The 895,128-nt window shown below is 44.2% G+C and overlaps 4 protein-coding genes and 9 long non-coding RNA genes across 58 annotated transcripts; 7 read left to right on the plus strand and 6 right to left on the minus strand.

Moving 5' to 3' along the window:
- Positions 1-1,434: 1,434 nt before the first annotated feature.
- On the minus strand, positions 1,435-7,562 carry LOC120403908. The gene is made up of 3 exons (XR_005597793.1): positions 7,338-7,562; positions 2,615-3,073; positions 1,435-1,967 (listed from the first exon to the last, which is right to left on the minus strand). It is a non-coding gene; the product is annotated as an uncharacterized LOC120403908 (long non-coding RNA).
- Positions 7,563-7,667: 105 nt separating this feature from the next.
- Positions 7,668-28,269, plus strand: LOC120403907 (serine/arginine-rich splicing factor 5-like). 3 transcript variants are annotated; one of them, XM_039535858.1, is made up of 8 exons: positions 7,668-7,804; positions 10,012-10,155; positions 16,173-16,243; positions 17,040-17,135; positions 20,422-20,494; positions 24,854-24,927; positions 25,748-25,858; positions 26,803-28,269. In XM_039535858.1, the coding sequence occupies exons 2-8, from the start codon at positions 10,030-10,032 to the stop codon at positions 27,020-27,022; spliced, it is 771 nt and encodes a 256-aa protein (XP_039391792.1). In that variant the 5' UTR covers positions 7,668-7,804; positions 10,012-10,029; the 3' UTR covers positions 27,023-28,269. The 3 variants fall into 3 exon arrangements, with proteins under 3 accessions (XP_039391792.1, XP_039391791.1, XP_039391793.1); XM_039535857.1 differs by having other exon boundaries at positions 7,711-7,856; XM_039535859.1 differs by having other exon boundaries at positions 7,711-7,856; positions 26,806-28,269.
- Positions 28,270-100,314: 72,045 nt separating this feature from the next.
- On the minus strand, positions 100,315-101,650 carry LOC120403068. The gene is made up of 3 exons (XR_005597456.1): positions 101,475-101,650; positions 100,832-100,975; positions 100,315-100,420 (listed from the first exon to the last, which is right to left on the minus strand). It is a non-coding gene; the product is annotated as an uncharacterized LOC120403068 (long non-coding RNA).
- Positions 101,651-102,199: 549 nt separating this feature from the next.
- Positions 102,200-107,309, plus strand: ZFP36L1 (ZFP36 ring finger protein like 1). The gene is made up of 2 exons (XM_039533748.1): positions 102,200-102,428; positions 104,763-107,309. The coding sequence occupies exons 1-2, from the start codon at positions 102,372-102,374 to the stop codon at positions 105,711-105,713; spliced, it is 1,008 nt and encodes a 335-aa protein (XP_039389682.1). The 5' UTR covers positions 102,200-102,371; the 3' UTR covers positions 105,714-107,309.
- RAD51B (RAD51 paralog B) lies at positions 103,751-827,185 on the minus strand. 27 transcript variants are annotated; one of them, XM_039533724.1, is made up of 16 exons: positions 805,581-805,636; positions 802,481-802,574; positions 801,530-801,643; positions 795,032-795,148; positions 789,514-789,650; positions 771,139-771,258; positions 769,699-769,882; positions 670,366-670,521; positions 523,734-523,830; positions 429,655-429,779; positions 380,601-380,679; positions 286,477-286,526; positions 251,303-251,471; positions 247,306-247,532; positions 219,596-219,726; positions 190,407-190,536 (listed from the first exon to the last, which is right to left on the minus strand). In XM_039533724.1, exons 1-14 carry the CDS (start codon positions 805,631-805,633, stop codon positions 247,441-247,443), a joined length of 1,587 nt encoding a protein of 528 aa, XP_039389658.1. In that variant the 5' UTR covers positions 805,634-805,636; the 3' UTR covers positions 190,407-190,536; positions 219,596-219,726; positions 247,306-247,440. The 27 variants fall into 27 exon arrangements, with proteins under 27 accessions (XP_039389675.1, XP_039389660.1, XP_039389655.1 ...); XM_039533723.1 differs by lacking the exon at positions 219,596-219,726 and having other exon boundaries at positions 190,418-190,536; XM_039533726.1 differs by lacking the exons at positions 219,596-219,726; positions 247,306-247,532; positions 286,477-286,526 and adding an exon at positions 804,204-804,344 and having other exon boundaries at positions 187,574-190,536; positions 805,581-805,657.
- Positions 107,311-113,413, minus strand: LOC120403063. Its single transcript, XR_005597450.1, has 3 exons — positions 113,328-113,413; positions 113,094-113,233; positions 107,311-107,655 (listed from the first exon to the last, which is right to left on the minus strand). It is a non-coding gene; the product is annotated as an uncharacterized LOC120403063 (long non-coding RNA).
- On the plus strand, positions 122,614-126,013 carry LOC120403070. The gene is made up of 3 exons (XR_005597458.1): positions 122,614-122,716; positions 124,505-124,599; positions 125,754-126,013. It is a non-coding gene; the product is annotated as an uncharacterized LOC120403070 (long non-coding RNA).
- LOC120403069 lies at positions 155,784-157,763 on the minus strand. Its single transcript, XR_005597457.1, has 3 exons — positions 157,703-157,763; positions 156,917-156,955; positions 155,784-156,125 (listed from the first exon to the last, which is right to left on the minus strand). It is a non-coding gene; the product is annotated as an uncharacterized LOC120403069 (long non-coding RNA).
- Positions 163,062-174,552, plus strand: LOC120403064. Of its 2 annotated transcripts, none has more exons than XR_005597452.1 (4): positions 163,062-163,466; positions 164,000-164,159; positions 165,635-165,810; positions 173,482-174,552. It is a non-coding gene; the product is annotated as an uncharacterized LOC120403064 (long non-coding RNA). The 2 variants fall into 2 exon arrangements; XR_005597451.1 differs by lacking the exon at positions 173,482-174,552 and adding an exon at positions 167,239-169,997.
- On the plus strand, positions 393,412-396,172 carry LOC120403065. The gene is made up of 3 exons (XR_005597453.1): positions 393,412-393,454; positions 394,096-394,298; positions 396,040-396,172. It is a non-coding gene; the product is annotated as an uncharacterized LOC120403065 (long non-coding RNA).
- On the plus strand, positions 653,059-669,678 carry LOC120403066. Its single transcript, XR_005597454.1, has 4 exons — positions 653,059-653,189; positions 653,755-653,827; positions 668,979-669,142; positions 669,455-669,678. It is a non-coding gene; the product is annotated as an uncharacterized LOC120403066 (long non-coding RNA).
- On the plus strand, positions 681,901-714,537 carry LOC120403067. The gene is made up of 7 exons (XR_005597455.1): positions 681,901-681,950; positions 683,361-683,451; positions 704,247-704,346; positions 709,820-709,921; positions 710,427-710,547; positions 712,371-712,432; positions 714,405-714,537. It is a non-coding gene; the product is annotated as an uncharacterized LOC120403067 (long non-coding RNA).
- Positions 827,186-835,424: 8,239 nt separating the features above from the next.
- On the minus strand, positions 835,425-890,031 carry TMEM229B (transmembrane protein 229B). 17 transcript variants are annotated; one of them, XR_005597846.1, is made up of 6 exons: positions 858,403-858,869; positions 856,965-857,110; positions 856,410-856,517; positions 848,972-849,108; positions 847,229-847,455; positions 843,303-843,965 (listed from the first exon to the last, which is right to left on the minus strand). XR_005597846.1 is itself a non-coding variant. In XM_039536251.1 (5 exons), exon 5 carries the CDS (start codon positions 836,071-836,073, stop codon positions 835,570-835,572), a length of 504 nt encoding a protein of 167 aa, XP_039392185.1. In that variant the 5' UTR covers positions 836,074-836,100; positions 848,972-849,108; positions 856,410-856,517; positions 856,965-857,110; positions 858,403-858,868; the 3' UTR covers positions 835,425-835,569. The 17 variants fall into 17 exon arrangements, 12 of the variants coding, with proteins under 12 accessions (XP_039392185.1, XP_039392187.1, XP_039392188.1 ...); XR_005597847.1 differs by having other exon boundaries at positions 847,229-847,458; XM_039536251.1 differs by lacking the exons at positions 843,303-843,965; positions 847,229-847,455 and adding an exon at positions 835,425-836,100 and having other exon boundaries at positions 858,403-858,868.
- Positions 890,032-895,128: the final 5,097 nt, after the last annotated feature.

An 895,128-nucleotide genomic window follows, 5' to 3' on the forward strand; every position in this document is an offset into this window, starting at 1 on the left:
CTGTAGTTACCATGTCATTTACCAGAGTATGGCCAAGTCAACTACTTATGGATCAACAAGGCTGTCAACATTTAGGCCATGTCTACACTACAAAATTAAGTCAGTCTAAGTTATGTCAACGTACAGCCACCACAGTAATTAAATCACTTTTGCATGCCCACACTACACTCCTTGTGTTGGCAGTGCACAGCACTTGCATCAATGCAGAGAGCAGTGCACCATGGTAGCTATCCCACTGTGCAATTCGCCACCATGTAGTGCAGGGTGTTTTGGGAAGGGTTTGCAATGCTTTGAGGACAAATGAGTCATGCAGGGGTGACTGGGAACATGGGTTCAACATCCCATTATTCCAGGGCCATCCTATTAAGTTTCATGTCACTTTTCAAAAGCCCTGCAAACCCGCATGTCCACCATCTCTGTGAGAACCAAGAATCCTGCACAATATTGTGATGAGTGATATGAACACAACACACCTGATCCTGCAGTATTTCCAGAGCCATCATATTCCATCTCACAATTCCTTGCAGGCTGCCTTTGTGTGCCATGGAAAGAAACAATTCAAGGTTGTTAGCATTCACGGAGCAGCTTCACATAGTGGAAACAAGCACCGACTGGTGGGATCGCATCGTTATGCAGGTATGGGATGACAAGCAGCGGCTGCAGAACTTTCACATGCAGAAGACCATATTCCTGGAACTGTGTGCAGAGCTCACCCCAATGCCCCCAGCACAGTGACACCAAATTAAGATCTACACTCGCTGTGGAGCATGGTGATTGCTGTGTGGAAGCGTACAAAGCCAGGTTGCTATCAATCAGTCAGGAATCAATTTGGAGTTGGTAAATCCATTGTGGGGGTTGCAGTGATGCAAGTGTGCAGGACCATTACTTGTGTCCTGCTAAAAAGGACTGACTCTGGGCAATGTTTGAGAAATAGTGGATGGTTTTGTAGCAATAGGGTTCCTTAACTGCGGTTGAGTGACAGATGGCACGCATATCCCTATTTTGGCACCAGACCACCTTGCCATGGAGTACATCAACAGAAAGGGCGACTTTTCTATGGCGTTACACATGCTGGTGGATTATCAGGATCATTTCACCTACATCAACATGAGCAGGTCAGAGAAGGTGCATGACAAACGCAGAGACTTTTCCAGACCCGAGGATTACCAAAAGGGATGTTGAAATGCCAGTAGTGATCTTGGGAGATCCAACCTACCCCTGGGTGGGAGACTTTGAAGGACCATTATAACAATGAGCCACAGTAATGTGTTTCTCTAGTGTGCTGCACCTGGCATTTTTTTCTTTGCACCCCAGTATGCACCTTATAATGAGAGCTCTGTGTGTGGTAATATAATACTGCAAATGTACCTATTGCTATTATCTGTGAATGATGCCAATCCCAGCCACCATATCGTGCAAACTAATAAAGATGAATTAAGTTTCCATAAATAGACTTTTATTCTGAACCCATGTAAATAGACATATTTAAAGCAGAACAAAACTTTATAAATACAGGGACAAGAACCTTTGAAGGGGAAAGAACAGTCACTTCCATTTCACAAACACTCTCCTCCAGGTGGAGTGGTAGGGGTATTGCACAGGCCCCAGATGCCATGTGGATTGGGAAGGAGGGCGTGTAGAGAAGTGCCAAAATGCAGTTCTCTATTGGCTGCAGGGGGAGGCGAGCATGGACCTATTGAGCTTGAAGGTCAGTCAGAGACCACAGCATGTCTGTCTGCTCCCTGAGAAGTACTATCATTTCTTGCTGTCCGTTTTCCCGTCCTCACTATCCCTGTCCATTCTGTCCTCAAGTGTAATCCTCCAAGCCCTCTGCTTGGTATCCAAAGCACCAGAGTCTTGCAGGATCTCCTGGGACATATCTTTCCTTGTCCTCTTCAGCCTCCTTCTCACCTGGCTAAGCCACTCCACCGGTGTGGATGGAGAGACCCTCAAGACCGCATTTGCAGCTGCAAAAGAAATGATAGAGATACTATTGTGAGTGCATTCACTCCCCACTTTATCCACACAAGTAACAAGCACTACTTTTTCACTTCTGCTTGGGATTCATAGACCATAGTGCAATTCCCAGCCATGGTGCGGACGGCAGGGGGGTGGAGGGGACAGCTGGAGACTGGGGTGGACCTTACAGGCATAAGTGTATGTGGATAGAGCCATTAAACTGAATATTGGCAGCATTTTCCACAGACAATGGTGTCTTTAGCTGATATCTCACTCCTGAAGATAACAGAAGCTTAAAGGGAACAGCTCCTGCACGCATCTGGCTGCAGACTGGATCCGTTTGCTGCTAGCCTGTGTGCTACAGCGATGCCTGGTGTGGAAAAGTGTCCTACTGTGGCGGAAGAAATAAGGCAGCCTTTTGTCAGAGGATTGCAGACTACCTCCAGGAAAGCTTCCTTAAGATCTCTATGGAGGATTCAAGGGCCATCCCAGTGCACATAAACAATCTGTTTTGCAAGAGCCCCTCTGCCTCACTGTTGGCAAGCAGATAGCAAATCTACCTCTATTGGTTATTTCACTACCTCTTACAGCACGATTAAAAATGAGTAAATGAACAGATGTGTCCCGGCAATATCAAAGCAAATTGCATACTTACCAGAGGTTCCTACCCCTACATCAAGCTCGCCGCCTCCTCTTCCACACCTCATCCTCAGGGTTCACTTTGGTGGCCTGTGCATCCAGCTCCCCTGAAGTATCCACAGGGCCCTTGCGGTGATGGGCGTGTCGCTGCTGAGGATGACATAGAGCTCCTTAGAGAAGCGGCATGTCTGTGGCTCTGCACCAGCATGACTGTTTGCCTTCCTTGCCTTCTGGTACCCTACAGCAGCTCCTTGATTTTCACGTGGCTCTGCTGCATGTCCCTCTTGTAGCCCTTCTCTCCCATCCCCTGAGTGATCTGCTCATCAGTGTCGACATTTCTATGGCTGGATCGGAGCTATGCCTGCACAGCCTCTTATCGCCACAGACCCAGGAGATCCACCACCTCCTCTGTGTACTCTGGGCAGGAGAGCATTTGCAGCGTGGAGCCCGCATGGGTAGTTGGTATGTGAACGTTCTGGGATGAGCAAACAGAAAATGAAATTTAAAATTTGTGGAACTTTAAAAGGGAGGGTCCTGTTGTATACATGGTTGCCGGGCAGCAGAGTTCAAAACAGTGACCAGAGCAGTCATGATGGGGCACTGTGGGACATCTCCTGGAGGCCACTAAAGTAGACGTGAATAATGCAGCGTCTACACTGACATTGCATCAACTTAACTATGTCGAACTAAGCACTATGCCTCTCGTGGAGATGGAGTTATTAGATTGCCGTAGTGGGCGAGTTACATCAGTGGAAGCAACAGGTAGTGTAGATGCTTACATAGGTTGATGCAAAGCTGCTTTTTCCCCATCAACTTAACTCTATAGTGTGTAGACCAGGCCTAGCCACTGTATTGTTTAATCCTGCTAAGCACATATTATGAGCACTTTGTCTACACTAAGACTCCCACCAGTGATGACCTGCTGAATGACCTTGAGTAAATCACTATGCCTTAGTTTCCCCATCTGTAAAATGGGGATAAAGAGAAATACTTGCTGTCCTTTGTAAAATAATACTTGACTCCTGCAGATTTCAAAGTATTATTATTATTAGATTAGTGGTATACTATGAACAGAGGGAAGGTTGGTAGGAATATACAGGCACAGCAGCACTCTATTCTGAAAAGAACATTATTTCAGTAAATCGTAACTGTCCCCTTACAGTGACTTCTGACGCCTTCTTAAGCTCCCTGGGCAGGGCTCTCTTTTCTGTACAGAACTCTTCTCAGCCTTTATTTGTCCTGAATCCTCTTTGAAATGAGTTTCTCTAGCTGTCTAATAGTTTAGGCGATCAAGGAGAAAAGTCTTCTAGTCACAGTGAGATACCTAGTCATCTCCCCAGACCCTCACCAGACTCTGCCTCTCTGGGTCTCCCTGTGTCTTCTTTCCTGCCCCATCCCCTTTCCCTTTGTAGCAGAGTAGTGCCAGGGAGGAAACACAATGAATAGCTCCCCAAAGGTCCAGTTTGGAATTACACCTTCCATGTGAGCTCTACCATTGAAAAAATTCACATTATCACAGTTCTAAGCATACTCCTAGGCCACGTCTGTACTCTGCATACACCAACACTGGGAACAGGACCTCCTTCTGCCATAGGTATGTGGCAATTATGGTACTAGAGCTGGAAATAGAACCCAGGAGTCCTGACTCCCTGTCCGGTATTTTAAGCACTTGACTACATTAGTGGACAAACGCATCACAAAACCCAAGCTATACCTGAGATACATCATTGATATTTTTATCTTCTAGACAGATAACTTAAATGTCCTTATAGATTTCCACCACTATTTCAACAACCACCACCTGTCCATTAAACTCTCTCTGGAACACTCCCAGACCAACAATCAACCTCCTGGACATCATGATCAGCTTCACTAATAGAACCCTACAGACAACTATATAAAATAAACTCACAGATCACCACACCTGCGTTCATATATCCAGTCACCACCTCAAACATGCTGAGGAAATCTATTCCCTACAGCCAGTAATCAAATACAACAGAATATGCTTCAAGGAGAAAGTCCAGGATATACACCTTAATACACTCAGAACTGCCTTCCCCAAAAAAAGGACACTGTCAGAAAAGTAGATAGCATCATGGAGCAGGCCACCCTGAAACCAGTCAGCTCCGTGTTTTTGGGGAACCAGGGTGCAGTGTCTAGCCTGTCTGACTCATGAGGGACACCCTCCACCCCCAGTCTCTGCTTGAACCAAGACCAATCAGAGAAAAGGCTTGCAGAGAGCAATGAAGGGCATTGGGAGACACACCTAGAGACCCCTCTTGACAAGGGTGACAAGATTAAGACATCTCTATTTGCATACAGAATTGAGAGCAGAAACAACTCCCCTAGCCTCATCTGCATGAAAGATGGGATGGGGATTAGCATACAAAATGAAGAACTGGACTGAACTCTGGGACCAGAAAAGCAGGGAAGCACTGCATCATGGGAATCTCTGCTCCAGATGCTAATGAACCTACGCCTGCCCACACCCAGCTCAGCGGTTATCAGACCAATTCTGGTAATTAATCCTTGATTGATATCCAACATACTGAAGCAGTCTAGTTGCACTGTGAGCTCCCTGGAAGAAAACACCACCCATAGCCAAGAGTGATCAGCTCCTATTGTCTAGCCTAAAGAAAACCTTTGAGTCATCAGTTTACCCATAAACAAATTAGTGTTCTCCATTGAACCACTGTTTCTCTACGAAAACCCCTACCTATATTCAAGTAAGGTTCGGATGCTTAGATCCAAACTATGCATCAGTTCCACTGGGACTCCATCTTCTCCTGATTGATCGTGCTGGGGGCTCTGCCTGTCTCCAGCACTCAGGACCCTGAGCTACCACCATCACCTGGGAACCCCAACCAGTTCAAGCTTCATGGAGTGGGTGAGATTCCCCTTCTTTCTCTCGCTCTGTTTTCCTTTCTACCTTACATGTTAACCTTTAATAATGTATGTTATGTTGGCTTAGGCTCTCCTTGTGTAGTTATCACTATTATTCAATAAATAACTTTTATGGTTAAGCTGGTTGCTTCTCTCTCTCTTGCTGAACTTTACTCTTTTGTGTTTTTAACTTCCCCCATTTACGCTGCAGCAACGCTTCTTTTACCTAAGCTAAAGATCCCTACAGCGCCCAAAATACTGTGGGGTTTGCTCATCAAGTAGGTTACTGCCAATACAATTGTGATGTGAGAGTGGGGATAGAGACGTGCTGAATCTGGGACACGTAAGGGTGGCAGCTTGAAAGTGCTGCTTGACCCAGCTCATTGAGACCAGGAACATATAAGGGGTCAGCTTGAAAGTGGTGATTGACCCAGTCCACTCAGACTTGCTCTGTTAATGGTGTGTGTGTGTCCGTGTCCAGTTCTGGGGCTGGAGGAACCCAGCCCTAGGGAACCTAGGTTCTGTGGGATAGCTCCAGTGGGATGGGACTTGCAGAAGGGAGAAGCGGAGCTCCATATGAAAACACACATGACACAAGCAGTACATTGATAGCATTACAGAAACACCCCATCCCCACCCAAGTAACCTGAATAAGTGAGCATACCCCAAAGTAACGGGCAACTCTGGTAATAACCCAAATACCCGAAGAGTACCTTCTTCAATACAGAAATAAGCCCCTCTCCAACCGCACATCCCTAGTTGTCATCTACCATCCCACTCTGGAACCCATATGGAGTATCATTAAACTACAACCCATACTCAATAGGACCCCATCCTGAAATCTTTCCTGACCACCCTCTTCTAGCCTTCAAACAACCCCCCAACTTTGCCAAGCTCATCATCAGAAGCAAGCTGCCTACAAACCAAGACACATAAATTAAAGTAGCACCAGACCCTGCCAGAACAACAGATGCAAATAGACATATCTCCACTGCTTCAATGAGCAAAACCCCCCCCCATAACATACCTTTCAAAGTCCTACATATGCCTATCACAATAGGTAGTGTACCTTACCCAGTGCACTAAATGCCCCAACAACAACTACATGGGTGAAACTAGACAATCACTATGCTCTCAAATGAACTAACACAGGAAAATGATAAAAGACAAAAACACCACCTCACCGTGGGTGAACACTTTTCACAGAGTAATCATCATACAGCTGACCTATCAGCCCTCATCCTCAAAGGAAGCCCTGGAGCTTAAATTCATAACTTTGCTAAAAATCACTGAAGATGCTAAAAATCATGGACTGAATAGAGATTGAATGATTTATAGTTTGTTATAACAAACTATAACCCACTAACAACTCCTCCAGCTGCCCCTTCCTCCCCCCATGACTGGATGGGTGGTGGTAGACTACAGGCTGCTTCACTTTGCGTGGTCTCTTGAAATAAATGTTAATCATTTATGGTAAACAATCTGTCCACTTGGCAGTCAGCTGTGACACTGGTCTACCCTATACACTTAAATCAGTACAACTATGTCCCTCAGGTGTGAAAAATCCACACCCCTGAGTGATGCAGTTATACTAACTTGGTGTAGACAATGCTATATCCACGGGAGAGCTTCTCCTATAGACATAGTTACTGCCGCTCATGGAGGTGGGTTAACTACAGCCACGGGAGGAAGTCTTCTGTCACCATAGTAGTATCCTCACTGAAGCACCATGGTTGCAAAACTGTAAGTATAGACCTGCTCCCAAGTACCTTTCCCAGACCTGAAGAGCTTGTAGCCCAAAAGCTGCTCTCACCCAGGCAAGTTGGGCCTATAAAAGATATTACCTCACCCACCTTCTCTCCCCACCCGCTTATGCCAGGAACGCTTTGCTCCAGGTGCTGCCCACTCGCAGGACACCCAAGGCAGAGGGAGCAGCTTACACCGTGTCTCAGCGGGTACGGCCGGGCTAGGCACAAACGCGCCAAGCCTGCCTAAACCGGGCTAGGCACAAACTCGGCCCGCTAGCTCCGCCCAGTGTATGCGTCACTTCCACGTCAGCCGCCACAGAAGGAACGCAACCAGCAGAGGCAGCTCCCAGGCTCCAGCGCGCAGCTCCTCTTGGCATCGGTCCTACAACTCCCAGCGTGCAGTGCGCCGGCAGTTCCGCAGCGGCACGTCCAGGCGGCTGTTGGGGCGGGGCAAGGCGGCGCGTTGCGTACTGGGAGGTGTAGTCCGGCGGCGGCGCGCCAATAGCAGGGTTCTGTGGTTGCCTCCTTCCTCTCCGGACTGGCGCCGCCATATTGCGGCGGAGGAGAGAGAGGTACCGTGCGCTGCGCTCCCAGGGTCTGGCTGGACCCAGCGGCCCCCCACGGGTGACTATCTTCTCCCCGCGAACCTGAGGGAGCCGGGAAAGGGGCGGTGGGGAGGGGATGGATTGTGGGAGCAGAGGGGATTTGGGAGGGAACCGGCGGTCACGGGCGGGGGGGGGTGTTTGGGGGAGGGGCGGTACCTGATCCGTGGGTTGCGAAGTTGCGCAAACGGAGCGACTCGCGAGCCCCGGCGTGACGCACCGAGCAGCCCGCGCGGCCTGCGCCACCTCGGGCAGGAGAGACCTGCCCCTCCCCCGCCGCCTCGTGCTTCCCGCCCAGCGCCACCGGCCCTACCTGCCTCGCTCGGACCCGCCCAGGAGCCCCCGGTCCGCCCCCCCCGGCCATTGCCGCTGTGCTCCCAGAGCCCTTCCCCCGCGCGGCCGCTCCCGCTACACATCGCTCTTCCCGCGGGTTCTGCTCCCGGCGGGGCTAGATGGCTGTTCCTTCTCTCTCGTCATTGCTTGCTAAGCGCTTCGCAACGCCCCATTTCCCTGAGCCTGCGGTGCGGGGCCTGCTCTCGGGTGCTTTGTAAGTCAGGAGTGTGGAGATCTTTTTGTGTGTTAGCAAGCAAGTTTGGTCTGTTTGGTTTTTATCTGTGGCTGGGAAACACTAATCTTTGATGTTTCAGTACTTGATCTATTCACTCTGCAAGAAATTGCAGTACCTGCTCTATTTCAGCTTATTAACTTCTCTTTCACCATGTTACGTAGCAAGTATGTAAAGGTGGCACAAGGTAATCTCCAGGCCTAGGCAACACTCACCCTCTCCGGATGTCACTCCAGTTTGGACCTGGCCTGGCCTTTTCTCCCATCATGACAGAGGGGTGGTTGGCTGGGCCCCATTTGAGCAAATGGGGTGGTTGGCTGGGCCAAATTTGAGCAAATGGCCTTGGGTGTGCAGGGGTCACAGCACAGCTCGGGTTTGGCCCAACCACCATTTTATTGTGACTAGGGTAAGGTATGGGCTAATATGCCAGCCTAGACTGCTGCCCAGAAATCTGCCACCCCAAGCAGCTGCCTAGCTTGCTTATAACTAGAAAGGCCTCTGCAAGTACGTACCAAACTCTGTACCAAGAGGAATGCAACTACACAAATAAGGAATATCTAAACAATTAAAACTCACCATATTCACTTGTTCATATAAGATCTTATGATTTTCTGTTGCTGAGTTTTTAAAAAAAGACATACCTTGTTATCAGAAAGTTACTACCTAATGTTGGTAGATGCCCAGCTAGCTTGATGTCTGGGACCTAGTAGTTTTCTGTGGAAGTTGTTGTTTAAGATGACTGGCAAAGTTGAAAACTTGCTACTGTAAGCCAGAACCAGCTAAGGGAGAGAAGGAGTATGCAAGGAAATGTACCAGCAAGGGACTGAAAGCAGGGCAAAGATGTATGAGCCAGTTTACGCTTTAGATCACTACCCAATAGCTGGGTTGGCTCTGAAGGAACAAAAACAGTAAACAAACAAAAAAGCCCTTCTTTTCAGAAGAGTAACCAAACATGATTCTGCATACGCAGAAAGTGGCGATCTACTGAGTTAACAGGATTCCTTTTTGGTCACTTCAAATCATATCCACTGTTCAAAGAGCAGATAAAATTGGTGTAACATTGTCTGATCAGTGAACTATGCAGCCATTTAAATACATAATTGCTGTATGTCCAGTGCTCTTGCAATATTTCATATACAAAATATGTGAAAGCTTTGTAGTTTATTAGTGTGCTTGCATTTCACAGGCTGTGCTAGTTGGATCTGATGCCCCCAAACAGAAAACTAGTCCCTTGTTTCTCTGTATCAGAAGAATACTTCTCCAAGAGTGAATAATCTTACTCTGTAGTTAGTTTTCACATTCTGTGATGGCCATGTGCATTGCCTGATGCTGAAATAATTCCTTTATCAAAGGGCAGCTATCAAGCAATATTTTTTATACTTTAAAAAACAACCTACGGGTTCTTCCATGTACATTCTACTTAAGACTGTAATAAAGGATTTCTCTCACTATAAAGAGGAATCCTATTTCTAACATGGTTTGGATTTTGTTGTTTTGAGTATCTAATTTGACCAGTGACCAGGATTTCTGGGGCTTCATTTAGAAATGACTCTGATTAAGCTATTTTTAGTTTATGATGAATCATGCTAATTAAACAACTGTTGTTTTACAGTTTCACCTTTAAACTAAAATGAGTGGCTGTCGTGTCTTCGTTGGACGTTTGAGCCCACATGCCCGGGAGCGGGATGTGGAGAAGTTCTTCAAAGGATATGGACATATACGTGAAATCAATCTGAAAAATGGTTTTGGGTTTGTGGTAGGTGTATCCTCATGCTTCCTCGTTTATGCGATTACAGGCTCAGTTAGCTTACTAGCAGGGAGGGGACATCACTTAGGGAAGAAATGTTTGAAACTGTAACAGTTCAATAGTGAAATGGAAAATGTTTGTGCTTTAAATTGCTTTTCATATGAGCTTAATTCAGATTTTTCCCACTCTAGGTTAGTTTTTGTTCAACAGCAATTTTGTCCATGTTTCCTTTTAAAACTTGATGAAATCTTGGTTCTGAATTCAGTGGGAGTTTTGCCATTGCCTTCAATGGGGATCAGGATGTCACCCTTATTTTTGAGGACACTAACTACCCTATAACAATTCACTCAAGTGTAAAACTCAGCGGACTTTTGTTCTGGGGGAAAAGATTGGGTTTTACAAGAAATTGAAGGAAAAAAAGCTTATACTGCAGTTTTTACATTATTTTAGTGCTTTGGCCAGTTCTCTAAAGCCGTGATACTTAGATCTCAGTGTTTCAGGAGCCAAATTAGTGATCAACATTACACAAAAGTAGTGTGAATTCATTGTTTCATTTACTATAGTACTATATATTCATATTTAAACAGTATGATGGTAAATATTTAGGTTTTATATATATATATATATATATATATATATATATGTCTCACAGTTAAATGATTGACCAAGTGTTATTAACCAATTATAGTTGATAAAATAATATAGTAAAAACATCCTGATTGGTTAATAACTTAGATTTGTTATTAAAAAATGGTGTGATTTATTATCACGTGCTGCAAAGAGCTGCAGGAGACACATTAAAGAGCCACTTGCGGCTCGTGAGCATCAGTCTGAATATTACTGCTCTAAAGAATGGCTTGGTGCCAGTTGTTGCCAAAAATGGTTTTGAAAGTGTTTTTCTTTTGAAACCCCACAAATGAATGGAATTCAGTAGTTGTTGCACTCCCTCTTCAATAGTCATCAAGCCACTAGCAAATTATAAAATTTAGCTCTAATAGCACTTTTCATCAGGGACCTTAAAGCACTTTAATGTACTAACGAAAGCCTCAGTATTCTCTATTAAGTAATATTTCCATTTTACGTACTGGTGAACTGAGTAACAGATTAAGTGACTTGGCAGAAGTCACACAGCAAGTCTGTAGTAGAGCTATGAATGGAATCCATAACACTCGACTCTTGGTCTTCTGCTTTAACCATTAAGGGGCAGATTCTGATATCCTTACTCAGTGTATAGCATATTAATGTGTGAGTGATTTCAGTGGGACTGTTCATGATGTAAGGTGCTGAGTAAGGAGTTCAGATTGTCTCTACATTATTTTCTTCCATGAGATGTTCAGTCATTTTAGCTATAGTTATGAAAGCAGATTTTGTGTTAAGCATTCAAAATGCAAGTGCTGCTGATCTTGCTTTCTGTGTGGTGTCAATGAGCAATGCAACTGGAGGTACTAAATAGCTAAAGCACTCTTAATATTGTTAAAACATGTTTCTTTGTGTATTTATTGCTTAAGTACAAGACAAGAGGACTGATTTATCATTTTAGAGATCATTTCATAGATTTTTTTTTCTTTTAGATTAAATTTTATAGAATACTGTAAAGAAAGAGGATAAAGACACAATTTTTCAAACCATAGTGACCTAAAGTTAGGTGCCTAAATACGTGGCCTGGTATTTGTTTCTGAAACTCTGCGCATCTACAACTCTAACTGAAGTCAATAGGAGATGTGGGTGCTAAGCACTGCTGAAACTCAGGAACATTCTTATATAGGTACCCAACTCCAGGGAAACTTTAAAATATTGGCCTAAGTGAATTCCCCAAGGTAATCTGAGACAGGTTTATGAATAGGAACCAGACTCCCAATCCAGTACCCTAATCGCAAGATTATCCTTCCTCCTCTGATAAGAATACATAGAATAAGGGACTTGTTAGCTCATAACATATCCATATAAAGGATCTGATGATCTTCTCGGGACTAACTCACTGTAATCAGTGGAGATAGTGGAACCACACTGCTGGCACTTAGTTTAAAAACTGGTTTGCAACCTTTTTAATGTTAAGTGATGGGGGAAAGCCGACTGCTGCAGAGGAGCACGAGGATCGGACAGAGACTTCTCTTAGAGGAGAGTCTATTGATAGAGATTCTCTAGGTTTTAGTCAGGAGGAGAAGATGGAAGAGGATAATCTAGGGGCCAGATCAGGCAAGAAACATTCACATAAAAGAATCGGACATATCAGAAAAGGGCAGACAAATAAACAGTGACAATTTTTTTTAAGTACTTGTATATAAATGCTAGAAGTCTAAATAATAAGATGGGTGAACTAGAGCGCCTCGTGGTAAAGGAGGATATTGATATAATAGGCATCACAGAAACCTGGTGGACTGAGGACAATCAATGGGACACAGTCATTCCAGGGTACAAAATATATCGGAAGGACAGAACAAGTCGTGCCGGGGGGGGGAGGGGGATGGCAATATATGTGAAAGAAAATGTAGAATCAAATGAAGTAAAAATCTTAAGTGAATGCACATGTTCCATATAATCTCTATGGATAGTAATTTCATGCTCTAATGAGACTATAACATTAGGAATCTATTATCGACCACCTGACCAGGACACTGATCGTGATGATGAAATGCTAAGAGAAATTAGAGAGGCTATCAAAATTAAGAACTCAGTAATAGTGGGGGATTTCAGTTATCCCCATATTGACTGGGAACATGTCACCTCAGGATGAAATGCAGAGACAAAATTTCTCGATACTTTAAATGACTGCTTCTTGGAGCAACTGGTATGGGAACCCACAAGGGGAGAGGCAACTCTCAATTTAGTCCTGAGTGGCGCACAGGAGCTGGTCCAAAAGGTAACTATAACAGGACTGCTTGGAAATAGTGACCATAATATAACATTTAACATCCCTGTGGTGGGAAGAACACCTCAACAGCCCAACACTGTGGCATTTAATTTCAGAAAGGGGAACTATGCAAAAATGAGGGGGTTAGTTAAACAGAAATTAAAAGGTACAGTGACTAAAGTGAAATCCCTGCAAGCTGCGTGGACGCTTTTCAAAGACACTATAATAGAGGCTCAACTTAAATGTATACCCCAAATTAAAAAACACAATAAAAGAACTAAAAAAGAGACACTGTGCTTTAACAGCCATGTAAAAGAGGCAGTGAGAGATAAAAAGGCGTCTTTTAAAAAGTGGAAGTCAAATCCTAGTGAGGTAAATAGAAAGGAACATAAACACTGCCTAATTCAGTGTAAAAATATAATAAGAAAAGCCAAAGAGGAGTTGAACGGCTAGCCAAAAACTCATAAGGTAATAACAAAATGTTTAAGTACATCAGAAGCAGGAAGCCTGCTAAACAACCAGTGGGTCCCCTGGATGATCGAGGTACAAAAGGAGCGCTTAAAGACGATAGTCATTGCAGAGAAACTAAATGGATTCTTTGCTTCAGTCGTCATAGCTGAGGGTGTTAGGGAGATTCCCAAACCTGAGCCAGCTTTTGTAGGTGACAAATTGGAGAAATTGTCACAAATTGAGGTGTCACTAAAGGAGATTTTGGAATTAATTGATAAATTTAACAGTAACAAGTCACCAGGACCAGATGGCATTCACCCAAGAGTTCTGAAAGCACTCAAATGTGAAGTTGCGGAACTATTAACTATGGTTTGTAACCTGTCCTTTAAATCGGCTTCTGTACCCAATGACTGGAAGCTAGCTAATGTAACGGCAATATTTTAAAAGGGCCGTAGAGGTGATCCCCGTAATTACAGACCGGTAAGTCTAATGTCAGTACCAGGCAAATTAGTTGAAAACAATAGTAAAGAATAAAATTGTCAGACACCTAGAAGAACATAAATTGTTGGGCAAAAGTCAACATAGTTTCTGTAAAGGGAAATCGTGTCTTACTAATCTATTAGAGTTCTTTGAAGGGGTCAACACACATGTGGACAACGGGGATCCAGTGGACATTATGTACTTAAATTTCCAGAAAGCCTTTGACAAGGTCCCTCACCAAAGGCACTTACGTAAATTAAGCTGTCATGGGATAAGAGGGAAGGTCCTTTCATGGATTGAGAACTGGTTAAAAGATAGGGAACAAAGGGTAGGAATAAATGGTAAATTCTCAGAATGGAGAGGGGTAACAAGTGGTGTCTCCCAAGGGTGAGTCCTAGGACCAATCCTATTCAACTTATTCATAAATGATTTGGAGAAAGGGGTAAACAGTGAGGTGGCAAAGTTTGCAGATGATACTAAACTGTTCAAGATAGTTAAGACCAAGCAGACTGTGAAGAACTTCAAAAAGATCTCACAAAACTAAGTGATTGGGAAACAAAATGGCAAATGAAAATTAGTGTGGATAAATGTAAAGTAATGCACATTGGAAGAAATAACCCCAGCTATACATACAATATGATGGGGGGCTAATTTAGCTACAATGAATCAAGAAAAAAATCTTGGAGTCATCGTGGATAGTTCTCTGAAGACATCCACGCAGGGTGCAGTGGCAGTCAAAAAAGCAAACAGGATGTTAGGAATCATTAAAAAGGGGATAGAAAATAAGACGGAGAGTATCTTATTGCTCTTATATAAATCCATGGTATGCCCACATAGACTCATAGACTTTAAGGTCAGAAGGGACCATTATGATCATCTAGTCTGACCTCCTGCACAATGCAGGCCACAGAATCTCACCCATCCACTCCTGGAACAAACCCCTAACCTATGTCTGAGTTACTGAAGTCCTCAAATTGTGGTTTGAAGACCTCAAGCTGCAGAGACTCCTCCAGCAAGTGACCCGTGCACCAAGCTGCAGAGGAAGGCGAAAAACCTCCAGGGCGTCTGCCAGTCTGCCCTGGAGGAAAATTCCTTCCCAACCCCAGATATGGCGATCAATTAAACCCTGAGCATGTGGGCAAGCCTCACCAACCAGCACCCAGGAAAGAATTCTCTGTAGTAACTCAGTTCCCACCCCATCTAACATCCCATCACAGACCACTGGGCATACTTACCTGCTGATAATCAAAGATCAATTGCCAAATTAATTGCCAAAATTAGGCTATCCCATCATACCATCCCCTCCATAAACTTATCAAGCTTAGTCTTAAAGCCAGATATGTCTTTTGCCCCCACTACTCCCCTTGGAATGCTGTTCCAGAACTTTACTGTGTACAGATGTGGTCTCCTCATTTCAAAAAAGATATACTGGCATTAGAAAAGGTTCAGAGAAGGGCAACTAAAATGATTAGGGGTTTGAAACGGGTCCCATATGAGGAGAGATTAAAGAGGCTAGGACTTTTCAGCTTGGAAAAGAGGAGACTAAGGGGGGATATGATCGAGGTATATAAAATTATGAGTGATGTAGAGAAAGTAAATAAGGAAAAGTTATTTACTTGTTCCTATAATACAAGAACTAGGGGCCACCAAATGAAATTAATGGGCAGCAGGTTTAAAACCAATAAAAGGAAGTTCTTCTTCACACAGCACACAGACAACTTGTGGAACTCCTTGCCTGAGGAGGTTGTGAACGCTAGGACTATAACAGCATTTAAAAGAGAACTGGATAATTTCATTCAGGTTAAGTCCGTTAATGGATATTAACCAGAATGGGTAAGGAATGGTGTCCCTAGCCTCTGTTTGTCAGAGGGTGGAGATGGATGGCAGGAGAGAGATCACTTGATCATTGCCTGTTGGGTTCACTCCCTCTGGGGCACCTGGCATTGGCCACTGTTGGTAGACAGGCTACTGGGCTAGATGGACATTTGCTCTGACTCAATACAGCCTTTCTTATACATTAGTGTAAATGAGAAGGAGAATAATTCTCAGTGTAAAAGTCTGTAAATGTTCATCAGTTTTCACTATGTTCTGCTTTAAGGATATAGACCTGCTAGTTGATGCTTGCTGCACTGTGTAGCTCTTAAATATATACACATTTTTAAGAGGATATGGAAAAGAATACTCTAGTGGGAAATGTGATTGTATCATTATAAATCTCTGATGCTTATTCCTGTTTCTTTTCTAGGAGTTTGAAGACCACAGAGATGCTGATGATGCAGTTTATGAACTGAATGGTAAAGAACTGTGCAATGAAAGGTAAACATCAAATATATATTTTTTTCCTAAAGCACTAAATAAGTTTTATACCCCAAATATGATGCACTAGGCTCTGCTCCAACATCTGGTTCAGGTGGATCCCTGACAGATCTCCATGTAGGTGGAGGGGTCCGTTAGGCCCCCAATCCTCCATCAGGATATGCTTAGTTTGTATTGTAGCATAGAATTCAACTGGTTTTTTTTGGGGGGGGGGGGGCTGTTTTTGTTTTTTTGTTTTGTTTTTGGGGAGGGGGAAGAGGTTTGGACAGAGTTGTTAGGAATTTGTTTTCCCTCAATATGTTATGTCTCTTCCCCAAATGAACAGATGCAATCTTACCAGAAATGTCAAATCCATTCATTTCACTCTTCTCCTCATTAGTCCATCTGTCACTTCCAGAAATTGATCAGTACCTCTTAGCATATGTATGATTTACAAGAGTGCCAAACAGTTATTGTACATAAGAAACCAATAAGTTACTTAATGAGCTAAAAACAACTTCCATATTTATCTTAAACCATCAGTGTGGGCCTTTTCTTTCCATAACTTGATGCTGTTTATAGACTCTTGTTCTTCCTTTCTGACCATTAACTCTCAATGTTTCCATGAAATTTACTACAGGTCTGCTGTTTAGATTTAATGTTTTGGATGCTTATGAAATATCTGCTGTTGATTCTGCTATGCTGCATCAAATAAAAACTAAGGGCAGGACCTCTCTTGATTCTGCATGTGTACTTCCTATTGCAAAGGATTGGAGTGACTTAAGTAGTTACAGATTTTTTTTCCCTCATGTTTAAGAGTTACAATTGAACATGCCAGGGCACGAAGAGGGGGAGGCAGAGGCAGATTTCCACAACGGTTCAATTATTACCAGTCACGTAGCAGTGGACCTAGGTGAGTGATTTGGTCTCAATTTACTGCATATAAAATAACTGGGGATTCACTGTGCTTAAAACATTGTTTTTTCTTCTTCCTGTTGGTAGAGATAGGGGGAGCCCCACATCCTTACATACTGTTGAGGAACCCAGTACTGACACCCCTGTATCTTGTAGCCATTTATTTTTCTGGCTGAGGAGGACAAGATGGGACACCTTTGAGCCAATCATTGCTGCTCCTTAATTGACACGAGGGATTTGCTGTTAGCAACTTGAGTGGTCCCTCTGTACCCCACTGCTCCTGAACAAATACACTCCTGTGCTTGCACTCCGTACTGGCCTGTATGATGCTGAGTACAACACTGAGCCACTGGGTTGACCCATTCTTTTTTAGGCTTTTTCCTAACATAACTAGGTAGCTAATTACAGATGTCAAGTCAGTATAATGACTTCTTTTGAAACCAATAGAAAATCTTAGGTGTTAATTGACGTTGTCTGAAACTGCCAATACAAAGTTGCATGAGTCAGCAAGGAAAGAAGTCATAAATACTTCCCAGTATGTATCTGTCCCAAAACCTTTTGTGATTCATATTGGAAGACCAACTCTATATTTTAAAAAAATATTGTAATTAAAAAACCCTTGTAAGTTTATTAATTTTTTAATATTGAGATCATATGTTTCTCAACTGGGGCATCTCTCTATCTAAGCGATGTGTCATGGGTTTAATGTTACTGTACAGCATTGGTTCTCCAGCATAAATTCTGTCAACCATTTTACTTGAAAGTTCCTCTCGTGAATCATCTAACCTACCAAGTTTCCAAATTTCCCATTGTCTGGTTCTAAAAAGTTTAATTCAGCAAACACTGGGGTGGGGTCTCATAGATCATGGTAAGAACCGCTGTTGTAGGGACAAAGTGGTAGCATATACAGCCATCAGTATAAAAATACAAAAAGGCAAAAGTTGCTGACTGAAAAGAAAGTGACCCCCTAAAGGACAATCTCCGTCCATGGATGGAATTTAAAAACAGTTACAGTACAGAACATGTATCTACTACATATGCTGGATATACAGTATGTGTGAAAAAGTATTACTTTGAATTATTTAATGATAGTGTTATCTTTGTGTATTGATGATGTATTTTCGTAAATGATATATTTTGCATAGTTAAATAACACAGCACCACTTCGTTTTTTACTTTAAATTGTTATTTCTAAAGTAAACCATTTGAACTGATGTATGAATGAGTAACTGTGGACTATGCAGAGTAGTTTTTGAAAGAAGGATAAACATTTCACTGAAATATAATTCTTAACCTCTCTGAAGTTGTTTCAGAGGCAGAGTTCCTCCCAACCACAGACCAGTAAAATCTGGGGCATCTAATTTGCATATGCAAGTATGCTAATTAGATTCTTTTTTCTTTAGCGACAGTGACCTTGATGCGGTAGGATTGATCCGAGGTCCAGGCTAAAAGTGAACTTTTAAAGTAGGAAGTGTGATTGAAGGTCGTGGGCATCTGACGTTGTGGCCATGTTCATGACGTCAGACACCCGGTGCCAGACAGGAAGAGACTACCGTTTGAAATAATGAAAAAATGGGACTCAGCCTGCCAGTTTTGGGACTCTGGGACTTCTGTTTAAATGCTCTGAAGATCTGGATGTTCTGAAAAAAATTGGGACACTTTGAGGTATGCGCTGAAATCAAATTACCTATGCTTCAGTGTACAAATCGGTACACACCATTAGGGCTACATTTTATGGGATGAGGCGTGGAGTTGAAAGAACCGTAACACTGAGTGATTCTGGCATCTAGACAAACAAATTAACTTAAGGTGTGACCCCAATGATGTGTGTTAATTTTCTATCATATAATTCTTTCATAACAGTAAGTGGGGTTTTTGTGCCAGGGCAAGTAAAATTTTACACACATGCATGCGCACACACACACTAGACAGTCCTTCTCTGTATTTGTCATTTCGTATGCACCTCGTGTGAGAGTAAAAGGACAGACTAGGGAGCAATGACAATTGGTTTATTTATCCAAAACTAAGAATGCATGAAACTGTGTCCTTGGATGTACTTAGTACTACAGTAAGTACCCAAGTCTGTTTCATTTAAATAATATAACTAAACACAAGGGTGCCCACAGTAGCAGAACAACCTCTTTGAATTGTGATTGTGTGAGACATAAATTGGAAGGGATGAAAAAAATGTTCTAAGTCATCTGATTGGCTTAAATTGCTATCAATGCCTTGTAACTCTCTTGATAGCCTTTACCAGAAACAGCTGAGTGGAAGAACAGTCAAGTGGAAAACATTTATCTTTTCACTGTACTGTTGTTGTTCTCCCACTATTCTGATAGAAGTCCAACATAACGCCATTAATAGAACTGTATATTATCTCTTCAAAAGCCAATGTGCTTTTTCCAAACTCCCCAATGGTTCTCAAACCCTCTATTAGAGTTGTTGGGATTGGGAGCACTGCTTGCCTGTTAGAGACTTACTCTCCCTCCTCTCCATCCCCCATAACTCTCAATCAGACCTTTTCTTGTTCCTTTTTATACAAATAGATATAAACCAAGCTTTATATTTAGCTTCTTTAAAACAAACGTTTAATCAATATTCATTTAAAACTACTATATAGTAATTCCTTTCAGTAACATTACATGGCATGAATATTTCTTTTATTCACAAAGTGCCACTGCCACTTGTATGCAACCAGTTGGCTTCATGTTGTGTTTCTTGAAGTCAAAATATTCTGACCCATAAGAAACTGCCATAGGGGCACATTGGCATATCCAGACGTTAGCAAGTGCTTGGGAATTGAGAACCATTGGGCTAAATTGTCTTCAGATGCATGCATGTGTCTCTTTGACTTCAAAAGGCAGAATTTGCCCCTTGTCTGCAAGGAAGTAATTACACCTTCAGTGAGAGTAGCTTCCAGAGGCAATATGACCAAAGCCATTAGAGTACTTAGATTATACTTTTTTGTCTGAACTAATTTAATGAAAATAAATTAGTCTTCAATAGATCTGAAAATGTCATCTATATTGACTGCTTGATGTAAAGTTTTCCCATTGAAATACTAATTTATTGCTAATGTCAGCACTTCCACTCTTATAATGGGTGTATGCTTTTAAATATAACATAGAGTTAACCAGGGAGAATCTAATCTGCACTCCATCTGTAAGGAAAATAATTAGTATTTAACTCCATCAGCAAGCTGTCAGAACACATGAGCTTGTGTGTAAGAGTTTTAAATACTCTGCTTTGGGGAAATGTATTTTATTGTCTCTGATTTCTTATAGCTGGTATGGACCTCCTGTTCGTACTGAACACAGAATTATAGTTGAAAACCTTTCTTCACGGATCAGCTGGCAGGTGAGTTAGATTTCAATCTTTTTTTTATCTTTAATACATTTTATTCAGAGCATTTTATTTCCTGCCCTTAAGGAGGCAGTTTGCAATCTAATTGTGTATTAAAGCCATAATAAATATTTTTATTAAAAGTAAAAAAAGTGCTTGAATTATATATTCCAACACTTAAGAGTAACTAATTTTCAAAACTACAAATAGGTATCATAGTTGACATTTTGTAGTTGGGAAGCTAGTGGTTCTTGCTTGGTTATGATTTTCAGCTGGTGATCCTTTGGATTATCTTTTAATTTGGGGTTACATTTGTAACATCTAAATCATTAATCAGTTTACTAGGATGGAATATTTGAGATTTCCACACCTTTGAGTTTACATTTTTGTTCTGATTGAAACTTGTAGTCTTTTTTTAATTGCGCTAAACATTTTTTTGAGGTGCAGCATGATTGAGAAGAATCCATTAATACTGCATGAATAAAGCAAATTCCAAGAAAGGCACTTAGCCATAGTGTACTTACTGCAGGGGTTCAGATAAACTCTCTTTAAAATTATTTTTAAAGCTATATCACTGCATTTGTGATGTCTGCAACTTTTTCTAATCCTTAGCTGGCTTAAAAAGAATGACCACATGATCACTGTTTTTATATTAATGTGTGTATTTTTCTAATATACTCATTATAAGGAATTAACTTTTCTTTGTGGGCTTCTCAACAGAAATATCTATTGCTAAGCCCATACTACTTACAAAAAGTAGAATCAACAAATTAGGTCTTTTTAAAAAATAAAATAAACAGTGCATTAATGAACATAGATGGATTTTGTTTGTATATTGAAGAGACGGACATGGATAGATTGTGTTAGTTTAAGGCTCTGGTTCCTGCAACAAGATCTGCAAGGGCAAACATTCTGTGCCTGTCTGCAGTTTCACTGATGTTAATGGTGCAGGGTTCCACCTATGTGGATCCAGTGGCAGAATTGGGACTTAAGTTTACAAAGGTATGTGCCATCCTTTGATATGGAGAGCACAATATTTGATTATATGATTCTATATTAAATAATAAACCTCTGATCGGTTTTAAACTTGATTCAGCAGACAAGTGGACTTCATCTAAATCCCTCTAGTACATACTACACAACTACTCTGTATATGAAGCTCTAAAAATCACTGATCTTGTAGAGGTAACATTGAGGGAGGAGTAAAAGCTAAAATGGAGTCTTGAGGAAAGCAATAATTTAATGGAGGTATTTACGTTAAAATTAATTGACAGCTTGGAAATTGGATCTTGCAATAACTTTTACTTTTGAATATTTGTAATGGCTTTATTCCTACTAATTACATGTTAGATTTACATCTTCTTAATTCAGATTCACCATAATAAATCTTTTGTGGTTACCTGAGCATGTGAACATATCCATACCTAAAAGTTTGGGGAAAAATTTCTTGAATGCTTAACCTGAAAGTTGAGAATGTTCTGACACATTTTGCACGTGCTAAGTACGCTAGTGCTAATGTAAGCACTCCTGACCAGCTTTGCACTTTGTAGGCTCAGTGTGAAATTACTGTGAATCTTGGCACTGGTCCATTAGAGATGATTTAAGGCGGACAATGTGCCATTTCTTCTAGATTTGTGGACATATACAATTAAAGTACTTGGTAAGCTAGAAGTGTGACAAATTATAGCAAAACTGTTTTAAAAGACAATTACTTCTCTCTAAAATGTTACAATTTAAAGTAAAATTCCCTGTACAAATGTAGTTTAATTTTGCAGCCATAATACATCAGAATTAGCTAACTATTAAACATTAAAAAGTAGTATACTATTAATATGATGAGTCTAGAAATATGATAGTTACTAAAATACTGGATTCTAGCTTATCCCAGGACAAGTTCTGGTCTTGTCTCCCTTTAAGAAATTAGCTATTTTGAATGAAATAGATACAATACCTTGTCTTCAAAACTTGTAGGCATCTGGATGTGTAGCTCCCCAAAATTTGAAACAGGACTATATTTGTCTACTTTTAAAGCCAGCACCTTCAGATGCGAGAAATAGTTAAAATGTATGTCCACGTCACATTCCCCTCCCTCCCCCCCAATTTTATGGCTCCATGTGTGTTTAAAGCCAAACAACCAGTAATTTTAATTACCTGTGCCTATGACAGTGCAAATTTGTTATGACTGGCTTCCCATCAACACTATCAGTTCTCCCAAAAATAAATGATAGTTGATCTGATAATAGATCTGTGATTGCTAAAAGAAACATAAAAGCCATGTCTTCTTAGGACAATATTATGTAAGTTTATTCTTTTTCACAATTTTCTGTTTTTTTAAAAAATACATTGTCTATTAAATTTTTAATTGCTGAGGATCACAATGATATATTTTTGTGAGTGAGGTGAAACCAAACATCAACCCTCATGAATTGTGAGATTTCATTGCTTTTTTGGAGGTTAGTTTAGATAGTTTTAAGACCTTCTGTTGGTTGAAGGAGAGCAGCGTCCTAAACTTCCTATATTTATACAAACATATTTCTTCTCTCTTCAAATAATATTGTTAGTGTCTTAATCGTATCTTGTTCTGTTACACAACTTTTTATGACCGTGATCCTTAGCAAATCAGAGTATAAATATTAGGCATTTGTTTGGATGGCTCAAAATTGTAGAACCTAAAACAACTTAATAAATTAGAATGCAATTCTGTGTGATTGCCTTACTTAATTTCCTTTTCTTAGCAGCACTTCTAAATTAGAGCATTTTGTTCTAGATCAAGAAAACCTTTGATTTTTTTTTTAATAACAAATGTATAGTTTTAAATTTGTTGGGTGAAATCCTCACCCCACTGAAGTCCAGGGCAAAATTCTCATTGACTTCAGTAAGGTCAGGATTTCACCCTTTATCTCTGAATTACTGTACATGTGTTTAGTTTGCAGTAATGTTTTTTAAATGTGGCTATGGATCATATATTAAATGTGGTAACTGAATGAGATTGTTTGGGTTTTTAAGCATTTTAAACAAGAAAAAGTATTCACTATTTTGCAGCCTAATGTGTAATTCAGATGCTCACTTTTAGAACTAAATTGTTGAGCTTTATTAAGCATTAAACTGAGTCTTCCATATGCTGTAGCAAATGTTCTAAAGTTTATTTCTTAGCTTTTTGTTTGTATTTTTTTCTCAAACATATTTCTAACCAAGTGCATTTTGAACCTCTTTTAACAGCCTTGCTTTGGGTTAACCCTCGTTTCTCTTGTGTGGAGGAGAGAGAGCCCAAGAGTTTGGGGTTTCTAGTGGCTGAAATTCTAGGGCTTGGCCTGTTCTGAATTTTCCTTTTGGTTCCTATGACACTCCTGTTTTGGCGATCTAGATCTTGGTTTGTCCAGGTTTGAGCTCGATTTGGCTAGCACAGGTCAGCCGCAGGTTCTGTATCCACTTCCGGATGTTGTCAAGTATTTTCAGGGTCTCTGGTACATCCCCCTGAAGCGTATTGCTATGAGCCATTCCTCTGCCCTTCTCATGTAAGGGAGTTCCTCTTGGCCAGCTAGGTATTGGACAAGCGACTGTTTTCTTAAGGTACCTGCTTATATCATCTGACCACTTGTGGTATGTTGCGGTAAGTAGCCTTGGGCTATAAAATGCGCAATATTATTTGGAGAATGTATTGTTTTTAAGTTTTGCAAATAACTTATAAATATAATTGTATTTATCTTTTTAATCACCTGTAACATTATTTGTTCACTTCTTTTTATCACATTGTGGGGCAAGTAAACATGCTATAGTGTATATTCAGTCTCTGTTGAAATTAAATACAAGTATCTCTTTTGAAATAACACTGAGGTTGTGACACAAACTGGTGAAAGCCAGAAAAATCAGAGTTAAAACAGATTATACTCTTGTAACTCTGAATATTCTGCCGTTTGTCACTTTGTTACAATCTTAGCATTAATTAAACATAGACATTTTGCATTTAATTTGTGTGTATGTAGCTTTAAGTGGGGGTGGAGGAGAATATGCATGTAGGCAATTTTAAATATGCAAGATTCTCATTTAAATGAGGCTTTCCAAAATAGCTTTTATGGTCAGTTGTAAAAGTTTGCATTTAATATCCTATAACTCCCTTATCTGGTATAGTTACAATGTTAATTAATGCTTTAATTGCTGCACCATGTTTTCATAAGAGCTGCTTTTGGGATATGGGCTTAATTTAAAAGCAATAATTTGTTTTTATTATTGTAATTGTTACTAAGTAGGCTGAGTTTCAAAAGAAGTCTAAATGCAAAAATTGTCACCTGTCTAACAGAGAACTTTACTTTTTTGACTTGCAGATAGCTTGTTAGTGAATTTCATGTTTAAGCTGAACTGTAATTTTTGCTGCAGGACTTGAAAGATGTCATGAGAAAGGCAGGAGAGGTGACCTATGTGGATGCGCACAGAAACAACAGGAATGAAGGGTAAATCCATATTTGTGTATAAATCTGGGCAATACCAGGATAATGATGATCCAATCTTCCTGCTATTTCAAAGTGTAAAAATCACCATACTTAGAGCTAAGGTACTGTTCTTGTTCACGAATTTCCTTTTAGGGAACTTTTGTACAAATTTTGACTGTCCATAAACATATGCTAAGGGACTTGTTGTGGGTAGCCCAGGGAAAAGGAAGCATGGCTGGAACATTACTGTTCTCTGGCGAATCTCCACTGCCAGAATAACTCCTTGAGGCCCATTGCAGACAGGTGCAGCTTAAAGCAGCCCTGATAACATGTTTGGGGGAAGAGAGAAGTAAATGAGGCCAACTAAAGAAGGGAATTATATTTACTGCTAAAGTTCTAAGGAGGGGGCAGACTTGGCTCATTTGTATTCCTTCTTCCCTGAAAAGCTTAAGCCATATCTTGAAATCCTTCAGAATTTTACCCAAATAAGGAATGAAGGGCAGGCTGATACTCAGGTGTGCCATACGTTGTCATAGCTCCATTGACTCCCAGCTGATGTACAGCAGCTGAGATCTGCCCCCAAGTGATGACTTCAGGAGTTTGCCCTTTATCATTCAATATTATTTAAGAAGCTTGTGGACATTAGAGGTGGTTAGGATTGTTTTGTCAATGTCAGTCCAGTTACTAATCAAGCTAGAAAATCAATTTTAAGGAGTTAAAACCTGAGCATATAGATCTAAAAAAAACAAACCACCCACTCTAATGAATACAAAATCTTTTTTTTCTCTTTCCTCCATTTTCCCCCATAACTTATTTTTTGTGACTTCCTGATGATCCATAGTGTTGTGGAGTTTGCATCATATGATGATATGAAGAGTGCATTGGACAAGTTGGATGGCACTGAGCTCAATGGGCGCAAAATTAAATTAATTGAAGATCGCAAATCACACAGGTATGTCGCCTGACCTGGCAGTTTTGTAGGTTGGTATCAGCACTGCCAAGAATTGTGCCATGTTGTTGTAGTATTTAACTCCTTTGCTGTCATTTGCAATACCACAGTACAAAACCAGTTCCCAGCAGTAGATGTACTATAAAGAGTTTCAAACAAAATGTTAATTCAGAAACGATGGATTTTTAGTGCTGATTTGAGTTTTATTTGCCATCTTTTTGGTGGAGAGACAATTTTATAAAGAATAAACCTGATGTTTCTCTAAATGGGCAAAATGAAAGACATTACATCCAAAATTTGGCCCACATTAAAATGATTATAATGTGAAAATTTCCTCCAAATCTTTTCATATTCTTTCCATTATTCAGTCTTCAGGAATTTTGCAAAACTGCCTTTCTGGTGAGATCCAGTAAAAAGCAACTAATTAATGTATGTTTTTAAAGCTGTTCTGACATTAATTAGTAATTAAAAGTAATAAAAATGTATGCTAATTTCCGCTCCATCGTTTATACAAAGATCTGTCTTGTTAAATGGAAAAAGATTGACAGCAGAACAAGGGATATAATTTTCAAATCTTTGAGCTTGCAGAGCTCTTGCGATACTCAGACATGTTAACATCTTACTGAGGTCCCAAGGATTGTACCTAATTTACATATGCTTTTATAGGGGGAAAAAATGACTACTGTGATCTTGTGCTTGCATTTTTGTTGATAGATGAGTATAAATTGCTTGCATACCCTGAGTTTTAGTTCATGAGGATCTTACAAATGATGGAGAGTAAAAAAGAAACTCAGTAGCTGAAGTGATTGAATGTTTTGTGCAGTGGTTTGAGTTCTGTAGATGGAAATGTTTTGGGTGCAAAGTAGCTTTTTTCAAAATAATTAACATCCATTAAAATTCTTAATTTAAAAATACTCCAGAGTAAGACCTTTAATGTTTTTTCCCAGAAGCAGGTCTCGTTCAAGAAGCTACTCAAGATCTCGCAGCAAGTCCAAGTCTGCAAGATCTTCCAGGTCAACCAGTAGGTCTCGCTCTCGCAGTCGTACGCCTGACAAAAAATACTCTCAGAAGAGCCACCACTCTAGCGTGCCGCCTTCTTCTCCATCTCCCCGTTCGTCCAAGAAAAAATCTCGTTCTCGATCGAGCTCTGCTGAGAGCCGTAGTTAGTGTATTCCAAAAGATGTGCCAGTGTGTTTAATTTCTGAGTCATATTTCCCTAAAAGCTTGAGACAAATTACAAACAAGGGGGGAGGGGGGAAAAGAGTTAACATGATGAGGGGCTAACCACCTTTTTCATTACCAAAATGCATGTCATCAAATAGGCTGCAGCACATATAACAGGCCTTCTCTGTCTCTCTCTGAGGAGTGAAGTTGTATGAGGGGAGGTGGGGGTGGGGTTGCCAATTAATACAATATTTTGTTTTGTCAGTAAATAATCCTCACCTAGTTGCACCATGTACACACGTTAGGTTTCAGATGGAGGCCATACATTGCATTTTTTTCAGAACAGCATATTTGTATTAGCTTTTGTTGATACTGAATCTGTAGAACCTGAAGTGTAGATTTTATTCATTAGTCAGACTCCTATGGCTGTATTTCTTGTAAGTAGATAACTGAATTCTTTTAGTGGCTTAATATTTGGTTCACCCCCATTGCTGGGCTGAACTAGCTATTAAATTCCAGCTTTAAGAGGTCTCAGATAACATTCGCAATATATAGGTGTCCTTTAGTACTTGTCAGCATATTACTGCCTGTTTAGGTAGTGAGTGAATCAATATGTTAACCCCTTGGTGAAGGAGTCAGAATTTCCGGTTACAGTGGGACATACCATGACCAGATGACAAAGGATTATCAGGATTTTCTTCCAGTTAGTGAGACTTTCAGTAGGATGGTATAGGAAAGAGTGAGGAGGCCCTCATTTGACAAATGAATCCATTAGAAATTGCATCAGATACACAAGTCTCTCTATGTATTTCCCGGGTTTTAATATGTTTATAAAGGCAGCATAGCTTTCATATTCACAACAAGAATATGATGCTAAATACCATGAACACGTGTGACTAGCGAAAATCAAAATGGCTGATGAAAGGGAAGTTTATTTTAGAACATAACAGCAGCAAAAATTCCCAGTAAAAGTTTAGTTAAGGTTATGACAGGAGAATTCGGTAATGTCTAAGAGTAAAGAGAGGGTATCTTTAAATTTACTGAATGTGCAATAGTTTTGATTAATAGGTATTTCTACTGCAAATAGTATTGTACGTTCTTTTAGTTTATTGTGATTAGTATTTTTCTGGCTTTTGAATAGTTAAAAGAAGGGGAATCTTGTTGGAAAAAGTTTGTAAATCAAACCCCAAGGCATACTTATGTTAAATGTACCAATCTTAGTACAATAAACAAGTGTCTTTACCTGCTTAGCTCACTGAGTGAAGGAGTTTGTCACCGTAGTGCTGGTACTGCTCATTTTGTAAAGCCTTTGTGAGGCTTTTGTTCTGTCACAAATTATTTGCTTTTATAAAAACATGTTCTCATGAAAGCTTAACAAAACACAAACTAGAAACAGCAACGGACACATTTTTGTCATTAGGCGCTTTGTGATGTGAGGAAAGTAGGCCTTAAGGTTTTACTGTCATGGCCATCTAATGGCTGTTCAGTAGCCTATGTGAAATGAGTTAAAGGCCAAATGGCAGTCTAAGTGTGGTTCTTAGCCATGTCCAATGACTACCAGTCTCAGCAGAAAGGCCAAGAACTGAATTACCCTGTCACCCCAGCGGGGGATCCCACTGTAAGGACTGAAGTACATTTTCTGGAAGGAGTGGGGGAAACTTGCCTTGCCTATGCTATTTCTGCTTTTTGGATACAGGACCTCTGTCTTCAAGGTTGGCCCCTTTCATAAGCATAACTATTGCTTCTAATCTTGTTTTTGGACTCTGGGCTTGTAAGGGCTCCATGTGCTTTTAATACATTAGCACTTCACTCGCGTGTAGGGAACAAATGTAGATCACTTAGCAAGCAAAACAGAGTTGCTTAGTCTGACTAAGCAGTTCATATTTTGACACCAGCATGCAACATTGGAAGTCTGCTCAGAAGAGGCCCAGGACTTTGAAAAGTAAAATGGTCAGATGTGTCAGAGTTATGTGGGAAACCTTGAAACGTGCTTGCCCTGGCCATGTTTGACTCAGTTGTTTTCTGTCAGTTTCATTCTTTTGTAAACACTAACTTCATCCCCATCTTTAAAATTAAAATGTTAGTGTTAATATTACTTCAGTTCATGCAAGGCAAGCTCTATTTGCACACACTTAACCCTTTTCCTGGCCTAGTTCCTATATGGTAGGTAAATATAATATGAAATATGTCTTTCCAAGCCTCTGACCATGCCACATTAGGCTTGCATGTGAATTAAATATTGAGTTAAAACTAAAGTTCACCCTTTAATCCTTGTTATTTTTTTGGTCCTTGACCCACACTAGGTTTTTTCCCCCAAAACTTCCCACTATTGATTGCTACCAGTAGTAGCAACAGTAAGAAATGTTGGATGGAAGAGAATCCTATATGGACAAACCTATAAATAGGCTTCTGGGTCCCTGTGTAGCCTTTGCAGCCCTGAATACATAAAGACCATGTTTCTATAATTTTGAGTCCAAGGCTTGGTCTACCCACAGATTTTGTACCAGTATAACTGTTTCGGTTAGAGGTAGCATAACTTAAAAAAAAAAAAATAGTTACACCAATGCAATCCCTAGTGTGGACACAGCTATAACAATATAATTGTGTACAGTTATAATTTACTCTCCTTCCCATACAGGAATAGCTGTGCTATGTAAGCATCTTCATATCAATGTAATTGCATCGACGCTGGAGGGTTTATACCACTTTATACTGATGGCTGACTAGAGAACTAATAGGATTGCAACACCTCAGCTGTGGGTGCCATTAAAGTGTAAATGAATTACATGAGACTGAATGGGGGGTTTCAAATTCAGACTGTTTTATACTTTGTTGTGGGGAATAGGATTAAAGGTGATCTGCAATGAGTTGTTAAAAATGGGTATTTTGCCCCTTTACAATGCATAAAGGACTGGAAGGTATTTTGGGGGAGTGGAAGAGTTATATTTAGACATACTAGGAATATCACATCTCGTTTTCTGTTTCTAACTGGATTTGGAATTGAAGGGGAAGTGTGGAATCTTGAACAAACTTCCTTTCTCAAGTTTGTGTTCAGTATTTGTTTGAAAAACAAAATAATTCAGTCATCTGAATAAAAGGCTCTTCCAGCTCTGAATTGCTCAGATTTCACTGTTCCGTAGTCCCAATCCATCAACATCCAAGATAGGCAATCCCACTATTCAGTCTCAATTGAGCCTGCAGCGTCAAAAGCCCTCCTAAAGCTACGGGCAGGAACCAGGATCAAGGGTTGTATCTGCACCAGTTCTCTCTCAATGGTTTGTTTCCACATCTTCCCCCAAGGATGGAGAAAGAGAGAGAGAGGAGGGAGGAGCAGGAAGCAGATAGAGAGAGTTGTCCAGAGAGGAAGGATGGTCTGGTGGTTAGGATGCTAGCCTGTGATTTGGGAGATTGGGTTCATTTCCTAGCTTCACTGCAGAATCCCTGTGTGATACTGGTAATTCACTTACTCTCTCTGCCTCAATTCTTCTGCTGTAAAATTAGGCTAATGGCAGTTTCCTATCTCACAGGGGTGCTGTGAAGATAAATACAATAAAAACAGTGAGTCACTCAAATATTACAGTAAGGCAGGCTATATAAGTACTGTAGGTGGGTAGATGGAGCCAAAAGGCAGAATGTGACGGTCTGGGAAAGGATTTAGGAAGCTGTGAGTTTCAGAATAAAAACAAGAAATAATACAACTGCCTCAAACTATCCAATGACATGTTACCTGCATTATAATACAGAATTTGAGGTAGACTGGCCCCATTCCATTCCCCACTGACTTTCCATCTCCTATCTGCTCCATGCTTTATGGAAGTTTGCTATGGAATTTAGCAGTGTGATTTTGAAGCCAATCTCTAGAATTCTGTAGCAGTGCTATGATTCTCTAATAAATGCCATAGGCCCTAAATCATCTGTGTAGGGCCCTATTTGATGGAGCCCTAGTGGCATCAGCCCTATTAAGTTATAGAGCACTCTTTCATAAGGGCATCATTTTGAAGGCATAAGTTGCCATTTCCATGATCTGCAGTTCAGTCATGGGACTAATTTCCACAAACCTCAGATTAGACTTCCTTCCCACTTGATTCCTCTGTCTCCAGGGGCAAGGGCATCCCCCATTACAGTCCCAGACAGAACTGCTGCTCTGCCCAGTAGCAATTACTGACATCTGCTGCAATAAAGCAGGAAGCTGCAGCATGCACCTTGATGCTAACAGCAGAAATCCAGCCTCAACATAAAGTCACAGAGTCTGTTTACCCAATGACCTCAGATATTAAGGAGGCTGGAGAATCTGTCAGAGTCTGGGGGCATTCGCAAAGTTGAGAGGTTTGGTCGGAAGCTTCCAGGTGGTGCTGAAACTTACTGTTCCTTCTATGACTAAAGGAAGACATGCTGAATGAGGGAGGGAACCTAGTGACAGAGGATGTGGAGAAAGCTAGTGTACTCAATGCTTTTTTTGCCTCTGTCTTCACAGACAGGGTCAGCTCCCAGACAGCTGCACTCTGCAGCACGGTATGGGGAGGAGGTGACCAGCTCTCTGTGGGGAAAGAAGTAGTTCGGGACTATTTAGAAAAGCTGGACAAGCACAAGTCCATGGGGCCGGATGCGCTGCATCCGAGGATGCTAAAGGTGTTGGCTGATGAGATTGCAGAGCCATTGGCCATTATCTCTGAAAAACCATGGCGATCGGGGGAGGTCCCGGATGACTGGAAAAAGGCTAATGTAGTGCCCATCTTTAAAAAAGGGAAGAAGGAAGATCCAGGGAACTACAGGCCAGTCAGTCTCACCTCAGTCCCTGGAAAAATCATGGAACAGGTCCTCAAGGAATCAATTCTGAACCACTTAAAGGAGGGGAAAGTGATCAGGAACAGTCAGCATGGATTCACCAAGGGCAAGTCATGCCTGACTAACCTAATTGCCTTCTATGATGAGATAACTGGCTCTGTGGATGAGGGGAAAGCAGTGGATGTGCTATTTCTGGACTTCAGCAAAGCTTTTGATACAGTTTCCCACAGTATTCTTGCCAGCAAGTTAAATAAGTATGGGCTGGATGAATGGACGGTAAGGTGGATAGAAAACTGGCTAGACAGTCGGGCTCAACGGGTAGTGATCAATGGTTCCATGTCTAGTTGGCAGCCTGTATCAAGTGGAGTGCCCCAAGGGTCGGTGCTGGGGCCGGTTTTATTCAATATCTTCATTAACGATCTGGAGGATGGTGTGGACTGCACCCTTAGCAAGTTTGCAGATGACACTAAACTGGGAGGAGTGGTTGATACGCTGGAGGGTAGGGATAGGATACAGAGGGACCTGGACAAATTAGAGGATTGGGCCAAAAGAAATATGATGAGGTTCAACAAGGACAAGTGCAGAGTCCTGCACTTAGGACGGAAGAATCCCATGCACTGCTACAGACTAGGGACCGAATGGCTGGGCAGCAGTTCTGCAGAAAAGGACCTAGGGGTTACAGTGGACGAAAAGCTGAATATGAGTCAACAGTGTGCCCTTGTTGCCAAGAAGGCTAATGGCATTTTGGGTTGTATAAGTAGGGGCATTTCCAGCAGATCGAGGGATGTGATCATTCCCCTCTACTCAGCGCTGGTGAGGCCTCATTTGGAGTAGTGTGTCCAGTTTTGGGCCCCACACTACAAGAAGGATGTGGATAAATTGGAGAGAGTCCAGTGGAGGGCAACAAAAATGATTAGGGGGCTAGAGCACATGACTTATGAGGAGAGGCTGAGGGAACTGGGATTGTTTAGTCTGCAGAAGAGAAGAATGAGGGGGGATTTGATAGCTGCTTTCAACTACCTGAAAGGGGGTTCCAAAGAGGATGGATCTAGACTGTTCTCAGTGGTAGAAGATGACAGAACAAGGAGTAATGGTCTCAAGTTGCAGAGGGGGAGGTTTAGGTTGGATATTAGGAAAAACTTTTTCACTAGTAGGGTGGTGAAGAACTGGAATGGGTTACCTAGGGAGGTGGTGGAATCTCCTTCCTTAGAGGTTTTTAAGGTCAGGCTTGACAAAGCCCTGGCTGGGATGATTTAGTTGGGTTTGGTCCTGCTTTGAGCAGGGGGTTGGACTAGATGACCTCCTGAGGTCCCTTCCAACCCTGAGATTCTATGATTCTAAGTTCAGAAACCCCTGACCATCACAGTCTTATGCAAACTCTCTGAGTTTATTAATTGGCTTGGAGGCAGGGCTGGCTAGTTCTCGGGCACAGCTGAAGGGCTCAATCTTGACCAGCACATAAACTGGGTCTGGGTCTCCCATCTCCTCCTTGTTGCAGCTTGTCCAGCTCAGGTCTCCTGTACCTGGAAAATCCAGGAGGAAGGGGGAAACAACCATGTCCCAGGGGCATAGCAGCATACTGATCAACATATCTCCCACACGGATGCCTTCCTCCCATTGGTCTGAGATCCCTATTTTGGTCTCAAGCTGTCAATATACAGGCTGGTCAATATAATCTCCAGTCCCACCATCCCTTTGTTCCCTACTCAGTGAATTAAGGTTAGAATCACTAAGGTCTATTTGGAGGACACAGCAGCTAAAAGAAAGAGATGCAGATTGGAACTGCAGCGATTGCCTGAATTAAGAGCACCTGAGCGGGGCAAGCCCCAGACCCTGCTCCCCAGCAGGAGCTCCAGAGACAGTTTAAAACAGTTGGTGGACTGGATTTTGCCCACCCCTGGATTAGTGTCTGTCTAGAGCCATCTAGTGGTGTATGGCTGTACTTGCAATTGCTGCCTTTGGAATGATGACATGGAGGGAATTTAATTTTCATAGACTAATGTGGAAAACTCACTTTCAAGAACAAAGATGAAACAACATCATCATTCAGAGCATATTGGAGTGTCAAAAATACGGGCCAAAAGTTATCACTGCATCTTGAATCAGTGTTTTCATGGAATGGACATTAACTCCTCACCCATATGTTCTAGTTATGCACAGAAAGGAATACATCTTTATTACCTCTGAGACATAACACTGACTTTTTAATCTGGGTGCTAGTGGCAGCAAGTCCATGTGAGGTGGCAATCTTTGACAGCCATTTATGGCCCTGAGTACCTTTTCTAAATTGGACATAGTTGTGTTGCTGGCAGTGCATTTAGAAGTATACAGAGAGAGGATGGTAGGTGGCCAAGCCATTTCAAATATTGCCTCCTGCAGCTCCCCGCAGAGTACTGAACCACCAATGGGCCTCTGGGTCACACAATGTCTGAAGATATTTGTATCCATTAGACAAAGACAATGCATTTCTCTTTTAAACCTCAAAAGAGAGCTACAGGGATGGAGTTTCTTTTTGTTCCTTCAGGACTTCTTTCCAAAATTAATGTGTCCACAGTAAACAAGAAAAGGAGGGTAAATAGGAGCTTTGGATTTACCTTCACTAAACCAGACATCATTTTATATCCATAAGACTATCTATTAACAAGTTCTTATACGATTCATTGAAATCTATTCCAGCCCTTTCTCTGAAAAATGTCACTTTAATTTCAAGGTTTATAAAGTGTATTTGTCCAATTAGAAACGGACAAGAATTTGTCCTGTTTTTGTCACTCCTACAAAGAACATCACTGTCCTTTACGGGCTCCCAAATATGCTCATATTCCTGCTCTGAGCCCTCTGCCTCCCCAGTCCCCTGAGGCCAATACTTAGGGTATGTCCACACTGTAATCACAGAGTGTGATTGCAGCTCATATAGACATACCCACTGTGACACTCTATACCCCAAAACAACACCCTGGCACCCCCATATTTACCATGGTGATATGATTATATGTTTTGCACAAAGTATGCCTTTGAGGTATCATTCTAAAAGTCGTGATCTGTTGAACATTAATATCCTGATGGATTGTATGTGCTATCATTGTATGTGGAGTTATGAAGTTTTGTCATGTGAATGTTACTGAAATATGTTGTGAAGCTGGAAACACCCACAACCAGCCTTTCAGGTACAACAGTGAAGAAGCCAGACTGTGTTGATAGCCCATTAAGGGGAATCCACACTACCAAGGACTATCACAGGATCTGTGTACAATTAAGACTTCTCAGAGGTAGCATGAAAACAAGGGTCAGTGCTTGACACATAGCAAAAGATCTTTCGAGCAAGCTGGAGGAACCTATAAAGGAGGAGGTGACAACATCATTTGGCCTCTTCCCCGCCCCCAGCAACTCAAGACCTGGGAACATGTCTGGAGGACAAAGACTGAGCTGGGTAGGTGGTCCCAGGCTGGAAAGGAAAATCCCAGCCTGTGTAGGAAGGAACTATACCATCAAGGTGAGACACTGATTGATTCAAATCCTGTCTAGTTTATAGAACTCAGATTGCGATTTTACTTTTATTTCTTGGGTAACAACTTTGTACACTTACTACTTATAATCACTTAAAATCTTTCTGTAGTTAATTAATCTGTTTTATATTTTACCTAAAACAGTGTGTTGCTTGAAGTGCTTGGGGAATCTGCTCAGTGTACAAAAGCTGGTGCACGTCCACTTTCCTTTGTAGAAGTGGCGGACTGGGTAATAAATTTACACTGGTCACGCTTCTGACCAGGGCAAGATGATACAGCTCTGGGGTCCTAGGCTGGGGAGCTGGAGGAATTGGCTGGAGCCTCTCTATTGTTGGTTCATGAGTGGCTAGGAGAAGCATTCATGTAATTCAGCTGGGTGTGTCCCTGCCTGTAGATGTCTACAAGCGCAGGACCTGGAGGGAGTTTGCAGCTTGTCACAGCATCACAGTGTGAGAGGGAGCCCAGGCTGGTGAGACAGGGCTCAGCAATACCTCAGTTCCAGGTTGCACCCCTGGGAATCCGTAACACCCAAATTAGCTTTAATCTAGCTAGCTTGGGTACTGAAGCAACAACTCTGTGGCAGCACAGGTTTCAGTGCGGGCTGTAGAGGCCCACCCGTGACCCTGGGTAATTACTTGGGTGACTGGCTCACACTGAAGCTGTGCTGCTGTGGCTTCACCACTCCAAGACCTGTGCTAGCTAAATTAAAGCTAGCTCAGGTATGTCTACCTGAACTGCAGTTATACCCTGTGATTGCTGTGTAGACATACCCTTAGACTGGCTTCTGCAGCAGGCAATGGGACCTTATAGTTCATGAGCCAGTAAACTCTAAACCTCACTTTGACCTGAACTGCAATTAAATTCTGATCACTGTTGACCTTGATTGGTGGTAAAATCACCTGTTTCATTTTGCTTGACAATCATTCTGCTCAACACTATGGCAATAACACTCTAATGAACAGGGGAGGGATAGCTTAGTGGTTTGAGCATTGGCCTGCTAAACCCAGGGTTGTGAGTTCAATCCTTGAGGGAGCCACTTAGGGATCTGGGGAAAAAATTGGTCCTGCTAGTGAAGGCAGAGGGCTGGACTCAATGACCTTTCAAGGTCCCTTCCAGTTCTAGGAGATTGGTATATCTCCAATTATTACCTTACCTAACTGTTGGTCAGTAGCACTGCCTTCACCACTCAACTGTGTGTCATAGACCCTATAATGCTGTGATGCACCTGCAAAGCAAGGGACTACAACTCCCATCTGCCCCCTCCCCACAGCACTTTGCCCAGGCCAGGTAAGGGGAAGGGTTGTGAACCAGGAAGTGCATGGGCTCTGTTTTGGGAGCAGTGGCTGCATGGCAAGGAGGAGCTGCAGGGAAGCTGAAGAGCTGCATGGCAGCAGTAGGGAGCTGGAGAGAAGCCCCAGGAACTGTGGACAAAGCTGCATGTGGAATAGGCTGTGACTGCCAGACATTACAGCTTGGGTGCAGGTCTATGTAGAACTTTTGGGGTGGTAACAGCAGGTGGGCAGGGAACCAGTGCAACAGGGGCCCAAAGAGAGACACTAGCTGAGCCTTGCCTGGAAACCCACAAGAGTTGCTTGAATAGAAACTGGACTGGAAAGGACAGAGTCCACAGAGCCCTAACTCTCAGATGCGGTGCTCCAGAGATTCAAACAAGAATTGCTGTTGCTCACTTTGAACTGCAGCTGTGTAAGCCTCTGCATCTAGGGTAACTGCAAACTTTCCCTTTCCTGCCAGCCCTAATGCAAACCTCTCAGCCATGTGTCTAAGTGGCTATTAGGACCTACAAGGCATAGCTGCTGAAGCATCTGCAGTGCTTGCCTCCAAGTGTGGTACTGGAACCCTAGGGGCTTGATGTAGTGGGTAGCCCCAGTAATTCCAATGATAATACACTGGCAGAATTTTTCAGCTAGCTGAAGTGATAAAGGACTGTGCTTTTTGGAGCAAGAAGCTTTCTGTTCTGTTGGCTCTTGCTGCTGCCATAATGTTCTGAGACCACAAAGCCTAAGGTATGTTGCAATGACTTAAGCGTCATTTCATTTCATGCGTGTTTCCTCCTCCTTCCCCTTTTTTGTAATTCTTTGTTTTGAGACTGAAGGCTCTGGGTAAGGTACCTGAGGGCACAATTCCCTTCCTTTCAACCCTGCAATCAGTTTCTCCTCCTCTCGCTGTCATTACAGATCTACAGGAGGGCTGGTCCTCTTTCACCCAGGGGCGATTTACCAGGAGTGTAACACTGATTGGAGCAGTTACACCAAAAGGAAGGCTGCAGTTAGAGATGGTGGCGCAATCAGTGTCAATGTAATGGATGGGACAGAGCAGATATATCGACTCCAGACAACAGAACTATTCAGTCACCACAAAGAGGCAGCATTGAGAGTGAAGTGAAAGGGTTAGTTAGCCTGTGGCCCGAAATATAAACTAGGGCAAATTATATGCTGTAGTGAAATGCTGGGTAATAGCAGCTGCGTATGTCTGGATATGCTCAAGATGTCTAAAGGACAATCACTACTATTGATTTGCAGGGCTTAGGAGAATGAGCTAGTGATAAGGAAAGAGAGAGAGGTAGGTGAAACCCACTCTTCAGGAGTAATGAAGGGTTTTAAATAAAAGGATAAGCGTTTCATAGGAGCTGAATAGTGATGTTGTATCATGTAATGGCTGCTTACCACAAACCCTATCAAATCTTACTCCTTGTTCTCTCCTTTGTTAGCGTAAGTTGTCTATATTGGATCTTAGCCGGGTTGGGCCTGAGCTGCAAAGCCGAGATCTGGATTCGGATCCAAGCGTTGTCCCAATGTAGGAGAGTGTTTTGAGAGCAGCTCAAGATAAAAGAGCAAATTAGGAAAAGGGGGCGTGTGAGGGAGTGAAAGAGAACCAATGGCAGCTTTGAGCCTCTGCTCCAGTGCCTGCTGGGGTGGGCAGTGTTAGACGTGTAACCCACACACCTTCTGGGTAGGGTGTTCTGTCCCATCTAGTGGCACTGAGGGCTTGGCTACACTTGAGAGTTGCAGCGCTGGTGGAGGCTTTCCAGCGCTGCAACTTAGTAACTGTCCACACCTGCAAGGCACATCCAGCGCTGCAACTCCCTGGCTGCAGCGCTGGCTGGACACCTGGTCTGCTTGGGGTATAACGAGTGCAGCGCTGGTGATGCAGCGCTGCTCGTCAAGTGTGGCCACACACCAGTGCTGTTATTGGCCTCCAGGGTATTAGGAGATATCCCAGAATGCTTTTAACTAAATTACTCTCTTTGTTTTGTTATGATGCCTCTCTTTGTTTTGTTGTGAACTCGGGGCTCCGGGAGCTGCTTATCTAAAAAACAAACACAGCTCTTGTTTGCTGTGATCAATCTGTAACTGATTGTGACCAATCAATTGAGATAACCCACTACCTTGCTGTGAATGAGGCAGGCAGGGGGATGAATGTCTACAGCTTAGTGTTTGCTTGAGGAGAGAAACAGCGGGGGGAGGGGGAGAAAGGGAGTCCGTTGGAGCAGCTGCTTATCTGGTCTGCAGGCTATTTGCAGTTAAGAGTGAATGAGGGGTCGAGGAAATGTTCAGATTTTGCAAGGCAGGGAGCTGACACAGTGTCAGCTCCAAAAATCCACTCTCTCTCTCTCCCCCACTCCCTGTCACACTCCACCCCACCCTCCTCTTTTGAAAAGTACGTTGCTGCCACTTGAACGCTGGGATAGCTGCCCATAATGCACCACTCCCAACAGCGCTGCAAATGCTGCAAATGTGGCCACACTGCAGTGCTGGTAGCTGTGGCCACACACCAGCGCTTTCCCTACATAGCTGTACGAACACAGCTGTAACTCCCAGCGCTGCACATCTGCAAGTGTAGCCAAGCCCCCAGACCACTTAGAGAGAGAGATTAATGAGTCTGCTCTACAGCCTTAGCTAAGGGCCATGTGGCTTTTTGCTCATGCAGTAGAGGCTCATGCACTTAGCTCCAGAGGTCCCAGGTTCGAAGAACCAGCCCTCCTCTCTGTGTCTGTGTGTGCACACATGGACAGAGGTGGAGGAAGTGCATAGTTAGAGACTCCGAGGTGGGAGACTGAGTTCAGACTAAGCCCAACAGTCACATTTATGCTGGCTCCTTTGCATCCCCTTCAATATACAGCCAGTGCTCCCTGGTGGGAGGGCGATGATTTGCTCTTTCCAGATATAGGACCCACTCAATTTTGGGTGCCTCAGTTTTTACATACCCAATTTGAGCCATCTTGTGCCCCATTTTTAAAAGTGCTGAGCACCCACAGCTCTAACTGAAGTCAGTAAGATCTGCAGTTGCTCAGCGCCTCTGAAAAGGAGACTCATAACGTGGGGCACCCCAAAATGCAGGCACCTCAAATCAGTGTTGACAGTGTTGGCCAGACTCAGGGTTCTAGACTGAGCCCATGGGAGATCAGGAGAGAGGGGAGTAGGGGGCATTGCTGCTGGTGCCCTGCAGGTAATGTTGGAAATACAGGAGTTCCACTTCCGCCTACTGAAATCAACAAGAGCTGGGGGAAAGGAAGTTGTTTGAAGACGACCATGCAATGGTGGGGGTTGAAGCAGACATTGGCACCTCACCGATACAGAATGGAATGGGGAAGGAAAGTGAGAAGCAGAAAAAATACTAAGGGAAAATATAAACTAGGGCAAATTATACTATTGATTTGCAGGGCTAGCTGAATAGTGATGTTGAAGGCTTGCTGAAGGCTTTGCATTTCACAGCTACAGTTAAGAGTTATTCCTTGAACTATAGTGGCAAGGACATGTGCTTTGGTGCCAAAGGCCTTGGGCCCAGTTCCCACTGAAAGCCGTGATTTCTCTGCGATTTTCAAAGGCGCCTCAGAGGGTAAGATGCCCAACTCCCACTGAAACTCAGTGGCATGTGGGCACCTTTGAACAACCCAGCCTTTGTGGCCACAGTTTTCCAAAGGGCTCAACATGCTGAGTGCACCTTGGGTATTGAGCTCTTTTGAAAATCTGGCTCTCCTTGAAGGGACAAAGTGGGAGTTGAGCACATTTGAAAATCTGCCCCAATTGTGAGTTCTGAGTGCTTGAAAATCTGCTTTTGAGCTCTTTTCACACCTGGCCCTATACATTTGTGGCCATGGATGCATGCTGTGCTTCAGAGGAACCAGGGTTAAACCCTACACCCACGTACTCTCTAGTTCAAAGTGTTTGTTTTTTGTCATATTTGGCTTCTTTCTTTCCTAAGGTTTAGTCCAAAAAAACTTCAGATGTTGGACGTTTAACAAAAATCATAAGATAATAGTCCTGCCATATCTCAAAGACATGTCCCTCTCCTTGTTTTCCACATAGCTGTTATTTCCAATGAATGTGTAATTAAAAAGCTGTGTGATCAAAATTCTAGCCTCTTATCTGTTAAAATGTTTCCTGAACTCCTTTCCTCTAACTGCCAAGGCCATTTCTAACAAAATCCAGGAATCACTTCTGACCACATTTATTGGTCTTCCAGGCTTGCTAGAATGATTCTGCCTTTCTTTCTGCAGACTCTCTACCTACATCCCGTCTCCTTCTGCATTCATTTGCTTTTCCCTCTTGTAAGATCTATATTGGGACATCTTAAAAGCCATATCTGGTCATAGTGCAAAAAACATGTCTCAGTTATTCAAAGAGCTGACAGCTCCTTTCCCCACCCCACTCCCACCCCAAGGTCCTCACATTGCATACCATATCCTCTAACAGTAGCTGATATTTAGAAAGCAAATTTCATACAAAGACTCCAAAGTTCTCAACAAACTTCACAAACAGTGGGTCACTTGACCGTACATAGATGGGTAAGCCCTGGGCTGTGCTTCCCCCTATGCTGCCCTTCTCTACACTAGAATGTTTTGGCAATGCCACTGGTGATAGCAATGGTGGGAGGGGAAGCCCTAGTATACAGGCAGTTGGATCTTGGAGAAATGCATGTTGTTAGCTGTAGTGCAGCTCTGTAGGGAAACTTTGTGCAGAAACTACTAAAAGTTTGTTCTCTCCCCCTGAGTTTCTCTGACTATCGCAGATGTCCACATAAAATGGACAAAAATATTACATGCTGTCAAAAACACCAACAAGGGAAGGGGATTTCTGACAGGTTGGAGGATAGGGCTAATATGGACTCACTTCAGCCTTCAGCATTGCCTGGTGCTGTCTCCCAGAAGCCAGAAACCCTTCCTTCTCTTTCCACAGCATCCCCTGGTAACTCCCAGATAACCCTGATGTGTTTAATACTTTTGAACTACCAGTATCTTAAGGATTGAGGAAAGGCAGTTGTGGGTGGAGAGCTCTATCATGGGTATGACCCAGCATGGGACTGCAGGTCAGACCTGCTGTGATCAGTCTGTAGTTCTGCCACTCCTGAGACCTTGAGTAAGTCACTTCACCTCTACAGTTCAGCTTCCCCCTCTGCACAATGGTGTTAATAATACAGAAAGGAGTGGTGTGAGGAGCAATTATTAATGCCTGGAAGGTGTTTTGAGAGATTCTGCTGATGGACACATTAGAGCCATGTATTGTTGTTACTAGTTCTCCAACCCATCATTCTACAGTTCTCTCTTTGCACATGGAAAGGGAATGAAGCTGTTCCCCTTTTACCTGGCATCACACTCTGATTTTGCTTGGGGGAACCCTGCTCATGCATGGTATGGGCTAGTCTGTGATACCTGGGACATTTAATAGAGCACAATTAATCCTCATTTTAAGGAGCTCGTTGGGCACTACCCCAATCGCTAACCTGTCATCCGTGAGTTCTGTGAAAGGGCCATCCCTAAAGAAAACATACCTGCTACCTATCATAGCCAGCAGATGGTGCTGCCACACTGCATTGCACAAGTGAGCATTTTACCACGGATGACTTTTAGAACGGTGATCATGACTTAAACCCTGTAGGAAAAGCCTGCATAGGGATCTGGCAACTCTTGCACAGGGTCCTGCACATACTCCTCTGAGGGAAGCAGGAGGGTTGCCCCCCAAAATCAGCAGATCACCCAAGATGTGTGCAATTCGTGAAGGCTCTGCTAGGAGCCCAGGCTGTGTGTGCAGAGGTCCTGTGCTCGCATGCTGATTCCCGGTTCCCACACCCTCACTCTGACTCCCTGACAAAATGGCTCCTTTGGAGTCAGTCTCTCACTGGCATCTCTCTCTGGAGTCCCCCCTGTGATGTCTTCTGCTCAGCTGTGCAGCTCAATGTTGTGGGGAATCCCAGCAGGGTTGATGTGCATCTGTCCCCCAGCCCAGTCTCTACCCAAGTGCAGACTCTCAACCCTGCAGAGGAAGAGGGTTACAATTTCATAAAGGCCTCTGCTTCTCTCCTCTGTGGCCACTGGCAGGGGATCTCTAGTGCTTTCATTTGCACAAAGAGACTGAGGAGATGATTTGGGATCTAGATACTTAAATTACAAATTTAAACCACAAAGCAATCACCCAGGAAGCCTTTTACTGGCTTTCATTGAGGGAGAGAGCAATTAGCAGGACTTGTAAGTAGAAAAAGCTGCACAGGCTTCACCTCTGAATTAGAGTAAGAAATCAACATATCTGAAGGGGAGCCAGCCCCAAAATACACACACAACTACCCAGGAAAAGGAGCAAGTGTGGGTGTTTTGGGGCTGTCTGAGCTGTATATCTGGTCCGGCTCATCCCAACAGTGTGATTATAGATTTATTGTTGCCACTCTTCTAAAGCAATTTTCAAAATGATCTGAGCCACCCCCTTTCATGTGCCAAATAAACTCAAGGTAGAAAAAGTTACAGTAATATGAGGGAGCTAGATAAATAGCCATACGATAGAAGAGAACAGTTGTTTAAATAGTCAGTCTGAAGAAGACTGAATGTGGGCTCAGCAAAGCACCTAGGTAGATTTAATGAAACCTAGAGCCTCATCTGTACTATGACTTTCCCTACCTGTTTTTCAGCAGCATTGCAGTGTAGATTGCAAGCCAGTGTTTTTACCACCATGTCACCTAACCCTGTTCAGAGCAGGTTTCTCTACCATGGTGCTGACAACATCTGCCCCCTATTGGTAGCAGCACCCTTGATGAAAAATGGGTAAGGAATTTCCTAGTGTACCAGGCCCTAGGAAAGGGCAGCCATTGAGATCCACTGGTGTCTGGTTGAACTCGAGCAGATTTCATTGTTTGAGTGGCAGTCACTTCCTTTCCCCTGTTCTTGAGAGGTGTTAAGGCACAGGCCTGGTGAGGAGATCCTAATGCTGCAAGATTCCCTCAGAGAAGCCGGGGAACAGGGTCCCAGAGGTAATGTAGAAAAGCCAGCTCCAATTATGCCTGCTTTGAGATCTCCAGAGACAGAATCTGGCTCTGCATGATTTTTCCATGAGAGTTGCTCTGGGTCCTTTATGGGTACCTGTAGTGGAGTAGAACCTGCCACTCATTGCTGCATTACAGCACTTTTCCTGCAGCAGACCTCTCTGTAATATTTGCCAGGTGGGTCTGATGGCTAAGGGGCTTCAGGAAATATCTTTTAGCTTGGTTGGGGAAATGCTTTTGCTGCCTACATGTTGGGCCTACTGATTGGGCATCCATTCTTGGGACTACTTGGCCTATCTTCGATCAAGTGCCTGATTCTCTCTTGCTTACACCAGTTTTACAGCAGTGTAACCCCACTGACTTTAATAATTTCTCCTGATTTATCCTGGTGTAAGTGGGAGCAGCATCAGGCCGCTGGAGCTGCTGCTCCAAGTATAATGGAGTTCCTTCTCCAGGGCTGGACTCTCAGTTTCTAGGGCTCTAGGCACGAGCAGCTGGACTCCCAAGTTGCTGGAGAAGAGGATCAGGCCAAGAGCTGCTAGTATCTCTGCTCCTGAGGTTGAGGTGCTGGGCTGCTTCCTTCTCTTCTTGTCCTTTTGTTGTAGAAGGAAATAAGGCCAGGACCTGTGAGTTGCACATGACACAGAATCCCAGCTGGTCTCTTGCTCTGCTTGTGCTTAAGTCTGGTCCTATTCTTCCCACCAGGAGCTCAGCACATGCTCCCTCGATTTACAACGTTCCCAGTACTTGCTGACCCATGGAACAGACAGGGGTAGTTCCCCGTGGTTCTGTATGTGTGCATGGGTTTGGAATGTGAAAAAAGGGGCTAGTTTAATTTGTCTCCCCCCCCACTGTGTCTTCACCATTTACCTTTGGGGAGCCCATTAGCATTAACACCTCTCAGAAGATCCCTTCCCCATTCCTGAAAGTGTCACCTCCCATGTGACAGAAAACATGAAAATCCTGGTGCTTTAGTGCCAGAAATCCTGACTTGCTACCGATAAAATTACCACATGCATTGCCCTACAGTGAGGTCAGCACAGTGAGCAAGTGGCAACATGCAGTATGTTTCCAGTAGTCCTTTGAGATGCCCTTGGATAATGCATGTAAACTCATCTCCTCAGGAGTGTTCCTCACAAAAGACAATTGATGCTCCTCAACCCTGAACTGGAAACCCCTAGTGTTCCAGTCCTGAGCTATCATGCAGCTCTGCCAATGCATTCCAGTGCTGGCTTTTCCCTCCCCTTGCTATTCCAATCCTACGCTGCCTGCAGCTTTGCTAATATACCTCAATCCTGACATGTAAGATCCATGCCAGTCTGGGTCTGGCCCTCTCTCTCCAGCCGCTCTGCCAGCTCACTGCACTTCAGTCCTGCCCTATGGATCTCCTCCTCTATTAAAGCTGAAGAAACTTTTCAAATAGTGTTCACTTTCCATCACTGATGCTGTTTGCTTTTCTCCTTTCACTCAGCTTGGACAGTGAAATGGAACTCACTTGCACTTCCTAGATCTTCTGTATGAGGTGCCAAGCTGTTAGATTTGAGTTAAAGCACCCAGCATTTCAAGGCCAGGGGTAACATTTTCAAAAGCACCTAACTGACTTACGAGCCTAAATCCCACTGACTTTCAGTGAGATTTAGGCTGCTAAGTGCTTCTGTCCCACTTTCAAAAGAGACTTAAGTGCTTTTGAAACTGCTATCCTAAATCACAACTATTTAAAAAGCAAACCTTCTTTTCATTTACTTAAACAACATTCTTGAAAAGATTTCTGTTGGTTAGGTTTTGTAAAAGCTGTTGTTGTTGTTACCCTCTAGTGTTTTTAGTTTCTTATTAGCGGAAGCCGTATTTTGGGCCTAAACCACACATCACTGTTGCTGTAAGACATGAGCGCTCTGAGTAATAGACCAGGAGGGCTGGGGGGAAATGGCAGTGCAGTGGAGTAGATTGCATTTCAGAGCTCCTGACGTTATTTATAGAAAGGAAACTGCTGCACTGCAAAGCTGGGGCATAAGGCAAGTGAGCAAGAAGGAAAGGACAGGGCCTGCAGGAGGCAAAAGCTGTGTGTTGTGTTTCAGGACCAGGACGGAAGGGTTGCGGGGGCGGAGGGGCAGCCCTATTTTTAGATACATCTGCAGAACTTTGCTCTGTTGTCATGAAATAGCTGTTTCCCCTGTTGCTGATGTAAGCGTGCCTGCGTTAGTTCAGGCCTGCTTTCAATTTAACTTCTAATTCTTTTGTCTTGAGTAAAAGGGAGCGTGCTCCCATGAGCTCCTTGGACAGGGCAATACCAGGGGCAAGAGACTCCTAGTTAGGGAGATTGGATCATGTCGAGGCCTCCACTTTCACTTTCATGGCTGAGGGCAGGGGCGGCTCTAGACATTTCACCGCACCAAGCAGGGCGGCATGCCGCGGGGGGCGCTCTGCCGGTCGCCGGTCCCGTGGCTCCGGTGGACCTCCCGCAGGCGTGCCTGCAGAGGGTCCGCTGGTCCCGTGGCTCCACCGAAGCCGCGGGACCAGCGGCCCCTCCGCAGGCATGCCGCTGAAGGCAGCCTGCCTGCCTCCCTCTCGGCGACCGGCAGAGCGCCCCTCGTGGCATGCTGCCCCAAGCACGCGCTTGCCGTGCTGGGGCCTGGAGCTGCCCCTGGCTGAGGGACTGCAAAAGCACAGCTGGTGCTGAGACTGGAGGCCTAGAGGATAGGGGACATGATAGGGTGCTTTATAATACAGCCTGTGTAGGGCAGAGGTCAGGATGTGCTTAAACCAACCTCAGGCCCTCTGCAAAGCCATTTGATTGGGCCTCTCACTGCAAGACACAATTCCATATACAACCCTCCCCTCTATGCTCCACTTCAAACTGTTCTGCCTTGCTAGCTGGGGTGGGTGTGGGGGCTCAGTCCTATGTGGGGGAGGGGAGATTAGATAATGCATCCACAAGCAGTATATAGGACTATGGAGGGCTTTTCGGCAGCAGTGAGTAACCCATATCTGATTCCCCATGATGCTCAAGCTGTTATCCCCGCAGAGTTCTCAGTCAGTATGAAGTAGCTCCTGCACCACACATGGAAATACTGAGGGAAGACAAGTACTAAATAAAAATGCATACTGGGAGAACATGGTTAGACAATAGCAATGCAGAAGAGGATCTGGAAGTGGAAAGTGAATGACAGATTAAATGTGATCTCCCAGTACAGGGCTATACTCAGGGCCGGCTCTAGGCACCAGCACTCCAAGCATGTGCTTGGGGCGGCATTTCCAAGGGGCAGCACTCCGGCTCCTTTTTTTTTTTTGCGCTTGGGGCGCAAAAAGCCGGGACCCTGCCCTGAGCGGAGGTGAGCTGCGGCGGTGGGGGACGTGGGGAGAGCTGCAGGAAGTAACCCGGGGGGGGCAGAGGAACTGCTCCCCCCCAGCTCACCTCCGCTCCACTGCTGCCTGCTCCCCCGAGCGCGCCGCCGCTTCGCTTCTCCCCCCTCCCTCCCAGGCTTGCCGTGCGAATCAGCTGTTTTGCGGCAAGCCTGAGGGGGGGGGAGAAGCAGAGTGGCGGTGGCATGCTCAGGGGAGCAGGTGGAGCGGAGGTGAGATGCGGCGATGGGGGGCGCGGGGAGGGCCGCAGGAAGTAACCCTGGGGGGGGGCAGGGGAACCACTCCCCCCCCCACTCACCTCTGCCTCCTCCCCTGAGCGCGCTGCCGCTCCGCTTCTCCCCCCTCCCTCCCAGGTAAGCCTGGGAGAGATAGGAGGGGAAATGCAGTGCGCCCGGGGGAGGAGGCGGGGCCGGAGATTTGGGGAAGGGGTTGGAATGGGGTGGGGAAGGGGGGGAGTTGGGGCGGGGCTATGAGAAAATTTTTTTTGCTTGGGGCGGCAAAAGACTTGGAGCCGGCCCTGGCTGTACTAACAAAAGCAAGGCCCAGACTCCACTCTCCATACTGAGAGATGGGACCAGATCCGGGGGAGGGGAGGGAAGAGGGGGTGGAGGAGTTGGCTGATTTGCATGATACCTTTGTACTTCTCTGATCCTGCTGCTCCTCTGGGCTGGGCTAGTCCCCTGCTCTATGTAGAGAAGACCGAGGGCTGCTCTCGTTTATGCCATTTGGGCACAAGGAACCAATATCTCAAGCAAAGATCAATATGGTGCTGGGGCATTCCAATCATAGCCCCTTTCCATTATTGACAGCAGTGCAGGGGAATGGCACAGGACTCTACTCCATTGGAGGATCCCCGTTGGCTGGGATGGTCCTCCATCGGAGATTAGGCTGGCTGTAGGGCCAGATTTGACTGGTAGAGCAACACAAAGCCTCTGCCCCACACATAGTCTCCACCAAAATCACACATTTTAAAAAAAAATTCTCTGCACAACAGGGGAAGGAGAGTGATCATCTTGTGGTCACTTTTTAATATATTTATAAAGCACTCAGATACCACCACAGTGGATGTTATCTATGAACGCCAATTAGGAAACAGATAAATAGAATATACTTTATGTCCATAGGCATTTTCAGGTATATTATTTTGGCCTTTAGAGGGCACCCATACTATTCCATGAATATAATCAAAATACTGAGAATTACATAGAAAACTTAATTTTAAAAATAGAATGGACGGCTGGATTTAGAGTTTGCTAGTTCAGCCCTAGAGTTACATGCAGTCAATATTTCATGAAAAACAAACTGGGTTTGCTTTTTTCCTCCTTCTTAAAAAAACCCCAAAACACTAATAAGCACATAGAAATAAGGATTTCCCTACCTTTTGGCTCCATATTTACCCATGAGCATGAAAATGATATGAATATATGAGTTTCCAATGATAAAAAGCGGAGTTTGCAATGGTCAGCCTGATAGTTCCTGTAGGCACAGATTTAGGGAGCAGTCTGTAAATGAGTTGGTTGTCCCAGTGCCACTTGTGCCTGGGGGTGCCTCTGTACTGCCTTACTCTTTAGATACCCTTTTCCAGGTCCTTTTAAACAGACTCCTTTGCTCTCTCACATAGCCCTCCTCCCCTTTGACTGGGCCTGTGAGGACACTCTCTGTGTGGCTCGCTATCTTCATCCATCCTGGACAGAAAAGCTGCATTCTGATGGTTCTTGCCAGAATGATGCTCTATATGAAAATGAAAGAACTGTAAGGTGAGGTACTAACGGGTAACCAGGCATGTGAATCTTTCATTGTCTGAAGCCATCAGCGTGCTGAGTTGTCAGGAATGAGAAGAAAGAGAATCCCAAACAAATAATATTGCAAGACTTTCACCTGCCAGACTCCTCCTTGAGGACCGAATACCAGGTTTCACGGTCCAGGAGTTTCCTACTCATATACAAGATAGGATGTTCCTGACCACGGAACTTTTGTGAGAGTGGGCCCGGTGTGAGACATCCATGTGTAAAACAAATTCATGGGAAAAATCAGGGCTACACAGTACTGGTTTCAGAGTAGCAGCCGTGTTAGTTTGTATCCGCAAAAAGAACAGGAGTACTTGTGGCACCTTAGAGACTAAGAAATTTATTTGAGCATAAGCTTTCGTGGGCTACAGCCCACTTCATCAGACGCATAGAATGGAACATATAGTGAGAAGATATATCTACATACAGAGAACAAGAAAAGGTGGGAGTTGTCCAACCAACTCTAACTTAACCAACTCTTAATTAATTAGCCTCTTAGAGCTGGTTGGGCAACTCCCACCTTTTCATGTTCTCTGTATGTAGATATATCTTCTCACTATATGTTCCATTCTATGCGTCCGATGAAGTGGGCTGAAGCCCACGAAAGCTTATGCGCAAATACATTTCTTAGTCTCTAAGGTGCCACAAGTACTCCTGTTCTTTTTGCAGTACTGGTTTGTTACAAAGAATCCATTTAATTTCTCAAAATGCCTGATCATACTGGGGAGACCTGCCAAGGAGCTGGGTTTTTTTTTTTTTTTAAATGAGATCTAAGGGGAGCTACAAGAGAGACAAACTTGGGTACAAATTGCCTATAATACCCTGCAGCCCAAGAAATGCCTAAACTTGATTTTTTGTTTTCGGAACGGGTACGTTAGCTGCGGCTTCCACTCTGCCAACCAAGGGTTGTGTACTTACCTGTTTCCCACCAGATACCCTAAGTATGTGGGTAGGTGCCATATGTTATAAACAAGTTGGCTGCCCCCAGGTGCCCCTTCAGGGCCAGGATGTCTCTGTGCTGCCCTGCTCTGTATTCTCCCTCTTGCAGGTCTTTTTAAACAGACTCCATGTGCTTGCTCAGCCAGGCACCACCTTTATTGGGTCTGGGTTCATTCAGACAAATGAACTGAAAAAGCAAAACTCGAAGTCCCAAAAGGCTGTCCCAGGGCCTGGCTCTTACCTCAGAGCCTGGGTGAGCGAGAAGGCTCCTTCACCAGGGCCTTTTATCTGTTCTTAGGAGGTGCTCCCTTATGGGGTTTGGCTTGCAACTACCCTGCTCAGAGGTGATTCCCTTAGAGACTTCCCAGAATCAGCTCCCCTCTTCAAGAGATACTACACCTCTTATAAGGAACCAGTTGCTTGAGGTTCCCTCCCCACACCAGATGTTTCTGGTTGAATCATTTAACAAGCCTGCTCCAGGCTTCAAGTCTCCTGCAGGCAATTCCCTCACTCCCTTTGCTCTCTCACACAGTCCTATTGGGTAAAGTTAAGCACATGCCTAAATCTTTGTGGAATCTTTCCTGCTAACTGTGTTCCACAATTAGGTAGATAAAATCATTTAGCTTTAAGCGAATAAGACTTCAACAGAAGCAAATGCACACTTTGCTCAAGGTGCTTGTAGGGTGACCAGATGTCCCGATTTTATAGGGACAGTCCCAATATTTGAGGCTTTGTCTGATATAGGCACAGATTACCCCCCATCCTCTGTCCTGATTTTTCACACTTGCTGTCTGGTCACCCTAGCATAAATTTCTCTACAATTCTTCTTATTTTTTTAAAAATTATACCTAATAGACCAAAGGTTCCCTGTCTGTGGTTTATGGCCGCTGTAATTTAGGATCCGAATGTAGGTTTGCAAACCTTTTTTAAAGTGTGTGTGTATGGGGGAAAGAGGAATTCCGCTAAATCTCAGAATGTTTAGAAATGTTGTTATGATCTCTTTCTATATTTAAAATGAAAGAGAGCAGGCTCTGGGGGGAGTGATGTAAATGTTCCCCTGCAGTGTTGTAAATGCTAACAGAAGTGATCATGAGAACCACAGTGAAGCTGACTATGGGCAGGAAATAAGGCTATTGATCTAATTTACTCCTAAGGTACTTCTGTGGGCCACGTTACTGTAGTAGCTGAGTGCCTCACAGTCCTTCATATATTCATCCTCACAACACCTCTGTGAGGCAAGGAACCCTGTTTTAGAGATGGGGAACTGAGACACAGAGAGATTAAGGACTACATTTTTAAAGGTATTTAGATGCCTAAAAATGCAGATAGGTGCTTTGTGGGATTTATGATTCTGACTCACTGATTCAGAGATTCCAAAGCCAGAAGAGACCATTGTGATCACCTAGACTCAGCTAACAGACCATAAAACTTCCCCAACATAATTCCTAGAGCAGAAATACATCCAATTTTGATTTATAAATTGCCAGTGATGGAGAATCAACCATGACTCTTGGTAAATTGTTACAATGATTAATTACCCTTATTATTAAAATTTTACACCTTATTTCCAGCTTGTCTAGCTTCAACTTCCAGCCATTGGGTAGATTGAAGAGCCCATTATTAAATATTTATTTGTTCCCTGTGTAGATACTTATAGACTGTAATCAAGTCACCCTTTAACCTTCTCTTTTTTAAGCTAAACAGATTCAATGTAATCGTTCTCTCGGCTCTTCTTTGAACCCTCTCCAATTTATCAACATCCTTCTTGAATTGTGGACACCAGAACTGGACACAGTATTCCAGCACTGGTCACACCAGTGCTAAATATAGAGGTAAAATAACCTTTCTATGCCTACTCAAGAGTCCCCTATTTATGCATCCAAGGATTACATTAGCTCCTTTGACCATAGCAGTGCATTGGTAACTCATGTTCAGTTGATTATCCACCTTGACTGCCAAATCTCTCATAGTCACTGCTTCCCAGGATAGAGTCCCCCACTGTGTAAGTATCAGCTGCTCCATTATTTTGCTGGGGATTGATGTCAGACTGACAGACCTGTCATTTTCCAGATTAACCTGTTTACCCTTTTTAAGTATCGGCACAACATTAGCTTTCGTCTAGTCTTCTGGAACTTCCCCACGGTCCCAAGACTTCTTGAAAAGCAACACTAACAGTTCAGTGAGAGGCAACTCTTTTAAAACTCTTGGATGCAAGTTATCCGGACCTGTTGATTTAAAACTGTCTACTTTAGTAGCTGCTGTTTTACATCCTTCTAAGATATTAGTGGAATGGAAAGAAAGTTATCATATGATGTGACTATATCATCTTCCACCCTCCCCTTCCCAATACAGAACATTTATTGAACACGTCTGCCTTTTCTGCATTATTATTGATAATTATACCATTTCCATCTAGTAATGGACCAATACCATTGTTAGGATTCTTTTTGTTCCTATTATAACTCTGCTGGCCATAGATTTTGCCTTGTGCCTCTTTGCTTCCTTTATCAATTTTCTACAATTCCTAGCTTCAGATTTATATTCATTACTGTCAACTTCCCTTATCTTCCATTTGTTTATATGTTTTTTTAAATTTTGTTATGACTGCCTTCACTTCCCCTCTAAACCAAGTTGGTTTTTAATCAATATGGGCTCCTTTTTTGGTTGTGGTTTTTTACGCATCTAGTAAAACATTCTTAAACAATTCCCAATTATCATTCACATTTCTCTGATTATATTCTTCCTCTCAGTGCATTTGGATCATAATTGTGTTTTCAGCTTTGTGAAATTGGCCCTTTTAAAACACCAAGTATATATATCACTGGTTTGGACTTTATTCTGTTTGCACATTATAAATGTGATCCAGTCATGACCACTTGTATCTATGTTACCATTCATTTTTATTTCTGTGATCAGTTCCTCTTTATCTGTCAAGATGAAGTCTAATATATAATTCCCTTGTGTTGGATGCAACAATGGGAGTTAGGTACTTAGGCTCTTTTGAAAATCCCACTGGGCACATATCTGCATCTTTAGATGCCTTTAAAAATCTGGCACTATGTGACTGGCCCAAGGTCACAGAGCGAGTCTGTGACAGAGGAGAAAATGGAATCCTTGTCTGTCCAGTCCCAATTGCCTGCCCTAACCACTGGACCATCCTTCCTCTCTTGAACTGACTACCAACTGTCACAGTCCAAAGTGAGCAAAGTGCACAAAGCAAGCAAACAGCGTCAATGGGAAAAAGTAAACATGATTTTTAAATTGATAACCTCGGGAGTTGATAACAGAAGGGATTTTTGTTTAGCCTGTGATTTTATCATGACAGTGCACCTTTAAAACTACAAGCACTAAACTGGAACATTTCATGGAAAGCCTGTACATTTGGACAAAAACAGCTTATAACTTTTAAAATCAGTTTGATTTCCGTAGTGAACAAGGCTATGGATCGCCTGTCGTTTGATACGCCGATCCCAAGGGGATGAGCACAGTATATGTGCTTAGATAGAATGGGTGCACTTCCTACTGCTGGGCAAGTTTGGGGGGTGGGGTGGATGAATATGGATGGAATACAGAAAACAGTTTTTTCATTTTAGGAAAACACAAAAAAGAGTGTGAGTAATTTAGGGCCTGATTGAAAGTCCATTTAAGTCAATAGGAACCTTTGTGTTCACTTCAGTGGGTATTGGATCCGGCCCAAGAAGAACAGGTTAATATCTCCTTCACTGACTATCTGCAGCCACACCCCACACTGCACATGATTCAGGTTTGAGCCTGGTCAGTGTTTGGCTGGGAGAACAAAGTTAAAAAACAGACGCTTGTAGCAAGTGGTGCTGATGACTCTTCCATCTGAGCCAGTGTCCCAAAATCAGTGTGAGGAGCAGGCTGCTACTGGAGGGGGTTGCCATCCTCTGAATGAGACCATAGTCTTGACCACAGGGCTCATTCAATCAAATCTAGGTCCCCTTGGAAAGCCACTCAATTGGGATTCCCCTCTGTAAGAACCAATAGGCAGCATGTGACCTCTGTCTGACCTGTCCTAAACTGCTCTCCCATGTCAGCTGGGGGACTTCAGCCTCCTAAAGGTAGACGGGAGCAACAAGATGGTTTCAATTCAGAGCAACCAACTGCTCAATGTACAATGGTGGTCTAAAAAGTAACCGAACAGCCTTAGATTATATAAAGCACAGGACAGAAAATACCACTGAGAATATTCTAATGCCATGAGGAAAACTAAATTAAGGCTGAGAATTAGGAAAGAGTATTCAGTAGGAAGAGTGTTAACCTGGGATTTGGGAAAATCAGGTTCACTTCCCCATTGTGCCACAGACTTCCTGTGTGAGCGTGGGCCAGTCCCATATGACAGGTTTTCAAAACAGCTCTGCACCCAGCACAATGAGGTCTTTTATTTAAGTGCCTTATACTGTGTGTAAATTTCCCTATCTGCGAAATGGGGATAACACCACCTACCTACCTGTCGGGGAGGTTGTGAGGAAAATACATTCATTGAAAATTGTGAGGTGCTCAGATACGATAGTAATGGAAGCCATATAAGTACCTAAGGCAGAACATATGCCTTAGTAATTTAGGGTAAAACACATCACAAGGAGGAAATAATTGTCTCCAAACCAAGCATTACAAATCCAGGAAATTCAAAGCTAAGGTAAAACTTAAAAGAAGTCCAAACGTATTAGGGCATGGAAATACACACTTAGGACACCCAAACACCCTTAACTCTGCCCTGTAGTGATGCTATACCATAGTCATATAATTATAATTAGTGCATAATAGTGTTTGTGGTCCCAGATTAAATTAATTTTTAAGGACACATTTTTTTAGTCCATTGTGTGACTATGGCAGCTCCATGATGACCTGGGCAGACCCTTGGCCATGGGGAATATCCCCAGTACATCTCTGCTAGCCTCCTGTACAATGCCAGAGTGGTGTACAGGGGGACAAATCATAAGAGACTCAGGCCCAATGTATTCAGAACCAGTGTGTTAGCTTGTAGAGGGAGATAAGGAAATGGTGAACTGAGATTTCCTGTTAAATAGAAGTGAGGAAAACCTGTGGTGTGTTCTAGAAAGGATAAAGGGCTATGCAGCCTTATTCCTCAGAGGGCTCAAATAATTATCATCACTAAGTTCTTAGTCAGCATAAAGGCGCTTGTGATTCACGCCAGGGGGCCTGGGTGAGAAATAAACACTCCACTAGCATTTCAACCAGTTTCAGGTGGAGAGGGGGCCCCATGACTATGGCCCTCCTGTGGCTACAGGTCTCTCAACATTTTCTGAACCAGCCCTACCTGACCATTGTAGGCCTTAAAGATCATATAGCACTTTTTGTAAGAGTTTGGGTGTCAGGCTGTCCTGGCCATTTTGCATTGTGGGTAATTACATTCTGCCTCCCTAAACTTCCTATGCAGATGTATCTGGCTACATTAGCAAGGAGCCATGCCTGAGGTGATGGAAAGTGGGAAGATCAGAACAACGCACTGAGGGGCGGGTGGGGAACTGGGAGGAGGAGTTGAAGGGGACTGGGACAGGGAGCTGGGAAGTGGGGATGGAGGACTGAGACAAGGAGCCAAGGGGTTGGGAAGAACTGGGATTGGGATGAGGAGACAAAGGGGGTGGGAGAGGAGACTCAAAAGGGGGCATGAACAGGCTGGAAAGGCCAGTGGTAGGTGGGGTCAGGCTTGGAAGAGACAGCAGAAGAAAACTCTGTGTCCATTAGAGTAAACTCCCTTCAGAACTTGGAATAGAACCCAGAGATTCTGAGCTTCACCTTTCATCTGCTGTTAGCAAACAGCTGTGAAAATGTATGCCTCTTCCCCTTCTAATGGCTGGTGCACATAGTGGATGATAGCCTACTACTTCTAACAGCTACTCTGTCAGCTCCAGGGGCAGAGGTGTGTGCTGTGGGTCTATAGGTTCCAAAACTGATGATGATGAACCACGTGGCTGTCTGTATGATGCAATATGATGGAATTTCTGCTTTTCCAGTTTGCTGTTTTTAAAAGCTAGCAAATTGTACATAAGAACTTGTATTAAATGAACATTATTCAGGTTGCAAAGCTAAACACTTGACAGTTAGGAAATGTGTGAATTACAGTTTGCCTGTACAACCTTAATTCAGACCCTCTGTGCTTATGCATTATGATACTGTCTTTAATTACATGTTCACATACTATGTTTTCCACAGGCGCCTGGCCTCATTCTGTGCATAGTATGGATGGTGCTCAGGGAATGAATTAGTGTTGAGTAGTAATGAGACTGTTGTCTGTAGGACTCCTGCTTCATTTGTTGCAGAAGTTGGGGTGAATGAGGCAGGGGATGGCAGGAAGAGAAGGGATGGTCTTATAGTTTAGGCAGTCAAATGTTGCCCTAGATAATTGGATTCTCTCTCTACCTCTGCCACAGAGTTTCTGTGTGATGCTGGGCAAGTCACTTAAATCAAACTTTTCCTAGGTGGCCACTACTAGTGGGTTCCTCATTCTCTGGGTGCTCAACTTGAGACACAAGGGGACTGATTTGCAACTGAAGTCAATGGGAGCTGTGCTATGAACATATAAAGGGCTACATAATGCTACATTATCTGAAAAATCAGATCCTAGGTATCTCAAATTGGGCACCCCAAATTAGCAACACCTTTGACATTAATGTCTCTGTGCCTCAGTCTCCCATCTGCAAAATCAGGATAATAACAGCCCTCATCTCATGAGGAGGTTGTGAAGAAAAATATCATTAATGGCTGTGAAGCACACAGATATCTTAGTGATGATGAATGCCATAGAAAAGCCTATGATGAAATGAATACTTCTGTATTCAGAGCAGGGTTTGAATAGTGTGTAGTGAGCAGTAAATAAGAATTTCAGCCACACATTGAATGAGGAGGATAAAACAAAATATTACAGAAGAACATAAGAATGTCCATACTGGGTCAGACCCATGGTCCGTCCTAGCCCAGTATCCTGTCTTCCAACAGTGATCAATGCCAGATGCTTCTGATGGAATGAACAGAGCAGGGCAATTGAGTGATCCATCCCTTGTTGTCCAGTGCCAGTTTCTGGCAGTCAGGGGTTTAGGGACACCCAGAGTTGGGGGTTGCATCCCTGACCATCTTGGCTAATAGCCATTGATTAACCTATCCTCCATAAACTTATCTAATTCTTTTTTTAACACAGTTATACTTTTGGCCTTCACAACCAGGGGCGGCTCTAGACACCAGCGCACCAAGCAGGCGCGTGGGGCGGCCCTTTCCCGGGGGGGCGGCATTTGGCTCCGGTGGACCTGCCGCAAGTATGACTGCGGCAGGTCCACCGGAGCCCGGGACGAGCGGACCTGCCGCAGGCAGGACTGCGGCGGGGCCCCTCTTCCCGCGTTCGCTGAGCTTCCGCAGGCATGACTGCGGCAGGTCCGCTCCTCCCTGGCTCCGGTGGACCTGACGTAGGCATACCGGCGGGAGCTCAACCGGACCCGCGGGAAGAGGGGACCCACCGCGGGACCGCGGAAGGGCGGCGCAGCGCACCGCGTTGCTTGGGGCAGCCTACTTTCTAGAGCCGCCCCTGTTCACAACAACAATGAATCCCTTGGCAATGAATTCCACAGGTTAACACTGTGTTGTGTGAAGTACTGCTTCACCCATGTTTATTTTAAAACTGCTGCCTATTAATTTCATTGGGTGACCCCTGATTCTTGTATATTGATTAGCTGCTCATTAAGTGAGCACCTTCTGTGACCACTGAATGAGGCAGGGGTCCTCTGGAAAAAATAGTGTGTGATCATGTATGCACATGTCGTTTTTGGTATGTAATAGTATATACACTATTCTTATAATTATGGATATACATAACAAAGAGGCAAATCCCTTCTTTAAATGCAAAGCTCGACTTCACTGTAACTATGGAGCTACAACCAGCACCTACGCAATACAAATATAACTACTGCTGACACTATTTTCCTGTTGGTGGAGAGGGGTGAGGTGGTGGATGCCAATGTTATTTTTACCTAGGGTACCCGGAACACCTAAGTCTGGCCATGAATTCTTTTCACATTGGTTAACAGCCTTGCTCTGTATCTGCTTTTCTATGTACCAGTCAGTATGGTCGCTTACAGTGGAGGTGTTGTGACTGAGATCAGAAGAGGCCCAGGTAGGCGGTAGGAAAGTGCTTTTGCTGTAGAGCTAACAAAGCACAATTACTAGCTTCAGTCCACAGAGCCTTGTAAACATTACCCACAATTTCCCTTATTGACTCTTGCCACAAGCCTCCACCAGAGCACTGGCCTCCTGCTCCCTACACCAACAGTCACGAGCTCAGACTAAGAGACAGGTGCCAAATGTGGCTTGTATCTTTGTGCAGAAGGCCTGCCAGAGGTCGGCTCGTGCCTCCTTAAGCAAACAGGGATCCTCGCCAGCTGATAAATCATTTACAGGGACAAGTAAGAAGTGAGGAACTAGATTAACCAGGTCACTGGGTGTCCCGAGGGAATGACGTGTCAGTGGAGCTGAAACAGCAGATCCATAGCTGCAGTCGGCAAGCTTCTCATGCGCTGACTACAATACACAGAAGTCCCTAGAATCAGACATGTTAGATTGGAGAAAACCATTTTCTCATCCTGTCCATCTTCTAGTCCATGCAATTATTCCCTCTTTTACATTTTCTAGGGTATTGTACAATCTAGTTTTAAATGTCTCAAGATACAGGGTTTCCACCCACCTTGATGCATCTCACCATCAAGAAGTTTCTCCTAAAGTTCTGCTAGTTCTGGAAGGCAGAGTTACTCCAAAGACAATGAGAAAAGAAAAATCACTGATGGCCTAGACTTGGATTGTCTGGCTCATCTGGCTTTTCTGTTGTTAAAGAAATTTGCAAAACATGAATATATCCAGAAGGACAATATTATAATATGAGTTGTGTGAATGCATTGCAATTTATGAGTCACATCCATTTTACACCAACAGAATTGCATTGACATCAAGGAGTAGAAGGACGGTCCACTGCTTAAAGCATTAGCATGGAATTTGTGAAACCTGGGTTCATTTCCCTACTCTGTCACAGGCTTCCTGAGTGATCTTGGGCAAGACACTTACTCCTTCTGGACCTCAGTTTCCCATCTGTAAAATGGGGATAAGGGTACTTCTTTACCTCACATAGCTGTTACAAGGCTAGATACACTAAGGATTGTGATGTGCTCAGATAATACTGTAATGGGGACCAGATACGTACTATAAGTAGAAAGGTACTGATTTACTTTGGTGAAAAGATGAATCAGGCTCAATATCTTTTTAGAGAATTTCCAGTGGTCAGAAAGAAGGAGGTGGAAATCAAGCTCTTTGTCTTCAGCATTGCTGATGTCTATAAACCAATGCACTGTGTCCTCTCTTCACTTCAATTATTCCTCTGCCCTCAAGTAAGCTATTTTCCTTTGGGCAAGTCATTTCACCTCACTGTGCTTCATTTTCCTTGCCTATAAAATAGAGATGATTCCAGCCTACATCAAAGGATTAATTAATCTTTGTAAAGTGCTTTGAGAGCCTTGGAGGAAAGATAATGCCTTGTGTACTCTGCAGCAAGCTGGACCTACGTTCCGCAAACACATGGAATCTGTGGCTCTCTGCCGCAGACTGGAAATTCTGCACCAGCTTCAGGAACATTTTTTTTAAAAGGTGCTTACTGAATTCAATATGACAATGAACAGTGCAGTCAATCCCCTATCCTGTGTCATTAATTTTGATATGAAATTCATTTATTTTCCTGTCTCCCTACGTTTGCAACGTGCCCAAAGTTTCAGTATTGACAAAGCTGAACTGCACTATAGAAGTTGTCAGCAAGGAAGATGGAGATTTTGGCAGCTGGGTTGGGTTTTTTTAGCATCTTTGGGATTGTGGGTAAGTAAATTAGCTGCATAATGATGTTTATATCCTCATCATTATGTTTCAGAGTTCACTGCTCATTTAGATGAATGTGTGCAGCAGATACATCTGGGCCATGTACCGAGAAGACAACACTGTTTACACTCTGTTCACATTTGAACAGTTTCCATCACAACCATAATAGCAAAAATGTAATTTTCAGAAATGAAAGCTTAGATTCTAGAGCAAAACTCTTTGGCACAGGGGATTCTTTGATGGCATCCTGTAGTCGCAGAATCCCAGAATACACAGGGCCCTGACTACAATTGCAATGTGGTTTTGTCTATAGGGATCCTGCGGGAGTATGTGATAGTGGCAAGGAATTACCTATTTTTTAAAAATCCCCTTTTTGTTTTTTACTCCCTGTCTCCTGGAATCCTGAACCTGGAATATGTGTTCTCACACACTTTATTTCCTCCATCTTGGGCACTGTGCTTTGTAATTGCAGCACAGGTTATGGGCCTGGACTTCCGTTTAATGATTTGTTTTGGTAGGGTTGTTCATGAGCACTGTGTGCACTACTGTGTTGTTGTAAGGTAGTTCACAAGTGTTGTGCTACACACACTAGCTTGGATGTGAGCATCTTTAGTTGTTTATTTTGTTGAGTGAAAAACAAGGCATGAAAAACACTTTAAACGAATGAGATGAACTTTAGAAATGGATCTAAGAGAAAAGGTGTAGGTCACATTATGTGCCTTGACCATGTCCCTTTAATTGTTGTCAGACACTAGCCAGATGACCTGTTAAACCCCTTGCCCCTTGCACTATGGAAGGATAAGGGCAGGTAAAGTCCAGTAACATTTTAACCAAGAGATTAACTCTACTCCAGTTCAACAACAGAGACACTGCTCTCCTTTTGGATGAAAGGTGCTGACTAGAGTATCTGCCATACGCCGTCCCACACTCCCCCCAGTACCAGCTGCAGTCCCTCCAGCTTTGCGGCAGTCAGGCAGTACAAGCCTACTTCCCCTCCCTAGTTGGTGGCTTCCCTGTGAGGATCCAGTTTAATGCTTAGTATTGATTGGATGTTTATACTCCATAGGAGAAGACCCAGCAGTCTGCCACTGTGCCTCTGCTGAGCCTCTCAAGGTTTCAGATGCAATCTGGCCAGAGTTAGTGTCGTCTGTGGATGAATATAATTTAGATTACATTTGTTCGCCAAGGCAGTCTCTTCCCATTACTAATGGATCTATAAGATTTCCCTACTCCCCATTTTTCTCCAATTGCAGACTCCCCTCGCCAGGGCCAGCTCTAGGTTTTTTGCAGCCCCAAGCAAAAAAAAATTTGGCTGCCCCCGACCCCTCCTGCACTATTTTTTGGCTTTTACATGTTTGCACTTTGCAATTTTGTTTTGTTTTGACTGTTTAAAATTTTAAAAAATGAAAACAGAGAATTTGTAGTTACACTATTTCCTACAGTGTAATTTTAACATTTAATTTTAACAAAATCACAATTACAAACAATTTGGGTTCAACTATACACTGTAATGAAAAACATTAGTGTCTTCCAGTTTCTCATAAATTAAAAGAATGTCTATGAACTGAATTTTTCTGGTTTTTATACTTGCTTAGTCTTTTAATAAGTCAGTGAAATCTAAATTTTTTGCAATGGTACTTTCAATTGAAATTAATGCGAGTCCTGACAAATGATTTTGAGACATGGTGGACCTCAAATAATTTTTTAGTACTTTCAGTTTTGAGAAACTGTGCTCACCAGAAGCCACTGATACTGGTAATGTTAAAAGAATGCATAATGCTATAGCAGTGTTTGGAGTGAAAAAATCATTTCTTGCTATAAATTCTAATACTTTCAGAGGAGAAGTTTTAGGACTTATTAGCTCAGATAAAGCTATTAATTCATCATACAATTCTACTGAATCAATGTCATCAGCATTATCAGTACTGAACGCTAAATGTAGGTCTTGGCAGTGCTTCATGAGGTCTTCTTTGGACAACTGATTTTTAATATTCCAATATCGTATACAAATTCAAAAGTTTCACAATGATCATGCAACTGACAAAATCTTTCTTCAGTGGAAGTTATAGCTACATCCAAAATACAATAGAAACATTCAACTTTAAACCTTTTGTTTGGATCGAGAATAGGATCATCATGAGCCTCATAACAAAACTGTCTTGTTTTTTTCCGAGGACGAATGAATTGTTGAGGTGAAAATGTTGGTTAAAAATCAAGATCCTCTGCTACTGTTATTGCTTCTTTGACAGTTTCTTCAAATCCTTCATCTGAATGGAATATTTAAAAAAATACCAGCCTTTATTCAAAATCGTCTTTGTCTCGGATATGTCTATGGTTATGTTCTGCATAACTTTGCTGGTCAAATTAATTTGATTTAGAATATTATGCCAAATAACCATGCAATATGAAAACTGAAACTGCATCATTTTCTGAGCCAATGTTTCAGCTTCATGTTGAAATGAAGGATCATACGACAACTCCTGGTTTATTTCAAATAGTGCATCATAAATCTCTCCTGATGAATATTGGAATGGTCTAATAGCGTATATCCTGCAGCAGGGCCAGCTTTAGGCCAATTCCACCAATTCCCCCGAATCAGGCCCCGTACCTAAGAGGGCCCCGCACCCAGTGGCAGGGCTGCCCGGAGGTGGGGGGGGGGCAAGTGGCCGAGAAACCCTTCCCTGGCTAGAGGTTCCTTTTTAATTTTTACTCACCCGGTGGCGCTCCGGGTCATCAGAACCACATCAGTGGCGGGTCCTTCACTCGCTACAGGTCGTCGGCAGCACTTCAGCGGCAGGTTCTTCAGTGCCGTCGAATACCCAGAGCAAGTGAAGGACCCTCCACCAAAGACAAGGAGCGCCACCCGGTGAGTACAAGCCTCACGTGTTTTTTTCTGTGTGTTTTTCAATTTTTTTTCTGTCATCCCTGATGGGGCCCGTTGAAACTCTTTGAATTGGGCCCCGCACTTGCTAAAGCCAGCCCCAGTTAGGGTTCCTATGCGTAGGGTGCACCACCCTAGTGTTAGGGTTCCTATGGGTAGGGCACGTGGAGCTAGGGTTAGGGTTTCTAAGGGTAGGGCACTTGGAGTTAGGGTTAGGGTTCCTATAGGTAGGGCTTCCAGTCCTAGGATTAGGGTTACAATGGGTAGGGCACTTGGAGCTAGCGTTAGGGTTCCTATGGGTAGGGCTTCCTGCCCTAGGGTTAGGTTCCCTACGGGTAGGGCACTTGGAGCAAGGGTTAGGGTTCCTATGGGTAGGGCACTTCGAGCTAGGGTTAGGGTTCCTATGGGTAGGGCTTCCCACCCTAGGGTTAGGGTTCCTATAGGTAGCACACTTAGAGATAGGGTTATGGTTCCCATGGCTAGGGCTTCCCGCCCTAGGGTTAGGGTTCCTATGGGTAGGGCACTTGGAGCTAGGGTTCGGGTTCCTATGGGTAGGACACTTGGAGCTAGGATTCGGGTTCCTATGGGTAGGGCACGTGGAGCTAGGGTTAGGGTTTCTAAGGGTAGGGCACTTGGAGTTAGGGTTAGGGTTCCTATAGGTAGGGCTTCCAGTCCTAGGATTAGGGTTACAATGGGTAGGGCACTTGGAGCTAGCGTTAGGGTTCCTATGGGTAGGGCTTCCTGCCCTAGGGTTAGGTTCCCTACGGGTAGGGCACTTGGAGCAAGGGTTAGGGTTCCTATGGGTAGGGCACTTCGAGCTAGGGTTAGGGTTCCTATGGGTAGGGCTTCCCACCCTAGGGTTAGGGTTCCTATAGGTAGCACACTTAGAGATAGGGTTATGGTTCCCATGGCTAGGGCTTCCCGCCCTAGGGTTAAGGTTCCTATGGGTAGGGCACTTGGAGCTAGGGTTCGGGTTCCTATGGGTAGGACACTTGGAGCTAGGATTCGGGTTCCTATGGGTAGGACACTTGGAGCTAGGGTTAGGGTTCCTATGGGTAGGACACATGGAGCTAGGGTTAGGATTCCTATGGGTAGGGCTTCCCACCTAGGGTTAGGGTTCCTATTGGTAGAGCTTCCCACCCTGGGGTTAGGGTTCCTAAGGATAGGGCACTTGGAGCTAGGGTTTGGGTTCCTATGGGTAGGACACTTGGAGCTAGGGTTAGGGTTCCTATGGGTAAGACATTTGGAGCTAGGGTTAGGGTTCATAAGGGTAGGGCAATTGAAGCTAGGGTTAGAGTTCTTATGGGTAGGGGACTTGGAGCTAGGGTTAGGGTTACTGTGGGTAGGGGACTTGGAGCTAGGGTTAGGGTTCCTATGGGTAGGGGACTTGGAGCTAGGGTTAGGGTTCCTATGGGTAGGGCTTCCCACCCTCGGGTTAAGGTTCCTAAGGGTAGGGCACTTGGAGCTAGGGTTACGGTTCCTATGGGTAGGGCTTCCCGCCCTAGGCTTCGAGTTCCTAAGGGTAGGGCACTTGGAGCTAGGGTTAGGGTTCCTATGGGTAGGGGACTTGGAGCTAGGGTTAGGGTTCCTATGGGTAGGGCGCCCCGCCCTAAGGTTAGGGTTCCTATGGGTAGGACACTTGAAGATAGGGTTAGGGTTCCTATGGGTAGGACTTCCTGCCCTAGGGTTAGGGATACTAAGAGTAGGGCACTTGGAGCTACGGTTAGGGTTCCTATGGGTAGGACACTTGGAGCTAGGGTTAGGGTTCATAAGGGTAGGGCAATTGGAGCTAGGGTTAGAGTTCTTATGGGTAGGGGACTTGGAGCTAGGGTTAGGGTTCCTATGGGTAGGGGACTTGGAGCTAGGGTTAGGGTTCCTATGGGTAGGGGACTTGGAGCTAGGGTTAGGGTTCCTATGGGTAGGGCTTCCCACACTAGGGTTAGGGTTCCTAAGGGTAGGGCACTTGAAGCTAGGGTTAGGGTTCCTATGGGTAGGGCTTCCCGCCCTAGGGTTAGGGTTCCTAAGGGTAGGGCACTTAGAGCTAGGGTTAGTGTTCCTATGGGTAGGGGACTTGGAGCTAGGGTTAGGGTTCCTATGGGTAGGGCACCCCGCCCTAAGGTTAGGGTTACTATGGGTAGGGCACTTGGAGCTAGGGTTAGGGGTCCTACGGGCAAGGCTACCCACCCTAGGGATAGGGTTCCTATGGGTAGGACACTTGAAGAAAGGGATAGGGTTCCTATGGGTAGGACTTCCTGCCCTAGGGTTATGGTTACTAAGGGTAGGGCACTTGGAGGTAGGGTTAGAGTTCCTAAGGGTAGGGCACTTGGAGCTAGGGTTAGGGTACCTATGGGTAGATCTTCCCACCCTAGTGTTAGGATTCCTATGGGTAGGGCATTTGGAGGTACGGTTAGGGTTCCTATGGGTAGGGCGCCCTGCCTTAAGGTTAGGCTTCCTAAAGGTAGGGCACTTGGAGCTAGGGTTATTGTTCCTATGGGTAGGGCTTCCTGCTCTAGGGTTAGGGTACCTAAGGGTAGGGCATTTGGAGCTAGGATTAGGGTTCCTATGGGTAGGGCACTTGAATCTAGGGTTAGGATTTGTATGGGTAGGGCTGCCCGCCCTAAGGTTAGGGCTCCTAAGGGTAGGGCACTTGGACCTGAGGTTAGGGTTTCTATGAGTAGGGCTACCCGCCCCAGGGTTAGGGTTACAATGGGTAGGGAACTTGGAGCTATGGTTAGGGTTCCTACGGGTAGGAGACTTGGAGCTAGGGTGAGGGTTCCTAAGGGTAGGACACTTGGAACTAGGGTTAGGGTTCCTAAAGGTAGGTCACTTGGAGCTAGGGTTAGGGTTCCTATGGGTAGGGCACTTGGAGCTAAGGTTAGCGTTCCTATGGTTAGGGCTTCCCACCCTAGGTTTAGGGTTCGTAAGAGTAGGACACTTGGAACTAGGGAGAGGGTTCCTATTGGTAGGGCATTTGGAGCTAGGGTTAGGGTTCCTATGGGTAGGGCTTTCCGCCCTAGGTTTAGGGTCCCTAAGGGTAGGTAACTTGGAACCAGCTTTAGGGTTCCTATGGGTAAGGCTTCCCGCCCTAGGGTTAGGGTTCCTATGGTTAGGGCACTTGCAGATAGGGTTAGGGTTCCTATGGGTAGGGCTTCCCACCCTAGGGTTAGGGTTCCTATAGGTAGCACACTTAGAGATAGGGTTATGGTTCCCATGGCTAGGGCTTCCCGCCCTAGGGTTAGGGTTCCTATGGGTAGGGCACTTGGAGCTAGGGTTCGGGTTCCTATGGGTAGGACACTTGGAGCTAGGATTCGGGTTCCTAAGGGTAGGACACTTGGAGCTAGGGTTAGGGTTCCTATGGGTAGGATACATGGAGCTAGGGTTAGGATTCCTATGGGTAGGGCTTCCCACCTAGGGTTAGGGTTCCTATTGGTAGAGCTTCCCACCCTGGGGTTAGGGTTCCTAAGGATAGGGCACTTGGAGCTAGGGTTTGGGTTCCTATGGGTAGGACACTTGGAGCTAGGGTTAGGGTTCCTATGGGTAAGACATTTGGAGCTAGGGTTAGGGTTCATAAGGGTAGGGCAATTGGAGCTAGGGTTAGAGTTCTTATGGGTAGGGGACTTGGAGCTAGGGTTAGGGTTACTATGGGTAGGGGACTTCGAGCTAGGGTTAGGGTTCCTATGGGTAGGGGACTTGGAGCTAGGGTTAGGGTTCCTATGGGTAGGGCTTCCCACCCTAGGGTTACGGTTCCTAAGGGTAGGGCACTTGGAGCTAGGGTTAGGGTTCCTATGGGTAGGGCTTCCCGCCCTAGGGTTAGGGTTCCTAAGGGTAGGGCACTTAGAGCTAGGCTTAGGGTTCCTATGGGTAGGGGACTTGGAGCTAGGGTTAGGGTTCCTATGGGTAGGGCGCCCCGCCCTAAGGTTAGGGTTCCTATGGGTAGGACACTTGAAGATAGGGTTAGGGTTCCTATGGGTAGGACTTCCTGCCCTAGGGTTAGGGATACTAAGAGTAGGGCACTTGGAGCTAGGGTTAGGGTTCCTATGGGTAGGACACTTGGAGCTAGGGTTAAGGTTCATAAGGGTAGGGCAATTGGAGCTAGGGTTAGAGTTCTTATGGGTAGGGGACTTGGAGCTAGGGTTAGGGTTCCTATGGGTAGGGGACTTGGAGCTAGGGTTAGGGTTCCTATGGGTAGGGGACTTGGAGCTAGGGTTAGGGTTCCTATGGGTAGGGCTTCCCACACTAGGGTTATGGTTCCTAAGGGTAGGGCACTTGAAGCTAGGGTTAGGGTTGCTATGGGTAGGGCTTCCCACCCTAGGGTTACGGTTCCTAAGGGTAGGACACTTAGAGCTAGGGTTAGTGTTCCTATGGGTAGGGGACTTGGAGCTAGGGTTAGGGTTCCTATGGGTAGGGCACCCCGCCCTAAGGTTAGGGTTACTATGGGTAGGGCACTTGGAGCTAGGGTTAGGGGTCCTACGGGCAGGGCTACCCACCCTAGGGATAGGGTTCCTATGGGTAGGACACTTGAAGAAAGGGTTAGGGTTCCTATGGGTAGGACTTCCTGCCCTAGGGTTATGGTTACTAAGGGTAGGGCACTTGGAGCTAGGGTTAGGGTTCCTAAGGGTAGGGCACTTGGAGCTAGGGTTAGGGTACCTATGGGTAGATCTTCCCACCCTAGTGTTAGGATTCCTATGGGTAGGGCATTTGGAGGTATGGTTAGGGTTCCTATGGGTAGGGCGCCCCGCCTTAAGGTTAGGCTTCCTAAAGGTAGGGCACTTGGAGCTAGGGTTATGGTTCCTATGGGTAGGGCTTCCTGCTCTAGGGTTAGGGTACCTAAGGGTAGGGCATTTGGAGCTAGGATTAGGGTTCCTATGGGTAGGGCACTTGAATCTAGGGTTAGGATTTGTATGGGTAGGGCTGCCCGCCCTAAGGTTAGGGCTCCGAAGGGTAGGGCACTTGGACCTGAGGTTAGGGTTTCTATGAGTAGGGCTACCCGCCCCAGGGTTAGGGTTACTATGGGTAGGGAACTTGGAGCTATGGTTAGGGTTCCTACGGGTAGGAGACTTGCAGCTAGGGTGAGGGTTCCTAAGGGTAGGACACTTGGAACTAGGGTTAGGGTTCCTAAAGGTAGGTCACTTGGAGCTAGGGTTAGGGTTCCTATGGGTAGGGCACTTGGAGCTAAGGTTAGCGTTCCTATGGTTAGGGCTTCCCACCCTAGGTTTAGGGTTCGTAAGAGTAGGACACTTGGAACTAGGGAGAGGGTTCCTATTGGTAGGGCATTTGGAGCTAGGGTTAGGGTTCCTATGGGTAGGGCTTTCCGCCCTAGGTTTAGGGTCCCTAAGGGTAGGTAACTTGGAACCAGCTTTAGGGTTCCTATGGGTAAGGCTTCCCGCCCTAGGGTTAGGGTTCCTATGGTTAGGGCACTTGCAGATAGGGTTAGGGTTCCTATGGGTAGGGCTTCCCACCCTAGGGTTAGGGTTCCTATAGGTAGCACACTTAGAGATAGGGTTATGGTTCCCATGGCTAGGGCTTCCCGCCCTAGGGTTAGGGTTCCTATGGGTAGGGCACTTGGAGCTAGGGTTCGGGTTCCTATGGGTAGGACACTTGGAGCTAGGATTCGGGTTCCTAAGGGTAGGACACTTGGAGCTAGGGTTAGGGTTCCTATGGGTAGGATACATGGAGCTAGGGTTAGGATTCCTATGGGTAGGGCTTCCCACCTAGGGTTAGGGTTCCTATTGGTAGAGCTTCCCACCCTGGGGTTAGGGTTCCTAAGGATAGGGCACTTGGAGCTAGGGTTTGGGTTCCTATGGGTAGGACACTTGGAGCTAGGGTTAGGGTTCCTATGGGTAAGACATTTGGAGCTAGGGTTAGGGTTCATAAGGGTAGGGCAATTGGAGCTAGGGTTAGAGTTCTTATGGGTAGGGGACTTGGAGCTAGGGTTAGGGTTACTATGGGTAGGGGACTTCGAGCTAGGGTTAGGGTTCCTATGGGTAGGGGACTTGGAGCTAGGGTTAGGGTTCCTATGGGTAGGGCTTCCCACCCTAGGGTTACGGTTCCTAAGGGTAGGGCACTTGGAGCTAGGGTTAGGGTTCCTATGGGTAGGGCTTCCCGCCCTAGGGTTAGGGTTCCTAAGGGTAGGGCACTTAGAGCTAGGCTTAGGGTTCCTATGGGTAGGGGACTTGGAGCTAGGGTTAGGGTTCCTATGGGTAGGGCGCCCCACCCTAAGGTTAGGGTTCCTATGGGTAGGACACTTGAAGATAGGGTTAGGGTTCCTATGGGTAGGACTTCCTGCCCTAGGGTTAGGGATACTAAGAGTAGGGCACTTGGAGCTAGGGTTAGGGTTCCTATGGGTAGGACACTTGGAGCTAGGGTTAAGGTTCATAAGGGTAGGGCAATTGGAGCTAGGGTTAGAGTTCTTATGGGTAGGGGACTTGGAGCTAGGGTTAGGGTGCCTATGGGTAGGGGACTTGGAGCTAGGGTTAGGGTTCCTATGGGTAGGGGACTTGGAGCTAGGGTTAGGGTTCCTATGGGTAGGGCTTCCCACACTAGGGTTATGGTTCCTAAGGGTAGGGCACTTGAAGCTAGGGTTAGGGTTGCTATGGGTAGGGCTTCCCACCCTAGGGTTACGGTTCCTAAGGGTAGGACACTTAGAGCTAGGGTTAGTGTTCCTATGGGTAGGGGACTTGGAGCTAGGGTTAGGGTTCCTATGGGTAGGGCACCCCGCCCTAAGGTTAGGGTTACTATGGGTAGGGCACTTGGAGCTAGGGTTAGGGGTCCTACGGGCAGGGCTACCCACACTAGGGATAGGGTTCCTATGGGTAGGACACTTGAAGAAAGGGTTAGGGTTCCTATGGGTAGGACTTCCTGCCCTAGGGTTATGGTTACTAAGGGTAGGGCACTTGGAGCTAGGGTTAGGGTTCCTAAGGGTAGGGCACTTGGAGCTAGGGTTAGGGTACCTATGGGTAGATCTTCCCACCCTAGTGTTAGGATTCCTATGGGTAGGGCATTTGGAGGTACGGTTAGGGTTCCTATGGGTAGGGGACTTGGAGCTAGGGTTAGGGTTCCTATGGGTAGGGCGCCCTGCCTTAAGGTTAGGCTTCCTAAAGGTAGGGCACTTGGAGCTAGGGTTATGGTTCCTATGGGTAGGGCTTCCTGCTCTAGGGTTAGGGTACCTAAGGGTAGGGCATTTGGAGCTAGGATTAGGGTTCCTATGGGTAGGGCACTTGAATCTAGGGTTAGGATTTGTATGGGTAGGGCTGCCCGCCCTAAGGTTAGGGCTCCTAAGGGTAGGGCACTTGGACCTGAGGTTAGGGTTTCTATGAGTAGGGCTACCCACCCCAGGGTTAGGGTTACTATGGGTAGGGAACTTGGAGCTATGGTTAGGGTTCCTACGGGTAGGAGACTTGGAGCTAGGCTGAGGGTTCCTAAGGGTAGGACACTTGGAACTAGGGTTAGGGTTCCTAAAGGTAGGTCACTTGGAGCTAGGGTTAGGGTTCCTATGGGTAGGGCACTTGGAGCTAAGGTTAGCGTTCCTATGGTTAGGGCTTCCCACCCTAGGTTTAGGGTTCGTAAGAGTAGGACACTTGGAACTAGGGAGAGGGTTCCTATTGGTAGGGCATTTGGAGCTAGGGTTAGGGTTCCTATGGGTAGGGCTTTCCGCCCTAGGTTTAGGGTCCCTAAGGGTAGGTAACTTGGAACCAGCTTTAGGGTTCCTATGGGTAAGGCTTCCCTCCCTAGGGTTAGGGTTCCTATGGTTAGGGCACTTGCAGATAGGGTTAGGGTTCCTATGTGTAGGAAACATGGAACTAGGTTAAGAGTTCCTAAGGGTAGGGCACTTGGAACTAAGGTTAGAGTTCCTATAAGTAGGTCTTAACGCCCTAGGGTTAGGGTTCCTAAGGGTAGGGCACTTGGAGCTAGGGTTATGGTTCCTTTGGGTAGGGCTTCCCGCTCTACAGTTACGGTTCCTAAGGGTAGGACACATGGAGCTAGGGTTAGGGTTCCTATAGGTAGGGCACTTGGAGCTGCGGTTAGGGTTATTATGGGTAGGTCGCTTTGAGCTAGGGTTAGGGTTTCTATGGGTAGGGCTTTCTGCTCTAGAGTTAGGGTTCCTAATGGCAGGGCACTTGGAGCTAGGGTTAGGGTTCCTATGGGTAGGTCTTCCCGCCCTAGGGTTAGGGTTCCTAAGGGTAGTGCACTTGAAGCTAGGGTAATGGTTCCTATAGGTAGGGCTTCCTGCTCTAGAGTGAGGGTTCCTAAGGGTAGGGCACTTGGAGCTAGGATTAGGGTTCCTATGGTTAGGGCACTTGGAGCTAAGGTTAGGGTTCGTATGGGTAAGGCAGTTGGAGTTAGGGTAAGGGTTCCTACAGGTAGGGCACCCTGCCCTAGGGTTAGGATTCCTAAGGGTAGGTTACTTGAAGCTAGGGTTAGGGTTTCTATGGGTAGGCTGACCCACCCTAGTGTCAGGGTTCCTATGGGTAGAGCACTTGATGCTAGGGTTAGAGTTCCTATGAGTAGGTCACTTGGAGCTAGGGTTAGGGTTCCTAAGTGTAGGGCACTTGAAACTAGGGTTAAGGTTCCTATGAGTAGGGCAGTTGGAGCTAGGGTTAGGGTTCCTATGGTAGGGCACTTGGAGTTATTGTAAGGGTTCCTATGGGTAGGGCACACCTCCCTAGGGGTAGGATTCTTAAGGGTAAGGCACTTGGAGCTAGGGTTACCGTTCCTATGGGTATGGCGCCCCTCCATAGGGTTAGGGTTCCTATCGGTAGGGCACTTGGAGCTAGGTTTAGGGTTCCTAAAGGTAGGGGACTTGGAGCTAGGGCCAGGGTTCCTATGGGTATGGTACCCTACCCTAGGATTAGGGTTCCTATGGGTAGGGCACTTGGAGCTAGGGTTAGGGTTTCTATGGGTAGGGATTCCCCACCCTAGGTTTGGGGTTCCTATGGGTAGAGCACCCCGACCTAGTGTTAGGGTTCCTATGGCTAGGGCACTTGGAGCTAGGGTTAGGTTTCCTAAAGGTAGGGCACTTCGAGCTAGGGTTAGGGTTCCTATGGGTAGGGCTTCCCGCCCTAGGGTTAGGGTTCCTATGGGTAGGACCCTTGGAGCTAGGGTTAGGTTTCCTATGGATAGGGCTTCCCGCACTAGGGTTAGGGTTCCTAATGGTAGGGCACCTGGAGCTAGGGGTAGGGTTCCTATGGGTAAGGCACTTGGTGCTAGGGTTAGGGTTCCTATGGGTAAGGCACTTGGTGCTAGGGTTAGGGTTCCTATGGGTAGGGTACTTGGAGCTAGGGTTAGGGTTCCTATGGGTAGGGTACTTGGAGCTAGAGTTAGGGTTCTTATGGGTAGGGCACTTGGAGCTAGGGTTAGGGTTCCTATGGGTATGGTACTTGGAGCTAGGGTTAGTGTTGTTATGGGTAGGGCACTTGGAGCTAGGGTTAGGGTTCCTATGTGTAGGGCTTTCTGCCCTAGTGTTAGGGTTCCTAATGGTAGGGCACTTGGAGCTAGGGTTAGGGTTCCTATCGGTAGGGTGCCGCACCCTACAGTTAGGGTTACTAAGGGTAGGGCACTTGGAGTAGGGTTAGGGTTCCTATGGGTAGGACACTTGAAGCTTGGGTTAGGGTTCCTATGGGTAGGGCAGTTGGAGCTAGGGTTAGGGTTCCTATGGTAGGGCACTTGGAGTTATTGTAAGGGTTCCTATGGGTAGGGCACACCTCCCTAGGGGTAGGATTCTTAAGGGTAAGGCACTTGGAGCTAGGGTTAGGGCTCCTATGTGTAGGGCGCTCCGCCCTACAGTTCGGGTTCCTATGGGTAGGGCACTTGGAGCTAGGGTTAGGGTTCTTATTGGTAGTGCACTTGGAGCTAGGGTTAGGGTTCCTATGGGTAGGGCGCCCCACCCTAGCATTACAGTTCCCAATGTTAGAGCACTTGGAGCTAGGTTTAAGGTTTCTATGGGTGGGGCTTCCCGCCTTAAGGTCAGGGTTTATAAGGGTAGGGGACTAGGAGCTAGGGTTAGGGTTCCTATGAGTAGGGCACTTGGAGCTAGTGTTTGGGTTTCTATGGGCAGGGCACTTGGAGCTAGGGTTAGGGTTCCTATGGGTAGGACACTTGAAGCTTGGGTTAGGGTTCCTATGGGTAGGGCACCCCGTCCTAGGGATAAGGTTCCTAAGGGTAGGGCATTTGGAGCTAGGGTTAGGGTTCCTATGGGTATGGCTTCCTGCCCCAGGGTTAGGGTTACTAGGGGTAGGGCACTTGGAGCTAGGGTTAGGGTTCCTATGGGTAGGGTACCCCGTCCTAGGGATAAGGTTCCTAAGGGTAGGGCATTTGGAGCTAGGGTTAGGGTTCCTATGGGTAGGGCGCCTCTCCCTATGGTTAGGGTTCCTATGGGTAGGGCAGTTGGAGCTAGGTTTTGGGTTCCTATGGGTAGGGCTTCCCACCCTAGGGGGGGAGCTAGGGTTAGGGTTCATAAGGGTAGGGCAATTGGAGCTAGGGTTAGAGTTCTTATGGGTAGGGGACTTGGAGCTAGGGTTAGGGTTACTATGGGTAGGGGACTTGGAGCTAGGGTTAGGGTTCCTATGGGTAGGGGACTTGGAGCTAGGGTTAGGGTTCCTATGGGTAGGGCTTCCCACCCTAGGGTTACGGTTCCTAAGGGTAGGGCACTTGGAGCTAGGGTTAGGGTTCCTATGGGTAGGGCTTCCCGCCCTAGGGTTAGGGTTCCTAAGGGTAGGGCACTTAGAGCTAGGCTTAGGGTTCCTATGGGTAGGGGACTTGGAGCTAGGGTTAGGGTTCCTATGGGTAGGGCACCCCGCCCTAAGGTTAGGGTTCCTATGGGTAGGACACTTGAAGAAAGGGTTAGGGTTCCTATGGGTAGGACTTCCTGCCCTAGGGTTATGGTTACTAAGGGTAGGGCACTTGGAGCTAGGGTTAGGGTTCCTAAGGGTAGGGCACTTGGAGCTAGGGTTACGGTTCCTAAGGGTAGGGCACTTGGAGCTAGGGTTAGGGTTCCTATGGGTAGGGCTTCCCGCCCTAGGGTTAGGTTTCCTAAGGGTAGGGCACTTGGAGCTAGGGTTAGGGTTCCTATGGGTAGGGCACTTGGAGCTAGGGTTAGGGTTCCTATGGGTAGGGCACCCCGCCCTAAGGTTAGGGTTCCTATGGGTAGGACACTTGAAGAAAGGGTTAGGGTTCCTATGGGTAGGACTTCCTGCCCTAGGGTTAGGGTTACTATGGGTAGGGAACTTGGAGCTATGGTTAGGGTTCCTACGGGTAGGAGACTTGGAGCTAGGGTGAGGGTTCCTAAGGGTAGGACACTTGGAACTAGGGTTAGGGTTCCTAAAGGTAGGTCACTTGGAGCTAGGGTTAGGGTTCCTATGGGTAGGGCACTTGGAGCTAACGTTAGCGTTCCTATGGTTAGGGCTTCCCACCCTAGGTTTAGGGTTCATAAGAGTAGGACACTTGGAACTAGGGAGAGGGTTCCTATTGGTAGGGCATTTGGAGCTAGGGTTAGGGTTCCTATGGGTAGGGCTTTCCGCCCTAGGTTTAGGGTCCCTAAGGGTAGGTAACTTGGAACCAGCTTTAGGGTTCCTATGGGTAAGGCTTCCCGCCCTAGGGTTAGGGTTCCTATGGTTAGGGCACTTGCAGATAGGGTTAGGGTTCCTTTGGGTAAGGCTTCCTGCTCTACAGTTACGGTTCCTAAGGGTAGGACACATGGAGCTAGGGTTAGGGTTCCTATGGGTAGGGCACTTGGAGCTGCGGTTAGGGTTACTATGGGTAGGTCGCTTTGAGCTAGGGTTAGGGTTGCTATGGGTAGGGCTTTCTGCTCTAGAGTTAGGGTTCCTAATGGCAGGGCACTTGGAGCTAGGGTTAGGGTTCCTATGGGTAGGTCTTCCCGCCCTAGGGTTAGGGTTCCTAAGGGTAGTGCACTTGAAGCTAGGGTAATGGTTCCTATAGGTAGGGCTTCCTGCTCTAGAGTGAGGGTTCCTAAGGGTAGGGCACTTGGAGCTAGGATTAGGGTTCCTATGGTTAGGGCACTTGGAGCTAAGGTTAGGGTTCGTATGGGTAAGGCAGTTGGAGTTAGGGTAAGGGTTCCTACAGGTAGGGCACCCTGCCCTAGGGTTAGGATTCCTAAGGGTAGGTTACTTGGAGTTAGGGTTAGGGTTCCTATGGGTAGGCTGCCCCACCCTAGTGTCAGGGTTCCTATGGGTAGAGCACTTGATGCTAGGGTTAGAGTCCCTATGAGTAGGTCACTTGGAGCTAGGGTTAGGGTTCCTAAGTGTAGGGCACTTGGAGCTAGGGTTAGGGCTCCTAAGTGTAGGGCGCTCCGTCCTACGGTTCGGGTTCCTATGGGTAGGGCACTTGGAGCTAGGGTTAGGGTTCCTATGGGTAGGGCGCCCCACCCTAGCGTTACAGTTCCCAATGTTAGAGCACTTGGAGCTAGGTTTAAGGTTTCTATGGGTGGGGCTTCCCGCCCTAAGGTCAGGGTTTATAAGGGTAGGGGACTAGGAGCTAGGGTTAGGGTTCCTATGAGTAGGGCACTTGGAGCTAGAGTTTGGGTTTCTATGGGCAGGGCACTTGGAGCTAGGGTTAGGGTTCCTAAGGGTAGGGCACTTGAAACTAGGGTTAAGGTTCCTATGAGTAGGGCAGTTGGAGCTAGGGTTAGGGTTCCTATGGTAGGGCACTTGGAGTTATTGTAAGGGTTCCTATGGGTAGGGCACACCTCCCTAGGGGTAGGATTCTTAAGGGTAAGGCACTTGGAGCTAGGGTTACCGTTCCTATGGGTATGGCGCCCCTCCATAGGGTTAGGGTTCCTATCGGTAGGGCACTTGGAGCTAGGTTTAGGGTTTCTAAAGGTAGGGGACTTTGAGCTAGGGCCAGGGTTCCTATGGGTATGGTACCCTACCCTAGGATTAGGGTTCCTATGGGTAGGGCACTTGGAGCTAGGGTTAGGGTTTCTATGGGTAGGGATTCCCCACCCTAGGTTTGGGGTTCCTATGGGTAGAGCACCCCGACCTAGTGTTAGGGTTCCTATGGCTAGAGCACTTGGAGCTAGGGTTAGGTTTCCTAAAGGTAGGGCACTTCGAGCTAGGGTTAGGGTTCCTATGGGTAGGGCTTCCCGCCCTAGGGTTAGGGTTCCTATGGGTAGGACACTTGGAGCTAGGGTTAGGTTTCCTATGGATAGGGCTTCCCGCACTAGGGTTAGGGTTCCTACTGGTAGGGCACTTGGAGCTAGGGGTAGGGTTCCTATGGGTAAGGCACTTGGTGCTAGGGTTAGGGTTCCTATGGGTAGGGTACTTGGAGCTAGAGTTAGGGTTCTTATGGGTAGGGCACTTGGAGCTAGGGTTAGGGTTCCTATGGGTATGGTACTTGGAGCTAGGGTTAGTGTTCTTATGGGTAGGGCACTTGGAGCTAGGGTTAGGGTTCCTATGTGTAGGGCTTTCTGCCCTAGTGTTAGGGTTCCTAATGGTAGGGCACTTGGAGCTAGGGTTAGGGTTCCTATCGGTAGGGTGCCCCACCCTACAGTTAGAGTTCCTAAGGGTAGGGCACTTGGAGCTAGGGTTAGGGTTCCTATGGGTATGGCTTCCTGCCCTAGGGTTAGGGTTACTAGGGGTAGGGCACTTGGAGCTAGGGTTAGGGTTCCTATGGGTAGGGCACCCCGTCCTAGGGATAAGGTTCCTAAGGGTAGGGCATTTGGAGCTAGGGTTAGGGTTCCTATGGGTATGGCTTCCTGCCCCAGGGTTAGGGTTACTAGGGGTAGGGCACTTGGAGCTAGGGTTAGGGTTCCTATGGGTAGGGCACCCCGTCCTAGGGATAAGGTTCCTAAGGGTAGGGCATTTTGAGCTAGGGTTAGGGTTCCTATGGGTAGGGCGCCTCTCCCTATGGTTAGGGTTCCTATGGGTAGGGCAGTTGGAGCTAGGTTTTGGGTTCCTAAAGGTAGGGGACTTGGATCTAGGGTTAGGGTTCCTATAGGTAGGGCACTTGGAACTAGGGTTCGGGTTCGTATGGTTAGGACTCCCCGCCCTAGGGTTAAGGTTCCTAAAGGTAGGGCACTTGGAGCTAGGGTTAGGGTTCCTATGAGTATGGCACTTGGAGTTAGGGTTAGGGTTCCTATGGGGAGGGCGCCCCGCCCTAGGGTTAGGGTTCTTATGGGTAGGGCACTTGGAGCTAGGGTTAGGCTTGTTATGGGTAGGGCACTTGGAGCTAGGGTTAGGGTTCCTATGAGTAGGGCACTTGGAGTTAGGGTTAGGGTTCCTATGGGTAGGGCTTCCCGCCCTAGGGTCAGGGTTTCTAAGGGTAGGGCACTTGGAGCTAGGGTTAGGGTTCCTATGAGTAGGGCACTTGGAGTTAGGGTTAGGGTTCCTATGGGGAGGGCGCCCCACCCTATGGTTAGGGTTCTTATGGGTATGGCACTTGGAGCTAGGGTTAGGCTTGTTATGGGTAGGGCACTTGGAGCTAGGGTTAGGGTTCCTATGAGTAGGGCACTTGGAGTTAGGGTTAGGGTTCCTATGGGGAGGGCGCCCCGCCCTAGGGTTAGGGTTCTTATGGGTAGGGCACTTGGAGCTAGGGTTAGGCTTGTTATGGGTAGGGCACTTGGAGCTAGGGTTAGGGTTCCTATCGGTAGGGTGGCCAGCCCTATGGTTAGAATTCTTACGGGTGGGGCACTTGGAGCTAGGGTTAGGGCTCCTATGTGTAGGGCGCTCCGCCCTACGGTTCGGGTTCCTATGGTAGGGCACTTGGAGCTAGGGTTAGGGTTCTTATTGGTAGTGCACTTGGAGCTAGGATTAGGGTTCCTATGGGTAGGGCGCCCCCCCCCTAGCGTTACAGTTCCCAATGTTAGAGCACTTGGAGCTAGGTTTAAGGTTTCTATGGGTCCTAAGGTCAGGGTTTATAAGGGTAGGGGACTAGGAGCTAGGGTTAGGGTTCCTATGAGTAGGGCACTTGGAGCTAGAGTTTGGGTTTCTATGGGCAGGGCACTTGGAGCTAGGGTTAGGGTTCCTAAGGGTAGGGCACTTGAAACTAGGGTTAAGGTTCCTATGAGTAGGGCAGTTGGAGCTAGGGTTAGGGTTCCTATGGTAGGGCACTTGGAGTTATTGTAAGGGTTCCTATGGGTAGGGCACGCCTCCCTAGGGGTAGGATTCTTAAGGGTAAGGTACTTGGAGCTAGGGTTACCGTTCCTATGGGTATGGCGCCCCTCCGTAGGGTTAGGGTTCCTATCGGTAGGGCACTTGGAGCTAGGTTTAGGGTTCCTAAAGGTAGGGGACTTGGAGCTAGGCCTAGGGTTCCTATGGGTATGGTACCCTATCCTAGGATTAGGGTTCCTATGGGTAGGGCACTTGGAACTAGGGTTAGGGTTCCTAAGTGTAGGGCACTTGGAGCTAGGGTTAGGGTTCCTATCGGTAGGGCGCCCCGCCCTAGGGTTGGTGTTCCTATGGGTAGGGGACTTGGAGCTAGGGTTCGGGTTCGTATGGGTAGTGCTCCCCGCCCTAGGGTTAAGGTTCCTAAGGGTAGGGCATTTTAGTCTAGGGTTAGGGTTCCTATGGTTAGGGCTTCCCGCCCTTGCATTAGAGTCCTAAGGGTAGGGCACTTGGAGCTAGGGTTAAGGTTTCTATGGGTAGGGCTTCGTGCCCTAGGGTCAGTGTTTCTAAAGGGTAGGGCACTTGGAGCTAGGGTTAGGCTTGTTATGGGTAGGGCACTTGGAGCTAGGGTTAGGGTTCCTATCGGTAGGGTGGCCCGCCCTATGGTTAGAATTCTTACGGGTGGGGCACTTGGAGCTAGGGTTAGGTTTCCTATGGGTATTGCTTCCCACCCTAGATTTAGGATTCCTAAGGGTAGGGCACTTGGAGCTAAGTTTAAGGTTCCTATGGGTAGGGCACTTGGAGCTAGGGTTAGGGTTCCTATAGGTAGGGCACTTGGATTTAGGGTAAGGGTTCCTATGGGTAGGGCACCCCGTCCTAGGGATAAGGTTCCTAAGGGTAGGGCATTTGGAGCTAGGGTTAGGGTTCCTATGGGTAGGGCGCCTCTCCCTACGGTTAGGGTTCCTATGGGTAGGGCAGTTGGAGCTAGGTTTTGGGTTCCTAAAGATAGGGGACTTGGATCTAGGGTTAGGGTTCCTATAGTTAGGGCACTTGGAACTAGGGTTCGGGTTCGTATGGTTAGGACTCCCCGCCCTAGGGTTAATGTTCCTAAAGGTAGGGCACTTGGAGCTAGGGTTAGGGTTCCTATGAGTATGGCACTTGGAGTTAGGGTTAGGGTTCCTATGGGGAGGGCGCCCCGCCCTAGGGTTAGGGTTCTTATGGGTAGGGCACTTGGAGCTAGGGTTAGGCTTGTTATGGGTAGGGCACTTGGAGCTAGGGTTAGGGTTCCTATGAGTAGGGCACTTGGAGTTAGGGTTAGGGTTCCTATAGGTAGGGCTTCCCACCCTAGGGTCAGGGTTTCTAATGGTAGGGCACTTGGAGCTAGGGTTAGGGTTCCTATGAGTAGGGCACTTGGAGTTAGGGTTAGGGTTCCTATGGGGAGGGCGCCCCACCCTAAGGTTAGGGTTCTTATGGGTAGGGCACTTGGAGCTAGGGTTAGGCTTGTTATGGGTAGGGCACTTGGAGCTAGGGTTAGGGTTCCTATGAGTAGGGCACTTGGAGTTAGGGTTAGGGTTCCTATGGGGAGGGCGCCCCGCCCTAGGGTTAGGGTTCTTATGGGTAGGGCACTTGGAGCTAGGGTTAGGCTTGTTATGGGTAGGGCACTTGGAGCTAGGGTTAGGGTTCCTATCGGTAGGGTGGCCAGCCCTATGGTTAGAATTCTTACGGGTGGGGCACTTGGAGCTAGGGTTAGGGCTCCTATGTATAGGGCGCTCCGCCCTACGGTTCGGGTTCCTATGGGTAGGGCACTTGGAGCTAGGGTTAGGGTTCTTATTGGTAGTGCACTTGGAGCTAGGATTAGGGTTCCTATGGGTAGGGCGCCCCCCCTAGCGTTACAGTTCCCAATGTTAGAGCACTTGGAGCTAGGTTTAAGGTTTCTATGGGTCCTAAGGTCAGGGTTTATAAGGGTAGGGGACTAGGAGCTAGGGTTAGGGTTCCTATGAGTAGGGCACTTGGAGCTAGAGTTTGGGTTTCTATGGGCAGGGCACTTGGAGCTAGGGTTAGGGTTCCTAAGGGTAGGGCACTTGAAACTAGGGTTAAGGTTCCTATGAATAGGGCAGTTGGAGCTAGGGTAGGGCACTTGGAGTTATTGTAAGGGTTCCTATGGGTAGGGCACGCCTCCCTAGGGGTAGGATTCTTAAGGGTAAGGTACTTGGAGCTAGGGTTACCGTTCCTATGGGTATGGCGCCCCTCCGTAGGGTTAGGGTTCCTATCGGTAGGGCACTTGGAGCTAGGTTTAGGGTTCCTAAAGGTAGGGGACTTGGAGCTAGGCCTACCGTTCCTATGGGTATGGTACCCTATCCTAGGATTAGGGTTCCTATGGGTAGGGCACTTGGAACTAGGGTTAGGGTTCCTAAGTGTAGGGCACTTGGAGCTAGGGTTAGGGTTCCTAGGTGTAGGGCGCCCCGCCCTAGGGTTGGTGTTCCTATGGGTAGGGGACTTGGAGCTAGGGTTCGGGTTCGTATGGGTAGTGCTCCCCGCCCTAGGGTTAAGGTTCCTAAGGGTAGGGCATTTTAGTCTAGGGTTAGGGTTCCTATGGTTAGGGCTTCCCGCCCTTGCATTAGAGTCCTAAGGGTAGGGCACTTGGAGCTAGGGTTAAGGTTTCTATGGGTAGGGCTTCGTGCCCTAGGGTCAGTGTTTCTAAAGGGTAGGGCACTTGGAGCTAGGGTTAGGCTTGTTATGGGTAGGGCACTTGGAACTAGGGTTAGGGTTCCTATCGGTAGGGTGGCCCGCCCTATGGTTAGAATTCTTACGGGTGGGGCACTTGGAGCTAGGGTTAGGGTTCCTATGGGTATTGCTTCCCTCCCTAGATTTAGGATTCCTAAGGGTAGGGCACTTGGATATAGGGTTAGGGTTCTTATAGGTAGGGCACTTGGATTTAGGGTAAGGGTTCCTATGGGTATGGCACCCTGTCCTAGAGTTAAAGTTCCTTAGGGTAGGGCACTTGGAGCTAGGGTTAGGGTTCCTATGGGTAGGGCGCCCATCCCTAGGGTGAGCATTCCTATGGGTAGGGCAGTTGGAGTTAGGTTTAGGGTTTCTAAAGGTAATGAACTTAGATCTAGGGCTAGGGTTCCTATGGGTAGAGTATCCTACCCTACTGTTAGGGTAACTATGGGTACGGCACTTGGAACTATGATTAGGGTTCCTATGGGTAGGGCTTCGTGTCCTAGGTTTAGGGTTCTTAAGGGTACTGCAGTTGGAGCTAGGGTTCGGGTTCGTATGGGGAGGGATCCCCGCCCTAGGGTTAAGTTTTCCTAAGGGTAGAGTATTTCAGTCTAGGGTTAGGGTTCCTATGTCTAGGGCTTTCCTCCCTAGAGTCAGGGTTTCTAAGGGTAGGGCACTTGGAGTTAGGGTTCGGGTTCCTATGGGTAGGGCACTTGGAGCTAACGTTAAGGTTCCTATGGTTATTGCACTTGGAGCTAGGGTTAGGGTTCATATGTGTAGGGCGCCCCGCCCTAGGGTTAGTGTTTCTATGAGTAGGGCACTTGGAGCTAAGGTTAGAGGTCCTAAGGGTTTGGTACTTGGAGCTAGTCTTAGGGTTCCTATGGGTAGGTCGCGCCGCCCTAGGGTTAGGGTTCCTATGGGTAGGGCACTTGGAGCTAGGTTTAGGGTTCCTATGGTTAGGGCACTTGGAGCTAAGGTTAGGGTTCGTATGGGTAAGGCAGTTGGAGTTAGGGTAAGGGTTCCTACAGGTAGGGCACCCTGCCCTAGGGTTAGGATTCCTAAGGGTAGGTTACTTGAAGCTAGGGTTAGGGTTCCTATGGGTAGGCTGCCCCACCCTAGTGTCAGGGTTCCTATGGGTAGAGCACTTGATGCTAGGGTTAGAGTTCCTATGAGTAGGTCACTTGGAGCTAGGGTTAGGGTTCCTAAGTGTAGGGCACTTGGAGCTAGGGTTAGGGTTCCTATGTGTAGGGCACCCCACCCTAGGGTTGGTGTTCCTATGGGTAGGGGACTTGGCGCTAGGGTTCGGGTTCATATGGGTAGTGCTCCCCGCCCTAGGGTTAAGGTTCCTAAGGGTAGGGCATTTTAGTCTAGGGTTAGGGTTCCTATGGTTAGGGCTTCCCGCCCATGGGTCAGGGTTTCTAAGGGTAGGGCACTTGGAGCTAAGGTTAGGGTTCCTATGGGTAGGGCGCCCCGCCCTAGCGTTAGAGTCCTAAGGGTAGGGCACTTGGAGCTAGGGTTAAGGTTTCTATGGGTAGGGCTTCGTGCCCTAGGGTCAGTATTTCTAAATGGTAGGGCACTTGGAGCTAGGGTTAGGGTTCCTATGGGTAGGGCACTTGGAGCTAGGGTTAGGGTTCCTAAGGGTAGGGCACTTGGAGCTAGGGTTAGGGTTCCTATGGGTAAGGCTCTTGGAGCTAGGGTTAGGGTTCCTATCGGTAGGGTGCCCCACCCTTCAGTTAGGGTTCCTAAGGGTAGGGCACTTGTAGCTAGGGTTAGGGTTCCTATGGGTAGGGTACTTGGAGCTAGGGTTAGGGTTCCTATGGGTAGGGCTTCCTGCTGTAGGGTTAGGGTTCCTAAGGGTAGGGGACTTGGTACTAGGGTTAGGTTTCCTAAGGGTAGGGCACTTGGAGCTAGGGTTAGGGACTTTCCCATCTAGTTTGACTTATAGGTTTAAGTGTGAGTTTTTGTTCAAGATGCTTCTTCAAGACTGCCCAAGAGTGTGTGGAAGTACTAAATAAATTGTAAATTGCTTGCACTGTGGTAAAATATGAAATGGCATCTTCAGATGATTTGGTGGTATCACTGACAACCTGATTGAGCGAATGCACATGGCAAGGAATAAAAAAAGCTTGTTTAAATTCAGTATTCTTTGCTGTACACCTGCATGTGGTCCTCGCCTGTTTGAGCTGTTATTGTACCCGTGGCAGCGCATATTTTCTAAAGATATTCTATAGTGTTCCAATTTCTTTAGAATTACACCTGTGAGGGCTTTCCCAGTAGTTTCATTCACTAGTATAAATTCTAGAAAATATTCACAAATTTTCACTTCTGCATTTTCATCAGTTTTCACGAATCGTAAAACTATTGACATTTGCTCGGTTTTGCTCATATCTTGAGTACAATCAACTATAATTGAGTAATATTTGGCATGTTTCAAATTTGATAAAATTTCATTATGCACTCCATTAGAAATTAATTGTATTATCTCATTTTGTGTATTTTTACCCAAATAATGGGTGTGAATCTCTCCATCTTTCACTCTTCCTACATGCTCACCCATAACATTATCAAATTTTGCAAATAACTCAACCAATTTTAAGAAATTTCCATTGTTATCCTCATATAAAATATCTGAGGATCCACGGAATGCGAGGCACTGTTCAGCTAGGAAATTAATGATTGCCAGTAAATGTTCCAGCACAGCTTGCCAATGCAGAATTTCTGAATTTAGTTGACGTTGCTGTACCACATCGATTATTGTACCGGAACGTAATCTGTTTGACAGCTCAATCCAATTTGTCAATGAGCGTAAATGATTTTTTGATGTTTCATGTTCTTTCAAATGCTGATGCAAATTTTGCCAGTCATTAAAACCTGCAGTTGCCAGAAGAACGTCCGAGTTACAGAACAGTTTGCAGCAAAAACAAAACACTACATCTTTGGTCTGTGAATACACTAACCATGATCTATTAATTTGTTCCCCATTTTTCATTATTTCTTCATACTGGATGGCATGAATCGACGATTCGACTCATTAAATGGATATTCAAATGTAGGATCTAGTTTTGAAGGACCTTTTTTCACAATAATCATTCGCATTGCATCAGTAATTATTGTCGGCCATGTACTTGGATCCGATCCTATGTCAGTCTCTTCACCTTCCAATAATTGTTCTTCAATTTTAGATTTGGATAACAGTTCTTTGTTTCTGGACTCTTCAGCTGAAGAAATAAATCTTTGGATGGATAGTGATTGTTCATCGTTATCAGTTAGCAAAGATAATCTTTGGTCAGATTGTTGTTCATCTTTGTCAGTTGATAAAGATAATCTTTGGTTCGATTGGTCTTCATCAGTTGATGAATAATCACCTTCAGTGAATTGCTTAGAGCTTTCTCCTTGATTGTTGACTTTTTAAAAATATTTCTTTGAAGTACGAGATAGTTTTTCTATTTCTTTTTGCCGTTTCTCTCTTTGTTGCCGGTAGGCAGCACCGGAAAGTCGTTTTCATTTTTGTCCCGGCATTTTAGCCCTATAACCACTGGCGCCGACGCAGAACGGAAATTAGCATGAATGGCGCCAATAGGGCAGCACAGTACACACATGTAATCGTGATTTGAGTGACTATATCACAACCTGACACGATATTTTTCACGTGACGCTCCTATCGCACTACTGTACTTGCCATAGGTAAGGCGCTAGTCATTGGGGCGAGAGAGCTCCCCATGAGCTCGGAAACACACTGGACCCAGCCCTGCTGGCATTTTCCCAGCGCTGAGGCCGCCCGGCTGGGAGCCCGAGGGGCATGCAATGGAGACAGCTCTGGGGCTGGAGGAGCCAAGGAAGAGGTGCTGGGCTTGTTGGACAGATGCTGCCCCTCTCTTCCAGGTTGCTCGCCCCCTGCAGGGGGGGAGGCAGAAGGAGACTCCAGGTACCGGCGTGCTGTGCAGGGCTGGGGAGGGATGCGGCAGCCTCTGGGGCTCCAGCAGGCAGAAGCTCCCCAGGGGTTCCGGGGACCCTCTCACCTGGCCTGACTCTTACCCTGCTGCAGATCTGGCCCGGGGTGGACTCATCTCCTGTTGCCGCCAGGGGTTGGGGCTGCTGCTGGATCCCGGCCGCGCTCATCCTCAGTCTTCGCCTTGGCCCCGGCACGAGTTTGGCTCAGCCTGGGCTGCCGCTCTGCTCCCCTCTTTCCTCCCCTGGCAGGAGGCGGTGCAGAGGGGAGGCGGGGACAAGCTGAGGAGGAGCGGCCCGCCTGGGCGCCATGTTCTGCCCGTCCTCTGCAGCCGGGGCAGGGCTGCGCTACCGGATCCCACCTGGGGGAGGGGGCTGCTGCCCATGAGAGAGCAGCGAGGACACGCTCCCCACTTAGCTGGCTCCCTGCCCTGCTGGAAGAACAACAGGCTGGTTACCGCCCCCGGGGCGGTCAGGATCCAGCCCAGGACGCTACCTCAGGTTTGAGCTGGGGCCCCAGCATTATGCCGCCCCTGATATTTTGCCGCCCCAAGCACCTGCTTGTTTTGCTGGTGCCTAGAGCCGCCCCTGCCCCTCGCCCTCTCCCCCATCTCCACCCCAAAGCACACTCTGCAGCTGAGAAGGTGTGGATGGGCACTCTGTGAAACAGTCAATATGGCTCTTGAATTGTCTGTACTCTGTGGCTGTGTACTGAGGGACTTGCATTGCAAGTATCCAAATGCTTTCTGAGGGCCTGATCGATCCTGCACTCCTTTAAATCAGTGGGAGTTTTGCCATTGCTTTCAATGGCTGCAGAATCAGGCCCTAAGGGCCTGATGCAAAGCTGACTGAAATCTATGGTATTCTTTCCACTGATTTCATTGTAGGCTTTGGTTCAGGGGCCCTACATCTTTGACTATTAGTGGTAAATATGCCCAATGGCCTGTGATGGGACACTAGATAGGGTGGGATCTGACTTACTACAGAGAATTCTTTCCTGGGGGCTGGCAGGTGAGTATTGCCCACATGCTCAGGGTTTAACTGATCGCCATATTAGGGGTCTGGAAGGAATTTTCCTCCAGGGCAGATTGGCAGAGGTCTGGGGGGTTTTCGCCTTCCTCTGCAGCGTGGGGCATGGATCACTTGCTGGAGGATTCTCTGCACCTTGAAGTCTTTAAACCACAAGTTGAGGACTTCAGTAGCTCAGACGTAAGTCAGGGGTTTGTTACAGGAGTGGGTGGGTGAGATTCTGTGGCCTGTGTTGTGCAGGAGGTCAGACTAGAAGATCATAATGGTCCCTTCTGACCTTAAAGTCTATGAGTCTATGAGATGTAGTCACCCTACAAATCAACCCAGTGAACAGCTCCAGATCTGCAAAGATTAACATTTAGGAGCATAACAGACCTTAATGAGAACTTTATAAAAAACGTTGTATAGAAAGTTACTTATTGGGATGTGTTATGAACCTTGTTACAGTGGCATCCTGTTAGTGCATGAGATCCACACAGTGAGACTAGCTGGATTCACAAACTGAATCTGACTAATCTGACTAGCCTACAATGAGTTCAAGATGACTGAAATCATGAACAATGTATACAGCATGAAAATCAAATTAGGTGGATACAAGTGTTTTTAATGTTTTAGCTCTATACTCGGGTGGGATGACGATAATACAAGTAAAAGGCTAAAAAACATATGACCTAAATGTTCAGCAGTGCCGGTGACTAGTAATTTTAACAATCAATTCTTGGGTGTTTAACTTGAGTCTCCTTAACAAGTCCTGATTTTTAGAAAGTGATAAGTACCTAAAATCACTAGGCCCTTTTGAAAATGTAGGCCACAATTTTTCAGTTTGACGGTGTTCTTTGGAGCAAATTCCATAGGACATAGAAACATCTTCCATAACCTCATGAATCTACATTTCTGATCTCAGTCATTTGCATCAGGATTATGTAGGAGAGAAGTCAATTTAGGTCTAAAATGGGGGCAATAGAAAGGTAGAGGGGGAAAACATGAGAGGAGCAGGTTTTTTAGGTGCCAGCTACAGCTCAGTTGAACCAAATTGTGTCTTGGTCCAAGTTGGCATGGCTTATGGGTGCAGCATTACTGATTTCCAAGGTTCTGTCCTGCATCCTTCAAGGTACTGAGAGAGTCCTGCATTTATTTAGGCATAGTGACATCATGAAACCATAACAATGTCTCATGACATGATGACACTGTCATCTTGCATTAGCACAACATTGTGCTATCAAGCTGTTAACACTGATGTATCATTACATGATTATTGTTCCACAGGACAAGCAGGCAGCTATCATACGGGGTTGGCATCACTTTCATAGAACGTTCTGGGAGAGAATGTGGACTAATGGTCAGAGCAGGAGATTGGGAGCCAAGAGCCTAGATTCTGTTCCCGGCTTTGCCACTTACATGCTGTGTAACCTTGGGCAGTCACTTAATCTATCTGTATGTCAGGTTTTCCATTTGTAAAATGGGGATAATATTACCCTACCTTACAGAGGGGTTTGTGAGGCTTAATTAATGTTTACAAAGCACTTTGAGCAGGCTGAATGGGAGGACTTCAGTACAGAGTTCTGCTCTACTAAAAAGAATCCATAAGGAAGTCTCATCAACTTCAGTGGGGCCAGGATTTCACCCATAGTCTTTAATGTCATTTCACTGTGCAGACTCCACCAAATTCCTCAGCTAGATATGTTCCTGAAAATACTTACTTCAAAGTTAATAGTTGTAAATGAAAGTACTTGAGAAAATTCCTCAGGAGAGAAACAGAGAAGACATAAGAGTATATTACCTGATAAACTGATGCACTCCCCATTAAAGGGAAAGCAAATTCTCTTTTTTCTTTTTAAGAGAAGAAGAATAAATGAGCTGTGACCAAACAATTTAAACATGGCACTGAGAGCTTGGGTTTCACATCCTCAATGGGAAACAGAACAGAGAAGTGAATCCCCTTGAAATAAAAGTGAAGTTAATAATTGGATGGCTTTAGCTGCTTGCCACATCCTGTGTATGCTGATCATTCTGTTTATAGCAGACAGGAGTCTCTCTAGAATCTTCTTTACCAATTTAACTCTTTACTAAGCCACATGCTACTAACACCAAGAAAAAAGCCATCCTGCCCCACTCTTCAAGGACCACAATATTTTAAATAATGGTCTCTTTCCCACACACACACACCCCTCTTGCATAGTCTCGCTCGCACACGCACACACACACCACTCTTTGCATAATCTAGCACTCACACTCTCATACATACACACAGACACCTATCCACAAAATGCAAACACCTTGGTATAAGCCAACCAGAGAGAAAGTAAGAGTTCCACAAATGGAAATTGACTATAATTTTATACAGTTGAAGCATGTGAGTTAGGTATAACCTCACTACTGTTCCATAGTGTTATTATCTCAGCAGAGTCTCTCCCTGTGACTGGCCTGGGGGTCGGAGAGCTTGGCTGCAGCTTGATTTGGTATATTGAAAGTATTTTCATTGACCAGAACAGCTCTTTTCATTGGCTTAATTTCTTTTTGCTTTTCAACTTCTGATGCCTTGGTGGTTTATTATTATTATTATTTTGAGTATGACACCTTAGGTGACCATAGCACTTTTTTCCGTTAGTAAAAGGTTTACTCATCTTAATAGTTTTCACACAGGAAGGCTCAGCTATCCATCCATCCTTCATCATGAATTTCTATTCTTCAACCATTTGATCGGCACTGATAACTAGGCAGTGTTATTTTGGAAACAGCTGCAACAAGATACATTTATCACTGCTGCTGGGTAAAAATTTTTGACAAACTTTTTTTGTCAAAATATGCAGATTCAAGTCAACTGAAACATTTTGTGAATTTGTGCTGATTTTAGCAAATTGTTTTGGTTTAAAAAAAGGATTTTTGGGGGAAATGTCAAAATGAACTGTTTTGACATTTCCAAAACTAAATGTTTTGATTTGTTGGGCTAGATTCACAAGGGGACATAAGTACCATTCACAAAACTGAAGCAGAAAAGGAGAAGGTGGTCGAGATGCCCCTTCTAATACCAATTACCCCATTGGTTAGGACACTCGCCTGGGGTGTCTGAGACCCTGTAGATCCAGCCTGTTGGAATGCCTGTTCCAATGAATATTGAATTATTTATATAAAATGGAGCAGCTTCAACAGGAGAGACTGAGAGACCCCAGAAAAGCCAGTAGCTGGGTGGATGAACCTGGATCTCCCACATCCCAGGTGACTGTCCTAACCAATGGGCTATTGGCATGAAGGGGGCAGCCTCACCTTTTCATTCTCCTTGGTTCTGTGAATCCAACCCATAATTTCCTGTTATAAAAAAAAAAGGCTAAAAATGCCCAAAATTGAAACAAAACATTTTGTTTAACACTAAAGGATTTTTTTCCCAACTTTTCAATTTAGGGTTCACCCAAATCGAGTTTCCCTCACACACACACACCCCAAAACTGCCAGCAAACTGAAAAATCAATTAGTCACCCAGCATGCCACTATTCATCACCACCACACCTGGAGTTTGTGTTTGCTTAAGCCATCAAGGGCACTAAAGGTGAATGAGATGTTCATCTTTGACCCACAGTTCATGATATCTCTGAACTTGTAAAGAGCAGCACACTTCCTCCATCCTGATCACTGCTGCTGTATGATCATCTAACCGCTGCTGAAGTTCCAACATTACCTAGCAATTGCAAGTTTGGTGACAATCAGCAGGCACGCTGTCTTAGTAAAAGGAACTTTACGTGACTGTGTGAATGTAAGGGCTGGATCTACAGGCCAGAAGATAGAACTGCTCTATCCAAAATAGCATGAGTGGCTTAAAAATCAAGGAATTTTAAAATATAATAAATTTGGATTCTTTCTATATTGGCCTTTTGGTTTGTGCATCTCCAGGGGTTACATTTTCAAGCTTTCCTCTACAACCAAAACAGCTAAAAACATTTTTTTTAATGAAAACCAAGAGTCTCACATAATTGCATGACTCCCAGGGCTGGGTCTTTAAGAAAAACAGCAAATATTGCGACACTCACATTAAAAATGTGAGATCTGGCTTTCCTTCCCATGCAGCAGCAGCACTAATTGCTTTCACCAGGCAGCCTAAAAAAATAAATTATATTTATGCAACATCTTTCATCCCAACTTTACAAAGCAGAGACATAGTACAGAGGAAATACCCTACCAATGAAATGCAGCTTACAGGGAGATGCAGCACAGCAGCTGCTTAGTGGCATCCCCTAAAACTATACAGCCGATTAGGACAGCAAGTGGAGAATGCTGTGTCCAGCTGAAAGTACTGTGACTATTTAGGTAGCAGGTAGTAATGCCCTAAGTTGGAATTTAGCTAGGACTCCAGGGCTAACATTTCTACTCTTGTGAAAAGTATGAATAGATTTTTAAATGGCAAGTGGTCAGAGCCTCAGTTTCATTTCCCATCCAAAAGACTGTCCCTCCAGCAGCATCGCACCCCTGGCACGCTGCTAAGCCTCTGTCTCAGTATCGATTAAGAGAGAAGAATGTCATCTACTGAATCACCAGCACCACTGCAACACTCTGGATTTTCTTTGTAGGGGGGTGAGCTCTCCCATCTTAGTACTGAAAAGTTCAGCCTGGCTTATCTTGTAAGGTTTGTGAGCTACTCTTCGGAGTCAACTTCAAAGACTGTAACATCACCTAATAATCAACTACTAAGAAGGGAGGACTGTCCTTGCAAAAGTTTTTCCCCTCCTCCCACTTATCCTGCCTTTGCTTTGACCTGCTTATCAGTTATATACCACAAATATTTCAGTCTCTAATTAATTTATCTCATCAAATTCACATGACTTGGCTTTATTACATAGGGCTGTAACATGCTGATCAATAGTCTCACCTGGCAGCCAGCTTGTAGAAAAATGTATTTTTCCCAAGTGACTTTCTTGTGTGGATCAAATTATGCTTGAAACTTTTGAATGCTATTATCTAGCAATTTGCAGCCTCCCTCATGCTCCCACTGGAATGTATGGTAGCTGTCCAATGTCTCTGGGCCTTCAGTGTGTTGCAGTGTGGAGGACTTCACCCTCTCAAATTTTTCTGCAATGTCACTCGCTTCCAGGAAAATGTAGAAGCTCTGCAACCACCTCCTCCATTTCCCAGCCAGGCTCCCTTTTGGAATAAAGGATTCAGGTAGACTAATTTGCTCCATTTGAGGTTTTAGTATCTGTTGCTTACCAGGGCTAGAGGTATACCAACCACAAGGTCTGATGTGTGCTGCAGTTTATTAATTTATCACAGATGCCAGTCCTCATGGCAGAGTTCAGTTTGCTTTCCCCGTAAAGCCCATTCACCAGCTCAACCTAGTCTCCACAAATTCAGCATTTCTATTTGGTGACTGTGCCTACCGGACACACAAAAATATAGTGAAGTCTGGCAGCATTTAGATTATAGCAGACTAAATTACTTATATATTTATCTCTCTTTCTTATTACATGGTTCTTATTTTACAATATGCTGCAGTGCCTATTGTTTCTCTATAGTACTGTTCAGACTCTATGGAGTTCAGATACGATGTTAATGGGCACAGTCTAAACGCCGATGGTAGAGATCTGAGAGCACCGAGTTAGACACTGCTAGCACAGTAATTGTGTTAGGTGAATGTGGCAATTACTGTAATCCAATCAGTAAATCTCACACCACCTGGAACTATACTGAGAGACAGAATGTTAACCAGAACACCTGCTTTACCTTCAACTTTTTTTTCTTCAAAAAGTGCCTCTGAATCTTTATCTTCCCCTTGGACAGTTTAAAGGTGGGTAATAAAAAGGAACATCCAGACAGCACTATCAGTTATATTTACTGTTTTAGATACTTCTGTCATTGTGCTTCTCCCTTATACTAAGTAGTACTAGACTTCTATACCTCCCCTCACCATCCTAGTCATCTTTGACTTAAGCCTATGCATCTCTGTTCTGTTGTGTTGTCTTTCTCTGGGCCTTCTATGTTTCTACTATGTCCTTTCAGAGATGATGTGACATACAATAAGTGACTATGTACAACTAGTTTATACCATGTTATAATATTTTCCATCTTGATCTTTAGCTCCTTCTTAATTCAGGCTTACTATCTTATCCCTTTTACTAACCACTCTTGTGTTTTGAGTAAACGGTTTCATTGCCCTGTCGACACGATGAGACCTAGATCTTTCTCTTGAAACCACTAATTTGGAGCATACAGGTGTATATGAGTGCTTTAGATGATTTCCTCCAAAATGTATTATCTTGCATTTACCTATGTTGAACTTTATCTAGCATCCTGGAGTACAATCTCCTAGTTTTGTTAGGATTTTCTAGTGTCCCACAATCCTCACTAGCCTGGACTAACTTGCAGCTGCAATAAATAATTCACCGTTTATCAGCAAATGTTGCTGCCTTGTTCCTTGCCCATTTCCATAATGTTAATATCGTTCAGAATACTATTTTCATCCTCTTCCCCTGCATTAACCTCTTTCGATGTAGAAATAAACTGCCAGTTTTCCAGTTCTGTTCTTCCTCTTTCAGACACAGTTTTTAATCCATAACAAGGCTTCCCCTGTCATCCTCTCATTACCAAGTTTCCTTATTAGACTCTCTGGAAGATCTTTATCAAGAAGTCTTTTGAAACTGCATTTATTGTAGTCCCTGCTTTTTCTTGATCAGCTATTTTAGTAACTTGGAGAAGTCAACTGACTGGAGAGGCATGATTCAGCCTTACAAAAAGCTACAAAATCTTGCTCATTTTGTTCAGCTGTTTTACGATTTTGCTCAGTTGTTTTTCTCAAAACAAAGGTCAGGGTTAGGAGGTCTATACATTCTGGTATCTGCATTAGCTCCTTTTTGAATATTGGCACCTTCCAGTCTTCATATCATATACAGTATCAGAGCTGGACATTTTGTAAGGCTACTCACCAGGGGTTTCATCCTGCACCACTGGAGTCAATGGGAGTTTTTACTTTGATTTCAGGGTGAGTGGCAGCAAGTTCGTATAGCATTTCCTCTTGAACGTCTGCTATGACGGTGCCTCAACCATTTACCTTAGGAGTCTAGTCTACTGCTCAATTGCTCTTGAGTTTGAGGGAAAACTAATTTTTAATCCATGTTATTTTTAAATGTAGATTTACTAACTTCTTTATAATAGAAAGAGTGCTCTCTAGTCATTGGAAAGGAATGGGGTTCAGGACACCTGGGCTCTTTTCCTTGTTCAGAGAAGGCATGTAGAGTGCTAATTACACCAGGGGCTTGAGACACAGGAAGTGTGGACTCTATCCCTGGCTCTGCCCTGGACTTGCTGTGTGGTCATAAGCATGTTACTTAATCTCTTTGTGGCTCAGTTTCCCAATCTACCTATAAACTGTTATATAGGGATTTAAGAGATGATTGGTCAAAGCATTAAAGGAGTACCACTGATGATTAAACTTTAACGGCAAGTTTTTCAAAAGTGTTCAATGTTGTCTTAGCTCTTCTCCTGTTGGAGTCAATGGCAATTTTACCATTGACTGCTGTGGGAGAAGAGTTAGGTCAATGTTGGATGGTCTGGAAGCTCCATTAGGGTATGTCTTCACTAGCAACGTTAAAGCGCTGCCGTGACAGCACTTTAACATGGCTGTGTAGTCGCGGCACCAACGCTGGGAGAGAACCCACCCCCATAAGGGTAGTAGCTCTCAGCTCTGGGAGCACGGCTCTGAGCGCTGGTGCACTGTCTACACTGCCACTTCACAGCGCTGAAACTTGCAGTGCTCGGGGGGGTGTTTTTTCACCCCCCTGAGCGAGGAAGTTGCAGCACTGTGACGTGGCAGTGTAGACAAGGCCTAAATATATAAGTTTACTATATCGAACGCCTCCTTGAAACCCAGAGTCTTTCCATTATATTCCCTCTACCTAATGAATCAGTAATTATGTTGAAGAAAACTATTATTTCTTTGACATGACCTATATAAAACCAAATTGTCGTGCACATAGTTGGTGGTATGCCAGGGTTCTGTGCCCTGTGTAATATTGTCTTGCATACGTAACCATTGTTTAAATCTCAGATCAAAACAAACCAAGCCACGTTGTTTGTCAGTTATTAGACATCTTTCTTCCAAATAGTCACACAGCCTTCATTACCATAACAGTAATTATTATTACATAGTGCCTTATTATATGCTTGAGAATAGTTAGCACATTTGCCTTTTCCCACACATTAGTAGCTTCTCCTGACTCTCATGATTCACCGGTGCTTATTTCTCAATGTCCCTCGAGTTCTTTTAAAATTCCCAGCTGCATTTCATCAAGGCTTGCAGATTAATACATTAGTAATAGAATTTTTGGTTTGTACTGCAGCAATGCCCAAAGGCCCTGGGCAGGATTGGAGCCTCATTGCGCTAGGTGATATGCAAACACATAGTAAGACATGGACCCTGCCCCCAGGAGTTTAATAAATATTTAGTTTAGTCTAGTAATGTGATTTGGAGCCTTTCCAGGCTGACAGTTCAAATCCAGCCCCAGCAACTGAAATTTATTACCATCTGATGGTTATTTATTGGCTTAAGTGAAATGGGTTGGGGATCTCAAGCACTGTATCATGATCAGTGGAACTGGAGTTAGAGGTCCCATGTTCTGGGTGTGGGGGACCTTTATTGATGGGATACCAGTGGAACAGGGAATGCAGGAAGTTAGGCTGAAAGCAACCTAGCCATGTGGACAGAGCAGTTCACAGAGTTGCATGAAGTTTTATGTGTTCAACTTAATCTGCATTCATCCTCATTCTTTGGTAATGATAACAAACAGGCTCCCAGTGGATGAGGTTCACATCACAAAACCACCACCACAATTGGCAATAATTGACATCCTTTGTGGTAAATCTTAACCTTGCCCAGTATTCCAGATGAGGGATTACCATTGGCTCTTTTGTTATCTGCCCCAGTTCTACTCTCTTTGAACCACTTCTGTGATACAAATGGAAGGGAAAATCCCTGTATCTACCCAATGGTCAGAGGAGCCAGTGTAGCAAGTCCTCTTACAGCTCCTGATGTAGGAGGTGTGTCAGAAACATGGCTAGAGCATGCTGCACTCTAGTAATCCCCAAATGGCATAGATTAACACTTGCCATCCTGTGGAAAAAATATGTGATCATGTATTTTAAGACTGCATCAAAATGCACAGGGATGAGGTTCATCAGAAGAAACCAGACTTGAACCTGGCTCCCTGCCCACTGCACCTTCCCCCAGGCTAAAAGGCATTTTGATGGGATGGGCAGGAAAGCAAGCTGACTGGCTGGTGCAAACACTTCACTGAGGCTTAGAAGCATATGCAGTGCGGTGGGAATGTTCAGAAAACTATGGAACAAGCGCAGAATAAGTTCCATCATGGATATGCAATTCCCCCTCCCCCCTCAGATTATAAACTGGCAAAATCTGGATGGATTTGGAAGCAGGTAGAAAAAGGCAGCACCCTGTCCTCAGTGCTACATCCCTTTCAAGTAGCAAGATCCCACCCCAAACCCTGGAGGCACTCGAGTTGTTTCAAACAAATAACAACAAAAAACCTAGACAAATATTTAACATTGGCAAAAATTCATTAGCACATTCAACCTCCGGCAAAGACCAAGCATGGAACATTGCACAGGTGAAAATTTGTCAGACACAATTGGAATTGCACCAATGTAATTGAGCAGATATTGGCACATAGTGACTGAATTGCTTTATATTCCTTCTGGATGGGAGGTTCTATACAAATCTAAATCATTTAGATTTGTATAGAATAACATCCATGGGTTTATAAATCTGGAGTGAGATTTTTGGAAAGAAGTCTGGAATTTGTGCTTTTTTCTGTGTACCGCACCTTTAAATTTCTGGCAGGCCCTCCATTTTGGAGAGCAGTTTATGTTCAGATCTGCGACAGGTATTACTTGCTCTCTCATGGAGACTTTACTGTCATGCTTTTTTTGGGTCATTGTATTTTCCATTGATCTAAAATAAAAGTCATGTATCTGAGAGTCTTTGACTGCCCTTCGTGCACTGAACAAAACAAAGGTAGCTCTAATCCGGCTAGGTTGAAGCTAAACTATTAAAATGGCTTTTCCTTTTCTAAAGTGGCTGTTATGCTCTGCACCACAGCCCAGATCCTCGGCTTCAGCCAGTGAGCACAGAGCAAAGCTAACGAAGTGGGGAGGGGGGTACAAAACTTCTTTTGTGTTCCAGACCAATTCTCAGACACAACCTACAGCAGCTTGAAAGTTGATGCTGGCTGCCAACAGCAAGGGTAGATAGTGTGGCTGGGAGTTCCTGGGGCATAGGGAAGCTGTGATAGCTGTGGTGGGGGAGAGTGGGGTAGGAGTCACCATGCCAGCTCTGTGCTACTAGATTCCCTCTATGTGTGGGTGCTCTAACCCTGGCTAGCTAGGCTGGCTCTAAGGCCATAATTCACCAATGGTGCAACATCAATCTGCAGTGGAGAAATTGTTCCCACACCTTCATATGTTTGAACTGTTTCTTTACTAAACTGGCCTACTTTCCATGTTGTTATGAATATTAAAAACATTTATATGGCCTAATTAACTTGCTAGCATTTCGCAAACAGTGATAAGTCCTGCTCCCTCCCTTGAAGAGTTTACACTCTAAGCTAGACAGAACAAACACAAGATAAGACACAGGACAATAGTACAAGCAATGGGGTGGGTGGTAGAAGGAATTGTTTTGAAAATGTAGGTTTTGAAGAGCTGAGAGGGTGGCTACAAGATGAGGCTACATGGCCTATTACAGACAAACAGCCTCATTCACTGCAGTTATGTACAGCAGTGCAAAGTGCATGTAAACCGCTACCAAATCAGTATGGTAAAGATTTCTACACCCGCTTTGTACTCATGTAAACAGCTACAACAGGATGCAAGACAATGGTGAACCCGGCCTATAGGGGGCAGTATAGTAGAAGGCACAAAGCCAGAAAAAAATGAAGGCAAGTATGCTGAAAACAGTGGAAAAGTAACAGCAGAGATGTAAGGCCAAAATGACATCTGGAGCACATTTATTTTACACAGATGGGCAGCAGGGGCTCTAGACACAGATTTTAACTCTTTTCTTGTATCACCCACTGTTTTTCCATTGCTGTGCAGTTAGTGGCTGCTCTTCCCTCTCTCCAGCATGTTTGGATCCCTCTTCACAGCCACTTAACAGTGGCAATGTATTGGCCACAAGAAAATTAATCATGGAAAGCAAATGTAAGTATAGGCTCAGTGTCCTATTATGTGGAAATACATTAATGGCATTAATATTTCCTGGAAATTATAACTTATGTCCATTAAGTTTCCTTACTCGATAGCCTGCCAAAATGACACCTCTGCATTTTCCAATGTCAATGCCACCAGTGCTAAGTTTGTCACAAGTTATTCAAATATTTTTGATCTTTTCTGCAGAGAGCAAATTCTGTCCTCACCTCCTGCCTCTCCCCCTTCCCCTCTGCCAAACGGATTCAAGTATCTGAGCTACTAAGAAACTATGAGACACTCTTGTGACCAGCAACCTGAGATCCTAAAACCCAGAAATGATTAGCAAAGATGTCATATAATTTATCTCATGCTGGATGTTCTTTATGTTATTTACAGGTGTAAAGTCAGGAGGATTAAGAGCTTTTAATATTTGCCTGGTACTGGATCTTCCAACTCCTGCAAAAATAATGCTGTTGGCGACTTGAGTTTCCTGCTACCGCAAAGTACACACACACACACTCTCTCTCTCTTTTATAAATGTTTACACACCCAAGCTGCCAGGAATCGCAATCCCATCACTTCCTACCACCTCCACGCACTTTCCTGTATCTTTGGGAGTTTGTTTTCTTACCAAGCAGCTGCAAATATACCTTTTTGCTTTTGACCAGAAGGCTAGGCATTTCCCAAAGAGCCAGCAGTGCCCGGTTTCCAGCTTGGGCCATTCATACCTCCCAATGGACACACAGAAGTGTTACATATAGGGAACACAAGACCAAAATAACAGATTTAAAAAAAACCAAACACACCTTAAGGACGCATAAGGGGAGAGAACAGAAAGAGGCATGCCTGGACTCACCTATCCATGCACGATATTTGTAAAGGCTGCTGAAGAACTGGTACATGGAATGGGGAAAATGTGTAAAAAAGACATTGGGGGTACATGAGACTAAAAGAAATCTACCTTTACCCATTTCCCCAAACACACAAAAATAGCACTGTGACCCAGAAGATACTAATACTTCAGTGAACCAGCTGAAACAGATATAGGAAGGTTACTCTGCCTGTTTAAAGTCAGTGTACACTAAAGCATTATGACTGAGAAGCCACGTTCATTACACAGGAAACCCCTATTTTCAAGGGCTTATAACCTTCTCAGCTAAGAACAGGTGCCTCTGGTAATTTTAGTATTGCTGCAGAAAACCAAATCTCTCCATGGTTCTAAAAATTAGAAAATCACAAACTCTGCATGCTCCAAATCCTGAATCTTTATTTGGTTTAAACTTGGCCCTTAGGCTAACCACTCCTTATAGTCACTGGGAGTTAATCAAAGTAAGGACTAAGGATTATTCCTCTGTCTTTTAACAATGTACTGAGGCATGCAATTCTTGCGGGTCCATCTGAGGCAAGCACATTGAAATAAAGTGTTCATTGGTTATGAGACCAGTTAGAGATCAGTTTAAATTTCCCCGTGCTGGAGTCTTCGCCCCCGGCCCAAACAACATGACAGTACATGTCCAATTCCAATTTTGCAAACTGTGGTTCTCTGCATTGAAATCTGAAAAAATGGGCACAAAATTGGAAATTAACAGCCATTTGCAATATACGCTGCTCCCCTTGAAGACAATGATAAAACTCCCATTGATGTCATCACGTCCCATGAAAAGATAAAGGTAATTCAGGAGCGAGGCCACCAGACCTGGTGGAGCCTTTGAGATGCCAACTTTAACTATTAGGGATTATTAGGAGACGTAGTGGAGGAGGTGGGGGAGTAATTATCCCATATCTGCCTAATGCAGGGTTTCTCATCCTTTCCTCTGACGCATCTTGTACTGACCACTATCAGACACAGGATACTAGACTACAGGGACCATAGGTCTGATCCACTCTGGCAATTTCCATGTTCCTTTATGTGCATGTGGACTGGATAAGACTCATCTCCCCCTCTTTTTTAAATCATGTCACTGTGGGAGCTTGGCCAATAAAGAGTGAAGGGAGGCCTAGTCAACTGGTTGGCCTGTGCCTGAATATTATGATTAAGGCTTATGTGATGGCACTCCAGACGCAGCACCTACAAAAGAGGCCTACAGATGGCCGCAGAAGAGGCTCAACAAATTTGGCAGACTTATTGCTGACCCCCAAGTCCATTTGCACGATCTAAGCTGCAGAGTAGGTGCACTGCTCTGAAGATCTACAGTGTGAACCCCAGAGAGCATGACATTACATTCAGATAAAGACACCCATGTGTTTACTCAAGCGTGTGGTTTTTTCTTCCTTTTTAGAAACCAAAAGTCACAATTAAACTCACTGCAAAAATGTGATTGTAATGTTATATTTGCGAATGGACATGTCTGATTTTTCAGCCCCCAGAGAGACGTGCATAGGTGCACAACAAATTCCCATTGTGTGTGTGCATGTGGCGAGTCTGGCTTATATTTATCCAGGCACGTGCTCAAAGGAGAGATTTGCTTGTGCACAAATCCAGACATGCCTCGTGGCTGAAAGTCAGGCTCTTACAGCCTAAATCCAGATTCCATCAAAATTCTCACTGGACATCAATGCAACCAGCATTTGACCCTAAATGCACAGAAGTTTTAAAACAGAAAGCTACAGTTCCCATAGTAAGTATAATATGTATATCCTATTGCATACATTTAATATAAGGCACAAAATATGTATACTACTACTAAATATAACATGTATACAATGTGGTGAGTTGATTGATATGGGGCATGTAACAGAGAGTCCAATCCTGCATTCCTTGTGCACCCAAACTCACATTCAAATCCATGTGGGTTGGGTGTGCAAAGAATGCAGGATTGTGCCCATTGTGGCACACCCTCCACAATCGTCCTGAGACATTTGAGTAATCGGAGTTGCTCTGTATAAAGTACAGGAGACCAGATTCAATGAAAAAGCCAGGCTCCAAGCAAGTCGGTCATGAAATAGTTATCTGTACTGGCTTCCTCATTTGGACTTGGTAACCCTTGGAAAGTCCCTGGAATGACGTTTCCAACCTAACAATTAAAAAGGGTTTAATTATACAGAGGCTCAGAGCTCTGGGAACAAGCACCATCCACAGAGCCAGTAAACAACTGCAGAAAATAACATGTTCAAGCTGCTCTCTCTGCTGGTTGTTTCTCAATTCTGGCAAAAAAACAAAACAAAAATGAATCTAGAAAGAGAAGGAAAATTAGCGGAACTAGTGTTCTATCCTTAAATAAAGAATAAGGGAGGGACCGACTCTGTGGGTGTTTGTTCTCGATTTGTTATTTTGGCTGTTCTTGGATATCGAAGTAGGGGAAAGCCAGGAAGAAAAGTTTAAAGCCCAGTTCCTGAGACTGAAGCAAACAGAAGAGGAAGTGGGAATAGGGATCATTTGTTCTAAGTTTTAAATGTGCTTTTCGCTGGGTTTGCATTCTGGACTCTGCAGTTACGGTTTCAGTTCTCCTTGGAAGTCTTGGCTACATGAGGAAGCAGAATAATCAGTACAATAGTGAGATGCATTTTAAGGACGAGTTTATAGTTCAAGTCTCAGTCTGGATGGATTAATAACAGGGAGACAAATACCACAGTCCTTCCTCTGGCAACACTCTCACTCCCACTTACTTCAGTGAGAGTGTTGCCTGAGTAAGGACTGCAGGTTTTGACCCAACAAGTTTCACATTTAAGGAGCCCCAGGTTAGACACCTTGAAACATAAGCTTGTTACAAAGAAACCGCTCCCCCCTCCTTCCATCAATATCAGTATACATAATTATTTGTGTACTAAAATCTGGAACTGATTATTTGCTAAGAAACTTTACTCCTCCCCGCGCCCTCCAGCTTTATTATTTCAAATAGCTAAAAAGTGCCCTTTGGGGACTAGGGGAAGAGTGGAGGGCAAAGGCAGAAATTAGCAAACACCACTTTAAGGACTAAACACATATTTTAATGATTTAAATAATATGGATGTGAGTTATTTCCTTTAGCAGAGCCTGCCAGGTTTCAATAAAAATTGGAAAAAAAGCCGTAAGACTAAGGGGGTGGGAGATGTGAATCAACTTGAAGACAGTCAGCCTGCAAAAATGCAAAGACAGCAGCAATGTTAAAAATGGATTCAATCAATTTAAATCAAAGTAGACAAATCCAAGCCAGCCCAAACTGGAAATAACTTTTTATAGTTGTGAAATGCAATGCACAGCTCAGCTGCAGCCCTTAAAGCTTAAACAAGTAACGTCTAAAGTTTGTGTGTGCTCTGATGTTTTATTTTACATTGATTAAATAAGTTCCTGTTAAAATTTGTCAGGAGGAGAGTCAGACGGATTCATACTCTAATTTTGCCTTTCTAAAGAAACGTGCTTATAATTAGGTGACCTAATTATATTGCAATGGAAAATGCACTTAAACACACACATTGTTTCATAACAGATCGAGGAGTTAAAAGTGTTGTGGAATAAACATCTGAGGGCTGGAGTGGGTGACACTTACTGTAAAAAGGACGAGGAGGTGAGGAAGGACAAATGGAAATATGTAGGAAAGAAATTAAGAGTTTAATATTTCCACTTCAGTCTAGTCTTCCATTTCAGAACTTCAGAGGGGAAACTGATCAGCTTTTGCAAACGTGTTGCTTTCCTGATGCAAAGAGCAGATAAACAAGTTTACGGGTTGTTTTTTAAAAAGTCAGTCTGTCATGTTTCAATCCATGTGCCCCTCTCCTTTGTCATCCCGCCAAAAGAAAAAAAAAAAGAGTGAAATGAAACCTAGATGGACTGAAAAACCATCTGTTACATTCAAAGAGGGGAAGGGAGGGGAGCACAGAATGCAACGGGTACTCATGCAGAAAGCGCACCCCGTGCAAACACACAAAATAGTACTCCAGCTTTCGATCAAGCAAAGAGGGGAAATCGAGAGGGCCTTGTTTTTTGTCAGTGTCACTTGCTAGGATCTGATCGCAGAGACCATCTTAAATAAAAACCTGCCAGTGTGTTGTTAAGCAGCTGGAAACTGGGTCCTTGCTTTACTGGGGAAATAGATTTCCTTGGGGGGGGGGGGAACCCTCCAACACATAAGCATGCAACTGGTGTCCAGCAGAGAGGAAAGAGCTTCACTCGAAAAAAGCAAACGTTACTACCTAGCTCACAGAATCAATATCCTGCAAACAAACACAAACAGCCCTTCCTCTTTAGTTTCACGGTAATTACAGCTGGGAGAAAGGAAGATGAGTCTCTGCAAAGATCAACTTTGTTTTGCTCGTCTGCTACCCCGAACCCGACCACAGCTACGCATCTACTCTTGCGCGCACACCCCGCCTGCCTTTACAAAAGGCAGTTGCCGTTTCTTTCCTGCACACGAGAAGGAAAGCGGGGAAACTACCGGGGGGGGGGGGGATCTGGGCACTCGCAGAGCCTGCTGCAAAGACACAGCTCCCGCCCGGGGCGTTTTGCAAAAGTTCAGTGCAAGCTGAGCTGGGTTTGAGGAGGGGGGGGCAGCCCAAAGTGGGTGCAGCAAATGATGTCACCACCCCTTGCATAATTCCAGCACTCACAAAGGAGCGCGGGCCCTTCCCCCGCCTTCTAATCACAACCAAGTTGTACATGCACGTCGGGGAGGGGGTGGGGAGCTTTGAAAAACTTTCCTCCTCGTACCAGGAGCCCAGCGCAGGCTCCGATGGGGCTTTGCCTCCCCTCCCCGCCCCCCTCCTTCCTCTTGAAAGTTTTCTCGGGCCCGACCGGCGGGGTGAGTCAATCGCGCTGTCAATCATCTGCCTCCTCCTCCTCCTCCTCCCTCCCCGGCTGGCAATGGGCCGCGAGCTCCTCCCCGGGCCGGGCTGGGAGCTTGCAAACTTTATAAATTGAGTTTAGGCAAAGCGGCGGGGGAAAGCGAGCGGCTGGCCGGAGGCAGAGCGAAGCGTGGCGGCAGAGCAGGGGGCAAGGACTCGGAGCAGGGCGCTGGAGGCTGTGCCTGACTTCCCACACTGCGATCCCTTGCGCCCGGCTAGTGCTGCTCTGCCGCCCTGCGATCGCCCACCATGTCCACGGCGCTGGTGTCTCCGACCATCTTCGACCTGAGCGAAGTTCTGTGCAAGGTAAAGGGGCTCGCGCGCGCGGGGCTGATCGGCCCCCTCTGCCCGTGCGGCTTTAGGGGATGCAGCTTTTGTCGGGTCTTTCACTAAGTTCGGTGCCTGTTTGGACTTAACTGTGTCGCCAGCCCTCGCTGGCGCTCGCCTCGTGCGGCGAGGGGAGGTTGTGTTGCCTCGATCGTAAGTCAGTTGCTGCTTGCCGTAAAATTATTCTGGTCTTCTCCCTCATGAGCTGATTGTGGCTGGTTTTCCTGTTTTTCGTTGCCCCTAGGAAGGACTAAGCGCAGCCGAGCAAACTTGTTAAATGTTTTGAGTGCCTTTCCGGGGTTGCGTTTTTAGTTCTTTCTTTATTTTTGCAAATAGTCTTCTGGAGGCCAATGAAGTTGTAAAGAGAACTCGTTAATGTGGCCAAACTGTTTGTGAGTTGTTCCCTTTTTTCACTGTCTCCTCTTTCTCCCCCCAGCCAGACCTCCGGGGGGGAAAGATTTCTAATGTGTTAATCGCTGCATTTTGCGAAGATGTATGTGTTTAACGAGTTCGGGTATGAAATCCCAAGAATCCAAGTAGTTTTGTAAAACTTGTTGAGGACGTTTCCCTTCCCTTTGAGTTCTGTGCTTTTGAACTGAGATGATTCTAAAAGTTTTGGAAATGTAAAACCTTCCTTTTTTGTGTGTCAAAGCTTACCTCTGGCTTCAGAGAGCTGTTTGACATGGGGCGTTGGTAGAAGGAATTTTAACGTGTTAGTTAGAAGGCTTTTTCTTCCGAGTTGTTGCTCGGCCACTTTTAATTGCTTAAGTTTTAGGCTGCTGTAACACGCCTGGTCTTGTTGCTATGATTTTCCCAAGTTAGTTCTGCTTCTGCTCCTACAGCTGCAAATTTACTTTGGGGGCAAAACGATCTGGTGATGAGGTTCCTTTAATAACCTTTGCAGGCCAGTGTGCTGCACTCACAGCTGCTTCCATTCACTCAATGCTGTTTTACTTTCCTTATTTTCCCTCCTCCCCTTCGGATCAGCTTTGTTCCCTCCCACCCCCTGTGGATTTCTCCTTTGTTTAGCGAAATTCTGTCTAAAGACACTTTTTTCTCAATTTATAACAGAGCTGGTTTAAAAAGGGAAACAAAAGCAGAGTTCTCTACCCTCAACAAACTGATAGTCAAGAAAGTACTTTTCCTCCTACTCGTTAGATTTTTCCATGTTTTGAAATTATCAGTGTTAAAATGATTACAGATGAAAATTCTAGACTGACTCAGTTTTTGCCTGTTTACTTTCTTAAAAGTTGACAATGAAGGTGCACTACTAAAACAGGGCTAGGAGTGTCGTATTCAATGAATGTGAACAAGGGCTGTGCCTCCCCTTTAAAATCAAAACACACAAAAAATTAATCTGGACAGGTGAAGAGCTTTAAAAAAGCTCTGCTTTTCAAAGTAACTGTAGCAAAACTGTGTAACTTTTCTCGCCGAAAGAGCTTTTTTAATATTTAAAACGGAGTTTGTAGATGAAATAACTGGTTCCTGATCCCTTCCAGACTTTGCTTGCAGCCCAAAAGCTAATTGCAAAGGAATCCTCTTGCGGTTAGGGGTGAAGACTGGCCTGGATCAGATGAAATGCTATTGCTGTGCTGGAGGAGCAAGAGAAATGGGATTAATTTAGATCAGTAATTAGTGCATTTCCAAAAAGTCCTGTGCCCCCACCCATTTGTCTCACACATACGCCCTGTCCCTGAAGCAGGACTGTCCCAGATACTGCTTCTGTACTTTTCTGTAGTGCAGAAAATCTACAATTCTCAAATGTTTCTACAATAATCTCTGACACTAGAGGGGTTTGTGAACAGGGTGGAATAATTCAAGAGAGGAGAGATGACAGGAAATACTGGCTCTTGGGTCTGGCAAGGGTCCTGAATCTGGGGGAGATGTGGCTGTGGGACTGCAGGTGGAGCAGGGTGAGCAGTTGCTTGCGGCAGGGGAGGACTGTGACTCTGGAAGGAAGAATAGTGGGTTTGGCTCTTGCAGGCAGCACTAGGTGTGGGTAGGTGGGGCATCCAAGTTATTGCCTTGGGTGGGGGAGGTTGTATGTATTGCAGGTTGACTGGGTAGGTGGGGCACCTGGTCATTGCCTGGGGAAATGGGTGCCGTGTAACAGGATGATTTGCTGTCCTACGAGGTGGGATATTAGAAGCAGGGTTATTTTGCAGAGCAATGGGGCTGTTGAAGATAGAGGCTAGGTTTGATATGGTGGGGCTGGATGTGGTCACCTTGTTGACTGATGAGTTGCATTGGGAATAGGCTGCAGGAGGTTGCTGGAGCAGGCTGGGTGACTCACTCTTGTTTTTCTCTCCACAGAGTAACAAGATGTTGAACTACAGCCCTTCAGGTGTTGGAGGGTGTCTGTTGGATAGGAAGGCAGTGGGCACCCCAGCTGGCGGGGGTTTCCCTAGGAGGCACTCTGTCACCTTGCCCAACTCCAAGTTTCACCAGAACCAGCTAATAAGCAGCCTCAAGGGGGAGCCGGCCCCTGTGCTGGGTCCCAGGGAAAGCCGTTTTCGGGACCGCTCCTTCTCTGAAGGTGGTGAGCGCCTGTTGCAGCAGAAGCAGCCCGGGGGACAAATCAACTCGAGCCGCTACAAGACAGAGCTGTGCCGCCCCTTCGAGGAGAACGGTGCCTGCAAATACGGTGACAAGTGCCAGTTTGCCCACGGCATCCATGAGCTGCGGAGCCTAACCCGCCACCCCAAGTACAAGACAGAGCTGTGTCGCACTTTCCACACCATCGGCTTCTGCCCTTATGGGCCTCGTTGTCACTTCATCCACAATGCCGAGGAGCGCCGTGCTGTGGCTGGGGGCCGGGACCCCACCATCACCGACAGACCCCGCCTCCAGCACAGCTTCAGCTTTGCTGGCTTCCCCAGTGTCACTGCCAATGGGCTGCTGGACAGCCCCACCTCAGTCACCCCACCACCCATGCTGAGCGCTGATGACCTTCTGGGCTCGCCCACCTTGCCAGATTGTGCCAGCAACCCCTTCACCTTCTCCAGCCAGGAGCTGGCCACTCTCTTTGCCCCCAGCATAGGGGTGCAGGTGTCCAGTGGGGGTTCACCCACTGCTTTCCTCTTCAGGCCCATGTCTGAGTCCCCCAACATGTTTGACTCACCCCCCAGTCCTCAGGACTCCCTCTCTGATCAGGAAGGCTATCTGAGCAGCTCCAGCAGCAGCCACAGTGGCTCAGATTCACCCATCCTGGATAACTCGAGACGTCTTCCCATCTTCAGCAGACTCTCCATCTCTGATGACTAAACTGGGGTTTCCTCTTGCCCTCCTCCCACCTTTATTACAATGTTAAGCTGAACCCCCCCCCTTGCCCCCTTCCCAATGCCCCCAATCTAAGGGTTAGATGTTAACCTAAAGGCTGTCCACTTGCCTGTAGCCGACTCACTGGCTTAGACCTTAAGTGCCAAATTACAATAAAAAGCAATAACCGTTTACAAAATTAGTGCCTTTGAACATTTTCACTGTGACTGTATTACCTCTCTGGCTGCAGAGGGCACCAGCAGCCTCCTTTAAAGCTCTGTGCACTTCCAGTTGTGCAGGGAATATCCATAACCAACTGCTCCCTCCACTGGCCACAATAATGCATTGTTCCTTCCCCCCTCCCTTCCCATTGGCCAGTTTCTGCTAGACTTATGGCATGTGGACAGCGGTTAACATCCAACCCTTTTCCCCTTTAAAGACTAATCTTGCCTGGGTCTGCTCAGGTCTGCAGGAAGAAAAAGCTGAGAATGGACAAAGATTGTAACATGAGTGGGACTTGTGATTGGGGGAAAAAGCCAGATGGACTATGAAAGACTTGATTTTGGTGCTAAAAGTTCCCCATGTATACATGTGACATCTTTACAAACAATAAATAAAACTAGAGGGGGTGGGCAAATGGAATTCATTCCACACACGCAAGTTCCGTGTATTCCAAGTTCCAGTAGACATAGCTTTAATGGTTTTGCTCTAGAGTACGTTAGATCTATCTTAGAGCACTCACGCCAAGCTTTTTATTATTTTTTTCTGGGTTTTTAATTTTGTATAACTTTTCAGAAATTGGAGAGCAAATTTTGCTTGTCACTGCACAACAATATAAAAAAAAGCTTATTTAACTTATCAAAACGTATTTATTGCCGAAACCTATGCTTTTTGTTAATTTTGTTCATATTTATCGGGATGATGAATCCATAGAATATATTCTTTTATGTTTAAATTATGATCTTCCATATTAATCTTAAGATTGTGAAGTGTCTTTTTTCCTTTTTTCCCCCCACAGTTTAATATATTATACTACAATGACATTTTTGTAACTTTACACTTTTTTGGTTATTTTATTTTAAAAAATGAAAAATTAATTTAAAAAAAAAATGCAAAAACTGTGTTTGGATTATTTATTTTAGAATTTTCCCCCTTTTTTGTGTTGGACTGCAAATTGAGTTAATGTGCTCCTTTGCCTTTTCTCTTCCTCCTCCTCCTTCCCCTCCCCCCTAGGTCATACAACACCTGGGCTTTAGAATGTATGTGTATAAGCTCTGTTGTGAGACAGTATGGAAGGAAGACATTTTACTTCCTTTTTTTTTTCCGATAGCTTCTTAAAGGAGACAAAAGCCTTTGGCTTAAAGTGCCTATTTGAAGACATTCCAAATGCAGTTTGTCTTTGCCTTTCTGTGTTCCAAGTTTGGAGTTTTCCTTGTTGAGGTGAACGGGACTGGCACAAAGAAAATAATGAATGTAATTTTTTTTCCCCCTGTTACTGTTCACTACATTGCTTTTTTTTTCTCTGTGAGTTTATTTAAAAGAATCTCTTTTGTAACGACTGTTTGCAGTTTAAATCAATAAACCCCAAGTTTTTTCAAGAAACTGACAGTGAAATTGGTTTTTCTTGCAAAAACGAGATGCTCTCTTTTAAGATAGCCACTCAAATGTAGAATACTTCCTCCTCCCAACCCACAGTCTGCACGGGGGGCTTTGATATACCATCTCTCCTTCTCTGAGATGAGAATATGCTGATCAATTTAAACAAGCAAATGGGTGTGTGGTTCCTTGTAAGAAGACACATGCAGTGGCTTATTCGATCAGGCTTTGTTGATCTTTGTGTTTACACTGGGATCTTCCTCTTGTCTTAATTTTCAAAGTCACTCAGGCTTTTCCTGCAAACTTCCTCTTCTGATATTTGTATCTGGATCTCCTGGACTGGCTTCCACTCCTGCTAGAAGAGATGGACCTTTATTGCACCAAGAGAGTATGAGCTATGTTTTGAACTAGACTCTGGTAAACTGAAGTTTCTGATGAAATTATTCTAATTTTCAGATTTCAGGGTTTGCACATTAGTAACTGTTCTAGTTAGGCTTTTAGAGGGACTACATATTTTACAAGGTGAAAGAACACCAACCAAAAGCAGTTGAGTCAAAATGCATAAATCTCATCCCACATCATAGCCCAACCCTCACCTACTCCTTCAATGCAAAATTTCATTGGCGCTTCCAGGAACTGCTGGAAGCGTATTGTCTTGGGGCACTTTCTCCTAGCAATGCTTACAGTGTAACTCTTGTACTCAGACTTGCTTGAGGCTCCCCTACCCATCTGAACATGTTTCAGCATCTTTCCAAGTTGTTGGGGGTGGGAAAACATACCAAACCAACAACCATCTACGCTCTGTCTCTTGCCCCATCTCAAGGAAGTTCTGGAGAAAATCTTTCCAGATTTACTGTGGAAGAACATCTTCCTAACATAGAACCTGCAGGATACCCCAGGGCCTATGCTAAACTTCCACCTGTGATATTGGAGGCCCTTTGGACCTAGCATTTCTACAGTGCAGTTTGGCAGAAACATAGGGCCAATTTAAGAGGTAAAAGTGGAGTGGGAGGTGGCTACTAGAGAGATGGGTTACACTGGATAATATAAAAGCCATATGGAATTTTATCCAGCAGAACTTCACATAATTGGTAAGCAGTACATGCTGCCCATGGGGGAAGAGCTCCTGGCACAACCACCATGCTGTTACTAATGTTTGACAAATGTCCTTCAAATGCATTGCACAGGCAGCAGCAATCTTCTATAATATGCTTATATTTGCACATTCTCGGTTACTCAAAACTGTTTAAGCCTGAAAGACTGGTATCTACCATAAGGTGCTTTGCAGCAGTAACTGCTTAACTGTCTCCCCTGAATGTTTCATGGAGTTTTGGTTTAAAAAAATAAATGCTCTGAGCGGCAAAGGATTCTTTGGCATATTCCAGAGTGTGAGCATGGAGCTGGAAACTGCTCACCATTCTAGAGTTCTTTGAATGAATGTGCTTTGCCCTGTTAATAATTGATGAAGGAAATAGCTGTGCTACTTGCATGTTGCTCTCTGAGGAATAATTAGGATGCTGTGCTAAAAGCAGACCTTTGCGCATAGTACTTGTGTGGTTCCCCTGGCGGTGCAGTGGCCTAATGTGCCAGCTTCTGGAGACAGGCCACCATTTGTCTTTGGATGGTTCGTGCTTTCTTGATGATGCACACCTTTGCCAGTAGGTTTTTATGGCAGTGTTTTGCAATAGTTAAATAGACTAAACTTGAGCCCTGGGTGGACGAGGGAGGAGAAGGAAACACTCTGTAACCTCTCAGAACAGGCCACAATACACATTTATTTAGTATGACCTCTTTTTAATATTGGGAGTCTCCTGGTCTCTAACCCCAGTTACTTTGATAGCTGCTATGCTATAGGCAGGCCTATATCTTAACGGTGCTGCTATTCTCCTGACCGTGGATGAAGCTCAGTTATCCATATTGATTCTTCTAGATGGCAGCTGACAAATCTAAAACTTAATCATGAAATGTTAGTGTCATCAGATATTAGGAAGATTAAATTGAGTCACCAAGTGGCTTCATTGCTCCTTTTCTGAGAAGTGCTGGAGAATAGTCTTGGGCAATTGCTCATCTGATCTAAGGGGCCTTGTCCAGTATTTCCTTCTGTTGCCTCTCTTCAATTAGTATATGGGGTTGTTAAGGTGGGTAGTGAGGAAGTGTGGGCAACAGTGTCTTCAGTATGCTAATAGCCCACTCAATCTCTTCTGACTGGTTCAGTGTTCTAACATGCAAACTGATGCATGGATGAGAGCCAGCTGCCTGAGACTCCATACAGATAGGATTAGGGCGACCAGACAGCAAGTGTGAAAAATTGGGATGGGGGTGGGGGGTAATAGGCGCCAATATAAGAGAGACCCAGAATCGGGACTGTCCCTATAAAATCAGGATATCTGGTCACCCTAGATAAGATGAAGAATGCTTACAGTTGAGGGAAAACAAACTAGATGGCAGAGCTTACCTCAGCAACTCAGATTGATGGGGTTTGCCTGCTGTTCACTTCTAAGGTTCTCCACCCAGGCCTCTTTGTGGTTCTGCAGTCGCTACTTGAAGTTTAAGTAGTTGCTGTTCCAAAGACTGCTGCTTGCCATCTCTGCTTGCCAAGAAGATTTCATCCATTTCTTTCAGCCCCAGGCCTCACTTGTTCCCTGCCTTTGGTGCCTTGAGATTAATGTCTATAATGCTCTCGACCTTCAAACCGTCCAGAAATTGCAGCTAGTTCAGAATAAAGCAGCCTGCTTGCTGAGCAGTGATACTTCTCTCCATGATCTGCATTGGCTACCTGATGTCTGGCATGTTAGAGGCAGATTTTGATCTGCAAAGTTTCTACATGGTTTAGGCCCAACCTATTTGAGTGACTGCCTCTCCCACTCTGTGATGGTATGGCAGTTGTAATAGCTGAGGCACTCTGGCTTGTAGTTACTTGAAATAAACAAGATGGAGCTCTGAAATGCTTTCCTCTCCCCATTCCCAGGCACCTTGGTCTGACAGTCACCAAATCCAGCCTCTCTGGCAAAACATGCAAAGTGCCTCACCTATTTGCCCAAACTTCTCTGGATGTGAGGCATGCAGTGTGAGATGGGCTCTTTACGGGGGTGGGAAACAGGTCTCTCTGCTGTCCATTTTTTGATGTACTGGGTTTAGTCTGTTTTAAATAGATGTGATGTGTGTGCCTGGAGTATGAAAGGGCAGTGATAAAGCAAAATACATTTAAAAACAATATCCTACTAACTCTTGTTTCTCTCTTCCTGCTACTATTTTGCTCTGTCAGTGTAGTTAAGAGATGGACAAAAGGAAGAAAACGGTCTCCAGCTGTGATTTAAGAACTGTGGAAGTGAAACAGGAACATTGTTACAAGCTCCTTAAGCACCTGGACTGTCTGTCTGTCTAGTGCCTACCACAGCAGAACCCTGGTCTATGAACAGGGCCCCTAGCTGCTACCACAATATAAACAGAGAATGCAATGAGCTGCCCAGGCAAGGCTGTCTTACAAAGCAGAATGAGCATGTGCAAAAGGACATGTAGGAGGTTGCTGCTAGATGATGGGGGTGGGTAGAGCAAATCCATACAACACTTTATAAACACAGGTTGGAGCAGGGATTGTGCCTTCTTGTGTTCACACAGTACTAACTAACGGTAGGTGCTACAAGCAACAATGAACGGGCTCTCCAGAAATGCCTCAAGAACTGGTAGAGTGTTGTGAGGAGGGTCTGGGGTGGGAAGAGTATCAGGAGCATTTGAGTCTCAGTCTGGAGAGCAAGGGCTTGGGGAAGCTATAAGGAGAGGAGCTGAAACAGTGTGGGAAGATGGGGTTTCCAACGTTGATGTAAAGGAGTCGTGTTGCAGAAGTGTGGGTGGACAGACAGATGTGTGAGGAGAGGGAGTCGAGAACAAAAGACAATGCTGAGGTTACAAACCATGGAAGCCAATGGAAGGGCTGAGTTGAGATGAAGTTGTGCTTGGGAAGGCTCCTCATGCCCAAAGAACCATGTCTGTTTTTGAGAGCTGCAGGAAATTGAAAGCCAGACTTGTTCAAGACAATGTGGGTCAGGGACAAGTCACAGAGGTTGAAAAATGGTCTGAGTAACAGCAGCAGCTAAGGTTAAACAGTGAAAAGATGAGTGAAATGAAAAGTAGATGAAAAACAACTTAGGGCCAAGAATGGAGTCTTGTTGGGACACCACAGAACAGAGATCTGGGCCCAGAGGAGACCCCATACTGGAGACAGTTTGGTAAGAACAGAGCCATAATGGGAGGGGAAGTGCAGGAATCATTGCATTGGTTGGGGGTCTAAGTCTAGGGGGAAGGAGTGCTCCATGATGCCAAAGGCTGCAGTGAGGTAAGGGAAGGAGGAATTGAGACAAATCCAATTTGTCTTTCCTCAAGAAATGGGAGTTCAGGTAGGCACGAGAATACTGTCAGCAGAGATTTGGGAATAGTGTTTCATGAACTCATGGAACTACACTTAGAACTTTGAAAAGGGCCAGTTTAATCCAGATCATTAGAAGATGATACTGTCGAGTGGTGTACATTGTCCTTTGTTCTGAGACTCTGGGGCTCCATGTCTGCTTTTTGCAAAGCCTGTACTTTTTCTCTAGAAAACTTCCAATTAAAAAAAGTTCTTTAAAACACCCTAAATCAATACCTGCTGTGCTATGACTAAGCCCCTCAGGCAGCATTGTAGCTAATTTATAACCTCTCCTTCTGAATGAAGGGGGGTTCTACTGGAAACAGACACAATAAGCATAGGCAAGGGCACAGAGGAACACAATTCTGCAGTAAACTAGGGAGGAAATGGGAATGTGGGTGGGTGGCTGCCAGGTGTGACAGTTTCTTATGTTTCCTCATGAGTAGACCAGAACTCCTGTTTGGTTAGCACAGCTTTCTGGGCTGAGTGGGGTTTATTATACTGCAAATGTTTGGAATTCCATGTCTTAATTTTCCAAAGATTTTTAATTTTGTTTTGTTGTTACCATTCTCTCAGCCTCTTCTCGGTGACATGATTTAATCAAAACTGTGCTGCTTTTTGGGGATGCAAAGGATGAGCTTGGAGCCCTCATTCCTTCTGCAAATTAATCTTTTTACGGTTTTATTTTTATGTCCTCCTCCACCCACCCACCACTACCACTTGCTCAACACATGGAAGTGAAACTTCTCCATTTAACGTTCTCCAGGCTTTATAACTGTCTGTGTAGCACATGGCTGCCAGCTACACAACTGTCGCAGAGGTCAGAGCCTTTAAGGCGGTGTTTCCCTCCTGGTTTCTAAATGGACAATGGTGTGTTGTAAAAAGAAGAATGGGAACCAGTGGAAACAAATTTATATTTCTCTATATTTTCAGATCCTATTGCCCCTCTTTGGTGGCATCAGGGGCAAAAATGCTTTGAGACTAGAATGCCCACCATGTTAACACTGGGCTTTCAACAACCCACTGTCCTAGATGTGAGAGTCATGTGGAAGTTTAGCCATGTGTTTTGCCATGTCTCTGGAGTTTTATCTCCTGCATGGAAAAGGAGGGGGATACAAGCAGGCAGCAGTTGGAGTAACACAGATGGATACATTGTAGTGCCCAGGTAGAACTAATACTTAGCACTTCTCTAGGTTTGCTTTCACATGTGGATCTGGAAGCACTTCACTAAGATGCTGAGCATTTCTTAAGGTAGGCAAATATCACTGTACCTATTTCATAGATGGGGAAATTGAGCTACAAAGCAGTTAAATCAAGTGACTTGATCAAAGTTACACAGTCTGTCAGCCGAAGAGCTAGGAAAAGAATTTAGGACTTCTGACTTTTACCTTTCTGTTTTAATCTTCAGACCACAGCAAATATTTCCTGTACAGATGCCAATGTTGATTCACAGGACAAGGATGTGGAACGCAAGTAATAGAAATGCCAGTACTGCTTAGGTCTATAGTCACAGACCCTGAAAGAGAGGCTAGAGTACATGGAATAAAAGCAAGCAAAGTTATTTTTAAATGCTTTTGATATATGTGCTTTTAAGGAATTTCTTGAAAGACATCAGCATTTACCCTTCTAATGACTGAGGAGAATGAGACTCCACTGCAGGCCCAGCTTTTAGTTAAGGAGACTATAAGAATCCTGGTTTCGACATGACTCTGCAGTCATGTGACCATGGAATGTTGTGTTCATATGCAACAATGGACTAGTCATGTCATTTAAGAAGTGCAGTAGTTCTCTGAAAAATTACTGTAAAAAACAGTACAAGAAGTTTCCGTTCTCATTTTCTCTCATCACCTCCAGATGTGATATGTTCAGTTTGCAAATCAAGCTTTTTTTTCTGCCAGCCCTAAAAATTCATCCTGGATCTAAAAGTAAAGACTGACTCCAACTTGCTCCCTCTTACCAATGCTAGCCTAGCATGTCTAACAGGAGTAGAAAAACAGTAAAAACGTTTTTTCACTAAGTTTAGCCAATAGTCAGCTGAGCACACACAGGAACAGATCTGTTGAATGAGATATCTGCCATTGTTACAGTCACTTTTCTGACAATAACAGCACTTTAAGGTGGGTGTGAATAGCAAGAAAAGTTGTCTTTTTAAAAAAACAAAGAAACAATTTGTGATAACTTTAAAACAGGCAGTTGGAGGAGTGAACCTAGTGATAGAAATGGGAGGCAGGAGGCCTGCTGGGTTATCATATCATTAGGTTTGGCAAGGACTTCTAGTGAGTCATCTAGACCATCCCTCTGACTACGGCAGGATTGATTTCATTATCCCTAAACCACCTCGGATTCAGATAGCTGTCTAGAGTTAACCTTGAATGCTTCCACTGCTGACAAGCCCACAGAATTCCCTCAGCAGCGTGTTCCATTGCTCAAGCTGTCCTAATGTTTACGTATTTATCCTAATATTTACCTTGAATTTATCCTGCTGTAGTTTGTCCATTTATTTCTTGCCCTGTCCTTTTTGGCTAATCAAAATGGAACACTACCCTCTTGATAATATCTCTTTACATCCCTCACCTGGATTGAGAAGAGCAGAATAACTGCCAAGATGGAGATAGACACGATCTTTCTATAATACAACCACATACAGCATTTAACCTTTGTCACAGCATCACATTGCTGATTTTTCTTCAGTTTGTTATCTCCTGAGGCCCGTGACACTTCTCTGTAGCACTGCTGCCTAGCCAGTGCCCCCCATATCGTGTTTGTGTGAGGATTATTCCTTTACTGAATTTAATTTCTCTTTCCAATCTATTAAGAGCCTGCTCTGATTGTACTACTGTCCTTCAAAGTATTTGGAACCCTCCAAGTAGCCTGCCGGCTGAAGGTTTGGATAATGTACTGTGGCAGTGGATAATACTTGATGCTTCAGTGTAAGTTGCACCCTGGAGCCCTGTAGCACCTGGTCACTTGTACAATCCTCCTCCTGAAGGGAAAAAAAAATACTTCTTGTCTCTGGGCAGCTTAAACCCTGAACATAAAAGCCAGTTTAGTCCCTCTTACCATGAATTTCCATAGTTATAACTGTTCATAATGGTCATAAAATTATCTAGCGTTTTAAAAAATTCACGCATAGTATTGGACCTTGTGACCTCCCCTATCAGCTCAGTTCCAAAGGGTGACCATACTCTATGTAAAGACGTAGTACCTTTTGTTTGCTCTGAGTGTACTGCCCTTTAGGGTTATCGACCGACCCTTTTGGTCTCATATTATTGGCCAGAGTAAGACAGAGAGATGTTTCACTTTTCACTGTGTCCTTCATAATTTTGAATACACCAATCAAGTCTCCTTTGCCATTTCACCTTTTCATCCCAAATAATCCTAGTTTATATAATCTCTTGTCAAATGGCAAACCCACCTAGACCTCTTTTATGGATTGCTCTTCTATGGATATTTTTTAACCTCTTCTACACCCTCCTCAAAGTGAAGCAACCAAAATTAGACACACACAGTTCCAAAAGAGTTCAACATAACTGTCAGAACATTTTAAATCACTTTTAATGCAGCCAGGAGTACCATCTAATTTTTTAGCGGCTTCTCTGCACTGGACAGGCTGCTTCATTCAACTGTTCATGAAGGTCAAGATTTTCAAACCTGAGTTCTTAAAATTAGACTCCTAAATTCATATTTAGGTTCACAGGAGTTGCTATACTAGATCAGACCCACAGTCCATGTAGTTCAGAATCCTGTCTCTGACCTTGGCCAGATAAAAACTGTACATAGATTTGTAAATAATTTTTATACTTCATAGCTTTTATATTAATATAGTTTAGTTAGTACAGCTTGTTTTTCCCCATCCTGGGGACTCCCTACCTGTGGTCTGGGACTGTGCCCAGAGTCCCAAGGTTCAAGAATCACAGGTCCTGCCTTTGCTCCTTCTCCATGAGTGAGGATCACCAACACTGCATCTACTGCTGGGGTGAGATGCATATGTCTGCAAAATGCAGTATTTGTTGCTCATTTCCATCAAAAACTCACAAAGCTCATGAGCTTTGTCTAAGGAAACACCTTATGCTGAAAGCTATGAGGCCCTACTCCAATTTGGGCCAGGCAGACCCTCTTGTACATTGGAACCCAACAGCTGAGTGGTGCGTCTCCAGGCATGTGCTGAGGGGCACAGTCTGCAGCTCCTAAACCTAAGGACGCTTCCTCCAGGTCTTCCTATGAGAGTAGAGTCCACTCTTATGGTCACAAGGCCAGATTCCTGTTCAGGACTGTCTACAAGAGAGGCGATCCCTACCGCCCATCCCTACAACCCATCAAAGTTGGGTAAGTCCTCGCACAGGAATTGTAACAGGCCAACACCACTGGAAACCCTCAGGCTGTAGGATAAAGTGTGCAAGAAGAAAGATCCACTGGTTCCATTGGTGACTCCAGTTCTGAAACACAAGGACTGTTATCCACTGGTTCTGTCTAGGAGTGTGGGTCTGGAATCACCAGCTCACTCATCCAAGGACTGCACTAGCCCCCAAGAAACACCGGAACCATTGGTTACGACCATCAGAACCCTCTGAATCTCAGGATGTATGGAGACAAATACACCACCACAGGATATTTTCCTCCCTTACCCCCAGTCTCCTATACTGTGTGGCCTGGCCCTCCTGTAGGCAATTACACTGGAGGACAATACTACTTCAGTGTCTCAGGAACCATCTCATCTCCAACCATCGAGCAGGAGTGATCCGGTACCAAAGCCCCACCATTGGAAGGGGAGCAGTTTTCTGACTTGGACAAGTTCTGGCCACTCCTCCATCTCCTCAGAGAGAGCTGAGCCCTGACAGGCAATCGAGCAGATCTGGATGCTACAATCTGGATGGAGATGGAGGGTTCGGGGATCCCCACAGTGGCCTGGGCTCCCTGGGCGGCTCTTACCATTACCTGCTCTGGCTTCTGGCCTGGCTTGGGGCAGGGCCTTGGGAGGAACAGGAGGAGCAGGGGTGGGGCCATTGAGAGGGGCAGGGCCTTGTGGTAAGGGGAGACTAAAGCCCACCTCAGCCCCACCAAGAAGAGGCTGGTGCTGCCAGCAGGGGCTGCTGGTACTGCTTCACGCCTGCCCAAGACATGCAGATGGGGGGAGCAACGTGACCTCCCTGCCCCCCAAACTATGCCCATGTTAAAAAGTGGATAGGTATGCCCGCGCCCCCCCCCCCACTCCCCCAGCTCATGGATATTTTGCAGCCTGGAGGCCCAAGGAAGGTGATGCTTCCAGTTAATAAGCCCATCATGAAGCTGGATAGATTGACATATTTCAGCATCCTGTGCCCCACACCTAAAAGAGCAGAGAGGTGCTATTTTGTCCCTACCATGAGGGAGCTGAATTTCTTTTTCTCCAACTCCATCCCCAACTCTCTGGTGGTACAGGCAGCTACAGAGAGGGCTAGGTCACAACATCAAGGGACCATCCCACTGACAAGGGCTCAAAGAGGTTGGACCTCCTGGGGAAAAAGGTCTTTTCTTCTACAGGCCTGCAATTTCGTGTTGCTAACTAACAGGCTCTGTTAGCGAAATATGATTTTAACAACTATGCCAGGCTGGCAGACTTTAAGAACAAGCTTCCCCCTGAGGACAGAGCCCAATATCAGTCCTTCATAGGACAGGGCAAGTTAGTGGCAAGAATGGCTCTCCAGGCTGCAGTGGATGCAGCAGATATGGTATCCAGAGGCCTGGCCACTGGTATAGTCATGAGGAGGGATTTTTGGCTATGCTCTTCACATTTCCCCAGAGAGGTCCAGAATACCATATAGTCAAATCTCTTCAATGAGAAAATGGCTGGGTCCCTACACTCACTACGGGTCTGAAGAGAGAACACCAGAGACAAGCCAATAGGCCAAGGCCACCTTGTCGTCGAGTGTTCTACCTCCAACATCCAGCCACACCTCCCCAGAAATGTCAGAGAGACAGAGGCCTTGATTCTCAGCCCCTTCTACCACCATGACCTCTACTCATTCCCAGCCACCTGCAAAGGGCTGTTTTTTGCACCTCATTTTAGACCCGCCTTCTACCACAGATGCCACCACCTCTTCCCCCATTATATTCAGAGACCATCTCGCAGTCTTCACCCACAATTGGGACTTGATCATGACAGACAGTTGGGTCTTGGATATTATCCATCAAGAATACTCCATGCAGTTCCTCTCCCTTCCCCCGTCAGGGACCATTCTCATAAGGTGATTCTTCATCAAGAGGTGGATTCCTTCCTACAATAAGTGGCAATAGAGCACATCTCACCTCAGTATCAAAGGCGAGGGTTCTATTCCCAGGATTTTCTAGTCCTTCAAGAAGACGGAGGATGGATACCCATTCTGGACCTTCAACAACTAACCATCTTTATTTGAAAGTCAAAATTCAGGATGCTTACATTATCATCAATAATTCCCTCCCTATGGGAGGAGATGTGGTTTGTGGCTCATGAAGGATGCATACTTTCATGTAAACATACCTCCTTCCCACAGAAGGTTTCTGCAGCTTATGGTGGGCCAAGAAAATTTTAGTTCAGAGTCCTTCCCTTTGGGCTAGCAACAGCACCCAGTTTTGTGTTTACAAAACTTTTCTCTGTGGTGCCAGCCCAACTGAGATATCAGAGTTACACAGATTTCCCATATCTGGACAATTGGCTTTCAGTAGGTCACTCATGCCAAGAGTGGTGATGGATTTTCTGCTCCATCTTCTAGCAACTCTGGACATCTGCCTAAACAAAGAAAAGTTTATTTAATCACCCACACAGAAAATAAACTTAATCGGCGTGACACTGGACTCTGTTTCCGTGAAAGCTTTCCTTCCCACAGAAAGATTTCAGTTAATGAGCAGCCTGATAGCCCCGACTACTTGCAGACCAAGAACTACGGTCAGAATGTGTCTTTTAGACCACATGGCTGTGTGCACTTGTGAGATGCTGTTTGCCAAGCTTATTTATGATGTCTGCAGGCCTTGCTCTGGTCTGTCTACACTCCAAAGATCACATCAAGTTCAGCGTGTCTGTTCCCACCAGAGTCATCGCCTCTCTTGCCTGGTGGTTCAACCTGGAGAGTGTGAGGTGGGTGTTCCCTTCAACACTCCTATCCCCACTGCCATCATCACTTCCCTTCTGGGTTGGGGTGCTCACCTGAACAACCACACTGCACGAGGCACATTGACATCACGAGAGGCAGGTTGCACATCAATATAGTAGAACTGAGAGCAGTTCCACCTGGCTTGCAGAGCCATTCTCCTGCTTAAACATTTACACTATATCAGAGTGATGTCAGACAACATTACCACAGTCTTTTACATAAACAGGGGAGAGCAAGATCTCTTCCTCTTTGTCTCAAAGCAGTCAGGCTTTGGAACGGGTGCATCCAGAACCAGAACGCTATCCAACCTCTCAGATGCACAGCACTTGTTAGCAGACAACCTGAGCAGACACTTCTCTGTGGACCACAAATGGGAGGTTCGGTTCACAACTCTGTCCTGAGAGAAATATTCACTCAGTGTACACCTCAATGAGATCTCTTTGCATCCCAAATGAACAGAAAACTTCACCTGTACATGGCTCCCAGGGCAATGTTCTCCTGTTGTCATGGATAAATGATCTCAGATATGCCTTTCCTTCCACTCCTCTGCTACCATGACAGAAAGATCTGTCATGCCAGGCCAGAGTCATTCTCCTAGCACTCAATTGGTCCACACACTTTTGGATACCAAAGCTCCTGAAAATTTGAGCCTACCCAATTAGAATCCACTCCTTCTTAGACCTCCTAACTCAGAATCAGATAACCCAATCCAGACTCGCTCCATCTCATGGCCTGGTGTTTGAATGGGCATTGAAAGTAGAGCACTCCTGTTCGGCACCTGTTCAGGCTATCTTTACCCAAAGTAGGACGGAGTCAACTGGGACTTGCTACCTAGCTAAATGTAGATGTTTCTCTACCTAGGTGCAGCATAATCAACCTTCTCCAGGCACTGCAGCTATTTCAGTTGTTTTAGATTAGCTCCTGTCTCTAAAAAAACTCACATCTTTCCAATAGCTCACTGCGGGTCCATCTCGCAGTGATTAGTACCTCCCTCCCTCCGGTAGAAGTATGTTCTGTTTTCACCCATCCAACTACAGTAAGATTCATAAGGGGCCTAGTCAAGACCTTTACACCAGTGGTCAAACCTACAGCTCAATGGGACCTCAATCTCATCCTGCGAACACTCACCAGACCATCATTGGAACAGTTGGTGACAGGCTGCATGTCCCACCTGTCCATGAAACTTGCAATCACTTCAGCCAGGAAAGTGAGAGAGTTGCGAGCCCCCATGGCAGATGCTCCTTATATGTTTTTTTCACAGGGAAAAGGTGTCACTTTGCCTCCATCCTGAGTTCCTGCCCAAAGTTATTTCTGAATTCCATGTCAACCAACGTATCCATTTACTTGTCCTTTTCCCAAAACCCCATGCTTCTGCCAAAGAAAAAATACTTCATTCCCTCAATGTCAGATGTGCTCTGGCGTTTTACCTGCAAAGGACCAAACCTATCAGAAAATTACCAAGACTTTTTCTCACCATAACAGAAAGATCACAAGATCAAGCAGTATCATCTTAGAGAATCTCTTAGTGGTTTTCTCGATGCATCACTGAGATTAGCACACTGACCGTCTCCTGATGGAGTCAGGGCACACTCCATGAGGCCACAAGATGCCTATAAAGCATCCCTGAAGAACATTCCAATACTAGACACATGCAGAGCAGCCACCTGGAGCTCCAGCCATGCATTCACTAGATTCACTAGTGAACTTGCTAGTTCAGGCCTCTGCTGTGGATGCAGCAGTGGGAACTGTAGCACTGCAAGAATCTTTGCTGCTGGCTTCCTCACACCCTGCTCCAGTCTGAGCACTGCTTGTCAGTCACCTAGGTGTGGAATACACATAGGGACCAGCACTTGAAGAAGAAATGGAGGTTACTTTGAGATGTGTGGTCCCTATCTGTATTCCACTACCTGCCCTCTGTCCCCTCTGCTTCGATCATATTGGAGTCACAATATGGAAAGTTATCAGCGCACACTGCCTCTTATTCCTTAGGTCGGGAGCGCGAGGTGATTACTGCACTTTGCGGCCAATGGACACTGCTTGTTAGAATTTCTGGACTCAGGCGCATACTGTGCATGCCTGCCCACGTGTGGAATACACATAGAGACCACACATCTCGAAGAACCTTCAGTTACTGGTAAGTAACCTCCATTTCAGAGGCCACTGGCATTCTTACCAATGTTCATTATCTTACATTTCTTCAAGTTAAATGCATTTGGCTATTTTGCTGCCCAATTTTCCAAAGTGTTTAAATCTTTGCAGAATGCCTCACAAGCCTCCATCATCTACCACCCTAACTTAAAATGTGCTCTGAAAAGTGACACTGTCAACAGGGCATCTTGAGAGTTTAGGTTTGTCTCTCAATCGCTACAGATCAGCTCTGTGTAGTTTACAAGTAAAATGACTTTTTCTAACCATCAGTCCAGCAAAGTCAACCTGGAATCTGAAAGTCAAGATGGATTTTTTATGAATCCTGCCTCACTAATAATAAAAATTCTGCAGTCAGGACCCAGCTAAAATTTCTATTGATGAGACAGAGGCAAAGTGAGACTCCTGAGCTAGCCAGAGTAAAAAAGTAAAATCTTATTTTGTTGCTACTAAAAATAGCAGCTATGGCTCTGACTACCCGTAAGGAGCAGATGTGTGATGTGGATAAAAGGTAACATGTTTACATAGCCAGTATTCAGAGAGCGTGTCAGCCAACTGGGATAATGTTGGTCTAGCATCGTGGGCCAGAGCAGGCATCAGAACCGACGGTAAGAGCTAGAGTCAATAGTCAGAAGCTGGAGTCATTGGTCAAGCTGGAGGGCAGGAACTGGAGCGAGCAGGGTATCAGGCAGGGAGGGTTCAAGGCAGGGGCAGGACAGAGGCAAGGCTCGGGACGGGGCACGAGTAGCAGGAACAAGGTAGCTCGGGGTGAACATGAGCACTGAGCAGCCAGCAAGGTCCTGCTGCTGCTGACTTAAGAGCTGGTGTGCTGGCCCCTCCAGCCAGTTAGGTGGTATGGCTAATCAGGCAGCCTGCTGCTGGCCAGCTGTACTAATGAAGCTGCCTGGAGATTAGCTCTGCTGCAGGCCCTGATTCCTGACAGAGTGGAACCACATTTCAATATTACCAGCAACTTGCACCCACTGTCTGCCTCTTCCTCCATATGTAAAATAATATTGATCTTTATACCAGTCCCTGGGACATCCACTGACAGCTCTTGACTCTGAGGAGTAGCCATTAACTCTGTTTACTATTACTTAACTGGCTCTTAACGCATGAAAAACTTTGCCCCTTAACCTGTGGTTATTTATTTTCTGTTATAGTTGTTTATAAGAGACCTTTTTCAAAACGTGCTTGAAAATTCATGGGACCACAGACTGTTTATTGGGTCACCCTTATCTGCTCTTTCAGTCGCCTTTCTAATGCAGACTTTGGCTGTATTCTCACATGCAAAATGATTAGCAATTGAAACCACTTGGTGTGGTACAACTTTAACCCAGCACCCCAGAAGGGGTTAAGGTGAGAACATGGTTGGAAAGTGAGGGACAGAAATGAGTGCAGGCAGCATATGGGCCCAAGCACAAAGTGTGTGTCGTGCTTGCTCTGTGGTAGTTCAGCTGACAGGAAGTTGCAGATGTCTGCTGAAGAGAGAAAGCCCCCTTCCCCCGCCCCGATCAGCAAGTTCTGCAGGAGGCAGAATGGAGCCGATTCAGTTTAGTTATCTTATTATAGAGACTGCTTAGGAGAAGTGGGAGGAACAAATAGTGTCCATTTTCTGAAGCTAATTTAAATCACCATTGTCAACCACAGAGCAAGGCACGATGGATCCATCTCTGGATGCGCCGAAGTCTGGCCACGTCTGCTTAGGATTTCACAAACAGAGAACAGACCCTGAGTTAAAGCTGGGAGAATATGTTGAGGTAATGTGTTCCTGGGCTACTGCCCTAAACTTCCACAGTATGTGGCAAACAATAATCAGACACTCACTCTCTTTTCCTAATAGTGTTTTTATTTTCCCTGCTTCTCTCCTATCCTCCAGTGTACCTAGCAGGTATTCTCAGCCCAAGAAAGGGCAAAGTCTATTATCATCTCTGCTCCTGTTAATCCATCTCCATTAGCTGTTCTCATTCTTACTGTAGAGCAAAGGCCTTTCCTGTCCATCCACCCATGCTGGCCAGTCTCAGCTCACCGCAGGCCCTTCAGCTCTGTTCTCCTGTTCATCCATCTGTAGCAGCTATTTGTAGCCCTGCTGCTGGGACAAGTCTCTCCAGCATTGCTTCTGCCCATTCATCCATCTCCACCATTCCCAGCCCCACTGCAGAGCAAAAGCCGGTTTGGGGGTGTTGCTCTTCCTGCCCATCCAGTTGAAGGGCTTTTCTGGAATTTCAGCAGCTTGGACAATGCTAGTTGGGCTGGGTGTGACATTTAGATAACTGTGTCTTTGCTCACCATCACCATGGTTAAAGCTGCTAGGGACAAATGTCCCTATTGGCATCACACATGGGTCCTTTGCCAGAATTGCTGCCATAAACTGTATGACTATAAAGTGGTGTCCAGCATCTGAGTAGCCTCTTTTTCCTGCCCTCACTCCTCAAAATAACAGCTTCCTGGGTGAAGAGACTGAGCGGTGTGCTACATCAAAAGATTTCTCCTGTATCCCTCTGGTTCCTCCTCAGACACCACATGGATTTATATTTTTGGACCCAAATCTTGTCTAGAGAGTAAGCCCGAGGTCCTTGCCTAGTGTGCCTGTAGGTAACCACCTCTGCTAGCATTCGAGGTATGTGTGCATTTCTTGTGACAGGAACACGCAGCCTTTGGGTAGTAGAGGTAGTAGAGGATGCACATCAAGCTCTTCTATCTCATAACATGGCTGCTGATCACCTAGCTCAGATGCACATGCGATAGTGGAGTTTGGACCCTGTCCTTCATTTTTATCTGGGCCTCAATACTAATCATGGCTATTTCAGTTAACTCACCCTATCATTCCTTCTTCTTCTTCTTCTTAACTGGCCCAATTCACTCTGCCCATCAACCCCAGATCATGGCCACCCGAGCCAACTCTCCCCCATAAAAGCACACAGATCAACAAAATTTTCCAAGAAAACTGTACATGCAACTTTTAATTTCTTAGGGCCAAATGCTGCAATTCTCAGCTGTAAGCTGGAAATGCCGTAGGACAATAAAATTAATTTTGACATGTCAATAGAAACCATCAGACACACCAGTGATGCTGTAATAGTCACAGACAAATCGCATTGTTAAGTTGGAGCTAAGGTAGTGATCATGTATCAATAACTTAAGGCTAAAAAAAAAAAAATTACAAGAATGTTGTAGTCATCACTCATCAGCAAAGAAACAAACAAACAGCTTTAATAAACTCCAAACATTAGAAATCCAGGAAACTCAGAGTCAGGATTGAATTTAAAAGAATGTCAAACATGGATGCATGGAAATACACAGTTTAGGCCCCCATACAGTCTTAATTCTGCACCTGACTGATGGCAGCCTCTGCCCTTGCCTTCTACGTTCCTTCTATACCTAGGAGTTTGCAGGATCCACGTGAGTTTGCAGGATCAGGCATTGTAAGATGTGTTATTTTTTAATCAATTACCTGTTCTAAGTTCAAAGACTAAGGTTGAGGTCATCTTGTTTGGAAAAGCCACTGTATTGCCTATCCCACTTCCCTTCTTCAATTTTCTCACAAGGTCTCTAAGAAGCATATAGTCTTTGGCGAAATCTGCATTTGGAGAGGACATTGCACTTGTACAGCTTGTACTGACAGGCATGTAAGACACTAACTGTAAGTGTGAAGTTTTGTCACCACATTAACCTTTGCTCTTTTCGTGTAAGTGGAATAATTCCCTAGCTGGGCCTAGCAGATTTGCACATATAAACACATTAGCACTGTAGTTACCGATAGCTGTTTAACTGTTGTCACATGGAGCCTTAATGAAGAATGGGCGATAGTACAAAATCTTTTTTTTTCCCCCCTGTGGCCAGCAAGTGAAAAGGCCAGAGTGGGCACAGTCACTGAATATGTAGGAGTTAGGAATTCTAGTATTTGTGGTCACTGATTAGATCAGACTTTGTTATGAATGGCTAAGGGTTTCTGGACCCGATTCTCTCCTGTGTCTGAACTCCATTCGGCACAGAGAAGCCGGGGGAGGCATCAAAATGTAAACAAACACTATGAATGGCAAAAAGTAAATTGGGGTCTAAAATTATTATATTTATTTGTATGTATTACTGTAGCACCTAGGAGCCCTAGTCATGGCTCGGGACCCCATTGTGCTAGGTGCTGTACAAACACAGAAAACAAAATGACCTTCCCTGCCTCAAAACACTCACAATCTAAGTGGTTCCCAAACTGTGGGGCGTGCCCTACTAAGGGAGCCCGGAGGAACGTTTGGGGGGGCAGGGAGGGAGTGTCACCCTGCCCCACTCCATCCCCAGCTCTGCTCTGGCCCCAGCCTCAGCCCCGGCCACAGCTCCACTCCTGGACCCAGCCCCACCCCCAGCTGTGGCCCCAGACTTGGTCCCTGGCTCCCAGCTTGGCTGTGGCTCCAAACCCAGCCACAGCCATGGCTGCTGGCCCCGACTGTGGCCTAACCATGGCTCCACTCCCAGTCCCGGGCCCAGACCCACCCCCAGGCTTGGCCCCTGGTTCCTGACCCAGCCATGGCTCTGGCCCCAGCCTCAGCCCCCTATCCACCCCCAACCCCGGCGCCATGGCCCCACTCCAGCCCTGGCTCCTGATCACAGCTCCCAGGGGTAGGGGGATGAGGACAAGGGTAAGGGGCGACCACTGATTTAAATAGAAACATTATGTCTTACCTATCAAAGGTGTTGTTTATTAGTAAAGGAGGTAAGAGCATTTTAAAAGAAAGATTTTGAGCTTAAGTGTCCCTTTAAAGTTGTACTTTTATTAGCAGTTCTTTACTTTTTCACTGTCAGATGGATCACTACATCTTGAACACAGAGGGCCAGATTCTCCACTCCAGTGGCATGAAGAGGCCAGAAAGCACAGTGCAGTTCCTGGCAGGGGAGAATCCCTGAGTGGCATTGAGCTAGCGTAGCCCTCTTCTATGCTGCCTTCCCCCAGCCCCCAGTGTAGGGGCTATGGTGAGGAGGAAGGGATTGGCTGGAGTGCAACTGTACTCCAGTGATTCCCTAAGTAGGGCACTGGCCTGTTGAGGCCACAGCCAGCTGCCAAAGCGTACAGCAACCCCAAGATTGCTCTAAACTGCTCAGGGGATGGGGCTGGCATAGAGCCAGCCTCATGATTGGGGACCCACAAATGGTTCCTTCCTCAGCTTCTTCAGGTGCTTACAGGGAGGTGAGAATTGGGCCACTAGAACCCAATCCAGCTCCCAGTAAAATCAATGTTGCAACTCCTATTTAATTCAGCTGTGCAGAATTGGTCCTTGAGTTACTGTTATCATTCATCTCTGCTGAAGAAACAAAACATAGTAGTCACTATAGTCCAAAACAGGAGTACTGTAATGAGTTGCAAGCCAAGACTGAGGAGCAGAGCTATGGGCACTTGAATAGCAATTGGTGCTGCAGGCTGGGCCTGAAAAGCTGTGGCAGCGCTGTATGTATGCCCAGTTTTGACTAGAAAATGGTACTTCAAGAGTGATGTAATGTGGCAGGGGGTGTCTTAGTGCTTGAAAACCAGGGGATGCTCCATATCAGCTCTGAGTGCCTTTGGGCTCAGAAGTGCTGGGCTGTACAGACATGTGCAAGCCAATTAGCATGGGTGCCCCAGAATTTAAATAGCAGAAGGTGCTGTGGATTTTTATTGTGGTACATCAGCAGAGCTGTCGGGGGGACCTTGCAACACTATAGCTAGCGCTAGACAGTTGTACCAGTCCCTGGTTTCATCCATTGGGTAGAATATTAGAGAAGAAGAGGAAAGAGAGACAGCAAGTGAGCGTAGGAAAAGAGACAGAAAAAGACCCCCAAACATATTTTGGTAGAAGGGCTGGATTTTGAAACACTTGTGATCATGTCTGGCCTTTAAACTAGTCAGCAGTCTTCCATACGTGCCAAATGTGTCAGAGAATGTCACTGCAATACCTGGGAAATATAGCTAGCCTCAGCAAAGGTCCTGTACCAGGAAACTCAATATGTCCGTGGCCACGTCATACATGATAATATGGTTAAACCCCTCAGCATGCCTTGTCATAACACACATCTTATCAGCCCTAGCTGATAAGAACAGCAGCCATCAAGCGCCCAAACGGACATCATCCATAAACTCACTAGTTTAAGGTAGTGCCTGAAGTATCTTCCTATGCCAGCAGCCATGCCTGACTGGGTTGAACTGGCTGTACTGAACTTCCAGGCAATTTGCTAGAGGAGGAGAAATAATAAGAATTAGCCACAGTGGCTTTTTTTGTTTCCTATGTTTTCTGCCATTCGGCAAATGATCACAGAGTAGGTGGAGGTGGCTTGAGTCCTTGCCAATTAAAAAAGGTCTGATTTCTTTATAGCTGCATAAGGAAAAACTCTTGTTTCACTTGGCTGAAGGAAGGGAGAAAAAGTTCTGCTTGAGATTTGACAAAATGCTCAGATCCAAAATTCCCCCAAGTTCACAGGGTTTGGGTTCCGGGGTTTAGGTTCAAAGACAGATGCTAGTTGCCAAATTCAGCTCTGGATCCGAATCCCAACTTCCCACGGTTAGGTATGGATGGTTGGGACGGTAGGGGAGTGAGTTAGTTAAGGGTGATATCTAACTGCAAGGCACAGAAGTCCTTGTCAATCAGTGTGTTTGACTGCAGTATTGGTTCCTGTGGACAAACCTAGCAGCTGGCTCTGGCTGGTTTTGTCTAATTTAATCTGGGGTGAATTTTAGGGCTCAGGGAAATGAGAAACTGGATACACCAATAAAGAGTGCAGGCCTTTGCTGTACGAGGTTCTCCAGATAGTTCTATGACCTGCCCTTCTTATCATAGGCTCCCCAAAATAGCTTTGTTCTGATGCACTTCAGTCTAGACATGCAACACCCCAATTATTCTAGTCCTGGATAGGCCTCTGGAAAGAAACTGCCAGCCATGTTATGTTGTGTTGCAGTTTTGTGGCTGAGACAAAAAGAGACCACATTAAATCAAATTCATTTTTACTTGTGCTCTATCTGCTTAAGCTTCTGAAGGCTGCCATAAAACTAATAATACTGTTAAAAAAATAATTGATTAAAAAATCCTTAAGTAGAATTTGAAAGTGCACGGCAAACATTAATATGGAGATACAGTCTGATTTCTGTGCTGAACATACTCATTAATCAGGCTATAGAGAGAGGCTAATTAAGCACAGAAATGCATTTTACTTGACCTTTTACAAATATTTTCCCCCTCTGCAAAATCTCCTTGGTTCTTTCTGTTCACCAAAGAGATACCCAGAATGCATCATTCTGTGGCAGTTCACAAATATCATGGGCTGCAATGAGACTTTTGGGAAGTGAGATATTGCATTCTGGGATCTCTTCAGTGAGCCAGGAAGAGCAAAGAGGATTCCCCCAGATGGAAAAATAATTTTTGAAAGGTGGATTAAAACTGATTGCTAAATTGAATGCTCTTCACTCCCCATCCCCAACCTAATCTGGTCCCTTGGGACATTCAGCACAAAAATCTGCATTTAAATCAATTTTAATCATTGCACTTCATCTTGGAATTCAGGCCATCATCTGAAAGGCCAGAGGCGTAATCTACTAACTCTGCACTCCTTGAGGGAGGCATCCACTCCCCCAGTGCAGTAATGACTGGTGAGCCCTGACTATACACATAGCTTCTCATCCACTCCCCCAGCTCTGCCTGTCTCCAACAGAAGTGTAGACAGTTTGATTGGACAGGCAGAATAAGCGAGGAGGCTATTTAAAACCAGGCCAGCATATATGTAATGGGTTTGTCGGGTTTTTTTTTTTTTTTACAGTATGTGCTTAGAATGATTTTACAGCCTCTGCAGATGAAAATTGCTTGACCACTTTTTCAGAGAATGAATGAACTAAAATTCAGCACTGGTTTTGACTGCCACATCCATAGCTTTGATGTAACCCATTCCAATGTGTATGAGGTTTTTCTCTACCAACTTGCAAATGTCACCAGCCTCCAAGAGGACTAAGCAAAGCTAGAACCTACAGGGACAACTGATGAGCCAGAGACTAAGGATCTTAGGCCATGGCTACACTTGCAAATTTGCAGCGCTGCAGCAGGGTGTGAAAACACACCCTCTCCAGCACTGCAAATTGCGGCGCTGCAAAGCGCCAGTGTGGTCAAAGCCCCAGCGCTGGGAGCGTGGCTCCCAGTGCTGTACATTATTCCCCACAGGGAGGTGGAGTACGGACAGCGCTGGGAGAGCTCTCTCCCAGCGCTGGCGCTTTGACTACACTTAGCGCTTCAAAGTTCCGTTGAGGTGTACTGCAAATTCACTGCTGCCTTGCACCGAGACGGATGTGTTTCTTATTCTGTGTGGAACCTGACCTAGGTGTAAGCAGCAGTGAGAAGCCACTGTGCTGTGGGGAGGGGAGGCTTAACGGAAGCTTTAGTAAACAATGTGACTAATTTCAAAAGTCCTCACCTAAGAATGCTCTCCAAAATACTTCACTTCTTAAGAGACCTTGGTATTCCTTTGCCTACTTGCACTAGTACTAGAGTGCTTCCTGTTGTAGGAGCAGCAGTGATCTGTATGCTATGTATAACCTGTATGCTCAAAAAGTCTGTTACACCCGCCCCCAACCCCCTTTGAATACCTGTGAAGTGGCTTTCTCCCACCCCTCCCTCCTGGAGTGCTTGTGAGATGAATGGGCTGCTTAAACACCTGGAAGATCAGAAGAGCTCCCAGGTAGACAAGGTGTCTGGAACTCTAATTAGGTAGCACTCACACACCCAATGCATGGACACTGGCTGAGGTGGAGTGTGAGGAACCAAACGCAGCAAAGTCATCTCTAGTCGCAGGCCATGAGGAGCAGGTCCTTAAAAGGGGAAGGGGCCATGTGCTCAAGACGGCACTCACAAGCTTGTACCTCCCGTGAAGGCCCTTCGCCCAGACTGCCTGGCTAGTGGTTCACCGCGTTGCATTTCATCGTGCCTTGGGCAGACTTACCTTCATCACACCATCCATCACTGGGCTGTGGGACACTTACCTTGAAGGATCCTGACATCTCCAGTGCCGTGCCTGTCCTGGGAGCGTGAGTCTGCGAGTGTGACACCCCCCCTTCTTTTGAGCATAGCTATCAGTATAATAAACATGCTGCTTTCTGCCAAACTCTTGTGGGTCATTAGTCCTCCCTAAGCTTACTAGCTGGCCCAATTTTGGGCAACACTTCCCATGTTGGTATCTAAGCGATGATACATTAGTTGGTTTGGCGCTTACTGTTGCTGTTCCTCATTACTAAAAAATAACAATTTTAAATAATGAGACATTGGGAGACTGGATGACTCAAGCGATTGGTAAGATATTAGAGAGCTTTACACCTCTGGAGCCAGGCTCCAATCCTGCCCAGGTATATGGAGGCTGTTCAGTGACCCTTGTAAAGTGGTGGTGATGTCTAGGGCCTGGTCTACATGAAAATTAAGTTGGCTTAATTACATCGTTCAGGTGTGAAAAATCCACACCCCTGAGCAGTGTAGTTAAGCCAGCCTAACCTCCAGTGTAGCCAGTGTCAGGTTGATGGAAAAATTCTTCTGTGGACCTAGCTACTGCCTCTCTGGGAGGTGGATTACCTGCGCCGATGGGAGAAGCATCCCATTAGTATAGGTAGTGTCTAAACTGAAGTGCTACAGCGGTGCCGCTGCAGTGTTTTACATGTAGACATACTCTTAGTGTCCACATCACAACACTCCCCTTGACAATCATTGACCTCATGCTGACTGTCTCAGCAGAGAAGCCAAGGAATGAATGGGTCATGAAGATTCAGTTCCTCTTTCACCACTGAGGAGGCTCTCAGGTCCAGTCGGTAAGGATGGAGGAGGGAAGCTTGCATTGCTGCTTCACATGCTGTACATATTCTGTAGACAAAGGACATTGGTCCTCAGGGATGTCAACCCAGTATCCTTCCCCAGCACTAAATGTATGAAATGGTGATACAGTGAAAGAACACTGTTAATTGTTAAAAACAGCAAAGAGTTAATATAGTAAGGTGGTCATGATAGGGTTAATTGGATTACCAAGAGCATTATGGGATGGAGCCATGCTCCACCCCTCCCTTACTTCATATTTAATCGGGATGTTTTTCTGCAACACTCTGTTATGATGCAGCTGAACAAAGCAGCAAGTTTCCAGCCTGCAGTCCAGAGTGTGAAATGTTTTTTTGTTGAACTGAGTGATCCCTTTACAAAAGTCCAGGCTGCTAGACATAACTAGTAACCTACCTAAGAAGGAAGGCCTTAGTTTCAGATTCCCCTGAGGCAATTCCTGCAATTAAAAAAAAAAAGACAAAACCCTGAATTAAATTAAATGTTTGTAAAAAGGTATTTCTCTGTCACCTACACTACCGCACTGGTAAAAGGTCCCGTAAAAAAGAATTCTTTCCCCAACCCCATCCCTTCACCTCAGAGGAACAACCCATCTCATTCCCTTTTGTTAGCACCATATGGATGAGAAAGTAAACACATTCTTAGGGCATGTCTTCACTGGCAACGTTAAAGCGCTGCCGTGGCTTGTGTACTTGTGGCATAGCGCTGGGCGAGAGCTCTAAAAAAACCCTCCTCCCTGAGGGGAATCGCTCACTGTCTACACTGGCCCTTTACAGTGCTGAAACTTGCAGCACTCAGCGGGGTCTTTTTTCACACACCCTGAGCGGGAAAGTTGCACCGCTGTAAAGTGCCAGTGTAGCCAAGCTCTAGATAAGGCCCTCTGGACAGGGGCGGCTCTAAGAATCCCGCCGCCCCAAGCAGGGCAGCGCACTGCGGGGCGCGCTCTGGCGGTGCTGGTCCCGCGGCTCCGGGGGACCTCTGGCAGACGTGCCTGCGGAGGTTCCGCTGGTCCCGCGGCTCCGGTGGAGCTTCCGCAGGCACGTCTGCGGGAGGTCCACCCGAGCCGCGGGACCAGCGAACCCTCCGCAGTCATGCCTGCGGAAGGTCCCCCGAAGCCATGGCTCCGGTGGACCTCCCGCAGGCATGACTGCGGAAGGTCCGCCGGAGCCGGCTGCCGCCGTACCGGCAAAATGCCGCCCCAAGCGCGCGCTTGGCGCGCTGGGGTCTGGAGCCGGCCCTGCCTCTGGACAGAATCAGCTTTACATGTCGGCAGGATTCCGACCAAGCAAGTGGCTTGCCTCCCTACCTCCTCTCTCCCTGTGGGTATCATTGCCAGTCTCACTGGTGAGGGCACCACAATATATATCTCCCCAGAAATTATGCCTTTGGGTGCTGCTTTCCCTTTAGGTTCCTGCTAGGACATTTGCTAGTGAGAGTTTTGGTAAAATGTGAGTTGCAGTGGCTTAGATTGATATGGCTCAATTTATTGCACACCTCTAGATCTCTTGCCTGATTGTTAAATGTTCAGTGCTGCATTCTGTCATAGTCTCTGTGGCAGAATCTGGTGGTATCCTCTGAAGTGCCAATTTATCGCTGGCACTTACTGCATATGATGCAACACCAGAGGGGAGTTTTTGCCTCATGTACCTGGTAGGTTTGTATGCACTGATGCAGTTAAATTTAACAAACAATAGAAGATACAATAGGAAGGACTGAGGTCTCCCACATGCCTGATGACTCCCTCCAGGTAAGCACAGGAAGCAGACAAATTATGGGCAGTAGACTGTGGATACTCCCACCTGATCTTAATGGACGGTCACTGCTCAGTGCTCTTAAAACAAGGGAGAAGCCACTGACAGTTTTCACTAATGGAATATGCCTATTGGTGATCAGTTTAGCGCTGGGTACATGAGGAGAAGTCAATGTGGTTATATAACTGAGCCCATCTGTAAGGTGAGAGACTGTTGATATCACAGTAACTGTCCATGCCCCTCCCCTGAATCCCAGTATTGTGTATGCTGCTAGTATAGTGCCACAGGAGGGGCCAGAGAAATTCTTTTGCATGATAAAGTCGAAGCTCTCTCCCACCCCAGGAGCATTCCCTCAAACCCAAACTCTCCAAGGCTGTTTTGCAAGCAGCAACCTCACCGTGCTACACCACAGCTAGAAGGCCCTGGGGATAACAGGAGAGGAGGTGAGAGGAATAAAGGGGGTGGGTGGAGCTCAGTGCTGCCTCTTGGTGCCCTTCAGCCAGTTGGCAGGAGGGAGACTCATCCAAAGTGTGTTCTGTTTGCCAGAGAAGACACTTGGTACGTCAGTGCCAGGTGGGGCCTGGCAGCAAAGTACAAACACTTGCCTGCTGCAGCACGCCCTGTTCCCACAGGTTAATCTCACCCTCCTTCCCTTACAGCTCTGCATCACAAAGCCACGGAGGCTGTCGAGAACTGCATGTCCTGGGTGTTATTAACCACACTTCCCCTGTTGGTTTACTTTGTTTCTGTGCTGGAACGGAGGCTGGCGGTGCTGGAGGTGGGGGAGGGGGTTGTGGTGCTGACTAACACACTACAGCTTTGGGCAGGTGAGGAAGCTTTGCTGGCTCAGCGTTCAACACACTGTTTCTTTTTGTCTAGTCTAAGGGCTTGTCTACACTTAAAAGGCTGCAGGGGCGCAGCTGCACTGATGTCATGCTTCAGTGAAGACGCTGCTGCCTACGCCAACAGGAGGGCTTCTCCTGTCAGTGTAGGTACTCCATCTCCCTGAGAGGCAGTCAACAGGAGAAGCCCTCCCGTCATAGGGAGTTATGTCAGTATCACTGTGTCACTCAGGGGTGTGGATTATACCAACATAAACTGCTAGTGTAGACCAAGGCTAAACTGGAGCTAATTCAAGAGGAATTTTGCGCTTCTTTACCATACATTGGTACTGATATACCAGAAAAGACAAACTGCCCATATCGTTTGGGGTCTCTTGCCTCCAAAAGTGGCCAATGCTGGGTACTTCCCAGGAGGATTGTAAACCTCCACAGAGTTGTACAATATTATCCCATGGGGAGTGCTGAGAAAACAAACTTTTTTCTCCAGATTAAATTATTGTTTATACAGATTAAATTATTGTTTATACAGTATAGTGAATTACAGCCTGCCATCTAATTGGCTGAGATGATCATGGGATGTAAAAGTTTTGCAGAATTGCCCTCCCACAGGGTATTAGCCGTGCTTCTGTAACCTCCAGATCAGACTGCTGCAATGTGTTCTACATGGGGTTACACTTTAAAACCATCTGGAGAGGTTGCAGGACTCTGGAACTCATTTCCCACACCCCCTTTTGGGCCAAAATGGCCCACAGTTGGTGACTTTCTGGGCTAGCTGCAGAAGACAAATATCTGAGAGAGTTTTTGGGGAGGGCTGTGGGCGTGCTTCCCGAGCAGTGAAGGGGTGGAAAGGAGTTTCTGGTGTCTGGCTAGCTGGGGTCCTGTTGAATTGAAATGCTGCTGAGATTTAATTGTATTGTTAAAGGCACCTAGAGCCTTGGGTAGCCATTTTTTTTTAGTTAGTCAAAATAGAAATAAAGAAATGAATACATACATATATATCTAGCTTGTTAGAACTACTGACTGGTTCATCATAAGCTGAGACAAGAGCACATGAATAGCAGTGTGGTGTAGTGGCTAGCGTAAAGAACTAGCCATGGGCTCTGTTCCACATTGTGCCACTGACCTCCATTCCCACTCTGTAAAAAGGGGGAAGTGATGCTCCCCCTCTGCAAAGCACATGGAGATCCTTACTTGAAAGGTGTAATAGAACCTCAAAGCATGGTATTTATTAACTATTACTATCGATTAGCTAACTCACCACATGAGCTAACCTTCAGGAGAGAATAGCTTTGATGCAAAAAGACCTTCGACAGTATCTAAGGTAAAGTTACATCACACTTCTGCTGCATTTATGCATCAGTTAAATTATGGGAAATTGTAGAAAAAATAAGGATATAAAATTATTTTTAAAACCTTCCAGAAGCAGCTGGAGGTACCCAAGAATACAGAAAGGAAAAGCTAAATTTGGTTTCCAGCTGACTAGATCAACAGACTATTAAAATAGCTATTAACTCATGAGCACATCTGCTGCTTTTTGTTAACAGTAACCACAGTAACTGCATTTTGGGTGACATTCATCCCAGGGCAAAGGAGCAGCAAAAGGACTATGCATCACTCATGTCTTACTTAAGCCTTATCTTTGGTGCTTAAATGGGCCCTAACTATTGCATAGGCCTTGGGCTGGCCCTCTACGCAGATGTGAATCTCGTGTCTAGTGCACTGGTTTGCATTTAGCAGTTACCTACTAGTGCATTGAAGCAGATTACCACTATCTTGGCTGGGTCTGTGCCTGTGGGCAGTTTGAGGAGCGTACCTCCTTTTAGGAAAAGCTGCGTCTGAAAATGAAAGTGGGGAAAGGGGAGGAGGGGAATCATTTTCAATATGTGAGTCCAAGATGGCTGCCAGCATTGCTCCTGCAGCTGGGCTATTGTCTGTAACATGTGACTCTGAATTTCAATATAACTGCAAAATATTTTTGAGAAATGAGAGAGAATTTTAAAGACGGTGCTGAATGCCTGAAATAACAAGGAGTGTTTGGCACATAACTGACCATAAACTTACCATTTTTAGGAGCTGCAAAGATGCACTGACCCTGCACAGTTCTGCAAAGGCACCTCAGTCCATGCCTGCAGTACAACCTGCTACTCCAGTCTTGAACCCACACAGCTCTGCCAGAACACTTTAATACTGATCTACAGCATCTCCTGTTATTCTGACCTTTGGCCCCCTCCATATTTCTGTCAATGCAGCTCTGTTTTCACTCTTTCTGCCCCCTCTTATTTCAGTCCTGGGTCCCCATCCTATACTGCTAATGCATGGACATCAGTCATGATCTTCAGCACCCTCTAGAAACTGTTAATCATTCTATTTACTGGTTTTGTGATCTTAAACCAGGTTTGAACTCATCTCTCCAGAGGTGAAAGCATAATACCATATAGAGCGTGCCAACCAATCCTGTCCCTAACCTAACAATATTTTAATCACAAAATCCAACCTCAAAACCCACAGCATTTTCAGTTACTGTATTTCATCACCACACAACTGAAAACAACTTTTTTTTTCAACCACCCTTGTTTTTTTTGCATGTGAATCATAAACCATGGAACTTAACAGATGGAAAAGACCTTGACACAAATCGTCTCTCACTTATACTAGTGTAAATCTGGAGTAATTCCACTTACTTCAGTGGTATTGTTCCAAATACACACCAGTATAAACAGAGCAGAATTTGGCCTGTAAAGCATTAGAGACCAGCTAGTGTCCATTCAAAAGGACTAGTACAGGTCTGTTAGCTACAGAATATTCTTTTGCTCAGTTTATTTTTAAATGTCCTAAGTGACTGAGTTTTCATCTCTTCCTCAGAAGTTTATTCTGCTGCCTAATAATAGATTTCACAATTAGGGTTTCTTTCCTGAAATTCATCCTAAATTTTCCTTTGTTTGGTTTTTATCTTGTTATTCCTAGCCATGCCCCTTGGTTCACCCTAAGTAACATGTAATAATAATATTTTGTTCTTCAGTAGATCTGTGGGTCTCAAAGGGTTTAGCAAACATTAATTAATATGACCTCACAAGCATCCTGGGAAGTGGGGGAATATTGTTCTATGTTATTATCTGTTTTACTGATGGGAAACCTGAGCCACAGAGAGGTTAACTTCATGCAGGAAGACTGCAGCAGAGCCAAGAAAGGGATCTTGATCTTCTAACTGCCAGTCCAAAGCTATAACCGCATGACCATCCTTCCTCCCAGGGTGTTCGCTCCCTTGTGGAATCACTGGACATTTCACAACCTAACAAAATAACTATTTACTGCTCTCAGCCTCACTGGTGTCTGGCTACAGCTATGCTAGGACAATTGGTGATGTCCAGGGAACGCGCTTGGTGTTTGAATTGATTAAGGGGCTGGAAGACTGAAAAGTAAGGACCAGATGTGACCTGGTGTAAATCTGAGCTACTCTGGATTTAAATCGGTGTGACTAAAGGCAGAATTTGTCCCTAAGAGCCTGAATCTTCTCTCACTTATGCTTGTATGAAACAGAAGTATCTCCCCAGAAGTAAATGCAATTACACCAATGTAAAACCAGTGTATGAGAGAGACAAAACAGGCTCTCGATTATGGCTGTGAAAGTGAAGGAAGGTGCAAGGGGCTTTCCCTCCTTTGCACTTCGTACCAGGACCAGGAAGAGGCCCTGGTCCCTGCTAACACCCACTAGGCACCTGCAGGGGCAGACAACAGGGCCAAACCACAATCTGAGGACTTCAGTAATTCAGACATAGGTCAGGGGTTTGTTACAGGAGTGGGTGGGTGAGATTCTGTGGCCTGCGTTGTGCAGGAGGTCAGACTAGATGATCATAATGGTCCCGTCTGACCTTAGAGTCTATGAGTCTATATTCCCCACTCCTTTCCTCCGAACCATTCGGGAGCACATGCAGTACCCTGCTAAGGGTGTTGCAGTGGGTGTGTTCCCCCTGTGAATGGGGGAGCTCCCAGACACATTTTGCCTTCCTGAAGTGCATCTCCAGCAGGTCCCCCAGGGCAGTGCAGCTCCAGCACAGGACTATGCCCATATGGTATATATCAAGCACTCAGTGGGGTTTGATTGTCATCCCGATGTATGGGAGCTTAGGATGGATACATGGTTTGTGAAGTGTAAGACTTTGTGAACCTTCCTATTTGGGGTTTTGCAAAATTAGAGTTCACAAAACCTTTTTCCTCTTGCAAAGTAAACCCACGTTTTTCTCAAGGCTGACTCACTGTTAAAACATAATGTTCTTCTAGCTAAAGAGAAGTCTGCACTATGTGTTAGAGATAAAACAACCTCCTCAAAACCAGGCTGGTGTCCTACATATGGTATATATGCTCCATTTGTTTGTTTATTAGACTCTCTTGCCTTGTCTCTCTCTTCCTCTTTCCAAGCCTTGTGATGTTTTGTACTCACCACATTCGCAGCTCCATTTTTTTTTTAACCCTTCTTTTCCTGATGGATTAGTTCTCTCTGTCCCTCTCTCTGCCCATTTCATCATCATTTCCCCTACCTGGAATACAAAGCCAGTAACATTTGCATTCAAGTCCAACTTTCAAATCCACAGTAGAAGAGGGGGTTCAAAACAAACCCACCAATCCTTAATGTACAAACACAAAGAAGTTGATGGAATTGTTTTGCATTGTACAAGAGAATAGAATTAGGTGAGATGAGAGTAAATTAAACAAAGAAAACATTAGATTGAATAGCAGAAAACATCCTCACTGAGTTTTGTTAGGTTGGGGAATAATTAGTTTTTCAAGGGAAGTGGTTGAACTCTGTCACATGGTATTTTAAAACTAGACAGGCATTTTGCTCTTTAATGTATTATAGTGACAATCCTGCACTGTCTCCCCAGATAAGAAACTAGGTGAGTCAAGTAGGTCTTTGTCATTATAATCTGTATGATTGTTTACTCAGTAGGAGGTAACCCACAGAGATAGAGATGAAGATGATCTCAAAGATGGGTCAGAAGTTTGCTGAACATGGAAAAAAAGTTGCCTGTAAGCTTGGTATGAAGGAAGGTTCCATGAACTACATGCAGAACAGAAACAAACAAACCAATGAAGTCAAGTAGAGTTTTGGTTTAAAACAAGGCCTACCTTTAGCTCATTACCAGATGGGAGCTTTCCTCCAGATTCTATATGAATGTCTTTTTTTAAAATGCTTTAAAACCATAATTTGAGTTTAATATGAAAAACACAGCAGTGGAGGAAGTGCACATAGATTTACTCAAGTGTTCTGTGGGTAAAGTTGGACAAGGTTGCTGGACAGGGGGGTCTGCCCTTGGAAGGATAGTCCACAGTCTAATAGAGCAGAAGTTTACCCTGAAGAAAATGGCCTTGTGGTTAAGGCACTGGACTAAGACTCGGGAGATCTGGATTCAGTTCCTTTCTCTACCACAAAATTCTGTGAAACCTTGGGCAACTCCTAGGGTGAGAGGCTCACCTTGCTCTGGCCCCTATATACAAAAGGGCTGGAGCAACATAGAGGCCGTAACTGCCCCATATCTGACTGGGGGAGGATTCCCCAGGCACTGCAGAAGACAGCTGTCATGGGCCTTAGGGCTGTCTAAGTTAAACCAAAGGCCTCTTTGGGTAGCGCCCAAAGAGGCACAGCACAGAGTCTCGCTTTAATCTTTCTGTGTCTCAGTCCCCCAACAGTAAAACGAGGCTACTTCCTCTCTCCCATCTTGTCTTAAGTTGAGATTTGGGACAGGGACTGTGCCTTTGTGTACTTATGAGCAATGCCTAACGTAATGGGCTCTGATCTCGGTTGGGGCCTCTAGGTGCTATTGTAATACAAGTAGGAACAACCCTACATTAATAAGGTAAGTTCAGCACAGGCCGAAGGGCTCAATTATACCAAACACGAAAGTGCGGAGAAGCAGCAGCATATCCCACTGCTTGGCAATAGTGAAGGAGTAAGAGCCTCCTAGAAACATGTGTGCTGGAAAGGACTGACTTCATTTAGTCACTCCCCACCCCAGCGGCAGGGCTCTGGCTAAAGTTTCTCTAGAATGTGTTTGTAAAATCCGAGTCTTGTTTATTTTAGAGCCTGGTAACTGATGGCCCCATTTTTACCCATAGACCCACGTTGCATAGAAGTGCCTATTATCTATTAACCTTCCCCTGGTCGTATTTATTGTCTGTACCGTTTGGCTGGGGGGATCTGTGGGGTAGAGACCAATTCTTTCTGTGTATTTTGTTCAGTGCTCAGTACACTGACCGTGATTAACAAATAACAATAAGAACAAGTACTGCAAAGGCAAAGCAAGTTTCCTTTTACAAAACTGCCCCTGGGACTTGGGGGCTAATATCTCTACTTGAACAATAGGTGTAAATTGTGGTGTATATGTTAGGCATGAAAAGGCTAAGTCATTTAAGGGTACCACTTAGAGTGACCAGATGTCCCAATTTTGGGTCTTTGTCTTACATAGGCTCCTATTACCCCCACCCACTGTCCTGATTTTTCACATTTGCTGTCTGGTCACCCTAGTACCGCTTCCACTAGTAGCTAGCAACAATGTACTGGTCTCAGCACAGGCCCAATGGGACTCTGGTCTTTCATTTCACTCGGAGCAGGCTTTGGCCTGTTATGATCAGCCAAGGAGATATTTATCTAATGATGGTACTGTTTTTAACTGCCTGTGGAATCTTAATTCAGTTCCTTTGTGCCAGGGGCAGCTCTAGACATGTCGCCGCCCCAAGCACGGCAGCATGCCGCGGGGGGCGCTCTGCCGGTCGCCGGTCCCGCGGCTCCGGTGGACCTCCCTCAGGCGTGCCTGTGGAGGGTCCGCTGGTCCCGCGGCTCCACCGAAGCCGCGGGACCAGCGGACCCTCTGCAGGCATGCCGCCGAAGGCTGCCTGCCGGCCGTCCTCCTGGCAACCGGCAGAGCGCCCCCCGCAGCATGCCGCCCCAAGCACGTGCTTGGCATGCTGGGGCCTGGAGCCGCCCCTGCTTTGTGCGTATGCATTCGGACTGGTCACATACTATTTGTTCTACAAGACACCTCCCTAATTCAGTGCACAGGATGGGCAGTAAATGAAGCAGAGGGTTGCAAGAACAGAAAGGATATTCTCTTGTCTTTAATGTACTGGACTGGGACCCAGGAGAGTAGGGTTCCACTCTGTGCTCTGCAAACTACAAACTTCCTGCTGTTGCTGGGCAAGACTGTATCATAACCCATGCATGCAAGGGGTCTGAATTTCACCAGCAATATTAGTTATGGTATATGCTGAATATAATAGCTTGACTTTTTAACCTTAATGTTCTTTTAATGTAGCTGTATGTATGCCCACAGAGACTGTCTAGTCAGTCTGTGCCTAAAGCCGTCTTTGGGCACCATACTGCAGGAGGTGTTAAAATCTCTTGGCAATATCAGTTAAAACAGAAGTTTCCATCCCCTTCTTCTCAGAGCACACAGGACCCAGCCCCTCTGCTTCTGCCCATCTCTCCAATACACACACAAGTTGGTACTCTGGGATTTGATGTGTCCCAGAGTCTGTTCTGCATCAGATCAGGTGAACACTCCATCAGAGGAGGTGACTGAAGCTCATTTGAGCCTGAGATGCCTGTGCCCTCCAGGATCTCAATTCCAGAAGTATGTGGCTAATGGCAACGGTATCTTACGATCTCCTGCACCCACTGGAGAATGAAGAGATAGTATGAGAGGGTGAAACTGAGGCAATAGAAAAAAGGTAAGAGACCCGAGAATGGAGAGCAGAAAGAGAAAGAGGTTGCAAGGGAGGGAAACAGAGTATGGGGCCCAGGGCCATCCTTAGGCATATGCAGCATACGCGGCTGGATAGGGCACCTGAAAATTTGGGGCACCACCCTCACTGGCTGTGGTGCGGACTCCTCGCCTCTCTGGCTGCTCCCCCACGCTGGGCCAGCAGGCTTCTCCCTGACCCCCTGGCCCCTCCCCTCCACCCTCTCACTTCTCAGCTGGCTCGCTGAGGGCTCTGGCTTGGGTGGGGCCTCATGGGGCCAGGAGCGAAAGTTTGCATGTGAATGAGCTGGGGAAGCTGGGCCAGGCAGGGCCGGGGGTGGGGCGGCAGGCAAGGCTGGGAACAGAGCGGGCGGGGGTGATACCTGGAGGCTGGGGAGCTGAGCTCAGGGGATAGAGCCGGGCACAGGACTTTGGGGAATGGGAGGGCGGAGGAGGAACTGGGCTGGGAATGGCTGGGGGGAGCCGGGCTGGGAAGGGAAAAGTGCAGAGGGAGGGTTCTTTGTCTGGCTCAGTGAGTGCGCAGCAAATGCGCTAGGGCCTCCTGGGGAGCAGGCTGGTGGTCCTGGGGGCGAGCAGCTGTTCCGAGCAGCCCCACACTGTACCTGCACCTCTACCCTCTTCCGCCCACATGCCCTGCCCCGCCGGCAACTCCCTGCAATACCTCTCCTAGTCTCCTTTTCACTCCACCTCTCTTTTCTCTGAAGTTAAAGCCCAGATGCCCTTTGGACTGACACCTTTTCCTCTACTCCATTCCCCAGCAGGTATCAGCAGCAGACGGGACTCTGAGGAGGGCGAGGCACACACGCAACCAGGCTGGGGAGGAGGGCTAGTTAAAGGCAAATAATAGTAGGTGGCGTTTGCTCTTCCTGCCCATTCACAATATTCCGGTGTCAACAGGAGGAAACTGACACTAAAGGAGGAGAGGGATGTTCCCGGACAGAAGAACAGCAATCAGGGCTGCAGAATGCAAGGGAGGGAGCAACCTCTTAGCTGGGGAGGAAGATGGACTTGCACTTGACAAGGCTGGAGTAGCTAAAAACTTTTATTTAGGGAAAAGGGACATGATTTTTTTTTTCTTGTGGATCCAAGTATCTCCAGGGCTGTGTCTCAAGCTGGTAGCATTTTGAACGAGGGAGAGTTCTAAACAGTGCAGAGCTGAGTGGGATTTTAAAGGTCCCTTCAGGAATGCAGAACCTTCTTCCTCACCTGTTGGAAAGACCTTTAACAACTGCCTTAAATAATGCAAAACAAGACCCACTGTTCAAATGAAACTTGGCTGGTTATAGCTCCAGCCCCACTGTTGAAGCATTGTTGAAACTGCGTGCTGAGGGCTTGTCTACACTGGGTATTTACGGTGCTGCAACTTTCTGGCTCAAGGGGGTGAAAAAACACCCCCCTGAGCGCAGCAAGTTTCAGTGCTGTAAAGCACCTGTGTAGACAGTGCACCAGCGCTGGGAACTATGCCCCTCGTGGAGGTGGTCTTTTAGAGCGCTGGGAGAGCTATCTCTCCCAATGCTCTGCTGTGACTACACAAGCCATATTAAAGCACTGCCGCGGCAGCACTTTAGCATTGCCAGTGTAGACTAGCCCTGAGTTATACCCAGTAGAATCCCACTGAGCCGTGTGTGGCAACCAGCTGAGGAAATCAGGGCAGGAAAAAAAGACTGGCGCCTGAATATAATTCCTTTTCTTATTAAACTGCACATCCCAAGCACCTCTTTACTTGTCAGGATTAGAGGGAAATGCTCTGTTTTAGGGAGAATGAATGGCCATTTGGGAGTTGATGGCCCAGAGCGGTGGCAGGAAAGGGCCTGGATGGGGGCTGGACTCAGCCATTGGTATCAGCTATTTCTTTTTTGTCATTCAAATGGATTTTGAGTCATGGCTGACATCCCAGCCATCATGTAAAACACTTCCCTGTGGCCTTTTGACAGGCACACAGAGGTATCTCACTGCCAAGTCCCTATCCTAGGAGGGGAGAGGAGGGAGAAGCCTGCAGGGTGATCTCCCACCTCCATGCAGCCAGTGGCCTATGCTTGCCACTGCCATGGTGGAGCCTCCACATTTATTTATTGACAAAATTTGCAGAATTTTAAAATATTGCACACAGAATTTAATTTTTTGGTGTTGAATTCTGTGAGGAATATGGGGTGCTGGGCAGTTGCGGGGGGGCTCTGAGAGCGGTGCTAGGCAGTCTGGAGGGTCTGTGGGTGGGAGATCGCTGGGCACAGGGATCTGTGGTGGAAATCTCTGGGTAAGGGGCCACTGGGCATGAGGGTTGCTGGGCATAAGGGGGTGAGGGGGTACCGGGCAGGGGGACGGTGTGGTGGGGCATGCTGGCAGTGCAGCGCTGGGGTTGGAGGCATAGGCGGGAGGGAAGTGCAGGGGTTAGGGGTAAAGGTGGCACTGTGCAGAGGTTAGGGGTGAAGGTGGCACAATTAAACTGTTTTTAATAAAGAGCATGTGGCAAGTTTTCCAATACTGTAAGCTTATGTTTGTGTTGCTAAGAGCAAGTTGGGCATAGGAGCACCAGTTTAATAATACTGCATGGGGCCCCATAAATCCTAAGGATGGCCCTGACGGGGCCCAGAGAATGAAATGGGTTACAGAAAGATACTGGAAGGGGTACTGGAAGGAAAACAGATCACAATGGACTGGGAGGGAAGAGAATGGAGTAAGAGGAAGAGAAGAGGCAATAGAAGAAGGAAGGGAGAGAAAACAGAAAGGAAGGAGGATAAAGGAGTGAAAATAAAGTGGAGAGAAAAGAGAAGAATGAAATTTGAAGATGAAAGAGAAAACAAGGAATAAAGAAATAAAGGGGCATTGGGGAACAAGACCAGATTCTCAAGCATGTTAAGATAAGAATGTATTGATGTCACTCATATGCCTGTGAACTACAGAGTATTTTTTTGCCCAGGGTAGCAGAAACCTTTAGGCCATCCCTGCTCTAAAGACACAGAGCCTGTCCACACGAACACTAGTTTATGGCAGGCTGGGATGGTAGCCTGCCAGGTACCAGTGTCTGTGTGGACCCTGCTGCTGCACACTAAAAGTTCTGTAATGTGCTTTCATCTACTCCCTTTGAAATGGGAGTAGATCAAAGAGCACTAGGGAACTTTTAGTGCATGGAAGCAGGGTCCACACAGACACTTAGTGAGGGGTAGATTTACACCCCAGCCTGCTGTGAACTAATTAGACAAGCGCATAGACTCTGTTAAGAAACAAAGCGAGACCTGCGGTCATTATTGTCATAGGCATCATGGAACAGGTGGAGAGCCCAAATGCTTGGCTCACACTGAGAATCTAATGTCCTACAGTAACTCAGCCCTCTCCAGGTTATGGTTCTCTGGCACCTACCTACCCAGCACAGATTCTTTTGCATTTCAGACCTGCACAGATGGCAGCTCTAAATCCAGGTCAGAAAACTGTCATTCTTGCCATCTAACTGCATCAGTCATTACAACTCAATTATTTATTGTTGTGATATCTTACTACACTAGGCAAGCAACACCAACAAACCATGATGCAATATTTTGGCTTGGTATGCAGAGATATTAAGAACTTCCAAAAAAAAAACCACTTTGTGATAGAAAAGGAGCAAACATTTAATCAAAAGCAGCTCAGTCTTCAATGTGCAATTTTACTCTAAAATGTGGGGGGAAAAGCCATCATTCTGCTCAGCGGATCTGCCTGAGTCGCGGATCGGTCTGAGTCGCCTCTCACAATGGTGTAAATTAGAAGTAGCCCCAATGAAGTCAGTGGAGTTACACTGGCGTAAAACTAGTGTCAGTGAAAGGCGAAGCAGGTGTGTATTCAGGCACAGCTGCTGAGCTTACTGACAAAAACAAGGTCTTACAACTGTTTACTCCTATAAGCCCTGCGGAGTCAACACAGCGCTGGGCAGTGAGCTGGACCCTTTTTTCCCAGTACATAGCAAGAGACTAGAGCTGATTGCATTTTCCATCAAAAAAATTTTCAAAGAAAGATTCCCAGTTTCTGCAGACTAGGAATGTTCCACAGGACAATTTTGATCTTGCTGAAGTTTTTTATTTTTGTGGGGAAAATCAACATGAAATATTTTATTTCTGGTTGCACAGACTCAGACAGAAATATTTCAGTTTGCTGAACAGAATCTATATGTTTCATTTTAGGTTGATTCAACATTAATCTGTGTCTGCTTGAGCTGCTGCCTCATGGGAGTTGCAGTTCAGATGCATTATTATCCCCATTCTATTCTGTGGGCCAGCCTCCTGAGTGGACTCCATCTCCCATGATGCACTGTGGTGGTTCAACCAGAAGGAAGTCAATAGCACTTTGGGCTGGAAGTTAATGGGTCTGAGTTTAATGCAGGGACTTGCTCTCACACCCAGTGCTGACACTGCAGTGTAGTACTGTGAGTGTACTTAGCACTGTGCAATGTCATACCAGTGGATACTCCAGCAGTGATTTTGATATAGAAAGCTGGATGTATTCCGTTGTTGAGTGCACAATAGTTCTGTATAGTCCCTCCACTTCTGGTCTCTAACTCATTGCTTTTGGATCTCTGAAATTATGAGAACTGCTTATAAATAATCCACATTTCCCTGTGGACAGGTTGCCTTCACAGAGCAGCTCCAGTGTGATCCATGCCTCATCCATCTCAGTTAGTCACATCTTGGAAGCAAATAATGAAAGAGAAAAGTAACATGAGATGAAGAAGAAAGAAAAGGAATGCCCATGAAGCTTGGCTGAAGACTCACATCCCCCATGTGAAGAACCAGGCAGCAGACTTCCAGTATTCCAGATGATGTAATGTTAGCTGTGTGCTGATGAGCAGAGCAGGCAGGGGCAAGTATACACCCAATCAGTTCCAAGGCCGCTAGCTAGAAATGGACCGCTGTGTATATACATGGCAGTAACCACAAACTGTATCTGTCTGTTTAGTGCTGCAAAGGAACGTTTTACTTTTTGAATTCAAATAATTCCATTTTGCCTGTGGGCTGTGAGGAAATAGGAGAAGATGGAAGCAGGAGTCAGCTTGATCTTCACGGAGGAAGTGGCTTAAATTTTGTAACAGTAATATTACATATTACATCTTCTGAATGGAATATAAAACCTAGACCCTGAGCCCTTGTGATCATTTAAGATTTTCACAAGAGTAGTGGCATTCCCCCTGTTGTTTTGTCCAAATTCCAACACACGTAATTAATTATATGATGCCCCTCTAAATTCCCTCTAAAATTTCAGTCTGATAGAAAATTATTCACTTCCTGTCCTCACCTGTTTGATAGTGTTGCTGTTTTGCAGTTGCAGCTGCTGTGTTCCATCACAGAGGTCATTCATTTCTCTTGTTGACTAGCGGTAAAGTGATTCACTTGTGTCCAGATATTGTAGCAGTAGCAACCACTATAACTGGAGCGCAATGTCCAGCATAATGCCCCTTATTCAGTTAACTTTCTTAAATAAAATTCTTCTGGGCTGAATTTTTCCACATTAGGTCTTAAGCCCATATTCTTTTTTTTAGAAAGTTTCAGCCATGTTTGAGAGTAAAATATATACATATATTTCATATGAATGGATGGTAGTGACTCCTGCTTAATTCACGTATAGCCAGTGACTGGGGATGAATTTGGCTAATGCCACGTAGGAGCTAAATGGTGTTTAACCAAGTGTTACATATGCTGTAGTTTTGCCTGGGATCATGAGAGCCTTCCTGGCTCGGGGGAACCAAACTAGAGGGCTCCCTTAAGAAGAATTTCAGCAGCCTCCAGGGTGGGATGGGTGCTTCACTCACAGCTGTGCTCAGCCTCACCTAGTCCAGGGAGCTTCTGGATTTGATGTCCCTCCAGCTTCAAGGCTGGAAGCTGCAAGATGAGAAGATATTTACATGCAGGGCAGGGAGTAAATAGCAGAAAAGGGAAGGATGGGAAAAGAGAAAGCATTGACTAATGAACACTGCTGCTGCTGCAGATGCATTTCCATATAAAAGCTGAACACAGAAGAGAGCGAACAGAGAAGCTCTCCCATTTTCTGAAGTGCTGGAGGGACTGGCTGCCGTATTTACATAAGCTCTTGTGTAAACATCACAATCACCTCTGACAGGGGTGGAGGTTTATCTTGATCTGGGATCAATGGAAATGATTTTTAACCCTTAACATTGTCTTAGGTTGCCCAATTCACATATAAACATAATGGCATATTTGTGGAGTAATGATCCCCGGGGCTAGGAAGCTGCCAGAATTGCTATTCCTCCAAGCTACAGTAAGAAAGGCCATGCTGTAACAGTTACCGCAAAATATTTTAAAGTTGTTTTCTTCCTAGCCTTGACTAATTTTCTAGGGGACTATTGCTTCCTGTCCCTGCCCAGCATTTGGGGACAGAAAGCAAAGCCTTTTCCATTGGGAGCCTGTAACTCTGGAATGGTCTCTCCCTCCACAGACAGAGCACATTAGCAAGTGCAGTTCTGCTTGGAAAAGTGGATCTGTTAAAACACTTATGGCAAAGTCTCATAAAAAGTCAGAGATATGAAATCAATGGACTGCTACAGACAGTTAACAGGATTCTATAGAAATTACTCTTGGAAGTGATAGGATTGGAGAATCATACCAATTCTAGAGGTTTTATGAAATCTCCTACAAAATTCTGTATACTGTCTACAGTGAGGTTGCACAAGTGTAGCTGATAGGAATTTAGTAAACGACTTCAATGATGATGTTCAAGAAAGAATAGTCTCTGCAGCTCACTCTGCTGATTTGGCTCTGCAAGGCTAATGGGAGTAAAAAACTGTAAAATCTGCCTTTTGTCACTAATGTCAACAGGTCTGAGTGTAAATATGCACCAGGAGCAGACGTTTTGAGTGAGATGGTGCCATTTTTCAATACTATATATTAAAAGTAAAATCGCACTTTCAGGGTGAGGGTCAAGACATTCTTGTTTCCTTTTTTAGTGGCATTTTGTTTGAGAAGTAATTTAAAATGTTGATAATTACAGCATGTTTGGGGGAATGGATGGTTAACAGAGTGTCATAGACATTACTGATGGAAAAGAACTAATTCGTCATCTAAGCCTGAAAGGTGAACTGTCAGGCTGGAGAGAGGTTACTAGTGGAGTTCCTCAAGTTATTTAAGATTTTCATTAATGACCTTGGTACTCTAAAATTTGCAGATGACACAAAGATGGGCGGTATTGCCAATACGGAGGAGGACCCAAATATCATACAAGAAAATTTGGACAACCTTGAAAACTGAAGTAAGTAATAGAAATGGGATGAAATTTAATAAGTGCCTGACCTTGCACATTGCCATAGGGATTAACAGCAATCATTTTTGCTATAAGCTGGGGATGTATCAGTTGGAAGTGACAGAGGAGGTGACAGACCTGGGGGTATTGATCAATCACAGGATGAGTATGAGCCACCAATGTGATGTGGCCATGAAAAAGGCTAATGCAATCCTAGGAGGCATCAGGCGAGGTATTGCCAGAAGAGATAGGGAAGTGTTATTACCATTATACAAGGAGCTGGTGAGACCTCATCTGGATTATTATGTGCAATTCTGATCTCCCATATTTAAGAAAGATGAATTCAAATGGGAACAGGTGCAGAGAATGGCTACTAGGGTGATCAGAGGAATGGAGACCCTACCTTAGGAGAAGAGGCTTAAGGAGCTTGGATTGTTTAACCTAACCGAACAAAGGCTCAGAGGAGATATGTTTGCTCTGTTTAAATACATCAGAGCGATAAATACCAGGGAGAGAGAGGAGTTATTTAAGGGCCAGTGTTGGTACAAGAACAAATGGATATAAACTGGCCATCAATAAGTTTAGGCTTGCAATTAGACAAAGGTTTCTAACTGTCAGAGGAGTGAAGTTCTGGAACAGCCTTCCAAGGGGAGCAGTGGGGGCAAAAAACCTAACTTGTTTCAAGACTGAGCATGATGAGTTTATGGAGGGGATGGCATGATGAAATTGTCTATAGTTGCATATGGCCCATCCACAACAGCTACTAGTAAATATCTCCAGTGGCATGAGATGGGACACTAGGTGGGGATGGCTCTGCGTTACTACACAGAATTCTTTCCCAGGTGTCTGGCTGGTGGGCTTTGCCCACATGTTCAGAATCTAACTAATCACCATATTTGGGCTTAGGAAGGAATTTCCCCTCAAGACAGATTGGCAGAGGGTGTGTGTGTGTGTGTGTGTGTGTGTGTGTGTGTGTGTGTGTGTGTGTGTGTGTGTGTGTGTGTGTGTGTGTGTGTGTGTGTGTGTGTGTGTGTGTGTGTTTCTCAGCAATGTGGGGCATGGGTCACTTGCTTATCTGAACTAGAGTAAATGGTGGATTCTCTGTAACATGAGGACTTGAGTAACCTAGCCAGCGGTTCTGGGCCTATTATGTGAGTGAGGTTCTGTGGCCTGCGACATGCAGGTCAGACTAGATGATCTTGATGGTCCCTCCTGGCCTTAAATTCTATGACTCTAACGCTTCCTCCCATGTCAGTGACATATTGTTCCCTACATTATAGTTCCTAGAAGAGGTGCAGTCCCATTTAGACAGAGAACTAGAAATCGGGCTGTACTGTGTTCTAGCCCTGTTCTCTGACACTGATGTCCTCTGGTCTTTAAGCAAGACACTTGATCTGTCTGCCCCAGTATTTCATCTGTGTAAGGGAGATCATAAAACTTACCTACCTACCCAGGCTTGTTGAGAGGAATATTTGGGGATTGTCTACAAATATTTACAAGTTTAACATGTATAACATCTAAAAGTTCCATAGTTCACTTTAGCTACCTGCTTTGAAGTGGGAGCAGATCAAAGTCCACTAGGGAACTTTTAGTGTGCAGCAGCAGAGTCCACACAAACATGTAGTGTGTGGTAGATTAGTATGGGGTACATTTGCACCCCCACCCTCTTGCTGCAAACTGAATGTTCATGTAGACAAGCCCTTAGATAGTATTTGTAAAGCACATTGAAGTGCTTAGTCTTCACCTTAATCTAGCTGACTTTTAAATGTCTGCTCTTGTGTTTTGCTCCTGTGCCAGCATTAGATTGTGATCACATGCACATACAGAAAGTTATTGCCAATTCAGGAGCAATTTAGCTCAACGAGACACCTGTCCCAGATATGCTAGTTGCATTCAACTCACTTCTTTATTTAATGTTTTCAACATTTAATGCCCCAAACAACTATGGGCCTGAGCCAAATCCCTGGTTCCAAATCCCCCTGAAATGCATGTAAAATGCTACTGTTCTGATTGGGCAGCATTTTGCAATCTCTTTGCACAGACGTAAATAACTATATAAAGTGAAACACGTGGAGAGCCAGACCTACTATGATGGGCTCCCGGGCCAAGTGGCTCCAGAAAGAAAGAGAGACGTGTCTTTTCTATTGCCATTCCTTTGACAGCTGACAACACTGATGTTATGAGGCAAGACTGGCCTCAGTAGTGCATCCACTCCTGGTGACTACATGAGGTACCCAGATGGGCACAAAACCTGCCCTCTGCCCATTCCGCCCCCCAATTTGGGAACACCATCAGCTCTCTTGGGTCACTGACAGGCATGACTGCAGAAAGCAGTGACACCAAACACAGAGGGGGCCCAAGAAACAAGCATGAAAAATGTTTAGCTGGGCCAGGCTGGAAATCACCGTTTACCCACCTGATTTGGGGGGTAACAGCAGAACTCGAGCTGGTAGGGAACTAGTTAAGTTTAGGCATGCGCTTGAAACCCATGTGCTTTCTGGGGGCATAAATGTGACACCAGCCAAAAAGTATTTTCCTCCAGCACAAAGAGATGTTTCTTCCCAGCCCTTGATTTTTCTGCACCTGGGTCCCAAAAATCTCTTCCTTCCAAACTACTGTTCCACCAGACTTTTTTTCTCCCCTTCTCCCACCACATCCAGTTGTGGTGGTATGTAGAAACTTGGTTTCACTGCCATGTCGTACCCCTTCAGTCCACTGGTTCCAGCCTTGATCTGCCCCTGCTGCTTTATAGTGAAGTGGAAAAGGACTGGCTTAGAGATGGACATAGATCAAATCCCCAATCTGAACTCCCCACTCCACCTACAAATTGGTCCCTCTATAACCTTTCCTGTGCAGCCAGCCTGGACACACTCAACATTTAGGGCCAAATTGTGGCTGGCAGGATGCACCCACACAGGGGAGTACGGGTTTATAAGGAACTCCCTTATTCTCCTGCAGTGTCACAGTGCGTGTGAGAGAGAGTGTGTGTTTGTGTGAGTGAGAGAGCAGTCTCCATAGGACACTATTCCTTTCCTATGCCTCGAGTTGACTCTGTCCCCCTCCTCCCAGTATTCCAGCCTGCACAGTAAAGGGCTCGTGCAGATTATTTCTGAAGAAAAAGGGCATCAGGGACCAAACTGTGACTCTTATCTAGTACTGTCCCAGATGCACTCCTGGGGCAGCACACCCATGCATGGCCCTTTCTCAGGGCTTGTGGTAACACCATGCTCTAGCGCTTAGGGAAGTTTGGACACTTACTGCTGCTGGTGCTCATCCTTAGGGTGGCTGTTCAGTTTGGATAAGCACTAGAAAGTGGGATGCTTCTAAAAACATACCCACGTTATCTAAACCTCTTGAGTTTGCAAAACTGGGCTGGAAATCTCAAGAACATGCTGTTTCTCAACATTTCTGGTACTTCCTGGTCGGGCCAGAAATATCACACGAAAAACTTCTCTTTAAGCACTCTCACTTCCACTTACAGACAGAACCAATAAGTGCAGCGGCAGCAAGAAAATGAACCAAGGGTCGGTGGGGGGGGGAACTAGCAGAATGTCTTCAAAATTTCACAAAAGATGTAGATGTTGAGGTCAAGGCTGACTGAAAGTGGGCAGGCTCTGACACCTATCTGGTGTGAATGGAGCTTGCAGATTTCATTCCACTAGTGGTCACTACACTGAGCTGTAATTGACCCCAGAGAGATTTCAAGGTGGAGCCTGCCCATCTCAGCAGAGAGGCCTAAGACTGAATGAGCCATGGAGCCTGAACTCCTCTTTCCATCCTAGAGCTGCTGCCTGTAGGGCAGAGTTGAGGCATATGGCAGAATGGGGCAGGCGGAAGCTTTCACTGCCCCAGTCTACATTCTTCCTGTATATCAGTCTCCAGCCTTTCTCACCAGCACTAACTTCACTTGTACACAAAGACTTTAAAAAACTGGCTTGGCCTGAGTCGTAAGCCCGGGTTTTGGGGGAGGGGATTTTTCTTTCAGCAAAACTACATCACCTATCCCTGGTGCTTTCTCTGTCGCAGCTAAAGTGTTCTCACCCATTTCTTTCTCTGCAGCTAATTAGTAGGTCCCAGCCAGCACATTGTCCGGAGCTGGTAGTTCCCTTAATCTCTCTGTTGCTAGGGCACGCCGACATGCACCAGTGGTACTAGGTCCAGCGTGATGTGGGGGATTGTGGAGAGAAAGCGCTGATCAAACAGAGTCTGATTAAAAAAAAAAAAGCCAGCCCTTTTTGGTGAGGCTGTAAATTTCACAATGGGGGAAAGCCCCTGGTGAATGATAAGGCCTAAAGGAGCTCATTAAGTTGAGGCAAGCTGAGCTGACTTGTCTTATCCTCCCCCAGCACCGAAGGCTCTTTTATCAAAGTGGGGGAGCAGGATCACTCCTTGATGAAACGCTTTGTACAAAAAAGTAATTATTTTCCTGAGGGTTTTCTGTAAATCATCCGCTTAAACATTTTTGAAAAAGTGAGTTGAAATCCTGGTGAAAGATACCAGATTGACAGCACTGGAGACCACAGGCCTTGGGTTTACCCCCAGGAAAGGAATTAACAGTCAGAGGTACCATAACCCTTCACCAGTATTTGCCAACCGAGCCAGCCAGTTTCCCAGGAAAAATAACAGCAGTATAAAAAAATTAACTAAACTATTTAAACTGCAGTGAAGTTTAGGGTCAAGGCTGAATTCAAAAGCAAAAGTTTCAGGTTTTGGGGCGAGTGTTTCTTACTATTTTGACCTAGTTCATCCATCTATAATTTCACTCAGGTTTAAGGAGGTGAAGGATCTGTGCATTAAAAGAGGGTGCTGCCTAGGACAAGGGGCCATTAAAAGCGGGCCCTAGGGCAAGAGGACAGTAAGAGAGCACCTCCCACTTTGGCATGTACTCCCCAGAAGAATTCTGTTGCCCTTTGTTAGAATGTCTCCAAGGACTTCTGCCGCTGTGCAGCATCACTGCATCCTCCCCCTTCCTGCCCCAATGGAGCCTGTGGTTTAAAAGCCACCATATCACCCTTATTAAAAAGCAATCCATTAATGTAAGTAGTTATGCTAACATTCCCTGCGCAGTGCCCTCCTCCCTTAATTCTTCCACCCTTGCCAAGAATTCTATTCTCAACTCAAACTGTGCAACCACCCAACCATTTGGGCAGGTGAGACACACAGACATCTGGCTTCTCCTAGGACGTAAACAGTTATTTATTTCATACCGTTATTTATTTCTTTAGTTTTTTAATGTGCAAATCCTTTTTGGTTAATTCCTTGCCCCTCCCACTTTGTATAGTTCCTCCTCCGCCATAGGAACAAGCAGGGTCCCTTGTTGCATTAAGAGGAGAGCATTTTCCACATGGCAGCCCAGCCTGAGAACACAGCCTTACTGTTTGAGCTCTTTCAGGTATCAGAAGATCCTGCTGCAGGGTGGTGTAAGACAATCCTTTCTAGCTGAGGGCTTTCCTCTGAAGATGGATCAGGTGTTCTAAAAAGCAAGCCATCGGCTCTTAACTCTTTCTGACTTGGGCCAAGTCTACGCTACAAACTTTTGTCAGCATAGCTATGTCAGTCAGGGGTGTGATTTGTGACTAACATAGCTGCACTTCTGCTGGGATAGCTTATTTTACTTCGCCGGGGAGTAGGGCTGGAATGAGCCATGCTGGCCAATGTGCAGCTTAGCTGGTATAAGCTGTGTCCACACTGTATTCCAGCAAAGTGCTCCAGCTGGAAATACCGGTAGGGAGAGATTCCACTCACTAGGGACCCTTTAATTAGTATTGCTCCTTCTCAGACATATACACATGTGTATGTATGTGTGCACATAGACACTAACACATTCATTAAACACACACTCATGCTCAGTCTCAGACTGCCTAGGCAAATTAAAGCTCAACAAGACTTTATTTGCTTACTGAGATAAAAACTTGTAATAGAGTGGGACCACTAAGGTATCTCAGAGATATGTCTGAGCTATCATGCCAGGGCTACCCAATGGTCCTGAATTGCCATTGCCTTGCATTCACCAAGTGTAGGCATTTACACTAGTGCAATGTGCATGTAAAAATGCACCCAGTCTGCTTTGGTTGTGTTTTACACCCAGTTTGTACTCCACTCTCCACTGGGGTAGATAACACAAGATGCAGAGCAATGGAGAAGCAGATCCACTCTATGTGAGGTTTGAGCCCTTGTGGCCATTTGTAAGCAGTGTCTATTCCTGATGCAGTGGCAGGTTGCTACATAGTGCAAAGCCATCTCTGCTTTCTTCCAGGCCCAGGCATAGTCTTTCTTCATCACTTTTTGATGCCAAGTCTTTTGTGATTCCTGCAATCCTGAGAAAATATCTTTCATGCACTCCCTCACATTTCAGATGAGGCTGAGAGGCACTTTATACCTCAATCTCTCTTGGAAAATTGGCTGCACAATCACTCCTCTCTAGGTTTCATATGTGCATTGTGCCTCCCAGTTTCCACTTATAGTTTGTAATCACTGCTTCTGTATTTGGGGAGAGTCTGCCATACGTTGACACATTTTGTTGTGGTAAGGAGGCTACTAGTGTGATAATTCTGTGTAGGGATTAGTAGCAATCTGGTTTGTTGCTGTTTTTTATTTATCCTTCTCAGTGACTTGGTATTTTTGGTGCTGGTCTAGCACCTAAAGCACCTTTCAGCTGTAGGCAGGGCTGTTTGCCTCACTTATTCGCAGTTTACAGTTATTGGGCTTGAAGAGGAACAATGATGCCTACAAGTGGAACACGGTTTTGTTCAGATTTAGTTTTTGCTCTACTAGTGCTTAGTGGCAGAGGGAACATTTGTGGCTTTAGTTGGAATGGCACCAGAAACGGAATATTCTTTTTTGTATGGTGATTAGCAGGGGGTACCTGCTCTGCAGCCATTGTTGTTGCTAGAATTCCTGGGCCTTGTCTACACTAGAAAGAGTTTGCTGGCAAATCCTCCCAGCAAAGACGCAGCTTATACCAGCAAAAGAGTGCTTTTGCTGATCTAGCTGATATCAGTTCCCCAAATGAAATAAACTCTGGGACTTTTTGCTGGTATAATTGTGGCTACACTAGGGCTTTTTTCAGCACAGCTTTGTTGACTAGGGGTTGATTTTTTTCGCACTCCTAGCTGTGACAGCAAAATTTTAACTGTAGGCCAAGCCATACTAGAGTTTCGGCTGGGGTTTTATTCCAATCAGAGTAATCATCTGTTAAAGTTGGGCCTCAGGCTTCACTTTAGTAGAATGGCGTTGGATTGTATTGTCCAATAGCTTTAGCAGGAGCTTTACTCGGGGAGGGCGGGAGGATTGTATCTCTCTAGTGGTTGTGTTATGACAGAAGGCCTACAGGCACATGCACACCCAGTGTTCACTGGCAAACATAAGTGGAGGTGAGAGCTCTTTGCCTAAAATATATTTTTATTGTAGAGCAAACAAAAGTACCAGCTTTTTGTCTCCTGTTGGCAGCTAGTGTCCAGCAGGCAGCCCATGTAGGGGCATCTGGACTCAGAAACAGCTAATGCTGCTTCAAGCGACATTTACTTTTCCTTGAATTTCCAAGTGGCAATCTGGGGAGTCATCCGGCCTCAGAGTATTGTACCATGGAGCATCGATCCCAGTAGAAGTGCTTCCATGGAGTTTCAGGGAAGGGGCGGCACTATTCTTCCCTTTCTTACATCCTACTTTGCCTCCTTGAGGCTTTTGTGCTTTGCTCACACAGAAGCAGAGGAGATGGTCTGGTCCTATATTCATTTTCACTTCCAGCTCCTACTATGATACGTGGCCGTGTGTCCCACACACTGCTGACCTTTTGGATGAAAAAGCTTGCTCTCATTATCCATAGGATACCCACTTATTCGAATATCGTGCAGGACACAATAATCATACTGCAACTTCATGATGCTGAAGCATGATATCAGGTCACTCAGAACCCTGAGCCTCTGGCTTCCTGAAGGAGTGCTCTCTCCACTGATCTGCAGCTGTGTTCTGTACTCCATCCTTAATCTGGTAGCCTTCTCATTAAGGTCAAGAAAAATATAGCCAGAATGAGGACTTCAGGATTTGTGATGCCTAGCGGAGTAGCAGGCAGGCACCTAAATAAATGTTCTGATATTCAAAAGTACTGAGTACCCAATAGCTCCTACTGACTTCAGTATCTTAGTTGACTTCCATAAGAGCTCTTGTGTGCTCAGTACTTTAGAACAACCAGAGAAGAAATTGTCCCCAGAGAATCTCTCCCAGTTTTATTCTGAACCCAGTATGTACTGGAACAGGATTTTGGAAGTTAATGGCCCAATCTTGCTCTCATGGCAGTCAACAGCAACATTCCCACAAATGTCAGTGATACAGAATTGGATCTTTAGTGAATCCTGGGCTGTGTAAGCAGGGGAATATCCAGTAGGAGTACAGAGGGATTGCTTCTGTAGATGACATTAGTGAGACTATTGCTGGAATACTCTGCCCATTTCTGGAATCCTCACTTTAAAAAGAATGTTGAACAATTGACATGTTACAGTGAGACACTAAAGAAGCTCTACCTATTTAATTTATCCAAGAGAGGGTTCAGAGGTGACTTGATCATGGTCTGCCAGTACCTACCTGAGGAAGAGAGGTTTTTGTAGTAGATGGCTCTTTAATCTAGGAAAAGCATAATAAAACCTAATGTTGGAAGCTGAAGCTAGACAAAAGCAGTCTAAAAATAAGGCACACGTTTTTTAAGGTAATTAGCCATTGGAACAATGTACTTATGGGAGCGGTGGATTCTCCATCATTTGAAGCCTTTGAATCAAGACTGGATATCTTTCTAAACGATAAGCTATAGCTCAACCAGAAGTTCTGGCTTTGATGCAGTAACTGCTGTGTGAAATTCTATGGCCTGTGTTAAGCAGGAGGTAAGACTAGCTGGAGCAGCTGCCGTGGGGCCTGGGATTGTGCCAGGGAGCAGGGACCAGGACCCAGAGGTGCTGGAACAGGCCTGGGAACAGGTAGGAACCCCCAAGACCCTCCTTCCCAACCCAGAGACAGCTCCTCCCTGGCCAAGTGTCAGTACCTCCCGTGCTATCCCACTGCCTCTCCCCAAATACTATACTATTTAGCTCACTAGCTTGTTTTCAAGAGGGGTCAATAACTGTGGGCACATGTTGCAATCTTTGGGTTCACTGGGTATGGTCAGTCTTTGGCCAAGATGGATGAAAATTTAAGAACGTTCCTGTGTCTCTGTCATCATATCATCTGTGATTGAAATGACTGACTGCAAAAGACACAGGAATTCTAAGAAGAAAAGAAATGGAATGGGAAGGAAGAAGACTCATAGCTAAGCAAAGAGCTAGGTACTTCTGCTTTTCCTTTGAGAATCCACTCCTGGCTGCATGCCTTCAGTATCACCTGATGTTACAGCAGTTAACCCAAAGTGAATCATGCCTGATTGTAAGGAACTGCAGCACCCTCTCAAATTCACTTCCTCCTTGGCAACAGCAACTTAATGTCTACATATCTCGCAGGCTCATCAGACTCTTTAAAAAGAACACCATTGTGATATCATCACAGCAATGAAACACAGATTTGCTGTTGTAGCTGTGAATTACGTCAGCATTTTCAAAGCCAGTAGGCTATTGGTAGCTCTGTGCAGCTAGAGAAAATGTGATAGCATAAGAAGTGTTAGGATTGCTATTGGCGTGAGTTTAGGATGACTATGCCACTCATGAAAAGTGGAGCCATAAATGATTTAAGCTGAGCTCCCCAAACATATAAAACCAAACAATGCTACCAATTCCACCAACATCCACTTTGCACTGTTGGCCAGCTGAGAAGGGAGTCAGCAACAGTGAATCCGAGGAAAAAGGCAGAAGAAAAACGATCTGACCACTCCTGAACTTCGGGATGTCTGAAATCTGTATCAGGGTTAGAATGCTGTGAAGGACTATGTGTTAAACAGATTCTGACCAGCAGAGGTGGATGTTAATAAATATAGACTAGTCACATATGTAGTCAAACAGCGAGTGAGAGGGTAGAAACAAAGGGTTTGATTCTGATCTTCCTTATGCTGGTAACATTACCTCAATTAATACTGAAATCAGAGGAGTTATACTGATATAAAAATGATACAAACTCAGGATCAGGTCCCCTTTCTTTTGGGGGAAGCAGAAGCTTCAAAACTAATACCTAATACCAGTAGGTTCCAACAAAACAACAGCAATACTGAAGAAAGAAGCAACAGCTTCTATCATGGAATGGCTACTGAAGGAACCAAGGCTGGTGGTTGTGAAGCATTTGCAGTTTCCCTGTTTGAATGAAGACAAATGAATGAAGGCTACTCCTTTCATAAGGAATTGCAAGCTGCTGTTTGTTCTGGGGAAGAGAGGTTTGAATGGCAGGGGAAGGTACCAAGGGGTCAGTTGTAGGCACATCCCTGCTTTTTGGTGGTGTAGAACTATACTTCCAAAGGAAAGTAAGGCTAATCTTAGATTTCATTTTTTTTTAAAGTGTCTGGCCCTTTCTGTGGTGGAGATACGCTATTGTAATCTTGAAAAAGTAAATCAATGTGAACAAGTCCCTAGTGTTGAAAGTCTGCCACTGTGATTAGGTCCAAAATTCAGATGTTACCTACAGTCTCCCACACAGCCATCTAGGGCTGGTCTCTGTGGCCCATGTAATCCAGGGAGGTGGTTCCTCCTATTTCGGTAGGGACCCCAGATCAATTTGTGGCTTTGGGGTATGGAGACAGGCAGTTGCTGACGGTGCTGAGACTACCGCAAGCTCTTTCCCAGCCACTGGCAAATAGAAAAATGAGTGGCTGTGCTGTTCTATATCTGCATTTTCTGCCAGGTCGTTTGGTGCAGATCTTGTTATTGCTCTTTTTGCAGCCCTTTAAAGCAGTTTAATTTGAGTTCCACGCACAATCTGAGGGAAAACCAGTGCCCCACATGGAAAAGGGCACAAGCAGGAGGGACAGAAATGTTATTTTTCAGCTTCTAAAGACAGTTTTTACAAACAACAGAATAAAAATAGAAAAAAACTGAAGCCCATTTAAAAGCGGTGGCTGACCAAGCCTCCCTTGAAAAAGAAGCAGAACGCAAACAGTGAAACGCTGAAGCCTGTTGACTCTGCGTCATAATCTATTGCAGGTTCCAAATTGTGAAACCTCTCAGCAATGTGGGACAGATGTTATGGCAAGGAAAATAAAACAAACAGACAACACGATGGGAAATGTAGAGGAGATGAAATGACACCATGTTGTAATCCCATTGGGAAAACTGCAGACAGTTTTCCAAGATGCTGTACTGGTGAGCAATTATGAGGCTAAACAAGTAATATAAATAAAGCCACTAGAGGTCTGTAATCAATTCTGCACAGTTTCTGCAGTGAAGTGTGAGTCCCAAGTGCATATGAGGGGGAGGGGGATATTTCTGCCCCACTGTCTTATAAATGAGCCCTTCAATATTCTGTTCAGAGCTGTGTGTGTAACAAATGTACACAAGTGGAGTTTTTATAGCACCCACTCCCGTTCCTATGGCAGTAGATCAAGGGTAATAACAATACCATAGTTAATTAATTCAGTAGAAGGAATTCCCACTTGCAAAGGTCTTAACCCAGCAGCAGAGGGAAGGTGTCAATCATAAGGGCAGAGGTGCCATAGCTTCAGCTTGCATTTGTTTTTCTTCACTCAGGAGGCAAAGAGGGAAGATAAAAAGTAAATGTCAGCTACAGCTAGTGATGAGTGAACCTCAGAAAGCCTGGCATTTGGCTAAAAAGCCAAAGTTTGGCTGCACATATGAACCACACAGTTCTGGAAAACTGGGCTGACAGTTTGCGAGGAGCAGTTCTCTTGGGAGAGTCACCATACTTCCTGATTCCGCTCAGGACAGAAGTGCCATAACCAGGGCCGGCTTTAAGCCGATTCCCCCAATTCCCCGGAATTGGGCTCCGCGCCTTAGACATCTTTTTAAATTTTTTTTTTTACTCACCTGGCGGATGGGGCGGGAGGGGGGGAGGGAGGTGGTCTGCTCTGGAGCTTCGGCGGCATTTTGGCGGCGGGGGGTCCTTTGGTGCCACAGAATACCCAGAGCGGACCCACCGCCACCGAAGCGCTGCTGAAGCCCCAGACCACCGCTGGTAATTTGAATTGGGCCCCGCCGTTCATAAAGCCGGCCCTGGCAATAACAGCCTACCACAGAATTCAGAACGTCCACTCCCCCGTCACAGCCAGAAGGCAAAAACTGCTGCACAAAGAATGAAAAAATGAAGGGAACATTTCAGGGCTTGGATTCAGTTAGCGTTCTGATGGAAAGTTCAGGGCAGGTCTTATTTTGTCTGAACTGTTTTTCCCTTCTCTGGCTACAACCAATACCTCAGAGGAGCAGAGGGGAATGAAATCACTGGGAAGGTCCAAAAAACTATTCAGCAGTGACCAAAAAAAAATAAAAAAAAGATCCTTGTATAGAATGGACAGGAAAAATAGCCAAATGCCTTTTTGGAGATAGCATGCTCGAGTGGCCAGAGCAAGAGACTGGGCATCAGGGCTCCTGTGTTTTGTTCAGCTCTGTCACTGACTCATGTGATGGTGGTTGAGTTGCTTAGCCACTCAGCCTCAGTTTAGTGCTCTGTAAAATGTGAATGGTACTTCACTGGGTTTGATGAACTTTCATTAATCACTGCTATGAACTGTTGCGAGAACCCATATTTGCGTCACACAGAGGCCTGCTTATTTGACAACTGACAGCATCAGAGAAGACCTTTCCTTTAAAATGCTTTCCACTTTCACCACACCAGTAATCTTGGAGGGCGGAGGAGACTAAGGAGTTAAGAACTGTTTGTGAGTGAAACGCTTACAGCTCTAGGGGAGGCGGAGGAGAAGGGGGAAGTTTGTTTTCTTTACTTAATCTGTTCCACTTTAGTCATCTTTGACCTTGATGGATATCTAGAAATGGCAGATGTCTACGGGGGCCATTAGGAAAGGAAAGAGGAAAAAACGGAAACTTGCTTACATATCTTTCATAAATCTATTGCACACGTATGGGAAATATATAGAAACATGAGCAAGCACTGTTTATGAAGCAAAATATTATGTGATTCTGCAGAGTTCAGATGAATTACAGTAATTTCATGTCATCATAGGGACATCTGTTTATAAAATATAGAGGGTGAAATTCTGGCTCCATTGAAGTCAATGGCAAAACTCCCATTGACTTCAACAAGGACAGGATTTCACTTATATCATTGATCCTGTTTCTTTACCTCTGTAACTAACTACACTTCAGAGTATTAAAGCGGAAATCACTTTACAAATCACATTCCCTTTTTGCTCTGTATGTTTTTTGTTTGCTTTTCACATGCTTCTCATCTAGCTTGGCCTTACACTTTCCCCTGCATTGGGAAACCATTTTTAAGACAGAGGCCTTGAAAGCGGTTTCTGCAAACATGGTTATACCAGCCCATGTTAACAGAGCAGAACTTTGCTGAAGCTATTATTAAAAAACATTTTCCAGCCACTGGCCAATCTTGGCCCTGGTGTATGGAACTGCAATTCTACTGACTTTAATGGCGTTGCAGCTCCTTACACCGGGCTGAAGCTGCCCTCATGTCGCTTGACACTGCAGCAGGGATTTTTGATCAGGCAAGATGGATTCAAGCTAAGAGCTAAAATTCCGCTCTTGCATAACACTGACACTTCTACCACACTTTCGAAATAGGCACTACCTTGTTTGGAGAACTAACTAAAAATGGCTTGTTCCTATGGTCTTGTCCACACTAGGTGGCATATCCATGTTTACAGAAAACTTTTTAAAAATCCACTGTTTAAAAATTATTTCCTAACATGGGACATAATGTAGGGTAGCCTGGGGTTTCTCTCTCCTTTCAGCGCCACAGGCTGTCCCTTCTTTGGTCTCTAAGTATCACCTTCCAACTGCCGGCCATAGAAATGTCAGCCTCCAACATTCCAACTGCTTCTTAAAAGGGCCCTTCACCTTATATTTTCTTACTGTGCACAAATATTGAATCACTGGAAAAGCTGTATGTGACTTTGCTGTAGTGCCTCCACAAACACCCCCGCCCCCCGACACACAAAACTTCCTATTCTCTCTCTCTCTCACACACACACACTACATTCCTTGCACATGGGCCCGCTCAGAAGCACACATTTTAAAACACACATACACTGTCTCGCTTTATGTGAGTTTCCACTGAAAGAGGAAGGCAAGAAAGGATGAGCCATTGCTACAGGAAGAACACATTCTGCCTACAGATTGGAAAGAAGAAGTGCTGCAGTTTGTGAACAAGAACTCTGATCTGGGCTTTAAAGAAGCCTTTACGCTGGTGTATTCAACTTCTGCATTTACTGAAAGGGTTCATGCTGAGCTGCCAGAACACAAGAAGATGTGGAAATATGTCAGGCCTGCTCCTGTTCCCATTTAAAATCAGTGGCAAAACTCAGTTGACAGCAATATTGGGTTTATCATATGTAAGCTGTACTACATAATTTTTAATTTCCTTGGGAGGGGAGAGCTACAGTTTTCATGGCATCTAGCAGGCATCCAGCCCTTTTGCTAACACACTGCTAGCTAGAGCTTTTAAAATTATATGTGTATTACTTCCCTCTGCTGAACTGTATGGGAAGAGATCGGGCAAACACTTGGTCAGTTTGCATTAGCATGGGCATGCTCAGCAAAGCGCTCATGCTTATTTGAATAGGGTCAAGAGTCTATGGCAGTTGGAGGCAGGCAGTAATTGTCAGTCAGGAGGTGCCTCCAGGACTATGTGTGAGGCGAAGTGCACCGTTGACATTAGCGCTGAGAAAGACGGGTTTAGTGGTTTGGGTTTTTTGCTACCATGTCGCCTCCTGCTCCCATTGCTGTCATTGCAACACATTCTGTTAGAATAGCTACCTTCAGCCCTCACGACACTTCAGAAGTTATTGGCGTGTCCAACTAAAGTTCAAAATGCCCCCAGACAAAAAACGTTATTAAGCTGGAGTTAAGACTGAAAGTACATATCCGTGACCTGACTGAAAAATGCCTTTGAACATTAAGAAGCAAGCAGCCTTCCGTTTGCCGTTTTTTGTGATGAAGTACTGAAAATGTGTTTTTGAAAACACAGGCTTTACAACTGGATTCATGCACACGTTTCCAGTACTAAGTGTGACGTAGTTCATGTAAGTGTTAGTTTCATGACCTGGGAGGTTGTGGACTCATACTAACTTTTTGTTTCATGACACTTTGATAATATAAAATCATAGCACCCGCTCCTGTGAGCTGCTGAACAGGCCGCTAAGGAGGAGGAATGGGAAACGATTGCCGTCCAGTGCCATTTGTCTAGTCATGAATTTGTTAAATACATTTTTTTCCCCTGTGGACTTAATATGACCTTAATGAAGTATGTAGTTGGCACAATCACTGCGTGAGCAAGATTAAAGCATTCTTGGTTTTGTGGTCACTAATAAGAGGGAACTGTTGTGGAGGGATAATGAAGTACAAGCAAGTCTCTCAGGGGGATCAGGGTGAAGGGCAGAGTTAAGGCAGAGCGAGTACCTAAACTGGAATAATTATAATTTTAAATGATTGGGTTTAAGTTTCATTGAACTCCACACGGCAGTGGTGGCGTGGAGTTCTGATTGTTTTTTTGCTAACTGCAATGTTCTAGTAATTATTTTTACCTGCAAATTACTGATATCTACTCTATTCTCAGGCAAACCTTCACATTCATTAAGATTTTTTGTGTCTTGAAATCTACTTCAACTATATCATTGGCATCAAGTATTGCAACTCCAATACCAGCCCTGCTTCCTAACCAGAGATTGGCAGGGAATGAGGCTCAGACCATTCAATAAACAACACTTTCCAGAAGGGTAAGTTATTCCAAAAAATCATCCAACAGTAGGGCTAAATTCTGCTCATGCAACTGTGTTGGGCCTGAACCTTGTTTGCATTTGAGAAAAGCTCAATGCAGTTCAGGAGGAAATGGTGTAAAAGTGACTTTAAGCAATTTTTGTATGCTCCTGATCCTGGGTAGCTGTGAACTGGGCAGGTTTCTAGGTATAAATTAGAATTGCCTTCATGACACTGTAAGATATCCTACTGCCAATGGCCTTAAAGAGCTATTACAATAGCTGTGAATCAGGCACCGACCCTTCCTCTCATATTCCCAACCTCACTTACAGGGAGGAAGGTGATATTGGCCTCTCTATGCCAGCTCTGTGCCACCAGAGGATCCCCTACACTAGCGTGATCTTCCTGTGGCTGGCTATGCTGACTTTAGGGTCATATTGCACTGAAGGTATGGCACAAAGCAGTCCAAATGCAGAAGAGAATCTGAGTCATTGACTTCAATGGGCTTGTACTGGCTATATGCAGTATTTGGCTTATAATCCATTCACAGGAAAGATGCAGAAATGATTGGCTGTATATCCAGGGCATTATCTGTCGTGGAGGAGATTTGTCTCCAAAGATGACTGAAGAACTCAGTCACACTGTTCCTGCCCAAACAGAAAGTTCTCCTCCATCATGGACGTGCCCTGTATTCACAACATCCATCCAGGACTAAAGACATCTTTCCAAACAGATTCTGGAAGGTGGGCAGAGAAGTTATGTCATGGCCATAGCAATACATGCTGGCCAAAACCATTTCTTTGAATAGAAATCTGGCAGGAGAGAGCCCTTGGTGTTCTACCAAACTACAGAAGTGAATAGCATTATAGAGTTCTGCCAGAAAGGTTGGTCAGTGGGACCAGGAGAACCAGATGATGGAAAATCCTAAGTATTTTGCAAACCCCACCCCCTAAAAGACATTAACATCTGGTTTGGGATCATCCAGATGATATGAACTTTCATGTATCTTTTCTTCAGGGTTGGCTCAGAAAATTCTCTCCAGGCAGATTAGCTAATGAATTGCTCAGCCCTTCTCTAAAAATGCAAAAGAGTGATTTCCTTTACCCCTTCCTCCCCTTCATTTTGTAGTTGTCAGTTCTCCCTATATCCTCCAGGACTTCCTACCTGGCTGTCAATGCCATTATGTATTGACCACCAGCGGGCAGGGCATGGATTTACTATGGGTTCCCTTTCCCTGTGCACTCTACCAGCTACAGTATATGGCTGTCACACAATCCTCCCAACTCAGTTTCTTTGTGCTCATCATGACACGTTAAAGGCTCAAGCCTGGTTCTGCTGCCAGCACCTCATAGTCCCAGCTCAAGATTACCCATCAGGGCCAGGCAGTGACTCTCCCCGTTTCTGACACCTCCCGGCAGAAGCTGAGAGCGAATCCCATCATTTATTTTGGAGGCCTCTGTTAATCCTATCCACCCTCTCTCCCCTTGATTTACAGAATCGCAGCTGCTTCCAACTTGCGATAGCAGGATGGCCTCTGGGTGACCCCGGATTAGTGTAAATATTTTGCTTTTATTGGAAGGAAATGTGACATACATTTGGGATGGAAGTTATCCAGAGACTGCAGACTTGGGAGCCAAGCCTCTGGGAAGCACACGCAGCGGTGGTCTCAAGGTATTTTGCTGCTGAATGCTTTAGAATTCTCATCCCCCTTTCGCCCCATAGAAGGGCTACTTTTAGAGTCAGAAGGATTTGCCTTTCGGTGATGGCATGGTTGCAGTTCAAGGTTAGCCCAACAGTGTCCCTTTCTCTCAGACACAGAAGACAGGAGGCCACTTCGCATTTGTGTACCAGTCAGTATTCTATGCTTCTTAGAGGAAACTGGTGCATACAGAAACACACCAGATTCCCATGGCTAAGGTGTGGAGAACGAGGAACTAGCACTAGAAGACAGTGTAGTATATGGGAATGAAATGGGATTAGGAGCCAAAGCTTGGGTCTGCCACTGACTTGTTGTATGGCTTTGGGCAAGTCACTCTATATGCACTATGGGTGGGATTTTAAAAAATGCCTAAGTGATTTAGGAGCACAAGTACCACTGAAAGTCAGTTAGGTGCTTTTAAGATCCTCACCCTACAACTATAACTATTTAGGAGGACCCATGTGCAAGAGAGCTGTCCCCAACCTGGGAATACCAGGGTTAAAGTTATAATGTAGCTGGAACCTATTCAGTTTAAAATCCCGATAGACCAAGGCTTTAACCAGGTGACAGGGACACCATTACAAATGTTTACAATACTGCTTTTAACATGGTCAGGGAACAACTATATTGTAACAGGGGCCAGTGACTCGGTGATAGTTTGGTGTAGATAGGGCCTGTAGTTCTCTTCCTTAGTATCCTGATCTATTAGGTATGTATAATAATAGTACAGCCCTTACAAGGATACAGTATGACGCAGAAAGTTAATGTTTGTGCAGCACTTGGAATAAGACACATATTATTACTATGATAGTATTTCAAAGTGCATTGGGTACAGTTAAATAAATCCTCCCTATCTGCATGTAACCCTGATGAGTGGTGGATCTTGCTTGTAATGCATGATTACCAGAGAGTTGTGTCTGCTTATTCAGCTTCTCTTAGGCTTGGTCTACATACTACAAACTTAGGCCAGTATAAATTATACTGGTTTAGTTATACCGACCTAATCCCCAGTGTGAACAGCACTATGTTGATGTGAAGGCTTCTTCCATCAACATAACTACTGCCTCTTGGGGAGGTGGAATACCTGTGTCAAAAGGAGAAGCTCTTGTCGGTATAGGTAGTGTCTTCACTAACAGCTACAGCAGCACAGTTGCACCAGTGCAGCTGCGCCGCTGCAGTGCTGTAAGTGTAGAAAGCCCCTAGTCATGTAATGAGATGGCAAAACCCCACAGCCCATCCTGGGACCTCTGGGCACCAGAGTCTAACAAATATTATAGTATCTATAAATGAGCAATTGGCAGAAGATTGTTTGTGATAGGAATGCAGATGTTCACAACTTGAGTTAAACCCACAGAATTTGTAAACCTGGTCTAGATCTCACCTTCATCATCTCTTCTTAGGGTATTTCAGCACTTCCCAGACAACAAGACTGTTCATAAAGTTCGTGTGTATCTAATTTCAAATTGAATGTCAGTGGTTCAGCCCCCTGTCAAGGCCTAAAAAGAAACAGACCTGTTTACAGGACAACAGTCTTCATGCACTAAAGCCAGGGCTTAACAAAATGTGCAGTGATGCACGGACAAGCTGTGAAACCGTGGAGACGTGCATTGACTTTTTAGGAGTATATGCAATGAAAGTTAAACAACCCCTGACGTTCTTGGTCTTGCTGCCTAGAATCAGCGCTTCATTTTCTATTACGTGCAGCGACAGTCTAAACAGTTTTGTAGGCAGCCACTGACTGCATCATACTGAATCCTTATGGCAGCCCTTAGAAATGAATTTCTGTCAAAGGAATTAACCCATTCTCAACCTCCAGAGCACTGCCAGGTGAAATGCAACAGGAAAGTGAGGCAATAAAACAACTGCTCTGAGAAATGGACATTTTCATCAGTGAAGACATGTTAAAAAAGTAAATGCCCTGTGTGGGGAGGATTTGGTCTGTCATCCACAACCCAGGTCTCACAGAACTCTCCTACATAGGTGGTTTACTTGGGCTGTTTTATGGGGCCAGGATTTGGCCAATGGAATATATAGAGATGGGCATGCACTGAGCAATACTTAATACACATTTAATACAAATTTGCATCTTGACAGGGGGTTAGACTAGACTCTTGTGGTCCCTTCTAACCCTGTGAGTCTATGATTCTACCTGATAAGGTAAGAACTAGTAAGCTGTTAGGATCAACCCACATGTCTACCAAACCGAACCAAGAAATTGTGGCCATGCTATTTTGGGCTGTGCTCTCGTCTTAGCTCTTATAAATTAAACCAAGTTAGGCCTAGGCAACACTCAGGTGGGAAACTACAAAAGAAAACCCAGCTTGTTGTCATGGCGGTAAGTGATTCAGCTGCTGCCATTCTTCCCTCTGGGTTAGTACTAAGCCAGTAGCCCAGCATGGTTCTAGGGGCTGCTGTGCTAATGCAGGTGCCATGTTCTGTGCATCTCAGGTCCTGAACACTAATGATCTTTAAAGATCACTTGGCACTTTTTACAAGACTAGGTGCATTAGTCCCATTATCACAAATGTCTTGGTCAAATTCAAACTTGTTTAATTACAGTTCGACAACTTAAATTTTCCTTGAAATGTCAATTGTATGTAACAGTCTTCTTCTCTTTTATCTTCTCTCTCTATATCAGGTATTTCTGAGGTGTCTATAGTTGTAGTAGCTAAGCACCTCTCCTAAACTGTTACATAGCATTGATTTCAATTGTTAGCTTTAAAATATATATTCAAATTCAAAATGGATAAAAGGAAATACTTTTTCACATGATGAATATTTAGACTGCAGAACTCATTGCCACATGAAATTGTTGAAGCCAAAATTTTAGTAGGATTCAGAAAAGGGCTGGACATATATTGGATATTAAGAATATCCAGACTTATCATAAGTACTGATAGAACTTTGGAAAGGATATTAAACCTCATTCTTCAGGGATTAAGCCAGTCTCTAAATACTAGAGACCAGGATGAGATCTAATATGTAGGGCAGATTATCCCACATCTGTCTACTGCAGAGTTCTTACACCTTCCTCTGAAGCACCTAGTGCTGACCACTGTCAGAGACAGGATACTGAACTAGACAGACCTGGTAAGGCAATTCCTGTGTTCCTGTGCCACATTCCATCCCAGAGGTGGCTGCACTTCAGTGGTCAGTGAACTGATTCTTATATGCAAACAGCTCAGTGAGAAAAGCGCTAAGTTAATTATCCCATGGACTGTAACAAAATTATAAAGCCATGAAGGCATTATAGCTACTGAAATCAACTTCTGATGTTGGACCCCGTGGAAAGGACTTACAGCCACCACAGATACAATTAGTTAGTTCATTACCTCAGTGAGAAAAACAGCTGATGGGAAGTTAGTAGCCCACTCCAACCCTGTGTTTAAGGAGGTTAATTTAATTCTGTTGGGCTTCTTTTGTGTTGCAGAGCAGTTGGACAATAACCCACTTTCTCAACAGCCACAGGTATATGGGGCCTTATTTTACATACGCTGGTTTTACTCTGATGTAACTCCATTGACTTTAATGCAGTTACTCCTGGTTTACATTACTGTGAGAGGAGAATAAGGCCCAGGATACCTAAGGGACACATCCCACTAGCCAAAGGAGTTGTGATTTTGTCAGACAATGAAAGAACAAAAGGATTTTAATTATTTGGGGAGGAATTATAACACAAACAGTGTAGTTGCTGTGTCCGTCTCAGGATCTTAGAGAGACAAGATGGGTGAGGTAATATCTTTTATTGGACCGACTTCTGTTGGTGAGAGAGACAAGCTTTTGAGCTCTGTGTGGCTCAAAAGCGTGGCTCTCTTACCAACAGAAGTTGTTCCACTAAAAGATAAGACCTCACCCACCTTGTCTCACAAAGAGAAACTGCAGTCTGCTGGGGGATGCAAGGACAGACAGAGCTATTTCCCTGCAGTACTGAAAAAGTAGTGCTACTTCTGAGTAAACTTTGCTGCTGTTCTTTTATTTTTATCCAACCTTGATCAAATCAATGACAGCAACGATTGGCATGTGCATTTTGTACATTAAAAATAGACTAGCAAAGATTGTCCTGAGTCTGTGTCCATTTAGTTCTCTTGCAACAAAGCAATAACCTCACTCCTGGGGTCCAAATATGCCCTGACCACTTAAAAGCTAGGAGGATGTTTATATTATTGCAAATTAGTGATGAGATTGAGCCACCAAATTGAGATCCAGAACTAAACTTCCCCAACATTCAAGGGTGTCTGGATTGGGGTGGGGGAAGGCAGGGGTCAGCTGTGAAATGCAGATCTGGACCTCACATTCCCAAGTTCACATCCGTCTCTGTTATAAATGTCTCTTGTACAGTGGAGGATTAACTTTCTTTGCACCAAGGTTTTCCCTTTCCAGGTTCACGTCTGATGCAGGGGACAAGGGGAAATGTTTACACACCGAATGGGCCTCGCCTGTGAGATAGAACACATGAAATAATGAATGAGGAGGAAACATACCACAGACTCAGAAGGATATTTGCAGGAGGGGAACTGGAAGGGCTCCCTCCTTCCATTCTATCTGTTTATCAACAGGATATAGATACTTGAAGACAGTGCCCCTCCCAAAGCCCTCATTTTCCTTTGCAGAATAATAAGCAAACAGGTCTTAGCCTGCTGCCTGCAGGGAAATGGTTTTGTTATGGAAGGAGCGCCCTTCACTAAAACAACAAACAGAAGAATGGCTGTGTTTGTTTTTCTGTGTGCTGGAGGTGAAGGTGCAGCCAGAGTGGGGCTACTTTCACATCCTCTCCAATTGATAGAGGGCAGGGGACAGGCTCAGAAACACACACACACACACACACACACACACACACAAAACAATGCGTGCAGTCAGATTATAATTGGCTTGGAAATATAAAACTTTGGTCCCTGGTCCATATCAACATGCACACCCAATGTGTGCTGCATGCTGGCCAAATGGGAGTTATAGAACTCCCAGATGTGCAGGCCCCTCTCTCCTGAGGTAACCTCATAGCATGACTTGAAGGACTGAGGGGAGGATTATGGACTAGAGTGCTTCTCCTCCTCCCTTCAGCCTATCTTTACCCACAGCAGGTGACAAGCCAACAACACTGCAATTGTACTGTCTGTTTCTCACTAATTCAGGGTATATGTGGGAAAGGAGGATGACTTATCCAGAGAGGTCCCCCCATTGCTACATCCCAAAGACAGGAGGTTAGGTAAAAGTAACTACAATTCTGAGCCAATGCAACATTCTACAGAATGGCTCTGCAGAGGTAATCTCATGGAGGAGGATGTATCTTTATCCTTCCCTGTATAGGTGCATTCACCTCATCCATATATACATATAATTTGTACAAAGAACAGGAGTACTTGTGGCACCTTAGAGACTAACAAATTTATTTCAGCATGAGCTTTCGTGAGCTACAGCTCACTTCTTCGGATGCATAGCTGTAGCTCACGAAAGCTCATGCTGAAATAAATTTGTTAGTCTCTAAGGTGCCACAAGTACTCCTGTTCTTTTTGCGGATACAGACTAACATGGCTGCTACTCTGAAACCTGTCATAATTTGTACAGATACTTACACTCAGCCACATATGCTCCCATGCATGCCTACCTAATGCACACATACCTACTAGCATAGACACCTGCAGACATCTACTCCCTTGCTTAAATACCAGATAGCTCAGTGGTTTGAGCATTGGCCTGCTAAACCCAGGGTTGTGAGTTCAATCCTTGAGGGGGCCACTTAGGGATCTGGGGCAAAAATTGGTCCTGCTAGTGAAGGCAGGGGGCTGGACTAGACGACCTTTCAAGGTCCCTTCCAGTTCTAGGAGATTGGTATATCTCCAATTATTACCTTTATTACCTTTTTATATACACATACAGCAGTGGTCCCCAACACAGTGCCCGTGGGTGCAATGGCGCCCGCCGAGGCACCTCTGTGTGCCCGCGTACTGGCCGGTATTTCTACTCCTTTACATACCTAATACACACACATGTACTCCTCTCCATCCATAGCTAGTACCCATATAATTAGATATGTAGGCTCCCATGCAGACCCACCTAATACACATACTCACACCTATCTACACCAATGCATAAGCTTCTATATACCCAACATGTTCACACATGCTCAGACATATGCAAACATAAAGCCATTTTGCTGCATCAGTCTATAATGTATTTCATTAAACAGCTGAACCTTGAAACCTGCAGGCTGGTTTCCCATGGTTACTCTGATGCACAGGTATTTGAACAACTGGGATGAATTGATCTATACAGATCACCATCTAGGCATCAGACCTCCCCCAGCAGGAGACTGGAGGAGGGAGAGCCGCTCTCTTTGAAGTGGGGATTATTTCACACTTCAGTGTGATGAGTCATCCCATGCTAAAATGTGCAGTGAGTTATTTATAGTGGGATGGTAGTGTGGAGAGGTGGCCTATGGGGTACCTGAGAGGGGCTCTGGTTGATAGCCCCACCCCCCCATAAGATGTGCACAACTAGATCTGCTGGGATCAATAGAAAGATTCCAGTTACAAAAAGGAGACATCTTAAAATAACCTGTTTTGCCCAACAAGTGTTTTCTAAAATTAGGATGGGGCAGGCCCTGTGATGATGGGGCAGGAACATTCCACAGCAGATGGTGGGAGAGGCTCTTTCAGCATCTACAATTAGGAGATTATCAATTTTTTTTCCTTTTTAAAAATTGGCCTTTCCACTCAGATCACATCACTATAGACCATGATTAAGGCTCCAAAAGTGCCCATGCTCAGTTGAAGCTTATTCCGAATTTTGAAATGCCATGGCTCTGATCCGAGCCAGCCCACCTGCCTGCATTTACCTTTGGTCAGTGCTGCCGCAATAATTCCCTTTGGAACATTTTAGAATGTCTTACCACTCTGGGTGCCTGTTTGTTCCTCACAACCCAATCCAACTCCTAGTAACCTTAATGGAAAGTTTCCTGTTGACTTCAATGGGAGTTGGATGTGGCCCTTAATCGATTGGCTTGCTTTGGTGACATATGCAGACTACATTTGTTTAGCATATCTGATGTGTTCAATTTTAAATGTTTAGCATAGTGGTCTCTGGTATAGGAGACAGTGATCTCAATATTAAGAAGAGATTCAGATATTCCTTTATCTCCTGCCACCTAGTGATGTTTTTCAAATTAATTTATAAAAATTGTATGAGCTTTTTTGTTTCAGTTCTCGTCATATTTTCAGTCTAATTACTCTGCCTTTTAATACAGCATTGAGTCTTTCCAATAGCGATTTTGTTTAACATTTTCCCACGTATAGTGGTTTTGTACCAGTACCTTCTACCACTAGTTTACCTATTTCCTGGTAGAAGTCATTGCTAAATACATCTCAGGATTCATAGAGAAAGAGTAAACCAAAGGTAAAAGAAACAATTGAAGCACCTGATGAAAAATGGCTAACAAACCTTCCCAATTATAAAGGCATACTACACTGCAACCCACGTAAAGTTTAGAAACATGCATAACCACAATGCCTTTGTTAGTCAATTGTCAGAGCGACCACACCGTAAAATTCTGCATACCAACAAATATTATAATGCCATTGCTGATGAGGATTTGCCCAGAACTCAAGTGCTGTCGATTTATATGAATTATTTTATTTATATTATGGCAGTGCCCAGAGGATCCACTTACACTGCATCCAATCCATTGTGCTAGGTGCTGTTTGAACAAGTAGGAAGACAAGTCATGGATCAAGGAGCTCACAATCCAAGCTCAGTGAAATCCCTTGAGAGTGAGGCAGACTGTACCAGGTTTGCAGTGAAGCGGTGTGGCTACATTGACACACTTCATTCACAGCATAGGATGTGCACTATCCATTTACTAGGGCAGGATATAGGCATATACCAAGTTGTACCAGATCCAGTTGGTGGCATGGAAAATGTGTGTATATTGGAGACACACGATATCAGTTCCATTTGGAAGCATGCAGACTGTGCATATACTGGAGATATAACAGGTACATTTGTCAGCAATTACATGGTTAAACGTTTCTTCCCTTCCTCTGCCCTGAGTCTATTCAACAGCAGGACTTTATTTTAACAACCTTGCTATGATTAAATATGCTGCCAAGGATATGATAGGACCTTCTGCAGAATTGCTTCACCAGTTCTCCTACACAGCAGCATACAGGATCACAAGAACAAAGCGAGTCTTTTGTTCAGGTTGTCCAAGACACACCTAGAGATGAAGATGGCTACCCTTGTGTGTATCACAATCCACTGGCAGTTGAGTCTCCCCATTTTTGCCTAGATGAACTGGGAGTCCCTAGGTAGATACAATCTGACATGAACAGAGAATATGCTGGCAACAAAAAGTGGAGCGTCCATGCTATGTCTTCAGTGACTGCCTGAGGTCACATTCAGGCCTGAAATCTGAATCTACTTCCATTACCCTGAACCCCAGCAATTGAAAGACCAAAATATCATTAAGCTGTCTGAACCAGTTCTAAATGGGATTGATTTCGGTGACTGCCTCACAGCCTGTTGTGGCTCCCAAAATGTGCTTCTGGCTATAGCAGTACACACATCATCCGTTATGCATTTCTGGATATCTAAGTGCTTGAGCCTTTTCTAACCACAGACAGATGAAACCTTTTCTAACCTCAAGGGGATGATTTTTGGCCTGGACTTTCACACAAAGCTGCAAAAATCTTAACAGCCCTGAACTTATCTGGAGTAATTAGAATGGCGTGAGCAGATTTTCAGCTGCAAATTTTACATCAGACATTTAACCATAGTCATCAATCATTTTTAGTGTGATCAGAATTGCTAGGCATTTACACAGATTATGCAGGTAACTGATATGTGTTTTGCAGAGGCAAATGTAGATCACAAAACAAGTGAAACACTTACTTCAGTCTTCCATCAAATAACAATAGTACAGTTCTTCAGTGCCTTTCAGCCTGAAGGATCCCAGTGCACTTTAGACATTAAACATACAAACTATTGGTCTGCAACAAGAGCCACTGCTGAAATGCAGCCAGCTCTGGAGCGGAACACAGTACCTCTTTAATGGTGCACAGCAACAGTGCCTAACAATTTAGAACAAGAATACTATATATGATTGAAACTGCAAGTCAGTTTTAGGTAGATAAAATGTAATGACCTGAACTTGAATTTGTCCAGTTTACCAGTGGGCAAATGAAAATTTTAATGACCACAAATGATCAGCACCTTAGTTTTGATTTCATTGGAAAGTGATACCCCCATCAACACAGCGCCCCACCTCCCCCAATATGCTGGGGGCACTGGTGGAGTAATAACTTACAAGGGAAGCATGCCAACTACTAAATCATCAACACTACCTTCTGTCTTCACTGCAGAGTTAACTTGGCTTTGCCCCTAACCTGGCTTTCTCTCTCACCCTCCCCAACCCTTACATGGGTGCAAGGCCTCACTGAGGTTTTGGGGGGCCCAGTGCAAAATCTGAAACTGAGGACCTCACCCCCTACCCGCACTCTTCCAAATAAAATGATCACTGAGGGGAGATGGCTCTGTGTGTGTTGGTGCGTGAGCCCAGACTGCAATCACCCTGCAGTGGCTGCGCCTGTCCTGTAGGTCTGGGCCCGGCTCCTGCTCCAGGCATTGCGAAGTGGCGTGTAGGGGCACAATGCCACTCAGGTTTGGCCCATCATGATGGAGGGCTCCTGGCAAAATTTCAGTGAATGGCGCTGCGACCCAGTGTGCGGAGTCCCAGCTTCACTCAGTTTGGGATCCCTCTCAAGTGGCCTAGGGCAGGGTTCTCAAACTTCATTGCACCGCAACCCCCTTCTGACAACAAAAATTACTACACAGCCCCAGGAGCGGGGCCCAGAGCCTGAGCCCACAAGTCCCACTGCCCCGGGCGGGGGGAGAGCCAAAGACTGAGCCCCACTACCCTGGGTGAGGAGGTCAAAGCCGAAGCACTTCAGCCCCAGGCAGGGGGCCTGGAACCTGAGCCTCACCGCCCAGGGATGAAGCCCTCGGCTTCAGCTTTGGCTTTGGGCCCCAGCAAGTCTAAACCAGCTGTGGTCACCCCATTAAAATGAGGTTGTGACCCACTTTGTGGTCCCAACCCACAGTTTGAGAACTGTTGGCCTAGGGCAAACTGCCCCTTTAGCCACACCCTCTGGGTGGCCCTGCTCTGAAGTGGTGGTACTTTACACCTGAGCAAGCTGTCTGGTGCTGGGTTATAGGCTAAAGCCAGAGGGCTGCTTGCACTCGACCTGATATCCAGCCCACTTTGCAGTGCAGATACAAATGTTATACCACTAAAGTGCAGCTAGCCCTCCATTGCCTTCCCACAATTCCCCCCCACCCCATATGCCTAGAAGGACAGACAAGTTCTCCCGCAATTCAATAGGAAAGCCATAGAATGGCTCAGCTTACTGCAGCACTAGGAACCCTGGGATCTGACACCCAGAAGTCCCAGTGCCTCACACGAGTGAATACAGCACTAATGTGGGTGCAGTCAGGTGGACACACTCAACTATGGCTTTTCAGTGTGGCCACTGACAGCCCAGCAAGGCCAACTTGGGTACTCAGACCCAGATGCCAGTCACCCCAGTTAAGCTCTGCAATGAAGACATACCCAAAGAGATACTTACCTCTCTCCAACATGCCAAGTAGTGGCCTAAACCAACCCTGCTTGGGACAGGATGGTGGTAAATCTGCAGGGAGCAAGGCAGAATAGTTGGATCATTGCCAGTGTATATATGTGCGAACGCATGTGCTCAGTATTATTTGACGTTGCTTACAAATAGATTGTTATTCATAACTGTACACAAAATCAAAAGTGGTTGCCACTCTGTGAGCAGATAGCAGAACAGTATCTTACAATGACTGTTTTTTTCCCCCCACACCAGAGAGAGGGTTGTGGGGGTGGGGGTGGGGGGGTGTCTTACCATACCGGAAATGACAACTCTTGAACTGACTGAGCAATATTGCATGTGTTCTCAGTAAAAAAGTTTAAAACGATACAGCACATATAGTTTACTTATTCTTCTTGGCCAAGAGCCCCCACTGGAGTTGAAAAACATGGACTTTGGTTGTTTATTCACATTGTTAAAATAAATGCCTGACTAAATGTCAAGCAATTTCCTTAAGACAATTTTTTCTTGAAACTATTTTTTTAACCTCTTGATTTTTCTGGTCAGGATGATGGGAACCATCCATTTCCCCGCACCCCTTATCGAGGGAAAGTGCCTCCATTCTGATGTTCTCAGTGACTCGTGTGTGTGTGTGTAACTCCTTCTGATGCCAACGGATTAAGTACAAAGTGTGCATTGCATTTCTGAATGACTTGTTCCCTTTGAACAGCCATGCAGCCATTTGTCTACTGCCAACTGAGGTGAAAGTAAGCCGGTCCGGTCCGGCGTAGCAGCAAGAGCCAGTACGCCGTGCCGGACCGCACCGGCTTCCACAGCAGAGATTCCACAGCCCAGAACCCTTTGAATCCCGGCCACAGCTGTGGCAGCTGGGCTGGAGCCAGGATTTAAAGGGCTTGGGGCTCCCCTCAGCGGCAGGAGCTCCGGGCCCTTTAAATCCTGGCCCTAGCCCCGCAAAGCTCGGGGTTCCCCGCAGCCGCCAGAGCCCTGGGCCCTTTAATTTGCCCCTGAGCCCCAGGGGGCTCCCAGCCACCTCTTCAGCTGGGAGCCCCTGGTTGATTTAAAGGCCCTGGGTCTCCCAGCCACAGCTGGTGCCCCAGGGCCTTTAAATCTTAAGAGGCCCCGCCTCTTCCGGATGAGGCCATGCCCCCCTCAGGACTCCGGCAGTACCAGTAAGTCCTGTAAGTTACTTTCACCCCTGACTGCCAACTGCTACAGAAAGTCTGCCATTGCTATGTCGGGTCATTCCTAGTGATTGGTCATTAGAATTCATTCTGACTAATTGGTGGCTGTTTCCCCCTCAGACAGACCAGCAGTGTTGGGTGATTACACCTCAGTGCATAAACATTGATTCTTTTAATATTCCCTTTGCTCGCTGGGAGAAGTCACTCCTGTGTTACTTACATGAGGGTTTTGCTGGGAGGGACAGGATTTTCCAAGTCTCAGACATGCGCTGAGTTTGAAAATTTCAGCTGAAGCAATCTAGAGTCACTCACATTTCAAATATTAAAGAAAAATCATAAGTAGAGATACCATAATTAAAGTTGGATAAATTGGTTTTAACTGGCTACATTTGGCTTTAGGCAGTCTTTGTTAGAGCTGGTTTTAGGCTGCATATGGGCTGGTACCAGTGGCCACTTCTTACCAGTACGCCATAACAGCCTACTTTCATCCCTGATTCTGCTACAGTTCTGCACTTCCTGTGCCACAGAGTCTTACTGGAGTGGTGTTTCTGCTGGGACGTATCAGTCCAATGGCAGCTTCTTCTGAATGAGACCCCAGCACCCTTTGCAATTTTCCAGCTAGTGGGTCAGTGGCAGAAAACTTCTGTTTTCCATGTACATTATTTAGTAACCATTTCCTTTAAGGAATCCAGTCATTGCCAGCCCCTGATCCAAGCCTTTCCAAACCCAAATCTCTTCTGTGTAGCCTTGCACTGTTAATCCTCCAAAATATTGGAGGTGGGTAGGGGGAGATATTAGATTATCTTCTGGTCATATTGTGTGTTACATCTGAACTCTGATGTGCAATTTGTTACTTAAAACCTCTGGGGCAAGGACTGTATCTTCTTTGTTGATTATGTAATTTACTGTGGTGAATTATAATGAAGATGAATTTTAGTGGCTATGGGGAGTTTTCCTTTTCAGATAAGGCATTAATTAGTTATTTAAGGACCTTTATGTGGCTATGAACTAGAATTGGCCTTATTGTGCAGGAGAAGAGTTGAAGGGAAACAATGTGGTTTTGGAAACACCAGGTTGGTCTTTCAGGACCTTATACAGAATTATCAGAGATGCACTGCTTTTAAAGCCTGCTCTATGGCTGGCATTTAGACCTTGGAACATAGCTCAAGTGAGCTGGCATTGAGGGGCTGAGTGATTACTTTCGTAACACCCTGCTCCCTCCAAAGTTTTCCTGGGACTGGATCAGGAAAACATTGCAGTGGATTCAAGAGATGAAGAAAGAAAAAAAGGTCAGTAGAAAAAGCTTAAACTCCAGCACATAACATTGCACGTGACGGAGCTGGTTGTTCAATGACTGCAGATGTCTTTGGGAAGCAGTGGCTGTGGCGACCTTGGACTTCTATGGGATAGAGTGAGAATGCCAGCAATGTGCATGGGGCTTAGGGATGCGGATGAAAGGGAAAAACGACATGATGCATGAAGTAAGACGTATGCATGCAATTTGTAAATGACTTTTCCCCTTTGCTTAACCTGCCAACTCACGCTCTACAAGAGTATCCTATGATTAAGAAAGCTGATGCCATTCAGCTTCCAACTCTGCTTGCCAATTGTCCATAGTGACATTTGCCACCCTGGCGTCACTCACTGCACATTGCTTGGTTTCTGCAGATGGTTCTGCAACACAGAAGAAAGGATAGGGCATTAGGTGTTTCATAACAATGAAAAGAAAGTAGCGCTTCAACATCCTCATAACTGGTAATGTGACATCAAGCCTCTTAAAAACTACTACAACAAGAAAATAAAACAGCATTCTGATTGTAATAAGCAGAATAAGGCAATGTTCTGTTTGGGAGTACACCACCACCTTTGGTGTGACAAATTATTGTACTTGTTGGGAAACTTATGTTCTATTTTGAATCCATTCTGAAGCACTTGGAGGAGAGGAGGTGATCAGGAACAGTCAACATGGATTCATCAAGGGCAAGTTATGCCTGACCAACCTGATTGCCTTCTATGATGAGATAACTGGCTCTGTGGATATGGGGAAAGCGGTGGATGTGATATACCTTGACTGTGCTCAATGGCTCAATGTCTAGTTGAGAGCCAGTATCAAGTGGAGTGCCCCAGGGGTCGGTCCTGGGGCCGGTTTTGTTCAGCATCTTCATTAATGATCTGGATGATGGGATGGATTACACACTCAGCAAGTTCACAGATGACACTAAGATGGAGGGAGAGGTAGATATAGGGATAAGGATAGGGTCCGGAGTGACCTAGACAAATTGGAGGATTGGGCCAAAAGAAATCTGATGAGGTTCAACAAACACAAGTGCAGAGTCCTGCACTTAGGATGGAAGAATCTCATGCACTGCTACAGGCTGGGGACCAACTGGCTAAGTGGCAGTTCTGCAGAAAAGGACCTGGGGATTGAAGTGGATGAGAAGCTGGATGTAAGTCAACAGTGTGCCCTTGTTGCCAAGAAGGCTAATGGCATATTGGGCTGCATTAGTAGGAGTGTTGCCAGCAGATCGGGGGGAGTGATTATTTCCCTCTATTCAGCACTGGTCAGGCCACATCTGTAGTACTGCGTCCAGTTTTGGGCCCCCCACTACAGAAAGGATGTGGACAAATTGGAGAGAGTACAGCGGAGGGCAACAAAAATGATTAGGGGGCTGAGGCACATGGCTTATGAGGAGAGGCTGAGGAAACTGGGCTTATGTAGTCTGCGGAAGAGAAGAGTGAGAGGGGATTTGATAGCAGCCTTCAACTACCTGAAGGGGGGGTCCAAAGAAGCTGAAGCTAGGCTGTTCTCAGTGGTGGCAGATGACAGAACAAGGAGCAATGGTCTCAAGTTGCAGTGGGGGAGGTCTAGGTTGGATATTAGGAAAAGCTGTTTCACTAGGAGGGTGGTGAAGCACTGGAATAGGTTACCTAGTGAGGTGGTGGAATCTCCATCCTTAGAGGTTTTTAAAGTCCAGCTTGAAAAAGCCTTGGCTGGGATGATTTAGTTGGGGTTGGTCCTGCTTTGAGCAGGGGATTGGACTAGATGACCACCTGAGGTCTCTTCCAACCCTAATCTTCTATGATTCTATAATTCTATGTCTTGCATAATAAAAGGATCCAACATGATTAGGTCTTTAATACAGTAGTGTGGGACAGCTTTTTAAATGAGACATTTCACTCTTGGCCTACCTGCATATGTGATGGGGAAAACTAATGGTTATCGATTAAGGACCCTAGGATCAATTTGTGATGTTGCACTCTATATGATTTTATAAATATATGCTAATGAGTGAATATAATGTAACTGGAATATGCTTCATGCAAAAGGTCTCTTGTAAGGTATCGTTACAAAGCTTATAATCTACTGTGTGGTCATCCTATTTGTATAAATGTATCACTCTTGTATCTAAAACTAGAAATATGAAATATAACTCTGAGGGTCTATTATAATTATGCAAAGTGTGGGCCATTAATGGTGGTTTGGAATCTTAATGGCTCCCATCAACCAGGACAATTGACAGTGGATGGCTCTGTTTGCAGGTAAGTCTTCCTGTGAGTCAGGCTGGGAGGAATGAAGGCTTGAAGTCTTACAGTGACATGTGATCATGTTACCTGAACTGAAATCCCAGGCCTGGAAGGTGTGCATTTTGAGGGAAAAACTTACTGAAGCATCTCTAAGGGTGAGATTATCTGTATTCAGTTTGATTAGACATAGATTTGCGTGTTTTATTTTATTTTGCTTGGTGACTTACTTTGTTCTGTCTGTTACTACTTGGAACCACTTAAATCCTACTGTCTGTATTTAATAAAATCACGTTTTACTTATTAATTAACCCAGAACATGTATTCATACTTGGGGGGGGGGGTCAAACAGCTGTGCATCTCTCTCTATCAGTGTTATAGAGGGTGAACAATTCATGAGTTTTGGGAGTTGGGCAGCTGAGTGTTAAAGACAAGAACACTTCTGTAAGCTGCTTTCAGGTAAGCCTACAGCTATTAGGGGATTTGATTCAGACCTGGGTCTGGGTTTGCAGCAGGCTAGTGAGTCTGGCTCAAACCAGGCAGGGCACTGAAGTCCTAAGATGACAGGGCAGGAAAGCAGGGGTTAGAAGTAGTCTTGGCACATCAGGTGGCAGCTCCCAAGGGGGTTCTCTGATCCAACCCATCACACAATTATCTAGAGGTTGGTGCAGTGTCAGAAGTCAAAAGTCACATACTGAAATAATATAGGACTTGAGGGCATGTAGTGGAAGTAACTGATGACCATCCCAAATGTCAAATCTTGGGAGGATTAATTAATTGATTCATAGATTCCAAGGCCAGACGGGACCATGGTGGTCATCTAGTTTGGCCTTCATAACACAGGCCTCAGAATTTCCCCCAAAATAATGCCTGGAGCAGGGGTGGCCAAACTATGACCCGCAGGCCAGAGCCGTTTTATGCTGGCCTGCGAACTCCTGCTGGGGAGTGCGGTCTGGGGCTTTCCCTGCTCCTGCACTCCAGCCAGGGTGCAGGGTCGGGGTGGGGGTGCACCATGCGGCTCCTGGAAGCCACAGCATGGCCCTGCTCCAGCTCCTACGTACTTCCGCGTAGGAGCCAGAGATGGGACATGCCGCTGCTTCCGGGACCTGCTTGAGGTAAGTGTCGCTGGGAGCCTGCACCCCTGAGCCTCTCCCTACACTCCAAACTCCTGCCACAGCCCTGAGCCCCCTTCCGCCCTCTAAACCCCTCTATCCGAGCCCGGAGCACCCTCCTGGCACCCCAGACCTCTCAAACCCCAAACATTCTTTGTTCCTTGATGTATACCTTTACATTTAACCATATTAAAACACGTATTGTTTGCTTGCAGCCAGTTTACCAAGCGATCCAGATTGCTCTAAATCGGTGCTATGTCCTCTTAAGCCCTACTGATTTTTGTGTCATCTGTAAACATTATCAGTGATGGGAGCAGGGCATTTGCCATTGGGAGACATGACTCTACAATTCTTCACACTGCCCTATGGAATCATCTTTTATCATCCTCCAGGGCTAAGGCTTTAGGGGCAGGTCTGTGTTCCGCTGGCTTCCTTAACTGAAGTGGTTGTTGACAATGTCGGCTAGACACCAGCTCTTTGACCAGCTAGCCTCCCGCTCCACACTTTCCTTGCAACAGTCAGAGTGCATGTTCACATAAGATGTTAGCACACTAGTAAATGAAAATCAGCTCAGTGTGAGGCAATGACTGTCTGACAACTATGCAGGATTCCTAGGCTCATTTTCCATTGGTGCCATTTATTTCTTCTCTTTGGCTGTCAGACTTTTTATTTATTAGGACTGGATTTCCTGGTGCCTGCAGCAGCCGCTGGTTTACTCTCCAAATCACGTTGAGTCTGTCCTGTACATTTCTTATCCCTCTGACTTGGGTGCTGTTAGCAAATTTGGTCACTGGTGAGGTTACAGTAAAGGAACACCTAACAAAAAAGAGACTCATTGATGGATTTCAATGCTTGTGCTGCAGCCCAGCCAGTCAGAAGCATACAGAGAGCCCCAGTTGGCAAAGAAGGAAGCTCTGCATAAGGAATTGCTTATACACAAATTACACTTTCTAGGATGGCAGGAAACCCTCTTGTTTCCATTGCACATTCTTCACCATTGGGAGGCTCTGTGCACTATATAGATGTGCTCTGTAGCCCACTGTCTGTGAACCACTGCTTTCCAGATGTGATTGTAGCATATTCCACCGACGCATGGGAACTGAAAAAAAGGCATACACATTTTGAACAAAATCAAAAAAATGTGTAGCTCCCTCACAAGATTTGGCTGCAGCATTGCAGATTAAATTTAAGGAATGGCTGGAACATGGTATGAATAAAGCAGAGGGGCTTCCATTGTTCAATCTTGACTGTAGACCTGAATATTTTCTTGCCATATTTGCCGCATTATCAAAGCTCTGCCCAAGACCATTTTTGATGTCCAAATCTAAATTTGCAATGATTTCCAAAACAGTTGTCTCTAGACATTCAGAAGTATGGGATTTTAGTGGGACAAAACAAAGAAATCACTCTACAACATCACTATTGCCGGTCACCTATCTTAAAATTAATGTTAATTGGTCTACATGACTCACATCTGGTGTTAAATCGACTATTATGGAATAGTACTTGGCATCCTTTACTTCATCAGTGAATTGGTTTCTGAGCTGCTCTGCCATTATAGTGATGACTTCATCTTAGGTTTGGTGCATTAAAAAATTGGTCTTTCCTGAACCACAATACTGATAATTTTTCAAATGTTCTTTGAGAAAATTGTCAAATTCACTAGGATATTCAAGGCAGGTTAAAAAATTACCTTTTTGATTTGACAATGATGACTCATCATGTCCTCTTAGAGGTAGTCCCAAAGAAGACAGCGGTTTGACCATGGCAACAACACATCTCAGCACTTTCTTTCAATAAGAACACTCCTTTTCAAACTGAGCTGATTTGACAACGATGACTCAATGATCATGACCATTGCAACAACACATCTCAGCACTTTCCTCCAGTAAGAACACTCCTTCTCAAACTAAGCTGATAACACAGAATCAATCCTTCCAGATAATTTACACCTTTGAACGAACTTACACATAGCATTAATACAAGCTTTGGAAGTTTCATGATCAGCAATATGGCTTGCAACATTTCTCCAATTAGAGTGCCCGTCGACGAATGTTTGTTTTCCTTTACTATGGTCAGTTGTTTTCGAAAAAATCAACCAAATTCTCATGTCTGTCGTCCCATTTTTCTTCATCCTCACAAAATGGGACTCATGAAGACCTATAAATTGCTTTCATCCTGCAACCTCATACTTTTTTCTCAAATTTTCCATATTACCTGTTTTTCGGTTTATTTACTAAGAAATATTCTATCATAGCCAATGAAACAGATTTTGGCCATAATGCAATGTCTTCAGGATAGGTTTCTTCCCTTACTTCAACAAAATTACCAATATTTGGTAGTTCCATTGTCACTTCAGAGTCCACTTGTTCAACTTTTGCAGTCATTGTGGTATCCCCACAACTCAGCAAGTGATCAGCTAATTCAAATGTTTCCTTGCCCAGATTTTTTGATGCATGTCCACTATTCAATACTTCAATCTTATTAAAATAAGATGACAAACTGTCTTTTTGCTTAGCTTCGGCTTCTTGCCTCGCCTTCATTTTTTTATGTTTTTGACTGCCAGACTTCATTATTGCTAAAAAACTGACCTTGCGTTTAGGCAGATTAAAAAATGTCTGAAAGAGCAGGGGCGTAGCCACGGGTGGCCCTGGGTGGGCCATGGATCACCCAATTAGGCTTAACGCAGTTAATCCTGCATTTTTATCAGGCTCTCTAAAAACGGGATTTTTAACCATTACATACTAGTGACAAATCACGGGCACTGTTGCAATGTGCGGGGGGAGGGTGCTTTTGTTCAATTGGATAACTGGTCAAGCAGACAGACTTTGATTGGCAGATGACAATTTCCCTTAGTTGCTGCTGTGCTATTGCTGAGACACTGAAAAAATGGCAAAGCAAAATTCTTTACTAGACTATTTAAAAAAAACAAGTTTGGAGCACAGTTTGCAGAATGCAGAAAGCCTGGAGTGCTTCGTGACTTGTAATGCTTATTAAATTGTCATTTGTCAGATTTGTCCGGCATTTTGGGGAGCCCTGTTGTTGGGAGCCCCATGCCACTGCATGGTTTGTTTCATGGTAAATCTGCCACTGGTGAGGAGGGGTGGTGGGCGTTGCAGGGAGGGAATCCCTGAAATATAGGGGGAGGGTGGCACACAGCGAGCTTGTGGGAGGTAATGGAGCAGTATAAGGAGTCCTTGTTGTGTGCAATGCGCTTGGCCTATCAAAGCCACAAAGTGTGCAGGCCAGCTGAGCAGCCAGGTTCCCGGCGTGCATGTGTGAAGTGGATTATTTTACTGTAAAAGTGTGATGCAATCCATTCCATATCTCTTTTGGGCTATGAGCCTGTCTGCTGCTGTTGGCGTTGGGCAGTAGCTAGGTGGTACAGCAGAGTCAGGCACGCTTCCTTTTGAATCTGTGTTGAAGCAATGCCCAAGCACATTAATAGGGGGGTACTATTCTGATGTCATTGAGATGAGATGAAAATCAGAGGCACTCACTAGTTGTGGTTATTACAGAGCCCAACACATTACCAGCAAGAGTTGGTTTGTTAACCCCAGCATCCTGGCCAAATTTCAACTCTGCTATTTATATCCTTCCTATGTAAAATTGTCCCTGTAGCTGCATTTGTATATAGACATCTTCCCTTCTGGTCTTCAACAGCTGTGTAGCGTTGCTAGGCACTGTTAAGTGGCTGCCATGTTCCACCTCAGACCTGGCTGCATTTCAGTGATGGACGAAGTGATCGCTGTGAAAAGAATTTTCAAAGCACTTTGGATCCTTTACAGTGGAAGGTGCTATGGAAATGTACAAACAGGCCATTATCTTAACTGGGGCATGACGTCACAAAGAGGAAAAGGACATTAGCAGGTCATAGGCCTGGGGGCATAGTGGGACATAGAAGAAACAGGAGGAAGCTGTCCTTGAGTGATCTAATTTTCTCTCTCTCTCTTTCCTCCACAAGTGCGGGAATGAACTGATACATGCTGGTTTGCCTCCTGACTGGCCTCAGAAGTTGTTTGTACAGTGTGAGAAGCCTTCAAAAAGTCAGTTTAACTCAGTATGTGCCCTTTTGCATATCTGATTACAGAGCAGTTTGGATAGGGGGAGGAAAAGAGAAAAGAAATCAGTCCAGGCCTTTTGAACTACAAACTTGTAGTGGTCCCTTTCACGCAATGAATCATGTTCATGCTCTTTTTTTGTTCACCTATAATGGAAACAAATCTATTCAACTGGTAATTAATTTCTTAGAGAGAACCTGACCCAATTAGTGAAGGAAGTGGCTGGTGGATTTTACTATTGTCCTTAGAGAGGAGAAAGAGGATGGCTGCAGCAGTCTAGTTGCAAGATTCATAGCATGGGATGCAGCAGGAACTGAGTGCATCATGTGATTGCAGGGCCATGGAATCACAGGAGTAGGAACAGAAGAGACTCATTGATTCATCTGGTTAATTTCCTTGCAAAAGCAGGCTTCTCTGGCAATATGGGCTTGGTTGTGACATTTATGCAGGGGCGGCTCTAGGCACCAGCAAAACAAGCTGGTGCCTAGGGCGGTGAAATCTAGGGGGCGGCAAAAGGCTGGGGCCCCAGCTCATCCTGCCTCTGCGAGGCGAGGGCGGCCCGTCCCCTGCAGCCGGGGGGGGCGGCAGGCTGGGCCGGCGGACCTGCCGCAGTCATGCCTGCGGGAGGTCCACCGGAGCCCCGGGACGACTGGACCTGCCGCAGGCATGACTGCGGACGGGGCGCTCGTCCCACGGCTCGGCTGGACCTCCCGCAGGCATGACTGCGGCAGCTCAAGCGGAGCCGCCGGACCCGCGAACCGTCCGCAGCCGCGGGAGGTCCAGCCGAGCCACGCGGGACCAGCGGTCCCTCTGCAGTCATGCCCGCGGGAGGTCCGCTGCTCCCGCGGCTCCGGGGCGCCTCCCGCGCATGACTGCTTGGGGCGGCCAAAAAGGTAGAGCCGCCCCTGCATTTATGCCACAGCTCTGTCTGTGTAGTGGTGGTGCAGAACTGACAGGCACAGCAGAAACACTGGAGAGATTGTCCTCAGATTGCTCGCACTGGTGCACCCTGGGAGCCAGTGCAGATGGGGACAGAGATCTGACCATGGCTCCCCACCATTCATTTTCATCATCTTAATCCCAAGGGAGAGCAATAGTCAGCAGGTCTCTGTGCTTTCCAGGGGATGAACAAAGAGTGCAGGGGCTGTTATTCAGGGTGTGCTGAGGCCATCACATCATAGAAGGGGAAGTATAATTATTAAGGTTTGAAAATGTGGGGATGTTAGAAAGACAAGGTGGGTGAAGTAATATCTTTTATTCTCACCCCTTGTCTCGCTAAGAGCCTGTGAACAACACAGCTACAACATCACTGCATACAATAATGTTCGTAAAACACTCTAGCTCCTTAGATATATTAAAAAGCTTAGCCCCCCCAAAATCATAACGTTCCTATAATACAGGATAAATCAGCTAAACACTTCTTGCATTTCAACATTTAAAAAATATGTGCTCCCCTCCTCTACCTCCCCCCCAAAACAACAAGGCGTTTCTTGGCGACCTGAATGCTTCTTGATGGAATTTTCCCTGCCCTTCAGCCTTTTGTAGTTCTGAAAGGTCCTGGACTCAGGCATGTGACTATAAGAGTCAGAGCCGGCACTAGACATAAGTAGACTAAGCAATTGCTTAGGACCCTGAGCAGCTCAAGGGGGGGGAGGGGGGCTATTCGCTTTTTATTATGTGTTGTGTGTGTGTGTGTGTGTTGCGAGGGGAGGGATCTTCCTGCTTAGGCCCCCTGTGGGCTAACACCGCCTCCGATAAGAGCAGAAAACACTTCTGCATCTGAGTGTGCTACCAAACATTTATAAGCTACTCAGGTGAAATGGGTACATACTAGCCCAGCGGGACTTATTAAAAAGCAGCCGTGGCAGACAACATCATCAAGCTGAAAATCGCTCCTTTGGTTTAAAAATAAAAAAGCCTCCTCAAAGTACCAAACAGTAACACAACAGCCAGGGAGTTTCTCTTCCCCAAGAAGCATTTTGGAAATTTTATGAAGTGGCCTATTGAAATGGAATAACATGCTTGGCAACTGTAGCAACAGCTACTTCCAGAGAGAGGAATGTGTGAGAGAGAGTGTGTGTATGCAGAGCACTCATCTCCAGGTTGCTCTCCCAACTTACTCAGTAAGAAGGAAGATTATTTTCTGTGCCCCATCCCACGCTTAGCCTCTGCTGAGACTGCCAACATGAGTATCAATAAGTGACACGTATCATGGTGTTTTTGAGATGCGAGCAATTGTCCACTAGGAACTGGGCTGAGGCTATTGGCAGTGGAGGATTACCGCACAGGTCTATGGGGCCATGCCTAGGGGTCCCCACTGCGGCGGTGGGGATAGAGGAGCTCTCGCAGCCAGAGCTTCTCCGGTCTCGGGGCTGCAGCGGGGGGTGGCAGAAAGAAGCGAGTGGGGGACAGGGTTGCAGAGGAAGAGGTGGAATGGGAGTAGGCTTCATGGGGCGGAGTGGGGCAGGGCCACGGGGGAAGGGGCAGAATGGAGTAGGGCCATGGGTGGGAGTGCAGGTGGAAGGGATGGAGCAGCAGGAGGAAGGGGTGGAGTGGGCCCACAGTTCCGGCATCAGGACTCCCCCTCCCACCCCCCACTTGCTCTGGCCCAGAGCCCCAGGAGACCTTAATCCGCCTCTGCTATTGGCTAATTTCACAAAGACCACGCAACAACCAGCAAATGGTAATGACTTTCACTCACTATTAACGTTGGATGGAGTGGAATGGCCTTAAAGGGAAAACCTCTCTTCATCCATGTAGCATTTTCTGGATTCCTCATTTTGCATTTCATCACTTGGTTTCTTCTTTTTGATCAATGCACGGTGTGTTCAATGTCATGCCAGAGGGGGCAGAACACAGCACTCTGAAAAATGGTGGCCTCCAGCCAATACTGGACAATATCATGTCTGTTTTTTGTCCCAGTAGGGGACAAACCACCCCAAAAGTGGTCTGTCTGGTTCAAAATCAGACGAGTGACCTCCCTAGTTGTGGAGAGATAGGCATGGTTTGTGCTTGCAGAGAATTAGGAGCCAGGAACTTGTAATCCCAGCTCAGGCCATGTCTACGGTACAGCACCACAGCTACAATGCCGCAGCTGGGCTGCTGTAGTGAAAACACTTCCTACATTAACAGAAGGGCTTTCGCCATTGCTGTAATAAATCCATCTCTCCAAGAGGAGGTAGCTATGTCGATGGAAGAATTCTTCCATCAACCTAGCTGCTCTGTCTACAGTGCGGGTTAGATTGCTCTAACCATGTCACACAGGCTCCAAAAGTTTTTACTTCCCTGAGTGCTGTAGCTAGGTCGACCTAAATTTTAGGTGTAGACCAAGTGTGATCTTGAACAGGTCACATTTTCTGATTCTGTTTTCCCACCTGTAAAATGAGTAACAATTACTTTCCTTCCTTGCAGTAGTGTTGTGAGGATTAGTGAATGTTCTGAAGATGGAAAAAGCTGAACAGTGGACATACACACTAATCTTCTAGAATTCAGCCACAAGAAGGATGAGATTGCAATCATTGCTACATTTTCTCCCTCAACCCTGAACTGCCATAAGCCTACGATTAGATTTCACTGTGATACACTAGAGGCTAAGATTATTCTAAAGTACATCATAGACGCAAGAGCCACTGAACTGCTTTGCTTTAGTCAAACCAATTGGTGGGTTCAACATTTCCCTGGAGATTTTGAACTGACATTTTAGGACTAACTGAATTCTCCTCTCACTTTTGGAAGTGGGTCTTCCAGGTCAGGAAGCCCATTGGCAAAGCCGTGGTAAGATGGGGATGCATGTGCTGCCACAGCCTGAGCTGTACCTATTTTAGAGCACCAATCTGGCATCTTTCTTCAGCATGTCACCTAAATTAACCAGAACTAACACAGGATTTTTATATCACTAAATATAATATGGCTACTCATGTACAAAGAACAAGAACCACATTCAAAGTCACCCTGTTCAGAGGTAAAAGAAGAAGCAATTCCATAAACTGCTTCATAGGAATTTAAAGAAATCACATTTGGCAAAATATCTGTGGCATGCTTCTCTCCAGCTGAGACACGTTCTTCTTCATATGGGTTGTGCTAGCTCGAGGGTCTGAGCAGTGGAACTGGGGAAGCCATCTTTCAAGATATTGGTCCTCACTCTTATGGCCTGCAGTACAGGACTGGAGCCTTCCCAGCTGGCAACTGGGTGGTCCTTTCCATCTGAAACACACAATGAAGAAGGCCAGTGAATCACTGTATGAACTTGGATCACGACCGAATGGTAGCATTTCCCCTAGTACAGAGACAAGACATATTGTGTGCTTCAGCCAATCAGAAATCTGGTTTACCCATGAAAGAAAAGTACATTAGACTTTTCAGTATAAGCCAGTTTCTGACCAGCTGAAGCTTAATTTACTCATTTGATTTATAACTTTTAATTAGTGAATAATGATCATGTCTCCAGCAGCCTGACTGGCTGTCCTGGGGCCTTGCAGTCCGACCGGATTGTTTGGCTTGGAACAGCATATGCAAAACTACTGTAGGTCTAGCTGCTTTTTCTAGTTTGTCTGATTGGCTTTTTCAGAGTTTATGATGCTCCTCACAGAGGCAAACTCCCACGCTGGGCATCAAGGTGACAGGGTCAAACTGCCCCTATAAACCAAATCTTAGCCTGATCCAATCCCTTCAATCATTTTTCACTAGATCACACTAAAGACCAGCTCCTAAGCTGGTGTAAACTGGCATAGCTTCATTGAAGTCAATGAAGCTATGCCAATTTGCACTTGCTGAGGATCTGGCCCTAAGTGTATCAGTCAAGATCCACATTTAGGCTGTCCTTGCAGAGACCTCCTGCTGATAGGGATATAACCCACTCCACTCATCTACCCAATTTCCATATTACAGGTTATAGGCTAAAGGTAAATGTGCTTTTAAAAAAATGTACAAGGGTTAGATGGGACCCCCAGGGCTTGCAAATTATTTTCCAACTTTTAATCAAACTGCTGTGAATACAGACCAAGTATTGTTGCTCACCAATACCTTCAGTGTTTCATCCCTCTTGAAACAGGAACAGTGGGCACATTAATAAATGGATTGATGGACTTGTCTAAATGTAATTTCCATAAGCATCTCTATATCACCTACTGAAATGCAATGAAATATCTAACTTCTCGCAGAAAGTACTCCCCACTGAATCACTATCCATAATGTCTCCTCACCCACCTGGAGTCAGCTAGGGGGATTCCTCCCACTCCCTCTCTCTCTCCAGTGGTAAAGCATATCAGTGTCACAGAATCCTTTGTCCAGGTCATTCCAATAGCCAGAACATCTCATGGCTTGTCTATCAGATCAATCTATATACACGCTGGTCACCATTGCATCTAGGCACTAAATACATCAGTAAGCAAAATGGACTCTGCTTTTGTCATCCTAGGATATTCCTCTGTTTCCTTCTGTGATTTACATCCCTCTGCACTGGTATCCAGATCCAAAGTTTTACATTAGACTTTACTTTGAAGACTAATGATTAGATTTTAAACAGTGGAGGTGAATTTATATAGGCAATGAAGGCTGTCTGCTTTCCATCCTATGCCCCCTTCAAAATCCACTGGGCTGAGAGCTATCTGTGACTGCCTTCCCAGCAAGACAGTGCTGATTCATAGCCTATCTGAAGGGTCTCTGTCAAACAGTATGGGGTACTCTTTCCTCTCTGAAGAACACTCTGCCCTTATTCACAGGGTGGTTGAATCTCTGCAGAGCTCGCCTCTTTCGCCCCTAGGGAGCTACAGTTTGCTGCTTCTGCTCTTAATTGGGGTCTTGGAAAACTAGATTTCCACACAGGAATCTTTGTGGCCAACTGGCCAATTAGGACTTTGCCTCATGTACTTGGCTAAAACTTCCACTCCCCTCAGTGTTCTGCCTGGCTGCTGCCCCCACCTCGGACTCAATCCCATTCCAGTGGTGCTAGACGTATATAGTGTGTGAAGTGCTTGGACAGTAAACATGCTATATAAATGTAGAGATGTTATATTATTATAATTAACTACAGCATGTAGCAGATGCACTGTTGTCTGTTGGGAGGAGATAACCATAATGAGAGTACTCTTTAAGATCGTCTTGATCTATGCTGAAGGCAGATGAAGAGGTGAGGTAATGAATTGAAAGAGAACCCAGCAATTAGAACCAAAATATCCCAGGTAATAATGAATCACCAGTCAGAGCACGTCCTCCTGTTTGACAGAGGAATTAGACTGAAAAGACCTGTTTGCTGCCAGTAATTGCACTGCAAGTTGCCATAGTCCTAGGCAAATATGTACTTCTGATCATTCAGACAAGCTCCATTGTAGGACAGAGAAGTACAGTTCCCTCAAGGACCCTGCAGAGCAGTCAACACCTGCATGGGCCAATCACTATTGTTCGCTATCAAAGCTTTGAAGAAAGTCAATAAAGCTGAGTGAAAGGAGGTAGGTAAAAGGCAAGTTGATGGACTGAAAGGGGCCAGGATAATACCAGCATTAGCAGAGGTGGCAGTTCAGAAGGGACAATGTGCCAGGTAGGAAAGAAGTCCTTTCTTATGGTTTATTTGGAGTTTTGAAGTGAAGAGACTCTCCACCTCTCTCTCCTGTCTAATGCTATCTTTCTCCTCTCTCAGTCTGCCTAATGCTGTGTAATACCCATACTAAGGCTCAGTCTACACTAGAAAAGTTTTGCTGGTACAACTATCCACAGCAAACCCTTCTAGTGTAGATGCAGTTTACACCAGCAGATAAGTGGTTTTGCCAGTAGATTGGTATAAGCTCTACCACAAAAGCACTTTTTTGTCAGTATAACTAAGTAGTCTACACTAGGGCTGTTGCCAGTATAGAAATGTCATAAAAAAAATTACACCTCTGACCAACGTCACTATACTGGCAAAATATTTTAGTGGTGACCCAGCCACTTGTAATGCGTCCTCTGCAAATGCACAGAGTCCTTTGCACGGCTTCATGGGATGTGCCTCAGGAATCAGTGCAGTGGTTTATGGACCATTTCTAGCTTTGGAAGAGGACTGGTTGCAAATGACTCAGCAAATTTAGAGAGAGAAGGTGGGTGATGTAATATATTGTATTGGATCAACTTCTGCTGGTGAAAGAGACAAGCTTTTGAGCTTGCACCGAGCTCTTCTTCAGGTTTGGTAAAGGTACTCAGTCCTGGTCTACACTACAGAGTTATGTTGACGCAAGGCAGTTTACATCAACCTAATTCTGTAAGCATCTACACTAAAATGTTGCTCCTGCTGATGTAACTCGCCCACTATGCCGACTTAACTCCATCTCTGCGAGACGTGTAGTACTTAGGTCGGTCAATGTAGTTAAGTCGATGCAGTGTCAGTGTAGACATTGCACTGCTTACAATGACTGTTACTGGCTTTCAGAAGCCATCCCACAATGCCCCATGCTGACAATTAAATCAGTGCACATGCTCCTAACGAGGACACAAGGAGAGTATTGTGGACACACAAAAGCGATTTAATTACTGTGGCACCTTTACATTGTCGTAATTTAGGCTGACATAATTTTGTAGTGCAGACAGACCCTCAGTGTCACAGCTAAATACAATATGGAATGTATTATTTAGCATAAGTGGTTAACACATATTGTAAGAGACCATACAAGGTAAAGTGGCCAGTTCACCCATCTGCAGACACAGTACAAAAAGGGGAGGGGGTTAGTGGGTTACAGATTGTTGTAATAAGTCATAAATCCAGTATCTGTATTAAATCCATGATTTTTAGAGTCCCGCAAAGTTATGAATTTAAGCTCCCAGGCTCAGTCTTTTGAAGGTGTTGTGCAGGATTCCTTTGAGGATGAGGACTGAGAGATCAGCCATGGAGTCACCACTTTTTGAAAAGTGTTTACCCATGGATAATACGATGTTACTGACTTTTATCATTTTTCTGTGTAAGTTCATATGAGAGTGTAGTGATTTCCTGGTTTCACTCACCTAGTTGTTATTGAGGGCGTTTGATGCACTGGATGAAGCTCACATGTGATAGGCATGTGTACGACCCATGAATCTTGAAATGTGTTTTGCATCTGTTGATCGGCAGAGTCTGGTGCCGCTTTGAGTTGGCGTGTCCTGGTCTGTGGGGAGCTTGCTTCTGCTGATGAGCTTGGCAAAGTTGGGTTGTTTGAAGGCCAGAAATTTAGCTGACATACTGAGTACATTTTCCAGACCTGAAGAAGAGCTCTGTACAAGTGCAAAAGCTTGTCTCTCTCACAAACAGAAGTTGGTCCAATAAAAGATATTACCTCACCTTGGGACCAACATGGCTCCAACAACACTGAAATTTACTGCAACAGCAGGCTGTGGACAGGAACAGAAGTCTTACAGGATTGTGGCCTCCCTCTCCCTTTCCCCAAAGACAGCTGCTAACAACCCCTTAACAACTGCTACTCTAAGCCATTCTACTTCATGTTCTTGGCCCATTTACAAGTTACAGCATTGAAACCCAATAAAATAACAAGGCTTTTGCTGGAAAAAGTTAATTTTTCCATTGATAAACTTCCCTAGTAACTGGTAACACACTGCTGTCTGTCTCTGCAAGAAAGGGGCTAGAGAAGTACTATTTTTCTTAATGAACTTGTACCAACATTCCTCAGCAATGCCATTAAAGAAAACATTAATAACTTGCAATTTTACACAAATCAACTTCATCTTGGGCCTGGGCATTATATCTCAACTAGGATAGTCTCCAGTAAAAGGTTTTTCTGTCTCCATCTCTCTGGTGGTTTGCTACAAAGGGCCAAAAAAATTAGAAGAGTTTTGGAACCATGTTTAACAACACTCACTACTTTTAGAGTGACATACTTCGGAATGTCATGTATAATTCATTTCATATGTTGCAGAAAAATTCTGCCTTAGCCCCAGACTTAACCTACCATTTTGAAGCTGCTATGACTTGTTTGTGATTTCCATAAGGATCCACTCTCTGCCAAACTGGTTTTCTACTGGAAACTTAGTTGCAACTTTAACTGTGGAGTGAGTACTACTATTCCATAATCACACGTTTTCAAAGCGTGGCACACTTTTAGAAGCAACACTGGCTTTCACAGCAATTGATAGTAGAGATAGGGAGCTGTTATTTCTATTGAAATATAGTTATCAAAGTGTGTATTTTGGTGTGGGAGAGACTGATGTTATGTGTAATCGTTCAAAGTTCCATATAGCTCTGACCTGGAAAAGGTAGAATCTGTTTCAGGGATTTTTACTTTGTCTCCATGGTTCAGCTGGTTTAACCAGACTGAATGATTACAGGACACGAGTATGACTACGTAACCCCCTCTTGGAGCTACAGGCAATTGCAGGGTTATCTGTTGTATATGCAAAGCAACTTCAGTTTAAGATTGTCTGGGTGAGGTCTTCGGGAATTTCCCTACTTTATGTAATCTATTGCTGCGTCTCAACTTCCTCTATTAGCATGGCCAGGAGGCAAAAGAGCAAGCACCCCTAGTGGTATTTCTCAAATTCTCAGAAAGCAATTATGATGATTGCTCAGTGACCTACAACAATCTTGCAGCTTTCAAAACATCATCCCATTCCAGGTGAATAACACCTGGAAATGAGGAGGGTTTGGCAGCTGGAGGGAGTGGGACAGAGGATGGGATGTGCTGGGATACTGCAGAAGAGCTTGGCAGCCAGGAAGATATGTACATGCCAGCCCCCAAACACAACTTTGCCAAAACATTTCAACCCTGACCTGCACACCACCTGTTCTTAGCATTCCAGGTCCCGCACAGTTCTGTCAGTACACCTCAAGCATGACCTGCAGTGTCTTTCTGGTTCCAGCCCTGGGACTTCTGAACAAATTAAAATTTTTTATTAAAGTTAATGTTTAAAATTAAATGGACAAGTTAAGAGGGAAGGTACTGTACATCTGGGGTCAGGCTTGAGTTCTGAGGGATTACAGATATCGGTTGCAAGAGTGAAGAGATACATGAATATCACATAACCGGCATAGACCCAGATTGGGGTGCAAGAGTTTTTAATGTGTCAGTGGATAAGTGGGCTCGGGTACGCCACCCATGGAATGTATAAGGAGTCCAAGTCAGTATCAGTGTAGCGAATGAGTATATGGGTGGGGTGCGTCCCTTGGTTCATCAGGGAAGGAAGTGGGTTATTTCCCTGGTCGGCGGTCTCGATTACTCAGTGTGGTATTGATGGTGTCCTGTGATGTGTTCCATATAAATGTCTCTGGACCACCTGATGGTGTCGGACACCATGAGCTGTCTCATGAGCCAGGCGTAGCGTCAACCGACTCCACACGCTCTCAGAACTGGCTCGTTGTAGGGGTCCCACGAGCCCAGGGCTCCCATGATCAGGGCGTGTATCTGGACCTTGTAGCCCTGGGCTCTCAGGGTATTGGCCAGCGGGGTGTACTTCGACGTCTTCCGGGCTTGGGCCTCGTGGAAAGCCGGTGACCTGTTTTCAAAGGGCACCATGACGTCTACCATGAGGATCTTCTTTTCTGCGTCCGTCACGACGATGTCGGGTTGCAGTCTGCTGTCTGTCCCGGGGATGGCCGAGTCGAGCGCGATCTTCCTCAGGGACGGCGGGATGGCTTTCACCAGCCGGTTCTGGATGGCATTGTGGTGGTGCCGCCAGGCTCCGGAGTGCTGTTTGCATCCACACAGGACGTGGGGCAGGGTCTCGTTTGCGTAGTTGTGCTTCTTGCAGCGCTTTTCCCAGTTGCCATGGCGGATGGCTCCATTGAGGGGAACGCAGTTGAGTCAGGCCCTGTGGACGAACCGCCAGTCGGCGAACCTTGTGAAGCTGCCCCCGGGGAGGAAGTGGTTGCTGGTGTCCCACTTGCTGGACACCTCGAACACCTTGCCCTGGTCTGGCTTCTGCTTGAGGTTCTCAGCATAGTGGCAGCGGATGGCGTCTTTCAGGGTCCTTTCCAGCATAGCTCTGGCAGTCGGAGTGATGATGGTGTGGTCCAGGGTCTTTATGTGTGGCACCAGTATTCTCAGCTCCTGGTGCTCCTCACACCATTTTCAGCGGCAGCCAATCCTCTTTCCCAGGCATCTCGAGGTGTTGCAGGCACAGGACCAGAGAGAGGACAGGTCTCCCACCTCTCTCCCGAACTCAGCCTCCAGGGAGCCACTGAGGTAAGTGGCAACGTCCTGCTCGGGCCCTGGCGATGCGTTTCCTGACCACATCCCATATGGTTTCCTGCGTGATGCTCTTCATCGTCGGGTCCAGGCACATCAGGAGGCAGAAGGCGTGGGTCATCACTGCCACATCGCACATGTCACCCATCCGAAGTACATTGGCGCTGCCCTGCCTCTGGGAAATGTAGATGATGTCGGTGCTGGCCCTCTGGGGAAGGTAGAGCCATTTCCTCACCAGCTGCCTGATGGTGCTGTCGGCCTTGTTCAGGGGCACCTTGGCTATGGCCAATCCCCTGAGGACAAAGGAGATGCGGGGGATCAGGAAGGTATTGAGGGCATTGATCTTTTGCCAGGGGGGCGAGCAGGGAGGAGTCAATTTGGGCCGCATCTCACAGGATCTCCACGATGGTGTCTTCGGGGGTTTGTTGGATGCAGACTCCTGTGGGTGTGCCAAGGTGTTGGTATACTTCTCCTTCTTCGAGGGAGGCCATGGGCTCGCCCTGGATCAGGAACAGTGACGGCCGGATCAGCACCCTGGCGCCACCATTGTCGTGGAGAGAGGCACACTTTTGGGGGTTGAAGCGGAGGCCCATCCACTTGGCGGCTTGGCTGGTGACGTCAAGAATTTGCTGGAGGCTTTCCAGGGCCAGCTTGTCCTACTACTATTCATGCTAAAGTGACAATGGACATACACAAAGGCAGGCCTGGATGAAAACAAAGCCACTTTCATTTGTAATCTAAACTAGATGAAATCCTGCAATCAGTGTCTATTAAATTGGTAGACTGGACAACATTAAGCTTTAGTGTTAAAGTCCCCAATGGAACATAAGTAATTCCAACAGCCACACAGATTGTAAGAAACAAGGCACCATTACTGAAAATTGCATTTAAATGTAAATGAAGCAAGCAAGGGAAGCATCATGTCACTGATTGTTTAGGAAGTCTCTGCACTGCATGGGTAAGACTAGAGCTGTATACTGTGTTCAGTTCTGGACAACTCACTACCAAGAAGATGCAGGAAAACTGGAGGGAATTCAGAAAACGATCAGGAGGCTGGAATAACTGACTCAGTCTGTTTAAAACTCTTCTCTCCCCCCCTTTATTCATGCCTGTTTAACACCAATGCATAACAAGCACGTGGCAGACAGGATATCTTTATTAAATAGCCAACACACTGCCCTTTCAGTGAAGATATGAAAGGTCTGAATAAACTTCAGTGAGGGCTCCCTACAGGTTCTCCAAAAAAAGCCAAGGGAAATTAACCCTGACAAGGAAGGCAGTATAGCCTAGTGGATAGGGCATTGGCCTGGGACTCAGAAGCTCTGTGTTCAATTTGTGGCTGTCCGACTGGCCTGCTGGGTGACCTTAGGCCAGTCATGGCACCGCTCTGTGCCTCAGTTTCCCCATCTGTAAAATGAGAATAATGATACTGCCCTCCTTTGATAAGTGCTTTGAGCTCTACTGATGAGAAGCACTATGCATTATTATTCCTAGTATTTCTAAGGTAAAAAACAAAGAAAGAGCAAAAGCAACCTCCCAGGCCTTCTTCAATTGTTAAAAATAATTGTTCAAAAGAAAGGGCACACAGATAATTACAAAAATTAAATTAAATCCTTGGTGGGTCACCTTCAACTAGGAGTAGCAGGGGGGTTAAATTAAGGAAAGGCTGGCTCTCAGGAAAATCTCCTGATGGTGAAATGAGTTGTTAGACTGCTGAATAGTCTCCCAGTTTAGACTCCCTTTGTTGAAACATTTACAACTAAACTGTTCAAAGCACTAGCAATTACAGTGTAAGGAACAATCTTGTGCTAGCCCTGGGAAGGAGGAGGGCACTGGATGACCTAGCAGATTTTATTCATCTTTAATTTCTATGATTCTAAGAGAGCTCTTGGTCTTTTGGCTAAGAGTAGCTATACTCTCTGTCTAATCAACTGGATACCTGTAATGCCTCTACCAGGGGGGCGATATTGTGATCTTGCAGGGGGATGGACTGAGACCAGGTCTACACTATAGACCTATATTGGTACAACTATGTCACTCAGGGGTGTGAAAAATCCACACCCCTGAGCGACATAGTCATACCTACTCCCTCCCCTTTCCCCCCCGCCCATGTAGATGGCACTAAGCTGATGGGAGAGCTTCGCCTGTCAACCTAGCTACCACCTCTCGGGGTATATGAAGACAAGCCCTGAGTGATTTCTAGGTCTTTTCCATCCCTAATTTCTATAGTCTAAAGCTAGTGGTTTGCCTAGAAACCTACCATGATTTTATTGGGACCCTAATGAAAGATCATGATGTAAACAGCATCATAAGACAGAGATCTGATAATGAAACTTCATATGCTTTAGGTCAGATTTGCCAAGGTGGGAACTGGGAGTAGTTTGGGGGAATCTTAGGCCTTGTCTATACTAGACTAATTCTGCAAACATTTTGCACTGTTGCTAACACAAGTTCAGCTCCACTGGTGAGAGCAGTGGTGGGAGTCCTAGTGTAGACAATGCTCCTGAGGCCACCCTATCCTTTGAACCTTCACTGAAATCCAAACTTTGGGTCTTGCCATTGTTTATTGTCAGTGTTTTGGGTCACTGTGTGGAGGCAGAAGGAGGGGAATAGCAACATAAAAAAGCACTTTAGGATTAGACCGTTTTTCTTCAACTCTTCTTTGCCTCTAGTGTTTGTTGATGTCTAAAAATGATTATGAGCTGATTAGGATGGTGCTTGTGTGCTACGGCTCTGTCTTAGGCCTTGTCTACACTACTACTTACAGTGCTGAAACTTTCTTCGCTCAGAGGTGTGAAAAAACACCCCCCAAGCGATGCAAGTTTCAGTGCTGTAAAGTGGCATTGTAGATAGTGCTCCAGTGCTGGGAGCTGTGCTCTCAGGGCCGGCAGCGATTCCCCTTGTGGAGATGGTTTTATTACAGCGCTGGAAGAGCTCTCTCTCAGTGCTGGAGCCGTCACTACGCAGCGCTTTAACGTCAGCTGTGTAGACATACCCCTACTCGCTTCTCTTTCTGCATCTGTACAGGACTTCAAACCACCTCTGAAAGGCTCCCAGCCCTCATTACTTGCATTTGCATGGTTAGCAGCAATAAGGAAGAAAAGGCCCAAACACGTGAAGTATTGGGTCTGTGCCACCAGTTCCAAGTTGTGGGGTGGGGAGGGTAAAGGGAAGAGAGATAGATAGACAGAGAGACCCTTGGGGCAGGATGAGCTCTAGTGAGTTCATGTTTTATCTTATCTTTTACATACTCAGAAAAGAATGTAAGGGCTTGGCAAGGCTTACAGTTACTGTGGAGTACAAGGGAACACACTTTACCCTGTACCTGCTAAAATAAGGATTAATGTTCTCTGGACACTGAACCTCCCCTCCACCCCGCACAGAAATGCCCTTATAAATGAATCGCCAATAAAGAAATTAACATGCTACAAAGAATCATGTAAGTTAAGATAGAAAGTACCTATAAGATCGCAACTAGTCTCTTTCCCCGCACCAGGGGCCCGTGCAGTATCATTCCTTATAGTATATTTTCCCGGGCTTTGCTCATCTTAGATTTAAAGAAAAGAGTATTCTACAGTACAGCTGACCTCATCATCATTACATTTTCTCACTATTCTGCCTACATTTTCTCTTAATTACATCTAATTATTTCTAGTAAGAAGAAATTTCCAGGGATCCAAATTTGATATGCAACAGGAAACTAAAGTGGCAAAAGAACACACCTGGTAAATGAAGACAGGCAATGAACCAAAATGCCTTGAAGCAGCTGAGCTCTTGGATCCACAGACTGCTTACAGGGCAAGGGCCTGCTGTAGGAAGAATTGTATGGTGCAATAAGATTATGAATTTAACATGGCTGTACGCTGTAAAAAGTGGGGGGAAGTAGAGATTTGCTGGCTTAAGCAAATCATGGCATGGGTGGGTATGACTCATTCTGGGCTAGTGCTGTTGATGACAGGTACCCTAACAGTAAGAGTAACCGAAGTAACTATGTCATATATGTGATCCAGTCCGAAAGCACTGATGTGTAGAAAACAACCACTTGCCTTCCTGATTAAAGAGAAGCATGAGAAGCTCCTCAGAGATGAGTTGATGGGCACTTCAGAAAACCCTGACATAACTGTAGTTATGTTAGTCCTGCAGCTAATAGCTGTTTGGGATGTCCTGTTTGCATCTATAACACCGAATAGTGAAAATCCACGTTACAATCACAACAAGGCTCCATCTATACTAGGAAATTTTTTAAAAATACACACTGGTGTAACTACATTGATGCAGTTACATAAGTGTGAATCCTTAATGTAGATGTGCTGCCCTCATACTAAACCAGGTTTATGTAGTTATGACTTGCTGGACTAAGTTAGCAGAGCAAGCCACAATGGTAAGTGCCATGCTTTACACTGGCACAGTGTGTCTACATTAGGGATTTGCAGTGCAAATTCCTCTAATGTAAATGGGACCTAAATCTGCAGCATTCTTAGAAGGTGATTGCAATTCTCTCTATATATACATCAGTATAACACTGGCACACAGCACATAGCTTTGGGATACTGTCAGGTCAAAGCTGGCCCCAGATTCTTTTTAAAACAACCCTAATTCCAACTGAAATGTTTCCATTACATTTTTTTTTAACAGAATGGCAGTGGAAACAGGTTGGTTTTGTTTGCTTTTTCACAAATAAACATTCCCCTAAAGGGTTCACCACAACCCAAACATTCCAGCACTGTGCTAGAGCTTGAGAATCAGAGAGTGAAAATGAATGATCTATTTTCACTGACCAAGCAGACCGAAATGCAAAAACGTGGGGGGCGAGGGAGCAGGGGAGAGAAACAGCACAAAGGGTGAAGAGAAAAAGGGATTTTGAAAAGCTCAGTACAGTGTAATCATAAAGGAGTTACTGGTAACATGGACAAGAAAAACTGATTTTGAGCCTGTGTTCCTTTAAAATTAATTTTGTCAATTTGAGAATTTTCATGAGAAATATTGTCTTAGGAACCATCTACACTTCAACACTGTAAACAGACCTATTGCATGGATAATTTTCTTCCGTGCTCCTTGCCTCTTACCTTACATGCAGGAGAAGCAGGAGGGGGTGAGAAGTCAGAAGAAATCCCTCTCACTGCCTTCAAAGCTAGAAAATATTTTGGAATGGGGGAAAACCATGCAGACAAATCCCTCATTCTTGAGACAGGACAGTTTTAAAGCTATTTAGAAAGCAACAGGGTGACTCTGTTCAAAACATCTCAATAGCTTCTTTTCTAAAGAAAGGGGAATTTGCCTCCAGTGTACTGCTCATCTCTTGGGTCAGGTCCATAGAAACAAACAGAAAGCACCACAAGAAAAAAAGAGAGACAGAAAGTGACAGAGGCTAAGGGGCAAATTCTTCCCTAATGTAACTCTATCAACTTCAGTGGAATTACATTAAGGATGAATTTCGCCCTGAGTAGCAATTACATACAGATGTGTGTGAGTACACACACCCACTTGCTGGATCTCCCTGGAAGACTCACATACAGATAATACTAGAGTGAAAAAATTCTGAGTGAAGGCCTGTCTGAAAAGGGTTGTATATATAGACTGATTCAGTGACACATTAGCCTAGCAACTGCACCACAGGGTTTCTGAAACTGTAAACAGGAAATGGTTAAGTAAGAGCAGGTGGAGTATGCTGACTGCAGGAGCAAAGCAGGAAATAGCTGTGTCTGAATGGATGCAAAAGAATGCTCTCCCTCTCAGCCCTTGGGCAGTTGCAATACACCCACTCCTCGTCCATCCACTACCCTTATCTCCAGGAGCCCCGAAGTCATAAAGCCTTGAAGGCTGCAAACACCTTTTGCCTGAGTAATCTGGCCTCTTCAGAATTTCAGAACCAGCCACTGGGAGTATTGCAAGGAGCTACCTGGAAGGGGAAAGAAAAGAGAGATCCACCTACTGCACAAGTGATAAGTCAGAAACGCCCAGTGTCAGAGACTGCAGATGTGAGGAGCTAGACTGGCATCTCTGGATAGGGCCTCAGGTGCTGTGGTCGCAAATGTATTTAACATAATAATGAATTAGAGAGAACCATTTCTGTAGCCCCTTTCATTCCACAGTACTTACTTTAGCAGTCAGGCTCACTCACTACTGACATGCAGTTTTCTCTGGGGTAGAACACAGCAGCTGTTCAATAACTCACAGCAACATCACACAACAGTTGGGAAAGGAAATGAAGACGTATATAAGAATTCTTTCAACCCCTTCCATTCCCTCCTCTTACTCACAGCATCCTTTGTGCTAATTCCAGCCAAGCAAGTTGCTGGCATCTGTTGTCAGGTGAAAGGAGCTGTGTGTCTGTAAAGCCATGTCTACACTAAGGGTGCTATAGTGGTATATCTGTGGTGCTGTAACTATGCCACTGTAACCCCGCAACAGATTTAGTGTGACTAAAGGAGTTTTTCCATTGCTGTGGGAACACCACCTCTGCGAACGACAGTAGCTAGGTTGCTTGAAGTATTCTTCCATCCATCTTGCTGTGTTTATGCCCAGGGCTAGGTCAGCATTACTGCAGCACTCAGGGGGAATTTTCACATCCCTGAGTGCTATAGCTATGTTGACCTACGTTTTTAAGTGTAGACCAGGCTTAGAATTCAGTGAGAGTCTTGGCTCAGGAGCTTGAAGGGGATCCAATAGTCAACACAATGTCTCCTGGAGCTCTCAGGCACAAGGGGGATAGCATGCCTGCTGCTGCACTTCTCCAGGGACTGCAGCACACATTTCCCGCCAATGCTAGCCAGGTCTGTTGGCTGATGTAGAGGGGCGACATGTCTCAACAGTAACAATTCTGACCTTGTCTCAGCTAGGATTAAAAGGTCCAATGTTAGAATGTGTTTTGCTAACATGTGCTAACAGATTCTAAAAGTCAAGTGTGGATAAAGGACCCTTGCCTTTAACATATGCTAAACTGGTCAAAATAAAACCTAGGGGGAGTCTAGGCTTTAACTTCACCAATTTAGGCCTTGTCCCTTAAAATGTTTGCTGGTATACCAGGAAACCCTTCTAGTATAAATGGAGTTTATTCCAGGAAAAAATGTCCTTTTGCTAGTACAGCTTATACCAGATTCCCAAATGAAATAAGTGTTTCTAGCAAAAGCCCTTTTTTGCTGCTATAACTGCATTGACACTAGGCCATTTGCCAGTACAGAAATATCACAAAAATATCAAACCCTCTAATCTAACCTGACTCAACCTTTTCAGACTACTCTACCCCTTTCAACAGTCTGATTTGTCTTGTGTACCCCCAAGTTTCACCTTACTTAAAAACTTACAAACTCAGACATAAAAATACCTGTCACAGCACACCATTACTGAAAAATAGCTTACTTTCTCATTTTTACCATATCATTATAAAATAAATCAATTGGAATATAAATATTGTACTTACATTTCAGCATATAGTATACAGAGCAGTATAAACAAATCATTGTCTATGGAATTTTAGTTTGTACTTACTTTACTAGTGCTTTTTATTTGCCTAGTTTTACAATAGGCTACATATCTAGATGAGCTGATGTACCCCTTGGAAGACTCTGAGTACCCCTAGGAGTAAGCGTACCCCTGGTTGAGAACCACTACTCTAATTGCTACACTGGGAAAACTTTTAAGGGTAGATCAGTCCTTACTGTGTGTTAAAGGTGACAATGCTTTGTCTACACTAGTCTTTTCAAACACGTTAGTTAGTATGTGCAACCTAATCCCTTCTAACATCAACCCCATAAATCCTAGTCTACAAAAGGCTTCTGGGACCACGGTTCAAATCTAGTTCAGCCTGCTCAGTCTCCAGTGGGCAGCAGTCCACAGCACAAAGCACCACTCGGCACTTATACCCATGCTGTGCCCGTTCCTGTGCTGTGGATAAACAGAGAAGTTTGGTCTCCAGCAATGTCAATCTGGCACTTTCAATGCAGCCCCTCCTTCAGCGGCGTCTGACTGGCACCTTTCATAGGCACTACATTCATTTAACCAATGTGAGAACATGGGAAGACCCAGAAGACTCAGCCCATCAGATTTAGTTTGACTGTTTGGTACTTTGGGAGACTCAAAACTTGACAATGACCGTTGTGAAAAATTGTATAGGAACAGTCTGAATCTGGGGCACAAAGAGAGGTTAATTGAGTTTTTGCTAGTTGAACTGAAATAAGACAAAATGTGTCTCCCCTGCTTCCTTGTCCATTTCTTGCTTCCCACCACCCTTTCCTACCTCCTCCCTCTCTTATTCTTTTACACTTTGGTTGTCAAGAAAAATTACAGGAACGAGGGTCCCTGACATAATAACAGTTTGCTGGGGAAAATCACAGCCTGCAGCAGTAATTCCTCTAGCACTGGAGACAAACACATGATGCCGCTCAGAGCTAATCACTATATTTTCACTAGGCCCTGAGTCTAATCTGTCATCATCTGAGAGGCTACTGACTCCAGCCACATACTTGAATCTGAGCTCCTTGATCCACCCCCCACTCAGGAAAAAGGTAGTGCCAGAGAGATGGTTTGTTTCTATCCATTTCTTGACCCCTCCGTCTCAGTGATACTATAACTTCAATGCACTGCTTATCTCTACTATGTGCCTAGTATCAGGCCCACTCAAAAGCATGCTAGAAGGAGCTCAAGTGGCTGTTTTCATCTTACATGCAGAGGTGGGACTGGTATAGAGTGGCAGTGATTGCACTGCAGAACTATAATTTGGGCTGAGATAAGTTAAAGGAGATTCTTAATGTCTTGTACCTCCCGCCTCCCAATACAGTTGGTTCCCACCCCCTGTGTTTGATAGGAAGTCTTTGTGCTTTATTTGTATTATAACCTGTTTCTATAACTGAAAACAACAAGAGAATGCAAAGATCCAAATGTCTAAACAGAGTGACAAGAGAGGCAGGTGGGTACAAAGCAGGAAAGTGGGAAGCAAGGTAGAAGGAGAAAGAGATGGCGGCAACTGGCTACATAAAAAAAAAGAAATTGCTGGTAGAGACTATACAATTCAGCAAGGATGGGACAAATCCACTCATTTCAGATTTGCTAAATATAAAATATCCTTCCGAATGATATTCAACGAATGTAGGGTCTGCTTCTTGGGTTTGGTATAGTGGTGCAAATGGACTATAAAGCTGTGGATCTGGTCAGCTGGGACTCACACTGAAATAGGTGGGAATCACCAGGTGGCACAGAGTCAAGGCCTTTGAGTCAGAATCCCTCATGGGTCACAAGAGGGAAGTGGCTATGACTATTTCCAAGCCATGTCATTGTGCGGTAAGGGCGTGAGAAGATCTATCTACTTTTCATATTGGTGTCCATCACCATAGCATCTCTGTAGCCTACTTGTACTACAAAGTACATATGCTGCACTAGGAGAGATTGACTATAAGGGTTGTATTGTGCTGGGACAGGTAGTGGGAAGAAACAAGGCGAGAGTTTTATGTCATCAGATCTGGTGTCAGGAGACAACTCATTTAAAATGGCTGTCAACATGCAGAGGTGGCCATTGCAAGTACTTGGTGTTTGTGTCAGTTCTATTTTGCAGGGTTGTATATGATATATATGTACAGACTGAATTCAAAGCTGATATTCATCACATCTGTACAGTAAGTTTCTATATGGTAACTTTTGTGCCTCTGTATTATACCATGCTTCTCTCAATGAGAAGGGGAACAGAGAGCATAAAGTGGTGTCTTGGGGAGAATGACTCTCATAGGCAGGACACAGTAGGGTATACAGTAGAGATACACTAGAACAGGGATCAGCAACCTTTGGCATGCAGCCTTACAGGGTAAGCACCCTGGCGGGCCAGGCCAGTTTGTTTACCTGCGGGAAGCAGCACAGGCCGAGGGACGTGCTGGCCGCAGCTTCCCGGAGCCTCCATTGGCCTGGAGCAGCATACCGTGTGCCGAACCTGTGGCAGTGGACTGAACCTACGGACGCGGCAGATAAACAAACAGGCCTGGACCCGCCAAAGGTTGCCGATCCCTGCACTAGAATAAAAGAAAGAAGATGAACATGGATTTATAGCCTACAGTTTATGCACCCATGCGGTTAGGGTGAGGCAAAGGTGAGCAGGGGTGAGCCTTAGGGTGAGGGAAGAGTGGGAGGTGGCAGTAATGAAAGTTGTGTGAAGGAAACTTTGACTAGGATTTAATGTCAATCAGGGGCTAACATGGAAAGAAAGCTTTACGGTGAAATTCAAAGACAGGAAGTGACTAAGTAGCTGGGCGGGGGGTGGAATTCAAGGTAGATTGGGTCGGTCTTGAAGAAACTACATTGGCTCTGAAGGGCTGACAGATTTTGTTTTTTGTCTCTAAACTAAACAAACCTGACTGTGAAGACACGAGCAGATGGCAATCAGAGACTGTTGAATCCTAAATCACACTTACACAAAACAGATACTGTATGTGCACTATCATGGGACTGGTTTTACAGTCACTTTTTGATTCTAACAAATTTCTACATAGTCTGCTGTTGTGACTGATTGGGATTTCTTTGTGATATCTTAGGAACAATGTCCTGGCTAACAGAAATTGTTATAAACTCTCACGTGGGTAGCTACTGATCAGATTCTGGATAGTGTGGGGACAGATGCAAGATAGAACTCTGTGTGATGGAATGACTCCTGGGAGTGGGAAGTGTATCACAGAGTTTTATGGTTGGCTCCAACTACCAGGGTGCCTTAGAACATTAGGTAAAACCTAGGCTTGGCATGAAGGCCCTTCCCTCCCCACAGAATTTTGTTGACCTTAAAGGCAGTTGATATTTCTATTTCCAAATTAAGACCTAAAAATTGTCCCCAGTGATCCAAAACAAATGGAAACATCTTCTGTGCACAGACAACTTTAATTAACTTTAGAGTGAGACTGGTTAATGTTATGCCTTCTTTCTCCCATTCAGGATGCATAGATCCATTAAAATTATGGCATTAATGCATACTTTACTGCAGATGTACTTTCAATCAAAACCTGTATCAAAATTTGAGAAATTAAGTTTGCCAGCAAGTGCATTGGCCAGGAGGCAGTGGATGGGGGAAGTGGCAGACAACACATCCTAATGCAATAAAGTCCTTTTCATTCCTAAATGTGATGAGTCTTTGATTCCATGGGTTTGTTTATATCAAGGGCAGTTTGAGGACAACAGCCACCTTGTACTTTTGTACCTGCTCAGAAAACCCCAGATTGTGCTTGTGCACTGGGTTAGTTCAATGTGTGTCTATTCCATCTTCAAAGGGGTTTTTGGATATAGGGGCTAAGGAAGGGTGAGAACTGCAAAAGCTAACCCTATTCTCATTAAATCTTTGTCCTCGCTGGGGCAAGCACGCAAGCGGAGAGAATAGAGGATATGCATGAGCAGCTGAGCATCTGTGACCTCATGACCTTTGAGTGCTGTATTCTGGGAAATGTATTCTTCAATTGATATGCTTTTTTATTCATTTGTCTTTTCCTGGCTCCTTCTGTGACACTCTTGTATTTTCTTTGGTGCTCCTGTGTTGTGATTTCAAGAAAACACAGCTATCTCTGTGTTGAGCATTCAGACAAAGCTTTAATTAAATGTTTGGAAATAGCCCACAGTAATGCACGGGATAGGGAAAGCAAACAGAACCATATTCATTCCTATCCAGCCATCCTTTCTCTGCCCTGCTGTGGGGTGAAGGCCTCTGCAGCAGTGCTCCTGTTCACCCATCTCAGCTATTCTCAAACAATTGCAAGGTGAACACAGTGGGACTGGGAGGAGTGTGATAACGGTTCTACACTCATAGCATATTGATACTATTGTGCACTTGGATACCTGTTAAACATTCAAGCATTCTGTCCCACTTGCAGTCTTAGAGAATATTTCCTTTATGACCATAAGCCAAATCCCAATGTCCTTACTTAGACAAAACAGGAACAGAGCTGCACAAATTAGCCATACCTGAGAGTAGAATCCAGAGAAAAGGCAGGATCGTAGGGAGTGCTGGAGGAGAGGAGAAGGGCAGGGGATGATGCTTACTGAGCCGTCTCTGTGTTAGGGCCTTCAAATGGGGTCTGATCCAACGCTCACTGAAGTCACCGGAGACTTGCAGTGACATTACTGGGCTTTGGATCAGGGTCTTGATGGGAATCTTTAAGGTACTCTTAATGAAGGGCTCTACCACTGGGCCCCCTATTGCAGTATAGACCTTTATTTTTAAATTTGCATTGGGAGAAATGGCTTCTTAAAGTTAATTTAGTTTTTGATGGTGTGGGAAGTCAGGGAGGGAGATGTTTCAATGAGTGTGGAGAAGATAATAGAAGGTCAAAGCGAGGAAAGAATGCATCTCCCTTCTTTATCCACAGCCTTATATTCCGGTCCGTCATTGCTGATACCTCAGGTGGGGACTATCCTTGACCTGTTGGAATGAGGTCATGGATGCAAAGATGCACACTACACCGTGATAACATGTCAAGAATGGGCTAGTTTGGGTGTGATTTTTGAGAGGGTTGGTTGGGTTTTTTTGCTCATACTGTCATAAGGGAGAATTCTGCTCCCATTGTAACAAGAGCTGGCATGAGCTAATGCAGCCACTCTGATTTCATTTTCCTTTACTTTTTAAATGTTTCTGGGCACAGATTAACTTGCTTTGTTCAGTATTTATTACTGCTTCATCTTCCTTGAAATGGTAGCTGCAGGCCCTCTAATGAATGGATTGGCAGGTTATCTAGTTTTGCTGGTGCTTTTGTATCCTCTGCTAAAATGCTGTTGTGTAACTTCTTACACCAAATACCCCACAGCAAATCCCCAAAGGTATTCCTCTCTCTGCTGTAGTAACAGAAGAGGGAGAATAGTTATTTCCTTCTGTTCCACAAGTGGAAGGACACCAGTATCATAAAAGCTGTGCTCAATCTGATCATTGTACCTTTTCTCTCCAAGAGGCTGAGTTTTCATGGAGGCTGTTACATTGTGCCATGACTTTCATTGTATCGGTACCAAAAAATCCTTAGCCATCTCAATGGTACTACTCATGGAACTACTCCATGAGGATGAGGCTTGCTCCCACCAAGCCTCAATACCATGGGCAGGCACTATGAATGGATCCTGGCTTCCCCAAGTCTTTGTGTTCTACTTCTCGCAAAGCCACCTTATTATCCGCCTTCAAATCCCTTCTCAAAACTCTCCTTTGCCGTGATGACTGATTGCAAAAAACCTGACAATGATGAGGCTGCTGGTGTGCATAGACTATTGCCTATCATGCTGACTAATACTGTCTCATTGTTTACTTATACTACCCTGTCTGTATCCATCTTATCTCAGACTTAGATTGTAAACTCTTTTTGTTCTGTGTTTGTACAACACCTCGCAAAATGGGTGCTGGTCCATAACTAGGGCTCCTAGATGCTACAGTAAGACAAATAAATAATAATAATAATAATAATAATTTCCTCTTTTTGATTTGACTGACGATCAGGTTAAACACAAGGTTCAGTCCCTGAGACCAGACCCGTCTCCTCTAATACAATTGTAGGCACTCAAACCAATGTGTTTCATAAGTGTTCTCCACACTGTTTTGCAGGGCGTGGAGGAGTTGAGGTGTGCACAAAGAGAGAAAAAAATTATGTATTTTAAAAGTTCTTTTACCTAGTTTGTCCTATAATTTTAATAACGCCTCCTCCTGCAAGGCAGCCTTACACCAAACAGACAAGAGAATATGTGTGTATACAGTATTTGTGCATATAGGATGTGTGTACATGCTATGTATGTTCCTTATAAGCAGGGCCGGCTACAGGCACCAGCGTAGCAAGCAGGTGCCTGGGGCAGCCAATGAAGAGAGGGGTGGCACGTGCGGCCATTCGGCAGCGGGGCTGTCACTCCCTCTCTGAGCGAAGGACCTGCTGCCGAATTGCTGCCGTAGAAGCAGCGGCAGTAGAGCTGCCGCTGATCGCGAATGTAGCCTTTTTTTTTTTTTTTTTTTTGCTGCTTGGGGTGGCAAAAATGCTAGAGCCGGCCCTGCTTATAAGATCCATTAAAAATAAACTAGGTCTCAAATAATCTGGAGGGAGAGATTGAGGGACAGGGGCCACAGTGACTGTGAGGAAAATGTCAAAAGTTAATCCCTGGTATAATACACTGGAGGCCAAATTCATGTGGTCAGAGGAGCTGTTCTTAGAAGATTTATGTGTTTTTTTTCTCTCTGAACTTTAAGGTAGACCACAACCAGTGACTGCTGCATTCCTCACAACCCCCTAGCACAACCCATTGCTGCCTTTCCAAACTTCTCTCTCATTATCCAATAGTACATTTTTTCCACGGCATTAGGTACTTGTTTTTACATGCTTGCAGCAGTACGAGGCTGGTTTTTTTTTTTAAGTAACTATAAAAACACCTGCATTTTATTAAGGCTCAGGAGCTGCATTCAACCCTCTCCATTTTCACAGATGTGTCGCCATTAGTCAAGTTAACCCTTTGCCAGTCATATTTGCTCTGGAAATGAAATTCTTGAAGCCTGCACATAATCTGACTTTATGTGGCAATCCTACACTGATTTTGGAGGAAAGGAACTCCAGTTCTGAGGCCTCTCTGCAGCTGCCAATCTACATCAAGTAGCTTGTAGGATCACCCTCCAAATCCCCCATTCAGTTTCCTATCCTCCCCTCCTTATGGTGGGCATATCCAATACTGGTGTGGGGCCTGTCTTTAAGGTGGAAGGGGTGCAGAACATCCAGTGCCTAGCTGCAACCCTAGTGCCCTCTTGCACGGGAGCACTGTAGTGGTCAGTGGCGCTGGAACGCTTTTTATAGTGGGGGTGCCGAAGCCAGCAAAACTATCCCCAAACTTTTTACCTCCACCCCCCACTTCCCCTGAGCTGAGGCCGGGAGCAGGGCCGTGTCTCCAGGAGGGGTAAGGTGGCTGGGACCCCGTGTGCACAGCTGGGAACAGAACCCCAGGCACAGGGCCAGCAGCCAGGATCCCACGTGCACGGCTGGGAATGGAACCCCAGGCGCAGGGCTGTGAGGCAGGACCCTGCGTGCAGGGCTGGGAACGGAATCCCGGGTGTGGGGCCGGCAGCTGGGACCCTGCATGTGCAGCCGGCAGCTGGGACCCTGCATAAAACCAGGGGGTGCTGCAGCACCCTCCACACTCCTACTTCTAGTGCCTATGGTAGTGGCTCTAGCAAAAGATCCTCTGCCAGCATATGGCTCTCACTAGTGTGGAATTTTCTTACCAACCACTCCTAGTTCAAGAGGGAGAGTTCCCAACGTTATCACAGAAAGTAGAAACAATAAAATGGGAAAACTCTAATGGCTCTCCCCATTTCCTGTCCTGCTGTTTAAAGGATGTGATGATTGAAAACTTAAAAGATTTAAGACCCTCTTGGAGTTTTTATTTCATCTAGTTCTATTCTGAGTTGTATAAGAGCTATCAGACTCTAGTGTCCTTAAGTAATTTGGTTGTTCCCTTTTCCTCCCCACCCACTATAAAAATTATGTCTTCACATCTTTGAAATGCCGGTATAGTTGGTTGTGCATTGGCAGGTGTGGATTGTGGTGTGTTTGATATCCATGAAAGAAATGTTCAGCTATTAGATGTTTCTAGGCAATAGTTTCCTTTCTTTAGGGTCATTGATTAGCCACTTACAGATTGGTCTGATGAAGCACTGTTTCGAACTTGTGTTTCACTGATTGTGTGTTTTCACTTGATATGGTGCCTGGAGAGTTGCATGTCTAGAGTTTCGGAAACCATTTTAATGACAACACTAGCGCTCTTGCTCATGGAGCTAATAAAATAATAATAATAATAATACTTAATTTTGTAGGGCCTGATTCAGTAAATTTGTTGAGAATCATTCCATTGTCTTTAATGGGAGTTGGAGCAGAACAATATAGCAAATTTTATCCACAGATCTCAAAGCATGTCAGTATTAGGATCATCCTTATTTTACAGATGGGAAAACTGAGGCATATAGAAGTGAAGTAACTTGTCAAATTTCACATAGTAGACCAAATGCAGGGCTGCGAAGATCCCAAGAGTCCAAATCCACTGCCCACCATGCTGCTTCCCCAGTTGATTTAGCTTCTCAATAAAGCACTTATTTTTCTAATTCCCCTCTAGGTACATCACATAACCACTACATTAACACAGCATTGACTGCTGCTCACTATACCAGATGTGATTATTTCACTGATGGAGAGAGAGAGCGAGAGAGCAGTCTAGTACTTTAAGTGAGGGGTTAGGAATCTAAGTCTTGAATCCTAATTCTACTTCTGATACTATTTGACCTTGGGGACATCACTTAATTTCTCCATGTCTCAGTTTCCCCATCTGTAAAATTGGGAGGGTAATTCTTGCCAGCCTCATGGGTGAGTTAGGAGACCACGTATTTCCTGTGTGACTTTGGGCAAGTCACTTAGGTGCTCAGTGCCTCAGTTCCCCATTTGTAAAATGGGGGATAATAGCGCTTCCCTACCTCATAGGGGTATTGTGAAGATAAATACATGAAGGTGAGATGCTCAGATACTATGGTGAGGGGAGCCACATAAGTACCTAAGATAAATAGGTAGGTCAGCAGATAGGCAGAATTAGTTATTGTTTATATGCTGATTTGAAAATGCTAAGTATTAATTCACTCTTAGTATACTTGATTCTGGTATATTAGGTATTACAGTTATTTGAACCTTGTAAGTACATATAACGAACATAAGGAAGATTCACACATCACACTGCATAAAAAAAGGAAAATTTACAAAGTTTACACTGCACTAGCAAACTGGTGATTGTTGAGATGAGTTCCTGTCTGCATCCTGTAAAACTTGCCCATACCGGTATTGCCCTGGCCTCTTCTTTTGTCATTCAGTGTTGAACGCATTCTAAGGCAATATGCATTTCCTCACCTTTTGGGGGCGAAGCCAGACTTTAAGGCACCTGCTCCCCTACTTGGTGTAAACTTTGCTTGTGCCAATCAAAAACGAACACAAAAGAGGTTTTGGGCCCGTCCCCTATGACACTTCTATGATGTCATAGTTGGTACTTTATAGGCCTGCCTCCCATGTGCAGGCAGGGAGAGGAGAAAGAAAAACGAATCCTGTGTATCCTGTGTACACCCGTAACCGAGCCTGATCACCTCGAAGCCCCTCTCACAGCTCACGTGTTTCAAACAGAGTTTCTACGTTTGCCGGTCGTTATGCGTTGGTTTGTATTTGTAAGTATCAGTTATTACTAAATGCTGCATCTTTGTTTATAAATATTGTTAGTAGATATTTAGTCATTGTGTGTTTTAAGTTTCATTAACTCTATTAGTTAATCATACGCTGCTCCCTTACCCCTTGTAATTATCCCCAATAAAACTTTAAATTGATTAATTTTAGTTGTGTGTGTGTGTCTGCAGTTTGCATCGTGGCCCATACTCTCCTTGCATCCCTTACCAATATAGTTTATTGCCACGTGCAGCCTGGTAAATAACAGGCCTGCATTTTCTTTCGCCCCTGCGTGTACGTGGCAATCCACAGTGATTTATATTAATTCACACATGGAGCCAAATATAGTGCACCTAAACAGTGCCTACAAAATATACACACATATCCACTGTGAGGGTGAAAAGACCATTTGCCCTCACAAAACAAGTCATTACAGATGTAAATACCTGTTAGAATGAACATACTGCCGCTTTTAGGGTTTGCTCACAGAAAAGTTGAGAGTGCAGATTTTGCAGGCACAATTTAAATGGGGAATTTTCAATATTTGTGCCATGATTCATAAGTGTCTCATTTTCAGTGCACTATAAATATGTACAAAAGAAAATTTTAAATCACTTTACAAAATGTATGTAAACAATCTTTCAACGTTCCTTTAACAGTAAATCTGTATAAATCTGACATTCAGTTGAGTTTATACAATTTTACTGGCTGAGAAAGCTGTTTACATCACATTTACTCGTAAACTGTGGTTTGGAAACATTACACATCTGAGATACCACTAACATCTGAGATTACTACTAATTTACACACAAATGTAAATTTCATTCCTCATGCAGCATATGAAGCTGTGTTATTATACATTTTAAGTTACAATGATCAACTTTATATTTATATAGCCACCCAAACAGATTTTTTTTCCCCTTCACAGTCATTTTCAAAGGGTCACCTAGTCAGACCTACAGCCAGGGATATAAGCCACTGGCTGGCATAGGTCTTTAAGTAGGCTCATGGATTTTTCGTAGGTGGCCTGTATAACGTGGGCTTTATCATTCTGATATTATATTTGTTGAGAAATGAGGCACTCTCTTTGCAAACACTGGGAAAAATGCAACATTTTAGGCATTCATTTCTTCATGGGCTTTGTGAATACATCTTCCTGACATGGGTATCACATTGCTAGAGCCAGTATCTTTTTAATCACAGAATCTAGCACTGGAAAAGCCTTACAGTATTAGATCTAGTCTTTTTCTTAATATTACATGAGTGTTCCCTATCGTATGTCTGCTAGTGTTTTGTCTAATTTTGAATGTCTCAAGAGATCATGCTTCCATCACTTCCTTTGGAACATTATTCCATAGTTTAATGGCACTAAATGTCAGCAAGTTTTTCTTTCCTTAATCTGATGCCATTACTCTTACGCCACTTAACCACTTCTCTTAAAATCTGTTCACAGGAATGCTCTACTGTTTAATTAAAATCCATGAAGTGGAACTGTGGTCTCATTGCAATCTCTACTAACCACCAGCTGGACTCTTCTTTCAATTTTCCCTTAGAAAAATACTTGCACTTCTACAGCACCTTTCATCAAAATACCCCAATGTTCTTTAGAAACATTAATTAATTAAGACTCACACCACCATTTTGAGTTAGGTATTAAAGGTGCATTTTTCATACGGCTAAACTGAGTTATGGAGAAACCGATATATGGCTTGAACAGAGGGAGTCAGTGTCAGCAGCTGGAAACAGAATGCAGGAGTCCTGATGCCCAGTCCCCGCTGTAAATATATATCCTGGAAACATCAGACCTGTCTCATGTGGAACATGCTTTGGCCCAGATCTACCTTGCACTGCTCACATTCTTGAAAAGTGACTAAAGAGCATTCAGTTAATTAAAAGAGAAAGAAAATCTGAAAAGTTGTGTCTGTTTCTTCTTCATTTTCCCCTTTGAGGCTGATTAAAAAAAATTACAAAAGATATTGGCAGGCTCAAATAAACTAAAATAGGGGAAAAACCAACCAGCGTATCTTGAGTGATTACTCAACTGGGGTCCTTTGACAGGAAATGCAGCTGTGTGACTAATATGCCTGACTTTCTCTTGGCTTCCTTCCCCCTTCCAAGTTCTTGTTTACTGCCTGCCCTGGACACGGACACACGCACAAGCACACAAGGTCTTTGCAAGAGGCAAAGGCAGTAAATCTTACAAAGACTGAAGGCTGCATAGCTCTCTCCCATCTATTCTTTTCAGCCTTCCAGGCTCCTGACTCACACCACATCTTCCCTTGTTCTGCTCAGCACGTGTCCAGCAGATCTCTCTTCTTGGGTGTGGGGAAGGAGTATGCGAATCACATTTACAACATTTAACTCTGGAATTCATAAAGGAAGGGCTAATTCCAGTAAAGAATCCAGGGGCCTTCTCAGATTCTTGCTTTTTTAAAAAAAATGGCCATTGTGCACTCATAATCCATGATGACTTTGCTGTAAGCACAAGCTCTTGTGAGACATGAGACTCTGCTCCCATGAAAAAGGGAACATGTAGCTTTAAATGTTGTTTAAAATTTGGTCTGGGTTGGAAATCTGCATTATTGGGCTTCCAAGGTAACTAGAGATGGATCAGAAACTGAACTGCAGATCAGAACCCTCTTGAACCTTAGGGGGAGGTTAGATATAGATCACAACTTCCCAACAGGCCCTTATCTTTGTAACATGCTGAACTAACATCCCGGCCACTCTCTAGCAGTAAATTATGAGTGTGCTTTGATGCTGAAGGGTAAACAAGTGGGATCTTGCTGTCTCATAGAGACAGAAAGGGGAGCTGCACGTGTTAAAGGACTGCACCATTAGGCCCTGCAAGGAGCAGAGCCATGTAATGGAGAGCGTGTGTGAAGTAACTGTCTGCCTGCTTGACATGCCCCTTTCAAACTCCAGTGAACTATTTCTGGTCAATCTCTTCACTTGTGTGGGGCATTGTTGAAAGGCAGCACTGTTGTGGATGGCACTTTACATGCACTTAAGAGAATAACTGGTGTAATTCTAACCCCACTGAAATCAATAGGAGTTTTGCCACTGACTTCAATGGGGCCAGGATTTTACCCAAGGGCTCTTCCTGCTTGCCTTACTCATGAGAATTGCTCCACTGACTTTACTGGGTGTCCTATGGCAGCCCTTGACCAGGGCGCCCTCCTGCATCAAGCTGCAGCACTAACAATGTGCTTGTCTCAGTTTCTCCTTCAGTGGCTCCCTAAAAATAGTCTAAACGGTCTTTCTGGGTATAAATAGCCCTTGCAGGGTTCATTTATTACAGCAGAAAGATCTGTGCATATAAACCATAACAAATCAACCCCCCCCAAAAGAGTCCATCAACCATGGGCGGCGGGTATCATAGGCTAGGAGAGGCTGTGCCCACCCAAACAGCCTGGAGTGGCCACGCCCATGCAATGCCCTCAGTCCCCCTCCTGCCATTCCCAGGGGCTGGACGGCTTGTCGCGGGGACTTGAGGCAGCTGGCCCTGGGACCGCACTGCCCTGCCGCCTGGTGCTTGGGGCACTGCTGCCGCACCGTGAGGTGCTCCAGGGCAGGGGCTGTCCTGGCCGTGCCGCCCAGCGCTAGGGCCCTTGGCTCTTCTGGGGCCTGGGGGGCTAACAGGGAGGAGGAGGGGCAGGGCCTCAGGCAGAAGGGGAGGGGCTGGGGGCTTGCCTCCCCCAGCAGCCGGATCACCAGCCGCCTATGCCATCAACGTACAGCTCCAACATCCGTCACCACACTCAGGTTCTCTGCAGCTCCAGCACCTCTCACCCCACTCACCTCCCATGTATTATTCCAGCATCCCTCACCCCAGCCTTCAGTTCTCTCTGGCCCTCCAGCTCAAAGAGCCAGCAGGCATCTCCCTCTGCTGCTCTTAGCCTTCAGCCCTCTTCTGCATTCTCTGGCCTTGGCTCTCTGGCTCAGGAAGACGAGCAAGCCTGCCTGTCCCTCTACTGGCTTCCTGGCAACTCCTCCCTCTTACCAGGGAGGGCCTGCAGAGCCTTCTGCTCACTGCAGATTCCCCCCCCTCCAGGGCACCACTCTGCTGCTCCTCCTGTCTCTCTCATGTGCTCAGGAAACTCTCACCTACCCCTTCCTTCCTGTACTCCTTCAGGGACCTCTGAGGCAGCTCTCACCTGCCTTTGTTTTCTGACTGACTCCATCTGAACTCTAAGGCAGCTCTGATTCACCAGGTCTCCCTCCCATGTAGGGCCCATCTTCTAAGCCCAATCTGGATCAGCTGCTGAGTCACAAGTGCACTGGCCTTTTCCTTCTTGTCGCTTTTCCTGCATGAGTGAAGCAAGCAGGATTTGGCCCTAAGTCTGATTGCAACAAGAGACTTTATCAAATGGTGGTGGATTTTGGAGAAGGGAAAACAAACGAAAGCACAAGAGGAGCTGCTCTTGAGAGAGCATTCATTCCAAGGAATCCAGAACAGTCATATTGTTTCTGCCCTTGTGCTCTCAGGAGGCAGGGTTCACCATACGCGCCGACCATAGGGAAAAATTAGTGACTGCTCTGCATCCCCCACCAGCCAAGCTCCCCTCACCCCCGCCCCACCTCCTCCTCCTCCCCCACCCCTACCTCTCAGTGTTTCCTGCCCAGCCACTGCCAAACAGCTGTTTGGTGGCATGCGGGGAGGGGCGGGGAGAAGCAGGAACACGGAGGAGCAGGAACATGGCGGGCTCAGGGGAGGAGGCAGGGAAGAGACAGGGCCGGGGCAGGGATTGGGGAAGGAGTTGGAATGGGGCAGGGAGGGGGTGAAGTTGGGGCGGGGACTTTGCGGAAGGGGTTGGAATGGGGGTGGGACAGGGGTGAAGAGAGGCGGGGCTGCATGGAGTGGGTGTGGGGACAGCAGTAGAGGGGGCGGGGGTTGAGCACCCAGGGGAAAGCAGGGAAGTCAGCGCCCATGGGATTCACTGCATTTTTACCAGGATCATAAATTACCTCCATACAAATGCATTGTGTGCCTCTCTTTAATTTGGGAAGTTGGAAGAGCGTTGCTTAAAAGTGCCCTTGTTGTGAGGTTAAATTAATGAAGGTATGTAGAGCACTTGGAAATCCTCAGCTGGAGATCACTAGAGAAATGTAGAGCATTATTAAAATATCACAAAGTTGTATTGCTGTTCTCCTGGGGGACAGACTGGGTGACTTAGGGCACCAAACTCTAACACCAATGATTACTGCACACACACAACCACCATTTCCCCTGTAGTTTTAACAGGACACATTATTCCTCCTGTTCCTACTGTAATGGACTCCACACTATTGTGGGCCAGGCCAGGGTGGCCACTGCATTCTAGCCCGGGGTGGCTGCATTTCAGCATTGGGAAAGCAACCCCTATATAGACATCTATAAAGTGCTCTGGGATCCTTGAAGATGAAAGAGGCAGGTTAATATATTCTACCTGAGCTGTACAGAAATTCCCATATCCCTTTAATCTTTGTTTGAACTTGTTGCTCTAAGCAGACTGCAATTGCAAGTGTCTCTAGGGTTGCGAGGCATCGGGAACGCCTGGTCGAAAAGGGATCTTTGTGGTTCAGTTCAGCACCACTGTCCGGGCTGTTAAAAGTCTGCTTGGTATTGCAGTGGAGAAGGCAGGCTCCCCACCTGGCTCTGCACGGCTCCCGGCATCTCCCTCTAGCTCCTAGGCCCAGGGGCAGCCACAGGGGCTCCACAGGCTGCCGCCGCCCCGACTCTTCAGCTCCCATTGGCCGGGAACCGTGGCCAATGGGAGTTGTAGGGGCGGCACCTGCAGGCAGGGGCAGCACAGGGAGTTGCCTGGCCTCCCCTCCACCTAGGAGCCGGACATGCCAGCCGCTTCTGGGAACCACTTGAGGTAAGTGCTGCCAAGCTGGAGCCCACACCCCAAACTCCTTCCTGCACCCCAACCCCATGCCCCAGCCCTGAGCCCCCTCCCACACTTCGAATCCCTCAGCCTGAAGCCCTCTTCTACACCCCAAATCACTCACTCCTGGCCCCCGCCAGCTGTTGCTCTTGCCCGCTCCCACACCCCAACCCCCTGCCTCAGCCATGAGCCCCCTCCCGCACCCCAAAATCCTCATCCCTGGCCGCACGCCCAGCCAGAGCCCTCATCCCCCTGTACCCTAACTCCCTGCCCCAGCTTGGAGCCCCCTCCTGCATGATGAGTCCCTCATTTCTGGCCCCACTCCAGAGCCCGCAGCCCAGCCCATACCCTCTCCCACACCCCAATCCTGTCCCAACCCAGAGCCCCCTCCCACACTCCAAAACCCTCATCTCTGGCCCCATCCCAGAGCCCGCACCCCCAAAGAGAGCCCTCACCCCCCCACACACCAACCCTCTGTCCCAGCCTGGAGCCTCCTCCCACATCCTGTACCCCTCATTTCTGGCCCCACTCCTGAGCTTGCACCCCCAGCCTGTACCCTCTCCCACACCGCAACCCCCTGTTCCAGCCTGGAGCCCCCTCCTACACCCCAAACTCCTCATCTCCGGCCCCAGCCCTTTGCTTTCACGGGGGGTGGGGTGGACTGACGACATATACCTCGAACCACCCATGACAATATTTTTGACCCTTCAGGCTTTGGGAACTCAGCCAAGAATTCAAATAGTTTTCAGAGAGTGCGGGAACTGTGGGATAGCTACAGTTGTCAGTCGCCCCTCCCTCCCTCCGTGAGTGTCCATTTGATTCTTTGGCTTTCTGGTACGCTTGTCTCAGCTCCTTAAGTTTCACGCAGCACTGTGTTGAGTCCCTGTTGTGGCCTCTGTCCATCATAGCCTTGGAGATTTTTTCAAATGTTTTGGCATTTCGTCTATTAGAACGGAGCTCTGATAGAACAGATTCATCTCCCCATACAGAGATCAGCTTCAGTATCTCCCGTACGGTCCATGCTGAAGCTCTTTTTTGATTCTGGGACTGCATGGTCACCTGTGCTGATCAGCACTTCACCCTGGGCAAACAGGAAATGAAATTCAAAAGTTCGTGGGGCTTTTCCTGTCTACCTGGCCAGTGCATCCGAGTTCAGATTGCTGTCCAGAGCGGTCACAATGGTGCACTGTGGGATAGCACCCGGAGGCCAATACTGTTGAATTGTGGCCACATTAACCCTAATCCGAAATGGCAATACCAATTTCAGTGCTACTCCTCTCGTTGGGGAGGAGTACAGATATCGATATTAAGAGGCCTTTATATCAAAATAAAGGGCTTCATTGTGTGGACGGGTGCAGCATTAATTAGGTTTAACGCTGCTAAATTCGAAATAAACTCGTAGTGTAAACCAGGCCATTGTTAAGTAGCAGTTTCCATGTGCTGCTGTCCATTGGACAGTAGAGAGAGTGTTTCTAGGACTTCAGACCCACTCTGCTTTCATTTTCTACTACCACACATGCTCTTCCCTAAAACATCTCTCCACATCTTTAACTTTAACTAAAGAAATTCAAGCAGAAGCAACCTGCATGTTAACACCTCCAAATTTCTCCCCTATGATATCTGAGAAGGACTTTGAGACCATTTGTTGATTTGCTCCCTTCCCCTCTTTAAAACCCTGATTTCTCAAATACACAGAAGTAAAATGACTCTCTGTGTTGCCCTGTGGTTAAAGTGGGGAATCAGGACTGTTAGAGACAATTTTAGCTCTCGTGCATATGTTGCTTTGGCCAGGAATTGAACCCACGTCTCCTGTGTGGGAAGCAAGAATTTTACCACTGAGCCACCAATGCTCTGATTTTAATTTAACTGCAACTGTATTGAAATCAACAGTTGCACCAGGCCTAAATTAGGTATCCCTACCTTGCCACATCACTGACTTGCTCTTTGACCTTGTGAGAGTTATTTACTTTCTCTGAGACAAATGCAGCCTTGGTGTGATTCCACTGAGTTACATGGGGGATGAGTGGTCTTCAGTACCTCAGTTTCCCCATCTGTAGCATGGGAACAGTAATAGCCATGTCACAGGGAGTTGTGAGGGTTCATTAATGTTTTTGAAGACCTTTGAGGTCCTTGGATGAAAAGTGCAATATTAGTGCAAAGTAGTCTAGGCTATTCCTTCCTTTTTGTAGTGACTCCCCCTTGCCGCTGGTACTGTACCCTCACATTCCTGAATTAAGCTTGCTCGAGGGATTTTATTCCATTTTAGCTTAAAATCATTGTTTGCTTCCTTAGAAAAGATGCTGGAATGCACCTTTAAACATAGCAAATCTCAAATATTCAGACAGTTTAGGCCTGAGGCAGTTGCACTTACCTTCACTTGACCCTCCTCCCTAGCCCTCTAGTACATATAGGGAGGAAGGTTAGAAGTGTTTTATACATGGATGTTTTGGTATTTTTTAATATATATCTATAAAAAGCCTTCTGGGCATAGTGATCGCTAAATATATTTCAGCATATAGAATCATTTTGCAAATTAGGTGCCCTAGGCTATGGAAATAATTGCACTTGGATTGTGCTATTGCAGGTTTACAGTGGAGGGGTATAAGAGAGAATTTTTGAGTTCATTACAAAAAGACATGGTCCAGAACTCCGAGCACAAGAGAATTCTCTGGGAGCAGAGAATTGCTGAGTTCTAAACCCAGATACCTCAGTGGCCTTGGGAAAAGCACTCCTCTCAGCTTCCTCATCTGTAAAATGGGATACTGATACTCTCCTGTTTCACAGGGGTTTTGTTATAATCAGTTCCTCAGTGTTTCTAAAAGATTTTGCCAGAGCTAAGTATTAATTGTTATGTGTTGTGCTATTTCATTGCAAATTGGAAGAGACAGTGCGCTCTGGAGTTCCTGATGTGTTGCTACAGTATTCTGTGCAGTTAGCAAGAGCTAGTGCTCCTTTCTGGTAACCTTTGTGCTAGTTAATTATATTGCATAAGCAGAATTCATGCACAGAGCTCCCCTGCTGCTACCTTACAATTATGGAATGGAGGATGAGGGTTTGGAAAGCAGGTAACAACTATGCAAATAAAACTGAGAAAACTGCTGTTGGAAGCTTTGGAATATATGTGTTCTATGCAAGCACTGTCTGCCTGCTTACTCAGAGCAGCTTTGTGTCTCTGTGACAGTGCTCCTCATTCACAATGTAGTGTCCAAGGTACAACTCCTCAGCTTCACAAATGGAGAAGACCTTAAAGCACACGCAAGACATGGTGGCCACACATGCACTGTAGCTCTTGAATTTCCCTCTCCCTTTCAGTGAAACATGGTGACAGAAAACCACCACCCAGTAAAGCAGCAAAGAATCCTGTGGCACCTTATAGACTAACAGACGTTGTGCAGCATGAGCTTTTCCGAAGACGTGGGTATTCACCCACGAAAGCTCATGCTGCAAAACGTCTGTTAGTCTATAAGGTGCCACAGGATTCTTTGCTGCTTCTACAGAACCAGACTAACACGGCTACCCCTCTGATACTTGACACCCAGTAAAGGCCTCATGAAATGATCAGATGAAGAACGAGGTGGTGAAGAGTGGCAGATGGTGGAAAATATTGCAATGAATGATCATTTTCACTAGGACAAAGTATATTGGGCCTCATTCACAGTAGTCCTATGGTGGCTTTGTGCTGGGGAATTTCCCTGGTGTACCAAGTCTCCAGCAGATATACAGTTGGCATAGCTGACTCTGCGCCACCCTCCATAGAAGTTCCTAGGCCAGAAGGCTGAGGGCATTCCTGGGAAGGAAGGAAGGAGGCACTACTTGGATATTCTTACACCCCCATGTAATCCCAGCTACCAGGATGGGCCATAAGGGGAGTTGGAAGCTGAGCAAGGTTGGGCAACCCCATAGTTGCTATAATAGGTGCTGAGGGTTGAACTGACTTCTAGAAGCTTCAGCATAGGAGAGGTGTAAAGCCACTTCTGTCCTTTCCTCAGTTCTTGTGCCGAGCTCATTTTAAGTACAGGGATAAGTTTGGCACATTGCCTCTAGAATTCATCAATCCAGGTACTACTTTCCATGAGGCAAGCCAGGTCTGGTAGTTATGGATGGTCAGAGTTGGCAGTAGCAACCCTGTCCGCCCACGCAATCAAAGTCAGATTATTACAGTAAGTCAGCAACAAAAACATCGGCATGTGTTGCCAAGTTGGATAAAGCACAAGGTGCTATCATCTTGATGTGGCAAGAGTTCTTTCCAGGAAAGGCATTTGCACCTGGCCCAACTGGAAATCTACTGGGCAGAAGAGTCGTCTTCTATATTTTTGCTCTCTCATGATGAATGTGGTCTTGCCATTTTAAGGCTAAGAACTGTGAGGTTCACCCGCACGTACTCAAACGCCCAAGAGGCCAAGGTTATGAGTTCCTCAAAGAGGTCAGTTTTTATATAGTAAAGCAAACAGTTGGTCTAATCAAGTTTTTTTTTCTAAGACTCTTGGCATCTGGCCCTGTTATTTGCAATCTTTAATTTGTACTGTGGCTTCCTTTTCCCTACTGCATTCTCACTCAGCTGCAGAAATGTTCCATTTTCCCACATGCTTACCTCTCGACTCTTCCTCTTTATGGAGTGCATCACTCATTTCAAACCAAAACGTACCTCTCCCACACAAAATTGCTGTTACCTCACTGTTTATTCCTGTAAATTACTACCATCAGAAATGCAAAAGCCTGAAAACAAGGTTATGGAAAAAAGTATGGGCCAAATTCATCTCTGGTGGAAACTCACTGCCATTAGGAGAGTTACCCCCAGGGATGAATTTCACCTTATAGTTAATTTCTATAAAAGTATCTGTCATTTTGAGCCCTCTCTTGTGTTATTTGTTTGGCTGTATCCCTGACTAGGTGTTTGTGTCACATTTCAAGAAAGGGTCTGTGTGCCACATTTGCGGTGCGGAAGGCTTGAGAGTTATATATGCCATCCACAGTCTGGCCCTAGGTTAAAGCCAGTTTAACACAACTCCCACAATACGGGGGCAGAGTCAAATAAAGTCACTGTTCTGGGGTGTTTTTTTTTTTTTTTTTCCTTATCCAAAGCAAAAGAGGGAAGATTATAGCACTTCTCAGAGTTAAAACAGCTCCACAATTCAGAGCATTTGTTCCTTTCATAATTGCTAAGGAACAACAGATGAAGCCAAAATGTAAATAAACTTTTCAATTAAAATCACAGCAAAATTAAATAGCAATACAGTATTAACTTGCTAACACGCTAGAAACTGAGATGGCTCAAGGATTCGTAATGAGATACGAACTCCTGCTTCTGAATGCAGCCTGAGTTGATAATGACCAAAAATTATCATGCAGTAGGTAGTTGGCAGCCTCTGTGAAATGAGTGGGTGGTCTCAGTCCAGTTCCCAATGGACAGGTGTCCATACCACAACTGGCACTAATTGCTCCCCTTGGCAGTCTCTGCAAAGAAACCATGGATTGAACAGGCTGAGCCAAACATGTTGGGAAGCTTAGACAATTACAGTTTATCTTGTACCTGTTCTGTGGCTAAGCAAAAGACTTTGTTTCCCAGAGCTGACAGCCAATTCAGTACTTTCACCAGCCCTAAATTCGCTACTGAAGAAAATCGTTTTTGAGGCTTTCTTAAACCTTGTCTTAGTGTGGAAACTATCTTATGCTAGACATTGGGACAGATCAGGCCTGCACAACATGCGGGGCCCGCGTGGGCTCACTATGCGGCCCGCGGGGGGTGAGTAGGTGGGCTCACTGTATGGCCTGCGGGGGTGAGTAGGTAAGCGGTGGGTGAGGGAGGGGGCTGAAGAGGTAGGCGGGCAGTGGTGGGGGGTGAGGAGGTGAGCCGGGGGGCTGGGGGGCTGAGGAGGCGAGCAGGCAGGGGCAGGGGCTGAGGAGGCGAGCTGGGGAGTTGGGGGCTGAGGAGGTGAGCGGGCGGGAAGTGGCGGCGAGCGGGCGGGCGGGCAGTGGCAGGGGGTGAGGAGGTGAGCCGAAGGGGTGGGGAGCTGAGGAGGCGAGCGAGGAGTCAGTGGCTGACCTGTTCTACTGATCTGGTCTGGCTCCCATCCCCTCTCCAAGGGTTGCAGCTGACTGGAGGTGCTGCCTTCCACACCTTCCTCATTCACACCTCGTTCATTCAACAGGGCAATTGATTACAAGGTTGGGGGAAGATCTTATTCTACTTCTAGCAAAAAGACATTTTTCTTTTACCTTAATTATACTACCTTAGGGGCTCGCTATAACATATTACTAAGGTTCAATACTGCTGTTTTGGTAGGGCAGCACTGGGGAAGGAGGGTTTGTTTCCGTGGGGGGCATACAGTGGGGCGGAGTATTTCAGGGTGGCTGGGCAGCGCTGGGTGGGGAGTATTTCAGCGGGGCTGGGCAGTGCTCGGGGGTGGGGTTGGTGGGGCCGGATGGGTTCGGCTCTCAGCTGTTTTCTTTGGAGTAATATGGCCCTTGCCGCTTTACGAGTTGTGCAGGTCTCGGACAGATCCTCAGCTGATGCAAGTCAGCATAGCTCCACTGAAGCCAATGGAGCTTTGCAGATTTGCACCTGCTAAGGATTTGGCTGGTTGTCTTTTGGAGCCACCCCCTCTCCTGTTTGCAAGCCCAAGCCCAAATGTTGAGAAACTGGCAGAAATGAAGTATGTACAATGTTCATGTGCAAAAGCGCTAACAAATGTCTCCTCACGGTATGTAAGCTGGAATAATACAGCCGTTATTAGAACTATGCTACAATAAAACAAGTTGGGTGAGTCAACCAGCAGTGCTTCTAATCTCCCCTGGCTGCCTTTCCGGTCCCTAGGCTCCCCATCTATTTTTATCTCTCCTTGTTTTTAATATACTTTTTGGTTGACAAGCAATAAATCTAAAGCTCTCTGGTCTCCTGTGCATGCTCTTGCCAGCAGGCGATTCAGAAGTTAGAGCCTACCAGCCAGGAATTAGGATACAGACCACTGGGCTTGGGATTCAGACTGAAGGAATAGCGTGGCACCAGGGAGCGTAGCAATGATTGCTGACTACAAGCATGACAGTAATTGCAGTTTTCAGGACTATGGCACAGTCGGTAGGAGACTGGCATGGCACAGGGTGCAGGAACATAAGAATATAACATAAGAACATAAGAAAGGCCGTACCGGGTCAGACCAAAGGTCCATCTAGCCCAGTATCTGTCTACCGACAGTGGCCAATGCCAGGTGCCCCTGAGGGAGTGAACCTAACAGGCAATGATCAAGTGATCTCTCTCCTGCCATCCATCTCCATCCTCTGACGAACAGAGGCTAGGGACACCATTCTTACCCATCCTAGCTAATAGCCATTTATGGACTTAGCCACCATGAATTTATCCAGTTCCCTTTTAAACATTGTTATAGTCCTAGCCTTCACAACCTCCTCAGGTAAGGCGTTCAACAAGTTGACTGTGTGCTGCATGAAGAAGAACTTCCTTTTATTTGTTTTAAACCTGCTGCCTATTAATTTCATTTGGTGACCCCTAGTTCTTGTATTATGGGAATAAGTAAATAACTTTTCCTTATCCACTTTCTCAACATCACTCATGATTTTACATACCTCTATCATGTCCCCCCTTAGTCTTCTCTTTTCCAAACTGAAGAGTCCTAGCCTCTTTAATCTTTCCTCGTACGGGACCCTCTCTAAACCCCTAATCATTTTAGTTGCCCGTTTCTGAACCTTTTCTAGTGCTAGAATATCTTTTTTGAGGTGAGGAGACCACATCTTGGCACTAAGTGCAAAAGTGTGGCAAGAACTCCAGGAGCACAGCATTGCCTAGATAGGGCCGGCTTTAGGAAGTGCAGGGCCCAATTCGAACTGTTTCGACGGGGCCCTGGCAGGGATGACAAAAAAAGACCAAAAAAAAACCACATGTGCTCCGAGTCTTTGGCGGTGGGTCCTTCACTCGCTCCAGGTCTTCGGCGGCACTGAAGGACCCGCCGCTGAAGTCCCAGAGCAAGCGAAGGACCCACTGCTGAAGTGCTGCTGAAGACCCGGAGCGCCACCAGGTGAGTAAAAATTAAAAAGGCGCCTCTAGCCAGGGAAGAGATTCTCACTGGGCGCGGGGCCCTCTTAGGCGCAGGGCCCAATTCGGGGGAATTGGCGCCCTGTGCCTAGAGGTGCACAGCACAGGCTGCCCCCTGCAGGAATGTGATACAATCTGACAGAGCATGGTGTAGTCTTGCAGGAATATGGCATTGATTTTCAGTCTACAGGAGTGGCTGCAACCTTCAGAACACAGCACAGTCTACAGGAGACTAACACTTTCCTCCAACTCCCTTACTCCTGAGACATGGCCTGGGGTATAGGCTGTTCATTTCTCATATGTCCAGCCTGGAAAACATTTTAGCTCAGAAGTGAGAACCAAAATGCTAGGAAGTTTGCAGGGAACAGCTGGATATAAACATTTACTGTAGGATATAGGTCAGATTCTCCAGGCATCTGCTGGGGTTTAGCATGTATCTCTGGATAGCCCCATGCTTTAGGCATGGAAGTCCTATCCCATCTCCAGTCAGTTTGTGAGTGGTGACTTACTAGGGCTTGCTTCACTCAACTCCTATTTTAGCTTCTATCCAAGAGGTGTGCTATGAAGAGAGGACTGAACAAAAGGAAGGTGCTTGGTATGCAGCACTCTTGCTGAACCGGACACTGATATGGATTCTTTATGCTTCTTTGAAGAATCCTTCAGTAGGATGAGCAGGGTGAGGTAGGAGGAGGGATGGGCCCCGTTCTCTGCAACCCCCAAAACTTTTCTTTTACAGATATTTCGAGATAAAAATAGGAGGCTTTGCTACTTGTGTGTCAATAAATCAAACTAAATAAAAAGGGGGTTTCGAAAGCCTGAGAGGCTTTGTAGGGAAGAACACAAAAGGTTGGCTTGTGTTGAAACTCATACAAAACTTCTTGGTTCTGCAAACATGGGGGGCAGGAAATCTCATGAGAGCAATTTTTCATGCAGCATTTTGGTGCACCTGTGCCCTGGCTGAACCTGGAGTTCAGAAGCAGTTGCTAACATGAACTAAAAATTTATTTTTTCAAACCAAATTCATCGTGATAACACTTAGCATTCGCGTTGGGCTTTACATGTGGGGAGTAGGAAATGCTTTTCCAAAGAAGGAAAGCAGCACATTACCCCATTTTCCCTCTCTGTAAAGTGAGTCATAGAGCTTAAGATGTGATTTGCTCAAGGTCCCATAAGGAGTCAGTGTTAGAGTTGAGACTAGAGGTGGACTGACATTGGAACATATCACCACCCCCTTTTTTCTGGGTTCATTTCAAATTTTTCCTGCAAGTTTGTGTGGGGCTTTTATTTAAGCTGAATCCATTTGGTCTGTCCTACAGTGTATGTGTTATCCACTACGCAGTGCAGCTCTCAGAGGTTTATAGACAAGCATGTCCTGCCAGGATCATTGATCAGGAATTGTTCTGACAATGTAAGGCTTTGTATCTTCTGTTTCATTGGTTGGGTGTGCTGGCATTTTGCTGGGAAACGTTTGGGTGAAGCTCTCGAATCAGGCAAAACATTCCTGCTTCATTGTGCTCATGTAGTTGAATTAGGTTGCTAATATAGCAGCTGTTATTTTTCTAATTTATCTCCAGACTCTTTAAATACTTTCACTACCAACACACGCATCACTAGTTACCTGAAGTTCTCACATGGCAGGAAACATCTGTTAATCCAGTACTGAGATGGCTGGAGTATTACACTGGATAGGAACTACTGAGATATTATGCTAGCACACTGCAGGCTCTCTCATTTCAGGCCTACATGCTTCAGGGAGCAAGGGAGAAGGGGATAGGGTTTTAATTTCAGACCTTCACTTTCTAGGTGCCCCAAAGGACATACATATTTCCTACATAAAGTTCAGTCTGTTTGCAATTAAGCCTCTCTGCTTATTTCCGGATAGATTAACAACAACAAAATCAGCTTAATCTTGGACATTTTGAGATAAACAAGGCCACTGTTTCCTGGGATATAAAAATACTGATCATGTTTATGGATCTTGGAAGGCTGAATTTGCCTTGCAAACTTTTCATGTTGAACAAATGTTAAGTTACAAAGAGATAAGAAACAGCTGGGTCTCCATTTTTAGAACTGAAGAGTTTTCAAAGAGATTATCTTTTCGTTTCAATTTTAAGTGAATTTAGTGCTGATGAAAAGTGCCAGATGGTAAGTCCTAGAGACTGACATCCTCTGATCATAGAGAATTGATATGGGAAGGGCAGTAACAGTGCAAACCTCTGCCCTCAACTCACAACAACAAGGAATCAACTCTAAAGGTGAGTGGGTAAATTCAGTTTCCATTATAGTTCAGTCCTAGGTCTTTCTGTTGAGGGCCAGCACAGGTGTCCACTGCATGTAAAATGCAAGTCTGATTTTCACAATGTGGATGTCTATTCTTTAGGAACTTGACTGAATCAATTCATTTTACAGTGGGGTCTAAATGGCCATCAGCTGCCAACAACTTTTAGTCATTGCCTGCCTGAGTAAGATGCAAATTGGTGAGCTACACCTGATAGCTTCTGCCTCCCATTATCACTCCCTGAACTGCTCAAGCCCTTCCTCGTTTGCAGGGATTATCCAGCCTATAACTCTACAGTAATTCCCCTCCTCTCATGTCAATTGCACAGCTGTGATATGGAGTTTAACCAACACTGCTTGTTAGTTTGAGGATAGTAGACACTTTGCTAAAGATCACTGAAACTTTAGGACTAAATTCAGCCCTGATGTGGATATGACTCCCACTGAATCAATGGAAATTGTGCTCATTTCTGCTATATCTGAATTTTGCTATTGGACTGGATTAAAGGCTTGAGCCAGCACCTATAGTCCTTCATCTTGAAAATTCAGTCATGGCATATATGATTTATAAAACTAATAATGGAATATGCTAGGTTTTGAGATTACAGACCTTTACATCATGTAGGACGGTTACTCACCTTTGTAACTGTTCTTCGAGATTGTTGCTCATATCCATTCCAGTTAGGTGTGCGCACGCCGTGTGCATGATCGTCGGAAGATTTTTACCCTAGCAACACTTGGTGGGTCGGCTGACACACCCTTATGGCGCCGGATATATGCCCCTGCCGACCCAGCGCCTCCTCAGTTCCTTCTTGCCGACTACTCCAACAGAGGGGAAGGAGGGCGGGTTTGGAATGGATATGAGCAACACATCTCGAAGAACAAGTTACAAAGGTGAGTAACCATCTTTTCTTCTTCGAGTGCTTGCTCATATCGATTCCAATTAGGTAACTTCCAAGTCTTACCTAGGCGGTGGGGTTGGAGTGACATGTCGCGGCGTGAAGGACAACTGAACCAAATGCAACATCACCCCTGGACTGCTGCACTATTGCATAGTGGGAAGCAAAGGTATGTACTGATGACCAAGTTGCTGCCCTACAGATCTCCTGTATGGGCACATGAGCCAGGAAGGTGGAGGAGGAAGCTTGAGCCTTAGTACAGTGGGCAATAAGGTGCATAGTTGGGACACCAGCCAAGTCATAGCATGCACAGATGCATGATGTAATCCAGGACGAGATGCGCTGTGTGGAGGCTGGGAGGCCCTTCATCCGGTCTGCCACCACTATGAGCAGCTGGGTCATCCTCCTAAAGGGTTTCGTTTGTTTGATGAAAAGGCGAGGACCCTGCGAACGTCTAGGGAATGCAGCTGTTGCTCTCGTCGAGAAGCATGCGGCTTCAGAATGAAGACTGGAAGGAAGATGTGTTGGTTGACATGGAAGGCAGCCACCACCTTAAGAAGGAAGGCAGGGTGTGGTCGCAGCTGTACCTTGTCCTTATGAAACGCCGTATACGGTGGGTCCGAACACAGGGATCGAAGCTCTGACACACGTCTCTCCAAGGTGATAGCGACAAGGAAAGCTGTTTTCCAGGAAAGGTACAGAAGCGAGCAAATGGCCATTGGCTTGAACGGGGCACCCATGAGTCTGGATAGGACCAGGTTGATGTCCCACATAGGAGCCGGATGCCGAATTTGTGGGTACAGATGTTCCAATCCCTTGAGAAACCTGCTGACCATGGAATTGGAGAAAACTGAGCGCCCGTTTTTGCCCAGGTGGAAGGCCAAAATTGCTACTAAGTGTACCCTGATGGATGAAACTGCTACGCCTTGCTGTTTCAGGGACAAGAGAGAATCTAGGATGGTAGGTACTGGCCCCTCCAGAGGGGCAGTATTGCTCAGGTCACACCAGCAGGAGAAACTGTTCCACTTGGCCAGATACATGGACCTAGTAGAGGGCTTTCTGCTACCCAAGAGTACATGCTGCACCGAGCAGGAGCAATGCAGCTCAGATTGAGTTAGCCACGCAGCATCCATGCTGTGAGATGGAGGGATTGCAGATCTGAATGACACAGAGTGATCAGGTCCAGCCACAATGGGAGTGGAATTGGTGTGGTCACCAACAGATCGAGGAGAGTGGTGTACCAATGTTGCCTGGGCCACGCCGGGGCGATCAAGATTAAGCGGGCCTTGTTGCTTCGCAATTTGAGAAGGACCTTGTGGACTAATGGGAATGGAGGAAAGGTGTAGAACAGATGGTCTTTCCATGGCATCAGGAAGGCGTCCGATAGGGAGCCCGGGGAGCGCCCCTGGAGAGAGCAGAACACCTGGTACTTCTGATTCTCGCAAGAGGTGAAAAGGTCTATGTGGGGAAACCCCCACTTCCAGAAAAGAGAATGGATAACGTCCGGGCGAATCGACCACTGTGATCCAGGAAGGACCTGCTGAGGCGATCTGCCAAGGTGTTTCGGACTCCTGGGATAAACGACGCCACCAGGTCTATCGAGTGGGCTATACAGAATTCCCACAGGCGAATGGCTTCCTGACAGAGAGGGGACAATCACGCTCCCCCTTGCTTGTTGATGTAAAACATGGCTGTTGTGGTGTTGCAGTCTTCACAGACAAAACGGCCTTGAAGGTGTTCGCGGAACACCTGACACGCCAGGCGCACTGCTCTCAGTTCCCGTACGTTGATGTGCAAGGTTCTCTCTTGTGTGGACCAAAGGCCCTGTGTGCGAAGGTCCGCAAGGTGAGCGCTCCAGCCGAGAGATGATGCATCCGTGGTTAGGACTAGGGAGGGCTGTGGGGCATGGAATGGCATTCCCCCGCATACAAAGTTGGGGTTCACCCACCAAACCAGGGAGGTTAAGACTTCCGACGGTACCATGATCACCGTGTCTAAATTGTCTCAGCCTGGATGGTACACTGATGAGAGCCAGGCCTGAAGTGGACAGAGGCGTAGTCTGGTATGTCTGTGTCCCAGTAGATCGAGGCACGTGCATGCTGTCGAGGTTGGGAAGCTTCGGACGCCATGGATAATGCTCGCCCTGGCCTGGAAGCGGGCTTGTGGAAGGCACGCCCGGGCGAGATTTGACTACTCCGATGAAGTCTATTCTCTGGGTCGGCTGCAAAGTGGACTTTTCGACATTGAGCAGCAGGCCCAGCTGTCTGAACAAGCTCATGGTGAACCAAACATGAGATTGCACCTGAAGCTCAGAGCAACCCCGAATGAGCCAGTTGTCAAGGTACAGAAACACTTGCTCCATCGACATCGGATCCAAGGCAGCTACGACAGCCATACACTTTGTAAATACCCTTGGTGCTGTGGATAGGTCAAAAGGGAGGATGGTAAACTGAAAGTGGTCATTGACTGACCACAAAACGAAGGAAGCACCTGTGTGTGGGTAGTTCGCTATGTGGAAGTATGCATCCCTCATGTTGAGGGCAGCGTACCAGTTTCCAGGATCCAAGGAAGGGATAATGGTCCCCAGGGAAACCATGCAGAACTTCAACTTTACCATGAATTTGTTGAGTCTGCGCAGGTCCAGAATGGGCCGTAGCCCCCCCCCCTTTGCCTTGGAGATTAGGAAGTAGTGGGAGTAAAACCCTCTGCCCCTCAGTTCTCTTAGAACCTCCTCTATAGCTCCGATAGCCAGGAGCGTTTGCACCTCCTGTAGAAGGAGTTGCTCATGAGAGAGGTCCCTGAAGAGGGATGGGGAGGGAGGGGACAAAACAAATTGAAGTCAGTATCACTTTCCACCATGCGTAGGACCCAGCGGTCTGACGTTATGCAGGACCACACAGGGAGGAAATAGGAGAGGCGGTTGGTGAAAGGAGGGAAAGGATCCTGAAAGGAGACTTGTGCTCCGCCCTCGGGCACACCTTCAAAAGTTGTGCTTGGGCCCTGCCGATGGTTTGGGGGGGTCCTGGTTCTGGCCCATCTGAGGACCAGATTGCCTCCTCCTACCACCATGGCTGCGTCTTCTAGAGAAGTCCTGTCTCAGCCAGGGGTTAGGGTAGGTGCACTGCGTATGGGGTCGGAAGGGCCTACGTTGCGTCACCGGGGTATGCATGCCCAATGAGTGCATGATGGCCTGGTTATCCTTTGGAATCTGGAGTCAGTTTTGTCTGATAATAGCCCTGGCCATCAAAGGGCAGGACCGGACACCTGCAACCACGAGATGCGGTGCATGGCTACGCCCGAGGCTAGCGTCCTAGCCACTGAGTCTGCCGCATCTATTGAAGCCTGCAAGGATGTCCTCTAGCGAGGCCCTGAACTCCTCCCTGGACTCCTCAGGAACCAGCGCTCTGAACTTCCCCATCGAGTTCCAGGTATTCTAACAGCTCAAGAGGGCCTGCTAGTTAGCCACCCTAAGTTGTAGGCCGCCAGTCGAATAGATCTTGCGCCCAAATAAATCCAGGCATCTAGCGTCCTTGGATTTAGGGGCAGGAGCTTGTTCATCGGGTCTTTCCCTCTCATTAACGGACTGTACAACGAGGGAGCATGGTTGGGGGTGAATGTACAAGTACTCATAGTCTTTGGAGGGGACCAAGTACTTCCTGTCCACCCCCTTGGCCGTGGGAGGAAGAGACACCGGAGACTGCTAGATTGTATTGGCATTAACCTGGATGGTCCTAATAAACGGCAAGGCTATACATGTGGGGGCATTGGTAGATAAAATGCCCACCACCGGATCCTCGACCTCCACCTGGAGGTTCATGTTTTGTGCCACCCTACGAAGCAAGTCTTGGTGCGCATGGAGGTCTATAGGTGGTGGGCCAGAGGAGGATGTGCCCGCCACCGCCTCATCAGGCAAGGACGAGGAGAATACGCCTGGAACTAATGGGTCCTGGGACAAGTCTTGCTGGGTGTGTGTGTGTGGGGTGTCTGGCTGCCTTAGGTCCTCCATGCTAGGGGCATGGGCCTGAGCTGAGGGTAGGGCCGTCGCCTCCGAGCCCCCTGGGAGGGGGGGAGTGACTAACAGTGGCCTCCGGGACCTGAGGTTCCAAGTAGGCAGAACGAGAAGCTCCCGATGGCACACCTTGGGCCCGATGGTATGCTCAAGGGGTCCAAAAGGACCTCTGTGGGGGTCCCTGAACAGGATCCTGCCCCTCGTCGTGCCACTGGCTAGCTCCGTCCGCATCTTGGTCATGGACGCGGTAGTCACTCTCCGCTTGGGATGACCTCGAGTTGGGGCGGGAAGGCCAAGGTGGAGCCGATCGCTCATGCTGGGTTGCACTATCATGTGTTGTTGGCCTGCGCCACGGAGATGAAGATCGGTGCCGCGGTCTTGAACGGTACCGCGACTTGAACCAGGAGCGATGGTCATATTGGTGCCGGGAGGCAGATCTGGACCTCAATGATCAGTGCCGGGAGCTGGACCGGTACCGACCATACTGAGAAGGAGATCTTCTTGAGGTGGAGCGGCACCACGAGTACGACTGGCGCCGAGATGGCGATCGGTGCCGGGATGCGAGTGGTGCCATGGAGGAGACCAGCGCCTGGATCGGGACCGTGACCTGGACTGGGACTGAGATCAGTGCCGACCCTTCTTGCTCTGCAATGGAGGGCGCATCATGGAGGGCTTCCCTATCGATGGAGCAGCCTGCACCAGCAGTACCAAAGTTTGTGACAGTCCCGGCTTGGTGAGCTCAATCAGGTTGCAAGCAGTGGAGAAAGTCTTCGGGGTGGAAGGCAGGCCGAGCTCGACCATGGTGTGCACTGGGGAGCTTATGTGCACCGGACTTAATGGTGCTTGTGGCGCCGGAATCGACGGTGCCGGAGCTGGAGCCTTCGCGGGGTGGTCCGGCATGGGACGCTGCTCCAAGAGAGGCACAGGCGGTGCCAGCAACTGTACAGGAGCAGCAGGTTGCTTATGTTGCTTCTTGGCTCCTGGAGACAGAGAGCGGTGCCGCACTGGTAATGGTGCCAGAGATGTCCGGTGCCAGGAGCCTTTGCCGGTGCCAGGTCGATCCGGTGCCGGAGGCGTGCTTCAGACTGATGGTGCCAGATCTCGGCGTGGGGCCGAGGGCATAGGGCTAAGTGCTGCTTCCATGAGGAGCTGCTTCAAACAAAAGTCCTGCTCCTTTTTTGTCTGAGGCTTGAATGCCTTACAAATGTAGCACTTATCCAAGGGTGAAAGTAACTTAAAGGACTTGCCGGTACTCCAGAGTCCTGCAGAGGGGGAGGGGCCTCAACCGGAAGAGGCTTGGCCTCTATCCGAAGAGGTGGGGCCTTTAAATCCCATGGCTTTTAAATCAGGATTTAAAGGGCTCGGGGATTCAGCTGAAGCTAGGCCCTTTAAATCACCCCCAGAGCTACCAGCTGCAGAGGCAGCTGGGAGCCCTGGGGTTTGGGCAGGAGTGAAAGTAATTTACATTTCTTACCCATATGGTCCAATCGCAAGCAACCCACCTCTCCTACGTACTTCATGGATCCCGCCCATTGCATGACATAGATAGAGAAAATAAAGCTACTATTACTACATAAGAACATAAGAACGGCCGTACCGGGTCAGACCAAAGGTCCATTTAGCCCAGTATCTGTCTACTGACAGTGGCCAATGCCAGGTGCCCCAGAGGGAGTGAACCTAACAGGCAATGATCAAGTGATTTCTCTCCTGCCATCCATCTCCATCCTCTGACGAACAGAGGCTAGGGACACCATTCTTACCCATCCTGGCTAATAGCCATTTATGGACTTAGCCACCATGAATTTATCCAGTTCCCTTTTAAACATGGTTATAGTCCTAGCCTTCACAACATCCTCAGGTAAGGAGTTCCACAAGTTGACTGTGCGCTGCGTGAAGAAGAACTTCCTTTTATTTGTTTTAAACCTGCTGCCTATTAATTTCATTTGGTGACCCCTAGTTCTTGTATTATGGGAATAAGTAAATAACTTTTTCTTATCCACTTTCTCAACATCACTCATGATTTTATATACCTCTATCATATCCCCCCTTAGTCTTCTCTTTTCCAAGCTGAAGAGTCCTAGCCTCTTTAATTTTTCCTCATATGGGACCCTCTCCAAACCCTTAATCATTTTAGTTGCCCGTTTCTGAACCTTTTCTAGTGCTAGAATATCTTTTTTGAGGTGAGGAGACCACATCTGTACACAGTATTCGAGATGTGGGCGTACCATGGATTTATATAAGGGCAATAATATATTCTCAGTCTTATTCTCTATCCCCTTTTTAATGATTCCTAACATCCTGTTTGCTTTTTTGACCGCCTCTACACACTGCGTGGACATCTTCAGAGAACTATCCACGATGACTCCAAGATCTTTTTCCTGACTTGTTGTAGCTAAATTAGCCCCCATCATATTGTATGTATAGTTGGGGTTATTTTTTCCAATGTGCATTACTTTACATTTATCCACATTAAATTTCATTTGCCATTTTGTTGCCCACTCACTTAGTTTTGTGAGATCTTTTTGAAGTTCTTCACAATCTGCTTTCGTCTTAACTATCTTGAGTAGTTTAGTATCATCTGCAAACTTTGCCACCTCACTGTTTACCCCTTTCTCCAGATCATTTATGAATAAATTGAATAGGATTGGTCCTAGGACTGACCCTTGGGGAACACCACTAGTTACCCCTCTCCATTCTGAGAATTTACCATTACTTCCTACCCTTTGTTCCTTATCTTTTAACCAGTTCTCAATCCATGAAAGGACCTTCCCTTTTATCCCATGACAGCTTAATTTACCTAAGAGCCTTTGGTGAGGGACCTTGTCAAAGGCTTTCTGGAAATCTAAGTACACTATGTCCACTGGATCCTTCTTGTCCACATGTTTGTTGACCCCTTCAAAGAACTCTAATAGATTAGTAAGACACGATTTCCCTTTACAGAAACCATGTTGACTATTGCTCAACAGTTTATGTTTTTCTATGTGTCTGACAATTTTATTCTTAACTATTGTTTCGACTAATTTGCCCGGTACCGACGTTAGACTTACCGCTCTGTAATTGCCGGAATCACCTCTAGAGCCCTTTTAAAATATTGGCGTTACATTAGCTAACTTCCAGTCATCGAGTACCGAAGCCGATTTAAAGGACCGGTTACAAACCTTGGTTAATAGTTCCGCAACTTCACATTTGAGTTCTTTCAGAACTCTTGGGTGAATGCCATCTGGTCCCGGTGACTTGTTAATGTTGAGTTTATCAATTAATTCCAAAACCTCCTCTAGTGACACTTCAATCTGTGACAGTTCCTCAGATTTGTCACCTACAAAAGCCAGCTCAGGTTTGGGAATCTCCCTAACATCCTCAGCCGTGAAGACTGAAGCAAAGAATCCATTTAGTTTCTCCGCAATGACTTTATCGTCTTTAAGCGCTCCTTTTGTATTTTGATTGTCAAGGGGCCCCCACTGGTTGTTTAGCAGGCTTCCTGCTTTTGATGTACTTAAAAAACATTTTGTTATTACCTCTGGAGTTTTTGGCTAGCCGTTCTTCAAACTCCTCTTTGGCTTTTCTTATTACACTCTTGCACTTAAGTTGGCAGTGTTTGTGCTCCTTTCTATTTGCCTCACTAGGATTTGACTTCCACTTTTTAAAGGAAGTCTTTTTATCTCTCACTGCTTCTTTTACAAGGTTGTTAAGCCACGATGGCTCTTTTTTAGTTCTTTTACTGTGTTTCTTAATTTGGGGTATACATTGAAGTTGGGCCTCTATTATGGTGTCTTTAAAAAGGGCCCATGCAGCTTGCAGGGATTTCACTTTAGTCACTGTACCTTTTAACTTTTGTTTAACTAACCCCCTCATTTTTGTATAGTTCCCCCTTTTGAAATTAAATGCCACAGTGTTGAGATGTTGAGGTGTTCTTCCCATCACAGGGATGTTGAATGCTATTGTATTATGGTCACTATTTCCAAGTGGTCCTGCTATAGTTACCTCTTGGACCAGCTTCTGCGCTCCACTCAGGATTAAATCTAGAGTTGCCTCTCCCCTTGTGGGTTCCCGTACCAGCTGCTCCATGAAGCAGTCATTTAAAGTATCGAGAAATTTTATCTCTGCATTTCGTCCTGAAGTGAAATGTTCCCAGTCAATATGGGGATAATTGAAATCCCCCACTATTATTGGGTTCTTAATTTTGATAGCCTCTCTAATTTCCCTTAGCATTTCATCATCACTATTACTGTCCTGGTCAGGTGGTCGATAATAGATCCCTAACGTTATATTTTTATTAGAGCATGAAATTTCTATTCATAGAGATTCTGTGGAACATGAGCATTCGCTTAAGATTTTTACTTCATTTGAATCTACATTTTCTTTCACATATAGTGCCACTCCTCCCCCTGCACGACCTGTTCTGTCCTTCCGATATATTTTGTACCCCGGAATGATTGTGTCCCATTGATTGCTCTCAGTCCACCAGGTTTCTGTGATGCCTATTATATCAATATCCTCCTTTATCACAAGGCACTCTAGTTCACCCATCTTATTGTTTAGACTTCTAGCATTTGTGTACAAGCACTTTAAAAACTTGTCCCTGTACTACCCTGTACTTGTCCCTGTACTACTACCAGTACTGTCTGTAATAAAACTTTACTATTGGAATAAGCCTGAAAAAGTGAAAACTCACTGTCACATTTTTCTCCGTGTCTTCCCTCCTCTTCCAGCCAGGTTGTGGACACTGGGCTCCATGCTTTCTCCCTGCCTGGCACTGAGCAACAACTGCAGGGGCTTCCCTCTAGCTTGCAGCAGGGAGCAGGGAGACTGGCTGAGGGAGGGAGAAGCCTACCTACTGCATAAGAACAGTTTAAAATCAGCTGTTCCCTGCGCGGTTCAGTAACATTTCAAAGAGGATCTGCAAGCAGTTTGGACATCACAACCAGGATCCTCTGCTGGGGAGGGAATGGGATAGATTTGAACTTGGAAATGGTTTCTGATTTTGATTGTGTTTTTTGTGTATAGTAGATCCCCTCAACCCAGGTGCAGAAAAGAACTGCCCCTGCCATGGCCACATACACCCTCCCCACCCCAACAACTGGGAGTGAAATTAACAAGGATGCCAGAAACGGCTTCTAACCCTGGGGGCTGAACTGCGCAGGGAACAACTGAGTTTAAACTGTTCTTATGCAGGCAGCAGCAGCCGGCATCTCAGCCAGTGTCCCTACTGCAAGCTAGAGCCTAGAGGAGAACCCCTGCAGGGAGGAGTGGGGGAGGAATGCAGAGCCTTGTCTGCAGCCTGGCTGGAGGAGGGGGAGGGAGGAGACGAGAAACCAATGTGACAGTGACTTTTCCCCTTCCACCTGCTTTTATTAGCTCTGGATTTAAGCAGTGGAGCCAAATGCTTGTATTTGTTGTGTATATTAGTATTGGAGACAAGATCCCCTCATCCAGGGGGCAGACAAGGACTGCCCCTGCCATGGTCAAACACACCCTCCCCACAGCTACTGTGAGTGAAATTAACAAGGATGCCAGAAACCGCTCCTAACCCTGAGGGCTGAACCACTCAGGGAACAGCTGAGTTTAAACTATTCTTATGCAGGGGGCAGGCTTCTCCCTCCCTCAGCCAGTCTCCTTTTCTTACTGGTCCTCCGTACCTGCCCGTACCCGCTTACTTTCACCTCTGCACTTATCTGATTGATGGGTTTCCCCCAGGCACTTCAGACAGGTGTCATGGGGGTCTCCAGTAGGTATTGGCTTCAGGCAGGCCGAGCAGGGTTTGAAACCTGGAGACCTAGGCATGGGCCCAGGTACCAGGAAGGAGGGAAGGGGAGAAGCCCCTTACCTCCAATTACTATATACACTAACTACTATTATTAACTACAACTAGAAACTACTAACAACTGCACTATAACAACTATCTACAGGTATAAACGAGCAAAGAGCTAGGGAAATGGAGATCAGCTATGCTGCACTCCACAGTTCCAATGACCGTCACAGGCGGTAAGAAGGAACTGAGGGGGTGCTGGGTCGGCAGGGGCATATATCTGGCGCCGTAAGGGCGCCACTCCAGGGGGCGCCTCAGCCGATCCACCAAGTGTTGCTAGGGTAAAAATCTTCCGACGATTGTGCACGCGGCGCGCACACACCTAACTGGAATGGATATGAGCAAGCACTCGAAGAAGAATATTCTGATTACCAACTTGCTTTTCCCACATCTGAATTCTGGCAATTTTATTTTGAGAGCAGATGAAGTCAGAAACCAGCTGAATAAGGACCTGATTCTGCTCCCAGTTACACCAGTGTAAATCTGGAGTAATTTAGGTGAAGTCTGTAGGATAAAGCGAGAGTAAACAAGAGAAGACTCAGGGCTATAGGCTAGATCCTCAGCTTCTTTAAATTACTGTAGTTCTGCAGAAGTCAATGAAACTACATGAGGATCTGGCTCTTAATCTCTAACTACAGGCTTTTGTGGGATATCACTTGCTAAAAATCATGTGGAAAAATGTGCTTATAGTTTGTAAGCCAGTATGAGCACTTTCAGGAGCAGTACATTTTTCAAAGCACAGCTTCCAGGCAAAATCAAAATAAGCCATTGTAAAATTCATGGGACATCTCTGGTTTCCCAGGTAAGGGATTGTTCAATGGAAGGTTTGACAGCTGGGAGAGAGTGATTCCGGCAGATTTTGAAGTTGGGAGGGAAGATTGTGTACCAGGGTGCAGGAGATTTAAGCAGGTGTGTTTGTGGACTGGGCACTTGCTTGACAGGAGCTAGGGCTGGAATAGCAGGGATGTTGCAGGTCAGGATTAAGATGCATTAGTAGAGCTGTGTGTGTGGGAGCCCAGGACTAGAAGAGGATTGCAGGTTGAACTGGTAGAGCTAGACAGGAGAATCTTGTACAAAGCCTAGCCACACTCTGCCTGGCTCTGGCTGGTGCATTAGTCACTCACTGTGTGAGTACTGAATTCTTTCCCCACCCCCTCCCAAAAAATAAAAACGGGAAAAATATTCAAACTGGTGATGCAGGGAGAGAAGATTAGGGTGCATCTCATATCCCTGCAAACAAATGGACACCTTTACTGTTGAATAATTAATTCCTGGGGACAGTTACAGGGCTGTTAAAGAGAGAAGAAAAGAGGAAAGGGAAGATGGAGTAAAAAAAAAATACGGTTTATATCTAAACAAGATAAAAATGAAGTGGCATATGCCACCGAGCTCTGCTGTTCTGCCCTTTGTACAAAGCAAGATTGTGGTACATGGGAGTAAGAGTGGAGTGGGTGTGGGGGAAAAGCTGCTTGTTGTCCACTCCATACTTCCCATGAAGATAGGAAGATTCCTCCATGACAGCATGGCTTCTTTTGGCTGCATAAAGAGCAGGGCTCAATCCTGCAATCCTTGCTGAAAAGAGTAGTTCCATGGAAGTCAATGGGACTATTCAGATAAGGACTAGTCGTGGGAGTCAGGATTGCAGGACTGGCCCCTCATTTGGGTGGAATAACGCCCAACACAGGAAGCAGTCCTTTCCCCCTTAGCTACTCTGCCGAAGGCCTAACAAAGGTTCTGTTGTGCTGCAAAGAAAAGAGCCATATATAGAAGTCAGAAAATAATGAGGGCTCTTGGAAAAGCAGGTCAAGAAGTGATTTTTAAATATATGTTCTTGGAAACAGATGATGCTCTTGACCCCCTTTGGCTCTCAGCCATGCAAACAGCAACTTGAAGAGGCTGGGGTCCCTCCCCTTGCCCTTACAGAATGACATGAATCCATAAATCTGTCGTTGAGAGATTCAGGTCTCTGAGCTCTAGTCTTCAAAGGCAGCACATTTCCAAGAGATTGGTTTAAAATAATAAATAATAAAAAAAATCTGCCTGTGCTTCAAACACGATTTCACAACAGTTTCAGTACCAGGCAGGGAGAACCCTGCCTACCTGGCCTACCACTTTGGTCTGAAGCCAGTCCATCTTGGGCTGTGAACTTTCCAGCTCTCACAAACTAAACAGGGTCAGGCCAGGTACTTGGCTGGGAGAATTCCACAGAAAATGAAGGTGCAGCAGGAAGTGGTACTGATGACTCAGCCAGGGACCATCTTGAAAATCAGGTATCAGAGGGGTAGCCATGTTAGTCTGGATCTGTCATGCATCTGACAAAGTGGGTATTCACCCATGAAAGCTTATGCTCCAATATTTCTGTTAGTCTATAACAGGGGTCGGCAACCTTTCAGAAGTGCTGTGCCAAGTCTTCATTTATTCACTCTAATTTAAGGTTTTGCGTGCCAGTAATACATTTTAACCTTTTTAGAAGGTCTCTTTCTATAAGTCTATAATATATAACTATTGTATGTAAAGTAAATAAGGTTTTTAAAATGTTTAAGAAGCTTCATTTAAAATTAAATTAAAATGCAGAGCCCCCTGGACCGGTGGCCAGGACCCAGGCAGTGTGAGTGCCACTGAAAATCTGCTTGCGTGCTGCCTTTGGCACGCGTGCCATAGGTTGCCTACCCCTGGTTTATAAGGTGCCACAGGACTCTGTCGCTTTTTCCATCTTGAAAATGTTTCTCAAATCTCTTCTGGAGAAACAAGCTCTAGTGGACAAAGGATAGTACATTTCTAACTCTAGATCTCTGCTGAAAATACTAATGGGGACAAATTGGGTGGGGTTGATGATGGTCAGAACACCTGACTTAAGGTTTAGACCACCAACTCATTTCACAGTGTCCACAAAACAACCATCAGATGGTAATAACTTTCATTCACTATCAACTGGAGCTGGACAGGTGATCGAGTGGTGAAAAATTCCATATGCCATTATCAGTCCTCAAGACAAACTAACTAGAAGAAACATAAAACTGCAAAGGAAAAGTTTGTATCCTTTGAGGCTCTTTTGATTTCAACAGAGCTTCTTGCAGGGAGCACTGCTTGAATGTGTGGGAGTGTCTCAGCTTTACAGAACTCCAATGATTTCAGTCAGATTTCTGTGGAAATAGTCAGAGGAAGGTAAAAGGGGATTGCTGCTGCCCCTTTCCACCCCACTAACACCTTTGTGTGAGGTGTATCCCACTCTGGCTCCTGACCATTGCCCTGAGAGATGGGGCTGTGATAGGAGATCTCCCCGCTATCTGGCTCCCGACTTGGCCCAGACAGGATACAGCAAATGAGGGAAATGGGCAACCCTGATCCTTCCCCCCAGCTTCCCACCCCTCCTCACTGCTTTTCTCTGGCCCAAGCCCCGCCTTCCTTAATCCCCTCTGCTACCACTCATCCCTATTAATCCCCCTTGTCCTAATTCCCCACTTTCCCTGCCACAGCCCCAAATCCTCTCCAACTACTCTTCTGCACCAATGCCCCCTCACCTTCCTGCACTCTCCCAACCGCCCCACCACACACCCAGCACAGCTCCACCTCCAAAGTCCCCACACATTCCCCCCTCACTGTTCTGCCCCCACCACCAAAAATTAAAATAATCTGAAAGGATATGAGCAGGTCATGTTGGGGGGTGGGGATGTGTATCAGTTCGAGCAAATGACCCAGCAACTTGCTTTCCTTTGATCACATTCATTTCCATTGTTCAGGAAGCCTCATTACATTATCCTCACTGCCTACTAGACTCTCATCTTCCCTCTATTTAGACGTGTTTTCAAGGAAATTAGTATTGATTAAAGTTAAATCAGAATCTGCACATGCATTTTAGAGCACTTTAAAATGTCGTACTTAAAACAGAAATTTTGGCCTCATGACAAAACTTCCAAAAGGAGCCTCTGCAGAGTGCAGGCAGAGAGCAAGGAACATGCACAACACACACTCTGAATGACCACAGTATGTTGCCTTGAGCCACCCTACTGCCTGGAAACCCTCTTGCTTCAACAGAGTCCTAGTCTTGCTTCCATGTACATTTCTGTCCTTTAGGCACATCAGGTTGTCATGTGCTGACCTTGAGTAACAAACTTCACCCTTATTTTTTTCAATATTTGTTCTCCCAAGTGAGAGTGAGTGCTGTGCAGTAGCTGAGATAAACCGTGACTGGCTGCGATCAGTTTGGGGAGGATCAGTGCTATAGTTTGAGCCCCAGGTATGCACAAAATGTCAGATGAATGAGATTTGTAAAATGCTTTATGAGAGGGGGCTGTATTTCATGAACCTCTAGCTCAGATGACCCCAAATTTGGACCACTGACACTGCACCCCCAGAAGGCACAGCAAATTTCAAGAAAATCCAAGTTAGCATGTAGATTTTAGAGCATTTAGAATAGTTCACCTTTAAACAGAAAGCAACACTCAATCTTAACTATAGAAGACTGGGCACTACTACAATCAACCTGAGCTTTTATTCACGCTGTGATGTGTTTTTGGTAGCATTTTTCCCTTTTAAAAGTGGGAGATCACTGCATAGTAGGGAAGCCCAGATATTTTCAATGGAACACTGTGTTTAGGGTTAACAAAGATACCCTGTAATTATGACTGACTTCAAGTCAACAACCTCACAAAACATGAGCTCAAAATATATTTCTTCAAAGTTTTGCATGCTAGACAAGAGTAAAATTTTGTTACCCCCACATTCCATAAAAACACAACATTAAAACTCTTTCACCACTTCCTAGCAAGGATTTGAGGTCAAACTGTGCCCAGTCCTCAACTGAGTGTGCAAAAAACTTCTCCCTTTACACCTCTCTTGCAAGGGAATAACCTCAACTTCAGTCCCCCACTCTCTTACCCCTGTTCCCTTAAAAAGCACCAATTACATGCAAATGCCTATGCATCAAAACTCCCTCCAGTCTGTATTCTTATCCCCCTCACAAACCATCAGTTCCATCCATAATACACAAAATTTCATATTCTTAATTCTTCCACTCTCACCACCTCTGGCTCAGTACCTCTTGGCCCCCCAGGATTTGAGGAAGGGTTAACGAGTTGCTACATCCCAAATCTAACTGATTCATTCTATATAATGTATGTGTGAGTGCACGAGAGATCTTTAGTTTCCCACCCAAGCCTCCTGTTACTGAAGTGTAGCCCACATGCTTGACACTTTCATCCACAGCACTTGGTTTTTACCAGTTTTTTTTAATCTGTTGTTTTCAAGGCTCTTTTCACAAGGAAATGGGCTAGAAACTCACTCTTGTTTAATATGAAAGCTGACCTTCTCTTTCATTGGACCAAAGGGGCTTGTGTAAACACCCTCCGGATCATAAGTGCCTCCACTTGTTAAAGTCTCATCAGGTTCCTACTGGACTCATGGCTATTACTTGACACTCAAACAGCGGCAATATCCAAAAATACCTTTTCCCACTGTTAGTTGGAAGACTGTGGTGCTTCCTTACAGATAGAGACACAGACACACTGATTCATGCTTGCTTCACCTCCAAATTATACCACTGTAATATACTCTAGCTGAAATTGACTGTGAAAGCCATGTTGAAGCTTCAGTTGGTCCAAGTTGTGGCAGCCTGAACCATGTGACATCACACCACACCAGTGCTCAGGACCCCACATTTGGTCCCCAAGCAATTCCATATGTTCTCCAAGGTCCTACAGCTAAATTTTTAAAGGCTGCAATGAGATAAGGCTCACTCTGATCCATTAAGACAACTCATTGAGATAAGGCTCACTCTGATCCAGGCTCACTCTGATCCATTGAGACAACTGCATTCAAGAGAGATGATGTGGCTGCCAGAGTCCAGGGTGAAATTCTCAGGTGCTGGACATTCTCAGTGGCAGGCTCTCAGCTATGGAGTGCCCTATCTCTAGAGATCAGGATACACCCAAGTCTTGCTATCCTTGGACACATCTCTTCCTGGAGGACTGCTCTCAGTAACAATGGATGGCACAGCCTCTCCTGGAGACAAACAAGAGCAGTTCTATTTAGAAAAATATGTCAATGATGGAGGGTTGAGGACTTGGTCTTATCAGCCAGTTTTATTACTATTCTTAATTTGTACATATGGCATCTAGATACTGTGACGATGGGTGCATAAAAATGCCTATACAAAGACAGACAGCTTGAATGTGTATGTTATATTAAGCCGCTCATGATTTTGCAGCTGGCACTGCTCCTCATAGTAGTGGGAGCAGCTCTTTTAAATTTTAGAAAGGGATCAAACCACAGTCAAGTATTTCAAGCTGTATTTCTCCCGCATGATCCCTCCCTTCCTCCCAACTACCTCTCCTCCCCCAGTCATGAACATTCTTTGCTTCTTTGTTTATATTGTAGAAAACATCTGTTAGTGTATCTGCTCAAGGTGAAAGATTTTGGCAAACAACTATTTTTCATTGCTCGGCTTCAAGGGAAAATATGAAGAGGGCTCCTCCCATCCTACTGAAGGGTAAGGGAAATTAGATCTGAATGCAGACAGGCCAGGCCAAATAGACTGTTGCCTCACCTGCCTCATTAAGGGAAAATGGGATTGTTTTCCCAGTGGAATGCACTATCTTGCAGGGACTGCAGGGGTGTGACTAGGAGTAATGGAATTAATTAACATAAAGGGAAATTTAGATGACTATCAGAAACATCTTCTGGACAGTGAGCTGTGTTAGGCTGGGCATAATCTCCCATGGGAAATGGCAGAAGCCCCATCACTTGGGACATTTAAAACTACACTGGGGACAACACTAAAAAAAAAAATGGTACAACAGAACAACCCCGCACTAGCAGGAGATGGACTTGATGATAAGGTAGGTCTTTTCTATGTTTAGCTTCTATGATGCTACACAGGACTGGGGTTCCTTAGAGAGAGAAAAGAACGGGTTTATTATGATTACTGATTTATATATTGCCTCAAGCATTAAAGTACTTTATAGATCTATAGGTTATAATGCACAGGCAGGACCTGTAATTTTCCCTGGCAAGCAGTCATTAATTCCTGTGCTAGGTTTCAGTGGAATCTGCAGCACTCAGTAACCCAGACACCATCAGTTGCTCTGACTTTCTGCGATCAGCTGCAGAAGGAGGGAAGGAGAGATGGAACCATTTCTGGATCCACTGCTGCTGAGGGGGGATTCTGTGGATAGTTCCAGATTCCAGCTTACTTCCATAGCCTGGAACTGGCCCTGTGGATAGGCACTCCTTCATTCATCACTGAATTGCAGCCACCTCTCGGATGGGATGTGGTAGCTGTTTACAGCACACAGAAATGCTACACGGTAGTTTAGGCTAGGAAGTATAGCAGGTTTAATGATTTACAGGACACCTGAGCAAGAAAGCTCAGTAGTCCTTAAACACTGGATTTTAAAAGATAAAATTAAAAGGCCAAAGCAGAACTCAAGTTCAAATCTAGACTTCATTCCCCTCCCACAGCCATTACATTCCTCTCCACTGCCCAATTGACCTCAGAATGGACAACTTTCAAATACAATGAAGCTCAGCTTTTGCCATAGATGATATTCTGCTGGACTAATCAGGCACGTATCCCCCAAATTAGAGCCAAACCAGAGTGTTTCAAAATCTCCTAGCTGAACGGAGAAAGATGTTAAACACCTGGGATCTATTTGAGAGCTGTCACCAGAACTGGCACAACAGATCACTGACAGGCAGAGCTTCAATGTAATGGGAATGGGACATATGGGCAGCTGGGTATATGTACTGCCACATGATCCTCCTTCCCGTCTCTGTCTGCCCTTCTCCCTCACCTGGAGAGGTTTGGAATTCAAATGACATCCTCAAATGCTGTTAATGCAACCAAATTATGGAAAAAAGAGTTCTCATCTCGAAAGACGGCAAAAAACCAACTCCCTTCCCAATATCACAGCTGTTCCCTCCTCCCCACCATGTGTTCTTGAAATCTGGGGCTGTTCCAAATACTAAATGCACTGGAAAGCATATCCTTGGGCCAGCTGTGATCTGATCATGAGGCACTGGCTGTCGATGAATCAGAAACCAACTGATAGGCAGGCAAACAATGTTTGCCTTGTTAAGCCTCAGCGATCATCATTCTCAGCCCCCCTTCTTTCCCCATCAAACCAGCTTGCACAATGCTGGGGAGGGCTTACATAACATGCCCCGAGTGATCCTTTCCCACCAACCCTGCTCTGAACTGCAGCTATCTTCTGTTTTGAACGACACGCTGTGTTGTGAAATACATGGCGTAGGGGTTGTTATAACTTCTTTGGAGGTAGAAGAACAGCAAACTAGCCATTGATACTGATATTTACAAGCTGCTATAGGAGAGGCCTGGCAGCAGCACCTGGAATCACTGTTACTTCTGGAGTCCCAAGGACTTGGAAGCCTCCCGGGAAGCTGGTTTCCATCAGCTCAGCAGAGAACTCAGCACATTGAGAAGCTGCACAACTCCTGGAAACCAGACGCTATCTGGCTGCAGAATTCTGCTGTTTTTAAGATATTCTGCATTGTGTCATTCAATAATTATTATTGAAATAACTGAATGCATCCAGCCACACCCCTCTGTTATTCCCATCAGGCCTCAAAAGCCAAGCAGGGCTGGGCCAATTCTTGGGACCAGGTGCTGCAAGAACTGGGGTTCAGTAGGAGTCATGCTTCTGAGACAATAATGAATCATTGGTGTTAGGAGGCAGGAGATACTGTCCTCTGGGTGAAATTGAGGCCCTCACCACTTATAGTCAATATAAATCCATATGCAATTTACAAAATATTATGACAGAATTTAACCCTGTGGTCCTGACCAAGTACCGGTATTTATTATTTGTATTGTGGTAGCATACAGAGGCCCCCGTCCTTGGGGCCCTAATGAGCTAGGAACTGTGTGCGCACACACGCGCGCACACACAGAAAAGTCAGTCCCTAGTACATTCTCCCAACCTAAATTCCCCCCTGCAATTTTGATTCGATACAAGATTCTTCACTTCCTGCCTTAAACAGCTGCCATACTATAGTGCAGAGGTGACTGCTCTTCAGTGATGGATAAAGTAATCCCAATATATTGTTTGTTCTGAGTATTGGTGTAAATCTTTAAATCACTTTGGGATCCTTTGTGATGAAAAATACTATAGAATGCATGGAATTCATTAATGAATGATAACAAAAATAATAGATTTATACTGTGCCTTTAGGAAGCTCAAGTTACTTTACAGGGTAGAAGTGTTAAATACTCTGTACAAGGTTCACTTCACTCAGCATCAGTATGGTCACTTGACTGGTGAGAGACATTATAATGGTATGAACCCCATCACACAACGGATATGGGGCAGGAAGTGAAGAAGGATATTTCTGTTCATGAGATTTCCAACCCAGTACTGCAGATCTGGTTGTTGGGATAAGCTTCAAATAAGCCTTCAAACTGTGGGAGACTTATCCAAAATGAACCTACTGCTATAATTCAAGCCTGTATAAGTGTTTCTATTCTAATCCCATTTTCAGTCTGAAACTTTCATATTGTGTGTTGAAATATTTGAGACTTAGGCCCAGATCCTCCAGTCTGTACAAGAGGCAGTAGGAGTAAGATCTGCCTACATGGATCAGATTCCAAGATTTGGACTTAAATTATTAAACCCACACACTGTAAGGAGACAAAAACTTAGCTAAAATGTCTGCATCAGTAAAGATATACTGTACCATCATGACAATGAAATGGTGTCAGTAACCAAGGAGGAAAAAAACCTACAAGATGCTACATGAATGAGGAGAATACATACTTAAATAACCTCCATTCCGCAAAGGGAAATACTGTTCTTTTCTCGTTGCACTGAATCCAGCCCAGTAACTTTCTTTTGAATAATTTTGTGCATGTGTGTAAGTGCATGTGCGAGAGAGAGAATGAATTAGCTTGGAATGTTTTAAGGATGTATGCCAAGGTCTCAGCATCTGGAAAACAGACATGAGGACTATATTTAGTGCACAGTGACTTGCAATAATTTGTGCAAAAAAGCAAATTTGAAGCTGGCAGTGTTAGGCATGTAAAGAAATTATAATGAAAAAAAGAACTACCAGCCTGGCAAAGGAATAAATAAAACCAAGGGTGACATGTTGTTATAAGGGCTGCTAGAGAGAGAGAGAGTCACGGTATAGACTTAGCAGACATATTTATAAACACTCTACAGATAATGCATAGTCCAGTATAAATACCACCCTAAAAAGAATGTACAAAGCATTCCAAGCACAGAACAGTTAGCACATTGATCTGTGATGCACATGTATTTCTCCTTTATCTGGTAGAAATTGCCTAAATATGTTCCTTCACTCAGACATGGGAAACTTTTTTCCATAAAGTAGCCGCATCTGCAGGGATTCTGCATGGGAATATTATACAGAGCTGAGAATGCTTTGGAAATTCTTTGTTATGTATATATTACTGTGCACTCTCCTGGGCATACTTATAAATAGATTAGTAACAAAGTTAGGGATTGCCTTTTATAGAGACATACTCAAGATGAAAATGGCATAAATATTTTCTAAAGTCCTTATCCATGGCACTTGTAAAATCCTGAATAATTAAAACAGAGAATTTTAAAATCAAGTTCTCATTTCCACCATTTATGCAGTTTGTTTACTTTTCATGCTTCACTGAACTTGAACAGGATAACTACATAAGTCAATTTCATCATCCTATTTCTAGTCAGTTTCACTTTCCAGTTCTCTGGTCCCTGTCTCCAACACTGAATGGAAAAGTTTAAATAAAAAATGAAAACTTTTTTCACTGGACAGAAAAAAAAAGTAATTAAATAGTACTTATTCCTTTGGGTTTTTTGTGAAACTCGTTGTCTACAACAATTCTCATTTACACTAAGGCAGTGTAAAAGGGTAGTAAAGTGGAAGTAAATTACATCACATTAAATTACATTATAGTCACAACAGTGTAAATAAGAATCAGACCCACAAAATCCAATGACCCAGCTGGGGTTCAAATTAAGCTAAGTCACCCTGTCATTTATGTAATGTACACCAGTATAAATGCTTCTACCCTATAACTGCATTGCACAGGTATAAGTGACTGCTCAAAGTATAATGCAGCAGAGAATCAGCATGGTAAGTGTAGAATAGTGTGATACTTTCTTGAACACCAGTGAAAATGAAAAAAGTGTTGCCTCTGAAGTGCAGGTGAGTACAGCAGCCAGTTAGTGGTAGGGCAAGAAGAACGTAGCGTCTTTAGCCTGTAGTAATTCTATGGGTGGCATACCTGAGATCACTTATTCACGGACGCTTTAAAACTCCCACACCCCAATCTGGGTCCATGCTGGTTATGTAATATGAAATGCCCTCATATGCCCCCACCACACACAGGGATGGTGAACAGATGGAGAAAAACAAGTAAAAGATAACAAGAGGTCTATCTTTAGAGCGATAAATATCCTGAAGCAATGGGGATGGGGTGCAGGAATTAGGGTAGTGCTTCTACTTCAGTGTTTGGAAGGGACCAGGGCAGCACATGGGACTCCCCAGACAAGGGGAGAACCTTGCCCGATAAGAAAAGGACGAGGCTGGGACAGTTGCTGGTCCTTACAGGCAGATGGAGAGCTTGGGGCAATGCCTATACTGCAGCAGGCAAGGGGAATGTTAGGAGCAGTCACCAAGCCACACAGTAGATATGGGGATTAGGTCAGGGACTAAGGCCCAATAGGAAGGTAGAGGAATTGGGGCAGTGCGCAAGTCTGTAACCCTTGTGGGAAGAGTGAGGGACTGGAGTTGTGGAAGTGACTGCCATGGTGCCCAGCCCCCAGAAGCTAAAGAGTGAATGGGTTAATGTCTTGCTCTACTAGGGAAACACTTTACCGCTCCAGAGACTGAAGTCTCAAAAGCTCCTGTTTTCTTTCCATATTAGTGTCTCTGTCTTGAAGCTCTTTAAAGACAACATAGCCCACTCCCCTCTCCACTGCTTCTCTCAGTGGGCCGGCAGAGACAAGCTGACTGGGGTGGGGTGAGGTGGGGTGGGGAGGGGAGGGGGCTCTAATCCCAAACTCCAAAGTAAATCAGACCTAAACTTCAAGTATTGTAAATTAAAGCTGCTAAAGAGAGGGACAATTATGACAGAGTTGATTTCTGGCATCACAGCCTTCTTGTTTTAACCTCTGAGGTACTGTTAGAACCAGGACTCCTGTCTGAAAATAGTCTGCTGAAGTCAGCAGAAGATGAGGATTTACTGTAATCAGTGCTGCAACATTTGTCAGTGAGTCAGGCTTGCTCCCAAACTGTTTCCTAAGAGATGTAGCCAGCCTCAGCTGGGTGCTCTTCGTAGTTCTGGCAGAGGTCAGCGCTGTCTCTTAGCACACGTAGTTGAAAGCCACAAATCAGAGCAGCAAATTTAGTCTAAACAATTCTCTGTACTGTTCCAGAAGCAATTAAGAGCATTTTGCTTTGTATAGTTCATCCAGGTGTGAGTGAGCAAATACTACCCGCAGGCAGCAGCTAGAGCATGGTCACAAGGACAAAACCCCCTTTGCTGGGGAGGAGGTAAAAGCCCCATTGCTTGGGATATTTAGGACAATGCTGGCCAAAAGCACTGGAGAATGCACTGTAGGGAATAATCCTATATTGAGCACCAGGAAGCATCTTGCAGTAGGCTCTAGCAGGGCTGCTCCAACTCTAACTCTTATGAATTAGGCAGCCTCTTTATTATGGGTCTGAGCTCCACTTCTCTACTTCACTTAAAATCCAAACTTGTAGCAAAATAATTTGTTTGGTCATCATGTCAATGGCCTGATGGAATGGAAGGAAAGTATGTGGAAGAAGCACAATCCCCAATTAGCATATCACCTCAGTAAAGTGCAAACAACATGAAGGACAGAAATAAGAGGAGTCCAAGTCACCTTTGTAAAGTGAACCATCTCATTTTAACACAACTTTTCTTGGTAAATAACCTTTGGTTGTCCCCACGCTCAAGTGTTTAGATCAGAGGTTCTCAAACAGTGGTCCGCAGACCACCAGTGGTCCGCGAGCTCTATTCAGGTGGTCTGTGGATAGTTCTTTCTAAGGTGCACACCTGGGCGGCCGCACACAAAAGAATGAAAGGCCACCCACCTAATTAGTGGAGCTGCGCAGGTGTGGCTCCACTAATTTGGTGCCTGGATCATGGAGAAGACACACATGTAAGGTGAGGTGGTTGTCTTCGGGGGGGGGGGGGGAAATAGGGGCTGGAGGGGGCGAATTTGGGACATGCAGGGCTGTGGCGGCCAGAGAAAGAGGCAACTTTCCCCAGCTCCAGGGCTGCGGCTGCCAAGGAGAGACCTCCCTCCTTCCCAGCCTCAGCTCTGTGGCTGAGGAGAGACACCCCCCCACTCCCAGCCCCGGGGCCGCTGCAGTGGGGGAGAGAGGGAGAGACCCCCCCCCTTCTTGCCAGCCCCAACTCAGGGGCTACCGTTGTGGGGGAGAGAGAGGGCACGTCCATTGCATTAGAAAGGTAAGACTACTGATATTCAAATATTTGTAGAAGCCAAAAATGTTCATTATTATTAATTTTTTTAATATAGTGCTTTTATCTAAAGTGCTTTACAATAGTTAGCTAACAAATAACATTCGGAAAGATCATTAAGTGGTCCGCCAAAAAGGGAAAATACACCTCTACTCCAATATAACGCGGTCCTCGGGAGACTGATTATAGGTGAGACTGCGTTATATTGAACTTGCTTTGGCCCCGCCTGTTCCTTGTTCCCTGACCTCCCCCTCCAGAGACCCCTGTCCCTAATTACCCCCAGAACCCCGTCCCCTGCCCAACCCCGCTTCCTGTCCCCTGACTGCTCCAACCCCTAGCCACACCCCTGCATCCCCTGACAGGCACTCACCGGCAGTGGCAGGAAGCAGAGCAATGTGGCCCCAGCCCGCTCCACTCCACCACCTCCCAGCCGTGGCACTCCGCTTCCCGCCAGCAGTGAGTGCGGGGAGGTTGGGGAAAGGATGCCCCCCGTACTTACCTGCGGCAGGAAGCGGAGCGCCGGAGCTGGAGGAGCAGGCCGGGGCTGGGCTGCTCTGCTTCCCGCCACTGGTGAGTGCAGGGAGGTTGGGGAAAGGACGTCCTCTGCACTCACCGGCGATGGGAAGTGGAGCGATGCGGCCCTAGCCCGCTCTGCTTTCCTTGCCCCGGCTGTGTCGCTGGGGGGCAGGGCGGGGGGAGGGGGTTGGGAAAAGATCCCGCACTCATCTGCAGCAGGAAGCGGAGTGCCACGGCTTGGAGCTGGCAGAGTGGGAGCGAGCTGGGGCCTGGCTACTCCGCTTCAGCTGCTGCTGGTGAGTGCTGGGCGGGGGGGAATCTCTTCCCCCAAGCTCCCTCTCCTTAGCGACACAACTGGGGCCAGGACCAGGGAAGCCGAGTGGGCTGCTCCTGGCCCCCCCGCCCGCTAGTCACCCGGGGCACTCTGGGGCTGCAGGGCCCTCAAAATTTCCCCCCACAGCTCCTGCCTCCTAGACCTTGGGGGGGGAGCCCCTGACCACCACCCCCAGACCCTCTGCCCCTGACCAGAAAAGCAGAGCTGGAGAACCCCTGCTTTGGTACAGCTAGAGCTTTCTGTATAGCAGCACACTTACCTCTTGCCAACAAAGGGTGTCAACAACACATACAGGTGCTGGCCACGATTTAACTGCCACCTTGGAGTGTTAACCATGGTTTCTCAAATGGTGCTGAACAGAGTTTGTTCTGTTAAACCCTAACCCTGACCCTATTACCCCTACCCCCTCCTCACCATTGCCTTATATCTATGCCAGTTGCTGACATCCATCGTCTGTAATAGGTAATTTTCCTAATGTAGAGAAGACTTTGGTGAATTTAAAGAGAATAATTTTACCTCAGAGACAGGACAACTTTACACCCTAATATGACTCATTTGTCCTTACTGCCAGCCCCAGGCATTTCTATTCCAGCAGGGATAAGTGGGAAGAAAAACAGAAACCCATCTACATGCACTCACCCCACTGACACCAGACTGTGTCTGAACAACTCATGCCTCTTCTGAAGGACCAAATCCTAATCTTTTGAGAGTGATTTTTTAGACTAAAGTAGTGAGATGAATGTGGGGACCTGGTATTAGTAAGGCTAAAAAGCAGCTTGCTGCAGCTGGGTTATATTTAGAGTGTGGGAGACATTAATCTAGCATTTTTTTTATATGTTCTTCCTTTATTGTGTGTCCCATGTAAATAGCATGCATCCCACACCCCTATCCTCTGAATGTTTTGTTTTTTCTAGCTATTTGGCATGCCATGCTCTGAGTACGAGTCTGAATGCCTGCAAACAATCTGTCCTAGGCAGTCTGGGACACTGAACAGGGCGTCCTTCTGTGTATTTTACAGGGGAAACTCCCCTAGCTTTGTTGCATCATCCTAAAACTGCAGTGAGATTCCCTAAAACAGAGGACCAAACTATGGGCCACATTGATCCCTGGGAGTTGCACCAGTGATGAAGATGTACTATTAAAAAAAATGGGGCCAATCATCAACTTCTGGACAGTGATGGGACTGTCAAGAATACAGTGATAATGAGATAGCCAAGATTATTTATAGTAATTTAAGTGGGCTCAATTCTCCACTCTGCTTGAGCTCCACTATGATGGAGTCAGAGGAGGGCAGGGAGCTAGTTGTAGCTCTTGGTGGCCCAGCTCTGGTCCCAATTAGAACTACAGAGAAGCAGGGACCTTATGGCAGTGGAGGTTAGAGCACACTGAGCTCTGCCCCACCCCTTCCTCTCCTTGCCCTGCTCCCTCCCTTCTGCTGGGGGAGGAGTGGGCAGCTGGTGGTTCATGTTCACCTATGCAGGAGGACTTCCCCACTAGCTGCTTAAAGCCCATTTTATGCTTTTATAATGGCCTTAGTGGACTGGAGAATCCCAGCCCAATGTTATTATTCAGCTAACAAATGTTAGATTTTTATGTCAAGAAATTGAAATATTTTATCATATTATACTTTGAATTGACCACAAACAATGAATGATTAAGGCCTTTTGCCACTGGAAAGCAGGATTCATTCCTGTCTGAGGTCACGACTGAAATGAGATTAACAGGGTTCACCCTGGTCCTTAGCTCTAATCACAAAATCACTACAGAATGTGACATAATTTAGCACCATTTGCAGTTTCCTCTCAAGAGAGACCCACGAGAGAGTTTTCCTCAAGAGAGACCCACGACTGGGTAGCAGGGGCTGCTGCTAGCTCAACCACTGCACTGAAAGTTGGGTATGTGGGATTCCAGACACAAATAGCAGAGGGGATGCAGGTCAGGACTGAGATGCACTGGCTAAATGGTGTGGGGACCCAGAACTGAAAAGGCAGGAGGGAGCTGCAGCTTGGTATTAAAGCAGCAGTAGCAGAGCTGTGAGAGGAGGAAGTTTGCACAGTATCTGCAAAGGCTGTGGCTGGCTACAGCCAACACTCTCAATCTTTTGCTTTCCTGCATGCCAGACATCTAAACATGTTGAGAAAAACAAGCAGCAAAACAATAGGTGACTGTAGTGTGAATAATAAAGGCCTGACTTCCCTCTTGGAACCTGACTGCTGTTCATAAACTACTCCAGCTGCGCTCTCACGGTTTGGGATGTCAGCAGAGCCCCTCAAGTGAATTACAGCCTTCTATTCATTTTGGGGCCATCTACTGTATCCTTTTATATGCTGTATTGTAAATGCCAGGGGGGTTGCTGTATTGGACGGATACTGTTATCCTTTCCCTTCTACAGAGCTGGGATCTGTAATGGTGTATTCCATTTATGGTTTTTTTTTTTAATGTTTTAAAATTAGTGTCATGTTGGTGGGAGGCGCTGGCTTGACAGCTCTGCAGACCAAAGTCCTCTGTTTATTCCAAGAGCAGGTACAACATATAGCCCCCCACCCCACCCCCAGTATGCCCCTATCCAGCTCTGGAGGGATTACTGGCACACCAGATCTTTTCCATTAATGCAACAGAAAGATAGTGTGGCTATAAATAATTGACGCAAAGGGCCAAGTTCATCCCTGGGGCAACTCCACTGACTTCAGTGGAGCTACCTTAAAGATGAATTTGGCCCTGTATATTCAAACAAAGTGGATCTCTTTGTTCATGCCAAGCTCACTCCATGGCTGACAAATCCCATGCTAATCAGACTTAATTTTCTGCATATTTTGCTTCTTTAACATTAATGTGAGAAGCTTAATAAGGGGTTTCCTATACTTTGGCTATAATGTCAAGTATCAGAGGGGTAGCCCTGTTAGTCTGGATCTGTAAAAGCAGCAAAGAGTCTTGTGGCACCTTATAGACTAACAGACGTTTGGGAGCATGAGCTTTCGTGGGAAGTGGGTATTCACCCACGAAAGCTCATGCTTCCAAACGTCTGTTAGTCTATAAGGTGCCACAAGACTCTTTGCTGCTTTGGCTATAATGGTATCTGTTGCAGGTTTTTTTTTTTTTTTTTTTTAAATGTGAAATACTTTATTTTATGTCTATACAACAATAAAAAGAGCCAGGTTGTGGCTGCCCCTTGCGTTGGCACATAAGTCACCTTCTCCACCTAGCCGTGCCAGCTAGGGCACAGCAACGACTGCAATTCCATGTACAGTAACTCCTCACTTACCGTCCTCCCACTTACCGTTGTTTTGAAGTTACGTTGCTGCTCCATTAGGGAACATACTCATTTAAAGTTGTGCAATGCTCCCTTGTAAAGTCAGCCAAATGACGTTCTCAGGGAGCACTGCAGAAGTTCCTCTTCTCTGCCTCCTCCCCCTCTCTTCCTCCCAGCACTTCCCCCACCACCAAACAGCTGTTTGACGGCACTTAGGACTTTCTGGGAGGGATGGAGAGAGCGAGCGAGTGGGAAAGCTGCCCCCACCCCGGCAAGCAGGGCCACCTGGAACGCAGGGGCTTTAGGGGCTGCAGGGCCCTGGGCTAAGGGGGCCCCAGGGCCCTGGCCTGCAGCTCTAAAGCCCCTTTCAGAATGTAGCCCTGTGAGCACGGGCCGGAGGACTCAGGAGGAGCAGGGGCAGCCGCGCAGCCAGCGGCTGGAGAGAAGCGGCGCTTTCCCCTTCAAAGCCAGCCGGAGAGAAGTGGGGGATGGACAGCTCCCAGAATCACAGCCACGGGGGCAGTGCCGCGCTGCACAGAGCTACCTGCACACTCCCTGCACCAAACAGGAGCTGCCCCAGGTAAGTGATCTGCACCTCCTGCCTGCCCCAGCCCTGAGCCTCCTCCCACCCCTCCACCCTGAGTGCCCTCCCACACCCTAACTCCCTCCCAAGCCCTGCACCCCCAGACCTGAGCCCCAGGGGTAGGCCAGGGGCACCTCCTCACTACAGTACAGTATATAATACCTTTTGTCTGCCCCCCCAAAATGTCCTTGGAACCTAACCCCCCCACACATTTACATTAAATCTTACGGGAAAATTGGATTCATTTAACATCGTTTCACTTAAAGTTGCATTTTTCAGGAACATAACTAGAACGTTAAGTGAGGAGTTACTGTACACTGGGCCTGTCTCCTGACTGTCTCAGTAGGGGCTAGTCATCTCAAAAGGGGCAAGACAGACATGCGGTCATGTTCCTGCCATTGCATCAGCCAGCAGTCTGCGCTCCCATGAGCCATGCTGCATATTTTGTAGATAAGAGGACTCAAGTCTACAGGGCTGTCAGTTGAGTACCTTTCACCAGCCTCAAATTGACTTCAAACAGAAAATGTACATATTCCTTGTGAATTTGGTTATGGAGGTTGGAGAGTAGCTATAGCACCAAGGTGCTGAAAAGGGCTCGTGAGAGTCTCTGACTAAAACCTTACCATCCAAAAATAAAGGGAAGGTTGGGCTCTGATGGAATTCACACGCTCTCTCAGCACTGCTAGATCATCCCCACCAGAGGCTCACAACAATTCTTCAAAAGAGCAATTTTTTTTTTGCTTTTGAAGTGGGCCAGATCGTACCAAGTAGCAGGTATTAAACATTTCCCAGGGGAAGACACCTGCAGACTCCCTTCCCCCGAGCCTTCAACCCCACGGCTTTTACAAACATCATGCAGGGCCCACTGAATATAATAAGCAATATACTTGGCAGATATTCCGGGAAAAAAGCATAAGCTTTTCAAGAAAAGGGCAGCTTTATACAAGTTTGTTTGCCAAATGGCACTGCCTCTTTTTTTTTTTTTTAAATGAAAAGCATTTTTGTTTAAATAGGGAAACAAATTAATAATTCACCTCCCCCTCTCCTTTCTATGAGCATGCACAGCCTTGGGGCACTGGAGTTTATCATAGGCAAAGAGGGTAGGGGACATTTTGATGAGAGCCCTTTGTGAAAATACTGGCAGTACACCTGAGTTATATTAACTAGCTGCAATTCCATCAACATAGCCAAGGTGCAAACCCTACGTCATATCAGTTATGGTTATTCTACATGTCATATCATATTTCTAGTAATTGTGTAGATGATCAAATTCACCCTGTTTCAGCCAAAATAATTAAATGTAGTCAGGGAAACTTCCACTTGCCATCACCTTTGATTTCCCAAATAAACACTGAGGTGAGTAGTATGAAGTAAGGAAATGGCCTTCCCAGTTAGAGATCTACATGAATGTCCGGTCATGTCCAGTTTGTCAACAGCTGACTGATTTAGAAAAACAGTCACTCTTGACCTCATCATGTCAAGAACTTTTGAATGTGCCTGGCCTATCCAAGTCAGTGCCATAGAGAAAAACCTATTTAATGGACAACTTGGATTTTGTTTTCATTAACAGACTAGAAGAGGAAAGGCAGAAGAGGAAGTTGTAGTATTTTACAGACCCAAATATTGACAATGCCTAACAAGGAACAAAATATCAGATTGAGCCTTCATGCTATAGTGAGAAAGTCAGATTATATAGCACCTTTCCTCACATCCCTCAAGACTGATCTGTTCAGTGCATCAGACATTGCTGTTATCACTGGAGATACAGGGGCTGAATTGCCCACACAGTGGAGAAAGAAAAAAAATATCTTGGGGTTCTTTCTTAGAGCACTACCAGTGTTGCATTTTCTAAGCTCACTCCTAACAACAGCCCCTGCTTCAAGTCATCTGTATACAATAAACATGAACACAATCAAAACTTGGTCCTCATAAACCATGACAGTTGGAGAGATGAGATCAGGGTCAAGAGAGTGACTCCCCCATAATATCATCCACATTAATTCAATGGACCAACTTGAGTTCTGGGGTGAGATTTCATTGTTGTGTCCCTCTGATGAGTGTGTGTATGGGGAAAATTTGCCCTAAATCCAGTATATTTGGTTACCTCAAATCATCTTCATGGGTTTAATAAGAGATCCATGCTCATATGATGTTTGGAGAAAAAGGCAGTATGCAATGGCCAGGAGAGATCCCACCGTATGCAATGTTATATGCAAATGATGCCTTGGGGATAGTAGTGTGGCAGACAGGAAGAAAGATTGTATTAAAAGGTTTGGCAGCTGAGAGAAGGCCAGGGAGGTTGAGTGCCAGTGGGTTTGGAAGCTGGAATGGGATGGGGGAGTTAGGATACAGTGCTTGTCATTGCGGTGGGGGACACTAGAGAGATTACGGGACTCACACAAGTTGTATGGAACATGACCACTCCAAGTCCCCGCTAGCATTACAAATAGAACTGAGTGGTTGAGAAGGGCACCATCCATCTAGAAGGGATAGAGCTACAATTGTTTCCACTAATCATCCCCCCCCGCCCATTGGTTGGAGCTGCTTCCAGTTAAGAATCCAAACAGGCTCTACCTATCACTCTGAAATCAGTGGCTAACTCTCTGGTCTTGAGTTCTGCTCCAACTACATTTCGAGAAACTAAACACATTTGTTTAATTTCTCCCAAAGATCCCATCTGAATACCACCAGGCCTATTTTAAACCTTTTCCCTGCCAGACTGTATATAAAAGTACACGCACCCCATCACAGGATAGCTTAGTGGGCTAAGCTACGTGTTCCAAATACCTAGACTGCCTGGAATCACAAATACAACTCCTAGGTGGTCACCTCAGTCTCTACTCTTCCTCAGAACAAACAAACAAAGTTGTATGGAGACCTTAAAAACCAAGATCATGTCTGCTGGGTGTGGACATTTCTTTGGAGTAGGGGTGTGTTCAATTTCCTTTTGTGGACACATGACCTTGTCCCAATGCTATGCAGTGAGATGTTTGCCTGCTGGTTGCTGCCCTCCACCTTACTGGATCTTGTTTGGGATGCTGTCTGGGATTCACTGAGATGAAATGTACAATAGAAAGGCAAGGTCCTGAGGAAAAGCAATGGTTTTGTGGTTAAGGCACAGGACTGGGAGTTGCACGTTCAATTCCTGACTCTGCTACAGATGTCCTGTGTGACGTAGGGTAAGCCACTTAGTCTCTCTGTGCCTCCATTCCCCATCTGTAAAATGGGGATAACAGCACTTCCCTACCACACAGGGATATCATGACGATACATTCATTACTGTTGGAAGGTGCTCAGATACTACGGTGAGGGGAGCCACAGAAGATAGGGGGAGCCACAGTATCAGTGTCTCCCCAGCCACTCTTCATCCTGGGGAAGTAGATTCTTCCTTCTCAGGCTACCCCCACACAACCATATATTTAAGTTGTGTGCTAGATAGGATTATTTGGGCCTCGTCTCTATGCTACTGTGAATTTCATTCAGTGCTTTGGAAATCATGAAGTGGTCCATATTAAATAATTTTGGCCCAATATTTAGACTTTGCTTTAAAAGCGGGAGTTACAAAGTCTAACATGACTAGAAATTTTTGCATGTAAAGTGAAAAAAGTTGCATGAAAACAGGCTTGTTTTACAATTCATTTAAACCTTCTACTGCAGTGTTGAGTTTCTGACATAAAAACACTGGGCGAGGCTCAGGAAGAAGCAGAGAGTGAAGCAGACTAGAAACAGAAAAGGAAACTGAGTAAAGCTGCATGAGTAACTGATTTTTGTGTACAGTGGCAGTTCGGGAGAGGGGAAGAGATAAGTATTCCAGGTCACCCAAAAACTAAATTGAAAAGTCTAGAAAAAACAATTAATTTTGGGTCAAATGAAATATTTAGTTTGACCTGACATAAATGGTCATGGTGCTGTCCCTTCACACCCTGTGGTTAGAGCAAGCAGCTGGGCTGTGGGCAACTGAAGTTCAAATCCCTCCCCCATCTGGAACAGGGACTTGAGCCCAGGTCTTCCCCTCTCCCACATAAGTGCACTTATATCCCCTTATACCCAATAGCTCAATTCCTTCTCCTTTTTCTGAATGGCACCTAATCCCCTTGTCAATCTAGCCTGAAAAAAGTAAAAATGTTTGTTTCCACACTTCTGAAACAAATTTCTTTTGACATTTCCAAAACCTTTTCTTCCCGACAAAAACAATTCGCCAAAAATCAACCCAAATCTACATTTTCCAGCGGAGAAAAAGTTAGCTCCCAAAATTTCTTCCAGCTCTAAAACTGAGCAGTCTGTGTTCCATGAGTTAGTCACAAAAAGTGAGTTGTCATCCATGGGCTAAGCATCTCTCAGATTTTCTTCTTTCCTCTTTGCTCACAGTATTGCTTATTTCATTCACCCAGAAGAGGCAGGGCCTCTTTTCATATGCTTTTTAGAACTTTTCAGGAAACACCATTAACTTTATCCAGAAAGTCTGCACTATAGTAATTAGAAGTGCACCTCCTGGTCAGAGGTACCAGATTTAGGTCCAACAAGGAGACTATTTCATGATCTTAATGACATTAGCAATTTTCATAGTGAATGATCCCAAAGCCATATAGGATCTCTCACCCATACTGAAGTGCAGCCATCGTTTGAGTGGAACGCAGCAGCAATTGAATGGGAACAGTAATGCTACACCCAAAAGGAAGTGAAATATTTCAAACTACAGGAGAAATCTGGACAGGACAGTCACCCAAATTAGAATGTGGCCAGTATACACTCAAAAAAGCAAATAGTGTACTGGCTTTTTTAATGAATGCACATGGTTAAGACCCTGATTTAAACATCTCATCTGAAAGACTGGAGTGCTGTGCTGCTGGAGGTTCTAATGCCTTCCTGGGTATTGGTTCAATCCTGAACCAAAGGGAAGATCACCACCAACTGAGTCACCAACCCCTCTTGCTGTGGCACCTAGCTGTTCCCAGGTAAAACTATTTATTTTCAAGGCTCAGGGCTGCATAGCTATCAATATTGGACAAGATCACAGTCAGAGATGGTATGAGTGCAACAAGTTTCAACAAAGGTATTCCTTGCAAAAAGAATGCACTTTAAATTATTTCCCTTGCCTCGGCTCAACAATGACTACACCCATCTTGGCGCATACTCAAGAATGGAGCTGCCATGTCAGGAACCAAACTTGGCTCCCCATTCCAACGTTATTTTCTTTGGCTTTGAAGTGTATCAAGGTGGATGCCAGGGGTTACAGAAACAGAGAGATGGAAGAGTCAGTGAGAGGACCTGCCTTAGAGGCAAAGAAATGGGAGATACCAACATGTCAACAGTCCGTCCCCACCCAATCTGCCCACAGTGTTCTGTTGCACAGACTTTGCAGAAAAGCTGGAGGCTTGGCACTGACATGGTGTGGAACAGTCAGCAGATATTTAAAACAGAGCCAAGAGAACAAAGAAGGGCTTTGTAGTGCAAGGCAACACTGAAAATTGTGTGCCCCAGCCAGCCCCCTTGCATGGAGTGTTTGCTAGAGTACACAGTAGAGTACATTCCTCTCATTCGATTACATGACAGTTTTATATACCAGGTACATGGGGAATTTTTATTAACCCTTTCACTGCTGTAGGATAAGTCCTGAAGGAACATCAGAGTGACAAAAAGTGGGGGCTCATTTCTGCCCTCTATTACACCCACACTACTCAATTGTAATCAAAGGGACCATGCATGTTTAGTGGACACCAGAATTTGGCCACATTTAAAAAAGTAATCTTTGATGCTAACAACTGAGATCATTAAACATTAATAGATTAAAATCTAATATACTTTTCACCACTGATGTTTATTTGCTGCATTCTACTGGTCTTAGGCAGTGACACTAGATGAGCTGTGTTTTGTTTTTGGTGGTGGTGGGCGGGGGGAGGGCAAGAGAGAAAGGATCATTTAATTTTCTCCTCCACAACCTAAAATGCAGAACCTACGAATTCAGTATGTAGTGCCCCCCTTCCACCCAGTTACCTCCTTTAGCGCCAATCTCCTTACAGATTTTGATGTACAGGCCTGGGTTCTTCTGAACGCCACCCACTCAGTAGGTGTAACTCTTTTCTTCCCATATGAATTTATTTGGTGATGCTTCCACCCCCTTACTCCTTCCTGGCAGGGTCACCAGGGCAGCTTGGGAGGAAAATTCTAAACACAGGGTAACCCCCATTACTTGCCAGATAGTTGGGAGACTTCCAAGAAATCACACACACAGTCATTACATTGAACAGGAGATAAACATTACATAACAGGGTAAAACAATATTCTCAGGGTCACCAGGAGGAGAATACCCATGAATTTCCCCACTCACGTGACCCGCTATAGCAAATGTAAAATTAGTGTAGTGTTGGTACACATACCTTGTAGGGGCCCTCGATGACCTGTGACCACAACATCTTCTGTGCAGCAGTTATCAATGGGGCTGTTCAGTACAGCCCCAAAGACTCACAAGCAGGATAAGGTGCTAAATCCCTCCACAGATGTAATAGGCAGCAAATAACAAAATCTCCAAACACTTACTCCTTGGCTTGAGGACACAGTTCAGGGAGTAAGGGGTCTCCCAAAAATTTCCCCGAGTAGCTAACTAAAAGTTGGTGCACTGACAACTCTGTGACCAATCCTCAAGTTCAGAGATGGCTCTGGACTCCTCAGACACCGCAGAGGGGCTGGTGTCAGGCGCCCTCTTCATGCAGGCATCAGGCTGCTTCTAGTGCCAGGATTTCCCCTCACCACAAAGGAGTGCAGGGCTCAGAGTGAAGATTACAAAACACTATACCAAAATCCAAACTTTAGTCGCTCACCCCAGTGCTCAGACATACTCACAGCAGGCAGGCAGCCAGCCCCGGACTAGCAGCCAGAACAGTGGTGCCTGATCTCACTTAGGGAGCTGGAGGGCTAACTCAGCCTGGCTTGGGGAAGTTTTCCCAACAAAAACTGGGAGTTACCTTGGAGAGGGAAAGGGCCAAGCTGAGGAATTTTGCTTTTAGGTAAAAAAAGAACTAGGTAAGTTCACGGAGGATAAGTCCATCAATGGCTATTAGCCATGATGGGTGGGAATGGTGTCCCTAGCCTCTGTTTGCCAGAAGCTGGGAATGGGCGACAGGGGATGAGTCATTTGATTGTCTGTTGTGTTCATTCCATCTGGGGCACCTGGCATTGGCCACTGTCAGAAGACAGGTTACTGGGACCTTTGGTCTGACCCAGTATGACCATTCTTATGTTCTAGGCCAGTTCATGGGGGCGGGGGAGAGAACCCTGAATGCAAGCCTAGGAGTCACCAGTCCCCAACACAGCTAGTCCTGCCCTTTCCCTGGCTGGCTCCAGACTGCTCCAAAATGGCTTCTCCACACTCCTGAGCTCCTAGGGAAGGGCATCTCTATTGGTTGCCAAGCAGGCACTGAGTCAACCCTTGGCTTCCCCGCCATACCAGAGACAGCGTGCCTCTCCCTGAGCTACCAATGCACAGAGCCCCAGGAATCTAGTTAAATTCCTTGGGAGAGGGGGAGGTTTACAAGTATATCCAGCATTAGATCCCCTGTTGTTAAAGCACAGGAGTGGAGTCCAGGAGACCTGGGTTCTGTGCCCACTAATGGATAGTTATAGGACTTTTGGCAAGTCACTACATTTCTCTGTGCTTCAGTTTCCTTATCTGTAAAATGGAGATACCACCACCATCCTTTGTAAGGTACTTTGAGATCTATGGATGAAGAGTGAGTAATAAGAGGTAGGTGATATTATTATGAACCTGAGAAAACCCATTGATTTCAGTATTTGAAGTTAAGCACATGCAGTTTCTTTGAAGGACTGAGCCCTAATATTGTAAAATACTTTGGATCATTGAATGTCAGTTTAAGAAAAGTGAAGTAGTATTGTTCTTCCTGATGCATTAACCCACAAACAATGGTAAATTTCTAACCCATTATGTTGATAAAAAATAAAATTTTAATTACTGCAGTTCATTATAGTATCTTTCATAAACATTTTACAAAAGCAGAAATTCTTAGCACCTGTATGTAGCGTTTCTATGTTCCAAGCACTGGATGGAACAATATCTAACCTCCTAAGAGTGCTGTGAGGTAGATAAATAGGAATTATTTCCATATTTAAATATATGGAGAAACATATCAGGCAGAGAGGGGAAGGCCTTTGTGTCAGAGACAGGATTAGAATTCCGGAATTCTTGATTCTTATTCTCATGCTGAAACAACCTAAACAAAGCTCATCTCCTTGACAGAAAATATATGATTAGGGCCAATATTTGAAGTCAGATGGAGAGAAAGACTGGAAGGCTGTTGGTGAGCACTTGTAGAGGGAGAGAGAGAGAGAGAGAAGGCTGGTGTTAGATGGAGTGTACTGTGGTGGTAGTAAAGAGTCATTGTGGTAGGCTTTTGCAAGCCATTGGAGGGTGATTTTGAACTGGATCCTGAAATGAATGGGGAGCAGGTGGAGGTGCCTAAGAATAGGCATGGAAGTAGTCCAGCTTCTTTGTGCCTGACTGTTCATATGTACTTGCTGGAATATTCCGCACACGTTAGACACTGTACAGACTGAGAGTCTGAAGATTCCAGAGGAAAATGGAGCTGAAACCAATGGCAAACGTGTTTTTTGACCACAGGTTTCTGGCCTCAGTAGACTCAGGATTTACCCCTTTATGAATAATTTTGCTGGCAATGCTAACTAGTACTATTACTAAATAGTGCAGCCTTTTCTCTCTAAAAAAGGCCAAATGTTTATTAGCCAATCTTTTCTTGCAGGGGTTTTGGGTCCAATTCATCATTTCCCTGCATCTTGCGCAATCATTTAGCCTAGTGAAAATTGGATGAAAAGCTACCAGATAAGGCTATATGAGTAATACCCACTTTCATAGATTCTAGGGCCAGAAGGGATATCGTGATCATCTAGTCTGACCTCCTGTATAAATAATTCCTACAGCTTGAAGAAAAAAATTCCAATCAATTTAAAAAAGTGGTCAGTGATTGAGAATCCACCATGACCCTTCGTTGATTGGCTAACAATTGGAACACTATCTCTGTTAAAAATGTATGTCTTATTTCCAGTCTGAATTTGTCTAGCTTCAACTTCCAGCCCGTGGATCGTGCTACACCTTTCTCTGCTAGACTGAAAAACCCATTATCAAATATTTGTTCCCCTGTAGGTACTTATAGACTATAACCATGTCACCTTTTGCTTTGTTAACCTAAATAGATTGAGCTCCTTGAGTCTACTATAAGGCATGTCTTCTAATCCTTTAATTGTTATCGTGGCTCTTCTGAGCCCTACGGAATTTTTTAACATCCTTCTTGAATTGTTGACATCAGAATTGGACACAGGATTCCAGCAACGGTCATACCAGTGACCAATACAGAGAAAAAATAAATTGTGAGTAGGAGAAGAAGAGTGATGCATGCACGGATTGCATTAGCCCTTTTGGCTATAGTGATGCACTGGGAGCTTCTATTCAGCTGATTATCCGCTCCAATTCCCCCCACCCCCAAGTTGCATCTTTCCAGGATAGAGTCCCCCATGGTGTAAGTATGGCTATATTCTTTGTTCCTAGATGTACATGGTTTACATTTAGCTGATTTAAAATGTGTTGTTTGCTTGCACCCAGTTTACCAGGCAATCCGGATAGCTCTGTATTAGTGACTTGTCCTCATTATTTACCACTCCCCTAATTTTTGTATAATCAGTGATTTTGTGTTTTTCTTCAGGTCACTGATTTAACACTTTTTTTTTTTAATAGTATAGCGCCAAGAACAGATCCTTGCTGGATTCCCCTAGAAACACACCCACTCAATGATTCTCTTTGCATTTTGAGACCTATCGGTTAGCCATTTTTTAAAATCCATTTAATGTGTGCCATGTTAATAGCTAATTATAGTTTTTAAAATCAAAATGTGGTACCAAGTCAAAGGACTTAAAGGTAATATACTTTGACTTCTGTATCAACCAAACTTGTAATCTATTTTAAAAAATAGATCAGTTAGACAGGTTCTGTTTTCCTTGAACCCGTCTTGATTGGCATTAATTATATTACCCACCTTTATTTATTAATAGAGAGTCCCATATCAGTTGCCCCACTATCTTGCCCAGGATCGATGTCAGACTGACAGATATCTATAAATACCTGGGTCATCCTATTTACCCTTTTAAAAATATTGGCACATTAGCTTTTTTCCAGTCTTCTGGAACTTCAGTGTTCCAAGACTTACTGAAAATGGACATCAATGGTCCAGCAAGCTCCCCAACCAGCTCTTTTAAAACTCTTGGATAGAAGTTATCTGGACCTGCTGATTTAAAAAAAAAAGTCTGACTTTTGTAGCTACTGTTTAACATCCTCCTGAAATAGTAGTAGAATGGAAAGAGTGTTATAATCATATGATGGATCAGATCTGGTTTTTGCACAAATACAGACCAGAAATATTTGAGTACATCTGCCTTTCTTTGCATTATTATGGATAATTTCCCAGGTGGGGAAGAAAAAAAAAAAAGGAAAGCCACCTGTTTAATCTGGACCTGCTGATTTCCTGTACAAAACACAAATTAGAACCCAAAGGATGTAACACTGGGGGAAAACCACTAATCTTCCAGTTTAAAGAAAGGAAGAGATAGTTAGAAAGAGAGAGATTATTTTTTATTTCTATTTTTTTCAGATAGAATGGTGATAGGGATATATAAGTACATAGCCCATAATAATTTTTCCAATTTCCCAATCAGATAACTTATAGGTAGTAGTCTTGATTTTAAAAATGATTACAGTTTTTTGACAAAATTGATTTGATTTTTTTCCAAATCATCAATAAAAAAAATGAGAACAAAGAAAATATAAAACAAGACTTTGTAATTTTTTTTTTAAATACTCTGGGGGCTTAAAAGATGCCCATGCATGTGCTACTCTCACTGACTTAGACATTGGACACAGCCAATTTATATTATCTCTTTGACCCCAATCACACAGATTTAGCCTCTTTGGATTTCAAAAGAATCTTGGAGGAAATCTCTCCGATTTTGAAGTATCAAATAAACGTTACCATACAAAGAAAAAAAAGTCTGACTTTTGTAGCTACTGTTTAACATCCTCCTGAAATAGTAGTAGAATGGAAAGAGTGTTATAATCATATGATGGATCAGATCTGGTTTTTGCACAAATACAGACCAGAAATATTTGTAAATGTGTTGGGATCAATTTCCCAGGTGGGGGAAGAAAAAAAAAAAAAAAAAGGAAAGCCACCTCACACATCCTATGAGAGATAAAGCAATGATCCCAAGTCACAGTAAAGCTGGAAAACAGTCTGAGAGAAAAGGTAAAATGAAAAGTCCACCCTGAGACAATCCAAAAGATTTCTGCCCAGTTTGAAGATGCTGTGATCCCCACAGGGTTCCTCTATCTGATTGTCACTCCCATGCTATCACTGAATGTATATTACACTTTTTAGACGAGACTCTTAACATGTTTTATAGACATTGATTAACTACACTTCACACACCCGCTGTAGGGTATTCTCATTTTGCAGCTAGAGAAACCAAAGCTCTGAGGACTGACTGACTTGCTCAGGGCCACAAAACAGAATGCAGTTCATGCTCCTTTACATGAAGTAAAGCAGGGGTTCTCAACCTTTTTCTTTCTGGGGCCCCCTTGACATGCTATAAAAACCTCTATGGCCCACCTGCACCACAACTGTTTTTCTACATGTAAAAGCAAGGGCCGGTTAAGGGGTAGCAACAGGGCAATTGCCTGGGGCTCCCCACCAGAGGGGGCCCTGTGAAGCTAAGTTCCTCAGGCTTCTGCTCAGGCCCCAGGCTGCAGTCCCGCATGGTGGGCCTTTGGCTTTTTGCCTTAGGCCCCAACGAGTCTAATGCCGGCCATGCTTGGTGGCCCCCCTGAAACTTGCTCACAGCCCCCCAGGGGACCCTGGACCCCTGGTTGAGAACCACTGAAGTAAGAGACCCAGGTTTCTGATCTAAAGACAAGTTAAAAAAAAAATCCATTCACCCATCAAGCATTTTCTGACATTTTCCTTGTTTTCAAACAAAGAGTTTCCTACCTCTGCTTGATCTCACTATGAAGTTAGAATGCTGCATCTCTAATCCACATTGTGACTTCCATGGCAACATATTGCAGGTCACAAACACAGAAGAATTTCATCTGACTGCAAGATCATCCAGGAGGGAGGAGAGGATGGGCAATTAACTTATTCTTACATATCTTTAACACAACATAGGCAACAGATGCTATTTATTTTGCCACAGATTTTGGGTACATCGTACATTAGAGGCACACTATTACTATTACCCATCACCCACTAGTATAATAATGATATGTTGCCCTTCTATCTAAGGATCTTGAAGTGCTTTACAAACATTAATGAACAAAGTGATTTGCCCAGGGTCAGGAAATGAGTCAACGACAGGCCTAGAACAGAACCCAGGCATCCTGACTTCCAGTCTTATGGTTAAACCGGTCAAAAATGCTTCTCTCAATTCCCAAGATACTTTTAAGGTCTTACAAAAACATGTGTGAGGGTTGGTGTTGCCCCTTCCCTTCTGGCTGCTCGGAGGGGAAGTGATTCCTCCTGTTAAGTGTCATTCTGCATGGGAGAACGAAGGGCTGGGGGGAGCCACACCCCCTTGTTTTCATAGATGGGAAGAAGGACAAATCTCTTTTTTCTTGTTTTGGGCTAATTTTCCTGTGATCAAAGAGACAAAGCAGAAAAAGCTCCTGAGATAGGTGTTCTGCTCACTCTGCCTGTGACTGGAGCTTTGCTCAGGATCCTTTACACAGGAACCTGGCTGCAAGCAGTTTGCAAAATTTTAAGAGTGTGCAGCAGTCCGAACACAATTAAAGATTTGCCAGTTGTGCTGCTGTATACTCTTGTTTTAAGCCTGCCAAAGAGCGACAGTCCCTCCAGCAAAGACTCCTTCCACTTTCACATAAAGCAGAGCTTGACATTGCTTTTCAGACATCTAAGAAATGCCAGGCCTGCGAACAAGTGATCTAAGACTCCTTTATCCTCGCTCCAAAGTGTGATGATAAAGAGGTGAGACTTGCGTGGTTGGCTGCTATCTCCAGTCACACCTTGCTACTAATCCCTCTGATGAAACAAGGCATGCCTTGGATCTGAAACCCTGCTCAGGTCTGTGTCCAACTTACTGTACAGAACACATGCCATACCCTGATCCTGTTGCAAAGGATGAAGAACAGAAATTCAACAGAGCAAGCAAGCGTTTGATGTAACGGATTCCACTCTGATGTGATGTGGAGCCCAGTGAGAGAATCCTGCAGTTTTGCACATCTGTAGTGTTTCTCCTTAGAGGATCTCTTTACTTCCATTAATTAAGTGAGCCTCACACCACTTCAAAGTATAAAGCAGTCCTCATTTTACACCTGGTGAGAGACAGTAAGTTAAACTGGCCAAGCTCCCACCAAATGTCAAAGGTAGTAGTGAAAGCAGGACTGGGGACTCCTGGAGAATCCTAGCGGATTCTTGTTCAATATCTAAATGCTAGCTTAGCTGGTCTGGCCCAGCCGAAATGACAGGGGGAAGAGAAAAAAAAACAGGAGTACTTGTAGCACCTTAAAGACTAACAAATTTATTTCTCGAGTTTAGAGTATGTTAACTATACCTGGCTGAAATAGGGCTGGCCAGTGGTGAGAATCTGGAAGTTCAGAGCACAATTCCTGGGCCTAGTTTCTCACTCCCCAGATGGCAGGGTCCGAGTGCTACAGGGGTCACATGCTCAGGGAAAAAGAATTTACAAAACCAAAAAACAGGCCCATCTAGTCTGTCTTAAGCAGAAGCCAATGCTTTGTGCTTTAGAGGAAGGCAAACAAAACAAAAAACCAGAAGCCCCACCATAATGCTCCCAGCCTACTGTTGCTTCCTTGGTTACTGCACACCTTATGTTATTTACAGCAAACTCTTCTGGCTGATGAGGAAGAGGTGGTGACAAACTCTAATGGAAACAAGGAGTCCGGTGGCACCTTAAAGACTAGGATATTTATTTGGGCATAGGCTTTCGTGGGTAAAAAACCTCACTTCTTCAGATGCATGAATACATGCATGCATCTGAAGAAGTGAGTTTTTTTTACCCATGAAAGCTTATGCCCAAATAAATATGCTAGTCTTTGAGGTGCCACCGGACTCCTTGTTTTTGTGGATACAGACTAAAACAGCTACCCCCTGATACTAAACGCTAATGGGAATCCTGCTTCCAGTCCTCTTTTGGGAAGGACGGTAAATGTGACAGATTAGAGGTTATTAGGGAAGAGATGAGGGGATACCCCCAAGGATTGAGAGAGGGCCCTATGGGGAGTAATGAGATGAGACAAGTGTCCAAGATAAGTTCCTGCTCGTCTGTTTCTGAAAGGCACCCTTGCTGCTCTGTCCAGTCCCGCCCCCCAGCGCAGACTACAGTTATGACAGATACAGTTTTCTTAATCAGCATTGTGCAGCAACTGAGTTTGGCTGTGAGGAAGGCAAAGAGCCCAGGGAGAGTTCAGCACAGAGAGGGTTAAAGAGCCTTCCCTCTGCCACTTCAGCTTGGCGCCCAGAGTATAGATTACTCCCTTCAACAATAGCAAGTCATTATTGGGGGGGAGGAGGGTATTTTTTTTCTTTTGCCTGCAGAGCTGAGGGCCTTCTCTTGCAGAAAGCACAGCAGGAATAATCCAGCAAGGTCAGAGGAAGGGTCAGGGGTCAGCAGGCAGGACAGGTCAACACTAGGTGCTCTGAGCCAGTGGGCACAGTTGGAAGGTCTGTTTCAGTCTCCCAGAAACCCCCGTTAGAAACTTAAGATGCACTTTGGGAGCAAGTTGGATCACAGTAACCTGGAGTAGCAGGCAGGAGATGCTTCTGTCCCATGGTTCCCAAGGAGGGGGGCGGGGGAAATAGGAGGACAAAATGCATTATGTTAACTGGTTTGCTTGTGCTTTGCTCTGTGTGTGATGGACAAGTCCAAATGCATTGGGAAGAAAAGGAAACGTGCTGGCTTCTTCTGTAGCGAGGACTGTGTATGTAAGAATTGTGTTTAGATAAGCAGAGGGAGCCCCTGGATGAATGACACAATGAAGGGAAAATGGGCAAACTAAAGGGAAATCTCATTTCTAGAATTTAACCCACAAACATGTTTTTCCAATCCAGGAGAAAGAACAATGCACAGCAATTAGAGAAAGGGACTGGCAGTCACTCAGGCCTCTTCAGTTCTATTCCCAGCTCTGCCATAGATTTACTCAGCTTGATTCTTTGTACTTACACAAATGTCATTCAGGATTAACTCTACTGAAGTCAACTGAGTTACGCCACTGTAAAACTGCCACAAAAAGAGGAGAATTAGGCCCAATTTCCCCCATCTGTAAAATGGAGAGAATACTTCCAGTAATAGAGTTGAAAGTGCCTCCCCATGACTGCTGAGTCAAGACAGGAGTTACGGTGAACCTGTGTGGAGAGAACTTTGGTTTAGATAGTCTGGGAACAAGAGGGCCAGAAAGAACTAGAGTCCTGCCTGCATCTAGAAACTTCAAAAAAGAATCCCCTTTAAATCTTTACAACAGTCCTGTTTCTTCTCCAGCATGAAAGACATTACACTTCTCTCCCCTGCCCTTCACCTGAATCCAAATATCACGAGTTGAATTTTCAAGGTTACAACATTCAACTGGCTTGAAATTAAGCAAAGTGAGCTTGCCCAACCCATTATAGGGCTTCAGTCCTTCTACACCTACATTCCCACAAAACAAATTAATTAAGAGGTGCGCACACACAAAAAGCCAGAGAAAACTCCCGGTGTCTTATCTTAAGACACGCTTCTGAGCCTGCCAGAGGAGAGGACAGATAGAAAGGAACAGAGGATTTGACATACCAGATCAGGTCTATCCAGTCTAATATTCTGTCTCTAGCAGTTTAGAACTTTTTTTTTTTAAAAGCAGCACAATGGGGATAGAAGGAGAGATTCCTTCCTTCCTTCCATCTTTGACACCAACACAGCCAACTCTTCTCCTCAGAACCTTTCTCCCACAAACGTAGGCCTCCTTTTCTCCCATCTGATCTCACTTATCTTGCCATGGTTTCTGGCCAGTAACTGGGAAACAAAGTTGAATCTAGCAAATTGGCAAAAACTGATGTTTGGCTCTGGAACTGAACTTTCTTTAAAAGTTTAGGATTGTTTGAATCAGGGGTTTTGGTTTAACCCATTAAAGAAAGTAGTCAGATGCAAAGTCTGGATCCAGATCTACACTTCCCAGAATTCAAGGGTTTAGATCTTTGGAGGGTTTTTTTGGTCGGTCCCCCCTAAGATGAACCTGAACCAAACATGCACACACAAAACAGGGAAGAAAAAGAAAAAGAAAAAGACAAGGACACCCTGCAACAAAGATCTAACTCCCAGGAGAAGGTGCCATCTCCAGTTTCAAAATACTTCCCCTACTTGTGACTACATAGATTCTGGTTATGAAGGAGCTAATCTCACATATGAAAGGCAGGGGGATGGGGAGAGAGAGAAAGAAAGACTTTATTCCTGTTACACACTATGTACTGAGTCTCTCTCCTTATCATATTTGGCTTCTGAACAGAGACTTTCCTCTTCCTCCTCCATACAAATCATCAGACCTGAGACTAACCCTTTTGAAAGGGAAGAGAGGTGATTGTCATCTCTGGACCAAAAGATTGCACAGGTTAGAAGAGGAAAACACCTGGTGCTAAATTCTACTGCACAGGCACAGCTCCATTTTCATGCATGAATGGCTTGGATTTGAAGCCAGTGTGTTTTTTTAATTACTTCTCTGCATAATTCATGGGCTTTTTGTTGAAACTGGGTCACAACATTACCTTTTCCTCCTTGCTGGGATTATTTGCTGTGTCAGTTTGTACTGCTTATACACACATCCTTTGAGCCAGGGACTAGAATTGTAAACTGTTACTGGCTTTGGCTCAATCTCTTTTGGCAGTTTCTTCACTTGAAGAGCTGAAGCATTTTGTGTGGTGGTAGGGATGCTGAGCTGCCACAAAGGGACACAGAGCTGCTCCAGTCCTCACAACTGACTGGATAACAGAGCTGCTCTGTCCCTCACCACCACAGGGACATCCCTTTCAGACTTCAGAGCTTTGGGAGAACTTTTCTGGGATGAACTTGGGTGCCTAGCATAAGCCTCCATCAGTGTCACAATGTCCACACAGCTATTTTTAGCCCCATTCTATGACAGGGACGCAAATCTGCCCTGTCCCATGCTACTATGGAGATGCTAAGCTGCCAGCACAGAATTCTTACAGCTTTCCTGCCTTTGGAATAGTTCTGGATTCGCAACAGCAAATGTAATGGCTTCCCCTCCCCTTCACTTCTTCCCACCAGCTCCCTCACAAATACCTCTGCTCTTTTGATATAACTAAAAAAGGAAGAATTTAGCAAGACAAAGAGAAAGATACTGACACACAGGAAGGCCATAAAGAATTTGCTAAGCTCTGGAGTCCTCAGCCCCTCAGGATTCCTGAGTAGTTCTGTTCTGGTACACAGCCTGACTCTGATCTCAGAGAAAAGATTTTTAACATGTCAATACACGGTCCCCACCCATTTCTACATGAGCAGCCTCTCTGTCCAGCCTCTATTTATTACCCTGACTGGACATGGTTCGGTGTGCACTTAGATTGAAGTTACTCAGCCTCTTAAACCAACGCTGAAAGAAAAAGAAAAACAAAAGGAGTAATTTCCATTTCCACCATGCTGTCCCTTTCTACTGAGTTTGAACTCATCGGCCATTTAATTGCCTGAGCTGAAGAGGGGCTGCTCTCTTGTCCCTGACCTTGGGTATAAACTCCAGTCTCGTCACCCCCCTTAGAACATTCTGTGTCTGGACTCCTGCCCTCTTACCCTCGGACTGGTTACAATATGCTCCTAACAGAACTGAGTGAAGGGCTCAGGTTACAACTGGAAACCCAACAGCTGATCACAGCTCTTCACAGTCCAGGGGAAGAGATAGGGGCCAACTAGGATTGCCATCACATTTTATTTCACCACCACCACATTTAATTTGTTCAAACCCAACAACCTTATGGCTCCAGAAATTTCTATATGGGAATACAGCCTGATAACAAAACAAGATTTAAGAACCGGGGTAAAAATAACTCCTTCCAAACCTCCCCACAACCGATAATGAGCCATGGAAGTACATTGGTGTATATTAATAATATTAACACCCAGCTCTTCATCTTTAGATATAAGTGCTTTACAAAAGAGGGCGGTATCATTATCCCTGTTTTACAGATGTGGAAACTGAGGCACAACAGGGCAAAGTGACTTGCCTTTCTGGGCGACATTGGGTAACAACAGAACTGGGAACATAACCCAAATCTCCTGAGGCCCTGTCCAGTGTCCTATCCCCTAGGCTATACTCCCTGCCTGTTGAAATACAGAGAATTCCACAGTCCCGGGTGTTCTGTGTACAGTCCCCTAACCCCTCCTTCTTGGGATTATATAATGCAGAGGGGTCAGCAGTTCCAGCCCCACTGAATGAAATTGCTGCAGGTCATCCTAAATTAGAATCATAGAATATCAGGTTTGGAAGGGACCTCAGGTGGTCATCTAGTCCAACTCCCTGCTCAAGGCAGAACTAATCCCCCGACAGATTTTCACCCCACATCCCTAAATGGCCCCCTCAAGGATTGAACTCACAATCCTAGGTTTAACCGGCCAATGCTCAAACCACTGAGCTAATTAGTAATGGCTTTAAATACTAAATGCACTCAGAGCAAGTTCATCCTACAGGGGTCAAACTGTGCAGTGCAGGGTCCTGCAGAGGTGGCAGAAAGAACTCACTGTTGCTGGCACTGGAGCAACTCCACTGCTGGTAGTGGAAGTGCTACTGTACACCAAGTGCCAGCAGCCACCAGTTTTTTACCACCATGCAATTCAGACTTGCTTTGCACAGGTCTAGATAACACAGCAGCTAAAACCAACAGCTGCCTAGAGCCTTGCCTGCATTAGAGCTGCCACCATTTGTGTCACCAGTGGCATTGCCACTGTATTAGTATCAAAGAACTGTTTTTCAGAAAAAAATGTCATGTAGCCAGAGCCTGTGTGACGTAGTCTCTTTGCATTCTTGCAGTTTTAGCCTTGTTTAAAGCTGACACTAGCTTCTACTCCTGCCTCATCAGTTAGCAGATGAATGGCCTGGAACCAGTTTTTTAAATTAATTTCTTGGGCATGTAATTCTGGGTGTCATGAGAAGTACAAGGAAAGGTTTGCTTTGGACTGCCTGGGTGCACAACAGTCTGCTACTCCTGGTTTATTTTGTTTTCATAGGTTTCCTTCTATAGTCCCTCACTTCTGCTCTGTTAATGGGCATCTCTTTCCCCTTCTGATTCTCTCTCCCTCCCTGCATTTGTGTATGTCTTATTGGCAGGTCTGTGGCCACTATTTTATTGTAGATTTGTCCCTGACTAGATGGGCTGCACATCCTAATTTATTATAGTGCTGATCCTGATTCCCTCCCAAGGCCATTGCATTTCATTTGCAAATACAAAGAATTACTTGGACTTTGCAAACAGATACAACAGCTTGGCATGGGTGGGTTTTAGAAACACCAGCCCTCCTGCCCTTAAACTCTTTTTACGTGTTCACCATTTGCAGACTCCATTCTCCATTCCCATTGCCGAAGAGCTGCAGAAGCTGCCTATCCATTTGCTTTCCTTGGCAGCAGAAGCTCAGGCGCAGCATGTTCATTTGGAAAGCTGTAAGCTGGGGTCAGGGAAAACTGCTGGCCCCATTTGGCTGTACAGACATTGGCAATTGCTGTTACAAGTCAGGCTCGGCCCCCTAGAGCAGGCAGCAGACGTGCAGAATTGAAAAAACTCAAAATATTTTTAGTGCATTTGCACTTATCAAATATCACATCCTAAAACCAGAAATTTGTGTAGGATCTCTTCCAAAAAGAAGGAGATTTCAAAAGCAAACTCAACCCTACCCTCACGGCAGACAGAATTTCCGGCCCTTTTTGAGAAGTCTCATGCATCCCCCCAAATTCTCTGTCTCCTCTTCGTCCCCTCTCTCCTGCCTCACACAGTACTGCCAGAAGTGGGAGGGGGAAGGGAAGAGTAAAAGGCAAATTTCTGGGTACAATTAAAAGCCACAAAATGTCCTCCATATATATGCTCTGTAGTTCCACTGCAGATATATGGAGCTATGTGAAACTGGGCAGTTAGTGATTCTGGCAACGTATGAACTACACAGTTCAGGGTCTGAGGTGGGTGTGGGCCAAGCTGAGGTTTTCCAGAGTGCCTTACCAGATGGGTTAGAGGAGAATGCATCTCTCGAGGCCTAGAAAGGTGGAGTCTGAAGCAAAGTTCAGGGAACATTCTCCTCCAACACACAGTAATTAACATGGTGTTAAACACGATTTTGCCCTCAGTGGACTTGTCTGAGCTAGAAGATTTTATGATGTTAGAATACACATTTACTAATGTGACTAATAGCCTGGGACTAACTTAGAGCACCCTCCTCTTGTCAGACCAAGCTTTATTCTGCTGCTCACTCCCTTCAATTCCTTAAGAAGCAATCATCAGCTGAGTAGTTTCTATAACTGAGCCTTCCTAAACACAAACCCACCTTTTACAGATTCTTACTTCAAAGTCTATGCAAGCATAACAGTCCCTTCCCCAAATCAGTCCTTTGCACCAGTAATTCCCATAGCAAGATTTTCTAGCCCTTACCTCACAGCCTCAGGGCTCTCCCAAACAATTTCCCTCTTGTCCTTTTGGTTTTCTGGAGCAGTTCTTCTCAGCTGTAACTCCCATGGCAATCCATTTGAAGCACTGCCCAAGCACTTGCACTTCTGGGAGTCCCCTCCATCTCATTCCTGCTGCCCTCTTTTCTAAGGGTCAGCTAATTAAGGTCCACCTCTCTCCTCAGGTGCAGGGGGGTGGTGGGCTAATCAGGCAGCCAGGCCAGCTCCAGGCCTCTGACCAGAGGAATGTTATCCCTTACTCCTTCCTTCACAGTGATCTTAAATATAACTCAGCACACAGTATAGACAGGGACTACTGTGTTTAAAATCACAGCACCTGTTCATGGTTAACTACAGGGTCTGCCATGTTCAAAACCATGTCAGATCGCTGCGGTTATCCCAAATGTGAAGGAGACTAGCTGACACAATTTTAAGTGAAACTAAACTTCTCTACACTGAGTGCTTAGCATACTGCTAGTTAACACATGTTCTAACATAATGTAGTATGTCAGGGTGGATAACTCCAGGCAAGTTTAAACATGTGCTGACTGGTTAACTCTATCCTCTCTAGAGATAACCATGACCAGGCTAGTATGTTTTTAAACACAATTATCACTGGCCACAGTAAAGACAAAGTAATATTTAACACTGTGTTAGTTCATTGGTGTTGCATATGTCTTCACCGCAAAGCTCATGCAAGATATCTACACTCACGTTACTTCTCTCAAAGTTAGCCTAGCTCGAGTGCAAGAGGCCACACTGCAAAATAACACTAGAACTGCTGTGAATTCACTTGAGCTGCATTCATCTGTTTATGGCACAGAGACTTTTGGGAGCATATCCCATGGTTATTTGCACTGCAATAGGGTAGGAAATTTTGGGAGAACTTTTCTGGGATGAACTTGGGTGCCTAGCATAAGCCTCCATCAGTGTCACAATGTCCACACAGCTATTTTTAGCATGCTAGCATGTGCTCTGCTACCACAAGTCTATTTACCCAGGCTGGCAGGCAGCTGCAGCATAGACATACTCTTAGTTAATACATTTTCTAACATGATGATTTCTCCCAGTATAGACAACGCCTCATATGAGGTCACAGAAGAGTAGGGATTTTAGTCCTAGGACTTTTTGCTGGAAATGCCAGTAAAAAAGACAATTGTAGTATCAGAGAAGTGTAGGGCTGGAATGAACCTTGAGAGGTCATCAAGTTCAGACCCCCATGCTGAGGCAGGACCAAGTATACCTAGACAATCTCTGACAGGTGTTTTTCTGACATGTTCTTTAAAACATCCAATGACAGCGATTTCCATAACCTCCCTTGCTAACCTATTCCAGAACTTAATTTATAGCTAGAAAGTTTTTTCTAATATCTAATCTAAATCTCCCTTGCTGCAGATTAAGCCCATTTCTTCTTGTTCTACCTTCAGCAGACATGGAAAACAATTGATTACTGTCCTCTTTATAACAGCCCTTAATATATTGAATACTTATCAGGTCTCCCCTTGTCTTCTTCCCTCAAGACTAAATGAGCCTTTCTTAACCTTTTCTCATCAGTCAGGGTTTCTAAACCTTTTATCATTTTTGTTGCTTTCCTCTGGACTCTTCCAAGTCTATGCACACCTATTCCTTGAAGTGTGGCACCCTACACTGGACACAGTATCCCAGCTCAACCTGCCCATTACCTCCTGTGTCTTACATATGACATTCCTATTAATACACTCAAGAATGATGTTAGCCTTTTTTCCAGCTGCATCACATTGTTGACTCATTCAATTTGTGATCCACTATAATCTCCAGATACTTTTCAGCAGCACTGCTGCCTACCCAGTTATCCCCATTTTATAGTTGTGCCTCTGACTTTTCCTTTCTAAATGTAGTACTTTGTACTTTTCTTATTGAAATCTTGTTGATTTCAGACCAATTCTATAATTTGTCAAGGTCATTTTGAATTCTAATCCTGCCCTCCAAAGTCCTTGCAGTCATTCCCAAATTGAGGTCATCTGCAAATTTTATGAGCATATTCTCCACTCTATTATTCAATGAAAATATTGAATACTACCGGGACCCCACTCGATATGTCATACCAGTTTGACATAGAACCATTGATAACTACTCTGAGTAGGTTTTACAAGCAGTTGCGTACTCACTTTATAGTAATTTAATGTCAATCACTTTCCCCTAGTTTGGTCATGAGAATGTCATGTGGGACTGTAGCAAAAGTGTACTAAAATCAATGTAAATCATGTTTACAGCTTCCCTGCATCCACTAGGCCAGTTACCCTGTCAAAGAAGGAAAAAAGGTTGAGTTGGCATGATTTGTTCTTGAGAAATCCATGTTGGCTATTACTTATAACCCTATTATCCTCCAAGTGCTTACAAACTGACTGTTTCATAATTTCTTCCAGTATTTTTCCACTTTTTCCAGTGACAACTATGTTGATTTTACTGACTGGAGCAATTGTCCATTAGAAACTAGACCCAGGTCAGCAACTCATTTCACATAAAATACAAACCAGTCTTCAATATTAATTGCTGTTGGTTACCAGTGACTTTAGTTAGATTTGAATCAGTAAACTAGAGGGGAATGATTCTGTATCTCATTACAAATTCCTTAAACCACCTAGTCCCCCAGATCTGAATTTTTAAGAATGGTTGTTTTTTGTCAGTGTAAAAGATTGAACAGTGTTATGGGTCCTCAATGAAGGCAGCAGGACAAAGTCATGAGGATGTGAAGAAAGCTGTTCAGGAGTTATTTTGAACACAAAAACGTCTCAAACGTCTATAAATTAATGGGGAATATTTTTTACAGTCTTCTGACCAAACAACTGAGCAACAGACTTCCTGTGTAGCCTTAGGTAAGTCAGCAAATAGCTTATTACCTCTGTTTACTCTGATCTACAATGGGGATAACACTACTAACTAGAACGGTAGAAAAGAGTGACGAATTAGTCATGAAATTTGCCATCATTTCATCTGAGGCACCTGCTAACTCCTTCAATTGTGTATTTTTGCAAAATTCAGTGAAATGATTATTTTTATATTCAGAGCTTCATTTTGCCATGCTTTTCCTGCCTAGTCACCTTCACTTGAAAATGACTCAATTTCCATTCAAAAAAATCTGAAGAAAAAAATTCATGAAATTTTAGTTTACTGATATTAAGACAGTGTTTGCATTTGTAATAAAATGCAGCCCCATGCTCCCTCCCAGTTCAAATACTTTCACTGCAAACATTTCAGACACTTCTTGATACCACACAGGGGACAGTGTCGCTTAATTAATGTTTAGCTAGTGCTTTCGGATACTTGGATAAAGGAGGTGATTCAATGTGCAAAATAAACAACAATAATCAATGCCCTATATATTCTCTCTAGCAGGTTCTATAGGATCGAGGAATCTGGCAAGGGACTATGGGATCAAATGGCTGTGGGATACAGCCACACCAGTGCAATTTTTCTCTCTGCAGAAGCCCCTGGCAGGCTAAACTCCAGAGATTGGCACAATCCAGCGTATTTCCTCTCCGTCCGGGGAACACTGGATCCAGTGATCTGCCCCCACCCACGTGCTTGCCCTCTGTATAGGAGCCCTGTAGTCTTTGGAGATCTGGCCTTGATAATGCTTTCAGCTGCAATGGACTGTAGAGAAGCTAAGGAAAAATGATGAAAAAAATCTGCAGATGAAAGTCTGAGGCTGTGTTTTCCTTTCCAAAGCACTGCTAGATTCCTATAAGCCTGTGGCTTCCTGCATCCTGCTGGAGTTTTTCTTTTCTTTCTTTTTTTCTTAAATCCTTTCTGTGATATCTTAAGAGGAAAATGTCCAGTACTAACAGGGGGCCTTTTGTTCTCTTTATTTCTAAGTGGACTTTAACCCAGTTACTACAGACTGAGTCACTGTATAAACAAATAAAATAAAACATCTTCTGTTATGTCCCTCTGGACAGGTCGGGGACAAGTTATGCTCTGCTCGCTCTCTCTTGCCTTCTGGAAGCATCACTGGGCCTGGCATTATACTGCAATAACAAAGAACATGCTTTTTGCTGTTCTTTTTTAATATGCCCTGGTAATTCCAACAAGCTGATATCCCAAGAGTGCTGGCATCTCGTTAGCAAAATAAATGCACAAGGGGTATATCTTCAGGTAAGGGATGAAACTTAGGAAAGGAAATGTATGCTATTAGGGAACAGTGGATCTATGTGTCAGTTACTGGGCTTACTGAACCTCTGACCCCTCCAGGTCTATTCGAACGCACCTTCTCTGAGGTCTCAGGCCTTGAACTATTTCCTCTCTTGGGATGGAATTATGTGATTCTCTCACTTTTAGACCAGGTCTTGGCTGCAGTCCCCAGCAGTTAGCTGTGATTACCTCAGCAGGTCCTAGCTAGGTTCAGTACCTGTAGTCCTTTCCCTTCCAGGAGCTATGACAAGTGGTGTCCAGTCACCAGACAGCCTTCTTAAAGCAAAGATTTGTTTATTTAAAACTCAAACATCCCAGAGAAAACAAACCTTAAAATAATAACCAGTCTCTATGCATGCCTGCTTTCCCTAAGTTTTACTGGTCCCTGGAAGTTGGGGAAGGCCTCAGTTTCTTTCAGACATCCTGCAGGGTAAGTGTCTGTGTTCCATGCCCAAGAATAGCAAATTCATGATTCCCTCACTCTTTCCAGAGGGTCTTTTGAACTGCTTAGTGTCCCTTTGATCTATACGCTCTTAGCGTGGCAAAACTGCTGTGTAACTTTGGGATGGAGCCTGGAAATAGGCCATTATCTTGTAATTGACCCCCAAGTGTTGGGAGGTTGCTCATCTATAGCAGTGGTCACCAACCAGTAGATCACGATCGACTGGTCGATCCTGGAGCCTCTGACAGTCGATCTCCAGATGCTAAAAGTCCGCGTGCTCCCTGCCTGTCCTGGCCCCACGCCGCTCCTGGAAGCGGCCAGCATGTCCCTGTGACCCCTGGGGGGGGTGGCACGTGGCTCCGTGTGCTGCCCCTCCCTGTAGGCACCGCCCCCACAGCTCCCATTGGCTGGGAACGGGGAACTGCGGTTAATGGACCAATGGGAGCTGAAGGGGCGGTGCCTGACAGGAGGGGCAGCGTGCAGAGCCATGTGTCCCCCCTGGGGTCTCAGGGACATACTGGCCACTTCTGGGAGTGGCATGGGGCTGGGGTAGGCAGGGTGCCTGCCTTAGCCCCACTGCGCCACCGACTGGGAGCCACCTCAGGTCAGCGTTGCCCAGTGGGAGCCCGCACCGCTCCCACACTCCAACCCCTTGCCCCAGCCCTGAGCCCCCTCCCGGAGCCAGCTCCCTGTACCCCCTCCTGCAGCCCAACACTCTGCTCCAGACCAGAGATACCTCCTGCATCCAAACTCCCTCACAGAGTTTGCACCTAGTATCTCATCCTGTCAGGACATGGAAGGCTGCAGAGATATCTGAGATTCACATGGCAGCTTCTATAGGAATATATTTTCCTTTCCTGACTGTAACCAACTGTACTCAGCATTTTGAACAATAAACATGGGTGTGGGGGGAGCTGGTGACTAGTGGGGCAGAACATCTGTGTTCTTGCAGACACAACTAAATTGCAAATGCCATTAATGTCATGTGACTATAGAAGTGTCAGTGTCTTCATGGAATGCCCTGAGAGAGGTCACATCAGTGGAACTTTGTGGTAAATGAATGCCTTACTCACTTGGAAATCCTCCAGATGATGCATGGTAGATGCTGAACAAGTAGCTCTTCAAATAAGAATCTGGTGAGGTTTGTTTTCATCATCAGGTAAGTTGTAAGGTAGGGATACATTGCATCCTTCTACAACGCACCAAATTAGTCATGGGTTCTTGTGCATATTTCTTTTAGTACCAGTCACAGATAGACTCTGCTCACTGGCACAGGAATGAAACTTGAAGTCATCAGTTAGATCACCAAATGTTTTTTCATCAGCAGATTTGCCTATGATATATTTAGAGATACTACAGTTTATAGACCTACGGTCAATACCATCAGCAACTTTGCACCCTCTGGAGGATGTTCTGTATTTCTGCTAGTGGAAGAAACACTTACATCATGTTGCATCACTTCCTGCCAGCCAGCTTCATCAATAGGAGGAGACTCTGGAAAACATTTTAATCTGCTTTAGGAATGGGGATCTGGTTTCTCCTTTATGTTGTTTACTTTCTGTGCTTCCCATAGCTTGGACAGGGCTATCTTGACTTTATTTCCACTATCCACTCCTCAACTTTTACTGTCCGGGTCTCAGGCATGAGAGAGAGAAAAAAAGAATAAAAATAAAGGACACATGTGAGAGACCCAGGAAATGCAGTGCCATAGCGAGCATGTGTGAGTGGTATTTTGTGCATTGGTACAGCATGACCAAAATGAGGTGTAATGAGTGTGTGTGTGAGAGCATGTGCAAGAATATCAGTTAATGTGTGTCTGTGTATGATTGGATAGCTCTGTGGGATTTCTGGAAGATAGCAATGGAATGGTGGCTTTGATTGTTTTGTAGAACTGCCTTCTCTGCCACTAATTCCAGTTGCACATGGTATGTGGTCATGAATATATATTTCTGGTGGGGGAAAAATCTGATCTTGTCATAACTGCATCAGCATGTTAGACGTCCAATTCCATCTCTTCCTTTGTCTCTATATATATGCAAGAAAGGCCCGAAAATTACACAGAGAGCACCACTATCTGATAAGTGGGTGAAAACCAGCAGTAAATGGTGGTTTCAGTTACATTTTGGGTTGATTAAAAATGGGAGCCAGTGATGTAGTAATGTAACTTGCATCCATTTGGCATTCAGTGTGGGTGCAAAATAAAGTGAGACTTACTCCATTTTGGTATTCTGTGGGGATCAATTTTATCACTGAAGCTAATGGGAATGTACCTATTTATACTAGTGTGAATTTTACTCTAGGGATTGTTGGGATGGATCAGGCATAAATCTGAACATGTGCGAGCGCTGCTTTATTTTACACCCAATCCTACATTGGCCCCTTGCTGAGAAAGTTGCACTCAGTTTGCAAACCGACAATACCAAATCATTGCAAAGTTCTTCATTTTACCATCTTGTTAAAAGCTGTATTCTGACTAATTTACACCCACTATGCAACTTACACCACATTTATATCACTGGTGAATTTGGTTCTTCTGGGAGTTACACCTGCTAACATCTGACTGCATTTAGCTGAATTTAGTCTACTGTGTCTTCAGTTATGAAGTTTAAAATAGTTTTTCATTAGCAAACATCAGAAATAATCTAGGAAACCATATGGTCAGTAAGCTTAATTTCTAATAAAAAGCATGGATTCCCTGGCTTCAAGCTGATCAGGCAAACTTTCAGCTTCTTTCTCATTTGATTCTCATATGAATCTGGGGACGTTTGGGTAGCACTGTTTAGAACCAATGGGTTGTTTTCCCTGTGTGTGCATAGGGGTCAGGAGAAGGGGAGTGTCCTTTTTGCAACTATTAACTAGACAATGGTGCTGTAACTGTAAAGCCCCACAATAAAGAATAAACCTATTGTGTCTCTGGCTTGTTTCCCACATTTCAAAGGCCATGAAGCAGCAGCAGCAGCATCTTTGCCCCTGGGTTACTGAGAAGGCAGAGTCTTATGCTTATTAAATGATGGCTTTCCCATCTGATTTGAAACAAAAAAGGCATGCACATACAAAGCCAAGATGTGCATGTTTAAAGCTTCTACTGCCACAAGGTCAAACACATTAAAAACAACAACAAAACTTTGGTCCTGTAATGTTAGAGGAGACCCACTTGCCCATCTCTCCCCTACCAACCCCTACTCTTCTTTTCTGCTGTGTGAGGCCCCAGTTTCCAGTACAATTAAGCTGGGAGCCAATGAGATTTCTGCCGGCCCTCCTTCCACTTGGCTTAACTGCTGAGAAAGAGCCTCGTTCTGCAGGGAGGCGGGCAGCAGTGCTTGAATAGCCTCTAAAGCCGTCATTATCTCGCTCCTAATTACATGGCGGACATACTGCTGCCTCTGCCTACATGGGAACATTGCATCACATTAATCAGCAGAGGGCTGTGCCAAGATGAAAGGGTCCCCTTGTCTCTGCTCTTTGTGGTGGAAAATGGAGCTGGGGGAAGGAGGATATTTATCAACCCCCAGTGGAGGGAAGGCACAGCGGGTGGACCCAAATCCAGTCCCAAGGCCAGTCCAGCACTTTAGCTTGCCTCCATCCTATCCCTGTACTGGCTTCCACCATAATTTACCAACCTACTTGTAATAAATGGACTGCTTTTGCTCATGCAAGATGATGGATCAACAGCCCTGGAGCCTGAAACCTTCTATCCACAGAACGGGTACAGCAAAAACAGCAGCAGGGCATGTTTCTCCTCACACCCTCTGTTTCTGTGCCTCACACCTCTAGGAGTGAGTGGGGAGTTAACTCTCCATGGCCTATTCAGTCCATGACCCACTCAGATCAGCCTGCCAGCTAAGGTAGTGATTTCTGCCAGCTATGGTGGAGGGTTTGGTAATGCTGACACCTGTCCCTTGGGACTTCATAAGACCTTCCCCGCATACCTTACAAAAAACCTCTCATTTCATATGGTCACTGGAACAAACATCAGATGATAATTTAAGAGGGACTGTCAACTTAGATCAGATTCAAACTGATACCTAGAAGTGAAAATCTCCATGTCCCATTGGCTAGTACTGAGCCATCCTGTTCAATGTAGTATGATTTTTAAATGAAGTCTTGAAATTTGAGGAGTCCTAATTCTTTGTCCCATTGGTAGGACATTTATGAGAGCCCTGCATTTGTGCAGTGGGTGAGAAATTGCTTTGGGACTCCAAGGGAGGTTTAAGGGATCTGCACTTGCAGATATTTAAATCAGTTAAAGTTGGGAGGTGTCCAGTGAAATATCAAGTCAAATTGGAACACCAAGTGGCATGCTCAGGCTGGGTTATCTATTGATCTATGACATGACGGCATTGCACCAGGACAAGATGGGTTTCATCCTTCAGCAAAATCAGGGAAGGTAGTAAAAAAAAAAACAGTGTATAATATACAGTCCTTTACATCTATTAGTTTCTCTCGTTCACTGCAGAATAACCAACTTCAGAACTGCCCTCTTTGTTTTTAAAATGCTACAGAGATTTGCACCAGCCTAGTCTCATCTCTCATTACTCCTCTCCCGCTTTTCATCTGGTACTGATCTCTGGCCTGTTACTTCCCATAGTCTCACCCCTGGTGTTGAGAACCCCCTTTTCCTCCCTTGCCTCGTTCTCTTCATTTCTCTCTTTTCTGCTATTGTTTATTCTATTTTCAATACTTTACTTATAATAAAACACAGTGTTGAAACTGTATTAATGATCAGAAGAAAGATGAGTCATTTGATAGTAACCCCAATATTAGTACTTATTGCTCACTGCTGCTGGGCACCTTTGAAATACAATGGGTGGATGGATAGCATATATAGAGAAGATAGGAGAGATAAACGGTTTTCTTTATTATTTTACTGTAAAGCACTCAAGATGTAGTGTGTATTAATGATGCTACACAAAACCAAGGTTATTTTGTATTTCTTTTTCTAAGGCCATATGCTTGTTCCATGTGCAATAATCACATTCTTAGCACTTGGGCAGAGCCAGTACTGTATGAGAATTCTTTCCAAGGTCTCACCATGATTTCTAATGGAATACCCCCTGCCTTTGCCCCCCCAAAACGTGCTCATAGGGAAATCGCAATAGGCAAGACATCATTCAGTCCATTTCTAAGCCTGATGGATCTTTTGTCAGACAAATCTTTCCATATCCCCTTAAGCCTTTCATTCATGCAATAAACCTACAGAAAAGTTGACATCCTTGGCGAGCACACTGAAAAAGCAGCTTGTCACCCCTTCCCAACAGGCCAGGCTGGGGTTGTTTTAGCTTGTTTAAATCTCCCCTCTGTTTACTTTTCCAGTAAAGATAAGGAGGTGTTAGTACTGTTATACAAGGCACTGGTGAGACCTCATCTGGAATACTGTGTGCAGTTCTGGTTTCCCATGTTTAAAAAGGATGAATTCAAACTGGTACAGGTACAGAGAAGGGCTACTGGGATGATCCGAGGAATGGAAAACCTGTCTTATGAAAGGAGACTCAAAGAGCTTGGCTTGTTTAACGTAACCAAAAGAAGGCTGAGGGGAGATATGATTGCTCTTTATAAATATATCAGAGGGATAAATATCAGGGAGGGAGATGAATTATTTAAGCTTAGTACCAATGTAGACACAAGAACAAATGGATATAAACTGGACACTAGGAAGTTTAGACTTGAAATTAGATGAAGGTTTCTAACCATTAGAGGAGTGAAGTTCTGGAACAGCCTTCCAAGGGGAGTAGTGGGGGCAAAAGACATATCTGGCTTTAAGACTAAGCTTGATAAGTTTATGGAGGGGATGGTATGATGGGATAGCCTAATTCTGGCAATTAATTGATCTTTGATTATCAGCAGGTAAGTATGCCCAGTGGTCTGTGATGGGATGTTAGATGGGGTGGGATCTGAGTTACTACAGAGAATTCTTTCCTGGGTGCTGGCTGGTGAGTCTTGCCCACATGCTCAGGGTTTAACTGATCGCCATATTTGGGGTCGGGAAGGAATTTTCCTCCAGGGCAGATTGGCAGAGGCCCTGGAGGCTTTTCGCCTTCCTCTGCAGTGTGGGGCACGGGTCACTTGCTGAAGGATTCTCTGCACCTTGAGGTCTTTAAACCACGATTTGAGGACTTCAATAACTCAGACATAGGTTAGGGGTTTGTTACAGGAGTGGGTGGGTGAGATTTTGTGGCCTGCGTTGTGCAGGAGATCAGACTAGATGATCATAATGGTCCCTTCTGACCTTAAAGTCTATGAGTCTATATGTTAATGTTCTTATAATTGCAGAAAGTGTAAACACTGTTGTTTATGGCACCCTGTAGTATGGGAGCACAAAGTTGCTAATGGAAAATTGTTCACTGGGCAAAGAGATTTGTTTGTTGACAGTGGAATGATCACTTCTCAGAATATGGGGAAATATAACAAACGTGTAAAAATGCAGCATCAGCCATACAACCATACAAAACAGGGCTTGCCAAATGCCTTCAGCCAGTGAGCCACAGGTCCAGGTAGCTGGGAGAGTTGATATTTAATGGGGAGAGGTCTGAGCAGACCTTCAGCACCGAGACCTCTGTGAAAAGAGAGCATCAAGTTCCCTGGCTAGTCTGTTCATGTGCTCCATTTGGTGTTTTTGCAGATCTTTGTTCTTGGATAAGGGCTCATAGCTTGGCATCTTCTGCTGGAACCTGAAGTGAAGTTAACTCTCCACAGGAAAAGCACAAAGCAGTGTGGTGTAGTGGAGTAAGACCAGGACTGGGAGCCAGGAATTCCTGAGTGCTAATCCTGGCTCTCCACTAGCTTGCCGTGTGACTATCTGTAAAATACTATTTCCTAAAAATAATGGTAATAACAAAAACAGGCCATGGTTAAGATTCATACCACTAATATTTCTAAGGTGTTTATAACACATCAAGCTCTGTGTAGCATGGGGGCATAGCTACAACGTTTTTTTCCTTTGTATCAGTAAGAAAAATATTACCAGTTACAGTGATATTCCCCATTAAAAGTATAGAGAATAACCGCTCAAACAATAATATCTTATCTACTGGATAAGAGTTAAAAAATACAAAGCCAAACCAAACTGTCTATTGTACAAAGTTTTAAAGTGAATACATTACTGGTGAAAGGTGCTTGACTGCGAACTATGAAGTTAGAGTCCTGTATCCACAGAACAGGTACAGTACAGGCAGTGACAAAGAAAGCTTCACCCATCCTAGCCTACTGAGAAATGTCTCCATTCTGTCCAGAAAAAGACCCACTCCTAGGTAGGGTGACCAGACAGCAAGTGTGAAAAATCGAGACAGGGGGTGAGGGGTAATAGGTGCCTATGTAAGAAAAAGCTCCAAAAATCGGGACTGTCCCTATAAAATCGGGATATCTGGTCACCCTACTCCTAGGAGAAGGTAGGTGTAAGTGGGTTACTTCACTGACTTCAATGGTGGTTGTACCCATCTCATGCTAGCATATTAATTTGGTCCATCTAAAAGTAGAATATATCATAGACTATCTTATGTTTTCAGTGTTGTAGCCATTCTGGTCCCAGGATATTAGAGAGACAAGGTGGGTGAGGTAATATCTTTTATTGGACCAACTTCTGTTGGTGAGAGAGACAAGCTTTCTGTATAATAAAAGATATTCCCCACTTTATCTCTATCTTCTTTATGGGTAGAGATGGACTTTAAAAAGGCCTAAAAGCAGGATAGCATAAGGAATGCTTGCACTGCCAATGCCATGCTCTAACTGTTCACAGGCAGAAGACTCCAACTGCTAGAATCTTTTCATCAGCTGTACAAGGCCACATCACTAAAACCATCATTGCTACTGGTTCCCTTGTTGGGCAGTCTCAGTTGAGAGGCCAGGAAATAAATGGACTGTGGACTCCATTTTGTACTCTAGCAGTGATCCCTTCAGGTCAGGGCTGAGGCACATTGGTAAGGTAATGCGAGGGGTCTGGGAGTTTGCTCAGTTGTTGCCTGAGCTGTATCTACAATATAGATAAATGGAAGATGTTAGCATCCAGGGCTGTCCATTCAGTACCTTTCAGCTACAGTAGATTCACACAAAAATTAAAAAGCCAAAAAGCTCATTTCAAACATAGCTGGAAATAACTGAACTCTATTCAATTAGGACAAGATATTCATATTCACAGTGATGGACAATACGAAAATTATACTAGCAAAGAACAAATTACATTTCTTAAAATGTATTTCTGTAGCAGAAGGATACAAGCAGGATTTACAGAGCAGGTTTGCTGCAATAACTACAGAAGGGCCTGAACCAACCCACCACCTATAGTTAACAAACTGGCTAAGAGCATCATGTCCTTTTCTACTAGCTAGTCCACAAAGAAAGTAAGAGCCTACTGTAGCTACCCAGTAATGAAGTCACTCCTTTAGCTTAATTAGTAGAGGCCACTTTTTGTACCAAAGGTCATAGATTCAATCCTCACAGATGATCTCAGTTCAAAAATTCCCTTAGGCCTTGTCTACACTACAAGACTATTTCGAATCTACTTAAGTCGAATTTGTGGATTCGACCTTATGAAGTCGAATTTGTGTATCCACAGTAAAGACACTAATTCGAATTTCTGAGTCCACATTAACAGGGCCGGCATCGACTTTCGAAGCGGTGCACTGTGAGAAGCTATCCCACAGTTCCCGCAGTCCCCGCTGCCCATTGGAATGCTGGGTAGAGCTCCCAATGCCTGGTGGGGGAAAAAATGTGTCGAGGGTGGTTTTGGGTAACTGTCGTCATCGAACCGTCAATCACGCCCTCCCTCCCTGAAAGTGCTGGCGGGAAATCTGTTCGCGCACTTTTCTGGTCGGTTACAGCGCGGACGCCACAGCACTGCGAGCATGGAGCCCGCTGCGATCATCACTGCACTTATGGCCGTTGTCAACTCCTCGCACCTTATCGTCCACCTCTTGCACAGTCAGCTGCTGAGAAATCGGGCGAGGAGGCTCCGGCAGCGCGGTGAGGAGAGTGGCGCAGACCTCTCAGAAAGCAGGGTACGCCGCACAGTGGAGATCATGGTGGCAATGGGTCAAGTTCATGGTGTGGAATGGCGATTCTGGGCCCGGGAAACAAGCACGGACTGGTGGGACCGCATAGTGCTGCAGGTCTGGGATGAAACAGAGTGGCTGCGAAACTTCAGGATGCGTAAGGGCACTTTCCTTGAACTCTGTGACTTGCTGGCCCCTGCCCTGAAGCGCCAGGACACATGGATGCGAGCAGCCCTGAGTGTGCAGAAGCGAGTGGGCATAGCCCTCTGGAAACTTGCCACGCCAGACAGCTACCGGTCAGTAGCGAACCACTTTGGCGTGGGCAAATCTACCGTGGGGGTTGCTGTGATTCAAGTAGCCCACACAATCGTTGAGCAACTGCTCTCAAAGGTAGTGACTCTCGGAAACGTCCAGGTCGTCATAGATGGCTTCGCCGCGATGGGATTCCCAAACTGCGGTGGGGCTGTAGATGGGACTCACATCCCTATCCTGGCACCAGCCCACCAGGCCAGCCAGTATATTAACCGAAAGGGCTACTTTTCAATGGTGCTGCAAGCACTGGTGGACCATAGGGGACGTTTTACCAACATCTTCGTCGGGTGGGCGGGCAAGGTTCATGACGCGCGTGTGTTCAGGAACTCTGGTCTGTTTAGACGCCTCCAGGCAGGAACTTTCTTCCCGGACCACAAAATAACGGTTGGGGATGTGCAGATGCCTACAGTGATCCTCGGGGACCCAGCCTACCCGCTAATGCCCTGGCTCATGAAGCCCTATACAGGCGCCTTGGACAGTGAGAAGGAACTCTTCAACTACCGGCTGAGCAAGTGCAGAATGGTGGTGGAGTGTGCTTTCGGACATCTTAAGGGGAGGTGGCGGAGCTTACTGACTCGCTCGGACATCAGCGAAAAGAATATCCCCGTAGTTATTGCTGCTTGCTGTGTGCTCCACAATGTCTGTGAGAGCAAGGGGGAGACCTTTAAGGCGGGATGGGAGGTTGAGGCAAATCGCCTGGCTGCTGTTTACGCTCAGCCAGACACCCGTGCCGAAAGAATATCCCAGCGGGAAGCGCTGTGTATCCGGGAGGCTTTGAAAGCAAGTTTCCTCGGAGAGCAGGGTAACCTATGACTCTCCACTTGATTTTAAGAGAAGCTGATCCTGGGCCTGTGTCTCTATGTGTTGAGTGAGATCTGCGGTTACATACCCCGTTCTCCAAGTTTCCCCCACTTCCCAAACACGTTTTAAAACAAATTAAACGGAACAGTTATTGTTAATAAATCTTTCTTTTACTTTGCATTTCTGTTCAGGGTTTGAAACATGGACGCATACTATGCTGGGTACGGTGTGCACTGATGTACAGACCGCTTGTACAATACAGGACGGACAGCCTCCTGCTCCTACATAGGTCTCTGGGGTGGGGGACGGTTTCAAGTGGTTGTGCATGTAGGGGTGGGTTTGCAGGAAGGGGCGAGTGGTGCCGTCTTTGGATAGGGATTTGGATGCAGGCTCTGGGCTGTGGGTTTGGGCGTAGGAAGGGGTGAGGGGTGTGGGGGAAGGGTGAGTATCTGTCCGTGGATGAGGGCTCTTCTTGGGGCTCAGGGCAGCGGAGAGGATCGCGCCTACGGTGGAAGTGCATGGTAAGGGCAGCATGCCTTAACATTAGGGGGTGGCAGGCGCTAGGACCGTGGACAAGCGTACACATCACAGAATGACCCGGGGCAGCATACACCACACAGAGTGACCCTGGTGACTACTGACTGCAGTCTGTGTGTGCCCTGCAGTTGATCCTGCCCCCGATAGTCTGTACCCTGCTAATGTAGGCTATCCCGTGCAATTATAAATCCCCTGCCCCCCCCCCTACATACACACAGTCTTCTGACACGAAAGAAGTTTGTGAAAGTGTGAACTACAGCAAACAGCTTTTATTAATCTACTACATAGTGGGGTGATGAAACTTGGATTTGGGACTGGGTGATCCTGTAAGGGAAGCGCTTCTACACAGTTATAGCGTCAGAGGTGTGTGGTACATTAGCGCTCAGCTGTGGTGCAGTGACAGTTCTCACGGCCCCTACCGCCCCTCCGTCTTGTAATTTTCGGTGAGGGGGGGACAGGACTTCTTGGCGTTGGAGGGTGGTTGCAGATACAGTGCAGGGGCTCTCTCCTCCTGCCTGCGGTCCTGCAGAACATCAACAAGGCGCCGGGCGTGTCCGTTTGCTCCTCATTAGCCCAAGCAGCGTTTGAGTCGCCTGCTGGTCTTCCTGCCGCCACCTGTCCTCCCATTCGCTGTGTGAGCGCTGCTGCTGAGAGAGGGTCTCCCTCCACTGGCTCTGCTGGGCCGCCTCGGCTCTGGAGCAGGCCATCAGTTCCGCGAACATCTCGTCCCGAGTCTTTTTCTTTCGCCGCCTAATCTGAGCCAGCCTCTGCGAGGGGGATGCCGGGGCAGTCCGGAAAAGAGCAGAAGCTGTGTGATGGGAAACAGTAAGTGATTTCCTTGAACAGATACATGTTTGCGAACAGTGAACACAGTGTAGTCAGTTTCTCTGAACAAGACCATACAGGGCACCAAGTTCCACGAGATCTCAGGACAAGTTTGAGATTTCGGAATACGCTCTCATTGGCGGCGCCATTGCACAGGAGAGCGGACAAGCGGGGAGAGACAGCTGAATCCATCTTGCAGACAGTCCTGGTAAACCTTAAAGTAGATAATGCTTATCAGTTAGTGGATAGCTGTGCTCTCCTGCTAAAGGCAATCTGGAAAGCAGAAAGGCTGAGCCTTTTCCAGCCCCTCCCGCCAGTGCACGGGAAAGATCAATGTATGCTTGTTCTCTGTGGCCTCCAGCACGTGGCTGTTAAGCGAGGGTCGTTGTTATGCAACCTAATTTTAAACCATTAACAGTAGTAACAATACACTAATTGCCCTACTTAGATGCAGCCTGTCCAGAACGACATCACCCTGAGGCGGGTCACTTGGAGTCAGAGAGAGCGGATGCTAAGGGAAGCCCTGCACAGACCAGGACTATATGCAGCAATGCTGGTGGAGGCGATGGTTCCTCTCTACATTAGGATGTCCTGGCGCAGAAGAGTGTGCTTCCACGGAGCACCCAATAAGGCACCTCTCCCCAGGAACCTCCTGCGGAGGCTTTTCGACCAGCTCTCTGAGAGCTTTGTTGAACTGTCCCAAGAGGATTATTGTTCTATCCCTATATGTGTGGACCTACTTTTTATATAGTTTGACATTTAAAATTTTTTATATAGTATTTCTATTTTTTCTATACCTGTTTTTTAAAAAATAAATGTTTCCATGTTTATAGCACTTACCGCCTGATCCTTCCCCTGATTCTGAGTCCGGGTTAACGGCCGGGGAGGGTTGGTAGGGGATCTCTGTGAGGGTGATGAAGAGATCCTGGCTGTCAGGGCAAGCGGTATTGTGTTCGCTGTTGCCTGCGCCGTCCTCCACAAACCCTTCCTCATCTTCCCCATCGGCGAACATCGCCGAGGAACTGTCCAGGTACACTATGCCATCCTCAGAGTCCACGGTCACTGGTGGGGCAGTGGTGGCAGACCCACCGAGAATGGCATGCAGTGCCTCGTAGAAGCGGCATGTCTGGGGCTGTGCTCCAGAGCGTCCGTTTGCCGCTCTGACTTTTTGGTAACCTTGTCTCAGGTCCTTGACTTTCACGCGGCACTGCATCGCATCCCGGTTGTATCCTTTGTCTATCATGGCTTTGGAGACCTTCTTGAAGGTCTTTGCATTCCGCTTGTTGGAGCGCAGCTCCGAGAGCACAGACTCCTCGCCCCACACAGCGATCAGATCCATGACTTCCCGGTCAGTCCATGCTGGGGACCTCTTTCTATTCTTGGATTGCCCGGACTCCTCTGCTGGAGAGCTCTGCATCGTTGCAGGTGCTGCGGAGCTCGCCCCGATGTCCAACCAGGACGTCAGATTCAAAGTGCCCAGACAGGAAAAGGAATTCAAATTTTCCCGGGTCGTTTCCTGTGTGGCTGGTCAGAGCATCCAAGCTCGGACTGCTGTCCAGAGCGTCAACAGAGTGGTGCAGTGTGGGATAGCTCCCGGAGCTACTAAGTTCGATTAGCATCCACACCTAGCCTAATTCGAGCTAGCCATGTCGAATTTAGCGCTACTCCACCTGTCGGGGTGGAGTACCAAATTCGAACTAAAGAGCCCTCTAGTTCGAATTAAATGGCTTCCTGGTGTGGACGGTTGACCGGTTAGTTCGAATTAACGCTGCTAAATTCGACTTAAAGTCCTAGTGTAGACCAGGCCTTAGACTATGGTAACACTTGGATCTAGATCTTCTCTCTGTATCTGCAACATCTTTAAACTGGGCCAGTCCAAAATCCCAGATCCAAAAATCCTGGTATGTTCAAATCCAGAGGGAAATCTAAACATAGCAGAGTAGGCACACCTCCAGCGATCTTAGTTAGTTACCTTGAGTAAATTTCAACAATTGAAGGCTTAAATCAGATTTATAAAAAAGGGAAAGGAGCAGATGATAGACAAATAGTGAGTATGAAAAATGGTCGTGCTGCACCAAGTTTCCTGAATAGGAAAATGCGTCCAATTTATGAATCAGCAGGTAAAAAAGTTTTGCATATGGCCCTGCACACATTACTTACATAATCTTTTCAAAATTTAATCCAACCAGTTGCCAGATTTTAAGTTTTTCAGCAAAATGTAAACTGGTTAAGTATAACCAGACAGCACCAGTTTGGCCTGTACACATTACACAGTGTACTTTTTGGGATTATCATCTCAAGAATGCAAATAAACTGGTTTAGTGCATGTAGCCCACCCACAATTGTCTGAATGGTTTATTTTTTAATAACGGTCAGCTAAATCACTAAACCTGGGATAATGTTTGTTAGAGCAGTTGCAAGTCTGGCTGCAAACAGAAACAGCAACTGCTACATCTATTTCCGTTGCTTATTATTATTTATTGCTATTTGTTAAGCACCAGCAGTGTAGTCAGTTGTGCAAAGATACAAATGCAGATAGAACTTAGCTCCTTGGTGTTGTAGGGACTATGCACAGAGCATAGCAAGTAGGACTGCAATATGAAGATCAAGGGAAAACTTGAGACTACCCATGGGCCATGTTCAGTGTCTGCGTTTTGGAATTGTGAATGAATTAAAGATGCAAACAAACTTGTGAGGATGTGAGAGAGCACGTGTGTATGTGTTTTAACGGTTGCTGGGTGCATGGGCATGCACACACATGCAAGAAAATGTCCATGCCCTCAGAAGTATGAGAGGAAAACATGGATCCACTTCTTAGGGATGTGTCTACTGAAATATTAATAAGGAAAAGGTTGGAATGTAGTCTTACATAATTCATTGCTGCTGGGACACAGGGGGAGAGGGAAGAATGGAAAAAACAGTCCATAAAGATGCCAATAGTTTCTAAACAGAAACATCTGTTGAAGTCTTAAAAATGGTCAGGCCGTCAGCAAACCCAGCAACAGGAACGCCTGTAGCTGATCGCTCCTACCCTCATCAGTACTGTGAGCCCTCACCCCTGGGATCAATATAGAGCTTCAGAGACAACTTACACAATGCATCAAATACAGCTCCTTTCTTAAAAAGGAAGGAAGGGGAGGGGGTGAGTTCTCATATTCAGGGAGGGCAAATGATTATTTGGAATGGAAATGTTCAGGGATAGTGGCAAAAGAGTAAGTAAACTTGCAGATGGCAAAAGGAGACCTGGTGGTTTATCTAGTCTCTCCTGAAGGAGCTAGTGCAGCGGATTTTCCATTGTTTTGTCTGATCTAATTTTAAATCTCAAATAATAGTGCTTTCTCTGGTTCCCCTTGGCAGACTATTCCAAAAATCTCACAGATCTCCATTGCCTTCTGCATGACTGCTTCCCTTCTCCCTTCATGATATTTCATTTTGTTTGCTTTATTCCCTTTTGATACTCACCACTACCCCTATACACCTCAGTTCCAAACAAGTTTGGCCTTCCAGAATGCAGCTCTTCCCCTCCCACTCCTATATTTGAAGTACTGTGTAAATTACAGTATCTGTGTCCCTCTACTGAGGACTGAAGGAGGGGACCCGAGCTCTGCTGGGTCATATAAGATCCACTGGAATGGAAGTTCTAACCACTGCACCTCAGCAGGAGTCCCGGGTGCTAAAGTCCCTGCACATCAGAGTTGGAGCCTATCCTGATCCCTCCAAACCCTCACAGTGCTCCCTGAACCCCAATAGCTGACAGCTAGTCACTTACTGTGACATGCTAAAACTTCAGTTTCTACATGCTTAGTAAAGAAAACTTTTTTCACCACACAATTAAAACTTTAATCAATGGTAATTAAAATGTTAACCACTAAGTGGCAGGTAGAGATCTAATCCATAAAACACAATTTTTGTTTCAAAACCAACATTCCAACAGCCCATACTATGCATGGGAGTGGGCAACAATCTAGGAATGAATGTTTAAGCTTACAGAGTATTCTGTTTCAGTTAGTGGTGGCTGAAAAAAAATCACAAGATCTTTATTTTACATTTCAAAAAGGACTAAGGTTTGAGTCCTTAGCATTTCAAAAGTATTTATCTTGCAAGTCTGAAAAAATCTCAGTAAAATCCTTCCCCTCCCTTAAGCTAAGCACAGTCATTTTCATACCAATTGCCTTTCTACAGAAAGTTAGAGTGGGTGGGGGTCAACATATGGCTTAGATTGGAATTCTCACTGCAACATTAACCATGGAGACACAACCAGCTCCTCCATAACAGCAGCAGAGAAGGAGCAGACAAAGCTGGAGGAGTGTGGCTAAAGTGATCAGATGTTCAAACAAACAACTCTGCAGTCACAAATCCATGGATTTTCATATTTGGACTTCTTTAGATTCTGCATCCCAAAATCCCAGTTGGAGCTTAGTACTTCATTTTCAGACCTGAGTGCTAAGTTGCCTCAGTATTGAGTATTCAAGGAAGTGGTCACTCCCAAGGTGGTTATTTGCCAGCTTGTCCAGCTCTACACTCCTTCCAACGCTTCACTTTTTTGTTAGAGAGGCTGCTTTGAAGAAGGAGGGATGGTCACTGCTTGAAGCTCCCTTAAATTAGTTGCTGTAAAACCTTCCTCTGACTTAACTTTGCTCTCTGACCATATCCTGATCCAAGTAAAACTATCTCAAGGGATGATTGCTTGGCAGTGGAATTCTTCACTCCACCAGCTTTGGAGTAGACTACTTGCACGCAGTGCTGACTGGGATTTGGATAAGGTTTCAGACAGTGGTTCTGGAACTATGGAGCACCGGAAGTGCTATCGCATCTCCTGGCTTGAAGTAGTAATAACAAACAACAAATACATGGTCTCCATGGTTTCCATTATCAGCACCCCACTATAAAAATTGTTCCAACACCCATGATTCCAGAAGCCATAAAGTAATGGCACTGGACCCAGCCCTGTCATGCAAATACTGCTCAAAACAATGACAAAAAGCATCACCACCAGTTTTGGCTTTCCTCTGTGAGCATGCAGCATGGCTTTAGCATTGTGTGTGATGCAGAGGGTCACTTCAAAGCACAAGAAAGAACAAAAAGACTCAAGCAGCATCTAGCTTCCCCGCTATTCTCACTGCAGGCCTCGAACTGGTCTCAACCAGCTGCTTATAACCAGTTTGGGCTCAGGAAGGCCCTATTTCTCCACAGCACCACTGGCAGTACATAAGGAAGAATAATCTACAACCAATGGCAGAGGAAAGGGAACTTATAACTCAGTGTTAAGCCTCTTAGAAAGTGAACTGAGGCTCCACTGAGATTTTATTTCACAGCCTGGCAGATTTAATACTGTCCATTGGATCAAAGGCACAATGCACTCTTTCTTAATTCTTGCTGAGCTCTTCATTGCTCTCCAAATGGCAGGAGGGCTGCAACGTCGTCTTAGGTCAGTCATTAAATACAAGGAGCCCAGTCCAGAAATTCACCAGGCACCAAATGCCAGGGTGAGACTCTGTCATCCTCCTAGAGCATAACTTCTGACCCTTTTAATTCCCCTTCACGCCCCTGTCCCTTAATACTCTAAAGGAAGAAGCACTGCAGTTGATGTACAAACCCCTGCTGTAATGACTAGTAAAAAGGGCAGCTCCACGTTGGCGCTGATCCTGCCTTCATCTCACTGCATTCATTGTCCATGAGAACAGAAGCTGGATTAGAAGGGGGTTTAGAGTCAGCAGGGCAATAAGATTAATAACTGCTCTGAGGTTCATTCATGATCAATTGAGTGTGTGTGAATCTAGGGAGGACCTTCTCTAAACAATGTGTGGTACTGGCAATGGCAGTTATGGGACAGGAAATGTTACTTTGAGGTACAAGTGAAACAACTCGATAAACTAGGCCTACCAAATGCTGTTTTGCTTGCACAGATCCACTAGCATTCACCCCAAAAGATCACTATGTGCCTGATCCTTCCCCACTGAAGTTAATAGGAGCTTTACCATTCCCTTCAATGGGCACAGGATCAAGCCCTAGAAAAGAGAAGGGGAGGATTACTGTCTGGAACTTTTCACTTTGAAGCAATTGGTTCAAAGACTTGCTAATGAGACGAGCAATTTATCTTAACAGGTTTGAAATAATTTAGCTACTTACAGATGCCAACCATTCTGAACCTTATAGGATCATCCTGATTGCAACAGATTTGTCCTAATGTCATATCCTGCAAGTTGCAATGATTTCCAAAACTATTTCATGCCAGCATAATATTGGCACGTTATGACATCATATAGTGACATGATAACCTTATGTCTTGATGCGGTCACTCTGTATTGTGATATGATGTCACTGTGATATTGCACAACTGTATGATGACAATTTTGCCATGACACCACGGTGAGATGAGACAACATAATGGATTTATCCTAAAGAACGAACTGCTGTATGTGTTAACCCTAAATAAGTCCAAACATTGTGGTACAACTGGCAGGACCTCCTTGAAGGTAGGGGGCATTTCACTCTTTTATCTTTGCCAAAGGAGGTATTAAATGAAGGTCAACCAAAAATTAAAATGCCCTCAAAATATTAATTATTCAAAATTATTCAATTAATTTGTGTATGACTTAATAAGCACGGACTGATCACAAATATGATTATTTAATGACAGTTGCTTTTTGATCTGGGTGTATTGTTGTGACTGGTCAGGTAAATCACATAGTATTGCTTCTCTTTCCTGACTGGACGACATATAAGAATTCCAATGTGAATTCTCACACACGCGACTATAAAATACAGTTTTCACAGATGATCATGTATGTGATTGTGAAATTTGTTTTCTATGGGAAGTCATGCCAATAAAATGTGATTGCTCAGCTGTTTTTATTAAATCATAGAATCATAGAACTTAAGATCAGAAGGGACCATTATGATCATCTAGTCTGACCTCCCGCAAGATGCAGGCCACAAAAGCTGACCCACCCACTCCTGAAATAATTCTCTCCCTTGACTCAGCTGTTGAAGTGCCCAAATCCTGATTTAAAGACTTCAAGTAGCAGATAATCCTCCAGCAAGCGACACCTGCCCCATGCTGCGGAGGAAGGCGAAAAACCTCCAGGGTCACTGCCAATCTACCCTGGAGGAAAATTCCTTCCCAACCCCAAATATGGCGATCAGCTGAACCCCGAGCATGCGGGCAAGACTCTCCAGCCAGACACTCAGGAAAAAGACTTTCAATATCCCAACATTGACCCTCGGTACTAATTACCAGTGGTCGCACGTTATTGACCTATTGACTAAATCACGTTATCCTATCAAACCATTCCCTCCATAAACTTATCAAGCTTAATCTTAAAGCCAGAGAGGTCCTTCGCCCCCACTGTTTCCCTCGGTAGGCTGTTCCAGAATTTCACTCCCCTGATGGTTAGAAACCTTCGTCTAATTTCAAGCCTAAACTTCCCGACTGCCAATTTATATCCATTTGTTCTCATGTCCACATTATTACTGAGCTGAAATAATTCCTCTCCCTCCCTGGTATTTATCCCTCTGATATATTTAAAGAGTGCAATCATATCTCCTCTCAACCTTCTTTTGGTTAAGGAAAACAAACCGAGCTTCTCAAGTCTCCTTTCATACGACAGGCTTTCCATTCCTCGGATCATTCTAGTGGCTCTTCTTTGCACCCGTTCCAGTTTGAATTCATCCTTCTTAAACATGGGAGACCAAAACTGCACACAGTACTCCAAATGAGGTCTCACCAACGCCTTGTATAACGGGACTAGCACCTCCTTATCTCTACTAGAAATACCTCGCCTAATGCATCCCAAGACCGCATTAGCTTTTTTAACGGCCACATCACATTGCCGACTCATAGTCATCCTGCGATCAACCAGGACTCCGAGGTCCTTCTCCTCTTCCATTACTTCCAACTGGTGCATCCCCAGCTTATAACTAAAATTCCTGTTAGTCATCCCTAAATGCATAACCTTACACTTCTCACTATTGAATTTCATCCTATTACTAATACTCCAGTTTACAAGGTCATCCAAATCTCCCTGGAGGATATCCCGATCCTTCTCCGAATTGGCAATACCTCCCAACTTTGTGTCATCCGCAAACTTTATCAGCCCACTCCTACTTTTGGTTCCGAGGTCAGTGATAAATAGATTGAATAAGATCGGACCCAAAACCGAACCTTGAGGAACTCCACTGGTAACCTCCCTCCAACCCGACAGATCACCTTTCAATACGACCCGCTGCAGTCTCCCCTTTAACCAGTTCCTTATCCACCTCTGGATTTTCATTTCGATCCCCATCTTTTCCAATTTAACCAGTAATTCTTCATGCGGTACCGTATCAAACGCCTTACTGAAATCAAGATATATTAGATCCACCGCATTTCCCTTGTCTAAAAAATCTGTTACTTTCTCAAAGAAGGAGATCAGGTTGGTTTGGCACGATCTACCTTTCAGAAACCATGTTGTAATTTGTCCCAATTGCCATTGACCTCAAGGTCCGTAACTACTCTCTCCTTTAATATTTTTCCATGACTTTACATACTACAGATGTTAAACTAACAGGCCTGTAGTTACCCGGGTCACTTTTTTTCCCCTTCTTGAAAATAGGAACTATATTAGCTAATCTCCAGTCAAACGGTACAACCCCCGAGTTTAGAGATTCGTTAAAAATTATCGCTAACGGGCTTGCAATTTCACTCGCCAATTCCTTTAATATTCTAGGATGAAGATTATCCGGGCCGCCGGAGTTACTACCGTTAAGCTGTTCAAGTTTGGCTTCTACCTCGGATACTGTAATTTCCAACCCCGCACCTTCATTCCCATCAGTCACTCTGCCACTATTCCTAAGCCCTTCATTAGCCTCATTAAAGACCGAGGCAAAATATTCATTTAGATATTGTGCCATGCCTAGCTTATCCTTAATCTCCACTCCGTTTACAGTTTTAAGCGGTCCCACTTCTTCTTTCTTGGTTTTCTTCCTATTTATATGGCTAAAAAACCTTTTACTATTGGTTTTAATTCCCTTCGCAAGGTCCATCTCTACCCGGCTTTTGGCCTTTCTCACTGCATCCCTACACCCTCTGACCTCAATAAGGTAGGTTTCTTTGCTGATCCCTCCCATCTTCCACTCCTTGTACGCTTTCTGTTTTTTCTTAATCACCCCTCTGAGACGCTTGCTCATCCAGCTCGGTCTAAAACTGCTACCTAAGGACCGTTTTCCCTTTCTCGGGATACAGGCCTCTGACAGCTCCTGCAACTTCAACCTGAAATAATCCCAGGTGTCTTCCGCCTTTAGATCCCTAAATATGTTAGTCCAATCCACTTCCCTAACTAGTCGCCTTAATTTAGTAAAGTTAGCCCTTTTGAAATCGTAAACCTTAGTCTCAGATGCAATTTTGTTTATCCTTCCATTTATTTTGAACCGAATTAGCTCATGATCACTCGAGCCAAGGTTGTCCCCTACAACCATTTCCTCAACAAGGTCCTCACTACTCACCAAAACCAAATCTAAAATGGCATCCCCCCTCGTCGGTTCAGCAACTACTTGATGAAGGAATTCATCAGCTATCACATCTAGGAAAAGCTGAGCCCTATTATTATTACTAGCATTTGTTCCCCAGTCTATATCCGGGAAGTTAAAGTCTCCCATGATCATACAGTTCCTATTAGTATTTACCTCCTTAAAAACATTAAAGAGTTCTCTATCCATATCCAGGCTAGATCCCGGCAGTCTATAGCACACCCCAATCACTATCCCAGGGGAGGCTCCAGTAGTTTTCTTCCCTAATGTGACCATTGCCCAAACAGACTCCGTATTATCCATTCCATTACTAGTTATTTCATTACAGTTTACCTCATTATTAATTAAATATTAATAGAAAATGTTGTGCAGTATCTGCACATGTTTTTCATGTAGTTCCCAAAGTAGCACCCCAAAGCAATGCTTCCTGAACACACTGACTGATGGGAGCTGTGGAGGTAAGGTCTTTTCTGCAAACAATGTCACAGCTTAAGTATACTTGGTGTTTCAACATACGGCCACACAGATGGATTTTTTGGGCAACCCAGCTCTGTTGGTAATCAAAGCCCTCCTATATACAGGGCAAGGCGTGGTGATGGTTGCTAATGTGGGAACAACATAGAACACCAAGTGATTATCTAGAGAGATGATACTATTTTATATTTATACTGTATAGCACTTTGTCCTGGAGCATTCCAAAGCAGTTTACAAACTACATAAAGGAATCACTACATCCTTCACTGAAATGCAGCCATTTCTGTGGTGGAATGCAATGGCTGTTTAACAGTGCACAGCAACACTACACAACAGTTTAGGATAGGAAGTGAAAAGAATAGTGTATCCAATTGAAAATCGCATGGGGGATTTATGATGTAGAATGTAATTCTCCAAACTTATATCTGAATGGTTAATAGTTGGGGGAAAGTGCTATGGGATCTTTAATCACCACATGTGGTCAAGACCCTGGTTTAACAGCTCATCTGAAACGTGACACCTCCATCCACCCAGTGGCCCCAACACAATGCAGAGACACTTAGAAGAGAGAAGACAAAGGAGGGAGAGACTAGATGGGCTTGTGCCATCCAAAGTATGGTTTTGGCAAGGTTGTGCCTGGCACCACAAACTCAGACCACCTGAGCAATTTATATTGGAGTCACGGAGAAAGGCATATGGAAAACTAGTATAATTAAAAAACAAAACAAATAATAAAAGCAGTAAAAACCCACAGACCCTTGATTCCATTTCCCAAAGTGCCAGTGGCTTCTCTAGGCTTTTCATGTATTGTTGGTGATCTACATAAGAACGGCCATACTGGGTCAGACCAAAGGTCCATCTAGCCCAGTATCTTGTCTTCTAACAGTGGCTGTTGCCAGGTTCCCCAGAGAGAATGAACAGAAAGTCATCAAGTGATCCATCCCCTGTCACCCATTCCCAGCTTCTGGCAAACAGAGGCTTGTATTATTTTGACTGAGACCCTCAGCTAAGTCTTTGTAGTAATTTTCAGTTCTCTTCTCTCACTGACTCATGCTCACAACTCCCTCGTAGCATTCATGGGAAATACACATATACACTGAGGAGAGAATGGACCCCTTAGAATAAGACATGATAACATACAGATCATTGGATGAGACTGGTAGTTAGATATGTAGTCTTTAATCACTACAGTGGGTCATTGGTTTAAAACTAGACAAGGCCAGCACAGTAACCAAAAGGTGTTACTACCTGATGACTGTCAGGCAGCCTATATGAAATGATCTGGGTGTTTTTTTAACTTGGACAGATGTGTACATCAGATCACCACCACAACTGGCACTAACTGTCCCCCTTCATAGCAGTTTCTGGACTGACTGGGCTATGGAGACATCACCTCTCACTCCTAGATGTGGTCCCTCCACACTTTAGGATTGAGACAAGTTAACAGGGCAATGAGGAGAAGCCTGCTCTGCTGTTCTGTTGATAAACAGAAGAATACATCAGCCTCCAAGGCAGTCATACCAGCATTAAAGTTACTTAAAAAAATTAAAAGGGACAGATGGTAGGAAATCTAAGAATGCTGATACTCCTGAGAAGGGACGTGAGACTTGGGTCATTTGTAAAAATAGCCAGAATTATGTCTGTAGCTTGAGCAATACTCAATTTTTCAGTTTAAAAGGGTCCTCCGAGGCAGCAGCTTCCACTTACCTATCCCAAGCTTTCCTACGGAGCATGGGAAAATAAGCCCATTGTGTCTGAGGGCTTTGAAAGGGAAAGGAGGCTTGTGGGGAGGAAGCAGGGAGAGGGAAGTTAGATCTCAGCTTGAAGGATGGAATTAAACAGAAAACAAACACACATCATCCCCCTCCAACAGACACACACACACACACAGCCCTTAAACTCCGAGTGAACTTCGAAATCCAAGACGGGGCTGGGTTGAGGAGCCGGTGCTTAAAAAAAACTTTGTAAGAAAAAAGCTGACTCTGTGTGTGTGTGTGTGTGTGTGTGTGTGTGTGTGTGTGTGTGTGTGTGTGTGTGTGTCACACAAGCGGTTCAGGAAAAGAGAGCTGTCAAAAGCCCAGCCCAGTGTCTGGCTTTTTTGTTTCTGGTGAGGATTTTATAAATATTTGGAAGGTTGCAAGGGGGATGGGGGAAGGAGGCGAGATAACTTTTGGGCCCTCACAGCACAGCAGTTTTCAAGGCCTGCTTTTCATTAGTATCGCCTAGCAACCAACTCATCTGCTGCAAATCTCATCACGCCCCAGCAAAGCATCCAAGGCACGCTAATCTTTTCATTTAATAGCAAAGCTGCTGTAATCTTTCTTCCTTTTCTCTTCTTAAACAGCAGACAACAATAACAACAACGATAAAAAAAGAATCCAGCCCTGTTCTTCCTGCTACCCTCCCCTGACCAACTCTCACTGATCTAGCGCTTTGCTGAGTTCCCACGTATGACCTGTGTGTGTGTGTTCTGACTGATAAGTACCATCTGCAAAGGGAAGCTTCAGTCCACTTTACTTTTTGTGCCATGCACGTTGGAAGGGAGGGAGTATTTTGCTGGCTCTGTGCTGAGAGAGGGAGGCAGGGAGACAGCAATCAGTAGTTAGAATAGCTTAAACCAAACTCTGGCTTCAGATACTATAACTGAGACTCCCCAGCAAGCAGGAGAGAACTGGTTTCATCTGGCATGTGTGTATGTGCGCACAAAGGAGCACCGTATCCCCTTCTGAACTGGAGTGAGCCTTGCACTGTAGCTGATGCGTTCTATCAACAGCCAGCTGCAAAACAAGGCAATGCTATGGAATCTCCCTGGGCTTTGCCCATATCACTGCTGAAAATGTCACCCCTTAGTAGGGGGAAGTGGTCAAACAAAATAAGATTTGTCCTGAGTATCTGCCCAGAAATCAAACCCAGCTCCAAAATTTCCAATTTTTTTTTTATTTTTTTTTTTGCATTTGACATTTAAGATAAATCCCCCCTGCCTCATTTTCAAGCATCTCTGAACTTTCAGATTCCAAAGGGAAGCACAAATATACCACAAAACAGGCCAAACTCACAGTATTTCTGAGCTGGTCAGAGGCAAGAAGGACCTAAAATCTTACAGGAAACTCTGGTCTCATGAGATTTCTGGCCTTGCTTTTGCAGATGAAAGAGAGTCAGATACTCAAGGGTCCATGACACTTTCCCCTCATCTCCTCTCTCCTACCACCTCCTGGATATTTTTAAATGTCCCTCCCTCCCAAAATAATGAAGCTTTAAAGTGCTATTCTGAGGCTTACTCCACATTCCCTGATATCCTGCCCCCTGCCCAGCTGCATGCAGAATCTTCCTGAATAACTATCGCCATGTTTGGAACGATTCAGCAATTTCAGTTGTCTCCCCTTCCCCTTGGAGCTATCTGAAATTTCCCCAAGCTCAAGGCTGGCAGCATTTCTTGAGGAAGATGCTATAAGGGACTTCAAAATCCTTATGCAGGGCTTAAGTCACTTGGAACAATAAGATATTTGCAATATCAGATGAAAATGAGGGCAGGATCAGTTTATATCAGTTAGGTAGAAACACAGAGAGACTTGGACTCTAAGGAATCTGGGCTAAAATTGGGGTACTGTAGTGCCAATGAAAGAGCAAATAAGTGTGTGAGGAGTGGGGGGGAGGATTCTGAAATTGTGGAAGATGCTTCATGGATTTCAAATAAGATTGCACACTTTACACTACAGTAGACTCTTCAAACCCTGCAAGGAAGAGACCCCTCGGATCACCACGTAGATCAAAGTAGCGGGCTTATAGTCATCATCTATTGCAGGCTCTCCATGACAGCAAAGTCCTGACAGGCAGCCCTGCCAATAGAACATTCTAGAGCCAAATCAACAGGATGGCTGCACAACCCGGGGAGAGAACCCTGAGGAAGCTCAACCAATCTCAGCTATATCCTCTGGCAACCACTTCAAAAGGTTTCATGGAGCGGAGCGCTCACAAGGAAATGAAACAAGACCCTTCATGCACCATTTATTGCGCCTCACAGGGAAAAACTGCCAGGTTTTGAAAAACACATCCACCTCCTCCCTCCAAACAAACTTCAGCGCTACCAGCTTCAGCACTCCTTATGCTGCAAACTTTTCCACAGTCATCAATCAGGTGAAAGCCCTTTCCCCTGTGCACATACTGTGCTCTGCAACCATTATGGGCTGGCTCTACTCCCACAACCAACTGGAGACAGGGAAGCTCCAAATACTTTCTACAGGAAAGGAAATACAAACTTTGCCTTGGTTGTTTAATTTTTTTTTAAAGTATTTCTTGATCCTCATTGGTTCACTTGTTGACATGGAGTTATATACTGCACATCGATAACTCACGTTTAAAGGGACAGTGTTGAGATGAACATTTTAACAATTTCCTTCACTCGTATTACTAGTGACCCCGTAGATGATTAAAAAGCTAACTGATTTTTCACCACTGAAGCAAGGTTTTGTGGTCACTGGAGGGGCAGAACATTTGGGACTCTTGGGAGGGGCAAATCCCCTGTCTCACCTCCTCTTGCCAGGAACTTGTGCTTCTTCCTCTTCTATCAGTTCTTGATCCCTTCCCAAGATTATGAACTTAGGAGTGTAAAATCAGTTCAGCTTGCGGTGGGTAAGACGTAGCATGAAAGCCAAAGCAACTCTGTGCAGGGAGGCAGGGCTAGATGCCAAAAGAGGACAAGTGGGAAGTACAATGCCATTCAGTAACCAATGTGGACATGCCACTGTTCCCCACACCTCCTTTTTTTTTTTTTGGAGTGAAGTACCGTGATTGCCCTTTAAAAGTTTCTTCTGTTTTGAAAGGTTCTGCTAGCCTGAGAGATATGCCTTATGCTGAAAATGGGGAATACCAGTTGAATTGGTAATTTCTCTCAGACCAGGAGAAATATTTTAAGTGCATCCACTGTATTAGTAAAATGGCAGCTCTCACTAAGAGAAACCTAGGTGACATTCAGTTATGAGACAAGCATTTCTAAAACAGCGTTGAAAAAATCCTCTCTCTCTCTCTCTCTCATACACACACTTGCAACTAACCATTGCAATTTTTATTTTATTAAACCACTGAGAATACAGCTTTCAGAGTATTTTGGAGTTAGAGAGGAAAATGTTTGTTAAGTTGGCAGAATATTAGCTGAAAGCAGGAAGGCACTTGAAGCCAGTTAAACAAGGTTACACAGGTGCTGCTGCTTCAAACTGAAGAAAAAATAAATGATCACATGTTTGAGAAAAATAATCTAATATTCGGGACTCTTACTGCATGCATGTCAAACCACAAGCTTGCTTCAGCAGTGCTGCCCTCCTTTAACTAGCCAAACATCACACTGACATTCTTTTGTGAGTTGTGGTTTAGAGACACTGCCATATGCAAAACTGAGGTCTGCACAGTTCTTAGAACCAGTAACTATTTGTGTACATTCTGGTAAACTTTTAGACAATCATGCCAAGGTAAATCTAACATGCTAATGGGTCTGAGCTTTGGGATAGGTTTTACAGTCTCCTAAGATTTCACAGTTGTCATTTAAAACTGTTCCCACCCCCACAAATCAAGACAGTTTCAGTTTCTGGTGAAAAAGTAGGAAGATGAGAAGAGTTTAAAAGCTGCCATTATCATAACACAAAACCTTAGAATAACAGGAGTTTGGAGCAAGCTTGACTACTATTATCACTTGAAATGGACTCAAACCAAACCCTATATCTGAGCACCCCCAAACTTTAGAGAAACTTCGATCTGGGATGGGGCACAAATCTAGTCATCACCAAGGAAACAGATGCCTCCAGCCCCAAACTGTATGTTTACTACTGCTATCACATTTCTTAAACAGATGAGCTATCCTTTGTGGGTACATCTAAACTGCAGCTAGGAGCAAGCCTCCCAGACCAGGCAGACAGACTCACACTAATGGGGCTGGAGCTAGTGCGCTAAAAATAGCAGTGTGAGTATTGTGGCTCCAGCAGAGACTCGGGTTAGCCAACCAAGCTCAAGCCAAGGGGGCTCAGGTGGGCTTCAGAGCCCAAGCTCCCACCCAAACCACTAAGTCCACACTTAGTGCACTAACTCAAGCCTCACCAGAATGAATTTGCCTACCACCACTGGGAGGCTTGGGCCCAGCTGCAGTGCAGACATACTCAGAGAGACAGATATGATCTTACAGAGGAAACACAAAAACTGAAAGTTGATTTGGCACAGAAATAAGTCTAAATTAACCTTTAAAATTATTTCTGGCTCACACAAAGTCTTCCTACTTTTTATGTGCCTGATCCCTCAAAATGCACTGTTCTGGGAGGTCAAAGATACAAGAAAACTCAGGGTATGTCTTCACTAGCCACGTTAAAGTGCTGCCATGGCACTTTAACGTGGCTGTGCAGTCGCAGCACCAGCGCTGGAAAAAACCACCCCCACGAGGGGAGTAGTTCCCAGCGCTGGTGCACTGTCTACACTGCCACTTTACAGCGCTCCCTCCCCACACACCCCTCCTCTGAGGTCCCTCCTTTTGCAAAGGATCATTTAGCATAGGGAAAACAAAGCACAACAAAAGCAGGATTACTTGGGCAAATCTTTTACTAAAGCCTGACCCCAGATGCACAGTACTTTCCTTCTTAACTTGTGTAAATTTGATTTTAAACATTAACTTTAACAAAAATTTTAAATCGGTTTTAAAGTTAATTTAGAGATGGTAAAAGGTGCAGCTCTGACAGCCCTGGAGACAGAGCTCCTCTCTTTATCCACAGAACAGGTACCACATGGATAGACCAGCAGCACCGGCTTCCCCAAAACATTGCTCTGCCAATGTGTGTCACCCCAGAGGGACCAGGACTATAGGTGAGAGGGGAAGGCAGTTTCCATGACCCATTCAGTCCCTGACCTCACTACTGAGACTGACAAAAAGGACATCACTACTAACTGTGGTGGTGTATATTTGTGCCATGGCCTCTTGCCCACTAAGAGCTGGAGTGAGATCCCCTAATTAATTTCACCTTACCTACTGGACAGCCACCAGACAGTTGTGAGTCTTGTGCAGAATTGTAACTATTTTATTGTAATGATCTTATTCTTCACATAGGTGTGGAGTCATTAGTTAGGAATCCTCCAGTCTTTTACTTTCAGTTCTAATGAGACACAGAAACAGAGTTCTAGGTTCTATACTTGACAGTCTTTAGTAGCTATTTCACAGCTGTCTAGTCATATATGGCAGTGCTGGGTTAGTTCTTGTACAATGAAGTGAGCTAGATGAGCAACCCCACTTTGGAGTACCAATTGTTCACCTTGACCCACTTACTAAGATGGGAAAGAGAGTGTGCCCCAGTTGGAGGTCTGTTTTTTTCTCTAGCTGGGTCCTCCTTCCTCCTAAAAGGGACAGAGTTACAGGACCTAGCTCCTTTAAAGGATCGGTCCTTTTTTAGCACCTTAATTTTAACACGATGAGAGAGGTTGCTGATATCTACAAGTTTTAGAGCAGGCTTGGGCATGAAACAGTTTAGATAGTAGAGAGCTAAAGTGGGTGCACAATCTCTCCTCTCATCTACTATTCCACTAAAATCTCTTCCCTTTTAAGCAGCCTACATATTTAAGATCTCTTTAAAAAGAGTCTCTGATGTACAATGTGACTCCTAGTGGGGAGTTACAGCTGTGCATCAAGTGTAAAATACAAAGGGCAAAATGCAGAGGAAATGGGTAAAGTGTCTTAAGTTGGACCCCCAACACTAATTTATAATCCCTTACACATAGGTAAAGTAGATACAGGTCCATCTAAAGGAGTCTAACAAAGCATAATGGAGAATGAAAGTTAGTGTGAGTGTGTGTAGAGGGGGATGTTGTCTAACCTACACCATCTTACACATCATCTCTGAGCTTGGCTCATGGAATCCTACATATTTGTTTCTTATTTCTAAAATAGGTTTCATCAGGGTTTCTCGAACAGGGGTCGCCACTTCTGTAGGGAAAGCCCCTGGCGGGTGCATTTACCTGCCCCGTCCACAGGTCCGTCCGATCACGGCTCCCACTGGCTGCGGATCGCTGCTCCGGGTCAATGGGAGTTCCTGGAAGAGGCAGCCAGTACGTCCCTCGGCCCGCGCTACTTCCAGCAACTCCCATTGGCCCGGAGCAGCGATCCGCAGCCAGTGGGAGCCGCAATTGGCCGGACCTGTGGACGGGGCAGGTAAACGCACCCGCCCGGCCTGCCAGGGGCTTTCCCTACAGAAGTGGTGACCCCTGTTTGAGAAACCCTGGGTTTCATGGTTTGTATAGAAGGTTGTTCCCATTTTCTTGTCTTTCCTTCATCACAACACAGGCAGTTGTGGTCTGATCCAATGCCCACTTAAGTCAATGGAAAAACTTGCACTGCCTTCAAGGGACATTGGATCATGCCTTTGCTGAACAAGGTAAAAAAGCAAAAGCGAAATGGCTAAGAGCTGGATTGTAGGGAGCACCCAAAGAATCATAATTAATGGCAGTAAACTACTGCATGGAGAAATGATTAGTGAGGTACCACATAGAGTTTAGAGCTCAAACCTGCTGTCTAGTGTTCAGCATTGACTGGGAAATGGAATTAGCTGTGTAGCGCCCACATCTACTGGTGACATATGATAAGACACAAAATAGTTGACACAGTGGAGGATATAGTAACACTGGTCCTTGGCATATAAATTAAATCAACTTAGAGTCCTTTATAGGCATCAGTAAAGTGGGTGTATGTTAGTCTAAGGGAGTCTAACTGAATATAAGGCTTGTGAAAGTTTAACTAAAGGTGATATTTTAACTGGTGCAAATCCTAGTGTGGACAGTTTTATTCTGGGACATGTTAAAACTAAACCATAATAAGTGCGTCCACACAGTGGGTTAACTGGTGCAAATTTTCCATGTAGACAAGGCCTTTGTGACTCCAGGGGGCCAAATTTTGTATTAATATACATGCTGTGCACCTCCATGGAAGTCACCAAGTATGCAGGAGATGTAAACCTGAAAAGAATTTGCCCCTATACAAGGGAGCATAGGGTGAGTCTAAATTGGCGTAGCAGACCTTAAAGTACCAAACATCTACAAAAACTCTTGTACTACTAGGCAACCATTCCAAAGGCAAATCCATTGGCAGCAGTGCACAGGAAGCATTCCCTCCTCCCTCTCCACTGTACCTGTTCTCTTCATGCTTGTGAACTGGCCCTTTAAGGAAATTTACAAGAACCTTGGTCTCCCAGCACTTCAAAGAGCAGGAGTCTTGTACATTTCAATATCCTGCCTGCTGGAAAGAATGGAGTGGAGCTGGCTGCGGGTGTGGGGGAGGAGAAAGGAAGTGCCTGTGATCTAGACTATAACTGGTACATACAGTAGGTCTAATTCTTGCCCTATCAGCCTTGACGCAATGTGTCCCTTTCCTTCAGCTACTTTAGATAAACAGGAAAGAAAAAAAAATCAAATCACTGTTTGCCAAATGAAAAAGGACCAAACTAGTTAGGAGAGAAACCCTTATTGTTAAGTGTTCTAAAGGGGATTTCGAACAATAGAGAATGAAATATACTGTATGGAAAATAAGGGTCTGAAGAATGGAACTGCCACTGCTACTATGATCAGCTCATATAAACACCACCAAAAAGTAGATAGCAGTTTTCTTGAAAGTTATGATATAAGAAGAATACTTTGCAGTTCTAAAAGCAAATGTTGTCAGAAACTCTAACAGCTTTACAAACATTAATTAATTAAGCCTGTGAAGTTCATAAATATTATTATACCCATTTTGCTGAAGGAGAAAGTGAATCACGGAGGGTTGAAGCGGCCAGCCAACATCTCCAAGGCATAGCTGAGATTAGAACTCAGAAATCCTGCCTCCCATTGCCCTTCTCTAACCATTAAATTGTGTTGCCTTCCATTATTAAATATTCCTTAATTAAACTTGAATGCCTGGACTATATCCAAAAAGTAGATGGAGCCTGGTAACAAAGGCTTATGGGAATGACGTGCTCCGGCCTCCACCAGCCAATCTACTTTCCTGCTGATTTTCTGTTAAAGGTGTGGGGGAGAAAGAGTTACTACCACTAAAAAGGCACATTCTGCAGTTGAAGATTGTGAAATATGCCTCTTACCAATTATTTTTGTTTCTCTGGCCACAGGCCACAACTAAAAGTGTAATTCAGTCTTCACCTTAGAATGAGTTTGACTCTTTTGTTTTAGAGAATTCTGTTTAGTTACACACGGAAGACAGTGAGTAAAATTCACCATTGGTGCTAGTAGGCACAGCTCCAAAGAAGTCAATGTAACTTACTTATGCAAGAGGTAAGTGTGGTCCAGTGAATTTAATCTTTTATCAAGTATTTGAGTCAGATTTGATCATTTGGAGCATAGACATAAATAGGCTGAACAGATTCATTCATTTGGCCTGTTTCCCCACATTTTGTAAGTTGCTTTTTGCCTATTAATAAAAAATACCAATTTTATAAACTAATTTACCTCCTCAATCCCTCTGAAGTAGATATTATTTCCAAAATGAGTCAGAGAGGTTAAATGATTTGTCCAAGACCACTCAAAGAATTGGTAGCAGAGTTAAGATAAAAATTCAGGAGCTCCAGGTCTTAGTCATGTCATCTATTCTAGACAATAAACCACGCTGTACTCATTTAAAACCAGCTGTGTTGTATGATGCATTCACCTTTTAACAGGTTCATCCATAAAGGACTCGCTATTCCTTCCAGCTGGTCCTTCCACAGGCAGGGTTGAAAAAGTTTCCCTACCACTGCCTATGCTGTAACTGTTCTGGGGTTAAGAGAGGACTTCCAGGGCTGTTAAACCAGCACTTTCATTTTTCCTTACCCTTGACCAGTCCCACGTACAGCTGGAATTCCACTGGGCTCCCTTCATTTCTTCATGGAGCAATGGCTGCTGTCTGGGTTCTCTGCTTGTTGTCTCCTACTGGCATCCTCCCCACGCACCTCTGACCCTACACCTGTTTCCTTTTGTTAAACTCAACTGACAGCAGTATCTTTGTGGCACCTCCTCTCTGACTGGGGGGCGGGGGCAATGCTGTTCTCAGGGAGGAGCTTCCCTCCCTAAAGTGGAGGCCAATTAGGCCAGCACTTTCATTCATGAGCTACATATTGACTTTAGAAAGTTTGGAAACAACATGTTCTCCATAACATGAAGGAATGGAGAGGCTTAAAAGCAAATTCAAACCCCCAGACAGAAAATGTTTGCCTGACCATAAATCTGGGTATACTGAAGTTGCTAATTCTGACATTGCACAATCAGTAGCTAGCATACAAAAAACTGGAGACTGTGGCTCGGAGTCATCCATTTGTTAATGAAACAGGTTTTGGAAAATAAGTGTTGGCACATCATTAAAACCCCCCAACACATTCTTGTAGTAGATTGAACATTTTTCATCTGAAAATCTGACTCCTGAGAGTAACAGAATGGGCTGGTACTCAACACTGAACAGCAGACATTTGTCTGCCATTATAAATTGATTTCTGGTTGGGAGAGGATCGGGGTGGAGAGTTGATTCTGGAGCTATTTTTTATTAATCCATCATTTGAGACTGGAAATATGGTTATGCCTTAGTGTTGTGGCTCCCAATAAAAAAAGAAAGAGAAACTGAATTTTGACCAATCTGAGAATTTCAGTTTCTCCCCTCCTGAAAATTACACGACCCATGGCCCATTTTTAAAGCCAAATTTCAATCCTTTCCAGCCAGCTGTCAGGAAACCACAGAAGGTGCTCGAAAGAGCACAAGAAATGGCTGGTTCTAATCTCGAGGAAAAAAAAAAAGTGAGGGAACAAGGCAGCTACTTATGGCAGAATGTTATTTTTTCTTCAGTGCCTGCCTGCATATTTTCACAACATGTGTACTCTGTTACCCCGTCACTTCCCTGTTTTCCTTGGGTAAATATCTCCGCTTTGGCATAAAAAAAGCCCAGGGGTACTACTTGTAAGGGCTGCACTCGCCTGGATATGTTGTTTTTGAATTGAGCACACACACATCAGATACAATGGACACATTTCAAATTGGGAGTTTAGCTATTATGGATGTTGCTTTTAGCTTAACCTCTCCAGCTGCTGGAGGGCTTGTGGACGGGGTAATCCTTTGCCAGATCTAGGGCGTTCATGGAGGGCAAGCATGACAGCCCACTCTGAGAATCCAGAGCACCCAACCCTTTTCCAGTGCAAGAGATCAAGGATGTAGAAGAGCACACCAATCCACTCCAAGTACTGGGCAGGGAGGAAATCCTCCTTAGTACAGAAAGCACCCTCTCTTCGTAAAATCAAATACAAATCCTCCCCTGATCAGAGAGAAAATAGATGGGTTTGAGCTGTGGCTTTACCATCAAGCTAGCTGATAGGGGACATACAGAGAGAGAGTTCTGAATTGATTACACATTGCTCAGCCCCAATCCATGGCAAACAGCCTACAGATGCCTCTGGCAGACAAAACTAAAGGTGGATATATATATATAAAATCCTGATTTACAAGTTCTTCACAGGGAGCAAGAAATACAAAAGGAATCTTTCCCCATCTTCTAATACAATAGACACTACATCATGATTATCTATATATCATAAAGACAATCTCATCTCTCCATCTATAGTAAGTGTAGTCCTACAGAAAGAAGGGTTAGTTTAGACCTATGATCTATAGGAGGATTAGGTGCAGGATTAGGAATCAGGAAGTTCTGGATCTAATCCTGGCTCTGATACGGACTCACTTTGTGACTGGGGAAAGACACTTCACCTCTCAGCCTTAATCCCCCTCTGTAAAATGGGGATAACGATACTTTACTTCAGGACTAACCAGATAATGGGCCTGATTCTATGAAGGTATGGTGTAGTTCCTGACAGACACTTAAGTGCCCTAAACTCCCACTAACTGCAAGGAGAGTTGAGAGCAATCAATACAAGATTAGGTCCAACACTTGTAAACTGCTTTTGAACATGAAAAAGTGCTACATACATGCTAACTATTATTATGAACTGCATGGACGGCACATGAACCCCCCGTTCAGGGAGGCTAGCCCCTGGCCCCGCCTCTTTTGCCTGAGGCCTTGGCCCTTTTGCCCTCCTTCCCTGACGGAACCCCAAGCTGCCAGCCAACCCGCCCCGGGTGTCGCGGCCTACATGCCCAGATCCCCAGGCTGCCCTGACCCAGCTGGCCCAAGCCCCGGGCTGCCAGCTAGCTGTCCCGCCCCTTCCCATCACATCACCCCACTTTTGAATCCCTCCTCTCATTCAAGCTTCTAGTCTTGACCTTCAAGGCCCTTCACAATTTTGCCTCTCCCAATTTATTCGCTCTTGTCTCATAAAACATCACTTTCCTGTCCCACTCTTCCACCAAGAGTGCCAGCCTCAACCACCCATCTGACCATTCCTCCCATAAGCTCCATGTTGTCTTCCAGGTTGCTCTGTATGGTTGGGGTACCCTCCTTGAACTGATCTGTAAAGCTGCTACCCTCTCTTTCAAATAAAACACCTGTGCCATGACTCCTACAAGAAATTGGCTAACGTGACAGCAGAGCTGAGGAGCAGTTGGGGAAAACGGATATTTACACATTCAAATGATAGAAAACAGTAAATATAAATACATTTGTAAGAAATATATAAATCTGATTGTTTCCCTCTTTCCAGACTTTCATATGCTGCTTGTCTTCTTAAATTGTAAAAACAATGGAGTCCCTTCCCGAGCGACGCCTCGAGTTATTCCATACTATGAATATTAAATAGTGATAATTTTTCTTTCTATAACATTTGCTTGGAAGAAAACAAAGCTAGCACGTCTAGATACTAAGGGACAGATTCTGGCCTCTGCTGTGTGCAGGCTGTAAAGCCAGCCCAGCTGGCTACCCAAGGATTCACCTGGTGCATTAGAATGCCCTGTTGGCACAGGGCTGGTGTAGCTGGATCTTTGCCACTCCGTTCTCTCCCACCAGTGGTCACCACCCTTAGTATAAAGCATAGAAAGTGTGTCAGTGCATACCTGGGTAAACAGGTGGTGGCCAGATCACTGTCTGGAAACTGTTGTAACCAGGTGCATGATAGCTCAGGTCTTGAGGGTGTTCTAACTTGTGCCAGCAGCCAAACTGATTACCCAGCTAGTCATAGGATTGGAGAGATTAAAGACAACTTTGCCATCTCCCCTCTGAGTCTTGCACTAAGTGGAGCTTGGCTGATACCAACAATCTAGACCTAGAAGTTTTGGTATCTAACTGTAGTACTATACTAGAGATGGAAAAATCCTGCATGGTTTGGTTTTTCAAAAAATCTTTAATAGTTCTTAACTTTTAAAAGACACAATTGTCCCTAATCAAAAATGACTCCTCTCTCATTCCTACCCCAGAATAGAATGCGGAAATCAAAATGTTCCATGTTTGGGAATCAATGAAGCAATAAGTTTTATAGTGTAGAACCCACAAAGTCTTAAAACAGCTCTACAGATCAGAGCCCATGTTTTAAAAAAATGTGGTATGCAAAATCTCCACGCAGAGTTCGGAATAGAAGCATCTTACATTTCTATAGCACCTTTCATATCCATATAGTTCCCAAAATGCTGTCTAAACTTTAACAGATTGAACAAACTAGATCACTTAGCTAGGAAGTATTTTATCCACTAGTAAAATGCAGCCACCTCTGGAGTGAAACATAGAAGCTTTTTATAAGAAAGAAAACACAGGATCCAATTAAAATTACAAAGTAGATTTAGGACTTGTAGGGACATGGGGCAACATAGACTCTAGTCACCAAATGGAATTTTATTAAAATTAAAAGAGCAAAATACAGGTAGCTTAGCTAAACAATTACTAAGAAGGAAGACAGTCGGGAAGGGTTGGAGTATATCCATTTACAAGTATCCGTATCTGAAACATTTAAACCCCAAAAGATAGATTAAGTTAACTCCATGGGATGAATGTAATCAGGATAACAGGATAAAACGGCTAAGGGAAAACTGTAGGTTAATATCAATAAAAACTTCTTGTTGGTATCAAACAATAGAATGGAAAAGCACTGGAAAACATACTTCAGGGAACCATTCTGAGTTGCCTGGAGGGTATGACTTAGCTGATCTAACAGGTTTTTCCATCTATAATATCTGTGGGTATGTCTGTATTGCAGTTAGCCTGGGTGATCGGCACCTGGGTTAACCTAGCCTGTGTGTGAACAGCCATACTGCAAATCATACTTGAGTTACTCTGTCTTCACTGGTGCTGTAGCCACTTCTAGTACCATCCACCCCTGTGTTTGCCACTTGGGTTGTGTCTACACTGGAGCCAGAAGGTGTAATTTCCAGTGCAAGTAGACATACCCATGCTAACCCTGATTGAGCTAGCAAAATAGAAGCATAGCTGCAGTGGGGCAGGCTAGTCACCCAAGTATGATCCCATCCGAGACCCTAGGCATGTACCTGGGGCAGCAGCCTGTCCCACCACCATGGCTAGACTTCTATTTTTAGTGCTCTAGTACAGTTGGAGCTGGCACCTTCCAGCACTAACATAGACACACCCTAGAACTTCAGGGCATATGCCATGGTTCTTTGTGCTGCAGTAATCTTAGCCGCTCTATGATTCTTTCTAAGAGCACTGTGGGAGAACTTACTTCTGGACACACAGGGGGAACTGTGGGAAGGCATTGGCGCACTAGCAGCACTCGAGTAATTTATCTTGTGTCCTCAAAACAAAGAGGGTGGGTTACCAGCACCCAGGGTCCAACCCATACCCCAAGGCTTTGTCAGCTAGCCCAGTTTGAAAACACCAGCAAACCTGGCTATCGGAGGGTTTTGTGTGTGGATGGGAGGGGGTTATGGGGTAACACCTGGGTAAGAGCCCAGGTTAACTCTTCAGAGAAGACGTACCCTTTGATTGTATGTGTGATCCAAAAAAAGCACAAAGCCTGGCTGAGATTAAAAAAAAAAAGCAGTTTGTAACATGCTACCAGGCATGCTTGCAAGAAAACCCAGAAGGAAAGAACTAACTAGATAATGTGCTGACAAAAGCCGATGTCTCTGAGATGCTGCAATGAGATTATATGGGCCCAGTTTGCGCTGCTGCTGCATGTCCTGTGAATATAGGGGATGGATACTTGCTACAGCTCATATATGACACCTGTCATCGGGCAGTTTCTCTCTTAAAATTAATGTATTTAGGCTTGAGCAATGCAGCCCCATGATACACAAAGCCTAATGAGCCCCCTGACATTTGTTCTTTTCCCAGCCAGCTGGGGTTGGGTCACAGATCACTCTTTTCCAGGTTTACTGGTCCAATGCTAGCTGCATACCTACTCCATCTTCCCAGACACAGTTGGTCTGCCATTTTCTAAGCTGTCCTCTTGTTCTTGGCCCACATACTCTTAGCTCAAATGCTTCCCTAATGGAATTTCCTTCGTACATGCCCATACCACCTCTAGGCTCTTCTCTTGCAGCTTTTCTCTGATACTACAGGCCTTGGTCTCACGCTCCTGATGACATCATTTCACATATAGTCCAGCAATGTAATCCCATCACTGTCCTCAAACATCTCATTTCAATGACTTGAAATCTTCTCAAATGCCTCTCTCTGGTTGCCCATGACTCTGATCTGTATGGAAAAGCTGGTCTTATCACGGTCTGACCTGAAATTTACCTCTGAATAAAGTTACTGGAAGGGATTCAAAATGTCAGGGCATAACAAAATAATTCCCCAATAGGTCTCATAGAATGCTCATGACATGCCCATGTCTACAGTCCATGCAAGCCTTTATTTTTTTCCAGCACTGTTTTCCTACCATTACTTTCCTCCTTTCCTTAAAGGGGTAGAGACCAAGAAGGAAAAAATCCTGCATATGTCAGCACAAATGTCAAGGGACTCTCAATAAATGTCTTCCTTGTCAGTTCAGAGATTGACAAGATCACTTTGAAAAGCTATGAGAAAAAATCATCTCTTTAGGTCTCACAGCAAATATCGCCACATGCCAGATCACTCCTGTCATAAACTGTAGCTTACTCCAACCTCAAAGGACCAAGCAATACTGAAGGTGGCAGAGTAATGTGAGTGTCGTGAATCAGTTTGGGAACTTGGGACATAAGGGAAACATTTCTGATTGGTGTCCAGTGATGTCATAGCCCTGTCTACATTGCCTGGGAGGAATATCCTGGATATAACTGCTTCCCTTATTTTACATGATATAAAAATATGACTTCAGAATAGAAAGAAGGCTCTCCAGGCAGCATGTTTCAAGGCCATCATTGCACCATCAAAAGATATGTCTTTTATCTCTGCCCAAGACGTGCTAACATCCTCCAGACACCCTGTACATCAGCCTTTACAATCCTACCCAAAGAGTCCAGAAAACCACTAGAAATGCAATACTCATTGTGCTTTATTCAGGGTTTGTCTCTGTACCTGAGGTTTATCTAAGAAATTCAGTTTGTCAGTGGCCACTCCATGCCCAAGCGTTTTCCCATCCATGTGGTTTGCTGCTAACTGCATTTATAAACGCATTCTATGCAAGTGCATTTAAATTCTACAATACTGCCATTTCATCCTTCCAGTACCTGGGATTAAGGCAGTATCTCCTGCTTGAGTTTAGTTTCTCTACAGTCTACTGTGAGTATTTACAGAACAGCAATTGTGCACATACAGAGAGCTGACATCACTTGCATCAGTCTCACAGCCCTAAAAAAAGAGATTGCATTAAAAAACATGTCTAACTCCAGCTGTAACCTTAAACCCCCAGAACTCTGTGAAACTAGTACAAACTAGAGTAAATCAAACATTGTTCTTACCACCGGACCCACCCTGCAACTCTTTCCAATCAGGGAATCTAAAATTACCATATTTACAGCGTCTGCAGCCAAGCCAAGTACAAAACAAGATGAATAGCTGTGACGCACAAGGCAGTGTGTAAAAGTATGCAGCTGGGTCTGTGAACAATATAGGCACTCTGTACTAAAGCTCATCTAATGCCTTTCACAGACCAGAGCAGTAACAAAAAAAAAGAGAGGGGGGAGAGGAAGGAGAGGAAAAATTCCAGTAAGATGACTGAAAACATAGCACAAATCCCAGGCTGCTCTGCTAATGGGCAATTGAAATGACTCACAAAAGGGCTAGTAGGGAATTCAATTAATTAGGGATGTGACTGCACTGAAGGGAGGAGGGAAAGAAAAGAATGCTGTGATACAAGAAACTCATTCCTCTCCATTCACTTAAGAAAAGGGCTATAAGAAACCTCAAGGGAAGAAAAAAACAAAGTTCTCCGAGGCAGGGCCCCCTGTTAGGGTACCATGTATAAAGGAAAAGGCCACAGTGAAATCCTCTTGGATCCACGTGGGGACAAAAGAACAGAATAGTGCATCTCCCTCTTTCTCTCAATCCTAGATTTCTAAAGAAAAATTTTCACAGTGAAAAGGAAGTAAAGGAATAAAATCTGTGAAATCAATCAACTCACGATCTGGGCCTGCAGTTGCTAGTATATATTTATTGAAGAAGTTGGAATGGAGGGAAGGAAACAGGGATGGAGTCTTTTGGGTAGGTTTATATGACGCTGCTAATGCTCCACAGTCCTGATGCACTCCCCTGTCCTCAAGAAATAATCGGAGGAGGTGATAGGTTAGGCTGGGAAGAGGAGGATGGGAATCAGAATGGAGAGAGCAGATGCTTGGTTGGAAGAAGGGAAAAGGTGATGAGGGAGAAAGAAGAGAAGCTTGATGGCACGGGGGATCAACAGAAGTAGGGGAGCAAATAAAGTGGGAGAAGGGAAGAGATGGAGAGAAGGCAAGGGAGAAATGCAAAGTGAATTGGGAAAAGGTGGAAGTGGATGGGTGAGGGAGATGAGGAGAAAGGGAAAACAGTGGGAAAAAGAAAAGAAGAGATGTAGGGAGGAAGATGAAAGAATTAGGATAGAGTATCACAATCAATTTGCAGTTAAAATCTGTAGTGACTGGTAAACTGAAACAGCAGTGTTGTTGATTCAGCAACCATATACTGAAAAACACTGGGGTCAACCAAAACTCAGAGGCTTAAAATTTATGTTAATGCTAGTAGTTAGAAAGTCTTTAAACACACACAACCTCCAAGCCCATAGTTAGACAATACTTGGTGGTGGACTAATGGGGGGAAGAGGACTGGACTGAACTATTGGTAGTAGAGCTGGATGGAAATTTTCTGACAAAATGAAATTTCATCAGAAAATGTCAGTTTGTTGGGCCAAAATGTTTGGTCAAATCTACTGCAGATTTGGCGAATCTTTTGCTGAAACACAGGCAGCCCGCCAGCAGAAAGCCTGGCAGCCTTAGGAACCCTGGCTGGAGACAGGTCCTTGGGGGCTATTAGGTGCCCTTGCTCTCCAGCAGAGACTAAGCCAGCCCCAGGACTCCTGATTGGATCTGGGGTGCTCAGAATTGGCTAGACTCCTCGTTCCACTGGATTGACTGTTCAATAACTACTATGAAATATTGATGTTTACTGACCATCTCAATAAATTGATGATCACACCACACAGGTAGCACTGATTGGGGTCCCTTCCTTGCAATTTAAACACACAGGCTAAGGACTGGGTGGCCCGTGGAAGCTTAATATGCTCGCCTCCCTAGGGATCAGAGTAGAAGCATAGAGAAATGTGGGAGAAGCTTGCAATATGCTGCTGTTCTGGTGATTTCAGTCTCCGGGACTGTCTATCCCACACCTTTCACCAGCAAAAAAACATACAAATCAAACCATGATCCTCAGCCAGTGAATTGGACTTTAATGTTATCTCCACTGCTAAATGAGTTTCAAAAGAGCAAAAGATTTCTCTGTGTGAACAGACTATATTTATTGTACCAGAGCAGACAGGGTGTGCGAAACTGTCCAAGGAGAGAATTATTGTGTATTCGAGATGTGTTGAGTAGAGAAGGATGATACACACCAGTTAGGCGATATTGACAGAAACACCTTTATACTAGAATAGTGGTGTCCACACAGTGGGATTACACCAGTTTAACTACATTGTTTATTCTTTGCATGGTGCCAAGTATCAGAGGGGTAGGATTGTTTATTCTACCAATTTAGTTAAATCAGTGCAAAAGTTAAGCATAGACAGAACAGCCCTGAGTTGATTCCGATCTCTGCCCCACCATGACACTATGGAGTGCTGCACTGCTGGAGGTGCCATCTTTTAGCAGAGACATAACATTGAGCTCCAGACACTTGGGATCACAAAAGACCTCATGAAAGGTTTGCAAAGGTTAAGTTAACTTTAGTGTTCTGGCCAAATTTAAATTTATTCCAGTTTCTAACTGGCTGGGCAGAAATACCCCAGGCCAGGATCAGGGGCTACAGATATTACAAAAAGTGCCCATTCAATAGCCCTGACTGCCTACACTACAATAAACATAATATAAAAATTACCATACAGCAATTTAAAAGCCAGATGAGTCAGCAAAGCCGCATAGCAAAGTCATGCTAGGTGGCCAGAGCCCCAGTACAAACAATACTCTGTTCTGCGTCAAAGCCCCATTCTTTACATGCCCTTCCCTCTCAAATGCCTGGTGTGAAACAGGGCCAGAAGGTCCATTTCAAATCGGAACTGCCCCCCGAAGTTTAACAGGGCGCCGTATCATTTTGTCCTTTTTATTGTGTCTTGATCTAATTACTCTAACAAAAATTACAGGCGAGGCCAACATGCACCTCGAAGCTATCTGGATCCGTTTTAGCTCATTTAGTTGGAGGCTTCCCCCAGCCCACAGATAAAAAATGCTAAATGGAAAAGAGCTCACTCCTCTCCAAAATTAAAATAAATTCCTTTTATCTTTGTAATTAAGTCCCATCCCATATTCAACCAGCTAAGGGTGGCAAAGAATGACTTTTCTGTATTCCACAATGTCTTTCTCACTCCATGGCCCTATTCAAAGTCTCTTGTACGTATTTAATCACCCATAGCCAAGCCCGGCTAATGAAATGGAGGGCCTTGCCCTGCCCTGACCCTGCTGCTATTTCTATTTTGGCTCAGCATGTCCTTTGCTTGCTAGCTGCAACAAAACAAGCAGGTTTTTCTTTCCTCACTGGGGTATAAAGGTCCTATTGCTGGCAGGCGGTTAGACTAGGGCCACTGCTGAAGATGAAATGAATGCCTACGAACACTACAGTGCAAAACTACTGCAAACACAGACTAGAACCCGGCAATGAAGGCCTAATGGCCTTGCCTTTGCTTTACAGAGGTCACTAGTCACTACTGCCCTGATGAGGATCTTTTTTATCTAGAAGATCTTTAAACAAAATTAGTCAAACAGGTTACAGGGCTCTTTCATGAGGCCTTGCTATTCATGGCCTGGTCATGAGCACTTGCCACATCAGAACATGTTGTTTCTCTTTTTTCCCAGCTACCCTTGCCTTTTGCCAAGGCAGTCATTTAAAAACATGCCTTGCCTGTCTTAGCTCCTTCAAAGAAGTGTGATCCCACTCCTGGCCCTTAGGAGACATGGATGCTGTGATAGCCCTTCACCACATGATGTTGCTTGTGAGAATGGTTGACATGCCAATCAGAGGGCAGAAATCTGCTTCCAGTGTGTGATGGCACATGGTCTAAAAAATTTTAGCCTATGAAAAGTGGCCACTTTGCCCTAATTTTCACTTGCCTAACTTGAGACTACTTGAAGTGTGGAATACCCATAAACTCTATTTGAAGTCAATAGGGCAGGGACCATCTTTTCATTTTGTGTTTGTCCAGTGCCTACCACAATGGGGTCCTGATCCATCAGTGGGCTCCTACATGCTACCACAACACAAATAATAAATAACAAAATGTGCAAGTGCTCAGCCCCTCAGAAAATCAGGCTCAGAGGGTCTGACTCAACACTGGTACTCCAGTTTTATACTCATGTAACTCCACTGAAATCAGTGGAGTCATAGCAGCATAAAACTGGAGTAATACAGTGATAAGGTCTAAGATCCCTTAAGTTGGGTAACCAAAAATCAATGCACTCAAAAACAGAGGCCACTCCTGAAAAATTTTTTCTTAACTTCCTCCATCCCCCACCCCATGTGGCACTGGGAGGCCTCAAAAGCAGTCTTGTGAAAGGAGACACTGGACATTAGAAATGTGGCTTAAGTCCCTAAACCAGGTCTCTTATTATTAGTCTCTCTGCATGTACTGGAACTGACTTCAAAGGAGTTAGATCGGCATTTATGAGTCTGGTTCTTTGTTAGCTTAACTAAAACAAACAGGTTCAAGCTGCAACATTCTGTCAAGTGGAAGCAGTGGGAGGTTTAGACATCGTTTGGGGGACGTAATGTTAAAAGCATGTTTGCAAGCACTAGAATTCACACAATATTGTCCTGTCATCTTTTGTTTAATATTGTTTAGGGGATTTTTTTAAAGTCTCCTTTTGATAAAAGCATCTAAAAATTATCTTGTCCCCCTCTTCGTAAAGGGGATAAACAGTGGGCCATTTTCTGTGTGCTATTGCTTCTTTCCATCACCGTGATGTGCAAAGGGGCCATAAAACTGCCCTAAACAGGTGGCTAAGGGGGATTTTCCTTTGGTGTTGCCAGCTCTGTGCTACTCTTCATGGTGTAGGGGGTCTGCTGGGGGCATGGCCATCAGCACTCTGCTGACCCCCCTGATCTAATGGCCCCTTGAGGGCCGTTACAAGGCAACACAATTTAGAGCAGCCCCAAGGCCAGTTTAGCCCGTGGGGATCAGGAGAAGACAAAGGTGGTGTAAAGCAGCTTTTGCCCCACCCCTCTCCCTAGCTCTGATGCAGCTGAGGACCCAGACCATTGACGTTTCCCCCCCAATTTTTCTAAAATGGAGCCAAATGCACATTACATAGCTGTAAAGTAATCACACACACAGAGAGTGTTCATGCTCTTTCCTGTTCCCTGGTGTCAGAGACAGGGTTGTGGGTCATCATATCCAGAGGTTAGAGCAGGAGTCATTCCTAGTGGTTAGAGCAGCAGTCAGAAGTTAGAAACAGGCGTTCAGGGTCAGAGCTCAAATCATATGCCAGGGCACCGGAGCCAATGGTCAGAGCCAAAGTCAAAAGTCATGAATTGAACTCAAGGGTTATGATTGGGTTACCTGGAGTGAGGTAAAGCAGGAGCTGAGCTGGAACAAGGCAGAAGCTCAACAGGGAACGAAGCAAGCCCAGCAGCCAGTGGAGTGATGGGCAAATGCTTTGAGCAGCCAGTGAACTACTGCTATTCTTGGGCTTAAGTGCGGGTCTGCTGGCTCTTCCTACCAATCAGGCAGTCTACTACAGACAGCACTGCTTGTTACATTCCCTGAAGACTGGCTCTGCTGCAGGGCCCTGTTTCCAGACTGGCTCTGTTGCATGGCCTCATTCCTGACACCTGGTGATGTATAGATTACTCCAGGCATTTTTGTCTCCTTGACTTTTACCCTGAATGTCAAGATCAGTTGCACATAGACCAAATGGGAAATGACTGCCTAGGAAGGAGTACTGCGGAAAGGGATCTGGGGGTCATAGTGGATCACAAGCTAAATTTGAGCCAACAGTGTAACATCGTTGCAAAAAAAGCAAACATCCTTCTGGGATGTATTAGCAGGAGTGTTGCAATAAAGACAGGAGAAGTAATTCTGCTGCTCTACTCTGCGCTGATTAGGCCTCAACTGGACTATTGTGTCCAGTTCTGGGCACCACATTTCAGGAAAGATGTGGACAAATTGGAGAAAGTCCAGAGAAGAGCAAGGAAAATGATTAAAGGTTTAGAAAACATGACCTCTGAGGGAAGATTGAAAAAATTGGGTTTGTTTAGTCTTGAGAAAAGAAGACTGAGGGGGGACTTGATAACAGTTTTCAAGTACATAAAAGGTTGTTACCAGGAGCAGGGAGAAAAATTGGGTTTTTTAACCTCTGAGGATAGGACAAGAAGCAATGGGATTAAATTGCAGCAAGGGCAGTTTAGGTTGGACATTAGTAAAACCTTCCTAACTGTCAGGGTAGTTAAGCACTGGAATAAATTGCCTAGGGAGGTTGTGGAATCTCCATCATTGGAGATTTTTAAGAGCAGATTAGACAAACACCTGTCAGGGATGGTCTAGATCAGTGGTCACCAACCCGTTGATCCTAGAGGATCTCCCAGTCAATCGCAATCTCTGGCGGTGTAGTGTGGCTGCAGCTAAGGCACACTCCCTGCTTACCCCAGCTCCATGCTGCTCCCGGAAGCGGCCAGCACAGCCCTGCGGCCAGGGGAGGGCAGGGGTCTCCACACGCTACTCCTGTGTGCAAGCACCACCCCCACAGCCCCCAATGGCCAGGAGAGCTGCGGGGGACGGTGCTTTCCGAGAGAGGCAGCGTGTGGAGCCACGTCCCCTGCCCCCAGGGGTGTGTTGGCCCCTTTCGGGAGCAGTGTGGGGCCGGGGTAGGCATGGAGCCTGCCTTAGCCTTGCTGCGCCCACCGCTGACCGGGAGCCGCCGAGGTAAGTGCTGCCCAGAGGGAGGCTGCACCCCAAGCCTCATCCCTGAGCCCCCTCCTGGAGCCAGTGCCCCATACCCCCTCGTGCACTCCGAACCTCCTCCTGCATCCCAAACCTCATCCCTGAGCCCCCTCCTAGAGCCAGCACCCTGTACCCCCTCCTGCACCCAAAACTCCCTCCCAGAGCCCACACCCTGCACCCCCTCCTGCACCCCAACCCCCTGCCCCAGGCTCATCCCAGAGCTCCCTCCCACACTGCCAACACCTTGGCCCCAGCCCAGAGCCCAAATCCCCTCCCGAATGCCAACCCTGAGCGAGCGATGGGGGGGGAGGGTGGGATGGAATGAGTGGGGCAGAGCTTTGGGGAAGGGGCAGGGCCTTGGGGATGGGGCAGGGTAGATCCTGGGTTGCCCTTAGATTCAGAAAGTGATCTTGGGCCTAAAAAGGTTGGAGACTACTGGTCTAGATAATACTTAGTCCTGCCTTGAGTACAGGGAACTGGACTAGAAGACCTCTCAAGGTCCCTTCCAGTCCTACACTTCTATGATTCTACGATTACGTGGCCCTGAGTGTTCTCTCTCATTGCTAGAGGCCTTGACCAATGCTTGGAAGACAGAGTGCTATCACAGGATGCTGAAACCTGAGCTGCAGCTCTCCCTACCCCCTACACTGAGCAGGGAAGAGATCATAGAAACACAGAAATGTAGGGCTTGAAGGGACCTCCAGAGGTCATCCACTCCAGCTCCCTGCACTAAAGCAGGACCAAGTAAATGGATACCATCTGTGGTAGGTGTTTGTCCAACCTGTTCTTAAAAACCTCCAACGATGGGGATTCCACAACCTTCCTGGAAGCCTCTTCCAGAATTTAACTACTTTTATAGTTAGAAAGTTTTTCCTAATATCTAACCTACCTCTCCCTTCTGCAAATTAAGCCCATTACTCCTTGTCCTACCTTGTGTGGACATGGAGAACAACTGATCATCATTCCCTTTATAACAGCTTTTAACATATTTGAAAACTGTTATCAAGTGTCCCTCCCAGACTTCTTTTCTCAAGACTAAACCTCTCCAGTTTTGTAAAACTTTCCTCATAGATAAGGTTTTCTAAACCTTTTATCATTTTTGTTGCTCTCTTCTGGACTCCCTCCAACGTATTCACAACTTTCCTAAAGCGTGGCTCACAGAATTGGACACAGTACTCCAGCTGAGGCTTCACCAGTGGCAGTGCTGAGTATTGCAGGACAATTACTTCCTGTGTCTTATATGACACTTCTGTTAATACACCCCAGAATGATATTAGCAATTTTTGCAACTGCATCACATTATTGATTCATTAAGTTTGTGATCTACTATAGCCCCCAGATCTTATTCAGCAGTTCTACCACCTAGCCAGTTATTCCCCATTTTTTAGTTGTGCATTTGATTTTTCCTGCCTAAATGTAGTATTTTGTACTTATCTTGACTGAATTTTACCTTGTTGGTTTCAATTCAATTCTCTAATTTGTCAACATCATTTTAAATCTAATCCTGTCCTCCAAAGTGCTTGCAACCCGTCCCAGCTTGGTGTCATCTTCAAATTTTATAACCATACTCTCCATTCCATTATCCAAGTAATTAATAAAAATACTAATAGTGCTGGACTCAAATGAGCCTTTTAATAGCTGATGTATCAGGGCAGTTCTTTGAACCACTTCAGAAGACACTTATTAATGCTAAATAATGGTTCTCTTGGCAAAGATGAACTTGACCAGAAGCAAAGATTGTTTCCAAACAATGACCCCCAAAAGTTCCCTTTTTTTTTCAGACCACTACACAAAATGATACAGTATATAAAAGATCATGCTCTATTCTGCTGCCATTTGTTTTCCTCTCCACCATTATTTCTTGAGCTTCAGGAGGTGCTTCAGTAATTGTTTTGTGCCTAAAAAAGAAATGCTCCTGCTTTAATATGACAACATAAACAATTATCGCATCCCAGTTCCAGAACACTGTCACTCGTCGCACATACTGAAAAGCTAGCACTTTCCTCCAATCACACAGTTTCTTAAAAATGTAACTACATTAATAATAGAAAATAAATAGCACTGGCTCAAGTCAGGTATACTGTTAAGTGCTCCATGAGGGTCATGCACCCAGCTCTGCATCAGCACATCAGTTCTGATGTACATCAGGTTCCCTTTGATATTTTGGTAATGGACTCCCATAAAATTCTAGTCAATCCTGACCTGCAACAGTCCCACTATTCCAATCTTTTACCCCTCACCTCCCAGTTCTATCAATACACATGACTTACTATTATTCTAATCAGCAACAGATGGGCATGCCTTTTACAGACCAATAAAAACAGGTCCTTGCCTAAAAGATCTTACAATCTAAATAGACACCTCAGTTCTGACCTGCAGAGGCTCAGGGTCTTTCCTAAGCAGACAACCAATTGTGCCCAATTTTGCAGTAGTTTTGTGCTATACACAAATTGGAATTAGGAGAAGATTCTCAAACTCATTTTCATTTGTGATGAGAATTGCAAACCCAAATCAACTCAATCCTCCCTTCTGCCTCCAAATTATAAATTCAGTTGTAGCTGCTGAAGTTTGCAAACTGCACAATGAGCAACCCCCCCTTGCACAAATCAACGTGTCCACTCTTCTTTCCCTGTTTTACACTTAGCACCAGTCCACAACAGTTTTCCTTTCCATAGTCCCTAAACTCAGTCTTTGGAAGCTTTGCTGTTGCTAAGGAGGCCTATAGATATTTTCTCTCAAATGATCATGAGGGCTTTGTATGTATCCTGAGGTGACACTCAGCTTTTCCCATGTGCGCTCAGCTCCTGTCATTACAACATGCATCCCAAGGTAGACCTGGCATATCAGAGTCTTTAATCCACCACCATCGACCCCTTCCCAGAATTGCTTGAACTGCTGTCCCCATTTCACCTGAGTCCTAGGGGAGCCCCCAAAACACCACAATAAAGACAGGGACATAGTAGTGCTGGATGATTAGTCAAGGAGGTAGTGTTGGGATGAGGGCTTTCTATATATCCTCACAAAGAGTGCAGAGACAGCTCTTGGCTTTTCCAAGCTCCAGGTATCACACTTGGATTCCAAGCGTGAAAAAGCAAACAGTGGCGTGCTGAATAGTAAAACAGTGGAGTGAAAGATAATAATTGCATTAAGCAATGGTTCACGAGTACAAATTGCAAAAATCAAATGAAAGGGTCATGGTAAACAGATCCATGGCTATAGAATAACAAATGTCTGTGTTAGTATGGGCTTTCATATTTTTCTTGTCAGCAGCAACAAGCTGCATAAATTTGCAATTAATCATTTTATCAAGCATAACCCTGGCCATACTAGGAAATGCAAACTTACCTCTGACCCATCACAACTAACATGTGAATGCCACTAATTCAAAACACTGCCCTTTATTGAAGCAGACAGCAGCACAAACATCAGTTTTACACCTAGCCTCATAAAATAGCTTAGTGTCAAGGACAGGACTCACCAATATAAATCTAACATCATGTCAAGGCACAAGTGGAGTGGGAGCACACCTCACAGCACCAGGCAACAGTCTATCCGAATTTACATCGTTATTAACACTAAGGGTGACAGCAAGACTGAAATCCATTTGGTATTCTGAGGGGTCAGGCAGAATCTCAAGGCTCAACACTGGATCCCTAAAGAGAATATGTTGCAAAATACTATAATGAACCTGCTAGCTCCTTAATGAACACTGCGTTAACCCCCAGTGCAACATCCACCCAGTAAAGGGCTCCATACTCCCTCCAGCACAGGAAAGGAGTGTACTGCCTGAGCTCAGAGGGGACTTGGCTCGGGAAGGAGTCAGCAGGATAGTAGGCTGGAGGCAGAAGCCTGAAGTTGGTTGCGAAGAGGAGGTCAGGCAGCTTAGGAGCTGGGATTGGAGGACTGAAAGCCAGGATATCAACAAACAGTCTGTTCTAGATAAAAGGGCCAGTGGTAGCTATGATGGGTGTATAGCCAGGAGTGCCCAGCAAATAGAGTGGGGAGCAGGGAGATGAGGCTGCACAAAATGAGTTACTGAACAAAAGGATTGGACTTTGGGAGTGTATCTACACTGCAATTAAAAATCTGCTGCTGGCTCATGCCAGCTGACTTGGGCTTGTGGGGCTCAGGCTAACGGGCTGTTTAATTGTGGTGTAGAGGTTCGGGCTCAGGCTGCAGCCCACGCTCTAGCTCCAGCCTGAGCCCCAACGTCTACACTGCAATTAAATCGTCCCTTAGCCAGACCCTGAGTCAGCTGGCATGGGCCAGCCACAGGTTTTTAATTGCAGTGTAGACATACTCTAAGAGGGGGATCTGTAGGCCAGTGTGTGATACCCTCCAGGAGAGGGGTTTCCAGGAGTGAGTATCCATGGCACTCGCTGGGGGAGCCCCACTTTCACACTCCTGGACTGCCCCTTATGTTTATTTTGCTTGGGAAACTGGTGTAATAAGTAGGGTTCCGTGTCTGTCACAGAGGTCGCGGAAGTCACGGACTTTCCACGACCTCCGTGACTTCTGCAGCGGCCAGTGTGGATAACCCCAGGGCTGCCCAAGCAGCTAGCTCTGGGGCCAGCTGTTCAGTTGGCCCCAGGGACAGCCACACTAGCCGCTGTTCAGGGGGCCCCACGCAACATCTCCTGCCGGCCGGAGCAGCCATGATACACAGCCCCTGGCAGCTGTTGCCACTGGCCCCATGCACCACCCCTGCAGCAGCCCCTCTGGATGCTCCCCCCAGCAGCAACCCCCCCGATACACCTTCCCCTCCCTCAAGATTTAATCACAAGTATTTTTAGTATAAGTCATGGACAGGTCACAGACCGTGAATATTTGTTTATTACCTATGACCTGTCCATGACTTTTACTAAAAATATTAGTGACTAAATCGTAGCCTTAGTAATAAGCTATACCAGCAAATCACTTTTGCCAGCATAAGCTGTGTCTACACTAGGACGGTTTCCCAATATAACTATACCAAAAAACCTTTTCTAGTGTAGACTACACCTTAAATCAACTGTGCCTAGGTTAGAGGTTCTTCTGTGTGGACAGAAGAGGAGCAACACCTGAATTTATCATTCAGGAAGTGAAGGCACACCATGCTATTAAACATCTGGGGGTTGGCATGCCATAGCACTCACAGCAACTCCTGAAAGTGAAGTCATTGACAATATATTCTGTACAGTGACACAAAGCACAGGCTCGTTTGTAGGGCAACATGCACTGCAAAAGAAACTACAGGAATTTCGACATGCACAGGTGGTAAAATCAATGGCTGCACTAATTGCCAGGACAGCAGTAGAGAGAATGGGAGGGCATGTCTGAACTGAGGCCTGGTCTATACTACGATTTTAGGTTGAATTTAGCAGCGTTACCTCGATTTAATCCTGTACCCGTCCACACAACGAAGCCCTTTTTTTCAACTTAAAGGGCTCTTAAAATCGATTTATTTACTCCATCCCCGACGAGGGGATTAGTGCTGAAATCGGCCTTGCCGGGTTGAATTTGGGGTAGTGTGGATGCAATTCGACGGTATTGGCCTCCGGGAGCTATCCCAGAGTGCTCCATTGTGACTGCTCTGGACAGCGCTCTCAACTCAGATGCACTGGCCAGATAGACAGGAAAAGGCTCGTGAACTTTTGAATCTCATTTCCTGTTTGGCCAGCATGGCAAGTTGCAGGTGAGTGCAGCTCTCATCAGCAGAGATGACCATGATGGAGTCCCAGAATCGCAAAAGAGCTCCAGCATGGACCGAACAGGAGGTACGGGATCTGATCGTTGTATGGGGAGACGAATCCATGCTATCAGAACTCCGTTCCAGTAAACAAAATGCCAAAACATTTGAAAAAATCTCCGAGGGCATGAAGGACACAGGCTATAACAGGGACTTGCAGCAGTGCCGCATGAAACTGAAGGAGCTCAGGAAAGCCTACCAAAAAACCAGAGAGGCAAACGGCCGCTCCGGGTCACAGACCCAAATATGCTGCTTCTATGATGAGCTGTATGCCATTCTAGGGGGTGCAGCCACCAGTACCCCAACCCTGTGCTTTGACTCCGTCAATGGAGTAGGATGCAACACAGAAGCGGGTTTTGGGGACGAGGAAGATGATGAGGAGGAGGTTGAAGATAGCTCACAGCAAGGAAGTGGAGAAACTGGTTTCCCCAACAGCCAGGATCTGTTTCTCACCCTGGACCTGGAGTCAATAACCCCCAAACCCACCCAAGGCAGGATCCCAGACCCTGAAGGCAGAGAAGGGATCACTGGTGAGTTTACCTTTGTAAATATTAGACATGGTTTAAAAGCAAGTGTGTTTAATGATTAATTTGCCCTGGCATTCACGGCCAGTACAGCTACTGGAAAAGTCTGTTAATGTGTCTGGGGATGGAGCGGAAATCCTCCAGGGACATCTCCATAAAGCTCTCCTGGATGTATTACCAAAGCCTTTGCAAAAGGTTTCTGGGGAGGGCAGCCTTATTCCATCCTCCATAGTAGGGTTAGTTGGGTTTGTGCTGCACGTTAACCCGGAAACCACAGCCCCTCCTTTTAAATTGCCAACCCATTTGAAATGGCCAACCCAACAGCCACTTGGTATGGGAAATGAGGGCGCTGCTGTTTGAAACCATTCCCACATGTTATGAAGGTTAAAGAAGCCAAAAGACTGTGGCTTACCATGTCTGTCTGCAAGCCGAATTCTGTTGCCCGGCCCTGCGTAAGTGATCTCTCACAGCAAACCGGCAGGCCCTCAGTAAGAGGCAAAATGCAACCTTGTAATGAAAGCACATGTGCTATGTAATGTTAACAGCAAGCTTTACCGTGAAAGTGTGTACCCATTGGTCTATAAAATGTGTCTTTTTAACTACCACTCTCCCTTTTTTTCCCTCCACCAGCTGCATATGTTTCTCCTTCCCAGAGGCCAGCGAAGATTAGAAGGCGAAAAAAATGCACTCGGGATGAAATGTTCTCTGAGCTCATGCTGTCCTCCCACACTGACAGAGCACAGCAGAATGCGTGGAGGCAGACACTGTCAAAGTGCAGGAAAGCACAATATGAACGCAAGGAGAGGTGGCGGGCTGAAGAGAGTAAGTGGCAGGCTGAAGATGATCGGTGGCGTCAGCTTGCTGACAGAAGGCAGGAGTCAATGCTCAGGCTGGAGGATCAAACTCATATGCTCCAGTGTATAGTTGAGATGCAGGAAAGGCAGCAGGAGCACAGATCACCACTACAGCCCCTGTGTAACCAACCGCCCTTCTCCCCAAGTTCCATAGCCTCCTCACCCAGATGCCCAAGAACACGGTGGGGGGGCCTCTGGCCACCCAGCCACTCCACCCCAGAGGATTGCCCAAGCAACAGAAGGCTGGCATTCAATAAGTTTTAAAGTTTTTAAGTGCAGTGTGGCCTTGTCCTTCCCTCCTCCCCAACCCCTCCCGGGCTACCGTGGCAGTTATCCCTCTATTTGTGTGATGAATTAATTAAGAATGTATGAATGTGAAGCAGCAATGACTTTATTGCCTCTGCAAGCGGTGATCGAAGTGGGGAGGGGAGGGTGTTTAGCTTACAGGGAAGTAGAGTGAACCAAGGGGTGGGGGCGGTCATCAAGGAGAAACAACAGAACTTTCACACCGTAGCCTGGCCAGTCACAAAACTGGTTTTCAAAGCTTCTCTGATGCGCACCGCACCCTCCTGTACTCTTCTAACTGCCCCGGTGTCTGGCTGCACATAATCAGCAGCCAGGCAATTTGCCTCAACCTCTCACCGCGCCATAAACGTCTTCCCCTTACTCTCACAGATATTGTGGAGCACACAGCAAGCAGTAATAACAATGGGAATATTTGTTTCGCTGAGGTCTATCTGAGTCAGTAAACTGCGCCAGAGCGCTTTTAAACGTCCAAATGCACATTCTACCACCATTCTGCACTTGCTCAGCCTATAATTGAACAGCTCCTGACTACTGTCTAGGCTGCCTGTGAATGGCTTCATGAACCATGGTATTAAGGGGTAGGCTGGGTCCCCAAGGATAACTATAGGCATTTCAACATCCCCAACGGTTATTTTCTGGTCTGAGAAGAAAGCCCCTTCCTGCAGCTTTTGAAACAGACCAGAGTTCCTGAAGATGTGAGAGTCATGTACCTTTCCCGGCCATCCCACGTTGATGTTGGTGAAATGTCCCCTGTGATTCACCAGTGCTTGCAGCAGCATTGAAAAGTACCCCTTTCAGTTTATGTACTCGCTGGCTTGGTGCTCCGGTGCCAAGATAGGGATATGGGTTCCGTCAATTGCCCCCGCACAGTTAGGGAATCCCATTGCAGCAAAGCCATCCACTCTGGCCTGCACATTTCCCAGAGTCACTACCCTTGATATCAGAAGCTCTTTGATTGCATTGGCTGCTTGGATCACAGCAGCCCCCACAGTAGATTTGCCCACTCCAAATTGATGCCCAACTGACCAGTACCTGTCTGGCGTTGCAAGCTTCCACAGGGCTATCGCCACTCTCTTCTGAACTGTGAGGGCTGCTCATCTTGGTATTCTGGTGCTTCAGGGTAGGGGAAAGCAAGTCACAAAGTTCCATGAAAGTGCCCTTACACATGTGAAAGTTTCGCAGCCACTGGGAATCATCCCAGACCTGCAACACTATGTGGTCCCACCAGTCTGTGCTTGTTTCCTGGGCCCAGAATCGGCGTTCCACTGCATGAACCTGCCTAATTAACACCATGATGTGCACACTGCCGGGGCCCGTACTTTGTGATAAGTCTATGTCCATGTCCTCATCACTGCGCTGCCTTCACCTCCTCGCCTGGTTTTGCTTTTGCAGGTTCTGGTTCTGCATATCCTGCTGGATAATGCATGTGGTGTTTACAGTGCTCATAATTGCCGTGGTGATCTGAGCGGGCTCCATGTTCCCAGTGCTATGGCGTCTGCGCTGAAAAAAGGTGCAAAACAATTGTCTGCCATTGCTCTGATGGAGGGAGAGGTGACTGACAACATGGTTTACAGGGAATTAAAATCAACAAAGCGGGTGGCTTTGCATCAAGGAGAAACAAACAACTGTCACACAGAATGGCCCCCTCAAGGACTGAACTCAAAACCCTGGGTTTAGCAGGCCATTGATTTCACGGAGGGAGGGAGGGAGGGGGGAGCAAATGAATACAAAACAAATCTGGTCTATTTCTTGTTTTGATACTCTCCATCTATTTTATACATCTTAGGCTGGCAGCAGACGGTGCAGTACGGCTGCTAGCCATCGTCATCTCCTGGGTGCTTGCCAGAAAACAGTGCAGTACGACTGCCAGCAGGACTGAATCTCCAGGAGACAAAACTTAAAAAGGGAATGACCTGGCTGAGTCACTCCCATGTCTGCCCAGGAGCCCCTGACCGACCTCACCGAGGTCGGCTAAAAGAGCACCCAGGAGTATGACGACGATGGCTACCAGTCGTAATGCACCGTCTGCTGCCAAAAGGCAATGAGCTTCTGCTGTGTAGCAATGCAGTCCCACGTCTGCCAGCACCCAGGAGATGTACGGTGACGGTAAGCTGAGCGGGCTCCATGCTTGCCGTGGTATGGAGTCTGCACAGGTAACCCAGGAAAAAAGGCGCAAAATGATTGTTTGCCATTGCTTTCACGGAGGGAGGGAGGGAGGGAGGAAGAGGGGGGCCTGACGACATGTACCCAGAACCACCCGCTACGCTGTTTTTGCCCCATCGGGCATTGGGATCTCAACCCAGAATTCCAATGGGCACCGGAGACTGCAGGAACTGTGGGATAGCTACCCACAGTGCAACGCTCTGGAAGTTGACGCTAGCCTCAGTACTGTGGATGCAGTCTGCCAACTTAATGCACTTAGAGCGGGGACACACACAATCAACCGTATAAAAACGATTTATAAAAAAAGACTTCTATAAAGTCAACCTAATTTCGTAGTGTAGACATACCCTGAGTCTCACCCCAGCACTAGATCCTTGCAATGTAACACAGGGAGGCAACGTTTCATTCCTCAGGGTCTGACAAATACACAGTAGGGATTAAAAAAGCATTATTAGATTAATTTAAAGAAATAGCAACATTTACTCACCTCATAGATTCTCTTACCACATAAGGACAGCATGGGCCAGCCATTGCTGTGTGGCTTGCTCCAAAAGCAAAGACATATTTTTAAAGAACCTATAGTTGATAAGAATTCTATTGGCTCTTTCTGAATAAACATACCTTTTGAGACATGCTATTTTTACAAAGAAAGGCTGGCAGCCCAAAGCTGAATCTGATGTATAATCCTAGGATAGTCTAGTCCCTTGTGCTTTTTCTTTTCTTGTCACTTTCACATTCTGGATTCATGAAACAGCACAAAGCTGCTGTGATTGAGTTTCCAATACTTCAGGAAAAGTTTTAAATCCCTAAAAGCTGTTTTGTCATTTTAAAAAGTCCATACAAATATTTATATTAATAGTTTTTTTAAAAAAACCTCTTTGGCCTAAAATAAATTAATCACCTCTCTTTAATCTTTCCAAAAGGGGGACAGTGTTTATGGCTCACCATCATTTTAAAACATGCCTAAGTGTGCAAGTTTCTTGCTGCACAGCGTCAACAGCCTGATTAAAGAGCCAGCAACACTACACAGGCCAGTTTTAACAAACTCCCAGTGAAGTATCATTTCCTTTCCCTCCAAAGCAAATTACCCAAGATACAGGAGTATGTATGGTAGATGGGAGCCCATTTCTGCAATCAAATTCCCTTCTGCTTAAATTGGGCGCTTAGTGTTTATCACAATTCAAAAATTCAGCTTCTTCACGGGCACTTTACATGAGAGCAGTTCCAGAGAAACACCCAGCAGTGGGGATGCCATGTAATCTAACTCCTGACTTGTAAACCAAATTTAATTATGTAGGTGGAATTGCAAACACTTGAGGGCCCCCCAGCCCTGCTTCTTTCTTCTCCTGGTAGCATATTAATGTCTTTAAAGAAAACAGCTGCCTTTCCACATGCTCGCTAGGGCCAAAATAAGCTGTCCCTCCAGATGTGAACACCCAGACACAAACACAGTGCCTTCTCCCACCCCCCAGTAACATGAGGCGTGTTAAAGGGAAACTGGGCCCTGTGCTGGATGCTGCACTTGTCCTCACAGTCTGGCACAGAGGGGACTACTGTTCTTTTTTTTAAATTCTCTGCTCTTAGCAACATTTGTTTTTCTAACTGGTTCCCAGAAACCTCTTGGGGGCTCCAAACTCAGAAAAAGTAATTACTGCATTACCTTGGCCTCAGCCACAATGTCAACCTTGTTAGGCTTCAACTGTGGAGACAGCCAGATTCAAACATCTGCTGCTGCAGCATTTATTTGATAAGCCTCATAGTTCACTAACATAAACCTGATCCTGCTGACCTGAAGGAGGATGAAAAGAAGTGGGGGGAAGAGGGGTGGAGCAGACAGATGATCACATGACCCACTGGCCCAGCAGTGTAAGGCCCTTTTTTCCTGCAAGTTTCCATTTCTTCTCTTTCTTGTTTTCCCGCAAAAGCTTCAGGGAGTTGCTTTTGCCCCTGCAGTTATGCAAGCAGATGAGGAAGGCCCGGAAGGGGCTAGGATTCCCATGCCTTATGACAGATTAACTGACAAGCACAGGATCAATACAGGAATTGTTCTAGCTCTGGCTGCATATGGAGCCTTCCAAAGCAGACAGAATGGCTACACACACACTTGTTGGCATGGTGGCATGTGCTGAAAGGCTAACTTACTAACAAAGTCCATTAGTTAACAGCAAGGGGGAAGCAGGGGATGGGAATCACTAAAAGCAACAGATTATAAAGGTTGCGGGGAGTGGGAGTGAAAATCTACATTTGATTATTATTTCCCAAAGGGTCTTGTTTTCTTGAACAGTTAAGAAAGAGGAAATGAAATAAAGGGTTGCTCTCTCTCTCTCTCTCTCTCTCACACACACACACACACACACAATTGGTAAAAGACAGAGGAACCAGAGGAAATAGGGGGAAAAAATTACTCCTAGTGATTTGCTTGTTGTCAAGCAGATGACCCGTACCTGCCGATAGTGGGGGGTGGGCACAATTTAATTCAGCAGCCCCACAGAACAGCTCAAGTCATGGCCTTCCTTGAGACAGGGCTCCTGCCGTTACCCTTAGTCTCCCTTCCCAGAAAGCAGTGGCCCCTCCCTGCAGCTCCCAGCTGTTGCTCCTATCTCTCCAGGTGGAGTGCAGCTTGTGGGCTCTGGCAACTGCTGCACAGAGAGGGGGCCTGGCCGCATCACGTGACCGAGTGGAACTGGCAAACCCTGGCAGAAGTCTGGCGGGGCACATGACCCCACATGCTCCCCCCGACGTCACCTCTCGTATCAAGCATGTTACTCTCCTGGCTGAAACTAGCCTGCTGCTTGGCCTGGCCTTTTCTCTACACTTGGGGGGGAGAGACGGGCGGCGCTAGCAGTGCATTATTCGGAAGCCTGAGAAAGCACATGCCTGAGTATTTTGGTGTACCTGATGGTTGGCACATGTAGCCGTGTGTGGCAGCTGTGTACGGTATGTGTTTGGTACTTTGTATGTTGGGAATATGGCTGTGTGAATAGCTCCCTGGTAGGTAATTAGGAACAGATAAGTGGGTTTGGATAACATAGCCACCCCGAACTTCTGTTTAAACTTGTCCAAAAACCTAACTCTGAACCTTTGTGCATGTGTGAAAATGTTCAAATTATTGTTTTTCTTACTATTTTTCATATTTGTGCTGCCTCTGGACTTCAGAACGTCTGTTTCCTGCAGGGATCCGGATTGGGAAATGGCAAATAACATGACACAAGTTGCTCTCGGCGTAATTCCTGACGAACTGGAAGCAGAAATCTCACAAGAAAGCTTGTTTAAGTGATTTCAACCCCTTTGGGGTAGGGCCATATTTGCTATGGTAATAACAACTTTGCAGATTTGAAAGGTTCAGATAAGATGTGACAGGCATCCAGGCTTTTGGGTGATTAACCAAACTGAACCTTCAGACCTTCCAATGTTAACCCATCACTATATGGGACCCACAGAACCAGACCGTAGTGCTAAATGTGTTCATAAAACTGATGACTGACTGTAGCACATAATAGTTTAGTCTTCTGAGGGCAGTATAACTTTGGTCTAATTTTGGTTGTTGGGTTTAGTGTGTAGGTGCTGGGTGGTGTTGGTGGCCTCTGATACACAGTAGGTCAGACTAGATGATATGATAATCCCTTCTGGCCTTAAACTCATGCTATGACTCAGATTACTATTGAAAGGGCAGATGGTTCAGCAACTTCTGCTTTTATTGCCTAGTCCATATTTGTTTGTACAGCACACTAAGACTGATACTAAAACTCACAGCAACCAAGTAAACCAACCAACCAACCAACCCCCCCAAAAGCTGAGTGTTTACAGCAATCTCCTCTTGGAAAGCATTATAAGATACAAGACAGAAGGACTAATTGACTTCAACCCATGCTAGGAAATCTCTATTGTTTGGCAACTAGGAGAACAAAAAGACCCACGAAATAAGTACTGGCCTATACATAAATCTTGGAAGCAGTGACTGACAGCTACAATCAACCAGGTGAAAATGAAGCCTGGTCTGCCAACTCAGTTTCCTTGCAAATTCAATTAAACAACAGAAGAAAGGGATCATTTGTTCACATGAGCCACCATGTTGCTGAATTCTTCTTCCTCAGGCTCCAACTAACCCCCTGTCCAGCAGCAGAATCAGAGACAGGGGAAAAAAATCTCATTGGGCAATCCTCTATGCCCATCAAACAGTGGGGTACTAGAGGAGCGGGACAATTCATGGTCTGTTCCCCACATCCAGCACCCAAGAAGCCTTCAGGCTCTGGGGGCCTTGCAGTAGCTTCACCGCTTAGAGCCCTGAAAATCGTGAAGCCATCTCAAGCAGGTTTCTTTTAAGAAAGACTTACAAAAATGTAATGTACAAGATACTGGAGTGGGTGATGGAGCTCCTCTCCCAATGGAATTCTGTAGATACAGCAAATTATGGAATGCTCTTGTGTACTGTTCTTCCTGTTTGCCGTTAATAAAGTTAGTATAATACTGTGGGTGTTTACATATGCATCACACATCAGCTTCTCCCCATGACAAACTAAAGGTATTCCTCTCCCCAGAACACATAAGTAGACTACATGGCAGAAGCCCTTGGAAGAGTTTGTATCTAAGGTTAAAATATTAATATACTACTGAAACAATCAGAAATAATTTTAAACACACAAACAGGAATATATTTGGAAGCAGCCAGCCTGAACTGTCTGTTACAGTCAGTGAAGCAATGTGCAAAGAGCTCATGTTGATAGCCCACCAATTTGTTCTGAATTACACTTAACTGTAGGCTGCATCAAGGCAAACAAGAACCATTGGTGACCTGATGTGCAGCTCATTCAGAGCATCCCCAGGAGAACGTCCATCTGTTCGCAATGGATATTTCTGCCTAAGAAAAAATATTATGCTTCAGATTCTTAAAATAAATCCTCCCAAATGTCCTCGTTTCCTGTTCTGTTAACAGTCACCAAACAGAAGAGTGGCACTCACTCGCATGAGAGCATTTAACTGGAGGGGTGGTATGTGCACATGCTCATGTATGCCTAAGAGACTGAGTACACGAGAGTATAATTTCTCTCTCCCTTTTGCTCTAATTTTCTTTTTAAAGATAATTTTGTGTTAGTGAAAAATGGCAGATTGTGAATTTTGGATACTAAAATCCATTATTTATCCTCAGAATAGGTACAGTATGGACAAGAGCTGTGCAAGCTTCCATCACATCAGGTCCAGCCTCAGCACTGACCTCTGGGGTAACAGGAGTTCAGTCTCCATGGAAGCCCACAGGAGACACCAGCACTGGCACATAATCACATCCCATCTGTTCCATCACAGCCTCGGGAATCTCCAGCATCAAGATGTGACAGCATTCCCTCCTTTATACTACTGCCAGGGGTCAAGGTGGGCTGGCTCATGGCAGCATGGTGAGATGGTACTTTTTCATGGTGGTTGCAATAACACTGTGAACTAAGTGCAACCAATCCAGTGATTTCTGCCAGAGTCTGTAGATGGCCTGAAACAAGTTCCCCCAAACTGGCTTCTACATCCCAATTTGATCCCCTTGTGGCAGCTTTCTGTAATATTTTCCCTATTTGTTTGGCTTTTATTTTCCTTCCATGCCACTCTCCCTTTCTTCCAAACTTAAAGCTTTTTTAAAGTTCTGCTCTCCTAAGGTTTGCTCTAAAACCCATTGAATCAATGGGAGTCTTTTCATGGACTTTTCTGGGCTTTGGATCAAGCCCCTACTACTATGTAGATTGGTTCTCTTGCTGTTCAAAGTGCAGACCATCCAATACCTACAGCTCCTCTCTCCACAGACACAATAGAACTTCTCTGAAAACTCAAGTCTCTCTACCTTCAGCCAAATATCTTCCTCCATAATTCTGCTTCTTGCTTCATTTCTTTGCTGTTGGATCTGGCAATTTCTCAAAGGTCACATCTGTGCTTTTATCTCATTCTTGGTCCCAATCTCTGATGTCATCTATGATTCTTTCCAATAAACTGCTGATTGTGTCATGAGTACCAGTGGGGCAATGATGAGCAGGTTTTCTGGAGCTGCCTTCATGATACTAATCTTCACACCACAGCTCCAGTTCTCATTCCTGATATGTAGCGCATTCAGTTGGGTTATTTTGGTGCTAATAAGGTTCAGTTGGGTTCCAGACCACACCGAGATTAGGACCCTCACTCATTTCTGATGTTGCATTGCAATACTATGGAGGTTGCAGCATTGTTGCTGTATTAGTCTGTCAAAGAGAAAACAGGAGATCCCCTTTGCTTATGGGTGCCTAATGCTGACAATGCAAGTCACTACTGTATTATGCAGTTCTGTACTGCTAGGGGTGCCATCCATCACAGCCGATACTATACAGACATTCCTCTCTGCTTTTCTCAAATTGGTGGTCTGGGTGGAACTTAAAGATCCCAGAGCAATTTACGAAGAGTTGAGGATGAATACAGTATTCTAGCCAACATTCAAAACTAATTTAGATAGGCAAGTCTTTCTATAAGTCATTGCTAAAGACAGAATGACTGCCACGTAAATCATGCTGGGATACTGGAGGCCATAAAAGATACTAAAGAAAATCACTATCCTGGTTTGTTAAAAGAATCCCAAGAACAGGGCTCTCAAGACTATTTCTTACTTGGTGTTTCCTGAAAGGAAGCCATTCAAAATGGATTTACTATCTTGAAATCCTGATAGTCAATTTGGAGGCTTAAAATAAATCTCTGAAACATATTAGCAGGTGAGTAGGATTTCAGCTTCATCTTTTACTCACAGCTTATCTTGGCCCTGGCTAATGACTTCCTACTGGTCATCAACTAAGCCCCAACTTCCTCCATCAGACCCACCTGTATTTAATATACCTTAAAAGGAAAATAATAGGATGTGTCTGAGTTTTGGACAAGTAATAGCTTTATGGAGCATTAGTATAAAACAAAAAAAGGCTAGGACACAGGGAGAGAAGTTCTTTCTATCTGTTTCAGGGGAAAACATAGAGAAATATGTGGAATGTTCACTTCAACACTCCTGGGCATATTTTATTTCAGTCATACCTGAAATCAGGCAGATTAACAAAATTACTGCTTTAAATTTTGGCAAAAAACAGGTGGAAAAGGTGGAAGTTGCTGAAAGCACTTCAGGTCCTTCACCCCTGTTCCCAACACACCTATCTTTCACTTTCACTATTGTACAGTCATGATAAATTATGTTTACTCATAAGAGACTGCCTAATCTTCAAATGTTGTGCACCATCAGGTATGGTAAGCTTTCAAGGGGCTTGTGGAATGCTGCTTGTGTGTTGTGTGCTGGAAAAAAGATATGGCCTGGGGCCATGGAGAAAAGGGACTAGTTTAAGATTCCTTGAAGGAGCCAGTCCTGTTCCATCCAGCCTCCGAAAGGATTGGTAACTTCCTCTCCTCTTTTAGCCTGTGTGGGAAGTCATTCAAGTCCATTGAAGCAAATGGGATTTATGCACATGTTTTAATGCTTTGCTGAATTGGGGCTTAAACTACAAAAGACATGTCAGTTGCAAATCCAATCCTGTATGCTATGGCCAGATCACCCTCCAGGTTCTCTTGAAGATTCAGCAACACCTGGCTTATCTATGTATGTACTTATATGGCTCTGATCATTGTAGAACCTAAGCAACTCACATACACAACTGAATATCCTCACAACACCTCTGTGAGTCAGGGAGGTATTATCCACATTTCATAGATATGAAAAATGGGGCACAGAAAAGTGAAGTGACTTGTCTAGGGTCACACACAAAATCTATGGCAGAGATAGGAACTGAAGCCAGAGGTTCTTAGCATTTAACCAGAAGACCATACTTCCTCTACTACTGATCATAGCTGGGGCACATTCAAGAAGGAGTTTTTCATAGTTAATGCTGAATTTGGAGGCTTTTAAAAACAAAATTAAACCAGAGCTAGTGATAGGTATATGTCTTAGCATCTGCAGTAATAAACTATTAGCCTATGGCACTGAGAACCAGCTCCTCCCACTGGACCCACTGGAATCTGGCACCCTCCCAACCTGCCCTCCCAGATATTGTCCTGATCCTTCTCAAGCCTGCTCAGACCTGGGGACTGCCCCAAACTGACCCTGCCTTCCCGGGCCTGGGCTCCACCCAATTCCTTTCATGCTTACCTCAACTCTCCTCCATACTGAGGCCTGCTACACACAGTCCCAATTCCTCCCTCTCACCCTGCAAGATGTTTCTCAACATATTAGAGAAGATGAAGCAGTTTGGCATGTTATCACTGGGCCATTACCTGACTGGTCCGTATATGTAAATATCAACAATCACATTGCAAACCCCAGTCACTCCTTGGTTTTCTCCTGCCTGAACCCTTCCAGAATGAGAGCAGAGGAGTTTGACACATTTATGCAAAAGTCCTTGGGATGCTGTCTGGCAGATGATAAAAAGACTTTACCATGTAATTGAAATTCTCTATTCCAAAATAATCACTTTAAACCTGTTAATTATACACACCAAACTCACTCAGACCTCCAGAATAGGAATCCAGTTGTTGATCGGTGAGAGCCAAGCCTCTAAAAGCTGGCTTGCACAGCACTACACATGCTTTGTGTTGGGTAAATTAGTTTCAGGAAGAGAATCAATATTAATTAAAACCACATGGAGATCTTCTCCCTCCCTCCCGCATCCCCCACCAGGAGACAGAGGCCAGTTCAGTCTAATTTAGTCCAGTGTTTTTGTTTCCTAAAGTCTCAATCTTGGGCTCAGTCCATTAATAGGCTGCAGCTGATTTTAATCTAGATGAACTCAAGATTTCTCTCTCCCCTTTGGTTTTAAAAAGATTAAAAATTGTGTATTATATAAATAGAGGAAAATGAAAAAGATACCCGAATGAGTAAGAAATCTGTTCTTCATTAGCCAACTTGCTGAACAAGCCCATTATCCAAGTGCAGCTGAGGAATGGGAGTTGTGGGGGGAGAAGAAAACATACAAACAACCAAATATTCTAGTGATACTATGCCCAAATGCTCTGGTGATGGGAGCTGTAGTAATGACTGACAATAACGACCAAAATGACAGATGTTAAAAAGATTCCAAAGATGGGGAACTGGATGACCCAAAGACTGGTTTGAGAGTTTTTCATCTTCTGGTTGCTGGTTAAATTCAGACTAGGTTGGTAGTGACTGAAAGCTTTTATCCTCTGATGTCTATTTGGTGACCAAAGTGAAGTGAGTTTGTGGTATTAGACTACCTCCTAGTGGATAGGTGTCAATATAAAAAAGCTGCCATTATTACTGGAGCTGTCCTCCTTGCAGGCAACCTCAGGAGACAGGCCCAGGGCTGAACAGGCCCTTCGAAGAGGGAGACTAAGCTACCTAGATGTAATCCACTCTCTGACAAATTGGGGGTTCTGTCTGTACTACTTCTGAATCCTGGATGTTTTAATGAAATTTTATCATGAAATTACTGTGTCGGGGAAAGCCTATACGGATATGGATCGCCCATGAGCTAGTAGGATTGAGTCATGTCTCTGGAAGGTCTGAGACAATGGTGCATAATCAGCACTTAACTATCCTCTATTCAAAGTAAAACATGTTGGAACAATGGGTTTGTTCTACTTGGAAGAAGACATTTCCTCCTCTTGCCTGAAGGGAGGGGGGTTTGGAAGTAATGGAAAATTACCAAGAGACAGAATAGAAGAAACAGGTGACCCAACAGGACAGGAGTCTATAAAGGGATTCTTGGAGGGAATGGAGCAGAGAGCCATTCGGCACCAGATTAAGATGAGGCAGGCAAAAGAGGAAGGGTAGGCAAGTGGGCGGAGGACCTGGCCTGACCTGACCTAGTGAGGGACATAATGTTTATGATGCTTTATTGTTTTATATGATCTGTATTCTCCTGTGCTTTACCTGTTAAGTAAAAAGCATAAAGTTAATAGATCGAACAAAATGTGTGTGTGTGTGTGTGTGTGTGTGTGTGTGGGTGTGTGTGTGTGTGTGTGTGAGAGAGAGAGAGAGAGAGAAAGAGAGAGAGAGAATGTTGACTGTTTCACAACTACTGCACAGACTGTAAACCACAAAGGTCAGTACCAGATAATACAGAAGAAGCAAAACACAACCAAAACCAAAAAGCCAAACCCCATAATGCATCTAATGAAATGCTGCTAGCCATTATATATAACCTTTCCTCTCCTTCTGTCCAAGGAAGCCAATACAGAGCAGCTCTAATGAGTATCGAATAGAGAAAGCAAACAAGCACACTGAAAGACATATACAAGAGATTCTCTTATTTTGGTAATGTGCTAGCTGATATAAGGTGCACAGAGGTTTTGGGACAACTGTCAGGTGACAATGGAAAAGAATGACAGTCATTTCTACCATTGTTCCTCATTAATACAGCCATATGCTAATATTTTATGTAGATCCTGATACACATCACCACCACATACTCATTATATAATTATGATCAAAGTATTTTAGTATTTATGGCCCCAAATTAGATTCAATTGATTTTTTTAAAGACACATTCAATTCTTTCTTTTTCTCATGGTGTCACTATAAGGCAAGGTTAAGGTTACTTGGGTGCTCTAACTGTACATTTCTATATCTTAACATGTCTGGATTTCTTTTAAGTTTAACCATAACTCTGAATTGCCTGGGTTTAACCTTGCTTGTTTCTGGGATAATTACAACATCCCTCTAATGTATTTTACCCTAAATTACTCATACATACTCTGAAACTTAACACTCTCTTAACATAGTTTTTGTCTAGAAATGTCCTTGTATTTTTTTATTTAACAATATCATACCTAACCACTAAAAGAATGCTATCAGGTGACATTTCTAATGATCTGAATGTTGGTAAAATAAACCTCAAATTATCTTTTTAAAATGTATAATTTTAAAGACCAGATTCACCAGTATGCTCTGCTGCTTTATGCGATTCTGGAGAAACAATAAGCAACCCTAGCATACTGACCGGTTAAGTGAGGCATACTGCTGCTTTGCATCATAGAGCAGCACAAAATAGCCAGTGTCAATGTCAGTTTACCCTTCCCTCATGTCTTTCACATTCCCCTGCTCAGACCCACCCCTAAATGCCTTATTCCTTCTCTACCCCCTGCATTCCCCTGCACGCACACACACACCAAATTCCACCTCCATTCCCTTGAACATACACATCCCCATTTCCCCCCTCATTCCTCTATGTGCATATGCACTGCTGGTTTCCCTCATTCACCTGCCCTCCTTGTTGAATAGAGTGAATGCAATGCATTTTTAAAAAAAATAAATATTTAGGATTGTTGATAATTTTTGCCGTTATTTTTCATAATGTAAAGTTTATCTGTCAGTAGTGACTGTTGCATTAAAGGTGCTCCTTCAGACAAACTCATGAAGAATTGCCCTCTTTCCAAATGGCCACTACCTCCACAAGCAGAATGAAGCCAAGTTGCCAGGATACTTGAGACTAACACGGTGAAGAGCAAGTGAATAGTGGTGGGGGTCATGTTTGCTAAGAGCAACCTGTGATCTCAGTCCCAATGAGAACAAAAGGATGGCAACCATTCTGAAAAAGGACAGTTCCTTATGGAATTCTTTGTATTAGAACATTATTCTTCAGTCTCTGCTGTAGGAAAAACTTTCACCAAGAAAACTGGCAAAAATGACTTTTCATCCATTAAAAATGTCAAATGTAGCCTATGCATAAAGATTTCAGTGAATTTTAATTATATAGAGGAGATACCAAGAGTCTGTTATTAATATTATTTAAAAAATCTGACATTGGCTGCTAATTTTTTTAAAGTGTCCATTTAAAAATTAATTATAACGTGAATTAATTAACAGATTCACTAGTGAATTCTAGGAAAATCATTCTGTACTTAGAGTAAGTGCTGTAATTTTGGAGAGAATATGCTGTATTTTCCCACAAAACAAAGATGTTGGATACCTACTTTAAGTGCAAACCTCATCTCTACCTTAACAATGGAGCTGCAACAGATATCTGCATAATATAATTAAGCTACTGGTAATGAATAATAAATACATTAGTAGATTTATATGTAGGAGTTATGTGATCCTGGCAAGTTTGCCTGGACTACAATCAGTTACTTCAACTCTGTCATACACAAATTTTCAATGAATGTCTATCAGAGTGCTAACCGGCATGGATATATAGCAGTAAATTTTCACTCTGTTCTAGCAAGGTATATGTAACTAGAAAGACATTGTAGGAGATCACTGTACATTTTATTTGTGTAGCTTTTCCTGAGTTTGACTGCTAGGGAATATTTTTGTGTGTGGGTGGCTGTGGGAAGAGTGAACAGCTGGGTGAAAGTCTATGACAAAAGGAATCTTGTCCCATTTCCTGCTTGTGTTTCATTCACTAATGAGTGTTGTTCTGGGTCATTCTCAAGATTTCTTCATCTGTTGTCTTGTCTGTAACAAGGGGCACCTCAGCAGTGGAACTGTTGTCAGCCTGCCTTGAGAGTTTATTCTGCTGCCTCCACTGCAGCTGTGTTGGATTCTAAGTGCCTGGCTATAAAACAAAGCTATATTTTTGTGTGTTTTTTTGGATAACATGAGGGCAAATCTAAGTTCAGATATGTTTGCTAGAGTGATCTGTTTCTACTTTCTTGTAATAAATGCATATCTCAACATCTAATAATAAACTGAGATAAGGATTTTCTGTGGCCTTCCTGAACGTGATTTTTGTTGGAGAGAGAACGTAAATTAAATGTAGTAAATCTCTCCTGTCCTCTTCTTATGGAGTATTCTACTGATTCCATTAGTATATCCCCAACATTCCATAGCAGAAACCTGTGAATGTGTTGTAACCAAATTTCTCCTGTAGCAATGGCCATATAACTAGCCTGTGGATACAAAAACCACGGTTCCTTCAGGAATCGTTATATGGTTTGAAGGAAAATGTCATTTCTTCTATTGGCTTTTTCATTAGATCAGTTTGCTGTCATCATCACTTTACAGTGCACCTTGAAAGGTTTCCTCCTGGCAACCACTTTATTCTTTGTTCTCGGATTCATTTAAAAAAGGCTTCTCTGTATCTTCAGGCAGGTTTCAGCAGGGTGCCCCAGAGCATGATATTCTGTGAACAGGCCTGGTTCCTTTATAAGAACCCCAATTAAAGTAGCTTTGTGCTGTATTCATATTTTATGTGAGGATAAAAACCAAATTTGTGCTGGTTCCAGCACATACAGGAGAGGCCCTTGAGAATTCCTCCATTGTGTCTGCATCTACATGTAAAGGGTAGATCACAGCGCCACCCTCCAGACTGAGTAAAGTCTGTATCTGAGAGCACTGTGTGTGCTTTTGGCCAGAAATATCTATTAATTTGTATTTAAAATGGTGCTTGGATCAGTCTTCCTCTTCTTCTGTTCCATACAACTACCCTCTCTCTTCATTTAAATCCCTCTGCAAGACTCTCCCCAGAAGCCTTTCAATGGTATTCCACCAAAGAAATGAAAGGAACCAAATAATCTCCCACTTGACACTGCTTTGAAATTGGATTTTCCAATCTCTGGTCATCTGGTATGTTATATAGCTGCATAGGAATGTCTGTCTGTGATAAGTCTAATTCAGTAGAAAAGTGATAAACTTGGTCTCTAGAAAGAAAGTCACAGCGTTGTTGTTTCCCCCTGAATCTCCTTCAGAGAAATGCGTTGAGGCCTTGTCCCAAAGGAGGCTTCTTCTGCCCTCTCTGCTGACAGGGACAGGGAGTGGGAGGAAAGCATTTCAACGGTGCCTAAAAATACTAGTAAGTATATAACATTGAAGAGCAGTTCTACTCTGAGAAGTAACAATGCCAAAATGGCACCTCTTTCCTCAACAAAGCTGCTCCCTGAATGTAGTCAGAATTTTATCTACTGACTTCAGTGATGATCAGTTTGTGCTACTAATTACTCTTGTTTGCTCTACAGAGCCAACACAGCTAAGAGAGCTCAAAACTGGATTTGATCTCTGTTGTGCATCTTCAACAGAACTGTTTACTAAGTCCCAGTCATAAAACAAACCAGGAAAGTGTGCATTTAAAGCAAAGGCAACGGAGGGCATAAGTTAAAAACAATGGGATTGCATAGCTGATACTGTGGGCATAATTTGGCCTGCAGAAACGTTATTATTGGTGATGGTATAGAAGAAGGAAAGAACCCACCTTCACTCTCAGAGACCAAGAGTGTGTGCAGGGTTGCCAATTAAAAAAAAATCACTTGTAAATTGAGCACATTTGTAAATTGAGCACGTCGTTTTTCAGATACTTTTCAGAAAACAATCACATTTTAAGTTCCAGTAATGTAAAAAAGATGAGTCTGGACTGACCTTCTATCTCCACTTCTCCATCTGGGTTTTCCATGTCCTACTTGCACTCTCAAATCTAACATTTGAAGAAAAGAATCATTTGTTTCCAGAAGGCTAACTCCTTAGGTGGGTGGTCTCAGTTTAGTTTATTCTTTAATTTTATTTTCCATGGCAGTCAGAGTTTTCTTTCCATGTTCTGTGTTGAACTTTGTGGCTTTATTTTAGAACCACAATGCCCAGAATGGTCTTCAGGCAGATCAATCATATATACACATTAGAGTACATAATGTGCTATAAACACATTAGCAGTATAACGTAGACATATAATTTGAGCTCTGCTGCAATCCTTATGGTTTGATCAGTTTTGTATACTATGAGGATATCCTGACCCATTTTTTAAATATTCATCAAGTGGAAATCATAAGATTGACTCTCTTAATTGTTTCATAGGATTCTCCCCATCCTCTCGTGCTAATGCTTTCCACTTCGATGGTAGCATACTACCCTTTTTTTTAATTGATTAGATCTATCTGTTTGTTTGCACTTAAACACCCACATTAGGTGAAGGATGCTGATATGCTCTTCAGTTTGTGTGTTTTTGACATGTGTTTGCTATTCACCTGACTACTGAAACATCTGATGTAACAAGCAACTCGCTAAACCATTGAGTTATAAGATTTAGCAAGCAAACTCCCCAAACCCATGTATGTGATTTGGAGGCTCAAGCATGTGCATCCCTGAGCCCAGCTACCCAGTGGGATTGAGCTGTGAGCACTACTGAGCTTCTGACCCTCGGTTCTGATGTATCACAGACATAAAACAGTGCAATTTTATAGCCCATATACCTGGCAGGTGAAAAATGCAAGGAAGTTAATCCATGGGCCAGTGCACCTGGCTATCAAGACAAATAAAATGAAGAATTACATTTCCAGTGTCTCCAGCATTTTACATCCAAGGGCCTCAAAGCATTTTATGCTCACAAATTAAGCTAGTGTGTGTGTTGTAGTGAAAGCAGCATGAGGATAATATAGGTAACAATTGGAGATATACCAATCTCCTAGAATGGACCTTGAAAGGTCATCAAGTCCAGCCTCCTGCCTTCACTAGCAGGACCAATTTTTGCCCCAGATTGCTAAGTGGCCTCCTCAAGGATTGAACTCACAACCCTGGGTTTAGCAGGCCAATGCTCAAACCACTGAGCTATCCCTCCCCCCTAACATAGGTCAAACAGAACAAGGTCAAACAGATACAGCCTGTTCAAACACCCTGTGACATAGAATTGCATACTTTGGGGAATAACAAGGCATCTACACCATTCTCTAAACGTCTGGCCACTATCAAAGAGAGGATAACTGGACTAGATAAACCCAAGGCCAGATAAGGGCATATGCACCATAGGGCAATTCCCCAGCTCCTGGAGTCATGTGATGACACCAGAATCTCTGCTTTCATTTAATAAAAAAGTAAGTATCTTACCTTCATGGCTGCAAAGAAAACCTTGAAATCATGACTTAGTGCAGGGGTCTCAAACATGCGGACCACAAGGTTATTTTCTGCAGCCCACAAGCTCCTCACGGCCCCACTACCCTCCCCCAGCATTTATCTAGAACAGCTTTGGCCCAGTGCACACCAGGGGCAGGGCAGGCTCCCTGCCTGCCTGCCCTCCCCCCGCGCTGCTCCGGGAAGCGGAAAGAACCTGGGGGAGGAGAGGCGCAGGGGTGTGTGATGATGTTGCTTCAGGCACTGCCCCCAGCAGCTCCCATTGGCCGCGGTTCCCCGGTCCCGGCCAATGGGAGATGCTGGGGGTGGTGCCTGAAGCAACAGCAACACACACCCCTGCGCCTCTCCTCCCCCATGTTCCAGCTGCTTCCCGGAGCGGCGTGGGGGCAAAGCAGGCAGGCAGGCAGCCTGCCCTGCCCCCAGTGGGAGCCCGGGGGCAGGGCAGAGCCCCCAGAGCCCGCCCCCTGAACCCCTCCTGCAGTTGAACCCCCTGCCCTGAGCCCCTTGCCGCACCCTGCACCCCGACCCCCTGCCACACCCCTCCTGCACCCCAACCCACTTCCCTGAGCCCCCTGCCACACCCTGACCCCCTGCCGTACCCTGCACCCTGACCCCCTGTCCTGACGCACCCCTCCTGCACGGCTGCACCCCACACCCCAACCCACTGCCCTGAGCCCCCTGCCACACCCCTCACCCCTGCCCTGACCCCCTGCCACACTCCTCACCCCTCCTGCACCCCACACCCCAACTCCCTGCCTTAAGCCCTGCTGCATCCCTCATCCCTCCTGCACCCCACACCCCAACACCCTGCCCTGAGCCCCTGCCACACCCCACACCCCTCCTGCACCCCCTGGGGGCAGGGAGGGGCAGAGTTGGGGTGGAGATTTTGGGGAAGGGGTTGGAATGGGGGCAGGGAAGGGGTGGAAAGAGGCAGGGCAGCGGCGGGGCCTCAGGGAAAGGGTGGAGTGGGGGCAGGGCCGAGAGTGGCGGGGGGGGAGGTGTCAGTAATGCGGCCCTCGGGCCAATGTACTAGTCGTGGTCATTTGAGTTTGAGACCCCTAGCTTAGTGTAATTGATGGTGCAACTACTTTCTGAGTCTGCAGAGAGCCTGAAACAACAGCTATGAGACCAGTGAACTGCCCCAGTCATCCTGATGGTGTGTTAACTCCAAGACTCACTGCTCTGGGAGGCCTGCCACTGCACTCCAGCAGAGGACTCTATGTGTGTGCCAGGAGGAGACGAGTGCAGTGGGCCTGGCTCACTCATCCAAGCAGATATACTCCTGACGCTGGATAAGTACTGGGAGACTCCTACGGGTCCTGGCACTCTGGGTCGGAAGCTCCTGCCATTGCAAGTAGTGGACAGGCTATGGAGGTGGGATGGGGCCACATTCTGGGAGGTAGGGGCCACAGGGCAGAGCAATGTGGGGGTCTAAACCCCCATATTGCCTCAATCCGGCCTTGGATAAACCACTAGCACTCAGGTACCTGAATCAGAGCTTTGATCTGAGGCCTGCTCTCCAGATTAATAGCGTGCACAGTTTATGCCCTGAACTATCAATTTTTGCCATCTATTACTGCAGAAAGGTTATGCTGCAGTGCCCTGTACTTCCTTGCATTTAAAGTTAGGGTAGCCAAGGGCCACAAAGACAGCATCCTTCCTCTCCAGCCTGATAGCAGAGTTCTCTTCCTTCCTTTTGTTCACACTAAGAACAAACACTGTTCAAACAATAATAGTGGGTGCTTTATTATGATGCTCTCTTAGGAACAGAGCCGTGGTTAGTATTATCTTGCACTTGGTTTTGTTTTGAAGGAAACCGTGAATGGCCCTTTGAGTTGTTGGTGTTTCAGGGTCAACATTACCTCTACTTCCTTTATTTAAAAAAAATAATCCTTTTACCAAAAGTGCATGCTACTACGGAAAGGTTGAGTTACACAAGGCCAGTCAGCCAAGGTCTTGTGCCTGAGGGTTCCAGGAGCAGGCATGAAGGCAAACTGCCAGTTTAAGGTGCAAATCAGAATAAAAGACAGTTTATATCCTAGTTCTCTCTAAACTGGCTCAGCTGCTGCATCTAGACACCAGGCACTTAAAAGAAACAGGAGCTTTCTGTTTCCTACCAAACAATTAAGTACAGATTTGGTACACATAACACATTTTGCTGTGAGGTTTCACTCTCTCAAGTCAGTACTAGCACTAGATCCTTTCCCATCACATCTACTCCTTGGTGCATGAAAGGACCTTCAGGTCATTCTCTTTCTCTTATTCTCCCTCCATAAGGATTGGGGGCAAAATCCTCATCCTCTGGTTTGTGCATGGCCCGTGGCACGGCCTTTATCTCATTGCCTTCCTGTTGGTACACTCTTGAAAAATTCTACTTGCCTTAGCCAATCAGGTATTTTGGTGCATAAGGTATTCAATTTTTCATTATCACTGGTCATCATAGTAAGGACAGGTGAGAATATCTTGTGCCTGAGCCGGTAAATTTTCACGACAGTTTTGCATGACTGAGCTGGTGAATTATGATTTCTCCCTTCCCACCAACCCATGTATGCATGGTCAAGAGAAGGCTTCAAAACTGCAGAACCTGGAGTGCGCTGACTGGCTCTCCACTAGTTCTGTTTGATCCAAGCAGAGCTAGCCCGCTCCTAATCAATGGTCCATCAGCTGACTCCCAACCCTGCACCCTCCCATCTGATGCTCTACATGCCATTCCTTATGAACATCTGGAATATTCCTCTCTCACCCTAAATATCTGTCATAGTCTATGTATTCAGCAACAACATTCTATTCCATTCTTGTACTGGACACTTGCCAAGCTGCAGCTGAATTGTTACACACAAGAATTTACTATTTCAGAGGTTTACTACAGACCACTTTAAATAGAGTGCCTAGTGACATGATGCAAAATGTACTTCAGTGAGGTACTGCTGCTAAGTGTTTCATTTGATTTTATGGATCAAGATAAATAATAATAATACATAGAATGGATATGACACTTTTCATCTCAAAGCACTTTAGAAATGTGATTAAACAATACTACTCTTATGTAACAGACAGGTAAACTGAGACACATAGTGATTTAACAATTTTACTTAAGTGCCTGTGGTCACACGGCAAATTGCTGCCAGAAGTGGGTACAGAAACCAGGTCTCCTAATTCTTTGTTTTCTGCTCAATCCACTAGGCCACAGTTGCCTTTGCCTCAGGCACTACTCCCAATCCCAAGCACCTTCTGTTGCAGTTGCTACATATACCTGTCCAGAATGGAGTGAACACTAACCATTAAACTGACATTTTCTGCTCTAATTCAGACCTGGGCCTACATTTAAAAGCAGGGCTTTGGAGCAGAAGCGCGGAGCAGCACCAGAGCAGTAGAGCTGCAGGTTTTTGCCTGGAGCTGGAACGGAGCCAGAGCACAGCTCTAAAGCCCTGTTTAAAAGATTTGCAAGCATAGCTATGCCAGGTAGGAGTGTTAAGACAAAACAGAAAACCACCTAGCTGACACAACTATGCCAGCAAAAGCCCTAGTATAGATGCAGTTATGGCGGGGAGGGGGAGGAGGGGGATTCTTTTGTCGGTAGAGTGAATTTCATTTGAGGAATTGGTATAGATAAACTGGCAAAAGGGTTCTAAGCTGCATCTCCACTCCGCTGGTTTGCTGGTACAGCTATAACAGCGTAAATATGGCTTCGGGCAATCAGGAGACAGGGATCCTACTCTCCTTACATTTTCTCCCTGCTCCCTTTTTTGAAAAAATCATCTTCCGAGGCAAGCCTCTGCCTATCTCTCCTCAGCAAGTGGAAGCTTTATTGATCACAGGCATCATCAAGTTTCAGAGTGGTAGCCATCTTAGTCTGTATCAGCAAAAACAATGAGGAGTCCTTGTGGCACCTTAGAGACTAACAAATTTATTTGGACATAAGCTTTTGTGGGCTAAAACCCACTTCATCAGTTGCATGGAGTGGAAAATACAGTAGGCAGGTATAAATACACTGCACATGAAAAGACGGGAGTTGCATTACGAAGTGGGGAGTCAGTGCTAACGAGCCAGTTCAATTAAGGTGGAAGTGGGCTATTCTCAACAGTTGACAAGAAAGGATGAATACCAAGGGAGGAAAAAATTTTTTTTTGGACACCATCAAATTAGGCCTGAATAAGGACTGGGAGTGGATGGGTCACTACAAACACTAGTTTCCCCCTGCTGATACTCACACCTTCTTGTCAATGGGCCGCCTTGATTACATTGGCCTCATTAGCACTACAAAAGTGATTTTTCCTCCCTTGGTATTCACCCCTTCTTTGTATTCACCCCAACTGTTGATAATAGCCCAATTCCACCTTCACTGAATTGGCTCATTAGTACTGACCCCCCCACTTGGTAAGGCAACTCCCATCTTTTCATGTGCTGTGTATTTATACCTGCTTACTGTATTTTGCACTCCATGCATCTGATGAAGTGGGTTTTAGCCCACAAAAGCTTATGTCCAAATAAATTTGTTAGTCTCTAAGGTGCCACAAGACATCATCAAGTTACCTCCACTACTACCTCCAATTCACATGACACAGGATTACTGTGAGGATCAGTTCATCAGTTAAGGTAGCTTCCTCAGCACTTAAAGAACTACCAGGAGCTATGTACATTCTGCAGAGCTGGTGATAAACAGGATTCCCCACCATCCCCTTGCCCCCCTACATATTAAAGAGAGGGTGCCAAACTGACAGTACTATAGACTGAAGTCCTCTGCTTAGCAGGCAGGTTAGAAAGCAATGGACACTGAAATGTGGGAGATGGAGGGTTCTAATGAAAGGCGAACAGCTTTCTCCTAAATCACTCAGCCAGGTCTCCCTCTGCAAGATCTGCCTGTGCAAGGCAGAAACTGAAAAAAGAATGTAAAGGAAGTTGAAATCTGTTAGTGCAATATTGTTAGTTGCAACCCCAGATCTAGATAAAGCCATTTAAGCCTTCTGCCATGGAAGGATTTGATTTGTGCACATTTAGTTTCTGTGCTGGAGTTTCTGGTGTGTTTGGGATATACAGCAAGTGGTGATGCCTCTGCAGAACCCAGAGAGCTGTGACCAGCCAGCAGGCTGTCTCCCCAACTCGTGTTCAGACTTGGTGGTAGAATTTAATTAATTGATTCTGCACACAGAGCTCAGGGAGGAGTGTGGAGTTGTTCCTACTCCTGGCCACTGCTTGTGACTGTTTCCCACCAGGATATAATGAAGTGAAACAGCCTGTGTGGTGGCTCCACAGTTAGTGCTCTACACTGCTATGGTGTGTGGGAAGCTCATTTTCAATTATTGGTCCCTCACTGCCCAGGCCATCAGTCTCTGAATGCTACCCAAGGGAGAGGGAGAGCAAGAAACTTGTTTCTCAAGAAACAATCCTTCTGGGTGATTAAAAAGCCTCTTTCATAGATTCCAAAAGGAGTCCTATCTTGTCACTCAATTGGAAGGATTGTAGCCATGAAACAAGGCCGTGAGGAAGTGGACCTCAAAGACTGGAAAGATGTGGTGCAGTGGTCAGCTAAAATTATGCCCTGTATGCTGGAGCCTGTGATCTCCTCAGGCACATCTTTATACTGGCCATTGGCCATGTTATAGAAGTACATGATCCACACTTTAACCATCCTAATCTAGTGTCTCTGGATTTTGTTACTGTCTACGATTATATTGGCTTGATTTTCAAAGGTGCTGAGCAGCTGTAGCTCCTACTGACTTCAATGAGACTGCATCTCTGAAATTCAAGACAGCTTTGCATATTGGGAAGAGCTGAAGGAAAATAAAAAGCCTATTGTGTGAGAGCACGAACAGTTTAAACACTGCTAATGGGTGGTACACCAGTCCCTTCCCTTTTCAAATGAATTTCACTTCATGTTTTGTTTGATTTTCCTGTTGATGCATCCTGCACCCTACAGTGCTAAGCTGGTGGGATCCAATTCACCCTTCCTGACATGTGGAGTTTAAAATAAGAGACCTCAGCAATCGGACATCCTCAGCATTTCCAGCTATTGAGCACAATCATTTGCACTGTGATCCAGTTTCAGAGTAGAAGAGAAAAGATATATGTAGGAATATTCTCCCTGCACCGCTACAGGGCAGACAAAAGGAAACTAAACAAACAGGATGTGAATTTCACCAAGTGACCAAGGCAGACAGGATATGGATCACAAATAAATGGCTACAATATGTACGCATATCTCACTGTTTGCCAGCTGAAACTGTTCTGTTCACAGCACAAATACTGAATGGAGAAAGCAAAAGGGAAGACAACTTGCTATTTAAGATCTTTCCCCTTGAAAGTTAATTTAATAAAAGTTCCAGCCCGACATCTCTGGCGACAGAAGTCCTCTGTTTATCCATAGAATACATAGAGCCTGGGCAGAAGAAATGTGAGCTTCCCATGCATTGCCCAGCCAACGAGTCTCACCCCTAACAAGCAGGGAACATTTCTAGGAGTGAAATGCTGGATGCTCAGCAGGTGGAAAATCAGGACACATATTTTGACTTGAGTGACCCCACTGTAAAAATCTTGGCTGAGATTTTGTGTGTCCTACCCAAAGCTCTGAGCCATTGTTTCTTATATTGCAGATTGCTTAATAATGTTACAATTTAAATAATCCAACTAGGTTTTGAAGGTCACTTCTTCACATCTTTCCTTCTGCTTGCTAGGGAAGAGTTTTCTATGAGACCAAATTCACAGAGCATTGGATTACGTGGGAGAGTTATTTCTTCAATAGAAAGGATAGAAACTTATTTCTTTGTTTAAATGAAAACGTAGATTCAGTGGAAAATGGATATAAGAACAAAATACTTCCAAAGATAAAATATCTTGGCAAAGACTTGATTCTTTTGATCCCTCTGAGCATCATCCATTTGTATTCCCTCTTCATCTTTGCCGCAAAGTGCAATTTCACCTCCCTACCACCCGTAGAGAGCCTAGGAGCAGATCCCTCTGGAAGGGATTCAGACAAATGGCAACCCCAAGAGCTAGCGAGCTCAGTGTGCTCTAACCCTGATATCTTGACTTAGCCTATTAACGCCAGCATTCACATAATTATTCACTATCCTGATCCAGACCTGCAGTTAATCTCAAGAATTTTTCAAGGTCCCAATGGCGTTGTATCAGAGGTCCAGAATCTGATCTGAGTTACATCAGTGAAAATGTGGAATAACTCCACGGAAGTCAATGGAGCTATGTAATCAAGATCAGAATCAGGCGCACAAGGAAGAGGAGTTAACTGCTGAATAATTTTTTTTTGTATAATTGTATAGCTTATTGGCAAGCAGTTGCAAGTATTTGTTATTTAAATTTCAAATTATTTTACTATGATACATAGGTCTCATAGTATATTTTTTTGATTGGATAAATATAACTCTTAGAATCAGGTTTCCAGGACAAATACCTGATTAAGAATTAAGAATTTGAAGTTTGCTTCATTACTTCATTGAGAGGATTCTCTGATCCCTTCATCTGCTTTAACTAATTCACAAAAAAAGGAACAAGACATTGTGGGTGACATCAGGGGCGGCTCTAGGCACCAGCAAAACAAGCTGCTGCCTAGGGCGGCAAAATATAGGGGGCGGCAAAAGGCTGGGGCCCCAGCTCATCCTGCCACTGCGAGCCGAGGAGCAGCCCGTCCCCTGCAGCCGAGCAGGGCCGCGCTACCGGCTCCGCTTGGGGGAGAGGGATGGCCCCTTACCGGTAGCGCGGCCCCGCCTGGCTGCAGAAGACGGGCCGCTCCTCCTCCGCTTGTTCCCCGGGTCCTAAACAGCCCGGCAGCAGCTTGGCTGGGGCGGGCTGAGCCCGCCCGCTAAGAGCCGCGTGGTGAGGGGGCGGGGCTACAAGCTCCGGGCCGAGCGGAGGCAGCTGGGCTCAGCCTGGAGCTCGCGGCCCTGCCCCCTCCCCACGCGGCTCTAGCGAGGAAGAGCTCAGCCCCGTCGGGAGCCATGCGGCTGCCGCGCGGTCAGCCGGGGGTAAGCAGCCGGGGCCGGAGGGGGGGGGTGGCTAAGGGGCAGGAAGTCCCGGGGGCAGGAAGGGGGCCAGGGAAGGGGGGTTGGATTGGGGGGGTCTCAGGGAGGTGTTTGTCAGGCACTCCCGACCCCATGACCCCCCAGGCGCAGCCCTGACCCCCAGCTCCAAGCCCAGCCCCTAGGACCTGGGCACCCCCCCGGCCCCATCCCCCTCACAGCCCTGACCCCCAGCTCTGAGCCCAGCCCCTCTGATCCAGACACCCCCCCTCACCCCATTCCCCCCACAGCCCTGACTCCCAGCTCCAAGCCCATCCCCTCTGATCCAGACACCCCCCTCACCCAATTCCCCCCACAGCCCTGACCCCCAGCTCTGAGCCCTGACCCCCAGCTCCGAGCCCAGCCCCTCTGATCCAGACACCCCCCTGACCCCATTCCCCCCACAGCCCTGACCCCCAGCTCTGAGCCCAGCCCCTCTGAGCTGGGCACCCCCCTGACTCCATTCTCCCCACAGCCCTGACCCCCAGCTCCGAGCCCAGCCCTTCTGATCCGGACTCCTCCCTGACCCCAATACCCCCACAGCCCTGACCCCAAGCTCGGAGCCCAGCCCCACTGAGCTGGGCACCTGACCCCATCCCCACTGCCCTGACCCCCAGCTCTGAGCCCAGCCCCTCTGAGCTGGGCACCCCCTGACCCCATTCCCCCCACAGCCCTGACCCCCAGCTCCGAGCCCAGCCCCTCTGATCCAGACACCCCCCTCATCCCATTCCCCTCACAGCCCTGACCCCCAGCTCCAAGCCCAGCCCCTCTGATCCGGACACCTCCCTGACCCCATTCCCCCCACAGCCCTGACCCCTAGCTCTGAGCCCAGCCCCTCTGATCCGGACACCCCCGACCCCATCCTCCACTGCCCTGACCCCCAGCTCTGAGCCCAGCTGCTCTGAGGTGGGCACCCTCCGACCCCATCCCCCCACCCCAGACCCCCAGCTCTGAGGTGAGCCCCTCTGAGCCAGACAACCTCCGACCCCATCTCCTCACAGTCCTGAGCCCAGCCCCTGTGAGCCGGGCACCCCCCAGAGCCCAGCTCCCCACCCAGCCCTGGGCAACAGCAGCACCACCTCCAGGCAGTGACAGCCCATTGGCACCAACCATCACCCAGCAACAGCCCATTATGTAATTGCAAATGTATACAGACCAGTAAAGCATTTAATGTTTTTAAATAATGTATTTGGTGTATTTTCAAATTATTACAAATTAATTTTCACTAGTTATTTTTTACATTTCCAAATACATGTTACTATAGTATTGCAACTTTTTTTTATGGAAGGGGCCCCCAAAATTGCTTTGCCCTGAATCCTCTGGGCGGCCCTACCCAGTGTGTGTGAGGAGCCGGGGAGGGAGGGAAACGGGGTCTCCTGGAGCCGAGTCCGGGCTGCGATGGCGGCGAGGGGCTCCTGGAGTGTGTGAGGAGGTGAGCGGCCGACTGGGTTCGTCGGTGCTGAGCAGGTAGCCCCGCAGCCGGAGATCCTCGCCTTCCCTCCTGCCAGGGCTGGGCCAGGGCACCGTGAGGCTGAAGAGCAGCAGGTCCAGGGAGCTCTCCAGGTCTTTGGCCGCCAGCATGTCGGGGGTGAGGGTGGTGAGCACGAACTGATCCACCTTGGCCACCAGCAGTGCTGCGAAGCCCAGGGAGGGGGCCGTGTTCTTTGCGCCACCCCGTAGCCATGCCGCCACCTGGAAGTACTCCCGCTCCGTGCCGCCCAGCAGCTCCACCCGCATGGGGACAGAGTCGCAGCTGGGCCAGGGCTCGGCTGCAGTGTGCTGGTAGCGGATCCCACATTTGTGGGGGAGGCCAGTGCTGGGGCAACAGGGGGTGTGAGTGGGGGGGCTCATGTCGGGGGGCGGAGGGGGGGGCAGCCAAAAATTTTTTTGCTTGGGGTGGCAAAAAACCTAGAGCCGGCCCTGGGTGACATTCTGTTCCCATGGAAATCAATGGCAAAATTCCCATTGACTTCAGTGGGGCCAGGATTTCACCCTGTGTGTTGGATATGGCAGCTACAGTAATGTTCAATACGAAAAGAGAGGAAGCACCTTTTTGATTAAGGGTACTACCCGCCGGATTGGTGGGTAGCGATCTATCTATCGGGGATCGATTTATCACGTCTCGTCTAGACGCGATAAATCGATCCCCGAACGCACTCCTGTCGACCCCGGAATTCCACCAGGGCGAGAGGCGGAAGCGGAGTCGACGGGGGAGCCGCAGCCGTCAATCCCGTGCCGTGAGGACAGGAGGTAAGTCGAACTAAGATACATCGACTTCAGCTACACTATTCTCATAGCTGAAGTTGCGTATCTTACATGGACTCCCCCCCCCGCCCCGCCCCCTGGTGTAGACCAGGCCTAATACTATGCTTTGAAAATGTCAACCAAACCCTTTTAAAATGGATTTTTCCATCTTACCTAATGTCCACACTAATGGCAAAATTCTCTCTGATCCAGACTGGGGATCTCAATGGCATATTCTCCAGTCAGTTCATGGAAAGAACTCCCACTGACATAAAATCCTTAGGTGGTGAAAACTGATGTAGCATCATTGATTTCAATGGAGTTATGCCAATTAATACCATTTGAGGACCTGGCCCTCTTACAGTCTTACATTTTGGTAACAACTTCATCCTTATGACTCCACAAATGTTTTACTAATTGATATACAAACTATATACAAAGATAACTTCACCCAACCACTGAAATGTGGCCATGTCCATGGGTGGAATGTGGCAGCTGTTTAGCAGAGCATCACAAAACTAAACAACAGTTAAGTCAGCAAATGAAAAAAACATATCCAAGCGACACTGAGGAGAATTTAGGGAGGTAGAATATAGTTGTGTGAGTAAGAATTTAGCTAGGACACAGGAACTAACAACCCATATCATTATGAAAAGTGTTAGGGGATCTGTAATGACCATGTTGAGGCAATGGTGGAGAGAACCAATCACTGATGGGCATTCCGCCAGAAGAATGAGTGCAATATATGCACTAAAGATCTGCAATGCAGACTGGAAGAAAGACTTGCTCATAGGGCTTGATCTAAAGTCCACTGCTTTCATTGGACTTTGGATCAGGCCTTAAATGAGAAGAGATACTGAGGCTTAAACTGGATAGGAACAGAGGGTGCAGATGAAGCAATGAAACAGCAGAACAAAGCTAGGAGCTAGAAAATATCCAGAAAAGCTATGTTTCTGTGTTCCCTATGCCAGAGCCTACAGTGAGAGTCAGTCTGGCTTGCCTATAGAACCTGAATCCAGTTTAAACGGAGTCCACTGTAACCCTTGAAGGGTGGTTATGCTCAGAAACAGGATTATGTCAAATGGCACCTTCTTACTGAATATATTCTCTTCTTATGTGTCTTAAAGTCAGATTTCACTGACACCAGTAAATAATGTATAACGTAGTAAATAATTAACAAACACCTCTATGTTCCTATTCATTCTACTGAGCCTATGCAGCTAAAGGATTGTGAGCTGAAGTCTATTTGCATCATGCATCATTAACCAAATTGTTAGCTAGGTTCTAACTGCAGTATTTTTAGACTGGGGATGTTGTCAGTGCTAAAAAGAGCCCAGCTGGAGTCGGTGATCCTAGGTGGAGTTTATAGCAGTGATAATTAGAAAATCACCTTTTGATTCTACAATTGAGCCCATTTGATCGGGAAGCCAAAAAGAGAAATACTGAATCCCACAATGTCACTGTTCAGAGACATTTCACTGACTTTGGTCCATATTCATTTCTCTGTGCCTTAGCTCCCCATCTATAAATGAGGATAACATTTTCTTACCTGTGTGGATACATTCATTAATGTTTGTGAGCAGCTCAGAACCATGAAGGGGCCACAGAATCATACTTTAAAGGCAGGGAAATTTTAAGTACTAACATTACCAAAGCTCTGGTATGATGTCGGTATTTTAGTAACAAAGTGTTTTTGTAAGCAGGATGGCCTCTATGAGTCCCCCTCATGGCCACCTCGGTATGACTCACCTGGCAATGGGGTTCTTGTTGGTTTGCCACTGTCTCTCACAATGTAGGGGTGCTTTAGTCCTCTGAACAATGCACTCTTCAGTCCTACTCTTTCCAGGGTGTTACAGTCCCAAACAATATCAGGGAAAAACCACAACTCAAAACAGGGTCATTCAATCCCTAAAGCTAAAGAGATGTTGTGCATGCAACTGAAATGCAAATCATTCTTCAGGACAGGAGAGCTTATGGTTAGCAGTCAAGATGAAATGACAACATGGGCTAACTTAGTGTTTAAGCAGCAGTACAAAAATGGTGGACTGAACAAACATTGGAACATATTGGTAGCAATTCTACTGTATCCATGAGGGAAAAGACCAGATCAGTGGTTCTCAACCAGCGGTCCGGGGCCTCCCAGGGGGGCTGTGAGCAAGTTTCAGTGGGTCTGAAAGCCAAAGCCCCATTGCACGGGTTTGCAGCCCAGAGCCCCAGCCCCAGGGCTGAAGCCAAAGCCTGAGCAACTTAGCTTTGCAGTGCCCCCTGTGGTGCGTGGCCCCGGGAATTGCCATGCTTGTTATCCCTTAATGCTGGTCCTGGCTTTTATATGCAGAAAAACAGCTGTTGTCGCACAGCTGGGCCGTGGCATGTTGCGGGGGCCTCAGAAAGAAAAAGGTTGCGATCTCCTGGACTAGATGACAGTAGGTCTTTACTACCTCTTACTTTCATGATCTTATGATACAAAAACACATGAGTCTATCCCAGCTGAAAAGGATGTTTTCAGACTTGCAGTTTCCTGGCTTCATATTCAGGACGGTGCTACCTTGAGAATGTTACAGCCATTAAGTGTGTTTGATGACATTGTACAAATCTGTAGCACAAAAGCTGTAATAATGTAACATTTTCTATGTTAAAACCAGAAAACTGCTGATGTAGCCATATGGGACCACTAGATCTTGAAATGATTCTGCATCTCATATTTCAGTCCCCAGGAGGATGCACTGACACAAATCACAGATATTAGCTGTCATCAATTAGAGACTTAATCCGTTATGTCCAAAGCCTCTTGGAAGTATACTATGGCAGCATTTGCTTCAGCTTTTTACTGAAAACACATGGGGACAGCTTATTTGGATCAGGAATTCATTACCAATAGAATAATAAGGGAAAGTTTCTCTCTAATCTGAGGTTGAGAAAATACTTTAGTTCTGGAACGTTTGCAGGGCATGTGAATCATGTCTTGTATTTGGGTGGGAGGCAGGGGAGTGAAGGAATTCGCAAAATTAAGACCAAACTCTGCTGTCATTTTCATCATTGTAAACCAGCAGTAATCACATTTAGTTCAGATTTACAATTTTGTAAATGAGAATGGATTTGGTCTTCAGTTTTATGACATGCAAGTACTGAAGAGTCTAGAGAGCTGAGTGGGGCCAGCAGAGAAACAGAATCAAAATAACATAGAAACTTAGGGTCAGATCATGTTTCCTCTACAAAGATCTGCCCTTGTCATACATTAGGAAAGGTTAGCTACATCCAGGTTAGCTGTCCCTCCGGCCTGGCTCATGTGAGGTACCTCAATAGATTTGAAATGGAGGATCTGTGCATGAAGAGAGGGAGAAGTGTGTTGGGGGGATGGGGAGAGAATATATTCTTTTCTCCTGGCCCCACAGCCTGGTCAATCTCTATATTGCAGCATCCCTCTTAAAGAAGGATCACCAGGGACAGTGTTGGTGCAGGGGGCTCTACCTATGGTGAACAGCAGGACTTCCTACTTCGGTTCATTTTCAGTATTCAAGCCTGAGTGGTTTCCAAAACTGCGGCTGAAAGTTTATATTAAATAAACAAACATACACATGAATGTTTTTTCACTGAAAGTAATAAGAACCATGAAAACATATTAGGATCTTTCATATTAGATTTTATAAGACATTAAAAAATCTAAATGTTGGGACATTGGCCATGACTGAGCAAAGCACTTAAAGATATGTTTAACTTGCAGTACACAAGTAGTTCCAGGGGCTTCAGTGGGATTGCTTACATGCTTAAAGTTAAGCATGAACTTAAGTACTTTGCTGGATTGGGGCTAAAACTACTTAATATGTTCCCTCAAGTTGACAAAAGTTATATTACTAGCCAAAAGCGCAGTAAGAGTCTAAACAAGTCTATCCACTATAAAGGTTTTCTCTTTTTAAAGGGAAATATTTTACTACTTTGTATTGATGATTTTTCTTATTTCTGTTTGATCTAAACTCATCAAGTCCAAAATGTCACCAGTCATTCTTCAAAATTAAAAAAGGTGGCTCCTCCTCATCCTCTCATTGCCATTTTTAGTCAGTTACACCTCTGTAATGAATACAGTTAGGTCCCTCTGCTCCTCAAGAGCCTTTGATTTTACACATGAACAATTGTTAATGCTTTCTGTTCCTGATGCTGCAAATCTTTCACAAACATCATCAAGTTCTCAATGTCAATGGGGAATGTAGCAAAAATCATTTCACTCCACTGAGACCCTAACAGTGTTAGATCCATATTTATCCACCCACTTGGATCTGAAATCACTGACCGAACCATGCACAAATCTATTACCATCTCAATAGCAACAAACGTCTTAATTCCCAGTAATCTGTCTTCCATCCCCTCCAGTCAACAAGTACAATTCTGCTTCATTTTGTAGATCATATCCACTTTGCTCTGGACAAAGGGCACTATATAGTAACAGTTCTTCAATTGAATAAAATCTTTTGATGCAGTAAACTATTGTGTCTTGTTCAAACTCACACAATATTGTGTAGATAATGCTTCCCTTTCTTTCAGGATGCTCTTTCTCCCTCACTAATCAATCATCTTTTAGCACATGGAGAGTAATTTAGAATAATAACTAAACAAAAAAATTACAAATGACCATAATGCCAACTGAAAGCTCACTCCAACCATCTATTCCAAGCCCACACTCAACACTCTCACCTTCCCAAAGCCCGGGAATACAGATAGACTTTACAGCATGTCCTGAAGGTCTTCCAATCTAGGATCTAGAGGACCAAGAGAGGAAAAGGGAGGTCCCAATACTAGATGTTAAAACTAGAATATATTGATTATAGAAAATTGATTCACTTTTTGCTGTTAAAAATGTATTTTTTCTGCCACGCTAAGGCCAGTATATGGAAATTAAAGGTGATAGGAGCTGACAAATAATACCACCAGAAAGACAATGTCCCTTTCATATTCTAAGTTGAAGCAAGATGCAGTAGTGAGTGGAAAAATTACAGAAGAGAAAGTCAAGAGCAACAGTAACCAGAGAGAATGGTTATTTGCTCTGCAGTAACTAGTTCTTTGATGTGTTGTAGTCAGTGTAGCTCCCACTATAGGTGCACAATATGCCTCATGTGCATGAGACCAAAAGTTGCTTTGAACAGCAGTTGAACCACAAATGTGCCCTGTGTCTCCTCATGCTCCCGTGCGAGGACATACAAGGCAGAGATGGAGGGCAGGTCATGGGATCAACACTGACATCATCATCTTGAACTATAGTTGTTGTAGGGTAAGTAACCACTCTCTCTCTCTTCTTTTACTATGTGGTCAGTGTGGATCCCACTGTAGGTGACAGGCAAGCAGTATCCTCACTGGATGGTGGGAATGAGGAGCTTCAGCTGTACCAGCCAAGCAATAATTGCAGTACTGCCCTCTTGAACTTGGTTCTGAGATATTACATCTGGACAAGTTGGGAGATGTATGGGAGGTTGCTGGGACACTTTCAGCAGGTCTGTCAACCAAAACTGTCTTGCCTCGTAAGAGGCTATCAAGATGACCATAGCCTTTTACTGTCTGATCTTGGATACTATCCTGGGAATCAGGGGTATTGGCGGGAAGGCATATAAGAGTCCTCAAGACCACAGGCAGAGAAAGGCATCTGATAATGAGCCGGGCTCATGCCTCCCCTGGGGCAGAAGTCCAGGCATTTGGTGTCTCTATTGCAAATCAGTCTATTATGGTAGTCCTCCACTGAGGGAATATCAGCTCACGTCCAGGGCCTGATGGCTTCTTGGGGCAGATGGGATGATCAAATATCTCCTTGCTTGTTTATATAGTACACTGCAGACATGTTCTCCATCAAGATCTGCAACAAGGAGTTCCACAGAACAGGCAGAAACACAGTGATGGATCTCAGCTCCAGGATGTTCATATGTAGTTTAAGTAGGCCTGTGACATATCCCTTGCATCTGCAGATGGCTGAGGTGGGCACCCCAGCCTGTCCCTGAAACATCTGTGATAAGTGTCATAATTAGGAAGGAGGCAAGGAATGGGAACCCTTTTCCATTTACTGTATGTAGCTGCCAAGCACGCTTTTGTAGGATTTGAGGTGGGACAGTGATCCTCCTGTTCATGTGGTATCTGGACAGAGCATATATATAACTGTGAGGGCTGACGGTGAAGTCTGGCAAGCAGTGCCATATACGTATATGCTGACATGTGGCCTAAAGTCCCAGATATGTATGCATGTATTCACTACATTTGATTTTAGTCTGTTTGCCATTGACAGAAGAGATCAGAATCTGTCCTGTGGCAGACAGGCTCTGGCTGACTGGGAGTCAGTAATAGCTCCTATGAACTCTATCATATGAGAAGGTGTAAGGGATGCTTATATGTAGTTCAGAAGGAATTCAAGTTGAGGGAACAGGCAAAGGACTAATTCCAAAGCTGTTGTAGTCTCCTTTTGGGACCTGCCCCATATCAGTCAGTCATCCAGGTAATACTAGATATGGGATTCCCTTACTCTTTAACTGCAATGCCACTACTGTTTGGCATTTTCTGAATACTCTCCATGGAGCATCCGAAGAGAAGAATCTTGTAGTGATAATATTTTGGCCCCACTATGAATCATAGGGATTTCTTATGGGTCACACGGATGGCTATATGGAAGTATGCATAAGTCAAGAGCTGTGAACCAGTCTTGAGTTTGGAGACATGGAAGGATGGAGGGAACTGTTACCATTCTGAACCAGAGATGGTATATGTATTTGTTGAGTCTCCTCAGGTGTAGGATAGGACAAAGACCCTCTTTTTATTTTGGAATGAGGAAATGCTGGGAATAGACACCTCTTCCCCTGAACTTTGATGGAACCTCTCCTATAGCTCCTAGACAAAGCAGCAGGGCCACTTCTGTTTGCAGTAGGCTCTTGTGCGAAGGGTGCTGGAAGAGGGACAGGGAAGGAGGGTGGGATGGATACTGATATTCAAAAAAAATTTTAGTCTTGCATACATGAGGCACATGTGCACCTACAGCATGAGCTGCACTGACACATAGCTGATGAAGAACACATGATACAAGGTTGCTGCAAAAGTTGACAGTTCCAAATCATTTGACATTTTTTTTAGTTTGCTGCAGAGTCAGACTGAAGTTCAGTGGTAGTATCTGAGGACCTAGGATGGGAGTAAGCAGAAGATGGCGTTGCCTGGGATTGATGTGCATTGGCAGAGCTCTGGGAGCAAGAGGGCAGGACTGGAATAAATATGGGCTGCTGAAGATCAGGACTGAGATACATTGGTAGGATTGCATATAGCCCTCGGAGGCCTGGCATAGCAAGCGGTGCACTGAAGCATAGGATGTAGGTATATTAGCAAAGATAAATGGGAGGGTCACGACTGGGATAAACCTGGGATGCTGAAGATCAGGAATGAAGTACATTGTCAGAACAATGTGGGGTTGCATGATTGGGTTAAGAGGGAGTACTCCAGGACAGGTTTGGAGTTGACAGCAGTCAGTCCCTCACTTTATGAGCACTTCATCCACCTACACATTAAAAATACAAATCAGAACAAAAAACAGAATGGAGACACAGGCCTGATATATCCCTCCATTTAATATGCATACTGTCCTCTTAAAACTATTCTCCAGGAATTCTGCACCACTACTGACACCTAATCCAAGTTTTTATGGGCTTTGCTGACAGATTCAAAGGGGTCTTGCAAGTTACTAGATCTAAATGTAGAAAATGTTATGGGAAATAATGGATGACCCCTATAACATGATTCCAAGGAGAAATGTTAGAATTCTAAGGAAGAAGTCTAGAGGTGCTCATAGACATTTTGTATCTGAGAAGACAGTAAGGTGGTCACCACTGAGAAAGGACAGGAGAGGCATAATGAAAGTCTGGTAACATTAATGAAAAGTTTCTTTTTAAAAAGGCATCTTATTTTGCACCATGCACTGAACGACAAAGAGAGGAACTCAAACATTCTACTAGAGTCTACTCAATTAGACCAATACAAAAGCACCTTTCCTAGATATAGCTTTACATGTATGAACTAAAAAACCTCTACATTTAAGATCATTCGTAAATAGACACAGACATATTCTCTGTCACTGAGGACACCTTTCCAAGTCAGTTTAAAATGTGCTTTTGGTAAATGTTCATTAACAATTCCCCAGACAGTGAAGCATTACATTTTAATCCAAGCCATAATTTTCAGTTTCCTTATTCCCTTTTCTCCAGAACCTTCTGGGATTCTTGAAGTATCTCTACACACTTAAGAATAAAGTATGAGTATTTGGCAGTAATGAAAGTGAGCAGTGGCTAGCATGTGGACAGGAGCTGTACAAGCTTCTGGTACTGCCAAACATCTCAGTCCTGACTTGCAACAGTCCAGCTAGGCCAGTTCTGAACTCCCCACAACAGCTCTGTTAATGCACCTTCTCCCTTATAACTTTCCTTGCTATTTCAATCAATCTCTCACAGCATTCTGAGATGAACAGGCATCCTGGTGTACCCTAAGTGCCACAGAATGCCATGGCTGAGTGGGTGGCCTTCTGATGAGTTCTTTAGGGAACAGAGTAGTAGAGGAAAATGAGAACGGTTTTCAGTGCTAACTCTTGACTCCCCAGATGCAAAAGCTGGAGGCACTGCTGTAGGAAAAACAATAGCTCTGACATGCAATCAGAATCTAGTTCCTTGCTCATAGGCTCCTCCACATTTCTTTCTGATGCCCAATATTTCCATACTTTGCATATCCCCTTTATTTTATTTACTGGTGTCAATCATTGCCCCACCTGTGCAAAACTGCCACCCTGCACTCTCTCAGATCTGTTCAACCTGTACCCTAAATTCCCCCTCCCAAGAGAATCACACATCCCTTCTCTCTACAAGCCATAAGTCACCTGTCTCAATGAGCTTGCGATACATGACACCACTTAACCTTTCACAACACCTGCTAAAAGGATGGGGGGGGAGAAGGAAGGGGGAAGTCAGGATGTTACAATCCTTTCAAGAATCAGTCATCACTCTGCAATGCTCCGCACTCCTGTGGTCCCAGAAGTCAAAACCTGCCACATGGCAGTACAGGGAACCTTATCAGTGTATTCAGTATCTTCTTCAGGGAGTGAGGGGAATCAGTCTGCATGAGGGGGAGAGTGTTGACCTTCAAATGCAGAAAAATTACAGCTTTTTTAAATTAAAGAATAAAACCTAGACTCAGTGATCTTATGTACACCTGAGCAACTCTGCAGTAACTCTAAATGGCTTTTTAATCTAATGGACAAAGGCATAGCCAATGGCTGGAAGCTGAAGTCAGACAAATTTGAATGAGAAATAAAACACAAGTGTTTAACAGTGAGTGTGATTCACCACTGGAATACATGGCCAAGGGAAGTGGTGGAGTCTCAATTTCTTGATTTCTTCAAATCAAGACTAGATGCTTTTCTGGAAGAGATGCTTTAACTTCAAGCACAAGTTATTGGGCTCAATACGGGGGTTACTGAGTGAAATTCTATGGCTTGCTTTATACAGGAGTCAGACTAGATGATCTAATGGTCCCTTAAACTCTATGAATCTATAAAACCCCAAAGAAGTAATTTCTCATCCCAACTCCCATCTCACTCGTAAATATTATTGCTTTGTGTTTCGGTACCTCTTATAAAGAGTGAATTATTTCACTGAGCACTGAGGTAAATCACCTGGTACTAGGACTCAGTGAAAAATCACAGTAGATTTATCCTTTGGGGATGGGGAAGGAAGATCTGTGTGCAAATGGCCATTGTTCTGCCCAGTCATTCTTTTAAGTACTGTCTTCTCACTAACAGAGAGGATACTTGGTTGGAGTGGGAGGAGGGAGAGAGACAATTTCACAGGCAGCAGAATCTGTACTAAAGCTACCATAATAGAGAGTCCAACATCTCTCTCAGACTGTTACTTCTCAAATAGTTATAGTCAGAGACATATACAGTATACAGCCTAAATCTGACATCTTCTGATTCAACTTTTCTTCTTCCTGGTTGTGGGCGTGTGGCTGAGTTGCATCTACCAACTTTACAGACATAAACAAATGTTTGTTCCATTTAGCGCCATTGAAACTCCACAACTATGGGAGAGCGAGTTGGAGTCTATTCTGACTCATGCATCAGAAACAGAATTGTCAGGTAATCACTGACTGCAGTAGTTACCAGAACTGGCGTGTAATTCTGAAAAAAACTCAACTAGGTTTTCTGATGCTAGGAGGAGTTTATGCCACTAACAGTTAGAAAAATAATCTTTTGACCTACATATTTAGTCAAGTAGATCTGGAATCACTGGAAGGGAATACATATAAATAAGGAACCATGTGTTGTTATTATTATTGTTGTTTTTCTTTTTAACAGAGTCACTTTCCTCACTTTAGCTGCATATGGGTGGAGGGACTCAAGCAATACAATTTGGATCCAGATTTCAAAAACCTCAACATGTTTGGGATGTTCAGATCCAGGCTTTGGTTTGTCTGATTATTTACGTAGAGGCTGTTTGATCTGCAGCCAGGACTGGATTTTGGAGTCACAGTTCAGACTCATGAGGAATCTACATTATATTCTATCATAAAACAAATGGGGCTTTCCAAGTCCCCCCACCTCTCCCCAATGCGCACACACATCCACACCTACACACCATATTTAAGTTGGAGATGAGGATGGCTGAAGGCTGGCTTCCTTGGTTAAACCTCTGACTAGTCATCCTTGTTTTCCAATTGTCAAGTTGCATTTCTTTAGATTGAAAACAGGAATAAAAGGAGTGAATAATTGGATTCTTTTCAACCCTGAACGCTTCACGTTTACAAAGGCAGAGAAGTTTCTCTCTGCAGTGACCTTGGGCAGCTTGGAGCTCTTCTCAAATGATATAAGAGGTGTGGTTTTTCCTTCATTAGAGTCTCTCTGAACAATTTTCTGTGCTTATACTGAGGCCATGAGATCCAAAGAGACCGGGCAAACAGAGCAGCGATTTACATCAACAAAGAGGATTTTGATGCACTCCTCCGAATGGGCAGCATTACCATGTTAATAGCCATTTGCTCTCAGCCCTCTTTTCCTAAGGACGCTGGAGACTTTTGCAAATGGAGAACAGTTCCGCTTTCCATTTTAATTGCAACAATAGCAGAAGAGATCCTTAAACTGCATCAAATAGCAGCCTGTGAAATCCCTAACTAGCAGCACCGCCTCTCCTGCTATTTATTATCCTCTGGTCCGTGGAACAAAAGTGGGGGGAAGCTCCTCCTGATTTTAGCCCATTTCACATATCCTAATCCCTCCGAGGTGGCAATGGGAATTGCTTGTGGAGCTGTTAAATCAAACTTTCACTTTGTCTTTTATTCCCCTCTCCTCCTTTATAATCAAGGAATTTCCAGGTATATTTTCAATGTCAATTTGTTTATGGCCTCATGGGTAATAGACTAATGATGGGACCCCCACAGTTAAAGGAAAGAATCCTGGGCATTTCATTTCAGACAGCTGCTGTTTCTCACCAGTTCCCACACTCATCCCCTTGTTCTCTTGTCAGACGCCCTGAATGTGTTCCCCCTCCTGACACCGACTGCCATGCACAACAAAGACTGAATGGAAAAGCTGCCTCTGCTATCAGCCTATGGGGCAGATTCCATTTGCCTTTCAGCCAGCAGCACAGGTACCATCTCTCGCCAGACATGCCTCAGCTAGCTGCCTAATTGTCACCCATTACTCAGCATCTAGCCTCTGTTCAGACAGAAACACAGGTTCTACCTCTCCCATAGTTCCCAGGCACTTTTCAGGCAGAAGCCTCGTCTCTCCTTGTACTAGATACCCAGTTACCTCTTGGCTAGCAGGTTAGGTATCCTCCTATCTGACACTCAGTCATTTCCAAATGTTTTGTTACACTCCTTCCTCTGTGTTTTGAGCAGTACCTCATTTTTGGTGCTCAGAACAGAATAAATGAAACAACAACAACAGTCATTTGGGGGCTGAATGTAGAACACTCACTCACAGGAGTAACCCCATTCAAGTAAATGAGACTCTACTCATCTGAGAAAGTGTTCACAGGTGTAAGTAAGGAATCCATAAACAGGGCCTTAGTGCTTAGACACCATTTCTCAATAACACTGTACTCATTAAACAAAACCGAGAAGAACAGAGGTGGGTTATGTAAAAGCACAGACTCAGATTGAGTCCTGTGACATCTAAGGTTCAGATACTGGAGTCTGGTCTCTGGTAAGGAGGTTAACTACTAAATGGAATAGCCTGTGGAAAATTACTAGAGAAAACAGGACCTTGGTTTCCTCCCTATCTTTAATTAAAGTCAACTTTCCACAGCAATAAGAAAGGGAAAATAGCTAACAAACAAACAATTATAACTGCCTGGTCAAAATCTAATATGTGGCTAAAACAAATAAGAATTTCAAACTGCTTTCTAGATGTGTAAAGAATGTATGACAAAGGATTTGTTTATCTTTTATCCTCCTTTCAAAAAAAAAAGTGACAACATTTTACACCTGGAGACAGAGGATAAAGTGCAAAAAGCAACTACCATATCCCTGCAACAGTGCAGTCTAAAAGCCAGCTATAAGAGGCTCCTACTCCATGATCATAGTAAATGACCGGGCCAATCTGTTTCTCTGAAAGGGCAGCATCCAATCAATGGGGAATCCGTACTCCTGGCTGAAGAAAGTGGACTCAAACAAACAGTTATATTCACCAGACAAACACTTCTATGTTCTGACAGAAGAGACCTTTGGGAAGGAAGGATTTTCAGTGTTAGTGTCTGGGGATAGATACATCAGGAGATGGGTCCACTTTGCTAATTAGGGTTAGAATTATCCTCCAGAACTATGAAGATGTTTGGGACAGACATAAAACAGGCCTTTCTTTTGCTCTGGGCTGAGTCTAAAAATATCCATACCCACCCCTACCAGTCTACTCCGTTTTAAGTAAAGAAAATTGTCCCTGACTTCTGTAGCCTGTTTAGGTTACTGATACCAAATGAGGCAGATTAAGCTTCCAGCACAAGTAAGAATGCATTGGATATAGTGTCCAACTGTTTAGAAAGCAACTAGTGGACCCCATAAACAAGCACACAACTGAGTCAAACAAACAAAAATGGATCCATTGCATTGCAAATCATCCGAGTATCCTTTTTCTCTGACCATTGTATATTGTTATTATTAGTGGTATTACCGTAAGCAGAACCTACAAGCCTCAGTCATGGACCAGGACAACACAGTGCTAGGATCTGTAAAAAACACCAAACAAAAAGACAGCCCATGCTCCAAAGAGCTTACAATCTAAGTTGCCACAGATCCAAGCTTATCCTAGCAGAATCCAGCCATTGAGTCTGGCAGAATGGCTTTTTGGTATGTAATTAAATACAAGGCTTACAGTGTTTCATAGGATCAGATAGGCCAGTGATTTCTGAGTCACTGAAGACTGAGGAATTGTGAAACTGAGGTTTCTAAACAATATTAGCTCCATAGCAGGTCAGATCGCATACATCTGAATAGGAGGGGCAGGCACTGATAGGTCTACCTTAAGAACTTAGTCTGGTAAATTGGATCAATAGGAAAATGGGTGGAAACCAACCAAGATCAGTTCAGCAAAAGGTGGATTCAGTACGGTGAGCTGGGGATTTACATATCAACAAATGAGTAGACCAATCCATATACAGAATCATAGGTGTATTTATGGCCAGATGGCCTTCACCTTAAGGTGATCACAACAAGACATGTATAAGAAAGGGGAGTGATGATGATTTCCTGTGTTTTTATTGGTCTCCGTCTAACGGCTAAGAGGGGGACAATATAATATTGCATATTTTTATCATATTTCAAGACAGGTATGTTTCTCCATGAAAAGCCTACCTACTGGAGAGATGCCTCCAGAATAATTTGGTTTCACCTTGAATGAAAACTGGGAGACCTGATTAATTATTTCATGGCTCATTTGCTCTCAGATATATGGAAATATGCAACACAATACAGTATAATTCAAGACAGTATAACGAAAGGAGCAGCGTGATTGAGTTTGTCAGCCAGCTTGCTCCAATACATTCTTTTAATTAGTTATCAAGGCACCATTTTAAACAATCACAGTATTTTCTGCCTTCAGCCTACTTAAAACACTCATTGGTAAAACAAAATCTCCTTTGTGATCTTACCTTGAAGAACCAGGCCAGAATTTTCAATGGTGTAGAAGAAAGCTGAGAATGGAGCAATGGGAGATTTAGCAACCAGGACCTGCAGAACAACAAGAAGAAATCCCTAAAATGTATTGATTACAACTCAAGTTTGTGGATTAATCTTTGTGGATTTACTTTTCTGAAGCTACCACCGTGAATTAAAGTAAAAGGTACAGTATACTGCAGAGGGACTATAAAATGGCTATTGATTACCTCTCTTCAGTTCTAGGGTAACCGAGATTCTTATGAAAAACAAGTACAGATCATGCTGGCATTTTAAAGGGATTCATGGGTCTTGCAAGAACTTCATGGAAGTGTGCAGTTCATGGAAACTGCACACTCTCCCCCCATTTCTCTACTTCTCACAAGTGTTTATTAACCCTGCTCAAATATCACAACCTCTCTTGCTGGTGCAGCCAGTTGTACCCAGAGGGATTCAGCTGAGCGAAGGTTGGTGGCACTACCAGTGCCTGGCCTTCCCGGAGGGTTTTCTGAGTAAGAACTGCTTTGATCTCCACTCCACAGATGCACATTCTGGCCACTCTCTATTCCATCCCAATGCCACTCACCTGTAAGGCTGTGCTGCTCTGCTGTGTGTCCCCTGACAGCAGGGAGACTGCAGATGCTTTGTGCCACTGCAAGTCTCAGAGCACTTCAATTTAGCCTAGTATTTGACTGTGTGCGCTCTAATCTGCAATCAAGTCTAGGACGCGCCAAAGCCCAGTCTTAAAGCTGCCTTAGCTTCACTACAGGTTTGACCACACACCACTGAAGAGGAGATGGGCTGTGCCAGAGCTCTGATATTCTCTGATACCCAAGAGACAGGCTTATCATTAAGGTAGAGAGTTGTAGTCTAATGTACCAGTCACCAAAGCCTGATGTATCATTGGCTTTTTGTACCGCAGGTTGAGGATCACTGACTAACAACATACACTGAAAAAAGAGTGCTCTATCACCTCTCTGAAATGTGCCAAACACTGCCTGAAGGGTAATCAGCTCAAACCCTGAACCAATGATTCCTGCGTGGACACTGCAGAAGAAGTTGACATTGACAGTTGTTGGTAAACACTTGAATGCTCACTGCTTTTCTTCATCCCAAGATAGGAAAGAAACTGGAAATCAGGTTACCAGCCTTTGGTTTTTAGAGCATTGTTCCCAACCTTAGGGATTCTTCTTAGGGATTAAAGTCCTGAAGCCATGTGTCTTATAAAACCCCTCATCTCTCTCTGCTCCAGGATGTGCGAAAAGCTCTGTCATTTCTCAATGCCTATTAAATAACACAACCAGGTGCAGAGTTATCCCTTGAAATCTGAATGTTTATTACAGTTTATATAGTAATGGCCTGACACAAAGAGATACAGCTCCCATTGATTTTAACTGGAGTTGCGAGTGCTGAATACTTCAGAAAGTCAGTACCCAATTCAGCAAAACATACAAGCTTGGATTTAACTTCAAGTTAACTACGTTGGGGGTTGCTGGACAAGCACTTTAGCTGGGTGATTTTGCTAAAATAATCAGAAGTAAAATATTTAACCATTTTTATGCCACCAAGTTTCAAAGACAACATTCCATGGGTAAATGAGGGAAGTTCACCCCTCTCAGAACTCTTATTTAAGATATGACTGCAAACTTGGGCAGACAAGACTGCATCATTTTACACGCATACATGTTTGGAAAGTTTCTTCACAAACACAAGGGCTAAGAGTTTAACAATATCAGCAATGAAGGATTAAATTCTGGATCACAATCAAGATGTGGATTGTGCAGCTGAAGAATCATACGACACATAACTTTCCAACAAGTGTTTGTCACAATTTGGAGTGTGATTAAGACCAGTTAGAGGTGGTATCACCACTTGTCCTGTAACCCCAAATATGTTAAAATGCTCTGCACATGTAGCTCCATGTCTGGATGCTCCCAGCCAGCATACAAGTATGCACCAAGCATCTGTGTGATGAGCAATCCTGGTTCAATGCACTAACCCCAGCAGCCTGCCTACAACACAATAGCTCCACTCTTGTCACCCCCAGTCCTGAATTCTCCCAAAATCATCTACCCTGAAGTGCTCAGCCCTCTCCTGGAATACCCAGAGAAGCAAATAAGGTTCGTTGCTCCTCTAAAGAGATTGGAGTTAACAGTCACTTCAGTTCAAACAGCACTGGGTTGGTTTACATTAAAAGTAACACAATTTACTAAACAAAAAGAGATCAAGTGCAAAGAATGAAGACAAAATGGTTACAAGCAAATAAAAATAAAATATGTTTTCTAGTGGCTAAGACTCAACAAACTATAACCTTGGTTCAAGATAGATTTCTTACTAATCTTTTTACCTTCAGTCATGGCTGACATTCTCTGAGTCAGGACCTTCGTAAGTACAAGGTGCTGGTTTCCCTGGTCTTCCTAGGTGAAAGATCTTTTGTGATGGATGTCAAGATGGCTTCTTCTTTTCTCCTTAAATTTTCCCAAACTCACTGTATTGTCCCCAGACTCAGGATGACCTCATACTATTTTTACTTTCCTGTGGACTTCCCACCCCCCTGCTGATTTGTATATGTAAATGGGGCTTCCATTTTTTCTGGTAGCACTTCCTTAATTTCACTTGAGATAGATAGATAGCTGCCTTCCCTCCTCTCTGGGGGGAAATGTGTTTCCGTCTTTGTTTGGTCACGGACTTTAAAGCATAATATTAGTGAGTATCCATAATTCTTCACATAGTGTTAATACATACATTTCACAATGAAATTAATCACCCATGTGTCACCAGTTTGCGTATGATACCTTACATGACCCATTTTAGATACAGATTATGACAACAGTGAGTTGGGGTACACTGGGCTGGTCAGACCATCTGAAACTCACTGCTCTGTACCAGGGAGTCCCTTGCCATCTGACACTGGAGTGCTCTTAGGGTCACAGTGTTGCATGGCACAGTAAAAGCCAAGGAGATCTATACAGTAGCTATGCTCTGTTTGTCTTATAGGTCAGGACCCAGATCATATTCAGATTTCTTGTGATCCAGTCTCATATTATTCTGATAAAGGCAGCAAAAAAACATCCTCCTGATATCTGGTCTTTAAACCCAACCATTATGATCTACATTTTCTCCACTCCAAAACTAGATTCAATCTTATGGTTTTCAGAATTTATATGTAATGTTTGTTGGCCCTGCAATTTACCCTCACTAGTAAGGTATAAAATAAAGGCGGACACACAAATACAGCATGTACAGCCAAAGAACGCTGGGTCAGTCACCAGCGTCAGTGTCTTGCGTGAGCCATGTGAAGCCAGCAAAGCCATCTCAGGATGCAATGTAACCTTTGTGACCTGCTCCATACAGGAAAACCGCAATGCAAGCAATTTCCACTCCTGCACGTTAATTATTGTTCTTACTGTAACAAGCTGCTGGAGAAAGAAGTGTGTCAGAGATCATGTCTGTGATTCACCCTGACAATATCAGAATTCCCTTTCCTGTACCTCCCTGCCTGCCCCCCATCCTTCACTTGAATGTTCCAGCACTTCTCATTTGAATGTGGGGAGGGAGAGAAGCCATAGAAATTAAAAAAAAAATAGTGCCACCATATTTGTCTTTACCATGCTTTTTGTGCTTGCATACTACTATAGTCTGAGAACTGCTCAAGATAGTTAAGACCAAAGCAGACTGTGAAAAACTTCAAAAAGATCTCACAAAACTAAGTGATTGGGCAACAAAATGGCAAATGAAATTTAATGTGGATAAATGTAAAGTAACGCACATTGGAAAAAATAACCCCAACTATACATACAATATGATGGGAGCTAATTTAGCTACAACTAATCAGGAAAGAGATCTTGGAGTCATCGTGCATAGTTCTCTGAAGACGTCCACACAGTGTGCAGTGGCAGTCAAAAAAGCAAACAGGATGTTATGAATCATTCAAAAAGGGATAGAGAATAAGATGGAGAATATCTTATTGCCCTTATAGAAATCCATGGTATGCCCACATCTTGAATACCATGTACAGATGTGGTCTCCTCATCTCAAAAAAGATATACTGGCATTAGAAAAGGTTCAGAGAAGGGTAACTAAAATGATTAGGGGTTTGGAACGGGTCCCATATGAGGAGAGATTAAAGAGGCTAAGACTTTTCAGCTTGGAAAAGAGAAGACTAAGGCCTGGTCTACACTAGGACTTTAAATCGAATTTAGCAGCGTTAATTCGAACTAACCGCTCAACCGTCCACACCAGGAAGCCATTTAATTCGAACTAGAGGGCTCTTTAGTTCGAATTTGGTACTCCACCCCGGCAGGTGGAGTAACGCTAAATTCGACATGGCTAGTTCGAATTAGGCTAGGTGTGGATGGAAATCGAACTTAGTAGCTCCGGGAGCTATCCCACACTGCACCACTCTGTTGACGCTCTGGACAGCAGTCCGAGCTTTGATTCTCTGACCAGCCACACAGGAAATGACCCGGGAAAATTTGAATTCCTTTTCCTTTCTGGACAGTTAGAATCTCATTTTGTGGTTGGACATCGGGGCGAGCTCAGCAGCACCGGCAGCAATGCAGAGCTCTCCAGCAGAGGAGTTCATGTAATCTCTGAATAGAAAGAGGGACCCGGCATAGACTGACTGGGAACTCTTCGATCTGATCGGTGTGGGGGGCGAGTAGTCTGTGCTTTCGGAGCTGCGCTCCAACAAACAGAATGCAAAGACCTACGAGAAGGTCTCCAAAGCCATGATACAGACAGAGGATACAGCCGTCATGCAACGCAGTGCCGCGTGAAAATCAAGGTCCCCAGACAAGCCTACCAAAAAATCAAAGCGGCCAACGGATGCTACGGAGCCTGCCACCACTGCCCCACCAGTGACCATGGACTCTGATGATGGGACAGTGTCGACGGACAGTTCCTCGACGATGTTCACGGACGGGGAAGATGAGGAAGGGTTTGTGGAGGACGAGGCAGGCGACAGCGCTTACAATACTGCTTTCCCCGACAGCCAGGATCTCTTCATCACCGTCACGGAGATCCCCTACCAACCCTCCCCGGCCAGGAACCCGGATCCTGAATCAGGGGTAGGAGCAGTCGGTAAGTGCTTTAACCATGTTAACTTTTATTCTTAATATAACAGGAATCTGAAGTGTGTGAAAAGGAGGTCTCTGTATATATGGTGATAGAACAGAAATCCTCCTGGGAGAACTCCACGAAGCTCTCCTGCCGTTAATCGATAAGCATCAGCAGGAGGTTCCTGGGGAGAGCTGCCTTATTGGGTGCTCCATGATAGCACACTTTTCCGCGCGAGGCTTTCATGCGGTATTCAGGGAGCACTGCCTCCCAGAGCACGGCTGCATAGGTCCGTGGTTCGTGCTAGATTTCACGCAGCATGCGCTCTCTATCTCCTTCAGTGCCCGTCCTCACGGTTATCTCGCTCGGAGACTCCTGCATCTAAGTAGGGGAAGAACTGTTACGTTACACCTGGTCCAAAGTATTTTTAATAAATAAACGGACAGACGGCATAGCACAGACTCAGCACGCAGCTGCGTGACGAGCGTAACGGAAAGCCAAAGAATCAAATGGACGCTCATGGAGGGAGGGGGGAACGAGGACGCAAGGTATCCCACAGTTCCTGCTGTCTCCGAAAAGCATTTGCATTCTTGGCTGATCTCCAAATGCTTCTAGGGTCAAACGCAGTGTCCGCGGTGGGTCGGGGCATAGCTCGGCAATTTACGCACCCCCCCCCCGACTCCCAGAAGTTAAAGGGAAAACAATCCTCTGTTGACTCTTTTACATGTCACCGTATCTGTACTGAATGCTGCAGATAGACGCGCTGCTGCAGCACTCAACAACAACATCCTTCCTCCCACCCCGCCATGGGTGGCTGATGGTACAATAGGACTGCTACCCGTCCTCATCATCAGCCTATTGGCACATGGGGCAGTGCAAAAGGACTGGTAACCATAACAACCATACCAACTTGCTTGGGACCGGTCGATCAAGGTCGCCTGGTCCTAATTTTTCATGGTAGATGGTGCAGTATGGCTGGTAACCATCCTCATCATTGCAACAGGGGGCTGAGCTCCATCAGCCCCCACCCTTCATTGTAAAGAAAAGATTCAATTGCCCCTGGACTAGCAGAGGGATGATTGGCTCCCTCCTCCACACCCCTTAATGTCATCTCTGGACTATCATTGCAGCTGGAGGCTTCCTTCCACTCATTTCTCACAAACGACTACCTGTGTCTTATTCATGCATTCTATATTACTTCATCACACAAGTGGGGGGACAATGGTATTGGAACCCAGGAAGGCTGGGGGAAGAACGGGATGAACAGCTGGGGTTGTTTCAGGAGCACACCCTGTGAATAGCATTCAGCTCAAAATTTATGCATGATTGGACAGAGAGCAGCTGTGCTCTCTGGTTCTATGATACAGTGGTTCTCTAGTCCACTTGCCCATATTCTAGGCAGGACTGATTCTATTTTTAGATACCCAAAAAGGAGGGATTGACTCAGGGAGTCATTCCCAAATTTTGCTTTTGCACCCCTGGCTGATCGGCCAGGGGCACTTATGACAGCACCAAATGGCGCAGTGCAAAAGGACAGGTAACCATGACCATCTTATTACCGTCTTCTTACCAGTTCATGGTATGGTAGACAGTGCAGTATGCCTGGTAACCATCGCTGCTGTCATGCAAAAGCAAAAGCATGCTGCTGTGTAGCGCTGCTGGTCCGCCTCTGTCAGCGGCATCTAGTACACATACGGTGACATACACAAAAGGCAAAATAGGGTCCATTGTTGCCACGCTATGGCGTGTGCCAGGGCATTTCATGGAAAACGTGATCGAAATGATTGTCTGCCGTTGCTTTCCCGGAGGAAGGAATGACTGGCGACATTTACCCAGAATCCACCGCGCAAATGATTTGTGCAACAGCAGGCACAGGGGTCTCAACCAAAAATTCACAGAGACAGCCTAGACTCAGTTAATTGTTCGCAAAAAAGTATCTTTGCAAGGAATTCACTAACTGTTTCCCATCTCACAGCTTCCACTGTCTCCAGACCTTCCACAGCATCCCCCTCGCAGAGGCTGGTGAAGATTAGGCGGCGAAAGAAAAAGACAAGGGACACGATTTTCGATGAATGTGTGGGCTGCTACCTAGCCGAGGCGGACCAGCAGAGGCAGTGGAGGGAGAAAGTCTCTCTGTACCAGCGCTCACACAGCGAATGGGAGGAGAGGTGGCGTGAGGAACAGAAGCAGGCGACTCAAGCAATGCTTGTTCTAGTGAGGGAGCAAACGGACATGCTCCGGCGACTTGTGTATGTTCTGCAGGACCGCTGCAGGACAGAGCCCCCGGCAGTATCTCTGCAACCGCCCTCCCCCGCCACAAAGTCACATACCCCCCTCACCCTAAATAACCAGGAGGATGCCCGCCCTGGGCCGTGAATACTGTCACTGTACCCCAGCAGAGTGCTCAAGTAACCAAAAGCTCTCATACCCTACGTTTGCATAAGTCCTTCCCTTCCGGACTCAAACAAGTCCCAATCCCAGTCCCATCCCATAACTGTGTACTTAAGTAATAAAAATACTTTGCTGTTAAGTACTGTTTCCGGCATGTTTTTTCACTGAAGACTTTGTTTGAATGGGGTGCGTGGGGAAGTGCGTTGCTAATTGCATAGGACAGGCACCTTTCCCAGGGTACAGACACGGGGGCCGGATCAGCAGCGGGTCACACACACAGTGCAGTCAGTAGGCACCGTGGTCGGTATGGGAGGTGGTTTCCAGGTTCTGTGTGGGCAGTGGGGATGTGACTTTTTAGCGGGGAGGCGGTTACAGATCTTATACAGCGGTCCTTGTCCTGGACCGCTGAGTCACGCAACAGAGGAATCTGTATCCGTCCTCCTCCGCCACAAGGCCACATAGCCCCCACACAGAATCCCAAAAGGAGGGATGGCAGGCTCCGTTGAAACAAGCAGTCCGGCACTGCGGACGCTGTAGGAGCAGGAGCCTGTCATTCCTTGAGTTTAGAGGTCTTTACATCAGCGCACACCCTACCCACCACAGTCTGCGTTCCAGTTTCAACCCTTTAACGAAAAGTCATGAATAAAGAAACCTCTCCTCAGTAACAGTGTGACATGTATTTTATTTTTACACGTGTCTTGGAAGTGGGGGAAACGGGGAGAACGGGGTATTTAACCGAAGAGGAGAGTCAACAGTAACTGGGTAAAGAAACAGGGGCAGGTTCAGCTTCTCTGTAAAGAAACAGAACAGTCACAGGTCACGCTGCTTGCTACTCGCTGGTATTTAAACAGTTCCTTGTCGCTGTCCCAGGTGCCTGTATAGGGCTTCATGAGCAAGTGCATTAGCGGGCAGGCTGGGTCACCGAGGATCACTATAGGCAAATGCACATCCACAACAGTTATTTCGTGGTACGGGAAGAAACTACCTTCCAGCAGGCGTCTGAGCAGCCCACAGTTCCTGAGAACACACGCATCAGGAACCTTGCCCGGCCAGCCGACGTTCATGTTGGTAAAACGTCCCCTATGGTCCCCCAGTGCTTGCAGAACCATTGAAAAGTAGCCCAATTTCTCAGCAGCTGAATGTGGAAGAGGTGGACGATAAAGTACGAGGAGGAGAAAACGGCGAGGATTGCAGCGGGCTCCATGCTTGCAGTGCTGTGGCGTCCACGCTGTCACTGACCAGAAAAGTGCATGAACAGATTGCCCGCAGGCGCTTTCAGGGAGGGAGGGAGTGAGGGCGTGATTGACGGTTCAATGACGACAGTTACCCAAAACCACCCTCGAGACATTTTGTCCCCCAGCAGGCATTGGGGGCTCTACCCAGCATTCCAATGGGCAGCGGGGACTGCGGGAACTGTGGGATAGCTTCCCACAGTGCACCGCTTCCAAAGTCGACGCTGGCCCCGTGAATGTGGACTCAGAAATGCGAATTAGTGTATTTAGTATGGACACAAATTCGACTTCATAAGGTCGAATCCACAAATTCGAACTACGTTGATTTGAAATAGTCTTGTAGTGTAGACAAGGCCTAAGGGGGGATATGATAGAGGTATATAAAATCATGAGTGGTGTGAAGAAAGCGAATAAGGAAAAGTTGTTTACTTGTTCCCATAATATAAGAACTAGGGGCCACCAAATGAAATTAGTGGGCAGCAGGTTTAAAACAAATAAAAGGAAGTTCTTCTTCACATAGCGCACAGTCAACCTGTGGAACTCCTTGCCAGAGGATGTTGTGAAGGCTAGGACTATAACAGCGTTTAAAAGAGAACTAGATAAATTCTAGTGGAGGTTAAGTCCGTTAATCACTATTAGCCAGGATGGGTAAGGAATGGTGTCCCTAGCCTCTGTTTGTCAGAGGGTGGAGATGGATGGCAGGAGAGAAATCACTTGATCATTACCTGTTAGGTTCACTCTCTCTGGGGCACCTGGCATTAGCCACTGTCGGCAGACAGGATACTGGGCTAGATGGAGCTTTGGTCTGACCCAGTATGGCCATTCTTATGTTCTTAACAGTGTTCATTCTTATTCATCTGGGGTCAAACTGAGACAAAAAATGGTAGTGATGCTCTACTACAGTCTCCCCCAGAACTGCAGGATGTTTCTATTAAACAGATCTACAGAGAAATAGATTAGAAATTTGACATTTAAGGTCAAATTATCAGTACCCTGTGCAAAATAGGGGGCAAAATTGCTAATCTATATTTGCATTCACATTAATCACAACTGCATGCATAAATGGATAGACATCCAAATGACCATTTGTGCATTCAGTTACCAGAGTTTTATGCACAGCGTTGGTATGTGCATAAATAAGTGTAAATCTGCATATGCATGCACACTTTCACAGGTACACCACAAGTCTCCTTTGGAAAATTTGCCATAAATTGTTATCATTTGGATTCAGAGTTAACATTCCATTCAGAAGAATGGGGGCAATTCATGTCAGGCAAAGCTTTTGTTTCATTTTACATCTCTGCAGATTCAGAAAGACAGCCTTGCACAGTTTTAGTTTAAAAGTTATCTTCCCAACCGGAAAGGCTAGATATTTGGGTTTTTTAAATGAAATCTTAAATTTTACATGAACATAGTTTTGAAAAGTGTTCCTGACTGATATGCATATATGTACCTATTCAAACACCACATAAAGAGAACAGAGGACAGGAATACAGAATAGCACCCATGACTATCCCTGAGTTTGAGGCAGTGCACAGCATTCCATGTCCCTGAAGGGAGGTGGGGAGAACAACCCTCCCAGCCAGTCTCATACACACAGGCCCAACTGGACTGGGACCATCCAAACCAGCAACCTCCTTGATATCCCTCATGTGATTAAGGATTTGCAGGATGATGGAGTAAAAGGAGGAAGAGGGAAGCTTTCTATTCACCAGAAGTTAGAATTTATGGGTAAATGGCTTTCCTTACTACCTTGCTTAGGAATACTTTTCTCTCACTGGAGATAGAATGTTCAGGTGGCCAGCTGAAGAGCTGTGGACAACTTGATAAGGTTTCCAGTACAACAAAGGTTCAGGAACATTTGAGCAGACAGATCTAACGAAGAAAATGTGCCTTAAGCCTGGTCTACACTAGGCGTTTAAACCGGTTTTAGGAGCGTAAAACCGATTTAACGCCGCACCCGTCCACACTAAGAGGCCCTTTATATCGGTATAAAGGGCTCTTTAAACTGGTTTCTGTACTCCTCCCTAACGAGAGGAGTAGCGCTAATATCGGTATTACCATATCGGATTGGGGTTAGTGTGGCTGCAGATCGACGGTATTGGCCTCCGGGCGGTATCCCACAGTGCACCACTGACCGCTCTGGACAGCAATCTGAACTCGGATGCAGTGGCCAGGTAGACAGGAAAAGCCCCGCGAACTTTTGAATATTTCCTGTTTGCCCAGCGTGGAGCTCAGATCAGCACGTGTGGCGATGCAGTTAAAAATCAAAATAAAGAAAGAGCTCCCGCATGGACCATGCGGATGTGATCGCTGTAAGGGCAGGCAAATCTGTTCTATCAGCGCTCCGTTACAGAAGACGAAATTCAAAATCATTTTTAAAAAATCTCCAGACAGATGCCATAGCAGGGGCTCAGCGCACTGCTGCGTGACAAACGTAACGGAAAGCCCAAGAATCAAATGGACGCTCATGGACTGGAGGACTCAAGCTATCCCACAGTTCCTGCAGTCTCCAAAAAGTATTTGCATTCTTGGCTGAGCTCCAAATACTTCTAGGGTCAAACACAGTGTCCGCGGTGGGTCAGGGCATAGCTTGGCAATTTACGCACCACCCCACCCACCCCCAGAAGTGAAAGGGAAAACAATCCTCTCTTGACTCTTTAACATGTCACCCTATCTTTACTGAATGCTGCAGATAGACCTGATGCTGCAGCACTCAACACCAACATCCTTGCTCCCCCCCGCCATGGGTGGCTGATGGTGCAATACGACTGGTATCCGTCCTCGTCATCAGCCTATTGGCACATGGGGCAGTGCAAAAGGACTGGTAACCATGCAGACTAGCATCCGTTAGGTCGATCAAGGGTGCCTGGCCTAATTTTCATGGTAGATGGTACAGTATGGCTGATAACCATCATCGTCATAGCAACAGGGGGCTGAGCTCTGTCAGCCCCCACCCTTCATGTGTAAAAAAAAGATTCAATTGCCCCTGGACTAGCAGAGGGATGCTGGGCTCCTCTGCTCCACACTCCTTACTGTCCTGTCTGGACTATCATAGCAGCTGGAGGCTGCCTTCCACTCATTTCTCACTAACAAGTCAGTGTGTCTTATTCCTGCATTCTTTATTACTTCATCACACAAGTGGGGGGACAATGCTACGGTAGCCCAGGAAGGCTGGGGGAAGAACGGAATCAACAGGTGGGGTTGTTGCAGGAGTACCTCCTGTGAATAGCATACAGCTCATAATTTCTGCAGGATCTGACACAGAGCAGCTGTGCTCTCTGATACAGTGGTTCTCTAGTACACTTGCCCATATTCTAGGCAGGACTGATTCTATTTTTAGATACCAAAAAGGAGGGATTGACTCAGGTAGTCATTCCCAATTTTAACTTTGCCCTGGCTAAGAGCAGCCAGGGGCACTTATGACAGCAGCAAATGGTGCAAAACGACTGGTAGCCATGCTCATCTTTTTACCAATTTATGGATTGGTAGATGGTACAGTATGGCTGATAGCTAATTTGTAGCTAGAGTATTTTAATAAACAAATTAAATAAATAAAATCAATGAAGCTGCATTGGCTCGTTCTAGTTTGTTATTCATAATTTTCTGGAGTGGCCTATAAAAGCATAAGCTGGTTATTCATTATACAATAGTAACTCTTGAAAGCAAATGGTAGAGTTGGATGATAGAAGAAGTTGGAAACAAAGTCATGCCAAAGCCCTGACTTGGCAAGAACCATCAAATCTTTTTTCCGTTTCTTTTCAGTGTCACAGATTTACTCTAAACAGGCTTGCAATGATTATTATTTACTAACAAGGTGTGGTAGGTGCTATACAAGCCGCAGAAGAAAACATGGTTCCTGCCATGAGGAGATTACAAAGATACAGAGATACCATGTAGGAGCTCAGATATTGCATTGATGACTACAGCTATGTAGTGGGGTGGACACCCGCTCCCGCCCTGAAGGGCTTAAAAACAGTCCTGGGAGGGGGCTGTGGCTGGAGAAAGCAGCTTTTAGGCTGGGCTGATTGGGGGAAGGGGCTGCAGCTGGGGCCACTCCCCAAACAGACTCAGCTGGCCCTATAAAGGCAGAGAAGCCAGAGACAGATAGACAGTCTACCTCTGCCTGTAGAGGGAGAAGGGCCTGGCTGCAGGGAGCTGGAGACACGGTACCTGAGTGGAGCAGGGCTGGGGAAAGGCAGAGAAGCTGGGGAGCTCCAGCCTGGAAAGCCCCAGGCTGCGGCCTAGCAGAGGGCCTATGGGTACTGGGGGTTGCAGAGGGCAGCCCAGGGGTAGGCCAAGGCAGCAGGTCCAAACCCAACCTTGCCAGTGATAAGTAGGCTGATACTGCAGTCTGCCCCAGGGTGTGGGGCTAGACAATGACTAGCAGTAGCCTTATACTAAGGTGAGGTGGGAATAGTGGGTGGGGGTTCCCTGGGGAGGGGAGACCCTAAGACTGAGGGGTTCCTGCCAGGGGGCAGCACCCAGAGAAAGCGGCACTGGGAGGGACACTGGGAGGGACACGGGGCCCAACAGCAAGTGGTAAGGCAGATCACCGGCCTGCAGAGGGCGCTCCGGGCTGGAAATCAAGCTAATTCCCAGAAGTCACCAGCAGGAGGCGCCGCAGGGGTGAGTCTGCATGTCTACAAGCTAGTAACTAGATAGATACAATTAGATTAGATAAAATAAGAGAAGATGGACAGCTCAATCCCAACATAGAAGATGCTGGGAGACCTAATGACAACAAGAGGAAAAAAAGGTGTCTTAACTGAGTTTTGTTTAATTCGTGAAAGCATTCTTTTTAACACAGGTTACTGTTTGTGAGCTTTGTGGAAGAAGTGAACCGTAGAAATCAGGGGTATAACTGCAGAGCTATATAAACCCATGACAATATCAAGGAAAATGGTGAATGGACAGTGAACTGAATGGACACTTCAGTACAATCAAACTTGATAACAGAATCCAAGTGCTGTCAGAAAACAAAGAAAATCAAGAATAAATCTGCTACCAAAGGTAAAATTATCAAAATACAGTGGATTTAAATCACCAATAGTTGGGAAAACAAGTCTGGAGTCTGTGAGATTATTTTGATTGTAGCTATGGAATCTCAGCCTGTAAAAGAGACTAAAGTTTGTGAAGAAATACGTTTTCACAATGGAAATCTAAAGATATTAATGAAATTATGAATTAGGAGAATTTGATGAAGTATTTGATTAAATGAGTTGACTTAAGGATAATACTTCATTTCTGTTCAAATCATGATGAAACCCCACTATTCTCCTACCTGCACCCCCTGACACATTGAGAAACTTTCTTTGGACAAATTTCACATTCTTCTCTGGTTTGGCCCCAAACCAGGATGTGAGTACCAGTGGGATCTCCATACTGCCATCTTGCTGAATACTTTTCATACACACTGAGATGCTAAAAGGTGGCTCTTGGAAACAATACGGGCCGTATGGTATGGTGCATGTGGTATACCTAGAACTATCATCATCCACGGGTGTTTCCCAAAATCCACTGGACACGTCCAAAATACTGAAGGGTTTAGTTCCACTCAGACTGCTACTTACTTCTTTCACATTTGGGAGCTGAAAATTCTCTCCCTTCGTAGCTTTGTTCAGTTCCTTGGGATCTAGGCATATTTTTGGGGACTTGTTTTGTTTTTCTAATAGTGCAATTGAATTTATTGAGTCAGTTACTTCACTGTTCCTTTTTTTGTTAAGCTGCCCTGAGCCATTTTAGCCAGCCACTGGAGGATAGTCCCAGCGTAGAATGATCCTACAGTGGAACAGAGTAACAAGAGCATATCCTATACCACCCCTCCCTTCGAGGCTACCAGCATAGCAAGTATGGTTAGACAAAAGGGGGCAGGAGTAGATATCTCTGGACATCGTCAATCCCAATTCCTTTAATGGCTGCTTGGAGACTTTGGTAGCTGACATAAATTAGAGGAGCCTTCAGACTGCAACACTCAGTCAAGCAATGCTTAAATTCCTTAAGAAATTTGGGCCTGTATAGCTACAAAAAGTGAGATACCCTCAAACACTGCAAAAGCTAAAGGAACTTTTAATGCAAGTTCCTGTTTGGCATTATTTTGGCCAGACAAATCAATTCCATTAACAGTTGATGCCTCACAAAACAGACCCTCCTAGTCCTTTGTGTCTCTTGCCTCCAGACAACTAAACCCGTCAATACTTGCTGTACAATATTACAGCTTGGAAACCAAAAACGGACTTCTTGAATAACACATCAGTATTAATGCCCTGGCCCAGTAGATGTCATAGAATAACAGAGTTTTGACAGCACTTGCTTTTTTTCTAAAGAGCTGGGGTAAATGTAGCACATTCCAGCAGAAGGACAGAAAGCTTCATGTTAGGCTTCCTCACGGGTTGCTTTAACCTACCCGCCCTCCTCCCCTTTATGCTAAGTTTTCTTACCGGTAGTTGTTTTTATTTCCTTGAAAAGAAATGCTTTGTCCTTTTGATCAGGAACAGATCCTCTTTTTTTTCTTTTCTGGTGGATTTACCCCATCTCATCTTTTGTAGTCAGTGACTGAGGGGTGACAGGAAGGAAGGGGGAATACCCAAGTGACACACACAGATACATACACAAAGCATTTTTATTTAATAGCAAAACTATGGCTATGACCACTCCAGCATGTGTTTTGGAGGTTGTGTGTCTAAAATGCATGGATAAACCACCAAATGTAGTAGATTTCCAAAATGAGTCTCTCTCTCTCTCACCACTGCAGTTATTTCTTCTGAAATGACCTCAGAAAAATCAGTCTGTTTTGTTAGCCATGAATTCCCAACAGAACTCTCTCTAACTGCATTACTGACAACTATATTTGCCTGGAAGACCATAGCTGAGAACTGAGAAGGAAGCCCATTGAACTGGCAATGTCATTCAACAGGGAAGTAATTATCTTTGAAGGTTCAATTAGATGCATGTACTAATAAAACCAGTGCTAAGCAAAACAAATCTTTCCTCTGATTGTGCCAAATGTCTGGGACAGACAATCCTCACGCCAGAATTTTGCTTAGAGTAGATTTAGAAGAGTTGTTTTTTCAGCTGCTTCAGAGCCTAGTAAAAGAGTGAGGAAAACATCCAACTTGATTTTGCATCAAATAACTCAACTTTCTTTCTTGCTGCTTGAATCCTCTGTCCCTTGTTGGGGTTCACCTGCTGCTTTAATGTCAATGTGTAGGGACTTGATATATTCTAGAAATGCAAATCCTGAGGCTGGAATGAAACAATTAAAGCAGCAGTTGTTATTTTGGGGGTGGTCTATATTTTTCTCAGGATCATGATAGCTTCAGTTCTTAACCCTAGCTGCTTTGTGCTGCCCCAGCGCAATCGGAAAGGTGTCTTACAGGAGCAACCAAGGATTCCCCCTGAGAGAGGGGAATCCTAAAATGGCATAGAGGAAGCACAGACAGCGTGTTTAAGGAGGGAGTGGGACTGTTTCCAAGGTAGGAGAAGGCAGAGTGCACTGTATGCTGCCAGATCTTTACCCAGCACCAGAGTTCCTGTGGGCCTTAGAGCACAAATACTTGGATTCCCCACTCAGCAGACCCAGTGGGTGGTCAGGAGGGGGCACTTGGTAGGATCTGTGACGTCTCCGCTGTGTTATCTTTTCCATGTAGCCTCCCTGGGAGCTTCCACAGCTAAGGGGAGTCCTTGGTAAAATTACTGTAATGGTACCACTCTGTCAGGGAGCTGGTGACCAGAACCCAGTGCAGAGGCACAGGGCCCTTGCCTAGGTGGTCTGAGTCTCCAGCAGATCCCCTAGAATGTACAAGTTTGGGGAGAAGGCCCTCGAGCCTTTTCTGGGAGGACCACAAGAGGGGATGCTCACAGAGCTTTTTTGCCTCAGAATCTCTTCCTACTTTTTTTTTTTTTTTGCCTGAAGGTATGATCTGGGCCTATGAATAAAGAATGAAACAGCATGGTATACTGAACTAATCATAGCACTATAGGGTAGATAAGTCCTTAGTCCTTATAAATTACAAAGATCTCAAATGTGACTTTAAGACACAGCCCTGCACTGTGAGGTATAGAGGCACATCACCCTACAAGTTGCTCTGGCATTAATTCTGCCTCCCTGGGTCCCTCAGTGTGCGTGGGGAGTGTTATTGCTGATATGCCCCTGAAGGGAGTGCGAGATCCTTCCATCCTCCATAGTCTGACAACTCTGCTGGTTTGGGAGGGAGCTCATCATCATCATCACTTGTCACTCCAAAACCTCAGCCAAGACCTGATACTGTCACTTATCTCAAACAGTTCCTTTGGAGAATAGCATGTTGACAGGGGCACCATCCATGTCAGGTAGTGTTCCAGTGTTTGCCTAGGCACGTTTGGGGTCACTCCTCAGCTCCCACTTGGTCTTATTGTCACCAGTCTTTGCCATCCCAGCTGTCACTTGATTTAGATTGCCATTTTTTTTCATTTGAAGTCAGTGCCTGGGGGGAGTTGTTTTGAAGGAACTAGGTTCTTCAAGTTTATAGGCATTTCCTGCCATTTTATTACTTTGTAGCCTTCCACAGTGGTATTTTGGGGCAAGAGATTTTCAGAAGCAAAGCTCTTTCTGGATGTCAGCCTCTTGGGTGATAGACTGTGTCCATGCAGTGGGTGTCTTGGATTACGTGCCTGTTTTTTGTCTCTGCTTTTTACTGAAGGTATCCCATTTCACTGATGGTGGTGCAATCCCCACAAGGCTGTATAGTGATAAGACGGGAGTAATCCTACAGGATTGATTGAGTTCAGTATCAATTTTGTGTGCATGGCTCGAGCATGGCCTCACCAGGACACAGTGCCCATAGTTGAGTAACAGAGGGCAAGACTGGTTCCTCAAAGTGTTTTGGGGTCAGCTCTCCATTTTGTGTTGCCCAGTTTCTGGAGTACACAATTCCTGGAGTTCACTTTCTTTTTCAGTTTCTTGATGTGCTCTTTGAATGTCAGCTTTTAGTCCAATGTGACCCCAAAGTACATCAGCCGTTCATAATGTTCGAGGATTGTACCATCCTACAATATCTGGAGTTTTTGCTTCGCCTGGTGGTGTTTCAGGTGGAAGGTGCACATTTGTGTCTTGTTATGGTTGACATTCAGGAATGACATGTGATAGTATTTTTCAAGTACAGTCAGGGAATCAGTTAAAATGTGCTCAGTGTCCTCAAATCTTTTCGAGTGGGTGGTGATGCAACAATCACATTCATAAATGAATCTTTGCACATTGGGGAATTCTGGTTGGTCACTTGTGTAGACATTTAAACAGCCAGTCAGATAGCACTGAACCTTGGGACAATCCATTCTGCTGAGCATGCTGTTGGCTTTTCTGACCATCCATATCTACAAGGAAACTTCAATTCTTGAGCAGGGAAGAGACCAGCATGCTATTTCTCAAAATTCTTGCCAATTTCAGAAGACGTGCACAATGGTTCATAGTGGTGTAAGCAGCTAACAGATCAACAAACACAGCCTCTGTAATTTTACAGGTTTCGAAGCCATCTTCAGTGTATGGAGTTAGGTTTACATCTTGGCCACAGCATGAATGTCCTGGGTGGAAACTGGCTTGGTTATCAGTCAGCTGCCCTTTCTTTACTGGCACTATTCTACCCATTATCATCCATTTATATAGCTTGTAGGTTAAGCAGACTGAGTATATAGGGTGGTAACTCTTTGCAGAGGTAGGAGCCTTTTGAGTAGTGCGAACACTTTGGCCTGTCTCCTCAGCTTGGGTATCTGTATTGTCTCCATGCAAGAGTTAAAGAAGTCAAGCAGCCACTTCTGTACTCTCATCCCAAAGTGTAGTAATAGTTGATACCATTGAGTCCACCTGCCTTTCCACATTTCAGCATTTTCATGGCTCTTGTCAGCTCCTTAATGTTGAACTGCTTACTGTAGATTCTGCTCTCTCTAAAGAGTGAGAAAAGTTGCTGCTTGACTTGTTTCATGGGTTGGTTTACCATTTAGGATAATTGGTACACAGCATGGTTGGGAGAGACTGCAGCGATGAGCTATGATTTTTGTTGATCAGGGTTCAGTTTGCAAATGGTGATCCACACTTTTTTTTACTATTATGGCACAGATTTGTTGTTTCAATCAGCTCCCTCCAGTGATGGCATCGCTCCTTCCCAATCTCTTTAATAAGCATTTCCCTGAGCCCAGTGGTTTCTTCACCAAAGGGATCCAGGTCAAACAGTTCTGAATATCTCTCATGTTGTTGGCTTGTCTGTTCTGAAAGCCCGGCTATATAGTGTGTCCAGCATCGCCTAGGGCTTTGGGGCAGTTTTCCACACCCAGAAGACAAATTCTCCATTGTGCTTATGTGTCAGAGTAATGTTATAAATGGATTCATCCAATTCAAAGGTAAACTCTTCTCAGTCAGCCTTCCTGAAGTTGAATCTCGGCAGGTACTTTGTTTCCCTGGGTTGTAGTGCAGCCTCTATTGTCATTTGCACTGGTCAATGCTGCAATCTTGGGATTTCTATCACAAACCCCCTCCTCTGAAATTGCCTACATTTTCAGAGGTGATAAAGGCTAGGTCAGAACTGTACACCTTGTTCCATTGTGTGCTTTGGAAGGTGCATGCGTCCTTGAAGTTGTAGATCAAGGTCAAGTTGCTTGTTCCTGCCCACTTCTCAACTTCTTCCACATTGTTGGGGTCTCCCCAGATGGTGTTGTGACTGACATAGTTTTTCTGGCAGTGGAAATTTGGTTGGGCATCCAAACTGTTCACCTGGCAGTTTGTAAACAGAAAATACTACCATTTCATTAAGTCAACCATGATAAGTTCTATTGTACCATGGTGTTTCGGAGCAGTGGTTTTTACTAGTCTTTTGTCACATAAAAGTATTTTGCTGCCATAGATATTGCTTTCAAAATTCACAGCAATATGCATACCAGGGATGTTTGGTTCTGTTGTCTCTCTGTGTGTCTCTTGCTTGTCTCTGTGTGTCTGCTTTCATGTCAGCCTTCTCTGCAGAGAATCTCTCCACGTAAAAACTGATTTTATGTGCCGATTTTGGTGGAGGCTCTGAAAGAGTCTGTTTATATTGACAGCTATGTCTTCTATTGCAGTCTCAGGGTGTATTGTCAGATTTGGTTAGTTGCCATGAGATATTAACAGCGGTCACAATGTGAGCGTATCTGACTTGACCCCCTGGGGCAAGGTAGCAGGACATGACCCCACATCACCTTGGATGTCTTGAGCACCATGGACCACACAGAGGGGGGATGACAGGACTTTAGTTGTGCCCTGCTGCTCTGAAGGGGCATGGGCTCCTGGAATATCTTCCCCGACCTCAAGGCACAATCTAGCCTAAAATGATTCCCTAGAAAAATGTCAAGTCTAATATGTCCCTGCACTTCAATGGAGAAATTGGGTTTAATTAAGACCAAATTAATGGGTCACAACTCAATAAAATTCATTATAGGGCAGTTTAAATGCATCATATTACCCCTTCCCACACAAGAAAAACCTTCCTGTGGAAACTGTTTAGAAATGGGTTTCCTTTCTACCTTTTTTTATAGAACAGTGCAACAGCTGCTTGGAGCATTTTATGAGAAGTGGGCCATAAATTCAATCTAATTAGGGTAGACAGTACACGGGCAGTATTTGTGCTGTGTGTATACCCTACACAAGTCCATTAGCACAAGTCAGGAAGCAAGGCTCATGGCAAACAACCGCAACATGAACAAATTTAAAAGTCAGCAAAATGCCCTGCTGTTGTCTCACCTCCAGAAATCTACCACCCAAGTCTGTTTATTTACCTTCAGTTTAGGGCATATAAGAACAGGTTGCTCACCTTGTGCAGTAACTGTGGTTCTTCACAATGTGTATCGCTATGGGTGCTTCCACTTAAGCATGCACCTCTCTAGCCTTTGATTGGAGATTTTGTGTGTCCATTTGGCCTGCACATGCTCCCTGTGCTTCCTTATGCTGGACACCAAGGCTATACAGGGAGGTGCAGGCGAACCTGCCTTCCAGGGGTGAAAGTAAAATACAGCTTTTACCAGTACAGGTCCCATTCTGCGCCCCCTCCTCCCCTGGAAGGGGCGGGGCCGCAGACAGAATGGGCGGGGCCAGGGGTAGAAGTAAGTTACATTTCTTACCCATACAGTCCAAACACAGGCAACCCACGTCTCCTACATACTTCATGGATCCCTCCCATTGCATGACTTAGATATAGAAAATAAAGCTACTATTACTATTACTAGTGCTGTCTGTAATAAAATAAGGCTTCTCCCTCAGCCAGTCCCCCTGCTACAAGCTAGAGGGGAGCCGCTGCAGCCCCTGCTGAGTCGGGGTGGGTCAGGGGTTACTTTCACCTCTGCTGCCTTCAGTTCCTTCTCCACCTGAACATCCCATGGAGAATAGACTGAAGCAGAGGGGAAGGAGGGTGGGTAGTGGAGCACCCATAGGGACACATATCTCAAAGAACCAGTTACTGTACAAGGTGAGTAACCTCTTCTCCTTCTTCAAGTAATGTCCCTTTAGGTGCTCCACTGTCTGGTGTCCCAAGCTGCCCAACCCCTTGGTGTTGAGCAGTGGGGAGGGATATGACACAGATGCAGACCAGTGGAGTACAGGAGTCTGGTAGAAGGCAAATATACTGGCCACTGGATGAACAGTTTTCTGTTCCCTGAGTGACCAGAGCAGGGGCTGCCCTAGAGCAATCAGGAACCTGCTAGAACCAATTAACACAGGCAAACTACTCAAGACACCTGGAGCCAATTAAGAACTTTCTAGAATCAATTATGGCAGGCTAATCAGGACACCTGGTTTAAAAAGGACCTCCCATCAGTTAATAAGGGGGGCGTGCAAGGAGCAGGGAGTGAGAAGGCGTGCTGCTGGAGGAGTGAAGAGTTCAAGCATGATCAGGCTTCAGGAGGAAGATCCTGCACTGAGGATAAAGAAGGTGCTGGGGGAAGGCCATAGGGAAGTAGCCCAGGGAGTTGTAGCTGTCACGCAGCTGATACAGGGAACATTGTAGACAGCTGCTATCCACAGGGCCCTGGGCTGGAACCCAGTGTAGAGGGTGGGCCCGGGTTCCCCTCATCTTCCCCCCACCCCAACTCCTGATTGGACACAGGAGGAGTTGACCTGGTCTGTGAGAAACATCAGAAGGGAAGGTCTAAATTGGAAAGGGATCTGGCCTGTTCCCGACCCACTAGTTGGGACACAGAGACTGCGGAGATTGTACTCAGTTTCCCCCATGCTGGCCAGTGATGAGGTTAGCTGAGTGGATGGCAGGTTTGAGCCACTAGCAAAAGTGGCCAAACTGAGGGCTGCCATGAATCCCTGAGGCAAGCAAATCCACCCATAAGTGCAGGACCCACCAAGGCAGAGGAGGAACTTTGTCACAAAGCTTATGAGAGGGGTCCCAAAAGAGGGACAGGTAAGGGTGGAAGGGAAGGAGGGACATAAAATGGATGGTATAGCCTGATGTTATGACCTACTTGGAAGCACGGATCACTACAGGCAAGTATTTTGGAAATAGGAAAGGCAGTCTGCAAAGAGGGGGAGGTGAGCAAATGGACACTGCTACAAAACCAAAGGCTTGGTAGGATTTGAACCCTTGAGTGACCTGTCAAAGCTGTTGCTTTGAAGATGACTGGGTGGTCATGGAGGGTAGGTGAGCCATCTTTCTCTGGAATGTATGTCTTTTCCTGGGGGTTCGGTGGATCTGTAGAATCCAGAGAACTGAACAGGATGAAGTCTCTGGGCAGTCTGTGACCTACTATATCTTATTTTATTTATGTGTATATATGACCAGGGATCATAAAGTAGCCCTAGAGTCCTTTGGTCTGTGCAAAGACTCATCCATGGTCTCTAATAAAAGCTTATGACTGTCAAAGGGTAGGTCCTCAGCAGTGTTTTGGACTTCTCTCAGAAACCCCAAGAGTTGGAGCCAGGATGCCCTGAACATAATTACTCCTGCAGAGATGGACCTGGCAGCAGTGTCCACAGCATTCAAGGATGCTTGAAGAGCTGTTCTGGCCAATAACTGGCCCTCTGAAATGAGGGACTGGAATTACTCCCAAAGTTCCTGAGGTAGATGTTCAACAAAGGCCGTAAATCTATTATAGTCTGTAAAATTATATTTGGCCATGATCACGTGATAGTTATGATCCTGAATTATAGGGTTGCTGATGAGTAGGACATCCATCCAAAAAGGTCCAGTCTCTTTTGGACTTTGTTGTGTGGTGTAGACTTGGAGAGGTGTTGCTTACCCCACCCATTTACTGTGTCCACCACCAGGGCATTGGGTGGAGGGTGGGAGAACAAAAAAATCAGAGTACTTAGGGGGAACATAATACTTATTCACCCATTTACACATTGGTGGACCAATAGCAGATGTTTGCCACACAGTCTTGGCTTGATCCAGGAGAGCATTGTTAATTGGTAATGCTACCCTACAGAGTGTTGCTGACTGCAGGATATCCAACAGTTTCTGCTGTGACTCCTTGACGCTCTTCAGATTCCACTTGAAGAGGTCAGCTACGCTCTTTATGAGGTCTTGAAATTGCCGAAAACCATCAGTCATGGAAGGTGTCAGATGCATAATCACCTTGTCTGGAGATGAGGATGAAATAGGTGTTTGAGTAGCCTCTTGATCCGCCCTGGCCTCCTGCTCCTCAAATGTCCCTCCTGCGGGCAGCGGGAGGTGCTGGTTGGTAAGGAGAGGACTGTATGACTTTAGTCTCTCTAAGAGATGGTACTGGTGGTCTGGCAAATTGCTGCCCATAAACAGCCCAAAGTTCCCAGTATGGCCATTGGAGGGGCCTATCAAGGAGTGGGGGTGGTGATCTTCCCTGTGACTGTCAATGAATGGGCTCCTGAAAGGATATGTTGGAGATCCCTATACAAAACTAGAAGAGACTGCCTAGAAATCTCCTTCATCCTCCTCAGAATCATCCAGTGGAGGATGATTGGATGATACATAATAATAATAATAAAAATAATAATAAAGGAAGGAGTTCTAGTCTTGGCTTTCTCATTGGCTTACTGTGTGAACAGGGACATGTTGCTTAAAGACTTTGTGCTCCAATTTCTCCACCTGCAAGAAGGCACAGAAAGGGTGGAGAGTCCTGTGGTACTGGATGACAGTGGTGGTCTGGAGATTATGATCTTGGTACCAAGAAATGCTTGGTACCGGTGAGGAGCGGGGTCTCCAGTTCATCTGTTACACACAGGCCCTTAGTGTATCTGAACACTTGTGGTACTGAGTAGGGGATCGGTACAGATGTAGTAGCTAAAGCCAGCAGTAGTCGATGGTGGCATACTGACGCAGGCGCTGATGGTGTCTGGCACCATTGCTTGTTTTGTACCGAGGGTCCTGAATGGGTAGGTAAAGAAGGCACAGCTGAGCCCAACAGTGTCAGTCTGAAATGCTTATGCTTTCCCTCTTTGTCCCTCCTAGAGACCCTGTTGGAGCTGTATCTCTCCTCTGAGCTCTGGAACTTTACAGTCTCACTGGTACCAGAGGAGGAGACCTTTGACTCAACAGCACTGAGCTGAGAGGTTGAGGTGTTGGAGACCATAGATCTCACAGGGGTCCTGGGCTTTTTGGAGCTGGCTCCTTAAAAAGAGAGTCCATACTCCCCTTTTTGGAAAGGTTGAAGGGATGCTGGATCTATCCGGAGACAGATGTTTGGGCGGGGGGCTCCTGACCTGACTCAGAAGATGGTTAAAGGAAGCATTCCACCATTAACAGTCTGAATTTAATCTCCCTGTTCTTCCTTGCTCTGGATTTGAGAGCCAGGCAGAAGTTGCACTTCTGGAAGACATGGGACTCTCCCAAGTGATGGCCACTGTTAGAGTGGCCATTGCTAACAGTCAATGTTTCCCTCTAATTTTTGACAGGCCAGCTCTTCTTCCAATATCAGTCTCCCCACAATCATTCACTGGCTCCTAGCCCCTCCTCATTTACTTCCCCACCTTCCAGTCCTAGTTTCTTTGCCCAGCCAGTCCCAATATCCTTCTATATATCCCCACTCTGTTTTGTCCAGCTGTTGTGTCCTGTCTGACACCTAGATTGTATTCGTTGTTGCTTTATGTAGAGGATAAAAATTTCAAAAGCACCTAAATCCTACTTTTCAGAGTGACTTAGATACCTAAGAGTCTAAGTCTTATTGCAAGTCAATGGGGCCTAGACTCTTACATGCTGAAGTCACTTTTAAAAATAGTACTTAGATGATTTAGAAAATTGTACCCTCAGTCCCTAACGCAATGGGGCCCTAGATCTTTAGTTCCCAGGCACTTCTACACTACAATTAATAAATATCATTATTGCCTTCTTGCAGGTGGAGAAATTGGAGCACAAAGTCTTTAAGCAACATGTCCCTGTTCACACAGTAAGCCAATGAGAAAGCCAAGACTAGAACTCCTTCCTTTATTATTATTTTTATTATTATTATGTATCAAGTGTCCATCACATGTTCAAAACTCACCAAACATGGAAGAAGACATAGTCTGTGTCCCAATGAACTTCCAATCTTAAATGGACACTGATAGTATTCAAATACATTCACACACAACAAGGTGACGTGAGGTGGTAGGTGAGAGAGAGTCAATGAAGGGATTCAAAGAGAGGAGCGATTTGGTCAGAAAGGTGGAAAAGAGAGATGATTTTAGCAGCAGTATTTTGTACAGACTGGGATAGGGCGTCCACATGAAATATGGGAGTCAAGAGAAGAGTTTATTACAGTCAAGATGAGAGATGTGGAAAGGTGTTAGGGATGAAGAAGTCAGGACAGATTTAAGAAAACATTATAGAAGGAGCAACAGTGGGTGGACAAAGGTTTGAATAAGTGAGTGAACTCATGAGGTCAAAGGGAAAACGTGGGATGGAATCCTCAGAAGATAAAGAACTGAACTAAACCCCACCCCACAAGAATTAAATCAAGTCCAGCTCTCAAACCATTAGACCGCAACCTCAGTTAGTCTCTAATTGGTCATCTATGAAACAAAACTTAATATTACAAAGGCAAAAGCACAAAAAAAGTTATAAAAAGCATTTTGCTAGTCCAGCTCTTCCTATAATGCTGAATAACATCATAGGCAATGACTCTACTAAAATAATGATTCCTGCACACACATGTGGTTAGGCTTACTCCCAGAGGAGCCAGTCAATACTCACAAAGGATAGAAAAAACAAACAAAAGAAGGAGATAGAAATAAAAAACAAGAATCCTCGTGAAGAAGGGGGCCAACTCCTGGAGAGAAGATACATCGTAAATCTCAAGTCTTGCCATACATGGCTGCCTAGGCTCCTGCTCCTAGAGGGGAACATGCAAAAGAATCTTGCTGAGCACAGGGAGCTGGGAATCAGGATTACTGAATTCTGTTCCTAGTTCTGCCACCAATTCACTGTGTGACACTTGGTAAATCACTTAACCGCTGTGCCACTGTCTAGGGTACATAGCAAACTCTGGAATGGGGACAGAAACCTGCAGTAACTTCATTGCTTAGTGACAGGGTGTTAATCCTCTATCAGCCAACTAATATGCTGGGGGCTGTACATCTCATCACACCACATTCTCTCTCACATAGAGGCTGCAATGAAAAGGTTAAAGGGTGACAACTCTAGTTTTCATTTTTCCCCAGATCCAGTTGGGTCAATCACCTCTTTCCCCCATAGAAGAAACGAGGGCACAGGTTTTGGCACCTGGAGTCTCCACCATCTCCAAATGACTCCATGAAGATATTTCCCATCATCAGGCTGCTATCATTGGACATGGTAAAGGAACGATGTAAAGGAATCTAATTTTCCAAACCTACCACATCTTGAATCTATTTTGTCCACATAACTGATGGCACTGGATGAGCAAACGTCTCGAAGTTGTTCCAGCTCTTGTGGTGTGTATGCATTGATTTGACCTTAGACATCTAGTGAGGGAGCCTTAACATGAGAAAATGTCCTGCCATTTTGACATGGTTTTGGCTTCAGTCACTATAAAATGACCTCTAGATATCCCTGGATTCCGCAAACCCAAGTTCACTGGAAAGAAACCAGCAAAAGCTCAAATGAATAACAAACATGCTGTGATAAATGGGGGGGGGGGATAGCTCCCTTTTATGGACACCCAGCCACCCAGTTAGCTATGGGATCCCTCTTAGTAGTTGTTCTTTACTTGCTTTACCTGTAAAGGGTTAAAAAGTCTCCCTGCATAAGTAAAAGGAAGGGAGTGGGCACCTGACCAAAAGAGCCAATGGGAAGGCTAGAACTTTTAAAAATTGGGAAAAAATGTCCCCTTTGTCTGTCTGTGTTGTTCTCAGGGGGGAGAGAGGGAACAGGTGGAACTATGCTGTAAAAAGCTTGGGCCAAGTATGAAAAATCATCAGATCATACCTAGAAACTACTCATTTGAAACCCCAGATATGTAAGTAGATCAGGAAATGTCTAGGAAGATGTGATTAGGTTTATTTCTTTTATTTCTTTAGGGCTTGGTGAATTCCTCTGTGCTAACCCCAAATGCTTTTGTTTTGCTTGTAACCTTTAAGCTGGACCTCAGGAAAGTTATTTTGATGCTTAATCCTTATAAGTGGGTTATTTTTAAAATCTAGCAATAGTCTGAGTTTTCAGATGTATTTTCTTTCTTTTCGTTTTAATAAAATTTACGTTTTTTAATAACAGGATTGGATTTTTGTGTCCTAAGAGGTTTGTGCATATGTGATTTAATTAGCTGGTGGCAACAGCTGATTTCCTTTGTTTTTCTTTCTCAGCTCTTCCCCGGAGGGGGGTGTTTGTAAAAGGGCTTGAGAGTACCCCACAGGAAGAAATTCCCATCCAGAATCACAGACTAGGCTCAGATCTAGGGTTTCCATGGCTCTTTATAAAATAATGTGTGAGGAAGGCCATGTAGCAATATCCACTTCTATGACTGGATAAACAACCCAATTCCCATGAAATTACCCTTTCCATGGCCACTTCCTGTCTCTTTGCAACATCCTTTATCACCCTACTTCGTAAATTGCATGTTGACCTTTTCTTGGCTTTCCAGTCAATGTAAAGAAGTCTCTAGAGGCCAAAAACCTCACAGAAAGACTGATTATGGCAACCCCTTATGCAGTAATATGTTTGAAGCTCCATAGCATCTGGTTAGCCTCCTACATGGAGGGGGAATTCAAGAGATAAAGCCGTTACAATTTACCAAGTGGGGAAGGACACTTAAGGAATTCAGTCTGCCCCAGGTCCCTGGTACCAAAGTGAAACAGGAATATGAAAAGGGGCAATCTGCTCTGACTGGCAGGTCAGGAGTGTGTGTATGTGGTGTGAGGCTCCTGGGAGTGTATGCCCCTATGTGGCTGCATACTGTAGCTTGCACAGGCCTAAGGTCTCCACTGGCACGGAGAAAAGTGAAAATCACAAAGTTAATGTAGTTTTTCAGTGCCTTCAGAAATATTTGGTTTGAGTTTGGTTCTAGAAACAAGAAAAGGGTTGTATGCTTACCAAACTGATCAATCCAGCTTATGTTCTGACTTCACAAACACTACCTTATCACAATGAACTTGTGCACTGAATAAGGCAGTACTACTGTGGAAATATTAATGAAACTGTGTAATTAATGTCTGTATCGTAACAAGCACATAAACACATACATTTTATATATGGGCATAGGTATGCATCAGTAGGTAAAGTTAACATGCACCGCTGCTGCGTCTGGGCTTCTTTCTTTCCTCATGTTGGTGAACCTCATTAACAAGTCCTTTTGTAACATATCTCCCATGCTGTTTCTACTGGAAGAAAATGTTTAGATAGATAGATTAGATAGAGCCAATGCAATCTCTGATTCCCTGATTTTTAATCCCTCACAAATCTTCATGCAGCCAATACATTGCCCTTTCTCGCGTATTGTTAGCATTTTGCTTTCTTTTGGCATATAAGTGAGTCTCTCTCTCCCCCTCACACACTCTCATCATCTCTAGACACTACTAAAAACAACAATGTCCCTCATGGTTTCTTGATATGAAGCCACAAACTAAAGTTCCCAGACACTGGCCAGGAAGAAATGGGATTCAACCAAACCCTAGACCACAACATAAATATTTTCACCCACAGTATTGGCTGCAAAAAGCTTTAAGCATGAAACAAAAAAAGTTTTCCAACTGTTTTTGAGCTCGCGCCATCCGTTCCTAAAAGTAAAGTTCTTGGAGAAGATCTAACAATAACATTTTCTAACTCACATTAGGAATGAGACAGTAATTGTATCATATCTTAGGCTTCAGTAGAATATACTTCAGGTCCCACTGGACATTGCATAATGAGGACATGAATAAAAATGATAATAGATGTTGGATTTGTGGGTCTGATAAAAGCAAATGTAATACACACACTTTGGAAGTGCTCTCATGTTTGCGCATTTTGGGAAAAGGTGATAGGCAGTCTTTAATTTAATATTAAATGTAAATCTTTTTATGGTACCCAGCTTTTCTGTCGCGAGAAATATTAATAACAGGGATGTTACCAAGGCAGAAGAAAATATTGTGTTAAGGGCAAGTTTAGTGGCCTTACAAAAATGGAAAACATCTGTATTGCTGAATGTTCTACACTGGTTGAATAACATTGGCAAACCATTTCTTTAATAAACAAGAAGAGCTTGGTCTAAATTTTGGAGGCTTCTGATGAATACATTTTTGTTGAATTACTTTATAATTTAGTTATTTGAGATAAAGGAAAACATGTTTTGTTTCAGTGTAATTATTTTATGCATGATACAGACAGTTACATAGTCTTGTAGGACAAGAAGAAGCACCTTAAATTCATTGTGTCTGGAATGTTTTTATGACAAATGTGCCCCGGAGGACAGTCATCAAAAATGAACCCTCTCTTGTCACTGGGTAAATCAAGGGAGAGGTGAAGCATTTGGATCCTTCCTGTCACAGAATTATTGGGAGTTGTATTTATGTCTACAATGCCCAGATACTGTACTATGGTGACTGTGCTTTAGAAATTCAGATAGGTATATCAGATATCCTGTATATTTAAAAAATTTTAACTGGTTATGCTCAGAGGGAAAAAATACTGCCATGCCAAAAAGCCCCCCAAAGCTATGCAACCTGGGGGAGGGGAAACAATCAGTGAAAAATTCTCTTCTACCCTTCCCTCTCCCACCCTGTACCCAAAAGGCAGGCAGATAGTTCCAACACAAAATATTTATGTTTTAAGTTCCATATAGCTATCAAATGCTTGCAATGCAGCTGAATTGGAAGCCCATCCTATCTATTCACTTCTCTTCATAAAATACTTCCTTACATTTTAATTCCCTCTTAATTTTTACCTCTGTCTCCTCGTTTTAGTCTTTCCAGTGACTTCAAATAAATCTAAACAAAGGTTTAGATAACCACTGTCTCAGTGCAATGTAAGAATAATATAAGGAAAAATGAGAATAATCCAGCATCCATTGACTTTTAATGGGAGTTGGATCACATCTAATATGAGAAATGAATGGCAGCTGAAAGGGAATTTAGCTGATTTTCTAAGTCCACCTGAAGTTTTGTCTCACTCTGGACTGAGTTAAATACAGATCAAGCTGCATCAAGTCCAATGGCAGCCTGTCCTCGGACAGTGCATAGGATGTTTCTCCTGAGGACATACTGGAGAAGAATCTGGTTAGTAGTCATCATCATAATATGCCAAAATATAAAGAAAGCCACATTTTCCCCTCCTTTCTCCCACCACCTAAACAAGGAGAGGCTGAATGGCTGCAGTAATCCAGTGTGTTACATCAAAAGCATATCCATCTGGAAACAATGATGTCCACGTTGACTGAAGCATACGATATTCTGAATATGTATGCAGGAGCCAAATCTATTGGAGCCAAAAGTGCAGGCAGAAATAACATGGGTGCAAGCTGGTGGACTGGAAGGCTCAGATGACTGATTATAGGACAGGGCCTTTTAAATTTAGGTCAAGTAATCTCAAATATTTTGACAGTGTGGACCACATCTTGACAGACAGTCTCATGGACCTCCCGGGACTTCCTGCCTGTTCATGAGTGTGCAGGCAATTGTCTTCCCATTTACAATCACATAACACCCGAATGACAACTACAGCAATTAGTACATGGAAACGTAATCCCAGGAAAATAATATATTTTTAGGGTTTTTTTTAAATGCAGTGTAGTTGGTGAAAATTATGATGACGACCCAGCTCATATAACCAACCAAGCTCTCCACAGGCCACCAGCAAGAGCCTGTAGACTAGTGGTTCTCAACAAGTGGTAGGGGGGCCTCTGGGGAACCCTGAACAGATTTCCGGGATCTGCCAAAATAAACCAGAGAGCTGGGCCAGCGTTAGACTTGTTGGGGCACAGGGCAGAAAGCTGAAGCCTGAGCCCTGCTGCCCAGGGCCGAAGCCCAAGCCCAAGCCCAAGCCCCGCTGCCCAGTGCTCAAACTGAAGCCTGAGCAACTTAGCTTCACAGGGCTGCCTGTTGTGTCGGGTCCCAGGCCAGTCCCCTGCTTGCTACCCCCTAATGCTGGCCCTGGCTTTTAATCTACTGGATTTGCAGAAAAACAGTTGTGGCACAGGTGGGCCGTGGAATTTTTATGGCATGTTGGGGGGGCCTCAGAAAGAAAAAGCTTGAGAACCCCTGCTGCAGACTACAGTTTGGAAAGCACTGCTCCAGGTCACTGTTTTAAGTCCAATCCAGGCCTGTGGTGATTAGAGTTGCCAACTTCGTAATATTTAAAACCCAGACACTCCAGCAGGAGTGCCAGAACCTTCCCCCCCACCTCTCTCCCCCCCCCAAGTCCCCACCTCTGTCCCACCTCTTCCTTCCCCAAGGCCCCGCCTCCCATTCACTCCTCTTCCCCCTTTCCCCCCGTAGCTTGCTGCTTTTCCTCTCTCGCTTCCCCCTCACCCCCGGGTCGGGAAGGATTGGATATCAAAGGCTGTTACTATCATATAAGACTGTTTAGTGGCCTTGTAAGAGGGAGCCATCTCAGGGAGCCTCTATGTGGCATGACATAGCCCTGCTGGTTCGTTACCCTTAGCTCCCTCTTGGCTCTTGTAAGAACTTACCTCCCAGGCCAGAATACTTAAACTAATATCTCCCCTTTGTGGAGTCTCATTTATTAAATCTCCTACAGCAGGAGTGCCCAATCTACAGCCCACAGGCCATACACAGCCCACCAGAGCATTTCATAAGGCCTGCGGCCTGCTTCAACACAATATACTAATGGCCAAGTCATTAGCATTTTATCATCACATTTATATCATTTTAGTTTACACAAGTGTGTACATAGACAGTACTATACATAGAAACAACCTATCTAAAGATTTATGAAACAAGCTGGACTTAAAATATAAATCAATACAGATTACTTTAAATCTTATTAAAATATGTAGAATCTGTTTGGCCCACAGAAGGTTGTACTTAGGTTTATAAGGACCTCCTGTGTATTAAGGTTGGGCATCACTGTCCTACAGAATATCAACCTATTTCTTTGCTCAAGTCCAACCCTTGTTCCTAGGACCCCACAGCCCTCCTTCTGGGCCAGTTCTGAGAACTCAGGTAGGTTGCCGCCCTAGGCTTGGGGTGGGGGAGGGGCAGGTGGGCAGGCCAGCCTCCTTCTCTCCTTTCTTTACCACTCTGGAGGCTTCTTTTTTATCTGCAAGCCTGGACTGATTTAACCACATGACCTACCTGTCATGTAGCTATGATAATTGCCCCCACTTTGGGAGGAGACCTGAGTCAGTCAGGTGAGGCTGGACCCATTACCCCTTAAAGGGCCAGTCACCCTGTGACAGGTCTGTGTGAAATAAGCTAGTGGTCTCAATTCAGTTTCAAGGAAATACATTTTTTTAAAATCACCACTAAAGGCACAAACTGACATCACTGATGGGAATTCTAAATAGACACCAAGGATGGAACAGGATACAAAGAACGAACTCCTCGCACCACTAGAGATGGCCCCATGAGGTCAAGGGTTGGGTATAGTGGTAGGGTTCTTATGAAGAGAACTTGGTACTGCCTGTGCTGTATCTATTCTAAGAACACACATTGGCCCTCAGTCACTAGGCTGTCAATCAAGCATCTTTCACTCGTATTAGTGTCACTTTAAAAAACATTAATTCAAGTGAAATCTGTAGATTACTGAGTGCATTAGAAGATGTGCTCCTAATGTGCTCAGAGCATGGTGAAAGTTTGCATTGCCTGAATCTGGCATGCTTGACTCCAGCCCTTTTTATGGAAGGTACAGTACATTTTGTCCACTGAAGACAGTATTTCAAAACTTGTCTGGTGTTAAAATGTTCTCTTAGCTTTGACACATCTGAAAGGTTTTCGCAAATACCACAGGATGTAGATAGTGCCAGCTGAGCTCCTTTTCTCAAAAACCATTAGGAAAATGCTGCATGAGATGTTTGCTTTTGGGGGTAGCTAGATTAACTGTGTGACAATGGGAAGGCCATGTCCACACTATCACTTTTGTCGGTATAACTTATGTCTCTCAGGCGTGTGAATAAAATACCCCCCTCTCTCCCCGCAACACCAAGTTATACCAACAGAAGCACTGGTATGGACAACGCTATGTTGGTAGGAGATGCTCTCCTGCCAACATAGCTATCACTGTTTGTGGGGGTGGTTTTATTATGTCGACGGGAGAGCTCTCTTCCGTCAGCATAGAGCGGCTACATGAGCAATCTTACAGCTGCGCAGCTGCATCGGTACAGCTGTGCCTCTGTAAGCTCGCTAATGTAGACATTGCCTCAGATCTTCTTGATGTCAAACATGTTTGTGGTAAGAGCTGGGGAAGAAACTAGACCCTAGGTGCCAGTGCAGTTAATATAGAAGGCTTGACAGCAGGGCCGGCTCTACAGTTTTCGCCACCCCAAGCAGCGCGCCGAATTGCCGCTGCGCGCGGCGGGGGCAGTCCGTGTGCCCTTAGGGTGGCAGGCACGTTTCCGTGGCGGCGGCAATTCGGCGGCAGCTTCTATGTTTAGCTGAAGCCGCCCCGGACAGCTAAATATAGAAGCTACTGCCGAATTGCCTTCACCGCGGAAACGCGCCTGCCGCCCTAAGGGCACATGGACTGCCCCCACCGCCCACAGCGGCAATTCGGCGCACTGCTTGGGGGCAAAACAACAGGGACTGCCGCCCCTTGCAGAATGCCGCCCCAAGCACCAGCTTGGAATGCTGGTGCCTGGAGCCGGCCCTGCTTGACAGAGGTCGGGGATCTGCATAAAGTCCGAACACTTACTGTAATGTAGCTGAGGTAGCACAACCAATAACCTTACAATTCACCTCTAGAATCCTTCACATGTCCTTGGGCTCCTTACAGAGCAGGAGACTGTCAGCAGGAACCAGCACGGATAGTAACCTCTCAAAAGATCAAAAGGGCTGGTGTCAGTAGAAGAACACTAATATTCTCTTTTCTGTACCCAAACGAACTGATGCCAGGATGATAGCATATGTGTGTGTGTATGCACCTACACAGGGAGTCTACAGGTTATTACTTTTGTACTCCCTGCTGAAATTAGCTACTTTCATTTCCCATACGTACTTTTATCTATTTCATATTTCAGATCCTTGCCAAAGGCCAGGTCTGCCCCAGAAACTTTTGCTGGTACCAGGGGCGGCTCTAGGATTTCCGCCGCCCCAAGCAAGGCGGCACACCGCGCGTGGAGCTCTGGCGGTCGCCGGTCCCGCGGCTCTAGTGGACCTCCTGCAGACGTGCCTGCGGACGGTCCACTGGTCCCGCGGCTCCGGTGGACCTCCCGCAGGCATGCCTGCGGATGCTCCACCGGAGACGCGGGACCAGCGGACCCTCCACAGGCATGCCTGCGGGAGGTCCACCGGCGCTGCCTGCCGCCCTCCCCACGGGACGCCGCCCCAAGCACGCGTTTGGCGCGCTGGGGTCTGGAGCTGGCCCTGGCTGGTACAGTAATGTCAGTTAGGGAGTATGATTTTTTTACAATTTTTCTGTACTAGCAAAGCCCTAATGTATCAAAGTTATATCAGCATAAAGCACATTTGCCAGTACAGCTTATTTTGCTTGGTGAATCAGTATAAGCTATACCGGCAAAAGGACTCTCTACAGATACAACAAAATGGCAAACATTTTCTAACGTAGACCTGGCCTAAGAAGAAATGTCAAATAATCTAGTGATGAAGCAGAAAATCCACACAGTTAAGTTTTTAGACCTGGGTTGAGTCTGCAGTTAGAAAAACTGTCTTCTGGCTTATAAACTAAGCACATGTGAGGAGCAAGAATAGATGTGAAGTCCCGTCATGTTATTTACACAGAATCACTTTTTTTTTTAACTTTATCTGTACTTCAGCATCAGCCTATGTCAGAGAACAGATTGATTTCACAGAACTTTAAAAAAATAATTCACTCTTATTCAGGTTCAGTTTTTTTTAATCAAGCGAGAGGTACAAAGGTTCTGGTAAGGGACAGGAGGCAGTGAAATCTGTCAAGGTATTCCAAGGGTAAACAATTTTTCATATTATACTTCTGGTGTCAGGAGTGATGGTGTTCCAGTTATCAATGGGAAATTTTTCCCTAGACTAATTCCAGTCTGTTTTCATGGGAAGCATGACACTGAAGTACAGTTCAAGTCAGAAAAGTTCTTCTCTATAAAAAACATGACAGTGCTCCATATTTATTCGCTCTCAGTGCAAACAAGCTCAGCGTACAAGCCAAGAAATGATTTCTCTAACTGAAAACTCAGCCCAATGTTTGAAAATCAAATTGGGTTCCCCTCTGCCTTTCCCCCTCTCCCCTCCTTTTCTAAAATGTTATTTTAATGAATTGTGAATTTAGTTTTTGTAAAAGGTGCTGGATTGACAGCCCTGGAGACCGAAGTCCTCTGTTTATCATCAGAATTGCTGTATTATATGTGAACTTCCCCACCCTACCCTGGCAATGTGTTCCAATCCTGTCCAGCTGGGACCAAACACATGGTAAATGCCTCATAATACAGATCAGAAGACAGTCCCTGCTTCTAAGAGCTTACAAATTAATTTCACAGATCATGCAACGAAGGGGATAAGGTAACAAAACAGTAGGGAAGATTTTGGGGAGGAAGGGCAAGACAATAAGATTATGGTTACTTAGCAAAGGCTAGTACACAGCATGGAAAAGTAAAGATTTTCTTTTTTGTTGATATAAAAATTTCAACAACAATATACTAATGCCACTGTTGGCTCATTTTTATAGTCTTGGTGGCAGAAGTAAGTCTTCTGAAGGGATATTAGTGAGAAGACTGGGACCTTACAGACCATCTTTAAAAAAGGATTCCATATATAAAGGGACAGCATGGAAAAAAGCCTGGAGCTGGACAATGAGGATTGAAGAGAGTATCACTGCCCTCTACCCCCTCCATTCTAAGAGTGTGATAAGAAATACAGTTGGATAAGAATGGAGGGGCAGACTTGTGCAGAACCTTGGAAAGATCAGACAAGAAGCTAAAATTTCAAGTAATGAAGTAGAGGAAAGCTGTGAAGAAATGTAAAGAGAGGGGTTAGAAAATGGTTCTAGTAGTTGTGTTTCAGTTCTCTGTGACCCAGTTTCCTGGGAATAATATTGATCTGTGTCGCAGGGGTGTTGTGGGGATTAAGTATTCATGATTGTACAGTCATTTTAAAATGTGATGCCCTGTATAAGTACTAGTATGATTATTAGGTCACTAGTTCACATCCAGCCAAGTTGGCAGTGACCAAAGGGAATTACCATCTGAAAGCTGCCTGATTAGTCTGTGAAAAATAACTTGGATGTTGCAGTTCAGTTACTAGTAGACAAGTGTCCAAAACACAGCTGCCCCCTTTTGTTGGCATGTTTCAGCAGAAAGGCTCAGGACTGAATTTGCCTCACATCCCTAGAGCTGTTCCCACCCCTTGTCTGGAACACCCCACATCAGTAGAAGTGGGAGTTGAGAAGTTTGCACAGCTGCTGCTTATGCTTTACCTCTTCTGGGAATAAACAGTTTCCAGGGCTCTCAGTCTGGCACCCTTCACCAGCATAAAAATCACTTAACATTTTTAAAAAGCTGATTAAATGAAAGATTGAGTGAAACATATGATTCCATTCTGTTCTACTCCATTCTATTAAGGGTCCTTTCCTTGCTCTTTAGGTTCTTATACAGTACTCATCAATGCAGTCTCTGAGCCCCTGACTAAATGGTCCATGGTTAAGACTGATATAATGTAAACATTTTTCCTCGATAATGGGAGTGGTCCATAAATCCAGCCCCATTTAGTGTAGACAGTACTCAGGCAGTGTTTATGTTGTGCATACATCCCACACAAGTCCATTAGCAGGGATAGCTCACTACGAACAGCAGAAGCATGAACAAACACATAGCAAAGTGGCCTGATGATGTGTCACTTCTAGAAGCTTGTTACTGTGCCTTTCCCTCTACTTTATTGCATCATTTGCATTTAGAGCATTAGCTAGTTTAACACTGCACCACATTGTTATATTAACCATATTTATATAATCGTTACACAGTATGTTAAGATGTGCAGCCTCACCCTGCTCTCATACAGCTCACTAAGCTTGCATTGCCACTGCCTGTATCTACCGTGTGGGTAAATGGAAGACTTCAGTCTACAGGGCTATCAGTTGAGAACCTTTCACCCATGCTCATCTGACCTTTTTTTTTTTTTTTTTAAAGACATGCTAATTGTTTAAAATGCATTAAAATTTGAACCTGTCACATACTGTGCAATTTTATTACCAAAACTTTATCATTAGGCCTTGAGTCTAAATAAAAAAAGTCAAGGGGAGTCAGAACCCAGCAGTAGCCCAGCTATCCTAGAGAAAGGATCCACAAAAGACAGAAGGTAGTAGGGTTCATAGAATTCTGATCAAAGCTCCCTCAATGTCTCCATACTTGCCTTCTTTCAAACTCCAAGACCAACAGAAGGATCTTGCCACACAAAAAGCAAAATGAGAAAAATAAAACAGCCAGCTGGAGACATGAGATAAAGACAAGGTAGGTGAGGTGATATCTTTTATTGGATCAACTTCTGTTGGTGACAGAGACACGTTTTCGAGCTTAAACAGAGCTCTTCTTCAGGGGCATTAGAAGTCACTTCACTGTTCTTTTTCTCCCTGGGAGCAATGATTTTGATGAGTATCTGAGAAAAAGGAAACCTAGGATAAATTAAAAGAGAGCAAACAAATCCAATGAGTAATGAGAGACAGGATACCACCTAACCTGCAAGAGACATTGTGTGAGGTGCCCACACCTGCACTTCACCCCACAAATACAATTCCTAGAAAGATACTGTTGATGATGCTGGTGCAGAAAGACATTACACACCAGGAAAGTGCATTTGAGAATAAAGAGTGAAGTAAGGTTAAATAGAATCAGTCACGCTACAATTTTAACTTTATTGGAAACACAAGGAAAATGAGGACAGCAAGGGAAATAGCACAATTCTCAAATAGATATAGACTAAAAGTGATGAGAAAAAATATTTCCAGCCTTTTATGAGGATTTGGCAAACAAGAATGATTTATTTTGCTTTGCTGTATTAAGGAGATTTCTTTTCAAGTTATGTAATTGTGAAAATTCTACAAGCTTGGGTAAAATAATCTTCTCGGAGAACCCCTCCTCCCATAAACTGTGTGATATAGAGTCTGGGTTAATGAGATTGTAAATCTGGTTACCTAAACTTGCATTGTGGTCTGGGAACAAGCCTGTGTTAAAGTGCACTGACGTACTTTTAAACTGCGTTCTTCATAACACTGAACCATTAAAGTATAATCCCCACCTGGAAAATGTACTCCCTGGCAATACATTCATCCCTTCAAGTGACTCATTCAAACAGTCATTTCTCTTTGTCTTGGCAGGAAATCTATTTTTTACCTGGCGTTATCTTCAGAAGGCTCACTTTCTATATTGTAGGTATGGTATATAGTGGCGTAGCACAATATAGATGGATGTGTATAACAGGCAACTTTCTAAGTGAATTCCACTTCTACTTCAACACCCAGCCCTCTGCCCTAGAGAGGTATTATTTACCATTCAATTATCTGGAATAGTAATATCCTTTTTTGCCACTACTTTGCATTGAGTTAACAGTCAACACATTATTCAATATCACCTTCCGATTTTTTTCCTGCATTACTGCCCAAAAAGCAGCACTGTACTGGGCCATATGCTGCTGTCCTTGATCAACATATGGTACTCAGGGGGATGTCTGCTGGGGTTTCCCACACAGATCCAGGCCCCTAGGAGACACTTTGTCTGTACATGTACACTTGGGCATGTCAATGCTTTGAATTACACTTCTGCTGCAATCCTCATCCTGGGCTTCATCCACTCTTGCCTTGACTATTGAAATTTCCTTCTTTGTGGCTTCCCCAAATCCCAGCTCACCAAACTGCAGCATGAGCAGAATGATACTTCCTGCCTCACACATGCAAAGAGACACAATCACATCCCCCACGTACTCCAATACCTTCGTTGGCTCAAGATCCAGTCCAGAATCCAGTTCAAATCTGCTGTTGTGTTTGAAATTCTCCAAGGCTTGCCCATGCCCACCTCAGAGATCTTGGCTCTCTCTCTACTCGCCTCACTCAAACACAACTGGCTTCTTCTCTGCCTTCCCACTGCAGATCCTGCCATCAAGAGTAGCTTTATGTGTTTCTGCTTTGTCCTAAAGGTATGTCTACACAGCAAAGAAAAACCTGCCTAGGCCAGCTGACTTGGGCTCCCAGGGCTCAGGTTGCGTGGGGCTGTTTCACTGCTGTGCAGACTTCCGGGCTTGTGCTGGAGCCTGAGCTCTAGGACCTTCCCACCCCACAGGGTCCTACATCCCGAATTCCAGCCCAACCCTAGAAGTCTACACAGCAACAAACCAGCCCCGCAGCCCGCGCCCTGTGAACCTGTAGCTGCTGGCATAGGCCAGCCATGGGTTCTTCTTTGCTGTACAGACATAGCCTACAACTAATTTCAAGACTCATCCATGAATATCTTTTCTCCCTGTCTATGTCTTCATTTGCTTTTATCATTTAACTTTGTAACTGTTAGTTATAGCAACTCCGTAAAGCATTTGGGGATCCAGTTTATAGGGGAGCCACTAGAATACACAACTATGTTGTTTATACTGTATTTGTGCTGGTCATGATCCCCACCCGCAGTAAATTCAATATACCCAATGTCTTTAGATTAAATCTCAACACTCCATAACTTGCAATAAATATGCCCATCTCGCTAAAATATCCAGAATCCTCTGTAATTTGGGGCAATAATCCTCCAGTCTGTTTGCACACCTGCCTAAATTTGACACCATTTGAAAATATGATCACTATATTCATTATACTCCAGTTTACTAATGCAGATTTTAAAAAAGTATTAACCACACATTGCACCCCTGTGATTAGCGCTTATTTCCTCTCCTCTGTGCAAATGCAATGTGGTTTATTTGCTTTCTCTCCTTCTTATTGAGAAAAAGCTAGCCTGACACTAACTTATCTCAATCTCCTCACTTGCTATCAGAACCATATCAGCAAATTCCTTAGAATTGGGTTAATTAACTTTTGCTCCAGTGGCTGTAGAATAACAATACTGTAGGTTCTGCAGTATGTTTAATGATCATTCCTTAGTCGTCAGTGGAATGACAAACATATAAAGAGACAACGTGCGTGAGGTAACATCTGACCAGAAGTTGGTCCAATAAAAGATATTACCTCACCCACCTTGTCTCTCTAATATCCTGGGACTGACATGGCGACAACCACACTGCATGTAGAAAAACATATATACAGTTTGGAAGACTCGCTCCCAAAATTTTTTGAAAGTCATTTTTTTCATTATATATCCCTCCATCCCTCCACCAAAGATCATGGTTGTCTGATAGTCACAAGATTGGAATGCTATTCATACAGTACTAAGCAAACAGCACAAGAACAGCTGGTCTGTAACCAAGGACACCCTGAAAGTTATGTCTGGTATCAGTTTGACTAAGGGAAGTCTTGTGCTTGTTTTTATGAGTCACAATGGATTTGTGGAATTGGAACACTTTACCTGAATCAGGAAAACTGCCATCTAATATGTCACCTGGTCTGAGCTCTGAAAGTCCTAACCCCTACCTCAATCCAAAACACAGCCTCTTTGCAAGGAGCACCACAGGAAAAGGTTTACTATCATCATAAAATAACACTTTTAACTTCTTTAAGCACCTTCCATCTGAGGATCTCAAAGAGTTTTACGGCATTAATGAAATACGATGAGCCTCATAACCCTCTTGTGTGGTATAAAGTAACACAAGACCATAATAATTGCCACACAGATTAGACCAGTGGATCATCTAGTCCAGGACCCTATTTAATAGCGATAAAATAGCATGTCAACCTTTTAAAACCATGGGTGTGCTAGCTCCTGAAGAGAGTCCAGTGGACTTGAGACCATAAGTCTCTGAGCCTATTGACTCAAAGCAGGAAGTAAAGGCAATAAAAAAGCTAAGGGTGTCTGGGTAGTCCCAAGTGAACCCCATTGTTTTTGGCCCAAACCCAATGGGTCCATATGATTCTGTGTAGACTTCGGGAGAATGAATAGAGTTTAACTGCTTGATGCCTACCCCAGTCCCAGGTCAATAACCTATTTGACTGGTTAGAGAAAAACAAATAAATCACTATTTTATACTTAGCAAAAGGATGTTGGCAAATTCCCCTCACAAAGGAGTCCAAAGAGAACTTCCTTTGCCACTCTCCTCAGAGCTCTTTCATTTCATCACCACACTTCACAGAAGCTTAGGGACCAAGTCCTCAATTAGTATTAGCAGTACGTGGCTGTGTTCTTGGATGGCATGATTAATTTTGGTACAGACTGGAGATTCCACCTCAGGAATATTGCTTCTGTCCTGAAGGAATCCGAATATGAAATTGCGGAACTACTACCTGTAGCATGTAACTTATAATTTAAATCAGCTTCTCTACCAGATGACTGAAGGATAGCTAATGTGATGCCAATTTTTTTAAAAAATCTCCAGAGGTGATCACAGCAATTACAGGCCAGTAAGCCTAACTTCAGTACTAGGCAAATTGGTTGAAACTATAGTAGAGGACAGAACACTGCTCTACAGCCAAAATGCTTCTGAAATAAATGTAGTCTAACTTTACTAATTCTGGGTCACTGAGAACGAAAATTATGCTTAAAATTGTTGATTGGCTCTAGTTTTCAAGATATGCTATTGGGTCAGTATATACGACCCCTGACTTGGGAATAGCGGAGGATAAGTGAGTTATAAAGGGAAGGGATCTCAATTTAAACCAGAAATGACTAAAATACATCTTTGACTGGATTTATGAATAAATCTATGACTGGGTTTGGACAGTACTTGCTTTTTAGGCAAAACAATGTGCAATCTGAAGCTGGTATTGCGTCATACATGATATGAATTGCATCATGTTATTCCTAGAAGTCATGGATGATGCAATCATAATGAAGCTTACATCACTCTGCTGAACAAATTGCCCTATATCAGCTCTAGAAATCATACAGTGTCGTGCTCTCTTATTTGTCAGTGTTTGGTTTTGCAAAGGGACACATTTCTGTTTAGCCAAAGTGAGCAGAGATGCCTCGTACTTGTGTGAACAGTGCAGATAACTTCTGCTATGTTTGTGGTGAAGTGACTTTTGCATCACAAAAGTGCAGTATAATCACTATGGTTAAGAAAGCCTATCACCTTTATTTTGGCTGCAAAACTGGAGATCAGGACAAGAGGTGGGCCCCACACATATGCTGCAACACTTGTGCAACAAATCTTCGCCAGTGACTGAACAGGAAAAGGAAATCTATGCCTTTTGCAGTGCCAATGATTTGGAGAGAGCCAACAGATCATACCAGCAATTGTTACTTCTGCATGGTGCCTCCAGTTGAGAAAGGTGTGTCAAAGAAGAACTGTGGACTGTGCATTATCCAGACATTCCATCAGCTAGACCCCCAGTACCCCACGGAGAAGGACTGCTGGTTCCTGAGGCACCAGAATCATTCTCACTTGAGTCAGACGAGGAAGAGGATGAAACTTCTGGTCCTGAACCATCAATGTCATAGGACCCACATTTTCTCCCATCCTCCTCCTCTGAACCACACCTCATAACACAAGGTGAACTGAATGACCTTGTCAGGGATTTGGAACTACCCAAGAGTAAGGCAGAGCTGTTGGGCTCCAGACTACAGCAGTGGAATCTCCTGGTAGGTGATGTTAGGGTTTCCATGTTCCGTGACCGTCAAAAGGATCTTGTCCCATTCTTCTTCATGGAAGGTGATCTTGTAGCCTGCAACAACATCGATGGTGTGATGGCAGCCCTCAACATCGTTCACGATCCAGATGAGTGGAGACTGTTCATTGATTCATCGAAGACGAGTCTTAAAGCTGTTTTACTGCATAATGGCAATGTTTTGCCATCAATTCCAGTTGGTCATGCAGTCCCTATGAAGGAAACCTATGACAACATGAAACAACTTTTGAGGTGCATAAACTATGACCAACATCAGTGGCAGCTTTGTGGCGATTTGAAGGTTGTTGCTCTCTTGCTTGGTCTGCAGACTGGATACACAAAGTACTGCTGTTTTCTCTGCGAATGGGATAGTCGTGCAAGAGATTCCCACTTCATCAAGAAAGATTGGCCACTCCGACAGTCATTGGAGCCTGGGAGGAAAAGTGTTCAGCATCCACCACTGGTTGAATCAAGGAAGATTTTGTTACCACCCTTACACATCAAGCTGGGTCTGATGAAGAACTTTGTCAAGGCCATTGACAAAACACAAGCAGCTTTCAAGTACCTCTGTGGAAAATTTCCAAGGTTAAGTGAAGCTAAGATAAAGGAAGGTGTCTTTGTTGGTCCTCAGATTCATGAACTTCTTCGAGATGATGCATTTGACCATGCACTGCGTGGCAAGGAAAAGACGGCATGGAAAGCCTTCCAGTTAGTGGCAATAAGTTTTCTCGGAAACAACAAGGCAGACAACTATAGGTTGTTGGTGGAAAACCTCCTCAAGGCATATAAAAGCCTTGGTTGCAACATGTCACTAAAGATACATTTTTTGCACTCTCATCTAGATTTTTTTCCACCGAATTGCGGAGCAGTGAGTGACGAGCACGGCGAGCGATTTCACCAGGACATTGCAACAATGGAGAAACGCTATCAGGGCAAATGGAGCCCATCAATGCTTGCAGACTATTGCTGGACAGTGACAAGAGATGCTCCATTTAATGAATACAAGAGACAAGCCAAGAAGCGCCGAGTAGACACTGAATAGGACTAAACTATGTACATAATAGTTTTTTGCCTTTTGTTTCATAATAAGTTTTAGTTAGATAACCCTTTTGCTGATTTTTAAAGTGTTACATAAACCGGACAGGTGAAATATTATCATGTAAAGCAACCATAAACACATGAAAAGACCTAGGTTTACAATTTATGATTAAAACTCTACTATCTACACAATATACATAGACATCAAATGTAAAAACTTAAATATCTTAGAAACAGTAGCCAATCAGTTGTTTTAATTGTCATATTTGAATTCAGCACATCAAAATACATAATAAATAGCACATTTTATCTCTGAAGCAGACGACTTCTCAAAAATTGTAGACCAGTGTTATCAGACACATAGATGAACACGATTTGTTGGGGAAATCATGCCTCACCAATCTACTAGAATTCTTTGAGGGTCAACAAGCATGTGGACAAGGGTGATCCAGTGGATATAGTGTGCTTAGATTTTCAGAAAGCCTTTGACAAGGTCATTCACGAAAGGCTCTTAAGCAAAATAAGCTGTCATAAAATACGAGGGAAGGTCCTCTCATGGATCAGTAACTGGTTATGATAGCAACCAAAGGGTAGGAATAAATGGTCAGTTTTCAGAACTGAGAGACGTAAATAGTGGTGTCACTCAAAGGTCTGTACTGGGACCAGTACTATTCAACATATTCATAAATGATCTGGAAAAAGGGGTAAACAGTTGGGAGGCAAAATTTGCTGATGATACAAAACTACTCAAGATAGTTAAGTCCAAAGCAGACTGGAAAGAGTTACAAAGGGACCTCACAAAACTGGGTGACTGGGCAACAAAATAGCAGTTGAAATTCAATGTTGATAAATACAAAGTAATGCACATTGGAAAACATAATCCCAACTATATATACAAAATGGTGGGATCTAAATTATTTGTTACCACTCAAGAAAGAGATCTTACAGTCACTGTGGATAATTCTCTGAAAGCATCCACTCAATGTGCAGCGGCAGTCAAAAAAGCTAACAGTGTTGGGAATCATTAAGAAAGGCATAGATAATAAGACAGAAATTATCATATTGCTGCTATATAAACCCACGGTATATCCACATCTTGAATACTGCATGCAGATGTGGTCACCCCATCTCAAAAATGATATATTGGAATTGGAAAGGGTACGGGAAAGGGCAACAAACATGATCAGGGGTATGGAACAGCTTCCATATGAAGAGAGATTAATAAGACTGGGACTTTTCATCTTAGAAAAAAATGACTAAGGGGGGATAGAACAGAGGTCTATAAAATCATGACCGGTGTGGAGAAAGTAAATAAGGAAATGTTATTTACTCCTTCTCATAACACAAGAACTAGGGGGCACCAAATGAAATTAATAGGCAGCAGGTTTAAAACGGACAAAATGGAAGTACTTCTTCACACAACCCCAACTCCTGGATAAATGAGGCACTGAAGAAAGCTGCCGTTCTCCACACAAAAAGCAAGCATGGTCCATTTCAAGACAGGCAAACTGTTACATGTGTTTCATTACTTTGTCACCCTCGCTTCTCTTTCAGTAGAACTCACCAGCCACAGGGGGCTCCAAACTGCCCAGTGACCACTTGCATCTGAAGAAGTGGGTATTCACCCACGAAGCTAAAGCTGCTGCAGACCTGTGTTTAGTCAAGGTGTGCCACAGGATTCTTTGTTGCTTTTACAGATCCAGACTAACACGGCTACCCCTCTGATACAGTGAACCATGCAACACGACACTGTCTTTTCCACAATAAAAGAGATCCTGTGCCAGAATTCTGCACTTCATTTCCCTGACTTCACTCAAATATTCATTCTCCAATCGGATGCCTTTGAGTCACCCTGTCCCAGAACATTCAGGATTATGAATACCTACATAATATCTGAGTCATCTCCAAGAAAATGAGTATTCCCCAACTGAGAATGAGCATCTAGCAATCTGATATGCTGTGGTATCCCCTCACATATTATGCTTTAGGAAATCTCTTTGTCCTAGTTATGGATCCTCTCTCACTTATGCTAGCTTCATACTAGGAAGGACACCACTCCTTTCCTGAGTTGATAGAATCTGGCCATATAGTCCTCTGCCTTTCAGGTGCTGATTTTTCCCTTGTCTGAGTGAACTCAAGGGACTGATGCAGGACAGATGCCTCTAATTTTCAAAAAGCACTTATACAGAGGACAGTATCCTAGGAAGTTGGCTGCCAAAAGAAAATTACTTTTCACTTCTTGAGGCACGGCTAATGGTATGCACTTTAGTTTGCTTACTTTGTATTGTAAACCTCTTGTTTTCAATAGGTAAACTGAGGATCTGAGCGCCTTTATGAAGACATTTTTACTCTGGGTTGGTGCTCTAAAATAAATAACCAGGCCTTTTCCCTAAAACAGGGTTTTTCTCCTCTGCCAGAAAGGATCTCCTGTTGTTTGCAGGAGGGATTTTGAATTGGGTCCAGCCACAGGTCATCGTGCCACTTTCCCAGGGTAGAGGAACCCTCTATTTGATGCACAGGTCTCACTTTGGCAACCCCATATGCCCTCCATCTTTTTAGGGAGATTATGTGGTATGCCATGGTAATCTATCTGGAGGTTTGCCCAGTGATGGGGCTGCTTTTTACTGGAATACAGCTTTCAGTATGCACTAAGGGTATTTCACAAAACTTTACATGGCGTCAAGTATCAGGGGGTAGCTGTGTTAGTCTGTATCCACAAAAACAACAACAAAAACAACAAAAACAAGGAGTGCCACCAGACTCTTTGCTGTTTTTTCACAAAACTTTCTAATTCCAAACTGCAAAAGAAAAAAGTGTGATACTTGTGATGAAGAGGATTAACAGTTATTTCTTCAAACTAACCCTATCATATCTGTTACTTTCAACCCTTTGCCATAACACTACTTACTTTCACGGTTAAAGCTAAGGTAAACTGATTTAACAGAACAGCAATGCTTGTCAATATCACTAACCAATAGCCTGTTCCAGCTACAGCAGCAGAAATCAGAGATTTAATTTGGAACTCTTGTAGGAATACTGTGGCCCCACATTTAGCATGAGATTTGTATGGTCCCAGGATGGTAGTGGAAACCAATACTTAAAGTGTGGTCCTAATCTGAAAAGCGTCTCTACAAATTGCATTTTTGTCTCACTAATATTGATAACAAATCTGTTCAGTTCACAAGAAACATGATTTTTCCTAACTGCAAGTTCCACGTGGAATCAGAAAGTCAGGCCGTACTCTTTGGGTATGTCTACACTGCAAAAACACACTCACCGCCAGCCAGGATCAGCTGGGCCTGAGCCGTGGGGCTATAAAGTTGCAGTGTAGACATTCAGGCTTGGGTTAAAGCCTGGGCTCTGGGACCCTCTCCCTTCATGGACATTTTTTATGTTTTTTGTTTTTTTACACATACATTCAGTTCTTGTCGGGGCTGGCTGGAGGAATAATAGAATATGACATCATAAGTACCAAGGAGGTGACACATAATTAACTGAGATGGAGAGTGATTATCCATGGCTGGGACTTATTGGCACACTGATGATAATAATTATTAATAATTATAATTAACAATTCAAACTGGCTCAAATGTTTTGTTTTTGTTAAACATCTATTCAACTAAAGCATGCAGGAGAAAAGATCTTCATTAAATATTCAATTAAGGACTAAGGAAACACCTTCTACACATTTCCATGAGTCCTCCAGAAATGTCAGGGAAGACCGGACTTGATATCCTGAATTTCTCTCAGGTGAAAACAGTAGAATGTTTAGCCTGCTTTGTACATCATAAAGCAGCACTAAACCCAGTCCCCCCACCCCACCAGCAAGTCACATTTAAAATGATCCAGGACACAATTGGCTTCTTTCTACCTTGTACAACATGTCTAGAGGGACCAGAACTCTTTGTAGCACAGAATGTAAAGCAGAACTAGGAAGAACTTAAAGAGCAGCTGTATTCAGAAATGTGTTTCTGTACAAATGACATTGTGGGTTCCATATTTACTTTTCAATGGACTCCAAAGTAAATGTGCCCACTCTATGAGTCAAAAGATTCTTTTTCTACCCATCTTTGATATAAATTCAACCTGGGATGTGAGACTCCAGTTGAACTTTCTGCCTCACACTGTACATCATCCCCAGTAATAAAGATGATGAAATGAGAACTTCACTGATTATGTGCATGGTAGAATCACTCTCCTGTAGCTGTATGGGCCCTGGGAGGCTAGCAGAAGGAATCACTGGTTTGTGGCAGTAAAATCAGAAGCTCTGACTGGCAGACACATAGGGAGCAAATATGAGAAATAAGAAGGTGCAAGTTTTACATAGTCATTTTTCCGACAACACCCTGACTTTAAGGAACAGGAAATCAGTAACATTAGAAAGAATGGCAGGATCTTTGGAAAGAGTTACAGTGGCATAATAATGAAACATGCTAAACCAAGAAAGTCCAACCACATAGACACCCCAAGGGAATAAATTACATCATGAGTTGTGCTGGCCTCTCAAAAAGCAAACATACTATATCTTGAATCCAAATTTTTCACTGCAAGCAAAAAATTCTACCACGCTTCACAGCACATCATATCATTTCTCAGCGAAAATGGTGAGTTCTCTTGCTATTGCTAAAATGCTCCTGGAAAATTTTCACCATGTTTGCAGTTAAAAGCTATTACTGCAGGTGGCGACAGAAAAAATTCACTTGCAAATAGCTGCAAAAACTGTAAGAGTTTCTATATGAATACTCACAACAGATATTTTGCTCAAGACTTGTAGAAAATCAGATAGTATACAGAGTGCAGGGCACATGGAGGACTGCCCCAAAGATCACTGAGTGGGAAGGTTCTCAAAGGACAATCCTCCATCTCCAGAACATCAGAAAAGTCATCTCCAAGTCACTCAGAAAACGCCATCACTGCTCCAGAACACAGGGTGTCAGAGCACTCAAGGAATGGCCCACATCCAAAAGAACAGGGTGCCAATGCATGCCATAAACCATAACCCCAAGCACAAAGGGCCAGCATTCTCACAGAGCCCTCTCTGAGTCAACGGGGCCAGAACTCACAGTGAGCCCATCCCCTAAAGCACAGGTTATGGGGCTCTGGGCTCTCCATTTTTACTGTTTTTTTCCTGATAAGTTCCTCACCTGTCTTGTGTGCAAGTCATGATACTGTAGTATGAGCCTGGTGTTGACGCTGTGACTCCATGTGTTCCCCAGTGCTGCTGTCACATAGCCAGGTTCCCTTTCCTTGCTCCCAGAGGCTCCTGAAACTAAAAACAATACAACTTCTGAGTCCAATGTGTCATGCCTGCACCAAGGATGTGTTTCACTGAGGAATCTTTGTCATACGTCTCAGCTCATTCCACAAACTAAGCATTCATATGAATGTTTGGCTTACATTTTCAATTGCAAGAACTCTCCACTATTTCTTAAGAATTCCCTGCCTTGTAGGCATAGGTCTGCGGTAAGTCCTTTTCTCACAGAGTACTACCACGGGATATTATTATATTGCAAAGCAGAGTCTAATTTCCAATGCATATTACTCTGCTTTTCGAAGTACCTGGTGTTACACCATTCAGGAGAAGCACTGATAGACTTTCAGGTATTGGGAAAGATATTTGAGACCAATATCGAGACCCAACATTCTGTTTATTATGTGTCAGAACAGAACCATCTCATTCTCTTCGCATCCCCTCCACCCACTTTTCTCTTTAAACCTATTGCTTCCATGCAGTCCCAACTTCTGCAGGTCTGGAGACAAGGGAGCGGGCCAGGAAAGAGAAGTTATTAAAAGGAATCATGAAGGAGGAGGTTTACGGGGCATAACTGTGGAGCCAGGAAAGATAGCAGTCATGCCTCTGATCTCAAAATTAAACCCTACCCCACACTAGTAGAAATCTCACATATTCTGTAAAACTTGAGTTAATATCAGATGTCTCCAAAAACTGAGCCAACTCCTGCCTGAGATACCAGTAATACTAATGAAGTCAATGGAGTTACATCAGAGATGAAACTGCCCCCCCCTTTACTGGAAGTTAGATTTTGGGGAATCTTCTCATATGTGTGAACTCTGTACATGCCTTGGGGAAAATGCGTTCAGCAAAATCCGTGCTGGTCAGCTATGATGACACAGGGGAAGGCATTTCTAATAATGCAGTGTGACCTGGTTTGCTAACCTACCATTTCACTTGATTTTTCTAATCCTGAAATAGGAGACTGGTCCATCTACAATGCTGGCAGAAGCCCCAGATCTTTTTCTTTTGAATACCATATGCTCTGTACAAGATGGAGAGATAGATGGTTGATCTGTTTTTACTCCAAGTGGTACCTCAACAACTCAAAATAGGGACAAATTGGAGAGAATTCAGAGAAATGCAACAAAAATGATTAAAGGGGGTAGGAAGAGACTGATGTATGAGTAGAGAGGTGAATTTTTGAGATAGTCCAAGAGAGTATAACTAAGAATATTCAACTGAGGATGAGTAAAAGGAAAATTATATTGACTGTCACGAAACTTCCTGACAGATTTATTACACTGTGGAAGAGTTTCCTAAGGACAGCAGTGAAATCCTGATCACTTGAGCCAGTTAAAACAAGACTGGACAAAACCCTGGAGAATATACTGTAGGGAGAAATCCTACCCTTGCCATCAGGCCATATTATCGAAGTATTTTCTTTCTTCAGCTTCTAAGTGGGTATGAACAAAGAGTTAAAACCTTCTTAGTGTTTAAACGTGTTCTCAAGCATGGAGCAGAAAGAGCTACTTTACATGACCATACAGCATGTCATATTTCAAACTGGGAAACAGAAGTTGGATTGAGAAAAAAGAGGGTTTTTTTTACTTGCTCTCCACCCAAGAGTCCAGAATAGCTGGATGTTTCTGTTAAAACAATCAACAGTGAAATAGTTAATGTGGACATTGAATTTGTAACCAGTAGGGTTTTTAATTAATACCTCACTGAGGTGAAAAGGGAAGTTTATACCTCAACTAGAATTATTGTTTCAGGCTGTTTGCAGACTCAGGACCAGAGCCATCAGCACTTTCACATGTGAAAGGCTTTCTTCACAACTATATGGGACAGAAATGTTGTTGTTGTTGTTGGGTTTGTTTTTTTTTTAAACTTAGAACTTGTGCTTTGGAAAAAGTGGTGAGGCCACCAGAAAAGTATTAATAAAGAGTAATTGGCAGTAACTTGTAAGGTTGCCTGTAAGGTTGGTAACTTGCAAATGATGGTAAATATATAAAGTTTGTTGTGCACTAAGTATGTTTTGAGCCAGAAGGATATGGAGTCCATCCTAGCTAATCCACGGCCCATGTAAATCAATGGCTTAAGTTAATATTCTATAGACATAGGGGGTTTTGAATCAGGCTCTAAAACATTTGAAACCACACATGACATTTATAAGTTTTCTTATCAAAGGCAGTAGTTAAGTATGAGCGTATACTCTGTGCTACTCTGAATTACTTCTCTCATTGTATCCAAACACTACATCTTACTCCCATACCCAAGCACTTTCCCAGAAGATTAAGTGATCTGGTTTGAAGACAGTCCACAGTAGCACTATCCTGCTTTTCTTTAGGCTGATACATGTCAAGCTTTCACATAGATAAATACCTCCAGAAGCAGCAGCAGTAACAGCAAATGGGAAGTTGCAGTGTCAGGAATGCAGTTTGGTTAGCCTAACCAATCTGTATTGAAAAGGCAGATGTGCTGACAATAACATCTTCTCTTTCTACCTCTCCAATACAGTCTACCAGCTGCATGATGGAATATGGTCTAATGTTTGGAGCCACGGCCAAGGAGGTCTGAATTCGTTACCCAGCTATGCCACTCACTGACCCTTTTGGTGATACTGAGCAAGTTATTTACTGCAATTCATTAAGGTTTGCAAAGTGCTTAGACTCGACATCATTGGACAGAACACTCTATATTAGGCCAAAATGTATTACATTCTTATTAGAACAGACTTGATGAGAATGAGAGTAAAAAGAGGGAGCCTTAAGATTTTCCAGACCACTCATAGCCATGTGGCATAAGATGGAGGCCTGCATCCAAACTATTGTCCTCTTTTTTTTTTTTAAATCACAGCTAGAAATGGGCAAGGATCACAAAAAGGCAGCAGTCACATGTGGGTTTTGGATTGGCCTGTTAGAGTGGAAGGGGCTACCCATGAAGTTCAGAGATGAACTCTCCAAAGTTCTGTGCCTCTAATATTAGCTTTTATGTGATAGAACATCTTAACATTTCAATGTAGACAGGAAGGCTGGGCTGGGCAATGAAATAGTTAAATGTCTAGGGTGTGAGTAGAGGAGAAAACACACCATTACTCTCCCTGAGCCTGCATTTCTTGCAAACCCAAAACTCCCACTGATGCCAACCGGAGTTCTGAAGGTGCAAGGAGGGCAGGACCAGGTTCACGGCAGTTTAAAAGAAGGCAGGCAAGTTAATTGCTGTAGCCTCTTCATTTTTTAAAGGAAAAAGCCTGTTGTACCAGGCTGTGTCAGCACCTGTCAGGAAGAACACTGTTTGTATGACCCACTTTCCGACAAATCTTCTTCCATGAAGTTATTCAAATTTATGACTCTGGTGCAAAGTGGTTTTAAAGCTGGAGGAAATTTACAGTGCAGAACTTTTACAGGGTGAAAAGGAATGCTCTGCAGAAAAGGTTTCCATTTTAAAGAGATACTGAAGGTCTGCTGCAGACTTATATATTAGGCAAAAAACAGGAAGAAAAACTAGCAAGTGAGGAGCTGAGTTGAGGCGGGAAACAGAGCCAGCTTTGCAGGGAAGTTCAAGGATGGTGAGACTAGATATTCTTTCCCTCCTCCCTGTAGCAAACACCAGAAGACAGCAGATGTTTCAGAGGCAGGAAATAGGAAATGGAAGGAAAATGGATTAAAACTGAAATGCACTGTTAAAAAAATTCTTATCTTTTCTATTATCTCAAAAGCTATTTGATCATTAATGAGCTCATGAAAGGAGGTGAACAAATGTTACTATGTTCATAAAAACATCCCTTCCCTGCACTCTCTGCCTCTCCATCCCATCTCCAGTAGTTTCATATCTGGAGATTTTTTGTACCACATCATCCTGCAGCTGGCTCAAAGACACCAACAAGCTCACATACGAGAATCAGGTAATAGAACATAGATTGCCGTTTTGACTCTAGGTTACTGATTCCAATCCAGGTCAAGTTCCTGTCTATTGGTTGTTCAGTAAAGTATATGAAAGGAGTTGGAAGTGTCAGTCCACATCACAAAATCCCAATGGCAACTGGTACTAACTGACCGCCTTGTTGGCAACATCAACAGGAAGGCCAAGGACTGAACGAGAATAAAGAATGTTCTATCTTCTCCTTCACAAAAAATGGTCCCTCCGGGTCAGGAGTAAGGTACATTGACAAGGGGCTGTAACCGTTCTGGAGTGCAAGTGCATGGTAGGCTAATTTCTGTCCATAAAAAAACTGGCTGGGTCACACTTACCTGCTTCCACAAGTGAAAACAAAGCCTTTTGTGGCTAAAATCAAACACAAAGTTAATGGCTTTCCACAGCCAGAGGAAAAATTAAACAAAGGAACAAATTCAAAGTGCAATCCAAAATGCTGCTTCCACCAAGAAGAGGCATGCACAGCTGAAATAAGATGAGGCTTTGTTGTCCTAAAAAGTGTCAGTTGTGCATGCATCAGTCTTCATGCAATGACACCTGGTGGTAGTTATAACCCAAGCCCAAGATGTATTTAGAAGCTTTGCTTTGTCTATCAACTAAACAAAACAAAAAAAAAACCCCAAACCCACAAGCATCTCTCACTTCCCTACACAACAGGTATATGCTGCAGACTGGTTTAACTTGACGTGGTTTGTGAAATCACCCTCTCATTTTTCTGTGCTGCTGGTGGTAGGAATACAGCCATGCACTGAATCAGAGGTTGCTCCCTCATGCCTGGCCCCAGTGAAAGGCTAGCACAGACAGACTCACAGGGTCCCCCTTCACCCTTAATGGGGAGGGAGCCATAACATTGGAACTTTTTTTTATGTAACCAAGAAATATGATTGTTGCAGGGAAGGTTGGAGAGGAAGGTAGCCATGAAAGGCCATCAGACTAAAGCACTGGCCCATGTTATGGAAATGTTTTAGAAGTACTAGAGCTAATGTTTTTTAAACAAAGAAATAAGGCTTCTTGCAGCCAGAATCTTTAAGGTTCCCTGCAGCCAGAGTCTAAGCGTACTCTTGAATTAAAGATAATCTGTCCCTTGCCAGTTCAACTTCTCAGAGCAACTGCATTCCACCCTTCCCCAATTTTTATGCAAGTTCTTATGCTTCCTGAAGGGAGAATCCCCACCAGCTGTGACCAACTCCATTGCCAGGCTCCTCTGCATTCTCTGCATGAAGCCAAACCCTCAGCAACTGGGTTTAAAATCTTTCCCCACCACACATGGCAAGGGGTCTATACACATCACACTGAAGTAAACAGAGGAAAATGGTCTCCAAAGTAGTCAATTCTGTCATCTTTCAGCAACAGCATGTTCACTAACAATAAAAACTTTGAAAAGCACAGAGAAAATATTTATAAATCAATTAATATTCTGAGCTCAACAAAAAGGGCACGTTCTTAAATAAGAATGAAAGTACTTTCCCTCTGTGCTCAGACAGTGTGGGTGTCTCAGGCAGGAGCTGTGGTTCACTGGCAGAGCATAAAAACACCACTGCTCTTCACCTGTACTTTACTTAGCTTGGCTTTTTTGTGCAGGTCTCTAATGACACCAGAAGAAGCTATTTCTCCCCCACCAGCTTGACCCTATTCAAAAAGTATAGGTATAAAAATATCTAACAGTGGAAAAACCCATTACCCAATAAAAAGCCACAGGACAAGCTTCTATATGACGTCACTAACCACAGTGCCCTTCTACCGCCCACTCCCCGTCCTCTGCCATTTTAAGTTCTTTCCTTTGCAGTATGTTCATTAGTCAGGACAGGAGCTTGACTGCCTTGCCGTCCAGTAGTGATGATCTCATTCTCTGAGTTGGCTGGCCAAGGTGCATTCCGTACCCTTTATGTGACATACTCTCCTCTGCCAGTCCACATGGAACTAATAGGCAGTGGGTGGGAGGCAAAGACCGACAAACTCACACACCAGCCCCGTAAGCATAAATCACAGACACCGATATAAAAAACCTACCCTTTTCACACCCCTAGCTCACAGTGCAGACATTGCCCTCAACTGAGGTTTAAGACTCTGTCTGCTTTTGCTGATTATTGCCCACCTAAAGTCATAATCCTCTGTAGAGAACAAGGGAAGAGAAACAAAAATAAGTGATAGGCCAGCAGTATAGTTTATGAGTAGAATATATTTCAATATTTTCTGTAAGAGATCCAAGGATCTTTAGAAATAAGTTGGGACCTCCATTCAGTATCAGGATATGGGATGGGTCTTCCAGAGAATAAGACAAATGCTGTTTTGTTGTTAATTTCATGCTTCTCGATGCTGGCCAGCATGTCCATTATCATCAATATGTTTTGAATTAGGGAATCTCAACTCCTGGCATCAATGGGTTCATGTTGATTCCATTTTGTTTTGAAAGTCAGTGAAAGAGCGAATGCTCAAGCCAGTACTGAGGCTCCTGTCTGCTGACTTGAAAATGGAATTGAGGTTAAGAAACAAGAGAATCCAGCTGGTCTGACTTCTTGCCAGACAATCCACCAGCCCTGAACAAAACGGTCAGCTCTGAGGAGCTCAGTGGAGGAGGAAAGACAGCTGGTGGTTTACAGCACCTGAAACAGGCCCAGATCTGGAGAGTGCAGAGAGTCATGATACTAGGGAGTTGATGGTTTCTTTTCATCACTTCAAACCTTTTGCTTCTGTAGTTTGGCAATAAATCAAACTGATCAGCTTCCAGCACTCCAATATTCCCACATTCCTAATGAATGCTTGCAATCAGAAGTACTTGGGTAGGTGATGTGGTGAGGGTGAATCCCAGAGGACACAGTAGAGTGGTATAACCAAGGATAAACTGTTTACACACTAACTCACCCTCCCCTCCTGGTCTTTCTATGAATAGGCTTGAGAAATTCTCGCTTTTTTTTTCTAATATTCCAATGATTTGCAACATTATCTCCTCAATGACCACTGCTGACCCTCCCACACTATAACTTTCTCCTTCCTTTCCTTTGTTGTTGCCCAGATCTTCCTGACATAATCCTGACCCCTAAAAAACAAACCCCCTTTCCTGTCCCATCATTTAACCCTGTTTTTCCAATAGCAAATCATTCCAACAGCAAAAACATTTCCCAATTGTGCACACTCTTCAGAAAAAGAGTCAGAATTTTGTCTTGGCTACACATACCCTGGGCACACAGGTCCAAAATGATCCTTGTCCAAGCAGGGCATTTGGCAATACTAAGGCCCTGTGAACTGGAGAATGCTTTTAATTATCATCTAATCAATCATACTACAAATTACTGCTGGTTTTTTTTAAACCCCCCCATCCCTCCCTGGGGAAGTGGACAGATCATGATAATAATCAGAGTGCATGTAGGGGTGAGGGCATAGAATGCTAGAATTAATGTGTTCATGTCCCTTAAAGCTAGAATAAAGAAAGGAGATTTAGTACTGCTCTATCAAGACAACTGCAAGCTCCCTGGCACACTGTCTTGAAGAACCACAGTGTACAGCATTTGATTTTTCCATGTTGGTTAATCTCAGCTGCTCAACTGTGTCAACCTCTCCTAGTGCTTACCTGTCATCTGGATGCCCCTCTTCTAAATTTCCCAAGCTAAAACCAAAAGAGCCTGCTGCAACTCTCCTCCCTGACAAGGAAAAAAAGCAGCTTGAAGTTTGGAAGCCTATGTGTCTATTGTCCCAGTAAAGTGGAAAAGAAGGAGGGATGGTCAAAACAAAAAACTTGCCTGGGGGGAATGCAGAGAAGAGGGAGAGAAATTTTGAAATGGCATAACCTTAAGGACTCCTACAGGATGCTGCTCACTACTCCATGGGCATCTCATGAAGCCACCGTGTAGGACTTATGATAACTCCTAGATTTATATTTTTTCATGAATTATATTCTGGTGAAAAGGAAGTGGATTGGGAGCCCTAGAATCCAAAGTCCTCTTTTTATCCACAGAATTGGTATAGCGCAGGCAGCGGCAGTGCAAACTTTCCATGCACCAATTTGCCATTCAAACTCAAGCTTCATATGCAGGGCCGGCTCCAGACCCCAGCGCGCCAAGCACGCGCTTGGGGCGGCATTTTGCCGGCAGGTGGCTCCGGCGGACCTTCCGAAGTCATGCCTGCGGGAGGTCCACCGGAGCTGCGGGAGCAGCGGACCTCCCGCAGGCATGACTGCGGAGGGTTCGCTGGTCCCGCGGCTCGGGTGGACCTCCCGCAGGCATGACTGCGGAAGGTCCGCCGGAGCCGCCTGCCACCCTCCCAGCGCACCCTCCGCAGGCGCGTCTGCAAGAGGTCCCCCAGAGCCGTGGGACCGGCAGCGCGCCCCCTGTGTGCTTGCGGCGGCCAAATTCCTAGAGCCGCCCCTGTTCATATGAAAGGCTGTGAGTGGAGTCCAGTCTCCATTGTACATTGAATCCTTGGCTTCTCTGTCAAGATGCCCTACAAGAGGACTAATTAGTGGCAACTGTGATAAGGGTGTTTCTGACAAGGCCATCTGTCTCCTTGGGAGCAGACTGAGACTTCCTCAACTCATTTAATATAGGCTAACAAAAATTCATCAGCTAGTACAATTTCTGATTATTGTTAACTGAGCTGGAGTTCAACCTGCAATTTAAATCAGCCATTCACCCCAAATTTGGGACTATTTCAGCAGTGTTCTACCTTTGTAATTACTTTCAAATTTCAATGAGCAACAATTTCTGATAGCCTAAGTTGAAATATTCTCTAATAAAACAACACTACTCTTGACAACAAAGGCTCAATTATTTTAAAAGACAACAGTAAATTGCACATGAAAGATGTGCAGTTCTCTATGCAAAGCAGGCAAAGTGCCTCTTTTTGCATTATGACCTCTCACACACCTCTGAAAGTGCAGCCCTAAATGTTTTCAGAACTCACATAATTCAGAATTAGAAAAATTACTGCTGGGCTTAAATAATAAGAATAATCACAGATGGGAATGAGCTGTAAAGTTTGGAACAAGATCCAAACTCTTCCCAAAATAAGGGTTGATTGGACCTGGAGTTTCTCTCCAGTCCACAGCCTGAAGGCAGGAGTAAGCCAGACATTTTGGGTCCAGAGTAGTATGCTTGCATATTAGGAGGTCTTCACCTTTGGAATTTGGAATCTTTCAATAATATCCATCATAAAGACTATATTAAGAGAATGTTATGGTTGCACAATTAAGAACTTAAAAATTAGGAATCATTAAAGGTAAGGTTACATGTGTAATCTTAAATATGTCCCTTGTGTGTATGCAGAATGATAGTCTTTATTTCTCAAAAAAAGTAACATCAGCCTTAACTGTAGAATATACTATCTTTTGAGTATTTAACCCTGAACATAAATATTCTCAAACACAGTTTTTGACAGAATGTCTTAGGTTTAAAAAAATGAAAGAAAAAATTCAAACTGCAGAACTATTTGTTTAGGCATTACATTAATGGCCTATCCCATGCATTGTAGGAGGTCTGAAGGAAGGAACCTGCAAAGCTTGTCAGCTGGGCAGTTTTTATCTTATGGGATACACATTAAGGGATCCAATGGGTCCCTGCAGAACTTTGTCTCATTCACTGAGCACCCTAACTAAATTTTTTATTGCACAGATTTGTAGTCACACATATATGGCCTCCTTTAGCTGCACACTTTACAAGATTAGTAAGAAAACACTGCAAAATATATTACATATGTACAGACTGTAATGACTCATGGGTCTTAATTCACTCATTTACAAAGCGGAATGTGTATTTTTTCAAAAGAAAGATGAAGGAGGATGGCCTTGTAGTTAAGATAGAATGGGACTAAGGGGTTCTGGACTCAATTCCTATCACGGACTTGCCAGGAGAACTTGAGCAAGTCACTTCATCTCTCTGTGACTTAGGTCCCCATCTATAAAATGGGGATGATAGTGCTGCCTTTTCCCATCCTGTCATGTTTGTATAGACTGTAAGCTGGTCGGTGCAGGGGTGGTCTCTGACCATCTCTTTGTACAGCATCTAGCACAATGGAGGCATTATAACAACAGTCATTCTCAAAAAGAGATGAATCACTTTTATCTCAAACCTACCAAATCAATTCATCTTTGGACAGAGCCTGAGCCTGGAAATTTTCAACCTGAAAAGGTGAGTGTTTCACTGACTGAGCACAGAGAGCTAGAATGGACACATAGATATGGCTTTAATTTCCATTCCTGTTATAATGCAAAATATCCCAGGGCATGGCAAGTATTTAACTGCACACTGCAGCATATGCCAAAGAAAGACCCATGGCTGCCCGGAAGAGAGCAGTTCATCTCAGTATGAACACAAACTGCTCATTTGACTGCACTGAACTCCACTCTCCTGAGGTGTATTACATTTTTTAAAAGTCAGTGAAATAAAAAGTTACAATATGTCACTTTTAAAACTTGACTCATAGGAGGGCTGAAGCCCCAAGAGGCAAGTCTGAGCCAGAAAAACTTTTTTCCCCAAACAGAAGAGGGGAGGGGGCAGAGAGAGCGAGAGAGAGCGCCAGGGAGTGAAGAATTGCTGGTTTCAAATAGCAACATTGTCCAAAGGGGTGAAAGGGAACAGATGGCCATAGAGAATGCAGCCTCAAAGCTCTGAAGAAAAGGGCTATATTGACAGATCTTGCTGTTTCCCATTCAAGCATGAACACTCTGGCATGGAGAGTTAAGACGATACAAGGAACGACCTCTGTTCCCAGCAACTCGCTATGGGCAACTGGCCTCTGAAGCTCTCTGAGAAAAACAACACGAGAGAGAGGGAGACAGACAAACAGATATGGCAACAAGCCCAGGTTTCAGCCACAAGAAAAAAAAAACAACAACCAAGAAACAAAAAACAAACAAAAAGCCCCAGAAGGGCTAGAAACAGCTGCCTTTTCCTGGCTCCAGTGCAAAGCATTAGAAGGAATATTTCCAGCTTTTCTCATCTTCCTTTTCAGAGCAAGTTTTTTTGGAGAGGTCAGCCTCAAGCTGCTGGTCTTTGCCCTAATTCGAGGTGAAAAAAAGGACAGATCAGAACTTGTCTTGCTCAATGAAACCTGCTTCCTTTAATCACAAGGCCCTCCCCTCCAGCTAATTCACAGCAACTTTATAAATATTTAAGTGCAAAGCAATAATGTTAATGCTTAAGTCTTGCATGCAAAAATGCTGGGAAATTTCAAGTGGTGGCTCCCACACTAAGTGTAACTGCATCCCTTGCTCAGCGAGTGGAATTTACTTTCATAGCACTCAGCAATTACGCCATCATATATAAAAGCAGAGAGAGTTACACTCACTGTGGGAAACATAGCTAATAATGTCCTGTCCTTTGTATGTGGCAATTCTTAATTACAATATTGCACTAGCAGTTGCTTTCATTTAATGACACTGTGCATTTAATATTAGAGTGTGACCTGAGATAGGAAATTCAGCTCCCATCCACACCAAAAGTTCAGAGAGAGGCCTAAGCCATAAAGTTTAAATCCACATGTAGACTTGAACTTACCCAAAGTTTGAGGGGGTGTAGGGTGAATCTGCATTTCTAATATGAACTTCTCTCTAATTTATATAACACCTGATATTTTTCAGACCAGTGTATAAATATTAACCAATAAATCCTCATGATTCACTCTTGAGGCAGGGAAGTAAGCAAGCATCATCCCAATTTAAATTTCCTTCTTTGCAATAATAAATAAACGGAAAAGATAATAGAGTAATTGTGGGCGATCACATACCAAATGTCACAGCAAGTTGCTGTGCACAGCAAGTGCTGCACAAAACACTTATCCTGTCTCTCCATCTGTGAAATGGGAGTTATAATATTGACTATACATTAAAGAGGTGTGGAAAGGGATACTTCAATAAAGTATATAAAGCACTTTGAGATCCTTGGTTGTACAGCACCATAGAAATTATTGTTTAAATTATGTTCTTCTACAGGATATCTGCACAGTGCTACATTCACTTTGCTAGAAGTGATAGACTGATCAGTTATTAATGTGTGACTCTGAATAGATGTTATTTGGTAAAAACAGTGAAACATTAAAAGTAAAAATATATGTTATTTAGATTAAACCAAACAAAATCCAATCAATTTTTTAATCATTAGTTTCTTTAGAATGCAAAGCCCAAGAGCAAAATTATTAAATTATCATTTCAAATGCTGATTGGCTAAATATGAATAGTTGATCAGTCAATTTGCCAGCCTTCCCTAAGCGTCTCTGGGTAATGGCTGTATTCAATAGCTCTCATTGTTTTATTTTGGTTGTGTGTGTGTGTCTTTGTTTTACTCATGCTGATGCGGGGACCAACATTCGCAAATTGGATCTGTCTTTCAAATTTCAGGACAGGTGGCTCCCTGGTATATTCCCACACATTCCAAGTATTTTTAAATGTTCCACATCTGTTGTCTAAAACAATTTAAGTTCTCTGCAAGAACCGTGGGAGATAAAAATGTAAGATATATATAACATGTTAAATGACCTCTTATGCCACACAGAAGATAGATATCATAAAAGAGCTGACCCATCATTTATTATGCTGTATACTTTCTGAAAATTCCTACAGAGCAGCAGACAGCATAAGTCACCTTATGACAATGATTACATATATATCCATGATCACTGTCATAAGACAACTTTTTATGTTGTCTGCTTCTCTATTGAAATTTTTAGAAATTTATATATGCCATACAAAGTGTTTTACAAACATTACTGACTGAACAAACTACGGTATGTGTAAGTATATACATGTTCTGGGTGGGATTTTTCAAAGATACTCAATGTTGATCTAACTCTGTCCCAATTAAAGTCAATGGTCACACACACACACACACACACACACACACACACACACACACACACACACACACACACACACACACACACACACACACACACACACACCTCTCTCAATATCTGAGGACAAGAAAGTAAGAGTACCGGGTCTATTGGAACTGCTAGCCTAACAGGAGATGGAACACAACTGCCCAAGCTGGAACTGGGCTAGAGTGTGAGCGCTAACATTTCTACCCTTGTAAACAGTGTCAGGAGTGATCATGACCTTGGTTTTATGCCTCACTAGAGAAAACTTCTCCTCCAGCATCACAGTGCCTCTTAATATCACTGGGTTATGGGTTCAGTACAGATTCAGAGGGAAGAGTGCCACCATTTACTGAATAAACAACACCCTTTCCTGCAGTATACTGGATTTTCCATGAAGGGCTCCCAACCAAGTACTCAACCAGTCTGACAACCTACTTAGCTTGTGAGCTCTGACATCCAGTTCTGTGATGGACTAGCAACACTAAGATTATGTCTGTGGCTATGCAATACAGACAGACATTGCAAACGAACGTTCTAACTATTTTTATAACACAGAAGCAAGCAACTATGTGCTACACGGAAACGTTATCTTTGGGTTCTGGGTGAGTGACCCAAGCTTGGCTCGCAGGGTTTGTCTACACAGCAAGTTACTGCACAGCAAACTAGGGTGTGACTCTACAGTGCACTAGCTTGCTGTGCAGAAATTCACCAGGTGGACACTGGTACAGACAAAGTCCTGGGACGTTCACTGAGCTATAGCAGTGTTAAGCTGCACTCTGGGAATTTCACTGCACTGCAGCAGGGTCCACACAGGATGCTGCTGCACGGAAAGCTAGTGCAGAGCTTCCAAGCTATTAAAGACTCAAGGGCCACTGAAAAGTCACACTCAAAATTACATTCAAATATATTAAACTGCTATTTGTTCACATTTTGTTCTGCACAGTGGTTTACCAGCCTTAAATAATTTTTTGGGGGAAAATCAGTACATTCAAAGGAACTCAAACTGTGGGGTCCAGTCAAGCTCCTGCTACTAAAATCTTGGACATGAGAGTATATTTTCCAGACCTTTGAACTGTATTGTAATTTTTAAAATATATTCTTAGATAAAACGTAGTATCTTTTCATGGGAGAAAACATCCTTCTGACTCCTATGCTGTATGTACAATAAATTAATATGAGGAAAGTCACGGAGTCTATTTCAGAATCTGTATGTGCATGATTTGTGTATATACAATATTAATAAACTGATGCTGCATTTAAAGAGACACTGGAGAGGATGCTAGGCCTTCAAACTGACCTACTTTCACTACAGTCCATTCTGCAACATTTTATACACATACTTGTTATTTCTTTAGATCTGCGTTTGTACAGCACCCAGCACAACAGGGCCCAAATCCTGATTTTGGGACCTTTTGGTGCTACCAGAATATAAATATTTTCTATCAGGGCTTTGGAGCAGAGCCCGGAGCTGGAGCGCAGAGCAGCTCCGGAGCAGTGGAGCTGCAGGTTTTTGTCTGGAACTGGAGCGGAGCCGGAGCACAGCTCCAAAGCCCTGTTTTCTATTATTTATTGGGCGTGTCTATGTACTGAAGAGAGAGATTTTTTAGATTGACAGATGTGCAGGGATCACGGCAGAGAGTGCTTGCAGGCAACAGTATGCTAAATGAATTATTGACATATTGACATATTTCTGTAATTTGCACCCATGTCAGATGTAGCAAAACGTAACCCTGGACCTGACATGCCTTTCCATGGGTGATTCCCTTGTAAGGGCTGGGAACCTGCAGAATTTCTGACACACCCTTCTCCTGAAGTTTCCACTACTGCTGAAATAGCAGAGGCTCTCAGGGCTGCTGCCAGAGGCAGGAGGCCCTGAACTTCCACACTGTTCTTCCAGCACCCAAGGCAGCACAGCTCAGAGGAAGTCACCTTACCAAGTACTTCACTGCCACTCACTACCCTTGCAGGTGGGAGTATTCGCAGTATAAAGGGGGAACCTGGATAAAGGCTCAATTCTCCAACCTTTACAATAGATGAGCAGCAGTTACCTACATGAGTAGCTGCAGATTCAACCTGTGGGGCTGCAGCGACTCAGAACTGGTGCCCTGTGGGCTGGGTGTGGGAACAATAACAGAATGTCCAAAAAGGACTTCTGAGGATTCAAGCAGAAGAGGAGGGTAAGCCATAGAGTGTGTATTACCTCAGCCTAGATCCACTGAGTTCTGCTATACTCTGTTCAGAGGCAGAGGGTGACATGGGGGGTGGGGACTGTTGGCTAAGGGTGAGATAAGTACATGGGCGGCTCTAGGTATTTTGCTGCCCCAAGCACGGCAGGCAGGCTGCCTTCGGCGGCTTGTCTGCGGGAGGTCCCCGGTCCCGCAGATTCGGTGGCATGCCTGCGGGAGGTCCACCAAAGCTGCGGGACCAGCGGATCCTCCACAGGCATGCCGCCGAAGGCAACCTGCCTGCCACCCTCGCGGCGACCAGCAGAGTGCCCCCCGTGGCTTGCCACCTCAGGCACGCGCTTGGCGTGCTGGTGTGTGGAGCTGCCCCTGGATAAGTACCCATTTCACAAGAAAGGTGTGTTTTTATGGGGTTTGTCACAATACTGAAGAAAGAACACACTGGTTGTTTGAAAAGTTCTGGCTTGAAAAATGCTTTTGAAATATTGTATTTTGTCATTCTCATTTGCACCCCCAAAACTGGTGCTTTTGAAATAGTCCCAGCTCTGATTAAATGTTGATTTTTCCTTAAAAAACAGAAAACCCTCACAACCATGCAACCAAAACAGGCACTTTTTTTTTAAAAGGAAAAATCAACATTTGGTTAGAGAGAGTTTGCTTGGAGCTGGGCCTATTATACTCTCAGTCTGTTTTAGATGACTGGGCAAACAAAGGTTAGTGGATAAAAAGGACTGTCTGTGCAGCTATCAGAGGACATCACACATTTGCAATATTCTGGCAGTCCCTTTGGTCTATCTTCTCCTGGATTTGCTATGGTAACCAAGTGGATATGCTCACTTACCCCTCTCCCAATGATCAGTACACATTTTAAAAAACGAGGAGAGGGACAGTGGGGTGTGGGTAGAAGATCAGGTGAGTGAATATTTGTGCTCCTGTATGTCAGACAATCGGCGCTATTGAGAAGCCACATCCTATTTATCCACAAGGCCAGATGTGGCGCACGCAGCTCTGAAGCAAGTTTCCTTGTGCCTGCTCTGCCAAAGATTTCTCCCCTGACCTGGGGGACATTCTCTCTGGGAGGCGAGATGCGATACAGTTTCTAGGCTTAGCTCAGTTCCTGGAGCTGGCAAATGTGACACGCTGTATGTGATGCTTTTGTGAGGAATCAGTCTTAAAGCTTGGGAAGGGTGAGACTGTCTGAAATTCTGAGACCCGTTCTCATTTTATTAGGGACTACATTTTAACAGAGGGTCTGAGGAGGAGAGTCCCAGAGGTACTAGGCTAGTACTATTATTTTAAAGTCCCCAATCCTGTATTTAAAAAAAAAAATAGCCCTCTGTAGACAGGCTGTAAGAATGTGAATGTTCCTCTGCTTCTCAGGCATAGCAGAACTTTCTACCATAAAGGTAAAGCTCATCTGTGCAGGAGACAGAGCTTTCCGGCGGGCGAGTCCAAGACTGTGGAACAACTCATACAGGAACTAAGGACCTTCACAAACCTCATCACCTTCTGCACCAAATGGAAGGAGCATTTCTCTAACAAAACAGAGAAAAGTGTACATTTAAAACACAAAATAAAACACCACGCTCCACCCACAATTCTCCTCCAGGGGAAAGGGTGAGAGAGAGAATGAACCACACATAACAGATGTTAGTCACTTTGCTTAATTGCATTCAGATACTATGCAATGAGGATGGGATGGGAAGCCTATCAAATAGAATCAAATCAAATCAAATCAAACTAACCTATCTGGAAGCTGTGGAGTGTGTTGAAAAGTGTTTGTGTTTAGGTAAATGAAGGGTGACAACCCAGGCTGCCAGGAAACACTGCATTATGCCATTCTAACCTAGAGCAACTGCAGTGTGAGGCCCTTGACAACGTAATACACTGTTTTATTGTACTACTCCTAGAATTAGAATGGCTACTTGGCCACCCCTGATTTCAGTAGTACCCTGAAAAGGCTGTTGCTGAAGTTGCTATTGTTCTGGACCATTTCCTAGTAGTATGAGATCCCTCTATCTTTACAATACTGATGTTCTACATACTCCTGGTAAGATTTCAAGAGCCGAAAACAGAGTTGACAAACTGAGCTGTACATGTGATGCCTGAGGCAACTAAAGTGGGGAGATCTCCAGAATGAGATGATGGCCAGAAGTGTAATCACGGATTGCTGGTGTAATGTGGGGCATTCTACATAATACACTCATTGGAGAAAGCAGCATCTCACCCACCCCCAAATGCTTAGCAGAAGCACAGTGACCTCATCATTCTTTCTTGGCATGAATAACACCATCTGACTTCTTGTTTCTACAAAGGAGCACTATGGCCAAGTTCATGTTGTGTGCTGTGCCTAAAGAGTAACACAATATACTACCTCTGCAGCTATCTGACCTGCCTTAGGCAGTACGTTCTGTTAAAACACTCAAAATTCTTCACACTGGCCAGAACTGTATAATGAAATAACTTGAGCAAAAAGGGAGTGGCACAGTCCCAGTGGAATCCGAAGCATGCTTTCCAAGTGGAACTCATGGCATGGTACTGAGCCAACAACATGAGAAAGTACTTGAGAAAAATCACAGATAAAAAGTAGAACTCCAATATTTACTCCATTGGCATAAAGCCAACAGAGGGATGAAGGTCATACCAACTTCAGATGTATGAGCAAAGTCTTACTATGGACGAGGGATATATCTTAGTTCTCCCTTCGAGGGACCCTATTTCAAATCTTGCCCTGATCAAAGCTCTCAAAAAAGATATTAATATTGATAGACAGTTACCATTTAACAGCTGTGAGGTGGCTTAGGTGAGATGACTTTGGGGTTTCAGTCTGCTTCCTGGAGGTATATGTCCACATTGCAAAAACTACTACCATGCATAGCTTCATGTTGGCAGTCTCAACAAAGAGGCCAAGGTTTGAATTTTCACAGTCTTACACTTCTCTCCCTCTGTTTGCCCTCCTATCTTTTGTCTGTCTTGTCTATTTAGATTGTAAATTCTTTGGGGCAGGGATTGTCTCTTATGATGTGTTTGCACAGTGCCTGGCACAATGGTGCCCTAGTATCATTTGGAACTGTTAGACAGTACTGTTAAACAAATAATAATAATATAAAGTTAGGTCAGAGCATTAAGATAGTTGTGGAAATATCGGTAACACCAGAACGATGGCAACAGCCTAGAAGGAAAGACAGACATCCCATTGGAAGGATTTATTTTTTCAGTCTGCTAGGGCCTAAGTATTTCGGATCTGTCATTCATTTGTCTTGTGAATTGAGGAGAGCGTGCAGCATGTGACTACACTCGCTGGAACTCAGTCCTGGAACAATGGCTGTAACCCACAGCTGCTGGTGAAGTGTTCTTCATGTGTTCATTGGGCGTTTCAGTCATGCAGCTATAAATTATTCTGCATTTTCTTTGTCTACATAGCTTAGAGACATACACTAAGGAGTGCTTTAAAAAGTCCTTTCTCTTCCTTGATTGTAATGTGTCAAAGTATCAGAAGATGGCATAAACCGGTCACTCCCTTTTATCAAGGGCCACATTTTGGCCCCAAACTCCCCCTCCCCAAGTTTCTCCTAGCCTCGTTCTCAACCAATCCCCTCCTCTCTCACCTCTCCTCAGCCATATAGGCCTGGGCATAAGGAACCTGATGAAACTGGAGTCAAATTGAGTTCTTGGAGAACCATATGGAAGAGGTCTCAAGGGACCCCAACAAGCCTCAACTGGGCATCTCTCATTTGTCTCTGCATTGCTCATCTGAAGCATTTAACTAGACCTGCCTGCTCCTGCTCCCCCGGCAACCCGTCTTCCTGATTCCTGCAGGTGTCTTTGGGTTTCTCACCAGCATCATCACAGAGTATCAGGCAGGTGGCAGATAGCTTTTCTCCCTCTTCAACAGACCTGCTCTCTTTCCCTGCTGCCTCCAGCTCTATACATCCCTGTCTGATGGCAGCGCAGAAGAAGAGCCTGCTGGGAAGGAGAGAGGAATCAGCTAGTCCACAGCACCCAGTGGCAGGATTAGGATGTCCCTGAGATTGTCAACCAACTACCAGAAGAGATGTGTCAAGGGAAGGGAAAGGGAGAGAGATGCCCGTTGGCCCCGCTGGGAAAGTATGAGCAGCGGTGTTGTGGTGGAACTGCTTTCTTAAGATGCTGAGTAAACGGGACAGGGGTACTTACCATCTGGCCTTAGAAGACCTGGAAATTAATATAGAAACTGGATTTGGTGATGCTTTAGACAGCACATGGAAGAAAACAAACCATTTCCTATAGGCTTTGACCGTGAAAATTTGATTGTATGTTGGAGCTCAGATTTGTGATGGTCCGAAGTAGGCCAGTTTGTGTTCAAGCCCCTCCCAGACATGAAAGGGAATGTGCCTCTCTACAGTACCTCTCTTGGTAACAGAGCAAGGCAGAGAAATGCTATCTTTAAAATGACTGGGGTCTGATGCAGGAGCCAACTGCTCCTAACCAGACCCAAAGAAACAGCTGTCAACTATAAAATGACACTACCTGTAGAAGGGAAGAATGTGAGAGTGGCCTCGTGGCAAAGTCATAGCTACAGCACAGCAACGTACCAAGGAGAGCCTTGCAGAGGGAATTTTTGAACATCCAAACTGTTCACTCTCTTTGGCATTTCCTCATTCACAGAGATCATTTGCACAGCGCCACCTCTGTCTTCAGCAGGCAGAACAGAACCTGGCTCCACAAGAATGGCAAACAGTCCAGCGTGGCACAGCTGGCAGATTCTGCTCTGGAAAAAGCTACAGTCTAACTGGCATGCAGACCGAATGGTCTGTTAACCTAGAGATGCAGATGCTTTTCTCTCTAGGTTTGGCTCACATTCATTATTAGGGATTAGCAAAATGTGGTGTCTGATCAAGCAAGTTAACAAAACAAAGACAGATGGCAATGCAGTATCTCTGCAGTTTATTTATTGCAATGCAGTCATCACATACTTCTCCACTGCACTCCCTCTGACTATAGCTTCCCCAGGGAAGATTTCTCCCACAGTGCAGTCAGTTCCACGCCACAGAGTGATACAGAAGTGTAATATAAATTATACTGTAATCACTACAACTACTGTAATTCTAAATTAAAGTAAAATCATTAATTTCTAAGGTACCTTAAATACAATTGTAAAAATTAGCCATGAAATTGGAAGCTGCCATCTTGACAGTCTTAGGCCCAGACTGAGAAAATTGCTACTTGGCATAGTGCCTACTGCTGTGAATAACCCCATTAACTACAGAGGGACTATTCATGAGAGAAAACATTATGTGTGGTAGTAATTATTTCCGGGATTAGTCCCTTATGCTGGAAGCAGGGACTTTCCAGGTGTCTGGTTCTATTGGAACAACTTACCTAGGGATGTGGTGGATTCTCTATTGCTTGAAGTCTTTAAATCAAGACTGGATTTTTTTTCTAAAAAGATGCTGTAGCTCAGCCAGAAGTTACAAGCCCAATACAGAAATTACTGGGTGAGGTTCTATGGCCTGTGTTAGACAGGTCAGACTAGATGATCATAATGGTCCATTCTGGCCTTAAAATCTGGTAATCTAGTTCTGACTGAAGACTAGTCTCTGAACCAATTTGTAAAAATATTAAAAGAGTCACATATGGGATTGAAAAATTGGTTTTGCACATGATCAGTATGAAATAGCCCCTAGGCCACATTTTGAGACCATGGAAAAACAAATACACAATGCTAAATTCTGCCCTCACTCACATCGCTAACAATGGTAAAATTTAGCTTATAATACTGAAGTTAGCATAAAGCTATAGCCAGATAACTAGTTCACTATTAACTTACACAGTTGCATATTCAAGAAATGACGCAACTATGGAAATAAACCGCAGAATCGCTGAAGAGATTAAAATGCTAATCACTTTTAACTTGTCTTTTAAAACAACAAAACCCCAAAGGAAATCAAGCACAACTTACAACTAAAGTTACAATTTCAAACAATCAAAAGTCTGAAACTACAATTCTTACCTTGCTTACTCGGCACAGGTGGGATGTTTTGGATTTCAAATTAGAATGTTAAATGTATCCTTACAAAACAGTGGTCCCATTTTTGCCCTCAGACAGACATGCATGCAGTTATCAGAGTGCAATAGGAGTTGTAGGGATATACTAGTGCAGCGGTTCTCAAACTGTGGGTCGGGACCCCAAAGTGGGTTGCGACCCCATTTTAATGGAGCCGCCAGGGCTTGGAGGATAAGGCCTTTTCCTGTAACCATATTGTAAGGCCTAAGACCTTTGTCTGTAGCCATATTGGGAGAGCAGCAGCCATGAGCTAAGAAGCAAAAAGTCACATCCTCACATTCCATCTAAATTACATTAAAACAATGTAATATCAGGCAGTTAAGAAGGCGATCCTGTCCTAATAGTACCCACCATCACCAGATAGAGAAACAGATCTTAAGGTGGTTAAAGAAAAATTAGTTTGATAGCATTCTGTCTGGCAAGCATCACTTATCAATAGTTCAAGTATCAGGGGGTAGCCGTGTTGGTCTGTATACACCAAGGAGTCCGGTGGCACCTTAAAGACTAACAGATTTCTTTAGGCATAAGCTTTCGTGGGTAAAAAACCTCACTTCTTCAGATGCATGGAGTGAAAATTACAGATGCAGGCATTATATAATGACACATGAAGAGAAGGGAGTTACCTCACAAGTGGAGAACTAGTGTTGACAGGGACAATTTGATCAAGGTAGATGTGGTCCACTCCCAATAATTGATGAGGAAGTTTCAATTCCAGGAGAGGCAAAGCTGCTTTTGTAATAAGACAGCCACTCCCAGTCCCTATTCAAACCCAAATTAATGGTGTTAAATTTGCAAATGAATTTGAGTTTTGCTGTTTCTCTTTCAAGTCTGTTTCTGAAGTTTTTTTGTTCAAGTATAGCTACTTTTAAATCTGTTACAGAATGTCCAGGGAGATTGAAGTGTTCTCCTACTGGCTTTTATATGTTACCATTCCTGATGTCCGATTTGTGTCCATTTATTCTTTTACATAGGGACTGTCTGGTTTCGCCAATGTACATGGCAGAGGGGCATTACTGGAACATGATGGCATATATAACATTAGTAGACGTGCAGGTGAATGAGCCCTTGATGGTGTGGCTGATGTGGTTGGGTCCTCTGATGGTGTCACTAGAGTAGATATGGGGACAGAGTAGGCAACGAGGTTTGCTACAGGAATTGGTTCCTGGGTTACTGTTTCTGTGGTGTGGTTTCCACCCCACCATCAACCTTAGCCTGGACCAGTCCACACAAGAGATCCACTTCCTGGACACTACAGTGCAAATAAGTGATGGTCACATAAACACCACCCTATACTGGAAACCTACTGACCGCTATACTTACCTACATGCCTCCAGCTTCCATCCAGGACACATCACACGATCCATTGTCTATAGCCAAGCCCTAAGATAGAACCAAATTTGCTCCAATCCCTCAGACAGAGACAAACACCTACAAGATCTTTATCAAGCATTCTTAAAACTACAATACCCACCTGGGGAAGTGAGGAAACAGACTGACAGAGCGAAATGCGTACCCAGAAATCACCTACTACTGGTACTGGCCCAACAAGGAAAATAACAAAAAACCACTCACCATCACGTACAGCCACCAGCTAAAATCTCTCCAGCACATCATCAACGATCTACAACCTATCCTGAAAAACAATCCCTCACTCTCACAGACGGTGGGAGGCAGGCCAGTCCTCGCTTACAGACAGCTCCCCAACCTGAAGCAAATACTCACCAGCAACTACACACCACACCACAGAAACCCATCAATAGTTATAGTTGTAAAATCCCCATTTCTTTATTGTTTTGTCTTTATGGTCCCCACTTCTCTATTGTTTGTCTGAATGGTCTCTGGTTCTTTCATTGTTTCTGTCTGTTACATAATTAATTTTGCTAGGTGTAAATCAATTAAAGTGGTGGGGTAGGATTGGTCAGAGAATTGTGTTACAATATGTTAAGATTGGTTAGTAAAATGATTGGTTAAGGTATAGCTAAGCACGACTCAAGTTTCACTATATAAACTGGGGTCCAAAAGGAAGTTCTTGGGAACCAACTCCAGGACATAGGTATGCAGCCCCAAGTTCAGAGCTGCCAGACCTCAACACCCTGCCAACCACACCGTGCAGAAGCTGGAATCCTAAACTGGCATAACTATCACGGGCCAAGCTCTGTCTCCTAGAATTCCCCAGTTTGCTGATCTGTACAAATTTATGGCATTAGGTGCTCTCTGTTTATATGCTGCAGTGCAACAGATTCAGTCAAAATCAATCATAGCCCAAGAGAAAAAAAAAACTTCAGCTGCTTTGCCAAGTACTGCAACTTGTCCAAGAGATCCAGAGTACTTACAAGTGACCTATAACCATACATGAGAACTTCAGAATACTACAGAGCGTATATACATGCTGGGTACTATTGGGTTTGGGTAAAATGCTTGTATGGTATTTTCTCACTTCAGATAGAGTGGGACTAGTAGGTACTGGATGTGAGGGGCTTTAATTAGACCAGTGACGCTTTATCTTGCCCAAGGCTCAATAAGAAAACCACACATAGTTTAGTGGTCATCCTGAAATTTCTCGTTTGAGATTAAGCTATATATTGGCTGCTAATCTTCAATATTCTAGTTGCATTCCACTTTGTCAGTTTTTTCCAAATAGAAGAAGAAATCTCTGGAAAGCCATAGTTATTTTAACAGAACCCCAGTGTGCTAAGGAGTGACTGTTTCATTGTCTCTAATTCAGGTCAGCTAGAGCTCATCACCTTCAGGAACAATAAAGGAAAAATATGAGCTAATTTACAACATGGAACTGTGCAGTCAGATACAATGAACAATTTAAGGGACTCTTGTAAAAAACGAGCCTGTAACAGGCCAACCAAATCTAGCAGCATATCAGGGATAGTTAAAATATAGTAACATACCAAATGCATAACGTTAATATTTATATAAACGTACCTAATGCTTTCAGGATGAGAGAACCCAGAGATATTTACTGAAGGATTGTGGAAAAATTGGGGACATTACCAATGTGCTGTGAGGCAAGTTCCTTCCCATTTTAAATTTGGTGTATGATTCAACTCTGTGCATATGAGCAAGGATCATAATTGTTATGGAACTAATCTCATTTTCCCCCTGACATAGCACTGGTATTCAAGTAATTATTCTTCAATACCAATAATTAATATTTAATAACTATCAAGTCCTTTTTTTGTAGTTTTTTGCTTGTGAACTGAGCAAATGCTTTTACTAAAATCACTAAATTAATGGAATTGCAATTATTTCGTTGGAGCACTAGCTCTCTTAACTCCATCCTTGCCCTGCCTCCAAGCAGAAGGATACCTTTTAGGTTTATGTGATAGGCTGACTTGAAGTTTCCTTGTCAAACCGGAATGGTGATAATAAAAATAATACAAAACCAAACATTCATACATTGTAACATCTTTAATTGTTAAAGATTCTTAAGCATTTTGTAAACTATGCATTGCAATCAATTGTCCTTCATTGAAATGTAGATACTGTATTCTAGGCTGGACTGCAGCAGTTTAACTTAGAGCAACACCACTTAGCAGTTTGGGATGGGAAGTGACATATCATATTGTATCCAGTTGAAATAACAGGAAGACTTTATGTCAGAAAAATGGACAGTGAAATCTATGCTAATGGTCACTCCCTAACTGTGAACACCCGCTTAGCAAATAAAATTTTGGTTAAAGCAAGATTTCCACCATACCAACACAACGATTATGAGTAACCCCTAGCGGTAGAAGTCCCTTTGCTGGCTCATTGCTAGGCAAAACTTGGCAATCCTATTTTGCAGGGTTTGTGCACATTTTCTGTTGTTCTTTTGATCCTGCAGGGTTTAACCCCCCTGAGTTTCAGGTTTGAATGCTCTGGAAAAAACAGAGTTTCACCTAGACTGAATCAAAACTATATAAAACTGAAAAACCACAAACTGGCCCAAGTATTCTTGAAATGTCTGTGACCTTTAAATGAGCCCTTTGATGAACTTGGGATGTATTTATAATGAACTCCAAATGCAGGCAAGTTGTGTGTGCCTTTGGGTTTTCTGGCAAACATTTCACACAGCTCAATTACCCAAACCAGGGGCCAGGGCTCTGAGGCTAAAACCTCTCTACTCTATTCTTGTAGCAAGTGCCACAGATTCTTTAATGATCAGAAAGGTTTAGGACCTCAGCTTTGCTTCTCTTCCAAAAGATGGCATTCCCAGCAGCAATGCTGCCCCTGACTCCATACTGGAGGACAAACGCTAGCTCAGTTCTGACTCAGAGAGAAGAGTGCTACTTATGGATGCACATAAAGACAGCCTTGGCACATTCAGCCAGGCCCATGGGACAATGTTTTGCCATTCCCCAACCCAAACATAACCAGTTCCTGTGTACAATTATCACACTGCTGGGCACAGAGCTGGCTTATAGATTTTAGAAGTAGTTAATGAGATGATTTTTTTCCGTTACACACTGAATTTAACTGATTTATTTCTCATAAAATATGCATGTGAGTATCTTTAGGTCCACTAGCTGCCTGCTGTAGCAGTGGAGACCAGCTGTTTGCATCTTTCTACCATAGCAATCAGTTTTTATTAGTTACGTTTTCAAAGCTCCCTTTGTAAGGTAAAGGGCCACATATTTTTTCAAAAAATGAAAGCTGAGATTCTTCTTCCCACAAATAAACGGGGTCTGCAGTTACAGGCTTCACAGGGCCCAAAGGCTGGCTCTGAATTCACATACATCATTTTCTGCAATATCCTGCCTTTCCTTGGAGGTTTCCCATTCAAAGTAATAGCTGAGCCCAAACCTACTCATTTTGTTAGACCCAAAGGAGTCACAACCCAAGGTGATACTGCATAACATCCATGGAGCCAGACACCCTTTTGTACTAAATGGCTTTTGTAGTTGATTAAATGACTCACTTCGCTCGGCTTTAGCATCCAACCTGCAGCAAAAGTTCCATATTATTTTGTGTCCTGCAGTAGAGCAGACATTCTCCTTAAGCGATTTTATCAGTGATGTAATTTCTGAGTACAAAACTGCCTCAAACAATCCAGTAAAACAAGATATGCCCAGTGAAAGATAAACTGCATGAGATCAGCAGCAAACCATGCCTCATCCCAGAGGGGTGGTGAATCATGTACCCTGTTCAGACCAAACATCTCCTGGGTAAAAGGAGGTTAGGGGGGTGGGGGGGACTGGCGGAGTCTATGGAAAATCCCCTAACAAGACAATATTGTTTGTCTGTAGTTGCCAACCCAATGCGTGCGGGGTGGGGTAGGGAGGGGAAAAAGTGGATTTTAAGTGGCTGCACTGAGATTAAGCTGCTGACCTACGTATGTCCCAACCTGACACGCCAGCATAGGCGTGCACACGGGGTGTGCTGGGTGTGCCCAGGCACACCCTAATGCCCGCAGGCTGGATCCCGCCCCTCAGGGCTTTGGATCCAGCCCGCGGGATTTGCCCCCTGTGGTGCTGCAGGCCCTGCACCGCTCTCAGAAGTGGCAGGCAGGCATTACGTCCCTGGGGCCCCAGCTGGGGCAGAGGGCTCCGTGCATTGCTCCACACACACACACACCCGCAGCTCCCATTGGCCGGGAACGGGGAACCGCAGCTAATGGAAGCGTTGGGGGAGGTACCTGGAGGTGTGGCTAGGGCAGCGCGCGGAGCCCTGTGTCCCCCCACCCCCCGCAGGGGCCGCACAGGGACATGGTGAGCGGTGTGGCATGGCGTGGGGCCAGGGCGGGCAGGCAGGGAGTCGGGCTGGAGCCCGAACCCCTCCTGCACCCTGCCCCCCAACTCCCTGCCCTGCCTGTACCTCGCACCCCTCCTGCACTCCAACTCCCTGCCTGCACCCCAACTGCCTGCCCTGAGCCCCCTCCTGCACCCCACCTCCCAACTCTTTTCCCTGAGCCCCCTGCCGCACCCCACACCCCTCCTGCACCTTGACCCCCGCTGCACCCTGCACCCCAATGCACCCCAACTCCCTGCCCTAAGCCCCCTGCCTGCACCTCACACCCCTCCTGCACCCCAACTCCCTGCCCTGAGCCCCCCATACACCCTGCACCCCTCTTCTGCCCCAATCCCTTGCCCTGAGCCCCTTCCTGCACACCACACCCCCTCAGACACCCTGCACTCCCTCCTGCACCCCAACCTTTATGATGTTCGCCTTTAAAAAAAAAATTCCCTGGGTGCACACCCTAATGAAATATGCCGCGCACACCTATGCACGCCAGCAATAAATTCAGCTCTTTCCAGCCCCTCTCCCCAGCAATTCAGTTTTTGAAGCATGTAGATTACCACGGATTTTAGCATCATAAACATCTGATTCCTTTCTGTTGCATTTAAAGTCCAGTCAATATTCTAAAGTTTGCACAAACATCAGTCGTTTTGACTTCTGAAAGGGTTAAGGCAGGGGTAGGCAAACTACGGCTTGGGAGCCGCATCTGGCCTTTCAGACATTTTAATCTGGCCCTTGAGCTTCTGCTGGGGAGTGGGGTTCAGGGCTTGCCCCACTCCATGCGTGCTGTGGCTCCGCGCAGCTCCCGGAAGCAGCAGCATGTCTCCACTCTGGCTCCTACAAGTAGGGGCAGCCAAGGGGCTCCGCAGGCTGCCCCCAACACAAGCGCCGCCCCTGCAGCTCCCATTGGCCGGGAACCGCAATGGTTAAGAGAAGGAGCCAAGCCTGCACAAGGGAGTGTATTGGGTAGGACAGAGGGAGAATACTGCAGTTGAGGGAGGGGTGGCAGGGATAAGGCAGGTCAGTGGGAGGAAGTGAAAGGGCATAGGGCATCTCTGCACTACAGATGAAGTTTGAGGGTCAAGCTAGATTGTGGAATAATGGCAGAAGACTGGCTGGAACTAATAAAGGGTGGTAGGAAGCAGACAAGACAATGAAAGGTAATGAGCGTGCAGTACTCTGGGACGTGTAGGAAAGACGCAGAGTAACCTTTGCAGCACAGTTTATGTGTCTACCACCCTGGGGCAGAGGCCATTTTAAGTACTTGAAATTTGTGGGGTTTTTTTTAGTTGATTAATTATTAATACTGTCAAAATACTAGAATGTGTGCCTGGACTGAACATCAATCAATACTTCATTGCATCTCTCATTTCTGACCCACCTGTAGAAGAAAGTACCAGATATCTCAGAGAAGAGCCTATGTAATTTATAGACCGTCTCAAATAGCTTTCACAGTTTATTCCTGGGATTTATTCAGTGGTTAAGGAAGAGAAACTAGGACCAAGGATTCCTGAGTTCTATTGTAATTTTTACCAATGATTTACATGTGGCCCTTTTCAAGGAATTAACCATTGTGTGTCTCAGTTTGTCCCTCTGTAAAATGGGGATAATAATCCTTCCTTGAAGTATCGCACAGGGGTGTTGTGAGGCTTCATTCGTTAATGTCTTTAAAGTGCCTTGAGATCCTTGGATGAACTATGGCTTAAGAGGGGCAAAGTGGTATTATTTTGAACTTTCAGACTGCCAGCCAAATTGATACAGTTTTAATCTAAGGAGATGTTTATAAACTACACTAGTAAATCACTTTTAAAAGAAAAACCCTTAGCTTCATGGAAAGAGGTGGCGAGTACGTTTTTAGAATTCCGAGGAGCCTTCTCTGTATTGGGCTACCGGATGAGCTGGGTTATCTCACTGGTAAGTTGCAGCCACCAGGCAGATCCAATGACAGACTCCATTATTTCTCAACTGCCTGGAACTTCTCTATGCATCACAGTTTTAATAAGTACAAGAGAAAATGGGGTAATGAAGACTTCATTTCCAAACAGTCAAAGGAAAGCTGCCAGTTCATGTGGTGTGTGGCTCTGAATTGGCTTCTCGTTCAGGGATGCTTGGACCTGGGATTTATTTTCAGGCCTAACTCTAGAAAAGATGAAAGTCATCAATACCGTATATTTGTCAGACTGACTGTTAGCCCCTCTTATTCTTTTGTGTAGATGACAATTGCTGTCCTGTTTCTGCTATGTCAGCACTAGCCCATCTCTCTATAGTTAAGTATCAGAGAGGTAGCCGTGTTAGTCTGGTTCTGTAAAAGCAGCAGAGAATCCTGTGGCACCTTATAGACTAACAGACGTTTTGCAGCATGAGCTTTCGTGGGTGAATGCCCACTTCGTCGGATGCAAGAGTGGAAATTTCCAGGGGCAGGTAAATATAAGCAAGCAAGAAGCAGGCTAGAGATAACGAGGTTAGATCAATCAGGGAGGATGAGGCCCTGTTCTACCAGTTGAGGTGTGAAAACCAAGGGAGGAGAAACTGGTTCTGTAGTTGGCAAGCCATTCACAGTCTTTGTTTAATCCTAAACTGATGGTGTCAAATTTGCAAATGAACTGAAGCTCAGCAGTTTCTCTTAGAAGTCTGGTCCTAAAGTTTTTTTGCTGGAGGATGGCCACCTTAAGATCTGCTATTGTGTGGCCAGGGAGGTTGAAGTGTTCTCCTACAGGTTTTTGTATATTGCCATTCCTAATATCTGATTTGTGTCCATTTATCCTTTTCCTTAGAGACTGTCCAGTTTGGCCGATGTACATAGCAGAAGGGCATTGCTGGCATATGATGGCATATATTACATTGGTGGATGTGCAGGTGAATGAACCGGTGATGGTGTGGCTGATCTGGTTAGGTCCTGTGATGGTGTTGCTGGTGTAGATATGTGGGCAGAGTTGGCATCGAGGTTTGTTGCATGGATTGGTTCCTGAGCTAGAGTTACTATGGTGCAGTGTGCAGTTACTGGTGAGAATATGCTTCAGGTTGGCAGATTGTCTGTGGGCGAGGACTGGCCTGCCACCCAAGGCCTGTGAAAGTGTGGGATCATTGTCCAGGATGGGTTGTAGATCCCTGATGATGCGTTGGAGGGGCTTTAGCTGGGGACTGTATGTGATGGCCAGTGGAGTCCTGTTGGTTTCTTTCTTGGGTTTGTCTTGCAGTAGGAGGCTTCTGGGTACACGTCTGGCTCTGTTGATCTGTTTCCTTATTTCCTCGTGTGGGTACTGTAGTTTTGAGAATGCTTGGTGGAGATTTTCTAGGTGTTGGTCTCTGTCTGCGGGGTTAGAGCAGATACGGTTGTACCTCAGTGCTTGGCTGTAGACAATGGATCTGAGTAGATGGTGCAGTTTCTAATCTAAGAGGCTGATAAAGGAGGTGCTGTTGTCATCATGAACAGGTCTGACTACCAGAAGGAGGCCGCCAGACAACTCTCCAATACCAAATTTTACAGGCTACTTCCCTCAGATCCCACAGAGGAATACACTAAGAAACTGCACCATCTACTCAGGACACTCCCTACACTAACACCAGAACATATCAACATACCCTTAGAGCCCCGACCAGGGTTATTCTATCTACTACCCAAGATCCACAAACCCGGAAATCCTGGACGCCCCATCATCTCGGGCATTGGAACTCTCACTGAAGGACTGTCTGGATATGTGGACTCTCTGCTCAGACCCTACGCCACCAGCACTCCCAGCTATCTCCGTGACACTACTGATTTCCTGAGGAAACTACCATGCATTGGTGACCTTCCAGAAAACACCATCCTAGCCACCATGGATGTAGAGGCTCTCTACACAAACATCCCACACACTGATGGAATACAAGCTGTCAGGAACAGTATTCCTGATGATGCCACAGCACAACTGGTTGCTGAGCTCTGTGCCTTTATCCTCACACACAACTATTGGTTGCTGAGCTCTGTGCCTTTATCCTCACACACAACTATTTCAAATTTGATGACAATATGTATCTCCAGATCAGTGGCACTGCTATGGGCACCCGCATGGCCCCACAATATGCCAATATTTTTATGGCCGACCTGGAACAACACTTCCTCAGCTCCCGTCCACTCACACCCCTTCTCTACCTACGCTACATTGATGACATCTTCATCATCTGGACCCATGAGAAGGACACTCTGGAAAAATTCCACCATGATTTCAACAGCTTCCACCCCTCCATCAACCTCAGCCTGGACCAATCTACACGGGAGGTCCACTTCCTAGACACCACGGTGCTAATAAGTGATGGTCACATTAACACCACCCTATACCGAAAACCTACCGACCGCTATGCCTTCCTTCATGCCTCCAGCTTCCATCCCGGACACACCACAAGATCCATTGTCTACAGCCAAGCACTGAGGTACAACCGTATCTGCTCTAACCCCGCAGACAGAGACCAACACCTAGAAAATCTCCACCAAGCATTCTCAAAACTACAGTACCCACACGAGGAAATAAGGAAACAGATCAACAGAGCCGGACGTGTACCCAGAAGCCTCCTACTGCAAGACAAACCCAAGAAAGAAACCAACAGGACTCCACTGGCCATCACATACAGTCCCCAGCTAAAGCCCCTCCAACGCATCATCAGGGATCTATAACCCATCCTGGACAATGATCCCACACTTTCACAGGCCTTGGGTGGCAGGCCAGTCCTCGCCCACAGACAACCTGCCAACCTGAAGCATATTCTCACCAGTAACTGCACACTGCACCATAGTAACTCTAGCTCAGGAACCAATCCATGCAACAAACCTCAATGCCAACTCTGCCCACATATCTACACCAGCAACACCATCACAGGACCTAACCAGATCAGCCACACCATCACCGGTTCATTCACCTGCACATCCACCAATGTAATATATGCCATCATATGCCAGCAATGCCCTTCTGCTATGTACATCGGCCAAACTGGACAGTCTCTAAGGAAAAGGATAAATGGACACAAATCAGATATTAGGAATGGCAATATACAAAAACCTGTAGGAGAACACTTCAACCTCCCTGGCCACACAATAGCAGATCTTAAGGTGGCCATCCTCCAGCAAAAAAACTTTAAGACCAGACTTCTAAGAGAAACTGCTGAGCTTCAGTTCATTTGCAAATTTGACACCATCAGTTTAGGATTAAACAAAGACTGTGAATGGCTTGCCAACTACAGAACCAGTTTCTCCTCCCTTGGTTTTCACACCTCAACTGGTAGAACAGGGCCTCATCCTCCCTGATTGATCTAACCTCGTTATCTCTAGCCTGCTTCTTGCTTGCTTATATTTACCTGCCCCTGGAAATTTCCACTCTTGCATCCGACGAAGTGGGCATTCACCCACGAAAGCTCATGCTGCAAAACGTCTGTTAGTCTATAAGGTGCCACAGGATTCTTTGCTGCTTTCTCTATAGTTAGATACTGAAGGTGGGAGAAGTATGGTGGCTTCGTCTTTAATTCTCTGTTTTTTATTCTGTGTAAGCACTGGGATTTGCAACCATCTAGCCACGTTCCATACGGCAAACTCATTGTGCCAGATAGACCTTGACCAGTAAATGCACGTGCAAAATTGCACCTCCCTGATCCAGCAAAAATGGCAGTGCCCCAACAGAAGGATGGAGATATCTCCACTGTTGCCCTCCCCAGGGGTCTCCACTAATGGATAGCAGCTTTCCATCAAGGGCTCCTCAGAGACTGCAGCATATACTCTACTAGTCCAGGCCAAGACCTGATTATGGTATTATGGTTAGTGCTTGGATCAAGTTTTAAGAAAATTGCTAATAATGGATTCATGCAAAATGTAGGTTTCGACCCCAAACCAGACTGGTGGGTTTTTGGAGATGTGGGATAGTGTAGGAGGACTCTCCAGACACAAGCCTGGCGATCCAGTCTTCAACAACATCCACACCGGAAAACGAGTTAGCTTGGCCCCATGCCACAACAGGACGCAGGCTTGGACCCATACCCTGGGCAAGTCCACAGACCCGAGTCCTGAGAAGTCTCTGGAGCAAGTCAGAAGACTGCGTGTGGCTGTTGGGGGGGGTTGGGTTTCAAATCATTCAGACTGCACTAGTTTCTAATTCACTCCTGGGTGGGTGCAATTCAGTGTTGGATTTGATCAGCAAAGCCCTTTATGGTTTTATAGTTTGGGCTTTGATCACAGAGATTGTTGTTTCCCTTGTGCTTCAATCTGAGCTGACATGAGCGGGGAGCCTTATCTGAGGGTCCCCAGATTTCTCTGTACAGGGGCAGGGCAGAGATTGACTCAGAGATTCACTTCCCCATTTTGTGCATGAAGCAAAGCTTAGCCTTCCACCGAGAAGACCCTTCCACAAACCTTGTCAATTTGCTGCACAATGAAGCAATAACCAGGATTTGAAAGGAAAGTACAATTTATCTCATTTTAGTCCATTCCAGTTGGCCCTGCTAATGCACAGTTCATAAACTCCGCCCCCCATCAAGGAGGAGCTCACATATTCCATTAACTACAGAATTCAAACTTGACACTGCACAATGACAAGGATTCTAGTTTACAGCCCTTCCTGCATTTCATAAAGAACACTTCAAGCACTCAGAAGAGACCTGTTTTTATGCCCCAGAGCTCCTGTGAGTGAAATGTTACAGTTGGAACCTGCCTGAAGTCCGTTTACACACTGAAGTTATTAATCCCCTTCTTCTATATTTGATATAAGCCCAAGGGCACTTGGGATGGTGATCCAATTACCCAATTGAGAGAATTGCCCTTTTCTTTCAAACAAGTTCATAGCAATGAAATTTTGTTCCACCAATGACTTTTTGTTTCATTCAAACAAGGTCATGGAAGAGGCCAATATCTGCCAAGGCCAACAGGGGTTTCATTTACGCTCTTGCTAAATGCAAGCAACATAAGAACCTCTTGAGAGCTCTAACTGGGGTGTGAGACAACAAGCTCGTTATTTACCAGCTCCACAGCTCACCATTGCCAGATTTTTTGCTATTCCACATTTTTGGTTACCACATTGAATTTAGTCAAGTGCTCCACTGTGTGTCTCGAAGACATGCGTGCGATTTATTTACATGTCCATGTCCTCAGGAGAGATGTTCAAGGTTTACCTGATGGAAGGTTCTTTGGGTCTTTGCATTTGAAGTAGGCTAATGGTGTAACAGTAACAATTTTATACCTCATTTATATTGAGCTAGACAAGCCAAGTTATTGATGGACTTAAGGGATTTGTTATATTTTTATCATTGTCCTTTTTCTCCTTGCCAGTGCACAGGTCTGTGCTTGAAGTGCATAAGCAATCTAACTGTGGAGACAATTAGAGGCCTACCATAACATTAGCATTTAGTAACACTGGGTGGCGGGGCGGGGGGCAGGATTCTAGCACTGGGCAAAGAGGGGAAAATCAGATCCCTGGTTCAGTTGCACCCACAAAAATCATGAAAGTATGAGTGCCAAACCTGAGTGGCTCTGTTACCCCGGGTTGCAGGTCACAATTCCCAAAGTAGGGAGCTGTGCCCAGACCCACAAGACAGAAGCCACCACTGTGGGATGAGTGCAAGGTGGGCCCACTTTCCAGGCCCTCCCACTTTGCACTGGGCCAGGATTAGGGTTGCTGGGGCAGAGGGTACTTCTGCAGATCGACAGTTCCCCTCTTGACTGCAACTCAAAATCACATCCAAGAAGAGTGAAGTGTAGTGAACCTGTTGAATCAGGAGGCTACTTTACCCCTGTCTAGAAAGCAAAGGGACGTCTGGTATGTTTGGAGAGTGTTTGCTCCATGCAGTAACACAACAGCATTTGAGCACATTTGAGAGAGGAATTTACACACATTACAGTGAAACTAACAACCTCACAATCCAGTTTACCAAAGCATTCAGTGTTCACCATCCAAGGTAGTGTTGAGTAAAGAAAGTGAATTGGCAAACAGAGCAATTTCATTTTTAAAAATTACCAAAGAACCCAAAGCCCCATTCACTATTGCTGACTACCCTGCCACCCCCACCACACATCTCTGCCCCACTGTGGTCCCATCTCCTGCTATCCATCCACCTACTGGCACCGCCTCTGCCTCTACTACTTCACATAACTTTGTACTAGGTGGCAGGAAGATGGCCTTTCCCAAGAACTGTCTCTCTTTCTCTGAAGTCTAAAATTGTCTTCCTTCCAGCACTCCCTGTCCTCTGTGGACCAAAATGCTGTGGAATCCTGGTGCACCTGTCAGGCAGATGCAAGTGCAATGCACATGCAAGCTAAGTGAGCTAAACGTTCCCAGGAGGATAATTTAACACCCCCTTGACCTGTCTTGCGCACCCCAAAAGCTCCAGGAGGGAGATACAATCCCACCTGGATCACTCCAGGAGGCAGTAGGGCTTTTCACTGACTATAATGCAAGCCAGGACATAACTGCCACAAATGAATCCAAACTAAAGAGTTGCAGTGCTTGGTATTGTCAGGGTGACAGCTCAGTTTCCTCACCAAGTTAGGTCTTGTACAGAAAATAATGATAGTGGCTCTTTCACTAACTTAGCTTCAAACTACAAGTGTGACTCTCAATGAGACAGAGCCATGGTCCGTGAAATGCATATCACACGGTAACACTGTATATTTACCTTATATTTTTACATCAGGCAAAAGAAAATGTAGTAAATTTTACACACACACAAACATGCAGTGGGATGCAACAGGTACCAAAGCTATATGTATTAAGTCTTGCTTAACCATTTCACCAAGCTATCTAACAGCCTTTTCAGGCTGTGGCATGTAAGTACAGAATACAGGATTGGACCACAAGCAGAACAGGCTGTGCATTTTAAGGCCAGTACACTCTGCCTCAAATGCTGGAACGGAGCATGAGGCTGAGTGATCTCAACTACCCGAGAAGAACAATAGTCAAGCAGAAAAGTGATCTTTGGTAAGTGGGTTTTCTGATTGTTGCTGGAACTTATTTAGAAAAAGAGTTCAAGATTGAACATTCATTGTATACTACAGGCATCAGTTTAACATGATGACAGCCACACAGTTCTCTGTGTCCGGACAACACAGCCATTTACTAAGCCATACATTCACTGAGATTGAAAAGGTCCACATAAAGTTAATGAAAACAGAGTTACTGTGGGATTGACATATGCAAACACTAGGATTACTCAGATGAAAAGGGAATGAGTTAGAGGTAATTTAGATGAGGTATTTAAGATTATGAAGAGAATAATTCCATAAATATAACAGGTCACTTGGTGAAATGAACGGAAGATTTAAACTGAAAACAAATAAAGGGGTGTACATGCACTGTGGTGTTAGCCATCAGAATTCACTGCAACATGAGGCCATCGAGTTAAATGCTGGCTTTAAAAGAGTGGGTGGATCATTTCATGACCAATAGCAATACGTGTAGTAACAGTGTTTGCTAAGATAGGAGGAATCAATTTTCATGCTCCAGGGTATAAACTCCTTGCTGCAGAGGCCAGGTAGGAGTTCCCACCACACCAAAGGAAAGCATTGCACAGCGGTGAGGTTCTTTATGGAGTGAGATTTTGGAAGCAGGGTGGGAAGAATTATGGTTCCTTCCCTTTAAGCATTAGGCACAGGCCACTACTGAATGCAGGATACCACATTTGATGGATCACTGATCTAAACTGATATAACAATTTGTATCTTAATATTTCATAATGTTTTTATTCCTCTCATATTCTGAGAACTGATTTAATTTGTAATAAGCAACCCTTCCTAGAGGGTCACTGATCAATCATTTTTCATAATAAGAGAGGGCTGGGTAAAGAATTTTGCTAAAAACACACCAAGGCCCATTCACCCAGAGCAAAAAAAAGATAGCAAAAAGTGCCTCTGCTGGGAAATTACGTTACCTGAAAGCCTGCTGCTCTGCCAAGTTCGTAACTAATGAGCACACAGGTCTGTCTTGAGAGTTTAATGTCACATCTGGTGCCTTTAGGTCACAACTTTGCCCTTTCAGCTAATTTACAGCGCTCTCATTTTCAGAAAGATGTTTCTGCAGGGCTCTGAAATCCAACTTCTCCAGAACCATCTGGAGAGAGTAGCAGGGTAGTGAGTGGAGGCTGGCAGAGCAGCAGGGTGGCTGGACAGAAGGTGGCAGGGTGGATTATGGCAGGACAGGGCAACAACCGGATACCTGGCCAGTGGGATGATGGGGCAGAGGATGGCTGTGTGAAGAAGGGGTGAGTGGGCAAGCGAGTAGAAGTAATATACATAGGCGGCAGGTTTGTATAATTTTTGGTGGGGCCCAAGATGGTGGTGCCCCCCTGCTCCCGCCCTGTAAGCTGATATAAAATGAAGCTATAACGCGTCAGTGCCACAAGATTACAAGGGTCAATTAAAAGTGGAAAGTCAGAAGCAGCACTTGCCTACTTCAATATACAGTATTATATTTTGTTGCACTTGTTGTGATGAAGTGGGAATGTTAATATTTTCTCTGAATACTGTGTGGGTGCCTCAGTTTCCCCTGCAAGATGCCAACTGAAGGTGTTGGGGACAAAGAGATCAGGTGGCCTCCTTGTCCGGAAGAGACACAGAGGCCAGAGGAGGGAGTGTCAGTTTGGAGCTGGCTGGGGAAATGGGGAGAGACCCAGAACTTGGTTCTGGGCTCCCCACCCCCTAAGATAGACCTGACAGAGGGGTTCTGTTTTCTGTACCAACAAGCTCTGTTTAAACTGTGTTCCCGTCATCTCATAGACTCATAGACTTTAAGGTCAGAAGGGACCATTATGATCATCTAGTCTGACCTCCTGCACAATACAGCCCACAGAATCTCACCCACCCACTCCTGTAACAAACCTCTAACCTATGTCTTAGTTATTGAAGTCCTCAAATCGTGGTTTAAAGACCTCAAGGTGCAGAGAATCCTCCAGCAAGTGACCAGTGCCCCACGCTGCAGAGGAAGGCAACAAACCTCCAGGACCTCTGCCAATCTGCCCTGAAAGAAAATTCCTTCCCGACCCCAAATATGGTGATCAGTTAAACCCTGAGCATGTGGGCAAGACTCACCAGCCAGCACCCAAGAAAGGATTCTCTGTAGTAACTCAGATCTCATCCCAGACCATTGGGAATATTTACCTGGAAACCTTCTGTTTTACTGTCTGGCTGAGAGTCACATCTGACTGCAGAGTTGGGGTGCAGGGACCTCTGGTTGCCCCAGGACCCGCCTGGGCAGACTCGCTGTGGAAAGTGCATGATGTGGAAGGGCATGCTGAATGCTCTGAGGTCAGACCCAGGAAGGTGTAAGCTTCTTGCCCTGGAGACAGTATGCTCCAAGAGAGGAGGCTCCCCCAGAGTCCTGACTGGCTTTGTATGGAGTTGTTCCAAAGCATCACAGCATCCCCTTCCACACCATGCACTTCCCAGAAGTCCGCACAGGCACTGACACTCCCTCCTCTGGCCTTTGTCTCTTTTCCAGGCATTAGGAGGCCACCCGATCTCTCTGTTTTCCAACACCTTCAGTTGGCACCTTGCAGGGGAAACTGATTTGGGAGAAATGAAGTAAAAGCTGCCCAAACAGAGCTTGAATTTTGAGGTGTTCAAATCTGGAAGGCGGGTGCTGGGGGTGGGAGAGGGCTGTGGGCTCCATGGGGGAGCATGGCAGCAACTGTCTGGAGCTGCATGGAGCCAGACACGCTGGTCTGAGTGGCACAGTAAGCAGTTTGGGGGTTGGAGAAGGGGTAGGAGGTTCCGGGGGGCAGTCAAGGGACAAGGAGCAGGGGGTTGGATGGGGCAGAGGTTCGGAGGGCAGTCAGGGGACAGGCAGCAATTGGATAGGCATGGGAGTCCAGGAGGTTTATCAGGGGACAGGTAGGGGGTGGGGTCCTGGGGGGAAATTGGGTGGAGTCTCAGGAGGGGGCTGTTGGGGACAAGGAGAAGGGAGGCTTAGATAGGGGCTGGGGTCCCAAGGGGCAGTTAGGGGCAGGGGTCTCGGGAGGGGGTAATCGGGGGACAAGGACCAGTGGTGCTTAGATAGGGGGTAGGGGTCCTGAGGGGCAATTGGGGCAGGGGTCTGGGGAGGGGGCAATCAGCGGCCAGGGGCTGGGATTCAAAGGGCTCTGGGCTGCTGGCAGCCGCGGGGAGCCCTGAGTCCTTTAAATCCCAGCCGCGGCCGGGAGTCAGAGGGCTCTGCGCTGAGGGAAGCGAGTTATACCTTTGTTTTCAAGTGAGCCAAAGAGTGAATCAGTGTCCCCCTAGTGCCCAAGTCAGCAAGCACAGAAAGACAGATGTGCACTGAGTGTGGAACCCCAACTTCTTTTAGAACAATCTTTTCTGTCACAGCCAAGGGCCCCAACAATTTGGCTCTCAGGCTCTAGAGGGCAGGTATAGAATTTTAATTCCACTACATCCTCAGATTGGGGAGACACCTTTTTACTTATTCTTTGACTATTGAGTCCATAAATAGCTGCCCCCTGGGTTTTCAGGCAACTATTAGGATAGTGAATTCACTGAATCGGCATCCTCCTGACACGCTCAGTTAGCAGACTTTGCTAAGCAGCGTACAGCGAGAAGTCTGTGCTTGGCAGAGGGGAGCTAAAGATAGTTGCCCCCTCCCCTCCTTGCTTTCTCAATGCAGCCTTTCTGACGACGTCGACCAGATGGACTCTGGATTCTAATAGCTGTGTGAAAAAGAGAAGGGACGTTTCCTGATGTGCTCAGGCTGAATAGAAAACCCACCTCAGGCTGCAACACGCCAAAAGTCGGCCATTAAAAAAACCCCTAGATGCTTTATATCAATTGAAGCCGCAGAGTGTTTCACGCTGGAACTATGTGCAAAAGGATTAAAAAAAAAAACAGAACAAAACCCACACACAACAGGCCTCCCAGCACTAGTGAAGGGGTTTATTTTAGATGAAAGCAGGACTCACATTGCCCCTTGTGAGAGATCATTGTCCCCCTTTCTGCTACAGTGTTCTGTGAAGCTGTGGGAAACAAATGACCCCTGAGCCACAGCACTGTGTGTAACTGCAAAAGAAAAGAGAGGGGGAGGGGAGGTAGTTCTGCAGGAGGGCCTAAATCCTTGCTGTCCTGTGTCCCAATGCTATTCCTACTGGGCCATCCCCATCACAGCAGGCATGTGTCTCACATGCTCCAGAATCTTCAATTGCAGGATAGTCAGAGGTAGGATCAGAGTCACAGCTCCTGTGAAAGCAAAGCATACTTCTCTGCTCTTCCTGAGACACTCTCTCTAACTAATAGCTCTTCTACCTGGCCAGACTTAGTGACCACTCCAACTTAACCACTGAAGAAGTGCTCCAGTCACTGTCATTTTTATTTTTTATTTAAACATATTATTGATAAAAAAATGCATCTCCTGTTTCACTAGCAAGGAGAGTGAGGAGAGGAGAGAAGGGGAAGGAGCGAAAGAGGAGCAGGGAGGAGTGCGTAAGCAAATGAGCTGTGTTAGATGTGAATGAACAAAGGAAAACTATGTGAAACTCATCCAGGGCCCAGCAGAGTCAAAGGGCTTGGGACCTGGGAAGACTGAGTGATGGGGAAGTAACAAGAGGTCCTAGAGTATCCTTGCATCTTGCTGGATCACTCTGAACACAGGCTCCTTGCTCGCTCTTCTCCGGTCTTCTCGTTCCTCATTTCTTTGATTGCTCGCTCCTCACACCCTCCCGTAGTGTCAAGCACACTACGGAACTTTTAGTGGGCGGTAGCAGGGTCCATATGGCAGGGCCGCCCAGAGGATTCAGGGGGCCTGGGGTCTTCGGGGGGGGGGGGGGCGGGCCACCAAATTGCCACTGAAGACCCGGAACGAGTGAAGGACCCCGCTCCAGGGACCCCAAAAAACTCTCGTGGGGGCCCCTATGGGGCCCGGGGCAAATTGCCCAACTCTACCCCCCCCCCGGGCGGCCCTGCCATATGGCTACTGAGTGTGTGTCAGGTTGGTGTGCTATAGATTCACACTCCAGCCTGCTGTGCACTAGTCTCCGTACAGATAAACCCCGATAAATGTTCATCTCCGTGCTCTGCTGCTTGCCCTGGCTCCCCACAGAATACAGAGTTCAAGTCAAGGTCTCTGCCCTGATATCCAAAGCCCTCTATGGACTGGACATCGCTACCTAAGTGACAGCCTCTCCCTCCATGCCCTCTGCACCCCAACAGCTGCTGCATTCCATTAGAACCATTAAACTGTTGACTAATGGGAGAGGCTCCAGAGTTCAGCAGGAGGCAGACAGTTCACAAACTCTGGAACTCACTCCAGGAACAGATAAAGAATGGCACAAACTAGCTGCTTTCAGAGCCAAAGGCAAAACTCATTTCATCACAACCACCAACACAACACCCACAAACCGAGACAAGCAAAAAACCTATGAACTATTCAAGATACTCTCCCTTTCCAGCCATAGGAGATGTGAGATTACGATTTCTAATTTTCAGTATTTAGGAGGCACTCAGATACTCTGGTGCTGGTGGGCATATGTATCCTGGGGGAGAGAGAATTTTTTAAGAAGACAACTGCAAAGTGAAAAATCATATATTTTAAAATAAAATATTATTTTATTTTATTTTAGCTGTGTTAGAAATAACATCAAATTATTCAAACTGCATTTTCAAAATCTAATGTACTTTTAATGATGGATACTCTTTGATTGCTTTTTACATTTGACTTAATTTGGAATCAGTTTCACTTTCAGGCACAGCACTATAGTATCTACAAACACATTCGGGAAATGCTTAAATCTAAACAAAAATTGTCTTCAATTATTTCATTTTTAAGTTCATGAAAACATTACTCTGATGAATAGGTTCTTTTACCTTTTTTTATTTAATAGACACAAAACCTGCATTTGGAGTGCAAATTACAGCACCTCCTTTTCAAATGTCAATGAATTAAAAATATTCCACATCTATAGCACCTACCATTAGAGGTACAATTTTTATTTTATTTATTAACAGATCCATTCTTTTATAACAGAAATCTTATAAAACTTGTTTCGCAACTTGAATAGTGATAAATGTGTATATACACACAATTATCAATTGGCCTATTGCCATAAAGTTATATTGACAAGACCTGCTACCAGTCACTTTCTTAAACTTTGTGGTACTGATCACATATTGTGGTTGATGCTTTTCTATTCTTTATCTTCCTCTTCTGTCTCATCAGTTGATAGCACCCGTTAAAGTCTTTCACTAGCTCATATTTAGGTCCATAAGTTCTGTTTTTCTTACATTTAGAAGCATCACCTATTTAATAATTGTCCTATCAAAACTCTACATAATATTAAGATTTTCTCATTTCCCCTCGTCTATTTTCCTTATTTTAATATCATAATTTTGAGTTTATTTTTTACTATTATTTAAGAAATTTCTCCCTTCCTTAGTATTAAAAAAAAAAGTTCTCAAACTATCAGATTTGATAGCAGGCAATGATGCCTTCTTCCAACAAACTCCAAAAAATTCTGCCAAACTAGTAAGTAAACTTTTTTCCTTCTTCCCTGTAGAATCCTGACTTGATGAGTTGGTGGCTTGCAGACTCCCTGTGAGATATGCACTATCATCTCCATTGCATAGGCTTAGGAAATGGAGAACAGAGAGGTTTGGGCTAGACCCTGCCCTGCACTTATGTGGCCATGCAATGCGGAGTGTGGAGTAAGAAGCCTCCCCCACTGTATGACGATGTAAGGGCTGTACAGAATTTAAGCCCCTGCATTCCAGGGACTGCAGTGCTACTACCAAGATGCTCCCTAGGGGGTGCACAGTACCCCAAAAGGGGCAAGCAGAATTGGGGAGTAGGCAGAGCCATAGCTCCCTTTATCCTCCACAATCCAGCAGGGGAAAATATGCAGCATTCCTTGAAAGGCTGTAGCAATTTGTGGTCCCTACAGTGCACCACAGAGCTCTAGAAGGGCTCCAGTATTCTTCTGGGACAGCGCAGCTTGCACTGCCCCCAATGCAGTATTGTGCCAGTTTCCCAAACAGGTTCAAATTTACACAAGGTCCCTCAGGAAGTTTATGGCAAAGCCAGATCTCCAGATGCCCAGTGCTGTAATTTCAGAATGCTACTCAAAGTGTGTGTGCATGAACATGAACATGTGTGTGTGTGTGTATTTATGTATATCCAGTTTACATGCAGTGTTGGAAACCCAAACGCTGCAAACAACACTGAGTTAGTTTCTGAGCCTGGGGAAGTGAAACCGATCATAATATTTGGCATTTATACAGCGCTCTTCATCATCTTTGCTGTTTGCAAACAATAATTAAACAATTGAGGTTTCACTCTCCAGTCAGAGTAAAATGAAAAAATAGACAACACAAAGACAGAAGTAAACAAGATGTTTCAAAATCTTTCTGTCTTAATAACCTCAGGTATCATCAGGAACAGGTTAAAGAAATTGTTCTAATGTTTTATTTTTATCTTGCCAGTGGTCATTTAAATAAGAAAGTATGACTGGAAATGAAAGAGAATCAAAATGATTGTGCAATCTATAAAACAATGTTTGTTGATGAAAAATAGGAATACCTGGTGCAGGAGAGGAAACTCAGAACCTTTAAAATAGCTAGCTACAAATAGCATTTTATATTAAATAATCCACTAACTAAACAGTCTTCAAAAGACAATGGTTCAGATCCCCTGATGCGGTGCAGTCACTTTGAGAACTGCTGGTCCTATAACTAAACTAAGCTGAACTGAAAACGGGCACAACTGGCCCTGGAAGGATTACCCCAGGACAAGGGTGATACTTGGGTGGCATAGAGCCAATGCAGAGGCTCCAATACAATCTCCCTCTCTGTTGCTGGCATAGCAGTGAAAGGGGATGTTGTTGTGGAAAGTGGGCATGGCTGAGCAGCCCCAGTGATATGCTTATCCTTGGTCACATTTTCAGATCTCTTTAGCAGTTACTGCCTGAAATAAGTTAGGACCTTTCAGTCCTCATCCTCAAAGGAAACCTGCATACCACCTTCAAAAGACAAGACTGGAAACTTATGTTCATAACTCTACTAGACACTAAAAACAATGGACTTAACAGTGACACTGGCTTTATGGCTCATTACAACAATTAGTAACATACCCCACTGTCTGCTAACCCTTAATTGCCCACTTCATTTTAAAAGGTCTCCTAAAGCATGATTGTGCTTAATAATCAGTTCCAACTTGTATTTACCTTAGACACGCTGTTTACCCTCCCCAGACTTGAAGAGCTCTGTGAAGCTCAACAGCTTCTCTCTCTCACCAATAGAAGCTGGTCCAATAAAAGGTATTACCACCTACCTTGTCTCTCTGAAATAAGTTGGAACAGCCCCTGAAGTGCACAGAGCAGCCCAATGATCGGGGAAGGTGAAAGTGATCTTTAAGCCATTGTCACACACACACACACACGACCTGCACTTTGCATTTGAGCTGAACCCTAGAATCTAGCCCAATGATTCTCCAAAGGGAAATACTTTCCATACAGTTACTGATTTCTTAAACTTTCTCTGAATCCCATAACTCTGCGCAAGAGCAGAAGCCCCAATCTGGCTCCCATCTTTGTGTGGTTTCAGAATGCAGCTCTTTGTGTTTACGGCCTCTAGCAAAATTTCTGCTTTTTAATCGCACAAGAGCTGCTTGGGTGCCTTTGCCCATGGCTGTGGGAATCAAATCACCCTAAAAACCAGACTTTTTACAGCAGGATTAGGAGGCTCCTAGTGGACAGAAAGGATTAGAGAGGTGTGTTTTCTGAGAAGCCAGATTTACAGTCTCTGTACCTGTCTCTATCACATGCCAATATACCACACTCAGCAGCAAGCTTACAACCCTCAAAAAGGTATGGGCCAGTTTTCTTTCTTACTGCAGGACATGAGCAGGAACAGAGTAAAACATCAATTCATTCCCACTATAAAATTTACAGACTAGCAATTCAGGAGAGCATGAGCATCTCATCTGTGAATTTAGGGATATTTTCCAGTGTGACAAGACTGCTTACAGGCCAAACGGGCTGCGAAAGCTTCTCCAATGAAATGCTGCCCGTACACTTCAATTAAACCTTGCAAAGGCTCTAGTATTATCCCACTGCTACCGTATTCAGAGCTGGCACTAACAATTACAACAAGGTGCATAAGACTTTTTATTATATAGGCAAATGTCCATTAGTGGCTAAGATGAGGCCTGCTGTCACACACCACTCATGATAGACCAGTTTAGATGCTGGTTCTCCTGTGGTGGATGTATTTAAGACAAACACCAAGACAGTGACTCTGCAGAAGAGGATCCCACCTTTGCCTAGTTCTTATAGAAGAAGTATAAGATAGTTTATTTTGAGCTTAAAGCAGCCCAAGAATCCAGGAGAGACACAGCTGGGAGTTATCTAGGTCAGGAACCCTCATTCAATAAGGCTGTGTGCTCTTAGTTTGGACCTAATGATGAAGAATGTAGCATAAATGTCACATGGCTGCCCTGTCTCAAAAGCTGTCTAGAAAAAGCATATCCTCCCTGAGGATGCTGCTGGAAATGTCTCCCACCCTCTCCACAAGAGCTTGGTGCTGGTGATGTTCAGAGCTAGAGGGAGATTGGCCTTATTTCCAATACTGTGCCTCAAAACCCTGAGCTGTTACTCTGGGATTCTTTTGGATGAAGGGTTTACAAGACTGTGCTGCAACCTTTGGCATCCAAAACTACAAGGCCTTCATGGCCAAAAGTCAGGTAAAGCTATGGAGGGAGGCCTCCACCAGGACTGAGTCTCTTCTACAACAGAAATACCAGCAGCTAAAAGAGCTAGTCCACAAGGACTTAAAGGTGGCCAAAGACTGGGCATGGGTGTCCTTTAAGGTGGGTGAGATGGTGGCAAGGCCCCTTCCTCAGGGATCAGTGACCAAAAATCCAGCTCAAGGACCTATCTTACACCATAGAGAAGTTGTTTGGAAAGCAGGTGGAGGTCTTGATAAAGAAGGCAAAAACCACACCGGGAGCATATGCACTCCCCTATTTGGATGACTGCCTGATTGAGGAATTCACTCTAAAGTGTGTCAAAAAATAAATCAATGTCACCACTAGGGAACTGGAATCACTAAGGTTCATGATAAACTGCTGAAAGTTCCAGCTTATCCCCACTGGAGTACATGCATGGCTCAAATAAAAGATGTCCTGCCCTAGGAGAGATTCCAGGGCCTCACTAGTTTGGCAAAAAGGACATGTATAAGGCAGCAAGTAACAGCTTGGGTAACACCATGGATGTATTAATAGTACTCCATGACATGTCTCCACTGTAATTCACTGGACCCTAAGATTGCAGTGGAAGTGAGGATCACAGGGACTCTCACATTGCCTCAAGGTAATGAATGACTTCCAAGCCTTGCTCACCTAATGGCAGTTCAGAGGCAACCAGGAATGGACTTCCAAACATCCCCCATCCAATCTGTGGTGACCACAAATGGTTCCACATAGAGGGACTCCACACTGATGGTATTCAGGGCTTGTTTACATAAACACTTAGTTCATGTCAAGCTGGGTTGTGAATCGACCCCCAGTACCGTGCCACATACTAACTGTCCGTGTGGACCCTGTTGCCATGCGTTAGTAGTTTGTTAGTGCGCTTTGATCTAGCCTGCTTTGAAACGGGATTAGATCAAAGCACATGAACAAACTGTTAATACACAGCAGTAGGGTCCACAGGCGAGTGCAGAGTAGAATCACACCCCAGCTTGCCACGAACTAAATGTTCATGTAGAGAAGCCCTCAGTCTTTTAAAAGTTCTCCTGAGAAGGATGGTCCTGTACACACTAAGGATCTTCACAGATCTGGTATCCCAAGAAAGGCTCCAAGTTTACACAGACCATCACTGGTCATTCAGAGTCCGTGGCAAACTGAGAATAACATGTTTTTATTTTATATGGCACCTGCTGGCCTTTACAGCAGGACATAAGTTTTAATAAAATGGCATTGCTCAAGCAATTCCCAAGACAGCAAGGGGAAAAAAATAACCCTTAACACAGAATAAACAAACTATCCACAAGTGAAAAAAGGAACCACTCAGCCACAAACTAAACAGAAAACTAAAAGTCTTGAGTTTAAATCAGAAGGATGCTATAGATCAGGGGTGCACTGTGACCCCCTTCTGACAACAAAAATTACGACAAGACCCTAGGAAGGGGGCCCGAAGCCTGAGCCTGCCGAGCCCCACTGTCCTGGGGGAGGGGGTCTGGGACCAAAGCCTGAGCCCCATTGCCCCTGGCAGGGGGCCAAAACTGAAGCCCAAGGGCTTCAGCCCCAGACAGGGGACCTGTAGCCTGAGCTCTGCCACCCATGGCTGAAGTCCTCACGCTTCAGCTTCAGCCCTGGGCCCCAGCAAGTCTTAAGCCAGCCCTGGCAACCGCATTAAAATGGGGTTGCGACCCACTTTGGGGCCCTGACCCACAGTTTGAGAACCCCTGCTACAGATAAGCTTCTACCTCTATGGAGGATGAGAGCATTTCAGCCTCAGACTCCTCAACGGTGAGGATCCTTCTTCCAGTCCTCTCAAGTCTTGGGAGACAGGAGTGCCAGACCATGACAAGAACATACACATATTGGTGATTTCTGTCTCCTCATCAATATTTCGTTTCCTATGTTTTTCACTTTGAAAATAAAAAGTTGAAGATTTCACTCTGCAGCTTGATATAAAAGGAAAAAGCAAGTCTGAGCATTCATGACCTGGATGGCTTCTCCTGGTTCGTATGGGGTTTAATACAGAGGGAGTGGCAGCTGTTGATTGTGTGAGGTTAGAGAGATCTACAGAACTTCTGGACATGGATGAATGAAAATAGTAAACAAAACTGATTCTGGAGAGAACGGGACCTGAGAGTAAGGCAATCCTTGTATGTTTTAACACTGGAATAATACACTTCCAGGAGTAGGGTGACCAGACAGCAAATGTGAAAAATCGGGATGGGGGGGTAATAGGAGCCGATATAAGAAAAAGACCCAATAATCAGGACTGTCCCTATAAAATTGGGACATCTGGTCATCCTACCCAGGAGTAAGGCAAACAAACATAAACAAACATACTCTCTGTTCTCTTTTCAAAACCATAAGTGACCATAGATGGGCAAAACAATTTGATTCAATCAATCCTCTCCTTCTGAGCCTTGTGCAACAGTTGCGCCAAGCTTAAAATTTCCAACCTTTCCAGAGTTTCAGAAAGTCCTGTTAAATAGACCAAACTCTGGGCTGATTTATACACTCCAGACAAACCCATTGAAATGAATGACTGAAAAAAACATTTTAAAAACAGTTTTTACAAATCACTGTCTCTGTTTAAAGCGAATGTTGCTGATGTGTGTTTTACCAAGGAATGCTACCGCAATTTCTTCTACTTGACTGGGGCCTTGTTTGATGCAAAGTTGGACTGAACTGACTGGCTTTGCCATTGGAAGGATTTCAGACAGTTTGAATTTACCTTAGGATCATGTTTTGGTTACAATATTTGAATAAGTTAACCAAAAATGTAATATAAATATTAAAGAACATATATTACAAGAACTGGGAAAATTTCCACCATTTTTTAATGTTGACACTGGTACTTCCAGTCCTAGATTGTATTACATTCTTCCAGTCCTTACATTTTCTAAGTAGTGGGTGGTTTTCTTTTTCATTGTAAGTTATTCTTTTCAAATTATATTTAAGACACTTAAAAACAGTTTAAATAATGTTTTTCCAAATTCTGGTAACATAAAACTACATGTATAGACAAACATCAAAAGTAACCAAAAACACAGAATAATTGAGATCAACAGTCAATTTCAGTCATTCTTACAAGATATTCAAAAGACCTTCCAACATTAAAAGCTACCAATGTATATGGAAATATAGATCTTAAAAGAGAGTTAACATGTCAAGCAAATTTAAGCACATTGATAACTCTGAATTAGTTACGTACTTGCGTTGAAAAGTTACCAAGACACATCATTAAGGGTGGGCCATTACTTGTTTAATCAGAGATTCACCAGCAGGGGAGTTGTAAACAGGGTATTTGTAATTCATCTGAAGGACAGCTGGCAGAACACGTACGCAATGGAACTGCATGACCCAGCAAGGACTTTTCCAGTGAAAAGGGTCAGGATATAAGGAGAAGAAAAAAAGGCCTCTGGCCACCTCTCCTCCCTCATCTCTACTCATTGCACCAAGATCGCTGGAAAGACATTAGGTGCATCATTGAACTGGGGGGAGTGGCCCTAACTTGAAGGCTTTCCAGTTAGTATTGACTGCTGAAAGTTTGGGGTGAGAGAAACCATTTTGCTTTCAAATCTCATTTAGCTTGATAAAGGTTAGGAATTAGATTGTGATTTTATCTCTTTATTTCTTTTGTAACCAATTCTGACCTTTATACCTTCTACTTGTAAATCATCTAAAATCGATCTTTCTCTAGTTAGGAAACTTGTTTCACAGTTTTACCTAATCCAGTGTGTATTTGGATTGAAGTGCTTGGGGACTCCACTTGAGACAACAAGGCTGGGGCATAGAAACATTACCCTTTGTTGCTATGTTGGACTAATAATGAACAGGGGTCTACTGAGCTGTATAAGATGCACATTCCTGGGAGGCTGGGGATTTTGCAGGTGTTGCCCTGTATGTAGTTCATGAGTAGCTGAGAGAGTGTTCATGTAATTTTGCTAGGAGTGACTTTCCATGCTAATGGCCATGCGTGAGCAGAGCCTGGAGAGGCTGCTTGTCACTAGCAAAGCAGTGTAAAAGGCACCCTGGGCTGGAGAGTTAAAAGGACACAGCGGTTCAACAGTCCAGATTGTACCCTAGGGGATGTCACACTCTCCCTGTCCCCACGTTTGAGCACAGCGGAGGGTATTGGCCAAGCAGCTCCCCACCGCAACCAGAGTTGCAATCTGAACACGAAACGGAAGCAAGTGGGGTCACATTATCTCTTACTCTCATGTGCAGTCAAATAAGTGGCAAGACAATCTAGTCCTAAGCAAAAGAAGAAGGACAGAAAGCAAACAAGAGAGGCTCACCCAACAAATATATACACAATGCAAGTTGAGTAAAGAATACATAGCTGTGCCCAATATTCAAAAATCAGTCATCCAAGGTAAGTGGCAAAGGATTTTTCTCCATCTATTCATATAATATATTTTGCACATAAGAATGTCTTACTTCATCTTCTCTAAGGCACGCCACATGTAGTATATTTCTGGAATCATGCACAAAGAGAAGGACCAAATCCTTCCTGATTTACATGCCCAGGTAGCCACAGTGATTACAATAGGACTACTTGGGTTATGGGCAGTCCATTTGGATGCACCTAGGATTACAACACCTTAACGTGGGGCACTGTTAGCCAATAAATAATAGTTATGGATGTATTTTATTTTGTTCTAATGCTACTAATTAATAATTGGCTGGATCATGCAAGGCGATGTGACAACTCCCATACAGTCAATAAGAGACAAGGGCACTCAACTGTGCACATAAAGTATTAGGCTCCTGTTATCAGGCTCAAAGTTCTCAAGTGAGGAGGGGGCCAAAGTCTATATCCAACACCACAAGTAATTCCTTTACGCCTCCAACAACTGTGACATCTTACACTAGATAGTTTTAGTCTAGCTGGCAACCAATATATACTCTGAGGAATTCTGTAGTGTCTGGGTTTTAATTTAGCCTCTCTCCAGGCACACGAGATCATAATATGTAACTCCATTTCTTCTCTTCACTGATGTGAAGCTCCTGTTCACTGATTACTCAGCCGACTCTGCACTCTGTGATCTAAAGTTTAAGTTACATTGATCTGTGCTTTCTGCATTAAAAACACCACAAAATATTTTACATTTCTCATGATAAAGTTAAGTATAGGACACATTACATATGAATTGTAAGTAGCTTTGGAAAGAAGAGAGAACAAAGGTGCAATCACAAAAAGAAGAGCCACATTATTAAGCAAATGCTGGACTAAATTCAGCCCTGGTGTAAGGCCATTTAAAGTAAAAATTACACAAGAGATTAACTTGACTCTTTTTATTATAAAGTTCTCATGAGAATTAAGTAAACAATATGAATCCTGCAGTGGAGTAAAGTTCAACAAGAGTCCATTTTGAAACAAGACACTTCAGGTTTAATCTTGCATACCTTGCCTCCTCAACACTCCCAGGTGAAGGCAAGGAATACAAGGGTATGGCCTCTGTTTGAATTATCCCTAATGTCTGTCAAAAAGACCAGTGAATGGTTCTGCTCCCTCTCTCTCAAGGATTATGCCAGTGGAGAATGAGAAGTAGTATAAAACAGGTTTTACTAGTTGAATCCTTCCAAGTTAGTACTGGAATATTCTCAATCTGTTTTTTTTTATGGATTACTAATGAAAAAACACAGGCCAAGATATTAAAAAGTGACAAGTGATTTTGGATGCTCAACTTGACACCTTAAAAGGAGGCTGGTTTTCAGAAAATGCCAAACACCCACACCCAAACTCAGGCCCATTTAAGGTTTCTCAAATGGGTATCCAAAATCACTAGTCTATTCTAAAAATTAGGGCCAGAGTGTGGAGGGGACACAGTAGCTTCAGGCAATGTTAAAAACACAGTGAATTTTTTTTAGCAAATATGTGATTAGAATACATGTGATCATGTACTGGGGGTTTGCTTTAACTTCTTGTTTTTATTTTTCATTTCTGTGCATCACCATACTTCCTAGTTCTATCTGGGTGCTACCACAGAGAAAGAGTGCTTTGTTTTTCCAGCTCAAACAGAAGCAAGAAATACACCTCTACCCCGATACAACGCGACCCAATATAACACAAATTTGGATATAACGCAGTAAAGCAGTGGTCTGGGGGAGGTGGGGGGGGCGCTGTGCACTCCGGTGGATCAAAGCAAGTTCAATATAACGCGGTTTCACCTATAACGCGGTAAGATTTTTTGGCTCCTGAGGACAGCGTTATATCGAGGTAGAGGTGTACTAAAAATCTCACCAGAAAATACATTTTTGTGAGATTTACAGCCCAATTTTGTAGACAAGAGGTTCAGATAAGCATCCACACTTAGGACTATATATCTGAAACAAGCCTCTAAATCGTTTAAGTAGGGCTGTCAATTAATTGCAGTAGACTCACGCGATTAAAAAATTAATCATGATTAAAAAAATTAATCACGATTCATTGCAGTTTTAATAACACTGTTAAACAATAAAATACCAGTTGCAATTTATTAAATATTTTGGATATTTTTCTACATTTTCATATATATTATATTCTGTGTTATAATTGAAATCAAAGTGTATGTTATTTTTATTACAAATATTTCACTGTAAAAATGATAAACAAAAGAAATAGTATTTTCAATTCACCTCATACAAGTACTGTAGTGCAATCACTTTCTCCTGAAAGTGCAACTTACAAATGTAGATTTTTGTTGTTCCATAACTGCACTCAAAAACAAAACAACATAAAACTTCAGAGCCTACAAGTCCACTCAATTCTACTTGTTCAGCCAATTGCTAAGACAAACAAGTTTGTTTACATTTACAGGAGATGCTGCTGCCCTCTTCTTTATTTACAATGTCACCAGAAAGTGAGACCAGGCATTTGCATGTCACTTTTGCAGCCGGCATTGCAAGGTATTTATATGCCAGATATGCTAAACTTTCGTATGTCCCTTCATGTTTTGGCCACCATTCTAGAGGACATGCTTCCCTGTTGATGATGCTAGTTAAAAAAAATGCATTAATTAAATTTGTGACTGAACTCTTTGGAGGAAAATTGTATGTCCCATCCTGTTTTACCTGCATTCTGCCATATATTTCATGTTATAGCAGTCTTGGATGATGACCCAGCACATGTTCATTTTAAGAACATTTTAACTGCAGATTTCACAAAAAGCAAAGAAGGTACCAATGTGAGATTTCTAAAAATAGCTATAGCACTCAACCCAAGGTTTAAAAATCAGAAGCAACTTCCAAAATCTGAGCGGGACTGAGTATAGAGCATGCTTTCAGAAGTCTTAAAAGAGCAACATTCTGATGCGGAAACTACAGAACCTGAACCACCAAAAAAGAAAATCAACCTTCTACTGGTTGCATCTGACTCAGATAATGAAAATGAACATGCGTCGGTCCGCACTGCTTCGGATCATTATTGAGCAGAACCTGTCATCAGCATGGTCACATGTCCCCTGGAATGGTGGTTGAAGCATGAAGGGACATATGAATCGTTAGCGCATCTGGCCCGTAAATATTATTAACTGTGTGATTGTGATTAATTTTTTAATCACTTCATTAATCACGATTAATTTTTTTAATCACTTGACAGCCCTACTTTTAAGTTTATCCTGTCTCTATAAATAACCAATAACTAATATCTAAACTTGGAATTCGTGGCTAGATTTTAGGCTAGGTTTTGACTTGCAAAGAAGTCATGGTCTGTCTTGAATCCCTACATGGGCTATCTGGACCTTGAGCTACATCACACAGGAGTAGATCTTACTTCTACCCTGGGGCAGGTGGGCAGGAAGTGAAAAGAAAAAGGTAGGGAGTGGGTGGAGACTTGGTCCCATCTACCCTACTCGCTGAACAGTGTCTGTGTCAGTGCAAGGGATGGCATTTACTGCTGGTATAGGCCAATATTAAAGTGCTATACCATCCTCCTCCTACCCTGCCAAAGCAAGAAGGAAGCAGGGGACAAATATAGCCTTAGAGATGTATCTCTAAGTCACAATACCTCCTAGGGAGACTTATGCAGCTTATGTCTCACTGCTTGCTCAGGGCTGTGCCTAAAGTCTGAATCTAGCCCTTGTAGTCTAAAGTAGCTTTGACTGAGACTCTTAAACCAGTTCTGGTATTACAAATAACCACTGCAGGTTTTGTCATGGCATTATGCAGCAGGCTGGACATAGGCTATAAATCTGAATGTATATTAGCTATAGCCTGACTTGACTTTTAAAATCTCAGATAGTCTCCACTGCCCCAAAATGAGGTGGTCTCCATGCCTGTGACTATTGGATGGCCATGGCGTTGGACACAAAATGCCCCCCTGTTCCTTATTCTGGTAATATCAGAATGCAATTTGTTGGACAGATTCTATAATCCACAGATGAAGGCAGTTATAGGTCTTGAGTTTATCCTGCATTAACAAGCCCTAATAGTCTAGTTCAGCTCAGACATAACAAACGGAAATGGCTTTAAATTATCCTTCCCCCGAGACATGATTTCATAAGAGAACAAACTCTATATGTGCACAGACAGATTTCCAACGTAAACATGTGGTGGAAGCTAAAAGCTGCAGTCAGGTTGAGAGCATGGATATGCCAATGGCAGAGAGGGGATACAATTTCAAAGTCACCGGTTTCTTTCCAATTCACAGCATATATTCTTTTTTGCTGACTACACTTTGAACTCTGAGGAATATATACATCTTTTTATAGTTACTTTTAAACTAGGACGTTAATGGTCTCTATTTTATTTTCCTTTACACAGGCATAGCTGGGATACAAAATCTACAAAGACTGTGTTTTAATCACAAGCAGTGGCACGCTCATTTGTGACATATGACTGTCAACAAAGTAAGTTATCCTCCAGGTTTTCAGAGGAGATGGTGTGTTTTGCTTTGTTATTTTAGATACTAAATCTGTCAATTTCTGATTCTGGTAAGAAGAAAAAAATATACATGCCCCAGCACAACAATCTGAAAGGAGTTTTAGCATTTTGTTTTTCAGGATTAACATTCAGAACAAATAAACAAACCCACAACTAATTTTATTTAATTTGTACCACCAGACACATTCAAGACACCAATTCTGCTGAGACCAAACCACTGCCAGCATGAGCCAAGCTTTACAGTTACTGCATATTTATTTCCTAAACCCAAACATTATTATCCCAGAGTGCTACATCGTCTTGTGCATCCATAATGAAACTATCCTGCAGCCATTACTATTTTAGGGTGTAAACTTACCAGCTTTCACAAATTTAAGCAATACCAGGCCAGGGTTAGTAGTTAGATGGATATTTTAAGATATGTGTTGCCGCACATGGTGCTAATGCTTGGTTATTCCAAACCTAATGTTTAGAGCACTATGTGTCAGTCACTTTTCTGGGTTTCACCTTTCAACCCCAAGCCATTTACTGTAAGCATGTGCAGAAGTGACTTGCTGAATCAGGGCCTAAACAAATAGATTTACAGTTAGCCATTTGAACATGATGTGGGGCTTACCGTGATAAGAAGTGTTGAATCTGTGAAACAAATTGATATTGAACTAAAGCATTTTGCATAACCTCAGGAGTACATTTTCAAAACTGGCTGTCTAAACTGAAATAAGCAGATCTTCAAAAGTGCTAGACACCACCAGCTCCTACGGATAGAGTGGGGAAAAAAGTTTATGAAACTAGATACAAGCCAGGGCTCTAAAAATTGCAATAAAATATTGGGGAGAAACTTTGTAAAATGTGGGGTACAGGGTCACAGGATAAAAGGAAAAAAGGATAAATGTATAGGCTTAACTGCAATGAATATTATCTATAATCAAGAACTGTTGGATTAAAACAGGGGTTCTCAAACTGGGGGTCATGACCCCTCAGGTGGTCACAAGGTTATTACATGGGGGTCACAAACTGTCAGTCTCCACCCCAGAACCTGCTTCGCCTCCAGCATTTATAATAGTGTTAAATATAAAAAATGTGTTTTTAATTTGCGGGGGGGGGGGTCACACTCATAGGTTTGCTGTGTGAAAGGGGTCACCAGTACAAAAGTCTGAGAAGCACTTGATTAGAATATGGATGTGGTGGAAAACCTATTACTAGAGATATTTAATACCTGACTAGACAAAGCACTGGACAATAGGTATGAGAGGATCAATTTTACATTGGGCAAAGGAATATACCAGATGATCTTTTCCACCTCTCTCTCTTCTATGATCCTGTCACAATCTTTCACAGATTATTCCACAGGTGCAGGAAATTGGATGAGCTCCATGCAGGAGTTCATGAAAGCGCTCTCTCTCAAAAAAAGATGAAAACTTTAGGATATGTGATCTTTACTCATGCCAGTCTTTTGAGACAACAATACATTCTGGGGGAATATACTGCGGGGATATTCAGTGAATCCTTTACTATGTACATGGAAAGGAAAGGTTATTGTAATTTATGAACATTTAGTTTTAGGAGATGTCTAATCTTCAAAGAAATAAGGAATTAGTATTAGATTTCTAAATAATAAACCATTATACAAATAATTTGATAGCCACTTTAATGGGACAAAGCCAAGGGAACCAATTTTTACCTTTAAAATTGCATGAATGTTTGTTCCTGTAAAGGGACAATTATAATTGCTCACATTGCTTTGATGGGACAAATTTGGGCTTTAATGCAAAGACCGGTACACTCAGAGGTATTTCTATAGCAATACCAATAAGTTACAGTTTGCTACTGGCTTTTGTTCTGTATCAGTATGAGCAAGATATTGTGAGATCAGTGGGACAGGAATGAGGGGAGGTAAGGGAGATGTGACGTTAACAAGATTTCTGAAATGTTAACATTAATATGCTGCTGGGTAACTTGATATTTTAATGCCAGTGTTCCATGAACTGCAGATGTGAATCAGAGGAGATGGTTGGAGTCTAGTTAAAGGCTCAGCAAACTGTACCAACGTGTAATGACAATTCAACTAATGCTCAAGTTTCCATGCTCCTAATTTTCAGGCACTTTAACCCACATTCTCCCTGTTATAGCCTCTTCAGAATATGTATGTTTTCTGACCTCAAAAGTAGCGATTTTTTGACCCAAAACTCTTTATTATGAACATTTGACCTGATTCTAATCTGCAGTCTCCAAAAGATAAATATTCTCCTTGTGGCTGAAAAGGCACTTAGATATCAAAACAGGGCTAAAAAAAAGGGGGGGGCAGCTAGGGCTTGATCCCTCACTTCCCTGAGTTATCCTGAAATGACACCTCTGTTGAATCCAGACTTTTACTATAAAAAAAAAAGAAGGCTTTTATTAACAACCTTAATTAAAAAGCTTTAACAGTAAATCCACCCACATAGGTACATAATCTGTTGTATATGAGGTGCCTATGCAGAATGCATTTATGGAGAATGAAAGCCACAGCTGTTACAGACATTCATCTCTGAGGGGAAAAAAGTTCTTTTGAGAGGAAACTGTGGCATAGAATTTGATACTCTTGTCTTTTGAAGAAACTAACTTAGTAGGGTAAGTATGGAAACAAAGTTAAAACTGAGCACTAAGTTTCTAGATCAACACAAGAAACTAAGCAAAGACTTTTGCAAATGCTAGCTGGGAGGTCGTTTTAATGTTATAAAATGATTCCCTTTTAAAAGTTTTCATATGATTCCACAGTAGGGGAAAGGTCCTATATAAACAACACTGGAGACAAAAGTCCTCTAACCCACAGAACAGGTACAGCATGGGTAGCAGCAGTGAAAGCTTTCCCCTCACACTTGTTGTGGAGAGAGCACCTCAAGAGGTGAGGAGGACAGCTGAGTTTCCTGAGGGTTTGATAAGGCACTGTATCAGTGTCACGGAGTGTGGGGGAGTCAGGGCCCTGCACCCCCCACTTCCTGCAATTCACCATGACTCTCAGCCAGCCAGTAAAACAGAAGGTTTATTAGACGACAGGAACACGGTCTGAAACAGACCTTGTAGGTACAGAAACCAGGACCCCTCAGTCAGGTCCATCTTGGGGGGTGGGGAGCCCAGACCCAGATGTTGGGCTTCCCCCTGTCTCCCCAGCCAGCTACAAACTGAAACTCCCTCCAGCCCCTCCTCTGGCCTTTGTCTCTTTCCCGGGCCAGGCGGCCACCTGATCTCTTTGTTTTCCAACACCTTCAGTTGCCACCTTGCGGGGGAGGGGCCCAGGCCATCAGTTGCCAGGAGACAGGGTGTCGGCCATTCTCTGTGCAGACAGCATCACACCTGCCTAGGGCTCTGCAACAATCAACCCCGCTTATCCCACCACCTAGATACTTAAGAAATGCATAGGCACCCACACAGTATTCAGAGAAAACATTAAGAACATTCCCACTTCAGTGATATTTTTAATAAGGCATGCAGTTATACACTTGAATGCCTTAGGTGGTCCGAAATGGTGTTCTCCACACAACGTGACCTCATATGCACTGTATGTGTGATATTATGCTGTGCAGAGGACACCATTTTGTTCTATAATGCATGTTTGGGAGCTGGACAGAGTCATCTGAAGGCCGTATCTGACCTGTGGGCCACCAGTTAGACCACATTTTTTTATTTCAGGGGCAGGCAATCAATGCATGCCTTGCATACACAGATAGCATGCCACTAGCCTAACATCTGTTTGTCCGATTTTGGATTGTAAACTCCTTGCAGGCAGGGATTGTGACTTCTTTCTATTTGGAAAGTGCCTAGCACGTCTTGGACACTAGCAGAATCAAATAATGATGATAATCATGAGACTTGGATTTCTACAGACACTGAATTAAAATAGCATCATTGTCACACTGGTAGCTGAAGTACTTGAAACCATTCTCCCTGACATGAATCACCACAGAAACTCCACTATCTGCAATGGGACATGCATCCACTTTTGCCAACCTCATTAAGAAAAGATTATAAAGATGAGCAGGGAAAGCAGCAACCCAAGAGAAAAAAAGATCCATTATCCCATGAACTGGAATTCAGTCAAAAGGAAGTTGAAATCACCACTTCACTGTGAGAGGTTCTTTGGAGAGGCAGTTATTTTTACAGGAACTGAAAGTATCCAAGAGTTTTGACAGATGACAGGAAACCAAATCCAAAAATGAGATGCCAATTACAATGAGATACACACGAGAGCCACTGTTCACTGACTCTCCAACTCTCCCTCCAGATGCAACAAGATCACGAAGCATGCCATTTGTGGGACAGATATATCTTCCTTCTGAAGGCAGCAGAGTCATAGGTGAAAGTCACTGCTAATCTGAATCCTATTTTCAAAGATAGCAGGTTTGGGCACATTGGGAAGGAAACCACTAGTACCCAGGTTCCTCGCTCTGTAGATAGAATAATCCCTCTGTCTCTCTCCTCATTCATGAGCCTTACTTCCTCCTGTCGCACAAGACAGATCTTTCCTTCACTACGAGCCATGCTTTGAGCAGAAGAAAACTCAGAACAACAGATGAATGGGAGATTTTTGTTCTGTTTTCTACTTCATCATTAAAATGAGGTTTGAAATTTATTAATTGTAGCTTAGTGGAAAAGCTACTGTTTTAATTTTCACTCAAAAGTGGAAAAACATTAACACCGGAAGCTGTCCTTAGGCAAGTCATCAGGTATAAATAGCTCTGCTGCAGGCATCACAAAGACTGTGTTGTGCTATCACATAACAGAGCAAACAAGGAGAAGCAGCCTCAGAATTTCTTCTCTCTCTCTCTCCCTTGGGCCTCATCTCCCTAATCCAAAATACATGAAATTCAGTCACTCCAAAAAGATACATCCAGAGGGTCTCTTATTTTCTCTTCTTTGTTGTATGCTTGCTATATTCAGGGCTTCATTTGAAAGTTTCCATTTCCTGAGGGTAATCGTTCCAGGAATCTTTATATCAGCAATGGAACGTCACCCAACATCATGGGTACATTTTCAGAGTGGCAAGCGGTTTAAGACTGATTTCCATTGGCTTCAATGGCTGTTGTATGGCTCTCAGATGGTACTGTACTTCTATTATGTTAGGTACTGTACTGTAGATTGATACATAGATATTAATGTGGTAAAAGAATAGACTAAAAATCTCTTAGGCCAACCTACAGATGCACTTTCAAACCACTAGAACCAGCTCCTAGACAGAAATTTCTAGTGAGACATAAAAAAATGTTTATTGTATATCTTTACCAGAAATGTATGTTTACATCAACACTAGGGAATGTATATTCACAGGCCATTCCTGAGGCATAATGCCTAGAAAAGTTAGTCTAGTGTCAGTTTTAGTGGCTCAATGCAGAATTTAATTTTTCTATCATGTTCACATACAGTGAGTGTATGTGTGACCGTACGACGTTTCCCTCACTTACCTGCCTCTTTGCCATGGCTCTGGCAAGGAGTTTCAGCAACCTCACGCTCCTGCTGTAGCAAGCTTTGTACCTTCCCATATCAATTATACCAAGTGGTTTGCATTTACTGGGCAAGCTGCCTCAATTTCCCGATCTGTAAAACCGAGATAGTATCTTATTCAGCCGCCCCTCAGAAGTGTCAGCAGGATCTGTGTCTGTATGGTGCTTTGGACATGGAAAGCACTGGCCATCTCAACAGGGAGCCAAACTGTGTAGTTACAGAGAGTGACTAATCGTTTTACCCCCAAGGGTGGCCCACAAGACTAGTGTTGATGCAGATTGCTGGGTCAGTGGAAGGGGAAGTTTGCAATCTCATTGCCCATTCTGGAATTCTCCTGTGGAAAAACAGGACTTCACTATCTTGGGGGATTAAGCTTGCACCTCTCATCAGCACTAAATTCATACAGAAAAAATATATATTTAAACAAGTGACTAAGCACTGTAGTAGTTTAAAATGGAAAGGCCACCTTATCCTTACTAGAGTATTATTAATGCAAACTATAATGATCAAGGATATACTTATCCCAGTGACAGACCCCAACAAGGATTATTTCTTTTAAAGAACTGACTGTGACAGTTTGGGGAATAAGTCTATGCCAATTTCTGAATTCCTTTTTCTTTTATTAAGAGCATTTAGGATGGTAACTTTCAGTCTGGATTGTGGGAGCCAATTCCAGGCCCAGAGCAACTGGATTGCAGACTTGCACGTGCCTAGGGGGTAGGGGGCAATCAGGGAGTCTGCACCCTGAGGGCTTGGCTACACTTGAGAGTTGCAGCACTGGTGGAGGCTTTCCAGCGCTGCAACTTACTAACTGTCCACACCTGCAAGGCACATCCAGCGCTGCAACTCCCTGGCTGCAGCGCTGGCTGAACACCTGGTCTGCTTGGGGTGTAGCGAGTGCAGCGCTGGTGATCCAGCGCTGCTCATCAGGTGTGGACACACACCAGCGCTGTTATTGGCCTCCAGGGTATTAGGAGATATCCCAGAATTCCTGTTCAGCCACTCTGCTCATCAGTTTGCACTCTACTGCTCTGGCCTCAGGTGACCCGCCCTTTAAATGCCCCGGGAATTTTAAAAATCCCCTTCCTGTTTGCTCAGCCAGGTGTAGAGTGCAATCAGTTAATCTTTCCAGGTGACCATGCCTCCACGCGGCAAACGAGCCCCACCATGGAGCAATGGCAAGTTGCTGGACCTCATTAGTGTTTGGGGGGAGGAAGCTGTGCAGTCCCAGCTGCGCTCCAGCCGTAGAAATTATGAGACCTTTGGGCAGGTATCAAAGTCCATGCTGGATAGGGGCCATGACCGGGACGCGCTGCAATGCAGGGTTAAAGTAAAGGAGCTGCGGAGTGCCTATTGCAAAGCCCGCGAGGGAAACCGCTGCTCCGGCGCTGCCCCCACGACCTGCCATTTTTACAGGGAGATGGACGCGATACTTGGGGGTGACCCCACTGCCAATCTGACAACCACGATGGACACTTCTGAACAGGGTGGGGGACAGGAGCAGGAGGAGGAGGAGGAGGAGGAGCGGGGGGGGGGAGGAAACCGAGAGTGAAGCTACTGGGATGGGGGAAGACACCCCAGAGTCCCAGGAGGCATGCAGCCAGGAGCTCTTCTCAAGCCAGGAGGAAGGTAGCCAATCGCAGCAGCCAGCACTTGGTGAAGGACAAGCAGAGGAGCGGGTTACCGGTAAGCGGCTTTTATTTTCAGGGTGGAAATGTTTCGGGAGAGGAGGGGGGGTTAGGGCTGCATGCATGCATGCCTAGATGTGGAATAGCCCATTGATGTGGTCTATCACGTCGCGGTAATTGGCTGCAGTAATCTCCTCAAAAGTTTCAGCCAGAGCGTGGGCAATGTGCCTGCGCAGGTTTATAGGGAGAGCCACTGTGGTCCTTGTCCCAGTCAGGCTAACGCATCCGCGCCACTGTGCCGCGAGGGGTGGGGGGACCATTGCTGCACACAGGCAAGCATAGGGGCCAGGGCAGAATCCGCATTGCTGTAGAAGACCTTCCAGCTCTTCCCTGGTGACCCGCAGCAGCGAGATATCTTCCAGGAGTAACTCCTGTGGAAAATGTTGGGAGACTGTTCAGTGCAGATTCCCCCTGTAGCTGTTTGCTGTCCCCAACGCACAGAAACCCCTGCACAGCCCTGAAGCAATCCGTCCCCCTTACTCACCATTTCGTGGCTCCTGTTGGGTTATGTGTTCTCTGTTTGGGTATGGGCAAAGTATGCTAAAGTGAAGACTGTAAACTCCTTCAGTGTGTGGGAATTACTGTCTGGATGAGATAATGAACAATGCTACCCCTGTTAACTGTTGCCATTTTTGCCTTTCCAAAAGCGACCTTGACTGCTGGACTGCCCGTCTCCACCACTGCACAGAGACTACAAAATCTCAGGAAGAAGCCACGAAAAACCAAGGAAGACATGCTGAAAACAGTTATTGATCACTCTGCTAGAGAGAGTAAAAACCTGCAGGAATGGAGAGAAAGGGAAAGCAGGATCCGCCAGAGAAACGCAGTGGCCAGGAGGAAAAGCACAAAGCAGCTGCTAAGCATCTTGGCGCGCCAAGCGGACTCTATCCAGTCACTCGTAGCCATGCAGGCAGAGCACTACCGTGCTACTCCCCCACCCACCCCCCATCCCAAAGCTTTTTCCCTTGTGCCCCAATGTCAGCTCAAAACCCCCTTCCCCAGCATCCAGGTTCTTACCACCACCAGCTGCCTCCAACACCTGTACGTTCCCCAACCAGCCCTGAGAACTACGACCCTTACCCTCTGCACTCAACCCCCATCACCATGCAGTATATGCACCCTGAAGTGCAGCAGTCATTGCACAGCACTCCAGACAGGACATATGCAAATTTGTGACTGTACAGTTCACCAAACCACCCCCCTGCCCTTTTAGGTTCCTGAAATGTTGTGTGTCTGTCAAGGAAGTTTTTTTATTTTCAATAAAAGAATTCTTGGCTTTGAAAACAGTCTTTATTATTGCAGACAGTGAAAGATACCTTAGTCCAGTAAAGAAATAGGCACTGCAAATCATTTTAGGGATAATAGAATCCTAACAGTGTAACCACTGCACTTCACTCCCATGCAAGGCAGCAAACGTTACTGTTGGCTTTCAGCCTCAAATTCTTCCCTCAAGGCATCCCTAATCCTTGTAGCCCTGTGCTGGGCCTCTCTAGTAGCCCTGCTCTCTGGCTGTGCAAATTCAGCCTCCAGGACTTGAACCTCGGTGGTCCATGCCTGACTGAATGTTTCACCCTTCCCTTCACAAATATTATGGAGGGTACAGCATGCAGATATAACCGCGGGGATGCTGCTTTCCCCCAAGTCTAGCCTCCCATACAGAGATCTCCAGCGAGCTTTTAAACGGCCAAAAGCACACTCCACAGTCATTCGGCACCAGCTCAGCCTGTAGTTGAACTGGTCCTTGCTCCTGTCAAGCTTCTCTGTATAGGGTTTCATGAGTCAAGGCAGTAATGGGTAAGCGGGGTCTCCAAGGATCACAATGGGCATTTCGACGTCCCCTACTGTGATCTTCCTGTCTGGGAAAAAAGTCCCTGCCTGCAGCTTCCTGAACAGGCCACTGTTCCAAAAGATGCGTGCATCATGCACCTTTCCAGGCCAGCCTGTGTAAATGTCAATGAAACGCCCACAGTGATCCATAAGCGCCTGGAGAACCATAGAGAAATACCCCTTCCGATTAACATACTCGGATGCTAGGCGGGGGGGTGCCAGAATAGGAATATGCGTCCCATCTATCGTCCTTCCACAGTTAGGGAAACCCATTTGTGCAAAGCCATCCACAATGTCCTGCACGTTCCCCAGAGTCACGGTTCTTCTTAGCAGGATGCGATTAATGGCCCTGCAAACTTGCATCAACACGATTCCAACGGTCGACTTTCCCACTCCAAACTGGTTCCCGACCGACTGGTAGCTGTCTGGAGTTGCCAGCTTCCAAATTGCAATAGCCACCCACTTTTCCACCGTCAGGGCAGCTCTCAATCTTGTGTCCTTGCGCCGCAGGGTGGGGGCGAGCTCAGCACACAGTCCCATGAAAGTGGCTTTTCTCATGTGAAAGTTCTGCAGCCACAGCTCGTCATCCCAGACTTCCATGACGATGTGATCCCACCACTCAGTGCTTGTTTCCCGAGCCCAAAAGCGACGTTCCACGGTGCTGAGCATTTCCGTGAATGCCACAAGCAATGTAGTGTCACACGTGGCAGGCGACTCGATATCATCGTCGGACTCCTCACTGTCACTTTGGAGCTGAAGGAAGAGCTCAACTGCCAAACGTGTTGTGCTGGCGACACTCATCAGCACAGTCCTCAGCAGCTCAGGCTCCATTTCCCCACAGAAATCGCAATTCACAGAGAAAGTAAAACACAGCAAGAGACTCACAATGGCACCAAACGTGGCCGGAAAAACTGTGACTGCTGGGATGTGAAGCGATGCACCACGGGGCGTTGGGACAGGAAGCGGAATGACCCGCACCCTTCCGTCCCCTTCCCACAACCCACGGCGCCAAAATGGGACGAGGTGCTCTGTGGGATAGCTGCCCACAATGCACCTCTCAATTCAGCGCTGTAAATGCTGCAAGTGTGGGCACACTGCAGCGCTGTTAGCTCTCAGTGTGGCCACACATCAGCGCTGTCCCTACACAGCTGCACGACCAGCGCTGTAACTCCCAGCACTGCAACTTTCAAGTGTAGCCAAGCCCTGAGAGGCCAGAACTAAAGACTCTGTTTGGATTCTGCCCAAACACAGCAGGCTTGACAGCAGGTCAGATCCAAAGGTTGGGTCCAATACAGCAGAACTCAGTGGAACTCAGCCAGGGCTGTAACACTAACCACATACCCCCCGATACCTTTAAATTTTGTAGGGTAAAGAAAAAGGGTAACTTGTGATCCCTTCACTGGCACCATGTTTGTTATACCTTAGCAGCCACCAGAACCCAACCAGAGCAGCAGCATGTGTCTAGCTAGGTCTTGAATGTTGTGTATATAAGTAAACATTATTATTTTGCCTGTTTGGTTCCTTCATATTATGTTTGTTGTGTAAAGAGCAAAGGACAACAATATTTTTCCTAAAACTACATTAACCTTTCTTTTTCATTATTTCCTTTCACAGCTGTTGATTGCCAAGGAGAGAAAGTGTGCATATGTGATCATAGCATTGTTCTCCCTTATTGTCGTTTTCCTGTTTCCTGCATGATTAATTCAGACACATCACTGTCCAGTTCTTGTGACATCATCAGAAGTGACTGTAATTTCAGACACTAAATTGCTGTATCATTGAATGAGACAGGCAGGAGGATAGTCTGGGTGGATAAAAGAAAGCCGTTGTTTACACACACATTCCTTGTTAGCCAGCAATTAGGAGAAAGAAAACATAAAAATTACAGGACAGTTTAATAGAGGCAAATATTCGGGGCCTAATTTTCAGAACTGCAGGGCACCTACTACTTCATTTGAAGCCAATGGGAGCTATGTGTGATTGGCACTTTTGAAAATCAAACCCTAGGTTTGAAAACATTTACCAGTGTTTAGCTGTGTTTTTTCAAGCATCTGTTCTATGAATGCAGTAAAGAACAAGACAGACCTAAGACCAGATTTGAGCTACTCACAGTCTCTGAAGTAATACAGTCTTTTGGGATACAGAGCCTTTCACCTCTAGGTCACTGGTTCAAATCTGATTCAAGTCAAAAGACTGGATGGTTCTGAGAGACAAAAGTATATTTCACATTTAGGTCATTGGTCTGAATCCAGTACAGACCAGTAATAACCAAATGTTGTTACCATATGACAGTTGTAGAGTGTCCAATGCAAAATTAATTGGTGGCCTGCCTGCAGTTGCTAATATTGCTACATTACAACGAGCCTCCTTGATGACAATCTTGGAAGAAAGGCAGAAGATAGAACGGGCCTCTTCCTGTTGAAAGTGGAGTCTCCAGATCAAAGCAGAAGCACACCAGTGAGGCGGTGGGGGGGAAGTCTGTACGGTTGCTGCCTGTGCTGTACCGTAAATCCGTTTTTAAAAGTACATTCCTTTTATAGTAAATATTTTCTTCACTGCAGGTGTAAGTAGAAAGTAAAGACATTCACACCAATATTCTAACATAGCTAAAATAATATTTATCTATCACATATTAGGTGTTAGAAGAATGATAATGTTGACTATCAGTGGGTTTTTTATTTGTTTTACACTGTGGTTGGATCCATTTAGTTACAGTACAGTCAGCACTGATATTTTATCTAGTTACAGTTACCTTTATAAGGAATGTCAACATTTGAGGGCAATGACTTATTGGTAGCTTTAATGTTACTCTGGGATTAATATCAGAGGAGAAAAGTGGACTGACTGTTAAGAGGGAATCAGTACTGCAATAGAACTGAATACACTCTTTAGAGGCACTGCAGGATACTTGTTAAGCCAAGCTTTTGGGATGTCCTAGGTCGGTATATTTGCAATTAATCACTAGCTGTTGCCAGATTTCATACCAAAAAAGATAGTTTTTCCACTATACAAGCAACTGCTCATTTAAAGAGGGACTGAATTTTCCTATCTGCTATGTCCAGGGTTTGGGAAGACAGATAATACTCTTCCAAGCACTGCCCACTTGAGCTACCAAAATGAGATGTGTTAATTTATCTACAGTGACTTCAACCGGAGGAAAATACCAGGAAGAAAATAAAACAAAGATGAGAAACTCTTTATTTACAAGCTCCATCAAGCCCCACAGAGTCAGAAGGAGGGGTAAAGTAGCAAAATCTCCCACCATACAGGAGCCAGGAGGCAGCATCCTTAGCAGCCTGAGATGGATAAGGGTCGGTGTCCTGGCATTGCCCTAGGACAGAGAGACTTCTGTCTTTCATAATGGTCTGTGACTAGTAGTCGTTCTCAACGTATTAGGAATTTTATAAAAATTCCAAGCCCTATATGTAGGTGCATGGATGAGTGTGACTATGTAGGTGCATGGATGGGTGGGCAACACAGAGACAGTGATTGATAGAAGAGAGAAGTATTTTACATATGGAAAGTGACGTGGAAGAAAGGAGAAATAAAATACATAGGAGGAGGCAGAGATCACAATGTAGGGAAAGGAAATGGAAGAGAGAAACTGGTGAATGGAGAGAAGAAAAAGAGGAAGCAGACACTGAAAACAACTCTGAGAAAGAGGTCCCATGATCCATGACAGGAAATAAAATTAAAAAGTGGCGTGAAGGCAGAAAACAAAGAACATGTTTAGATTTAAACATGTCAGATTATATTTTCAAAATTCACTAGTCATCTTCGTTGCCCAATGTGAGGGTCTTGATTACTAAAGGGCTCAGCACTTTTTGAAAGCCAGGCCCCTTTAAGACCTCTCAAGTTAGTTATCCAAAAACTGAGGCACCCATAATCACTTGAAAATGTAGGCTGTGAGTTAAATAGTTTTTGTGTCAGAAATTAATTAATGAATTCCTCTAGTAACTGTTGAATCATTTATTTGAATGATACTGTTGCTGTGCCTTTTTGATCTGAGCAACTAGTCAAAGTTAGGGGCCCCAAGGGCGTTCCAGTTGGGAGTAGAAATTGATGATGAAATCAGGTATTTTCTTTGATGCAGTCTTGTTTACTTACAAGGAATGTAGGAAGTCCTGCTTTTCCAAATGCAGGAAGAACAAAACAAAACAAACCCCAGGGAATAGCTTGTTTATAACCCCAAGCCTCTTTAGGCAGCACCAGGTCTAGAAGTCTCCTTTCTATCTTCTCCCAGGATCATACACCATGTTTATTCAGGCTGTCCCTCTGTCTGTCTGTCTCAGGGTATGTCTACACTATGAAATTAAGTCAAATTTATATAAGTCGATTTTTTAGAAATCAATTTTATACAGTTGATTGTGAGAGTCCCCACTTAAGACCATTAAGTTGGCGGAGTGCGTCTGTCTTGCTCCATCTTGTTCTCTCTCTCTCTCTCTCTCTCTCTCTCACACACTCACACACACTCCACAGTTCCATCAATCAAAGCCATAGCCTCTACATTTTAAAACTCTTGGGTTACGTGATTCAGCTTCTGCTCAACTTTTCATGCACCTGTGGTTATGGGTGCTACTGCCATTGTTTCAGCCAAGTGATTACACTGGTTTCTTTACACTTCTTCTGAATGGAAGGCAGTAGTCATGTCTGACCCACAACAGTGTTTGGCCCAACTCATAAAACTATTTTTGTAGGTTTCAATTAGCGCTATTCTCATCAAATATTGGCCTATGAATATATACTAATATATACTCAATAAATCCCTGTGAAATTAACTGAATAATATTTAGCTCAGTTTCCCCTGCTATTCAACCAGCTGTAGTAATAAGTTATATTTTTAAAACATGTTGTAATAGAAAGTGGATCCACACCGCCACAATTAAACATGGTACACAATGAACACATACATCTAGTTTATTCCTTTAACTTGCAGGGACTCTGGGGACTGTTAGCAAAGGTATTTCCAGTGATTAGTATGACATGAACCAGCAAGGGGTTCTGTTACCACCTGCCTGTAACCTTGGAGTACCTTCAGATCCCAGGCACCAGTGACCCTCCCAGTCCTGAGTCTCCCCAAATCCATCCTTCCCGAGTCCTTAACTAACAGACACTCAGACTTATCCCCTCTGGTTCATCCCTCAAAAGGAGTGAAACCAGCCCCCCAGATTCCAGCTTACTTTGGCAAATACACTCTACAGTCCGCACACCAGAGACTTGCATGTTCAGGGAGACACCAAAAGGTTTATTTAATAGAAAAATCAAAGATTCAAAGGGATGAAATAGCAAGGAGAGCAAACACATACAAGTTACTCAGTAAATAAACAAAGATGCAGTTCAGGCTTTACACTTCTATTTTGGATAAAATCCCTTTTCCAATACAAGCTACCTATTGCCTTTTTAAAATTTCCCAGTGTACCCTCCTAGCTATAGCAGGGATCCAGCATTTCACAGACAGCTTCCAACTTAGAGACTGTCCCTCAGTTTCTGGATGAAAAACCTCAGACCCAAGCCTGCTTTTAAAAGTATTTTTCCCCACTGCTCCCCATCCTCTCAATCCATGGTGACTCATGTTTATTGAGAGTGTGGAAAACCCCTCTTGAATTGAGGGGCAGGATATCTTAATGTCTTTCCACTAACTCTAATGGTCCATCCTTGTCTATTCCTGGGGTGGACAATGGATCATTTACTTGGAGCCGGTTAGGTGTAAACACCTGGCTTGGGAGGTGCCCCTCCCTCTCTGATCGGTCAGTGTCCTGCTGTGAGATGGGGTCAAAGCTTACGAGCCCCGTTCTATATATACACATCAATCAATACATCAGATACACAAATTCATAACCATAGCCTCTCCTGCTATACAAATCATGATGATTGTTAAGTTTAGAATATTACAAACTTTCATAGAAGACCTTACTTGACATATTTTATAGCACAATAACATTGCATACAACCAGTTGATACAACTGCTTACTCTTTGGGGTTCAAACCCCAGTTCTCCCATTCAGGTGTCTGGACCCTGATTGTCACAGCTAGTAGGCTTAGTCCTTGGACTTGCAGATAAATCTTTCAAGCTTTACTTGGTGGTGCAGTTGCTCAGTCACAGCCAGCCTGTGGTGTGAAAGGAAAACGGGGCCATAACTAAATCTGTTCTCCACTGAGACTTCAGAAACTTCCAGCACAAAAGAAATTCCAACAATATAGTAAGATGGGAAAAAAGAAGTGGCTACTGATAACTACACAAGAGCTCTGTTTCCAATACATGTCTGAGTGACACGTGAAAGGGCATGCCAAGGGAATGCTAGGCACCATATTAACAAACAAAACCGTGATGTACTAAATTAATATTCAGTTTACTAATTAAATGCCAAAGTGGGCTCAGGGCTACAAAAGCCATAAAAGAAGGCACAGTCCCTGCCTTGAGGAACTTACAACCTACACTTGCAGCCAAAACAAGAATACACTAGAACAGTGTTTGACAACCTTTTTGATATCAGGGACTGGCTTGCTGCCTTCCTCAACAGTGTCAGAGAGATGGACCAGTCGTTGAGAACCACTTCACTAGAAGGCCCAGAAAAAGATGACAGGTTAGAGGATTTTCCTTTATGGTGTTGTGATAGCTCTTACTGTCATGGGTTAGCAGCTGTGGTCTCTCTGTGAGGATCTGAATGTGGAGAAGCTGCATGAATGTGATGATCCTGGACATATGGAGAGAAGACAGAGATAAAAAGAAGCAGCAGACACGGTCAGGGAGTTGTTTTCTTCAGACGCTAATTATGGCGAGCAGGAATGAATGGACCATCATTATGAACTTCTAATATTTATTCTTTGATCCTTTCTGCATCAGTGTTACCAGAAATTCTCTATTACAGACAATGAACAGAGGCTGTATTAAAATGGTGCAAGTGCAGAATAGGAAGTTTAAAACAAAGGGCAGCATCAAAGCTAGAAAGATAATTTTAGAGTTCAAAATAGGTAATCAGGTGCTCACAGGAAGTCTGATTTAGGTGGCTGAGGTAAGAAAACCCCACATTGCTTCAAACGCTTGTGACGCAGTCTTTTCCATCTAAGTGTAAATAGGGCATGTGATCTCACTAACACCCAGTACCACTCCACTCTGAAGGTGCCAAAGGAGGAAACCACACTGCAGAGAGGAAACAGTGAACTCAGTTTAAAGAGGTTGCAGGTTTTCATGCCTATCACTGCTACTAAATTTTAAAGCATTGCTCTAGAGATTAAACAACTGACATTAAATAACAAGTTCTCAAAGGTTTTCAATGGGACTACTCACAAGAGTAAGTGCTCACCAATGTATGTGTGTGGGGGGTCACAAGCAGGCCCTAATTAAACAGAGAGACTACAATATTGTTCACCACTACCAGATATATCTGCATAAAAAGCAAATCAGGTGTCACAATTTCAGAGGGAACTAAGAAAGATTTTATAATGTTGCATTCGGCTGAAGCTCCATCGCTTTATAGGAACTGCAGCAAATCTTATTTGCTGTTTCCTTGTCTTTTCACATTAATGTGACATACTGTAGGTGGATTTCTGCCACCTGTCTTCCCCTCAAATCCTGAATGCGGGGGTGGAGGGGCACTTAAGCCCCAACCACAAACTACAGCAGCAGCTAACTTGGCTGAGATTGGCCTGCTAAGGGCCATTCTGCTGGTTCACGGTCCTGAGATTCCCTTTGCTTCCCCTAATATGCCCCTCATCGAAGGGAGGGGCAAGCGTGGAGCACACAGAGCCACTTATGACTTTACACCACCCAGGAGTTCCTCTACATGTTACATAAGAGGCATCCCCAGCTAACTATTTAAATTAATTTCCCATCTCCTTTGCAATGCCAGAGTGGCACAAAGGGGACAGAGCCAGGACATGAGCCACAGGATTTGCTAGTTCAGATTAGACTGTTGTTTCATTGAGTCCATTATTTCAATTCCACAAATGGCCAAGCTGTTCTCAGGAAGAGGTGAGATGGGGATTTGTTGACCAGAAGCTAAAGCAGACATCCCTCGTTGATGTTGTTTTGTTAGGAGTTTACAGAATGTTAAACTGTGGAGAGAATATGGCCAGAGACTTTGCAGGTTTGTGTTATTCTGGTTAAGCAACAGACACTGTAAAATAAACTGGAAACCCCAAACAATGGTTGGTGGGTGTTCTGCACATAACCTAGGCATACTGTGAACTCTCTCTCCAGCAGCTTGTGCTCTTGCCCTGCCCCTGCCTCTCACTGCTTGATACTACATAGCTTGAATGCATTGAGGTTTATCCTAAATTCCAGCTTCACTTATGACCTCCATTCACATGGTCCTCTAGCAGAAACGCTCTCACTGCACAGTTCTCTGTAAGTGCTGGGCACCGAGAAATATTTCTGTAGAGAGTCACTCTTCTTCCAGCCTGGTGCCTGCCTCAAGTAGCAAACTAGGTTTCTATAGCACATTTCAGCTGAGCTTATCAAAGAGCTTCAGAAATGTTAATTAAGCCTCAAAATACAACATGGCAACCCCCATCCCACCTGCTGAGAGGTAAGGAAATATTAGCATCCCCAACTTTGTAATTTGGTGGTATGAGCTGGGAATGAACAGAACCCAGGAATACTGACACTCAGTCCTTTCCATTAATCATTAGACATACTGCCACACTATTAATCACCCAGAAATGTAGTGCCTAACTTGTCTTAGATGTTTTCTGATGTTTTTCCGTGTAACATATTGACATTATAAATTGATTGAAGCACAATCGCACAAAGATGTTTGAGTGCATAATTAAGGGGCCTGTGGAAAAATGAAGGTTACTTACCTGTAACTGAGGATTTTCAAGATGTGTGGTCCCTTATCTGTATTCCACACTTGACTACCCATGAGCAGCATGCGCCTGAGACCAGAGAATCCTGCATGTAGTGTCTGTTGGTCCATGCCTGCACTCTGGATCTCCTCATGCTCAGCACTGAGGGTAGTGCAGACCAACTGCCTCTCCAGTTCCTTCTCTACTGTGAACCCAGTCATGATTTGAAGCAGCGTGAAAGGAGGGCAGATAGCGGAATACAGATAGGGACCACACGTTTCAAAGAACCTCCACTTACAGGTGGACTCAAAGGGATACCTTCTCTTCAGCATATGAGGAGTTGGTCGTGAGTGCCCCCTCGCACACTCGCACTACTAACCAACATGATGATGACAAGGAAGATGACCTTCATAGACAGGTGGGACATCAAGCACATGGCCACTAGTTCAAAAGGTGGCCTGGTACGTATTGAGAGTACAAGACTGAGGTCCCTTTGTTGTGTTTGCCTCACTACTGGTGCAAAGGTCCTGGTGAGATCCTTCAGCAATCTGGTTGTAATTGGGTGAGTAAAATAAAATAGCCCTCTATCCAAAGGTGGAAGGCACTCATTGCTGCTAGGTGTACCTCAGTGAGCTAACAGAAAGGACTGATGTCTTGAGAGTAAGGGGGTAACCTAGAATAGCAGGAATACTTGCTGTCTCTGGGGATAATTGTTTCTGTTGTACTCAGGTGGAAAGAGACACCTCTATTTAGCTAGACAGCTTTTTCTGATGCAGTCCTTTCTGCTGTGATGGAGAACAGTTTGAATAGCCTCCGAATATGAATGCTCTAGGTCTGCCGCCTATCCAAACACCAAGCTATGAAGTGAAGAGAGTCCAGGTTCGGATGTCTGATTCCACCATTCTCCTGAGATAGAAGATCTGGGAAAGGTTGGATACGAATGGAAGGATAGGTTAATATTTGCAGAATGTCTGGAAACCAGAACTGTCTGTGCCAGTTGGGTGCAATGAGAATGACTCTCACATTGTCATGACAAATCTTCCACAGAACATGGGGTAGAAGAGGTCTTAGAGGAAAGGCATACCTCAGTGATCTGTCCAGGATTGTAGAGGGATATCACCCTTGGATTCCCAACCTAGTACTGATCGAGAGCTAAATATATGTTGAACTTCCTGTTAATCTAAGAGGTGAACAGGTCCCAAGATGACATTCCTCATAGAGTGAAGATTATGTTTAGCACTGAATTGTGTAATCTCCCACTTGTGGTCAGTGGAGAAGTGTCTGCTGAAATTGTCCACCAGCAAAAATTGTTCACCTCAGAGGTACATCACCAAGAGTGTGATGTGGTTTCAGATACACCAGTTCTATAAGTGGAACACCACTATGCAGAGATTAAGGGATTTCGCACCTGCTAGTTTGTTTATGTAAAAGACAGGCATCATGTTGCTCGACGTTATCCAGACATGTTGGGACTGTATAAGTGGAAGGAATGTATTGTAGGCCCATCTGACATCTCCTGGTACCAGGAAATCAATATGCATCCTGGCCTCCAAAGGTGTCCATATACCTTGTGTTGTTTGGTTGCCCATGTGGGCTTCCTAGCCAAGGAGGAATATGTCTGTGATTATGGTTGTTTTGGATGTGGGAGGAAGGAAAGAGACTCCATTGTGCACTTGCTTCAGGTTTGTCTAACAGGCGACAGAAGCCCTGACATTGGTGGGGATTGTCATTTTGTTATTCATGTTCTCTCTGTCTGGTGAGTACACCAATTGAAGCCAGAGGTGAAGCCTGGGAAGGGCATTTTGTAAGTACAAAAAGCTATGTGACCTAGTAAGGAAAGACAGACTTTGAGTGATCTGTGAGTGATTTGTTTTATCAGCTGCACACGGCCTGGAATCTGTCCATTGGAAGGTAGATCCTTGCTGCGGTTGAACTAGGATTGATCCTATAAAATCTATGGTCTCCATGGGAGTCAAAAGTAGACTCTTCCATATTTACACAGATCCCCAGAGTTGCCAGGAGGTGGAGCAAAGATAAGATTGCCAATTGAATTTCCTGGATGAACCTGCCTGTTAGGAGCCAGTCGTCCCAAGTACAGGAGGACGGTGTAGCTATTTCATTTAACCTGTGCTGCCCCGCTTAGAAGATCTTTGTGAAGACTCTGGGTGCTGTTGCCATACTGAACAGGAGTACCCTGAACTGATAATGTTCTTGTCCTACCAGAAACCTAAGGAACCTTCTGTGGGTTGGGTGAACATCCATATGAAAGTAAGCATTTTCATGTTGAGAGCCACAAACCATGTGTCTTTTTCCAGGGATGGAATTATCAATGCCAACATAACCATGAGGAATTTTAATGGGCAAATACAAGTATTTTGCTGACACAAGTTAGGCCTCCGTGCATGCTTTTTCTTGGGAACTATGAAATAGTTGGAGTAGAATCCTTTCCTTGGTGCTGAGGTGGCCTCTCTTTTGAGAACAGACTCTATCTTGTGTTGGAGGATCTCCTCATGAGTGTGGTCCCTGAAGAGGTGACAATAAGTGGATTTGTGGGGAGGTAAAGAAAAAACTCAATGGTGTAGCCAAAGTGCATGATACTTCATACCCACTTGTCCTGTAGTGGATGAAATATACTAGCTGGCCACTAAACATTTGGGAAACAGGTGGGTGGCATAAGTGATAGTTTGCCACCCTTGAATGTCCTGTTGAAAGTAACCTTTCACTAATGGCAAGGTGGATGGGGCTGCATATCTTGGCCTTTCCAACTTTTGATGCTTGCATCGTGGTTCGTATGGTCATAGGTGGTAGAGGCTGCAAAAGAGGGCTTGGTTTATACATCAATTTATGATGCTTCCTTTTCTGGGCCAGGGTATACAAGCCCAAGCATCAAAGAGTTGTCCTGGAGTCTTAACTGCAAAGACACATCTGTCTTCTAGTTAAAGAGATTAGTTTAATCGAAGAGCAAATCCTTGATGGTATTCTGAATCTCTCTGGAGAATCCCAAAGTGTGAATCCATAATTCTTGCCACACTACTATTGCAGTTGCTATACTCCAGATACGGAAACAGCGGAGTCCACTGTGGGTTGGAGTGAAGATTTTTCCATAAGTCTACCCTTGTCAACAAGGGCTTTGAATTAGGCCCTGTCCCCCTGGTGGAGTTTAACTTTGCACTTGAGGAATTTTGACTAGTTCATAAAATCATACTTCACTAACAGGGCCTGGTAGTTAGTAATTTTAAACTGGAGGCTGGTGGATATGAACACCTTGCTTTCTATAAGATCAAGTCATTTGGTGCCCTGTCCGCAGAGGTGGTCTTGGGGTGTTCTTGCGTGGATCTTTCTGCATCTTCTTATACTGCTAGGGAGTTGGGGGTAGGGTGGGTGAACAAAAATTCTGCCCCTTTTGCAGGTATGAAGAATTGTGTTTCAGCTCTTTTGGGGACTGAGGTGCATGATAGAGGTGTGTGCCACACCACTCTGGCTGGTTCCATGATGCCTCGTTTACTGGGAGAGCGACTTGATTGGGTCCCGAGGGCTGCAGGATGTCCAGGAGCTTATGTATCAGTAATCATGAATTTCCTAAAGTGGGATTTTAGGTTCAACAGTCACCTTCTGCAAGAGTACTTGGCATAGACGACTTGCACTTTCTGATACTCATTTGGCCGCTCTTCCTGGCATCCAGGCCCAGGTGTGGAGTGGGACAGAGCCACTGTTCATGACAGCTGAAGCTGGCCACTCCAGGTCACTGCCCTGTGCAGCGTGGAGGCTGCCTACAAGAACCTGGCTGGGGAGGAGAGTGGGTTCCCGCTCTCTTGGCCCCTGTCCCCGGCAGCCAGTCCCAGGTGGGAAGCAGACAGGGAAGGCTGCTGCCACCTCCCCAGCTGGGCTCTTGCACGCATGAGAAGCGACTGGCCTGAGAAGTGGCTGGTCCTGCCCCTTCTGCTCCCTGCCCAGGCCCAGCTGCCAGGTACAGGGGCCAAGCATGCCAGGGGGCAGGTGCTGCAAGAGAAGGGAGCCCCTCTCCCTCCATTGGCAGGCCAAGCAGAAATCTGAGTGGGGGGTGCACTTTACCCCTCATTAGACCCCCCACCTACTCATCGCCTATGGTACTTGTTATTGCCGGTGATCATCCGACAGCAATGACAAAGTTGGGGCAATTGCATCATCAGATGAGAATGATATGTCTGTCAGTACCATCGGTACCACTGGATCTGGCTCCTGACAGACCTGGTTGCTGTTGTCTAGGGGAAGAGGTCCAGTGAGACTCTTGCACAGATCCAGAGTGCTGTGTACAGGGATTCCATGGACCCCAACAGGGTCAGTATGATCGTTCAAAGGCTGGTTGGGGAGGACCCCAAGGGCACTGGCTACCAGAGCTATCTTGGAAGGTAATCTTGTCTGGGTGGAGGATAGGTCCAAGATAGTCAAGAAGCCCTGTCCACGCTAATCTCTCTTTGTTGAGTTGATGGTTCATTCTGGATATCACATTCAGCTGACAAGAAGGTTGGAACCTGATCCACTGGTGCTACTGTCAGTAATGGTGGATGGAATCTCCAGCTCATGGACAGAGTGGGGGGAGTAGCTTTCTCTCCTCAAGGTGGTTTCCTCTTCTGGTGTCACAATGTCCCTCAGAATGACTGGACCCAAAAGCAAAGGAGATTAAGAACATAAGAACAGCCATAATGGTTCAGACCAAAGGTCCATCTAGCCAAGCATCCAATCTTCCTATGGTGGCCAGTGCCAGGTGCCCCAGAGGGAATGAACAGAACAGGTAATCATCAAGTGATTCATCCCCTGTCACCCATACCCAACTTCTGGCAAACAGAGGCTAGGGACACTATCCCTGCCCATCTGGGATAATAGCCATTGATAGACCTATCCTCCATGAACTTATCTAGTTGTTTTTTGAACCATGTTATAGTCTTGGCCTTCACAATATCCTCTGGCAGAGTCCCACAGGTTGACTGTGCACTGTGTGAAGAAATACTTCCTTTTGTTTGTTTTAAACCTGCTGACTATTAATTTCATTTGGTGAGCCCCTAATTCTTGTTTTATGAAAAGGAGTATTTACTTTCTCCACACCAGTCATGACTTTATAGACCTTTATCATATACCTCCCTTAGTCGTCTCTTTTCCAAGCTGAAAAGTCTCAGTCTTATTAGTCTCTCCTCATACAGAAGCTGTTCCATACCTCTAATCATTTTTGTTGCCCTTTTCTGAACCTTTTCCAATTCCAATGTATCTTTTTTGAGATGGGGCGAACACATCTGCACACAGTATTCAAGATGAGGGTGTACCATGGATTTATATAGAGGAAATATATTTTCTGTCTTATTATCTATCCCTTTCTTAATGACTCCCAACATTCTGTTAGCTTTTTTGACTGCCTGCTGCACATTGAGTAGATGTTTTCAGAGAACTATCAACAATGACTCCAAGATCTCTTTCTTGAGTGGTAACAGCTAATTTAGACCCCATCATTTTATATGTATAGTTGGGATTATGTAGGTATGGGAGGGCAAAAATATCCTCCAGGGAGGCATAGGTCTCAGTTCTAGAGGTCACTTGGTCCCAGTAGTTAGCTGGTATCATTGAATCCAGCACATCCATGGTTTCAGTGGTCTGCAGGGCCTTACATAATCACGACAGAGCAGTCAGAGGAGAAGAGTCCCACCTGAAGTTCTTGGTCAGTGCCGGCAGAGGTTGATTCATTGGCTTACTAGCTGGTACCAGAGTCAGTACCCTTAGGGTAGGTCTATACTTACCGCGCGGGTCGACGCGGAGAGTTCGACTTCTCGGAGTTCAAACTATCGCGTCTAATCAAGATGCGATAGTTCAAACTCCCCACACGCTCCGGTCGACTCCGGAACTCCACCACTGTGAACGGCGGTGGCGGAGTCGACCTTGGAGCCACGGACTTCGATCCCGCGGCATCTGGACGGGTGAGTAGTTCGAACTAGGGTACTTCGAGTTCAGCTATGCTATTCGCGTAGCTGAACTTGCGTACCTTAGTTCGACCCCCCCCCCCTTAGTGTAGACCAGGCCTTAGATACTTTCTCCTGCTACTTTACCCTTGTGGTCAGGAGGCTTAAGCAGACATAAGTCTTTAAGACCTGAGTGAGAGAACTAGCCTGATTTGGAGGGAGTTGGGGAAGGATCTCTTCTCTTGGGAGGAGATCTGGAGTGCAATCTGTTCTTGTACCTGTGAGACTGTCCCTTACTCTCAAGAGAAGCCTGATCCCATAGGTCTTTGGGTTTATCAGATCTGACCTCTTCCCTGGAGCTCATGCTCAGAGGGGCGCTGCTCAAGGACTGAGGCCAATGTACAATAGGATATGGGTCCGACTGGGGTCTCATGGCTTTCTCTATGAGGTACTTCCTCAATCGAGGCTTGTCCCTCTTGGATCCAGGGAGGGAAGGAGAGGCAGGTACTAGAGTTAGTGGAGATATGTGCCTCCCCAAGCCAGTAGAGACAGTGCTGGTGTTCATCGCTGATTAAGAAAGAGCGAAGACAGGAAACACAGTTCTAAAATCTTGGAACTCTCGGCACAGTCCTTACCCAAGGGGTGGGGGAAATGGAGAGTGTTCCCAAGATGGGGAAAAGTTAATCTACACCAACTATAATAGACTACAAAACACACTAAAACACTAAGAACTATGTCAAATTATATTTACAGATAAGAAAGTGCAAAGAAGCTTAAAACATAGATGATGCTGACTCAGGCCATGTGGTGGTAAGAGGGAACTGGAAAGCCGGTCATTCTGCACCTCCCCTTATACATTTGGTACTGAGCAAAAGGAGCTCCAGAGTGCAGGCCAATGGACACTAACTGCAGGGTTTTCCGACCTCAGGTGCATGGCACATATGCATGTGTGGAATACACATAAGGACAGCACATGAAGAAGAATGGGGAATTACATAATTCCACCCTAAGTATCCTTGAGAAAACAGCAGCAAACTATCTTACACTGTGCATTCCTGGGGAAACAACAGCCAGAAGCTAAAACCATTTAAAACATGATTCTGACTTCAGACTTTCTATGAATAATTTTTTTTTTTACAAAAAAAACCCCTGCATCATTTACAGTTCTTCCTCAAATGCAGCTGACAAAACTTCATCCAGATGTTTGCTATGCAAGAACAACAGCGAGTAACAAAGCCAGGCAAGACGTTGAAAACATAGTAAGTGGAGAAAGAATTAAAATGAAAAGAAGAGCAGGGAACAGAGTGGGAGGGGGAACCTGCCTGAAATCTGATATCATTTTAAAAGCGACACAATGGTTAATTTATTTTGTGCATAGGACATCAAATTTATTAGATTTTTTTCCTTCAAAGCCACGGGGGCTTGGCTGGTGAAGCCTGAAATTGTTGTTCCATAACCTTTGCTTTTAAATTAAACAAATGACCTCAGATTTTGGACCCGTTTTTCACTCAGGGGAGAGTATGCCATTAAGAGAGTGCCAGAAACATATTTAATTATACAAGTCCCAAGAACTCCTCAAACGAGTGCAGACGTCCGCATATAGATTTCAGGGAAATTACTAAAAGTTCATGGAGCTTCATCAAAATGTGAGACATGAAGGGAGGCACATGAAAGGCTCTGTATCAAAAGGGTATATTCAATTCGAGAGATATTAATCTGATTACCTAAGAGGTACTGCAAATCGGATATGCTCCGTTGTGCACCATATCCAACCTGGACAGATGGAGGAGCCTTTGTGCTCCATTTTCTGACATACAATTAGTTTTTAAGAGACGATCAAGTTACAGATACAAAGTTAAAAAAAATAATTCAGGAGTAGCATGTACAGTACCAGCTTGTAGCAAGAGACATTGCTGACTTTATTTCCTTGAGTCACTCTGGAGATTGCCACCATAAGGAGTTGACTTTGGTGTTTGTGTTTCAGCCTGAATGCTCTCTACACCTGCCTGACAGAAAACCAGTCCAGCAACATCCCTAAACAAAGAGCCCTGTATAGAGCTTTGAAAAGCCAGATTTGCACAGACTGCCAAACTCAGGCAAATTTTATAAATTACAGCATTTTATCTAAACTATGAGTAATTGTCATACTCTCTTGGCTCTCCCTCCCTCTCCCACATACCCACCCCCATCATTGGCAATTACCAGGATCTTTGTATGTATATAAACAGAATAAATTCTCCTTTCCAGTCAGACTCCTCCTCCTTCCTGATTTTGCTGTTTCAATCCTTTGTTTTCACTACCATGACTGTGAATGATGATGTCATGGACACTGGATTATGAAATTGGCAAACAATATGGGCAGGCTGGTAGAAGATGTTTATTAAATGGGCAAGTTTCTGTTTTACATCCAAATATCTCATTGGTATTGAGCGTTACTGGTGGGAGAATGATTTGCATGGTTGGGTTCACAAGTTCAGAGCAAACATTCTCAAAGTTATTAAGCAAAACTTCCATGTTTTCTTATAAAATGGAATACCGACATTACAAGTGAGATTAACGCATGCAGGGACTTACAAAGCATCTAAACACTAAATACATCCTTATAAGACTAATAACTATTTTGAGCAAATCTTAACATACAGGTAAACTGGTCTGGTCTCCAGCTATGAGTTTCTCAGTTCTTAGCTAATGCCTGCAGCCTGGGCAAGAGCTGGCATCTGGCCTTCCAGCATCATAGCCACAATGAAAATGCCTTTTGTTTACTTCTTCATTTATATCCCAAGATTGTTAGATCACTGCTAACATCTGCAGGAGTATGCACAGATGTATGAATCCAGCCACAGACTTACAAAAGGTACAGAAAGAAAACATCTAGTCCATCCCCTAACTAATGCAGAATTCTGCTCTTAAGTATTGTATTTTATCCAGTATAGTTTTAAATGACTTCAACAATGGAGCCAGGGCCATCCAGTCATGAGTTAAAGGTGCAGCTGTTTTGAGAGGTAGGCACAAGGCAAGCTGCACAGACAGAAGGACAAGCAGGGGATGCATGAGTTATTAATGGCCAGTTGGTACACCTTCAGCAGTTGTGACTGTGCCAGACATCCTAGGTGAGGAGCTGCATCTGGGTGCCAGCCAGTTGGTGGGGAAGTGAGATAAAGAAACAATTCCATGAAAAAGGGATGTAGCAGGACTACAACCTTTTGATCTCTGTGCTGTTCCTGATGCACCACCAAAGTGGTGTGCCAGATCTAACAGATTAAATTTCCAGGTGGATTTAAAGGCACTCATTGGGTTGATCCTGCCCTGGAAGGGGGCTTCTGCCACTTCCCTAGAGAGACTATTCAACAGTCCAACAGATTCCAGAGTCAGGAACTTTTTCCTGATATTCAGCTCAAATATTCTTTTGTTCAGCTACATTCCATTACGTATTCATATTCCGCCCTACATTAACCCTTCCCCCTCTTCAAGTACTTCCCAAGAGTTACCAAGTCCCCACTTACTCAATGAGTGTCTACACTAGCCTTTTTTCCTTCAAATTTCCCATCATTGCAGCATTAGCACAGAGCAGCCCTCAATATTTTAACCATCATGTCATCCAATTCTGCACAAAACAGATCTAGGTAACACTATAGTTAAAACAGCAGCAGATGCTGGATCCTTGTCTTTCCTAGAGCTTGCATCATTGCTACTATGAAAACAGTGCTACAGAGGGAAATTTCAGAGAGAAAAAAGGCTAGTGTAGACAAAGCCTTAGTCTAGCCAAGCTATGCAGATTAAGTTATTTTAATCTTCTTCATGAATCAATCTGTCCAGCGCTCTGATCGCTTTGGTTGCTCTTCTCTGAATGCTCTTCAGTTGTTTGACATATTTCTATTACAGAAAGACAAGCAGCCGCCAAACGTGATACACCCCCTGTTCAGTGTGTAAGATCTGCTGCTTCACAACCAAAAGGGGAGCACAGAAAATCTGCCTATTTTGATTATATTAAGAGATAAGCCATTTTTGTTGATTTTTATTGCTGATTTTTTGGGGGGGGGGGAGGCTTGAATTTATCCTTTTAGGAGCAGCCCATCCATGGAAAGAAGTTGACTCACATGCCAGTATACCCCCAGCTCCAACCTCCAAAGAAAGTTAATGGATCCTAAACTTGCATGATTTAGGACAATAAATCACAATTACAATACTAAAGCAGGAAATACACACAATTTAAGCAGAAACACCAATACACTCATTTTTATTACAAATAAGGGGAGCCATTAATCATATGGTCTGCCTAGAATTAACAAGGAGTCAAATTTTCAAACATCCTGCAGTAAATCCAGAGCAAATCCAGCTGGAAAGCAGACATGTAAGTGGAACTAGAATATAGGCATGAGACTTTGAAGTGTGTTCCCTCTCCCGCACACACACACATACCCGTCAACCCTGGGCCACTCTTGCATGGTCTCATTTTGGAGAATGAGCCATATGCTGTACATATTTCTGCAGGTCAACAGCTGTCCCTTCACAGAGATGTTTTCCCATACATATAAATTCCCCAAACTCTACTTTCCTAATGAAAAGAGATCAGTTGTTAGTGCTATAGAACTCCACAGAACACAGGGCTGGATGCTAGTGAACCACAAAGTCTCAATTTTACTTCTATTTCCCTTAACCAATGTATATACAGAGGTGGTCACAGTGTGAGCCAAACTGAGTTTAGAAAATGTATACTCACCTTGAGTCCCATCTTCATTTATGAATTATGTTGAGAGAGTGGCATGGCAATGCCCTGACATGGTTAAAGCGTGGTATATAAAGGAGCGAACCATAATTTAACTATGTTCAAAATCCATGCCATAACCCTTTAAACTCCAGTCACTTTCCCTCTCAGTGTATAATTATAGGCCCCACTAACATAAAAAAACAGGTCAGTTCCCTCTGGATGCCCATTACTATCACCAACTGACATCAAGGAAGCCAGCGCATCTCCCAGAAGTGGAGTCAATATACAGTATTGAGCAAGCAGGCTTTTGGAGAGGTGAGAACACCTGTGATCATGTGCTGGTTTTGACAACAGTCATTGAAAATGGTTTTCAGAAAAACCTGAAGATGAGAAACATATTTGTGCACTTGACAGCAGCACATGGCATGGTCTGGCCATGGGGCTCTAGTCAAATTGTCAAGAGCATTCCCAGCATGAGTAGTCAATGTCATTGACTTTCTCCTCTGCAACAGGTGTTTCCAAATGCACATGGGAGACAGAGCTAAGTGCGTGGGAAAGACAAACCAACAGTCTATTGCAAAGCTCTGTGCTGGCATCCATGTTTCTCAACATGTACACAAATGACCTTCCACTTACCCAATTCTGCAAGTTCACATACACAAATGACATTTGCTTAGACATCCAAGCACGGTCATTCACGGAATTTGAAGACTTCCTAAAAGTTCACTTGATTAAGATGGCCAAATACAGTAGTCAGTGGTATTTACAACCAAGTGTGACCAAAACAGTTTTTAGTGTGTTCTGTCTTTACTATGCCAGAACAGACCAAGAACTGACTATCTTTCTCAATGGACATTTCTTGAAACAGGATTCCCACCCTGTCTACCTTGGAGTAACCCCAGATAGATCTCTCACATACCTTCTTAACCACCTGAGTAAAACTGTGACTAAGGTGAGGTCACATAACCTTCTAAGAAAATGGGCTGACAGTTTGTGGGGAGCAAACGCTCAAACTCTTTGATCATTCAGTTTAGCCCTCTGTTACTCTGCAGCAGAATACTATGCTCCAGTCTGGCTCCATTCATCCCATGTCAAATCGGTTGACACACAACTGTACTCAACCATGCACATTGTAATTGGGATGCTTCTACCCACACCAATACTCTGGCTCCTCGAGTTAAGCAACATCACTCCTCCACACATCCAATATGAGGACACTAAAGCCAGAATGGTTGAGATGATCAGAGCAAACCTATGCCTACCACTATACACAGACCTCTTTGATCACCCAAGACCATGCTTGTCATTGAGGCAACCATTGTGGACCTGCTTGCCCTGCTCAGATTTCCCTGCAACATCAACATGGCGTGAAGAATGATCTGCAGCTGACATCAGCAACCAGTCTATTATAACTGGCCCGACCATGCATGTATCCACCTTCCATTTGCCATGCCACTCATGAGTCCTTCTGAACTGATTTTGAATGGTTCAAGTTTAAAATGCAACCAGCTTTCGCACATGGGGCAACAAGAGGATACTACATGCCGATGTGGTCAAAGACAGACAATGCCACACATCACTGACAACTGCCCTTTGACCAGATTTGATGGTGGTCTGAGGGCTCTGAACTTCACCGATGAGGCTGCTGTAAATTGGCCTGGCAAGCTCCGTATCTGATAGGAAGATCAAGGATGCCTATGTTTAGGACTGGCAGAATTTTATTTTATTTTTTTTAATAATTTTAATGGATAATATCAAGGTTTATTTATAAGCTTTTTTTCTATTTTTATCAAAAGAAATTTGCATGTTGTGGGAAATTATGGGGGGAAGTCAGACAATGGGGAATCAGACAATCATTTAATGATAGTAAATATTGAAATTTAAAAAGTTAAAGCTTCATAACCGTTAAAACAAATTGTCAAAATCACGTCAAAATATACAAAGCAAATATCTTTAATTCAAACTGTAAGTTCTCAAGCACCATTTTTCTTTCCCATCCATAAATTTCAATCATAAATGGAAATATTTTATCATCAATTTGTGTGTGTACAGTGAAATCGATGTTTATGTTATCTGCAGATAAAAATCTAATTCTTCCAAGCCAACCTATACTACTCAATAAAGGCACTAACATCCATTAACATAACTGGGGACTATTCCCTCTCTGGTGCTCATATGCAACTCGATATTAGGTGGAAAGGAAAATTAATTTCCTTCTCCTTGTGCATATCTGAATTGTTTTGGGCTCTTTCCAACCTCACCTACGGCTTTGTCACTAAAAGTCGGGCAGTGTAAACGTTGTTTGTCGGCACTTTTGCCAACAAAATACTTACACACGCTATAAGCAGTGTTCGTATTGTTGACAGGCAGTGTAGACAAAGCCTAGGAGTTGCGTATGCAAGTTCCATTAAATTAATGGGACATACTCTTTTCTCCCCAACAAGTGCATGTACATAAATTCCACTAACATTACAGGGGCCTGTTCAAGAAGAAATATAATCAAGACATCTTTGATGATTGCATAGCACTGTACAAAACGGAAACGAAATATCTCAATCATGAGAAAAGACTGTCAATGATAAGCAAAAACCAGGTCTTTCTTTCATTACCATCCAAATACATACAGACCCCAGAAAGCTAATTCCACATTCCAAAAAGATAGACTATTTGTTTATGAATTGTCCTTTAAAAAAAAAAAGTACTCTAGTTAAATTGGATAATATCTGACAAATCCTCAGTATTTCACAAGATGTCAAGACAAAACCTCTCTTCTGTCAGACAGAACTTGTGTAAACCAGCCTGTAAAGGTTTTAAGGAGCTTGTGGCCATAACACTAAAGAGAGTAATTTAATGTATGTCAAAATGTTATGATTCTTTCTAATATTTTTCAATATGAAGTGCTGGAGCAGTTCACAGGAACAAGCAGTTTCACGTGGCTTATAAAACTACAAAGAGGAACAGCACTGACTCAAAAGCATGTTTAATGGCTGTCTCATCAGCTCTAAGCCTCTCTGAAACAGAGGTGTTTGTGTTTTCATAGAGATTAACAATCTTTGTGACTGAGATAAGATTACCCATAGGGCTAGCCTTAAAAACAGATAAAATAAATGACCAGTAGGAACTGTGAAGTTTGGGGACCCTTGGTCATCTTATTAATTCCCTGCCTGATTTCCCCTCTCCATTCAGCAGCAGGCCTGGAGGGGAGTAAATTATAGAACTGTACTTGCCTGCATAGCTACCCTCTCCGGTAGTGGGACTCAGGCTTTTTTCACAGGAGGATCTCAAAGTGCTTTAAAATAAATCAGTCACAAAGTAGGAGAGATTATCCCCATTTTAAAAATAGGGAAACTAGGGCACGGAGTAATGAAGTGACTCTCCGAAGGCCTCAGTGAATCAAAGGTAAAGTAAGGAATAGAATCCAGGTCTCCCAACACTGAGTCCCTTGCCTTGTCCACTAGACTAAACTTCTTAGACCAAGGGAGGAAGGGTCCTATGGAGGGAGGGCTGTGTGGCAGCTTCCAGCCTTTCATCCTCACAAATTGGAAGGCCACAGCCTAATACAATTTAAGATAGCAATGATGAGCAAGATTGAAAGGACACACTAAACCCACTGTTACACTTATGAATTAAAAAGTACTGTCCAGCAATCTGTGCTTGTTTTAAAGAGAATGAAAGGGAACACCAGCCTCTCCGACCTAGCAGAAACCTACAGACCAAGTCAAGTCAAAGAATAACTCTAACTTTTCCAAACAAACATTTCAAGACAGCAGCTAGTCAGCTGAGATTAAAGAAACCTGAGAGTTCCCTCCCTCCTGCCTCCCTTTTCTTATACCTCTGTGCCTGCCAGAGAGGGCAGGGCTCTGCTCTTGGCCATAGCAACATGGTCATGACCTTCGCCCAAGTGAGATAGGGCATTTGTTTGATCTCTGTAAGAGGCACCTTTTGGTCTTGCTGGAATATATATTAATGTCAGAGTCTTTTGGTTTAGAAGGGTCCTTGAGTGGGTTATACCATCATATCCCCCAGCACCAAAGTAGGAGTCGCTTAATTTTTCCTAAACCTGGGATGCTTATTCTTAATCCTGAGCATCCCCACTGATGGCAATACACAGCCTTCCTTTGCACCTCACAGAGTAAATAATTAGTAACAAATAAATATCTGATGTATTTTACTTCCTCTTCTGTTCAAAGAATATCTGTGCAAAGACAGCATTTTTTCTAATTTATTCTTTATGCAAAACTATTAAAGTACGTTTTTTAAAAATGTTGCTTACTCTACACTTTGCTATTCAAGCTTTGCTGCAACTATGAGATAATGTGTTGTGGGGTACCTAGATAGATGGAAAGTGATAAGTGTATTGATATTGTTTCTGTTCCTTGAATGGATGTGCATTTCCCTTAAAAAACAGGTTTCTGGGACAAACGCTTAAGAAAAATTAATTTAAAATTTGCTTTCCACTAGGATTCAAACATGCAAGCCTACACTTCACTTTTTTCATGAGTGTACATGCTGGCATAACCTGATCATGTGAATGATTGCAAAAGCAAAATGAAAAGGGCACAATCATGGCCACAATGAATTTGTTTAGGAATCTGAATGAATAGTCACAGAAGATGTTTTGCAATAGTTGTTAAGCTCTACTTCTAATATTTGTTTAACCTGACACAGCTTAAATCTATTTCTTCTGGGTCTTTCCACTACTAACAAGGATATTTTGAGTTTGTCCTCTTTGTAACACATTTGTATACTGAGGGGTAGCTCCTCAGGTAATGCTTTTGAGCCTGGTGACAGCTGAGAGCTGGTTTGGCCCTCACTGCAACTCAGAGCAGCCATGAAGCTGCTCTAAATTACATCTGGCTGCAACAGCCCACAAGGGGATTATTCTATAAGCCAAGATTCACTGAAGTGCAGCAACACTCTGGACATGCCCCAACATAACCCCTATGTTGGGAGCTGCAAGAGGGTTGGTGTAGGGCCAGCTATGCTGGCCGTACACCATTAGAGGATTCCTCTATGCATGAGGAATCTTCAGCTGGCCAATTAAACTAACTACATTTGCATTGCATCTGAGGTGTGGTGCAAACAGACTTAACAGAGCCCAGGATCTTGCTCACTTTATTTCTGCCTGTATCACCTCCTCACTAAGAGCCAAATTCAGCCCTTCTGCAATGCCACTGATTTACACCAGTTACACCACTATGAATTCAGCCCTAAGGCTCTCTACTGTTGTAGGAAAATATTACCTTTTCTTATGCAACCTTTTAGGACCCAACCCTGCAACTACTCCAGGGTAGAAATGAGGTGAGGATTGGGCCTGATCCAACACATGATAATGGCCCAACAAATTCCCTTCTAATGCACAGTCAGACACAGAAGCAAAGAATAAAAGCCACTGTAGCATTTTGTTTCTTCCTAATAGGATATTTAGAACAGCGAAAGGTTCATTTCTGGATGATTTTCTAAAAAATTATCCACACACCAAACAGTTTACAGAAACATGACTTTGACATGGCTAACATAATGTTTTAGATATATATAATCCAACAGAATTAATTCCTTTTGGGACTAATATTGTATTATGGATCCTTCACAACTAAGTTACAAGCTCAAATCCAGCTCAAATTGGTGATGAATGAAAGGAATGGTGATCTTATGATAAGAACACAGTCATGAGTTCTAGATTATATTCCTGATCATATGTGACGGGGTATACAAACCTCACACTGGACAACAAGGGGTTAAGGAGCTGCTTTGGGCTCAATCATCCCTGGCCCACCACACCTGCAAGAGATGCACAGACTGGAAGAGGAGTTAAAAGGGAGCAAAACAGCTCACTTGTGGGCAGACCAAGGACGTGAAAAGAACCTCTGCCTTGAAGCTCCTGAGAAAAGGGCTAAGGGAAGGCAAGATCTCTCCCTCAACAACTGCCTGAAGGTCACTCCCTAAGGGAAGGGAAGACCTGTTTCTGTTATACCCAGAGAGAGAGGCAGTTTATTTGTGTTGATTCCCTATGTTTTATTTATGGACTACCCCTGAAGGGGAGAGACTTGAAACTGACCTGCATGGAGGGCCAAGGCATGACAGGAGGCAGCCACCACCCCAGGAGGAAGGCAGCTAACACACCGTGCCCAGCTGCAAAGAGATACCAAGCAGTGAGCCTCCCTTAACAGCCTCCTGTGATAGACTTCAAACTTTGGACAATAGCGGGCTGGTAGAAAGTGGCCATGGGAGGACAGCCTTAGGGTGCTCCTGAGTGTTAGACCTTGTGTTACCCTCACAGGGCCCTGGGCTGGATCCCAGTGGAGTGGGAAGGACCAGGCTCCCCTACCAAAAGCCCCTCTGCATGTTTAAGGGGCTACGCGCTGACCACTGTAAAATGGGAATGATAATTACCTGCATCACAGGGGTGTTGGTAGGCTAATTCATGAATGTTTTTAAAGTCATTTGAGCTCCTCAGCTGACAAGAGCAATAAAATTGCAAAGTATTTTTATTATTATTTGCAGGTTGCTTGGTGGTAATATCAAAAGAGTTTGGAGGGTGTCTCAGTCCAATTCCTAGTGAACCAGTGTCCACAGTGCAAAAACCATCATGACAGCTGAGCCCCTTGCTGGCAGACAGGAAAAGTAGTGAATGGGTGTGAATTCCACTTTCACTCACAGAGGTGGTCAATATAAGTGAGGATTGAGGCATTTAATGGGAGAATCTGTAGGAACAACTTGCACTTCTGCTGCCTGTTTTGTTCTTGTTCTGAGGATAAACAGAGATCTTCAAATCCCATGACTATCACTCCAGCACCTTTCACCAGCATGAATTCACTTAATGAAAAAAAAATTCACATACAAAAGTCAACAAATCCCACCTTATTCATGGCGCTCCAGGGCAAAAGTTCAAAACAATGGCACCAGAAAATCAGACGCACAACTAACTCCCATTACTACCCACAATAGCTGCATGAACACATTTAGCGTAATCACTACAAAAAATTACACCCATGCCATCTTCCAAAGTCCTGATTTTAGAATACCATCATATTTGCTTGCATGAGCCACTAACACAATCTTTCACGTACAGGGAATCCAATGCTATCTAACAATAGATGTATATTTCAGCACTTTTTTCAGGATTTTTCTACACTTAACCAAAGCCACAAATCACGTTTAACTGAGAAAAACCAGTTATGAACCTGTTTTGTAACTGTTGTTCTTCAGACACATTGCACATGTCCATTCCTCTCGGAGTCAGTGCGTTACAGCAGCTGTTGGAAACTTTTTCCCTCAACAGTACTCCCTGGGCAGCACAAGTTTTCCCTACTGCCACACACCACTGTGTGCGGATATAAAGGGCAGAGCTACCCCTAACCCTCTCAGCTCCTTCTTGTTGCAAGTCCAATGAAGGGGTTAGGACAGGGGTAGGCAAACTTTTTGGCCTGAAAGCCACATTGGGTTTCGTAAATTGTATGGAGGGCCGGTTAGGTGAGGGGGTCATGGCCCGGCCCCCACCTCCTATCTGACACCGCCCCCCCACAAGACTCCTGCCCCATCCAACCTCCCCTGTTCCCTGACAGCCCTCCCAGGACCCCTGCCCCATCCACACACACCCACTCCCTGTCCCCTGACCACCCCCAGACCCCCGCCACCCCATCCAACCCCTCCTCTCATTCCTGACGGCTTCTCCCTGTCCCCTGACTGCTCCCGGAACCCTTGACCCTGACTGTCCCCTGCTGCCCCATCCAACCCTCCCTCTCACTCCTGACTCTCCCCCCAGGATCCCTGCCCCCATTCAACCCCCTCTTATCCCCCAACTGTGCCAACCCGTATCCACACCCCCGCCCGCTGACCACCCCCTGAACTCCCCTGCCCTCTATCCAACCCCCCCTGCTCCATGACCCCTTACCACGCTGCCTGGAGCACCAGTGGCTGGTGGCGCTACAGCCGTGCCGCCCGGCTGGAGCTGGGCCACGCCGCCGCCACCACCACGCAGCACAGAGACTGGGTCAGGCCAGGCTTTGCAGCTGCGCTGCCCCAGGAGCTCACAGCCCCGCCGCCCAGAGCATTGTGCTGGCAGCAGAGCGAGCGAGCTGAGGCTGCAGTGGAGAGGGAACAGCAGGGGAGGGGCCGGGGCTAGCCTCCCGGGCCAGGAGCTCAGGGGCCAGGCACGACGGTCCCGTGGGCCGGATGTGGCCCACAGGCCATATTTTGCCCACCTCTGTGTTAGGAGGATGGGTCGTGGAATGGATATGTCCAAAACATCTCGAAGAACAACTGTTATGGAAGAGATTAGTGACCATTTTTTCTTCTTCCCACTCTAGCATCATCTCTGGAGTCTTGAGCCACAGCATAGTGGTAAGGGGGCAGGGAGCGGGAGAGGGGGATTGGATAGAGGGCAGAGGAGTTCGGGGGGTGGTCAGGGGCCGGGGGTATGGATAGGGGTAGGGGCAGTCAGAAGGCGGGAACGGGGTTGAAGGGGGGTGGGAGTTGCGAGGGCTGTCAGGGAGAAGGGGTGGTTGGATGGGGCAGGGGTTCTGTGGGGGCAGTCAGGAAGGAGAGGGTGGTTGGATGGGTCGGTGGGAGGCAGTGGTGGGGGGCAGTTAGGGGCAAGGGTTCTGGGTGTGGTCAGGGAGAAGAGGTGGTTGGATGGGGCACAGGTCCCGGGGGGGCTGTCAGGAAGGAGGGGGGCTTGGATGGGGTGGCGAGGAGCAGTTGGGGCGGGGGGTCCAAGGGCAGTCAGGGGACAGAGAGCGGAGGGGTGGATGTGGCGGGGTCCCGGGGGAACCATCAGGGGGTGATGGATAGGGGGCAGGGGCCAGACCATGCCTGGCTGTTTGGGGAGGCACAGCCTCCCCTAATTGTCCCTCCATGCAATTTCTGAAACCCAATGCGGCCCTCAGGCCAAAAAGTTTGCCCGCCCCTGCTGTAGATGGAGGTGGAAGAGAGAGAGAAAGCGCATAGCAAACGTTTCTCCTTTTTATCATGTCCTTTCTTCCCTCTTGGCTTTGCCCCCCCCCCCTTCAGAGTCAGGTGAGCATTACCTCATCGTAGTCCCAAACTGGCCATGGGAAGGGAGGTGACTCACTCAAGAGCCCAACAGATCCTTCATTGCTGCTTAGGCCAGTGTCCTTAGTTTCTGTGAGGCTGGGCTGGGTTTGTCCCATACATGCCCTGATAAGATGTGAACTGCCCCTCTGCTCCTGGAGAGTTTTAGCTTGGGCTTGTTTTAAGCCATGAGGACACAGTTTCAGCCTCATAACTATATACATGAAATTACAACCTATAACATTACTATATCAACAATGCTCAGTGCATCATGAGCCTTCCCAAGACACCCGACATAACAAACTTTGCATTGGATGCCACACAATCATATTAAAAGGATGAACATGGGGGTGCAGGGTGCTCCCCTAAGGTACAGAGCATCACAAATGCCAATGCTCTTCGGACATCGAATGTATGCAAATGCTCTTCCTCCCTGGTCATGTGTGGTTTGGGTAGAATTCAGGCAAATAAATTGGCTGATTAATATGGAAAGAGGAAACCCACTTTGGGATGAACTTTTGATGAGGATGCAGGTAAAACTTGTCCTTAAAAAAAGATTGTACATGGAAACCCTGACATTAATGCCCACAGCTCCCCTACTCTTCAGACCAAGGTAATGTCCACCAGAAATACCACCTTCATTGATAGACGCAACAGCAAGTAGGTAGCCAACGGTTCAAACGGGGGACCCATAAGTCTTGACAATAGTAAGTTTAGATCCCACAGAGGAACAGGGTCTTGCATTTAAGGGTATAATTTGATTAAGCCCTTTAAAAATTGTATGGACATATCATTGAAGAAAACAGAGTGATTGTCCACTTTAGAATGGAACACTGAAATAGCAGCCAGATGTATTTTGATGGAACTAACCACCAAATCTTCGTATTTCAGGGATAGTTAGTAGTCCAGAATATGTTGAACTGAAGAACTGGTTGGTGATACCCCTTACTGCCAAGACCAGGTGGAAAAAATGCCTCAATTTAGCAAGGTAAATTCTTGTAGAAGATGTTCTAATATTTAGTAGGCTCTTTTGAACAAGCCTGCTCTTGACTAGCTAGCTATGGAGCATTCATGCAGTTAGCTGAAGGGATTGTAGGCTTAGTTGGGGTAGGCAACCGTGATCCTGGGAGATTAGCTCTGAATCTAGTGGAAATGAAACTGAAGGTTTCACTGACAGCACCAGGAGAGTGGAGAACCTGCGCTGATGGGCTCACGCTGGGCTACAAGTATGAACTCTAGTCTAGTTCTGTTTTGTCTTTAGTAATATCCCTTTGCATGTCTCTTACAGGATGGGGAATTTTCCTGTGTGAGAACTGGTGTAAGAGAGTAGCTGATCCAGACCCACCAGAAAGGTGCAACAAAGAAGTAGAGTGAAAACCACCTTACCATTTCCTGCCAAGTTGCAAATTTGATGTAAGGTCAGCAATACTGTTTGACAAACCCACTAGAGGGAAAACCTTGCTTACCACAGCAGAGTCGGGCTTCTGACACAACTGAACTCTAAATAGGGAACGTCTCTACAGTTTTCTGCAGCATGTATTATGGCCCAAGTATTCTTTCAATAGCTAGACGCTGCAGTTACCATACAAGATGGTGACCGGGTTTGAATTCTTACTTGGAGTTACCTTTTCTTCTCACTGATAGATACACTGAGAAGTTAACTCTCTTATTATCGCATGAAAATGTGTAATTATTGCTTCAATTTCTTTGGAAAATACAATACCCTGAAATTAGCACAGAAAGAAAATGCAGTATTATAAGAAAGGTGTTACAAGGCACGCCACACTTTTATAGCATCAATGTAATATTGAGATCTGCAGTTTGAGTCACTGTACTTGAAGTATGATTAGTGTATAGTACAGGGGACACAAATGAAAGTTTATCCTTTTTTGATTTGTGGCAAGGTGTTTCTCTTTTGAATTGCTGATAATTACAATCAATGAACAGGAACATAGGATTTACCATATCAGATCAAGCCAGTGTCTATTCAGTTTCTTGCCTCTCACAATGGCATCAGAGATACTAGTGCACATGGCTAATTATGCATCAGCGATACTACAGAGGAAAATATTATAGAACTGGACACTGAAAATTTCTTTGTGGCCCCTAGTAAATGTAGTCTTTTGGTTAACATGGGTGACATTCTCCCTTAAATGCTGAAAGTTACAAAGAAATTTAAGAATGTTTTTGAACTCCGACTATATTTTATGCTAAACTTGATAAACCCAACCCCATGTGCTCCCGAATATCAACAAGAGACTGCAAGTGATAGCGGGGATTTGCATCAGTATCAAGCTTCAGCTGTGATAAAATGGAGCTCCTACCTTCAGACAGGGACAAGTCATCAGCTGGAGACACCAGGTCTGCCTGGATATCAAGGCCATTGCTCAGCCGTGTGGTAATCTGATTTGTCAAGATAACCTGCAAACAGGAGGAAAAATGAATTATTATAGCTACTGGAGGACAGGTAGCAGCCCAGATGAGAACTAGAACATACAAAGACAGACAGACAACTCCACACTTTGACCTTCATCAAGTTCATTTCTCCTGAGAGTCCCGGCTGACTGCAGAGTTGGGGTGCAGGGCCCTTTGACTTCCCCAGGAGCCCCAGCCAGGCAGGGCTGGCACAACCCATTAGGCGACCTAGGTGGTTGCCTAGGGCGCTAACATTTGGGGGGCGGTGACTGCGGCGGCCGGATGTTCAGCCGCCGTGGTCGTCGTTGGTATTTTGGGGGCGGGACCTTCTGCCGCCTAGGGCGCCAAAAAGGCTGCCGGCGCTCCTGCACCCAGGCTGGACTCGCTGAAGGAAGGGCACGGTGTGAAAAGGGATGCTGAATGCTCTGAGATCAGACCCAGGAAGGCCGAAACTATGTAATCTTCTTGCCCTGGCAACAGTGTGAGGCATGCGACACCAGAGTCCTGACTGGCTTCATACAGAGCAGCTCCAGAGCATCGGTCTGGTGCCTCCGTGAGAGGCACATCATGAAAGTTTATTACAAAAGAGAAACCCCAGAATTCAGGTTTTCAAGTAACAATCTGGTACACAGCACTAATGTCACTAGCATCATAAAAACCTCAGCACAGAGCGTGTACCTCAGATACCAATAGAAAATTAGCTATTCAAGGGGGTGGAAGAGTCAGGCGCCTAGAAAACAGTTTTGTGGTTGTAATAGGACAAACCTCGATTCAAACGATAAGGTAGAGCCCAAGGCACAAGCCTGATAGAAGCTTCTAGAAAACTCTGAGTAAACAGAGGCAGATATAAAGGGAGGGATAGAATAGATTTCATATCAACATTATACAGTTTGAAAGGGAAACTGCAATTAGTTGTAATACCTTAAATTAAATAAATATTTCCTATATGTATATATGCATTCTGGTGTGGTACGATGTTTTTATTGGCACAAGTTTGCACTGACCACATTACTCATAAGTTTCAAGGGCACCCATGAGTGATGCAGTCAACCCAAACCTGGGCCAAGATAAACAAAATATGATGGCACAGTATAAAGTTTATGTCATACAACTGAGAGAAAAGCTACTGTATTTAAGATTAAAAAAAAACAAAAAAAACACAAGAGGTACCATATTTCATATCCCTCCCCTTCCAATGGACTCTACAGGCTTCAAACTGAGAGAAAACTAGAAATTGCATAACTGGACTCGGTACCTTTCAGGTTGGTCAGCTCTCCCCACATCAGGGAACCTTGTGGCACTGGTTTGGATAGAGGATTGTAATCCTCTTTACCCTTCGCTTTAAAAAAACAGCCATACCTCTGACTCTTATCTTCTATGGGACTAGAGTGCACTTTCTCCCTGAATAGATCATCAGGGACATTCCCTATTTAAGCATCTGTACAGGGACTGTAAAAATGGCACATTTTTACTCAGCTACTCTGGCCCCGATTCAGGATGACAACTAAGCATGTGCTCAAGTTCCACTGACTTCAGTGTTAGTTGAGCAAGTGCTTAAATAGTGCCCTGAGTAAGGATGCTTTTTTGGAACTGGAGCCCCATGTGTATTCAGAAAGCTTATTTCTGTGAAAAAAATTAAGTGACACTATTCGTTACTCCTCTTGGCCCAACTGAGCTGGGAGAGACAGCTGGATTCTACTCTAGTTCAAGCATAAATTAACAGAATTGGTAATTAAGTACCAAATGTAGCGCCAAATTCTGCTTCAGTTACACTTGTGCAACCCCACTGCCAAGTTTAAAACAAATAAAAGAAAGTTCTTCTTCACACAGTGCACAGTCAACTTGTGGAACTCCTTACCCGAGGAGGTTGTGAAGGCTAGGACTATAACAGCGTTTAAAAGAGAACTGGATAAATTCATGGAGGTAAGTCCATAAATGGCTATTAGCCAGGATGGGTAAGGAATGGTGTCCCTAGCCTCTGCTCGTCAGAGGATGGAGATGGATGGCAGGAGAGAGATCACTTGATCATTGCCTGTTAGGTTCACTCCCTCTGGGGCACCTGGCATTGGCCACTGTCGGTAGACAGATACTGGGCTAGATGGACCTTGGTCTGACCCGGTACGGCCGTTCTTATGTTCTTATGAAACATCTGCCCTCAGTTACAGCTGTGTATCTCTAATGTTATCAACCAGTAGTACAATTCTGGGTCTCCACCTTCCCCAGTTGAGCCTGGTTTTTAAGGTTGTTGAGTACCCTCAGCTCTCCTTGGCTTAAATTGGAATTGTGGGTGCTCATCAACGGGTGGCAACCAGGCTCAAAGTGTCTCATGCTGAGCAGCAAAAAAAATGAGGACATTTCTGAAAATGCAGGGCTTCAAATATAGACTAATGAGTTTTATACAAAACTCTAAATAATGTACCCATATATAACTATCTACTGGATATAGTTAAAAAATTTTACATTTCTAAAATAGGATTTTGGTACAGCAGAACATCCGATTTGTAAATAGCAGCAGCACATCTCCCAGGGTCCCTCAGCATACAGGCACATCTAATTCACCAGCCAGAATGCCACCCCTACTTTACTCTGATGTCAGCAGGCCACAAGTATTAAATTCCTTCAATGTCTTTGTCGCCAGCTTTAAAAGTGCACTTCATCTTCACCTCCTGATCCACATAAATGGCTCACCAGCAGCTGCTGAGCCTCACAAACAGGTGCACGAGGGAGTCATCACAGCCTGAGAGGAAGAAGAGATTCAGATAGACTAAGGAAGAGTGGTGAGACATGGCCATGCGATTTCCCAGTGGGGTGTTGCACTTACAGGTAGGGAGGGACACACACTACTTCAGACAGGTCCCACAAAACCTAGTGCTGGCCTGATTTTAAGGTCCAATATCTCACAAATCACCAGGGATAAACATAAGGACTGTATTTACATAGAAAGCTGGAAAGGTCAGTATAGCCATCTTTCATCTGTTACATCTCTTGCCTGAAAGATGTCATCTCTAATTATGCGGTGCTTCCTAATAACATGCTGGAGCATTGATCCAGAACTTATTTAGTGGGGGGAAGTGCCTTCAATCGAGTCACCATGTAACTTTCTGAAATTTTCCTTGGAGATCTCCATCCAAGTATTGACCATATTTTACTCTGTTTAGTTCATGAGACTTGCAGAGATCACAGTCCAGTGGGTAAAGAAAGAATCAGTCCTTTCTGTTGTGGGCTCTCCTAACACATAATGGACTTCAGACTTCAGACCATGCAGCCCTGGCTTCAATTTAAGAGGCACAATTCAACTTACTAGTCCATTATCTTCCAACAGAGCTTTCAACAGTAAGAATTCTGTTATGCAACATTTTAGCGCATGAGAGATCCTATTGTCTGGTATCAATTAACCCAACAAAGTTCTCTCTCATTCTTATTAGAGTAATCATTACAGAGCAAGGGAACAGGAAACACCACCTTCCCTCCTTCAGCCCCAACTAACCCTGAACATCTGCAATAGGTAGCGGGTTGTGTTATAGTTTTCTGTTCCCTGGTCAGGGTAAAATCAATATGAGGGGCTTCCCCAGCCAATGAGTGTACATGAATAGAAAACACCCTCTGCAACTAAAACTAAACTAAAAAGGTCAGTTGGATAGGTCAATGCTGCTGGAAACTTGTCTCACTTTCCTGCTGAGTTCAGTGAACCACTGCCTCTTAACCTTTGAGCACGGCCAATTTTGACCAGTATGGCTAACAGTTTAACAAGTGAAAATTTGCAGTCCAGAGGCTGCAAAACATGATAAGATTGCAAAGACTATTGAAAAGTTTATTTAGATCTATTCAAATGTCAGAACCATTTATTGGAAAAGTTTGAACTTCTTAATATCTTACAATACTTTGCAAATAGTTTCTCCCATAAGAAAGTTAAGCATTAGTAGCAGCATATTAGCATTAGCATTTAAGCTCCTTGGGGCATGATCCACATCTTCCTTCTTGCTGTATCTGTAAAGCACTATGAACAACTAAGGTGTTACAGAAATAATTAACAATCCTGTATTACAGATAGGGAAACTGAGGGACAGCAAGGGCAAAATTTTCAAACATGGGTGCCTAAAGTAAGGTATTTAAGAACTATTTAGGCTTCTAAATCATTTGCCTGCTTTTCAGAGGTGCTGCCGCTGTACACAGGAACATAGGGGATCAAGTCCCCAAAAGCGTAGCCCTATCCTGGATGGATCTTACCTACCTGTAAGAGATACCTGAAGTGCGCAACTCTCTTTTATGCTTTGGCAACACTTGTACTGCTCATCATGCCAACAGAATCTCCCCCACTTTAACTGTCTTGGCTGATGTTCTGGGAGCCCGTCAGAAAAATCAAAAGACATTTTTAGGTGCCTAAGCTCAAGCACCCAAGTTTGAAAATGCTGGCCTCAGTGAACAGCCTTTGTAAGTGTAAAGCCCCTGCAGAGCCTGGGAGTGAGTTGGCCTAGGAACTGAAATGTGACTGCTTTGACATGGAAGAATAAGCAAGCTATTTTTTGTTTGGTTATTTATACAGTATAATTCCTCAAGTGCTCCTCCTGCCCTCCCAAGGACCACACTGAAACTACTAAATCTGACTTTGTCATCCTTGTAAATGCAGTTAAGTAAATAAGTCATTCTCTGTAAACTTGTGGTCTCAGCCTCCTTGTTGGTTTATTGCAAAATTAAAGGGAGTTCAGCACAGAGCCATCAATCAGTAACCAGTGGAGGTATAAAGCCTTTTGGAATGTACTGAGAGGGGCGGAAAAACTCTCTCATGAAATGGCTGTTTGTTAAGAGAACAGAGTAAAATTTCCCATTTGACATGCAGCATCATTTAGGAAAACTCTTATTAAAGGCTTCCTGTCGAGCTGGAAGAGCAAACACAAAAACGCAAACAAAAATCCAGAACGACTCTGTCCTTCACTAACGCATGTTCTTTGTGTTTTTTTTACTGCACTCCAGCAGTGCAGTCAGAGATCAAGGGGTACAAGTGACAGTCAGGCTGCAAGGGTAGGATGCTGACTCAGCATGCTGGGGAAGGGGGACACAAGCTTTTTTAATCCCCAACATTTCAATGTTGTCCCTATCGATGAGATCAGAGTTTAACTTTCTCCATTCCTGTCACTAAAGAGGCACCTCTCTCTTGCCCTAGAGCAGAGAGCTTTTAATATGCCACATTCAAGTAAAGTACTGTTTATAATGGACTTAAACAATGAGGACCATTGTCTAGGTTCTGGTGGAAAGAATGTGCACAAAGGAGGAAAGGAAACAGCACAAAGCCAGATGGGAGCGGCACTGGGGTTACAAATGGAAAGATGGAGTGGTGACAAAGCTGAGGTGGGGCACGGTTCATAGACTGATGCGAACTTCAGCCCTCCTGCAGGAACCTGTTACAGGGTTTTTTGATTGTGATGATGACTAGCATCAGCCTCTGCACAAGGGGAGCAGTTGTATCCCAGCTAGCACAGGCAGTTGGAGAAAGGGGATATTTACTGACGACACAGAATTCAGACTAGACACTGGATTAGCATTTCCTTCAGCTCCAGCCTCTCTTCAGGTAGAGTCAGGATTAGTAGCCACTTGCCACAAAGACTGTTGAAAAGTTGCCCATGACCTCAGAGAGACATACTGTAAATCACCATATTAGTGGCCTTTAAAAAAAAATCAGCACCTTCTGTGGAATGAAGGAGTAAGGGACATAGAAAGAGAGAAGCTGGAGTTGAAGTATCAGAACAACCAAGCAATACCAGAGTTTTACTGAAAGAACTCAAGGGCTCAGAGTTGTGATGATGGCACATCATGGTGCCACAGGGGAAACCAGGTTTATGTGACCAACAGCTTCTACCATTAGAAAGACTAGGTGGGTGAGGTAATATATTTTATTGGACCAACTTCTGTTGGTGAAAGAGACACGGTTTTGAGCTTACACTGAGTTTGTCTTCACTTGTTCTTCAGCCTCTACCCTTATGATAGAGTTTAGGTATCTCAGAGGAAGTGTGTTTGAGGCAGAACTGTTCTAGGGAATCAGATCCAAATGCATGTGCAATTACAAAAATAGGGTTTTATGTCCTTCATATTCTCAGGGCATTTAAAATCTCTCTTGGCTCATATGAATCAAATACACAATGAAAAAGCAGCTTTTCACCCTGCCCAAACCCAAAGCGAAAAAAAGACTTTATTTCACCACAATAACTCAGTTCCCTTCTCCCAGGTGTCCATCTAGTCTCATATCTAACCTCTGGCCAGCCCCACTAGCTTATTGAGAGGGAGCTGGCTACCATACCCAAACAGTGTCACCACCAATCTTGAAATTCAAAGGACAGTCTCAGTTTTTATGACATGGTACTGAATTTTCACGAGATAAGTTTGTATCTCTGCATCTTGACACTATATTACTGTGATGGCATAGTGTCCTGGTGCAATTATAGGAGCCACCATCTAAACATTACTCAAAAAATAAAAAAATAAGAATAACTAGCCCAAGCAGATCATCAGTGAAAACTAGAGAACTATACTGAAGGGCAAGCCCTTGAAGTCAATGGGACTAATCACATACTCAAAATTAAGCATGTGCTTTAGTGCTTTGCTTAATCAAGGCCCAAGTTAGAAAGGGCTTTATACAGCAATGCTTTTATGTGCTGTATTGATAGTCAGCGTAGATCACAGAGGAAAGTGACAGGGGTCCTTTACTCCTATCCTAAGGAGCAGACAAGCTGCCATGTTCTGACACTGTTGCAATCACCAGATGAGTTTAAAGGAAAGCCTGATAAACAATGCATTAGAGCAGTTCTACCTATATGTGACAAAGGCATTCGTAAAGCTGGTGAGGCCCACATTTGAGGGAAGTGGGTGGATGTTTTTAGATGTGACAATTGAAAACATTGAAAAAGCTGGGGCCTCCATGCTGAGAGCTGACAAGAGAGTTACCCTCAAATTCCAAACCTGTCTCCCCAGAAATGGGTATAATTCCCTGAATTTTAGGTATCCACAAACCAACAAAAACCAACTCAAATGCTTCCTCTCCCCCCGCACCCACGAGCACCACCCATCTTGTCTGAGCTGAGTTTTATCTCTGTGTGTTTTCAGCTGCGTCTCATCAAGATAAAAAATGTTGATTAGACAGTCCAATAGTTGAGAAACAATGCATAATGAGTAACTTCTAGAGGAATTGTACTGACACAGTGGAGATCTTACATTCAGGGCACTTTGCCCAAGGCTGCTGGGGGAAACTGATCTTATTAGACTTCTATGATGGAAGCTGAACTCCTACTTTGCTACTACCTCTCATCCACCCAAGATCCTCTGCTTTTCTCCTCCAGCAGGGCAATTCATAGTGGCACAGGCTACTTAGAGCCACTGGATTTCACTGGGTATAAATAGGATAGGGAAGAAACCAGGGAACTTTTCAGAAACAAAACACCCAAATGGCCACTGTATATGAGCTCCAATTTATTCTGTTTTATACAGGAAAAGTACAGAGTTATGCAATTCCATTCCAAAAGTCTGCTGGAGAGGCAGAGACTGGCTGCAAGTCTGTGCCAAGTGCTTAAAAATAATCACAAAAATTAATAAAAGTCCCACAGGAAGAAAAAAAACAAAACAAAACACAAAAATGTGCGGTTGTCAGGCAGCTACATGTCTTCAAGTTGAAACAACTACCACCCAGAGATAGCCCAAGGTCTTTTGCCTTTCCTCTTCTCTGAGCAAGGAACGCAGCCAACACAAATGTAACCTTCCAAATCTAGGCTCTGGCACCCCTTCATTGTGCTTCTCAAAAAGACCTATGTGCCTGGACAGGCTTCACATTCAACACTCCGTGCTTCTGCAGCCTGTACAGACCTGTTTGCAGAGACATGCGCAAGACACTCCCCCCAAGGGCCAGATGGCTCAGGTTGCCAACCTGCTTTTACACCCTGCCAGTCTCCCAGAGCTCTGGGTTAGTTTGAACAGACCTTCCCACCCCTCTAGAAATCTTTGCAGAAGGTCACAGCTTTCTGTATGGACCTCTTTCCTTTGCAGTTTTGAGACTACAATAAGGCAACTGATATTGGCCAGGTTGGAGTGGAGAAGCCAGCAGTAGGCAATCCTACTCTAAAGCCAATTGTTTGACCAAAATCTGCTTCATTTTCAAATAAGTAAAAATCACATGGCAGGTTGATTGGGGAGTTTGTGGTGAATGTACAATTTCCTTAGCAAAAGCCTGTGCCTACAAATCACCCTTAAACCATCCCTCATTCCAAACAAGTAGCTTTGTTTTGGAAGACTGAAGAGGAGATTGGTAGCAAAGTTGTAACCCGTCAACTCTAGGTCATCAGTTCCAATACAGCTCAGGTTAGTAGTGACTAGACAATGTTATCTTTGATGAGGGGATATCTAGACATGGCTGCTTCCATGGCTCATGTTTGGCAAAAAATAGTGTGACTTTTTTTTCCAATTTATTTCATGTGATTCTGCACTCCCCAAAATTTCACTTTTTTGTGCAATTTCAGACGACTAGAAATGTTCACACTGAAACATTAAAAAAGAACTTGAAAAGTCACTTTTGCTTAAATATTCACTCTGCTAATTTTCACCAGTGGGTTGGTTTGCCGATTAGAGACTTCATGCTCTAGTTCAAAGGTTCTCAGGCCAAATTTTTTGGTGGTCTCAAAGTGCAGTCACCAACTTGTTGGTGGCCACTTTCACACTTTTTCCTAAAATACTCAATTAGCTTCCATCATGGGCCTCTGGATTATTGCAAAACTGATACACAATGTACTGTATTCTTATTTGACTCTCAGAAGTATGTGGGAAAGACACTTCCTATCATAATACACACATAAGACCAGAAAGGTGGAGCACAGATGGTACAGCCCAGAATTAGAATGGCTTAATTCACCTCTGTAACTCCCTGATTCTGGGCTACTCTGGGGAACAATAAGGCCTCTGGTATAAGTTAGAGCAGCCTTCAGGGCTACTCTAATTTATGGCAGCTTTACTCAACTGCCTATCGACAACTTCTCCTTATGCCCCATTGTCCCTCAGCATTCTCCTATGCCAGGAAATGCAAGGGGAACCGTGTAGAGTTATATACATTGGACTTAGCTGCCCCTGTGCTGTAGGCATCCTCCTTGTGGACAGCCCACACCCATTTACTGTCAGTGTTTGCTACTGGAGCAGTGTAAAGAAGGTGCCCGAATCTGGCCCAGAGACTAGTTTTGAGATGAGTTAGCTTGTACTGTACATGTGAGCACACTCATCAGGTCAGCTTTGGGGTAGGAAACTTGGAAGAGGAGTTGGCAGGGCTAGCACAGTCTCATCTTGTGGCAGGATGTCACACTGTGCACGTGCAGTTTCCAAAATTCACAAACCGCATACAATCTGTTGTACAATCTGAGGGAAGTGATAGAAGAACAGCTGACTAGCAACTCTCCCCACCCGGATTCACAGACTTAGACAATTGAATGAATCTAACGACAAAGCATGCACCACGCCGTACTCCCAATAAAGCTTCTACTACCATTCAACCCCTCTTTTTGTGTCCTGAGTCTGCTGGGTTGAGGTTCTCCAAGTTTCTGTGATAGGCAGCAGAACTCAGATAACTGTAGGGATGTTTGTTCTTCCCTACCCAGTACTGCTCTGTGCTCCTCCAAGCTGAAGTGGGCACCTACTATAATATTAATAAATACTTCATTGTTCTTCACATTTTCACATTGTTTTACTATTAATGTGTCCTCACAGCCTACCTAAAGTACAGTAGTTAAGTCCTATTTAGTCTACAAATGATGTTATGGATTCCAAGGTGCTTTTCATAATAGGGGCTTTCCACAATGTCCTTGACAGAGGTTTCTTCTTCCTCTCCCACTGTATTCTACAGTACCTGCTGCCCTCCATTGAAAAGTGAATGAATTTCAGGGGTGAGAGAATTGAGTTCTGTATGTATATACAGTGGTTACCCATAAAAACTTGCCAGTTGCCCTAAACAGCTAAGTAACATGATTTCAACATTTCTAGTATTCCCTACATTAAATATAGGGAAGAACAGGGAATTCTGCAAACCTTCTCTCTATTTATTTAAGGTAAGAGTACCACATCTGTATAGCCTTTTGGGGATCCATTGGGGTGAAAGACATTGTATAAAAGTATGATTATCCCATCAAAACACCAATGATTTCCACAAAATGCAGAGAAACTTATGAACAAAGCAAGAGCTGGCCAAGAGAATACAGCATCAGTCAGTGCAATCAAGCCCATTTGGAGAAACAGTGTTTCTCTCTGGTAACCCCCAAAGTGTTGCAAACAGTTCAGTCACCATCAGCTGGAAAGGATGGAGGATTTAACTCATCCAGTAATAATCAGTTGTTGAATAAACATATTCTATCCAAAACCACTGTCACTTTTGCCTCTCTCTAGTCTCACGCTCAGAAATATACATGGAAGGAAATGAGAAGGAATAGCTGTCAATCATTTGTATTGTGTATATGCCATATGTGTTTACCACCCCATATCCTGGTAACTGGCCTAGTGAATGGGGGAAAGCAATAGACATGGTAAGTCTTTTGAAATACTTTCACATGCTATTCTCATAAGCACCTAGTGGGGCCCTGCAGGAGTCAGTCCTGGGTCAGACTCTAGTCAATATTTTTATTAATGATTTGCATAATGCAGTAGAGAGTATGCTTATAAAATTTCTGGATGATACCAAACTAGTAGGAAGGGGGGCTGCAAACACTTTGGAGCACAGCATTAGAATGCAAAACAACCTTGACAAATTGGATAATTGGTTTGAAATCAAGAAGCTGAAATTCAATAAAGACAAATATAAAGCACTACACTTAAGAAGGAAAAATAAAATGCACAACTACAAAATGGGGAATACTGACAATATTGTTGAAAAAGATCTGGGGGTTATAGTGGATCCCAAATTGAATCAGAATCAATAATGTGATGCAGTTGCAAAAACGGCAAATACCATTCTCAGGTGTATTAACAGGAATGTCTTAAGTAAGACATGAGAGATAATTGTCCTGCTCTGTTCATCACTGGTGAGGTCTCAGCTCTTGTACTGTGTTCATTTCTGAATGCCACACTTGAGGAAAGATGTGGATACATTGGAGAGAGTCCAGAGGAGAGCAACAAAAAAAACTTGTCATAGAAGGAAAGGTTAAAAAAAACTGGGCATGCATCACTCTGAGGAAAGAAGACTGAGGGAAGGCCTGATAACAGTCTTCAAATATGTTAAGGACTGTTATAAAGAAGATGGGGAAATCAATTGTTCTCCATGTCCATGCTCAGTTAAAACAAGAAGTAATGGGTTTATAATCTGCAGCAAGGGAGATTAAGTTAGATATTAGGAAAAGCTTTCTAACTATAAGGGTAGTTAAACTCTGGAATGGGTTTCCAGTGGAGGTTGTGGAATCCCCATCACTGAAGGTTTTTAAGAACAGGTTAGACAAACACCTGCCAGGGATGGTCTAGGTTTACTTGGTCCTGCCTCAGCTCAAGGAGCTGGATTTGATGACCTTGAGGTTCCCTTCCAGCCCTATCCTAGTGTGCTGATATCCATGCACTGCATTGCATTTATCATGCACCTTTGTCACTCTGACCACTATTCCATCTCTGCCAGAACTACTTACAATATTCCAGACCTCTCAGGAGCTTCATTCACCATTTAACAAAAATTAACTTACAAGATGTTTCCATCACTTCCTCAAAATATGAAATTCCCCACCCCACTTCAAATATCAGTGGTGCAAAGGCCAGGCAATATTCAGTCCAGCACTACTGACATGCCCAATACCGTGTGATCTATTAGGGCTGGGAATGGGAACTTTATACCACTGGAACAGAGAAATTCTTAAACTCTCCACTGGGATAACTTGCATTACTTCCAGCTTAGATATCAATATAATATATAAAGTTGCACTCTTTTTGTGCAAAGAAAAATTGTTTAGGTATTTTTTCACTGCTTCCAAAGCTTGTACAGTTGGATGGTGATAACTAAGACAGTTGGCTTTGTAAGCAGAAGGATATTAAAATTTAAAGTTTCAATACAATTTTTAAAACCCTGTAAAACATTCCTAAAAGCTCTTGTCCTGCAAAATGTGTGTCACATACAGAATGTGTGCTGATGTGGTGTGGGGTGAAGATTTTATTTTCATTTGTGTGAGATGATTAGCTCCACCATTTATGCATAATATGTCCATCCCAAGCCCCCCAAAAAACCCAACCTATTGTAACTGTACCACCACAAGGGCTATATGCTGCATATAACACACACAGAGGTATATAGCTGGACAGCTCATAAAAAAAAAGCAGAAGAAAGACCTGAGTATATATGATTCCTTGACAAGCATGTCTTATATGATATTACCCAGAGGGAAAACAGAAGTGGCCAAGTTTCTTTTCCTGACAGAAACAAAAAAAATGGTCTTGTTGATTAAGCTATTCTGGAGTTTCATCAGAGGCATTTTCTTGGGGTTCTGCAGCTTATTTCTAACTCCATTATTAAGAATCACAGTCAGTTAGTGCTTTCCCAATAACACTGGAGCTTATGTTTCTTTTAAAAATGACAACCTTCTATTTAACTCAACTCTCCTAGCAGACAGCTAGTCCTTACTCTGGAAATGTAAATTACCCCAGAGCTTTGAAACTTAGAGCTCAGGATGGAAAGTGAACTTGGAAAAATGCAGAGAGCCATTTTTGTGCTGAGAATGCAGCATGACACTTCTCCTTTTGGTTTTCCTCTTTCATAATAAAATAAAAATAGCATTTGAGATTGTCTGAGAAATAGTTCAGAACCATAAAAAAATAAGTGCACTAGCTACCTTCTCACCCCTAGAGGTGACCCCTACAGTCACTGCAGTAATATATGGATGAAGGGCAGTGTGGGTGAAGCTTGCATGGCCACTGCCTGTACTGCACCTGGAGGATACCCAGAGGACTGCACACTGCAGGGCTGTTTGAGCCAACATTTCACTGGACTATGTTAAATTCAATTGAAAAGTTGCTAACAGTGAAATATATACAAACAACTTGATTCAAATTCCTCTGAAGTTAATGGGAGTCACTCCACTGACTTCCAGGAGAGGGGTCTACAGGAATGATTAGTCTGTTCAACTGACATAGTAAGAACTAACGTATAATGACTGAAAAGAACATAAACCTTATCACCTTTATTCAGTACAACACATACCTCTCTGAATACATACTTCCATGTATTTTTTTTTAAGTCACTGAAACTACAGCAAGTTTGGGGTCATGAGCTCTGGTAAAGTAACTATGTTGCTGCAGTGTTAGGGATGCTATCCTTTAGGGTAACATTTTGTGATGGTGCTAGATGTAGGATATTTCAGAATTCCAAAGGGAATGCTCATTAGGAATTAAATTTATAAGGCCAAGTTCTGCTCTGACTCTAATGGGGTTGCACAGGGTAAACATCGGAGCAGAATATCACCTATTGACACTCTGGCTGCATATCTTACTATGTATAATGGCAGCAGTAAAATATGTCTGGCATTTCCTTGTTAATAGGCTAGGCTTTTGCAGAGTTGTAGGACTGAATGCTCAAAGCAGCTAGCAGCATATTATACAATTTCTTTTGTTTGCTGCAAATTTGACAGGATAGTGCTTTTTCATTGGCCTCCACTTCATTTGCTTACTCCAAAGTCTTCCTCACAATATCACATAAGTTAGATTCAATTTGCAGTCTCCACTCAGGACAGGCCCAGCACTGGACTAGCAAGAGACACTGTACGTTACCACTGAGGTCCATTGGTTAAGTTTTGTGGGGATGCAGGAGTAGAAAAGTAAATTATGCTGTAAATCAGCAGTATTGAAGTGCACTGGTGGACCTTCAAATAGCTCCTGTGACTGGAACAGCAAGTTGTGATACCTGCCAGGAGGAATGTAGTGTTGACAAAGATGTGTGGGAACCCAGCAGTGGGACAGAAAAGGCTGCCACAGGTCAGGATTGAGGCATATTGGCAGAGATGTGTAGGAACCAAGCACTGGAATAGTAAGGAGGAGCTGCAGCTCAGGACTGAGATGTACGGGCAGACAGATACAAGTCATCAGCACTGGAATAAAGGGAGTGCTGAGAGTTTAGTGGGGTGCATTAGCAGAGCAGTGTGTATAACAGCTTGAACAGCAGCTGCCTGCCTACATCGGAGTCTAGCTAACATTTATCATGAAAACTACATTCACATCAAATGTTTAGCTATGTGCTAATTTTGCAACATGCCTTGTGATATAAGCATTGCAATTTCTGCAGGCACAATGGCAATTGCAATATATGCTTCAAGCTATGCTGTCTGTTTTCCTGAGATCATCAAAACAAGAATCAACTAGAAAACTGTTTGTTGGAATTAATAACACTGAAAAATCCCCTTAGCCATTGGCTACTCCCCAGGATTATTAAGGACAACCAACTGACTGTAGTTTGTTTTACTTTTTGCCTGCAAACATTGCCACATTTTGAACAAACCTGACCTGCATAGTAACTGTGTATGTAGCGATCAAAGATATATATATAAATTTATAAGCACAAGGAAACAGAGAGGGAAGTTTGCTATTTTATCTTTAATACACCTATCTAGGAGAACATTTGATATTTATCTTACTACAGAATTTAGGCCAGGATAAACAGAATAGCTGATGTGCTGGGGAAAACACGCTGATATTCTTTTTTAAAATTATTCAGTTTGTATTTCATAATGAGCCAGGTTAATCCTAGCTCTTACTCCATAGATTTATAGGGAGTTAACCAAGGAAATGTTTGATCCATTGCTTGTCTCTCTCTGCTTTCATTCTTTATTCCTAAAGACATTTGCAAGGAAAGATAATCTTTGGTTAAGAGTTCATCTTCTCCTACTCCTGAGTCTTCACCTGAAGCCATAATCTAGTAGTGATAGGAGCAATCTTGGAGTCAGAACTCCTGGTTCTAATTCTAGTTCTGACCTGGAGCAACTGTAGCACCATATGCAAGTCACTTAAATTTTGTGCCTTGGTTTCCCAAGCAGGGATAATATCTACCATACAGGAGTATTGTGAGGCTTAACAGTTGATGTTTTCAAAGTACTTTGAAATCTTTGGGTGAAAAGTCCTGTACAAGGAGAAATTACTCTTGTAATCCCCTCAACACAGTTGATGTGGAGGTGTTTTTTGTAATTTAAGCAATAGTATCCCAGTACTGTATGTTCTGTGGATGTAGCTGCATGCCTTTAAGTACTGTAGACGGAAGTTCTTAACATCTTTCCCCACTCCTTGAGATGTGCAGCATAGACTCGGTACCACTACTACATGTACTGGGGTTGGGAAGGGAAAATGGAGAAAAATTGCCTTTGGCTTTGTACCTCTCTGCTCTAGGATGTGCATATGGCTGTGAAATGTTAGTTCCTTATTAAAATAATATTAGGGTTTTTTAAATGTAAGTTTTAGCTTGTGGTTCTGGCTTGGTGAATTCCTTCTGTGGTTCTCTTGTGGAGGGTGTTTCAGAGAAGCGTCAACTCTTTTACAAGACAGGGAGGACTTTGGGAGTTCCAGGGTGGTGAAAGTTATGAAATAACAAGAACCAGTGTGAGGTATAATAGCTAGAAGAAGTGAGTGTGGCCTATAACTAAGAGCAGGGCAGAGAGGCATGATTCCTGGTTTCTAGTCTCAGCTCTGTCACTGATTTATTGTGTGACCCTGTGAAAGTCGTATATTTTACTTGTAAAATGCAGACAACAGTTACCTATCTTCCAGGGTCCTGAAGACTAAAATGGGCCTGATTTTGACCTCACACCAGTTTTATAGCTATCAGACTAGTTAAGGAATCAGTTGCAGATGGTGGGGGCAGTGTGGGAGAAGACTACATCCCATTGCAGAGAGAAAGAGAGGAAAAAAATCTGGTATTTCAGAGAGACAAGCCCAAATCACAACACCAGACCAAAACACCCTGGAAGGCTGGGGGAAGCTCAGATTCAGATGTGAACTTTGGCTGACCTCTTTAATAGGCTGAACCAAAATGTCAGAGGAGAACTTTTCCAAAGTTTGGATGTCTGAATCGAGATCTAAACTTTGTGGCTTGGGGCCTCTTTATAAGTATTCTGAGAAGTGTAGGGAATATCGATGCAGAAATTGATGCAACTGGGGGGCCTAGTTTAAGGAGGATCCTGAAAGCTAGGAGGGAGATTTTGCACTGGACTGTTAAATGGATGGGAAGCCAGTGGAGCCTGATCATCTGGAAACATGAACATGTCCTACCTGTAAAGAAACCAGCTGTTATATCTTGTAAAGACTAAACTTACAATTCTGAGAGACCACGGCAGCCAAAGATAGGAGATGCAGGGAAGTATGTTAGCACCCATTTACAAATCCCTATTACAATCTGGTTGTTTCAGAAAATATGTTCTGCTGCTCAGGACGACTGGGGCAAACATAAATGGGAACAGCAGAATGAGCAGACCTCTGTTCAATACAGCACTTCTAGGACAAGACGGGTCATCAAGCCCTATTGCTGAAGCCACAAAAAGTGCATGGATTCCTCCTTACACTGTCCTCCTTACACTGTGAGTAATGTGGCACTAAATAAAACATTTGTTCTCTGCAAGAAGCCATTTCTCCCCAAAGTACCAATCTGTTAAACTTGATGAAAGTGTGCCTGTTATGGGCAGTAAAATAGCATGGCATGAGGCCACCACAGATGTCTATGAATGACTGTGTAACAGTCACCAACAGGATTATGAAGGATTTCAAAGTATGGTAAGCTGAAAGCTACTGAGAAAAAAAAAGCACCAAGAATAGATCTGGGCCCAAACCAACGATCTAAATGTCCTTGAACTTGCAGGAAGTTTGGCTCTCGTTTAGTAAAGATTTGAGACTGTAGAGTTCTTCCACTGCATGAGAGAGATGAAAACAGCCCTGCTTGGCATTGTCTTCTAAATGTATATTTGGACTGAGGAATTTTAAGTTAAACTGTGTTTTATCGAAGGCTAGTTAGGCTAAGTGAAACTAGATAACTGTTCTATCATCTTATAACAGCTGCAGTTTCCAATCTGAGGCAGATGAAACAATTAGTGATGATATCTGAAGTGTACATAATTTCTGGATAATTAATGACAATCTGTGGGTCCCTTGGCTGCTCCTCAGGGCATCCTCCTCCTCCCAACTAGTCATATATTCCCAAGAAATATCATGCATGTAATTGAATGTGCCTTAATTGTTTCCTTTGTCTGAAAATGAAACTGAGGGCACTTTGACTACCTGAATCAATCTGTTCAGTTTCACTGTCTCTTTCGCAAGTGCCTCTGCTTAAACACTATTGTATAATTTACAGTACATGCTGCCCCACTAATCAAACTCTTACAGTGGCAAAGGCTCTCAGGTCTCAGCACAGAAATGGAAGTCAAAAACTCGGGAGTTCAAATTATGCCATTGACTCCCTCTGAGATCTTGGTACTTAGTCTCTCAGTGCCTCAGTCTGTGTATCTGTAAAATAGGGCTAATGCTTATTTCATAACACTCCTATGTGGTAAGCAAGTGCTGAGTAATACCATGTCCCTATACCCCCATTGTCACAGTACACAAGAGAGGACTGTCTTGTAATTCCCTATCAGACAGAACAAAATAAACACTGCTGTTACAAACCTCTCCTAAGTCAAAGAATTGCATGCTGTACACAATCCCTAAAATGTGATTTTATTGCTGTTATAAACTGAAAATTACATGGATTGTATTAATGTTGCTGTATTTTCAGCTGGTGTGTACTAGGTATTTCTAGAACATTAATGCCTTGTACATTACCCAGATTATGTTAATTGTCTCTCAACATTCCCGTTAGCCTGTAATTATAAATAATGGGCAAAGAAAAGTTAATCCATAACCAAAACATTTTAATGAGAAGCACCAAAGAAATGTATACAGCTCCATTAGTTCTTGCCAGCTTGCGAATGCTGACATGAGGATAAGTTTAACATGGAGCATTGTCACATGTTTTGTGACAGAGGATTGTTCCGGAAAATTTACTGGACTAAAAAATCCCCCATAAGATACCATCAGTTCTGAATGACTTCTAAATTGAGTAAGAACAGAACACAAGCCAACTGTCTACCTAAGGCATCTTTTTATTTGTATTTCTTTGTGTAAAAACATTATTTGACAGGTCAATTTTTGAAAAGCTCAAATACGATGATACTGTATTAGTCCTATTTCCTGTGCCCCCGATCATTTTGAGAAAGGAATGCATTCTTTTCCAGCAGCCCTTTTCTTCCAGCACAGCCACATAAAGTCTCAAGTCTGACTGCTATTCAGGCAGCCAGAACAACTTAGGTCAGCCTGAATTGGGATGTTTTCCTCTAGAAGCTCTCTTGATTTGAATCCAGAGCTGTCAGCTAGGAGACAACAATTTCTTCCCCACATGGGGAAGGGGTGTTGTTTAACTGTCCCCTTCCCATGAAAGAAGAGAGCTGGGGACAGGGAACTGGGGCTAGTATAGTGCAAAGCTCAGATGTTTCAGTTCAGAGGACATCTGGCAAACTTGTCCTTAGTTTTAGTCTGTGTTGCTTTGCGCCCTCTGGATTTCTCTAAGAGTTCCATTAAATGAAGCTGGAAAACTCAGCCAAAACCAAGGCTTTGCCTGGTTTTGGGTTGAGACTATATATATCAGATAGCTTTGGACATAACCCTTCTTCCTCCAAACAATCTTTAGCACACCAGGATTGTCTTTTGGGGTAACCTGCAACCTTCTCCCACCTTTGATGTCTTTGGGGGACAACCAGTAGCTCTTTCCTCTCACTACATCTGGCATCTTGGGGGTTCAGCTGATAGGTCCTTTAACTCCCCACAAATTCCTCATAAACATAATCTGTAAAGCAGGCAGTTCATCCCCACCCTCATTCTTCAGTGTAACCTGGGATGCAGTCTTCTATTCCCTGGGTTTACTGCTTCTCCATTGCCACTGCTGGGGGTGACCTAGAAAGCGGTGTCTTGTAATGTGAGGGAGGTAATCTAACATCCCCGTGCCTCAGTTTCCCAGTCTGTAAGGCAGATATAATAATTCCTACCTTGAGAACTTCTGATAAAAGATGGGCTAGTAGGACAAAAGTATTATCATGTTTTCATCAGGTTCACCACGTTTATTTTGTGTGTGTTTTGATAATCATATCAAAACATAACCAGAACCATGTTTACAAGGAGTCCTTCACACAGAGTATGTTTAATTGCAACTGTCCTTCCTCTATTACGCAAGGATACAAACCTTTGTATCATTTTTGAATGGCTATGCAGTCTGTGTGGTTACAGTGTTGACGTATATTATTACACTCTTTGTATTTCTTGTCACTCTTGTAAGACAACTAGGAAAAAGGTTTAGGCTCAGCCATGGCTGTTTGTATGCTGTCTCTAAATCTTAGCTTATAGGTGGTGTCAGCTGTTTCAATTTAGGATCCATGGTGTTTTGGGGGGGAGGAGTGTGTTTTTTCATCTGACATAACAGGGTCGCAGACTAATTCTAATTGAGGAATCAATTACATAAGGGAAAGGGCTCCAAAATGAAAGTGTGTTGTAACTAAGCCCCCAATACTGTTGAATCTGTAGTGCAAACAGGCCTAATTGCAGCAGGCTAACTTTACCTACATTAAGTGGTATGCTGCAGTGCTGTCAGGTTGAATGATTTTATAGTGAATCTCATGATATCTGGTGGTTTTCTTGAAACCCAGCTCCTAAACTCATTTGATTATGTGAGAATCTCAGCTTTCCTTAAAAAAAAAAAAAGTCTCTACTTCTGATGGCAGAGAAGAGCTGGAAAATGTGAACTCTCGAGACTCTAACTGGAAGGCAAATAAAATACCTCCAAATTTATTTCTTTTAAAAAAATCCCATCTTTAAGAGAGTCTCGTGACTTTTGGGGTCCTGCATCATGATTTTTGAATACTTGGATTTAGCAATTCTTTGTTAGGTCTCAAATGGAAAAGAAGGAGTTAGTCCCAATCAGTGTCTTTCAACTCTGTCTTTAATGTCTTCAAAGAGTTGTGATGTATAAGCAGAATGGGAGGGAGTGCAACGAAAAAAGCCTTTGACTTGTTTACTCACACACAGAACCTCCTTTGCGTCTCTGGGTCTCCAGAAGATGTTATTGTGCAAGTTTACAGTAAAACTAACAACTAGCTCTACCTTTCTACCTGCCACTTTCATTCCTGGCAGGAATGTTCCTGAATCCAAATCCAGGTAAATAACATGCTCAGAAGGGCTCAGGAATCCATTGTACTTTGAGAATTTGGGCCACTGTGATAACTCTAGATATTGCCTGAGCCATGAAATTCAGATCTGTCTCTCTCTAGATTTACCCCCCAAGAATTTTGTGCAGACCTAAAGAATGATACAACTGCAAAGTAACCAATGGGGGAAATGAAACAAGGCATTTCTTTCTTCTGTATATCACTTTACTCCATAAATGTGTATATTTTCTTCTTTTCAGCAATTCATCTGACTGCATCTACTTTCAGGGCATGCAACCAAGACTGGGAAACAAATCTTTAAAATCGATTTGGATTGACAAGTTAATCAATTGTTTATATAACATTCAAAGCAAAGACCAAACCAGGGCCTCCCTCCTCCAGAAACATCACCTCATAAAAAATTTTTCACCTCAGACTTCAGAAATGAAAAGGAAGCCACATTCTTTTCCACAAGCACCAGGATAGATCAAAGAAAGTATCTAACAACGGACTGTTCTAAGACTTTGACCTGATACAATAGACATTGTCAAGCACGTTTGACTTGTAAGGTTTATAAATATTTCTAAAAAGCAAACATCAAAAGGGATGCAAACACAGGAAAGACTCTGATTCAGGAAAGCACCCCATTCTGGAAAGTATGCACATGCTTAATTTTAAGCATTTGCTTAAGATCAATTGACTTCAATGGGCTTAAGTGCTTTCCTGAATCAGGGCCAGCATGAGTTTTCTTAGAAATTCAAATGGATGTTAATAGTAAATTTTGGGCAGTATTCACACAGCTTTACTTAATACCTGCAATAGTGAAGGGACTATTAGAAAACAAAATACTGTGGGCAGAGATTGAATCTTCCTGTATGTGTAGACTGCACCTAACATAGTAAGAGCCCTCCTGGATCGCAAATAACACATAAAATAAAATAACAGCTGAAATGTAATGGGGACACGTGGAAACCACAGAAATTATTTCTGATAATTAAAAGCAGTTAAATTAAAATAGGCATATTGTCAAAAAATAAATATTGTAAATGTCTGTATACCAATGTGAAAAGCTCAAAAGCAATAAATTATCAAACTAGAACACTTGGCAACAGAATAGACATTTACATAATAGACATTACTGAGAATAACAAAAGTCAATATCATATGACAATGCTTGGCTGTAAACTATAAAGGAAGGACAGACAAGGTCTCAGAGGTAGTAGAGTAGCATTATACCTAAATAATTCCATATAATCTATTGATATACAGAGTGTAAGCAGAAGATATCACAGTGGAATCTTCATTAACATAAATCCAAGTAATTAGAATACAAATATACTACTGGTCTGCAGCTCAGGAAAAGGATGTTGAGTGCACAATGTTGAGGAAGATCAAAGAGGCAAGTAAGTCTAACACGATAGTAATTATGAGTGACTTCTCATCTTCCCATACATGAACCGGTCAAATGTCAAACAGGACAAGGTTTTGAGATGCAATTTCTCAAGATCTTAAATGATTGCCTTTCTGGACTAGCTAGAGCACAAGAGGTTCTTCCTCTACTCAGTCCTAAGAAATTCAGAGAAGTTGAGTCACTATAGTTGTGCCACTAGATAAGTGACCACAATTCCACAACACCAGGGGAGGGAAAACATATCAAAAACTAGCTTAGTCGCATTAAACTTTAGAAAGAGGAATTTCAAAAAAAGGGGGAATTTAAAAAAAAAAGAGAGAGAGAGAGGAAGCTAGTAAAAGGCTCTAAAATCAAAAGTAAAAAACTAACAAACCCAAAACCTGTAGTTTTGACATAGAGGCTACCTAAAAGCATACTGTAACATGCATGCCCCCGAACATAAAAGGAAACAGCAAGGCAACAGTTAAGCCAATCGAGCTAAATGGCAAACTTCAAGAGGTTATTTGAGCTAGACAAGTAATGTTCAGAAAATTGAAATCCAAACCTACTGTAGTCAATGGAAAGGAGAATACACTTCAGCAGTCAATATGTAAGAAGGAAATTTGGAAGGCTATGATGGAACTTGAAGAGCAAATAGCCAAAGGCATAAAAACAAACAAGAATTTATAAAATGCATCAAATGGAAGAAGCCTGAGTGAGAATCCATGAGTCTGCTGGATCACAAGGGAGAAAAAGTCACAATTAAGGAGGATAAGGACCATAAGGAGAAACTAAGTGATTCCTTTGCATCAGTCTTCACCATGGAGAATGCTGGGGAAATACCTGACCTGGACCTACTCTTTTTGGGTAATAAAGATGACATAATACCAACAACTAATGCATTGAAGGGAAAGATGCTAGACCAAATGGATATGTGAAGGAGCAACAAGCTACCAGGACTGGATGGCATACACCCAAGAACACTGACAAAACTTATGTCAAATGGCTAAACAGCTAAAAAAATTATGCACTTGCTCATAAAAATCAATTACTGTGCTGGAGAACTGGAGGGTAGCAATGCTGCACCTAAAAAAAAGAAAGAAAAAGCAGTAGAGATCATAATGATAATGCAGACTAGCCAGTCTTACTCAGTATCAATGACATTGGTTGAAACACTCACCAATTAATGTTCCTTTTCTGCAAAGGCAAACTGAGCCGTTTTTGTCCAATGTTCTTATTCTGCTGCTCTCACTCCTTACTTTCCTTAGAATCATGAACTCCACCCTATCATGATCACTTTCACCCAAATTGCTATTTATTAACAATCTGGGAAATAGGTTGAAAATCGTGATGGCAAAATTTGCAAATGACACAAAATTATTTAGCATAGTCAAAGCCAGAGTGAATTGTGATGAAAGTCAGCAGGACCTAGCATAGCTAGATGAATGGGCAACAGCAGCAGATGAAATTCAGTGTAGACAGATGGAAGGAATAATTTGAACTATACATACAAACTGCTAGGTTGTAAATTAACTGTGAGAGGTCAATTCAAGACCTGGGCCTAACTGTGGACAGTTCAATGAAGACCCCTGCTCAATGTGGAGCAGCAGGTAAAAATCCAAACTGGACTAGATAACCCTCTAGTCTAATCTTATATGGCAATTCCTAGTAGCAGCATAATCCTATTAAAAGAGCTCTCTCTAGGATATTTCACCTCTGAATGGATTTTTTTTAGTGTATTTCATTTTGAGGAGCATTAAAAGACCCACTTTAAATTGCCTGGCCCATCATATCTTTTTCATGTGTCTGATGATACCCAAAGTCCCCACCACTGTTTCATTCAATTAATGTAGTTTTTTTTACATAGTGTTGCTGTTTATAGTGCTGCTGTTTTCCCTTCCTCTGCACTCATCTGTGGCCTGATTTTACAGCATACAATATTTTTGGTTTCTCATATTTGTGTGCATAGCAGGGTCATCTACAGTACTACTACTCTTAGGCTTAGTTTAGAACAGAGCAGCAGATGGCCATCTTGTCATATAGCATTCAACACAAAGGAGTCAGTTGGAGGACGTCACAGCAACCACCGTGTTGGAATTCAGTACAGCAATGAAGGCAAAACTACTACCTACTTCCTCTTCAGATCCAGATACGTCACAGCCCGATACCAATATATCATTGCTTTTCATACTATTTGTTGCATTATGTAAAGTTTTACTCCATGTGTGCATATAAATATATGAATACTTGATGTTATAAAGGTTTTATCAATTTGAGTTTGCAATGGCTGTATTACTCATGAGTGGTGCAGTTACTCACATGTGATGCTAGCATCCCAAACCAGTGCTGATGAAACCTTTCAACCCAATCACACCCTCATGTAGTTTGTATATGGAATGTTGTTGGTTTTTTTACAGAAAAATTAGTTTAGAAATGTTTTAGACTATCTGAAAACATTCTTAGTTCTATTTTCATATCCCTCCACTTTTAAAGCTAAGCTCTCTTGAGTCCAACTGTGTAGGCATCCAAGGAAGAAAAATATGTCTAAAAATGTTAGAAAGCTCTAAAAGTTACCTCAGTTAGTTTTTCTACATTGCACACAATCCAAGAGATTGGAGTCCGATATGAAGAGATCAAGCAGGCCCTCCGATATGAAGGGATCAAGAATAAGGCCCTCTGTTTCTAGCTCTGCTGGATCTGAAGATTTCAGAGACTAGTCACTGCTACAGGATTGAACAAGGCCTATTGTACACCTTAAAGCAATGTAGTTTTTGGATGGAGAGGGGAAGGAAACAATCAGCTAGTAGACTTTTATTTATTTTAAATGGCACTCTTTGATGCTGCTCGGAGTTTTGGAACGTGAGAAGATGTCCCGGGGAGATGGATTAGTGGGCACAGTGTAGAAGGGTTGGTATGAAGTGCATGATAAATCTTATTTGTCTCATGGCTGTCACATTCTGCCACTCCTCCCCCAAAATAGCTTATTTAGATTCTTTACTCTTCGATTGTCAAAAAAAAGTGGTCTTTATTTACTAGAATGTTTTCAATGATCATTCATATCTTTATAAAACTGACAGCAGTATTAGTCTGTGGCTTACTGGTGCAGAATATGCGTTTGTTGGTAACATAATTACATACTGTTTAAAAAAAAAAGAAAGAAAAGGATTGTGTGTGTATTTACTTAGACACACAACCCTTCTAAAATAGCATTTATTCTAAGTTAAGCATGTTGCTAACAAATGTGTGTTCTGCAGCAGTAAACCACAGGTATGAGCTCTCTTTGAAAACATTTTAGAAAATAAAGTATCTAGCTGTTGCACAGAATAAAGGAGCAGAGACTCTTATAAAAGATAAGTAAAGAAAATCTTGCAGCATCTGTTTTGGAATTCCCTCAGTGCATTCTCTGTTAAAAGAATTGTCTGGGGGTACCAATTGGTCAAATCTCACATGGGTACATCTGTTTTTCTCTAATGTGTAAATTCACATAAGAAAGGGTGGGCTAATCTAAGGAACTGATCTTTGGATGCAGTTATTCTGCCACCTACTGTTTGTTCTTATGAATACGTTAGAAATTTTAATGCAAGTCTTTGCAACTTTAAAACAATAACCCTAATAAAAAACAAATTCAATTTTTCTATAGATGCCATTATAAAATACAGCTATTTCACACTGTCTGTAAAAAATAACAACCACTCACTATTATCAGAGACAAAGCCATAAACACCATAGTAAGCTATATGATACACTCCTTTTCCCTTCCTACTTTCCTTTCCACCTATAATTTTAAAGAGGTCCACTGCCAAAGTCAGCTACAGCAAAGTCCAACATTTAGAAATTTACAAACATAATAATAATGACAAATAGTTTCAGGATTATGCTCAAATTATTTCACAGAAAACAGCTCTTTAGGGAAAATTATTCCCCTGTGAGGTTGTGAATCCAAACACTGCCAGATGATGCTGTGAAAGACAATAGCCTGATTTTTTAAAAAGTTAAACTGTCCCAGCTGATGAAGTGTAAATGTAGAGAAACTGCATTAATAGGGAAAGTTAAACTACATTTCTAAAATCCTTTCAATTATAAGAATCTCAGGTGTTACTAGCAACATAACTAAGGATTTATCATGACTGACAAAGTCCCTTTATAACTGGCAAACTACAAAAGGGTACAGTCTACCAGTTGGGCAGGAGAGTATTCAATCCCCAGCAACCTCTGGTGTAAGTCGCCATCATCAGTCCACATTAGCCAAGAGAACACACTGCTCATTTTCAGCAGAGCAACATAAAGGTGACTCCATCATGTAACCTGGTGGCCTGGAAAGTGTAAGGATTCCAACTGCAGAGCAGGTATCTAACAGCATCTCCACTCTCCCTTACAGCACTCGCTAGGACAGGATTTGTCCCTTTAAAGGAGAAATCCTCTTCTCTCTTATTTACGTCCTATACACAATATATTAATTCAGTTAGTTCATGGGCCAGCCCAGCTGGCTAGTGGCAGCACAACACTTAGATATGTGAGGAGTCTAAACCAGAATGCGATCTCAGCAGGAGCTAGAATTCACAGGGTAGGAGAGAAGAGAGGGCTGAGAAATGCCTTTAGAGACTGCTCTGACAAATAAAGGAAGAAATGGAGAGGAAATTAGAAGAATCCCTCTTCTTACTCCCCAAAAATGAATTAAATAAATCATGGAGTTCTCACTATGCCTGACTATTTTGAGATCTAATAATAACAAAATTAGATCTTTCATTTGTGCTCTATGGCACCATTCACACCAAAGGACCTCATGGCGCTTTACAAATGTAAACTATGCACAAGTATCACTTTGCCACTGCTGAATGTCTGTCTTTGGAATGGAAGAGGACAGCTAACAGTAACATCACAACTGTATAGGGAAAGCAGTGAAAAAGAATATGCCATCCAACTGAAACTGTAGAGGGAAATTAGAGAGCCAGGTCATAGCTAGATGCATTAGAGATCCAAAACTCAAGTGGAAAAGTTCCATGGAATTCTTAATTATCACAAAAGCAGCAAAGAGTCCTGTGGCACCTTATAGACTAACAGAAGTTTTGGAGCATGAGCTTTCGTGGGTGAATACCCACTTCGTCGGATGCATGTGACGAAGTGGGTATTCACCCACGAAAGCTCATGTTCCAAAACTTCTGTTAGTCTATAAGGTGCCACAGGACTCTTTGCTGCTTTTACAGATCCAGACTAACACGGCTACCCCTCTGATACTTAATTATCACAAGTGGTCAGGATTCCCATTTTACATCTCATCCAAAACTTAGTACTTCTAGGATGAAAAAAGACCTTATCTCCACATATAGGCAGTAGGAAAGTATTTCCTCAGAGAGAAGAATGCCTTCAATGAACTAGGAACTCCTCTCCCCACAATGTCCTAACAGTGGTTTCCCTACATTATTGGGCCATTACAGTCATGGGTGGCCTCCTGTTCAAATTCTATCCTGGACTAATGTTGCTTAGCTTGTGAGACTTACAGGGATCACAGCACAAGGTAGTATGGTTAACTGCTCTTTGTATTAAACTGACATATTCTGTCTATCCTTCATTTACAGCTCCACTGAAGGCATGTTATACCTTGTTAGTTTTGGCAGCTATCCATTGCCATCTACAATAAACATACACTCCCTCATTCGGGTCCTTTAGGCCTTTGATTTCCAACTGCCTAGTATACATTAGACAAACTAACATTGCCTTCTCCAAGTGACACATTTTCAGCAGCTTCAGACTCCTACGACTGAGGGCTTGGAGGAGGGTATTTTTGTTTTAGTTTTAGTCAGGCATAGATTAATTATCAAGACAGTACCTTTGCATCCCACCTACAGAATTTCTCCAGGATGTATCCTAGGAAATCTATGGAAGAGAATGCCAGAGGAGAGCCCAGCCAACTCTTCAATATGTAATGTGACTGGCAGTGTCTTCAGCAATATCTCTGGTACAGTGGGCATGCAGTAATGGATTTACTGGCTGCTTTTACAATTTTTATGGTCTTTTGTTTCCTTTTCTTCCAGCAGATTGGACTCATTACTGAGTCTGATGCCTAAATTTGTATTTTTTATTAGAGCTTTTAATTTCAGATTTTGAAATGATACCAACAGTTTCTATATTATGGACAATAATATTGTAGCTAGGTATCTAGGTATTTATATGAGCCCCATAACCACAGTATCAAAGAGCCTCAAAATAATTAATTCTGCACTTCAGTGAGTTGGGAAAGCATTACTGTTCTTGTTTTTACAGATAGGGAATTGCGACATCTTGCCCAAGGTCACCAAGGATGCCTGTAGCAGAATGGGCTCTAACCCAGATTTCCCCAGTTCCAGTCCAATACCTTAACAAGACAATCCTTCTTTCATTATTAACATTAACAAGCTAGCAAAACATTATTTTCATGCATTTATAAAAAGCTTAATCTTATAGAAGAATGCATTGTAATAGTCTTGAATTTAATGAAGGCCTGTCTACTCTTCAGAAGTTTTAATGGAATGTCCTCATGTACAAGCCCAGTATCCTGAATTTTGTTTTCCTCCACTGCATAACTATTTGTAGTTATTACTCAAAATAATCATGTAGATGTTTTAGTTTTTACAGTACATGAATGTTTCTTGACTGAAAATTCAATAAATGGAAGCCAAATGCCATTCATTTTTATCTACCTTGGATTCGAACTTGATGGTGTCATTTTTCAGCCCAGCTATATCCCATATTTTGTTATACCACGTGACAATGCAAAAGAGTGCTATTTTCTTCCACTACCCAGTTATATAATCCTTGATGCTGTCAACAAGAGAGATAATTGGACTCTATTACTCTGAAATGCTGGTTTATTTATTGGTAGAATTAACAGTGGATTACCAATGGGTCTCCAGGCAGGTCTCACCCTGTGCTTGATTAATTTGTTCTCTGACCCTGGACCAATCAAACTGATTTTTTAAACAACAGGGGGAAGTTCATTTTACCTTTGAAAAGATGACCAGACCAAATTCAGACCTCATGTAAGTAGAGGCCAATCCACTGAAATTAGCAGATTTATTCCATGACTGAATTAGCCTAGTGATTTCAAATATTCATCGTCTTGAATGTGCTAGTGACGTGAGCCCCATATGCTAGCTCTCTAGGGGACAGACATGAAGGCACCTCTGGAGAACATTCACTTCAGCTCAGTCTGCTACTAGAAGTGAGACTGAAGGAAAAACAGAAATCCAATACTTCAAGAGATCACTTAATTAAGAACCCTCTACAATTTCAAAACCCTGTGAGATATTCTGTAATACGCCCACAACAGAGAAAAGGCCTAGACTGTCTTTCCAGGGTTTTATATTTTTGGTGGTTTGGCTGTGATAGAGCATAGCTATTTGCTCATATGTCCAGGACAGGCTCCTTTTCACAGGAACTCTGATACAATGGCTTATTCACCGTAGGAATGCAATAGCATTTGCACATAAAGCAAAAGAGCTTAATGGAAAAGCAGAAGAAGTAACTTGACTCAGAATTTAAAATTATATAGTAATAGTAGTATCTTACATGTATTATATAGCTTCTTTCATACAGACAGACTGCAGTATGCTTTACAAACTATACAATTGCAGCCACCTCTGTAGTTGAATATGACAGCTATTTAACAGTAAACAGCAACCCGTCACTACAGTTTTGAAGAGGAAGTGAAGAATACCCTCGCAAAATTAAACTGCAGGGGGTATTTTAGGAAGGTGGAATGCAGGTACTAAATTGGAATTTGCTCAAGACACCAAAATCTTGTGCAAAATTCAAGAGACTTTTCAATGAGCACACAAGACAACCATTGTTTTGCATCTCATCAGACAGATGGCACTTCCGGCACTACAGGGCCCCTTTATGCAGGGATATTGGAAACCCTCTCTCTGAGTCAGTCCTGAGTCACCTACCTACCTGCCAACACCGGTTCCTGTTTCCTTGGCAGTCTCCTATCCATTTATTGACCAGGCCCAACCTTGTTTAGCCTGTGAGAATTGTGAGAAAAATCACACCCTGAGGTGGCATGGTTGCATATTTAGTACATTATACACCTTACTTGTAACAAAGTCATAAAAATAAAGTAAATGGAGTAACTCTTTAATGAATACATCTTAAAGGACCTGAGTACTTTCAAAATAAACTAACATTTCATAATACATATGAAAAGGCTTTTCAACTAACATCCTGTTTTGAATACGACTGATCCTTAGCAGCCTCTGGCAAGAGCCCACTAGCATCTCAGCACAGCATGCCTAGACACTTTTGGCAATACATCCCATTTCTCTATACACCAACAATAAGCCTATTTATTATCTAACCAGCCTGATCTATAGTGTGATGCAGCCAGAATCTGAAACTATTTCCTCAAGACTTGAATGAGTCAGAGTATGCAAATAATTAATCAACACAGAGTTTTAAGAGTTACAAGAGTGCTGAACTCTGACTAAGGCCCATGTGAAAAGAGGATTGCAACATTTGGAAAGTCAGGGGTTTTCCACTGGCTGAAAGCACTTGGACCCCTTCTTATTTAACCCTTGACCTGTGACAAAGCAGAAAAGACCAACAATAATTATTTAACTTTGACAATACGTTTGCTTTGAGACGCATATAGTGAGAAACCAAAGAGAGCAGAAATCAAGCTACTGAGCCAGATTAACTCTTGCTGGTGCAAAGAGGTGTAAATTCTATCTCCTTGCACCAGCCTAACCTGCTGAGCTCTGGAGATATTCGTCATGAGCCAGAGCAGTAGTGTACTGCCACCTTTCTGCCATTATTTCTGGAGGTCCAAATTATGTACAGACTTAGACTCCAAATGAAAACAACAATAGTCATCTCATTCTAGTGTTCATTTGTGCAAACCACCAAACACATAGCCTCATAGACTTTAGATGATAATCATGGTCCCTTCTGGCCTTAGTCTTACTTCCTGCACATTGCAGGTGACTGAATATCACCCACCCATTCCTGTAATAGACCTGTAACCTCTGGCTGACTTACTGAAGTCTTCAAACCATGATTTAAAGACATCAAGTTACAGAGAATCCATCATTTACACTAGTATAAACCTGCAAGTTACCTGTGCCCCATGCTGCAGAGGAAGGCAAAAAAACCAAAACCAAACAGGGTCTCTGCCAATATGGCTTGTGGAAGAATTCCTTCCTGAACCCAAATATGGAGATCAGTTGGACTCTGAGCATTTCACCAGTTTCACCAGCCAGTCACCTGGGAAAGAATGTTCTGCGGTAACTCAGAGCCCTCCCCATCTAGTGTGCCATCGTCAGTCATTGGAGATCATTTGTGGCTAGTAGTTCCAGATCAGCTACATGACATTGTAGGCAGTTTCATCACACCATCCCCTCCATAAACTTATCAAGCTCAGTCTTGAAGCCAGTTAGAGGTTTTTTTGCCCCCACTGCTCCCCTTGGAAGGCTGTTCCAGAACATCACTCCTCTAGTGGTTAGAAATCTTCATCTAATTTCAAGCCTAAACTTATCGATGGCCAGTTTATATGCATTTGTTTTTGTGCCAACATTGGTGCTTAACTTAAATAACTCCTTTCCCTCTCTGGCATTTATCCCTCTATGTTTATAGAGAGCAATCATATCTCCCCTCAGCCTTCTTTTGGTTAGGCTAGACAAGACAACTTCTTTGAGTCTTCTTTCAAAGTAGGTTTTCCATTCTTAGTACCCCTTCTCTATACCTGTTCCAGTTTGAATTCATCTTTCTTAAATATCGGAGACCAAAACTGCAGACAGTATTCCAGATGAAGTTTCACCAGTGCCTTGCATAATGGCACTAACACTTCCCTATCTCTACTGGAAATACCTCGCCTGATGCATCCTAAGATTACATTAGCCTTTTTCATGGCTGTATCACATAGCATGACTATGAACTGCCAGTGATCAACCAATACACCCAGGTCTTTCTCCTCCTCTGTTGCTTCCAACTGATAAGTCCCCAGTTTATAGCAAAAATTCTCATTAGCTCCTAAGTGCATGACCTTGCTCTTTGCACTATTAAATTTTGTCCCATTTCTATTACTCCAGTTTTCAAGATTGTCTAGATATTCTTGTATGGTATTCCAGTCCTCTGTATTGGCAAGATCTCCCAACTTTGTGTCATTTGCAAATTTTATTAGCACATCCCACTTTTAGGTAAGGTCATTAATAAAAATGTTAAATAAGATTGGCCCCAAGCATGAGAGTTCACCTTTCAATATGACACATTGTCGTCTCCCCTTTAACCAGTTCCTTATCCACCTTTCAATTCTCATATTAATTCCCATCTTCCCCAATTTAATTAATAATTTCCCATGTGGAACTATATCAAATGCCTTACTGAAATCCAGGTAGATTAGATCTACTGCATTTCCTTTGTCTTAACTTTTTTTTGGTTTTTGTTTATCTTCTCAAAGAAAGAGGTCAGGTTGGTCTGGCACAATCTACCATTTGTAAAACCATGTTGTATTTTATCCCAATTACCATTTATATCTATGTCCTTAACTACTTTATTTTTCAAAAATTGTTCCATTGTATTATTAACCATGTTATTTCAGGAGAGACCCAGGGCTAGAATAGTATGGGGTATTACAGTTGATTAGGGGTATGGAACAGCTTCCGTATGAGGAGAGATTAATAAGATTGGGACTTTTCAGCTTGGAAAAGAGACAACTAAGGGGGGGTGGGGAGGATATGATGACTGGTGTGGAGAAAGTAAGCAAGGGTTATTTACTCCTCATAACACAAGAACTAGGGGTCACCAAATGAAATTACCAGGCAGCAGGTTTTAAACAAACAAAAGGATGTATTTCTTCACACAATGCACAGTCAATCTGTGGGACTCCTTGCCAGAGGATGTTGTGAAGGCCAAGACTATAACAGGGTTCAAAAAAAACTAGGTAAATTCATGAAGGATAGGTCCATCAATGGCTATTAGCCAGGATAGGCAGGGATGGTTTCCCTAGTCTCTGTTTGCCAGAAGCTGGGAATGAGCGATGGGGTGGATCGCTTGATGATTACGTGTTCTGTTTATTCCCTCTGGGGCACTGGGCATTGGCCACTGTCGGAAGACAGGATACTGGGCTAGATGGATCTTTGGTCTGACCCAGTATGGCTATTCTTATGTTCTTCTACATTTTACCATTTGGGACCCTAGAGTTTTTGTCTGGTCACATCTCTATTCCTTTGTCAGGGATTCATTTCTTGAGGCTTCTCTATGTGGTTTTATAGCAGAGCGCCAGAATGAAAACATATTCTATGTTACAGAACTATTTCTTTAACAAGGTTTACTGAAATCAGCTCCACTGACTATACCAAGAATCCAAGTCGCAAAGCCTTTGTACCACATTACAGTTTTCTCAGAGGAGCTTGTTACATGTTATGACTGAAAAAGCTGTGTGGGGAGCCTGGGGCTGGAATAGCAGAAGGTGCCATGGGCAGCGGGTATAATAGACATGGGGAGGCTCTGCCTTCCCCGTGGCTGCCAGACCCCTGGTTGCAGGGTTTGGCAGTGAAGTTTTTGCTTTATTGTGCCCCACGCATGTTCCGGGCTGCTGAGGAGGAACATACTGCCTCCTCAGCTGCCCCAGAACCGGCATGGAGCATATCAAGAGCGTCTTCTTACAGACGCTTTTCCCCTGGGCGGCTGAGTGAAAGGGTGATGCAGAAAAGGGTTCTTTTTGAATAAACTTAATGCTTCCTTTAATTTTTGTGTTTGCCATCAAGACATCAAAGCAATGGACATATTAGAGAGCCATATATTGCATCTTTGACACAAACTTGAACTGAAACTTTTGGGGTTTAAAAGATGTACATTATTTTAACTTTGTTTTTCACTATTCGTGCTGCCTGTTTTTCCAACTTGTACAGACCAGAATCATAAGTAATGAAGTAGCACAAAAGAGCTAGATTTAAAGGAACATAACATATGGTTAAAGCATGTGCTTATGTCCCATTGACTTCAGTGGAACTTCTCACTTGTTTAAAGCAAAGCACATGCGTAAGTGCTTTCCTGTATCAGCACCATTGTGTATTAAAATAAAAAACACCACAGATCTGCTTGTTTAAGTATATTAGGATATTCAAACCCAGAAGATTTAATGATCAATTTACTTTTTAAGTTTTGCATTTCACTTAATTTTGATAATGACAAACTGATCAGCTCTACTCTGGTTAATTTTCCAGCAATTTCTAGCCAATTCACTTTCACATACTATCACAACGTAACAACATTGTGGTGGCAAATACTTAAGAAGAATGCCTATATGTTTAGAGAAAAATATTTCAAACAGCTACTTTTTTTAAACAAGATGGAAATATTTCTATTGGTTTCAGGTTTTGCAAATGAATATTTTTTAAAAACTTGAAGCTAGGGCCAAATTAAGAAAGGGATGAACAACTTTATGACCAAAAACAACAGTGTAGTTAGGCAAACTGAGAAAAGGGTAATCAAATCTCATAGATTATTAGGGTTGGAAGGGACCTTAGGAGGTCATCTAGTCCAACCCCTGCTCAAAGCAGGACCAATCCCCAACTAAATCCCCAAATGGCCCCCTCAAGGATTGAACTCACAATCCTGGGTTTAGCAGGCCAATGCTCAAACCACTGAGCTCTCCCTCCCCATGTCTCTTAGCATAAATGATCACCAAAGCCATGAGGGGTACATGTCTACCCACCCATTCATTCATCTGTGCATAGCACTGCACATTGTTCTGATGCATATGGACATAGCAAGAAAGGCAGGTGAGGGGATGTTGCCTTACTCTGAGATAAGGGGGATATAAAATAAAGAGTCTGATCTGGTATGTTAAATCTTACTTCCTTAGTCTTTGCCAACTGACAAGTGATCTGTGGCTTATGTGAAATGAGTGGGTGGTCATGGTCTAGTTCCTAGCAGACATATTTCTGCATCACAAAAAAATCCAAAACTCATTGCAATTGGCAACTAACTGCTGCCCTTCTTAGAAGCGTCCAAGAGATGAAGGACTGAATAAATTTGAAGACTGAACTCCCTGCCATCCCTACAGAATGGGTCACTATTTTAGGGTGAAGTGTATTGGCAAGATCGTGTGTGGAGGAAGCCACTGTTTGTGCTGTACCTGATCTGTGGATAAAAATAGAGGACTTCCATCTCTGGGCTACCAATCTGAACTAGATTCAATACAACATGAATTTTCAACCTGGGGGCCATAGACATTAGGTGAACAAGAAAAGGTCCAGGGGTCGCAACAATCCTCCCTTTCTTTATAGTTAGATGGGGGAGAGAGCCTGAAACCTTATTCTGCTGTTATGTGGATCATGGTTTGGAAAAAGTTCAGCCTCTGCACTAGATTATTAGTGCAACACATTCACTAGAGGAGGGAATAAGCATTTCAGCATATGACACAAACTATGGTATTATTGCTAGGTTAAAATTTGTTTTAATAAAAAGCTTTGGAGAGTGAAATATTTTAATAAAACTTTATTTATAGATGAAAACAATGCTTAAAAACAGGTTTTCTACATTATGGAATTGTGTTTCAAAGGTTATTCTTCTGAATGAAAGCCAAATACTACAGCATTTTAAAATTTGGTTTCAAACTTAATACAATGCAGACTTTTAAAACACAAATACCTTTAAAGGAAACCATATGGTGAAGGCAGAGTCTTACCCTTTCCTTAACAGCATGGAATGTTTTCAGTCTGAATCTAAATTTACAGAGGGTTCAAAACTGGATTTGTAGATTATGCAAACATCTTCCTTTTATGTTAAAAAAGCATATTCACTTAAATGTGGCTATGGTCTGAAATGTCACCCTTTAACTATGACACCTTTTTACTCAATATACAGTATCTGCACAGAGTATGTCTTCAAGTCAATGCTCAATAGCAGTATATGAATGAAAGAAAGTGTTTGGTCCTGTTAACTCAGCTGTGTCCCATACAGCTACAGAAAAGCAAATTTGGATTCTGTTCTGTCTCCAATATTAGGGAAAGCAGTCTCAGATAAGTACTAATTGTTGATTTTGAAATCTTATCATTTTCAAACAACGTGTTTAAAGAGAATTTTTGTGGGTTTCAATCATATTTTCCTGGTTTTTCAATGTCTCTCCCCTGATTCCCTGTGAAAGACAACATACATAACTGGGGAGAGTGTCTGACTACTCAGATGAAACACTGAAACTAACTGTACATAAAGTGCTGTCAAATGCACAAAGTGAAATGAAAAAAACCCTTTTTCTTCTAATCTCTTTCTATTACACTAATCTTAGGTACAATTTGTAACTATAATTTGGAAAACATTTTGAGACGGAAATATGATTTTTTTTGAAGTTTATGAAGATCTCTTTATGAGACAGAAAGATGCAGCTGGATTCTCAGGGTCCCAGGGGAGCTTGTGGTGCTGGCAGAAAAAAGAAACATTTTCTGACTTGACTGAGCACATTTGTTGCAGAAGGTTGCAAAGTAAATGCATATGGGACCCTATCTTGTGATTTTTGAAGTCGCTTTTCAGAGTATAACCTGTCAATTTTAAAATCAACTTACTAAAAGTGTATTGAAGAATTCTATGCACTGTCTGGAAGAAAACTAACAGCACAGCAGAACAGTTAAATCCGAACAGAATTGTAAAGAAAATGGTATTTATCTTGACAGTGACCTTTTAAAGTAAAATTAACAAAGGCAAGGACAGCTTCAGCTATCACTCCTACAGTATTCTTAAATCGGCCTTGCTGTGCTTAAGCATTGCACTACATGCAGCGCTATATCCAAGGGAATTATTTTGCACCAGTGATGGCTATAAAACAAGAATGAGGCTTTATAGAAGGCAAGTGATAATGTAAGTGCACAAAATAAAAAGGCTACCTATTGTAACTATTCATATGCTTGACCCATATAAGTCTTGTCTATAGAGTAGATAGAGAGGAGATCTTCGTCCAATTCTTGGCTTCATCACTGACTCACTGCAATTCTCTTAGGGTATGTCTATGCTGCAGTTAAACACCTGCGGCTGGCCTGAGCCAGCTGATTTGGGCTGACAGGGTTCAGGCTAATGGGCTGTTTCATTGCAGTGTAAATGTTCAGGTTCAGGCTGCGGCCTGAGCTCTTGGACCTTCCCACCTCACAGGGTCCTAGAGCCCAGACTCCAGCCTGAGCCCAAACATCTATGCTGCAATTAAACCGTCCTTTAGCCTGAGCCTGAGCTAGCCACGGGTTTTCAATTGCAGTGTAGACATACCCTTCACGTATATCTTCACTGCAGCTAAAGTTGTAATTTCCAACTCAGACAGATGTATGCCAGCTAGCTTTGATAGAGCTAGTGTGCTAAAAATACTTGCAGTGTAACTTGGGCAGCTTGCTCTCCCTGTTGTCCATGCTGTGGAGGCTATGCTGGTGTTTTTGGAGGGCTAGCTCGATCACGCTAGCACAAGAACGTCTACCAGAGCTGGAAATAACACATCCAGCTCCACCATAGACATACCTTGAGTCTCTCTGTGCTTTAATTTCACATGTATAAACATGAACAAGTATATAACGCCTTTTTTTTTTTTAAGACGACTATCAAGGGATACTGAGCAAAAGTAGAGGGAGTGTTTTCCTTGATGGACAATAAAACTTCTGTTCACCAAAATCAGATATCAATATTAGCATGTATTGTTTAATGAATTTTAAACGTCTTCATCAGAAATATCTGATAATTACTCTGTTATGGCTGTGTATTTAAAAAGTATAGTTTTCTTCGTTTAAAGTAATATTCTGAAATACAGATGAAATTAAAGGGTTTGATAAAAAAAACATTACTTGCCTCCTGGGAGAGGACAGATTTATCTGATTTCAATATAGAAGTCAGCATTCACTAATTTGCATATATTTTTTCTGATTAAACTATTTCCAAACCTCTTAGGCGGTAAAAGATAGAAGCTTATTCACTAGCCACATGACTGTGTCTGGTCAGTGATGAGCTGTTACTTTTCTCAAGTGTATAACAAAAATACTTATGGGGTGCTTAATTTGTTATGGCATGTCAAGCACTTAAGAAATCCTCAGATGAAAGATGCTGTAGCATTTTTAAACTAGGTGGGCACAGCAGGTAGAGAAGAGCAAAACAGCATAGTTATCACAAAACCTGATCCCATTTTGGTAGCTAATGATTAGGGCTGTCAAGCGATTAAAAAATTAATTGCGCTGTTAAACAATAATATATAAATATTTTTGGATGTTTTCCACATTTTCAAATATATTGATTTCAATTACAATACAGAATACAAAGTGTACAGTGCTCACTTTATATATTTTTAATATTTGCACTGCAAAAATTACAAAAATTCAATTCACTTAATATAAGGATTGTAGTGCAATCTCTTTATCATGAAAATTGTACTTACAAATGTAGAGTTATGTACAAAAAAAACTGCATTCAAAAATAAAACAATGTAAAATTTTAGAGCCTACAAGCCCACTCAGTCCTACGTCTTGTTCAGCAAATCACTCAAATGAGTTTGTTTACATTTGCAGGAGATAATACTGCCCGCTTCTTGTTTACGTCACCTGAAAGTAAGAACAGGCATTCACATGGCACTGGTGTAGCCGACGTTGCAAGATATTTACGTGCCAGATGCGCTATAGATTCATATGTCCCTTCATGCTTCAACAACCATTCCAGGGGACATGCGTCCACGCCGATGATGGGTTCTGCTCGATAACGATCCAAAGCAGTGCAGACCAGCACATATTCATTTTCATCATCTGAGTAAGATGTCACCAGCAGAAGGTTGATTTTCTTTTATGGTGGTTCGGGTTCTGTAGTTTCCGCAACAGAGTGTTGCTCTTTTAAGACTTTTGAAAGCATGCTCTACACCCCATCCTGCTCAGATTTTGGAAGGCACTTCAGATTCTTAAATCTTGGGTTGAGTGCTCTAGCTATCTTTAGACATCTCAAATTGGTACCCTCAAAAAGGCAAAGAAAAAGTGTTCTTAAAATGAACTACATGCTGGGTCATCATCCGAGACTCTGATGACATGAAATATATGGCAGAATGCGGGTAAAACATAGAGGAGAAATACAATTCTCCCCCAAGGAGTTCAGTCACAAATTTAATTAACGCATTCTTTTTTTAATGAGCATCATCAGCATGGAAGCATGTCCTCTGGAATGGTGCCAAAGCATGAAGGGGCATACAAATATTTAGCATATCTGGCACATAAATATCTTACAGTGCCAGCTACAAAACTGCCATGCAAACATCTGTTCTCACTTTCAGGTGACATTGTAACTAAGAAGCTGGCAGCATTATCTCCGGTAAATGTAAACAAACTTGTTTGTCTTAGCAATTGGCTGAACAAGAAGTAGGACTGAGTGGACTTCTAGGCCTTAAAGTTTTACATTATTTTGTTTTTGAGTGCAGTTATGTAATAAAAAAATTCTACATTTGTAAGTTGTGATTTCATGATAAACATATTGAAGTACTTGTATGAGGTGAATTGAAAAATACTATTTCTTTTATCATTTTTACAGTGCAAATATTTGTAATAAAAATTATATAAAGTGAGCACTGTACGCTTTGTATTATGTTTTAATTTAAATCAATATATTTGAAAATGTAGAAAAACATCCAAAATATTTAATAAATTTCAATTGGTATTGTACATAAGAACGGCCATACTGGGTCAGACCAAAGTTCCATCAAGCCCAGTATTCTGTCCTCTGACAGTGGCCAATGGCAGGTGCTCCAAAAGGAATGAACAAACAGGTTATCATCAAGTGATCCATGCCCTGTCACCCAATCCCAGCTTCTGGAAAACAGAGGCTAGGGAGACACCATTCCTGCCCATCCTGGCTAATAGTCATTGATGGACCTATCCTCCATGAATCTATTTAGCTCCCTTTTGAACCCCATTATAGTATTGGCCTTCACAACACCCTCTGACAAGGAGTTCCAGAAGTTGACAGTGCGTTGCGTGAAAAAATACTTTCTTGTGTTTGTTTTAAACCTGTTACCTATTAATTTCATTTGGTGGCCCCTTGTTCTTGTATTATGAGGAGTAAATAACACTTCCGTATTTACTTTCACTATACTACTCATGGCTAGTATAAGGACAAATTTAAAATATTAGCAATATTAAAAGCAATTTGGGGGGGGGGGGATTGAATATTAAGTGCCTTTCATTCCAAAGAATACCAGATAGCTATATATACCATCTGGATCACTGAAACAGGGTGGAGGGGAACAAACAACTGGATTACACACTGTTGCACAACAGGGGACATAGGAAGGGGGACAATTTGGCTAAGGATTCCTGGAAACTCTCCCCACCATACATTTATAAGAGTGTCACGGGATCATTAAAATCCACTTAGGGCATACCTAACCTCAGTTTTTAAGGGCTCATTGAAATGACTGACACCCAGTTGACTGTACAATACTCAAGCTACCATGGAAGGATGTACGGTTGAGTTGACGATGCCAGGATTTCAGCCAGTAGTTCCAGGAAGTCTTCGTATATCAAATCTGCTCCATAGACTATAAAGCCATCCTACCACTACCATTCTATGTTGGGCATGTGGATGTTCTATAATGCTTTCTAACTGTAAATTATATCAGGTTAAAATAACTTTATTTGAATTCTGGAAGCTAATATGGAAAAGAAATATTTACTAGCTGTTGAGATGTTTTTCTTGTTACTTCTAGTCCCAGAATTTCTGTGAAGGTACTGATGGAAAAATATTGATAGTAGTTCATGTATCTTTCCATTTTGAATAAAGAACACTTTCTTTAACTTTCTTTTTATATAATTCTATAAAATGTGCTTTGCAAGTTTCCTTTAACCTCTAACACCCTGTGTGCTCAAGATATTACTGTAGTTCACCACTATCCGTAAAGGAAGCCTCTTTAACTTATTGAGGAGTAACTGGTATCAAGTACAAAGCGTTTTTCTGGTACATCTTTGGCAGGCTATTACAATCATCTGCCATCAAAACTACCAAATTTCTAATTAACGAGCTGCTGGCACCTCAAGGAAAAGTTTGCAAATTTTTATATATTTAGAAATAATTTGACTTATATTTACAGTGTTGCTACAAAAGGCAGGTGATTTTTTGGTTGAAGCTCATTTTTTTAAACTGGTTGCACAATACACAAATGTACCAACAATATTTTACTCAATATTAGCAATGTGTAGGATGGTCCAGTGGTCAGGGCATTAGCCAGAGACTCGAAAAATCTGGGTTCACTTGCCTGCTCCACCACAGACTTTGAATACATCACTTATGCCTAGACTGAGGCAGCAGTGCACATGCCCAGATGCAGAGAAACAAGGACCAAGGGAACTTTGTAACTGCAAAAAGTGCTGAGTCAGTTTAGGTACCTACAGGGTTCAGCAGAAGTTTTGTGAATCACAATGGAGCCTAAAATTTAGGATTTAGGTGCCTAAGTACCTTTGTGAATCTAGGCCCTAGTCTCCCTGTGCCCCAGGTCTCCATCTGTACAATGGGGATTAGAGTACTTCCCTAAAACAGTTGGGCCCTCTGGCAATAAATACATTAAAAGATTGGGGGGGTGCTCAAATACTACTATAACGGGGACCACAGAAGTACCTAAAATCTCTATGTAAATAGATTCTATTTTTACAGACAGATTCCTTCTCATTTTTATATTTATGTGACCTAGAGGAAGGCTCAAATACAACTAGCCATGGTGGAACCAGATTCTGATTGCATTTACACTAATATAAATCTGGATTAACTACACTGTTGCCAGTAGAGATACTCTAGACCTACATGGGGAAACAGATTATAATCTGGTCAAGCATGTGAGTTAAGTAATTTTATGAGCTATTTGCTATTACCACCACCAGTAGGCAGGGCTGTCTTTAGGATTATGGGGCCCTACATAGTATTATTAAACTGGTGCCCCATGCTCCACTGAAGGTGGTCCCCAGCCGGCGCAGCTGACCCCAGTGTGTCAAAGGGGGCACAGACACCCCCTCTCCCATTGCTGACACACACCGAGCTTCGTACGCAGCAGACGCTATAGCAGTGACTCAAGGCACGCTTCGCGCTGTCACATGGGGGCTGCATCTTGCCAGAGCCCACGGCTCTTCTGCAGCCCCTCGCCACTCCTGGCTCACCATGAGCATTTTGACAGGAAGTACCAAGCAGTCATAATAACAACAATAATAATACAAGTGTGTGCGTGTGTGTGCGTGACGGAGTGAGTGAGTGAGTGTGAGAGAGAGAGACTGTGCATCTGAGGGTATGTCTACACTACAAGAGTAGTTCGATTCAACTTAAGTCGAATTTGTGGAATCGACCGTACGAAGTCGAATTTGTGTATCCACACTAAGGACACTAATTCGACTTTGTGAGTCCATACTAACGGGGCAAGCGTCGACTTTGGAAGCGGTGCACTGTGGGAAGCTATCCCACAGTTCCCGCAGTCCCCGCTGCCCATTGGAATGCTGGGTAGAGCCCCCAATGCCTGCTGGGGGAAAAAATGTGTCGAGGGTGGTTTTGGGTAACTGTCATCATTGAACCGTCAATCATGCCCTCCCTCCCTGAAAGCGCCTGCGGGCAATCTGTTCGTGCACTTTTCTGGTCAGTGACAGCGCGGACGCCACAGCACTGCGAGCATGGAGCCCGCTGCAGTTATGGCCGTTTTCACCTCCTTGCACCTTATCTTCCACCTCTTCCACAGTCAGCTGTGGAGAAATCGGGCTACTTTTCAATGGTGCTGCAAGCACTGGTGGACCATAGGGGACGTTTTACCAACATCAACGTTCGGGTGGCCGGGCAAGGTTCATGACGCGCGTGTTTTCAGGAACTGTGGTCTGTTTAGACGCCTGCAGGAAGGTAGTTTCTTCCCGGACCACAAAATAACTGTTGGGGATGTGGAGATGCCTATAGTGATCCTCGGGGACCCGGCCTACCCGCTAATGCCCTGGCTCATGAAGCCCTATACAGGCGCCTTGGACAGCGACAAGGAACTCTTCAAGTACCAGCGAACAGCGTGACCTGTGACTGTTCAGTTTCTTTACAGAGAAGCTGAACCTGCCCGTTTCTTTACCCAGTTACTGTTGACTATCCTCTGCAGTTACATACCCATTCACCCCGTTTCCCCCACTTCCAACACATGTGTAAAAATAAAATACATGTTCCATTGTTACTTAACAAAGGTTTATTTATTAATGACTTTGCGTTAAAGGGTTGAAACTGGGACGCAGACTGTGCTGGGTAGGGTGTGCGGTGATGTAAAGACCGCCTCTAAACTCGAGGAATGACAGGCTCCTGCTCCTAGAGCGGTACGCAGCGCCGGACTGGTTGTTTCAACGGAGCCTGCCATCCCTCCTTTTTGGGACTCTGTGTGCGGGGGCTATGTGACCTTGCGGCGGGGGAGGACGGTTACAGATTCCCCTGCTGCGTGGCCCTGTGGTCCAGGACAAGGACCGCTGCATAAGATCTGTAACCGCCCTCCCCCGCTACAAAGTCACATACCCCCCCCACCCACACAGAACCTGGAAACTACCTCCCATACCGACCAGGGTGCCTACTGACTGCACTATGTGTGTGACCTGCTGCTGATCCTGCCCCCGTGTCTGTACCCTGGTAAAGGTGACTGCCCTATACGATTACCAACCCCCTTCCCCACCTCACCCCCCTTCAAACAAAGTCTTCTGTAAAAAAACATGACAGAAACAGTAATTAACAGCAAAGTATTTTTAATCATTAAATAGACAGTTAGGGGATGAAACTTGGATTGGGGCTTGGGTGAGTCAGGAAGGGAAGGACTTCTCAAAATTGAGGGTATGAGAGCTTTTGGGTACTTGAGCACTCTGCTGGGGTGCAGTGACAGTTTTCACGGCCCCGGCGCCCCTCCTTCTCGTTATTTTGGGTGAGGGGGGTATGGGACTTTGTGGCGGGGGAGGGCGGTTGCAGATACACTGCGGGGGGGCTCTGTCCTCCTGGCTGCGGTCCTGCAGAACATCCACAAGGTGCCGGAGCGTGTCCGTTTGCTTCCTCATTAGTCCAAGCAGCGTTTGAGTCGCCTGCTTGTCTTCCTCACGCCACCTCTCCTCCCGTTCACTGTGTGAGCGCTGGTACAGAGAGAGGGTCTCCCTCCACTGGCTCTGCTGGTCCTCCTCAGCTTGGGAGCAGCCGAGAAGTTCAGCGAACATCTCATCCCGTGTCTTTTTCTTTCGCCGCCTATCTTTGCCAGCCTCTGTGAGGGGGATGCTGTGGCAGGTCTGGAGACAGTCAAAGCTGTGTGATGGGAAAAAGCGAGTGAATTCCTTGCAAAGATACATTTCTGCGAACAATGAACACAGTCTAGTCTGTCTCTGTGAACAAGACCATGCACAGCACTCATCTCGTGCGCACTCCTGCTGCAGGCAATCCGGAAAGCATAAGCTCTGCCCCTGTTCCACCCCATCGCAGTCTCCCCCGACCCTTGGCATTCTGGGTTGAGATCCCAGTGCCTGATGTGGCAAAAATCATTGTCGCGGGTGGTTCTGGGTAAATGTCGTCAGTCATTCCTTCCTCCAGGAAAGCAACGGCAGACAATCATTTCGAGCCCGTTTTCCCTGGAGTACCCTGGCAGACGCCATAGCGTGGCAACCATGGAGCCCGTTTTGCCTTTTGTCACTGTCACGTATGTGTAATAGATGCCGCGGACAGAGGCGATTCAGCGGCGCTACACAGCAGCATTCATTTGCTTTTGCATGACAGCAGAGATGGTTATCAGCCATACTGTACCATCTACCATGCCATTGTAAATTGGCAATGTGATGACGGTTACCAGTCGTATTGCATTATACCTTCTGCTGCTGTCATAGGTGCCTCTGGCCGAGATCAGCCGGGGGCGCAAAAGACAAAACTGGGAATGACTCCCCGAGTCAATCCCTCCTTTATGGTATGTAAAAATAGAAGAATTCCTGCATAGAATATGGGGCAAGTGTAGTAGAGATCCAGTGTATCAGAGAACCAGAGAGCACAGCCGCTCCGTGTCAGATTATGCAGGAATGATGAGCTGCATGGCATTCACAGGGGGTGCTCCTGCAACAACCCCACCTGTTGCTTCCCTCCTCCCCCAGCCTTCCCGGGATACCGTTGCAGTGTCCCCTGATTTGTGTGCTGAAGTAATAAAGAATGCAGGAATAAGAAACAGTGACTTGTTAGTGAAATGAAATGAGGGGAAGGCAGCCTCCAGCTGCTATGATTGTCCAGACAGGACATTAAGCAGTGTGGGGGAGAGGAGAACAGCATCCTGCTGCTATGACAGTCCAGAATCTTTTCTTTACACATAAAGGGCGGGGGCTGATGGAGCTCAGCCCCCTGTTGCTATGATGAAGACAGTTAGCAGGCCGTCTACTTATGGGCTGATGATGAGGACGGGTACCAGTCGTATTGCACTACACCATCTACCGCAAGGCTGATGACGACGACGGATATCAGTCATATTGTACTGTCAGCCACCCATGAGGCGGGGGGGGGGGAGGATGCTACAGTAGTGCCGCAGCATCGCGTCTACCAGCAGCATTCAGTACACATAGGGTGACATTTAAAAGAGTCAAGAGACTTTTTTTTTTCCTTTTCCTTCTGGGGGTGGGTGTACATTGACGAGCTATACCCTGAACCGCCGCGGACAATGTGTTTGACCGTACAGGTATTGGGAGCTCAGCCAAGAATGCAAATGCTTTTCGGAGACTGCAGGAACTGTGGGATATCTTGCGTCCTCAGTCCCCCCTCCCTCAATGAGCATCCATTTGATTCTTTGGCTTTCCGTTACGCTTGTCACGCAGCAGCGTGCTGAGTCTCTGCTACGCCGTCTGTCTGGAGATTTTTTGAAAATCCTCTGGACCAGGCGTAACATTACAGTAACTCCCCTAATTAGATGCAGGAGTCTCCGAGCGAGATCACCCTGAGGACGGTCACTGAAGGAGATAGAGAGCGCATGCTGCGTGAAAGCCAGCACAAACCAGTGGCCTATGCTGCCATGCTCGGGGAGGCAATGCTCCCTGAACACCTCATGAAAGCCTGGCGCGGAAAAAAGTGTGCTACCACGGAGCACCCAATAAGGCCGATCTCCCCAGGAACCTCCTGCGGAGGCTTTTCAATTACCTCCAGGAGAGCTTTGTGGAGATCTCCCAGGAGGATTTCTGTTCTATCCCCATATATATAGACCTCCTTTTCACATAGTTCAGATTCCTGTTCCATTAATAATAAAAGTTTACATGTTTTAAGCACTTACCGACTGATCCTTCCCCTGATTTAGGGTCCGGGTTAACGGCCGGGGAGGGTTGGTAGGGGATCTCCGTGAGGGTGATGAAGAGATCCTGGCTGTCGGGGAAACCAGCGTTGTAAGCGCTGTCGCCTGCCTCGTCCTCCACAAACCCTTCCTCATCTTCCCCGTCCGCGAACATCGCCGAGGAACTGGCCGTCGACACTATCCCATCATCAGAGTCCACGGTCACTGGTGGGGCAGTGGTGGCAGGCTCCGGAGCGTCCGTTTGCCGCTTTGGTCTTCTGGTAGCCTCGTCTCAGGTCCTTGATTTTCACGTGGCACTGCGTTGCATCCCGGCTGTATCCTCTGTCTCTCATGGCTTTGGAGACCTTCTCGTAGGTCTTTGCATTCCGTTTTTTGGAGCACAGCTCCGAAAGCACAGACTCCTCGCCCCACACACCGATCAGATCCAAGACTTCCCGGTCAGTCTATGCTGGGGCCCTCTTTCTATTCAGAGATTGCATGAACTCCTCTGCTGGAGAGCTCTGCATCGTTGCCGGTGCTGCTGAGCTCGCCCCGATGTCCAACCAGGAAATGAGATTCAAACTGGCCTGACAGGAAAAGGAATGCAAATTTTCCCGGGGCTTTTCCTGTGTGCCTGATCAGAACATCCAAGCTCAGACTGCTGTCCAGAGCGTCAACAGAGTGGTGCAGTGTGGGATAGCTCCCGGAGCTACTAAGGTCGATTTCTGTCCACACCTAGCCTAATTCGACATGGCCATGTCGAATTTAGCACTACTCCCCTCATCGGAGAGGAGTACAGAAGTCGAACTAAAGAGCCCTCTATGTCGAATTAAATAGCTTTGTGGTGTGGACGGGTGCACTGTTAATTCGAATTAACACTGCTAAATTCGAATTAAAGTCCTAGTGTGGACCAGGCCTGAGAAAGACAGAGAGAGCCCAGTGTGTGTGTCAGACAATCTGAATTGGGGGACTGTGACTCGTGAGAGGCAGAGTATATGTAGGTGTGAGAGCCAGTGTTTGTGCGAGAGAGAGAGAGTGTGTGTGTGTGTGGGGGTGAAGTGTGAGAGACAGTGAGCACACTGTCACTTTAAATCCCCGTCTCCCCCCCATGGACTCATGTGGAAGTTTCGCTTCTCCTGTCCTGTCCCTGGCCCAGCCCTCAACAGAGACCAAGTGGCACAGGCAGGCAGGGTCTAGGGAGGGACTCCGCTCTGGGCAGAGGTGGGCTGGGCCGCCAGTGACCGGCCACACTGCTCTGAGCTCCCCAGGGCTGGGGCGGCAGAGTTGGAGGCTGGATCCCTGAGCCGGCTGAGGAGCGAGGGAGGGAGGGGGCAGGGGCAGGGAGAAGCCTGCTGACCCAGCACGGGGGAGGGGCCAGAGAAGAGAGGATACCAGCCGCAGCCAGTGAGGGGAATGGTGTCCCAAATTTTTGGATACCCTACGCAGCCACGTATGCTTAAGGATGGCCCTGCCAGTAGGAAAACAGAACTTAATTCAGAACATACAACTAGATATATACCATCTCTGGGGAAAAGCCACGATAACAACTTCCAAATAAAGCCTGCATTATACAGAAAAGTGTACTTAATTATTTGTACCATATTTATTTACCCATCTTATAGGGGTGTTGTGAGTATTAGTTACTTTGAAGCACTTTGAAGACAGAAAGAGCTGAAAAAGTGGTAAGTTATAAGGGACAAATCATGGTCTTTGCATACAAATTGAGAAGCTGAGCTGTGTGTTGATGAAACCCACAGAACCTATGGAAGGAAGAAATATCCTTGGCCATGGAGTGGCAGTGGAGCTGATCTGCACCCTTACCTTGTGGTTACACTCAGCCAAACTTCTGCCACACCTGCTCTTCGTGGGTGAGTGAGAGGTGGATCTGCATAATAATGAATCTACTGATCATGTGACGAACCCTCCGCACACCCAGGGGTGGCTCTAGACATTTCGCCGCCCCAAGCAGGGCGGCGTGCTGCGGGGGGCGCTCTGCCGGCCGCCGAGAGGGCGGCAGGCGGCTCCAGTGGACCTCCCGCAGGCGTGCCTGCGGAGGGTCCGCTGGTCCCGCAGCTTTGGTGGTGGCTTTGACTGGCAGAGCGCCCCCCGCGGCATGCCGCCCCAAGCACGCGCTTGGCATGTTGGGGCCTGGAGCCGCCCCTGCGCACACCCTTGAGAACCTACTCCAACATTTTCTGGCAAACTGGAGTCTGCAGTCTTATAGATCCATGGCACTCAATGGATGCAGAAGCTCTGCAAAAGTTCCCCAGAATTGGTCCCCTCTCCTCATGCAGCAGAACTGTATTGATTCTGCTGTGGATCTCTGCACATGTAGCAGGGTGTTTGTGTGTAGGATTGCAGTAATAGCACCTCTGTTGCCAAATATATTAATCTGAGGCTTTTTTCATTCTCAGTAATGGACAGAAAATCTGGTATTAAAGACTTTCCTGGTAATACTCGTGTAGTTAAGAGAAGAGCAACAACAGTAATCAGTGGCACAAGTCTTTCCTTCCCCTCTTCCTACCAGACTATCAGTTTCTCCTGAAAGAGACTTCACCTGTCCAAATATTCAGCTCTATAGAAAAAGCTGTGGAGAAAGCTTACACATAATAGAATCAGTTGGGAACTGGGGAACATCTACTTTAAAGACTCTTCTCTGAATGAACTCCATATAGCGATGGGTGCCAGAGTGAAGATAACAGAGCCAATATGGCTGGAACAGGACGAGTCAGCCCTGCAGCTCAGCTGATTCATCACATTGTATTGCAGTGTGATGCTTGCTTCGTTCAATAAAAACAGGGGTGGAGCTACATACAATGTGTCATTATTTCCAGGAAAATAAATATAATGTCCATGTACACATGTATATTGGGGTTTTGCACATACCAGTTTTGGTGCACACAAATGTATTTACATCACAGTACACAACTGTCTCAAAACTCCGATCCACAATTTAGCTATCTTGGATACTTACATGGCCCCTCCTATTACCGTAGCATTTCACAATCTTTAATTAAAATATTCATCCTCACAACACCCACATTTTACAGATGGGATGCTGAGGCATAGAGAGGCTAAATGACTTACCCATGTCACATAGGAGAGCCTGTGGCAGAGTACGGTCTTGAACCCAGGTCTCTCAAGTCCTAAGCTAGTGTCCTTACCACTGCACACTACCACTATCACAATTTATGTACGGAAACTGACTACTTGATTATTTTGTGTGTGTGTGTGTGTGTGTGTGTGTGTAAATTAGCTGACTGTGCATGTACATAATTCTGACTCACAAGTTAAGCATGTGGAAATGCATGTCCACAACATGCATGTAACATTAGAAATTTGGCCTTATATTTCTATAATGTTCTTTCCCCATATATCTTTACCTTTTGTAGAAATGGGTGACCAGCTTGTGCAGGCAATTTGACTGTGGCAACATTGCTGCTGAAAAAGGGTAGCCTCTAATTAACTAGTAGGTAATAAGAAAACATTGCATCTCTCATTGATAGCTCAAGATAAGCAAGCCTCAAAGTCTGGAGCTCAAGTTTGATTCACAGAAGTTTGCTGCTTAGCTGGCTCTAACCCAAACAAAATATTTAGTGATTTTGAAATGTCTCTGAGTCCTGAAGAGTGAAGCCCTCCTGCAAGCTTTTCCACCCTCCCCCCCCCCCCACCAATATGATGCAACCTTGACCTAGAGGGACAGTGTCTAGGGATGAGAGAGCAGTTCAGTCTCCAGAGCCCATTCAATCCTTAACTACAGTATTCTGCTGAGACAGCCCAACAAGAGGCCTGCTTAGTGCCAGCCATGATGGGGAAACCTGTTTATTATAAAATCACTAACTCATTTCACATAGGCCACAAAACTGCCATCAGATGGTAAAAAGTTCCAGTCACTACCAACCTAGGCTACAAAAGAAGGGCTACTTAATCCCATATAATCCCCTCAACCATTCAATTTCTCTTTCCCTTTACACTGTCAATAGTCCTGACCCACATCAGAGAACATAGTTGAAAGGAACTGGTTAATATTAATGCTGTTAAAAATCCCTGTTCAAAGCTTCCACTATACTGCTCATTTTCTCAGGCTCACCCACACCAAGGTAAATATCAGTTTCATGGACAAGGAAGGTGCCACAAAAGAAATCATTAAAAACAACTGAAAGACGATTACTGCTTTGTGACTCCAACCCTAAAGCCTGAAACTTGAGTAGAATTCATTTTAGTTTCTTTAATGAATTCCTCTGCTTCTGTCATGCGGCTAATTCACCACATTTCCTCCTGTTCTGATTATTAAAAAGGAAAAAGAGCCAGTATAAACATCAAAGAGCAGAGATTACTCCCTTCTGTGGCACCAAGATATTTTCCAAAGCTATAGGTACAAAATTACCAGAGAATTTTCTGATCCTTTGGTGGGAAGGGCATGAAAAACCTAGCCATAAATGATCGCTATCCCACACAGCTGCATTCTGCACACAATGGAGTCTGGAGAGCTGGCACTTGAAGAGGTCAGCAAGAACTGAGTTACAACAGAGAAGGTAAGAGAAGATATCTACCCCTTAAAAGTACAAATTGCTCAATGGCTCTTCACAGCGCACAGTTCTCTCATCCATATCCCTCAAAAGAAAACACTTTCATTCACCCAGTGGTTAACGGTTTGTAATCATCCAAGGATGTGCACATTACAAACCAAATCTGTGTTGAATGCAATGTTTGTGTTACTTCAAAGTAAAAAAAAATGCTAAATTACTGCTCAAATCTGGTGCAATACAAATAGACGAATTTCAGGGGAAGCTATGGGTACTCAGCAACTCTGAAACCTACTAGGTTACATCAAACTAAAGGAGTCTACTGTTGGGCACCAGAAATTTTGTTTTAAATCATTCTATGACTCCACTTCCTCATTGATAACATGTGAACAGTTTCTTTATTATGCACTATTGCCTGGAGGTAAATTAGACTGCCCCCAACGTAAATTCCATGAAGAAGTGATCCTTTACACACCAGAACAAGCTTGTAATCAATAATACCAAAATAGGGTGAGACTTTAAAACTCAGATATTGCACTGGAAAAACTGGCCTTGGATGATGCCCATTGAAATTGACTTCAATGGGAAGTGGTCAGGTCCTAAAATTTCCTTACTTCCAGGCCATTTAATCCATATCCTCAAGTAAAAGGGACATTTCCAAACACAGCAAATTCCCTAGGAGATTTAACTGGGTAAAGTCAATTCCCAAATCCTCAACTCAAAGACACCAATCCTTTTCTGGCCATTACCAAGAAAAACCCTCCTCTAGCTTCAAGCTCTGAGACAAAACCATTGGTAGAAAAGCTTCTGTTAGAAAGAAAACCCCTCATGGGGAAACATCTCTAGGGTATGCCCCTCAGAAAGCTCCCAAACTGAGGATTTTAGAAGTGCAGGCAGAGCCCAAGGAGCCATAGGTGAACTAGGCCTCCAAATGCGCCACTCCAATCAAGACCAACAAGATTCCTTATATACCTATGTACCCAGTAGCTCTCTCTCGGTCTGATCCAAAGTCCAATTAAATCTATGGGTGTGTTTCCATTGACTTCAGACCAGGGCCTCTGTACCTTTAGCTCCCATGTAATTACTCTGCCACATCCACACTAGGAAAACGTTTAAAACCCTGAACTAGAATCCAGCTGGTTAAGAACACATAGCTAAAAGAACATAACAGCTGTAACTTATACGTGGTGTAGTATTTCAGAATGGGATAGCTGTATAGTGCTTACTTGCACTGACAAAAATATTCTGCTGGATTGAGTAATGAACATGGCTTTGTCCAACTGATGAGTAACTAGGGTTAGTAAGAGGCACCTGGGTTGAAATTTAACTCTTCTGCACACGAGGTATGTTAGACGTCTGGAAAACCAGCGATGTAGGAAATCCCCATGCTATCGGTTTGTGCAAAAGTCAGTCTACGGTACAAGTCTAGAAACAACAACTCTATCTGGCCGACAGCAAACAGCCGTCAAATGTTGTCCAAGTGTTCTCAAGGTTTCAGAGCCAAACTTATTACTACAGAGTCAAGATAACTTTACTACCCCACTCCACTGGGTAAATGCCTGCTTGTTGTCATCTGGACAAAAAAATGAATCAATATTTTCTTAAACTACACCCTTGAAGTTTCACTCTCCGACTGAACAAAGTTAGCTTTTGTGGGCCAGGTCCAGTACAACATGACAAAGGAGCTGAACTAAAATCTTGAACACTTACAATTGCATTAAAAATAAATGGGAAAGACCTATAGGATCATCCAGTCCATCTCCCTACTAATGCAGAACTGTTCTCTGTAGTACATTTTTCTAGTACTTTGTCTAGTCTAGTTCTTAAAGTCTTAAATTATAAGGCTTTTAACAGTTCCTAAGGAAATTTACAAAGTCCAATCAAGGGCTATGAGGCTGCTGCTTGTCAAACTCCGTGAGGCAGGTCTTCCCATAGTCTGTGTTCACCGTGGGTCATGGACAGCCTGGAGATGTCAGCTGCCTGACCGTTCTGCAGCCCTGGGTTCTAGACCTGCAGGACCTTACACTTCCTTTCTTTATTGCTAGATGGGGCAGGGAGCCAATTTTTTTTTCTCATTTTAAGATGGGGAGTCACACTATGGAAAAGGCTGAGAACCACTCCACTAGACCATATATGGAGTGGTGAAGAGGTGAAATGTACTTTCAGATGAGTTGACAGGATGAAATAATATCTATTTAAGCAAAAACTGGACTATATCAAAATAAATTAAGCAGGTACTTGTAAGTGTTATGCTTAGGGACACTTTTCAGAGTCAGTAGGTAAATCTTCTCTGATCATGTTTTTGCCCCAGATTGGCTGGGTTTTGCATGCAAGTGAAATGTGTTTGCTCTCCTCTCTGCAGCCATAAAAAGTTTAAAAGTATATAGGACTGAGATAGCAGAGTTGTCTACAAACTGTTCTGGATATGGAGGGGTTTTGACCCTGTACAACCATGTAGAGTGAAATGGATTTTCATTAAAGAGCTCCAAGAGTGATAATCCTTTTCTTGCCTCAGCATAAACCCTCACTTGCTCTGCACCCAACTCCATACCGACTATAACAATAAGACTTTTAAAAAAAAAAGATTTAAGTTGTTTTCTTCCTTCCTTAAAAAAAACTGTTCATTTTTCCCACTAGGGGAGTTAGTGTAAAAGTGAAATGTCCTCCCATAGAGAATCCTAACCATCAAAATTCAGTGGAATAAGTGCACATGTTTCTAAGGGCAGAATTTGACTCTATTCACCTCTAGCCACAAGTGTTTTATCAGCTCTCACCACAATGAAAACAGCTGAGTGGATATTTATATCACCACACATTTGCAGACACTAGGCTGTACCAACAAATCTTTTTTTCTTTCTGGATACCAGCCAATGGAAGTTTCAGAGACTCAAATCTTTGGAAGGGAAAGCAATTAAGTTTCCCATAAGAGGTCTGCTGCCCCTAAAGCATGGTATCATGGAAGCCAGAACATTTAGGAATGGATTTCAATAAATTACATGTCACAAAAAGTGTTACCCAGCTTTTGCAGGACAGCTCTTTAAAAGGAAATCCATCCTGACCAGATATTAAATGGATGAAGTGGGATTATATATACCTTCATCATATCTTTCATTTAAATTAAATGGGTTTCAATATAATCTTTAAGGGAAGATTGCTAATACTTCCTCTCATGAACCTGAGTGCATCTGAAAGTTGTGGTTTCCATCTGAAAACTGACTCTGGATAAATGACATGGAAAGACTCCACATTCTCTCTCTCAATGACTCTGATCAGAACATACTCAGTTTACAAATTAACATATGATTTTTCTAAATATTAGTGCTGCTGCAAACTCTACCTGGGCGCTCTCTGCCTCTGACATCATCTCCAGTAACAGAGATTCACCATCTGGAATTTAACAGATGATGAATGAGACAGAATAGATTCCAGCTTGGTTGCTCTTTTGTAGTTGTATGGGATCTGCAGGGCTAATAGGAGGAAAATGTATAATTGTGAGTAAAACTAGCATATCTGACTTACAAGATAAGTCACTTTTCTGATCAAACCAACAATTTAAACTCACAACTTATACTACAAAAAAGTAAGGATATTTGACTGTTACTTGAAACAGAATTATGCATGCCTAATAGAGTTCTTACCCTGTCCGTCCCCAAATATACCAATTAAACCTCCAATCAGCAGTGTCCCTCCTCTCAGCAACCATCTTTCTATCCCCTTGTCTTGCACTTCCACTACTCCAAAGTCAGCTCAAAGGACTGCTGTTGAGCAGCTTAAAATATTATCTTCCAAAAGGGACAAATGGGCAGTATCCACAGCACTTCCAGCTCCTGTTAGTACAGGGAAGGAGAGATCAGAACAAGCCCTCAAACCTGATTTGTGCATACAGCAGCCAGGGGCGGCTCTAGGCATTTTGCCGCCCCAAGCACAGCAGGCAGGCTGCCTTCGGCGGCTTGCCTGCGGAGGGTCCGCTGGTCCCGTGCCTTCGGCGGACCTCCTGCAGGCGTGCCTGCGGGAGGTCCACCGAAGCCACGGGACCAGCGGACCCTCCGCAGGCACGCCTGCAGGAGGTCCGCCAAAGCTGCGGGACGAGCGGACGCGCCGCAGGCAAGCCGCTGAAGGCAGCCTGCCTGCCGCCCTCACGGCGACCAGCAGAGCGCCCCCCACGGCTTGCCGCACCAAGCACACACTTGGCGTGCTGGGGCCTGGAGCCACCCCTGACAGCAGCACTGAACACCAGCCACAAGGCATGCTTTCCTCTAGGATGTTCAACACCAGCCAAACTCTTCCATGTTCTCATGGCCCTGAGTTTTAATGTACAATCACAATTAAAGGACTGACATACAGATGGAATCAGATAGGGGATGGAAAGAGATTTAAACATAGAACCTTGGGATTTGTATGCTTCCTACTCTGTTTTTAAAGGGCCTGATTCTGCCACCCTTCCACACATAAAGACATGCCTTATTTCATAAGTAGTCCCACTAGCTTCAACGGGACTGCTCATGGAGAGTAGTGACAATGATTTCCAGTCCTAGAGTAAGATACTATGTAATGTGAGTACATGTGGCAGAATCAGGCCCTAAGCAAATGTATCAGTCAGCCAGTGGAAAAGGCCAATTCAGATTAGCTCCTGGTGAAAGTCCCCTGGCTTCAGCAGAGTTACACCAGGATTAAATTTGGCTCTCTGAATATAGCTGAACTTTTGCTATGTTTTCTATTTCAATTTCAACCTTATGCAAGAACTTCATATAAATTAAATAAAGAAAATAAATTGAATAGCTTATAAATATTGTTCTAAAGCTCCCCTCTGTGCCATGAACACCTGCTTTTGGTCCTTTCAGGTTTCCATTCATGCACTGTATACACAAAGAACGTGTTTGGGTCACTGAGTGAATAAGAATATTGGAAACAAACCAAACATTAACATAAAAATAAGTTTGTGAAATATTATAGCCCCTGTTTATGTAAAGTTCTGACCAGCTGACTGTATACACAAATCTTGGTATTGAAGTGCAAAGTATTTTTATTTGGGAATAATTACCTTCTCGAGTATGAAAGTTCTACTTTAAGCCAAGCAGGCTAAACCCCTGGAATGCATTAAAGAGAGCTGCTATTTGAGAAGCAAGAAGCAAAGAATTTTACCTAAAAGCCTCTCCCAATGTCTCCCTACAAAAACTCTCCATTATTTAGCAGCTTAGATACATGGTGCAGTGTTCCCAAAATGCTGATCACACTGATTACCTTCAAGAGCCCCTGGATAAACCCAGATCATCTCTGTAAACACACAACTTTAATCTTTACTACCTCTGGCACAAAATGCAGTGTCTGATTTGGTTTTGGAACAGGTAGCAAAATCTTTTCAGAATCCACCTTATTCACTTTCATATTAATGCTCTCTCAAAGAGCATCTCCTCTTGGTATGACTAACTGGTGCCACAGGCTTGCATGATACAAAATGCAGTAAGTGTACCAGCACAAACACACCAGGCTGAAGCTTGGGGCATGTTCTCTTTCTAATACTGTACTTCTGACTGGCACTAGGTGTTCCCCAACAGCTGTATTATAGAGGACTGGCAGGACTACTACAGTTAATGGTTAAATGAGCTTTGTGTTAAAAGCTGGACTTAAAATGCTCTAAAATCTGAATGGCTAACAAAAGGAAAGGGCATCCCTCCCTTATGATTTTCCTCTCAATCCTCCAAACGCTCACAGTTTCTCTTTTTCACTCTCTCAATTCATCACAGAAATGGTGGAGATGGCCACTGGAAAATAAGCTGGAGAGCAGGGCAATGCAGACAGGGATATAGTCAAAAGAGCATGGCCACAGTCTGAGACTGTGGCATGAACTTCCACAGGAATTAAGGACCATCACAAACTTCACCCCCTTCCACTCCAAGTGCAAAGCACATTTGATGACTTGCTTTCTCTAATATAAACACAGAGTGGCATGTGCATACAAAACCCACCCCCCCCCCCCCCCCGAAACAAAACAAAACACTACTGCACACGCAATTTTCCCCCTGGGAGGAGGATGATAGAGTAAATGACATGACAGATGCTAGTCATGTCACTCAATGCACTACTAGAAGGTACTCAGATATTATAGTGATGAGTGCAGTGTTAGAATCTATATAGACTAGAACAAGGTAGATATGCCATGTGGCAGGAAGACCTTTAAGTGGAACACAGACTGTGGGCAGAGCTTCCGTGACAATCATCACTATATTTTTCCCAATTTAAACCCTAATGATAGGTACTCTCCACCTCAAGTTTGTGCGTCTCGGAATACAAGTAAGGTACAACTACCACATTGTTTATACTACCATGATGTTAACATAGTACAAGGCTGTGTAACCATATTGCACCATAATGTTATTCTTGCTGCAGACCCTGTCCTTGTTAACTGACCTGAACGTCTGAAGGCATGACTATATTTTGGTTGAGTGTCATGGAATGTGTCTCCATTTATCAAACCAATTCTTCTATCAAGTCAGTGCCTTCCAGATAGGGGAAAGTATCTCAGAGAAGAACGAGAGTGGGCAAAATCTCATCACAAAAAAAAATTTCAAAAAGTTCCAGGGCTGCCACCTAGGGAAAGCAAGGCAGTTTAAGGAATTCTGCTGTTGTCATTCAAAGATGCTATTGCCATGCAAGAGGTTCTCTCATAAAGCTGTGTAAAGGAACATACGCCTAATGCCACTAAAAGTGCGTCACTGTCCATCACCATTTAAAAGCTCCAAGGGAAAAAAGTGTTCCTCTCTCCATGCTGCAACAGAAACCTTGGCAAACCAAACCTAGCTAGAAATACTGTAATTCACACTGATATAAGGTCTAAAAACAGCTCCCTTTTTGGCTCCTGAAAGAAAAAAACATTCTTGTTTACACTTCAAAGTCTAATACTGAGACTAGATTTTTAAAAGGCCTGGATAGTTTTTATTTGAAAGACAAGGTGGGTGAGGTAATATCTTTTATTAGACCAACTTCTGTTGGTGAGAGAGAAAAGCTTTCAAGTTTACACAGAGCTCTACTTCAGGTCTAGTTTTATGACTAGTAACATTTGAAGTTAGGCAAGCTAAAATAAGTGTAATCAAATCTCATGCTTCAGGGGATAAACTGAATGCTGCAACGATCAGGAAATAATCCTATTTTGCCTCGTATGCAGCCAACACTACACAATTGTTGGGTTTGGTTTTTTCTCCCCTTCTTCTGAAACACCAGTTTGATCACTGCCGGAGGCAGTGTGTTGGGTCTGACACATCAATAGCCTGATGACCCAATGTACATACGTTATTTTAGGGCAGCGGGGAACAGAAGTTTAAAGCTCTACTTTCAATTATATGAAAAGCACTTATCCTCTGTGTTTCCTAAAGGGCTATTTTAATAATGTATTTTGGTTACTTGAATATGCCATATAGCAGGGATTTTGAGATTCAGCTCCTATGAAAGTGTTAGCATAACATTTCATGCGGCATCTGCACTCTTTAGAATAAATGTGTATTTCAGTCTGTACCTGCCACTATAAAAACAGCCTGAGGAACAATCCCACGGCCAGGCTCTGCCTACGTGCAGAAGGAGACAAACAATATGTCTACCAGCTCAAGATTAGAAAGATTACAAACATGAAAGTAGTTGGAGAAGGAGTGGTTAATCTGCTACTACATCTACAGTTCCTGGGTGTAACAGTGACCCTACTAACAATGTCAAGATTGTGTGCATGTAGCCATCCAAAGCACTTGAAAAAAAACCTACAATTTCTGGCACTGCAATTTACCTCAGAGTCTGTTTAGAGCACCCAGGTAACTTAGCAATGACTCAAAGGGGGTAGGAGAGGGTTGAGGTCACTCCTTGACCAGACATAATGACTTGGGAGAAATATTTTAACTCTGTGTTACTTTTCTGAAGTGGTGCTCATGGTAGGTACAAAACAACACAGCTCTCTCTCTTTTAAACGTGAATTTAGGGCAAGTGAAGAGCACTGGATTTCTAGTCCTAGTAGACCTCCTCTACACAAGAGGATTTTACAAAACAAATTCACACCATAGCTGAGTCACACTGATTCAGCTAAAACAGTGCAAGCATCAATGGCAGCTCTAATGAAAACAAAACAAGTTCTGGTAGCTTCTGGCTTTTTTTATCACCATCCCAATTAAAGATGCGCCTCTGCTTTTGGAGCCTCACCTACACTAGGGCTCATAACATTATTTTGTTTAGACATGACCCCAGATTCCACTAATTATTCACAGAAGAAGTAAACAAGCAACTGTTGTGAAAACTTCCCCTGCTAAATAACCCACTAGTGTGGGAAAGGTGGGGGGAAGAAGGTAGTTAAGTTTGCGTGACATATTAAGTTCCCTCACAAGCTTTATCTACATCGAAAATTCCTTTCCTCATAAAGCTGTTGTGTTGCAGTGGATAAACTGGGCATTGCAAACTGATAAGTATAATAAAAAGAGTGTTTAGAGTAGGTTTCAGGCGAGGTTCAGTATTTCTAATGTAACACAGATGATTAACACACTGACTTACGGGAATAGGGACAAAAATGCATTAACAATTATGATGGAAGTAAATTCAAGAGCAACAATGTAGAATTTTTTTCCCCATCAGTCACAAAATTATATTACCTAGTATTAACCTCATCTGATACTGGTCTTATGAAGTTTATCATCATCGAATCTTTAATTCCAGATTTGGTGATACAGTATACCTTTTTGTATTTTAAAAAGGGAAATGATGTAGTTTTAAAAAAAATTAGTACAGGATAGCAGAAATGAAGTAGTATTTGCTTTGTTTTTAACTTACACTGACAGGACCCAAAATGTGCATGTAGCGGGGTGGACCCCCGCTCCTGCCCTGAAGAGTAAAAAACAGCCTTGGGAGGGGGCTATGGCTGGAGAAAGCAGCTTTTAGGCTGGGCTGATTGGGGGAAGTGGCTGCAGCTGGGGCCATGCCCCAAACTGAGCAACAGGACCTTATAAGGCAGCCAGGGAAGCCAGAAGGAGTCTCTCTCTGCCTGTAGAGGGAGATGGGCCTGGCTGCAGGGAACTAGAGACAGGGTACCTGAGTGGAGCAGGGCTGGGGAAAGGCAGAGGAGCTGGGGAACTCCAGCCTGGAAAGCCCTAGGCTGCAGCCTAGCACAAAGTCAACAGGTACTGGGGGTTGCAGAGGGCAGCCCAGGGGTAGGTCAAGGCAGCAGGTCCAAACCCAACCTTGCCAGTGATGAAGTAGGCTGATACTGCAGTCTGCCCCAGGGCATGGGGGCTAGACGATGACTGGCAGTAGCCGTATACTGAAGCGAGGTGGGACTAGTGGTTGGCGGGTTCCCCAAGGAAGGGATCCTCAGATTGGAGGGGTTACTGCCAGATAAACGGGGCACCAGGGTCCAGGGAAGGACCCGGGGGCCAGAGGACAGGTGGATCACCGGCCTGCAGAGGGCACTCCGGAGCTGGAATGAACTAATTCCCGGAAGTCACCAGCAGAAGGCGCCGCAGGGGTGAGTCCGCTCCTCTACAGTGCACTACTAAGCAGCTGTATTTTGTAAGCCAGCAGTTAAAGTACACATGTAAGAAAAATCATAAAGAAATGAAATCTAGAGCATTTGGATTCTTCAGGATGTAAGTATTTATAAAAATGAAAAATATCAGTAGTTTTCAGATGAATATTGATTCAGATTCTGAATTCAGTTAAACCAGAATAAATCCAATGTAATTCCAGTTAGTAATCAGAATCACATTGAATTTACTACAGTGTTACAAAACCAAGTTTCCATCATTGTACATTTAGTGCAACGAAACACAGCACAAGAGTTTAGAGCAGAAAATCAAAACATATCACAGCCATTTAAAACACCTAGAGAATTTAAAGAGTCATAATGTAGCTACCCAACTTAAATTTGGCCAGATAATTCAGGAAACACCCTTGTCTCGTGGAAAGTGCTACGGATTCTTTAATGAGAGCAGAATTTGGCCAAATGATAACATGCTATCTGAGGACACATACTACTTTACTAAAAATCTAATCACATTACTCATGAAATTAGTAATTTAATACTGGAACAACAGTCCCAAAACACTCCATTAAATCAAAGACCTTTTTTTAAACTAGCTATTGAAATATATTATTTTCTTATTACACATAAGGGACAATACCAACTTGTCATCTCTTATGTGCAGTCATCATCATCATGTTCCCATTACACCTCTGGCGCTTAGGGCAGTGACAAAGCTCCTCCACTCCTGTCTGTTTCTGGCAAGTCTTTCAATGGTCCCAATAACGTGTGCAATACATGTCACTTATTTTTTCACTTGCAGAACATGCAAGAGAAATCCGAATTCATTTGGAAAAGAGAATTTAGACCATACTGAAAGAGGGCATGAGGTGTCATCAGCTGTGCTGTGTGGTACAAATTAACAAGGAAGTTTGTTAGATACTTCTTAATAACCTTCTGTGGCTGCATCATCATTATTAAATATTCTTAGATGGATAGTTTATGCTAATCAGTCAGTATACATGGAAAACATATCTTAGCTGTTTGAAGTAAAATTGAAAGTATGACATTTTAATTGCCAGGGAGTTTTCTTTTATAGTCACACATTAAGTGACAGCCATATGGTGAAAACTGCCAACATTTTTATATGTACAATTCCTCTATATTAAGGCATCATTTAAAAAATATATGTTCTTAATAACTTAAGTACTTCTGTGGAAAATATTTATCTAGCTAGCTGAAATCTTAGAACTAATGACTACACTGTTCCTTTAAGGGACGTTGGTAAACAGTATACAGATCCACTTGAGCAACCTCCATGTTGATTGTTCTATCTGAATGATCAGAGTGGCTTCAATTCAGAAATAACTTAACCACAGGCTTAACTGTAAGCACACAGTTAGTCCCATTGAGGTCAATAGGACAGCTCACATGCTTAAAGGTAAGCATATGTTTAAGTTCTTTGCTAAATCAAGGCCTACATTCAGATTCAGTAAGCTTCTTAAGTCAGATACATGCACAGAAGGAAATGTTCATCTTGTCAGGACAAAGTTTGTTCATCCAAGGCATTTTAATGCCATTCCCAACAAATGAGGTTAACATTAGTTCTAACTGATGCGCCTACAAACTGCAACATTCTTTGCATGAAGATGGGGGATAAAGGAAAAGTACTCAAAGAAGTGCCACAGGACTCTTTGCTGCTCTTTCAAAGAAGTATGAAATTCTTTCCTAACTTTTACAAATAACTTTACAATATCAAAGAAAATCAAAATAAATAATTTGTAATCTTTAAAACCAAATCCTCAGTTATACTATTTGCCAGGAGACAACACATCAGGCACAATAGGAGATGAACGTCTGGAAAGTTAAGATTTAATGCATTTAGCCAAGTGATCATTATAAATAAGAATTCTACTATATTTACTGTACTGATCTATAGTTTGGGTGGATCCATCTGCACAGTCTCAGTGTAGTACTCAGAATGCCTTCTTTTTTTTTAAATTTTCACCCAGTAGTTGTTTTTGCTACAGAGATTACAAAAAACAATCTAAACCAATGCTTAAGGACCATGACAATAAACCTAACACAAAGAAGGGGGACTCGATAGACCAAAATGTTGGTGAGACATGGAGCCTTACATCACCATGGTGATAAGTTTATTCAAAACACACAAATAGATTAGATAGATCTAGTATTTATCAGGTTTCTGCTTCCAATAAGATGAGGTTGGTATTAATCATTTATCTTTATTCTTTGCAGATGATGTGGTGACCTATTCAAGATGAGCTGGTGGTTGCAATCCACTTCCTAGGAGGGGTGTTAAGACCACAAAAATCAGTCAGAACCTTTGGTGGCAGCATCAGCAGAGAAGCCAAGAATTGATTGGGCCACAAAGACTAAATCATTCTGAATTGCCTTGAGACATATTGATAGGACATTCTGGGGAAACTCACATTAATGCTGCCCACGCTGCACCCCCCTTTCTGTCGATAAAGAGGTTTTCAATATCTGTCAATTTGGCACCTTTCAACTACTAGAAAAAAAAAGTCTGGACCTTGGTACAACTCCAATACATGGTAGACAACACTGTTTCTCTGCATACAAAAGCAGCCAGATACTAAAACCTTGCACTCAAAAACAAAGGCTAAGGCAACAAGCTTGCTGTGTGCTGAGCTTGTGTTTGTCAGTCTGTTTTGTTGGTTGGTTGTTTGAAGGACCGTGTGCTGTGGCTGGCAGTTGGAGGCCATGAGCTTCAAAGGAAGGTTTGAAAGCTCGAAGCCTCTGGTAATTGGCTGAGCCTTACTCAGTGGGCGGGGCATTCACTCAGGCCAGGGCTTTATAAAGCTGCGCACAAGCGACCAGGGAGCTTTCCAAACAGGGACTGCTAACAGGGAGTTTCGCAAGGGAGTTTGGAAAGGGAGTGTGAGTCCCCTGCCGGCCTTAACCCCTTCCCTGTAGTCCCCTTAAAACCTATAAACCAAACTACATTCCAAAACCTCTTTCTGTAAACCACCCTTCCATTAACTAGGAGACAATGCAGGCAGAAGCCCAGCAGCAGAGGGGGGGGCTATCCAGTTTATTGCACTGAGTGTTGCATGTATGATTACCTGCCCTGTGGGCGGGTGGTGTATGTGTGCAGTCGGTGCAAGATGCTCCTGGCCCTCAGAGACCATGTACGGACTTTGGAGGCCAGGGTGGCGGAACTGGAGGAGCTAAGAGAGGCAGAGAGGTATGTTGATGAGGCTTTCTGGGACACTGTAGAATTGTCCCACCTCCGCTCAGACAGCCCCTGTGCTGTTGAGGAGGAAGAACGGCCCAGGGAAGCAGAGCAGTCAATGGGAGCAGAGGGAAACCTTCCCGTAGTTGGGATCCTTCTTCCAGATGGTGCTGGGGTTGCCTCTCGCACTGAGGTTGCCTCTCCGGGGGAGGGAACTCCAGTTTCTAGGAAAAGGCAGGTGTTAGTAATGGGAGATTCGATTATTAAAAACGTAGATAGCTGGGTTTGTGATGACCGGGAGAACCGTATGGTGATTTGCCTGCCTGGTGCGAAGGTTGCGGATCTCTTGAGGCATCTAGACAGACTTATGTGTAGTTCTGGGGAGGAGCCGGTGGTCGTGGTACATGTAGGTACCAATGACATAGGGAAGGGTAGGAGAGATGTCCTGGAAGCCAAATTTAGGCTGCTAGGGAAGAGACTGAAATCCAGGACCTCTATGGTGGCATTCTCAGAAATGCTCCCACTTCCACGCGCAGGGCCAGGTAGGCAGGCAGGCAGAGCTTCAGAGTCTCAACGCGTGGATGAGACGATGGTGTAGAGAGGAGAGGTTCACGTTCATTAGGAACTGGGGAAACTTCGGGGATGGGAGGAGCCTATACAGGAGAGATGGGCTCCACCTAAACCAAAGTGGAACCAGACTGCTGGCACTAAACATTAAAAAGGTTGTAGAGCAGTTTTTAAACTAGGAGATGGGGGAAAGCCGACTGCTGCAGGAGCATGTGGATTGGACACAGACTTCTCTTAGGGGAGAGTCTGATGATAGAGAATCTCCAGGTTATAGTCAGGAGCAGAGGACTGAAGAGTATAATGTAAGGGCCGGATCAGATGATAAACAGTCACATAAAAAAGAATCTGGCACATCAGAAAAAGGCAGGCTAATAAACAGGGACAAGTTTTTAAAGTGCTTGTACACAAATGCCAGAAGTCTAAATAATAAGATGGGTGAACTAGAGTGCCTTGTGATAAAGGAGGATATTGATATAATAGGCATCACAGAAACCTGGTGGACTGAGAGCAATCAATGGGACACAATCATTCCGGGGTACAAAATATATCGGAAGGACAGAACAGGTCGTGCAGGGGGAGGAGTGGCACTATATGTGAAAGAAAGTATAGATTCAAATGAAGTAAAAATCTTAAGCGAATCCACATGTTCCATAGAATCTCTAGGGATAGAAATTTCATGCTCTAGTAAAAATATAACAGTAGGGATCTATTATCGACCACCTGACCAGGACAGTAATAGTGATGATGAAATGCTAAGGGAAATTAGAGAGGCTATCAAAATTAAGAACCCAATAATAGTGGGGGATTTCAATTATCCCCATATTGACTGGGAACATTTCACTTCAGGACGAAATGCAGAGATAAAATTTCTCGATACTTTAAATGACTGCTTCATGGAGCAGCTGGTACGGGAACCCACAAGGGGAGAGGCAACTCTAGATTTAATCCTGAGTGGAGTGCAGGAGCTGGTCCAAGAGGTAACTATAGCAGGACCGCTTGGAAATAGTGACCATAATACAATAGCATTCAACATCCCTGTGGTGGGAAGAACACCTCAACAGCCCAACACTCTGGCATTTAATTTCAAAAGGGGGAACTATACAAAAATGAGGGGGTTAGTTAAACAAAAGTTAAAAGGTACAGTGACTAAAGTGAAATCCCTGCAAGTTGCATGGGCCCTTTTTAAAGGCACCATAATAGAGGCCCAACTTCAATGTATACCCCAAATTAAGAAACACAGTAAAAGAACTAAAAAAGAGCCACTGTGGCTTAACAACCATGTAAAAGAAGCAGTGAGAGACAAAAAGACTTCCTTTAAAAAGTGGAAGTCAAATCCTAGTGAGGCAAATAGAAAGGAGCACAAACACTACCAACTTAAGTGCAAGAGTGTAATAAGAAAAGCCAAAGAGGAGTTTGAAGAACGGCTAGCCAAAAACTCCAAAGGTAATAACAAAATGTTTTTTAAGTACATCAGAAGCAGGAAGCCTGCTAAACAACCAGTGGGGCCCCTTGACAATCAAAATACAAAAGGAGCGCTTAAAGACGATAAAGTCATTGCGGAGAAACTAAATGGATTCTTTGCTTCAGTCTTCACGGCTGAGGATGTTAGGGAGATTCCCAAACCTGAGCTGGCTTTTGCAGGTGACAAATCTGACGAACTGTCACAGATTGAAGTGTCACTAGAGGGGGTTTTGGAATTAATTGATACACTCAACATTAACAAGTCACCGGGACCAGATGACATTCACCCAAGAGTTCTGAAAGAACTCAAATGTGAAGTTGCGGAGCTATTAACTAAGGTTTGTAACCTGTCCTTTAAATCGGCATCGGTACCCAATGACTGGAAGTTAGCTAATGTAACGCCAATATTTAAAAAGGACTCTAAAGGTGATCCCGGCAATTACAGACCGGTAAGTCTAACGTCGGTACCAGGCAAATTAGTCGAAACAATAGTTAAGAATAAAATTGTCAGACACATAGAAAAACAAACTGTTGAGCAATAGTCAACATGGTTTCTGTAAAGGGAAATTGTGTCTTACTAATCTATTAGAGTTCTTTGAAGGGGTCAACAAACATGTGGACAAGGGGGATCCGGTGGACATAGTGTACTTAGATTTCCAGAAAGCCTTTGACAAGGTCCCTCACCAAAGGCTCTTATGTAAATTAAGCTGTCATGGGATAAAAGGGAAGGTCCTTTCATGGACTGAGAACTGGTTAAAGGACAGGGAACAAAGGGTAGGAATTAATGGTAAATTCTCAGAATGGAGAGGGGTAACTAGTGGTGTTCCCCAAGGGTCAGTCCTAGGACTAATCCTATTCAATTTATTCATAAATGATCTGGAGAAAGGGGTAAACAGTGAGGTGGCAAAGTTTGCAGATGATACTAAACTACTCAAGATAGTTAAGACCAAAGCAGATTGTGAAGAACTTCAAAAAGATCTCACAAAACTAAGTGATTGGGCAACAAAATGGCAAATTAAATTTAATGTGGATAAATGTAAAGTAATGCACATTGGAAAAAATAACCCCAACTATACATACAACATGATGGGGGCTAATTTAGCTACAACGAGTCAGGAAAAAGATCTTGGAGTCATCGTGGATAGGACTATAACAGGGTTCAAAAAAGAACTAGGTAAGTTCATGGAGGATAGGTCCATCAATGGCTATTAGCTAGAATGGGCAGGGATGCTTTCCCTAGCCCCTGTTTGCCAGAAGCTGGGAATGGATGACAGGAGATGGATCACTTGATGATTACCTGTTCTGTTCATTCCCTCTGGGGCAACTGGCATTGGCCACCATTGGAAGACAGGATGCTTGGCTAGATGGACCTTTGGTCTGAACCACTATGCCCGTTCTTATGGTCCTTAATTGTCCAAATGGGAGATCTGACATCCCATTTCTATTGCTCCAGGGCCAGAACTGATTAAGCAACTGTGTGGATGGGCATTTCATCCATTCCACACCCGGCTAGGGCAAAGGTGGTCACCTATCAGAGATATACAATTAGAGGTTAGAGCACTGGTTCTCAACCAGGGCTCCAGGGCCCTTGGGGGGCTGTGAGCAGGTTTCAGGGGTCCTCCACGCATGGCTGGCATCAGACTTGCTAGGGCCCAGGGCAGAAAGCCAAAGCCCCACCATGCAGGACTGCAGCCTGCGGACCCAAGCACCATAACCCGGGGCTGACTCCAAAGCCTGAGCAACTTAGCTTTGTGGGGCCCCCTGTGGTGTAGGGCTCTGGGCAACTGCCCTGCTTGCTACCCACTAATGCTGGCCGTGGCTTTTATATACAGAAAAACAGTAGTTGTGGCACAGCTGGGCTGTGAAGTTTTTATAGCATGTTGCGGGGGTCTCAGAAAGAAAAAGTTTGAGAATCTCTGGAGTAGAGGATATACAGGCTCTTTTAGCAAGCAATGTATAGGAAAACTATTTATGATTCCACTACACCATCACTCTCACTAATGGATTCCACATATTCTTGATAGATGTTTATACAGGTGACTTGTCAGAAAAAGAAACCCAGCTCCCATATCTGCTTCATTCCCCATGTACTCTGATGTCTGAAAACTATGATAAAATGCCACTGAGATTTTTCTTAGAACTGAGCAAATAAGCTACAATAAAGGCATGACAGAGGAAGTGAATGAGGCCATAGAGGTTAATAATTAACAGGGTAAGTGTCTAATTTCTCTTTCACAATGCAGGTCTCATTACTTGTGAACACACCCAGCAAGCACAAAAAGTGTCAGCCACTGCAGAAAGAAGAAAGGAATAGGGATGTATTCCCAAGAGTTCAAATCTCAAAGTTTTTTATTACAGGTCCCAAACCCACTGCAGCATTTAGCATAATCGATGTCTGCTCATGAGATGCTCAGGTTGGCTATAAGAAGAGTGCTGCAGGTGAAACCTGAGGTGCATTGACCAAGTGGCATAAGGGCTCATTACTGAAGTAGCCAGGGGTTCTGATACTCAGGAATGATTGCCGTAAAAACTAGCAAAGCTACATAGGTGCTGAAGGTCAGGATAGAGATACATTGGCTGAGCTATGTGGGCCCCATACTAAAACAAGCAAGGAGTTAAGCAAAGCAGGAAAAGGTTGAGGCACATTGGCAGAGCTGTGTAAAAAAAACTGGGGGTTCTACAGTTCAAAACAGAGATTGTTCACACATAAAAATTAGGGCTGTTGATTAATCGCAGTTAACTCACGTGATTAACTAAAAAAATTAATCCCAACTAATCACAGTTTTAATTGCACTGTTGAACAATAGAAAACCAATTGAAATTTATTAAATATTTTTGGATGTTTTTTATACATTTTCAAATATATTGATTTCAATTACAACACAGAATACAAAGTGTACACTGCTCACTTTATATTATTTTTTATTACAAATATTTGCACTGTCAAAATGATAAATGAAAGAAATAGTATTTTTCAATTCACCTCATGCAAGTACTATACTGCAATCTCTTTATCGTGACAATGCAACCTACAAATGTGGATTTTTTTTGTTACATAACTGCACTCAAAACAAAACAATGCAAAACTTTAGAGCCTACAAGTCCACTCAGTCCTACTTCTTGTTTGGCCAATCGCTATGACAAACAAGTTTGTTTACATTATGGGTGATAATGCATCCCACTTATTATTTAGAAAGTGAGAACAGGCATTCACATAGAACTTTTGTATCTGGCATTGCAAGGTATTTATGTGCCAGATATGCTAAACATTCATATGCCCCTTCATACTTGGGCCACCATTCCAGAGGACATCTTTCCATGCTGATGATGCTCATTAAAAAAATAATGCATTAATTAAATTTGTGACTGAACTCCTTGGGGGAGAATTATATGTCTCCAGCTCTGTTTTACCCACATTCTGCCATATAGTTCATGTTATAGTAGTCTCAGATGATGATTCAGCACATGTTGTTCATTTTAAGAACACTTTCGCTGCAGATTTGACAAAACGCAAAGAAGGTAGCAATGTGAGATTTCTAAAGATAGCTACAGCACTGAACCCAGGGTTTAAGAATCTGAAGTACCTTCCAAAATCTGAGAGGGACGAGGTGTGGCACATGCTTTCGGACGTCTTAAAAGAGCAACACTCCGATGCAGAAACTACAGAACCCAAACCACCAAAAAGAAAATCAACCTTCTGCTGGTGGCATCTGACTCAGATTACTAAAATAAACATGCGTCGGTCCGCACTGCTTTGGATTGTTATCGAGCAGAACCTGTCATCAACATGGACTCACGTCCTCTGGAATGGTGGTTGAAGCATGAAGGGACATATGAATCTTTAGCGCATCTGGCATGTAAATATCTTGCGATGCTGGCTGCAACAGTGCCATGAGAATGCCTGTTCTCACTTTCAGGTGGCATTGTGAACAAGAAGCAGGCAGCATTATCTCCTCCAAAGGTAAACAAACTTGTTTGTCTGAAGGATTGGCTGAACAAGAAATAGGAGTGAGTGGACTTGTAGGCTCTAAAGTTTTACATTGTTTTATTTTTTAATGCAATTTTTTTAACATAATTCTACATTTGTAAATTAAATTTTCATGATAAAGAGAGGTTGAACTACAGTACTTGTAGCAGGTGAATTGAGAAATACAATCTTTTTTTTTACAGTGCAAATATCTGTAATCAAATATAAAGTGATCACTGTACACTTTGCATTCTGTGTTGTTATTGAAATCAATATATTGGATAATGTAGAAAACAAAAAATATTTAAATAAATGATATTCTATTATTAACAGTGTGATTAATCACACAATTAATCGTTTGAGAGCCCTAATAAAAATTAATCCAGATTCAAGTAGGTGTAAATTTAAAGTAGATTAACTCCATGTGTGGATGCTCTTATTCTGGAATAAAAATATTTTATTCCAAATTAGCTTAATCCACTTTGGAAGTGGAATAGTTAAACAGGAACAACATGTTGCTGGAGCTGAATGGCAAAAGCTTGAACAGTGCCTTCCTGCACTAGGCTTGACTGAAATCAATGTTATTAATCCTTCAATGTCATAAGCATCAAATTCACTTACTAAAAAGCTTCTTTTGTGCTAACTGCTGCCAATATGATAGCATCCCATTATTTCTATTAAGCTAATTGACCTATTTTGGAAAAGTATATGGATTGATTATTTAAGTAGATATGACCCATCCAAATGAACCACTTCTAAAAAACTGACTCAGACTCTTACTGTGCCCCTTTACTGTGTGTCTGTTGAAAAGTCTGGTTTAAAGACAGGATAAGAAAAAGGCATGTAGCACTAGGCCATAAGCGATTCAGCTCCCATCAATCAACCTATTTATAACAATGTTTGGATGATGTGGTAAGATTTTGAGAATGAATGCTGTTTAATGTGAATTCCTCAGCTGATATGTAATAATGTTCCATTTAGTCTGCAGCAAACAGTCTAGAAAAGGTAATCTGTATTTGATGACTATGAAATACATTTTTTCTGGGTTTTAAAATGAAGCAAAGAATCTAAAATTAGAAACTGCTGCCATGCAGCAGTAACCACGTCCAGGTTATTTATTGCTCTATGGTATACAGTACAAATGACTAACAGGTAGAATGCAGGCTAGGGAGAACCTTAGTTAGGTGGAGTCTAGATTTGTAAGCAATCTGCTGTCTTGCCTCTAACAGTGACAAATATCTGAAGATTCAGAGGAAGGATAAAACACTTCATCTAGGGCCTGTTGTGCAGTGCCCTACATGGGGAACAAATTCCTTCCTTATCCCATATTCAGCACTTCACAACTGGCCAGCTAATTAGGAGGTGTCACAAATGTATCAGAGTACCTTAATCCCTTTTTAGAATCTGGAGCAGTTAGTGAAGACATATAGATCTCATAGAAAAGAGAAGTATGTAGGCCCTGCTTTTTCCCCCAATATTCACATGACCCAGCTAAAATTCTCATCTAAATCATGCAGTTGGGGGTAGTCACATACTTCTGCTACAGTCTGCATGTATTTTATTCCTTTGTTGCAAGATCTTACACAATTTTGGCCAACATGTTTCACAAAACAACAGTGGTGTCTCTACAATACTGGGGTTCTTAATGTCAGAAAGGGGGAGCTGTTTTTAAATTTGTCTCTCCTGTCCTTTATTAAGAGGTAATTGAAATGTGAATTTCCATATAACACCATGCTGTACTTCTAAATGTCTGCCCATAGGAACATGCTACAAGATGTACCACTGATATCTCCAGGTATCAGGTTTGTAAATTTCATAAACACATGAATTTGAAGGAAGATGGAGGAAGAGTGTTCAGCCATTCTAAATCAGAGGTACATCATCATGGAGACCTTTTGGAGATTAAGAATAATTTGAAATTTTAAACCAATTCTGTATGCAGCTTTAATAGAGAAATTGAGGCAGTATCTCCATCACTAGTTATGCTCCCTACAGAAGATAATCATACTGTCACTGCCAGTGAATGGGACATATAAACAGCCTCAGAGTCAATGCACAGAGCAATGTAGTTATTTAAAACCTTTGTGCAGATGTATTAATTTCAGTGACATGATGGCTATGTGTATCAATCACACCAGGCTGGTCACATTACACAGTACAAATCTGTCAAGAGACAATGGAAGGCCACCCAGGTCAAACAGCCAGAGGAGGTGGGAGCAAACCATGATTTTAGGTAAAGCACTTTGACCCCTGTGCGACCTAAGATAAATCTAAAGGAAATGTAGAAAGCACCTGCATGACTCAGTAGGGGACTGAGACTCAGAGTGGGTGGAGTGTTATCTTTATTTGCAGTTTACATTGCAACAGTTGTTTTTTCCTACCTCTTTCAGGTGAGCCCTGTGCAGCTGTTCACCTGTTGTTGTTATCTCTCTTCCATCACAACATCGGCCCCCACTCCACAGACACAGAAACTGTAATCCTGACATTTAGGAAACTGACACCTCACCTGCTTTATCATTATAGCTGACCTATATTTGCCAGAATACATTCTCTCCTGAAAGAGGATAGATGTGTTTAACAATGAGCAGACGTGTGGTATTTTGAGTATTACACTTGAGGAAACACGTTTATACTCTGGAGGGACTGGGGAGCAATCACTGTACCATTGCTTCCCTGAGCTTTTCATTTTATTTTTGAGACTGACATGCACAACTGGCTGGAACATTATACAGCCTTTGCACTTGCAATATCCTGTATGGCCTACAGTCAGAAATGGCACCACAGAGACTCTCCCTGGGATTCTGTCCTTTTGCCCTCAGGGATAAGATTGCTCTGTTACTTGGTACTATGCTGTCCCCGCGTTTTACAGGCAGATTCATCCATTTCTGAAGAACTGAAGCTTTTTTTTTTTTTAAGTTAAATTTCTAGCAGTCTTATGGCTGCAAAGAACACCATCTAAATGTGACCATAGGAAAGCCTGCCTCAACAACCCTGATAGGCTGAACAAGAGCTCCGAGAGTTACGAGCGGCCCTCATGCTGATGTGGTGTTAACTCAAAATCCTAATGGTGACTACTCCATTGAAGTATATTTCTGTGAACTGTGTAACAGGAACATACAATTGTCTCTTTTTTCTACTGTTCCGACTCATGTTTGTAAAGCAGGTCTTTGCATTTTTTGGGCAGGCTTATGAAATAGTTCTTTGCTGCAGCCCATCTCAAACACAACTGATTCCTCTTCCTCTCTACAATACTATGCCATACTATGCCATGCTACAGTCACTGGGCCATCCTATACTCTGGAATTCTTGGTTCTAATCCTCACCATACTCTTACTCTTAACCAGAAACAGAACTCCATGACCTGAAACCCAGTCCTTTTCTGAAACTACAAGACCATGATGCCTCATATACACTGTATATACCCTGTGTATGTCTCAGTCTAGTTCCTGGGGGACAGGCCAAGTACAAATTGCTAGCAGTCTCAGCAAAGGACAGAGACTAAATGAGCAATTGAGACAATTCTGCTCTCAAATCATACCAATAGATGATCCCTCCAAGTTATGGCTGGGGCAAAAATGTCAAGCAACAGCATGGGGTCACTGCCAATGTTATACCTGTTCTGTGAATAGAGAACTTCAGTCTCCACCATTGTCAATTTAGCACTATTACCAACACTTAAAAAAATCCCTCAAAACCAAACAAAACCTGAATCAAATCAGTTGTCCTAAACTTGATTTTTCTTGCACCGGGAACACAGTGAAAGGTACTTTACTACTACTGCCCAAAAGCTGAAAGAACTTGTGAAATGTACTAAATCCATAAAAGAAAGAAGGGTTCATGCTATAAAGGTTATTTAAAATGACATGTAGTTAATGCAGTTTTTATGGCATTGAGCTGAACTCCAAAGGTAACACTGAACCAGGTTACAAAGTCAACCTGCCTCATTTGTTTACTTTGTCTGATTTACTTAAGACAGGTACATTGAGTGTCTGAAATGTTTTATCTAGCTCTGGGAAAGGAAAACTAAAGGAGTGTTTCACTTTTATTAATAGATAATGTGCAGTCACAAGCCTATCAAATGAACAGCAAGAGCCTTTGGCCACTGTTTACCAAAAACAAAATTAGCACTGGCAGGTACTTATCACATCTGAGAACAATTAACTACCCACATCTGGTACATGTTAGTAAAAATGCTATGGCAAGTGTTAAAGAGGGCTGTCTCTCAGTCCATTAGCATCACCTTCAGATTGCCATCAGAATGCAATCCAGATTCTGAATCATACTCACATACTGCAAGTATATTAAGCCACATCAATGTATTTTTTCTGACTGTTTAATTTTGTACTAATATTTAAATCAGAGATGGACTCTAATCAAAACTTAGGATCCTGAATTTTGGGATATTTGAAATGTGGCTCGATCTCAACTCTAATTTACATTTTTATGTAAATTGTTTAGGAGATGGAAGTACATTCCTAAGTGCCAATGTACGTTTTGTAATTATGCAGCATCCAAGCATGTGTGATAAATGAGATTGTTCTTGGTCAGCAAATTGAGCACTTTTTAGAAAATGAATGTCAGTTCCTGTAATTAAAACCACATTAGGTCACATTGAACAGTTTTCTTTTAGCTGTTTACCATTAGGTAAGGTTTTAGCATTTTCAGCACATAATCCTTATACTTGTAAAGGGAAATCCTAAGGGGTCACACACTTTGTTTCTGCTTCTGTAAGCTGAGCTCTCTGCACACCAGGGGCTTCTTGCATTCCTCCACTGTCCCCCACAAGCTCTGTGTGCCACCGTCCCATCCTCCTCTATTTCTGGGACTCCCTGCAACACCCCAACCTCCTCCCTCAAGCTAGGGGCTCTGTACCCCTCCCTCCCCAATTCCCATCTCCCTCCATTCCCACTATCACAGTTTCAGGGTAATTGCACCTGTATTCCCCTCTATGGGCCACTCCAACAGTCCCCAGTCAGGTCTCAGGTTTCCAGCCATCACCTCTCTCTGGACAGGGAGTCTTGTGACCAGGGCTTTTAAGGCTGCACCCATCCCTGTCTTACACTGTGATATATCCGGCAAGCCAGACTGCTCAAAAGCCAGCTTTGCTTTCTCTCGGGGGAGCCCTGACCAGTGCATTGCCAGCAGTTAAAACTTACCGCTCAGCTCTTTCTTAGCAAGCTCATTTATTCTTAAGGTAAAAGCATTACAGAGAAAACAGATTTAAAAAAAAACAGATTTAAACACATACTAAACATACCAGGAATCACCCACCAGTCTTATGGGTCCCTAGTAGGCCAAAGTCTTTCCAATCCTTCTGCAAGGGTTAGGGCCTCTTCTGGACAGAAGGTCCTGTCTGTTTGCTGGATCAGAAAGAAGGCTCTGAGCCAGTTCAAAGTCAGCCTTTGCATACCAAAGGCTCTTTCTTTGTCTGAGTCTCTGGATAACTCAGTTTGAACCATTATATGCAAACATCACAAGGTGTGGGCCTTCTCTGGGGGTGTTTACAAACTAAGTGATTCATCTTAATCTCCCCCTCACTGTTTTTGGTTCCTGGAAGAACTGTTGTAGCCCTCCACCCTGGAGTTGCAAACAATCCCTGGCTCACAGTGATACATAAACATAATACAACATGATTCCCAAAGATATTGCATGGAATTGCAATAAATGTTCTATGCTTGTCCCCATTCCCTCCTCTGCCACATGTCAGGGGCTGTATGTGTCCCCCATGTCTTCCTCCACCCCCTACCATTGTCTCATATTCTTCCCTCATGCCAAGGGATCTGTGTGCCCTCATTCCTCCCTTCTCCACATGCCAAGGGCCCTCTGTGTCCCCTCTCCCTCTCTATTGACTGTGTGTGCTCCCCATTCTTCCCTTTTTCCCACCATTATTATTCCTTTTCTATCTGGGACATAAGTTATTCAGGGTGTCAAGATCTTAAATTAGAAAGATGGGTAGAGCTGAGCTGGGGAGTGTTATGCTGGAAAGTATTAATGCTTGACACCAATTAGTTCAGTGGGTCTCAACCTTTCCAGACTACTGTACCCCTTTCCAGACTACAGTATCCCTACTGTACACAACACTGCTTTTCTCCTTCACCTTTCATCTATCCAAAACCTTATTTAAAACCTCACACTTCTACCATAAACACATAACACATTGTACACTTAACCTGTTCGTGTATGTTAAACATGAACACCTGCCAATGTTGCTGAGGACATAATTAAGGTTTTCCATTTTTACTGCAAGAGAGATTACTGTGTTTTGTTGGTGGCTGAATAAAGTTTCTTGTGAAGATATGGAGTCCGTCATATTCAATTGAAAGGTTTTGCGCATATTAGGGTAAAGGTGCCCTATAATACAGATTTTCTTGCTGTTTAATTTACACTTAGGTATGTCATATTTAAACAACCTTGAGTCCTTCTAAATGAAGAATTGCTTATGGAATTATATTACACTATTAGGTGCAATGTGGGATTTTAAACCCTTGTAAAGCAGCTGCCAATCAGAGAAAAAGTACCATACTAGGTTGACCAGAAACCTATACCAGAATTGCATTTACTAAATTAAGTATACACGGCTACATAAGAATCAAGAACAGTCTGACAATCCAGATTATATACATTACTACCCATTTTCCAGCATGTTACCTCTTCATCTCACAGAATGCATAGTAATCCTACTGGTAAACTTTTCTTTAACCAAGAGGAAATGAGATCATTAACCTTTCACCCTTGGAGATCTGAGTTCAAATCCAGCAACAGGTCTTGTCCTTAATGGATCTCTGACACAACAACACTATCAGTCTCAGTCAGAACAGGTTCAGGATAAGAACGGCAAAGGATAGTTTAGATCAGTACCTAATTATATTGAAAGACCTGGAGTGGGCTCAGAACTGGAACAGCAGGTGTTACAGGTTTGGACCAAAGCTTGATAGCAAAGCTGTTCATGAGAGAAGTCCACTGGAAACACATGTACTATATCTGCCACTAGCCAGTACAGTATTAATAGTCCCTCAGTTCGTGGGCATTCAGTTTGCCTACAAAGTTTAAAAAACCAACCAAACAAAAATACTTGCTGTGTCCAATAATAAATCTCAGTCATCAATGTGTTATACTCAGCTTTATGGCTAAAAATAGAACAAAAGCATCACTTATGTAACCAAAATTTCATAACACTCATAGAAAGAAACTGCTGTCATTCCAGAACTTCAAAATAATATTTTTACCACTTTTTTTTTGAGTGAACACAGTAGCACAACAGCTTTCTGAATGCAGAACAGCTGCAGTGCATTCAAAAACTGCATATACTTGAAGTAACGAATGGGATCAAACCCTGTCAGATCAACCGTATAATTTTTTTTTTTAAGTTTGATTTCTCTGAGGTGTTAGACCAAATAACCAGCAGCTGTAGGATATGAAACGCATTCCACAGGGAGAGAGAAGCAGGCACTCTTCCTGTATCACAAAGTCCCCATTTTGTAGGAGAAATCTGACAGCCTATCCCACGCATATTCATAACATCCTCTGGATGTTATTCCTTCTCTCCTGAGGGACATTCCATAAAAAACTGGAATACCAAACCTTGCAAGAAATACCATTTCACAGTTTAGTTCAGCTACACTCCAGTCACCAACCGAAATGCACCTGCAGCACTGGGGTGGGCTGGGAGGGAATGGGGAGGGAAGGGTGTTAATAAGCCCTAAGCAAACATAATGTTCATGAAAGTCAAAGAACATTAGCCCCAGCCATGCAAGTTCATGCCATGGGCCCCATGTCTCAACTGTACATTCACAGATGCATGGCTAGAATCTGTCTGAGTCACTTGTGGGTTACTATTGATAAAACAGGTATTAGAATTATAAGAAAGTGTTTAGTTGTATTGAACGCTTTTGAATTGCTGCATGCATTAATGTTACTTGTAATATCTGTATTCTATTCGGTAATGTAATATTTGAGCAGTTGTATTGTAAGCCTCTGCGGCTGTATGAATCTGTATTAATTAGCGTGAAGAGCTGCTCTTCTTCAGAAATTGTTAAAACAACTGGTGTGAGATCTAAAGCGCAATTGACCTGGGGTAAGTGACTGGTCCTTTGGGATTAGCAGTAACCTGAATATTGCTAAAACAACAAAGAGTCCAGTAGCACTTTAAAGACTGACAGATTTATTTGGGCATAAGCTTTCGTGAGTAAAAAACCTCCCTTCTTCAGATGCACCACGAAAGCTTATGCCCAAATATATCTGTTAGTCTTTAAGGTGCCACCGGACTTCTTGTTGTTTTTGTGGATACAGACTAACACGATTACCTTCTGATACCTGAATATTGCTGTGATTCTTGCTGTAAGGGGCCATCTATCACAAAGACACACACACCTGGGAGGCAAGGAAGACCAGAATACCCCCAGGGGACTGTCTGTAACTCCATATGAAGGCTGTTAGAATGCACAAAGAGATTGCACTTAAAAATCATGGACTACAAGGGTCATCTAGTCTAACCCCCGCTCCCGCCTCCCCCAAAAATGCAGGATTTGTTGTCTCTAAACCATCCAAAGAAAGATGGTTATCCAGCCTCCTTTTTTGAAAACTTCCAGTGAAGGAACTTCCACAACTTTCCTAGACAGTCTGTTCCATTGTCCTAGTATTCTTACAGTTAGGAAGTTTTTCCTGAGATTTAATCTAAATCTGCCAGGTTGTCGTTTGAACCCATTACCTTTTGTCCTGCCCTCTACGGCAAAAGAGAACAACTTTTCTCAATCTTGTTGGTGAAATCCAAATTTAGAACTCACAACCATTTTGGGGTTTGTGCCCTGGTTTTTAACAGTTTGCCCCGAGGCTGGCATTCATGCTCTTGCATCACCATTGGGAGATTCACAGCAAGTACCTATCCAGTGCAATTATCTCTTACCCAGCAGTTATGGTGCAAAAACTGATAATGTAAAATTACAGAGTTCTTACTCAACCTATTTGCTCCCCGCAAATCAGAACTGCTCACTTTACTGACACACAGGTCTGGTTTTGGGGCTGGGGGGTGAGAGAGAGCAAGCACAAGCGAGAAAGCATGTGCAGGTGAGAGAAAGCAGGGCAGTTGCTCTGAGCGCCAACTTCCATGGGGGTGCCGTACCACTATGCTACTAGATAAGGTTTTTTGGGGGTTTTGCTCTACTTTGACTGTCTGTCCAGACATTTTTACTCCATTCTGATTGGCTGACTGTGGGTTTTCTTGGTTTTGGAGGTAGGTGGAGAGCCCAAACACATTTTTTGCTCTGGCCACAAACATGACTAGGGCTGCTCCTGCTGACACAATGATGTTTCCTCCCGTTAGCCTTGCAGAACTAACCCATATAGCTGTGGGAGAGTGAACTCTATTTGCGTCATGTATCAGCATAAGAGTTGTCAGCTAAGTTCTGATTGCAGAAGCTTTCTTCCTGGTAAGGGAAGCAGAAATATCATAGCTGCACTGGGGGATAGTTCTGGTGCTGAAAGTTACTTAGGCTTTGTCTACACTACACAGCTTTTAGCAACACAGCCAACTCAGTGTAGCCGCTGTTTGTCTGCTGTCCTGCCAACAAAAAACTTCCACCCCCAATGAGCAGGGTTAGCTTTGTCGGCAGGAGCTGTTCAACACTAGCACTTGTTGCAGCCAGGGCCGCCCAGGGGGGGGGCAAAGGGGGCAATTTGCCCCGGAACCCGGGCTCCGCAGGGGCCCCTAAGAGAACAGCTGAGGCTCCCGCCTCCGTCCCGCTCCTGGAGCCCTAGCACATCAAGCGGCGCCCTCAGACAGCGCCGCATCGTGTCTCCGGCGGGGCCCCTGAGCCCCGCCCCGCTCAGAGCCACGTGGTGAGGGGGTGGGGCTGGGAGCTCCGGGCTGAGCTCAGCTCCCTCCGCTCGGCGTGGAGCTCCCAGCCCCGCCCCCTCACCACGCGGCTCTGAGCGGGACGGAGCTCAGGCCCCGCCGGAGACACGCTGCAGCTGTCGGGCGAGGCGCTGAGGCTCCGGGTGAGGCGGGAGCCGGGGGTAAGAGGCTGGGGCCGGGGGGGTTGGCTAAGGAGCAGGGAGTCCTGGGGACAGTCAGGGCACAGGGAGGGGGCAGAGGTTGGGGAGCGGTCAGGGGCAGGGAATGGGGTTGGATTGTGGGTGTTCTGGGGGGGTGGATAGGGTCAGGGCCGCCCAGAGGGGGGGGGCAAGAGGGGAAATTTGCCCCGGGCCCCACAGAGGCCCCCACGAGAGTTTTTCAGGGCCCCTGGAGTGGGGTCCTTCACTCGCTCTGGGGGGCCCGGAAAACTCTCGCAGGGCCAGGCGCAGGAGCTTCCTCGCTCCCGGTCTTCGCTGGCGGGGGGTCCTTCCGCTCCGGGGCGGAAGGACCCCCACTGGCGACACCGCGGCGGGACCCGCCGCCGACGTGCAGCCCGGTCTTCTGCGGTAATTCGGTGGCGGGGGGCCCTTCCGTTCTGGGACCCGCCGCCGAAGTGCCCCGAAGGCCCGCGGCAGGGACCCCCCCGCCGCCGAATTACCGCCGAAGACCGGGCTGCACTTCGGCGGCAGGTCCCGCCGCAGTAATTCGCGGCGGGGGTCCCGCCGCGGGCCTTCGGGGCACTTCGGCGGCGGGTCCCGGAACGGAAGGGCCCCCCGCCGCCGAAGACCCCGGGCCCCCGGAATCCTCTGGGCGGCCCTGGTTGCAGCAAAACTTTTGTCTTTGGGGGACCATGGTTTAACAGCTCTGAAAGACAAAAGTTTTGTTATTCAATTGCCAGTGTGGACATAGCCTGAGGGCATGGCTACAGTTGCGAGTTAGAGTGCATTAAAGCAGCCCAGTGCCCTCTAACTCACGACACATCCACACTAGCAAGGCACGTAGAGTGCTCTGACTCCGCGGCTAGAGCGCTCCTCGTAATCCACCTTGGTGAGTGGAATAACATTTGATGCGTCCCCGCTGGAGCGCAGCGACACCAGTGTGGATGCCCTGGTCTGTTAATGGGCTCTGATCGGCCTCCAGAAGTGTCCCACAATGCCTGTTCTAGCCACTCTGGTCATCAGTTTGAACTCTACTGCCTTGCCGTCAGGTGACCAACCGTCAGACCCGCTCTTTAAATTCTCTGGGAATTTTGAAAATCCCCTTCCTGTTTGCTCAGCCAGGCATGGAGTGCTCTCAGCAAATCTTTCCAGGTGACCATGCCTCCACGTGCCAGGCAATCCCCAGTATGGAGCAATGACGAGGTGCTGGACCTCATCAGTGCTTTGGGGGAGGAAGTTGTTCAGTCCCAGTTGCGCTCCAGCCATAAGAATTACGATACCTTCAGGCAGATATCAAGGGACGTGATGGAAAGGAGCCAGGACTGGGATGCACTGCAGAGCAGGCTTAAAGTGAAGGAGCCGCGGAATGCCTACTGCAAAGCCCATGATGCAAACCACCTCTCCAGTGCTGCCCCCGCAATCCGACGTTTCTACAAAGACCTAGACGCGATACTTGGGGATGACCCCACCTCCACTCTGAGTACCACCATGGACACTTCAGAGTCCAGTCCAACAAGGCAGGAGAAGGAGCAAAGCAGGAGTGAGGGTGCTGAGGCAGAGGAAGACACCCCGGAATCCCTAGATGCGTGCAGCCAGGAGCTGTTCTCAAGCCAGGAAGCAGGTAACCAGTCATAGCGGCCGGTGCTTGGGGAAGAACAAACACCAGAGGAGGTTCCAAGTAAGCGGCTTTTATTTTGGGAAGGAAGTTATTCGGTGCGGGCTCTTGGGGCAAGGAGGGTTAGGGCTATATGCATGCCTAGATGCAGAATAGGGCATCGATGTGCTCTCTCACATCGTGGTAACCGGCCTCAGTGATTTCTTCAAAGGTCTCAGTGAGAACTTGGGCAATGTGCTTGCGCAGGTTTCTTGGGAGAGCCACTGTGGTCCTTGTCCCAGTCAGGCTAACATGTCCGCGCCACTGTGCCATGACGGGCGGGCAGACCATTGCTGCACACAGGCAAGCTGCATATGGGCCAGAGTGGAAGCCGCATTGTAGTAGAAGACCCTCGCTTGCTTCTCAGGTCACCCTCAGCAGTGAGATCTTCCAGGACAAACTCCTGTGGAAAATGTGGGGACAGTGTTCAGTATAGGTCCCCCCTGCAGCTGTTGGTTCTCCCCAAGGCACAGAAACCCAGAGGGCAGTACAGCCATGAAACAATCAGTCCCCCTTGCCCCTGTTCTTACTCACCATTTTGGGACTCCCGTGGGTTATGTACGCTTACTTTGGGATGGGCAAATTATGCTATTGTGTAGACTGTGCTTGCCCTCCTTAAGTATGGGGGAATCATTGCTCTGTCTGGTGTGAACAATGCTGCCTCTGTTAAGTGTTGCATTTTGCCTTTACAGGTGCAACCTTCAGATCTCAACCATCCATGTTATCGCCAGCTGAGAGACTGCAAAGAATCAGGAAGAAGCCACGTAGATGCAAAGAAGACATGCTGCATGAAGTGATGCAGCAGTCAATGAGAATCTAAAAGTGCTGGAGTGGAGGGAGAGTGAAAGGAGGATCCACCAGCAGAATGAGGAGCGCTGGCACAAAAGCACGGTGCTCTGGCAGCAAGCACGGATCGTCTGATAAGCATCATGGAGCGCCAAGCAGACTCTATCCAGGCGCTCGTAGCCATGCAGGCAGAGCACTACTGCCCCCACCCCCCCGCAGCCCTTGTCCCAAAACTCTTTCCCTTGTGCCCCCATGTCACCTCCAACCCACTTTCCCCAACATCTGGGTTCTTACCACCACCATCTGCCTCCAACACCTGTAACTTCACCACCCATCCCTGAAAACTACAACCCTTACCCACGGCACTCAACTCCCATCACAATGCAGTATAGCTATCCTGAAGTGCAGCACTCATTGCACAGCACTCCAGACAGGAAGGCTGAGTATGATAACAGGACATACGCAAATCTGTGATTGTACCGTTCCCCACCCCACCCCTTTGCCCTTTCTGTTTCCCAAGCAGTTGTGTTTCTTTTCAATAAATGAATTTTCTTTCCAATAAATAGATTTTTTGGCTTTGAAAACATTCTTTATTATTGCATAAAGTAAAAGATACCTTAGCCCAGGAAAGCAATAGGCACTGCAAGTCAGCGTAGCAAACACAGATTCCTACTAACATTGGAACCACTGCACTTCACTCCCGTGCAGGGCACCAAACATTACTGGTGGCTTTCAGCCTCAAATTGCTCCCTCAAAGCATCCCTAATCCTTACAGCCCCACCCTGGGCCCTTCTAATAGCCCTGCTCTCTGGCTGTTCAAATTCAGCCTCCAGGTGTTGAACCTCCGAGTTCCATGCCTGAGTGAATCTTTCACCCTTCCCTCCAAAAATGTTATGGAGGGTACAGCACATGGATATAACCATGTAGATGCTATCATCGGCCAGGTCCAGCTTCCCATACAGAGAGCACCCGCAGCTCTTTAAATGGCCAAATGCACTCTCCACAGTCATTCTGCACCAGCTCAGCCTGTTGTTGAACCACTCCTTGCTGCTGTCAAGGCTCCCTGTGTAGGGTTTCATGAGCCACAGCATTAAAGGGTAAGCAGGGTCTCCAAGGATCACAATGGGCATTTCGACTTCGCCTATGGTGATTTTCTGATCTGGGAAAAAAGTCCCAGCTTTCAGCTTCCTGAACAGGCCAGTGTTCCGAAAGAGGCATACGTCATGCACCTTTCCGGGCCAGCCTGCATTAATGTCAATGAAACACCCACAGTGATCCACAAGCGCCTGGAAAACCATAGAGAAATACCCCTTCCGATTAACGTACTCGGAGGCTAGATGGGCTGGTGCCAGAATTGGAATATGTGTCCCATCTATCACCCCTCCACAGTTAGGGAAACCCATTTGTGCAAAGCCAGCCACAATGTCATGCACGTTACCCAGAGTCACAATTCTTCTGAGCAGGATGCGATTAATGGCCCTGCAAACTTGCATGAACACGATTCCAACGGTCAAATCTAATTAATAAAATTCCCAATTGGATGTATGTCAAAAACTATCTGTTTAAGATGTTAGATTTTCTTGAAATTTGCCTTCTATAGTAATTTATCTGGGAAGGCAAGTTCTTCTGTTTAACCAGGAATCCCAAATACATGACTTATTAATGTTAAAATGTGAGTTACAGAGGCAGTCAAATATGGAGTCTGTCTTTCTGTTGTAGCTCATAAAACCAAAGGATCAAAATGTCATTTTGAAGATGCTTAGAGAGAAGAGCAGACATTTAGGAACGATCTGCAGCATAGGATTGACTATGGGGAAGGAAAACATTAGTGTGTTATATCATTAGACAGTACCACTATTACAAGCCTAGGTCCCAATTCTGCACACACATAAATCACTTTACATACAAGTACAACCCCAATAATGAGCACAATAAGACTACCCATGTGTGTAAAGTTATTCAAGTATAAAGTAGTTGCAGGATCAGGATCCTAATTTGCTAAAGAGATATATGAAATTTTAACTCTCATCTTAACATGTTTAGGGAACAGACAGAAATTTACTTCTGAGGAGGAAGGGGAAAAGCCTGGCTACTTTTGGGCCCAGCCTCCATCTCAAAATAAAGTTCCCTGGCGTATGATGTTCAATAACTTCCTAACAAGACAATGTAGTTCACTACATAGTTTTCTGTGCTTGCATTATATATTATGATGAGCTCTGTTTCTCAGCAAAGCACCAGGGTAGCAGAAAGGCCAATACAACTTGGAGCTGTATATCCAGAGGAATCACAGAGCAGGAAGCAACCCTTGTCAATATAGTGTTAGTGGGCTGCATTTAACTCTGGATTAAGGTGACCAGATGTCCCAGTTTTATAGGGACAGTCCCGATTTTTGGATCTTTTTCTTATATAGGCTCCTATTACCCCCAATCCCCTGTCCTGATTTTTTACACTTGTTGTCTGGTCACCCTACTCTGGATACTTCAAAACCAAAAAAACTGAGACAAATTGGAAAGAGTTCTGAAAGGAGCAAAGAATGCTCTGGGGACTAGAAGAGTGAACCAAAAAAGCTAAATATGAGTAACTTGGCTAAACAATGACTAGGAGAGGACACGATAACAGTCTAGAAGTATTTTGAGGTTGTAAACGTCAATGAGGGGAAGGAATTGTTAAGACTGGTACCAATATTGCCAACTCTTGTGATTTTAGGAGTCACCAATATTTAGTATTTCACTTGAAGCCCCAGTTTTCATTAAAGGAAGAAAAAGACAGGGGAGGAGAGAGTAAGGCTCCAGCCCTTGTGGTTGCAGAGAAAAGTTGGAAAATGGGAACTCCTAAAGACTCAAAAACCAGAAGGCAAATCAAAAGAACCCCAAACTTTATTACTTTAAAAAAAATCTAATTTTTAAGCCAGTCTCATGACTTTTGAATGTTTGGGGTTGGCAGTGCTGTGATACCATGAGGCATTACCAGAAGTAAAAGGATGAATTAAAACCAAGTAAAATGTAGATGTATAAACAGAAAAAACTTCACAGCAGTGAGACCTATTAAACTATTGAATACTTTACCAGGAAAAGTTGTGGAAGCTTCATTGTTTGGATTATTTAATACTGTCCTGAAGAAAGCACTGGAAATTATATGGTAGGAAACAATCTTGCATTGTGCTCCACAATAGAATAATTGATCTAATAAACCTTTTCACTCTCTTATGTCTGTGATTCCCCTTCCATACCCTCTATAAATTTCACAAATAAATCACTGGGAACAGGAGCACTTTGTAAGGCTACTCTAGCTATTTTATTATTCCTGAGATATTCCAAAATTAGATTTCTCATAAAATTTGGAAGAAATCGGAGAGGCACTGTACTTAGTATATAGATCATTAGAGGAGCACCCATCATTTCAAGAAAGACCACTAGATCCACAGGAAGCAACCAACTGTAATTTTAATTTTAGTGATTGTTATTTTCAATATTGAGATGCAGAATGAAGATCAGGTTTTAAAAACCCACAAGTATTTAATATCCTTAAGGAGAATACTTTATTAGGTGAGACTGAAATAGAGAAGGAGAGCATAAATTGCTCAAACTTCTGACTCACTTCAGTTTATTTTGTCACTTGATATTGTATGTCTGAAAACTCTCTCTTCGTCTGCAGTGTTCTGTGGGCTCTCAATTTGTTTTTGTCCTTTTTAAGGAACTAATAGAAATGAGGAGAAAAATGAGAGGCCTGTAAGTAAGACAAGGCCTCTGCCACACCTTGGCTCCACAGAGCACACAAATGAACTCTTAACCTTTACAAATAATATTTTTAAAGAAATTCAAACAGCAGGGGCACACTAAGTTAGCAGGGTCCAGAGACAGCAGCCATCTTATTAGGTGTGATTTTTGAGAAGATATCCATGGAATTGTCCTGAACATAGGAGGAGAAACTTACGTTGATGTTCCACCAAGATCTGTCTGTCACTCTACCTTTCTTGCTACTCTCTGAAATCCCAAATTCCACCCAGAGCAAATTATAGAGAGGATCCACACAGGGGAATCTTAAAGTGACTAGGAAACCCAGAGTTAGGGCACCTCTGCACCAGCAGAGTGACACAAAGCAGCCACAAAGCAGCTGAGGATCTGGCCCTTACTGTCCCAGTTGAATGAAGTACAAAACAAACCGACTTTCAGATTATGAAAAATCAATTAGAATGTTCAACTCTTTCAATTTTGATAAACTCTTGGGTTATTAGAAACTCAAGTAAGGAATATTCTAGTTTTTAAAAAACTAATACAGAACTCTAGTGTCACACATCTCACATGATGCTCACGTTTTCTAATTGTTTTTTTAAAGAAGGACAGACCTATCCCCTCACAGAAAAGGTGCTCAGCTTCCTCCATGGCACCATCCCCTCTTATCTCCTTCCATATTGCACGGAGGGCACTATATGGGTCTAGGATCTACACTGGGGGAGTATTCAGAGACTTTATAGGCTAGGTGCAGGCGTGGACAGACTGCGGTGGAGAGTAACAACAGTCACTCTGATTCCATGGGGACTCCCTGGAAAAGAATATACAACATTTGTTGATTGGGCAACAAAATGGCAAATTAAATTTAATGTGGATAAATGTAAAGTAATGCACATTGGGAAAAATAACCCCAACTATACATACAATATGATGGGGGCTAATTTAGCTACAAAGAGTCAGGAAAAAGATCTTGGAGTCATTGTAGATAGTTCTCTGAAGGTGTCCACGCAGTGTGCAGAGGCGGTCAAAAAAGCAAACAGGATGTTAGGAATCATTAAAAAGGGGATAGAGAATAAGACTGAGAATATATTATTGCCCTTATATAAATCCATGGTATGCCCACATCTCGAATACTGTGTACAGATGTGGTCTCCTCACCTCAAAAAAGATATTCTAGCACTAGAAAAGGTTCAGAAAAGGGCAACTAAAATGATTAGGGGTTTGGAGAGGGTCCCATAAGAGGAAAGATTAAAGAGGTTAGGACTCTTCAGCTTGGAAAAGAGAAAACTAAGGGGGGATATGATAGAGGTATATAAAATAATGAGTGATGTTGAGAAAGTGGATAAGGAAAAGTTATTTACTTATTCCCATAATACAAGAACTAGGGGTCACCAAATGAAATTAATAGGCAGCAGGTTTAAAACAAATAAAAGGAAGTTCTTCTTCACGCAGAGCACAGTCAACTTGTGGAACTCCTTACCTGAGGAGGTTGTGAAGGCTAGGACTATAACAATGTTTAAAAGGGAACTGGATAAATTCATGGTGGCTAAGTCCATAAATGGCTATTAGCCAGGATGGGTAAGAATGGTGTCCCTAGCCTCTGTTCGTCAGAGGATGGAGATGGATGGCAGGAGAGAGATCACTTGATCATTGCCTGTTAGGTTCACTCCCTCTGGGGCACCTGGCATTGGCCACTGTCGGTAGACAGATACTGGGCTAGATGGACCTTTGGTCTGACCCGGTACGGCCGTTCTTATGTTTAAACTGAAGGTGTTATCTTTTTCATGCAGCCCCCAGAAGGGCAGTGGCAGCTAGTGGGAGTTCTTGGTAGCACATTTCCAATGGGGAAACATACAGCCAGGGTTCTACAGAAACCAGTGGGAACCAGAGTTGAGATTTTCAAAGGACTAAAACTTAGCCACACAGCTACCACAGGGGTTTCTCTAGTCATCTTCTTGAAAACTTCAATCCAGAAGCCTGGCCTTTGGTGGAACCTTCAAAACCCAAGATCTTTGACAGAGGTCTCACACTTGTGCCATGACAGGGTCAGAGACTTAAATTCCACCCCACACCTGTGACAGAGAGATGTGAGAGAAACTCCACAATGGGATCCTAGCATAGGTTCCCTTCCACAGTGCTCTCTGACTGGGAGAGGCTGATCTGGAGCTCAGTTCATAAATGGCTTTGTATTAAAACGTTACAAATGAAAAAACTCTACATTGAAATTTTCCTTTTGTTCACTTCTAGCATTTCTGAGGTGGGAGTCACTTAAAGGTCCAGTGTTTGATTGTTGTTCATCTACAGAATAGATTGCTAAGTGATACTTGGCTTGTAATGATTATCTGTGAATGTATAGCAAACTAAGTAAAAATAAATACATGACAGAGGCCTTTGAAAACTGCCAAGCAGGAATTAGATTTCAATAAAGTATCTTAGGTATGCAGACCTGTGCTGTGTTAAGCCCCTTGAGATACTGCACTTGAAAGTGCTGTCTCAGTGCCAAAACGTGAGAACTCTCCCCCAGTTCAGGAGATAAGGTCAGCAGGATCAGTAACTAGTCACTCTAGTGCAAGGCAGCAGCACATATCCTGCGATGTGACTGGAAATTATTCCATGATGATAAATACAAAAATACAAGAAACAACAAATGAAACACATTTATTACCAGTCCTTAATGCCTCCTGGGCCAACAACATGAAACCTCAAAACACTTGGCTCAGAAAAATTTGATGATGCAGGAAACTGGAGGGAAAAAAACCCTCTCCCTACTACTCATAGACAGGGTCGAGCTGCATTAAAATTCATAGACTCCAAATCATAGGTTTAGAAGGGATCACAAGGGTCATCTAGTCCAGTAGCTCTTAGCCTTTCCAGACTACTGTACCCCTTTCAGGAGTCTGATTTGTCTTGCTTACCCCAAGTTTCACCTCACTTGCTTACAAAATCAGACATAAAAATACAAAAGTGTTACAAAGCACTATTACTGAAAAATTGCTTACTTTCTCATTTTAACCACATAATTATAAAATAAATCAACTGCAATATAAATATTGTACTTGCATTTCAGTGCATAGTATATAGAGCAGTATAAACAAGTCATTGTCTGTATGAAATTTTATTTTGTACTGACTTCGCTAGTGCTTTTTATGTAGCCTGTTGTAAAACTAGGCAAATATCTAGATGAATTGATGTGCCCCCCTGGAAGACCTCTGCATATCCCGGGGATATGAGTACCCCTAGTTGAGAACCACTGATCTAGTCTAACCCTCTGCCAAGATGCAGGATTGGTTATAACTAAATCATCCAAGACAGATGGCTATCCAGTCTCTTTATGAAAACCTCCAGTGAAGGACCTTCCAGTTCCCTAGGCAGTTTGTTCCATTGTCTTACTGTTCTTCCAGTTAGGAAGTTTTTTCCTGAGATTTAATCTAAGGCTATGTCTACACTACACAGCTTTTAGTGACATGGCTGCGTCGCTACAGCCGTGCCACTAAAAGTCATGCAGTGTAGCCACTGTTTGTCAGCTCTCCTGCCAACAAAAAACCCCCAACGAGCGGCGTTTGCGTTGTCGGCAGGAGACAACACACTGTTCATACTGGCACTTGTCGCTGGCAAGACTTCTGTGTTTTGGGGCGGGGGGGGTTTAACACCTCTGAAAGACAAAAGTTTTGTCGTTCAATTGTCAGTGTAGACATAACCTTAGGCTATGTCTAAACTAAGAAGCTTACATGCAGCTGCAATGCTGTAAGATCTCTCATGTAGCCGCTCTGTGCTGATGGAAGAGAGCTCTCCCGTTGACATAGTTAAACCACCCCCAATGCACTGAGATAGCTATGTCAGCAGGAAAAGCTCTCCTGCCAACAAAGCGCTGTCGAAACTACGTTATGCCAGCAAAACGTATGTTGCACAGGGGTGTGTTTTTTCACACCCCTGAGCGACATAAATTTTGCTGACATAAGTGGTAGTGTAGACATGGCCTAAATCTGCTATGCTGTAGTTTGAACCCATTGCCTCTGTAGCACGGGAGAATAATTTTTCTCCATTTTTTTTCCCTCACTCTCTTTTTTTTTTTTTATTCAATGCATGGCAGGTCATGCTTTGCTCAAACAGTGGATTAACAACACTGATTGCATATTAATCACTCATTTCAGATACCAAATCCTTATTCCCTCCTGTTCCATGTATACAAACACTTCAATGCTTTAAAAAAAATTTTTTTTAACTATTTTCTGTTTCTTTCTTATCCAGAATCTATTGACAAAGAAGATGAAACTACCATAAAGTGTTGGCACCTCTTAATATATTCTGATAGTGTATCACAATTTTCTATACAGCTGATATAGTGATGTCTTCTATGTTAAGGCCCAAACCTGCAACACTTATGCATGTGAGCAACTTTACTCAGGTGAGTAACCTTAATAAATTCAATAGGACTACTCACCTGAGTAATGTCATTCACATGCATAAGTGCTTGCAGATCAGGCTCCTAAAGAGCTTTTGCTGGACTCTGGCAAATAGCACTGAATTTAATATTTTATCGGACTTCCCATTTAACTGTCTCTCCCCCTCACACACACACACACATTTGGTAAGTGATCAAGAGTTTTTGTTTGTTAGTTTTTAAACAGGAGCATTAGTTTCTAAATTGCCCTGATAATTAAGTGATATCATTCACCACTGGTGCTGAATGCCTCCAAAAAACTAGGCAAGCATGTTGCAAGGCACAGGGATTCAAAAGTCTTAGGTTCTGTTCCTGTTGCTGCTACTGACATGGTTCATGGTGGGCATGTCTTTTCACATCTACCTGCAATATCTATCTGTAAAATGGAAATACTAATTAACTGCCTCATGGGATAAGGCAGGAGTCCAGATTTAATTCATTAAGGTTTTTAAAAAGCTCAGTTAAAAATTGCGGTAGTAATAGCAAAATATAATTCAATTAGTGAACAATACAATCATTTCCAGGATGACAATAAAGAGATTTTATTTACATAAAAATTCCCTGGTAATCAAAACTAATAATAAAGGAAATATGATTTTAAAAAGAACATGACAGCAATTTTGGTGGTGGTTGTTCTTTTAATTATCATAGTGGTTAGAATTCCCTGAAGTGAAGCTTTGGTTTTATAAACATTCTGCTAAACAAGTTGAAAACCAGAGCTCAAATCAAAGGGGTATTTCAGGCGGCTTTCTATGGTGGGCTCACATTTTGAAAACTTCCTGGCTGATATACAAAGAAAAACAAGCAAAGAATTCAGCCAGGCTCAGATGCAAATGCCAAGAGGAGCAGAAACACTTTCTAAACTCAGCTTGCTTCTTTGCACCACCACCACATTGAAGACAAATACAATGCAATAAATATTTTTTAAACTTCTGATCCTGCTCTCACCCAGTTGATGCTGTTAAACAGTTTGAACTCCCAAATTCCACATTTCTTTAAAATATAGAGTTACCTATTCCATTTGGGACAAATTCATCCTAACACAAAGCCAATGCTGAAGACCCTCTGCACTATTAAAGTCCCACTTACATCCTTAAAAAGGTGCTGAAATAGTACATAGAGCCATGTGCCAGCCTTCTGCACAGGGACATTTTCATCTTTTGTAAATGTTCTCCTGATCATATCCACATATGTAGTTTTACAGGTTCTATCTGAAAAGCTGTTAAAACTAATATTGTTCTTTTTGTGAGTACCCCCCCCCCAATAAATCAAGTGCATAAATATCAGTTTAGGGACCTACCTGTAGGCTCCTATTTTTATTATCTTGCCCACATTTTTCCCTAAAACTATTCAGAAACAAAGAACATTCAAAAATGGATACGCTGGAATTGTCAAGAAAGTAATTTGACATGCCATCATTCAACTTGAAAAGATATTCACAACAGTAACCCTTTAAAATGAAGGCTGAGGAATTCTGTAATAAAAGGAACAATGGACAGTTGGGTAGTACACTATGAAACAGCTGATTTATTTACATCGCAACTTCCCAAAGAGTGATCAGGAAATCTGAAACTGTCATACTAGCAGTACCGTTAAAAATTAATACACTGACTGGTGACTTGGCAGTGCTATTCTAGGATTCCACAATAAGAGAACTGTTCTTGATTTTTATACACAACCTTTGGCTTCTTAAACCAACTGGGCCCTTGTCCCTGTCTCATCAGTTATCACTGATAGCCAGTTTAGGTGCTGTATTAGTGAACTTGACCAGAGGCCTTCACTGGTACTGAGGCAGGGAAAAAACTGGTGAGAATATATCAAAATGAGAAGACGAAAGGTAGTAGGAAAAGAAATTCTATGATTCTGAGTGAGCTAAAATCATCTATCGTGCTGTGTCTAAATGTATAAAAATGTTTTATGTGGAAAAAACTGTCTGGCAAACAATCTGAAAGAAACTAAATCTCCCACAGGACATTTGTAAACAAAAAGCAAAAGAATGCAGATACAAACTTGTACAAAGAACGACAAAATCTGCAGGTTCTATTTGCAGGAGTTTCAGGGAAGGACAACCACACCAGCCAACAGACTCTCGTCGTCGTTTCCTAGGTCCCCAATGATTTTAACAGAAAATGCTTTAAAAAGTGATAAAAAAAGGAATCAAGTTTCTGTCTGCCTCTCTAGAGGGTCATGAGACTTTGGACTTTAAATGAAACATTTTTCCACAACTGAACATTGTGTGTGCTGCATTTCACACCTGTGTAATCTGGGGAGTCGGGGGATTTTTTTAAATTGGCAGATCAATTTTTATTTTAATGGTAGCAGTTAGAAAGTCAAGTGACATTGCATTTATTATGCAATTTGACAGGCTCCCCTGCAATTTGCCCACTGTATCTATACCAGGAGCATTTCTAATATTTCAACATTCTGAACAATTTGAACAGCCACCATTTAAAAAAAAACCTCAACCACAGAAATGGTTCTTTTTCCATCCCTGCTCTGCCCACAAGTGTCAACTTTTTTCTTAGGGTATGTCTACACTACAAGACTATTTCAAATCAACTTAAGTCGAATTTGTGGAATCGACCTTACGAAGTCGAATTTGTGTATCCACACTAAGGACACTAATTCGACTTTGTGAGTCCACATTAACGGGGCAAGCGTCGACTTTGGAAGCGGTGCACTGTGGGAAACTATCCCACAGTCCCTGCACTCCCCGCTGCCCATTGGAATTCTGGGTATAGCCCCCAATGCCTGCTGGGGGGAAAACTGTGTCGAGGGTGGTCTTGGGTAACTGTCAGCATTCAACCGTCACTCCCGCAGGCGGGAAATCAGTTTGCACACTTTTCCTGTTATAAGTGACAGCGCGGATGCCACAGCACTCCACTGCGATCATGGAGCCCGCTGCGATCATCGCTGCACTTATGGCCGTTGTCAACTCCTCGCACCTTATCGTACACCTCTTCAACAGTCAGATGCTGAGAAATTGGGCGAGGAGGCAACGGCAGCGCGGTGAGGACATGAAGTCTCAGACTGGCACAGACCTCTCAGAAAGCACGGTACGCCGCACCGTGGAGATCATGGTGGCACTGGGTCATGTTCATGCTATGGGACGGCGATTCTGGGCCCGGGAAACAAGCACGGACTGGTGGGACCGCATAGTGCTGCAGGTCTGGGATGAATCACAGTGGCTGCGAAACTTCAGGATGCGTAAGGGCACTTTCCTTGAACTGTGTGACTTGCTGTCCCCTGCCCTGAAGCACAAGGACACCCAGATGTGAGCAGCCCTGACTGTGCAGAAGCGAGTGGCCATAGCCCTCTGGAAACTTGCCACGCCAGACAGCTACCGGTCAGTAGCAAACCACTTTGGCGTGGGCAAATCTACCGTGGGGGTTGCTGTGATGCAAGTAGCCAACGCAATCGTTGAACTCCTGCTCTCGAAGGTAGTGACCCTGGGAAACGTCCAGGTCGTCATAGCTGGTTTCGCCACGATGGGATTCCCAAACTGCGGTGGGGCTATAGATGGGACTCACATCCCTATCCTGGGACCGGCCCACCAGGCCAGCCAACCAGGCCAGCCAGTACATTAACCGAAAGGGCTATTTTTCAATGGTGCTGCAAGCACTGGTGGACCATAGGGGACGCTTTACCAACATCAACGTCGGGTGGCCGGGCAAGGTTCATGACGCGCGTGTGTTCAGGAATGCTGGTCTGTTTAAACACCTCCAGGCAGGTAGTTTCTTCCCAGACCACAAAATAACTGTTGGAGATGTGCAGATGCCTACAGTGATCCTCGGGGACCCAGCCTACCCGCTAATGCCCTGGCTCATGAAGCCCTATACAGGCGCCTTGGACAGTGAGAAGGAACTCTTCAACTACCGGCTGAGCAAGTGCAGAATGGTGGTGGAGTGTGCTTTCGGACGTCTCAAGGGGAGCTTACTGACTCGCTCAGATCTCAGCGAAAACAATATCCCCATTGTTATTGCAGCTTGCTGTGTGCTCCACAATCTCTGTGAGAGCAAGGGGGAGACCTTTATGGCGGGATGGGAGGTTGAGGCAAATCGCTTGGCTGCTGATTATGCTCAGCCAGACACCCGTGCCATTAGAAGATCCCAGCGGGAAGCGCTGTGCATCCGGGAGGCTTTGAAAGCTAGGTTCCTCAGAGAGCAGGGTAACCTATGACTGTCCAGTTGCTTTACAGAGAAGCTGAACCTGCCCCTGTTTCTTTACCCAGTTACTGTTGACTCTCCTCTGCAGTTTCATATCCCGTTCACCCCGTTTGCCCCTTTCCAACACATGTGTAAAAATAAAGTTAATGGAGCATTGTTATTTAAAAACCTTTTCTTTAATAATGATTTCGCGTTAAAGGGTTGAAACAGGGACGCAGACTGTGGTGGGTAGGGTGTGCACTGATGTAGAGACCACTTCTAGACTCTAGGAATGATAGGCTACTGCTCCTACAGCGGTCTCTGGGGGGAGGACGGTTACAGGTGGGGGCGTAGGAAGGGGTGAGGGGTGTGTGGGAAGGGGGAGGAGGCGTAGGGGGTTGCGGGCTGTGGCTGGGGCTGAGGGTTTGGGGCATTGTAGAGGCTCAGGGCTACGGTAGAAGGGCAGGGTGAGGGCAACCTGCCTTGCCATTTGTGGATGGCAGGCGCTAGGACCCTGGGGCAGCAGACAGCATTTCTGCCGGTAGCCGCTCTACTGTCAGGTAGGGACGCAGCGGGGGAAGACGACACGCCGGGGGAGGGGTGGCAGGTGGGCGCTGGGACCTGCTCCAGGCAGGGAATTGACGGGGCGGGGGGAGACCCACGTGGACCAGGGCCCGATCCAGGCAGGGCCGGGGGAGAGACCCACCTCCAAGTATACCTGGAGCAGGGCACCTGCCGCCTATGAACAGAACATTAAAAACACCTCACAGACTGACCAGGGTGCCTAGTGACTGCACTCAGTGAGTAACCTGCTGTTGATCCTGCCCCCATGTCTGTACCCTGTTCATGGTGAATGTCCTATGCAATTACGAAACCCCTCTCCCCCCTTCACAGAAAGTCTTCAGCAAAGAAACATGACAGAAACAGTAATTAACAGCAAACTACTTTTAATACTCGACAACACAGTAAAGGTGAGAACTTTTCAAAATCTAGGGACTGTGAACTTTTGGGTAATTTAGCAGTCCGCTGTGGTGCAGTGACAGTTTTCACGGCCCTTGGTGCCCCTCCTTCTTGTTATTCTGGGTGAGGTGGGTATTGGAGTGTGTGGCGGGGGAGGGCGGTTGCAGACACAGTGCAGGGGGGCTCTGTCCTCCTGCCTGCGGTCCTGCAGAACATCAACAAGGCGCCTGAGCATGAACGTTTGCTCCCTCAGTAGTCCAAGCAGCATTTGAGTCGCCTGCTGGTCCTCCTGACGCCATCTGTCCTCCCGTTCGCTGTGCGAGCGTTGCTGCTGTGTGAGGTTCTCCCTCCACTGGCTCTGCTGGTCCGCCTCTGCTCTGGAGCAGCCCATAAGTTCAGCAAACATCTCGTCCTGTGTCCTTTTCTTACGCCACCTAATCTGCGCCAGCCTCTGTGAGGGGCATGGTGGAGCAGGTCGGGATACTGTTGCAGCTGTGTGATGGGGAAAAGGGAGTGAATTGCTTACAAAGATACATTTTCTCAAAAATGAAACATAGTCTACTCATTGTCTGTGAACCAGACCATGGACGGCACCTATCTCATGCGCACTCACTCAGGGAAAGTTCGATTTCTCTGCATTCGCTTTCATTGCCTGGGGTATTGCACTGCAGACCAGACAAGCGGGGCAGGAAAGCTGAATCCGTGGAGCAGCCAGGCATGGTACGCCAAAGGCTTTTGGCTGCTTAAAAGTCAGTGTCCAGCTCTGTCCTCTTGCTGCAGGCAATCCTGAAAGCATAAACTCTGCCCCTGTTCCACCCCCTCGCGGTTTTCCCTTGGAAAAGATCCCTGTATGCTGCCACTCTGTAGCCTCCAGCACGTGGCTCTAAAGTGACGCTTCTTGTTGTTCTAAGGAACAGTGAAGCACTACCAATACTAATAGTACACAAATTACTCTACTTACATGCAGGAGTCTGTGCGCGAGATCACCCTGAGGAGGGTGTCAGAGAGAGAGAGAGAGCGCATGCTGAATGAAAGCCAGCACAAGCCAGGGCCCTATGCTGCGATGTTCATCAAGGCACTGGTCCCGGAGTACCAGCTGAGAGCGTGGCGTGGAAAAGTGTGCTACCTCGGAGCACCCAATAAGCCAGCTCTCCCCAGGAACCTCCTCCATAGGCTTTTCGACTACCTCCAGGAGAGCTTCCTGGAGATCTCCGAGGAAGATGCCTGTTCCACTCCCCTGTATATAGACCTTCTGTTCGCCTAGTCTATTTTCCTGTTCTTTTAAGAAATAAATGTTAACATGTTTAAAGCACTTACCGACTGATCCTTCTCCTGATTCAGGGTCCGTGGTAACGGCTGCGGAGGGTTGGTAGGGGATCTCGGTGAGGGTGATGAAGAGATCCTGGCTGTCGGGGAAATCAGCGTTGTAAGCGCTGTCGACTGCCTCCCCCTCCTCATCTCCTTCCTCATCTTCCCCATCTGCGAACATCGACGAGGAACTGGCCGTCGACACTATCCCTTCGTCAGAGTCCACGCACACTGGTGGGGCAGTGGTGGCAGACCCACCGAGAATGGCATGCAGTGCCTCGTAGAAGCGGCATGTCTGGGGCTGGGCTCCGGAGCATCCGTTTGCCGCTTTGATTTTATGGTAGCCTTGTCTCAGCTCCTTGACTTTCACGTGGCACTGCATTGCATCCCGGCTGTATCCTCTGTCTGTCATGGCTTTGGAGACCTTCTCGTAGGTCTTCGCATTCCGTTTGTTGGAGCGCAGCTCCAAAAGCACAGACTCATCGCCCCACACACCGATCAGATCCAAGACTTCCCAGTCAGTCCATGCTGGGGACCTCTTTCTATTCTGGGATTGCCTGGACTCCTCTGCTGGAGAGCTCTGCATCGTTGCCGGTGCTGCTGAGCTTGCCCCGATGTCCAACAAGGACATGAGATTCAAAGTGCCCAGACAGGAAAAGGAATTCAAATTTTCCCGGGTCGTTTCCTGTGTGGCTGGTCAGAGCATCCAAGCTCGGACTGCTGTCCAGAGCATCAACAGAGTGGTGCAGTGTGGGATAGCTCCCGGAGCTACTAAGTTCGATTTGCATCCACACCTAGCCTAGTTCGACATAGCCATGTCAAATTTAGCACTACTCCCCTCGTCGGGGAGGAGTACAGAATTCGAACTAAAGAGCCCTCTATGTCAAATTAAATGGCTTCATGGTGTGGACGGGTGCGCGGTTAATTCGAATTAACGCTGCTAAATTCGAATTAAAGTCCTAGTGTGGACTAGCCCCTAAACTCTCACTTTATTCAGTTCCATGGTCCAAGAGGCGAAACAGTCAGTCCAGGGCCAGACACACTTTTGTGGTGCAATCTTGTGTCTGCTACAATAACTAGAAATAGAATTTTAGACTATTGGAAAAGGGAGATTTCTAGATGTTAAACTAGTTGCTAAAATGGCAGATATCAGACCTTAAATCCTGACAATTATGCTGTTTTGTGCTAGTCATGGGGTTTGCTCTTCCTGGGACCTAATCTTGTTAGATAAATGATTGTAAGTGTAGTATCCAAGTTTTCCAGGCCATCCATACATGCAGGATGGCCCCTAAAATTGTACCCCAGCTGTTACTCTTCTTCAGAGCTTTTCCAAATGTGGATGAAATACAAATGGCAGTGGGAGGACACACGGAAATGCAGAAACCTGTATGCACCTAAGGAACAAAATCTTGTCACTGCAGTTTCTTCTCTTATGCTATACATTTCTCTTACATGCATTGCTGTCGTAGCTGTCTTGGTCCCAGAATATTAGAGATACAAGGTGGGTGAGGTAATATCTTTTATTGGACCAACTTCTGTCGGTGGGAGAGAAGCTTTTGAGCTTACACAAATTCAGACCTGCTTTTGCACACATTAAATCAGGCTCGGATCCCCAGATATGCCCAAGGACAGCACTGCTTAATTATAGGTCTGCAGAAGAGCAATAATCGTTCTCTGCTGGCAAGGAGGGTAGGAAACACTATATTAGCATCCCTCTAAACTGTGATCCTCCCACAGATGGATATGCTCCCGTTAGAAGCACAAAGCAACTGAAACTGCAGCACATAATCTAGGCCAAAGAACACAGCATGTGAACATGGCATCAAACAGAACCATAGTCAATTAAGTTCTATCATTAGAAAGCACCATAAGAAATGTGAATCTGCCATCAAAAGGGCCCTCTCCAGGTATATTTTGGATTAATCATTCTTTTACCCCACACTATTATTTACTTACAAAGTCCAAGTAAATATTACATGGGGGCAGGGGTGTTCGTCAGAGTGGTGCAGTGTTCACAAATGCTGCACAGTCCACCGTTCAGGAGTGACCATACAAAACAAAGCTCAAGGCTGAGAATGGAACCTACAAAAGCGCAAACAAAAAATGTGCAGTTCAGTGCTTTTTCTTAACCATACAGTAACAAACTAATGCACTCATCTGGAAATACAGGAAAAATACATTTTGGCAAGAAATTGTGTTTTTAAAATTATGAAAACTACCTTACTAATTACCTTGTAACTAACATACTAACACGGTTTTACAATTTGAAAAGCCAAGAAAGTTTTAGATGGTGGAAAGAATCAAATACTTCTATCAAAGACAAACAGAATTATTTCTGCTTTTATTAGGCATAAAAATACCATGGCTAAACTCCAGCAAGGTGCTGGTGCTTTTAGGAAGACTATGGTAAAATTATAAGTACAATTTTTATGATTTTTGGCATGCAAACATCATCCTGTTAAATCTCTAAAAACCAATATCTTGGTGGAGGTAACGTTTTCTGTTTACCGCAGCTCTGGTTGTTAGGGGTTACCACTCAGGTCAAGTTTTTCCATGACATCAGCAGCATTCCAAGGGGAATGTATGCCAGTGAATTTTAGTAATGACTGTAACCTCCAAGTACTGAAAACTCAGCCAAAATTCACGATACCTGCAGCCCAGCTGAGCAGAAGAAAAATCAAGGAGACAGATGGATTACATGGGATTTCTGACTTGATTCCTAATGAATAATAAAAATGAAAAGCAAAACTTTTTTTTTTTTGGTTCCTTGGCTCTTTTGTTTCAATTTGCAGTGGTCAAAACACAAATCTTGAAGACTTCTAAGTGATACTACACTACAAGAAGGATGTGGAAAAATTGGAAAGAGTCCAGTGGAGGGCAACAAAAATGATTAGGGGGCTGGAGCACATGACTTATGAGGAGAGGCTGAGGGAACTGAGATTGTTTAGTCTGCAGAAGAGAAGAATGAGGGGGGATTTGATAGCTGCTTTCAACTACCTGAAAGGAGGTTCCAAAGAGGATGAATCTAGACTGTTCTCAGAGGTACCAGATGACAGAACAAGGAGTAATGGTCTCAAGTAGCAGTGGGGGAGGTTTAGTTTGGATATTAGGAAAAACATTTTCACTAGGAGGGTGGTGAAGCACTGGAATGGGTTACCTAGGGAGGTGGTGGAATCTCCTTCCTTAGAGGTTTTTAAGGTCAGGCTTGACGAAGCCCTGGCTGGGATGATTTAGTTGGGGATTGGTCCTGCTTTGAGCAGGGGGTTGGACTTGATGATCTCCTGAGGTCCCTTCCAACCCTAATCTTCTATGATACAGATCTGTGTAAAGACCTATTATATCCTGTGGGATGCTTCAATGACTGCTATTACAATTACTGAAACAAACTAATCTAATTTCAATGGCATTACACCAGGAATAAATTTTGCTCTGGTGTCTATGTCTCCATTATATAGTATTATTATCCTAGTTTCTTAAATAAATGTTTTAATGCTCTTATATTTTGTATATGTAAATATTAATATATGTAATATTGTATGTGCAATATTACAAACACACACACAAACAACAAAGTGTTTAACTAAGTGTTAAAAGAACATTATTAAGGTTGCAAAGTCCTGCACTCAGAAGTTAGGAAGTGCTAGAATTAAGGTTGCCTGGGCCTCCTTGTGCATATGCATTATAAAACAGTCCTTCATTACAAAATCATACTATTTTTCCACAGGATCCTTGACTCATTCACTGCACAAGATACATGGTGCTCACTGAATGAGAAGCTATTCAGTATTTTGCTCTCTTCTTATTGTTCAGTGTGTGCCCCCAGTAAAAATTTATTGTGCCCTATCGAAACCTTGTTCTGAAAACAGAAATATTAATTTCCTTGTGGGCTTTTCTATGATGCTCATCACTATAGTACCCAAATGCTTCATGAACATTAATTTATTTTCACAAAAACCATGTGAGGTCAGGCGGTATTATTATCACCATTTTACAGACGAGGAACTGAGGCAGAGAGATAAATGTCAGAAATATCCACTAATTTTGGTTGCCCAATCTGAGGCGCCTAGGACCTGATTTTTCAAACAATTTAGCACTTTGTATGTTCAAAGCACAGCTCCCATTGACTGCACTTGCAACTGTGAGTGCTCAGCACATCTGCAAATCAGGCCCCAGCGTCTCAAGTCAAGCACCCAGAAGATGAGGAATGCACAGTTAGTTACCGCCTGTGAAAATCCTAGTTTATTTGACTTGCCCAGCATCACAGAGGAATTCTGTGGTAGAAGCAGGGATAGAATTCAATTCTCCAGGGCAACTGCATCAACCTCAAGACCATCCTTTCTCTTCCTTCAAACTCTTGCCTTATTAACCACACACCTTCCAACTTCTGCAACAAATGAAGCAATCAGACAGCGTGAGTCTCCTTCCCTACAAATCCTGGTTCATCCTCATTATTAATCATGTTTATTATAGTAGTGCCTAAAGACCAACCATGCATGGGGGCCCACTGTGCTAGGCAGGGCCGGCTCGACTGTTTTCGCTGCCCCAAGCAGCGCGCCAAATAGCCATCGTTGACGGCAGGGGCAGTCCGTGCGCCGTTAGGGCGGCACGTGCGTTTCTGCGGCGGCAGCAATTCGGCGGCAGCTTCTGTCTTCTGGAAGACAGAAGCTGCGCCGCCGCGGACAGCTGAACGTAGAAGGCACGCGCGTTTCCGCAGCCGCAGCAATTCAGCGGCAGACAGAAGCTGCGCCGCTGTGGACAGCTGAACATAGAAGCTGCCGCCGAACTGCCGCCGCCGTGGAAACGCACGTGCCGCCCTAATGGCACACGGACTGCCCCTGCCGTCCGCAGTGGCAATTCAGCATGCTGCTTGGGGGCAAAAACACACGGACTGCCGCCCCTTGCAGATTGCCGCCCCAAGCACCTGCTTGGAATGCTGGTGCCTGGAGCCAGCCCTGGTGCTACGCACTGTACAGAGAATAGCAGACAATCCTTGCCCCAAAGAGAATGGGCACAGGCTCTTCTATCTGTGCTTGACCCCTCTGCCTCATCCCCTCTAATCTTTCCCTGTCCCAGTCCTGACTCTCCCCACCAACGGCTCCTTGTGCCAGTTCCATTCTCCTCTTCAGGCCACTCTCTATTCTTTTTATCCCAGTCTGTGTGCGGACCGTGGGAGACATGTATTATTTTTATGAATATTTTGTGTATATATGTGATTTGATTGTTATGGTGTGGTCTGCCAAGACGTGTTAGGTCCCATGAGTCTTTTGTTGTTTTAACTCTTTTCCTCTGAATGCTATGTTCCTATGGTTAAATCAATACTTTGTTTTGAAGATGCTGTTCTGAGTCGCTGCATTAACCTACTGCTCACAGCTCCTTCCAAAGGAAGTCTTTGGAAAGAGTCAAACCCAGCCAGACCTGTTGAGGAAACACTGTTGGTAAACGAGAGTGCTGCAGCCCAGGAACCTGGATCCCCAGTCTTCTTACCCAGCCAGTCCCAGTCCCCACTTCCTATCTCCTCAGGCAAACTGTCTCTTCTCCTATCACTAGCCTCCAGTCACCCCTACTCCCATGGACTTCCAGTCCCCTTACAATCTCAGAGTTCAACACTTCTCTACAAGATCTTAGTCCCATTTTCTTTGCCCAGCCAATCCCAGTTCTCACCCCATTCCAGGCTCCTCCTCAAAGGTGTCTCCCTGCCCCGCACCCACCCACTTCCCGAATCCAGTCGACTTGCACCCCATCTCCTCATCAAATATTAGTCCCTCCCTCCTGTTTCACCTCCCTGGCTCCCAGACCCAGTCTCAGTCTCTTTCCTCGGAGTCTCCCCACAACTCCCAGTTCTAGTTTCCCTTTCCCTCCCCCACACCAGCCTCCAATCCCAGTCTTCTCCCCATCCCCCAGCTCCTTTTCCTACTCTACTCCCTAGACCTGGTGGTTGACCTCTCTGGATGTGACTCAGGCAGTTTCCTCCTTCACACTGCCTGGGCCCAGCAGGGATACTGAGCACAGGAGAGACAGGCTCCCAGCTCTTGGGTCTGGGGCCCAAACCAGAGCAATGGAACTACAATGTATTTCATGGTTGGGTCTTTCTCTGGTGTAAATTCAAGCACAACCCAATTTAAGAACATGACTAAGGCCCAGCTTTTCCCATGTTTAATGGCTGCTTTGCATCACAATACCAATGCAAAGCGGCCCAGAAGCCCCCTGAACCAGCCACAAGAAGATCACCTCAGCACACAGGGAGCCTCGGGCAGTATAGAGACAGCACCACAGCTCATATGTCACTTCTGGCTCTGTGACTTGCAAAGGTGGTGACTGGAGAAAGGCGATGTGGCAACTTGATGATCCTGTTGTCACATCAATCCTTTAGGGGCATGGACAGCTGGATTAACTCAAAGAAGTCTTCAGTCTGCTCTAACTGATGCTGGGAGACTGGCTTGGCAACAACTGGCCCAGGGTCAGAGATACACAAAGGTGGCTTAAGGCTGTTTTTGTAGACCTCAGCCACAGCCAAGGATCAGAGCCAAAAATAGAGAAGATCACAGTGACATGAAGTAGGGACTGCAGGCAGAAAGGGGATATTGATTCCCACATACACAGAGGGAGAGGAAATGAACAGCAAAGATAAAAATCAGGAGGGGCACCAATTGCATTACAACTAGTTTATTTTCATGTCATCTCCTTGTTTCCTGGGTAACGTCCCAGTAACGCTTTTTCAAGAATACCACACTAGAGTTACTGCACAGAAGGGGTGGGGTGGGGATTAGGAAAACAGGTGGTTTATGAAAGGATCTTTGCCTTATGTGAAAAAGTGTGGGAACCACTGCACAACAGCACACACAACCTCAGCTTCTGATGCAAAATACTTTATCTGGCCACAAAGTTGCTTCAAGGCCTTACTAGAAAATGCCACAACAGCGGAAACTTTTTCACCCAACAAATATCTTACAATACTGAATAAACATGTAAAGAATCTGGAGTCAGACAAGTTAACTGTAAATATGCAGGGACATGCATAATACCACGTGAGTGATTGATATGCAAAAATAACTACCATCCAAGTAATTTTAAAAGGGCTTGTTTCATTCAGTTATTTGCTTTGCTAACATAAGCTTTATAGAACCAGTATCATGTAAAGATACAAATAATGTAGAGAACAAATACTCTTTAGTGTGCTATATTTCTACAATGGAAAATGCAAATAAAAAGATCTATTTCTAATGACCACTGTCATCAAGATCATTATTGTACTCTCCATACAGGAAACATTAAATTTCAAATTATCTATTGTGAAACAGAAATAACACATAAGGAGCATTAACAGATTTGAGCCAAGTGTTATAAATTATATTAATATATTCTTTCTTCCTGAAATGAAGTGCACCTATTGGCACTGTGTTCTACAAGAGATTGGGATCTCTACATGAGTTTGTCTCTGACTCAAGGTACTACTTTGGACAAAATGTAACCTCTCCCTGCCTCAGTTTACCTATGTGTAAAAGGGGTGAAATAATTCTTGGTCTTCTGTGAAGAACAACGGAGAGCTGTATTTTTAATTAATATTATATGTACTTACGTCTATTTGATTACTAACATGTATCTGCTCCACGTGTACAACGAGCAAGCTTAGTCTTTGGGGGTTCCTCCTTTGCAGGCTGGCAGACAATGGGTGTAGACAGCCCAATCATTGATAATTAACCAAACAATACAAGTGTCAAGAGCGGTTGTGATTTTGTCCAAGTCCAAGGGGAAGGACAGGAAGAGACAAAGGAAGACTCTCTCTAGCAAGGGAGGGCACCAGCAGAACCAGAGACAAGACTGGACAGAAGGAGAGCGGGGTACAGAAGAATCCTGGCAGACACTGACTAAAACGCAAAGAGCTCTAAGGAGTGAGGAAACTGTGGGAGGGACTAGTGCCAAATAGGGTGACCAGACAGCAAGTGTGAAAAATCGGGACAGTGGGTGAGGGGGTAATAGGAGCCTATATAAGAAAAAGACCCAAAAAGCAGGACTGTCTCTATAAAATCTAGTGCCAAGATATTCATTATTTTTCAGTAGATATGTATATTTCTGTGTTATGTCAATCAGTCAAGTGTGTGTAATTTAGAGACCTTTACAAATTCCTTGTGGTCCTTGCTTTAGCTGTCATGATGTCCCCAAAGGACGTCTATCTAGAGAACCTACAATCTAGAGAACCTGCAAGGTTGGTGCTCTGGAGAGGGCATGTGAGAGCTACTGGGAGTCTTGGGAGGTCCACATTGGTCTTGAGGCTTAAGGGCAGCTGGGCCGTGAGACCTCACATCCCAAGAAGAGTTAACCAGCTTTGGAGTGTTTTCCCAAGGAATGTGCCTAAATTGCCAGACAGAGCCAGTATCTGGACACTGTCTGACTCTTTAGCCTTAAAAGCATGTGATAGCCAAGGTTTGGATCTCATACAGCAACTTGGTGACTGTGCACAAGAGGAGTCCAGCCAGGGTTCAACACCATCTTACAGAGATTTGGCCAAGTTTAATAAATTTTCAGTAAATACTGTTGTACAAACATAGAGCTACAGAGAGTGCAGTTCAGCTGTGCAGCTAAGAGGGAGCAGGATGCCATGGCTTAGCCCATGCAGAGGATCCATCTCTTCTTTGTGCTACAGAATTACATTCCATGGGGCCTCACTGCAGCACTACATGCAAGGGGATTTGGAAAGTAGACACTGGATCAATATGGTCGTCGACTGGCCATCCCCTTGCAGAACTGAGATGCAAGAAATGTATGGACTGTTGTCAGATGCTACCAGTGTGGTGCTCTGCTCTGTCCCATGTTGATATCAGTCGGCTGCATGCCTGTGTTCCCTCTGTGTGCTGCCCCAGCTCTGCAAAGGTAGCTTACCCACCAGACCCCAAGAGAACCCCCCATGACCACAGACTCTAGTAAGGTACGAAGGCACCTGGGCTGGGTTTATTGTCAAAGAGAAACACAGTCTCCAGCTCCCTGGCACAGAAGTCCAAGGTGCTGCTAAGGTGCTGCTAGCTAGTACATATGTGCTCCCTGACAATGGACTCCGCTCAGTCAATGGCGGGACTTTCCACTGCCCCTTAGGCCAGACAAAGACATCCATTCAGGGGTGCATTCTTATACAGAGGTACAAACAAGTTACACATCACTCCTGACGTATTGAGGTGCAGCCCCTCTACGGAGCAAGGTACAACCCCTCTATGTAGTAAGGTGCCGCCTCTCACCTTGTACATTTTGGTTCAAACAAAACAACTCTATCCATCATATTACCCTTTTGGCCCTGTCATTGGGATGGGTCAGCTTGTTCCTTGTTATCTGTGTGGAATGTACATGCATGTGAATTTTCTGATATCTGCTGTCCAGTACCTTTTAGGTACATCTCTTTTTGCAGCATCAGCCCTTTCCTTGCCAGTTTCTGTGAGCAGGGCCTGCCTCTGGCTCACAGCTTAACTTTGCTTAATGTTAACAAAGTCTTGACCATTACTTTAGTTTAGGCCTTAGGCCTCATACTGGGCCTCTGATAAAGGTTTATGTTTCAGGGCCTCATCTTACTACATGGACTATTGCATTAGTGTTTGCACAACAATCAAGAGATTCCTTCTCTCCTGATGAAACACCCTCTCATCTGTATATCTCTGTACTGAGTTATTTGGTCTGAGTTCTCAAACTAGATTTTGGCCCTTGAAGTTTGTGGCCTAAATTGCTCAAAGATCCTCAGATGAAAGGTGCTGCAGTAAATAAATCCAAAGTACTAATATATCATTGTCACCACCTCCTATCTGGGCCAGGTACACAGATTATGGGGTATAGTTTTAGATGATATATTACATTCTTTGTTTTTTAAAATAAATCCTCAAAACCTCATTCAGAATAGACTATACAGGAGGAAATTACTTTAATGATTTGCCTCTGGTCTTAACAGAACTTATTCTGTGACAACAGAAATGTTTACACCTCAAATTGATTTAAAGAAAGTCCAGCCTTTACTAGCAAAAATAGCCGTCATCTTCACTTCACAAGATTAAGATGACACAAAAATTACAGTATTGGAGCATGTACCAGAAACAGGTGTCCAGCACCTTGGTGAAACAGTACTTGTTTCCTTCAGGAAACCTGCTCACTCCAACCAAAACAATAGGAAAGTGCAAATAGTTCTGATTTTGCAACCTAGCACACAAACAGAGGAACAATTACAGTTAGTAACCGTAATTTTAAATTAAGCCCTTCAAATCCACAAAGCTTGTATGTTAATGGAAGGCAAACTGTCCACATGCAGATTTTAAAAAGAGACTGTTGTAAAACATTTGAAAGTCAGAGGGATATTTTTTCACTAAAAACATTTTACCTTCAAATGATGGGAGTTGGTTCCCCTGCTCAAAACAGAGGGTTTGAAGAGTTCTGTTAATGATCCATGACCCCTTCACCAGAACTACAGCCGCACTTGTGCAGCTCCCAAACTAAGCTCAGTTGGACTGGGTCAGTAAAAAGGCCCCCAAGGAGCAACCAGGTGCTGCAGGACTATGTATGTATGGTGACTATGTATGTGGCACTCTTCTGTGACCCAATGTACCAGGACAGTTTCTAGGGTGTTGGGTCTTTCAGATGCGATAAAACTGATGCCCTGACCACCTGTTTTCATTAAAGAGCCCATGAACTCTTTGCAAGAGTAGCAGTACTAAGTCAGTATCCCATGCCAAGTTCCAACTCAGATATTTACATATGGCCTACCTAAAATTCCCTCTGAGGTTTCAATTCTACATGGAATATTTAAGATTTAGTCTCTTCAGTGGTTATGTAATGTTGTCCTGTCTACATTACAGCATTATGAGATGAAAGCCCCACTCTTGTAAACACATATGTACAGGCTTAATTTTAAGCATGAGTAGCACTAGTTAATTGCTTATAAGAGATGCTATAAAATTGCATACTGCTATTATATTATTCATATATTGGTTGCCCTACTAAAGTCAATATTTAGCATAGACACCTTTAATACTTTCTTTACTGTTCTATTTAACAGCACGTAACAGAAATAAAAAGTTGTGAAAATATGTTTATAATTCTACTGGGTTACTAACACAATTTCACAGGAGAATTAAGTTAGATTTCATATGCAATTCAAATTTTACTGCCATCTACTCTGCACATTAACCATTCTATTAGAAATACAACAGGAAATGAGAATCCACCTCCTGCTTACATGTTTTTATACTTATACCACCCCCATCTCTTCAGAGCAGATGTTTAAATGCCAAGCACATGACTAAATAAGGGAGCAGAAAGTTCTCTTTATCTATTAATGGTATTTAATTATTCATTTCAGTTTATAAAATGCGCACTTCCAAGGCACAATGTAATTGTTTTAAAAAAACACACATAAAAATGTTCAGGCTGAATATCAATACTAAAGCCTTCCCATCCACCAGAACATAAACCCACCCCCTCCAACTCACCCACCTGCTCCTCCAGAGAAATCATGTGAAAAATATATAAGCTTTACAACACATGAGCAGGCCAACAAATTCAGGTTCTGGCAGACAATGGGAGTGTGTTCCAGGGTTGAGGATTCTTCACTAAAAATGTCCAGCTGCCAGCTCTTTCCTGTTCATTCAGTGTGCAGGCTGGACAGGAAAGGAGGGTTGTTGACCTAGTTTATATAGGTAAATGAGGTGAGGTCCAAAGCACCTCTGTCTTCTTCAGGGATTAAGGTAACACAAATAAGGAATGAAACTGAAATCTGCAACCCTCCTGCAGGATTCGCTCTAAAAATTGGAGAACGAACACTTAATGAGGCTAGAGTCAGTGCATTGTTTGAATGGTGTACAATTGTTAGCCATGAGGTCTACACATTAAATGATGAGCATAAAACCACTCAACAGTGGCCTTAATTCAATGAACATCTCCCATTGTGCAAACTAAACAAGACAGGGTTCTGGTGGAAAGAGTAGCATAAGTGATTACGTAATTAAGCATTATATCATAACTATACACACAAGAGGCAGAGTTAAGTTTGCACAGGCAACCTTAACATTATAAGTACAAACAGAATATGGCTTTCGAGAGCGCCTTAATATTCTTTTAATGTTTTTGTATTTATTTTCCTAAGATTCTGCTTGCTGGGTTTGGTTTTTTTAAAGAACAAGTGTGCAATAATTTGCCAGACAGCACTAGAACACACTGTTCTACATAAAGTGAATTAGGAGCCCTTGATTCTGTCCATTCACATCCAAATCTAGCAACTGGAAGGGTGCCTGCCTCCTCCAAAATGCACTTCCACTGGTCGCATGGAGAGGGCCAGGACTTCAATGGAACCCTGCTTCTGCTTATTAAACTGTAAAATGTAAGACTAATGTTTTCACTTCCTAAAACTGGCAGTCAATCCAGTTTGTTAAGCAATATATATATATATATATATATATATATATATATATATATATATATATATATATATATATATATATATATTTTAAAGCAGATACTCAGTCCCACAACATAAAGGATGCTCATGATCTTCCACTGGGAATCTAATGATACTGGGCATTGATCTCAGGTACTGCTATCTTGGCACCAAGTACAAATACTCTAGTGACGATGAGACTCAATAATTGTAAATTTCCCTTTATACAAGGCCCTCACTCAATATGGCTGCCCTGTTGTTTGCAGTATGTTCAAGGGAATGACTATTCACTCATGTAAATTAATGAAGATCATTTTATACCCTGCTTGGTTTACACCAGGGGTAGGCAACCTATGGCATGCATGCCAAAGGCAGCACATGAGCTGACTTTCAGTGGCACTCACACTGCCCGGGTCCTGGCCACTGGTCCGGGGGGCTCTGCATTTTAATTTAATTGTAAATGAAGCTTCTTAAACATTTTAAAAACCTAATTTACTTTATATACAACAATAGTTTAGTTATATATTATAGACTTATAGAAAGAGACCTTCTAAAAATGTTAAAATGTATTACTGGTATGCAAAACCTTAAATTAGAGTGAATAAATTAAGACTCGGCACACCACTTCTGAAAGGTTGCCGACCCCTGGTTTACACTGTCTGCCAAGAAAGTTGTGAGTTGATTTTAAACTGGCACCTTTTTTTTTTTTTTTAAAGCTGTTAGTTTTGTGGGCCCTGACTATACTTGAGACCTGTTTCTTCAGCCTTCCATTAATGGGTAGCTGTGGTTACACACCGCTCAGTGATTAAGCATCCATCATTGTGGGGCAGGCACTGATTGAGAGGTAACTCAGAAGAAAGCATGACGACTACTGAATAGCTGAGGTCCTTCTTACAGTGTTGTTTTACAATCTCATTTGATAGATCAGTGATCAGTACAATCAAAACTATAGCAAAAATACTCATCTTGAAAGCATTTAACTAGTTCAAGGCTCTGTGCATATTACACCCATTCAGTGGAGTAGAAAATTGGAGTTTCATTTTTTCATCTTCCAGACTGTCCATGGAGTTCGGCTATCACATTGCTCTACTCTTCCCTTCATCCACTGTGACAGGAGCAGTGAATTGGATTGATCAAAGTGACAGGAGGGAGAAGAAGGGGATTTTCCTTTTCTATAATCTGACCAACATTTTCACTAAGTTCTGCCCCCTACATATAAGAATGAATCTTTTCTTACCCATAACCAGTCAAAACACTAGCCACCTGTCCAACACCATGGCTGAAACATAGTTGTTGCCAGGTTTTCTTGGCCATCATGAATAGACATTTTCCACCAAGAGGTGTGTCAGACCAATTGCGCTACACAACCACCCCATGGCAAAGTTTTATAACCCACTTATAACAAAGCTCTTTGAAAAAACAATATCTGTATCCACCTGACTTCAGAACAATTTGCAACCCATAGTTTTTCAAATGGCATGTGCCATTCAGGCAGGCCAGCTCAGCACAACACAGTGCATCCCAACCAATCTGGAAAATTGTTCCAGGGCAGTTATGAAGAAGACAGTTCATTTCCACCTGTTTATGTATATGTAGCTTCCTATAACTATTCTCACTGATCCTGCCCCATGGCTCTTGCAAGGGTGTGCAGTGGGAGGAGGGGCAGTGTCACAGGGTCCACACAGGTTTCCTCCTTCTCGCTCCGTGCCCTGTGCTTAGTCTGGTAAAATAAGAGTTCTCACGCCTTCTTCTGGTGTTTCACCCTTGTGCTTTATTTTACAGTGCCACCGTGTAGTCCCCTTTATCCCCCATCAGTTATCCCCTTTCTAACCCATTCCAGGGTCTCTTGGCCCTTGAGGTTCCCTTCCTGTGGTGAGGAGACAGAGCTGTAGCCTCCTGTCCCCTCCCAGGCTAGCCTCCTAACTGAGTTTTGTTCAGGGCTTTTATAGCCCTCCTAGCCTTCAGCCCAGCTGTCGCTGCTTAGCTTAGTCCAGGGGTCGGCAACCTTTCAGCAGTGGTGTTCCGAGTCTTCATGTATACACTCTAATTTAAGGCTTCGCATGCCAGTAATACATTTTAACGTTTTTTAGAAGGTCTCTCTATAAATCTATAACATATAACCAAACTACTGTTATATGTAAAGTAAACAAGGTTTTCAAAAATCTTTCAGAAGCTTTATTTAAAATTAAATTAAAATGCAGATCTTATTAGTTCAGTGTGATCCTTGTCCTTGCTTTTCCTTGCTGAGTCTTCCAATGTCTGGTGGCACTTATCTGGACACTTTAAGCTGCACACAGGCTTCTGAGTGATCAGTTGTTAACTGGCTGGAACCCCAGATCGACAGCTGAGGTGAGTGGAGCTGGCGGCTGGTAGGGCTGAGCAGGGCCGGAGGCCTGGACCCTGTCTGGCAGGGGGCTTGCACTGGAACTCCAACTGGAAGCAAGGTAAGTGGGGCTGCAGCGTGGACCCCGGCTGGTAAGGGGCCAGCAGCCAGAACCCCAGAGCAGCACCGGGCTGAGCGGGTCAGCCCGCCCAGCTCTCAGGTTTCGGCGGTGGGCTGAGCATCTCTGCCTGCCCCCACTCCAGGGGTTCAGCCACCGGCTCCTGCCAGCCGGATCTCAGCCCACTGCCAGCCTGGGGTTCCTTCACCCAGGCCAGCAGCAGGCGCTGTGTGGGACCGGCAGCGGGACCCAGACTGGCAAGGGGCCAGCAGTGGGAACCCCAAAGCGGCAGCGGTGCTGAGTGGCTCAGCCCACCCCACCTGCCAACAAAAATCGGCTCGCGTGCCGTAGGTTGCCGACCCTTGGCTTAGTCTATTGCAGTGAGCCAGCCCTCATTAGGGCCCGCAGCTGGGCTCCCTGCTGGCTGCTTTGAACCTCTGCCCCTGGCTTCTCTGCCTGAAAGCAAGGCTTAGCCAGCATTTTAGCAGGGCATTCAATGGGTTTTACCCTGCCCTACCACGCGCGGTTACACAAGTAACCTTCCATCTCTTCACCATTCTGTGCCGTTTGCAAGTCCCCGGCGCTTGCTTCACTCTTACAACATGTATTTTAAACTACATTTTTGCCATTACCAACAAATTTTGGTAGATAGAAGGTAAATATCGATCTCACCATCAAGAGTCCTCCTCATTCCAAATATCCAGATCCAATTCTAAGCAGAGGAGGATCTGGAGTACAATCTTTAATCTTGCCAGAGTGCATTGAGCCCACTTTATTATTTTTTAGAAAGAAAACTATTCGTTTTATAAAAGAAAAGTGTGTTTTTTCTGAACAGATTTAATTGCCAAAATGTCTTAACAGAAAACAGAAATAACCACCTTTCATTGTGATTAGGGATTTGGTACTGAATGCCTGTTGAATCAAAAGTAGCTATTTTATCTGCAGTGGGTTTTTCATAATATGCAAGGATGACACCAACAAGTAATTAACAAAATGGGATACGAAAAGCCAACATCTAACTCATCTAACTGACTATTGTTTTTTATTACTAACAACCTGCTATATTAGCAGATCAAGTAAGAGAGATGCATGAACCAGAAAATGAGATCAAATGCCCTAATATTTTACCTCATACTTTTAGCAACTCTAGATCTGATTCTGATTCAAACTGTGAACCTTGAGACACTGGCCTCCATTTCCAGAGTCCAGTCTTCTCTCAGACTAGATTCCTAGATCAAAACATCCCCCACACTTTGGAGAAATTCAGATTTGGGAAAGATTCCATATCTGAGCTAGGCAATTTAGGCCCATCTGTAGGTCAATTACAACAGAAAAAAATGGTAGTTACATCTGTTGTTTCTCTCTCCCTTCCCGTCCCTTCCCACTATTTGGCTTTAGCAAATAACATTTCCCTTAATCTAACTAATCGCTGTACTGTTCCATTCAGAGGCATTGAGAGTAAATAGTATTTGAATGACCTTTCATTTTTAAGTGAGATACAGTGCACAGTATAGAGTTGAGGAAGGGATCTCAGACATGGATACATAATTTAGAAAGAAATCCTGAAAATTAATCACACCAGCCTGAGGATGAAGAGAAAATAAAAGTGGGGAAAGAAGCTGAGCTAAGTTCTCTCTGTGTGGTTAAGACAGAAGTTGTCATGCCCAGCTGAACAAACAACTAATAGACTGAACCTGTGAACAGCAGCAGCTAAAGAGCTTACTTTAGAATATAACATATTCACTTCGCTTCCCCACGGAAAAGGCAATCACCAACTGACTTGGATCAGCATCAGGACTAGTTCAACAGAACCATTTCCTTAAATAAATACATTGCCTGCTCTCAGGCAGAGGAGGGACGAATGGCATACAGTCCATTTGCTATTACTTTACTTTTCCCCTCTCTGTTGGAATATGTGTGTCTGGGATAACACAGACTACTAGGACATATGGTCCTGTGCCTCAGTTCTGATGAGGTTAAATTATTTTCTTAACTTGTTCTACCTCCTTTAAGAGGAATTAATTATGCAGAAGGTGAAAGTAACAATAGCAACTCTTATTTCAATAGTATCTTTCATCCCAATGGGTCCAAAAACACTTCACCCACTGAAATACAACCACCTCTAGGGTGGAATGTGACAGCTGTTCAGCAGTTCGCAGTAACAACACACAACAATTTAGATAGGAAGCGAGAAAGAATACTGCTGTCAGCAGTGTCTTTCCCCTACATCCCATTAGTGATATTTCAAGGTTCAGCTTCTGGGCCATTCCGCTCATTCATTTGTACACTCCCATATGCATCATGGACCTTGGGGAGCCCCAAGTCCTAGAGCCTTCCAGATAGCATAAATTTTGGGTTAGAGCGGCCCAAACTTCATTGTGCATCAGAATAATGTCAAAATGAAGTGGAGATGGGAAACAGTGCTGTACCACAAGTCAATGTGTAGTTAAATTTAAAGTAGGAAAGTGTATTGCAGAGGGCAACAGATGTCCAGCAAAATACCACTGGCAAAAGCATGATGTGCCACTTCATGGACATATATTTTCTGTTGGGAACTGCAGCTTTAACTGGTAATGGAAGTGAAAGAGGGGCACGTGGGGCAGTTATCAAATGCCCTATGCAAAGTTTCTACCACCTGAAATGCTAAACCCTAGAAATACACTTTACTACTACCACACAGATTACTGAGAGTTTAGATTGCAGGCTTCTTAGAACAGGGACCTGCAATTTTTGACTGTAAAGTACTATGTACATGTATAAGCAACCAATAATTTCATCACCTAGCATGGAGGGACTGTTACACTGCTCTATGGCCTTGGCTTTTTAATAATAAATAACAATAATAATGTATCAAAGTGAAGACTTCTGGGAAGGACAGTACAGGGAAGCTGTACAAGGCCTGTCCCCAGGGTCTGAAGAGAAACAGCACTTTCAGGTGGCACAACTATAAACTGATTACACACAGACTATTTTCCTTTTATACAACACAAGGTTACTGTATCGGAGCAACAAAACTGGGAGGCAGGCTGGGCTCTTTCAGAAGTCATATATAAAACCTAAGTGGAACTCTGAATTGTATTTTGTTTTAGTAATTTTTTGGAATTCTCAACTAATGTTTGGGCATGAGCTGTTCCCTCTGCTCTTGGAACATATGATGAATTTGATGTGGGAAGGTGGGTCTAAAGAAATTAAAGCGCTACTGCACATCCAACAGCTGTCTGTTCTCCAAACATATTAGTTATTGTAGGTTTGCACTTCCAGATTCAAACTACCAGCTTACAATATTAACCATTAGGAAACTGTGCAGATCCATGGTGGATGTGGTGAGGCCACTGGGAGATGCTGCAGCAGGGACGCTTTCTTGATGGGACTCCTATATGATGGGATATAAGTTCTCCCCCCCTCCCTCGTCAGTGAGAGCTACTCTCCCTTTGCTGCCAAGTCCCCACCTTGCTCTACTCAGGAATCAGGAGGAGAGTGGAGATGAGGATTTCTGTTTCTGCCATGATGACGCTGAGTTTGTGGCATGATGTCCAGGATCAGATGTCAGATGGACAGTTTCAGATCCAAGACTAAACAGAAAAAGAAAAGTCAAAGGCAGTTGATTTGGAAGTTGTCAGTCTAGAAATGGAAGTTAAATTCATGTTAGATGAGATCACCCAGGAACATAGTATAAAGGGTGGAGGGGAGGCGGCCAAGGAAGAGCCCTGATGGACATCAAGGGAGAAGGTGGAACCAAGAAGGGTGACAATGATGGAGTGGGTAAAAAAGTAAGAGGAGAATTATTCAAGTACTGAGTCATGAAAGACCATCAAATAGAAAGGAGAAGGATGTGACTAACAATGTCCAATGTAGCAGATAAACTGAGGCGGCTGGAGTTTAAGCTTTCCTTGGACCGTGTCTGTCTTCTGCTTGGTGTCTAAACAGCATCCAGCACAAACAGGTCCTGATCCTGACTGAGGCCTTAAGGCACAGTCATAAAACAAACAGTAATAACTGTGTGATATTGCTTGTGATACACTGAGAGGGATAATTTCTAAGACATACATGGGAGTTGGATGCTTTTGTGCCTTTGAAAATCAGCCTGAGTTTGTTTAGTTAGCTTGTTTTGGTTTTCAAAGAGGGTTTTTGGGGACTGGTACAGTGTTTAAATGAAGGAAATTGTATTGAAAGTCATATAATTTGAAAGGGGATTATTATTATTATTATTTAATATAAATACTATATATGGGCCAAAAGGTATCAGTCAGGTTAAGAGTCCCACTATGTTGCAAGTTGTACACAAACAGGAGTAGACATGGTTTCTGCCTCTATGAGTTCACAATCTAATTAAAGACAAGATGCACAAGGGAGCACAACAAAAAACTGGAGGGTAGAGGGAAAAAGGAGGATGAATTTATGCTAACATTACAAGTTCATAGACTTGGAATGTGGACAAGTGTCAGAGGGGTAGCCGTTTTAGTCTGGATCTGTAAAAGCAGCAAAGCAGCCGACGAAGTGGGTCTGGATCTGTAAAAGCAGCAAAGCATCCGACGAAGTGGGTATTCACCCACGAAAGCTCATGCTCCAATACGTCTGTTAGTCTATAAGGTGCCATAGGACTTTTTTCTTGGAATGTGGAGAACTTCATGGTTTTTGGCTATAGATTTTCTGCTGTGACTGATGAGTGGATAAAATCATGACATCACGAAAGTAGTATTGGATGACTGGTCATTACACACTTTCACTGGGGACATGGGGTGACTCCCTTCAGATCATGATGGCTTTGGAGTTAAAGAGGCATATGAAACCACATAACTCCACCAGAGAGGTCCTTTGGGGCCATCTGCCTGTCCCAAGTCAGGATAAAGGAGGAGGATTGGGCGTGGGGCTAGCAACTCCACCCCGTAAAAAATCAACTTGCTACAGAAACGCCAACAATAGAGATAACAGGGACTTTTAGCCTGGAAAAAGAAGGGTCTTCAACTCAAAGACGCATGACGCTGGGTGGTGAAAGCCGCAAGGAAGCCACTAAGCTGATCACCCTTCTTGCAACCAGGAGGATTACCATCAGCACATGGAACGTGAGGACCATGTCTAATAGCAAATAAATGGGCTATACCTGGAACCAGCTAGAGCAAATGGCCCAGGATAGAGGCCTCTGGAGATCTGTGGTTGGCGGTCCATACCCCGACTGGGGTGACGGGCATGAGTGAGTGAGTGATGAAACCACATAATTCACACAGCACCAAGTTACATTACAAGGACTTTCAGAGAGCTACTTATCTGTATAGTACATCAACAGCATTTTGGGGGTGTAGGAAGTGTCTTCTACATCCCTCCTGCAGCCCTGAAGAACCTGCCAATTTCCTCTGATTTACAACTCCACACTACCCCCAGTGAAGCCTCGTGCTCTCCTGAGCTTCCCCCTCACCAAAGAGGTCTATGTGGGATTCCTTTAGAACTCACACCTCATGTTTCTGTAACAATAAGGAGTGTGTTGCAGTGACACAAAGTACTCCCTCTACTCAAATAAACTAATACACAGAGAAAAAGTTCCAAGAAGCACAGTGTCCCAAGAATTTGAGCCTTGGATTGAGATTTAAGGATACTGGATTATAGTCCGGTGTTACTAGTTAATCACTAAAAGTGTTTTCTAGAACAAAGCACCACAGGGTGGGCTTGGATTCCAACTTTGGCAGACTTAGCATAAGTTACCAGGCTTTGAGTTATTTGTCATTTATACACTAAACAACGGCCATTCTCCAAAGTCTCAAACTCAAAAGAACACTGGGCTGTCAAATACACATTACTGTCTCCACCCAACTGGGCTGACTTTTTCCTCTCTGGTTGTCTCTAACCTTTCAGCTATAACCATTTTGTTGGCTCTCTTTTATAATCCCTCAATTGGAAAGTTTCCATAACAGTCAAAAAAATGGGATGAAATTTTATTACAAGCCAAATAAATGGGTGACCACTGGTTTGGCTTGCAGCCCTATTGGGAGTAATCCTGCACTGGCCGGAGGTGAGTGGGGAGGAGGATGGACTAAATGACCTAATAGGCCTTTTCCATCTCTAGTTGCTTTTATGATCTGTTTTCATTGTGTAGCTGATGATGCTAGTATATTCTGTATAGAAAACCACATCCACTCTTTAAATCTTCACTCTGGAGAGCACATGGAATTTCCCCCCATGGAATTTCTAATCATTGCTCTTTGGTTGGCATTCAAAAGGCAGTTTCTATAGGGTGCCAGGCATTGCACTGATCCCAGATGCAAACCAATGCTATTTTCATGCAATACTCCACTGTCCCAATGCAAAAAATATGCAAACTGGTAAAATATTTGTTCACACAGCATCAGAACAAAGTTTTCATTGTAGTAAGTAAATCACAGTTCAGCACAATGTTGCCTGTAGTAGGTTAATTTTTCTTTTATGCGGTGAATAATCAGCAAGAGAGACACAGACTGATAGGTCACTCGCAAATCTAGTCTAAGAACTCAGAAGCTCAAATTGCTAGAGTTTTTCTTATTTCAGATCAGAAAGCTTGTTCAGAACTCCACAGCAACAAGCTGCCACATCTAAAACACATATCACAGCTGAAAGAATTCCTGACGGTATAGAAAACCAATGGGCAGGGGGTTTTCAAGGTAGGGACTTTAGGGTTCCTTACATGGATACAAGTTTTGCCACATTCTGGGCAATTTTTGCAGTGTAGTATGAAATATATTCCTGTGTTTCAGAGGAAATAGGGAAGCTGGGGGACAACATCCATCAATTCTCCCACTATATTCCAGAATTTCTCCTGGTGCCCATGCCACTTCTGAAATGCTCTGTCAGCATGGATGAAGTCCAGAAGAATACTGCACTTCTGTTTATAGGAAAGCAGAATGTCTTGCACTGGAAGATTCTCAGGGGGAAATCTGGTGGTTTGGCTAGCTGACTAGGGGACAGTTGCTGTTTTTGGCACAAGGGAAGACACAAGAAATGGCCCTAATTCAGGACAGCACTTAAACATGATTACTTTAAGCATGTATTTAAGTCTCACTGAAATAAATGGGAGCATACCCTTACATATTTTCTTGAATGGGGAGGAATTTAAGCATGCATTTAAGTGCTTTCCAGAGTCAGGACCTTCAGATGTGTGATGAAACAAACTAATGTGATGTTTCTGCTAGAATGCATATCAGCTGTGCAAACAGTTAATGTAACTATTTAAACTTGGCTTTCCCGCTTACACAGTGCTCTTTCTTCTTCAGGTTTCTGTGTAGCTTGAAAGCTTGTCTCTTTCACCACCAGAAGTTGATCCAATAAAAGATATTACCTTATCCTCCTTGTTTCTCTACTCATTCTTGGCATAGGTGGTCTTTGTGAGGCATGAACAGTCCATTAGCTATAGCACAGGACTGAGAGTCATGAGATCTGGGTTTTATTCCTGGCTGTGCCTCAGACTCACCATGTAACCATGAGCAAGTCACTTACCCGATCTCTAAAATGTGGTTAACAAATACTTATCTTACATATTGTCATGAGGCTTACTTCATTAACATTTGTAATCCTAACCTGTTGAGACCCACCAAGAAAGGACAAAGTAAGATTTTGTATCCTCTCTGCACCTTTTCTATTTCTGATATGCCCTTTATGAGATAAGGATGGTTATGTCTTTTTCTTACGAGGTTACAAAGTATATAGATGTTCAGAGACTTCATGTTGCCTTAACATAAAAATCATAAAACCAAAACAAACAAGTAAACTTTTCAAAACTAAAAGTGACTTAGGTGTCTAAAATGCATTGACTTAACACCAGTGGGATTTTAACTTCTAAGCCTCTTCAACACTTTTGAAAATCTGACCCAATATGTCCAATATTTCTAAGAGTAGAAATAAAACTGAATACACCTCTACCTCGATATAACGCAACCCAATATAACATGAATTCAGATATAACGCAGTAAAGCAGTGCCCCGGGGGGTCAGGGCTGCGCATTCTGGTGGATCAAAGCAAGTTGGATATAACGCAGTTTCACCTATAATGCGGTAAGATTTTTTTGCTCCCAAGGACAGCGTTATATCGAGGTAGACGTGTATCTTTAAATAAGTAGCTTAAATCATTTGTCGTGCGCCTCAGCATCACCTCCCTTTTCTAGTCCTGGATTTTCCTGGATTTTTCTTGAACAGGCAGCCTCTGAACTGACATTCAGATTTACAGAGTTGCTTTACTTTTACATCTATCTCAAGACACTATAGTAGGAACAAACATGGAAACATCACTTTACAGTTAAAAGTACCAATATTTATATATATATTTCTTAGTGGAGCTCTTCCCTGCCTAAGGAATAGGGATATTCAATTTTAGAAATAAAGGAGATTTACTAAGCAACTTTATCCTTGTAAATTAAACTCTAGTATAGGAACCAACAGTCAAATATTTGTTTTCCTATATATCAGATGTCTGGCAATAATTAATAAGTAGTGACATGGAGGTCACTAAATGCTAAATTTGAGCTTTTATTACAAATTGAGTGGGGGAGTGACCTTTCCTATCATCTATGGCACAATCTTCCAGTAGTTCTCAAACTTTTGTACTGGTGACATCTTTCACTTAGCAAGCTTCTGAGTGCAACTCCCCTTATAAATTAAAAACACTTTTTTATATATGGAGGCAAAGTGGGGTTTGGGGTGGAGGCTAACAGCTCACGACCCCCCATGAAATAACCTTGCAACCCCCTGAGGGGTCCCGACACCCAGTTTGAGAACCCCTGGTCATATTCAGAATAGCCACAGGCATGTACATGTATTTGCATGTTGTTTGTTACTACTATATTTCCATCCATTTACTGCATTTTCTTTTCCCATTCTTCTTATTTTGGCTTTAAATTACCTAGCAAATATTTCACAGGACAACCAGATAAGGCAACTTCATTTTGCTCAGCAATGATGGCAAAATAACCCCAATGCTGCTGCTGCCTCTCTGTGCTTGCTGTTAATGGAGTACAGCTGGAATGCAGCTGGAACACAGCTGTCAGTTTTTATTTCCCAAGTCTGCAGTAAAACAACAACTACAGTTCAATCACATGATAATTTCCTCTGAATTACAGAGTTCTAGGTTTGAGACATTACACGCAATTAAAAATTAGCCAAGACTTGAGGATGACAATAAACACAAGCTTGAAGAGCTTCGAATTTTGGTCATGTTCTGCTTACACACATCTACTAATGCAGTACATTTGTCCTGCACCAGCTATACAGATTTTAGTAACAATAATATTTTGCACATCCTTAGTGCATCCCAGCCAAGGTCCTCAAAACACTTTGCAAACAATTAATTAAACTCAAAATATCCCTACGAATAGGTATGATTATATCTATTTTACAGAAGTGGAAATGGAGGCTCAGGGTGGCCTGATTTTGAAAGCTGCTGAAATTCAATTTCTAGCTAACTATAACACAGCTGGAAGTCTTATCCTTAATTCAAAGCTGTAGGTTTCTAAAGTAACAAGTGAATTGAAAGCAGTTTGCATCTTTCACTTCTGTCACCCAGTAAACTTGTGTTTTGCATTAAGAAAACACTATGAAGAAATTTTATTGCAAATTGGCAGCTGTGACAGTATGAAGGAGCATTCAGGAAAAACACAGAAGTTTTGCAGGTTTTAACCACTCCACTCTGAGGAGATGGGCAGTTATCAACTAGGCACAGCAGGCCAAATTCAGATCTAGAGCAACCCCGTTTACTTCAACAGAGTTCACAAAGGATGAATTTGGTCAGCCTATGTAAGTTCTTGTTATCACAGAATTTCACTAAAAGTAATGAATATTTGGTAGCCTTTTCATCAGATCACAGCAAAAAAATATTTGCTCCTACCTCAGTAGCTCAAGATCCAGACACCAGTTCACTAACTCATCATGTGATCTGAATATTTCTTCACATTCAAATAAGAATTTTGATGTATAGATTTGCTTTCCCTTTAATCATGCCCCAATTAGGACTATTCTTCACTCTTTTTGAGCTATAAAATGCTCCATACGCTAAAGATCTGACACAAAAAACACTCATTGACCTATTCTGACCATTCCTCTAATTTAAGCTGTCCCCAGATAATGACTTTCCAGAATATTCTGTCACAGACAGGCAGAGCAGAAATGAGGTAACAATGACAAACAGTATACCTATTAATATAAAACACCACATTGCATATTAAACTGACTTTCAGAGAGGTGAATCTTCAAGATGTAATGTATCTTTAGCAAATTTAAGGTCTGAGAAGAATGAACTTCATATTTTAGGACAGGGGTGGGCAAACTACAGCCCGCAGGCTGGATCCGGCCCATCAGGGCTTTGGATCCAGCCTGCGAGATTGCCACCCCTGAGGCAGCATGGGCCCCGCACCACTCCCAGAAGCAGCCAGCACCATGTCCCTGTGGCCCCAGGGGGAAGGGGTGGACAGAGGGCTCTGCACACTGCCCTCACAGGTGGGTTCCACACCCAAAGCTCCCATTGGCCGGGAACGGGAAACCGCGGCCAATGGGAGCTTCACGGGAGGTACCCGAAGGTGAGGGCAGCACACGGAGCCCTTTGCCCCCCTCACCCAGGAGCCACAAGGATGTAGTGCCAGCTGCTTCCGGGAGCAGCGTGGTGTGGTGTGGGGCGGGGCGGGGCCAGGGCAGGCCCGGTGCGCACCACTGCCATCCCGGAGCCACCCTAGATAAGCGGCATCAGACCGGAGCCCGCACCCTGAATCTCTCCTGCACCCCGCACCCCAACCCCCTGCCCTGAGCCCCTTCCTGCACCCCAACCCCCTGCCCCAGTCCTACATTCATGGCTTTCCATGCAATTTCCCCACCCAGATGTGGCCCTCAGATCAAAAGGTTTGCCCACCCCTGTTTTAGGAGCAGACATAAAAAAATGTTTCCGCACCATAATAATAGTGCCTTCTCTTTAATAGTATTAAGCATACCTTCTTTTGGAAGAGGTAGGTATTATCCCATTTTACTGATAGGGGAAATTCAGGCACAAAGAGGTGGTGATTTGCTCACGGTTTCTGGCAAAACTGTAAAATTGAATTCAGAAGTTCTCCCAGTCCTCGGGTCTAAACTCTAGGCTACAAACAATTAGATATGGGATTGACTCTAATTTAGAAGTTAATGACAAAAATGATGGATATGCTGAGACATACTGTACAAACCTCAGGAAGCAAATATGATCTTTAAAGGGCGACAACTTAGGTTAGGCATGAAACTTCCATTCTTTTAAAAAGGGTGGGGCTATGCATTTTAAGAGGGATAAAAACATTTTTATGTTTTTTTTATATTTTTTATTTAAATGAAAGCAGGATTTTGGCATTAAAAAATGTTCCCCACTAGCACTGGAAACCTAAACGCAGTAGCATTGTCCTAGTGTGTGGAGACAAATGTCAGGTGGCTTGGGGCCAAAAAATTAAGACCAGTCTCTCTTACTGGCACTCCCATATCACATTGTTGTTACCTGGTGTCACAGGAAAACTGTGGCAAAAATGGACCAAATTAAGCCACCATTCTGGAAGGGAATCTGGGAGGTAGTTGCAGTATTTCCATTTTTTCTTGGAAGAAAGTGATATTGAAGAGAAATCGGAGAGGGTGAAATTCTCCATGCTACTACATACAGCAGGCCAAAGCAATTGAAGAGCAGCGGTAAATTCCTTGGGAGCTACAAATTGCTAAACACATTCATTAAAAACATTCAAGAACACTTTGATCCATGGAAGAATGTGATTTGGAAAAGGCACTTTTTCTTCATTTGAGAGCAGCTGCCAGGTGAGATCACTAACCACTGTTTTACAGACCTACATAATAAAGTTAAGTCAGGTGAATGTAAAGAATTCACAGATAGACAAATTAGAGACCCAGTTTGTGGTATAAGTGTAAACCAGGTCAAAGGAAGATTATAGCAAGAAACTGATCTCCTCTGCAAATGTCCAGTTCTTTGAAGCATCTAGTAAACACTGTGTTAACCAAATGAAATCTTAACAAACCAAGGCCTCAAAGCTGAATACATGGGTAAACATCAGTCCTGATTTGTTTACAATAAATGTGGAGGGTATCACTACCCACACCAAAAATGCCCAATACAAACAGGTGAAGTAAAAGCAACTAAGTTGTTAACCCTTTTGGTAACATTTTGCACATACTGCAAAGAAGTAAAAAAGCAAAACACATTCATAACCATAGAGCTGGACAAACATCTCCTGATAATACAGAAACAAAGTTATTTGTTGGGTCTTTTAATGCATTTATAAAGCCACGTTCTCCAAAAAATTGGTTTGTTACATGAAAATCTTGACCAAAAAATTATTTCAGGATAGATCACTGAAAGTGAGTGTAATGCAATCACAGCAAGAATATAAAAAGGTTAACGATGATACAATGGGAAAATATAGAATTAAATTTATTTCATGTAATACGGACAAAATTAGTCTATGTTGCAAACCTCCTATGATTGATACTAAGTGGATTTTGATACAGTGGAACAGGAAATCCAATGTGTGCATGGGTTGAAGATCAGTCTGCAAATGTAGATAAATAGAATTATAAACTATCCACCAAACAGGATGCATAACGTAGTCTTAAAGAACTTTCTGGAGAGCTTAATGAATTGGGATGCATCAGGAAATGAAGGTTACTCACTGATAATTGGAGTTCTTCAAGATTACCTCTATACATTCACAATCTTGGGATGCACCAGCAGTGTACCTTGGCCCAATGGAACCTTCTAGTAGCTTTGCCCAATGGAGCGCTTTCGTGCCTCCTGCCCCTTCCATCGTAGCTCCAAATGCTCAGAGGTTGGGGCTATCAAAGATGGTGTGGCATGCCAAATGCCTCAGTTCTTTCCAATGATTCCTCCAGTCCAAAACTAAAATTAGGACTCTGAGGAAGAGGGAAAGGATGGGGGGAGTGTGAATGTGCAGAGGTTATCTTGAGGAACTTCAGTTACTTCATTTTTTCGAGTGGCCTCTGTACATTCCCACCCTTGGGACTTTGGCAAGCAGTACTCCTCCCTCTGGGTGCTGGGACAAAGAATATTTAAATAAAAGTTACTTTAGTACTCCTGATCTAGGAGTAATGTTTTGTCAAAATATTAATCAAGCAGTTGCTCATCAGATTTCTAATATGGAAATATGTCTAAGGCAAGCCATGACAGTAGCCTTCATTACAGTCAAGAGCACGCTGAGCACTTCTAGAAGAAGACTATAGGTGTGTTAATAACAGAGCCCACAGGTTGTTCTTATTTACATCAGGAGGGCATAACTGGCTCCCTGATATTCTCCCTCCCCCGAGTCCAATGCTCAATGTATTCTGGTGCAGGCCAGAATTGGGATAGGAAATGCCAAACCATGCAACTTCTGCTTTTCAAGTAACTTCCCTGTGAGTCTGCCTGATGATGTGAGGTATACTAAAGCATCATGACCCACATCATTGAGGATCAGGATGGGGTGGAAGTAATTATTGCTGCTATGGTGATCTAGATTAAAGATGAACAATAACATTATGAGAAGTGGGGAAAGTAATCTGCTACTGTAACAGACTGGCTTTCTGATACTTGAGAACATCCAGAATGTTGTTGACAAACCTTGACAGAATAATATGTGCCCACCCATTCACTGACGATGAAGAAGAACACACACTGCAGCTGCCAAACAGGCCACTCCAGGAGGAGCATCTCTGAGAACAACTATTGGATGTGCAATCAGAAAACCACTGATGGTAACAGTTAATTATTAACAGGTGTCCAATAACAGAGCATAATCTTCTCATCAGTGCATAGGTATTCAGGACATTTGCTCTGTTCACCATCCTAGCTGCATGTTTTATTAAATGTCTGTATTCCTTTGTGGTTTATAGTTTTAGTTTACATTCTGTTTTATTTGCATTTGATTTTTTTTAAAGGAAAGATGTCACAGTCCCACTGTAGTAAGTGGATACTCACTCCAGCCAAGTGAGAAGGGTATAGTCCAGGGGTAGACAAGCTATGGCACGCGTGCCGAAGGCGGCACACAAGCTGATTTTCAGTGGCACTCTCACTGCCCTGGTCCTGGCCACCGGTCCAGGGCCTCTACATTTTAATTTAATTTTAAATGAAGCTTCTTAAACTTTCTAAAAACATTATTTACTTTACATACAACAATAGTTTAGTTATATATTATAGACTTATAGAAAGAGACCTTCTAAAAACGTTAAAATGTGTTACTGGCACGCGAAACCTTAAATTAGAGTGAATAAATGAAGACTCAGCACACCACTTCTGAAAGGTTGCCGACCCCTGGTATACTCTTTTGTACCCATCACACATGTTATGTGAGTAAGACTGAGAAATAAAGATCGGTCCTACTATGTGTCCCATTGCTGCTTTTACTTTAATTCATTTTGTAAGTTGAGCAATCAGTGCATGGGGAAATGAACATGTCCAGGAGACTGGGAGTGTAGCAGGGTGGACCCCCGCTCCTGCCCTGAAGGGTTAAAAACAGCCCTGGGAGGGGGCTGTGGCTGGAGAAAGCAGCTTTTAGGCTGGGCTGATTGGGGGAAGTGGCTGCAGCTGGGGCCACGCCTCAAACAGACTCAGCTGGCCCTATAAAGGCAGAGAAGCCAAGGGCAGACAGGAGCCTCTCTCTGTTTGTAGAGGGAGATGGGCCTGGCTGCAGGGAGCTAGAGACAGGGTACCTGAGTGGAGAAGGGCTGGGGAAAGGCAGAGGAGCTGGGGAGCTCCAGCCTTTAAAGCCCCAGGCTGCAGCCTAGCACAAGGCCACAGGTATTGCAGATCCAAACCAAACCTTGCCAGTGATGAGTAGGCTGATACTGCAGTCTGCCCCAGGGCATGGGGGCTAGATGATGACTGGCAGTAGCCTTATCCTGAGGTGAGGTGGGAATAGTGGGTGGGGGTTCCCCGGGGAGGGGAGACCCTAAGACTGAGGGGTTCCTGCCAGGGGGCAGCACCCAGAGAAAGGGGCATCGGGGTCCTGGAGGGTCATGGGGGCCAGAGGACAGGCGGATCACCAGCCTGCAGAGGGCGCTCCAGAGCTGGAATGAGCGAATTCCCTTTAGAGACCAGCAGGAGGCGCCGCAGGGGTGAGTCCGCACATCTACAGGAGTCATTGGAAATGTAAACCAATTGGTTAAAATTAACATCTTAAATTGTGATAAAGCTGAAGCTATGATTCAAAATTCTTTTATTCACCCAATGTAAGAGATTTTGCATTCCATCTGGCAAAAGCATACAGATTCATCTGAAAAGAGGGATATAAAACATACAGAAGGATGCAAGTGCATCTTTTTCTGGGATTTTCTGTTTCATGTGTATTCAGTATCCATATGATACTTACCTATTATCAGGGCAAGGGGTCCAGAGATACCAGAAAACGCTGACTGCCTCTGAACTCTATACCTCTGAAAATTCCTGCTGTCTCTTGTGCCTCTGGCTGCAGATCTTATCTTCCTGCCCTCATAGATATCATCCAGCTGTGCTTCCTGTTGTAATTATCACTAAAAAGGCACCTCCCAGGGTTTACACAGCTGCTTAAATCATAAATTCATAGATTTGGGCATATTTTGTTGTATTTTTAAATACTGTTTTGAAATGTCCTTAACATACATACTCAAGTTTTGTTTTGTTTTTTGTAGCCACCTAAAGCAGTTCTAAAATTCACTGCAGTATTCCTTTAACAAATAACCTGAAGAGCCATTGCTTCCTGCAGCACAAGATTGAGGGCCGGACTTTCAACCCCATTACAAGCACCCTATATAAACACATAAAAACATTCATAAAAACACATTCCTGTTCAAAAAGCAAAGAGATACGAATGAATTAATAGTCTACACTGAACCACCAAGATGTTATTAAAGTTTATTCAACCTGCAGGGGTTTTATCAAACCTTAAATCACCCCCACCCCCAATATGCATCAATAGACTCTTGTGTTTTGGCATGCAACCATGTAAAGTGGTGTAAGTGTCAAGTCCTGCTGCAGAAGCCTGCTGGTCATGCCATGCCATGAATAACAGACTGAAAGCAGGAAAAACAGTTCCTAAATCAAATCTGGGCTCTCAGGGATAAACACATTTCCAAATGATGTAATTATAACAATATGTCACTCTCTGTTGAAAAATTAATATAACATTAAATAAAACAGAATGAGTGGGTAGGAAATAAAAACAAAAATGACATAATAGCATATCATGCCAGATTCTGCCCATTTCCAATCAGATCAGTTGTCAAAAAATGACTTGGGGGGGTGCAGGGAGGAGAGGGGCAATCTCAATAACAATCAAGGGAATTTCTGCTTAAGACAGACCCCTGTGCACCAAGGTCGCATTTGACCTTGTAATACAAATAAAGTAACCCAAATGGAGTATATACAGAGCCTGAGAAAGACAGGCTAGGGGTAAAGCTCAGCCTTATATAAACACATATAGATTATGAGAACTGCATGCAGGGCTAGCCTTACACACTCACAAAATAAGTAAGCACCAAGGCAGAGGGGACACACTCACAGATGAGAATTTGTTATTTTATTTTTCCCCTTAAACATTATGCACTGGTAAAAGATGCTGGTTTGACAGCACTTAATTTAGTCCCGTTTAGGACACCAGAAGCTCCTGTCCTTACCCTAATTATTTGGTCCTAAATCTAATCTACATGGGTTAAAAACCTCACAAATGAACAGACTGCAGATATTTATCTTATAAATTCAGCTAGGTGTACAAGTGGAGCGATACCACCTCATAATGTTGTAACAGGTTCAGACCTGAATCCTCAGTGTGGTTGTAAATCTCATTATCAGCCTCCAAAATGAAGCCATTTGGGCCTGTCAAGACTATTAAACCCATTGTAACTTTGCTAAAATCCACTTATAAGAACTTTGTGTATCATTATTTACCCAACTAGTGTGTGAGTGGAAACTTGGAGACAAATTCATTGCAGGCGATAACATCTGCAGCTTCTCTACAGTCAATGGCGTTGCACTGGCTTACATCAGTGATGAAGTTAGGCCATGATGGCAACAATGAGAGATTACACTATTCCTGTTTAGTTGGGTAACAGTCCTGCTGCTCCAAAAAATACAGCAACTTTGGAACACATCTGGTTATAATGATGAAGGGGAGCAGAGGTAAACTCAATTTCCTCTCTCCTTCCCCAGCCCTTCTCCCTCTTCCAGCTTCTCAGTGATTCGCCTCACATTTCTTTGCCCAAGCAAGGTATTTGAAAGGTGCCCCCGAGTAGGCAGAGAGCCTCTTAAACCTTGCCCACCTGACCACTGTCTCCTTAGCACAGAATTTATCTGGGCTCCAGATAAGGATTTCTCTGCTCCTTGCTGCAGCTGCCCAAGTAAGCATCAGAACCTGGCAATAAAGGTAGACAAGACAGTGTGGGGAGGCAGGCCAGAATGCAGCATGGGAGTTCTAAGCAACAGAAAGGAAGAGCTCCACCCAGAAGTCCCAGCTCCAGAAACTAGTGCTGCTCTGTGGAACAGTTTCCCTTGAAGCTTGTAACAAGCAAGTCATGTGACTATTATTACACTGATCACTCCACTTATATATTGTACCCCTTTTCCCCTACTCTTCTTCTGTCCTTGCCTCTTCAAGGCAACTTGAATATTTTGCATCCTACCACAATATAAATAATCATCTTAATGAACACACTTAGGGTTATGAAGAAGCCATAGGACCAAATTTATCACTGGTGTAATTCCATCCTTTCATCTGAGTTACAGCAGGAATGAATTTGGCCCAATGACAATGGAGGCATTGGAAGCCAGGCATACAGAAAAGGAAGCAGCCCTTTAAAACTGACCTGGCATATAACACTGGAACCTCAGTGCTTTTTTGGCTGTAAAAAACGCCAAATAAAAAAGTCTCATGAACCCATTAAGCAGATGCTGTTAGCTGGTGTTTCTGGGATTTGTCTGCAGTTTTAATAGTGTGAGTGTCTAAATGATCCATGGCGTGTTAGTGGTTTTGGAAGCCAGGGCTGATTCATTCTACTTTAATACAGGGTAGGGAGGAATCCATTCCTTGTACAGAACAAGGGGGAACTCAATGAAATCAACAGGCAACATCAGGTCCCCATGTGCTGGGCACTGTATAAATACATGCCATCCACCTGCATCAACGGGTGGGGGAAATGGATGGGGCCAGCAGTGAAAGGGGGACAGTCCCAGTAGCAAGGGAGGGAGACACTCATTAAGGACCAATAAATAGCTCCTCCCCCTGGAAGTCTCTGGCACCCATTAGCCAGCTGAGGAAGAAAGGTGCTGATTGGCCAGCATTCCCCAGCTCCCAGGATTTAGCCCAGCACAGGGCCATGCGGAGTCTCTTTCAGCTCTGTTCCAGCAGCCCACTGTACCCACCCGAAGTAGGAATGAAACCCATCCTGAGAGATGTTGCATGTCTAGCCGATCACCTCTTCAGCGGGGCAAGAAGGAATTTTTTCCTCCCATGGGCCAATTGGCAGACAACCAGAGAGGTTTTTTTGCCTTCCTCGTAGCACCTGCAAGCCACAGTGGGTTGAGTAGGAACAGGCTTAGTACCTAAGTGAGGTACTGGGGCATAGTAGTTTATTCATCACAACCTGCAGTCAGTTTCCAGTGGGATAAGAGAATAAAATGAACAGTGGGATAAGAGAATAAAATGAACAGTTCTCAGAGGTAAAATACCTGGGATTTTGGTGCTGGGCTTTGAGCTCATGTGATAGGGTCAGACCTTGTGGCCCTCACAGGCTGAGATCGCCACTCTGCTGCACCCTCTCTCCCCTCTCACAGAGAGAGCTGAGTCCTGTGGCATAGGCTGAGGAGATCCTACCTCATGTTATTCGTTATATGATAAAGAGCCCTGTAACCCTGGTGCCAGTTACGGTTTATATGGTAAAAAGCCCTGTAACCCCCCGGAACCAATTAAATGCCTAGTATAGGAGAGTATGGGTGATGGGCAGGTAGCACCCTCCCCTGTGTTAAAGCTTAATAAAAGGTGTGGCCTGCCACTTAATTCCATTTATGTTTCTGTCCTCATTTTGCTGCTATGTCCACATCAAGAGAGGTGATCAGTCCCTGACTTGAAGAGCTTGCCATCTGATTCAAGACAAGACACAATAAACATTAGGAAGAGGTAAGTGAGGGAGGATGAAGTAAATAGTAATAAGAGTATGTGGTTAACATAGGCCAGTTTTGTTGCACAACTAAATTGTTTTGAGTCTATTTTTAAACTTTGATTTATTTTAAAAACAAACACATAAAGCTAAATATGTTTTTATGCAATGTGCTGGTAACCCAGGGAACCCACTGTCTCAAGCTCTTATTGAAACATCTTAGAATATTTTAAAAAATGAATACAATGCTGACACAAGAAAGAACATCTGCAGTAGGACTACATGGTGATTAAAATTAGAAGAGCTCTTTAACCCTCATGCTGCAGGGCATCAACTACCACCACCTGAGGTCAGGAGGAAATTATACAAAATCCACATATTAACTAATTAGCGGCATTACTGGGGTTTACTTCTTTCTCTGAAGAATCCAGCATTGCCTATAGTTGGAGATAGGCTATTGGACCAGATGAACGATTGCTCTGTACCAATATAACAGTTCTTATGTCCTTAAAATAACAGCAGTCATCTTGGTGATGTGTATCAAGATATGACATCGTAACTCCACCTTAATACATCACAACATCTTGTAATACAGTCTTAGGAAAAATGTGGGCATCTTTTTCCCTTTAGTTGTATGTTTGCTAATATAAAAATACATATAATTCAACGAACTAAAAGTTGTGAAAGTTCAAAATACAGTGATACAAGGCTGATAAGCATATCCAACTTGCACACACTGTTGGAATTTGCAGCATGAGGGGCTCTGCTAAGTAATCAGATGAGAAATCCTGAAAAAATCTTGAAGCAGCATGCAAGATCCTACAAATCACCTAGTGGGGAATCTCACACTTTTCAGATAACAGCAGGAATAATATGAGTTTAAGGCCAGGCTCTTGCTACTTATCAGGCAATTTAATTAAAACTATGCTAAGCTTTAAGTGCCCCCTCTCCTTCTATCTAAGCAGTGCTTTCCCCACCACACACATACTTTTCATAGGACTGAATATAGGAAATCTTGGACCAGTGTAATTTTGAGTCCCTGTACCATCCAGAAGAATATCAGATGAATATTTTTTCAGACTATGGGTTTAAGAACAGAAGGGATAATATAATATGGACTAATACTAATCACACAGATCCACATGGTTTCTGTTCTGTCCATCACTTGTACTTCCTTTTTCTGTAGTTTGCGTTATTTTCTGCTAACTATGCTATGATGTACTATATAACTTGATCTGCAACTTCAAGAGGCTTCTCAGCTCCCTAGAAATTTCATCAAAAATTTCCAGGAGTGGGTGCCTTGAGTTAATCTCCTACATTTATATTTAAATAAGTGGCCTCGTTTCCAGAACTGCTTAGCACTGATGTCAATGAAAGCTGCTGAATGCTCACCATTGCTGGAAATATGGCCATTAATTTAGGAGCCTAGACATGGATTTGGGAGTTTAACTTTAAGCACCCACTTTGGAAAATGTTGATCTTCACAAATAAAATCACTGAGGGAGCACCCAAACCCCATAAGAAAACAGCAAGCCTGAATCCTGAAGTTTCACAGGTAGAGTGTGCTAGCAGTATGGTTAGTTGCAGGAGCAGTAAGAGAAGATTACACTGTATAAGAAAAGGCTTATTTTAATTTGCATTGTATGATCCTCAATTGGTCTGAACAGCCTCATCTTCCTTTTCTCCTGAGAGTTATAGTGAAATTTTGTGTTGTCTAATTCTCAACACTCTGCAATGATTAAATCATTTTAAAAAGATATGGGGGTTTTGTAACACACACAAAGAAAATCAACCAGCTGAATAGGAATGTTTCCCACCTGTGGTTTACGTGCCAGGAACCTCCCCTGCAAAGTGCAGAATTTATTTACATTCCACTCTTTAAGAGGCTTGTCAAGTTAGCTGCCATATTCAGATTTAATCAGTTCTCCCCATTTGTTTGGCAGCTCCTAATGCAAGAAACTGAAAACTTTTCCACTTGATTGGGTTCTCTCAATAGAAGAGCTGGCATTTCTTCACACAACTTCATTTAAGTGGAACAATAATAATATCAGGTTCACTTCTGACAACAGCACCAGTGTTACGTGGTGCTGTCAGTCCACCTGTCAAATGCCTCAAGAGAAAGGCAAATCTGCAAATTTACCCAGAGTTCCTAGGAATGTTTTCTTCCAGACAAAATCCAAGAGAAATAAGACGACACTGGCCTTTTAAAGCAATCAGCATCCAAGCATGTCAGGGCACTTTACAATCATCAATGAATTTAGCATTCCAATTCCCCAGCGCACACAATGTGTGAGGCAAGTCAGTATTATTACTGCCATTGTACAGATGAGGATAGCAAGGCTCAGAGAGGACAAGTGTCCTGCTCAAGCAGAAAAGCTGAGAACTGAATGACTCTCTGACTCCCTCCTCTAAATACAAAGGCCTGGTTCACACTGGGAATAAACTCCATTGCTGTAAGGTGCGGTTAATCAGATTGAAACAGAGGTAAACTCCACTAGTTTATATCCTAGCTTTGCTTCCCTTGTTTGCTCTGCTGTCTGAAAACTGTACAATTATATTTAACAGAATCATGTTCTGATGTTCCTAAGATACACCAGAGGAGGTGTCATGGTAATTCTGTAAATGAAGCAGTCCCTCAAATACTGCCTGACAGCATCATGTGTATATACCAAAGACAAGATTGCAACTGGCTCTCAATGCAGATGCATAGAGGGAATAGAGGGCACAAGGGGCTTTCCCCTCTGTACCACTCAAGGCAGTGCAAGGACTGCTCCCTCCATTTGTCCCTAGGGACACACATCACCCCAGTGCAGGGAAAAAGGAGATAGGACTATGCTCCTGTACTTTGCCACTCAGCACCAGGCTACACCATTCTAGGGTGACCAGATAGCAAGTGTGACAAATCGGGATAGGGAGTGGGGTGTAATAGGAGTCCATATTTTAAAAAAGCCCCAAATATTGGGACTGTCCCTATAAAATCAGGACATCTGGTCACCCTACACCATTCTAAAAGATAATAGAATCTATGTACCCTCTCTGCACATAACCTCAGCCACAATTCCTCCCTGAGCTACACTTGGGCAGTGCAGCCCCATACTATCTGACAAGGTAGGCCAATGATTAATTGACACAATTTAGCCCCAAGTGTGCAGAGAAATTAACAAACCTTTTTAGAAATTCCTGAGATTCAGGCAAAATTTTCAAGGCTTGGGAAAGCAGAAAACATAACTCCATTAATTTTAAAAAGGTTCAAAATCTTAAACAAGAAATTACAGACAAATACATTAAAAGGTGAACTACAAAGGGTTTCTTACAAAAAATAGCAACCACATGGGTAAGACTCCCAAAAGGAAAACAGTCTACAGGTACCGCTACAAAATGAAATTAGCAGCACTGTATTTTAATCGTATGTGAGAATCATTCCCTCCGTCACATGTGGAGGAATCTCAGCTGCAGTCTTCTTGTGGGAAGGATATGACCTCACAACCACCCAGCCTTAGAAAGAGACATCGCTTCCCATCTAAACCTCTGTTTTTGTTCCTTCGTAACATTTTAACTTTACAATGAAATGTCTTATGCTTCGTTTCAACATAAAGGTGATTTAAAAGAAACCTTCCACCAAATCATTAGAACCAGTTTTGAGTCTTTGTACATAAGAATACCTTTTTGCACATGGTTAATTAGGAAGCAGGTTAGATTTTAAGTATTGATTTATCAATAAGTTCTCAACTAAATACATAGCAACTGAAAATAGAATCAGTAACAAAACTGATCCCTGAATGAAAGAACTGGTGCAAGTGAAAATTAACCATCATCGTTAAAGTAAACATCAGCTAGAACAGCTTTTCAATCAGTGGGGACATACTTGCCATTGTCAAACTAGGTCACATTTGATCTAACAACACTGAGTGCGTGTGCTTGTGACAGGGTCCAGATGACTTGCTTGTTTTTCAGCAAACTAGAAGGCAAAGTTAACTCCCTGCTTTGACACAGCCATATGGGCAAGTATGGAAGTAGATTGAAGGCCTAATCTGGGTGTCTGTACGGAGAAGCTAAAAAAGCCATTTGAACATTAGAAGGGAAAAGATTTTCAGAAGGTGGAGCTCTTACACCCTCCTTGTTTCAGAGCTAGGTTGTAGTCAAGGCCAGGTTTCTTTTTCTGTTTAATATGTTTAGAAAAAAAATTGTGCTTCTCCTGTTGTGATCCCTGCACTCTACAGCCTCGTGAATAAAACCTTCAGGAGGAAAACTTGTTGAATGAAGGACTGATCTATCATTGTTCATAGAATCATAAGACTGGAAGATACCTCGAGAGGTCATCTAGTCCAGTCCCCTGCACTCATGGCAGGACTAAGTATTATCTATACCATCCCTGACAGGTGTTTGTCTAACCTGCTCTTCAAAATCTCCAATGATGGAGATCTCACAACTTCCCTAGACAATTTATTCCAGTGTTTAACTACCATGACAGTTAGGAAGTTTTTCCTAATGTCCAACTTAAACCGCCCTTGCTGCAATTTAAACCCATTGCTTCTTGTCCTATCCTCAGAAGTGAAGGAGAACAATTTTTCTCCCTCTTCCTTGTAACAATCTTTTATGTACTTGTTGAACTAGTTCATCCACACACCTGTTTATCGGGCTACTCTAAAGATCTTCCCCCATGTTGGAACATAATCTTGCTATATACAACCCCAAAGTAACAGACAGAAGGATTTTTAAAAAATTCCAGTCCCTGAATCTGGACTTGGGGAAGGAAGAGCAGGTGAGGTGGATCTTCCTATTTTCAGTAGCTGAAAACAAGAAATCCAAACTATTTTCCTTGATCCTGATTCCTCAACCATCCGTAAATCCTTGTCTTTTAATGATACTTGCTGGGTAATGGCTGGTCTGTTGAAGAGTAGATATCTTACTTTCTTGATGCTAAACAGAAAAAGCAGACGAAATACTAGCCAACTTTAGATTCTTCAGTGTCCTCATGAACTAAAAGTTAAGCGTGGTCTACACTTAAAATTTATACTGGAATAGCTATGTCAGTCAGGAGTATGAAAAAAACCACACTGTGCCTTGCGACATTTATGTCAACAAAACCCCCAGTGTACATGCAGCTACTGCAATAGAAGACAGCCATGCCAGCATAGCGATGCCAACATAGGCTCTGCAGTGTAGATATGGACTCAGTTGGAGGATCATATCTGGCAAACCAGACACCATATGTGAAACAAGACTACTGTGTTGGAGCTTTAATTTCATAAGAAACTTGAAAAATTGTCTAAAAGAAGCCACAGTTGATTGGAATTAGTAATTTTCCTTTATTAGTGCTTTTTAAGTTTGTTCTATACTTTTCGTTAAAAAGAGAGCCCATTTTTCCACCAGAGATGATCAGAATGAAAAATAATCAATGGTAATGAAAAAAATCGGACAGATGCCATTATGATCAAAGCTACTTGGCATTCTCTTTTCCATACAATATATCAGGAATGTAGTTCACCTCCTTTCAATCACATTACAAGAGCTTCCCCTTCCTTCCTCTCCTGTTCCCCAATAATTATTAATAAAGTGTGAATTAACGCCATTGCCCTCTACCTAGCCACTATTAACTGGCTGATTTTTATAGATGTCACAATATATGTGGTTCTTGAGGAGAGTTTTGAAAAAGGAATGGAGAATGGCTTTTTGGACTATGTCTCGGAGAATGTCCACATATAAGAGGCAGAAGGCAAGACAACATATGTATAAAAAGTTGACGAACAGGCAAAGACTGGCATCACTGCAGAGGAGGCAGCACAAGATTACCAAACTGTGCTACTTCCCTGGTCTTTCCAGGACTTTAATATGGACACTCAAAACAAGAATTGATTCCGTCTACACAGGTATTGCCAAACTACACTACAACAATGTTAGTGCACTATTGTACTATAACATGATCCCTCCTCCTCATCTTTCTGCATTTGGCACTGGGCATAGAAACTGATAAAGCTTCCATGGCTCCAATAGTGCTTCTCAGAGCTTGTCAACTTCGCTCACCTCATGAACAGAATGAAGCAGGGGAGGACAAGGAAGCTGTCTAGAACAAATTTTCAGTAAATTACCCCAATGAATACCAGTTCAGTCTATCTTAAAAAGGAAATATAAAGGAATTTATTTTACAGGAAGACACAGCACCACCTCTTAATTTGAGAAAACAAATACCAGAGGGGCAGGCCCTGCTTTAGCATAACAAACACAGACTATCAAAATTAATCTCCCTTTCTCTTAGACTGACCAAAAATAATCCTATTTTCTGTTAATAAATAGGTTCTAACTGATAGCAAGTAAATTGCAAGCAACAAATGGGATTATCTGAAAAATACACATATCTGGATAATGCAGCCTCACATATATGGTATCATGTTAGAGAGTCATAACACACTGTAGTCTCAAGGCAATATTCTTTTAGATCTGTACTGAATATGCTTCATGTCTCTCGCACCCAGGAGCAGAATCTGGTAGAGCTGCAGACACAGCAAAAATCACTGTCTGGTGGGGCAGGGGGGACAGAGCACCTCCTGTCTTTTTCTAGAGAGACCAATCCATGTGCTCAGATGAGCTCTGCCAGAAACATAGTTGCTAAAAAATGTAGCCTTTTAATGAAGGAAAGAAAGGATCCTCAAAGCTCTGAGGGTAACTCCTTGGGAAGGAAAAGAACGGTACCATATCTATTGCATCTGTCAGTCTTGGTGAGCTAGTCTCAATACAAAACACACAAAAACATCCAAGGGAGCCAGTTAACATAAAGTATATCCACATCTGGGCATAAGTTAGGGATTGGCTCAGTCTCAAGCAGACCACAGGAATGTGAAAACATAAAGGTAGTTTTAAAGCCACTTTTCCTCAACCCCCTGATCTTGCTCTAAGTGCAGTCCATGCTGACTGGAGGATCTGGGTCTTGGTGGGAAACAAGGAGATTCCATCAGTCAAATTGTCCTATTTTAGTTCACTGGTGAGAAAGAAACACAAAGTCCCTCACAACACCAGTTTGAAACATTTGTTTTTTTCTTTTCATCACTAAAGAGTATATTTATTACCAAGAGATTCATCACCACCTGAGAGTTCAACCAGTGCAGTTACCTAAGCTGGAATTTCCTAATTGTGGTCCTCTCTTCACAAACACAACACAGCATTTGCTATGTCAAGTTTTTAAAGACTGGGCGTGCATCAACCACTCTCAACTGAAAGGCTATCACTATACTGATTTATTCAAACACAGCACTGTCGCAGGGTGTCATCTTCAGTACTTTTCCCATGAAAGTGGCTTGCCATTAAATTGGACATCTTCTGCATCCTCCCTCTCTTCCTAGTGAGATCCCTTCTTGTGTACAACAACATTACAAAAAATACAGGGCCACTTCCTTAGAGAGTGTAAATCTATGTTGCTTCATTGACTTCAGTGGAGCTATGCTGATCTACAGCTGTGGCCAGATCCTCAGCATGTACCACTAATGAACAGCAAACGGGAAAAGTTTGGAGAAACAAAGTCCAAATTTATATTTAATTCAACCCCAAATTTATTATTATACACATTTCTAAGGCACCCAGACCCAAAATCTGGTAGAACTTTTTAAGATCAACAGCAAATAACCTTTGGGGGAGCAGCATATCCTCATATAACCCTTCTCAACAACCAAACTATCTGCCAAGAAGACAGAATACCAGCCAAAAACTAGTTTAAAAGATGATTAGCAATACAGTAATTCATTGCAAATAAGGAAGCCACAATGGACAGGTCAGATCTAACCTCAGCTGTTTGTCTTCTAATAGCATGTGTTGATAATACTCTCACAGATAGCAGATGTTCTATAAAGCTGTCATTGGAACCAAACAACATAACATTATTGATAGACGTTTGCTGTTTGAAACCCTTGCCAAGTAATCCGGAGCTGTAATCTGAATACCCAAGTAGGAAACAGAATTGTAGTATTCTTCACTTCTGCAGAGCATATTAATCTGTAATCAAATGGTTCTTCCAAGCTATCAAAAGAGCCACAATCAGAAAAAAAAAATGTAAGAGACACCATTAGCAAGGCCAGTAATTGAATAGCACTGTATTGAGGTGGCTGCATGGATTTGTTCCATCAAGAGGTTGTTTGAAGCCGAGTTATTGTTCTATTTTTATAGCAGAGTATCAAGTGTTTAAGTCTTCAATGCAGCATAAGAGGGCTAATAGTCACCCCCAGCATGGTGCCAGCCCCCAAAATGAGCTATTAATGAAGACTGAGTGCTAAAACGAAACACGTTAAAAGGATTCACCCCCTGCCTCACTTTTTTAACCTAACAGGAGCAATCTTTTCCATAAATAAGAGTCATAAAAGATGATATGGGAACAAACACAGTATGTTAAATAATCAAACAGGAATAAAAACGACAACTAGCATGTCTGTATTTGGGGACCATTTGGTCACCTTGCTTTCCAGTGGTTATACAAAGCAAAGTGTACAAAAGAAAGGCAGAACTGAGGTACTGAATCAGGCAAGAGTCAGGTGAAGAGGTTGCAAGAGAAAAACCAACAACATTTCAGTGAAAATAAGTAAAGAGGGCAGGGCACAATGAAAAGCCATTCTTAGTTTTGGCTAGATTTATTGAAAGAAGGATCTGTTGGGTCAGGGCTCCCTGAAGAGCATGAATACAGGGAGGAAAATGACACTAATAGATATTTTCCCCATCTTCACAATTTAATTAGGAATAGTAAAGAACCTGTTGCTGTTAGTCAATTTGTTCAGGTTTTTAATTGCCCCCTTCTTTTACTGTTACATATGCAGGGCAGCCAAAGCTGAGCCCTGAAGACACTTCAGGATTGCATGAAGCGGAAAAAACTATTACATTAAACATAAACAAAAGTGTTGGCATGCAAATAGTTCTCCTTGCATAACCGACAGAGGCAGATGCAGCAACATGAGAATGTTTCCAAAATACGTAAAGAGGAAGGGGAAAAAATTAAGAGTTTTGGGTAAGAAAGAAAACTACTTTCCAGCTGTGGCACTTGTGATCCAAACAGGTCTGAATGATAAGGAAAATATTTGCTTTCATTCACACTGGAAATCCGGAACTAAGAGGAAATGCAAACAGAGCTAAAATGATAATACTTTGCACTTCTACAGCACCTTCCTTCTTTACAAACATTAAATGAATTGAGGCTCACAATCCTGATGTTGGGTAAGCATTTTATGGATAGGGAAACTGAAGCACAGAGAAGTTAAATGACTTCCCTACATTTATGTAGTAAGTCTGTGACAGGAGTGGGAACTGAACCCAATTTCTAGTCCTAGGTTTTAACAAGACCACCCTTGCTCACTGTAACTATTACTACTTCAAATGAAGCCCTTTTAAATGATACCGGTACTGTTTGAACTTTACATGTAGTCTCTAAGCCAAGATTTGGGGAGAGGCAGAACAAGCCTTCACATAAAGCAGCCGTTTTGTCTCAGTTCTCTAGTGAGGATCTGGAAGGAGACACCACACTGGTCTCACTGAGGAGCTCATGCATGAACTGACCAGATTACTGACTGGTTCCTTCAATTTCCATAACAAAAACTAAGGAAGAATCATTCTTAAATGGAGATCAACAGAACAGCCACCCCAGGCAGATGGGCTGTACTACTGAAGAGATGTCAGCTACAATGCTCAATCTTGACACTTGCTGGACAGAGAGCCTTGATCTCACTTGCTTAAATGGATCCTTCCAATAGGGAGCAAACACTGAGCTGAATTTATATAACTGTGTTCATATCTGTATTATGGCTTAATATTAAATCTGAAAAACAAATTCAGTCAGGCCAACAGACTACATGCTCTGCCTATCTGTTTATTAGTGTAGATGTATTTACTGGTGAGATGTGCACTTTTTAACTCCAGCACAACAGTTAATGTGAGATCACAGTGTGGCACATAATTCAATCATTATATTATTATATTTTAAAACCATTTTAATGCATACATTTAACTTCTAAAAAAATATTGAGAATTCTATGGTTGTGAATCATGAAAGATGCTGGATTGTCATCTATGGAGAGTCAAGTCACCTGTTTATCTTCCGAGCAGGTACAGCATAAGTAGTAGCAATATAAACTCCTCCCATCAAGGTCTCACATCCCAGTCCTGGAGGGATTACCTCCATGGCTTATTCAACCGTTAAGCCTGCCAGAAGGGGCCCAGTTAGCACCAACTGTGGTAGTAGTTTTAGTGATGTTGAAACCTGTCTACTGGGCTCTTGGCTAAGACCACCAAATTGATTCACCAAGTGGTAAATATAAGATTTGAAGGGTAATATTTACATCCTGGTTAGGAACAAGAAAGAACAGCAGCATGAAGTTCAATTACTGAAATATCAAGACAAGATAGATTTTCATTGTGTATACTGGCCCAGATGTCCAATTAGCTTCCTTACACATCTCCCCAGACAATAGGGATGTCTTGCTAGTGCTTCTGTCACAGCTTGGCCCGGTCCATCACTCTAGACAAACACCAAACTGTGGTGAGTGGCCCCAACCACCAAATCCCATGTGATTCTAAGCCCAGTGGACCCAGCTAGTGACTGATCACTATCCCTAGTTCTAAATCTAAGGCACACTCCCAGGTGTAGACCCCATATCTGACACCCTTCTTGGGTAGTGGGACTCCCCAGTCCAGCTGCCTTAGACCCCAGAACAAGTCTCTCAGCTCTCCTGAACCACCAGTTGCTTGGACACATTCCCCCAGAGTCCACCTGGCTGTAGGAGCACTGGTTTCCTAGTTATACCCTCTGTGGACAATGTGACAGTAAAGCAAGGAACACAGGCTTAGCAAAGGAATTCTTAACCACAAATACATTACTCTTTAAAAAGCATAAGAGAGTTTCAGATCTACTAAAAACAACAAAACTCCCTGCCCTCCCCAGTCTGAGCTCACACCATCTGAGAGTCCAGGTTCTGGTTGGTGTCTTTTGGTGCAGCAAAGTGTCTCCTGCATTACTTGTCTTCTGCCTCTTTTGCATAAAAGTATAGTGCAGAATGTGCAATTGCATAACCTCCAGGGCAGTATACAAGTCCTGGTTGCCAGCCTGAAGATTTGTATTGGGAGATATCAGAAATGCTAGTTAATAGAGATTTCCAGTTGATAAAGTACCGGATAACATAGCTTTTGCTGTACTTGCAAGGTTTTGATCATTAAAATACATGCTTCTTCCTGAGAAGAGAGTGATCTGCACTAGATAGAAATGAACTAGGGAGGCATTAAAAAGAAGAGATAAAAGCCTGTCCATTTTCTGTATTCAATGGACTAAACAGGTCTCCTTCCTTCCAAATAGCACTCCCAGGACTTCATCAGCTAGGTTACCAATTTACAAGGGAACAGACCTTTGCAAATCAAGCCAAATCAAGAACAATTTTAACAAACATCAGAACAAAGACCAATCTTAACTCAAGCAAACACAAATTTAACACCATGTATTTGAATTAAAGTGGGTTCAAAAAGTGACTGTGTTAAAATGACATCTTCTGGTTTCACATTTATTCTTCCCTCTCACTCCTGAGCAAATCTGCTCATTTTACAAGTTAAAAACAGATTTTTCTTGCTGTGAGAGGATTACAAGATCAGCAATCTCTCTGAAAATTAAGCCCAGTACTTCACCACATACAATGATTCCAAAATCAGAACTCAGCTAACTATTTTGTTGATGTGTGAGAGACAATTCAGCTCAGTCTTCAGCAGCTATACTGGCTCTGCAGGCTCAACAGAAGTATAGATTTATTCTGTCAATACACTGAACATCTCTCGCTCTGAAATTACAGAGAGCTATATAGTGCCATCTTTACTCATGTTAAGTAGTACCTTTCACTGCGAGCAGCACCATTGAAACTAACGTGATTTATTGCAAAGTATGGTACTATTCAGCATAAAAGCAGCAAATCTGTCTTCAATGAACAAATATGCATTCCTAGATCATGTGTAAGATGCTTAGTATTTAAGCACCAAAATGTATAATAATAATTCATATAATGCAGAGGTGTTCAATAATTTGTAGATATTTTTAGGGTCACTTTTCTGATCATGACACAATCTTCTTTAACTTTCCTTACTAACTCATCACAGCTTATCATGATTCACGTTGCCTTGTCCTGCAGGTACGTTCATTTCAACATAGTTCAATGAAATGTCTCGATTTGCTACATACTTCCATCAATGTGGCTTTTCCCATGAGAAATTCAGTTGGCTTTCTATTAGTACATGAACAACAATGCAATAAGAAAAGGAGTAATTCCTGCCAAGTAACTCAGTTCACTTTCTTATGCAAAACAGGTAACTCCCGTTCATTTAAAAAAAAACAATTAAAATTGTTGCAGTGAAATTTGCAAGAAAGCTTTTCTCATGTTATTAGTCACCTTCAGGAAAATGAAACTAACACTGCATGTAAGAGGAAAATAATACAAAAGGTTAGTCTTCTGAGGGCTTCTCTACACAGAGATTTAGTGCATGGCAAGCCAGTGTAAATCTACAGCACTCTAGTCTGATGTGCACTAAGCTGCCATGTGGACCTTGCTAGCATTTCTGTAGTGTGCTTTGACCTCAAAGTCTCCATATGACCAACCCCTCATTCTGATGCATTAGTCCTTCATAACAAATGGCGGACATGCCTAGATATTTTCTTGCACATAAATGCCAAAGTTCCAATGCTTCCAGATTTATTATGTACTAAGTGCAGTCTTTAAAAGAAATAATGTTTCATGACAATCAGATATCAAAGTTTTCTCTATTCAGATAAGAGCCCAGAAGCTTTAAATGTTTACCCAAAGTTTGTCTGAACCCTCCAAACCTCCCGAATCTGCACTATTTGACCACAACTTCTGAAGAAGCAGCTCTCTCACAAGAGGGGCTAGCAACCTCTCTCGTCGTATCTTGACACTTCCAAATGGAACCCAGAAGTGCAGAAGTCATAAGAAAATAAACAAGAGTAAGATGGAAGAAAGAAATATTTCAGAACCTTCAAAAAGGTTAGTCCCAAGGGTGGGTCCAAAGTGAACAAAGAGTCTTATAGTAGCTTTCCCTCTGCAGGGTTTGTGTATGTATTGTGGCACATTAATCCCTCTTAGCTATTTGGTAGCAGGATCTACCTTGGAAGCTACCTTTTAGCAACCTTGGAAGCAGGTGTTGCAGGCACTCTAAGGACTAGGCTTTAGAGATTCTTGCCTTTGTTAGGTAGCCAACAGATACATGCACGCTTCCAGTAAATAAGAGATTATTCTTTACTAGGGAGAGCAAAAAGGTAAAGGTTAAATACACCAGGTACAACAGACGATCTATACTATTGTTCCTACTCAGCCCCAAAGAGAACAGTACAAAAGAGGGGTAACAAATCATGCTCAGTGATGTTCCTCTTGCCAGATACTTTACTACCACTTCTAATCCATTCCTCTATTGAAAAAAGAGGAAAAATGGTTATACATGGTTGTACAACAAAACATTGGAAGGGATAAACACCAAGAATTCAGGGCCAATGTAATTTTCAAAAGATCTTTTAAAATAATATATATCAGACAAAAATGGATATAACCCCAAATAATGAGAAATCCACTGAGTTCCAGGAACCCATCAGAGTCAATGTTTATTTAATAGAGACTGTTCCCAGGCAGGACTCAATTTAAAAGAGTTGCAGTTTTCACTTTGTTACAATAATACACTGGCCCTCCCAGTTTTTGCCAAAGCCTATATGACAGTGGCATTTACTTCATTCTGTGAAGGATGGAGAAGCAGATGTGCTCTGCTTCCAGAACTTCAAACGAACTCTGTGGCACGAGTGTAGAGAAAGTACAAGAAACCATTGGCTTCAATAAAGTTCTGAAAACTTAAACTCTGCAATTATTCACTGTTTTATGCAACATTATGTTATACAGATGCAAAATGAGGAGCTGCACTGACATTATCTGGCTACACCAGGGAACTAGGAGCCAAAATTCCTGGATTCCATTTCAGACTGTTACTAATTTACTGTATTATATTGTACCAGTCACTTAGCCCCTGTCTTCCATTATTTATCTTTAAATTAAGTGAAATAATTGTCTAATTAAAGTGTTTGGAAAATTATTTGAGATCCACTGATGAAAGATGCTGCATATTTACCAAGTGCTGTCACTTGTACCAATAAAATGAATACATATTTTACAAGAATTTGATTTTGTTTTTGAGTACTCCCTCCTTTTCATCATAATTGGTTGAGGAGTATTAAACAGAAGAAGATCATTATGATGACCATGATGAAGTGTGTCACAGCTGGAATGAGTAGCAACACCTACCAATAAGGTTACCTACGTTAGTGGTTTTCAACCAGGGGTACGCATATCCCTGGGTGTACTCAGAAGTCTTCCATGGGTTACAGCAACTCATCTAGATATTTGCTTAGTTTTACAACAGGCTACATGAACAGCACTAGCGAAGTCAGTACAAAGTAAAATTTCATACAGTGTCTTGTTTATACTGCTCTATATACCATACACTGAAATATAAGTACAATATTTATATTTCAATTGATTTATAATTATATGGTAAAAATGAGAAAGTAAGCAAATTTTCAGTAACACTGTGCTGTGACACTTTTGTATTTTTATGTCTGATTTTGTAAGCAAGTAGTTTTCACATGAAGTAACCTTGGGAGTACACAATACAAATCAAACTCCTGAATGAGACACAGTGATCTGGAAAGGTTGAGAGCCATTGACCTAACCATTTCCATTCCTCAGGCCTTTTTTCAGTCATGTATAACTTTAGCAAATTTTCCAGGTGATGTGTCTGCTTGAAGAAGAATTTTATTTATTTTTAAAAAAAGGAGAATGAAGACAAAGAAAAATTGTCTTTATTCACAATGTAAGTATTTGTTGAGCAGCTTTAAATAGGCCTGAAGTTTGAAAATGTTGGCACTATAATCTAAATCTGGCCTCAGATTGCCTGGAATGTTATACTGAAACTGGGAAATTTATCTCCCATTTTTTCCTTATGCATACTCTCTCAAATGCCTTTCAGGCAAATATTTTTCTTTTTTTAATATTTGTCTTCATGAATATGGCTGATATTGAATTCACCTGTGCCTATTAAATAATAAAGTAATGAACCAGGGAATTTTATAACAGAGAGACGCCATAAACACATATTCTACTGACTGCATTTCAGAGAGTCCTATCCTAGAGAGCAATATCTCCCTTGTCTACATGAAGTGAAAGCACAAGACAGAACAACAACAACAAACCAGACCAACCTTTTGGAGTTAATACTTCTTTACAATCTCCTTCTGAATTCAAGCTGGTAGTGGGATACCACCTCAGTGAAAACAACAGGTAAGGATGTTAATTCCTTTTACAGATTTCACACAATTTAAATGAATTCATTATAACCTTTTTCCACAGAAAAGAATGTCAACAACAAATATCTTGCACATTCTTTCTCTTAAGACGTGCATGTTGGAGAACAAAAACATAGGCACCTTTGTTTTGGAATATTTTTCCCTCCCCAATATAACAAACCCGGATAAATCCTTTTGTAAAACATGCAAGCAATTTTCAGTCCAAGTCAGCTAATTAACTTGACAAGGTTTAAACATGCACTCCTCTTGCAAATGACCCACTGACCCCCTTTTTCTTCCTCCACAGGTGGGGGAAAGGAACCATTAATACATCTAAGCAAAGCACTCTGCACCTACATGTCAGTCCTGTTTCTTTCACTTCATAATCTCCTGTCAAACATTTCCAACACAATGACGGGGGAAGGGGAAAGAGAAGAAAATGGGATGTGAACTCTGATGGGAGCCAGAAACATTTCTCATACTTTTTCAAACCAAAGTACAGGAGGTATTCAATAATAAATAAAAGCAGTCTCAGCAATTCATTTTGAAAAATTATGATTATATGGACTTGTAATATTAACAATTTTATAACATTTATAATTTATAACATTTTATAAAAATTATATGCAACCATATACACAACTCCATATTTAAGTTTGAAAGAAGCAGGTCCATTAAAAGCCTTTTTTGAACCCTCTAGAACTATTAATAGAAATAAGGTATTCCTATAAAAATAGTTGTGATTACTTTAAGAGAGGTGAAGATTATTCCCCCAACGTTTCATAAATCTAAGATTATGTTTTCAAATGCCATAAATGCATTTAAAATAAAATGTTATTTGTAATAATAATGTTGGCATCATTATAGATCTGAGGTAACTGTAAATGCAAATGAAGTAGCATGTACTAAGGTATCAGAAGCTGAATTTTAAAACCACAAATACAACAATTGAGGTACCAAATGTTCCCTAAGCAGATCATAATTGTTAAACAAATTGGAAAAACTTGTCAAAAGGATTGGATCAGCTACAGTAAGTAATCTGGAGCACTAAATTGAGACCAGGATACAAAAGTATTATGGAGAGATTAACATTGCATAAGCTCTAATAAGGTCTATAAACCTGTGACTGAACCTGGGTAGTTATTTAGTGGGGGAAACTTCCTCATTCTCCTGCAGCAGATTTGGTGCACAAGGCTATTTACTGAATTCTTAGTTTACCTGATGGATCTGCTGCAGTGCATTATCTCTGCACTTGATGAAGCCAAGTAGGTGAGAACTATCATCTAGAACAGGTCCAGAGCCAATGCTAACAAACAATGCAGTGATCATAGTTGGGCTGAAATTAGCCAATATTCGAAACAATATTTGGAAGATCTGAAAGTCAACAAGGAAGGAAACTGTTTCAGAAATGGGAGGACAACAACAATTATATTAAGAGCTAGTCAGGCAGGTGGCTTCACTGGTGAAGATGAGCCCAGGTCAAATATTTGCTGCAAGGGAATTGATCGGGAAAATTCAAAAGACATGGGATAGATGGCATTACCACTATTGTACTCACAGAGCATCCAAAAAGTTGCTGCAACCACCATCATCTATGTGACAGTAAAATACTGGATGCAGCAGGCTGCGAAATGAGGAACTGAACACAGGAATTGGGAAACAAGTAGTGGCACAAACAGGGCACAGATAGTGACCACACAATCAAAATAATCCAAACAATGGGATCAACTCTAACCTACTAACCATTATTAGAAAGAAAAATGTCAGATCCATAAACAACAGGCCTGCAAAAAAACCCAACAACTTTGGAACCACAACCGGAGAGCATAGCTAATTGAAGAAATATGTCTAGTTGCATGGTACTTAGATAAAGCAAAGACAGTCCATTGTGGGAATCGAATGCCCAAGTGAGTCTCCTAAATCAAACTAGATGAAAAGGCATTTGTTTACCCCCTGTGCAAAAGCAAACATTTACTGAATTACTGGGAGTGGAGGGGAATCTTGGCCTTTGGGAAAGGAATGGGGCCAGTATTCTTTGGGAAGGATAGACTGAGGTAAACTGCAATCTACCCAGCCACTGTACATAATATGAAACACAAGGTGAATTATATGTGCCATTCTTATTAAATAATAAACAGAAGAGACCAGTGATTGGTTTTACTACAACACAAACTAAGAACATAGACTGTGTCATACCAAATCAGACCAATGGTCAACCTAGTCCAGTAACAAGTTTATGACCGTGGCTGGTACCAGATGCTTCAGAGGAAGGTATAAGAAACCCTGCAATAGTTAGTTATGGAATAACCAGTTCTTAGAAAAAAGTTCCTTCCTAACCCCCAGCAGTTAGTGGGATGGTTTATGTCCTGAAGTACAAGTGTTTAATTCTAAGAACTTCTTTTAATTCTTACTGCTGTAACTGCAGATGTTCACCCTATCCATATGCATTGGGATTTCAAAAGGAATCCCTGCTAGTTAGATACCCAATTCCCATTGAAATTCCGTGGGGCTGTCTGGTTCATTCAAATTGCAGATTTTCAGAGCATGGAAAATATCTCTTCCTATGTGTATATGGACAGCACCCAGCACAAAGGGGCCCTGATCTCAGTGGTCCCTCTAGGCACTACTATAATACAAATAAAGTAATAAAACAACAACATCCTACTACTGTGAGAGCGAATATTTATGTGGCCACGTTATTTGAATATTCAGTAAAAGGTGGAATAGTACCCCATTTCAAACAAGAAAACTCAGCTTAACCTTAAGCATAGCACCATCAAGGCTCTAACTTATTACCATTTTAGAAGTTCCTCCATGTTGGACTCCCACTTAATACCTTTTTCTTAGTTATTCAGCCAAAAGAACTATCCCCCTCCCCCACCTCTTCCGTTCTTGCTGGCATCACAGGCAGATCTGCTTATAATTTCCTATAAGATGATTCACCATGGCAACTAGGAGCAAGTCCTGCTGCTGAAGAGGGAATTTCTTCTGAGTGAGGTGGTTGGTTACTGCTGGAAACAGAAGGCTCATAGCAGCACAGGATGCTCAATCAGCTTGGAAAGGCAGGGACAAGGAGAATCTGTGGCTGGTTTAATTGAAATTACTAATACATATAATGAAAACAGTTTGCCACCTCAGCAACCTACTTTCTGAAGACTTGCCTGTGCTTCCAGTGCTTATGTGTTTTCCTTTATGCTCCTCCTGGGAGAAGAGAGGAAACTGAGCTCAGTCTTGCTGGACCCACCCCATGTGGAAAATCTACGTCACCCCCAACAGTGCCTGAGGACTCTCATTTCCTTATTTCTACTGAATCAGTGATTTCTCACACTGAGTCACTTACTGAGAGAATGTACAACTTCCACTGTTGCCATCCAAAATGGCGGTCTTATTATGAGCTTGGTTTCAAAAGGCCAACAGAAATGTTTCCATGCTTTTTAAAAATAAAAATAAAAATAAAATGAAAGTTTTTAGAAACAACAGCTTTGCCTGAAGAACAGCCAAGTTTTGTGCAGTTTTGTGCAGCTCCATGTGTGACATTTCTCACTGATGACAAGTCACTTATTTCCATAAGAGGCAGTGAATGGGGAAACAGGAGTTTATTCTGCAGAAGTGGTGTCAGGAATCTTGGGGGGGGGGGGGTGAGAAGGGAGCACTTTAAGGATTGTTCAGAGTGAGAGAAGGAGCCTGGAATGCTGGGGCTGGGTGGGAGAACTCTGGGAGGCTCCCCAAATACTGCTGCATCCTATTAAGCTAGCTATATTCTGTTCCTGATGTTTTCAGTTCCTATCCCACTGAGTTCAACATTGGTCCCTATCCTGTTCTCCAAGCCAGCCATGCCCCTGTAAAGTTCCTTACTCTATTCTGTTTCCTAAAATCTCTATGAAGCCTTTAGCCTTTGTCTCCAATCTACCCCTCTTATTTCCCCTGAGGGCAGCGCACTGAAGCAGCAGGTTTTTGCCATGTTCTCCTCTTCCTCCTCCCTGCTATCTAGGGCTGCTTCAGAACTGAAAGTTCTTTGAAGGCTGCAAGTCAACAGTGGCTCCAGAGAGCCTGGCTGCCTTCATATCTGATGCCACAACCTCCCGGGTAGCTAGAAGGAGTACTTTCAATGAAAACTTGTAGCTCTGTAGGATGCATGAGGGTCTAGACGAGCTACAGGAATAAAAATGGTTGGTGTTGCAAGTGCAATTGCCATGCTAAGTGCATGACATTTCGCAGATCTGCCCCAGACATATTTGCAACCCAAACATTGAACCACTATGCTTTTTTTTGAATGAGAGCCTGAAAATGAAACTGGTCATTTTAATCAATCTATTTCCACTAACCAAGCTGAGAAAAATGCAAAAGAGTAGTTAAAATAGTAAAAAATAAATTAGATTTTAAAAAATCTCTCAGTTTTAATAATCCAACATGTTATCAGTAACACTGGTAAGAGAATTTGTTTTAGAATAATTATTTTTAATTTTAACCACTCTCTTTAACACTGTAAATCTAAACAAAATAAGTTGCTTATTCTGGCTGCTTCCACCCATTCTCGTATTTCACAAATGAATACAAATTAAAAGTTCTCTCTGCTTTTAGCTTGCAAGTTGTGTCATAAACACATATAAGCTACTTAGGCACTTGTCCCCTATACTCACTGCAGTGTCTGTGAATCCAATGTTACATGTCCAGGGACAAAAGCAGAACAATGACGTTTAAAAAGCTGAATGATCTGTCAAAGACATTGCATTATTCCTGGTTACATGCCGCACCCTTTTTACCTAGAGACACTGGGTAAAGTCATTCTTCATGGTGGCAGAACCAGAAAAAGTGATCCCTCTATCCTTTTATCATTTTGCTTGTTACCTCAACCGTAAAAACAAAATTTTCATAATTTTAGTACAGTAAATGATATTCCTGCATCTATAATTATTGACTTTGGAACTGGAATAAACAATTCATATGATTACTACCAATCTCTGGTCTTGTGGTTAAGAATTTTTTTGTTGATCCAACAATAACATGATTTTTTCCCAACCACTTCTCTCTTCCTTTCTCATATTTATGGCTTATTTATTCATTTTGAAAGGGAAAAGCCATGTCTTTTAAGCAGTAACACTAATGCATGTACATACAGCGACTGATCATTCAATCCCTATCCTCACATCAATAGTGTTAATAAAATTTAGCGCTTTTCATATGCAAAGTGCTTTACTAACATTTAAGCAGTAACTAGCTATAATTGTCAATTACCTAACATTAGCTGTAGTTACAATATAAACATTGTGATCATTCCCCTCTATTCAGCACTGGTGAGGCCTCATTTGGAGTACTGTGTCCAGTTTTGGGCCTCACACTACAAGAAGGATGTGGATAAATTGGAGAGAGTCCAGTGGAGGGCAACAAAAATGATTAGGGGGCTGGAGCACATGACTTACGAGGAGAGGCTGAGGGAACTGAGATTGTTTAGCCTGCAGAAGAGAAGAATGAGGGGGGATTTGATAGCTGCTTTCAACTACCTGAAAGGGGGTTCCAAAGAGGATGGATCTAGACTGTTCTCAGTGGTAGAAGATGACAGAACAAGGAGTAATGGTCTCAAGTTGCAGAGGGGGAGGTTTAGGTTGGACATTAGGAAAAACTTTTTCACTAGTAGGGTGGTGAAGCACTGGAATGGGTTACCTAGGGAGGTGGTGGAATCTCCTTCCTTAGAGGTTTTTAAGGTCAGGCTTGACAAAGCCCTGGCTGGGATGATTTAGTTGGGTTTGATCCTGCTTTGAGCAGGGGGTTGGACTAGATGACCTCCTGAGGTCCCTTCCAACCCTGAGATTCTATGATTCTATGATTGTAGTGCATTCAAATCAGTTGACCAACTCACTGGGAAAATACTGGGATTTTAAGTCCTTTTTTTTTTTTTTTTTTAAACAGCAACAGCTTATCACTCTTCCACTGTTGCAGAGTTGTCCAAAAACCAGTTAATAAAGGCATTGGAGGATTCCCTCCGCATAGGAGGATCCTTGGGAAGCACAGAACCCCTGCAGGTCTCCTTCACCACCACTCCTCCTGGCCACCAATGTAGTGTGGGGAGGCAAAGGTCCCTTTATTTGGCTAATCCCTAACTGCCGAACTAGCCCCATGAGGCGCATGGCAGCTTGCATATATTAGAACAACCTTCAGTCTGCTCAGAACAGCCACAGGATTAGGGTAGCACAAATATGACTGAAGGCTACCTTTGCACAGACCCATGAAATGCGCTCAGTGTTCCTCAGCCATGGCTCATGATATGGGTCCAAGACTTTAAAATTATTAAAGCTACTGGGGCAGATCTTAAGCTTATGTACATTGGCCACTAATGGAGCTATGAGAATTTCCACCAACTGAGGATCTGCCCCACTGATTTTATGAAAAATTAAGTGAACACACAAATGAAATAGGTTATGAACTTGTCTTATTTTGAAAGCACATAAGACTAACGCAATATAGGAACTCAGACCTCCTTACAGTAGCATACTATCAATAGTTCCTCAGTTTGAAGTATGCATGGAACATTTTTAATAAACAAAGAGTAACAAAAAAGAAAAATATAAAATGGAGAGGAATTTTTGAACCATTTTCACTAACAATCTGAACAATTTCTCAACATCCCCCAATTCAAAGTTACCAAGCTTGAGAACAATTGTGTTCTTTGCAACATATTTAGGGTGTCTGTGTTTCCATATTTATTTCATTGTGTAGGGAAGGGGTTTTTGGAGGAAATAAATGCAATATTGTACAGTACAATTTTCCAGACATTATTCAACACAATTAAAATATTTATGTTCTCAGAAGGGGAAGCCCATGAGCAGCCTGAAAAAAGTTTGGCATTCTTATCCTTCTCAGCATAAACAAACATAATACTGCTGAATAATTAAGGCCAGGAACCTGCAAGTGCTTAACTTTGAGCATTGAGTAATGCCAGAGTTAAGCAGCTGTTTGTTTGCAGGATCTGAGCCTAGAACAGAGAACTGGGATTTAAGATTCTTGCAACATTTTGAACAGCATTTGATAGTTATTTTCCCTATCTGTAAAACAGGAACATCCCTATCACAGTGTGAGGCATAAAGTACTACTATTTATTCCTCTAGCAGACTTTTATTAGTAAATATTTCTTTAAACCTCATGCCCTGTGTGCACTACAGTTCTAACGTTGTTAGCCAGAACTGTGTTAAAATACAGCTCTTGCTAGCAAGGTACTAAAATGCTTCTCCTATCCAGAACAGACATGCCCTAACTATGTTATAAGGAATTTTTAAAAAACAAAAAAAAAATGCTACAGACAGATTTACCCGTTCCCAGAAATCTATAACATGCTTATGTCTTCCCATACTGGCCAGAAAAAACATTTTAGCACCTTTCTTGCATTAAATATGAAACTGCCTAACACTGTAAGAACTGTAATACAGACAGGACTTATACCAAGAAAACCTGAAGAGATTCTGTAGAAACCCTTATTTCTATTGAAGCTATCACTAAATAAGACCAACCTCATCCAGCTTGCCAATATATATTTCCACATTCACACTGCCAAAGCATACAAGTAGGAAAGACAAAATCCATGTTTGCTCCAAGAAGCACATAAATGAGATTTTAAACTATCAATACACAGTATTTTACAATTTTCTACTCAAAGTTTAATTGAGATCAAAACCAAATTTTAAGGGCATAAGCACTGTCACCTGAAGACAACACACACAGAAAGAAAGGTGCTGTACCTGGTATACTTCAGAAAATACTGGAGCCAAATTATGCTCAATTACACCAACATAGACCTGAAGTAATTCCAGTGTTACTCTGAAGTTACACCCAGGCAAAATTTGGGTCACTACTAGAATCCTTAGATTTCTCATTTCTTTAGATTCTGTAAAGAAATAAGTGTGATTTATTCTATTAGTCTTGCTTCTGCTGACAGAGATGTTTCCACAATAATAATAATAAAGGCACCAATTATCACTCAATGTTGCTCTGAGGAATGATACAAAACTCAAACTAGAGGTTCATTCTTGACCTTTCATAGATTTTAAGGCCAGATGACAACATTCTAATCATCTAGTCTGACCTGCATAATACAGGCTATAGAATTTCACCACGATTCCTATATCAAGCACATAATTGTCCACAGTGCCCACAAGCCAACTATATGCCACACATCATTTTGTCCATATTGGAACTGGACAGGACCCAGGCTTTTCTTTTTGCAGGGAAATCCATGATTTTGACATTTCCATTTCAAAAACAGAAAAATTCTAGATTTCCCACAAAATGAAATCTCTTTCCTTCCACCCCACCAAAAAAATTGTTTTGGACAAAGCATTTCATTCTGATAAAGTCACAATGTTTCATTCTGATTTCAACTTTTTTATTATAATAATATAAAAGAAAAATAAAATGGAAACTCATTTCAAAATAGAAAACTGAAATGTTCCATTCCAAAGGTGTTGAAACATAATGTTTTGACATTATTGAAACACTTTTTCTCAATTTTTCTTTTGAAAAGAAATTTCATCAAAATTGACATGTTTTTGTAAAATGTTTTGCTTTCATTGAATCAATATTTTCTAGACTCAATCATGTGTTTACTTTGTTCATTTCTTGTTCTCTTCTGGTGAGTCTTCTCTGCCTTTTTGGAGGAAGTGAAACTATTCTTCCTGATTTTCAAAATCTTGTGTGAACTGAACTGATGGTCAGATATTCAGAATGGTTTTGCAACTCCTGAAAGCTTGGGGAGATTAAGTTCACTGCCCAGGCTATAAATCATAACTTGCTCATCCATTGGGGAGGTGATGTGTGTTCTAAAGTATCCTCCACTGGTTGACCCAAGGAAGAGCATTTGCAGACACTTCAGACAATTCATTCCACCCTTTTGGTCCTGGGAGACGTGCCAAAATATTAGTTATCTGCCATATCATAGGTTAACATGAATTCCAAGGCGTAAATTAATTAGCATGAAGAGAAATATGCCTGCTGTTTAGAAAGGATCTCCGACATCACCCAATCATCTTCATTCTCAGACTCGAGGATATGAAAGTACTGTAGCACATTGAGAACTTGGCTTCCTTCACGGTAACAAAAACAATCAAAGTACTAGAGCAGTTAATCCCTGGAAGCCTTGTGACCACATTCCGTGACACGTCTGATAAATATGGAAATAGTGAAAAAGTTCTGACTTGTTAAAAACTCTTGCAGTCTATTTAATTCACTCCTTGGCCTCAACATGCACAAACTGCTGACTTGGCACACCTTGGGAACCTTTACTCACCTTTCTCATTAGACACACATTGATAAGACTGAGCTTTCTCAAACAACAGAAGTTATGCCTCTTAAAGAAACGTTTACCCTGATTCACAAAGTGGGACTCTTTCTTTTCTATGTTGACATAGAGAATTTTGTGAGAAAATGTGTGCATATATGTATAGAACTGTAGCAGATGAACAATGTAAGTTAGAATCTGAATGACTCTAGAGCACTTTCAAAAACAGCTGAGGCTAAAATGTTTTGGGTCATGAAACTGTGACCTCTGAATAAGTTCTATTTATACCAACTGAGAAAAGTGTCAGCAATTGACACTACCACTGTAAAAGATGAACACTTGGACACTTTTGTTCGTGAGTCCTAATTATTGAATGTAAGCATTTTCACTCATTTACACAATTTCACTAGCAGAAGACCCATCATATGACATTATAACCAACAAGTCATATGATAGTTCAACATAGTCAGCATGTCAAGTCATATTTCTACCATATATTTCAGCTTTCAGACTGTGACAGTACTTGTGTTTTAATGTACCTTTCCAACAGATTTATGGTTAAATGCAGGTCATATGAAATTGCAAAAAAATTACATTGTTTCAGAAAGAAGAAAGATGTAACAAAAGGAACCCAACTGAAAACTCCATTGCCTACACACCACTTGCTGCCACCTATGGTTTTGCTGAAGGAACTTGTGCTTCGAAAGTTGTGCAAAGTAAACTGTCTTAACTGGTAAGACATGTATGAACCGTTGGTTGTGTACACTATTCAAAAAACAAAAGCCGTGTTTGACATATATGGATGTCATTTTGACTGATGTATGGCACATCCAGATCGCTTCGAGAGGGGGAAAAGTTGTCCATAGACAATCAGAGAGATCACTTTATTGGAAGGCTTACAGATAAGTTGTCCCCTTCCCCAACCCATGAAACATGCAGTGTAGGTTCAGTTTATAAAACTAACAATGAGAGAGGAACAAACTGTAAAGATTGTGTTTCCTTTCAGATTTATTTGCTCGTGTAAAGAAATAATTACATGACCTTTTCAATATTTCTCTGAACCACAGTAACATGGATAGAAGTTTTACAATCTGAACCTTGTCTTTAGGGAGTTGTACAGGATAACAGAAGTGAAAAACAGAACCAAATGCTGTTTTTACCAGCCTCTTCACACAAAGACGTACCTCAAAGAGTTACAGAACTTGATTTATTCCAAGGTTCAACCCTTCTCTCTACTCCACTGTACTCAAACCCTGTCATTTCAAACATTGCTTACCAGCTTCGGAATGCACTACTTTAAAAAGAGATACTCTACGGTTAGTCCCTTAAATATTAGGAGAGTTATTTTGATTCATAACTGACATTCAAGTTATCTTTAGATACCTTTCCAGCATGGAGAACAAAACTGAGTGATTGTCTTTCCAAAGTTTTCTACAATACCTCATGGAAATGTTTGTTTCTAAATAAAAGTTTTCAATTGGGAAAGTGAACATCACATTATCAATGCAAGATATGGATTACGGAAAAATGTAGACTGTCAAGTCTTATTATAGTAGTTAAACCACATATATGGTGAAAAATTGATTCGTAATGTTATTTCTGTTTTAATGTTCACAGGGGTTTATTAACAACATTGGAGTCCCATTGTGCTAGATGCTGTACAAAGACATGGGAAGACATGGTCCCTGTCCTGAAACTGTTTACAATCTGATTTAAACCAATATGCAACAAATGAATGAAACACGCAATAGGAGGGAAAGAGAAAGGAGAATGAAAGTGGGGGGCAACAAGATCACATGGTTATATAGGTGAGCTATATAGGCAACTTAATGGGTCCAAATAATTTGAAAGTGTGTGACACTGTGTTTGATTGTTTCTTTAATAATTATAAAATAATATCAGCTACATCCTTCAACCTTGTTGTATGGCTGATTCTGTGCAGGCATCACAACAGAACTATTTCAAAATTTAAACCTGTGAAATATGTACATGTCTATAAAGCATCAATATTGGACCCTTACTGGGTCCAATATTGCAGTTAATGCCATGTTACAGATACACAGTCAAAAACCACCATAGTACATAATGTGTATGCGTGCGCATGTATATAAAGTTAAACTTCAGGGCCCAGTTCCGCAGGACTTCAGAGAGGGATTTCTGCTGAGAATGAGTGAGTGATGCGATGCCTTTTAGAACTGTTTTTCTAACTTGTGGTGGCCCAGATGCCAAATACAAAAACAGACAAGATTCAACTATCTGCTAACCACGTGATAATGCAACTCTCTAATTTCAGATTCTTCAGCTGGAGCATATCAGAGAGCCTACACACAGGTTAAGTACGTGGGCTGTGTCTAAAGAAGCCCCTCAAGGAAACTAGCAGGAATGGAATCCTCAGACCGCTAATCACTTCCAGGTTGTTGTTGAAGCCTTACGGATACAGTAACTCACACAAATGAAGCACAAACATACACCCACTGTGGGGTAAAATGGCAGACCCATCTGCCCCATCCCTGTTCCTCCTTTGGCACATTCCTTCCAGCATGATTGGGAAGAGAGATGATTGTACTGATTCCTTCCTGCCATCTCACATTGACTCTACTGTGTTCATAACCTTGCTTGTCCATGTGGGCAGCAAGATTTTGTTCTTACTGAGCAAATATGTAGAAGAATAAATTGAACTCGCCATAACAAATGGCTCAAAATCCTATCAGGAGGCAGTGTGTCAAGTAGTTAGAACAGAATATTATTGAGTCACAAAATTCTGTTCTTACATCCACAACTGAAGCACTGTTTGACCTTGGTGCCAGTCACTTATCAACTCAGTCCCTCAGTACCCTCATTTGTAAAATGGAGACAACACTGCATACCTAACTTTGTAAAATGCTTTGAGACTCTTGGATGAAAGGCATTATATAAGTGCAAAGTATCAATATTGTCAATGATATACTGCTACTCCCAGACCCACAAACTTTTGGATAAGTCAAGGGGCTGTGTGTTAGATCAGCATTGGCCTGCTAAACCCAGCATTGTGAGGGGCCATTTGGGGAACTGCGGTAAAAATCTGGGGATTGGTCCTGCTTTGAGCAGGGGGTTGGACTAGATGACCTCCTGAGGTCCCTTCCAACCCTATGATTCTATGATTTCCCATCTCTAATATTTGTTGCTTTCCCTTGACCTCCATCTATATTATTGATAGAATATTCAATGTCTCAGATTATTTTATAGTAGAGCAGTTGGATCAAACCTCAAAATACTCTCCTCATATTGTTCTTACATGAATTTCATCCATATTGCCTCTTCTAATTTGTGTTTTTACTTCTGAAAGGCAGTTTCAGGGTGCAGACACACCCAAGCAATACCAAACAAGATTTGGAAGTTACACAAGTCATCCCAGACATATCCTGTAAACAAGGAATCACAATTGAATCCCAAAAAGCTGCTTGAAGACATGGAATTTACAAGGGTTCTAAATTCTCATGCTTCTAGGCCTAAGTTTATCTTTGGTTGTAGCCAGGAAGTCATCTCCCTACATGATATGGTATACTACAGTCTTGCTTTATTATGGGTGTTCTAGTCTTTCCTATGAAATATCAGAGGTGATTCTTTCTTTTTAAAAATGAAGATGCTTCTTGATCCTGGAGCCATAGGTGCTGAAACTAGGGGTGCTGCCGCACCCCCTGGTTTGAAGTGGTTTCCATCATATACAGGTTTACATTTTGCTTCAATGGGTCTCAGAACCCCCACTATACAAATTGTTCCAGCCCCCCCTGCCTGGAGCAATATAAATATCATCAGTAAGAACTCAACCTATAATTATTTCCATGATAACATATTATACCATCACAGTGGATTATGGTTTTCTGGTGATGAATAAGTTATGAGAGTTTATGAACCTGACGAAATAAATAGCCTATTTTCAGGCAAATGTTCCAGCAACAAGAAGATAGGAAAAGGAATAGAGATAACAATATATATAAAAAATAATGTATAACCTGTATGTTCCCCCCAGGAGACATCAACAGGTCTTTTAGGGTATGTCTACACCGCAATTAGACACCTGTGGTGGGTCCATGCCAGCTGGCTCAGACTTGGGCTCAGGGGCTGTTTAACTGCAGTGTAGATGTTGGGCTCAGGCTACAACCTGATCTCTGGCACCTCCTACCTCACAGGGTCCTCCAGCGCAAGCCCAAACATCTACACTGCAATTAAACAGCCCCTTAGACCAAGCTCCACGAGCCTGAGTCAGCTGGCATGGGCCAGCCATGAGTTTTTAATTGCAGTGTAGAGCCTGCCGGCCCCGCACCAACTGGACTATAAACCAGATTTTCAATGAAGATCAGAAATGCTGGTTTATAGAGCTTTTCGGTTGGTAAAGTGCTGGATAACACGGCTTTTACTGTACTTCTCCTCTCTGATGCGTTTTGGGGATGTGCGCATTGCTTTACTGCAATAGCACAGAACACAATGTGTTTGTATTCCTTATTTTACACGGGAAGCCTGTTCTGGGACAAGATGTTGGGTTCCTTCACAAAGTTATGACTTCTAAATGTAATTACAATGTAACATGGCTCCAGTAAAGCTGAAGCTTACTTCATATCCTGTTGAGGACAGTGTATTTGAATTGTTGCAACAGTATATTTCTTCCTATATTTCTCTTTGTTTTATTTGATCATGTTGCTTGGTTCTGGAACATCTAATAAATCCACTTAAGATAATACGGTCATATTTAGGAGCCAGAGGAGATTTGCTTACACCACTGCAGTTAACAACAAGCATTTTTCAAGTATTTCTGTACTTGTGTAAGGTGACCACGCTTAGGGGTTGTCAGATCCAGTGCTACATTACATAAACAAGATCAAGAAAGAAAATTCTCAGCTGGATCCTTACAAAGAGAATTTAGTTGCCCGATTGACACCTCTGGAGACTAAAGTCCTATGTTTTTCCACAGATTTGGTACAGTAGAGGCAGTTCTACTGAAAGCTACTTGGCACTGCCCTGCTACATCTCTCAACCCTACCCTAAAAGGACCAACTATAGAGGTAAGAAGAGAGTTCAGAATTCATGACCAAGTCAGCCTTTGGCAAAGTTGCCAACATGGGAGCCAATTAGTGCCAACTGTAATGGGTCTTTTTTGATGCAAACACATGCAGTATGAATCTGACAGATCATATAATGCAAAGTTAAAGGGTCATGTGCTATAAATAGTTAGGCTGCCAAAGGAAGTTCAGAGTTGAGACACAGCCTGCAGGACGCTATCCAGTGCCTCATTTCTTGCCGACTCACACAGACACAAAAGAAACATAGTCGAGAGCGATTACCACAGCAGCATAACTGTTTGCTGTATTTCTTGCTGTTACCCTAAATGCTGCCTAGATCACCACTGAAATACTCCATGAAATAGATAGCCACAGATTCCTAGCAAATCCAGAAGAAAAGCAGTCAGATTGTAAATGGTTGAGGAGAATCATGTTGCTTACTAACAGGTTGAAAAGCAAACAAAAAATAGCTACTGTTGAGCCTGTACAACTGCAACATGTAAATCCACCGATCATAACTCTCATGGAGAATTCTGAAACTTGGAAAAGGCTCAAAGTGCAATTTAAGTTGTAGATGCTAGTAAAATGGAAGTTGGGCTAAAAATTGCACTGCTGTTGATGGTAGCTGATGCAGAATATCTACATATTTACAATGCAGTCAGTCCACATTGCAGTTAGCAATGAGGAAGGAGAAGAGAGCACTGAAAATCTGTGACTGTTACCGTGTCCCTAGTAGAGCTGAGCATATAATAGATTTTTTGGTTTGATGGCTGAAACAAACAACAAAAATTCATTCAGATTGAACGAACCACTTCAAAAATGTTGTTTTGAAATGAAGTATAAAAACTAAATGTCTTTTTCCCCCCAACCAAAACTATTTGCCAAATTCAACTAAATTCAGTAATAGTTTTGGTGCCCTGATAATGCATTTCTCTGCAAAGTTATTACTCACTGAAAAAATTTCAGCCAGATCTAGTTCCTGTGTTACCTGTGAAAAATATATTTTCCAGAGTATTATTAATCTGGAATATTAGAAGACTCCCTTCATTAAATATCAGTATAAAAGTAAATGAAAAGCTACACAAGGTACGTTTACACTTCAATTAAAAAACTGCAGCTGACCCATGCCAGCTGTCTGGGCTCGCGGGGCTTGGGTTAAGTAGGGGAGGTTTAATTGTGGTGTAGATGTTTGGGCTTGGGCTGGAGCATGGGCTCTAGGACCCGGAGAGGTGGGAGAGCCCCAGAGCTCGGCCTGCAGCCCAATCCAGAACCCTTGGCTGGAGCCACACAAGCTCAAGACACCTAGCATGGGCCAGCCACAGGTGTCTAATTGCAGAGTAGACATATCCTCAGTGACACATACCTGATACTTGAAAAGGCATCATTCACATGCCAAGCAGAACATAAAGAAATGCAAATGAAATTCCTAGGGTGAGGCACAAAGTGCATGGCTGCAATCAACATAGTTAACAAAAAGAACAGATTAATACTAAATAAAGACAAAGTCTAGTGAAGACCTGCCAAATCGACTGCAGATCACTCTCTGGTTGACTCCAGCACTCCATCACGAACGAGAAGAGTAAGGTAAGTCGATGGGAGAGTGTCTCCTGTCGACCCAGCACGGTGTAGACACCACAGTAAGTCAACCTAAGCTATGTCAACTCCAGCTACATTATTCACGTAGCTGGAGTAGCATAACGTAGGTAGACTTACTGCGTAGTGTAGACATAGCCTAAGGTAGCAACTTGCAGATAAGGGAGCCTATACAGTGTAGAAGGAGGCTATACAGTGTAGAAGCATGTCCTGGAACTGAAGGTTCAAGGCAAGCTACTCACACAGCTGCATGAAGATGTCCTCCTTCATATGGAAGTTCTTGAGCCACAGATGGTCATCCCAGATCTGCATGAGGAGGTAGTCCTGCCACTCTGTGCCTGTGGTGCTGTGCCAGAACCACCAATCAGCACAGGAGGATTTCACAGCTGTTAAAACCTGCATCAACTTCTGCACTACACCATGTCTGCTTGCAGCCTGTGTGATCTCCTCACCAAGGCATGACGCTGGCTTTCCATGGCAACAAGCTAGTACAGAAATGGCCTCCACAGTTTCTCGTGCCCTATTTCTGTCTTCTGTTGCCAAGTAAGCATTGTATCAACAATGACAACAGCTGGAACAGGTCATTGTCCTGAGCTGGATAAACATCTTGCTACTGTCTGCAATGTGGTCTGTGGACAGAAGTAAAGAGCGTATCCAGTTGAAAGCACTTTCATTGGTGGGCTAATAATATTTCCACATAGGGACTTGGGAAAGACAGACAAGTTCTCCCACAATACGCCACAAAACAATTCATAAAGTAGTGCAGCACTAAGAACTACAGGGTATCTCCCTGGAAATCCTAGCACCTAATCTGGGTTAGTGCAGTGCCAGTGTGGATGCAGCTTCATGGATATGACCCAAGTATGACCTAGCTGTGTGGATGCTCACACCTGGGGTTGGCTAACCCTGGTTCCCATATCTGGGGAAACTCTGTAGTGAAGATATACCTTTAAAAAGGTAAAAAAATATTAAAGGAATTTTATTGTTACTCCACAACAAAGCATATCAAGAAATGCAGAGTTGTCCTGACCCTGTCTGTAGTCTATATTTAGATACAAACATTAATAATTTAATTACAACTTAATTTCTTCAACTATAGCCTATGCATATAGTTTCAAATCATTTTGACTATATGGAAAGTATGAAGAGTGTGTGTTACTCTTGTAAAGTTATTTTTACAAATTTTAACAAACTAATTTACAGATCTACAATTAAATTTTCAAAAAAATCATTCTATACTCAAAAAGTAAGTGCTGTTCGCTTGGGGAGGATACACTATACCATTCATATAAAAAAGAGGCTGAGTCTTTGCTTTAAGCGCAATATGAAATCAACTTTAGCTACGGAACTAAGACTGATGCCCCCATGATGATGATTGAAGTGATACTTCATGTCTTTTCTATTGGACAATTAACATTTAAACTTTAAAATTTTCTTCCAAAACAGATTTAAATAACCTGGGGGAAGGGGGAGAAGAAAGCAAAAATAAGATTTAAACAATAACCTCTCCCCACTTTCCTCCAGATAGTGATAGGTTAATATCAGACAATCAGAAACGCAAAGTTACTTTGGGATTTCCTCTGAAGAAACTTGCACTGTGATGTAATGAATCACCTGGGACATAACCTATAGAAGGAACATACTTGCAAAGTGATTCCTGCTAGGTGTCAAAGTTAAGTGTTTCCAGAGGCAAACAGTTCTGTTCTATCTCTCCTGTAGTCCCAAGGCAAAACTGAAAGTTGCATAGTTTCCAGTCTCCATGTCTGCTCTCCTTGTGTAGTCCTCCCCAAAGATCCCCTTCTCTGTCTTTAGGGGGAGGAGAGATTATGATTCTTTCTAAACCATTTTAAAGATACAATAACAAGAAAATCAAAGCAATTGCAACACAAGGCTTCATCAGTGTAAATCAGGGGTGGGCAAACTTTCTGGCCCGAGGGCCACATCTGGGTATGGAAATTGTATGGCGGGCCATGAATGCTCACAAAATTGGGGGTTGGGGTGCAGGAGGGGGTGAGGGCTCTGGGATAGGGCCAGAAACGAGGAGTTCAGGGTGCAGGAGGGGGCATCCAGGTAGGGGTAGGGGTGCAGGCTCTGGCAGGGGGTGCGGACTCTGGGGTGGGGCTGGGGATGATAGCTTGGGGGTGCAGGAGGGTGCTCCTGGCTGAAACCAAGGGGTTTGGAGAGCAGGAGGGGGGAATCAGGGCTGGGGCAGAGGGTTGGAGTGTGGGAGGGTGTCAGGGATGCAGGCTCCAGGCTGTGCTTATCTCAAGCAGCTCCTGGAAGCAGCAGCATGTCCCTACTCCGGCTCCTACACGGAGGCGCAGCCAGGCAGCTTGGCGCACTGCCCCATCCACATGCGCCGCCCCTGCAACTCCCATTGGCTGCGGTTCCCGGCCTACGGGAGCTGCAGGGGTGGCACTTAGGGCAGGCGCAACATGCAGAGCCACCTGGCTACACCTCCATGTAGGAGCCGGAGCGGGGACATGCCACTTCTTCCAGGAGTTGCGCAGAGCCATGGCGCAGGCAGAGCAGGACAAGCTCGAGGGCTGAATTAAAATGTCTGAAGGGCCGGATGCGGCCCCCGGGCTGTAGTTTGCCCACCCATGGTGTAAACCCTTTGAACTGGGGGAAAAAAACCTGGAAAAAGCTAAGACTCCTCAGAGAAGAGGCTGAGTACATCATACTCTTTTCAGGAGTCCTTCTGTAACCTCTTTCCAACATTAAACACAAAACCACTCTATCTCTCTGCTTTCTGCGGCAGTCAATCAATCCCATACATTACTCTTCACCAGTATTTACATTTTAGGCTTAAATTCAAGTTTCTCACCAACGTCAGAATTCTATGCCTAGTTTAGACTCTGACCTCTAGGCACAAGTGGAAAGTTGTCAGATGAATAGATCACTCTACACATTCTTATACTGGTACAACTCATTCCCAATTCTGGGCAACGTTTTCAAAACTGAATAATTAAAGTTAGGCTCCTGAGTTCTTATTTAGGCACCCAACAAGCCTGATTTATCAAAGTAGTTAGCATGCCACAGCTTCGACTGGAAAAAATGGGGGCTGCTGCATATGCAGCACTTTAGAAAATCAGGCCACAAATGTGTCTAAATATGTATTAGGAGCCTAATTTAGGCACCCAGTTTTGAAAGTCTTTGCCTGTGAGAACAACCTGCAGGTCATCCCAAAAAAGTACCACAAAAACTTTATAGCACATGACACCAACAGGTAGTCTGTGTATTGTAGGAGACAATTCAGTTTCTGTGACCACTTAGTTCTGCCTTTTAGCAAGAGTGTCAAGAGTGCTAAACATGGTAGTAGTGGTTGTAAAGGCCACATCTGTTCATTATAAACTGAGCTGAGACTCTAAGGGTATGTCTTCACTACCAACACTAAAGTGCTGCCATGGCTGTGTAGTCACGGCACCAGCACTGGGAGACAGAACCACCCCAATGAAGGGAGTAGTTACCACTGTCTACACTGCCACTTTACAGTGCTGAAACTTGCATCACTCAGGGGGTGTTTTTTCACACCCCCTAAGCAAGAAAGTTTCAGTGCTGTAAAGTGACAGTGTAGACAAGGCCTAAGATTAATTTAACTGAAATGATGAGCAGCCATCATATTTTATCATTATTAGCCAACATGCTCTGTAATTACAGGTGTGGTTGGTAGCACCGCCTAATAATGTTGCCTGACCCTTCCCATTATAAGATAATGTTTTCAGTTGTTCATTATATTGCCAAACTTTACCTTCCAGGCGTGCAGTAGAAATAGAACTGGGACATGGACAGCTTGGAGGGGAAGGGTCAGAAAGGCTTACACTTTGGAGCAGTGGGCAGAAGAGTCTCTGCCATCTGCAGCACACTCCCTTCCAGAACCTGGAATGGAATCCAGGATTCCTGTCTCATTATTCCTCTGCTGTCAGCAAGTATCTGTGAAGCTCTCATCCCCTTTAGGGCTGGTTCACATAGAGGATTATAACCTACTACTACTATCATTTACTTGATTAGCAGTCTCAGAAATCTTTGAGGTTAATCTAAAACAGTGATTCTCAACCAGGGGTATGCATACCCCTGTGAGTACACAGAAGTCTTCCAGGGGGTTCATCAACTCATCTAGATATTTGCCTAGTTTTACAACAGACTACATAAATAGCACTAGCTAAGTCAGTACAAACTAAAATTTCAGCTAGACAATTACTTGTTTAAACTGCTCTATCTACTATATACTGAAATGTTAGTACAATATTTATATTCCAATTGATTTTATAACTATATGAGAAAAATGAGAAAGTAAGCAATTTTTCAGTCATAGTATACTGTGACACACTTGTATTTTTATGTCTGATTTTTGTAAGCAAGTTTTTTAGTTAGGTGAAACTTGGGGGTACACAAGACAAATAAGACTCCTGAAAGGGGTACAGTGGTCTGGAAACATTAAGAACCGTTGAACTAAAAGGTCCCAACCTTACTGATGACCCACATACCTTTTATGATGGAATTTCTGTCTTTTCAGTTTGCTTTTTTAAAATCTAGCAAATTACACAAAAAGCCTAACATCATGGTTGCAAAGTCAAGCACTCAGGAATTAGGAAATGCCAGAATTAAGGTAGCCTGTGCAATCTTAATTGACCCTCCCCATACATATGCATTAAGCTATAATCTTTACTTAACGATCACATACTATTTCTCCCCCCTGCCCCCCACCTCATTCGCTGCACAGGATGGATGGTACTCTGGTGATGAATCAGGGTTGTGTAATGAAGTAGACTTGACTGTAGGAGTCCTGCATCTTTTGTTGCAAAAATCTGAAGGACAGACTCTAGTTAAGACAGTTGAATCCTGGCGTGGAGAACTGGATCCTATCTCTGCCTCTGCCACAGTGTTCCTATGTGATGCCAGGTTGAACCAAAACTTTTCATAGGTGTTCACTAGTTGTGTATTTTTCATTTTCTGGGTGCCTGACTTCATCCTGGGTTCTGATGTGCAGAAGTGCTGGACACTTACATCTGAAACTGAAGTCAACGGCAGCTGCACTTTAAATGGATTAAGTGCTATCTAACGCTATGTACTCTGAAAAATCAAGTCCTAGATGTCTCAAATTGGGCACCCAAGATTAGTGAAGACTTTTGACTTTAATTGCTCGGTGCCTCAGTTCCCTGTTTGTAAAATGAGGATAATAATACCCCCTCATCACACAGAGGTGTTGTGAAGGTAAATTATTTAATATTTGTGAAGCACTCAGACACCATAGTGAGGAGTGAAAATTAATAATTCTGTCCTCAGAGCAAGGTTTGAACAGTTAACAGTAAATTAAGCACTGGGACACACACTGAAAAAGAAAACAAAATATTGAATAGATGTTCACTAAGGGAGCATCATCCATCCTGTGCACTGAGTGAGGCAGGAGCCTTGTAGAAAAAACTGTATGAGATCCTGTAATTAGACTGTATCATAATGTAAATTCACACAGGGGCATAGGCAACCTTAATTCTGGCATTTCCTAATTCTTCAGTGCTTGACTTTGCAGCCTTAATAATGTTCTTTCAAAGGGGTGGGTGTGTGTGTGTGTGGTTTTTATACAGCACCCCATCACTGTGGTACCAGATCAACTGGTCTGGATGTGAATTGCTGACTTCCAGGTAAAAATCTTGATATCATATTACCAATCTGCAGAGATGGCCAATCCCCGGAGTAAGAAGATTTTAAAATAGTATACTGTTTGTTTTCTGCTATGTTTTTTTGCTAGGAGACCTAAACAGACTTGCGTCTTTTCACAAAATAGTCTTCAGTGTTTTCTATCATTTAGCTTGCCCTCCCACAAGGCATTAAAATCTGGCAATCAGCAAATATGCTTGGCACTTGTTGGATTATTCTGCTAAATGAGCTCATTTTCCTTAATCTTTAGCTGTCTAAAGTTACTGTCTCAGAACAAAAAAAAAAGAATCTATATATCTAGAGCAATATTATAGTTAAGAATATAGGTGAGCAAGGAAATAATGTGTTCCTGATAAAGCAGATGTGTTTCACATGCAATAGCAGACTATGTTTCTTTTCAAAACACCCAAACAATAAAAGTCCCATCTGTAATTCACAATAAAGAATTTGTGTGGAAGAGCTACAGTTCTATTTTGACATCCTACTCAGAATTGTCCATCACCTTGGCTCTATACAATCATCTCGCTCACACACACACACAGATTTTAATTTAAATGGAACAAAGTTTTTCATCAGCTTGGGCGGGAGGAGGTGTCTTTTTTTGTTTTGTTCTTTACTCCTTATTTATGACAACATCCTGAAAGCTACAAACTACAATCCATTTCCTTATGAAGATATTTCCACTGTATTCACACACTGGTTTGTTATTGCAAACTGGGCTGCACACACTGCTCTGTTAAAGGAGATCACGAGCACTGGACTGTTTGTTTTAAAAAGTTTCTAAGCATTTGTTTTGAGTAAGAAAAAATACATTGAAAAATGAGCATAAGCTTTTAAATTACATACACAAGAAAAAAAGCAGATCACATTTTGGGCATGACAAACTTGACTCTGTCCCTTTAACTTTGGATTCAAAGAGGAAACAGTTTAGTGTTAGATAAAAGGACAGGGAGTCAGAAGAGTTGGGTCTTAGTTCTGGTTCTGCCACAGACTCACTCTATTCTTGGGCTCGTCATTTAACCTCTCTGTGCCTCAGTGACTTATCCATAAAATGGAGATAGTAATTCTTCCTTATCTCACAAGGGTTTTGAGAGACTTATTGTTTGCAATGTGCTCTGAGACCCATAGGTGAAAGACACTACACAAATAATCACATATCAAGATTTCAGAATATATAACACTGCTTGATAAATTATAGGATTTGTACTACCTGCAGGCCAAATTCATTGTGAATATTACTATTCAAGAGTTTCACTGTGTAACAAACAAATTTTAGGCCAGTGTTCTGTAATTTCCATTACTATTTGGTGCCTCTCAGCAGTCGACACAAACTTACTTAGCACTATGGCCACATAGGGAATCTGAAAGTCTGCCTAAAAAGAATATGATCTTCACAGGCTAAGAGCATCTCCAGGTGTCTACATAGATACGTCTGTTTGTTTATTGGGATTCAAGACAACCCACAATGATCGATAAAACATTTAGCATTTAAAACCTCTGGTGTCAACACTTTGCAAGAAACCCATTATTATTCTTGGCGAGAGATTGTGGAAACTGGTAAGAAATGGCCAGGATACCTTCATATGTCAGTGAACTGGAATGTTTCAGGGAACAGTTTCCCTTGTAAATTTGTCTGCACCTAGTTTAATCAACAAAATTTGCAGCTGTTAACAGGTTGTGCCTCCATATCCCACACCATATAAATAAACTTCTTAATCAGTACAGAAGTGGGTTCAGAATCCAGTTGTTTTAACTGGACTTTGTACAGAAAATGCATAACTGTAATGAAATTAACCATCAAAAGAAAATTACAATCTTGTGCCAGCTGCAGGAAAACTACCTTCCTCCAGGCTCTAAGACTGTGTTCACAAGAATGCCGTAAGCTAGTCGTACTAGGCTCTGTACACGTGCTTACAATGGAGACAACAGTTACAGCATAGGTTTCTTGATCTCAGGAAAAATATGCTCCCACCCCATTTAAACGCCAACTAAATTTGAAAAACGGATACATGTTTAAGGCACTGTGTCAAAGCACAGGAAAAACTACCTTAGCCATTAATGGAATAAAATGCACATGTCCTTATAAACAATGCTATTTCTGCGAACTTGCTTAGGATTGTTTATTTGGGACCCATCTTCCCTTGTTCGCATTTTTCCTTTTTCTATATGTCAATCACTTTATTTTTTTTTAATGCTCCCTTTTTATGTTCCCCCTGTTTGGCAAGGTGCTTTTGCCTGAGGCCTACTGTGTTTGCCCACGCAAACATCAACTTCTGACTGCTAGTCCATACAGGCTAGTTGGATCTTTATGTTTCATTTTATTGCATAGTATTATGCATAGTATTTCATTTATTGCATTTTATTTAGATGCTGAATGACAGGCATCTTTAAAAAGTGTTAAATAAAATGAAAAGACATTAGAAGGGGAAATAGAAGCTTAAGAAATCTATATGGAAAGATGCATCCAATTTTGCCCCCTGCGGAGTTCTGAAATTTCACACGGCAAGGAGCACTCCTGCTGAGTATAAGGTTTAAAATATATTTGAATTTAGAGTCTCTGCTTAACACTGGCATCACCAAGCTGTCTGCTGGCACCGTACATCTTGTTGAAAAACCAACCTCATCTGTGACACCACTATTCTCTGGGAAGTACCTAAAGTAAGACTGTAAACTGGTTTCCATCTGCTTTAAATCCCAGGATACCCATGGAAGTAATTATGTTCAATATTTTTCCTTTTTATTATTATTTGCATTGCAGTAATGCTTAGAAACCCTAACCAAGATGAGTGCCACATTGTGCCAGGCATTGTACATGTCCATAGTCAGAGACAGCACATAACCCAACAAGTTTACAATTTAAACAGAGGAGTGGCGGCACAGGAAACAGTAGCACAAAGAGACGGCAAGTCATATGCCTGATATCACTGCATGTCAGGACAGAACTGGGAATGCAAACTAGGTCATCTGACTCAGTTCAGTACTGTTCTACACCACACTGCCTCTTAATTATTAACACATATTTCTGTTAAACAATCTCAAGAACTTTGTATTTAATGTTTAAAGAATGTAATTACAGATGACCCTGAACAGGTGTGCTTGAGCGAGGTGGTGGTGCAGGGAGCCCTGCAGTGCATTCTTGCAGAGGACAGCCATTGGTTGGCTTCATTGGAAGAGCATAATCACTCTCCCACACATAGCCCCACACCACCCTCTGCTTGTAACCCCACTCTATCCCCAATCACATATGCCCAGCTATTACCCTCTCCCAATGTCCTTAGTGCCCTTACTCTGCTCTCTCCATCTTGGAGATTCCAGCCTAGCTGCAGCCCTGGGCTGAGCAGGTGCATGAATTCTTCACTCTCTGCCCTACTCTGTTCTCCTGAGGTCAGTAACATAGGATTACCCCCTTTCTTGAGACTACTGCCTATCTCTTACATAACATCCTATGCCTTTCCCAAACACTTCCCAAAGCAGAGACCACGCCTTTGTCCCACCCAAATGCTTTATATAGAAGTCAGGTGCTAGAGAATTACAGCAGAGGAAGTCTCCCTGACATCCCAGTAGGGGTGCAAGTTCTTCCCTGGTTGACCAACAGTTAATCATAAGGAACCTTACAGAGTTCACATGGCCCTAAGACTCTTCCTTCCAAATGAGTTGCCAGAAAATGATGGGACTATCAGGCAGAAGATTTCCCCCTCCCACACAAAAACGGAAGCAAATATTAAAAATTCAAAACTTTGATCAAAAAGTGAGAAAAACTGTTGCTCAACAACTTTCAAGTACATTTTTGCTTCAGTTTTCATGTTCCATTTTCACATCTTTTGCCAATATAGCCTATATCAGTTTCCCAAGAATAATAAGCTCAACTGGAAAAAAAGATTTTTTTTCTCAGTATAACTGCATCTATAATAGGACTTTAGTTGGCATAGCTAGGTCTGATAGAGGTGTGATTTTTTTCACACCCCTAACCAACATAGCTATCACAGTAAAACTTTTAAGCGTAGACCAGGCTTGAGTCTATTGTGAGTCATTGTGCACATTGTCAACTTGCTTTAAGAAAAAGAAATTGCATGCTATTATGCTTCCGCAACTGCTGTTGAAAACTGTGTTCCAGTATAATCAAGTTCAAATCTGGATGTCTGAGCTGGTGAAACAGCGTATATGGAGCAACACTACCAGAAAGGATGGACAGACGCCATGAGAATGAACCTTCTTTTTCCTTTCTCACACTACATTCACCACCCCAACTCTGACTAAAGGAATTTAGACCACAGTTTATCATCACTGAATTGCCCCAATGTGCAAGTAACACTTCTACCTCACATATCCTAGGTGACTATTTTGCCTTTGCTTAAATCACTGAACAAACCTTTTCATAACTACTGACTTGATCCCAGTAAGGCAATTAGAGTGATGTAATCACTTAGCAAAAAACACCTATCAAGTGAATTTACTCAGCATGAGCTTCATTCAAAACCAAAATCCAATGAAGCAATCTTCTACAGAGAACTCCACAAAATTAGTGCCACTACATTGATGCAGAGACAGAGGCCTGGTCTACATTTAAGTTCTGCCACACAACTATGTCGGTAAGGGTTATAATTTTTATCACCAAAGTTGTCAGTTAAAGCTTTACTTTAGACACAGTTGTACCAGTATAGTACATTTAATACCCATATGGCTTAATTGGCTTCACCAAGCAGGAATAGCTATAACTGATAAGCATTTTTATAATAGTACAACTACATCTATAAGGGTGGGGTTTTTTGACACTTTAAATTATGCTGGCAGAATAGATAAGGCCACAAAATTTTAAGCATAGACAAGGCCAGAAGCCCCTAACTAACAGACATACATAAAGTCTATAAAGTTATATAAATAGCATTTGGGTGCAGTCAGCGTGACACATTGTATTAGCATATGTCAACAAAGAAAATAGTGATTACAGAGCCATCTGACCAAAAACATCCAAGCATTTATCTCTAAACAAACACAGCTAATGTTTGTGGGTTATTTTTATCACCAGGTGAGTCGTTTTCATATAGTTGTCAAAGACAGTTATGCTGAGAAACACTGTTTCTCTCACCTGGAGGCACTGAAAACAAATGATGAAAACTGCTTACATGGCAATAGTGGCTTCCTTTGTTTATGTTTTAACTAACTACTTGGGGGTGGTGCTGTGCTGCGCAGAGCTACCTGCACACTCCCTGCACCAAACAGGAGCTGCCCCAGGTAAATGCTCTGCACCTCCTGCCTGCCCCAGCCCTGAGCCTCCTCCCGCACCCCCACCCTGAGCTCCCTCCTGCATCCTAACTCCCTCCCAGACCCTGCACCCCCAGACCTGAGCCCCAGGGGTAAGCCAGGGGCACATCCCCACCACAGTACAGTATATAATGCCTTTTGTCTGCCCCCCAAAAAATTCCTTGGAACCTAACCCCCAGCATTTACATTAAGTCTTATGGGAAAATTGGATTTGTTTAACATCATTTCACTTAAAGTTGCATTTTTTCAGGAACATAACTACAACATTAAGTCAGGAGTTACTGTATTACTGGTCATGATGCGAGGCAAAAGAAAGCCAGCTGTTTTTTCAGAGTCTGGGTGGAGTCTGTGGTACCATTAGTTAGAAAAGGGATGCTGGAAGACAGATAAGGCTGAGAGAGGGGGAAATCAAGCACCTGAAAAAGAAGGTCAGAAGTTTCATGAGAAAGGGAGTCTAGACCTGGAGCTAGCTGTGCTAATTTACCAGGTTTAGGCATCTGGCAGAATAGGAACTATTAGCAGTTGCCTATGTTTAGAACTAGAGATTTAGGAGACTCTGCTGTCAAGTTGTCCCTGCTGAGACCACACGAGCGGTATTAAGGCCTCGTTGCATCCACGGGCCTACTAGCAAAAAGCTTCAGCACATTTCCTCCTTCTCAGCAGCTGACCACTAAAAGCTGCAAGCAATTGTGGAAAGTGTGAGTACCCCAGAGACTATCCTTGTTTGGGGAGACCCTGTCAGTCCCTGTGGTGGTTTGGAGTGAAAGTCTTTGTGCTAGGGATAGTGTCTCATCACAGGTTAGCCGAGGTGAAGACCAAGGAGCTTGTAAAAAAAGTGATTGCCTGCTTAGTGTTGGTAGCTCTTGTTTAATAACATGCCATCACAAGAAAGTGTCTGGGGTTTTAAAACTACAGGAGAGTGCATGCTCAGGGTTTGTACAATGTAATGGTGACTGTTCTTGTGTAAGTTTAAGTTGTTTTTTTAACATAAGCGTCAGTTGTAGTGAATAGTAGATAAGTTTACTTTAATGTTTATAAGCAGTAACCATTAGCCAAAGCTTGTTGACTTATTACAGTAGGTACTCTTTTTTCTATTGCATTGTCATTGTACGTTGCTATATTACTTCGAAGTAAAGCTGATCCTGGCTCCAACTTATGTGTTTAATGATTTCCTTAGAGCAGTGGTTCTCAAACTGTGGGTCGGGACCCCAAAGTGGGTCGCATCCCCATTTTAATGAGGTCGCTAGGGCTGGCTTAGACTTGTTGGAGCGCAGGGCCAAAGCCTGAGCCTCACCGTCCGGGGCCCAAGCCCTACCGCCCAGGGCTGAAGCCTGAGGACTTTAGCCCTGGGCGGCAGGGCTAAGATTATAGGCCCCTCGCCTGGGGCTGAAGCTCTTGGGCTTGGGCCTCCAATGGGCGATGGCACTCGGGTGGGTTCTGGCTTCAGTTCCCCATCCTGGAGTCATGTTTTTGTTGTCAGAAGGGGGTTGCAGTGCAATGAAGTTTGAGAACCTCTGCCTTAGAGCAGTAAGTATTATTTGCTCTTATCTTCTAGGCCAGAGTAGTTCCTGTAAGCTACCAAGGTAATCTAACAAAGGTATGCAGTACATATCCAGGTGTAGGCACCACCAGCTGTCATTCTTCCTATGAGTAGAGAGCTGCTGCAGATGGGTGGATAGAAGATTTCCATCTATCCAACACTACCACAGGGACCTTCACAGAATCTCCATTATCCTCAAGAACATCAGGTCCCTAAACAAGTGGTGAGCCTGCTCCCAGGTGATCTGGGAGGGAAGAGAGGGTTTCAAAATCATTGATAATAAAAACTGAGAACCCCACAATCTCATTTTTACATTTATTTTTCTACCTATAATTTGCAATTTAAAACCAAATCTCCATAACTACGCTAACCCCATACAGGAGAGACCAGACAGAGTTATACATCTGCAGCCATTCTTTTAATGGAAATATAATAGCTGAATTTTTAAATGTGAGAGTAGAAAGAATTTTATCACCACCACTGAAATGCAATCACACCTGGGATAGACAGACAGCTGTTTAATAGCACAGCAAAAATATTTAATAGATAAGTATTCTTCACTTCCTGTTCTGCATCTAATGAACCACTGTGATGGGATTTAGGAAGGTTACCAAAGTTGCAGTTTAGATACTAGGGCTAACATCTCTAAACTCTTGCAGAAGTTGACAGGAAATGCTTACTGACCACAAATGGTCAGAACTATGATTTTACACCTAAACCGAAAGATAAATCACTACTACACTCTTATGAATGATGCTAAAAAACCCTTTTGTCTCTGGATATTGTCTGCTAAGTATCTGTTCTGCAGTGACTCAGTTGTACAGTATGATATATCTTCCTGCCTACGCACTGTGAAATACGAGTTATTGAAATAAAAATACAAGTTGAAATTAAATAAAACCTCAGATATAAAACCTGGCCAATTAGCTACTGCATATGGTCAAGAATTCACTTTTCAGTGATATTTTTCTTTACCTCATAGACCCCTAAGGATGAGTAAATTCATTCTAGTGCATCTAAGCAGAAGTATAGGAGCAAAATAAACAAACAAACTCCAGATCCTTTCCTTCTCTGCCTCCCCGTTACCTCCTTCCACACTCTACTCTACTCTACTCCCTTCCTTTTGGGTAAGACCCCTACCTCTTCCTAATCCACCTCAAGCCTTCTGCTAAGCACCAGCTGTCACCCCAATATCCTTGCTAGCTGACCAACAGCTTCTTGTTGCTAGATTCTTTTATTTCTGCCATCACACTGCCTATCTACATGGAGTTCCTCCAGGATCCATGCAAATTCCTCTTCATCCCCAACATTGACTGAACCAGGCCATCTTCCATAGCCTAGCTCTCACAGCTTGGTAGCTTTTTATGCTTTATTTTTAATTGGCTGGGGTGTTTTTTTTAAAGTGGCTGATATGCAAGGATGGGATGTAAGGGTTAACTATACTGTGTATCTCAGAGGCGAATGGATCAGAGCTCACCCACCAGTGTTTCTGATCAAGCAGGAGCGACACTTCTTGGGGCTCCCAGAGCTGTGATTCACTTTGTTGCCATCAGCCTCCAGCACAAGGAAGTCTTGCCTGTACTAGATGGGTGTTAGCTCCCTAACACCACCAGCATCTTAGCCACTCAAACTCTCCCCTCTGGGCTACCTCTGCCTTGAAGGTTGACAACAGATGCATCCCAGGTCTTCAAAGTGTCCCCCAGTGGGATCTCAGTTCCCTCACATTGATGTGTAACAAGAGCTACTCTGGGGACTTGAAGCCTTGAGTTCTGAGGGTCCCCAAGTGAGCCCCCCATCCAATCACCAACATGTCTGTGACAAGTGACATTGATGGTTGGGATCTTGAGAATGGGACTCCTGTGCATACTGTCCCCAGGTCCAGCCACCAAAGGAGGGTGGAAATCACTGACAGGGGAAGGAAATCCGTCTTGTTCAGATGGTGTCGACCTGGTATGTATACTGACGCAAGCCAAGACTGGAGAGGTCTGAGTTGCAGTCTTTTATGTTGCACCACATAGGTGTATGGTGCTATATGCCCCAGGAGATTTAAGCAGTTTCTTGCTGTGGTGCTGGGATGACTCCTCAGGCTCTCTCTGAGCACCCCTAGAGCTCTGAACCAGTTTTATGGGAGAAAGGCTCTGGCATGGGTTGAGTAGAGGACCACCCCGAATAATTTTATCCTTTGAACCAGGCAAAGCGTGGACTTCTGCATGTTTATCAACAACCCCAAGTCCTGGAAAGTTGACTGGACTAGCTTTACATTTGCCTTCACCCTGGCCTTGGATTGACCTCTGATTTACCCCTACCTAGATGACTGGCTGACCTGAACTCCTTGTCTCTTTAGAAAGGCTGCAGTGACTGCCATGCACTTTGTGAACACACAAGAAGCCGCTGACACGCAAATAGGAGTACTGCAAATTGGTAGTGCCTGTGGTTTACAATGAATCGTAGGAACCTTCTGTGTCCCCGAAAGATAGCAATATGGAAATACGCATCCTTCAAGTTGAGGGTGGCATACCAATTCCCTGGAATGAGAGAAGGGATAATGGAAACCAGGGAGACCATGTGGAACTTCAGTTTCTTCATGAATCTGTTGAGGTTTCACAGATCCAAGATCAGTCTGAGGTCACCATTGGCCTTTGGGATTAGGAAGTAACAAGAATAGAACTCCCAGCCCCTTCATTCTGGTGGAACATCTTCTACTGCTCCCACATTTAGGAGCAACTGCACCTCCTAGGCTACAAGTTTCTCATGAGAAGGTCTGTGCAGAGGGATGGGGAGGGAGAAGAACAACTGAACTGAAGGACGTATCCAACTTCTATCATGAGTAGCACCCAGTGATCTGAGGTAATGTGGACCCATGCATGATAGAAGTGGGAAAAACAGTCCACAAATGTAGGGGAAAATCAGATCCATATGGTGTCCCGGTACGTCGTCCCCAAGTGTCCCATCAACAGGCCTGCTTAGACCCGCTGAGTATCTCGAGGGGGGCAGGAGGAAGACAGGCACTGGTGCAGATGAGGATTGGGATGGAGGCCTCTTCCTGTAGCCTCTGTTCCTTCTCCTGCTGTACTCCTTTCTCTGCTGTGATGAATAGAAACAGGCCATTGGGTTGGGGCTTGTAGTTCTTCCCGGCAGGGGCTGGTGTATGCAGCCCCAGGGATTTAAGGCTGGCTCTAGAGTCCTTTAAGATATGCAGGTTCAAGTCTGTCTGCTCCAAGAAGAGTGACTTGCCTTCAAACGGAAGGTCCTGAAGTGTCTGCTAGACCTTACAGGGCAACCCCGAAGACTGAAGCCACAAGCTTTGCCTCATGACCACCGCGGAAGCCAGGAAATGGGCTGCAGAGTCTGCCACATCCAGAGCGACCTGGAGGGACGCTTTAGCCACTAATTTCTCCTCCTCAGCTAGGGAAAAAGCTCCCTGAATTTCACCATTGCACTCCAGGAGTTGAAATCATACCAGTCCAGGAGCACCTGATGGTTAGCAATTCTGAGCTGGAGGCCACCTGTTGAGTAGACCTTTCTACCAAAAAGGTAGAGTTTTTTTGCATCTTTAGCTTTGGGAGTTGGCCCCTGCTGACCCTGTCTCTCCCCTTTTGTTTGCCGCTGAAACAACCAGTGAACCTAGTATGGAGGGGAGGGGGGGACAAAAATTCATACCCCTTGGGAGAGACAAAGTACTACTTCTCTGTCCTCTTTGCAGGATGTTAGAATGATGCAGGAGTCTTTTATAGGCTACAGGATGGCACTGTTCAAAGGCCAGGCCATTGGCAGCATGCCCTAGCTCATGTCAGCCATAGGATATCGCTGATCCAAACAGTGTCTGATCCTGCATGAGGTATAGGACTGCTTCAGTACTGGAGTCCAAGGAGTCAGTTCTTGGCGACCAGGGTGGAGTGATACCAACTGGTGCTGGAGAACAGTGCTGGGGGAAGGAGATTGGCACTGCACCAACATGATCATCTTGCCGTTTAACAGCACCTGCCTTGGTGCCACGGTGGTCCTCGTTCCTGGTGCTGCCACTGTCATTTCCCAAATGAACAGGTATAGTGCTACTGGGAAGGATAGTAAGTTACTCGCTGCCTCAAATGCCTCCAGTATAGATGGTAGTGCCAAGGCTGTCATACCCCAATGGCTTCACTTGGCAGAGAGTCCAATGGTACTGGACTCAGTGGCACCCTTCCCAGGGCCAGAGTCAACGGGACCACACGCCCCGCTGGCGTCTCCGAGTGGCCCAGCACAAGTCGCACTCTATTGGAGTCTCTATGGTCCATCGACCTTGAGGTTGGAGAATGCCCCTGGTCAGTCTTTCTCACCATCAGTGATCGAGAGCGGTGCCGAGAGTCCCATGCTGGAATTGAATTCCTTGGCACCAGGGATGTGTGTCAGTGCCAGGAGTCCCAGGCTGCAGGTATGGAGTCCCTCCTCAATGCCAGGGAGGCAGAATGCCACTGTGCCTCCCTCAGAGATGACGAGGCGCTTCTCACAGAAATCAAAGTGCTTGGTGCCAAATCCACATGACTCAGCTCTGAAGGGGGATGGAGCACTGCCTTCAGGAGGAGGAACTTCAGTCTGGTGTCCCTGTCCTTTTTCGTTCTGGGTCTGAAGCCTCTGCAGATCCTGCAACACTCCTACACATTAGCCTCCCTCAGACACTTAAGGTCACTAACTAGCATCGGTTTATGGCACGATGCACATTGTTTGAACCCTGGGGACCGAGGCATACCTCAGTGCTGGAGAAGGACTAGCCCTGCTAAGCGGGTTATGCTGCTGGCTATATTACTAACTAACTAATTAACTAACTAAAACTCAACTCTAAAAAGGTACAAGTCCACTAAGAGAAGGTACTTGCAGGAAAAATGCAAGGATGAGCAGAAGTTCCAGCGACCGTCATGGGTTTTAAGAAGGAACTGAAGGCACCATGGGGCCCTATATACTGGCGCTATGAGGGTGCAACTCCAGGGGGCACCAAAGCTGACCCAACGGACACCACTGAGGGAAAACTTTCCAGCGGCGCTGCTTGGGGAAAGAATACACCTACACTGGAATGGACATAAGCAAGAACTCAAAGAACATAACACTTTCAATGCACTACACAACAGATTAGGTGAAGTACACCTCTACCCCGATATAACATTGTCCTCGGGAGCCAAAAAATCTTACCGTGTTATAGGTGAAACCACGTTATATTGAACTTGCTTTGAGCCGCCGGAGCACGCAGCCCTGCCCCCCTCCCCCTTCCGGAGCGCTGCTTTACCGCATTTTATCCAAATTCATGTTATATCGGGTCGCATTATATCAGGGTAGAGGTGTAGTAAAAAATACTGCATCAATATGATATAAGATTTTACTCTTATGGCTCTGTTGGGAGCCTTATTCAGTACTTTTTCCAAATAGACCACATACTGAAGGAAAAATGAAAGGCTAATTCTTCTCCCTCTGAGTATCAAAACTTATTCAGGCCCTCTCCTTTTTATAAAAGTAATTCGATCAGGGAACTGAAATGGTAGCACATGACTTGGGTAACAAACCACAGTATTTGATATTCACATTCAATATTTGGGCTAACAGCAATACAGTATTTGCAGCAGTGTGCAAAAGAATCCATAAATAGAAATATACCCTACCAAGGAGTCAAATAAATGCAAACACTGAACAAATGTATGGAAAATGTAATCTCTTTTGTGGCCAATTTGCAAACAGAGAAGGGGCTACATTTAACAAATTGTTTTACTATGGTTTATTTGCACAGCTTTAATTATATCTAGTCACTGCAATTTTCCTCAAAGGTCTGCACAGAGAAACTCTTCAGAAGAGTACTGGTTTAAATTAGTATTTTGTGAATTTAAAAATATCAAAACACACTTGAGGTAAAGTTGGAATTTTAAGATTAATACAACAACATATGCGAACAACAGCCTTTGTTGGACTTACCTTTGCATTTCTTGATTTTTGCTGCCTTTTATTCAAACTATCATGGTGTTTAATCATAATTCGGCTATTTAATAGAAAGCTGAGAGTATCATGGATGTTACCTACCCAGTGTTATAAAAATGCTCCAATTTCAATCTTTCCATTGAATAAACTTTGGCTGAACTACCCTTGAACATTATTTCACATAGAATATAATTGCCAAGTTATTCAAACACTCACACGCACAATACCACACTGTGGAGAATGTCAGCCATTACTCCTAACAAAGTCTTCACTAAAATATGTGCTGAGTAAGCAAAAGTTTTGTTTTACGTTTAAATAAAGGAACCGTGATGTGGTAGAATCAGTTAGAATCGCTGAGGTAAATAATCATAGAAGATAAATGGTTCCAAACAGTAGCTTAGGTAAGGGGCCTACTGTAAAACCCTTATATTGGACTCCCCTGATGGTGTTTATTCTATCAAGAGGACAAACAGTTCCAAGACTTCTTTGAAATCTGTTAATTATTTAGGTAACTCAATGTTTCTCCCCATTTGGCACCAATATCCTCTAAATTAAATGAATCATTACCTCATATGACATTTTCTAGTAATACTTCTACAAGGCACATCTTCAAAAGACCTCCTATCCCATCTATAGAAAAACAGAAGTCTAATTTTCTGTACCCATTTACTAGATTGTCTAGATATTTTAATAAATGGTTTGGGTTCTGCATTACTTAGAAACAGCCAGCATTCACATTTTAACTTGCAGCTGAGATCAGATGAACTCTTGAGATAACAGTGTCTACCTTGGCTCTGATCTTCCTGAGCATTTAGATGTGTACATCTGGAGGAAGGTGTTCTGGAAAGAGGACCTCAATTCTGAGACTCACACTTTCATTCCCAAGCCTGATGGGACCAGTGTTCCCTGTAAGTCTTCTCTATTTACTAAGGCTTTTTCTGACAGAACTGCATGGAGTTATGTATGCTTTCATTAATATTGTATTGCACCTAGATTTCTACATCCAGGAGCAAAGTGTCATCAGAGGAGGGCCTCAGAAAACCTAAGAACACTATAATCAAGTTCCCAGTCTAGCTCTACCACTTGTGTCTGCACTTAGATGCATGTTTACCAATGTATTTATTTTTTCAAAAACTTTGCCTATTTCAAGTTACAACAAAATCAACTACACATGCTAAAAACCACACATTGATGCTGGACAGGAGTGTAGGTCTTTTACAAATTTCCTGTCTCATGTTTTTACTTCCATAATTTCCCACCATTTTAATCCAGTGAACTGTAATAACTACCTACAGATCTGGGGTAGAGATATGGATCTTTGATTTTATATGCATGAAGGATAAACTCAGGAGTCTGACCCATTACCCATATTTACATCTGTTCCTCCTGCTCTGCACTCAGTTTATAACTTGACACATTTTGGGCCTCATTTTCAGAAAGTGCTGAGTATCAAATCACCTGAAAATAAGACCTCCGTAAAGTGCTTCACATTGGGCATCCAGAAATAGAGCTACCCAAAATCACTGGTCACTTTTGAAAAATCTTTTCCTCTTGCATTAGTCATGTTGGCTAAGTAAGGGAAAAGTTCCATCAATTTTCCAAGTAATTTTTCAGAGTTGTGCTTGCATGATTCCAATTCTTTATTGTTAATTAGATGAAGCTAGCTTTCCACTGAAATTGCTTCAGTAATGTCATCAAACTAATCTGTAAAGCCTCTTGGAAACCTTCTTTAATTGCTGTCCATGTTGTGTGAAATGTGTGTTAGGTTTTTATCAATCTTCCTTATCTCAGTGCAAATATCAACATAGTAATGGCAGGTGGACGCAAACAGAGAATCTTCCCACAGGTTCCACTGAGTGTCACTGGAAGCTGAAGTATCACACTTGCTTTTTCAACTATGAAGCTGATACGAGGCTGCAGAAAATTTTGTGAATCTCCACAGTGTGCTTTAAAACTGTATTAGGTATTACGTCTTCCTCAGTGCAGCTTAAAAAAGCATGCTGAATACTCATGTGTTAATAGTTTAGGATGATTGATTGCACCTGAGAACTTTATTTTATTTTTCTTGCCTCTGCATTCTTTGAATGGCACTTACAACAATGAACACAATATTCTGTGGTTTCTTTTCAGACACAGAATAAATAGTCTTACGTACAAACGTTTGCTTATATGGTTTGTTTGTGACCATCACTAGATTTTTTCCCATGTTTGACCAACCATTTTGCATTAATGTCACTGTGGAATTTTGCAGTTCTTCCTTTATTTTCTTCACTTGCAGTACTGAGCAAGTGGACCTGCAAGCTTAAACCTGTTTGGAGAAGTTTGTCCAAAGGGATGAATTTCAATCAGTTCTTTAAACTGCTCATTTTTGATGCATCAAAAGGTAGTGTTAACATAAAGTAAGGTGCAACTTTCTTATCAAATTCAATTATTTACCTTTCCAGTCACTTTTATAACAATCCCTGCTTGAACGTTGCCATATTTAGTGGTGAATGTTGAAGAGCTGCTGGAAGGCCTGGAACAGAGACTTGAATTTTCATTCTGGCTATACTCTGATGGCAATAGTGCTGAAAATGTCTCACTTGTAGGACCGTCACACACTGAATTTTCAGCTCTTCTACTTCCATAGACAGTTTCACTCAATGGAATCAATATTTGATCTTGAAGAATCCAAATAAAGCATTTTGCTGCACTTTATTAAATGAATTAATTTCTTCTATCTTGCTACTTAATTCTTGACAATGTTTTACCTTGTAAGATTTCTGTTTTCATTACATAACTCCATTCAATCACTTGTTTCCTATTGCTTTCCTTCAGCTTTAGGCAGATAAATTCATACACTGATGAATGGTAACAACTAAAAACCAATCATGCACTTGAAGTAGTGTAGATCAGCAGCTACTACCTAACACTATGCCTGAAATCTAAAATGAACTAGCCAGCATCTTAAAAATCCACATGATCAAATGTCCTGCTACTTTCCCGAAGTTGCTAGATTCTAACAAGCCAAGCCCCCTAACAGTTCACAAATCCATATCACCCGCCTTCAGCATCCAACAACAATAAATTCAACACACTAGACCAGTGATTCTCAACCCATGGGCCACTTGTGGCCCAGTCAGCACACAGCTGCAGCCCATGAGAGATCCTCAGGGCCATACAGGTAGTATATATATTGTGTGGATGCAGCCCACATAACTGTGGCTACTGCTTTTGCGCACTGCAGCGCTTGCAGCAACAGCAAACACACACCTGCAGCGCTGCTGCAAGCGCTGGCCCCAGTAAAGCCCCAAAGCCCAGCCAGCGCGCGAGCGCCGCGGAGCCGCCGCTCCCGCAGCACAGGGAGGCTGGACAGCGCGGGGGCGCTGGGGCGGGAGCGGGAGGCGCGGCGCGCTGACTGACTACATAGCAGCGCGCTGCCGCAGCGCAGCTGCGCGCGCGCGCTTTGAAGTTTAAGTGTAGCCATAGCCACAGAGAGCTGCATATGTGGCCCACAATGGTAAATAGGCTGAGAACCACTGCACTCTCTCCAATGAGTCTTCCCATTTCCCTGCCCATCTAGGTTCCTAACACTTTTATATCTTTCTTTATCTTTCTTATTGCTTTCTAATAGGCCTAAATGGCATAAAAAGAGCTTTGATAGTTTCACTATATTCCTTTTAACTTTTCAGAATAAAGCTGTCAGGCTCAGATTGAAATAACAGACTAACATTTCTAGTGCCAAAAAACAAACAAAAAATACTTGTAAATATATGTTCTGTTCAGGTAAATACTTCAGAGTGACACGGCAGTTCAAAGCAATTGTACACCCCAGTAGAAGGTAAAAACCAAATGTATTTATTCATTAAAATGGTCCACTGTTAGATGGAAGAACTAAAAAAATTCCATACTGACATTAATGTAAGATGTTGGCCAAACACACAAAAGTGACCCAACGTTATTAAGGGGGCACTGTTAATCTATTTATTTTATCAAAGAGAAGGTTAAGGGGTGATTTGATCACAGTCTGTAAGTACCTACATGGGGATCAGAAATCTCAGGGCTCTTCAATCTAGCAGACAAGAGTATAACAAGAACTAATGGCTAGCAGTTGAAGTTAGACAAATTCATATTAGTAATAAAAGGAGCAAAATGTTAACAGTTAGGTTAAACATTGGAACAGCTTACTGATGTTAGTAGTGGATTCCCCATTACTGGAATTTTTTTAAATCAAGATTAGATGTTTTTCTAAATAATATGTCCTAGTGCAATCACAGCTATTGGACCTGAAACAGAAAATAATTCAAGCAAGTCCTATGGCCTGTGTGTGACATTATACTCCACATTCTTTATGAAAATATGCTTGTGGTAGGAATATGACATAACTAAGGTATGCTTTATGCAAGATAACTCTTGTAACGTATCATTGGAAAGGTTATAATTTACTGAATATGATTATCCTATTTGCATGCATGTATCATTTCTGTATCTGAAATTAGGAATATTTACTATGTATCTATATTTCACCTATGTTACTTTGGGTCACATCCCCTGCTAACACTTCAGGTACAACACTGAAAAAGCCCGACAGTGCTGATGGCCCATCAGCAAGACAATGGACCGTAAAAGAACTTAGTCTTCCCGTGAACGTGTGGGTCAGCCTGTGAAGAATGGGTACAGGGGCCTTACAGAGGCATGTAACCATGTCACATGATACTGAAACCTATCTTGAATTCTGTACTTTTCCATGAGAAGCTGGGCGAGGAGAGGGGGGGAAGGGGGGAGAGGTCAAACTAGGAAACAAAGGACTCTCACCTTATGCAAATACTATTTAAGGGTGGGGAGGGAGATAATCCACGTCGTCAGTTCTCCCCTGGTGACCCACCCAAGATGACTGCTAGAAACAATTATGGGTTTGTCTACACTGGCAATTTACAGCACTACAACTTTCTCGCTCAGGAAAAAACGCCCACAAGCAAAGCAAGTTACAGCACTGTAAAGTGCCAGTGTACGCTCCCAGCACTGGTAGCTACGACCCTCACGGAGGTGGGTTTGTTTGAGCACTGGGAGAGCTCTCTCTCCCAGCGCTCTGCTGCGACCACACAAGCCATGTTAAAGTACTGCTGCGGCCCTAAGACTGAACTGGGGAAAAGAACTGGACCCAGGCTGGAAGGGCATCTGGCCTGTGAAAATTATTAGAACCACATTTAGGGTGAGAACGTACATGTAACCAGTTTCTTTAGTGTATTAAGCTTAGTTTGCGTGCTGTTTTATTTTCTTAGTAATCTGCCTTGTTCTGTCTGCTAAATCCTTAACTACTTAAAATACATCTATTATAGTTCATAAATAAATTTATTTCTGGTTTATACTATAACCCAGTTTATGTGATTTCTAACTGGGGGGACGAGAAGTTGTGCCTACGTTCCTCCACATTGAGGGAAGAGGCAAATTTCATATAATTTTGGGTTTGTACTCCAAGCGGGGTGGACATCTGGGTGCTGTGGCGAGCCCCTTAAACTGAGCCTCTCCAGAGCAAATCTCTGTCTCTCTGTGCAGCTGGGTGTGTCCCTGCCTGTGCTTGGCTGGAAAAGGCTGGGGACCCTAGCCCAGCAAGATCAGGTAAAAGGGGGCCCAGGCTGGCAGAATAGTCTGACTCAGTGGTGTCCCAGTACACCAGGTGACATCCCAGGGGGTCCAACTTGCAGGTTAAACTACTAGACAAACACAATGGTCCCATCTTGTGATTCTGTGAAGAGAAGAGGCAGCGAAAATGATTCACAACCCAACTGTTCTCTGAGTCAGTACTGAATCAGTGAACTCAAACCCTGAAATACAGGTCAACCCTAATAATCTGAATGTCTCAGGAGACATCTAGAACCTTTGAATAATTAAGAGTCAAACAAAAAATTTCAGATTCAATGGACAAATGTAGGATAACCTAGTGTGACAGGGCCCACTTGCTCCTGCCTCTGGGCAAGTCCACAAATAGCGCAGAGACCTTTTTTGCTGGTAAAACACCTGATGCAATTTATTTATAATATTAATTTCCACCACCTTTATACACTATAAAGCCTTAGCCTTAGAGCCCTCATCTCTTGAGGCAAGCAGGAAAGAGCATCTTACTTCCTCCCTTTCCCACTTCCTTCTTGTACTTTTTGTATCATCAGCCTATTAGCCCTTTAGTTCTCTCCTCAGCCCATCAATTAGGCACAGCTCTCCCTAATGAGATCTGCAGTGGATAATTAATTAGAGTTGCAGTGACCAGAGCACTTGCTCAGCTGCTGTTGCCCAGCACACTGCCACACCCAGGTTTTGGATATTTGGGATTTTCTTGTCATAGATAGAATTTCTCATCAGTTCATCTAAATCTAATGAAAGACCAGTTCTGTATTCCCTACTTAGGCAATATTCCCACTGAACTGAACGGAACATACATCAACTATAGGCCTTTCATCACATTTCGATGAAGAAGAATTCTGTTATTCCAGACTTTCAGTCTGTTTGGTGTGTATATTTCAGATTTACCTCTATTATTATGCCCGTTTGAGACAAAATCTAACGTTCCAGACTGTGGAAGATGAATGATTATTTTCTTTCATATATATATATATATATATATATATATATATATATATATATTGCTGTGTATTTTTGATTGATTAATAAGTCTCTTTAGATTTGTAGAGTATGAAACATTTGCAATGACTCATTTAGTCACTGTGTTCTTATGTGAACTTTATGAAATTTATAGGAAGTTAAAAACTCATCTATATAGAATGTCATCCTTCATCTCTAATTGTCTGTGTGTACTCTCAATTTCAAATGTAAAAAAATATGAATTTGAAAAGAATTTATATTCACGAGTAATGTGTTTAATGAAATAGGATATTCAATAGGAAGGACATTTTTCAAGAAGTTTAGACCAAAAATTTAGGATTTGTTTTAAAAACCTACAGTACAAGGTTTTAGTGATTATATTTTAAAGTAAATAAAAACTGTTTTTGTTTAGTTTTTAAACACTGTGGAAGCCTAAAATAAAACAGCATTATATTAGCTCCTGGCAATAAGGAAGTTAAACATCTGACTATCAACTGGAAGGGAATCAGGCCCATCTATTATCACTATCCAAGGTGAGTGAAGTGTTAAAATGAACTGGATAAATGGTTAAAGGCAAGTTGTATTTTAAAATTATTTCAGATTTAATAAGATCAGTTGGTAAAATAAGGAATTATTTTTAGATACGGGGCCAGATTCTCAGCCCTAATAAGGCTGTTTTGCATCACACCAGCAGTGTAAAAGCTCCCGTAAGGTAATCTTGGTGGCAATCTGAGGATTCCCATAGTTTAGGGAAATCACTGGAGTGGTGAAGAGCTAACAAAGCCAATTCTACAACACCCTTTTCCTAATGGATTAAGTGCAGGTAGCCACAGATTAGAGAATCCCTGATGTTGCGCTCTAACATGCTAGGGGCCAAATCAGCTTCCAGCAGCCCTTGAGATCAGGGGAATATAAATTCACATACAGCCAACTTTACCTCCCAATTTTGTGTGTCCTATGCCATGCACTGCTCAACCAGACCAGAGGATCAATACCATAATTTTTACTTTAACAGTGCCCCTTTTACACAAAAGAGAACAAATGTGTCTAGCTCACAGAATTAGATTCTAATAGGACAAGGAATACATACACAAATCTGACTTCAAAACCAGATAGAAACAGTAGATACTCGCAAGAAAAACCTGAAGTAAGTTAACAGCACAGGCTACAAAACCAGACAAGTATCAGTTCAACAGTTCAAATTTTAAATCCCCCAAATAATCCAAGTAAATATACGAGGCGCCTTCTAATTTTCCATTCTCTGAGCCCTTGCTCTGCAGTACAGAAGCTTGATCCTCTTCCTTATTTTTCTTAGAAGAGTGCGGGTAGATGACTTATCCAAGAAAATGTAGGTTTACACATCATAAAATACCACAGAATTTGGTCAGATAAAACAGCAATTTTGCATTTACATAGCTTCTTTCATTGGTGGGTAAAAGGCTCCCTCTGGTACGTGTGTAGCTAGTACAAACAGTTATTAAAGTTTGTAAAGAGTTTAGGGATCCATATAAATGAAACACAACCACCTTTGTGGTAGAATGCAGATACTGCTTAACAGCACACTTCAACACTACACAACAGTTAGAGAAAGTGACTGAAGACTACACAGACGTCAAGAAACTCAAAGTTATGGATTCAGCAAAACTGTTACCTGACTACATTTTATTTCTGTAGTAAGGCAACATATGTACAATATCATGTACAATACATCAATAGAAAATGCTATATACACACAAGGACAATTTTAGATTGCTATAAGAATTTTAACTTTGAATTTCCTGTCTTGTATGCATTTCAGTACTTAACTAACATTTCATGACCAGTATTTTCCATTTACAAATGGTAAGCCATTACTGCAAAATTACACATCTCAGTTCTGCTAAACTCCTCACCCACAAAAGATATAGACATGTATTCCTTAGCTTTATACCTCTGTCAAAATGTTTGGCCATAAGCATAGCTTTGAGGCATAGTAAGGATCAGACCACATGAATCGTTCATTATTTAATACCTGTAATGCTCTGAGATTCTGACACTTTCTACTTTGATAGTTTAAGGCTTAAAGCCAGTGCTGCAAGCTTGCCGGAGGGAACATTTCTGGGATAAATCATTTCATATGGCATTACTCCCCATCAAGACAATAAAACACTGCTCCCAGGTTTTCCCTGGAGACCAAGTTCATCCTTATTTGTTATTGTGGAGAAAGTACACATCTGTAAACGTTTAATATTACTTACACAGCATTCGCCAGAGGGCTTTTAACAAAGGTGATTTTAAAAGCTTTGTCTACTGCTTGTGACATTCCCCTTTCCTTTACCAGATCACTAGAGTCTGACTGTCTGTATTTCTTTTTCAGTAACCATGGAAAGATGCATCTCTACCTTATATAAAGTTTTTATGACAAGGAGAAGGATGATGGTAATTTCTTACCTGTAAATTTGATTTTTCCAAGATCCTCTATGTCAAGAGAGTAGGTTTAAGTTCTCTTACCAGCAGATGGAGATAGCAAAAGGGAAACTCATTTGCTATCACTCCCCATACGAAGGGGCTGACTGCATCTGCTCACTTAGACTTCCAAAGTGATAACATTTCTGTTATTTCTAAAGAAATACTTAAGATTTTTTCAGAAAAGAAGATCCATACTTCACCAAAATAACTAAAATTGAGTGGCATTTCTGGGCTACAAGACAGAGACATGCAGATAACAATTAACAATTAGGAAGTTACAACTATCCCTCTGTGCCAGTCTAGAGAGTGAGAATTTCAGCAAACACCCAGTCCCTAAATAGGCAAAGAGTGGATTACTGAGGGAAAAAAGCAGACATGTTCACACCATAATCAAGGTCGACTAAATCAAAGAGATGACTTGGAACTTCATGGTTTCATAAGCCAAAATTCAGGAAAGAACACTCAACCCATCAGTATCAAACCTGGCAACCAAATCATGCTTATTTGGATGGGTGATAATCTTGGGCTCAATTATGAAATATACTGACCACTCAACTCCCATGACTTCCATGGGAATTATGGGTGAACAGCACATCAGGACCCAATCCTTTTTTGTTTTATTATTGGGTTTCATAAAGGACTTAGAATCAAATTCAGGAATGCAGACACAAGTGGAGCAGATTATTATTACGATTGGCCATCAAGAGCATCATACCTTTGTTAGTTATGCCACATTAAGTACACGTCTGCCTTTTTCCATCTTACTTTTGGTATGAATAGTAATCGGATACATCAGGTGTTGCATTCTTAAACTATTTTTTATACTGAATAGTCATAGATATCAAGCCTTCGACACCATGCTTTATGACAGGCCTGCACAACATGCGGCCCAGGGGCCGCATGCGGCCCGTGTGGGCTCACTGTGCGGCCCACGGGGGGTGAGTAGGCAAGCGGCAGGTGAGGGAGGGGGGCTGAAGAGGCGGGCGGGCAGTGGTGGGGGTGAGTAGGCAAGCCGGGGGGGGGGTGAGGGGCTGGGGAGGCGAGTGGGTGGGCAGTGGCAGGGGGTGAGGAGGTGAGCCGGAGGTGGGTGGGAGGCTGAGGAGGCGAGCGAGGAGTCAGTGGCTGACCTGTTCTACTGATCTGGTCTGGCTCCCATCCCCTCTCCAAGGGTTGCAGCTGACTGGAGGTGCTGCCTTCCACGCCTTCCTCAGTAACACCTCATTCATTCAACCAGGCAATTGATTACAAAGTTGGGGGAAGATCTTATTGTACTTCTAGCAAAAAGACATTTTTCTTTTACCTTAATTATACTACCTTAGGGGCCCACTATATTACCAAGGTTCAATGTTTCGGTGGGGCAGCGCTGGGGAAGGAGGGTTTGTTTCCGCGGGGCGGGCGGGGCGGGGGAGAGGAGTATTTCAGGGGGACTGGGCAGTGCTGGAGGGGGTGTTGTGTTTCGGGGGGGCTTGGCGGCGCTGGGGGCAGGGTCGGCAGGGCTGGGATGGAGTTCGGCTCTCAGCTGTTTTCTTTGGAGTAATATGGCCCTTGCCACTTTATGAGTTGTGCAGGCCTGCTTTATGACAACACCAGAGCCATGCTATAAATTGCCCAGGAAGATGCTGCCTCTTGCTCCTTATTGCTTAATTATAAGATGCTTTCTGAATATTCTGGCCATTACTTAGAGGATAACAAAGATGAGCAGCTCCCTGCATAACAGAACATGTGCGAAGTCTGCTATTCCTTCATAGTAACTGTCAGCAGAACCTCATGTATGCTTTTACACAGACAACATTCAGAAACATATTCTGAAATACAGAAGATTTTACTTGGTTAACTAACTTATTTTAACAACCTTCTCATGCGCCAAATCCACTTCTGATAACTTTTAACTGGATAAAGCATGCATTTGTCTCATAAGCTTTTCAATATTATCACTATGCAGATGTCACAGCAACAAAAGGCCAACCTGCCAACTGTGAGGACACCACACTCATCTCAAGCATCTATTCTGAAATTAACTGTTTGTTCATTTATCTCCAGTGTCACAAACTGAACCTTGTATGACTTAGCTTTTTAGACCCAACAAAACTTTATATTATCACCAGAGCTTTGTCCTCCAGTTGTATGTTCATGAATGTATTTTGCATTTTTTGGCAATTTGCGACACTCTTGTCAAATGGTTGCTTTTACTGAAAACAGGACACCACACAACTTGTGCTGAACCCCTTTGTGTCGTGTTGTGATTGCTTTTTTATTGTAATAATGCAAACAAATCATCTCTCCCATTTGTTCACCTTTGTATTCTGCCTATAGGTCTTGATATACATTCTTAAGTTTGATGCACTACCTGATTATCAACCATAGCTGATGAGTCTGTACTTCATGCTTCACCGGTGTTTCATCACCTGATTTAAACTCCTTTCTCCATGGCACTCCATTAATCCATTCCTGCTCTGGCCCACTGTGGGGTTTCCCAACCCCATCACAAGCAACATGAGATTTTGCTATTAGGAGAGGGACTGTAACAGCAGCCTCTCCATTTGTAGTTTAATGAGGTTCAGAATGTATAGCTAATTGAGAACTGGCTGAATATTCCTTACTGCTTTAGAGATATATACAATCCTAAACTTGCAGTGAAACTCTATTTACATAAATGGGGATTTTAGATACAGAGCAAGTGAAATATATTCATATAGTGCTGTATGTATCTCACTCCAAACATTGATTATACTGAGTTTAGTAGATACAGCTTCACGACTTTGATAGATAACAGTTTATGAGCCACTGGAGTGGTGAATAGGGCACCCCCTAATTTCAGCATACATTAATTTCAGCGATGGTTATGAAGTGCTTTAAAATATACATTTTAAAAATTACATTATAAATACATAACACCCAGTTTTAAGAAGGAACACATCTTCCCACCCTTTAGCTAATTAAAAGTGGAAGAGTGCATTGTAAAAGCCAGTGTTCCACATGTAAGGCACCCTCAGAATTCAAAATCAAAGTTAGATTACTTGAAACAGCCAGTCTAAGAATTTGACACTCATTAGTTCTTTAGAATCCCAACATCATATCACCTAGGTCGGATGGTGTGACAATGAGAGTAAAGCACATACATCTCTATTGTTTTCCTTTAGTTCTCTGATTTAAAGAGATAAACTTACTCATTTCTATAAACATCCATTTTGGGACTTGTTCACACAAGACAGTTATGCCAGCATAAGGTAGGGTGTGAATTTAAACTGTCATAGTTATTATACCAATATACCTCCCCAAGCAGACACTTATTTCAGAATGAGGAAGCCTTTTTCCAGTTTAGTTTGTCACTTTGAGACTGGTTTAAGCCATGCCAAAAAAAGCTACTTATTTCAGAATAAGATTTTCCACATGGGGGAGTTCCGGTGCTATTACTATTCTAATATGATTATACTAGAATAGCTGGAAAACTGTTCTCCTATAGACAAGCCCTAAGTTGAGGCAGTTACAAATTGTAGGACTCTGAGCCCAGCATGGACAGGGCCTCACTTTTCTTCCCAGCAAATATTATGTTTGGTGGTGTGGGCTTTTATTTATTTTTAAAGAAAAAGTACAGCTGTGATATGTAAAATTCAGATCTGGATTTTAAACAATTGGAAGCCTGCAAGTGTTTATGTCCAGGGTGTTAGTGTGGGCCCAACTCTAGGAGTAGCAAGCACCCCAACCTGATGAAAGACTAATTAATTTATGAGAAAAGTGACAAATCGCAGGAATGGTTAAGACTGCAGATTTAAAAAAAAAAAAAAAAGAAAAAAGGATCCTAGGCAAGAAAGACTTCAGTCAGCGGAGAGTAGAAGAACACAGTTTTCATGCACTACCAGCCCCAACAAAATACTGGTGGCAGATTTCACCTCTATTTTTCTTTGTGAAAACAAAAATGACAGTCAGTTGATGCTGAAAACCTCGTGACAAAAGACAAGGTTTTGAACAAAAATGTATGTGGAAAAACAAAATTTAACAATAGCGATTGAGAAAACTATCCAGTCAGGGTGACCTCGTGCTTGGTTCTTGCAGCAGATGAAGGCTATAAATCTTTACGTCATGGTGTTAAGCAAGGTGGAGAGAAAAAGAGCAAGCAATTTAAAAAAGCTTTCAGTGCAAATTGGAACAAAATCCCAAGTACAGGCATAAGTCTTTGGAAATTTCCCCACTTCCAAAGTTGATCCTAAAAAGGCAAACATGAAACGGACTAGCCAAAAGTTTTGGAAACCATAGGCCGCTAGCTCAATTAGCCAGATTCTGCCCAGTTCCCTTCTATCCATTTACCAGACATCTATTCACCAGGCTTATGCTCTTTTATTAAATATGTTGCAGCTCCTTGCACAACGAAGTCTATTTCCACAATCTGCTGTCAAGAGGGTGATTTTCTATTGATTTTTTCATTATACCAAGACTGCTTCAGTTTAACTATGTTTTAGATGGTAAGCTCTTTGGACAGAGTTAACCTCTTAGTTTATGTTCGTACAACACCGTCATGGGGCACACATCTCACCGCTATGGCACCTCCTTCTGACATTGTCTGGGGATTAGCTCTCAACCAGTCTGATGCCTCCTCCTTCAGTGGCTTGCCCTATGGTCTCTCTCCTGCCCTGTAATCAGGTTACTCCATCTTCGTGACACAGGGTGCTCCCTCTTTGGACCTGAGCCCTTCAGCCAGATCATTAGTTTTCTCCTTCAGGGGTATCAAAGTCCCTCTGGACAAACTGTCTCAAGCAGTCTTCTGATCCACTGTCCAGACTGTGCCACTTCTCCTGTGGCTGGTATGGGAACCCAGTCCCACCCATTACTCCACATTCCAGCCCAAGGACCCTATGACTAGCAACCACGGACTAAGCAATTCCAGACCCTGTTGCTGTTACCCTGGGGCCCTTCCTACCTTTCTTCTCTAGCTCTGCTCCCGTCCCCCACCGCCACCGCCACCATTACCTGTGGAGTTTCCTCTACTCCCTGTAGCTATTCCACCCCCTCTCAGGTTTTTGCCAGTGTCTGTATTCCCAGGCAGGATGCCCCCTAGAACTCCTCCTTGTCTCTTGCCAACTCCCCTCCTATCTATGGAGCAACTACAGTGTTCTTCCCTGCAGCCCATCTTCTGCCACCAACTTCATGATTTTATACTAGCTCAGCCTGCCCCTGCCCAGCTGGGCTTCATCATCAATTAGACCTTATCAGCCCTGACTCTCCCCCAACTTCAGCCTGTCACAGGGTTAATTGACCCCTTTTACATACTAGGTCTTGTGTGGGGTAGAGTCAGAATTGAGGCCTCTGGTAACTACTGTAGTGCATGTAAATAGTTAAAGGTAGGGGACAGAGCAACAGACTGGGTTTATGGGTAGTTAGTGAATTCCATTACCTTCTCTGCCACTGATTTATTGTGTAACCTGGGCCAAGACTTATTAACTAAACTAAAATGTATTCAAAAAGAAAAGAGAGAGAGTATGGTTAAAAGATCAATATACATACAGACATGAGTTCAATTCTTGAGGTTCAGATACATAGCAGAGATGGTGAGCTTTGTAGTTGCAAAGAGTTCTTTTAGAATGTAGTTCATAGGTTATAGTCTAATGTCCAATATCACCTTCAGAGAGTATCAGCATAACTGGGACCTCAATCATGCAACTCAAACTTCCCCTGATGAAGCTTAAGCAGATCTGAAATAAAAACGATCAGGTCCCAAGGATCTTTTATACCATTTCAGGCCTTCTTTGACAAGTTGGAGTCCCTGGGAGAACAATAGGCCCTCATTTCCTAAGCATCTTTGTTAATTATTCACAGATGAACGTAAGGTAATGGCCTCTTTTTCCACCATTCACAGGTGATTTGCTATACATGTCAAAGAGATAAATACTGAGATATCCCATGTTTAAAATTCATTTAAATGCTAGAATCTTCTTTTGATCTTTGAATTAACAGAATACAGCATAGACAGGGACTGTTGTTTACATTGCTGACCACTACCCATATACAAAAACACAAACATTATCTCCCCATGTGTCTTTAAGGTTAAATTTGAGTCATTTATTCTACAGAATGTTTAACCCTTTTTGGCCATGCATCACAAGTCAACAACTTGATGCAAAAAAGACTAATATTCTTTGGTGTATTAACAGGAGAGTCGTATGTAAGATATGGGAGGCAACTGTCCCACTCTTCTGAGCACTGGTGAGGTCTCGTCTGGAGCACTGTGTCCAATTCTGAGCACTACACTTTAGGAAAGATGTGGACAAACTGAAGAAAGTCCAGAAGGCAACAATAAAAATGAACATAGTTTTAGAAAACCTGACCTCTGAGGAAAGGTTAAAAAAAACTGGGCATGTTTAGTCTTGAGAAAAGAAGACAGAGGGAACTCGATCGTAGGAGTCAAATATGTTAAGGGCGGTTATAAAGAGGACTGTGATCAATTGTTCTCCATGTCCACTGAAGGTAGGACAAGAAGTAATCGGCTTAATGTGCAGCAAGGGAGATTTATGTTAGTTATGAGGAAACATTTTCTACCTATAAGGGTAGTTAAGCTCTGGGATAGGTTTCCAAGGGAGGGTACAGAATCCTCACCACTGGAAGTTTTTAAAAACAGGTTGGATAAACATCTTTTAGGGATGGAACTAGGTTTATGTGGTCCTGCCTCAGCGCAAGGGGCTGGACTTGATAACTTCTCAAAGTCCTCTTTCAGACGTACATTTTTCTGATTCTAAGATATGATATTAAGAGATGGGTATGGTATTCCAACTGTCCAAACTGAACACAAATTGGGACAATCAATGTCCAAAGCCCTATTATAACAAATTGTGCTGTATGATATTGCTGCTCTGGTTTACAAGCCTTTTATTAATTTTAAGAAAAAATTGTAAAGAACCATTTGTTTTGAAAGATGCAGGTACATAATTACATAGGCTTTACCAACTGATTTAAAAAGGTAAAATGTAGGGCCTTTCAAGTCTTGACAGTGTGTGTTAAGCATCCAAGGTGCTGAAAAGGTCAACAAGACATTTGTTATCTTTGTCATCTCAAAATTGATGCGGAGCTTGTAACCAGATGACCCAAGTTAGATTTATGAGGTTAAAAAATTGCCTCTCTTTCTGTAGCTTTTGTAAAATATATCAATGTCAATTGAAAATGTTCTTATTACAGTAAATAAAAAGTCTCGAATGATTATGATCAAACAAGTATTTCAATGTAAAATGCCATTATTACAGCCTGAGGTTCAGTGTCATATAACCAGGTGATGTTGTTTTAACTAAGGAGGAGCAGTCTCCTTTTCAGTGATCAAATTACAAGTAAACTAAAGAAGCTTGTGCACATTTACAAGCATAATACAGAGTACTGAAATACAACAAAACTCTTTAAGCAAACCAATAAGTACAAAGCAAATTAAAGATCTGAATTATATCCAGAAATGCTGAGAAATAACATGCAGCCTCTCCTTGTCCCATTGTGCCTTAATATTGCAGTGTACACCATGTTACTGAGAGTTCTCTGTTCAATAACCCATGTAATATTTCAGTTTTAATTCTGAATATCTTATCTTTGTTTTAGATTTTAAAACGACGTTTGTTTTGGTTCCGTAAATTTCCATTCTCCTTATTCTCTGCACCCTCATCCCCCTTGCAGCACTAAAAACAATGATAAGTTGTGTAGGAAACCTCTTCAGTTTTGGGTTTGTTTTAAAACTTTGAGGCTAAGATTTTGTAAAATGGCTACTAAATTTCAATTCCTAAGTCCGTATTTAGCCACCCAAATAAGTGTCCTGATTTTCAAATGCGATGAGCACCCAGCTATTGACTTTAATGGCTTTGGATCAGGCCCACAGAGAGTGTTCCAAAATCTAACTGGACAGACTAGTGTTTTCACTTACTGTTATTCTCTTTGAAACCTGTCCCACTGCTTTAATTACTGGAACTTGCAACACCCAAAAGTCAAACACACTAGGTATCACTTAAACATTCAGGAAAACCAGTGCCGCTTCCTTTCAGGTTCACAGTCTGCAAATGGATAAAGAAGCCGTATACCATTTGTTCTGGTTAATTTTGTTATGAAACATTTTCAGGGTTTAGCCCTGTGGGCATGTTGAAATCATAACTAAATAAATCACTTCAGACAACACAAAGAAACAAACTCCGACACCCACACCCAGGCGCCTACAGGGAAAACGGTGTCTTCTCAAAGAAGCATACAAACTTGTGTTGCTTCAGTTTTTAATCCTTAGCCAATTCTATTTTATTCTCTGTAATTGCTGTGAAATTCAATTATTTGACAAGTAAATACATACACCCTCTGTTCCCCATTTATCCACCAACCCCCCTCCAAAAAAAAAAAAAAAAAAGCCTCTGAGTCTCCAGAGCTCAAAATCTGATAGTACTAAGGATTTTCTTTTCAATAAGAAGAGAGACAGCATAAATAAGAATTAATTATACTTGCCTTCCATATTTGCATTTCAAAACAAGACACTGAGTATGTAAAGAAGGAAAGTGTAGGTCTACTACTTAGTGGTGAAGGAGAGATAATAATGGATGGCATCAAGAAAGCTGAGGTGTTTAATGCCCATTTTGCTTCAGTCTTCACTAAAAGAGCTAATTGTGATCAGATATTTACCACAATGAATAGTAACAAGGGGGAAGGAACACAAGTCAGAATAAGGAAAGAACAGGCTAAAGAATATTTAGATAAATATTCAAGTTGGCAGGGCCGACGAAATTCACTCTAGGGTACTTAAGGAACTAGCTGAAGCAATTTTGGGACCATTAGAAATTATCTTCACGATCTCAGAGGATGCATAAGGTCCCAGAGGACTGACAAAGCGCAAATAGAGTACCCATCTTTTGGGGGGGGGGGGGGGTGCGGGAACAGGACCTAGTAAATTATAGTCAGCCTAACTTCAATGCCTGGAAAGATACTGGAAGAAATTAAACTATTAATTTGTAAATATCTAGAGGACAGTAGGGTAATAAGTAATTGCCAAAATGTATTTGTCAAGAACAAATCACCCTAAACCAACTGAATGTCCTTCTTTAACAGGATTACTGGCCTAGTGGATAAGGGGAAAGCTGTAGATGTTGGTCTTGATTTTAGTAAGGCTTTTGACACAGTCCCATATGACATTCTCATAAGCCAACTAGGGAAATGTGGTCGAGATGAAGTTACTACAAGATGGGTGCACAACTGGTTGAAAAACTGTATTCAGAGAGTTGTCATCAATGGTTAGCTGTCAAAGTGGGAGGACATATCTTGCAGGGTTTTGCAGGAGTATGTCCTGGAGCTGCTACTATTCAATATTTTTGTTAATGGTGTTGATAATGGAGTGGACAGTATGCATATAAAATGTGCAGATAACATCAAGCTGGGATTGGGTTGCAAATACTTTGGAAGACAAGATTAGAATTCAAAACAACCTTTACAAATTGGAGAATTGGTCTGAAATAAGATTAAATTCAAACCAGAGAAGTGCAATGTACTATATTTAGAAAGCAAACAATCAAATGCACAACTACAAATGGGGAATATCAGTCTAGGCCACGGGTAGGCAACCTATGGCACGCATGCCGAAGGCGGCATGCGAGCTGATTTTCAGTGGCACTCACACTGCCCGGGTCCTGGCCATCGGTCCGGGGGGCTCTGCATTTTAATTTAATTGTAAATGAAACTTCTTAAACGTTTAAAAAACCTTATTTACTTTACATACAACAATAGTTTAGTTATATATTATAGACTTCTAGAAAGAGACCTTCTAAAAACGTTAACATGTGTGACTGGCACGCGAAACCTTAAATCAGAGTGAATAAATGAAGACTCAGCACAGCACGTCTGAAAGGTTGCCGACCCCTGGTCTAGGCAGTAGTATAACTGAAAAGGATCACGATTTGAATATAAGCCAACGTGATGCAGTTGCAAAAAAGACTAATATTCTGGGGTGTATTAACAGGTGTCTCGTAAGTAAGTCACATGAAGTAATTATCCCACTTTACTTAGTATTGATGAGTTCTCAGTTGGAGTATTATGTCCAGTTTTGAGCACCGCACTTTAGGAAAGATGTGGACAAATTGGACAGAGTCCAGAGGACAGCAACAAAAATTATAAAAGATTTAGAAAACCTGACCTATGAGGAAAGAACATTTAGGGAGGGATCTGATAACGGTCTTCAAATATGTTAAGAGCTGTTATAAAGAGGACAGTGATCAATTGTCCTCCACAGCAACTGAAGCTAGGACAAGAAGTGATCAGGCTTAATGTGCAGCAAGGGAGATTTAGGTTAGATACAGTAGAACCTCAGAGTTACAAAATGACTGGTCAACCACACACCTCATTTGGAATTGGAAGAATGCAATTTGGCAGTAGAGACAAATAAAAGCAAGCACGGCACAGTACTGTGTTAAACGTAAACTACTAACAAATAAAAGGAAAGTTTAAAAAAAAGATTGGACCAGGTAAGGAAACTGTTTCTATGCTTGTTTAATTTAAATTAAGATGGTCACCAGGTCACTCTCTAAGTGGGTCTCCTCCCTCAGATTCCCCCCAGTCCTTTGTGGCCCCCAGGTGTGGCCCTGCCCTCTTAATTGGCCAAATGGGAGCATCTGTTCTGGCACAGTGAGCTGGGCCGACTTCTTTTACTGGGGACAGCCACTTTGTGAAACCACTATAATTACCTGGACAACCATTAGCACCGAGAACCCCAAGAGAACCCCAGAAAATCAACTGACTAATCTGAGAACAAATGGCATCTATACTAGGAGGGGCAGCGGAGTTCAAAAGAATCAAGTTATTGACAGTGGCTCTCACTGACAAACATAACCTTAGTCTTGCCCAGGTACAGGTTTAGCCAGCTGCTCTTCATCCAATAGCTGGTTTTGACAAGGCACTGAGACAGTTGGATATGGGGCAATATATAGTGCTTAATATGTAGTGAAAAGGATGCTGGGCTCAAGATTTTATTTAATATTCATAACTGATGCAGCAAGCCCAGAGGTGCTGGGGCTATGAAATGCTCAGCCCTGGCACAAATTAAACACTGGTGGTATATATTGACCTACAGTAGATATAGAGTCCATTTTAGCCTTCACTGCCACCAAATCTCTCTCTTCCTGACTACTTTTGGGCCAATTTTGATTCAGTTAAACCCAAGACAACTTTGCTCTGATTCACATCCTGTGCAATCCTTCTGATTTTTAACTAGGGCATCGCAGGGTGAAAGTCAGGGCAGAATTTAAACCCAGGTTTTTAAATTGCATTTTGCTACATACAATTAAAATGGCAGGACAAAGTTCTGGAGAATATACAATCAGGAACCATCCTGCACTGGCCCTTGGTAGGGGATGGATTAGCTCTCCTTTGGGCCTTTATCATCTCTAATTGTTTTGATTTCAAGTTTTAAATTGTATTCACTGCAATCTTGGCCAAATTTCTTCCATATTTGCTTTGCTATCCTCCGAGGGCTCTTGCCCAGCAGAAGCAGCGCAGTGCTGCTGCAAAGGGGCTCTGTGTGGGTCCCTTGTGTCTCAACACTCAAGTGTTTTTTTGTTTGTTTGTTTGTTTTTGGGGAGGGGGAGGGAGAACAGGATAGGTGAGAAGCAGGCAATGGGGCCAGCAAATCTGCCACTCTGTAGATCCAATAGGCACTTACACACCAAGGGTGGGAGTGGCCCAGTCTTAAGGAGTTGGAAGGATTCCCCTCCACTTAAGAGATCCTCAGTCCAACAAAACCACTCAGACTGCACACTGGGTGTCAGGAATTCTATCTGCCAATTATATGTACTTGCATTATGAGCAAAATAATCTGATCATCTCCCCACAAATTCGCTAAAAGCCAGCAAGTTTGAAAGCATCAGTTTTTTCAATACTCAGGGAAAAGCCCAAAAGCTTGATTTTGAGTTTGTCAAGTAATCACAATGAGATTCCTCATGCTCATTTAAGGAAGCAACAAACTGAAATGGACTTGTAATTTAAACGCTGATTGCTTATGCAAGGCAATGATGGATGCATTTTGTATGCTTACCACAGTGCTTGTCTAACAGTTTCATGTGATCTGTACGTGCATTTAGCAGAGTTTACTCAGAGTTCACAGTTGGTTAACTTCACTTATTTAAACAGCATCAGTGTAAGTGACTGAATCCCAGCTTAACCAATTTGTTGTATATATGTAACTTTAAAAAATATATATATTTTTCAATTAGATGTAAATAATTAAAACTAGAAGTACAATGATCAAAACAATGATTTTTAGAGCATACATTTATAGAGTGGAGTGGCCTTCCCCTCTAAGGAATCCAAAGCACTTTCCACACATATGCATATAGGAATCATTCTTGTCAGAAAGGAAATGCAGACCCTCTGTGAGAGCATGCTAGCTGTTTAACAGCACATAGGAACATTACACAACGGTTTACACAAAAATGTTCCAGTAAAATAAAAGACTTATTTAAAAAGTTTTTCTTATGATTCATTCTAACTTGGGAAGCTTGCTTATCACTAGTAGGTATTCTATTGTTAGTTTGTAATATAGCTAAGGTTGCAACACCCAAAAATTGGCCTACTTTCCTTTTTCTGATATCTGTATACAAAGACCAGGTAATTCTTTATATGTAATTCCATGCTTTTTAAAATTAAATGGAAACTAAAATGTGGCCAAAATGTAGGTTTTGTAAAAGCTTGTTTTTCCAAAATGTAAGACCGACATTATCATATAGTATTTATATTGGAGCAGCTTTCCAAAGCCTCAATGAAGATCAAGGCCCCATTGTGGTAGGCACTATCCTAATACATACAGAAAAAAAAAATCACTGCAGAATTTATAATTTAAGACAACAAGCAACATACAAAAAGGGTGAAACAATGAATATAACTATATAATTTTAATGCACCTAAATTTTAAAAAAATATAGATAGTTCTCCCCATCTGTCCCTCAAGCTAGCCATCATCAGTTGGATGATTTCTTATAAAAGTCACACACACAAAAAAAGTGTTTCCAGGGTTTTTTAAAAGAGAAAAACGTTCCCCAGCAGTGTTCACAACCCAAATATTGCAGCATTGTGATACTACATGAAACTCCAGCATTGAAACTGATTACTCTATTTTCATTATCCAAGTTGAGAGAACTACAAAGCAAACTAACAGCATCAGTGGTGAAAATTAAATTAGATTCCTAACATTTTTGTTTTAATAACATAAGAGGATATCCACCTCATAGTAAAGGGAATCTGTTTTTGCAACACAATCAATTTTAACTTAATAGCACACTGTACAAAATAAATAGCAGCAGCTTGGGGTTCATGAGTACCTCTAAAATATCCAGTGAGTGCAGCCCATAGCTCACGATCAATTCACATTACCTGCTAGCTACTCCACTGACCTATTAATTAGTGCTCTCGGTGCACCTTCAAAAGGCCTGCTTGGGCCCACCAGAGTATCTATGTGACCCCGGCACTGAGGCTGAGATGGATGGAAGCAGTTGACGGTGCTTGTAACCCCTGCCCCTTCTTTTGAACAGGTCCTGAATGGTGGCAGAGCTGAAAAGTGGGCCAGCTGCTGAGGCCTGCAGTGCTTCCTCAAAGTAAACGGAGCACAGAGGTGCTAGGACCTGAGAGTAGCCCTTGAGTCCTTCAGGCCATGCAGTTTTGTGTCTGTTTGCTCCAAAAACAAGGAGCCTTCAAAAGGGAGGTCCTGAATCAACTGCTGGACCTCCTGAGGTAGCCCCGAGGACTGAAGCCAAGAGCATCGCCTCATGGCCACTGCAGAAGCCATCATCCTGGCTGCTGCGTCCAGCACTGCCTGGTCTAGAATAAATTTTTCTCCCCCAAAAAAGTGTTTCTTTGCATCTTTCCGTTGGGGGGTAAAACTTGCTTAGCCCTGTCTATCCCTCTCATTGGCCGCCGATACAACTAGGGACCCAGAAGGGAAGTGAGAGTATAGGTACTCGTACCCTTTGGCTGGCATGTAGTATTTCTACACCTCTTCAAAGTGGGAAGGAGAGAAGATGAGGACCCATTACAGCCTCGTTGATGGGTAGGGCTACGTTAGATGGTGCTGCTGTAGCCAGAATGTCAATGAGGCTATGGTTGAGCTCCTCCACCTCTAACCCCAGATTAACCGCTATCCTCTTTAGAAGCTCCTGATGGGCTCTAAAGTCATCTTGCGGCAGCAAGATTCTCAGTCCTGAGACAACTTTGTCTGGGGAAGAGGATGACGAGGCCTGTACCAGAGGGGTGCTTCTTCCTCTTCTTCAACTACCTCCATGCAGCCCACATCTTGTGCATCGGTACAGGGTTTGGTACCAGAGTCAGGGTCCGGTGCCGACCAGAGCGGTGCAAGGCCCTCCTCTCAGGAGCAACTGAGTATGATCAGTGAGAAGATGGTCCCAGTACCAGGGGAAATCCCATGGATTCTAGAGAACACATTGCATAGACCACAGTCCATCTGGCCAGGTACCGGCAAGGGTCTCTCACTGGGGTCCAGTGTAACATAAGACGGGTACTGGTGGCAGTTCTTGGGATAGGTGTAGGGCTCCACCTTGGACTCTGATGCAGAGTTCTCCCAAAGTGACCATTACCAGTACTCTCGCTCATGGGCACAGGCTTGCCATAGGAGGTACAAGGAAGCCCAGGATCGGGGCATGCCCAATCCCAGGGGCGAAAGGAGCTCCTCAATGATAAAGGAGGGGTTCTATCTACATGAATATTATTTACAACATTTACACTACAACTATACTAAGACTAATAAACTAGGATACAGAGAAGAAACCACTGAAAAAATGCCTTGCCAAAGCAAAAGGAGTTGTTCCAGCAACTGTCACAGGTGGTAAGAAGGAACTGAGAGGGTGAGGGGTCAGCAGCGTCCCTTATAGCTGGCCTGATGGATACCACTGATGGAAAAATCTCCGGCAACAGTGCATGCAGCACACGCACACCTAATGTGGAATGGACATGAGCAAGCACTAGAAGGAGACAGCTATTCAGGGTCAAAGTTTCAACATAAAATCACAAGTTGGGAGGAAGGGCAGCCAAGATAATTTTCTCCAGCAAAAACAGAAAGTGAAGGCAAGAACTCCCCTCTCCTCATCAGGCTTTAGAAATGAGTGAAGTTAAGCAATATATAGCGGCAGGGCATTGATTTGGATCTGAGTTTAATTGAGAGATCAGATCAAAGGAAGACTAATTAAAAATATCAGGTACACGGTGTACAGTTCCTCTCCTTAATTATGCCAACTGGAATTACAGTAAACCCCAGGGCTTCACTAAGTACTTTACTTTCAAAATTCCAGATTAGTTCACTTCTTCCGCTTCTAAAGGCAGCCATGGTGGGAAGGCAGCCTGGAATTAAAATGAAATGTATGTGTATTCCAAGGCAGTCCTTGTATATGGATGTGCATTTTAGCCAACTGGCTGGGCAAAGTGGTACCTTCTGTTGGTGCATTTGGAAGCCTCATTCAAAGAGGACAAAAGTAGGACTGTATGTACACAACTAACAAGCTGCTAAAAAAAGTTTTTATTAGGTCTCTGCACCACAGAGCGTTCTGAATTTCTCACTACTTCTTCAGTGCTAGGTGCCCTCTCCCCCAGAACACTTTAGTACCCACAGATATGAAGATCTCCCTCTCTGTCCTGGGAATAGTCAAGTCCCAAAAACCAAACCAAGATGTTCCCAATAATATTAATTGTCACTGACCTTTACTATTTTAACACTATTATAATATGTAGCATTCCCCCAAAGGATGCAATTACAAACTGTTACATAAATGCTTGTTAACAAAATCCAAGCATCTCCACCTAATGAGCCTTTTATCCAAATCAGCTCAATAAAATGAAAGATACACAGTTGAAAAGATCTGCCCTCTAGCAGACAGACTGCTGTTTAGCCACTCTTTCAGCTTTGACAAGTTGATATCTATCACCTTACAAAAGACTAGGATTGGCAGAATGATGAAATCTGTGTGCAATGAGTTTGGTGGTTTCAGTCCAGTTCACAGCATATGGGTGTTTCCATCACAAGAAGCCACCAACACTACTTGGAGAAAGAAAGGCCAAAGGAATGAATAAGCAACAGAGATTGAGCTATCCTCTTATCCCCTGAAGGATCCCTGCAGATCAGAGTTGAGTTCTGGTGGCAGAGCGCTATGGGAGAAACTTCTACTGCCACTTCATCTTTCAGGGCTGTTAGTCCAGTACCTTTCACCAGTACTGAAAACTGGATATTTGAAAATAAATAAAAGACTAGATAGTACTGGCCACGAGGGCAGCGCTGAAGATAGCACTAGGTAAGCACTTAGATCAGTGGTTCTCAACCTATTTACCACTGTGGTCTGCATATGTGGCCCACAATGTGTTATGTGGGCTGCATCGAATACTACCTCTATGGCCCTGAGGATGTCAAACGGACCACAGCTCTGTGCTGACTGGGCCGCAGGTTGAGAAATATTGACTTAGAGTATCCTCATCCCTGTATTTTACATTCTGATTAACAGAAACACTGACAGATCCTTAAGCCAAAACACTGGCACTCAAGCACTGCTAGAATAAGGGAATCTGTTGCGCAACAATCTGTTTTATGAAAAAGTTTTATTACTAAAAGCCCACTTTGCTAGCAAATTTCTGAAACTGTTACTACTGCAAATGGGCAGGGGATGGGGAAGGTAGAGCAACAAAGAGATTAGGAAACAAAAAAAGAAAAGAGTACTGGAGAAACTGATGGAAGGAATGGATTATTTTTAAAAAAGGCTGGCAACATTTAAAAGGGAAATGAGCATACAACTAGCCCCTATGTAGTTATGGTTCAAACTGAAAATGTGTTATTTTCAAATAGGCAAATGGAAAGCAAATCAAGGACTCTGAGAAAACATGTTTGTACTGAAAAAGATTTTTTGTTATCTTCCAGGGAGTGCCTATCTTATCAAATGCAAAGCTTTGAAACTGCTCTTCTGATGAAATATTGCCTGTTTAAAAAAAGTGTTCAAGAGCTGAGTTAGCCTTAACCTTCTCTGTATCTTCAAAATCAGAACTAAAGCGCCATCTACTGCATCTGTTTAGGAGTCCAGTATTTCTGCTGACAAATGTCAGCTACGCCCAAGAAGAAATTTGCCCTTTTCATATCAAATAAATTTGATACAGTATGCTCAGTCTCACCCACCATCCCAACACACAGCATATATGCCAACAAGCCTTAGGCTGTCACCCTTTTGAGGCAGGGAATTCAAGTTATTTTGGTCCAAGCCAGATCTTTAGATTCTCTCACACTTTCTTTGCTTCTGACCCAACATTCTCCTCTGCTTCACTCCCTCCTCAATCTACTTCTAGTATGGTTGATCACATGCTACTGCAGCCACTCAGAGGAATACTATTCAGCTTTTTCCCCCTCCAGGGGATACCATTTTCACAGTGCTCTTGCATCTTCCAACCTGAGCTCATAGAAATTAGAGATGGAAAAATCCCACAGTGGTACCATTGAAATGGCAGCAAAGGCCAACAGTTACCATCTAATGGTGTTGGAGATACCACTATGCAGAAGTTTAGAATAGGAAGTGAGTATAGTATCTCAAACATTGATATTGTGATAACGATGGTGTATTAAACTGTGTTACAATTGTGATCTATCACTTTAAATTCTCAGAAGTTTTCCTAGTCCTGTTGCAGGGAAGTGCGCCAGATCAGAGTCCGTTTGCAGACAGACAGCCTAAAGTCAGGTGGGATGTGTTGTGCTTATCTGTGCTAGGGAGCAGCCTAGTTTTGCTCTGTTTTTGAGTTCTTGTATTTTCTCATTCTCAATTCCAAGAAATAAAGTAATCTTACATTGCAATCTTCCAGCAAGAGTATTTATGTTTTTAGTTAAACTTCTGTGGTATTTCATGAAAGATAGTAACTGTTAGCAAATCGTGTATTTTAATTGTGATTGCTATACTAGGAGACAACCCCAACACTACTTCTGAGAAGAAGTTTCCCACTGGATAGGAACCCTAATATAATATTGCAAGGACAATAATGTTTTTTGCTGACGTCAGTTACCTGATATAGAGCACGTGGTCTCATGACAGTTTGCGGATTGCATACTGAAGCTATCTTGGGCTGCCATTCAGTGTAGGAGACAGAAACCCCACAATGATGGGCATAAATGTGCCATTGGCTATCTTTCCATTCAGAATTCATAGCCTTCAATTTATTTTTATTAGATATCACTGTTGATGGAAACTCACCTCCTCTCCTGGCCCCCTCGTCCCTTGGCAGTCTGACTGCAGTACAGGATGGCCTTCTGAGCAGGACAAGGAAGCTTGAGAACACAGTTATTATTCTACATTCATTATTAACGTTTAAATCACAGGATAGATCTTTTGTAAATCAGCTTCTGATTCTCCCTTATTCTACTTCTCATTCTGCCATCCATGGCTGTAGGAAAGACGTAGATATGTGGATACCAAAAAAAATCCAAGGCCAGGGCCAAAGAACTATAACCTCCCTCTGGAAACACAGTTCCCTCCCTCCACAATACATGCAATGAGCAAACAGACAAGGCCTATCCTCTAATATGAATGTCACTGTTTCCAAAGTATCCCCCTCCACTGGCATGTAGAACGCAATACTTCACAATCTTCTACTAAACAAATAGTGAAAAAATGGCTAACTCCTGGGGTTTTGTGGCTTGTTCCTTGTGAGAGAGATCTGAAAAGAGTGAAACCCTGTAGTGAATGGGAGGCTATACCCAAATGTCATCAGCATTTCAACATTATTCTGAATGTTGATTTCTGAGTTCAATCTCATACATGGTTATCAAGTAACAGACTGTGTCCAGACTTATAAAATACTAAAAGTGACCCTTCCCACTTCTGGATTCCAAAATAAACACCAGGCTCAACATGTGTGATTAAACTAAATTTCATTTCCAAACTAAACACCGTCATGCGCACAATGCAGGGTTTAAAATACCACAAATATTCTGCAATGGTCATGAGGTACACACAAGCAAACACATGACCAATTTATAACAGGAAATTTGGCAGGGAGGTAAGAAAGGAGTCTGAGGCTTGCTAGTTTCGATGAAAATTGATATAATGCAGCACATACCTGAGAGAAACAGATTTTTTCTCCCATTGACAGCCCTGATGTCTGAAATTGTGCACAACTAGTAGGAAGATTCTGCAAATATTTCAAAATATAATTGCTTTGTCATGCAGGTTTTTTTTAAAGAACTGAGCAGATGAGTATTTAAGTGTTTGGTCTGTCAGCTCAGGCAGTGCCCCTTTCACCTATCAGTTTTGTTTTGGTTTTTATGCATGTTGTCAGAGGGCTCACAGATGGGAAATATATATCGGTCAAGTGAAAAAACACTCCCCCCTTTACATACCTAGTTTCAATTCTCACTAAACAAGAGATGAGAACATTTCAAGCAATTTATTAACTGCAGCGCCTTCAATTATATTAAACTTATAAAGATAAACTTAAATGTAACTGAAGTGGCAATCTTTGGAGTGAAGTGTTGATTATTCTGCACTGGAGTGAAAGACTGATCAAGCTGGCTAAATCAGACTTAATGTGCCTACAGACACTATGCCAACTACCTTCTCAATCCTCTGCCACAGAGTGGACATCATCACCCTTTGATCTTCCACTCTTGGGTTTTATACCTCTGTACTAATACACCAGCTTAATCCTGACATGCAGCAACTTTTGCTGTTCTACTCCTAGTCTTACCAACAGCTCTGGCAATTTATCTCAAACCTGACCTGCAGAACTTCTCTTATTCCATGGCTGGTTCTTTCATAGCTCTACCAATACAACACAATCCTGATTTACAGTAATCACTATCCTGCCTCCAGATCTGGGCCTCTGAGTACCATAACTCAAACCATTCACATGCTGACACCTCTGCAAAAGAGCAATGTTTGAAACAGTACAGAATGATGGTGTTAACTTTTGTTTTGAGAGAAGGGGGTCAAAACTACAACTTTGCTATCTAAATTCTTCCTTTCTGCCAAACAGCAGGCAAAAAGCCAGCAACTCTTTATACAGTACATCTTTTAGCTCACTTTCCTCTTGAATTTAAAGAGTTGCTGCACCACCTAGTGGCTGCTTTCCCTGTGAAAGAGGCATCAGCAACGGGCAGGAACAGTTCTAGTACAGCACAACCCCAATTATCCAAATGTCATTGGAGACATCAAATACCTTTGGATAATGAGAAAATGATCAGTAATTAAAAATTATCATTATGAGGGCCTGGTATGTTTCAGATAACAGGAAGTTTTGCATAACAAGTGTGAATAATTAAGGCTGAAATGTACTTGATTTAGAAGTGGCTAGTAAAAAACAACTCTCACAATAACCCAATTATGCTAATACCCCAAAATGTGAATTAGTTTAACCTACAACACAACAGCAGGCTTCTCCAGTATCCCATCTATATGTTTATCACTTCTGTAGCAGCATTAACTGTAGCTAATGCTGCACGTTAATTCACAATTACTGCTTCAGTGTTGATGACTACTATTGTTTGTCAAATGCTAGTATAACACAATGGCCACAAACAGAATCACAGCCCTATTGTGCTAGATGTCGTGCAAACACAGTAATAGACAATCCTGGCCCCAAAACATTTACAATCTAATTTAGAACAAGATACTCCCAAGTGTTTGTACAACGACAGGAAGAAAATGGGTAGGAAGGATGACGCTAACTGCTAAGATCACAGTTACATAGTTATGTGCCAATTACATCTATACAAATTGAAATCAGTAACAAATCCACAATACTCTGCAGTTCTGTAGCAGCTTTCATTTCTGACCATTTTCCTTACATTCCTTAATTAAGCCTCAACTTTCCCATGAGTTAGTAAATATCCATATTTTATAAAAGGGTAAACAAACACAGAAGGGTTATGCAGCAGAGCTGGGAACAAGATCCAGAGAAAGACTGGGAGACAGAAATCCTAACTAGTATAAAACACACCCTCTCGTTAAGTGACTGAAAACACATCTCAAAAAAGGAAATATTGATGTACAATGGAATGGGGCTCTCAACACTAGCAAACTAAACATCATGATATGCCTTGATGAAATCAATACACCTACTGCTCACAATATGGAAGGTGGCAATAAATGTTTATAGCTTTTTAAAAATTCAATTGCCATGACATCAGAAAATCAAAGTCCACACTGATATCAGCTATATAATCAACCGACATTTTTAGAATATTCAGACATCATTTACAGGAGCATCTTGGGAAGTGTAGATCAAATAACCAGTTAAAATGTATGAGAATAAATTAAGCCAACATTCATTGTTCTTGAAACTTTTTCCATAGATGCAATCATTTCTAGTGCAACTGATTCACTAAGTTTTAGGTTTTTTTTAAAGTTGTAATATATTTAAAATCAATAGATTATAAAGAAACAAGTGGACTGTGATGAGTTACATCCTGTAAGTCACTGCCATCCCATCCATCAATGTACTTATATATATGGAAAATAAATCTGAAATTAAATCTTATGCATTTCAATTCAGTTATCACATATTCAATCAAAAAATATATGTCATCATCAAAATAAAAATAAATAATCACAAGGACAGGCAGGCCTTAGGATCTCTGATATCTCATGTGTCCTGTTTGATTAATTCTGATACGGACACCATGTACCCACCACCCACCCACCATTTTCATGCCACTTCATGAGGAAACAAAGCAAAATTCTCCAGGCCAAACACACCAAAATGCAGCTTGAAGTAAGCATATGAAACTCCCATGGAAGCCTCTGGGCCAAATTCGGCAGTGATTGAAAAGAATGGTGTAAATGTGGTCAGAGTGTAGATGTAAGTTCCAAAAAATTGTCTAACTTGTACCAATTTGGCATCCAATAGATGGGCAAAATGAGTAACTTGTACAAAGAGGGAGTGGAAAGGTGCTGGGTATTAGGAAAAGTAATTAACAGGAAGGCTCAATCCATGCTTTAACTAACTCCCACATCTTGTCTATTGCTCCCAGGGGCAATTCAGCCCTGGAATAAGTGAGTGTGTAATTTCCATTTAAGTAATTGTGCTTCTCTTAAGATATCATTTCACTGGATTCCTACCTTTCCCTAACAGTGGGAAGAGAAACCTTTTCAGTGACTGAAGAGATATTTTGGGGGCACTAAGGGCTTGTACTTTGTGACATCATTTACACCAGCACAAAAAGATTGCAATATACATGTAAATGACAACAAGAGTTCAAAATTTTGTAATATACAATATAATCTTAATTAGAGAGCAAACCTTCAGAGAAGCAGGGGTTCTGGTTAGGAGGCTTTAGTGTCAGTACTCTGTCCCTTGACCCTCAAGTACAGATTTCAAAGCCTGTTAGCAATTCCCCTGACTTTAAATAGGCAACAGACATCACTGAGGTGCAGCAAAAAGATGTGACAATTACAATCTAGGACTTCAGACTATAGCGTTTGTGCACTGGTCAGACTTTACAGTAAAGTCTGACATTTATTCTGCCACAAAGACTTCAGTGTATAAATGTTTATGGGGCAATATAGGAAAATGCATGGGCCAGTGATAAATTAGGAAGCTACAATTTCATCTAGAGCTTCTGATCATGCAATAAAACATGACAAAAAATCACCTAGTTTATATATTTAGAACTCCAAGATTGAATTGTAGCATTGCAGTGCCTCTTGCTTATACAATGCCATCTATAATACACAGCACAATATTATGAATCAGGCATCTTTGCTATGTAATGAATTACATATTTTTAAATTATTTTCTCTTTATCCTTTCTCTCTTTTATACACAGATAAACTAACTGGTTTGAAACAAAATGTCTGTATAAGTAGATGTGGGAGATAAGGGATGGGAGCTGAAGCTGAATTAGAACTGTTGTACAGTGTATTTTATGCAACAGTATCCTAATTACAGACCATATATCCAGTTATCAAAAACATGAGCCCATTTGAGTATGTTGATCCAGTTAAAAGCTGTCAACCCTTGGCAGATTAACAGAATGCCAACTGATCACAGAATGTTATCTAATATATCTTGCAAACCACTGAAATACATGAACCATTTGAGGGATGTTATATAGTTATTTGCATTTTTTACAATTAAACTCAGTATACAAATTATCATTGTTTGGTGCCGTACAGTTTACTTGTGCAACTATGTAAGGTTAATTTAGCAGAGCACACAAAACTATTTACATAGATGGCATATGCTTCAAACTCCAGAGCAAACAAGATTCCACAATGTACACAAGGTGCTCTCTGGATTTTCTAGTTCCAGGTTCACCTATGGGTGACGCTTTCCTCTAGTTCTTAACATTCAGATTGCATTAACAACTCAAATGGCATCACTGAAATCTGCAGCCAACATACTCCACTGACAGCTGGCCAAATTATCGAAGCGGTGAGCCCAGAAAGATGAGAGCCTGGATAGGGACTATTAGCATTCACCTTCACTATTCACATACTGTCTTTTTTTTTTTTTGGTACACACTTTTCAAACCTAAAAACACAGTGGGTCCAATCGTGGCTTTGCTTCTTTGAGGAGCTCTGAGGGCATGCAGATGTAGTGGCCAAGCAGAGGTTATCTGAGACATTAGCTGTTCATATATACTTGGTGTGGCATGTGCTTCACACCTTGTGCCTATCAGAAGTCGGCAGAGGCTCCGGAGCGTGGCCACAGCCATTCCTGGCTGGTAATGCTTCCTTGCCAGGAATACTAGCCAGCCCACCTCCCCAGTGCACAAGCACTTTGCTGGAGGAGAGGTGGTATCAGTATTCCACCAGCTGCCGCTGAGTCCTCTGTTGCGGTGTCTCCTTTCCCAGGTCACCTGTATTCAACCCTTATTTCATTAATTAGAGAGCAATTGAGGAGGACTTATTTGCCTTTATATTTAAATAGCTGTAGACCCAACGTCTTTGTACAGGAACAACAGATCTTCAGAATTCCTCTGAGAGTGCATGCATCCAAGAGAGGGAGCAGGATGGCATATGCAGGGGCAAGCACAAGACAAGTTGTAAATCATTCAGTCCAACAAAATGATTCTATTACATGGAAATTATCTAGGAGGAAGAAAGCAAAATTCCACATCTAGTCATTTATAAGCATTGTGCAAGCACCTCGGATCCTACTGTCTGAAACATTATACTTCCCTGCGCCCCCACAGCAATGACATAAGCTTCTGTGTGAATGTAATGAGACTTAACTCAAAAGATTTTCCAACCTTCCTTCCAGAGATTTGTGTCAACCCAATTTTATTTACTGTAACTAGGCCACTAAAAATTTCTGGATACTCCTAGCTACTCCAGTGTCTGAAACAAGGATGAAAAGGGCCTCTGGCTCCAAAGGAAGCATTACTATTTTATTGTAAAACAGCTTATAATACCGATATAAAGGCTGATTTGCTATGCAACCACTTTCGATAGTACTAAGGACAATATTCTAATCTTCAGCATGCTCAGCCCAGAGTCACATAATAAAAAAAAAAATTGGTACTGAACATGCTATTGGCCCTTACTGAAGGTGCATCATTTTACTGATATTCAACAGTTTTCATTGTGTCCCATAATTCAAGAGTAATGACTAGAGACTCCAGCCAGTAGGAGAAAAAGCAGTGAAAACAGAGACCGCTTCACAAGAGGGAGAAGGGGATAAAATGGAGACCAACTGGGCCCACCTCTCATCAACACCCCCGTGTATCAAGAGCTGCGCAGAGAAGACCCCCCATAAACGCATGGGGGAACTGGAACCCGATGGTGACTCCTCCTCCCGCCATCAGCCACTGCAAAGGGGATCCAGCCTGACTCCAGTTGACAGGGGCAGAAGAGGCCAAAGCAGGGACTCCGGACATTCAAATAACTTTCTACAGTGTTGACTGGACTTTTTCCGCTGATTGGCTGTTTGCTCCAACTCTCTCCTTCCCCCCTTCCCACCCCAGTTTCTTCATCTCAGCTTCACTCCACACCTCTCACCAATTCCTTCCCTGTCCCGTCCACCTCACCTTCTGCCCTGCCCTTCTCTTTTCTATTTAGCTGATTCTCCTCCTAATGCACCCCCCAATACATTAAATCGGGAGTTCTCAAACTGTGGGTCGGAACCCCAAAGTGGGTCGAACTCCCTTTGAATGGTGTCACCAGGGCTGGCTTAGACTTGCTGGGGCCAGAGGCTGAAGCCTGAGCCCCACTACCCAGGGCCGACACCAAAGACTGAGGGCTTCAGCCTTGGGCGGCAGGATTCAGGTTGCAGGCCAGCTGCCTGGGGCTGAAGCCCTTGAGCTTCAACTCTGGTCCCCCTGCCCAGAGCAGTGGTATGCGTACTGACATAGGAATTAGTACTTGTCCATGACTGCATGACAGTACCTCATATCCAGAGGCTGTTTGCTCATTGCATCCAAAATGGTGAGCTCAGGCTTCAGTCCCCTCTCCTGGGGTCTGTGAAGTAATTTTTGTTGTCAGAAGGGGGTCACAGTGCAATGAAGTTTGAGAACCCCTGAATTAAATAAATGCTGGCATTAACATGCCATTTGCTACCATCACATTAATCGCTGTGTCTTTGTGTCCTGCCCCTTCCTCCATCCTGTGTCTGTCTTGACTATCTGTAGTAAGATTGTAAGTTCTTCAGGGCAGGGACCATCTATTACTCTCTGTCTGTACAGTGCCTAGCACAATGGGGGCCCATCTGGGTTAGGCCTTAAGTGATTCATAACAATAGTGATAGCCCATGATTCAGTTACACGTACTCCAGCCAACAGGGAGTGACATGATCACACATATTTGAACAGGTCTGACTTTCCACCTAGTAAAGGTCAAGGGTAACACACACACAGCATATTGACATAGGAATTAGTACTTTTCCATGACTACTTGACAGTACCCCATATCCAGAGGCTCTTTACTCACTGCATCCAAAATAGTGTTCACACTTTCTGGGATACAGTTTGGGAGGGAACATCACAGATTTTACAAACCTTTAGTCCTTGTGTCAGCTGACACATTTATCTTTGTCTCCTTTGAGAGAACAGATGTCTGTTTCCTAATTACTACTAGAGAGTAATTTCCTCATAAGTAACTATGAAACCAACTTCATCTTATAATAAACAACAGTAACATTTAAGGGCTATTTACAAGACAGAAATTAAATGAGGGGACAGTGGATATTAAAATACCTGAAATGGAGATAGGAACTTCCTTCAAGCTATCATTATATTTATATTACAGAACATTCCTGCACACACAAAAATCTACTTCAAAAAACCTACTCAGCGTGGGCGAGTTCTGGACCTCGGAATTTTTGGAAGTAAAAATGGAAACATTTCTTTGACAGAGGTTGTTTCTGTTTATTTTAAACAACAACTGTTTGAAGAAACTGCTCAGAGCTTTGGAATGTTACTAGTAGTCCAGCTATAGAGGCTGGAGTGGACTGAATGCAGATGGGACAGTCAATTATGAATGATAAATGTAATTTACCACAGGGCTCTGCATTTTATAACCCAGTAAGGAATTCATCACATGACTATTGAGGTATTGGTACATGAATGACACGGTGGTAGGACACAGCACCGTTTAACCATACAGCAACACCACTTCATTTGAAAACTTTCCATTCATGTCTGGACAGGTTTCATCTAGCACCGCTATTGGGAATGGGTAGGGAGAGTCTGGAAGCATCCACTCGTCCCCAAGTGATACCAACTAGTGCCTTCTGTATTAAATGGTAATGGAAGTATGTAAATTACACTGGACTACACAGGTGAATGCGATAGGTCACCTTCAGATCACAGGTTTGAATCTAGAACACATCAGCAGTAAATAAAATTTCTGCTGTTCAATGGCTGTTCAGCAACCTGGACAAGATGACTTGGGAGTCTCAGTCCAGTTTCTAATGAACAAATATCTTCATTACAAACAACTTACAACCTTGTCAATGGCCTGAGTGGAGAGGGGTCAAAAAATGAATGGCACATAAAGAATAAATGCCTCTCCCTCCATCTCCTAGAGGAGGGCCTTCCAAGTCAGGATCCTTAGAAAGTCAAATTGGCAACTTTCACAAGCATAATTCTAACTTATAAAAATGTTTCAAGAACTATGAAAAAACTATGAGCAGAATCTCTAAAGAAATGATTTGATAAACAAAACAATACACTGACAGTTTGAGTAACTGATGCAACTTGTATAGTTCAAACAAAAGAAATCAAAGGGCAAAAACTCATATGCTGTTGCACCAAACAGAGATGTTAATGCCACAAAGCAGCTTGAGCTGCATTATAAAGATAACAGAATGTCCACCTATAGCTGAACTTGCAGTCTTGGACAATTTACCGTTTCCTGAAAAATCTCTTCATTCTTATCAGTAAACAAAACCCAGGAGCAGAAGATAACCATATATTGCGGACTTCTACAACAGCTACTGCAAGAACTTGGCTAATGTTGTAGCCATAGAGTGCTGACAGATGGATATAAAACTATTAATAATTAAAGAAGGCAAGCAAGTTACAACCTCACCAGCTATTCTGCTGGCGTCTGCAGCCCCGCGGCTCTGCCCCCTGCCTTGGAGTCGCCCCAGCCAACTGCTCCCTGGGAGCCTCTCATTTGCCATACGGGGTGGTGATGTCAGGGTGTCCCCTGCCCATATACCCTATCTCCGCAGAGCAGGGGAGGGGGAGGTGATGACAGGGCTCACCAAAAGAGGGACGGAGCTGCTGGCAACTGCTCCTGTGTCTGAAGGAGCTTTCCTTCAGGCTGGTGAGTGCCACGCTCTCACACTCCCCCAGCTCTCACACACTGTCTCTTTCACACTCACCCACCCAACACATACTTATATTGTTGTTGTTGTTACTTCTTGGTACTTCCTGTAATGCATATATGTTCTCTGTAATTTTATTCTTTCAAAGTGCTGTTATTTTAGTGTTTTGACTGGTCTGTGCATTTCATAATTTTATTTCTCTCTCATGCTTAAATTTAATTCTTTGAGTAGTGAGTTCTAAAATGCCTAACCTGTCCTGGCTGGAGTAATTATCATTACTACTTTTATTATCATATTGTGCTTTGTCATTCATTATTTAAAGCGGTACAATCAAATAATAGTATCCTTTATTATTTTCAAATTGTATTTTTAGTTATATCTGTAAAATAACTTAAAATCTGCATGAAAATTAATGCAGTTCCAACTATGATACCAATAGCAATGACGGAGTCAAATGTTAGTGAGTCACATACATGATTGTGATCGGAAAACATAAATGCCAAAATAATTAGAAAAATAAATTCTCTTTCTTAATAAAAGAGAGAAAAAAAACCTTAATCACATGTTAAAATTTTAGTGAAAAACAACTGACTAAAATAGAGTAGATAATGGCAGTAACACAGATTTTATTTATTTTTATGTATCTCTAATAAAGATAGCGTACAAAGTATCAAACGTTGTATTTCCGATATCTGTGTTAAAACTCTAGAACTGATACCTCAAGGTTTGGGATTGGGAATATTTTGCTGTATTATCTCCTGATTGTTCTAAATTTACATATAAACTTTAAACGTGGCTTTAATTGAAGTTTGTATATATTTTTTCTTTCTTTTTATAACAATTAGATTCAGTGCTCCTGTTAGCTAATTCCTAAGTTATTATCTGCAGAAAAAACGGTTACTTACCTTTGTAACTGTTGTTCTTCGAGATGTGTTGCTCATATCCATTCCAGTTAGGTGTGTGCGCGCCGCATGCACTTTCGTCGGAAGACTTTTGCCCTAGCAACCCCAGTGGGTCGGCTGAGCACCCCCTGGAGTGGCGCCATAACGGCACCGCATATATACCTCAGCCGACCCACCCGACCCTCAGTTCCTTCTTGCCGGCTACTCCGACAGTGGGGAAGGAGGGTGGGTGTGGAATGGATATGAGCAACACATCTCGAAGAACAACAGTTACAAAGGTAAGTAACCGTTTTTTCTTCTTCGAGTGATTGCTCATATCCATTCCAGTTAGGTGAATCCCAAGCCTTACCTAGGCGGTGGGGTCGGAGTGAGACGTGGCGGTATGCAGGACCGCAGAGCCAAAGGCTGCGTCACCTCTCGACTGTTGGACCAGGGCGTAGTGTGAGGCAAAAGTATGGATGGATGACCAGGTCGCCGCTCTGCATATCTCTTGTATGGGTACTTGCGCCAGAAAGGCAGCGGAGGACGCCTGGGCCCTGGTAGAGTGGGCGGTGAGATGGCCCAAGGGGACATTAGCCAAGTTATAGCAGGTGCGAATGCACTCTGTGAGCCACGAGGAGATTCGCTGCGATGAGACAGGAAGACCTCTCATCCGGTCAGCAATTGCCACAAACAGTTGCGGGGATTTGCGGAACGGTCTTGTCCGATCAACATAGAAAGCCAATGCCCTGTGAACATCGAGGGAGTGAAGTCTTTGTTCTCTCGGAGATGCGTGAGGCTTTGGAAAGAAAACTGGCAGGAAGAGATCCTGGTTAATGTGGAAGGCGGACACTACCTTCGGGAGAAACGCCGGATGTGGGCGTAGCTGTACCTTGTCCTTATGGAAAACAGTGTATGGCGGGTGCGCCATGAGCGCCTTGAGCTCAGAGACTCGTCTGGCGGATGTGATAGCCACGAGAAAAACCGTCTTCCAGGAGAGGTACAGCAAGGAGCAGGTGGCCAGCGGCTCGAAGGGCGGAGACATGAGCCTGTTGAGGACCAGATTGAGGTCCCAGGTGGGAGTCGGATGACGAACCTGGGGGTAGAGATGATCAAGGCCCTTTCTGAAGCGAGTAGTCAGCGGGTGAGAGAACAGCGTATATCCCCCTTCACCGGGGTGGAAAGCGGAGATGGCCGCTAAGTGCACTTTGATGGAGGACAGCGCAAGACCTTGTTGTTTTAGCAACCAGAGATAGTCCAGGACCATCGGAAGCGGGAGCTCCGAAGGAATAGCGTCACGCGCTTGAGCCGAGCAAGCGAAGCGCTTCCACTTGGCCAGGTAAGTAGATCGAGTGGAAGGCTTTCTGCTGCTCAATAAAACGTGCTGCACGGGAGCAGAGCAGCGCAACTCCATCTGGTCTAGCCACTGAGAAGCCACGCCATGAGCTGGCGGGCCAGCAGGTCCGGGTGACGGAGAGTGCCGTGATCTTGTGTTATCAGATCCGGGTGAAACGGCAGAGGAATTGGGCTGGCTACCGACAGACGGAGCAGCGTGGTGAACCAGTGTTGCCTGGGCCACGCTGGCGCAATTAAGATGAGACGTGCCTTGTCCCGTCGGAGCTTCAGCAGGACCTTGTGTATGAGGGGAAACGGAGGAAAGGCGTAGAACAGGTGACGAGTCCATGGAAGGAGAAACGCGTCCGACAGAGAGCCCGGTGCCAGACCTTGAAAGGAGCAAAATTTCTGGCATTTGCGGTTCAATCGGGATGCAAACAAGTCTACGTGGGAAAATCCCCACTGTCGGAAAATGGCACGAGCGATGTCTGCTCTCAGCGACCACTCATGGCAGAAAAAGGACCTGCTCAGGCGATCCGCGATGGTGTTCTTGATGCCAGGAAGGAATGACGCTACTAGATGTATCGAGTGGGCTATGCAGAATTCCCACAGTAGCATCGCCTCGTCGCAGAGGGGGGATGAGCGGGTCCCGCCTTGCTTGTTGATATAGTACATGGCCGTTGTGTTGTCCGTAAAGACTGAGACACAACGGCCGTGGAGGCGAGTCTGGAACGCTTGGCAGGCCAGGCGTACTGCCCGGAGCTCCCTGATGTTGATGTGCATGTTTAATTCCTGCAGCGACCAAAGACCTTGAGTCTGAAGATCGCCGAGATGGGCTCCCCATCCAAGGGACGAGGCGTCCGTTGTCAGAGACAGGAAAGGTTGAGGAGCCTGGAATGGGACGCCCGCACATACGTTGGACGGGGTCAGCCACCAATCCAGGGATTGAAGGACACCCTCTGGGATGGTGAGTATGGTATCCAGGGGGTCCCTGTGTGGGCGGTACCTGGAATGGAGCCACAGCTGAAGCGGGCGGAGGCGGAGCCTGGCAAACGGGGTGACGTGTGTGCAAGCCGCCATATGACCGAGGAGGCGGAGGCAAGCACGGGCCGAGGTCATGCGAGAGGCCTGAAGGTCGCGGATCAGCTGCGTAAGGGCCTGGAACCGAACCTGCGGAAGGAAGGCTCTGGCTAGAGAGGAGTCCAGGGTCGCGCCAATAAAATCCAACCTCTGAGTTGGAACTAAGGTGGACTTCTCTATGTTGAGAAGTAGGCCTAGGCGCGTGAATAAGTCCTTGATCTCTGTGACATGTTGCTGGACCGTGGCCTGCGAGTCCCCCCTGATGAGCCAGTCGTCCAGGTAGGGAAAAACGGAGATGGCGCGTCGACGGAGGTGGGCGGCGACAACGGCCATGCACTTTGTGAACACCCTTGGGGCCGTGGAGAGGCCGAAGGGGAGTACCGCAAACTGGAAGTGTAGGTGAGCGATTGTGAAACGGAGAAAGCGTCTGTGCGGTGGGAAGATGGCGATATGAAAATAAGCGTCCTTCATATCGAGGGCGGCATACCAGTCTCCTGAATCCAAAGTAGGGATAATGACCTCGAGGGATACCATGCGGAACTTCAACTTCAGCATGTATGCGTTGAGTCCTCGCAGGTCGAGAATGGGTCGGAGGCCTCCTTTGGACTTGGGGATCAAAAAATAACGGGAATAAAACCCCTTGCCCCGTTCCGCGTCCGGAACCTTCTCGACCGCTCCGATGGCTAGGAGCGAGTGCACCTCTTGTAAGAGGAGTTGCACGTGAGAGGGGTCCCTGAAGAGGGACCGGGAAGGAGGGTGGGAAGGTGGAGGTGAAACGAATTGGAGTTGGTAACCACGTTCCACCGTGCGCAGGACCCAGGCATCGGTGGTCAGCCGGGCCCATGCCGGGAGGAAATAGGAAAGGCGGTTGGAAAAAAGCAGGGAGGAATTGGGAGGAAGAACTGGTATGTCGTCCCCGGGCGCATCTTCAAAAAGATGGTTTAGGCCCCGGTGGTTTAGAGGGGGCTCGCCCTTGGGACGGTTGGTTGCCAGGGCGTCGCCCACGGCCGCCACGACCCCGCCGTCGACCAGAGTCTTGCCTGTAGTGAGGCATATAGTAAGGGCGGTTAAATTGGGGACGGAACGGACGCCTCTGGGTAGCCGGGGTATGCATCCCCAAAGTGCGGATGATAACCCTGTTGTCCTTTAGATTTTGAAGCTTGGAGTCCGTCTTTTCTGAAAAGAGCTCCTTCGAATCAAAAGGAAGGTCCTGAATGGTATATTGAACCTCAGGGGGAAGCGTCGAACTCTGAAGCCAAGAGATCCGGCGCATGGTAACGCCCGAGGCTACAGTACGTGCCGCCGAGTCAGCCGCGTCTAAGGAGGCCTGTAAGGAGGTGCGTGCTTTTTGCCTTCTTCTACAAAGGCCGCAAACTCCTGTCGGGAATCCTGAGGCAGGAGCTCTTTATATTTTTCTACCTCAGCCCAAGTGTCATGGCCGTAGCGGCTGAGCAAGGCCTGCTGGTTAGCCACACGGATCTGTAGGGCACCGGCAGAGTAGACCTTGCGACCAAGCAAGTCCATGCGCTTGGCCTCCTTTGACTTAGGAGCCGGGCCCTGCTGGCCGTTGCGCTCTTTGTCGTTGACCGACTGCACTACTAAGGACGAGGGGGCAGGGTGCACATACAAATGTTCGTATCCCCTGGAAGGGACCATGTATCTGCGTTCCACCCCTCGGGCTGTGGGCGCAATAGACGACGGAGTCTGCCACAAGGTATCAGCGTTCGCCTGGATAGTCCTTATGAAGGGAAGAGCTATGCGGGTTGGAGCGTCCGCGGACAAAATGGTCACTATTGGGTCACTGACTTCCGATACCTCCTCAGCCTGGAGATCCATTCGCAGTGCCACCCTGCGAAGGAGCTCTTGGTGCGCCCTTAAGTCAATTGGCGGGGGACCCGCTGATGACGAGCCTGCCACCGCCTCATCTGGGGGAGAGGAGGAGGAAGAAGTGCCAGGCAGAATGGCGTCTTGGTCAGCATCCGGCCCCTGTAAAGGTTCCTGCCCCAGAGGTTCCTGGGCAGGCTGAGCCCCTTCGTCTGCACCGGATGGTACCTCAGTGTCAACTGGGGGGCGGCTTACGGTAGCCTCCGGGACGCGTGGCTCATGCGATACAGTGCGCATAGGAGGCACAGGAGGGCCTTGGCTTTGGTGGTAGGCCCAAGGAGTCCAATAACCCCACTGATTTGGGTCCTGGTCCGCAGGATGGGATTGTCGGAAAACTCCCGAAGGGACCTGAGAGTCGTGATCATCGACATAGTAGCTGTCGGCATGTGAGGAGGCCAAAGCGTGTCGAGAGGGCCAAGGAGGAGCAGATAAGCCTTGCATCGAAGTGCCCACAGATCTCATTTCCCGCCTTTGTGGTGAACGGTGCCGGGAGGCATCTCGGTACCGAGAGCAGGAGCGAGAATGGGACCTGCGACCAGTGCGGTGCCGGGAGGTCGAGCGGGATCTCCACGATCGGTGCCGGGAGCGACTCCGCGAGTAGCGGCGGCCATAGCGGTACCGAGAACTGGATCGGTGCCAGGAGTGACGGGTCGGAGATCGAGAGAACGACCGATACCGCGAGTCCGACCGGTGCCGCGTGGTTGAGCGGTGCCAGGACTGCGAGCGGCGGTGCGATCGACGGCCAGATCGGGATCGGCGCCGAGAGCGGGATCGGCGTCGAGAACGGGATCGGGTTCGGTGCCGGTCAGAGTCGGTGCCAGCAGGTGGCCTAAACATAGACGGCTTGCCCATGGAGCGGGGCGCCCGCACCGGCGGCGCCGGGGGTGGTGGCACAACCGGTTCTGTCAGTGCAATGAGGTCCCGTGCCACCTCGAAGGTCTCAGGAGTCGATGGCAGTGGCATCTCAACTGCGGCCGGAGCCGGGGAGGTTACAGGTGCCGGGCTCGACGGCCTCTCAGGGGCCAGAGTCACCGGTGCCAGCAGAAGCGTCTGCGGCAGAGGAACCGGTGCCGCGGCAGGTTTTGGTGCCGGGCGGTCCGGACAGGGCACACTCTGTGGCTTCGGAGCCGGCGGTGCCGTGGAGGCAGCGGCCTTTCCTTTCTTCACCCTCGGCGAGAGAGAACGTCTTTGGGCCGGTTTCGGTGCCGATGGCGTTTTCGGTGGCACCGCAGAGTGGCCTGGCGCCGTGGTGGTGCTGCGAGAGTCCTTCGGGGCAGCGGGCGGTGCCGCGGCCGGAGGGGTTAAGGCTGCCTCCATTAGGAGCTGTTTCAGCCTAATGTCTCTCTCCCTCTTAGTGCGAGGCTTAAAAGCCTTGCAAATTGGGCACTTAGTAGATAAGTGCGACTCTCCTAAGCACTTTAAACAGGAGCTATGAGGATCTCCTGTAGGCATAGGCCTGCGGCAGGCCGAGCACGGCTTGAAACCCGGGGAGCCGGGCATACGCTCCGGTCCCGGGTGCGGGTGGGGCTAACCCCCGAACCCGCTAACTATCTACACTAAACTGATTTTAAACTTATCAAAAATAAGAAAACCTAAGCTAAGATAAGAACTATGTACAATTTTTTACAGAGAAAACTATGAGGAAACTAGGGAAGCGGAGGTCAGACAAGCTGCACTCCGCTGTTCCAACGACCGACACGGGCGGTAAGAAGGAACTGAGGGTCGGGTGGGTCGGCTGAGGTATATATGCGGTGCCGTTATGGCGCCACTCCAGGGGGCGCTCAGCCGACCCACTGGGGTTGCTAGGGTAAAAGTCTTCCGACGAAAGTGCACGCGGCGCGCACACACCTAACTGGAATGGATATGAGCAATCACTCGAAGAAGAAACTGAGTTTTCAGGAGCTTAAGTAGTCCCTGGAATTATGGTTAAAGTTTCCTCCTCTTCCCCCACTCCAAAATCTGAGATGGCACCCTGGGTGAGCCAGGAGGGCCATGGGCTCTGGCAAGATGCAGCCCCCATGTGACAGCATGAAGCCCGCCTTGAGCCACATGCCGAGCATCAGGTGCCACAAGCCACAGCAGCAGTGCAGAAAGGGGGCAATACACTATATACAATGCCACCCTTACTTCTGCGCTACTGCTGGTGGTAGTGTTGCCTTCAGAGCTGGGTGCCTGGCCAGCACCCACCAGTATCAGGCCGCCCTGCCAGTGCTTAATTAGTGCCAGGGCTGAGCTCTAGCCTCTGGCATCTCTTTCAATACAAATTAAACACTGGGGGAGGCAGTGGGGCCCAGAGGTGATGGAGGGGAGGAGAGCCCATGGGGGCCAGGAGTGATGGGGAGGTGCCAAAATACAAGTTCGCCTAGGGTGCCATTTTCCCTAAGGCCAGCCCTAACCTCAACGATAATGCTTTACGCATGGATCCCTTACAATCTACAAACACAACAAATTGTAATGCATTTCTAAACCAGTACATACATACTACATCGGAGTTACAATTATTAATAAAAACTGTCCTTATGGGGTAAGAAAACCTTTTTGAGATGCAGGGCCCGACAGTACAGCCAGAGATTTGACTGCCTTGTGTCAAAGGCAGAAACCAACACAAAAATGCCTGTAATTGAATTCTCCATAAAATGATTATGGTTCTAAAAGGCATACTAATGCTTAGCATAGCTTCTTTTGCCCATTTACACTGAAAAATACCCTGGATGTCTCTTTCAATTATACTAAGCCTTTTATTCAAGAATTTTCTGTCCCGGTTGAAGTTCTGATGCTGACTCATTCTCTGACCTTGGGCAACTCACTTAACCTCTCTATGTTTCCCTGTCTCTAAAATGAGGACACAACTTATCTATCCCTCATGATTGGGACTGTGAGGCTTAACATCTGTAAAGCACTTAAGGTATGTCTACACAGCAATTAAAAACCTGTGTCTGGCCCGTGCCAGGTGACTGGAACTTGCAGGGCTTGGGCTAAGGGGTTGTCTAATTACAATGTAGACTTCCAGGCTCAGGCTGGAGCACAGGCTCTAGGACCATGCAAGGTGAGAGGGTCCCACAGCGTGGGTTGCAGCCTGAACCGGAATGTCTACAACACAATTAAACAACCCCACAGTCTGAGCCCTGCGAGCCTGAGCCACTGGCACAGACCAGCCGCAGGTGTCTAATTGCAATGTAGACATAACCATAGAGACTATCTATAAAAGAACAACATTTCATTATTGTGAGATACATGCAGTTCAGGTTGATGGCTGGTGTATTACATGATAAGAAATTCTGTGATTACACACATTTAAAGATTTTTTGAATTAAGAATTTCCTCTTGGAACACGATTGTTGACACAACCAGGCCCTACAAACCACAACATTGTCAATTCTTGTTCTAAATAAGTACTGGTTATACACCCTAAAAAATTACCTTCCAGACATGCCTTTGCTTAAAATTAAAGAGAGTCATATGTGAATGTTGCAGATGGAGTGCAAAACAATTAACTGGATATCAATATGTTAGAAAGACAACACTTTGTAGATCACAGAAAAATAATGAGCACTTCTGAATTAGCATTATAATTCCATCTTATTTATGCACCATAAACAAAAAATCTGGAAAATTGCTCCCTGATTATATCCTTCCTGGGACTGACTTCTCCCCCAGTCAAAGCCAATTGCACTGTGCCTCTCTCTCCCTTTTTTTTTTTTTTTTTTTTTAAATATAAAGCAAATAGCAGCGGCAATTCAGATTTGTCCACAAGGCTCCTGGAATTCTTATACATGTCCCTTCCCTGCTTACTTCCCTACTTTACTAGGCTCCTCCAGCAGAGATCTAGTGGCCAGGACCAAAATGTAGTTAAAGTTCAATTACCAAACTAATTGATAGGACATCAGAGGATTTCTGGAGACCCATATTTTTTCCATTTTAAACAAAAATCTACCTCTGGCTGTTTTCCTTGAAGAGACAGGCCTCAAAATGTAACCCAGTCACTAAGGAGGCTCATTGATGAAAAAAATATAGAATTTTTCCCACCAAAAGGCTCATGAAAGCAGGCTGATAAGCCTTATAGGATCATAGAATCATAGAATATCAGGGTTGGAAGAGACCTCAGGAGGTCATCTAGTCCAACCCCCAGCTCAAAGCAGGACAAATTCCCAACTATCAGAGGGGTAGCCATGTTAGTCTGGTTCTGTAGAAGCAGCAAAGAATCCTGTGGCACCTTATAGACTAACAGACGTTTTGCAGCATGAGCTTTCGTGGGTGAATACCCACTTCTTCGGATGCAATTCCCAACTAAATCATCCCAGCCAGGGCTTTGTCAAGCCTGACCTTAAAAACCTCTAAGGAAGGAGATTCCACCACCTCCCTAGGTAACCCACTCCAGTGCTTCACCACTCTGAGTGAAAATGTTTTTCCTAATATCCAACCTAAACCTCCCCCACTGCAACTTGAGACCATTACTCCTTGTTCTGTCATCGGGTACCACTGAGAACAGTCTAGATCCATCCTCTTTGGAACCCCCTTTCAGGTAGTTGAAAGCAGCTATCAAATCCCCCCTTTTCAGATTCCCTGGGTGTCATCTCTTCCTGCAGCCCTTAGAAAGTCCATTGGGATAGGGGTGAGGAGACAATGCATCTCTGATATCCTCCCAAGGGCACTTCCTCCCCCACCCCCGCAATTACTATAGACCCTACTGAGGTTCATAAGAATGAAGCACACTGTTCCTGCAGACCTTAGGAGACCCATGTAGGTGGAGGATTGAGTAAAGGAGATTAGAGGGCATTTCCCACCTTCCTTTGGACCTTCTCAGGTTTACTGGAGAGAGAACACCTAGTATCACAGATCACCTAATGAGCCTTAGGTGGTGCAAAGATTTCCCTTGTAAGCCTCAAAACACAAAAGTAGATATGGTCCCGCACGTAATGGCTCACAATCTAATCAGGGCACATTACATTAAGGTAATTTGTGTGCCTTGTCTGAGAAGTATAACTTTAGCTCTGCATTTCCTTGATTTCCAACATTTCCAGTTTTGTTTTAACCAACATAATTGAGAAGTAATATGCAGTCAAACCACTGATGTGTGCCAGCAGCCTTCAACAAGTTTTTTCATGAGGGAATGTATATAGTATAGCACAGTGGTTCTCAAACTGTGGGTAGGGACCCCAAAATTGGTCGTGACTCTGTTTTAGTGGGGTCACCAGGGATGGTGTTACATTTGCTGGGGCCCAGGGCTGAAGCTGAAGCCAGAGCCCCACCGCTCGGAGCTGAAGCCAAAGCCCAAGGGCTTCAGCCCTGGGCAGGGGGTTCAGACTTTGGCCCTGGGTGGTGAGGCTCAGGTTACAGGCCCCCTGCCTGGGGCTGAAGCCCTTGGGCTTTGGCTCTGGCCCCCCTGCCCACAGTGGCGGGGCTCAGGCATGGGGTAATGTAGTAATTTTTATCAGAGGGGCATTGTGGTGCAATGAAGTTTGAGAACCTTTGGATAGCAAGTAGAGGTATTAGAAGAAACATGAGTTATTAGAAGAAAACTAAGTCTTTTTTCTGGATATTAAGTTATTTTTAATGACCAGAAAGAAAAAAAAGCGTGTGGTTACCATATTAACAGTCACTTAACTAACCAACATAGGATGGAAACAAAAATACTGGAGACTGCCAAAAAGAAAGTCAAGACCTCAGATATCACCCCTGTTCTGCTGCCTTCCTGCAAAGCCCTGCACTCGCTTTGCCTCCTACTGCCTCTGCCCCGCCCTCTCCCCGAGGCCCCCACCAGCTCACTGGTCTCCACCCTCCCCCAAGCCCCTCCCCCAGCCATCAAACAGCTGATTGGAGGCGCCGCCAAACAGCTGTGGCTGGTGGGTTTTTCCCCCGTGGGTGCTCCAGCCCCAGAGCACCCACACAGTCAGCGCCTATGACCCAAAATACTACCGCAAAACCCCAAAAGTCTCACATGGGATAATGCTATACATATCTAAATGAGAAGCAATGCAACCAATGTTTTATAAGGGAGTTAAAATCAAATGGACTCTCGGATGGAGACTGTGCATTTTGAAAGTTTCTTTGTAGTGCTTGATTACATTAATTTTGCCAAACGTATTGAAATGCTTAGTTGTAGCTACCCAGACGTGTAGTATTTTCACCCCAATTTTCTACTGAAAATTTCTTGTGAGTCTTTTGGTGAGAAAAATGTTGTCTTTTTATTGACAAGCCTCCTGAGCAATTGGGTTACACTATAATGCCTATTTCTGAAAAGAAAAAGCTAGAGGTATATTTTTTGTTTAAAATGAAAATATAGGCTTCTCTATCATTAAATTAAGAAATGACACGCAAAGTATGGATCAGATCAAACACTTTTTTTTTTCTTTTTTACAAGTCAGGATGAAATTACTCAGGAAACTCCTCAAGTTGCAACTCACAGTTCCTGACTCATCATCCTATCACAAGGCTGAGTTTGGAGCACCACCAATGGGGGCAGGGCTCATGGCTCTTCAGATGCACAAGATGTTTGAGATCAGAAAGTAAATTCACAGAAGGTAACGACATCTGTGCTGTTATTCAGGCCTTCCTGTCCTCAAGGCAGCATGGCTCCCTCAAGCACCATACTGCCACTGTCTCCCGGCCTGTCCCTGGAGATACTACCACTCCCACCCTACTCCCCAAACACAGGAGGGAACCCACACAGTAGAAATTCTGAGAGACGATGTTGACAGGTTAGCACTAACTTCTGAAGGAGATTCTCCCATGGGGCTGTCAGGAGATTATGCTGTATGGAACAGCAAAGCTCCTACTAGGGTAGTCTTCTAACAAAGGGGTTTCTGTAGATTCAAAAGGAGGAGATACTGCAACACTGGTTTCATTGCCTGGAAACTGACAGAAGAAAAGAAAGGAAAGAAAGTGATTACTCTTTTCATCCCTCCTTGGGAGGATATGTCCTATTTGAAAAATCTGCTTATCAACAACAGCTCCACAGCAATCACATGTGCTGCCTCACTTTCATTTCCACTGATACCTTCATCTCGTCACCTATACTGTTAAGTTCTGCTCCCTGGTGTCACAGCAACCAGCAGCAGCAGCAACTGGGGTGGAGCTTGCTCAGTGTAGATGGACTCTTCAGCAACTTTCACAGCAAACTAACAAATCTCTACTGAGCACATGCAAACTGAGATTTTTCAAAGGCTTATAACTTGGTCAAATGGGGACAATTTTTCCTAGAAACAGCAAAAGGCACATAGCTGATACAAAGCCAGCCCTCCCCCACAATTTCAAGTCCCTGGTCAAAAGCAGGAAGGGGTTACAGCTTCCCAACAAAACAACTGTAAGAACTGTATTATCCTGAATAAAACATATTTTTCTCTAATCTTGTCCTCAGAAATTGCTGAACCATTTTTACTGATTTTTTTTTTAATTCAGCCTGAGGCAGATACCTAGCATGGGAATTTCAGCCTGAATAGGTAAAGTCTGGCAAAGTTATAAGCAATTGAAAACAGGGTTTTATACTGATGTCCAACCACCTTAAGAAGAGGCTACCAACTATGCCTATGAATTTAGCCTCATAGCCCCCAAATGAAGTAAACAGGTATTCTAATTTTACAGACAGGGAAATCAAGACATTTCCAGGGTAAGAGATTTGCCTAAAATCACAGAGTGAGCCAATGGCAGATCTGGGAATAAAACCCTAGTCTCCCAACTCCTATGCCCGCACCTTATCCACAAAGCCATTTGCTTCTTTCCTTCCACATGACGCTGTACCTGCATCTATACAGGCTGTTAGTTTTTGACAGGGTCATTTGCACTGTAGAATGGAAAAAATAATGAGGCAAAAGCTAAAAGCAAAGAAAAAATGACTTTCCGGTATTTTATAACTTTAAACCACCTCCTTCTATATATTTCACCATGGCATGAAAACAGGAAATACTGCTCTAGCGGTTTTCATTCCTTTTTCTCAATAGTATTAAACATTTTATGAGCATGGATATTCCAAAAGGAACACTGTGTCAGACCATAAACTGCAGAAATGCATATTCTCCTATAAGGTCTATAACAAAGAATGCATATTGCAACGGTACTGAAAATGGTAGTAATTACATTTTAGTCATTTTCAACTAACACAAAGTTGTGCCTTCTGAGAATACTTTTTTAACAACCAACATCAGAATACAAAAGCATCTCAATTCACCTTTGCAGTGACACATTCAGTAGTAAACCAGAATAATTCTCCTTTATTAAAAAGTTTTTGCACAGTACTATGGAGCAGAGGAACACAATTTAAACATGGCCAATGTGCTAACAATAAGTAATTTAGTGAAAATTTATGTAGAAAAAGTAAGGACATTGCTCTTCAGTTGACAGATTTCCCCTCAAGTTCTTAGTTTTTATTACTGTACATAATAATGCAACTGGAAACAGATTCCAAAAAATATTTTCCCAAGGTGAACCCTATATATAAGTGAGGTATTTTCATTGCGATTATACTTCAATAGTTAGTTAAAAAAACAAAAACAAAAGAGAAAACAGTGGCTGTTTTGAGTACACTAGAAATGGCTAACCAAAAACAAACCTATGGATTCAACTACCTCAATGAAAACACTGCTACAAGTTTATAATGTGGAAGAAAAAAATCATGCAGTTGACTATAAAATGCTTTACATGCTTTCTTAAATAATTCGTTACAGGAACTGTTTTAGTGCATTGAAGGGGTCCATCTACATCAAAGGGAAAATGTATTTGAAAGCCATATTAAAACACTGGTCAAATACAGCTCATGTTGTCCTGTTTTCTATCACAGTTTGGTTCCCTGGTTGGTGGGACAGTGCCAAAACATGTTCCAAGCAGTGATGAGCTGCCAATGTCTTAAGAACCGGTTCCCTACCAGTTCTTCGGCAGCACTTCAGTGGCGGGTCCTTGGCGGCACATCGGTGGCGAGCCCTTCAGTGCTGGCTGAAGACCCAGAGCGAGTGAAGGACCCGCCTCCGAAATGCTGCCGAAGACCCGGAAGGGAACTGCCTGGTGAGTACGAGCCCCATATGCCTCCCAAAACAGCCTGTTGTCCCCCCGATCCAACCCCCACCCATGTCCTGCCCCCAATTGCCCCCCTCAGAACCTGCAACCCATTAACCCCCCCCCACTCTTTGTCCCCTGACCACCCCTTCCCAAGACCTCCCGCCCTAACTGCCTCCCAGGACCCCCCCGACCCAACCCCCCCCAGTTCCCCGTCCCCTGACCGCCAGAACCTCTACCCCTCCAACCACTCCCTGACCCTTATCCAACCCCTCCTCCCAGCCCTGGCTCGGCCCCCTTACCATGCTGCTCATGGCAGCGTGTATGGATGCTGCGCAGCCCGCTGCAGCTTGCAGCCTCACCCCCTTACCATGCCGCTCAGAGCTGCCCAGGAGCAGTCCAGAGCAAAGGGCCCCGGTGGCGCGCCACGCTGAGGCTCTGTGAGAGGGGAGAAGGCGGGGAGGAGGGGCCGGGGGAGCCTTCCCAGCTGGGAGCTCAGGCGTGCCAGACAGGACGGTCCCGCGGGCCAGATGTGGCCTGCAGGCCCAAGTTTGCCTACCCCATTAACAACCAGTTCTAAACCTGCTTCTAAATTTAACAACCAGTTTGCGTGTACCGGTGCGAACCGGCTCCAGCTCACCACTGGTTCCAAGCATATGCTTGAGTGAATATTGTCTTTCATTGATCCAAGTATGGTTGGTGTTAGTATTTCATTAGGCATGTTTTGTGAGTGATCTTCCTTAATGATTTAATTTTTATTAGTCTTTTCACAGAATTAACACAAAACATCATCATAAATGCCTTAACACTCTGCATTTATATATCACCTTCTAACAGAAGATCTTTGTGCCCTTGACATTTATTTAGCCTCACAACACAGTTATGAAGGAAGCAAGTATTCTTATCCTATTTTATAGACAGAGAAATTGGCAAATTTAAGTAACTCTGCAAAGGTCACACTGGAAGCAATGGAAGAGCTGAGAATAGAACCCAATGTTCTATTTCCCAGTCCTGTATCTTAACTACAAGGCCATCCTTCTTCCCTATACAATAGATAAGCAAAGCAGAAATTAAAATGTACATATAAAACCGAGGTAATTGGAAATCTATATACCTTTAGTTCATAAACACTAACAATATTCAGACTCATCGGCTTCTGAGGAAGCTATCATTTATCATTTTTGCAACTGTAAGGGCTTGAAATTTAACCTTCCAAACACAATGACTGTAAAGCAACAGTATCTTCCCATCTTCCTGACTCTGAAGAGATACTTCTGCTGCTGTACCCTATCTTTTCCAAGAAGGAGCAGATGAAAATTAACAAAACTGAGCAGCTTCACAACTGCTATTGAGAATCCCTACAAAGAATTATCACAAATCATGTCAATTTAATTAAGAAAGCTACATGCAGGAGCAGCGCAGTCAGGCACTGGAGTTATTCACTGGGGAGAAGGACTGAAAAACCAGAGGTTGAAGAAGGGATAGAGAATCAAGGAGACCTCATCTCCTTTGCAGCAACCAGATGGCTGGGTGACGACTAGATTAGAACACTCTACTGATGCAGCAGCCAGGAGGCTCCTTCTCCCTTCCAGCAATTGTGGGGGAGAGACTTCAAATTCATACAACACATACCAGAGACTGACATAAAAGTTCAGACCCACGAGAGGGTCCAAGGAGAGCGCTCTACTAAAAATCCCAGTATCGTCCCTCTTCCCAGCAGCTGGTGGAAGAGGAACTGGACTTCTCATTGAGGTCTTGCCTGTGAAAGTATCGGTTTGAAGCCAAATTGTACACAATAATTTCTGGGTAATAGGCCTGGTCCTCTGGCTAGAACATGGCTGGTACATTTTTCAAACTGATAGTAAAGTTTCTCTAACTGCTTCTCCCTCTTAGTCAGCACCTCATTAACCAAATAAACATTTGTATGACATAACATACAAAAACAGTTCTCACTTTTTAGACAGACTCAAAAGGGGCATGGTGAGGCAGGCATTTAGAAGGACAGGTTTGTTCAAGAAAAAGATGGAGGAAACAACTACCAGTGGTTCTCAAACTGTGGGTCAGGACCCCAAAGTGGGTCCCGACCCCATATAATGGGGTCACCAGGGCTGGCTTAGACTTCCTGAGGCGGAAGCCCGAGCCCCACCACCCAGGGCCGAAGCTGAAGCCCAAGCCCCACCGCCCAGGCCAATGCCCAGGGGCTTCAGCCCCAGGCAGCAGGGCTCAGACTTTAGCTTCTGAAACCCTTTGACTTTGGTCCCCGCACCCGGGGCGGTGGGGCTCGGGCAGGCTCAGGCTTCGGTCACCCTCCCAGGGTCATGTAGTAATTCTTTGTTGTCAGAAAGGATGCAGTGCAATGAAGTTTGAAAACCCCTGAACTAGACAACAGGCAAATATGATTATTTGTATAACATCAATAAGATACTCTGGTAGTTGCTATACAGACAAGTATGAAAACAAGGTCCCACCCCAAATAGCTTATAACCTAGACATTGCTCAATTAAAGGCCATTTGAAATTCAAATTTGTTAACATATCTCTATGCTGTTGGAAATATCAGAACATATGGGTTATCAATGTCACAATAAAGACAGACTACCTAATTTTTCCCAACATTTTTTGCATATTCATATCCAGTGGCAGTGTAACTTGCTTTTTTCATATCTTCTCCTCAAACTCTTTCCAGTTTTATTTGGGCCTCCCCAACACGCTGATTTGTTCAGAGATAGAGTTTGCAGAGGTGTTAACAAACAGAACTGCAGAGTCAAGAAGAGAAGGAACGTGCAGTGTTAAGGATGATACCAAAGTTAATGACAACAGAGATAAGAGAGAAGATACAGAGTTCAGTTTGAAGATCATCTTCTTGCCCAACAGAAGCACTTCTGTTCTGGAGACATTTAGTTGGATGAAGCTGAGATGATACCATAAATTTACGTGGTTAAAGCAGACAGAGAAGGGGACAGAGGAGAGTCACTGCAGGCATCAAATGATATGTAAAGTTGAATTATTTTTTAAAACAAGAGTTTACAAAACCTGAGAATGAACAAAGAAAATTTTCCACTAACTTTTTTTTTTTTTAAATTATCATGAAAGCAGCCTACTGGATTTAAACTTTCCTTCACAGGATTCATAAACCAAACATATAGCACTATGCTAAGTGCATGAGAGCCTGAGAGGGAAACTGTCCAGAAAATTTTAATTACTCATGCTGAGAGAAATAAAAATATACACCAGGAACAAATAGTGACAAGTAATTTGCCTTTTTAAAACTTTCCATTTTATGGTGTCAACCTCAAATGAAATTAAATGTATTTGTGAAAAAACATGTTTTTAACCAGAGCATTCCTTTTAACTCTCACAATTATAGTAGATAAAACAGTATAAGTCTGACCCCAAAATGTCCCACTTTCATTTGCACTATATTCATAGATGACAAAGGGAAATCTCTCCATCTCATTAAATTATTTCACTTCCAAAGCCTATTTGTCTCTTTGATGGGGGAGGGAGATTCCCCCCCCCCTTTTAAAAACAAACGGATATGCATTTTCTTGTAGTAGTGTTGACCAATGTCTTCAACATATGCAGTAGGACACATTTGCCCAGATTTACAAAGAGATCATCCACAGTGTTTAGGACAAAGCGATAGGAGCTAAATTCATCTCTGCTATAAATCAATGGCATTACAATAAATTGAATTTCATCCTAAGTCTCCCTCAGTCTTCTTTCCACTTTTATTTATTAAACAGAATTATTCCTATAGTTTGCTTTTGCAGGGTCATTTTTAAAAATGCTGTCTAGAGAGAATGGCTAGCCACCCACATGCATTTTGTTAACTGTTACTACTAATCAGCAGGCTAGCCCACAGAAATTAACATTTACAGAAGTTGAGCAAGTAATCAGAAAACTACTTAAAAGCCTGTCACAAGAAAAGCAGTATGATCAGTACTATTCTTACTATATATTCAAGTCTAGTTCTCTCTCTCTCTCTCATTAGAATAGTGATATTTCTTGTTTCTAGATTGGTACGAGCACCACATGCATTTCATATAAAAAAATTAACCTAAGCTGTAAACCTCATCAGCCACATACTCTGCCTGGGAAAATTACTCAGAAAACACGTAATGCAAGAATGAACATTTCCTCTGATGTGATTTAGTAATGTCTCCAAACCTTGGCACAATATACTCGTATGAAGTATGGGATGCACACACAACAAAAACAAACAAAATTCATCCAACTGTAAATCCAGAGTGTGTTTTGGCTTCCACCTTCATCGAATGGCTAAAAAATAAGATATGCCTTACGAATAAAATGGTTTCAAAACACAAAATCACATTGAATCAGTGTACACAACATGGAAAAACCAAAGAATACATACAGCACCACATTTTGCTGTGGCATATTATACTCAGAAGGACTCACACCATATAAAGTTCAAAATAATACATCCAGAGATTCTCTCAAGTTGTTTAGGTCCTTCCATTTTTTTATGAGGGAAAAATTATTTTTGTATCTGAGAGACTGTGGTGACTGTTTAAATATTTTAGCCTACATTAGTCTAAATCACTGTTGTATAATATTAAAGAGTCAATATTGGGTACATTCGTTTGGATCCAAATGCCCTTTAATGCACCATGCTATTAATTTCCCTTTTTTAATAGCTTTTATAAACACAATAAAAGCTTTCTATACTGTTTTATATCTTCAATGTATTCTACAAACAATAGATTTTTTACCAATTTTGTGTGCATATATATTAATATCAAAAACAAAAAAAAGCCATTGAAAGAACATAAAGTTTATAAAATCAAGCACTCAAAAGTTAAGAATTAATTCAGCCCTCTTGTGCACATACATTTTGATACAGTTTTTAAATTACATGATCATATACTATTTTTTCTACAGGACCCCTGTCTCATTCAGTGCACAGACTATACAGAAGCTATTCCAGTGATTTTCAACCTCTTTTCATTTGTATACCCCTAAAAAATTTAGAGGCATAGGTCCTTTTGGAAATATTAGACGCAGTCTGCAGACCCCCATGGGTCTGTGGGTCACAGGTTGAAAACCACTGTTCTATGGTAACAACCACCTTTTGCGGACACCGTTGTCTGAGGATCCCCAGGGCTCCACAGACCACAGACTGAAACCCCCTGAGCTATGCAATATTTTACTTTTACTTCATTGTTTAATATATGGCTCCCATTCATTACTGCACACAATTCATACCTACCCTTGAGGACAAAAGGAGAACTTAGATACAGAGAGATTAAAGTCAAAATTAGGTGCCCAATTAGGGACACCTAGGAACTGATTTTTCGAATAATTATATAGCACTTTATATATTCAAAGCACAGTTCTCATTTAGTTCAGTTGCAGCTGTGAGTGCTCAGCACTTCTGCAAATCAGATCCCAGAGACTCAATTTGGGCACCCAGAAAATGAACACAATAATTCATAGATTTATAAATTATAAAGCCAGATTAGAGTGGCATAATTTAATTTGACTTCCCACATAATACAGGCCATAGGACTTCCTTGAATTCATTCTTGTTTAAACTAGAGCATGTTTTAAAAAAAAAAAACCAAAAAAACCCCCATTCAATTCTTGATTTTAAAATTTTGTCACAGAAAATCGTCCACAAACTTTTGTAAACTATTCCTAAGGTTAGTTACCCTCACTTAAGGAAATTCAGTCTTATTTCTAGACTGAATTTGTCTAGCTTCAGCTTCCAGCCATTGGATCTCATTATACCTTTGTCTGTTAGACTGAGGAGCCCTTTTTTAAATCAATTTTCAGTTCCCCATATAAGTATTTATAAACTGATCAAATCACCCCTTAATCTTCTCTTGATAGGCTTAATAGATTGAGCTTCTTGAGTCTTTTATTATAAAGTATGTCTTCCAATCTGTTAGTTATTCTTGTGGCTCTTCTCTGAACCCTCTCCCATTTTTCAACATTTTTTTTTTTATTGTGGGCACCAACACTTTTAAAGTCACTGCTTCCCAGGATACAGTCCCCCATCCTGTAAGTATGACATGCATTCTCTGTTCTTAGATGTATGACTTTACATTAGGCCATCCTGAAACACATCCTTTGCTTGCGTGTGTCCAGCTGATTACTCTGTATCAGTGACCTGTCCTCTTCATTATTTACCACTCCACCAATCTTTGTGTCATATGCAAGCTTTATCAGTAATGATTTTGTGTTTTCTTCCAGGTCATTGATACAAATGTTAAATGGCATCGGGCCAATAACAACACTATGCAGGGCCCCTCTAGAAACACAGCCATGCCATTATGCTTCCCTGTTTACAATTACATTTTGAAACCTATCAGTCTGCCATTTAATCTGTTTAATGTGTGCTATGTTGATTTTACCTTGTTCTAGTTTCTTAATCTAAGCATCATGCAGTACCGAGTCAATCATCTTACAAAAGTCTATTGCATCAACACTATTATCTTTATCAACCAAAATCTTAATCTTGATCAAAAAAAAATCCAGTTAGTTTGACAAACTCTATTTTCTCTATACCCCGGTTGATTGACATTAATTATTTATCAGTGAAGTCCCATATCAGCCTTTCCACTGTTTTACCCAAGATCCATGTCAGGATGACAGGCCTAATTACCCAGATCATCCCGTTAGCCCTTTTTGCAAGTTGGCACATCATCTTTCTTTCAGTCTTCTGAAAGTTCCTCAGTGTTCCAAGACTTATTGAATGATATCATTAATGGTCCAGCAAGCTCCTCAGCCAGCTCTTAAAATTCTAGGTTGCAAATTATCTGGACCTGTTGATTTTAAAATGTCTAACTTTACTAGCTGCTGTTTAACAACCTCCTGAGTTACTGTTGGAATGAAAAGTGTTTCACTATCATCATATATGAATAGATCATGCTGAATTTTACCAAATACAGAACAGAAATATTTATTCAACACTTCTGTCTTTTCTCCATTATTATTGACAATTCTATCATTTCCATTTAATAATGGATCGATAACCATTTTAGGATTCCTTTCAATGACCAACTGTGAAAAATTTAGTTTAATTGTCTTGCCTAGCATCATATAAGCACTCTGACAAAGGTAGGGATAGAATCCAGATCTCCAGGGTAGCATTCAACTGCCTTAATTATGAGTCCATCTTTCCTCTTCCTGCAATCCTCTGCCCCATTCACTACACCCCTTCCAACTTCTGCAACAAATGAGGCAAGGGTCCTACAGATAAGAGATTCCTTCACTACACAACCACAATTCATTCCCAGAGCAGGTACATCCAGTGCACTAAATGAGGTAGGATCCTGTGGAAAAAAAAATCATATGTGGTCATGTAATTAAAGACTATCATATTGACATCCACATGGCTCATCAGCAAGGTTTCAATCTTTAGATCCACTGCACAGACCTCTGCCACTTGAGCTAAAAGCATAACTGATAATGACACTGGAGGGGAATGAGAGACACATTTTGCCCATGGGTTTCACAGATATTTGCTGACAGCAAAGGAATAGTGAGACTCAGGAATCGTGGGTTCCACTCCCGGCTCTGGAAAGGAGCATGCTCTAGTGAGCACACAGACTATTATCCTTATTTTCCTCCAAGCTTGACCACCCCATCCCTCCAGCCTGTCCCAGTCCTGTCTATTCCCCACCCCTGGTTTCTTGTCCTTCTCCCATTCTCCTTCCCTACGCAGTCCCAGTCTCCACTTCTCAGGCTTCTCATTCCACTCCAAGTCTCCTTGACCAGCCAGTCTCCATTCTCCCCTCCCTGCTCCTCATCCAATCTGTCTCTCCCCTTCCTTCCCCACCAATGGTTCACAGTCCCAGTCTCCCTCATTGGGCTCTTCATATAATCTTTGTCTCTTCTCCCTGACTCTTTGCCCCAGTCTCTTTGCCCAGTCATTCCCAGCTCTCCCCCTGCACATAACTCCTTACCAGATTTGTCTCTCCTCTCCCCCCCACACACTGGTTCCTTCTCCCGATCTCCTTATCCAGCTGGGCCCAGTCTCTTCCCTTCTCCTCCCCATGGCTCCCAGTTTTCTTGCCCAACCAGTTCCTGCTTCATTCCCTTCCCGCACCCACCCAATTGCTGGTGACATGGGCGCCGACTTATATGGGCTCCTGGGGCTTTAGCCCCAGCAATATTTACAGTCAGGGGCTCTGCTCCACCAATAGTTGGAGCTAGGTTTCGCCCCTTTTAAATCCCAGCCGCGGCTGGGAGTCAGAGGGCTCTGGGCTGCCTGCAAGCGCGGGGAGCCCAGAGCCTTTTAAATCCCAGCCACGGCCGGGAATCAGAGGGCTCTGGGCTGCCTGCAAGCGCGGGGAGCCGAGAGCCCTTTAAATCCTAGCCGCGGCTGGGAATCAGAGGGCTCTGGGCTGCCCGCAGCCACGGGGAGCCCAGAGCCTTTTAAATCCCAGCCGCGGCCGGGAATCAGAGGGCTCTGGGCTGCCCGCTGCTGCGGGGAGCCCAGAGCCTTTTAAATCCCAGCCGCGGCCGGGAATCAGAGGGCTCTGGGCTGCCTGCAAGCGCAGGGAGCCCAGAGCCTTTTAAATCCCAGCCGCGGCCGGGAGTCAGAGGGCTCTGGGCTGCCTGCAAGCGCGGGGAGCCCAGAGCCTTTTAAATCCCAGCCGCGGCCAGGAATCAGAGGGCTCTGGGCTGCCTGCAAGCACGGGAGCCCAGAGCCTTTTAAATCAGAGCCGCGGCCAGGAATCAGAGGGCTCTGGGCTGCCTGCAAGCGCGGGGAGCCCAGAGCCCTTTAAATCCCAGCCGCGGCCGGGAATCAGAGGGCTCTGGGCTGCCTGCAAGCGCGGGGAGCCCAGAGCCCTTTAAATCCCAGCCGCGGCCGGGAATCAGAGGGCTCTGCACTGCCCCAGGGGCAGGGAGCCCAGAGCCCTTTGAATCCCTGCTGGGGAGGCGGCTGGGATTTAAAGGGCTCAGGGCTCCCCGCAGCTGCCAGCAGCCCAGAGCCCTTTGAATCCCAGCCCCTGGCTGCTGATTGCCCCCTCCCCACACCCTTGCCCCAACTGCCCCCCAGGATCCCCACCCCCTATCTAAGCACCACTGGTCCTTGTCCCCCGATTACCCCCTCCTGAGACCCCTGCCCCTATCTAAGCCTCCCTTCTTCTTGTCCCCAACTGCCCCCTCCTGAGACCTCACCCAACTTCCCCCCAGAACCCCTCTACCTGTCCCCTGATAAACCTCCTGGACTCCCATGCCTATCCAATTGCTGCCTGTCCCTTGACTGCCCCTCCGAACCTCTGCCCCATCCAACCCCTGCTCCTTGTCCCTTGACTGCCCCCCGGAACTCCCTACCTCTTCTCCAACCCCCAAACCGCTTACTGTGCCACTCAGACCAGTGTGTCTGGCTCCGTGCAGCTCCAGACAATTGCTGCCGTGCTCCCCCATGGAGCCCACAGCCCTCTCCCACCCCCAGCACCTTCCTTCCAGATTTGAACACCTCAAAATTCAGGTGTTCTCCAGCTCGGTTTGGGCAGCTTTTACTTCATTTCTCCCAAATCAGTTTCCCCTGCAAGGTGCCAACTGAAGGTGTTGGAGAACAGAGAGATCAGGTGGCCTCCTAATGCCTGGAAAAGAGACAAAGGCCAGAGGAGGGAGTGTCAGTGCCTGTGCGGACTTCTGGGAAGTGCACGGTGTGGAAGGGGATGCTGTGATGCTTTGGAACAACTCCATACAAAGCCAGTCAGGACTCTGGGGGAGCCTCCTCTCTCGGAGCAGACTGTCTCCAGGGCAAGAAGCTTACACCTTCTTGGGTCTGACCTCGGAGCATTCAGCTTGCCCTTCCACATCATGCACTTTCCACAGCGAGTCTGCCCAGGCTGGTCCTGGGGCAACCAGAGGTCCCTGCACCCCAACTCCGCAGTCAGATGTGACTCTCAGCCAGACAGTAAAACAGAAGGTTTATTAGATGATGGGAACACAGTTTAAACAGAGCTTGTAGGTACAGAAAACAGAACTCCTCTGTCAGGTCCATCTTGGGGGCTGGGGAGCCCAGAACCAAGTTCTGGGTCTCTCCCCATTTCCCCAGCCAGCTCCAAACTGACACTTCCTCCTCTGGTCTCTGTGTCTCTTCCGGACAAGGAGGCTACCTGATCTTTGTCCCCAACACCTTCAGTTCGCATCTTGCAGGGGAAACTGAGGCACCCACACAGTATTCAGAGAAAATATTAAGGACATTCCCACTTCATCACAACAGGTGCAACAAAATATAATACTGTATATTGAAGTAGGCAAGTGCTGCTTCTGACTTTCCACTTTTAATTGACCTTTGTAATCTTGTGGCACTGATGCATTGTAGCTTCATTTTATATCGGCTTACAGGGCGGGAGCCAGGGCCGGCTCCAGACCCCAGCGCGCCAAGCAGGCGCGTGGGGCGGCATTGTCCTGGCAGGGCGGCATTTGGCTCCGGCGGACCTTCCGCAGTCATGCCTGCGGGAGGTCCACAGGAGCCCCGGGAGGAGCGGACCTGCTGCAGGCATGACTGCGGCGGGTGCGCTGGTCCCGCGGCTCGGACGGAGCTCCCGCAGGCATGCCTGCGGATGCTCCACCGGAGCCGCGGGACCACAGGACCGTCCGCAGGCACTTCTGCCCCGGCCGCGGGACCAGGGAAGGGTGGCGCAAGCGGCGCGGTGAGCCGCCCTGCTTGGGGCGGCGGAATTTCTAGAGCCGCCCCTGGCGGGAGCGGGGGGGGCACCACCATTTTGGGCCCCACCAAAAATTATACAAACCTGCCGCCTATGGCTGGTGAGTATTTGCTTCAAACTTCAATTACTTCAATTGCTTCAAATACTCACCAGCAACTACACACCACACAATAAAAACATCAACCCAGGAACCAAACCCTGCAACAAACCCCAGTGCCACCTCTGTCCACATCTCTATTCAAGGGACACCATCATAAGACCTAACCACATCAGCCACACCATAAGGGGCTCATTCACCTGCACAACTACCAATGTGATATATGCCATCATGTGCCAGCAATGCCCCTCTGCCATGTACATTGGCCAAACCAGACAGTCTCTACACAAAAGAATAAATGGTCACAAATTTGACATCAGGAATCATAACATTCAAAAACCAGCAGGAGAACACTTCACTCTCTCTGGTCACTCAATAACAGACCTAAAAGTAGCAATTCTTCAACAAAAAAACTTCAAAAACAGACTCCAACGTGAAGTTGCAGAACTGGAATTAATTTGCAAACTGGATACCATCAGATTAGGCCTGAATAAAGACTGGGAATGGTTGGGTCATTACAAAACCTAAACCTAATTTCCCCAATACTAATTTCTCCCTACTGTTACTCACACCTTGTCAACTGTATGTAATGGGCCACTCTCTTACCACTTCAAAAGTTATTTTTCCTCCCTTAGTATCCTGCTGTTAATTGATTTATCTCGTTAGACTGACCTCACACTTGGTAAAGCAACCCCCATCCTTTCATATATTTATACCTGCTCCTGTTTTTTCCACTCCATGCATCTGATGAAGTGGGTTCTAGCCCACAAAAGCTTATGCCCAAATAAATTTGTTAGTCTCTAAGGTGCCACAAGAACTCCTCGTTGTTTCTTCTAGATCAAATGTGTGTTAAGATAAGAATGTACCTGATGTGTAAACTTCATGAAAACTTATCTTAATTATCACTTCAAAAAGTTTTTTTTTCCTCCTGCTGATGATAGCTCATCTCAATTGATTAGACTTTTCCTGTTGTTATGCATACTTCCACCTTTTCATGTTCTCTGTATGTATAAATGTCTCCTGTCTGTGTGTTCCATTCTATGCGTCCGAAGAAGTGAGCTATAGCTCACGAAAGCTCATGCTAAAATAAATGTGTTAGTCTTTAAGGTGCCACAAGTACTCCTGTTCTTTTTGCGGATACAGACTAACACGGCTGCTACTCTGAAACCTTTTATATTGTGTATATCCCTGTGACTAATTCATCAAATGGGAATGGAACCTTGGAAATGCTAATGAAGGACTTAATGGCTGTAACAGGAAATGATCATTTCAAAGCAAGGGGACATGGAGGAGTAAAGACACATCAGATTGCTTTGTGTGTGGAAAAGCTATAAATATGAATTCAAAAAAGGATCTAGTATCGCTGAACTATTTGGACACTCAAAGGAAAGTGTTCCAGATTCAAGACAGAGATTCTCAAAGTTATTTTGGGTAACTCAGAGACTTATGGAAAACTAGCAAATTACTACATCTCTACTATCATTGTGGACTTATAAACTTAGACTTATCTGTTAATGTATTTTATCTGCTTTAATCCCTTGATAACTCTCATTTCTTTTTCTTAGCTAATAAACCTTTAGTTAGTTTACTAGAGAAATTGGTTGCCAGCGTTGTCTTGGTGTAAGATCGAAAGTATTCATTGACCTAGGGTAAGTGACTGATCCTTTGGAGTTTGGAGTAACCTAGTATCACAAAGTCCAGTTTTCTGGCTGGTAAGATAGGCTGGAGAGTCTAAGGCAGTTGTCCATGTCTCCATGGTAAGGCTAATATAGTGTTCCAGGAGATTACATTTATTACTGGGCTTGGTGAAATCTAACTATAGAATATGCCACCAGTTTGGGGGGATCCGCCCTGTTTTCTGACAGTCTGACCTGAGACTGGCATTCACAGTTCTGAACCATTCCATAACCCTACTCCAAAGCATAGAGGGGACCTGGAGCTGTTTAAAAAAAAAAAAAAGTCACCAGATTTTTTAAAACATGGACAAAAAGCTTATTTTCCCGTTTTAGCTAAAATTTCCTAAAATACATAATTCTGCTCGAGGCAACCATTCAAAATAGAAAATTTCAGTCCAAACAGTTGAAGTTTGGCAAAGTTAAAAGCAACTGAAAAAAGGGTCTTGTAATGCTAAGTGTCAGACAACCTTAATAGATAGTGCTACTGACCCCTCCTACATCTTCTCATCCAAAACCAGATCTTCTTAATATGCTAATTTACAGGAGACCCTCCTGTCTGTTGTGCAATATAAATTTAAACATTTTAATGTAACCCAGCAACTCCATGCACGTGCTATACATATTCAGACAATAAAAGGACAGCTGCGTTTTCCATGTGAATTGATATAAAAACTAGCCAATAATATGGTAGATTGACATGATAAGGAGTAAAAACAATGAAGAAGAGTATTTTCTGACTTAGTCCATTTCTAAGGACAAATATTTCAACAATTGTAAATCAACTCTCTTTACAAGATACCAAAAGCAATTAGAATAGTAAATTAGCCACTGATCAGTCAATACTGGTATTGAGGACTACTGGTGCACAAATGACATTCTGGCCAACTTTCAATAATTTTTTATTAATAGTTATAAGACTTCTGACACCGTCTATTTACATTTTTGTTTAAAATTGTGAAATTAAATTCTCGCCTGGTCCAAAGCTGCAAATACCAAGTTTCAGTCAGAGGCAGAAATTTATGGCCAGAATTCTAAACCTCTGTATGAAGGTTTCTAATGGAAACATGGACAGAACCCTGAAATCAAGAAAGAACCAACAGACAGCAGGTATAATACATACCTCAAAACACTACACTAGTTCTCATACACTGAAGAACTTTAAATGATGAAGTTTTGTTTTCTTTTAACCAACTGTAAATGGTTTATATGGAGTTAAACAAATCAAAAGGACAAAACAAACAACACAAGCACACAACCCTAAACTTTTCAATTCATCCAGTGTCTCTAAATCATTAGAAGCTCCATGAATATTAATATTCTGTTTCCCTGTTTCTAAGCATGGCCATAAGCATGGTCTCTGGATGGCTCACAGCCAGCTCAAATTTACCATTTTAACAACTAAAATCAAATTTTAAAAAAAATAAAAAAAAGACAGAAATGAACATCTTCCAGTATAAACTTTATAACCTTCTTCTTTGCCAGGGAACTGCATCACATTTTCCCTAAATATGAATAAAAGTGTCATTAAAAACACACTTTCTTGCAAACTTCATATTTTTCCTGGCTTCTTTTTAGCTCTATAAATATCACTGGGTGCGGTAATTTGGGACACTACATTTGCACACAATTTTTAAAGGCACAGATGCAGGGTTTTTTAATTTTCTCAAGATATCCAAATGTCTTGATATTTTACAGAGTAAACAGAATCCAATTCCTCTTAAGCTAGGGATAGATTCTCCCCCTGACATATGCATAACTCTGACTGAGAAGGCAGCTATACAAACCATAGAAGTTACAGATGGACAAGACCTCACATTTCTAAAGTCCCTACAGCAGCTTACTCTCCTATACTTAAACTATTTCTGTCGATGGAGCCTCTCTGACATCACTTGGCAACTTTTTCCGTTCTCAAATTGATCTTACTATTAGAAGCTTTTCTTTATGTCTGAACTTTCCCTTCTTTCATTCAAAGCCATTACATCTTGTAATACCACTTTGATCAACCTCACCCAGTCCTGGTATGGTTCTGAAGCTCTTGTGAGTGGTACTGTAGGCTTACTGATAAGCCTGTGTCCTGGGGCCCGGTGCACTGTAACTACCTTCCTACCACAAATCTGTGGGTACTTTAACTCATAAAGGAAGGGCACTGCTCCAGATCCCAAACTCACAATCATAGCACTTGGGCCTGGAAGAGCCAACCTCCATTTGAGACTCCACAAAATTTAACAGGAGGGGCAGGAAATTGACCATCAGCGGGTAAAACTCACCAAGGCTCTTGGCGCTGCTGCCGCAAGCGCAGCGCTGCAGCGCTGCGCGCGCGTAGTGTAGCCGGCCAGCAAGCTGGGGAGAAAACTGCGCTGCGCCTGGCTGTCCTCCCTCCCCATCCTGTGGGGAACAGCGACAGCGCTGGGAGCTCCCAGCGCTGCTGCTTTGACTACACTGGCTTAGAAGCGCCGCATTTGCAGCGCCGCTGCAGAGGTGTGTTTTTCACACCGCTGCGCAGCCGCTGCAATAAGTGTAGCCAAGCCCAACGAAGCACTGGAAGTACTGCTTTAGACGACAGCATCAAAAGAAAGTTATGGAACTAAATGAGCCATGTCTAATTGAAGCAACACAGATAACAGCCTTACAAAAAAGCTAAAGAAAATGAAACACTGAAAAGAAATGGTAGAGAGAATCTTTTAAAGCCATCTCTAAAGTCTGAAATAAATATTAAGGAAAACACAATAAAGTCACCAACTGAACTGTCCAAATAGAATGATGGTTTTTTTCACAGATGTGCTTACGGTAACTGGCCTGTCCATCCTTGTTAAAACGTCATCTGTTTTTCATCTTCCTGTCATTTTCATGCTTCTCTGATTTTATGACTTGATACTATGGGCCAGAGACTTAAAAAAAAAAAAAAAGGAAAAACTTACTGGTATTGAAAATTCCTCAGCCAAGTACTTCAATAACGATGCTTCTCTAGCCAGAAAGTTACTTCTCTCCATCAGGTTTCCTTGAAGTTTCATATCAAACTCCTTTCTGACCACCGAAGCAACAGAGTCAATTATTACAAGCTTAACCTTCTTAGAAATGATTTCTTCTTCCAAAGTCTCAATCCTTTAAAAAAAAAAAAAAAAAGTATTGACTTAGGTGAAGCAGTAACATCAGACAGCAGGATGTTAGTTGTATATAGTTAACACACAAAAAAATATTTTATAAGCATAAACCTGTTACAACAAATTATACTAAAACCTTTATATACAGCCAACCACCTCTGTCAACAGTCACCCTTGCTGGGTTATGGAAATGTGGAAAGGGGAAGGAATCCTGCTCCATAACCACTACCACAGTTCTCAGGCTGCCATAGCTCCTGTACCCCAAAGTGCCCCCTTCAGAGTGAAGGGTTGGAGGACCCATATAATATGGATCTGCTCTGTCCCATGCAGTCATGTCGGTAATCAGGGAGATATGCACGAACAAAGGCTGTGCCCTGCCTCCTCTCTCACATAGTAGAAACATCCCATGTCTACCACCGTGGGTCCCCTCTACAGCCACAGGGCCAGGTCCCTTTCTACATACTTGTAAGGTAACATACATGTCAAAATATATTTGGTTAATAATATGCTAATAGTTCATCCTCTCTGATGGGGCTGTAGGTAGTATACACAGCACAAGTACTCTGCCACTAACATGTTTGCAGATACACACAAGAAGAATGGCAAGATGTCCTTGCCACATCATAACCTGTCTTCATGATAACGTGTCATCACAAGTTGACAAAGTAACATGGCAACACAGGATCATCATGTAAAAGCCTTCCTGGCTGACAGTCCTGAGTGGGGCTCCTTTCTCTATTTGCAGGAGGATCCCAGCATCTCCTTTTCTTCCTCCCTCATAATGTGGGGATGGGAGGAAGATACTCAGGAGGAAAAGCTGGGAGGCACTTCCATGATTTTGCTCACTCTACCGTAAACTGAGCTAGAGCAAGCTGGGTGCCCATCAGATGCACAAACTCCATAAGAGCTACATCTAAGATTATGAAGGGATTCCTGCAAACCACATTTTGCTGGCTGTGTATTAGAGTTTACTGCGTTATAAAAATAGCAACATTCATATCCATTGGTCATACACTAAACGACATCTCAAAGCTTTTTCAAAATCTTCAGAACAAAGACAAGGTGGGATCAAATACATGCATCAAGATACAGGGTTATTGATCGTTTTGCACTAATTTTATCTAGTCAGACTTGCTTAGCTATTGAAATGTAAAGGCCCGAAGAACTACTGTACATAAAGCTTGAGATGTAGAACATATTCATTACAGTTCGTTCAGCAATGATGGGCTTCTCACTGCACTCCAAAGCAAACAATACCTTTTCAGCACACTGTCACAGGTGAGCTCCCGATAGAGATGAATGCTACGGGTCATTGAAAACAACTTTTCTTCTGTGCCAAAATAATTAGGGAAACGGTGTTCTGCTATCTCAACCAACCTGTCAAAATTCAAAAGGCACATCACTGCAAATTCTGGGCTAAAAAGATAGCAACCTTCCTGTACCATTTCCACCACCCCCATAAATTCAAAGTACACAAAGGAAGAGATATTTAATGAACTACATAGATGAAGGGTGAGCAGATGTAGATTTAAAGCTAATAATACCGTTCTATTCCCAGCTATGCCACTGAATCACTAGTGAAGTTAGGCAAGACACCACTTCTCTGTGTTAGCTCATCTATGAATAAAATAAAAGTAATATTTCCCAAAGGGGAATTGTGAGGTTTAGTTACTAACGGCATGTCTACAAAAATAAGTCATCCTAACTTAGGTCAGCATACAGCCAATACAGTAATTACATTACTGGCGCATGTCTGTATTTTGCTCCTTGTGCAAGCGGTATGCGTCTTTATCAGGAACGCTTGAATCGATTGTACTGTCAGTGAGGGGCATTGTGGGATGGCTTCTAAAAATCAGTAACAGTCAATGTAAGCAACTTAGTGTCTACATTGACACTGCAGTGACCTAACTACATTGACTTTGACTCTACACCTCTCATGGAGGTGGAGTTATTAAGTCGGTGTAGCGGGGCAATTATGTCAGCAGGAGCAAAATTTTAGTGTAGACACTTACATAGTTAGGTCAACGCTAATTGCCTTGCATTGACCTAACTCTGTAGTGCAAACCAGGCCTGAATGAAATGCACTTCAAGATTCTTGTACAAAAGTCACTACTAAAGTGAAAAGTATTATTGCTATAGTTCTGCTTATCAATGATATTTGCATTTAAATAAGGGTATTGATGATCCCAGATCATCATCTCTTCTGCCTCAACCCTGCAGTGAGGTCATAAAGCTGAGTTTGTGTCATCATAGAAATTTCTTTAGCAACAAACTGATGTCATAAACACAGGATTATGACATCACTGCAGCATCCAGTAGACAAAAAGGTGGAACTGGGAGGAAGAGATCATGATTCAAATGCAAACTGGTAACAGCAGCACAGATATGGGGAGAGTTCTTGACCAAGTCAAATGCTTTTTCATGTATGGGCAGTTTTAAAAGTTTGCTTCAGCATGAAAATCTCTCACATGACAATTCTCTGATTTTGCCACTTACCCAATTTTTAAAAGGACATGTGAAAGCCTAAAGCAGAAAAGGGGAATTTATTTTTCAGGCCACAGTGAAAGATCATTAGATGGACAGCGCCGGCAAATAAAATCCTGAGTTTATCCACAAAACAGACACAATATAGTCAACCAACCAAGAGGTTACCCGAGATGGCTGGCAGGAGGTTATGATGGGGCATTAAGACAGGTCCTACACCATCATCTCGCTTCACATAAGTCAGTGTTTCTCAGTCTTTCTGATACCAAGACCGGCTTGCTGCCATCCTAACCTGAGTCAGGGAGATCTCATGGACTAGTCGTTAAGAAACACTGATATAGGTCACTGAACAGTTTTCAAAAGACAGCAACTTTCAGACACTATTGACTGATATAAATGAGTGGCCTAGAGATGAAATATTCTATACCCCATTAGCAAGTCCCTGACCCATCCAGTCCATTAGTTGTCATTGTTAAGATGTGCAGCTGCTTATTATCATGCTACTAAGTGCATCTCATTAATTGATCAAACCAAAAAATCCAGAGCACAATTAATGTTTTTCACCTGGTCCTGAACATTATTATATTCAAAAATCAGGCTCTGAAAAAAAAAAAAAAAGCCCAAAATCATAACTCTGAACTAAATAATTCCTAGTCATCAGCGGCCAAAATTTTCAAATTCAGGTGCTTAAAGGTGGAAGTGGCATGATTTTTAGAAACGCTGAGCTCCCACAAATTGCACTGAAGTCAGTGCAAGTTGGAAGGACAAACACCTTTGAAAAATCAAGCCACATTTATCTAGGAACCTAAATATGGATTTAGGAGCCTAACTTTAGGCACTGGTGTTTAAAATTTTTGATCCCAATGACTATTGTAAATTGTTTTGCAATGTTCAAAATGAACAAGGAAGAGAAACTGTTTAACTTTGCTAGATAGTATTTACACTCCACACACTGTATGTGTGAAGAGAGTGACATCTGGTGGATGATATTTTTTCTCAACCACTGCACTGTTGAGATAAAAATCATATTATAAAATGGTTTCCTTTGTTTTACAAGAAATCACAATATTATTAAAACTGAAGCTATTTTGGAAATGTATGTTACTTTTCATTATAATTTGTGCTTACTTTATTTAAAAATAAACTCTTAATTGAACCATTAGGTTAGGCATTTTCACATCTTGACTAACAGTGTAATCTTACTAAGATAATCATTAATCTCCTTCCTCTATTTACTACTAAGACTACTTGCTGCAACTAGAAGTTCAGAGTCAACTTTTCAGGGCAGAGACCTTGTCTTTCAATTAGCCCAGTATATTGCACAGCAACAATATTCAATAACAACTTACTCACTCTGCACAACAACGAAACTCCAGATTTATGCAAGTTGGGTACTAAGGGGGAAGTAGCATGAAAAAACAACAGGAACTGGTAAGATAAAGTAAGGAAAGTCCTTCTGTTAGCTCTTCCTACTTCATTTCAGGTAGGATTGAGTTAAATCAAAGTGAATGAAATCACCAATTTTGATCATGATTTAAATCAGCAAGCAGGATATCTTGGTTTAAATAACCAATTTTAACTTATTTTGCATTTGTACTTTTTATGTTCTTAAAGAAAGTTTGCTTCTCAATGGTTGGTATAATTAGTACTTCTTTTTGCTTACCAGGAGGATACACTATATCTATACACATTTAACTAAATTTTTTATAGCTTAACATACATGTATTCAGATTCTTAATTTTTATATTAGAAAACAATGACTGATTCATTTCTTATTTACAGAATGATTTTTTTTAACTCATGATTTGCGATTAGCTGCATTTGGCTGAAAATTGGAATTTATTTAAAAATGCACAAAACCAGCACTGTAAAATTATTTTTATTAGTTAAAACTATCTTAAATGTGCTGGATACATAAAGAAAAAAGTAAGTTTATAAAAATATGTTTTGCTTTTAAAATGAACTAATTTATTAAACAAAGACAATGTTATCTGTAATTAGTGAATTGAATTGATTGTAGTCACAATAAGAACATAAGAACGGCCGTACCGGGTCAGACCAAAGGTCCAGCTAGCCCAGTATCCTGTCTACCGACAGTGGCCAATGCCAGGTGCCCCAGAGGGAGTGGACCTAACAGGCAATGATCAAGTGATCTCTCTCCTGCCATCCATCTCCATTCTCTGACAAACAGAGGCTAGGGACACCATTCCTTACCCATCCTGGCTAATAGCCATTAATGGACTTAACCACCATGAATTTATCCAGTTCTCTTTTAAACACTGTTATAGTCCTAGCCGTCACAACCTCCTCGGGTAAGGAGTTCCACAAGTTGACTGTGCGCTGAGTGAAGAACTTCCTTGTATTTGTTTTAAACCTGCTGCCTATTAATTTCATTTGGTGACCCCTAGTTCTTGTATTGTGGGATAAGTAAATAACTTTTCCTTATCCACTTTCTCCACATCACTCATGATTTTATATACCTCTATCATATACCCCCTTAGTCTCCTCTTTTCCAAGCTGAAAAGTCCTAGCCTCTTTAATCTCTCCTCAAATGGGACTCGTTCCAAACCCCTAATCATTTTAGTTGCCCTTTTCTGAACCTTTTCTAGTGCCAGTATATCTTTTTTGAGATGAGGAGACCACATCTGTACGCAGTATTCCAGATGTGTGCGTACCATCAATTTATATAAGGGCAATAATATATTCTCAGTCTTATTCTCTATCCCCTTTTTAATAATTCCTAACATCCTGTTTGCTTCTTTGACCACCTCTGCACACTGCGTGGACATCTTCAGAGAACGATCCACGATCACTCCAAGATCTTTTTCCTGACTTGTTGTAGCTAAAATTAGCCCCCATCATATTGTTTGTATAGTTGGGGTTATTTTTTCCAATGTGCATTACTTTACATTTATCCACATTAAATTTCATTTGCCATTTTGTTGCCCAATCACTTATGTCCTTCAAGATTTTAAAACCAGTAAATCTCATTCTCTCACACCTCGTTTTAATTCATAGACTGGACGAGGAAAACAAGTATTACTGCTTTTTCAGCTCCCAATCTGTTTCTGAACTTTGAGTGAACTAGTCATTCAACTGATCTAGCTGAATAAACTGGCACGAAGAAAATATTCCCTTTGCACCTACAAAAAAAGCTACCGCTGTCAAAAGCTGGTTTTGCATTCAACAAACTCTGGTTCCCGGTTTTTAGCCAGTGACTTTCACTAGTCAGGGGTCTGACTTTCTTTACAACTTGGACAGCAAACATGTATTGCTTCTCTTTTTTTATTTCAATTATATGGTTTTAATAGATTATAGTAAATTTAGACCTTAACATATTATCGTAATTTCAAATTTAATTTTAAATAGATTTATTTTTAAAATGTATCTAATTCAATTTAAATAAAAGATATCCAATTTAAATCAAATACTTTTTATTTTTATCCACCCTGCCTCACCGCCTTCAGCACGAGTTACTCTCATTTACTGTTTGAAAGCTGATGAGAAGACACAGGCTTCATTGCAAAAAACATGTCAATGACACCTGGATGAATATCTCATTTTTCACATATGCAACCATGCCATAACAAGGATATCACAAGGCCAACAGTAGATAATCACCTGGATGAGAAGCAGCTTTCATTCAACCCAGGAAAGACCAAAGGAATATTGGTCAAAAGGGGAAATTTCACTCAACTACCTGAGACACTGGCCTCCCCCTCAAGAGAGGGCATCCCTCCCAGCTCTCTTCTGTTTGTCAAAGTGGAACAGAGCTTCGGGGGTCTTATTCAACTCATTATTAACTCAAGGCCCTGTCTAGAGCAAGGTAAAAGCACTGGTTTTTTCAGATTACCTAATACATTTTAAAAGTGTTCAACTCTTCGACAGAAGGTGTTAAGTGAGGCCTACAAACATTAAAATATATTTGCTAACATGTATATTGGTTCTAAAACACCACTATTTTCTTAGGGCTTAGCTACACTTGAGAGTTGCAGCGCTGGGAGTTACGGCGCTGGTCGTACAGCTGTGTAGGGAAAGCGCTGGTGTGTGGCCACACTCACAGCTACCAGCACTGCAGTGTGGCCACATTTGCAGCATTTGCAGCGCTGTTGGGAGTGATGCATTATGGGCAGCTATCCCAGCATTCAAGTGGCAGCAACGTGCTTTTCAAAAGAGGGGGGTGGGGTGTAGTGTGACAGGGAGCGGGGGAAAGAGAGAGAGAGAGTGGATTTTTGGAGCCGACACTGTGTATCAGCTCCCTGCCTTGCAAAATCAGAAAATTTTCCAGACCCCTTACGCTTAACTGCAAACAGCCTGCAGACCAGATAAGCAGCTGCTCCAACGGACTCCCTTTCTCCGCCCCGCCCCCGCTGTTTCTCTCGTCAAGCAAACACTCACTCATCCCCCTGCCTGCCTCATTCACAGGGTTTATCTCATTTGATTGTTCACTGAGTTACAGATTGATCACAGCAAACAGGAGCTGTGTTTGTTTTTTAGATAAGCAGCTCCCGGAGCCCCGCGTTCACAACAAAACAAAGAGAGGCTGCATAACAAAACAAAGAGAGTAATTAGTTAAAAGCATTCTGGGATATCTCCTAATACCCTGGAGGCCAATAACAGCGCTGGTGTGTGGCCACACCCGACGAGCAGCGCTGCATCACCAGCGCTGCACTCGTTATACCCCAAGCAGACCAGGTGTCCAGCCAGCGCTGCAGCCAGGGAGTTGCAGCGCTGGATGTGCCTTGCAGGTATGGACAGTTACTAAGTTGCAGCGCTGGAAAGCCTCCACCAGCGCTGCAACTCTCAAGTGTAGCCAAGCCCTTACTCTGGACAAGGCTCTCTTCATAAGGAGTGCCATTATCATATGACAGCCATTCAGTGAGTGGCCGGGATGAAAGATTTGCTGGCTTCAGTCCACCTCCTAAAGGAAAGGTGTCCACATCAGAAAAAACACCAGTACAATTAATCTAAAATGACATCCTTACTGGCAATTTCAGGGAGATGTAGTTAATGTTTGCATACCACAGTGTAGGTGCAAAGTTCTGTAAGAGCTAAGGATTATTATTCATTATGAGAGGCCAAGGACTGAAAGGAGCTTAATTGTATTCCCTGAAGATCAGGGTTCAGGTGTTTTACCCAGACAGGGTGGAAAACCTCACACTGCCTTTGGCTTTGGTTTCCAGTGTTTTTCACAAACCATAAACATAGTTAAAGAAAGAATAAACAGAGAAAATGCTTTTCATACACTCACTAGACAAATATAGTACAGATTCCTCAGTCACTAGCTGGTTACTTTTGTACTGAACTGCTACGAAAAAATAAGAGCGTAACTGAAAACAACTTTAATTCACTGTATTAACAGAGATGTTTTCATCTACCTGTCCTAGTGCCAGCTTGTTGATGAAGATGTAGAATATCCATTGCATTGATATGGCTTTTATGATGATTTATTATTTATGATTTTATTATGATTTATTATTCAATTTTATTATGATTTAAATTATTATTTACAATGATGAAAACTGCTGCAGAAGCTTGCAACAGTGCATTGCTTAGGTACCCAGTGGTGGAGTTTGTCAGGGTGAAGGTTTGATGGGTCTGCTTAATGGGGGAGACCCAACTGCTGCCATGGGGATACTGCACGCTGGGCTCCCGCTTCCCCCCCACCCCGATTCTCCTATCCCCATTTCTTCCCATCTCATCCCCCTCACCCACTGCCCCATGTCCCATCCCCCTCCCCTCATTGTCCTTCCCCGCCCTATACTACACACCCCTTTCTTCCCCACTGCCTCTTCACCACAGCCCCTGACCACCCACTTCCCCCACCCTCCCTTACCAGCCCCACTACAGGCACTCACTATTGCACAGAAAACAGGAAGGCTCTCAGGACACAGAAGGGAAACATGACTGGCACTAGGGCCTGGTCTACACTTGGACTTTAAGTCGAATTTAGCAGCGTTATTTCGAACTAACCGCTCAACCATCCACACCAGGAAGCCATTTAATTCGAACTAGAGGGCTCTTTAGATCGAATTTGGTACTCCACCCCGACAGGTGGAGTAATGCTAAATTCGACATGGCTAGCTCGAATTAGGCTTGGTGTGGATGCTAATCGAACTTAGTAGCTCCGGGAGCTATCCCACACTGCACCACTCTGTTGACGCTCTGGACAGCAGTCTGAGCTTGGATTCTCTGGCCAGCCACACAGGAAATGACCCGGGAAAATTTGAATTCATTTTCCTGTCTGGGCACTTTGAATCTGACGTCCTGGTTGGACATCGGGGTGAGCTCCGCAGCACCTGCAACGATGCAGAGCTCTCCAGCACAGGAGTCCGGGCAATCCCAGAAGAGGTCCCCAGCATGGACTGACCGGGAAGTCATGGATCTGATCGCTGTGTGGGGCGAGGAGTCTGTGCTCTCGGAGCTGCGCTCCAGCAAGCGGAATGCAAAGACCTTCGAGAAGGTCTCGAAAGCCATGAAAGACAAAGGATACAGCCGGGATGCGATGCAGTGCCGCGTGAAAGTCAAGGACCTAAGACAAGGGTATCAAAAAGTCAGAGCGGCAAACGGACGCTCCGGAGCCAAGCCCCAGACATGCCGCTTCTACGAGGCACTGCATGCCATTCTAGGTGGGTCTGCCACCACTGCCCCACCAGTGACGGTGGACTCCGAGGACGGAATAGTGTACCGGGACAGTTCCTCCTCGATGTTCGCCGATGGGGAAGATGAGGAATGGTCTTTGGAGGACGGCGCAGGCGACAGCGAACCCACTCCCGCTTTCCCTGACAGCCAGGATCTCTTCATCACCCTCACAGAGATCCCCTACCAACCGTCCCCGCCCGTTAACCCGGACTCAGAATCAGGGGAAGGATCAGGCGGTAAGTGCTATAAACATGGAAACATTTATTTTTTAAAAAACAGGTATAGAAAAAATAGAAATACTATATAAAAATTTTTCAATGTAAAACTATATAAAAAGTAGGTCCACACATATAGGGATTGAACAATAATCCTCTTGGGACAGTTCAACAAAGCTCTCAAAGAGGTGCTCAAAAAGCCTCTGCAGGAGGTTCCTGGGGAGAGGTGCCTTATTGGGTGCTCCGTGGAAGCACACTCTTCCGCGCCAGGCCATCCTAATGTAAAGGGGAATCATCGCCTCCACAAGCATGGCAGCATATGGTCCTGGTCTGTGCAGGGCTTCTCTTAGCATCCGCTCTCTCTGACTCCGAGTGACACGCCTCAGGGTAATGTCGTTCTGGAAGTGCTGCATCTAATTAGGGCAATTAGTGTACTGTTACTATTGTGAATGGTAGACTTTACTTTGCATAAGAATGACCTCGCTAACAGCCACGTATTGGAGGCCACAGAGGAAAAGCATACAGTGATCTTTCCCGTGCACTGCCGGGAGGGGCTGGAAAAGGCTCAGACTTTATGCTTTCCAGATTGCCTTTAGCGGGAGGGCACAGCTATCCATTAACTGTTAAGCAGACTCTACTGTAAGGCTTACCAGGACTGGCTGCTAGACGGATTCAGCTGTCCCTCCCGGCTTGGCGCCTCCTGTGCAAGACTGCAACCACTGAAAGCGTATTCAAATCTCGAACTTGGCCTGAGATCTCGTGAGACTAGGTGCCCTGTATGGTCTTGTTCACAGAAACTGACTAGACTGTGTTCACTGTTCGCAAACATGTATCTGTTCAAGGAAATCACTAACTTTTTCCCATCACACAGCGTGGGCTCTTTCCCGACTGCCCGTCATCCACACTGCAGAGGCTGGCTAACATTAGGCGGCAAAAGAAAAAGACTAGGGACGAGATGTTCCAGGAACTGATGGCCTGCTCCACAGCCGAGGCGGCAGAGCAGAGACAGTGGAGGGAGACCCTGTGTCAGCAGCATCGCACACACATCGAACGGGAGGATAGGTGGCGGCAGGAAGACCAGCAGGCGACTCAAACGCTGCTTGGTCTAATGAGGGAGCAAACGGACACGCTCCGGCGCCTTGTAGATGTTCTGCAGGACCGCAGGCAGGAGGAGAGAGCCCCCCTGCACTGCATCTGCAACCGCCCTCCAACGCCAAGAAGTCCTGTCCCCCCCTCACCCAAAGTTACAAGAAGGAGGGGCGGTAGGGGCCGTGAGAACTGTCACTGCACCGCAGCAGAGCGCTAATGTACAAGACACCTCTCACGCTCTAAATTTGTAGAAGTTCTTCCCTTATCCCAGTCCCAAATCCAAGTTTCAACCCCCCACTGTGTATAACATTATTAAAAGCGGTTTGCTGTTACTCTCTGTTTCCGTCACGTTTCTCGTGTCAGAAGACATTGTGTGTAGGGGGGGGTGATTTTTAATTGCAGTGCATAGCCCACATTACCAGGGTACAGACTTGGGGGCAGGGTCAACTGCAGGGCACACACAGACTGCAGTCACTAGGCACCAGGGTCAGTCTGTGTGGTGTATGCTGCCCCAGGTCATTCGTTGATGTGTATGCTTGTCCAGGGTCCTGGCGCCTGCCATCCCTGAATGTAAAGGCAGGCTTCCCTTACCATGCACTTCAACCGTAGCCACGAGCCTCTCCGCTGCCCTGAGCCCCAAAAAGAGCCCTCATCCAGGGACAGATACTCACCCGTCCCCCACACCCCTCACCCCTTCCAACGCCCAAACCCACAGCCCACAGCCGTCATCCAAACCCCTATCCAAAGACAGCACCCCTCGCCCCTTCCTGCAAACCCACCCATTCCTGCAAACCCACCCCTACGTGCACAATCACTGTAAACCGTCCCCCACCCCACAGACCTATGTAGGAGCAGGAGGCTGTCCGTCCTGTATTGGACAAGCGGTCTGTACATCAGTGCACACCGAACCCAGCACAGTATGCTTCCATGTTTCAACCCAGGAACAGAAATGCAAAGTCAACGAAAGATTTATTATTAATTACTGTTACATTTCATTAGTTTTAAAACGTGCTTTGGAAGTGGGGGAAACTTGGAGAACCGGGTTTGTGAGCTCAGATCTAACTCGACACATACAGACACAGGCCCATGATCAGGCTCTCTTAAAATCAAGTGGACAGTCACAGGTTACCCTGCTCTGCGAGGAAACTAGCTTTCAAAGCCTCCCGGATGCACAGCGCTTCCCGCTGGGATATTCTCTCGGCACGGGTGTCTGGCTGATCGTAAACAGCAGCCAGGCGATTTGCCTCAACCTCCCATCCGGCCAAAAAGGTCTCGCCCTTGCTCTCACAGAGACTGTGGAGCACACAGCAAGCAGCAATAACTACAGGGATATTCTTTTCGCTGATGTCCGAGCGAGTCAGTAAGCTCCGCCATCTCCCCTTGAGAAGTCCGAAAGCACACTCCACCACCATTCTGCACTTGCTCAGCCGGTAGTTGAAGAGTTCCTTCTCACTGTCCAAGGCGCCTGTATAGGGCTTCATGAGCCAGGGCATTAGCGGGTAGGCCGGGTCCCCGAGGATCACTGTAGGCATCTGCACATCCCCAACCGTTATTTTGTGGTCCGGGAAGAAACTACCTGCCTGGAGGCGTTTGAAGAGACCAGAGTTCCTGAACACACGTGCGTCATGAACCTTGCCCGCCCACCCGACGAAGATGTGGGTAAAACGTCCCCTATGGTCCACCAGTGCTTGCAGCACCATTGAAAAGTAGCCCTTTCGGTTAATGTACTCGCTGGCCTGGTGGGCTGGTGCCAGGATAGGGATGTGAGTCCCATCTATAGCCCCACCGCAGTTTGGGAATCCCATCACGGCGAAGCCATCTATGACGACCTGGACGTTTCCGAGAGTCACTACCTTTGAGAGCAGTTGCTCAACGATTGCGTGGGCTACTTGAATCACAGCAACCCCCACGGTAGATTTGCCCACGCCAAAGTGGTTCGCTACTGACCAGTAGCTGTCTGGCGTGGCAAGTTTCCAGAGGACTATGGCCACTCGCTTCTGCACACTCAGGGCTGCTCGCATCCGTGTGTCCTGGCGCTTCAGGGCAGGGGACAGCAAGTCACACAGTTCAAGGAAAGTGCCCCACGCATCCTGAAGTTTCGCAGCCACTCTGTTTCATCCCAGACCTGCAGCACTATGCGGTCCCACCAGTCCGTGCTTGTTTCCCGGGCCCAGAATCGCCGTTCCACACCATGAACTTGACCCATTGCCGCCATGATCTCCACGGCGCGGCGTACCCTGCTTTGTGAGAGGCCTGCGCCACTCTCCTCACCGCGCTGCCGGAGCCTTCTCGCCCGATTTCTCAGCATCTGACTGTGGAAGAGGTGGACGATAAGGTGCGAGGAGTTGACAACGGCCATAAGTGCAGCGATGATCGCAGCGGGCTCCATGCTCGCAGTGCTGTGGCGTCCGCGCTGTAATCGACCAGAGAAGGGCGCGATCAGATTTCCCGCCGGCGCTTTCAGGGAGGGAGGGCATGATTGACAGTTCAATGACGACAGTATCCCAAAACCGCCCTCGACACATTTTTTCCCCCAGCAGGCATTGCAAGCTCTACCCAGCATTCCAATGGGCAGCGGGGACTGCGGGAACTGTGGGATAGCTTCCCACAGTGCACCGCTTCGAAAGTCGACGCCGGCCCCGTTAATGTGGACTCAGAAGTTCGAATTAGTGTATTTAGTGTGGATACACAAATTCGACTTCATAAGGTCGAATCCACAAATTCAACTTAAGTAGATTCGAAATAGTCTTGTAGTGTAGACAAGGCCTAGGACTCAGGAGGCAGCATTCAGCTCCAGAGTCAGCATTGCTGAGACTTAGCCTCCTTCCGCTGCCAGCTGGGTAGCTCTGCACTTGCAGAAATAAGGGAGGGACAGTGGCACGTAACTCTGTGTAAGCCCCCATGCCTCACCTCTGTTTGGGAGAGGCAATCCCCACAAACACTGCACCCATGGTCATCCCCCCTGCTGCGCGGCTTCCCTTTGCTTCCCTGCCATTTTCTGCAGGGAAGCACAGGAATTGGGTGGGGGGAGGGGCATTTTCTGCAGGCACACAATCCCACAGAATTCCCCCAGAAGTAAGTTATGGGTTGGGCTGGGCACCCAGAGAGAGTTAGTACTCCACAAGCTGGGGTGTAAATCTACAGCCCACAAACCTGCCAGTGGACCTTTCTACCATGCACCAAAAAGCTCCCTAGTGCACTTTGTTTAAACAGTAGTATATCAAAGTGCACTATGGAAAGCAGTAGGTCAAAGTGCACCAGGGCCGCCCAGAGGATTCAGGGGGCCTGGGGCAAAGCAATTTCGGGGGCCCCTTCCATAAAAAAATTACAATACTATATTCTCGTGGGGGCCCCTGCGGGGCCCGGCACAAATTGCCCCACTTGCTCTCCCCCCATGGGCAGCCGTGGGAAAAATAAACCTTCTGCATCTCAGCACAAATCCAGTTTTGAGAAAACTTCTTTACAAGGTATCACTGGTTCTCAGCATCAGCTAGTGTTAAAAGGCACTAAAGCTCATTAAAAGGGTTGGACAAATATGTGCCGTCAAAACTGTTTCTGGATCGAAAACTAGGGGTTTTTAAAAAGCAGAAAAAAATCACGGACAACGTCTGCTTTCCTTCAAAATTTGTTGTGTTTTTTTTAATTGAAAAGCTGAAATTAGTCTGCCATAACCTGAATATGGTTTGGGGTTTCAGAAGTGTGTGACCAAATATCTGCTGCTTGCTGTGTTTGATTGTTTAAAGAAACAATAAAAAAATTCTGCTTAAAAAAAATCCAAAACTTTTTGAATCACCTCAGCTTGTGACCAAACGCCTGAGCCCATCCAGTCAGAGATTTTTCCAGGTTTCTGATACTCTGCTGGCTTCCTTGACTCATAGCTGTCTCCATAACTTTGGGTTCATTTAGGTTAGAATATAAGAACAGCCATACTGGGTCAAACCAAAGGTCCATCCAGCCCAGTATCCTGTCTACCGACAATGGCCAATGCCAAGTGCCCCAGAGGGAGTAAACCTAACAGGTAATGATCAAGTGATCTCTCTCCTGCCATCCATCTCCACCCTCTGACAGATGCTAGGGACACCATTCCTTACCCATCCTGGTTAATAGCCATTAATGGACTTAACCTCCATGTATCTGTTTCCTAGAGACTGGCTCCATGGGGTCCCTCACAAACTGGAGACGGTTACTGTGGGTTTGTCTTTAGTATAGCTTATGTACATACTCCACAAACTGAGCATTTGAGCTTGTTCCAAATCTGGGATGAGCCTATGTTGTGAAAACTGAAATGCTCAAAATAGCACATGGGGTGTTCAAATTAATTACCCCAGAGGTTCTCAAACTGGGGGTTGGGACCCCTCAGGTTATTACTGGGGGCCACGAGCTGTCAGCCTCTACCTCAAACCCTGCTTTGCCACCAGCTTTTATAATAGTGTTAAATATATAAAAAAGTGTTTTTAATTTATAAGGGGGCGGTCACACTCACAGGTTTGCTATGTGAAAGGGGTCACCAGTACAAAAGTTTGAGAACCACTGAATTAACCCCTCTGGAGCCTCAGGAACTGTAGGGAAGGGGGAGGGTCTCCCTTGGTAGGGTTGGGAAGGAGGTAGGTGGTATAGGATATTGCTCTTCTCATGTGATCCCTCCCCCAGTGACTAATTTTAAATGAAGCTACCCTCCCCTGACATGAATCTCCCTATGGCACTGAAATTAAATATAGACTATAATTTGGCATTTGGAAGTGAAAGGGACGGTAGCCCTAATGGAAAAGCTAACAGCTTGGCTCTTCTGCAAGCCTCAAACTGCTGAATGAGCTTTAGGGTAGGGAAGGCTGTGCCTCCCAAACAGCCTAGCCCTGCCCCCTATGTGACCCCCACCGACTTCCTGCCCCCCAACTGCCCGCCCCCCTCAGAATCCCCGACCCATCCTGCTCCTTGCCCCCTCACCGTCCCCCAGAGACTCTCCACTACCACCCCAGGACCCTGCTCCCTGTCCCCTGACTGCCCCAACCCCTATCACCCCCTCGCTGAGTCTTGACAGACCCCTGGAACGCCCACAATCCAACCTCTGCCCCCTCCCTGTCCCCAGGACTCCCTGCCCCGTAGCCAACCCCCCCCACCCTGGCCCCTTACCCCTGGCTCCCCTCTCACCTGGAGCCTCAGCGCATCCAAGAGCGTCGCTCAACAGATGCAGCGTGTCCAGCGGAGCCTGAGCTCTGCCCCGCTCAGAGCCACGTGGTTAGGGGGCGGGGCTGGGAGCTCCACGCTGAGCTCAGCTCCCTCCGCTCAGCCTGGAGCTCACAGCCCCGCCCCCTCACCAAGCGGCTCGGAGCGGGACAGGGCTCATGGGCCCCGCCGGAGCCACGCTGCAGCTGTCCGGGACGCTGCTGGATGGGCTGAGGCTCCGGAAGACTGGGCCAGGGAGGGAGCCTCAGTCATGCTCGTGGGGGCCCCTGCGGCGCCCGGGGCAAATTGCCCCACTTGCCACCCCCTCTGGGCGGCCCTGAAGCGCACTAACTTTTAATGCATAGTAACATCGTCTACCTCATGGTCAGTTGTGGGCAACAAGCCAGTGCACTGTAGATTTACACCCCAGCCTCCCATGTGCTAAGGATATGTCTTCACTAGTAACGTTAAAGCACTGCCGTGGCTGTGTATTCACAGCAGTGGGAGAGAGCTCCAGGAGGGGAGTGGCTCCCAGCGCTGGTGCACTGTCTACACTGCCACTTTACAGCACTGAAACTTGCAGCACTCAGGGGGGTGTTTTTTCACACCTCCGAGTGAGAAAATTCAGCGCTGTAAAGTAGCAGTGTTGACATGGCCTAAGTCCCAGTGGATATGTCCACACTGGAGAAAAAAAAAACAAAAAAACATCCTGCAGCAGAGCCCAGGTCTACAGACTCAGGCTCGTGTTACAGCACTAAAAATAGCCACATAGATGTTTCCACTCAGGCTGGAACTTGGGCTCTGAAGCTCGGGGAGGAGAGCAGGGGTTTCAGAACCTGAGCAGGAACAGTTACACCATTATTTTTAGTGCCATAGCATGAGCCCCAGTCTGTACACCCAGGCTCTAAGACTCGCTGCTGGGGAGATGAGTTGGGGTTGCAGCATAAACACACCCAGTGTGCACAAGCCCACAGAGTGAACTAAGCTGTCATTCTAGAGACCCGGCCTAAGAATAGACCATAAAAGTTTTTGAGAAAAAAACTCCCTGAACTAAGGGTACGTCTACACTACCCACCAGATGGGCGGGTAGCAATCAATCTATCGGAGATCAATTTATCGCATGTAGTGTAGATGCGATAAATCGATCCCCGATCGCTCTCCCATCGACTGCTGAACTCCAGCAGTGCGAGAGGCGGCAGCAAAGTTGACGGGGGAGCCGCAGCTGTCGATCCCGTGCCGCAAGGATGCAAAGTAAGTAATTTTAATTCGATCCAAGATACGTCAACTTCAGCTGCGCTATTCTCGTAGCTGAAGTTGCCTTAGATCACCCCCCCGCCTCCAGTGTAGACCAGGCCTAAGTCTTTCACACCATCTGATCAATTCCTAACCAGAAAGACAAAAAGAATGTCTCAAAGGGAGCGGGCGGGGGAGTTAGCTAACTGCCTGAGAGTGTCTTTTTCATGAAGCATGGACCAAAGCCTGTGGCACAGCAGATACAGTATATACTTCCATTTCCCCTATTCCTAAAATACAGCAGGACTATGAACATTATCCCTGACTTTCTGATAGTGAATTTTTGTCTAGATAAAGACAATGACAGGTAAGGTTTTCCCTGCTTATCTATTTTTTAAAAATTATTATTAAATATTCTTGATATTTGCCCTCTTTCACTTGTCATTTCTAAAACAGGTATGTTAAAGTGAATTCTGGAAAGGACTGAATTCCACTTTTATGATGGAACATATTTAAAGTCAGTGCTACATACGATCTTCAGCTCTCTGTGGATTTTCCATGCATATCAATGTGAGGTTTGATCAAAGATCAAATGTAGATTATGGCCTGTCTGTAGTAAAAAAATCTTTTAAATACCATTAGTCTCTGTTAAATCACATTTAGCATTGGTCAGTGGAAAAATATTCTCACCTTTAGAAACACTGCTATTTCTGCAGTGTTTCTCTGCCTTCCCCATCCTACTCTCTCTTTCTTTCCCACTTCCATATCTGTCTGTGTGTGTGTCTCATTTTTCCTTTCTTCATTCTGCATTCGCTTCACTGCAGCAACTGCAGCCCACACTGGGCTTCACTCACCCCCCATTCCCCACCCCCTGACAGGATGATCTGCAATGGAAGTTAGTGCTTATATGCAACAGGTCATCGTTCAAGTTAGACATTAATATTAATAGAGGTAGTGGAATTCATACTTCTCAGTGCAATTATTTCAGACAATCTGTAGATTCAGAAAGATAACACTGAATCAGTTTGCACTAATTTCAAATATCTGCAAGGTTAACCTGAGAACCATAGGGGCTAAAACCTTACTGTGACACTTCCTGGGAGTACCCAGAGTTGTGAGGCACGGGTCAGCTCCCTACTCCACTGGCAATAAGAGCACTCCCTTCTAGGCCTTGCAGGCCTTACTCTCTCTCTACAGGTTAGTGATTAGAGTGTGCCTATCCTCAAGCCCTCCAAGCATCTCCCTGGAGTGTTCAGTCCCTGGTCTACTGGACACTTGCTGTGTTCACAGATTTGCTGCTTCCAAAAAAACAAACAAACAAAGCAAAAAAAAAACAGTACACCCCATCTTACCAGTTCCACCTCAGATCACTGCTCCGCTTAACACACAGCACTTAGATTTTTATTATTATTATTTTTTAGTGAAATCAAGTATAAGTTTATTTAATAAAGAGATTCAAGAAATAGCAAGTAGAAGCATTGGAAACAGTTACATATAAAACAAAATCATAGCATGCATTCTAGACCTAGACTTAATTAACAAGATACGCTCCTGTCTTGCAGAATATTGCTCTCCCCAAATCTTTGCAACATTTCACAGCCAGATTAGTTGCGACCCTCCTTTTGTGAGACAGACATGCTGTCAGCTTGCCTCCTGGATGAAGGGTCCTGTGTGTTTCCTTGTACCCAGATATGGACCCTAACAATCCTTTGTCAATTTCCTCTCCTATAGATTTCACAATCTCCTCTCTTGCCAATATGCAAATAGGCCTATATTGTGATGCATACAACACACAGAAATGACCAGACAAGGAGATAGGTATATCCCTATATATTAATCAATTAACCTCTCTCATAGAGCTGGAAGGGACCTTGAAAGATCATTGAGTCCAGTCCCCTGCCTTCACTAGCAGGACCAAGTACTGTCCCTGACAGGTTGTTTTTTTTTGCCTCAGATCCCTAAATGGCCCCCTCAAGGATTGAACTCACAACCCTGGGTTTAGCAGGCCAATGCTCAAACCACTGAGCGATCCCTCCCCCCGCTACCTCCTGCCTGAAAGGAAATTTCTAAGGTACGTAGAAATTTTTAATGCCAAGATCTTAAGAACACAGATTTTAATATGGATACTTACTCTTTAAATATTATCTGTACATACATTTCACAATGATTATGTCAACCAGTGGGCTACGGGCTCTCAGTGGAGACTGCACATGCCACTCTTTGGTGAACAATTATGCACATATCTGACCCATAGATCCCTCTAAACCCCTGTGGCACCAAGAAGTACCTGGGTCACACTTTTTCCTTTTCCTTTTCTAGTTTAAACAAAAGCTTGAGATGCTGGAGATCTGAGTCACAAATACACATACTTCAGATGCTGAAGAGTCAGGCCACATGAAATAGATCAACGGCGGCACATCCAGCACACAGGCTAAGTTCCTGAAACCTCTTATCTAGAAGATCTAAGAAGGTCATTTTTATTTCTCTCCTGTATTCAAAAGATTCATTTAGTGAACCTCTGCCTCCCAAAAATTTCCCTGCTAACTCCAGAAACTAATATGCAAAAGGAAAAAAAATGGACATGTAATTTTTTAGTTGTAAACTTTATTACATATTATGGGGCAATGTCCAGTGGATAGATCAGCATGTCACAGACTATGCACTTTAGTTTCCCCATTTGCAAAATAGCTCCCTACCTCACAGAACTGTTGTGATGCTTAATTAACACCAGGAAAACATTTTAAGGCTGTGTGATGAAATGTGCTAGAGAAACTGAAAGCATTATTTTAGAGCATATACTTCTTACCTTTCAGCACCAAATGCAGACTCTGTGTCAATGTATATGACAGCCCCATCTAGTCCTCCCATGCTGATAGGCAGAGTAGCCAGTACACTCATCATAAGACAAAACTGAGTTTTGCCACAACCCGATGGGCCAGTTACCTAAAAAGAAAAGTATTCATATAAAGTAGGGGTATTACACTCATTGGGAAAAAGGGCCTAATTCCATTTTGAATTATGGTCCATGGGCCAGAATAAGCAGTTAAGACTCCATGCACCCTTCTTCAATTTACAACACAGTTCCCACTGATATCAATGAGAAGTTTGCACAAAGATTATGTATGGCCTTTATGTGGTAACTAAATTTGTCAGTTTTTATTTGTTCATTATTGTCATATTCAGTATCACTTGGAAAGAAAACACACTCAGCTTTCGGACTAGTAGTATTCCTGCCTTTTGTTTCACTTCCTTCCCCATCTTCCTTTTTCTATTTCTCTCCCTCTGCTGTGTCACTGTGAGTCTCTTATGTTCTTCCCTCTTCAGTGCCTTCCCTGTGGCAACTCCCAGTTCTCTCCCCAATGGGCTTCACTCCTATCCCCTTTGCCTTTCCATCTGTTAAAATAATCAGCAACAAAATAATTACTGCTGTTACTGAAGTGCCATAACTGAGCTTTAGAACTGACATTCCAGTGAGATTATAAAGGGAGTCAAGGTATTTACAACCCGAGTCACTGTTTCAGACAGATATCACATCATCAGTTACACTCAGGTCACATTTGGAAGCCATCACATATGTACATCAAGCAACCTGTATCTGGTCAAAGGGCTATACGTTTGACATTCCTGGTCTAAAGAAATAGGGATGGATAATAGGTTAAAAACAATAAATTTGATTTTTTGGATAAAAATCAATTATATAAAAAAAATTAAAACAATCAGACTTTTTTTTTTATTTAAATTGGATTTTTTTCATAAAATGCTTTTTGAGGAAAAAACCTATCTATAGATAGTTTTAATTAAGATACATTACAGCTCAAAGATATCTCACCATGGAATAGGGATTATAAATTTTAATTCCATAGTATGAGACAACATATTCATGTAATGTTTAAGAAAAGTTTTGTAAATGAGTTCCAATAGTTCATGAATTAGGGACCAAATCTTATGGAGTTCCAGGGGCTTCTCTATCGATTATTTAGGTTAATCTTTCTATCTACTCAATGGGACTTAGTGCTCAATCTAGAAGATACCATCACAGATGCTTAGTTTTGCAGTTCTCAAACTCTGAATTTGTATCTCCAGAGATAACATGCTTGTTAACAGCAAAAAAATGTAATAAATAAATAAATAATATATAGAGGTGAGAAATAACAGACGTCAACCCTATTGTCCCTCTGCAAATTTGTGTACACAGAGTCAATCCCTTCTCTCTCTCTAAAAGTGCACTTTTAAAAAGTTCAATGAATAGAAGATTGTTGGGGGCGGAATAGATCTGGACGAGGAGAAGTCTGGAGATAAATGTGAGAAAGGAGGGGCAGGCAGTAGAAACAAAAGTGAAACTGTTTGAGCAGCATAGTCCAGAAGTCTTGAGGTCTTTCTGAGTGTAGCCTTTACTGATTTGAGATCTACCATACCATTCTCTCACTAGAAATGAAAACCTATAATGGCAGCAGGCAGTAAAAGAGACCCAGTTTGGGAATATTTTAATGATGTTCCTCTATCTGTGGGTAAGACAGGCATGTGTGCAACATGCAAACAGTGCAACAAAGAAATGCAAGGCCTGGCTGCCCAAATGAAAAAAAAACATCATGAGAAGTGTTCCTTCTCAGGAGGAAGCTGCATTGAAGGTGATGAAAGGAACATGTCTGAACACGCAGGATCTTCAGGTTGGTAAACTTTTTTATTTCATACTTCTTTCTTAAGGACTGTCTGTCCTCCTTCTGGACTATTCTTGAATTCTCATGTTTGAGCAAAAAATATAGTTTTTACTCTATGGTACTCCTGTTCTTTTTGCGGATACAGACTAACGCGGCTGCTACTCTGAACTCTATGGTACTAGCATTTTAGATGCAGTTGTGATAAAAAATAAATAGCTGAAATAGGCAGATCTTCCTTATACAATTTCACCTTTAATGTAGTACTGAGTGTCAGTGAATGCAATAAGTAATACTAAATGAGCAGTATGGTAATAATAATGAAATAACTGCATTGGCTTATTTTGTTTAGGAGAATCCATCCTCAACATACAGGAGTCTGAAGACTTCAAGATCACTATCATTTTCTATAGTTTCAGTGTTATCTGCCAATGATAGTGTTTCAATCACATCATGTATGTCACACAGCCACAGTATATCACCTGTAGCAAAAAGAAAAAAAAACTCTATTGTCCAGAAGAAGCTACACATAGGTAAGTTTGTGATAAGAACCAGCAGATTACAAAAAGAGGTAACTGATGAAAAAAATTGCCCAGTTTTTTTATGCAACAAACTCTCCTTTCCATATGATTGAGAACCTACACTTCATTAACATGGTTCAGTCATTAAGGCCAGGATACAGTCCACCCAACAGAGCAGATGTCGCAGGCAAATTGCTGGATAAAGGAGATTGGGAGATACCAGTGGCTCCAGTGTCATCAATAATCTGATAAAAAGCTCTGCAATCTCCTTCTCAAACATTTATAGTGTTGTATTCACCAACTGTCCCAGTGTCTGGAAGAAACTAAAATCTGTATGAAAAGCATTGATTTAACCCAGGTGAGCAACTACGGTTACTGCTAGACAGAGAGAAGTATTTTCAGGAATTAAGTGCTCATCCTCTATTGAGGGCATCTGCATAGTCTCAAGATCCTATATGATTCTGTGCTGGTCCTATTTGCCCAAAGAGCAGCTGTTTCATCTTTAGCCAGCCATGAAACATTGCCCTTTTCCCCTTATGCAGGCTAGAGTCACAGTGCTGATCACTTTCAGGTTGGATTGTGCAACATGACCCCCTTATGGCCAGTTATCAACATAGGTGTCAAAACCCACATCTGAAAAAAACTTTCATTAATTCATTGAGGGACAAAATAAATTCACAAGATACCCTCTTAAGCAGCTCTTTGGAGCTAAACTGTACATCCTTCTACACCTGGAGCAGAAAGAAAACAGGTCTCTTTCATGTCTCTAAGGTCATAGCCCCAACCCTGTTATATAAGCATTTACTGAAGCAGAAACCACTATAGTTTAAGTTGCAATACTGTTTTCATTCCAGCCTGTTTTTACTTATTACTTTCATGCTTCAAAAGGTGATTTCTTTTTAAGTTTGAGCAAAAACAGTTCAATCATGTTGAATTATGAAGAGTGGAAAAATATACTTTCCCCTGTGATAAAAGAATTTTTGCAATCTTCTCATTTGTACAGCTCTACAACCACAATGTCTGAGTTTAAAGTTGAAATTTGAAACATGGAAATGGCCCTTACTGAGTGGAAGTGACTGTCAGTGATCCAGAGAAAATTGATTTGGACTTGATTGAGCTCTGAGCATTTGAAAATTACATACTAAGTAGTAGGGGTTTTAACTTACTTTAAGTGCATCGAATCTAGTCAAATATATTGTGGGTTCCTATGCAATTTAAAGTGCTTAAGAGGCCTCCCTTAGCATCTCTGCAGCTTAAAAAAAATGCAAGGGTTGAAAGAGGGCTCCTACACATTTTGTGAGGTGTGCAGGGGTTGAGGAGAGCAGGCAATTGGATACTTCAGTGATGAGCACAGCATAAGAAGGTAGATGGATCTTGAGCAACTTGTAATCTGTCTATTGAAGATATTTATGGGTTGAGGCAAGAACATAAGAATGGCCCTAGTGGGTCAGACCAAAGGTTCATCTAGCACAGTATCCTGCTTCCAACAGTGGCCAGTGCCAGGTGCCCCAGAGGGAATGAACAGAACAGGTAATCATCAAGTGATCCATCCCGTCGCTCATTCCCAGCTTCTGGCAAACAGATGCTAGGGACACCATTCCCACCCATCCTAGCTAACAGCCATTGATGGACCTATCCTCCATGAATTTATCTAGTTCTTTTTTGAACCCTGTTATGGTCTTGGCCTTCACAACATCCTCTGGCAAGGAGTTCCACAGGTTGACTGTGCGTTGTGTGAAGAAATACTTCCTTTTATTTGTTTTAAACCTGCTGCCTATTAATTTCATTTGGTGACCCCTCGTTCTTGTATTATGAGAAGTAGTAAACAACAACACTTCCTTATCTACTTTCTCTACACCAGTCATGATTTTACCTCAATCATATCTCCCCTTAGCCATCTCTTTTCCAAGATGGAAAATCACAATCTTATTAAGCTCTCCTCATACAGAAGCCGTTTTTGTTGCCCATTTCTGAACCTTTTCCAATTCCAATATATCTTTTTTGTGGGGCGACCACATCTGCATGCAGTATTCAAGATGTGGGCATACCATGGATTTATATAGAGGCAACATGATATTTTCTGTCCTATTATCTATCCCTTTCTTAATTATTCCCAGCATTCTGTTCGCTTTTTAGACTGCCACTGCACACTGAGTGGATGTTTTCAGAAAACAAAGTCACTAGAAGTGCTTACCTCAGCCCCTGAACAATTCAAAAGGTACAAAAAGTTTAAAGGAGGAATTTGGGTGCACCTTACATTGCCAAATTCTGTCATTACGCATTACTACAACAACACTGCAAATTTCAAATTATAGAATTTATATCAATTATTGGCAACTTTTTGCAAGACAGCATAGTTTCTAAGTACTGGATAATGACATTCTATCTTAACACACACACAGGAAATGCCATGGAAAAACTATGTTAAGAAAACTTTAAAGTTAAACTTAAAGTCAGAAAGTGACAAAGTTAAGGGTTTACATGCAACTTTAATTCTGTCCTGTTGTGTATACGCATTACAATGCAGTCTTTAATTACGCTATGACATATATTTTTCAAATAATAAAGTTATATAATTTTTTTTACAGCCTTAGCTACACATGATCCTTCTTGTAAAAATATTTTTCATCCCTGTATTCTTACACTTCTGTTTGTTGTAATGGTCCATTATATCTTTAGTAACTTAGATAGGTAAACTAAGGTAAGCAGAGAACGAGTGACTTGCCAAGGTCACATGGCAAGTCATGTCAGATTAGGAATAAAATCATGATTTGTGCTCTAACCAATAGACAGTGCTATGGTCCTATTCTATCATGTTACAAAATTACATTTGACTGTTTACACAATTTAACTTTCCTCACTGGAGAGTATCAGTGAGTGGTGCATTCATATTAAAAAAAAAATGTAAAGTGTATCATTTAAACATCTCTTAAATCTTTTTGTCCTACCTACCTTTAAAAGTGGAAGCAAAATATATTTAACGTACTGTACGAGTGAAGAAGCATCCCACGTATACGTTTTAGACTGAAATCTCTTTGGGTCAAGAACTGTCATTTATTATACATTTATATAGTGCCCAAATGGACCCCCACGAAAGGTTGTGGCCTTTAGGCACTACTGCAGTAAAAACTGTAAATATTAATTTTACCTCTGTGAGGGATCCACAGGCCACTCCACCATGCAGGGCTTTATCCAAACCATCTAGGGTAGTGGATAAGAAGGCTGAGGATGGATTGATAGCCCTTTTCATTTTCATCTCATAAGCCTATAACAGCAAAAATTAACCAAAAAAAAAAAAGCTTTTTCAGCTGGCAAGAGAAATTTCTGGCATTTGCTCCCCAACAATCTAGCACGATTTAATACTTGCCCACAAGTTTACTGTACAAATCCTAAACTATATTCTCATCCTTCCCTGTGTTCTTTCTCCACCTGAGCCTTTACCACACTTAAAATGCAGACACCACTAAGTAGATTTAAAGGAGTTTATTGTATACACTGAGGTTTTTGCAGTCTAGCTTTGAACTTTTCTCCCACATCACGTCAAATTATAAAAAGCACTTTACAATAACTTTTCAAAAGTGAAGATTTTTTTTTCCCCCTGGCCAACATGTGCTGCTTTTGATCTGCCAAACTACTACTTATGAACAAGGAAATACTAACCCTGTGGTCAGCAGAGCTGTGCAAAACATTCACAGTGAAACCCAAAACCAAGAATTTGGCTGATTTTGAACTTGGCATCTCAAAACCATTCGAGTTCATTGAAAGGCTCATTAAGATTTGTAAACTGTTTGAACAAATCTGGGTCAATACCAAAGCCTAGCATAGCTTTTGGATTTTGTAAGCCTGATCTAGTGAGTACGGCACCAGACTGGCAGTCAGGAAATCTGGGTTCTCCTTCCAGCTGACTTAAGATCTGAGGCCAGTCACTCACCCTTTTTTATGCCTCAGTTTCCTCATATACTGGACAGCAGGCTTAACCAGTTAATATTTGAAAAGAATTTGGAGATCCTCGGCCAAAAAGTGCTAGAGAGTGGAACTGTACAAAGTATATGAAAAACATCTGTTTTGATCTTTTCAGGGGACTAAACACCACAAAGCAAAACTGGCTCCAGCAATATCCTGATGGATTTGGGTTCAGATTCACTGGAAAAAGGAATGCACAGAGTGAAAAGGGATTTGCACACATTTTTTCATTAGTACAAAATTAGTCTTTGTTTAAACTATGACATTTTACACTAGCTGTGGATCTGCCTCATAGATTTTAATTTCAAAAGAGATCATTATGATAATCTAAGGTGACTTCCTGCATAACATAGGCCATAGAATTTCATCCAGTAATTCCTGTACTGAATCTAAGAAACTGTGGTTTTGCTAACATTTCTTTTAGAAAGACATTCAGTCTTGATTTAAAAACTCCAAGTGAAAGAGAATTTACCACATCCCTTAGTCTGTTCATTGTAAAAAAAATTCCATCTTATTTCCCCTTTGAATTTTTCTGACTTAAAAAACTCCAGCCACTGGATCTTGTTATGCTTTTGCATGCTCAATTAGTTTTCTAATATCAGATATCTTCTCTCTTTATAGGTGCTTCTTGGCCACAATCAAATCACCTCTTAACTTTCCCTTTGATGAACTCAATAGATTCAGCTCCTTAAGTTTCCCATTCTGAGTGGAATTTTCCAGACCTCAAACCATTTTTCAGAGGGGTAGCCGTGTTAGTCTGGATCTGTAAAAGCAGCAAAGAGTCCTGTGGCATCTTACAGACTAACAGAAGTTTTGGAGCATGAGCTTTCCTGGGTGAATACCCACTTCGTCGGATGCATGTAGTGGAAATTTCCAGAGGCAGGTATATATATATCTGCAAGCAAGAAGCAGGCTAGAGATAACGAGGCTCATAGGCGGCAGGTTTGTATAATTTTTGGTGGGGCCCAAAATGGTGGTGTCCCCCCTCCCCCGCTCCCGCCCTGTAAGCCGATATAAAATGAAGCTACAACGCGTCAGTGCCACAAGATTACAAGGGTCAATTAAAAGTGGAAAGTCAGAAGCAGCACTTGCCTACTTCAATATACAGTATTATATTTTGTTGCACCTGTTGTGATGAATTGGGAATGTTCTTAATATTTTCTCTGAATACTGTGTGGGTGCCTCAGTTTTCCCTGCAAGATGCCAACTGAAGGTGTTGGGGACAAAGAGATCAGGTGGCCTCCCTGTCCGGAAGAGACACAGAGGCCAGAGGAGGGAGTGTCAGTTTGGAGCTGGCTGGGGAAATGGGGAGAGACCCAGAACTTGGTTCTGGGCTCCCCACCCCCCAAGATGGACCTGACAGAGGGGTTCTGTTTTCTGTACCAACAAGCTCTGTTTAAACTGTGTTCCTGTCATCTAATAAACCTTCTGTTTTATTGTCTGGCTGAGAGTCACATCTGACTGCGGAGTTGGGGTGCAGGGACCTCTGCTTGCCCCAGGACCAGCCTGGGCAGACTCGCTGTGGAAAGTGCATCATGTGGAAGGGCATGCTGAATGCTCCAAGATCAGACCCAGGAAGGTGTAAGCTTCTTGCCCTGGAAACAGTATGCTCCAAGAGAGGAGGCTCTCCCAGAGTCCTGACTGGCTTTGTATGGAGTTGTTCCAAAGCATCACAGCATCCCCTTCCACACCATGCACTTCCCAGAAGTCCGCACAGGCACTGACACTCCCTCCTCCGGCCTTTGTCTCTTTTCCAGGAATTAGGAGGCCACCCGATCTCTCTGTTCTCCAACACCTTCAGTTGGCACCTTGCAGGGGAAACTGATTTGGGAGAAATGAAGTAAAAGCTGCCCAAACTGAGCCTGGGCACTCCTGAATTTTGAGGTGTTCAAATCTGGAAGGCAGGTGCTGGGGCTGGGAGAGGGCTGTGGGCTCCATGGGGGAGCATGGCAGCAACTGTCTGGAGCTGCACGGAGCCAGACACGCTGGTCTGAGTGGCACAGTAAGCGGTTTGGGGGTTGGAGAAGAGGTAGGGGGTTCCGGGGGGCAGTCAAGGGACAAGGAGCAGGGGGGGTTGGATGGGGCAGAGGTTCGGAGGGGCAGTCAGGGGACAGGCAGCAATTGGATAGGCATGGGAGTCCAGGAGGTTTATCAGGGGACAGGTAGGAGGGTCCTGGGGGGGAGTTGGGTGGGGTCTCAGGAGGGGGCAGTTGGGGACAAGGAGAAGGGAGGCTTAGATAGGGGCTGAGGTCCCAAGGGGCAGTTAGGGGCAGGGGTCTCGGGAGGGGGTAATCGGGGGAGAAGGACCAGTGGTGCTTAGATAGGGGGTGGGGGTCCTGGGGGGCAGTTGGGGCAGGAGTCTGGGGAGGGGGCAATCAGCGGCCAGGGGCTAGGATTCAAAGGGCTCTGGGCTGCTGGCAGCCGTGGGGAGCCCAGAGCCCTTTAAATCCCAGCCGCGGCCGGGAGTCAGAGGGCTCTGGGCTGCCTGCAACCGTGGGGAGCCCAGAGCCTTTTAAATCCCAGCCACGGCCGGGAATCAGAGGGCTCTGGGCTGCCCGCTGCGGCGGGGAGCCCAGAGCCCTTTAAATCCCCAACCGTGGGGAGCCCAGAGCCTTTTAAATCCCGGCCGCGGCTGGGATTTAAAGGGCTCTGGGCTCCCCGCCGCAGCGGGCAGCCCAGAGCCCTCTGACTCCCGGCCGCGGCTGGGATTTAAAGGGCTCTGGGCTCCCCGCCGCAGCGGGCAGCCCAGAGCCCTCTGACTCCCGGCCGTGGCTGGGATTTAAAGGGCTCTTGGCTCCCCACCACAGCGGGCAGCCCAGAGCCCTCTGATTCCCGGCCGCGGCTGGGATTTAAAAGGCTCTGGGCTCCGGGCGGCTGCCAGCAGCCCAGAGCAGGGGAGAAACCTAGCTCCAAATATTGCTGGAGCAGAGCCCCTGACTGTGAATATTCCTGGGGCTAAAGCCCCAGGAGCCCATATAAGTTGGCACCCATGACGAGGTTAGTTCAATCAGGGAGGATGAGGCCCTCTTCTAGCAGCTGAGGTGTGAAAACCAAGGGAGGAGAAACTGGTTTTGTAGTTGGCTAGCCATTCACAGTATTTGTTTAATTCTGAGCTGATGGTGTCTAATTTGCAGATGAACTGAAGTTCAGCAGTTTCTCTTTGAAGTCTGGTCCTTAAGTTTTTTTGCTACAGGATGGCCACCTTAAGATCTGCTATTATGTGGCCAGGGAGGTTGAAGTGTTGTCCTACAAGTTTTTGTATACTGCCATTCCTAATATCTGATTTGTGTCCATTTATCCTTTTCCGTAGAGACTGTCCACTTTGGCCGATGTACATAGCAGAGGGGCACTGCTGGAATATGATGGCATATATTACATTGGTGGACATGCAGGTGAATGAACCGGTGATGGTGTGGCTGATTTTTTTGTTACTCTTTTCTAAATCCTCTCAAATTTTTCAATATCTTTGGACACAAAACTTTAGTAATACATCTGAATAGAACAGGGGTGGGCAAACTACAGCCCGGGAGCCACATCCGGCCCTCCAGACGTTTTAAACTGGCCCTCGAGCTCTCGTCGGGGAGCGAGGTCCAGGACTTGCTCCACTCTGGCACTCCAGGCAGGGAGCGGGGTCAGGGGCTTGCCCTGCTCCACACGGCTCCTGGAAGCAGCAGCATGTCCCCTCTTCTTCTCCTACGCATAGGGGAAGCCAGGGGGCTCCGCATGCTGCTCTTGTCCCAAGCGCCGCCCCCACAGCTTCCTTTAGCCAGGAACTGCAGCCAATGGGAACTACAGGGGCGGCGCCTATGGACAGGGCAGCGCATAGAGCTGCCTGGCCGTGCCTCCACGTAGGAGGCAGAAGGAGGACATGCTACTGCTTCTGGGAGCTGCTTGAGGCAAGCATCACCTGGAGCCTGCACCCCTGACCCCCTCCCATGTCCCAACCCCCTGTCCCAGTCCTGATCCCCCTCCTACCCTCCAAACCCCTCAGTACCACCCCAGAGCCCTCACCCCCCCGCACCGCAACCCCCAATTTCATGAGCATTCATGGCCCACCATACAATTTCCATACCCAGATGTGGCCCTTATGCCAAAAAGTTTGCCCACCCCTGGTGTGGAACAATGTTGAGACCACTATCACCTTCTTACCCATACTCAATATTTCTGTTTTTTCACTCAAGGATCACGCTAGCCACAGCATCACACTGTGAGTTCCTGTTCAGTTGCTTATCCACCATGACCCCAAATCCTTTGCAGAACCACTGTTTGACAAAATACACCCCAAACTAGCTGATAAAAATACTCATTCAGGATGGTCTGAGAACCAGTCCCTATGGGACCCCACTAAAAACACCCTCACCACTTGATGATTCCTAGTGAACAGTTATCCATTGATATTTAATCAGCCAGTTTTAATCCATTTAATATATGCTATGTTGATTTTGTATAGTGCTAATTTTTTAATCTGAATTTTGTGTGACACCAAGTTCATATTAGTAGTTACCTTTCACAAGGTTGCAAGTATGGTTGAAAAAGAATGATTTCATGTTCATTTTGACAAGACCTGTTTTTCAAAAATACATGCAGATTGGCATTAATTATATTTCCTTCCTTTGCTGATAGAGTCCCATATCAGCCACTGCATTATTTTTTCCTAGGATCAAGGTCAGGCTAGCCAGGTCAGCCCATTTAACTTTTGAATACTGGCACTACACTGGCTTTCTTCCAGTCCTCTGGAACTTCCCCAGTTGCCCAAGATTTACTACCCAAGATTTATTAAAAATTCACATCGATTATCTGGAGAGCTCCTTGGCCAACTCTTAAACTGCAGTGAAAGTTATCTGGACCTGCACTGTCTTGAAACCCAGTTTTCTCTGCCCCATCTCCTCCTCCTGCCACAAGCAGGCTACTATCATTAGCATCTTTTCTTTATGGCTGGGAGGACACAACAACAGTCTAATTCAGACTTGTTCTCTTAGATTAGCCAAAAAGAATCTAGTCAACAGCAGTGCAGCCCACACCTCCTGTCTCCTTCCCTCCACTCCCACCAACTCTAACACCAGATGCATCACTTTCATGCCACTCCACATTCTCATTTGCCTATGAGGAGAAAATATGAGATTCTTCAAAATGAGCAGAATATAGCTTTAATGATCACTCTTCTCTTTGGCACTAACATTACTTTCTAAAAACCAGTTTCTATGAGCACGGATGTTCCTACCCTTCACCTACACTAATCAATGGCACTTTCAGTTGTAAGGCTCAGATTGGAAGCAATTTATTTGATATTCTCAAAGGTAGGAAAGAATTTCTTATCTTCTTGAGTGGCTCTCAGCATACATACGTCACTTGTAGGAGTGCTACTTATATCCTATTGTAATAATCTGAGCAACCTGCTTAAGCATTAAAACACATAGGTGAACTCATTGTATTCTGGCGAGAAAGATTTTCTTTTTATACACATCTGAACTGAGAAATTCATTGTCTTTTGGATCTGAATTTAGCAATGAACACAGGCATAGCCTGACTTGATCCTTATAATGGAATTCTACTGTTTACATCTTGGATGGCATGCCATCTCATTTTATTTGCAACAAATCTATACTACACTATACCCTTGCTAGGTAAAAAGAAAAGTGACTTTAGTCAGATTTCATAACAGGATCACCACAAGGATACTTACAGTCTGCATTTTGGGAGCACAAGCTAAGCTGACTTTGCAAAGAAGCTTCTGTACATTCCAATAACTTTGCCCGGTCACTTTCATTAGCTCCAAGAGTGAAAGACACAGAAAGTCCTAAAAGATGATTAAAAGGAACAGAGTTCAGTCTGGGATTGAAGCGGGGAAAAAGAGATTACATTCATTTAATATATTTATAAACAATCAGTTCATATTCCAAATTCCCCCATGGTGCAATTCCACTCAAGACAATGGAATTATACAAGGCATTAATTTTGCCTCACATTTTAAAGGGCTGGGTGGGGGTGGGGAGAGCAGAAGAAATTAAATATTCAATTATTGCCATATTGGGGTGGGATGAAACAACAATATTGTCTTCCTCACAAGCCTCTGTCCTTAACTGAAAAATGATCACAGACCACCTCAAACGATGTCTCATCTTCTAATTATCAGACTTAGGGCCAGATCCTACAATTGGATTCATGTCAGAGGACTGCAGCCTCTGCACAGAGACCCTGGCTCTGCTTAGAGATCCATTCATACAGACATTTGCAGGATCTAGCTCTGAATCACCATGTATTGGACAAAGTCACAGAACACCAGATTAACAATTCTGGTATGAGAAGAGAATGAGAAAACACCTCTACTAATTTCAGTTTAATATGACCATCTTCACTTCCTATTGTATTGTGCTGCTGTACCTGGTTAAACAGTTGTCTTGCTCCACCCAAGTGGCAGCTGAATTTCATTGGTGACAGAAGTGATCTCTACATTACTTTAGGATCTTTGGGATGAAAGGCTCTATATAAATGTAAAGTATGAAGCTGTTGGGAAGTTATATTTCTGCACACATTCAAGACTACACCTTTACAAGGCAGCAGGCCATACATGTGTCAAAGAGCCATATAACCCAACATAAAATAAATCTCTACATCTATTAAGCGAAAGTCTCACCCGACAGGTAATGATCTGATGCCGACTTAGCCTGTCACAAAGTTCCTGAGATAACCCTGCTCTTCTTAATTTCTTAGTGGCCATGTTCCCACATCTGGTGAACAGAAAAAACAATCAGTACAGCAAAACAAATCTAGAAAAGCTGTTTGCAATACCAACACAAACAATACCAGCACAAAACCACAAACACACTCTCTCTACTCTAAAGAATGGAAACATATCACACATTACAAATCTTTGTACTATTGGAATGTGTAAGTGGTCACAGAGCAACTCCTGTTAAATAACAATTACCCATAAATAGCCAAATGCAAGGCCATGTACCTAGGAACAAAGATAGTAGGTCATACATACAGGATTAGGGACTCTATTCTGGGAAGCAGTGACTGAGATTTTGGGGGTCATAGAAAATAATCATCTGAATACGAGTTCCCACTGCAATGCTGTGACTGACAGGACTAATGCAATCCTTGGATGTATAAGTAGGGTACTATCAAGTAGAAGTAGAGAGTATCTGGCACTGGTGCAACCGCTACTGGAAGAGTGTGTCCACAATTCAAGATTGCTGAGAAATTAGAGAGTTCAGAAAAGGGGCATGAGAATGATTAAAGGATTGGAAAACATGCTTCAGTGAGAGATTTAAGGAGCTTGATCTATTTAGCTTATCTGAAGTTAAGGGGTGACTTGATCAGAGTCTGTAAGTACCTAAATTGGGAACAGAAATTTGATAATAGAGGGCTCTTTAATCTTGCAGGCAAAGGTATAGCACAATCCAATAGCTGAAAGTTGAAACTAGACAAATTCAGGCTAGAAATAGGGCACATGTTTTTAACAGTGAGAGTAATTAACCATTAGAACATCTTCCCAGGGGTTGTGTAGGATTCTTTATTGCTTGCAATTTTTAAATCCAGATCAGTTGTTTTTTCTAAAAGATATGGTCTAGTTCAGCCATAGCTATTGGACTCGAAGAAGGAATTCAAGGAAGTCCTATGGCCTGTGTTATGCACCTCAGACTTAAAGATAACAATGGCCCAGCCTTTAAATCTAGTAATTAGCTGGGATATTACAACTGTACCATTTTTCATGTTCTAATCTCTCAACCAGGGCATAAAAGATACCAGTATGCCTAGCAACTGAAAAGCAGATGTAACAGATCGTCTAAAGCATCTATACATATTTGTCTTCCTAGCTACACATATATTCAATCATTTTGTTCTTTTACACATAATATCCTGGGGATACTCCCTATGGGTTCCTAGAGGACTTCAAAGAGACTGGCTCTTCTGAATGTCTCTCAGGTATCACACTGATCTTGGTGCATGGTGAATCAAGCCTCGGGGTTATGTTAACGTTGTGTGAATACTCATGCAGTGCAGAAATTATCAGTGGAGTTCATTGTTATGTATCTCACTATAGAGTCTCAGAGCTCACAACATAAATCTTTGTCATTTGGCTGCATCAAAATGTTATTGAAGTGCTAAATTCCTCCTGCAGCCACAGAGGAGATATATACATCTTTACATGTTCAGTGTCCTGCAAAGAAAGCAGTGAGTTTCCTGGAGATTGAGAAGAGAAGGTTGGTTGTAGAATAGGATTTGCAGGATGTTAAAAGAATAGTCATGAAAAGAATCAAATTAGTAAATAATTTTTCATTTTAATATAACACCCACACACACAGCCCATAGCTCTAGAGTAGAAACTGGCTCTCATGTATCTCACATACTGCTATTCCAATCCCATTTGTCTGATCAGATCTTCTGTTACTCTGTTTTGTTTCAGGAAGAGAAGAAAACAATTAGACACAGGAATGACACCTATAACGCTTGGCACCAGGCAAAGGGACAAGAGGTACTTCCAAAGCAGCCTGGAAGAAAAAAGAATGAAACAGATTAGCAGGGAGACAAGGAGGAAGGAAAATAGAATCATAGAATAACAGGGTTGGAAGGGACCTCAGGAGGTCATCTAGTCCAACCTCCTGCTCAGAGCAGGACTAATCCCAAAACAGATTTTTGCCCCAGATCTCTAAATGGCCCCTCAAGGATTGAATTCACAAACCTGGGTTTAGCAGGTCAATGCTCAAACCACTGAACTGATTGGGAGTTCCAGAAAGCCCAGAGGTCCTGAAAATTCATTGCCATGTTTGCCTTACAACATTAGGGCTTCATCTACAGGACCCATAATTCATCACTGATGCAGTTCCTGCAGTAGAACTGTAGACAGGACTCAAGTGTTACTTCTCCATTATTTAACCCTACTCAGATGATACTATGGTACAAAAATAACACCTGAGGCTGTGGCTACACTACAGAGCTTAAAGCAACACAGCTGTGCCACTGTAGCACTGTTACAGCAGATACTCTAAAGCCAATAGGAGAGTCCTCCCATCAATTTATTTACTCCAGCCCCGGAGAGCAGCGGGAGCTATATCCGTGGGAGAAGCGCTCCTGCAGACATAGCGCTGTCCACACTGGTGCTTAGGTCATGTGATTTATGTCGCTCAGGGGGTAGCTTATTCACACCCCTGAGTGACATAACTCATACCAAGGTAAGATGTAGTGTGTACATAGCCTCAATTTAATCCCAGTTTCCACCAGCGGGACTGCACCGCTAGTGAATTACAGGTCCTAATGCTGCCACTGCAGACAGGGTTTACGGCGCGGATCCTAAAAGTGCCTCTATAAGGAACATCATCCAGCTGTTCCCTTTCCTTTGTGAATGCACCCAAGGGGAGAGAGGCCTCCCTACCTACCCCCCACTTCTTGCATGGCCCAGAAGGCAGCAAAGAGCGAGTCGCTCCACATACACACCCCAGCAGAACGGGCTGGGGGGGGGCGTTCCTCATTCTGCCCCGACCCCGTTTCCCCCGTGGGATAGTGCGGGGATGCCCCTCCCACGCACTGCCGGGGTGCAGGGCGCCCCGCTGCCTTCCCGCACCGAGCCAGGTTCCCCCTGCCCCGCCCGGCGACTGCTAGCTGCAGCCCCCTCCTCCTGCCCTGGGGCCGCCGAACCCCTCCCCCCGCAACCCCCTCCTCCCTGGGGCGGCCGAGCCCCTCCCCCCGGGCTCCGCCATCCAACCGTCACAACGACCCCGCGCCCTGACCTGGCAACTTTTTCAAAAAGTCTCCCACTTCTCCCAGCAAGAGGTGGAGCCATCGAGCAACATCCAGGGCAGTGATTGGTCCGTTAGCCTAAGCCACCGACCAATTAGCTGCAGCGCTATGGCTCAGCCAAGCGCGGGGCATGCTGGGAGTTGTAGTTCTCTGGGGGAGGCGCGCATAGTGAGCGGTACCTCCCCCAGCCCGTTCTCATGTGGGCGTATGAGGTGTGCAGAGGTTTTGCTCCCTGCAGTGCCTCTAGAGTGGCAGCTGCCCCCCTTGCCTTGTTTTCAAGGGATGGAAGATAAGAGAATTCCTCTCCCCCCCTAATTTCTTGGCTGTGGTTGTGTATGTGCAAGCATGTGCTGGTTTGAAGCTGCCCGAAGCTCGCAATGTTAGAAGTCCAAGGACCAGCTAAAGTTACTTTCCTTGTAGAGCTCAAACTACATATACTGGAAAAATGGAGGTACTTTTAAAATGGTGATTACTATTACTTAGCATTAATATACCTCTTTAATCTGAGGATCTCAAATTGCTTTACAAAGGTGGGTAAGCATTATTTTCATCTTCTGATGGGGGAGACTGAGGTGTACAGAGTTTGAAAGATTGTTTACTGAAGGTGGAGCCACTGGTGCAATTTCAAATTATAAATGCATATAAAATAATCATCATGGTGGAAACGAGTTAGCAGGTAGCTGTCTCACCTGTAGCAAATTCTTGCATCATAATTCTAAAGAGTGTTCCCTTTTTGAGAAGGAGGGACCCTAAATGGCAGCGTAACCCCTTCACAAGCATTGAGTTCATTACAACATGAGGGGAAAGAGCTTTATATTAATCTACTTGTGAGGAAATTGTCAGATCAACCTTCAGGGAATTCTGGAAACACCCACAAAGAAATTATTCAAGTAATGGAGGCAAAGCCAAAGGTTGCCTTCAAGGACCAAGGCAGGGTTAGAATCTAACTGATTACACAATATTAAAGTAGAACTGCAAACAGAAGAATTATGCTTCAGATTACACTAACCATTCTAGGGGTCCAGCTCTCTGGAATTTAAAAAGAAATGAGATTCACTCCACAATCAGCCAAGTGATTTGTCATCATTTTAATCTCATAAAAAACAGTATGGTAACATAATTGATGGAAATCTCCATCAAGTTCAAGATTATTTGGTCAAAATCCAAAATGATTGGGAACAGGATTCAGAGCCCAGACATGGGTCACAAATAAAAATAATTTGGTTGGTCTCTAATTAGTCCTCATTTGTCCATTTCACAAAGCCACTGCAGAATTTGATATTACTGGCATCCTCTGTTCAGAAAAAAACAATATGAAAAAAGATCTAGTAGGGTGCTAGAAAATATCCTGTTCAAATCCATTTGGATAATCACGTTGTGTTGACTTAAATTTGCCTTGCAGTTCAGTTGCCAAAGTTAGTCTTTACTGTGTTCCCCCTTAAAAATGTGAAGATCGCTGCTGGGGCAGAATGGCTGCCATGCCCTACCGTAGAGTTCCTGCATTCCATTAGTAGGTTAGCACATACAATCCTTGTATGTACAGTCTACAGATCATTTGGGAGCATTCAGGATGAAAACCAGTATAAAATATAAGGTTTCAGTAATAATGAATAATAAGAAAAGGATTATCTTTTGACTCAAACTCAGGACTTGGTCAAGAGATTTAATTTCTATGACCAGCCAGCCCTATCACAGGCTCCCTCTCCAACCTAAAGAAAATCCATTAACTGCTCAGTGACACCTGTAAAATAGGAACAACAACTACCTTACAGAAAGCTTGTGAGGCTTAATTCATTAATGTTTGCAGTGTGATTTGGAATCCTCAGATGGAAGGCACCTAAAAAGTGAAAAGTATTAATTGTGTTATCTACAGTATTAATCATTGTCATAATATTTAGTCCCAAAGATAAACCTAGCTGACTGAAAAAATATGTTGACATCATTTGGAATATATATTGAGGGAGACCTATGCCATGAACTGTATGTTTATGTGTGTGTAGTGCAATAAAAAAAATATATATATAGGGGAACTGAAAAAAAATACAAGAGCAAGTTCAATATTTTATAAAACCAGCAAGTCATGGTGGATTAGCCACTAGGCCAACGGAGCCTGTGCCCTGGGGCCCCAGCCATTTGGGGGCCCCCAGAAAATGAGCGCCCCTGCTCCGCCCACCCTCCCGGTGCTCCTGCTGGAGAGCGGGGTTGGGGCACGGGCTTGGCCCCTGTCCACCTGCCCAGTCCTCCTGCCGGGTTGCAGGGAAAGCCCCGGCAACCCTACCCTGCTTCCCGGCAAGAGCACCAAGTGGACGAGGGAAGCCCCCGCACACTGACCCTGCTCCCTGGCAGGAGTGCCAGGCCGGGGGTGGGGCAAGCCCCCACGCCTCAACCCATTTCCCTGCCAGGAGCACCAGGAGAGAGGGAGGATGGGGTGGGGGACTGCAGGCACAAGGGGTGGGGAAGGGCCCCCACTTGCTCTGGCTCAGACCCCCACAAACCCCTAATCCACATCTGCAGCAAGTCATAAAAACATGGTGAAAGATATGGCATAGCAAGAGGCCATGAGTAAGGCTGAGAGATTGACCTCCGTGACTTCTGCAGCAGCCAGTGTGGCTGGCTCCGGGGCTGCCCGAGCAGCTTAGGGAGCCCCTGGGCCAGTTGTACTGGCCACTGCTGGGGCAGTCTCAGGCACCGCCCCCACCCAAAACTAGCAGGAGGAGTTTGGGTGTGGGAGGGGACTTAGGGCTGGGGGTTGAGGCACAAGAGGGCGTGAGGGCTCTGGGCAGCGCTTACCTTAGGGGTGCTCCCCGAAAGCGGCAACGCGTCCCTCCCTCCCTCAGTTCCTAGCTCTGTGCACAGCCTCCATCTGCAGGCACTGCCCCCACAGCTCCCATTGGCCACAGATACTGGCCAATGGAAGCTGTGGAGCTGCCAGCACGCGTAGCTAGGAACTTCGGGGGGGGGGGATGACATGTCACCGCTTCGCTGCTTCCAAGAAGCTGAGTAGGGAGCCTGCGAGCTCCACCAACTCCCCCGCTCCCAGCACCAGCGGGGGTTCCAGGTTGCTCACACCCAAGCACCTGGACCGCCCCCCCCAAACACCCGCCTTCCCCCAGCACCCATGGCATTCCCTCAGGTCGCCCCCACACCACTCAGCATCCACCGCCCCATTCCCAAGATTTAGTCAGGGGTATAGTACAAGTCATGGACAGGTCACGGGCTGTGAATTTTTGTTTACTGCCCATGACCAGTCCATGACTTACTAAAAATACCCGTGACTAAAATGTAGCTCTTAGCCATGAGAAATCTAACAAATATACAATCAAAAAGAGTTACTGAAACAGGGAGTTCACACTAAGAAAGAAAGAAGCTGTCTTAAATGAGAAATGCCACAGAGGATTTAAGAAATTGGTAAAAGAGCAAGCCATATGTCAAATATACAAAGATGAAATGGAGAAAGAGTGCCTCCTAGTGTAGTAAAAAAGTCTGCAATCAAAAATGGACTTTAAGACAGACTTGAAATGAAAAGGGTTGGACAAGGGAGGGAAAGCTGCGTGCATATTGGAGTGGGCAAGGTATAGAGATACCCAGGGCCAGATTAAGGCAATCTGGGACACCATATCACAGCCCCATTGCCCACTAGTCATGGCAGTAACAAGGCCTCCCCACTTCTCCCAGAGTGGCAGTAGCACAGGTCTCCTTGTCTTCTCCAGATGCAGGTTTCCCCCTCACCTCAGGAGAAGCAGGGTTCTCTCTCTTCCTCCAGAAAGGCGGGACAGCCGCAGCAGTAGTGAATCCCCCAGTACTTACCCTAGTATCTGGGGGTATCTGCATGGAGCATAGGCTGGATTTACAGCACTCTTCTCCTCCTGTCACATAGTCACCAGTGTAAGGTGGTGTTAGCCCGGCTCTCCCAGAGCAGTGGAGTTTGCAGTTAACACCCCATTAAGATGCATAGGGCAGTTCATCCCTCTCAGAGCTACTATTCTAGGCCATCTGCAGCGTCAGACAGATATCAATGTGTTGGTTACATTTGGGTCAGATTTTCAAGTTTTTCTTAAGATTCTAACATAATCACATACCTCCAGCAGTTAGGGCCCTTATTCGGGCCCTCAAAATATGGGTGTGCAAAAGAAACTAAGTTCACATACAGACGGCATGGTCATCAGTAGGCATAGAACTTCAGGCCTTCAACAACAAAAGCACAGATGCCTTTAGCTAAAGCTAAAAGAGAACTCTTTTACTTACGAGCATAGGCATGGGGGTGCAGGGCATGCTGCAGCACCCTCAGATTTTAGCTGGGGCTCCACTGCTGGCCCCGGTGCCCTGGGTCCTGGCCCCTTGGGTCCCCACCCCCAGGTCCTGGCTGCCAGCTCCAGGGAGTAGGGCGGGAGCAGACAGGAGTAAGGGGGCTGGCTTTCAGCACCCCGACTATTCAAAGAGAGGTAGCAATAGTCGGCTGTGTAGTTGCTAGGACCAGTGACTAAAGGGAGACATGATCACACTCACTAGATCGGCTTATAATTTAGCTGGTATGGAATATTTTAGCCCAAATTTCAGCAAAATTATAAGCAACTGAAAACAGGGTCTTATAATTGGGCAACTGTAATAATAGGCAGTGCCAGCTCCACATATAATATGGCATGCACAGTAATTTAATCCAGTAGCCAAAAGGAATAATAAATTCTGATATGCCCATGAGTCAGTGAGAGCTGCTATAGTCCAATAGGCTAGAGGTGCCTGGCTGTCAAAAGGTGAAAGCTTTGCCATTTCTATTTTATATTCATTCTACATTTGCTAAATCTAGCCTGCTTTTGGCCAGCAGTGTCTACCTCAGGGGCGGGGGATCTTGAGGCTTCAGCCCCATGGGAAGCACCTGCCAGGGGTCTTGAGGCTTCAGCCCTGCAGGAGGCACTTGCCATGGCTCGGGGCTTCTGCCCAGTGGGAAGGGGGGTATTGGAGCTTCAGCCCTGTGGGAAGCACCTGTTGGGGCTCAGGGCTTCAGCCTCATTCCTGCTGAAGTCCCAAGCCCCGGCAGGCACCTCCTATAGAACTGAAGCTCCAAGCTGTGGCAGTCCACAGGGCTGAAGCTCCAATATCCCCCTTCCCACTGGGCAGAAGAGCCAGCGGTGGTGTGTGTGAGGGTCACATGTCCCCCAGAGTTTTGCCAGGGTTTGCTGGCCCCGCTAGGTCACATGGTGCAGCTGCAGGGGCCCCTCCATGCAGGGCAGCTGCTGGAGCCAGCAAGCTGGGAGCTGCAGGGAGAGCCACTGCTTTTGCTGCTCCCTCTCCCCATGGAGCTAAAGCAGTGGCCTCTCCCTGCAGCTCCCAGCTGTTTGCTGCTGCCTTTTCACTGGGAGCTAACACCTGGGAGCTGCAGGGAGCAGCTGCTAAGAGTGTGTATGCTGGGGGGGGGGGGGGGGAGGGGAGGCATGTGACTTAAGTTGTTGGGGGTGGGGGGGTCCAAACCTTTAAATTGTGCCTCCCCACTCTCAGCAGGCACCAGTTGTTTCTGGCAGAAGCCCGTATCCCCACCACTGCGCTACAGGGCAGAAGCCCCAATCTCCCCCCTTCCTCCAGTCTGATAAGCGGAGAATGGGGAGAGGCGTGGGGGCTTCGTGAGCCATGCTTTAACTGTCAAAGAGCCACATGCGGCTCAGCCGTGGTTTGGCCACCCCTAGTCTATGTGGATATTATTTGGAGAATGTAAGGATGTGTTATTGAAGCAATGTTACTAGCGTGAGCTTGGCTGTTTTGACAGCTGGGTGGCTCTTTGCACTTTTCTTTCTGTATTAAAGAAGAATGAACCATTTTGATAAGGAGATCCAAGCAAGTGGATCAAGAGGCATGCCTCTATTTACTTCCCAGATATGCCTATTTACAGCTTTCAAACACTGGCATGTAACTGTACGTCTTTCTTCTTCCCTACACACTACTACATAGTTGGTTACCTCTCCAAAAGATATTTATTAAACAAAAAAGGGAGTAAGAAATGTTAAACATCCACATATTTGCAATGGTCAACAAAGCTTTCAAATGCCCTTTCAACCAAGCCTAGAAGTGACTCACTAACCTTTTCCAGGGATTTCACACATTTGAATAGGGGCCCAGTCTGGGAGTCAGGACACCTAGGTTCTAATACACGGGTGAGCAAACTACACCCCGTTAGGGTGACCAGACGTCCCGATTTTATCGGGACTGTCCCAATATTTGCTTGTTTGTCCCACGTCCCGACCAACTGGACAAACAAGAAATTTTGCCGTCTGCTCCCACGCACAGGCGGGGCAGCGCGGTGGGGCTGGGGGCAGTGTGGAGCAGGCAGGGCCTGGGCGGGCGGCGGGTGGAGACGCGCGTGGGGCGGACACGCTTCTGCCAGGAGGGGCCGGGCCCAGCTGCCTGGTTCGCCCCCTGCCCGGGGGGGATCCCTGAACTCCCCGCAGCTGGAGCGGGGCTGCCCAGGGCAAGTGTCCCGGGCGGGGTGGAGTGGAGCAGCCTCTGCTGTGGGGCCGGTGCGACGAAGCCCGGGAGCAGCTGGGCCGGGAGCTGCAGGAGGGGCCTGGAGCGCAGCTCGGCTGCACAGTTCGGAGTCCAGGCTGAGCCCAGGAGCGAGGGGATGGGGGAGCGAGGGGTGTATCGGGGGTCAGAGCCAAGATTTGGGTGGAGACGGGGCTGTGCCACTGCTCCGGCTTTTTTTTTTTTTTTGCTTGCCCCCACGTCCCGATGTTTCATGTTTGTCATCTGGTCACTCTACGCCCCGTGGGCCACATCCGACCCGTCAGACCATTTAATCAGGCCCTCAGCTCCCGCCGAGGAGCAGGGTCGGGGGGTTGCCGCACTCCAGCCGGGGAGTGAGGTCAGGGGCTTGCCCTGCAGCGAGCGGCTCCCAGGAAGCAGCCAGCATGACCCCCCTCTGGCTCCTACATAGGAGGCGTGGCCAGAGCCCTCACCCCCTCCCGCAACCCTACCCCCAATTTTGTGAGCATTCATGGCCCACCATACAGTTTCCATACCCCGATGGGGCCCTCAGGCCAAAAAGTTTGCCTATTCCTGTTCTAATATCAGCTGTGCCTCTTCTGTATGACCTTGACCAAATAGCTTAATCTCTCTGTGCCTATGTTTCCCTTTCCACCTTTTTTCCTGTCTTGTCCTATTAGACTGTGAACTCTTCAAGGCAGGGACTCTCTCTCACTATGTACATATACAGTGCCTGGCACAAGGAGCCTCCTGGTGCTAGAATTGGAATACAAATAATAGAACAGTGATAATAAAGCCGAGAGTTACTTGCATGAACATCAAGTCTCACTGCACTAATTCAAGGAGCTTCTACTAAACTGAGGCTCCAGAGGAAGATTGTCACAAAGAAACAAAAGTATAACAGCAACAAATGAGATTTTATAGGAGCAAAGTGTTCTAATATCAAGCAGATCAATTACCATCAAGAATTTAATAGTAAGTAGCATGCCCAAGGGCAAACCAGTGGGGAATTTGCCTGATTTGAATGGTGGAGGGTGGAATACTTATCAGCTTTTGTCAGTGTAAATCCCTCATCATTTGGATGACTTTGCTGGGCTCCTGCTATGTAAAGGACAGTATCCATTCAGCAAATTCCTGAAAAGGAATCAGCAGAACAGTTTATCTCGGTAACCCAAAGCAGCCTGCCACATGTATCTTCAGCAAACAATTTTACGCAGTAGCAGAAAGTTTCAGATTATTCAGCCAATTAAAAAACAAGGGTAAATCTCAGACTCCCTATTCATTATCTCTCTCAATATTATCTTCTAATTATTCATTATTTCTTTAGAGTTATACAGTGTGGGAGGAGAACATTTAAGCACATGCTCAGAAGACGCACAGACCCTACCACAGAACTTATTATCCAAGTACCCAGTTCTGCAGCTCTGACTCCTGCTGCGTAGCACTTGTTCATGAGAGTACTCCCATTGACCTTGCGCGAGCCAGTGCTATTCAATGTATTCATGTCAGTGCAGAAACAGACCTGGTGTAGGCAGACCAAAACCAGTTCAGTCACAAAATTCACAGGATGGATCATTCTCCAGTTTATTCTTGCTGTCTAGAAATAGTCTAGTTCTTTGGAGATGTCTATTTGACCGATTCCTAGCACATTCTTATGGAGGAGAAAATACATTCTCCTGGCCTGGGAAATTATTACAGGCCAGATCAAGGTTTCCTGGGATAAAACCCACCAAAGGTTACCTACGAGAATGAAAAATTCCACAAAGGAATCCACTTTGTTCCATGAGGGAAGAGCTGTATTCTCCCGACAGCCATCTTCCCCGAATGAGATGCTGATCTATTCCCAGCACATCTCCACAGGAGGCCAGTAGTGTGCAGGGAGGCTCTATACCAGCACACCAGCTCCAAGACCCTGGATCCTGCCTCCTCTGCTTAGCAGTACAGCTCCAGCAGAGCCATGTCACCAGGGCTTCCCCTGGCTGCAGTTGTCCCCGGGAGACCATCTTTTTGTTTCTGAGTTTGTACTGCACCTAGCACAATGGGGTCCTTGTCCATAACTAGGGCTCTTAGGCCCTGTGGTAGTACAAATAATAAGTAATAGGGACACCTCTCAAAGTGGGACCTGCAGAAACAGATTTTTCCAGATGGGGCAGTTCCCTGCTTTCCACCCCAATGTGCAGAAGATTGGAAGTATGGGTTGTCCACTGTTTAGTGCATCACTATTAAGTTGCATCTCCCCCAAAAAATAAGTTTTGCATTTCTCATTAGTTATCTACTTTCTTCAAAAAGAACTTTTGTATCTCCTGCCCCTTTGCTAAAACAAACCAGAACAGCTGCCGCTGCTAGATGAGAAAATGCATGTTGTACACACAGGGTGACCGACCAACTCATATATTACAGCTTTGAACAAGGACTACTGATTAGAGGGAGAGTTTTGCTTACTCTTTGGCCAAAGCACAACAGGCTAAATAAGAAGCCTCAAGGATTATTCCACATTTAGCCTTTACTCTTCTAAGCAGATTGCTCTCCAAGAGCTTCTTCCTACTTCCTTTACGTTTTTTTGATTAAAGGGACAGCAGCAGTCCTTATTTATGTCTGGGGGCTTTTTATAGCTCTGTATTAAAGTCCTCTTAGATGAGGAGGCTGTAAACTGGTGGGGTGACAGCACAATAATCACCAAGGATTTCTTGTGAGAGGGAGAAAATCTTTATCATCATGCATTAAGAACAACCTACTTTATGTACAAACAAATATAACAGAAACAGAATCAGCCTAACTCTATTCTCTCACAGATACTTCCCCTCTTCTGATACCTGTACAAGGAATGGGGCAGGTGAAGCTGGAGTTAACCTCTTGTATACTGGGAAGCAGGCAGTGCCCATGCACCATGTCACAGAGCCTTTGTCCTCCTGGAGATGAATAGCACAGGGGGGAAAGTCTGGCCAATAGAACTTGGACTTCAAATGATATTTCTTGCTCTTCTATAGCTTCTTCTGTCAAAGAACCTCAAAGTGCTTTGCAAATATTAGTTAATTAAGCCTAGTAAATCCCCTGTGAATTAGGCAGACATCATGGCCCCCCATTTCTCAGATGGGAAGAGTGAGACACACAGAGAAGTGAAGTGCCTTGCCAAGGTCACAGTCAGTCAGTCAGTAGCAGTGCTGGACACAGAATCCAGTACTCCTGTTTTTTTGTTTTGTTGGGGGTTTTTTGTTTTTTGGGCGGGGGGGAGAGGGGAGGGCAGGGAATTGTCCAGCCGTTAAATACTGGGTGGATTGCAACTTAAATACATATTCTGTGTGCTTCTCTCCTCCTCGCCTAACTAACTAGTCCATGACAAAACTTGGAAGGAAAGCTATGCACAGGCAAAGATGGCTTCAGTCTTATCTACATTGGGATTTAATATGCAGCCTATTGAGTTAATCTGCTTTGAGAATATTGGCGTACACACAACACAATTCATTGTAGTGCACTGACTCCGCATTTATTGTGAACTCTGGAATTCTCTTTTAAAGGGAGCTAAGGGTTTGTCTACACAGCCCCATAATGCAGACCATGGGGGTGTGAGTTGCAGTGTGCACTAAAATGTTGTGCTTTATCTGCCCCATGTAGATACTACCAGTGTGAACTAAAAGATACCTAGTTTGCATTAAAATAGTCCTATTTGTGCCTTTTGCTCTTTCTGTGACAATCTGTCCAAATTTAGCCAAGTTATGAGCTTCCAAAAAATCTCAATTCATACATGCTCAGTAGAAACTTGCTGGTGTGGCAGCTAACTTTCTCCAGTGTTTCCTTCTGCACTGAGCATGCTCCATCCCAGAGTCGCAGGGGCTGAGCAGGATTTTTTTTTGTACTGGTACCTCCTGGCTGCTCTGGGCCACTTTGGCACAGGCCACAGGAACCGATAGTAGGGAGACTGTCTCACTTATGCTCTCAGTGATCAGAAACAGTCAGCATGGATTCACCAAGGGCAAGTCATGCCTGACTAACCTAATTGCCTTCTATGAGGAGATAACTGGGTCTGTGGATGAGGGGAAAGCAGTGGATGTGTTTTTCCTTGACTTTAGCAAAGCTTTTGATACAGTCTCCCACAGTATTCTTGCCAGCAAGTTAAAGCAGTATGGGCTGGATGAACGGACTGTAAGGTGGATAGAAAGCTGGCTAGATCGTCAGGCTCAACGGGTAGTGATCAATAGCTCCATGTCTAGTTGGCAGCTGGTATCAAGCGAGTGCCCCAGGGGTCAGTCCTGGGGCCGGTTTTGTTCAATATCTTCACTAATGATCTGGAGGATGGCATGGACTGCACTCTCAGTAAGTTTGCAGATGACACTAAACTGGGAGGAGTGGTAGATACACTAGAGGCAGGAGCGGCTCCAGGCACAAGCACGCCAAGCGCGTGCCTGGGGCGGCAAGCCATGGGGGGCGCTCTGCCGGTCGCCACGAGGGCGGCAGGCAGTTTGCCTTCGGCAGCATGCCTGCGGAGGGTCCGCTGGTCCCGCGGCTTCGGTGGACCTCCCGCAGGTGTGCCGCCGAATCCGCGGGATCGGGGACCTCCCGCGGGCAAGCCGCCGAAGGCAGCCTGCCTGCCGTTCTTGGGGCGGCAAAATACCTAGAGCCGCCCCGACTAGAGGGTAGGGATAGGATACAGAGGGACCTAGACAAATTAGAGGATTGGGCCAAAAGAAACCTGATGAGGTTCAGCGAGGACAAGTGCAGAGTCCTGCACTTAGGACGGAACAATCCCATGCACTGCTACAGACTAGGGACCGAATGGCTAGGCAGCAGTTCTGCAGAAAAGGACCTAGGGGTTACAGTGGACGAGAAGCTGGATATGAGTCAGTGTGCCCCTGTTGCCCAGAAGGCTAACGGCATTTTGGGCTGTATAAGTAGGGGCATTTCTGGCAGATCGAGGGAGTTGATCATTCCCCTCTATTCGACATTGGTGAGGCCTCATCTGGAGTACTGTGTCCAGTTTTGGGCCCCACACTACAAGAAGGATGTGGAAAAATTGGAAAGAGTCCAGCGGAGGGCAACAAAAATGATTAGGGGGCTAGAGCACATGATTTATGAGGAGAGGCTGAGGGAACTGGGATTGTTTAGTCTGCAGAAGAGAAAAATGAGGGGGGATTTGATAGCTGCTTTCAGCTATCTGAAAGGGGGTTCCAAAGAGGATGGATCTAGACTGTTCTCAGTGGTACCTGATGACAGAACAAGGAGTAATGGTCTCAAGTTGCAGTGGGGGAGGTTTAGGTTGGATATTAGGAAAAACTTTTTCCACTAGGAGGGTGGTGAAGCATTGGAATGGGTTACCTAGGGAGGTGGTGGAATCTCCTTCCTTAGAGGTTTTTTACGGTCAGGCTTGACAAAGCCCTGCCTGGGATGATTTAGTTGGGAATTGGTCCTGCTTTGAGCAGGGTATCGGACTAGATGACCTCCTGAGGTCCCTTCCAACTCTGATATTCTATGATTTAATGCTACCCCAGCTGGGGCCCAGACAGCCAGGAAGAGGAAGGAGCCTGGATGGCGTGCAGAGGAGCGAGATGCTGGGCATGGGGGGTGGCGAGGGGACAAGAAGCCAGTAGGAAAAGGAATGAGGTGGGGCATTGGAAAAAAAAGAGCCTGAGGAGGGTCTGGGGTGGGGAACTGGGACATGGAGCCAAGGGCAGACTGGAATTGAATATGGGAGTAGGGGACTGGGACATGGAGCCAGAGAGTGGGAAATGGAACAGATTAAAGGCTTCTACAAGGAAAGGCACTTTCAGGTCAGCAGAGGATTTAGTCATCCTGCACAAATGATTTCCTGTATGGGGCTGTTCTGGCTTCTCCTTCCCACTGCAAGCATGGCTTCTACAGGGGTAGTCCTGCCCTTGGCTACATTTGTCCCTCCATAGCCACCCAAAAGCAGCTGCAGAAGGTCTCAGCTGCTTTCATTGGTAGTTGAGGGTATTCACTGCCTCTCAGCTGGAACTTGGTACCAGACACTAGGGCCCCAGTTATCAAAAGGGACCACTCATTTGGGGTATCTCCATTTGAGGCATTTTAAGCTTAATTCTTCAGATGTGCTGAGCATGTCCAGCTGCCACTGACTTCAGAACTTTAGAAAATCAGGTTTAAAATGTCCCCACCTGGGGACCCAAAAATTGAGGCACCCAAAATCAGTGGCCATTTTTGATGATTTGGGCCTAAAGTTATAATACAAATCACCAGGGCTGAGAGATGGAAGATGGAAGGATGAGGGTGAGACTAGTTTATTTTTAATTCCTGAAACTCTTTTTTTTTTAAAAACAGATATGTTTAAATATAACAGTCTGCTTTTCTACTTACATTGGTGTAGATCAGGACAAAGTCCAGTGAAATAAATGGAGTTACACAGATGTAAATCCGGTGTGAACCAACTCAAGCATTTGGGGGATCAATAATATAGGTGATAAACACATTAATCTTTTACTTCAGCCATTTTTTCCCAAATGGTCAGAGAGAAGAAACTGTGAGGGTAAATGAATGTCAACTGAAAAGAAAATTGTAGGCTTCTCTATTTCCTTTCATAAACAAGGACTGGCTAGTAGAATAAGCTGTAGGACGAGACAGAGCTGAATTGAAAGAGCTGTGGTCACGTTCCAAGGGCTGAAAAATGGATGGTACTTTGCAGTTCAGGACTGATGTGTATCATCTGAGATGTGGCGAGACTGAAATAGTGGGGGGCGGCAGTTTTCAGGACAAGGCAAGGAATGGATTTTCCCTCTTGTACTCAGTTCTACTGATCATTTTTGGTTTCTATTGCCTTATTTATAGATACTTGGCACATCCCAGATAGCAAATGCCCCAGTCTCTCCATTAACCAGAATATTGATTTCCTACAAAGAATGAAAACCTCAAACTCTGCAGTATTTTGTGTGACCATTAGCTAAACAGTGCAGTATAAATACCACCAATCCAATTAACATTTTATAAACCTAAACAATTTTTTCCATCCTCCTTTTCCTGAATCGCTAGGAAAAACAGACTCATTCCTTTCCAATGCAAAATGACATAGATAACAGCTTGGGGAAGGTTGCTATGTCCCTTTCATAACCCACACATTTCTGCCCCTTCCATTTTTGCTCCATAGCTCCCCCATCCTCCCAGCCCTGCTTCCCATTGGCCATTCTCATCAAGAAGAGCTGTGAAATCCTCTCCAAAGCATGTCAGAGCTGCTTCAAAATCAGTAAGCAAGCAGGCGTGCTGTCTCTGAAGAGCAATTCCAGAGCCACTAAAGAGGCTGAGAGCCCTGTCACCAGCCCAGAGTGCCTGAGGAGGGCTGATGTTTGGTTCGCTTGGATGAAGCTTTTGGCTGGAGTTTGAGTTGTGTTTAGGGTGACCAGATGTCCCGATTTTATAGGGAGAGTCCTGATTTTGGGGTCTTTTTCTTATATAGGCTCCTATTACCCCCCATCCCTGTCCTGATTTTTCACACTTGCTGTCTGGTTAGCGGTGGATCTTACTTGGATTGTTCTCTAAATATCTGCCAAAAGTGCCTAGAATAATGGACAGGCACCTTTTAAGTATATTTTGTCATAAATCTAAATCTATAAATAACAAATGTAACCTGCTTTAGTGAAAATGGGAAACATACTTGTGGTGGAGGTCAGTTTCTTCATCCTCCCATATAGGAGACTCCTACTACTAACCCACCACCACCTGCCCCAGACTCCACCCAGTCTAACACTTTTCTTCTTCCTTCTACTTAAAAGAGAGAAAAAAAAATGTGTTGTTGCCACCACTCCTAGCCTCAATATTTTAGCCAAGGTGCAACAAGGGCAAAAGTGGTGATATGTTTTGTCTGATGACCAATGGCACCAGTGACCAGGATATTATCAGACTGATTCTGAACAAACTTCTCCCCAGAGGTGGTCTCAAACTAGCCACCCAAAGTTTGAAGACGTTCAGATCTGGATCCAAATTCTGCAGTTTGGACCCGTCTTGACTTCTGCAGCATTGGGACCTTTTGCTTTCTTACCCAGCAGTAATTTAGAAATAAATGTTTGGTTCATGTCATCCCGCCCATGACTTCTGCCACACCTATGTGGAATATTGCAATGCTGCTACTAGCCAATAAGGGGGCAGGTGCCAGGATAGCACATTCTGACCCACAGACATCCTGTCCAACCCTATATTCATTACTAACTTTACCCTCTTACAGTACATGGGGGATAAAATGTCTATAACACATGGCTGCTGTTGCAGAATGAAGGGGGAATGGGGTTATTTTAGGTATTTTTGTGGTCTTTTTAAGAGCTTTTTATATATAAGCCCTTACAGCCCCCCATAATGCTCACTAGGTTACCTAACCATATTTATTACATCCCTACACATTAAGGCTTCCTTCCATTTACCTTCGATTGGTATTAGTAAGTTGTGCACATGGAAAAGATGATGGGGCATTTTGTATGTGAGAGTCAGCTGCAGCGCATAGCTCTAAAATGCTTGAAAACTGATCTCTGGATAGGGCTTTGCAGGCTTTGAGATGCACCTGCTGAAACCAGCTCTTTCTCTGGCTCAGTTTTCAGCACTCTGAATTAAATTCTGAAATCCTTCCTTAGTTTTTGCTTTGTGCTTATTCAGGCATAACTCTCGGTGAAGTCAACAAGAGCTTTGCCTGAGTTGGGACTGAATAACCACTGAGGGCTAGGTTTTCTGTTGCCCTGCCCCATGTGTCGTCATGTACATCAGTGCAAAGTAGATGTGGATCATTATTATCTTTCCAATTTGGTAGCCTTTTATGCCCACTGCCATTGGTGTAGATGACACTATAAGGTGGAGGGCAATGGAGAATCTGGTCCTGAAGGAGGATTCCAGAATTTGTCCCACATTTTCTTTCAATACCAAGGCATTAGAAGCAAGTTCATGTTCTAGCATAGCCTTGATTTGATGCCTAGTTGGTTAACAGGTGTGATAGCCTGAGGGTGTTTTAAGGGACTGAGCTCAGGATTGGAATACTGAGACTTTGTGGAACCAGAAGCTCATACCCCAGTGGGGTTTATTCAGCTTTTAATCCTTCATTATCTGAAGCAGATAAATTGAATGTCAGGCAGAGCTGGAGTTTTTTTGAGAACATCTTAAAAACTGAGCTCCTTTCTGGCCTGTGTGTGCATTAATGATCCCATGGCTTTTCATGCAATAGTAGAGGTTTGCTGCAGTATCCTTGGACATCATTTCCTCTCCTGCCTGTATTGCGCAGGGTATTATGTGCTGGCCAGGTGATGATGACCTCTTCACCAGATGTGTCTGCATTTCAGTAGTAGCATCGTACTACTGTACAGTACAAAAAGCACCTGCTCCTGCAAACCTCTGCTGGGGCAAGTACTCCTTACTCATGTGTATAGTCCCATTGGAATCGGGGCGGGGAGAGTAAGAGCTCCTCATCTGAGTGAGGCTGTGCCCATAGCTGGAGATGAAAGACACTACAGAAATGCAAGCTATTTGAGTAATGCTTATGATTTGACTATAAAAGTCACCTAGCACTTGAGGTACAATTCCACTGAGGGATCAGAGGGGTTCACCTCCCTCTCAGTGTCAGAGAGTCTACTGCTGACCCCCCTCAGGAATGCCTTGTGCTGTACAGATGTTTGCACTGTAACAGTATATCACCCTCCTCACTGAGCCGTAGAGCCAGCCCAATGCTACCCCTCTGCCATGCTGGCCCCATACATATCTCCTAGGAGACCTACTGTACATGAGGCACTATAATCTTTTGGCAGTGCAGGGCCGCCCGGGGGGGGGCAAAGGGGGCAATTTGCCCCAGGCCCCGGGCTCCGCAGGGGCCCCCAAGAGAACAGCGGAGGCTCCTGCCTCCGCCCCTCTCCTGGAGCCTCAGCGCATCAAGCACCGAGTCTCCGCCGGGGCCCCTGAGCCCCGCCCCGCTCAGAGCCGCGTAGTGAGGGGGCGGGGCTGGGAGCTCTGGGCTGAGCTCGGCTCCCTCCGCTGGGCCTGGCGCTCCCAGCCCCGCCCCCTCATCACGCGGCTCTGAGCGGGACGGAGCTCAGGCCCCGCCGGCCACACGCTGCGGCTGTTCCGGCGAGGCGCTGAGACTCCGGGTGAGGAGGGAGCCGGGGGTAAGAGGCTGGGGCCGGGGAAGCGGGACCCGCCGCTGAGCGCAGCCGGGGTCGCCGGCGGGGCCCCTTCCGTTCGGGACCCGCCGAAGTGCCCGAAGACCCACGGCGGGCCCCCCCGCCGCCGAATTACCGTCGAAGACCGGGCTGCACTTCAGCGGCGGGTCCCGCTTCGGCGGTAATTCGGCGGCGGCGGGGGGGGGCCGCCGCGGGTCTTCGGGGCACTTCGGCGGCGGGTCCCGGAACGGAAGGGCCCCCCGCCGCCGAAGACCCCGGGCCCCCGGAATCCTCTGGGAGGCCCTGTGGCAGTGTCTGCTGCATGTGCTGTGTTAAATCTGAATGGAGCTCAGCCATCGAAGCCCAAAATCACTCACTGCAGAATCCTATAATGAATCATTGGGGCTTTAAGGCAAAAATAACCCAATTTGAAAAGAGTTCTCACACAAAATGGTATCTTTCTGTTGGACTTAGTAGGGTTCTTTTATCTAGTGCTCAGCGTGGCGACCCAAGAGATTTCTGTAGTGCCCGGCCAACATCTCACTTCCTTGTGTGTCCTGTGAAAGTAATAGCACACAACAGATGGAAAACAGAGCTGAGTTTAGGGAGATCACTTTAACAACATTACACACAAATCCTTCTGACTTCTGGGAGCTGCATAGTTTCTGTGCTGTGCTGGGGGAGTTAGAAAGCACTTTACTAGTCACAAAGCTACAAAGAGCATAGCAAATTAATCAGTCTGACAAAAAATGTCTGTTAACTTTGGGGTCACCAAAGAAGAGGGTGTCTGTTATGTATGTACTTCTATTTCAGCAATGCCAAAAATGTGGTATGCACTTTCCAAACACAGAGGAAGACGGTCCCTGCCCTGAAGATGGGGACAGACATACTAAGGAGGAAAAGGGTACAACATACAAGCAGAGTGAGCAGGGGCAGGATAGGAACATGACTTATCTGCTACATGTTTGTCTGTGTTGTTTTGGTTATCTGCATTTAATTTAAACACACACACACACACACACAGTTATGTACCTTCACACCCATACCCCACTTCAGTTCCAGTATTCTTATTTCCCTCCCCTGTAATAATTGATCCCTTCACAATAAATAGATCACTCATAGGATAAATGAGTGAAATAGATCAGTTAATCAGCTGGTTTGTTGAAGGACCTGAATATGGAGTGGGTAGCTCCTGGTGGGTCACCTCAGGAAGGACATTCTATTTGTAAAGGGTAGCTATTAGTAAAACAGGCAAACAGAGCCTGGAATTCTTGAGAAAGCCGAGTGGATGGGGGCAGGGGTGATAAGAGACAAGGGTGAATAAATAGGGAAAGGCGGAGTTGTGTAGGGCCTTGAAAGTGATCACACGAAACTTGAACTTGATGTGGGGGAGAGGGAGAGCTAGTGGAGCACTTCAAAGGTGGTGTGAGAGACATGGTAAGAAAAATGGGTAAGGAAATTAAACTTGGTGACTGTTTTGTATGGCTGGAGTGGGGCAATATGGGTGTCAGGGAAAACAAGAGGGGACTGAAGTAAACAAGACAGGAAATTATGACGGTCCCTACGTGTGGTTTAACTGTATAGACAGAGAAAAAGGATAAGGGCTTAGGGCTTGTTTTCACTGCACAGTTGGCTCCAATGGTGCCTCTGACTCAAATCCCATCCACACACAAATCCTTAACTGAAGTGTGGGGATGCTTTTAACTCTAGCTGGCTGGCCCACCAGGGGATATTGACTAAAACTCAACTTATCAACTGCTGACACAACCACGCTGCAGTGTAGACTCAGGCTAGCACTTTTCAAGTAGCACTAGTCCTTCAATGCCTTCCCACAATTATCTCATGTGCCCAGACAGGACAAATAAGTCCTCCCACAGTTCACTGGGAAAGAACTCAGAGTGCCTCCACTTACTGCAGCATTAAGAAATGTGGGATATGCTTCCAGAAGTCTTAGTACCACACATAAATGAATGTAGTGCCAGTGTAAACACAGCAGCTCAAGTGTCATATCACAATGGGAGCATTCCCCCTCGAGCTAGGCTAACTCAAACAAAGTTTGGGGGTATGTAACTTGAGTTAGCTCTGCAGTGAAGACACAAGCCACTGAAATGCTGTGAAGGAAGAAGGAGCAAGAATTGGACACAGCCCAGGCCTCATCTGCACTGCAACAAAAATGTGTTCTTGACTTGAGTTAAGTAGCTCCAGGTAAAATCCTAGTGAAGACAAGGCACAGGTTTTTACATGAGTTACTAGGTCTAGTTAAAGATGAGGCTCCCCTATAGTCTTTAACTCAACCTGCTAACTCATGTGACCACTACAAACTTCTTCATCCTCACTAGGATTTTACCTCAAGTTAGTTAAGTCAAGTTAGCTAGCTTGAATTAAGAACTTTTGTTGTTGTTGCAGTAAAGACTATTCCCTAGATAATGTGGGATGAAGGAGAAAGAGGAGTTGGACATTATCCCCATTATGTGGCTGACTGACAAAAAGTATGTCTGAGAATGGGACAAGTAGGTGAAGATCAGGATCTTAGTTTTGGCTGTGTTAATTTTACGTTGAGGTTAAGCCATCTAGGAGGAGATACCAGAGACAGAAAAGTGCAAAGTTGGATGGATGGAGACAGGTTAGGAGCAGAGTAGTAGATTTTTGAGGCATCAGCATAGATATGGCAGTTCAAGCGATGTGAGTGGATAGGATCTCCTCCAGATAGAAGGGCGGGGGAGGACCTGGGACAGAGCCTGAGGACTCCCATGGGGAGGAAGAGAGGAAAGCCTACCAAAGAAACAGCCAGAGAGGCAGGAGGAGAACCAGAACAGTAGGAGTGTGTCATGAAAGCCAAGGGAAGGTAACTTGTCCAGTAGTGGAGAATGATCTACCATGTCAAAAGTAGTAGTCAGGTCAAAGTGGATAAGGATGTTGCAGAGGCCAGCCACAAATTGGTCAGAGGCCTTGCCGAGAGGAATTTTGGTTCAGTGAAGAGAAGATCAAGAATGGAATTGAAGCTATGAAAGTAAACTGTTTGTTCAGGGAGTTTGAAGGTTAAAGGAAGCAGGGAAATGTGGGGGCGGGGGATAATTGGTATGCTGTACACAGCATAAGCCAAAGTTAAAGTTTAAAACTGCTTTATGGTTGAGGTGGGAAGCCAGAAGTCACATGCAGCCTTTGCCAAGAACACAATGCTAGGGCAGTTTTACTTTCATGGTAGCAGAGGATTCTCCTTACGCTGTGACATTGGCAGTAGAGGCTAGATGGAAAGTGATAGAGATGCCTCATTACCGTGCAGGAAAATGCTGGGCAAATTCTTTTGTTAATGGAACTGAGTTTGGATTTTTAGTTCTGTCACCAAGGGGTTTGAGAGACATTTTAGAGTCATAGGATTTAAGGACAGACAGGATAACTGGAAAAACTTTATTCTAGCCAATGAGGTCAAGGAAAAACTGGTTTTGCAGCTAGGTCATTGGTCCATGTTTGGTAGTAAGGCTGTCTTTCCCTATAGCTCAAGGAAGCTTGTTTTGCATTTTACTAGTATGTATGAAATACCCCTGGTATATTGATTAGCATATCTGTTTCTTTAATGGTGATTCCTAAAGTCAGACAGATTGGGTCAGAAAAGACCACTTGGATCATCCAATCTGATACCCCCCTACATTTTGCAGCAGTCTCCCTACCATATTCCTGCTAGAGTCTTATCTAACCCGTTAAACTGAGTTCCCTGTGCTCATAGTAATTCCTTGGAGGATCTCCCCATATATCACATTTTAGATGCCTGCTGAAGTTGATTAGCAATAGGACTTAGGGATACAGCTGTGTATTTTCCACAACAAGGTATTCAGTATAAATACTCTATTGATATTCAAGCTCCCAGGAACAATCCAGCAAGAGAAGTGAATCTAGTGGGATTCAGATTGGTCTGTTCTCCCTTAGGCAAGTGCACACAGTTCTCATTAATGATAGTGCGTATCCGCTAAGCTCATGAAGAGGGGAATGAAGCCCATAGCAAAGACACTGGAAGATGCCCCTAAGCCAGCAGCATAGATTCCTCTTCTTTTAGAGATGATGCAGAAAAGAATTATACATTTACCCCAGAGAGGAGCCTGAACCAAAGCCCCTGATGCAGACTCCATCTGTGTCCTCAAACCACATCTCCTTTCCCAGGGCCTAACCACATCTCCTTTCCCAGGGCCTAACCACATGCTAAGAACCAAACACCCCAAATGTGGAGATTTCAAACACAGATATGAATAGCAGCCTTCCCCAATGCTAATCTGTTCTGATTCAGCTAGTTATAGACAGTCTTAAACTATGAACTCTCATCTTAATCTAGGTCTGCATGCCAGGCTTTGATTCAGATCCTCTCCAGTTCACACATGCAAGAATGGGCCTGCATGTATGAGCCCTGCCCACCGTTAAACTCCTTTTTGGAGGGAAGAACTACCATACAGCAGGTGTCTTCCTTCATTGCAGAGACTGCAGAATGCCCTAACCCTGTAGGCAGACTCAGCTGAAACTAATTATGGAGGACAAACAGATTTACAGAGGATAGAGGAAACTGCTTACATTCCATTTTTCAGACACTCTAACACAAACATAGGATGACAATTTCAAACTCAGGTGCCTAAAATTAAGCCCTTAAATAAGGGTGCCTTGTGCCCCCATTTTCAGAAGTATGAGCACTTCCAAATCCCACTGAAGTCTATGGAAGCTGCAGCTGATCAGCAAGCAGCCCACTTTTATTTAGCTGCCTAAATGAGAATTTAGATATCCAGCTTTAGATGCCTGTAGTCAGCCAGGGCTCAGCCATCATCTCTTGCCCCTGCATCCTCTCCAGAACCTCACTCCTAGGGTCCTTTCTGACTCCAGTTACCTCCAGTCCCTGGTGCTGCTCCTCAAGTCCAGTTGTAGGGCACTGATGGAGAGCTCCTCTCAGGGGCCCAGGGCCTCTACCCTGGGGGAGGAGGTGGAGGGAAGGCCAGCTGCTGCCTTGAGCTGAGCTCTAGCAGCCTCTCCTCTTGTGTAAACTTCCCCCCTTGCTTTGTGGCCAGCTTCACCTTTGTAAGCTCCCTTCTCTGGGAAGCGCATGCTTGGCAGGTGCACCTAATTGGCAGTGCCTGAGTGGAGGGACACCTATTAAGTTATTTAGGGATGGGGGCATGTCCCATCAGAGTGCCCATGATTGAAAACCAGGTCCTTAGTAAATGAGGGTATGGAAATGGACAGACTGCCAGCATGGCTGGTAGAGAAACAGGACCAACAGCAACAGCTGCTGCTTGCAGATGGTGAGTGATCCAGCAACAGAAGCAGTGACATATAGTGGGCTCAGTAACAGCAACAACACAAATTGATGTAGCAGATGGTCACCACAGTGACCACTAACCTGGCTGGTTGCTCCTGACTCAAAATCTTCACCTGAGAGTACTGGGCTGGCAGACACAATGGGCACAGCTATCTTGTTTTGAATCAGACACGGTTCTGCTATAAATTGGCTGTCTCCTTTGCTTGCCAGTTTTGCCTACCAACAAATTATGTTCAGCTTGCTGCCAGTGTAGCCCTTTTCTGGTGCAGAGTTTGTATGTCTATGTTTTCAGTTGTAAACTTTGAGAACTACGCAGGCTGATGCTGTTCCAGGAGCCTAGCATGTCTAACACAGTATCGGAACTAGAAATGTACAGTACAAGCTCCAAAGCAGGCCCAGGAATTAGAGTAAGGAGGCTTTGCAGAGAAACAAGGAAGATTAATGCAGCCGTTACGATGGACAAAAGTGGAAAGCACTATGAAGGTGGATATCCAGAGCTCCTTCATAATACAATAAAAACCTCATAGAGACAAAGTAGAGGAGACAAAGCTCTTCCTTCCACTCTCGCAGCAAGAACTTGTCTCTTGTCTACATGGCAAATTTACAGCACAGCAACTAGCTGCACTCTGGGACTTTCACTGCACAGTAGCAATGTCCACATGGTGAGTTGGTGTGCAGTGGAGGATCTGGCCCTGAGCGAGGACTTCAGAATTTTACCCAATAAGCAGTACTGGATAAATGAAAAACAGTTGGCAATATCTTGAATGGCCCTCACCCAGCCTTACCTTAGTCTTCAGGAGTAAAAGCTGAGTGATAAGCGGCAAATTGCTCCCAGCTCAGCTCCAGGTGTCCAAAGCCAGTGGCCTTTCTCCCTCATCCCAGGATTTTCATGGGATGGAATTTGTCTGCTCTCCAAATCTAGAATCTTTTGGAGATGGGCAGAGAGATAATCCCACTTTTCCAATGCTGAAAAGATCTTCAGGAGGCTTGGAGGGCCCCTGCTCCCACACGTGAGCAATTCTCTCTATGCCTGAGTTTCACTCCCCGTTAAATGGGGATAATACCGACTTATATCACAGGGCTGACATGAGGTTTAAAGTGTGTGAAGCACTCTGAGATCCCTTGAATGGAAGATGCTACAAAAAGACTAAGTATTATTATTACTCTAAACAAAACACCAGGGAAAGCCTATCCCAGATTATGGTGGCTATATTGGGGCTGGGATAGTCATTATGGAAAAGAGAGTCCATCCCAGGTGGTAATGGTAAGAGGGGAACATTCTGTTCCAGGGATTAGCTTCACTTCCCTGACTGGGGAAATGGGTGTAAAGTATACCCGTGTCTGGTAAATCCGATGACCCAGAAATCTGCAGGTTTTATGCAAATAATGCAATATTGCAGTTTGCATATCTAATATGCATGGGACTCATTTGCATAAGTAGTCTTTTTAATGAACAAGTTGTTTTTATTTTCCACTCCTGCTCCCTCATGCAGTAACAGTTGCTCACCCCCCAGCCATGATAGGCATGCTATAAGCATCTGTAAAAATAAATAACTTTACTAGATATTTAGGTGTCTTTAAGTCCTAACGAAACTGAAGCATAAATAAAAACTGAAGTCAAACATTTGGATTTATTGTTTAAAAATAGTATTGGCTGACAGTCTGATGGAGTGTCTCATATGAGAAATGCCAACAGCCACTAATGGAGGGGGAGCGAGGAGCCCAGACACTATGGTGAGGGGATGAGAACTGCACTCCTTCAGCCAAACCAAGAAAAATGCCATGTTAATGCCTTTAATAATGTTAGACTCCAAACAAACCCCAAGCAGGAAGAGCCGAGTTCCTTCAATGGGAGACTCTCTCACTACGGGGCTGTTTCAGACTCACTTGTCCAGCTCCTCTGGCAGCTAGGATCATAGATACCATCTCCAGCCCCTGCTCTGCAATCACTGCTGACTCTATTCCGGCTGTTCATCTCACTACAGCCCCAGATCACCCTGTGAAAACCCCTTCCCTGCTTCACACAGAAAATGAACAGCTCCAAGGTCTGACACAAGGTCAGGGTGAGTCACTCTACCCCACCCCCCCTCTGGTCTTTAAGGTCTCAGCTAAGTTGTTCCATCCATAAACCAGAGCAACCTCACTGAAACCATAAAGATGAAGGTTTGAGGATGGAGCATTTCACCCCCAATTCCTGTTTAAGCCTCCTTGTTTCCCCAGGTGAATCAGATACTCATTGGGGAACTCATAGAACTATGAGTCTCCCAGGGAAATGGGAGACTTAACAGATGTGAGGATCCCCTCCTCCCCTGAGACATTTTAGAAGGGCTTTGCCCCTGGGGAAGGACAGTAGCATTTGCATTGCCATATTCATTGGGCATCCCACCAGAGAAGGACCGCTTTCCATTTGCAGCAGGAGCTCCACAGGTCAGTAACTAATCCATGCATCCCCAGCTACCCTAGCTTTGGCCCTTCCAAGGCGGCATTGCCTACTTTGGGGGCTGTGCTAGCTGACTGTGGGCCTCTGGCAGAACAGGGACCGAGGGCATATTGTGCCACTGTAATCCCTCTCCAGCTGGATATCCTTAAGGGACTCAGTGCCAGGAGGGCAGAGTCTGGCTGAATTGAGCCCTAGGCATCTGAGAGATACGGGAAGCTAATCCCATTGATGTGCACATTCCATGATGCCCCTGCATGGGTTGTTGACAGTGGGGGTTTAAGCAGAGAGTACTGGATCAGAAAGCATGAATCTCTACTGACTGAGCTAAAAGGGAATTATCAACCTCTGTGCCTGGCCCACCCTCTAGACCATGGGTGGGCAAACTTTTTGGCCCAAGTGCCACAGCTGGGTATGGAAATTGTATGGTGGGCCATGAATGCTCATGAGATTGGGGTGTGGGAGAGGGTAAAAGCTCTGGGTGGGTGGGGGCTCTGTGGTGGGTCCAGAAATAAGGAGTTTGGTGTGCAGGAGGGGGCTCTGGTCTGGGGCAGGGGGTTGGGGTACAGGGGGGAGGGCTCCAGCTGGTGTTACGGGCTCTGGGGTGGGGCTGGAGATGAGGATTTGGGGTGCAGGAGGGTGCTCTGGGCTGGGACCAAGGGGTTTGGAGGAAGGAGGGGGATCAGGGCTGTGGCTGGGGTTGGGGCATGGGAGGGGGTCAGGGGTGTAGGCTCCAGGTGGCGCTTACCTCAGGCAGCTCCCAGAAGCAGTGGCATGTCCCCTCTCCAGCTCCTATGTGGCGGCGCAGCCAGGCAGCTCTGCACGCTACTCCATCCGCAGGCGCCGCCCCTGCAGCTCCCATTGGTCATGGTTCCTGGCCAATGGGAGCTGCGGGGGCGGCACTTGGGGTGGGGGCAGCGTGCAGAGCCCCTTGGCTACCCCTACATGTAGGAGCCGAAGGGGGGACATACTGCCTCTCCCGGGAGCCACAGTATGCACAAAGTGGGGCACGCCCCTGACCCTGCTCCCCGACTGGAGTGCCAGAGTGGGGCAAGCCCTGGACCCTGCTCCCCCGGTGGGAGCTCAAGGGCCGGATTAAAATGTCTGATGGGCCGGATGTGGTCCCTGGGCCATAGTTTGCCCATCCCTGCTCTAGACAGTGATAGAATGGCACGCACTGCAAGTGTGGGTTACATGAAGATTGTGGAAAGCCCCAGATCATGAAAAGCACATTTTGGGGTAGTATGAGACAAATGTAATTAGCTGTTTGCTAAAACTTGAACTAGGCTCTGAAGAGTTCTCCACAGTTCCATGATGGGTGGATGCTGAAGCAATTGGATGGAGATGTTGCATTGTAGGACCAGCAGTTGACTTGAAAGGGACTCCATAAAAGCAGTGACACTTTCTGTTTTAATATATCAGATATGAAGCAAAAGCACGGATTGTAATAGGATCCTTCTATTGTACAGGTGAGGGGGAAAGGGGGAAAAAAAGCATTTTGTTTGTTAGTAGAGGATCCTGGTTAGAAGCCAGGAGGAACTGGAAGCAGAGAAAGCACTGGTCTGTAAACTTACCTCTTGCATGGTATGTTGCATCAATTCAGAAAAGTCAGGCCAGGCTAAAACAAAAAGGACATTTTGTTTAAACTCGTCTGAAAGTCTCATCTTACTAGTGACTTGTGTACTAATATTCATAATGCAGAAAGGGCAGAAGTTCAAATTAAATATGAGATCCCTTTTCCCTCAGTGCAGGTTTTGGTACACTGGTTACTGACAATCAATGCTGCTGCACCCAGGAGGTCTCAGGTTACCTGCTTGCTAATTCCAAACCTGTTCAAGCTTTCAGTCTTTCTTCACTTACTTTTATTTTTAAACAACTATTTGTAGTTCAAGCAAAGCCTTGATGGGATTATCTCTACGCAAGGAGGATTTCAATTACAAAACAGACTTAGACCAGAAGCAGTGGGAAGACTTTTCACAACCTGGTACATTGTATCCCTGCATCTAGATCATAATTCTGAAATTAAACAAACAGTTTAGCTAACTTTGCTTTAATATCAACCGTTCTGCACTGGCAAGTTCTTCGAAGCAGGAACGATCACCACGCTGGCGCTAGAGCCAGCTCTCATGCACAAGGCACCAGTGTATATATTTTGTGACTTGCTTGGGGATCCTTTGGGATGAAAGGTGCTCTTGAAATATGAGAGAGGTGCCCAGAGTGAAGCCCGAGGGTTAAATGTGGCCCATCGTATCCAAAAATGCAGCTCTGGGCCACCCTCTCCCAGAAGCTGCAGAGTGAGGACAAAGCTGATAAATCACAAGTTTTTATTGCTGGTGAACTCAAACAGGCAATTTTAATCTATTGAAGATACATGTACAAGCAAATATTAGGCCTTTGTGTGTGGGTCTGGGGGTGTGTGTGATAAATTTTGTATCTAAATGTCTCTGCTCCTGAGGAGCTGCTAATGTGGGCCTTGCTGTCATGTAGTTTGGGCACCCTTGTTGTAAACCGTTATCAGTAGTATTCACTTGTATTGAAGGGGAGATTAAATCTCTGATTGCAGCCACCATTGCTCTTCAGAAAGAGAAATGAGCCCTGCATGGTGTAGCAGCAGATACATAGCCAGCTTTTCAGAAGTGCTCAGCACCTAGCAGGTGCCATGGAAAACAGGAACTGGAGAACACTCAGCACTTTTGGAAATCTGGCCAATGGTGTCTTTGTTGGAAGGTGCCAGAGTACCCAGTAATAGTAGGAGTGAGCCAGTGGATGCTACACAGTGATTTAATAGTGTACTGGGTCCAATTCAGTTCCTGGTGTGCAAACTGCAAGTAAAGTGCACTTTTGTGGGTAAATTAGAGCCCCGTGAGGCTCTAATGCAAGAGCTGAGCGGTATTTGCCAGTCATTGGTGAAAAAGAAGCTTGAATAGGTGTCACAATGGTACCTTGGGGGCAACTGAGTCTGATTTGCATGATATAGCCACATGGCAAAGGCCACTCAGGGACCATTCCTTAAGTGAGCCACTGATTGTTATGCAGCTGTGCAAGAACAGTCGCACTTGGGGAGTTTCTAAAGCCAAAGAACACATGATTGAGGTGCTGGTCACCACAGTGGATAGCTGCCCCCACCACAGAGTCATAACTGTGGGGTCATTGGTTGTGCTGCCAATTCACTAAGCCACTTAAACCTTCTTAATGTTTCCGTAACGGCAAGGTTCCAGTGCAACCTGCTTCAAAGTGAGGGCATGACCTGATGCAGACGTTGCATGCTGCACGGAAGGCAGTGCTACACCAGAGTTAAACTGGGCAGCTGGAAGGTCCTTGGATTTAGACACTGAGGTTAGTCACCCTCACACATTCTCTTCATGAATGCAACTGCCACAATGGACAGGCATGTCCCAGTTCCTGTCTGCACCTCTTCTCCCTCACCCGACCCCCAAATATCTGACTCTACTGCCTATGACTTGCCCCCATGTGCTAATTACCCATCCATATCATTTGTACACCCAAAAGGATTATTTTGCTGAGATCTAAATATTTGAAACCATCATTTACCTGGCTGATAAATTGAACCTGTCATTTCTTTGATTTCATGGTACTGGCATCATAGCATGGAAAACACGTTTCTGTTCTCTGTTTTTTGTTTGTTGGTTTAATTAAATGAACTACAAAAAGGGAATATTAATACCTCTCTCTATGTTCTGGGTATTTCAGGAGGCATTGCGTACCACAGGACAGAGCTCATTAACTCCTTGCTGCCATTGCTTTCACATGTCCGTTGCCGGCAAAGGATATCATGTGAAATGGGGCATAGGGAGGAATAAAACAATTGCATTTGTGCAGTACAGAAAAAATTAACACTGTGTGTGTTGGTAACGCTGCTGCTTCTGAACAAGAATCAACAAACAATTCCATTGATAGCAACAGAGTTTCTTTCCCCTCTGGAATGGAATTCCACAGACCAATGGGCAGATTTATGGGCTGAGTGCTGGCTAGAGAGAACAGTCATGGAGCAACATGGTAATAATCCAGCCATTCCCAACACAACAGAAAAGAGAGACTCCACAATCACACACACATTCACATCTTGAACTAAATTCATTGCTGGTGCAATGCCACTGACTTTGGTGGAATGACACCTGGAAATAATCGGGCCCCATATCCTATTTACAGCACACCCTCCTCATAAAGCTCTGAGTGAGAGAAGACTGTCATGTGGTACAATGCATCGTTGTTGCTTATGCCAGCAGCCAAGAAGAGTCCTCAGGACAAACAATTAATGTGTGGCTGCCACAGCTATGCATCTTTCATGCCACCACCGCCCCAGTAGCTTCAGAATTGTTTCCAAGTGGCTAAATTTGAAACTCTCTTTAGCTGAGATAGCTCTAAAATAGAGCAACAGTACCTTGCAGCCCTTCCTCCTTCCTGCTGCCCCTCTCACAACCCAACCTTATCCTCATCTGGAAGAAATTGAGGAATAGCGCTACTGTGCTCCTTAGAAACTTTCTTTTTTAACATACTCCCTGATATCAGGCAGTGAGGCACATCCTGTGCTGCTCCAAATCAGCTTTATGGAGAGGGTTTGCTGTACTTAGTTTAAAATAGCATTTGGGAAGGGAAAATAAAGTCAGTACTCAGAAAAGAACACTGGGCCAAGCTGAGACAAGATCAACTGGTGCAGGAGGAAACAGACACAGGCGATATAGTCTGTCCCAGAGGACTCCGACTGATTCCTGGTTGCTGCCTTAGTCAAATGAGGACTTTGACATCAGGCAGTGCAAGGGGCTACAGTCAGAATTAAGTCATCAGCATCTTTAGTGAAAGAGAAATCCCTGGGAAGGAAGGCAGAAAACCCCAGGTGGCGTTTACATCTCCATTGGGTTTGCCTGGTCGGAAATGGAGCTGGAGCTTGGAGCAGCTCTTGTGATGAGTTCCACTGTGAGGGGAAGACTTGAGCTCTTTCTCTCTTTGGCCACTTTGCCGTGATTCAGATTGCACAGAGTATGGTGGAATTCACCCGGCAGAAAAGGCCTTTTATTTATAAAAAGGAGTGGGGAAAACTCTCGAGTGAGCATCAGGACTGAAAATTCAAAAAGTACAAGTTTCATATAAATCCAGCAAGATGTCCAGCACCATAACATACTATGGTGCAATAAAGAACCTCAGGGGAAGGTCAGGGAGACCGCGAGAGGGGGCGCTGTCTATCTCCCCAGTAGAGCACCACTGTTGGGTCGTTCTCAACAGCAGATGGATTTTCCTTGATCCTGCAGCATCTCAGGTCCCATGGGAGGTATTGGTTGCAAGCAAGCACCTGAATATTGCCTAATGGAATAAGCCAAATCACTAATTTAGCCGGGGCGTCTATGCCCATCCACTAGTTTGTTTTTTGTATACATTTCAACTGTAGCATTTTCTCTCATTTTTCCACATCCAGTAAAATGCAGCTAACAGGACTTTTTTTTCCATAATAATTTAAAAGTCAGAAACTACCTAACCAACAAGTAGCTGACACTGCTTCTTATGGCCAAAAACATAAAGTCCATAGAAAATCTATTGGTTCCATTTTTATTCTGCTATATCCCATGCATGCCCCCATCATAAAGGGGATTGTGTATCGTACAGGAAGTATCAGTCTTTGAGACCAGTCTGGGATGTGGGTGGGCTCTCTCACTTTAAGTGTGGTATTGGGTTATTGTTCAATTGGTTTTGACATGGCCGTTGGCCAAGGCGATTGTGGCGGTGGGGTCCCCTGGCTCAGCATTTTCATCAAATCGCAAGCGCAAGGTGTTCCTGATAACCAGCTGCTCCATGATGAACGCAGCACAGAACCATGGGATGGCATACTCTAGGGTGATTAGGCCCATGAAGTCAAAATCAAACTGTGAATAGTCCCAAGGGCAGGCGTTAAACTGGCGCAGGATGAAGCCAGTTGTGAACTCCCAAAGGTATGTCCAGAGGGTGTAAATTAGGCATCGCACTAAAATGTTACACTTGTCTTTCAGATACAGGTACATCTTCTCCACGATGAGTATGGAGGTGCCATAGATGAAGAGCGCCCAGACACTGGTGACACCTGGGAACTTCCAGTTAAAGTTGACCACAAACTCCCAGGCAGCCGTAAACATCACCTCACAGAAATAGCCATGAATGGCATAGAGGTACCACCGTGAGAAGGCAGTCAGGGGTTCTGCAGCAGCCATCCTTCCACACAGTCCCCAGCTGGAACTCTGAAAGGAACAAAGACATGCAGAAAATCAATAAGGACATCACTGGGTCTCATCTCATTGGGAGGAATACGAGTACATTAACAACATCGACAAGAGAAAAGTCAAGAAATGAGACATATCCCTTTTGATGACGGGATTAACCAGAGATGAAAAAAACTTTAGGTGGTTTCATTCTTCCTAGCATTAATCTTAGTGCTGATGAAAGCTGACAGATTGGTGATTAAGAGGCTGGCTATCAGTCAGCAGCAGTGCAGGTTTCCTGCACAATGCGCTACCAGGAGGACTTGGATTGCGCTGGTACTCAGTGGTAATGAGGGAGATGAAGGGTAGCGTGACTACAAATCAGCTTACTGGAAACAAGTAATACTATGAAGAATGCTGGAGGAAAAAGTCCTATAGTTCTGAAAGAAGTAGCACTGACCCCCACTTTGCTGAATCCCAGGCAATATAGGACAGATGAGGCAAGTAAAGTATTGAAATAATCTTAGACCCTCATGGTGCCCTCCATGGTTCATGCCCCCAGAAATCTCAGTTTAGCAACAGGGATTTGAGGGTGTCCTTTTAACTGGCTAGCGAGAAAAACAAAGAGGAGTGTTCTCAGCTGTTACACCTGCCCCTGTCCAACTGAACCGTTGCTGTACATTAAGGAACTGGCAGACATAAGATATCTGGGATTGAGGGAAGCATTTGATATAATACAGAATTGCCTGATTTACAGTCAAAAGGCACAAGAGATCTATTGAAATACGTTCAAGTTTGGCTTCTGGAAGCATAAAGGGTGAGAATAAAAAGGAAAGCTGCAGGTAGAGATATAGTTAGTGATGCTGAGAGGGGGTTTGGAACAAGGACCCTGTGTCTGTATACTGGAGTGTAAGTTACAGGAAGAGACATGAGGGTGGAGAAAAAGGTTTTAAAATGGAATAACTTCTTCATCACCCTAAACAAGTTCAACCCTCCCCCTCCCAAACAATTACTATTACATCCTTCAAATATCTGTAGAGATTTATCATGTCTTAAATTATCACTGCTTAGCCAAGCTATACACTATGGAAAGGCAACCTATGGCACGGGTGCCGAAGGCAACACACAAGCTGATTTTCAGTGGCACTCACACTGCCCGGGTCCTGGCCACCAGCCCGAGGGCCTCTGCATTTTAAATTTAATTTTAAATGAAGCTTCTTAAACATTTTAAAAACCTTATTTACTTTACACACAACAATAGTTTAGTTCTATATTATAGACTTATAGAAAGAGACCTTCTAAAACCGTTAAAATGTATTACTGGCACGCGAAACCTTAAATTAGAGTGAATAAATGAAGACTCGGCACAGCACTTCTGAAAGGTTGCCAACCCCTGCTATACACATTGTCCCAAGTTCATCCTGGTGTAACTCCATTGACCTGAGTAGAGTTACACCAGAAACGAATCTGACCAATTCACTTTTTTTTAAATCTATTCTTAAAAATCAGTTTCTCCAGTCCCTTGTTCAGATGCTGCTTTCTAACTTTTCCTCAGGCGCCCTCTGGACAGCTTTATGGTACAATATACCCAGAACTGACTGCAGAATGTCAGGTGTGGTCTTACCAATGCCATAGAGAGAGAGTGTAAAACCTCCCTGCTCTGTAACATGATGCCTCTCTCTATACAATATGAAATTGCACTGGAGGTGAGGTACTGGCAGGAGGTGAGTGAGAGAAGGATTTGTTTGGGAGAGAAGGAAGACTTCCAAAGGAGAAAAGGCATCCAAATAATGGACAGAGTGAAGAGGGCAGAGGGAGGAGATTTACCTAAAAATGGCATAAAGAGAAGGAAAATTATTGTGGGGAGAGGAGGTTAATCTGCTATTTGTTTCTGAGAAAGGAGAAAGATTGGGGTAGTATTGAACATAGGGAAGACAAATGAGTGCCCATGGCCCACTCACTCTTATATGAGAGCCATTAAGATGACCAACCAGCGCCCACTGTCATGATGTTTTTTATGAAGTGCGCACCTGTCCCACTAGGTAATGAACTGAGACCCACTGTCACAGGGTGACTGGCTCCTTTATGAGGTAATGGGTCCAGCCTCACCTATGACTCATTCAACCCTCCTCCTCAGGTGGGAAAAATTAGTGTAGCCACATAACAGGTAGGTCATATGCTTAAAAGTCAGTTCAGACCTAGAGATAAGAGAGAAGCCCCCAGAAAGCTAAAAGGAGGAGAACAGGCAGACAGCTCAGAAAGGAGACTGCCTGTCTGCCAAGCAGAGCCCCAGAAGGGCTGTGGGCCCCCCTGAACCAAAGGAGAGAAGAGGTGCTTTGTGACGTAGAGCTGGAAACTGGCTCTAATCACAGTATAGGCCAGCCCCCAGCAGGGGGCCATGGGACTCCTCAGTCATGGAGAAAAACCCCTGCTTTAATCACAGCACAAGCCAAAGAAGCGTGGCTGTGGGTCTCCTGATTTACTTGGAACTGGGTGGACCAAGTGCCAATAAGAATTAATAAATGATACCAACTAGAGGGATCTTACTTTAAGTATTCTGGCATGGGAACGAATTACTGCAAGAAGCCAGAGGGAGCTGAGGACAGGATACCTGCAAAGCCATACCGTACCTCCCACTAACCCATTTTACATAGGCCGCTGACCAGCCTTCAGGTGCTGCAGACTTTGGGTCAATATCAAACTGGTTGACCTACAAGTGAAAGACTACAAAGTCATTAGAAAATTCTCTGAGCCATTCAGACCCTAACCTAAGGTCTATGGCAAATGCTGGCCCAAATGGATCATCCCAGTTCTTCATCTGCACAGCAGCTAAGAGTGACTGGATGGGGGCATGTTGTCATGTTGTCTTTGGCAAAGGCAAAGGGCGGATGGTGAAGGCAATGGCAAGCCATGGAGCAAAGCAAGCAAAACCAAAAGAAAGAAGAAGAGATACTCACTGTGGGCAGCTGTCATAAAATTAAAATTCCTTTTTAAAAACCCCTTTTCTTCCTGGGCTGGGGCTAACATACATGGTGTTTAGCCCCCTTTCTTGTTGTGTTGACTGACTTACTGCTGCATTTCTATTTTGTTTTTTTTTATCTTCTTCAAAGTCTCTGCTGCACTGCAGAGTTAAGTTTATGATTATGAAATTAAAACAAGCTAAACCACAAAAAAAAAATGATTTAATCAACCAAGAAACTCTGAGGATTAGAGGGCAATAGGGTTGTTGCCTGAGACGTGTGTAGGTGTAACATCTCCACTGAGAGCTTCAGTGCAGTGCATGTCACTAATGTTCCTGAGGGTGATATGGGGAACTGCCAGCAGTTATTCAATGTGCAGTTACTTGGTTCCTTCTCAGCACAGCTGAGAGACCTGGGCCAATGAGTTTTCATATCATTCCTCCATTTTCACAGGATTTCAAGAGAAAACTGATATATATACCTACTAGTTAGAGTTAGGAGTAGGAGATGGGGTGAGGGGAGGCCAGGACAGTGTCTGAGGAAGGACAGGAGTTATGAGAAGGATCAGAGGAACTATTCCTATCCAGGGAAAACAAGGCACAGGGAGCTATCACTGTCTGGAGTGGAGAGGGGAAGACACAGTCCAGGGCTGAGGTTCTTTTAAATAATTTCCATAAGCCTTTCTAACTTCCTCCCCACTCCGTAGGAGCTGTGTTTGCATTCTGTTGGTTGAGAACTCTTACAGCCCCAATGCTTTCTGCAAACTCAGGTCTTTCTTTCTAGTAAGTTCAGAAATGTCTTTTCAAAATGTTCTGGGGCCTTACAAAATAAAACAGCAAGAGAAGCACTGAAAGATGCAGTAAGCACCTTCTCTCAAAGTCACAACTGCTTCTGTTCAAGTCCTGTTGCCGTATGCCTGCCCACTGGTGACCAAACACGCAGGGAGATGTGTCCATCTAGCAGCGCCCCCTTCTGGTGGCCAGCTTTGCTGTGCAGGTGCATCTGGTGTTCAGTCCAGACTAAAACTGCACTCCTTCCAGGGCACTGCCAGCATTCCCAGAGCTGGGTTGTGGTGCTCTCAGAGGAAAGCCATTCTTTACTGATAATATACACTCCATATTTATTAGATAATTATCCATCCCAGGGACTAACCCAAGGCCAAGTCAACGTTCTCTCTTCTCTTCTCACACAATGGGAGACTGGGGCCAGAAACTGAACACAGGCCTCCTGCAGGCCATACTTTGCACTAGCAACTAGTTCACCAGAGAGACCATAACTGGTCTTTTTTGAGCCTTGTGACAATCACTAATGAAAACTCAACTGCCCACAATTATCAGCTGTGCTGGGAATGAACCAGGTAACCATGCACTTATCAACTGACAGCAGTGTCAGCCACACCACTGTACATAACTCCCAGCGAATTCTGTGGTGACATTATCCCTATATATATGCCTCAAGTGACAACCCCATCAATTCCTAACCAGAGTTGTTTGAAAGTCAGAATGCCCCTTTCTGTGAGAAATTCCAACATTTTTAGAGAAAAAAAGTCACTGTTTCAAAATGAAAAGTAGCAACTTCAAAATTTCCTGCAGAAGGGCAATTCTGAAATTTTTTTTTGAAATAACCAGAATGTTTCATTTAGAAAATTTCTAATCAAAATATCTTCTTGGAAGCCAAAGCTCTGAAGCTCTCAGCTTGGCCCTGGCTCCCAGACGACTTGCTGTGCAGCCATAGGGCCTGGATGCCCAAGCGTCCCAACTCCAGGGCAGTCCACCACTGAGGCTACTAAGGATGGCAAGAATCCATGCGAGATTTGAAACCTGCCTATGTTCTGAGGAAGATCTGAGGCAATTCACATGTTCCCAGAGAACATTTCAACAGCAGTGAATCAGCATTTTCCCACGGGAAAATGACCCATTGAAAAATTTCCAACCAGCTCTACATCTAACCCCTGAGGTTCCTTGCTGATTAAAAGATTCCGAAACAAGGCCTGCATTTCTCTTTTGCTGGATTTTGGTAATGCCTAATGGCCCCAAATGAAATCAGACCCTATCCTGCTAGGCACTGTGCAAATGTATAGGAAGCTGCAGCGCTTACCCTTAAGTGCTTACATTCTATTGTATACAAGATGCAACATGTGAGTAACAAACAGAAAGGAAGTGTGAGGGGGAGATGCAAGAAACAATAAGATTACATAGTTACACAGATTAGCAATTGCACAACACAATGGTTCTAAATCAGCTAAGTGTTTATGAAATCCATCTAATCCCCAAGCACCACACCACCTAGCCTTCATTGCTTGGCTGATTTCTTGTAAATATCACAGCAGAAGTGGCTCTGGAGGAGGGACAGGAAGGAGGCGAGATTAGGGGCCTTACAGATTCATTCAAAGACAGCATTTTATGTGCAAGGGGCATCCTGAAAGAAAGCATGGAGCCATTTGTTGAAGCAGCAGACTAAATGATCACCATGATTCTGGCCCTAAAAATCTATGAAATGGAGGCTAGATGTGATAAGAAACAAGAACGAATGAGCAGGGAGGAGCAGATTTGTGAAGGGTCTTAAAGGCAAAAAGAAGCTTGAATGTGATGACAGGATTTCTAATGGAATGACTGTGATAGTAATCAAAAAGCTCTTAAGAGTTGATAGCTGTTCTATCACCGGTGGGAAATGAGGTGGAGTATATCTGTGCAATTCCCAGCAAGACAGGTGTCCACTTCCCAAAAGCCAATCCTGCAGATGGCACATTGCTGATTGTTCACAGCAGAAAGTGAATGGGGCACAGAGACTGCACTCCTCTCCAACCCCTGGCGGTCATCCCTTCAGGTCCCCCTGGCAGAGGGCAGCATAGGCAAAGCTTGTTCGGCTACTGCTCATGCTGCACTTTAAATATAAAAAAATAAAACTTTATTTATTTAGGAAGTTCTTACAATGTTTAGAAATCTTTGCCATATAAATATCAGAACCAAATAATCATTACAACAGTGAGCTTTTGTTTAAAGAGATATTATACAGGACTACAGTCATCATTAGCTCTTCCTATTTAACAGGGTGTTGCCAAATTACAGAGTCAGCATCATTAAAACCCCAAAGTTGTTCCTAGTGATTTTATTAAATGGAGTGAAATCTCCGATTACACATAGACATACTAGGTCTGCTGAATATCAAATGTTAACATTTAAAAAAACAGACAAGTGGAGTTTTGTTTTTGCAAGTGAATGCACTGTGTCTGAATATTGAATAAAAGATAACCAAATATCTAATTATCTAGCTGTCCTCTATTTTGCTGGGTATATAATTGGTGTGTTAATTTTAACCACAACCTCCCTCACTTTTTTATTTAAACCATTCCTCCATAGTTGGGCTATTTTTCTTTTTCCAATGAAAGGTTACCAATAGCTGAGCATGTGCTAGAAGATGAGAGATGAATTCTTTTTCTCTTTGTGCCTGACCATTTCCAATAAGGAGCCCAAGGTGGATTACCAACGGATCATTTGGTAATAAAGATCTAACAATTTATGGTATTTTGTTACAGACTGCATCCCAATACTCTCTAATGACTGGACGTAGCCACCATATATGCATTAAAATCTTCTTTTTCACCACAATTTCTTCACCATTTAATCTCTCTATTTTAACCTGACTAGTGTGAGGTGCCATTGGCATAGTATCTTAAAGACATTTTCTTTTATTGTGCTACCTACTGATGTTGCTGGTCCTCTTTTCCAGATGAAACCCCATTCCTCTGGAGTAATTTGTCTAGTCACATCCTGTTCACAGGATGTCACATATGGGCACTTTTTTGTTAGGAAAGCTGCCTGCAAAGATTGATATAAATTAGTTCTAGAGACAAGGTGGGTGAGGTAATATATTTCATTGGACCAACTTCTGTTGGTGAGAGAGAGAAGCTTTCAAGCCACACAGAGCTCTTCCTCAGGTATGGGAAATGTACTCAGAATGTATGTCTACAGTGCAATTAAAAACCTGCAGCTGGCCCATGCCAGCTGACAGTGCTTGGGCAAAGGGGCTGTTTAATTGCAGTGTAGACGTTTGAGCTTGGGCTGCATCTTGAGCCATTTCACAGGGTCCTAGAGCCCAGGCTCCAGCCCAAGCATGTACACAGCAATTAAATAGCCCGTTAGTGTGATCCAGAGTTAGCTAGCACAGGCCAGTCCTGGGTTTTTAATTGCAGTGTAGAGATACACAGAGTGTCACAGCTAAATACAAGGTGGAACAGACTGTTTAGCATAAGAAGTTAACACATATTTCAAGGGACCGTTCAAGGTGAAGTGGCCCATTCATGGGGTAGGGGGAGAGAAGAAGGAAAAAAGGCAGCTTGGGATGGGGGTTGTTAGTGGGCTATAGATTGTTATAATAAGAATTAATTATATATTTTTTTTGTTTCCTAATTGACCAGATGCCATCATTGCTATTAAAGTTAACTCTCAGTATGAGATGGTTTTCTAGAAAGTTGAGTGGAAAAACCAGAGGACTTCAATTATTCAAGGCTGTGAAACTGGCACCTTTCTCCAGCACTAGATTCACTTTACATTTCAAACGTTTAAAGTGAAAGAACAGGAGTACTTGTGGCACCTTAGAGACTAACAAATGTATTTGAGCATAAAGCTTTCATGGGCTACAGCCCACTTCTTCAGATGCATAGGTGCCTTCAAACTTAGCATGAAAATACAGCAATGGCCAACGTGTTAAGTGCCTCCTTTTGTTTCATGCAGTGTTGTAGTCTTGTTGGTCCCAGGATAAGAGAGACAAGGTGGGTGAGGTAATATCTTTTATTGAACCAACTTCTGTTGGTGAAAGAGAGAAGCTTTCAAGCTACACAGAGCTCTTCTTTAGGTTGTTTTGCTTCAGTTTTCACCAGAAAGGTTAGCAGTCATCGGACAACTAACACAGGAAACATCAGTGTAAATGGTGTAGGATCTCGGGCTAAAATAGAGAAAGAACAAGTTAAGAATTACTTAGGACAGTGCTTCTCAAAGTGGTGGTCCGCGGACCGGTGCCAGTTCACAGCGAGTTTCCTCATAAGAGCGTCAAATAGGATAATAATATGGCACCGGTCCCTGGCACATTGGGGGAAAAAATTGCCAGTCCCCCACATCAGATAGCTTGAGAAGCACTGACTTAGGAGACATCTACCCTTAAAATGCTACAGTGGCTCAGCTGCACCCCTGCAACTAGGCCGCTGTAGCGCTTCAGCGTAGACCAGGCTGGACAAGTTAGATGTCAAGTTGGCATGGCCTCACAAAATACATCCTAGAATACTTAAGGCACTGGCTGAAGAGCTCTCGGAGCCATTAGTGATTATCTTTGAGAACTCATGGAGGATGGGAGAGATCCCAGAGGACTGGAAAAGCGCAGACAGAGTACCTAGCTATAAAAAGAGGAATAAGGACAACCCAGGGAATTATAGACCAGACAGCTTAATTTTGGTACCCAGAAAGATAATGGGGCAAACAATCAATTTGTAAGTGGCTAGAAGATAATAAAGTAATAAGTAATAGTCAACATGGATTTGTTCTTGTCAAATCAACCTAACCTCCTTTGACAGGATAAGCCTTACAAACTTTGTGGTCCAGGGGTGGGGAGGAACCAGTAGCTGTGATATACACCTCTACCCCGATATAACACGGTCCTCAGGAGCCAAAAAATCTCACCGCCTTATAGGTGAGACCGTGTTATATCGGGTTTGGTCCGGTACGGCGTACCGGCAAGAGCTGCTATGCTGTGCCGGACCAGACCGGCTTCCCCAGTGGTGATTTAAAGGGCCCGGTGCTCCAGCTGCCAGAGCTCCGGCAGGAATATAAAGGGCCTGGGGCTCCCTGCAGCGACTGGAGCCTCTGGCCCTTTAAATCACCGCCTGAGCCCAGCTGCCAGAGCCCTGGCAGGGATTTAAAGGGCCTGGTGCTCCAGCCGCTATGGGGAGCCCCGGGCCCTTTAAATCACCTCTGGAGCTCTGGCAGCTGGGCTCGGGCAGTGATTTAAAGGGCCCGGGGCTCTACACTGCTTTACCACATTATATCCGAATTCGTGTTATATCAGGTCGCGTTCTATTGGGGTAGAGGTGTATATCAACTTTAGTAAGGTTTTTGATACTGTCTCACTTGACATCATTAGCAAACCAGGGAAATATAGCCTAGACAAACTTACAATAAGGTGGGTGCACAACTGGTTGAAAAACCATACTCAGAGAGTAATCATCAATGATTCACAGGAATCTGTCCTGGGTCTGGTTCTATTCAATATCTTCATAAATGATTTGCATTACAGCATAGTAGGTACACCTATACATTTTGCAGATGACACTAAGTTGTGAGGGTTTGCAAGGGCTTTGGAAGACAGGATTAGAATTCAAAATTATCTTGATCAACTGGAGAAATGGTCTAAAATAAATAGGATGAAATTCAATATGGCCAAATGCAAAGTACTACACTTAGGGCAGGTCTACACTTAAAATGCTTCAGTGGCACAGCTGTACTGATGCAGCTGCGCCAGTGTAGTGCTTCAGTGAAGATGCTACTACACTGACGGGAGAGCTTCTTGTGTCAGCATAGTTAATCCACCTCCAAGAGAGGCAGTAGCTTTGTGGACAAGAGAATCTCTACCGTCAGCATAGCACTGTCTACACCAGGGGTTAGGCTGGTAAAACTGTGTCGCTCAGGGGGTGAGGTGGGGTTTCATACCCTTAAGCGACGTAGTTATAGCAATGGATGTTTATAGTTGTCTTGGGTCTACCCTCACTTGAAACTGGGGGGTTTCAAGGTGAGGACCCGCATGCCACCATGTCAAAGGTCTCACCCCCACTTGGAACTGTTGGGCTCCAATGTGGGGACCTGACTTGGTTTCCCTCTAAACTAAAATCCTAGTTTAGATCTAGTAAGCTGCCACCACTCAATCAGGAAATGTGAATTGAGACACAGTCCTTCCCCAAAATCCTAGGGGATTCCAAGAGCCCCAAATCCATGGAGTTCTTACACCCAGGAGAAACAAACCATTCCCCCTGCTTCCTCCCCCCTCCCTTTTCCTAGGAGAGAGATACCTGATTCAAAACTGCTTGAATCAAACCCAGGAGGAACTGTCTCTTCCCCCCTCACCTTCCCCTGAATTTCCACAGAAGAAGGAATTAACCAAGTCCAAAGAAAAGAAAAGAATTTATTAAGAGAACAAAAAGAAAATACAGAATCTCTATGAGCCCAAGCTGGACACTCATAGGGTCTAAGCTTATCAATCTCTGGAGAGAATCCCCTCTCCCCCTTTCTTTCTCAGTGAAAGCAAAGTAACAGCAAACAGGAATAAAGGATTTCCTTTAGCAAACACACAATTGCAAATATAGAAATCAAATCATAAGACTAATTCGCCTTTCTAATTAATACTCACTATTAATTAGTAGAAACTACTCCAGGAGAACTTGGAGACATGACTGGTCTCTTTTAGATTCAAAAGAGTTCTTGAGACAAAACAAAGAAAACACAGACAAAGGCTTCCCTCCACAGAGATTTGAAATTATCTCGTCTCTGATTGGTCCTTTGGTCAGGTGGTCACCAGGTACTGCATGTTAACCCTTTACAGGTAAAACAGACTTTAACCCTTAACTATCTGTTTATGACAATAGTGTAGACCTGGCCTTAGGAAGGAACGATCAATTGCACAAATACAAAATGGGAAACGACTGCCTAGGAAGGAGCACTGCAGAAAAGGATCTGGGCATTATAGTGGATCACAAACTAAATATGAGAATGTAACACTATTGCAAAAAAACAGTTAATATTCTGGGATGTATTAGCAGGAGTGTTGTAAGCAAGATAGGAGAAGTAATTCTTCCACTCTACTTAGCACTGATAAAGCCACAGCAGGAGTATTGTGTCCAGTTCCAAGCACCACACTTTGGGAAAGATGTGGACAAATTGGACAAAGTCCAGACAAGAGCAACAAAAATGATTAAAGGTCTAGAAAACATGACTTATGAGAAAAGATTGAAAAATTGGATAGTCTGGAGAAGAGAAGACCGAGGAGGGACATAATAGTCTTCAAGTATGAAAAAGGTTGTTATAAACAGGGTGATAAATTGTTCTCCTTAATTGCTGAGGACAGGACAAGAAGCAATGGGCTTTCATTGCCGCAAGGGAGATTTAGGTTAGACATTAGGAAAACCTTCCTAACTGTCAGGATAGTTAAGCAATAGGACAAATTACCTAGGGATGTTGTGCAATCTCCATTATTGGAGGTTTTTAAGAACAGGTTGGACAAACACCTGTCATTCATGGTCTCGATAATACTTGGTCTTGCCTCGTTGCAGGGGACTGGACTAGATGACCCATCGAGGACTCTTCCAGGCCTACATTTCTATGATTCTATGTTTTGTCTGAACAGGGTTAACAGCATGTGCTACCATTTTCCTTCTAGGAGCTTCCTTCCCAATCTGCTGATGGAATTAGAGAGAGAAAAGGGCTAAGTATTGAAATTACACATCATCCTCCCCCACTGTGTACCTGGGAACAGACCGTACCGAACTCTCTTCCTTGCCTGGCAAGGCTTCTGTGGTTAATCATAGAATTTGCTGACAGGACAGAAGCCAAGAACTTCTATCTGCAGTTGACAAGGGCACTTTCAAAGCAAATGCCTGGCAGTCTGTGTTTAAAGGACTGTGTTACCATACAGAAACCTGGTTTCAGGATCAGAGCTAGATTTTCTGGCCCAGGACTGCAAGAAGAGGGATACTGTTATGGCACTGAGGTGAAGGCTTCAAATGCCAGTTTGCCAACTGGGATTTGACTATCAGCCATTCCTGTGATCTGGGGAGAAGATATGGAGAGAGAGGCTGATGCTGTGGGCCAGGCAGATAAAATGAGGTGGGGGGGGAAGAATAATCACACTGAATCAACAACCCACTCTCCAAATCCTCCCTATCAGGAACCAACTCTCTACTCAAACTTGTTTGACTTTGCTAGAGGAATATGCCCAAATTCCAGGGGGAAGATAGCATCTTTATGCCTCACATATGACTAGAGAGATGCTTCCAGAAGTTAGAAGTGGGAGCGAGCTAATTCTTCCCCTCCTCTCCCATTGTAAGTAATAACCTTTTCTTCTACCAGTGTATCTTGCCTCCTCCCAACCAATATTTTCACCACACATGCCAATACTCCAGTGCAGTCTAACAACCCTGGGATGTGGTCCTTTACATAGGGCAAGCTATATGCAGAGATCATGCAGTCCTAGTCACTTTCCCTTTTCAAGACCCCCCTGCACATCTGAGAACGAGAACTATGATGCTGACATTCTAGTCTGATGCTGGACACTATCCATTGCCCAAGCTGCACCCAGGCTAGCAGTAGTGAAGTGGTGATGTGGGACCCACAGAGCATGGCAGATTTGCCACACAAGCGCTTTGCGGAACATGCTAGTGTGTGTTGTGTGCATGGGTGATCAAAAATGTAGAACACATTCTGCTTGCTTGTCAAAACTCTCCTACCTAGAAGCTCTCATGCTGTGGTGGATCAAGGCCAAATCAACTGATCTGTGCCCTGTCTTCCAAAGGCTCTCCCAGATCTTACACATCATCCCTGCACACCTATAGAGGCTGGCAAGCCTACTTTGGATGCTTTTCAGGGTAACATACCTACTTCTGAGTTGCCAATATTAAAAAAAAATGGTTTTCATGGGACATTTCTTCAAATTAATTAGTGGGGGACTGGAGGCTGAGAGTTCCCCCAGATGGGGTGTATGTGTGTAGGCTCAGGTGAACTTTAACAAGGCTGAAGTTGGTTCTTTATTCACAGTTCCCAGTTCCTTATTCAAAGATTTCTTTTTAAATCAATCACCACTAAGTTTAAACTTTTAAGGACATTCACCAAAAGAAGTGAGAATAAATTTTATAATAATATATATTAATGTTTTTAAGAATATACTTTAAGATACAAGCAAGACCCCAAACCTACATTGTGTAATTGCCTCTTAATGTCTGTCTCTTTCCCATTCCAAGGCCCACACCTTCCCAATCACTTCTGGTGTCTTGTCCAGTACATCCTGTAGCTGGTGGCAGCAGCTGATCCCTGCCAATCTCTCAAATCTGTCCCTGAGAGAATATGAATACAATAAAAAAAGAATGATGACCAAAGAAGATTACATGAATCCAATTACCAGCTAAGCCATAGGAGTTGAGTCCTTGGGGGTTTTAACAGTAATACTTCTCCATTCATGCTGCCCAGAAGCCAGCCCCAGCCCAGTTCCCTGGGTGATTGCTCACGGAGTAAAGGGAGAACCTGTAGACATCATCATTAATGTAGTCATTTTACTGACTTTAACCATGGAGAATGGCAGTAAAAAGAGTATAAAGCTTGCACTTTCCCATTACCCTCATCCAGGGGCCATAAAATGTAGGGCAGAGAATGAAAACTGCAACTAAGCCTGGCAGATGGCAACACTAACATGGGAGCCATGAAGACAGAGGCTCTATGTTTACAATAGGATGAGGGATGCTTGCTACTGTACCAATAACTGTACTGTATGGCATATGTACTGTATGCATGCACACACTCACATCCCATGCACATGTCTGTAGGCACCCAAGCACTCTCATACCTGCATCCTACATTTATATATGGCACCAGCAGGCATGCACCCACATTGACATGTGCACCAAATGTGTTGACAGGCATGAATAGAACCACAAACATATGTACTTATTTATGTCTGCACATCCATGTGCATCTACACATGCAAATGCACATCCCTGGGTCTATGTGCACACACATGTAATCTGTCATACACATGCACAGCCCACATACATTCTTAGACCAAGTTTTTGTATCTGTACAGAGACTAATAGAATGGGGGTTTGATTCTAATCTTCTAATTGCCACTATCATTAAATAATGCATGAGTGCCTGTCCACGCAATCCAGCAGCTTATGAAGAATTGTTGGGACAGACTGACTCCATGGCTGAGACTGGCATTTCATTCATAGCCAGCCAGGCTACTCTGGAGACGAATTGCAGGCATAGTATTAGCAGCAAAGTTTTAAATCCTTCGGCCACATGTGGGGGGTTATCAGGAGCAACCCTGTGCTACTCAAAGCAAAGTGCTGCTGAGTGAGAGGTTGGCTCCTGCCAGCACTTCACTCTGGTCCCCAGAGGCTTCTTAATCACTAACGAATGGCCTGGTCAAGTGGGAATATTTTTGAGGGTCCATGACTGTCACTCACTGACAGAAGGGTGGGGGACAGCCAGTGTAACAACAGCCACAGGAGTCAGTGGATACTGATCCATGTTATGTGACAAGTGTATTAACCTTTGTATCTCTCACCCGGGTCAGGTGAGGGGGGAGGAAATAAAGTTCACTCGCTTATCAGCACTCCTGCATACTACCCTACTATTGCATGGTCTCTGTAAGAAGAGTGGGGACACTGAAGAACACTGCTTGTATCTCTATGCAAGGAGGATGCCTAATTTCAGGACCTTCTTTTAGTCCTGAAAGTGCCAGACTCACATGAAAGACCCATAAAAAAAAACTGATAAATCCCATCCACCTTGGGATCCTAATGTACACAAGATCGGAATTACAGACCCATAAAATATAATTCACAGCTCTCCCTAACTACAGATGTGACTTTACCAAGAAGCATTCGTCCCAAAGCCTGTGGTAGTCTCTGCTATGAACTGGATTCCAAAAGGCATGTCATGTCACTGTTTTCATTGCTTTAGATAACTTCTTGTGTTTAACAGGTTATGCTGTGGCACTTTATTTCTCAACCAGTAGATTCTGTTTATATCACTGGTTGGCCATTCAAAGCTTGCCTACCTCCAGGTGCTCATGGCGGGCAGGCCCAGTGTAATTCCCAGGAGAGAAAATTAACAGCACAGCAATGAACAAAGAGTCTAAGGCCTGGCCTACACAGGTGGAGGCATGGAGGGTATCTGTAGCTACATGCCACAGCGAAAAGCAGGCTGTGTCCACACTGCGGTGTGTAGCTACATGTGGTAGTGAAAGGCTCTGGCAGTGAGACACTGCCCTGCTAAAAGTAGCAGGGGAGGCACTGCTTGGGCACGTAGAGAGCCACATAGGGCACATACCCTCTGGTTCTGGTGTGTTCGCTTAAGCAGTGTCTCCTCACCTACACTGCTACTTATAGCCATGCCGGGGGGCACACAGCGCATACGCTGCACACTGCTGGAAATGTAGAAAAAGCCTAAGAGGGATAATGTTAGCTAAGGACCTACTTCTGCTCTCCCTGGGCCAAAGCCTCAGCTGCAGCTGAGCAGCACTCAGCAGAGCTGAAAGGGGGGTGTACAAAGGCATTTGCCCCACTCCGATGCTGGGGCTCAGTGGTCTCTGGACTGACTCCTATCATACAATAAACCAGTATGCCTGGCAGCGGAAGGGAGCATTGCTAGGCTTTCCTCGTACTCCTCCAGTCTCTGGCTGCCAGAAAGGTCCCTCGGGGACAGGGCTGTTCTAATTAATACCAGATGCTATTCTTCCTGCTCAAGTGGTCAGGAGCAGGAGGTCGGGACCAGGAGCTGCTATCGTGGCTTAATGCCACCCATGGATCCCCCTACACCAGGGGAATCTTCCAGCAGCTGTCCAAGCCAGCGTTAGGGCTATTTTGTGTCACTGGCGCTGAGCACTCAGACCTCCCCGTTGGAGAAGAGGGTGCTCAGTACTTCTGAAAATCAGGCCCCTCGTCTGTTAAGAAGGGCACCCAAATGTTGTTGCAATCAGAACCAGTAGCCACTTTTGAAAGTTTGAGCCTAAATATTGTATTAGCGGATGGCAGCAAGGGGAGCAACCAGCAGAGCACTACGTGCATCACGGCTCATTGGTTTGTTTTTGCAAAGTGATGAGTGAATCCTGGAGCTGACAGCCTCCAGCCACCTAAGGAAGCACTGCAGTCCCCATCACCTTTTGCATTGTCGCTGCAGCCAGCAGACCTCAAGGGAGGACTGAGGACACCATCAAGATCAGGGCACTGTCACCTCTCTTATGTGATTTCCTAAAGCCATTTGGAAATCCACACAGTTCTTTTTAACTGTGTGTTTTTTTTCTGAACATATTCCCCAATCTTCTTTCCAAAAAGAAAATCAGTTCCACCAGCTCATCCTTCATGAGCAACCCTACAATAACCGAATATGAGAAAGCCAGTGCTCAGGAGCAACCCTACAATAATAAACCAAAATGTTCAGCCCAGCTCTTCTGAGCAAACTGTGATAATCAAAACCAGCATCAATGTGCAATGGAGGAAAGCCACATTTGGCAGTGAAAACACGTATCAGTTTTAGGAAGGGTACTCTGGAGGAAATAGGGTCTTATGGCTAAGGCATAAAATTAGGAGCATCTAAATTTCTACTTCTGCTAGTGTGACCTCGTGCAAGTCACTTAAATTGTCTCTGCCTGTTTCCTAACGAATGTGGATAACAAGACTTCCCTCCCTCTCAGGAGTCCTATGCAGGGTCGCCCAGAGGTGGGGGGGCAAGTGGGGCAATTTGCCCCAGGCTCCAGGCCCCGCGAGCCCTGGCCCGCCGGCAGTCTGGGTCTTCAGTGGCATTTTGGCGGCGGGGGGCCCTTCAGTGCTGCCAAAGACGTGGAGTGACTGAAGGGCCCCCCCACCGCTGAAATGTCGCCGAAGATCCGGACCGCAGCCGGGTGAGTACAAGCGCCGCAGTTCCTCCGCTTTGCCCCAGGCCCCCTGAATCCTCTGGGTGGCCCTGGTCCTATGTGTTGGCTTACTTCATTGACATTTGTACAATGCCCAGAGAGCCTCAGACAAAGTGCCACAGAGAAGGGTAAAACAGGTATGATGTTAAGCTTCTGGGGAGCTAGAAGCAGAGAGTAAAAGATTCCTTTTAGAAATGTTGAACATGACAATATCTATTAGCTTGTCTCAGGCAAACACAGGCAAATTAGACTTCTAAAATTCTACCTGTTATTTAGTGGAGAACAAAATGGCAGCTTCCAAACCCCTTTCCGAGTACAGGTACAACTGGGGAAAACAAATTTCCTTCTCTCCAGCACTTTCTCTCTTCTAAACCTTTCTGAACACCCAAGGCAAAGGCAATGTATAACATTTTTTTAAAAACCTTCCCACTGTGAAATATATTTATCTTACCCCAGAGCTCTCTCATACAGTATAATTACCCTTCAAGGGCCTTTCGACTTTATTGAACTTTTTACCATCTCTTATGTTCCAGAGGGTCCTGAAAATGGTCCAGCCACAATCTCTCTCTCTCTCCCTTTTGTTGTTCTCTTGATAGCAATTCTGTAGCTCCTCCACCCCCCTACTCCCAAAAAGCACATCTTCCTTCTATCACACTAAGGTTGAGATGCCATGGAATCAATTCCTCCGAAAACCAGCACAGGAACCTTTGTATTAGGTGCCATTTACCAATCTGGAATTCTTGAAATTCCTCATAATAATCCTCAAAATATTGTGTGTTTCTTTCTGACCAAACATGTCCCTTGGGAGTCTCCAGTAGCGTAGTTCTGCCATGTTCTTAGGTCCTAGTTCACAGGTTCTGGGCAACACAAATATCATATAGTTCCTGGATGGGGATGAGGAGAGGATGGGAAAGGATACACTTAAAAAAACCCTATTGACTATTCATTAAAATATGTTCTTTCCTTGCTACTGCAATTTGTCCCCAAAGACCTTAAAATTCCTTCTTTCTTGTCTGATAGGGCCCTATTTGGCCAATTCTAGTAAAGGTTTCTTCTGCCTAATAAAAATAAAAAACAAAACAAAACATCACAACCACTGAGCAAAGGTCCTCTACTTTAAAACAAACAAATGTGCAACATAAAAACTGACTCTGAAGTTTGCCATTGGTGGACATGACTGTACAGACACATTTCTGAAAAGAGCCACTGTGTTTACAGCTGGGAAAGGTAGGTCCCCTAAGCAGTTTCTGTGGGAATAAACCACTCACCTCTTGGCTTCCAGCAATTAGCTTACCACAAGGATTAGTTCACTGCCTCCATGGTTTTCAAAGCATATCATTAGCAGTGGAAACATATTGTACAGTCAGAGGAATTAGTGGTGAGTTTTATTCTCTATTACCCAGGTGCTCTTCAACGCAGACACTTGAAAATAGAGAACAATGAGCAACTCACGGGTCCCCAGTTATTACGGCTCAGTACAGCTGGCCCCACCGCACAGTCAATGCTCATTTGTCCAAAGGATAAGGAGGGCAAGGAACTTTAGACCTATCTTGCAGGGAATTTGAGATCCAGGAGAGTAGTTCCCACACAGTGAGTTGGATTCTTCACTGCCTTGTGCTGTCATTTGCACATTTGCAAAGACAGCATAAAATGCTACCAGATCAGAATACACCTCTACCCCGCGACCTGATAGAACACAAATTCGGATATAACGCGGTAAAGCAGCACTCCGGGAGGGCGGGGCTATGCACTCCGGCGGATCAAAGCAAGTTCGATATAACGCGGTAAGATTTTTTGGCTCCCGAGGACAGCGTTATATTGGGGTAGAGATGTAGTTGCATTTTACCCAACATCACATTCACTGTGCAGTGATGCAAGCAAGTACACAGGGACCAGGACGGTGGAGAACAGGGCCAGGAGGGGCAGCTAGAATCAGAAATGGCACCGTATAAATGAGGGGACAGACTCCCCAGTAAAGGACAGCTGCTTGGCTCTACATTGTCAGTGAAACGTGGCTCTAAAGCTGGCTTAACTAGCCAAGGGAAGATCCTCCCAGTGCAAGGGGGATACTCTAGTGGCATAGAGCCAATGCAGGGGCTCTCACACCACCCTTCCTCCCTGCTGCCAGTGTAGCAGGAGAGAGATGGCCTGCCTGGGATGCCCCTGCACTTGAACTCTATTGCTCTTTAGCTGCATTTTTATCCCCTGGGGCCACTGCAGCCTGGTGTAAATTAGGGCACCTTTCATGCTACTCCAAGTGCAGAGGGACCGGCCCCTGCATGAAGAACACAAAGGTGAGATTTAAGCCAACTTTTCACAAACACATGCTGCCAGCCCTACTTGCACCCTCTGTACTTTGACTTGGGCCAACACTCTGGCCCTAGACTGAATCCTACGTTGATTCTCTTTGTGATTTCGAGCCAGCATGCTCTGCCTATGGATCTAAAGATCCTTTTTCTAACTGCTGGTGCCATGAACTCCTCCTAGTATTGCAGAATCCAGGCATGGCTTTCTGCCTTTCATATTCTTTCCAGAAATAACGATTCTAAAACTGAAACTCAAGCTGGCAATTCAGCTTTGATGGGAACATCCAGCCTTGTGTGATGCTATCCTGCAGTTTCCTGAGGCATCGAAAGTCCTGAAATAACTTCAGGGCTAATGCAACTTCACCACATCACGACAAAATATCTGCAATACATCCTCCTTGAAGTACTGACAACAACTTTGCCTCAGAGGGCAAAAATTTCCAAGGCTGTTAGTTCTAATCCCACTCTCAGTCTTTCGCAGGGTGGGCTGGCAGGGGCCATCACTGAACGGAAGCCTTCTTTTCCAGAGGGGCAGGGAATGCTGTCACAGTGAACTCTCACTCCCTTCCCACTGGCTAGCACTCCAAATAGGAGCCAATACCCATGCTCTGATGGAGGAGGCTAGCATGGTCCTGATGAAGGCAGGGATGCAGTAGGAAAGGGAGACTGGGGTTTGAGCCCTGTCACATAGGACTGATCCTTGCTAGGAGGGGAGGCTTTCCTGACTGCTGCCTTTTCCTCCAACCTCTAACTACATGCCCAGAATTCTATTAACTTCTCAGTGACCACAGAGATCAAGGCACAGAAGGAAATGAGAGGCTGGAGGGGCTCCAGCTCCACACTCCCATTTGGGGAAGGCTGCAGGACAAAACAGATGAGTGATCTGAGGCAGGGGATTAATGGAGGTGGGATGGAGAAGTGCAGTGATTGTGTAATGGAGGAGCAAGAAGGAACACACTGGAGTGAGACGGAAGGTGTGTTTCATAGATTATAAAGTAGAAAGGACCATTGTGATCATCTAGTCTGACCTGCATAACACAGGCCATAGAACTTCCCTGAATTAGTTCCTGTTTGAACTACAGCTTGCCTTGATTTAAAAATGGTCAGTGCCACTACAACCCGCAGTAAGCTGTTCCAGTGGGCAACTACCCTCACTATTAAAAATGTAACCTCTACTATTGTAGAGGCCTTGCTGGGGTGAGCTATCCTGGAGACAAGCTAGTGAATCCTCCCCCACCCTTGCTATACCTAGGTAGTCAGTCACTTTTGGAGATAGATCCCGTCTGTGAGAGGGAGCTAGTGAAGATGCATTGCTCCTCAGTGGCTATTACAGGGCCCAGGTAAATATGGGAATACCAGAATACTTCAACACGCTTCATGCCTCCACTCTCTTCTTATCAGGCTCCTTCAAACAAACCTGCCTGAGAACCTTAACTGGTCTGGAAAGCAAAGGCCATTTTCCTCTCATTGCTGGGCTGCTGATGGATCACTCAGAGCAAGCTGCACTCAAGTATCAACAAGGCATCTATTGAAAGGAAGAGAGCAAAATCAGTACTTGGTCCTGCTAGTGAAGGCAGGGGGCTGGACTCAAAGACCTTTCAGGGTCCCTTCCAGTTCTAGGAGATAGGATATCTCCTATTATTATTAAAATTGAAGTCTGTTTAGAACTACCTTAATCGGAGTATTTTGTTCAATTGCAGTGTTAACATGGGAGGTGTAATTCAAAACTGCACCACTGGGCAGCTACTCATTGTGGCTCCCCCTTGGCAGACCAACACCACTCTGCTATGTCGGATGCAGGAAGAAGACACAGGAAGTGAGGCAGGGGCTGGTGGGAAGATGACTGAGTAGCTCACTGTGACTGGAGAACATTTCACCTTGATTGGATGAACTACTGGACAGCCAGAAAAACCCAACTGAAAAGGTGTTCAGGCAAGTCAAGGTTGAGAAAAGTACCCTAGAGACAACAGACCTGCTCAGGGAGGCTAAGGAGACATTCATTTCTCTTGGTACAAGCCACTGTTTCAGTTTTATTGAAAGGAAGTTTGTTGCAGCTTCTCAGGCAAGTGTTTCCGTGCTAGACTATTGCAGCCCTTCCTTCTGTCCACAGTGCAACAGCTGCTGTGTGCAGATAAAAGATAAAATGGGTTAGGTAGGACTGTATCATTCACACTGTCCCTTCTACCCTACAAAATTGACTATGCTAGAAAATTGTTCTTAAATACCAATTTTAAAATGGTTTCCAGTAATCTGGCATTGCTACCTGAATAGATGGGGCATAATTTGATTCAAACAGCTTTTGGAAACCATTCTCGAGACTAGCCAGTTTTAAAAAGTGATTTTCTAGCTCAGTCTTTTGTAGTGTAACTGGGATCTTAAGTCTTAGCCCAGCAGAGGCCATATTTACTCTCACAAAAACATAGCTATTGCCATTGTGTTTCCTAAAATGGATGGATAGAATACAAACACAGATCAACCAAAAAGAAAACCTTTTCAAAATAAAAGTGTGCTAAAACCTAAAGTACACAGGAATGAACAATACTCCCTTGTGTCTTCTATCCTTTCCGCTTGTATCTAGTACCAGATACTTCAGAGCAAAGCATAAACCTCCTTATTATTACTATAGCATTTATACTGCAGTAAATCTAGACATCTCAACCAGTTTGGGAGTCCCGTTGTGCTATGCCTGCACAGTGCTTAAACTGAGTCCCTGTCCCAGAGAGCTTTCTATACCAAGTGTTTCTCAGTCAGGGTTGGATTCCTTTTAGAAATGGGGAATTTGAAAATTAGAATCCTGTTTTCTTTCCGAGTGAGGCTGTTGAGAAAGCGTCCTGTCTTGTCGGCCCTATCCCTATCCCAAAGCACATTTGGCTCCCTCTCTCTGGTTTTCTTGTATATGTTCCAGTCCCAATGACTGACACCTCCATATTTCTATAATCAAACCTTCGCCACAGTTAACACTATTTGGCTCTCGCTCTTGTTATCCTCAGCACAGAAGCCGGTCTCCATAGTCGACTGGAGTTCTGAATTCCCCCTCCTGCCCCTAAAGGCAGGTCTCTCCAGGGCAGCATTGAGGCAGACTGCTGTCGGGAAAGCAGACACGGTCATTGATGGTGCTTTGCTTTCTTTTTCATAAACAGAGCACACACATCTTCCGGGCTGTCAAACCAACACCATTCACAAACACTGAACTAACTTTACAAAAACATTAACGATAGTCACTCAGGGGCCCTTAGGACATAAGGGGGCAAAGGAGAAGATGTCAGATGTCTACCAGAGAACTACACTGTTTGCTCAATCACTTTCATCTGACCACCTTGGTGTCAGGCTGTGGTCATGTCTCAGGGATAGTATCAAACTGAATGTCTTCTCATGCAAAAAACCCAACAGAACATTGAGACATAATGTACCTTGCTCACTTCTCTTGAGAGGTGAAGTTTCCAGGCACCCCACAGCATCTTGCAGGCTAAATCCCACTGCAAAGGCTTCTCCCAGTTGGTTGGAAAGTAGAGACAACCCTGTTCTGCCAGTGCTCATACTACATAGCAGCTCACTCTGCACAGTAACTTCCAAGAGGAAGTGGTGTGAAGGCCACTTCCTGTCTGCAGAGTTCTCTGGCAGCTGAAGTCATTTTTAGTTAATGCCATTCAGGAAATGTACCCCCCATCTCTAAAAAATTAATTTTGTTAAGAGAAGGAAAAAAAACATTGAGCACCCTTAACTCCTATTAGTTTCAGTGGACTCCCTCTGAGAGAGACTGGGGGTCTCCTCACTTTGCAGAAGGGACTCAATTCCTAACTGCCTGCAAACACAGTAGCTGTGGCTGTGCCACACTCTGTACTGTAAGGAAGAGACACACCACAGCAGTGAGCCTGCAGCACTCTCAGAGAAGCTCTTGAATTATATAAGGACACCCGGCCCTTTTAACTGAAGCACCAGATCAGCTGACCTGTTGAACTGTAACATAAATCTTACCCAGGTGGCATATAACTAACAGCGGTTATACGGAGAGAGAATGGTCTCAGCCAGCCATGGCACAGGTATCCTGTATTGTTAATCACTCTGCACTGTTCTGTAGTAGGAGTCTCAGAGATGGGTGTATTTCCTGCCCTTGATCTTGCCATTCATATGCCTACAGCAGTTATGGTCAGCTTAACTGCTGGTTTAGAACTTCAGCCTGAGTTTTACTTAGGAATGGACATAGTTAATGCCTCCTAAAAAGAGGGGGAAAAAATCTAAATAACCCCTTCATTCATTATTTTTAAAAAGATGCATTTAATTGGTAGCTAAACACTACGGACCTGCTCCTTCCTTATTGCAGGCACATAGCTCTTAGGAATGCTGATAACTGCACCTCCAAGGGACAGATTTTCTGAGGTTCAGTCTGTAACATATCAATATTACGCCTTGGTACCATTCGGATTTATCACTTATTCACCTGACAGGTCATAACTGACTTATGAAGTCTAAGCAAACCTTTTATTTCAACATTCACTTATTGTACAATGAGACTGTTCCTTTTTCTTCTTTTCCTGCTAGACACCAACTTAAACAATGTCTTTCTGGGCAGGGGACTGAGTGAACATGGGGACACTGGCACCTAAATGCTATGGTGATGGGCTCCTGATCGCTATCTAGACCAGAATACAGTTTCTAAACTTCAGTGAAACACAGTTTGGTCCTGGCCAACCAAACTGAGTTTAAACTAAATTAGCCTCAGTTAGTTTTAACCCATGTTTAAAACCTATTAAGCAAACATGACGTCTATTGACCTAGAACAAATGGAACCAGACACTGAGCCTATGTTGTCCCAGTCTTTACAAAGGACAGAAGATTTGCAGCTTCAGTGCCTGAATCCTTGAGTCCTGGGGGTCTCGGTTCTCAAACTGCACACTGACAGCCCTAGAGTAGCAGGCATTGGGCATTTTGCCCATTCTTCTCTTCAGGTCGGCATGTGCACAGTGCGGAGGAGCTTACATGAAACCAAGTAGGTATTACACACTAGATGAATATATTGTGTTATGTCGTCTGTTCTAAGAGGTGCATTATCAGTGGCAAGCAAGAATTCAACTGTTCAGCTCCATCCACACTAAAAGGAAGTGATGCTGATAAAATCCACAAGTACCAAGATACCTATGGATCCCTAAAATCACTAGTTTTGAAATATGTGCAATCACTCCTCATATCATACGGACACCTCACAACGCCTGATTCTCCACTGCATTGCAGCTTGTGCAGTCATTTACACCTGTGCGGAGCCAATGTAAAAGGCTATCATTCAGATTTAGTAGCTTTTTAATACTCCCTTTAAACTTGGCCTGGCGCTGGCTTGCAACCTATAAGATGAAACTGGGCAATCTAGTTTCACTGTCTGAGATGAGTAAAGTCCAAAGAACAGACAAACTGCTTCAGTGGGGCAAAGATTTTCAAAATTCTTTCCACTGTAATGATCAAAAATATTATTGTTATTAGTCAGGCAGGTAAGGGAACTTTACATGGTATATATATTGGCCTCAGTATGGGAAGCAGATGATCTATGGAGTGCAGGTCAGAGGTTTGTGTCCAAATCTGGCTTAAATGACCATCTGTACACTCTCCTCATCCTGGCACTACCTCTGACCAACCTAGCTCCCCGCTTTCAACAAATTGGAGCCATTTTCAATCGACTTTATTCAGCTGTTTGTAAATAGCCTCAAGAGGGAAAAACATAAAGGATTGGATTAGCAACAGGAGTGTCCTGATCATGCCTATTTCCGCTGGCCACACCTCTTTCCCCTCCTACCACAGCAGCAGGAAGTGATGCATAAACCCCTGTGTCATCTCTGCACCACTGGAGGACCACGCTTGAGCTGGGGTGATCCTGCCTGGGCCTGTTCCACCAGATGTCAGAGCAGTGTGGTACAAAGTGGCTGCGCTGCATTGGAGGGCCTGGACCATAATTTTTATCTCAACAGCATGCTTTAAAGTAACACTGTGAAACTGCTTCAGAGCATTTTGAGCAGCCAAGCAACAGCCAGTGGGGGAGGGGAAGACAAGAAAAAGTAAAGGAAGTGAGAGAAGCAGAAACAAATGACCTACTTGTATTCTCAAGAATTTCCCCCCCAGGGATTATCGTCCCCTCAGAAGTCTGATACCAGGGATGCAGGCTCAAACTCATTACCCGCCCACTCAGTCTCCCAGAGCTCAGCAACTCTTTGCTCCAAAGAGAACACGAGGGGCAGGCGCAGTGCCTGCTAGGAGAGAGATAAGGCATTCTCCTGCCAAACTGACAGGACGGAGCTGAGCTTTCAACACACGCCTCTCAGAAAAGCCAAATGAAGGTGGGAACTGCCCAATGAAGGGGATCAGCCCAGTTTTCTAGGATGCTCCACTCAGGAGAGCAACCATTCTGAGGGTGCTCTTTATACCCGCTATCAGCATTTATTCCAGAAGACACACTGGGCCATTTAGAGCTCTGGGGACAACTCTCAGCACATCATGCTGAAAGTGCCCTCCTGGGGAGGGTTTTCTGTCTCCTGGGGTCCACTTCGCTCCTTATGAAGGTCCCAAGATCACCTGACTTTTAGTTGCTTTAACTACACATGAAGTTGCCTGTTGTAACTCTGAGATGCACTGGACTTTTGGAATCCTATCAACACTCCATCTTTCACTGGCTCCTAGCATGGTCATTGTACAAGCATTTCCTCCTCCCTGGGAAGTGACAGCAAGTCAGTACCATGCCCTTCACATCTCCCCTGTGACTGGAATAACCCCACTAAGGTGCATTGACAGAGCTTACTGTGTGTTCGGAGTCTCAGGACTCAAGTTATGGGCATCAGATACGTCAGGGTTGAGGTGCATTGGGAGAATGGTGAGAAGGGCCATGACTGGAACAGCTGAAGGTGCTGCAGAAAAACATGAGGTACCTTTGGAGAGGTGGTGCAGCATTTGGATAAAAGGAGGTGCTGCAGATCCAGACTGAGCAGCGCTGGAGGGAAGGTACCAGGACTTGAATACCAGCTACAGTACAGTGGCTCTCTCAGGATGGAAATAAAATACACCATTTTGTCAGCAGTTTAGGTAGGAAAGACTTTGGAGGACATAAGGAGAAGACCTTCAGGATTCAGGGAGAGAAGCACAGGAACACGTAGGGATCAGGGCTGAGGTGTACTTGTGGAGTTGGCTGTAGGTATCTTGCACTACGAGCGTGCAATATGTCTGCTGACTCTAGTGATACTATTAGTCATATTGGCTCTAAGCATAAAGTTACAGGCAATGTGGTTCAGTGGGTAGAGCATCACCCTAAAACTTGTGAGACCTAGGTTCTATTCCTGTCACTGACCTGCTGTGACACCTTGGGCAAGTCACTTCATCTCTCTCTCTGTGCCTCAATTTCCCAACCCACCCTTTGCCTGTCTTGCTTCATTAGACCGAGAGATCTTTGGTGCAGGGCCCATGGAGCCCCTATCACAGTGGAGCCCTGATCTTGGTGAGGCCTCCAGGCACTACTGGAGGCACAATCCCTCACTTTCACCAGCACAGAATTCATACAGAAAATAAAGCAAACCGTTGTTCTGGTGGGTCCCCGACTAGGTGGATCTGCACATTATGCTCATTTGTTCAATTGCCTGTATCACATGGACTCCTAAACTTAGCAAAGCATTTCTTCCGGGGAGCCCGAAGGCAGATCTCCAAGCCAGACGCAGGCATTTGCATTTAATAGCATGTTCAAAAATGGCTCGGTACAGCACTTAAGAACAAGTAATTAAAGGGAGTATCACTGCAGTACAGCCACTCATTAGCAGTGTAATTAGTCTGCTGAAAATAATTAACATTCCTTTCTACAAAGAGAACAGAGGACCCATTACATTCATTACATCAGCTCTAAACAAGCAAAACAAAGGCCCTAGAAGAGGGTCTTCCATTCAGGCAGATGGAAAAACAAGTGTCCACCAACAATGCGGATGTTTCATACCTAGGAAAACAATGGAGAGGCCTCAGGACAGGAGGCTGCCATCCAAACGGAATTCAACCTGTGCAGTGATGTTGGGGCTCAGAGAGATCAGTGCATGCAGGTGGATACGGAGGAGTGGTACATGTGATTGGTTGACGTAAACATCTGGGTGTGTGACTGGTTGATGTATGTCAGGTGTTGGTGTGTGGGTATGTGTAAATGTTGTAAACGTAGATGGCAGGTACACAGATCATACGTAAGGCTCTGTGGCATGGCTGCATTAGTCATAGGAGTATAGTCGGGACATGTCTGATTGGTGTCTCTGTGTTATTTGTGTGCAGGAGATTGATACTTCTGGTAGTGTGCAAGTCAGTGTGATAAGTAGGTGTGCTGTATGTTTCAGTGCATGTGACAGTCATAGGGAAGCGCATGACTGGGTGCCACTGGTGTATGCATGTTTGTGACTAGTGTATAATGGTGGTGGGGTGTGCACTGGTGAGAGAGGCAGAGGAATGTCACTCTTCTTCAACATTGCCTTCCTGAACTCAGCCTTTGAAAAAAAGCAGCATTGTACAGTCACCTCTTAAATCAGCTATGTTAGCTCAAGGACTTTCCCCACACCCAAAGAAAAACAGAGACACCACACATTCTGTGCCCTTCCATCCCTGTGATCAATTGACAAACCACTAGCTGTAACAAAGAAAGATCCTGCTCTCTCAGCCTTTCCTGAAAGCCAAGTTTAAAATGTTCTCACTTTCAATTATTAACAGTTAGATCCACCCCTCCATGTATAAAAATCCCCAAATGTCAGAAGTCACAGCTATTAAAAAACAACCCACCCCAGGAAAATGCTAGAATCCACCATTTCATGACCTACATGCAGCCATAATCATAATCTTGCTCTTATGACTCACATATGCAAGTGAGGTGATAGGTGTCTGTGTGTGACAGAAGCATGTGTGTCCAAAGGTTGTGCCTGTGATCAGTTAATGTGTATTGAATGTGTTAGGTATGTGCCTGTGATTAGTGTATGTTTGAGATTGGTGTATGTGTTCTGAATGTGTTAGGTGTGAGTATTAATGGTTTGTAGCATGTATGAGAGCAAGGGATATGGGTCATCATAACCTTGTGCTTATATCTTCAATGTCTGCTGCAGAAGCTACTGTATTATCCCAAAATCCATGTGACGTTTCAGTGCCTCACTCGGCTGCAAAGGAGCCATGGTTTCCAACACGCTGGTGTTCATAGTTTGTTCAGGGGACACAGCAAACACAATAAATATAAGTACCCACAGTTGCCTATCTTGGGATTTCCATCCTGCTTTTGAGTTGGATACATTTCCCTTGGTATGAGAGTTGAGCACTTATAAACCATTAAGTGGAACTGCCGTGAGGCTCAAGACCAACAGCACAAAGGGTGCCACAGCTACATTGCTATGGAAACCACCCAGACACAAGTCAAAAGCCCGGCTTGCTTTGTCTGTGTATTTCTTCTCCTAATAAGTAATGTATTCTTCCATGTTTCAGAGGGGTAGCCCTGTTAGTCTGTATCAGCAAAAACAACGAGGAATCCTTGTGGCGCCTGAGAGACTAACAATTTTATTTGGGCATAAGCTTTCGTGGGCTATAACCCACTTCATCAGATCCATGGAGTGAAAAATACAGTAGGCAGGTATAAATATACAGCACATGAAAAGATGAGAGTTGCCTTACCAAGTGGGAGGTCAGTGCTAACGAGGCCCATTAAATTAGGGTACATGTGGCCCATTCCCAACAGTTAACAAGAAGGTGTGAGTATCAACAGAGGGAAAGCAGCAAAGAATCCTGTGGCACCTTATAGGCCAATGGACATTTTGGAGCATGAGCTTTCATGGGTGAATACCCACTTCGTCGGATGCAACAGAGGGAAAATTATTTTTTGTAGTGACCCAGCCACTCCCAATCTTTATTCAGGCCTAATTTGATGGTGTCAAGTTTGCAAATTAATTCCAATTCTGCAGTTTCTCATTGAAGTCTGTTTCTGAAGTTTTTTTGTTGAAGAATGGACACTTTTAAGTCTGTTATTGAGTGTCCAGGAAGACTGAAGTGCTCTCCTACTGGTTTTTGAATGTTACAATTCTTGATATCTGATTTGTGTCCATTTATTATTTTGCGTAGAGACTGTCCGGTTTGGCCAATGTACATGGCAGAGGGGCATTGCTGGCACATGATGGCATATATCACATTGGTAGGTGCTGATGTGGTTAGGTCCTATGATGGTGTCCCTTGAATAGATATGTGGACAGAGTTGGCAGCAGGGTTTGTTGCAGGGATTGGTTCCTGAGTTAGTGTTTTTGTTGTGTGGTGTGTAGTTGCTGGTGAGTATTTGCTTCAGGTTGGGGGGCTGTCTGTAAGCGAGGACTGGCCTATCTACCAAGGGATCATCCTTCAGGACAGGTTGTAGATCCTTGATGATCCGCTGGAGAGGTTTTAGTTGAGGGCTGTAGGTGATGGCTAGTGGCGTTCTTGTCAACTGTTGGGAATGGGCCACATCCACCCTAATTGAATTGGCCTCGTTAGCACTGACCCCCACTTGGTAAGGCAACTCCCATCTTTTCATGTGCTGTGATATATATACTGCTTACTGTATTTTTCACTCCATACATCTGATGAAGTGGTTATAGCCCACGAAAGCTTATGCCCAAATAAATTTGTTAGTCTCTAAGGTGCCACCAGGACTCCTCATGGTTTTTGTATTCTAACCACGCAAGGGGTTACATTCTTACCCTAAACAGTCAGTCATCTCTATAGCTGCTATGATTACAGTGAGGGAGAGCCAGCTGAGAGTCTGACTGTCTGCAAGCAGGGAAAAAGCGTTCTGGGCCACAAGAATTCTGGGGGATGTGGAGGAGTGATGGGGGAATGCTGATGACTCTAACTGGCAGCATCCTTTGACCAGAGCTAACAGAGTGCTTTTGTCACTGCCCTAAATGCCAGAGCCGTAATGGGAACATGATCATGATGATGATGATGAATAGAGTGGTTGGAGGGCATTTTAATATAAACCAGCAGCAGGAAAGGAGTAAATTATAAGAAAGGTCTCTGCAGCCTAATATGTGAATTCTGTGCTGAGGAACAGCTACCAGGTTGACAGCCCTGGAAGGCAAAGCCCTTTTTTCTCCTCAGTGCAGCCTTCCCTCATTCGGCTCTGTCAAAAAAAACTCACTCCTGACCCAAGAGGATCTTCTTTGGGGGTGGGAGGGGAAATCAGACTCTAGTCTGGTGAATCTTTAGCCTCCTTGCTTAGGCTGCCAACAAGGTCACCAACCACGATGCTGACAACTGCCTAATAGCAAATGAGCTGAAAGAACTAGCTCACTTCACATAGGCTGTGGCACAGCCTCTTAACATCTTCTCTTCCACTGAGAGAGTTTGGGATGGGAAAAATCCTTACTCGTGTCTCAGGAACTTTCGGCAGGGGCACCTAGACTGTTTTTGAACATGGACTCACAAGAGACTGCTTGGCACATAAACTATTAATCAAGGTGCAAATTCCCCTCCCAAAGCAAAGAGCCACTGCCCAACTAGCCCATCACATCCCTTCTTGTAGAAAACATCAGACCACTACTTCCCAGCTTAGCCCCAGCTCATTTACTCACCCAGATAACAGCTAGTCCCAATTTTGCTGAGTGACACTGCTTCCTATCAGAACTGCTTGCAAGATGAGCAAAGGTTGCACAATCGCTTTCCTGGCCTGGGAAATGTCACACAGCATTGCAACAGCCACAGCTTCCTGGACAACAAGCTGACAGAAGTGGCAATCAGTCTGTAGGGTTCCATCCCTATGGTTTTGGAAGTAGATCTGTCTGTATATTCAGTGGCTAGAACTCTGAGCAGCCTAAATGGATGAAACACACAGGAGGCATTTGAGGGATGAATTATTCATAGCCTTGTTCATCTGCCAATATCTCTGGGGTTCTTTATGCCCACACGGGTGCTTGATTTTTGTTTTAACAGTAATGGAAGATGGCTGTGCTTCCTTTGATGGTTCCTGAGGGCAAGCGATAAGCAGCACTTGCACTACTCATACCAGCTTTTTTAATAACCATGCTCACAGCTTCATCATTGAAACAACACTTGGATTCATTCCAATAGCTCAGTCCACAAGCAGCTTTCTGAGGAACCCTGCTGACACCTGGTTTATCATAACCTTGCTACAGTGCTGGCCTGAACTTTACGGTTCAGTGGATGATAGTTTTCTACCAACTGAAGCACTGTTTTCAGCTGAGTAAAGGGCAGCGAGATCACATTTGGAGCCCTAGGCAGCAGCTAATATTGCTTACCCATCAGCATTTCTGCAATCAACCTCATCTCTTTCCCTCCCCAGCTGACGGGGATCCATGAGAATCACCTGGTCCCCAACTGCAACTTCATCTGGACAATGGAATCTGGATGTGCTATGTAAAACAGCAATTGTTAACTAAAGGAGAAGTATCTGTGGGGTAGGGGAGAGGTTGGATGGGTGGTTAAAGGATGTCACAATCTCTCTTTGGGCAGGATTTCCCCCAGTAGTAGAAGTGAAGAATGCCACAGCCAAGGATCTCCTGGAGAGAGCTACTAAGAATGAGCCCTATTGGGACAGAGGATAAATCAAAGGAGGAATGGAGAGTTGGAGAGTCCATGTGAGTTGTATATACTCCACACTGAGCTGTTAGGGGGATTGCCTTATTATAAACAGAGTGATAAGATAAGATAAAGAAGACCAGGAAGTACTGCAAGTACTGGGAGCTATTAATGAAAATTGGTCCACACTATAGAATTGCACTGGTGCAGCTAATAACAGTGTGCTTGAACTGCTGCAGGCTGTAACGACCATACTAGGCCTCCTGTTTTAGATGCACAAAACACACTGCAGCCCCATCAAGCACTCCCTGCAAGCACTGCAGGGTCTCTGGATTGTTACACTTACCCTGCAATGCCAAGCATAGGTGCCTGGATTAAGTATGTAAAGTCTACGGTATCCATCAACCATTCTGATCCAGTAGCATTTTACACCCACTATGCAACTAGTATAAATGACTATATAAGGCATAGAGTAATGGTGAATTGAGCCCAATGGATTTATACTAGTGTCAACTCTTTTGCTAAGCCAGGAATAGAATCCAGATCTTCTGACACACCCCTGTGCTTTAGCCACAAGATCTTCCACTTTTTACCTGCTGTTTTCCTTTAGTCCCTAGCTGTTGTTTGTTGTGCTTATTTTTATTGGCCCTGAGTGCACCTGCCTATTCTGTATTAGAGAGGCAGTAACACCACAATATGTTTAACCAACTAATTATGAGTGACCAGAACAATGTGATGCAAAAGTAAAGAAAGAAAATCAGAGGCAGCATGGTTCGGTGGGCAAGGCATGGGACTGGAACTCAGGAGACCTGAATCCTAGTCCGTGCTCTGCCTCTAATCTGCACTGTGACCTTAAACAAGTCACTTCAACTCTGTGTCTCTGTTTCCCCTCCCATCCTTTGTCTGTCATATCATCTATTTAGAGTCTAAGTGCTATAGTTGACAGGCCACCTGCACCTCAGACCCCTTCTCTCATCTCTCTGACTGCCCCCCAAAGGTCCTAGGCTTTAGGCCTTGTTCCCTCATCTCATCTCTGGGCAGAGAGTCTTAAATTTTTATTGTCCTTTGATCTTTTGGGTCCCAGCCTTGGTAAGCAATCTGTGTAACTTGGCTGGAGCCAAGGAAGTCAATAATTCATCAATTATTGCAGAGCAGCCTCACATCCTTCACAGTAAGCTCCTTAGACCAGGGATGCTTACTAACTATTTGTACAGCACCTAGCACAAAGGGGTCCCAATCTTGGTTGGAGCATCTAGATACTCTTGTAGCCCAAGAGTAGCCTTCCTATGTCTCAGGGCCAGGGTGCCCCCTCCGGCAGTGGCAGGGTGTCAGTACGACCACCAGAGGTTTTGTCAGGCAGCCTAGTCTGCAGCTGCACAATTGCCCAAATAGCAGTTCAAACCTCCAAAGGAGGATTAAGCAAACCACCAGCTGGCTGGTAGTTCAGGCCTCCTGGTGTGGGGTGAACAACAATAGACTATGGCTCAGGCCCTCTGAGTGCGGGCTGAGCAATTAAACGGTCTATATTGCTGGCCTTCTGGCCTAAAGATTAGAGCACAACCAGTCCCTGTACAATGCTGTGGGGAGAGGGATCTGGGGCCACCCTGCTCCATCAGGTCCCAGCCCAGGGCCCTAGACGTGGCAAGTGATCCCGGCCGGGGTCAGCAGGGAAATATGTGATAGCTGCCTCGCGTCCCAGCAGCACACCCAGACCAAAGTCTCTTTTCCCTGGGCTAATTCCTACTGGTTCCTGCTGGCACTGCTCCGTCGCCACTGGGACCTGACTCTCAGTGTCGCGATCAGGCGGCCCTTCCTCCAGTCTCTCCCTGGGGCCTTCCATCTCCTGGGGCAGTGGTTTGCCTTTCTTTTATGCTCCCGGTCACAGGCTCGGCTGAGGGCTCAGCTCCCTGGGAAGGACATCCGCCTCCTTCCCTTGTCCAGCCCTAACTGAGCTGTACTGCAGGGTAGGGTTGCCAACTTTCTAACTGCACAAAACCAAACACCCTTGCCCCAACCCCTGCCCTGCCCCTTCTCTGAGGCCCTGCCCCGACTCACTCCAGCCCCCCTCCCTCAGTTGCTTGCTCTCCCCTACCCTCACTCACTTTCACTGGGCTAGGACAGGGTTGGAGTGTGGGAGGGAGTGAGGGCTCCTGCTGGGGGTGCAAGCTCCTGGGTGGGGCCAGAAATGAGGCGATCAGTATGCGGGGGAGGCTCTGGACTGGGGCAAGGGGTTGGGGTGAGCAAGGGGGGGTGGGCTCCAGCTGGGCATGCAGGCTCTGGGGTGGGGCTGGGGATGAGGAGCTTGGGGTGCAGGAGGGGGCTCTGGGCTAGGGCCAAGGGGTTTGGAGTGCGGGAGCAGGCTTAGGGCTGGGGCAGGGGATTTGGGAGGGGATTCAGGGTGCGAGCTCTGGGAGGGAGTTTGGATGCCTGAGGGGGCTCAGGATTGGGGCAAGGGGTTGGGGTGCAGGTCAGGGTGTGGGGTCTGGGAGGGAGTTTGGGGTGCAGGCTCCAGCCAGGTGGCACTTACCTCAGGCAGCTCCCAGTCCGGGAGCTGCACGGAGCCAGCCCTGCTGCGCCGCCAACCAGACTTTTAACGGCCCAGTCAGCGGTGCTGACCAGAGCTGCCAGGGTCCCTTTTTGACCAGGTGTTCTAGTCGAAAACCAGATGTCTAGCAACCCTACTGCAGGGCCCTGTTCTTATACTTCCTGCCTTTCCCCTGCACTTCCTCCAGAGGGGGCAGAGTGAGGTCAGATGAGGCCACTCTGCTTCCTTATACCAAGTAATAAACAATAAATCCTTGCTAAAAATCAGCACAAAACTCTCCCATAATAACTCAAAGTTTTCCCTACAGTTGTCTGCTGCCCCTATTTTATTGTCCAGAAGACTATAAACCCAACCAAAAGGTGACTAACAGAGACAATAGCCAGTATGCGAAGGATGACATTGTCCTAAGTTACCTAGTAATAGGAGTTGTATGGATGTAGTGCCTAGCAGTCCAAGCCCCATTGTGCTAGACACAGTATAAACATATCATTACAGGATGGTTCCTGACCATGTAAGGGCCTGTTTACCCATGGAGATGTTCCTGATTAACTCCATATATGGATCCACTTGTTCCGGAAGAAGACTGCCTTGTTTGTGCATTAAGCTAAACAGGAACAAGGCACTCTTTATTGTGGAAAAAGATTGTCCACACATGGAGTTAAATCAGGAACAATTACATGTACAGACAAGCCCTAAGTATCCGACTACATACGGGCTGGGATTTTCAAAGGAGCCTAATCGATTTAGGATTGAAATTCAATGGGATTTGTGTGCCTAACCCCCTTAGGTTCCTTCAAAAACTGCAGCTTTAATTTATACAGTAATGATCTAAAAAAGTATTCCAATAAAATGAATGCAGATTAAATGACTAAGCCTCCCCCCCCAAAAAAAAAACCTCCCACCAAGATTTACGCAATAATTAATAAGAGTATAAACATTTAATTAAATCCATGTGCCATGGGAATTAGAGAGACAGAGTTGGCACCCATTTCATATTTACTTAGATAGATTTAAATCTAATTAGGCTTCTCTTTCTGAGAATAACATTGCTATTATAATAAGATTGTGTTAGTGGATCAGATATGGAAAAGGCCTTTCTATTGTAACTGGGTTAGCTATGGTTTATATTGTTATATATTTTATAATGCTTTTAAAAAAATTAATTTGTATGTTAATTTCATTTTACGTAACTTGTCTCAGTTGGCTGTAGGGGTTTTATTTAACTTTGTAAGGTTGAGATGCAGAGAAAGCCTATAAAACTGTACTCCCCAAAACAACAAGTATATTGTGAACATTTTTAGATAGCCAAATCTATCTAAAATAATTACTTTTGTAAAAAAATGAGGAGAAAGAACATATGAACAGAAAGCTTTGCAGTTATTCAGAACGCCTTCAATGTGTAAATCCATCCTCTATGTTTGTGTACTTTTCACTCTCATATGGAAAATGCACTACTGTACTTAAACTAATGGCTATGACTCTAATTCATTCACTTAGTTTTGCCCTCTTGTTTAAAGATGAAGTAGGTTTTATTTGTTGAGCTCCTGACTGCCAGTTTTTGATACACAAAACAAGGGCAAAATTTACGAAAAATTTAAACCAACATTTTCAAAAGTGGACACTTATTTTGGGTGCCTTGGGCCTGATTTTCAGCTGACTTAAGCAGCAGTTGTGCATTGCTCAACACTTCTTAAAATCAGGTTCAAGGTGTTTCAATTTAGACACCCAAATTCAGTGGCTACTTTTGAAAGTTTTGGCCATAGCATGGATTTTGCATGGATTTCTTCTTCATACTTTTGCATCACATTGCCATGGTCACCATTTCCATTCAAGCCAATAAGAGTTTTCCCATTTACTTAAATGGGATCAGGAGCCGACCTAGAATCAAGGACAAAAATCATGGTCAGAAGTCTATCTTCTGAAAACTAGGTTAGTGGGAGGGAGGAGGAGCAGAAGGCAGCCATCTTCTATATATTTGGATCTCCACAGACATTTTTTGGTGTCTGTAACCCCACCCATCCCCATTTAAGAACTAAGGAAAAAAAAAAGAGAGGTCTAGATATTTCAGGATGAGAGAGCTGGAATAAAAAACCCTGCAGTTCTACTACCTAGACCAGTGATCTTGACCTTGTTAACTTTGTGGAATTTGACATGTTGGGACTGATGTGCTGAGATGAGAGCCTCCACTGCCATGGAAAAACTCAATGCTCTAGGGAGCAGTGTTCCTGATTCAGTAGGGGGCACTTTTACTTACGACTCAATTCTAACCAATGGCGTACCAGGAGATGAGGGGGCACAGTGATGCTGGAGATACCTCCTTTCTCTAAAATAATGCAGCTGCATTACAATACAATCTGTATTACCTTAAGCACATGTGTGTATCTGCATTTGAATAAAAAATATTATTTGAGAAATAGTATACTGTAAAGCACATGAGCAAAGCAGAACAGATAAGGATGCATGCTCAGCCTCATACTTGGAGCACATAATGCAACCGTAAAGTTCCAATTTTTTTTTTTTTGCATTCAATATGTAATGAAGCTGACATGTTTGCAGTATCAATGCTTAAAAGGTTAAATGCTTGTGAAGGCATTTTTTGATAATGGTGATGGGGTCATCAAGATACCTAGACAGAAATAAATAAAATCCACTAGTGTAGGCCAGGCTCAGGCATCTTTTAAACAAAGTGTCATGAACGCCTATTAGGAACTCAGTCAACCACTAGCACTTACACTGTTGTACCACTCACACTGATGGGCATTAACGTTCCTAATGTAGACAAGGCCGGAGATTGCACGTTCGTAGGATTAACCACTTGTACTGTTCACCAAATAAGAGTATGTGCAGTAATCAAACAAAAAAGGGGAGTTAATTCTTGACTGGAAAGTGGGAGTTTCTGTATTTCCGCCATGTATTTTTCTGTATTTTGGTTAGTTTACTACAGTACTTTGAACTTTTCTTCAAAGTGCTTTGTAAAACTAATTAACTAATCAGTCCATACAACAATCCTGTGATAAAGTAATAAGTGCCATTTTACAAATAGGACATGTAGGCACAGAGAGGTTATGTGACTTGCCCAAGCTTTCTCTGTGAGTTAGTGACAAAGCTGGAAACAGAAACCAGGAATTCCTGGCTCCCAGTCCTGTTTTCAGAAACTCAACCCACTCTCTTATGAAAATACAGTTGAGATCGCTGTGTCAGTGTATTAGACACCCATAGTTCTTCATATGCCTTTTCAAACTTGTACACCAGTCAGCGGGGATCTGAACTTTTGTGAACCTAGACTAGTAGGAAAAACATGAGTTTATATTCACTGCTGAGTTTTCCCTATGAAAGCCCTGAATTAGAATCTGCAAGTTATCTGCAGTATACTGCTACCACACATTCTCCACCTACCAAAGGGAACAATTGCTCTACTGTACATTCCAAGCCAAGTCTGTATAGTGACAACTTCTAGATGCAAATGATGAAAGCAAACAATCCACAGTGCTATGCATGAGATATCCTTTTTCCTAAATGCTACTAGGTACAGTAGTAGCCCAAGTGAAAACTTCAGGCAAAGTGTTGGGAATCACAATAATAGAGTTTCAGAGCATAACATTTCTTTTTAACTGCCTCATTGCCACCCCGTGTCTCACAAATGTTGGGGAGATGCCTGTATCACAGGAGAATTATAATGTCATCAAATATTTCCTTGGAAGTTTGCTGCCAGGAGCAAAATCTGACTTTTCCTGTGTTTCGAGTAATAGTTAAGTGTAAAAAAATTTTTTTGACTACAACTGGTTTCATACACTAGACATAGCCCAGTTAAAATCAACATTTAAAAACAAACACATATTTTCCTTTATTACTAAGAGCCTTCGATTATTAAATGCTTATTACTTTTTTGCTGTTTATATTGTTCACTTTTTAAATTTTTCTCTGCTCAACAATGAAAATAAAAATAGACTGGTCAGTTTCATATTTGTTTCACATTTATGCTCTCAGGCACCAGCATAATGCTGCAATGTTTGGATTGCAAACACTGCACAAAGGAACGGTTATTTATTTATAAATAATGACTTTTGAATTATTTTAAAAGAACTTAACTGGAACATTTCCATTGGTCTTGGGTTTTATAAAAACTTTTAAATTACCAAATTTAAATTTGGGGTTAAATTTGACTTGACAGTGTGTCTTTAAAATAAAATTAATTTAGCAGAATGAGAGCTGGGGTGTTCCCTAAACAAAAGTGACCAGTTTTCACAAAACTCGACCCACACATGCTTTATCAAGGATTAAAGTACAAACATGACATCATCAGAACAAACTCTCATTGGCTGATTGGTAATCAAAGGCAGGACATTGTTGCCTAGAAACTTGTCTGAGTAACCTTTTCCCAAGTGCCACATACACTTTTAGATATCATTGTCACATACTCATTTGTCATTCTTATATTTCCTTACCCAATCACAAAAAATGGCTGCCACAACTAACCCATTTAATCTCTTTACTGATAATAAAGTAGAGTTTAGTGGTTACAGCACAGATTTGGGCTTTAGGAGATTCCTGGATCCCTGCCTCTTCCACTGGTTGTGTGTTCTCAGGAAAATCATGTATCTGCTTTGTTTACCTATCTGTAAAATGGGACTGATAATACCTACCTCACCTCACAGAAGTATGGTGAAGCTTCGTTAAGACTGATAATGAACACTGTGATTCTCTGATGAATGGTATTGTGTAAGTGCAGGTACTGGTACTTACTACAGTTCTGTTCTCTCCACTTTTCTCATCCCTGGTCCGTCAAGTAGCAAATTCTGACTGTTGTCATTCCACTTGTCAGAACTTGTTTTTCACATAATTTTCTTCACTCATATCTCAAGTAGCAAAATATGAAAAGTATGTCTCTCCGGTCAGAATGTGATACCCTCCCTCATTCCAATCCCTGGGATATAGCCAAAATGGAATAATACACACAGACTTCAACTTGGAGTAACAGCAATCACAAAAATGAATGGAGCTCCCCCTCTGAGGAACCAGGTATAATTCAGTAGCTGTGCAACATTTTTAGAAATGGATGTCTTCTACTTATTGACTTCATCTTTGGAAACTGATCAAATTCTAACAAACCTACAAAAGAATCATGCCTTCTATTACCTTTATGGTGATCACTAATACCTTACAATGTCAAAGTCAAAACTCAGACCTTGTTTCCAAAACATGTAATTAGTTCACAAGAGGACTGAGTACGTAGATAAATGAAAGGTCAATCTCCAAACTGTATATTATCTTAATATTATAACAAACTGGCTGCTTTATACATCTACCTCTGCCCTCTACTGGTTGACATCTAAACTGCTCAACTACATAGGGTAGTCCCCATGCTGTTCACAAATAACAGATATTCTCCTTTATCCCAAGCAGCAAGGCTTGTGCTTTTGGAATGCAGGGTGGGGGGAATCTCAATTCTCTCCCTATTGTCTTTGTGAAGTTTTGAATGGCCATGGAGAGCATCAGAGTGGCAACAGTGAAGTCCTACATCACTATGGAATTGTGAATACCTTACTGTCTTGCTTATCTTGCTATCTCATATTAGCTGATCTCATCCTGGTGGATTTCAAAGTAGTTCACAAACTATTCACCAGATCCTGCAGTGGGCTGCCAATTAAAGGCTTCACTGGGTAATGTGCCTTTGAGAGGACTGCAGGATCAGACCCTATATTTATTTTGATCTGCTTACACTGCACCCATCAAGCCAGTCCGAGAAAATGTATGCAACATTATAACACCAAAATCACAAAACAAAGAAAGAGACTTCCCCCTCCTCAAGAATTTACCTGGAATGTCTTTCCCACAATCACCTGCTCATGCACAAGCCTGAGAAGATACATGGTCCCAGGAGGGTGCCCTGAAAGTCAACTGGCTTGGGCTTTGTTAGTTTAGCAAGGAAAGTGAATTCCCAAAATAGCAAACCCTCCACTGAGAATGCCCAGCAACCAGATATTCAGACCTAGGGACTGTGAGCAAATATACAGTAATATGGGAGTCTCTGAGGTAGCCAGGAACCACACACCATAAAAGTTGGGAGCATGTCTAATTCCATGGGCCAGTTAATGATAGAAAAGTAAGGGAGGGGTCATCTGATTTGCAAACATCTACAGAATTTCAATGGTGTCACCCTCTGCAGCATAGCAGGGATACTCCCTCCCTTCCTCCTCAGCTCCCAGCATCATGTCTTCTGGTAGGTGGAAATGTTGATAACACAATGTCATTGGCAATGCGTTGAATGGGATATCATTCAAAAGTCCCTTCTCTCAGGAACACAGTGGTACCAACCATGAGAAACCTAGAACAATTATGTAGATATATATATTCGAAAGAATGTTTAATTATATCTTACCATAGATATGTCAAACATGTAGCCCTCACAAAAAGTTAAATTGTGGTCCTTGACTAACAATATTGTACTATCAATTAATGCTCAGAACACAATATCCAATTAATTGTTTTAATGTGACAGATTACTATGAATGGAAGGAAGGCTTAAAGTTCATTTGCAATCATCAGCAAAAAAGAAGAGGACCAGCGGTATTGATTATCAGCTTTGTTTATTATGCCAAACAAGTTTTAATGACGCACTGGTTAAGACATCAGCATCCAGCCAAAAATTACAGGAATCCAACAGCATGCAGAAAATTATCTAATTACAATCTCAAAGTAACTTATTAAAAAATCCTTGTTTTTACTTTTGCTTTGATCATTTTTAGGCATCAATGGGGAGATGAAGAGTACCAACTAGTAGCAGAATCTTTGGAGAATACCACAGTGGAGGACCTGCTTAAACACAGCACTCAGTGGCATCTTACATGCTATAAGAAGTGTGCTCATAAACTGGCTTTGGCAAGGCAGGTTGAGGAAGTTCATCAAGGATCAGGAGAAACATGAAGATGCCGGGACAAATGCCAGCTGTTGGCGGGTATTTGCTGCTCTTTATTTGATCTGTCAGGACGGCTAATTGGAATTTGCACCTCACAGCTCTGGAAGATTTTGTGACTGTGTTCCCTCTAAGGTGCATGCCTGCGCAGCTACACAAGAGGTTTCAAGGGGTACACACCTGATTAGTGCAGGCGCACACACAGCACACAAGGTGTAGGCATAGGTGGGCCTGGAGGATGTGTAGGGTGAGGTGGGGGTGGGCAGTGGGGTGAGATGGGAGGTGGTGATGAAGGAGCTTGGGGCATGCATAGCTGCGGCGGGGAGAGAGGCCTCTCCCTCAGTCCTGGGGCTGCGGCGGGGAGAGAGGGCTTTAAGAAAATATACATTATATCTAGTTTTTTTGTTTCTACTGGTGGGGCACATCCACACATTATCTCAGTATTGGTGCTGCACATAACAAAATTCATTCCGCACATGGATAGAAAAAATGAGAGGGAACATTGCGGTTTGTGAAATAGTTTTTTGCTTTAGATTTAACCAACTATTCTGCAATGATTGCCCTATACCTTGCTGAAATAACAGGTGGAGAAAAGTCTGATCCTGACACATAGGAGGAATTTCAAAAAGAAAATTGAGTTGTTAGAAAAGGTCGCCAGTTCCCTTCTGTGTACTTGGTTCAGATGAAAATCTAGAACATGAAAACAGAGCAGTGAAAGTCATTATGGGGTTGGTAGGCATAACACAGCATCCAAATACTCTTTCCTGGTGTTTCCTGACAAGCCCAAAAGTCCATCCAATTTAGAACAAAACATTAAGTATAGCTGGGATGACATCGCCAGAAGTAAGCAAGCACCATCTAGACTCATTAGGCATTGTTAAATGCCAAGAAGGGGGAATTTTAAAGCTACAGGATGAGTTTACTCATACTGGCAACCTATTTGAGTATGACAGACAGGAGCTCATTAATATCATGATGAAAGCAGTCTTCAGGGATAAGATAGCTAAACATGTCAGTCAAATGGATACTTTAGGTCATCACTTGTATGAAACCTTCAAAATTCAAAGAATTATCCAAAGCTCCATCACTCTATGGGCTCTGATCAAAAACAGACTAAAGCTGTGCTCAAATGCAAAGAAGAAAGTCAAAGTGAAGGTGAGGCAGGACTATTACATGGCTTACCACAGACAGGTCATTGTTTGCTCATTTCCTGGTTGTGTCCAGATCTCAGCATGATCTTGATCTACATGAGGCTTGAAGTATTAGTTTTCCGTGGTACCACAATGGATGTTCGAATGCGACAGAACAATTTATATGTGCCGGGCAAAAAGCAAACTAATATGTATCCTGCATGGCTTCCTAAGCCAGCATCTACTAACAAAATGACCAGTATCTTATGTACCAGAGGCCTTTCAGCATAGAATCATAGATGGTCTGGTTGAGGTACAAGCTCTTGATAAACCAAAAACTGTTAACACTGGCTGAGATTTGGCTGAACACTTCATTATGAGGCTACAGAGAAAATATTGGACCTATGGCGAAGTCCACCTGGCATTTGATACATATGCAGAAGAATGAATTTAAAATATTGACAGAAAGAAGAGACTCCATGATATTGCACCTGTCCAATACAAAGTTCACTGACATCATGAACATCTCGAACGTCACAGAGAAGTTGTTACTGTCTCATACTCACACAAAGGATGAGTTAACAACATACCTTACAGGAAAATACTCCAGCACGCGAAGAATTGCTCGAAGAATTTTGTCATTGGATGGCATAATGAAGCTGCTGCCTTGCTCTGTTCAGTGGAGTTTCTTCATAGTTCCCAGGAGGAAGCTGACACTAAAATTATCTTGCATGTCATCAATGCCACAGAAAAAGGTGCTAGATCTTTGCACAAGACACAGATATTCTAGTTCTCTCTGTGAGACACTGGCCAAGATTTCTGCAAGATTCTGGTTTTGTGCCTGCTGCTGAGAAACAGAATCGCTGTCTCTCTCTCAGGAGGTGTGTTCCTATCATTCACACCATTAAAAGCCACCACATTGCCAGGTTTCTTTCAGGATGTAACACCACTGGAAGGCTGGTTGGGAAGAACAAATTATCTTACTGGAAGGCATTTGATTCAGCTTCCAAAGACTCTCTCCTCTCTCTGAGGGTCCTCGGAAGAGCTGAGAGTCTCTCTGATGAGGTCATAACTGCACTGGAGGCATTTATATACTGAGTTTACCATTTGAAGACCAACATTATGACACTTGCAGAACTAGGTTGTCGGATGTTTTTCAAGAAATAGACAAATGGAGAAAAACTGCCACTAACAAGGGACGCATTCATACCTGCTATCAAGAGGCCAAATTATCAAGCAATGGAATGGCTCCGGGATGATTGAGTGCATCCAGAACTACTCTCACTATCAGGCATGGGTGAATTTTGGGAGATGGACTGATCAAAACCAGTTATGTGTGAAATATCACATGCTCCCGAATCAATCCTTCAGGTAATCAAAAGCAAAGACCAGATGTTCACTATCCTGGAAATGTTTGGCCAGAAGCCTGCCTGGTATGGAGATATGCGAGTGTGGTGCAGATGAGGATCGGTGTGACATGTCTAGCAGTGGTGCCCTAGACAGAAAGGACACCGATGATGACTTTGATAAATAAATGGTTTCACTCCTACATGTCAAGGTTAACTACCCTTGGATTACCAAAGATCAATGTCTTTTTTATATAAGCAATGCATCCCTGTGTTAAAGTATAATTTGAAAAAGTTTATTTTTAAACATTTTCTCAAATACATAACTACTTAATTGTAGTAGGCTTGTCAGGTTTGGTACCATTGTGTTCATGCAGAAAGGGTTTTCGAATGATACCTAACTTGACCCATTTCCGACAACAGCGTATTATTAAAATTTCCACCAACTGGAGGACCTGAAGCTGGGAGGCTGGGGGGAGGGGGGAATCATCTGAATCTCCCCTGCCAGACCACAGAGGATGACACCATTTAAATTATGCTTCTGTAGAATTTTATGAGTCAAATGACATCTCCCTTACCGTTCTATCACTAACTTGCCCATGGAATGAGATTTTACTACTTTATGCTCCCAGGCTAATATAGGCTTTTATAGATCTAAATCAATACCTTGGATAAGATTTATGGAGCTAGACCATTTATGCTGTGTTACAGTTTGTCCCCCTTGAATTTTACACCCAGGACACATATACAGAGATTATTACAAGCACCACTGAAGTGCAGTCAGCTCTGTGGTGGAGCACTGCAGCCATTTGACAGCACAAAGCAACTTAGAATCGAGAGGGGAGGGTTAGCCTTGTGGGGAGGGATAGCTCAGTGGTTTGAGCATTGGCCTGCTAAACCCAGGGTTGTGAGTTGAATCCTTGAGGAGGCCACTTAGGGATCTGGGGCAAAAATTGGTCCTGCTAGTGAAGGCAGAGGGCTGGACTTCATGACCTTTCACAGTCCCTTCTAGTTCTAGGAGATAGGTATATCTCCAATTATTATTATTTATTTTTATAGAATCCCTTTTCTTTCACTAGCAGTGATGGAGCAACAGAACTCAAGGACAGAAGTTTGATTTTCAGAGCTTCTTTATAATATGTACTTCTGGTAGACGCTGCCTTAATTCTAGACAAACATATCAGCCTGAGAGGGATGATCCAGCAAGAAAGGAGTTCAGATTGTTCAAGACTTGCCAGCTTACCCCATCATTGCTGATCTAATGAGCACTAATTCTCTAGCCTTATGCAACTGAAGGAAAGATAACACATGACAGTGAAGACTTAATGGACAAGATCCTCTTTATATGCTAATCTAACTTTTATGAAGAGCTTGAAAAGAAGATTGTGGAGGAGGGGAAGGTTTAGGAGTGGGGCTGCTCTGAACTACTGTACTAGATTTGATTAGCTGGGTTCAATGGCAATACGCAAGCAGAGGATGACATAAATCCTTCCCTGCCCCCCACTAATGGGAATCAGTTCTGATTCCCCACTCAGTGTGGAATTTACAGTGTACAAGAGAAACTTCTAAAGCTGCCCAGCTTCCCTTCAGGCTAATATTATATTAAAAACAGTTACCAACATGCACATACACAACCTTGGAAATTACCTATATCTTTTGCATTTTGTGGGATGGAGTGGTTGGAAGGTGTTTGGTGCCTTTGAGTTTATGAACAACCTCTGACTTGTAACAGACAACAATGGGTGTATCACTTACAAAGAAGCTAACAGGAATGTGGCATGCTAACCAACCAGAAACAGGCATGTTGTTCCAAACTGGCACAGATGCTACTATCTGTTGCTGCAGAGCCAGAGCTTCAACTCAGTTTGCTTTCTTTCCTATTCACTATCAGATAGAATCACCGCCTAAACTTCATATCACAACCGTCCAGCACAGATGGTATTTGTACCTTAAAGTGCAGATATAGGCAGAAAAGTGGTGCTGTAAAAGACATCGTATTTATCCCCTCTCCATGACAACAGGGGATGGTTCACTTGATAAATTGCCCTGTTCTGTTCATTCCCTCTGAAGCACCTGGCACCAGCCACTGTCAGAAGACAGTAGATTGGGCTAGATGGACCACTGGTCTGACACAGTATGCCCATTCTTGTGTGACTTCCAAATCCAGGTGGCTCCGTTTTCAAAAGAATGTGCTTTTTCTGGTTGCCAGCACAGCAACCTTCATCTAGGACGTGAGAAACTAGCTGGGTCTTTTTGCCTCATACATCATCATGGATAATGGAGAGACTAGAAACTGACCAGATAACTCTGTTGCTGGCTTAGAAAGCAGAACAGGCTCCAGTTCAGTCCACTACATCTGTATTGGGCTTGCAGGGCTAACAGGAGGAAACATTTGTTGTGATGATACAAGCAGCAGACCTTACTCAAATATATTTATGGGAAGCAGATCTGAGAAGCAAAATGAGGCCATTTTTATATATTCACTTGTTGGCTATGATAAGCCCAGGTATTGCCAGTATATTTAGCTCCCTGGGTGCTAAACCTTCCTTTGAAAATAAACAAGAAAATAGCCACTTTCATCTTCTTGTTACAGATAGGATTTTCTCTGGAAGGTGGAACTCCCACTGCTGGATGCTTAAAATTCATCCCCAGTGTACTTCAGTTTAGACCAAAACCAAAAGTACCTTTGTAGAGTTTTGCTTCGCTCTCAGTCCACATAGGAGCTGATAAACCAGAACAAACCAATCATTCTTCTAGTCAGGATCCTGTCTCCATCTGTGGCCAATCCCTTATGCAAAGAAATATGCAAGACCCCCAGAACATATCTAAATATACAAAACTCTCCACTAGGGGAAGGTGGAAAAAGGAAAAATTATCTCACTCTGACTCCCACTGGTAAACAACAAGTTTACTCAGCTCAATTGACTCTGTTTCCCCAGAATAATTAACCCAAGGGGGAAGGAATACTGGTGCCCTTTAATTAACATGACCATTTTCTAGTCTATCTTGCTGAGGGTGGCAGGCAGTTTGGCATTGAAAAACCATGACTGGAAGCCCCTTCGCTTTATTTATTTAAATATGACTTTTATTAAATGAAATCCAGAAACTCACAAAATCCTGTGGATGACATAGCATCAATAGAAATAACGACTACCCTACTACTTGTATGGTTCTAGTGCCAGGACAAACAGATCCTTTTTATATGCCACTGTAACCTTCACCTCCTCACAAACATTAGGTTTTACCAAATCTTTACCGTTTTGTAGGCATCTTTTCAGGACACTTTCCTTTCATTTTCTGTGAAAAATTTGCTTATCTGCCTTCATAGTTTCAGAGAGTTTAAGGCCAGAAGGGACCACAGGCCATTAAATTTCACCCTGTTTTGAGCCCAATAACTTGGGTTAGACTAAACCATTAAAATCATCAGGAGACTAAACTTTCTTGTTCTCTGCAGACAACTCCACCGCCCTGCCAGTTACTTAGGCCCATAACCTGGTTATCTTTGAGCTGAACCCCACTCTAGGCCCTCACATCCAGGCTATGTTTAAGTCTTGCAGATTCCTTCTGCATAACATATCTAAGAGAGGGCCTTTCCTATCCATCCACACAGCTAAAATGTTCTTTCAGGCTCCCATTATCTTGTCTTTGAAGTACTGCAACATTCTTCTCTCCGCCCTGAGAGATGCAATCTTGCTCCACTTATATCCATTCAGCATGCTGCTGCAAAGGTCATTTTCCTAGCCCAGCGGTTCTCAAACCGTGGGTTAGGACCCCAAAGTGAGTTGTGACAGGGCTGGCATTAGAATTGCTGGGGCATGCGGCTGAAGCTAGGGTTGCAAGGGGTCCATTTTTTGACTGGAACGCCTGGTCGAAATGGGACCCTGGTGGCTCTGGTCAGCACTGCCAACCGGGCCATTAAAAATTCGATTGGCGGCGCAGCGGGGCCCAGGGCTAAGACAGGCTCTCTGCCTGCTCTAGCTCCGGCACAACTCCCGGAAGCAGCCGCCCAGTCCTTGCGGCCCCTAGACACATGAGCGGGCAGGAAGGCTCCGCGCACTGCCCACGCCCTGAGTGCCAGCTAAGCAGCGCCCATTGGCTGGGAATTGTGACCAATGGGAGCTGCGGGAGTGGTGCCTGCAGGCCTGGGGGTGGCACTCAGAGCTTCCCTGGCTGCCCATGCCGGAGGGGCCACAGGGACCTGGCGGCTGCTTCCTAGAAGCTGCGGTAAAGCGCCGCCAGGACCCCACACCCAAACCCTCTGCCCCAACCCACAGTCCCCTCCCGAACCCAAACTCCCTCCTGGACCCCACACCCTCCACCCCCCAGCTACCTGGCCCAGCCTGGAGTCCCATCCTGCACCCCAAACCCCACAGTCCCAGCCCCACCCCAGAGCCCACCCCCCCAGCTGGAGCACTCACCCCCCCACCCCGCACATCTACCCCCTGCCCCAGCCTGGTGAAAGTGATGAGGATGGGGGCGAGCGAGTGATGGAGGGAGGGGAAATGGAGCGGGAAGGGGCGGGGCCTCAGGGAAGGGGCGGGGTAGGGCAGGTCCTTGGGGTGTTCCGTTTTGTGCAATTAGAAAGTTGGCAAGCCTAGCTGAAGCCCAAGCCCCACCGCCCAGGGCCGAAGCCCTTTGGCTCTCAGTGGTGGGGCTCAGGTTACAGGATCCCGCCTGGGGCTAAAGCCCTTGGGCTTCTGCTTTGGCCCCCCACCCTGGGCAGTGGGGCTCAGGCAGACTCAGGCTTCAGTCTCCACTCCTGGCATCATGTAGTAATTTTTCTTGTCAGGAGGGGGTCGCAATGCAATGGAGTTTGAGAACTCCTGTCCTAGCCCATTGCTTTGACCATGTCATCCTCTCACTATATCCCTCTGCTGGCTCCCCCTTCTCTATCACATCAAACATAAGCTGCTTGTCTTCATTTTTCAGGCCCTTCACGACCTATCCCTACCCTACCTATCATCTCTCATTCAGTACTGAAAGGTCAACTCTTGCCTCTGATTAGCCCAGGAAGCCAGCCTCCATCACCCATTTGTTATATTTTCAAACAAGCACCTTTTTGCTTTCCCCCATGCTGCTGCTCATGTATGGGAGAAGCTACCTGTAAACATCTGCAAAACTAACTTATGATCCTCCTTCAAAACACTCCTTTTCTGTGATACCTACAAATAATTTGACAACAGTTCGGCTGCTGGTGATCATGCTGACCAATATTGTCTCACTGTTTCTTTGTATTACCCCATCTATCTGTATCCTGCTGTTGTCTCTTGTCTTATACTTAGACTGTAAGGTCTTTGGAGCAGGGGGCTATCTTTCTGCTCTATATTTGTACAGCACCTAGCCTAACAGGGTCTTGTCTCTGACCGGGGATCCTAGTTGCCATGATAATACATATAATAATACTAATAATGTGCACCACAGGCAGGGAGAGGAGACCAAGATGCCACCGATGCCCGAGGCTCCTGCAATGGCAGGGAATTGATTAGGTGAGATATAACCAGATGATCCAGCAGGCAATCCATGCTTCATAGGAAGGCAAACCCTCATCTTACCAAAATCTCTGCCAATCTGGGCTAGGGTGTGTGTGTGAGTGGGGGAGGGAATTCCTTCCTGCCCTCAAATCTGGTGATCAGTTTGACTCTGAGCACATGAGCAAAACACCAACCAGGCATCAAGATAGAGGATTCTCTGTACCACTTCAGAGCACGGGTCCACCCTGTATCCGGCTGTGGCCAGTTGCTGATGCTTCAAAAGAAGATGGGAAAAACCCCTCAGAATACATCTAGACAATTGTGCATTAGAGAAAAGAAACATTTCTTCCTGACCCCTGCAGGCAAATGGCTGAAGCCCCTGAAGCATAAGATTGTCATTGTCTTACTGCAGAGTTGCAAATATTATGAGCATGTTGAGGGCAATGGAGAACTTCCCATTGTCTCCAGGGCCCATAAAAGGGAATGGACACTATGGTTCATAAAAGCAGCAAAGGGTCCTGTGGCACCTTATAGACTAACAAACGTATTGGAGCATGAGCTTTCGTGGGTGAATACCCACTTCGTCGGCTGCATGGTTCATAGAGTCACAGATTCCAAGGCCAGAATGAACCACCACAACCATCCAGCCTGCCCCCTTGCATACACAGGCTGTAAAATTTCTCCCAGAAACTGGATTAAAGCATATCTTTTAAAAAAGATATCCTATGTCTTCTTAATGATGAGCCCACCACTTCCCCTGGTAAGCTGTTCTAATAGTTAATTTCCCTCATTGGTAGGAAATTGTGTCTTATTTCGAGGTTGAATTTGTCTAACTTCAATTTCCAGCCATCGGATCTTGTTATGCCTTTGTCAGCAAGGTTGAAAAGCCCCCTGTGATCAGCAGGGATCATAGAAATCTGTTTGCCATGGAAAAATGCAGAATTTGCATTTTTACACAGAATCTTTAGTTTTTACACGTTGTGAAAAAATAAAAAGAATAAGAACCCCATTTATGTGCACCTCCATTATCCAGCCCTCCCTACTAACTGAACCAGGGCTGACAGCCCGAGCCTCGCCACCCAGGGCTGAAGCTCTCTGGATTATCTGAATTTTTTACAGGTTTCAGAGTAGCAGCCGTATTAGTCTGTATCCGCAAAAAGAACAGGAGTACTTGTGGCACCTTAGAGACTAACAAATTTATTTCAGCATAAGCTTTCGTGGGCTACAGCTCACTTCAATTTTTGATGATCTAGTCTGGCCCCAATCCCAATTACATCGGATAAATGGGGTTCCTTTGTATACAGTTGAACACAATGTTTTATTGATATCAGTATATATTGTGGCTAGGGAAACTAAAATTCAGCATCTCATTTTAATCATGGAAAAATGCAAAATACATTTTTTTTTTAATCAGAGAATTTTGTTTTTTTTAATCACAGAAAACTAGGATCCCTGATGATCAGCTCTCATTCTGCATGTAAGCATCTATACACAGTGATCAACTCACCTCTCATCCTTCCCTGAGCTCCTTAAGCCTCACATTGTAGGCTTGTTTTCCAGCCCCTGGATCATTTGTGTGACCCTTCATGAGTTTTTTTACAATCATCTGCAGTACTGTGAGAATGCCAATATGTGACCCTTACTGGCACAACTGCAGCAATGATAAGTCATTATTAATCAAATAGGTCAACCATTTATTCTGGATGTATTTGTTTTTTGTTTGATTGGGGTGTTTTGCTTGTTTGTCATAACTGGGCCTTAGTTGTGTCAGTTCTGGCATTTATATTATATATAGCACTATGACCAGGGCAAGCCACTGGAGGGGTGTCTGCACTGCAATTGGGAGATGTGACTGCAGCATGTGTAGACATACCTGAGCCAGACCTAAGCTAGATCAAAGCTAGCACGAGGAACTAGGGCAGCAGCATAGTCAGCAGCCACTCAAGTAGAAATGTAGGATCCTGGGCGGGCAGAGCTAGCCCATGAAGTTGCCCATGTTGCTGTGGCTTCATTGCCACTGTTACTTGAGCTGGCTCAGGCACATATACAGGTGCTACAATCACAATGCCTGAGGCAGGATTCCTAGAGTCTATTCTTTGCTCTGCCATTGATTCACTGTGTGACCTTGAGCAAGTCACTTACTTTCTGTCTGCCGGAGTTTTCACCCATCTGTAGAATAGATACAATAATATTGACTTCCCTTATGGTCATGCTGTGACAACATCAATAAGGAGAAAATAAATATTCTTTCCAGTGCCTGTATGCCACTTATCCTGGGTAGGGGGAGATAAGTTAATACTTTGTACTTCTTTGTGCATTTTATCAGGAGGATCTCAAAGCATTCTGTGTCTCTACAGCATGTAGCACAACAGGGTCCTGGCACATGACTAGAGCTCTTAGCCCTACAATAATAACAAAAAATAATAAGTGAGCCTCCCTGCCCCGTTATCCTTTGTTGAGAGGCAGTGTTAACTAATGGTTAAATCAAGGGATGGGAGTCAATTCCTGGGTTGTAGTCCCAGATCTACTATGGACAGTGCCTCAGTTTCCCCTTTTACAAAACAGTAATAGTGTCTCTCAAATGGAAGAGTCCTCTACATAAGCAGTGCAGAATAGGCCATCTATATGTACAACAAAGCTCAGGAAGGAGATTCCCCACCATACCCCTCCACTTTGAAGTGTAATACATTTTTTCCAGCAGCAATGAACTGTATCATTGTAGTTAGGAACATGTTCACTTCTGTCATCTATGTGTGGAATATCTTGGACCAGCTTATTATGACCCCACTTCAGGAAGTACTTAAGCTCAGGTTTAAATTCCATTGATGTAAATAGGACATAAGCATGTACTTAACATTAGGTACATAGTGAATGGCTTGCCTGACTTGTAGCCTGCAGTGGCTGCCACCAGTAGAGGTCTCGTTGTAACAAGTGCTGTTTTTCTGCTCACTCATAATTTTTTAAAAAATTCTCCTTTGGGATTTATTATCTATCATAGAATCATCTATCGCTATCAAGTCCCTGACCAATGCAGTATTAATGTATATGCATACATTAAAATGAAAGGATGTTGCATTCTGAGGGCTTTATTTCTTCTACAGACACTTGATAAATACAGTTCAGGTAATCAAATTCACCATCCTGCCTATGAATAATTTCAGCTCCTGGAGGGACCATCCAGCCGGCAAGAGGGAAATAAGAGGATCCTCCTGTTATTAAGCAATGCAACAAACTGAAAGGAAATATGGAAGCTGGGAAAGCTTCCTTGCCTCTGGTGGGAGGGAGACCAGGTCCAGCTTCTGAACCTTAGCTCCTCTGTGACACAAGTTTGCAGGTCCAGCGTAAGAGGATGCCAAAACCAGACAAGGAAGCCTGGGTGTGAGTCGCTAGCTCAGACAGGGGCTTGGGAACCCACCTCCTAATATCCCAGCCATCACAAATGTCTAAAGGCATCTTAAGAAACCCCAGTACCAAAGACTAGGGATGGGTAGAAGCCATATTTTCTGTTTAGTGGGAACCTCAAGAATTCCAACATTTTTCCCCATTCCGAAAAAGGAACAAAAACTAAAAAGTGAAGAAGTTTTCTGCAAAAACAAAATTCTGAAAATTTCTTCATTTTGGGTCAACCGAAGTGTTTAATTTCAATAAAATCAAAACATTTCATTCCCAATTCAGCCTTATGAAAAACTTTTGAAAAATTAGTTTCATATCAAAACAATGAATGGCATTGGGCAGAGAAAAACTAAGCCGTGCTGTTCAGAAAAAGCAGAGCACATGGACACTATTCAAACACCATTTCATTTGTTTCCCAAAACAAAAACGTCTCAAAATCTACAGAAAATGCTGCGTGTCAAAGCTGACCCGTTTTCTTGCCGAAGAGACCATGTTAATGTACATTGTGCAGAGCGCTCTACCAGGGATCCCCCACTACATCGCACAAGGGTCCCTGCCCCTCATCTCAATCACCTCTGGCTGAACGCGAAACACACACAGAGAAACTTTGCCCACCCTCGACCTGCCCCAGTGCGGGCCAGCCCCGGCTCTTCACAGCCACAGGGGGCAAAGGAAGGAGGGGAAGGGCCCAGCGTGGAAGGCAGGCGCAGGGGAAGAGCAGAACCAGGGGGGCTGGAACAATTTATATACTGGGGGTGCCGACAGCCATTGAACCAAATGTAAACCCGGTATACGATTATATCCACTTCAAGCCAGGGGGTGCGGCAGCCCCCCCCCTAGTTCCAGCACCTATGGCAGACACTGCAGGTGCCCGGGATCTCTCCTGCCTGTGCCCCGCTGTCCGATCAGCTAGGGCGGACAAGCGCCAGAGCCTGCCGGGGGAGGCGAGGCTCCTTCCCTTTGCTGGGAGCCGGGGCTCAGCGCCTGCCAGATCCCCACGCGGACGCCTTGCCTATTCCCGGGAGAGGGCGCCAGATCCTGACCCGGAATCGTCCGTGTGGCTCCAGCGCCCAGCATATGGCCGGCCCCGGCTCCTTCTAGCCACCCCCCGCAACTCCGCTCCAGCGGCGCTGGCGCCCAGCCCCCGGCGCTGCCAACATCTGCTCCCTCCAGCAGGCTCCAGCACGCCCTGCTCCGGCGCACAACAAGGGGCCAGCCCGCTCCCTCCCGCTGTTTGCCTGCCGCTGCCCCGGGCAACCCCCCTGCAGCCCGCTTTGTTCCGGGTGGGAGTTGCTTCCTCACCCCCCTTCCAACTCCTCTACTGCGGGAGGAAGCGAAGCGGAGCCGGAGCCGGAGCCGGCGCAGCGAGAAGCGAAAGCAACAGCGGCCGGGCTCCAGAGCCAGCCCTCCCTCCCTGCCTCCCTCCGGCTCCCACGCCGGCCCGGCATCCCCCAGCCCAGCTCAGCATCCGCCAGCTCCGCTGCGGGAGGCCTGGACGGGCTCCCCCTGCACCTACCCTGGCGGAGATGGGGAGAGAGCGCTCCAGGGCAGCGGCTGCGGCTGCGGCCACGCTCTGCCTCGCTCCTGCCTCCCCCTCCTCCTCCGCTCAGCCGCGCATTGTCTTCCTCGCCTCCATGGATGGCTCGAGGCGGCGGCTGCTGGAGATTAAATGTTCCAGTGACACTAACCCGTAGCATGGATGCGGTTGCAAACTGCACATGCTCCCTCCTGACAGCCGGCCTTCTCCCGCACCAGCCCTTAACTCCTTCGCTGCTGGCCTGAGCCAGCTGCGGTACAGGGAGGTGATGATGGAGGGGAGATACCCGCACTGACTTTAGCAGGGAAAATCATCTGGCTGCAGGCCTCAGCTCTCCTGCTCCCACCCCCTGGCCTTCTGCCTGCACCTACAGCAGCTCCTATTGAGCAGGATCGGCTTTCCAGCGCACTCCTTCTGGCTTGCTAAGGGTTAATTCAGGTCACGTTCCCTGCTGCAGTTCTTCCAATTTTTAATAATTTACCTGGTCAATTTACATGCAACGACTTTGCATCATCTGTAGCTGCTAAACACAGAAGCAACACAGGTACCAGCTCCTGAGAATTTAGGATTTGCTAGGCCCCATCAGACTCCTGGTCCATCAAGGCAGGTAACTAGCTTCCTGGTGATGCTTCAGAGTCCTTGTGTTACATGCTGTAGTTGCCATGAGGGGTTGCAGGAAAAATAGACACCCCCCTCCCATCAATATTCCAGCTATGACATACCTCTTTGCTTGCCAAGGCCAAAATATGGGACAAAGGCCCAAAACAAAGGATATAAAAATAGGAGCTAGAAGAGAGCACTTGGGTCACCCAATCTTTGCAGGCTTCAATCACTCCCTCCTCAGTCTGATTTATTACCTACTCAGGTACTTTACCTGGAATAGATCCTAGGCTATTGACCTTCTATTGGATGACCTCTAGTACAGTGTCTGCCACCTACCTCAAATTCCCCATCATGAGAGCCCCTTTAAGAACTCCTGTCTCAGTTTCCAGTCACCTTCTCAGTCCAAAACCCTTTAATTCGCTCTTTACGAGGCAGCCAACAGAGTTTGACAAAAACAGAACTCAAAAGTCCCCAAACAAACACAAAGTGTTCATCCGTTCCAGCTCCTCACAGCATGCTGTTTCCTGGGCTTCCCTAGCTTACTTCAGGGCCTCCTGTTTCTGGCAGTCTGCACTACTTCTCTCAACCAACTACCCTACCCTCCTCACCTTCCTGCTGCCATTTATACTTGAATTGTCTGATTCCTCTCAGGTTGGCTCATCTTGTAGTCAGAGCTGGTTGAGCCCTGGGCTCTCCAGCCCAGGGGCAAACCAACCTGTTACAATCTCAAGGTCCTTTGCAAACACTCATTCACACCTCTGTAAAGTGGTAAATATTTTCTGTTCAGTTTTCTAACTAAAAACCTGCTCTCGGGTGTGGTAACCAATGCTTGTAAAAGCAAGACCGGTTCTAGGCACCAGCAAAGCAAGCATGTGCTTGGGGCAGCACATTTCCAGGGGCGGCATTCCGGCCATCCTTTTTTTGGGGGGCAGTTGCGCTGTCTCGGAGCTGCACCACTTAGATGGGGCGAGGGCGCCACGCCCCTGGCTGCAGGGGGAAGGGGAAGCCCCAGCCCCGGGATGCTGAGCTGCCAGGGCCCAGCCACTACCTGGGGAGGAGAGGGCGAGTCCTGCCGAGGAGCCAGGGCTGCGCCACCTCATCTGTGCACTGGCTGCTGCGCTGCCTTGTGTCACCCCTTATATTGGGACTTCTCTGCATGGCTGGGCAGGGGAAGGGGTAAAGCCCCTGCAGACACTGGGACAAGGTGACAACACTCCCTCCGCTTCCAGCGCAGCCTGCGAGCCCCAGCCCCACCTGAGATTGGGGTGGCAAATTTTTTGCTTGAGGGGGCAAAAAACCTAGAGCCACCCCTTTGTAAAAGGCCTGGGTCAGCTGTTGTGAGTGGACACTAGGCATTGCACCGTCATTTCAATACTTTTATTTAATGTAGATACAAGAGAGATTCCATATATGATTTCAGATTAATAATAATTTATGTATAAAACACCTAAGAAACATAAGGGGAAAAAAAGGTCAAAGAATATAATCCCAGAAAGTGTTCCCTCTAATTTTTTACATCCATGTGCAGAATGAATTTTGTTATGTGCACCACACATCACCTTCATATTGGTGCACATAAAATTCATGTGGTGGGGCCGAAGGGTTCAAGATGCAGGAGGGGGATCAGGGCTGGGGCAGAGAGTTGGGGTGTGCAGGGATAATGGCTCCTCTGGCTGGGGGTGCGGGCTCTTGGGTGGGGCCAGGGATGAGGGGTTTAGGGTACAGGCTGCCCTGGGGCTGCAGTGGGGAGAGAGGACTCTCCCCAGCCCTTTCTCGCTGCAGCAGCTCAGGGCCAGGGGAGAGGTGCCTCTCCCCGGCTGCGGCAGCTCTGGTGGGGCTGTGCCGGGCCGAGGGAGGGGCTCCTCTCCCCCGGCAGCACCAGTGGGCCTGGGCCAGGACGGGCTGAGGGAGGGGCTCCTCTCCCCCAGCCGTGGCAAGTCCGGGGCAGGTCCGCACTGGGGCTGGCGGGGAGGGATGCCTCTCCCCGCTGCTACAGATCCGTGCTTTGGCTGGCAGCGAGCGGCATCTCTCCCTGCCGCAGCCCTGAGCCACTGCGTGAGGCTTAATAGGCAGCCATGCAACTTGGTAACTCCACCAGAGTGGTCCTTTGGGGCCATCTGCCCGTCCCAAGTCAGGATAAAGGAGGAGGGTTGGGCGTGGGGCTAGCAACCCCACCCCGTAAAAAATCAATTTGCTACAGAAACGCCAACAATAGAGATAACAGAGGCTTTTATCCTGGAAAAAGAAGGGTCTTCAACTCGAAGACCCATGACGCTGGGTGGTGAAATCCGCGAGGAAGCCACTAAGCTGATCACCCTTCTTGCAACCAGAAGGATTGCCATCGCAAATGGCCCAGGATAGAGGACTCTGGAGATCTGTGGTTGGCAGCCCATACCCTGACTGGGGTGACAGGCATGAATGATGATGATGAATGATGCAACTTGGAGGGAACTTAGATCCCAATGTCATTTGTTGTCACTGACGCGACACCCCTGTAGTGTATGAGCTCAGACACACATAGCAAGAAATATATTTTTGAAGGCTTCATTGCTACATGCTGAAACAATCTCTTTACCGTTTTTCCATTTCCACCCAGAAAGTCCTCTTTAGATTATTCCCTGACTAAGCTTGCCGATGGAGAAGAATGAAAATAAATTAAAGTTACAGAATCAGATTCCCTTCTTCCTCTGTGTTAACTCTTCTGCAAAATTGCCTGCTTTTTGTATGGTGGAAGAGTGCTCTGGCAGTTAAACCACTGTATTAGAAGTCAGGAGATTTGGCTCCTGCCACAGAATTCCTGTGTGACCTTTGGCAAGCATGTAACTTCCCTGTACCTCAATTTCCTCATCTGTAAAATGGAAGTAATACCTGTCTAGCTTAAAGAAGGTCTCTGAGGAGGAGGATTAGCTAGTTAACATTGGTAACTTGTTTTAAGGTCCTCTGATAGAAGGCTGAGAAGTACAAGGTTTGGTTATTTTACAGAGAGAGAAATTGAAGTACAGATGGATAAAATGACTTTTCCTGTGTCACCACCTGAGGTTGTCTGTACTAGAACTGGGAAAAGAATCTAAAACACTTGCTTCTGAGTCTCATGTTTTAACCATGATCTCTCTTCTCCAATCAAAAACAACGAGGAGTCCAGTGGCACCTTGAAGACTAACAGATTTATTTGGGCATTAGCTTTTGTGAGTAAAAACCCACTTCTTCAGATGCAAGAACCCACTTCTTCTCCAATCAGCCACTTCCTTTGTGACTCTTCCTTTTTCCTTCAAGAACTAGCTGAACAACAGATTCCATGTTTGCTTTTTCATAGTGCTCAGGTGTCTCTCCTGGCTTCTATGGCTAACCATGTCTTTAAGCAACTTCATGGGATAAAGTATCAGAGGGGTAGCTGTGTTAGTCTGGATCTGTAAAAAGCGACAGAGAGTCCTGTGGCATGCGTCTGGTGAAGTGGGTATTCACGCACTAAAGCTTATGCTAAAAGGTAATAATTGGAGATATACCAATCTCCTAGAACAGACCTTGAAAGCCTGAGGGTCTGGATCCTGGGCTGGGAGGGGGGGGGGTGCAGGAAGGGTGCTGGGTGCAGGGGGGCTGGGAGGGCTGGGGTGGTGGTGGGGGGGGGGGTGTGGGGGGTGGGGGGGGGGCGGGGGGGGTGCAGGGGTGGGGGGGGTGGGGAGGGTTGGGGGGGGGGGGGGGGGGAGAGGAGAGGGGGGTGGGAGGAGAGGGGTGAGGCTGAGGATGAGGAGGATGAGGCAGGAGGGAGGGGAAAGGGGTTGGGCTGAGGGGAGGGGAGGGGGGTGTGAGGGTTCATGATGCGAGGGATGAGGGGGGCTCAGGGGGAGGGAAGAGGAGAGTGGGGCTGGGGTGTGGCTGTGGGTCATGGATGGGGGAGGGGGCTCAGGAGGGCAGCAGAGGGAGGGGAGGGTGTGGTGTGGGGGTGTGGGGTGGAGGGATGAGGGGGGGGGGGGGGGGGGGAGGGGGGGGGAAGGGGTGGGGGGAATGGGGGCTGGGGCTGGGGGCTGGGGGCTGGGGTTGAGGGGGAGGGGCCAGGGTGGGCAGCCTGCCTTGCCAGAGGGCAGGCAGGCAGGCTGACGGCTGAGGGCACAGACAAATCTGCTGGGGGGCCCTCCCGGGCAGCAGGCAGGGAGCGGCGCGCGCGCGCTTCTCAAGGACAGGCAGGCACGCAACACAGCGGAGAGGGGGAACGGAGGGAGGGGGGGGCTGGGGGGACCTGACCTGCTCAGGCAGGCGGCAGGGAGACCTGCAGTGGTGGGGGGGCCAGAGGCAGGACCGGGGGGGCGGGAAGAGACCCAGCTCCAACTATTGCTGGAGCAGGGCGCCCAGCCCTGAATATTGCTGGGGCCCGGGCCCCACACAAATATTTAACCTGCTGCCCATGCTTGAAAGGTCATTGAGTCCAGCCCCCTGCCTTCACTAGCAGGACCAGTTTTTGCCCCAGATCCCTAAGTGGCCTCCTCAAGGATTGAACTCACAACCCTGGGTTTAGCAGGCCAACACTCAAACCACTGAGCTATCCCTCCCCCCTGTGTCCAACAATACGTCTGATAGTCTATAAGGTGCCACAGGACTCTTTGTCACTTTTCATGGGATAAAGGGTTCTTCAATCTGACAAAGCCATGATCCAATGGTTGAAAGTGGAA

This window comes from Mauremys reevesii, linkage group 4 (genome assembly GCF_016161935.1).
Source record: "Mauremys reevesii isolate NIE-2019 linkage group 4, ASM1616193v1, whole genome shotgun sequence".
NCBI classification, from domain to species: Eukaryota; Metazoa; Chordata; order Testudines; family Geoemydidae; genus Mauremys; species Mauremys reevesii.

Bases quoted from the DNA above. Each gene is read 5' to 3' on its own strand.
- LOC120403907 (XM_039535858.1), top strand. From the start codon at position 10,030: ATGAGTGGCTGTCGTGTCTTCGTTGGACGTTTGAGCCCACATGCCCGG. The intron at 10,156-16,172 runs GTAGGTGTATCC...TTTCTTTTCTAG, and splicing joins AAAATGGTTTTGGGTTTGTG to GAGTTTGAAGACCACAGAGA. The intron at 17,136-20,421 runs GTGAGTGATTTG...GATTTCTTATAG, and splicing joins TCACGTAGCAGTGGACCTAG to CTGGTATGGACCTCCTGTTC.
- ZFP36L1 (XM_039533748.1), top strand. From the start codon at position 102,372: ATGTCCACGGCGCTGGTGTCTCCGACCATCTTCGACCTGAGCGAAGTT. The intron at 102,429-104,762 runs GTAAAGGGGCTC...TTCTCTCCACAG, and splicing joins TGAGCGAAGTTCTGTGCAAG to AGTAACAAGATGTTGAACTA.
- RAD51B (XM_039533720.1), bottom strand. From the start codon at position 805,633: ATGGCTCCACCTCTTGCTGGGAGAAGTGGGAGACTTTTTGAAAAAGTT. The intron at 801,644-802,480 runs GTGAGACTTTCG...ATCATCTTTTAG, and splicing joins ATCAGATCATTACCTGTCGG to GACTTTCTGTGTCTTTCACT. The intron at 670,522-769,698 runs GTAAGTTTTTCC...GTTGACTTTCAG, and splicing joins CTGAGGAATTTTCAATACCA to ATCTTCCAAATATTGTTTCG.
- TMEM229B (XM_039536249.1), bottom strand. From the start codon at position 837,901: ATGCCATTTTTAGGTAAATCTCCTCCCTCTGCCCTCTTCACTCTGTCC. The intron at 836,101-837,685 runs GTAAGACCACAC...TGTTCCTTTCAG, and splicing joins ACTCTCTCTCTATGGCATTG to AGTTCCAGCTGGGGACTGTG.